Consider the following 1,153,433-nt stretch of genomic DNA (forward strand, 5'->3'; position numbering starts at 1 on the left):
CGTTTTTATTTTGCGCATATTATGCACGCTTGTCCATTACATTTTAAAATAAATATTACGCGATAGTACTTAAGGAGTTGAACAGAAGTACATCAAAGCAACAAAGGTCTACTTGTAATTATCATACTAGTAATTGGTGCTTCAGGGAGAGAGAGAGAATACGATACTGGGATCATAAACATCTGCTTATCAAAACATGTTCCTATAAAGAGAATTTAGCACATTATTAAAAATAGTACAAGGTATTCGGACTTCTTAGAGAAACGGGTGAAAATATAGGAAAAGACAGGTAATAAACAGCAGGTACAAGAACCAAGAGGGAACAAAGAGTATGGAAGACCTAGAACGAAGTGCCCAGGTCAAAAAAATTGGGAGACAAGGATACAGTTTTGTCCCCTAATGTTCATCGGTACATCGAAGAAGCAATGATAGAAATAAAAGGTAAGTCCAGTGATACAATTAAAATTCACAGTTAAACGTTATCAACGACAAGATTAGCAGATGACGCTTCTGACCTTAGTGAAAGGAAAGAATAATAATAAAAAAAACCATAGTGAATGGAATGAGTAGTCTAGTGAGCACAGAACATGAACTGACAATGAATCGAAGATAGATGAAATTAATGATTAATAGCATAGATGACAACAGTGATCAACTTAAAATAAAAATTGAGATCAGGAAGTAGACAAAGTGAACGATTTCTTACACTTATTGAAGCAAACTAGCATGACGAATGGAGTAAGGACAAAAGTTGACTAACATAGGCAAAGTGGGTATTCCTGCTCAAAAGAAGTCGACTGGTATAAAAAATTGGAGTTAATTTGAGAAAGAAATTTCTGAGAATATACATCTGGAATACAGACAGCTATGTATTGAAGTGAGTTATGGAGAGCGAAGAATCCAGGAAAGTAGAAAAAGCGTTTGAAATGAGATGCTGTAGATGGATGTTGATAGTTGGTTGGACTGATAAGATAAGGTTCTCCGCAGAATCGACGAGGAAAGAAGTATGTTTGAAACACTGATTGGAACAAGGGCAGCAAGACAGGACAGCGTGTCGCAGAAAGTAAAATATTCATAACATCCATTCTCCACGTCCTAGATGTCTTTACAGCTTCCTGTGTCACATTCTTATAATAAACATTGTGATTTGGAAATCTGACGCAAGACCCAAGACCAGATCTTATTGAGATATTGTTTTAAATGTATAGACATTAAACGAGTTGGCTGACACCACAAACTCACGGTACATACCGAATATATCCAGTGCTTTTCTCATAAATATATGACCATAAATTCACGTGAATTAACCCTGACTCCATTACACTTTATGTAGATATTTTTCCACAGACAAAATGCTCTCATCTACGAAAAGTAAATTCTCCTCCTTCGAAGTATTTTTATTTTCGCCTATAGCTACAACTGTTATGGACCATAACTGTTACTAGTACATAAATATGCAAAAACAAGGTAAATACGTGTAATACTACCGTTTAGAACCAAATATAGAGAGTAGACAAGCAAAATTATATTGAAGTCACGTGACAGTCGCAGATTAATGTTGGAGACATGCGCGGTGCGCTGTTCTCACGCAATAGATATTCCTACGCTTTTACAGAGAGATACCATGCTGCTCATTGAAATTCCGATGTTTTGACTGGAATCCTTCATGGGGATGGGACGTGCTTCCTCATTTAATTTGACGGCTCTTCGGTAAACAGTCATGGCAAAATTCAATCAATTTTGTTCACACAAAAAAGGGAGTTAGTGAGTACACATAATTCATTTGCCTGCAATCCTATTCACGTACGGCATGAAGCATTCTCATTAGGTTTTCTAAATTGTCACAGATGACAGTGGGCTTAATGTTATTATTTAATGTTGATTTGTTGGCAGATTATCGTCCTTCGTCCAAGTATTATTACAAATTAGCCTACGCAGGTTATATTGGGATGTACTGTTGGTTTTCTTTGCCCTGTCCACGTAAATGAATCATGCTAGACTGTAGACTGGCTTTTCTAGAATGTTGTAGAATATTTCAATTGTATACAATACTACTCGTGTCTCAGTCTGTAGTACACACCGGTTGTGTCAGTAATAGAGTGTTCATTCTTCCGTAATATTTCACTTGAACCTAAATCTATAACGAGCATGGGAGATCACGTTGTTAACTAATATCCAAAATTAATGTTAATAGAATTTATCGTTATATTTTTGATGTAATTACTGGAAGCTACATAAAGAAAAGAAAAGTTCTACAAAATACCGTAATTAAAGGAAACCAAGGAAAATCAGAGCACCGGTACGGGATTTGAATAACGTTCCTTAGGGATAGGATTTTAGATCTTTAACCAGTGCTACTCCCAATTCGCTTGTTAATACTGTTAAATAAATACTTTATTTGGTTGTTTTTTACAATGTGCCTTACTTTCACATCACAACAAGGTTATAAAATTGCAAACAAATAATACACGAAATGTTTATGCAAGGCTTGGATTAAGTAAATTATGGAAAATAAGTATACGATGTATAGAACCCGTAATTTATATGAGTCATCGGTGTAGCAGGAAGCGTCGTACATTGTTTTTTTGTTTTTTTTTTTTTTTTTTGTTTTTCAAGAAAGAGTCCATATGTATTGGTAACACACGTAATTATCTTAAAAATTTTATTTTTTCATTGTAGGATGAGCTGTGGTTCCTTTACGTTTACGGTAGTTAGAACTGAAAAACAGGAATAGTTCACTGGATTCACGTTCTTTTCAAATAAATAACACAGTTTACTGTGGCAGGTCTACATATGTTAGGCTGTCTAAGCAGTCAAAAACCGCAATACAATTTACAGAAACGTTGAAGAATTATAAGAACTGAAACTTTTGACGAAAAGACTCCATTCATTATTTTATCTAAACGTGTTACTAAACTGTTGATTCACAATAATAAATTTTCGATGTTACCGCTTCCATCCAATAAAAAAGGAAAACATATAGCACAAAAATTGCCATATTATTTATGGGTTTGGTACGTGCTTCCTGCAGTAAAAGATTGTATTAATGTTGTCTATGGTGTGTGTAATAAACTGTAACACGAAGAACAAGTTTTCCACAAATTTTCACATGCCATATTTCAATTTTAGTAGTTTACGTCACTACGCGACACTAGAACTACAGGTAATTAGCCCACACATACTCGTACAGTATTCCAGCAATGAGTCGTCACGCATTAAAAGAAGCCTGTTTTGTGAAATGTGCTTGTATATCTGTCTTCACCCAACTCACATTCAAATAAGCTTCATTGATGGCTGTGTTTTAAAATATTACAATTAAGCATAGAGGTTTTTAGATACCGAAACCGCGACCACTGAGCATTCAGGGTAACATTTTACCATTCAGCTGTTATCACTTCCAATTATCGGATGCAACAATGAATGTCTTCTTTGAGCTTCGCTGCGGTTCTCGTGGAACAAAAATTTTCATGTTTACACACCTCAAGGTACCAGAAAAGTTGGTGTAAAGATAATATGAGAAAAATAATCCAGCAGTCTGCTTATAGAGAAACAGTAAGTTGCAATAGTTATCCAGCAATAAGAAGCTTGTACAGAATACAGTAGCATGGAGAGCTGTATCAAAATTGTCTTCAGACTGAAGATCACAACAATAACAGCAACAAAAGCACACCACGCCTAAAGAAAATTGATATGAGAAGCAGATTTTATCATCAAATACTGAACTAAGTCGGCTCTGTTTAACTCAGAGAGAAAGGACGCTGTTCCAATGGCGTGATCAGTGCTCCTCGTTACCGAAAAGCCAGTTTTGCAAATATCTTTGGGAAGACAGAATACATGACCAAGGAAAGCAAAAAGAATTTCATAAACCAAATGTAGCAACATAAAGAACATAGGCAATTTTAAATGGGTGGATATGAACACGTAAAAGTGAAAGAGAATCCATTACAACCATAAGCAAAAAAAAAAAAAAAAAATTGAAAAGTACATTCAAGAAAGTGACAAATCTATACAACTAAAAATGTTTGTCTAGAGTCATTATAATGCAGGTGTTACACAAGAATTCCTCTGTGGGTTGGCAACGCTATTTTTATGTGGATGGAGAATGGCATTAGAAGATTTAGAAAAGAAAGATGGAAGGATCGGAAGAAAAACAGTATGATCAATCAAGAAAAAGAATAGCAGTTTGGGTTTGAGGGCAAATATGGAAATATGCTCTTTCTACCCTAAAATAACATCTGAGATCAGGAAAAGGAATGCTCGCTTTATGGACGTTTATTAAGAATTAAAGAACCACATTAACACGGAAAATCCACACAGTCTTGGAAAACAGGAAAACAAACAAAGAAAATTGGTGGGGAGGCAAGAGAAAAAAGGACCTATAAGAAACGCAGAGTGCAGAGGAAGCCTTACTCAACGCAGACTAAAAGTAACAAATTCAAAGGTTGTCAGGAAGATAAAACAAACAAGAAAACAATTGGCATCAAATTGTCAGATGAGAGGTAAAGAGCTCATTCTAAAAAACAAAAGAGTTTTGGAAAATGATGAAGGAAAAGAGAAATAAATAGTTGTCTTGACGTGGTTCTTAGTTGGTCTGAAAGTCAATTATGAAAGAAAGTGTGGCTGGACATAAAGCGTAGCGTCTAATTACATTTCAGCAAACAGTAATACGAGGGCTGTTTAAACAAACGTAAACGTGGTATGTGAACTAGAGAGAATCAGTTCAAGTTATTTACCACTGCAGCTGGTACCAACTCGAAGTTCCCGTCAGTATGAAATTGTCAGTACTGGAGACCTCATAACTGTAATAACTAACTAGTGCATAAGCTATAAATTAGGACCTACAAATGAAATATGGAGTAGAAATATTTCCGACGGTTTGGTAACAATGTTGCATTTTCCTCACTTTAATGTTCTAGGGTTAAGAAATCTCTTCATTACGAAAAGTTTAATGTCCAAAGAATGTCCATCGTTTCCAAAGAATAAATGCCCTTCTCTAATTCCAATCGGGCGGCGTTCTTCATCTCAATGAAAATCCTCCATAGCATTTAGTAAACTGAAAATCCACACAGTCACTCATACTCTATCGAAATATTATGAAAGCGATGAAATATTTGAAAATCGCACATCGAAGTGTGTTCTTGAAACTAAATGTTACATGCACTGCACCTGCTGATTTCCTTGCTAACTTTTAAATATTTCAGTGAGTATAAAAAAACATTCAAATAAACAGGATTGTTGCAGGCAGTATCATTACGCTGGTAGGTTCTTACTCAATGCAATAACCGACTCATATATAGATTAGATCAAATCTTCATAAAACTGTGTTAGCCTCCGGACATTGTTTTCCCGTAGATTTTACTTTACACCTGTGGACGAAGTCCATACATGGACGATAGGGAGAGTCTAAATAACGCACACGAGGCGGTTATAGATAAATATACTTTTTTGAATCACGAGATACGGAGACCAAAACAGTTTTCGCACAAATGGAAACAATTTTTATCCCCCACTTGTAACTTAATTCTGTTGCTCAACAACTTTTTTTTTCCACATTGTCCTATCATTAGCGGGAGGGAATAAAAAAAGTCGCCCGTATGGCCAATATAGGCGGACGGTCACAATTTCTATGAGATTGTGAAGAACAATGGTGCAAAAATGGTTAGAGGTAACACGTAATCTTGAAGCCTGAAAAGGTTGTCAAACATTTTCAGAAAAAAAGTCGCATCCTCGTTCCTACAGCCTAATATAATATTATAAACACGTACATGGTCTCTGGGAAACACTGTTGCCCGCTTCGTTCTTCACCGTTTAGTTTATTTCGTTTACTGAATGCAGCCAAAGGATGAAACAGGTTGAGTCTCTCATCAGCTATTTCAGTCTTCATCAGGGATGATTCGCACACAGTTAACGTTACAGCTTCATGGATACTAACAGCTTACAGCAACAATATTTTACGAAGACGAATACATTTCGGAACTTAATTAAGATGACGCATAAAATACATCGTTTCATTGTGGAGTAGTACAAAAAGGTTTTGTTGTCTGTTTTACGACGAGATAGTGGTGTAATAAAATCCACCTCTCGTTTGGGGAACATCAGTTTGGTTTCCTGTAAAGATTCCTTGTGACGCTTCCAGTGTTTTTAGACTTCTTCCAAACGACGATAATAAATTTAGTTTCTTCTTTTAGTGCGCCAGATATCGCTTTCGTCTGACAGACAGGCCATTACTTCAGCCCTAAAACTTCACGATGCACCATTCGGAGCGATATATGGATCAATTATGGGACGTAATTATGAATAAACGGTCGTTTACGGCTCCAAATACAAAATGCTTTAAGACTTTTTTACGTTCAGCTAAGGAATAGCGGCTCTCGTGTGGGTCCTAGCTGGCAGGATTAAATATGGAGTTTCTTTGTATGCGAGGATACTGATACTGAGAATTTATCGTAGAAAAATCCTATAGCTGCATTCACTATTCAGTTAAAACATCTTCAACTGATTCTTAGTACTCTTCACGAATTTAAAACTCGATTACTGTCTCATATGCCAACTGTTGTTGTATTAAAAGGGATGAAAAAATTAGCAATACGACTGTTTTGCATTGTAATGTTAACGTTCGTAATCAGTTTTTTCAGCGACTTACCATACTTTCGCTTATCGGTCGAGACCTACGTATGATTAATATTATACATCTGCAGCTTTTTCTGTTACAGCAGCCTTTTACTAGCTTCAATCATACCACTATTACTGAATTTCGTAAGAAGTTCTCCATTTTTTTCATTTACTTTGCTTCAGAGAGACACGTGCACATGAAAAACTAATTACGTTTAACTAAAATTAGTGCATTCTTCGTGGGTGAACCATGTGCAATTCGAAATTTTGCAATCATCAATTTCCTCAGCAGGTCTGCAATTCAGAACCATTAGGCATTATTATTAAAAAGAGTTTGTCTTGAAAACAATTTCTATTTTTCACGATGAAAATCGTAGAATAACATTAAATCTACAATATAAATAGACTGGTTTTGAAGACGCATGAAAAATTAATATAATATGCCAATGTTGTATGCACTATTCATTTAAATATTTCTAAGAAGTAGCATCAGTTTGGAAGAGGGGTACGACGGGATTAAACTAGCCAAAATTTAAATAAAAAAATGATGTCCATGGAGTTAAATGTACTGTAAAGTGTCAAAATTTGCGTATCTCCAGGATATAATTCTCTATAAATTACAGGTGTAAAAGTGAGTTATCGATCCACTGTGGTAGCAAGGAAAAACAGGATCGTTGAACATGACATAGGACACGCGTTGTCGTACACCAATGAGAATGTTAAAAAGATCGCTAGGAATAAGCAGTATTAACCATCGGGTTGACTCCTTTTTTATTAGCTCAGTAAAATACCTGCTAGGACACGTGAGTTTTGTTCGTACGAACATGAAGTATCATTGACCTTCCATCACTTCAAAGATATGTCTTACTTTTGCCAGCCGCAGTGGCGGAGCGCTTCTAGACGCTTCAGTCCGGAACCACGCGGCTGCTGCGGTTGCAGGTTCGAATCCTGCCTCGGGCATAGATGTGTGTGACGTCCTTACGTTAGTTAGGTTGAAGTAGTTCTCAGTTTAGGGGACTGATGACCTCAGATGTTAATTCCCATACTACTTAGAGCCATTTGAAGCATTGTGTGTTACTTTTTTTAACTGGGTGTATTAATTTAGGGCGATATGAAGAGGAATAATAACATGGGCGCAGTCGCTGATAAAACAAGTGGCATATTTCGATTCATTGGTAGACAGCTGTTACGATACTCGCTGTCTTCTACAGGTGCTACCCAAGAGCGGTCATTCTCGGCTAGCATCTGAAGAAGACAGCGAGTTACGTCTTCGAAATATTGTGCGAGAATGACGCGAATAATCGGCAGAAATCCCAATAATTTAACGTGTCATCCTAAAATGTTGTTCAAAAATACTGTACACATAGCGTAGGGCACTGAACGTACAATGGAGGACAGCACGAATGGTGTCAGGTTTGTTTGACCCACGGGAGGGATCGTAAGGAAATGCAGAAAACCCTCAACTGGAAGACGCTTGATAATCGCCGAGAAAGCCTACTTCCAAAATGTCGGAAGCAGTAGTCAGGAATCTATGAATATGCTGCGTACCACATCCGTAGCGACCGCGAGGACGAGGTCAGATTACTTACAGCGTGCACAGACGCTTTTAGGCACTATTCCAACGCTCTGTAGAAAAAGATCCTGTAGCGTGATGATATGGTAAGTAACCTACTGTTCACAGTCGTTAACGGAGTATGATGTGGATGTAAATGTTTAGTAAAATTTCGGAAGTACCTAGAAGTACTGTCTGATGTTTGGCCTCCTACGAGGTCATGACCCAGAAAGGTTGGGACTTCCTGCAGTCATAAAGAAGTCCGTCTCTAATTACCTCGAAGTCGAGAGGGCGTTAAATCCAACTCTTCTTTCCTTTAGACGGTGGGTGTTCATTGTAAACAAAAACAATATGAACCACACTAAATCGTGATAGCACTCCCATAGTAAAGCAGATTCCTCATCCTGCGGATGGAAAGATCTACACTGAGGTGATAAGTTATATGATAGCGACATGCACACATACAGATGGTAGTATTATCGTGTATACAAGTTATAAAATTGCACTGCGTTGGTGGAGCTGTCATCGATATTCAGGTGATTCAAGTGAACGGGTTTCGTCGTGATTGTGGCCGCACGACGGACATTGATAGACTTTGAACGCGAAATGGTGGTTGGAGCTGGACGCATGGGACATTCGTTTTAAATCGTTAGGCAATTCAGTATTCTACGATCCACAGTGTCACGAGTGTGCCGGAATTATCAAATTTGAGGAATTACCTTTCACCATGGACAGCGCAGTGTTTGACGTCCTTCACGTAACGGCCGAGAGAAGAGGCGTTTTCGTGAAGTTGTCAGTGCTAACAGACAAGCAACATTGCGTGAAATAACCGCAGAAATCAATGTGGGACGTACTGCGGCGACATTGTACTAGTGACCATATAAGTTGGACCCTAGACGACTGGAACACCGTGGCCTGGCCAGATGAGTCACGATGTATGTTACTAAACGGTTAATCGCATCATCCGGTCCCAGTTGCTGGTTGCCTATTTAACGGCTTCCATGGTCACAAAAATTTATTTTCAGTATTTCATGTAATTGTTGATCGGATTTAAAAATGTAAAATGCTTTAATAATCTACTGGTTAAGAGATGTAACCTTGCATTCACCGCAACAAGTAAAATATTAAATTTGGAAAATGCGTACATATTGTGAGGCAGATTAATTGTCAGTGCTAAAGTCAATCTGACTATATTCATCCAGTATTGGAGAGTGGGGGTATAGTGAGTTCCGTAATTTCAAACTTTTCCAAACTTCCTCTCGCTGACACCCCTCTACAATATAATGAAAGGGAAAAAAGTTTATCGCTTGCTACATTTACGCTGTGCGTGCAATAGAACGTCAGCATCAGGCATTTTGCAGACAGTATCCAGATACACTAGTGAATGTACCTGCACATTTATGTGGTTGTACGGCACGTAACTCATAAGATATAATATCATAAGCACTGAGACGCACGAATAACTACATTTTCTTAAACCAGAGTACCATTTACTAACATAATTAGGGTTTTGCGCCTTCAGTCATAAGGGTTTTACATGTTTCAAAAAAATGGTTCAAATGGCTCTGAACACTATGGGACTTAATATCTATGGTCATCAGTCCCCTAGAACTTAGAACTACTTAAACCTAACTAACCTAAGGACAGCACACAACACCCAGTCATCACGAGGCAGAGAAAATCCCTGACCCCGCCGGGAATCGAACGCGGGAACCCGGGCGTGGGAAGCGAGAACGCTACCACACGACCACGAGCTGCGGACATACATGTTTCACGTCAAATATTTAACACATTAATTCATTTGCGAAATTATCAGTAATTTGAATTTCTTTTATATGTGATAGATAGAGGATTTGCCAAGGGCCTTGCTGCAGTGGCAAGTTCCCGTCAGATTACCGAAGTTAAATGCTGTTGGGTTTGGCTAACACTCGGATGGGTGACCGTCCTGGTCTGCCGAGTGGTGTTGGCAATCGGGGTGCACTCAGCCCTTGTGAGGACAATTGAGGAGCTACTTGATGGGGAGGTAGCGACTCCGGTCACGAAAACTGACGACGGCTCGGAGAGGGTGTGCTGTGGTCAGCACATGCCTTCCATATCCGCATCCAGTGACGTCTGTCGTCTGAGGATGACACGGCGGGCGGTCGGTCCCATTGGGCTTTTCGAGGCCAGTTCGGACGGAGGTTTAGTTAGACATTATTAGGAATCGGAGTGGCTTTTGGTTACTGGTACACTCCAAAACTACATACGAATACTTGTCGTGCTGTATAGATATCATCGCTGTACATATGAGCCTCTGAATACTGTAGGTAACACGACAGAGATTAACACGGGGGCAAGAGCACTGTACGTTCTAAGCGAAAAAAAAGGTCAGGTTATGGACATGTGGTGGCTAAATAAGATGCCTGATTCGTCTGTGTTCTTGCAAACAATAAGGAAAACTACTGATCGCGTGCATCCGTTTATTCACGTACAACACACCGCGGTAGACATGTGATTTGAACAAAACATGCACCATGACACTGCTGTAGGACCGTGAGGGACATTTTTATAGCTAGCTACCAGATTTACTGGCCTCAGTCCAGATGAGAACATAACAGGCTCCAGGATGTGTGTACCTTCTGCACATCTACGTGTGTCGTGGGCGGTGACTGATAGGTCGTGGATGAAGATGACTCCTCAGCGCTTTCAGTGTCTCGTGGAGAGACTAAAGGACTCGCCACGTCTTCATCAGTAAGAGAGAAAGAAAGGAAGATCAGGGTTTATCGTTACGTCGACAACGAGGTCATTAGAGTCGGAGCACAGGCTCTGAATGATCAATGATAGGGAAGGAAATCAACCGTGTCCTTTCAAAACAACAACGAAATTTTCCTGGAATGATTTAGTGCTGTCACAGGCAACCTAAATTACGATGCTTTGCGTGGATTTGAACCATTGTCTCCCGAATGCGAGACCAGTGTGCTACCCACAGCTGGCTGCAGTGGCCGAGCGGTTCTAGGTGCTTCAGTCCGGAACAGCGCTGCTGTTACGGTCGCAGGTTCGAATCCTGCCTTGGGCATGGATGTGTGTGATGTCCTAAAATTAGCTAGGTTTAAGTAATTCTAAGTCTAGGTGAATGACGACCTCAGATATTAAGTCCCTTAGTGCTTAGACCCATTTGAACCATTTCTTTGCTACCCACTGTCCCACCTCGAACGGTTTGATCACTACGGTACGAGTTGCTACGTGCTATGCGTAGGTGTCTCAAGTTCCATCGCAGATGAATGCATAGCCTACACGGATATATGTGTGTGTGCACGAGCGTACACGCCTGTGTGTATGTGCGTCTACGGGCGCGCACCCTCGCCCACGCGTGTGCCAACATAAACCAACTTCGTTCCTTGGTAGAAATGTGGAAAGTGAATGTGAATGTTAGGACCTATCTTTACTGTCATTACACTTTTTTACCAATCTCAATGCCATCCTACTGTATCCAATATTCATGGGTAAGAGAAGCGGTTCAAATGAACTATTACTTAGACAATAATTTACTCATCTTTTACTGTAGATCTCCAAGAAAATTTGCTCGTTGATTAGGTAATAAGACATGTTTTATTTTAAGAATGGGCGCAGAACGTTGGTTCACACTTTAGATTTATTTCCTTCATATCTTGTCAGCCTTAATTTGCATGTTTTCCCATAGAATGACATCAAGATGGTATACCGTAACCACAGAAGACAACTTTGTAAAAGTTTTCATATATTCTCGGTAAACAATATCCCAAAATCAAAGCATGATGATCTTAGAAGAAAGAGAAACTGCTTGTACAAACAAGTGCCAATCCGTACACATTTTTTTACAAAAAAAAAGAAGAAAAATGTGTAAGAACTGAACTGATTTCAAGGATGGAAATGAGTTCTGTCTCGGGGCGTGAAATGCCAACTATGAACTGTTCTCTGGAATGAACTGCATAGTACTAACGTCTGGTGTGCTTTTGCTGAATATTTACAATATGTATATGCTCGTCAGAATATAGTGGAAACATCTATTGCCATACTAATTATTATTTTAACATCCGGTTTCCATATAAGTGAAATTTATGTAATATTTTGTATTTTTATGAGCAGAAAAATCTAAGAGCCAAAATAATTACAAAAATATGTTAAATAACCACGAAATAAAATAGAAACTTCTCTGATGTGAGACTTGTAAAAGACTGCTTACATTTTGTAGTTTTGTGATTTTGTACAAATGAAATTGTAAACTTAGCTACATTCTTGTTAAAGAAAGGTGGCTGTTTACTTAATGAACAAAAAATTACAGTCTGGGACAACTTAAATAAAATTTCAAGGTTTCCTAACTACATGTGGTATTTATTATTGCATGAGTGACGTAAATTATGACAATTACAATATTTTCAGATGACATTTATCTTCAAAATCATGTTCCCGTTTTCTTTTCTGTGTTTGAAGGTGAAGTTCTTCTCTCCTGGGGTTTCATTTTACGAGTTATAACGTGTGAAAACCCTCGAGGAGGAACAAGTTCCATATGCTCTTCCAGCCGTCATCTTCCCTTGGAGTAAAATTCATGCTACTTTCTTTTTACTCTCCAGGTAGAGAATTATAGTGACAGGGCTCTAATCTGCTATAACATTTTCATTGTAACGAAGAGAGTGGAGAGAATCCCTGAGAAGGTCTTCCCTTTCTATATTCACAAGGCATTGAGCGCTATTGCTGAGTCCATAAAAGGAGTTTCATCATTATGGAATACTTCTAGTTGAAACTGTCATCTGAAACCAAGTATTTAAGCTTCTGGGATGCAAGGCCATAAGTGACTACCCTGTTTTGGCTGTTGCGTAACACTTTTAACTTCTGTAAGGGCGCGGTTACCTGCTCCGATGTAATGGAGTTGCGTGGCTAATGAAAAAGTATGGATGCCGCGGAAGTGAAGAATTATATGAGGAGAAAAGACTGTAACACTTATTCTAATATTTTAAAATTTTATTTTTGCTTGGGTCCAGAGCGACAGTGTGTTTTGAGAGTGAAAACATAGTCAAAGTGGGCTACATTTTTTTTATTTTCCATGCAATTGGCCAGTTTGAATCATGGGTCATTTTCAAGCACATATCTTAAGCTTCCAGCTTCATTTCACATTCTAAAACATGTACCAGTGATGTATTAGAATGTGAAATGAAGCTGGAAGCTTAAGATACATGAATGAAAATGACTCACAGTGGAAACTGGCCAGTTTCATGGAAAGTAAAATGCATACAGTCTACTTGAACCATGTTTTCATTCTGAAAATTTGTTTTACAGTTCAGCATACTTCTTAGAATTACCTGAACCTGTTCTTGCAGACTGTACCAGTCTCAGGGCTCGACCATTTGTTCCCAACCCAATGGTAAAGGGAGGGTTGTGCGTGGAAATTACGGAGGCTCAGCTCACAAATCAGGCAATTGTTGTACATTTCCTCCGAGATGCATAGACTGCCCTCAAGATTACCCAGTATGGAGCAAGAAGTGTGGGGAAGGGAAGGGAAATCCATGAGTGGAACGTTATGATATGCAAACCCTGCGGTGAAGCTCAAAAAGGTTTTGAAGCTGTGCGTCCTCTGGTGTTTGATACTTCTTTTGCATCGGCCCTTAACAAGCAGTACCCAAGTGTGATGCCTCCACACAAACCCAGACCACAGAGTCAAGTACGAGTACATGAACTCGTCGGTGTACCTGTGTTGGAAAAGCTACACTTAAACACGAAATCATTCACAAGCCGTCGACGACGGACTTGGCACCTCAGCCACGTATCAGCGCCCATATCAGGAGCCCATTAAGTCCATGCAAGCAACTCCTCCCGTGAGTCAAGAAAAACGTCACGCAAAAAGCTTTTCGATTTCAAAGGAAGTGGCAGCTAAACCTTCGGATCGGCAAGCACTCTGTCTTTCCGATTGTGGTGTTACTGTCTAATTCACTGATATTCGCATGGAGGAATCGGATAGCTGGGCCATCTAATGTAGCCCCTCGCCTCTCTGGTTACTCACCGCTGCCAAGGGAGAACGGCAAGGGCTACCATCGCTAGTGAGTGGCTCCCACAGTGACTTTTTTGATGCATTGGAACTAAAATGGATTCCGATCGATGCAGAAGAATTACAGCTCCTGGCCCAGGTGAGACCATTCTGCATCTGCGTACAAGAAACTCATTTTATAATCACTGACACAAGTTCATTAGGGGCCTATCACCCTTCAGGAAGGACGATGTGGCTGGATTCCGGCCTAAGGTTGGAGCTGCTGTTTTCATCTATGACAGATGTCATTCCTCGCATGTCCCCCTTACTACGGTCATACAAGTAGTTGCAGCGGAATTTCTCACACCAGATAAAATCACAGTGTATTCCATATATATCTTTCACCTGATGATGCGTTGTATGGAGATGCACAGATTGAATTCTGCGGGACACTACACCGGGACACTACACCCATTAGTCCACTAAATTTCGGGCATGCAGCAGCGGAAATAAAATTTCTTCCGTCAGTCTTACGTCTCACTCTGAGGATGACCGGACGATACGCGGTCGAAACATCATGGGAAGAAATTTTATTTACTCGGCTACATACCCGAAATTTAATGGGCTATTCATTACACCATGAAAAGATGAAAATGCACACTGCTCCCATTGTTCCTCTTCGTGCGGGACTTCAGTGTACACGAAGTGCTGTGAGGCTTGATTACCACTTGTTCCAGGGTTCGAATTGTCGAGCGACTCATCCACTCAGACAATATCTGCCTTCTGAACTTTGATCAGATGACACACTTTTCCACAGCTATAGGGACGTCTTTAACCATCGACATTTGTTTTTGCACCAAGCTATTGCAGACTTAGTTAAGTGGGAAGTTGTCACAGATTTGTATTCCAGTGACCACTTTCTGGTGGGGATTCGTCTGCTGACTCGGACGGTGGTCGACAGGAGACCACGAAGATGGATTTTTCAAAGGACACATTGGTTATGAAACAATCAGCAGGCCGTCTTCGAACATCAGGATTGGGCCCAAGGTGTGGTGAACCATAGCACCTGTGATATCCAACGAGCTGCCGCAGATTCCATTTCGCAGTCTAGTAAGCGCCTCCGATGTCGGTCTGTCCCTTGGTGGAATTGCAAATGTCGGTCGGGCATCAGACCCAAGCATGCAGCTTTGCGGATATTCAAACACCATCCTACAGAGCTGCGAGAGCATAAGCGAGACGAATGATAAAAGAACGGAAAGGGACCTCCCGGAAGGAATCCGTGACTTCCAGTAATCAATCCATTTCCACTGTGCGAGTTTGAGACTCCACAAGGCGAATTTCGGGCTAAAGCAATACGCCTTCCCTTATGGCCTTGTTGAGAAGTGGGGTGTTGGTGAATGCTCCTAAAGACATGTTCCAGGCTTTAGCTGAACACTTTATTTACCGTCACTGCGTCGTACATACTCTTGCGGTCTAGATGTTTCGTGGACTATGGATTTGAGTCGGCTCCGCTGCTTGTTGTGTAATGAAGAGGCCTACAATCTTCCATCTCCACGTGGGAATTGGAATCAGCCTCGTCCATGGCCAGAGACACTAGTCCAGGGCCAGAGTAGATTCATTATCTCATGGTCCGTCATCTACGTCCTGAAGTCAAAGAAAATTCCTAACTTGTTTCAATCAGATCTGATTCGATGGACAATACCGCACGACTAGCTAGGAGGTAATACTAACTCAATTAAGGAAAACAGACAAGGCTAGTACTAACAATTGATTAAATGGAGTGCAATCCTTGCCAGTTGTATAGGTAAGACTCTCGAGCATATGGTCAACTGTCGCCTCGTCCTGCTCCTCGAATCTCAAGGTCACCCAAGCCGTTCCTAGCGCGGCTTTAGACGTAGTCGTTATGTCCTCGACACCTCAGTTCTACTGGTGGTCTCAATACAAGATCCTTCTTATGCCAAGTCGAAACGATTTGGGTGGTATGTGCTCTTTGACCTCGAAAAGCCATACCATACCACTTGGAGGTACAACATCCTTCGCTAACTTCATGAATGGGGCTTAAGTATCCGTCTGCCACTCTTTATCCAATCCTTACTCGAGGACCCCTGCTTTCGATATCGCGATGGTGATGCCTTGTCTAACTGCTGTGCTCAGAAGAACGGCGTACTTCAAAGTCAGTGTACTCAGTGTCACACTATTTGCAGTCCCTTTCAATGGCATCTCCTCCATAAGCCCAATTAAATGCTCTCTGGTTGTAGGTGACTTCGCAATTTTCTACTCTTTCTCCGATCTTGCAACGACAACGAGGCAACTATAGCTCACCATCAGTAGGCTGGATGCCTGGGCCAGTAAAACTTGTTTTACATTCTTACCACACAAGGCTGCGTGCGTCAATTTTAACCGTGCTCGTCAGAAGTTTTAACCAACCAGAGCTAACAATGGGCGGACAGTAGTTTACGTTTTAAGCCAATGGTACGCTTTTTGAGCCCTTTGACTCAGAATTAACCTAGTAGTGCCGCAGTAAAAAAGCATGGGAAGCTGACAGAGGCCGCTTCTTTCAGATTTACCGGCTATTTGTCAGATCATGGTTAGATTACGGCAGCGTGGCTCATGGATAAGCCCGTATTACCTAACTGAAGATGCTAGATGGTGTCCACAATGTGGAATTCGGACATCGACTTGAGCCTTTCAGACCAGCCAAGTTCAGAGCCTGCGTGCAGAAGCTGCTGGAAAACCACTCTGAATTCGGCGGAGCCTCCTTCTGGCTCGTCAGGCTCTCAAAATCTCAGCGTTGCCTCAGTCATGGTCATTTAGTGCTGCGGCCCACCCCAGTTTTCAGTGACTGTTCAGAATCAGTCCCATGCAACCAAGCCATTCAGGACACGTGTTACTGACTGTCTCAAAAATCTGGATATGTCAGACTTCCGAACAAACAGCCATGGATGCAACAAATTGCCACCTTGGCTTCTTCAGAGGCCCAAAGCGATTTTAACCTTGACGCAGTACAAGAAAACGTGTACTCCACGTTATGTTTTCACAACTCCGTTTTCTTCAATTTTAAGTTCGTACCACATTCTAATCGTTGTTTATGCGCATAGATCCACACTTAAGAATGCCCTCGGGTATTAAGCTGTTTCCCCTGATAAGGTTTCCAAAATGTACATTCGAAAATAATTTACAAATTGTGACTCTGAGCTACAGGGAATTACGGCGGCACTGGAGAGGATTCACAGGCATCGTAATAATCTTAATACAAGGTTTCTCGTCTGTTCTGTCTCGTGCAGTGGGCTACAAGCGGTCCAACAAAATGTATGCAGTAGCTCATCCATTACACCTTAGGCGCCTCAAACACCGTGGGCAGGATGTTATCTGTTGTTGGGTACCTGGACACAACAGAATACAGGGAAACGACAAAGGCGATGACGGGATGGCGGGATGGTGTTGTAAATCGATGTGCCGTCCCATTGCACGCCGCCAACTCGTTATCTGACAGACATATCATGCGTTAGTGGGAAACTGAATGTAGTGTAAAACTAACTACTGTCACTCAGATCGACCATACAGGCATGGTGGACTTCATACCTCCTCAACAGTGGCAGAAAGTGCTTCAAGCTGGACAGCGCATACGATGTAGCCCTTTACCACACGGTTTCCTCTTCCGGCAGGAGGATCCACCACTCTGATGATTGTGATATGCCACTCTTGGTTCAGCATAGTTTGCCTACGTGTGCCATACACTGACATCAGCGTAGCCCTTGGTTTGGATGCACATCTGCCCACCACTGTCACCAACACTGACACCAGTGTTCCACGGATTTCTAAATTTCGTTAGGGCGCTGATTACCATGATGTTGAGTGCCCTACATCCAAAATGATCATCATCAACTAATACTTTAATGCTTACTCCATACATTCACACTATAAGGAGAAAACAATACTGTGGATTAACTATTTGTAAAATAAAATAAAAATTTAGTTTTATTTTCACAAAATAAAGATGAATGAACTCAATGTGAATAACATACAGTTGTTTACAAATTATTTGTTAACAGGTGTACAGGTGTTTGGTTAATTAGTGACTGATAATTACACTTTTATGGCAAATATGGAAATATGTAACAGCTGCAATATTCAGAAGTGCCTCAAGGATTGATTCCTCTGTGTTAGCAGTAATTTTTTTAGTGAAAATCGTTCTTTTTAAGTATGGACATGTGTATGCAGTATCAGCCACATTTGATTAGTGAATATTAGGTGTTAAGTGCTAGAATGTCGGACGACTCATCGTTCTGTTATGTAGTTGTTCATTCAGCAGCAGCGTAACGGGCTGCACTGTTCCATTCAAGCGAAGGTATTAGATTGACCTCCCTTGTGTTCTCTCGTTGTAATAGAAATTCCTTTCTCCGTTGGCTCATGTTTTGCTAATAGAGACATGTTATCTGCCATGTTATTTTTGTAACCATATTTAGACGTTGCGAGGCGCTATTCCTACACCCACGTGGGTGATAAAATACTTACTGCTCTGTCTCTAATTATACTGAGAACATCAGCAGATATTAAGCTCTTCTTTCTCCTAGTTGTATGCAGAATGTAGTTATCGGAGAAGAAAAAGAGGTTTAGAGGGCCCTTTTATGTCTGAGATACATTCTTATTCCTTATTAAGACAGTTACATACCTAGCATATTAATGTGGAAATGTTGTCAAATTTTAAACATAAATTAAAATCACTCTAGAGCGAATTTTTTAAGGACTAATTTTTTCCGATTAGCTGGGTTTCGGCTTAGAAGGCCATTACAGGCTTTAAATGTCTATCGCCGTTAAAAAAGTTTGTAAACAACAATGGAAAATATGTTCTTCATCCTGACCGAGGCACCAACACACAGTAAATGTCATCTCCGACAGCGCAGTGGTAATACAATTTAAAAGATAAAAAATCGAACAATAAATAGATATAAAGGGGGAAAACCAGGAAAAACATTAACACCAAAACTCGAAAACAGTACCCATAAAGCAGCTTACATTAAATAAACAAACCTAATAAAATAATTAACTTAGTACCAGAATGGAAAGTGGTAGAGAAACGAAGTAAAATAAGAATTTAACAATGGTAGCAACAGAACATAGGGATCTTATAATGAATAATTCCAGGAAACTGCAAATAGCTTAATTAGTAGTGCTTCTTCCTTACTGCAAGCTTATTTCGGCTATAGCAACATTTTCAAGTAAACATGGAGATGTTACAGTTGGTGAATCTATAGCCGTTTATAAAGGTTGTATATATCTGGGTATTATAGGCAAAAATTGAATATGCATAATACAAAATTTTGTGTGACGTCTGCACGAAGTTTTATATCGGTCAAAGGGGAACAAACTGCAGCATTAGATTTAAAGAGTGCACAAGAAATTGAGACAATAATCAATCAAGCTTCTACTTATATCTAAAAAACATAATCACAAAGCAGAGCATATCGAAAATGCATTACGAATTATACATAAAATACGAAAAGAACATGCTATGAACATTTTGGAAGAATTACAGATATATATGTACACCAAAAGTCACCCAAACGGTACTTTCAATTAACAAATGGATCTTAATCATAAAAGCTATCTTGAAAATTTTATTGACATTTTGGGAAACGAGAACGGATTGAAACACACAGTAAATAACAACAAAAGAAAACCACAGATACAAATAATAACACTATTATAATATCAATGAAACACAACTAAAGTCCCTGACTATCAAAGATTACCCCGAAAATATAAAGCATCAATGAGAATAAACTGTCAATCTAACTGTTAAAAGTATTTCACGGGAAAAAACAAAAACAAATAGACAGTCGACAGTTTGCTCACTTATGCAATGTGAGCGTGTATTCCAACTAGACGTAAGTAAGACGACAGTATTCTGCCGATATGGTGGCACTATAGGTCAGAGGATGGCATTCATGCCACCCGATGTGGCCAGGCGGTTCTAGGCGCTTCAGTCTGCAACCGCGCGACCGCTACGGTCACAGGTTCGAATCCTGCCTCGGGCATAGAAGTGTGTGATGTCCTTAGGTTAGTTAGGTTTAAGTAGTTCTAAGTTCTAAGGGACTGATGACCTCAGATGTTAAGTCCCATAATGTTCAGAGCCATTTGAACCATTTGATGGCATTCACGTATCGTACAGCCGTTACGGCGCCTTCCATGACCACCAGCGGCGTACGTCGGCCCCACATAATGCCACCCCAAAACATCAGGAAACCTCCACCTTGCTGCACTCGCTACACAGTGTGTCTAAGGCGTTCAGTCTGACCGGGTTACCTCCAAACACGTCTACGTCGACTGCCTGGTTGAAGGCATATGCGACACTCAAGGGTGAAGAGAACGTGATACCAATCCTGAGCGGTCCATTTGGCATGTTGTTGGGCCCATGTGTACCGCTGTGCATGGTATCGTGGTTGCAAAGATGGACCTCGCCATGGACATCGGGAGTAAATTTGCGCATCATACAGCCTATTGCGCACAGTTTGAGTCGTAACACGACGTCCTGTGGCTGCACGAAAAGCATTATTCAACATGGTGGTATTCCTGTCAGGGTTTCTCCGAGCCATGATCCGTAGGTAGCGGTCATCCACTGCAGTAGTAGCCCTTGGGCGGCCTCAGCGAGGATGTCATCGAAAGTTCCTGTCTCCCTGTGTCTCCGCCATGTCCGAACAACTTCGCTTGTGTTCACTCCGAGACGCCTGGACACTTCCCTTGTTGAGAGGCTTTCCTAGCACACGATAACAATGCGGACGCGCTCGAAACGCCGTATTGAGCTTCTAGGCGTAGTTGAACTACAGGCAAGAGGAGCCATGTACCTCCTTCCTGGTGGAATGACTGGAATTGATCGGCTGTCGGATCCCCTCCGTCTAATAGGCGCTGCTCATGCATGGTTGTTTACATCTTCGGGCGGGTTTAGTGACATCGCTGAGAAGTCGAAGGGACTGTGTCTGCGATGCAATATCCACCGACAACGTCTATCTTCAGGGGTTCTGGGAACTGGGATGATGGAAACGTTTTTTTGATCTGTGTATAAGATTAAATCAGAAGTGTGGGCTAGATATATGTTGATTTCCAGGGCATCCGACAGGTTGAGCTTTTGGCCTTAGCTACGTGAAAGACTTGGGACTGTTGGTGGTATTTGTTCCCTTCATTCAGTACATAGTCAGCAAATGTAGATAATAATTATGCATCATGCATCATACAGTACAGTTCATGTTCAGCGAGGGTAGTTGCTGTTCCTCTACCTGATTGAACAATACAGGGTAGTCCATTGATCGCGACAGGGGCCAAATATCTGACGAAATAAGCGACAAACGAAAAAACTACACAGAACGAAACGTGTTTAGCTTGAAGGTGGAAACCAGATGGTACTATGGTTGGCCCGTTAGATGACGCAGCCATAGGTAAAACGGATATCAGCTGCGTTTTTTTAAACAGGAACCCCAATTTTTATTACATATTCGTGTAGTACGTAAAGAAATATGAATGTTTTAGTTGGACAACTTTTTTCGCTTTGTGATAGATGGAGCTGTAATAGTCACAAGCATATGGCTCACAATTTTAGACGAACAGTTGGTAACAGGTAGGTTTTTTAAATTAAACTACGTTTGAACATTTTATTTCGGTTGTTCCAATGTGATACATGTACCTTTGTGAAATTATCATTTCTGAGAACGCATGCTGTTACAGCATGATTACCTGTAAATATTACATTAATGATATAAATGCTCAAAATGATGTCCGCCAACCTCAATGCATTTGGCAGTAAGTTAACGACATTCCTCTCAACAGTGAGTAGTTCGCCTTCCGTAATGTTCGCACATGCATTGGACGCATGTTGTCAGGCGTTGGCGGTGGATCACGATAGCAAATATCCAACTTTCCCCACAGAAAGACGTCCAGGGACGTCAGATTTGGTGAACGTGCGGGCCATGAAATGGTGCTTCGACGACCAATCCACCTGTAATCATCATCATCATCATCATTTTGGACAGTTTCCAGCCACTGGCTGGGTCTGTCGGGAACACAAGCCTCTCCATCGTGTTCTGTCTTTCCACCATTCCCCTCTTCCACCTTCGTCCAGTTCTCTCCTCTTCTCATCACACATTCCTTCACTCCCTTCACCCATTATCTATTGGTCTTCCTCTGGGCCTCTTCCCCTCCAGTTGCAGATCAAACATCCTCTTTGGAATTCTTCCCTCATCCATTCTCTTCATGTGTCCATACCACTGCAGTCTTGATTTTTCTATCCTGTCCTGTACTGGTTCCTCCTTTAGTCTTTCCCTCACATACAAATTTCGCAATCTGTCTCGTCTTGTTACACCCAACCTGCTCCTCTGGAACTTCATTTCACTAGCCTGTACTCTACTTTTGTCGCTTTTGTGCATTACCCATGTCTCACTTCCGTATGTCAATATGAAATATGCTATTCAATACCGCTTCAACCGCACGCGAGCTATGTTCCGGACATCCATCATGTTGGAAGTACATCGATATTCTGTCATGCAGTCAAACATCTTGTAGTAACATCGGTAGAACATTACGTAAGAAATCAGCATACATTGCACCATATAGATTGCCATCGATAAAATGGGGACCAATTATCCTTCCTCCCATAATACCACCCCATACATTAACCCGCCAAGGTCCCTAATGTTCCACTTGTCGGTGCCATCGTGGATTTTCCGTTGCCCAATAGTGCATATTATGCCAGTGTACGTTACCGCTGTTGGTAAATGACGCTTCGTCGCTAAATAGAACGCATGCAAAAAATCTGTCATCGTCCCGTAATTTCTCTTGTGCCCAGTGGCAGAACTGTGTACGACGTTCAAAGTCGTCGCCTTGCAATTGTTGGTGCATTGAAATATAGTGCGGGTGCAATCGATGTTGATGTAGCATTCTCAACACCGACGTTTTTGCGATTCCCGATTCTCGCGCAGTTTGTCTCCTACCGATGTGCGGATTAGCCGCGACAGCAGCTAAAACACCTACTTGGGCATCATCAATTCTTGCAGGTCGTGGTTGGCGTTTCACATGTGGCTGAACACTTCCTGTTTCCTTAAATAACGTAACTATCCGGCGAACGGTCCGGACACTTGGATGATGTCGTCCAGGATACCGAGCAGCATACATAGCACACGCCCGTTGGGTATTTTGATCACAACAGCCATACATCAACACGGTATCGACCATTTCCGCAATTAGTAAACGGTCCATTTTAACACGGGTAATCTATCATGAAACAAATACCGTCCGCACTGGCGGAATGTTACGTGATACCACGTTTTTATACGTTTGTGACTGTTACAGCGCCATCTATCACAAAGCGAAAAAAGTGTTCCAACTAAAACATTCATATTTCTTTACGTACTACACGAATATGTAATAAAAAATGGGGGCTCCTATTTTAAAAAAACCGCAATTGATATCCGTTTGACATATGGCAGCGCCATCTAGCGGGCCAACCATAGCGCCATCTGGTTTCCCCCTTTAAGCTAGACGAGTTTCGTTCTTTGTAGTTTTTTCGTTTGATGCTTTTTTCGTGAGATATTTGGCCCGGTCACTATCAATGGACCACCCTGTATAAAATTTATCAGAATCAGGACAAGTAATCTTGTGCACCCCACTGCTGGCTATAGTCGAGTCGTTACTGTTACAGTGGGCTGGGAGCAGCAGCCTCGCGCCCACGGTAACCAAACGTCTCTACGGTAGTGCCGCTGTATTGTCGTAACTGTATTTGCGACTACAATTATAGCTTACAGCCGTTCAGGATTCGCAGTTGAAATCTGGCAACAGCGCTCTTAGCTGACAGGGATCGTCGTACACCGACTCGATTATAGTAATTGCATCTTACCTTTGTTATTGAAAATTGTAAACATTGTAGCAATCAATGAGAAACCTCTGGCTGTAAGAGGCCTTCGTAGATCTTCAAAAACAGATTAAGTCTGGAGCATAAGTAAAGCAATGCATACAATAATAAAACGTTAGGAACGAGTAACTGTGAAGCTATACTTTTAAATGAAAATGTTTGTACGAAACATACCTTGTAGCAACAAAATTAAGACATAAAAAGTGCAACTAGTACATAACTGTTTATCATAGTAATGTTGCTCATTTAAATGTCATATAATACTAAATTTTATTTTGAGCTCGTTTGCAAGGCTGAACTTTCTCGTAATAATATGATAAATAAGCATAAATGACCGGAATATATGCATATATGACACTATTCCCCCCCATGAACTATGGACCTTGCCGTTGGTGGGGAGGCTTGCGTGCCTCAGCGATACAGATAGCCGTACCGTAGGTGCAACCACAACGGAGGGGTATCTGTTGAGAGGCCAGACAAACGTGTGGTTCCTGACGAGGGGCAGCAGCCTTTTCAGTAGTTGCAAGGGCAACAGTCTGGATGATTGACTGATCTGGCCTTGTAACAATAACCAAAACGGCCTTGCTGTGCTAGTACTGCGAACGGCTGAAAGCAAGGGGAAACTACAGCCGTAATTTTTCCCGAGGGCATGCAGCTTTACTGTATGATTACATGATGATGGTGTCCTCTTGGGTAAAATATTCCGGAGGTAAAATAGTCCCCCATTCGGATCTCCGGGCGGGGACTACTCAAGAGGATGTCGTTATCAGGAGAAAGAAAACTGGCGTTCTACGGATCGGAGCGTGGAATGTCAGATCCCTTAATCGGGCAGGTAGGTTAGAAAATTTAAAAAGGGAAATGGATAGGTTGAAGTTAGATATAGTGGGAATTAGTGAAGTTCGGTGGCAGGAGGAACAAGACTTCTGGTCAGGTGACTACAGGGTTATAAACACAAAATCAAATAGGGGTAATGCAGGAGTAGGTTTAATAAAGAATAGGAAAATAGGAATGCGGGTAAGCTACTACAAACAGCATAGTGAACGCATTATTGTGGCCAAGATAGATACGAAGCCCACACCTACTACAGTAGTACAAGTTTATATGCCAACTAGCTCTGCAGATGACGAAGAAATTGAAGAAATGTATGATGAAATAAAAGAAATTATTCAGATTGTGAAGGGAGACGAAAATTTAATAGTCATGGGTGACTGGAATTTGTGTGTAGGAAAAGGGAGAGAAGGAAACATAGTAGGTGAATACGGATTGGGGGACAGAAATGAAAGAGGAAGCAGCCTGGTAGAATTTTGTGCAGAGCATAACTTAATCATAGCTAACACTTGGTTCAAGAATCATGAAAGAAGGTTGTATACATGGAAGAACCCTGGAGATACTGAAAGGTATCAGATAGATTATATAATGGTAAGACAGAGATTTAGGAACCAGGTTTTAAATTGTAAGACATTTCCAGGGGCAGATGTGGACTCTGACCACAATCTATTGGTTATGACCTGTAGATTAAAACTGAAGAAACTGCAAAAAGGTGGGAATTTAAGGAGATGGGACCTGGATAAACTAAAAGAACCATAAGTTGTACAGAGATTCAGGGAGAGCATAAGGGAGCAATTGACAGGAATGGGGGAAATAAATACAGTAGAAGAAGAATGGGTAGCTTTGAGGGATGAAGTAGTGAAGGCAGCAGAGGATCAAGTAGGTAAAAAGACGAGGTCTAGTAGAAATCCTTGGGTAACAGAAGAAATACTGAATTTAATTGATGAAAGGAGAAAATATAAAAATGCAGTAAGTGAAACAGGCAAAAAGGAATACAAACGTCTCAAAAATGAGATCGACAGGAAGTGCAAAATGGCTAAGCAGGGATGGCTAGAGGACAAATGTAAGGATGTAGAGGCCTATCTCACTAGGGGTGAGATAGATACCACCTACAGGAAAATTAAAGAGACCTTTGGAGATAAGAGAACGACTTGTATGAATATCAAGAGCTCAGATGGAAACCCAGTTCTAAGCAAAGAAGGGAAAGCAGAAAGGTGGAAGGAGTATATAGAGGGTCTATACAAGGGCGATGTACTTGAGGACAATATTATGGAAATGGAAGAGGATGCAGATGAAGATGAAATGGGAGATATGATACTGCGTGAAGAGTTTGACAGAGCACTGAAAGACCTGAGTCGAAACAAGGCCCCCGGAGTAGACAATATTCCATTGGAACTACTGACGGCCGTGGGAGAGCCAGTCCTGACAAAACTCTACCATCTGGGGAGCAAGATGTATGAAACAGGCGAAATACCCTCAGACTTCAAGAAGAATATAATAATTCCAATCCCAAAGAAAGCAGGTGTGGACTGATGTGAAAATTACCGAACTATCAGCTTAATAAGACACAGCTGCAAAATACTAACACGAATTCTTTACAGACGAATGGAAAAACTAGTAGAAGCCAACCTCGGGGAAGATCAGTTTGGATTCCGTAGAAACACTGGAAAACGTGAGGCAATACTGACCTTACGACTTATCTTAGAAGAAAGATTAAGGAAAGGCAAACCTACGTTTCTAGCATTTGTAGACTTAGAGAAAGCTTTTGACAATGTTGACTGGAATACTCTCTTTCAAATTCTAAAGGTGGCAGGGGTAAAATACAGGGAGCGAAAGGCTATTTACAATTTGTACAGAAACCAGACAGCAGTTATAAGAGTCGAGGGGCATGAAAGGGAAGCAGTGGTTGGGAAAGGAGTGAGGCAGGGTTGTAGCCTCTCCCCGATGTTGTTCAATCTGTATATTGAGCAAGCAGTAAAGCAAACAAAAGAAAAATTAGGAGTAGGTATTAAAATTCATGGAGAAGAAATAAAAACTTTGAGGTTCGCCGATGACATTGTAATTCTGTCTGAGACAGCAAAGGACTTGGAAGAGCAGTTGAATGGAATGGACAATGTCTTGAAAGGAGGATATAAGATGAACATCAACAAAAGCAAAACAAGGATAATGGAATGTAGTCTAATTAAGTCGGGTGATGCTGAGGGAATTAGATTAAGAAATGAGGCACTTAAAGTAGTAAAGGAGTTTTGCTATTTGGGGAGCAAAATAACTGATGATGGTCGAAGTAGAGAGGATATAAAATGTAGGCTGGCAATGGCAAGGAAAGCGTTTCTGAAGAAGAGAAATTTGTTAACATCGAGTATTGATTTAAGTGTCAGGAAGTCATTTCTGAAAGTATTCGTATGGAGTGTAGCCATGTATGGAAGTGAAACATGGACGATAAATAGTTTGGACAAGAAGAGAATAGAAGCTTTAGAAATGTGGTGCTACAGAAGAATGCTGAAGATTAGATGGGTAGATCACATAACTAATGAGGAAGTATTGAATAGGATTGGGGAGAAGAGAAGTTTGTGGCACAACTTGACCAGAAGAAGGGATCGGTTGGTAGGACATGTTCTGAGGCATCAAGGGATCACCAATTTAGTATTGGAGGGCAGCGTGGAGGGTAAAAATCGTAGAGGGAGACCAAGAGATGAATACACTAAGCAGATTCAGAAGGATGTAGGTTGCAGTAGGTACTGGGAGATGAAAAAGCTTGCACAGGATAGAGTAGCATGGAGAGCTGCATCAAACCAGTCTCAGGACTGAAGACCACAACAACAACATGACACTATTATCATGAAAAACAGCGGTTATAACGAACTGTCGAGACTGTCATTCATAGAACACAGCGTTTAACAAAATAGTAATAATGATAATAATAATAATAATAATAATAATAATAATAATAATAATAATTACAGTTTTAATATAGTGGGTACTTTACAGGTCTGTGAACAATCTAATTTAAAATATTCATCTTTACGGCAGTTGGGCATCGGTGTTTGTATGAACTTTGGCACATTAATAAATGAAATATCATCAATGATTGGTTAATGCTTGTACAAAGTGAAGTTACTTGTTACGTCATGTGATAGTGTTGAATTTCACTGAGGATATCAAGTATTGCATATCAATGATAAGATTCTTTGACAACATTTATTAGCCTCAGTGAAAGAGTGAGAGAAATGCAAGATATATTGCAGAGAATGAATAGTGTAATGTTCACATAATATGGATCGAAGGTAAATCGTAGAAAGGCGGCGGTAACAACGAATAACAGAAATGAAATTAGCAATAAACATACAAAACTGGAGACGACACGTAGAGGAAGTGAAGGAATTCTGATACGTTACATGCAAAATAACAGGCATCGAATGGCTCAAGGAGGACATACTCGCAGATTAGCACAGGCAAGAGGAGGAATTCATGGTCATAAGAAGTCTATTAGTATTAAACATCGGACTTAATCTGAACCCCTCGCGAAAATGATGGTATCTTGGGACACACAGTGTCTCGGATTCCGCCTTATACGGCAAGCAGCTGCCCCCACCCTTCTCAGACGACGGGTGTTCTCAGAATTTTGGTTCACGGAGCAAATATTATCGCTGATTGGAGCTGTCTGTGGGGTGAGATTCTACACACAAAAGGAGTTTTCGAAACAAGTGAGTACTCTTCAGAACGGAATGCGTAAGGCGCTAAGGATGAAACCGGAGATCAAATTAAGTGAGATGGAAGGTGACAGAGAGAGTGAGAGAGAGAGAGAGAGAGAGGGAGGGAGAGAGAGAGAGAGAGAGAGAGAGAGAGAGAGAGAGAGAGAGAAGGATTTACACTCCTGGCGTTCCCACTCTATGTGGGAAGCATGCCATCAAAAACAGATCGGATCCTAACCAAGCAGAAAGGTAAAGTGGTTTTTCGTTCTCCACCCAAAACAGCAGAGACTGCTATTCCGCGAAGCTGGGGTCTACACGAAAACCTGTGAGTGTGACCTTCATACACCGTGCGGAGTACGCGTACAGCTGTGGCGGAGCACTGCATTGGTACGTCACTCTATCATCATCATCATCTTGGACAGTTTCCAGCCACTGGCTGGGTCTGTCGGGAACACAAGCCTCTCCACCGTGTTCTGTCTTTCCACCACTCCCCCTCTTCCACCTTCGTCCAGTTCTCTCCTCTTCTCATCACACATTCCTTCACTCCCTTCACCCATCTATCTCTTGGTCTTCCTCTGGGCCTCTTCCCCTCCAGTTGCAGATCAAACATCCTCTTTGGAATTCTTCCCTCATCCATTCTCTTCATGTGTCCATACCACTGCAGTCTTGATTTTTCTATCCTGTCCTGTACTGGTTCCTCCTTTAGTCTTTCCCTCACATACAAATTTCGCAATCTGTCTCGTCTTGTTACACCCAACCTGCTCCTCTGGAACTTCATTTCACTAGCCTGTATTCTACTTTTGTCGCTTTTGTGCATTACCCATGTCTCACTTCCGTATGTCAATATGGGGACAAAGTAGGTTCGGTATATAATTCCCTTGGATTTCTGTGGCACCTCCTTGCTCCAAATAAGCCCCCTAATGCATTTGTAGAACTGCCCTGCTTTTCTGCATCTTTCATTTATTTCCATTGCGTTTCCCCCCTTACTTTCAATCACGCTTCCCAGGTACTTGAAGTTCTCTACCACTTGTAGTTTTTCCCCTCCACAAGTTATATCCACAGTTGGCCTATTCTTCTTCCTTGTTGTGACGATTATTTCACTTTTCTTTGCAGAGAAATGCATTCCATATTGTGCTGCCGTTGCCTCCCATGCATCTAACTGCTCTTGCACCTCCTTCACGCAATTTCCCCATAACATCAGGTCATCGGCAAAAAGCACTGCTTTCATTTTATGATCTCCAATTGCATCTGATACTTGCTGTAGGATTTCATCCATAACAATAATAAACAATAAAGGCGAAAGTGCACTTCCCTGTCGCAGCCCATTTTCCAGCTTGAACCATGCAGTACGTTCCCTCCCCACTTTCACACAACTCTCACTTCCCTCATACATTTTTCTGACTTTTCGTGTAATCTCTTCATCTATCCCTTTTGCGTTCAGCACATCCCAGAGCTTGTCCCTACAGATACTGTCATACGCCTTCTCAATATCCAAAAAGGCCATGATTAAGTCCTTCCCGTACTCATAGTGCCTTTCCTGCAGTTGCCTTACCGCAAATATGAGGTCCGTTGTTGATCTTCCCGGTCTGAAACCGTACTGCTCCTCTTGCAGTCTACTTTCAATACTGCTTCTTATTCTCTTCTCCAGCATCTTTTCATAGATTTTTCCACAGTGGCATAGCAGGGTGATTCCTCTGTAGTTCTCACATCTCCTTTTATCCCCTTTCTTGAAGATCGGGACTATAATTCCTTTCTTCCAATCCTCAGGAATTCTGTTCTCCTTCCACACCACCCTCAGCACTCTGTATAGCCACTGGGTTCCTACTTCTCCTGCTGCTCGTATCATATCCACTGTTACTTCGTCCCAACCTGGTGCCTTGCCCCCTTTCATCCTCTTTATGGCTTCTTCCACTTCATTCCAAGTTAGATCATCAATTTCCCCACTATTATAATCGTCTGCTGCCTTAGGCTCTCCATCGCTGTTAGTTACCTGCTTGGCAGCATTCAACAGATCTTCAAAGTACTCCTTCCAAATCTTTTTGAGCTCATGCATTTCCTCACTCTATGCGGTTTGTAAATGCCGAAATTCTAGCGTGCACTTCGTCATTTTGGGAAGGTTGTGTAGGAAGCTGTAGAAAATTTTTCTGACGAAGAGTTTAATTAATAGAAATAGCGATTGCAGTCTGGACGAAAATCACGCGCCTTTTTAATAAATTCACAAAGACCCTACTAAAGTGCAGTTGTTTGTGATACATCGATAACCCATTGTGGAACGTCCAGCTAACCATAGATGTAATTTCCACATAGTTCTTTCTGCCGAACGATGTCTCTAGCGCTTGTCCGCGGCGAGTGTTATAGCAACAGTCAGTTGACTCAATTGTAGGATGGTCGAAAGACATACTACCAAAATATCGGATGAAGAATACTGCGTTAGCACGCCCGAAATCTAACGGACTGTGGTAAATTTTTTCTCATCTTTTCAATAGGTTTTACCATTGTACGCTGGAACCTAATACTGAAAATATTAATAATGAGGTATCTGTAAATAAGTTGAATTATTGTTTTACAAAAGAACTTCAGATAATAAGTGTCGCTGTAGAGAACGTGCAGCATTATCCCCTATCTTGTTTCAGTCATACTGGTTGGAGCATGAAATCTTCCACCTCGAGCAGGGTGCGCCGGAAATGTTGTCACCAGATGCTGCCTAAGTTGCGCCAAGTTTCCCAGTGTGCGAGTCTGCGTGGGACAGCCACCCCCGAGCTTTCTTGCACACTCCTCCCCCTAGCACTAACATCCTGGCTCCGACTACGCCGTGCGTCTCTCTGTTGTGGGAGCTGTTCACCGTTTCTTTCCTGCTGATTGTAGTATACCTTTTCCGGTGAAAAGAAATTGTTGCGTAAGGTTTTAATTTTTTTTCTAGATGCATGGCTGCAGTCCTGCCGCACATAGCTTTCCACGCTCCACACTCGCGTAGTACACTGCGCTAGAAGAGCGAAAACCAGATGGATCAGTCCATTAATAAAATGGACGTGGGTTTGTCCATTTTGTTTTGCCTCATCCAGCGACGTGCTACGATAAAGTGGCACTGAAAAGCAGTGTGTACCAGGACCGCAGACAAACATCTGCTAACTTACAGAGATACTCAATGTTGTAACTTCATTTTTTCGCTGTGTTAATTAAACTCTGACTACGCCTCGTACTAGGAGAAACGATAAATTACGATCACTAATTAAAATAACTCTATTTTCATGTAGCATTGCAATTGGTGGGGGAGGGTGGGGATAGAGGTTTGGACAGTACAGTTGCTATTCTGACTCATGTAGCAATTCAGCGGGTGTAGAGCTGCGATAGCAAGAAAGCCACAATGATTCTCGTTCGCCTACAGTATTCCTTCAAATTTAGCTTTGTAACTGAAATTCACGCGAAATATTACCACCATTCTGCAAGTTTGTGATGTATGAGGAGGAGGAGATCAGAGTTTAACGTCCCGTCAGTAACGAGATCAATAAAGACAGAGCAAAAGCTCGGATTAGGCTGTGCCCTTCCAAAGGAACCATCCCGGCCTTTGCCTCAAGCGATTTGGAGAAATTTCGGAAACCTAAATCAGGATGGCAGGACACAGGCTGTAGCCGTCGTCCTCTCGAATGCGAGTCCATTGTGCTAACTACTGCGCCACTTCGCTCAGTGTGATGTAGATAGTCCGACTGTGATGAGTGATGGTGTTCTGCGTCAGTGCAGCCATTTGACTGAAAATGGAAGAAAGGCTGTACGGCATACTGACAGAAGTGGCCGACCGTCCGCAGTCAGAAGACACACGAAGCGGAAAAATTGATGAAAGATTTCTCCAGAATCGGCTTTTCAGTGTCTCTCAACCTTTGGATAATTTTCCGCAAATTTCTTGGAGTATTTCGCACGATATCTTCAATAAACAAAGAGTTTATCACAATTTCTGTTCTCGTTTGGTTGCAACAACCTCTACTATCAGAATTTTATACAAATGGAATTTATCAACTCGCTAAGATGTATGATGATTGCTTGCCTCTGATACATGATTAATTTATGTTCTAATTATATTTCTCTAACTCCTCCAGTGTTTCATTTATAAAGTAAAAGAGTTTAACTTTCGAACAGCCGTCACAAGAAACCATTAATGTTTTACTTCCTATATACGTGATGTTAGAGGTGTAAGTGTAGATACTGCGGTCATTTGTATCTTCATATGCATCCATTTCAATGTGTTAGCTGGTTTTCTTCTGCATCTAACAATCTTCTCGAAAACACATCACCTAGTTTACTACCTCATGTTTTCTGCACAGTCGTAACAGCACCACTAAGTGGACTACCCCTTTCAGTATAGAGTAACCGTTTTGCGTCCACGTGTCCAGACTTCAACATCTGACCTGTTGCTTAGGGTAAAATGAGTGTTAATGCCATGCTCTTGCCACATGTACTTGGAGGTAATAACCAATCTAAAAAGATGCTGCATCTAATAGTTGCAATTATTAGTCTGCAAATGATGTAAAGAATGACACAGTGTTGTTCAGCATGTTCTTGCCACATATACTTGGAAGTAATAAACAACCTAAAAACATTCTACATCTAATAGCTATAGTTATTAATCTGCACCCTCCCGCCAGAGGTTCGAGTCCTCCCTCGGGCATGGGTGTGTGTGTTATTCTTAGCATAAGTTAGTTTAAGTAGTTTGGTCCCTTAGGAATTCACACACATTGGAACATTACTAGGCTGCAAATGAAGTAAATACTGATTTAATGTTCTCACTACACTGTTCTTAGTCACCAGTATAAATATCTACACTTATACCCCAAAAATGCTACATAAAAGTGAATTCTGTGTGGAAACCACGAAAAAAACTCGGGAGGATTTTAAACAGTCAAAATGATAATCTATAAATGAGGGGAGGATAACAAGTTTGAAATGTATTTACAAGAAGGGCATGATAGACTGATAATGTGAAATTGCCAATGAGAGGGGCACGTGTCTGAATACTGAGTGGGGTAGCGCAGTGGTTAGTACACTGGACTCGCATTAGGGAGGACGGTGGTTCAAAGGGCTGTCCTGCCGTCATGACTGAGGATTTCCGTGATTTTCCTAAATAGCTTAAGGCAAATGCCGGGGTGGTTCCTTCGAAATGGCAGAGCCGCTTTCCTTCTCCAACCTTCTTTAATCCGAGTTTGTGGTCCGTCTCTAACGACCTCGTTGTCGACGAGAAGTTAAATACTAATTTCCTCCTCTTCTTCCACACGCCTGCGTGATGAGCTGGGTGAAGTGGTGCTTGTGATTAACATACAATCGTAGATGAGTTTATACTGGGCCTAATACAAACACTTTCACAAACTTCAAGGGAAAATATATCACACCAAAAGGAGAAAGCAGCCCTCAAGTAAACAATTCATAATAAATAATATCAATGACTTCCAAAGCGTTTGGCAAGCAGAAGCAATTGAGGGAGCATCCCTTTGCTGCTATTACACAATGCCTAACCATACATCCTTTGTGAGCTATTTTTTACTGTAAATACTGAAAATAACTGAATTTAACGCAGGAACAGCAGTAGGAAATATTACGTAAGAAAATAAAGGACGACATATGGGTCAAGGTGTGAAAACTGTGCCTGAATCAACTTCCTGAGGAAATAAAATTGTATATTTATGTAACGAAGGGTTATTGCATGGCTGCTGTCATGAAAGCACATTACAATCAACAGATTGTTCGCTAACTATACTGCTGACTTCAGGAAAGCACTGTCGTTGGTTGATCGTAAGGAAATGTAGAAGAACTTAGACAGTATTTCTACAAGGCGTACCAGTAATAATAGACAGCTGGCTTTAAATGTGTGAAATTTGAAGATAATTCCCAGTGAAACGGAAAGAACTTCAAAATATCAGAGTAAAATTAGGAGTTTAACTTCTGTACTGCCCCTCTTCCTTTATTGTTCAAATATTTGCGGATTATAGCGCCATAACACACGTTTGTTAGGATGCTGTGGTGGAAGTGTGGTGCATTTGCAAAGAAAAAAAAATTGAATAGATGTCAGTGCGTTCATTTCCGGAGCACTGCTTCAGCGTGCCTTTCTCAAGTAGCGTTGTCAGCAGACATTGAGCGATTTCAAAAACACTGTTATGCAATCGTAACGTGTCAGAATAGCTCATAAAAATTGTGACTGATAAGCTCAGTGAACATGAGTAAAAGAAAAGCTACGGTGTTGTAGCGAAACCCTGTTGTGAAAATTGAGAGAACTTGTATTCCAGAGAGACTGTCTGACAATATGCTTCCCTCATCGTGACAAACAGACCGCCACTTCCCCCTTGCATCATAAGTGACTGGTGTTAGTAAGAACGTCCCCACTACGAACAACGTATGCTCTGAAGTGTGCAATGAATTGCGGGATATACAGCACGATATAACAGAGGCTTATACGAGACACCTCAGCACTGATTGTGCTTGAGAATACTTAATACCTCGCAGACCCAGTTCACCAGAAGAAAAAAATGCCGTCTTTCTATTCAGCGCCATATACGTGACTCACAGCACCGGCGGATTAATGATATAACATTTAGAATTGACTGTCATCGAAATTTGTAGCAGCAAGAAACATCCGGCCAAGAATGAGTGCGACGCGCAACGTAAGCTGGAATGGGGCCGTAAAACGTGCAAAATATTTATAAGTTGTTTACAGAGATCCAGAGTATGCTGTTAGGAATGTTGACAACTGTTCTACAAGCGTATGCGATGTAAACAAATAACACTTCGTGTTGTAAGCTAAGCCCCCAAAGCCGTATATTTCTCCTGATCTCTTAATCCTGTGTGAAATGCTACAGTATCTCTACTGACAAGTCTATATGTACCTCCTAATCGTCTGGCGCTTCCGTACCTTTTTTAACTGTCTTTATTGCATGCTCGAGTTTTCTTCAAGGACTTAACACCGTTCACATAAATTGTTAGATATTTCACGAACTTCAAAGATGACGATGCACATATATTCTACTACAAATGCCTTGCCAGATCCTTGTCAGCCAAATGGAATTGCAGCCAACATGGCACTTATATATACATACCGAGCGTCCCTCTTAAGAGTCGTTAGGAGCATTTTCTCTGGGTTTTCGGTAGATATTTTCAGTTTCGTATTCGTGATATTTAGTTGCAATCACCACAAACAAATACCGCTCATCGCGTCTTTCATGTGACGCCCAGTGTTGATGGAAAGTGTGGGTTTGTTTCCCATTATGATTACAATGACGTTTACACGTTTAGTGTTGAATTTTTCGTGTCCATTCGATAGAGCGATCCCAAATTACTTTAGTGCGACGTACGTTTTATCGGTATGCACTAACAGTGTCTAAGCAGGAAGAATAACCAGTACCCCAACAACGAATGAGTAGGGCTGTGGCCCGCGCTGACTGCTGCCCCCATGAAGCGGCATGTATCTGCCGAAACAGCAGAGAAAATGCGCCTGACTACTCTTACGAAGAACGCCCAGTACGCATATTATTCAGCGAGAAAAATAGGATCCGGTAATGAATAAAATATGCGTACAGTCACCAACCTAGAATCTCATTAGGGAGGACGACGATTCAAATACCCGTCCCACCATTCAGATTTAGGTTTTCCGCGATGTCCCTAATTCGCTCCACATACACTACTGGCCATTAAAATTGCTACACCAAGAAGAAATGCAGATGATAAACGGGTATTCATTGGACATCTATATTATACTACAACTGATATGTGATTACATTTTCACGCAATTTGGGTGCATAGATCCTGAGAAATCAGTACCCAGAACAACCACCTCTGGCCGTAATAACGGCCTTGATACGCCTGGGCGTTTAGTCAAACAGAGCTTGGATGGCGTTTACAGGTATAGCTTCCCATGCAGCTTCAACACGATACCACAGTTCATCAAGAGTACTGACTGGCGTATTGTGACGAGCCAGTTGCTCGGCCACCATTGACCAGACGTTTCCAATTGGTGAGAGATCTGAGAATGTGCTGGCCAGGGCAGCAGTCGAACATTTTCTGTATCCAGAAAGGACCGTACAGGACCTGTAACATGCGGTCGTGAATTATCCTGCTGAAATGTAGGGTTTCGCAGGGATTGAATAAAGGACAGAGCCACGGGTCGTAACACATCTGAGATGTAACGTCCACTGTTCAAAGTGACGTCAATGCGAACAAGAGGTGACCGAGACGTGTAACCAATGGCACCCCATACCATCACGCCGGGTGATACGCCAGTATGGTGATGACGAATACACACTTCCAATGTGCGTTCACCGCGATGTCGCCAAACACGGATGCGACCATCATGATGCTATAAACAGAACCTGGATTCATCAGAAAAAATGACGTATTGCCATTCGTGCACCCAGGTTCGTTGTTGAGTACACCATCGCAGTCGCTCCTGTCTGTGATGCAGCGTCAAGGGTAACCGCAGCCATGGTTTCCAAGCTGATAGTCCATGCTGCTGCAAACGTCTTCGAACTGTTCGTGCTGATGGTTGTTGTCTTGCAATCGCCCCATCTGTTGACTCAGGGATCGAGACGTGGCTGCACGATCCGTTACAGCCATGCGGATAAAATGCCTGTCATCTCGACTGATAGTGATACGAGGCCGCTGGGATCCAGCACGGCGTTCCGTATTACCCTCCTGAACCTACCGATTCCATATTCTGCTAACAGTCATTGGATCTCGAACAAGGCGAGTAGCAATGTCGCGATATTATGAATAGAAATCGCGGTAGGCTACATTCCGACCTTTATCAAAGTCGGAAACCGAGATGGTACGCATTTATCCCCCTTATACGAGGCATCACGACAACGTTTCACCGGGCAACACCGGTCATCTGCTGTTTGTGTATGTGAAATCGGTTGGAAACTTTCCTCATGCCAGCACGTTGTAGGTGTCACCACCGGCGCCAACCTTGTGTGAAAGTTCTGAAAAGTTAATCATCTGCATATCACAGCATCTTCTTCCTGTCGGTTAAATTTCGCGTCTGTAGCACGTCATCTTCTTGGTGTAGCAATTCTAATGGTCAGTTGTATAAATGTCTGGATGGTTCCTCTTAAAGGGCACACGCGATTTCCTTACCCATCCTTCCCTAATCAGAGCTTATGCTCTAACGACTTCACTATCGACATTTTCATTTCATCTAGATTCTGCTGTAGGTGCGTTGATATTCCTTTCAAGGTTATGATGGTCGGAGATAGTAAAAATGTGACTTGAGTTGGTGCATAAGTTCGTAGTGGTTTTGTTTTCCATGTTGGTATTCCGTTTGCTATGAGTTTGTTTATCGATTGTCATTGTTTATTTGTAGTTCGCTGCCGTTTGAGTTTACATGTTGTCATTTTGTCATTCAAAGGATCTGTGGACGCTAGAAAACGGAGGGCCAAATGGAAAAATCGGAACGTTTCCTACATATTCTCCTGTTTGAATTCAGTAGAGGGATGACAACAACGGAGATAGTCACGAACATTCGCGACGTGTACGGGGATAATGCCATAGGACACAGTACGGCGAGATAATGGTTTTCTCGTTTTAAGGAGGATCGTTTTGACATTAGTGTTCCTCTACTATCAGGAATACCTTCGAGATTTGATGGAGGTCGTTTAAACGCATTAATCCACGATGACCCACGTCTTTGTACTACACAACTGGAAAATCGGATGAACTATGATCATTCCACCACTTCCGTGCGGCGTGGAAGGTTCAAAAACTGGGTGTATGACTACCGCATGCTCTTAAGCCAAAATCACAAAAAGCAGTTGGTGGCCATAAGTGCACCTCTGTTTGCTCGTTATCAACTGGCCTGTGAGCAACACCGACCATTCCTATCATGTATCTAACCCACGACAAGGACTGGTGTCTTTATGCGAATATAAGGAAAAGAAGAAAGGAATGGTTGAGCCCAAACAAATCAGCAACGCCACGTACAAAAACCTGCGGTCATCCACAAAAGATAACGTTATGCATCTGGTGGAAGAGCGACGGTGTGGTGTACTGCAAAATGCTTCCCCAAGGTGTAACCATTACTGCTGATATTTTCTGTCAACAACTGAGACGTCTTGCAGACGCAATTTCAGAACAACGACCAGGAAGATTGCATGAAGTGATGCTACTCCGCTATAACGCCAGCTTGCATTCTGCTTGCCTGACGAAAAACACTGGGTTGGGAAGCCAATCCGCTCCCACCTCGTTTACCTTATCATGTGCCCTGAGATACTCGCCTATTCCGCTCTCTGTCGAACAGCCTTCAAGAAACTTCCTTTTTGGATGAAAATGGGCTCCGAACATAGCTCGACGAGTACTTCTCCTCAAAACCACGTGATTTCTACAGTCGTGGAATCGAAAGTTACCCCACCGCTGCCAGGCCGTTGTAAATAGTGAATGACATTGGTTGGTTGGTTGTTTTGGGGAAGGAGACCAGACAGCGTGGTCATCGGTCTCATCGGATTAGGGAAGGATGGGGAGGGAAGTCGGCCGTGCCCTTTCAGAGGAACCATCCCTGCATTTGCCTGGAGTGATTTAGGGAAATCACGGAAAACCTAAATCAGGATGGCCGGACGCGGGATTGAACCGTCGTCCTCTCGAATGCGAGTCCAGTGTCTAACCACTGCGCCACCTCGTTCGGTATATATTATTGATGGCTAAAGTCTCTGTTATGTGTATCTTTTGGGAAAAATCTACGAACTTATGCACTAACCCAATATTTCCTCAGAGTTTATCTTGTCATGGTAAGGGTAACAACCGGTCAGGAATGATTTGGATTCTATTTAAATCTGTGGTTGGATTCTTTTTCTCTCCCTGTAATCCTCAAATGGCCTAACAGAAATAACTCTTGCTTGGTATTTTTCATATATATTCATTTTTTAACTGTATGAATTTCTTAATATTCAGAGATACAGCTAAAATTTGAATATGTACATTATTGTAGTTATTCGTTTGCAGAGTTTTCAGGAGCTCAGATGGCGAGCCAGTACTAAGTAAAGAAGAGGAGGCTGAACATGAGGAGTAGTGCATAGAACGGCTAGAAACAGAAAAAATTTGAAAATTTTTCCGTATTTCATTCGCAACTCATTACATCATGGCGAGCTAATGTAGAATTTCTAAAATACGTGATTGAAATGGGGCAGAAGGAATATAGTTGGAAATCTTGAGGCGGTATTTCTAGTTCCAGAATTAGCTTGAAGACCCAGGCAAAAGTCCTAAAAACGTAGGTCCAACTGGGTGAAGCAACTATTTTGACTCCAAATTTTAAACACAGTGGGGAGAGGAAGTAAATACAGATAAGTCGATCGCTGTGATACTGTAAAGAGAATTTGACAGTGTACTGAAAGAAATAAGCCGCAGCATTTTGAGTAGACGGTATCCCTCAGAATTAGTGACATCCGTAGGAGAACCAACCATTACACAATTATTCTACATGTTATGAGAGATATGAGTCAGGATTGGACAGGATTCAAGAAGAATATAATCATTCTAATTTCAAAACAGGTGCTGACAGATGCGAATCCTATCAAACAATCAGTTCAGAAAGTCATAGTTGCAAAATAGTAACACGAAATATTCGTATTTACAGGAGAATAGAAAAAAGTGATAAGAATCTGGCATTTAAGAAGACCAGTTTGGGTTCCAGAGAAATACTGAAGCGTTCAAGATAAAACTGATCATACAGATTATCTTATCTTAGAAGACAAAGGCAGACCAACATTTGTAACTATGCAGCTTTGAAAAAAAAAGGTTTTTACAATATTGACTGGAGTACACTCTTCAGTATGTTGAGTGATAAAAGGGATCAAATACCGGAGTGAAAGGTTATGTAAAACTTGTTTGGAAACCAGTCTTCAGTTAAGAACTCAAGAGCATGACATGAAAGGGAGGTAGTAGTTGATATATAGTAGTAGACTGTTTATCATGTTACTCGTGAAATTTGAACAACCAGTAAAGAAAAATATGTTCAAATTTTGAAAATGAGTTAATGTTGACGGGAAATAAATACAAATTAACGTTTTGACAATATCGTTGCAAAGAACCCTGCGGTGTGTGTCAAATGGTTACCCTGATCCAGAAAATTAAGTAAGAGTTGGAAGCACTTTTAAGACAAAAGTTGTATTACTGTGCACATTCTGATTAACTAATGTGAAGAATTTATGGCCCTAGCAGTAGATCCAGAAGTGGGGAACTCCATAATATTAAAATGAGATTAATTCAATGTGTTAACAAGAAGTTGTTTCAAACGAATACATTAATTTATTATGTTAAAAATACAGACAAGAAGTGCATCTGACTTCAGTTAATGTTACAAAGCTGCACTGCATGGATTACATGAAATGAACCTGCTGGTTCTCAGGGTTACCTGGAAGTCTTGAGAACAAGCCCTTTAGATGCATCTGGCGTTCTAAAAATGACCTACGAGCTTCTAACTGAAAAAAATTGAGACAGATAACTGCAGTGTTCTGGTTAAATTATGACCGAAGTTTGTCCTAAGATGCCAATGCCGCTAGTTATGTTAACCGTGAGGCATGCAGAGCGTTGCCATCATCAGTGTGACTCTGAGGTACCAGGGGAGGGTTGTGCTCCTACTGACACGAACTCTGGACCCGTGACTGGCTGCTCATTTGGAGATGGCAAATCCAGCGATCCGTTTTACCCCAAGATCTGCGTCAAATTCTTAAATCCGCACTCGCTTCCATCCCCCAACGAACTCTAATCTAGCTGAATCGTATAGCCTGCTCTTTCCTTCCCACAAAACAAGACATGACCTCCAGTTGTTGTAAAAACACACTCAGCCAACCAATGGTGTAGTTGTCTCTTCCGCAAAAATCCCGTCAAGGAAAACGTGTCGCGTTAAAACCCTAATGACTTTTCGACCCACCCCTCTCTTCCATAAATCTTCTTCCAATGACCCATCTTCCTGACATCACATTTTTGTCAATCATGCGTTTTCACACCCAGCATCTAGCCTCACATTACAGTTCCTTAGAATGTAAAAAGCTGCACTTGAGGCTAGGCCATGTTTCTTTAGGAAACCGCTAGATTGATGTCTGCTGAAGGCACTCGTCAGAACGCAATAGAGTGTCGGTCTCCAACCGACAGAACTTCCTCCCCTTGGCACCGCTTGGCTGCTAGGCTGAAGACAAGTCGTAAATGAACAACATCAATGGTCCCACTGGGCTCGACCTTCAATACAGCTTTCACAGTCAGCACTTCACGTTATCTGCCCTGTGCGAATGCCAGAGTTCCTGCTGGCTGCCTGGGTCGGGGTTTTTCGTTACGTCTGACAGTGTCTTGTCTGTCTCTGATCCAGCGTACACTCTGTTCCCATCTACCCTCGAAAAGCAGAGAAAAATAAGGCTCGCGTCATGTTACATGTAATTAAAATATGACGTCAATTAGAAGTCAATACGTCCAGTCTCTTCATTCCAGTTCGTTTTTTTATAAACCATCATTGTATTGTACATCCACCGCATATACTCTTAATAGACACGTCCAGTCTCTTCATTCCAGTTCGTTTTTTTATAAATCATCATTGTATTGTACATCCACCGCATATACTCTTAATAGACAGCAATTCTCATACTAACAAAAAAGTTCGTGCCAAATGGCTTGATACTTTTCGACATTATAATTCTCTTAGGGAGAACCAAAGACTTGAAAGATTAGTTGAACGGAATGGGAAGTATCTCGAAAAGAGGTTGTCAAATGAATTTCAACAAAAGTAAACAAAGGGAATGGAGGGTAGCCAAATTATGCATGCAGTGCAGAGGGACTCATTTTAGGATATGAAGCTCTGAAAGTAGTTAACATATTTTGGTAAATTGGCAGCAAAATAACTGACAATGGATGAACTATAGACAAAATGAAATTCAGACTGACATCGGCGAGAAAAGTATTAATGAAAAATAGAAATATTTCAAAATCCAACAGAAATTTAAACATCGGAAAGCTTTTCCTGAAATCATTTGTCTTGACTGTATACTTACATAGAACTGAAACCTGGGGCATCCATGATTCAGAGAAGAAGGGAATAGAAGGTTTTGCAGCATGTTTCAGTGATTATGAGTAATTCATCTGAATCAAGAGGTACGGAACCGAACAGAGGTAGAAATAGAGTGGACAGCTAAATGAGTTCAGTCCTTTGATTGATGATATATCATGATCATGATCATGATGTTTGGTTTGGTTTGTGGGGCGTTCAACTGCGCGGTTATCAGCGCGATGATGGTCATCATTACCAACAACGACGACGATGACAACATTAAATGAATTTCTGAAGTTGAGATCGGAAAACTGCCTGACAGCTGAATAGACGAAACTCTAAATCAAGTGTGGCTGAGTGCTTATAAATTTTTACGGTAGCAAGAAGAGAGATGATTAACATATAAACATATAAACAGCAAAGATCTTCAGTCTGCTATTCGCTCCCCAGGACAGAAGCAGTGTAACCCAGCCTGCTGCGTGTAAAGTAAATTCTGTGTGCAAGTGTGAGAAATCGTTCTGTATGTTGTATAGCGTGTATCTGAGACGGATCATGGGAACCAGCCAATTATTCATCCAATGGGCTGTGCCGAACCTCCTAAACACCATATGCAAGCTGACCAGCACAACGACCCATCCTCATTAACCTTCTGGACGAATTCGATCTGTGGCCACCATACATCCCGTCCCAAAAGTGGTCACGTTAACACTCGCGGATATGCGGACGGGTTGACCAGACGCAAGGGAAGCGTTTTACAGAGGTTTTATGGCACAAACCCGCCGAAAAAACTTCTTGGTTAATTTGATTTTATTGACAACTATAGCACGGTGAACATCCACGAATGTGATTCTTGTCACTTACTCCAACGAGTAATATCTGCTAATGCGACATCGATAGACTGATAACGGAAAGCCCGGAATCTTGAGTAGCTTTCTTTCTGTCCAGTTCCTTGACTTAGTGGCGAACATCTACGGGTGTCATTGAGTCACTGAGTCTATTGCAAAACAAAGGGAAGTTGATATGTATTGCTGGAGTACTTATGGTTCAAATGGTTCTGAGCACTATGGGACTGAACATTTGTGGTCATCAGTCCCCTAGAACTTAGAACTTCTTAAACCTAACTAACCTAAGGACAACGCACATATCCATGCCCGAGGCAGGATTCGAACCTGCGACCGTAGCAGTCGCGCGGTTCCGGACTGAGCGTCTAGAACCGCTCGGCCACCAAGGCCGGCAGGAGTACTTAGATAGCATACATCAACATACAGGGCGTTTCATAACATATAGAAAGAATCATTTCAGTAAACGATAACAGGCTAACTCTGTTCACACACAGACGTATTGGAGAACGTGTGGAATTTGAATCTGAAGTTTGTGCTTCGCAATAACATTAAGGACCTTCAGAAAGATGAGATAATTATATAAACCGAATTAAAATTTCCAGTGAAAAATTTCGCATTAAGAGTTGGAAACTGAGCTAAATATGGAGACAGTGATTGCCGACAGCCGTTACACCACCTTTGCCACATCATGCGATGTGGCGATACCTGTGCGATACATGCAATATGGCCTTCACACTTGCCACAGTTCTCGATTTTTACTGGGAAAGAGTTCACTGGAAACGTCGTAACATGTTTTCAAAGGATCTCGTAAACAGCCAAGAAAAGCGTATATCTCGGAAATAAAATTTTAGGATCCATAATATAAACACTGAAATACTCATTTTTCATTCTATCACATTTTGATGGATTTGTTTATTATTACGGGTGTCCACATCTACGATCGATGTCTGGACATTACTCACCACAAAACATCCAGCTTAACAAATTAATTACTAATTCTTTTATCGACTTCGACGCTAGTGAATCCCACAACAGGCCAGCTAATTTTGGCTGTCCTATCTTCCATACATTCCACGTAACTTCATTTCTACTGGTGTAGAGTAATACTTCATCTACTGAAAAATCCTTGATTTAAATGTTGAGGTATTTATTGTTTCCCTTTTTTCGGCATCTTATTACTTTTGTGTTCGGTTTCTGAATTCATTACATGAGTTCTATTACAAACTGCCTGTCAACAGCTGTTTTAAGTCTTCAGTGATTTCTATCACTTGAGCGACACAATTCGAAAAATTATGCGTCAGTTTTATCTACGCATTGTTTTTTTTAAAAAAAATTAGGTCTGAATGGTTCTTTTACTTTGTTTTTCGATGTACGATAGCAGTTATGGTAAAGTGCCACTCCTCCTGTGCTGTTTAGGACATGCTAAGATGCAGCAGTGCAGACGTTCTGTTGTCCTGACTGTCGGTTTTGTACAATGCCTTCGAATATGCGTCTGTGACCACTGTTGCAGTACACATTTCAGGCAACTCGTTCTGCTACAGACCAATGTGACAATTTCCTCTCACACAGACAAATTATCCTCTTACTCTGAACCAGTGTCTTTTGGGCGTGTCGTAGGATCATACTATAGCAAACCCACAATTTGTCAAGAGTAAGTCGTCGAAGACATGTGGTACATCAGTGATTTGCTTGGTCTCTTTAAGAGTTCTTAAAATGGCAGTGTGCTTTCCTGAGCTGTCGTGTATATGACTGAAATCGATTGCAATAACAACATAACGTGACTATGTATGTTGATAAACCTATTCTGAAGTGGATAACTTTCTATCGCTGATGCACTCACAGGCATCGCAACTAAGTTTTAGAGCTACTTCACCTCATCTGTCGAATGTCGGCAAACCTGTGCTGAACCTTGCATATCGTTGAACTGTGTAAAGACTCCAATAGCATAGCTCTAGCGTCACCTACGTACCGACGCCGTTACACATTCTCAAATTCAATATAAATGACCAATTCCGTCATGGTGCTGCAACTGACAGTTCCTTTATTGCAATTCATTATCGTCTCTCCCCAGGTTTACACATTTCCCTCAGGCGTCTGTAGCTACTCATTGTACGGTGAGTAAATACAAAGTTCTTGTGAGTGAGTAAGGAACAGTCCATATAAATTTCTGTTTCCGAGGACGTAATTTGGTCATCAGTTACAGATTTTTTTCCCATTATTGTGAAATCGCCTGTTTTAAGGAGCCTGTCACCAGCCTTTCGCGCTCTCCGGTTTTCTGGACCATAGAAGGAGTGTATAAATAGAATGTTTCCAGACCTTTATCAAAATCACAGGCCGGCCGGTGTGGCCGTGCGGTTCTAGGCGCTTCAGTTTGGAACCGCGTGACCGCTACGGTCGCAGGTTCGAATCCTGCCTCGGGCGTGGATGTGTGTGATGTCCTTAGGTTAGTTAGGTTTAAGTAGTTCTAAGTTCCAGGGGACTGATGACCTCAGATGTTAAGTCCCATAGTGCTCAGAGCCATTTGAACCATTTTTGAACAAAATCACAGTCTAATTTCTTAAACCTTTTATTCTTTATTCCACTTACGTGATTTCCGTCTTGAGACCAATATACCGACAAAACTCCCGAATACAGAGGAAATGATCTGCATCAGAACAGGTATCAAATGATGTGCATCAGACTAGGTATCAATCTAGCTTACCATGGCTCTTAGCTGCGTTTTCTGGAATAATAACACACCTTTTGTGTCCCCTGCTTTTTGTCTCACACCGAACAACCTTCTAGACCCTACATCCAAAAGTGACCACCTAACTGAAAATACATCCCCTGTGACACAACAAAACATGTTAAATAAATATGATAAAATGCTTGATGTTTTTCTTATGTACATGACGTGGCTGCCGCTAAGTACCTTGAAGCCCCTATGTTTTCTCCAAGGCAGCGTATCCCCAATCCTTTAAAGGAAAGATGACTCAGCCATAAGTGAATACCAAAAGTGGCGTCGGCGCCGCAAGTGATAATCATGCTTATTGTTATTATACGAGTGAATAGAGGATGGGGTCGTTTTTCACGAGATACAATGTATCGCTGAATCAATGGGACAGAGGAATTTTCTTATGCGAGTGTTGCTCAAACGCTGTGATTAGAACGATGTTTATAACTCATCCGCGGGGATCTTACACCTCACGCCGCGACACGTTCATTGACGTCCCGTCGCCATCATGAATCACTCCGTAATAGCAGCCTGTCGTCCTGCGTCTGCATTAAAATTCCAATCAGAGTCGCTCTGCCCCTGGCTGTCTGAAAAACCATCAGGCTGTTTGCGGATGTGCTGTTGTGAGTAGAGAAGTCGCGACGTATAACGCTCTTATCGATATTACCTGTAATGGTCTTATCTAAGTTGTTTGTCTCCTTTCACTTAATGTGACTTCGTGTAATCAAGCTCTTTGACGTAACATCGATGTAAATATTTTATTCGTTATTTGAGATAATTTATATAATTGTAATTAATCGATGGATATAATTTCAAAAGTAATGCACCGTAATACTTAACTTGTAATAGTGGTTCATGCATAGGGACAGTAGGTTCGTAATCAGGTAAAACTTGAAAGGAAGTCCCTCTGAAACGGAACTGGCTAGGAGGGAATAGAAAAGTGGATCTGGCGGTCGAACTGCAGGGCTTCTGCTTGGCGTGGGTTAGCGTCTGGCTAGCGGGCAAAGGGTGCGCATCTTGTGAACTCAAAGAGGCGAGAAGAACTGCAAGATTATATAATATAGCCTCGGATGGGGAAGTTATTCTGCTTATCATTCACAGCATACTTTGGTTAGCTCAGCACTACGAAAATCCAACGTTAAGAAGTGAATTTTCAGAGCTTGTTACAAAGGAAGACGGCATGGATGCATTTTCTGCCTTTTATGAATAGCACAGGAGATCGACACTGCAACCACCTTCATCTAAAATTATCAGCTGAGTAGTGTATAACTGCACAGACCACTTATGTGGTTTCGTTTTCAGTATTATGTTTGTGTTCTGTGAACTTTGTGTTGAGCTACAGTATTTTATCCTTAGTCGTTTACCTAGACAGGGTCCTATCGCAAGTGCTATGATAAATCTGAGTAACCAGTTTAACTGGACGGAAAAGCAGTTATATTCCTTAACAAAAATTAATAAACTTTGTGGTGTTGCAAAGTATATAATTATTTATTGAGCATAAGTTTTGAAATCCTACACGTAGTTTTCATAAATGAACAATTAAAGTTTCATGAAAATACAATTACTAAGAGAAAATTTGAAATATTCAATTCAAAGATTCTTCTGATTGAAATAATAGTGTTCACAATTTCACGTGTTGCGTAGTTATCAGTGTTTCCCCTAATATATATATATACAACACAGAAACAGATGGATGACAAAATTAAAACAACCCGGGTAAACTGATGGAAATAGAAAATGATGCCTCGTGAGACACCAATCCGATATTTACCGGAATTCTTAGAGCTGTTAATCACAAGAACGTAATTAGTTACGAAACCTCGATTTTATTCAGAAACGATATCCGTCTCTTACATCAGTGGAAGGTATAATCCCCACAGGCAAGAACACGCACTTCTATCCGTTGTGGCATGAAACAGCCTCCGAATGTGATCTTGAGGAATTTATTGTCCTGCCTCAAACACGCGCTGTAACAATTCCTGAATTTTTCTGGCAGCAGGCTGGTATGAAAATATACGTCATCTCTCATTCCATACATTCTCCATCTGTAACAAATTGCGGTGTCGGTCTGGACATTCTGGGGTCCATACATTCCTTAAGCGTTTGTTGTGTCATCTGCTGTATGGGGTTTGCATTGTCCTAGTGGAATATGCCATTTGTTGTCCTGATCTTTAAGGGTATGACAAAAGAGGTTATCACCCTTGCCACATACTAGTAAGAGTGAAGTCATTCAGCCTCCCTTCCATATTTACCAAATCAGTCCTGTTCTCCATATCGAACAGCTCCTCACACTGTGAATGCTGGAGTGGGAAGGGTGGGGTCTCGACAATTGTTGTTTCCTATGATCTTTTGCCAGTTTGGCAATCTAGTGCCTAGGAAAGAAACTGAACATGACAGAATGTCACTCAGTGTCCAATTGACTCCAGTACCATGCCGTGCAAGACTCTGTTGTCTGTCGTATGGTGTTGGTTGTAAACGACACATAGCAACTAGAGATCTCAACCCCGATACGCAACGGTTCGTTGTGACTTTCTATAAGGTCAGCCCGTATTTCAGCTGTCATCTGTCAGAGCCAGTAGAACAGTGCAACAATAATTTCGTGGTGTCGTTCTTATGGAAGGACCTGTGTCTACTGCTCTTGCCATACTATTGTCCTGAGTGCATCTCACCACTCTTTCAACAGTCATTGCCCTACAGTCTGTGCAGTCCGTCGCTATGATCCCACCACGTCGGTAATGTCAATGTTCTGATAATTCTCCAAGTCCGAAGGGGAGCGATGATCGACAGTATTCATCCTCTGGGAATGTTATGTTGCGGTTTCCAAATGAACCATTCATCATCAGTAGGCAAGCCTTGTACTGACAAGAACCTTGCATAAGGAGTGATTATCCTACACTTTTTACAACAGTCTTCCAACGCAGGGGTAACTTTTCGATTGCATGTCTGTAGAAATCATTTGGCTTTGAGGCGATGAACACACCGAGCCATGATCGAAGCACAGTTTCATCCGGAAAGAAAGTTCCTTGAAAACTGTTCGATAGAGAGAGCAAAAAGAGAAAATTTGAGAGCGTAAAATCAGGTGAATAAGGTGCTTGTAGAATGACTTCCCAGCTCAGCTCCATTGTTGTGTTTGTTGTGAGTCTAGCAGAATGCCTGCGAAAGTTATGGGGGAGTAGCTTCACATCACACAGTCTTCTAGTCGTTGTTCTGGGCTTGTGTCTGCAAGGCGTCTCAGTTGTTGTCAATAAATTTCGGCGGTGATGATTAGACCTCGGAGAAGCAATTCGTAGAACATCACGCCGTCACTCTTCCACCAGCTGTAGGGGATCCACACAGGTCTTTGTACTGGGAGCTGCTGGTTAGTTTAGGCTCAACCGTTACTTTCTTTACCTTATGTTAAAATAAAGACATCATTTCTCGCCACCACGAGTGGAATCGCAGGAATTGTTCACGACCCAACTGACGTCGAGCAAGCAGAGCTGCACATGTGACCACCCGCTGATTTTTGTGATTTTAGTTTAGAGCATACGCCCGATTTTCAAACCTTCCCGGTTCGATTCCCGGCGGGGTCAGGGATTTTCTCTGCCTCGTGATGGCTGGGTGTTGTGTGCTGTCCTTAGGTTAGTTAGGTTTAAGTAGTTCTAAGTTCTAGGGGACTTATGACCACAGCAGTTGAGTCCCATAATGCTCAGAGCCATTTGAACCATTTGAACCATTCAAACCTTCCCTATTGCGTGCTGGTGTCGTACGATGGTTGGATGATCATAGTTCATTACATCTGGCAGGTCTTGAGTACACTGACATGGATCATTGTGGGTTAATGTGTTTAAATGCACTTCATCAAACCCCGAAGGTCTTTCTCAGCGTGGAGGGTCAATATTGTCAAAACGATCCTCCTTAAGACGAGAAATCCATTTTGTTGCCATATTCCGTCCAGCGCTATTATCTCCATACATGACGCAAATGTTTCTGGCTGCCTCCGCTGTTGCCACCCCTCTATTGAACTCATACAGAGGAATATATCGGAAATGTACCGATTTATCTACCTGGTACTCCAATCATTAACTGCAAACGACAAAACGATCATATGTAAACTCAAATATCAACAGGAAGCTGCAGATGAAAAATGACCACAGATAAATAAACCCATAGCAACTTAATGCCGGGTGATCAAAAAGTTAAATAAACTTAAATAAACCACGGAATAATGTAGATAGAGAGGTAAAAATTGACACATATGCTTGGAATGACATGGGATTTTATTAGAACCAAGAAAAAAAAAAGTTCACAAAATGTCCGACGGATGGCGCCGGACAGCAAAACGTCAGTGACTGCGCATGACAATCGTGTATAAAAGGCGCTGTAATGAGAGAGAGAATCAGATGCGCCAGCAGTCGCAGCATGTTGACGTTACCTGAAGAGGCGCTTTTAGTGAAGTTGTATTATCAGAATGGGGAATCTGCTAGTTCAGCGTTACGATCCTATCGCCATAGGAAGGGGATTCGAACGGGTAAGGGTCCGCTGAAAAGTGCAGCTGTCGCGAGAATGATTTCGAAGTTCGAAGCCACGGGTTGTTTAGACGATAGACACCGTAGTGGCCGACCGAGCACAAGGCGTATTGCTGGTGAGACAGTTCAGGAAGGAATGGAGACTGTAGCGGGTTCGTCTATGCACGGGGAAGTCAGCGTTCGTGCAGTCGCACGTCGCACCGGCATTCCATACACTACTGTTTGGATGGCACTTAGGCGTACCCTCCGATGCTATCCGTACAAAATCTATCGGTATCATGAACCGTTACCTGGCGATTTAGTGAAGCGGAGGGCATTTGCGGTGTGGGCGCTTCAAAAGATGGCGGAAGATGACGATTGGTTGAGTAACGTGTTGTGGACCGTCGAAGCACATTTCACGCTCCGAGGGTCTGTCAACGCCCACAACTGCAGAATTTGGGCTACCGAAAATCCTATAACTGTCGTGGAAACTCCACTGCACGACGAGAAAGTCACGGTATGGGTTGGATTTACCACATCTACCGTTATCGGGCCTGTTTTCTTCGAGAAAATGCGTGATTCTGGTTTTATAACAGCTACCGTGACGGGTGAGAGGTATGCCGATATGTTACAGAATTGCATCATCCCCAGCCTGGCTGATAAACAGCTGCTGGAACGTACGATGTTTATACAGGATGGCGCACCACCCCATATTGCTACACGAGTGGAAGATCTCTTGCGCGCGTCGTTTGGTGATGATCGTGTGCTCAGCCGCCACTTTCGTCACGCTTGGCCTCCCAGGTCCCCAGACATCAGTCCGTGCGATTATTGGCTTTGGGTTACGTGCAGTCGCAAGTGTTTCGTGATCGACCGACATATTTAGGGATGCTGAAAGACAACATCCGACGCCAATGCCTCACCATAACTCCGGACATGCTATACAATGCTGTTCGCAACATTATTCCTCGACTACAGCTATCGTTGAGGAATGATGGTGGACATATTTAGCATTTCCTGTAAAGAACATCATCTTTGCTTTGTCTTACTTTGTTATGCTAGTATTGCTATTCTGATCAGATGAAGCGCCATCTGTCGGACATTTTTTGAACTTTTGTATTTTTTTGGTTCTAATAAAACCCCATGTTATTACAAGCATGTGTGTAAATTTTTACCTCTCTATCTACATTATTCCGTGGTTTATTAAGTTTTCAAATTTATACTGACTTTTTGATCACCCGGTATATTCCAACTGGTTACGTAACACAGAATACTATGTAGACAGAGAGACAGTGACTAATTGCAGATGCGGCGACAGCTGACCGCTGTGCATCGGCGTGTTGCAGGCGCGATGACGGGTCCCGCGTCGTGAGGGCCCCCTCGTCGGCGCCGCCATGCTGGTGGGGGCGGCTGAGGGCCCGTCGCCCCCGGACTCGCCGGACTCGCTGGCGGAGCGCGGCTGCCCCTGGCCGCCCCCGCCGCCGCCCCCGCCGCCCCCAGCGATGGCGCACCAGCCGCGGGTGCGCGCCGTCTGCAGCGGCAGCCTGCGCAGCCGGCTCGCCTCCAGCCACAGCCAGGCCACCATTACCAGTCACACTCACTCTGCCGGCAGCTTCCGCAAAGGTCAGTGCCTCGACACGTGCTGCTGTCACCAACTGACTACTGAAACTTCTTATAGAAGGAGTTATTCCGTGATAGTGTCTCTACACATGCGTAGTCCACAATATACTGTACGAGAGACCCTCATAACGTTTTCATTATAACCTCGAGAAAAAACTGTAACCTTGAAACTTGGCGATAGCGTGAGCCCTTCTCTACATATTCCCCCATCAAAGCGACATATTTTTCCAAACGATCGACGATTTGGCGGACTTCTTCACAAAGAAGTCTGCATTTCGGGTGTTCGCGTAATAACTTGCACCGCGAGTACCACCTTTGCATTCCTAAATACCTGCCACGACGTGGTTTCTTCATCCGATGAATAAGGAAGAAGTTAGCGTATGCCATACAGTGCATTGTTGAAAACTTGGGTCCATGGTTTTGTGGGGTCTGAGCCACATGTGAAGCCTACCATCTGCTCTTACCAACTGAAATCGGGACTCATCTAACCAGCCACGCTGGCCACTGTGGCCGAGTGGTTGTAGGCGCTTCAGTCAGGAACCGCACTGTTGCTACTTCAGTCAGGAACCGCGCTGCTGCTACGGTCGGTCGCAGGTTCGAATTCTGCCTCGAGCATGGATGTGTGTGATGTCCTTAGGTTAGTTAGGTTTAAGTAGTTCTAAGTCTAGGGGACTGATGACCTCAGATGTTGAGTCCCATAGTGCTTAGAGCCATTTGAATTTGACTAGCCACGGTTTTCCGGTCGTCTAGGGTCCAACCGATACAGTCACGAGCTCAGGAGAGGCGACGCCGTGTTGTTAGCAAGGCACTTGCGTCGATCGTATGCTGCCATAGCCCATTAGCGCCAAATTTCGTCGCACTGTCCTAATGGATATGTTCATTGTATGTCCCACATTGATTTATTCAGTTATTTAACACAGTATTCCTTGTCTGTTAGCACTGACAATCTACGCACACGCCGCTGCTCTCGTTCGTTAACCGAAGGCCATCGGCCACTGCGTTGTCCATGGTGAATACCAAAGTATACTCGGCACATTCATGATACTGCTGATCTCGAAAAATTGAATTTCCTAGTGATTTCAGAAATCATAACACTTTATTATGCATTAAATCAACCACTGTTATAATTAATCGGAATGGAGCTCAATTTTTCGTAGAGGACCACTCACATGAAGGAAAATATAAAATGTTTGTTGTTATTTTGTCGATGTGCCGTACCCGTAATTTTTACAAGACTCTGTTTCAAAATTATGTGCAATAATACACAATTATTTTTTTCTGTAAATTTTATTAATTCTAAGAGGAGTGTTTTCTTAGTAACTATTCGCTCATGTGTGGAAAAAACTATTTACAAAAGACAAAACTTAATTTTAATAGTTGCTGGTTCTAGTATAATGTAGAACTTCATGCTGTAACATATCGTCTATCATATGTGCTAAAAGTAGTCAGCGTGTGTCATGGACTTGAGTGGTGCAGTCTTTGTCTACATGCGAAGTTTTCATTCTTTGTCCTGTGGACGGAATGTGCGCCAAGTAAAAAAAAAAAAAATGGTTCAAATGGCTCTGAGCACTATGGGACTTAACTTCTAAGGTCATCAGTCCCCTAGAACTTAGAACTACTTAAACCTAACCAACCTAAGGACAGCACACACATCCATGCCCGAGGCAGGATTCGAACCTGCGACCGTAGCGGTCGCGCGATTCCAGACTGTAGCGCCTTTAACAGCTTGGCCACCCCGGCCGGCTCGCCAAGTAAAACTTTTTGTGTTGGAAACTGTTATTTGTAATGAAAATGCATTCGGAATGTTTTACGGACTTGTTCATTGAGTACAGTGATCAGTAGACTCTCTTTAGCGAGCTGCAGAAAGCTAATGCATAAATTTCATTGTTTTATCCTGCCTGGATGAAAAAAAGGATGAATATGTGAAAAGTGTCTTCAATAATGGTCGACAAACCTGGATCTTTACATTATCTCCTACAGAAGAAGTAGTTTGTAGCCACGAATACATTCATGGGGAAGATGAGAAATACAATTTTTGATTATTCCACCATTCAGTTTAGAATTGTTTTTTAACATTTCTGTTTATCGTACTGTTCAACTACGCATTTACATAGCTATATGACTAGTCGAAAATAACACAATTAATTATCAACAAATGATTTTTCAATGGACATAAGGAGCAGCATTCTAGAACCCTACGCTCTCAATAATTTGTTGAATGTATTCCAACCTATGGCTTCCCATACAGTGTTGACTCAATACAGATCCTTCTAGCACTATGCAAGATACTCTCTGGTGTCTTATAAAATTTCCAGTCACCTTGCCCCTTCTCCTTGTGAGTATTTTCCACACGCCTGACAGAACCCAGAAGGGAACTAAATGAAACTTCACAGGTGTTCAACACTGTTTCTGTGAATACTAAATCGAATGAAAATTACAAAGAAGTTGGAATTATGAGCCCACTTTTTCAGTACTTATTCATGCACTGAACTTTTGGGATGGGTGTCATAAGGCGTGCACACTACCCGGATTTCAGAACACTTATTCAATAATCGGGTGTTACTTAACTGCGTACAGCAAAACCGTACTAGTCATGCAGAAAAATTAAAGACTTTAAACGTTTTGTAGTACGCTGAAGGTGGGTTAGTGTCCCGAATCCCGGGTAATGTACATGCCTTTATCGAAATACAGGAAATTTATAATTACAACTGCAGTGAATTCTTGTTCTCGGAACAGTCCACATGTACTTACTGTAAGTGGCTGCTGTAACAAATATTTGTTTTTGTACTAGTGCACTGAGCTAGAAATACCGTGTAGATTTCAGTTTGTTTGCTCTACAGTATTTGAACAGAGATTCAAATTAAATGAAAAAAAATTATTGCACCTTAAAATACTAATTCTGGCATAAAATTTGTTTTCGTGGCTAAAGATTAAAACTATTTCATTTTTCTTTTCCTGAAAGTTCTGAATTTTTTAAAAATACTTTAAGAGTCCAGGTAGTAAGTTAGTATAAAAGATTCATAAAAGACTTACAAAATTTAATTTCACTCCGACCTACAAAATAACGTGAGTTGTAAGTTCTCAGCTTATCTTCCTTTTTTCTCGGTGCGATTATTTCAGAGTCCGCCGTTAGCGTTTAAATGTATCTAGACGTGGCGCTGTGCAGCAGAGCTGCGCTCTGAGGGCAAATATTGTAGCAGTCGCTCTGTTTCACATCAGAGTTCACAGATCTTGCTCCGCTTCGCATTATCTGTATGGGAAAAAAGAAAATGCTTTAGAATGTCGGAAGTCGCATCCAAATTCTATGGAAATTAATTTGGAAATTGTAAAAGCGGGTCTGTTTTACTTCTGAAGAAGACGCATTGCAATTTTTTGAAAACAGGGCAAGGGGTGAATAAACTTTTAATTCTGCAACTGCTCTGTTATTTTCCAGTTCTACCAAGCGAAAGGCAATACTTTTAACCCCAATTGGGAGTCATCCCTTATCAATTGCAATTGCTTCGGGTATTATCTACGTATACAATTAAGTAAAACGCAGTTTATCTCAATCAAGAGATATCAACCGAAAAATTTAATTTCATCCATGACCCAATCTCTATTCACCTACGATTTCGTAATTACTCTGACCAAAACTGTACCGGTATAGCGTGACCCGCATCTCTCCTTCACAGTTAGTCTTTTTGTTTATGATGGCCAGTGAGTGTACATGTTTCCAAGCACGTGATCTGATGTCATATGTGCTGTGCCTTCGCCCGGCCCATCTGATTGAGCACTTCTGCCTGTAACGAACAAATTTTCTTTATGTTGGTGCTAGGGCTGAACAGTGGCTGAACCAGACTCAAGGTGTAAGAGACTAATTCACAAGTACCTACTTTCTTTCTACCTCTATGTTCTAAGACGACAAATCCTTTTGTTTTAGAATGTCCAAAGGGATTCGCGACTGAGGTTATCGAAGGCAGTTCTCCGCAGGAAAATGTGATATACGGTGTATTCTATCATTTCCTTTCTTGATAATAAATCCATTTGTTACTTATTCGTGCCCGGACCGAACAAAGGACTAGATGTTTCTCCATTAGTGTGTTCAGTCATACTTATAATCAGTCGCTTAACAACAACTGTTCCAAATGAGTGTCATTCCATAAAATGCACAGTTGTCTCTAATGAAAAGTGTATACTGTGGATCTTTACAGTTGCAAGTATTATTTTGATCACTTGTCAGTGACATCGCGGTCTCAGCTGATACTTTTGCCACACGCACTTCTAGTCAAAATTACCTCCATAGTGAGAGTTCCCTACATTCCGGATCGCACCACCTCTCCCGATTCTTTCTGGTAAACATTGCGCTATGTTGCTCTCCCTGGAGCAGTCCTTGCATCAGCAGCTGCTTGTTGCTGTTACAGACTGTGGCCAACCACTGCGACACAGGTTCTGAACACGAAGTAACCCATCAGTTTTATCATTTTGAGTTTGTTGTTGTTGTGGTCTTCAGTCCAGAGACTGGTTTGATGCAGCTCTCAATGCTACTCTATCCTATCCAAAGTTCTTCATCTCCCAGTACCTACTGCAACCTAAATCCTTCTGAATCTGTTTAGTGTATTCATCTCTAGGTCTCTGTCTGCGATTTTTACCCTCCACGCTGCCCTCAGATGCTAAAGTGGTGATCCCTTGATGCCTCGGAATATCCCCTACCAACTTATCCCTTCTTCTAGTCAAGTTGTGCCACGAATTTCTCTTCTCTCCAATTCTGTTGAATACCTCCTCATTAGTTATGTGATCTACCCATATAATCCTCAGCATTCTTCTGTAGCACCACATATCGAAAGTTTCTATTCTCTTCTTGTCTAAACTATTTATCGTCCATGTTTCACTTCCATACATGACTACACTCCACACAAATTCTTTCAGAAACAATTTCCTGAGACTTAAATCAAAACTCGATGTTAACAAATTTCTTCAGAAACGCTTTCCTTGCCAGTCTACATTTTATATCCTCTCTACTTCGACCATCATCAGTTATTTTGCTCCCCAAATAGCAAAACTCGTTTACTACTTTAAGCGTCACATTTCCTAATCTAATTCCCGCAGCATCACCCGATTTAATTCGACTACATCCATTATCCTTGTTTTGCTTTTGTTGATGTTCATCTTATATCCTCCTTTCAAGACTGCTCTTCCAGTTCCTTTGCTGTCTGTGACAGAATTACAATGTCATCGGCGAACCTCAAAGTTTTTATTTCTTCTGCATGTATTTTAATTTCTACTCCGAATTTTTCTTTTGTTTCCTTTACTGCTTGCTCAATATACAGATTGAATAACATCTGGGATAGGCTGCAAACCTGTCTCACTCCCTTCCAACCACTGCTTCCCTTTCATGTCCCTCGACTCTTATAACTGCCATCTGCTTTCTGTACAATTTGTAAATAGCCATTCACTCCCTGTATTTTACCGATGCCACCTTCAGAAATTGAAAGAGAGTATCTCCGTCAATATTGTCAAAAGCTTTCTCTAAGTCTACAAATGCTAGAAACGTAGGTTTGCCTTTCCTTAATCTATCTTCTAAGGTAAGTCGTAGGGTCAATATTGCCTCATGTGTTCCAATATTTCTACGGAATCCAAACTGATCTTCCCCGAGGTCGACCTCTACCAGTTTTTCCATTCGTCTGTAAAGAATTCGTGTTAGTATTTTGCAGCCGTGAGTTATTAAACTGATAGTTCGATAATTTTAACATCTATCAACACTTGCTTTCCTTGGGATTGGAATCATTATATTCTTCTTGAAGTCTGAGGGTATTCCGTCTGTCTCATCCATCTTGCCCACCAGATGGTAGAGTTTTGTTAGGCCTGGCTGTCAGTAGTTCTAATGGTATGTTGTCTACTCCCAGGGCCTTGTTTCGACTCAGGTCTTTCAGTGCTCTGTCAAGCTCTTCACGCAGTATCATATCTCCTATTTCCTCTTCATCTACATTCTCTTCCATTTCTATAATATTGTTCTCAATAACATCGCCCTTGTATAGTCCCTCTATATACTACTTCCACATTTCTGCTTTCCGTTCTTTGCTTAGAACTGGGTTTCCATCTGATCTCTTGATATTCATGCAAGTGGTTCTCTTTTCTCCAAAGGTCTCTTTTTCTGTAGGCGGTATCTATCCTACCCCTAGTGATATGCGCCTCTACATCCTTACATTTGTCCTCTAGCCATCCCTGCTTAGCCATTTTGCACTTCCTGTCGATCTCATTTTTGAGACGTTTGTATTCCTTTTTGCCTGCTTTATTTACTGCATTTTTATATTTTCTCCTTTCATCAATTAAATTCAATATCTCTTCTGTTACCCAAGGATTTATATTAGCCCTCGTCTTTTTACCTGCTTGATCCTCTGCTAACTTCACTATTTCGTCTCTCAAAGGTATCCGTTCTTCTTCTACTGCATTTCTTTCTCCCATTCTTGTCAATCGTTCCCTAATGTTCTCCCTAAAGCTCTCTACAACCTCTGGTTCTTTCAGTTTATCCAGGTCCCATCTCGTTAAATTCCCACCTTTTTGCAGTTTCTTCAGTTTTAATCTACAGTTCATAACCAACAGATTGTGGTAAGAGTCGACATCTGCCCCTGGAAATGTCTTACAATTTAAAACCTGGTTCCTGAATCCCTGTCTTACCATTATATAATCTATCTGATACCTTCTAGTATCTCCAGGCTTCTTCCATGTGTACAACCTTCTTTCATGATTCTTGAACGAAGTGTTAGCTATGCAAAATTCTACCACGTGGCTTCCTCTTTCATTTCTTCCTCCCAATCCATATTCACCTGCTAAGTTTCCTTCTCACCCTACATTTCATCAAGCTCTTCGTCATCTGCGGAGCTAATTGGCATATAAACTTGTACTACTGTGGTAGTCGTGGGCTTCGTATCTATCTTGGCCACAATAATGCGTGCACTAAGATGTTCGTAGTAGCTTACCCGCATTCCTATTATCTATTCATTATTAAACCTACTCCTGCTTTACCCCTATTTGATTTTGTCTTTATAATCCTGTTTTCAAGTGTCCAGAAGTCTTGTTCCTCCCGCCACCAAACTTCACTAATTCCCGCTATATCTAACTTTAACCTATCCATTTCCATTTTTAAATTTTCTAACCTACCTGCCCGATTAAGGGACCTGACATTCCAGGCTCCGATCCGTTGCCAGTTTTCTTTCTCCTGATAACAATGTCCTCCTGAGTAGTCCCCTCCCGGAGATCCGAATGGGGGACTATTTACCTCCAGAATATTTTACCCAAGAGGAGGCCATCATCATTTAACCATACAGTAAAGCTGCATGCCCTCGGGAAAAATTTGGGCTTTAGTTTCCACCTACTTTTATCCGTTTGCAGTACCAGCACAGCAAGGCCGTTTTGGTTAGTGTCACAAGGCCAGATCAGTCATTCATCCAGACTGTTGCCCCTGCAACTACTGAAAAGGCTGCTGCCCCTCTTCAGGAAGCACACGTTTGTCTTGCCTCTCAACAGATACCCCTCCATTGTGGTTGCACCTACGGTATGGCTATCTGTGTCGCTGAGGCACGCAAGCCTCCCCACCAACGGCAAGGTTCATGGGGAGTGTTAAGGTCGGTAAACAACGGACAGATGGTTTTCAGCATCTCTGATCCCCGTCTTCTCACGAAGTAACGTAGAGCTGACAAGTGCACATAGAGATGCTCTTCGGTTTACACAATGTAGAGGGTATGGGTATGCCCTGGTGGAAGACAGTGAGCTGGTGTGAGTTAAAAGCTGTTCAGTGAAAGTAGAATCCCTTGGCATGAAATGTAATGTGGGTAGAGAAGTGTACAAATTCTCCTCCCAGTTGCCTGCCCCTATCTCCACTGCAACCATTAAAGCAACTCAACCTGCCCTAACGAAAACGCAAAAGTACGTGTGTACTGAAGTACAGTGGCTAAAGCAGACAAATTTGGGTTTCCGCTGTAGAAGTCCGCAAACAGGTCGTTTCGCCCGCTCATATTCACTGTAGCCCACCGTGCTCTGGCATGGCTTGCCCGAGTACGAACGCTCGAAGCGGGCAGGCTGTGGCCGAACTAGGCGGCATGGACAGAGCAAGCCAGAGGCCGCAAGGTCTGACGCGCTCGCTGCTCCGCTCTTGTGACCGTTTTAGTAGCATCTCTGTGTGTCTGTAGGTTGGTGTCGCTCCTGACGAAATCCCACCAGCTACTGGACTTACACTCATTTCACTTTATTATTCTGCAGACGTATATTCCCGAATGGTAGTGGTTGAAGCGACACCGTTATGTTCCATAAGAGGAAATGGTGTGCTTTATGCAAAAACGAAAATTTGGATACATTTTGGAGTTTCACAGGAAGACTATGTAACTATCAACTTGTGTTGGTCTCCTAATGAAGAATGATGTTTCTGTTTTTTGTAACACCATCCGTTTTATTGATTCAAATGTACGTATGTGAACATGAACACGTAACAAATTAGAAACCTAACAGAACAAAATTGTCACCAAATTATTCCCTGTTGGCGCCTTTACAATGAATCGATCCATTTCGTATCAAGTTTGCTTCTCCCCTCACAAAATACGCTGAAATTTCTTTCACTATAGACATTTGAGGCTGGAACACAGAACATTCTTCTCGCTGAATTTGATAGTTTGGAAAAGAGCTTACTTTTACGCTTTCACCTCTAAAACAGATATTTGTCTTAGGGAGAGTGAGTCACTCAAAAACCAAGGATTTAATTTTTTTGGCTGCCGAGAGCGGTAGACATTCCCTCAACAGTCACAACAAAAATATTTACAGATATAACAAAAACAGAGTAAGCTATCACTGCGACGTTATAATTTTGTTTCACCTTAGCAGAAACTGATATTTCATCACTCATTTGACCCACAGCATTTAACGTCTTATCTCTATCAGAAGCAGACATCACTTCCATAATCGGAAGGGCGGTCACAGAATTGTTACTATTCTGTGCAACGTCGGAATTTCGACATTCTCATCTGCAAGACGGAGACAGCGATGTTTCAGCACTCGTAGTTTATGTAGTTTACAGACGACAAAATGGTTCAAATGGCTCTGAGCACTATGGGACTTAACATCTATGGTCATCAGTCCCCTAGAACTACTTAAACCTAACTAACCTAAGGACAGCACACAACACCCAGCCATCACGAGGCAGAGAAAATCCCTGACCCCGCCGGGAATCGAACCCGGGAACCCGGGCGTGGGAAGCGAGAACGCTACCGCACGACCACGAGATGCGGGTGACAGACGACAATACGACCGCTGTACTATACTCCAAAATACCTATGACACTGAAACCGTCGTTTTGTAATTAAGCGCAATTTTCATCTGCTGAACACGCAGCGTGTCTACAGTAATTTCTATGTCTTCGGGCCCTGTATTACAATGATTTTTCAGTTTGTGTAGCCATAAAGAAACAAACTGAATTGTTTGGATACTTCCCGCCTTCCAACATTCCTATTGCATCTTTGAAAGGGTCTAAAATGTCACGAGGTCTTTTGCAGTGTTGTTGTCGTAAACAGTAAGTTTTTCAGAGATTCCTCTCTCCCAAAGCAGTTCAATGATTTTGTCGTACTGCCTTTCTACACGGTGTAGCATTCTAAAGTCTCCGTTCGTTATTTCAAGCTTGTCTGCACCGAATTCATGCCACTAGTTCTCTTCATGAAACGAATACTATCTTTACTGCTAAGTCGTGGAATAAATCACTCCAAGCCCCTTTATCAAATAAACTTCATCCAACACGTGTTTCAGGACTGTGTTCAAAACATGTGTAGTGCATGCATAATTCTGAAAGGATTGCAATGCCCTTCCTACATTAGTGTCATCGTCAGTGGCAAATGAAATATTGGGGAATAACTCCTAACAAGTTGAATAACGTTTCCTCGATTTAGCTCTTAATAAATTCCCCATATTTTTTCTACTCAGGAAAGTGAGTTGCCACCAATACCATATTTCGCAGTGCCTAATCTTCATAAGCATAATGTGCAGTGCTAGATAGGCGACACATTTTCCGACATCTTTAGGTCCCTATATCCGCTGTACATCCACACGGATTCACGCCTATGACCTGCACAATGCTGGACGTCATACTAGCTCGTACTAAGTCGTCTTGCCTTTCAGTGTTTCGTGCTACCATCATAGGATGAAGCAAAATGCTGGAATCGTCTACGCGTCCCAAGTCTAAACCTACATTTACAAGCTCATATAAAGTGCGAAATGCTTCACCTAATGTTAATGTAAATGGTCGAAGGTGTCTGGCATACATTTCTACGCACCTTTACGATTACTGTAGCTTTCACTGAAATTACTAATGCCTCTGAAAATGCGCTCTGTCCTGTTCTGCAGATATATGCCTTCAGATGTAAGTTCTTATCAGTCGGTAACGAAAATTCTCCCAAACATTGACACAACCACCGCCTTTCCCACTCAGGAAATATTATTTCGAATCATGTTTCGCTTTCACGCGCTCCTTCGCGTTAATGCTCCATAGTCCTACAGCGGACGACTGAGTGGCGCTTGGGGACGTTTAGTAGACGGCTGGGCAATTCGAGCGTCAAGGAAGTGGAGTGCGGTTGTCCCCTCAGTCCAAAGCGGCTGTATTGACACCTGATGAAATTACGTGGAAATAAGTGCTATACGAGCGAGCATAAAAGTGATATGCTGACTTCTTGGGGCCATCGAGATAAACGAACTTGTGACGTCACACTAATCGGCTAGTCCGCCACACTTCGTGAACTCTCGGCTTCGTGCAACACCCGCCCACTAAAGGTCTTAACTTTGTCATGCGCTATCGAAAACTTGTATGCATTTAAACATGCAGTCCATAATTATTAAATTTGAAATAGTTACCTGCACCCCGCAGTAGACGGCTGCTGGCACTCTTAAGACCTGCAATCTCACGTGCTGCGACGTAAGCGCCACGGCCTGTCTCTCTCGTGGGCCTCGCAGACCTCTATTCCGCAAGCCTGGCAAGCTTCACGGCAGTCGTTCAGTCTGCTGAAGCTGATAACAGGTTCCGCTATGAATTCAACGCGACGATCCCAGGTATATGTTTGCGTAGTTAGTTTCAAAATGGTTCAAATGGCTCTGAGCACTATGGGACTTAACTTCTTAGGTCATCAGTCCCCTAGAACTTAGAACTACTTAAACCTAAGTAACCTAAGGACATCACACACATCCATGCCCGAGGCAGGATTCGAACCTGCGACCGTCGCGGTCGCGCGGTTCCAGACTGTAGCGCCTAGAACCGCCCGGCCACCTAGTTAGTTTCACTGAGGCTCAGTTATCATAACGGTGGCAGTATCAAAATGAACAAACCAGATTCAAAGCAGATGGAGGGGAAATGAAGAATTGAGGAATATATACCAGTCACGAAACATAGTACAAGTTCAGCAGGGCAAAACTTGTCGTGTGTTTATGAGGCGTCTTCAAATAAACCGTTAGATCTTTCGCAACGCAAATTCTGTAAAAAGTTACTAAACATTTATTCGGGAACCCCGAGCATGTTACGACATATTTGAAAATTTGAGCAGCAGTTTCCTCATTCCATAATATTTTGAATGAGCGTAAACACTTAGTACTGACAAGTGTATGGAAATGTATGCTAAGGACGTGGGCCATTTGGCTGTACACAGGCTTTTTAAATTTAGGGAAAACATTGATTGAAATAGGAAAAAAATATGGTTCAGTGGACATTAAAAATCAACTTGTGGTGGGATGCAACGTAGGGCGAATAAAGCTTAGTATGAAAGAAAAGCTTCTTCTTTCAGACCTGCACTTTTTAGATTAACGTAATTTGAAAAATGCACTTCGTGTTTGCTAAAATGCATTTGGGGACTTTAGAATGAATTCAGCGAGCCCACAATACAAATCCTGGAAAATGTAATTAAGATTGGTATAGCATGGATCATATTTTACTGGGAAACAGTAAGGTTAGGGAAAGTAGATTTTCAAAACCTTATTTCCCCCACAGAAAAACATGTATCAGAGGTGAACTGATGACGGTTCGAACTGAGAACAGTCAGTGCTAGCCGAAGGAGGGTGAAGGTGCAGAGAAAACCGGTCATACCGAAATAAATAAATAATTAAGGCCGAAATACGCAGAAAAGGATAAAAAGGAGAAATAAATGGTTCAAATGGCTCTGAGCACTACGGGACTTAACTTATAAGGTCATCAGTCCCCTAGAACTTAGAACTACTTAAACCTAACTAACCTAAGTACATCACACACATCCATGCCCGAGGCAGGATTCGAACCTGCGACCGTAGCGGTCGCGCAGTTCAAGACTGTAGCGCCTAGAACCGCTCGGCCACCTCGGCTGGCGGAGAAATAAAATCGACCATTTCTGGCCTAACGGTGGCCCAAAATGAATATACAAAGTGTTTCACAATTCATTTTACACACTTCTAAAGTGTGTAGATGGGACTTAGGAGATCAAGTGTTACACAGGAACCCATGTCCGGAAACGTCATCCAACGTCGCTATAGAACGTCGAAGTTACAGGCGCTGGCGTCCGTAAATGTGTGTTTATACAGAATGACTCCATCATGATGTTGCAAACCTTCTAGGGTGATGGAGAAGGGTAGACTTATCAATTTGAGGCAGGAGCCCCTGTACAAAAACAAACCAGGCGAAGGTTATAAGTGAAAACCGTTCTGATACCTCTGACAGTGGAATACATTTACCAGTGCTGTTGTTGCTAAGACTGTAAGATAGTCAACTTTCAGAGGTGGTACTATGGACAAAAACAAGGAAAAAAGTCTGGTAAACATGAGCTCTAAAATGGATACTTTATGAGCTATGAGCACTTGTTCAATAGAGGTGACGTGTTACACACTAGCTAAGATGAACAAATTCTCGTAGTGCCTCAGGTATGCATTTTGGGGCCGTGATTACAAAATATTTTGTTTTGTTTTGGTGCATACTACCACCTCTGAAATCTGAATACCCTACATTCTTAGCAACAACAGTACCGATACATGAATTCCACTGTCAGAGTCCCAGCACATTTGCGCTTGTAACTTTCGACTCTTTCACTTGCGAATTAGGGACCCTTACCTCATTGTGATACATTTATCTGTCCCCATCGTTCTTGAAAGTTTGTAACATCATCAGAGAATCACCCTGCGTATAAATCGCCTACGCCTATGGGTTTGACGCCATGTAGCGTCGTTGGATGACGCTTTCTGATATGGGTTCGTAATATAAAACTTGATCTACTAAGTCCCGTCTACAACCTCTAGAAATATGTAACATGAATTGTGGAGCACCCTGTATAATTGATTGTTGTCTTGTGATACTCAGGTATTTCATTAAATTTCGAACCCTACACATAACACCATAATGAAAGCGTACGGGAAGAGCTGCTACGCAGCGTACCACAGTGGAAAGACGGGCAGGAAAGCAAGACTATTTCATCCCGACTGGGTTGGGCATAGCCAGGCTTTTGATGCTGGTAAAGCAGCCTGACCGTTCTGCTGATAGTGCGGCAGGTTGCCTGCCGCGCTAACAGGCAGCATGGACAGATTAAAAGGGGAATGTTCATACCTCCAGGTGGGCATCGACCTACAGACCTCGGCAGCGAAACGTTGCCGTGAAGACGCCTGCAGCTGCTACGCCCAGCCCAACCCAGGCGCGGCGCGACCTTGTGCGGTAAACATTCTCGGCCGTGCTACGTCAGGAGCTGATGCGGCCGACTAGCTCTGCTGGCAGCCTGTGCCAACCGTGGCGAGTGACGGCAGCGTAGAAGTCCGGGGACCGAACCCCGGTCCGTCGCCTGGCTGGCGGTGTCTTCCGTTGATAGAGGACCGTAGCACGGCGGCTGGGAGGGCCTCAGTTCGACCTACTGCCCATCATTGCTGCTGGTGAACCCTCTGGCAGGCCACAGTGTCGGGAGGAACTGACCGGCAGGGGGACTGTGGCGCCCAGCAGGTGCCACGGCGCAATGCTGCGCCAGCGTGTTGCGGCAAGTGCCCCTGTTAAGGCACCGAGCCCACTTGCCTTGTCCCGGGATGTTACAGTAGACACACTGGGCAGACTGTCCAAGAGGAAAGCAGTGATTATCTTCTAAGGAAACCGTTGTATTGTATTTCAGCCTCGGCTCATACAAATGATTTCATTACCGCTTTCGACTTCTTAGCAAGTCATCATCAATTGATATTCATCACTGAGAAGATTTCTAGCACGCACCACATGTTTTGATACATACAAAGAGCTTACAAACATACGAGTATCAAAGATGCTATGATATATCGTAACATTTGACAAGATGTCCTATATTTGGAAAGGATCATATATTCATTTACGCAACTGTAATGCCTTTTACACTAGTACAGAGACATTGATTTTTTGAATTGATATTGTTAAATTAACTATAAAGTTTTTTTTATATATACATATATTAGTACGCCTATCTGCAGATCAAGTAGCAAATTTATGTTACTATAATTCTCATTAAATAATATACTATTTTACCTATACAGGACTATATATGTAAATATTTTAAAAAATTTTATAATTAATTTAACAATGAGGTTCAAATGGCTCTGAGCACTATGGGACTCAACATCTTAGGTCATAAGTCCCCTAGAACTTAGAACTACTTAAACCTAACTAACCTAAGGACATCACACACACCCATGCCCGAGGCAGGATTCGAACCTGCGACCGTAGCAGTCCCGCGGTTCCGGACTGCAGCACCAGAACCGCACGGCCACCGCGGCCGGCAAGTAATTTAACAATATCAACTCAAAAATTTACTCTCTCTGTATTAGTGTAAAAGGCATTACAGTTGCGTAAATGAATATATGATCCTTTCCAAACATAGGACATCATTGTCAAATCTTACGATATATCATAGCATCTTTGAAACTCATATGTTTGTAAGCTAAGCTCTTTGTATATATCAAAACATGTGGTGCGTGCTAGAAATCTTCTGTGACGAATCTAAAGTGTTCAGTGAGAACAATTTACGTGTGCGACAATAAGAATGCAATGGGAATGTATTCACATCTGTTGGACGAATGTTATGAAAACAAACACTCCAAACCGACGTTTCACATAAGTCACATGCAACGAAAATCTGTAACGCAACCATCTGTGTGTGGCGTGTGTATAATTATGTATTATTTATATTTTAGGACAATTAATCTGTAAAAAACACGCCGCATCTCATAAAGAAAGCGTTTAAACCGTCTGAGGGTGAATCACAACGATTCGAAACCGGTAACGGTACCCTTTGAATAAAGGAACTGAAAGTAAACTTGTGGCTGGTTGCTGTCCTAACACCATCAACTTTGTTTTAAGATTTGTCACATACACCATTTATGCCTCAGACACCAAGACTGTAGGTTTATTCTGCAGCAGCAATACACAATTTCCAGTTGTAGATACATCGATGCAGTCAGTACACCTCCCCATTTTGTTACTGAAACATATACCATGGGACCAATGTCAACCGACGATATTGGACAGTTTCGGTGGTTGTTCTGCTTCCAGTTGTACTGTTCGAAACTTTCTGTAATTTAATTTCCTTTTACCATTTATTCTGTAAACTGTGCAAACAGGTAGCAATCCTATCTGGTGATCGACATTGCCCAATAATCCCTCGAATATATCCCGATCCCTGAGAAATGTGTACCCTCGTTAAGCAGAAACGTGGACATCTCCAAATTAATTTGCCGTATCACAAAGTGACTGATTAGCCTCTGTCTTTTACTCTACCTATGTTTCGGTATACCTCTTGTTGCGCTGTCCGACATACTGCACCAATTTCGTTCTGTTTAAGTGAATCCTCTCACCCAACATCGACAGCTCATGAAGTTCCGTTTGTCAAGCAAATGCCTCGCCTCGTAGGCACCACGTCTAGGTGATCAGAACTAGCGTTTCTTCTTACTGCAGTAATGTTGAAAAGTCTTTATCAGGTAAATCGTATCCCACAGGATGAAATAAGATATGTTGAATCAAACCATTTTTTGTGTGACAAGTTGAATATATTGATTAACTCTCCGTAGGCCTTGCAGAAATGCCTACTTTCAAAACTGGAGCAGAATACGTTGTATGTTTGCATATAGTTTGGGTCGTAGTGATAAATCTGGTTTTGCACTTAGTAATGACAGAAACCGCCGTGTGAAACGTCCAATCGATTTTGAACTAATTCCACTTCAACAAATTTCTGGACAGGCGCGGGCAAATTCGGGAATAACTTGAGATGTGCAAGCAAACATTTACAAGGGCTATTTGTAAATAAACCCTCGATTGGCTATAAAAGTAAACAAATGGTTGTAGCTTCATGACGATTATGTGGTTAAGTCACGTTTCTCCAGTTCGTTCTCTGTTTCGTTCCTCATTGTGTCTCCCACCATTCGCGAGGTGCGTTCTATCATCCACTTCCTGCAAGCAGCAGGCACTGCCACCAAGATTCGTCGCCGATTGTGTCATGTGTGTGGGGACGCGGTTACGAGTGATGGTGTTGTGAGGGAGTGGTGAGGAAAATTTACGACTGGAAACTGGCACGTGCCAGATAAAAGTAGTCGAGGGAGAGATTCAGATGAGACTGATGAAGCTAAACAAGGTACCGAAACTGTACGGTCGAGAAGAATCGTAAATGTGGTGGGGACTTGGGTGCAATACATGAATTCTGAAACTCAGGAACAGTTCAAACAGTGGTGCACACTCATTTTCTCAATAATCTGAAAAAAATCAAGTAGACGCTGTGAAACAGCGATATCACTGTTAGAAATCTGTTGGATCCATAGAAAGTTTGACAATGTATTTTATGAGAGTAACGTGGGTGAATACTGAGCGCCATCTTCGAAAGTATTTGAACGATGAGAACTTTGTGTAATCTTCAGAAGTGTAAAAACATCTGAATTTTGTGTAAATTCACTCGAAGTTCAAACGAAACCGAATGTCCACAGTTTTGTGCTTGTTCAAAAGTGTGCGATTATTTATCAAAAATATATAAAGATATTGATAATACTAGTGTAAATTGACACTAGTTATCTGCTTTACACGATAAAAAGCACTTGTCAATGAGCTTAGTTCTGTGTCCTTACTACACTCGGGGTGATGCACAGTGGAGTCCCCAAATTAAATATTTCCACATACAAATTATCTGTATGATTTATTTTCGCTTGCATACACCCACGCACCCAACCACCCAAATCCCCGTCATCCGCCCTCTCACCCACTCACCAACACACACACACACACACACACACACACACACACACACACACACACACACACACAACGTCATGTGTCACAATATCATTTACATGTCTCGAATTTCGATTAAAAGCGATGACTGTCCACTCTTATATATGTTGAGTCAATGTTTCCTATGCATCTAAATTGCTCTGTAACAATGCGACACACATGAGGCTTTTTTTTAAAGAAAGAAGAAAACGTGCTATGCGGGCAGGTGATATTTCATTTTAGGCCTAAGCGCTGCTGTGTCCACAAACGTACCTGACCATGCCTGTGACTGTACAAAACAAATATTGCGTAAAATACTATGCTGAGCAGGCAAGCACTGATAGGCAACACAAACGTAGGCTGCTGTTGTAGCCTACAGTCGGAAAACTGCTTTGATGCAGCTCATGGGCTACTCTATCCTGTACAAGCCTCTTCATCTCCGAATAATTACTGCAACATACATCTACCTGAATCTGCGTGCTACATTCATCTCTTGCTCTCGGCGATTCTTACCCACCACACTTCCCTCCACTATTAAATTAGCGATCCCATGATGTCTCAGAATGTGTCCTTTCAACCGATCCCTTCTTTGGGCCGAGTTGTGGAGCAAATTTCTTGTCTTCCCACTCCTATGCAGTACTTCTTTATTAGTTACGTAACCTATCCATCTACTGTTCAGCAGTCTTCTGTAGCACCACATTTCGAATGCTTCCATTCTCTTTTCATCTAGACTGTTTATCGTCGATGTTTCACTTCCATACATGGCTACACTCCAGATAAAAACCATCAGAAAAAACTTCCTAATATTGAAATCTGTATTTGATGTTAACAAATTTCTCTTCTTCAGGAATGCTTTTCTGCCGTTGCCGGTCTACATTTTATATCCTTTCTACTTTGACCATCATCGGCTACTTTGCTGCCCGAATATCAAAACTCATCAACTACTTTAGTTATCTCGTTTCCTAATCTCATCCGTAGCATCACTTGATTGAATTCAACTACATTCAATTATCCTTGTTTTGCTGTTGTTGATGTTCATCTTATATACCCCTCTCAAGAAACTGTCCGTTCCGTTCAACTGCTCTTCAAGGTCCTTTGCTGTCTCAGTAAAGTTCAAAGTCTTTTTTTCTTTTCCCTGAACTCTAATTTCTGTTCCAAACTTTTCTTCGGTTTCCTTTACTGTTTGGTCAGCGTACACACTGAATAACATCGGGGATAGGCTACAACACTATCTCACTCCCTTATCAATCACTGCCCTCGATTCTTATAATTACTGTCTGGTTTTTGTACATGTTGTAATTAGTCTTTCACTCCCTATGTTTTACTCCTGCAACCTTCAGAATTTGAAAGAGAGCATTCCAGTCAACGCTGTCAAAAGCTTTCTCTAAGTCTACAAATATATACGGTAATCACTGTGTCCACTGGAAATCGAAATTCGGTGTGGCTAGGGCCTTCCGGCGAGTAGACCGTTCGCCTGCTGCAAGTCTTTCCCGTCGGCGCCACTTCGGCGACTTGCGAGTCGATGGGTATGAAATGATGATGACAAGGACAACACAGCACCCAGCCCCTGAGCGGAGAAAACTCCAACCCAGCCGGGAATAGAACCCGGACCGTTAGGTATGACATTCCGTCGCTCTGACCACTCAGCTACCAGGGCCAGGGGCGGATACTATGTCCACTGACAATCATTAACCCACAGTAGTTTATAGGATAATGGTAGTCACACTGTCAAGTGACCATCGTTGTCCATTAGTAAATTTACCGTTATTGCCCCAGTAGTATCTGGAATAATGGTATCCACAAATATCAACTACCCATTATTGTCTCACAGTAGTTTCTGGCGTAATGGATGTCACGATGTCAACTGACCATCTTTCTACCTTAAATAGTATCTGGGGTAATGGCTGCCACAATATGTCAACAGACCATCATGCAAAATTTAATTTGCGAGTCCACAGCCATGTTTCAAGCAACAAGTAACAGCTGACGAAAAAGGTGTGTGTTTTGGGGGGGGGGGGGGGGCGGTGTACACTTATATATTTTTGATAAATAGTACAGTAATTGGAACGTGGAAATATTTTATTTAGGGTCTCCATAGTGCCTTACACGAAGTGAATTGCAGAGATCGAAATAAGTTTATTGACAAGTCCTGCCTAACTTTTACGTTACATCACTAATGTCAAGTTACACCAGTATTATCATTACCTTTACATATTTTTGATAAATAATCCATTACATCAGGAAACTACCCAAAATTCAGGTCGTTCAACTACTTTTGGATTTTGTGCAAAATTAAGATCGTTTGGATAATTTTGAATGTGCACCAACTTACAAAAAACTGAAACCACTCAGATGCTTGTGAACATGGCGCCATTTTCGATTATAACATCAGTCGGATAGCAAGCATAACTGGGCTATTTCCGTAATCCGGATTTTTCGTTTTTCAGTATTAAAAATATTCCAGCATCACTATCTTGCATTTTATTTTTAAATTTCCCATTGGCGTATCTTCCTGCAGCCGCCATCTTGGATTTTTCGGCGTCTGCAGCGTCCACTGTTGGCAGTCACTTGAACTGAGGGAAGGGAGGGGGGATATCCTTCCCGTAGTTCGGACATCTACACCAAATGAGTTTCATCCCTTCCCCAAAATTAAGACTTGACTGGATACTCACCGTTTCACGACAGACGATGAGCTCAAGAATGTTGTTCGCAACTGGCCGTAGCGCATGGTGGCCTGATTCTCTGTTTAAGGGATAGAGAAACTGGTGTCACGGTACGACTAATGTTTTGATTTCGGTGTCAAAACCATAAAGTAACGTCAATGTTTGAATACAAGTTTAATTTCCTACGCTTTTATATCCAGTTGGAGGCTGATTAACGAATAGTTGGTAAAGTGCCAAATAAATGGATCAAAACAAAAAATTTCTACACCTCTAGCATTATTCCCACTATGTTGCTATCTCCTTCTTTTCATAAGCAACACTGAGCGGAGGCTGCTATGAGCTATTTGACTAAGACCTAGCCCGGTATAATGAGGGTATGTCATAATATTTATACTAATTTAAAATTGTTTCTGGCTTCGTTTCATCCTGTTACTAATATCACGATCACACGAACTGCAGTCCCGTTCTACTCTTCAAGCCTATGTCGCTGTCTCCTTTCACATCCCGTTCGATCGCTTATTGTAGAGTTTTGTCCCTGCGCCAATTCCAGAGGAAGACGCTCTTGAGCCCATCGTTTAGAAAAAAATAAACAATGACGGCATGTGTATGTCGCAAAGACTAAGAATATATATTACGCATCCTTTATTGTTACCTCTTGCAATTACAGCGACGTTCCGTGCCGAGTTCGGCGAAGCAGTTCTTGCATATTACATGCAAAATTCTCCCTCGGGTGTTCACTGGAAGCGCATATCATTTCACGCTTAGTTTGGCGCGGCTCCAGACACGACAGCGAAAACTGCGAATATCAGAAGCAATGTTCTCGGAGGAAATCAAAATTCGTAAATAATTGCGGCGCTTTCGGAACGCGCACAGCGCGACAGGCTATTTATTCCGGAAAATATGCCGCCATTATTCATTGTCAGAAGATGCAAGTTTAATAAAATGGCGCCGTGCGTCCATCACGCGCCACTACGCAAATAAACGAGCGCCGGCTAGCTCAGCTTTCGCGCCGAATCACCCATTGACTTTCCAATTAAATGGGAAGCCGCCGGCCGTTCTACTAGTTCCCGAGAAAACAAGTGGGTGTGTGCCTCCAGGTAGAATCTTCGTACTGGCAATGACTAAACTCTTTCAATGTTCGCAGAACTGCGGTGCGTTGATTATTTTCTGCACGTTAAAATTTTGTTTCGGGGTGCGGCAGTGTGGGTATGGAGGTGTCGGTATAGATTAAGCTGACTCTTGTTTTCCAATTTTAATTTGACTTGCGTGACTAGGTCGTTAAGTGAGACTGCTAGCCACTGAGTGAGAGGTAATTCTGAAATTCGGTATAATTGGCACACTCTTGACACTGTGGATTTCGGAATATCGGATTCCCTATTTCCGAAATGGAATGTCCCATACGTCTGTCTCCAACTATTATTCCGCGTTAAACGTCTGTTAATTCCCGCAGTGCGGCCATAATCGTGTTGGAAACATTTTCATATGACTCACTTGAGTACAAAAGACAGCTCCACTTTTTTTCTTTATTGTCATTTTAACACCTTATACAAGATGTGCCAGCAACGGCAATACTACGCCGCTCTTCGGCCATAGATAGTACTAGCGGAACATAGGAAGACACAGAAAAACATAACAAATGATGGACAATAACCAGTAGACACACTAGGTAAAAAACGTGGAGCCGTTCACAGGCGTAGTAAAATAGAAAGCATTCAGCACTGGTACACGAACACAGATATCTGAAATGATACACGTGAACGATGGAGCATGGGCAGTGAAACACAAGCACTAACACGATGGCACACACAAAAAACCGATGGCGATGATCTCCAGTGCGCGAATGTTCACTGTACGTGTACAAGTTCGGGGATCTGCCAAAGGGGAAAAGGTCGGGAGGAGGGAGAGGGGAGGGTGTAGATGCCAGTGGCAGAGGAGATGGGAGGGGGAGGAAAGAAGATAGGGGGTAGGGGAAGCCCAGGGGAGAAGAGGGAGGGAGGAAGGGAGGAGGGAGATAAGGGAGAGATGGTGCCCTTGGGAATTGACACAGGGGGTGGAAGGGGAGGATCAAAGTTGGTAGGAGGGGTAGATGGAGGGGATGAGGGCATCATCAGGGAGGGGGAGTTGGCGGAAGCCACCTTGGGGGAGGGTATGGAGAGTGGAGAGATGGAGAGCAGGTGGGACATGGGAATACAGGTGCAGCAGCGGACAGGGGTGGGAGAGGATGGGAGAGAGAAGTGGGTGAGGGGGATCAAGTTTACATGAGGTGTAGAGTATCCGTATCCATTCGAGGAAAAAGAGGAGGAGTGGGAATGGAATAGGGTCAGACAGGATCCACGTTGGGGAGGGGAGGCGGATACAATAGGCGAGGCAGAGCGCATGGCGTTCTAGGATTTGAAGGGATTTGTAAAAGGTAGGAGGGGCAGAGATCCAGGAGGGATGGGTGTAGCAGAGTATAGGGCGATGACGGATTTATAGGTGTGGAGGATGGTGGAGGGGTCCAGACCCCATGTGCGGCCAGAAAGGAGCTTGAGGAGACGGAGTTGGGAGCGTGCCTTGGCTTGGATAGTCCAGAGATGGGGGGTCCAGGGGAGGGGACCGTCAGGCGTGACGCCAAGGTACTTGAGGGTGGGGATGAGGGTGATATAGCTCCACCAATGCATTGCCCTTTTATACCTTGTGTACGCGATACTGCTGCCATCTGTATGTGTGCATATCGCTATCCCAAGACCTGTCACACTAATGTAGCATTCTGATTAACCAATAACTTATTTATTTTCAACTCAACCGTTAATGTTTCTGAGTTACGTTGAAGTCAAACAGTGCACAACGTTTTTGAAGCAAATATTATAACTGCTTTCCGTTTTTGTGACTAAGTTATTGTAGGCTCACATGGATCATAACATTTACAACGTTCAGTACATTAACAACGTGTACAGTAAAAAACGTTCACACCACTCCGCACGTCACGTAGATTCATAACAAACACGCCCTTATTATTGTCTACATTTTATGGCCTTCATTTGACCACTCTAGCAAACTTTATACAAAGAATTTTTCAGTTTCCTGTATGCCCAGTACTTCTTCATTCTCTCGGATCTCATCCTTCTTTATTCATCGGAAATCACCCTTACTTCTATCTGTTTGTCGATTCTTGTTTGCAGTCTGGTTTGTTTGTCTGTGAGTTTCCTGATTTTGTCAGTTTTGTTTCTTAGGTCTCCCAATGTAATCTGTAGCTCATGCATATCTTCCTTGATTTCTGTAATCCACTTAATGTTGCACTTACGATTCCAAAATTTTTCTATTATTCTCCTGATGATCCTGTTCTCTGGTGTTCTGATTAAATGTCCGAAAAATGAAATGCGTTTCTTCCTGATCGTACTCATTACCGGTTCTATTTCCTTGTAGACTGTTTCATTTGTAGCTACTCTCCAGTGTCCATCTTTCTGGTACGATTTGTTGATGCACGTTCTGATGATTTTTCTCTCTGGAGTATTTTGTCTATTTGCGCAGTGTTAGAATTGTTTTGAAGATGGCTTCACTTGTGTATGTTATTTCTGGTTGAATGACTATTTTGTAGTGTTTTAAACTTGTTGCTATTGACAGGCTCTTTTTGCTGTAGGTGTTCTTGGTGATACATTGTGCTCTAGTCAATTTGTTTATTCTGTTATGCCATGTTGGCTTTTCATTGAAGTGATATGTTATGATTTCTCCCAGATATTTAAATTTTGATTTCTTGGTTCCCTACGGCAATTTTGTTTATGAATGGTGGGTCAGTTAACATGATGACTGTTTTTTCATTCACTTATATATATAACTTCGTATTTTGTGTCTGGGGCGATGGATAACATGGTCCTAGAAGTACATAGGTGTGCCAAACGTAAGGACTAAAGTAAATATCAGATTATGTGTCACTGGCAAGTAACATAGCTCGATGAAATGTGGACCACACATAAAATAATTGTTAAATCACAATACAGAACAGTACAGAAAGTAACTGAAAGACAAATGCAATGAGAGGAACAGAAATGACACTTTTATTCTACGACAATGATTAAACAGCAGTCACTGCAATTAACGATAGTTCCTTGGGCATTATAAAAGTTGGGAAATGGTTCTTAAAAGGGTATGCTATCACCATCGACAGCAGTGCATGCTCTACAACGTACTTCCATGCTGGTCGCAAAATGGTAAGAACTACTTGTGGTACGGCGTGTGGACCTGCTGCAATACACCTCTCCAATTCATGTCACACGAGTTACATGGGATTAACGTCGTGGGAACGGACAGGCCTGTCCATTGGCCAAATATCCTTTCGTTACAAGAGCTCCACCACCTGTGCTGTTCGATGTGGTCGCGCATTGTAACCACAAATATGAAGTCAGGGTCGTATACAGCCCTGAAAAGACACATAATGGGAAGAGATTTAATGCCACAATAACGCTGAATGGTCAGTGTACAACGTTCAAAGGTTTGGAGACAGTATGCCCATGCCACATTGTGCCTTACCACACCGTAACGGCTGGCTGGTTCAAATGGCTCTGAGCACTATGGGACTCAACATCTATGGTCATCAGTCCCCTAGAACTTAGAACTACTTAAACCTAACTAACCTAAGGACAGCACACAACACCCAGCCATCACGAGGCAGAGAAAATCCCTGACCCCGCCGGGAATCGAACCCGGGAACCCGGGCGTGGGAAGCGAGAACGCTACCGCACGACCACGAGATGCGGGCACACCGTAACGCCCGGTCCACAAAAGCGATCATATTCGACTATGTTCCTGGGCCCATTACCTATTTCCACCTTGAGTGTACGTTCAACTTTGTCGGACATGAACCTTGCATGATGGAAATCATTGAATTGTAAGAAAAGTATCATTAATGTTTGTTCGACAGGTGCCATTACGCATTTATGCGAATTCTTTCCCACAAAATAGATATGCTACCATCAAGGACTGCTACCTTGCCCCGAATATCAAAGACGACTCTAGTATTATGGGTAACTCTAAAATATTTCTGTTTGCTGATGACACTAGCTTCGTAGTAAAGGATGTTGTGTGCAACATTCAAATGGCTCTGAGCACTATGGGACTTAACATCTGTGGTCATCAGTCCCCTAGAACTTAGAACTACCTAAACCTAACTAACCTAAGGACATCACACACATCCACCCCGAGGCAGGATTCGAACCTGCGACCGTAGCAGTCGCGCGGCTCCGGACTGAGCGCCTAGAACCGCTAGACCACCGTGGCCGGCTGTGCAACATTGACTCGGTTTCAAGTAGTGCAGTAAATGACCTCAGTTCATGGCTTGTAGAAAATAAACTAACGTTAAAACACAGTAAGACTCAGTTTTTGTAGTTTCTAACACACAATTCAACAAAACCTGACGTTTTAATCTCACAGAATGGGCGTATGATTAATGAAACTGAACAGTTCAAATTCCTAGGTGTTCAGATAGATAGTAAGCTGCCGTGGAAAGCCCACGTTCAGGATCTTGTTCAAAGACTTAATACTGCCATTTTCACTATTCGAACGGTATCGAAAGTGAGTGATACTTCGACACGTAAATTAGTCTACTTTGCTTATTTTCATTCACTTATGTCGTATGGTATTATGTTTTGGGGTAACTCTTCCCATTATAGAAGGATATTTTTGGCTCAGAAACGGGCGGTTCGGGCAATGAGTGGTGTGAGTTCACGAACCTCTTGTCGACCTCTGTTCACGAGTCTGGGTATTTTGACATTGGCCTCTCAATATGTATATTCCTTACTGTCGTTTCTTGTTACCAATATTAGTTTATTTCCAACAATAAGCAGCTTTCACTCGGTTAATACTCGGCAGCAATCAAACCTCCATTTGGATCGGACTTCCTTAACTCTTGTGCAAAAAGATGTGCAAAATACTGCCGCATCCATTTTCAATAATCTGCCACTCGAATTCAAAAATCTTAGCAGTAATCCACGCGCTTTCAAATCGAAACTGAAGAGCATCCTTATGGGTCACTCCTTCTATTCTGTCGAGGAGTTCCTTGAAAGCTTAAGCTGATTTTCATTGTATTGCTGATAGCGTTTGCTTAAACGTATGGACTGATTTTCTTTCAGGTTCATGAACATTTATTTTTATCTGTTATTACTTTTATGTTGCAAGTTCATGTACTGACACGTTCCATGACCTTGGAGATTTGCTCCTCAATTTGGTCCTACGTAACTTGACATGTAAATAAAAAAAATTAAAAGGAGGAGGAGGAGATTAGTGTTTAACTTCCCGTCGACAACGAGGTCATTAGAGTCGGAGCACAAGCTCGGATGAGGGAATGATGGGGGTAGAAATCGGCCGTGCCCTTTCAAAGGAACCATCCCGGCATTTGCCTGAAGCGATTTAGGGAAACCACGGAAAACCTAAATCAGGATGGCCGGAGACGGGATTGAACCGTCGTCCTCCCGAATGCGAGTCCAGTGTGCTAACCACTGCGCCACCTCGCTCGGTAAAAATTAAAAAAATAAATAAATAAACTGAAGAGGTTCGGGTTGGGTCGTCAGGAGGAATCGTTCGACACGCTGCACCCTCACTACATAGTTTTGAGTCACTAATCCGTAACGTTACGCTACCAGTCAGACTTGTGACACGAGATCGGAGACTTAAGCAAACAGCCCACCTGCAGCAGGGAATGAAAGAATTTGACATGTAGAAGTGATATTTTTCAAATCTGATGGATTCTTTCTTAATGATTTTCCAGTTTTGAAGACCTAGGGGCACCTCTTCACCACTTCCCTTTATCCCACTCAGCTCAAATTTCACACAGCACATTTTTACACAGAATGGAGCTAAATTTAGGATGGTCCAAGAAAAATTATCGATTTTTTAACATGTGCGACACAAGAGCCGCCATACCCTAAACGGCCCATCTACACATTTGTGAAGAGTATGTGTGATATGAATATGTGGGACAATTGACTGTCTAAGAGATCATCACGTCTTTCTTCACTTTTATGTGCTTTGTGAGGAGGCAACATAAATGTTTCTTCCTGTAGGTACGCGTGTTTTTGAACTACGGGTCATTCTGAAGCTGACTGTCTGTTGCGCTATGACTCGACAGGATTGGAGCACTTGAGGTGCTAGTTTTTTCACTGGATACGAAATCATTCCTATGAACTGACGCCCAGCTTTTAGCCATTAGATATTCAAATGAACTTATTTCCCGTCTGTCGGTCGCTGTTTTTGTTTCAAAATGTCTGGTTTCGGGCAATGTCACCCATATTCAGATACACTGATCGAAATGAATGAATTTCAGTTGGGATCTAATCCTGCGTTTGAAGTGCAAAACTAAAAATTTGTCTGCATGTTTAGAACACAGAAGTTGTACAACATACTGTACCTCGTAGTTGCAGAGTAACCAGTCTTAACGGAATAAACTGTGTACTATTGTATACTAAAGCCATACCTGTATGCTGTTCCTTTATATTAAAATTTTAAGAGGAATGTGATTGGTGTAAAACGACTATAGTGTTAAAGAGTGCCTTCTACTTAAAGAGTGCCTTCTACACATTTGTGTCTAATGCTTTGGAATGTTTTACGTAGAAATTAATTCGGTATTGTATTTTCATGCCTTTAGTACGTCTAGAGGGCGCTCTTTCAGACCACACGCGTCTTATACCAATTACATTTCTTTCAACATTTTAACAGCATGTTAGTTTGGATATAGTACAGAGCAGTAATTTGGTAGGACCGTTAAGACTGGTTACTCTGCAACTACGGTATATGACAGGTTATGGAACTTTTGTAGTAAAATGAAACAGAAAAATTTCTTAACTTTGATAATGTAAACGTGGGATTAAAACCCAATCATAATTCATTTCTTTTGTTTAAAAGATCTGGTATTCGGTAACATTGCACGAAACTGGTCATTCTGAAATGAAACAGAGATCAGCAGACAGCTTGTTTTGCATTAATATACCATCGCGGATAAGTCCCTGTCGCAAGTATGTCCGGTTTTCATTACACATTGCGTACTTGTGCTGTTTCTGTGGCATTACTTTAACCACCGAGACGGGTTTATGCTTGTATCCAATGCGATCTCAGGCCGCATCACCATGTCGACTAACTGTCGGACGCAACGGACCGACACTAGATGGAGTGACTCAGAGCAACCCCCACTCTGACAAGCGACGGAACCTTCGCAGAGGTGAGCCTTAAGCAACCACGTGAGCAGAATTGCCTTTCAAGCTTTTACAAACTACAGTCAGATGGCACAACTGGAAAATGACATTAGAATTGTTTTAAAATTTCACATTTTTTATCGTTAAACCATTCGCAGCTCAGAAATTTGCGGATCAGTTCGTTTACAGTGACCGTTGAAATGAATAGTGTTGTGAAATAAAGGAAGTTTCACATGGAGGTTGTCGTTGGATTCGTTTTCATGAGTTTCATAAAGATTTAACTGAACAACAGTAGCTCCAATTACTTCGTTCAAATATTGGTAATCAATCACGCTCAGAAAGTAGCACATTTTCGTCATGGTCGAGTTCACGTCACCGAGGAATTTGTGAATATTGAATAACATGGGTTATTAAAACAATATGCTTGCACGTAATCCTTGAAACCAGAAAAAAATATACGCTGCTGAACAAAAATTTGAAGTACTATCATAAATTTGCAATTTACGATACCAGAGGTCTCATTGACCTAGGCACTTCACGCATTATCCAGTTACAGCCGGTGTACTAGGCGATGTTTACTACTGACATGCTTTGTGGCCGTTTCCCTGTCATGTAAACATACCGCTACCGCAGCGGTACACCGCGAGCATTCCAGTATCATCAACAGCTTCGCTCAGTTTGTGTTCAGCACAGCAGTAACATGCCACGTCGAGGCATACAACACTTTGACAGAGTCGGGATAGTGTTTTTACTTTCAGCAGATCATACACAGCAAGATGTTGCCGATAAATTACATGTCACTCAAAGTGGTGTGTCTAAGATGCGGACCAAGTACAGAGTGACGGTCTGTGTGAACAACAGACCTCGCATTAGTCGTCCTCGCTTGACAACACCAATGCAGGATTGTTTCCTCCAACTGTCAGCTCGCAGGCGTCCAACATTAGCTGCCAGAAATATTGGAAATGACACCTTCCAGGCAACGGGGATCCGTATCTTAAACCAAACAGTGCACAGATTGCTTCAGGGAAGTCTTCATTCCAGACTGAACGAACGGAACCGACGCAGTCGAAGGGCCTGGGCTCCTTCAAATCAACGCTGGACCATTGAAGAATGAAGTAATATCACGTTTGCTGACGAGATCAGGATTCTTTTGCGATCTGGTACAGGGCGTGTTAGAGTTTTTAGAAGCGCTAGACAACACCAGGAACGCCGATACGTTCAGGAAGTCAGTCCGTTTGTAGGTGGAAGTGCAACGTTCTGGGCCACAACAATGAAGGGACGGTGGATACCTCAGTTCCAATCTACGGCAATTTGGCTAATTCCAGATACCTCCAATAGGTCATGCAGACGATTGTGAGGTGCTGCAGACTTGAAGTTGGTGACAGCTTCACCCTAGTCGATGTACTCGAAGACAATGCAAGACTGCACCGTACTCTAGCAGTGTCTCGGAGTCTTCAGAGATGCAACATCAACCGAATGGATTGGCCCGCACAGTCCCCACACATGTATGCTATTGAGCATGCTTGGGACCTGCTGAATGTGGACACTACAAAGCGTCCGAATCCACCTGACAATCTTTAGGACTTCACTGAAGCTGTCTTTGAGGAGTCGCACCTCATACCAAAAGCTAAACTTGATGGTCTCATCCAGAGCATAGCTCACAGAGTGCACGAACTCATCCGTGTCCGAGGAGGATATACTCACTACTATAGATCCATAGTCATCATCATGAGATATAGATTTTCACTATTATTATTTTCAAGACGTGCACTTAGGAGAAAGCCTGCTTTGTTTTCTAACGATTTTTTGTAACTAGCGAAGATTGTCCTCGTTTTCGGAAGGAATTATGTTCATTTTGTTAGCAAGGTATTGTACAAACCTCAATTCAAAACCAAAATTCAATGATATTCCAAACTTTTGTTGAGGTGTGAAGAATGACTCTCTCTTTGCTCGTATTTACCTGAGTTACACAGTAATAACTTCTATTTGTTCTCTTACGTCAACATGAAAAAGATGTTCAGCAATTTTCATCTACTCGGGAAGCTACTGAATACTTTCAAAATCATTTTTTCGATATACCAACATCAGAGTGATAAAATTGTTTTAATGCGTGGAGAGCTGTTCGCATATTAAAGTCAGATATTTTGTGAAACACTGAAGCAATTAGTATCAACAATATTTTATTTACATTGTTTTTTGTAAAAACTTGAAAGGCGGCCGTTGGTGACGGCGAACCGTGGGGCGCATCTGTGTACTGTGTGGGATCCGAAAGGGTGGCAGTAGTGGCAGTAGGCTACACGTAGCCACTGTCGAGTCCAGTTCGACACAGGTTGCTCCAAGTGACACCTAGTTCTTATTCTCTGCAGAATTAAATGGGAGCCCAGAGAATAAAAATTGAGTTCATTTATACACGTTACCCACATGCCGGGCCGCTACAAGAGGACTTAGTTTTAGGGGAAACGAAACACGGATCAACGGTTCACTGTATTGCCCACCTACTAGCTGGACCCTACCAATCTATGCCATACTTGTCGACCACTAATGGGTGTCTAGCGTCAGGGCTTCCGTCTGTGTGTGTGTGTGTGTGTGTGTGTGTGTGTGTGTGTGCGATTTAGACTAAACAGTGACGAACTCAGGTTACTCCCATGGCCTAAAGGACCGAAATCGCTTATTCGGACACTGCTGTCCTCATTTGCGACATTTTCCCTGCTACATTCTGTCCTTCCCTATCCGCCGCTAGGGGAACCGTCTCGTAGTGCAATGTTAACGCCCTCTACGTCCTTTACATGCCCCTTGTCGCTTGGATTTAGCCTTTCAAATGGACGTGAAGACACACGCAGAGACAGAGACCTGAATGGACGTACTCTGTAAACATGCCATAGCTCACGCCGGAACACCAGTGTCAGGGATGACTCCGTACTTGTAAAAGAGTTTATTTCGAATACATACCTATTTTCATATACACATACATCCATGTGGTTCTTTCTTTCTCAAACTATGCTCTCCAGATTGAGATATTTGAGCAGCTTGCTACTTGACCATTTCCTAGTCTTACAATGAACAGTGCAGCATTAACTCCGTTAAGGGCCATCCATCCGCCAATAAATATCTTCTTTTTACCAATTTTTGCACAGCATTACGGCTTTGAAATTCCTTCGGTGGTTTCCTTATCAATACTGATATCCTTAAATTCAGTATTTGTCCTCAGGTCGACGAACATAGGTTTATTGCCGCGAGAGTGAAGTTTATTGAAATACTGCTGGAGGAAATCAACTATGATTCCCAGATGGGTGACGGAGTCTGTACATCAGCGATAATGTAGACATCTTAGGACAGCTTAAGTACAGTGTATTCAGAACAGTAACTTAAGAAAATATGGTTGGAACTTTAGTAGCTCTTATTATGTAAAATATTGTTTCTTGACTGTAGCTAAAACAAACTGCTGTAGCACGTAATGGAAAGTCCTCATATATCATGAAGTAGGGGAATCGATGCTGCAGGTGGTGCTATTTTATTGGAGAAAGGTTTCTGTTCTTTTCTCTTGTATATCCTTTTCAAAAACGAAGATTAGCTGTGCTAATTTCAGAGCCGTCGTTTCTAGCAAAAACCTGCTTTCTCACTAAAATATTCCAGACCTCGTTCCCTTTACTGGCCAGTCATTACGTCGTAAAAAATCCATAGTTTTATGACTATGCTTTGACACTACGCTGCATCTCATTAATACTAAATATTACCTACTTAAAAGTCAAAAGTGAAACAGATCTCTTAACCTACACGATTTAAAAGAACATTGGAAATAGGTAATATTAAATAAAATTAAGGTACGAAACATTATTACAACTTTTTACTCAGCATAACCGCTATCCCCTATTTCCAAGTGCCGTATTACAAAAATTTCTGATGTACTAACCAGGCTGCATAAAATTACTACCTCATGTTCTGAAAACTGATGATGATATTACTCTCTACGCAAGTTAATAAGCAAAATAGCCAGAAGTGAAATCTTTAAATTCCCCTGTTGCTCTGAAAATCGATGAAAAACTCAAAGCTTCGAAAATGGCAACATGAATACAGCAGTATTAACAAAAACATGTAGTTCCAGCTAGGCAAGTTCAACAGGAAAGTCAGCCATCTTACACTCGCCGTGTAGGACAACATGGCTAAATTCAGGATGTTTTACGGGTCTGGATATCAACTGAATGGCGTGATATTTTCGCCAAAAGTTATGAAGCGGAGTACCTAGTAAACGCATGGCGTTTCACATCCGCCTTTTCGTGAAAAATGACTGTTCTGATTCATTTGAGAAGTCTCTAGTATCAAGTACCTCGCGCTCATTCATTTTGACTTATTGTGGATTTTCTGAATGGTCTCCTGTATGATGGTCTCCGGCACTCGATCAGAGGACACTTCAGACTCCCCACGTTCACGTTAAACTCGTTTGTCCTCAAATACATGGTCTTGAACCAACAGGCATTGATCTGCGCGGGTGCCGAAACCCCTTACCCCCTGTCCAGACTTGGGCCGTTTATCAAAAATCAAGTTATCATTTTATACTCGTCCGTCAGATTTCTTGTCCTCGTCCTTACAAGCCTCTTTTGCTTGTACATGATTTATAAATTAAAATAAAAAAATGTGCATGTTACCCCTTATTAACTGATTTAGTTAACTGGATTTCGGCTTGCAAGGTTGTCAGGAGACAAAAATGACTATTGTCTACAGAGAATATATAATGCCATTGAAAAATACAGAAAAATTGTTACATAGACCTATGGGGAGTGTGGCCCAAAGCAGCGTTTGTACACAATATATATGTGTGTGTGTGTGTGTGGGGGGGGGGGGGGTTAGGTGTGGGTGTGGGTGTGTTGCGAGTGTTGGAGTGTTGCATGTGCGTGTGGGAGGATAACAGAGACAGAGATGATGATGTACATGTGATAAATGAGGAAAATAACCAAAAAAACAATTCATAATTAAGATGCAGGAACAAAGATATCACTGACAACTGAAGTATTGTTACAGACATGAACATTCGCTCTCGTATGTCAGTAAGTACACTACCGTTTGTGGAAATTGCAACACTTAGAAGGAAACGTATGAATTCAATTAATTTAATTACCACAGGTTAGGTGCATGACAAGTAACAAATGATTACCTTTACAAATCTGTACATGTCCTTTAAGCCCTACTATTGAGTATGTCGTGTGGCCACCATGCGCTGCAATTAGAGCTACTGTAGGCCGTGGCATTGAATCAGTAACTTTCTGAATACGCTCCTGAGGCCACGTTGTTTGTATCCGAACCTACAAATCCGTGACACCAGTTACTGGAGGACCGTGACGCACCAGGTGCCGACCAATCATATACCAGACATGTTCGATGGGCAACATGTCTGGCGAACGTGCAGGCCAAGGAAGCAATGGTACCCGTCGCTCTTCGAAGAAGGCCTGCACATTCCTCGCAATATGTGGCCGGGCATTGTCCTCTTGAAATGTGGCCTCTGGAGATGTCTGAATCAGGGGGAGTACTTCAGGCTCCACAACCTCCATTAAGTACCGGTTGCTGTTATAAGTGCCCGCAATACGTACGAGGCGAGATCGGTTGTTATAACCGATGTTGACCCGCTATGCCGCTCCTCAATACAGCCCGCCAGGTTGCGCTCAACAGCCGGCCGATGTGGCCGAGCGGTTCTAGACGCTCTAGTCCGGAACCGCGCTGCTGCTACGGTCGCAGGTTCGAGTCCTGCCTCGGGCATGGATATGTGTGATGTCCTCAGGTTAGTTAGGTTTAAGTAGTTCTACGTTCTTGGGGACTGATGACCTCACAAGTTAAGTCCCACTGTGCTCAGAGCCATTTGAACCATTTTTTTTTTATGTTAGCTCGCACGCTCAATGGTGTCCCATATGTGCTCGATTGGAGGCAGATCTGGTGATCGAGCAGGCTAAGGGACATGTTGACGCTCTGTATAGCATGTTGGGATGTAACAGCGGTGTGTGGGCGATCAGTATCCAGTTGGAGAAGACCCCCTGGAATGCTGTTCATGCATGGCAGCACAACAGATCCAATCACCAGATTGATGTACAGATTGTGCAGTCCGGGTGCGTGGGATGACCACACGAATGTTCCTGGTGTCATACGAAATCCAACCCCAGATCACAGTCCAGGTGAGGGTCCAGTGTGTCTAGCACGCAGACACATTGGTTGCAGGTCCTCAACTGGCCTCCTTCTAACCAAAACTCGGCCATCATTGGCAGCAAGACATTACCAGCTTCCTTAAAAAAACGCAACGGGACCCTTCCCTGACCTCCAATGAGCTCTCGCTTGACACCACTGAAGTCACAAATGGTGATCGTTTTGGGTCGGTGGAATGCACGCTACAGGCCGTCTGGCTCGGAGCTGCCCTTCAAGTAAACGATTTCTAACAGTCTGTTGTGTCACTGTGCTGCCAACGACTACTCAAACTGCTGCTGCAGATGAAGTATACGATGCGCCAGAGCCACACGCCGAATGCAATGGTCTTCCGTCTCGGCAGCACCCCGTGGCTGTCCAGAGCCCCGTCTCCTTGGGACCGTACAGTCTTGTGAGATCCGCTGTCAACAATCATGTACAGTAGCTACATTTCTGCCAAGACGTTCGGATTGGTTGGTTAGGTAATTTGGGAGAGGTGACCAAACAGTGAGGTCGTGGGTCCCATCTGATTAGAGAAGGATAGGGAAGCAATTCGAGCTTGCCCTTTCAAAGGAGCCATCCAGGAATTTGCCTGAAGCGATTCAGTGCAATCACGGTAAACGTAAATCAGGATTGAACCATCGTCCTCGCGAATGAGAGTCCAGTGTGCTAACCATTACGCCACCTCACTCTGTGTATATTCCTCCGAAGGAACATTCGACTCCTCGTAGCCCGACTACTCGATCTCGTTCAGCACTCAGTGGAGGTGTTGGTAATACAGCCTTTGTCGTCTTAAAGGCATTCTTGACTACCATCATCTTATCACATCCTATCTAAAAGGACACCCTGAGGTGCTCACAACCGTTGCAGGGTCTGTGTAAAGCAAACCTCGTAGTGGCGTTACTACCGTCATCCTTATGCGACTGGCGATAAATCTCAATAGACGCCGTCTGGTGTGGCCGTGCGGTTCTAGACGCTTCAGTCTGGAACCGCGTGACCGCTACGGTCGCAGGTTTGAATCCTGCCTCGGGCATGGATGTATGTGATGTCCTTAGGTTAGTTAGGTTTAAGTAGTTCTAAGTTCTAGGGAACTGATGATCACAGATGTTAAGTCCCACAATGCTCGGAGCCATTTCTGAATAGACACAATCTTCCAGATGCAGAAACACGCCTACCATCTTTTGTTTGTGTCACACAGTTCCATCTCGGAGCTGCGACTTTTCTCCCGTCAGTGTACAGGTGGTCCATTGATCGTGACCGGGCCAAATATTTCACGAAATAAGCGTCAAACGAAAAAACTACAAAGAACGAAACTTTTCTAGCCCGAAGGGGGAAACCAGACTGCGCTATGGTTGGCCCGCTAGATGGCGCTGCCATAGGTCAAACGTATATCAACTGCGTTTTTTTAAATAGGAACCCCCATTTTATATTACATATTCGTGTAGTACCTAAAGAAATATGATTGTTTTAGTTGGACCACTTTTATCGCTTTGTGATAGATGGCGCTGCAATAGTCACAAACATATGGCTCACAATTTTAGACGAACAGTTATTAACAGGTAGGTTTTTTTAAATTAAAATACGGGATGTAGGTACGTTTGAACATTTTGTTTCGGTTATTCCAATGTGATACGTGTACCTTTGTGAACTTATCATTTCTGAGAACGCATGCTGTTACAGCGTGATTACCTGTAAATACCACATTAATGCAATAAATGGTCAAAATGATGCCCGTCAACCTAAATTCATTTGGCAATACGTGTAACGACATTCCCCTCAACAGCGAGTAGTTCGCCTTCCGTAACGTTCGCACATGCATTGACAATGCGCTGTCGCAAGTTGTCAGACGATGTCGGTGAATCACGATAGCAAATATCCTTCATATTTTCCCACAGAAAGAAATCCGGGGACGTCAGATCCGGAGAACGTGCGGGTCATGCATGCTATGGTGCTTCGACGACCAATCCACCTGTCATGAAATATGCTATTCAATAAAGCTTCAACCGCACGAGAGCTATGTGCCGGACATCCATCATGTTGGAAGTATATCGCCATTCTGTCATGCAGTGAAACATCTTGTAGCAACATCGGTAGAACATTACGTAGGAAATCAGCATGCATTTCACCATTTAGATTGCCATCGATAAAATGGGGGCCAGTTATCCTTCCTGCCATATTGCCGCACCATACATAACCCGCCATGGTCACTGATGTTCCACTTTTCGTGGATTTTCCGTTGCCCAATAGTGCATATTATGCCGATTTACGTTACCTCTGTTTGTGACTGACGCTTCGTCTCTAAATAGAATGCGTGCAAAAAATCTGTCATCGTCCCGTAGCTTCTCTTGTGCCCAGTGGCAGAACTATACACGACGTTCAAAGTCGTCGCCATGCAATTCCTGGTGCATAGAAATATGGTACGGGTGCAATCGATGTTGATACAGCATTCTCAACACCGACGTTTTTGAGATTCCCGATTCTCGTGCAATTTGTCTGCTACTGATGTGCAGATTAGCCGCGACAGCAGCTAAAACACCTACTTGGGCATCATCAATTGTTGCAGGTCGTGGTTGACGTTTCACTTGTGGCTGAACACTTCCTGTTTCCTTAAATAACTTAACTATCCGGCGAACGAGCCGGACACATGGGTGATATCGTCCAGGATACCGAGCAGCATACATAGCACACGCCCGTTGGGCATTTTGATCACAATAGCCATACATCAACACGATATCGACCTTTTCCGCAACCGGTAAACGGACAATATTAACACGAGTAATGTATCACGAAGCAAATACCGTCCGCACTGGCGGAATGTTACGTGATACCACGTACTTATACGTTTGTGACTATTACAGCACCATCTATCACAAAGCGAGAAACGTGGTCCAACTAAAACATTCATATTTCTTTACGTACTACATGAATATGTAATATGTAATATGTAATAACAATGAATATGTAATATTAATGGACCACCCTGTATATTGTGGCAACAGATGGCATCAGCACATAAAAGACAAAATAATGTAATAATGTAAGACGGTATAGCAAATAATGTTACCCAAGTAGCCACTAGAGTTTGCGGTGGCCGCAAGAGGCTCTTACGTGACCTCAGACTACTCCTTTCTGACAGAACGGTGGAACGCGGCAGCAGCTGTTCCCTCGCCGATGGGCGGCGGCGCCGCCTGCTCTTCCACCGGGCTGCGACGCTTTTAGCTGGGAGGGCGCTTGATGGCCCTCTCCTTGCTGTCCTCGCCTCTCCTCTGCTCTACACTCCTGTTCCTGTCCTTTGATGTCCAGTAGCTGCGGAGCTGGCGCGTAATATCCGCTAATTAAAGCAGAAACAGAACTTTGAAGGCGAGGGAGCACCAGAGCGGATTACAGCTTCACAGGCCCGTCGTTAAATTAAACTTGCAGATAGGATTAATATTTAAATTTCGGACGAAAATGTGCGCGCCCCTTTCTCTTTGGGGTCCGCTCCTGAGAATGAAGACCGTCGTTATTAAAGGTTTTCAAATCTCCTCCCTGTTCCTTCAAGATAGTGTTAGAATGAACTCTACTTGTTACAAGTGTTTTTACGTTTTGTTGTGCCAACCGCTTCTGCTTGCTATCATTCTGAAAAATCGCAATGTAGAGCGAGAAATTGTGGAATAACTGTTAATAAGCATGGTTCTAGTAATGTTTTCTTTTACAGGCGATGGCCAAAATATCTAATAAAGTTTCTAAACTTGGTCATACACTAACACTCTTTGAACAGTAAACTATTATTTTACATGCAGTTTGAGTGTGAGAAATTGATTAATCTCAGAACAAATAGGTTGACAATAACTGTGCTTCTTACGTCAACACACGGTTTCAGAAACAGTACTGAAAACGTGGGAGGAAAAATGTTATTACACGTTGGTATTGACAACTACAGCAGATATCACTCTGTTGTTGTTGTGGTCTTCACTCCAAAGACTGGTTTGATGCAGCCCTCTATTGTATCCTGTGCAAGCCTCTTCAACCCCGAGTAGCTACTGCAATCTACATCCTTCTGCATCTGCTCAGTCTACATTCTTCTGAATCTGCTTAGTGTATTCATCTCTTTGTCTCCCTCTACGAATTTTACCCTCCACGCTTCCCTCAGGTACTAACTTGGTGATACCTTTTTGCCTCAGAACGTTTCCTACCAACAGATTCCTACTTTAGTGAAGTCATGCTGCAAATACCTCAATCCCCAATTCTAATCAGTATCTCCTCATAAGTTACGTGTTCTACCCATCTAATCTTCAGGATTCTTTGGTAGCGCCACATTTCAAAAGCCTCTGTTCTATTCTTGTCTAAACTTTTCATCGTCCATGTTTCACTTCCATACATGGCTACACTCCATACAAATACTTTCAGAAACGACTTCCTGACACTTAAATTTATACGCGATGTTAACAATTTTTTCTTCTTCAGAAACGCTTTCCTTGCCATTGCCAGTCTACATTTTATATCCTCTCTATTTCGACCACCCTCAGTTATTTTGATGCCCAAATAGCAAAACTCATCTACTACTTTATGTGTCTCATTTCTTAATCTGATTCCCTCGGCGTCACCTGATTTAATTCGACTACAGTCCATTATCCTCGTTTTGCTTTTGTTGATGTTCATCTTATATCCTCCTTTCACGACACTGTCCATTCTGTTCAACTGTTCTTCTAAGTCCTTTGCTGTCTCTGACAGAATTACACTGTCATTGGCAAACGTCAAGGTTTTTATTTCTTCTCGTTTGATTGTAATTGCTACTACAAATTTTTCTTTGGTTTCCTTTACTGCTTGTTCAGAGTACAGATTGAATAACATCGGGGAGAGGCTACAACCCTGTCTCACTCCCTTACCAACCATTGCTTCCCTTTCGTGCCCCTCGAGTCTTTTAACTGTCATATGGTTTCTGTACAAATTGCCACCTTCAGAATTTGAAAGAGAGTATTCCAGTCAACACTGTCAACAGTTTTCTCTAAGTCTATAAATGCTACAAACGTAGGTTTGCCTTTCCTTAAATATCATTCTAGCACATTTCAGAAATTATCTACTGTTTTTAAACCATAATTTTCCAAGAGATGCTTTTCCTGCATTATAAAACATTGCTATTTTTCCGGAATGAATTTTCACTTCACTGTGAAATGTGGACTTATCTGGAATTTTACGGTAGATTATAACTGGGTGCCATATGGGAGCTCAAACCTCTACTCTTTTAACGATGTGTAAAGGCCTCCTAACTAAATTGCTGCGCATAGTCGAAACAACCTCGGTAACAGTCGGCGGCCATTATCCTGTAAGAGAATGGTGCAGTTACGACTACGCTGCTAAAGTTCCGTTGGGATGTTCTTACCATCTTCCATATAGTCCCGATCTCTACCCATGCAGTTTCCATAATTTTGGAGCCTTGAAGTAAGACAGTCCTGGCCGTCGATATGCTTCGAACGAAGAGATACACGTCTGGGCTTAATCACAGTTCCGTAGGCAACCGCAGGTGTTTCTCCACGAAGGCACTGACCGGCTTGTATCCCACTGGTATAAATGTATTAACCATATACCATTGCTTTTGAAATAACAAAGTACATTTAATTTTTTCCAGCTGTCTCGTTTTCCTTTGACTGCTGCTTAAACTTGCAGTTTAATTTCAATGTAAAATGTTTGAGTATACGTAGCTGGTTGTCCTCTAAGAAGAAAATCCTGCCTTCAGTAAACTTCCTGAATTAATATTATAAAATTGGGTAGCCATGTAGAACTCTTTACTTGAAGATTTTCTTTCATTTTCATTAGTACTCGTTACATTGCAATGATTGTTATCCAGTAGGCATACTCATCTATCCAGTCCTCGTCGCATTTTCAATTTACGTGACTTGCATGTGAGGGACGCCAGTCTACATTTTCAAAACTCGGTGAAGTTTCTGGGACTGTTTTTCTTTTTATTGACAATTGTCGTGGTTACGACACGTAAAGGACCTCAAGGCAAAAACTCAGATAGTGCTGAATATCTTTAGGTATCTTAGAAACAGGTGTTGGCTGGTTAATGGGATATGTGTTACCGCATCCGGGAATAACTCTGCTGTTGGAGAAGGAGCCACTTGGTGGAAAATTTGCTGGAGGCGTCCGATGACTAGAATATGAAAAGCAAACAGTAGAGGGTGTTGAGAGTGTAGTAATGAGACTGTTGTGTACTTAATCACTGGTACGCTGCGATACTCACCAACAGGTCACCACCATCCAGGCACTCGAGTCGTGGTGCCATCCCGAGTTCCAAACTGTTTCTGCCTATGTGGCGCTCATAATATGGGACCGATTTCTGCATCCGCTATAAGACTGTCAGAGCGTTAGTTTCTTCCACCGCTAAGGTACCAGCTGCCACAGGGGTCTCTGGTATCAGTGAACGAGAGTATCGTCTGCGAAAAAGCTAAGAGGTCTGCTCAGAGTGCCTTCTAAATTAGTTATGTGGATTAAGAATAGCAGAGGCCTTATAAATGACTTTTTCTGATGACGAATTATAGCCAACAGTTTATCTACCACCGGCAATGACGGTAGTGATGGATCAGATGGTGAAGTTGGCGCCCATTATGGCAACAAGAAACATACAACAACAAAAACAGCTGGACTAATAATGGTTTATCTGAAAGGCCAGGCGAAAACAACTTCGGCGGAACAAACAGTGGTGTTGCATACAAACAAAATACTAATATGGCTGAAAAGAACCTTTTTGATTAGTTCAGCGTATAAAACCCATTGTGTTTCTCTGCAAATGTCTCATCAAATTTTATGTGAGAATGGTGTGTCATTTATTTGGTTACGTGAAAGTAAATTTAACATGAATATTTATTGTAATGTTTTCTTAATTATGCGGACTTTCGATAATCTTAATGCGGCTGAACGATGTTGTTCTGTAAATCAGACGCAGGGACGCGGAAAATGTATCGACACATCGGTGAACCAAGTCCACTCATCACGGTACTAGCACGTTTTCACACGACCTTTTTGAAGAGATACTTTCACTCATATCAGTACTGTATAGCAGATATAACATTGTTATATTACATTTTTATCATTTACCCGAAGTCCTGGCCACGTGGCAGAGTTCCAGCACTTTCACAAACTCAACGTGCAAAGCCCAATAAGTTGGAAGGTTGATTTGGGGCGAATGGACTGAACAGCGAGGTCATCGGTCCTACCGGACTGGGAAAGAAACCATTCCTTCATTTTCCTGAACTGATTGAGGGAAATCACGGAAAATCTAAATCGGGATGGGAGGACGAGGGTTTGAACCGTCGCCCTACCGAATGTGAGTACAGTGTACGAACCACTACGCCACCTCGCTCGGTGCCCCAACAGGCCAACAATTTAATGGGTTCTGTTGTGTGCGATGGGCAAAATATATGATAACATTTGTGCCACTTCGCCAATCTTGGCAACGTTTCGCTCCTATTTCGTTCTCTCGGAATCGCCTTGTTTTCCCAAAACGACCTACCATTTTTTTAGTATTGCTCTTTAAAGCAGTTTAAGTGCAAAAATAACTGAATCAACAGATGGTATGGTGACTACAAGAAGAACAACTTGAGAGTATTTTGATATGTCGGGTAATAATGAAATGGAGTGGAAAATCTGTTTTAAAAATATGAAGTCATCCGAGCATACTTCAGACATCACGAAGCATTTCAGAATGCAAACAACCACGACAACAAGTTAAAATTATTTCCTTAACAAGGTAATGATAGTGTGGATTGATATTTGCCTAGTTGACCAACTCAGATTGTCGAGCGCATTAAAACGTCGCTTTCGCGAGGCAATCGTGTCCCTGATCGAATCCGCCTCGCAGAGTAACGACCAGAGCTGGTGAGCCGGTCAAGTGATATGTGCATTTACGCGGTTACCCGCAATCAACTAGATAAATACCGCCTGGCTGGTACTCGCTTCCCTCCTCAGACACACATTACGCAAACTTTTAGAAATTCTGCACACACATGAACACAGATTTAGACGTGCAAAGAGGGGTGGGGGGGGGGGGTCCGTCTGGAAGGGCATCAGGCCACAAATTTTCGCTAACATTGCCACCGTTCACATAAATATGTTGACCCTGTAGAAGAAATAGGAAAAAAACAATAGGAGAAAAAGAGCAAGAAGAAGAGGAGGAGGAGCAGAAAATGTTAGTGTAAATACAGGGTGATTCAAAAAAATGTCTACAAACTGACGTGTCACGTGGGGTACGCAACAGGGACCAGTTATGACACAGGTCCGGGAGGAGGGGGAAGAGGGGTTGGCAAAGGCCATCTGGGGCTACTAAATGACGTTGCAATTATTTAGTCACTTGCTACAAATGGACGCCCACTACAGGAGATGCTCAAAGTTTTGTCCAGAAGCATCAAGACACCCCTGACGCTCCTTTGACCGGTGCACTCTCTCAAAGATATCTGGTGTATCTCTAAGACGTCTTGCTGCCCCAACAATCCTGCCCACTAGGTCCCCCGGCAAGGTTCAAAAATGTTCAAATGTGTGTGAAATCTTATGGGACTTAACTGCTAAAGTCATCAGTCCCTAAGTACTTAACCTAAATTATCCTAAGGACATACACACACACCAGTGCCCGAAGGAGGACTCTAACCTCCGCCGGGACCAGCCGCACAATCCATGACTGCAGCGCCTTGGACCGCTTGGCTTATCCCGCGCGGCAGCCCGGCGAGGTAACAGGTGTTCCATACACAAGGCACTTCAGACACACGGACAGGAAAAAACTCGAGTGGGGCACATCGGGGGATCATGGTTACCATCCCACAGTGACCAATGAAACTGCCGAGAAAGGAGCCGGTCGCTGTGGTCAACCGGTTCTAGGAGCTTCAGTCCGGAACCACGCGGCTGCTACGATCGCTGGTTCGAATCCTGCCTCGGGCATGGATGTGTGTGATGTCCTCAGGTTAGTTAGGTTTAAGTAGTTCTAAGCCTAGGGGACTGATGACCTCAGGTAATAAGTCCCATAGTGCTTGGAGTGACTTGACTTTTTTTTTTTTTTTTTTTTTTTTTGCCGAGAAAGGTTGCCTGCAGATGTGCCGTCACTTGTCTGCTAAAATGCGAGGGGGCTCCATCGTGCTGAAATCGAATACGGTGACGAATAGGCATAAGCACATCATGTAGCAAGTTCGGCAGAACCGTCGCAGGAATACGAGATACGTGCGACCATCATGTTAGTCTGGGAGAACGTAGGCCCAATTAAACAGTCTCCTACGATGGCAACCCACATGTAATGGATAAATTTCTTTTGTGAGGCATTAGTACGTGTAGCATATGGATTCACATTCTCCCACACATGCAGCTTGTGAACGTTCATCACACCTTCGAGTGACGACGCAGCATCGTCGGTGAAGAGGACACTCGCTGTGAAAATCCGGTCTGCAGCGGATTCCTGCAGAAACCATCGCGCAAATCCCGTGCGCTTGTTGCGGCGACCAGCATCCGCCTTGTGCACGTGAAACGAGCCGGTTTCGCACAATTGCACGGCTTCTCGTCCAATGGCCGCGCCATTAATCAAATGCATCCCAGCCATTTCGCGGTACGTGTAACTAGTCATTATCTCCCAACACTTCCACGGCGTGAATGACGACGGTCTCAGTGCGCCCCGCCCGTGATTGTATAGTAACGCCCTCTCGTGACCGTGGCGTCTTCTCTTGGCGTTTGCGCGCACCCGGCTTCTATGCAATTACTGATGCTTGTTGTATCCCCGATGTGCCATGTCAGTTTGTAAACTTTTTTTTGAATCACCCTTTATATGTGACATACACTACTGGCAATTAAAATTGCTACACAAAGAAGAAATGCAGATGAAAAACGGGTATTCATTGGACAAATATATTATACTACAACTGACATGTGATTACATTTTCACGCAATTTGGGTGCATAGATCCTGAGAAATCAGTACCCAGAACAACCTGCTGTGGCCGTAATAACGGCCTTGATACACCTGGGCATTGAGTCAAACAGAGCTTCGATGGTTCTACAGGTACAGCTGCCCATGCAGCTTCAACACGATACCACAGTTCATCAAGAGTAGTCACTGGCGTATTGTGACGAGCCAGTTGCTCGGCCACCATTGACCAGACGTTTTCAATTGGTGAGAGATCTGGAGAACGTGCTGGCCAGGGCAGCAGTCGAACATTTTCTGTTCCCAGAAAGGCCCGTGCAGGACCTGCAACATGCGCTCCTCTATTATCCTGCTGAAACGTAGGGTTTCGCGGGGATCGAATGAAGGGTAGATCCACGGGTCGTAACACATCTGAAATGTAAAGTTCGCTGTTCAAAGCGCCGTCAGTGCGAACAAGAGGTGACCGAGACGTGTAGCCAATGCCACACCATACCATCAAGCCGAGTGATACGCCAGTATGGCGATGACGAATACCACGAATACACGCTTCCAATGTGCGTTCACCGCGATGTTGCCAAACACGGATGCGACCATCACGGTGCTGTAACCAGAACCTGGATTCATCCGAAAAAATAATGTATTGCCATTCGTGCACACAGGTTCGTCGATGAGTACACCATCGCAGGCGCTCCTGTCTGTGATGCAGCGTCAAGGGTAACAGCAGCCATGGTCTCCGAGTTGATAGCCCATGCTGCTGCAAACGTCGTCGAATTGTTCGTGCATATGGTTGTTGTCTTGCAAGCGTTCCCATCTGTTGACTCAGGGATCGAGACGTGGCTGCACGATCCGTTACAGCCATGCGGATAAGATGCCTGTCATCTCGACTGCTAGTGATACGAGGCCGTTGGGATCCAGCACGGCGTTCCGTATTACCCTCCTGAACCCACTGATTCCACATTCTGCTAACAGTCATTGGATCTCGAGCAACGCGAGCAGCAATGTCGCGATACGATAAACCGCAATCGCGATAGGCTACAATCCGACCTTTGTCAAAGTCGGAAACGTAACGGTACGCATTTCTCCTCCTTACACGAGGCATCACAACAACGTTTCACCAGGCAACGCCAGTCAACTGCTGTTTGTGTATGTGAAATCGTTTGGAAACTTTCCTCATGTCAGAACGATATAGGTGTCGCCACCGGCGTCAACCTTGTGTGAATGCTCTGAAAAGCTAATCATTTACATATCACAGCCTCTTCTTGCTGTCGGTTAAATTTCGCGTCTGTAGCACGTCATCTTCGTGGTGTAGCAATTTTAATGACCAGTAGTATACGTAGAAGAAAGAATTAATTTAAAAAATCGCAGTTTTTAGATAAACGTGTTTAGATACTTCAAGATATCGAAGGTGCCGATACTTATTCCTTTCTGTACTACTCATGAATAAAATATCTATACTTTACTTTCGACACCGTGTGTCACATCGTAAGTTACTACCACGCCCCACTCGCGAAAGTAGGCGCGGTAGGCCATCCAGGAAGTCCTGCGAGAAGACGATTGCGCAGGTGGAATCTCCGGTGACAGCTGGCTGGAGGAGGCGAATATGCGGCCGTGTGTCAGGCAGCGATCAGGGTGGCCTCGGAGCAGTCGCGGTGCCTGATGGGTAGGAGAGCCTCTCGCTCCCTATTACTGGCCAGCCGGCCGGCAGAGGCCAGCGAGCACCGCAACGCGCAAGGTCGCCGCTCCTCCAGTTACCGGCTCAGTATTCCGTCTGCCGACGCAGTCGACAGCGATGCCCGGCGCATGCGGCGCACCGCAAATTCCGAATTGGCCATGCAGCGGCGCAGCTCGGCCGTGTTCGCTCCGTCGCAGCTAAACACAGCTTTCTCCCGTTGGCGTGACCGGCGTACTTGCAGCGACATCTGGGTACGTCTCAAGTGCGATTTGTCGGCAGGTGTTCTGCAGAAACCGCTCGTAATATGTAACAGGATACTTTTTCCGATTTCTCTTTCGGTCGTCGTCATTGCTTCCACAAGTAATACGTCTTGTGTTTCTGATCAAATAATCCATTTGTCGGACGCTAAAGCGTGATGAGCGGTCACTACAGGGGTTGGACAAAAATTTGGAGACCACAAAATGGTTCAAATGGCTCTGAGCACTATGGGACTCTACTGCTGAGGTCATTAGTCCCCTAGAACTTAGAACTAGTTAAACCTAACTAACCTAAGGACATCACAAACATCCATGCCGGAGGCAGGATTCGAACCTGCGACCGTAGCGGTCTTGCGGTTCCAGACTGCAGCGCCTTTAACCGCACGGCCACTTCGCCTGGCTTGGAGACCACAAATACACAGCATATTACCACCGTTGGCATACAAAACAGCTTCCAATCGTCTTGTAATGGACAAATACAGTTACTGTATGGTTTCCAAGGGAATCTTATACCATTTTTCCTGCAAAATAGTGGCAACATCACATATCATTTTTGGGGTGGATAGCAATCACGCATCTTTCTCTCCAACTCAGACCACACAGGCTCAATAACATTGAGATCTGGTGACTATGATGTCCAGAGAACATGATACTATTCATTGTCGTGCTCACAAAACCAGTCGTGTACGATGCAAGCCGTTTCAACAGAGGTCTTGCCGTCTTGGAACACAGCATCACCACTGGGAAAATACATTGTACCATGGGATGAAAATGATCAGCCAAAGTGGTCACATAATCCCTGGCGGTAATGCAACCTTACAGGACGCCCGTGGGGCTAATGGACTCCCATGGTATTCCACATCTACATCTACATCCATACTCCGCAAGCCACCTGACGGTGTGTGGCGGAGGCTACTTTGAGTACCTCTATCGGTTCTCCCTTCTATTCCAGTCTCGTATTGTTCGTGGAAAGAAAGATTGTCGGTATGCCTCTGTGTGGGCTCTAATCTGTCTGATTTTATCCTCATGATCTCTTCGCGAGATATACGTAGGAGGGAACAATATACTGCTTGACTCCTCGGTGAAGGTATGTTCTCGAAACTTCAACAAAAGCCCGTACCGAGCTACTGAGCGTCTCTCCTGCAGAGTCTTGCAGTGGAGTTTACCTATCATCTCCCTAACGCTTTCGCGATTACTAAATGGTCCTGTAACGAAGCGCGCTGCTTTCCGTTGGATCTTCTCTATCTCTTCTATTAACCCTATCTGGTACGGATCCCACACTGGTGAGCAACATTCAAGCAGTGGGCGAACAAGTGTACTGTAGCCTACTTCCTTTGTTTTCGCATTGCATTTCCTTAGGATTCTTCCAATGAATCTCAGTCTGGCATCTGCTTTACCGACGATCAACTTTATATGATCATTCCATTTTGAATCACTCCTAATTCATACTCCCAGATAATTTATGGAATTAACTGCTTCCAGTTGCTGACCTGCTATATTGTAGCTAAATGATAAAGGATCTTTCTTTCTATGTATTCGCAGCACATTACACTTGTCTACATTGAGATTCAATTGTCATTCCCTGCACCATGCGTCAATACGCTGCAGATCCTCCTGCATTTCAGTACAATTTTCCATTGTTACAACCTCTCGATATACCACAGCATCATCCGCAAAAAGCCTGAATGAACTTCCGATCTTATCCACAAGGTCATTTATATATATTGTGAACAGCAACGGTCCTACCACACTCCCTTGCGGCACACCTGAAATCACTCTTACTTCGCAAGACTTCTCGTCATTGAGGCTGACATGCTGCGTTCTGGTATCTAGGAACTCTTAAATCCAATCACACAACTGGTCTGATAGTCCATGTGCTCTTACTATGTTCATTAAACGACTATGGGGAACTGTATCGAACGCCTTGCGGAAGTCAAGAAACACGGCATCTACCTGGGAACCCGTGTCTATGGCCCTCTGAGTCTCGTGGACGAATAGCGCGAGCTGGGTTTCACACGATCGTCTCTTTCGAAACCCATGCTGATTCCTACAGAGTACATTTCTAGTCTCCAGAAAAGTCATTATACTCAAACATAATATGTGTTCCAAAATTCTACAACTGATCGATGCTAGAGATATAGGTCTATAGTTCTGCACATCTGTTCGACGTCTCTTCTTGAAAACGGGGATGACCTCTGCCCTTTCCCAATCCTACGGAACGCTACGCACTTCTAGAGACCTATGGAACACCGCTGCAAGAAGGGGGTGTAAGTTCCTTCGCATATTCTGTGTAAAATCGAACTGGTATCCTTGCTGCCCAAGTCCCCACACGTTTCACCCTTGGGACGTAAACTCGGCTAGAAGTTGGAAACAAAGCGATGAAACAAGATTCACGCGATAAAACGACTTTCGTCCATTGCTCCACATTCCAAGTTTTATGGCTTCCGCACTGCAGTACTCCTCTCACTGAATCACTGATGAGTGGCCCTGGAATTGCATCTCGTCCAGCAAATCCCGGCTTACGGAGCTCCCTTCGTGTCATTTTGGTGCTGACAGGGTTCACGAGTGTGACATTCAGTTCTGCACTGTCTTCTGCAGATGTCGTCTTCTATGACCGTCAGTCACACTCTCTCGACACACGCTTTCGTCAGCGTTGTGACTTATCGGTCTGTGTTTTCCCGCTGTACGTATAAATGCAACTACCATGTGATCACCAGCAAATTGCCCACGTTCGAATTCACTTAGCTCCGACATAATAATCTGACAACGACATAGATCACTGTTCTCACCACGTCTGACATTTGTCACGTATTGAGGACATTGCACAGGTACCATTCTTAGTCTAATACAATAGCACAAATTAAGCACGTGCCTACAATCTTTATTTATGTTAAACAATGGTTTTGTCGTGGTGTTTTCGTGTTTTTGTCCAACCCACGTATGTCACATATTCTCAGTCACACGAGAACAGTGTAAGAGAATGTTTAACAACCGGTTTAGTACAGATTCGTCTCCTGGTCAAGTGTAGCAAGAAATCCGTTTCGACCTGTTAGTATTTCACCTTCACCATTCGAGAACGAGCCTACTTGGCCGATAATGAGATATTTTTAAATATCGTTATATCGGATTCCCGATATTTTTAAAAATATTGACAGTCCTACTTCCTATCACTATAAAGATGAAATACGGCTGTTAAGCTGCGCCGACGATATGAAAATATTTAAAATGGACGAGGGTTTCCTCAACCATGTTGATTACTATAGAGCTTTGCTTTCCTATCCGATGACATAAACTGGCAGAGAACGTTACAACCGAAGTTTAGCTCATGAAAACATGTTTCATGACCAGTCTCTAGTTCGTTGTTGAAATTTGCTTTATTCTCTTTTCACATTTTTTTTTTTTTTTTAGATCCATCATCCTTCGATATACGATATAATGAACGCAAAATTAAGATGCGAAGCGACCAATGAAAATATCTACATGTTTTCAATTTGCTTTACGTTAGGCATGAACGAGACATACGGACTATGTAGAGTATAAATGCTGGTAGGAAACCAACAAAAAAATTGAGAAGTAAGGCTCTGTCTGCAAACAGCATCAGATAATTGTACGGCGTCTAAAGATGAATGTGAAACACTCGGAACTGGTAAATCAAAACTAGAGAATTTCAAAATCTTGAGAGTGACTGGTTTATGTACTATCCTAGCTGATTTTGATTTATGTGAGTCATCTTCACTCTCTTTCCTCAGCATGCCGTGTATACGTACATGGACAGTTTATTATGAGATAATTTCTGGGGTAAGCTTCACGCAAAGCCGCCAAGGGCAACTTACAGCATTTCAAATGTTCATCAAACTAAATGTTACGGGTCGTATACAATCCTCAGGAGTATCGTTGACATAATATTAAGAGAAGTCTGAAATGCATTACTTTAATTTGAAATAAGAAACACTTAAAAGTAACAACACATAGAAGATTTATGACTTTTTGAAAAAAATTCGCAGCGTGTATAGCATAGAATATGGATTAAGGATAAATAAACCAAAGATGAATGTGATGAAGGGTTGTACAAAGAATAATAACAACTTGCTGAATATTATTCTGAAAACGACTCAGTAGTGGAAGAGGAACAAAAATAAGATTACAAAATGGGCTGCTGTAGCAAGGGAAATATGGAACAGACTGGTACAAGCAAATAATAAAGGTCAATAATCTACTGGTATCGGATATTGATGTGAAAATAGAGAAAATGTTCCTGTAGATCTGGTGTTTTGCACGGTATGGAAGTCAGACTTGCTACAGCGCAAATCAGGAGAAGATCCGGGACCATTTAGGCAGTTCCAACACTACGTTGGCATAATGGATTAGCAACTCAATTTATTTGCTGTTTATTTAGTTTTTTGTCACAGTTCCACATAGTTTTCAATCGTGACTAGATTCGAGCGCATGCGTTCATTTTCATACCACTGGCTACATAATATGGCGCAATAATAAATATATGAAATACCAAATTGTTAAAATCCATATATCGTTTTCAGTGTTCTGTAAGAACGGAGCATAGTAGTGCAATATATAGATTGTGGCATACTTGCGTATTACACTGAAGCGCCAAAGATGCTGGTATACGCATGTGGTTATCTATACTTAATTGTACGTATGGTTTTGGATAGGGTCCGCCTTTAGCAAAACACAGTTTTGTTTTTTAATGCAAACATGTTTCACTACAGTTGCAGCATCTTCAGTGGGCTTTTATTTTTCATCTTTTACAGATAAAGAATGTTCTTTACTGTTTGTATACATGTAACTATTAGTATTTAAATCTTAATTACAGATATTTGAAAAAACACATAAATTGTGTATTCATACCTGTTTACCACATTGCGTGGTTTTCTGATGTGTTGCGTTTCTACAGTGACTGTTTTGTTCCACAGTTGTCATCTGCAACCCCTCACACCTTAAAAATAGATAAATTGTTTAACTCAAAAAATGCGATTTGAAAATTGTTATTTGTATGCCTGAAATTAATTAATTCTGTGTGTGTGTGTGAAAAGGGAGAGAGAGAGTGAGTGTGACAGTAGGTTTCAGAATTTGTATGTGTGTGTGTGGGGGGGGGGGGGGGGGAGGGGGGGGGGTTGGGGAGCCGGAGGGCTCTATAGGTTGGTCTTGTCTAACAGTTCTTTGAGGGCAGAGAATAGAGTTCCATTACAGAGGGCTGTGTATTCATTTATCACTTGTTTGCCTTCCACTATGGCGATTTGTATCTGATAATTTTCTTCAATTATAAGTTTTTGTGGAAGGGGGGGAGGGGGGCTCTTGCTGCATTTGAGAACTTTCAAATCAGTATTGGTGTTTGTTGGGTTACCTTTCTTCTCCAAATGTTCATTCAAAATATTTGATACTTGCATCAGCCATGTACAAAAATTTATTCACTCATGTGATGAAGCCATACGTGCTAGATAACAAATTTCTTCTGTTAACTGACTCGTGGGAAAGAGAATGAAGTCCACTATTACAGGACGAGATTTTTTCGAGATGAAGAAGGATTGCTATCGCACAGTCCTAAAGTGATTCCTTCCAAATGCACTCCTCTAACGCAATCCTCCGATGTCCATTTTTTCCGTTAGGTGAAGAATTTTATCAGTAAGCTCGAAAACTGCTCTAAGATCGTTGAGAGAGAAAAATAAGGCACATCCCGAGGAGAGTGCATAAAAATAACATTCCATTGTGCATCACCAGCTATCCTCGTCAATATTTTGCTATATAATGCGTTACGAGTAGTTTGTTGCCGAACAGTGCTATGAGAGACAATGTCTTACGAATGTAAACCATGTTTCCGTTTCTACAGAAACCTTAAAACACCTTCGTAATTGTAGAAATGCGGCGTTTACAACAAATTCAAGACTCCGAGGAAACTACCGCTTCCTTTGTTTTTCCGATGAATATCGCCCCAGCACATGTGTACCATCAACTGCAAAATAGTAAAATAATGTAATTTTATTTACGAAGTTCTAGTGTACTCCTTGTAATCCATTTGTGGAAATGTATTTCCTATCGCAAATTTTCCTCTCCCCTTTTCTTTTCATGCCTTTTATGTAATTATTAATAAATACAACATATTGAACGCTAATTTGGTTTATTTGCGCTGTAAGTACCTTAAAAACGGAAAATGAAAGAAAAAGAAAAGAATTTCCACATAGAAACTCAACCCCACGACCCTCAGATTACCGCTTTGCACTCTTTTCGCTGCTCCAATCCACTGCCTGGAAACTGTGCCAACGTGAATGTCAGATGTCTCGTCCCACCCGCGCCAGAAACGGCACGAGAGGAGCTCAGTAAGTAATGCGACAAAGCAGGTTCGTTTTATTCAGAATTCCAATGCGTCATATTATTCCTCATTCTTTTGGCTGCAATATCCTATTTTTCAACGTAATCTCCGTTCAGTGCAACGGTTTTACGTCTCTTACTGTATGCCCGCATTGTACCACTCTAAGTGTCGATATTGGAGCCAAAGTCTTGCTGCATCAATAACCTCCCCATCATCCATGTACTGCTTCCCATGGAAAACGTCCCTCATTGGGGCAAAGAGATAGGGTTCGGAAGGTGCAAGATCCGGGCTGTAGTGTGGATGAGGAAGGGAAGTCCAATGAAGTTTTGTGAGCTCCTCTCTGGTGCGCAGATTTGTGTAAGGACTTGCGTTCTCACGGAGAAGTTCGATTGCATTCTTGTGCCGACGAACACGCTGGGGTTGTCACTTCAGTTTCCTGAGTGTAACACGAAGCACTTCAGAGCTGATCGTTACATCATGAGGGAGACCATCAAACAGAATAATCCCTTCAGGGCCCCAGAAGACCGTCCCGATGACTTTACTGGCCGAGGACGCGGCTTTGAAATTTTTCTTTGGAGCAGGGGTGGTGTGGTGCCATCCCATGGATTACCGTTTCCTTCTGGGTTCGAAGTGAAGAATCCATTTTACATCAACTGTGACGATGTTAGGCAAAAATTGTCACAATTAGCCTCGTAACGCGGAAGCAGTTCTATATAGATGGTCCTTCGTTGCTCTTTGTCGTCTTCTGTTAGGCGACGAGAAAACCAGCGGGCACGCACTTTTGAATATCCCAACTGGTGGACTATTGTGTCAGCGCTACCAACGGAGACATCCACTTGAGCTGCGAGGTGTTTGACAGTGATCCGTTGATCATCTCGAATGAGAGTGTCCGCACGTTCCAACATTGCAGAAGTCGTAGCTGTGTGCAGCCGGCCGGCACGCAGGGGATCGAACAGGTCTGTGCGACCTTCTTGTGATAATGACAGGCGTTTCGCCCAACTCGCTTTGCTTTTGTTCACTGCCAGACCTCGGTAGACATTCTGCAAGTGCCTAACAATAACTGCGAGGCTCTAGTTTTCCGTCAAAAGAAACTCAGTGACACCTCTCTGCTTAGAACGCACCTCCGTTACAGACGCCATTTTGAAAACTGCGTATGGCGCCGCCACCTATCGGAACTTAATTAAACTATAGGGGCTGAAGCAGGAATATTCCACTATGTCCCACAGCAAATCCCACACTTTTTCAGCCGACCTTGGCCGAGAATAACATGTTCCATCACTTATTGATTAACCTTCGTATTTTCTCTAAAAGCCTGGCTGTTTGAAGCTCCCATTTCTGTCACTTTCCTCTCTGGTCAAGCCCTGCGTATATCATAAGTTTGGACAAAATAGGTGTTAACGAATAGGCCCGCTCCCCTTGTCACTGGACTCAGTACCAGTCCTCTCACCAAGTAAAAGTGCCTGGTAGCGCCGGTAATCGAGCCCGCGGTCTCCGCGTAGCATTCAGAGCCGCACTGACCATTCATCTACGGAGGCTGATACTTTGCAGCAATTAGCACCTCAAAATTTAATATTTATGTTCTCAAATCAACTCTTCAAAATGTTTTTAGAGTTTTAATTTTAGAACTGCTGCAATCAAATCAAATGTACTTGTGTCGTTACATCTATAATACACTAACTTTAATAAAAATAAAAATTGTACCTATGAAATTACGTGTATTACCAGTGGCCACAGGTGCTGCTATATTTGCTGATTTTACAACTTCAAATGTTATTTTGATAGTTCTGTAGCTGTTCTAATTTTCTTGAACAGTAGTGTATTATATATTTAGTTAAAATAATAAAGCTGTAATGATACATTTAAAATAACTTGACGACATTACATGCGCTGTTGCATCTAGTTGCTCCTACTGTTCGCTGGTTTCCCTGTCGGCGACCTTTGTACTATTAAAACATCCTAATCATTGTGAAGTTAGAGTAAAAGATATTTTTATTGCCAAGATCGCATAAACACTTCTTTATTTTCGACAATCGGTTTCGACAGACTTTGCTGTCATCTTCTGGTCTCCAAAAATGTTTGACAGGACGTGTTCATTGCGGGTTGAAACGTCCTGCCAAGTTGTCGTACAAGTGGATAAAATGTAGCACGTTATACAAATATAATGTGCTACATTTTATTTACTAATATGACAACTTGACATGAGTTTCCAACTCATAATGAACATGTTTTGTAACAACGTTTTCGAAAACCAGATGCTGACAGCAGTCTGTCGAAACCAGTTGTCGAAAATAAAGAAATATTTATGCAATCTTGGCTATAAGTTTTTACCAAGGGAAACAGATCGCTCCTCCTCATTTCTCTACATGAGGAAATTCAGTTCACATTGCGGTGGAAAAAAAAAGGCTCAGACATTTTTAGAAAAATAAAACTATACTCATAACTTTAAAATATTTTGATAATACCAGTAGGCACTGTCGCAGATACCATACTGGTCATGGTATTGTCGTTCTACGCCCTAGTGCTGTGCTTTTAAAACATACCTTACGAAGTTAATTTAAAATGCACTTATTTTGTACTGATAAAAGCCCCCAACATTGTAGCTAAATTTTACACGTTACTGATGTGCACGGCCATCAGATGACTTCTGGACTGAATCACATCTCACTTTTGGAAAGCCCAAAGAATTATTGGATTTCAACATTGTTTTCAGTATTATCTGCTATATGTTTTGTGTTACGTACACCGTGGCCAGTTGGAATGTGCTGTTCTTGACTAATGTTGTAAATTAAATGGAAAGATGAAGTACGAAATGGAAATTTACTACCGTCAGCAGGTGGGGAAGGAAGTTTATCGAAGATGTTTACCAAAAAAAGCGACTTTGGAGAGGGACACACGATACAACTTCCAGCAGTAAAATGAAAAAAATAATAGTGGCTACCGAAAACTGATGTGTGGAGAACAGATCACAAAGGAAGATGGTTGTAGCAATTATGTAGAGATGACGGGAAAATATCAAACCACTGAAAGGCGAAAGACTTTAAACAAATGCTAAAAAATCTGTCAAAAAGTTATGTGGATTCCAAAAATGTGGCATTACTGGATCTTTCATTGAAAAGATAAATGTATGAACGACTAATTGCTTTTTGTATAATATGTAGCCCAAGTATCGTAAGCAAACTAATGTAGGTACGTATTACACCAAAATGTAGCTATACGCTTCGGCGAAGTATCCTCTGAGCTCAAGCGAGCCTGCAACGACCGGTCCTAAGTTATTGCGATTCAGGGCGCTGGCTATTGTACGCCTTGCCTTAAGCCGTCGAGGACCATTAATTTCGCTCTCAGTACACCGAACCATAAAAAATCCCCGGTGGTTCATGATCGGCTAGCACAAGTTCTGAGCACGTTTCGCACATTTCGTCCCACTAATTCATTGCGAAAACGCCCCCTTCGTTTCCGCATTATTTCAGCCGTGAACTTCGCCGATGTAACTACAGATTGCCAACTGCGATTCGCCCGCATGCTGTAGCGGTTACTCTTTCTCCCGCGAGAGCAAAATGATATAATCTGCGTCTGCCACGAGCGTCTGAACATGGTAATATTTTTGCCGTGATGTTTATGGAACTTAATAATAGTCCAAGAGATAATATTTAAGTCTTTAGTCATTTTACCTACCGCTGTCTCCGATTATCACTGTGTAACGTGTCTAACAACTCTGTGTACCTAGAACTGTGAACAGAATGTCGTAGACATCAGCTTAACTTACTTAGATCGTCAGCACCGGATTGTACTCAACGATGGCGGCAATGCTTCTACTAATAGCTTCTTTCACAAAGGCTGTTGCTGCAGTTTTTGCTGAAATTCAGTTAAAAGCAAAATGTCTCTCAAAACGTGTGATTTCAAGAGGAAGTGGTGATTGAAATTTATTACTACGATCTGAAACCTCACTCAAGTGTAACAAATGGTGCGTTGTACTGTAACTATCTCTAAAAGCCAGTTTTATTCCCGTGATTAATATCGAGTGATTTCGTAGGCGGTTGATGGAAATTTTGATGAGCATCATATACATTCTGGAGGTGAGACTGATATATATATTGTCTTCTTGTCTCGTCTGCCTCATTTCCTGTTGAGTATAATAACTGTTCCACAGTCCCAGTTTTGAATGAAAAATTGTCTATCTCCGCGTGAACATTGTCTGCCAGAGAGAGTTAAATGCATTAGCTATGAGCAAGTACCGCTGCTAAGTAAACACACGTTAGACTAAAACGAGATATACTTCACTGTGAAAAGAGATCAAAATAAATTTTAATAAGCGCAACTTAATGCTGTGAATAGGACACCAAAATCTTGTAGAAAGTGATAACCATTTCACTGAAAAGCTTCGATGGCAGATAAATAATCTAAAACTTTATGGAAAGCATGTTAAGCCATCTGGAACAGAGCGAACACTCAGAATCATTTCCAGAACGATTTTTCACTCTGCGGTGGAGTGTGCGCTGATTTGAAACTTCACACCAGATTTAAACTACTGACTGAGACTGGGACCTCTGACCTCTGACCTTTACCTTCTGTGGGCAAATACCTGCGCTAGTCAAGAAATGATCAGGACGACACATCACAGCTTTACACTCACCCACACGTCTTTTCTACCTTAAAAACTGATTAGAAATCCTCTTGCATACCAGCCAGGAAGTTGAAAATCACTGCGTACTCCGTTGCAGGCTGAAATTTCATTCAAGGAAGGAAGTCCCTAGGCCAGCGATTCTAAAACTTCCTTGGCGACGAAACCCTTTTGAAACACTAAATATTTTATGGATCCCTGGAATAAGAAAGCCCAGGTTTTATGTTCAGTCTTTATTTATAATCATTTATTGAAATAATACGAAAACTAGTACATTACACAGTAATGACTTCTACAACACTATGCTAAACAACACAAAATAATACAATACAGAAAATAATACGGCACTGAGTCAGCTGCAAACTGATAATAGTGTTTCCATTTAATAGCAGATCTGAAGTTATTTTTAATTTTTTGTTTTTGATCAACTGTATAATGTCAGGCTTGATAGAAGAGAGCTAAAGACTGATCTCAGGTGCAGAAACATGTCCATTGCGGCATTTTGTCTTTGTAGCTGCATCTGTTGAGAGTCCTGTTTCAGACATATATGATATTGGAAAAGGGAGAAGAATAGTCAGAGCCCGATGGCATGCTGTGGGTATTCATGACGAACCCTGTGCCAAAACTGGTCAAGTATCCAGTTCAGAAACATCAGTCGACTCATCCATTTGCAGTAAGAATTTGTTGTGTTGAAGGCGATCAACTAGTTCTTGTTTATATATAGCCTGCACGATCGTTGATTCGACGCAGTACAGTCTCGTTCGAAAGCGACGCTGTAGAAAGTTGCTTTTCTGATATTTCATCGAGTAGACATTGTCTTATGCCTGCCAACCTGGTTTCATTGAATTCTCCGCAATAGTGTGCACTCCGGCCATTTGTACAATGCGACAGCTGGCCAAATTTGATACCTCCCTCGCTTTTTCATTCACAGCCTGAGTCGCAATACTTCATGGTTTTTGGACTTCTTAATTATAGTTCCTTCTTTTCGTTCTTGTCTTTGCAAGCGGGGTGTACGGTTCCTAAGCTTTTGTGCGTCTTGGTAGGTACCTTGGAACTATTTAGAAGTAGCTCCTTACATAACATGAACAGAGGTGAGCTCTTAGAAGCTACAGATCTGAGATTGATGTGAGATTCGTCATACTTTCTTTTTCCCCCTTTTAGTCGTTAGATTTCTTACTCCCTGAAACCATAGAACTTGAAGTCGTAACATCACCTCTTGAATCTCATGGTCTTGACTCGAAATCTTGACGACGCAACTTTCGAGCGAAACACCTTTAAACTTTCGATGCAAGGTGTTATTGCAATATCTTCAAGCTACCGTTCCATTCTTGCTTTTAAATCAACAGTTTAATTTTACCGTACGACAACCACAGAATATGAATGCCACAAGACATTGAATTTCACCATTACAGTCAATGAAAAACACGAATCGAAGATACTGTCGTCCGAGAGTGGTGCAAGGATTCGCGTTGCCGAATTAGCCTGCACGTTGCAATCACAAATTCAAACACTGAACTATGTGCTGCGCGGATCGGGTTTATACAGGGCGTTCGGAAATCTCCGTTACAAACTTCTAGGTCTTGTCGACGGAGTGAGTAAATAATATTTCTAATTGAAACCCGGGCCCGAAAACGTACCGTTTCTGTGCTCCAACCATCTGAAATCACGACCTCTTTTACAAGTAATTGGTTAGGTGAGACACAGTACAGCTCTTGTTTTACAATTCCACTCATTAATAGCCAAAGAAATTGCTCGTGTACTTATTGTCGGGTTCTCTTCAAGGTGATGCAGTACGGGTCTTCCAGTTAGGTTGTGCGGCGCCCCCTTGAGAACCACAATCAAGCCTGACGGTGGAGGTGCCCCTTTCTCGAGGCCGTTGCGTAATTGTGGCGAAAATGGTATGCGTTGGAGTCGGACGTTGTGGAGAGTGATCTTGATAAAGGCGACGAGTAACTGTTCCATTGCTATGAGCTTCGCCATCCACAAGGATCATCTCGGTGTATTCTGCAAACTGTACTCAACCAAGTTGCTTTAACACCCGCAGACACGTGAGTGAGGTTGGAACCAGATCAGAGACGTAGGATAGCCGACCTGAAGTAAGTTCCCCCCCCCCCCCCCCCCCCTTCTGCTACGCTCTCTGCCATGACTATCCTGTTGCGCACCTACCTGGCAAACACGTTTTCAGGACAAGGGTTCCTATTGAAAATTCTGTGTACTCAGTCCCCTCTATAAACCCTAGAAGTTGGTAACGTTAATTTTCGAACACTCTGTATAATGGCAGCTTAGTGACAAATCTTTCGAGGTGGTTCGAGGTGTTTGTGGATGAGAGAGTGATGGAGAGAGCGTACTGGAATGTTCGCGACGTGTGTAGATGAGACACTGTGCAGAGAGAGAGGGGGATAGAGTGAGGAAGAGGGAGACGGAGAAAGCGTCAACATGGCTGCTGCGTGAGTGGGTAGTGACGAGTACTGAGTCACCTCGTATCGACTCGTACAAGATAAATTCTTTTGTCTGTAATTTTTGATCTTGGAATTGTTGTAAATCTACTATATTGCTTGTCGTCTCATTTTCGGCTGTAACACTGAAAGAAAAAAATTAACTTTTATAAAACCAATATTTATAAGAGTTGTTTTTCTCATTGTATGACAAGACTTGTTGTGCTTTGTTCTTTACTTTGCTATTATGTTGGCGGAGCCCTCAAAAAGGCGTAGCAAAGCCCCAGGAGTCCATGAAGCATGCTTTGACTATCGCTGTCCTAGGCTGTGACTAAATAAGCCATTTCGGCGCAGTGTACTTTCTTCCAAGTGTGTTAGTCCCGCAAGGTATAAAAAACAAGATAGGGAGATAGGAGTAATGGTACAGACGGGAGTGAAGCTGTGAGGACGGATTGTGAGTCGTGCATGGATATCTGTCAACAGAGCACTTTCCCGCGGAAAGCACAGTAATCCGCCAGAAATATTCACGCAACATCATCTATTATTAAGTATAATGACGCACTTTCCATAATTAAAACCGGCATTTTTCTACTGCAGAAAACGTTCAAATGGCATTTGCTGCAAAACAACCAGTCAACTTTTAGGTACTGTCTGCAGCGCCCATGAATAGCTGGTCGCTGTGCGTAGCAGCTGAAACTGAAAGGTTCTCCTGCAGCTACGTCCTGCTGCTTATTGTAAAATGCCGGTTTTAACAGTAGAAAGTGTGTCTTCAATTCATAACAAAAACTACTCGTATAATTCAGTTGGTTCGGGTTTCTCGACTTGCCAGTATCTCAACTCTTCGTAAACTTAAAATCGTATTGTTTTTGGGAAAGGATGAACCCTATGTTGAAAGAATACTCCGATAATGTCCCTTCATTATCTGCAGATGAGATTTTGGGATGTTCTAGTCGCCTGTGCTTTGAGACTTTCAGATACAGACAGGCTTCAAATACTGGATGAGATAGAAAAAATTCAAATAATTTTGCTACACTTGTCACAGGCTGGTTTAGTAAATGTGACCGTCTTGGGCAGATCCTGAATGTCTGTCAAAAGAAATCCAAGCAGATATCCCTTCAGGGAAACACGGTTGGATAAGTTTAAAGACGAAGTATTTCAGAAAAAACATTACAATCCCTAAGGTAACAAGAGCCGACAAGTGCGAGAATTGTCGCACAATTGCTTAACAGCTCATCCTTCCAAGTTGCTGACAATAATGACGTACAGATGAAAGAGAAATAAAATTGAGAATCTATTATATGGCGATTAGTTTGGCTTTGGGAAAGATAAAGGCACCAGAGAGGCAATTCTGACGTTACGGTTGATATTGGAAGCAAAATTGAAAAAAAATAAAGTCACGTTAATTGGATTTGTCGATCTGGAAAAAGCGTTCGACAACGTAAATTGGGGCAAGATGCTCCAAATACTGAGAAAAAAAGGGATGAGCTATAGGAGAAGACGAGTGATGTACGGTATGTACAAGAACCAAGAGGGAACGACAATACTAGGAGACCAAGAACGAAGTTCTCGAATTAAAGACAGGGATGTTGTCTTTCGCTGCTATTTCTCAGTCTGTACATAGAAGAAGCAATGACGGAGACAAAGGAAACGTTCAAGAGTGGAATTAAAATTTAGGGTGAAAGGATATCAACGACATGATTCGCTGATGACATTGCTGCCCTCAGTTAAAGTGAGGAAACTATTACAGGATGTGTTTAATGGCATGAAGAGTCTAAAGAGCACATAATCTGGATTGAGTGTAAATCGAAGAAAGACGACAGCAGTGAGAATCAGCAGAAACGAGAATTGGGGATCACAAAGTAGACCAAGTAAAGGAATTCTGATACCTACACAGCAAAAAAACCTATGACGGACGGAGCAAAGAGGATATGAAAATGAGACTAGCACTTACAAAAAGGGCATTCCTGGCCAAAAGACGTCTGGTAGTGTAAAACATAAGCCTTAATTTACGGAAGAAATTTTTAAGAATGTACGGTCGAAGCTACTAGCATGGTATGGTAGTGAGCAATGGTCTGAGGGAAAAACGGAGCGGGAGAGAGTCAAAGCGTTTGAGACGTGGTGCTGCGGAAGAATGCTGAATATTAGGTAGACTGTAAGGTAAGGAATGATGTGGTTCTCCGCAGAATCGGGACGAAAGAAACACTTGGAAAACACTGACAAGAAGAAGGGACAGGATGATAGGACATCTGTTAAAATACCAGCGAGTAACTTTGATGCTACTAGAGGGAACTATAGGGGGTAACAAGGAAGACAGAGATTGGAATGCATCCAGCAAATAAATGAGAACGTAGGATACAATTGCTACTCTGAGATGAAATTGCAAGAAAGAATTACGTTCCACCTTGCACCACGCTTAGGCTACTAGCGGCAAACAGGCTAGTACTCTACTACTACGCTGCTGTATCCATCCAGATTTCTTGTGCGCTCGCGTTAGCGTGCATGTGCCATGTGTGTGTGTGTGTGTGTGTGTGTGTGACTGTTTGTAAGATAAAGTAGCAGAGACCATGCTCGTGCAATAAGCAAGTGGAGTTGTCAGTGACCCGCATATCAGGAAGTTTTTGAGGATATGTCACTTAGATAAATTACTAGTGCAGAAACACGACTGAGCGTTTTGACATTGTATACCTATAACTGAATAAAGTCTTTTAAGGGCTCTAATATCTATTGAAGAAATAAATTTCTGTTTGCTAATGGTTTCGATCATCTGATCATAATCAGATGCTATAAAATTGTTTAAGGCATCCTACCTGACAACATTGTTACTGTGTCGAAGGAAATAAAAAACTATGGTGCGTTACAGTCATCAATACTGAAACGTGATACATAGTTAACACATTTGCTGATAGTGGCAGTGACGCAGAATTATGATAGTTTTATTTGACACTACAGTAGGAATCTTGCCGTACAGGTTGCCGTAAGTAATTTCATGATATATGATGATAAGGTGATCGTAACCAGTAGTTACGAAGGATTTATTTCTTCAGGGGATCTTGGCTTTGCTGAAATATGATTTTTCTTCCTGTCAATGCATTGTTTCGAAAGTTATCCACACAAAATCTGCACCTATAATTTTAAATATAAAGCAAAAAAATTTTAAGTGAGAAGAACTTGTAACTTGTGAAAGCTACTGATGTCATTATATATATATATATATATATATATATATATATATATATATATATATATATGTGTGTGTGTGTGTGTGTGTGTGTGTGTGTATAAAGAGAAAACCTTTGAAGAAGGCTGACGTGACTAGATGCACGAAAATTTTGAACGTAGATCAATGATGATGACGAAAGGTTGATGGGACACGAAATCGTTTTACGATCGATGTTGTTACTTATGACGGAACTAAAAGAAGATAATAGATTTTATGGAATCGTCAGAAAACATGATGAAAATTGTATACTTTCCTTACTGCCGAGTGTCGTTCCCCGAGAGGCAAACCAGTTTCTTACGTTTGTCTGTCGGATGTCAGCAGAACCGCTCCATCTCCAGTAATATCAGGACCCTGGAAACGATTCTCTGATATTCTGGGCTTGCAGATACGCTGAGCCTGCGAGTCGTGGGGATTCACGTCTGACGCATATTGAGGGGTTGATAGAAAAGGGGAAGAGTAAACGCGAAAGCTGTAGGAAGGAGTCGTGCGGGAGTGCACTGCAAAAACGACTGTGCGACAACAAGAATACCCGCTCAAATTTTAAAAACCATTTAAAGGAATATATAAGCAAATTAACTGTAGATTTATTAACACATGTCAAACTACAGTGTTAAACCTGTTAAAAACACACATGCCCTCGAGTCCTAACGTCTAAATCGAAATTTAGGAAGAAGTATTTGCTAGTTTCTCACATTCGTCAAATGTTTGTATATGTATATACGAATATACAAAGTTTCATACTGAATGTGTACTGGAGTACAGGTATTATCCATGTGCACCTAGCTTCAACAAAATAACGCACTAGTTTAAACCATCCGCTTCCGAGAGGGTATGTATTTGAGACACTTTTCACTGTAATGTCTCACTTATAGCCAACGAGTGAAGGTTTTCGATAGGGCAAAAATCCCATTCGAGTAGACAACGAAAATATTCAGTGAAAGAAAAAAATCTAAAACTGAAGAATCAGATCAGCACTTAGTATTACACTTGCAGCAAGTATGCTTTAGAGAGAAAGATGTATTCGCTTTCTTGACCCATTTGATGAAATTAACTCGTGAGAGAGAGGAAGTAGAACAAATAGCAGGAAGAGGACAAGTGTTTAAGACGCAGATTTATCTTGCGTGAAGCTATTACACAAGAACAGAGGAACAGAAAGGGGAGTTCAGGTTTCGCACAGAAAACTGCTGACTGCTACCGGAGACCGGAGATATAATCTGAGTGTCGACAAAGCAATACTGCTTTACTTGCCTAGCTTAAGGCATAACATTCTAGAATTGTAGTTTCTTTCTTCTGTCGGGTGTTGAGATGATACTGTCATTGGAAATTCAAAGAGACAATTAAATTATTTTAAGTGGTTTGAAACTATCGTATCCGCAGCCATATTGAAGGTAAATAATGTGCGTTGATGGTTTTTGGAATTCACAGGTGTCTCATAGTTGTTAGAATTATCTCGTTGTGCAGCTTACGTGCAGTTTAGAAGTGCCAACGTAAAGATAAAAGACTTTCATTTGCAGTAACCAACCTTTCGTATATGTTAAAAAATCAAGTAAACAAAATTAGAGATAAATTAAAATGACAGCCGCGATTCTATAGCCGCGTCAGAAAGGTACTATGAAAAAGGAGTGTTTCATCGAAGCAAATCAATTATGAGAAGAAAAAGTTAAATGCTGCCAAGATAAGCACCGCTAAAATCGTTCAGTGAATTCATAAGTAAAATTACATCTAAGAGTCTGCCGAAAAATCCTAAGAACTTCTTACTTAGTAACCGGATCAAAGGCGCCTGTACTGTCATTTAGTATTCGTAAGGACACCGAAAAGGAGGAAGACAGAAAGGACTGAAATACTACATTCATTCTAAAGGACTTTCTTCAGGCTCTTTCTTTTAGTTCTCACACTGATAGCGAATGGCTGCGGTGAAAGTCGATCGTGAGCGGATAAATGGCAGCGTTCTGAATAAAGATTCTGGAAAGTTCAGAGTTCCACGAGCTACTGAGGAGAAACACGACTAGGGCGTTAGGCGGGAGTCAACTTCAATGGCCTTCCCCTCCAAATAAACCAGAGAGGCACCAAATTCAGATCTACTACAACAGCTCAGTGAATTCTACAGTGTATGGGACTCTGACAAGATGTCCCGTCGACAGCGATATTATTAGAGACCGTGCACAAGCTTGGATTAAGAATGTATTGGGAAAAAAATCCAAATGATTCTGGAATGGTGATACAGTTTAGGTTAATTAGGAAGCGGAGCGTGCTATTGGATTACCCTCCAAAAACATTTCTTTCAAACTACTTTTTAATTTTTCAGGAATCTCTAACTGCCTATTAGCAGCTTGAAGAGTTAAAATTATAATCCCAATTGCATTTAGAAAATTAAAAAAATTTGTAAGGGTGATTTTGTTACATTTCTATTTCGCAGTTTATACTTGAGCTCTTAAATCCAACAAAGACATTAAAGCTTTAAGATTATAAACAAATAGCGTTCATAAAAATTTAACTAAAGATAATCGGTCGGAATACAGCTTAACAATATCCAGAAAATTAATGAAACAATTCACGCAGTATCGTCCTGCCTTTTAAGCACCACGACTTTTCAGCCTCGGCTTTGACAACTTCCGTCCTGTGGATGTAGCATAAAAGAAGGTCAAGTTAACTGCCTTTATATTTCTAATAAACACAGGAGTATCCTAGATTCTTCATGACCCAAGATAAAATACTCAGTGATAAAAGACCAGATTATGATTACAAAACGATTCGGACAACAGCTCTAGAAGTGACCGCGTAGTGATTACAAAATAAGTAGAACAAAGGCTCTTGTCTCCGAAAAATACATGAAGAGCTCAGACGCGCACTGTTCTACTAAGCACATTTCCAACACGCCACCCACGGCTGCCTGGATTGGTGATCACCTCAATACAGCTGATTTAAAACAACTGCCATTACATGAACGAAGATCGGTTATCCAGCTTTAATCCAAAACTGTTTGAATTTGAATCATTCACTCTTGTTCTTGAGACACGTACTGTGGTAGATAAAATGTATTCGCAGTTGCAAAAGTGAATAACCATTAGCTGTATATGGATCACGGGGTCCCGTGTTCAATTCCCGGCCGCATTGAGGATTTTCTCTGCCCGAGGACTAGGTGTTTGTCTTATCATTTCATCATCATCATTCGTGACAGTGGCTAGATTGGACTGTGAGAAAACATTGGACTGCGTAAAAATTTGGACTTTGTACGGGCGCTGATGACCGCGCAGTTGAGCGCCTCGTAAACCAAAGATCGTCATTAGCTGTATAAGAGAATGACGGCCGGCCGGAGTGGCCGAGCGGTTCTAGGCGCTACAGTCTGGCACCGCGCGACCGCTACGGTCGCAGGTTCGAATCCTGCTCGGGCATGGATGTGTGTATTGTCCTTGGGTTAGTTAGGTTTAAGTAGTTCTTAGTTCTAGGGGACTGATGACCACAGAAGTTAAGTCCAGTGGTGCTCAGAGCCATTTGAACCATTTTGAGAGAATGACGACAGCGAAAATTTATGCTAGACCTGGACTCAAACCTACATTTCCCGCTTTAGGTGAGCGTACGCCTCAACCACTTTGGCTGTCGGTGTACGACTCAGCGCTAGACCCAAACTTACATGTACTTGCACACACATTATGTAATTCCCGTACAGGTGAGGACATTTTAATTGACAGCCGCTGCCCGATATTTGTGGATAAATACGACATTGCAGTGCCTGTGCTCTTAAGAAAAATAATGCAATGGTGCTTCTTACCATGCAAATGGTTCAAATGGCTCTGAGCACTATGGGACTTAACATATGAGGTCATCAGTCCCGTACAGAACTACTTATGCTTAACTAACCTAAGGACATCATACACATCCGTGCCCGAGGCAGGATTCGAATCTGCGACCGTAGTGGTCTCGCGGTTCCAGACTGAAGCGCCTAGAGCCGCTCTGCCACAACGGCCGGCGTACCATGCATGCCCTAACGAACATTGCGTCGTTCTTATCAAGACAGGCACTGCAATACCCTACATAGCGTGATAGTAATACCTTACAGAACTGCGATAGATGTGACAGAAGCACTGGTCCACATCAAAAGGCTCGCACCGCGATACCATGTGGCCACACAGTAACGACAGGCGTCGATCGCGCCGTCTTCAGGCAGGTCCCGGCGGAGGTTCGAGTCCTCCCTCGGGCATGGGTGTGTGTGTGTTTGTCCTTAGAATAATTTAGGTTAAGTAGTGTGTAAGCTTAGGGACTGATGACCTTAGTAGTTAAGCCCCATAAGATTTCACACACATTTTAACATTTTTTGGGCCGTCTTCGGAAACAAACCACTGGCTTTTCTGACGCTGTGGGTAGTTTGGCCGTGTGCTTCTCGAGTTCGGCGAAACTACCAACGCAATTTGCAGCTGTCTTCCTAGTATTACTTTGGTCTCCGCGAATACTCTTTACTGAACTGTCAGCGCACGCTTGGCAATCGCTGACTGGTGTTTTTCATATCCTTGTCACACTCGCCAACCTTCTAGCTCCGTGTATGTCTTTTATTCTCCTTGAAAATAATCCTAGTCAAGCAACCACGAGATAGCACCTTGATAGTGTGCTCTGGTGGATGTGATTAATCGAGCCGTCGGTAGTCATGGCTCAGATTCATTCCGGAAATTGCGTTAACCATTTTAGCGAAACCACGGGAAACCAAAATCTGGATGGACGCACAGCGATTCGAACCACCCTCGCCGCTCACGAATGTCCATTGACTTACCACTGCTCCAACTCGCTCCTTAAATGGGATTCTGGAGAAGATGGATGGTTTGTGCAACAGTGTAAGTGAAGAGTGTAAGACATGAGCGGAAAAACAGGCTAACCCTCAAACATAAAAGCTTAGAGATAAGTGTTGCCACGTGTTGCTTGGTACGGCAACTATCAAAAAATTTTCATTAGTCTCAGCCCCAAATTTTGATAGTTCCTGTACCCAGCAACACTTATCTCTAACTTTTTACATTTGAGGGTTAGCCCGTTATTCTTCACGTGTCTTCAATTTTTCGTACGTTGTAGAAACCGGACTCTGTTTAGCGGGTAGTAAGTCATAAGGCGTCCGTAAGCTGTGGTGATCGAAGATAGCAAGCCATGAACAGCTATTTCTGGAAGAATACTAGGTGCTGAAGACGTCAATATCTCCTGGAAGACTGATTTATTCTCTATGTCCATTAATCAATGAGCATGAAGGTCGTGATCTTACGAGTCCAGGTGGCTATCTTCCCAGAAGAGAATGGAATGTTTTACGAAGATAATTTGCGTTGTCTCAAACTTAGGATTGTTCAAAAATATGCGGAAGAGTATTATCAACACTCAAAGTATTTTCTTGAGCGTGAGTGTCTATACAGCTGTGGTTAGTACTGCAGGCAAAAGAACTCGTGCTACAGTGTAGCACATTATTAGTCAGTTGCTGGTAATCCAGCACCTGATACTCTGGGTACTAACTGCTACTGGTAGTCATACAAGTGGAACTCGACAGTCTGGGCTTTATATAGAAGCTACGAGTCATTCCACACCGCCTAGCAGTGGAATAAAAAAAAGAAACATGGGTTTGTTATGACGTGTACTTTGCTAATGAATCTCGTCTCCAAAGGACTTACAGCTTTAATCTCAAACTTAACCTGAACTCACGCTAATGACGTAATAATTGATAAGGATATTTAATTAGGATTAAGTCCTTCGAGCTGACGGAACTATGATGGATGATCGAGAGACCACTGCACGATAGGGACCTATTAATTACTCGAGCGTGCGTGATCTCAGTGCGCGATTTTGAATCGACTGCTGGTAAAAGATTTCACTGACGGTCCTTATGGAGACGCGAATCGAACTTGCAATACATACATCTAGTCGAATGCATCTATCTCACGCGTATAAATGGAAATAAGTACGAAGTGAGCATAAAGGTTATTCTGTGATTACAAATATTTATTTCCAAAGAGCTAAGTTAGCTAAAACTATGCAGTTGGTTGAAAAGGTAGGTTAACTCATGTAGTTTTTATGGAGACACTTCAACTTGTGCTCTGGCAGCATCTGATTTCTTCTCTCTCTTCCCCCCCCCCCCTCTCCCTCTCTCTATCTCTTTCTCAAACACGCACACACTCTCTCTCTCTCTCTCTCACTCTCCCTCTTTCTCGATACGGGTTACGTAATGCAGGAGTGCTGCTGTCACAAAGGTGTCTACGCAGGAAAAAAGCAAGGTTTTTTGTGCTTTCATGAAGCACGAGTGCCTGTTAGGGTTCAGCAACAGTTCCGAACGACAGTTTCGAAGTGTCTATGGTCGAGATCCATTATACATGAACCAAAGAGCGGCATGAAAAGATTAAAAGAGACTATCAGTGTTGGGGTCAAGCCATTATGAATGACGACACTGTTGATACTGTGTGTATAACATCATAACGTAGGCTGTGGATATCCACGTGTAATGTTTTCAGAGTACCAGATTTACTCATAGCACTTTGATGAATATTTTACACAAGCGGCTGCATTTTCATGGACACCAAGTTCAACTCCTGGAAGCTTTGCAGGTAAATAACAGGGCCAAAGGTGCAAATTTTGTTAGGAACACACTGGAACGAGTGATGCAGGCAGTGGCTGTCTTAAAAAGTTTGTTTTTCCGATCAGGTGACTTCTAACGTCTCTGGGAAAGTAAACAAACGTAACGTTCGTATCAGGGGGTCGGGGAACTCACATGTCGTAGTACAGCAGATAAGGGACAAATGGAACGTGAAAGCCTGGTGTGGCTTAATGCACAACACAGTTACTGAATCGATGTTTTTCACTGATACTAGCGGTAGTTGCAGTTTATCTATACATGTTGGAACTTTACGTCGCCCCATAGTTACAGGAATCATTGCAACTTTAGGTGGTGTTTCAACAAGATTGTGCACCGCTGGGTTTATTTTTTGTCAGTTCTTGGATGAAACATTTCCGGACAGATGGATCGTAGAACAGGTCAAACATCGTGGCCACCACGATCACCCGACGTACCCTCTTGACTTTTTGTTGGGTTACGTTAAGTATTCAATTTACCATTTCTCGATGTGTAAACTTCTACGGAACGAATAAGAGGCTGCAGAGGCGGTGATGGAAAAGTTGTTGGCAAAAACGTGCAGAGAATTAGAGCTTCGCCAAGACTTAAGCTACCATTTACAACAAATATACAGGGTGTCCCAGCTATCTTGTCCACCCGAAATATCTCTAGAACAATAACAGCTGTTGGAAAACGACTTTCACTGGTATCAATGTAGGGCTGGGTCCCATGAATGTACATATTTGGAAACATTCTGAAACGAAAGCATATGTGTTTTTAACACAAATTTATGTTTTTTTTAAATGACCTCCTATATTTTTTCTTCAGAAATCGATAGCATTACAAAGCACATACACAATGGCGTTGATTGCATCGCAATATTCCCATTACATCCCGAGATACTGAGACGCGAAGTTGACGCTTGAAACACCCGACATGCGCTGCTAGCGCACGTCCTGAGGCTCAGGCGTGAACCCCATGCTGCCCGTAATCGCGATGTGATTGACATACATAATCACACTTCCACACTTATCAAGAGGTCCGAAACGAATAATACGGTCTGGTGCCATCCTGCATTAACGTCGTCCGTTCCAGCAGGTATTTATCCCATAGGCTAGGGGTGATGCGGTTCTGTAACAAATATGTGTACCGCAACGTTAGTCACAATGTTAACCTCGCTTGTCGTTAATCCGTTACTAAAAAGGTAATGCCGGTCAACGTTAAAACTTTACTTTACTGTAGATCTAGCGCAAGTGACAGTTAATCAATCACTCGTAATAGTAAAATTCATGTTGATGGTTTTAGTGAAACGAGCAAGTGGACTCAAAGTTAGGCAAAAATGTTTTGATTTGGGAAGCTCAAGTAGGACATAGAAGGTGAATGTAAACATGTTTAACCAATTAGTTTTATTATCACATAATTATCAATGTTATGTTTATCTAATGCGTTAAATGACAAATTGTTGCAAACAAATGTTTCTTAACATCATTGGGTAAAATGGCCCTTTGTAGTAACTTCCACTGTGATACCAGCACTACATACTAAACATATCGTTCATATCTCATGCTCAAAGTGATGCCCATTGTCTTGCATACATAGGGTCACTCTGCGGATGAAGGATGCCCTACTTCGTGCTACTGTTTCCTCTTTGATGTCTGTACAAGCATCAATAATGCGTTGCTTCATGTCCTCTGGTGTTGTTGGTTCATGTTGGTAAACAGCATCCTTCACTGCTCCCCAAAGAAAATAATCCAGCGGTGTATGGTCCGGAGATCGGGCAGGCCACCTAACTGGGCCACCTCGTCCAATCCACCCACCAGGGAACTTACGGTTCAGTAGTCGTCGTGCTCGTAAGGCGTTATGTGCAGGGCATCCGTCATGCTGATACCACATGACCATTCTCCGGTTCAGAGGTACGATGTCCAAGAGAACAGGAAGATTGTGTCGTATAAATTTGGAATATCTGGAGTATTGTCTGCCATTTTTGATGCCATTTATAAAGAAAGGTCCGATAATGGTATCTCCAATAATCCCACACCAAACATTAACTTTCCACGGACGTTGATGGTCTACCTGACGGAGCCATTTTGGATTGTCTGCGGACCAATAATGCATATTCCTCATATTGACAATTCCTTTGTTAGAGCATGATGCCTCGTCGGTAAAGAGAACATCTGCAAAAAAATTAGGATTAGTCAGAAGTTTCTGCTGAGCCCAAGGAAAAAATGTTACCCTATTGCGGAAGTCATTTCCATGAAGATCCTTGTGTAAATGAACATGGTTAGGATGAAATTTATGATGTTTAAGATGGTTCAAATGGCTCTGAGCACTATGCGACTTAACTTCTGAGGTCATCAGTCGCCTAGAACTAAGAACTAATTAAACCTAACCAACCTAAGGACATCACACACATCCATGCCCGAGGCAGGATTCGAACCTGCGACCGTTGCGGTCGCTCAGCTCCGGACTGTAGCGCCTAGAACCGCACGGCCACTCCGGCCGGCCGACGTTTAAGAATACGCTGTGCATTTGATTTCGACACACCAACTTCACGTTCAATTTGACGTGTGCTGATTTGAGGATTCACAGCTATGGTAGCGAGCACAGCAACTTCAGCACGTTCATCTGTGCGTGTTCTAGGACGATGTGGAGGTCTTGGATTTAAGCTTCCCGTTTAACGTAGACGAGATGTGAGACGTCCAAACATCCGGCGCGAAGGCGATGGCTTGTCAGGGAATCGTCTTCTGTACAGTCGTTCTGCCTGAACAGCATTTTGTCCACCTACAACAGGGTACAGTACATGTATGTAGAGTAGGATAGAAAACAGACATATTAACTTAATAATCATAATGTTCGCTAACAGTACTATCAACAAACAAGCGCCGGCCGAAGTGGCCGTGCGGTTAAAGGCGCTGCAGTCTGGAACCGCAAGACCGCTACGGTCGCAGGTTCGAATCCTGCCTCGGGCATGGAAGTTTGTGATGTCCTTAGGTTGGTTAGGTTTAACTAGTTCTAAGTTCTAAGAGACTAATGACCTCAGCAGTTGAGTCCCATAGTGCTCAGAGCCATTTGAACCAACAAACAAGCAATCTCATAACGTATTTCCCGTCAACGTACATTCTCCATCGATCAGCAGCATTTCTACCATATCTTCATGTGTGTACATTATACTGTACAATATAAGTTCCACAACACAAAGTTTATTCACAATGTGTACTACCTCCGTGCCGTCACTAGATTACTCTGATGCACGACTACACTGGCAAGCGGTGTACTGCACGCCAAAGCAACAACAAATGGGATGCTCGGAGGGTGGTGAAGTACTGGAGTTTGCATGGGTCGCAAATCATAAACAAGGCGAAGTGGTAACTGTGGCAGTAGTGGGAACTACGTTGGACACTTGACAAGGTAGAGCCAGGTCCTGCGTGACAGGCACAATGGGTCATATAACGCATTAGATAAACCTTATTTTGGGTGTGCAGGATAAATAAGACAACCTGACGGGTGTAAACCGAACGGTACTGGTTCATATTGTGTACGTAGATACGTAAAACGTGCAAGAGGGAAACCATTATGTGCTTATGAGAGTTGATGGCAGCAGACCGTATTAATACGAGTGAATGATTAACTGTAACTTGCGCTAGATCTACAGTAAAGTAAAGTTTTAACGTTGAACGGCATTACCTTTTTAGTAACGGATTAACAATAAGCGAAGTTAACTTTGTGACTAACGTTGCGGTACACAGATATGTTACAGAACCGCATCACCCCTAGTCTATGGGATAAATACCTGCTGGAATGTACGACGTTAATGCAGGATGGCACCAGACCGTATTATTCGTTTCGGACCTCTTGATAAGTATGGAAGTGTGATTATGTATGTCAATCACATCGCGATTACGGGCAGCATGGGGTTCACGCCTGAGCCTCAGGACGTGCGCTAGCAGCGCATGTCGGGTAACGCCATTGTGTATGTGCTTTGTCATGCTATGGATTGCTGAAGAAAACATATAGGAGGTCCATTTAAAAAACATAATTTTGTGTTAAAAAACACATATGCTTTCGTTTTAGAATGTTTCCAAATATGTACATTCATAGGCTCCAGCCCTACATTGATACCGGTGAAAGTCGTTTTCCAATAGCTGTTATTGTTCCAGAGATATTTCGGGTGGACAAGATAGCTGGGACACCCTGTATACTCCCCAAGCCACCATACGGTCTGTGGCTGAGGGTACATTTTACCACTTCCAGTCATTCACTTTCTTGTTCCACTCGCAAATAGAGCGAGGGTAAAACAGTTGCGTACATGTCTCCCTATCTGTTCTATCTGTCATAGTTTTTTAGAAATAAATTTTTGTAATCTTAAAAATACTGTACCTTTTTTTCCGTAAATAGTTGGATCGTAGTAGCATTACACCATATTACTAGCCACCTTTTGTTGGTTCTACTTTTTTCACCTACAGGCAGATGTCTCTGCCGCCAACCTCTTAAACCAGTACCACTATCAGCACCACCCCCTTCCTCCTCATTGGTGTTAGTACAATCTCTATATGCTGTAGCAATGACGACACATCCAGGTGAGTCTCTTGTTTTCCTGTGTACTGTATGGTGGTGGAGAAAAGTTAACCCGCCATTAAAAGCACGTAATTTACCACTTGTAAAGACAGACTGAAAGCTATTTACGGTTGTCACTGACGTAAGCATCTGCCGTCCCCTTAACGATTTTGGAATTCGGCTGGTCGTGCATAAAACGTGTAGGCGACTGTGAGAAACTTAGAAATACTTGTTCTGACACTGCGAAAGCAAAAGCGTACTGAGCTAAAATTCAGTAGCGAGTTCGTTTTCATTCCATATTTTTGAGAAAATTCTTAATCAAAGGTTATAAACTATCGCTTATGTAATAATCCCAGAAGAACGACCAGGCTTCAGAGTGGGACGTTCGTGTAATGATAATATATTTGTAATAAGACAGATTACTGAAGCTTCTCGGTACTTTGGATTAGAAACGTATTTAGCATTTACGCTATTTGAGGAAGCCTTTGATAAGATAAAAAGACCTCTTTTGTGGAAAATATTGGAAATAAAATGTTTCCCTAAACATTTTATTAATACCAAAAGAAGCAAATATGTTTATATACGAATAGTTGTCAGTTCAGGTTCTAAAATCTCTGATGAAATTTTAATAAGTGAAGGTGTTCGACAAAGGTGCAGTCTATCACCCACTTCATTTAATTTGTATATTGACGATTTAGTAATGGGGGAAACATGAAATACATTTAGGAATTAAAATAGGATCTTGCATACCGTTACGTACTCTGTTATATGCTGATGGCCGGATAGCTATACAGGAAACATAACATGAAACAGAACATAATTTACAAAGAGCGATATATAGATTGAGCCAAAACACAATACATTTCAACGTAGCTGCATATGCATATAAGGGAAAGACAATGGCTTTCAAAGGAAAGAATCCAGCTAGATCGAAAATAACGATAAATGAGAAAATTTTATAACAAGTATCCAACTTTAGTTATCAAGGACGTGATATTAACTATAATAACTATCAAGCTATCAGCGGAACAGCAGAAAGATCTTTGGGAAGAAAAACAAGAAAAGAAACACAAACGATAATCTGTAGGGTTATGGCCGCACCTACTCTTGTATATGGTTCCGAAACATGGCCAGTAACAAAAACAGGAAAACCACATATACAAGCAGGAGGGATACAGTTAATGAGATATGAAAGACGCTGTAACAAAGTGGATAAAACAAGTGTTGCATCCTACCTACTAGTCAGTGTGGGGTGCCCAGGAAACCTGGTTTGTCGGATCGCTAGACAACAATTCAAGTAAATTGTAATAATGAATTTTGTTACAAAATGACATAATTGCAATAATTAACTTTGTGTTAAACAGATATATCGCAAGCAAGGGGCGACAGACAAAATAAACAATGATCTTCAATATATACAATTCCTAAGTCGCTGGTCTTGATGCTGCTGTAGAGGTGGGCACCGACCAGTCGGCGCGGCGCTTATGTCCTCTTCGCATAGAGAGCATTGTCGTCGCGTTGTCGTCCTGGAAAGGTGTCAGTCAGAGTGCAATTGGCTGACGTCTCCTTCACAGCCCTCTCTGCTCTCTCTTTTCGGACTGGTGTGCTGGCGCTTGACTTTACGCCGTAACAATAAGAAATTAAACAATAAGATCAGATTTAAAAATCCTTGCAGTTAATGACAAGATAGAATGAAATGGGAGGATCATGTTGACAAACTGACAGAACATAGATAGTCAAAAAAGGTAATGAATTATCGGCCGACTGGAAAGAGAGAACTAGGTAGACCTCGTAAGAGATGCGTGGACGGATGATAGAGAGCAGAACAGGTAATTAAAATACTAATGCTTGAAAGGTGCTGATGAAATTATGTCGTCAATGTATATGAAACGGGGGAAAGGGAGATTTCTTTGAAAGTTACTTTCCTTATGAAACTGGAAAATATAATCTCTAAATGTACTCCCCGCACCTGGAACCATTGGAAGTTCGTTTATAGGATCAGGTACTTGTAATAATAAATAAAAATAGTGTTATTTATTCATTCCGTGTTATACGTTTAAGCGTCTGCTACACAACGTACTGTTACTATTGATTAAGCAGTAATTACTAAGAATTTGCATTAGGTATATCATAAGTTTTATGGTAATACAAGACTACCTATAGAAGTTGTAATATCCGTAACATTGTTATATGTACCGAAGAGTACGACTGTTGTCTCCGCTCCCCTCCTGTCTGGGTCAACAAAAAGGTAGTGCCTACGGCGGTACTGTAAAAAAGCTTAGTAAATAATCGATTGAACCATAAATCTCGAAACTGTATAGCGTGCAAAGCAGTAAAATTGTCAGTACGAACTCTAAAGCATTAAAAATTATAGCATGTGTCCTTCTCCTCTGTCTTCTCATTTTCAGAGCACCTATGTGGTATTCCTTTATGATTACACAGTTTTTATGCCATCCCACACTACAATTACAATGCTGCTATAAAAGATCCTCTCTAGCAAGACCAATAATTTGTCTTTAATTTATAGTCTGCAGTGACCAATATTTAACCACGATATCCAAAGAGTCCTGAACTCATTACAGACTCAATTAAAAAGTCAGAATTAATTTCCCTCTGCTTTCATTGCCTCCTGCACAGTGGTACAGAAGCACCGCAGGCGCTGGTTTCGCAGCGAGCAACCACGTTTCTTTTTCCTTTTTTGTCCTTTCTTAATTTAGCTTCCGCGCCTAATTTTGCTCGAGCATAAAAATCGGTTATTTGCAACGAGGGATGGAGCGGACGCCGGCATATCGGGTGCAGACGTGACTCGTAGCCACGAAGCCATAAACTACTGTGCTAAGACGGCGGAGCGCCGTATTTCATGTTGATGTAATTATTTTGACCTCGGAGTATTAATGGCGCTATTAAGCGACAGCGAGGTGTAATTTACGACGGCGCAATTGACTTTAAATATAGAAGGCTGTGCGTCGTTCCTTTGTAAGCGGCTGAGCTTCTGGTGGCTGCGGGGAAAGTCCTTGTCGCAGTCTGAGCACCCGTGGGCAGTCGAGAGCGCTTCTCTGAGGCGTGGGCCAACGAGCTTCGATCTCTTCGCTACCTCTGCCAGCAATGCTACCGACGTGATGATTATTTACAGTCTAGCAAAAGACGTTACCTTCCTTGCATATTCTCTCCTCGTTATTTGTTCACCGCTGTATTGGTTGAAATGGCTCTGAGCACTATGGGACTTAACATCTGAGGTCATCAGTCCCCTAGAACTTAGAACTACTTAAACCTAACTAACCTAAGGACATCACACACATCCATGCCCGAGGCAGGATTCGAACCTGCGACCGTACTAGTCGCGTGGTTCCGGACTGAAGCGCCTAGAACCGCTCGGCCACCGAGCCGGCTTCACCGCTGTATTCCTTTTAGGCAAGTATCTTTCACTTTTTGCGGGAAGTCGGCTGGAAGCAAAAAGAAACGCTGCTGAACAGTCTCTAGGAAATACCCATCTAGATGTGATTATGGTCTGTCTTAGTCGATTCTGAAGAGACCACCGAAGTCCACCGCTTCATTCAGATACTGTTTCGTCGCCGATATCCTTCATAAGTTCCTGTCTTTTCACCTCTTAGCACCTGTTACACCAAGCACAATCAGCTACTACATTTACAATCCAAAACCAAACTTATCCTGTGTGCCGGGTGTTACTTCATGTACCCCTGTTACCTCCCCCATCTCCTGTCACAGACGCGAGTGCTGCGTGGGAAGAACGTTTGCTGGTAAGATTTCTTGTGTGTTCAAATCTCTCTAATTTTATCGTCGCTGTCTTTTTACGATATGTACGCAGAAGAAGGCAATTTGGTTGATTCTTCTACATCTACATCTACATTGATACTCCGCAAGCCACCCAACGGTGTGTGGCGGAGGGCACTTTACGTGCCACTGTCATTACCTCCCTTTCCTGTTCCAGTCGCGTATGGTTCGCGGGAAGAACGACTGTCTGAAAGCCTCCGTGCGCGCTCTAATCTCTCTGATTTTACATTCGTGATCTCCTCGGGAGGTATAAGTAGGGGGAAGCAATATATTCGATACCTCATCCAGAAACGCACCCTCTCGAAACCTGGCGAGCAAGCTACACCGCGATGCAGAGCGCCTCTCTTGCAGAGTCTGCCACTTGAGTTTATTAAACATCTCCGTAACGCTATCACGGTTACCAAATAACCCGGTGACGAAACGCGCCGCTCTTCTTTGGATCTTCTCTATCTCCTCCGTCAACCCGACCTGGTACGGATCCCACACTGATGAGCAATACTCAAGTATAGGTCGAACGAGTGTTTTGTAAGCCACCTCCTTTGTTGATGGACTACATTTTCTAAGCACTCTCCCAATGAATCTCAACCTGGTACCCGCCTTACCAACAATTAATTTTATATGATCATTCCACTTCAAATCGTTCCGTACGCATACTCCCAGATATTTTACAGAAGTAACTGCTACCAGTGTTTGTTCCGCTATCATGTAATCATACAATAAAGGATCCTTCTTTCTATGTATTCGCAATACATTACATTTGTCTATGTTAAGGGTCAGTTGCCACTCCCTGCACCAAGTGCCTATCCGCTGCAGATCTTCCTGTATTTCGCTACAATTTTCTAATGCAGCAACTTCTCTGTATACTACAGCATCATCCGCGAAAAGCCGCATGGAACTTCCGACACTATCTACTAAGTCATTTATATATATTGTGAAAAGCAATGGTCCCATAACACTCCCCTGTGGCACGCCAGAGGTTACTTTAACGTCTGTAGACGTCTCTCCATTGATAACAACATGCTGTGTTCTGTTTGCTAAAAACTCTTCAATCCAGCCACACAGCTGGTCTGATATTCTTGTAACGGACGTCCTGCTAGTCAAAACAGTTGACCAGTACAGTGTCTGTTATTGACATTTGCAGTAAATGGTGTGGCACTGCCGGTACTGACAGAGAATGTACTAACATCAGCATCAGAACTTGCTTATCTGCAGTGTAACATTACAGATGAGACAACTGCACGTGTCGCATAGCCGGCCGGAGTGGCCGAGCGGTTCTAGGCGCTACAGTCTGGAACCGCGCGACCGCTACGGTCGCAGGTTCGAATCCTACCTCTGGCGTGGATGTGTGTGATGTCCTTAGGTTAGTTAGGTTTAAGTAGTTCTAAGTTCTAGGGAACTAATGACCTCAGAAGTTAAGGCCCATAGTGCTCAGGGCCATTTGAACCATTTTTTGTGTCGCATAGCATCAGCACTTCCTTCTCTCCAAGGCTATACGACGAACCACATCTGGCCATGTGCTAGGGCGTGGCGGGGCAGCGGAAGGGGGCGAGACCACCTGACCACCCACATGTCTCCACTCACGGCAAATGGTGGCGAAATTTTTTAAATTTGCATGTATGTAGTCATATATTGCCCCAAATGAAACATCCCTCATCCCCCCCCCCCAACCCCCGCCCGCCCCAAGTGCCCCGCTCTAATACATAGCTGGTTTCGTGAAAGATCAGCCGAGCATCTGTTCTGTAATAAATCGATTCAGGTCATCATCATTGCCAGCCGCTGTGGCCGAGCGGTTCTAGGCTTTGGTTAGTTAGGTTTAAGTAGTTCTAACTCTAGGGGTCTGATGATCTCAGATATTAAGTCCCTTAACATTCAGAGCCATTTGAACCATTTTTTGCTCCAGAAGAATGTTAAAGATTGGATGGGTCGATCCTATAACTAATGCCAAAGTGCTGAATTGAATTGGGGAGAAAAGAAATTTGTGTCATAACTTGGCTAAACGAAAGAACCAGCTGCTAGCACACATTCTGAAACAACAATGAACCATCAGTATAGTACTGGAGAGAAGTGCGGGAGGGGGAGGGGAATTGTAGAGGTAGAAAATAGATGAATGCAGTAAACAGGTCAAAATGGACACAAGCTGCAATAGTTATTCGGACATAAAGAGGCTTGAACAGGACAGAGTAGCAAGGAGAGAATGAAACCAGTCTTCGGACTCAAGACTAAAACAAGAACGTAGTATGTTTACAAAGAACAATGTGTCACATGCATTGAAACGCCCGCATGTTCACAGGAAGTGCTACCGCTCGTGCTTGTTTCCAAATTATACTTTTCGTGATGGCTTGATAGATAGTCCGTGGACTTAATTTTGCAAAATATTTTTTTCTGTAATTAAGTTTAGTGACGGTAGCACATCTTGTTAATACACTGTCATTTTCAAGCATGTGGCTTCTTGTTTTGTACTAACACTCCGTAAAGGCTTAAAAACCCGAAAACAGTTTTGTAACGAAGAAGATGGCTCAAAAAAGTTGATACGGGAGGCGTTCTACATCATGTATGGCCTAAAGTTCCAAGAGCGTACGTTCCTAGAACAGTCAAGCCGTATGTTACTTTCTCCTATGTATATCTCGCGAAAAGACTGCGAAGATAAAATCAGAGAGAATCGAGCCAACACAGTGGCTTCGCAACAACCGTTTTTCGGCGAACCATACGCGACTGGGACAGGGAAAGGGGAAAGTGACAGCAATACACAGAGTACACAGCGCCATACACGGTTAGGCAATTTGTGGAGTATAGATGCAGATGTAGGTCACCGGCGTTCGCGGTAAGTAATACTTCAAATTAGTCAAAACAGATCGTCCATAAAATTTCGGGCATGCAGACGCATAAAAATTCCACTGCGTCTTCTAATATTTCGACCGTATACACTTGAATCATCTTCAGAGCGAGGCAAAAGTCCCCTGCAGGCCGAAAGGTGCACGTTCGAAATATTAGAAAAAGTAGAGGAATTTATACGGTTGGATGCCCGAAATTTGATGGAGCAGTCATTGCGCAGCGGAGACGTGAAGATAGTCAAAGAGTATTCGAGACAAAAATTTCTCACACTGCATAAGAATTATTTTCCTTCCCTTTTCCGACGGTTGAACTAAACGTCGGCGATCATCGCTCTTTGCACACGACATGTACCGCATCCTTTACCTTTATCTCCTGTGACTGAACTGTGCGTCAGCCAGTTTGCAAGCCTACCGCCCTGTGGACGTGGCGTGAAGCACGTCATGAGCTGGACGCTACAGGCGCGAATGCCAGGTGATCATGTTTCCTTTCCTCCCTCCCCCTTGCCCACCTCACCCTACTCTTGCCCACCACTGACGCCCTCTCCGCGGCGTAAAATGTAATATTACGTCAGTCGATCAAGGGCACATAACAAGGACAGGCGTATAACAATGTTAATATCATTTTAATGTTCTGCTGCAGACGCGTCCAGACGTTCTTTGGCTGCCAATGTATTGTCGCCCTTTTGTCGTGATCACACAGCCGAGAGCGAAGTACGTCCGGAAACTGCTTGGCTCGTTACAATGAATAGCTTCCTGGAACATATGCTGATGAGCTAAAACATCACGACCGCATGCTTAATAGCTTGTTTGTCCGTCTTTGGAAATAAATACATAACTTATTCTGCGTATCAGGGATCCGACAGTTTGTTGGTAGGGTTGTGGAGGTATGTGACATTAGAAATCTACGCACAGGTCACGTAATTCGCGTAAATAGCAGGCCGCTGATTTGCGTTCGGGGTGATGGTGTCAACGGTGACCCGGATGGGTTCCATAGGACTTACAACAGGTGAATTTGGTCGCCAAGAGATCAGCGTGAGTTCACTACAATGCTCCTCAAACCACTGTAGCACGGCCCTGGCTCCGAGACACGGACAATTACACTGCTGAAAAATGACATCGCCGTCGAGGAAGACATCAACCATGAAGGCATACCTGTGGTTCGCAGCTGTCAGTGTGTCTTAGATTACTACCGTAAGTCTCATTAAAGCGCAGGAGAATGTCTCCCATAGCATAACACTTCTCCCACCAGCCTACGTCCGTGGCGCGCTGCACGTTTCGAGCCGCCGTTCATCTCGGTGACGTCGTTTATGGAGACGACCATCGACTAGAGTAGCAAAAATGTGACTCACCCGAAGAGCCGACACGTTTCCAATGATCGACAGTCGAATCCCGATGGTCCCGTGTCGACTGGAGTCGTAATTAACGTTGTCATTAGGTCAACATGTGCACATGTTGGGGTGGTCTGCTGCGAAGCTCCATGTTCGACAATATGTTATGAACGGTATGCCCCGAAATACTTGTGCGTGCATGAGCGTTGGGCTCTTTCGGCAAAGATGACACAAATCACCATCTGTCCTAATTTACAGAGCAGACAAGCCTCCGAACCTGTGTTCTGTGAAGAGTCGTGGGCATCCAACCATTTAGCGCCTAATGGTAGTTTCACAGTCCTAGATGCTCATGACAGTAGGACGTGAACATTCGACCAGCATCGACTTTACGAGATACTTGTTCACAGTCTCTGCGCAATACTAATCTGTCCTTTGTCAAAATCGCTTATCTGAATGGATTCCTCCATTTGGATCCCACATCGCTAGGGTGATCCTCTGTCCGTGACTGCTCCGCTTACATACTGGGTGTACATAAAGTCCGGGAACACTTTCAATTATTTATTGCACAATAATCAAACATTGTACAGATATTATACATATATCATTTTGAAGAGAAACCCTGAAAGTTTTTTTTTCATATATACTGCCACAGCGTAGTTTGGTAATTTGCCGATAGTCAGCGCTAGTCGCAAACGTGGCGAGTTCAGATGCGGGGCGAGCTTTCTGTGTGTTGGAGTTCGACGAAAACAAGTGGGCTACAGCTGTTCAGCGGATGTATAGAACCAAGTACGGTAAGAAGCCACCAACAAGGAAGGCCATTTACCACTGGCACAACAAATTCGTTACGACGGGTTGCTTGTGCCCGGCAAAGAGAAACGGGCGTCCCAGTGTGAGTGAAGTGAATGTGGAGCGCGTACGAGAGATATTCATAAGGAATCCTAAGAAATAGGTGCGTCGTGCATCCCGTGAACTCGAAATGGTTCAAATGCAATGGGACTCTCCGTTCATCTATCAGCAGGATGGGGCTTCACCCCATTTTCATCGCGTAGTTCGTGGGTACCTACCGTATCGATGGATCGGCCGTGCTACAGAAGCGGACAGCTGAAGTCGCAAATGCAGGTGGTTTGGGGTGAGTAGAACGCACGCTACAGGCGTCTGACTTGGAACTCTCCTTGAAGTAACCGATTTGTAACAGTTGGTTGTGTCACTGGGGTGGCAACTTATGCTCACCCTGCTGCCGCAGATAGAGTACGATGCGCCAGAGCCATCCGCCGAGCAAAATGGTCTTCACTCTCGGTAGCGCCACGTAACCGTCCAGAACCAGGGCTTCTTGCGACCGCACATTCCCGTGACCACCGCTCCTAGCAATGTACCGTGGCTACATTCCTCCCACGTCTTTCTGAAATATCCGTGGAGGAACACCCAGCTCTATTACAAGACGTCAGTCAAACTCAGTGAGGTCTTTGTAGCCCCAAAGGCAGTCTTGACTAACATCAACTCACTGTACCCAATCTGAAACATAACTGACTCTCATGGCCGTTAGAGCGTGTATCTAAAGTAAATTTGAATTGGACCCTCATAGCGGCATTACCAACGCCACTCTTGTGCGACAGGCGTAAAATTTGATCGATATTAGCTTTTGGGTGTAGAAACAGACCTACTAATGTTCATTTACGTCGCACAGCTCGTTCCTGATGTTGTGATTTTTTCCGCCAATGTATTTTACCTCTGAAACTTGGACATTGTTTTACGGATTTTGGTGAGAGGAGAGTAAGAAACAAATGTATCCCCTGCTCCCCCCCCCCCCAAACCCCCTCCCCAAATTCCAACACTGGATGCGTGGCTCCTCTAGTGTAAGCCTGTGCCTCTGCCCGTCCCTGTGTTGTGACGGCCGCTGTTTCGGCGGCCCTACCAGCATTTGTTGATCCCGGACTAGGAACTTGGCTGTCCACTCGGCTACGGAATGCGGCGCGGAGCCCCTAGGCGCGATCGTAACGTGCGGTAAGGCCCGGGCCGCGGCGCCGTTGGCCCCTTTGTTCTGTTTGAGTTGGGGGCGGTGGATCTGAGCAGCGGATCTCAGCCTGCGGCGGTCGCGGAGTTGCTGGCCGCCGAACAAAACGATCCTCCACCGAGGAGCGCCGCCGCGGCAGAACAGGCGGCCGCGCCGTGAAAAGCCGGCGGCTACTCTGAAGAGCCCGCCTAGCAGAGCAGGGAGGGGCGGGGGGAGGGGGTGCGGGGAAGCGGAGGCAGGCGTAATTACACAGGCGGGCCCGCAGCTATCGGGAACGGAACAGGTTGGCCGGCGCCGGATAGCTGGCGTGACGTCACGCCGTCATCACGGCGGGGACGCCGCCGTTCCCAACGCCCACACGGTCCCTCTCAAAACGGCTGGCAGCACCGCCGCATCGCAGGTGAAATTAGTATCTGAATTACTGCCGTGCTTGAATGTGGCGCTTAAATACCCATTAGTACAGCACACTGAGAGAAAAAAAAATCGCAACACCAAGAAGGAGTTTTGCGGCATAAACGAAAGTTGATAGATGTGTTTCTACATCTGAAAGATGATTTCTATTTAAATTTCGCACCAGTCGCGTAAGAACGGCGCTACGAGCTCCGCTATGAGGATGAAAGTCAGATTTACTTTGAATACAAGCTGTAACTGTCGTGAGCGTTTCTTACGTTTGAGATTCGACTTGGGGATGATCATGTTGATGTTTGGTCTGTTGGGCGCTCAACTGCGCAGTCATCAGCGCCGATACAAAGACCTAATTTTTACACAGTCCAATTTTTACACAATCCAATCTAGCCACTGTCACCAACGATGATGATGATGAAGAAATGATGAGAACAACACAAACACCCAGTCGCCAGGCAGATAAAATCCCCAACCCGACCGGGAATCGAATCCAAGACTCCGTGTGATTGGACATGGTCAACTGATGTTAGCCAAGAACTCCTTTAAGGCGACAAAGAAAGTCATTATCAACACTCACTGAGTTTGATGGAGGCCCTGTAATAGGGTTAGATGTTCCTCCTTGGTTAGTGTAGAATGACGTCGGACTGTAGCCAGGGTATATGATTGCTGGCAGCAGTGGTGACGGGAAAGTGCGGTCGCAAGAAGCCCTGGTTCTGGATGGCCACGTGGTGCTGCCGAGAGGGAAGACCACTGTGCTCAGCGTATGGCTACGGCGCAGCAGTGTGAGCATCAGTTGGCACCCCAGTGACACAGCCAGCTGTTACAAATTGGTCACTTCAAGGAGTGCTCCAAACTGGACTTCCTGAAGCGTGCAATCTATTGACCCGAAACCATCGACATTTGCGACTTCAGTGGTGTCAAGCGAGGGCTCACTGGAGGGCTGGGTGGAGATCTGGTGGAGGTCTGGTGGAGGTCTGTCTGGGTCCAGTGGTAGCCATGTCTTGGTTAAGAGTAGACCACTTGAGGGCCTGCAACCAAACTGTGTGCGTTCTAGACACACCGAACCTACACGTGGAGCTATACTCTGGGGTGCAATTCCGTGCTTTGTGTTGCCGTATCCGAACAACATTCTGGGGGGTGTTTTCCAGCAGGATAACGCTCGCCCACATACCACTGTATTCCAGCTTGTTCTACAGAGTGGCGACATGTTGCCTTCTCTGTTCGGTCATTATGTCTGTGTGCAGTCGAGCTCATATGGGACGTCATAGTGCGATACTCCTGCGTCATCCACAACCAGCATTAACCGTTCCTGGCATGAAATTCCATCCCACAAACTGACATTCGGCACCTGTACAACACAATGCACGTATGCTTGCATACAATATTCTGACTGTCACGCCAATTATTAATGTACCAGCATTTCACGTTTTCAGTGGCTGATCTCGTACTTACGGTAGCCTGTGATCTTGTGATGTACGAGTAACTACTTAAATACTTTATCTAGACAAATTTATTCCCATAATTTCATTACTCTACATTATTTTTTTTTGTGTTGGAGTTTTTCCGTCAATGTATTTAGCATCCTTAGCAAAAGGTGTTAAAGCGCCTCCTATGTCTCCCAGTACTTTTGAACACTAAAGACTGCATCTTTATTTCTGATGAAAGATAACGCAGTGATAATCATTGTCGCGTAGTGCTCTGTGGAACCTGCGCAGTATATCGATAGGCAATGTGGTCCTAATCTTATGTAATAAGTTTACGGTGAATAAGTTTTAAATCTTGAGCTTTGTGGGGGATTTTATGTTTAGTAGTGAGACTTTTGCGTTAATGACAAATATTAGCCGGTAGCAGGATGTCTGTTGGTTCACAGTTTCTGCAGAACTACAAATGAATGATGAACGTACCTTTTACAACCATGACAACAATGACAGAAGAAGTACTTAAACTGATTGACAAAAGACAGAAACACATAAATGTTAAGGAAACGCAAGACAGAAATGTAACACACCAAGAAGATACTTGAAGCAATCGAAACAGAAAAGGCCATCGGAATGACAGATTCAGTATGCAGTTAAGTCGAAATAACTTTTGCTTAAATTAAAAATAAGGGGGCGTCAACATTAGGAAAGCAATCAAAATGTCACTGTTGACGTAGAGAAGTGAGAAACTGCTCTTCTCTTCACGTGTTACTGTTGTGAGCATCTACGTGAAGAACGTGAATTAGTTAATAACACCGTCTGCTGCGTTTCTGTATTTATTATTTATTTAATTGCGACTGGTTTCGTTGGTGTTCATTACCGTTGGCTACACGGTCACCATTTGGCATAGAAGGGCCCCATGACTGTGGAATGGACCACCGAAAACACTCGTAATACAATAATTAGTTAATACAGGCTCACACTGGACGATGTTATGCATTGCTTCATATCAATTTATCAGCTGCTGTGCCACTGTCCATTTGAAGATGAATGTATAAAAATTCTTTAGAAAGTGGTTGAAGGACGGTGAAATTAGGAATAGGGGACAAGTTGTTGAACGTCTACGTCTTATCACAGAATGTGGACGTCGGAGGCCTGTTAGTTCTGTATAGTCAGGATAGGAAGCGATCTGTGGTAAATTTAACGACAAAGTAAAATGCTCCTTTTGGCACAAGTGTGGAGCACACAGTACAGCGCACATTGTAGAACATGAGACTGAACAGCTGAGCTCTCTTCGTATTCCCATGTGCCTCAACGACATTGTCAATTACGATTCCAGTCGGCACGGCATCATCGAGATTGGATTGGGGATTGGTGGAATCATATTACACAGTTGGAAGAATCACGTTTCTTGTTATACTAAGTTGATGGACGCCCTCATAAAAAGACGGGCTGCTCGAAACATGAACATTCATTTGGACTTCCACGCGATCTCTGGTAGTAATCGAAAGTGCCTTGTCATCTGCGGACTACAAGAACATTGTCATCTTGGAAAATCGGGTTTTCTGCCAACAATCCGCATCGTGCTTGCACGATATTTCGATCGTGTAGCTCGGAATCTTCATGATGTCCTCTCTATGTGGAACGGGTCCAGTACTGATGCCAGTGTGGGGTGAGGTGCTCCGTCATCGGTCCGCGCCACATCAGGCGATGCGTCCGAGGTACGCGTCGCTCAGTAACAGTAACCGAAGTATTTCCTAGCCGTGGCTGTTCCGACTGCTCTGCGAGTACTTTTTGGCTGTTGTCACTTAATAATTTAATTTTGTCATCTGACGTTTTGTTTCACCTCCAAGTTGTACTCAGTGTTCAATCTTCTGATTACAGTCATTTAAGGCTTCCCGTGGACTACACTGTACTATTACCGCAGCCGGCCGCGTCAGGTGTGACCGCTAGGGGCGGATGTCGGATTATTTTCTGGCCGTTGATATTCAAATTGCCGTTAGTTCTCGTAATGACTGTCGCCAGGCACTTGCGAGCTAAGTGATGCAAGTATCGTGCAAGGACGACGCGCATTACCGTCAGAAAAGCCAATTTTATGAAATGACAAGGTCTCACCGGGAAATCCCAAAGACGCAAAATAACACTATTTCGGACCATCTAAATTTTTTCATAATTAATCTCTTCCCGAATGCGAAGGCATCTTCCATAAAATTAATTGCCAGTGCCACAAGGCCAGAACATTTCTACAGTGGTTTGCAGAGCATGAAGGTTAACTCACGATGGTTTCTTGGCCACTAACTCACCTGATTTAACCCGATGGAACCAATCTGGAAAGCTATCGAACGCTGGTTCCGCGCCCAATAACGACGGTTCCATGATTTACGGAAACTGCATGACATGCGCACAGACACAAAGTGCTACATACTTCCGCAAAGGACTTCTGTGAACCGTGCCAGGCAGAACAGTTGTTGTATTGCGTTTCGGAGGTGGCCGAACACGCTACTGAGCAGGTTGTCATAACGTTTCGCCCGAGCAGTGTAGATGTAGAAATTAAAGACAACAGTTTGTACACATCTGGCAATTGCAGAGAGGTACATGGGAAAACTGTTACGGTGTACAAGCACAGTAACCACAACTACACTACTGGCCATTAAAATTGCTACACCAGTAAGATGACGTGCTACAGACGCGAAATTTAACCGACAGGAAGAATATGTTGTGATATGCAAATGATTAGCTTTTCAGAGCATTCACACAAGGTTGACGCCGGTGGCGACACCTACAACGTGCCAACACGAGGAAAGTTTCCAAACTATTTCTCATACACAAACAGCAGTTGACCGGCGTTGCCTGGTGAAACGTTGTTGTGATGCCTCGTGTAAGGAGGACAAATACGTACCATCACGTTTTCGACTTTGATAAACGTCGTATTGTAGCCCATCGCGATTGCGGTTTATCGTATCGCGACATTGGTGCTCGCGTTGGTCGAGATCCAATGACTGTTAGCAGAATATGGAATCGGTGGGTTCAGGAGGGTAATACGGAACGCCGTGCTGGATCCCAACGGCCTCGTATCACTAGCAGTCGAGATGACAGGCATCTTATCCGCATGGCAGTAACGGATCGTGTAGCCACAACTCGATCCCTGAGTCAACTGATGAGGACGTTTGCAAGACAACAACCATGTGCACGAACAGTTCGACGACGTTTGCAGCAGCATGGACTATCAGCTCGGAGACCATGGCTGCGGTTACCCTTGACGCTGCATCACAAACAGGAGCGCCTGCGATGGTGTACTCAAAGACGAACCTGGGTGCACGAATGGCGAAACGTCAATTTTTCGGATGAATCCAGGTTCTGCTTACAGCATCATGATGGTCGCATCCGTGTTTGGCGACATCGCTGTTAACGCACATTGGAAGCGTGTATTCGTCACCGCCATACTGGCGTATCACCGGGTGTGATTGTATGGTGTGCCATTGGTTACACGTCGCGGTCACTTTTTGTTCGCATTGACGGCACTTTGAACAGTGGACGTTACAGTTCAGATGTGTTACGTCCCGTGGCTCAACCCTTCATTCGATCCCTGCGAAACCCTACATTTCAGCAGGATAATGCACCACCGCATGTTGCAGGTCCTATACGGGCCGCTCTGGATACAGAAAATGTTCGACTGTTGCCCTGGCCAGCACATTCTCCAGATCTCACACCAATTGAAAACATCTGGTCAATGGTGGCCGAGCAACTGGCTCGTCACAATACGCCAGTCACTACTCTTGGTGAACTGTGGTATCATGATGAAGCTGGATGGGCAGCTGTACCTGTACACGCCATCCCAGCTCTGTTTGACTCAATGCCCAGGTGTATCAAGACCGTTATTACGGCCAGAGGTGATTGTTCTGGGTACTGATTTCTCAGGATCTATGCACCCAAATTGCGTGAAAATGTAATCATATGTCATTTCTAGTTTAATATATTTGTCCAATGAATACCCGTTTATCATACGCATTTCTTCTTGGTGCAGCAATTGTAATGGCCAGTAGTGTAACAGCGCTGACCACAGCGTGTCATGCAAGACGATCATCTGCATATCGAGCACCTGCAAGTTACGTGGAGAAGAGTGCAGCAGAAAACTGAGTGACTGAGCGTCCGTGTTCGATCGTTCCAGAGCAACGGGCAACGCACCTGACTTATTGCCGTCATTACGCGCACGCGGCTTCCAAAGGTCGCCCTCCCAGCTTTTTTAACCTACTCGCACACCTCGGAAAAAGCAGCCTCTGGCTCGGATTCCTGGGCGCTCCATCCTGCCGGCCAGCAATGAGGCCCCTCCACTGCACTGCGCTCCGTCCAGGGAACCACGTTTTGGCTTCTGCCGGTTCCCCCCTCACGCCGGCGACCTTCCGCCGCTCTGCCGTCGTGACTACTCGTAAATCTGAGGCCGCTCTGGGCAGGCTTTTTGTCTCCAGCCCCCCTGAGAAATAGCGCTACCGTCTCTGCGCATTCGTAACCAAATTTGGCAGACGCTGTGCAATAAAAATTTCCGCTCCATTGACGCGCGAATTATTCTCTGCGATTCGAGAATCACATACGTAGCGGCTCTGCGTAACTCAAGTTTCGTAACAAGCGATTCGCAGGTATGCTGTAGGGCTCGGATGAACTGGCTGTTTTGCCTGCTGTCTTCCGAACCGGAACTCTGTTAGTTTGCTTTTACTACAACGACGATTGGGAGATTGGTCGTCAAGCAGCGAGAAACTAATTTCAAGCCTCGCTGGAGATGCAGATAGATTTATACACGTGGACTGACTGAAAATGCATGAACGAATAACTACAGATATGTGTAATTTCTTAATCAAAATTTTAACAATGAGTTAAGGATGGGTCCGACTTTTTGCAAGTACACAAATTATTGCTTTGTTTTATTATCGAAACAAATTTCACCATGGTTGCGGCATACTCAGTGTTTTTATTTCTTTTATTTATTTTTTATTTTATCTGTCGGTGTCCTGTGGCTGGCAACCGAAATCACCCGCAGGTCATTGTAGTATCTGGCTAGTCCTGAGCTGTGACAAGGTTTTTTGTGTTTGTCAAACGTATTTTGTGTACGTGTGTCCAAGTTATAGCAACATATCAAGACGCAGTACTTAGAAACAAGAAAGAGAAGAAGTTCAGTTCAACGACACAAAACACTTTTGACACACAAAAAGAAACATGTCACAGCTCGGGGCTAGTCAAATACTGCAATGACCACATCATGAACTACTTCAGAACAGTGACCGATTTCGGTTGGCAGCCACAGGACACAAACAATTTAAAATAAAAGGAGAAACGGTACTGAAGATGCCACAATTGTGTTGAAACGTGGTTGGGTCCTAAAACAAAACAGTTATTTGTGTACTTACAAAAATGCGGACCCATCCTTAATTCATTATCATTTTCTGCAAGCACGGGAACTGAGCGCACAACTCCAATATAAATTTTTAACAGTATTAATCCTCTTTACTTTTGACGGTACACAACGAGGAACTAAACCTTTTCAACGTACAATCGTAGCACTAAACGTTTTGTTCACTTTCAGTGTGGTTCCCAGAAAGAATGGTCAATATTGAGGGATATAGTAGCAACTACCAGTCGAAGCAAAAGTGTCTAGCAAACATGGGCTTTAAAAAGGATAGCTTGAGTTCTATAAGCACGCCATCTAAGATATGTGAAACAAATCTATTCTACTGCAAGCTCTTTGCTTGCCATATTGTGAGAGGTCACAGTATGGACCAGAACAAGAAAATAATGCCCAGTAAACACGGGCTGTAAAGTGTATAACTTATCAACTATGAACACTTGTTCATCTTAGCGACTGTGAAACACATCTGTTCTACCCAACCAGTGTTCATAGTCTTGGAGGCCACGTTTACTAGACTTATTTCTTTTCTTTTTTTGCTTGAAGTGATCCTTCCTCTCATATTTCTATGTACTGACCATTCCTCATAGGACACCCTGTATATAAATTCTCACAATTTTTAGGAGTTTTCGAAGTCAGAAAGACACAGAGAAATGTCTGTATTGCTCACATGCCTACGAGAGAGCTGGCACAACCAGTGCAGACAGGGACACAATCTCTGGCATATTCACCTAATGATGACGTACCTGAATCAGATGACCGCCAAAGATGATGAAAGTTGTGTTGCGCCTGCCAACGTCAAAGGCACATTAAAAAATCGAGAACTTGAGAATCCAACAGTTCCACTGATAAGCACAGAATAATGTTGACGAAACTAAAACCTTGTCCTACGCATCTATTAGGTCTACAACACTCCTTACGCCGTTTTGCAATAAATGGCAGCAGCGGCAAGTGGTAGTGCATGTGGTAGGTCGTAAGTGTCATATAACAAGCTTAGGTATTTGTAAAGGTAACACCGTCAGAATATTATTCGGTTTGATTTGTGATTGCATCATATCACTATTCTCCACTGAATATGTTAACTTACTAGCATAGTTTTGCAGGAAGTTCTAATTTTTGCTTTAACATGAAGAAATCTATGGCTGAGGCTCATAAAATGCTGGGTAAGACCCTTAGTGAAGCGCCTGTTACTGAAATAAAATGCAGGGAATGGTTTCAACGCTTCAAGAACGGTGATTTTGACGTCGAAGACCGGCGTGGCAATGGAAGAGAGAATGTTTTCGAAGCTAGTGAAATCCACTGAAACAATCGCAGGAGATCGTTACCGAGGCAGCTGATGCTTTTGAGCCGAGCACGGAAAGACAAACGGCCACAATACAGCGACAGACACGGAAAGGTGATTTTTCAGCATCACAATTCTCGACTCCATGTTGCAAAGCCCGTCAAAACATTCTAGGAAAAATTACTTTAACCACCATCGTGAGGAATAACTACGATCTGTTCTTGATGATCAGTTAGTGAAAGCAGTCAAATTCGCAGAATATTTCATTTATTAAATGACCAGATTCGGTACGGTGGCGGCCGATTAAACGTGATTAAAAAGAAGATTTTAATAAAGGAGATATTCTGCAATTTTGATTGATTTTAATAACTGATACTTGGAAACATTGAAATGGGAATTACTACCACACCCGCCGTATTCTCCAGACATTGCTCCCTCTGAGTACACAACCTTTTTTGATCAATGGCAAACGGCCTGGCTGACTAGCACTTCTGGTCGTATTAACAAGTGCAAAATTGGATCGATTCTTAGATCTCCTCAAAAGATGCCCAGTTCTGTCATGGGATACATATGCTGCCCGAAATATGGGAGAAAGTAGTGGCCAGCGATGGCCAATACTTGTAATCCAACAAGTTTTGTAAGTTTTTCACAATAAAGCTTCGAAGTTGAGAACAAACAGCGGAAAAAGTTGTAGACCTAATACATACTTGAATACTGTTGTTAAGAAAGCAGAAGAAATTATAACTTAAACCGGGATAACGCCCATAACCTTAGCAGTATGTGGAAGCGAACACTCGATGCTGTAAAAGCAGAGACATCGACAAGCGCTAACCACGCTAAGAGTGCTTCTACATCAGCTGCGGTGTTGGCACAGAGATCAGTCCCCATTGAACTCAGTTACTGAGTTAAGAACTGTGCGCAACGAATTTGACGATAGCTGAAGGGTGGCACTGGTAAATTAGTCATTGGGTTTGGGCTCGACAAAAATCATTAAAGCTGTACTGCTGTGAAAAAGGGATTCGCTAACTGCTGAATTAAAATCTGAATCCAAGTTATTCTAGTTTTGATTACAATCATTCCCCAGTGTGCATTCTTCAGACATAGCCTTGACATGAATCATAACTGGGCACATTGTAACCTCCCCGCAAGAAATTTAGAAAGTCAATGATTATAAAAAAATGTGCCAAATGTTGTCTTCCCACAAAACTGAATAATAAAAATGAGCGAAGCGTAACCTCTTTGCAAAATTAAAGAATAACAATGACCCAAACGTAAACTTCCCACAAAATTAAAGAATAATAATTGATCATAAACCCACACAATAATATTAATTAAATAATGAACCATCAACTGAATGTAACATCTAAACAAATAATTAAACCTGATAAATCATATAAGGGCAGCAACGCTGAACTCCGGCCCTGTGAAATAATTAAACCTGATAAATTCTTACCTCAGTAAAACTACATGTATATGTGCTCTTATTTTTCGGCACAGCTCCGTGCAATGCTGGCCCATATTTAATTTTGATTCTTGGAGGAAATGCATAGGAAATATTCTTTAACTTGAAATGAATCCTTTTCTTTAAAAAGTTACTTTATTGAAAAATTATTATTGGGGCATTTTTCTGAACAAATTAATTACAATTAACATACGATATTAGCTGAGCGCAATGCTGCTTGATTACCTTCTACAATAATACACATCGTCCAACACAATCCCGACCAGATTCGGAAGAACAGCACGCCGTCGACGCATGCCGACTCCCGCAGACTAGCACCGACTACTACACCAGACTGCTACTACTCTCCGACTGTCTACTCTCTCTGCCCACTCGCCACACACTACTGCCGACTGACTACTACTGCAGACAGAGTGCAACTCGCAACTGAACACTCGCGCGGTCAAGCGCAGACTAGCAACGATAAATAACTCTCTGGCCAGAGATTCTGTCATGCCTCGCCATCGCTGGTAATGAATACATACGTGTTTCAACAAAACAAAGCACTAAACAGCTTGGCAAAGTTCCCGGAAAAGGAATCGGAGAAATGTTTAATATCCTGAAAACTTAATTGTGGGAAAATATGACCTCTGGTTGTTATGCGGTGATTGTAAGATCATAAGGAACTTAGAAAAGGAAACAAAGGTCCTACGTGTTAAGTCTCGCCTGCCCATGGATGAGCCCAGATGAATTCAGCTCACCGCGCGGTTCTGGAGCTGCAGTCTGGAACCGCGGGACCGCTACGGTCGCAGGTTCGAATCCTGCCTCGGGCATGGATGTGTGTGATGTCCTTAGGTTAGTTACGTTTAACTAGTTCTAAGTTCTAGGGGACTAATGACCTCAGCAGTTGAGTCCCATAGTGCTCAGAGCCAAATCAGCTCAGTGACGAAAAATCCCTAACTTCACTCCTCCTTAACCAGTTGATGCCTTCAGCTCATCTTGGAGACGTGCGCTGCTTATGGCAATGATGCCACCCTCCACCACTCGCCAGACAACACGAAGGTTGCCTCTCAGAGCACAAAGAATGCTCTCTGCCGCATCTCGTTGCTGAAGCCCAAGTCGCTAGTCTTCACTCGGAACGAATGTACTCATCGATATCTTCTCCTTGCACTCTTGGCCTTAAGTCTCCTCTACCGCGTCTGAACGTAGACAGCGCCACAAAACAAAATCCTCTAATGAAAAAAAGTTTTGCCAAATTCTGGCCAATAGCGTAATTTCTAAGACTCTGTCCGATCTCCGACCAAAGAACGGTCGTGAAAGTTCTCCAGTCAGCCGGATTCCCACCGACGCTTTTTCTACCATATTCTATCTAGCTATCCTACGTCACTGATTTCCTTTTTAGTCCACCACTCCTTGGTTTTTCTGCGAACAAAATTCCTAGAAAATCAGTTCATCGACCTCTGCTCCCACTTATCCCTAACGTTTGCGGCCGTGTGTTGCTACGCAATTCTCAATCGTTACAATGTGCCCCATCTGCCCTAGAAATTTAACGCAACGTTTCTGGGACACCCAGCGCTCCACATCACGGCCAGTGACTTAATGTATATGGTATTGGATTTATTTATCGAATACTCATTTCATCAGCAGATAGCACAGTGGACAAAATAACTGACAGTGTGTCCCAACAAATTCATTTTTAACATTGCAGTCCTTAATCGATGCTCATTTATGAAAGAGTAATGAAGTTGTTCCGTGACGACACACTGCTGGAAACTTAAAAAAAGCAATCCTTCAAATGATTCGCTACGTGATCCTTCCAGTGTCACGTGAGCTCGCTGAGCATTATGTAGTAGTATTAAACGTGTACTTGACGTACAGTGCTTTCTCCTCTTCAGCATGCTAGGTTCCTCCAATGACAAAGTTGAATTACACGACTATATTGTAAATGATTTCCTTCATTAAGTCGCTTATGAACTTTCGTCTACATCTACATCTACATGACTGCTCTGCAATTCACAATTAAGTGCCTCGCAGAGGGTCATCGAACCACCTTCAAATTATTCCTCTACCGTTCCACTTCTGAACAGTGAGGGAGAAACGAATACTTAATCTTACCGTGGAAGCTCTGATTTCTCTTATTTTACTACGATGATCATTATTCCTTATGTAGGTGTAAGCCAACAAAATATTTCCTCGTGCGGATGAGAAAGTTGGTGACTGATATTTCTTGAAAAGACCCTGCTGCAACTATTCTTTTGATCATTGTTACCCCAACTCGTGTTACCATATTCGTGACATTCTCTCCCCAATTTCACGATACTACAAAACAATATGCCCATCGTTGAACGTTTTCGACATCCTCCGCCAAACCTGTCTGATGTGGATGCCATACTGTACAGACTGTTCATCAATAGTCCAGAAGAGGCATTCGTGTGGCATTTTAATTATTATATGTTTGGACAACATGGTTGTGGAGTGAAAGCGATTAATATAAATTAACATAGTATTAAGGAAACAGTCTCAATCGCGTTTTTTATTTATTTTGTGCCGACCGGTTTCAGCCCATCGCAGGGTCCATCTTCAGGGCGAACATACCAATGGTCGACTGCTGGTGGCGTCACGTCTACCAAGGTGTGGCAGTGTATTGTCTCCTAAATAAATAAAAAACGCGATTAAGACTGTTTTCTTAATACTAACTTAATTACTAGCTTTAATATTCGGGGGAAGATGAAGTTGATCCATTGCCCCCTGTCACTATCGTGCGCAATGCGAGAGAATTTTTTGTCAACATTCTAGTACGAGGCGGAAAGTTTTTATTTGGCATTCCGTACATAACGAGGTTCCTAATGACAGAACAAGGATTGTACAAGCATTGGGAACGAAATCGACTACGTGCTTTCCGACAATAGTCCTAATGGATTTATCGATATCTCGAAAACCTGTGTGTTGAATGCTGGAAGAGATTCGAGCTTCGATCCTTCCGAATGCCGGTCCATTGACTCGACTACTACGCTACCTTTTCGGATTCATTATAATAAAGCCTTTACCATTGCCCAGGTGCTGCCTATACTTATGCCCGTGTTACAATACAGAAAATGTAATAAACTGCAACAAAATATACATTAGGAAATTTTTTTTGCATGTCATCCATGATATTGTAAATCAATTAGAACTTTTAGCAATAGCAACTGGATGATTGGAACTGAATTCGGCGAACGAATATCTCAGCTGGGCCTGCTGGATCGACAGTCGGCCCTAGGATTGTTTCAGGTAGCTGAAATGCCTCTCATCTGCTAACGCTTAATGTACGGGTGAAGCAATGCGTCACCCATGGCACTCATTCCATCTCACATTCTGTTCTTTAAAGGAAACGTTTAATACGAGGAACGGGGGGGAGAAGAAGAAAAGACATAGAAAGAGAAACAGGATAATTCCTGATGACATTTAATAACATGTTGAAAACATAGTTGCCATAGCGAGAGATTGCACTGTAAACCAAGTCGTCTAAAATCGCACTCGTATGTGGAAAGAGATCGTTGAGTCATAACAGTAACAACGTTTCTAAGAAACAGCATTTCTGTTCGGTAAACCAAACAAGGTCCAAATCATGTCTTTTATTCGCCAGAACGTGGCATTTCGAGAAACTAAGTTCTTAGCATGGCACGCCTATTCGTTATCGTGGACCATATGTTAATGAGTAATGGGAAGCAGAAGAGGGAAAAGCGAGTATGGCATACAATCAAAAGAAATAATTTCACTACACAGATTTAAGAAGGACCGTCATTTATCTAAGTTCTATGTCTCTTGTAATTCCATTTAGCTTCTTGTAGGGAGCAAAAAGCGTAGCGTGCGTACAATTCTTACGCGTCTAATACGCACTCAACGTAGGTTAGCTACTCAAGAGAATAATGGTACACGTGTGCCTTCTGACGCGTGAAAAATTGGAGACATCACCAGACACATATTTAATTTACAGTAGCTAATGAGCTGAGACACACAAATTAGTACCAATTATGCAATATTATCACAGAGGAAACTTCCGCCCGTAGCTGAGGTCGCGGCGAAAGCGACGAAGTGCTGCGCGCGCGATCCATTAGTCAATTACAACGAATTAATGATTTGTTATCTGCAGAGATTAACTGTTACTTTTCGCCGTAAAGTGCATGTTCGCAATATTTTGTTGTTTTAACATAGGTGACACCATGAACCGATCAATCGTAGCTCGTGAAATAAATACGCAAGTGTTTGATATTGAACGTTTCATCTAATAAATAAACTATGTGATCAAAAGTATCCGGACACCCCCAAAACATACGATTTTCATATTAGGTGCATTCTCCTGCCACACACTGCCAGGTACTCAATATCAGCGAGCACAGTAGTCACTAGAGATCGTCAGAGAGCAGAATGGGGCGCTCCGCGGAACTCACGGACTTCGAACGTGGTCAGGTGTTTGGGTGTCACTTGTGTCATACGTCTGTACGCGAGGTTTCCACACTCCTAAACATCTCTCGGTCCACTGTTTACGATGTGATAGTGAAGTGGAAACGTGAAGGGACACGTACAGGCCGACCTCGTCTGTTGACTGACAGAGACCGCTGACAGTTGAAGAGGGTCGTAATGTGTAATAGGCAGACATCTATCCAGACCATCACACAGGAATTCCAAACTGCATCAGGATCCTCTGCAAGCACTATGACAGTTAGGCGGGAGGTGAGAAAACTTGGATTTCATGGTCAAACGGCTACTCATAAGCCACACATCACACCGGTAAATGCGAAACGACGCCTCGTTTGGTGTAAGGAGCGTAAACATTGGACGAGTGAAAAGTGGAAAAACGTTCTGTGGTTTGACGAATCACGGTACACAATGTGGCGATCCGGTGAAAGTCCTCTGCCATCGTGTACAGTGCCAGCAGTAAAATTCGGAGGCGGTGGTGTTATGATGTGGTCTTGTTTTTCATGGAGGGGGCTTGCACCCCTTATTGTTTTGCGTGGCACTATCACAGCACAGGCCTACATTGGTGTTTTAAGCACCTTTCTTGCTTCCCACTGTTGAAGAGCAATTTGTGAATGGCGATTGCAGCTTTCAACACGATCGAGCACCTGTTGATAATGCACGGCCTGTGGCGGAGTGGTTACACTTTAATAACATCCCTGTAATGGACTGCCCTGCACAGAGTCCTGACTTGAGCCCTATAGAACACCTTTGGGATGTTTTGAACGCCGACTTCGTGGCAGGCCTCACCGACCGACATCGATACCTCTCCTCAGTGAATCGCTCAGTGAAGAATGGGCTGTTATTCCCCAAGAAACCTTCCAGCACATGATTGAACGGAAGCTAGAGAGAGTGGAAGCCGTCATCAAGGCTAAGAATGGGCGACACCTTACTGAATTCCAGCATTACCGATGGAGGGCACAACAAACTTTTAAGTCATTTTCAGCCAGGTGTCCGGATACTTTTGATCACATAGTGTACGTTTAATTTATTTCCTGGACAGGGTTTTTTGCATCAGAAATAACTGATTGTTATATATCGTTATATGTAACCATCAGTTATTTCTGATCGTCAGCTAAGAAACTGTAAAAGATATCTACCAACTGAAATTACATAATTGTACAGACTCTAGTCTCATACACGAGCACGGTTCAAAAGGTTCCCTTGATTTTTTTTTGATTTCCAACTCGTGAGGGCAGTGTGGGATATTGTAGGACGGAACCCCAATTGAGAATCTTAGCGGGATGGCCAGTTCTGGCGTTCGCCTGATGATCAACGGAAATTGCCGGGAAACATTGGTCACACTGGGGAATTGGAACTAATTTATTTTCTGGACAGGGTTGTCCAAAATTAAAGTGTTACAGTGTGTGTGTGTGTGTGTGTGTGTGTGTGTGTGTGTGTGTGTGTGTGTGTGTAGGTACACAATTATATATATATATCGCTGCAGTCATGGACTGTGCGGCTGGTCCTGGCCCAGGTTCGAGTGCTCCCTCGGGCATGAGTGTGTGTGTTTGTCCATAGGGTAATTTAGGTTAAGTTGTGTGTAAGCTTAGAGACTGATGACCTTAGCAGTCAAGTCCTTAAGTCCCAAAGGATTTCACACACACAGAAAGAAAGAGAGAGAGAGAGAGACTGCGGATTATATCCTGACCCTTCTTTGCCCAATTCTGCTACGTTTATGCATATTTCAATGTCTTACACACTTAAGAAAAACTAGATTTACTCTAAAATTCTCATAGCTATAGTACATGACCCTGCAATGATATTCATGTATCTCTTTTCTATACTTAAACTCTAAACAGCTTCAAACTCACATCCATTCGGCTATTTAATTAACTACCACGGAGGGTCTGAACCTGAAGGAGTTTTGGAAATGTGTAGGGCTTAAAATTCAAAATTGTTTTAATAAACTGGAGGAATTTTACCAACATAATTTTTAACTGTAGTTACATTAAATTTGTCTACTCTGTGTGTACTGAACTACATTCCATTACCGGCGATTCTGTTGAAGTAGAACTTAATATCACTTCAAGACACTATCCATTCTGTTCAGCTACTCTTCCAAGTCCCTTGCTGTCTGTGAAAGAATTACAGTGTCATGAGCAAACCTGAAAGTTCTTCTATATTCTACCTTAACTTCCCCTTTACAAATGTCTCCTTGATTTCCTTTACTGTTTGCTAAGTAAACAGAATAATAACAGCGGGGATAGGCTACAATCCTGTCTCACTCCCATCCCACTGCTGCGACCATTCTATTCAGCTGCTATGTTCACAATTCTTTTAGTGTATTCAAGTCGATGTTGCCAAATCTACAAATGCTATAAACGTAGGTTTTATTTACTTTAACGTATCTTGTACGACAAGTCTTAGGGTCAGTATCGCCTCGTGTGTTCATACATTTCTTCGGAACACGAACTGATCTTTCCGAGGACAGCTTCTACCAGTTTCTATCTGTTCTTACCCAAATAATTCCTGTCGTTATTTTGCACCAATGACTTATTAAAGAAAGAGATTGCCACCGATTTGAACGTGGGGCATCAGGAACACATTTTTACCAGGACTATATGGAGGCTTCAGCAGCCGACAATCGCCTCGTGTCGACGTAAGAACGCAAATCTGGTGGTGTCAAGAGTAAGCAACAAAAGATATGTGCTTCGTGGTAAAATCTTCAGTCTTGGTACATTGATGAAATGTCGCGAAAATGTAAACAAGTACGCACTTTCCGCTAGGCTTGTGCTTAACAAGGGATATCTGAAATCACGCCTGATAACTATTCGAAATAATCTCAAATAAAATGATCAGATTACACAAGTAACGGGTAAGGCAAATTCTAGACTGCGGTTTATTGGTAGAATCCTGAAGCGATACAGTCCTTCAACATAGAAATTAGCTTACAATACGTTACTTCGTCCAGTCTTAGAGTATTGTTCGTCTGTATGGGACCCTAACCAGTTGGGTCTGACTGGTACATTCAGCCGTCGCGAGAGCGTTACAAATCTGATAAAAAGTTTGAAGTGGGACACATTTGCAGATAGAGGGCGCGCTAAACGGAAGGGGCTGCTCACTAAATTCCGAAATCCGATGTTCGCCGAGGATGTAGAGCATATATTATTACCACCAACTTTCAATTCGCGCAATGATCACCATTCAAAGATAAGGGAAATTAGAGCTCGTATTGAGGCGTTCAGACAGTCGTTTTTCCCTTGTGCGATCCGCGAGTGGAACAGAGGGGGGAGGGGGGGGAGGAATATGACTCTGGTGCGAGTTTTGGCCTCCTCTACACACCGCTTGATGGCTAGCGGAGTATATATGTAGATGTAGATACGTAGATGTATTTGGTGGCAGTGACATATGGGAGAGTCATGGATCATGGTGTAACCATAGCGCTGTGTGAACAGATGGCATGTCACATTCCTGCGCGATACGGTGGCTGCTTATCGTATATTCAGGATGTTGTTCAGGTAGCATTGCAGGTGGGACTGCCGGTGCTGTTACACGGTCGCCCACTGCAGCGACCGCGCTCCCATCGACACACTTGCCGCGGCGCAGCCATAACCCGAGACCCGGCCAGCTAGAGGCGGTGACGAAACGCCCGCCATAGCCCACACGTGCCGGCGTGCAATTATCTATTCATGAGCTTCCCGGCTAATAACGAAACATCGCCATCGGACGCCCTTCCCTGCACGCGTCACCCGAAACTGGGCCGTACCTTCGAGCATTGCCGCAGACGGCGTTCAGCATTCCGGGAAATAAAGCGCTGGCATAGCTGCACGTGACGATACGTCTGGGCACGAGATCTCTACACAAATATGTCTCCTCATGTAACTCATTCTATAAGGAATTATTTTACACTACTGGCCATTAAAATTGCTACACCACTAAGATGACGTGATACAGACACGAAATTTAACCGACAGGAAGAAGATGGTGTGATATGCAAATGATTAGCTTTTCAGAGGATACACACGCACCGGTGGCGACACCTACAACGTGCTGACATGAGGAAAGTTTTAAACCTATTTCTCATACACAAACAACAGTTGACCGGCGTTGCCTGGTGTAACATTGTTCTGATGCCTCGTGTAAGGAGGAGAAATGGGTACCATCACGTTTTCGACTTTGATAAAGGTCGGATTGTAGCCTATCGCGATTGCGGTTTATCGTATCGCGACATTGCTACTCGCGTTGGTCGAGATACAATGACTGTTAGCAGAATATGGAATCTGTGGGTTCAGGAGGGTCATACGGAACGCCGTGCTGGATCCCAACGGCCCCGTACCATTAGCAGTCGAGATGAGAGGCATCTTATCAGCATGGCTGTAACGAATCGTGCAGCCACGTCTCGATCCCTGAGTCAACAGATGGGGACGTTTGAAAGATAACAACCATCTGCAGGAGCAGTTCGACGACGTTTGCAGCAGTATGGACTATCAGCTCGGAGACCATGACTGCGGTTACCCTTGACGCTGCATCACAGACAGGAGCGCCTGCGATGGTGTACTCGACGACGAACCTGGGTGCAGGAATGGCAAAACGTCATTTTTTCGGATGAATCCAGGTTCTGTTTACAGCATCATGATGGTCGCATCCGTGTTTGGCGACATCGCGGTGAACGCACATTGGAAGCGTGTATTCATCATCGTCATACTAGCGTATGACCGGGCGTGATGGTATGGGGTGCCATTGGTTACACGTCTCGGTTACCTCTTGTTCACAATGACGGCACTTTGAACAGTGGACGCTATATTTCAGATGTTTTACGACCCGTGGCTCTACCTTTAATTCGATCCCTGCGAAACCCTACATTTCAGCAGATAATGCACGACCGCATGTTGCAGCTCCTGTACGGGCCTTTCTGGATACGGAAAATGTTCGACTGCTGCCCTGGCCAGCACATTCTCCAGATCACTCATCAATTGAAAACGTCTGGTCAATGGTGACCGTGCAACTGGCTCGTCACAATACGCCAGTCACTATTCTTGGTGAACTGTGGTATCGTGTTGAAGCTGCGTGGGTAGCTGTACCTGTACACGTCATCCAAGGTCTGTTTGACTCAATGCCCAGGCGTATGAAGGCCGTTATTACGGTCAGAGGTGGTTGTTCTGGGTACTGATTTCTCAGGATCTATGCACCCAAATTGCGTGAAAATGTAATCACATGTCAGTTCTAGTATAATATATTTGTCCCATGAATACCCGTTTATCATCTGCATTTCTTCTTGGTGTAGCAATTTTAATGGCCAGTAGTGTATTCTTATTGTATGTTTCTTCCTTTAACGATAAAGGAAAAAAACCTTTCTTCATCAGTTGCGTCTGAAGGTAGGAGAGCAACAGAGGGCACGTAAGGCTACGTCTACTGAGGTCATCCAAGTGGTCTCTCAGTCTTCGTACAGGAACCGTGCACAACTGCAGAAATTACGTCATCAGTATCTGTCCCAAGATTTTCAGTGAATTTGTTGCATGCTTAAAAGAGTATTGGTCCACTTTTTGAACGTATTACAGCAGCAACTGTCTGTGGCACATGTCCTTGGTATGTTTACAAAGGATGTGTAAACACGGGATAGACGGCCATACGGGAGAGATGGCCAACACCTGTAGTTCTTCCACGATCCGCTGTAAAGCGCTACTAATCAATTGCTAGCTAGTTAGTAGCATGAGTGATTATTGTTGTTCCGCATGTCTCTCTATTTCAACTAAAAGTAAGTAATTTCCCTGATTATAGTTTTTAGTATGCCATGAAATTATGTACTGTGTCATGACCTTTGTATTTAAACATAACTGAGGCTGTGAGTAGCGACGGAAACTTTAGTTTTAGAGTTGTTTAGGTCTAACTACATACCGGTATGGGAGGTACTGTTTGAATTTACGTCCACCACGTTTGATAACTTGCTGTGGCCGTCTCACCCAAGTGATTGGAGAAACGACCATACCATCATCGGGATAGATGTTCATCCCATAAACGTGTTGTGTATTAAATTTTCTTGGCATCGTTATTTTTTCTCAGATGCCAAACAAGTACATTCGAAAGGTCAGCTCTTCTATGGAATTACGCAAAGAAGAAGAACTTAACAATGTTATTAATAAAGTAGGCAACGATGGTTATTCTGTGAGAAACTTTCCAGGGAGTTTTATATTCTCAGGAAAAGTTTAGAGAAAAAATTAAGGATCGGCTGTGATTCCAAAATTCCAATGGGTACTAATTCTTGTTTTGGATTCAGCTAATGAATTGTGACTTGTCCACCTCATAAAAAAAATGCTGGCTCGCAGTTTTGCAATATCGATAGACTGCGCACAAAATCTAGCCTACGATTTTGCTGTGTGGCTTGGCCCCAAACGTAAATTTAGTAACAAAAAAGGAAAAGCAAAATATGATTGCTCACAACTGTTCTTATCTCGACATCCAGATCTAATTGCGCGAAAATCTGAAGGCGTACTTCGGCCAGAGCCTACGGAATAAATTGTGATGAAACCAAGGTATATTTCAACCTACTCTGAACCGTAATGGAAGAAAATGGTTTCCTCAATAAACTGGGAAGTATACATAACATGGATGATATAGGTCTTCGATTAAATAGCCGATCAGGTGCTATTGCAGCTGAAAACTGATGAAAAACAGCTCCTGTGGTTACTTCGTCAGAAAAAGGAGACACTGTTACCACACGTGCATGCTCCGATGCTGAAGGGAGGTTTTTCCCCCTTATTTTGACCCAAAGGGTGTTTAAAAAAAGAAAAAGAAGAAGGGAGTGGGGGGTCAACATGAAGCCCGAAAGTAAAGTTTTCCTGTCAGATATTCCTATGTGAGTGCTGAAATCTTTTTTGAAATGTTAAGGGATCATTTTGTGCCCCGAAAACCTCTCGGAACTGTTATGCTGACTCTGGATGGCCATACTTCACACTCTATCTCACTACAGATATCATGGTTTGCCGACAGGAATAGTATCGCTTTAATGTGCCTCTCCAGCCATACTACCCATTGTCTGTAGCTACTGGACCGATCTGTCCTGAAAAGAAGATTTAAATGTGGCGTGCTGCTAGAAGATTTCAAGGGAAAAGCTGCAACACTAGGAACGCCGTCTATGGATTCAAAGCAACGGGAATCTAACTGTTTAATCCCGATGCAGTTCCAGATTACACTTTTAGAAGAGATCCAGGTAGATTTAGAGGAATGAAAACATGAATGTATGTGGCCAAATACTCCACCAAAAAACGTCGTCTCCCTTGCCATTTTCCCGTACCAGAGCAGATATCGTACAGTAATCTGACCCATAATCTACTGAATGAGCTCTGTTACTCAACACGCAATCCACTACTAGGTTCCCCCGCCTATACTTCAGTAGACAAATGTGACCAAAAATCCCCCGAAAGAAGAGCAACGTCAGCTCTAACAGGACCTTCTACAAGAGCAGACGATAGGCCTATTTGGTCTGTGATTTCAAATGAAACTAATCACGATTCTGAACACTATTTCACCTTTGCCCACTATACCCTAACCTCAAACAAAAACAAGTAGGCCTAGAAAGTTATAGCTACAAACCTGAGGTCAAAACAAAATATTAAAAAGTTAAATTTAAACTTGATACAAAAGAGAAAAGCTAGGCCGGTTGCATAAAAACTAGTGAAAAAGGCTCGGATAAGGAAGGTTAAAGCTACTTCAGACATTTCAGACTCGTCAGATGATGATCATTACAAGGAAGAGTCAAGAGGCAATCTTCTTGAAGAAGAGAACGAGGTTGATCGGATTCAGTATATCAGGTGTAAGCGCTGGTTACATGAATCCTGCACGTCATATGTTGATGTATGCCATCGATATGATAATGCAATTTAAAAAAATATCGAAGTCTACAAAGCAAACATCGTTTTTCATTAATTAGGCTTAGTTATAGATACAACTAACTGCGTATTTTAGACGATTTCTCATTATGTTCTGTATAAGACTAGTATGTCCCATGAGCTAACAAAAAAATTCAAGGACTGTAAAATGCTTTTTAAAAACGAGCCAACGGCCTTGCGGTAGCTGAACACCAATTCCCGTAGGATCACGGAAGTTAAGCGATGTCGGGATGGGCTAGCATTTGGATGGATGACCATCCGGTCTGCTGAGCGCTGTTGACAAGCGGGATGCACTCAGCCCTTGTGAATCAAACTGAGTAGCTACTTCATTCAGAAGTAGCGGCTCCGGTCTCGTAAACTAACATACGGCCGAGAGAGCGGTGTGCTGACCACATGCCCCTCCATATCTAGTGACGCCTGAGGGCTGAGGATGACACGGCGGCCGGTCGGTACCGTTGGGCCTTCCAAGGCCTGTTCGGACAGAGTTTTTTAGAAATGAGTATCTGTTTACAGTATAATTTACCGACATTTAATAACTTCATAAAATATTCTTTACACCAGGAGATTGAATAAAAGACGTTGAAAATGTTAAAAGTTTTGTAATAATTTGCTCTTTTATTTTAAAGTATTTTGTCCAATAGCCATCTATCCGTTACATATCTGACCGTCTAACCCTGATACTCTGATAAAATGGCCAAGTGTCACGTATTTTTTAAGAGTTTTTAGCTAGTATCAAATTTTCTAAGCGAAGTCAACTTATGTTTTTTATGAATTGAAAAGGCAGTTTATGTAAAGTTTCAGTTTTCAGATTATTCTTGCGTATCAGGTTCTTAAATTAGCTTTTTAAAAAAATCATTTCATCTATCCCAGATTTACCCTATTTTGCACCAGATGTTCATGCACAGGTCACGCAATGCCCGTAAATCACGGGGTGTGCTCCATCTGGACTAGATAATGCGAATTTGGTACCTAATACGACATCGAGAGTTCATTATCATGCTCCTCATACCACTGTAATACGATTCTGATCTTGTGACAAAGAGAGTTTGTAAGCTGTGTATTGTGTTGTGTTTCGTCTAATATTTATGAACAGTTACGCTAAGTCCTGACAGACTGAAGCTATGCCTTGTTAAATGAATAGTCATGACCCTGTAATAGACTTTGAAACAGCAGCTGACTGCGAATTAACCAAAGGAAGTGAACACAGTAGCACAAATTTCCAGAAAATTTGTACAACAGAAAACTGATATGTGTAGCTTGCACAATTTCAGTCAAAAGCTGTGTAATCACTTTTAAAAGCCACTCAAAATACAGAGGGTATTGTGGTTATCCTGTAACTAAACACGGTACTATGGGATGATCTTCCTTGGCTTCAATAACAATATTTTAGTGTGAAAGTGATCTGACATAGAAAGCACTTCATTAAAGTGACTGAATACTGGAGTCGTTCAAGAACAAAATCTGTACATACCACTGAAAAACCTGAAGACCCTACCTCCAAATTCAGCTCTAATTTCTGCACGAGAACATCAGTGTACATATTGCCACATTAAAGCTCCAGCCCAGCAACATCGACGAAATTTGCGTTCCAAAACCTAGAAATTACGTGTGCATAGATCGGAATGTTTAGTAGTAATTAGTGGGATAACTGTAGCTTCCGCGCTGCGTAGCCGCGTGGTATAGGGCGTCCAGTAACGGTTTGCGCGCCTCCCCCCGTCGGAGGTTCGAGTCCTCCATCGTTCGTGGGTGTGTGCGTCGCCCTTGGTGTAAGTTAGTTTAAGTTAGATTACGTAGAGTGTAAGTTTAGGGAGCAATGACCTCAGCAGTTTGGTCCCATAATATCTTACCACAAATTTCCAAATTTTCCAAACTGTAGCTGACGGACCTTTTCAGTGACTGAATATTGGAGTCGTTCAAGAACTAAATCTGTACATACCATTGCAAAAACTGGAGACCCTACCACCAAATTCTGCTTTAATTTGATAACCGTTGAACTGATGAAGTGAATACTGGCTACAAGTATCGCCAAGATGGCGTTGGCAGCATGTGCTTCAGTATTACGAATGGAAATTACTTAAATGGCTGATGAGTGCATAAATAAGTAACTACACTATTGAATTAACACTCTGTATTAACTCCAAAATAGACAGAGGATATACCTACATCATAGGGGCTTTATAATATATTTGATGGCGAAGAGAATTTCCAGCAATTGTTACAAATGAAAGTTTTTTATACAATCTATATATTTCAACAATCCATTAAATAACCTGAAGAACAAGAGAGGACGACTAAATTGAGTGCAAGAAGCATTAGACTGAATAACTGCGACAGGTCCTGTAATCAGCTTCCAGCTTGCGGAAAGTAATCGTGCTCTGAGTTTTTGTGATACGACGCGGCTGGAAACAAGTCCATCCTCACGGTTCATCACCAAACCAGCACATGAAATGATAGCACTTAAAACGTGAAAATACTAATATCTCCCGACTGTCGTGTCGTACGTGTTGGTTATTAATAATAGCTGTAAATAACGGTAACCCTCTCACCAAACCTCCAACTGCTAACACCGGCTGCCGGCAGCCGACAAATTGTGGTCGCCGCGTTCAGAACACCACTCTATTCCATTCCAACTCCATCGGCCTCGCGACCCACTCAACCGCTCTCACGCCTGATTGACTGAATCAAGCGTGATTCGCCAAACATGAAAAGTTTAGCTACAGCAGTGTTTCGCAAAGCGACAGCTCAAAGAGCTTGGATGAGCTATTGATGCCGATTACCGATAACTCTGCGAAACCTATACAAAGAGAATATCCCAGTTTGTTGAAAACAAAACTGCGAGTGAAATGAACATGCTGTTTAACATGGAACTTTCAAGTTATTCTGCTGAAAAAAAGCCAATGCAATAGGGGAAGACATCAAGCATTAAGGAATACAGACAGTCGGAAATACTGTTCACGTAGACAACTGTTGTGGCGCCTCAGAGTACTGCCCCATGTCCCACGGAACGCCAGATGAACGTTCGCCATAGTATAAATCAGCCCCACATAGGCCTGCGTCCGTGACACGGTGCATATTCCGCGCAGCGGTCCGCCTAGACAACGATGTATCCGGTCATGACCAAAGGGTTGGTGCAACGACAAATGTGTTTCGGTCGGCCGGGCGACACGTTCCCATCGATCAACAGTCCAATCACGATAATCTTGTCCCTGTTGCAATTGTAATTGATGTTGTCGTTGAGTTAACACGGAAACATGAAGGGCTCGTCTGCTACGGAATCCCACGTTTAACGATGTTTCCTGAATAATATGCTTCGAGACATTTGTGCTGGCACGAGCAATTTATTGTTTTGTCAATCTGCCACTGATCGCCGCCCATTATTCTCAGAGCCATTTGAGGCGTGTACGTACGAAACCTTGTCACGGACTCTCTCCACCAAACATTTTTCACAGATTCTCACAACAGCACAATGAGAACAGAAGATATATATTCTCCATTTCTGAGATACATTTTCCCAAGAGTCGGGCTCTAAAAATGTGCCCTTTGCTAAAATCGCTTACGCTGATGGGTTACTCTACTTGCGGCCGTAAACGTCGCCAGGACGATTCCCCATTCGTCACTGCTCCGTTTATATACTGTCTCTACCACGACGCGTCCCTTCAACGCCCCCAGGCGAGGACTCCCACACCTATAGGCAAGGGGGAGAGGCAAGACCACCTACAATAAATCAGACCTTAAGGCAGATATCGATAGTTGACAATATGGCGGCAATCGTGGGGGAAACAAACCAGCGTGATTGTGTTTCCATAACGCGTGTGTGTAACATTGTATACGTGACGTTCAAGAGAAGCGAAAGCATTTATTACTAGCTGTTATTTATGCTATATGCTGTGAATGTCGTCAAAAGTGCTACGCTAGTATTTATTTTCTATATTCTGTAGTAAGTTCGGCATAATTTAAAGTGTAAACTGTTCTTGCGATGGGTTGCAGCTGTTGTGTACCAGGATGTGAATCCAATTACGGCAAAACATACGATACCTCAACATTTAAGTTTCCCAAGGAAACAGCATTGAGGAACAAATGGATTAAACTAATTCATAGAGGTAATTTTGAAGTGAACGATAAAGCTGTGGTGTGCATTAAGCATTTTGAACCTAAGTTAGGGAAGACATTTTTCCTGTGGAAAATAGTGAACCAATACGTGTGCCACGAAAAATACCAAAACTAACACATGATGCAATTCCAACCATCTTTCCTAATCAACCTTCTTATCACACAGTACCAGTTCCTAAGCAAAGGAAGAATCCTGAAGATCGTGTTCAACAGCTACTGGAACGTGATGAATGTAGTTTCAGTAAGTGGTGCGAAAATGACAATATAACTGACTTTCACCATTTTAAAAGCGAAGTGCAGAAAAGGAATGTTTGTCCATTTACAATTTTAGTAAAGGATGACTACGTATCTTTCATTAAATTAAAGGATGATTCAGTCAGTGATGTGCCAGTAGTTTCAGTGTGCTTCAAGATATCAAGTTCCTTGGAAGTAAAAGTGTTTCACAAAAATGTGTGTTTGCCTACGGAAACCTTGAAATGGATACTACAGTCTGGGGAGGAAGAGAACTTGAAATGTGACAAGTGGACGAAATTTGATAATCTGGTGAGTCACCTAAATGGTTTCACAGATAACTCTACTGGCACCATTGACAAGATTATAATTTTAGTCAATGTTACAAACAAGCACTAAAAGCTGGTAGTGATTTTGACGCTGAAATAGCACCTAAAATAGAATTTGTTTTGGAGCAATTACAACTCGCAATAACAAAGCAAAGTAGATATTCTCCTGAGCTTTTGATATGGGCAGCAACCATTTGCTTTTCATTTCCTGGTGCCTACCATCACTTGAGAAAAACAAATGTATTAACGTTACCTCATCCTGTCTATTTAATGCAGTTTCTATGCAAAATGGGTCCAAATAAACCTTGTATTAGTGCATCACACGTAGCTTTTTTGAGGGAGAAAAATAAATTTCTTCAGGGAAGTGACAAGGTAATTTCAGTGATGCTAGATGAAGTTTATGTTAATTCAAAATTCTCTTATAAGGCAGGAAAGATACTTGGTGTTGCTGAGAATACTTCAGATACTACAACAGCAGGTACAATGCAGGTTTTCATGGCATCATCTTTACATTCTGATTATAAAGAATTGATATCTCTCTTTCCTGTAAAAAATGTTAATTCTGATACTCTACTGAAAATGACAATTGATGTATTAAAGTTAATGCATGAGCTGCAGTATGATGTTATAGGCCTGTTAACAGATAACCATAGCACTAATAGAAAAATGTATCAGCTTATGTGTGGTGGCACTTTACAGCCGTGTATTACAAATCCAGTCGCTCCATCCAAATTTCTCTTTCTTCTGTTTGACAATGTGCACTTGCTTAAGTGTATCAGAAATAACTGGTTGAATGCAAAAAATGAATCCTTCATAATGCCAAATATTGAGGATACATTTGCTTTCATCAATACCTTTCTACACAGTGATGAAGGGAATGTTGCATGTGAATATATTGTCAGTGAAGCAAAGTTTTCAGGTTTGAGGAACCTGTTTCATTCTGAGAAAAATAAACTGTTGAAACTTGCCCTAAAGCTAGTGAGAAAGGCAGTATATCCAACTTCTGTTGAGAGACAGAATGTTACCCTTGCTCTCAGTGTTTTTGATTCTAAAAATGTGGCAGCACTAGAAATTTTGAAAAGTCAGGGGATTGAGATTTCTGATGGCACTATTCAGTTTTTGAAATTAATCATTAAATGGTGGACAGTTTCTAATGTACAGCATCCCATGAAAGGCAAATACACATCAGATGATAATTCTAGCCCAATCACTGAACCTACTGAATCCAAACTTGTGATTCTTGAAAATTTGAAAACATTTCTTGATATCTCGCATGTATTGCCTACTCATGGAAAATTAACCAATGAAACATATACTGCTTTCTCTCACACACTTGCAACAACAGTTCAGTTATGCAGATACATTTTTAACACTTACAACTGGTCCTATATTATTACAGCAAAATTACAAACTGATGCTTTGGAAGCAAGATTTGGAGCTTATAGAAGGCTAAGTGGCTGCACATATAATGTTTCATATTACGTAATGACAGTGACTAGAATTAACTGCATATTGTTTAATACAATTTTGTGCTTTAGTTACACGCTTCATTTATTATTGCTATGTAGCTTCTATTGTGCAAATTGTTATTAGTGTCCAAATATGCCATTTGCATGTGTTTTGTAGTAGTATTTTGGATTTGATTTTGAGTTGCATCTCATAATTTTACTTCGTCATAGTTCTTATTACGTAATTTGTGGCTTAGTGACAACTTTACATTTAAGTTTGAAGATAGAAAAATATATAAAAATACATTTCTTACGCAATTTAGAATCTACTTTCCATTTATGAAGTTTGTAAATTATTCGTATTAGGGTAGCGCTGAAATACTTGGCCTAAGACGGCCGCCATCTTGGTTTCTGTGTTGTGGCCTGATGTATTGCAGGTGGTCTTGGGAGAGGACAGGGGTGCGGCTACCTCACCTCCTCCGGCTCTTAGAGAAAGGAACAAAAACAGTGCATTCAGGAGTTATTCTTTGCAGAAAACGATTTTGTACATCCGTTAATCATTTTCACATGTCCTTATTCATGTCTGATCAATTTCAATTTTGCCTGTCCTTGTTCCGAGGCTCCATGTGAGACTTTCGAGCGAGTATCTTTCTACGTGTTTCAGTTATCAACGCTTAGTAGGGCTGGGTAATTTTTGTTCGACGTTTTCTTCCTCTAGCCTTTGAGGAGTCAACACTTAACTATAAGGCAGCAGTGTCTTGAGATTGCTTTGAAGGTACCACTTACGCCAGTTAAGTCGTTCCAGAGGACTCCTCTTGCCCCATAACTACCGTTGGGTTCTTCGCCGTTAGAAATAGAAGAGGAAAATCAAAGACACCCTCGCACCTCGAAACTAAATGAGACAAGTGCAATCTACGATCTGACTATATTTATAAATTAAAATAAAATCGTGGCCTTTTTAGGTATTTACAATGCCTTTCTTTGGTATGTATAAAAATAGTCCTCCATAATAAACCGATAAAACAGGTGGCCCATTTCAAGTATTTAGAATGTGACGTATTATATGATGAACATGTGGATATACTGAAAGAAAACTAATACTTACCAGAGTATAAAGTTGGACGCTGAGAAGTAAAGGTTTACGGAAAGTAGTAACATCAGAAATGAAATTTCTGAGATCTGTGAAAGGCTGCTGCATTGGGGAAAACAAAGTTAGAAATAAATTAATAAGTGAAGAATTAAGAACCCAACGAATAATTCAAAACGAAATCCAGTACAAATAAAAATGGAGAGACAATGCACTTCGCATGCGGCCTAATAGACTTCCTACACTAGCAATACATTATAAACCATGGAGAAAGATAAGTGTGAGAAGTGTGGGTTCAAATGCGTCAAATGGCTCTAAGCGCTATGGGACTTAACATCTGTGGTCATTAGTCCCCTAGACGTAGAATTACTTAAACCTAACTAACCTAATGACATCACACACATCCTTGCCCGAGGCAGGATTCGAACCTGCGACTGTAGCAGCAGCGCGGTTCCGGACCGAAGCCCCCAGCACCACTCGGCCACAGCGGCCGGAGAAGTGTGGGAAGACCGAGTATGCGATGGTGAGACTGGACCAGACGTTAGGCCTAACCCTGGAGAGGCAGAAGAAGGAGAAGAAAAGAAGGAAACGATTTAAAAGTCAGTATTAACAGGTTTCTAATACGATCGGCTCCGAAAAATTTTATGGCTACTTAGAAGTCGCCATTCGTCCTCCAAAATATTCACACTACCTCCAGGTCTAGTGCCTCCCCCCCCCCCCCCCCCCCACACACATACAGACAAATTATCATATAGGGTCCTTTGCCACAAGGCGATATTAAATATCGCGGTGAGCAGTCATCAGTATATGCCAGTGACGTTTAGTGGTAGTAGTATTGGTAGTAGTAGCAGGAGGAGGAGGAGGAGGAGGAAGATGAAAAAGTGTATCAAAGATACATGTAGAGTGATTGTTAGTACTGTTAGTGACGCATCCTGCAGTAACATTTTTTTTCATTTTAGCGACTTTGTTTACTCTTTTATGATTGGAAAACCATAGTGAGACCATGAGATTCATATGTACCAATAAAGATTTCGTCTGAGGAACATCTTAACAACGTGAAAATCAGCTTCATTTTCTTATTTATTTGCACGACCTGTTTGGAAGCCTAAAGCTTCGCCTTCAGGGGCCACAAACTTCGAACAAGAGGAGGAGATGCTAGCGTGCAAGCACTAAGAGGTTGGTACACCAAAATGAAAGACAAAGCCGTGAAAGTGATGCGAGCACATAATTATGGAGATGTAAACGTTTGGCGGCCGGTCCAGTAAGTCTTAGGGTTCACACCCATAAAACAAACGCATGGGAGAGTGGGACCAGAAGTGCCTACCTCGACGTCGTGACACGGAAGTGACTGTTTGACCCGCCTCCATGACTGAGTGGCACGAGCGCTGTTTCCATAATTACGAGTATTTTATAGCACCTCAAAATCAAGTTTTAGGCTTCGAAACCGGTGGTGTAGTAAAAAAAAATTACTAGCGACTGAAGCGGACTTTTTACGTATTTTATCAGTACCAGCTTTTCTTTAGCGATAGTGAAATTCCATTGGATTAGCTCTCTGACTCAGGGCGTCTTCACGCAGTTTTAATGGTACGCACAATCTGTCTTAATATTGTTTGTAATATAATAATTCCAATCCCAAAGCAAGCAGGTGTTGACAGATGTGAAAATTACCGACTATCAGTTTAATAAGTCTCGGCTGCAAAATACTAACACGAATTCTTTACAGACGAATGGTAAAACTGGTAGAAGCCAACCTCGGGGAAGATCAGTTTGGATTCCGTATAAATGTTGGAACACGGGAGGCAATACTGACCCTACGACTTACCTTAGAAGCTAGATTAAGGAAAGGCAAACCTACGTTTCTAGCACTTTTAAACTTAGAGAAAGCTTTTGACAATGTTGACTGGAATACTCCGTTTCAAGTTCTGAAGGTGGCAGGGCTAAAATACAGGAAGCGAAAGGCTATTTGCAATTTGTACAGAAACCAGATGGCAGTTATAAGAGTTGAGGGGCATGAAAGGGAAGCAGTGGTTGGGAAGGGAGTACGACAGGGTTGTAGCTTATCCCCGACGTTATTCAAACTGTATATTGAACAAGCAGTAAAGGAAACAAAAGAAAAGTTCGGAGTAGGAATTATAATCCATGGAGAAGAAATAAAAACTTTGAGGTTCGCCAATGACATTATAATTCTGTCAGAGACAGCAAAGGACCTGGAAGAGTAGCTGACCGGAGTGGACAGTAGCTTGAAACGAGAATATAAGATGAACATCAAGGAAAGCAAAAGGAGGATAATGGAATATAGTCCAATTAAATCGGGTGATGCTGAGGGAATTAGATTAGGAAATGAGACGCTTAAAGTAGTAAATGAGTTTTACTATTTGGGGAGCAAAGTAATTGATGATGGTCGAAGTAGGGAGGATATAAAATGCACACTGACAATGGCAAGGAAAGCGTTTCTGAAGAAGAGAAATTTGATAACATCGAGTATAGATTTAAGTGTCAGGAAGTCTTTTCTGAAAGTATTTGTATGGAGTGTAGCCATGTATGGAAGTAAAACGTGGACGATAGATAGTTTAGACAAGATGAGAATAGAAGCTTTCGAAACGTGGTGCTACAGAAGAATTCTGAAGATTAGATGGGTAGATCACATAACTAATAAGGAGGTACTGAACAGAATTGGGGAGAAGAGAAATTTGTAGCACAACTTGACTAAAAGAAGGGATCTGTCTGTAGGACATACTCTGAGGCATAAATGGATCACAAATTTAGTATTGGAGGGCAGCATGGAGTGTAAAAATCGTAGAGGGAGACCAAGAGATGAATAAACTAAACAGATTTAGAAGGATGTAGTTTGCAGTAGGTACTGGGAGATGAAGAAGCTTGCACAGGATGGAGTAGCATGGAGATCTGCATCAAACCAGTCTCTGGACTGAAGACCACAACAACAACTTTTTTGTAACACATAAAAGGGAAATATATTTACGGTGCAACGAACAGAAATGGTGCAACTCCATGAGTCTTACTTTTTGTGCGCGCGAGGGATGACTTACCTTATCTCTGGACTCTTATGTGGTACACAGAATGTGTAAACCACTGAACTATGATTTCAGCAAGCAGCTGCTGTTAGCGTTCATATACTTGGTTTTTTTCGACAAGATTTATATATGTCCATAATTTTCATATTTTTGTGTAGTCGCAAATTCTCTTCATGATAACGCTTTCGCTTTTCAGCCAATCTCATTTCCTTTTGCACATTATTACAGTTTCGGATGCATAGCCATTTTCAGGTGATGTATTATTATCTTGCGGTAATTACAGAATGCAGTGTAATTACTACAGAATAATAGTGAATCACTTGAAAATGTCTATAGAGGCACAACTGCAGTAGTGTCAAAAGGAAAGGAAAGGAACAGTGAAATGACGAAATCGTTATCGTTTAGACGAATCACATATTTGAAGGTGAGCTTCTTGCCACTGATCGAAGGTACAAGTCTCATAACGGATGCTGCACAAGTTTTAATACAGTGTCAACAACACATAAAAAATGAATAAACTTATGACAATTCACTTTTTATAAGTTTAGAACATGATCTAAATACATTTACTATATCCAGTCTAAGGTTATTGACGGCGGATCATATAAGCGCAGTAAACATTATCTTTTGCATACAAATATTCGCAGCAGTACACACAGCTACTACGTTAAAATTTTATGGCTTGTAGTTACTTACGGCGATTTACAGCTGCTGTAACGCACAATATATTTTATCGACCGGTTTGCGCTTAGTGTCAGACTTTTTAATAGCTCTAACTACAGCTACCTGCAATGGATTTATTGAACTTACAAGGAGAAAAAACAGAAAGTTAAATGATGAACAGTATTTGATAAGACTACGCACGTGATTGTAAGAAGTATTCGTCCTGATGTTCATGTCGCATTTAAAAATATGAGCGCAAAAATTGTATCTAATAGTTACTACATTGCGAGAACTTCCGATACGGACTACAAAAATATCGCAGAAAGTTTGATTCTCTACTTGGATAATAATTTCTAACTTCCTGTTGTTGCATCAGATTAATCTTAGATGGATTTCCTGAACTAAATGAAAACAAGGAAATTCAGTAAAGCGAGAATGCATTAAGCAGGTGACATGAGTGTTTTTGATAATGCTACGGCAGGAGTGTGGCACAGTATTTTCTGTCGTATATTTCTACCAAGTTCTAATTTCGAACAGAAATTGTTAGTGTAGAACTGTGTGCCCTCGTTTTATTTATGCTGTGTCATACGTACTAAACTTCGTCCAAGTTCCACCACATTCGGCTTTTAACGCAGTAGATAACTGATAGGACAGATAAGGTCCTAGCAACACGGTTGTTGCATCTAGCAACATGGTTGTTGCACCTCACAAAACATAAAAAGCAGTATGATCATCTAACTATGAAGTCAAACAGTGATCCACAGTAATTCATATTTGTTATAAAATTCCTTGTCAACAAGTGAAACGTGTTCGTATTTATTTAAACTCGTGTTTGTAAGTATCTGAGAAATGTTTGAATCTCGGTGCAGGGCAACAGAACTATGTGTAAATTTAACTTTTAACGGAAATTATGTAAAACTCACGCTACACGATGCGGAATCCAGACCAACCGGTACATCAAATCTAACATCTGACTGCAAAACAAAGTGATTCAGATTAAAATATTGACCTAGAATGTGGCTAATCTTTATCCTTAGCCTTGCGAACAATAAGTGTACCAGAACTGTCACTGTAATTACAGAAGAAATGAACATAAAAATTAACGCTCTGACTTTCTCATAAAACTGCTTGAAAATTCACAAGATAGCACTAAATTGAAATCTTCTACTGACCTTAAGCCTCTGAAATGATGTGATATTATTTTCACAAATACGTTCTGACAATCACTGTGCCTTACAATGGACATGAACCTTGGTGGCAATTAAATTTATTGGTGTATCTGTGCTCACGGAACGCTCGTCTTCTCTGCAACCTATCGCTATTGGGAATATCGAACTGACAATCGAAAATCACGTTCCATTTGTCGTAATTGCGATGCGCAATGCAAGACAGTATCTTACACCAGTTTTCACAAAAATGCTTCTCTGTAAACAACTCGCGATGTGCAATGCGAGTATACAAACATAGTCATGAAAGTAAAAAATAAAAACTGAGGAACTGAACTTAACGAGTGATAAATGCGAACAAAGACTCCAAGTATAATTATGCTTCACTAAGTCACAACAACAATATACATTTTCATCAGGCTAGCAAAATATTTCTTACAAATTTTCCGTGTACAATTACTTTTCTTGACACTTATTTCAATTATAAAACATAGCCGTATGTTGCATTACAAGATTTATACTGCAAGTTTCAGCCATACACAATGTTCTAACAATAAGAAGCTGTACAGTTACAAAAATATAAAAAACTAATTTACCTTAAAAATTACTCTTTTGACATTCATCCTTTAATATAATCTCATTTTCTTTCCTCAAAACATATTAATAAAAATCATTTCTAAATAATGCTGCCTCCACTACACGGCATGGCAGCTTCCATCCTTCACAAAACCAAACACATAGCTATACTATCCAACACACGCAGCTAAGCTCTTTAAAATGAAGTAGTCTCTCTGACGAAAGAACATAATATTAGAGAGGATGAGTTCATTTATCAAATTGCTAACTTCAGTCACAGTTATGGCAAAAACTACCTTGAAATCATCATGGCAAATAGGACAGTCCCCTTTCATCCCCCTTCACTATTAAATAAGAATTTTGCAGAGTGGTTTCTGCAGATACAATAGCAAGAGGCACTCAAAAAATTTTCCAAAAGAAACAATCACAACAGCATGGTACAAAATGTGTGGTTACAAACACCTAGGGTGCGTGGCAATGTATACAAAATATCAGTGAAGAGGTAAAATGTATAATAAATATGGTACGTAAGTTGAAGTACAAGTAACAGTACATACAGGCAAACAAATGTACAAAGTTTTTATATATTTGTCATGATACCGAAGACATGGTATAACAAGATGCTTGCTGTGGTAAATCAGTAATCTAATTCAGTCAAAGACAATGGCATGAATAAATACAGTTTTATAATAATGTACAAAGCATTACAAAGTCATTACAAATAACTGTACAAATGTTTACAGAAAATCTGTAAGGACATGTAGGAATTCCTACCAATTCAGATGAAGTAAGAAAGATATATACATTTCGTGCAACATGCGTAAAAACTAGGTAAAACAATTACAATTGGTTGTTCAAATGTGTAAGAAAATCTTACGAAGATAAGTGAGTATTCCTGTCAGTTCAAATAAGGCGAGAAAGATGCCCACATTTAAAATATGTTACAGTAGTGCTTAGTATTGTCTGTTCGAAATAATTGAGAAAACCTGTGAGGACAACGTCATCCAACGGGAGGAAAAAAATCATAGGAAAATGTCACACACATCACTGTTCTGTCACACAAACGCTTATCACAGTTACATCAAGATAACAGAATGCACACAAATCTGGGTCAGACTCAGGGACCGTAGCACGTTGCCTTCAGTTTCTCCACTGACACCCGAAAGGGCTCAAAATTTTGTCGAGCCAGATTCAGGGAGGATGGAGTGTCTTGTCACTACCTCCACTGACAACCTAGAATTTGAAGAGAAATAGTCATCACCGTAGAACTGACATAACGAGCAGTATTTCCATTGGTCCATCTTTCATGAGCTCAGACACAGTGCTAAAGCAAATCGTATAAAATCATCCAGTATCATTGCTTCCGTTACACATTGTGTTGCGTGTCAACCAAGATAATCTCCCATGTGTGTCCAAAATAGGTGAAAAAAATTCAAAAGGAACTAGATAACTAGTTAAAGCCATCTTAATACCACAACGTCCTGAGAAACGTATAATTCCGTGCACATGTGCCTTATGCAAAATCCTTAACTAATACATGCAATTGATATGGTTACCTTATAATCTGGGTGTCATATGAATTCTGACTGTTCAGTCAGTAAAATTTTGAAGTCGTTTTAACCACATTGCTTAAACAGATATATAATTGATCATCATTTTGGTTAGCAATTGTCAGTTTTAAGTACTCATCTCTGTTCATGAAAATGAATAGTAAATGAATTGTAAATGAGTAGGAAATTATTACAGGATCCATTCGACCTCAAGAAATGCAGATTATACGAAAGATGACAATTATTGACGTGAAACAGTACTAATTTAACCCTTTAATGTCTTGTCAAAAACTGGAGAGCTTAGGCGAATGGCATAAAATTTTAATTAGTTAGTTACGGGAAGACAAATCGGTGGTGGACACGCAGTGATTACTTAAATACGCCACAAGAATCAAAGACTACCACATGCAAATAACGTCACTGATCAAGCCATGAATGAGCCTTCATTCATTAGAGGAATGCACAAGCTTCACGAAAATAGTAGACTCTAACAAATCGCCTACAACTGCTCGGTAAATCCCATACCTTCCTCGCCCAATCCGTAGTTTCTCACCAGATCCTTTTCTGAGAAGTGGAAAGTTGCGAGTGCTGTGATCTCCTGAAGACTGCAACACAACAGCTGTCGACAGCTCGAACACCCCTTCTCTACATCTGCACACGCTGTCCTCTCTTCCGTGCCTCTAGTTCAAGCGTGTCATTCCGTGTAGTCAGCCGAAGTATTTTCAACCACCACAGAGTACTTTCTCCTCTGTATATGCTATTCCAATACCTACGCACCAATGTAAAATGCTCTAAAAAATTCTGCACAATGATATTTTCGTCAACAAGACAACAATCTCCCCTCCTAGGAAAAGCTTTTTTTATTTGTTTTACGTGATCTAATGCGGGCTATCAGGCCCCCTCTCTTACTATGAGTCAAGGTGTCACACATACAGTACCTTTCTTATATCATAGTTACCTAACAAATAACAATTTTTAATATGATAAACAGTGTTAAAATGATGTGTCTTTAGTAATGATGTGAATAAATAATTCTGACTGAATTAACAAAGTTAATACTGGTAGTACTTGTACTGCCGTTGCTGCCACTAATAGCGATAATAGTAATAATAATGACAATAACGTTCGTGGCAGTTAAAATGTCAAACAATCGTTTCACTCCCATGTACGCAGTTCTTAAACACTTTTGAGTTGGAGTCCCACTCTTCAGCTAAGTTTCCTACTTCAGCCAATATGATAGTCTGCACATCCGCGTTTCTCTGAGACTGTCATCCTGAGTGCTCAGTCTCTGAAATTCTTTTTAATATGAACTAATGAGGAGCCCTCTTACAAATTTTTAGATGAGAGATTGTTCATCCCATGTAAGGGGCTCCAGAAAACAGGCCCATCATTTTGCAGTGAGAAAAGAATTCCTGACCACAATGTGTCTCCATCGTTTCTCACAGAATTCGGAGAGCACTGTGTGTTACCAATTTCCTCCCCCATAATATTCTCGGAAAGCGATCTGCATGCGTAGAACATACTGTAGTTCCTTTGAGAAGATTTTTAGCTGGGTGGCATTAATTCCTGCATGAGAGCAGGTGTTCGACTTGCCACCTTGTACGACTTCTGTAAATGTAGGCCTGGGCCCGTATTGCGAAGGGTGCATCATGCAAAAAAATGCCAGAATGCGATGGCCAGACGTCTGGCATGAAAAGTTCTTGAGCTACAGCATGTCCTTGCCACTAGTGAATGGTTCATCTCAGTCCAGTTTAGTTCTCCTCTGACAGCCAACCCGAAACGCTAAGAAGTGTCTGACCTTCCACAAAGTTAGTGTTATTAGCCTCTCTCCAGACCCTTGCTCATCATGGAACCGGCTAAACTACAGAGTATATCACATGAAAAACAGCCATTAGTATAGAGAAGGACTTAATATAAAAGTAGACATTTAATCTAGGCCATCACTGATGTCACTTATTGTAGTTCTTGTGATCTTTGGTCCGTAGACTGGTTTGATGTGGCTCTACATGCTGTGCAACCCCCTTTATTTCTGAATAATTACTGCAACTTACATCCTTCTGAATTCGCTTACTGTATCAATCTCTTGCTCTCCCTCAACAATTTTTAACTCTCCTCCCCCCTCCGCCCCCCTCCGTCCTCCCACCCCCCCCCCCCCCCCCACACACACACTTCCCTGCAATACTAAATTTGAGATCGCGTGACGTCTCAGAATTTGTCCTGTCAACCAATCCCTTCTTCTAGTTGTGCCACAGATTTCGTTTCTCCCCAGTTCTGTTCACGTCTTTCTCGTCAATCACCTGAGTATCCATCTAATCGTCAGCGTTCTTCTGTAGCGGCACATTTCAAAAGCTTCTTATCTGTTCTTGTCCAAATTGTTTGTTGTCCATGTTTCACTCCCATGCATGTCCATACTCCACACAAATATTTTCAGAAAAGACTTCATTACACTTAAATCTATATTGAAAGTTAACAAATCTCTCTTTTTCAGAAAAACGCTTTTCTTACAATTGTCAGTCTACATTTTGCGTCCTCTCCACTTCGGCCATCATCAGTTATTTAGTTGCCCAAATAACAAAACTCTACTCCTTTCAGTGTCTCGTTTCCTACTCTAATTGCCTCTGCATCACCTGATTTAATCCGCCTACGTTTCATTATACTTGTTTTGATTTTGTGATATTCATCTTACATAGTCGTTTCAAGACACTGTCCATTCCGTTCAACTGCTGTTCCAGATTTCTGACAGAATTACAATGTCATCGACAAGATTTTATTTCTTCTCCCTGAACTTAAATTCCTACCTCAAATTTTTCTTTGGTTTCCTTCACTCAATGTACAAATTGAATAAGTTGTGGACAGTCTATAGTCCTGTCTCACTCCGTTCTCAACCACTGCTCCCCTTTCATGCACCTCGAGAAGTTTAACTACTGTCTGGCTTCTGTACAAGTTATAAATAGCCTGTCTCTTCTTGTATTTTACCCCTGTTATCTTCAGAATTTCAAAGTGAGTATCCCAGTAAATATTGTCGAAAGCTTTCCCTAAGACTACAAATGCTATAAACGTTGTTTGCCTTTCCTTAGCATGTCTTCTAAGATAGTCGTAGGGTCAGTATTGCCTCGCGTGTTCCTACATTTCTTCGTATTCTAAGTCCGCCTGCCTAGCTGGATGGCAACGTGCTCGGCTACCATGCAAGCGGGCTCGGGTTCCATTCCCAGCCGATTTGGAGATTTTCTCCGATCGGGGACTGGGTGATGTGTTGTCCTCACCATCATTTCGTCCTCATCACCGGCGCGAAAGTCGCCCAGTGTGGCGTCGACTGAAATAAGACTTGCACTTGGCGGCGAACTTCCCCGGATGGGGCCTCCATGCCAACGATGCCCTACGCTTGTTTCATTTCCGTTTTCTAAAATGATCTTCCCCGAAGCTGACTTTTAACAACCTTCCCGTTCTTGTGCAAGGAATTAGTGTTAGTATTTGGCAACCAGAACTTATTAAACTAATAGTTCGGTAAGATTCACACCTGTCAGCACCTGCTTTCTTTGGAGTTGGGATTATTGCATTCTTCTTAAGGTCTGGGGTTATTTAGCCTGTCATATACATCCACACTGTGGAAGAGTTTTGTTATGGCAGTCTCTCTCAACGCTATCAGTAATTGTGACGGAGCGCTGTCGACTCCCGGGGCCTTTCAGTGCGCTGTCACTTTCTTCTCACACTATCACATCACCCGTCTTATCTTCGTCTAAGTTCTCTTAAATTTCTGTACTATTATCTTGATCTCCCTTGTATAGACTCTCTACATGCTTCTTCCACCTTTCAGATTTCCCTTCTTTGTTAGGACACATTTTCTATCTGAGCTCTTGGTATTTATACAGGTGCTTCTCTTTTCTTCAAGAGCCCCTTTAATTTTTCAGCAGACGGTATCTGTCGTTCCCCTATTGAAACATGCTTCTAAATCCTTCCTGCTTAGCCATTTTTCAGTTCCTGTCAGTCTCGTTTTTTAGACGATTGTATTACCTTTCGCTTGCTTCACTTGATGCATTTTTATATTTTCGCCTTTCACCAATTAAATTAATTATCTCCTGTGTTACTCAAGGATTTCTATTAGGCCTTGTCTTTTTATCTCTTTTATCCTCTGCTACCTTCACTATTTCATCTCTCAAAGCTGCCCATTCGTCTTCTACCGTATTCCCTTGTCCTCTTCTAGTCAATCGTTGCCTCATTAGAAGCGTTAAATGCTTTATCAATTGGATGGAAATAGAATTCAAATACTAATCACTTTAAACTTATAATGAATGATGTATGAGGCTTGCCTTTCCACCAACTTTCTGACACGTATCATACACCGTTAAGTTTTAGCTTACGACATTGTAATTGGCTCTAAGCACTATGGGAATTCACATCCAAGGTCATCAGTCCCCTAGACTACTTAAACCTAACCAACCTAAGGAAATCACACACATCCATGCCCGAGGGAGGATTCGGACCTGCGATCGTAGCAGCAGCGCGGTTCCGGACTGAAGCGCCTAGATCCTCTCGGCCACAGCGGCCGGCAGGTTTTCGCTTATTGTGACAGCGAAAATACTTAAAATGGAGTTTAGTTTCCCTTTTCTCTTTTGCCTGGGTCTATACAGAGAAGCAATTATGTTGGTGAAACGTTTAAGAGGGACAACAGAACACAAAAGGCCAATGCGGTTCGAAAATAACGGACTCGGTCGCTTCAGCGGTTGTTTAGAATGAGAAGGCGTCAAGTGTACTGATTGTAACCAGTATTTGTCACTTATTCTATATGTCACTCACTTACCTAATACCCAAGGCACTAAAATTTTAAAGTTTAACGACTGCGTTCAATATGCACTACTTCAGATTTTACGGAAGCCAGTCCCACTGACCAATGGATGCTAACAAAAATCCTGACAGCAAAGATGTACTGTATTCCATGGACAGTAAATATTAGTCTGTATATTCTCTCTGTACCATTAGTTCTCTCTCCACCTTCTCTGGCGCAACTTCGAAAACTCTGAAATGTGAAGATCGTCACGAATCTCTAAACGCGAAGTACGCTAATACGGAAAATACTTCAGACTAGGAACAAAACCCACTAGGAAGAAATTTCATTCACATCCTCTTCTTCTCTTCTTCTTCCTAGAACACTCAGTGTTTGTGTAAAAACGAAGACTGGAACATTTCGCTGTGTACCTTTCGTGTCGGTGGAAAATACACCTCAGCGGTGTTCTCGATTATGGCTTCCACACCTTGTTATTAGCCAGCGAAATTAATTAGGTCGCTGGCTCCATTACAGCTCGTGAGACAAAGTTTAAGAGACTCTCTAATAAACGCTGTGCAACCATTCCAGCTTCTCCAGCTGCAACGGAATTTTCTAGGTGTTTTCAGGGCATTCGGATAACTACATTCGACGGTAGATTTTATCTTGAGATTCGCATTCTTAGAAGATATCATACGTTTATCTGTTCCATGAAAAGTCTACCCATTCTCGGGAGCAGAAGTGAACATTTTACAGCCTATTAATCGCTCAAGAGAGAAGTTTTATTCACAATATTTCAAAACGTTGGTACAAGTAAGACTCAACAAATAATTTAATAGCTCTTTGGTAAACTATTGATGGGTTTTCTTACAGTAAAGTTCTACCAATCGTTCAGTTCCTCGACGATGGAAATCCTCTCCTTGGTCACAGAGCCGTGCAAGGATTACTGTGTGAACGTCTTCATCGTAGGAAAACTTTTGTCACCCAGACATGCTTTCAGTTGCCTGAATAGCTGAAAATCGCATATTGCAAGATTTCGAATTCCCGGTTAGCATCACCCACGTCTGTGCGGCGTTGACCAAATTATTGGCACTATTTCACTACGGTTGGATGCAAAATTTCAGTTGGTCCATACACCTCCAAGTTTTCACCGCGAATTATGTGTGCAGTTTACATGTTTTGCCCAGAAGACTTGTTCCTTCCTGCGTACCTCAACTTTTGAGTACGTTTTCAGTTGTCGCGGTCATTTGAATTGCACGCTGTGAACCACCTGTTATCCGCACCGCAGCAGAACTGTCCCTGCAAGAAACCAGAAACATGTAATCATCTCCTGACAATGTGCCACTCTTGCAGCGCAGAGTAGGATGACTAGTGTAACGTAATATCTGAAGTCACTACATAATGTTCGTGATACCTCAGTCTCGTGAAATCACGACCGAAAGGTATCTTTAACACTCGAGCCCGTAATTACAGTTCTCTGGAGCACCACCTGCAGTTCATACGTCTTGTTTCAACTAAAAAGTTTATCTTCCTTCTCAAATCAGTCTCGTGGTCACCTTTCCTCTCTATTTTTGTAACTCCAGTTTTAGTTTCTGTTTCAACAAGACTCGTCTTCAGTCAGACTCGCCTCTGCTTTGAAACACTTTGCTTCACCAGTGCATTTCAGAACATCTACAAAATATTTCACTTCTCAAATTTTCTACCAACTACACTTCAGTATGGATTTTTTCTTGTTTTTTAAGCAATACTCCGCACAGACTCATTCGTTCTGGAGCCATCATATACTTGTTACCATGAAATACCCCTTCTGAAGCACCGTGAAGCCTCTTCTTAGCAGACATTGCATGGTCTCATACCTACCAGAGGTGGGTTCCTTAGATGAGTCCATCTCTTGGTCCCCCTGCTAGAGGCGAACAAAAGCTACCTCCACTCTTCAGATCGCCAATCCTTTAGCAGCTGCCTGCGTTTACTCACACATTTCAGTGAATTAACCAGTTTCGAAGGTACCTGCTAGAAAGCAAGAGGCACGTTTCTGTGTGTCAAACACATAGCCGTACTGCTTCCTAAATTCTGATAGCGCAGCACAACAACAAACCAACTCTCGTTTCAGCTTTAAAATTCCTTCTCCTTTTTACTGTGTGTAATATACATACATCAAGGCAAGTTTGGCATAAATCTTCCGTTTCGGAATTGATAGCTCAGAAAACAAAAATTAGCTTTGAGGAATGCGTATATATTTGAGACGCCCCGCTAATCCGCAGGACAGGGCAGGTAACTTAAATTGTGGAAAGGGGCTAAAATAAGCTGCTGTCAGTTACACTCGAACATACAAATTGGTTATTTGATCAAACATTAAGAGAACCCAAAAAAATTTTTTTAAACACACGGCTTCAATCTTTGGGACTTATTACCGACTGAAATTCACTTTAATTTAAAAATGGTTGAAGGTTACTAGCTTAAAACGCAAACATTATCAGAAATATAAAAGTCAAGCCTTATCTTAAAACAGTTCTTTAGTTAGGCTGAAGTAAACAAGTTAAATTCCAATCGGCTGAAGGCCTAACACTTAAAACTCCGTAACATTAACTTTTCTTAATACCAAAGGTCTTACGTAAAACAGTTGTTTAATCTAGGCTGAAGGCCTTAAGAGCAAAACAACTCTAATTTTTTTAAAAAAATCGGCTAGAAGACGTGCAAATACAAACAACAAGAACAATTTTTTTTAAAATAGGGCAGTACACCCACGGGCGCTCAGACGTTCGAGGGTCAGCCTGCAATTCAAACGCTAACGCTCACTTAGCTGAAACAGGCAGTCGGGCCAACTATTCACGATCCGACGACAACCCAACCGACCGACAGTCAATGGACCCACCGACAAGATAACTTCCACTTCACCCGACCAGGGCAGAACAGGAAGTTCAACGGAACAACCTAGAAGATTGGCATTGGCATTGTGTCCAGAACATCAAATCAAAAACGCAAACATTTTCTTAATGGCATAATCCTCTGTTTCCCATGGTAGTTTTTCACAGCACTCCTGAACATCGTCAGTACCTGGTGGAAGGTTACCTTGCTCGGATGCAGGCTTGAATCCGTCGTGGCATTCCATCGATGAGATCATCAAGAGAGAACTCGTCGAAACCATCGCACTGTGCGATGGCGATTCTGCGTTAATCGTTCAGAGTACGTGATCGTTCCTGACGTCCAGAAACAGCTCATTGCAATCAATCCCACACGACTTCGATCGGATTCACGTGCGGGGGAACAGGCAGTCCTCGCCAGTCTCGTGATCTTAGTACGCTGAAGAAATTTATTCACGAGGACAGCACGATAAGCACGTGAGTTACCATCCATGAAGACGAAATAGTTACTAAAATGTAGGCTATACAGCCCCGATATTGACTGCAGAATTTTGTTCCTAGAACAGTGAGATATCCCTCAACACCGCGAGACACGCACGATGACCCCATGTGATACCAGTTCAGAACTTCACACCAACACCGCCTTCTTGCACATGTGGGAGCCAGTGTTGGAGGCGTTCGGTCTTCCCAGGTTGTCTCCAAACAATTTCTCTGCAATTATTAGAGTGCAGACAAGTCCAAGTTTCGTTCGTGAGCAGCACTTTACGCCAAGTCTGGGGCATCCATTTATCATGATTTTTTGACCATATGTAACAGGTTCCACGGACTTATGGTGTACAACGTGGTGTTCGCCATGGTCAATGGGAATGGAAATTTGCAGGATGCTACCGTCTCCTAACTGTTTGATACGAAACAAGATGTACTGTAATCCCTTAGAACACCGAATTCAGTTCTGGAACTTTCAGCCTGCGGATCTTTCGAATAAAAATTCGCTGATATACACTATTGGCCATTACAATTGATACACCACGAAGATGACGTGCTACAGACGCGAAATTTAACCTACAGGAAGAAGATGCTGTGATATTCAAATGATTAGCTTTTCAGGGCATTCACACAATGTTGGTGCCGGTGGCAACACCTACAACGTGCTGACACTAGGAAAGTTTCCAACCGATTTCTCATACACAAGCAGCAGTTGATCGGCGTTTCCTGGTGAAACGTTATTGTGATGCCTCGTGTAAGGAGGAGAAATGCGTACCAACACGTTTCCGACATTGATAAAGGTCGGATGGTAGCCTACCACGACTGCGGTTTATTGTATCGCGACATTGCTGCTCACATTGGTCGAGATCCATTGACTGTTAGCACAATATGGAATCGGTGGGTTCAGGAGGGTCACACGGAACGCCGTGCTGGATCCCAACGGCCTCGTATCACTAGCAGTCGAGATGACAGGCATCTTATCCGCATGGCTGTAACGGATCGAGCAGCCTCGCCTCGATCCCTGAGTCAACAGATGGGGACGTTTGCAAGACAACAACCATCTACACGAACAGTTCGACGACATTTGCAGCAGCATGGACTATTAGCTCGGAGACCATGGCTGCGGTTACCCTTGACGCTGCATCACAGAAAGGAGTGCCTGCGATGGTGTAATCAACGACTAACCTGGGTGCACGAATGGCAAAACGTCATTTTCTCGGATGAATCCAGGTTCTGTTTACAGCATCATGATGGTCGCATCCGTGTTTGGTGACATCGCGGTGAACGCACATTGGAAGCGTTTATTCGTCATCGCCATACTGGCGTATCACCCGGCGTGATGGTATGGGCTGCCATTGGTTACACGTCTCGGTCACCTCTTGTTCGCATTGACGGCACTTTGAACAGTGGACGTTACATTTAAGATGTGTTACGACCCATGGCTCTACCCTTCATTCGATCCCTGCCAAACCCTACATATCTGCAGGATAATGCACGACCGCATGTTGCAGGTCCTGTACGGGCCTTTCTGGATAAAGAAAATGTTCGACCGCTGCCCTGGCCAGCACATTCTCCAGATCTCTGACCAATTGAAAACGTCTGGTCAATGGTGGTCGAGTAACTGGCTCGTCACAGTACGCTATTCACTACTCTTGATGACCTGTGGTATCGTGTTGAAGCTGCATGGGCGGCTGTATCTGTACACGCCATCCAAGCTCTGTTTGACTGAATGCCCAGGCGTATCAAGGCCATTATTACGCCAGAGGTGGTTGATCTGGGTACTGATTTCTTAGGTTCTATGCACCCAAAATGCGTGAAAATGTAATCACATGTCAGTTGTAGTATAATATATTTGTCCAATGAATACCCGTTTATCATCTGCATTTCTTCTTGGTGTAGCAATTTTAATGACCAGTAGTGTAGATCATTCTGTGCAACCGCCGAATGACCACACCACTTTGACTTTGATGCGCACGTCGAGCAACTTTCATGGATACAACCCTTCTATGCCTAACATGACGATGCGGAGCCGGTCATTGACGGCTGTCCTTTGAGGAATTCGCTCCACTGTTTCACAAACGTCGCTAATGCGTCGCTATTTGTGCTTTAATTTCCACTGAACGCTGCTATCAAATCGTGAGCGGCGTTTCTCCTATAAATAGCGGTCATGGTAGCTTGCATATATTTACAAGCAACGCCAGGGGTGGTCTTCCAATGGGTACAGAGACAAGCATAGTAGCATCACACCTGCGTCACATATCAGTGTGATCCAAAACTATTGTTGATGTGTGCATAACAATTCCCCGAAACTGAGTTACAGAAATCCATCTGCGTTTACAGCGATGGATAAACCAGCTCACTCAGAGGTACAATTTAACACTGTGATTTTATAGTACAATTGGTTATTATTTTATGTCTACAGTAGTTTTCTTTCACTCTAGAAACTTTTTGGTTCGAGTCGAGTACCATCTGTAGCTGAAGCTGAGGATCCATAACGACATCAGTTAAAGCCGACCAACTGTTGCTTTTCTACTTTGCGTTCCACTGTTCTCCAGACAAAACATACATTTTATCTGCTTCATATGCTTCGGTTTTTCTCGTACGTAACAAGCATGCTGCACTCTTCGAACCGTGAACCGCTATGGAACAAGTATTCTAAGTGGTTGCAGTGGCATTAGTCATAGTACCGGCGACGAGGGGCTCATTACTTGCGCCAAGAGCTTCGTCGGCAGCCTACGGTTCAGTTCCCGGCGCGAGCGTAATGAAGTTGAGGCGGAGCGACTGCCTGCTCGCCGCCTTCGTTATGCACTCCACCTTAAGGCCGGACCTCTTCTGCGTTGATTTAGTGCCCGCTCGCGGAACGAAATTGGAATCGTGTTCAGAAGGCGCCGACCTGCGTTCTCAAAACGCCTTCGATGCATGAATATTAATGGCACGCTGCCGGGCATCTTTAATTGAGGACTGCAGTAGGCACCTGCACTCCAGCTCACCTTTCTCAAATAGTTCCCCGTGTCGCTCTCAACTCGTGTTCTTCGTCGCCATTTGAAGTTTTTTTTCTGTGCATTTAAATAAAAGACGACACATAACTCTTGGACAACTGTTTTTCCGTCTTGTCGGTGTACAGTGACGGACCAAAATCTCAACACCGAAAAATAGTTAATGTAGAGTAATGAAATTGCGGGAATATCTTTGTCTCGGTAGCAAACTGAAGTGATTAAAATTGCAAGAGTACAGTTTAATGTAAGCGCGAAATAAGTCATTCCAAATCTGAAATGGTGGTACATTAACAACTGTTGTAACGGCCAAAATTGTTGACAGAAAGTATGCAAACGTCCAATAATTTTGTTGTACAGGTGACGGATATCAGCTTGTGGTTCAAATGGCTCTGAGCACTATGGGACTTAACATCTGAGGTCATCAGTCCCCTAGAACTTAGAACTACTTGAACCTAACTAACCTAAGGACATCACACACATCCATGCCCGAGGCAGGATTCGAACCTGCGACCGTAGCAGTTGTGCGGTTCCAGACTGAAGCGCCTAGAACTGCTCGGCCACAGCGGCCGGCGTCAGCTTGTGGAGTGGAATTTTATGTCTGGTATACTTGGTCGGTCAGTACGTGGACGGTTAATGCTGATTGTTGATGACGCTGATGGTGTCCCATATGTGCTCGATTGGGGAAGATCCGGTGATTTAACAGGCCAAGGCAACGTGTCGACACGCAGTAGAGGATGTTGGCTTTCAACAGCGATTTGTGGGCCAGCGTTATCCTGTTGGAAAACACCACGCGGGATAATGCTCTTGAATGGCAGCACAATCGAGTCGCTAGATTAACAGACAGATTTTCAGTCAGGGTGCTTGGGATATCCACAAGAGTACTCCTGCTGTCATACGAAATCGCACCCCAGACGACAACAGCAGGAGCAGGTCCAGTGTGTCTAGCATGCAGACAGGTTGGTTGCAGGCTCTCAACTGGTCTCCTTTCATCCAACACACGGCCGTCACTGACACCGAGGCAGAACCATCTTTCATCAGAACACACAACAGTCCTCCACCTGTCCTCCAATGGACTCTCGCTTGACACCACTGAAGCTGCAAATGGCGTTGCTTTGAGGTCAGTGGGATGCACGCTACAGGACACCTGGCTCGGGGCTGTTCTTGAATTAACCGATCTTTAACAGTTCTCTGTGACACTGTGGTGCCAATTGATGCCCAGATTGCTTCTTAAGGTGCAGTACGATGCGCCAGAGCCATACAGCAGCATGATGGTCTTCTCTACAGGTAGTGCCACATGGCCGTCTGGAGCCAGGTCTTCTTGTGACCGTACATTCTCGTGACCACCGCTGCAAGCAGTCATAAACAGTCGTTACATTCCTGCCAACTCTTTCTGCAGTACCCGCTCCTAATATAACTATTACATGACCTCGTTCAAACTCAGCAAGGTGTTGATAATGGCGTCTGTGTCGCCTAAAGGCATTTTGAGTAGCATCAACTCACCACGCCCAGTCTCAAAGGTAACTAAGTCTCACTACCATTTCAGCGTCTATTTAAAGCAAACCTGATTTGCCTCCTCGTGGCGGTGCCACTAGCGACACCCATATGCGGCTGGCCCGAATTCTGCTTAGACATTATCTTTCAGTTGTAAAAACTCGCCTACCTACTTTCGTTTATGTCGCACAACACCTTCTTGTGACATTTGCTCCGTCAGTATATTTGTCGTGAGGGACTCCGAAATTGCTCTGATGCTTAAAATGAATCGTTTATCTTGCTGAATCAGTTGCATATTTATTTTTAAGGTATGACTACTATCGATCAAAATTGGTCATCTTCAGATGGGGTAAGTAACCTTTTGTAATCATATGGAAATACGCCTGAGAATACTCTGTACTCTGATGTATAGTCCCATAAGTGTGCTATGGGTTGGTTACATAATACGAAGATCTGAAGACTATCGACTTCGATCAAAAGTAGTCGTACTATAAAAATAGAAATGCACCTGATACCGTAAAATAAACGGTATATTTAATTGGTTATTTATTTATTTATCCGCTTGCGTGGGAACATGGGAGCCGAAGCTCCATGGTCATGGAACGAGCGGTACATGGTTTACAGAACGGTGATTAGAAAATTTTTAAGCCATAGAATTGAAGATTACCAGAAGAACAGATCGAACCTTCGGGATGAGTAGAAGTACTGTCTGTTTACGTCAATCAGGCAGAAAGCGAAGATGATTTTCAAAGAACGCCTTCTATTCCTGGTCTCTGAATCAAAATGAAGCTTTCACCACTGTCATACTGTCGACTCACCTTTAAAACTAATAGTGAGATAAATGTCTACAGTTCTCTCTATTGCTCAGAAGAAAACTGTAACGTGTTACGTTAGAAATTCAACAATCACACTAGGGGCATAAGTGCCTGCGGTGGACTCGTACGTCATAAATGTGTTGCATCTTTTTTTTTTTTCGATGACACATTAAAAGCTGAGCGGTACTACGAGTTTTCTCAAACATACAGTGACGGGTTTGCTGGAAGATGTTTCACTAAGAACGTGGTTGTTGATGTGGTTGCAGAAAGATGGGTGTGAAACACATTTTCCTTCCTGGCAGGTGTACTTTACACTAAATTTTTCCTATTCGGTGACTGGTAGAGGAAGGCCAATTACGTAGCCTGTTCCGTCCATGATTTCTTCTGGAGCACATCAAAGACTCTGTGTGAAACAGGTCGCAACAATGCACGGTGATGTGAGACACTCAAACCCCAAAGTGTATCGGTGGTTCCCATATGAAGTCAGTGATACTCATCAGAGTAATCGAAGTTCACAAATACTGGCACGACAGTGCGGAAAGCATTCTGAACATCTATTACGGTAGACGGAAAGAGAAATGTATGATATTTTCTATTAATAGTGTAGGACAGGATTTTTCCTGTACTGCATTATTGGTTCAAATGGCTCTGAGCACCATGGGACTTAACATCTATGGTCATCAGTCCCCTAGAACTTAGAACTACTTAAATCTAACTAACCTAAGGACAGCACACAACACCCAGTCATCACGAGGCAGAGGTACTGCATCATTAAAAAAGGCATTTATCACACCTTGAATTTTCTTTATTTTATCTTAAGCTTTGTTGAGATCTTCAGATTCAGGAATAATGAATTGATGATATATTAGAAACGGGGTAAACACAAAAATCTTATGAGACCAAAACGATCATTTATGGAACTCTTTTCAATGGCACTTACTTGTTTTCCATATCTCCATTTGAAGTTCTATAGTTTCTTTTTCATTTTCCAGTAGGATCCAGGCAATGTAAAATTCAAATTTCTGTTGGCATTTATCGGTTTGACTAAAACGCATTTACGTGAGATAAATCGTACTCCTCGTTTCCTAGTACCTGTGCGGAATTCCGCAGCACATCATGACAGTAACCACCCTATGAAATTCTCTTGGGATACTCCTTAAAATACTTTAACACCCTCCGTTTTGCTATATCATGTTAGGTAGCTCTGCATCAAGTAACAAAGCTGTTCCGACTCACCGTAAGTTCCCATTTTGGTCTTACGTATAATCAGCAGCTGTGGCATCTCTAGGAGAAAGACTACGGAGGATAATGTTTCAGATGGTGTCTTAGCAGCCTTAACTCCACCCTAGAGTCCATTATTACAAATAATAAATGGGTGAGAGATCGGGAGAACATGCTACGCAGAGCAACAAATATCCTCCGTATCCAGGTAGGTCAGGACAGCACTGCCAACCTGCGGTATTTCATTAACTTGTTGGACAAAAACGTGATGGGTATCTCGTCTCGAAGATAGGGCACAGCCGGAGACCTCAACGTATCAGAAATGTATCATCTGCTGTCCAAATTACTAGCTGTAAAATTTGGCGGCCGATGGATGAATGTATGACGCCGCAGCGCGATTTCAAGAGCAGCTGGTAAGAATAGTCAACAAAGCACATCTCGATAACTAGGGCATAAGGTTTCCGCGAATTTCATTCCGTGTACTTAGTTGGACACTAACTACGCCTCGAAACACGTGCGTGAACAATATGAGCAGGTATCACTGTTTCAGAGACGATGTGTAATTGGGCTCAAGAAAGCCTCTTGGGCTAATCGGAGAACGGCTCGACATTCGAACAGGAGCGATGTCGCTATACGACTATGTTGGCTGGAATGGGAGAACCAAGGCGACCGCAGCGCCAAGAAGGAAGCAGACGACCTGACAGAGAGCTGTACGGAGAAGATCGACCGCCAGCGTACGCTCCCACCAGAAAAATGGTGTGTCGGCAATACTGACCAATTGTTCTCCAGGAAGGCCCTACGTTCCACCGGACATACCATCCACCACAACGACCCCGTCCCAACAGAAACTCCACCTTTTTGCACAACCCATTTCCACTGTTCCACCAGAGAGAAAACCAAAGACCCTCTAACCAGCAAAGAACACGCTCAAATCACAAGGCGCGAGCTATCGAACTCGGTGGACGAATCATCGTAAATCATTTCCGAACGCCCCTCGTGCTAATAATTTGTGTATCTAAGCATGACTTATACTTCCTGCCAATATAACGGTCGCAGCTCCAATTTTAATGACCAGTGTCTAACAATGAAGTTCGAGGGAAACCTACAATTATTTTTTAGAAGTGCAGCATCACTTCTACAACTAAGAAAAGAATTATATTTTAATCTCTTCATTCACTTCGGTTACAGGAAGTAACGATGTGTAAGAGAACTGTAACCGAATACTACCTGCATGGGAAAGATGTTTATCTATTGTTATACAAGTCCGTAAGAGTGGATCCATTTTGTTTAAAGTCTGGATTCATTTTTCCCATCTCTTCCAGTTGCTTACTGATCCACTTGCTATAGAATCCCGGAGTCCTTACAGATGCCGACATTGTTACTCAGCAGCAGTGCTGATAAACACTTTCCGTGATACTTTGTAGTGTGCCATATTTGAGCCTAACAAAATGGGATAACGTTGAACAACAAAGTTCTGCGAACGACTGAAGAAGGCATCTCAGTTGTTGGTTCCCTGAGGCTCCTCGCATCATACACGGAGGCCGCTCTCCTAATCGCAGAACAATCTTTGACCGCCGCAGCCTGGGGCGAAAGCAGCGCGCTGCGGGTAGTTGGAAGTTATTTGCATTCTGCTGGCGAGCGGGCCCATAAATAATTCACTGCTGCCGAAAACACAAGATTTAGTGCACGATAACCGCCGCAAACCTGTCAGACTCCTTCGGACCTCTGGCTACCTAAGCTCCAACTAACGCGCAGAACAGACACTACAATTCACCGACGATAAAATGCAAAACCGTTTCACACGCTCCAAGACAGTTTTGCCCATGTAAATACAGCGTACGGCGTCGGTGAACAACCAACGGTTACTTGTACAGCAATCGATGGTGAAATATTACGTATAATGTATGATATCACGAAAACGAAATTGCCCGTGGAGTGAGCCACTGCTTCTACACGATGGTGAAAATTTTGTAATTACTGGTGAATTAACTGCAGAAGTTCACATCACACATGACCGTATCTAATTAATCTTTGCGCTTCCAACCCAAATACAGGGTGCTCTTCATAACCACTGACTCGTTCCCTATACAAATCATGTAGACTTCAGTGGAGTCGAGACCGTTAAATTTACCTAGAGAGCGATCCACAATTCCTGTCATATATTTACCAAACAACGTTTTTAAAAACTTTAGTTTTATGACTGTATGAAAATTTCATCGTATGAACGGATGGACCTAAGCACGGGCATACACTAAGTATATTTTTTTATTTCAGTCTTTGATCACTACATGAATTCTTTAGACGATGACCGGTTTCAGTCCGTAATGACCATCCTCAGATCTTTTTTATACCATGTCCTAAAGTGATTAGGCCATAATGGAATCGTCAAAACATATAAATATAATCAGCATAGCATCATCATAAAGATCTACCATGTCGCTGTTGGTGATACACACAGTAGTTCAGCAATTTTTTCTTGAGAGGGTATTCAGAGATCGCGTACCGAAACAACGGACCAATTGTAATGCCCAGATATACAGCGTTCAGAAAGGCACAGGGACATCGTGGTGGAAAGTTTCTCATCTGCTCTGTATTTCTTCCTGTCGTTCAACCTATACAACACATTTCTGCAATGGAGGAAATGATTCAGACTGTCCAAGACAAAGCAAATTCAAAGAGGTGGTTTTCTACTGGGAAGCGGGATACGACGTGATACGGGGAAGTGATGCAATTGGCAAAGCGTACAAGCTTCGAGTCGCAACTAGGTGTTCACCCTTTATGAAAGTCTCTCACGTCTGAGGACTTTCCCATTTGTCGTAAGTCGCTAGGATGTTTCCCCGTCCCTCTCTGCTCCTATTACATGCATTCCTTTCTGTGTCGCTCTCCGAGAGCCCACCAAGCGGTAGGAGAGATGCACTTCAACAGCCGAAGAGTACTCACAAGCAGTATTTGTAAAGCCGTTCTCACACGGGACGAGAAATCGTTTGTGGACAAGGTATGGTAGAGTTTTGTGACATCCCAGCGTCATATTTCACGTTCCATATCATTATGTAGCGTGAAAGACTGAATAAGACAATTCAGATGTTTTGCTTCGTGGAGAGGAATGTGGTAAATGGCATGCGAGACCACGTTCTACTGGATTTCACCGTTTTCAGTTGAAACTCATAGTTGATGGGTTTTGTATTATAACTTACGTATTGCTGATATTTGCTGTTTCAAAGCATCAGCACACTGAAAACGCGTCGTTATTCTTACAACTTGTTGCAGTAAAATGACGGGAAATGTCATATTGGTGGTTAAAGAATCTTCGTACTTGGTAGTTTTCTTATTATAACTTACACATTCAGAAAGTATGCCATTCCAAGGCATCTGAAAATTGAAGATTTATCAGACGTGCGTCGTTGATGGTACTATTTACTACACTACTGGCTATTAAAATTGCTACACCACGAAGATGACGAGCTACAGACGCGAAATTTAACCGACGGGAAGAAGATGCTGTGATATGCAAATGATCAGCTTTTCAGATCATTCACACAAGGTTGGCGCCGGTGGCGACACCTACAACGTGCTGACATGAGGAAAGTTTCCAACCGATTTCTCATATACAAACAGCAGTTGACTGGCGTTGACTGGTGAAAAGTTGTTGTGATGCCTCGTGTAAGGAGGGCAAATACGTACCAGTTGCGATTGCGGTTTATCGTATCGCGACATTGCTGCTCGCGTTGGTCGAGATCCAATGACTGTTAGCAGAATATGGAATCGGTGGGTTCAGGAGGGTAATACGGAACGCCGTGCTGGATCCCAACGGCCTTGTATCACTAGCAGTGGAGATGACAGGCATCTTATCCACATGGCTGTAACGGCTCATGCAGCCACGTCTCGATCCCTGAGTCAACAGACGGGGACATTTGCAAGACAACAACCATCTGCACGAACAGTTCTACGACGTTTGCAGCAACATGGACTATCAGCTCGGATACCATGGCTGCGGTTACCCTTGACGCTACGTCACAGACAAGAGTACCTGCGATGGTGTAATCAACGACGAACCTGGGTGCACGAATGGCAAAACGTCATTTTCTCGAATGAATCCAGGTTCTGTTTACAGCATCATGATGGTCGCATCCGTGTTTGGTGACATCGCGGTGAACGCGCATTGGAAGCGTGTATTCGTCATCGCCATACTGGCGTATCACCCGGCATGATGGTATGGGGTGCCATTGGTTACACGTCTCGGTCACCTCTTGTTCGCATTGACGGCACTTTCAACAGTGGACGTTGCATTTCAGATGTGTGACGACCCGTGGCTCTACCCTTCATGCGATCCCTGCGGAACACTACATTTCAGCTGGATAATGCACGACCGTATGTTGCAGGTCCTGTGCAGGCCTTTCTGGATACAGTAAATGTTCGACTGCTGACCTGGCCAGCACATTCTCCAGATCTCTGACCAATTGAAAACGTCTGGTCAATGGTGGTCGAGCAACTGGCTCATCACAATACGCCAGTCACTACTCTTGCTGGACTGTGGTATCGTGTTGAAGCTGCATGGGCAGCTATACCTGTACACGCCATCCAAACTCTGTTTGGCTCAATGGCCAGGCGTATGAAGGCCGTTATTACGGCCAGAGGTGGTTGTTCTGGGTACTGATTTCTCAGGATCTATGCACCCAAATTGCGTGAAAATGAAATCACATGTCAGTTCTGGTATAATACATTTGTCCAATGAACACCCGTTTATCAACTGCATTTCTTCTTGGTGTAGCAATTTTAATGGCCAGTAATGTGTAATTAAATGTCAATAATGTAATTAATAGATGGCAAAGTACAAGACATGGTCAAATGTTACTGATATTGTGAGTAGTGTAGTGGACAGAGCCGTTAAGTTTAGTTAAGTGTACGAGTGCAACTAGTTCGTGCCCTGTTACATTCGTACTTCTTTTAATTCATTTTCATCTTTTCTAAAAGGTTCTACACTTTCTAATTAATTTATGAAAAGTAAGTTGTGTATTATTCAGTGTTACGTAAATATAAGCGTTCTCTCTTTCAGGAGTGACTTTGTTTGATTTTGTGAAGACGTCAGGCAACATGGACTAACGAAATGCAAGACGGCTTTGTACGTCGCTGCATGGTACGATAGTAATTCAGTACTTATTTGTTCGTCGTATAATTCCTTTATAAGTGTCCTTTATGATTCTCTGCACCATCATGCGTGTACACACGCGCACACACACACACACACACACACACACACACACACACACACACACACACACAGATGCAGTACAGAAAATGAAACCGTAACAATGCAGTAAAGGAATGATTTATTTTGCTTTACCGACACGTGAATTTGCACTACCTGCAGAAAGATATATTGCACCTTCTTGTTTCACGTCTTGTGTGTCACATGTTGCAAAAGTTCTGCTTCTGAGTAGAAACAACTATTTAGTAACAATGACTTTAGAGTTTCAGAGAAATAAGTATGATGAAATATTAACATAATTTTTATTTTATATAAAAAACTACTTCATAATTCGTATAGTGCTATTTGTAATCGAACTTGTATCAGCTATGTCCTTACCGATTTTATATGAAACTTCCTTTTTTGCCTTATAACATGTTTATACATGATGAAGCTTTTATTTCTTTGTTCTACAGCAGGAACAACATCAGTAGTGTATAGACAAGAGGATATTTGCATTTTAATACGGCTATCGTAGGAATTTTACTTCCGTCCATTTTGGTAAACCAACTGCGATTTGCGAGCCAGATATAGCCGACAACTGCCGCTAGACAGCTCGGCAATTGCGAATCATTATGAGGAAAACGTTTCGTGTGATGGACCAGCTTGTTTCTAAACGTACGCTCTTAACAATGTAAACCATTCCTGGCGTGCTTAACGATGACAAACATGTCCCGTGTGAGGACAGCTTAAGTTACAGGTAGCGAGTCCACAAAATTTCGTCTTAACGGGTTATTCCAGTACGAGCGACAAGTAAGTAGTCTCTGACTAGAGCACCGAATAAGAAAATCAGCGCATGAAAAACTGAGACATTCACAACTGATGGGCGAAGCACACATTGCGCACCACAAAAGGCCACTTTTCGAAACACCGTTAATGTCTCCCATTACAACACGTAAGTTTGAAACATGGCTCAAAAGTGCCATCAACCTTTCTCTATAAAGGTGCAAAGACGTGGCCCCCTGCGTCATCCTCTGGCTCGGCGACGCCTGAGAGTGCAAGCTATCGACACTTGTGAAAAAAGAGGCCAGAGCTCACAAGTGCATGTGAGGTGCAAGTTGGGTTTATGATGTCATATTGGCACCAAATTTCATCAGAATTCTGCGCAACACCATAGTGGACGTATCACACGATGGAGAAGTCGTCGCACCCCATCTTACTCACATTTCATCACAGATCAGAACCGCGACACCCAGTGCTGAAGTCACGTGGTTTTCTTATGGGAAGAAAACATTTCAGACACACCTACGCTCAAAATTGACACGAAAAGGCCTCAGGAGGTGGCATAAAGGGTTTCAATGAAACCACACCTTTCTTTTGACTGTTGATTCCCACACATTTTGCCGACAAAAACGACATTTCGTGGTGCAGTGAACATCGAGACGACGTTGCTGACAACGTTTGTCACTGCTGATACCTCCCATACGATTGAATCTTTATCTAAGGACATCATCAGTCAGCTGTCCCAGAGAATGAGTTTGGGCTCCTTTGAAGTGCAGTGCGAGCGCAATCTTTGCTCTGCTGTACAGGCTGGAACAACTATGGATCGTTCGAAACAAAAAAAATGTTCAAATGTGTGTGAAATCTTATGGGACTTAACTGCTTAGGTCATCAGTCCCTAAGCTTACGCACTACTTAACCTAAATTATCCTAAGGACAAACACATAGACCCATGCCCGAGGGAGGACTCGAACCTCCACCGAGACCAGCCGCACAGTCCATGACTGCAGCGCCTAGACCGCTCGGCTAATCCCGAGTGGCCGTTCAAAACCATCTGACGTAATCTGAACATGATCCGTAGCAGCAAAGGGTGCTTACGCTGTTTAATCCGTCCAGTTTCGCGTCTTACCGTGACATGATCATGGGGAGGGGGGGGGGGGGGGCGACATTGATACATGCATTAATAAAATGTCAAAGGGCCTCTCTAAGACCATCCAGATCAGCAGTACCTTAAGTGCTACCCGCCACCTTTACTGAGCACTTTAAAAATGTATCTCAACAGAGGTAAACTGTGACGCGAGTACTAGCCGCCTTCAGGCAGTCAACCCCTTAACAATCCTCATGCCCGATCCTGTATGCCTACTAGCAGGCGCAAGAGCTGCTACGTAGCCTGCCTGCAGTTGCCTAGAACTCTAGTCACAGTTTTCTCCGTACAAGTCCATTTTTAAAGTGCTCAACGTAAGGCAAGCGCATGGCACTGCGCGTGTTACTGTCTATATGTTCTTACAGGGACCATTTGCCGTTTTATTCACGCCTGTGTCAATGTCCCACCCCTCGGCGATTACGTCACAGGAAGTTTGAAACGAGATAAGCACCATTCTCTGCATCGGATCACATTCATATTTCGTCGAATGTCTTTAATTGGACAATATCGGCTCCAGCCCGTACACCAGAGCAGAAATTGCGGTCGCACTGCACTCCAGAGGGGTGCAATCGCATGAACTGATGTTACTGGCCCATGATATCCTTAGAGAAGGGTTGAATGGTCTGAGGGGTGTCACCAGTGTCAAGTGATCTCAAGTACGTCGTTCTGTTGCTCAGTGCACAGCGACTGTCGTTTCCGGCGGCGAAATGTGTGGGAATCAACGTCTTAAGGAAAGGTAAGGTTTCGTTGACGTCGTTTTTGCCACTCCTGAGTCATTTTCGTGTCGACTCTGACTGTCGGCGTGTCTGAAATGCTTTCTTCTGCCACGCATAAGGAAACCGTGTTATTTTAACACTAGGCGTCGCGGTTCGAATCTCCTTCACAGAGACCCAAAAGAAGGGGTGAAACATGGGTAAGTGGGGATGCGACAACCTTCCAGTCGCTTGAAACGTCAGTGTTAGCGTTGGGCAGAATTTCTGGGAAATTTGGTGCCAATGTGAGGTCACTAACTTAGCTTACGCTTCACATCGACTTGTGAGCTTTTGCCTTCTTTTTTTCGCATGTGTCGACATCTAGAAGTTTGAAGCGTTGCCGAGACCTAGGTTGTCTTTGCAGGGCCTTACGCTTCTGCACCATTACACAAGGAAATTATTGGCACCTTTGAGCCAAATTTCAAACTTCAGCGTCACAGTTATAGACAAATAAGGAGTTTCAGAAAAAGTAATCCCTTAGGTGTGTTGTGCAGTGTAAGCGCCTTCGGAACATAGGGGTAGGGTTGCCCAACAATAAGAACAACAACGAGTTTCTGCACATTGGCCACTCTGTGGAGCCTTAACACGCATTTTAAAATTCTGATAAGAGTCAGGCCTCCAACATAATGAGTTGGGGCGAGGATGTTAGTGAGTTCTGGATGGTCGATTCGTGCTCTGTTTTTATTCTGGAGTATTGCTGTGCGGTGTGGGATCCGCATCAGGTAGGACTGACGGATGACATCGAAAAAGTACAAAGAAGGGCAGCTCGTTTTGTATTATCGTGAAATAGAGGAGATAGAGCTACAGACATGATACGTGAATTGTAGTGGCAATCATTAAAACAAAGGCGTTTTTCGTTGCGACGGAATCTTCTCATGAAATTTCGCACACCAGTTTTCTCCTGTGCTTACGAAAACATTCTGTTGGCACCTACCTGCATAGGGAGAAATGATCATCACGATAAAATAAAAAAAAACAGGGCTAGCACAGAAAAATTTAGGTGCTTGTTTTTACGCGCCGTTCGAGAGTGAAACGATAGAGAGACAACGTGAAAGTGTTTCATTGAACCCTCTGCCAGGCACTTTATTGTGAATAGCAGAGTAATCACGGAGATGCAGACATATGTATTGTGTGGTTAGCGTTCCACTTATAAAATCCATTTGCAGCTCTCTTCAGCTGATTCTAGTTTCATTGAGTAGTATTTCAAGTCAGCATGAGTACAGTTTTCTTCAGTTGATAAGAACGGTGGAAAAGGTGAGCTGAAATTTTAGCTATCAGAGTGTAATGTCTTATAAGAACGTTTTTTCAGAACGGTATCTGGATGTTAATACTTGGTGAGAAGGTAACTGATCTAGTGATTTTATCAGTGACGAACCACATACGTGTGTCGACTTAGTCAAACATCCCGAAGGAAACTGGTAGTTAGTGTCCCTGGGAAATGTCGCTCCAATTTCGCTTGTGAGAACAGACGTCGTTCAATCCCAGGTACCTGTTCGTTGATACACAGTAAGAGCACCGATGACTTTGACGGCCATGCCGTAAATCTAAAACCATCATCGGCAACATTTAGTACAAATACAAGTGCTATGTTCGTCTTCTGCAAAATAAAAGAAATCTTTGTATAAAGGTGCCACTGTTATAACAAAGGGCAAATTGTCCATCACAGAACGATGCGTGTCCATTATCCACATCTTCCACATTCCCTGCTCGTTACTACAAACTCTGTTCATACTTAATTTCTATCGAACGACGCTGATGCATTTATAGAAACGAAGATTATCCTTTGTGAAGGTAATTGCAAGAGTAGACATGCAGTACAGTTTGATGGACAGAGTTTTCGGCGCCACTCGTGCCACCAGGTGTGGAGGTGTAGTGGCTATGATAGCTGAAGAGAATTCGAGTGTTGTTGGATGGGAATATTCGTAAAACTATCATGAATAAAGTCTTCTGTAGTTTCTGTGACTCATTTCACGTGAATGTCGGTATGTTAAGAGAGTTTTTACATAGAAATTTCTGGTAGATTAAAAATTTGTGCTGGACCGGGACTGGGACACGAGACATCTGCCTTTATCAGGCAAGTGCTCTATCAACTGAGTTACTCAACTACGACTCACTACCCATCTACACAGTTTTACTTCCGCCAGTACCTCATCTCCTGCTTTTCAAACTTCGCGGTATTCTGCGAAACTTGCGGGACTGGCATCGCTTGAAAAAAGAGTATCGGGGCGACATACACTACTGGCCATCAAAACTGCTACACCAAGAAGAAATGCAGATGATAAACGGGTATTCATTGGACAGATATATTATACTAGAACTGACATGTGATTATATTTTCACGCAATTTGGGTGCATAGATTCTGAGAAATCAGTACCCAGAACAAGCACCTCTGGACGTAATAATAGCCATCATACGCCTGAGCATTGAGTCAAACAGAGTTTGGATGGCGTGTACAGGTACAGCTGTCCATGCAGCTTCAACACGATACCACAGTTCATCAAGAGTAGTGACTGGCGTATTGTGACGAGCCAGTTGCTCGGCCACCATTTACCAGACGTTTTCAATTGGTGAGAGATCTGGAGAATGTACTGGCCAGGTCAGCAGTCGAACATTTTCTGTATCCAGAAAGGCCCCGTACAGCACCTGCAACATGCAGTCGTGCATTATCCTGCTGAAATGTAGGGTTTCGCAGGGATCGAATGAAGGGTAGAGCTACGGGTCGTAACACATCTGAAATGTAACGTCCACTGTTCAAAGTGCCGTCAATGCGAACAAGAGGTGACCGAGACGTGTAACCAATGGCACCCCATACCATCACGCCGGGTGATACGCCAATGTGGCGATGACGAACACACGCTTCCAATGTGCATTCACCGCGATGTCACAAAACACGGATGCGACCATCATGGTGCTGTAAACAGAACCTGGATTCATCCGAAAAAATGACGTTTTTCCATTCGTGCACCCAGGTTCGTCGTTGAGTACACCATCGGAAGCGCTCCTGTCTGTGATGCAGCGTCAAGGGTAACCTCAGCCATGGTCTCCGAACTGATAGTCCATGCTGGTGCAAACGTCGTCCAACTGTTCGTGCAGATGGTTGTTGTCTTGCAAACGTCCCCATCTGTTGACTCAGGGATCTAGATGTGGCTGCACGATCCGCTTCAGCCATGCGGATAAGATGCCTGCCATGTCGACTGCTAGTGATACGAGGCCGTTGGGATCCAGAACGGCGTTCCGTATGATCCTCCTGAACCCACCGATTCCATATCCTGCTAACAGTCATTGGATCTCGACCAACGCGAGCAGCAATGTCGCGATACGATAAACCAGAATCGCAACCGGCCTACAATCAGACCTTTATGAAAGTCGGAAACGTGATGGTACGCATTTATCCTACTTACACGAGGCATCACAACAAAGTTTCACCAGCCAACGCTGGTCAACTGCTGTTTGTGTATGAGAAATCGGTTGGACACTTACTCATGTCAGCACGTTGTAGGTGTCGCCACCGACGCCAACCTTGTGTGAATGCTCTGAAAAGCTAATCATTTGCATATCACAGCATCTTCTTCCCGTCGGTTAAATTTTGCGTCTGTAGCAGGTCATCTTCGTGGTGTAGCAATTTTAATGGCCAGTAGTGTAATACAGCATGGTACAATTGTTACAGAAACAGCTTTTATTACATTAGATGGCAATATACATATAGCGTGACGCAAACTTCGGAGCATGTCAGACTGAGACATACATCAACTCGCTGTAAATTGTCCAAGCTAGATGTTTGTCCCGAATAAAGGGACCGTGTGCTCCAGGCAGATGCATTAAATATAGTTACAGAGTTCCCAGCGGAGTGCAGGGTTTACTGGCAAGCTGACTTGTCCAGTTGCAAAATGCAGCGCTAGATGCCACTAACAGTGGCAAGAGAGAGAGACAGAACCAAATAGTCATGTTATAACAAGCACCGAATGACAAATGCAATTAATATTATTGTCTCTTTTCAAACACGTTACCGAGCGATTCACTTGGCTATTGATCCCTACCAAGGACGAAACTGCGGGCACCCTTACCAACAAGTTGAACGTCTGCAACAATTCTGAGTCAGTACTACACGCTGGCTTCTCTGACGTTCAGAGGAGTGAAAATGAGTGCCTATGGAACAGTTACATAAGGACTATTTGCAGTACATTGGATGTGAGTTTACGAAGAGCCTAGATATATCACTACAGCTACTTGTGATCTGTCCAGTTCTGGGGCCGCCAAGGTCAGTGTGGCTACCATGTGTGGGAACTAGCTTTTAGCTTTGGTTCCTGGTGCTGGCAGAGATTTTTAGTGCGGAGTCTCAAACGTGGTGCATTCATTTAGACTTGTAATGCCAACTGAGGAGCTACTTAGCCGATTACTAACGGCACGAGATCTGCTAAACCAACAACAACTGCATCTTGATGACATCACTGGCTGGCATATGTACTGTCGTCGGTCGATTACAGACGGAATCAGTACTCATCCTGCAGAGAAATAATTCTTGTGTGTATTGAACTAACGTTTCATATCTGGCTCCTGACAACATTCAGTGCCCTCGATATTATGTTTGACTTATTTTAGTAATTTTCTGTGCAATAACATTTTTACATACTACTTTTTTTAATGCTAAGTAAACTAAAATTTGGACGTCATAGAATAATTCACATTAAATTCTTTCTTCTTATGTGAGGGTTTTACATGTACTTAGTTACCCATCTGCTCTTCTTATTATTTTTTTCTGATTTTATCCAAAAAATATCAGGTATCCCTCAGTGGCACCATAATTCAGTTTCATACAATTGTTTCCTTTCTCCAGCACAAAGATTCTCTTCCATACCAAAAAGTTATCCAGACGCTCAAATTAAAAGTTTCAATCTCAATGTTTTCTCAGTATTTGGTCCATTTAAACCTTATGTAATCTTGCTCTCTCGATAGCGGTATTGTTTCACTTAATCTTCCTCAGATATGAAGAACAGTCCAATATTTATGTTTAATGTCTTATAGATTACGTGAACTGAAAAATAAGAAAGGAAGATTACGGCTTAACCACCCGCCGACGTCGAGGTCATCATAGATAGGATACAAGCCAAGACTGGACAAAGTTCTCTGCCTCGTGATGGCTGGGTGTTGTGTGCTGTCCGTAGGTTAGTTAGGTTTAAGTAGTTCTAAGTTCTAGGGGACTGATGACCATAGATGTTAAGTTCCATAGTGCTCAGAGCCATTTGAACCATTTTTTGGACAAAGTTGATAAACGGAGCAAACGGAACCAGCCGCGGCTAGGTCGACGGAGAACCGAGCTTTCCTCCTACCAATTGAGAATCTAATGTACTCACCACTGATTCACTTGGGCAGTAATGTGACATAGAAAACGAACAGACCAGTTCAGATTTCCCACATTAGCAGTCATTCGCCCGATTTAGAGCGAACCCGGAAAAAGTAATTCACAAATGGACTTGAATTTTGGGTTATATCTTCTTTGGACCATCCCAGTTTCTTTGGATTTCCGTAACAACTGGGATGAATTCTAACAGAGAGACACATCTTACGGCTGCTCTAAAATTACGGACAGTACACTGTCTTTACTTCTGGTGGATTCTCACACAGTCTTCATTTACTGCTCTACACTTGTTGCTCTTAAGATGTGGTAAAGTAAAGCACAGAGAAGCAATATTAAAAAGTGTTGTTCTTCTTCTTCGCTTCAAGGCGTTCCGTCCTCAGAAAAGCCGCCTTTCCCTTAGTCCTAATGTATCTCTCTTCCTACAGGTCTGCGATCTATTATACGTCTATCATTGTGCCCACCGATTCTTTCAACATGCTTCTTCCATGTTGTTAACCATTTTTATTCTTCCATTCATGCGAAATTATTTCATTCTTTTCTTATGTCGGAATTCCTTAATTGATCCAACAGAGTACATCCTTTAGGTTTCCTTAAAAAAATCATTTCAACTGACTGTTTCCTTCTTTGGTCTTTCTTAGTTATTGTCCAGGTCTCAGCTCTGTATGTGAGCAAAGATGTCATCTTTTTAAGAATTTTGTCTTTGTGACTTTCCTAGTTTTACTGGCTAATGTTCGTGTAATGTGACATAGCGTTTGAAACTTGATAAACTTATTGATTATGTCAGTATCATATTCATAGCATACGTCACATCCTAATAGCTTAAAGTAAGATATCTATGCAGCTGTTTTTCTATTTAGTATTATTTTAGAGCGTACTGTGTATTTTCCTTTGAAAACTATAACTTTGGTTTATTTTCTGATATTTTCCAGTTGTAGAACTTATTGAATGAGTCGAAGTGATGAAGAGAAAATTGTAAATAATTAAAAAATCAATAGCAATAAACAGAAATAAGGAGACAGGAAAAGACCATAATGAAAGAAAGCAATAGTGAAAGAGTTAAATATAATTTCCACAATTCGCGGAATCATCAGACCATTATCTGGGCTAATTTCTATTTCTCCTGCCCGACCTCTTCCTCCTCCCCCCCCCCCTCTCTCTTTCCTTTCCATCTCCTATCCTCTACTCGTTTTCAAGCTCCCACCTTTCTCCATGGTCTAAGAATCAATATGAATTAACTGTGTGAGATATGATGCGCTTCCTTCATTCTTCTTCTGTGCGGTGGTCACTCAAAAACTGACAATATACACTGTGCGGTAGCCAGTCTTCTGACTACTAATCGCTGTATTTTTTTTTAACAGTAATCGTCCACAAAGTAGGAATAGTTCACAGGAAAATCATCGAACTCAAATATTTACAGATATGATGGTTTTTATTTTAGGATTATAAATTTTCAATAATCTGGCGCACAAGAAAACAGGTATTGCAACGAGGAAGATAATTTAGCGTACGGATTTATTGAATTTTGGTTCAAAAATATTATTCCTCAGCTAACGCGGAACATAAGCTACTGATTCTCGGCTGATCGTTATTAGTCTCTATCTAAACTACGACTCCTTCCTAACATACTAATTTATTCTCCAGATATCTCTTCCCGAATAGAACCACCGATGTCGACCTTGCCAAATCGCAATTGAATAATATCTTTGATACATTCTTCCCAACTTCCCCGAGCACACCATAATGTCACATACTCTAGGGTCTGCCAAATGCAAGTACAGTGGCATCATGGAACCATAAAAAACTGCTGTAATATAAGTTCACAGACAACAGGTTTTCGTTAAGCTAAGATCTCCAAGTCACCGTTTTACATTACATCACGTTAAAGCAGAATTTTCTCTCGACACTGGCATAATTCCTCAAAGCGTTATAAATAACTATGTAACTGCGCTCCAGTACGCGTATTTACCCTTCCCCTTTCGCCTACTTCTTCTCCAACACAACTTGTTAAGAAGACAAGTTTACTGTGGATTGAGACCGTCATCGTAACCTGAAAACGATATTAGTAGTGTAACAACATCAGTACTCCAGATCGTGGCACCTCGCACCTTGGATAACATGGTTCAAATGGCTCTGAGTACTATGGGACTTAACATCTGAGGTCATCAGTCCCCTAGAACTTAGAGCTACTTAAACCTAACTAACCTAAGGACATCACACACATCCACGCCCGAGGCAGGATTCGATCCTGCGACCGTAGCGGTCGCGCGGTTCCAGACTGAAGCGCCTAGAACCGCTCGGCCACAGCGGCCGGCTTGGATAACATGAAAGTTCTCGGTGGACGCAGTTAGAAACTTCGGGCGGATCTAAACCTACACATGGAAACTAAAAGTTTACTTCGGCGTCAGCCATAAATATCAAACTCATGTGTTTGCCGTAGTAAGCTTGCTCGTTCGTCTGGCCTTGGCTCTGTCTCCATCCACAATTGCGAAAACACCCCGGTGATTTCATTTTCCCGACGAAGCACCAGAACATTTGATCATGTAGAACCTTATCTCCGGTATGTGATTTTTATGTGTTTGTGAAACGACTTCGTTTACATGCCTCACTTTTCGACAACTTTGGACGAACGGCGACGCCGCGTAGCAAAGGCAGTGAATTCAGCAACTCCAAACATGTTCGCAAAAGTGTGGAACGTATTTGGCTATGCTTAAGCCGTGTCCACAGCGGCACAACCAACGAAAGACGGTTGGCTCAGTGCGGCACGGACGTCAAACCGCTCATCTCTGTGCTCCGGACCGCCCGGTTTGCGCGACATTTTTCGCTTTCTATTGTTACTGACGTGCGCCCGCGCACGCTGGAACATTGCTTCGCGCCTTCGAACACTTTGCTCCATTCTGCGCTGCTCTGCGGCGTTCTACTCTGCTCCGCATCGCGCGTTTGTGCGTACTACGAATGCGACACGTTAGGTGTGGAAACGTGTTTAGACGTTTGTCGTGCGCTGGATAGAAGGCCCATCGAACGTTTGTGGGTGACAAATGAAACTTTGATCGTTAAAAAAATAATAAAAAAGTATCTCAGTGTTGTATAAGCCAGCACGTGAAAGATATGTTTCATTCAAAAACAAAAATTTTGCTGTCCTACGGTAAACGGAAATCATGTAGAAGATGTAGTCTTGTAAAATAACACAAATGTCTTTGAAACACACTTTACGTCTCCATTACACTTTAGATCATTCTTTTCGTCTGTAAGATCCGGAGCGCCGTAAACAAAGACGCCCAGATTGATTCCGTGATTCTTGATTTCCCGAAGGCATTCAGTACAGATTCACACTTCAGTTTAGCGAACAAAATACGAGCTTACCGAGTATCAGACTAGATTTGTGACTGGATTCAGAAATTCCTTGCAGTCAGAATTCAACACGTGCCTCTTAACGGAGCATGATCGGAGTACTTCGAGAAGTGTTAAATGACCTTACTGTTTATTTTTTCACCATCATCATCACCATCATCATCTTCTTCTACACGTAGTGGATTAGCCATTGAGTCCGTTCCATCTTCAGACATTGACTGCCCATCCCTTCACAGGTCTTCCAATATCTCTTCTTCCTCCCGCTTAGTAGGCTAAGGCTGGGTCAAGAAGTCGTTTGCTGTCCATTCTTCTTACGTGTTCGCATCAGATATTGCGGCATGAGGTTATTCTTGACTTGCCCTACTTTTAGTTCTTGCTGCACTGTTTGTTTTTTTATGTAGTCTGTTCTCGAGTAGCCTTCTGTTCTTCTTATAAATTTCGTTTCTGTACTCTGAATTTTACTTAATGCTTTTTTTGTAGATAACCAGCAACCACTCCTACGAAGAAATGCTGGAAGAGCCATGGTTTTATAAAATTTTACTCTCTTTTTTGTCTACTCTTATTTTACATTATCAGTGGTGCTACATATACTTTCAAATCGAGGCTGTTTTATAACTAGACCTTTATTTCTGTCTAGGCCAATTTGGCCTTCCAAGTAAGAGCACGATGACACGTGTAAAATCACATTATCCAGAATGGCTTGGATAATACCGGATATTTACCCGAGAAAGCCCTCATTTTAATCTTGGTTCAAGAAGTCTCAGTATAGTATTGTTTACAAAGGAAATTCAGGAGGTGTAGTGCACTGTTAACGATATACAGAAATGGAGTAGTGGGTGTCGTCAAAAGCACCGTGAGACTTCTCAGAGATGAAGTGGTCGTCTATAATAAGAACGTAGCTATTGAAGGAAGGCCTGCAGAACACCGGCTGATGGTGCAGGGACGGCTGTTACCCCTGAACGTAAGTAAATGTAACGTACTGCACTCAAATAGGTGAAGGAATCCCTTAGCGCACGATTGCGCTATTGTAGGCAAATCACCGGAAACAGTAATTACTGTACTGTAAAATACGTAGAAGTAACCGTCTGAAGCGACCTAAGGTATACAAAAACATGTTTTAGGAAAAACAGGAGGGAGTTTTTGATTGAAGCATCTTAAGGAAATTTAATTCATCCACGAACGAAGTGGCTCACCCAACTTTTCGAACGATTCTTGAATATTGCTCAGTAGTCTACATTATTGAAGCTATAGAGGAGATTCAACGAAGAACGGCGTGTTTCGACACGTGGTAGCGTAGTCGGAGTGAGAGTATTATTGAGATTGAGAAAGTCCAGTGGTAGAAGCTACGAGAGAGATGTTGTGCATCACCGTGCGGTTTCCTATGAAAATTCAGGAAGAATACGTTCCGGGGCCAGTCAGGCTTCATATTACCTCCTACTGCATACGGTCGTGAAATGATCACAACGATAAAGTCTGGGAAATCAGTGCTGAAGCTAAGGTTTACCGACCACCATTCTTCCAACGCGTCATTCGCGAATGGAACAGGGAGGGGCAGAACATTTAGTGATACCAGAACGACCCCCAGCACCCACCCTAAAGTGGCTTGCGGAGTATATATATGTAGATGTAGACTATCGCATCAAAACTATTCCGACACCCTTACGTAATTAGAAATTGATCACTAGATATCCCGAGAGCCGGATCTGCCAGTGTAAAAGGAGACGGGCAGCCCTGTGTCACTAGAAAAGCTGCAACAATACAGTGAATTGGCTTAGAGAGCTCAAGCACTTCGACCATGAACTAGGAACTGGATCCCACCTAAGTAACAAATCTATCAGGAACATTTCAACCCTTGAAAACTGTCCAAGTCGACTGTTGGTGATGTTATTGTGGAAACGCTTAAGGATAACCCCAGTTAAAGCAAGAACAGGCAGATTTCATGTGCTTGAGGACAGAGGCCGTCGCGCACTGCAAAGGGTGTTTGTGAACAATCGCAAGATATCAGACGAGGAAATAACTTGTGAGGTCCTAAGAGCTATCAAGAGCACAGCTTGCAAAATGACTGCGCGTAAGGAGCTGAAAAGGAGTGGCCTACAATGGTCGAGCAGCCCGCCCGGCTAGCCGCGCGGTATAACGCGCTGCTTCCCGAGCGGGAAGGCGTGCCGGTCCCTGGCATGGATCCGCCCAGTGGATTAGTGGTTCCCCTTATTCCACCTCAGTTACACTATGTCGACGATTGATGCGGAAACACTGCCTCTATATACGCGTACACCATAATTACTCTACCACTCAAACATTTGAGGTTACACTCATGAAACATTCCCAGGGAGGGGGGGGAGGGGAGGGGGAGGGGGTACACTGTGAGGCTGAACCGCACAATACCCTGCGTTCTGTGTGGGGCGATGGTGGGGTGGATGGACCGTTGTGGCCTGTTGTGAGGTTGTGAACCACTGAGGGCTTCAGTGGGACGAAGCCTCTCCATCGTTTCTAGGTCTGCACTTTAATTCACAACACACACAATGGTCGAACAGGTCTTCATAACCCACGCTTTTCTGTTCTCAGTGCTATGCAACGATTGATGAGATGGAACGAGCGATGACACAGGACAGTGCATCACTGGAGACGAGTATTTTGGAGTGATGACCCACGCTAAAGCCTGTAACAAAAATATGGAAGGGTTTGGGTCTGGCACATGTGTGGAGAACGTTGGCTGCCATCAGGTCTAGAGCCAACAGTGAGGAGAAGTTTGTGTTACTGTATCAGGGTGGTTTTCGTGGTGGGGGTGTCGTCCCTTTATTTCTCTTACGAACATATTTTACAGCATTGTGTGCTGCGTCCAGTAGAGGAACGGTTCGGAGACGATGACTATTTCAGCACGACAATGCACGCTATCATACATCAGCATCTGCGAGACAATGGATTGTGGACAATAACAGTGGTGAAATGGCCTAGACGCCCCATATTTCCAACACGAACTCAATGAAACTACTCTGGGAGGGGGGGTTCTTGGTTTCGGCTCTTGGGAAAGAATAGGCTGTCACTCCCCATCAGACATTCTGACGACTCATTGAAAGTGTCCCCAGTAGAGTTCAACCATCTTAAAGGTCAAGCGTGGACGTACACTGCATATTAACGTCCACGTATAGATGACTGGATGGTTTTGGTCAGATAGCGTGGAAGTAGAAAGTGTTTGGCTTCCTAACAACTCCCCTACTTCCTCATTGCCCCTTGAAGTCAGTGAACTCTGTGTACAATCGTGCAGGACTGCCAACCGAACACAATGTCGCAATCTGGGTAACTGCGTTGCGTGGCTGTGACTTCCCGGACAAGAGACACGGAAGGCTGCTATTAGGGAGGGACTGGACCGACCAGCACAGGGGCGCGCCGGGTTCCAAATCCTTCCCACCTGCCGCCTGCACGCCGCCCCCGGGGCCGCACGGTGAGTTACGCTGCATTACACAATGATTTACGCTCTTACTAAATCAAATCCGCGTTTTCCGAGCCCGCCTACGGACCGAGTTGCTCCACCGGGGGGCGCTACCGCACTTTGGCGGAGCGCTCGCACCTTGTAATTACCGGCGTCGCAGAAACAAGAAGCACAAGAAAAAGCGGAGAAACCGCTGTCCGGGGGCCTTTCCGTCAGCTCTTTGTTCTAAATGTGAAATTATACACTCCCGCAAATAAGACAGGCGCGCTCGAGTAGGTTTTTCAGCTCGCCCTTTTCTGTCCCTGTACTGTGATAGCCGGCGGCGAATTGCCTTAATTTGAATACCTCTCAGAGTGGCCGCGAGTAGTTTCTTTTTAAGATAAAGAGGGCAGCGCGGCCCGAGGTGCGGTGAGTGGGAGCAGTAATTGCGGTCCACGAGTGGACCGCCAGGTTGCGAGAGTCACCGGCTGCGGCGGCCGGCGCCACTCGGAAGTGAACCCACGTTACATACCTACGGTATCTGTGTGTTTGCACGCATATGCTCTACACTAGCTAATGGCTCAATACCGAAAGTCGAGTCGAGAGGTACACTTTTCTTATCACCCATAACAAAGTGAGGTAGGTGACGCTGTGAACAGTGATGTATATACGCCGACTGAAGCGACGATTGAATATTTGTACCAAGGCCGGGATTCGAAATAGGATCTCCTGCACACTAGGTGGATGCACTAACCACTACACCACCGTGGCACAGTGGCTTTGCAAAAATGCATGTACTACCTTAGCACACATCTCTCCTCAGTCGAAATAGCCATTCACGCCTAAGCCCACTTGGTGTTCCCCATGAACTCGAAGAGCATTGCAGCGGCTCTCCGACTGTATTTGAGTAATAATATCAGCACTGAACGAATCGGGGGATTCCGCCTGAAACCCGAGAGTAAATTAATTGTCGGTAAGGCGGGTGCCAGGTTGAGATTCATTGGGAGAGTCCTTAGAAAATGTAGTCCATCAACAAAGGAGGTGGCTGACAAAACACTCGTTCGACCTATACTTGAGTATTGCTCTTCAGTGTGAGATCCGTACCAGGTCGGGTTGACTGAGAAGATAGAGAAGATCCATCGAAGAGCGGCGCGTTTCATCACAGGGTTATTTGGTAAGCGTGATAGCGTTACGGAGATGTTTAGCAAACTCAAGTGGCAGACTCTGCAAGAGAGGCGCTCTGTATCGCGGTGTAGCTTGGTGTCCAGGTTTCGAGAGGGTGCGTTTCTGGATGAGGTATCGAATATATTGCTTCTCCCTACTTATACCTCCCGAGGAGATCACGAATGTAAAATTAGAGAGATTAGAGCGCGCACGGAGGCTTTTCGGCAGTCGTGCTTCCCGCGAACCATACGCGACTGGAACAGGAAAGGGAGGTAATGAAAGTGGCACGTACAGTGCCCTCCACCACGCACCGTTGGGTGGCTTGCGGAGTATAAATGTAGATGTAGATGTAGAGTAGGTAACTGAATTAAATGAAACTTTATGGTTCCATAGTCCTTCTCAAGTCTCAAACATCAGTGACGTATATATGCAGACTGAAGTAACGATTAAAATTGTGTACCAATACTGGGATTCGAAACGACGTCACGTCAGAATTCCGTGAAGTAGAGCAAAGCCACTGTGCCAGGGTGGCGTAGTGGTTAGCACATCTGGCTAGTGAGCAGAAATCATTGTTTCAAATCCTGGCCTTAGTACAAATTTTCATTCGTCTCTTCAGTCAGCAGATATACATCACAGAAGCTTGAGAATTAATAAGCCCTCTGGAACCATAAATTTTCATTTACTTAAAAGCAGTGGGTAAAGAAACATTTCTGTCTCTTACAATAATGGACACTTTATTATTAATCAAAGCAACCTAAATGCCGTGGCAGGTAGCTGACTTCATTACAAACCACTGAATGGTATATATGACAATGAACCAAACCAATTTCTGTTGGTCCATTACGGCCAGGGTCCATCGGCTGGTGTGTACTTCTCAATTCAATAAACTTTGTCAACAGCCGTACACTTTAAGATATTTTATTTTACTCTGAATGCAACTAGTTTCCGCAATTTATTCCGCTATCTTCAAGTCCCAAACGCTTTTTTAAATTAGGAAACTTATCGTATGGCGCCATAAAATTGGATATCGTGAATTCCAGTCATTATGCAGCTGATTCATACGAAAGCGTGACAGTAACTGAATTCACAGAAGCTGCTGTGATGTTTGTCAGGATTGAAGCTGTTAGGAGGGTCGTGAGACATGCTTGGGTAACTCAGATGGTAGAGCACTAGCCCGCGAAGGGCAAAGGTCCCGAGTTCAATTCTCGGTCCTGCATACAGGTTTAATCTGCCAGGAAGTTTGATACCAGCGTACACTCCGGTGCAGAGTGAAAATCTCATTCTGGATACACTACATCAATGCGTATAAAACAAACATAACGGTATTTCTCGTAAATTATGGTGTTGGTTATGAGGTCAGCTGAAACTTCTTACGTTCAAGTCAGAGTACAAATGAAGCATTGATTACTCACAGCCAAGACCAAACTTCAGCCAATAATATTTTCTATCTTTGAACTGCTATGGTCATAACAATTAGTTGGTAACCGATTTATAGTTGATTTAAAACCAGTGATATTGGCAGTTGGCAGTGCCTACCAATATTGGTGTTAACAGCCACATATATACTGAACATGAGCGAATATTAACCTGAAGGACCCTAAGATATAATAAAATACTATTTTATGCCCAATGGGTTACATATAACGTAAAATAAAGTAAATTTTGTAACACACAATTTCAATATCGTCTGTACAGGAATGTGTCCGTTGACAGACTTGCTTCATTACCTGAAGGAACTGTCATTGAAGGGCATGTCCACTTTACTAAAATAGAACTTATTACTTAGCTGACTGTCTAAAAACTGAATTTGTTGTCTTCTTTTCGAGAGTATGATAATGTTTGGAGCTGTTGCCTGTATGTAGAAAATTAACCTTTTTTCGGTATTTCTGCGACCTTTCAAACGCCTTTGACTGTGTGAATTTTCTTAAACCAATTAGAATATTTTGGTACTACTGGCAGTGGTACAGAATGGTTCGTGGCCCACCTAACAAACACGTAACAAAGACTGTCATTGCGAAATACCTGTGGGGTAAGTACTCAGTCTTCATCTGATTGGGATTTAATTACATGTCGTGTTCCTCAAGGTTCCATATTAGACCCATTGCTTTTGCTTCTGTACATTAATGACCTCTCTTCTGTCAAATTGCCAGATGCTAAATTTGTTTTCTTTTCGGATCAAACAAAAATGGTAAGAAATAGCAAGACAAGTACAGATTTAGAAATGTCTGCTAACCATATTTTCACTGAAATTAATAAACGATTTAATGTTAATTCACTGTCATTAAAGTTTGAAAAGACCCACTATATGCATTTCAGAACCTGTAAGAGGTTTCCCTCCAGTGTGATTATAATACATGAAGACATGCAGATAGAAGAGGTTGACAGTGTTAAATTTCTCGTATTACAACTCAATAACAAATTTACTTGGGAACGACATACCACAGAACTGCTGAAGTGCCAAAACAAGTGTGTATTTGCAATGTGAGTGATTTCAGATGTAGTAGACATAAATATGAAAAAGAACTTTCCCATTTTGCTTACTTTCATTCTATTGTGCCATATGAGATTATATTCTGGGGTAACTTGCCGAACCAAGCAAAAGCTTTTAGAGTGCAAAAGCGTGTTATAAGACTTATTTGTGGTGTAAATTCAAGATAATCATGTAGAAACATGTTCAAGGAACTATGTATCCTAAACCTGCTTCTCAGTATATTTATTCCTTAATGGAATATGCTGCAAATAATATGTCTCTGTTTCAAACCAATAGCTCAAGACATAGTACCAATAATAGGAATAAGAACAAGCTACATAGGAACCTGAAATCGCTTACCGTCTTCAAAAAAGTGGTAAAATATTCAAGAACACACATTTTCAATAACTTGCCAGCAATCATTAAAAACTTTGTTTCAGATAAAGCACATTTTAAACACAGGTAGAAAGACTGTTTAGTAGGCAATTCCTTCTACTCTATAGATGAATATCTTAAAAGGGACTGTTAGACCAACTTAAGTAAAAATGGCTGTTAGATTTCAGTTTTGACAGAACTTGGTCACAACAGTCAAGATTAGATATTTTGTGTATGAGAAATTTATTGAAAGTGCACTACTATTTTACTCTGACACTTTATTAATTCTGTAAATATTAGCAGTTCCAGTTTACTATAATGTATACACATACCTTGACAATCTCCTGACAAATGATCAGGGATATGACTGTTATATTCAAATGCTCTATGACTTCTTTTGTAATACTTTTTGACATGTTCGACACCCACAGAATCATCTCATTTTTGGGTCTATGGAACGAAAACTGAATCTAATGTAATCATCTGATAAAATGTGTGAATATCTGACGAATCATTAACTAAGAAATAATATTTCAACCTTATGCATTTTAATCTCTTCAAATATCAGCTGATAAAATTTAACATCCATTTTCTCCCTTGAGCATCAGATTCCAACTAAACATGGCTGCTTTCTACACCATGGCAAATACTACATGACTTCGTAACACACGAAACTCATCGCCAAGTGTGAAAAACAAGAGGAATGAAGATTACATTGGAGGGAAAGAGATTCAAATGATCTGAATCGTTGTCGAAGACGTCGTTTCAGTAACTAATACATAGTTAGCAAAATTTAGCTGAAATAAAGTTAAATATTTTCATGTTACAGCTTCAAAATTATACTTGTCTAAGCACATACAATGTAAATAGGTACAGATGAAATAATGAATTTCAGTCACCATTGTTTTATACGATTTTATCTACTTATAAATGAAATTACCTATACTCATTGGTATTGAAGGGTTCAAAATGTGTATCAGACTTAATTACAGCACAACATTCACCAACAAGAACGTCATACGATAAGGCAGAAGTTGATACATCACTGTAGTTATCTTGTTTTCTCCATGATAAAATTATTGACAGCCATGGGAAAAATATTAATACAGTAGTGTTTCCTTCATTAGCTTTTATACATCGTAATGCAATGTTGGCAATAAACTTTTCGCTTAAAATTAAGGAATGTTTTCAGTGTGAAAATCCTCTCTGAAAAGTAAATTATTTATGTAATCGAAAACCACGTTCATGAAACAGTCTGAAGCACAAGAACTTCAACCCGAGCTTATGAGCGGTAACACATGAGCCTACTTTACGAGAAATTCCGTCATGTTGTATATACAGTGACGTAATGTAAATTTTGGAAAGTTTTACTACGTGCACAGGTGTACTCGAAGGCGGGACTAACAGTTCAGAAATCTTTTATGCAATAAAAAATAGTTTATAAAGCATCCTAGTAGCCAGAGGCTATTTTATTTATAATTGATAGTAGAATACATCTGCTTTTCCGTCAGCCGCTACACCGGTTAGTCAACATACCATCTGTTCTAACCCCTTTAAGCTTCTGCGCCGGTCACAAAACGAGTAACCCTGGCTATGCCGGATCTTGCAAGACGTCAGTCGTGTGTCTCCTCCTCTTCTCTGTTACATAACGTGGATGCAGTCGTGAAATGTCTCTCGCACATCTCCTTGGGTCGCTTTCGACGCTGACCTCTTTCGAAACGGGCTACGAATTGCCATGCATCCCTTATAACTGCAGTACGCCTTTTCACGGGTAACTCCCTCTCTCTTCTTGTCCCTCAATGCTTCGCAGTGCCATAACGTGAAACTGGTATTTCGCTGGGTCAATGAAGGACATTCTCTTCCCTCTCAGAACAACTCTAGCCGAAATGAATGAACAAATAGTTTGCGATTCTGGTTCACGTGTGCTAGCGACTTCTTTCAATTAGTCCCCATCCTTAATCGCTGCAATGATGGAAGTAATGAGAGATTCAGTTCTGCTTTAGGCGATGTCACCAATGATTACATCGGAGAAATCTTATCTAGTTCACAAATCTCCTTCGTCATCTGCATTTACGAGACTCCACAAATTAAATGCATTTAATTCCTGACCTGCCGTTTTAATAGCTCATATGTTATATTAGAAATTGAATTTTCATATATACCGTCAGTCCTAAAATTTTCGAGAGTGGGAAAATCATGACGTCACGTGAAAATCAACAGATCTGGCAACATTAGGTTATCCCTGATACTTGAACTGCTTAAATGGGTCCGGACACACGTGTTTATTAGATAATTGTGTGTTGTGAATTTAAGAATGGTGAGTTTAGGAAATAGGAATTCGGAAGTATAGAGTGAAGGATTACTTATTCTCTTTTAGAAAGTATGTGCAAGTGTTAAGAGTCACAGAATTTGTTCGTTTGTGGATCATTCTCCAATGAATTTGAATTCCTACAGCGCAACAAAAGACACCGGAGGAAACAGTTGCCTTTCTTCGTCATGCCGCCTTCCGTTGCTGCCAGTCACCACGCTACGTACCTATTACCCACAAGGGCATATCGGGATTGTTGTGGTAATCAGATTTCCCATCATTCGCTAAATCATACTGTGGAACACAGTGTAGGCAATTTGGTGTGCAAGTTGTGTTTAGACGCTCTGCGAAGTCTCTTGGCGAGGTGGCTGGTAGAAATCATATGACATCGACGGATATTAACTAATTTCTGATCGCTGCTAACGTTAACTAGCAGACGACACTGTTTATTGCTTCTACAGAGATGATTCGCTGGGTTAACGATCGCTGAAATGTTATGCGTACCTATTTTTGGAATCATCTTATTCATTGATGTCTTAGACTACATGCTGTCGCCTGTTTCAAGTTGGGAGCGATCGAAAAGGCGCATCATAGGTTACTTATATTCGATTTTAATCATCGAAACTCCCACCGTCTGTTACGAGAGCGAGATTCTTCTCACAGTAGGTATATACTTTTGTTGTCCTCAAACGACAGACTCAGTAATGAAACAGGGTTTCTTTTGTAGAAATTATTATTTCAAGTCCATTACAGACATTCAAAAAGATTAAGTGAAATACTGGGTACTTACTGTAGTCATCTTAGAACGTACGATGAGACCTATGGATGGACGTTACACATCGATATACCTACACGTGGTAAAGATGCATCGAACTGAACCGACGTATAACAAACATATCGAAATATGCGGTGCAATCGATATCACTTCATTAGAAGCATCGGATAGGTAAACCCACTTTCATGCAATTTTGATTTGTTGTCTTTACTCAAATAATTTTCGTCACCTGAGAGATCGAGACATGTTGTATGCAAGCTTTCTTCCGTTTCGTTATTCTAAACGGTATCATCAGTTCCGCGGAACGAAAACTGATGTCAAGGCGAAAAAAAGCAATACCCAGAATTTCGGTGAGTACATACATACTTTCTGGAGTGTCAGAAGTACCTCCACTTATTTTTGATTCCGTTACCTCTGGTCACAAGTACAGAGTTTGTCGAAATGTCTGAGTGGGCATCTTGTTGTTTAGTTCTAAGTAATTTGATTTGGAACGTTGATGAGATACATTCTGTTCACTGGAAGCTTAACACTACTTAACCCTCTGTGTTACGTGGACGTGAATGGATCCAGCCCCTAAGTTTAATTACCAATCCCCATCGTGCACAATTATGAGTGATTATAAGTGAAAATCACTGGGTGCAAGATTGACGATATAAGGCGAATGCGGTAATGCTAAATTGAACCACAAACTGCATGACTTGATTTGCTACGTGAGATCGTGCATTGTCGTGATGAAGTCACCACCCATTCTGCATTCCTTCCATTTTGCTTCCTCATATAACCAATACTGACGTGTAGTACGCTGCTGTAACAGTAGTTCGAGGGAAACTGCATGCTAGTAAACCATTCCATGATAGACAAAAAAGTGTGGTCACCATCACTTTCCCTGCTGATGGAACACCTTCGCCTTTTTTGGCGTTGGAGAACCTGGCGATTTCTATACAGCGACGGATCGAAAAATGTTCAAATTTGAGTGAATTTGTAAGGGACCAAATTGCTCAGGTCATCGGTCCCTAGACTTACACGCTACTTAAACTAGCTTATGCTAAGATCAACACACACACCCATGCCCGAAGGAGGACTCGAACCGGTGGGAGGGACCTCGCGGTCAGTGACATGGTGCCTCTAACCGCGCGGCCACTCCACGCGGCCGCGCCGGATCGTTTTCCTTCAGGATCATAATGATGCAGCCATGACTCATCACTGGTGATAATCGTTTCCAGAAATGCATCCCCTCCATCAGCAAAGAGATGCAGTACCTCACGGCTTGTCTCCATTCTCACAGCCGTTTGTTCGGGTTTCAACAGACGTGGCAACCAATGGGGACAAACACGGATCATTTGTGCATTTTCAACTTCTCGCGGCGTAATGAATAGTCCATTAAATTTCAGGCATTCAGCCGCGCAAATAAAATTTTGCATGCCCGAAATTTAATAGACGGATCATCGTACGTATTCGTAAAGACACTGCCATATGAAACTCTCATTCCTTCACTGACGTTAAGCAACGTTATCCGCCGAAACTCTCGGACAATCACACCACCTGTGGCAATGTTGAATTTAGTCACAGCAAAAACCTAAACACGAGGCCTATCTCGCTTAACACAGTCGGCTTTCTGGTTTAAATGGCTCTCAGCACTATGGGACTCAACTGCTGAGGTCATTAGTCCCCTAGAACTTAGAACTAGTTAAACCTAACTAACCTAAGGACATCAAAAACATCCGTGCCCGAGACAGGATTCGAACCTGCGACCATAGCGGTCTTGCGGTTCCAGACTGCAGCGCCTTTAACCGCACGGCCACTTCGGCCGGCCAGTCGGCTTTCTCTGCAATCTTTGAACCACCTAAACACAGTTGCAATAGGTAGCGCACCTTCACTGTACGCTTGCTGCCGCTTTTGTAAGTTTTAGTGGCTATATGTTTGCAACGAATACAGAATATTATTCCGCCGTACTGCTCCTCTCGCGATAGCTCCATTGTTTGGTATGCGAAATGCCAGGAGGGTCCACAAAATAGAGCGTTACTACCAACATGTCGATACGAGAGTACTGTTGCCTCTGGACATTATACGTAAAAATCCGCTTTTTTAATTATTCGTGGTACACATAGGAAACTATGACGGAAACTATAGTAAAAATGCAGTCTCACTCTTTGTTGATCAGCCTTTGTACAATGGGTTGATTTTGAATGGGGGTGTAGGGTGTGGGTGAAGTAAGTGTCGCTAGTGGTGGAGAGGAAGCAGGTTTTGTAACAAGTGTGCACCCTCAGTGTAGACAGTTAGCTTTCTTTTCTGAGAAGAACTTGTAGATAGCGCTCGCGATGCAGTGGGAAGTATTTCACTAATCTATAAAAAAAGGTGGTTGGAAATAGGGCTTACTATTTATCTCATTAACTCATTCGCGTGGTTGAATGTGACAGTTATAAAAAACTGAGTATGATATCTCTTTCGTCTTTCTAAAAATGAGTTCGCAGAAAAATCTTTTCATTTCAAAATTTAGCCTAAAGCTAATGTTGGTGGGCATGGGTGTGAGGGTATATATATATATATATATATATATATGTGTGTGTGTGTGTGTGTGTGTGTGTGTGTCCTCCTAAACCACTGCAGCGATTTCAAGGAAATCTGGTACACATATCCTTGCTGCCAAGGAACAATTACTGCAGTGGTAATGAACGCCTGCCTAACATAGTTCAGGAGTTATGACGCCATAAATAATGAGATTCGCGGAAAACCGCCGCAATATGTATCACGTTTCAATGTAGTACTTCTCTGCTCCTAACAGTATTCGCAATAAATTTCACGCACAATATCCACACATGCCACTAAATGCACCTACAAAGGTATATCATGGTACCCCATATTGTACAGAGGGCACGTGCGAAAAACTGCCGCATTGCGCATGACGTTATACTTATTACTTAGTTTCTACTAAATCTACTCTAAACACATTTTGCAGACAGTATCTACGTATGCCGCCGCATTTACCTACAATATTACATAGTTACATCGCACACAGATGACGTCATAAACACTGAAATGTGTGAGAAGTTGCCGCGTCATGCGTGAAGTTTTAATACATTTTTTTTCTTTACTACTAAAAGACTCGTACAGTCGAGTCAAACTATAGAAAATCCTGACACCAGGCAGCGCTTTTGTGGCCTTCCAACTGCGAAGCTGAGACAGTAGCTGTTTGTGGAGTTATGAAGACGCGCTTCCATAGACAGGTTTACAAAATCGCTTTGTAGACACGAAAAGACAGAAACTGTCCGGTATCACGGTTCTTAATTTGGATACAGTAGTTATACATTTGTACATAATACATATTTCTTTGTACGACTGTTTCATAATTTCAAATGTGTTTTCAGGAATACATGGAAGTGAGATTTTTTCGGTGCTTCACAGCAAACATAACTAATTTTTTGTTTTCGTTTCTAACAGAATTTTAGTAACATCAATTCAGTGACAATGCCGGGTCTGTCAGCCAGTAGTTTGTATGCGGGAGCTATTAGCGCAGGTAGAATAGTACTAATGATACATAATTCTATAAACAAATATTATTAACACTGAAGGCGTAACTTACAACTGGTTCTCCCACAATATGTTAATACACTCTAAGACAAAAATAAACGACGCAATACGGAAGATTTATCCGTTGTTGCTGTTGTTGTGGTCTTCAGTCCTGAGACTGGTTTGATGCAGCTCTCTATGCTACTCTATCCTGTGCAAGCTTCTTCATCTCCCAGTACCTACTGCAACCTACATCCTTCTGAATCTGCTTAGTGTATTCATCTCTTGCTCTCCCTCTACGACTTTTACCCTCCACGCTGCCCTCCAATGCTAAATTTGTGATCCCTTGATGCCACAAAACATGTCCTACCAACCGATCCCTTCTTCTAGTCAAGTTGTGCCACAAACTTCTCTTCTCCCCAATCCTATTCAATACCTCCTCATTAGTTACGTGATCTACCCACCTTATCTTCAGCATTCTTCTGTAGCACCACATTTCGAAAGCTTCTATTCTCTTCTTGTCCAAACTGGTTATCGTCCATGTTTCACTTCCATACATGGCTACACTCCATACAAATACTTTCAGAAACGACTTCCTGGCACTTAAATCTATACTCGATGTTAACAAATTTCTCTTCTTCAGAAACGATTTCCTTGCCATTGCCAGTCTACATTTTATATCCTCTCTACTTCGACCATCATCATTTTACACCCTAAATAGCAAAACTCCTTTACTACTTTAAGTGTCTCATTTCCTAATCTAATCCCTCCAGCATCACCCGATTTAATTGGACTACATTCCATTATCCTCGTTTTGCTTTTGTTAATGTTCATCCTATATCCTCCTTTCAAGACACTGTCCATTCCTTTCAACTGCTCTTCCAAGTCCTTTGCTGTCTGTGACAGAATTACAATGTCATCGGCGAACCTCAAAGTTTTTACTTCTTCTCCATGAATTTTAATACCTACTCCGAATTTTTCTTTTGTTTCCTTTACTGCTTGCTCAATATACAGATTGAATAACATCGGGGAGAGGCTGTCTCACTCATTTCCCAACCACTGCTTCCCTTTCATGCCTCTCGACTCTTACAACTGTCATCTGGTTTCTGTACAAATTGTAAATAGCCTTTCGCTCCCTGTATTTTACCGCTGCCACTTTCAGATTTTGAAAGAGAGTATTCCAGTCCACATTGTCAAAAGCTTTCTCTATGTCTACAAATGCTAGAAACGTAGGTTTGCCTTTTCATAATCTTTCTTCTAAGATAAGTCGTAAGGTTAGTATTGCCTCACGTGTTCCAACATTTCTACGGAATCCAAACTGATCTTCCCCGAGGTCCGCTTCTACCAGTTTTTCCATTCGTCTGTAAAGAATTCGCGTTAGTATTTTGCAGCTGTGACTTATTAAACTGATAGTTCGGTAATTTTCACATCTGTCAACACCTGCTTTCTTTGGGATTGGAATTATTATATTCTTCTTGAAGTCTGTGGGTATTTCGCCTGTCTCATACATCTTGCTCACCAGATGGTAGAGTTTTGTCATGACTGGCTCTCCCAAGGCCATCAGTAGTTCTAATGGAATGTTGTCTACTCCCGGGGCCTTGTTTCGATTCAGGTCTTTCAGTGCTCTGTCAAACTCTTCACGCAGTATCTTATCTCCCATTTCATCTTCATCTACATCCTCTTCCATTTCCATAATATTGTCCTCAAGTACATCGCCCTTGTATAAACCCTCTATATACTCCTTCCACCTTTCTGCTTTCCCTTCTTTGCTTAGAACTGGGTTACCATCTGCGCTCTTGATTTTCTTACAAGTGGTTCTCTTCTCTCCAAAGGTTTCTTTAATTTTCCTGTAGGCAGTATCTATTTATCCGTATGGAACAGAAATAGGAAGATGTGATATACAAAAATGGAAATGAGCGTATGGCTTTCCCCATCAGGGTAAGTTTGGCCTCGAAGTGCAAGTCTTATTTCAGTCGACACCACATTGGGAGACTTGGGCGCCGGTGATAAGTATGAAATGATGAGATGATGAAGACAACACAACACCCAGTCCACGACCGGAGAAAAATCACCAACACGGCCGGGAATCGAACCCGGGCTCGCTTGCATGGGACGGAACCACGTTACCACCCAGTTTTTTTTTTTGTCGGTGCGGATTTCGCAGGACACCCGTTCAAGTTCAGTGTTGAGCCGTTGACTCAGTTTTTTTTTCTTTTTTTTATTATAGCGGGCAGCGAACCCTCTGACCGAACACGCTGAGCTACCGTGCCGGCATCTCGTTGCATCTGCTCGGAGCGGACGTCGTAAGACACCCGTTTAAGTTCGTCGTTGATCGGTTAACTCAGTTTTTTTTTATTATTATTACAGAGGGCAGCTAACCTTCCGACCGAACACGCAAAGCTACAGTGCCGGAATTTCTCATTTTGTTCGTTTTCGTTCGTTGCGGACGTCCCATGACAACCGTCCAAGTTCGCTGTTGATCCAGTAACTCAGTTTTTTTTTTTCCCAGAGGGCAGCTAACCCTCTGACCGAACACGCTGAGCTATTGCGTCGGCAAAAATCGTGAGACTGACCAGGGATCGAACCCGACACCTTTGTACTCGTAGTCTTGCTCTTTACCACTTTGCCACCATGTATCCACTGTGATTACAATTTCAGATATATTGGATGATTTATTCAAGAGAAAAAAATTCGCAAATTGAACAGCTCAATGAAGCGTTGGTTCACCTCTGGCCCTTATGCAAGCAGTTATTCGGCTTGGCATTAATTGACATGGTTATTGGATGTTCTACTGAGGAACATCGTAGCAAATACAGGCGAACTGGAAACTTAAATCGTCAGAATCCCGAGATGGTTGGAGAGCCGTGCCCATAATTCTCCAAACGTTCTCACTTGGGGAGAGATCTGGTGGCTATGATGACCGCCTGCCGGTGTGGCCGAGCGGTTCTAGGCTCTTCTGTCTGGAACCGCGCGATCGCTACGGTCGTAGGTTCGAATCCTGCCTCGGGCATGGATGTGTGCGATGTCCTTAGTCTACTTGGGTTTAAGTAGTTCTAAGTTCTAGGGGACTGATGACCTCAGATGTTAAGTCCCATAGTGCTCGGAGCCATTTGAACCATTTATGATGACCAAGGTAGGGTTTGGCAAGCACGAACACAAGGAGTAGAAACTCGGGCAGCGTGCGGTAGGGGGTTATCTTGCTGAAATATAAATCCAGGTTGGCTTGCTATGAAAGACAACCAAACGGGTGAAGAATTTGGTTGGCCAACCAATGAGTAGTAAGAGTTCCGCGGATGACAGCCACTCGTGACTGTCGGACGTTATAGCGGGCTTCGTTCAGGCTGGTATCCCACCGCTGTCCGGAGCATCTCCAGGGACGTCTTCGCTTGACATCGTTCGTTGAGGGACACTTCACTGAAGACAGTTCTGTTCCAGCCAAAGACGTTCCAGCCCGAAGACGTGTCTGGACCCAGGGAGCAATGCAGAGACCTTCAGACCTTTTCTTTGTGGACTGACCGTCATAAATCAATAAGTAATAATATCCCTAAAGAATGAACATTCTGTTCTCCTGATAGTAGGGAACATGAGGGAGGTGGGGGAGAGGGGGATGGCGGAGGGGTGGGTGAGCGATTATTCTCACGGTCATGTTCAGTACATACATGATTCATTTCCAGTCGATTCAGAAATTTGGTGTTCTTAACACGCCACGACGTCAGACATAGACGTTCGTTAAAAAGTGGTCGGAGGTAGACACCTGTGCGGAATCTCTGAGAGCTGGTCCTCGTTTATTCGTTCTTCGAGGAAAAAAATATATCTCAGTGCGTGCTGGCTGTGTATCAGATTATGACAAAGCACCGTAAAAAGGCTGCAACAAACAAGTCCTCGGGGAACAGGAAATAAATGAAAACCTATCATTAGCTAGAAAGCGGATGGCCTGTATTAACGGGCGGCGGCCTAGAACGGCAGTAAGCCGGCCGATGAAATATTGGTCCCCGGTGATGCCCCGCGCTGATAAACGCCGCCGAGGAATCGGACGCTCGCGTCGCGTTTCACAACTGCGCCCTATTAAGCTAATTACTCATAGCGCTGCCGATGGGGCCACGCCGAGCCGAGCCGAGCCAGTAAATCCAGGCGGGAAGCGAGCGCTCCGTAAAAAGTTGCGTCCGCGATGCCAGATTATGCCGAATGAGCGGCCGTAGGCGGTGAAACGTTTTTTTGTTTCAGGCAGTTGACTGGAAGGGCCGCGAAGGGCATCGTTTCGGCCTCTCTTGTTGCTTGTATTTCGTTACGGCGATTAATCGGTGATCTTCATTGAGGGAAACTGATACGAGGTTATAAGGTAGTTCCTGATTAACTCGTGTACTGAGAGCTTCCAGAACCTTAGTTTCTGGTCGTCTTGTTTTAAGTAACAAATAAATTGAAATAGAATTTGATAGAACTGATTGGGAATTAAAGAACTGTTTCATATCTTGTCGCAACCTCATTAACTAACACAAATTTGGAATAGAATGATTACTAGAAGCGAACTGAAAATCTGGGCAGGCTGGTGGCACCGTCGAGCTACGCACGAGCTAGATAGCAGACATAACGCAAAATAACGTGACACCTGCACCGAAACACATTCTCATCATGAGCGCCGGCTGATTCCTCCCCTCAGCTGACCGTCGTCTGCCTATCTGCACACGTCGAGTTTTCTCGTTGCTATCTCTTTACCATATATTACGGATGGTGGTTATCGCTGAAAAAACCAGTTTTGGTTACACCGATTTGTTTCGTCTCCAGGTTAAATGGACCCTTAAAACGACTTAGAAAGGGTGGTTTCTGAAATAACCGATTTTCGGTCTTTTATTGCAATTATTTCCAGTTTAAACGTACTCATCGAACAAAAATAGAAATATTCTAGGACTCCCTCAGGATTTTGTGTCATACGACTGCTGTTCGGTAAGTAAGGAACGATCGGTCGCGAAATGGAAACCACAGTGAAAATCAAAACTGCTTCATTTGTAACAGTTAGCTGCGCTACCAGCTACTTCTCTCGCCGCTCCGAGTTAGACAAATGTTGTAGCGTTGTGCCAACTTTTCAATGCCCTCATGACGGAAGGCAGCCTCCAGTGCTTTCCGGCAATTTTCTACTGTGGAATGGAGCTCGATCTCTGTACCAAAATGATATCTTTACAGCCAGCGGTTGATCTGAACATAGATGAAAATCAAAGGGAGTCAAGTCCGAGCTGCATAATGGATGATTGAGAACTTCCCATCGAAAACGCCGCAGGAGCGTCCTCGTTGCCCCTGCAGTGTGCGGCCGAGAACTGTCATAAAGGAGGAAATGCATGACAGTTACGTTATGTGGCGTAGCATGAAATCAGGCAAAGTTGTTGGCGGGACACATTATTTTCTAGGGATCTTTACATACTCACTGTACGCTCAGAACTGAGAAGAGCGTTGTGACGATATCTACGAGTGCACTGCAGACACCTATCATCCTTATTTTCCGAATAGCCCTCGTACTTTTCAAGATATGTAGATTTAAAATATCAAATAGAGATAATTTCGTCCATCTAAAGGAAGCAAATATCTCATTCAAAACTGTGATTGAGAGGATTATCGGACATACAAATGTCAGCGTAAAGAAAACGTAACTTTAACTACCTCCCAAGACTTCTCTATTTCATGACAGATACGAAAGAAGGAAACAAAATTTTATATTTGACTAGCTTGACAAACAGATTGTCAGCGGACTAATATATATTTTCCACAGAGCCATGTTCATAGCTTAAAATTGTCAGTATAGTAGAGACCGATGCTGTCCACTGCCCTACACATTTTATGTGACTTTTGTTTTATGAAATTTCCTTCTGGCAGCCTGTGTGCAATGTCTTTATTTTCCTTTGAGTGATCATTTTTTTACGCAACTATTTAGTTTCCGTTACTCTAGTGAGAAACTACTGACTGAATGTTTGTATGTCCCGAACAATTAGTTGTACTAACGTAACCAGTTAATACAATCGTATGGGGCTTGGTGGCTATAGGTTATAGTTTATGTGGGATGTAGATGTACGCATAGGCTTCAGGATTCAATCTTCACCTCCCCTACCATAGAGTGGAAGCCCCGGCCGGAACCACCACCACAACCTTTGTCTTGTCCGCCACTGCTATATGTAATAGCTCTCTGAAGCAGGGTATTTTCCCAGATACACTGAAGTATGCCATGTTAAACCACTGCATAAAAAAGGGTATACGTCTGATGACAAAAACTACTGCCCAATCTCTCTTCTGACTGGCTTATCCAAAATTCTTGAAAAAGTAATGTATTGTAGAGTAGCTTCACACCTTTGTAAAAATAAAGTTTTAACAAAATGTCAGTTTGGTTTCCAGATGGGTTTTTCAACGGAAAATGCTATATATACTTTCACTAATGAAATATTAAATGCTCTGAGAAACCATAAGTCACCCGTTGGGATTTTTTATGAACTCTCAAAGGCTTTTGACTGTGTAAATCAGGGAATACTTCTAGAGTACTGTGGTATGAATGGGACAGCGCTCAAATGGTTTAAATCATACCTAACTGGAAGAGTGCAGAAAGTTGAAATAAGCAGCTCACATAATATGCAAAAAACTGGTGATTTCTCAGACTGGGGAACAATCAAGAATGGGGTGCCGCAAGGTTCGGTCTTGGGCCCTCTGCTGTTCTATATATATATTAATGACTTGCCATTCTATATTCACGAAGATGTAAAGCTGGTACTTTTTGCCGATGATAGAAGTATAGCCATCACACCCAACAGACAAGAATTAACTGGTGAAATTGTAAACAATGTTTTTCAGAAAATCATTAAGTGGTTCTCTGGAAATGGGCTCTCATTTAACTTTGACAAAAACACAGTACATACAGTTCCACACAGTAAATGGAATGACACCATTAATAAATACAGACTTCGATCAGTGATAGGTAGTTAAGGTAGAGTATTCAAAACTTCTAGATGTATGCATTGATGAGGGGTTGAACTGGAAAAAACACACCGAAGATCTGCTGAAACGTTTGAGTTCAGTTACTTATGCTATTAGGGTCATTGCAAATTTTGGCGATATACATCTCAGCAAATTAGCTACAGCGCCTATTTTCATTCTCTGCTTCCGTATGGCATCATATTCTGGGGTAACTCATCATTGACTAAAAGAGTGTTCATTGCACAAAAGCGTGTAATCAGAATAATTGCTGGAGCTCATCCAAGATCATCCTGCAGACACTTATTTAAAGAGCGAGAGATCTTCACTATTGCCTCACAATATATAAATTCACTTATGAAATTTGCTGTTAATAATCCGAACGAATTCAAAAGTAATAGCAGTGTACATGGCTACAACACTAGGAGAAAGGATGATCTTCACTACTCAAGGTTAAATATAACTTTGGCTCAGAAGGGGGTAAATTATGCTGCCACAAAAGTCTTTGGTCACTTACCTAACAGCATCAAAAGTCTCAGATAGCCATACAGCATTTAAAAGGAAATTAAAAGAATTTCTGAATGGCAACTCCTTCTACTCATTAGATGAATTTTTGGATATAGTAAGTGGGTAATTTCCCCACACCTCACCCAAAAAAATTAAAAATATTGTCATGTAATATTTTGTGTAATGTAATATCTTGTAAAGACACTTTTATTAACCTGACACGTTTCACATCATTACGAAGTGTCGTATTCATGTACAAGTACTAATCTAATGTAATCTAATCCTGCCGTTTGGGCTGCTAGGTGCCAAGTTATTTTATATTCACTCTAACAAGTAGTCATAACAGGAGGGCGTTCATGCGCCATACAACTATACACGCTGCACAGCCATTAAGCACTGACTGGGACTTTTGTTATCAAAAGTTGTCACGCAGCATCCATGCGACAAAATTTATTCACAGTGTAAAGTGAACGAACTCTGGTTGCTCTGAATAAACCACTGGCCTCTAATATGATACTTAATCTATCGTGAAAACTACTAAAGTTATGTGACAAGTCATGGGATAGAGGTATGTACATATACAGATGGCAGCAGTATCGGGTACACGGGTAAAAAAGGTTGCAAAGGGCGGTGCACGGCGGCGCTGTCATTTGTGCTCATATGATTCATGTAAAAAGATTTCCGACGTGATTATCGCCGCTCGACGTGAATTAATAAATTTTGAATGTGGAATGGTAATTGGACATTCAATTTCGAAAATCGTTAGTAAATTAAATATTCCGAAAGCCACAATGTGGAGAGCGTGCTGAGAATACCAAATTTCAAGAATTACCTCACACCATGGACAACGCAATGGCCGACGGCGTTCGCTTAACTACTGAGAGCAGCGACGTTTGTTTACAGTTGTCAGAGCTAACAGGTAAGAACCAGTGCGCGAAATAATCGCAGAAATCAACGCGGGACGTACAACTAACGTATTCGCTGGAAGAGTGCGGCGAAATCTGGCGCTTACGGGCGATGGCAGCAGATTACCGACGCCAGTGCCTTTGCTAACAGCAGGATGTCTTCTGCAGCGCCTTTCCTGGGTTCGTGATATTACCGGGTGGACCCTAGCGACTGTAAAACCGTGACTGGTTAGATGAGTCCCAATTACAATTTGAAAGAGTTGATGGTAAGGTTGGTGTGTGGCGTAGACTCCACGAAGCCATGGACCCAGTTGTCAACAAGGGACTGTGCAAGCTAGTGGTGGCTTCGCAATTGTGTGGGCTGTGTTTACATAAAATGAACTGGTTCCTCTGCTCCAACTGAACCGATCATTGACTGGAAATGGTTATATTTGGCTGGTCGGAAACCATTTGCAGCCATACATGGACTTCACGTTCCCATGAAAATGCGCCATTTTACCGGGCCACGATTGCTTTTCGACTGGTCTGAAGAACATTTTGAACAATTCGAATAAATGATTTGGCCACCCAAATCGCCTGACATGAATCGCATCGAACACTTATGGGCCATAATAGAGAGATCAGTTCGTGCACCGGCCGCTTTGGCCGAGTGGTTCTAGGCACTTCAGTCTGGAACCGCGCTGCTGCTACAGTCGCAGGTTCGAATCCTGCCTTGGCATGGATGTGTGTGATGTGTTTAGGTTAGTTAGGTTTAAGTAGTTCTAAGTTCTAGGGGACTGACGACCTCAGATGTTAAGTCCCATAGTGCTTACAGCCATTTCAACTATGAATTCGTGGACAAAATGCTGCATCGGCAATACTTTCGCGGTTATCGATGGCTGTAGAGTCAGCATGGCTCAGCACTGCTGCAGGGGACCTTCAACGATTTAGTCTATGCCATGTGGAATTGCTGAAGTACGGGCAAGAGGATGTCCAACACAGTCTTAGGAGGTAATGACTTTTGTCACTTCATTGTCTCATTCACATGTGATAACTTGTTGATCCTGGCACATTTTTAAGGCAAATTCCAATGGCAGAACAATTTTTCTCAGAGTTCCCTTGCTATGTGTGTACTGTGAGGTAAAAATTTTACATTACTGCAAACTTGGCACTTGATTTTATTGTTCATTATATTATGAAAATTGCTGCGTAGCAACACGGCTACACATATCGTCAGTGATACATTTACTTCGTGCCCTTTGCTTGCTTCTTCTTATTTGTGCTAGATACCCGAATCCCCGCCTGGTGTTTCTCCTGACGAAATTTGCACCCTGTCGATTTAAGCATTGTTCTGTCACCTTTTCTAGCAATATTGTCAGTGCTTTCTCGTCCCCATTGTCAGTAAATCGATTGACTGCGAAGGTATATTCCCCGATGACGTTCCGTGCTTCCAATGCAAGGTAACAACGCGCACAACTTTTGGACATTATTGTTCCCGTGTACCTAGTCACCTGCCCAAATTAGTTCCTGCCACAGCCGGGATACGTATTGCTTTGTACAGCAATATGTTTACAACGTCTTTGCCTGTTTACAATACTTATTGAGTAGCACCATGTTGCTGGTTCAGATGTTTGCTCATCTGGTTCAAAATGAGCATTTAGGTGTTGTGGAGTCGCTGTTACACGATGGTGTAGCTGCATGCTGCATTTTGGACAGCGCTGTCGGTATATGTATGTGAAGGAATTATATCTTGATAACGCAGTAGTAAATTCGTGTGGCACGGTCGTGTGAGAGTCCCTCAGGAGGGATGTTCGGCGACCTGTTTCCAAGTTCTTTCAGCTGGACGCCACTTCGGTGACTTGTGCAACCTTACTGTATCCTATAAATCCCACCAGAGAAAGGGGACCCACAGTGCAACGTGGAATCTGAATCATGTGTCATTCCTTCACATCACTGAGCAGTAAAGACTAGCGTAAAGGCAAACTGAAAAATGCTGGTGTGGTACCGGAATTCGATAACGTGACCTTACAGTATCCAAGCTCGCACGTTAACACTACCCACTCAGCCCGATACAGTGGTTAGTGACACAAGCCATTAAAAAACTTCAGATATGTTTGAAAGCACTCTTCCATCACAAGTTGGATCCAGGTGACCAGACGATGGTATAAGAAAGTAAACGATAGTGATACCAAAGCACTCTGCAGAATATCGGCTGAAGTGGTTATTTATGAGTTTATTTTGTGTTCTCAGCAACTGTAGTAGCACAAAACACACAAAATTAGTTTTTATGTGCAGTCATTTTCTACCAATGTGACTGGCGATGTTTAGCGCAGTGCAAACTTTGAGCCGCGGTCAAGATCGCTGAAGGGCGGTCCAGTTATTGCAAGTTGAGTACAAAATCTTCTCGGAGAATGAAAACCAAGTTGAGGAGACCACGGTGCAGAGCTAAAATAGTTCTGCTGCGTAAAGCGTGTTAAGTAAAGAAATAGCTTTCTGGGAAAATTGAATTTAAAAGTTTGAAAATACTTCGTAAATCGAATTATTAAAATAATCCTATAAACAAATAAATACTTCAAAGTATTTCTTGTAGAGCTGTTAAACTTAGCTTCACACATCAATTTTTAATTTTGCGTTACTAGGTGTAACAACGAGAGCTGTACAAGGTAATTTAGATTTGATGCACTTCAAGAAGCAAACACAGAATTATGGTTCGAACACTCATAGAGTAATCCATTGCGAACTGAATTCCAGAGGCGTAGTGTGCGTCATAAATAGGTTTACAGTTAATATCCCAATAGTTTACGAAGGTGGAAGACTCAAGTAACGCATTATTTTCGCTGATGTCCATTGCTCAAATGACCACGAATGTACATCCAGCCACGGTCACGGAACGGAACGTTCTCGAAAAAGCTAAGTCGTGGAAGAGGAGCAACAGCGTTGCAGTAACGATTGTCTTGCTGAGGGACTGGTTGAGTTGCCAGCTCTCGAAGCGCCATAGTTCTCACGGCTGTTGATTGCGTGTTATTGTACTGCAAGTTTTTGATGTCAGTGAACATAAAATAATAATTTTTTTCTGCCTCTTTTCACTTGTATCGAAGTGACGTTGTGTATCACTGCCAGGTTTAGTGATATAAATCCAGTTTATTTACAGCAAGAAGGTTAAGCAACATGTTTTACTCTTGTGTCTCTCTTCGTACACCCTCCCTACCCCAACCACAAACGCCTTTACCCCATGGTGGATAAATGAGGAAAGTTCCACTTCAAGTGGAGACTTGTTGCAGATTCACGAATGGTGAAAATAAGGGTGAATTTGAAGAAGGTGCATGAAGCACCATCTGCCACTCACCGTAACGTGACTTGCGGAGTGTATGTGTAGAAGAAGAACAATTCTCATTGCTTTCCCAACACATGTGTTAAATCGCAACTGGAATGTGTTTAAATTTTTTGTTATAGAAATATAAATGTAGTAGCTGCATTCTGCTATTAATTGAGACCAAACACATTTGGTAGCAGAAAACAGTTGCCCTCCTATGGCTCGTTAGGGGTGGTTGATTTACAAACCTGCAAATAAACACCTTTTTGATAATGTGGCTATATACAAACATTGGCAACACAATGAGAAATAACAAATTGTGGTCTCGTATAGAAAGCACAGTGTCACACCAAAGCCAGCAACGCAAATTGATACCACAGACATTAGCAGGGGCTCACTGCACTCCTTAACCACCAGTGGAAGACCTCCAGAAGGTCACGCCTTCCTCTCAGCATAGCAGCGCCCTCACTCTGATGTCAATATGGTGTTGACGATACGAAAGCTCGGCCCAGTTCGTAACCCCACCTGAAGTAGTCAACATCATAGTGTTGGATCAACGAGTTGTTCTGATGAGCTTGTACTTTAGTATGTTGAACATTGTAACTCAAGGAATAGCCTGTTATTTACTGCAGCAGGCGATACTTTGCTAGTCAAGGAGAGCTGAAATTATCCAGGAAACCTCTGGAAAATAAGTCTATCAAGGTGAAGTAAATCTTTTATTCATTTATGTAATAAAGTGAACTAACATTTCGTGTGTTCTAATTTAATGAACTTTCTCCCAGAGTAATGAAAGAACTTGCAGTAATGGCTGGTTGAAGGAATTTTAGTCTGGTCACAACACAAGTAACATTTAACAAGAGTATGTTAGAAATTATACCTAACTCTGATACAGTTTGATTCGTGGTACTTGATGACTTGATGTTCTAAACCTAATACACTGTTATCTAAATAAGTTTGCTGTCTCTTGGCAGTCTATATATTGTTACTATAACTGAATCTGTCATTACAGACATTTTGGTTTGGTTAAACTCCTCCATAAACAGCAAGTGCTAAGTCAGAAGGTGCCAACTGCCGTGCCGCAGTGGTAACACTGTTTACCGTCGCATCACCGAAGTAAAGGACTGTCAGGCTTGACTAGTACTTTGGATGTTTGACCGTCCGGTCTGCCGAGCATTGTTGGCAAGCGGGGCGCACTCAGCCCTCGTGAGGCGAATTGAGGACTACTTGACTGAGAAGAAGCGACTGTGATGTCGTAAACTGATGATGGCCGGGAGAACGGAGCGCTGATCACACGCCCCTCCGTATCACCATCCAGTGATGCCTATAGGCTGAGGATGACTCTGCGGTCAGCAGTACCACTGGGCCTTCCGAGACTTGTTCGCACTGAGCTTAAGTCGGAGTGTAGCCTTCAGAGCCGGCCGGAGTGGTCGGGCGATTCTAGGCGCTACAGTCTGGCACCGCGCCACCGCTCCGGTCGCAGGTTCGAATCCTGCCTCAGGCGTGGAGGCGTATGACGTCCTTAGGTTAGTTAGGTTTACGTAGTTCTAAGTTCTAGGGGACTGATGAGCTCAGAAGTTAAGACCCATAGGGCTCAGAGCCATTTGAACCATTTTTTTGTAGCCTTCAGAGTATTGGGCTGAGCCCTCTGCGAGCACTGAACGGTAGAATCTAATTGGTGGTGCAAAACTGTTGTGTAAGTGTCTATGGCGCTTTGTGTTCTGGTCATTGGCTGGCCGCGGTGGCCGAGCGGTTCTAGGCGCTTCAGTCTGGAACCACGCGACTGCTAAGGTCGCAGGTTCGAATCCTGCCTCGGGGATGGATGTGTGTGATGTCCTTAGGTTAGTTAGGTTTAAGTCTAGGGGACTGATGACCTCAGATATTAAGTCCCTTAGCGCAGAGAACCATTTGAACCATTTCGATGCCTGCCTGGTGAAAGATTTTCCATGTCTGCCAGTACGAGGCAAAGATAAAGCAGTCCACAGTTAACAGCATTCCGTATTGGCTGTCAACACAATTGGCGGATGTTATCTATGCACTTAAAGATATGGCGCAGAAGCAGGAAGAGGAGCAGGTTTCTGAACACCATCTGTAGGATACTGCACAAGCCTGAGAGACGCCAGGCTAGTAGATGTGCCTGTGTGTTGGAGACTTCTTGTGGTATTTGTTGCGTGCCTGTTTCTTGGTAAGAAACAGTTTTTTTTGTTTATATTAGTTTGCTTTGGACAGGTTTTGGGTTTGCAGCCCAGTTCTCAAGCGACTCTGTTATAACAATTTTTTCATTATGTTCTCTATTATTTTAGAAGATGTGTGGGTCCTTAGCTGAGAAAGTAGGGTTTTGGAAACTGCAATTGCATGGCTGTAATTTAGCGTTTGTATTTTATTAAGTTTCTGTTTTCTGGCTAGTTTTGGGATCACATCTAACTAAACGGAAAGGGGAAAATGATAACGACATGTGTCCAAAAGTTTGAGATAACTTGTGGTTTTTGCTCGAGTTGAGGTCGCGATGAATATTTGTGTCTAGTTAAAACTGGAACTCGGAAGGGATTAATATGCTGCTACCTTTGAACCCACCATCCTTGTTCACCCTACTGTGGGCTTCATACGACTATGCTGCTAGTACTAATGACCTACGGAAAAGCTTAGATCTCTGAGTACCACGAAAGAAACCCATAATCTATCGACAGTTCAACCCCTGACCTCTGAATTACTAACATAGAAGTTAGCTAATTGAGCAATTTAGCAATGACATTGTATTTTATGAATGCGAATAATTTTCTCCATGCGCAGGTGTACGAAATATATTACAAAGCACATCGTTTCATTAGATATTTTCCCACTATTACGTATTAAATATGTTTCCAGTGTCGGGGTAGGGTTCAGAACCAGATTTAACTCTACTGATATGCCATACTTAATGCACTCCTAAACCATGTCTTTTCATGCCAGCAAACTTTGTACGTTGCTGGAGATAGTGTTGAGAGGAAAGCGGCGAGTCGCACGGCGGTCGGAGGCTGCGTTTAATTTACAGTGAGCCTGTTTACGAGCGTGTGGCTGCGCGGCGACTATAGCGCCTACCGGACGCACGGGAGCTGAGAACTGCGCACCGCGGCGCGGAAGACTTTTAAGAGTCGGCCGCGAGTGCGGCGATCCCCGGCCGAGTGACACCGCAGTAAAGTGTGCGAAACAAGGAGGCGGCCTCGAATTTATTCCCGGGATAAATACTGCGGTCCGCGCCATAAACGAAGCCGGCTCGGTGCGCGGAATCTGAATGCCGCCCGCATCGACGACACCCGGCGGGGAAAGATAAATAAACGAGCGGCGATGGGAGCGGGAAACGGGAAGCGGCAGCCCGTCTTCGCCGGCTGGGGGTCGGCTTTTTCCCCGGGTCCGTAATTACGAGGAAATCATAGGCCGGGCTCCGCGTGGAATCGCTTGGCCACGTTCGCTCCGTGACGTCATGACGAGCGTGAGAGCGTTCCGCCATTTACGCCCGGGCTAAATGAGCCGTTCCAGGGGCCGCTCCCAGGCCGCCCACGAGCCGCCAAATTCCAGCCGGGCCGTCCAGACTGCTTCCAGATATCGAGGGACCGGCTCCACCTCTATTAAAGTTTCATTCCGCCAATTTCGTAAGCCTTCTTTCAGGAGAATGATGGACGAAAGATGATATCATACAGCTATAAAAAAAATATGAAACGGTACTGAGAATGTAACGCACCAGCAGACGAAGATGCCTGATTTGTTGATAATTTGCAAGAATCATTGCCTACCGAACGTGCAGGCCCCTAACGATAGACACTTATCATTTGGAACATTAGGACCACCGGCCTACTGTCCATATACGAAAATTAGTCCACTTTGCTTGTTTTCATTCGCCTGTGTCGTATGTTATTATATTTTGGGGTAATTCTTCACATTCTAAATGGAAGCTTTGACTCAGAAACGAGCGGTTGGTTGGTTGGTTTTTTGGGGGAAGAGACCAAACAGCGAGGTCATCGGTCTCATCGGATTAGGGAAGGACAGGGAAGGAAGTCGGCCGTGCCTTTTCAGAGGAACCATCCCAGCATTTGCCCGGAGCGATGTAGGGAAATCACGGAAAACCTAAATCAGGATGGCCGGACGCTGGATTGAACCGTCGTCCTCCCGAATGCGAGTCCAGTGTGCTAACCACTGCGCCTCCTCGCTCGGTAGAAACGAGCGGTTCAGGCAATAAGTGGTGTACGTTCGCGAAACACTTGTCACTAGTCTGTGTATTTCCACATTGGCCTCTCAATACATATATTCTTTTCTACCGTTTCTTGTTAGCAATATCAGATTATTCCCAAGAATTAGCAGCATTCACTCAATTAATACTCGGCAGAACTCCAATCTGCATTTGCATCGCACTTCCGTAACTCTTTAACTCTTGTGCAGAAAGGTGTGCAGTATACTGCTGCATCCGTTTTCAATAAGCTACCACAAGAATTTAAAAATCTTAGCAGTAATCCACGCGCTTTCAAATCGAAACTGAAGAGTGTTCTCATGGGTAACTCCTTCTATTCCTTGAAAAATTAAGCTGATTCTTATGTTATGTTGTTGATTGCGTTTACTTAAACTTATGTCCTGACTTTTTTTTTGGGTTCATAAACATTTTATTTTTATCGTTCATTTCTTTTATGTTGTAATTTAATGTACTGACACGTTCAATGACCTTGGAGATTGACTTCTTAAGTAATAGAACCCAGTACGTTGTCCTCGATGGTGAGTGTTCATCGGAGGTGAGGGTATCATCTGGAGTGCCCCAGGGAAGTGTGGTAGGTCCGCTGTTGTTTTCTATCTACATAAATGATCTTTTGGATAGGGTGGATAGCAATGTGCTGCTGTTTGCTGATGATGCTGTGGTGTACGGAAGGTGTCGTCGTTGAGTGACTGTAGGAGGATACAACATGACTTGGACAGGATTTGTGATTGGTGTAAAGAATGGCAGCTAACTGTAAATATAGATAAACGTAAATTAATGCAGATGAATAGGAAAAAGAATCCCGTAATGTTTGAATACTCCATTAGTAGTGTAGCGCTTGACACAGTCACGACGATTAAATATTTGGGCGTAGCATTGCAGAGCGATATGAAGTGGGACAAGCATGTAATGGCAGTTGTGGGGAAGGCGGATAGTCGTCTTCGGCTCATTGGTAGAATTTTGGGAAGATGTGGTTCATCTGTAAAGGAGACCGCTTATAAAACACTAATACGACCTATTCTTGAGTACTGCTCGAGAGTTTGGGATCCCTATCAGGTCGGATTGAGGGAGGACATAGAATCGGGCTGCTAGATTTGTTACTGGTAGGTTTGATCATCACGCGAGTGTTACGGAAATGCTTCAGGAGCTCGGGTGGGAGTCTCTAGAGGAGAGGAGGCGTTCTTTTCGTGAATCGCTAGTGAGGAAATTTAGAGGACCAGCATTTGAGGCTGACTGCAGTGCAATTTTACTGCCACCAAATTATATTTTGCGGAAAGACCAGAAATATAAGATAAGAGAGATTAGGGCTCGTACAGAGGCATATAGGCAGTCATTTTTCCCTCGTTATGTGGAACAGGGAGAGAAGATGCTAGTTGTGGTACGAGGTACCCTCCGCCACGCACCGTATGGTGGATTGCGGAGTATGTATGTAGATGTACACGTAGATGTAGATTTGCTACTCAGTTTAGTCCTACGAGACTAGACGTGTAAATAAATAAATAGATATAAACCGGTGCAGGCGATAACAGCGTCACCTAGGAAGAAATGACTGCTAGTCAGACAAAGGCACGGTGCGTGTAGTTAGTGTAAGTGGGCGTGCTCTCCGAGTGCAGAGTAGGGAAGGAGCGCGATCTATCTCGGACTGACCGAGGGAAAATTGTGATGGTCCGGAGGCTCGGCACGTGCATTCCGGAAACTGGAGTGCTGTGGTGAGTGTCGTCCCACTCGTGGCGAAGTCAAGGTGAAACCACGTCCAGACGTCATGGTGATCGGCGGCCATCTGTCGTTAGAGATGTCGGACGTCGTAAGCTGAGCAAACTGGTAAAACAGGACAGGCGCGAACTTTGGCGAAGCTAACATCAGACTTTAAGCTGGGCAGATTACAAGTGAGTGTGTCTGAACACATAGTGCGCCGAACATCCCTAAGGATCGGCCTCCGAGCCGACGACCCATACATGTGCCCATGTTACCACGACGACATCGGCAACTACGACTGAAATAGACACGTGGCCATCGGCACTGGACTTTGGTTCAGTGGCAGTGCGTTATATGGTCTGATGACTGGAACAGGAAAGGGAGGTAATGACAGTGCCCTCCACCACACACCGTTGGGTGCCTTGCGGAGTATAAATTTAGATGTAGATGTAGATGAAATCCGAAACCTCCTTCATCGTGCCAATGGGAGGGAGCGAATCAGTCGTCCCTGTACAGCGCGACGGAGACCAGCTGGTGGTAGCTCCATTATGCTCTGGAGAACGTTCTCGTGGGCATCCATGGCTCCAGTGTGGCTCGTGCAAACCACCACTACGGCGAAGGCGTATCGTTTAGTGGTTGAAGACCACGTACACCCTTTCATGATGATCATGTTTGCCGGGGTGGCCGAGCGGTTCTAGGCGCTGCAGTCTGGAACCGCGCGACTGCTGCGGTCGCAGGTTCGAATCCTGCCTTGGGCATGGATGTGTGTGATGTCCTTAGGTTAGTTAGGCTTAAGTCTAGGGGACTGATAACCTCAGAAGTTAAGTCCCATATTGCTCAGAGCCATTTGAACCATTTCATCATGTTTCTCTACAGCAGTGGCATTTTCAAGAAGATAATGCGCCATATCACAAGCTTAGGAATGTGATGGCGTGGTTCGAGGTACACAGTGGCGAGTTACAATTGACTTGCTGGGCCCCCAACTCATCAGATCTGAACTCAATCGAACACATCTGGGATGTGACTGAAGGTGGCATCAGAGCTCTTCCCACCCCTCCCCGGAATTTGCGGGAATTATGTGACTTGTGCGTGCAGATGTGGTGCCAACCCCCTCCAGCGACCTACCAAGGCATCATTGCTTCCCTGCCACGACGTGTTGGTTCTGTTATCCATGCCAAAGATGGACATATCGGCTGTCAGGTGGCAGTGATAATGTTCTGGCTAATCAGTTTATATATGGTGAGTAGAAGAGGAGTTTACAGCTTTTGAATGATATGCAAACTAATTTAGATAACTTACGGAATCAGTAGATGTGTCATTTTGTAGCAAACAACCTCAAGTTTTATAAGAGTGACAAGTGTCGTTTTCAGAATGAGATTTTCACTCTGCAGCGTAGTGTGCGCTGATATGAAACTTCTTGGCAGATTCAAACTGTGTGCTGGACCGAGACTCAACCTCGGGACCTTTGCCTTTCGCGGGAAAGTGCTCTACGAACTGATATACCCAACCACGACTCACGCCCCGTCCTCACAGCTTTAATTCTACCAGTACCTCCTCTCCTATCTTCCAAACTTTTACAGAAGCTCTCCTGAGAACCTTGCAGGACTAGCTCTTCTGAAAGAAAGGATATTGCGGAGACATGTCTTAGCCACAGCCTGGGGGACGTTTCCAGAATGAGATTTTCACTTCCTGCAAGGTTCGCGCAGCGCACACTCCGCCGCAGAGTGAAAATCTCATTCTGGAAACATCCCCCAGGCTGTGGGTAACCCATGTCTCCGCAATATCCTTTCTTTCAGAAGCGCTAGTCCTGCGAGGTTCACAGGACAGCTTCTGTAAAAGTTTGGAAGGTAGGAGACGAGGTACCGGCGGAAGTAAAGCTGTGAGGAGGGGGCGTGAGTCGTGCTCAGTTGGTAGAGCACTTGCCAGCGAAACGCAAAGGTCCCGAATTCGCGTCTCCGTCCGGCACACAGTTTTAATCTGCCAGGAAGTTTCAAGTGTCGTTTTGTTTCGATGTGATTACCATCTGTGAAGCGGCAAACATCCCGTCGGTAATCAATTTCTTCCCTCACTCGTTGCAGCGAATCCGGCGTAACTTATGCAACGGCAGTGTAGCTTCGATTTTCCAGGTCGGCTAAAGTCTTTAGTAGGGGAGGAACACACACAGTCCTTAATGAAACTCCGGAGAAAGAAATCCAGTGGTGTCAATTTCTGGAGAAAGAGGTGGCCATGCTGCTGGCCCATCACGTCCAATCCACCGACGTGGGAAACGATTTTATGAGGAATTTTTGAACTTCAGTGAGGACATGAGGTGGCGCACCGCCTTCCTGGTAATAAAGCAACCAGCCTCGGTCATCTTCATTGATCTGTAGAATTAAAAAGTTTTCAAACATATTCAGGTACGCAATAACAGTGACATTTTCTCCCAGGAAGACAAAAGGGCCCTACACGCGGGCGACGTGGTAATTCGTCATGTCGCAGTGATCAACTGGACTCCACACAGTTCTTGTGCCAATAGTAAATTTTAGGTTTGCTTGGTGGTTCATTGGAATATGCGGTGCGAGATTTACGCCGAACAGTTGTTTCAGATTTATTTTCATGAAACCAAAGCACACAGCAAGCACCATCCACACCAGTGCAAGTAGCCATTTTAAGGTGGAAGGGGTACCGATGCACTACGTGAATCAAATTTGAGGTCTATTGCTACAAAATGGTACATCTACCGATTCTATAAATTATTCCAATAAATTTCTGTATTATACCAAAGTTGTAAATTTATTTTAGATCCAGCCTGCATGGCACGCGTGGCTCGATGTCGATCACACGGCTCTGATCGAGCGAATTACGTCAAACGTCTAGTGCGTTGCCAGGGAAACATGATTCATCAATTTCGGTTGCGAACAGCAACGAGTGAAAGCACTGCAGTTTCCAGTGCCGATAGCCTCACATGGTGAAATCTGTTTCCTCGGTTATGTAGTGTGGAAAGTTATTTGAAATTTTGTTGCTAGTCCAGATTGCTTCCAAATGAGGATAGCAGGAATAGTGTAGAATGTCATGGTCTCAGCTCTGCGAAACTTTACAAGAACGGGGCGGTTACTGATTTTCTTTTGCAATTGTACTGCGCCCAGTGTCAAAAGGGAACATCTGTGTCGCGCTGGGCAGCCTAAGTTGGTTTAAGTTAGATTAAGTAGTGTGTAGGCTTAGGGACTGATGACCTCAGCAGTTTGGTCCCGTAGGACCTTACCACAAAAAAAAAGAACATCTGTAGGAAGGCGTACGTGGTTTAACAGTTCCACGCTATCCATCATGAAGAACATCATCTTAGTTCCTTTTTGGGTAACAGATTGTACGCCACAAGTGACAATTTCTGAAACACAATAGTTCACAAATACCGTGTGCAACTGCTATGGCTTCTCCGAGTCTGTACTGCATTGGTACTACAAGCAGTACATAATCAGTGCCAAAGATATCAGCATTAGAGTGTGAAAACGATACTGTGATGTGTGAGAGCCGGCCGCTGTGGCCGAGTGGTTCTGGGCGCCTCAGACCAGAAACGCGATGCTGCTACGGCCGCAGGCTCGAATCCTTCCTCGGGCATGGTTGTGTGTGACGTCCTTAGGTTAGTTCTGTTAGGTCTGTTACGACATAGTCACGAACGAAAGTGTTGCAATCGGCGGAAAAAAAAGGTTATCGAAACAAAAGAATAGCATCTAGCTACAAGGAAATAAAGGAGACAGGCAAGAACTGTACCTCTCCCACTACCTATATTTTCACAGCTTGATGTTGCATGGAAAAATTTACCCTCCTGATAGTCTCCCGGTAATTCTTACTGACATACGAAGAGAACCTGGGTTGTGGGAAAAGCGACTGCTGCCGACGGCAGGAATAGGGCAGAAAGAAGACGAGGCTGACGACTGAAGTAAGTACAGTTACCACTTTCATTTGCAAATGTAAATTAGTAAACATTCGTCTTTTGTCGTTGCTCTAGTGAATGCCGTAAGCAGTATCCGTAACTCGTGCCACCAGAGTTCTGTGGTCGACAGCGAGCCACACGTTCGATATAAATCGTTAGGGGCCCGTGCGTTCAATAGGCAGTCATTATTGGAAATTACTGAGTTCTCCCAACGTGTTTCGGGACTACATCATCCCATTATTAATACCAATAAAACAAGAAAACACAAATCATCACAACAGAAAAATACTCATACTGACAACCATGTAAATGTGTTTGTACTGCTCATTATCACTGCGTGCCTGAGAGTTATTACGCCATTAGGCACAATCAAAACCAAAAAGCCGGCAGCTAACATGCACTAACGGACAAATAAAACAGTTCCTTGAACAGCTCCTGTTGCAGCAGAACACAAAGCTCAGTTACACTGTCCAGCCAAATTAATGTGACTGCCACTAGGACACATCTGCCTTTAACTGGTTGTGAGACGAACATGTGGATCAGATGGACAGAAACCTTAAAATAATGTTTAAAGAGCGCAATTTTGAAGAACGTGGTTCATCGGCGGTGGCAAAACAGTTCAAGAATGAGTAGCATTTGCTGGAAAGCTTCACAGACAGCATGAGGAATGCGTCCACGTGTTACATGAATACACAGAAGTGACCAAGGAGGGAAACAGCCAGCAACTCAATGTACTTTGTGGTCGTTAAATGTTAACGGTTCCTGCTGGTTGTACTATATGGAAGTTCACTTTGTGATTTAGGTACAACACTGATTTTTAGGATTCTGTGCCTCAGTTTGTAAAAAAGGAACCATTATAGGATCGTTTTGTTGTCCATGCATCTGTCTGTGTCTGTCCGACAGTTACGAACCCTTTCTCCAGGAATGAGTACACATATCAAGTTCAAATTTATATCATATGTTATGGTCTGTGGTCGCCTGCAGATGTAGAAATGTTGAGTTTATGACAATTCAGTCAAAACCTACAGCCATTTATGTCATACACTTTGATATTCGGAAACTCACTCATCAAAATCTGTAGGGCACTTCCCGTCGACCTAGAATCATTAAATTTTGTAAGAAGTACGGTTTCACAGAACAGGTACAGCGAAAAATCCGAGTCCGAGCCATTTGTTAGCCGATTTCAAACGTGAAATAAAAACATGGTCGCAATTGTTGGAATCCATTGTTTGCAGATAACTTTGTCGTTTATCGTCCAGAAAAGTCATCGGAAGATGAGACCTAACTGCAAAACGATTTAGATAAGATATCTGTATGGTGTGCAGATTGGAATTTGATCCTAAATGATGAAAAGTGTGAAGTCATCCACATGAGTACTAAGAGGAATCCTATGAACTTCGGCTCCGTGATAAATCAATCAAATCTGAAAGCCGTAAGTCCAACTAAACACCTAAGAACTACAATTATGAACAGCTTAAATTGGAAAGAACACACAGAAATTGTTGTGGGGAAGGCGAACCAAAAACTGTGTTCTGCGTTCTAATGACAGGTCACTTATAAGATGCAACATATCTATTAAAGAGACTGCCTACATTACGCTTGTCCGTCCTCTTTTGTATTACTGCTGCGCGGTGTGGTATCCTTACCAGATAGGATTAACGGAGTACATCGAGAAAGCTCAAGGAAGAGCAACACGTTTTGTATTATCGAGAAATAGGGAAGAGAGTGTCACAAACTTGGTACAGGATTTGAAGGGGGACATCATTAAAATAAGGACGTCTTTCGTTGCCGCGGAATCTTTGCACGAAATTTCAGTCACCAACTTTCTCCTCCGAATGCGAAAATATTTTCTTGACTCCGACCTACACAGGGAAAAACGATCATCGTAATAAAATAAGGGAAATCAGAGCTGGTACGGAAAGAGGTGTTCGCTTTTTCCGAATAACAGAGAATTATTGTGAACATGGTTCAATGAACCAATTCAAGGTTCTTCAGTGTGATTTGTAGATTAGCGATGCCGACCTAGCTGTATAGACCATGTCCCACGAGGTGGTGAGCGCAAGAGAATTATTGCGAACGTGGTTCGATAAACCCCCTTAGAGGCACGTAAGTGCGATTTGCAGAGCAGTCATGCAGATGTAGGCGTAGAGACCATGTCTCACGAGGTGGTGAGCAGAGACGACGAACAGAGCACCTCCGACACTTATCAGTGCTCCGGTCGTCTCTACTCACCATCTCGTGAGATGTCGTCTGATGATTTACGCATCACCGAAAGCGGCTACCACTGAAAATGCAATTTTTAATTCTAATATTAATTGGCGATCAAGGTTGATGACTATTTCAAATTATCTAATTCTTTCACTGCATTCTCCAATAATGTTTTCAAAAATTCTTAGCGTATGGTTTGTTGAAGTGTTCTTCCCCATAGAATGGATGAAAGTAATTACCACAAGAAATTTCACGCTATGACTGGGCCGTGCCATATTCAAAAATGGTTCAAATGGCTCTGAGCACTCTTGGACTTAACATCTGTGGTCATCAGTCCCCTAGAACTTAGAACTACTTAAACCTAACTAACCTAAGGACATCACACACATCCATGCCCGAGGCAGGATTCGAACCTGCGACCGTAGCAGTCATGCGCTTCCGGACTGAGCGCCTAGAACCGCGAGATCACCGCGGCCGGCCGCGCCATATTATTTTCGCCTCTCCTGCTGAGTGCTACGGTACTGTGTTGGATAGATATCACTGTGGACCAAAGCTGCAGACTGCAGACATGCATGTGGAAAAAAAAGAAAAAAAGCTAAGTAATGGCCCAACAGCATTTTTTCGACATGATAATAACAAATTTTTGACTACTGTTCATAGTTCATTGGCGTAGGTACGTTCAGTTTTGGTGACGATATTTTAGCGCTTTTTTTCAGCAATCCCAGAAATACTGTTCATATTATAGAAATTTTTTGTCGGTCCATATGTTTCTTCCATCTTCTAATTACATGTCGAACAGTTGCTCTTTCTAATCTACTATTTTGTATAATCTCACCAGATCACTTCTTCACCCTTTGAATTCATTCTTTGTGTGTCCCAACTACTTCTGGTCCATGTTTGCCGAAACACGAAATTTTAGTCTTTTCAACTAAGATCCTTCGTCCTAATTGGCTGACGATCTTTTCTAAGACAGTTATTTAAACGTAACGGAAATGGAACAACACAGCCGTATTTTCAAAGTATTTATTGTTCAGACGACTAGTTTCAGAGCTACATTTGCGTCATATTCAGATCCTTGGTCTTACTGGTAAAGAAGTTGACTTTCTTTTATGCAGCTTGTTGCTTATTATTTAGCTATATCAAAGATAATTATTTTTCATTCAAAAGTTTAGTTAGCCGCGAATGCGCATGATTTAGGTGGGTGGACGGGGTGGCATGGGAAGTATGGCAGGTACTACCTGTTGTAACTGCGACCAGGAGGTCGCGGGGTAGCAATGACGGAAAACGCGGCGGGACCCGCGGCAAGGCCCGCGAACAACAACACAACGGAAGAGGACGGACACGACCAACGAAGGACAGAAGGAATACAACAACACCGAATAACAGAGTCACAAGAAAACAAACACGTCCACTCGTACACGAACCAGGAAGTAAGCAGTCTAGCGCAAAGCGAGGTGTAAACCGACGTAAGCGAGATTAGACTGACTGGCTGAGCTTTTTTTTTCCTTTATTGTGATTTCATTCCCCTGCCCCATAAGGGCAGGGGAGGGCTGTCAGCGGCACAATCTGCCGCTTTTTAGCCGAGTGACATGACAACTAAAACAGGAATAAAATTTTACATACATAAGGCGATAAAAAATGGGAACATAAAACAGAGTAAGGGGAGAAAATGGAGGTAAAAACACACTGACATGGAGACGTTCGTGGGGGACAGTTAAAAAAGTAACCAGAAAGTTAAAAAACACTGTTGGCGATTCTTAAAACACAGGGAAGACACTGGACGCACATGCAAAGGTTAAAAGTCGGCCACAGTATTAAAAACACTCCAGAACAACAAACTTAAGACCCACTTGGAGCACACACGACGAAGAATAAAACTGCCAGGTGGGACCTGCCGAGGGAAACGTCAGAGAGGATGGAAAAGGTGGGGAGAGCAAGGGGCAACAGGGGAAGCGGCTGGATGAAGAGAGTAGGGGCATCAGCGGGTACACTAAGAGGCAGGAGACATGTGGGGTAGGAGATGAAGAGGGAAGACAAGGCAGGATGGAGTGCAGAGACACTGAAAGGGGGCACAAGAAAGTGAGGGGGAGTAGGAGGGGGAAGCCACTCAGGAGGAGGCAGGAGGAGGAGAGAGAGCCCTGAAGAGGAGAGGAGGAGGCAGGAAGATGGGGTTAGAGTTGGTAGGGAGGGTAGATGTCAGGGCAAAGCTCATCATCCGGGGAGGGGGGCGGTAGATGGTGGAAGTTGCGTTGGGAATGGAGATGGAGGGTGTGGAGATGAGAGAGGGTGGCACACAACGGTAAAGGCACGGCAACTGGTTGGAGGTGGAGAGGAAGGGAGAAACCAGGGGGTGAGGGGGATCCAGGCGGCGGACAATATATAGTGTGCGGATGTGTTCAAGGAAAAGGAGAAGGTGGGGGAAGGGGATGAGGTTGTAGAGGATGCGCTTGAGGGACGGAAGACAGATGCAGAAGGCGAGGCGGAGCGCATGGCGTTCGAGGATTTGGAGGGCTTTATAGAACTGGGGAGGGGTGGAAATCCAAGCGACGCTGGCATAACAGAGGATGGGGTGGATCAAGGATTTGTAGGTGTGCAGGATGGTGGAAGGATGCAGACCCCACGTCCGTCCAGACAGGAGTTTCAGGAGGCGGAGGCAGTTATGAGCTTTGTTTTGGATGGTAAGGAGATGGGGAGTCCAGGTGAGGTGGTGGTCGAGTGTGAGACCAAAGTATTTGAGGGTAGGAGTGAGGTGGATAGGACGGCCATAAATGGTGAGGTAGAAATCATGGAGGCGGAAGGAGTGGGTGGTGCGGCCTATGATGATTGCCTGGGTCTGGCTGAGCTTTTTTTTCTTACTTTATTGTTATTTTAAAACCTGTACACCAGGCAGGCTGTCAGCAGCATTCTACGCTGCTCTTCAGCCATAGAATACACAATGAGAAAAAACAGTAAGAATACACATAAATTTCAGAACGGTGGGCAATGAAACGGTGGACACATAAAGACAAACACAGAGCCGTTCACACTCGACGATAATCCACACTGCAAACTGTTGATACGATGCACAAACACGGAACATGGCGATGGCACAGGTGAACGATGGAGTGCGACGGTGAACACTGAACACTAAACACGACGGCACACACGAGACGCTGATGGCAATGATCTCCGGCGCGCGAAAGTCTACATAGCGTGTGGGAGTCCGGGGACCTGCCAAGAGAGGATGAAGGGGGGGGGGGATGGGCGAGGGAGAGGGGAGAGCAAAGATGCCATGGGCAGAGGAGATAGGAGGAAAGGAGGAAGGGGGAGTGGAAGCTCGGGGGAAGAGAGATGGAGGAAGAGGGATAGGGGGAAAAGGAGAGAGAAGGGAGGGAGGGTGCCTAAAGGAAAGGACACAGGAAGTGGGGGGGGGGCAGGATCAAAGTTGATAGGAGGGGTAAATGGAGGGGAGGAGGACATCATCAGGGAGGGGGAGCTGGCGGAAGCCACATTGGGAGAGGGTAAGGAGGGTGGAGAGATGGAGACCGGGTGGGACATGGGAATACAGGCGCGGCAGCGGGCGGGTGCGGGAGAGGATGGGTGAGACAAGTGGGTGAGGAGGATTGAGTTGGCGGGAGGTATCCGTATCTTTTCAAGGAAAAGGAGGAGGTGGGGTAATGGAATGAGATTGTACAGGATCCGCGTGGGGGAGGGGAGACGGATGCGATAGGCAAGGCGGAGAGCATGGCGTTCAAGGATTTGAAGGGATTTATAAAAGGTAGGGGGGGCGGAGATCCAGGCCAGATGGGCGTAACAAAGGATAGGGCGGATGAGGGATTTATAGGTGTGGAGGATGGTGGAGGGGTCCAGACCCCATGTACGGCCAGAAAGGAGCTTGAGGAGACAGAGTCGGGAGCGTGCCTTGGCTTGGATTGTCCGGAGATGGGGAGTGCAGGAGAGGCGATTGTCGAGGGTGACGCCAAGGTACTTAAGGGTGGAGTGAGGGCGATAGGACGGCCATAGACGGTGAGATAGAAATCAAGGAGGCGGAAGGAAGGGGTGGTTTTGCCTACATTGATCGCCTGGGTTTTGGAGGGATTGACCTTGAGCAACCACTGGTTGCACCAAGCGGTGAACCGGTCAAGATGGGATTGGAGAAGGTGTTGGGAACGCTGCAGGGTGGGGGCAAGGGCAAGGAAGGCGGTGTCATCGGCAAACTGTAGAAGGTGGACAGGGGGCGACGGCGGCGGCATGTCCGCCGCGTACAAAAGGTACAGAAGGGGGGAGAGGACGGAGCCTTGGGGCACACCGGCGGAGGGGAAAAAGGGTGTAGGAATCTGTGTTATGGTTTGTGACGTAGGAAGGACGGTGGGAGAGAAAGGAGCCGATCAGACGGACGTAGTTAATGGGAAGGGCGAAGGTTTGTCTGGCTGAGCGAGAGGCCGACGGTTAAGTACGCTATCGGGGGCACCGCTGTTGGCCACTGGGACCACGTGTTCAACTGTGGCGCCCTCACACTAAAAGCGGGCCAGGAGGCGCGCGCCGCCACAGCTTACTGCGCGATGGTGCAGAGATCTCTATGGGTCTTCGACATCCATGACGTCTAGCGCGGATTCAAATTTCGCGGTGCGCGGTACCAGACTACCTACATGTGATTGCGCTCAGTAGTAATGTTCTCTTAAACGTTGGGACCCAATACTATATAGGGTGGAAAGAAACAGCTTGGTAGCAGGGACATAACAGCATGTCGGATGTCGGATAGAGCAAAATTTTCCAACAAATCGAAAGTCCGATATGCACAGTTCTGTCATAAAGTATCCAATCAGCTGTGAGCGTGCGTAAATGCGTGCATTTAAACCAACTAAACCCCAGGTGATAAACGTTATACTGGAGAGTGCCGTTACTCAATAAATTACCTAAAGATAATGGTTTCAGCTGAACAGTGAAACCTAGGCATTTTTTTAATCCCTACCCGTTTTAAGTTACGTTGGATGGAATTTTCAGGGGTGTTTACGAGATTAAGCTTGACTGCTAAATCAATTATGCTAAAAGTACTGTAATGCCACTAATTTGTGAAGGTAATGAGCTTATACTGCAGAAACAGCACAGCAGTAAGATAATCGATATGAGGTACTTCGACGTGCAGTGTTACGCACTAGTAACGATATCTAATGGCCACATGCTATAATTTTTCGTAATGTACAGAGCACGAGTGAACTTTTGTTCTATCAGGTACAGCAGATAAAACCTTATTTTGAAGGTAAATTCTCTTAATTGCTGCCTACATCATCGCCACAAAGATTACGAAGTCGAAGAAATGAAAACAGCCTTGCCACTATACTGAATGTGGATGGCTGTTATCACTGAAAGAACCGGTTTTCGGTTACACTGATCTTTTCGTCTCCAGTTTAGCCTGACCGTTAAAGCCACTCAAAATAACCGATTTCTGAAACAACGTATTTTAGATTTTTGTTGTTGCTTCTCGCAGTAATAACCATAGACTTTGAACAAAGATTGAAAGATTCTAATTAAGGTGAAGCAGCAGGAAATATGAGGTTGATGCTGCGACAGAAATTGGGCTCATTGCCTCCAGGGAACATTGTGATGGTGAAGATTGTGACAGAGAGAGTGAAAGGTCTTATGACTACTCTGCCTCGTCATTTCAATTTTTCACCTTGAAGCAACAACAAAATTAAGGGCTTAGATATTGTTCTAAATTTATAGCCAGGCAACAGAGTTACAGGTGTACTTACAAAATTTTCCTTCTCTACCAAGGAACACTGTGGATGTTTCTCTATCCTTATATGGTGTCACAAGATTTTTGTGCTTTGTGTGCTCTTATAAAGCACATGAGAATTGTACTTCATTGTTGCTGCACTTCATTAAATACTTCCGAAATAGGGATACTGCATTCTGTAATAGAACTGACGTCCGAGTACGACGGCGAGAACCTGCTTTAAGGACGTGGGGAGGGGGGGCGGGGGGGGGGGGGGAGAAGTCTTGCACACTTCAGGTACCCACTTACTATCGAATAGGCCACGCTACACGGCAACAGGTACATTATTGTCCTTGCAATGCTGTACAGATTCTTACAGGGTGACAATTAGTGAACTATATGAAATAAAATCGTCATAACTTCTGAACAGTTTTCGTCAAGACGTTCAAACTGCACGGTTGGCCGCGGATCATGAAGGGAAGTAGTATGCGTATTGGTTTAGCGATGCCCACTTTTATTTGGATGGGTTCGTCAATAATCAAAATTGGCGCATTTGGGGTACCGAGAATCCGCATTTAACATCGAGAAGTCTCTTAACCTTCGACGGGTGACTGTATGGTGTGCGATGTCCAGTTACGGAATAATCGGTGCGATGTTCCTTGATGGCACGATGACTACCGAACGGTATGTGAAGGTTCTGGAAGATGATTTCATCCCCATTACCCAAAGTAACTCTGATTTCGATAAGATTTTGTTCATGCAAGACGGAGCTCGACCCCATCGAAGCAGGAGAGTGTTCGATGTCCTGGAGGAACACTTTGGGGATCACATTTTGGTTCTGGGGTACCCAGAGGCCACTGGCGTGGGCCTCGACTGGCCGCCATATTCTGAACACATGCGATTCCTTTTTGTGGGGCTACATGAAAGACAACGTGTACAGCAATAGCCCCAGAAGACAGCCCTTCAGGAGGTCATAGTATCGCTGTTCCGACACTTCAGCGGCTCATTTAGAATACTGCTATTCGTCTGCGTCACATCATCGGTAAAGATGGAAGGCATACCGAAGATGCCATAACCTAAATGAAAATATCTGTACTGACGTTTACATGTTGAATAAAGTGTGTGCACACCGTAGTTTGTAAATAATTTGCGTTTCTTCATATAGTTCAGTAACTGTCACCGTGCATGTGTCTTTTGCTTGTTTCTAACTGCTGGCGTTCTTATTAAAATTGTGCTGATCGCAATTCCCAAATTCCAAAATAATCCAGTATTTTCAATCAATAGAAATTTAGTGGTTAAACGTTGCTCTTCATTACCAAAAGTTTTATTTAGAAATCAAAAATTTTATCACTGCTGCTAAGAAAAATTGGTATGCCGATTTTTTACCCAATTATCAGTAAAAAATGAGAAAAAACCGAGACAAAATAAATACCGAAAACTACCGATTGTCCAGAATTGTAATATCGATATTGGTTTTAACCGGTTGGTTTTCCCCATTCGTATTACCATAGTCGTTACGAAGTGATTGTCGTGCCGAAATGGCAGGCACGTGGGTAACGTCAGAACTGTGAGAGGAGCTTCTCCCGGCCTCACACTCCCCCTCCCACCCTCTCCCCCCCTACCCTCCCCCTCCCCCCAACCGTGCACCATGCCGCCCGCACGTGGCTAACCTTTGGCAGGCGCAGCGAGTTCTCTTCGCTCGCCGTCTCCCTCGAAACGTCGGCCAGAACATCGCTAACAACTACAGACACACTCAGAAACGTTCGCTTACCAGACAAACTTTCGCGGAGTGGCCGCGCGGTTTGAGATGCCATGTCACGGACTGCGCGGCCCCTCCCGCCGGTGGTTCGAGTCCTCCCTCGAGCATGGGTGTGTATGTATGTGTGTGTGTTTTGTTCTTAGCATAAGTTAGTTTAAGGTATGAAACTTCCTGGCAGATTAAAACTGTGTGCCCGACCGAGACTCGAACTCGGGACCTTTGCCTTTCGCGGGCAAGTGCCCTACCAACTGAGCTACCGAAGCACGTCTCACGGCCGGTACTCGCAGCTTTACTTCTGCCAGTACCTCGTCTCCTACCTTCCAAACTTTACAGAAGCTCTCCTGCGAACCTAGCAGGACTAGCACTCCTGAAAGAAAGGATATTGCGGAGACATGGCTTAGCCACAAATCTCATTCTGGAAACATCCCCCAGGCTGTGGCTAAGCCATGTCTCCGCAATATCCTTTCTTTCAGGAGTGCTAGTTCTGCTAGGTTCGCAGGAGAGCTTCTGTAAAGTTTGGAAGGTAGGAGACGAGGTACTGGCAGAAGTAAAGCTGCGAGTACCGGCCGTGAGTCGTGCTTCGGTAGCTCAGTTGGTAGAGCACTTGCCCGCGAAAGGCAAAGGTCCCGAGTTCGAGTGTCGGTCGGGCACACAGTTTTAATCTGCCAGGAAGTTTCATATCAGCGCACACTCCGCTGCAGAGTAAAAATCTCATTCTAGTTTAAGGTAGTTTACGTAATGCGTAAGTGTAGGGACCGATGACCTCAGCAGTTTGGTCACTTAGGACACACACACTTCCGAGCGCTCGTCGCTGATTGCTAGCCGTATTATAGCCGTGGCCCCGCGAATTTCAGTTCCAACCCGAGGTTATTTGGAAAAGCCGACCGGAGTGGTCGAGTGGTTCTAGGCGCTACAGTCTGCAACCGCGCGACCGCTACTGTCGCAGGTTCGAATCGTGCCTCGGGCATGGATGTGCGTGATATCCTTAGGTTAGTTAGGTTTAAGTAGTCCTAAGTTCTAGGGGACTGATGACATCAGCAGTTAAGTCTCATAGAGCTCAGAGCCATTTGAACCATTTTTATATGGAAAATTTTGCCAGATGCGAATTGTCCTCGACTGCTCTGACCTTATTATCGCGTTATTTACTTCATCCCGTATTGCTGTTTCGGATTCAGCGATTTCGGAATCATCTCCCTACAGAGAGGTTAGTGTGGACTGCAGGACCGTTCAGTGCGGCGGCCATGTTGTCTTGAAGTGAAAGCATTCTGTGGCGGCTGGGGCGCCGAGTTGCGTCCACTCGACGGCGCTATTCCGAGCGGAGGACCGGCCGGCCTATGCCAGCGCAATTTACGAGCTGCCGGCAGATAGTCGGCCGGACGTGGACGATAAGCCGACACCGCCGCTTTGAGCGCTCGCAACAGCCGCCTATCACGCGCCGCAGACTCTAAATTTACTTACAAACTGCATCCATGCGTGTGTGCGACTCAGAGACACCTTTTACGCGGGCGTCGACGGGAGCCTTTTGTACTCCCAGAAGCCTACCGTCGCGCTTTCACTTTGTAATGATTGAGAAGGACTCTGCGAGTGACGTTTACAGGCAGACAAGAGCTTTACAATACTCTTCCACGGTACCTACCAACCACGAGGCCGTAAATTGAGAAGCAAAAGGAATAATCTTCAAAAATCTCACAAAATCATTCACTAAACATAAGAAATCTTTTTGACATAACTTTAGTCACTGCAGCTTGCCTTTCTAAGAAGTATTAACCACGTTGTTGTTGTTATTGTGGTCTTCGGTTCCAAGACTGGTTTCACTGAGTTCTTCAAGCTAGTACAAGGTGCGTCTGAAGATGTCGGTAAATGGTCTCGGAAAATAAAGGAAAAAAGAGGTACAAAATGGCTCTGAGCGCTATGGGACTTAACATATGAGATCACCAGTCCTCTAGAACTTAGAACTACTTAAACCTAACTAACCCAAAGTCATCACACACATCCATGCCCGAGGCAGGACTCGAACCTGCGACCGCAGCGGTCGCGCGGTTCCAGACTGAAGCGCCTAGAACCGCTCGGCCACATCGGCCGGCAAAAAAGAGACAGGTACAAACAAAATACCTACGTTGATCTTCAAAGTAATCAGTATCAGCTACAACACACATGTGACACTGCAAGAAAATGTAAGCAAACGATTCTTGTGGAATCGCTAGAAGCATCGTGGTCCCGCGCTATCGGACATCCTCAGCGTCTGCGAAGTGTAGGCCTTTGAGGGCTAACATAATGAGGGGGAGACAAAAAGAAGTTGCAAAGGAATGAACGACATTAGCTGCCAGCGGAAATTGATTAAATCAAGGGGGAAAAGTGAAAATTTGTGCCGAACCGGAATTCGAAGACTAGACAGGTGCACTGCGCCATCCGGACACAGTCGTCATCGCAAATGCAGGGGCTACCCTAGCAAGCCTCCCGTCAGACCCAAATTCTCAACCTATCTGCACACTACTGATGTAGTGCCCTTGCACATTATCCCATTTACTCGCGGCACTTCGTTCGACTCCCGTAAGAATTCGAGGGTGGGTGGGGGGATGCACCCGCATCGAAGTGATCAATGGTCGTTCTCGTCTAAATTTTTGTACGTGGTCTCTGTTCTGGGCCACAGTCTGGATGATTGACTGATCTGGCCTTGTAACACTAACCCAAACAGCCTTGCTGAGCTGGTACTGAAAACGGCTGAAAGCAAGGGGAAACTACAGCCGTCATTTTTCCCGAGGACATGTAGTTTTACGGTGTGGTTAAATGATGATGGCGTTCTCTTGGGTAAAATATTCTGGAGGTAAAATAGTCCTCCCTTCGGATCTCCGGGCGGGGACTACTCAGGAGGCCGTTGTTATCAGGAGAAAGAAAACTGGCATTCTACGGATCGGAGCGTGGAATGTCAGATCCCTCAATCGGGCAGGTAGGTTAGAAAATTTGAAAAGGGAAATGGGTAGGTTAAAGTTAGATATAGTACGAGTGAAGTGTGAAGTTCAGTGGCAGGAGGAACAAGACTTCTGGTCAGGTGACTACAGGTTTATAAGTACAAAATCAAATAGGGGTAATGCAGGAGTAGGTTTAATAATGAATAGGAAAATAGGAATGCGGGTAAGCTACTACAAACAGCATAGTGAACGCATTATTGTGGCCAAGACAGATACGGAGCCCACACCTACCACAGTAGCACAAGTTTATATGTCAATTAGCTCTAAAGATGACGAAGATATTGATGAAATGTATGATGAGATAAAAGAAATTATTCGGATAGTGAAGGGAGACGAAAATTTAATAGTCATGGGTCACTGGAGCTCGATAGTAGGAAAAGGAAGAGAAGGAAATGTAGTAGGTGAATCTGGAATGGGAGTAAAGAATGAAAGAGGAATCCACCTGGTAGAATTTTGCACAGAGCATAACTTAATCATAGCTAACACTTGGTTCAGGAATCATAAAAGAATGTTGCACGCATGGAAGAAGCCTGGAGATACTGACAGGTTTCAGATAGATTATATAATGGTAAGACAGAGATTCAGGAACCAGTTTTTAAATTGTGTGTGTGGGATACTGAATAAACCCACGAATGTAGTTAAGGGTTAAATAATGCACCTACTTTTCTTTTTATTATGAAATAACGAGAAAGAGTTTTTCCACTTAACACCGGGCAATGAAATATTTCGAAGATTAGGCAGAATGCTGTGACAATGCGAAGGTGTCGTCCTGGAATTTTCTGGGCGGGCTTGTATCCTTACGTTTCAGCTGTGGGGCCTGGATAGCGTTGCCCCTTTCCACGTGTACTGCACGCGTCAGCCTTCCGGCGGTTCTTGTGTGGTGACCCAGATTGTGTCTACTAGAATGTAGATTATCTGAGCACGCGCTCTCGTGCCCACGTGTGACTCACGGAGGTTTCGACATTTTTCTCGTTTTAGACGCTCTGCTTAACCGTTATTAGATGAGGCCTTGAAGCTGGTGCTAAATTTGAAGTGCCGTATATAAAGCAGGCCACGTCCCCTACTTCCACGTCGGCTCCCCAAGCGCGTTCCGGACAAAGCGAGCCGGTAACGCTCATTATGTCACACATTTGCATAATTTAGGTGCTTAGAAGAGCGTACAACACACTCGCCCAAACTCTCACTGAAATATACCCTGTTTTAGGATTATTACGTGCGCATTACCAGTCCTACAGAAACAGTCACTGCAGAATTAGAAAGTTGCCGAGAGTGGGCTGACATTTGATAACGAAAGGCATAAACATGTTTGCCACGGACAAAGTCTTCTGAAAATCGATTTTGTCACAAGTAAAATGTTATTACTCTAATGTGTATAGTTACTAAAAATTATTTTAAATGAGAGGTATGTTCCATCTGATAGAGTAACTTGCGTTCAGTCGAACCCTAGTTCGTTCCTAACACCCTCCAGAAATCGGTCTATAATCTTTCACTTCCCGCTTGTATCGTCTGTCCTAAATTTGACACCCATAGGAGCTACAAGTTTCTCAAATGAAATTGCAAAGGATACGTCTGGAGGTAGAGAAGCTTTCGGGAGTGACTATTATGCAGGTAGCCACCAGGTTTGTTCGTTTGTCGGATGCCATCATAAACGATGAGGATACCAAAATAAGCCAACTGGCATTGGAAAATCCTCCTAACGGGTTGTCTATCTGCATGCGTTACGCAGGGACAGTAGGAATGAAAACAAGCGATAACTATACCGACGGAGGGCTATTCTGCCACCAAATTCTTATTTTGTCATCTTTCACTAATTTTGCCTTACCACAGCGTATGTTGAGTCCTTAAGTTTAATTTGTGAATTCCTGTTCTGAAATGATTCTTTGTCAAGAAAACATTCTGGCTTTAAGTAAATGTTGCCCTGTCAGTGTTGAAACGACCGTTCTGTAAATTACCTCATTCTTCACAATCAGATTTTGTGCTCAATGATTTCAAATGTCGTCGATGAGATTTTTACACTGATCCACAGTAGTTTTGGAACAGAGAAAGTATACACAATCCAGACTGGTTATAATGACGTCGAAGAGACCGACGGCTTAAGGTTGTTATACCCAATAGTCGCACAAAACGTGTTTTTGCTTTTTCTCGTAGAAACTTTGTTTCTAAATTTTACGCTGTCATTGAGTGAAGACTTCAAAAAGCAGCGGAAGTACAGTAAACAACATGTCAGAAAAATTTAAAAGCCTTCAATAAGTGTAGAACGAAATAGCAACCATTTAAATTATTCAGTAATGTTGAACACGCTCTCTGATAGTGAATGAGATAAAATGTTGAACAACTTTGTTCCAAATACTATTACAAAAATTAACCAACAGTACCACAAAGAAGAAAAGGTATTCTATACATAAATTATACGTAGCCTACACCTTCTCCTACATTTCTCTTTAAAATTTTGTAAGGCAATGAAAATATCCAACACTCATAACCACAAAACACCAATAAGGAATATATTATTTTTCCACTTCTGTACGTTGAAAAAATAACACATATTGGAATCTGATTTTATAGTTTTGTATAATAGCAGCGGAGACAGTCTTGTTTAGCTTTTTAACCAGGTTTCTTTAACATTAAAAAGAAATAGAGCATTGTCCTATTAAAAGTAATCAGTTATCTTTGTTTGCTTTTTGCGTTTAAGATGCGCGTACGCATTTGGCAGTTGACGATGTATTCGTTTGTTGCCTCTTTATTGTCTTGTTATATAATAAGAAATTTATATAAAGATTTCAGTCCACTGAGAGCTTCGTTAAGTGATGAGACAACGAACCGTTCTCCATTTTCATTCTCATCTTCGTCAGTCGTTTGTTGGCTTTGGACGTCAGCTACAATTTCTTCTTCACATGGAATCCTTGGTAAGTTTTTTTGTCTACCTGGACGAAGTCCCCTACTTTACAAGATGTCAAAGATGGACGTAATTCTTGCACTAATTACACCACAGGTATGACATCCTCAGGCGTTGCTGGAAACGTGTCGGCCTCACCGTGGGATGGAGAAGATAAATGTTTGAATCCTACCTGTTTAAAATAATTGGAAACTGTTTTTCAAGTGATACTTTCCCATGCTTCTGATATCGTTAAAATTGCATCGAGAACGTAAAAAACTTTTTCTTTACCTTATTCGTGTTCCTCACTTGAAGTTTCCCGCACTGCATACTCAGAGCTCTCATAACTCTCTGGTCTGTATGTTGTAGAACTGAAGTGACGTTTGGAGGTGAAAACACACGCTTTCTACACTACAGATTGTCGACTATCGGATAAGCAGGACAGTTATAGACTAGGAGATTGTTTTCCCGATACTTTGATTTTGCGCAGAGAGTCCCAGATACGCAACTACTTTTCAAAAATGTTTGATGTTACCTAACATTTTCCATTGTTTTCATTTAATACGGGTAAGACGTCAGTGTTTTTGAAACATCTAGGTTTTCTCAATTTGCCGATCACCAAAAGCTTTTCTTTACATGATTCTGTCATATTTGAAGCAAACATAACTGCAATTCTTTTCTTAGACGTTTCTCCATTTGAGCACTGTCCATCTTAAAATTCAGTGACTTTTATCAGGTCATGTTGTACAACCGGACAGTTTCTTCTGCATTGAAAATATCATCTAGCTTGTAACCTTCACACAAAACAGTCCACTTCTCACATAGCCACTCGTATCTTCCGGCATTAGTACACTGGCAGCCTCTCCACAAATTTTCCCGGCAATAATATCATGTCGAGGCTGGATATGTTGTATCCAAGATGATGAACGATTGAAGCTCGGGTTTTGAAAGAGACGCCCAAATTCAACGGCTTTTAGTCGAAAAATAGGTCCATTCATTATTACATAATTTGACCTCTGCCGCTTAAGCCACGTAGCGTCAGTTTACATAGATTAGCTCAAATGTTCCAGAATGATCAACACCATAATATGTCAGATTAATGGTCAACCTAAACGAAAGAAGCTTTCTAATAAAATAAATAAAATTATGTATGACATCTTTTTTTGTTTCACATGCAGTTACAGATCACGTATACTGTTTTCTCTCTTTTACAAATACACAAAATCATAGTTAACTTTGATATTTTTATATACACAGTTTTGCCGGCCGAAGTTGCCGAGCGGGTCTAGGCGCTACAGTCTGGATCCGCGAAACCGCTACGGTCGCAGGTTCGAATCCTGCCTCGGGCATGGATGTGTGTGATGTCCTTCGGTTAGTTAGGTTTAGTAGTTCTAAGTTCTAGGGGACTGATGACCTCAGAAGTTAAGTCCCATAGTGCTCAGAGCCATTTGAACCATTTTTTATACACTGTTTTCTGTTAGGCATCTGTGAAAAATACGTTAGTCCATATCACTGATTTCGAAACCAACTATTTACATGTTGTTCACTCTTTCATGACACTTGTATATCACGTAGACGTTGCCGCACTAGAGAAAGTCAGGTTCATCTTCACTGATTGACGAGTCTTTACTGTAGCAGTACTTTGCAGCCCTTCAGAGAGACCACGACTGCCGCTCCACATTTGGCGTTAGTGTATATTGCTCTCAAGATTAGGTGCCGCTCCCCATTCTCCAACATTGATCATCTTTCCTTGAGTATTTCTCTCCCACCGTGCACATATGTTTCAAGTTCTGCAACGCTAGCGTAGAAAAATTCCTATTTTCTTAATCTGAATACAGTGTACTTGTCTCATCCTCTGACAAAACCAGGCGAGACTTTTTCTATCCAGGACATCAGGCACAGCTGAATAGGATCGGAAATTGTGTTCTGTATTATGTATGCGTAAAGTTCATTTATAGTTAATGTACAGGTATTTCATCAAGAGAGCCTAACACACCTCGCATTACATCTATTGCATGAGCTTGAAAAAGAAAGATACATCAATCCGTTATCACTAACAACTACGCTCGCTTGTTATCTATGAGCAGTTTTTGTGGTATATTTAGTCCTTACTTGATTTCTCCAGTTACATCTTGTCCTTCTTGACTGCTGGAAAGAGCTATTTCCTAGTATTAATTCTACGCGATTCTGCAATGAGGGTAAGTACGTTCATTATAGTATTCTTAAGACGTCATGAACATTAAGTACGCGGATACAGGTTGAAGATAGCTATCGGTATTAGTTGTATTGAGGTGAAAAGAATTATCCAGATGAAAGGATTGGATTCCCGAACAGAATTAAGAAAAGGTTTGCAGATTCTGTTTATCCACCGCTATCCCTTGATTCTTGCAATCCTAATGGAAGCCAATGCGAAACGTTCATGTACATATAATGTCATTAATTAAGAGAGACTCATACCTTTTATAAATAACGATGTATTCTGCAACATTTAGACCATAGATCCCTGATTTCACCTCCATGAAATACTGAATTCTTTGTCCACAGGCAGATCTAATGGCATAATGTAATTCACAATTACGATATGACAATTATACAATAATTATTTTAATACTCTGCAATACATATAGAACTACATTTTCCAGAGTTAGTTGCAAAGTAAAAAATCCACTCTTTGCTTATTCTCTATGTATATATTTTCTAAGAATAATTATGTTGCACCGATATTACGTCGGGGCGGCACTAGTATGCGTTTTGACAATTAACGTTTAGTTTTGAGGAGGGGACTGAGACAGTGCAGAGGTAACAAAACAACCGGAAATTAAAATACCTTAAAATATTCACTCAGAATTGTCTTATGTAAGATAATCTTTTCTTAGGTAATTAAATTGTAGAATTATTTGTAAATATACGTATTATTACCAGTATAACCAGTTTTCATTTTTTGTCAGAGCCGCCTTGCATCATCAAACTTATTCCACATTCATTAGTGACCTGTCTCAGTGAAAGACCAGGATGCGTAATGGTTGGATGTCTCTGCAAAAACAATTCTATCTACCTGTTTTCAGATTTCCAATCTCTGTGTGGAGTATCCAGCTTCACCTATTAACTTGGTTCTTGACACCTTCTGTTTGTTAACTCCTAGTAATAGGGAGTGTATTTAAAAAAAAATGGTTCAAATGGCTCTGAGCACTATGGGACTCAAATGCGGAGGTCATAAGTCCCCTAGAACCCAGAACTACTTAAACCTAACTAACCTATGGACAACATACACATCCATGCCCGAGGCAGGATTCGAACCTTCGACCGTAGCGGCCACGCGGTTCCAGACTATAGTGCCTAGAACCGCACGGCCACTCCGGCCGGCCGGAGTGTATTCCCTCTATTAAGTTAGGTTCTGTGTTTGGTTGCTTGAAAGTGGAAGGACTGTGAAACGGCAGGATGAACATCACCCACAACATTGACAAGTTTCCGAAACAACATTTATGAACATCCGAAGACGTTTGCTGAAGTGCAGATACCAAGAGCCATACTCAACGAATGAAAGTTGAATGGAACAGTTACACATTTACCATTACTGAAACGTGAAAGTAATTTATACAAACTGTTTAAGCCAATTCATTTAAAAAGGAAACATTTCATTGCTTATTAAAACATGAAACTGGTATGAAAAGACTAATAACATTTAATAATATCTAAACCAGAGATCCAATAAGGTCGTAAGAGAGCAGTCGCCACCCCCCCCCCCCCCCAAAAAAAAGAATTACCAACATTTAAACAACATCAAAGTCATAAATCAGAATAGCAACGGTCTCCAGAGGTCAATTTAACCAAGCTCTGACCCAGTCCTGTTCAGATAGGAATATAATCGATCGACAGTGCCCGCTGCCACAGGGAAAACTCAGGACAATTAACAAATCGAACAGCTCAGAATTCTGGCCTCTGGTCTTCTAGAACACATGCAGGCATGTAATTAGCAATTAGACAAGTTGAAATCAGGTGGAAGATAGAAGAGGCTGGGTCAGGCAGCATAATAATGGCCAGGGCAATTATATCGGGAGACTGACATAATTGCAGAATTTGCATACTAATTACAGAACCATTGCAAAAAACTACTCGCGGAGATTACAATCGGTGAACACCACCAATAGATTAATAATAATGATAAAAATACCAATAATAATAATAAATAAATTGACTGCAATGCACTCAGAGGAATTTCTAATAAGAAAACCTCTCCAATTAAGGTAAGAAGTTTATCCGGTAGGAAAGTACCCCGCCCACTGTAGAACGGAATAAGCTCACACATCAGCCATTAATTAATTTTAAATATTACGTCCTCGGCGCCGAATGGAACTCAGAGCTCAGTTCGCGTGAATAAATACTACAGAAAGGTCGGCTAGAAAACTTGCTACAGGCTGGCCAAGATAGCTATTAGTCGAAAGTGGTAGTAATTAATGGTTCACGGAAATTTCAACATACATGTCACATCCGTTTGGAAATCAGCACAACACTTCAATAATAATACATAAACATGAGTAAACAGGTAGAGAATCAAATTCAACAAACTTCACCACGATAACTTAGTAACCTTTAAGGCAACAGCGACACACGAGTGACCCGCCGGGAGGCAGTTAGAAGCGGCGTGTGTGGTAAAGCAGGCCGTTATATTCAAATTTGGAGGATGGATATGGGCGGCAGCCATGAAATTCTAAATCAGGAGGCTGAGCTGAGCCACGAACCGGGAGGCAACGATTCTCTGTGAGCTAAGTCACAGATCAATGAACAAAACAGAGGCTCCTACCGCAACAGGAGGGACACTAAGAACACCATTCACTGAAACGCTGCCACAACTTAGAAATGATCCTTCTTCGAGTTAAATTAGCGCTGAGAAATATGAGAGGTCCCAGACAAGCTTGCCGGGAAGATCTTGTGAGGTGTGAGCTGAAGAATAACTCCCAGTGTTGTCCGAAGCTCGAGGGGAGCAGCAAAGGGCTTCCTTCCGTTTTTAGCAAAACTCACTTGAGAACACAGATTCGGATTCGAGACAGGATAAAAAGGTTTACAGTTGGTTTTAGCAAAATGAAAAGTGCTATTTACAAACGAAAATTTGTGTAGTATGTGTGTGAATGCAAATGAAGAAGGATTTTCTCAAGAAAAACAACGGAAAATACAGGCGCGAAATATCTAGGCACAGTGAAATCATGATTAGATATAAACTGATGCATTAACTCGCCAACCACATATACGTTAACATCATTTAGTGACATATGATGAGCTACCAGTACATGATAAAATACAGAAGGTCCTGCATAACCCTGTAATGTGAAATTAAGGTAATGACAAAAACGAACAAAAACTGTCTTTTGGTATCTCTTTTGTTGACTACTTATCACTGAAAATATGTTCACTTTTCACAGATTCAAATAAAGAAAACCCACTAACGATGGTACAAAGGTGCTGAAACATGTTTGGGTCACATGAGAAAACAGTGTTTCGTGTAACAGACCAATAACGTCACTGAAATAAGTCATAAGGGTGCCGATCGATTCCATTCGTCACAATCGAGAGATGTGGAAGTAGCCATTCGGCTATGATGGCAATGAAAATAAAAGTGAGGAACTAATTGAATTAGGCACATGATTTACGATGTGCGGTTCGCAACATCAAACCAAATATAAGAAAACCGTTGTTAGAGATGATCAGGACACACCTCTTGTTGGCTATTATTATCTTCTAGGTCGAAAAATACTCTCAGTATTAGTTGTTTGGACGTCAACTGAGTATTCTTTATCATTCATACTCTAAAACAGGTTTATTTATATTTTATGAATAAAAGTACTTGGTGCCTCAGTTATCAGGGTTCCAAGATGCACTTCAGGTTTTTCGTTATGACCTTGTAAAGCAGTGCGACGTGAGGGAGCGCTATTAGCAAGTCAACAGCAACACAGTAAATATTAGCATGATGCGACAATCGGATTCGTTAGTGGTCAGTAGCGAAACTATTAAAATATTTATTAATTTTCTTATTTTCCTTTCACGTTATCGTTCATTCTTAATTTCTAAAATTAATGGGGAAATAGTAACCAAACAACCATTCAGTCTGATGCTTGAAATCTATGAGAAGGGAGACATACCGTCTGACCTGCGGAAGAATATCATGCACGCAATTCCGAAGACAGCATGGGGAGACACGTGGAAGAATGATTGCACAATCAAACTAACAACTAATGCATTTAAGTATGGCTCTGAGCACTATGGGACTCAACTGCTGAGGTCATTAGTCCCCTAGAACTTAGAACTAGTAAAACCTAACTAACCTAAGGACATCACAAACATCCATGCCCGAGGCAGGATTCGAACCTGCGACTGTAGCGGTCTTGCGGTTCCAGACTGCAGCGCCTTTAACCGCACGGCCACTTCGGCCGGCGCATTTAAGTAGCTGACAATAATAATACACACAAGAACGGAAAAAAAAAATTGTAGATGTGTTAGGCGATGCCACTGAAGCGCTCTTATTGGCTCCATTACGTGGATGACACATTTGTTCCATGACCACACAGCAAAGGAGATCTTCGTAGTTTATATAATTTCTTACTTGATATTGATACCAAAAACAAATTCGCCTTGTATACACAGAATTTCCAGCTGTGTTGGTCTATGGAATATGTAACGGTAGTCTAGGACACACACAGTACACCACTGCACCTGGAAGTGAGCAGTGTTCAAATTGTTTTGGTGTGCCTCCCATGTGTAACAAAAACAGCTTGTAATTGAAGCTGAATTTGTGGAAGGAGTCACTGCAGGCCAACACCTATTAAGAGTTTGTCCATAAATCTTCCAAATAAAATATTCGTTTATCAAGGACAAGGAACTACAGTATCACTAGATAAGATTATAATCTGTGTCTAGAGTTGTTGACCGTATAATCAGAACCCTTCGGAAAAATGGTATGAAGAACTCGTTTTTTAATCAGAAAAAACTAAAAGATATTTTTCGACACAAGGCGGAAGCAACTCATTACCTCCACTGTGGGAATCTGTGAAGTGAAGTGTGGCTGTGGCAGAGTGTAAACTATGTGATCTTAAGTAACAGAACACTTGTTGGTGGATGTTAATATGGGGTATGTCCACCCATCCTCTTTATGACGGCTTGAACTCTGCTGGGGACACTTCCACTGAGGTGTCTGAATGTCTGTGGAGAAATGGCAGACCAGTGTTCGTCAAGAGCCAGCCGAAACCAGACAAGGTAACGATGTTGGACTCAGGGACTGGAATCCAGTCGACTTTGTAACTCTTCACAAAGGCTCCAGCTCGGGACTCAGCAAATTATTCCTTTTCTGAATGTTATTGTCCACGGGTTGCTGCCTCATAGATTCTGCCTTGTGACAGGGTACACAGTCATGCTGAGAGAAACAGCCATCATCTTTGAACCGTTCGTCTCCTGTGCGCTGTACATAATGCTTTAAAACGTGTTCACATCCTTCCGAATTTAGCTTTTCTTAAGCGCAATAAGGGGCCCACATCCCAAACACGAAAAATACATCGATACCGCAGTTCCACCTCCTCTGTACCTCACTGTTGACATTATAGAGCAGGGAACGTCCTCCAGGCATTCTCTCACCTCAATCCCTTCCACTGGATTGCCACAGGGTATAGCTTCATTCATTACCAAAAATCAGTTATTTGCAGTCATCCACTGTGGAGTGGTGTTCGTCTTTACAGCGCCACAAGCATCGATTAACATTGACTACAGAAATGAGTGGTTTACGAGGAGCCTCTCGACCTCTGTACCCGTTCATTCTAGCTTCCTACGCTCAGTTCTTGTGCTAACTGGACTGATGATAGAGCTTTGGAAGTCACGAGTGATTCTTTCCTCTGGTTTAATGCGATTTTTTGCAACCAGTTTCTGCAATGCTCGACCGTCTCTGTCCATCAGTACATGAGGTCTTCCTGCTCTCGATTTAGCTGCGGCTACTGCCTTGCGTTTCCACATTAAAATGACGTCACCAGCTGTCAACCTGGGCAGAAAGGTTGAAATGTTCGTTACAGATTTGCCACATACAATACACGGATTTGTCACATCCAATGACTAGTTCACTTTCGAAGAAACTGAGCTCACCTGACCGACCTACTCTGTACTTATATGGCTATGGCGTCTGTTCTTTCTGACATGTCCGAAAGAACAGACACCATTGGTGACCTGCTGCCGCCTAGGACGAAATTAGAATTGTATTAATACCTTCAGCTGCTGACGGACGTTGATGTACATCACCGGGGACAGATGAACATGTGTGCCCCGACTGGGACTCGAACCCGGGATCTCCTGCTTACGTGGCAGACGCTATGTCCATCTGATCCACGGAGCCGGCCGTTGTGGCCGAGCGGTTCTAGGCGCTTCAGTCCGGAACCACGCTGCTGCTACAGTCGCAGATTCGGATCCTGCCTCGGGCATGGATGTGTGTGATGTCCTTAGGTTAGTTAGGTTTAGGTAGTTCTAAGTCTAGGGGACTGATGACCTCAGATGTTAAGTCTCATAGTGCTCAGAGCCATTTGAACCGTATTTTGAGCCACCGAGGGCGCAGAGGACAGTGCGACTGCAGCGACTATCCCGCACACGCCTCCCGCGAGACCCACATTCACACATTATATGTCCACACACTACATTCGTAGTGTCCCACCCCAACACACTCATTACTCGTGGAAGACATTCTTACCAAGTCCCGTAAGAGGTCGGGGAATATGTGTGCGTCCGCACAGAAGAAGCTCATGGCCGGTATTGCCAGAAGTATATACTTATATGGCTCAGATGGATAGAGCGTCTGCCATGTAAACAGGGGATCCCGGTTTCGAGTCCGAGTCAGGGAACACAGTTTCACCCGTCCCCGTTGATATATATCAACGCCGGTCAGGAGCTGGAGGTATTTATATAATTCTAATTTCGACCCAGTCAGTTGTTATTACTTCCTAAGTGTCAACGAAATACATCCATGCCTCCTTCTATACCGCCAGGGTCACCTTCTTGGCATCTAGTGGTCAAATCCTCATTATATAGGGGTGTCTGGATACATCTGATCGGAAAACGTGTACAGGCGATACTGATTAAAGAGCACCGAACGCATTTAAAACAATCGGCAAAATGTAGGATAGTGGAACCAAGAGAATAGCGGCCAGTATGTAAATTTTAACAGCGTGCGACTGCTGGCCAAAGAAGGCAACATTTGTAAAAGAGAAGTCCGAGTTGACGTTGATAGTTCCGAGAGCGAAAGTAATTTCAATAGAGTTGATGGTTATAGAGTTCCCGCCATCAACGAACATCCACCAACGTTGCGCGAGAGATACAGGAGACGTCCCGGAAGCCAACTCTGCGGCCGACAACAGTAATTTGGGGAACATTCCTCCTCTCTTCTCTAGCCTAATACAGCTGCATGCCCAGTAACGGTGGTGTATCAATAGCAGCAGGAAAAATTTCACCCAAGAAGTCGACTTCTTCAGGAAAAGCACGGGGAAAATTTGTTTCGTAAACGAACGCGACACTGATCTCTGACAGTATTTAACTAACCGGTGACTCCAATGTCGCTTGTGGAATAATGAATTTTAAGAGAAATAAGTCGCGGCCTAACAACCTAGAATATTTTTAGCTTGAACTGTTTGTGTGCCCGATTGGGCACCTTGTGTACCTATAATACACTGAAGAGCCAAACAAACTCTTACACCTGCCTAATGTCTCGTAGGACCCACCGAGCACGCGGAAGTGCCGCAGTACGACGTGGCATGGACTCGACTAATGTCTGAAATAGTACTGGCGTGAACTGACACCATGAATCCTGCAGGGCTGTCCATAAATCTGTAATAGAACGAGGGGTTGGAGATCTCTTCAGAACAGCACGTTGAAAGACATCCCAGATATGCTCAATAATGTTCATATCTGAGAGTTTGGTGGCCGGAGGAAGTGTTTAAACTCAGAAGAGGGTTCCCGGAGCAATTCTGTAGCAACTCTGGAGGTGTGGGCTGTCGCAATGTCCTGCTAGAACTGCCCGACTCCGCAGGAATCCACAATGGACATGAATGGATGCAGGTGATCAGACAGGATATTTACCTACGTGTCACCTGTCAGAGTCGTATTTAGACGCATCAGGGTTTGCTTATCTTTAGACTTATCGGGGGTTCCTTATCACTCCAACTGTGTGCCCCACAACATTACAGAGCCCCCACCAGCTTGAATAGACCAGTGCTGACGTGCAGGGTCCATGGATTCATGAGGTTGTTTCCATACACGTACACGACCGTCCGCTCGATACAATTTGAAGTGAGACTCGTCCGACCAGGCAACATGTTTCCAGTCATCATCAGTGAAATGTCGGTGTCGACGGACGCAGGTGAGGCGTAAGGCTTTGTGTCGTGCAGTCATCAAGTGTACAGGAGTGGGCCTTCGGCTCCGAAAGCCCATATCGATGATGTTTCGACGGATGGTTCGCACTCTGACACTTGATGATTCAGCATTGAAATCTGCAGCAATTTCATGAAGGGTTGCACTTTTGTCATGATGAACGATTCCCTTCAATCGTCGTTGGACCCGTTCTTGTAGTATATTTTTCCGGCCGCAGCGATGTCGGAGATCTGATATTTTACCGGATTCCTGATATTCACGGTACACTCGTAAAATGATCGTACGGGAAAATCCGCACTTTATCGCCACCTTGGAGATGCTGTGTCCCATCGCTCGAGCGCCGACTATCACCACGTTCAAACTCACTTAAATCCTGATAACCTGCCATTGTAGCAGCATAACCGATCTAAGAACTGTGTCAGACACTTGTTGTTTTATACAGGCGTTGCCGACCGCAACGCCGCATTCTGCCTGTTTACGTATCTTTGTATTTGAATACGCACGCCTATGCCAGTTTCTTTGGCGCTTCAGTGTATTTAGGACGTTGAAGCGCCGATAAAAGCTTAAAAAAGCGAAATACAGGCAGCCGACGGACTTTATTCATGAAATGTGGACATTTTACTGTCTCTGTGTGCCAAGAAAAACCATTATGAATTCTTTAAAAATGTAGATTTATTTTTCAATCTAAAATTTAATTAGGTGTCAAACATTGTTGGCTGGTAGGTGATCTCATTCAGGGCGAACGCTTCCAGCAGGGTTGGGAGCCATTGCCTTTAATTCTAGTCACAAATGGGTGTTTACAAACGCGGTGGAAGCCTTGTCGCTGTGGGGGGGCGGGCCGCGCCGCGGTGTCGGCAGTTAACTGCGCAGCGCCAGGCAGGCCCGCTGGCCACATAGCTGCCAGCCAGGGGAAGTGCCCCTCATGGCCGCATCCTGTGCTGTGCCGTGCCCGCGCCGCCGCTTCCCGCCGCAGCCAAAACCCGCGCTCCCGCCCACGCCACGCGACACACCATACCTCTGACTCCCAGTGCCGGCGTAGTAATGTGCTCCACTTGCAGCTCTCCCCTATTTCTTCTCCCAGCTCCATTACTCCTTTTGTCATAAACGCTCTTAGCTGAACAATACTTTATGTGCTATCCTCCTTTCAGCCATTATTATAACCCATTGGAAACGGAATACCAAAGTACTGGATGTTCGTTATACACCCCAGGGTAGTCGTTCTGTTGACATCTGCAAACGATGAAAATAACGATACGCGCTTGTGCATATTGCTTCGGTCGCCCAGTATCTGATGATGATGAGGTCCCATACTCCGAGAAGCGTAGGGGACGATACGGGAGACCCGCACCGTCGACTAGGCAAGGTCGTAGTAGCGGTGGTTTACTACTGCCTTCCTCCGACCGAAATGGGGATGAATGATTATGACGGCGACACAACACCTAGTCATCTCCAGGCAGGGAAATTCCCTGATCCGGCCGGGAATCGAACCCGGGACCCCTCACGCGGGAAGCGAGAACGCTACCGCAAGACCGCGACCAGTGGACCACCCAGAATCTACCCAGCCGTAATTCGCGCAGACTGATTCATCTGGGCGCCGGCCGCCGTGGCAGAGCGTTTCTAGGCGCTTCAGTCTGGAACCGCGCGACCGCTACGGTTGCAGGTTCGAATCCTGCCTCGGGCAAGGACGTGTGTGATGTCCTTAGGTTAGTTAGGTTTAAATAGTTCTTAGTTCTAGGGGTCTGATGACCTCAGATGTTATGTGCTATTATGCTCAGAGCCATTTGAGCCATTTTGATTCATCTGGAAACAATACAAGGCGAAAATAAACTTAATATACAGTTCAAAATGGTTCAAATGGCTCTGAGCACTATGGGACTCAACTGCTGAGGTCATTAGTCCCCTAGAACTTAGAACTAGTTAAACCTAACTAACCTAAGGACATCACAAACATCCATGCCCGAGGCAGGACTCGAACCTGCGACCGTAGCGGTCTTGCGGTTCCAGACTGCAGCGCCTTTAACCGCACGGCCACTTCGGCCGGCGAATATACGGTACCTGACAAAAAAAGAGTGGTCACGTAGAAGACATGGTCGGATGCCGATGTAACTTCGCACACGTCATGTATTTAAATGATTCGAGATATAGTTCTCTCTGACAAGTAGGACGGCCACGACCTTAGGTGCTGTTCGTTTTTAATGTTATTACAAGGCGTGAGCAGCTTCAGATGATGAGTAATCAGTGTGAGACAGGGATATAGGCATCTGATACTGTTTGAAAGTGGCCTCACTGTGCGTCCTCATACGTTACATCTCATGGCACCGTATCATGGTGCCAATTTCTAGCAGGACAATGCTCGTACACACATGGCACCCGCCTACGTGGTGTTGAGTTACTTTCGGAGTCAGCAACACCCCCAATCTGTCCCTGATAGTACATCTGTGGGACCAGCTCAGACTGCGACTCCGTCCAAGTGTGTTCAAAAGTATTCAGTATCATAAAATGGAAATGCCGTGTGGTTAGGGCCTCCCGTCGGGTAGACCGTTCGCCTGGTTCAAGTCTTTCGAGCTGACGCCACTTCGGCGACTTGAGTGTCGATGGGGATGAAATAATGATGATAAGGACAACACAACACCCAATCCCTGAGCGGGGAAAATCTCCGACCCCGTCGGGAATCGAGCCCGGGCCGTTAGGTATAACATTCCGTCGCACTGCCCATTCAGCTACCTGGGGCGGACTTCAGTAACATTACACAGTGCAAACGGTCATCAAACAAAAGGTCGGAAGCTCGCTAATAAAGCAGAACAGAAACCTTTCCATTCTCAATGCACATACGGCGCTTGTACGGGAACGCGCAAACCATTTCACAGTTATTTGCCACGAAATGGAAAAAGAAATTGTCGTTCGACATAATCAGCGATATTGTCAAACATACTATCTTTTCATATGTGCTACAGAAAACGCTGCATGTAATTGTGAACGGGTTACGGACTCCTGTTTAGTGGGTGGGTTGCGTGGTAGCAGTGTGGCCTGGCAGAGGGTCCATCGAACCACCTTCACAATTCTCTATTATTCCAATCAAGTATCCACTGCGGAAAGAACGAACACCTATATGTTTCCGTACGAGCTCTGACTTCTCTTATCGTGGTGATCGTTTTTCCCTATGTAGGTCGGTGTCAACAGAATATTTCCGCATTCGGAGGAGAAAGTTGTTGAGTGGAATTTCGTGAGAAATTCCGTCGCAATGAAAAACATCTATCTTTTAATTATGTCCAGCCCAACAGAATATTTCGGCATTCGGAGGAAAAGTTGTTGAGTGGAATTTCGTGAGAAATTCCGTCGCAATGAAAAACGTCTATCTTTTAATGATGTCCAGCCCAAATCCTGTATCATTTCTGTGACACTCTCTCCCATATTTCGCGATAATACAGAACGTGCTGCCCTTCTTTGAACTTTTTCGATGTACTCCGTCAGTCCTATCTGGCAAGGATCCCACAATGCGCAGCAGTACTCTAAAAGAGGACGGACAAGCGTATTGTAGCAGTCTCCTTAGTAGATCTGTTACGTTTTCTAAGTGACCTACCAATAAAACGCAGTCTTTGGTTAGCCTTCCCCATAACATTTTCTATTTATTGCTTACAATTTAAGTTGTTCGTAATTGCAGTATCTACGTACTTAGTTGAATTTACTGCTTTTAGATTAGACTGATATATCGTGTAACCGAAGGTTAACGAATTCCTTTTATCACTCATGTGGGTGACCCCACACTTTTCGTTATTTAGGGTCAACTGCCAATTTTCACACCATTAATATATCTTTTCTAAATCGTTCTGCAATCTTTCTTGATCTTCTGACGACTTTATTAGTCGATAAAGGACAGCGTCATGTGCAAACAACCTAAGACGGCTTCTCAGATTGTATCCCAAATCGTTTATATAGATAAGGAACAACAAAGGACCTATAACACTGCCTTGGAGAACTCCAGAAATCACTTCTATTTTACTCGATGACTTTCCGTCAGTTACTACGAACTGTGACCTCTCTGACAGGCAATCACAAATCCAGTCACATAACGCGAAGCTCGGGGACTTACTCGCTCTGTAAAACGGAACAGGAGACGATCTGTGGCAGATCTGAAGATAGAGTACAGTGGTGGTGCAGGCGCAGACATTTCGGGCAGAGCGCCGCTCAGAACACAAAGCCAGACTCCTGCCACAGTGCTTTGAGATGCGTGGCAGTGAAATCACGTAGCTATCTTGGGCACTTAATTCGCCCGATCTGAAACTGATGTAAAACATCTACCGGGAACCAGCTTTGCGACCAAAATCCATCGGCTAGTAATTTACGGGGACTGCGTGACCTGTGAGTACACATCTAATGACATATACCTACAAAATTACCAAGTACTTGACGAATCCATATTACGCAGAATCGTTGCAGTACTGCATTCCAAAGGTGAGAGAGTACGAAATTAGGTAGGTGCTCATAACGCTTGGACTTGTCACTGTACGAGGGCATCAAAGAAGTTAGCATGTATCCACTACAAACTGAGTTATACAATGTGTGCTTGCCAATAATAATAATAATAATGATGATGATATTATATAGACTATCCGTTTCAGCTTATATAAACACATAATGGTAACAGAAAGTAGAGATAATGAGATTTTCACTCTGCAGCGGAGTGTGCCTTGATATGAAACTTCCTGGCAGATTAAAACTGTGTGCCGGACCGAGACTCGAACTCGGGACCATTGCCTTTCTCGGGCAATTGCCTGAGTAGAGATGTGACGTCCACGAGATATATTAAAGTTGATTACGGGCTCCAGTCCAATTCTAAAGGCAATGCACAGTCGTCATCAGCAATCAGTGCACGTTCGTTATCTATAGACATGTCCGAAACCTATAACAAGTTACGGTTTTTCGCTCTAGTACCCACTACGGTACGACAGAATGTGACTGTCAGAGAACTTACTTGTGAGTGCCTCTGAGGCTCAACATTGTGTGCAAGTGAAACACACATAATGCAAACTTCGAAGAGAGAGTAACTTAAAACCTCAGAAATGTAATCCTGTCGACCGATGTTAAGACTTAAATGGATAGACAAAATTCGTAATGATGAGTTTCTAAAAAGGACAGACGTGAAAAGAAGTCTGTGAAAAACCATTTTTAGAGAATAAGTTAGTTTAATAGGACATCTGGTACAGTATCTTGCTAGTTTGTTTGGAACTAAAGGGGACAGAAGAGAGGAAAAATTGTGATACCAGGTTAAGACTAGAATATAGTGAATAAACTGTAGGAGATGTTGGTTGAGGTAACTACACAAGGTTGATATCTTTGGTACAGAATGGGGAGCGATGGTGGACGAAATCAAAAAGCTAGTAAAATATGACTTTAAGAAATTCAGATAGGAAGGGCTGAATGTATATTTCTGTTGTAATCGAGGCCTCTCGAGATGTTGCATTAGCTCGGAATGAACCATGATGGAACGGAAAATCGCCGGTGACGTGTAGAAGGAAACATCCTACCATTCACCGGTAATGATTTAAGGATATCACGGAATACCTGAATCTAGATAGGAGGTCACTAATATGATTCTGTTGTCATAATCGCTATGCTACTACGCCTGATATAGAAAAGGCGAAAGGGATATTACGCACATTTAGAAAATAAAAGCGGGTTTTCTCTTATTAGATGTGCATTAACCCAAACAGGTTGCGATAAGAGCCAAATGGCGACGGTCGTACTCACTTTGCGTTCTGCATTTGACACAGACGGGAATTAAACGTACGAGTGTTTGTTGACAGAGTATATGACTCGGTTTGCAGCATTTGCAGGAATTCCCTGGCGAGAGAATCTATTCTGTGTGATACTAAAAGGCAGAACGTCTTATTTCAGCCTAACTGTTGAAACTTTCTCGTAGAAGCGAAGCGGTTTTCTTCGACTCCAACAGCAACTGCAAGGACAGAGATTAAAGAGGAGGAAGTGAATAGGAAAGAATGAGAGCAAGAAAGAAAGAAAGCGGTGGTAAAGCTAGAAAGAAGGCTCTAGCAAAAATAGCTAAAGAAGTTCGTTTCACTTCTGCCTGAAATTTCCATTTAGTGCTAAATGCAGCAGAGAGAACTGACAAGTAAAGCGTGGGTCCATCTTCATTTCTTTAGCACTTCTCTGGTGCGCGAAGCAGTGATTCACTTACATCACTAGCTTTATCTCCTCTGCATAAGGCGATGACGCGCTGCGAAGGTGGTTATTTTACGTTTGACTGGGCACTCTAATTTTGTTCTGCCTTCTCTGTATGTTTATTTCCGAAGCTGTGTACCGTAGAGATCGTATTAAGGGCTTCCCTCGGCAATGTATGACTACTTCCACCGTAAGAATGTCGTTGTTTATTCTGATGCCTCCATTTGTATTCAGTTCGTCTTTCATGCGAAAGGAATGAGCGCAGAAAAGCAGAGCTGAAGAACACGATAAAATCAGACAGCAGAGACGACGAGATTATCGCACGTGGCTCTCTAGTCGTAAATTTTAGATCTTCTTAAAGATGTGACTCATAATTCAAAGAAACATCGTAGTATTTTGCAAGTTGATGTAATGTACATTATTTATACGTCTTTAAATTAATTTTGAAAGACAAAAACTAATACAAATACGTGTTTACGTAACTGATAATCGCTGTTTTATAGCCAAATTTATAACACTCAATAACAGGGGTACCAGTTATGGATCCCCAGCTGAAAGTAATGCCTGTTCATATCAAAAGCTAGCGGTCTGAATTTTATTTGACCTGCTTGTACTACTTAACTTGCAAAGCCCTACCTTATAAGAAAGGAAGGTGAACCAGACTCGGATATAATCCGCGCTGCTCATCAGCGACTGTTGGTCTAGTGGACTGGCCAGTCTGAACATGGTTTTTCAGGGTTGTTCACGCTCGTTTAGGCAAAGGCTGGACTGGTCCAAAGCGCTGATTCAGAAAATGCGATACACAAACAGTTAAAAATGCGACAACATATACAACCAAGTTTACGAGATTCACAGGCACGTGGTTCATTGACGACTGTGGCGACAGGAACGGCATGCAGCAGCAAATTTAAACTGAAAATAAAATTTCCCAAATCGTAGAAAATAGTGTAAGTCATACGACGAGATAAACGCTAGTCCTTAGCGTATTTGTGTGCCCTAAAAATTATATTACGATATACACTAAAGTGACAAAAGTCACGAGCTAGCGATATGCATATATGTATTTGGCGGTAGTACCGTGTTTACAAGGTATAAAAGGGCAGTCATTTGTACTCGCGTGATTCATATGAAAATGTTTCCAAAGTGATTATTGCAACCAGCAGGGAATTAACATACTTTGAACGCGGAATGGTTGTTGGAACAAGAGACATGGGACATTCCATTTCGGAAATCTTTAGGTAATTCAATATTCCGATATCCACAGTGTCTGGAGTGTGCCGAGAATACCGAATTTCAGGCGTTAACCTCTCACCACGAGCAATGCAGTGGCCGACGCCCATCGCTTAACGACCGAGAGGAGCGATGTTTGCGTCGAGTGTCAGTGCTAACACATAAACAACAACGCGTGAAATAACCGAAGAAATCAATGTGTGACGTACGACGAACGTATCCGTCACGACCGTAGGACGAAATTATGGGCTATGGTAGCAGACGACTGCGCGAGTGCACGACATCGCCTGCAGCGCGTTTTCTTCGCCACGTGACCATATCGGTTATACCGTAGACGACTGAAAAACCATGACCTGGTCAAATGAGTCCCGATTTCAGTTTGTAAGAGCTGATGGCACGGTGCGACTCTGGCGTAGACCCCACGAAGCCATGGAGCCAAACTGTCATCAGGTAACTGTACAAATTGGTTGGTAGTGGCTCCATAATGATGTGCACTGCGTTTAAATGGAATGGACTGGGTCCTCTAGTCCACCTGAACCAATCGTGGAATGATTATGTTCGGCTGCTTGAGGACCATCTGTAGACATTCATTTTATGGGGGACAATGCGCAGTGTCACTGGACCACAATTGTTCGCTATTGGTTTGAAGAACACTCTGAACAGTTCGAGCGAATTGTTTGGCCATCCAGATCGCCTGACGAGAATCCCATCGAACAATTATGGGACGTAATCGAGAGATCAATTCGTGCATAGCTTCCTGCGCCGGCAACACTTTCGCGATTATGGATGTGTATGGAGGCATAATGGCTCAATATTCTTGCAGGGAACTTCCAACGACTTGTTGAGTCCATGCTACGTCGAGTTGTTTCACTACACCTTGCAAAAGGAGGTCCGACGCGGTATGTGTAAGCATAAGTAGTTCAGAATGACGTTCGTAGAGTATCCGTGAGGTTTAATAAGTGACGTTTATCTTAACTGTGGGTAGATGCAAATGTTGTGCTTGAGAAAGAGGGAGCTGGTGGTAATACGAACAATGACCCATGCTGGACGAAGGAGCATCGATTAAAGGCTTTGGGATAAGATTACAAAGCGATATAAAATGCGTCAAGCGAAAAGAACGAGTAAGATTGTATGTGGCATATTCTGCTCAGGACCGAACAATAGCAAGGGATCTATAAACGCCACAGATTAGATTTGCGAGACGCGCTTTCATCAGCGGCAGGAGTATATGGAGATTCCAGCAGCTTCAACGGGCCGCCGACCGCACGCAACAGCGCCTCCAACGCTGACGTCTGCCTGCAATGCTCCGTGTCGTTACACTTTGTGTCAGTTCTGCCAGCTGAATGAGTTTCTGTTGTCGCCTGTGGTATCTTTATTTGGTACAGATTTGCTTTAGTGAAGCGCTATTGGAGCCTTCTGTAGAACCACTTTTGGAAACGCTATATTAGAATGCTGTTGCCTCCATGAAACATTAGAGAAACAGAAGCGCTTTTAGTTACCTTTTTCCCAGTGGTCTTGGTAGGTCTCCGAACGTTGTCGCGACTGTGCCACATTGGCTCCTTTGGAGCTAGATACTGTCATACGGAGTGTCTTCGAATGTGCCCCAAGGACACACTCGAAAACTTTGAACGGCTTATCAGATAGAATCAGCTGCACTACAGTATTTTTCACTGAAGGTTCTCTTGTCTATAGCAAAATATCGTCGTAGGACAACTGTAAGGAGATTAAGAAAGACTTAGATAATATTGCTACTTCAACTTCCTGGCAGATTAAAACGGTGTGCCGGACCGAGACTCGAAGTTGGGATTTTTGCCTTTCGCGGGCAAGTGCTCTACCATCTGAGCTACCCAAGCACGACTCTCGCCCCGTCCTCAGCTTCACTTCTGCCTGTACCTCGTCTCCTACCTTCCAAACTTTACAGAAGCTCTCAGTTTGCAAAGTAGGATACGAGATACTGGCAGAAGTGAAGCTGTGAGGACGGGGCGTGAGTCGTGGTTGGGTAGCTCAGATGGTAGAGCACTTGCCCGCGAAAGGCGAAGGTCCCGATTTCGAGTCTCGGTCCGGCACACAGTTTTAATCTGCCATGAAGTTTCATATCAGTGCACACTCCGCTGCAGAGTAAAAATCTCACTCTGGAATATTGCCACTTGGTGTAATGGCGTGTCTCTTAAATGAGGATAAATGTAATGTAACGACTAACAAATTTCTCTTCTTCAGAAACGATTTCCTTGCCATTGCCAGTCTACATTTTATATCCTCTCTACTTCGACAATCATCAGTTATTTTACTCCCCAAATAGCAAAACTCCTTTACTACTTTAAGTGTCTCATTTCCTAATCTAATCCCCTCAGCATCACCCGATTTAATTTGACTACATTCATTTAATCATACAGCGAGTATAGATTTAAGTGTCAGGAAGTCGTTTCTGAAAGTATTTGTATGGAGTGTAGCCATGTATGGAAGTGACACATGGACGATAACCAGTTTGGACAAGAAGAGAATAGAAGCTTTCGAAATGTGGTGCTACAGAAGAATGCTGAAGATAAGGTGGGTAGATCACGTAACTAATGAGGACGTATTGAATAGGATTGGGGAGAAGAGAAGTTTGTGGCACAACTTGACTAGAAGAAGGGATCGGTTGGTAGGACATGTTTTGAGGCATCAAGGGATCACAAATTTAGCATTGGAGGGCAGCGTGGAGGGTAAAAATCGTAGAGGGAGACCAAGAGATCAATACACTAAGCAGATTCAGAAGGATGTAGGTTGCAGTAGGTACTGGGAGATGAAGAAGCTTGCACAGGATAGAGTAGCATGGAGAGCTGCATCAAACCAGTCTCAGGACTGAAGACCACAACAACAACAACAACGACTAAAAGAGAATATAAAACCATTATTAGGGAGGGCTAATGGAAAGCTTAGATGTAATGAAAAAGTCTTGGGAAAAAGCAGTGCATCTGATACAAAATCCCCTACAAATGCTGGTGTGACCAATTCTAGCATTCCACTCCTCAACAAATGGGCATGACAGAAGAAACACCGTACGAACCGAGAGAAACGCTGGCAGAATCGTAAAATGTTACAGAAATGCTCGGAGAACTCAAATGGGAATCCTTCCAAGAAAAGTCCTGTTTGATAAATATGGGGAATCTACATTTAGAAGTCTGTGCGACCAGCATACTGCCGTGTTCAAATGGCTCTAAGCACTATGGGACTTAACATCTGAGGTCATCAGTCCCCTAGACTCAGAACTACTTAAACCTAACTAACCTAGGGACATCACTCACACCCATGCCCGAGGCAGGATTCGAACCTGCGACCGTAGCAGCAGCACGGTTCCAGACTAGTGCCTAGAACCGCTCGGCCACGAGGGCCGACACTGCCACGTTCTTATACTGTTTGAAGGGCTCATCTGATTAGGAGAGGTTAGGGCATGTAATAAAGCATGTAGGTGCTCTCCTGAGTCATTACGTGAATGGAACGGGTCAAAAAGTCGATAATATTGGTACGATGGGCCCTCAGCCATGCGTCGCCCATTGACTTGCGATGTAAATATGCAGATTTAGAATCTAATGCGACAGAGAAGATAAATATCGCTCGCGACTGCTACGGTCGCAGGTTCGAATCCTGCCTCGGGCATGGATGTGTGTGATGTCCTTAGGTTAGTTAGGTTTAAGTAGTTCTAAGTTCTAGGGGACTGATGACCACAGATGTTAAGTCCCATAGTGCTCAGAACCATTTGAACCATTAAATATCGCTGATGCGCCAAACAGTGGTTTCCACAGAATGTGTATGGATTATGAACGAAGAAACTGACGTAATAATTTGTTGCACATTTCATGAAGAAAGCATCTTAGCCTTTTAGAAGCTGAGTAATGAGAAGGAGCAGGTATAACAGGGTATTTCCTCTAATTAAACCATTACTTGTAATCCATTAATCCAAAAAGGTACCGCAATAAAAGTACATGTCGATTTATGAAGTTTGAATTATGCAAAACACAGTGTACAGCCTCCTGTTAAAAATTTTCTACGTGATTTGGTCATGGTTTTCAGTACGTCTGTTCCTCTTACGATCGACGTCGGCGCAAGGAAAAAATATTTTTCTTGCTGTTATTAAGAAAATAGCACTTCGTTGAGATCAGGAGAGGTGTGAGGGGGGGAGGAAGGGGCTATTTCAGTAGACGATAATCTTCGTGACGCGTGACCAGAAAGCCAACGGGTGAGCGCAATCAGATGTGCGTCCGCGGCGAAAGCCGTCGTTACATGTAAATCAGCGTAAACGAGCGCGGGCTACGTGACTGCGTCTGACCCGACCCTGGTAACCTGCGGCGCAAGGCTCGGGGGTCGAGTGAGGTCTGGGTGGTGCAGCGGCGGGGGAGGAGCGGCGGTCGGCGTCTTGGCAAGGGACCAAGCGGAGCAGGCGCTTCTCCCAGGCGCTGGCCGGCTGACCGCGGGGTAACACCGAGATGAAGCATCGCAGATACCGCACTCGCACATTGGCTTGCGAATGTACCGTGATTTACTTCGCTAGAAATAGTTGACCCCGGACGAGACGAACCATATGCGAGTTGACTGTGTGGAATAAAAAATAAAAATGAAGATATACCCGTTGAAACTGTTTTTGGGTATCAGAATGTGACTTAGTTTTATTTGGTACTTTTAACGTCTAGGATTGTAATTCTGTCAGAGACAGCAAAGGACTTGGAAGAGCAGTTGAACGGAATGGACAGTGTCTTGAAAGGAGGACATAAGATGCACATCAACAAACGCAAAACGAGAATAATGGAATGTAGTCGAAATAAGTCGCGTGATGCTGAGGGAATTAGATTAGGAAATGAGACACTTAAAGTAGTGAAGGAGTTTTGCTTGTTGGGGGGGGGGGGGGGGGGCAAAATAACAAATGGCTCAAATGGCTCTGAGCACTATGGGACTTAACTTCTGAGGTCATCAGTCCCCTAGAACTTAGAACTACTTAAACCTAACTAACCTAAGGACATCACACACATCCATGCCCGAGGCAGGATTCGAACCTGCGACCGTAGCGATGGCGCGGTTCCAGACTGAAGCGCCTAGAACCGCTCGGTCACAGCGGCCAGCAGCAAAATAATAACACATGATGGTCGAAGTAGAGAGGATATAAAATATAGACTGGCAATGGCAAAGAAGACGTTTCTGAAGAAGAGAAATTTGTTAACATCTAGTATAGATTATACTATCAGGAAGTCGTTTCTGAAAGTATTTGTATATAGTGTAACCATGTATGGAAGTGAACCATGGACGATAAATAGTTTGGACAAGAAGAGAATAGAAGCTTTTGAAATGTGGTGCTACAGAAGAATTCTGAAGATTAGATGGGTAGATCACATAACTAATGACGAGGTATTGAATAGGATTGGGGAGAAGAGAAGTTTGTGGCACAACTTGACTAGAAGAAGGGATCGGTTGGTAGGACATATTCTGAGGCATCAAGGGATCACCAATTTAGTATTGGAGGGCAGTGTGGAGGGTAAAAATCGTAGATGGAGACCAAGAGATGAATACCCTAAGCAGATTCAGAAGGGTGTATGTTGCGGCAGGTACTGGGAGCTGAAGAAGCTTGCACAGGATGGAGTAGCATGGAGAGCTGCATTAAACCAGTCTCAGGATTGAAGACCACAACAACAACAACGTCTAGGATCCAATGAAAGCCTTAGTCGCAATACTCTTTAACAGCCATGCAATAGTTCATAATAAATAATGCAACACATTTTTCGTTCGCCAGTTGCGGTTGAGAAGATGCGGAATTTGTTGTGAGACATTGTGCAATATTTCCGCTTCAGCTCCCTATACTTTCATGAAATCCCGATAGGTGGCTATGTTATACACAGGCTTCAAAATGTCGTCTCTAACGGAGGTGCGTTCTAAGCAGAGGGCTGTCATTGAATATCTTTTGGCGGATAACCAGAGCATCGCAGATATTCATAGGCCTTTGCTGAACGTCTACAGAGACTTGGCAGTGAATAAAAGCACGGTGAGTCGTTAGGCGAGGCATCTGTCATCATCGCAGCACGGTTACTAAAATCTCTCCGATCTCCAGCTGGTTTCCTTGCCGCCTAACATAAGACCATAAAGACCGAGCAAGGAACGTCTCTGCGCAACTGCTTACACGTTACGAGGCTGCTCTTAACAATTTTTTGTCGAACTCCGTCACAGTAGATGAAACATTAGCAAATCACTTCGAACCGGAAACAAAAGGGCAATTCGTCGAGTGCCGCCACACCAGTTCCCTTCCGAAGAAAAAGTTCAAAGCCGCAACCTTAGCCGGTAAAGTCTAGGCGATGGTCTTCTGGGACTTTGAAGGTATTATTCTGCTCAACGTCCTCCCCCGCAGTACAACGATCATCAGCTCTTAGGTGTACTGCGCTATCTCCAGCAGACTGAAGAAACGAGTTCAGCATGTTCGTCGCCACAAAAATGTAAACTAACTTCTCCATGCCGGCGCAAGGCCTCACGCAAGTCACCCGATAGGGGCTCACGAAACTTCATTGCACTGTTTTCTTCATCACCCCTACAGCCAGGATCTCGCACCTTCCGACTGCCATTCATCTGGCCCAATGAAGGATGCTTTCCTCTGGAATCAGTACGTGGAAGATGGGGAGGTTGTTGATGCAGCTACATTCAAATGGTTCAAATGGCTCTGAGCACTATGGGACGTAACATCTGAGGTCATCAGTCCCCTGGAACTTAGAACTACTTAAACCTAACCAAGATAAGGACATCACAGACATCCATGTCCTAGGCAGGATTCGAACCAGCGACCGTAGCGGTCGCGCGGTTCCAGACAGAAGCGCCTATAACCGCTCGGCCACATCGGCCGGCTGATGCAGCTAGACATTGGTTCCGACGTCGACCAATAAAATGATACCATGTGGACATTAAGGCCCTTCCAGAAAGGTGGCGTAAAACCGTCATACTGAGCGGAGGCTATGTTGAAAAATAGAGTTTTGTAGTCAACAGAGGGGGAATAATATGGTGCATTGGAATTCTGAATAAAACAAACCTGCTTTCAGAGAAAAGGTGTTGCATTACTTACTATACGCCCCTCGCTCAGTTCATCTACGATCAGAGTACGAATTTCAGATAGTCCTCGCATAGAATGTGGTAAGGTCACATGAACTTATGAAATCTGCCAATAATTTGTATGTTTCTAGCAAGTTTCCATATTCTCAACAAATGCAGTTCAATCATTATTGCCGGACGAAGTGGCCGTGCGGTTAAAGGCGCTGCAGTCTGGAACCGCAAGACCGCTACGGTCGCAGGTTCGAATCCTGCCTCGGGCATGGATGTTTGTGATGTCCTTAGGTTAGTTAGGTTTAACTAGTTCTAAGTTCTAGGGGACTAATGACCTCAACAGTTGAGTCCCATAGTGCTCAGAGCCATTTGAACCATTCAATCATTATTGCAATGCGTTCTGCATTAAAACTAAAATGCATGAAGATAGGTCGCTTCCCTCAATACAATTTCAACCTTTTTTTTTATTTTTGTAGATACTGGAAACAAGTTATTTCAATAAGTTGTGACACAGTGTCTTCGCTATGGAATTATATTTAAGGTGGAGAAGTACCAACAAATTTGAAAATCGATAAACAAGAAATGGCTACAGGAACGGTGAAGAGAAAGACCTAAAATCACGTTGATCGTTACACACTTTGAGACGATATCGTTGGTTTTCGGAAGCACAGTAGCTTGCGGCAGAACTTATGACATTAATAGTTAATTACCTTTCCGTGGGTGTGAACGATAAAACATAATTATGCATTGTCACGGAGAAGGGAGAGTGCGTTTGCATTTTTTGGCGACGAGCAAGCTGAAACTCCGACACTGCGGGAGTCACAGCTGAGTGCGGGCGGCTGGCAAGCGGGAAATCGGATAGATTTGTTCGACCTTGTTGCGATGATGACAGAAGCATCGCCCAACGACTCACTGAGCTTTTGTTCACTGCCAGATCTCCGTAGACATACTACAGGCGCCTATGACTATCTGTAATGCTCTGGTTTTCCGCCAAAAGAAACTCAGTGACAGCTCTGTGCTTGGAAAGCACCTCCGTTATGGACGCCATTTTGAAACCTGTGTATAGCGTTGCCACCTATAGGTATTTCATGAAACTAAAGGGCCTGAAGCGAAGGTATTTCACGATGTCCCACAACACATACCGTTCTTCAGTGGAATTTGGCAGGGAAAAAATATGTTGCATTATTCACTGAACGCCCCTCGTATGTGAACCCAATATGTCTAAAGACAGGTGTTTAAATGGTAGCCTCATTGTTTCCAAGTTCACTCTAGGAGCCTGGTCTCACGCTTCTCAGTTCTAGAAGCGATGCAGAAAACGTTCTTTACCTTAACAAACTTTTCCAGAGATGAAGCGCCGGCCGCAGTGTCCGAGCGGTTCTATGCACTTCAGTCTGGGACCGCGCGGCCGCTACGGTTGCATGTTCGAATCCTGCCTCGGGCATGTCTGTGTGTGTGTGTCCTTAGGTTGGTTAGATGTAAGTAGTTCTTAGTTCTAGGGGCTGATGGCCTCAGATGTTAGTGCTCAGAGCCATTTGAACCAGAGACGAAGCGAGTGGTATGTGACAGACAAAAGTCCTAAGGCTGACTAGAGGTTGGAAAAGAGACTTTTGGAACCATAGTCTATGGTATAACCTCCAAAAGTAGTTGAGGTTATTCACAGTTTCCCACACGAGGGCCACTGTCCTACGCTTCCACACTCATCCCGATGTTTTAATACATCTGGAGATCCGACTTCCTAACATTTTCTCTACTCAAATATTATTCATCCTGTCATCGTCCAGAGTATGTGATATAATTTCTTAATCGATTATCAGAGCTAAGTCAGTTGCGACACCTAAGAACAAACTATTTGATACTAACCAAACTTCATATCATCCAAATTCCATTTCTTCTTTAATTAAATGAAACAACAAGTTTACTGTTACCAGTCACCGTTTTATTTTTTCCACGACGCGTTTCGAAGGTTTAAACCTCCATCATCGGGTGGATTTACATTAGTTAGTGTTACATATCTGAGTATGTTGTGTTACGACATTTGGAGGAACTTGTGGCACTGCCTCCAGTGGTCCTAGGTTCCTTTTTCTGTCGTAACACTTCACATGTATACTGCCACATTTGTAAACAAATATCGCGTCTGGAATCAGCTGGGTGCAAGGTTCCATTTCTTCTTATGTATAACACATATTTATAACAAGAAAACAACATTGTTTATTGCTTACTAATTTCATTAGTATCATATCACTCCCAGAAATTGTAATTTAGGATTCCGATCAGAAATTCGTATTTCGAATGTTGAAACCATATTTGGTACCATGATTCATGGCTGACTAAATCATTTAGCTAAGTCCTAAACTGTATATCATATAAAGTCCGCCTGCTTTGCCGGCACGGTAGCTTAGCGTGTTCGGTCAGAGGGTTTAGCTACCCTCTGTAATAAAAAAATTGAGTAAACGGATCAACGAACAACCTGAACGGGTGTCATAGGACGTCCGCCACGAACAAATTCAACGAAAAATATAGAACAAAATGAGATAAAACAAAGTGCTGACGTGCTTGCCTCGCATGCAACGGGCCCAGGTTCTATACCCGGCCGGGTTGGAGATTTTCTCCGATCGTGGACTGGATGTCGTGTTTTCCTCATCATTATTTCATCCTCATCACCCACACGCAAGTCACCCAATGCGGCGTCGATTGAAATAAGACTTGCACTTGGTGGTCGAACTTCTCCGGATGGGGCTTCCAGGCCAACAATGCTACACGCTCATTTCATTTAGCCGCGTGGGATTAGCCGAGCGGTCTAAGGCGCTGCAGTCATGGACTGCGTGGTTGATCCCGGCGGAGGCTCGAGTCCTCCCTCGGGCATGGGTGTGTGTGTTCGTCATTAGGATACTTTAGGTTAATTAGTGTGTAAGCTTAGGGACTGATGACCTTAGCAGTTGAGTCGCATAAGATTACACATACACATTCATTTCATTTACCGCCTATGAACGAAAGAAAGCTCTTGTGTAACATTCACATAAAATTCAAAGGCTGTTTTCAAAACTAGCATTCATTGAGCTCGGGATGGAGGACAAGAGATTATGTATCACGCATAATACTGTAATTCAAATGCATCAGCCGGATATAATTTCTAAAATATAAGTCACAGTATTAAACTCGCCGTAATTTCGATAATACTACGACTCGCAAAATCTGAGAATATGTATGCTAACAGTAAAAATATTACTTTAGGATGAAACATTTTGTATATAGTTTCTCAGTCGTTTTAAATTTTGTAAAGGATTCATTTATTTTATTTCGAAAGATGGCAGATAGGTTCCTGGAAATAATTGTGGACGCCAGAATGGTTGCTACGACATTAACATACATTCAAACAAATCTAATATACAACAGGAAAACGTATATATTCTTAAAGCAGGTTAACTATACTACTGAATACAGGCTAGTACTTCCTTTGGTGACATCACACCCCTCAAACTGATGATGCCAAGTGTCACTTGATAGTGAATTGATCTTGTGGTAGATACCGTCTTCCCGCAAAATTTTTTATTGTCGATAATACAGACCAAATAGGCTGCATAAACATTTCCGGTCTCACTCGCAAGAGTGTCTTGTGAGTAGTTTAAGAAATAGATAGCTAGCTATGAAGAGATTTTTCGTTTATCAGTATTTACATTTGTGCCATCGCGAGGCATGGTACGTCGTCGGCGTTTTAAAATTACATGGTGTTGTCTCGCCCATTACGGATGGCAGCGGCGCAGCTGCAGTAGCGTTCTGAGCCGACGAGGCAGGCCTGCTGCGAATGCAAGACGGAATGTTGTGGAGCAGCAGAACAGGATGCAGGATGGACTTGAAGAGGCGCCTGGGTATCCGCTGGCACGCTGTCGGCGGCCAACATGAGTGTGCTATTCGAAGGCTTGTTCGATGCTGTTTTGGTTTGGAGCAGTCTGCGCCTTGCGGTTCCTGGACTGCACCAACTGGGGCAGTGGCTTCAGCTGTGTATGTCTGTGTGTTTTACATACAACGCTTCCTTGGCTCTAGTGGAAGTTGTTAACTCTAACTATACGCCTAGTGTTGTATTTACAGGAAAGAGCTACACTAGTATCGTGTGGCGGAAAATGGTCGATACTCTGTGTAAGGTTGGGTATATTATTATTATACCCGTCCTAACTGACATGTCAGTGATTGCTCACGCCTGCTTTTGAGCATATGTGCTAAGATTACTTGAGACTTCAAATGGCACTATTTAACTTTCCAAATCGTTATGGTGATTAGTCATGCTTGTGAATCAGGGAAATAAAATTGATTTGGGGTGAATTAGCCTTAGCGATAATCCTAATTTCTTGTCATTCTGTGCCACGCGGAGTGGCCGCGCGGTTAAGGTGCCACGTAACTGGTTGCGCGGCCCCTCCCGCCGGAGGTTCGAGTCCTCCCTCGGGCATGGGTGTGTGTGTTGTTCTTAGCATAAGTTAGTGTGTAAGTCTAGGGACCGATGACCTCAACAGTTCGGTCCCATAGGAATTCACACACGATTGAACATTTTGTCATTCTGTCATATGGCACAGACTGTGATCATATTTCGCTAGAGTAACTTTCATGCGTATTTTGTATCTTTTGTATAGCGTGATTTTATTTAATCTCTGGTTCCATATGTTTTGAGCTTATTAGGAATCTTTTGTATTGTTTATCAATCGTTTCCACTCTGTTGTTTTGCCCAGCGCAAAGCAATTGCCTCATTTTTTAGTATCATGTTTATTACTCCTTTTATCTTTTGGGGCTTGTTCTACCATTTTGGATTTTAATTATTCTTATAATCACTTTTGCATTTTTGCCTTGATTGAGCAAGACCTGGTCTGCTACTAAAGCTTTTTTTTATTTGCTGCCCTGGTGCGTAATTTAACGTGTTTCTATGAATCTTCTGTGTTTATTATACATTGAAAATCCAAGCATGTTTTCTTAAAAATCTTAAATTTTACGTTAACTCACTCCTCATCACAGCTGTACCACTCGTCTATATCACTACAACGTCGCACGTAGTTAGAAAAACATGGTAGAACTACCGATCGTGGGCACCATCACTGCAACCATTAAAGTCATCACACTGTATTGATCAACTTCTTGACCGAGCGGATCTAGGCGCTTCAGTCTGGAACCGCGCGACAGAGAAGTTAAATATCGCTCGCGACTGCTACGGTCGCAGGTTCGAATCCTGCCTCGGGCATGGATGTGTGTGATGTCCTTGGGTTAGTTAGGTTTAAGTAGTTCTAAGTTCTAGGGGACTGATGACTTCAGATGTTAAGTCCCATAGTGCTCAGAGCAATTTGAACTATTTCTTGATCAACTTCTGAAGTTCATGTGTGGCACGCTATACTGCATAGGGGCTCAGACTTTTCTTTCATCGACCTCAGGAACAGCTGGCGCGATAAGCACAGCTTTGTCACGTGAAACGCCGTTGGTTCGGGAAATGTCCATGTCACTCCGGAGCAGTTAGATTGCTTTCGCGCCTTTTAAGGCTCCGTCAGTCACGGTCTCATCATTAGCATTACTTTCCCATTTGTCGACAACACTGCAACAGCATCATCACTTCGATCTTGATAATCATGAAGTCACAATTTCTGTGAGTACAGTAATCTCATACAATCAACATCTTTTCATTATCAAACGAAGACGGAAGAGTAACACACTGGCTGCTGGCAATCTTCACAGAAACGGAAACACATAAAAATACTGAATATTAAAAAGGTCATTGCATTTAAATGTAGGGCAGACAACTGAACCTGTAGGATAGTGTACCTAGGAACGCATTATGTTTCCTGGTTGCAGTTTCGATCTATTGGCTGCTTTGGATCATGTGGAAGAATGAGCATTTGAGACCACCATAAAAGGTTTACGCCATTTTCCCTTGACTTTTGTAGTGAGACATGAACTTGTGTGTTGCGCAGCGTTCGTAAATATTGTGAGTATTACATATTCAAGTGCTGTCTAATAAGCTGTACTGTGGTGTCATCGCCAGACACCACACTTGCTAGGTGGTAGCCTTTAAATCGGCCGCGGTCCATTAGTATACGTCGGACCCGCGTGTCGCCACTGTCAGTGATAGCAGACCGAGCGCCACCACACGGCAGGTCTAGAGAGCCTTACTAGCACTCGCCCCAGTTGTACAGCCGACTTTGCTAGCGAAGCTACACTGACCAATACGCTCTCATTTGCCGGGACGATAGTTAGCATAGCCTTCAGCTATGTCATTTGCTACGACCTAGCAAGGCGCCATAGCATTTGATATTATTTTATATTGTGGTTATAACATGTACCGTCAAGAGAGATGTTCTACAATTGTGGATTAAAGTTAAGTATTACATCCACTACGTACTTTATTTGCTACTATTAATTCCCTTAACTGTTCCAGACCTCACGCCAATCTGCGTGAGCTTAAAAGCGTGCATTTCGGCCTCCTCTAGCAACACAGTGTTGGCTCTTCTGCCAACACTACATATACTACGGCTTTTTAGAGGATATTATTAATACTTCAGCGTTTTATGGTTATTAAAACTCAGTATACTTTTAAAACCAGTTATATAACGTGTGGACGATTAAGCCATATTTCGTCGGTCATGTACCATATTCTACCTTGAAACGGAATAATGTCTTCTACCATTGAACGCCCTATAGCTGCACTTGATAGTTCCAAATAAATTAAGTTTCTTTACATCATAACAATTTTTCCTTTCTTGAAAATGGAAAATTTCGTAAATTGCCGATAAAGACTACTTCAAAATGTTATTAACTTCATTTTGAGAGTAGTTCTGCTTAATCTGATTTCGGTTACTGATTATTGATGTGTATTATAGTAATAATGAAACATAAACACTATTAAATACAGTATTGAGAAGAATATTTCGACCGCAACCGTTTTTTATCTGAATAGAGTATTTCTTTCCCAGTATATGATAATGTTGTACTTTGGAATAATTTTTCAAGTTTTGGGAAAACCTTACTTTACTAAGAAACTATTGCAATTTCATAAAAAAGACTGCAACACGTGTAAAGTGGATGCTATATTTCTAAATGTAATAAGGGAATATATTGAACTTGCCCCAGGGATCAGCATTGTGGCCACTCCTGTTCTTTATTTATATAAATGATATACCATCTAGTATTACAGGTAACTCTAAAATATTTGTGTTTGCTGATGACACTAGCGTGGTAGTAAAGGATGTTGTGTGTAACATTGGCTCGGATTCAAACAGTGCAGTGCAGTTCATGACGTTAGTTCACGGCTTGTAGAAAATAAACTACCCTCAAATCACAGTAAAACTCATTTTTTGCAGTTTCTAACACACAATTTAACAAAATCCGATGTTTTAGTTTCATAGAATGGGCATATGATTAGTGAAACTGAACATTTCAAATTTCTAGGTAAACAGATAGTAAAATGCCATGGAAAGCCCACGTTCAGGATCTTGTACAAATAGTTAATGCTGCCATTTTTACTATTCAAACTTCTAACGGTATCTGAAGTAAGTGATCGTACGACACGAATACTAGTCTGCTTCTTTTCATTCGCTCATGTCGTATTGTATTATATTTTGGGGTAACTCTTCCCATTCTAAAGGGATATTTTTGGCTCAGAAACGGGCAGTTCGGGCAATGATAAGTGGTGTAAGTTCGCGAACCTCTTGTCGATCCCTGTTCACTAGCCTGGGTATTTTGACGTTTTCCTCTCAATATATATATTCAGTACTGTCGTTTCTTGTGAAGAATATCAGCTTATTCCCAAGAATTAGCAGCTTTCATTCAGTTAATGCTAGGCAAAATCCCAGTCTGCATTTGGCTCTGGCTCTGAGCACTATGGGACTCAACTGCTGTGGTCATCAGTCCCCTAGAACTTACAACTACTTAAACCTAACTAACCTAAGGACATCACACACACCCATGCCCGAGGCAGGATTCGAACCTGCGACCGTAGCAGCAGCGCGGCTCCGGACTGGAGCGCCTAGAACCGCACGACCACCGCGGCCGGCTCTGCATTTGGATCGCACTTACTTTACTCTTGTGCAGAAAGGTATGCAGTATACTGCTGCATTCATTTTCAATTAGATACCATAAGAATTCAAAAATATTACTAGTAATCCACGCGCTTTCAAATCGAAACTGAAGAGTTTCCTCATGGGTCACTCCTGTTCTGCTGAGGAGTTTCTTGGTTGGTTGGTTGGTTTAGGGAAGGAGACCAGACAGCGAGGTCATCGGTCTCATCGGATTAGGGAAGGACGGGGAAGGAAGTCGGCCGTGCCCTTTGAAAGGAACCATCCCGGCATTTGCCTGGAGTGATTTAGGGAAATCACGGAAAACCTAAATCAGGATGGCCGGACGCGGGATTGAACCGTCGTCCTCCCGAATGCGAGTCCAGTGTCTAACCACTGCGCCACCTCGCTCGGTCGGAGTTTCTTGAAAAATCAAGCGGATTCTTATGTTATATTGTTGATTGCGTTTACGTAAACTGATGGTTTGACTTTTTTGGATTCATAAACATTTTATTTTTATCGGTTATCACTTTTATGTTGTAATTTCATTTATTGACGCGTTCCATGACCTTGGAGATTTGCTCCACAGTTTGGCCCTACGGAACTAGACGTGTAGATAAATAAATAAATACATTCTGCAGCGCGGATGGCTGGAGACATATGGGGAACTTCCCACATAGCGTTAAGTGTAGCGGAATAAAAACCGACAAGTGTTCTTTTGTTTCCTTTACGTACAAGAGAAGAGGAAATACGTCGACTAAATCATCCGCCATCCAGTCGTTATTCAGAGCAGACGGAGAAAAATCAACTTCAGTCTCGGGAGCCACAAAAGAAATGATTCAAATTCAGTAATTGAATCAGTAGAGTAGTAGACGTCTGGGCAAATGAGAGGCCGAGGAGGAGGCGCAGAAGGCAGGGCGCACAATATGAAGACTAATGATGTGTGACTGAGTGAGTGGCACGTCTGTATCAGGCGCGGCAGCGGCTTCCGCAGAGGGCGGCAGTTCGCCGGCTAACGCGGTTTTAACAGCGCAGCTTCCTCGGCCTTGCCAACGCCTTTGTCGTCGCACAGCATTGCTGGGGAAGCGGAGGCCCTCCGTGGTACGTAAAGCCACATCAAGGAGCTGAGCGCTCCCAAAATACGGCGGCGTTTGTTTGGAGACAGCCGCGGGCCGCCGTCAAGTTCGTTACAGCCGCCCTTGTCTCGCTTTGAAGTCCCCGCTCCCTCGCGTTAACGATGTTTAATTTTCGGGCAATCAATAAAACCATTTATAAAAGGAACACGCGCGCCGGGCAGATGCTCCCGGGCGGACACAATGTCCGACGGACGGCCGTTGACAAATGACCCTTTCAAATTCCCCGCAGCGCGTCGTCAGAGGTTAACAGAGTTGAGAACGCCCGCGGCACGTAAAGAAACTCCTGTGATGAACGTACGTCTGACAGAGGCACTGCTGCTACCAGCGATGAGAGAATTTCATTTAGCATTCTCCACGATTTGGAAAAGGAAATATGAAAATATGGCGAGAAGAAATTCAAACTTTCAGATTCGGCGATAACATTGTAATTCTTTCAGACACAGTAAAGGACCTGGAAGGCGGACCTCAACAAAAGTAAAACAGAGACAGTGGAACGTAGCTTGAAACAAATCAGGTGAGACTGAAGTAACTGCATTAGGAAATTACACACTGAAAATACGTAGGCTATTGTATTTTTTTTCTTTTTCTCACAACACTCCATTGCTCAACATGATTTTGATGGTCCTTCTCAAAATGGTCTCTGGATGCGATGAACTTGTCTCTGCGTTTCTGCTAGTTTGCTGGAAACCATTTTTTTAGGGTCCTTTAGAATCGACACCGCAGCCTTCCGTACTGCTTTTGATGATGGAAAATACCTCCCAAGAAACGTTTGGTCAGGTTAGGAACAAAATACATTACTGGCCACTAAAATTACTACACCAAGAAGAAATGCAGATGATAAACGGGTATTCATTGGACAAATATGTTATACTAGAACTGACACGTGATTACATTTTCACGAAATTTTGGTGCATAGATCCTGAGAAATCAGTACCCAGAACAACCACCTCTTGTCGTAATAACGGCCTTGATACGCCTAGGCATCGAGTCAAACAGGACTTGGATGGCGTGTACAGGTACAGCTGCCCATGCAGCTTCAACACGATACCACAGTTCATAAAGACTAGTGACTGGCGTATTGTGGCGAGCCAGTTGCTCGGCCACCATTGACCAGACGTTTTCAATTGGTGAGAGATCTGGAGAATGTGCTGGCTAGGGCAGCAGTCGTACATTTTCTGTATCCAGAAAGGCCCGTACAGGACCTGCAACGTGCGGTCGTGCATTATCCTGCTGAAATGTAGGGTTTCGCAGGCATCGAATGAAGGGTAGAGCCATGGGTCGTAACACATCTGACATGTAACGTCCACTGTTCAAAGTGCCGTCAATGCGAACAAGCGGTGACCGAGACGTGTAACCAATGGCACCCCATACCATGACGCCGGGTGATATTCCAGTATGGCGATGACGAATAGACGTTTCCAATGTGCGTTCACCGCGATGTCGCCAAACACGGTTGCGACCATCATGATGCCGTAAACAGAACCTGGATTCATCCGAAAAAATGACGTTTTGCCATTCGTGCACCCAGGTTCGTTGTTGAGTACACCATCGCAGGCGCTCCTGTCTGTGATGCAGCGTCAAGGGCAACTGCACCCTTGGTCTCCGAACTGATAGTCCATGCTGCTGCAAACGTCGTCGAACTGTTCGTGCAGATGGTTGTTGTTTTCCAAACGTCCCCATCTGTTGACTCAGGGATCGAAACGTGGCTGCACGATCCGTTACAGCCATGCGGATAAGACGCCTGTCATTTCGACTGCTAGTGATACGAGGCCGTTGGGATCCAGCACGGAGTTCCGTATTACCCTCCTGAACCCACCGATTCCATATTCTGCTAACAGTCATTAGATCTCGTGCAACGCGAGCAGCAATATCGCGATACGATAAACCACAATCGCGATAGGCTACAACCCGACCTTTATCAAATGGTATGCATTTATACTCCCTACAGGAGGCATCACAACAACGTTTCACCAGGCAACGCCGGTCAACTGCTGATTGTGTATGAGAAATCGGTTGGAAACTTTCCTCATATCAGCACGTTGTAGGTGTCGCCACCGACGCCAACCTTGTGTAAATGCTCTGAAAAGCTAATCATTTGCTTATCACAGCATCTTCTTCCTGTCGGTTAAATTTCGCGTCTGTGGCACGTCATCTTCGTGGTGTTAAATTTCGCGTCTGTGGCACGTCATCTTCGTGGTGTAGCAATTTTAATGGCCAGCAGTGTATGTCCCAGAGGTTTCATTCAGGACAATAGGGAGGGTGAGGGATACGTTTAACATTGAATTTTGCAGGATATTCACTAACAACATTCGCAATATGTGGCCGTGTACCATCGATGTGTGACACCCAACCTGGATCTGCGCCCGATGTGGACTTTCAAAGTCTTCAGAGCATCCAGTCAGTGGAGTCGACCATCACTTTCCCAGTAGAAGAAACCACCTTTGCTTTTTTGGGAGTTCGTGATGAAGGAGATTTGCCGACTGAGCTTTGCTGCTTGCTCTCTAGACGAAAATAATGTAGTCAAGTTTCATCAGCTGTGGTTATTTTGAAATAAACTCTGGTTCTTCTTCTAACAAGAAATTCTACTTCTTGCAGGCCTGCATGTGAATGTCCTTTAATTCTGGGATCACCAGTCTGGAACTCAGCACGCACAAACATAGCTCATCTATAAAGTTTCTGTCACCAACTTGTGGATGACACTCAATAAAATTTTCTGTATTTCAACAAGGTGTTCGTAATGTTATTCGTCGATCCCTCCTCACAATGACAGCAGTGATGATGATGTGTTCTTCCGTAAGAGCAGTAACCGGAGCTCTGGGTCTAACTTCCTTTGAAACCGATCCTCTCTCCTATTAAAACAATTTAAACCATCTTCGAGATGCGCTGTAGGGAAGAGCAGAATCTGCATAGCCCTCATATAACATCGCGTAGACCTCAGCTGAGGATTTGTTGTGACGAAAGCAGACTTTCAAGGCCGCATATTGTTCATCGCGCGTCTCCTCCATTGTTGCGGTAGACGATACTGAACATGCCCAGCTTTACAGCGTCTCACAGACTGCAGCTAGGAGTGGCAAAAGACTAAATTCTAGCATGAGAAACTCTAACCTTAAAAAACTATGATCACCCTTTAGCGAAAATCTCTCGTAGTGGGTTACGTTATTTGAGCACCACAATGAGTGACGATTGCCGATTCCCTGTGTACTCCTTATCACAAGAGACTACAGTCGTCAACAATGCTGGTTCAGACCTCTCAACGCGTGTCTGTCCTCTAATAATTACGTCAGGATTGACATTTTAGTAGCTACACGTGGAGACATGGAACACATCGTACATTTCGTTCCACTCTTTGAAACTTGGTAACTGTACAACTTACAAAAAAGGAACTGATATCTCTATGTTCTGGAGCAGATGCAGCGTATTGTCATTTCATTTACGGCCACAAAATTTTGAGCACTTCACAAAAAGGCTTCTGGAGTAGACGATATTTCCTCAGAATTGTTGGCATCCTCTGGAGAGCCAGTCACGACAAAACTGTCCCATATGGAATGTTAGAGGTACGAGTCTGGCTAAACACTTCAGCTTGCAACAAGAACGTAACAGTTTTAGTTATAAGGAAAGAAGGTTCTAAAAAGTGTGAATATTAGCCAAATACTGAATTTATAACTTATTGTTACAAAATACTGACACGAATTACAATAGAATGGAGAACCTGTTAGAAGCCGAAAAGGCGGAAGACGATTTTGGCTTCCAGAGTTACGAAGGAATGCATAAGGCAATACTGACGACACGATATATCTCAGAAGATAGAATAAATGAAGACATATCAAAGTTTACAGCGTTTGACTATGTTTACTAATCTGAAGGTAGTAGGAATAAAATAGAGGGAATGAACGATGTCTACAATTTCCACATAGACCATACGGAAGTTTTACGAGTCGTAGGCCATGAAATGGAAATTGTAGTTGAAAAGAAAGTGAGACAGAATTATAGCCTATTACCGATGTTATACAACCTGTGTCAAGTTGTGAAGCAAACCAAGAAGAACTTTTGGAGAGCGAATTAAAGTACGGGCGGGAAGAAGAGGGAAGTTCGAGGATTGCTAATGAGATTGTAAATCTGTCAGAGAAGGCAGAGAATTGGAAATATAGTTCAATAGTAATAGTGTCTTGGGAAGATGTTGTAACACGTACATGAATAAAGTAAAAGAAGCGTAACGCAATGTAGTCAAATTAAATGAAGCGATGCTGAGGGCAGAAAGATTAGAAAATCCATATACATTACAAAATTTGTGTGTGTGTGTGTGTGTGTGTGTGTGTGTGTGTGCGAATATTCCTCATCTTCTCATTCACCACTGGAGCGATTTCTACCAAACTTGCTACGCGTATCCGTTACTGTCAGGCAACAATCGTTATCTTAGTTCAGGAGATATGACGTCATAAACAATGAGATGCGTGGAAAACTACCACGTCACGCATGATGTTTATAATTTGTTACTTCGTGCTACTAACTCTGTTTTTCAATAAACGTCGTGTAGAGCATCCACATACGCCGCTAAATGTATCTACAAAATTATACAACCGCACATAGTTCATTACTAAATCATACAACCACACATAGTTCAAGAGATATGATACCATAAAAACTCAGATGCGTGAAAAAAATACTGTATCATGCCTGAAGTTTTAATACATTTATTCTCTACCATTAAGACACTCCTTCAGCCTAGTCATCTTAAGAAAATCCCTGACACCTGACACCGCTTTCGACAGTTATCAGCTGCGAAACGCAAAAGGCTGTAGGCGGTAACGTTGCTGTCTATAGACCTATGAAGAGGCTTTGCAATAGAGACGTTTACAAAATCGGATTTTAAACAATAAGAAGCAGCTGCGCCCAGCGTACAGAAACCATCCGAGATCATGTTTCTTAATTTGGATACTTGAATTATACATTAGTACATTACGCATATTTCTTTGTGAGATTGTTTCGTAATTTGAACGGTGTTCTCACGAACACATGGAAATGAAATTTTTCGATTGTACACTAAAAACACGGTTCATTTTTTGTTTTCCTTACTACTAGAAAACTGGTAATATGAATACACGTGCAACATTGAGTTTTTCACTTAGTAAGAGAATAAATGTAGCAGATGAGTTCTGATATTAGAAATGGAAAATAACCCATCATAACCGAAGAAGGTTGGTTTGTTGGCTGGTTTGGGGAAGGAGACCAGACAGCGTGGTCATCGGTCTCATCGGATTAGGGAAGGATGGGGAAGGAAGTCGGCCGTGCCCTTTCAGAGGAACCATCCCGGCATTTGCCTGGAGTGATTTAGGGAAATCACGGAAAACCTAAATCAGGATGGCCGGACGCGGGATTGATCCGAAGAAGGGTGGAGATACAATACAGACTACCAATAGCAAGAAAAGTATTTCTGAAAAAAGGTCGTTACGAGATAATATAAATTTATATGTTATAAAGTATTTTCTGTAGGTACGAAAGTTAAACGTGAACGATAAATCAGAGAAGAGAAGAGATGCTTTTGAAATATGATGAATATTGATGATTAGTTGGGAAGACCGCATAACTGATAAGGAAGTGCTGACTGTAATTGGAGAGTAAAGATATTTCTGTCCGAACCAGATTAAAAAAAGGGATTGGTTGTTATGACACATTCCGAGGCATTGAGAAATGGTTCGTTTGATAAAGGAGGAAAGAGTGGGGGATAAATATTGTGTAAGGAAATATCAAGGATGGACTTCAGAAAGCAGGTTCTGATGGATTTAGGTTACAGTCATTGTGCAGAGATAAAGAGAACTGCCCAGAATAGACTAGCATGGAGAACTTTATCAAACCAGTCTTCGGACTGAAGGCCACAATAACGTGACCATATTAAGTATAACATGTGGCTGCTAAGTAAGTAGTTTCGGTATTGCAGATACTAAACGGTACAATAGTACCCATTATAGTTGTAAAACACGTCTATTCAGTAATGGACGTTCAATAATTCAGTGATCACTCTTAATTTTCTGAACCTGACATCGACTTTACACGTTGGCATATATTTCGAGTGACAACTATTATGTATTCCATGTGTTACACTATCTGGTTTAGAGCCTCTTCAACTTCTCTTGTTTTGTACTAAATGCCTTACACTTTGCTAGGTAGTTATGCATACATTTGTACTACAACTAGTGGGCAAGGTTGAGCGTATATTATCACTTTCTATAAAAAGAATTGCAATACATAACCGCAAGGAAAGGAAAAGACGATTTTACTAACCTTTTTTTTGGGTCTAGCAAATTATAAGCCATGTGGCCAGTCAAAAAGAACACACAATTACATAATATTTTGTTTAGAAATTCATACATAACTAATTAATAGAAAATCGCTAAAAAAAGGGTCTTCTAGCCAGTTATAAACACATATAGGCCCTATTGATTGGATTAATGTGGAAACAGAGTTTGACCTACATGCACGGTATGGGAGTACAGTTTTAACAGAAGCAACTATGTGGTACAAAAGGAAGAAACATAAGAGAACTATCTACATTTACATCTACATGGCTACTCTGCAATTCACATTTCAGTGCCTGACAGAGGGTCCATCGAACCGCCTTCAGACTATTTCCACTCTCGAACTGCTTGAGGGAAAAGCGAACACTTAACTCCTTCCGTGCGAGCCCTTATTTCTCTCATTTTATCACGATGGTCGTTCCTCCCTATGTAGGATGGTGGCAGCAAAACCAGCAAAATACTTTCGGACCCGGTAGGCGAAGTTGCTGACTGAAATTTCGTGTGAAGTTCTCTCTACAACGAAAAAGATCTTTAATGATTGGTACTCCAACTCGAGTATCATGTCCGGGACAGTCTCTCCGCTATTTCTTGATAACACTAAACGTGTTGCCCATCTTTGAACTTATTCGATGTCCTCCAACATTACTATCTAGTACGAATCCCATACCGTGCAACAATACTCCAGAAGATGACGGACAAGCACAGAGTAGGCAGTCTCTTTAGTAGACCCGTTCCATCCTCTTAGTGTTCTGCCAATAAAACGCAGTCTTTGTTTCGCCTTCCTCACACTATTATCTCTGTGGTCTTTCCAAAGTTAGTTACTCGTAATTGTAATCCCTAGGTATTTAGCTGAATTTACAGCATTTAGATCTGTGTGATTTATTGTGTAAGCGAAATTTAGTGGATTTCTTTTAGTACTCATGTAGATGCTCTGATACTTTTCACTAATTGGAGGCAATTGACACTCTTCGCACCATGCAGATGCCTAAATCATTTTCCAATTGATTTGATCACCTGATGACTTTACTAGACAGAAAATGACAGCACCTCTGCAAATAATCTGAAATTGTTGCTTAGTTTGTCTCTTAAATCGTTCGTACAGATTAGCAAATGCAGAGGAGCAGTAATACTTCTTTGGGCAACACCAGATATCCCTTTCCTTTTGTTCCACTCGATTACTTTCCGTCAGTTACTACGGTGACCTCCCTGGCAGGAAATCGTGAATCCATTCCCACAATTGAAACGATACTCCAAAGGCACGCAGTTTGATTAGAAGCTGCTTTAGATGAACGGTGGCAAAACCCTCTGGAAATCTAGAAATATGGATTCAGATTGAGATCTCTTGTCGATGGCTATTATTACTTCCTGTGATTTAAGAGCTAGTTGTATTTCACAAAAATGATATTTTCTGAACCCATGCTATGTGTCAATAGATCGTTTTCTTCTAGGTAATTCGTAATGATAGAACATCGATATTTTTCATAAACCCGCTGCAAATCGACGTCATTGATACGGGTCTGTAATTCAGCAGATTGCTTCTATTTCCTTTTTTAAGAATTATTGTGACCTGTGTAACTTTCCAGTCTTCAGGTACCGATCTTCCGTCTAGCGAATGGTTGTATGTGATTGTTGTGTATGGGTCTATGGCATCAGCATACTCTGAAAGGAACCTAATTGAAATACCTGAATGTCCATCTTTTGAGAGATGGTTGCTGGACTTGGTTGTTCAGTACAGACTTACAAATCAAACACCTTTCACCCGACTAATTTGCAAACTGTTATTTTATTGGGCTACCAGTTTCGGCGATTTATTACGCCATCTTCAGGCCCCCTGACCGACGTGTAGGGAGATTCCAATCTCACTTCCAGTCAAAATAGGGGCCAGTATTCGAAGACGGCAGATGATGTTTGAAGTGATCGTTGTATCAAGCAGAAATCTACAGATACCAGTCTTCACAATAAAGGATGGCAGCCAAAAACAGTTGCAGGATAGAATGACCCCTGTTTTGACCGTAACCGAGGCTGGAATCTCCCTACACGTTAGTCAGAGGGCCTGAAGATGGCGTAATTAATCGCCAAAACACGTAGCCCAATAAAATAACAGTTTGGAAGCGACACGGCTGAAAGGTGTTTGATTTGTAATTCTGTAATTGGAATACAGTCTGGACGAGAAGACTTCGCTTCGTTAAGTGATTTAAGCTGCTTCGCTGCTCTGAGTATATTTGCCTCTAAGTTACTTACATAGGCAACTGTTCTTGGTTCCAATTCTGAAAAACTTACTTCGCCTTCTTTGATTAAGCAACTTCGGAAAAGCGTGTTTAATAACTCCACTTTAGTGGCACTATCATTGGTAACATTATCATTGCTATCGTGGAGTAAAGGTGTTAATTGTGTCTTGACGCTAGTATACTTTACATAAGACCGGAATGTGTTTTGATTTTCAGCTAGATTTCAAGACAGAATTTTGTTGTGAGAGGTATTAAAGACATCTCGTATTGAAGTCCGCGCCTAATTTAATACTTTATTAAAACATCGCTAATCCTGGAGTTTTTTGCGTTTTTAAAATTTGGCATGTTTTTCATTGCTTCTGCAACAGTTTCCTGATCTTTGTTGAGTTCCATTTGTTATTAATTTATTCGGTGTAGTTCTCATTACAGCCATCAGTATTTTTTCCTCGAATTTAAACCACATCTGGTACACATTTGCATAAGTACATTAATAAGTAGCAGTGACGAAATAAATCTCGGGTGAACAGCCTGGTATGAGTGTCCATAGGACACAATATTTCGGCAATCGACCACGTTGCCACCATCAGGTGCGCTGATCAGTACATCAGCGCACCTGATAATGGCGAGGTGGTCGATTGCCGAAATATTGTGTCCTACGCACACTCATACCAGGCTGTTCACCCGAGATTTATTTCGTTATAAAATACGCCTGGAGAAATTGAAGAATCACAAAAAATGGTTCAAATGGCTCTGAGCACTATGGGACTTAACAGCTGTGGTCATCAGTCCCCTAGAACTTAGAACTACTTAAACCTAACTAACCTAAGGACATCACACACATCCATGCCCGAGGCAGGATTCGAACCTGCGACCGTAGCAGTCGCGCGGTTCCGGACTGCGCGCCTAGAACCGCGAAACCACCGCGGCCGGCGAAGAATCACAATAAGTAACAGTGATGGAGAAGCTAGATACTATAAATAAACAATTTTCCATGTCAGAATTCGTAATATTTTGAAGTACTTTTAAAAACTAAGACTTGGCGTAACATAAATTTTAGAGACTGTAGATATTGCTATACGAGAACTTACCAAGGCGCAAAGCTTGATACTGTGTTGTATCAACGGATGAGGATCTTCTCTCATATACGATTTGTGATTGTGTTATTAATAAGTTTTTGTGTAATTCTAGTTAAAATATTACGTAATATCTGCAACAGATGTGTTCACTGAAAACTAACCGAAAGTGTATGCCTACCGTCGATTTCATAAAAGTGTAAGTCGTCTGGTTTCTCATAATAAAACTTACTCCTACTTGTTGCTCAAGCTAACAGATATTGAATCATAAATATAGGGCATCTTCCAACTTCAACCTCTGCTAAAATCTTGAGACACAAGTGAACGAAAGAGTGAACGAAAGAGACAGACGAGAATTGTTTCTTAATTATTTGTTTCATTAGAATAATACTCTGAAAAATTTCAATCGCTTGGAATCCCAAAGAAAATCTGAAAGCACGCCGAGCAGTAATGAAAGTCTGAATTTTATTTATTGCAATTTCATCCCCCTCCTTCAAAAGTAGTGATTAACGGCCTTTTTATTCAAAGACACTTAAAGAAAATGTATACCAAGGTGGTTTATTACGATTAAAATATCTTAAATAACAAAAAGGTCGTAAATTAAGGCAGTGATGAATTACTTTAGATTTTCTTAGAAGACGAAGGCCAATTTTTTAACAATAAGGAGTTCACCAGAGGATGATGAGGTTTTGTATGGTGTTTCTTGGAGGAATGTAAGGTGGATCTGAACAGTGACTCAAGTTTCACTGATAATGAAAGAGGTCGGGTCAGAGTTTAGGTATTGGACAATCAGCCTTTCATGGAAATCACACTAAATAAGGTATAAGTGATTACTACCCATTAGATGGCTTCTTAACCACAGTTTCACTTCGCTCTCTGTTCGATTGAGATAGAACAGTGCAGCACAATCGTCTTTGCAGTCAAGGTACTTGTAAAAACAGCAAGCATACTAACGCTAACTCGTCATGATGTTAGCTCCCTCTCAGATTAAAGAAAAAACAAACAAAAGAAAACACAGAAACGTCACACAAGAACGGTTTCAGATACAAATGATTCTTTTTGCTTACAAAAACATTCGGAAAGAAGAAATTTTCGATTTACTGTCGGCGAAAGCGTTACCGAACGTTTCGCTGTCTTGCAGAGACAGTAAAAACATGTCGCCTCTCTTCTCATCGTCTAGAATGAGGTTGGGAAACGGAAAGGAGTGTTCTTTCGCAACCGTTCTGGAGAACCCGCAACTTTGTGTTCCCTAGTATCCATTGCGGAACTTCCGCTTACTTCGGCAAAATGCCGGCTGCGACTTCTTTGGTCGCTCCGCACTTACTCGCTTGCTCGAATATTCCTCTGAAACTCAGGAAGTTACCTTGCAGGAGCCGTTGCTTTGTCAGAACGTAGCATTTCAGAGCGTTGTTGGAGAACAGGAAATGGAACTCACTAGGTGCAAATGAAGTGGAAAAGCAGTGATTTCGCAATAGGCAACTACGTTTTTTGTCTCTAGTCCAAAGAATTGAAGTTATCTTAAAGCAATACTGATACAAATTTTCACCGCGTCTTTTACTTGTACCTCTGCAGCTCAATCCAGATTTTTAAAAATGAAACAAGCGTGGTGACCGATATCTCTTTCCATTATAATATCTGATTTTCTGAATCTGTGAAACCAATGTCAGTGTTTAGCGAATGGTGTTTGAAGGTTGTTTCAAATTCTGCGAGGCACTGTAGACAGTACCCGAAGCAAAAAATCGAGGGTAGGAACTCAAAACTGGACAATTAATCCAATGGTGCTGCAAAGCATGAAACACATGGGATCAAACACCTACTCAGCCCTGACCCCAAACACTTGGCTATATTTCTAGAGACATTTGAACGATATGGTTTATGCACCCAAGTTGAGTCAGACGACACATTCATTCATACATAGACACATGCAGCTAAATGTTTTTGGGAGAATGCGCGAGCCGTTGGTTGCTGTAATATCGCCGTTTATTTCCTTTTGGTATAGATATAAATCTAACTCGCTGTGTTGCGGCGTAGTTTGTGCTTTGAAATAACTGTTAAGGAAAAGATACTTTACGTTGTGCCGTTTCAGAGTTAAATAGCGTAGAAGTTACCCAGTCGGACCGCTGTGCGCGCAAATTCAAGCGACCGACAAGAGATGGTGTTGCCAAACGTGTACTTCATTTGGTTTCCTAAAACCGAACAAGAGAACGATACAAAAACGTGACAAAAGGTGTGGAGTGTTATTAATATTCTGAAAGACGGGTGGCGATTTGTGGCGACTTGTAAGCAGCCATAAAAAAAGTTTCAGTTCCAACCCTGTTAAAACCTTATGTAATATCCACTTTTAAATTATCTTTTCAAAGAAAACACGTAGCTACGCTGTATTTTTTCTTTTCCTGAGACCTAAGGGGAAGCTTCAGGACCCACTTGCCCGCAGGCCATGGGCGTCCTTAGACGTCGCAAGGATCGAACCCAATCCATAGCCTAGACAGTCTTGTGCGCCATCATCTACGCTGTGAGAACAGCTGACACCAATAAACTGTATCTGGCGGGCAGACTGAATTTGGATGTGCACTGCCGGAATGGCTAACTTCACCACTAATTAACTCAGAAATGGTGCAATGTATCTATTTTTTACTTAACAATTATTTACAGCGCAAACTACCTCGGAACATCCTTATAAGCTTTCGGACTGTTTATGACCACCCAGTACATTTCTGCAGTTGATGATAGAAGGCAATATCGAAAGAAGAAATGAGCACCCCCTCAAGGAAAGCACTTTATCGCAATTTCATAATTTTTCGGGATGTAGAAATAATTATTTTCCTTTGTTACTATTTATTTATTCATTTTATAATGTGTGATCAAGTGATTCAGTGTGTATTATAGGATATTTTACATTATTTAGGACGTTATCTTAATTTTTACGTACCTTTCTGTGTAAGAACGTTGCATATCCTGTAGCAGTACATTGTGAGATAACGTTGTATAAATTAATTTTCTGTCAAAACGGCAAAAATAATGAGAAGCGTTGACAGAATATATTATTTGACATAACGAAATAATCAATGTATCCAATTAATTAACTTCCAAACTAAAGAAAAAACTGGTTCTACATAGGACAAGAAATAACAACAAAGATAAAATTAAACAGAGTAAAGATAATTGAATGTTCAGTCAAGAGGTAAGTTCGTATAAAATTCCCGGTATCGTGCATATCCAAGAAGGCCACCAATATCGCTGGTGGTACATAACAAAGCTCTAAATACAACAAAATTTGCAACCACATCACACGTGCCCCAACAATTTTCACACGACCGAATTCACTTAGCTCGGACATAATGCACTACACAGAACACTGTTCTGACCTCGACTATACTTGCAACGTATTGTCGAGATTTCACGGACATTGCACAGGTATAGGGATGTTAACCTGAAATTGATTTTCTCTTTTGTTTTCAGCAGAGAATTATGTGTCCAGAGTTTAATGGCATTATGAATAAGACACAGATACACAGCATTTGGATCATCTATGTTGATATTCAACCATGTAACTCGTAATTATCAAGTTAGGGTCTGACGTCTTAACAACTTCAAGAACATTACAGTAACGAAAACATTCCGGCTCATTTTCTTTGTAATGAAAGTTGCACTTAAACAAGCTCGCGACATTACATACTTCCATTCATAGCTAATCACGTCATTACTCTTCGTTTCTTCCAGGTTACTGTAGAAGTAAGGCCCTAAGGCAGAAAGATAAGGCCCGAAACGATACACGTATACTCTTCTGTTCTAAAACATCCTGCCAAAACAAGATAGGTTTACAAAAGTATCATTCTTCAGGTTGCTCTTTTTTTGTTTTACCCAAACCAGCGGCCAGATGAAGCAAATAATTCTGTTATACAATTTTTACGTTATAATGATGCACAACATTCTTATAGGTGTTACTTTTCTTGTTTTTTCAGGCGCGTTATTACTAGCTGTAGTGATATAAGACTTTCCACTGTTTCTCCTACTTTTCTTGACGTTCTGCTTCGAATTTGATGGCTCTACTTTGTTTTCTATGCTTGTATTTAATGATACAATTTACGTCAGCCACGTCCACCATTTTCGTTGATATGTAACGTTCTTTCAGGATGGTCAGCTTGGCAGCTACAAGTAGCTCAACTTGTAAACAGAAGAAAGAGATGCTGAAGTAGTATGTCTCATGTGACGTCCGATTTTATTCCAGTCAAAAGTCAAATTTATAAAAAATTTGGCATATATCCTTCTTTCTGGGAGATCTTCAAATGGACGAAAAAGAATATCTTGTTTAGATAGCATAAATCAATGGACCAGATTACGAAGTTCAGGTCGACTACTGCGTTCTATTGTTCGTAGAATAAAGATGCGTCGTGTGGTCACCAGCATCCACTGTTGCACAGTCAGAAATGAAAGAAAAAGAAGAGGCAACGTTACGGGATAAGGTACCCACCTATATGGGTTCCCGCCCGCAGAATCTGTGAGGATGCACGAGACCAGGCGAGGGACAGCAACGGGTATGCGCTCAAGATTAATGGGTTTCAATCCAGATCCAAGTCTCTCGTAGTTTCCATACAGTGAATACTGAGACGTGTGAATAGACTGTACCGGCGCATACTGCTTATGAATAGCTGTCTGGTAACCATCCAGGTGGCAGAATTAGGGTACTGAGACGTTTCGATGACTGTCATAGTCATCGTCCTCTGGCCAGAAAATGATGATTGACACTCGCCGAAATGTCACGATATCTGGCAAAATGATATATTTTTCTAGGCGTACTCAGCGGCTTGTGTAGATACCGTCTGCGAAATATATTGCGAAAAGACTTGGCACTAAAGGAGTAATGAAATGAAATGAAATGTCCCTGAGCGGACAAAATCTCCGACCCAGCCGGGAATCGAACCCGGGGCTCTTAGGATTGACAGTCTGTCACGCTTACCACTCAGCTACCGGGAGCGGACTCAAAAGGAGTAATAAATTAAAAAGTGATGAATGATACGACACTTTTTTCTACATATCAGTATTTGATGCCATATCTCCTGAACTATGTATCGTAAAAATTGTGTAATCTTTCTGGTATAGCCCGCATCTCGTGGTCGTGCGGTAGCGTTCTCGCTTCCCACGCCCGGGTTCCCGGGTTCGATTCCCGGCGGGGTCAGGGATTTTCTCTGCCTCGTGATGGCTGGGTGTTGTGTGCTGTCCTTAGGTTAGTTAGGTTTAAGTAGTTCTAAGTTCTAGGGGACTTATGACCACAGCAGTTGAGTCCCATAGTGCTCAGAGCCATTTGAACCATTTTTTTTCTGGTACGTAAAGTGGTATAAGTGTATACTTTCTGAAGAATGTATCATGAATATATTTAGCAGTAAAGTAGTGATAAATTAAAACGTCATGTTTCATGTGGCAGTTTACTGCATCAACAACGAAAATGTAGGAAGCGATAAACTTTTCTCCTTTCATCATTTTGTCAGGTACGTCGGTGACAAAAAGTTTCATAAACCCTTGACATTATCTAATAAGTTTGTTACAAGTCTCTAAGTGCTCTCATTCTAAAATGCTGAATGAATGAGGTGCGGGTATTCTCGCGTCTTGGGCGACACTGCTTTCTCACCCACATCCCCACCCCTTCAGTCTGTTGGTGGTCTTACCTCCAGATTGTTTCTTTTCAGACAGTAAATAGTAGGCGTACAAAGTTTGGCTGAAATCGGGACAGCTGTTTAGGAGAAGATGTGGATCACACGTACATACATACATACGTACACTTACCAGGTTTGGTTGAAATCAGTCCAGTGGTTTGGGAGATGTGGATCATACGTACAAACTTTCGTACATACATGCGTACATCCATTTTTACAATTTGTACGGGCCTCCGCTGTCGTCATATCCCATCGTTATTCATTTCGAGTTTATACTACGTCCCTAATGACCTCGTCGTCGATGGGACGTTAAGCTACTACCTTTGCTTTCTTCACTTTCATTCTATAGGGTCTCTTCTGACCGTTGGAGAATCGGCTGGCCACTCCCCGCTCCAGAACCTTTTATTGCTTTTCAGGTGGGTGTAGTCATAGTGAAATAGAAAAATATTTAAGTGTTCAGTTTTACCATGCTTTCTTGGAAACCTTTTTAAGACACATTTAAATTCCATCCGTAGTCGCAAATTTATGATTTTCCTGTGCAGTTCTTTAGTCTCCTCCACCTGGTGTCACTAGATCTCTTACCTGTCTTTAGGAGTCCTGTAGTAAATAAAATGCACCTTTAGTTCGGCAGGCTCTCTCTGCTGACAGTTACGGCGTTTCAACAACAGCACCAATCACTTTAGCTGGAAGAGCGGCCGCCGAGAGACGTTTTACGGACGAAGTTATTGAGTGGGTCACACCTAGACCAGCTTTCCAGTCACTCGCTGCCTCTCTGAACCTGTTCCTGAATGATAATCCGGAAGCTGCTTAAACTAGGCGGCTCTAAATCATTAAATAAGAAACACAAATATGTTTCAACAGTGAGGAGACTATGGTAAGTTATTACCTCCGTTCATATAGCAAAGCTTTTAATTTCTATTGCCCCATATCTCCCGAAATTACACAAGAGAATACGTCAGGATACACAGCAGAACGAAATTCAAATCAACACTCGGAAGTTATTAACAAAGCTGAAGGCATGCTTGAAACAAGAAAGCGATGTAAATTTCTTTAAAACTGGTGTGTTTTGCGTTGAACACAGTATCATGTCTTAGAGTTCGAGAAGCAAAACGTAAGACACCTGGAAATAGCGGTGGCCAAAAAATCAGGTTGAATTAAAGTAATAATAAACACTGCGAGGGATTTCCCAAAGTCCTTTACCGCTGAAGAACAGTACAAATATTGGGAGCGTATCGAAACTGCTGATGAAAAATTACTATAATGAGAACAAGCGCTGTTCGAGAGCGGAATAATACAGAATTATTGTAAATGTGGTCCGATGAACCCTCCACCAGCTATTTAAGTGTGATTTCAAAAAATGGCTGTAAGCATTATGGGACTTAACATCTGAGGTCATCAGTCCCCTAGACTTAGAACTACTTAAACCTAACTAACCTCAGGACATCACACACACATCCATGCCCAAGGCAGGATTCGATCCTGCGACCGTAGCAGCAGCGCTTTTCCGGACTGAAGCACCTAGAACCGCTCGGCCACAACGGCCGGATATGTGTGATTTGCAGAGTATCAATGAAGATACAGATGTAGATGAAGCTCGTGGAATATTCCCTAAGACCTAAGCTGTTTGCCGGCCGGTGTGGCCGACGGTTCTGGGCGCTTCAGTCTGGAACCGCGAGACCGCTATGGTCGCAGGTTCGAATCCTGTCTTGGGCATGGATGCATGTGATGTCGTTAGGTTAGTCAGGTTTAAGTAGTTCTAAGTTCTAGGGGACTGATGACCTCAGATGTTAAGTCCCATAGTGCTCAGAGCAATTTGAACCATTTGACCCCAAGCTGTTTAAGATTATCGGTACACATGGTACTATTAAAGTTTGAAGACACTTGAAGGACAATAAGTTACGGAAGAAGATTGTGTTTAGTGTCGTGGTATAAACTGCTGTCGACGGAAAGCTTTTGTTGTCGTGTGAGACTTATCTAACAGTTCGTTTTTTTTCCTTTACTGTAGTTCAATTCCCCATCCGGGGCGGGGTGGAAGCAGCATATGCGCTGCTCTTCAGCCGAAAGACATTAGTTATACAAGCGAAGACGTTTAAAATTACAAATGAGAGAATATGGCGTACATAAACATAAAAAGGGGGAACAAAATGGAAGAGAACAGACAAAGAGGGGCGACTGTAAAAGGGAGATAAAAACTTAAAATAGTATTGCACACAGAAAAACTCACACTGGGACAATTAAAAGAACACAAGGCGAAGTATGGCTGGCGCATAAAAGTAGCGATGGACGGCGTAGCACATAACGATCAATGACAGTAACACTACATACAAGTCCAGTACACAGTTGATATCACAGCTCTGGACGCGCAGGAGAACAGCACCAAACACTACACTGACGTAGCACACTGATGACAAGGAACTAACACAGGGTCTGACAGTGGCATCTAGATGAGGAAGAAGGGAAGAAGGGAGGAAGGGGTGAAGGGGGGGGAGACGGACAGGAGGTCTGTAGAATGGAGGACATGGGAGGGACACAGTTGAGGAGGGGGCACAGGGACTCAGAGGAGGGAAGGAGGAAAATCCGCTCTGGGAGGAGGAGGGGAGAGGGAAAAGGAGACCCTGGGGAAGGGAGGGAACAGGGCCAGGTTACAGTTGGATGGAAGGGTAGGTGTCACAGCAAAGTTCAACATCTGGGAGGGGAAGGTGCTGGAAATTGCCCTGATGAAGGAGATGGAGGGTGTGGAGGTAGAGAGAGGGAAGGATACAGCGATAGAGGCATGGCAACAGGCTGGGAGTGGAGAGAAAGGAGGAAATCAGGGGCTGGGGGGATCAAGCCTGTGGACAGCGTGAAGGATGCAGAGATGTTGGAGGGTGAGGTCATACAGGAGTTGTGTGGATGAAGAAAGGCAGATACGGAAGGCAAGGCGAAGTGCATGGCATTTGAGGATTTATAAGGCCTTGTGAAAGTGGGAGGGGGCAGAGATCCAGGCAATGCTGGCATAACAGAGGATGGGATGGATAAGGGATTTGTAGGTGTGGAGGATGGTGGAAGGATGCGATCCCCATGTCTGGTCAGACAGGAGATTCAGGAGGTGGAGGTGGGAATGGGCTTTCTGCTGGAGAGTCAGGAGTTGAGGTGACAGTCAGGGGTGAGGCCAAGGTACCTCAGGGTGGGGATGAGCTGGATGGGACAACCATAAATGGTGAGGTAGAAATCGTGGAGATGGAAGGAGCGGTTGGTGCCACCTATGATGATGGGTTTTGGATGGGTTACACCAAGTGGTGAACTGGCCAGTGGGTTTGGAAGGTGCATTGGGACCATTGAAGAGTAGGATAGAGAGCTAGGAAGGTAGTGTCTTCAGCATATTGGAGAAAGTGAACAGGTGGGGATGGCTTGGTCATATCGGCCTTGTACAGGAGATAGAGGAGAGGGGAGAGGATGGAGCCCTGGGGGACACCAGCAGTGGGATAAAAGATATAGGAGTTGGTGTTGTGGAGGGTGCCATAGGAAGGCAGACGTGAGAGGAAGGAAGCAACCAGACAGACAAAATTGATAGGCAGGGCATGGATTTGGAGTTTAAAGAGGAGACTGGGATGCCATACGCGGTCATAGGCATTTTGGAGGTCGAGGGAAACAAAAATGGCGGAGCAACGGGAGTTAAGCTTCAGGGAGAGAAGGTGGACTAGGTTAAGGAGTTGGTCTCCAGTGGAGAAGGAGGGTCGGAAGCCACACTCGGTAAAGGGGTGGAGGTGATGTTGAATAGGGTGCTCATGGATACGATGCGAGAGGATGGATTCGAAGGTCTTACTGAAGGTGGATATGAGGTAGATGGGACAATAGAAAGAGGCGACAGAAGGGGGTTTGTTGGGTTTGAGGAATAAGAGGACGTGGGAAGTCTTCCATAGGTCGGGGTAGAAGCCAGCAGGGAGGATGACTTTTTAGAGATCGGCAAGGACAGTCAGGAAGGAGAAGGGGCTACCTCCAAGGTGGCGTTAGGTGGCACAGTCGTGACCAGGGGCAGTGTTGCGTTTGGACCAGAGGATAAGTTTAATGTCGTGTCCTGTGATTGGAGTCAGAGGGGGGCACAAAGTACTGGAGACTAGGAACAAGTGGAGTGATTGCGGTATCGGCGCGTTCCAGGAGGGTGGGGAAAAGAGAATAATCAAAGTGGGGATCATCACGGATGGAGAAGACCTTCGGAAAGGTGGGAAGGGAAGTGGTTGGCCTTACTGAGGTTGTTAGGAAGGGGGGCGGTCGTTATGGAGAAGGGAAACAGTTCGTCATTTCTGCACATTTTGTACTCTTCGTCACTTTTTTTTTTTTTTTTCACCGAGAGTGTAGCCAAACGAACCAGATTACGGATAGAATCGCAAATTTTCAAGATAACTGAGGTACAGTTTACAGTGACCATCATATGTCCATCTTTTATATCATTCCTGAGGCCCGAACAATACACTGAGGTGAAAAATGTCATGGGATAGCGATATGCGCACACACATAGATGGCGGTAGTATCGCGTACACAAAGTATATAAGGGCAGTGAATTGGCAGAGCTGTTATTTGTACTCTAGAGATAAATGTGAAACGGTTTCTGCACAACGGGAATTAGTAGATGTTGAGCTAGGAATGATAGTTGGAACTAGACGCATGAGACATTTTATTTCGGAAATCGTTAGGGAATTCAGTATTCCGAGATTCACAGAACCAAGAGTGTGCTCAGAATACCAGATTTCAGGCATTATCTTTCACCCTTTGACCACGGACAACGCAGTGACCGACGGCCTTCACTTAACAACCGAGAGAGCGGCATCTGCATAGAGTTTTCAGTGCTACTAGGCAAGGAGCACTGCATGAAATAATCGCAGATATCATTGTGGAACGTACAACAAACGTATCTGTTAGGACACTGCTGCACAATTTGGCGTTAATGGGCTACGGCAGCAGACGTCCGCTGAGAGTGCCTTTACTAGCAGCACGACATCGCCTGCAGCGCCTCTCCAGGGCTCGTGACCATATCGGTTGTACCCTAGAAGACCGGAAAACAGTGACCTTGACGGATCAGTTCCGATTTCGGTTGGAAAGAGCTGATGGTAGGTTTCGAGGATGGCGCAGAGCAAACGACGCCACGGGCCCAAGCCGTCAACCAGGCAGTGTGCAAGCTGGTTGTGGCTCCATAATGGTTTGGGCTGTGTTTACATAGAACAGATTGTATGCTCAGGTACAAATGATCTGATCCAGTCTCTACTGACTCGAAATGGTTATGTTCAACTACTTGGAAATCATTTGCAGACATTCATGGACTTCATGCTCTCAAACAACTATGAGGCAACTTAAATCACTCAACAAAAACAAGTCTTCCGATCCAGACCGTATAGCAGTTAGGTTCCTTTGAGAGTATGCTGATACAATAGCTCCATAATTAATAATAATATACAACCCTCCGCTCAACGGAAGATCCGTACCCAAAGTTGCACAGGTCATACCAATATTCAAGGAAGGTAGTAGGAGTAATCCACTAAATTAGAGGCCCATATCATTAACATCGATATGCAGTAGGGCTTTGGAACATATTGTGTTCGAACATTGTGTGTTACCTAGAAGAAAACGGTCTATTGACACACAGTCAATATGGATTGTGAAAACATCGTCCTTGTGAAACACAACTAGCTTTTTACTCACACGAAGTGTTGACTGCTATTGACAAGGGATTTCAAATTGATTCCTTTTTTTTTTTTTTAGGTTTCCAGAAGTATTTTGGCACTGTACCCCACAAGCGGCTTATAGTGAAATTGTATGCTTGTGGAATATCCTCTCAGTTATATGACTGGATCCATGATTTCCTGTCAGAGAGGTCACAGTTCGTAGCAATTGACGGAAAGTCATCGGGTAAAACGGAAGTGAGTTCTGGCGTTCCCCAAGGTAGTGTTATAGGACATTTCCTGTTCCTCATCTATACAAATGATTTAGGAGACAATCTGAGCAATCGTTTTAGGTTGTTTGTAGATGACTATGTCGTCTATCGCCTGATAAAGTCAGCAGAAGATCAAAATAAAATGTAAAACGATTTACAAAAGATACGTGTATGGTGCGAAAATTGGCAGTTGACCCCAAATAACGAAAAGTGTGAACTCATCCACATGAGTGCTGAAAGGCATCCGTTAAACTTTGGTTACACGATAAATCAGTCAAATCTGAAGGCCGTAAATTCAACTAAATACCTAGTAGTTACAATTACAAACAACTTAAATTGAAAGGAACATATAGTAAATTTTCTGGGTAAGGCTAACCAAAGACTGCGTTTTATTGGCAGGATACTTAGAAAATGCAACAGATCTACTAAAGAGACTGGCTTCACAGCGCTTGTCTGTTCTCTTTTAGAAAACTGCTGTGCGGTGTGGGATGCTTACCAGACAGGATTCCATCGAAAAACTTCAAAGAAGGGTAGCACGTTTTGTATGATTGCGAAGTAGGGAAGAGAATGTCAATGAAATCATGGACCTTTTGGGGTGGACATCATTAAAACAAAAGCGTTTTTTGTTGCGGCGGAATCTTTTCACGAAATTTGAATCATCTTATTTCTCCAGCGAATAAGAGAATATTTTATTGCGCCGATCTACATAGGGAGAAATGATCATTATAATAAAATAAGGGAAATCAGAGCTCGCACCGAAAGATACAGATGTTCGTTCTTTCCAAGCGCTTTACGAGACTGCAATAACAAAGAATTGTTGTGAAGGTGGTTCAGTGAACGCTCTGCCAGGCATTTAAGTGTTATTTGCAGAGTATCCATGTAGATGCAATGGTAGAAATTATTGTGGATGACAATGGTCCACATCATCGGGCCACAATTGTTCGTGGTTGGTTTGAAAAACATTCTGGTCAATTCGAGCGAACGATTTGGCCATCCAGATCGTCCGACATGGATGCCACCAAACACTTATAGCGTATAATCGAGTGGTCAGTTCGTACACAGAACCCTCACCAGCAACAGTTTCGCAATGATGGACGGGCAGAAAGGCAGAATGGCTCAATATTTCTGCAGGGGACTTCCAACGACTTGTTGGATCTATGTCACGTCGTGTTGCTGTAGTACACAGGGCAAATGGAGGTCCGACATGGTATTAGGACATATCCCATGACTTTCGTCGTCTCAGCGTATGATGCATACAGTAAATACTTACGCGTGGAGTTCACTATTCCGTTACGCTATGTACAACTAAACATTTACAACTGCGTCTCTTTCCTTGTGATCCGATGTCGGTGTATGGCCGCCCTTCATTTGGTAGTGCTGCACTATACAAAATATGATCTCCATTGCAACCAGCGCTATGCATCAGAATTTTACATAGATATTTACGAATGAGAGTTTAGTCTGTGGTCTGGATAGCTGCTAAAACGTTACTTAGGTTGATAATCCTGTTATCAGTTTTATCTCATCAAATGAAGTAATCGGCAGTTAACACACAGCGATATAGAGAAAAAATTTCTGATAGTTGTGGTCACTTTCTGCTGCTGTTGCCTGATCAGAATTAAGAGTAACGGGCTTTGATTCCTGCACAAATATTAATGTTTGAGACAGCAGCATCAAGGAAACTTCTCGAAAACATGATGCCATCCTCACTATTTCACTGTTTTGTCTTATAATAACAAGAATAATGTTTACCTTGGCTTTTCTCTGAGTATTGACAGTTCATATGGACCTAGTTAGCGTGAGTAAACGACTAACCCTCATTGTACCAGTTGTTTGTATGGAGGGAGTGCGAGGGGGGGGGGGGGGGAGGGCTACTTCGCATTTAGAAAATATCGTAATCAAGTCATGTACTTTATATTTTAAAATTTTGAGAAAACTATTTATTGTTTTTAATGAAGTCCACTACCAGATCCCATAGACATTTTAAATTTTTCCGTTAGACTTAGTTCAAAAATTTAAATGTTCGTGGTAGATGTGACTTTTCAAATTGTATGTCATAGTCAATATTTTCAGGTTCAGGACCCTACTTCCACATCAGTATCTCTTTAAAAAGTACATTGTAAGAAAAATCTACAAAAATTCCTGAAATTAGTAACTATTAAAAAAATTTTGGTTGCTGTGAGTTGCCCCTGCCCCCTTCCCCTCCGTTCTTGGTAGTACACGTCAATGAAAGTACGTTGATGTTTCTAAGAGTGTGCTGAGAATGTTTTGCAACCTGCTTACTCGTCAGTACCTTTTTAAACACTGTGTTGTCAATATAAGTCAACAATAACAAAGTTTTCTAAAATTTTTTCAGTATGTTCACTAAGCATCTCCACCCCCCTCCCGCCCCCTCCTTTCCCATGTTGGTAACATGCATTATTGAAAACGCGCTGATGTTGCTAGGGCTAAGAAAATGTGAGGCCTTAATACTTTTTCTGACAGTTTTAAAATACCTGTTAGACACAGGCCTGTAAGGCTCTTAAAATTTTTGTTTTGCGATAAAAGTGTGCGATGACCATTTAGTGAAACTCATACATAATCTCACAGACCTTTAAATACCACGTTAGGTACCTGTTGGAAATATTTCAGAACAGTCGATTATTAGACGCTTCTAAAATTACCGATGTGACGATGAAGAACAAAAACTATATAGATGAAAACTTTTATTGTTGTTGTTTGACGATGATGAAAATGGAGAATGTGTTTGTGTTACTATACGGAGTGAGTTGGTCGGAACTGGGATGAGCTTGCTTGAAAGACAAAATTTTTGTTCATTGCGGTTGGGTAAAGAGGCACAAGGACTGAAAATTACGAATGGTCTATGATTGAAGATTGTGGGCGTTATTTATTTATTATTTAGCGTATGTGGTTTTCAAGTACAAATGGTTTCATGTTTAAATACATACAGACAGATAAAGATAAAATCAACATACATTATAACACATAAATAATGTCACGTCTTATGGACATTTAATTGAGGATAAAGTAGGCATACACAGGTGTGTCTCTCTTTAGCATCATATATTAGTTGCAGGTCTTGACTATCTGCCCAGTCCAAGTAGGGCTTGACCATTATCATCGATTTCACTATAGCCTCATAAACTGTGTTGGCTATTGAAATCGCCCATTAAGAGGGTAGGGTATTTTGTTTCAGGGAGTGCTTCTTTTGGCCATTGGATGTTAGGAAGCTTATATACATTGACTATTGTGAGGTAACTTACTAGTGTTTATATTAGAAATATGTTATCCGAAGAACTTATTTTTATTGGAGCCCAGTTATCAATGTCACTACGCACGTATGTAGCAGATCCATAGTTTTCATGGTGAATAGCTCCAGCAACGATGTATCCACTTATGAGACCTCTTTTCATGAGATCTGCCTCGTGGTTTACGTGTGTTTCTAGGACCAGAATGACATGTATATTGTTATCCCGTGCTAGTCTTGAGAGGATATTACATTTAGTCTTGCTTATACCTTCTATGTTAATTTGCAGTACTCGGACTGATGGGCCAAGGTCTCTTGTCATTGGGCTTTGAGAAGACCCATTCATTTCATTGTTTGCTTCCATTTGCACTTTTAAGACGCGAGATGAGTTCACACTCATAGTGCAGCGCCACGATAGTAGTAGACTTTTAGCTACCTATCGGCATTGCCCGAGGTGTACCACTTGGAGGCGTTAATACAGTATAACGCAAGATGACATATGTTTCTGGGATGGTAAGAAAAAGAAGAGAGCGCTGAAGTTAGGAAGAAAGGGAGAAAAAATTAGACAGTGCAAAAAAGTCGTGGATTTTGTAGTCTGAGGGTGAAAGCTGGTTCAAAAATGTCGTTCTGATATCTAGATGTTGAAGGGGCTTTAAGGCTATGGTATTAGTTGTAGCAGTAAAAATAGTGTTAAATACGTCGCTGAGAAAAAGGTATGCCTGGTTGTGAGAGTGCTCATTCAGGTGCAAAATAAAACGACTGATTATCACTGAGGAATCTAAAGGACTTCAGTAAATACTGAGCTGTGGTAGGTGGACAAAGGAAGTTATTTAGACACTGAGGAGTGTCAAAATTTTGGATTGGGTATTTTAGTTCAGTGTAGTGAGAAGATTGTAATGTTTTACACTGTACTAAAACACTCATGAAGCACAGCGTTGTAAATGAAGGCGCTACAGATACACTGTAACAATCGCCGCATATGTATTGTCAGGGTGCTCGGTGTCCAGGTTCAGAACATTATACAGCGTCTGAGCAGGCGCAAGTAAAGGCGTGCAGGCGGCTTCGAGTGCCGCCTGGCGGCTGCTGCTTGAATTAGTTGCGCTCCTCTAAGCCGTAATCTCTCCGGCGGGACTTAATTCATTACCGCAGAGCACGCTCGCGTACGACCCTTGCTGTTGTGCCCGGCGCTTGCACGGACGGCTGCATGGCTACCCTCCTCTCCCACCTGAGTGCTTCAAACGCTTCGCTCAGCCTCTGTGGCTGCCAGCTTGATGTGATGAAGTGCTCGCTCTGGCGGAATTCCACTTGTGCTTTTTTTTCAGTTGCCTCATGCGTTCCACTCGCTGTCGGTATTTCTTTTTGAACGTTGCTGTGTTTGGTAACTTCTGTTTGGGAAGCCAAATATAACATTCTTTTGATAAAGAAAATGCCATTTGCAAATTGTTGTCTTTAGGGTACACAGCAACGGTATCAATACAACGTGGCAACGAACTGATGGCGAGATACGCTAGCATCTGTTTTAAATAACTGATGAAAAGGGCTGCCGCTGCACCCAGTCGATATTTCAGGCCCTCTCAAAACGGTCATTTAACAGAAAACAAAAAGGTTAATACTTCTTTTATCACATATATACGGTAATCCATCATACATTTCTTAAACACAAATTTGCAACAATTTCAAACATTTAATTTATTTCTATCAATAAAAAAATTACCTAGTAATTTTTAGTGAAGTGAGAGATTCCAGTCGTTAGTTTTATAATCGTCTTTCTCTCATGAAGCAACAGCATCGGACAACAATATACTCTCTAGACAACTAAAGAAATGTTAAAAATGTGATAGCATTTATGGTTATTGTTCGAAATTAGTAATTTTGTTTCGTTCATGAGAATCTTCAATTCAAGTTTCAGCAAGTCGACTGGTGCTGACTTTCAAATTTTATTTTGTAGGTTGATGTATACATTAGATAAGATTTATAACTTTCGTTGATCTCGTACAATGAAACAAGAAAACAAGAAAGAAGTATAGCACTAACAAAAGCAGCACTTATAGCTTGATGACTGCAGAAAGCATCCTTAGAAATAAACCAGAAGTAGGAAAATTCCTTGTAAAATTATTTTCGTGGTTACAATACCCTTTAGTTGTGAAAGATGGATTCGAACTGTAATATTATTTCTAACTATATTAAACTGTTCATTCAAAAGGAAGAATCAGACTTCTTACAGAATTATGTAATGGTAATACCTGTTCCCTTCCAATCTCCTTACTATTCGACATATTTCACCATGAAAGTGTAAGCAAAACGTTCGAAAAACAAATTGAATTTCTTTCTTTAGTTCAAACCGAAGCAGGTCATAGGATGTCCTAATCTCTTACACTCAAATCAGCATATTGTGGTGTAATCCACTTACAAATACGATGAACTGCCATAACAAAATGGCTGACATACAGAATCAGTCCACCACATAAATAATGAAAGTAAAACGAACGGTCGCCGTTACACAAGATGATGTTACCCATTTCGTTGTTTAGCTTTACGTGAGAACTGAAAAAAGACCAACATGATTCTAACGGCTGATATCCGTTCCCAGTGAGTGTGATGAGACAAAAAGAAAACTTGTAACTTCACTGAACATTACCCAAACGAATCTTTCTAATAACGTGCATCTCTTAAAAACATTTATGAAACGTCCCCTTAGAACAATTACACATGACTGTGCATAAACTGACACACAATATTCTTTAGCGCAACGCAATCTGACTTTCAAAAATCCCTACAAAAGAATGGCCCTGACTAAATTAACCTATACGTTTCACAAATCACTTACCTCACAAAAATCTTCGTTACTCGAACTACTGCAATACAGTGAGCGCCATTACTGCCAGCTAAATAAAAGATTCAAACTACAAAAGGCACTAACTACTGACAGGCATAGCTGGTTCATTCTCTAAATAGCCCCACATAAATTCTAATCTGTGCTCTAATGACCAGTTGGGGGGGGGGGGGGGGGAACAATGAGAGAATTGTTGAAGCCACGCTTGTGGATGAATGTCGTTGCTGGAATTCTTAAATGTTTTGAATTTACGTGTAGTAATAAACAGCTTAGAGCCAAAATCATCGTGTCGGCGAGTCGCATGTCGGTCATTGTTACGTCGTGTCGGCGGTTCCATCTCAAAATTCGGTGCACATTGCCAATTTCTTTCATAACTTCCGAAATGCCCTGTGTTATTATTTTGTGGCTTTTTCGTATTTCTAAGTCCCTCTTCCTGTATTGGAGCGCGAGTGTCCTCTGAAATTTGTAATTTTTGTATTACTTGTGCCAACTGATCTTGTACTTCCCGGATTTCTCTTTAGTCTTGCGTATTAATATGATTCTGAATTTGTTTGAATTTCTTAATTATTTCATACTCTTGTGTGTCAGTGATGGCTACAGGTCTTGTGTCATTCAGATCATCATCTACCTTTGTAGATAAGTTAGTGAACTGATCCGAAAGTTCGGCTACTTTCTCCGATAGTGTACTTATTTCCTCAGTGTGATTTTCTGAACCAAGTTTCAGAGTGTCCATTTGAGTTGAAATCGTATCTACTGTGTACTTTAAGTTTTCCTGAGTTTTTGCAAGTAGCGTAACCGAATCGGTAGATGCAACTGAGTCAATTTTAGCCCACAAGGTCTCATGATTTTCATGAACAATGGTTTGCAGTTCTTTTATGGCTGCTTCGTGATTCTGTAATACATTTTCATGCCGCGAAAAAATAGGTTGAAAATGCTCACAAATTTGTGTTTTTACGTCATTACAGACTTTTTGACATTTCGATTCACTGTTATGTAACTCAGTAGTTAAATCTTCACGTGTTTGTTCAAGTGTGGTGTCTAACTTTTGAAGCTTTTGCTATGTTTGTCTCTGATTTTGTTCCATTGTGTCTAACTTTTGAAGATTTTGCTCCATTGTGTCTAACTGTTGCTGTGTTTGTCTCTGGTGTTGTTCCATTGTGTCTAACTTTTGAAGATTTTGTTCCATTGTGTCTAATTGTTGCTGAGTTTGTCTCTGGTGTTGTTCCATTTTGTCTAACTTTTGAAGCTTTTGTCCCATTTGTTGCATTAATTGTAATAACAATGCACTGGTGTCTGAAACATGTTCCTCAGTGCTATTCGGCAATGCATCTGAACCGGCAATATTCGCGTTTTGAAAAGCAGGAAATGTGTCTTGACTTATTTGAGAAAACGGTGAGGACGCAAACCTGAATCTACAGTATTTGCAATATTGTGTTCCGTCATTTCGGATTCCTGAGGCGAGGTGTTGCAGACCGATCGATCGATAATGCTTCCCTGTTCACTAATTGTTTCACTGCCTACACCATTATTTGCAGCCCGCTCCATTTCCCTATGCACAATTACCAAATTACTACTTTGAACATTAGTTAATTCATTACACGGTGGCGCTAACACACTGCTTTCGTCTTCACTGTCATTTCTCAGTTTATTTTGGAGCCTAGTATTACGTTTTCCACACGCCATTATTGTCACAATATTTCACACGACGACACAGAAAAGCATAATTTGAAGAGCAAAATAAGAAAACACATTAACATAGCATTGAAAATAATTACTCGTTAGTTGCAAGCGCAGCTGCGAAATACTTGGTGCAAATCTACATGCATGCCACAACTGTTTTACTGTACAACAATGAAAACTACAACTACAAAGGAAATTCTCTCTACAATTATGCGCTAGCAATAAACAAAGGCTGCACTAATTGCACAAACTACAAGAAAAAAATCGGAAGATTCCAGTGAGGTATCCTCGGCTAAGGGTCGACATATGAAACGTTCCCTTAGAACAATTATACATGACTGTGCTCAAACTGACACACAATATTTTTTAGCGCAACGCAATCTGACTTTCAAAAATCCCTACAAAAGAATGGCCCTGACTAAATTAACCTATTCGTTTCACAAATCACTTACCTCACAAAAATCTTCGTTACTCGAACTACTGCATTACAGTGAGCGCCACTACTGCCAGCTAAATAAAAGATTCTAACTACTGAAGGCACTAACTACTGATAGGCATAGTTAGCAAATGAAAGATTTTAATAGAGAACAAACAATGTATTTACCTTAATAGTCATACTATGTATAGCAGTTCATGCCATCCAGTCTTACAAAATTCAAAACTCCGCCATTTCTCTCCCCACATCCACCACTGCTGGCGGCTCACCTCCAACTGCGCAACGCTACGTGCTGTTCACATCCAGCTGTCCAACACTACAATGGCAGACAACAATGCAAACTAGCCACAGACTGCACACAGCACAGCCAGTGATTTTCGTACAGAGCGCTACGTAAAGTTGCCAATAAGAAAACATAAACAGCCTACTTACACATTTACCTGGAGATCCCAATACTAGTTCGAAAGCATAACTGAAAAAGAACCAAACCAACGCTGACACAATGCAAGTACATAGACACATAAGCAGGACACCTGAAACTGAAAGCCACATGGGCTCAGAAGAAACACCATCAAGGCGATGGAATCTAATAGATCTGCTGTAAAGAATCGCTAAAAACATTTATCGGAGAGGAACTGATAGCTGAAAAGCATGAAATGAGAATTTAACTCTCCTCTGTCGCCCAGGAGCTTTAAGCCTAGTGCCGAGAGCACCAAGGTCTCCACGTTACAAACAACGCAGACACGAAGCTGGTTCAAAACAAAAACAAATGCGTCTAGATCCACTGTTCAGCTACTGCCACTCGCATCTCGTGTAAGCTCTTTAAGACATTTCAGTCGCCCCATGGTCATAGAGCATCATAATTCGAGCTTTAAGTATGTCACTGATACAATGGTGGAGTGGCATTATCGTTGCTCAAAATGACTGGCATTATGCGTGTCAGAATTCAAAGCTCTTTACGGAAAATGGAAGTTCTTGATGTGTATGATTTTAAATTGACACGAAGGATGACACGAAAATTATAAACTAGGATGATGAAATAAATTATGTAAACAACGTGATTTTATAGTAAAAGTGAGTCAATATCCTACTGTAGGTACTTTTCACAACATGTAAAGGGAGACCAAGAGATGAGTACACTAAGCAGATTCAGAAGGATGTAGGTAGCAGTAGGTACTGGGAGATGAAGCAGCTTGCACAGGATAGACTATCATGGAGAGCTGCACCAAACCAGTCTCTGGAGTAAAGACCACAACAACAACAGCCCATAGAAACAGAATGAGATACTATTCACAACATGTAGCCCATAGAACATGAATGAAACATATTTTCATAATCGAAATACCAGCCGTTCACCTAATGAAAACGAGAATTATCTACTGATTTTTATTGACAAGTTTAAAATGTCTATAGCAACGGGACTCGAACCAGGACATTCTCTCTGCGCTGGATAGCCGCGTGGCATAGGAGGTCGATATAGAACCGAGCACGGAACCGCTCTGACACCCAGCTCCTGACCTCTGATGAAGTAGTCAACATCATCTAGCTAGATCACCAGTAATATTCAAGTCTTAGATGGAACTTATTTTTGTAAATATTGGACTTGCACTTCAAGAGAAGAATTTGAGATTGTGAGCACCAAGTGACGTTTTACAGTTCAAAGACAGTTGTAAATATAGGAAACATTAGCGTTGCAATGGGTTGTGTGAAGTCAGGTAAATCATTTAATTAATCTTTTAATAAACTGAACTACCGTTTCATATGCCATAGTACCAATCAGCCTCTTCAAGAACAATCAAAGAATCCACAAGTTATGACCGGATGATTGTAATTCCGTCAGAGGTGAGATTGCTGTGGCACCTGGAAGAGGAAGGTGTCCTATTCGGTTGGAAGTAATTGACGAGGTTGTTGTTGCTGTAACTGACCCTGCAGCATGTGTCCCAGATATCGCTGGTGCACGGAATTTGTCCACCCCTCGATCAACATTACGAAAAGTTTTTCTATCTGGTTTACTCTGGTAACCGTACAAGATCCAGATGGTACAGCAACTGCAGCCTCATGACCTGCAGGGATGGTCTGAATTTCCTCTTCTGTTTCTGGACAGATTCACGACGAAGAAATGTGGCCGGGCAATATTCTATAGAGTAACGAGGTACATTTTAGGCTAGAGGGTGCAGTGAATACACAGAACTGCCGGATTTGGGGTACTGGTAAACCACATGTTGTGGACGAAGACCAGCTGCACTCATCTTATGTGACAGTGTGGTGTGAATTCACAAGCACCTTTATTCTCGGTCGGATTTTCTTTGAAGAAACTACATATAAAGAGCCTGTCGGGTGTACCATGACGTCTGCACTTTACCGAGACCTCATTGTTCAGCATGTGATTCCTGCTTTGAAAAGCACTGTTATCGGGCAAAATGAGGCAACACCTCGTGTCGTTCGCCCAGTGAAAGATCTGCATAATGCAAGCTTGCATGAACGTACTATCTCCAGAGGACTTCCAGATGCAGAGTCTGCAAGATCACGTCTTTCTTACTTTCACAGCGCCAGATTTCCACCTGGTGACCAAATTGGAAATAATCTTTTTTTCAGCATAAAACGGTTCCACATTAACACATTAAAATATCTACCCTGTTTCGCTGTACGATAATTGCAGCCCACACTGGACCGCTGTGATTAGATGCACTTTAATTATAACCACACAGTATAAAGCGATTAAATTCCGAATGCTATTAATTACTGTGCTTAGATTTATTGTGATAAGCATCAGTAAAGTCAGTAAGTAAGATGTAATGAAACACAATAGCTATAGTGAATTGTTGTCGTTCTACATAGAGTCAGAAAATAATAGCTATTTCTCGGTCTTTTTTAGGTGAGCGATTTGGTGATTACACAACTATCACCCTTGGCCACTGCTGCACGAACGTGAGTTATTTTTCTGTTATATCATTATTTTGTTAATTTTGAAGATTTTTTTTAGTGTGTTGACCGTAGAAGTTTAAGGCATACCATAAAAACCTTTAATTTATTGCTAAAGGATTCCGCTGTGATTCAAGTACAGGGGAAGTTGCAGTATGACCCACCGACTACCGATGAGAGTCGACTTTCACCGTTCTGTTACTGCTAGAATGCTACTTATGTGAAGGAAGAATGAAACAAATAACACAATCATTGGTGTTTGGTGACGTGGAAGGAACGTCAGGTTTCAACATTTCATTGACGAGGAACTCAAATTGGCGGAGGATGTAGAAGGAAATGGACTGCTTCCTGTTGTAAGAAACCGTCTTCACATTTGATTATCCGATTTAGGGTAACCACTTAAATCCTAAATCTGGTTACGAAGAGAGGTGTGGCGGTGGCAGGACTCTGGACTCGTCTTCAGGAAGCTGGCGGTTCAAAACCCTGTCTGGTCATCAAGACATAGGTTTTCCGCAATTTCCATAAATCGCTAAATTCTAGTTCATCTGAAAGGGCACGGTCAACTTCCTTCCCAGTTCCGAGCTTGTGTTCCGTCTCCTCGTGAACGGGACTTTAAACCCTAAAACTACCTTATTTTCTGTCTGGATAGCTGTACGTAGATTTCAATCATCGTCCTCACAAATAAGACTGAGTTTCTTCACTATTTCGCCTTTTCTTGGTGCGTAAAAAACTATTTCGTGTGTAGATGTAGTTTCGAGGTGAGCCTGCATGTGTGAACTTCTCGACTACCCGCAGTGAAATGGGTGGGAAATAATTTTAAGCTTTGTGGCCATTTCTGATGTTTCGGATTTAGACTGTTTTGATTAGTGATAAAAAGAACATTGTTATTTGGCGAAGCATTTAGACTGCTATCATACCTCTCGTACGGGATCTGTACGTGCAGGAATGCTAACGACGTGGTCTACAAACAAGCACTACACCATCGTGGTTCAAAAGAAATGTAGTTGAAAATGGGCTCAAAGACCATATCTGATCAACGTCGAACGTGTTATGAATGAGCAAGAAACATGGTTCAGTTCCAGAGTGATTCGAGCAAAGAGCCTTGTATCGGCTCTTCACAGTGCTCCAGGAATAACCAAACAAATTCCGACATAGTGTATTAGAAACTGCAGTAAGCAGTTCAGAGGAATGCCTGTGAGGGGTGAGGCGGGGAAGAGTGAAACAACCGGTCCGTAGGCTCCTATTTACGCCTCGTGCGTTGTCTGTGTTACTGGTCGACCTAAAAATGATGCTATATTACTAGAACCCATTGCCAGCTTTATTGTGTTTCGTTGTTAGCCGTGTATTGGCGATGTTTTAACTGGAAAAATTGAAATGTGTACTGTGACGAAAAAACACACAATACCAGTATCAAGCAACTAAAATGGTGTGCAAAACTTGAGGACGAAAGGAACTTTTGCCTGATGTCTCACTGCCAAGTAACACAGCTCTATGTAACTTCGATCATACTTAGAAAGAACTGCTACAGTATAGCTCAGAAGACAAACGATACAAATACGTATTGAGACCAACATAAAAGACAACAATTACACTGAAATCACCTCGTTTCATACACATGCACATTACAAACGGCGAGACATAGTTCTTAATAGTGTCCACAATGAAACATTGTCTCAAAATATGGTAGAAAACCCCAAGATGTTCTGGTCGTATGTAAAGTACACCAGTGGCAAAAAAGAGTCAATACCGTCACTGCGCGATAGCGATGGAAATGTTACCGATGATGGCGTCACTAAAGCGGAGTTACTAAATACAGTTTTCCGTAATTCCTTCACGAAAGAAGACGATGTAAATATTCCAGAATTCGAAACTAGAACAGCTGTTAACGTGAATGACACAAAAGTAAACATCTTAGGTGTTGCGAAACAACTGAAATATCTTAAGAAAGACAAGTCTTCCGGTCCAGATGGTATACCAGTCAGGTTCCTTTCAGAGCATGCAGACACAATAGCGCCGTTCTTAGCAATCATATACAACCGCTCACTTGAGGAAAGGTCTGTTCCTAAGGACTGGAAAGTAGCACAGGTCACAGCAATATTCAAGAAAGGAGTTAGGAGTAACCCATTGAATTACAGACCAATATCACTGACATCAATTTGCAGTAGGATTTTGGAGCATGTACTGAACTCGAACATTAAGAATCAAAATAATGGCTCTGAGCACTATGGGACTTAACTTCTGAGGTCATCAGTCCCCTAGAACTTAGAACTACGTAAACCAAACTAACCTAAGGACATCACACACATCCATGCCCGAGACAGGATTCGAACCTGCGACCATAGCGGCCGCGCGGTTCCAGACTGTAGCGCCTAGAACCGCTCGGCCACTCCGGCCGGCCATTATGAATCACCTTGAAGAAAATGACTTATTGATACATAACCAACACGAATTGAGAAAATATCGTTCTTGTGCAACAAGACACATGAAGTAATGAGTGCTGTCGACAAGGAATCTCAGATCTATTCAATATTCCTATATTTTCAGAGGGCTTTTGATACCGTACCTGACAAGCGACTATTAATCAAATTGCGTGCATATGGAGTATCGTTTCAGATGTGCGACTGGTTTCGTGATTTCCTCTCAGAGAGGTCACAGTTCGTAGTGATAGACGTTAAATCATCAAGTAGAGCAGAAGTGATATCTGGCGTTATAGGCCCTCTGCTGTTCCTGATTTACATAAATGATTTAGGTGATAATCTGAGCAGCTCCTTTAGATTGTTTGCAGATGACTCTGTAATTTACCGTCTACTAAAATCATCAGATGATCAATTCCAAGTACAAAATGATCTAGAGAGAATTTCTGTATGGTGCGAAAAGTGGCAATTGGCACTAAGCAAAGAAAAGTGCGAGGTCACCCACATGGGTATTAAAAGAAATCCGATAAATTTTGGGTATACAATAAATCGCACTAATCTAAGGGCTGTAAATTCGACTAAATACCTAGGAATTACAATTACAAGGGACTTAATTTGGAAAGACCATATAGACAACATTGTGGGGAAGGCGAAACAAAGACTGTGCTTTGTTGGGAGAACACTTAGAAGGTGCGACAAACCCACTAAAGAGACAGCATACATTACACTTGTCCGTCCTCTGCTGGAAGACTGCTGCGCAGTATGGGGTCCTTACCAGGTAGGATTGACGGAGGACATCGAAAAAGTGCAAAGAAGAGCAGCTCGTTTCGTGTTATCACGCAATAGGGGTGAGAGTGTTACTGATACGATACGCGAGTTGGGGTGGCAGTCACTGAAACAGAGGCGGTTTCCTTTGCGGCGAGATCTATTTACGAAATTTCAGTCACCAACTTTTTCTTCCGAATGAGAAAATATTTTGTTGACACCCACCTACGTATGGAGGAATCATCATCATAGTAAAATAAGAGAAATCAGAGCTCGAACGGAAAGATTTAGGTGTTCCTTATTCCCAAGGGCCATTCGAGAATGGAATGGTAGAGAAGAAGTATGAAAATGGTTCGATGAACCCTCTGCCAGGCACTTAAGTGTGAGTTGCAGAGTAACCATGTGGATGTAGATGTTAATAGGTTGTGTAATACCTACGAACAGCAATCCATTTTATGCAACGCGCTCCCCTGTTGGCCATAAGATTCTTGCGATAGAGCGTTCCATTCTTCCACCAGTGCGGCTGCCAACTGTTTCATGGTCGTTAGTTCATGTGGACCTGGACTGGATTAAAATGAACTTAGTGCTGGACACACCCCTGTAGAGACGCAGAAGGGGAGTGTAACAGCAAGGTTGTCTGGTGAGCCTAACGTGTTCAAATAACTGGTGGTTAGTAGGCCGATACAGCCTTATGGTTCCCCACTTAGTAACACCTGGACCACAAAAAAAACCGTGTTCGACAATATCCGTGGGTACATTACACGTTCCAACTTCTCGCTTTGTGAAGGTGGTGTCAGCATTATCGAACATGGTAGTGTTGGTGGTTCAGGAGTTACGGTCTGGTGAGGTATAATGCAGCATGGGTTTGCTGAACACAGTAGTCACCAGTGAACGTCATTGTGGCATTGCACACCTTTCCCATGTGCGTCTTTTCAGAGGTGCAGTCAACCCTTACGTCATTCCTGGAAATGAAAATGCGTGACCGCAATGAGCATCGCTGGTGGAGGAACTCTTCGGACGAGAAGATATTCACGAATGGTCTGGCCTGCCCGTTACCCCGACTTAAATCCCACAGGGCACGTTGGGGATGTGTGGGTGAGACGTATTGCGGCACGTCCACGTGATCCAGCGACCATCCATCGGTTGTCAACGGTGATGATGGAAGAATGAAACTTAGTATCATAACTCCGTACCAACTTGTGGCCAGTATGGGAGCACAATGCTGAGCATGCGTTGCTGTCAGTGATAATCACACATCCTATTACGAACAACGTCACATCTTTTCTAATGTCCATAAATCGCGGTGACATCAGTGTAATAATTTTCTTGAATAAAAGTGTCATTTATATTCGTCTCGCCGGCCGGTGTGACCCTGCGGTTCTAGGCGCTACAGTCCGGAACCACGCGGCCGCTACGGTCGCAGGTTCGAATCCTGCCTCGGGCATGGACGTGTGTGATGTCCTTAGGTTAGTTAGGTTTAAGTAGTTCTAAGTTCTAGGGGACTGATGACCTAAGATGTTGAGTCCCATAGTGCTTTGAGCCATTTAAACCACTTTTTATATTCGTCTCATTGCGTATTTCTTTCAGTCACCTTCTGTATTCTACTGCAGCAATACTTTCCACGTATGGTCAATGTTTCAAAGAGCTATGTTACTTGGCAGTGGCATATCATGCGACATTTACTTTCGATTTTAAGCTTTGCACATCAGTGTATTTATCCATTAGCTACTGATACCATGTGGAATTTAATCTATATTGGTGTGGCCGAGCGATTCTAGGCGCTACAGTACTGAACCGCGCGACCGCTACGGTCGCAGGTTCAATTCCTGCCTCGGAAATGGATGTGTGTGATGTCCTTAGGTTAGTTAGGTTTAATTAGTTCTCAATTCTAGGGGACTGATGACCACAGCAGTTGAGTCCCATAGTGCTCAGAGCCATTTGAAACATTTTAGACAGGTACGTGCCGAGTAAAACTGTGAGGGACGGGAAAAACCCACCGTGGTTCAACAACAAAGTTAGGAAACTACTGCGAAAGCAAAGAGAGCTTCACTGCAAATTTAAAAGCAGCCGAAACCTCTCAGACAAATAGAAGCTAAACGATGTCAATGCTACCGCAAGGAGGGCTATGCGTGAAGCGTTCAGTGAATTGGAAAGTAAGATTCTATGTACCGACTTGACAGAAAATCCTAGGAAGTTCTGGTCTTACGTTAAATCAGTAAGTGGAACGAAACAGCATATCCAGACACTGTGGGATGATAAAGCCATTGAAACAGAGGATGACACGCGTAAAGCTGAAATACTAAGCATCTTTTTCCAAAGCTGTTTCGCAGAGGAACTGCACTAACAAAAAAATGGCTGACATTGAAATAAGTGTCCAAGGAATAGAAAAGCAACTGAAATCACTCAACAGAGGAAAGTCCACTGGACCTGACGGGATACCAATTCGATTCTACACAGAGTACGCGAAAGAACTTGCCCCCTTCTAACAGCCGTGTACCGCCAGTCTCTAGAGGAACGGAAGGTTCCAAATGATTGGAAAAGAGCACAGGCAGTCAAGGTTTTCAAGAAGGGTCGTCGAGCAGATGGACAAAACTATAGGCCTATATCTCTGACATCGGTCTGTTGTAGAATTTTAGAACATGTTTTTTGCTCGCGTATCATGTCATTTCTGGAAACCCAGAAACTACTCTGTAGGAATCAACATGGCTTCCGGAAACAGCGATCGTGTGAGACCCAACTCGCTTTATTTGTTCATGAGACCCAGAAAATATTAGATACAGGCTCCCAGGTGGATGCCATTTTCCTTGACTTCCGGAAGGCGTTCGATACAGTTCCGCACTGTCGCCTGATAAACAAAGTAAGAGCCTACGGAATATCAGACCATCTGTGTGGCTGGATTGAAGAATTTTTAGCAAACAGAACACAGCATGTTGTTCTCAATGGAGAGAGGTCTACAGACGTTAAATTAACCTCTGGCCTGCCACAGGGGAGTGTTATGGGACCATTTCTGTTCACAATATATATAAATGACCTAGTAGATAGTGTCGGAAGTTCGATTTGGCTTTTCGCGGATGATGCTGTAGTATACAGAGAAGTTGCAGTATTAGAAAATTGCAGCGAAATGCAGGAAGATCTGCAGCGGATAGGCACTTGGCGCAGGGAGTGGCAACCGACCCTTCACATAGAAAAATGTAATGTATTGCGAATACATAGAAAGAAGGAGCCTTTATTGCGTGATTATATGATAGCGGAACAAACACTGGTAGCAGTTACTTCTGTAAAATATCTGGGGTTATGCGTACGGAACGATTTGAAGTGGAGTGATCATATAAAATTAATTGTTGGTAAGGCGGGTGCCAGGCTGAGATTCATTGGGAGAGTCCTTAGAAAATGTAGTCCATCAACAAAGGAGGTGGCTACCAAAACACTCGTTCGACCTATACTTGAGTATTGCTCATCAGTGTGGGATCCGTACCAGGTCGGGTTGACAGAGGAGCTAGAGAAGATCCAAATAAGAGTGGCGCGTTTCGTCACAGGGTTATTTGGTAAGCGTAATAGCGTTGCGGAGATGTTTAGCAATCTCAAGTGGCAGACTCTGCAAGAGAGGCGCTCTGCATCGCGGTGTAGCTTGCTGTCCAGGTTTCGAGAGGGTGCGTTTCTGGATGAGGTATCGAATATATTGCTTCCCCCTACTTACACTTCCCGAGGAGATCACGAATGTAAAATTAGAGAGATTCGAGCGCGCACGGAGGCATTCCGGCAGTCGTTCTTCCCGCGAACCATACGCAACTGGAACAGGAAAGGGAAGTAATGACAGTGGCACGTAAAGTGCCCTCCGCCACACACCGTTGGGTGTCTTGCGGAGTATAAATGTAGATGTAGATGTAGATGTACGCTATCAAGGGTGACAGTCCGTCACAGTTTATTACGGCATGGGGTACGTGCACGTTGTCCACTTCTTCTCCTACCTTTGACGAATGTGCAGAAACATGCTGGACGGCAGTGGTATATGGAACGACGTCACCGGGGCAGGAATGGATCAGAGAGTATTTGCGGACGAATCCAGGTTCTTTATTTGAAAATGATTGCACTATTTTGGTTCGCCGCAGACAGGGGCAGCTGCATCACAGTGATTGCATTCGCACAAGTAGCACAGCGCCAACTCAAGTTCTTATTGGGTGGGGTGCTGTTGGGTACAACCTCAAACCACAGTTGGTTCAAGTTCGGGGCACTGTGATCAGTTTGACCTACGTGAATGACATTCTGTGTGCCTTTCTTGAAGACACACCAGGCCCCATTTTTCAGCAAGATAATGCACGGCGACATGTTGCTGCACGAACACGTGCCTTCTTGGCGCCGCAGGATGCCAGCCATTTGCCCTGACCCCACCAGATCACTAGACTTGCCGCCAATCGAAAACGTGGGGGATATTGTGAAACAATGTGTGCAGCACTGTGACCCAATGCCAACCACCACAGATGAACTTTGGAACCAGGTGAATGCAGCATGTGTGGCTGTACCACAGGATGCCATTCATACCTTATACACGTCGATGCCATCACACGTGGAACAACTTATCAGGGATAATGATTGAAGCAGAAGAGTTTAAATGAAATTTGTTAGGCGGCTGGCACTCGAACCCGGGTCTTTCTGGTCCTAGGGAGAAATGCTAAGCATTATGGTTAACATTGCTGCGGCGGACAGTAGAGCCAGTCCAACACGTTATTTGCACAAGTATCTTGTATTCAGAAGAAACAGCCGTGGCTGTACAAAGACTTGGCCAGAGAGCCAGTCAGTGCAGACGTGGAATGTTCGCCCGGCGAGGTTGGAGCGGATCAGTACTCCACGTGGCGTAGGTATCCGGTGCACAAAGAGTTTGTACACGAAGCCGTTGTGCCACACGGTGTCGAAGGTCCTGGAAACATCGAGTAGCACCTCCCCAAGGTACTCTAGCGTCTCCAGGGCACGCATAGCTTCTTCCACCAGCCTCAGCAGGTGGTGGGTGGGTCCGATCCTGATCCCGAACTGCTCGTCGGGGATGAGGGACTGTTCTTCGAGGTGACGCAGCAGCCTCTTGACATAGAGTCTGTCGAATACCTTCGACAGGGATGAAAGCAGACTAATGGGGCGGTAGTTGGTGGGCAGACGATTATTCTTTTTCGTCTTCGGCACTGGCACTACTTCCGCATGCTTCCATACGAAAGGGAAGACTCCAGTGCGAAGGATACTGTCAAAGCTGGTCGTCAGGGTCCGGTGGTCTTCAGCCGGCAGGTTTCGTAAGAGAAAGTTGTCAATTCCATCAGCTCCTCCTGCCTTTCTGACGTTCAGCGACCGCAGCTGCTGTGCTACTTCCTCTTCCCCGATGTGTGTGATGTCGTCATTCTCTTGCCTCGCTGACAGGTACGTTGGAAGTTCTTCATCCACACGTCGGATGTGATCCAGGTTCACGTCGTCCTATAGCTGTGAACTTATTCGCGGAAGTGTCTGCTAATAAGCTGGCCTTCTCGTCTGGGTTGCAGACGTAGTTCTGTCCCATCTGTAGCCGCGGGATACCTTGCCGCCGGCAAAGGTACGTTTTACAATGAAATGAACACCCTTAGCTGCTTACAGGCGTTGACATACGTCAACGGGGACAGATGAAAAACCGAGCGAGGTGGCGCAGTGGTTAGCACACTGGACTCGCATTCGGGAGGACGACGGTTCAATCCCGTCTCCGGCCATCCTGATTTAGGTTTTCCGTGATTTTCCTAAATCGTTTCAGACAAATGCCGGGATGGTTCCTTTAAAAGGGCACGGCCGATATCCTTCCCAATCCTTCCCTAACCCGAGCTTGCTCTCCGTCTCTAATGACCTCGTTGTCGACGGGACGTTAAACACTAACCACCACCACCACCACCACAGATGAAAATGTGTGCCCCGACCGGTACTCGAACCCGGGATCTCCTGTTTACATGGCAGACGCTCTATCCATCGGAGCCACCGAGGACACAAAGGATAGCGCGACTGCAGGGATTTATCTCTGGCACGCCTCCCCTTTCTGACATGTCCGAAAGAACAGATACCATCTTAGTAATTATATAGTTAAGGCTCACCGGCCACTTGACTATCTTCTTCTTCTGTGCGAATGCACAAACAGTGCCAGAACTCTTACGGGCATCGGCAACGCGCCGCGAGTAATGAGTGTAATGGGCGGGGGCACTACGAATGTAGTGCGGGACAATACGTTGAGAATGTGGGTTTCACTGGAGGCGTGATAGAGAGAAATCTCTGCAGTCGCGTTGATCTCTCTGTGCTCGGTGGCTCAGATGAATAGAGCGTCTGCCATGTAAGCAGGAGATCCCGGGTTCGAGTGCCGGTCGGGGCACACATTTTCATCTGTCCCCCTTGACGTATGTCAACGCCTGTAAGCAGCTAAGGGTGTTCATTTCATTGTAATTTCATTCTAACGAGCTACTTGGTCACCGATGGTATCTGTTCTTAGTAAATATAAAAGTACGTTTTCACTAATCGACAAGTGCTGCCATCCTTGCTTTAGGGATGCGATCACGCCAGCCCAATCCCGGTTCGTATAGTCTTCCATCGCCGTCTTGATTTCTCGCCGGCGCTTGGTTGCCGGCTGGCGCGTAAGCTGGCACTCTCGGAAGGCCCTGTTCTTTTCCCTGATGGCTTCTTCCATGTGAGGAGGGAGTTTATGGGAGTGGTCCCGCTGCTGAGATGGATGCCACGGTGTGGCTGCTTCTGCTGCTTGTAGAAGTCGGCGGTACATGGATTCAAGAGTGGCGTTGGCACCCTCGGTGCCAGGGTCCGGGAGGTCGTCCAGTACGTCGAGAACTCTGTTCTCGAAGCACTGTAAGTTCATCTTCTTGTAGCAGCGGCGGCGGGCAGGTAGCACAGTGCCTACGATGTCAATATCGTAAAGAACTAGCAGATGGTCCGATGACATGGCGCAGCGAGTTGTGGCGGCCGTATGTTGCTCGATGCCTTTGATGATGGCGACATCAAGGACTACTGGCTACACTCTGGCAGAGTAAATCGTATGATGGCCCCGTTTTGCTGGGCGGCGCGCAGGAGGCGGCGACCGTTGGAATTTGTGAGGCGGGAGTTCCACTGCGTGTGCTTTCCGTTAAAGTCACCCGCAATGCAGTTCCTCCCACTCCATCGTCTGCAATACTTCAATGTCAGCAGCCTTCAAGTTATCTCTCGGCGATCGGTAGGCCGCAATGAGGAACTGCCCGACCGTGGTACTGACAGCGACTGCTGTTGCCTCCATGGTGTCCAGTGCCGGCAGATGCACCAAGTGCTGTTTCAGGGAACTCTTAATTTATACGGCAGTGCCGCCGCCAGCCATCAGCTTGTCGTTTCGGTAGCATTCGTAGTTTTCGGCTCGCGCGTTGACTCCAGCTTTGAGGCGAGTTTCGCACACGAGGCAGATGTCGATTTCCTGGTCGTGAAGGAATTGCTGCTGGGGACAGAGACTGATTGCGTTGAAGCCGCAGACTGTGACACCATGAATATGACGATTATCCATGATAGTTCTTCATGGGAACGGCGCTGGCCTGGAGGGCTGCCGTAACTGCCGTCACCAGGACCGGAAGCTGCTGTCAGAGCTCGTTGAGTGATCTCAGGAGTGATTGGAGTTCCCCGGCATCTTCTGTCCGGGCAGGACAGCCATGGTGGCGTCCTCTGCGGCTGCAGTAGCGCACTGCGACTGGGCGGCGGCTGCGGGCTGTTGTGCGGCTCGTTCTGCGGGCCGCGGTGTGGTGAGCGCTCCGTGCGTCGGCCTCGCCCTCTGAGTGCTGTTTGAGGACCAGCTACTTCTTTGTCTGGCTGTTCCTCGGTTGCTACGGTAATCTGCCGCTGTTGGTGTGGATTTGCAGTGAGTGCTCCTCCTTTGACGGCATCCACGAAACTGGTGGCATGCCGCACGTCTTTAGACCGCGCTGCCTTTCCTCGCTGATTGTTGTTGAACTTCTTGAACGCCTTGCAACCCCTATAGTCTGCCACATGAGGCTCACTGCAGTTCCAGCATAGTGGCGCGTCTTCTTTCTTCAAAGAGCACTCTTTGCTCTGGTGAGGGCCTGCTCATTTGACGCAGGGAAGTGGCATGAAGCAATACTGCGCCACGTAGTCTAGGCCCTGGCACGAATAGCACTGAGGCCGCCTTCTCTTAGCTCGGAACGGCTCGACTGTCACTCGTACTCGGGCAACGTGTTGCAGCTGGAAAATCTTACAGTTTTCAACGTCGTCGGCCAGGACAACACAGAACAGAGGCAGGTCCGTGTGCGTCCTCGGAGATTTCATCAGGCTCGTCGATCGGACACCACAACCCATCACCTCCAGTTCTTCCTTCAGGTGGCTAGGCTCCGTCTTCATTGGAATGCGGCGTGTGACCACTTTAAGGAGTTTGAGCGCGTCCGCATTGTGTGTGTGGCAGTAGAGCCCTTCCTTTCTCAACACGTCCATGAGTTTGCTGCCTGCTTCAGTGTTGCCGACTTTGACCTTGAGAAGATCGTTTCCGTTGACTGCCACTGTTGCTGGTTCGATCTCTGCGATCAGGTGCAGAAAATCGCTGTAGGTACAGGTCGAGGTCCCCCCCCCCCCCCCCCTGTGACGGCTCAGCGCCACTCACACCAGCATCCCCCGACTCTGGTATACCACTGAAACGATTTTTCATCGGTAGCTGTTGCACTGGCTGGAGAACTTTGGCCCTAGCAGTGTGCTCCCGGCTTGGGACGATAAATCCCTCTTCATCTTCCTTCCGATTAGGAGCAGGTGCAGCAACTTCCTTCTGATCCTATTCTTTGACCGCACCTTACTGCTTGCAGATTGCGGTGTGGAGGCTTCTTCATCACACGTGGCTCTGCCTTTCCGCGATGGCCGTGAGGATTTCAGGTGTTCGCGATATTCTAGGGGCGTACGCGTAGGGAGAATTCCCTTTAGGAACTCCAGCGCATCAGCCGCATCCTGTGTGGATGTTTCTGTCTTATCGGCATTCGGTGAAGTAGGCTGTGCTGCTGCGTGCAGCGCAAGGGCAGCGGCCTGCGTGGCGAGCGTGACGACCGCCGTCTGCGTCTCCCAGGCTGCCACAACGATTTTTCGCGTCCCCATCTTGACGGAAGAGGTGGCCTCCCGTAGCCATGCGGTGCGTGGCAGCCTTGTACAGAAATGGTTCAAATGGCTCTGAGCTCTATGGGACTTAACTTCTGAGGTCATCAGTCCCCTAGAACTTAGAACTACTTGAACCTAACTAACACAAGGACACCACACACACCCATGCCCGAGGCAGGATTCGAACCCGCGACGGTAGCGGTCGCGCGGGTCCAGACTGCAGCGCCAAGAACCGCTCGGCCACCCTGACCGGCGCAGCCTTGTACACATTGACAGAATGTGTGTGGTTGTGCGGGTCGCGTACGTGCACAGATGAAGCTGTGTCCGTTTTACGGGCTCGCGATCTTCCATCGACGTGCTTCTAGTAATGGCAAGCCTGACTACTCTACCACGCGAGTAACGACCAGCTCAGACACGCTACAGCCGACTACCCCGGCGGCTGTCGTCACAGTCCGCGTTACTTTCGCTAACTCGCGGGGGAGCCACCACACAATCACGGCGCTACTCTCGAAGAGAAAAAACGCGGCAACGCGCAGGAACTCCAATAGCCTCCATCTCGCTGTAGAAGAAACCCTCTGCCGCGGAAAATATCGAGAGAACAATCGAATTATCTATGAAGTTAGAAGGCGCATCATAACCACTGGGAAAGAATTTGACTCAGACAGTTCAAGAAGGAATAAAATTAAAAAAAAGTTTGAACGATAACGGCGCTCGGAAGTATCTGGACTATGCAGTAATTAGCAGTGCGGCTGCTTTATTTACCATAGGCAACTGCGCGTCACGGACCGGCGCTCTATTTTGCGGCTGAAAGGGCTGAACGCGAGCGGCGGCGGGTATTCAGCGACAAGATTGTGAGTGCGACCTCCATTAACCTTGATCGAGGTTTACGCCGGCCTGAGTGTAATCAGGGCGTCCACGCTTTGTCGCGGAAGCTCTATTAACTCGTCACTCAGCGCGATCCAGCTCCACAAATAAGGGCACCGCACCGGCGCTGGAAATTGACTCCGCGCGCCGCTATCACAAGGGCTGCCGACCGAGCCACACCCACAAAGACGGCAAACTTCTTTCAGCCGCCGTGCAGTCTGCAGTGTTGTTCAGCGTTCGTCAGCATCCTTCTAATTACGGCCATGCCGCTCATTTTCCACGAGCTGTTGTATGGGATTCAATTCTTTTTTCTTTTCTTTGGAGAATACCTGAACGATCCCCACGAGGCTCAGTAAGATTACCATTGTAAATTTTGTGTTTATATCATTCTTTCTGATTTTTTTCATCTTTTTGCCCTTTGTCCATTTAACACTTATCGTAGCGCCTTTACAGATTTTCCTTCATTTATAACTACTGGCCATTAAAATTCCTACACCACGAAGATGACGTGGTACAGACGCGAAAGTTAACCGACAGGAAAAAGATGTAGTGATATGCAAATGATTAACTTTTCAGAGCATTCACACAAGATTGGCGCCGGTGGCGACACGTACAACGCGTTATGAGAAAAGTTTCCAACTGATTTCTCATACACAATCAGCAGTTGACCGGCTTTGCCTGGTGAAACGTTGTTGTGATGCCTCACGTAAGGAGGAGAAATGCGCACCATCACGTTTCCGACTTTGATAAAGGTCGGATTGTAACCAATCGCGATTGCGTTTTATCGTATAGCGACATTGCTACTCGCGATGGTCGAGATACAATGACTGTTAGTAGAATATGGAATCCGTTGGTTCAGGAGGGTAATACGGAACGCCGTGCTGGATCCCAGCGGCCTCGTATCACTAGCAGTGGAGATGACAGGCATCTTATCCGCATGGCTATAACGGATCGTGCAGCCACGTCTCGATCCCTGAGTGAATAGATGGGGACGTTTGCAACACAACAACCATCTGCACGCACAGATCGACGACGTTTGCAGCAGCATGGACTATCAGCTCGGAGATCATGGCTGCCGTTACCCTTGACGCTGCATCACAAACAGGGGCGCCTGCGGTGGTGCACTCAACGACGAACCTGGGTGCACGAATGGCAAAACGTCATTTTTTCGGAAGGATGCAGGTTCCGTTTGTAGCATCATGATGGTCGCATGTGTTTGGCGACATCGCGGTGAACGCACATTGGAAGCGTGTATTCGTCATCACCATACTGGCGTATCACCCGGCGTGATGGTATGGGGTGCCATTGGTTACACGTCTCGGTCGCCTCTTCTTCGCATTGACGGCACTTTCAACAGAGGACGTTACATTTCAGATGTGTTACGACCCGTGGCTTTACCCTTCATTCGATCCCTGTGAAACCCTATATTTCAGCAGGGTAATGCACGACCGGATGTTGCAGATACTGTACGGGTCTTTCTGGATACAGAAAATGTACGACTGCTGCCCTGGCCAGCACATTCTCCAGATCTATCACCAACTGAAAACGTCTGGTCAATGGTGGCCGAGCAACTGGCTCGTCACAAAACGCCAGTCACTACTCTTGATGAACTGTGGTATCGTGTTGAAGCTGCATGGGCAGCTGTACCTATTCACGCCATCCAAGCTCTGTTTGACTCAATGCCCACGGTATCAAGTCCGTTATTACGGCCAGAGGTGGTTGTTCTGGGTACTGATTTCTCAGGATCTATGCACCCAAATATCGCGAAAATGTAATCACATGCCAGTTCTAGTATAATATATTTGTCCAATGAATACCCATTTATCATCTGCATTTGTTCTAGATGTAGCTATTTTAATGGCCAGTAGTGTATTATGTATTCCCGACATACTGTCAAACTTTTTCTGTTTCTTGTACCTCTGATTTTCATATCCACTGCACGAATTACTTTCTATTAGCCTAGTATTTTATCATTGTCATTGCCGTTTATTTTTTTCTTTTTGCCCAACCATAATTGGTTGTTAGTTTTCCTTCAGCTGTTTCTATAGCCGAGAAGAAAAAAAAGTTCGTCTTTATTAGTGCTACCTTTCCTAGATTAGTGATAAGTTTTACGAGCATTTGTTGTGAAGCCATAGGGCAACTATAACACGATGTCAATACGGCAATTATGCGCAACAGTTAACTACCTGTATTAATCATATGGGGTCCGTCTTATTGCGTTCGTGCATAACTTCGTAGTGCTTTTTCATAGGTTCAATAACCGCAACAGATAAACATAACCGACAACCTCGTCATCAATAGTATATTTCCTTCACTGTTTACAACAGCCTGCCAACTCCGGGATAAGTTTACGATTCCGGGATTGTACAAGTCACGCGGGTTTGGGGCGAAGAACTCGTCAAGGCATGTTCAGAGCGTCCTTTCATCCGGTAAGGAAGTTCCTTGAAGGTTGTTCAATAGAAACTGAAAAAGGTGAAAATCTTAGGGAGCAAGATAGGATGATTAGCGTGGGTGAGAGATGACTTCCCAAACCATCTCCTGTCAGCTTAGAGCAGAATGCGGGCGGGCGTTGTCATGGAGTACCACCTCTTCAAGCAGTCTTTCTGGTCATTTCTGTTGGACTGCGTCTAGAAGACGTCTTAGTCGTTAACAATAAATGTCAGCAGAGATGGTTACTTCTAGGTGAATCAGTTCATAGTACAACACTCCGTCGTTGTTCCATCAGATGCATAATGTCATCAAAATGTTCAAATGTGTGTGAAACCTCACGTTTTTAGTTGGCATCTGCGTTTCCTCTCATCTGGTCACATGGAGGCCACACTACCGCTCTCTTTACGAAACGTAAGCAAGTTTTTATGTTTAGAACATTTTTCTTCGACGTACGAAACATAAAAGCATGCTTATGTTCCGTAAATAGAGAAGTAGAATGACCTCCATGTGACCAAAAGAGAGGAAACGCAGATACCAACTAAAACCGCGAAGAATTGTAAGTGATCACTTATTTATATAAAAAGCGAGAAGTAAAATGTTTTATAATCTACGAATAATGCATACCAAAACAAAAGTGTATCATAACTGAATCGTGAATATGCAAAACGACGTAAGCCCACATTTCCATGGTTTTCAGTTGTGCCCTGCAATGTTCCAGTACCCAACTCGCATCATTTAGTACCAAAATTACTTTGATCCATATCTTCTAAACATTACTTCCAGTAACAGAACATTGGTGTTCACCGGAAAAACAGCCTTCGTCCAGGACTTAAATTGCAGAATGAGATTTCACTCTGCAGCTAAGTGTGCGCTGATATGAAACTTCCTGGCAGATTAAAACTGTGTGCGCCTAGAACCGCTCTGTCACAAGGGCCGGCTATGGAATCCCAGCTCGGTTTTACGCAGAGTACTCTTCGGAACTGGGCCCTTACTCAGATTGCATTTATCGTGAAGATCTCGACCAGCGTAACGTCACAAGCGACTGGAAAAATGGGCAGATGACTGCCGTTTATATTAGGTTGGTGCACAATTCGTAGCGTTCTGTTTTGCATGGTAGTATTCCGGTTGCTAGGGGTTTATTTATCGATTGTCATTTCTCATCTGTAGCTCGCTGTTGCTGTATGAGTTTACATATTGTCATTTTGTCATTTGGAGCTAGTGGGTGGAGCTGTTGACGCTAGAAAGTCGAGTGCCAAGTAGAGAAACCGGAACATTTCCTATATGTTCGTCTGTTTCAAATCAGCAGACGGGTGACAGTGGCGGAGGCAGCCAGAAACGTTTGCATCGTGTATGGGGATGATTCCATTGCAGAGGGCACGGCAATAAAATAGTTTTGTCTTTTCAAGGAGGATGTTATTGACATTAATGACTCTTTACGTTCGGGACGACTTTCGGGGTTCGATGAAGATCGTTTAAACGCATTAATCCACAACGATCCACGTCAGTTTACTTAAGAACTGTTAAATGTAATGAACTGTGAACATTCCACATCGTGCAACATTTGCATGCAATGGAGAAGGTACAAATATTAAGTACATGCTCTAAGCCAAAATCACAAAATCAGCCGGTGGCCGTGTGCTTGTCCGTCGTCAACATGCTCGTGAACAAAACCGGTGATTATTTACAAAACAAATATTTCTGTGCTTGCGGCGGAGGATGGCCACGCAACGAACTCGTTTGCTTTTAAAGAATTAAAATGCTACATTGTTTACGTGTTTCTAGAAATAATGAAGCGGGCAGTAGTGCGTTTAATATTCTTGAACAAGTGGTTGGTTTTTTTTAAAAAGAAGCTGAACACTTCGCTGCACTAAATTACAGGAAGTGAGCTGCAAGTAAGGACGGTCATTGTGAGAGAGCTTTATCGAAAAGATGTAGGATAGAAAAAGAAAACGGGGACGATCCTGAACCAAGCTTTTGGATAGAGAGTGGGGGGGGGGGGGGGGAGGGGGGTAAAAGGCATATTAAATTAACGCTGGAAGGATGTCAGGTTTCAGAGCAGACACAATGAGCTGTGACATGTGTGCTCTACAAGAGCCCCTCGGCATGGGCAAATTCTGTAGTACTCGTTATCGGATTCTCTGGTACGTGACGAAGGATGATGATGAATTGATGATGATTTGAGGTGAGCGGCGCTCGACATCATGGTCGTCAGCCGCCTGACGAAAAGTAAGCATGTTAATCTCATGGGTGGTGACGAAGGCTGTCCCCACATGCGCAGCAGTTTATAACGTCATGCGTGCAAAGGACGCCCTCTTCAAAGTCGGAAGTGCGACCACAGGCAACTCTCCTAGATGTTACCGTATCAGTTTCTTGCAGTAGTTGTTGCAATCGGACGAAAATGTTAATTACATGAAGAAACGACGAAGGCGCCACGTTTTCAGTTTGTGTGCTTTCCGTAAAGCGGGAGATTTGAAAACAATGCAGTCTTCAAATTTACTGTATACTGAAACAGCACATTTCCGGACATGGATGCCTTATCAAGGTTTCATCTAACAAGTCCTCTCTACAGGCTATAGACACCTGTAATTGGAATAATTCAGAAATATTGAAATGTGTGTGTATTTCTAAGGGGGCAATCTGCTGACTTTCTCGCTTACTAGACTTAAATAGTAATTAAAGTAAATTATGCTAAGAACAACACACACACACACACACACACCCATGCTTGAGGGAGGACTCGAACCTCCGGCGGGAGAGTCTGCACAATCCGTGACATGGTGCATCTAACCACGAGCCCACTCTGCGTGGCTAGGAATAATTAAATTCTACAGATACGTCCCTACCCGCGAGGTTAGGCGAGATCGCTAATGCGCTGCTTCCTGGACTCGGGTAATCGCTCGGGCCCCGGATCGAATCCGCCCGGCGGATTACCGATGTTGGTCGGTGTGCCCGCCAGCCTGGATGAGGTTTTTAGGCGGTTTTCCACATCTCGCTAGGTGAATACCGGGCTGGTCCCCACGTTCCGCCTCAGTTACACGACTCGCAGATATCTGAATACGTTCGCACTTTTCCATGAATTACACAAGACGCAGGCAGCAGGGGTACACTAATTCCGTCCTGGGGTGTACGAGGTGGCGGCAGGAAGGGCATCTGGCCACCCCTTTCCACTAACCTTGCCAAATCCGTTCCTAACAATGCCGAACCTGCGTCAGCTTGGGACATGACACCAGTGAAAGAAAGAAAGATACGTCACTGTCACTTGCGTGATTATTCACAGTAAGTGTGCGTCAAAGAGAGTGGTAGTGCATTTGCAAGTCCGTATAAACAACAGCAGGATCACTTGCATACTGGAAACTGCCAGAAGGAGAAACGCGGTCAAACTTCAACGAATAAAAAAATTTTTGAGCGTCTTTCGGAAGCACTAAGGACAAGATGAAATGAAAGAGCATCGTTTTCTCGATGGTGCATTCAAGCGGTATAGCTGGAGCGGGCTGTCGGCTTTGTTCTCGATCCTTGTTTGCCATTGCTGCCTCTTATCTGCTGCAACAATACGTGCCCCGGCGACTTTCATATCTCGGAGCACGGAGAAGGCAAATTACTCCATTACCGCGCCTTAAACGGCTCTGCGGCGGAAGGAATGCCCGCCTTGGCAATTTCGTCTGCACGTGCCGGAGATAACTGGAGAAGGATACCAATCAATAACAATCTCTACCGCTACTCGCGGCCGGCCGCTGATGATATCGTCAGGGCCGACGTGCGAGCCGCGCCGAATTCGTTTCCACGCCACATTTGTCTCGTGATAGCACTGTTTGAGTGTGCGGCCATTGTTCTCGGGCTATCGAAAGACATACACATAGCCATTTCCCGGTGATTTAGATCCTTCCAAGAGACCACGCGGAATGCATTGTTCACTTTGAAGGGTTCGGTAAATGAGGCAATACAAGGTCATACGACCAAGTCACAGGGCATAATCAGTAATCTAGCACTATACGCCTTAGTAAATACGTAGATGCTGCCGTTAAGCTTATTTGCTTTTAGTGTTCCGTACTTCAGACGGTACAAACTGAACCATTATAGGATGGCTTTGTTGTCCGTCCGTCTCTCCGACTGTTAAGTCCCGTTTTCCTCACTAACGGGTTGACATATAATGTAGAAATTTGTCACATACTTAGGTCTATGATCCCTTGGCAACGTAAACACTCCAAGCTTCCTAGTCAATGCAGTCAAACGATAGGTTCATATTTTGATACAAACTCACACAACAGTCTCTACAGGGCACTTTCCGTTGACCTGGAATCATGAAATATAGAGAGCAGCAAGGTTTTACATTATAAGTAAAGGATAAAATCCGGAAATGTTACTTTTTAATTATATCACACGAAAAAATACCTTTTTCTTATGTTATCCGACTGTCTGTCTGTTTCTCCGTTAAGACAGGAAATGTAAGACTATCAAGTTGAAATTCATGTCACACACTAAGATCTAGAGTCCTTCACTGTGTAAAATTGTAAAGTTCTACGCAAATATAATCAGAACATACAGCTTTTTATGTCACAATTTTGATATACTGTTAGTAACTATATCAATAAGAGGAAAAAATCGTGGAAATTCGCGTTTCCTTCGATGAAAGAACGTTCTACGTACATAATTAAGTTCGTACGGAGTCCTCGGTGCGTGAGTCGTCCTCGCACTTACCCGGATCTTTATTTTTTTCTACACTGTTGGGTGCTAGACACGAAAACGCGTCAGCAACAGCCCAATCTGCAACGTCTCACATGGACCAAAAAAGAAAGAAAGGGTTCGAATCCTGCTTAAACCGTACATAGTTAATTACAGGGCACAGTCTATTCTGAAGTCCCACTCACCATTGTTTGAATAACTAATGCCTTTAACCACCTGCCTGAGGAGTGGTCCACGTATGTGCAATATGTGAAATATCTTGTACGCTCTTCTGTCTGTTCCTAGCATTATAACCACCGTGATTTAAACCTGTAATTGTTTGCTTAACAACTGGGGAAAGTGTAATTACAATCCTGATAGTTTCTGCTCATGTATTTTGACGCAATTTACACAGCTCTAGCTGCGTTGCTGTGAGTCCTCATTTCATTCGTTGTACAACACTTGGAATTTATCAGTTACCACTTTCGTTAGTGTACTGTTAATTTTCGTACATCGGCAGAAATACCGACGACAATTATCACTTAATGTTCTTCCGATGCTGATCCTTGTTTATATACAATCACCCTGAAATGGTTATTGGAATATTAGGTCGTAGAAACAATCTTAGCTGAGAGCTCTGCAATGTTTTACATAAGCTATCCATAGCAAGATTAACTGATGCGGTTTCTGAGGCACACATTTCATTGACAGTGAGAATATACTGAACCAGTGAGCTGAATTACTGAACTTAATTTAGGTCTACGCTTACGAAAAGTTGCAGTTGGAGAGGACGGCAATGGAGAATACAGCATACGAGCGTTGCTAAGACATGATAATAATTGATTACGAAACTGCCACAAACGTATTCAGTCGGACGTACTGCAATGCTCTTTCCTACTGTCTGACCCTAGAGCTTAAGTTTTCGCTTGTGTTGTGACTTAACCCGAGTTTTTCTGGAGGTTTCACAGTCTGTATACTATACAGTTGGTGGACGTAGAAAGCTTCTTCTATCGAAGTTAATTCAAACGAGATACGTGCAAATTGATCACTAAGTAAACGAAGCACCTGCCGGGATATTAGACATATTCCTGATTACGAAGACAGTGTGAACCTTGTGGAACATTTCAATCTAATATCCCTTGCAATGAATTAGGCAGAACCTCAAAATTACATCGTTACTGAATATCTGAAATCACGTTTTCCCAGCTATTTTCTGATTCTACAGCCTAATGTGTGTTTTGGGGAGTAGTTTATTTATTTCACCCAGGAAGATCTGGGTCTACAGGCTCGCATTTACGTCTAGCCACACCTCTTTGGTGAGTTAACATTATAACATATTAAGTACATAAACAGCACATAATATCCACTAACAGTACAAAATGGTAAAGCAGGCAAACATTTACGTTTGTTATAGTCTTGCGCAAAGCATCAACACAAAAAGAAAAGCAGGGCATGTTCGATTGTGCATGGACACGACTAATAGCGGTTATGGGGACGGAAGGGGGTTTTGCCACGTTATCTCACCGCATGGAAGAGACACTTTGACATGTGAACATGGGCGTCTGATGTGGTGTCGGTGTGATATTTTAACCTCCCGCCAAATTTGTCGTGGCCATTAGTTGATACTACACAGCTTTCATCTTGATGTTGTCCGCCCCCAGTAGCTGCGTGGTTAGCGCGACAGAATGTCAATCCTAAGGGCCCGGGTTCGATTGCCGGCTGAGTTGGAGAGTTTCTCCGCTCAAGAACTGGGTGTTGTCTGAATCACTATCATTTCATCCCCATCGACGTGCAAGTCCCGACGGGAGGCCCTAGTCACACGACGTTTATATTTATTTATCTTGATGTTCTACGGCCTTGGTGCCAACGTTCAGGACAACTTATCATGTTCCTTGTTCTGCGATTCCTGCGCAAATATACTTACTCTCCAGATAAAACCACTGCGCGGCGGCTGACGCGATGTTCTCGCCGGTTCCGCATGCTCGTTGGCTTCCAACATGCTCACGGCATCTATTGTCTGCAGTAATTAGATAGCAGAGGTGCTGTTAATGTTACACACGGTGAACATTAATTAAAACGACAAGCTGCAGGGACGGATTCCTGATTGGAAATGGAGGAAAAAAAGTACTTCTGAATACGTATCCGGATACGAACGGCGTATGCAACGTCAAGTCGTCCCGGAACGCAGCATAGAGCTGCACCGCAACCACGTCACAACAAATGTTCAAAGTGGCCTCTATCGAATGCACTGTCATGCAGGATACAAATAATCGTGCTTTGGCTTACACTATATTGGCAGACAACTTGCCTGGAGCTTCGCCGCAGTATCCTGTAAAACCTGGTCCTCCAGGTGCACGCACACTACGCCGCCACCCTGCACGTTCGTCTATCTGAAAGAACCAACGGTCATACAAATGCCCAAAAAGGGCTTGAAGTGTTATACCATGTGGCTGGTCTCTATGAGGGTACTTGTTTTGGTATAGTCGTGCTGCCCCTTGACCGTTGCCATCTGCTTGGCCGTACACAAACACCATCTCGGCTTGTTCCCAACATAAATACCGGTCCATTTTGCTGCTTACAGTACGTTGCGTCAATCACACAGCCTGCAACACTCAAGAAACACACGCCACGTGGTCAGAGGAACTGTCATTCGACAGCGCCATCTGCTGTGGAATATATGCATTTCCGGACACATGTTCATAGAATCTTTCTTTCTCCATTTGCAGTCAGAAATCCATTCCTGCAGTTTGTCGGTTTTGTTGATGTTCACCCTGTATTTGGAAGTAGTACGAGGCTCATTAAAATGTAATGCCAACATTCAAATTTGACAATTAAGTGAGAATCGCCAAGTAAACATGCGCGAAAGCAAGTCAATCAAATTAATTTTGGATGCATAGCTTTCACGACAACATAGCGTTTCGCCAGAGCAGCAACTCACATTCCATATATTAGTCTCCTTTGTTTTATTCAAAAATTTTATATGACGACTATCTGGAACAAGCCTTAGAATCGCATAATTTTCAACCGAATTTGTTCGTAAATGGCTGTCAAGGGCCAGCATTTGTAGCGACCTGCGAGCTTCAGAGATAACGCAGCATCTCACTGCAGCAACTGTGATGTCAGGAAGGTAAGAAGGTGTTACGTATGAGGTCGTAACTATGGACCTCATGAAAAAAGGGGTGACCCGGCTGAGTCACGAAGTTTGACTCTTAGTCTGATCACGAGGTGTGGCCATTAATTGCACGCGTTGATCACGTAGGCTGACGTGAGGATCAATGAACTATACTTGACAGGATGTATCATGAACATCTTAGGTGATTAGAAGTTAGTAGACAGTTATACAGTTAAATAGTTAGCTTTAATTCAGCATCAGCGATGAACGCCGATCTTGACTTTGTACAATAATATTTACAAATGCAGTTATAGACTGAACTGCGAATACTGCTTTACAACTCTGATTGCTTCACACATATAGATCAGTTGTCAATGCATAAAGTGTATGTGGCGCCTGGCTAGGTCGTAGTTACTGACAGCTGAAGGCTATGCTAACTAGCGTCTCTCTATATGAGATCTCTGAAGCTATAACGAGTGAACCATTCCTATTTAAGTCGGCTGTAGAACTGGGCAGTGCGCTAGCTTGTCTCGTAAGGCCAGCCGAGTGGCGGCGCTCGGTCTGCTAGCGTCGACAGTGGCGACTCGCGGGTCCGGTGTGTACTGACGGACGGCGGCCGGTTTGAAGCCCACAACCTAGCAAGTGTGGTGCCTTGCGGTGACACCACAGAAGGCACATCTCAGACCACAGAAGCAATATAACAAAAAATTCATCATGTGTAAAGAGCGACCCGTCGCAGCACTGACAAAGCATCGCTGTTAGTTATCACACCGAGAATTACTGTTGAAATTATCAGAATTTCAGTATTAACTATAAGCGGTAGAAAATTTTTTAATGTAGCAGACTGCATTTTAGAAGGTTTAAAACAATGGAAGGTTTTAGAATTCTGACTAGCCAAAACGTTTAGTATGCTAAAGTGAGAACAAAAGCTCTCTCTTTAGCAAAACTCTGTTGAACCACTCTATAGATAATGTTAAATTAGCATTCATCCAAAGGAATTAACTAGTAGTTAAAGCTAACGTTTTCTTTTGCTGTTCCAGTTTGTCAATAGAGGGAGAGTCCTAGTAAATCAGAATATTAAACGAATTCAGTTATTATTAGAATCCTCCACAAACTATTAACTCCAGACACAGCAATTTTAGTTCTCAGTTTATTCATACATTTGCCACATACGTTACCACAAGATCAAAAGTTACTGTACGTTTGTCCAGTATACCTGTGATGTGTTTGAATGAGTGAACGAGGTTATGACTATATTAGGTCTCCGTTCCTTAGAGACACCTTATTGAAGGAGCATCTTATTCGAGTATCTTAGTGTACACAATTTGAAATAGAAGGTAGCAGTGATTTTAGCGAAGGATGAAGGTAGTGAAGCAAACATTTCGACAGAATCTCACTGTGATAACTAACAGCAGTGTGTTGTCAGTTCTGATGCAGGTTGTTCTTCATGCATGAAGAATTTGATGTTATCTACCTTCTGTTGCCAGTGGTGTATCTTCTTACCTGGCTTGCGTCACCGGTTGCTGCAGTGAGACGCTGCCTGATCTGCGCTCTCTCGTCGCACTACATCATCTAATGTTGCTATAAATGGATTGGTGGTCTTTGGCGACCACTTATGATCAAATTCCACTGATGTTATATGACTGAAAGTCCTGCTCCAGATGGTCGTCAGACTGAAAACGTAAGTTTTAAGTAAAACAAAGGAGACCTAGTCTTGGATGTGACTTGTTGCTCGAGCAAAACGCAATAATGTCATTACAACAGTACACACAAGATTAATTTTATTGACTTGTTTGCATACACGCTTATTGAGAAAGTCATCTTCACTAAGTCTGAATGTTCAAATTAAATATATTAGCCACGTCCACAATTTGTTCAAGAGCCTCAGTCCATTCGCCCGTTAGATGCTTTGCCAACAAGATTGTTAACTTACAACGTTAATTTATTCACCATCCATATTCTCGTGAGTCTTGCTGCAATATCCATCATCTACGAAACTTCTTGAATATCAAGTTGATTCAGTCTGCCATTAATGTTTTCTCAATATTTTCTATTCATGTTTCTTACCAGTGAATCTTGATTCTTGTAGCCTAGCTTCCTTTGATACGTCCATAATCCTTGTGCACAATAAATAACCGAAGGCTCCAAGTTACACTTCTCAAAGGGTTCTACAGCACCGGCATTACGCGCCGACACGACAAAAATTTGTAACACGTCACATTATCTGTAATTTGCGGCTTCACTTCTGATGACATCGACATGCAATGCGTTTAAAGCTCCTCTGAGTTTTCACTACCGTGAATTTCATAGAAAATCGCGAATTCTACAGCACTTCAATTCCAGTTCACCACTCCACTATTAACATCTACCGTCTTCCTATATCATTTAAACAAAGAATATATATATGTATTCTAACCCGGTGCAGCACAGAAAACTGATTTACAATAATTTATTACATTACACAAATTTCTACAACAGGAACATTTCCGCAAACAGAACTTTTAAATAACAAAATACATTCAAAAATTAATCACTTCTGTGTGACAAGAAATTAGTCTATAAGTATGAAAAAGTATTTACACTCGAAACTAAGAACAGTAATTAGCGAACATTGTCTAATCAGAACGGATAATTACCTGTTAATAAAATTCTCATCTCAAGCTCGGTGGCGTTCCACAACTGTCAGTCCTTAAACGAGACACCCCTTCCAGAGTGAAGAAATTATTTCAGTTAAACCACACCAGTCTGTCTTCTGTGGCTTTCGCGAAAGCCCCAGTTTACCTAAGTGTGGTTTAGGTGGAACCCTTTCATCCTGAGCGCCAGGCAACGAAGTAGTTGCATGGGGGCTTAATTAAATATATTTTTAGTTTTAGTAGCTGTATGTCCGATTACGTAAGTCTCGTAATCGGCTGGCCCTGACTAGTATTATTACGCTATCTGACTGCAACAAACAATGTAAGGAAATTTTCGTAAATACAGTTAATTAATTAAGTCCCCAGCAACTATAAGACCTACAAAATCCAAGCACAAATGTAACTGTTCTGTATGTGGGAGTGTGACTCAACGTATGCATCTGGCACGGTTCTTTTCCAACAAGACAAGAATTTTTAAATACCAACTATACAGACGTGACAAAAGAAAATTAGAAAACTATAATTACGCAAGAAAACCAGAATTCCACTCTAATCCAAGAACACAAGCCAGATGCTTTGTTGACTGAACCTGTAGTGACACATTATTTCAGATAGACAATTAATAAAAAAAAACATTATAAATTTTACCTTCATATATATTGACGAAATGCACTCATTACAATAACATCTGCTATCTCTCCCATCAAATAACTGCATAAAACAAGGAGCAACACTCTTTACTACCACATCTCACTCCGACTTCACGACAATCACGAGCTCTTAACACACACTGTGCTCTCTACTAGCACTGACTGCCACGAACTCTCAACAACCACTGACTTCTACAATCTCATAACAAGCACTGTGGAGGCGGCTTAATAGTACTCTTTGGCGCACTCTCTGGCGCAGTGGCACAGTGTAGCCACCATTCATATGCCCCTCCTCCACAGGCCAGAATTTGATGGTATTTTTGCCAGCATTGGTGGTGAAAATACCACCAAATTCGTCCACAAAAATACAGACAAAAATAAAAGATAATATTAATACCTAAACATCACATAATTAGTTAAAAATTTTGGCTTTGCACTGACCTTTCACTAACCTAATGTATGAAATACAGTAAGCAATACAACTTCTTTTCATACATGTGACTTTACATAATAGTTTACAATATACAAAAAATCAGTTTATGCAAATGTTCACATAAAATGCCTTCAATGATTAGTTTATACAAAAAAAGAGCACCAACAGGTAACATCTTTTCAGTAGAAGCAGTCCATCAGTTGCACCCAGTAAAGTTTAGCAGGTACACCCAGCAACAAGTCACATTAATTCAGTAGAAACAGTTCATCAGTGGCACCCAGCAATGTTAAGCAGGTGCAGACACCAACAAGTGACATCATTTCAGTAGAAGCAGTCCATCAGTTGCACCCAGCAATGTTGAGCAGGTGCAGACAGCAACAAGTGACATTATTTCAGTAGAAGCAGTCCATCAGAGGCACCCAGCAATGTTGAGCAGGTGCAGACACCAACAAGTGACCATCATTTCAGTAGAAGCAGTCAATCAGTTGCACCCAGCAATGTTGAGTAGGTGCAAACACCAACAAGTGATATCATTTCAGTAGAAACAGTCCATCAGTTGCACCCAGCAATGTTGAGAGCAGGTGCAGACAGCAAAAAGTCACATCTCTCAGCAGAAGCAGTTCGATAAAATTCACTAGCACTGATCACACTGTTCATCAGCAGAAATTAAACACGACCAAATGTCACACATCATATTGAAAAGTGCAGGTAACAGTTCAGAATATTTATCTTCACTAATCAGACAGTTCAGGCATGAACAATAGTTTGAATGCACATACAGTGCCTTTACACTAAACATACAAATCATAACAAACACATAAATGATATCAGATAATTGTCCTATTAACTATTACAATACACAAATACCAGTAAACCTATAATATTCATGGGTGTCAGTGCAAGCCACTACCAACAAATAAAATAATATTTAGGAGATAGGTGGGTAGGATTAGGAAAGGAAAACACACAAAACACACTCACTCATCTTTCATCCACATTAAGTACTACTGTGTAATTGAATAGTGTTAACTGTGTAAATGTAATTCTGTCAAAATCTGATGTTCATCATGTGTATCAACAAGTACTGGCAGCAATGTATAACAGTCAATAATAGTTAGTCAACGTCATAGTCATCATGTCAAGACCAATGTTTGCCAAGCCAGATCAAAATGTACTGTTGTTGAACAACTGTCAGTGAGCCAAGATATGCAATTACTTCCTCTCTCCAAAAAAAAGTATATACTGCTTAGTTATTTAACAAAGTGTGTGTATAGACTATCTTCCTTCTATTTTAGTGTTCTAGTCTGCTCTCTTCATCCTCCTTGTTCCATAAGACCAACAAAAAAAATATGCTCCTCACTTACTTTACCTCTTATACACCAAAACTCCAATAATCATACCTCAATAATACCTCTTCAATACGTCTTATCATTAATATCATTTACCTTACCTCTTGTCCACAAAAACTCCAATAATCATACCTCAATAATACGTCGATAAATATAAACCTCAGCACCAATATCATTTCACTTCCATAACAACTCAACTTCATATAATCTCTATACCTCAATAATACGTCGATAAATATAAACCTCAGCACCAATATCATCTCACTTCCATCACAACTCTTTCCTCTAGTCAGTCTCCTCGAACAAGCACAGATAAAATCCTAATGCAACTTCAAGTCAGCATCCCATACAATCCGAAGACACATTGTCAACACACAACCTCTGTGTAATCCATCTGACCCAAATTTTCTACTCATTATAAATTATAAGATACATTTTGGTTCCTTGTCCATCATTAAATAAAAGAAATGCATACCTGACCTCTAACAGACTTAGTTCGAATAACTCTCAGTAATTAAGTACGATTACGGAGTGTGAATGATCATAATATTTCACAGTGTGTACACCACTTCAAGAATCATAGCAGAAGCAAACATGTGGAGTATTTTTTGTGTCAAGTGTCACTTCCTATTTCAATTGCTCACGAAAAATGCAGTGTAATAATTGTCAATGGTCTAAACCTAGTATTGGTATGTCATGTCGTTAGCTTCCTTCCTATTAGCATAAATCTATACAGCTTCCATAAAACCTCAGCTCATGTGACTTCTATGACTTTCTTGTACTAATGTCGTTCGTCGAATGATAGCAGTTAATTTTTTTATCTTAAAAATGTAAGACACTGAGCGTAAGCAAAACTTGCAATAGCGAGTAAATATACCAGTAAAGAACAGAATGTCAACAAGTGGATGCAGCACAATTCCTACAACGAGGCTCTGCCAAGCGAACAATCTATAATTAATCCAATAGTGTGACCTAAACTCTATGTTTATACACAGTATATCAGCATTTCTATACACCAAATTAAAGAGCAGTTATGGCAACAAAACAGAAATGTGTAAGCAAAACTTGCAATAGCGAGTAAATATACCAGTAGAGAACAAAAAGTCAACAAGTGGATGCAGCACAATTCCTACAACGAGGCTCTGCCAAGCGAACAATCTATAATCAATACAGTAGTGTGACCTAAACCCTATGTTTGTACACTGTACAACAGCATTGCTATATACCAAATTAAAGAGCAGTTATGGCAACAAAACAGAAATGTGTAAATATGCAATCCATACAAAAAGCAGCAAACATGTCATTAGCATCATATCAGCATAAGCAAATAAATGTTCATATGTCATCTTAATAAGTAAACATGAAGGCGCAAGCAGATAAATCACAAAGTATAACTTACATACATATCAGCACAATAAATCAGGTGACAATTATAATTTAAATAACTAAGCACAGCAGGCACATAATTAAAAAAATAGGACATCAGTGAAAAAGCAGCGCAGCCAAGCGATGCATAATATACACAAGTTACAACCCAGTTCATTAATAATCATTGTCAAAATCAGTTAACGTACGCAAGCTCGTCGCTTCACAAGTAAATTCATAGAACCTGAAATTAGCACAAAGTATGAATCACGTAATCGCGAGCAGCAAATTACGTCTAAAGTACGTACCTATGTGGAAATATGTTACCTGAAAAATAAACTCAATTAATAGTTACCCTTTTTTAGTTAATTAGTTTCTTCTTGGAAATTACATTCTTCCTGAAAATTTCTCGATAGCAGGTCGTCTTAACGTCGGAGACACACAGAGTTTACCTGAAGTTCTTAAATATTTTATAGAACCGTATCCTGCAAAATACTGAATGTTAATAACAGAATTCATCAAGTCACTATAGCTTTATACTGAATTTAGTCGGAGAAATTAAACTGTGTGTTTGTTTACGGCTGTCAGTGCATTCGCACTGAGCGCTCGATCAGCTGTGGGCGCGTGACGTAGGAAGTCATTGTTCGCGGTCAACGACTGCCTTGTGCGGCGCGCAGACTTGACTGTTGCTTTGAGTATGTGCCGCCGCCAAAACACAGCGCGGTATCCTTGTACTCTCTGCGTGTTTACATGTAGCTGTTGGTTCCTCAAAAGTATGTCATTCCACAAAAATTTTTACGTTAGATATGTGATGTATTCCCTTAGAGCGTCGAGATTTAAGAGTTTCTACTTCGATAGTGTTATCATGAATAATTTTGCGAACCCTATATGGACCATTATGAAGCAGAAAAAATTTGCGACATAAGCCTTTTCCTTTATGAGACAAACGGTGGGACTTAATTAATACCTTTTGACCAACTGAAAAAGTTTTTAAACGACCAGGACGTTTCGCTGATTTCTCTCTTCTCGCAGCCGCAGATGCAATATTTTGTAGAGCCAGGTTAACAACTTCAGAATGCCGCAGTTTCCGTGAAGGCGGAAAAGGAACGATTTCAGAAATGCGATTTGTCGGTGCTTTATTTTTTAATATCAATAGAGGCGGTAAAGAAGTTGAATCATTAGGGAGTTCATTCAGAATATTTTGAAAAATATGAAGATACTGATCCCAAGTTCTGTGATTCTGATGACAATAAAGTCGACACAATTTATTGATTTCCTTCATCCATCTCTCTGAAGCGTTAGATTGAGGGTGAAAAAGTGAAATGAAGATTGGTTTAATTTTATGACGGTGTAGAGTACGAAGCCAAATTTTAGAGCGAAACTGTGATCCATTATCTGATATAACCTTGTCAACATGACCAACTTCTTTAAGAAAATGTTTGATAAAAGCGTTAGATACTGAACGAGCTGTTGCTTTGCGTAACGGTGTAAAACACACATATTTTGATGTCAGCTCCACTGCTACGAAAATGTACGCAAAACCATTAGTAGAACCAACCACTGGACCAAACAAATCGACTGCAGCCATCTCCTTTAATTTCGCTGGAATGATGGGAAACAACGGTGCTCTGTGAGAAATCGTTGGAGGCTTAGCCATTTGACATAATTTGCATTTGGCAAGAACAGATCGAATACGTTTTTCCATATTACAGAAGTAGCAATTTTCTCGTAATTTGTGAAAGCATTTTCGGGGACCAAAGTGTGCATAACTGAGATGCGTATACCAATTTATTGACCCACTCATCAGGAATACAAACTAACCAAACGGAGTTGTCGACCGATTTTCGTTTAAAAAGAATGTCATTGGGAACTAAATAATGCTGTCTAATCGCTACGCTTTCCTTTCTCCTCCACTTCTCCTTAATGTCCTTCCAGATTGGATCCTTATTTTGCTCCTTAGCGATATCCTGGAGTGAAGACGAAATAAAGTTCTCAAACGCAACACCTTGAATATACATCAAACAATAATTGTTTTCCTTGCCGTCCTCTTCAGCACTTTGTTTCAAACCCAAAGGTGCACGTGATAAAGCATCAGCAACAATATTTGCAGAACCCTGTATGTAAACAATACTAAAGTCAAATTCCTGTAGGTACAACGCCCATCGTGACAATCTGCCATGAGTTAATTTTGTTGACATAAGAAATTCCAGAGCTCGATGATCGGTGTAAACCTTAGTATGTCTGCCAAACAAAAATGTGCGAAATTTTGTGAAAGCCCAAACAACAGCCAAAGCTTCAAGTTCCGTAATCGAATAATTCTTTTCTGATTTAGAAAGAACACGACTTCCAAATGCAATAGTTTTCTGGACTACAACACCGTTTTCTTCTATCTCTTGAAATAAATGTGCACCCAGGCCCTTGTATGATGAGTCCGTCGCCAAACAAAATTCTTTAGATAAATCCGGATGTGAAAGAAGTGGAGCAGCAACTAAAGCATCACGAAGCTGTTCAAATTCTGACTGAGCTTCCTCATCCCAACACCAATTAGATTTCTTTCCGGATAGTTCACATAAACGAGGTGTGGCCAAATCGTCCAATTTAACAAAGCGTCGAAGAAAATTACAGACACCAAGGAAACTACGAACGTCACGTTTTGTAGTAGGAACAGCATAATTACGAATAGCATCTAATTTTTCTGGATCAGGAAGAATACCTTCTGTAGAAATAATGTGACCGAGAAATTTCACCTGACAACGACCAAATTCAGATTTTTCCAAGTTCACTGTCATGCCAACTTTTGCAAAGATACGTAATAATGAGTCCAAAATTTTGTTGTGCTCACTCCAAGAACGTTTAGCAATAAGAATGTCGTCAACATAAGAAGTAATATTGTCACGAAGATAAACAGGTAAACTTTCATTTAAGCTACGAATGAATGCTGCTGAAGATACAGTAAGTCCAAACGGTAATTTCCGAAATTGGTAACAGTTACCAAAAGCTAAAAAGGCAGTATATTTTCTACAATCAGGGTGGAGTTCTATTTGCCAAAAACTTGCGCGCATGTCAATCGTGGACAAAACTTTAATTCCATGGAAATGTTGAAGAAGTTCATCTAAATTTTGTGGGCGGTCAGTTTCAGGAATAATGATATTGTTTATCTGTCTGGAATCCAGAACCAGACGAATTGATCCATCCTTTTTAAGAACAACGTGTAATGGGCTAGTATAAGGACTGACTGCAGGCTCAATAATGCCCTGATCTAACATGTACTGAAGTTCATTCTTAACCTTGTCTCTGTAAGCCAAAGGAATAGCGTACGTTTTCCCGCGAAATGGTGTGTGTTCTTTCACTTTAAATAAATATTGTAGGCCTTGTATAGTTCCTGTGTGATGACTAAACACTGTAGCATGTGAAGTCAAAATGTGGTGCAGCTCTTCTCTTGCAACGTCATCTGGCACTTCAGCTTTCTTAACCTTCTCTTTAATTAACTCTTCGCTATTAATTATCTCATCCATCGCGTCTCTGTATCTATTGTCATTATCATGAATAAACACATTGTCGTCATAATGCTCAACGAAAACATCAGAAGTAAGAAACCTTAAACATTTTGTATCTGACTCAGATCTTGTTAAACACTCGAAGAATTTTAGACATTTCGGCATTCCAGCAACAGTCAAATTTACACTTCCTTCTTTAAAGTTCAAAATTGCCTTATGTGCGTTAAGAAACTCCATACCTAAAATAATTTGTGTACTGAGTAATGGAACAATAATAAAATTAGCAGAAAATTCGTATCCTTGACAAATGAAATTTAAATTGGTCTGTTGTCTGACCTCCACACTTTTTCCAGAAATCGCACCTCGAATTGTAGTTTTAGAAATAGGTAACACAGGACTGGCAATAGTTCTTTCACATATACGAAAAACTGATTCACTAATGACATTCAGTGGGCTCCCAGAATCTAATACTGCAGTGAACTTATTCTTAACCACACATACTTCAATAACAGGGTGTAAAAATGCGTCTACATTATTTTCCTTTTCGTCTAATAAAATGTCTCTCATGTCTTCCAGGCGTACGTAGTGTAAAGTCGTAGTGTCATTACTTTCTGAACCGTCTATATTGCTGCCAGAAGCCGAAGCTACAAGTCATTGTCGATTGTTTGCGTCACGTCTTTGAGTATTCGCGTCATTTCGCGGATCCATTTCTACGATTTGCACTTGTCTCTCAGAAGTTCTGTCACGTGAAGGATGGCAATTAGGTCCTTCCTGTCTGTTAGATGCAAATTCTTGGCTGTGTCTGTTATTAAAATTTCTGTTTTCCTGTCTGTCTGCATAACTACTTCTTGTGTAATTTCGACTGTCATTTCTGAAATTATTGTTGTACCTACTACCCTGGTTATTTCTGTAGTAAGAATTTCTATTACTGTATGAATAATTTCTGTCTTGATAATACCGATTACTGTTTCCGTATGATTGATCATTCCGATACGAATTACCGTTGTTGTCTGTGTAATTTCTGTTAGAACGTCTGTTATTGTCATAGGGCTGGTATCTATTGTCCAGTCTGTTACGTCTATCGTTCTCAAAATTACCGCTATAACGTCCGTTCCGACCACTATCAATTTTCTCTGAAAATCTATTATAATTACTGTTACAGAAAAAGTTACAAGAGATCCCGTCATCGTTGTCATACTCAAGTTCTTGCAACAAAGTCTTAAAAGTCTCGATGTCGTCCTTACATCTTCCAGCTAAAGCAATTTGTCTTATTGATTGTGGCAGCTTAGTTAAACAAATGCGAATTAATTCAGTCGGGCTATACGGGTTGGACAGGAACTGATTCTTTCGAATCATATCTTCAAAGTACTCTGCCGGCGTGCGGAACTCAGACAGTTTAAAATTACGCTGCATAATCAGACTATGTTTGACTCTGTCTTGTGTGTTTTCGGACCAATATGCCGATAGAAATGCATGATAAAAATCATTTAAATTATTGCAATCTCTAATGAGTGCGCGCATCCGCGTCGCCGGTTCGTTTTCTAAATATCCACACATGAATTCTAGTTTGTGACTTAGTGGCCAATTTGGTGGAAGTGCGTACATAAATTGATCTAGCCATGCACATGGATGTGTGTCATTCTTAGAATTGCGGAAGATCTTAAATTTCCGGACAGTCAAAAAGTGTTTATAATCAAAGTTTTCGCCTCGTGGCGACAAAGACCTACCGCGTCTGTCCCAGTCCGAATGTCGATTATTGTAAAGTTCGCGCGCCTGGCGCTCTCTTGTTGCATCCCGTAAATGAAACAAATTATTTTCTTCAAACCCCTCTGCTGTCTGTGATTCGAAATTTCTTCTGCTGTCTTTTCCTACAATTTCGCCTTCGATCTGTTTGACTTGCTTTCGTAATGCCTCAACTTCCCTTTTAACGCGTTCATTAAATTTTCCCTGATTTTCAACATGCTTATTTATGTTCTGATACTCTTCGGTTTCTGCAAATGGTAATGGGGCTGTATCATCCGAATCTCTGTCCCCATGTAAACTAAGATTTGTCAATTTATCTGAAATTTCCTCAACTCTTTCCGATAAGTCGCCTATTTTTTCTTTCTGTTTGTTTACATCTTCCGTAAGTGTCGCGACTCGCGTTTCAGTATTGACACATTTGGTAGTTAACTGTTCATATTGTCGTGTTAGATTATTTATTCTGTCATTAGGTACGGATTCCTCGATCCTTTCAAATATTTCTTCCTTATCCTTTGCACGTTGTAAATTTAACTCTGAAAATTTTTGTACTATCACGCGATCTCTTTCTTCCTGTTCTCTATCCTGTTCCCTTTGTCTGATTTCTACTGCAATTAATCTATTATTGTGAGCATTCAAAATTGGTTGTACTTCCTCTCTGATTTCTTTCTTTAATTCATCTTTCATATTTTTGAAACCTGTCCCTCTTCGTGAGCGTAACCATGTTGTCATTGCTTCTATCTGTGATCCCATTGTTTCCATTCGTGTTACCATTGTTCCCATTTGTGATCCCTGTGAGTCTAACCGTGTTTCCATACGTGCTCCCAAATTTAATATAGCACTCATCAACTGCTCCATATTAACTGTTTCAAAATTCTTTTCACCCCTCACATTTCCCACAAAACCAGCTTCCTTCTGCATGGCTGTAAAGCTATCTGTGTTCGATACTATTCCAGAATCTTCTATCGTTACTCTCCGATTCTGTGAATTTTCCGATTGAGAAAAATTTTGAAATGGTTCCGGACTGTCTTCCCGACTTATTACATTGTTTTCCACTTCATTATCCATCATACAGTTTTCCTCTGTTGGCGAGCTCGCCATGTCAACAACTTCGTCCTCACTATTCATCATTTTTGCCTTTTTCATTGATCGCGTAATCATTTACAAAATATACGAAAGATTCGTCACCGTACGAAAACCACACACCGTGACTCTCTATCTCCAACAAGACCACCCACACGAGACGTTTCCTTCAAACACAATCAATCGAACAATTGAAATAATTGCACAAAATTGTCAAACGCGTATACAAGGCAATAAAAATCAAACTTTGAAAAATACCATTAGAAGAATGCCAATTACCAAATCTACACACTCAATACAGACTACAATCACTAAACTCAAAATTACTACAACAATACTACAGTCTACAATTTTCACAATCAGAAAAATTCCAAGGGACGATCCGAAGCAGCGGTCGCCACGTGCTTATTCATTAATATTAAGTGAACGGAGGATGCCACGTGCATGGGGGCTTAATTAAATATATTTTTAGTTTTAGTAGCTGTATGTCCGATTACGTAAGTCTCGTAATCGGCTGGCCCTGACTAGTATTATTACGCTATCTGACTGCAACAAACAATGTAAGGAAATTTTCGTAAATACAGTTAATTAATTAAGTCCCCAGCAACTATAAGACCTACAAAATCCAAGCACAAATGTAACTGTTCTGTATGTGGGAGTGTGACTCAACGTATGCATCTGGCACGGTTCTTTTCCAACAAGACAAGAATTTTTAAATACCAACTATACAGACGTGACAAAAGAAAATTAGAAAACTATAATTACGCAAGAAAACCAGAATTCCACTCTAATCCAAGAACACAAGCCAGATGCTTTGTTGACTGAACCTGTAGTGACACATTATTTCAGATAGACAATTAATAAAAAAAAACATTATAAATTTTACCTTCATATATATTGACGAAATGCACCCATTACAATAACATCTGCTATCTCTCCCATCAAATAACTGCATAAAACAAGGAGCAACACTCTTTACTACCACATCTCACTCCGACTTCACGACAATCACGAGCTCTTAACACACACTGTGCTCTCTACTAGCACTGACTGCCACGAACTCTCAACAACCACTGACTTCTACAATCTCATAACAAGCACTGTGGAGGCGGCTTAATAGTACTCTTTGGCGCACTCTCTGGCGCAGTGGCACAGTGTAGCCACCTTTCATAGTAGATGGCTCCATGGCATGGCTGTCAAGCTTTCGGTACCCAAGGTTAACAGTCACGGTTAACATGGCCTATCTATGCGCAGACCGAAAAAATTTCTGCAATTCTATAAAAAGATACTACTAAGATCGTAATAATCAGACGCTGTTATCTGAATGTTACATCTGATAAGTGAAGACGAGGCCTTAGCAAGAAAATGATGGAATAGATTGTCTGATTTCGGTTTAACAATACAGCATTTATCCTTTTATTGGTAGGATCGTACTACTTTAAAACTGATTTATTCTGAACAGTAATTTACATTCATTTAATTGATCTAAATAGAATAGCTTGCTTCCTAGATTAAATACTACTTCAGAAGCGATGAATCAGGAATGATGAGAAAATTTCTATTTTAATTTAGCACCGTATTCAGTGTGATATAGGATTGGACAACAAACCAGTGCAAGAACTGCACTGAGTCCAAACGAATTAAAAGTCAACTATGCACTCAATTGAAACCAACTGAGAACACTAAGAAGATAAACAAAATTTAAGATAACTGAGAACGAAGTCTCCCTCGTGCAGGAGCCTGGATGTCGTCCGTCTGAATACTGCTATTCCACACGTCTTGGCACTCTAACCTCAGTCCATCGGCACATACGAGGCACAAGAAATAGCTCAGTGCTGGAAACAGAAAACAACCGCGGCCTCTATTAGTAACACGACCTACAACTGCTGCAGCCGACAAGTACAAAAGCTGCGCAAATGATAAGATATAACTCTAGCAAGCCTGTCCACTAACAACAGGTCTGCAAAATTTCACAGCAAACATAAACCACTGTGGGCCACCAGTTCAATAGAATCAGTTATTATTACCATAGTCTATCGACGCACTGCACGTATATAGCTGTCAGATAGTGGACGCCGTCGTATCCGTCAGCACGTAGTACCCGCTCGGAATTCACTGTTGCTTGCCACGATCGGTTACGCACACGTCTTGGCCACCGTAAAACTATGTGTGTCTAACGTACATGGATCGCAGACACACTATAGGCAAATCCATAAGTCACAGGTTGCAGCGCCAGAAGACTGCTGGGTCTCGTAAGCTTACAGCAGCTCCGTGCGTACGAACGGCCACATACCTACAGACTCGCTCTCAACTCATGGATTGGCTGTCAAGCACTCACATGTGTTCTCGTGGCTCCTCTCGCTGCCCACAGCGCACAGCGAGACAGACAAGCCAAACACGCCAGCGGTAAAAGGTAGGAAGTGGTGCTCATCCAGAAGGCTAAGTCAAAATAGTGGCACACTCGGCACACTTTCATGACGACCTACTGCAACAAAACTGGACTTTGAGAAGTAAAATCAAATACGTTTCAGCCATCTAATTTTCCGAACTTATTTTGTTTGGCTACCAGTTTTGGCTATTTACTACTCCATCTTCAGGCGTCTGACCGACGTGTAGGCCAAAAGTTGGCGTAGTAAATCGCCGAAAAAAAAGTAAGTTTGGGAAATTAGACGGCTGAAAGGTGTTTGATTTCACATTTTGTAAAAATGGTTCAAATGGCTCTGAGCGCTATGGGAGTTAACATCTGTGGTCATCAGTCCCCTAGATCTTAGAACTACTGAAACCTAACTAACCTAAGGACATCACACACATCGATGCCCGAGGCAGGATTCGAACATGCGACCGTAGCAGTCGCGCGGTTCCGAAGTGAGCGACTAGAACCACGAGACCACCACGGCTGGCTCACATCCTGTAGCGAACAGCCGAGTCCCGCAACCATCCCTGAAAAGGTGGACGTACAGAGACTAGAATTTGAGAGTTTTACTGCATCATCCAGATTCTCACCGACTGCTTATAACCGGCCAAGCCTGGTGCTGATATCGCGTAATGCACTCGTGTTCTACGTAACCAGTGTGTGGTACTTCATAAGCGAGCCATGTACCACTACCCAGCAAAACAACAGGTCATTAACACACCAAGGACGTAAATTATATTCAACAGATTCGTCATATTACAAAATAAATAAAGAAATAAAAACAGGAAAACTACACACAAGACATTCAAAATTAACACATGTAGAACTTTTTATAAAAGGTATCAACACCTCCCGCAACACTATTTACCAAAGAAAGAAACAAAAAACCACAAAGTGAGTGTCAAACTGAACAACTGACCAAGCGAATCAGCAAATATTTTTGACGCACATCGTTAGACTGATATAGTCCAGGTCGGAAGCGATGGTATAGGTAACAAAAGAGTATTAGAAACTATGACGAGCCTCTGCGGCTGATCCCGGCGGAGGTTCGCGTCGTCCCTCGGGCATGGGTGAGTGCGTTTGTCCTTAGGATAATTTAGGTTAAGTAGTGCGTAAGCTTAGGGACTGATGACCTTAGCAGTTAAGTCCCATAAGATTTCACACACATCTGAAGATTTGAACTATGACGGGCAGACACATGAAAACTGAACACCTGTCACAACGGGACCATGGAATGGTTTCGTTCAAAAGTAATCACCTCACAAATTAAGAGACTTATTCAACGAGGAAATGAGATGATCAATTCCTGTCTAGTAGAAAGCGGTCGGCCGCTGACGGATACTCAGCCGTACCCACTCTTTCATTTCGCCGTCCGACAGAAACAGAGCCAGCCGGGGTGGCCGAGCGGTTCTAGGTGCTTCAGTCTGGAACCGCGCGACCGCTACGCTCGCAGGTTCGAATCCTGCCTCGGGCATGGATGTGTGTGATGTCCTTAGGTTAGTTAGGTTTAAGTAGTTCTAAGCTCTAGGGGACTGATGACCTCAGATGTTAAGTCCCATAGTGCTCAGAGCCATTTGAACTATGTTTGAACAGAAACAGATGTCTACGCATGTGTATCTTCAGGTTGCCAAAGATGTGAAAATCGCATGGTGAAAGATCAGGACGGTACGGGGAATGTAGCAGTGTTCGCCAACAAAATCGCTGAAGAGCAGCCTTCGTCCGTTTGGCAGTGTGGGGACGAGCATTATCTTGCAACACCATGAGGCCGCCCGACAGCATTCCGACAGCCCGAGGGCATCCAGCAAAGTCAACAGTGGAAATATCCCACATCTCTCCCGCCAGACAAATCGAAAATTGTCCACACAAGCTGCGGTAAGGTCATGACGACCTTCTTCTTCGTTTCCAGCGGCCCTCAGCTCGTCGAGTTCGAGCGTGGAACCACAGTGAATGCGCAGCACTATGAAGACACATGCCAGAAACTGCAGCTCGTCATAAAGTCAAAAAGCCCAGGAATACTGTCAGAAGATAACATTCTGCTGCAAGACAGCTCCCGTCCCCACACTGCCAATCCGACGAAGGCGACGCTTCAGCAATTTGGCTGGGAAACACTGCGGCATCCTCACTCACCTTGTGAATTACACATCTTTGGCGGCCTGAAGATAGAAGTGCGTGGACCTCTGTTTCAGTCGGATGGGGAAGTGCAAGGATTGGTGTGGTTGTATGTCCGTCAGCAGAAGACCTTGCGATACGAAACAGGTATTGATTGTCTCGTTTCCTGGTGCGATAAATGTCTTAACTCGTTTGGTGATTAGAATGGAATCATCCTCTGGTCCCGTCGTGGCGTGCGTTCGGTTTTCATTCGACTGCCCCTTATATATGCCATACGTCCTTTCTCAGTGGCTTTGCTTCCCGCAATACCAATAAATACACTAAGAAACGGTGCTTTCTACTGGACCTAACCACCTGCTGTCCCTAGACGCAAAGTGCACATTGCACATCTTTGGAGGCTTCCCGTACGTTGATTTAGGGTCATTCTGTCACCTGGCGTTCTGCGCGAACGAACTCTAGTGACAACAGAGAAAGAAATCTATATCATGTTTGTTCCTAGCTATGTGCGTTCAAGCTATTATACCTGTGCTTAACTTGTTGTATCTTCAGTCTGGAAGATTGGTTTGATGCACTGCTTCACTCTAGTCTACTTTTCGCAAGCCTCTTCCTCTCTGAATTATTGCAGGGATCTGTATGAGTTTGAATTTGCTTGCTGTGTTCATCTCTTGCATCCTTTTTATAGCTCACACTTTCCTCCATTACCAATCAGATGGTTGATGAAATCTTCTCAGGTTATCAGCCGAGTGGTGGCATCGTCTTGCCGCAACGTTTCGATGAGTTTCGTATCCATCATCTTCGCCAGATAACCCGAGAAGAACTCATCATTGGAATACGCCGAGAAAGACTGCAGTCGCATAAATCAGATGACACCTCAGGATGTGTCCTATCACCCGATTCCTTCCTGTAGTGAAATTGTGCAACAAATTTTCTCCCCAAATCGATTCAGTTCCTCCTTATTAGTTTTTTGATCTACCTATATAATCTACAGCGTCGTTCTGCAACACCTTATTTCAAAAGCTTCTATTCTGTTCTTGTCTAAACTGTTTATCGTGCACGTTTCACTTCCATACATGGCTACATTCCAGACAAATACCTTCAGAAAAGACTTCCTAACACGTAAATCTACGGTATTAACAAATTACAATTAAAAAAAAATTCTTTTATACCTATTAGCAGTCTACGTTTTATATCCTACCAACCTACGTCAGGATGAGTTATTTTACTACGCAAACAGCAGAGCTCATCTATTATCTTTAGTGCTCATTTACTAATCTAATTCCCTCAGCTTCACCTGATTTAATTCGACTTAATCCATTTACCCTTGTTATACTTTTGTTGTTGCTCATCTTATAACCTCATTTCAAGACACTGTCCATTGCGTTCAGCTGCTCTTCCAAGTCATTTGATGTCTGCGACAGAATTACATCGTCATTGGTATACTTCAAAATCTTCATTTCTTCTTCCTGAACCTTAGATCACTCTCCAAACTTCTCCTTGTTTCCTTCACTACTTGTTCACCGTACAGAGCGAATAACATCGAGGCTAGGCTACAACACTGTCCCAGCCCCTTTTCAACCACCGCTTCCCTTTCACGTCCTTCAACTCTTATAACTACAGTCTGGTTCCTGTGCAAGCTGTGAATAATTTCTCGTTCCCTTTATGTTATCCTCGCTCTCCTCTGAATTTCAAAGAGAGTATTCTAGTTAATATTGCTGCTGTGTCCACCGACACACACGGTGCACAGCTGTAACCACTGAGGGCATCACCAGCCACCCAATCTACTGGGTAACGCACATAGTTCCATCAGTCCCCCCATAGAGGGCGCTGTAGATGACAAAAGGCCGTGTGTATTTTAAAAAATTGATGGAGAGGCTGTCTGACAAAAAACCTGAGTGAAGGTGAGTTTGTTGTATAGTAACGTAGTATTCCAGTAAGTTAGGACCACATTTCACTGGACAGACCCTTTTATTTTATTTTCAATGTTGCAGTGGCGGCTTTATGCTGTGACGGACTGCAGTCCGTAGATGACAGATAAAATATCAGTTGTTTCGAAAATCTGTTGTTGCAACTTCTGCGTTATATGCTGAGAGACCAGAGCTACTACATGTAAACAGAAGAGAACGCAGATATCTGTGTAACCAAAATCACCGCTCTAGTATATTCTCTTACTGTTCTAATCTTACATAAACCAGACGCCAGCTGCCACGATGTAAGTTACTCTCTTGAAATGGCTTTTGACTTCTCCTTACCCATGAAATTAAATGTCGAGCCGCGTATAGCCACGCAGCTATTGAAAGGAGGTCATAATCGGCCCCCACGCATTTGCAATACGATCTGATTTGAAAATAATAGTAATATTTGAGAGAGGAAAAGGCTTGCACAAAATAAACTAGTGTGGAGGGAGGCAGCAAATAAATCTTCGGACTGAAGATCATAACAATAAGTTAAAGATAGATAATAAAAACGTTTTGCTCAAAGTTAGGTATATACGTGATTTTCTTTTCTTTTTTTGTTGCCATTACATCTCCAAATAATCACATCAACAGGAAACTGCTATAATTATTACCCGCTAAAAGAGGTAATGAAACCTCTTAAGAAAATAGTAGGCTCCAATCGGAATAATGAAAGAGAATAAAAACATTTCAGTAAAGTTGGTTACAATTTCAAATCGTCCTTCCCTCTTCATAACCTGTAACAGTCCTACTTTTTAATATCTCAGTTTTACTCCAGAGTCATTTCTATGTCCATAGACTAATGTTTCCTCAATACAGTCGAGGAAAACTCAGCACAGACATGCTTCATGCCACTTCTAGACTTTATTTCAATATAGTATCTCTTCTTACAATATCTATTCTGAAGCCACATTATTCATCACCCAATGCCTGTAAGTTTTTCTGTCCCTCTGAATAATAATCGCTCTGAATACTGTCCTGATTATTCAGTATTAATAACAGTCTGCTTGAAGTAGCTCCCAAGAACTTTGCCCTGTCTCACACGTTATTCGAGGTTAGCAGACTAATTTAGCCCTGTCGAAGTTGTGTCGCAGTCATGGACTGTGTAGCTGGTCCCGGCGGAGGTTCGAGTCCTCCTTCGGGCATGGGTGTGTGTGTTTGTCCTTAGCATAACTTAGGTTAAGTAGTGTGTAAGGTTAGGGACTGATGACCTTAGCAGTTAAGTCCCATAAGATTGCACACACATTTGAACATTTTTGAAGTTGTGTCTGGGAAAGCGATCTGCTGATCTGCATGTAAATCCGTTCATTAGGACCGTTCAGAATTAATCTCCGCATAGCGCAGATAGTGTTAGAATGTATCAATTGTTGGCTACATATCTCGTTGCTGTTGACTGGTATTGCTAACCCAGGCGAGCTCTCCGCACACCCTGGATCACAGCTCTCATCGTTGATTACGCTAGGCCTTGAGCTACAGCGTTCAATGGACATCCAATATAGAGTGGCCCATAATTTTTCTCAGCAAATTATCTACCTTCATCGATATTTTCTTTTTTCTTTGTGCTCGGTGATTTTGTGGTGCCATTGTTTTGATTTTATTCTTAACTACCAAATGCATTTTGTTCCACACCCATACCGCTACGTTTACATCTGTAGTGCCCAAGTCACCTTGCCGCGTGTTGTAGAAAGTGCGTATTGTATCACAATCATGACGCTTCCCTCTGTTCCATCCATGAATGGTTCTGGAACGAAAGTTTTTTGGAACCTTCCACATAAGCTCAATTTTCTCTACATTTATCAATAGTTGGTACAAAAATACTCTATATGGTATCCCAGAAATGTTGCGACAAACTTCTACGGAAGGTGGGACACCCCATAGGTATTGATAACTGCACTGCAACACATAGCCGCAAACGTCCAGGGGTAAGAGATCGAAGATCAGCACGGAAACAAGAGAATGGTTCACTGGAAACAACTGTTCAAATGTGTGTCAATTCCTAAGAGCCCGAACTGCGGATTTCATCGGTCCCTAGACTTACACACCACTTAAACTAACTTATGCTAAGAACAACACACACATTCAAGCCAGAGCTAGAACTCGAAACTCCGGCAGGAGGGCACTGGCAACATTTACTGGACATAATGGCTCAAATGGCTCTGAGCACTATGCGACTTAACTTCTGAGGTCGTCAGTCCCCTAGAACTTAGAACTAATTAAACCTAACTAACCTAAGGACATTACACACATCCATGCCCGAGGCAGTTACTGGACATAATGTGAACACTTAGTGTACGACATGAATACATGGTGGGGCACCTGCTCAGTTTGGACCGGCTGTTCGTAGGCATCTGAACATGTAATTCTCGCCTCGGTGGATTTGGCGCGGGTGGATTGGTTCCCTGGACACCACGCTCACCGGGTTTATCAACTCTTGATATCTTTCTGTGAGGTCCATGAAATCTCTCATCTATCGCGACCCTGTGGAGTCTGAAATGCATCTCGTCACACAACACTCGACTGTGCAGCTACAACAAGCAAAAGAGCTGTACATATGTTCGAGTGTGTCCAGTGGTCAATGATCTGCCGATGTCGGTCACCCGTGATTTCTAAGGCAACTATTGTAACACTAGAGCTGTGTTCATGCCGTACACCATGTATAATCATTACGTCCAATAAATGTTTCAAATGAACCACTCTCTTGTTTCTTTTTGATTCTCGATCTCTGCTACCCTTACGTTTGGATCCATGGGCTGCTACACAAATCTCAGCCCTCATGATGTGCCCCATTTCCCCTAGAAGTTTGCAGAAGTATTTTTGGGACAGCCTGTATATAAGTTAGATGTTCTCTAATTTTGTTTACGTGGTCGATACCTGGGATGGATATAGCACACCCATTTTCGATCGCACTGTGCCAGCGATAAAGCGAGAGTGAAATATCCTCAACATTCCTCATACGTCATAAACTGTTTGAAAGATCGAAATTATATTTTGGCAAATCATAGCATACAGAGAGGAGAGTATTTTGTCGCATGGTTATTACGCAAAACTTCATTATTTGCCACGTTTTCCGCTAATTACAGACTTTTCCGATGAAGGGATGTAATTTTTATGAGCGATCGATAGTTGGTGAAACGAGGAATGTTATGAGTTTTGGAACAATATTAGTGAAGTCCTTACACATTTATTTTGTAAATAGGGCATGCATTCTTCATAAGACACTGACCTTACTTTTCCTAATTTCCTCAATTAATAACTTAATGGACCACTAGTTCAAACTTCTCTCGCATTTGCGTCTGCACAACATGTCAGTGAGGTGAGACTGTGTAAGCTCCGCTGAGTTTTGGCAAAATAAGCAAATTTTAACTAGGCAACAAGAGAAACGTGTAGGTTTTACTCTAAATCTCTCTCACTTGTGATACTTCTCTGAAAGTTACAAAAGGTTAACAAAACAGGGGAAAATAAATCGTTGTATTTTCGACGGAATTCTTTTTAGATACTAATCAAAGAAAAGATGATAGATCTGTTTGAATAGTCACCATGGAAGTGTGAGCGTGAAGTGGCCCCGCTTAATATTCGCTAAAAATGTGAGTGTAGGCTTCAGTTTCAAATAACACTTCCCCTCTAGCGCTGAGCATTTCCCCTGCAGCACCTGCCTGCAGCCCCCGCCACTACTGTTCTCCCCACACCTGCTCTGCCGTCTGCGCATCTACCGCCCACAGCGTTCTGCGTCCACTATACTTGCTCTGCTCCTGATCTCTAATATTCACCTGCTAAGCGAGCTCAGCACAGGCCATGCACATATGCTGGTAGCCGACGTTCTTCAGAGAAACGCCTGAGGAAGCAAAGAGCGTGCCGCGACCTACTAATGCACAGATGCTCGCAGCATTCCGTAGGAGGAGGAGATGGATATGTTGATACTTGATAGGAAAAGACAGACGAATTTTCAAAAATAGTGTTACACTGCAGCAAGATCGGTAACCCTACGCTGGGTGCAAAAATGTAACTAAGGCGAGTGATGAGTGCTGGCAGGTGCCTGCAGGTTTGTGACTGGGGGCCTCAGTTCGACCCTCGGCAGAGACAGCCTCCATTAGTAAGAGCGTTGGCGGCTTCACGGCTGTAGCCAACTCATGCAGACACCGGTTCGAAGCCTGGGTGGGGCGACGTGCCCAGCGTTGCCAGATGGTCTGCTTCCATACTAGGCAATGCAGGTCTTGTTGTGGTTGAGATTACATCTGCGACCCTTAAAGCATTGTCGAACTGCCTCGAAATGCCAAGTATTGCAGCGATAGATAGAGCCGCTGCCGTGACGTAAGTGCTGGACTTCAGGTGTGGAAAAACAGTCGGATTTGACATCGGACCCTGTATTGTGTCTGCAATGCTACATTTGGTAGAGATGAGTATTGCACATTTTCGACGTGTTGCCGACCAAAATAGTACTTGATTACAAAGCCCCAGTACGATAATGTTCACAGTACAGCACGCTTCTTTGTGGTCCTATGTTGTCGCCTAATATCAAAGCCCATCGGTGCAGCCTTCTCACAACTGGAAGTTACCTACGCGCGATGGTTACCGCGGCCGTGGGTGGTCAATGAGCTGCGACAAGGCATGCAGTAGGCGCAGTGCACCGCCGATGAGAGCCGCAGCGTAGACATGATCACTGCTTGCACGAACATGACAATGGAGATGCGGCCAAAAATCGTTGCAAAGTTATACATAACCACACTACGTCGCTATTACCTCTGGACGTTTGCTTTCTTTTCCATAAAAAATTATTTTGTATTTTTAGTATGTAACACAACTATTACGAAGGCACTGGCTAAAAATTCATGGTCTGATAGATGTTTTATAGGTGCTTAAGAAGAATGCTGAAAATTTAATTGGAATATATCGAGCAAATAATTGAGAAAGTTGGTTGCAAGTGTAACTCTGAGATGAAGGGGTTGGCTCAGTACGGTAATTCATAGTAAAATGTAAACTTGGCTAAACATATTTGCGACCTTGCTTGTGATGATTTATTACTGAAGGGTCCATTTACTATGTAATTTCTTGTCTTCAAATAATGTACTACTTTACATATCTTTTACACTGTGACTCTAAAAGGTAAGACATAATAATAAATAAAATAAAGTCTGTACACAGGGGGCACCCTTATCCCTGCTGGCGGCAATTAACATCTGTTTAAAGCTCAACATTGATCTTTTCTTTTAGTATTTGACACATCTAATTCGGAAGCACGCGTGACGATCGCGTGCCAGGGGTAAAAGGTTCCTTACACAGGGTGGTCCATTGATAGTGACCGGGCCAAATATCTCACGAAATAAGAATCAAACGAAAAAACTGCAAAGAACGAAACTCGTATAGCTTGAAGGGGGAAACCAGATGGCGCTATGGTTGGCCCACTAGATGGCGCTGCCATAGGTCAAACGGATATCAACTGCGTTTTTTTAAAAATAGGAAACCCCATTTTTATTACATATTCCTGTAGTACGTAAAGAAATATGAATGTTTTAGTTGACCACTTTTTTCGCTTTGTGATAGATGGCGCTGTAATAGTCACAAACGTATAAGGACGTGGTATCACGTAACATTCCGCCAGTGCGGACGGTATTTGTTTCGTGATACATTACCCGTGTTAAAATGGACCGTTTACCAACCGTGGGAAAGGTCGACATCGTGTTGATGTATGGCTATTGTGATAAAAATGCCCAATGGGCGTGTGCTGTGTATGCTGCTCGGTATCCTGGACGACATCATCCAAGTGTCCGGACCGTTCGCCGGATAGTTACGTTATTTAAGGAAACAGTAGATGTTCAGCCACATGTGAAACGTCAACTACGACCTGCAACAAATGATGATGCCCAAACAGGTGTTTTAGCTGCTGTCGTGGCTAATCCGCACATCAGTAGCAGACAAATTGCGCGAGAATCGGGAATCTCAAAAACGTCGGTGTTGAGAATGCTACACCAACATCCATTGCACCCGTACCATATCCAGGAGTTGCATGGCGACGACTTTGAGCGTCCTATACAGTTTTGCCACTGGGCAGAAGAGAAGTTACGGAACGGTAACATATTTTTTGCACACGTTCTAGTCAGCGACGAAGCGTCATTCACCAACAGAGGTAACGTAAACCGGCATAATATGCACTATTGGGCAACGGAAAATCCACGATGGCTGTGACAAGTGGAACATCAGCTACCTTGGCGGGTTAATGTATGGTGCGGCACTATGGGAGAAAGGATAATTGGCGCCCATTATATCGATCAATCTAAATGGTGCAATGTATGCTGATTTCCTACGTAATGTTCTACCGATGTTCCTACAAGATGTGGGCTATTCGCTATTGTGATCAAAATGGCAATACGTGTAACGACATTCCTCTCAAGTGCGAATAGTTCGCCTTCCTACAAGATGTTTCACTGCATGACAGAATGGTGATGTACTTCCAACATCATGGATGTTCGGCACATAGCTCGAGTGCGGCTGAAGCGGTATTGAATAGCATATTTCATGACAGGTGGATTGGTCGTCGAAGCACCATGCCATGGCCCGCACTTTCACCGGATCTGACATCCCCCGATTTCTTTCTGTGGGGAAAGTTGAAAGATATTTGCTATCGTGATCCACCGGTAACGCCTGACAACATGCGTTAGCGCATTGTTAATGCACGTGCAAACATTACGGAAGGCGAACTACTCACTACATCTACATCTACATCTACACTCCGCAAGCCACCCAACGGTGTGTGGCGTAGGGCACTTTACGTGCCACTGTCATTACCTCCCTTTCCTGTTCCAGTCGCGTATGGTTCGCGGGAAGAACGACTGTCTGAAAGCCTCCGTGCGCGTTCTAATCTCTCTAATTTTACATTCGTGATCTGCTCGGGAGGTATAAGTAGGGGGAAGCAATATATTCGATACCTCATCCAGAAACGCACCCTCTCGAAACCTGGCGAGCAAGCTACACCGCGATGCAGAGCGCCTCTCTTGCAGAGTCTGCCACTTGAGTTTGTTAAACATCTCCGTAACGCTACCACGGTTACCAAATAACCCTGTGACGAAACGCGCCGCTCTTCTTTGGATCTTCTCTATCTCCTCCGTCAACCCGATCTGGCACGGATCCCACAATGATGAGCAATACTCAAGTATAGATCGAACGAGTGTTTTGTAAGCCACCTCCTTTGTTGATGGACTACATTTTCTAAGGATACTTCCAATGAACCTCAACCTGGTACCCGCCTTACCAACAATTAATTTTATATGATCATTCCACTTCAAATCGTTCCGCACGCATACTCCCAGATATTTTACAGAAGTAACTGCTACCAGTGTTTGTTCCGCTATCATATAATCATACAATAAATGATCCTTCTTTCTATGTATTCGCAATACATTACATTTGTCTATGTTAAGGGTCAGTTGCCACTCCCTGCACCAAGTGCCTATCCGCTGCAGATCTTCCTGCATTTCGCTACAATTTTCTAATGCTGCAACTTCTCTGTATACTATAGCATCATCCGCGAAGAGCCGCATGGGACTTCCGACAATATCTACAAGGTCATTTATATATATTGTGAAAAGCAATGGTCCCATATCACTCCCCTGTGGCACACCAGAGGTTACTTTAACGTCTGTAGACGTCTCTCCATTGATAACAACATGCTGTGTTCTGTTTGCTAAAAACTCTTCAGTCCAGCCACACAGCTGGTCTGATATTCCGTAGGCTCTTACTTTATTTATCAGGCGACAGTGCGTAACTGTATCGAACGCCTTCCGGAAGTCAAGAAAAATAGCATTTACCTGGGAGCCTGTATCTAATATTTTCTGGGTCTCATGAACAAATAAAGCGAGTTGGGTCTCACACGATCGCTGTTTCCAGAATCCATGTTGATTCCTACATAGTAGATTCTGGGTTTCCAAAAACTACATGATACTCGAGCAAAAAACATGTTCTAAAATTCTACAACAGATCGACGTCAGAGATATAGGTCTATAGTTTTGCGCATCTACTCGACGACCCTTCTTGAAGACTGGGACTACCTGTGCTCTTTTCCAATCATTTAGAACCTTCCATTCCTCTGTTGAGAGGAATGTCGTTACACGTATTGCCAAATGCATTGAGGTTGACGGACATCATTTTGAGCAGTTATGGCATTAATGTGGTATTTACAGATAATGACGCTGATAACAGTATGCGTTCTCAGAAATGATAAGTTCACAAAGGTACATGTATCACATTGGAACAAGCGAAATAAAATGTTCAAACGTACCTACGTTCTGTATTTTAATTTAAAAAACCTACCTGTTATCAACTGTTCGTCTAAAATTGTGAGCCATATGTTTGTGACTATTACAGCGGCATCTATCACAAAGCGAAAAAAGTGGTCAACTAAACCATTCATATTGCTTTACGTACTACACGACCGTGCAATAAAAACTGGGTTTCCTATTTTAAAAAAACCCAGCTGATATCCGTTTGACCTGTGGCAGCGCCATCTAGCGGGCCAACCATAGCGCCATCTGGTTTCCCCCTTCAAGCTACACAAGTTTCGTTCCTTGTAGATTTTTCGTTTGTCGCTTATTTCGTGAGATATTTGGCCCGGTCACGATCAATGGACCACCCTGTATGTCATGCGTTTTCTGTCTTAAATGGTAATATTTTAATAAATTGCTCTTACGCTACTGTTGTAATCGAATTTTTTGATGATGGGATGGCCTGAAATTGGTACTGTGTGAAGAAAGCGGTAGCCAGTAGGCAATATAAATAAACTTCGACTGTAAACACGATCATATCAGATATGGCTACGTTGATACAGGATGAGGATGATACCAAGTAAGTTGAAAGAGCGATGAGCATTAAAGTAAATATAAATATGAATATTCCCTTTTCTCTCTTTCCAAATGCGCTTTTCTTTCAAAATCATCGGTTTTCTGATCTAAAGCTGCCACAGTGTTAATATTTAGGACCTGTTAAGAGATTTAGTAGGTGTTTTTATGTTCGTCATAAACCTGCTACAGTTAGTAGTATGAAAGACTGCTTCTCTTCAGAGATCCACAATTAGCATTGTCAGGCCTGTCAGTGGTCTCCCGTCTACATTTCTGAGAGGCAGCAATTACACGCAGCCGTCGTAGCGCAAACAGAGCAATTAAAGTATATTTCACGCTCGAATTAAAGAGCAGCTTATCTGCATAATTACATACGCGTGTACGCATGTGCGTCCGGCGCGTTCGACTTTGCTGACTGGTCCCTGTGGTGGCTTGACGCGGCTGGCATATAATTTGGGAGGAAGCGGCAGGTGCGCGTGCGGCCGCAGTGCGCGCCGTCATTACATGCAAATGAAGACGGCGACATGCTAATAGCGGCACGCACAATTAAGCGTGAAGGCGGCCCACAGCGGCCCGCGCCGCAGCCAAAGCCCGTGGAAAATTATTCCAGTGTCGGCGCGGCGCGGCGTGGCCGCCGAACCGCTCGGATGCGTCCAATTTTATGGCCGTGGTAGAGCACGAACGAGTGAGGGCCGGATGGAATGTGCGGTGCGGAAAAACGCGGGTGGATCACATCATTTTCATAGGGGCGTCTGTGCACGACTGACGGCTAGTGGAGTAACTGTTAGTGAACATGAACGGAAATAACCGAAACGTACCACTGCAGTGTGGGCTACATAAAGCTGCATAAAATGTAGCGTTTTCGTTTTGCATGTTGGTACACCGGCTGCTATCGGTTTATTTATGGTTGCCGTTTTTTATATGAAGTTCACTGTTCAAAAAAATGGTTCAAATGGCTCTGAGCACTATGGGACTTAACATCTGTGGTCATCAGTCCCCTAGAACTCAGAACTACTTAAATCTACCTAACCTAAGGACAGCACACACATCCATGCCCGAAGCAGGATTCGAACCTGCGTCCGTAGCGGTCACGCGGTTCCAGACTGAAGCACCTAGAACCGCTCGGCCACCCCTGCCGGACAGTTCACTGTTGCTACTTGAGTTTACGTATTATCATTTTGTCATTTCGAGGTAGTAAGTGCAGCTGTGGACGCTAGGAATCGCATTTCTAGTGGAGAAATTGGAACATTTGCGACATATTCTTCTGTTCGAGATCTGTAGAGGATTGACAGCAGCGAGACAGCCAGAAACACTTGCGCTGTATATGTGGATAATTCCGTTGGACGGAGCTCGACCGTCACCTCTCCTGGAGCCCATATCTCCGGACAATCCAAGCCAAGGCACGCTCCCGACTCCGTCTCCTGAAGCTCCTTTCTGGCCGCACATGGGGTCTGGACCCCTCCACCATCCTCCACACCTACAAATTCCTCATCTGCCCTATCCTCTGCTACGCCCACCCTACCTGGATCTCTGCCCCTCTTAACCATTTACAAATCCCTTCAAATCCTAGAACGCCATGCGCTCCACCTCGCCTATCATATCTGTCACCCCTCCCCCACTCGGATCCTGTGTGATCTCATTCCGTTCCCGCACCTCCTCCTATTCCTCGAATGGATACGGATCCTCTACACCTCCCGTAAACTTGATCCCCCTCACTGACTTTTCTCTCCCATCCTCTCCCACACCCGTCCGCTGCCTCACCTGTATTCCTACATCCCACCTGCTATCCATCTCTCCACACCCTCGCCCAAGGTGGCTTACATCAACTCCCACTTCCTGATCATGCCCTCATCTCCTCCATCTACCCCTCCTACAAACTTTGATCCTCCCCTTCCACCCCCTGTGTCTTTTCTCAGGGGCACCCTCTCTCCCTTCTCTACCTCCTCCATTCCTCCCTCCCTCCTCTCCCCCAGGCTGCCCGTACCCCCCCACCTTCTTTCCTGCCCCTCACATCCTCTCTGTCACTGGCATCTACCCCCTCCCCTCTCCCTCCTCCCCCACCTGTTCCCCTTTGGCAGGTCCCCGGACTCGTACACGTGTAGTGAACAATCGCGCGCGGAGATCATCGCCTAGTGTTTGTGTGTGCCGTCGCGTTTGTGTTCCAGTGTTTCATCGTTTGTGACCCATAGTTCGCGGGTGTCATCTCTGTCATCTCTGTGCCTGTTCACGTTTCTGAACGTTTTTATTTTGGACACCGCACCCGTGAACGGCTCCGTGTATTTTAATTTTGTATGTCTACGTTTGTATATCCACCATGTCTGTTTTTCGATTGTCTCCTTCCCTTCACTGCTCGTAGTTCTTTGTCATATCTGTGGCCGAAGAGCGGCGTAGTATGCCGCTACTGGCCTACCTGTATCAGGTGTGAAATCTACAGTCGCGCAATCGAAAAGTTACCTCAGCGTTGGCAGGCTACTTGCAAATAGTGAAGGAGAATATATCATTAACAGCTGAAGTGTCCATTGCGTTTATCTGTTGTGTTTATTAAATTGTGTTTATTGAACTTATAGAAAAACGTTACGAGCATATTTACCAACCCAATATTTACAAAAACACAGACTCGGGATTGACTCATGGTAACACTGGGAGGGGTACATGAAACTGACACTCATAATTTGATTACCGCAAAGACATTTTACGATACATTAATTGAATCAATGCAATAATTTATTTTTAACCTCTCACTCTCACTTTAAATTTATGTGTTCTGCGCAATGGACATACATCCACACGGTGCTCTTGGCATAGATGCTTGTCGCAGTTCAGGCACACAGTTTTTATTTTTCTGTCCTTTGATCTTGAGCACAAGTAACACGTAGCACTTCTATTAATCTTTTTACGGACCTCTGCTTGCTTATTGTCCTCTTAGGTGTCTAGTAGATTCTGAATGTTCTGCAGGCAAGTTTTTGGTCAGCCTTTTCCTCATGCGTTTCTGCACCATCTGAAACCCAAGTTCGTACAGCAAGTGTCTTCTTGTAATTTATTCTGTCGATTTGGATCGTGCCATGAATAGCACCATTTCCATTTATTCCTGTCTGATCTAATATAACGTAAAAGAATCTCAGAGGTCACCATGTGGCTTAACATGTCACTGTATAGCAATGTGTCACTTAGTCCAAAATGTCTGCTCCTTGTTTTTTTTTTTTTTTTTTTTTTTTGCTGGCATTGTAGTCCATTTTAGTTTGGTTACGCCTGCATCTTGTCTTCGGTAGTTGTTTTAATCCCCCATACTTTGTCTCGGCTGCCAGAGCATGAATTTGTGTCGCCATTTTTTTAATGAGATAAATTTAGCTCCTAGTCTGCAAGCAATCACCGAATTGATGCGTAAAATGAAGAAAAGATTCTTCGCAAATCTCTTTGTAGAAGATTCAGGGTATAAGAGTGTTTTTATGAAAAACGAAAGTATGATACCAAAATTGAAGATGTAAAGCGAATAAAAATTTTCGAGAAGAAAGAATCATCGGAAGATGATCAGAACAACTCAAACATTTTGTTTCTTGACAGTACTAGGCTGTCAGAAACTCATTGTGCCGTTGTCAGACGTGTGAGAAAGGGCGAAAAAGTTTGTTCACGGAGCAGAAATGTTTAACATTTTTATTCTTCTCATTTCTCAATTGGCCACAGTAGAAGAGAGAAAATAGTCAAGCAATTAAATGCACTTTAAACTAAACCCAAACAAAAAGATTTCTGGTTTCATGCGGACATTGTCAATTAAAACATAAAAGTGTGAAAAGGGTAGTCGTAAATGTGATTATTTCATTGCATGTCCGTAACAGATGCCACGTCGATCTCATTGATTACCAATCTCATCCAGGTGGAAAGTTAATGTTTCTTCTCGTGTAATAAGTCTACCTAACAAAATCTGTTGTATTGAAGCGCTAACATCAAAACAGGCAGATGAAGTACCTTATAACAATATTTACATTATTCTCCTTTACGGCGCTCCAGGTACTTTGCATTCTGATTACGGACGCGAATTTCGTAATATAACCTTAGAATGTGTAAAACAGTTGAGGTGGGAAGAAATCAAAATGATTATTATCAAACCTAGACACAGCCAAACTAAAGGAAGTATAGAAAGAGAGAATCAAGACGTTGGAAATACGATCACTAATGGGATGGCTGATAACAAAACGAACAATTGGAGTGAGGCCGTTGGACTTGTAAAACTCATGAAGAATCGTGCCCATCATTTTGAAATTAAAAGAAGTCCATACGAAGCCATGTTCGGTTGTCTCACAAAAATGGGATTATCTTCTTATATTATATTACGAAGTACATTACATTCGGTAAATACTGAAGAAGACATTGAAAAATTATAATGTTCACAAGGGACTGTGATCATTGGGTCACGATCAAGAGAACATCCCGTTATCCCGTATTTCTCAGAATAACTTGTAGAAATATAAGAGTTTGTTGAAAATCTTAAATTTCGTTCTACACCGTCGACTGAGGATACAGTCTTGGAGAATATTCAGTTACCCAACACCTCCAAGGAATCACCTCTACATGTCGAAGAAGTCATCACTGAATTACAGTCAACTTCAGCAGAATCGTAATCACAGTTTATTGGAGAGCCAGAAAAGAGGACGGTACAAAACACGATCTGTATTGTTTACTCAAAAGCAGCATCAGGTGCTCACAGGTATAAATAATGTGATATATTTGTTCACGTAGTCTGCGGTGAAATTGGTCCTAAAGAGGAAACGTATGATAAGAATGTATTGTGCAACATCTGCAAAAAGAATATGAATCAGAAAATACAGCGTGATGAAGCCGAGAAAGGTTTAGAAAAGCAAGCAAGAAAAACGTTAGCAATTGCTAGTGCAAAGCATCCAAATGTCGATGAGGGTGACACTGTGAGAATTTAAGTACTCGAAGCGGGCAGAGCAAAAACTGATGTCCACTCAGTTTTAATTGCGGTTCTTCGTAAAACAGGGTATGGCTTTTATAAACGTGGTACTAAAACGTGTATTTTAAAACAGTTCTATGCAAAATGTGAATTCACAGTTTGCAAAGAAAGGTTTTTAACGAAAGACGGCCCTTCTGTAGAAAAATCTTTACGTCAAACAGCACTGAAACAATCCAGGTAATTTCCAGGGTTCAGAAAATGTGGTTGTAAATATAAATGTGCCACAAGGAGGTGTGCTTCACGCAAAAACCATCTGCCATCTAATTGAAAGTGTCACAAAGTCTTTAGACTGTACTAACAAGTGAGCATAATTTTATCATATGTTTTGTAGATTCTTATATTACATTATTTTAAACAATATGATTCTTTGTATTATATCTTTTTCACTTGACTGATGCTTGAATCTGTCAGCTAATCTGTTGACGGACTTGATTCTTTGGATATCGAAAAATAATTAAATACCATTATGTTAATTTAACAGCAGAGCAACATTGCTGCTGTTCCAGCAAATATCTTATTTTCGCTTTAAAGAGTGCCTAGTAGGTAATTTGCAGATTATCTAGGTAATTTAAGACATGAAGCAATTTTCGGCAATTTAACGGATCACCCTACTTCACCTTCACATTACCTAGATAAACTGCAGAATAACTGGATTCTACACTTTATCTATAACATATACAGTGCTGAACCACATCATCATTCACATCGTTGATGTCGGATAATTCAGTCTCCGAAATAGCACTTTCTTGATCTGACAGAACCTCAACATTGTCTCCAAATTCATCGTTGTCATCTTCGACACCTGCCTCTTACAAAACGAATGCTTCTACTTCATTTACCCACATATTTATAACGTTTTTGAAATTGTGATCCGTTAATTTTTCTCTACTGCCGGTCGCCGTGTTCCAAAATTTGAAGTTTATTACAAAAATGTACTTAACTAATAAGGTAAGGGGTACCTTTTTACTATAACCTCTATGCTTCTCCTTTTTGTTGGTAGTAAATTACTAAACACAACCAGCAACAATTGCACCTCGGGCGTAACTGGGAATAAACCAAGCGTCAGGTCTACCAAAATTAATAATGTTTCAGTTTCGTGTTGTGAGTACTATTCATGCTCCTACCAGAGATGATAATCTCTTACCTTCCTACGACCTATGAAATGAGCTACCCGTCCAGCTATGGGTTCACCTAATGTTCAATGAAGAATGTTCAATGAACATAGAGAATCACTCGGGGTAAAGAGGTGCCCCTGTATCCTTCCTAGGTTAAGGAACATCACAGAAAGTGCTGCAAATGTGCACCGTTGAGTTTGAAGCAGCGCTGTGATCGTTTCATCAAACTATGAGACATGCAAAGCAGCTCTGCCTGAGGGATAGTAGCAACAGCGTTTTCGGTTTTCTGCCTTAATTCTTCTAGTGCGTGAGAATTATCTGAGTCCACCTGACCCTTCAATTTGGCCTATAGCTAACAGTCGCAAGAAGAGGGATGATACTGTCGAGCTGCCCAAACGATTGTACTGTGTCTGCTGGTTGCCCTCTCCTCATCAAATACCTCATGTACTCGTGATAAATTTGTCAAGGCGGCGTAAGCTGTGCTCCATCTTGTTGAAAATACACATACAACCGTTCGTCTTCTGTGAGCTGATCCACGCACGGACTAAAGGGTTTCTAGACATAGCGTGCAGCATTAGTAGGTCGATGAAAGATAAACGATAAACTTATTTTGTAGTTTCGAAATGATTTGAAATTATGTGTAAAGTTTGTTGGCAGTTGCGAACTTTATTCATTCTCCAATAATGGATGAAAATAGTCTGGGTAATTTGTGCCTGGCTCATGACATATACGCAGTTTCCAACTACAATGCTTGACTTGTTGTGTTAAGCCTTTAATGTAAGATTATACCTTTTAATAAGCAGATTATAAAAGCCTTTCAAATTTTTAAGTTGGGTTAATGATTCTTCTTATTCTTTCGTTTCACCCTCTTTGGGGTACACTGGATCAATAATTTCTTTGTGCGTTGTTCTTTTCTTCGTTCTTTCTGATCCTTTTTTCCTCTCTTCTTCCGAGAAGAAGGGTTTGGACTTTTGTGTAGATTTGTCTTGGAACCTTATGTTTTCATCTTTAGTAATTAATTTAGCTGTTCGATCAGTAAGTGAATTTTCTGAGATCTTTAATTCTACTAGGTCTTTCTCGGTTTCTTTAAAGCAATTGGCTTTCGTTTTGTGGTTACGGAAAAAGTCAAAGATTTATTTAGTTAATCTGTTGGGATTCACTCTGAGAAGATGACCATAAAAATTTATTCTCCTTTTTCGCATAGTATCTGAAAGTTTTTCAGTTTTCTTGTAGAGAGTTTCATTTTTGATGTATATAATCTTATTGTCTTGAAATTTTGGCCCTTTGATTTTTCTTAAAATTTTTCTTTCCTTTAGCTCAAGTTTCTCCATTTGATCTTAGAAATTAATATTTAGTGCTTCTGCTGCATACAGTGCTTCTGGCTTAATCACTGTCTTGTAATGTGTAATTTTAGACCCCCATGAAAGGGACTTTTTGTCGTATGTGTTTTTTGATAGTTGGAAGGCCAATTCAAGTCAATTTTTTCTGGATTCCATTGCTTTGCTTTCTCCAGCATTCAAACTAATCCATTCTCCGAGATATTTGAATTCTTTTACTATTTCAATCTTCTTTTCTTGAACTTTGAGGTATTTGCATGAGTGCTTGATGTTTGTGATTACTATACATCAAAGACTGAAAATAAAATATTTGCTGCATATGGATAGATAGATGACCTGCAAGTCGGACCAGGTGACTGGGTGACCGTTTTACCCATTTAGTAACATAGTACATATAACAACAGTTCAAAAATTTAACCAACACAAACAGATAATCAATTAAAATATTTTTATAATAATTTGTATTTACAGAAATTGATTCTATAAAATCAATTAATTACTTGATTTTTTGTAATTTTGTATAGTGATTAAGGAATTAAATAAAAACCCTGATACTAGCTGATATTGGGTACGACGGCATCACACGCATAATAATTATTTATAGAAGCTTTACTGCAAAATAAATCTATGTCGATATGTATGAACTGAACGATGGTGATTAATTGAATTTATCGATAACGCGCCGCGACATCAAGTGAACAGACCAATTCCCGATGAATGAACTTCCGTACTTTAAATACGTTGCAAAGAGCAGCTACAACCAAAAGAAGACACTGATTGGCAGCTTTTTAAGAACCTTGAAGTGTAATGGAGGTATTGAAGAAGAAGAAGAAGAAGAATATCTCTCGACATTGCCTCCGTAGAACAAAAATACTGACGTAAAGAACATCAGATGGTTATTTGCGCAGCAGTCAATGGAAAAAAATTATATGGTTATTGACAATGATAGACTCGCAGAATGATTATACATCATTTATAGACTTAGCGCAGTAGTATGATATTTTTGATAAGTGTTGCTCCTGGTTTACACTGCTTTAAAATATGTTTTTGTATTTACAATTTATATGACAAATTACGGAAAGATTTTTGTATCATCTTACATGCGTGTGAAACGAATTTCTTCACGAAACAGTGTACTCCATGACACTGGTCAGCAAGTTGCCAAGACTCTGGTACCCTAAATCGCCACTGCGAGCACGGCTACGCTCAGGCAGCGGCACGTGACGTACCGTGAGAAGAGCGTCCTTTTGTCCGGCGCTCCACTCTGGCCTACGGATCGACCGTTGACCTCCACTGACCTGTCCGCTGCTGGCGGCTGCCGCATCATTTATAAATAGCGGATCAAAGGGCCCCCAAATCCGCTTCCGCCACCAAAAGCGGATGCGATCAGCGCGCTGCGAAGTACGGTGTCTGCCAAACGGGTCAAAAGGTCATTTGAGCGAATGGTGCTACTCCTAGCTCGTGACCGATAAAGGTGACGATTCTGGCTCCATTGTACTGTGAAGTTTCTACATGCTTAAAAGATAGTTTTATTAGTTAACCATTGTGTCGCTATTGCCACTGACATTTGAAGATACTCGATTATAGGGATCTACCTCCGAATATATTCGTTATTTCTCATTTGTTTTAAAATAAATTAAATGTTTACCTTTGAAAGGTGTGTATATATATGATTTTGTAGGTAATTTTCGTGTTTTAGATGTCTTGGGACACGTATAAAATACACATATCATAAAAAGGTTGGCATCACCCCTGTTCCCAGAACTCCTGAAGACAGACCGTTGACTGTCGATATTGTATCACAGTCACAGTCCCTCAAACTGTTCAGATGTCACGAAACCATCCCAAAGATGTAAACATCCATGCATAAGCAGCGCCTATTAGGCGGGGGGGTCCGACAGTCGATCAGTTCCATTCTTTCCACCAGGAAGGAGGCACACGGCTCGTGTTGTCTGTAGTTCAACCGTGCCTAGACGGTCAATACCACGGTTCAATCGCGTCCGCATTGTTACTTTGTGTCAGGAAGGGCTCTGAACAAGGGAAGTGCCCAGGCGTCTTGGAGTGAACCAAAGCGATGTTGTTCGGACATGGAGGAGATACAGAGAGACAGGAACTGTCGATGACATGCCTCGCTCAGGCCGTCCAAGTGCTACTACTGCAGTGGATGACCTCTACCTACGGATTATGGCTCGGAGGAACACTGAGAGCAATGCCACCATGTCGAATAATTTTCGTGCAGCCACAGGACGTCGTGTTACGACTCAAACTGTGCACAATAGGCTTCATGATGCACGAATTCACTTCCGACGTCGTTGGCGAGGTACATCTTTGCAACCACAACATATAGCGCGGAACAGGTGGGCCTAACAACATGCCGAATGGACCGCTCAGTATTGGCATCACGTTCTCTTCATCGATGAGTGTCGCATATGCCTTCAACCACACAATCGTCGAAGATGTGTTTGGAGACAACGCGGTCAGTCTGAACGCCTTAGGCACACCCTGCAGCAAGGCTGGAGGTTCCCTACTGTTTTGGGTGGCATTATGTGGGGCCGGCGTACGTCGCTGGTGGTCTTAGAAGGCGCCGTAACGGCTGTACGATACGTGAATGCCATCCTCCGACCGATAGTGCAGCCATATCGGCAGCATATTGTCGAGGCATTCCTCTTCATGAACGACAATTCGCGCCCCCATCGTGCAAATCTTGTGAATGACTTTCTTCAGGCTAACGACTTCCTTCGAGTAGAATAGCCAGCATGTTCTCCAGACATGAACCCTATCGAATATGCCTTGGATGGATTGAAAAGGGCTGTTTATAGACGACGTGACCCACCAACCACTCTGAGGATTCGACACCGAATCGCGGTTGAGGAGTGGGAAAATCTGGACCAACAGTGCCTTGATGAACTTGTGGATAGCGTGCCACAACGAATACACACATGCATCAATGCAAGAGGTCGTGCTGCTGGGTATTAGTGGTACCGATGTGTACAGCAATCTGGACAACCACCTATGAAGGTCTCCCTGTATGGTGGTACAATATGCAATGTGTGGTTTTCATGACCAATAAAAAGGGCGGAAATGATGTTTATGTTGATCTCTATTCCAATTTCTGTACAGGTTCCGGAATATCAGGACCGAGGCGATGCAAAACTTTTTTGATGTGTGTATTTATATCTTTTAGTTATGTGCCTGCAAGCTCGTCAAAGATGCAGCGCTGTCTGGACACTTATTAGGTCATCTTTGCTCTGCGAAGATGTACGAATCCTAAATGTTGATTGCAAGGAGAGGAGATAGGGATTTGTAGCAGCGCGTCGTGGCTTTGAGCTTGTACAGGAAGGACGTAGAACATGGTGCTCTTGGGATTTATTTTATCGATCTGATGGAAGATGTTATTATTAAAAAATAGTATTAACGTTATGCATTGTTGGGATGGATTTTCTAACACAGATACTATTTTGAGAACTTTGTAATTTAAGGTAATGAATGAATATATTTATTGCGGCAGTATTTATTTAGGAATTCTTGGTACAACATAGACATCCAAACCAGAAATTTCTTGCTACTCTTATAAAGTTTTTTCACAGTCAATGTTAATGGATTTGCAAGGAATTTAATCATTAGATGAGGACTTTTGTGTTATACTAAATTTTAATCTTGAGCTATATTCTTTCTAGTGTTGATCTTACTAACTGTAATTTGCTCAGTCTTCAACGGTGAAATTTTCTAAATCGAGTAGTGTCAAGAGGTTGTTTGTAGATGAACTCTTTTAATACAGTTTCTTGAGAAAAATTTTTGTCTTGACATTAGCTCAGATTATCCTACTCCATTATCCAGCTCCCGTTACCTGATGAACATTCTTCTCTATGAGTGATAAAATTTATGAGAACCGAGTTCGACTTGCATGCATTTAAGAGATCAGTTGTGCTACCATGATTCTCTGTAGTTAGCAGCAGCTTAGGAACTGAGGTGCACCTTTCCTTCTTTTTCTACAGGAGCAGTTGCACGGCATTTTTCCATTGCGATGCAGATAAGCCAGATACAGGAGGTATGAGTTTTCAGTTTCACAGGGTTGGTTAACTGAGTAGAATTTAATTATTCTCAATTAAAGTAGAGAGTTTTTTTTTTTTAAAAAAAAAGACGTGTTGATTGAGACAGGGTATATTTAATTTACATTCTGGCACCTCGCAGTCTCTTTTGCTTCTCATTCTCGCAGACGGATTTAGTACATAACTGTAAATGTGAAGTTAGCTTATGCAGATATTTCTCTGCTATGAATGGAAATTTTTTGTCATGCTTCCGTTCATAAAGAAATTATACTTTCAGGAGGGGAGAATTCAGTAAAGCACACAGGTGCACATTCATGTAATATCTTTAACTTGAAGAATATGGAAATTTTTTTGTCATGCTTTCATTCACAAAGAAATTATACATTCAGGAGGGGAGAATTCAGTAAAGCACACAGGTGCACATTCAAGTAATATCTTTAATTTTTTTTATTTATTAAGGTAACTTTTACCATATTCACAAGTAATGAGCATATGTTCATACCATATTACTAACGAGTTCTGTCCATTTAGAATGGTTTAATACTTTCAGCAGACTGAAACTATACATCATACTGGGACTCTCGTCCAGGCAAAGTTCTTCCTGGCTGCTCAATCCACACACCATTTACGAATCACCATCACAATTTCAGATCTTCCAGTATATACCGCCTAATTCTCAAACTCAAGAGAAGGATTACATATTTATTCTGGTTGTGGTGTCTACGCCATACTTTAGCGTCATTTCTCCGGGATATCTTTCCTTGCAAGGGTGATTGTCCAGCAGCATATGCAGTAGAGATTCTGTGAAGCATGGAAAGTAGGAGTGATATTTTAGATCCGCGGGGATAAAAGCCGTACATGAGTCCGGGCAGAAAAGCTTTTGTCTGCGAACGTGGCATTCGCAAATGTCACCATTCAGCGTTTCGAGTCTTGGTCCGGTTACAGTTTTAATCAGCCGGAGAATCTGAAAACATGGAAAGAGTCGTTCTCAAATTTTAAGGACTTGGGCGTCCTGAAAAGGACTTTCTGATTTCTTGTGTGTTCTTTCAGTGAGAGGTCTTTTCAGACGGTACTGTCTCAAGAGAGTTCCAACTTTTCTGTTGATGAAACCGCCTTATCCACTGACATGGAAGTCTTGGATATGTACTTGGAGAAATAGTGCCTTCACCTAAATACTCAGAAAACAGTATATTTGCATTTCACATACACAACAGATAGGCAAATAACACACTAGAAGTCAGATTCAGTCTTGCAGTACTGTAGGGTACAAAAAAAAAAAAAAAATTACATGTTATACATCCACGAGGATCTCCTCAGTACGGATCTATGGAACGAAAAACTAATCTAATCTAATCTAAATACCTAGAAATAACAATAACATTAGATAGAACTCTAAATTACAGGCAGCATATTTCCAGCGTACTTACTAAAGTAAAAACGAGAGACAAAAATTCTTCAAAAGCTTCTTGGCACCTCATGGAGAGCCAATGCTCAAGTTTTCAGATTCACAGCTGTAGCTCTACCACACTCTGCTGCTGAATGCTGCTGTTCGACCCGGATAAACAGTGCTCACGCTAAGAATATAGACGAACAACACAGGCAGTGCGAATAATGACGGAATGTATTCGTAGGACAACATCCTAAGGCCTCCTCAGTGACAACCCACATCCAGCTCTAAAATAATAAGTTGTCCTGTAGGTCTGGGCCAACATTCAGAAGAATCCTCAGCTACCCACTCATCGAAAAATTGCACAAGCAGAACACCAACACTTGAAATCAAGAAAACCGTCGTGGCACAAAACAGACATGTTTGTGGGGTCCTCCTTCATTTATGATAAAATACCATGGGAATACTCGTCGCTAGTCAACAAACATGTAGTTGAGAACTGTGCTATTCACATACCAGGAATCGATCCCCCAGACGTCAATGGATGATCATAAACCCAATTAGAACGTGACAAAGCAGATGTGGGTACCTAATGCACAAGAGGGGCTGGGGTAGCTCTGCAAATTGTGACTGTGGTCCCTTCTTATAGCCACCGTATCGTTACTGACTGTTCTCTCCGGGCGTAGAAAGGGAGGATAATGGACGTTCATCATGCGTCAGATGAAGCGATCAAGTCAATCAGGCGACTAGATATGGAGAGGTAAGATTATAAGGGCTACTGATTCTCACCGCCCCTCCCCCGCTATTGTGCGCTTCCCTCCTCAGTGGACCCCCCCCCCCCCCCCCCCCGCGGGAACGTCGCACACCTGACGAGTGTAACCCCAATGTTTACGTGATAGAGTAATGATGGTCTACGCGTACGTGGAGAAAGTGTTTGCGCAGACGGAATAAGGGGTACCAGCCCGCATTCGCCGAAACAGATGGAAACCCGCCTTAAAAACCATCCGCAGACTGGCCGGTACGCCGGACCTCGACGCAAATCCGCCGGGCGGATTGTGCCGGGGACCGTCACGCCGTCCCGCCCAGGAAGCAGTGCGTTAGACCGCACGGGTAACAGGGCGGGCTGTATTATGTACTTGATGTTGTATATATGCACTTGCTTTAATCATAAGTAAATAATAAATAATCTCTAGCACTTTAACTGGGCATTATATTAGAACAAGGCACGACCACGTTGTCAAAACAGCTTTCTGTTCTGAGAATGGACCTTGGTTGAGCCTCGTGTCAGAATTGCTTCATTTGTTCCAGTTCTGTGAAGCGTGAAACCGATTAAGATGGGGGATTTGAAAAAGAAACTATACTCGTGAAGTGATCGCGACGTCGTAGTAGAAATGTAATAAACGGTCTGCTTTAATGTGCGTGTGCAACGGCTTGACTGGCAAGCTTCAATACTAATAATACAAAAGTACAGGGTGTCCGAGAAGTCGTTCCCTGACTACATAAATTGATAACTCAGGATAGAAGTAAGATACAAATATGAAACTGGTGTCTAATTGCTTACAAACTATCATAGTTTTTTTCACACATCAGTGAACTTCCACATGAGCACCTTTGGTAGCACGTAGCACATCTAGGCGATATTCAATTTCCGTCCACACATTAGCCAACATCACTGGAGGGATCGATTCAACGGCTGTGGTTATCCGTTGCCGTAGGGTTTCAAGATCTGGTACACGTGTTCGGTAGACCTCGTTCTTGACATAACCCCATAAAAAGAAGTCTAATGGGGTTATGTCAGGAGAGCGTGGAGGCTAAACCGTTGGCCCATCACGACCAATCCATCGCCCAGGAAAGGTCATCTCGAGACAGGCACGGACGTCCAAACCCCAATGAGGCGGTGCACCGTCTTGCTGAAACAAGACATCGGGGTGATACTGAAGCAGCTGAGGAACAGCATACAGTTGCAACATACCCAGATACACTACAGATGTGATGGTAGCGTCAGCGAAGAAGAATGGCCCGATAATTCGATCGTGCAATAGCGCGCACCAAACATTCACCTTTGGACTGCCTCTGGTGCACTTCATGACCTCGCCAGGGGGTTGTGAACCTCAAATGCGCACATTATGGCGATTCACTACTCCACTGGCAAAAAAGGTCGCTTCGTCGGAAAAGGCAATTCGTCTGAGATAACCATCATCGTCCTCAATACGTGATAGCATTTCTACCGCAAAGTCATATCGACGTGTACTGTCATTGGGCAACAAAACCTGAACGATTTGCACTTCGTATGCACGAAACAATAAACGTTTGTGTAAAATGTCATGGAGAGAGCTTTTTGGCATGTATAATTCACGTGAGGCCCTGCGCACCGATTTCTTCGGACTTCGCAAAAAAGACTGCTTTACAGCTTCCACCCTGTCTGCTGAGGTTCTTGGTCGACCAGACCTCGGAAGGTCAGCAACTGATCCTGTGTTCTTGAACCTCTCATACCAAGCTTTAATGCTCTTGACATCAGGTGGATTCCTTCCAAATGTTGTCTGGAAGTGTCTCTGCACTGTGATTGGTGATCGTGTCTCACGGTACCACAGGACATTGGTTAACATGGCTTCTTGGGCACTGCACCTCATTCACTACTTACGTACTGCGAACCTAAAACAGAAAAAAAACTTTGATAGTTGTAAACAATTCGACACAAGTTTCATATTTGTATCTTACATCTAGCCTGAGTTATCAATTTATGTAATCAGGGAAAGACTTTTCGGACACCCTGTATTGTTTGAAGTAGAAAACCACCAAAGTTGAGAAATTCCTTTTTTTCATTTAATAGATGACCGAACCCATTTTGAAATCATCCAAACAACTGGTTAACGAAATTTGCTCTCCCATAAATACCCAGCATGCTGCAAATCCACAAAAGTATAAAATTAAATCCTTTTTTCAAAGGAATGAAAAACGTGAAAGGAACTACAAGTTTGACAAACCATAGAAAACTATCCGAAGAAACACCTCAGCTTATAAATAAGGGGAAGTCTTTTTGCTTTAATTTGTTCTTTCAGAAGTGGTTGAGGTAACTTGATGAGAATAATTATTAGTGTTGTAATGACTGAGAATCATTTGAAATGTTTAAATATGTGAAGAACCTATTTATGCCTCTTGAGCGAAACGAAAACCAAACCAAAGGCCTACTGAATGGCATTAATTGATCGCCATTACTCTTTTCGCTCACGTAATTCCATACTACACCAACGACATTTCGTTTACATTGCAAAGATAGATCTGAAGCTGTAAGCAGTGCTACAAGGAAATAAAGTATTCGTATGTATTATTCAGAAGCTATGTACTTCCTACTTGTTCGTAGTCTGAAGACATATCTTGTAGTGTCACGAAAGAGAGTACTACCAAAGGAAAGACAAGGAGAGTCATTCGCTAGAACTCATCGTAACAACGGACGGCATGTTGTTGAAGATGCTGACTATGTAACAAGGGTAAAAATAACTGTACGCAAATGGGAATAACTGTCCTAAAGCCGCAATGACACTGATATAAAACTATTTATTGTTGCTTCTGATCTCCTTCTAGAATACTTGACTGAACAACAGCTACGGAGTTCGTTGAGAGGGTTCACAGCCTAGAAAGCTCATCCCTGACAGGGGAGAAGGAAAGAATTTTGAAAGTAACTTCACTGAACGAAAGCTCCATCATTCGCTCTACGTATGTTCTCCAAATTAAAAGTGTGTTGATGCCATTTCTTGGCTTTTCATTAGCGCTGATTTGTGGAGCATTTGAGCTCGCAGGATCACGAATCTCATTATTTCACGGAGAATCGAGATTCGAAGTCAGTATTAACAGTACGTTGTTCTTGATTGTGTGAGCAGAAGCTTCGTAAGAAAAAGACACACGGGCAGTACATTAAGGAGTGAGAGCAATGTGCAAACCACATGCCACTTCATACTACTGAGTGAAGCCACAGTCGGTCGGCGTCATGCGATTCTCTTGTTACATCCGCAGGGCTGTTGCCCAGAGTAGTAGAGACAGGGTAAGTTGAGGAATGGGGTAACATAACTAGTAGCCTGCAGCAGTGGTTCCCAGCCTTTCTTACACCATTACCCTGAGTGCAGTTAGACATAAGCTAGTTTCCTCGCCCTCCAACCCGCCACACCACCACCCCGATCTGGTGCTCCAACTCACCCACATCATCACCAACATTAACACCAACTAAACTACGGAATGAAAGATTTCTTGGAACAATTTTGTTTATAAATTGATGAAAGATGAATGATATTTTGTGTGTGTGTGTGTGTGTGTGTGTGTGTGTGTGTGTGTGTGTGTGTGTGTTAGTATGGATGACGAAGGAATTCGTGGTGCATCAAAAGTGCTACTCATAACTCCTTCTCAGGTAAGAAAGGTAACTATCCACAATGAGGGTAGACACTTGTTATGAAACATACTTCCCCTGCTGCATTACTCCTCTCTATTGCGGCACTTGCTAAACATCCACACTGCAACACCATTTAAAATCAGGTAAATTAAAATATGTACACTTTACTTACTGTTCGTAAATTAGTTGATTGTTACACTCTTTACTTCTGAATTGGAAGACTTCAGGCTGTTAATGCTTTGTGTCTCACCACAGCCACTAATAGTAATAGTAATAATAATAATACTGTGTACAGCTCTATAGTAGGTGTTATATGGTTACTGCTGCGTCATGCTGTCAATTAATTCCTTTACCTGTTTCGAGGTGAGTAATGAAGCAATTACTAGACTACTGCAGGTACCATCTACACCTCGGAGAAGATATTTTATTGAGGCATTTTGGTTGTGCTATGTATATGTCTCGCTTTTATCATCAGCTACCTGTGGGGCAAAGGACAACATAATCGTGTAGTGGGTGGATTATGTGAGGAACCTGTGATCTCCTTCGCATTAACGCTACTAATAGAGGAAAAGCATTTATTGGTAACTTATGTAATCCGTATTAGAGTCTTACAAAATTGCGATAATAGCAATGAACTTTTGAAAATATCTTATTTTATAGACTGAAACAGAATCGAATAGTTTAGTTCGCAACCGTCAGAAAATCTCATTTGACCGCCCAGGGGGTAATTACCCCCAGGTTGGGAAACGCTAGCCTACATGATGAACAGTCCTCAATGCAATCGCCTGCTGGGGATTCTTTTGCCCGGCCGGTAGCCAGCCAGCAGTGGTGCTGGCCGGGGCCGTATTTCCCCTCCGTTGCAAAGCTTTTGTTTGTATAGAAATCTTGCAGAGGTAACATGAGTACCTGAGGCGACGCTATACAGTGTACTGAATGAAAGCGTTTCCAGTGAAATGGCGAAATACAAGTGACCTATTCGCCCTAGAGCATTCACGTATGATTCATAGTGCATATTGAATGAGTGCGTGCAGCAAGGGGATTATCTCAAGAGGAATTTTCTGATGTTCAAGTTCCTAATCGGAGTACGATTCATCGATTGATAAATAAGTTTCGTAATACTGGGAATGTTCTTGACAACCAAAAAAATTTTCACAGAGGAAACGTTGAACAACATTAGGCACGTTCTGTAAAGGCCTCCTAGATAATCATTTCGACGTCTCAAAGCAAGTGGGAATTTTCTACGCCTCTGTTCAAACGGCTACAAAGTTACTGCCGTACAAAATAACTGCAGCGCAAGAACTTAAACCGAGTGACCCTTAAGAAAGATTGCGGTTTTGTAATTAGATTTTGAATAGCGTGCATGACGAAGAAGATTAACTTCACCTTTCTCCTTGGATGAATCATGGTTCCACCCAAATAGATATATTAATTCACAAAATTGCCGTTATTGGAGTTCAGAAAAACGTATTGTAATACATGAGGCACCCCAGAGTGATCGAAAATGGAAGTATGGTGCGTTATTAACGGCGAGAGAATAATAGGCCCCTTTATTTTCAGGAAACAATTAATTGTGAGAAAACGAGGAAAACATTTTTCTGCCTTTTTTGGCCAACTAACTGAGAGAGAATGTGGTTTAGCGACCTTTCTGCAGGACTCTGCGGCGAGCATACACAGCGTGCTTCTCATTACGGGCGTTTCATGACGTGTTTCATGATGAGTTATCAGTGACAACGTATGGCCTCCTTGTTCCTCGCATCCAACCCCCTGCGATTTCTATCTCTGCGTTCAAATGGTTCAAATGGCTCTGAGCACTATGGGACTGAACAGCTGTGGTCATCAGTCCCCTAGAACTTAGAACTACTTAAACCTAACTAACCTAAAGACATCACACACATCCATGCCCGAGGCAGGAATCGAACCTGCGACCGTAGCAGTCGCGCGGTTCCGGACTGCGCGCCTAGAACCGCGAGACCACCGCGGCCGGCTATCTCTGCGTGGGGCGTTAAAAGGCAACGTGTGCAAATCAACTCTACGCTGTTTACATCAACTTAAAATTAACATTCGTCAAGAAATTGCTACCATTTCTCGGAGGAAACAGCAGAGTGTAATGAACACTTTCCTAAGCAGCTGTCAGCTTGAAGAACAAAATGAGGTAGTTCCAGCGTCTCCTTGCTTAATATACGTGATTACTTTGCTTTCCTTTTTAGGTGTTTACTTTACGACTGTTGGATATGACTTAACGCGAGAAAAGGTACTGTATTTGCTGCAGGCTTCAAGTCACCCGCACCTCGAGTACAGCACCCGGCCTCGCACGCCGCCAATATGGTTCCATCAACGATTGATCACCCAGAAGGTTAGGTTCATGCTGCTACGTAGCGTCAAAATGCGACTACTACAAACATCTCACGCACACAATGAAACCGTGGGCAACAGTTGAGTGTGTACTTATTAGATAGCTGGCTTGTACTTTTATTGATGTGTTATAATTTTGAAGACACTCAACACAAGCTCCTTGATGTATCACTAGTTGAGGTGGCCAATAAATACAACTAGACATCTGGAAAAAGATAACATATTAATGGTTTCTTCACAGTATGTACACTTCGAACTATCTTAAAATTACGTCAAGAAAATACACTCAATTCGGTAGTGGCAGGTAGCAAGTGCCCACACTCAGAAATAAAAGTGTACAATATTTTTATTTTTACTGGGTAACTGGAAGAAAACGGCTGTAGGAATTTCTGTAACGACAATAAAGGTCTCCAAAACTAAATTACAGTGTTTCTTTAAAAGACACGCAACTTAAAAATTAAATTTCATACCAATTCCTTTGCATTTTCCAACAGTTCTTACAGAATAACTGGCGCATCCGGCGATCCAGACAAGTTTAATCAGTATGCAGAGGGGATAACACGTTTCAATGAACCAAAAAACACATAATAAGCAATTATAATAAATGTCTTAGAATAAGCAGTTAAAACCTTTTACACTCTAAAATAAAGGAACACAGTACACAAAAACCCCTTGGTAAAATATACTGAAACTTTTGGGGTAATATAGACTGGAAACAAAGTACCAGTGCTAGAACAGATCAGAAATCAGAGGGCCCTCTTACAATAAAAATTTAGCCCTTGACTATAATTGAAATCAACAAGGATTTTTATCAACGTTTAACTAAAATACAAGGGATAAAACAAATTAAAAAATTCTTCAGAAATACAGTTTGAAAAGCAGCTGCGCTAAAATGAATTACAGACTAGCGATAATCTATGTCAGAAAAAAAGAAAAAATTACTAATGTTACCCACGAGTAAAGCTATAGAAGTTGTCATTTAACCAGTCCGTGTTGTTGCTACTCATGAAATGGATTCATCTTATAATTGGTTTATGAGGGTTGACAAACTTATAATTGAACCGAATTCACGAATATAATCGTCTACGTGACGGAGAGAGCTGATTTACACAACATCACACTCAAAAAGATATTGTCAAGCATGCTTAGCGCTCAAATGTCTGAAACCGGTGGCTGACAAAAAATCATAACGTTTAAGAAGGTTGCCCGAGGCGCAACTCACTGCTGGCGGAAGAGCAAAAGTCTCCTGCACTATTAGCGGTGTGTGACGTAATTACACGGGACACAAAGCAACAGACTCCCCCTCACATCACTAACACCAACTCAGCTCTCCGTCACAAATGCATTAATTCGCACCCCTCTGAACTCTTTTGCAAGTGCCTGAGACAATTTAAATTCGACGCCTCACAAGAAAAGCATAGTAACGAATCACACATGGATCATTCAACAAACGATACAGAAATGAGGCGCCCTGCAAAACAATTACACAAAAAGGTGAAATTGTAAGGAACTATACACCACTTTCTGACTACCTCGAATAGTATTCGCGATGCCGCTGAGAGAGAGCATGCAAACGGACATATCTTGGCAGGCTATTCCGATGTTTCTCACAGTCCACTGCGGCACAACACAATCTATAAAATGTCGAAAACGTTATTACACTCCTGAGCAAAAGATACATTTTTCCAAATGACTGCTGAAGCAAATCAGTTGCGCTCTGTGACACGTCTACAGCAAGCTCACTCCCCATCCCCTGTCCCCCTCGAAGCATATCGATTTCAACATCTCCACACACAGCCAATTAAATTTAATGCTGTAAAAAGCCACAAAAGATCACTCATGAAGGAAACACCAAACACTGCAAAACACTAAATATTCATACTTAAAAATAATTCACACAATACTTATAGCTAAATACCCGAGTAATATTGTTACGGAACACACACGAAAAAAAAATCTAATTACGTAACTCTACTTTTTCACCACCGCTGTTCTCTGTTGAAGGTTCCGACATTCTGTTCCCTTGAGTTCCTTTGTCGTCGAACTGCCTCGGTTTCAGACTGCTCCAATTTTCTTTTGAATTATGGCTTTCTTTGCCTTTACCGCTCACTCCATGTTTCCATTTGCCTGTCGAAAGTAACACTCGCCTCCTTCTTTTCTCTTTAATCTCTTCCAAATCTGTTAATATCGATCTGTAGGCGTCGAAGTAATTTTTTCCACGTAAAAGAGAGTTATGTTCCGTCGGCATGGAATTAACAGACAACTGGATTAGTTCGCCATTGCTCTGTTGGTTATTCAAATGTTCAATTCTCTTAAAAATTTCATCAAAGTGCACTACAAGCGACTGAAACCGCGCTGCTGACAGTGGCGGAGCGTTAATTATGCTCAGGCGCACCCTGATTTGTTCATCAACAAATCAGTACTGTTTCATAATTTATGATTCGAAATTTGCTATGGTAGCACAGTTTTTGCTTATTGGTAACACCTTCGCAATAGCTTCACCACTTAAATGGTTAGTTATGAAATCTAATTTTCTACATACGGCCATGAGTTCGGTAGGCTATCTCTAAACTGAGCCATCCACCTTTTCACAAGTAGGGTCCCACCTACCATATAACTTGGCATGTTCTCAGAGGGAAAAGTTTTGCATCAGATATTATGTCATTTGCGGACATGGACACCGATGTTGCGTTCGTTTCTATAACCACAAGTCGTTCACGAAAGGACGGGGGAGCCACCATTAGACTGCGAACTTCCCCTGCATTGTTCTCATTTTCGTTCCTCATCCTACTATCGGATGCTGACAACAGCGGCTCAGCTAATTGCGATCGTTCCATCTCTTTTTCACAATCTGTCTACTTTGTTTTTGAGCGAGGCGAGTTCTTCTGTCTCTGCAAATTCTGCCGGTCCAGTGCTATCTGATACTGGTCGCTCTTCCAGGCTCTATACTTTTCTCGAAGAAGATTTATTAACACCTTCAACATTCTGCAGCCTTTTTGAAAGAGAGGTATTGGTTTCCTCTATCTACTTCAGATTAATTTCCGCTTATGCCATCCTGGATATACCGGTTTTCGTCGTTTCCGAAACTTCTAACTTATCGTCAATCAGTTTGAGCATATAATCCACCTTTCTTCCTAAATCTTACATTTTTTACTAGAATGGCATTCTTTCCTCCCATGTTTCTGTCCTGTACTGTTCTGCTTCTCTGTCTCTTTCCGCGCCGAGCGGTTCTAGGCGCTACAGTCTGGAACCGCGCGACTGCTACGGTCGCATTTGCGAATCCTGCCTCGGGCATGGATGTGTATGATGTCCTTAGGTTAGTTAGGTTTAAGTACTTCTAAGTTCTAGGGGACTGATGACCTCAGAAGTTAAGTCCCATAGTGCTCAGAGCCATTTGAACAATTTTTTGTCTCTTTTCTCAGATCTTTTGTCCCTTTTCTGCATTTCCTTTGTATTTTGTTCGGCTTTTCTGTCTCTTTCCTTAGCTTCTGTGTCTTGTTCGGCTTGAACTAAAATTTGTTTTTCCCGGGGTCGTTCTATTCCTATAATTCCTACAATTGAGCTGCTCTGCGTTCCGTTCAATTTAGTTTCGTAAGAAATTCTATCTTCACTCTGCTCAGCTATCAGTGTATTTTCCTGTGTAGCTGACAAAGTAACTACTGTTCTCTCTTCTTCCTCGGAAAATTCAGTAACGAAATTCTCTACATCTACTTGACTGTTGTCTCTGGCCATCTTCCTATCTTCCCTAGAACGCGTTGATCTGCTCCGTCCACTTCAATGAACGCTAATTGCAGAGCCAACTGTAGAGTTCTTGGAAATAAAAATTCGATTTACATAAATAAATGTCGTAATCACCCAAGAAATGTCAAGCGCAAAATAAATATATCTTCCCACAGGGCATGTTAGACAAAAGAAACCCCCAAATGTACAGCTGATAAAGAAAACTTTGTGCAAGCAAGGCTGCATCTGGTGAGAAATGCTCAAGCGAACAAGACTGGGATCGCAAATGTTCGCTGCAACAAATTTTTGCACTCTAAGTTGTGTCTCGCAGCCGTTCTTACTGCGAAATGTCACATAGTTCCAGCAGAAAGTATCTTGGCAGGGTCATCATGAAATTTTATCCTTCTGCGGTGATAGAATGTCAGCATCTCAACGAGACTTTACGTCGAAATCTTGCTGGGACTCGGCAGTTGTGGCTGCTATCTGCGTACCTCACCTACAGCTTACAAATTTAAACATAGACGACCGATCCCAGTGCCCGTTAAATATTAATTTAAACAAATTAATCAAAATCTCTTATGCGTGGACACCTGTAATGCAGCGGAAATACCGTCACTGTGAGACGACAAATCGGATATGCAAGTAACTTATTATATTTATTATTAACGGGTCGCCTAGTTAGGATCGATTGTAGGACAATCGGGTTTGTAATTGCCAAGCAAGAGTGTGCTGATCAATATCGGTTTACTGTGAACAAAATTCTACATGAAACAAAGAAAATGATTACTAAGCAGTTACTATCACGAGAGTAATCAGTTCACCGAACATTAACGGTAAACAATGGCCTATTAGAAGCTTATTTGTAGCTTATTATACCCCTAAGGCATTGGAGGATACGTCAATTCTAACTGGAAGGGTGCTTGAGAAGCACAGAAAACTTCCGTATTCTGCACCTCTCGCATACGGGAAATAATCGACTGCAAATCTCGCGAAATAAGACAAGTAATCAAGCAACCCGAGCTGTGCTGCGAAGCCTAGAAATTATGAACTGCTCGGATAATGGACAGCGCTAATTACGAAATGCGAAACTTCCTTAAAATTCAGCGGATATGCTTCTCTACGCACAAATCAGCACCGAATGCAAAAATGGCTGAGATGGCGGCCGAGAAAAGCTGCCGCAGACGGCAGAACAGGACCAGATGTGCTCTTCGCGGCAAGTCTCGAGTATGAATGGTCGTCTCCTCCTAAATCTCCAGCGCTCGAAAACTACAGTCAGGAGGAGAGGATCTCCAGGAATTGCCACGGTGACGAGTGAGAATTTGGCACTCTTCTGCGGAATACAAGGGAACCACGCACATATTTTTCATTCTTGGCTGAACGAAAGCATTTTAGAATGCAGAAGGTGGGTATTGTCTCCTAGCCAGGTTTCACTCACTGGTCCAGTCCTTCGCGCCAAAGCACGGTTTCGGACAAGATTTACGCGACTGAATAACCCGATTTTGGAAGTAAGGCGACGAGTTTTTCTCGCAGTAGGCTAGCTGCTTCAGATCGTTCTTTTCTACGTTCTGTGTGCAGGAAGGTGAATTCGTCACACGTCGTAATTCTCTAGGGGCTAGTCGGCTACGCATTTCAAAGGAGAAAACCGCATTCGTAACCGAAATGGACGTGAACGGTCAGGGGCTTACTACAGACCCTTCTGCGAAAAGCAGAACCCATGAATCTGGCCTCCTTCCAATAGAGCCTTTGTAACAGGCCTCCTGGGGGTCTCGCCGGAACCGCTACGCTGCCAGTCAGCGATCTCGGTTTCCACCAAGGTAAATTGCAACCTTCCTCCATACCTGGCCAGCCATGTGCATTCCTCAAACAGAATCAGAAGTGATTAAAAAGATAAACGCCGCATAGATTATTTTTCTCCTTTAAAACAATTTAAAGAATTTAAAAAAGTTAAGCAAGAATAAAGCTGCGTGATCACACATTAATTTTAAAAATACTGCTCCAAGAACAAAAAAAGGGTAATCAAAATGCTGAACGGCACTTAGCCAAAATTAAATACTGAAAAGACTGGTCAACAGCCTGATAACACAATGAACTACTGAAAGTATGCAAATTGAAAACAAACTTTCTCGAGCACCAACAACCTATTAAACAAAGTTAATCCGTGGCGCATATTAATACCAGAAGCTGACAAGTGTTTGTGTTATAAATTGTAAGGCTCGCCGTTTATTGTCATCTGTTTCGTGGTCCCCAGTTCTGATGTTAAGTTTCTCTCTGTTCTCACTTCTGCTACTTCTCTTTACTTTCGTCTTCCTTCAATTTACTCTCAATTCGTATTCTGTACTCATTTTACTGTTCATTCAAATAGCAGATCCTGTAATTCTTCTTTACTTTCACCGAGGATGGCAATGTTATCAGCAAATCTTATTATTGATATTGTTAGACTTTGAATTTTGATTCCACCATTGAACCGTACTTTTATTTGAGTCATTACTTTTTCACTGTATAGACTGAGTAGTAGGGCCGGCCGGAGTGGCCGAACGGTTCTAGGCGCTACAGTCTGGAACCGCGCGACCGCTACGGTCGCAGGTTCGAATCCTACTTCGGGCATGGATGTGTGTGATGTCCTTAGGTTAGTTAGGTTTAAGTAGTTCTAAGTTCTAGGGCACTGATGACCTCAGATGTTAAGTCTCATAGTGCTCAGAGCCATTTGAACCATTATTTTCTTTCTTTTCATTCTACGAAAATCCACGAGCAGTACAGCGGAATCCAGCCACGTGAGCAAATGACACACTCTGTACTTGTTGCACCTGTTGACCTACACATAAACCACACAGCGCACCCAGCAGTGCAGAAACAGCTCGTAATATCGACGAGAAGCTAGCTGGTCCACCAAGCATAGCAGTTTCACACCAGTGCGTGGTTTCGACTCAAGATATAATACCGATAGCGGCACAGATCACACTTAATAATGGAGGTACAGCCTTAGGTGATAAAAGTCATGGAATAGCGATATTCACGTTTACAGATGGCAGTAGTATTGCGTACACAACATACAAGAGGGCACTGCATTGATGAAGCTGTCATTTGTACGCAGGTGATTAATGCGAAAAAGTTTCCGACGTAATGACAGGAATTAACAGACTTTGAACGCGGGATATTAGTTGGAATTACACGCATGGGACATTCTATTTCGGAAATCGGTAGGGGATTCAATATTCTGCGACCACAGCGTCAAGAGCGTGCCGAGAATACCAAATTTTAGACATTACGTCTCACCACGAACAACGCAGTGGCCGACGGCCTTCACTTAACGACCAAGAGCAGCGGCGTTTGTGTAGAGTTGTCACTGCTAACAGAGGAGCAACACTGTGTGAAGTAACCGCAGAAATATATGTGGGAGCACGACGAACGTATCTGTTAGGACAGTCCGGCGAAATGTGGCGTTAATGGGCTATGGCACCAGACGACTGACGCGAGTGTCTTTGCTAACAGTGTAAGTAGGCTGTTTAGGTTTTTATGTCGGTTACGACATGTAGCGCTCTGTATGAAAATCACTGACCGTGCTCTGTGCAGTAGACTTGGTCACTGTTTCTATGTTTCGATACAGTGTATCGATACGTGGAACTGTTTCAGTGTTTCGGAACGGCTGTGGTTCTCCGTTTCGAAACAGTGGTGTTTCATTCCGCCCCTGTCTCGGATAACCGGACCAGATTCGATCTCGAGCCAGACACAGAAACTGTATCGTTGTTTCAAAATAAGGCTGTTTCAGTCCACCTGCGCTTGGAACGGACTAATTGTATCGAAACAGTGATGTTTCATTCCGTTCTGTGTCGGACGACATTCGGGCTCGGCACAGGTACTGAAACATAACATGCTACTCCATGAAACACTTTCAAGAGTGTCGAAATCTTTTTGACAGGCAATAGCATGAAGCTTAAGATATCCGAAAATAAAGCTTCGTTTCTAGCTGACTGTTCTATTCCGAAATGGCGTAACATCTGCTTTATAAACACTAACCAAACAATAAAACAACGCATACTATTCACAGTCAAAATAATAAATATATGAAAATCATTCAGTTAAATTACACTTTTTTATAACATACGCTTCTCTGTTCACGTACAGTAATCATATTAAGAAACGCAAGTAAGACTACAACATTTTGAACAAAAAAGAAGGCGTAGAGTGGCAGTTATTAGACATATACATAAATTTGATGTAGGTATAATTGCAAGCAATCTGTTTAACATATCACTTATAGTGTAATGGTGAACGGGAAGGGCTGGGGAGCATAGTATATTTATAGTAACGGTTCGAAACACCTTGAAAGACAAATTTTTTTCTGATATATTTTGTTATTTATTCGAATTATTTGGCGTTATTTGTGAGTCTCCAGTAAATGTGCCTATTATCCACAATGATTCCCTTTGTGTGCATGGAAATTAACAGGATGGGTATATTACCCATACTAACGGAATGTGGGAATCCCAGTAGCATATCCGTAGTTTTTGCAGTTTGCTCCCACCTCCAGTTCCGTTCGTAGTGGTTCTTCTGTCTTCAGCTATGGCTGTCCTCAGCCAATTGCAAAGTATGAAAGTCACACGACACGAAAGCAGTGCATTTGCTGCAGGAAATACGAAACTGTCAATACGCCTAAGTGATAGTTCCATACTCTCAGCGATATGATTAGCGCTCTCGCACCTCATTTGTGTTTATATGTACATACGTATACAGTAGACTTTCAAGATGATAAAATGTGTAGGTTTATTAGATTACAAAACACAAACTGTTTCATTGTTTCGAAACAGCGTATCGAAACATTACATTGTACTGTCTCATTTGTTTCCAAACAGTTACGTGTTTCAGTTTGTCCATCTCTACTGTGCAGTCTGTGGCTGGTTGACATTGTTGGAATATTCTCTATTGTAGTGCTGGGCAGTTAAACGTGAACAGCGCATAGCGTTGCGCAATTGGAGGTGAGCCGCCAGTAGTGGTGGATGTGGGGAGAGAGATGGCACAGTTTTGAGAGCGGACGATCTGGACGTGTGTCCGTGCACTGATGTGAAACTTTTATTTTTTAGAATGTTGTATGGAATAAACTCTCTAAATTTTTGAAGGTAGCCAAGACAAAATACGAGTAGAGGGAGCGAAAGGTTCTTTACAACGGTTACAAACACCAGGCTGCAATTACGAATCGAAAGAGATGAAATGGAAGCCACAATAAAAAGTAAGGCAGATCTTTAGCCTATACCCCATGTTATTAAATATGTACGTTGCGCAAGCTACGTAGGAAACCTAGAGAATTTGAAAGGGGAGCTAAAGTTCAGATAGAAGAAATAAAAACTTTGAGGTGTGCTGATGACACTGTAATGCCAATTCCGTAGGATGCAACAAACGACCTGGGAGAGCAGCTGAACGGAGTGGATAGTGTCTTGGAAAGAGATCATAAGGTGAGCATCAACAAAATTAAAATAAGGTGAATGCAGTGTAAACGAATTAAATCAGGTGCTCCTGAAGGAGTCAGAATAGTAAATGGGACAAGAAAACTAGTTGATGATTTTTGCTGTTTTGGCAGAAAAATAACTGATGATGGCTGAAGTAGAGAGAATATGAAACACAAAATGCCGACTAAAAGGAAAGCATTTGTGAAAAAGAAGTGTCTGTTAACACAGAATATACATTTAAGAGTTAGGGAGTGTTTTTGAAGGCACTTGTCTGGAGTGTTGCCCCGTATGGAAGTGAAACAAGGGTGAACAGCAGTTCAGGCAAAAAGAGAATAGAACATTTTGAAACGCAGACAAAAAGAGAATAGAACCTTTTGAAACGCAGTGTTTTAGAGAAATACTGAAGTTTAGGTGGGTAGATTGAATGACGAGCGAGGAGTTACTAAATTAAATAGAAGAAAAAAGAAATTTATGGTATACCTCGACTAAATGAAGGAATCCAGTGATTCGACAAGTCCTGGGGCTTCAAGGAAGTGTCCGTTTGGTAAAGTAAGAAAGTTGTGAGGGTTAAAAATTGTAGAGGAAGACCAAAGCTTGAATACAGTAAGCAGGTTCAAGTGAAGGTAGGTTCTGCGAGCTATGCAGAAGAGAAGAGGATTGCAGAATCAGTCTTTGTGCTGAAGACAACAACGAAGATAAAAAATCAAAGTGGAACAAGAACATTTCAAAGAGCAAAGAAAACTTCCAAAGCACGTAAAGCACTTTGATCCACATGCGATGAATCTACGTTGACCCTTGTGGCGAAATAAATAAAAAACATTTAAATTTATTGTTTTTTTTTGTTTTTTTTTTTAAATGAGGAAAAATTATGGATATGGAACTGTCACTTTAGAATTTCTGAAAGGCTTTTTTACGGATTGTATTGACCGGCTTGAATGCGGACAAATACAGTGCTGCGTGAAATATGCCTGTAATATAATTTACCATTCCGATTAATTACATTTTGAATTCTACGTCATTGTTGATTTAATCAGAGTTCTCACCTTAGACGTAGAATTAGTCCTTCTGCCACAATATTAATGCATCAGTCGCCATCGATGTTCTTCTCTTTGTTGACCGTGTGTACCATCATGAGTCGGAACCGGTTCACTTCACGAAGACAGTGGAAACCAAGGAATACAATGCTACGTCGCTTTAAATAATTTTCGTAACACTTCGATACTTTTCACTATTTTTTTTCACAAAACAATAAGACTTGCTCTGCTCGTCGCACAAACCATAATTACTAACAAGATGGTTGCCTTTCCACACACACCAAAAATTACGTCCGTGCTCCACATGGCAACAATCGAAAGTGTCTCTTAGCTCCTTCTTGGAGTATGAAACAAAAGAGAATCCAATATGAACATTACAAAGATTATAATCTACATGCCTCTCAATTTAATCTTTGGCGCAGCCTTTAAGGTATTGTATGTCTCTGCGTCGGAATGTGTCATTACAACTGCCCCCCTACTGTATACTGTTACTAGAAAATTTTATTTGGTTGACAGGATACAGTAGTCGACCTTGCAATTGATAAGTTTGGGGGTCTTTTATTTACAAACTTCATTTTTATTGTCTCATTTTCACGGCACTGTGAATTCTTTGGTATTACTGAGTGTGTGTCAGTTTTTTGGTATACTTTATTATTTACAAACCTTAATCCTAATATACAAAGTTTTGGTTAATACTGAGAAAACGACATCATGTGGTAAAGTTTGTACAATAAAATATACAATGAATACAACGTCATTTACAGATGTTTCCTTCCTCATCAGAGGTGAAAATTATGTCCTTGTATTGCTTTCTGTATTTATTCTGGGGCGACGAGCTTTGTTCGCTAGGCCCAGTGTTGAATATGGGCGGGTGATACGCGCGCCTATTTGTTTGGTCGTCCGTTAGCGGGCGACGTTGGTTGAATGAGCGCGCCGGTGCACTGAATATACACCGACGTGCGGGTACCGTCGAGACTTCCGAACCTCAGTATGCGTGTGCTTTTTGTAGTTCCTTCCAGTACTTAGCCTGGATACGACGAGGTACATTGGAATATGTGCCCCGAAGAACACACCACACTATGTGCGAGGCGGAGGACGATCCCGTCGATGCAACTCCAGGTAAGAAGCGTACCATGTCAAACTTGTTTGGCATTGTCCTTTCCTATTGTGACGCCATGGGTCGTTTAACGATACAAGCTTCAATTTTCGATGTCACTTGTTTAGGTTCGCTGACACTTGCAACGTAGCACTGCTTTGCACAATTTTAATTTCTACACACACCACTTTAACCGCGAGCATTGCGATCGAAACTTTCTTTTTCACTACACTTTTTTCTTCGCATTAACCCCTTTTACCTATTGTACCGAGATTCATTCCCCTCAATACTTCTGGTCAATGTACATAAGTATTCACAAATTTGTAAGTCACAGGACTTGGCATGAAATACAAAATACATCACATACAATGGAATAACATATAACACATACAATACATTGTTTACATTAACTACAGGAAAAAACTATCGACTAAAATTGAAAAAATTTTTGACCACTCATAGTGGCCTCTTCGTCTTGGATTTTACTGACACACGCACCTTTTTCCATTAATCTGTTAGAAGGAACAAGTCCTTTGTTTTCCTTCTTGAACTCGAGTATAAGTTAAGGTTTACCTCCGTTACGTATTCTTCATACGCAACGACATGCATCAGCATGCAGAGAATACACCTGTAGCCGCTCCACTGAAGCTAGGGAAGGGAACTTTCTACCTTCTACTTAGGGTAGTGGCAACGACTACGTGTTTTTACGTATAAAATCTGAAAATGCACGAAATAATCATTTATATGCAGCATAACCTTAATATGTTCAGTGTTTTGGGCGTAAGCACATTCTGGTGTGCTTGTAAATCATTAACCCTAATAAAACTTCCTACATTAACATGGACATATAAACATAAAATTTTGAAGTTCAGGTTAAAATGGCTCTGAGCACTATGGGACTTAACATCTATGGTCATCAGTCCCCTAGAACTTAGAACTACTTAAACATAACTAACCTAAGGACAGCACACAACACCCAGTCATCACGAGGCAGAGAAAATCCCTGACCCGCCGGGAATCGAACCCGGGAACCTGGGCGTGGGAAGCGAGAACGCTACCGCACGACCACGAGCTGCGGACTTAAGTTCAGCGTGTAACTACTATTACTATGTACAGTGTTTCATAATAGCGGCACGCCCTTGTGTGCGTGTATCATCTTCAATTAAAGTGCGCTTATAGGCGTCTTGTGTTATCATGGGAGAAAAAATACAGACATTTTAATGCATCGGTTGTCATGAAAATCTCTGTACACGAATAATCCGACTTTCATAGCTTCAGTGCAGCATAAAATTCTGTATGACTTTTTTTTTATAGTTTATTTTATAGACGATTCATTTGCTTACAGGTCGTCGATCACGCTACTAACCTGTTTCTCGTATAGCGGCGATATAATTTTCATTCTTTGTGACTGTAAATCGTTATATGTATGAAAGATATAATTTTGACATGATTTATCATTTCATATTTCAAGTGTGTGAAGTAATTCATACCTTCCTTCCGCATACATGAGTGAAGAATCGCTAATGTTGCACTGGGTATCAGGTTTATCGTATTTTCTCGTAAACTCGTAGAGTCTTACGGTTTTAATTAAGTTATTTCTTGACGTTATATATACATGTTCATAAGAGGTTGTCTTAAAGTTTAATTTTCCTTATACACTTCTATGTTGTTTAGGTTCCGTACATGTACAGAGCTTCTTTCGCCTTTCACACATTCATACATACGTTTATACACACAAAAAATATCTGCCACTATAATATACACTTTGCTGGTGGGGCCCTTTTTCGGTACCCTGCACCATTCTCTCAATATTCCAAAATAATTCAGGGTGTGCTGAGCATCGTCCCCTCATACTAATAATACTTACAACTAAATATTTCTTCTTACATACATAACTGCCTTACGGTCCATTAATGCGCAATCATTCCATATTTTCCTCCTTTACACTTTAGCTCTCGTAAATGTAACCTCGCGTATAGCTTATATATCCTACAAAGTTGTTTGCTGAGTGCTTTAGGTGTTTTCTAACGTTAATGTGTTTCTCTCTCTATAAATCCTAGGTATTTGTTTTGAGAGCGATTCAGTTCATTACTCACGCTGCATAGATCTGTTTATTACTTTTCCTATTTTAAAGCTTGTCTCATTCTTTTCCTTAGTCACAAAAATTCACGCGTTTACCTTGTTGTTCATTCTGAAAATCGCTAGCTACTGTGTAATGTAAATGCATGCGTTATGTCTTTGCTTTCCTCTTTGCTGCTTTTTCCCTATATGTAATTGTGTGTTGTTCTCGTGTACATAGCCTTTCTTCCGGTTATATATCTGCATTATATTTTTTTCTTCTATTTTCTTTCTCCTTCCGTACAAGCTAAGATTTTTACTCAGTATAATATAATATTACAATACCGTCCATGACCAGTATGTACTTGTATGTTCACTTTTATTACGTAGTACCAGCTTATAATTAAAATTTTCTAAACTACTATTTACAAGACTTGTGTACCCTTTTCTTTCTTGTTTTTGAATGACTTTCGTCATTGTGTCTCATAGTAAGCATGGTCTCAAAACTTTTGAACATTCCGCGCATATGCGCTTATGTACCACGACTGTACTGTAGGCGCGGGGAAAACTCTGCATTGTTGGTGAACATTATTCGTGATAGCCACCATCGTGTATTAGAGTCACGTGACGCCTGGACTCAACCGCGCATGCGCCTTCGCGATTTGTATACACACAGTTGATCGGAGAGGGAAGGGGGGAAGATTTCTCCCCGGCTCGCTGCCTACAGCGCGGCCAATGCCCTCGTCTTTCCATGCCGCTATCGCGTGCTCGTCAGCTGAGCGTTGTATTGCAACTTTGACGCGTGGTTTGTTGCTCGTCTCAAGCGAACAAACTCTTGACCTTCGCGCTAATTTGGCATTGTTCCTCTCTCTTAAATAACTGAGTTAGACTACAAAAGTACCGTATGGTTTATCTTCTAGTGTTAAGACTCACAGTAACACATGTTTCATTAGGTGTGGTTAACTATGCGTTTTTAAGCTGGCATATGCCCCCAGTTGGTTACTAGCCTCGATGTTTAATTGAAACTTCATTTATGTTTTCTAGTTTAATGCATGTTTTTCACTAACTGACAGTCTTTTTCAATGTACTTCTTAAACTACGAACACCGGACTTAGATTTTCGTGTTCGCCAGTTTTTTAGGTTAATGACAGCAATTTTACTATGTGATCAAAGGTTGTATAATTTCAATTTTGCTAAAATAACATATAACCTTTAGAGAAAAAATTCCTTGATATCCTTGTGGGGGTATAACCCTTTCACCTTGCCCGTTCGTGTGCTACCTAACAGATAACAAATGGTTCAAATGGCTCTGAGCACTATGGGACTCAACTGCTGAGGTCATTAGTCCCCTAGAACTTAGAACTAGTTAAACCTAACTAACCTAAGGACATCACAAACATCCATGCCCGAGGCAGGATTCGAACCTGTGACCGTAGCGGTCTTGCGGTTCCAGACTGCAGCGCCTTTAACCGCACGGCCACTTCGGCCGGCTAACAGATAACATCCTGGGTGAAGTTTGTCTATTATAATGAAAGGGCCATCATACAACAACTGCCACTTTTTGTTTAATGCCTTAATTTTAGAGGATTTTGGGTGGGTACGTAATAGTATTTCCCGTCCAATGTTAAATTCTGTAACCTTTCTTATCTTTTTGTTGAACTGTTTTTTCCTTATTTCTGCTTGTTCTTCCATCTGTAGTAATGCTTGACGTACCTTTTCGTCTAGTGTTATTTCCTTTGTGGCTAATTTAGGTAAAGGTTTAGCCCATTCGTCAAGTTCTGTGCCTTGAAACATTAACTCTGTAGGTGTAAAGCCTGTTGAAGTATGAAAAAAATTATTTACAATATGCTGAAATGGGGCTATGTATTCCACCCACTTCGTCTGTTTATTTGGTATATAAGTTCTTATAAAGCGATTAAATTCTTAAAAATTTCTCTCAATCGGGCTCGATTCTGGCTGAAATTTGGATACCAATATATGTTTTATGTTTTCAGATTCGAGAAATGTTTTCCATTTATTACTAGTGAAGTTTGTTGCATTATCAGTTAATATAATTTTCGGTTTTCCCACTAGTGGTATGTAGTCTTCTATCATGCGTTTGATTATTGATCCCGACAGTACTGCTTTTATAGCATACATTTTTAAGTACTTTGTGAAGACATCATAAAATGCGATCACATATCTAACTCCTCCCCTAGCTCTTGGATATGGTCCTGCTGCGTCCACGGAAACTAGTTCTCTTGGTCTAGTTGGAATGATAGGGTGTAATACGTCCAAACAAGATCCATTAAGATGTTTAACCTTCTGACATATTGTACACTTTTTTATTATTTGTTCAATCCTGCGTCTGAGATTCGGGAAGTAACAATACGTTGATATTTTCGCTGTACATTTTGATACCCCATAGTGTCCCCATACTCTATATGTGTGTCTTATCAAATTGTCTGTTTATTCTTCCGGGATGCATACACAACAGGTGTTGGATTGGTGATTGCGCCTGTAGAAAAGAACATCGTTTGACAGTGTGTAATATTGTTTCAGTGTACTATTGTCAACTGCCTGCAGTTTTTGTATAACTTGTCTCCATCTATTGTCTTCCTTTTGTAGTTTGCTCATGTCTTTACATATCTTTCTGTAATATGGTTGAAATGTGCCATCATGCATCAGAAAAACTCTAAAATCGGAAGTCTGTTCGATCAATTCATTGAACTCGCTCAAGTCTTGTGGGAAACGCGATAATGCGTCGGCAATTACATTCTGTTCACCCTTGATATAAACTACCTCGAAATCAAATTCCTGGAGGAATAAACACCAACGTGCAATCCGTTTGTGCAACAATTTACATGTGAGTAAAAACGATAATGCTTGATGGTCACAAAACACTCGTGTATGCCTTCACCAGAGATAGTATTGGAACTTGCGGAAAGCCCACACTACAGCTAACGCTTCAAGTTCAGTTGCCAAATAGTTTCTCTCACATTCCGTTAACGTTCTACTGGCAAAACTAATTATGTTTACTTTCTGTTCTCCATTATCATTTACTAATTGGAACAGACAAGAGCCTAATCCCTGACATGATGCGTCCGTGCTCAAACATAAGTTGTAGTTCATGTTAGGATGCTTCAAAATGGGTGCGCTTATGAGTGCCTGTTTGATTTTTACGAAATCTTCCTCACATTTTTCTGTCCACAGCCATGTGTGGTTTTTCCTTAAAAGGTCGAGTAGGGAATCACTATTCAGTAACTGTTTGGGCACAAATTTTCGAAAAAACGACTTGAGCCCCAGAAAAGCTTTCAACTGTTTACGTGTTTGGGGTGAGGGGAAATATTTTATGGCATCAAGCTTTTTTGGATCTGGTAAAATTCTGCCTCGTGAAATAATGTGGCCTAAAAATTTTATTCGATCCCTTCCGAATTCGGACTTCTTAAAATTTGCTGTGACGTCATATTCTCGGAACTTTTGGAACACTTTGTGTACCAGTTCTACATGCTCTTGCCAGGTCTCCGTGGCTATCAAGAGATCGTCTACATACAACGTCACTTTGCTAATCAGTTCTGGACCCAATACTCTGTCTAAAGCCTCTATAGACACCCCAGCACTCACGTTGAGTCCAAATGGCAGTACTTGGAATTGATAGCTTCTGCCAGCATGAATGAACGCAGTATATTTTCTGCTATCACTATGTTGGGCTATTTGCCAATACGAAGCCTTCATGTCAACGGATGTTAAATACTTCACTCCATGAAATTTAAGCAATTGCTCATCTAAGTTCTCCGGCCTAGTGCGTATTGGTACGATGATATTATTAATTTCCCGCGCATCAACTACTAATCTGACTGATCCGTCAGGTTTGCTAACAGCTAGGATGGGACTGCAGTACGGTGAATGCGAAGGTTCTATCACCTTCCACAGAACCATTCTATCTATTTCTTTGCGAACCGCTTCCTTCTTTGCCCATGGTATCACACATGATTTATGGCAGTACGTTTTATGTGGGTAGACTTCCATTTTGTATTCATACTTTTTGATTATTGTCGGCTGTTTTCTAAAAATGTCTCGGTATCATAAATAAGATCTGCTAGTTCATTTTGTTGAGTTTCTGAAAGACAAGTGCCGGCCGGTGTGGCCGTGCGGTTCTAGGCGCTTCAGACTGGAACCGCGTGACCGCTACGGTCGCAGGTTCGAATCCTGCCTCGGGCATGGGTGTGTGTGATGTCCTTAGGTTAGTTAGGTTTAAGTAGTTCTACGTTCTAGGGCACTGATGACCATAGCTGTTAAGTCCCATAGTGCTCAGAGCCATTTGAACTATTTGAAAGACAAGTGGATTTTCCTACCTTCTCGTGGGCGGCCCGTTCGTTAATTATTTCCGTGTCTAATTGTTCGGGGAAAGGAATATCTATCAATAAAACTTGTGGGTAAACTAATTTTACTTCAGCTTTTTTCTGTAATTGGCCATTACGATCTATTGTTGACTTTACAAGATTGACCTTCACACTACGACTGTCCACTTGGAAATAGCAAAGTCCACTACCTATGTCGATGTTTACTTTATGCTGCCGGAAAACTTCCATACCTAAAATACAATTGACGATTAACTTGTCAACGATTAAGAATGTATAGTTTATCGTGACATTGCTAATGGTAACAGGTATTTGCGTCTGCCACTTAATACTTTTTGACTTGTTACCTACAGCTATCAAGATTTTACAATTTTCCGTTGGCAACACTGGTACTTTTAATGCTTTCGAAACTTCTTTAAAGAAACTGTTAGAAATAATATTCGTAGATGCGCCTGTATCTAAAATTACGTTGGTAATTATAGTTCCTATCTTTACTGTTATTACAGCCTGCACGAAGTCACTTACCTTGTTCTGTGCTTTTATCTCTTCTTCACACAGATCTTCTTCTACGGTAGCATCCTGATCATATCTTAAAAATAATTGTTTAAGGTGTAATGTGTGCTTGTTTGTGCCCCCTGTTGTCAAATCGGTCGGCCGGTGGGGGCTCATTGCGACCGATTGTTGTTTACCGGGGGGAGACAACGGCGTTGCTTCAGTACTGTCCGTTACCTCTACAAAGTGTACTGAGTGGTTATTCTGTCGACAATTAGTTTCCGGACCACTGCGTGCAACATTTTCTTGCGACCGGTCGTCGCTGTTTCTCTTTGGTAGGTCATTCCTATTACCGTAACTATTGTAATTTTCATTTCTGTGCCGCCTTTCATAACGCGGACCTGACCAATCATTCACGTGATTTCTATCATTTCCATACCGGCGTGGACCGTAATCTGTACTGTATCTTCGGTCTTCACGTCTCTGTGGCGCCGAATTTCTCCGATTTCCGTAATTCCAGTTTCCATTATTTGGCCTTGTCGCATACGGATGCCAACTGTGATGGTTTTGTCCATTGCCATTAAAATGATTCCCGTTACCGTTGTTTTGATTGGTTACGGAGTGTTCATTCCGATTACTTGTGCTCGGCTCTTCTTCATATATTAGATCAATTGAGTCAAGCACGGAAAGAAAGTATTCAAGGTCGTTCTCCGGTATGGTTACCAATTTTTCGCGTAAGTTCGCGGGTAGTCTGTTTTTCAGAATTTTGAGAACATCTACGTGCTGTATTGGATTGTTCCAATAGTGCGTTTTATTCAAATACCTTTCGAAATACTTTCTCAACCCGCCGTTTTTTAGGTTGAACGGTTGTGGGTTGAGTACCTCATGTCACAGTCTTTCTTGGACCCCAGCAGACAAATATTTCTCCAAGAAAGCCCGTTGAAATTGTTCGTAGGTGACGCACTGTTCAGCCATGTCTGTGGCCCACAAAAGTGCGTCGCCTTGTGTGAAGCCTACTACATATCTAATCTTCTGTGCTTCAGTCCAGTTTCTTGGTAAGACATTTTTAAATGCTCTTACGAATACGACTGGATGAGTTTTTCTGGATTCTGTGGAGAAAACTGGAAACTGTCTATGTTTCAATAGGCTCTCATCGACTAGAATCGTCGAGATGCAAGGTGAGATGCCTACTGCCTGTTGCAGCACCGCGTTTGACGAATAGCTATTGTTTGCCTGCGCCGGTGCGTGCACATACGCCGGACTGGGCGCGTGATGTTCTGCGTTATTGACATCGTAATCTGGCACGGGCGAAAAAGTGTCGCGCTGCCTGTTGCTTGACGTAGGCAAGTCATTTGAAACATTCAGTCTACCAGCAATTTCCTTGCGTATTCTGTCCTCGGCTACTTTGATTTCATTACCTAATTTTTCAAAAAGTTTTGTTTCCCGGTCAGTTATTGATTCATTTACATTACAGTTTTCTAAAGTTTCATTTATTTTGATAATGTCAGCGTTGATACGTCGAGTCTCCTGTTTCAGAAGACCGAATTCTTCGTTAACTTTGTTAACTTGGTCAGGTATTTCTTCACATGCGGACTGTACTCTGGTTAAGTTTAATTGAATAGCCTGTACGTTTTCATGTATTTCTTTTTGTACCGTTTGTGTTTGATTGTGTGTTTCTACGATTTCTGACAGTTCCTGTTCCTGTTTGTTTGTAAGATCTGACAATTTCTTTTCTAAATCATTTGCCAGTACATTGTATACATTATTGACTGTTTTGATGACTTTGTCTTCGATCTTTTGATCGATTTCATTGGTGAGTTTATTTAAGCGTTGATCGAAATGTCTGTGCATGTTTTCAAATTGCGTGTTTACACTTGAAAACTGCTGTTGGAACCCAATTTCCATGTTTGACAATTTTGTGTTTGTCATGTTGTGGCTGATTTCTAGATTCGACAGTTTTGTGTTGGTTGTGTTGTGGCTGATTTCTAGATTCCCCAGTTTTGTGTTCGTTGTGTTGTGGCTGATTTCTAGATTCGTCAGTTTTGTGTTCGTTGTGTTGTGACTGATCTTTAAATCAGATAATTGCTCGCTCACGTTTGACATCAGACTATATAATGCCTCAAGCGTAACTGACGAAGCTTGTGTGTTTGTATTTATGCTATTATTTGTTGCCATTGTTTCTCTGCCACGGTCTGATTGAATCGAAACCGGGCTAGGTTCACTGATTTCACGCGAAATATTTTCATCTGATCTGGTAATCGATGCTTTATCGACTGTGCACAATGTTTCATTTGCAAGTGGTTCGTTATTGTTAATCCCTGTGGAGAGCAATTGAATTGTATTTACTTCTACATTATGTTGTGCTGAAAAACTAATTGCGTCATCATTTACGTCACTATTGTCAGAATCGGTGACGTGTCCATGAACATTTGTCAAATTAAAATTCTCCGATTCCATTGTGGAGATATTATTTTTATCTGTACTCTACTGAATCTAAATCTTTAAATTCTCTCGCAGTAGAATTAATAAAAATATCTCGTGAATGTTATTTGCTGCGCGTCGGAAATTTACAAGATGGCGCACTACGTCTTCTAATTCTGCGATTGTTGAACATAAAAAAGTAATTATCAAAGTGTAATTGTGTGTTGCCACAAACACTACCAGGATTTTAATGTGGAAAGGAAAAGGTTCTGCTTTAAGTGGAGCTAAGCCAAGGTGCAGCCACTGCATGCGTTTGCGCTTTCCTACCTTAATTTCGGCTGAGCTGCGTCACTCACGATTACGTTAGTTTTGTAAATCTTGTCCTTGTTCCTTCTGGTTATTGCGCCATCCGTTTATACATTTAATATAGTTTCACCTTTTTCGTCATCTTCCATGTGTGTCATGTAACAGAGATACAGTAATTAGTACAAGTACATTTGTAGTACAACAATCAAGTACTTACTCTTTGTTCCACCAGCACTGTCCTGTCACGGTCGCTAGTGTGGCAAAATAAATAAAAAACATTTAAATTTATTGTTTTTTTTTTGAAATGAGGAAAAATTATGGATATGGAACTGTCACTTTAGAAAATTTTTAAAGGCTTTTTTACGGATTGTATTGACCGGCTTGAATGCGGACAAATACAGTGCTGCGTGAAATATGCCTGTAATATAATTTACCATTCCGATTAATTACATTTTGAATTCTACGTCATTGTTGATTTAATCAGAGTTCTCACCTTAGACGTAGAATTAGTCCTTCTGCCACAATATTAATTCATCAGTCGCCATCGATGTTCTTCTCTTTGTTGACCGTGTGTACCATTATGAGTCGGAATCGGTTCACTTCACGAAGACGGTGGAAACCAAGAAATACAATGCTACATCGCTTTAAATAATTTTCGTAACACTTCGATACTTTTCACTATTTTTTATTCACAAAACAATAAGACTTGCTCTGCTCGTCGCACAAACCATAATTACTAACAAGATGGTTGCCTTTCCGCACATACCAAAAATTACGTCCGTGCTCCACATGGCAACAATCGAAAGTGTCTCTTAGCTCCTTCTTGGAGTATGAAACAAAAGAGAATCCAATGTGAACATTACAAAGATTATAATCTACATGCCTCTCAATTTAATCTTTGGCGCAGCCTTTAAGGTATTGTATGTCTCTGCGACGGAATGTGTCATTACACCCTGCACAAGAATTCTGGCTACTGTATTAGTTACACAGGCTATGATGGGGACTGTTCTAACTTTAAAGGAGGAAAATCTGAGTCTGATTTTAGTTAATGAAAAGAAACCTAATCAATAGTTGTAATAGTTCTCGACACAGTAATGCTTAAATAAATTTTTACTGGATAAGAAACACACAGCAATGTCAAGTTAGTTAATGTACTATGTTACGCTTTCTCATAATATACGTGTGTTCAAAATTGTTATCTTCTTACTGGGAAAAACCACAATTCTTAATTTTTCAGACAAAACTGTGATTGTTGGTAGAGAAAAATTATACCATAAGTTATAATAATATAAAAATTAATTTTATTAATACGTGAAAAACAAAACAAACTAGTTGGAGAAATTAATTTTTTACCAAAAATATTTAACTGCTAACAAACTAGTTGGATAAATGAATTTATCAAAAATATTTAATTGTTAACATCTGAAGAAGAAAAATTTGTTAACATCGAGTATGGATTTAAATGTAAGGAAGTCGATTCTGAAAGTATTTGTATGGAGTGTAGCCATGTATGAAAGTGAAACGTGGACGATAAGTAGTTTAGACAAGAAGAGAATAGAAGCTTTCGAAATGTGGTGCTACAGAAGAATGCTGAAGATGAGATGGGTTGATCACATAACTAATGAGGAGGTATTGAATAGAATTGGGGAGAAGAGGAGCTTGTGGCACAACTTGACTAGGAGAAGGGATCGGTTGATAGGACATGTTCTGAGACATCGAGGGATCACCAATTTAGTATTGGAGGGCAGCGTGGAGGGTAAAAATCGTAGAGGGAGACCAAGAGATGAATACACTAAGCAGATTCAGAAGGATGTAGTCTGCAGAAGGTACTGGGAGATGAAGAAACTTGCACAGGATAGAGTAGCATGGAAAGCTGTATCAAACCAGTCTCAGGACTGAAGACCACAACAACAACAACATCGTCGAAATGTCCCTGTCTGTCCCACGCCATTAAACTTCTCACAGATGTCAGAGTGGCCTCTACGGCTAATTTTTCTGAAGATCTTATAATTGACAGCGAATCATAAATATAGGTCAAGACAGGTAAACCTGTGCTACTAAGGTTGCAGCGTATAACCACTCCATCTGCCCAACCTCTCCTGCGCCTCTCTCTTCCTATCCATCTCCTCTTCTGTCCATTTCAATTTTTCCCCAGACATGCCCATCTGCACATGGAGCTCCTGCGAATGTGGTCGATAAAGCAGGCTGGCGCAACTTCCACAACTTACTGCTCATACAGCATAGCTTTATCCTTTTTTACCATGACATATAGGCTACCAGACAAATTAGGTCAATAAGTCAGGCCAAAACTGCAACAACACAACATGCATGTTGTACTGTGCAGCCTAAATGTCAGGAGCTGGAAAACTGTTTCTTTTCCCTGATGTTTAAACTGCCCTGTAAAACAGTTCGATAAGGCAGGTCGATACCATTCCCACACAACACACCTGTTAAGCTGGGCAGCCTATATGGTAGGCATTTCAAGAACACACATGTCTATATCTCTGTAAATATTAGAGCTAGAATGCTATAAACTTACCTATTTTGGTCCTCTTGGGCAGGGAGTCTGTAATGGACTGCTTGTTAAGGGCTGCGATTGCTTAGATACATCAGGTTACTGGTAGACTGCTTAATTTACTTTTATTTTAGTTTAAGCATCATTACACATTTTCATGGTCAAGTCGTCATGTTCAGGTCGATTAAGATTCGTTTCCATTGCTAATTTGTTAGTAATTTGTATAAGCGTTTCTTTTTATTTTACAGACAGTGCTACGAAACATTACCTCCCTACCATTGCATTATCTTCGAATAGACAATACCTAATCGACCTGATGATGATGGAATGTCCTTCAAAACGTGGAGTATTGTTTGAATTGCAATGAAAGCGACTGAAGCAATGTACCTATAGTAATTTGTCCCAATACATAAACACTGTCAAACAGCTTAACAAAATAAATATGATTGGTTCTATTTAATTTTAATTCAACTCGAGCGCTCATTTCGCAAACTTGTGTTTCAACTATTTCAGTTTACGTTGATTCAACTCGACGACAACAGCACGAGTCTCCTAAACCGAACTGTGCTTGTGTAGCACACCATGTCATTCAGGATAATACGTTGCACCACAGGGAAACAGTGTTCTTGTGAGAAGATGCGACGGACAACTTCAGCTCGCTGCCGGAAGGTTAGAGCCGTCCACAGCATGGACGACGTCTCCAGACCCAGGCTCAGACGTAGACGCTGCCGGCACATCCGTCGCCGCCCCCGGCGACAGGAAGAGGGGTGGCCGCCCCCTCTGGGGAGATTTGTCGATGGAAATTCCGGCCGCTCCGACAAAACAGAATCGTTCTCCCTCCCCCTGACAAATGGCCGGCTGCTCGTTCTTCAGCCCCCGACATGACAGATATATGGCCACCGCTCCTCCGGCCAAGATTCGGCCCGCAGGCCCTAGCCACCGGACAATCCAATCGGAGATTGACTCCGCCACCGCCGTCGTCGCTTTCGTAATTTATACATGGTCTGGAGACCAGTTCACGAAATGCTAGTTCCGTTGCTTCGATTTCATAGCAAAATAGGCTCTGCCTCTTCTATCAGTTATTCATCATTTTGCATCCTGAAACGTCATCAAAATGTACCTCCATAAATGATCACTCAGTAAGGCTAGCAGTAGAGTTGAGCACAATGCTCGGAAATGATAAGTACATTTACAGTGATGAGCCAAAGCATTTTTACCAATAGTTTCAAAGCGTAAAACTGTGGAGCAGCCACAAGCATCTTCAGAAATGCAGTAGCCAACAGCCACCCGTTAAGTACAATCTAAGACATAAAAAACGAACGACCACAACGAAATTATCTAAATGGCAAGGAAATAGGTAGATGCAATGAACATGTACAGGGAAACCAATGATTACAATTTCAACAAAATTGGATTGTTTACTCAACAGAAAGAACACCACAAACTGAGTAAAAACACGTTGGTGCATGACTGGGCTCTATGTAAACTGTTGTTAGGCTTGGTATTGATTGGTGGAGGAATCGGTCGTTCTCCTGACGGATATCGTGCCAAATTCTATCCAATTGGCGCGTTTGATCGGCAAAATCCCGAGATGGTTGGAAGGCCAAACATCTGAAGTAGGCTGTTTAGGTTTATAAGTTGGTAACGCCACGTAGCGTTCTGCATGAAAATCACTGACTGTGCTGTGCGCAGTCTGTGGCTGGTTGGTATTGTTGGAATATTTGCTGCCGGCCGGTGTGGACGTGAGGTTCTGGGCGCTACAGCCTGGGACCGCGTGACCGCTACGGTCTCAGGTTCGAATCCTGCCTCGGGCATGGATGTGTGTGATGTCCTTAGGTTAGTTAGGTTTAAGTAGTTCTAAGTTCTAGGGGACTGATGACCACAGCAGTTGAGTCCCATAGTGCTCAGAGCCATTTGAACCATTATTTAATGCTACTACGGATAGACAATATTTTTACCATAATGTAATCATTGCTATTATTATTATTATTTCTTTCCTTTCTCAGACGTTATGTCTAGTCAAAAATGGAAAGTGACGCGGACCTTGATCAAGCGTGACTTCCTTTTAACTGTACGGTATATGTTATATTGCATTTAGGAACTTTCGGGTAATTGAACATGTATCAATAATTGTGGATTTCTATAGTTGTATATATAAGTTTGGATGTAGCTGTATTGCATTGATGCACTGGTGGATATTGTGTGGTATGACTCCTGTAGTTGATAGTATTATTATTATTATTATTATTATTGCACTGAGACGCAGATTTGTGAGAAGCTACGATATGTTATCATCATAAACTAAAGGCTACGCCTTGTCTATTTAGCCACGTCCCTCTCCATTGTCATCCTCTCCAATTCTTCATACGATTTCATCCCCATATCTTCTTTGATGTTATTAAAATACGTTGCTCTTGGCCAGCCTCTTGCTTTTTCCCCTAAAACTTTTTCTCCCAGTACATTCTTTAGGAACTGGTTGTGTCTCATTATGTGCCCATACATTTTTGATTTTTTTCTTCCTATGTAATTTAACAGCGTTCTGTTCTCATTCACTTCTCTTAAGACCTGTTCATTACTTTTTCTATCTACCCAGCTTGTTTTCGTCATTCTTCTCCATATCCACATTTCCATTGCTTCCAGTCTCTTTTTCTCTGCCTTTCCCAGAGTCCACGCTTCACATCCGTATGTTAAGGCATCAGTATGTTAATTATTTCCTGTATTGCTCAGTCGAATGTCATTGTTTAAAAAGTACCACAATAGTGCAAAGAAATTCCAAAGAAAAGGAAGGAAAGAATATTGGGTTTAGCTTCCCGTCGACATCTACGGCATTACCAACGGAGCATAAGCTCGGATTGTGTTGAGAATGGGAAGAAAATTAACCGTGTTCTTTCGAAGGAACTATCCCGCCATTTTCCTGGAGTGATTTAGGAAAATCACGGGCAAATTCCCTAGCGCGAGTCCAGTTTGCTAACCACTGCGCCACCTCTCTTGGTCAGAGAAATTTGAGGCGAACACTTGTGGTACTCCAAGCAGCGAATCTTCTTCAAATTTCCCTAAAAAACCTACTTAAACTACAGCCCACGGCCGTCGCGCTGGATTTTCAATATTCTTTCATTCTCTTCGCGCAAACTGTTATCCTTAGAGAAAAAATGAATACTACTTTTCTACTAGGAAATTCAGTGTACTTTAATATTTTACTGAAAAACGTTTCCGCTATAGATGGTGGTTTTAGAGATATTCAAGGAAAACTTACAAAAATGACATTAAAAGTGTCCTGTCTGGAAAACCATTCGGACTAGAGCCTAAGTCGATATGACGTTTCTTGTTCAGAATCGCCAATATTATCACCCTTCAAATCATCTACCATTCCTGTTGACTCAACCTGTAGAAACGGAGACTGTAGGTCTAAATGAACAATGAAAAAAGTAACAAATAAGTAGGCCCCGACGTCGCTGAAGATAAATATGTGGTTAGCTCTGAATAGGACGGGTTGAATTACACTTGCCACCATTTCTAGATAGTGCTTTGCCACTAGAGGAAGAATGATTTCACAGATACGAAAAGAAAGTTTGATTCATACAGAAATTGTCAAGCTGTTAGCAAACGTAAAGACCTAAACTATTTTTGCCAGGTCGACAGTAAGGCTTCACAATTTTTATGAAAAGGTGAAAAGAAGGAAAAAACCTACCATGGTTTAACAATGAAATTTGGAAAATGCTAAGGAAGCAAAGGCTGTTGAGCATTCTGTACGAAAGAGGACGCGCAAATGACGTCAGGCAAAGGTTAGTTGAGATTTGTGCGTCTGTGAAAATATCTATGCGTGAAGCACGCAACAACTAGTGCAGTTATACCTTAGGAAAAAATCTGTCCGAGAACCAGTGTAAATTCTGGTCCTATATAAAATCGGTGACCAGTCTGGTGTGGCACGAGAAGAAAGCAAAACGAAAGTCGAAGTTTTATATTTCGTATTTAAGAAATCACTCTTACAGGAGAGTCATAGAAACATACCGACGTTTTGATTCTTGAGTTTCTCCCGGCGTATTTGATAGTCAAAATATCCACGGGTGTGCTGCCGGTCTATAGTGTCCAACGGGCACAATATTTCGGCGATCATACATGTCGCCATCATCAGGTGAACTGACGGACTGAGCTCCTGTGAACGTGCCGGCACGGAGATCCGTACGCTATGGCTGCTCAGAGGGAACTGGGTTCGGTCGCGGCGGGGGCCGATTTAAATACCCTCCGCCCGCGGCGCGCTCCCTCCGCCGTCCGCGCCCTGCGCCACGGTCGCGCGGTGGAACAGATTGCGACGGCGTCTGAGATGACGTCGGAGTGATGGCTCTGTCCGCCGTGGTCGTCACAACTATACGTTTGCTCGATTTACTCTTGATTAACCCGATCGCTGGTTCCCTAGCCTTGCTAAGATTATAGCCACAGTCACGGTTTATGAGGTCGTCATTGGTGCGAATTTCGATGGCCTCTCTAACAACGCTGTCCCAGTATCTCGACGTCTGTACCAGAATCCTCGTGCGGTCATATTCCATGGCGTGATTTTCCGACAAACAATGTTCAGCGACCGCCGACTTGCTCGGACACATCAGGAGAGTGTGCCTCTGGTGTTCACGGCATCGATCCTCGACGGTACGCATCGTCTGACCAATATACGACTTGCCACATTGACACGGAATCTGGTACACGCCGGCCTTCCTCAAACCGAGGTCATCTTTGGCGCTCCCCACCAGTGCACGAGTTTTATTTGGAGGACAAAACACAGTTCCGAACCGGTGTTTCTTCAGAATGCGAGCGATTTTCCCCGAGAGTGCGCCTGTGTATGAAATAAATGCAGTGCCTACCTCCTCCCTCGTGACTTCATCCATCTCAAGAGGTTGTGCTGCAGTGGTTGGGCGGAGAGCACGTAGAATCTGCCACTCTGAGTACCAATTTTTTCGAAATACAGTTCTCAGATGTTCCAATTCCTGGGGTAGACTCTCTGCGTCAGAGATAGTGCGCGCCCTATGTACTAGAGTTTTAAGTACCCCATTCCTCTGTGAAGGGTGGTGGCAGCTGTCTGCGTGCAAATACAGATCAGTGTGCGTAGTCTTCCGATACACCCCATGACCTAGGGTGCCGTCAGCCCTTCTCTTGACCAAGACGTCAAGGAAAGGTAATTTACCCTCCGTTTCAGTCTCCTTAGTGAATTTGAAATTGGGGTGTATGGAGTTTAGATGTGTAAGGAAGTCAAGGAGTTTATCCATACCATGTGGCCAGATGACGAACGTGTCGTCCACGTAACGGAAAAAGCAATTAGGTTTCCATACGGATGACGACAGGGCTTCCTCCTCGAAGTTCTCCATGTACAAATTCGCTACCACCGGTGAGAGTGGGCTACCCATGGCGACTCCCTCCGTTTGTACGTAGTATTCTCCATTAAAAAGAAAATAAGTCGAAGTCAAGACATGCCTAAAAAGTTCTGTGGTCTTCTCGTCAAACTTCTGACTAATCAATTCTAGTGAATCTCGCAGGGGTACCCTCGTAAACAAGGAAACGACGTCAAAACTCACCATGATATCTGAGAACTGTATTTCGAAAAAATGGGTACTCAGAGTGGCAGATTCAACGTGCTCTCCGCCCAACCACTGCAGCACAACCTCTTGAGATGGATGAAGTCACGAGGGAGGAGGTAGGCACTGCATTTATTCCATACACAGGCGCACTCTCGGGGAAAATCGCTCGCATTCTGAAGGAACACCGGGTCGGAACTGTGTTTTGTCCTCCAAATAAAACTCGTGCACTGGTGGGGAGCGCCAAAGATGACCTCGGTTTGAGGAAGGCCGGCGTGTACCAGATTCCGTGTCAATGTGGCAAGTCGTATATTGGTCAGACGATGCGTACCGTCGAGGATCGATGCCGTGAACACCAGAGGCACACTCGCCTGATGTGTCCGAGCAAGTCGGCGGTCGCTGAACATTGTTTGTCGGAAAATCAAGCCATGGAATATGACCGCACGAGGATTCTGGTACAGACGTCGAGATACTGGGACAGCGTTGTTAGAGACGCCATCGAAATTCGCACCAATGACGACCTCATAAACCGTGACTGTGGCTATAATCTTAGCAAGGCTTGGGAACCAGCGATCGGGTTAATCAAGAGTAAATCGAGCAAACGTATAGTTGTGACGACCACGGCGGACAGAGCCATCACTCCGACGTCATCTCAGACGCCGTCGCAATCTGTTCCACCGCGCGACCGTGGCGCAGGGCGCGGACGGCGGAGGGAGCGCGCCGCGGGCGGAGGGTATTTAAATCGGCCCCCGCCGCGACCGAACCCAGTTCCCTCTGAGCAGCCATAGCGTACGGATCTCCGTGCCGGCACGTTCACAGGAGCTCAGTCCGTCAGTTCACCTGATGATAGCGACATGTATGATCGCCGAAATATTGTGCCCGTTGGACACTATAGACCGGCAGCACACCCGTGGATATTTTGAATACCGACGTTTGATCATCGCACACAGTCCGCACGGACGACGAAGTAATAAGCATCCCTGGCGTAGAGAAACAACTGAAAAAGTTGAAAACAATTAAGTCTTCAGGTCCAGACGGAATTATAACTCGGTTTTACCAGTCTGAGTACTCTACTGAAGTGGCCCCGTACTCAGCCTACATTTACCGCGAATCTTTCGCCGCGCGCAATATCCCAAGCCACTGGAAATGGCGCAGGTGACTTCTGTATGCAAGAATGGTAAAAAAAAAACACCACGAAAAATACAGTGCAATATATTACAGTGCGATGTTTTTAACACCAGTTAGCTGCAGGATTCTTGAAAGTATTCTCAGTTCGAACATAATAAATTTCCTAGAGACCGAAAAGCTTGCGCCGGTGAAGCAGCGTGGTCTTGGGCGCATTGTCACAGTTCGCGTGGCTCCCCTCGTCGGAGGTTCGAGTCCTCTCTCGGGCATGGCTGTGTGTCGCCCTTAGGGTAAGTTAGATTAAGTAGTGAGTAAGCTAAGGGACCGATGACCTCAGCAGTTTGGTCGCATAGAACCTTACCACAAATTTCCAAAAGCAACAGGCTGATTCCGTATTTCTAGATTTCCGGAAAGCATTTTACATGGTGTCCCACTCAGGCTATTAACGTGTTAACAAGGGTACGAGCGTAAGGAGTAAGTTCCCAGATACGCGGTTGGCTCAAAGAGTTCTTAAGTTACAGAACCCAGTATGTTGTCTCGACAGCGAGACAAAGATGTCGTCAGGAGTGCCGCAAGGAATTGTGATAGAACCGCTATTATTCTCTGTATACATAAACGGATTTGCGGGCAGTATGGGCCCAAATTTGCGATTGTTTGCTGATGATGCTGCAGTCTACGGTAATGTGTCGAAGTTGAGTGATTATAGAAGGATACAAGATGACTTAATCCAAATTTCTAGCTGGTGTGATGAATATTAGCTAGCTCTGAAAGTAGAAGAATGTAATTTAATGCTGATGAGTAGGAAAAAAATCGTAATGAAACTTCCTGGCAGATTAAAACTGTATGCCGGACCGAGACTCGAACTCGTGACCTTTGCCTATCGCGGACAAGTGCTCTACTATCTGAGCTACCCAAGCACGACTCACGCCCTGTCCTCACAGCTTTACTTCTGCCAGTATCCGGTCTCTGTGAGTCATGCTTGGGTAGCTCAGGTGGTAGAGCACTAGCCCGCGAAGGGCAAATGTCCCGAGTTCGAGACTCGGTCCGGCACACAGTTTTAATCTGCCAGGAAGTTTCAGCGCACACTCTGCCGCAGAGTGAAAATCTTATTCCGGAAAAACCGTAATGTTCGGATACAGCATTAGTAGTGTCCTGCGCGACACAGTCACGACGTCTAGGTATCCGGGCGTAACGCTCCAAAGCGATGTGAAATGGACTGAGCATTTGAGGACTGTAGTAGGGAAGGGGGATGGTCGACTTCGGTTTATTTGGAGAATTCTAGGAAAGTGTGGTTTAAAGGCGAAAGAGATCGCATATAGGACGCTAGTACGACCTATTCTTGAGCACTGCTCGAGTGATTGGAATGCCTACGTGGTCGGTTTAAAGGAAAGGCGGGCTGCTGGAATTGTTACTGGTAGTTTAGAACAACAACCAAATATTACTGAGATGCTTCGGGAACTCAAACGGGATTCCTCGGAACGAAGGCGACATTCTTTTCGAGGAACACTATTTAGAAAATTTAGAATTTGCATTTGAAGCTGACTGCAGAATGATTCTACACCCTCCAACAGACACTGCGCGTAAGGACCACTAAAGTTAGGGCTCTTGGGGAGGTATATAGACAGTCGTTTCTTTCTCGCACTGTTTATAAGTGGAAGAGGAAATAAAATGACTATCAGTGGTACAGCGTACCCTCCGCAACGCACCGTGAGGTAGCTTGCAGAGTACGTATGTAGATGGAGATGTAGGTATAATGTCATGAGGCATACAGCCATCTGCGTGGACAGACAGAAGTGAGAATGAAGAAAGCTACCACCAGGTTGTTGTCGACTTGCTATGTAGTCAAATCCAGCTGTAGTTAAGGTACACGTCGAAAAGGCACAGTGATAGTACATACGAGACTGGGAACCACCACAGAGCCAACACAGAGTAGATGGGCTTTTTCACTTATAGGCGCAGTGAAAGGAGCAGTTTTGTTACACCAGCGCCAACTTAAAGTGCATGTTGGAAACGCCCAACAACTCTTTCTGTAATCGCGACGATATTCAGAAAGTTGGGGCGCCGCTGGAGGTAGCCGCTGGTTCACTGAACTCTCCCGCAACGTCTTCGTGCGCTATGGTCTGGCGGCCGATAAAAAGAGACGATCGCAGTGGGTCACGAGCACCGCACGCCCCTCCCCCACCTACCGTATTATAATGTCCGCCTGCCGCGCGAGCCCCCAATTTGCCGTGCCCTTTCGTGAGTCCTTGGCTCAGAAAGGTCGTTTTGGGTGGAAAAGTCGAGCTCGTGGCGCGCGGAGAGCGGCAGTAACAAAAGTCCCAGCCGCAGCCGATTGCCATTCAGAGCTCGGCGCCACGGCGCATTCTCTAATCACGCTTTCGTTGTTTCGACTTTGAATTTGCCTAGAAGCTGATGACAACACTGTAAGGTCGTTAGGTAATATGCGTAGTGTCGTCTCGCCGTACTCGCTGTTTCAATTGGATTACATTAGACGATTAAAACGAATTCGGAACATGCTAAAGCGAGGAATATAAGTTACCCAGAAGAAAAGGCCTGCAAGTCGTTGAGAAAATGCGCATTTTAACTCTCTCTCTTTTTCTCCCTATAAAAGCAAAGAAAGAATGATGGAAAGAAATAAGATTTAAATGGACAAAGTCAAGCTTGAGGCGGATATAATTACTAGAGGAACTATCCTATGATACATATGTCATAATGCAAGGACGTTGCCGAAAACTGCCTGGTATATGAACAAAATTGTAGAAGAAACAAAAATTCCATTGTATCGAAATGAAATAATGTAAGAAGATAATGCCACTTAAGAGGTAACGGAACAATGTAAACGCGTCTCGAGAGGGAAACTTTTAACCACAGCAGCTGTAATTTTCTGCGGAGGTTAAAATGAACAAATGAGACGGTAGATGTTGAAAATGTGGGTTTATAATATTTTAATCATGCGGCAGATTCGACTACAGTTCATCATCAGGCGACAGTTCAGAGAGTACTGCACGCCATCTCACCCCCACTCCCTTCCACAGTGTCTAGCACCCTCAGCCCCCTCGCCACTTTGGCTTCTTAAAAATCGTACAAGATACTGACAGCGTATAGAGGGGAAAGTGCCCTTGACTGAAGTTGGTGAGATTCTGAATGAAAATGATCATGTGATTATGTAATAGCAACTGTCTCACTACAGATTTATTAAAAATGGTTCTGACAGCGTCATCTCTACATCTAGTTGGATACCCTACAAATCACATTTAAGTGCCTGGCAGAGGGTTCATCGAACCACATTCACAATTTTTATTATTCCAATCTCGTATAGCACGCGGAAAGAATGAACACCTGTACCTTTCCGTACGAGCTCTGATTTCCCTTATCTTATCTTGGTGATCGTTCCTCCCTATGTAGGTCGGTGTCAACAAAATATTTTCGCATTCGGAGGAGAAAGTTGGTGATTGGAATTTCGTGAGAAGATTCTGTCGCAACGATAAGCGCCTTTCTTTCAATGATTTCCAGCTCAAATCCTGTATCATTTCCGTGACACTCTCTCCCATATTTCGCGATAATACAAAACGTGCTGTCTTTCTCTGAACTTTTTCGATGTACTCCGTCAGTCCTATCTGGTAAGGATCCCACACCGCGCAGCAGTATTCTAAAAGAGGATGGACAAGCGTAGCGCAGGCAGTCTCCTTAGCATATCTGTTACATTTTCTAAGTGTCCTGCCAATAAAACGCAGTCTTTGGTTAGCCTTCCCCACAACATTTTCTATGTGTTCCTTCCAATTTAAGTTGTTCGTTATTGTAATACCTAGGTATTTAGTTGAATTTACGGCTTTTAGATTAGACTGATTTATCGTGTGAAATATCTTGTTATTAGATTGTTGCCAACGCAAAATTGTCCCTTAAGATTTTTTATATAGCTATCAGCTACCATCCTTTTCAATCGCACTTAGTACAATTGAAGAGGGCCTCTTCAAATTAGTTAATCATGCCCCTCAGATGCGGACCTCCTACAAATATTGTGCATCAACTTACAGTTTAAGGCGGCTGCTGCAATGAATGACAACATGCGTGAAGTTGCACCAATTCCTGTCTACGTATACATCTACATTTACGTGATTACTCTGCTATTCATAATTAAGTGCCTGGCGGAGGGTTCAATGAACGACCTTCAAGCTGTCTCTCTACCGTTCCACTCTCGAACGGCACGCGGGAAAAAGGAGCACTTAAATTGTTCTGTGCGAGCCCTGTACACCTGGCTAAACTACATAACAGTCTGAGGTATACAGTTGAACGTGAACTCAGCCAAAGCTTTACCATTCTGGGCGTGAGGACTTCGATTATAACAATAAACGTAGCTTACAACACTTCTTTTGCAGTTTGATTTTTATTTTTTTGAATATAAAAGTGTACATCTTATTAATGTCTTGGTAATGGTCATTAACCTAGAGAGTGTAATGCATATATGTGACAAACTATTTAAAACACATACTGTAAAATATCGTAGTGGAAACGCTGGTCAAGTAAGGGAGTTTGCCTTATGTACAATCCAAAGGCATTATTAAGAGTATAGCACTAACATCGTTGAGAAGCGGGCTCGTGCAGATGGGCAGAGAGATGGAAGTGCAAGAGAAGAGTTGTCGAACATGAACACAAAATGGCTGTGCTACGCTCCAAACAACAAGGTGTTGATATATGAAAAAAAGTCCTTGGATCTGGAGTTCATGTGAACTGTAAGGTGGGTTAATGATGTAACATTGGCACTAAATTTTTGGCCAACGCCACCAAGCACTGTTAGAATATGGTGAGGTTGTCATACCGCTCTTATCCACAGTTCATTACATCTTTTGACGCAGATGCGATGAAGATCAGAACTGCGACACCCAGCGTTGTTATCATGCGGTTTTCTTTGTAGGTGGCCGAGGAAAACGTTCCAGACTAGCAAGCCGACAAGAAACAATGATAAAACAAATGAGCCATAATAAATGGAATCCAAACTGATACTGTGTTAAGTGCATACCCATGTAGAGGAAATATTTTGAACGAATAAAATTCCAGCTTATAAAGAATGAGAAATACTCTAAAAGGAACTGAAATCGCACCTGAAAACACGAAATTTGGTAGGTGTAATTTTATGGACAAAGTTATTCACTCCAAAAGCCTCTAAGCAAATTCACTAAAACATAAATTAAACTGTAGCCTACTCAGGTAAATGAAAATGTCCTGTAACAAAAGTCAAAGAATAAGTGGGACAATTCGCCTGTGAGGCACAAAGCGCGAATTCAAGAACTTCCGTCTGTGAAGAGGGTGACTATTTGCTGTTACCTGGAACAACCATGTGTGAGGCACATGACATTCACTGCTCTACGACTAAATAATAAATGAAACTGTCGTAGCCGCCTAGAACGGTAGAGCGATTTTCAGTGCCTCTAGCGGAACGTACGTAAAACTTAGCCACCTGCCAGACAGATGATCGGTTCTAAGTGTTAAGCACTGCTTTTCTGCAAGAAGAAACTCTCGGCTACGAAAAGTTCCTGTTACACGTTAATTAACCGTCACAGTAAAATGTCAACTACCAGTATTTAGTTATTTTGATTAGTAACGAAATAGCGGCATCTTTTAATCCTAAAACCCATATACACTGAAGCACTAAAGAAACTGGTATAGGCATGCTTATTCAAATACAAAGATAACCAGGCAGAATACGGCGCTGCGGTCGGCAACGCCTATATAAGACAAGTGTTTGGTGCAGTTGTTAGATCGGTTACTGATGCTACAATGGCAGGTTATCAAGATTTAAGTGTGTTTGAAGGTGGTGTTACAGTCGGCGCACGAGCGATGGGGCACATCATCTCCGAGACAGAGTTGAAATGGGGATTTTTCCGTATGTCCATTTCACGAGTGTACCGTGAATATCAGGAATCCGGCAAAACATCAAGTCTCCGACATTGTTGCGGCTGGAAAAAGATCCTGCAAGAACAGGACCAACGACGACTGAAGAGAATCGTTTAGCGTGAGAGAAGTGCAACCCTTAGGCAAATAGCTGCAGATTTCCATGCTGACCAACAACAAGTGCCACTGTCCGAACCATTCAAGCAAACATAATCGATATGGGCTTTCGGAGCCGAAGGCCCACTAGTGTATTCTTGATGACTGCACAACGCAAAGCCTTAGGCCTCGCCTTGGCCCGTCAACACCGACATTGGACTTTTGATGAATGGAAACATGTTGCCTGGTTGGACGAGTCTCATTTGAAATTGTATCGAGAGGATGGACGTGTACGGGAATGGAGACAACCTTATGAATCCATGAATCCTGCTTGTCAGCAGGGCACTGTTCGAGCTGGTGGAGGCTCTGTAATGGTGTGGGGTGTGTGCAGTTAGAGTGATATGGGATCCATGATACTTCTAGATACGACTCTGACAGGTGACACTTTCGTAAACATTCTGTCCGATCACCTGCATCCTCTCATGTCCATTGTGCATTCCGACATACTTGGGCAGTTCCATTAGGACAATGCGACAACCCACACGTCCAGTGGCCACAGGAATACTTTCAAACCGTCCCGTCGAATAAATGAAACAAATAATGATTGAACTTAAGCGTTTAGACGAAAACCTTGCCGTTTAGAATACAGTAATTTAACATGCTTTCCGTCTAATGAAAGAAAGAAAGATAACTAAACTTTTTGTGTCATACAGCTTTCCTGTTTGAACCTGCTTTTGACAACGTGTCTGATCTGATAGTCTGTAGCGTACACAATGTTGTACGCCTTCTGCCTTTATTGGTAACAATATTAATGTGACTGATTAAAATAAGATTATTTCGACGTGAACACATAAGATTACGCCGTGACCCTTAGTACTGGTTGTGTATGCAGTGAACCTGAAAACATACATACATATTTTCCTTTTATTTGACTGGGTCGCCTCTGGATAACGTCATCTGACTACATGACTGAATTTACTCACTCTGATCTATTGTTGATAATTATTTGGGTTGGCATTTAGTATTAGGATTGCAAGTATGTGAGCTAAAACTGTACTTATTATTCATTTGCTTTTTTTAATTGAAGTTACTGGTGCGAAATTCAATTTCATTATTAAAATAATTGAGAAAACTCAACAAAAGTTAAATCTTGTGGTTACTGGGTTCAATGAAAAATAATACGATATTGACTGAGAGTAACTGATCTATTCTGAAAATGATTGAATATAAATTTTAACTCTTTATTATGATTCAATTTATTAAACTTTAGTTTGGGGATCGTTTACATAAAACAGATTAAAAACGTAACAACGAACTTACAACATGCAGTTAGCGCTTAAATACCTTTGATGACCCCATGACGTCGATTTTAATAATTCATGAATAATTAACAATTACCTAATTATACTATTCTTCAAGTAATATATAGCTGGTGGCGAACAGGCACACCGCTCTGTCTCTACACACAACTTCACTGCGCAAACGTTAACTCAAGAGTGTTCTATCGACAATGCTGCGCGTTTCTCGCCACGCTCCCTATGTATCAATGCGCGGGCTCTCCCGCCAACAAAGAGTTTGGTGCGGATTCTTCACTATCACCATCGATATGCAAAGAACTTAAATAAATTTTACAAAACATTTTTCTTAATATTTTTCTCACACACTATAATTGTTATTTACATATTTCTTAGCTTATAAATGCCGGCCGTTCTGGCCGAGTGGTTCTAGGCGCCTTAGCCCGGAACCGCGCTGCTGCTATGGTCGCAGGTTTGAATCCTGCCTCGGGCATGGATGTGTGTGCTGTCCTTAGGTTAGTTATGTTTAAGTAGCTCTAAGTCTATGGGACTGATGACCTCAGATATTAAGTCCCATAATACTCAGAGCCATTTGAATCATTAGCTTATAAATATTTTTCATCAGTTTATTACTTTGATTTAATTATATTTTGGTCTGGTTGATTTTCTATTGACATATGTCAACTTTCCTGAGTTAAATCACTTGCTGGCTACCGAACTCCCTCGGTATGAACGTTATTGAGCATATCTGGGATGCCTTGCAATATAGTGTTCACAAGAGGTCTCCACCCCCTCGTACTCTTACGGCTTTCTGGACAGCTCTGAGAGATTTATGGTGGCAGTTCCGTCCAGCACTACTTCAGACATCAGGTGAGTCCATGCCACGTCGTGTTGCGCCACCTCTAAATGGCTCTGAGCACTATGGGACTTAACTGCTGAGGTCATCAGTCCCCTAGAACCTAGAAGTACTTAAACCTATAAAACCTAATGGCCTCACACACATCCATGCCCGAGGCAGGATTCGAACCTGCGACCGAAGCGGTCGCGCGGTTCCAGACTGTACGCCTAGAACCGCTCGGCCACCATGGCCGGCTGCGCCACCTCTGCGTGCTCGCGGGGGTCCTACGAGTGTACCAGTTTCATTGGTTGTTCAGTGTATAAAGCTATACTATACACGCATCTGTAACGATCACTTATAATTTGCAAATGCTCACATGACACATCTCTCACGTATCCGCCATGAAAGGACAGATGTGTGCGGAAGGGGAACATCATTCCCTACAGGTGACTGATCCCTCACCATGGGATATTCCAGCCGAGAATGCCATATATTTATACCGGGTGTTCAAAAAGTCAGCATAAATTTGAAAACTGAATAAATCACGGAATAATGTAGATAGAGAGGTACAAATTGCTCGGAATGTTATGGGGTTTTATTAGAACCAAAAAAATAAAAAAGTTCAAAAAATGTCCGACAGATGGCGCTTCATCTGATCAGAATAGCAATAATTAGCATAACAAAGTAAGACAAAGCAAAGATGATGTTCTTTACAGGAAATGCTCAATATGTCCACCGTCATTGCTCAACAATAGCTGAATTCGAGGAATAATGTTGTGTACAGCACTTAAAGCATGTGCAGAGTTATGGTGAGGCATTGGCGTCGGTTGTTGTCTTTCAGCATCCCTAGAGATGTCGGTCGATCACGAAACACTTGCGACTTCAGGTAACCCGAAAGCCAATAATCGGACGGACTGAGATCTGGGGACCTGGTATGCCAAGCATGACGAAAGTGGAGGCTGAGCACACGATCATCACAAAACGACGCGCATCTGTCGGACATTTCGTTAACTTTGTTTTTTCTTTGTTCTAATAAATCCCCATGTCGTTCCCAGCATGTGTCTCAAATTTTACCTCTCTATCTACATTATTCCGTGGTTTCTTAAGTTTTCAAATTTATACTAACTTTTTGATCACCCGGTATGTACGTATCACAAGCAACACGAATAATCAGTACAACAGGAGACCGTAATTGATGGGCAGCAGCGGTAGTCATGATGATGTCGCTGATGATATGCGTCTTCAATGAAAGAAATGTTTGGTTTCGGTTAAAGACTCTGCAGTCGATGTGATGCGATACGATACGAAAGCACTCTAGAGTACCAGCGTCGAGCGGAGTGCATTAGAGCTCGAGTGACTCAGTATATTTTGGGGAGGCGCCGGTGAAAGGCGCGCAGGAAATGAGCGAGCCGGCCAGAGATACAGGTGGAGCTCATTTGGCACACCGGTCGGCCGCGACAGGCCGCCGCCGCGGGGAGCCGGCGGAGCCTTCGCGTGGGAAGGCGGGCGTCCCTCGCCGCGGCGGCCAATCTGCGGCGCCTCGCCCTTAGTTATGCACCATCTGCAGGCACTCCACTCCCGCCGGGAAGAGCCCGCGCGCCAAATTGACTCCGGCCTGCCCGGCCCGAGTATGCACGCCGCCCGTGGCGCACTGTCGCCGGCAAGTGGACGCCCGGCCCCGGGCTCAGCCAACACCACCTAGACTACAGGCCTGCGCGCATACTTGTGACGTCACATACTGATGGCCGGGTCTGTATCGGAACGCTCCTGTTAAGCACTCTGCAGCTATACGAACTTTACGAGTTTTAGAGCTGATACCGCATAGGGATTCTCGCGCTTTCATCTTCTACATGGCCTTGTAATGAAAGTATGAAATTCTATATCATTGCGTAAAGTAACTAAACAAAACTGCCCTATGTTATTTCAAGATGTATAATTATTTTGACGATTTGCCATAAATACGAGTTTCTAGGCTTGAATACAAACTGTAATTTCAATTTCTGTCTTTTACCTCAGGAGCTACGTTTTCTTGCAGCAAAAAGAATCGGCAATATGCAATAACAAGCAAACGTTTTCAGTTTTAAACAAACCAGCTGGAGCTCCTATAGAATTTAAGAATTTGTTTCCCTGGTTATTTTCGAAAATTTTCCCCTCCACTTCAAAATTTGCTGACCTCACACGCAAGTCAAACCATTCGGTGAAATGGAGCACCTCCTGACATAATGTTTAATAAAACAAAAAACCCGAAAAAATATTTTATTTCCCTGTTTCTCCAAAACTTTAGAACCTTAAACACGAAAAGACTGTTTCTCCTATATCCTTGACTGAAATTCATCTCACAGAGTGCTGTTAATTTAATCACAATGCACTTACATCGAAATTCTGCTTTCTATACCGCTTAATCTGTCGAACACTGAATTCATTAAAGCAATTTTCTAAGGTAGTTTACTCAAATTGAAATTATTTCCGAATAGCTGTATATGTAAAACTGAACAAAATCATTCTGCAGCTCTTCCAAATAAAAGTACTGGAACCTCAATAATCTGGTAGGAATGATAAGGATTACTAAACAGTTCCGAGCCACACAAATAACTACTCTTGTGTGACAATTGTTTCAAATATGAGAGACATTTCACAGCCAGCTTCGTATTAACCTCGCAGCAATGGTCCAGAATTAAGAAACAAATTATACTGGTACATGATACATAACTGCTTTAAAAAACAATTGGCAAATGTGGTGCAATGGAAACAAATAAGAAGCTACAAATTTTTTGTCATTTACTTACCCTTTAATGATGCGTAGACACAAATTCCTGTCTGGGAGTAGCTGCAATCCAGCGATTTCTCAACTTCACACTTTTGGGAAATCGAAACATGTGCACTTTCATGCCTTTTTGGGATTTATAATTTCCCTGGCAAAAGGGAGCGCAACACTTGTATCCCATACTTCGAAGAACTGAAGATGAATACTGTATGAAGTATATATCACTTCCACGTGGCACTTACTTTCAACACAACATACACGCTAACAGGACTGCCGACTACAGATAAGATGGCCAATAGTTTGTGACGTCACGTGCCAATATGGCCGCTGTGCGTAGGCCTTGTATCTAGAAGGCTTTGGCTCAGCGCGGGGAAGGAACGGCCCTTCCTGTCTGCACTCGTCTCGCTGAGCCAATGCTCCATCAAGTCACAGCGCAGCCAGATAATACGGAGCTTGGAGCACATTGTTAATTTTCGCCAGCATACTGGAGCAGAGCGCACCGAGACTCTTTTAGCTTCCCGCATATTGAGGCAAAGACTTAGCCCAAGAATTTTCCGTCTTTTAAACTGCGCCTAAAAAGACTGGCGTACGAGAAAGGACTTGGAAAGGTCCGTTGACTCTCTTGAGGGAACTTCACAACTTGCCCGGCAGACAGAAGAGCTGTGATGTACTGATGAACAGAACTGGAGATTCTTCAACAAGAACTGGAATTATCATAATTGATTCCTTTTTAGTCTAACAGAATCTTCGTAAACTACAATAGAAAAGGCAAAAATCAAATAACAAGTACGGAATTTTAATAGTGTGTCTCTCTTACACGACTAGCTTACTTCAAACTAACATAATAAAATACACTCCTGGAAATGGAAAAAAGAACACATTGACACCGGTGTGTCAGACTCACCATACTTGCTCCGGACACTGCGAGAGGGCTGTACAAGCAATGATCACACGCACGGCACAGCGGACACACCAGGAACCACGGTGTTGGCCGTCGAATGGCGCTAGCTGCGCAGCATTTGTGCACCGCCGCCGTCAGGGTCAGCCAGTTTGCCGTGGCATACGGAGCTCCATCGCAGTCTTTAACACTGGTAGCATGCCGCGACAGCGTGGACGTGAACCGTATGTGCAGTTGACGGACTTTGAGCGAGGGCGTATAGTGGGCATGCGGGAGGCCGGGTGGACGTACCGCCGAATTGCTCAACACGTGGGGCGTGAGGTCTCCACAGTACATCGATGTTGTCGCCAGTGGTCGGCGGAAGGTGCACGTGCCCGTCGACCTGGGACCGGACCGCAGCGACGCACGGATGCACGCCAAGACCGTAGGATCCTACGCAGTGCCGTAGGGGACCGCACCGCCACTTCCCAGCAAATTAGGGACACTGTTGCTCCTGGGGTATCGGCGAGGACCATTCGCTACCGTCTCCATGAAGCTGGGCTACGGTCCCGCCCACCGTTAGGCCGTCTTCCGCTCACGCCCCAACATCGTGCAGCCCGCCTCCAGTGGTGACGCGACAGGCGTGAATGGAGGGACGAATGGAGACGTGTCGTCTTCAGCGATGAGAGTCGCTTCTGCCTTGGTGCCAATGATGGTCGTATGCGTGTTTGGCGCCGTGCAGGTGAGCGCCACAATCAGGACTGCATACGACCGAGGCACACAGGGCCAACACCCGGCATCATGGTGTGGGGAGCGATCTCTTACACTGGCCGTACACCACTGGTGATCGTCGAGGGGACACTGAATAGTGCACGGTACATCCAAACCGTCATCGAACTCATCGTTATACCATTCCTAGACCGGCAAGGGAACTTGCTGTTCCAACATGACAATGCACGTCCGCATGTATCCCGTGCCACCCAACGTGCTCTAGAAGGTGTAAGTCAACTACCCTGGCCAGCAAGATCTCCGGATCTGTCCCCCATTGAGCATGTTTGGGACTGGATGAAGCGTCGTCTCACGCGGTCTGCACGTCCAGCACGAACGCTGGTCCAACTGAGGCGCCAGGTGGAAATGGCATGGCAAGCCGTTCCACAGGACTACATCCAGCATCTCTACGATCGTCTCCATGGGAGAATAGCAGCCTGCATTGCTGCGAAAGGTGGATATACACTGTACTAGTGCCGACATTGTGCATGCTCTGTTGCCAGTGTCTATGTGCCTGTGGTTCTGTCAGTGTGATCATGTGATGTATCTGACCCCAGGAATGTGTCAATAAAGTTTCCCCTTCCTGGGACAATGAATTCACGGTGTTCTTATTTCAATTTCCAGGAGTGTATTTTTCATGTTTATGGATCATCATACCGTACATTTAATGTACGTAAGACGCATCGTTATATTTACTAAAACTCCAGGTTTATGGTCGTACATAAGTCACAGAGTTGGTGGGGAGGTTTTTGTGCCTCAGCGATACAGATAGCTGTACTGTAGGTGTAACCACAAGCGAGGGGTATCTGTTGAGAGGCCAGACAGACTTTTCTATAGTTCCAGGGGCTACAGTCTGGATAATTGATTCATTTGGCTTTTTGACGACCATAAAAACCTCTCCCCCCCCCCCCTTAATGAACCTTTTCGTTGGTGGGGAGGTTTACGTGCCTCAGCGATACAGATAGTCGTACTGTAGGTGTAACCGCAAGGGAGGGGTATCTGTTGAGAGGCCAGACAATCGTGTGGCTTCTGAAGCGGGTCAGAAAACTTTTCTATAGTTCCTGGGGCTACATTCTTGATGATTGATTCATTTGGCTTTTGACATCAATAAAAACGGTCTTGCTGTGCTGGTACTGTGAACAGCTGAAAGCAAGGTGAAACTGCAGCCGTAATTTTTCACAAGGGTATGCAGCTCTACTGCGTGCTTGAATGACGATGGCATCCTCTTGGGTAAAATATTCCGGAGGTAAAATTGTCCCCCATTCGGATCTCCGGGCGGAGCCTACTCAGGAGGATGCCGTTATCAGGAAAATCAAAAATGGCGTTCTACGGATCGGAGGGTCCTTTAATCGGGCACGTTCTAACATATTGCGTGCTGTCTGTTTGTTCTGTATAGTGTCTCCCTACCACTTTCGCGCAACGACGCGCTGAGCGTGTTTTTTAGGGAATTGACTAGTTTGAACCTGGGACCTGTTGCTGGTACGCAGACGCCAGACCACACATGACATGTAGAATTCAGAAGAGTTCAGTGAGACTCGCGATGATATAACCCAATACTTAATGATTTCAGCATCAGCTCCACTGAACTCCCTGTAAAAGAATCTTAATACTAACTAAATTTAGTGGAAGGGGTTCAAGGCATTTTTATTTTTAGTTAGCTGGTAAAATAACGTCGAAAGAGCAGTTAAGGTTACCATTGGAAATTTTATTCTACTCACAAAACATTGTTTATAAATTGCACTATTGATAAAAGGAAATGTTTTAATACAGGATGGTAAAAACCAACTACGTTCAACAAAAAATGTGAACGAAAATTCCCTGAATGGGTTTCCAAGTTCTACAATGGATCGAAGGATGACCTATGCCATATCACATCTATAATCTAGGTTTAAATTAAGTTTCACAAAAGAGAAAACTATCAAAATTGCCTACAGTGACCCTCGATTATCTTTAATTACTTATCTAACTTGTCGTAAATTACAGTGGCTGATGTGGCTTCTCAATAACTATATAACAGGAAAATCATCGCATTGCAGATTTTCACTTCAAGTTGCAAATGTGAACACCATGAGCTTTAATTGACGATCGACACTAGTATTACGCAAAAAGGGGCTGTAACAGATGAGACTTCTGCAGTTCTGAGTGAAGCCTTATGCGCTCAAAAATGCAGCATCGCGTGCATTCATTAGCTTGTCGGTGAACGTCAGGGGGCGGCGGGCAGCACAGCTCAACTCACCTCGCTGTTTCGGAAGGAACTTTCAAGCAACTCTCCCGTAACTTCTCCTTACTACAATTTACCGAATTTGGTTGAAAAAAAAACTATCTGGCTGTGTTTTCATCTGGCCAATCAGGGCCTCAATGTTAACCTTAAGCTCCGCATACAATAATTCTGTTTATCCAATGAGAAACGTTATACTTTTCGTGGTGGAGCAATGTTTTTAAAGTTTGCAACGTAACAGAGACGCGAAAAAGTCTCACGCTAAAACTTGCAGCTGGTGTGGTCCTTTTAGGGTTATCGTACGATCTATAGTGTTCTTCTGGAGGGCTCTATCTTTTAACATGGGCTGGGGGGTGGTCCTAACGTAACAGAGACGCGAAAAAGTCTCACGCTAAAACTTGCAGCTGGGGTGGTCCTAGTGGTTAGCTGGCAACGTGGGTGTCCAGTCCATCCCTCATTGTAGGGTCTTCTAGCTTAACACAGTTCTGCTCTCGGCTTCTGTTCTCGTTTCTCTTCTCAGAACTGCGTCTGTCTCACGGTGGGAAGGTATGACATGCTTTTAGGCATTCTTGTGTTTGTCTGTGGTATTCCATTTGCTCACTCGTTACTCGTATTACTTTGGTTAATTTAATGTCACGATTTATTCAGAGCTATGTGACATACTACTGGATTTGCTTATCGTGTTAGGGTTTTCATGTAAGGTGTTGGATTTGCCTGACACCTTACATATCACCACCCTTCAAACTTAATTTTTGCACTGAATTAATGCAATTATTGAATCATTGTCCAAGTCAGTCAAAAATTATTCCTTTATCTAAATTTTGTTGCCTACTGTTCAGCCACATTATTCTGGTTCTATGCTAGTTTGTATTACTAATTTATATTTTTATATTCTTCCACATTATTCTCAAAAATGACAAGAGAAGAATATTTGTATGCTATTATTAATTTTTGATTATTTTCTTTCTTTATTTAAGTGTGAAATTTGTTTTTTAAGAAGATGGTTATCGAAAGTGTGGAGGCTTTTACATCGATTTTCTTAGAAATATTTATTTTTATAAATTTAGTAATTAAGTAAAATCTATTCCTAACACATTTTCTAACTATCATGTACAAGTAAAATGTTTTTGTTTCTAGACACTCATTTCAACTTTGTTACACTAAGAAATAAGAATTATTTCCAAGAATTGCTTTGACAAAGAAATATACATACACAAGTATTGCGATATTATCCAAACAAATGGTACAAATGTTAAAAAAAAGGGAAAACATCCAACACGATAATTTTTTATTCTTTGCTTATATAGGGAGAAAATAAGTAAAATATAGTTATTCTTTTATTTTTATGAGGAGAAAATAAGTGTCGTATAGTTTTAGTGTTTATTATGCCTTACTTTTGTTCTTTATATACTGTCCATTTCAGAACTAATGAGTTATTTTTATCGATAATCTATTTTTTACTTAAGTCCATAGTCAATGACTGTTATTTTGTAGTTTATTAGCTGTCTGGTGTGCTTAACGTATTTAGTTTGTCACATGTTTCTTTTGTACAATTCGTACATCACATAATTTGATTTCACATATTCACACAATCCTATGAATTAAGCATGAGGTTGGCAAATGTTTTTGCATGAAGGTGATGGGTTTGAGCGAGATGGATGTGGGCAAGTATTTGATGTACAGCTTCGTTCATCATTCCTTTTTGGCTTTGCAAGTGTGTGTTGCTGTTGTGGAGGTCCCATAATGGAATGGAGCTGTGAGTGCTGAATCACCGTGGTTTACTGGCATGAAAGTCATCATTATGTGTCGTTGAAAGCGGTCGTTTTTCGTTTTAATACTTTGCAGACGACTAATTTACAATAGGATAGGGATTTGGGAAGGTATGTCATCTATTTTTCACCCATCTTCTTTCTTGGTCTCAATCTTGTGAATCTTCAACTTCTGTTCTTCCTGCTTTTTCTCTGCTTCTTACTTGATTCTTGGTTCTTCTCTGAGCAGGATATGGAAATATTTATTGATAACTAGTCGCTTTGAAGTTCTCCTCTTAGTAACAGTTTGATGAACTGTTTGGGCATGTCATTTTTACTTTGTGGAGGTTTTCTTCAGTTTCGTGCATCAGCGTGCTGTTTAATAGCAGTAGTGTGACTTTTACACATATTATTTTGCCAATGGTGGCTTTCCCAAGCGTTCTTCTCGTCAGGACGTTTTTTGCTCGCTCCGCTGAGTGGGGGCGCTCGGAGACCCTTCCGGCGTTCGGCATTCCTGCAGGGCTCTGGCACTCTGTGGTTCTGCTTGGCAGCAGATTTATTTACTGCCCACTTTCACTACAAGAAGGGCCCTCTGTTGGACTTGCTGTCCTTTCCCTTCTCTTGACGCTTCTGCCTTGTAGGAATCGTGTCTTGCTAATTACGTCCTTTTCTTTCTTGATACTTCCCGCGTTGCAACTTGTGGGTCTTTGCATCTCGCCCTTGTTGGAGTTTTTACAATGGTTCTTACAAAAAGTTTTACTTATAATCATCTAACATATGTCTAGTACCTACATTGTTTTACGCCATCTTAAAAGCTTTACAAATTTCGGCGCCCTTTCCATGTTGAAATTCTAAGGTATTTTGAGTCTTAATTTCTACAAAAATCCTCAAATTCGTTTTCTTTTATTTTTTGTGTAGTGTCGTGGTGTATAGCATTTTAGTATTTCATGCTGTTAGACTATCTATGCCGTATCTCCTCACCTTAATCTATGGTACTATTGGTGTTATTTTTGTTTTTGTTTTCATTGAAGCTACTTTCTTTTTCCCACCTTTCTCTCTTCATTATTCTTTCTCCTGACGATCTTATCTGCAACAAAATCTTGAAACATTGTGCTGATTATTTACCAGTAATAAAGTTAATCTTCAAACTTGTATTGAAAGTGTTTAACACTGGCAGTCTTAGGTAAAAATACCTCTGCTTTATCTCGTAAAATACCCTCTAATTCTCTTTTACTGTGTTCCAAAATACCTTGAACGTCTTGCAATTTTTCGTCGATTTCTTTATGAACTTCTAACATGAGTTGAGGCGATTCCACCTTATGTGCATACCATTCTAATTCTTTATCCTCTTTATCTCACATCATTCTTAATTGTTTGTTTATAACTGGTATTTCTTCTAATTTTAGCTTTTGCTCAAAGAGAAGTGTGACATTCTCGAATGTTACGCTACCTTTCCCCGTATCTATTATCGCTCGTCTCTCATTTAAAAAATCTGCACCTATAATCAAATCTACAGTCAGTTTAGGTATAATCACGAAGTTGTCTTTGATCTTTTGACCTTGACACGAAAGAGTTAACCTTGTTTGTCTCGTAAATTCCGCAGCATTGTTTCTAATAGGACCTCTTACTTTAATCTTGTGTGTTTTCAGAACTGGCAATCCCTCATTGGCATTACACTGCATGAATAAATTTTCTGAGATCGCAGTCAGTTTACTTCCGCCATCAATTACAGTATTGACTGGGATATGCTTTACCATGCCCTTCACAATTGGTTGAATTTGAAAGGGATGGTTCTGTTCTTCTTCTTCTTCTTGCATCAACGAATCCTCCATTGAATCATACACGAGTCTTTTTTAGGATTTCCCTTGTGAATTCGAACTTTCTGTAGGATAAGCTTCGACTGCTACTTCTCTTTCTTTTATTTCCTCTTCTTTATTTCTTCCTTCATTTACATTTTCTTCAACATCCTCTACTTTTTCCTCATACTCGTCTATCTTCTCCTTCTTCGTCACTACTTTCACATAATCGCATCTAAATGCTCTAATTATCGCTTCATAACTTCCTTCATTATATACGTTGGGTTGTGTGCTCTCTCGTAACTTATTTTCAACTTCTGTCGACTGCGCATTATCCTCATTGAATTCGCTTTCCCTGGTTTCCATCTCAAATAGCTCTGCAATACTCATTACTTCGTCCTTTCCTCTTACATTCGTTGTGCATGCCTCTGGTAATTCATCTTCCCCGTCAGTATTCTCCCAATTAATATCATCCCAACATGATATTGTTATTTTATTGTCTTCGTTTTCATCTGGTCCCTGCGGATTTGTTTCTTCCTTCTTCTCTTCTCGTGATAAGATTTTTCTTCTGTGTTCAGGGTGCTGCAATTGTCCTGGGTCGGTGCGTCATTCTCTTTGGCATGGGCGCTTAGCTGTCAATTCGAATGTTTATCGGGGTTTGGTGGGCTTACCTCCACCTCTTCTATCTGTATTCTCTTTTCTTGTTCAGCTTGTTGATAGTGGTTTCTTTTTTGATAATTTGTCGGTCTATTGGTTCTCCAGTACCCGTTCCGGTTGTCGTTATTCCCTCTGTAATAGTTGTTGCCGTTCCTGGGTGAATTATAGTTATTTCCATATTCTCTTCTAAATCCATAACTGGTTCTTTGTTGAAATCTATTGTCGTTTCTTGGTGCGAAGTTATCACATGGTTCGTAATTATTGTTTCTTCGTACTGTGTCTTGTGGATTCCACTGCTTTTTGCTTTCGTTTTCACGTGCGCTTCGTCTTTTTCTTGCGTCATCTTCCGAAAATATGAACTGTAGTTCCCTTAGAATAGCTTTAAATGCTTCGACGTCATTGCCTCCGCGACCTACTAATGATTGCTGGTATTTCAATGGTAGCTTCATCGCGCATAATTTAATCAACTCTCATCACTGTATGGTACATCTAAGCATTGATTTTTCTTTGCCATTAATTCGAAAAATTTCACGGGACTCTTCTCTCCTGAATTTTCAAAATATGGGTTCTGTAATAATTCGTACTTCACTCTGTTCTGTGCTTCGCCACACCAATATCGTGAGAGAAACTTCTCTCTGAAATCTTCGTACGATCGGCATGTTGCTGCAACATTCTGCATAGTTTCTGCGACTGTTCCTGACATGTGTGCACATATAAAGTCTAATTTGTGTGCTAGCGTCCAGTGTTCTGGTAATCCTACTCGGAATTGATCAATAAAAGGTCGTGGATCTAATGAGTTTCCTTCTCGAAAGTGTTGAAATTTTCTGACTGTCGTACCTCGTCATAGTTCCATATGAAATTCGCGGTTCTTCGCCACTTTTGTTTCTGATCATATCTCCCGTCATTCTTTCCGGTTGTGGTAGATCCATTGGATATTGTCCACTGTAACTTTCGCCTACCCTTGCGTAGTATCGTTGGAGTGGTACGCAATAATTTTCTTCCATCGGTTGTGAACGTGTAGCTGAATGCTTTGCACTGTACTCTTCACGACCTGGCTTTCTATTGTCAGGTATTGGTTCGGTATCTTGTCTGGCTAACCTTGCTGCTTCATTGCACGATCCAAACTGTCTTGAAACATACATTTGTGGTTCCGCATGTGTTTCTGATGACGTTTGTTCATCAAGAATTTCGAAACGTGTTTGTTGCTGTGCAGGCTGTCTGATTTCACGTATGTTACTTTCCGCCTGTGATTGGATTCACAAATGCGTAATATCTTCGTTAATTGCTTTTTTTTTCGGTGCTGTTATAGATACGGATGTGGTTGCAGACTCTGTGCTTGTTCGATCCTGTTCACTACGCTCTTCAATGGTTTGCAACAACTCTGTTCGCAATTTCTGAAATTGTCGCTTCGTTTGCGCTTCTATTTTGGCTATGCGGTTGTCATATCTTTTCAGCGCTGCTTTTGTGATACGTTTGTGTAACACACTGTTTTCAACAACTTCACGCGCTGTACCTGCTGCTTGTCTAGTAATTACGTTTATCTGTTTCTCTAGTTTCTTGACTTCTCCCTGGGTGTTGTTACGTAATGTTTTGATCTCGTCCTGAGTGTCATTACGCAATGTTTGTACGTCCACTTGTACCTTGTCAATGTCTGTTCTCAATTGATTGTAACCTATTACTAAGTTTCCTATCACTTCTCGAGATTCTTTTGCCTCGTCTTCAATATGACTTAGATGTAACTGAATTTTTTTGTTTTGTTCTTCAATGTCACGCATTTGTCTCGTGGTTTCTGCATTTTGTTTCGTCATTTCAGCATTCTGAATTTTAATTTGGTTCGCAATTTCTTTATTTTGTCCTGTCATGGTTTCCGTCATTAATTGTAATAATTCTACCAGATTGGTGGGTCCTATTGCATTTTTTTCCGACGTCCTACGCTCTGTGTTGGTTTGCAACCGATTGCATTGAACTGTGCGGTGACACGTTTCTGATCGAATTCCTTGTACTCTGTGGTAAGGGAGCCGTGATTACTTGTACTATGGGTTCTACGTATTCAAGACGCAAGTTAGAATTCTCATCGACTGTCTCTCTACTTTCCTGCTCCTCTGTCGTATGCTGACTTACGTTTTCTATGCCTTGACGTACATTATCCTCGTTATGGTGCGTTATATCTCCTAATTCTCGCGATACTGCATCGTCTGTTGTACTGTCCTCTATTCTCTGTCCATTTTCATGATGGGTCTCTACCTCAATTCGGTCAAGGTCTCGATCTGCCATTGCTAATCTTTCCGAATCCCTTATATTCTGTTTTAACAGCAAATCACGCACCCTACTTCGCGTCAACATGCGCTCATACGATCTCACGCGTTTCATAAACTTTTTGTTCACACGACTTGACACTACCAAGACTGACAATCCATTCACTTACTTGTTGGGTGAGAACCAACTTGTCAACGATGCATCCGCCACCTGTGCGCTTGCATTGGAGAGAAAACTTAATTCTAACAATATTAAAATTCATAACTTAATTATGTTGTTGTCTCTGCTAGAATGTCTATTTATTGAATACTTTATTACTATCTATCGCTGCAGCTACTGTTTTCGACTATTTATAACATTCAAAAAGAATTTTTTTTATTATTACGAAAATTTTTCAACAGGGTATTTTTCTGACCCAGTTAGGCATGTGGTCGACCTTCAGTCATGGTATTTTACCATCCTGGCAGGTGCGCCATTTTCTAACATTCTGCGTGGTGTCTGTTTGTTCTATATCGCGTCTCCCTACCACTTTCGCGCAACGACGCTCTGGGCGTGTTTTTTAGGGAATTGACTAGTTTGAACCTGGGACCTGTTGCTGGTACGCAGACGCCAGACCACACATGACATGTAGAATTCAGAAGAGTTCAGTGAGACTCGCGATGATATAACCAAATACTTAATGATTTCAGAGTCAGCTCCACTGCACTCCCTGTAAAAGAATCTTAATACTAACTAAATTTAGTGCAAGGGGTTCAAGGCTTTCCTATTTTTAATTAACTGGTAAAATAATGTCGAAAAAGCAGATAAGGTTACCATTGGAAATTTTATTCTACTCACAAAACATTGTTTATAAATTGCACTATTGATAAAAGGAAATGTTTTAATACAGGATGGTAAAAACCAACTACGTTCAACAAAAAATGTGAACGAAAATTCCCTGAATGGGTTTCCAAGTTCTACAATGGATCGAAGGATGACCTATGCCATATCACATCTATAATCTAGGTTTAAATTAAGTTTCACAAAAGAGGAAACTATCAAAATTGCCTACAGTGACCCTCAATTATCTTTAATTACTTATCTAACTTGTCGTAAATTACAGTGGCTGATGTGGCTTCTCAATAACTATATAACAGGAAAATCATCGCATTGCAGATTTTTACTTCAAGTGGCAAATGTGAACACCATGAGCTTTAATTGACGATCGACACTAGTATTACGCAAAAAGGGGGTGTAACAGATGAGACTTCTGCAGTTCTGAGTGAAGCCTTACGCGCTCAAAAATGGGGTATCGTGTGCGTTCATTACCTTGTCGGTTTTCGTCAGGGGGCGGCGGCCAGCACAGCTCAACTCACCTCGCTGTCTCGGAAGCAACTTCTACTTTAACTTCTCCTTACTACAATTTACCGAAGCTGGTTGGAAAAAAACTATCTTGCTGTGTTTTCATCTGACCAATCAGGGTCTCAATGTTAACCTTAAGCTCCGCATACAATAATTCTGTCTATCCAATGAGAAACGTTATACTTTTCGTGGTGGGGCAATGTTTTTAAAGTTTGCAACGTAACAGAGACGCGAAAAAGTCTCACGCTAAAACTTGCAGCTGGTGTGGTCCTTTTAGGGTTATCGTACGATCTATAGTGTTCTTCTGGAGGGCTCTATCTTTTAACATGGGCTGGGGGGTGGTCCTAACGAAACAGAGACGCGAAAAAGTCTCACGCTTCAACTTGCGGGTGGTGTAGCCCTTTTTGTGTTATCGTAAGATCTATACTGTTCTTCTGGAGTTCTCTAGATTTTAACATGGGCTGGGGTGTGGTCCTAACGTAACAGTGACGCGAAAAAGTCTCACGCTAAAACTTGCAGCTGGGGTGGTCCTAGTGGTTAGCTGGCGACGTGGGTGTCCAGTCTGTCCCTTATCGTAGGTCCTTCTAGCTTAACACGGTTTTGCTCTCGGCTTCTGTTTTCGTTTCTCCCCTCGCATCTGCGTCTGTCTCACGGTGGGAAGGTATGACATGCATTTAGGCATTCTTGTGTTTGTCTGTGGTATTCCATTTGCTCACTCGTTACTCGTATTACTTTGGTTAATTTAATGTCACGATTTATTCGGAGCTATGTGACATACTACTGGATTTGCTTATCATGTCAAGGTTTTCATGGAAGGTGTTGGATTTGCCTGACACCTTACAACGTAGGTTAGAAACTTTAAAAAGGGAAATGGATAGGTTAAATCTAGATAGAGTGGGAATTACTGAAGTTCGTTGGCAGGACGAACAGGACTTCTAGTAGGGTGAATACAGAATTATAAATACAAAACCAATTAGTGGTAGTGCCGTTGTAGGTTTAATAATGGATAAGAATGTAGGAATGCGGATAAGTTACTACGAAAAGCATTGTGAACCCATTACCGTAGTCAAGGTAGACACGAAGCCCACCACAGTAGTACAAGTTTGACGTTTGATGAGATAAAACAAATTATTGAGTTGGTTAAGGTTGACGAAAATTTGATAGAGATAGGTTACTGGAATTCGATAGTAGGAAGAGAAGGAAAAACAGTAGCTGAAAATGGACTTGGAGGAAACGGGCGAAACAGGATGCCGTCTAGTACAATTCTGCAAACAGCAAGATCTTATCATCGCTAGCACTTGCTTTAAGAATCATGAGGGAAGGTTGTACACGTCGAAAAGACAGGGAGACGTCGGAAGGTTTTGATTGACTATGTAATGGCAAGACAAACTTTTCCGAACCATATCTTAAAAATGTTGTCGTAAGAGATTTCCAGGAGTAGATGTGGACTCTGACCAACTGACAATGAAGACTGAAGAAATTGCAAGAAGGTAGGAAATTCAGGAGATGGGACTTGGATAAGCTGAAAGAACCAGAAGCTGTTGAGAGTTTCAGAGAGAGCATTGGGGACGATTTGACAAAACACAGGAAAAGAATACAGCAGGAGAAGAATGGGTAACTTAGAGAGATAAAATAGTGAGGGCGTCAAAAAGACGAGGCCTTGTGGAAATCCTCGGGTAAAACATGAAATATAGAATTTAATTGATGAAAGCAGAAAATATGTAAATGCCGTAAATGAAGCAGGTGAAAGGGAATACGCCAGAAAAATGACATTGACAGGACGTGCAAAATGGCAAAGCAGAAATAGCTAGAGGACAAATGTAAAGATCACTAGGGGAAAGAGGGATACAGCCTACAGGAAAAGGCGTCGGAGTAAAGAGAACCACCTGCATGAATATCAAGAGCTCAGATGGAAAACCAGTCCTAAGGAGTACGTAGAGGGCTTATACAAAGGGGGTGTTCTTGACGGCAGTATGATACTGTGAGAAGAATTTGGCAGAGCACTGAAAGACCTAAGTCAAAACAAGGCCCCTAGAGTAGACAACATTCCGTTAGATCTGCTGATAGCCTTGGGAGAGCCAGCCATGACAAAACTCCTCCATCTCGTGAGAAAAATATATGAAATAGGCGAAATACCCATACATTTCAAAACGAATATAATAATTCCAATTTCAAAGAAAGCGTGTGCTGACAGTTGTAAATATCACATTTAATATGTCATGGTTACGGAACAAGCAGAATGTAAAAAGAAAAACTGGTAGAAGCCGACCTCGGGGAAGATCAGTTTCGGTTCTGGTGAAACGTAGAAACACGCGAGGCAGTACTGACCTTAAGACTTCTTATAGAAGATAAGCTAACGACAGGCAATCCTATGTTTCAGCATGTATAGACTTAGAAAAAGCTTTTGACAGTGTTGATTGGAATATTCTCTTTGAAATTCTGATAGTAGCAGAGGTAAAATACGGGGAACGAAAGGCTATTCACAACTTGTACAGAAACGAGACGGCATTTATAAGAGTCTAGGGTCATGAAAGGGAAGCAATGATTGAAAAGGGAGTGAGACAAGGTCATAGGCTATCCCCGATGTTATTCAGTCTATACAATGAGCAATCAATAAAGAAAACAAAAGAAAAATTTAGAGTAGAAATTAAAGTGCAGGGAGAAGAAATAAAAAAAAATTGAGGTTTGCCGATGACATTGTAATTCTCACAGAGACAGCAAAGGGCTTGAAAGAACAGTTCAGCGGAATGGACAGTGCCTTGAAAGTAGAACGTAAGATGAAAATCAACAAATGGAAAACAAGGACACTGGAATGTAGGCGAATTAAATCAAGTGATGCTGAGGCAATTAGATTAGGAAACTAAACACAAAGTAATAGATGAGTATTACTATTTGGGCAGCAAAATAAATGATGATAGCCGAAGTAGAGAGGATATAATATGTAGACTGGCAATGGAACGAGAAACCTTTCTGAAGAAGAGAAATTTGTTAACATTAAGTGTAGATTTAATTTTCAGAAAGTCTCTTCTGAAAGTATTCGTATGGAGAATACCCATGTATGGAAGTGAAACATGAATGATAAACAGTTTAGACAAGAATAGAATAGAAGCTTCCGATGAATGTTGAAGAATAGATGGGCAGGTCTGGTAACTAATGAAGAGGTACTGGGTAGCAAACAAATTTGTGGCACAACCTGACTAGGTGAAGGGATCGTTTCATAGGACATATTCTGAGACATTAATGGATCTCTGGATTTTATACTTGGGGCGGGCTGGTGGGGGGTGGGAGGTGGGAGGGATGTGGGAGATAAAATAGTAGAGTGTGGCGCAGAAATAAATATAGCAAGCAGACTCAGAAGGATGTAGGTTGCAGTAGTTACTCGGAGATGATAACTGCGCAGGATAGAGTAACATGGAGAGTTGCACATGAAAAGCTGCATCAGACCAGTCTTCGGACTGAAGACCACAACAACACAAGCGACATAAGCTGTAATTAGCTTCTCCTCCAACTTCTAGCGCTACATGAATGGGTCCTATATGTGTAACTTAAAAGGTGGATTCAATTTTCTTTTTAATAATAATTCTGCATATAGTTGCAATTATGTCAAGTGGAAGGTGTACGAACATTACAAAGTTGCATGTTACATAAAATACACTTCAAAAGTACAAAGTATGCATGATAAAACCACTTATGTGCCAATAAGCAAACAAAAATGAATGTGACAATCCGTAATACCGCTTCAATGAAAGTTCCGCTATTTACTTCATGGACTGTCTATTCTATTGCACAATCATGATTTCAGCCTTAAGCTGTATTATATGACTGTTCCCTAGAGAATGGAAACATTATCATCCGTAATATGATTTTTCACATTCAAACAGTTTTTTTGTCATTATTCTTCTGCTTAGCGTGATGCGGCCTGTCAAGAATTCCTCTCTTGCGTCAAACGTTTCATCTCAGAATACAAATTGGAACCTTCATCCTCAATTATTTGCTGTATATATTTCAATCTCTGTCTTCCCCTACGGTTTCCGTCCTCTACAGCTCCCTCTAGTACCATGGAAGCTATTACGCGATATGTCAACAGATGTTCTATGATCCTCTCCCTTCTTCTGGTCAGTGTTTCCCCTATATTCAGTACCACGCTGATTCCGCGGAGAACCTCCTCCTTCATTATGTAATCAATTCACCTATTTTTCAACATTTGTCTGTAGCATCAAATCCCTAATGCTTCAATTCTCTTCTGTTTCGGTTTCCTCACAGTGCATGTTTCGCAGCCATACAACGCTGTGCTTGAAACGTACATTAACAGAAATTTCTTCCTCAAAGTAAGGCCTATGTTTGATATTAATAGACTTCTCTTGGCCAGGAATACCGTTTCTGCCAGTGTTAATCCGTTTGTTATGTCCTCCTTCCTTCCTCCATCATAGGTCATTTTGCTGCCTGGGTAGCAGAATTATTTTACTTCGTTTACTTCATGATCTCGAATCTCTCGCTGTTCTCATTTCTGATATACAGGGTGTTACAAAAAGGTATGGCCAAACTTTCAGGAAACATTCCTCACACACAAATAAAGAAAAGATGTTATGTGGACATGTGTCCGGAACCGCTTAATCTTCATGTTAGAGCTCATTTTAGTTTCGTCAGTATGTACTGTACTTCCTCGATTCACCGCCATGATTTCATACGGGATACTCTGCATGTGCTGCTAGAACATGCCTTTACAAGTACGACACAACATGTGGTTCATGCACGATGGAGCTCCTACACATTTCAGTCGAAGTGTTCGTACGCTTCTCAACAACAGATTCGGTGACCGATGGATTGGTAGAGGCGGACCAATTCCATGGCCTCCACGCTCTCCTGACCTCCACCCTCTTGACTTTCATTTATGGGGGCATTTGAAAGCTCTTGTCTGCGCAACCCCGGTACCAAATGTAGAGACTCTTCGTGCTCGTATTGTGGACGGCTGTGATACAATACGCCATTCTCCAGGGCTGCATCAGCGCATCAGGGATTCCATGCGACGGAGGGTGGATGCATGTATCCTCGCTAACGGAGCACATTTTGAACATTTCCTGTAACAAAGTGCTTGAAGCCACGCTGGTACGTTCTGTTGCTGTGTGTTTCCATTCCATGATTAATGTGATTTGAAGAGAAGTAATAAAATGAGCTCTAACATGGAAAGTAAGCGTTTCCGGACACATGTCCACATAACATATTTTCTTTCTTTGTATGCGAGGAATGTTTCCTGAAAGTTTGGCCGTAACTTTTTGTAACAGCCTGTATATCACTTTGGCCTCTCTTCGATATACTCTGAATCCATGTTCTGTATTCATTAGACCATTCCATTCAACAGATCTGTAATTCTTCTTCACTTTCATTGAAGATAGCAGTGTCTTCAGTAAATCTTATCACTGACTTACAACAGAGTACGCAAAAAAGAAAAAAAAAACAGTTTAGTGTCTAGAACCAGTACAGTAAGCATCTACAAGACGGTCTCGATGCGTGTCAGTCTGGACAACGCTGCAACTCACTGCGTGCATACGGAGCATGTCCGGTGCACGAAGACTCCTGAGCTGGAGGTAGGCCGTGACGTAGTGAGCTCGTTATTTCCAGGAACGCTCGGCGCAAATTTCACAGATTTTTGTATGGGCGTAATATTCGCTTGTAGGTGTTTTCATATTCAGTCCTCATAGGTAGAGATCTACACTGTTACGAATATAGGATTTCGTTGTTGTTGTTGTAAACGTTTCATTCTCTTGTTAGAGTTAGCTCTTCCAGTGATAACCTATTGTAAAGTGTGGAGCTTTTCAGCAAAATATCAGGTGATTTTGTAATGGGGCACAGGCAGCACCAATTAGAAATGTTCATATCGGGTTCACCAATTCTGACATTTTCCTCACAGCCAAGCAACAATCCCGGAAGACTCTTCAAAAGTGCGCGATTGGACCTTTTTGAAATATAAAACTCAGACAATACGACACAAGAAGAACATAAATTATATTGGACGAGTGTACACATTAACGACGATGACTTGTATGACACATACAGTGCATGTTTGTCATTGCTGAGATTCCCACTGATATCCTAACTAATTCCATTGTGGATAAAATTCTGCACTGGTATGGATACTTGCAGGTGTATTTACTTATATCCACCATTATAATTATTTGTGGTTAAATGTTGAAGGAGAGTTCCAATACAACGATTGTCGCCTATTAACATTTCATGCGATCAATAATAAGTATTAACATTCTTACCTATTCTGGATGCAAGGCCACTGAATTGGCTTATGTATACAGTGTGCTCAATGGGATAGATGCGTCGTTGATACGCAGAAGAACTAAATTCGGCGGCGCGCATCCTTTGGAAACTCTTACACGTGCGTCCAGTTTCCATCATTCCGGTGTCTGCCTCATGTCTAAGTCATTCCTAGTTCGGCTGTAGTAGCATAGGCCACACATGCATACAAAAAAAAAATCTGTGGTAAGGCTTTTGATCATTGTTTTAAGACAGTCCATCATCACTTCGTAGAATGGCTCCTGGGTACATTCTATGAGAACTTGCTCTTACCAGTTTCGATCTATCGCTACTAGCTCCTTAGCAACCTCTTTGTTTGATCACTGTGGCAAATTTATGCCTTCGGTGAGTCGGTTTGCGATGTTGGGGCGGTCCTTTTCTGTTTGAAAGTAATATTCCATTATTCTTGGTCACTTGCTGGTCGGAGCTGGTATGGTAAAGACGAAGAAGCGTTGTGTCCTGTGTTTTTGCACGCTGTTCAGCATACATAGGAATGCATGAGAAACCGGGTGAAGCCAACTCGATTTATTTAGTATGACGAAATTTAGTCTTGCGTGACGAAGTTAATTTCGGAATGGTCCCTCCTTTTACTTCCTGAGACGGTATCAGATTAAGTGCTTTCCCGAAGTAAGTTTTCATTACTACTTGTTGAGAAGCTGGTTATTGCATAGCACACTGATTTTTTCACTCAGTGTATGCGCGTGTGTGTATTTGTGTGATTGTGTATTGTGTGTATTGAACCGGGGACCTAGAAGCGACGGACAGCGGTTCGCAACCCCACAACAGGCCACAGTGGTCCATCCACCCGACCTCTTCTCCACATCGAACACAGGGTTGTTGTGCGGTTCCACCCCCAGTGGACCCCCTGGGAACGTCTCGTTACAGACGAGTGTAACCCCAAATGTTTGCTTGGTAAAGTAATTATGGTGTGCGCGTACGTGGAGTCAGTGTTTGCACAGCAGTCGCCGACTTAGTGTAACCGAGGCAGAATAAAGGAAACCAGCCCGTATTCGCTGAGGAAGATGGAAAACCGCCTAAAAACCATCCACAGGCTGGACAGCACACCGGACCTCGACACTAATCCTCCGGGCGGACTCGTGCCGGGGATCGGCACGGCTTCCAGCTCGAGAAGCAGCGCGTTAGATCGCACGGGTAGCCGAGAGGGCTACACTCCTTGCTATTATAAATTCAAAGACGTTATCATCTCCTACAGTGTAAAGATTGGTTTTTCAAGAAATCAGAATCACGTATTTTAGGCCGTGTTCCTTTGGTTTGTAAAGATAAATGTTGAAGTTATAGGCTGAAATATACCTTTGTTGTGTAAGGCTTTTCTCTTTTGTTCATTGATATAATAGTGATTGTTAAAATCACTTCTCCGTTTCATTTTACCAAAACCGAAAGCACTCCTTGTTTTAATCTCCTTGGTAGTGCCAAGCTGGCTGGGCGTCGTCTTGTTGTCTTACATAAATAACCATGTGAGTCAAAGTCATATTGATTAAAAGACGTTGGGCCACTCATTCGCGACACAGGAACAATAGTAATGAAGAGAAATTCTGCCATGTGAATTAGGTTTCAGGTGCTGATAGAAGGAAAGTCATAATGTGCTGGATTGCTGACTGCTACTACGAGATACTGTGTTGTGTCGTCTCGCTTATCTAGAATCATGTTACGTGCGACAGGAGTTACTATTTCTGCACGATCTTTCTACTAATTAACTACGAGGAGAGTGCCTCACTGCACAGCTGGACGCTACAAGCAGAAGGCTAACACTGATTTAAAAAGCTGTTGTATTCAGGAAACAGTTTCGCCATATGCTGGTTACAAACTGGTACAGTGGATGGGAAGAGAGTTGAACGTACTTGGACTTTTACTGAATGTTGTCCACGTTGTCATTTATTAACAAAAATAGTTTCATGACGCTGTACGTGGCAGTAAGACGGATTTTACAAACATCATTCACGATCCCATATAATAGGCATTTGCTTTAGGTCTCACTGGCTAGGAAGTTACACAGACCCTTGATGTTGCTAATCAGAAGAAAAGTAAAATTAAAAGAAATAACAATTTCGTTTTCCACGGCGGGCGACAGTCAGGTTGGTACCCCACCGCTGTCTGGGGAATCTCCAGACATGACTTTGGCCTGGAATCTCGTATTGACTAGAGGAGAGCTGTATTCAGTGATGAGTCCTACTGCAAACTGAGCCTCGTTCACCAGCGTAGGCGTGTCTGGAGACACCCCGGAAGGCAGTGGGATACCATACGGCCCGAGAACCACGAGTGATGGTCTGGGGGGGGGGAGACGACGACACTTCTTTTCATAGCAGAACCCCTGTAGTTGTCATCCGGGGCAGCCTTGTAGCATAGGAGTTCGTCGACGATATTCTTCTGCTCGTTTTGTTGCCCTTCATCGCAAGGCACCTTGGGCTTACATTTCAGCAAGATAAGGCCAGCCTCTCCACAATTGAGTGAGGTGTTGGCATAAGTGCCAACACCGTGTTTCTAGAGGAGGCCGAAATGCACGCTGTTAAGCTCACGCAAACTGGCGTGAGGTCTGGAACAGTTAAAGGAGTTGAGTCTAGCAAATAAAGTACGAAGCTCTAGGAATACTTAACTTTAATCCACAATTGGAGAACATCGGTCTGACGGTACAGGCATCCATAGATAAATATTAAATGATACTGGCGCCTTGCTAGGTCGTAGCAATGACGTAGCTGAAGGCTATGCTAACTATCGTCTCGGCAAATGACAGCGTATTTGTCAGTGTAGCTTCGCTAGTAAAGTCGGCTGTACAACTGGGACGAGTGCTAGGAAGTCTCTCTACACCTGCCGTGTGGCGGCGCTCGGTCTGCAATCACTGATAGTGGCGACACGCGGGTCCGACGTATACTAATGGACCGCGGCCGATTTAAAGGCTACCACCTAGCAAGCGTGGTGTCTGGCGGTGACACCACATTGAGGACGTTTGGAGCATTATGGCAGGACCCCCCAACCAGCTCGGGATCTGGTCGATCTAACGCCACTACAGGACAGAATTTGCCACAGTTTCCATCAGTAGGACATTCTTCAACTCCGTCAGTCAATGCCAAGCCGAATCATTGCTCGCGTAAGAACAGAGGTGGAGAAGCGCGATACTAACTTGCCCGGTTTATGACGCTCTTTCTCTTGAATAAATCATCCACCTTTTATGAAATTGTAATAATTTGTTTGTCTATACTTCTACATCACATCTACCGATTTCCGTGCCATTCAGATAATTCCTTTGTGGCGCGTCTTTCTTCTTTTGTCTTGGATTCTATTTAGTTTACAATTCGTAGAGGGTTAACAAGGTTCTTCTGTTGGTCATTAGAAATATCCGTTCGCCATATCATTAAAGTATGAGGAGTAGGGTTGTAAAACTACCGTAGGCTACCGTAGACTATAGTAGTTACCACAACAGCTTTCATCAGTTAACATCGTAACCATGTTACCTGTACAGTAGAAGTGTTGCATACTGATTTCGATCACCGAGTTTGCATATGCGATGAGTCTCTTGCTATGTTCCCCTAGACGCTGGAAGCGGTGCACCGTTTAGGGAATGAGTGAGGTTATATAAGTGGCCACGTGACATACTGAACGCCGGCCGCGGTGGTCTCGCGGTTCTAGGCGCTCAGTCCGGCGCCGCGCGACTGCTACGGTCGCAGATTCGAATCCTGCCTCGGCATGGATGTGTGTGATGTCCTTAGGTTAGTTAGGTTTAAGTAGTTCTAAGTTCTAGGGAACTGATGACCACAGATGTTAAGTCCCATAGCGCTCAGAGCCATTTTTTGAACATACTGAACGTTTTTGCTCTAGATAAGTACCCTCCTGTTGTAAGTAGGCTGTTTATGTTTTCTCTATGTAAGTAGGCTGTTTATGTTTTCTCTATGTAAGTAGGCTGGTTAGGTTTTTTTTATTGGTAACGCCAACTCTGTATGAAAATCACTGGCTGTGCTGTGTGCAGTCTGTGGCTGCTTTGCATTGTTGTAATACTCGCCATTGTAGCGTTAGGCAGCTGGATGTGAACAGCGCGTAGCGTTGCGCAGTTGGAGGTGAGCCGCCAGCAGTGGTGGATGTGGGGAGAGAGATGGCGGAGATTTGTAATTTGTCATGAACTGCCATATTTATATATGATGATATCGAGGTAAATACATTGTTTGTTCTCTATTAATATCTTTCATTTGCTAACTATCCCTATCAGTAGTTAGTGCCTTCCATAGTTTGAATCTTTTATTTAGCTGGCAGTAGGGGCGCTCGCTGTATTGCAGTAGCTTGAGCAGCGAAGATTTTTGTGAGGTAAGTGATTTGTGAAAGGTATAGTTTAATGTTAGTCAGGGCCATTCTTTTGTAGGGAATTTTGAAAGTCAGATTGCGTTGCGCTAACAAAATATTGTGTGTCAGGTTAAGTACAGTCCAGTATAATTGTTCAAAGGGGAAGTTTCACTGTCTGTTACTGAACAATAAGCAGTATTTATGGCAGAATTGAAACTATCAGTGTTTACTGGTTTTATTCGAAAATTGTTGATTTATAACCTGAAATACAGAGGTGCAGTAAAGGTTTATCATATGCCGCTAAAAACGCAGTGTTCTAGAAAGAGGTAAAATTAAAAAGTAAACGGAAAAAACGCCTCAAACATCGCTTCAATATTTCGTCGACCTTATATGTAACATATTTCTGTTACTCATAAGCAACTTTCGCATTTCTCAATAATAACGAGAAATTCTTGTTTCTGATTATGATGAAGACCGTTCTATTGAGCACAAAATAACAACATTAATTACATAGAAATCTTTATATATTTGCATTGAAAATAAGTGTTTTGGTTAGATAAAACTGCAGAAGTAACGTGATCTCATTTTTATTAATTATAAAACACATTTTTTATTTTTTGAGAATACAATATACGCAGTGGACTAAGACTGAACTATAAGCGGTTCTGAGTATCTACAAAAAAAAAAAAAAAAAAAAAAAAAAAAAAAAAAAAAAAAAAAAACTGCCGAAAGGTAGAGAGGGGTCGTCGGCTCCCAGTTTCTCTATCACACACTGATTTGTTTCCTTCCCTACCAATGCTACCAATACTACCGCTAATATGACCATTTAGTACGTCATTTTTGTTGGTACTAAAACTACCGAGGCATAGTTTAACACACTTTTTACCATGTTCTAGCTAGAAATACTTGGAGTGTGTACTTGTTGGATTCGACGACTTTTCTCTACCATTTAAATGTCAACAGGGGTGCATGATATTAAATGCTTCACTGCAGTCGATGAGAGAAGCCTATGATATTAAATAATTTACACCAACACATCATTTTCATTTTGTGTTCTGACTTTGTAGACCATGTACTCGAACTAACTGATAACAATCTGCCACTTTATTGCACCTCCCCTCCCACCCCCCCGAGCTCTTAGGTGCTCTTTTTATATAGTTTCCTAACAACAGAAGTTCTCTGAAAGTATTGTTAAAAGAACTCACATTAATTGAGTTACATTTTAAATCGGTTGATACATAAGAAATTGCAGTTACAGTTTTGAAGATAAGAAAAGACTGATTGTAACACATGTGATTCCTAAAATTGCTTTTCAAATTTAGTATCGAAACTCCGCTTATGAAATGTATCTGGCAATAACTGATACAAAATAATTAATATCTCGTTAATTACCTCATGACTTTTGATATTAATATATTTCGGAGAACTTTTTATAGAGCGGAAATATATCTTGAGGTTCAAATTTAACATAGTGACCTCTTTTCGACCAAACGATCGAAATAATAGTTTGTTTATTATAGAAAGTTCTAGAACTCGTTATTACAGAATTAATTACAATGAATCTGATTTGAGTTCTTGTAGAAATATAACCTCTTGAGGGTGAATGCAACTTCCAGTGCTTCAGTTAGACAGAAATCTCTCCGCCCCAATAGCTGAGTGTTAGCGAGACGGGATGCTGTGCAAAGAGGCCCGGGTTCGAATCCAAGATCGGTCGGGGATTTTTATCCGCTCAGGAATTGGGTGTTGTGTTGTCCTCGTCATTGTGTTGTCTTCATCATCATCTCATCCACCGGGGTGGCAACGCGAAAGGCATCCGGCGACCCCTTAAACTAACCTTGTCAAGTCCAAACATAACCATGCCGACCCTGCGAAAGTGCGGGACGAAGGCCCAAGGAAAGAGATTCAGCCAGAAATCTAGCCGAAACATTAATTTCCACGTTTTCTGAAATAATCGATTTTTCGTAATTAATTTCCCATTTAATGACGGAACTGAAATTAACACTATCTTTAATTTACATCTATGGTCACAAACGTTTTGTTCATACACAGTTTTATAAAAACAGATCTGAAGATGGTCATTATAGACTGAAACCGGCAATCTGTGAACAAAACGTTTGTGAACGTAGATGTAAATTAAAGGAATTTTATTCTGTATACGGGTCACTGTTTTATACGCGACAATGTCGCAACTTGTGTAACACTACCTTTTCTACGTCACTGTTATCTGATAATTACGCACATGAAGTAATGATTTTTTCTCGTAAAATTGATGTTAACAGTAAGAAACTTTTCCACTAATTAAAGATTCGTGTTAATTCTATTTAAATGAGCTGTAGTTCACTAAATGGCAATCTTACATTTCATGTATCTCGTGTACAGTGTACCTGACACAATACAGACCACCGAAAGTTGTATTTTAACATTTGCTGTCCTGTGAAACGTGTGTCGTATAATACATAAAAGCTTGGTACCAAATACTTCATAGAAAGGTTCCCCTACTATGTCCTACCATATGCAGTAATGTAATGAGCGCTTATTTCTCAGCCGCGCGGGATTAGCCGAGCGGTCTAGGCGCTGCAGTCATGGACTGTGCGGCTGGTCCCGGCGGAGGTTCGAGTCCTCCCTCGGGCATGGGTGTGTGTGTTTGTCCTTGGGATAATTTAGGTTAAGTAGTGTGTAAGATTAGGTTCAAAAAATGGTTCAAATGGCTCTGAGCACTATGCGACTTAACTTCTGAGGTCATCGGTCGCCTAGAACTTAGAACTAATTAAACGTAACTTACCTAAGGACATCACACACATCCAGACGCGAGGCAGGATTCGAACCTGCGACCGTAGCGGTAGCTTGGCTCCAGACGCCTAGAACCGCACGGCTACTCCGGCCGGCTGTAAGCTTAGGGACTGATGACCTTAGCAGTTAAGTCCCACTGAGCGAGGTGGAGCAGTGACTAACACACTGGACTCGCATTCGGGAGGACGACGGTTCAACCCCGCGTCCGGCCATCCTGATTTAGGTTTCCCGTGATTTCCCTAAATCGCTCCAGGCAAATGCCGGGATGGTTCCTTTGAAAGGGCACGGCCGACTTCATTCCCCTCCCTTCCCTCATCCGATGAGACCGATGACCTCGCTGTCTGGTCTCCTCCCCCAAAAAACAACCAACAAGTTAAGTCCCATAAGGTTTCACACACATTTTCTCTTATTTCTCACTATTTGTTGGAGTTGTATACGCTTCTTCACACACACACACACACACACACACACACACACACACTCACACACAAACACACAGAGAGAGAGAGAGAGATAACTTGCTTATCGTAAAAAATGTAACACGAAATGTGGACTGCCTGGTCAGACGTAAGCTTGGTCTCATGGCATTAATGTTGCTATGTTTACAACAGATGAATGAACGAATTTGTTGGGGGTTGGTGTTGCAGACCCGCAGCGGGCGCGGTCGGCGTCCGGCGTGGCGGCGGCGCTGCACGACGACGAGGAGACGTGTCCGGCGATCTGCGAGCGCGACATGTTCAGCCTGCACCGCAACATCCCGGCGCTGCGGCGGCGCGACGTGGACACGGCGGCCATCCGGCAGCACTACTACCCCGAGGGCGGCTGGGGCTGGGTCGTCTGCGCCGCCGGCTTCCTCGCGCGACTCCTCGCCGCCGCCGCGCAGTTCGCCTTCGGCCTGCTCTACCTCTACGCCGTGCACCACCTCGCCGACAAGGGCCGCGTCCTGCCCGGTGAGTCGAGTCGAGCGACTGCTCATCTCTCCGGCTCCACTCTCCCTCCCCAACCACCTGTCTCTCCTCCTCATCCACTCCTTCTTACGAGGGCGTGCAGTAAGTAATACAACACTTTTTAGGCCAATTTCGGTTGAAATAAAGCGTAACCTGTTATGGGACATTGTAGAATATACCCGCTTCAGCCCTTACAGTTTCATGAAGTAACGAAAGGTAGCTGCTTTATACGTCGCCTTCTAAATGGCGTCTATAACGGAGTTCCAAGCAGAGATTGAGTTTCTTTTGGCGGAAAACCAGAGCACCGCAGATATTCTTAGGCACTTGAGAGTGTCAACGTAGACGTGGCGTCGAACGAGAGCACTAGCTGCTGCTGCTGCTGCTGCTTATTTTTTTTTTTTTTTTTTTAATGACCCACCGTCTAAATTCTTATGGTGGGTCGTATGTTGCCACTGAGCAGCTGTGACTGGGTCTGGGGTCCGGTGTGACTGAAAGTAACACCACACCGGCTCCCGCCCCCACTCACACCGTTGCCCGTGTCCCGCCACGTGGAGGCGGGCTCTATTTGTTTACATCCATTTGATATCTTTTTTTTTTTGAACAGCATTAGAAAAACTTATAACTAATACAAAATCAAGTGAGATATTAATAAACAAAACGAAATTAAATATTTAGAAAGAAGGAAGGAAGAGAATTGAATAGAGAAAAGACAGGTATAATATTGCCCGTCACCTGGTTGTGGGCGGCGGCCCGGGTCTCGTAATGACCCTCAAGACGCTGGCCATCGCTCACCATGCCTTTAACATCTACCATCCTAAAAACTAACTTAACTAGAAGATATTGGGGTACGTTAAAGCTAGAAACCAAGACTAAGACCTCCATGTCCAGCGTGCTAAACTATTTACGATATACAATAGAGAGGTAACTGATTTTGTGCTTGGCTCAAAGTTGCAAATGAAAGTGTTCTTGTGGTAATAGTAATAAAGGTAATGACGCTAACGGCTTGTGTTGAGCCTACAAGGCTCCTAGTAGAGTACATCAGGAGCAAGCACCTCCCGGCCCCGCCGAAAACACGACCTGAACGGTGGTTTTTCCCGATCTACCATAGGTATCCGTCGGGTTGGGCTCAAAAGAGAGGAACCACAATTAAGATCGTTCCATCCAGGCCGTGCGCCTCCTCTTAGCAGGAGGCGTAGGTCCCTTGAAGAGGTGCCTAACGTTAAGCTTCAGATCAGAAGTTATTAGTATAGTGGAGGTTGAGGTATAGGCTGTGTAGGTTGGTTGTGTGGTGTCACCCACAGACACCACACTTGCTAGGTGGTAGCCTTTAAATCGGCCGCGGTCCGTTAGTATACGTCGGACCCGCGTGTCGCCACTATCAGTGATTGCAGACCGAGTGCCGCCACACGGTAGGTCTAGAGACACTTCCTAGCACTCGCCCCAGTTGTACAGCCGACTTTGCTAGCGATGGTTCACTGACAAAATACGCTGTCATTTGCCGAGACGATAGTTAGCATAGCCTTCAGCTACGTCATTTGCTACGACCTAGCAAGGCGCCGTTATCAGTTGCTATTGATATTGTAAAGAATGTACAGACAAGAGCTACGTTCAACATTAATGGATTAAAGTTAATTATTCTACCAGTTACCTCCTTTTTTCTAAGTTCTCATTTCCTTGTCCTGTTCCAGACGTCACCTCAGCCTGCGTGAGCTTAAACGCGTGCCTTTCGGTTTCCTCCAAACCCTGTGGGTTGGCTCCTGCCAATCCACAACAGGTTGTACAAACAATTCATCCTGAGCCAATGAGACTTATAATGATACGTTGTGTGGCAGTTAGCACCTTCCGGCCCCGCCAGCAACACAGCCTGAACGGTGGTTTTCCCCGATTTACCATAAGTATCCGTCGGGTTGGACAATTAAGATCCTTCCATTCAGACTGTGCGCTGCCTCTTAACGGGAGGCGTAGGTCCCTTGAAGAGGTGCCTAGCTTTAAGCTCTTATCAGACATGGAGGTGCTGTTAACTATTTACATATAAGGTGCAATCTGTTTTTAGGATTGTGTGTGACTTGTGCACCTCTTGTCGGTTGTTCCAGACTGTTCCTTGAAGTGGACTTGGTTGACACTATGGATCACGCAGAGCACTGCCAATCGTTGGGGGAGGAGCTTGTCATTATCGCAACATGATCGCGCAAACCTATGCATTCTCCCGCGTCCTGGGCGATACCACGCGGACGTGACCCCATCAATGTTGAAACGTGCGGACATTCTCTATTTTTGCTGAACGACGGATCACAATCAGACACCTCGCTGCACAACCGGACGTCTCTGTTGGTAGTGCTGACACACCAGTCCACCAAAGATGCGTGTCCCTGTGTTCCTTGCCGCCTAACATAAAACCATAAAGAGCAATGAAGGACCATCTGTGCGGAATTGCCCAAACAAGGACGCATTCCGCAGGAAGCAGTACATGGATGGTGGAGAGGTTAGTAATGCAGCAAGATGTTGGCTCCTACGTCTACCAAGAGAATGGTATCATGCGGGCATACAGGCCCCCTCAGTAAGGTACGGTAAGGCCGCCGCATTGAAAGAAGATCATGTTGAAAAATAGAATTTTTTTACCAAAAAGAGTGAGGATTTATTTACTTTATTGGAATCCTGAATAAAAACCAACCTACTTTCAGAACAAAATGTGTTGCGTTACTTACTGAACGCCACTCGTAACAACGACTAGACGAGATCAGCATAACAAAGTGACTCTTGGACACGGAAAGGGACGATACTAGGCAGTACGCTGTTACCCGCACGTCCAGTACGGCCTTGGCAGCAATAGCTGTGTTATTCTGTCCTGAACCAATAATCCACCCACCCCAATTCCTTAACAGACGAACTCCCGCGTGTAAAACAACTTGGAACGTCTGATTACTTTACAAATGAGATATTGTGTTAAATATTCAACGTTAAGCGTAAAAAAACCATAAGGATTAAGACGCGAAACCCTTGTTATGTTGGTTTTATAGCTTTCGGATTATTCACAGGATGAGTACAGTCTTTGGAATTAGCCCTCCTTCCTCAGAAAAGCGAGTTTCCACTCATCTCACTGTTTATTACGTCATATCTGTCGAATCTGTGTCGTGCATCGATACCACATTGCAGGTACTTTCAGTAAAACATGTGGATACTGTCTGCAAAATGTGTTGCGAGTAGAGTAAGTCATAAAGGTGTAATAAATTACAACGTCGTGTCTGATGCTGAAGTTTTACTACAAGAACAGCGAAATTATAGTAAGCGAAAAAAGTTTTTCGTTCATCATTTTGTCAGTGAGTGTCATCGATATAACGTTTCTAAATGGCTTGAAATTATGTATAAGCTTTCTTTGAAGTCGTTAAGTGTCATTCTCAGTTGCTGTATGCACATAGTCTGGGTAGTTTTCGGGCTGTGAGTTACGCTGCCTCAAAACATATACACAGGTTCTAACTTTAATTCTTAAGTTCTTTTGTCAAACATTTAACATCAGATTATACCTCATAATGGCTCTGAGCACTATGGCACTCAACTGCTGATGTCATCAGTCCCCTAGAACTTAGAACTACTTAAACCTAACTAACCTAAGGACAGCACACACATCCATGCCCGAGGCAGGATTCGAACCTGCGACCGTAGCGGTCGCGCATTTCCAAACTGTAGCGCCTAGAACCGCTCAGCCACCCCGGCCGGCATACCTCATAATGATCTGATCACGTAAGCATTTTAGATTTTTAAACTTCGTCACGTATTGTATGAAGTTCTGTAAAGCAAATTTTTACTATCCTCAAAAGCCGTTAGACAGACAAGCTGAAATCGCGAGGGCGTGACTAAGCTGTTTAGTGATAAACACTATTTCGTACGTTTTCCGTTAAGCTGCAGTACACCTCACGGGATCGTAATAGCCGTATCGCTTGGTTGCCTACTTTCACTGTTAGCTGGAATTATTTTTCGATTATTACCAAAAAAAAAAAAATGCAGCGCAAGGAACCGAAGCATGTGTTGACAATAAGCACGAATGTTAAAAGAGACAGAACGCACGACAAAGTTCGTTCCCTTGTTGGTCGCTGCTATGCAAGCTCTTTTGTAAACCACCAACCGCCAATCAAATTTGTTACTCTCACGCAGTTAAAGGTCACACCACGTTGAAGCCTTCAGTCCGCTATCCGACTATACCTGGGCCGGCCAGAAATTCTGCATGCGTGCGGTGCTCCTGCGAATGTGCAACTTCCGGGTCACAGCGTGCACGCCGCAGCTGTCAACGTTCATGTAGTGCATGTTTCTACGCACAGATGTCGCTTTATCCACTTGCTGGGATACTCTGTACCGGCGCATTCTAGTGCTCGTTCCACAGCTTGCAAGCCAACCATGGGAAGGTATTTCGCGTATTAAACATTTAAAATACTGTCACAGTCTACTCACTGAGACGTCTACTTTTATGTTAACAGTTTAACCCCCAGTTAACAACCGTGTTTTTTTTTTTTTTTTTTTAAAGGCAGCTTGACTGACGGCACGTAAATACGCGTAATGTTTTTGATCTAGTATTTAAGAAAGAGAGCACTTACCGACTTCCAACGAACCTTATTCATGATTTTAAATAACATTAAACTAATGCAAGGTTTCCTATAACTAATTCTCGGTCCCCTCTGAACAGAATAACCGCAGACCTCTCGATGATCACCTGTTATTTCAATACCATTATTGCTATATCTTTCATCAGTTACGTCTGAAATCTGCATAATAACCGACAATTAGATGAATGTTATGTTTTATCGACTTCAGCTGAGCGTAGCCCTTCACACATTAAAAAAAATCCCTAAATGTAAGTATTCATTGGAACAATCGATTTAATGACCAACTTTCCTGATAATAATGTAACGTGGGGCAGAATGAGGCAATAATGCACAGTTAGTAAACAATAATTTTTAATTATGAAAGGAATAAATCCAAACACGATTATCACTGGTCATGAAAATTGATAATCGAGTTGATGTGTCTCATACGTTTTCTTAAGGACATTTAATTTTGCTTGCCGTTCTTCACTGTTGAGTACACTACATTCGTCTTTGTAATATTTATTGTAGTGTCTTTCAATTGAAAACTTACGCTGGCCGCCTATTATTCGGCGGCACAGTGAGTTTTCACCAACGGATACAAAAAAGAATTGCAGTTCCCAGTCATTTTTAAACGACTGAGAACATAGATCTCCCGTCCTTTGTTTTTCCACAGTACCTGGCATTTCTCAGTACTTCTCTGTTAAGGTTACGGTTACCAGGGGTAAACGAGACTGGGTACGTTGCGCTCTTGCTTGCACCACATATACAGGAAAGTCGAGCCGCCGCCGTTCATTTAGGACACATGTCTAATAACAGATGTCGCTGTCGCACACGTGCGCACATGTGCAGCACTTCCGCACGTCTGCACACTGTGCAGCGTTAGGCCGGCCCTGGACTATACTCTGCTAAAATTACTTAAAGATTAGACAATGTAATGCTCTTTTTTGGACCCTTTTTTAGTGTATGAACTTTACAATTTTACACGTTTGAGCTTTAAGCTATCTTCAGAATGCGTCAGATAAAAAGACACAAATGGGAAACATTTATGTTACAGACCACAAAATGTTGCTAAAATATATGCAGGCTGCCCATTTATCCTGACCGTCCCAAATAAAGTTTTCTCCAGACGTAAAAAAAAGTATCTAGAAAATGTTGTTTACCTTCCAAGAGGACATCAATCAGCAAGATTGTCTTTCTTGTGTTCCGTATGAAGATGCGAATAGCAGTACACTTCAACCAGTCACTGTTTTGAATTTTGGTTCGATTTATCTTCTGTGCCGTTAACTAGTTTTCAAACCACTCGAGGCTTCTCATCAGGCGGAGGTGTTAAAAAAATGGTTCAAATGGCCCTGAGCACTATGCGACTTAGCTTCTGAGGTCATCAGTCGCCTAGAACGTAGAACTAATTAAACCTAACTAACCTAAGGACATCACACACATCCATGCCCGAGGCAGGATTCGAACCTGCGACCGTAGCGGTCACGCGGTTCCAGACTGATGCGCCTTTAACCACACGCCCACACCGGCCGGCGCAGAGGTGTTACAGAAATATTGTGTAGACTACGTGCTGCTAGATGAATGGTCGTGGTGATTGTCATGGATAGCAACAGGCAGTTCAGTCAGAAAGACCATAAGCTGCACATGGTCTAGATAATGTTTCCTTAACACCACCATCTGATGATGAGAAATTCCAGGAAACCTATCGACCATAAAACATCCTCATTTTTATGAGCACAAACGATCTACTGAGGAAGGCCCTAAAAATACTCTGTAGAAACATCACTGAACCAAACTTTGATATTTATGAATAGTAAAAGAGATTGTGGACAATTGAGGTCAATCATTTCGATGTTGCAGATCCCATGCAAGAACATCCGGGAACGAAATTTCCTAGGGTGCTGATAAGGCTGAACATAATGAGAATTGGCCATGTGTAGTACATGTTCGGGAAGCATAGGTGGGATACATCAATTTCTGTCGCGTATGACCCTAAGCACACCTAAGCAAAGTGTAGACTACATAGTGCAAGAGGGCCCAGTAAAGAAGTGTCAGGGACCTGTGACAAACCTGTTCGAAGCAGCTGGTTGTGCCATTTATTAGTTGACGGCAATGGGCTTTAAAATGTAATATAAAATTGTATAACTTCCAATAATATTCACTGCTGCCGTGCATTTCCATAGAATAGAAAAATCTGCATTTGGATCTATATATTCAGACGGTCTTATTCCTCCGTCTTGTCCTTTTCCTGCTTCTTTTCCTTTTCTGTGTACTGTATCCCCAGTATGTTATACTGCATTCAAAGTAACGTGCATCTATATTATTCTTCTTCTCTCCTCGCAACACTCTTAAGTTTTCTAACTTCCTGTTCATTCTCGGTCTTACCTTCTGCAGTAAATTTGCTATATTTCTCCAGTTTTCTGAAAGTCATGTGACCGTCTTTTGACTGGTTTTAAACTACCTCCCATCTTTCTCTTCACCGCTGGCCACCTAAAATGCAACACCAAGAAGTGCCGGAGATATCACAGCCAAATTGATTTGGGAGATAAAACATTGTACAAAGATCATACGATTGAAAATTCTGCCCCATGTGAAGAGAAGAAGATTATAAAATCAGTATCGAGTGTTGCCGCCACTGCTGGCTTTAACCGCTGCTACACGCCTCGGTATAGAAACAAAGAGCTATGGACGTGTTTTTGGGGTATAGTGGTCCATAATGCGTCCACATACTGCCAAAGTTGATCTAGTGTAGCAGCGGGTGGTGTATCCTTCGTCAGTCGATCCCCAGTCATCGACCAGACGTTTCCGATAGGCAAGGGATCGGGAGAACAGGGATGCCAAGGCAGCAACGCAATCCGATGGGCCACGAAAAAATCTTGAACACTGCGTGCCACGTGTGGTCGTGCGTTATCGTGTTGCAGTGTGACCGTCGGAGAATTTCAAAAGTATGGGAGGACAACAGGCTTCAACATTCCACAGATGTAACGCTGGCTGGTTAGTGAACGTAATAGGGGGTGTGGGAGCGTAATCCAAGTCCACCCCAAACCACAATACCAGGTGGAGGGCCAGTACTGCAATGAATAAGGTAACAGGTTAACCGTCTCTCACCACAGTGTTTCCAGATTTTAATCCGACCATCCTAATGGTGCGGGCTGAATTGGGATTCCATTCGGTTTCAATCGGCCCCGTCGGTCCGTCGTTCCCTCCTGCATCCAAAGCTTACAGATCCGCGTCGCAACTGCTTGATGCCGTCCTAAACGATGAACGATTTCTCTGAAGGACAACCTGAAATCCCTATAGGCAACTATTATTCCTCGGTTGAACTCTAAAAGGTACTCGAAAGACGCTCGTTGTTCTCTAAGACGCATAAGGTAACTGCTTATGCGAAACAACGGCACGAAGGATCAATTCTATCACGTCCACACGGCTATTTTTTTCGCTTTTACGTAGTTCTTGCGGGTGGCTCTAATGGCGCTCGTGATCGGGGCCTGCGCTGAAATGTTAATCCTGTGCATCTCACATCACCGCAAAATTAAGCTGCAAATTTCACCTGATTTTGATGCTTCTTTCAGGATGTTGCATTTTGTGTGGCCAACAGTGTATTTGGTGTCGTCTGTATATCTCTGTAAACACCCTTGATTTTCGTGTTTCTGGAAGTTTTCTGCCGGATAGAACATTGCATCACCTTTTGGGCTTGCATCCGGGACAGTATTATTTTTCTTTTCAGTATTTCGGCGGATAACAGTGAAGCCACCTTCAAGGTGAGTGTCGGCAGAATTTAAAGCACTTTATACAATAATGTTAAATGAATGCGCGTGCAACAGTGATATGACAGTCGACAACAATAGTGTCAGTCACTGATGAATCTTTAGGTGCATAACAAAGCAGCATAGCAAGCGCCGAGTGAGCATATCCACAGTGTTTAATTACTGAAGCTGATAGCAAATGTTCGAATGCTAGGCAACGAAGATAAACAATAATTCCTCTGAGAGCTCTGACATCAACTGTATGGTTTTCATGATTTGTCAAGCTGGAAACCCTCATCTCGGTTGTGCAGAATTTTTGCTGATTATATATCCACAGCTTTCTTGGTTTCTGAACTCCAATAGGATTGGGCTGTGGCCAATATCTTGATTGTTTTACGTATTCTGGACTCTGCCTGACGAAACATTTCTTCCTTCTGCCCGTACGATTCCCCTCTGTGTCGAGGTTGTTCCTGGATCGCATGGTACGCAACACAATAACATGTCCTTTGTTCTGGTAAGTGTATCACAATGACTTATTTTCGTCGCTTCTTTCAACTCAGTTTTTATTTTGTGCTTAATATCATGCTTTACCTAACCTCACATACTTCCAAAGCTGATTTCGTAAGAAAAGGTAACACATCTAATCGTAATTATATGTGTTATTACCTACACTTTCCTCATTGAGATGGCTTGCCATCCCCTGTTTGAAGATTCTTTGGTAAGGACTTGTGTTTCTAACACTGAAGTAAGAGTCCCCAAACGTGTATCCTTTCCCTGGCATGGGTAATTTAGCTAAACTCGATATGGTTAGCTGATCTATGTGTTAAAGAACTATCTTACAATGCACGTCTTTACTCGCAGATACCGTAAATACGTTACGGTAATTTAGCGAGAACGCCACTATAATGGATCTTCCTAAGTCGTCGACAGCATACGAGAGATTCCCATTCAACGTACTTGGATACGATAAAGGAGCACGAGTGCTCCACCGTGCTCGCAACATAAGCTTTAATGCAATTACACGTCCCCGAGCTAAACAGGCAAACTTTCAGTCACGTAAAATTAACGTAGTTTACTCCTCTTAATCAGTAGGTCCCAGATTTTAATGAAAGCCATAATTCCTCCAGAGCCCTAGAGTTAATTTTAGAACAATTTATGCACGAATCCAGACGTTTTAGTGTAGAAAAATGTATTTTTATTGTGCATATGAAGTCAGTTTTACACGACTTTTTAGTAACAGTTCATATATCGGCTAACTTTTACCAGAAATGCATACATTTGTCATATTGTTAAGGACAGAAGAATAAAAACGTGAAGACGTTGCTCGCGTGACAGTGTTTCAGATGATTCTGTAACAAGTAAACACAACAATTACTAAAAAGCTTTATTCATCAGGAATACAGTGGACATTGTTGCACGAGACCGACGGAACGCTAAGTAAACAGATGTGGCTTCCGACGTAGTAAACTTAGTAGGTATGGTCACACTTTCCAGTCTGTATACAAACTAAGTCTGGTTCATAAATCGCTCCAACAGCATGAAGTTACTAGGTTTTGTCCATGATATTCGACAGGAGCTCTTCAGCATTGACGGGGAAATACTATTTTTTAAACTACTTGAAGTAATAGTTAGCGCAAAAAGTGTTTTAAAACAGTAATACCGCATAAAACAGTAGCTGTGTGAAGATAAGTGCTGAAAATGACAGCAGACAAACGCTGTTATTCAACCATACGATCGCTCTACAAGGACTTGTGTGAGCTGGTGGTATCCTGCAGCGTTCCACAGAAATGCACAACACATTCAGTTCCAGATGAACTACACTGGGAAAGAACCATTTATCAGTGTGCTGCGAGGAGGCGCTCAACAAAATACGAATTAGTGTTACTGAACAAACGGTCTGGGTGTTCATAGGTGAAACCACCAATGTGGGTGGGCGCTAAGTTGCAAATGTTGTTGGTGGTGTTCTAAGAGCTGATTGGCCTGGAGAAATGGGCCTTCTAAAGTGTGATGCTCTCGACAGGGTAAACAACTCGACTACCACCATTTTGTGTGACGACTCTATGAAACCACTGGGACTGGATTGTATAAACAGAGACAACACTTCAATGCTACTAACAGTTGGCCTAGAAGTGTTAGCACTGTAGCTCAGCGTGTTCGGTCAGAGGGTTATCTACCCTCTGTAATAAATAAACTGAGTCAACAGCTCAACATTGAACTTGAACCGTTGTCATGGGACCTCCGCACCGAAAAATGCAACAAACAATATCGAACGCAATGAGAACAAAAAGAAAAAAAGGGGTAGTCTCTTTGATTAGTAATGAAAACATGTTCAGTCCCGGGATCGGATCCCGCCACTGGTTAAATTTTGATTAATATACAGCATTGTTGGCCAAAGACTTCCGGCATAAGAAGTCACCTTTGTTTTACCAAGGCCTTGTCAAAGAGAGTGGAGGAGGGAACAGAGGTTCGGGGCACTCTCTTATCCTAGGAGTGGGCAACTGCCCCTAAAGGCGTAAGAATCAGCAGTGATCAACGGCATGAGGATGCCGAAGGCAGTGGAATCCACTGCGTTAAAGACACGTAACCTGTATCCACAGGACATGTGACCTGTAATTGAAAAGTGTCATGATGATCTCTCCATTGGCAAAAGATTCCGGACTAGTCCCCCATTTAGATCTCCGGGAGTGGACTGCCAAGGGGGAGCTGGCCATGAGAAAAATACTGAATAATTAAGGAATGGATAACGTTCTACGAAACGGGGGGTGGAATGTCAGAAGCTTGATCGTGGTAGGGAAACTCGAAAATCTGAAAAGGAAAATGCAAAGGCTCAACCTAGATGTAGCAGGGGTCACTGAAGTGAAATGGAAAGGAGACAAGGATTTCTGGTGAGATGAATGTAGGGCAATAGCAGCAGCAGCAGAAAATGGTATAACGAAAGTAGGATTCGTTATGAATGGGAAGGTAGGTCAGAGAGTGTGTTACTGTGAACAGTTCAGTGATAGGGTTGTTCTTATCAGAATCGACACCAAACCAACACGGACAAGTATAGTTCAGGTATATGTTCCAACGTCGCATGCTGAAGATGATGAGGCAGACAAAGTATGTGAGGATATTGAGAGGGTAAAACTGTACGTAAAGGGAAACGAAAATCTCACAGTCATGGGAGACTGGAATTGCGTTGTAGGGGAAGGAGTAGAAGAAAAGATTGCAAGATAGTATGAGCTTAGGACAACGAATGAGACAAGAGAAAGACTAATTGAGTTCTGTAACAAGTTTCAGCTACTAATAGGGAATACTCTGTTCAAGAATAACAAGAGGAGGAGGTATTCTAGGAAAAGGCAGGGTGATACAGGTTGATTTCAGTTAGATTCCATCAGTTAGATTCCGAAATAAGTTACTGGATAGTAAGGCATACCCAGGAGCAGATATACAGGGTGTTACAAAAAGGTACGGCCAAACTTTCAGGAAACGTTCCTCACACACAAAGCAAGAAAATATGTTATGTAGACATGTGTCCGGAAACGCTTACTTTCCATGTTAGAGCTAATTCTATTACTTCTCTTCAAATCACATTAATCATGGAATGGAAACACAGCAACAGAACTTATCAGCGTGACTTCAAACACTTTGTTACAGGAAATGTTCAAAATGTCCTCCGTTAGCGAGGATACATGCATCCACCCTCCGTCGCATGGAATCCCTGATGCGATGATGCAGCCCTGGAGAATGGCGTATTGTATCACAGCCGTCCACAATATGAGCACGAAGAGTCTCTACATTTGGTACCGGGGTTGCGTAGACAAGAGCTTTCAAATGCCCCCATAAATGAAAGTCAAGAGGGTTGAGGTCAGGAGAGCGTGGAGGCCATGGAACTGGTCCGCCTCTACCAATCCATCGGTCACCGAACCTGTTGTTGAAAGGCGTACGAACACTTCGACTGAAATGTGCAGGAGCTCCATCGTGCATGAACCACATGTTGTGTCGTACTTGTAAAGGCATATGTTCTAGCAGCACAGGTAGAGTATCCCATATGAAATCATGGCGGTGAATCGAGGAAGTACAGTCCATACTGACGAAACTAAAATGAGCTCTAACATGGAAATCAAGCGTGTCCACATAACATATTTTCTTTATTTGTTTGTGAGGAATGTTTCCTGAAAGTTTGGCCGTACCTTTTTGTAACAGCCTGTAGACTCAGATCGCAATATAGTAGTGATCACTTGTAGGCTGAAGTTTAAGACATTAGTCAGGAAGAATCAGTACACAAAAAAGTGGGATACAGAAGTACTAAAGAATTACGAGATACGCTTGAAGTTCTCTAATGCTACAGTACAGAAATAAGGAATAGCTGAGTAGGCAGTACAGTTGAAGAGGAATGGACATCTCTAAAAAGGGACATCAGAGATGTTGGGAAGAAAAACGTAGGGCAAGAAGGTAACTACGAAGAAACCGTGGGTAATAGAAGATAATTTGATCTATGAAAGAAGGAAGTACAAAAATGTTACTGGAAACTCAGGAACATCGAAATACAAGTCGCTGAGGAATGAAATAAATTGGAAGTACAGGGAAACTAAGACGAAATGGCTGCAGGAGAAATATGAAAGAAATGGTTGCCGGAAGAACAGACTCAGCATGCAGGAAAATCAAAACAACCTTCGGTGACATTAAAAGCAGGGTGGTAACATTGAGAGTGCAGCGGGAAGTCCACTGTTAAATGCAGGGGAGAGAGCGGATGGATGGAAAGAACCCATTGTAAGCCTCTATGGGGGGGGGGGGGGGGGGGAGGATTTGTATGGTGTGATAGAAGAGGAATCAGATGTAGAAGATATAGAGGATCCAGTATTAGAATCAGAATCTAAAAGACCTTTGGAGGACTTAAGATCAAATAAAGCAGAAGGGATAGGTAACATTCCAACAGATTTTCTAAAATCATTAAGGGAAGTGGCAACAAACGAGTATTAGCGTTGGTGTGTGGAATGTATCTGACTTTTGGAAAAATATCATCCACTCGGTTCCGAAGACTGCAAGAGCTGACAAGTGGGAGAACTATCGCACAATCAACTTAACAGATAATGCATCCAGGTTGTTGACAAGAATAATATACAGAAGTATGGAAAAGAAAATTGAGGATACGCTAGATGACGATCAGTTTGGCTTTAGAAAAGGTAAAGGCACTAGAGAGACAATTCGGACGTTGCGGTTGGTAAAGGAAGCAAGACTTTAGAAAAATCAAGACACGTTCATAGGATTTGTCGACCTGGAAAAAGCGTTCGACAATGTAAAATCGTGCAAGGTGTTCGAAATTCTGAGGAAAACAGGGGTGAGTTATAGGGAGAGACGGGTAATATACAATATGTACAAGAGCTAAGAGGGAATAATGAGAATGGACGAGCAATAACGTAGTGCTGGGATAAAAAAAAGGGTGTAAGACAGGGATGTAGTCTTTCCCTCCTACTGTTCAATCTGTACACGGAAGAAGTAATGATGAAAATAAAATAAAGGTTCAGGAGTGGAATTAAAATTCAAGGTGAAAGGATGTCAATGATACGATTCGCTGATGACATTGCTATGTTCACTGAATGTGAAGAAGAATTACACGATCTGCTGGATGGAATAAAAAATCTAAGGATAACATAATACGGACTGAGAGTAAATCGAAGAAAGACGAAGGTAATGAGAAGAGGCAGAAATGGGAACAGCGATAAACTTATCATCGAGGTTGACGGTCATGAAGTATATGAAGTTAAGGAAGTCTTCTACTTAGGCAGTAAAATAACCAATGACGGACGGAGCAAGGGGGATATCAAAAGCAGACTAGCAGTGGCAAAAGGAATTTCCGGCCAAGAGAAGTCTACTAGTATTAAACATAGGCCTTAGTTTGAGGAAGAAATTTCTGAGAACGTACGTCTGGAGCACAGCATTGTTTGGTAGTGAAACGTGGATTGAGGGATAATCGGAACGGAGTAGAATCGAAGCATTTGAGATGTGGTGCTACAGATGACTATTCAAAATTAGTCGGACTGATAATTTAAGGAAGAGGAAGATCTGCACAGAATCGGAGAGGAAAAGAATATGAAAGCGGTTTTTACAGATACTCTGTCATTAAACTAGGCACACACAAACGGCAACTTTTCAGTGGTATCAAAAGCCACACACGGTTGGAAGATGCTGGTACTCAACGGTGTGACTCTCTGGATATTGTGCAACATCTGCAGAGTGAGCCTGATCGAGATCTTGGTTACGTGGCTGACACAGTGAACAACAATTTGCTAAGTCATAGTATGAAAGCTTTCACGACCGGATGACATATCTTCTGGTAAACCTTCCGGGATGTAAGGTCGTGGTCCATGAAACTCTTCAGCTCCTAACGTCTCGTCCAGAGCTGCGCTGGACATCTTCAGAGGGGTGTTTCTCCTCCGGTGTGTCTTGCCGACTCACCGGAGGAGAAACACCCCTCTGAAGATGTCCAGCGCAGCTCTGGGCGAGACGTTAGGAGCTGAAGAGTTTCATGGACCACGACCTTACATCCCGGAAGGTTTACCAGAAGATAATTTGCTAAGTATTCTCCAGTTGAATCCAACGTATTCTACGGTGCGCAAATTAATGAATCATATATGTAAATGCAACAAAATTTGAAGTTAATGAACCGAATTGGCCTGCAGTGATTACACCACCTACAAATACGCTTATGTGACGTCCTGAGACGTGTAAGGGAGATTTTTCAGGTACAAAACTATCCTCGACTATAGTCAAATTTGTCCAGGAATGAATTCGTATTACATGGTATGTAGAAACATCAGCAACAGAGTTCTTAAATAAAACTAAATAAAGTAACTTTTTTATAATTTAGGGGAATATTTATAGAAGTTTTAGGTCATAAATGTACGCATATATCACTGTTGCTTAGGTAATTATAGTCTCTGCCCTATTAATCAGTGCAATATACAATTCCTCATCACCAACTGTTTGTGCTTTTATGTGTATCGAATCTCTGCTCCAATATTTTATGCGTTTAACTTCAGTGTGGTTCAGTATCTACAATCAAAGCAGAGATTAGTAAGATTGATTACTGGTGTAATCGATTTCCATCATCTAAGTTCTTAGTTCAGACTCAAAACAAGAGCCGAATGCCAAATTTTCTCACCCTGAAAAACGGCATTACTTTACTACCAATGGAAATCACGCTGTGCCTCTCACAGGGAAGTAACACTGATTTTGGAAACACAGCACTTTTATATATGGGAGGACCGATGTTGAGATTTCTGTCAGGAATTCGGCCACAATTTTAATGATTTCCGTAAAGTAATGCAGAGCAGTGCAGTATACCCATAGTCTAAGGGTAGCCGGCACGGCAGCTCAGCGTTGTCGGTCAGAGGGTTGGCTGCTCCTCTCTCTTAAAAAAAGAAACTGATTGAAAGAATCACAGATAAATCTGAACGGGTGTCATATGAGGTCCGCTCCGACAAAACCCGAGAGAGGTACAAAAATCATCAGCAATAGCGGTCGAACACTTCTGGGATAAGAAGTCACCCTCACTCTGCCAACGGCCTTGTTAAAGAAGGTGGAAGAACGGCCTCTAAAGGCGGAAGAACCAACACTGATCTGGTATAACGGGACACGGATTCGTTATAAATATGAAGGTACTGTGCACTGTTCAGTGATAGAGTTGTTCTCATCAAAATGGTCAGCAAACCAACAGCGTCAAAGGTATTACAGGTATATAGACCGGCGCCGCAGGCCGAAGATGAAGAGATAGAGTAAGTATATGAGAGTACTGAACGGATTTATCAGTCGTGTACCGCAAGTCTCTAGAGGAACGGAAGGCTCCAAATGATTGGAAAAGAGCACAGGTAGTCCCAGTCTTCAAGAAGGGTCGTCGAGCAGAAGCGCAAAACTATAGACCTATATCTCTGACGTCGATCTGTTGTAGAATTTTAGAACAAGTTTTTTGCTAGCGTATCATGTCGTTTCTGGGAACGCAGAATCTACTCTGTAGGAATCAACATGGATCCGGAAACAGCGATCGTCTGAGACCCAACTCGCTTTATTTGTTCATGAGACCCAGCAAATATTAGATACAGGCTCCCAGGTAGATGCTATTTTCCTTGACTTCCGGAAGGCGTTCGATACAGTTCCGCACTGTCGTCTGATAAACAAAGTAAGAGCCTACGGAATATCAGACCAGCTGTGTGGCTGGATTGCAGAGTTTTTACCAAACAGAACACAGCATGTTGTTCTCAATGGAGAGACGTCTACAGACGTTAAGGTAACCTCTGGCGTGCCACGGAGGAGTGTTATGGGACCATTGCTTTTCACAATATATGTAAATGACCTAGTAGATAATGTCGGAAGTTCCATGTGGCTTTTCGCGGATGGTGCTGTAGTATTCAGAGAAGTTGCAGCATTAGAAAATTGCAGTAAAATGCAGGAAGATTTGCAGCGGATAGGCACTTGGTGCAGGGAGTGGCAACCGACCCTTCACATAGACAAATGTAATGTATTGCGAATACATAGAAAGAAGGATCCTTTATTGTATGATTATATGATAGCAGAACATACACTGGTAGCAGTTACTTCTGTAAAATATCTGGGAGTACGCGTGCGGAACGATTTGAAGTGGAATGATCATATAAAATTAATTGTTGGTAAGGCGGGTACCAGGTTGAGATTCATTGGGAGAGTCCTTAGAAAATGTAGTCCATCAACAAAGGAAGTGGCTTACGAAACACTTGTTCGACTTATACTTGAGTATTTCTCATCAGTGTGGGATCCGTACCAGGTCGGGTCGACGGAGGAGATAGAGAAGATCCAAAGAAGAGCGGCGCGTTTCGTCACAGGCTTATCTAGTAAGCGTGATAGCGTTACGGCGATATTTAGCAAACTCAAGTGGCAGACTCTGCAAGAAAGGCGCTCTGCATCGCGGTGTAGCTTGCTGTCCAGGTTTCGAGAGGGTGCGTTTCTGGATGAGGTATCGAATATATTGCTTCCCCCTACTTATACCTCCCGAAGAGATCATGAATGTAAAATAAGAGAGATTCGAGCGCGCACGGAGGCTTTCCTGCAGTCGTTCTTCCCGCGAACCATACGCGACTGGAACAGAAAAGGGAGGTAATGACAGTGGCACGTAAAGTGCCCTCCGCCACACACCGTTGGGTGGCTTGTGGAGTATGAATGTAGATGTAGATGTAGATATGATGAAAATCTAATAGTCATGAGTGATTGGAATGTGGGTATAAGGAGGCTTTGCTGTAGAATATGGGCTTGGTAGTAAGAATGAGAGAGGCGAAAGACTAATTGAGTTCTGCAACAAATATCAATTACTAACATAGAACATTCTGTTCAAGAATCACAGGAGGAGGGGGTATACTTACCAATACGCGGGAGAAACGGTAAGATTTCAATTAGATTACATCATGGTCAGGCAGAGATTCGAAAATCAGACATTGGACTGTAAGGCTTATCCAGGAGCAGATGTAGACTCAGATCACAATGTAGTAGTGATTAAGAGTAGGCTGAAGCTGAAGAATGTAGTCAGGAAGAATAACGTGTAAGGAAGTGAGATTCGGACCTACTAACGAAAGAAGAGACATGCTTGAAGATCTCTGAGGCTGTAAGTACTGTGATAAGGAGAATCACAGTAGACCAGTTGAAAAGGAATGGAAATCCTTAAAAAGGGCAATCACAGATGTTGGAAAGAAAAACGTAACTACAAAGAAGCTAACTACGAAGGAACAATGGATAACGGAAGAAATGCTTGAGCTGATCGTCAAAAAAAGGAAGTACAAAAATGTTAGCAAATATTTTGAAATTCAGGAATACAGATATACAAGTCACTTTGGAATGAAATATATGGGAAGCGCAGGGAAGCTAAGGTGAATTGACAGCATGAAGAAAGTGAACAAATCGAAAAAGAAATGATTGTGTGAAGGACTGAATCAGCGTATAGAAATTTCAGAACACCTTCGGTGAAATTAAAAGCAAGAGATTGAACATGAAGAGTGCAATGAGAATTTCCCTGTTAAATGCAGAGGAGAGAGCGGATAGGTGGAAAGAGTACACTGAATTCCCCTACAAGAGGTAAGACTTGTCTGTTGACTTGATAGAAAAAGAAACGGCGATCGATTGGTAAGAGACAGGGAATCTAGTATTGTTGTTGTGGTCGTCAGTCCTGAGACTGGTTTGATGCAGCTCTCCATGCTAATCTATCCTGTGCAAGCTCCTTCATCTCCCAGTACCTACTGCAACCTACATCCTTCTGAATCTGCTTAGTGTATTCATCTCTTGGTCTCCCTCTACGATTTTTACCCTCCACGCTGCCCTCCAATTCTAAATTTGTGATCCCTTGATGCCTCAGGACATGTCCTACCAATCAGTTCTTCTAGTCAAGTTGTGCCACAAACTTCTCTTCTCCCCAATCCTATTCAATACCTCCTCATTAGTTACATGATCTATCCATCTAACCTTCAGCATTCTTCTGTAGCACCACATTTCGAAAGCTTCTATTCGCTTCTTGTCCAAACTAATTATCGTCCATGTTTCACTTCCATACATCGCTACGCTCCACACAAATACTTTCAGAAACGTCTTCCTGACACTTAAATCTATACTCGATGTTAACAAATTTCTCTTCTTCAGAAACGATTTCTTGCCATTGCCAGTCTACATTTTATACCCTCTCTCCTTCGACCATCATCAGTTATTTTTCTCCCCAAATAGCAAAACTCCTTTACTACTTTAAGTGTCTCATTTCTATCTAATTCCCTCAGCATCACCCGACTTAATTCGACTACATTCCATTATCCTCGTTTTGCTTTTGTTGATGTTCATCTTATATCCTCCTTCCAAGACACTGTCCATTCCGTTCAACTGCTCTTCCAAGTCCTTTGCTGTCTCTGACAAAATTACAATGTCATCGGCGAACCTAAAAGTTTTTATTTCTTCTCGCTGGATTTTAATACCTACTCCAAATTTTTCTTTTGTTTCCTTTACTGCTTGCTCAATATACAGATTGAGTAACATCGGGGAGAGGCTACAACGCTGTCTCACTTCCTTCCCAACCACTGCTTCCCTTTCATGCACCTCGACTCTTATAACTGCCATCTGGTTTCTGTACAAATTGTAAATAGCGTTTCGCTCCCTGTATTTTACCCCTGCCACCTTTAGAATTTGAAAGAGAGTATTCCAGTCAACATTGTCAAAAGCTTTCTCTAAGTCTACAAATGCTAGAAACGTAGGTTTGCCGTTCCTTAATCTTTCTTCTAAGATACGTCGTAAGGTCAGTATTGCCTCACGTGTTCCAACATTTCTACGGAATCCAAACTGATCTTCCCCCTAGGTCGGCTTCTACCAGTTTTTCCATTCGTCTGTAAATAATTCGCGTTAGTGTTTTGCAGCTGTGACTTATTAAACTGATAGTTCGGTAATTTTCACATCTGTCAACACCTGCTTTCTTTGGGATTGGAATTATTATATTCTTCCTGAAGTCTGGGGGTATTTCGCCTGTCTCGTACATCTTGCTCACCAGATGGTAGAGTTTTGTCAGGACTGGCTCTCCCAAGGCCGTCAGTAGCTCTAATGGAATGTTGTCTACTCCCTGGGCCTTGTTTCGACTCAGGTCTTTCAGTGCTCTGTCAAACTCTTCACGCAGTATCGTATCTCCCATTTCATCTTCATCTACATCCTCTTTGATGTGTTGGCAGAAGAGCCAACACCGTGTTGCTAGAGGAGGCCGAAATGCACGCGTTAAGCTCACGCAGACTGGCGTGAGGTCTGGAACAGTTAAGGGAATTTGTAGTAGCAAATAAAGTACGTAGTTGATGTAATACTTAACTTTAATCCATAATTAGAGAACATCGCTCTTGATGATACATAATTACAATCTCAATATAAACTGGTAATGGCGCCTTGCTAGGTCGTAGCAAATGACATAGCTGAAGGCTATGCTAACTATTGTCTCGGCAAATGAGAGCGTAGTTTGTCAGTATAGCATCGCTAGCAAAGTCGTCTGTACAACTGGGCGAGTGCTAGGACGTCTCTCTAGACCTGCCGTGTGTTGGCGCTCGGTCTGCAATCACTGACAGTGGCGACACGCGGGTCCGACGTATACTAACGGACCGGGGCCGATTTAAAGGCTACCACCTAGCAAGTGTGGTGTCTGGCGGTGACACCACACTCTTCCATTTCCATAATGTCCTCAAGTACATCGCCCTTGTATCGACCCCCTATATACTCCTTCCACCTTTCTGCTTTCCCCTCTTTGCTTAGAACTGGGTTTCCATCTGATATCTTGATATTCATACAAGTGGCTCTCTTTTCTCCAAAGGCCTCTTTAATTTTCCTGTAGGCAGTATCTACGTTACCCCTAGTGAGATAAGCCTCTACATCCTTACATTTGTCCTCTAGCCATGCCTGCTTAGCAATTTTGCACTTCCTGTCGATCTTGTTTTTGAGGCGTTTGTATTCCTTTTTGCCTGCTTCCTTTACTGCATTTTTATATTTTCTCCTTTCATCAATTAAATTCGATATTTCTTCTGTTACCCAAGGATTTCTACTATCCCTTGTCTTTTTACCTACTTGATCCTCTGCTGCCTTCACTACTTCATCCCTCAGAGCTACCCATTCGTCTTCTACTGTATTTCGTTCCCCCATTCCTGTCAATTGTTCCCTTATGCTCTCCCTGAAACTCTGTACAACCTCTGGTTTAGTCAGTTTATCCAGGTCCCATCTCCTTAAATTCCCACTTTCTTGCAATCTCTTCAGTTTTACTCTACAGTTCATAACCAATAGATTGTGGCCAGAGTCCACATCTGCCACTGGAAATGTCCTACAATTTAAAACCTGGTTCCTAAATCTCTGTCTTACCATTATATAATCTATCTGATACCTTTTAGTATCTCCAGGATTCTTCCATGTATACAACCTTCTTTCATGATTCTTGAACCAAGTGTTAGCTAAGATTAAGTTATGCTCTGTGCAAAATTCAAACAGACGGCTTCGTCTTTCATTTCTTAGCCCCAATCCATATTCACCTACTATGTTTCCTTCTCTCCCTTCTCCTACTGTCGAATTCCAGTCACCCATGACTATTAAATTTTCGTCTCCCTTCACTACCTGAATAATTTCTTTTATCTCATCATACATTTCTTCAATTTCTTCGTCATCTGCAGAGCTAGTTGGCATATAAACTTGTACTACTGTAGTAGGCATGGGCTTCGTGTCTATCTTGCCCACTATAATACGTTCACTATGCTGTTTATAGTAGCTTACCCGCACTCCTATTTTCTTATTCATAATCAAATCTACTCCTGCATTACCCCTATTCGATTTTGTATTTATAATCCTGTATTCACCTGACCAGAAGTGTTGTTCCTCCTGCCACCAAACTTCACTAATTCCCACTATATCTAACTTTAACCTATCCATTTCCCTTTTTAAATTTTCTAACCTACCTACCCGATTAAGGGATCTGACATTCCACGCTCCGATCCGTAGAATGCCAGTTTTCTTTGTCCTGATAACGACGCTCTCTTGAGTAGTCCTCGCCCAGAGATCCGAATGGGGGACTATTTTACCTCCGGAATATTTTACCCAAGAGGACGCCATTATCATTTAACCATACAGTAAAGCTGCATGTCTAGTATTAGAATCAGATTTAAAAGGGCTTTGGAGGACTTAACATCAAATAAGGCAGTAAGAACAGATAACATTCCATCGGAATTTTGGAAGTCATTGGGAAGTGGCAACAGTACGATTATTCATGTTGGTGTGTAGAATGTGTGACACTGGCTACATACCATCTGACTTTCGAAAAGCATCATCCACATAATTCCGAAGATACAGTGAGCCGAAAACTGAGAGAATTATAGCACGATCACCTTAACAGTTAATACATCGAAGTTGCTGTCGAAAATAATATGCAGAAGAATGGAATAGACAATTGAGGGCGTGTTATATGATAATCAGTGCGGCTTTAGAAGAGACAAAGACACCAGAGGGGCACCTCTGATGTTTCAGTTAATAGTGGAAGCAAGGCTGAAGAAAACTAAATGTTCTTTCATTTAATTTGTAGACTTAGAAAAAGCGTTCAATAATGTGCAATGGTGCAAGCTGTTCGAAATTCAGGGAAACATACGGGGCAGCTATAGGGAAAGGCAGATAATGTACTTATACAATGTGTACAAGAGCCAAGACGGAACAATAAGAGTGGTAGACGAAGAACGAAGTGATCGGATTAAAAATGGTGTAAGGCAGGGGTGTAGTCTCCCCATTCCCCCCCCCCCCCCCCCCCCTACTATTCAAAATGGTTCAAATGGCTCTGAGCACTATGGGACTTAGCTTCTGAGGTCATCAGTACCCTAGAACTACTTAAACCTAACTAACCTAAGGACATCACACGCATCCATGCCCGAGGCAGGATTTGAACCGGCGACCGTAGCGGTCGCGCGGTTTCAGACTGTAGCACCTATAACCACTCGGCCACTCCGGCCGGCCCTACTACTCAGTCTATACAGTGAAGAAGTAATGACTCAAATTAAAGTACGGTTCAAGGGTGGAATCAAAATTCAAAGTCTAACAATATCAATAATAAGATTTGCTGATAACATTGCCATCCTCGGTGAAAGTGAAGAAGAATTACAGGATCTGCTATTGGAATGAACAGTAAAATGAGTACAGAATATGGACTGAGAGTAAATTGAAGAAAGAGGAAAGTAATGAGAAGTAGCAGAAATGAGAACAGAGAGAAACTTAACATCAGAACTGGGGACCACGAAACAGATGACGTTAAGGAATGCTGCTACCTAGGCAACAAAATGTCCCATGACGGAGGAAGAAAGGTAAAAAGCAGACTAGCACTGACAAAAAGGCCATTCCTGATCAAGAGAAGTCTACTCGGAACAAACAATCATTACTAATCTGAGGAGTAAATTTCTGAAAATGTACGTTTTGGCATAACATTGTATGGTAGGTAGTGAACGGAGTCTATGAGAAAACAAAACAGAAGAGAATCGAAACATTTAAGATGTGGAGCTACAGAAGAAGGCTGAAAATTAGATGGACCGGTTAAGTAATGAATGCGGAAATTCTCCACACAATAGGTGGGGAAAGGAATATGGGGGAATCGCAGACAAGAAGAAGGGGCAGGACTGCAGGACATCTGTTAAACACCAGGGAATAACTTGCATGGTACTAGAGGAAGATGTAGAGGGTAAAAGCTCTAGGGGAAGACAGAGATTGGAACACATCCGGCAAATAATTGACGCCGTGGGTTGCAGTTGCTACTCTGAGATGATGAGGTTGGCACAGGAGAGAAATTCGCGTCTGGCTGCAACAAACCAGTGAGATGACTGACAAGAATAGTTAATTTTGGAGGTTTTAATTCTCACTGAGAGTTTTTTTTCTTACGTATTGATGTTCACACTTTGCACCTATACTAATTAAATAATACGAGGGAATTGAGTCCCAGCTATGAAGAACGGTAAGAGTACAACTTCCACAATAAGCATCTCTTTCGACTGTGATGACGAGTCATGTGATGGATACCACGAGAAAACGAGAGTGTTGGGAGCCATTATGTTTGAAAGCTGTCCAACGCCCGTTCAGACACTACGGAGGCATTTTGATTCGTAGTTGGAAAACTATGTTAAAACATCTCTCTCTGTGGCATTTCAGATTTGTTAAATATGACTGGGTCAGGTAACTTCAAAGCCAAACTGGAACCTCGATGATTGTGAGTGTTCTTCAAATAGTTCTGTACAATGTTGGAGCGATAGGTTTGGCGCATTATGTGTTCGTCTGCGGGGTACGGTGTGAAAAGGAATGTACGTGATCGGACATTGCATTCCTGTATCATTCGCCTGTCAGAGACATTGGAAAATGCATCAGGCACCCCACTTAATTTCACAGCACATGTCCCCTACGTAAGAATATCTCCACCACCTTTCTGACTGGTGCCTCTCTGACAGTATGCGATCCCTCATCTGTGCTCTTTCGCTTCCGTAGGTGCAGATCTTTCCCCAAGCTTCGAATGTTGAATGACAGTGATCCTGTACCTAAGTTAATCACTGCCTCATATTAGGAGCGATATGTTTGTTTCAAGAATTGAGCTTTCTTTATGCAAAGACGTGTGCGTTGTTTTCAAACTTCCTGAGAGATCTAAACGGTCTACTTGGGTGGGAAGGAGACATAAAACCATGTGCTTCGCGGGCTATCTTTCATTGATTAAGTTATCCATGCATGACTCACAATTAAAGATTCATCTCCCGTTCGGACAGACAGTTTTAATCCTTCAGCAAGTTCCTATATATATGTCCATAGTTGTTATGGGGCATGCAGCTATGTACAACGACGGCGGAGAGCAAAAAGGAACATCGACTCTGGGATACATCCAGACAAGAACATGGAATGTAAATTATTGCAATTTATTTAGTGTCTGCCGTCAGTCATTACTTTTACATGACAGCATTCTGCGAACGGCCTTGTCAACGAGGGTGGAGGTGCTGACAGAGGTTCAGGGCATTCTCTTATCCTAGAGAGGAAACTGCCCTTAAAGGCGGAAGAATCAGCAATAAACAGTGGCGTGCGGATGCAGAAGGAATTGGAAACCACTGCATTAAAGACACGTAACGTGTATCCACAGGACTTGTGGCCTTTAACTCAAAAAGAGTCATGATGATCTCTCCACTGGCAAAGATTCCGGAATAGTCCCCCATTCGGATCATCGGGAGGAGACTACTAAGGGAGAGGTGACCAAGCGAAAAAGATTGAATAATCAACGAAAGGATAACGTTCTACGTGTCGGGGCGTGGCATTTCGGGAGTTTGAACGTGGTAGGGAAAATAGAAAATCTGAAAAGGGAATCGAAAATGCTCAATTTAGATATAGTAGGGGCAGTGAACTTAAACGGAAAGAAAGACAAGGATTTCTAGTCAGATGAGTGTAGGACAATATCAACAGCAGCAAAAACGGTATAAGGGGAGTATGATTCATTATGAATAGGTAGGTGGGGCAGAGTGTGTGCTATTGTGAACAGTTCAGTGATAGGGTTGTTCTTAACAAAATCGACAGCAAACCAACACTGACAACGATAGTTCAGGTACACATGCCGACTTGCGCCGACGTTGCAAACTGGAGAAGAAGAGACACTGAAAGTGTATGAGGGTATGAGGGTATTGAAAGGGTAATACAGTACGTAAAGGAAGATGAAAATCTAATAGTCATGGGGGACTGGAATACAGTTGTAGGGGAAGGAATAGAAGAAAAGGTAACTGGAAAACATGGGTTTGGGACAAAGAATGTTTTGTGGCGGCGTTCGTAGCGACAAACAATTCGCTGTAGAAACGGCTTACGAAGTCACCGCCACACTTTTAATAGCGGGCCAACCGGTCCGCTGGAACAGTGAACAGAAAGATGAAAACCCAAACACACTGATTAAATAAAAGTCGGTACTTATCTTTATTGATGAAGATACAGAAACACAATAGTGAACTCCGTGTCTACAGAGATCTGTCTAGTTCGAGTCGGAGCGGCTAGGTCAGCGTCGGCTGACGACAAACAACAACTCTGCTGCGATGAACACACAACTGACTAGCAAGTACACAATTCGGTGGCGAGTATACAACTGAGCGGCGAATACAGAACTGTCCTATCGCTCGCGACTCCAGCGCTTAAGAAGCCAGAAGCCAGCGGTGGCGCGCGCAGACTTGCGGCGATTTGCTGTCTCGCTGGCGCTGCTTATGCGGACGGCGTCCGGACTTTGATGCTGCCAACCTTTTGGCAGCGGGCTCGGGTGGCATTACTGGCTAAGATATAACAGAATGAGAGAGGAGTTCTGCAACAAATTTCAGCTAGTAATAACGAATACTCTGTTCAAGAATCAGAAGATGAGTAGGTGTACTTGGAAAACGGCGGGTTATATGGGAAGATTTCAGTTAGATTACATCATGGCCAGGTAGCGATCCGAAATCAGATACTGGATTGTAAGGCGTATCCAGGAGATGATATAGGCTCAGATCACAATATAGTAGTGATGAAGAGTAGTCTGATGTTTAAGACATTAGTCAAGAAGGATAAATACGCAAAGAAATGGGATATGGAAGTACTAAGGGATTGCCTGATACGTTAGAACTTCTCTAAAGCTCTAAATAGAGCAATAAGGAATAGCTCAGTAGGCAGTACAGTTGAAGAGGAATGGACATCTCTAAAAAGGGCCATCACGGGAGTTGTAAGGAAACGTAGATATAAAGAAGTTACGAAGAAACCATTGGTAAAAGAAGAAAAACTTCAGCTGATCGATGAAAGAATGAAGTAGAAGAACATTCAATGAAATTCTGGAACATAGAAATACAAATCATTTGAGAATGAAATAAGCGGGAAGTCCAGGGAAGCTAAGACGAAATGGCTGCATGTAGAACATGAAGAAACCGAAAACAAAATGATTGTCGATAGGATTGACACAGAAAATAGGAAATGCACAACAACCTTCTCTGAAACTAAAAGCAAGGTCAATAACATTAAGAGTTCAATGGGAATTTCACTGTTAAATGCAGTGGAGAGAGCGGATAGGTGAAATGAATAAATTTAAGGCCTCTACGAGAGAGAGTACATGGCTGATGTGATACATGAAGAAAGAGGAGACGGTACAGAAGAGTTAGTGGATCCAGTTTTAGAATCTGAATGTAGAAGAAGCTTAGAAGGCTTAAGATCAAGTGAGACAAAATTGGTAGGGAACAATGCATCAGAATTTCTAAAATCATTGCGAGATTGGCAACAAACTGACTACCAACGTTGGTGTGTCGAATGTATGAGTCTGATGACATACCACATTACTTTCGGAAAAATATGGTCCACACAGTTCCGAAGACTGCTAGAGCTGACAAGTACGAGAATTATCGTGCAGTCAGCTTAAAATCTTATCCATCCAAGTTACTGACAAGGTTAATACTGAGAAGAATGGAAAAGAAAATTGACGATGTGCTAGATGACGATCAGTTTGGCTTTAGAAAAGGTAAAAGGTACGAGAGAGGCAATTCTGACATTGCAGTTGACAATGGAAGCAAGACTAAAGATATATCGAGATACGTTCATAGGATCTGGAAAAAGTGTTTGACAATTTAAACTGGTGCAAGATGTTTGAAATTCTGAGAAAAGTGGGGTAACATGCAATATGTACAAGAGCCAAGAGGAAATAATAAGAGTAGACGAGCAAGAACGAGGTGCCCGGATTAAATATAGTGTAAGGAAGGGATGCAGTCTGTCGCCCCTATTGTTCAATCTGTATATCGAGGTATCTATGATGGAAATAAAATAAACGTTCAAAAGTTCAATTAAAATTGAAGGTGAAAGCATATTAGAGATACGATTCGCTGATGACATTGCTGTCCTCAGTGAAAGTGAAGAAGAATTACACGATCTCATGGATGGAATAAACAATCTAAGGAAAACCGATTATGGACTGAGAGTAAATCGAAGAAAGAAGAAGGCAATGAGAAGTGACAGAAATGAGAACAGCGAGAAACTTATCATTGACGGTCATGAAGTATATGAAAATAAGGAATTCATCTACTTAGGCATTAAAAGAACCAATGACAGACGGAACAAGGAGGATTTGAATACAGGACTAGCAGAGGCAAAAAGGGAATTCCCGGCCAGGAGAAGTTTACTAGTATCGAATATAGGCCTTAAATTGAGGAAGAAATTTATTAGACTGTACGTCTGGAGAACAACACTGATTCGTAGTGAAACGTGGATTGTGGGAAAATCGGAACAGAGTAGAATCGAAGCACTTGAGATGTGGTGCTACAGACGAACGTTGAAAATTAGTCGGACTGATAAGGTAAGGAATGAGGAGGTTCTGCGCAGAATCGAAGATGAAAAGAATATGTGGAAAACACTGATAAGGAGAAGGGACAGGATGATAGGTCATCCGTTAAGACATGAGGGAATGACTTCCATGGTACTAGAGGGAGCTGTAAAGGGCGATAACTGTATTCGAATACATCCAGCAAATAATTGAGGACGTAGGTTACAAGTGCTACTCCGAGATGAAGAGGTTGGTGCAGGAGAAGAAGTTTTTCTCGTGGCGGGCCGCATCAAACCAGCCTGAAGACTGATGACCCCAAAAAAAGCATATAAATACAAAACTACGAAATATCGTAGCTCTAAATATAACATTACAGACATGTTCATAAAATTACATGTTATTCTACTCAACTAATAGGTTTCATATCAAAATTCAAAACTTAGCTACGCAACCAAACTATCACATTTTCTGCCTCCATAGATAACACATCTTTACTGTCCTCTGTATGGCAACCAAGTGGCACAGTTCTCAAGTCCAAAAGCCTTCCTCTATGGACAGCAGAGATGTGCTAGAAACTGGCCGTCATTGGGCACTTTTTCCTCAACTAGTTAGTCCTTATTGGCTCTGAGCACTATGGGACTTAACATCTGAGGCGATCTGAGGTGATCAGTCCCCAGACTACTTAAACCTAACTAACCTAAGGACAGCACACACATCCATGCCCGAGGCAGGATTCGAACCTGCGACCGTAGCAGCAGCGCGGTTCAGGACTGAGGCGCCTCGAACCGCTGGGCCACATCGGCCAGCAGTTATTCATTACACTCAGATAATAATTAAGCTGTAATTTAATGAAAATGAAGCTGTTGTACTACTCTGGTGACCGAGCGATATGAGAATGACATTTTCATTAGTCATAGTCTAATTTCGTATTCTTATCATTCAAACGATTGCAATCACGCACAGAGACGTTGTTCATTCATGGCCGTTACATCTAATTAAGGTCTCTGTGGGACATAGAGGGATATTCGATGTCACGCGGAAGGGTAAGAAGCGATGTTGCACTTACAATTCACAAAAAATCTAACCCAAAAAAGAAATTGTTACGGTAGTGAGGCAAATCCTGCACATAATTCCATACGGTTATATGCGGCGAGCAGAGGTACGTCTCTAACTAGAGGCCTGTGGTGGCGAGAGAAATGCTTTCCACGTTCTAAAGTACCTTGCCCTCATGTCTCTTATTCATAACGCCGTCGAAGGATATTAAAATGTAGTAAACCACGGTAAACTGTTCAGAATCCCGGAGCTCTGGCGATAGCTTTGCGCGTGGCCTGAATTTTTGTCTGTTGAAATCAGAAGTAATTTATTTTCCACAGAGTAGTCATTGCCACATTTTAACACAAAATAGCCCGATACATTCTTGATGAGTTCAGCCGCAATTTATCAAATGAACACACATCAAAAAAATTTTTGCAGAAATCCTGAAGATAGACGTTGACTGTGGATTTTGTATCACAGACACAGTTCCTTTGACAGTTCAGAGATGTCACTAAACCCGTGCAAAGATATAAGCAACCATGCATCAGCAGCGCCTATTAGACAGAGGGGGTCTGACAGCCGATCACTTCCAATCATTCCACCAGGAATGAGGTACACAGCTCGTGTTGTCTGTAGTTCAGCAACGCCTAGACGGTCATTACCGCGGTTCGTTCGCGTCCGCATTATTACTTTGTGGCAGGAGGGCCTCTCAACAAGGGAAGTGTCCTGATGTCTCGGAGTGAACCAAAGCGATGTTGTCCGGACATGGAGGAGATACAGAGAGACAGGAACTGTCATTGACATGCCTCGCTCAGGCTGGCCCAGGGCTACTATTGCAGTGGATGACCGCTACCTATGGATTATGGCTCGGAGGAAACCTGACAGCAACGCCACTATGTTGAATAATGCTTTTCGTGCAGCCACAGGACGTCGTGTTACGACTCAAATTGTGCACAATAAGCTGCATGATGCGCAGCTTCACTTCCGACGTCCATGGCGAGGTCCACCTTTGCAACCACGACACCACGCAGCACGGTATGGATGGGACCAACAACATGCCGAATGGACCGCTCAGGATTGGCATCACGTTCTCTTCACCAGTGAGTATCGCACATGACTTCAACTACACAATCGTCGGAGACGTGTTTGGAGGGAATTCGGTTAGTCGGAACGCGTTAGACACACTGTTCAGCGAGTACAGCAAGGTGGAGATTCCATGCTGTTTTGGGGTGGTATTATGTGGGGTGACGTACGTCGGTGGTGGTCATAGAAGGCGCCGTAATGGCTGTACGATTCGTGAATTCCATCCTCCGATCGTTATTGCAACCATATCGGCAGCATATTAGGAGGCATTCGTCTTCACGGACGACAATTCGTGATCCATCGTGCACATCTTGCGAATGACTTTCTTCAGGATAATGACATCGCTCAACCAGAGTGGCCAGCATGTTCTCCAGACATGAACCCTATCAAACATGCCTGGGATTGATTTAAAAGGGCTGTTTATGGACGACGTGACGCACCAACCACTCTGGGGTATCTACGCCGAATCGCCGTTGAGGAGTGAGGCAATCTGGTCCAACAATGCCTTGATGAACTTGTGGATGATATGCCACGACGAATACAGGCATGCATCAATGCAAGAGAACGTGCTACTGGTTATTAGAGGTACTGGTGTGTACAGGAATCTGGACCACCACCTCCGAACGTCTCGCTGTATGGTGGTACAACACGCAATGTGTGGTTTTCATGAGCAATAAAAAGGGCGGAAAAGATATTTATGTTGATCTCTATTCCAATTTTCTGTACAGATTCCGGAACTCTCGGAATAGAGGTGATACAAAACGTTTTTAGGTTTGTGTATTTTGTGACACTTTCTTCGAACATTTTTGCAATTCTGGGACTGGTCTTTCCCCAACTGTCCTTTCGTGCCCTATACTCAGATAAATTTTCCGTCAACACGGCGGCGTCGGACTTCTTGTTGTACCCGAGTTGTTGCTTCCGAAACTTGTTGTACAATTCACTGAGGTAAGTGGAACGATTACAGACAAGAAATAAAAGAAACAAATCCCGCATCTGTAGCAAACGAGGAAGCACTTCAACTGAAAAAATTTCAAATTGATAGAGGAGCTCAGTTGCTCGAGACAATAGTATGTCTAAAAGGGACGACAGGATGGCAAAGGACCAACTAATTAACATACTTGCATGGATAACAAAGAAAATGGTTCGGATTCCAAATGCAATCTGAGGAATACTATACTGAGTGCGAATACAAGTTGTTGACCTATAAGTTTTATAACCTGCGTAATGTGCTTCGATGGCTGAAAACATAGCCCTGCATGGAAAATGCGGTGACCGACCCCTCTTACAGAGGCAGGGATATTTTAGCTCTAGGGTTGCCCTCTGCACATGCCACGAACTCGTGGACACGAAGACACAAATCTACCTCCGCAACAGTGTGGGCCACGAGAAAATTAAACGGAAACAGCTTTTTCCTAGCGCCAAATGGCCTAATTTAAATGTTTAATTAAAGTGATTTATGATAATCACATAATTATTCGGACATAAATCTTTGATAGTTCTACACCTCGCTAATGCATCGGTAGTTTTACAAATTCGTTCATAATTCGTAATCTGTAGGAGATTTATATATTAACTTTACGTGCTTGCTTAGTATGCATATAATCGATCCGTAATTCCAATCATTTTATTTGTAATTTCATTAGCTCTCAGAATCTGTGAATCTGTGATTTATATCACGCTCTTTCTTTATATGGGTTGGTAGTGAATGACTTGACCTCACCAACGGGAAAGTGAATCTTTCTGGAAAAGTGTATGATCGTCAAGTAATCTGAAATCAAGTCGCATTAATAGTTATCGTCATATTTTTCATATTGTTAAATGCTATTCGTATGGACTTTTTATGAAGTGAATGTTATTTCAATATAATGCAAAATCATTTTAACGTGCTAGAACTACCAATATAACAAGTGTTGCAATGTGGAAAGGGAAATGTTGATCAATCCACTGACTTTATATATATATATATATCCCTGATGGCAACAAGTTAAAAGTTCAAAATAATGCCCGGCACCATCGTCAACAAAAAATAGTCTGAATTAAATGTTTGAGACTTGGAGACTTGACAGATTGGTTTTTTCAGGTTCGTAGAAAATGTGCTGCTCTCTGATCAGAGGTGACATTGTCAAGAAACATGTTCGTACAGCTAGAAATCCGACTCTAAAGACTAAAACAGGGGCATACTGCAGGTCATAGGTCTTGGTTGTTCTGTCTCTATCGTTCCATGGCTGGAACGTGCTACAGGATCTGTGTCTAGCTCCCATCCTATATCGATTTTTTCAGAAGTGTGAAAGAGAAGTCATCAGAAACGTTTAATGGAAATATTTCAGAACTTTTTCGCTTGACACTTTGTGGGTGTGGCACAAGCAGGACTCTTGCAGCGCCAACACGTTGAAAGTTTGAAATATCGCTCGGCACAGTCATCAACACAAAACTGTGCACGAGACTTGCTCGTGCAGTGTATAAAAAATTGTAGCTAACATGTCATTTTCTGTCCTCTGTTTGAGCCATATAGACTGCATACAGGACAGTCACTACATTGTTCTACCACGTAGCTTTTGAATACTGAACTGTCTATATTCCACAAAAGCGTTTGTATGTTTGCGTTTGTGTTGATTCCCACATATCTCACGTCTGCTACCGGCATCTTTATTGGCCTATTATTCGCGTTCTGCATAGTTTAGACATTCGGAATTTCGATGTCAACGATGTTTTCAATGTCCTGGAAGAAGAAGTTGTAGCTCCTATTTCAGAAGGGGAAGTTGCCGATTGTGATATTTATTCAGATTCCTTTGTAGCTGAATGGTCAGGTAAGGAATAAATAAAAGACAACAACGTAGTGAACCGTTTGAAATATTTTGTCACCTAAAAGATCTTTAGTAAAACATCTCTGGTAGCAAAAAGTGTGATAAGAGTCCACAACCAACCCATGTCTGCAAAGCTGTTACATTGTCAATAAGAATCAGAATGGAGAAATGTGTCCAAATTGTGATATAGCTCTTTCTGTACCTGGATGTTTCAAAACATACCATACTCAGACAAATTACGTGAAAGAATGGAGTCCACACGTTTTTCTTTGAAACAAAAATATGAGTCAGTGGACCATTCCGTAATTCTCCTAAATTTAATATTTCATAGTAAGTTTTTTAGATTGGGTAAACTAGGTATCACTCTTTGAAATGAAACGTCATACATATTTATTGCATTCACAGCTACAAAGCTTTGATTTTAGAGAAGCGTTTTGAAAACAGCAGTGCAGCCACCCCATTCTGAGTGATTGGGGCTACTTTCGAATGTCATAACAACGTCCTAAATGAAAGTCACAACATTAGTATTCTATCTCTTTTCTCCATTTCGTATCAGTTCTCCCCCTGACGCCTCTGTCGATCTAATGAGTTTGTGAATGTACATTGCTCAACAGAGTTAAACGATCACCTTTTTGAAATGCCGTAAAATAAAAAGCGTGGCGCGCTGCAACATCACTCTAGGGCTCAGCGATGCTTCACTCAGCAAAGTGTATGTTATGATGTCAAACTGTCACCAAATTTCGTCACAGTTCTACACAACGCCAGCGCGGACCTATCACAAGAAGAGAAGGTCGTTGCACCACTTTTACCCACATGTTCCCTCTGCTTTTGATGCCTCCGCGATGGAGGGTAGAGCACAACCCCCAGCGTTGAAATCACATGATTTTCTTATGTGTGGCCGCGAAAAAAATTTCGGACTCTTCGCCTCTCAGAATTGATACGAAAAGATGTCAGGAGGTAACATAACCGGTTTCGATGGAACCACCCCTTCCCGTAAGGCATTGATTACCTCACATCCTTCCGGCCAGTGTGGCCGAGCGGTTCTAGGCGCTTCAGTTTGGAACCGCGCGACCGCTACGGTGGCAGGTTCGAATCCTGCCTCAGGCATGGATGTTTGTGATGTCCTTAGGTTACTTAGGTTTAAGTATTTATAAGTTATAGGGGACTGATGACCTCAGATGTTAAGTCCCATAGTGCTCAGAGCCATTTGAACCATTTGAACCTCAAATTCTGCTGTCGAAAACGACAGTTCACAGTGCGGTGAGTAACAGGACGACGTTCTTGACCAACTGTATCATTGCTGACACACCACGGAGGCTTCATTCCTTCTCTAAAGACATCGTGGGTCAGCAACCCCATTGATCGAGATAGTACCTCTTTGGAGTGCAGTACAACAACAATTTTTGCTATGGTGTACAGTGCGGAACCACAAGGTATCGTTCAAAACCAATCGACGAGACGTGAATGCGATAAAAAGTAGTAAAGGGTACATATATTTTTTCGGCCCTCCTGTTTGCGCCCTCTTGTGACTTGTTCATGGAGGGTTGCGACGTTCACACATGCGTGAATGAAACGGCAACACTGTCACTGCCATCCCCTCACGTTTGTTGAACACTATAAAAACGTAACTGTACAAAGGAAACCCATGACGAGAGTCCTAGGCGTCTGCACATAGGCAATCACATAGCATTTCTCGATTCCCTCTTACCTGCAAGCAGATGACCAGAACTCTTAGTTAGCTTTTTCCTGTGCAGGTACATTTTAAAAGTGATCGAGCAAACGTGGACAGGTGGCACTGAGAGTACTGCAGAACTAGGACTATTAGATGGACCCTTTGCAATTTTGTTCATGCATGTGTTAATGTTGCACCCCTCTGTGATCACGCCACAGTCGTGGACAAAACAGCAGTACTGAAAACGTACAAGGGGATACCCTTAGGTGACAAAAGTCATGGAATGCCTCCCAATATCGTGTCGGACTTCCCTATGCCCAGCGTTCTTCTGCAACACGATGTAGCATGGACTCCATAAATTGTAGGAAGTCCCCCTGCAGAAATAGTGAGCCCTGCTACTTCTATAGCTGTCCAGAATTGCAAAAGTGTTGCTGGTGCTGTATTGTCTCCACAAACTGTCCTCTAGATTCTGTCCCACGTCGGGCGGTCTGGATGGTCAAATAATTAGCTCGAATTTTCCAGATAATTCTACAAGCCAATCGCGAACAATTGTGACTTTGTGACATAAGGCATTCCATCGTTGTTTGGGAGCACGAAGTTCATGAATGACTGCTGAAAATAACCACTTCCAATCAATAATCGGTTCAGTCGAGAGCCCAGTCCATTCCACGTAAACACAGCCCACCTCATTATGGAGCCACCAACAACATGCACAGTGCCTTGTCGAAAACTTGGGTTGATGGCTTACAAAGTGAAATTGGGACTCGACTGACCAATTCACGGTTTTCCAGTCGTCTAGGGTCCAACCTATATGGTCACGAGCCCTTGAGATGCGCTGCAGCCGATGTAGTGTTGTTAGCGAAGGCATTCGCGTCGGTCGTCTGCTGCCATAGCCCATTAACGCCAAATTTCGCCGCACTGGCCTAACCCATAGCTTCGTCGTACATAGCATTTGGTTTAATACTTCATCTCTCTACTGCAGATATTTCGTTCCTTTTTCCGCGAATTAGGTTTTCATGTATTTTTCTTAAACATATACTATAAGTGTCTCGGCCACTAAACTGCTGAGAAATTCCAGAATGAGATTTTCACTCTGCGGTGGACTGTGCGCTGATATAAAACTTCCTGGCAGATTAAAACTGTGTGCCGGACTGAGATTCGAACTCGGGACCTTTGCCTTTCACGGACAAGTGCTCTACCAACTGAGCTTCCCAAGCACGACTCACGCCCCGTCCTCACAGCTTTACTTCTGCCAGTACCTCGTCTCCTACCTTCCAAACCCGGCTGAGAAACTCTTAAGCCACATGATGCAACACGTATAATATTACGAATTGCATCTTGGAAAATTCTCAGTTCAATTTTAGTGAATCTGGGAGATTTCAAAAGACATTTATTGTTGTAATTAGCAGTAAGTCTCCAGTGAGCTGCTGGAGTGAATTCAAAACAAGTTTCAAGTTTGTTCATCTGCTATGATGGCGGTTCCGCGAACGTATCCGCCAGAAACTACTGCTACATGTACATGTTTCTTTAATGCCTGTGTAAGGAGCTGTCCTGCGAAATTCGTTTGGAAAGGTGCTTTGGATTTCATCGACAGGACCAAAATGAACTATATTCTTGACATTCTTCTTCTATGGGGGCGATCTAAATTAAAGTGAAAATAGAAGCAAAAAACATTAGAGAACCAAGATCTACATTTTACAGCATTTACGTGTTTGGGTTACCGGTTCCAGCAAACAAAGTTGTCAGCTTCGGACTTCATGCAATACACTTCAATAAATCTCGACCGTGTGTGCATTACACCGTGTCTCATCAAAATAGATCCTGACAAGAAAATGAGGACCCTGATATATCGGCATATCAGTATAAAACAAACGTTTCATAAATTTCCATGAATACAGGCCAGAACTTTATGACCATCCACCTAATATCCGTTACGTCCACCTTTAGCACTGATATCAGAGGCGACATGTGGTGATAGGTAAGCAATGAAGCCCTGGTAGGTCGCTGGAGAGAGCTGGCATCACATCTGCACACACAAGTTACCTAATTCCCGTAGGTTCCATGGAGAGGGTCAATGAGCTCTGACGCCACGTTCCGTCATATCCCAGATGTTTTCGACCACGTTCAGGTCTGCCGAGTTGGTGGGCTAGCACATCAATTGTAATTCGCCACTGTGTTTCTCGAACCACTCCATCACATTCCTGGACTTATGACTTGGTGCTTTATCTTGTTGAAAAATGCCACTGCTGTTGGAAAACATGATCGTCATGAAGAAGTGTACTTGGTCTGAAACCAGTATGCAATACTTCTCGGCTAAGGTGCCTTGCACGAGCTCCACCGAACGCACATGAATGTACCGCAGAGCATAATTCAATCGCCGCCAGACTGTCTCCGTCTCGCAGTACAGGTGTCGAGGAACAGTTCCCTTGGAAGATGACGGATTCACGCCCCCTATCGACACGATGAAGAAGGTATCGGGATTCATCGGACCGTGCAACGCCGTGCCGTAGCTCCAACGTCCAGTGCTGTTGGTCACATACCCATTTCAATCGTAATTGCCGATGTCGTGGTGTTAAGATTGGCACAATGGGTCATCGGCTGCGGAGATTCATCGTTAGGAGCGTTGGGCATACTCTGTGTTCAGACACACTTGTACCCTGCCCACCATTAAAGTCTGATGTTATTTCCTCCACAGTTCACCAACTGTCCTTTTTTGCCAGTCCACTCAGCCTACGACGTCCGACATCTGTAATGAGAGGTGGCCGTCCAACCCCACAATATCTGGATATGGTTTCACCTTCTTTCGCCACGTGTGGAGAATACTCACCACAGCAGTCCTCGAACACCGCACAAGACGTGCAGTTTCCGAAATGCTCGTGCCGAGCCTCCGAGCCGTCACAATGTCAGACAGATAGCGCGCTTTACGCATTCTATACATGGAAAGCACAGGTACTACGTGTATCGGGCATGTGTCTGACTAGCATCATTCCTCGCCATGTGACGCTGCTATCGCCTGGACGGGTTTATGTTAATAGTACATCGGTGGTTAGTGTATACAAGCTGGAGTTCGCACAATAGCTAGTATGGTATAATATAGTATATTTGGCATGCCGATATATCATGGTTTTCATTTTTTTGAAACATCTTTTTATGACTTGTCACGGTGTACTGTGCACATAGTCGAGGTTTACTGAAGCGTACTGCGTAAAATCCGACGAGGGCAAATTCGTTTGATTAAACTGGTAATCTAAATGAATGATATAAAAGAGCGGTCTTAGCCATCTGAAGTTTTTTACTTCCATTTTCACCAAAGAGAAGGCATATATTTTTATATAGTTTGCGACCCACCGAACTGACTAAAAAATAAAGACAATTCTGTCATTATCTCATAACATTATTTACATTCACTGAAATATAGTTGACTATTTACACAGATATTCTGTGAAGATCAAGCTATGTATTCTTCGTTATTCATCAGACATCTGCCCACGGATAAACAAATGCACTACCTGCTATACAATGATGATCGTGACTAACTGTTTGAAGATTTAAACTTTATTCCGCCAGACATAGAAACTCCTTAACTTTCCTGCAACACAGCTAGATTTTTTTTTCCAGAGGAGCAAAATAAACATCTCTCTCACTGGAAACTTGGCGCGGGGCTTACCTGCCAGTCACTCGGATTTACTACTACCGGCAGTAGCCTTTTGTTTTACTGTCGTCTCAAAAGAGATGGAACTCCTAAATCATACTTTTTCTCAGACCGCCTTATTTCGGCGCCCTATCCACGCCGCACCACACTTCAAAGTCTCCGAAGAAGTCCAGTATATCTGAGACGACCTCTACAACTTCTGCCTCTGGCAAACCTCCTGGTGCCGCTGTTACACCACGCTGCTTTGGCGCTGTGTCACTGTTCGTGGCCACAGTATTTATGATCCCTCGCGTTTCGTCTCTTATCTGTTCTGTTAATCTCAGGAGATTCCTCAGTGTATGGAAACGTGGCTGTCTTGTCGTAGTCTTGTTTTCTTCGAAGTCATAGTTGTACTAACGCCAAGAAAACCACTTCTGTAGGACTCAACAGAACTAGAAGTAATATAAGGTAAAATCATTTTACCATCGAAAATTGAACCCTTACTACTTTTCAAGTTCCATCCTAAATAATAATTCAAGGTTGAAGAAATATAACGTAGGGTGTGCTCCGTCAGATGATGTTCACTCATCGGCTCTTGCAACTGCATATTTAGCATACCAAAAGCTAGGTCTAGCATTTGTTTATTTATTTATTTTTTTTGTTCAGCTCATCTTATATCTTTGGGGGAGTCGGCTAGGTCCAACAACTCTTCGTTAGGATCATAAGAAAACCTCAGAAGCCAATAATACGCTCGTAATTATGGATACCAGAGAACGTTATGGAATCCTGGGGTGGCACGACGATTTTGCAGTTCTTTCACAGCTGCCGTTATATGCATTTCATTGTCAATCTGTTGACAACAGTTGCTTTGAAATTAAGGAGAATTTCTCAATACAAGTGTAACAACTATCGCTGTATTTCTACTTGTTCATCTATATACGAAGTGGGCTGCATTCTCGACGTGAACAAACGTGGATACTGACATATGACCATGTATCTATTACAGACAAATTTTTCGTGAATTTCAGAAAATGAACTGCAGCACTGTTTAATGCAAAGTTCAGTTATATTCGGACAACACCGAAAAGAATTTCAGATTCTGCAACCAGAAACGGATAAGCATCATTTTATTTTGTGGAAGAAAAGTACAGCCACAATCAGTTTAAATACAGTAGCATATAACAGAATACGCATATAAACAGATGATACGTAAATGCACGAGGGGACTTCGACAAGTTAGTTGCACCTGTGGTCCCACGCTAAGGCCATTCTTCATCAGTGGGACACTATCAGAAGAGAGTACATGATCTGCGTTTCTTGCAGACATAGTTATGCTTTGATTCGGATAACAGATGCATCACAGTGTGGAAGTGAAATGGCGCGGCAACTGGAAATATGCATCCAAATCAAGTACCCGGGACAGTACGATCCTTCAACGCCGCAGTGACGTGGATGGATCCCATCGAGAAGTTGAGATCTTGTGCCGTGTAATTTACACCATTTCCGCAAGCTAAAAGAACATCTGCGCGAAAGAGATTTTACCATGATGAGGACGTTCATACAGTTGTTCTCGAAGGACTCTGTGACAGAGGAACAGATTTCTATCGTCCAGGAACTGAAGAGTGGTAGGACGCTCCAATCGTTGTTTGTATGCACTTGGAGACCATGTCAAAGAATAGTGTCATGTGTTTGTGTCACTTTGAAGTGTAGTACAACAATCAGTAAAAGTTACTGAGCCTGCCACAATAATGTGTAACTTGTTTTTTTCAAGTCATTTTGTTCATACAAGCATCTCCTTAAAAACATGTGGAAGAAACTGCGTTACTTATTTAAGCGTTAAGTGATACTGAGTGAAGGAACTGTCTAAATGCTTTTACTTTACTGTTACGTACAGTATAGGTGAATCAATTAGGATTAGTTTATCATACCGCGATATTTCCTGGCAATTATATTGTATCTGTTGTTGCTAGCAGTAGGATGGTTCAGCATTATTACAGAAGGTGGATAAGTAGTTGTTACTCTCATACATAACTCAGCTACAGAAGTGACTAACGAGCAGGCCATATCTCAGCTACAGAACGTTCTGTAGCGTCGACGCTGGGGCTCAGTGATTATTATGGTCGCGCTACGAGTAGCTGGCGAGGGACACAGGAAGAGGCTCGTACTCAGTAGGCATACGCAACACGAGCAGCGTAGTTCTACCAGCAAATACCGTTGTCAGTGTGGTAAATGAGCAAAAGCTGGCTGTTGAGGCTTTAGCATCTGCCCCAGCAGACAGTCACAAGCATCTGCGGCTTCTCCTGGCGTGCACATAACTCCTACGAAGGACTAAAGGCGATCTGATGTTGCCGAAACAAGATTCGTCAGCATGTTGTTCATCGCGGGGACAGAAGCTCGTCAGCTGAGAAGCAAATAACAGCGTGTCGATCCAGAGCGCAATTTTCCAGCCATGGTCTGGTTTCACTAGGGCAGAAAATGCCATACTGCTTGATTGTTGAAACAAAAATCTAGAACGAAATTATGTTCTATAGCAGAAAGTGAAACTACGCAGAAAGTGATAGCAATTACAGCTGTAGGACCAGCTTCCAGCAGAAAATGAGATGAAACAAAGCCTTCCTTTGTAGATGTCTTTCTTCTGTCATCAACGAATTGTAATCATTAGTGTTAGGCTTTAAAAATTTGTTTATGAGTCCTGCTTTTCAGCTTCGTAATAACTGTCGACGAAGGATACAAGGAAGCTTAGAGTCCAATACTTGGTCCACATCCAGGTCTTCAGAGACGAAGCGTTAGCTCAACTGGGTAAATGTGTTGCTCAACAGAAGGAAGGCCAAGAGACCTGTCGTGATACCAGCACGATTCTACAAAGAGTAGGAGAAAGAAATTGCCCCTCGTCTAGCAGCAGTATACCGCACGGTGTTAGAGGAGCGAAGTAATACTGATGATGGAAAAAAGAGCCAAGGTCACTCCCATAATCAAGAAGGGTCGTCGGATATAACGCGCTTAACTATGGCCCTATATCTCTGACGTCAGCTGCACAATTCGGCAACATGTTTTATGCTTCAGTTATGAAATTTTTGGAGATGAAAAATCTCCTCTGTAGGAATTCAACAAGGGTCTCGAAAACAATTATCGTCTGACATCTAGCTCGCTCTGTTCGTCCATGAGAGGCAGAAAGCAGTAATCCAGGCGCTGTAGTAGATACCGTGTTCCTTGACTTCCGAAACGCATTCGTAACAGTTACGCTTGTCTGCCCCAAAATACGAGATTATGGTACGTCGGATCAACTGTGGGACTGGAAAGAAGGGCTTCTAGCAAACGGCACACAGCATGTCATTCTGAATACGTCTTCAGACTTCGGACGTCGCGCAAGGGATTGTTATAGGTCCATTACTTTTGTTAATATACTTAAATGACAGTAGACAACGTCGGAAGTTCCATGGGACTTTTCGTGGATGATGATGTGTGTAAAGAAAAGTCGCAATGCTAGAAAATTGTTGCAAAATGCAGGGCTACCTGCAGAAGATGGAAGCTTGGTTCTAGGTGCTTCAGTCTGGAACCGCGCTGCTGCTGCGGTCGCACGTTCGAATCCTGCCTCGGGCATGGCTGTGTGTGATGTCCTTAGGTTAGTTAGGTTTAAGTAGTTCTAGGTCTAGGGGACTGATGACCTCAGATGTTAAGTCCCATAGTGCTTAGAGCCATTTGAACCATTTTTTTGATGCTTGGTGCAGGGAGTGGCAATTTAGCCTCAACCTTCACAAATGTAAAGTAACGCGTAAAAACAGAAAGGCCCATTATTGTGTGATAATGCGATTCCAGAGCAACCACTGGAAGCAGTTACTTCCATAAAATATCTGGAAGTAGTATTTAAAGTGGAACGACCTCATAAAATTAATCACAGGATCGGCAGAGGCCAGATAGATTAATGTAGACCATTAACAGAGGAGTGTCTTACGAAAGAGACGTTCGACTAGTACTTGAATATTTCAATTCAGTATGGGACCAGTATCAAGTAGTACTGACAGAGTAAATAGAGAAGATCCAAAGAAGAGCAGCGCATTTTGTTACAGGTTCGTTTAGTAAGCACGAAAGCATCATTGAGATGATTAACTAAATCCAGTGGCAGACGCTGCACGAGAGGCATTCTACTCCACGACGTAGTTTACTGTTGAACTTCCGAGAACGTACGCTTATCATGCGAAAATACTGAAGTTAAAATTAGAAAGGTTCGAACCCCCACGGAGACTTATCGGCACTCGTTCTTTCCGTGAACTACTCGCGGATGGAACAGGAAAAGAAGAAAGCGACAGTGGTACACAAAGTACCCTCCGTATACACACCACAACCGGGCTTGCGGCGTACGGATGTAGATGTAGGTGTAGAAGGGTAATCGGCTTCTGTGTTTTGAAGGACTTGTCTTGACAGTCGGCGCAGTAAACCTACATTGATAAGCCACATTATTATGTGCACCTGCTTAAAAGCGTGTTGATCCACTTCAGAAACCCAATACGGCAGCGATTCTGCCTGGCTAGGATTCAGTAAGTCCCTGGTAAGTATCTTCAGGTGTGTAGTGCCAGATGTCCTTGCGCAGGCCACTCAGTTACTGCAAATTACGGGTTGGTGGTTTGTGGTAACGAAATCACTATCCGATAGCGTAACGCCTGTGTTCCATCAATTTCAGATTAAGCGAAACAGAGAGCCGATTCATACAATGCTCCTGAAACCACTCTAACACCGTTCTGGACCTGTGACAAGCACACTTATCCACAGTTACCTGGAAGATGCCATCACCATCGGGGCAGACATCACACTCGAAGGGAAGCTAGTGGCCCCTCTAATCTTTACGTAATTTATGAACGTTAAAATCGTTTAATACAAGCCAGCCGGTGTGGCCGTGCGGTTCTAGGCGCGTCAGTCTGGAACCGCGAGACCGCAACGGTCGCAGGTTCGAATCCTGCCTCGGACATGGATGTGTGTGATGTCCTTAGGTTAGTTAGGTTTAAGTAGTTCTAAGTTCTAGGGGACTGATGACCTCAGCTGTTAAGTCCCACAGTGCTCAGAGCCATTTGAACCATTTTTCGTTTTATACATTTTTCAAATTTCATTTATTCTTCAAAATTTCAGCCTATTATCTAAGAGGCTGAAATAGGCCGTAAAAATCAAATTTTCTTGGGCAACAATAATACTTAAACTTCTTTAATACTACAACCGTTGCTGCTACTTTTGTGGCGGTGTTCGTAGCGACAAACACTTGGCTGTAGAAATGGCTTACGAAGTCACCGCCACACTTTTAATAGCGGGCCGACCGGTCCGCTGGAACAGTGAACAGAAAGATGAAAACCCAAACACTCTGATTAAATAAAAGTCGGTACTTATCTTTATTTACGAAGATACAGAAACACAGTAGTGAACTCGGTGTCTACAGAAATCTGTCTAGTTCGAGTCGGAGCGGCTAGGTCAGCGTCGGCTGACGACAAACAACAACTCTGCTGCGATGAACACACAACTGACTAGCAAGTACACGATTCGGTGGCGAGTATACAACTGAGTGGCGAATACAGAACTGTCCTAGCGCTCGCGACTCCAGCGCTTAAGAAGCCAGAAGCCAGCGGTGGCGCGCGCAGACTTGCGGCGATTTGCTGTCTCGCTGGCGCTGCTTATGCGGACGGCGTCCGGACTTTGATGCTGCCAACCTTTTGGCAGCGGGCTCGGGTGGTGTTACTGGCTAGGACATAACAGCTACTGCACAACAACAATTAAACTCTTAACCCGTTGCCCAACTACTAATACTACTGTTAGCACTACAGAATCTGTTGTTTGTTTTTCATTTATTTTGTTGCATATAACCTGTAGATGGTTGATTTTGATACTGGATCCACCCTCATAATTCCCGGTCAACAGATATAGTCTGCTAGATTCCTAGGGCGTCGGGCAGCACGTCGGCAGGGTTTCCACTATTAAAAGCAACTACAGTATTCACTGCTACATCTTAAGAGTCCAGATTTCCATGATGACTTGCATCGTTCTCAATGTCCACCGTAGTCTCTCAGAATAATATTTGTACAGATGAAGTTCACTGCGTGATTGGTCAGTTCTGTCCTGTGGACCATTGCAAATGCAGTTGCGTCGGTGAAATGAGTGTCATATTTAAAAAATACATATTACTACTACGTGGGAACAACGACGTGTTTCAGTAACACACACATCTCAGTTCTCCTGTTGCGCAAAACAATTGTTAAATACGGACATGTTTCTTGAACGCAGCTATCCATAGGCCGAAATGGACCATACATGACGCAATAAAGCTGACCTGTAATGAATAAATAAATAAAGAGCCCAGAATTCACCACAATCATCCATACTAAGTGCAACTGATGCATCAGTGACCACAAGGGCCATTGAAAGTTGGCCCTCAGAAAGGGCGCAGAGCTCATGGCGCCCTCTGCGCCGATTGCCATTAACCTCTGAAAACCAACAAGCCCATTTTCAGTGGTGTCGGACACATTCGGCCTGGAATCTCATTGACTGTCTTCAGTGATGAGTCCCGCTCCGAACTGAGCCCCGATAAATAAATGTAAATGTCGTGTGACTAGGGTCTCCTGTGGGGTAGACCGTTCGCCAGGTGCAAGTCTTTCGATTTAAAGCCACTTCGGCGACTTGCGCGTCGATGGGGATGAGATGATGATGATTAGGTCAACACAACACCCAGTCCCTGAGCGGAGAAAATCTCCGTCCCAGCAGGGAATCGAGTCCGGGCTCTTAGGATTGACATTCTGACGCGCTGACCAATCAGCTACCGAGGGTGGAGTGAGACCCGATTACCAGCGAAGAAGCATCAGAGAGCAATACCAACCTGAATTTCGCCCACCGTACGGCCTGACAAACAGGAGTGATGGTCTGTAGTGCCATTTCATTTTGTAGCAGGACCCGTTTTGTTGTCGTCCGTGGCACCCTTACAGCGCCGAGGTACTATACGTCGACGGTATTCTACACCTCGTTTGATAGCCCTCCAAGGTAAGCCAGAGGCTTCCATTTCAGCAAGATAATGCCCGCCCATAGGCGGCGAGAATTTATTTTGCTTGGCTTCGTGCATCCCAATCCCTATCTGGGCCAGCAAGGGTCCTGGATCTCTCCCCAACTGAAAACGTTTGGAGCATTATGGGCAGTGCCCTCCAATCATCTCGGGATATTGATGATCCAACGCATCAGCTGTATAGTATTCGGCACGATATCCCTCAGGAGGACATCCAACAACTCTGTCAATCAGTGTCAAGCCGAATAACGGCTCATAAGGTGGAACAACGCGTTACTGACTTGCTCAATTTGTCAAGCTGTTACTCTTGAATAAATCATCCGATTTTTCTGAAATTGTAATCATTGGTTTGCGTGTACTTGTACATCTCATCTATCGATTTCCGTCACATTCGGATAATTCCTTCGTGGGAAAATCGTTCTTTTTTGTGTAGTGTATCACTACCTCTGTTGCCGTGGAAGCGCAGGCGAATATACTCCAGAGCATAACATTGCCGCCACCCGCCTGCGTCCGTGGCGCGGTGAATGTTTGGATCAGCCGTTCACCTGGATGTCGACTTATCCGGACATGAACTGGTGTAACGGGAAACGTGAATCGTCCTACCACGCGAGACGTTCAATTGATCTGCGGTCCAATTCCACGATCCCGTGCATGGGGATATGCAAAGGTCGCCTTCTGCGAAACCCCACGTTCAACATCCCTCAACACAGTGTGCTCCGAACAATTTATGTCTCAACCAGCATTTTACTCCGTCGTCAGGTTTTCCACAGATTGCCACCTATTCTGCTTCAGTGAGTGGGCAACTCTCCACGTTCTGTGATGAAGCGTGGACCTTAAGCACCATATCACCTACTTGTGATTTCAAAAACTACTTTCCATAGCCACGCGGAGTAGCCGCGCTGTCTTGGGGGACTTGTCACGGCCCGGGCTGCTCCCCCCACGTCGGAGGTTCGAGTCCTCCCTCGGACATGGGTGTTTGTTGTCCTTAGCGTAAGTTCAAGTTAGATTAAGTATTGTGTAAGCTTAGGGACCGATGACCTCCGTAGTTTGGTCCCATAAGACCTTACCACAAGTTTCCAAGTTTACTTTCCATAAAAGCTCAGAATTGGAGTTAAGATGATTCTCCTTTCGTCTCTGCTCTCCTAATACACGTTTGGAATATGTTATAGCACTAGCCTGCTGTTACTCAAGTTAATGTCACCCTCTGAGAGGACTTTGAAATTTTCACTGCGTGTGTGTCTAACGGATAAAGGTATCGGACTGTAATTTTCAATATATTGCAATTAACAGAAAAGCTAAACAGGCTCTAACTTTGGGGTTTAATGATTGTAGTAAAATGCATATGTGAATGAAAAAAACTTACGGTCGGCAGCCTAATTAGGCACAGTAATTTGGAAATATAACTTTAAGAAAATTGAATATTCCCTTTGAAGAGCATACGGGATACAAAAGGGCACAATCCACTCTGAGCTGTGTGTAGCAGTAGTTGTCAATTACGCGCAAATTAGTAATCATAGAAAACAAACTCGTACCAAACTCACACTAATAAAAGCTACACTCAAATGTTGTTATTTGGATCACTACTGAAATGTTCCTGCCAGAAGTGCCAAACTATAATTGGCCAGGAGGGGCTTCTGACTTAAATGACATAAAAATACCTCAATTAAAATAAATAATACCACAATCGCACTGTTTATACTCCCGTTTATAGAAATAAATCAGATTTCCATAGTAGTAATAATAGTCCATTGATTTTTTTAATATTTGAAGAATATGATAGGGATACATAAACTAATATGGTGTCACTATTCAAGCTCTAAAATTACTTCAGTAGCAAATACTAATTCAAACAAAATTAACTCTTTACTTCTCTTGGAATAGTTTATATTTTTACTTTTCAAGTCAAATTATTCAACACTGAGCTCAATTAACTTCAAAAAAATCTTTCATGATAGTAATCAAGGCTAAATTATGTTTCAAATAAGTTCAACTTATATACCTATTTCATCATCTGTGAAGTAGGTATTTTAGACAGTAACATTTACACAGTCTGGCACTGAATTCTTGCAAAACGATACTTTGCAGTAAACTGAGAGCACCTTAGCAAAATTCTAAGTAAATTCAACTTTTCCTTATCCTTGCACGTTTGATAAACATGAATAAATCACTTGTTCATTTGAAACATGATACTCGGTGTTATAAACACTTAGGAGAGGACTTTGCATAGGTACATGATCAGGATAGAAGATATGATTGTAAACACAAGTTTATAGCACTGAGATTATGATTAAAATCACTCACACAAATTAACTGGTCCATGATCTGATACATACCTTTGTGCATGAAGTTGGTGGAGCAGTGGCGAAGTTATGCCGTCAAGCTACGTGACGGATAACCGTACTCACGGCTCTTGATGTTTGAATGCTCTATAAAATTTCTTCTTGGCGACGGATTTTTAACGTGTTAGAGCCTTATTGCCGAGAATTCCAAACATCAGCTATATCCACATACGAGGCAAATTTCTTGCAAAACGGCTTCCAATTGCCTCCCTTGGCATCGTCGATGTGTACCGTGCAACGACCAGCCACTGACTGCGCACCGTTCACACAAAGGAGCCACCCAGTTCGACCACCAAAACCACCTTTTACATCGCGCCAAGCCACTTTCGTTGCGAGGGTCTTCACTACATCTTTTACATTTTACAATACAAGTGCCCTAAGCACGAACCAGCTGCCAATACACATTTTTTATCTTATAGACTTACACAAATCATAAAATTTCATTATTTTAAACAATAATTCATCTTTTCCCATATACACATTACAAACTCTAAATTTCGTCTCACAAATCAATGACCTTAACCACCAAGAATAAACAATTCATAATCACAAATACAAAGTTACATAATATAAAGCTACTTCTAATCGATGTAAGTGTTACATTGTGTATGACTGAATGGAGTCTTGGAAATCTCTCCTCTGTAGTAACAGTCCAGTCTTGAGCTAACGTCCCATTTATCTCTGTGAATACATTACACATCTCAGTTGGTATGGGTCAACGGAACAATTAATTAAGTATCTCCAACAAAGTTATAGTTTGTGTTATAGACACATCAGAGATTGTTTGCTTTCAGTGGCACATTTTGCTACTTGGATTTAATGTAACCACTTCTGTCGGAAGTAACTGAATGTCGTCGACATCCTTGCAGTGTTTAGGTCGTCTGGGAGGGCCTTACGATTTTATTTTGTCATCAGAATTGATTGTTATTGTTACAGATCTGCAAACGGAAGAATTTGGCCTTTCTTATAAGAGTTATTATTCCTTTTTGTAAAATAAATGAATGGTAGTTGGGGCTTAACTGAGAAGAAATTTCTTCTTTAAAGCAGAATTCGTAAATTTATAGAGACTATATTGACTCATGAGATCCCTGGAGACCGCTAACTTCTCTCTGAGATAAACGGTTTGTTTTATAATGTGACTTGGTCTCTAGAATACTGATCTGTAAACTAACACCGGGACCCGCCTAATCGTCATCACCGGTTTCGGGAAAAGCTATGGTTTACGCAGGGGCAGCAAGAAATCAAAGTGACGGAAGCGGGAGCTCCGGATGGCCAAGCATTTATAAAAAAAAAAGTATGTTGTTGGCATGGATTGGCCGAGGCATGAGCCATTTATTTTAGCGTAGTTCCCAAGCAGCGATTGACCTAGCGGGAGCAGCACAGAACGAAAATCCGAGGGTCGCGTGATCGAGTTCCTGTGCATAAATTTTAAAAGAAAATTCGATTTTTACGTTACTTATATTGCAAATAAACTGAAATAATGCTCAGTATAATGTACTTATTGATATTTTCACGAAAGGCGGGAAAAGGAAAGGCGCACGAATATCTGAGATCGGAAATAAATTTCCAGAACGTGATAGTAAGGCACACAAAAGCAAATTGCAGTGAGTGCACCAGAATATTTCTTTCAGGAAACGCAAAAATATGTCTTACTTCTTTCTTGTGGCAGGTATTCGAATTTCATTTCCTTAATAGATTTATGTTTACTTACGTATTATATTTCTGACAACCCCTGAAATATTTTGTTTTTCTTTTACTAATCATAACCTAAAATAATTTGGATTCGCCGAGTTATGCATCAATTCCCAAGGATCTACAAAGTTTTTCTTCTGTAGATGTGGATGTGCATATATTTTCATTGCATAAGAGTACAAAGACAACTTAATACCTGTACAAAGGAGAAAATGCAACAACTTAATCACTACAGTTGACTGTGATTACAAAACAAGTGAAACTGTACAAGTGTTAGTAGTTGAAACGTGAGAAGCTTACAAATCCTGCCCTGTTTCGTCCAAATGACTGTCGACTGATTATCCTCTGTATCAATTCCACAGTCTGAGTCTTTCTTTGCACTTTTTTATAGCTGTTTGACAATCAGATGCATTCTTGTAGGAAACAAGATTTTCGTTTCCTTCTCAAGTCTGCTCGAAATTCTTTTTGAACCGGAAATCAACGGTCCTCACTTTCGCTGCCTTTAAGGGCGTTCCAGTTGGGTGGTTCAAATGGTTCAACTGGTTCTGAGCACTATGGGACTTAGAACAACTTAAACCTAACTAACCTAAGGACATCACACACATCCGTGCCCGAGACAGGATTCGAACCGGCGACCGTAGCGGTCGCGCGGTTCCAGACTGAAGCGCCTAGAGCCGCTCGGCCACACCGGCTGGCCTCCAGTTGGGATCCAATGATAAATAGGCTTTGCCTTGTCTTCATGTCCCTCTACCTTCACCAGCGTCCATTCTGCAGGCAAATTCACCTCTTACTTGAGCGTTTCCGTGTTCACTTCTGGCGATCACAACCCTTTTTACAGGGGCGAATCTGAAGTACCACTTACTGCGTGGTGTATTGATGTACTCAACTGCCTCCTTCTAACACCGACTGTCTACATCTATTTATAACTGCAAAACAATTCAGTGACCCTTGCACGCTTCACTGTAGTAACTAGCTGAGGTAATTGTGACTTTAGACCAGAGAAGCTCTTCTATTCGACTACAATGGTGGCCACGGAAGTGGCCACCATCATCCCATTCCTGCCAGTGGAGCAGAAGAAAGCAGTGCAAACGACTAAAAACCAACTCACAGAAGACATGGCCAGCTCACGTCTGGCACTCCCTGCTGGGCAGTCGGAGCATCGGCTTCCACTCATCATCGTGCGCGTTAAGAACTACGAACGATTTCTCCAGTGCCTCAAAGTGGGGACGACAACCGTCTTCACTGTGAGGGATGCAGGAGACAACAATGTGCGAATGCAACTATCATCTGTCGAAGACTCCAGGAAGGTCACAAGCGAGGCAGCAGAACTCTCACTCCTTTCAGTACTTATACTGTTGTCACAGATAATGTCATCAAGGCAGTCTTCAGGGATTTCCCAAAGTGACAGACCCTGACCTCCTGAATGAAGCCCTGGAGGTCATCTGTTATGGTGTGCGTACAGTGGCGCGTATCAAATCCACCCACTCCTGGTGATCGCTAACAACAATCAGGAGAAATAAGCTCTTTTCATGTGATGAGGGTAGCCGAGCATTTATTCATTTTTTTTCGCTTTTGAACACCGCTTAGGCTCAGCAACCGACGTCACACTTTCTATTTTTTCAGTCATCAGTCTTGTGGCTGGTTTGATGCAACCCACAACGAATTCCTCAGCACAACAGACTTCCTCAATTATATGTTGGATGTACTCGTATTCTGGTCTCTGTCTTCTTCCACATTTTTAATACTCTACAGGTACCGCCGGTGCCATGGAATTTGTCCCCTGATGTCCGAAAAGATGTCCTATCATCCTGTCTCTACTGTTTTGTGTTTTCCACATATTCCTTTCATCTCCTATTCTGCACAGAATCTCCTCATTCCTTACATTATCAGTGCAGCTAAACGTAAATCTGTAGCACATAAACATCTACGGAACAAGAATGACTCGCCCTAGTGCTTCCGCTACCAAGGAGTGGGACATGGGTCACGGTACTGTACGTTCCCCGAGGCATGTGAGAAGTGCGTAGGCGAACAAGCGAGTGCAAGGAGCCCGCTAGCCGAGACGCACACTCCCCAGAGCAAGAACTGTGATGGCCCGTACATCGCAAGCTACGGTGACTGTGAAGTGATTTAGGCCACGTTAGCCCATCAAAACTCAAGAAGAAAGCCGACCGTCCCGTCAGATGCCTGCACCCTGGCCCACAGACGCCGAGCAGCCGATCAACAACGAACACTTACTGGCCGCCAATTCCTCTGCATCTGGAGGCAGCAAGCGCGCACGCGCGCGCTGTGTGTTCAAGGGCGAGCACGCCATAGGAACATAGAATTAACTTCCCAGGCGGAAAGCCCAGCACCGTGAAGAAGACACAGAGAGTGATGGTGCAGTGCTCAGCACAATGGACTCGCATTCGGGAGGACGACGATTCGAACCTGCGTCCAGTCATCCTGATTTAGGTTTTCCGGGATTTCCCTACATCGCTCCAGACAAATGCCGTGATGGTTTCTTTGAAAGGTCACGGCCGATTTCCACCCCCATTCTTGACAAAATCCGAGCTTGTGCTTCGTCTGTAATGTCCTCGATGTCGACGGCACATTAAACCCAATCTCCCTCCCTTCCTTGTTCTGAAGAAGACACAGCCATAGCGACAGGTGTCGCAGCGCAAGCGCTACCAACGCCGTCTAGCCCGACGTCTTGCAGCTGCCGCACAATAGGTGCGCCTTGGCCAGTGAAGACCTGACCACACTCATCGCCTCGCTATCCGCAGAGCTTGAATAGGTCTCACACATTTCGTGAGACGCTGCGGAAAGTTTCCAAGGCAGTGATGCCGGCTGCCCAAACAGCACAGCACAGCACTACACAATGGGCGGCGCCATGGCCTATATTGCGTTTTCAGCACCGCTACCAGCCGCAGACGAGAAAATAATCTAAAGTGTAATCCAAGGAGACAAGCAAAAAAGGGAATGTACACAACAATTTCTATTGCAGAGTCTGGAGGTGAAGCACCATGTGTCAGTACTCCAAAACAACCAGGAGGTGAAAAGAAACGCTGCAGGAACCTGACAAATCAGAGCATAAATTACCTTTTTCAGATATGCTAACAATGAAGGTTTTACTATTTCCATGCTACCATGAAATAGCATGAAATAAAACAGTTGGCAATTCATTCTTACCTCATACGTTTTAGTTTGTATCTCTTCTGGTCAGACGGATTTGATGATCTTTTACGGCCTTTTGCAACTAATTATACACACATTCCATCATTAAAACCCATGATTATGGAGTAAATGATAAAGGAACCTTAGTAATTGATCCAAAAAATACATTATAATCGTTCTCCATACTTTCACGAAGAAACCAAGCCAAGAGAAACGCACCAGTATGGTTAGGTAATAGCCGGCGTGCTGCTATTTTCTGTTTCACGGTAGCGTACATTTGGGACAGCTTGACGAAACTGTCACACACAGCGTCAGAACTAACTTTCATGAAATAATAAGCTGGGAAACCAGCATTGTTCAGGAAAACAAATAACGTGTACAAAGCGAGATTTGCGTCTTCAGATATTTGCTCTTGCTAAGGATTGAACAAGTTCTGATACTTTATCGCCCAGTGGATTTATTCAGCTTTGCTTTGCAACGAGAAGTAGATAAACCGACTTTTGTACTGTAAAATGTTTTGCAGATATGTTTTAGGGGGGACGCAAGCTGCTTTCCTTGTTTTTCATGGAGGTACTAGAAAGATGCCAGCATAGAGAACAAAATGGTAGCAAAAACTTATTTTCGGAGAAAGTGGGTTTACCGCAGTTTTTTGTCGATGTTGCATATAAAATTAGAGACTTCTTCTAATTTGCAGTGGGTGATTTACACGTGTTGGGGTAAGGGGGTTCATCGTAAAAACGCGGGAAACAATAACTTTTTCGGCATCTTGCACACGGCATAAAAGGTACAACTTTACAAAAACATTATAGTTGTAAGGTTTCTGTAGAAAAACAATATTCTCACTGTTCATACAATATTCTCTAAAAATTCACGTTACTCAGTCGAGAGCTAACAAGCGATTGAGCTCCGTAGCCACACCTAACGTTGTCTCCAACGGCCGATGGGCGATTTTGCTCGCATGTGCGTGGTGTCTGTTCTTTCGTGCATGTCCAGAAGAACAGAGACCAACGTTTATCCTGCAGCCTTACATGACAATTACTCATCTGTATGGGATCATTATGTATAAGGGTGCTGATACCTTATGAGCGCCCGTAAGCTCCGAACACGCACACACACCCTCACACACACACACACACACACACACACACACACACACACACACACACACACACTCCTGGAAATTGAAATAAGAACACCGTGAATTCATTGTCCCAGGAAGGGGAAACTTTATTGACACATTCCTGGGGTCAGATACATCACATGATCACACTGATAGAACCACAGGCACATAGACACAGGCAACAGAGCATGCACAATGTCGGCACCAGTACAGTGTATATCCACCTTTCGCAGCAATGCAGGCTGCTATTCTCCCATGGAGACGATCGTAGAGATGCTGGATGTAGTCCTGTGGAACGGCTTGCCATGCCATTTCCACCTGGCGCCTCAGTTGGACCAGCGTTCGTGCTGGACGTGCAGACCGCGTGAGACGACGCTTCAACCAGTCCCAAACATGCTCGAGCACGTTGGGTGGCACGGGATACATGCGGACGTGCATTGTCCTGTTGGAACAGCAAGTTCCCTTGCCGGTCTAGGAATGGTAGAACGATGGGTTCGATGACGGTTTGGATGTACCGTGCACTATTCAGTGTCCCCTCGACGATCACCAGTTGTGTACGGCCAGTGTAGGAGATCGCTCCCCACACCATGATGCCTGGTGTTGGCCCTGTGTGCCTCGGTCGTATGCAGTCCTGATTGTGGCGCTCACCTGCACGGCGCCAAACACGCATACGACCATCATTGGCACCAAGGCAGAAGCGACTCTCATCGCTGAAGACGACACGTCTCCATTCGTCCCTCCATTCACGCCTGTCGCGACACCACTGGAGGCGGGCTGCACGATGTTGGGGCGTGAGCGGAAGACGGCCTAACGGTGTGCGGGACCGTAGCCCAGCTTCATGGAGACGGTTGCGAATGGTCCTCGCCGATACCCCAGGAGCAACAGTGTCCCTAATTTGCTGGGAAGTGGCGGTGCGGTCCCCTACGGCACTGCGTAGGATCCTACGGTCTTGGAGTGCATCCGTGCGTCGCTGCGGTCCGGTCCCAGGTCGACGGGCACGTGCACCTTCCGCCGACCACTGGCGACAACATCGATGTACCGTGGAGACCTCACGCCCCACGTGTTGAGCAATTCGGCGGTACGTCCACCCGGCCTCCCGCATGCCCACTATACGCCCTCGCTCAAAGTCCGTCAACTGCACATACGGTTCACGTCCACGCTGTCGCGGCATGCTACCAGTGTTAAAGACTGCGATGGAGCTCCGTATGCCACGGCAAACTGGCTGACACTGACGGCGGCGGTGCACAAATGCTGCGCAGCTAGCGCCATTCGACGGCCAACACCGCGGTTCCTGGTGTGTCCGCTGTGCCGTGCGTGTGATCATTGCTTGTACAGCCCTCTCGCAGTGTCCGGAGCAAGTATGGTGGGTCTGACACACCGGTGTCAATGTGTTCTTTTTTCCATTTCCAGGAGTGTATATATATATATATATATATATATATATATATGTGTGTGTGTGTGTGTGTGTGTGTGTGTGTGTGTGTGTGTGTGTGTGTGTTCTTTCGGACGGCAGGGGCACTACATCAATAGTGTGTGGAGATAATCAGCGATTGCTGTGAGTAATAATGGTAATGGGCTGGGGCACTATGGCGGTAGGGTGTGGATAAGTTGGAAATTTGGATTACTCAAGGACCGTGTCTGGATGGCTGAAGCGGACGAAGCGACGACTTGCGAAAAACGGGAAAATCAGAATTCGAATCCTGGTTGGGCACCAATCGTCAACTTTCTCCATTGATTTGTTTCAACAACCACTAGCAGCTAGTGTCATTATTACTTTGTTGATTGAGTGTACTTGTATTGGGAAGTACTGTTACCTTGCTACTGCCAAGGGCTGCTAGAAATCAAAATGAAATTAAGGGAATACGAAGTTCTGTACGCATTAATTACAATTCCTTCTTGGAAAATTATTTGCATTGTCCCCGTGGATGCTGAAGTACAATCATTTGTTGGAAATTTATACGCAATTCCAAATTCTTCTTTCCCTTTCCTTTTATGATTTTTTTGAAAACATTGATGAATAGAATACATTTAGTATTATTTCCGTTTGTTTGCAGTGAAAGTAACGTGAAAACTGAAAGCAGAATATGTTTCGCATAAGGACTCCACTCCACGAAATTCGGATGACCATTCCGCACTGTACCCGCTTCTCTAACCGCTGCTAGGAAAATACGCTAACATAAATCGCTGATGTCTTGCCCGATCCGCACCAAAATGCTATTTTCTCCAAACGCTTTGTATCTGGAGATCCCATTTATATCACTTTCGTTTCTAGCCACCCTGAATATACTATAAATTTGGACGAAATCGGTGATTACGAGTAGGCGCTGTCTAGTTTAAAAGAAGTTCGAGTACTTTGGATTCTGTTACTTCTTGTTATTGCAGTCCATTGACAGGTGGAAATACAAGGAGAGGAGTTGCTCTGGGGGTCATGACGTCCCCCAAAAATTCTGGAGACAGAGAGAGAGAGAGAGAGAGAGAGAGAGAGAGAGAGAGAGAGAGACAGAGACAGAGACAGAGAGAGAGAGAGTAACAAAATAACCCCTCCCAGATCCTAAACCTGGATACGCAGCTGCAGAAAAAGATAGAATATATGATATTTTGTAATATACACGTATAATGTTTGCTTATAGTGTTTTCTAGAATGTATGAATTAAAAAACAACTTTATTTTTTCAGATACGAGACAATGGAAAGCGATGGAGATAGCTGTTGGTAAGTAACGATGGGAAGTATTTTCCTGTTCACTTAAACATAAAAGATATTGGAGGACGAATATTATTTCTGTGTTAAGATGCTTCTTCTAAGCCTTTTGTCACAATATCTTTGGTAGTCATATTTGATAACGCTGTATTTTCATTTTCGCACTGACTACTTGATTCACCGATGGAGTAAGATGCACTTTTCGTTTTCATTGTGTCGTCTCGCACATGTTTCACTCGGTATGGCAATATTTTCTCCTTTTTGAAGGTTTGTATCCTGTTAATTAATGCTATAGGCTTCTTTTAATTGTTTCCCTCATTTTCTCTCGACAATGTGGTCTGACAGTCCTTGTTGAGAGCATGTAAAAATCAAAGTACCATAGTTTCACATAACTGTCATCCAATTTCCGAAATTTTCTTCATTTTGTTTACATCTCTTGTATATAAGATTCATATTATTTGTTTTTATTTTCAAGTGGTCAGTAATATTGTTATTATTCCAGTTTTCAACTTAAAAGTATTATCAGAGCAGATTTTACTTATTAAAAATAGGATCAGTTAGGTGCCGATGTTCCCAATTACGGTCCACCTCACATATGTTACCATGGCTTATAGTTACGGTTTTTGTGTCCATTTATTTGAGTAGAAGATGAAAAACATTATTTAACTTATTTATTTTGTGATTTATTAAGATTTAATGACAGTATGTAAAAGAATAAGTCTCACAATCGTTCATTTACCTCATACGTATTCGAGTTACTTCACAGAATACAATTCTCTTTTGTCTGCGTAACTGGAAGTTCAGTTTCGGAAATAGGATCAGAATCTTTGTACAACAGAAAATACCTTCTTTTAGGCCGAAGTTACACACTTCCACAGCACGCTACACAGATGACTCTTTCTCCTCTTGGTTAAGTTTCCACGGCCGACCTGGTTGTTTAACACCACTATTTCACAAAGCCTCCAGTTTAATAACAACGCTCCTCTGACGCATCTTCTGTTTCACTGACGCTTCCCTCTAACTCAGCATTTTTCGTCAATTATTTTTAATTGCACTGGGCTTAAGGACGATATGGCCTCCCAGCTATTCTCTTTTGACGCTTCATTTTTCTGTATTTACAATAGTATAGCTTGCAATTTGTATAGAAAAGAGAGATATTAATGTCAGGTGTTATGTTTCCATAACAATAATGTAAAGTAACTTAAAATGAACCCCCTGTAGATAGAAATTTTGGATTATGGGAACGCTTCAAGTTTTAAATGTCTTATGAAATATCATGTAATGTAAATTTACTGATCGCTGCTAAGTGATTAGAAATAAGAGTGGCATACAGCATTATTTCAGTGTCTATGTTTGTCATCACACACGTAAGTTTTCAACAAAATAAAAATCACGTTCCCTTCTCATGACACCTTCCAAGCTTGCAAACACAGTAATTTAGCGGTTTCTTAGAGTACATCAAGTGTTGACTCCAATACGTAGTACAAAAGAAACGCGCCATTCATTAGTTTCGTGAGGTGGTAGCGGAAACGATGTAAGATAATACTCATAGTTATTGAAAAACTGTTCACGTATGACCAAACACAATATCTCTTTGTAATAGACCCTTACTTCCTACAGCGTAGTTAACGGTAACAGTATCGTTCGTGTGAGATTTGTACATTCTATTTGCCTGTCAAGCAAATAAAATTCAGACACTGATGATTACTTTGTGTTTCATTGTTCTGATATAACTGAAAATACAACTACATTGGGCGCATTTAGATCACAGAGCCATATGACATTTTTATTTGCAAAGAGGATAACAGCCAGTGGCGACGAAGTTTTGAGGATTCCTAATAGGGATGGCGGTTATCGCTGAAAAATCGTTTTCGATTATATCGGTTCTTTTCCACATCAGTATGACATGATTGTCAAAATCGCTGAAAATAACCGGTTTCTGATATAACAGATTTTCAGTTTGTTATTCCTGTTATTTCAGGTATTAATCGCAGAATAAATTTTGAAAAATTTCGACTCACCCAGTTTCGAGATGCATAGAATTCAAATATTAAAATAAATAGCAAATAAAGGAAAACTTAGTCCGTTCACCGACCTCTACCTTTCTGTAAAAGTGATAAATGGTTCAATACTAGCAAAACATCACCACTTTTCTTCTATTGATTCAAATTTTTTGAAGCTCTGCTGAAAAATCATGTTATAGTCAGCGACCATTATATTTTTTGGGTATTACGAATATTCAGTGTCTAAGAGTGAAAACTGAGGTCGAAGGACACTGTTTTTCAAGTTAAGTTTTCCTTTTTACGAGGGCTACAAGCAGACAAAGGTATATTATGAAGACACTGCAGCATATCAGCTACTTTCTATATTCATAGTATACCATGAAAGAATTGTTAAATTTTTAATTTATTGCGGTTATCGTAATGTCCTTCCTCTTATATTATTTCTTAGAATAGGCAGTCAGATATTTAATCCTTTGAAGGAAACCAAGAAAAGTACTTCATTGCTACGCCACTTCGTGAAAACATTTCCTGAGTAGGGTTGGCGCCATTCTGCAATACAACGGCTGTCCGGCGACGACAGCGAGAAACCACTGTATAGATCAGATGGCGGCAAGTCTTACACACTGCACGTACAGGTGTACCTTAAACCACGACGCACAGGAACACGGACATTATTGTCTCAGTGATGAAGTACCAATTCTTATTCCATGTGTGTGTTGCTCGTTTCTGTCGGCATTGTTATTAAAATAGCACTAATAGTTTTTCCCATTTTTCTTCCATAAAGCTATGTTTCAATCCAAAGCTAATCTTACAAATAATAATTACTCCTTTTACTACAAAAGTTTTATTTAAAAAGAAAAATATCAGCACTGCTGCTAAGGCTAACTGATATTCGGTTTTTCACTCGATTGTTAGTAGATAAAACACCTGTTATTATAAAGACCAAATAAATACCAAAAAATACCGATTATTCAGAAATAAAATACAGGTATGAGTTTTAACTAGCCATTTTATCCCATCCCTATTTTATGGAAAATAGCTCTGGTTACACTAAGCAGTTGTCAATACCGACGAAATGTTCTGATCTTATAAAAAATACTATTGCTATATTGGAAGCACGGTAGTGTTGTGGGCGGTAAGGGGGGGGGGGGGGGGTCCTCCCCTTTGCTGGGTACGTCCCTGTGTAATCCATTGATGCTAAGAAACATGCGTGCCCGAGTGGTCCAGGTGGAGCAACGAATGCAACAATATGTCGACCTCAAACACTTTTAAAGTCGATTTGTGAACCAAGCGGGAAAAGGTGTTGCGAAGAGATAGTAAATAGCACATCACTTCTGAAACAACAGCGAATCCCTCTTCCCCTCTCCGAACATGCAGCGATATTTCAAAGATTTCTATCACAGAACACTCTGTTCTCTTATCTGTCTCCTTGGACCTGTAAGTGAGGTACTGGTATGGATTTCGGTGTAAACTACTTTCTAATGACTAGGAAATCGTCACCAATGGTATAAACACTCGAAAATACGCTAGCCTTCTGACGAGAAAATTTATTTAGTCGTAAGGTAGCAGTCTTGCTCATCACTAGCTCATGCTTGGAACAGCTATATTTTCATAGAGATGGCGGCAGTATTGCATACACAATGTACAAAACGTCAGCACATTGACGGAGCTGTCATTTGCTCTCATGTGAATCATGTGGAGGGGTTTCCGTAGTGATTACGGTTGCACGATTGAAATCAACAGACTTTGAACGCGGAATGATACACTATGTGATCAAAAATATCCGGACACCCCCAAAAACATACGTTTCTCATATTAGGTGCATTGTGCTGCCACCTACTACCAGGTAATCCATATCAGCGACAGCAGTAGTCATTAGACATCACGAGAAAGCAGAATGGGGTGCTCCACGGAAGTCACGGACGTCGAATATGGTCAGGTGATTGGGTGTCGCTTGTGTCATAAGTCTTTATGCGAGATTTCCACACTTCTAAACATCTCTCGGTCCACTGTTTACTATGTGACAGTGGAGTGGAAACGTGAAGGGACACGTACAGCACAAAAGCGTTCAGGCCGACCTCGTCTGTTGACTGAAAGAGACCGCCGACAGTTGAAGAGAGTCGTAATGTGTAATAGGCAGACGTGTATCCAGACCGTCACACAGGAACTCCAAACTTCATCAGGATCGACTGAAAGTACTATGACAGTTAGGCGGAAGGTGAGAGAACTTGGATTTCATGGTCGAACGGCTGCTCATAAACCACACATCACGCCGGTAAATGGCAAACGACGCCTCGCTAGGTGTAAGGAGCGTAAACACTGGACGATTGAACAGTGAGAAAACTTTGTGTGGAGGGTACGCAATGTGGCGATCCGATGGCAGGGTGTGAGTATGGCGAATGCCCGGTGAACGTCATCTGCCAGCGTAAATTCGGAGGCGGTGGTGTTATGGTGTGGTCGTGTTTCTCAGGGAGGAGGCTTGCACCCGTTGTTGTTTTGCGTGGCAGTATTACAGCACAGGCCCACATTGTTGTTATAAACACTTTCTTACTTCCCACTGTTGAAGAGCAGTTCGGAGATGGCGACTGCATCTTTCAACACGATCAAGCACCTGTTCATATGGCACGGCCTGTGGCGGAGTGGTTACACGACAATAACAGCCCTGTAATGGGCTGGTCTGCACAGAGTTCTATCCTGAATCCCATACAACACTTTTCGATGTTTTGGAAAGCCGACTTCCTGCCAGGCATCACCGACCGACATCGATACCCCTCGTCAGTGCAGCACTCCGTGAAGAATGCGCCGCCATTCCCCAAGACCGAGCGAGGTGGCGCAGTGGTTAGACACTGGACTCGCAATCGGGAGGACGACGGTTCAATCCCGCGTCCGGCCATCCTGATTTAGGTTATCCGTGATTTCCCTAAATCGCTCCAGGCAAATGCCGGGATGGTTCCTTTCAAAGGGCACGGCCGACTTCCTTCCCTAATCCGATGAGACCGATGACCTCGCTGTCTGGTCTCCTTCCCCTAAACAACCAACCAACCAACCATTCCCCAAGAAATCTTCCAGTACCTGATTGAACGTATGCCTGCGAGAGTGGAAGCTGTCATCAAGGCTAAGGGTGGGCCAACACCATACTGAATTCCACCATTACCGATGGAGGGCACCACGAATTTTTAAGCCATTTTCAGCCAGGTGTCCGGATACTTTTGATCAAATAGTTTAGCTCGAGGTAGACGCATGGACATTCCATTTCGTATACCGGTAAGGAATTCGATATTCCGCCATCTACAATGTCAAGAGCGTGCCAAGAATACCAATTGTCAAATTTCGCGCTAGTCGCATAGGACAACGCAGTAGCCGACAGCCTTCACTTAACGAGCGTGAGCAACGACGTTCGTGTGGAATTGTCAGTGCTAACAGCCAAGCAACACTGCGTGAAATAACAGCAGAAATGAATGTGGGACGTACAACGAACGTATCCGTTGGGACAATACTGCTAAATTCACCGTTAATGGGCAATGGCACCGATGCGAGTGCCTTGCTAACAGGAGGGCATCGAGTACAGGAGTACAGTGCCTCTGGTGGACCCTTGACCATATCGGTTTGACTCTACACAACTAGAAACCCGTGGCCTGGTATGATGAGTCCCACTTTAAGTTGTTAAGAACTGACGGTAGGGTTCGAGTATGGTGCAGACCTCACGAAGCCATGGACTCAAGTTGTCATCAAGGTACTGTACAAGCTGGTAGTGGCTCAATAATGGTGTGGGCTGTGTTTACATGGAATGGACTTGGTCCTCTGGTTCAACAGTAACGATAGTTGACTGGAAATCGTTATGTTCGGCTAGCTGGAGACCATTCGCAGACATTCCTGGATTTCATATTCCCAAACAATGATGGAATTTTTATGGACGGCAGTTCACCATGTCACCGGGCCACAAGTGGTCGCAATTTATTTGAAGAACGTTCTGGACAGTTCGAGCGAATGGTTTGGCAATCCTGATCGCCCGACATGAATCCCATCGAATGTTTATGGGACATACTCGAGAGGTCGGATCATGCATAAAATGCTGTACCAGCAACACTGGACGGTTACAGAGGAAGCATGGCCTTATATTTCTGCAGAGGATCTCCAGTTGTTGAGTCCATGTAACATCAAGCTGCATGACTGAGCCAGGAGAAAGGAAGTCCGACACGATATTAGGAGTTACTCCATGATTTTAGGCAGCCCAGTGTACATACCTGCGGCGCTGTAGTCTACTGAGGTCAGCTTTATATACAGGACTGTTACGTGTTCTGACAGTAGGACGTTTGATTTGGTCATGCTAGGGTGAGGAATGGACGAACACTGTCAAGGCAACAGTCATCGGACCAAAGACAGTTTTCAGGCAAATCACACTCGGTCATCTCTTGCTGTGTAGGAACAATTGCTAGCCCTAGTATCGGTATACTGAAACTTCAATCAAGGACAACTAGTGTCTACACCACTCGGTGATGGCCTGGGCTTCCTATTATCTCCCCTGAGGAGTATGGCGGGCTCTGTGTTTAACTACAGTCTTCATTGTGGCAAACACTGGTGGGGTTGTACCAATGCTTACTACGCTAGACGTGAAAATCCATAGTTCTACAACACTGATCGGTAAGCGACCGTCACAAACTTGGATTCGGCGCACTTATGAAGACACTGAGAGAACTGAGCGTTGCCAAGCCTATAAGACTGGTGGCTTATGAGTTTGTTAGCACCCACGTGCTCAGAGCCGTCCTGACATAATGTCGTCACTTTCAACCATACCCCCACCAAAACATAAAAATGGAAGTTGTTGCTGTCCTGAAATGTGAAAGTTGGAAAATGACTTATTTTCCAATTAACGCTTCTAGCATGCTCAGTGCTAATCTAGTCCATCCCCATATTCATGAGTAAAGATAATGGTAGATACGAGATATTGTTTACGGAATACTTCACTCATCTTTGGTGAGTGACCTCCGCAAAAACGTGCTTGTAGACCAAATAGTATGTTGTTGTTGTGGTCTTTAGTCCTGAGACTGGTTTGATGCAGCTCTCCATGCTACTCTATCCTGTGCAAGCTTCTTCATCTCCCAGTACCTACTGACCCCTAAATCCTTCTGAACCTGCTTGGTGTATTCATCTCTTGGTCTCCCTCTACAATTATTACCCTCCACGCTGCCCTCCAATACTAAACTGGTGATCCCTTGATGCCACACGACATGTCCTACCAACCGATCCCTTCTTCTAGTCAACTTGTGCCATAAACTTCTCTTCTCCCCAATCCTATTCAACACCTCCTCATTAGTTATGTGATCTACCCATCTAATCTTCTGCATTCTTCCGTAGCACCACATTTCGAAAGCTCCTATTCTCTTTTTGTCTAAACAATTTATCGTACATGTTTCACTTCCATACATGGATACACTCCATACAAATACTTTCAGAAACGACATCCTGACACTTAAATCTTTATTCGATGTTAACAAAATTCTCTTCTTCAGAAACGCTTTCCTTGCCATTGCCAGTCTACATTTTATATCCTCTCTACTTCGACCATAATCAATTATTTTGCTCCCCAAATAGCAAAACTCCTTTACTACTTTAAGTGTCTCATTTCCTAATCTAATACCCTCAACATCACCCGACTTAATTTCCATTATCCTCGTTTTGCTTTTGTTGATGTTCATCTTATATCCTCCCTTCAAGACACCATCCATTCCGTTCAAATGCTCTTCCAAGTCCTTTGCTGTCTCTGACAGAATTACAATGTCATCGGCGAACCTCAAAGTTTTTTATTTCTTCTCCATGGATTTTAATACCTACTCCAAATTTTTCTTTTGTTTCCTTCACTGCTTGCTCAACATACAGATTGAATAACATCGGGGAGAGGCTACAAACCTGTCTCACTCCCTTCCCAACCACTGCTTCCCTTTCATGCCCCTCAACTCTTATAACTACCATTTGGTTTCTATACAGATTGTAAATAGCCTTTCGCTCCCTATATTTTACCCCTGCCATCTTCAGAATTTGAAAGAGAGTATTCCAGTCAACATTGTCAAAAGCTTTCTCTAGGTCTACAAATGCTAGAAACGTAGGTTTGACTTTCCTTAATCTAGCTTCTAAGATAAGCCGTAGGGTCAGTAATGCCTCACGTGTTCCAATATTTCTGCGGAATCCAAACTCATCTTTCCCAAGGTCGGCTTCTACTAGTTTTTCCATTCGTCTGTAAAGAATTCGCGTTAGTATTTTGCAGCCGTGACTTACTAAACTGATACTTCGGTAATTTTCACATCTGACAACACCTGCTTTCTTTGGGATTGGGATTATTATATTCTTCTTGAAGTCTGAGGGTAAGAGTTTGGTCAGGACTGGCTCTCCCAAGGCTGTCAGTAGTTCTAATGGAATGTTGTCTACTCCCGGGGCCTTGTTTCGACTCAGGTCTTTCAGTGCTCTGTCGAACTATTCACGCAGTATCATATCTCCCATTTCATCTTCATCTACCTCCTCTTCCATTTGCATAACATTGTCCTCAACAACATCGCCCCTGTATAGACCCTCTATATACTCCTTCCACGTTTCTGCTTTCCCTTCTTTGCTTAGAACTGGGTTTCCATCTGAGCTCTTGATATTCGTGCAAGTGGTTCTCTTTTCTCCAAAGGTCTCTCTAATTTTCCTGTAGGCAGTATCTTTCTTACCCCTAGTGAGATAAGCCTCTACATCCTTACGTTTATCCTCTAGCCATCCCTGCTTAGCCATTTTGCACTTCCTGTCGATCTCATTTTTGAGACGTTTGTATTCCTTTTTGCCTGCTTCATTTAGTGCATTTTTATATTTTCTCCTTTCATCAGTTAAATTCAATATTTCTTCTGTTACCCAAGGATTTCTACTAGCCCTCGTCTTTTTACCTACTTGATCCTCTGCTGCCTTAACTACTTCATCCCTCAAAGCTACCCTTTCTTCTTATACTGTATTTCTTTCCCCCATTCCAGCCATTTGTTCCCTTACGCTCTCCCTGAAACTCTGTACAACCACTGGTTTAGTCAGTTTATCCAGGTCCCATCTCCTTAAATTCCCACCTTTTTGCAGTTTCTTCAGTTTTAATCTACAGTTCATAACCAATAGATTGTGGTCAGAGTCCACATCCGCCCCTGGAAATGTCTTACAATTTAAAACCTGGTTCCTAAATCTCTGTCTTACCATTATTTAATCTATCTGATACCTTTTAGTATCTCCAGGATTCTTCGATGTATACAACCTTCTTTCATGATTCTTGAACCAAGTGTTAGCTACGATTAAGTTATGCGCTGCACAAAATTCTACCAGGCGGCTTCCTCTTTCATTTCTTACCCCCAATCCATATTCACCTACTACCTTTCCTTCTCTCCCTTTTCCTACTATCGAATTCCAGTCACCCATAACTATTAAATTTTCGTCTCCTTTCACTATCTGAATAATTTCTTTTATTTCATCATACATTTCTTCAATTTCTTCGTCATCTGCAGAGTTAGTTGGCATATAAACTTGCACTACTGTAGTAGGCGTGTGCTTCGTATCTATCTTGGCCACAATAATGCGTTCACTATGCTGTTTGTACTAGCTTACCGCAAACCTGTTTCTTATTCATTATTAAACCTACTGCTGCATTTCCCCTATTTGACTTTGTAATTATAACCCTGTATTCGCCTGAGCAAAAGTCTTGTTCCTCCAGTCAAATACCAAATAGTATAATGGGTTTATTTTTATGAGTGAAAGGGCATAACACGTTTATTCGTATCTACTTCGGGTTTATTTCCTTCATATGTAATGAGATTTTACTTGTATGGTTCCACACGGTTAAGTTAGAAAGAAAACACAGCAGAGGATGTAATGGTAAAATGTTACTACATAGTACGACACGTACAAAGCCCAACTGTCTATACCAAGAACTGTGTTCAGGAACCCTTTTACATGGAAAAGAAGTAAGTTTGATAACTTACTGTCTATGAGCTGCTGGCAAAGAAGACTAAAATCGAACTGTCTCCTGACGCTTTTCTTTTTGCTTTTTATTTACAACCTATAAATGTGCACCAGAAAAATCTGGAAACCTACATGCACACATTAATTATTACGTTAAACAAATGTTTTTTCTGTTAATGAAAATTTAGACAAAATTAGGCTATTTGCTTTTACGAGTAGAAGAATCTAACTGCAACACTAGTTGTAAAAGATCCGTTAAGTAATCGCGCATTAGAGATCGAAGTTTGAAGAATGTTACATTTGTGTAACTTTGTTTACATATCATAATCTTGTGATTTTGTACCAATGAAGACGTTTCCTCGAAGTTAACAACGTAATGAAAAATATGACTATTTACCTAACCAACGATTAATTACCGTCTGAAAGGTCCGGAACAACTTAAACAAAATTTCATGATTTTGTAAGTGCACATTTTATTCCCGCTTGAAATTGTGCTTCTACTTACTATTTCCTGTTTAAAATGAAATTGATAGAATGATTAACTTTATGGAATGTTATTTTGACGAGCTGTAACTTACAGAAATATTCTCATCATTTATGAACAAGTAAGGTAAATACACCTACGGAAAAAATTGCAGCACCTAAAAATGATTTATGTGCAGTAGAGAATTTTGGGGAATACATTTGTCTAAGTAACATATTTACGTGATTAACTTTGCAAGATCACAGGTTAATGTAAGCGCGAGATGAGTCATTGCAGTGTGAAATGCTGGTACACAAATAACTTGTGTAACCGCCAGAATGTTGAATTCAAGCGTGCACACGTGCATGCACTGTATCGTACAGGTGCTGGATGTCAGTGTGTGAGAATGAGTTCCATGTCTATTGCACTTGGTCGGTCAATACAGGGACGGTTAATGTTGTTTGCGGATGACGCCGGAGTTGTCGTCCGATGATGTTCTCGACTGGAGACAGATCTGGTGATCGAGCATGCCAAGGCAATATGTTGACACTTGTAGAGCATGTTGGGTTACAACAGTTGTATGTGGGCGAACGTTATCCTGTTGGAAAACAATCTCTGGAAACCTGTTCATGAATGGCAGCACAACAGGTCTAATCGCTAGATTAACCTAAAAATATGCAGGCGGGGTGCGTGGGATAATGACGTGAGTGCTCCTGGAGTGGGATAACGACGTGAGTGTTACTGGAGTCATACGAAATCGCACTCAGAACCCTAACTCCCGGGGTAGTTCCAGTGTGTCTAGCACGCAAACAGGTTGGTTGCAGACCCTGAACTGGCCTTCTGCTAACCAACATGCGGCCAGCCCTGACACCCAGGCAGAAGCAGCATTCATCAGGAAACACAACAGAGCTCAACCCTTGCCTCCAGTGAGCTCCCACTTGACACATTGGATGTCACAACTGGTGGAAATTTGGGGTCAGTGGAATGTCCCTATAGGGTGTCTGGCTGGGAGCTTTCCTTGAAGTAAAAGATTTGTAACAATTCATTGTGTTCCTGTGATGCCAACTGCAGCTCAAATGACTGCTGCAGATGCAGTACGATACGCCGGAGCCACGCACCGAGCACGATGGTCTCCCCTCTCTCAGGGGAAACTCCCCGTGGCACCCCTCCCACATTTGGCAGTAAAATGGCCCAGTATTTTTATTTAGCCGTATGGCTAGAACCCACCGTCGGCAGGTCGCTCGCCGGCTGCCGGTCTTCCAATTTGGCGCCACTGCGGCGACCTACAGTCGATGAGGATGATAGGATGATGATGAGGACAGCACGACACGCAGTCCCTGGGCGGAGAAAATTCCCTGAATCAGCCGGGAATCGAACCCGGGCCCAGAGGACTGACAATCCTTCACGCTGGCCATTCACCTTCCGGGTGCGGACAATGGCCCAGTGGATTGTCCGTATAAAAAGGAACACAGATAAGCACGAACATTGGAAGAGAGTGTATTGGAATGTGTAAAAGGAAGCTAAATAGAAACAGTGAACCGTGGAAGCTCAACATCAGCAACATCGAATGCATTGCAATAACAATGGCGTCGTGGCTGTGTGGTTACGGGGTTGGACAGCCGAGCGGGAGATCCGTGTTCAAATCTTACCCGAGCACAACTTTTCTTTGTTAAAAATGTATGCACTGTCTGTCCGGTCATTGACGTGTCTGTCCCTCTTCTGTAGCTTTGATATTTGTTATAATATACGATGGTTATAAAATACGAGTCATGTGTTGTGTGGGTACAGGGATTATTGAACATAAGGTCGTTGTAGCGAGACTCAAAACCGTATCAACCAAAACCACTGAAATTAAGCGCAAAATATATCTGTTTAAAACAGCAGATAAAAATTCGCTTGATGCATTCCTAAGAGAGAGTCTCCATTCCTTCCAATCTAATTACGTAAGTGTATACCAGATATGGCTCAAATTCAAAGATATAGTATCGACAGCAATAGATCGATTCATACCACATAAGTTAATCAGAGACGGGATTGATCCACCATGGTACACAAAACATGTCAGAACACTGTTGCACAAGCAACTAAAAAAGCGTGCCAAATTCAGAAGAACGCAAAATCCCCAAGACTGACGAAGTTTCACGGAAGCTAGAAATTTAGTGCGGACGTCAATGCGAGATGATTTTAATAGTTTCCACAATGAAATTTTGCCTCAAAATATGGTAAAAAACCCAAAGAGATTCTGGTCGTATTTAAAGTACACCAGTGGCAAAAAACAGTCAATACCGCCACTGCGCGATAGCGATGGAAATGTTACCGATGATTGTGCCACTAAAGCGGAGTTACTAAATACAGTTTCCGTAATTCCTTCACGAAAGGAGATTAAGTATATATTGCAGAATTCGAAACCAGAGCAGCTGTTAGCATGAGTGATACAACTCAAATCATTTCAGAAAGGCAAGTCTTCCGGTCCAGATGGTATACCAATCAGGTTCCTTTCAGAGTATGCAGACACAGTAGCGTCTTTCTTAGCAATCATATACAGCCGCTCACTTGACGAAAGATCTGTTCCTAAAGACTGGAAAGTAGCACAGGTCACACCAATACTCAAGAAAGGAAATAGGAATAACCCATTGAATTACAGACCCACATCACTGACCTCAATTTGCAGTAGGAGTGTGGTGCATATACTGTACTCGAACATGATGAATCAACTTGAAGAAAACGAGTTAATAATACATAACCAACACGGGTTCAGAAAATGTCGTTCTTGTGCAACACAAATAGCTCTTTATTCCCATGAAGTAATGAGTGCTGTCGATAAGGGATCTCAGATCTATTCAATATTCCCAGATTTCCAAAAGGCTTTTGATACCGTTCCTCACAAGCGACTATTAATCAAATTGCGTGCATATGGAGTATCGTGTCAGTTGTGTGACTGGATTCGTGATTTCCTCTCAGAGAGGTCACACTTCGTAGTGATAGACGGTAAATCATCGAGTAGAACAGAAGTGATATCTGACGTTCCGCAAGGTAGTGTCATAGGCCCTCTGCTGTTCCTGATTTATATAAATGATGTAGGTGATAATCTGAGAAGCCCCCTTAGATTGTTTGCAGATGACGCTGTAATTATCGTCTACTAAAATCATCAGACGATCAATTCCAATTACAAAATAATCTAGTGAGAATTTCTGTATGGTGCGAAAAGTGGCAATTAGCACTAAACAAAAAAAGTGCGAGGTCATCCACATGGGTACTAAAAGAAATCCGAAATATTTTGGGTATACGATAAATTGCACAAATCTAAGGGCTGTCAGTTCGACTAAATACCTAGGAATTACAGTTAAATGGGAAAGACCACATAGACAATATTGTGGGGAAGGCGAAACAAAGACTGCGCTTTGTTGGCAGAACATTTAGAAGATGCGACAAACATACTAAAGAGACATCTTACATTACACTTGTCCGTCCTTTGCTGGAATATTGCTGCGCGGTATGGGATCCTTACCAGGCAGTATTGACGGAGGACATCGAAAAAGTGCAAAGAAGGGCATCTCGTTTCGTATTGTCGCGAAATAGTGGTGAGAGTGTCACTGATATGATAGGCGAGTTGGGGTGGCAGTCACTGAAACAAAGGCGGTTTTCTTTGCAGCGAGATCTATTTACGAAATTTCAATCACCAACTTTCTCTTCGGAATGCGATAATATTTTGTTTTGACACCCAAATACGTAGGGAGAAATGATCATCATACTAAAATAAGAGAAATCAGAGCTCGAACGGAAAAATTTAGGTTTTCCTTTTCTCCCAAGCGCCATTCGAGAGTAGAATGGTAGAGAAGTCGGAGAAGTGTGAATTACAGAGTAACCATGTAGATCTAGGTGTAGATGTAGATTGTACGAATATATTACCGTCGCTAGTAAATGTGTTGAATAGTGAGAGCAGGCGAGATGGCGCATAGACCTCTCGCAGAAATTGAAACAACAAATAAACGGATGTGAATGATGTTATAACGAAGAAATTCAAGAGTCGAAACTTTCAAAACAGAACGCAAAAGTCATAATATGTGGTACCTGTCGCGAACAAGTAGGAGGTTCGTACTTCTGCAGGTCTATTCGTTTCCCCTCGGAGTTGCAAACGGACGTTACACCGAGGGCCAGACACAAATCTGAATGAAGCCAACAGACACGTCAATGACTTGACGGACAACTCGTAATTTTGAGGAACACATTAGGCACGAGGGAAATTTGAAAACGGATCTCCCCTTCGCAGTCCTACATCTTGACCAAAAACACCACAACGCCGTTGCTGTTTAAATTTGTTCGATGTTGCACATCTTGAGCTTGGGCCGTTCACTGTTTACATTTTGTTTCCTTTTTCACAGCTCATTACATCTTCTTTCTGTTTTCATGCTTGATATGTGTTCTGTTTTTGGTGGGCTATCCACTGGAACATCTTATCACTAGATCTGAGGGGGCTGCGATGGCAAGTTTTCCTTGTCAGTAGTGCCACGTGGCCGTCCGGAGCCCAGTCTTCTTGTGACCGTACGATCTCATGGCCACCGCTGCCAGCAATCATGTACAGTTGTTGCATGTCTGCCAAGTCTCTCTGCAATATAGCAGAAGGAAAATCCAGCTTTCTTCCCGTTTCTTTATTTACACAGCCCCATTCAAACTCAGTGAGGTGCTTATACTGGTATTTTTGACTAACATCAAAGCACCACGCCCAATCTCAAAGGTAACTAAAGCTCACGACCGTTGCATCGTGAATTTAAAGCAAGCTTGATTTTGCATGCACATAGTGGCGCACCCAGCCTCACTCTTATGCGACTGGCGTAAGATATCAATAGGCAATATCTTTCAGATGTAATAGCACGCTTACCACCGTTCGTTTATATCGCACAAGTTCTTCTTGGTGTTATCATATTTTTCCGGCAGTGGAAATGCTCAAAAGTGTCGAATGTTTCCACAAACACCATGTTTTGCGTAGTTCAAAATTAAATGCTATCAAAAAATTCAAAATTAGAAATGGTGGCGAATAATTCAGTTTGTCTTAAGTGGTCTAAATCTTGATTCTTTAGACATTGGAAACCTCAGCATGACCAACAGAGGCCTGTCGTTTAAAATAATAGTTGTCTTGCAGAATGAGATTTTTCACTCTGCAGCGGAGTGTGCGCTGATATGAAACTTCCTGGCAGATATACTGATGAGCGAAAACAGTATGACAACCGGTATGACAGGCTGTTGAGTCATCTTCGGAACGCAGTACAACAGCGATCCTCCGTGGCATGGAATCGACAGGGCCGGGCGACAAGTTTCCATTGATCCACGGTCCATTCTCGGTGCTCCTACTGCAATCGTGTGTCACGAGGTCTTCTGTACACCGTGGGAAATCGTAGACGCCGTCTTCTGCGGAACCTATTGTTTTAACAATGTGCGCTAGGCGCTTCTGCCTGCACCTGCACCGTGCTGTGTCATCAGGTCTGCCACAAATCGCCTTCTACCCTGATTCGCAGAGCGGGAAAGCCTCCGACCACGTCCTGTGATGAGGCGTAGACGTTTGACACCTGTCGTCTACACTTGGTTTCACAATACGTCACCACTTTCCGTAGATGTTTGTGACAATAGGGCAGGAACAGCAGAGTAGTATCGCAATTTCCGAGACGGGCGCCCCGTTGCACCGTAACATTCTGCCCTTTGTCAAAGTCGTTTATGTCAGTGGATTTCCACATTTGTGGTCCCAGTCGTCGCTAGGACGATTCCTCTGCTTCGCTTATACGCTTTCCTTACGTCACGTACCCGAAATGTTACCAGACGGTATTCAGCCTCGCTATGGGTGGTGGTCATAATGTCATCAGTGTTTCGCAGGAGACGAGGTACTGGCAGAAGTAAAGCTGTGAGGACGGAGCGTGAGTCGTGCTTGGGTAGCTCAGTTGGTAGAGCACTTGCCCGCGAATGGCAAAGGTCCCGAGTTCGAGTCTCGGTCCGGCACACAGTTTTAATCTGCCAGAAAGTTTCATATCAGCGCACACTCCGCTGCAGAGTGAAAATCTCATTCTGGAGACATCCCCTAGGCCGTGGCTAGGCCATGTCTCCGCAATATCCTTTCTTTCAGGAGTGCTAGTTCTGCAAGGTTCGCAGGGGAGCTTCTGTTAAGTTTGGAGGGTAGGAGACGAGGTACTGGCAGACGTAAAGCTGTGAGGACGGGGAGTGAGTCGTGCTTGGGTAGCTCAGCGGGTAGAGCACTTGCCCGCGAATGGCAAAGGTCCCGAGTTCGAGTCTCGGTCCGGCACACAGTTTTAATCTGCCAATAGTTGTCTTCCCATGTGGAACTCCAATCGAATAATTCAGTTTTTCTAACTATCTTGAACCTTGGATCTTTACACAGTGAAAACCTTAACATTACCCCAGAGATCCATCGCTTGAAGTAACAGCCATCACCAGATTTGGATATGGTATCGAATAATTCAATTTGTCTCACTGCCCTAAATATTGGTTCTCTACACATTAAAAACCTCGGCGTGACAACAGAATCACATCGTTTAAAGTAACAGGTCTTCAGCACCTCCGGCTGGATGAACCAGTCTGCCCATTCCATGGATGAAATATTAGTTGGTGATACCCACAGAAAGAGCGACTGAATTCCTACTATTTATTCACCCATATCAGTTAGCGCTCCTTGTTTCACACCTCGGTTTCTCCCACATTAAAGCTGGTACCTTACGTCACAGATGATGACAATAGTCTGCGCAACTAAAAATGTTTATTTATTCAGATGAATAGTGTCACTACTTGGAGCAGTATTTTTTCCCTGAGCGCTGCTGAACTGAGAAAATTATTGAGGTATCTATTTCTTACGTATTTCAATTTCGACGTATATGCTTGTACAGCACTGTAAAGTTCATCTCTGCCTTGTGCTGTCTCCCGCACTATTTCTAGGTTTTGGTATTATAGATGACCGCACTAGGGCAACCTTCACTCCTCATTTGTGAAAGCACTGTAGGAGGAGCGAAGCGCCTGCTCAGGGACAGAAAGCATTATTAACGAGGCGTTTCCACGTCGAGTGTTGCCTGGGGCACGCCGAATAATTCATAGTACATCCGCGCCCGCCTAACAGCCAGCGTACGTGCGCGCTCTCTATTCTGGGCCGAGGCGGTCAGCTGAATGCTAATGCCCGTGTGGGCACACCGGGAGGACTCCGGCCCTCTGTGTGGACCGTATGCAAGCAATGCACACAGACGACAAGACAGTTGCCCACGAACTGAAAACATTGATCTTTCACACTGTAAAGAAGTCCAGGAACCAGAGCACATCGAAGCGTCAACTCACAGTTTCGAAGAACGGTGAATAATGCCGTACACATTCATCTACATCTACATCTACATCTACATGACTACTCTGCAATTCACATTTAAGTGCTTGGCAGAGGGTTCATCGAACCACAAGCATACTATCTCTCTACCATTCCACTCCCGAACAGCGCGCGGGAAAAACGAACACCTAAACCTTTCTGTTCGAGCTCTGATTTCCCTTATTTTATTTTGATGATCATTCCTACCTATGTAGGTTGGGCTCAACAAAATATTTTCGCATTCGGAAGAGAAAGTTGGTGACTGAAATTTCGTAAGTAGATTTCGCCGCGACGAAAAACGTCTTTGCTTTAATGACTTCCATCCCAACTCTCGTATCATATCTGCCACACTCTCTCCCCTATTACGTGATAATACAAAACGAGCTGACCTTTTCTGCACCCTTTCGATGTCCTCTGTCAATCCCACCTGGTAAGGATCCCACACCGCGCAGCAGTGTTCTAACAGAGGACGAACGAGTGTAGTGCAAGCTGTCTGTTTAGTGGACTTGTTGCATCTTCTAAGTGTCCTGCCAATGAAACGCAACCTTTGGCTCGCCTTTCCCACAATATTATCTATGTGGTCTTTCCAACTGAAGTTGTTCGTGATTTTAACACCCAGGTACTTAGTTGAATTGACAGCCTTGAGAATTGTACTATTCATCAAGTTATCGAATTCCAACGGATTTCTTATGGAACTCATGTGGATCACCTTACAATTTTCGTTATTTAGCGTCAACTGCCACCTGCCACACCATATAGCAATCTTTTCTAAATCGCTTTGCAACTGTTACTGGTCTTCGGAAGACCTTACTAGACGGTAAATGACATCATCATCTGCGAACAACCTAAGAGAACTGCTCAGATTGTCACCCAGGTCATTTATATAGATCAGGAACAGCAGAGGTCCCAGGACGCTTCCTTGGGGAACACCTGATATCACTTCAGTTTTACTCAATGATTTGCCGTCTATTACTACGAACTGCGACCTTCCTGACAGGAAATCACGAATCCAGTCGCACAACTGAGACGATACCCCATAGGCCCGCAGCTTGATTAGAAGTCGCTTGTGAGGAACGGTGTCAAAAGCTTTCCGGAAATCCAGAAATACGGAGTCAACCTGAGATCCGCTATCGATAGCGGCCATTACTTCGTGCGAATAAAGAGCTAGCTGTATTGCACAAGAACGATGTTTTCTGAAACCATGCTGATTTCGTATCAATAGATCGTTCCCTTCGAGGTGATTCATAATGTTTAAATACAGTATATGCTCCAAAACCCTACTGCAAACCGACGTCAATGATATAGGTCTGTAGTTCGATGGATTACTCCTACTACCCTTCTTAAACACTGGTGCGACCTGCGGAATTTTCCAATCTGTAGGTACAGATCTATCGGTGAGCGAGCGGTTGTATATGATTGCTAAGTAGGGAGCTATTGTATCAGCGTATTCTGAAAGGAACCTAATCGGTATACAATCTGGACCTGATGACTTGCCCGTATCAAGTGATTTGAGTTGCTTCGCAACCCCTAAGGTATCTACTTCTAAGAAACTCATGCTAGCAGCTGTTCGTGTTTCAAATTCTGGAATATTTCATTCGTCCTCCCTGGTGAAGGAATTTCGGAAAACTGCGTTCAATAACTCCGCTTTACCGGCACAGTCGTCGGTAACAGTACCATCGGCACTGTGCAGCGAAGGTATTGACTGCGTCTTGCCGCTTGTGTACTGTACATACGACCAGAATTTCTTCGGATATTCTACCAAATTTCGAGACAATGTTTCGTTGTGGAACCCATTAAAGGCATCTCGCATTCAAGTCCGTTCCAAATTTCGGGAGTCTGTTAATTTTAGCCAATCTTCGGGAATTTGCGTTGTTCTGAACTTCGCATGCTTTTTCCGTTGCCTCTGCAACAGCGTCCGGACCTGATTTGTGTACCATGGGGGATCAGTTCCATCTCTTACCAATTTATGAGGTATGAATCTCTCAATTGTTGTTGCTACTATATCTTTGAATTTGAGCCACATCTCGTCTACATTTGCATAGTTAGTTCGGAGGGAATGGAGATTGTCTCTTAGGAAGGCTTCTAGTGACACTTTATCCGCTTTTTTAAATAAAATTATTTTGCGTTTGTTTCTGGTGGATTTTGAGGAAACGGTATTGAGCCTAGCTACAACGACCTTGTGATCACTAATCCCTGTGTCAATCATGATGCTGTCTATTAGCTCTGGATTGTTTGTGGCAAAGAGGTCAAGTGTGTTTTCGCAACCATTTACAATTCGCGTGGGTTCGTGGACTAACTGCTCGAAATAATTTTCGGAGAAAGCATTTAGGACAATCTCGGAAGATGTTTTCTGCCTACCACTGGTTTTGAACAAGTATTTTTGCCAACATATCGAGGGAAGGTTGAAGTCCCCACCAACTATAACCGTACGAGTGGGATATTTATTTGTTACGAGACTCAAATTTTCTCTGAACTGTTCAGAAACTATATCATCGGAGCCTGGGTGTCGGTAGAAGGAGCCAATTATTAACTTAGTTCGGCTGTTAAGTATAACCTGCACCCATACCAATTCGCATGGAGTATCTGCTTCGACTTCACTACAAGATAAACCACTACTGACAGACACAAACACTCCACCACCAATTCTGCCTAATCTATCTCTCCCGAACACCGTCTGAGACTTCGTAAAAATTTCTGCAGAACTTATTTCAGGTTCGTAACTGTAGCACCGCCAAGTGGCCACACTGCATCTGCGCTTCACTCTTTCATATAAAAAGGTTGAGAGCTCGGAGCTCGGAGTGGAAGTGCTAGACCAAGAAGATATTTATGCAAACGAAACATTTTATTTCGTTTTACCATTTTTTGTTAAACTGGTACTGCACAAAAACAATGAAACATACACAACTTAATGCCGAGAGACATAGCAATTAATACAAGGAATTAATCACGTGTTATACCGGCACGAAAAGAATTTATGGCAACGTATTTTAATATAGGTAATTTAAAACCACGAGCCTGCCTTTGTCTCGAAAACGGCACACACTCCACTTGACCACTTTGACATTTTCGCGCAGATGGTAAACAGGACACTGGAATGGAAATATTGTCATTAAATATGGAAGTGAATGAAAATACACAATAATAATAATAATAATAATAATAATAATAATAATACAAATATTAAAGAAGAACTAAAAGAAAAATATGGACAAAGACTAACAAAACTACTGAAACAGAATTGACAGTAAGAAACAAGACAAAAGCTATAAATACTTACGCTATACCCGTATTGACCTACTAATTTGGAGTAGTGAAATGGAGTAACACAGACCTAGAAGCACTCAATACACTTACACGATCACAATGCCATAAATATAGAATACATCACATACATTCAGCAACAGAAAGATTCACATTGAGCAGAAAGGAAGGAGGAAGTGGATTTATAGATATAAAAAACTTACATTATGGACAAGTAGACAATTTAAGAAAATTCTTTATAGAACGAGCAGAAACTAGCAAAATACACAAAGCAATCACTCATATAAATACGTCGGCTACACCACTGCAATTTCATAACCACTTCTACAACCCTCTAGATCACATAACATCAACAGATACGAAGAAAGTAAATTGGATAAAGAAAACACTACATGACAAGCACCAGTATCATCTAACACAGACACACATCGATCAAGACGCATCCAACACATGGCTAAGAAAAGGCAATATATAAAGTGAGACCAGATATTACAGCAAGCATATTATTAAAGATCCTAATACCACAACAGATAAACGCAGACTTTGCAAACAACAAATACAAACGGTAGATCACATCACAAGCGGATGTGCAATACTAGCAAATACAGAATACCCCACAAGACATGACAATGTAGCAAAAATAATACATCAACAACTTACCATACAACATAAACTAATAAAACACCACGTTCCCACATTCAAGTATGCACCACAAAATGTACTGGAGTACGATGACTACAAATTATACTGGAACAGAGCCATTATAACAGATAAAACAACACCGCATAACAAACCTGACATCATACTCACCAATAAAAAGAAGAAATTAACACAACTAATCGAAATATCCATACCCAATACAACAAATATACAGAAGATAACAGGAGAAAGAATTGAAAAATACATCCAACTGGCTGAGGAAGTCAAGGACAGTGGCATCAGGATAAAGTTGACATTATACCAATTATACTATCAACTACAGCAGTCATACCACACAATATCCACCAGTACATTAACGCAATACAGCTACATCCAAACGTATATATACAACTACAGAAACCTGTCATTATTGTTACATGTTCAATTACCCGAAAAGTTCCTAAATGCAATGTAACATATACCGTACAGTTAAATGGAAGTCACGCTTGATCAAGGTCCGCGTCACTTTCCATTTTTAACCAGGCGTAACGTCTGACGAAGGAAAGATAATAATAATACAAAGACTATTACTGCACATTAAACACAGAACATGTAAGAACGAAAATAGTCTTCATAACTATGACTAAACCGAAATAAAAATCTGATAATATCAAGTGAAGGAACGATTAACATTTAAAAACCATCCAACAGACAACAAGTAACGTTGATAGTAAAGCACAACACCCATATACACCAGGGGCGTTCAATACGTAACATTTTTCTCGGCCAATTTCGGTGGAAAAACGTATTTGACATCGTGCACTGTGAAATATCTTTGGTTCAGCCCCTTTTGTTTCATGAAGTTCGGACAGGTGACGGCACTACACGTATCCTTCAAGGTAACGTCTGTGATGGAGGTGCGATCCAAAAGAGAGCTGTCATTGAGTTTCTTTCTTCGGAAAACCAGAGCATCGCAGATGTCCATAGGCGCTTGCAGAATGTCTACGGAGACCTGGCAGTGAAAAAAAGCACCGTGAGTCGTTGTGCGTGGCATCTGTCATCAAAGCAAAAGGGTCGCGCAAACTTCTTCGATCTCCCGCGCGCCGGCCGGCCACCCACTGCTGTGACTCATGCACTCAGGTAACGTGCGGACACTCTCATTCGACTTGATGCAAATGAACATCTACTTCTCCATGACAACGCGAGGCTCCTCACAAATCTGTGCATCTGAAAGGAGCTCACAAAACTGTATTCTACTGTTCTTTCTCATCCACCATACTGCCCGGATCTCTTACCTGCCGACTTCCATCTGATTGGCCAATGAAGGATGCACTCTCCAGAATCACTACGTGGACTATGGGAATGTTACTGAGGCCAGTGGGCATTCATTCCCTCCTAGTAAGGAACCCTAAGGTCGTCTAGGGATGTGCAGCCGAGTGTACCGACAGAATGTCACAGCAGACTGTCCCCACCAGAGCTGGCTTCGAAGATTACATTCAAATGCCATCTCTGGCTGTTAATACGAAACTATACCAAAAACTTGCACCTGAATTTACCTATTTGCATGTGTCTGTAATTACACTCACATTCAATGAAAACAAGAGATCATCCATGTTTGGGACCATCTCAGTTGATCCACTGTGGATAAAAGGCAGCGGCCAGCCAAAAATTTACCAAGAAAAATCACCGAACAGCCGTATGTTTTGATAATTTACTTTATTTAGACAACCAGTTTCGGCGTCTCATTAATGCCACCTTAAGGACCTATGCACTACACTTACATATAGTCAGATATATCAATACTTGCATAATTGGTGCCATAAATGTCTATAGTTCCTGAATTCGTTTTTGGTGTGTTTACTTGGAAAACTTAAGTTGTTGTCAAGTCTTCGAAGTAAACACTCCAAAAACATATTCACGGAATACAGATATTGATGGCTTTAACTATGCAAGTATCGATCTATCTGATTGTTTATACATGGAGTGCATTGGCTCCTGAAGATGGCATTTAAGAGGCGCCGAAACTGGTTCCGTAAATAAAATAACTTCTCAAAACATACGGCTGTTTGGCGATCTCCTTTGGTAAATATTTGTTTGGGACAGGTTGCTATAGACAAATGTTTTGCTATCAGTAATTAGGATGGGGATGAACATAGACAAGATAGATTCCCATCATCATCATTTCTCTGGCATGTCGAATATGAGCAAATGCAAGTAGTTCAAAAATACTCTGCTGTATACTGTTAAAAAAATCACAAAATTGTGTGAGAGGCGGATTGACTGACGCCTTTCAACTTTTCGTGGTGCCAGGTCAGAGGGTGAGGGAGAAAATGTTAGGTTGGTGCAGAAGTTCGTAGCGTTTTTCCGAAAATCTAATAAACAAAACAAGTATACATGACACATGCTTTAGTCATAAAATATTCTCATTCACTAGTCACGACAGTCTGCCATCGCTGGGGTAACTTCTCAATTCCTTGATTATGGAAATGATGTTGTTTTGAGGTGAAGAACTCGTCTAGCCATATTTGGAGCGCATTTTCATCCGGAAGGAAGTTACTTGAAGGTCGGTCGATGGAGAGCGGAAGGTGAAAATCTGAGGCCCAGGATCAGGTAAATAACGTGTTCGTGAAATCACTTCCCAAACCAACTCCTGTATAGCGTTTTATGTCAGTCTGTCAGAATGCGGGAAGGCGTTATAGTAAAGTAGAGTCATTTCACGCAAACTTACTGGTCGGTTTTCTTGGACTGCGCCTGCAAGACGTCTCAATTGTTGACATTAAAAGTCAGCAGTGATCGTTACATCTCGGGGAAGAAATACCTAGTACACCACACCGTCGCTATTCCACCAGATGCGTAACATTATATTTTGTGGATGCGCACAGGTCTTTGTTTGGGGAGCTGATGCTTTGATTGGGCCAAACCATCCTTTCCTTTTCCTTATGTTAGTACCAACACTGTGTTACTCGTCACCAGTAACGACACAGGATAGAAATGGTCGGTGTTATTCATGAGCCAGTTGACAAAGAGCAAGCAGAGATGCGTACTCGTGTATGGCCCCGCGCAGATTTTTGTGATTTGGGATTAGAGCATGCAGTACCCATACGCCTGATTTTTCAACCTTCCCCACTGCATGCAAATGTCGTACGATGCTGGAATGATCACAGTTCATCACATTTGCCAGTTTTTGAGTACATGGATCATTGTGGATTAATGCATTTAAATGATCTTCATCAATTCCTGAAGGTCTTCCTGGACGTGGTGAGTCACTACTGTCGAAACGATCCTACTAAAACGAGAAAACGATTTTCTTGTCGTGCTCTGTCCAATAGCATTATCCTCACATAGCATTCTCTTCACACACGGAGCAAATGTTTCTGGCAGCTTCCGTTGCTGCCACCCCTCTATTGAACTCAGACGGAAGAATATGCCGGAAATGTTCCGATATCTCCTCTTGGCACTCCATTTTGTAGCATCCACAATGCCACTCACTATCTCAAAATGACAAAATAACAACATGTAAGCCGAAACAGCAATAGTGAACAACAAGTAAAAAATGACAATCGATAAATAAACCCATAGCAACCGGAATACGACCATGCAAAACCAAAACGCTACCAACTTAATGCACAAAACTATTAGTATCGCTACGCAACAGCGTGTCTACAGCCGAAATTTGAATGTAACGGCCCAGAACTTTACTGATTTACGCCATCTTGCAATTATTTTTCCTTGATCGGAGGGCATGAAAAGTGATTCCCTCCGCCTCCCACTCAACGGTCCAGTAGCTAGGCAACTCATCAGTGGTTCCCAATAGCTGGGGAAAACTGATATTTATGATTAAATTGGCCAATAAATTTTACTGACTTCGCAATTAATTGAGCAATAGGCCTGTGATTATTATGGTTGAAATCATTATTTCATGTGTTCTTTGAATCCATTGTTGGAAACATAATTATTGTCTAACCAAACTCTCTTTGTACGGGAATGGACTGCATAGCTGCTGAGGCTCCTCCACTTGTGTTGTATTGCCCAGGCATGTCTCAGAGTTACAGGTCGACGAAGTTTAATGGTGATGCATCCAGCTGTTGCTCCGTCCAGCTGAGCATGCCCCGATGACTTAGGAACGTCTGCGTAACCAGAAGCCACCCGTTGGGATTTTTTGTGATCTATCAAAGGCTTTTGATTGTGTAAATCATGGAATACTTCTAGATAAGTTCAAGTGTTGTGGTATGAATGGGACAGTGCTTAAATGGTTTAAATCATATCTAACGGGAAGAGTGCAGAAAGTTGAAATAAACAGTTCACATAATACGCAAAAAACTGGTGATTTCTCAAACTGGGGAACTATCGAGAATGGGGTGCCGCAAGGTTCGGTTTTGGGTCCTTTGCTGTTCTTAATATATATTAATGACTTGCCATTCTATATTCACGAAGATGCAAAGCTGGTACTTTTTGCCGATTATACAAGTATAGCTATCACACCCGACAGACAAGAATTAACTGGTGAAATTGTAAACGATGTTTTTCAGAAAATCATTAAGTGGTTCTCTGCAAATGGGCTCTCATTGAACTTTGACAAAACACAGTATATACAGTTCCACACAGTAAATGGAATGACCCCATTAATAAACATAGACTTCGACCAGAAATCGGTAGCTAAGGTACAATATTCAAAATTTCTAGGTGTATGCATTGATGAGGGGTTGTACTGGAAAAAACATACTGAGGATCTGCTGAAACGTTTGAGTTCAGCTACTTATGCTATTAGGGTCATTGCAAATTTTGGCGATATACATCTGAGTAAATTAGCTTACTACGCCTATTTTCATTCTCTGCTTTCGTATGGAATCATATTCTGGGGTAACTCATCATTGAGTAAAACAGTGTTCATTGTACAAAAGCGTGTAATCAGAATAATTGCTGGAGCTCATCCAAGATCATCCTGCTGACACTTATTTAAAATGCTAGAAATCTTCACTGTAGCCTCACAATATATGTATTCTCTTATGAAATTTGTTATTAACAATCCGAACGAATTCAAAAGTAATAGCAGTGTACATGGCTACATCACTGGGAGAAAGGATGATCTTCACTACTGAAGGTTAAATCTAACTTTGGCTCAGAAGGGGGTAAATTATGCTGCCACAAAAGTCTTTGGTCACTTACCTAATAGCATCAAAAGTCTGACAGATAGCCATATGGCATTTAAAAGGAAATTAAAAGAATTCATGAGATGAATTTTTGGATACAGTAAGTGGGTAATTACCCAACCTCAAAAAAAAAAAAAAAATTATTGAGTGTCATGTAATATTTTGTGTAATGTAATATCTTGTATAGACACCTTTTATTAACCTGACACGTTCCACATCATTACGAAGTGTCGTATTCATGATCTATGGAACAAGTACTATTCTAATCTAATCTACTCAGGTTGCTGGTGATGCTGGCTTAGTCGCAGTGTAAAGCGGCACACCCGTACGGGCGTATGCAAAGCTGGCTGGCTGGCGTCGTGTCCAGTGAGAGGCATCAGCGCCATCTGGGTAACAACCATGAACCTGCATCTCACTGCTCATGGCTGACCTGATGAGCGCCTAATAGATTGGAGGGCCTCAGCTCTGCCTTCGGCCTATCAGTGCTACAGTGGGACCCCTGGCAAGCGGTCCCGTGAGGGCGACGATTAAATGGTAGCGGCTTCACTGTGGAGGCCACACTACAGCAGACGCCAACTTGATGACTCGCCAGTTAGGTGACCAGCCTGGATGGAAGCCCAGTATCTATATCGATCAAAGCGAGTTTCCTGTGATGTGGTTGCCACAGACATCGCGCACGCTACTTGCCGTAGTGTTCCTGATTTTGGTACATCTGCAGCTGCATCTACACGGCTACTCTGCAAATCACACTTAAGTGCCTGACAGAGGATTCATCAAACCACCTTCACAATAATTCTATCTTATTGCAATATCGAACAGCACGCGGAATAAACGAACGATAATATCGTGCGAGTTCTGATTTCCCTTATTTTATTATGATGATCTTTTCTCCATATCCAGGCGGGCCTCAACAAAATATTTTCACCTGCGGAGGAGGAAGTTGGTGGTTGAAACTTTGTGAGAAGATCACGCCGCAAAGAGGAACACCTTTGCTCTAATGATGTCCATCCCAAATCCTGTACCAAGTCCGTGACACTCGCTCTCCTATTTCTCGATGATACAAAATGTGCTGCCCTTCTTTGAACTTTCTCGATGTACTCCGTTAATCTTATCTAGTAAGGAGCGCACACAACGCAGCACTACTCATAAAGAGAACTGAAAAGCGTAGTGTAGGCAGTCTCTTAAGTAGTTCTGAGGCATCTTCTAAGTCCTCTGCCAAAAGAAGCAGTCTTTGATTCGCCTTTACGACAGCATTTTCTCTGTGTCCTTTCAATGTAAGTTCTTCGTAATTGTGTTTCCTAGGAATTGAGTTGAATTTAGGGCCCTTAGATTTGATTGCTCTATCATGTAACTTAAGTTTATCGGATTCTTTTCAGCACTCGTGTGGATGATATCACACTTTTCGTCATTTAGGGTCAATTGCCAATTTTCACACCACACAGATATCCTTTCTAGAACATTTTGCACTTTGTTTTGATCTTCTGATGACTTCACTAGGCGATAGACGACAGCATCATTTATAAACAACTTAAAACGCCTGTTCAGATTGTCTCCTGAATCGTTTCTATAGATAAGAAACTGCAGAGGGTCTGTAACAGTACCCTGAAGAACTCCAGAAGCCACTACCGTATTATTCGCTAACTTTTCATCAGTTAATACGGACTGTGACCCCCCTCTGACAGGAAATTACCAATCCAGTCGCACAACCAAGCCGATTTTCCATCAGCACGCAATTTGATTAGAAGACGCTTGTGACGGAAGGAGTCAAAAGCCTTCTGGAAATCTAGAAATTCGGAATGAATTTGACATCCCCTGTCGGTAGCACTAATTACTTCGTGAGAAGAAAGAGCTAGTTGTGTTCCACAAGAACGATGTTTACTAAATCCGTGCTGACAATGTGTCAAAAGACAGTTCTCTTCGAGGTAATCCATAATGTTCGAACACCATATACGTTCTAAAAATCCTCCTGCTTATCGACGTTAATCTTTAACTACTCTGGAAGTCTTAACGCGGGTCTGTAATTTAGTGTATTACTCCTATTGCCTTTCTTCAATATTGGTGTGACCTGCGCGGCCTATACCCAAAGGTATAGATCTTTCGTCGAGCGAGCGGTTGTGTATGATGGTTAAGTATGGAGTTACTGTACCAGCGTACAGCTTAACCAATTGGTCAACGACCGACAGGCGGCTGTGGCGCCTAAGCGGTCGCCGTAGGTCAGTGCCGCGTCCGCGAATTACTGTAAGTAGCTGCTGGCGGCAACGAGCACTTTTGCGTTAGGCTCTTGGAAGAGTTGGGCCCTATGAACTGCCTGATGCGACAAAGACTAGTAAAAACATTCACATACGTTTGAAACCTTCCCCACTTTGTATGGATCCGTTCACTGGCTGGCCCTGAAAACTAGCGCCAGTGATAAACGTACCAGGGTAGCTAGTATGTTTATCACACTTGAACCAGAGTTCAAGCTTAGGTGCCCTTTTATATAAGTCACTCTCTGCATACTGCGGCACTCTGCAAGATATCTCACGGAAAAGACCGTAACACACTTATAAACCATGACTTCGAATTTTTCATACAACACGAGCGTCAAATCATCTCGCAGAGATAGGGTTTTCGAGAGTCTGAGCGGCTCTTATGACGGCACTTCCACTTATCTAACATCGCAGAATTACGTACTCGTTCTTTTTGACGTATTATCGCCCTTAGTCTCATCAACGTACCATTCATGCTCACCATAGTATTCCCCACGTTACACATTATCATAATGGCTATTACATCTTGTGAATATGTCGTGAAAGAAGCACACATTTTTGACAAGAAGAACTGAGACAAATTATTTACAATAAGGTGATGCATGATAAACTTCATGGAGCCACGTTTTAGATCGTTGCGCATGGAAAACTATCGTTTAAAGGAGGCAACCATGCCAAAGAGACGCACTCGTGCTTCCAACAACCAAATAGGCGAGTATGAAGTGGGTCAGATTGAGGTCTTCCGTGTGGCGGGATGGTCCTTTCGGAAAATTTCCACACAAGTGGGACGTGTTGTGTCAGCTATGCAACGATGCTAATATCACACTTGTAGATGAGGTTCTGGACATCCATGCAACACAGACGCCGGCCAGCATCGTCGGTTTTTAAGGGTAGCAGTGGCAGATCTTACAGCTATCACGGCACAGATAAGAGGGCTTGTGAGCACAGATGTTTCAACCCGAGCTGTTGCGATACTGTTATTAGTAGAGGGACAACGGGGACGCAAACCTCTAGCCCGTCTTTCACTCAAGCCACAACATCTACTTTCACGGCTCGATTGGTACCGTCACAGAATCACTTGGAAGGTAGAATGGTGTGCCGTGGCCTTCAGCGATGAAAGCAGATTCTGCCTACACGCAGGTGATGGTTGTTTGCACATACGACACAGACTTGCTGAGCGCTGTCTCGTAGAATGTATTCGTCCAAGACACACTGGCCCCAAACCAGTCTTTATGCTCCTTGGATGCGATAAGATGCAACTATCTTTCAGCCTTAGTATTTCTGGAGGGGATCCTAACCAGCTCTCCGTACGTGTAGAATGCTGTTAGATTCGTTCTTTTGCCGTTTTGGCAAGAGGAAGATGATGCGTTGTTCCAACAGGATAATGATCGCCCACACACTGCCCGTGACACTCAACATGCTCTGAAAGACGTGCAGCGATTTCCCTGGCCAAGAAGATCTCCGGACTAGTCTCCAGTCGAGCACACGTGGGTGTGATGAGACGAGAAGTGACTCGTACAACTCGTCAAGCAGCAACTCTCACAGAACTACGTGAACAGGTCGAGGAGGCGAGACATAACGCATCCCAGGACAGTTTCACCACCTGTACAATCGACTGGACGTCAGAGTTAACGCCAGCATTGGCACCTGTGGAGGCTACACAACTACTAATGTGGGTATTTCAGCATAGATCGACGTTCGATACCTCACAGTCACTTATACTACTGATCTGTAAATGTAATCATTTTATGAACTCCATATGGACTGTTGCAACTATAAATCTTGAGTCGATTGCAAACCTTTAAACGTGTGTACTATTCTTTCGACGGTGTATACACTCGCGTATTTGTTTAATCACAGGCGCTCTAACAGCTACAAACGAAGTCCCTTTATTCAAATCCACTTACTCAGTAACATTTTGTCCTTTTTATATTTGCCTCGACCGTGATATGTTCTCCCTTAATGACAACCCACTGTTCCTCACACTGAGACTCTCTGCTATCATGTCGACCAAAGTTCGAGGGACGAGGCACGTTATAACGAAGACGTCACGTCCAGTGACCCATGTTGTATCCATGGTATCTCAGCACCTTGCTACACTGCAGCATGCGTAGTCAGCTGCATAGCTGTAAACGACTCTCGCGAGAAGGACTGGTAATGTATTCTGAAACAAAGATTAGTATAAGTGGGCGGCCTTTACTTTCTGCGGCAGCGACGGTTTATTTCTGGCACCCACCATAGGAGGTACAATGGTGGGAGGGAGGGGGGGTACTAAAGCGATTTATCAAAGATGACTATTTGGCGACGATTCAAACAACAAGCTGCTATAATCTATTTACAAAGTTCCAGCAAATGATTTCGGTTTTATTTCTCTGCAAAAATTTGTTACTTTAAAGTGATCTCCAGTTCTTTGAACGGGTTAGATAATTTGAAAAAGAAACTCTACAGCTTGAAGGAAAATAATTACAAAGTCGCCAAACAATAGTTATTACTTAAATCTCTGTTGATCTGTTGTGGACGCAGGACAGTGGCTGATCAGATATTTACCAAGGAAAATCACCAAAATCGTACGGTTTGAGATGATATTTTACTTTATTTTGACAACCAGTTTCGGAACTTCAATATGTCATCTTCATTCCCCAGCTCTGTACATGAAGTGCATATGGAGCCTGAAGATGGCATACTGAAATGCCGAAACTGGTTCTCAAAATAAAATAAAATACTTGTATATCTCAAAACGTACTGCACTTTTGCAATTTTACTTCGAAAAAGGTTACTTAAGCCTTCTTAGGCTTTCAAATTTCTACAAGCAAGGATAATTAACAATAAAGGACAACATTTCTGACCTCTTATACATGTTATTCATCAACGATGACCACGATGACGCACGCAAAACACCACCATGACGTAGCACCCTCGTGACTAAATATTGTAAACAGAACAATTGTACCAACCAGACGAATGACAGCCACCTTCTCCCTATTACGTTTATTGATCTGGCCCGGTGGTATACTCAGCCACAACGTAAGAGTAGTACTTATTCTGGATAGCACACCTTACGAAATACCCAGTAGCCTTGGCATTAGTTATAATTTAATTTATGCAAGTAGTAACCTGCATAGCCTAAGATGGATAAAATCGCGCTATGAAGTGTTTAGTTAGTGATCAGGGGCTAGTCCCATTCACCGTTCAGATCTTACAGGTAGTTAACCTTGGATTAGAATTACCGAGCTCACTCCACGTAATTGATTGTCACCTCGCCGCTTGTAGCATACATTAAAGAACAGCGGCTGGTGCTTTGTCACTTGTAAGCAAGTCAACAACCTTACTTGCGGCTACTTACGTCGTAGCCAGCACTGAAAATATAAACCAACGTTGGACACACCTACAAGGCAGTCTCTCCACAATAACAGCCAGCAGAACGTCCGCTTGGAGATATCTTATCAATTTCAATCACGGGTCAGCAATCCTAAGGACGATCGTAGAACATGGGTGCAACACATTAAAATACCCATCGTTCAATAAGCAGAGTACTACAAGCGAGTCGTACCGACAGCCCACTAGGGCGGTCGAAAGTAAAGCTACTAACACAGTTTAGTAGCGACTGCTTCGTAGTCCTGTTACCAAAACGACTGCGAAACACGAGGAAATTGCTTTCCCCCATCGTTCACAACAAGAATATGCAATCTTGTAGCGGAAAGGAACCAACACACACAGGAAACAATTAACGGTTAAACGAGCAACTGCCCTATGCAGAAACCTCCTCAGCACGACAACCACAAATTTAACTGACAACACCTGGTTCGTGATCCTGAGCAAGTATGACCCACACAGCCACAATCTCGCGCCAGCTCGTAATTCAACGATATAATAAGATCAGTAGCAACGTACACTGGCAACTGAAAACCACACTCACCATTCCACTCGCTACACGTTCAGTTCATCAAACAAGCGACTGCAACGCTCAACTGTCGACGTTGTTCTAAAACAGCAGGAATCCAACCGTCTATGCAACGATCGAACTGAAAAGACTTACCGGATCAACGGAGTCGCCTGTGGCAGTCACACTGTCCACCGTCCTGCGCAAGTTTCACCCCCTCGGAAAAAAATGGTCAAATGGCTCTGAGCTCTATGCGACTTAACATCGGTGGTCATCAGTCCCCTAGAACTTAGAACTACTTAAACCTAACTAACTTAAGGACATCACACACATTCATGCCCGAGGCAGGACTCGAACCTGCGACCGTAGCGGTCACGCGGTTCCAGACTGGAGCGCCCAGAACCGCACAGCCACACCGGCCGGCCCCTGGGAAAAAAAGGAACAACAGGATGAAGGCAGGCCTTGCAATAAAAGTCTGTGTTTTTCAGGTCAATTAAATTTGTCTAGTTTTTTCCAGTGAACAGCTTCAATCGCTGGAATGTAATACTGAAAAGTTACCAAAGTACACCTTTAAGGATCTTAGGTAGGTGTAACCTCCTCCACTGACTGTAGATCTGGTAGATTCATGTTATTGGTTGGAACTTCTATGTCGCAGAGTGATGAGAAAGCGTGGTCTCTGAGCTGTGCCTTATGGCATGAGGAGCACTAACGAAAACGTCTGCTGCTCGATTGTGCTTAAACTGTGCTGCTGTTGTCACTCATCTGGGATATACCACGTTACTATCGTGCAAGCTCATCCATGATTTGATCAGATTATACGTCGTCCCTTTGGTTTGCAGGTTCGGAAGAGAAGTGGTCGCAAATGCGGCGCAGGAAATTCACCCACGCAATCCAAGAAGACAACTGCACCGTCGGTGGAGAATTTCGGAAAAAATAATATCTAGTTATATTATGGGTATGCTATATGTACTAAGTGGTCAGAAGTCATGGGAAAGGTTGTCCCATTTAAGGCGGTGTCGTGTATGACCCCCGAACGTTGATGCTCGATGTGGTGCAAGGTGCGACTGTAGACATGTTATCTGAGCCGAATGGTGTGTTGCGAACGTTACTGCTCTTCGCCAGTTAACAGTCTTTGAACATGCGATGATAATTTGTAGAAAATACATGAGTCGTTGCATATCTGAGAATACTCAAGAATAGCAGAAACATTGCAACACAGGTAATTTTTCTGGATGCCCAGGCAGCCGTAAGTGATAACCAGAGATGTATCAAGATCGAACATCACGTGACCTTCTCGGAGCTATAGGCAGCGATCGACGCTCTACTATGAGTGATTTTGTCGTCGATTTTTAAGTTAGGCTTCAGGAATCTTTTTCTATCAGCAATACATAGAGACAGATGCACAACGAAGGCTTCAGTATTCGATGACCGACCTGTGTCCCTTCGCTGACAGTTCTACACGGGTCTCAATGGCCCGTTAGGGCCCGCGAATATCGTGACTAGACCATGGAACAATGATGACATGGCCACTTGTTGTATCCAGCTGACAGATACGCGAGTGTGTGGTGTAGGCTACATGTGACAGCATGTCAGCAAGGTTGTGTAGACACCGGAGGCGGCTCGGCTGAGGTCAAGGTTGTGTTCACATTGCCACAAGTAGGTGCCACTGTTTGGCGGCAGTCACCAACAAAAGGTGTACCTTATGTGGACATTGTTTAGTCCATCAGCACCGCTTTCCAACATTAGAGATGGATATGCTGTCTTTCATCTGCACCCTGTGATATCTACACGTTCTGCAGTTATACGCAGGTCACTTTGTAACGCCCCCCCCCCCCCTCACTTATCGACCTTAATGGGAGTAAAAATTAAACCGCGTGTACCTAATGGAAGTCTGGTAAAAGCAATCGTCACCGAAGTTAATCTGTCGGTAAAGAGGGAGGAAAGGGTTACATCTAAATGAAAGGAAAAATGCAAATGAAACTGGTGGAAATTAATTTTGAAATGGGGTAAAGTTAATAAAGAAAGTAAATGTGCGGTCGTTACGTTAACAATTAACTGGCATTAATTAGATATTTGAGATTTGGGGAAAATTACGGTCGCCGGTCCTCTGGACAACTACTATAATAACTTAAAGAGAAAGGTCATTGCACATATAGTTAGCACTAAAAGCGTGGCAAGTGTAGGTTGACACGTGTTGTGTGAAAACTGAATATTTGTCAGAAGTAATAAATTTCGCTAAACTCTGACTTAATTTAGCAAAAGAATTAATAAAACCGGAAACTGAAAGTTAATCTAGTGACTGAAATTAATAGTGAATTTTGTTTCTGAAGCACTACGAAATTCAATAAAATAAGGTTAGTGTTGGGCTACCTCAACAATCATTTCAGAAGCTACTTGAATCTACGCAATTTAGAAATAAGAGATTTAACTTTGAACTTGAATTAAATGATTCTGAACAATTAACAATAGTAAAATTGGGTACATACCAAGCTGAGCTGCAGTCACAGGTAAGATAAAAAATGGTAACAAAACTCGCACTCTTAATTTGTGCTTGTGTAATCTAAATATTGTAGCAAGCTATGAATAACTTAACTGAACTTTGAAATGAAAGCAGTGAAATTGAATGATATTACTTTAATGCTGGCGTTTGAATTTCAACGACACTAGAGTTCATTTCGGAAAAGGAAGGGACCCTGCTTGGTAATGCAATTGGGACAATGAGCAACAGAAGTTCATGCTAAGTTGCCGTATTTTAGTGATGCTAATGGAATAGTTTGAAAAGCTGAAGTCTGCCATACAGTTCTAAAACTATACGTGCTTTCAGTCTTCCCTGTTGGTTGATTGAAAGTTTGAAGTCGTCGATCGAGGGGGTGGCGACATTCACTCATTGTCGGCCGTAGCTCTTGCAAAATCTGGATGATGGCGCGCCTTCTTCTCGAGACGGTCACCAGGCGAAAAGGGCTCTTGATGTGTGCCTGCTAATGTTTCCCGTCCGCAACACCGTGCCAGAAACTATCATAGGAAGTAGAGTGCAATTACATGCTGCCAAAGCCCGGAAGCGCGGCAACTCCCGAGAGCGTCACTCAACACACCTGCTCCACCGCCCTGCTCCAGCCAGACTCACCTCTGTCCGCGCTCCACGCGGTAGAGTTAACACTACCAAAGTCCTAAACACTTTGGTTCTTCACACGACCTATCGATGTAATCGTTCGATAGCATAGTTTTCCCTAGGCCAGACCCAGCGTAAAAATACAAATAATGTTGACAAAACAAACCAATTATACATCGACATAAATGTATATATATATATATATATATATATATATATATATATATATAGTACAACATATATATATATATATATATATATATATATATATATATATATAGTACAACAATTTAAATGTATAAAGACACAGATATGTCATATCTTCAGGTGACAAAATAAGGAAAAAAATCATAGTACAATAGACGGAAATAGGAGTGTATGCATTTCCGGCGTTACAACTTCACGAACTTATTAGGGCGTTCATGACCCCTCATCACCAAATCTTAACGCAATGAAGCATTTATGGGATGCTGTTGAAACGTGTGTATGGTCGATGAACTCAACACAAACTGTAGGTAGCACTGGAAAGTGTGAGGTCAGTATCTGTCCTGAATGGTTCCAACACATCGTAGAATCAATACCTCGACATGTTACTGTAGTTTTGAAGTCATGTGGAGGTTCGACTGGCATTAACATCAATCTCCCCTACTGTCCTCTTCGTCTTTCGACCGTTTTACATTGCCAATTAATTTGTGTAGGTCTTATCCTGTTTTGCATTCAGCAAACAGACGTTAGACGTAGGCTGTAGATAGCTTGCCTGGGTTCCATGGGCTGGCCAGTGCTCAGGCAACAGGCTTTCAGCGACAGTGACAATGTTCTCTTGTGGCTAGTGGATCTGGGGAGTCAGAAACGCGAGTTGAAAAGCTCAGATCGCGTGGGGGTCGTCTTTTAAGCTCTTACAAAAACGATTAAAGGAAAACATTCTTGTTCCAAGGCTCAACACTCCTACCCAATGCACTTGACGCCTTGGGAAGTCAATGCTACGGCGCGTTGAGTCTGTTACATGTTTGAAAGGAAGTACTTTCTGTTACTAGGTATCTTGTAAGCCACCACCTCGGTTTAGAGTAAATCTGCCTACCACTTTACCCAGTTGCTCCTGACTGCTGCTACTGAATATAAAGAGTCACGGTATGAACTACTACTACTACTACGTGATCAGGCCCAGTGGACCGCGCGCATCTACAAGTTTCCTCCTCTTTCCGAGGCTTACTTGTGGTCTTGAAAGCATGTTTAATTTTTTACGAAGAGAGGGTGCTGGCCTTCCGTCCAGCCTGTGGTGTTTCCCTCACAGCTTAGAGGACTGCTGGCTTTTCTTAAGGGGTGGGCTCCCCTCAGGAGTTGGGTAGGAAGTAGTAATAAGAAAATTGGAAAGACACCCTCGGGCCTCGAAACCTAATACCGTTGGGGTCTAAAAAGCAAGGGTTGGCCAAGGGAGGACGACAGGGAAGGAGAAAGAAGGAGCCTGACACAAGTAAGTGGAAGGAATGTCAGACTCAGCTCGGGTTCTCGCGGTCGCCACCCGCGTACTTCTAGCTGAAGTCCCCTGGGCGACAGGGTGTGAACTAGATATACATAAAAGCTGGAACCCTCCGTAAAGCTGGGGCAGAACGCTGGTTTCCTCAATGAAATTCATTCGACCACTACACAAGAGCCTGGAATCTCTATATTTAAAAGGAAACGTCCTAACTGACTGACTCGTCATCGACTAGCACAAACTGCTAAGCACAGAACTTAAAATTTGGCGATGGTGTTCATGTCATACTGTAGGCATCGTTTAAGGGGATTTCTTGAAAGTCCTTCCCCACGGGGTTGAAGTAAATGATGGAAGTATTTTTTAAAGATATCTCGCTACTAAAGGTAATTTTGAAGCTAGACTACGAAAATTGGCGTTTGGTTTCTTTGTCAGATATAAAAATATAGCTGTTGTAGCATTTGAGAAATTCAACCACTATGTAGGTGAAATAGTGGCCGAAGGCTTTTTCTTTTTTCAAATAAATCATTTTTAAAAAACTACTAAACTATTTTTTAATTTAGATCCATGTGAATTGTTGTTTGACTGCTCGGTAGGAAATCTTAAATTATATGTTTCAGTGTTCGTGGAAATTCACCTACTAAGAGGGTGAAATAGAGGATGGAAGTTTTTATGAAATATGTTTGATGCTAAATCTGTGAAAACTGGTATTTGACTTCTCCGTTAGAAATAAGGAAATATGTGTTGGGGGGTGAAAGTTTGTATGGAAACATGACCACACGAATTGAAAAGGCAGGATTAAGGAACTGCAGCTACCAGAACAACGTTTTGGTCAGGAGTAAATTCAAATGAGATCATGCTTCTGTGGCCTTAATTAGCATGAAAAGTCTAGGAGGTATTGTAATTTGTGAATAAAATCAAAGAAACCTATTTAATGGTCACCACGAGAAATTTTCAGTAGCCCTAATATATGTTTACAAAATTATATTTGATGCAATTGATACGCAGACGCTGGCGCTAGGCTGGTATTATAATAAACGTGACACACCCCGCTATGAAAGTTTGCAACTGAACAGTGTGTGTGGTGGTGTTGCAGCGTGGCTGGGCGCGCTGAGCGCGGCCATGTCGCTGCTGGCAGCGCCCCTGGCGGTGGCGCTGTGCAGGCGCAAGTGGACACGCCTCTCCGCCGTGCTGGCCGGGCTAGTCATGGCGCTCGGCTGCCTCTTCGCCTCCTTCGCCATGCAACTGCACCAGCTCCTGGTCAGGTGGGTGGCCTCCATAACCTGTAAGTGATCCTCCTCAGGATGCATGATCCACAAATAGAGGTCGCATTGTGGATATGTTTCGAGGTAATTAATTTGCATGTCTGTCATTAACATCCTGTAGTGGTGATGTTTTGGTGGATACGTTAACATAGAAGGCATGACTCCAGTACTGCAGAAGTGCTAGATATTTTAGTGGATACATGTACGAAAGGGTTTAGTGTGGTCACTCATGCATCCAAACGTAACGTAACGATTCTTTTCAGCGAACATAACATGAGAATTAATGCTTGTCGGTGTGTGAAGTGACGAGTAACTTATTTTTGTGGCGGCGTTCGTAGCGACAAACAATTCGCTGTAGAAACGGCTTACGAAGTCACCGCCACACTTTTAATAGCGGGCCGACCGGTCCGCTGGAACAGTGAACAGAAAGATGAAAACCCAAACACTCTGATTAAACAAAAGTCGGTACTTATCTTTATTAACGAAGATACAGAAACACAGTAGTGAACTCCGTGTCTACAGAAATCTGTCTAGTTCGAGTCGGAGCGGCTAGGTCAGCGTCGGCTGACGACAAACAACAACTCTGCTGCGATGAACACACAACTGACTAGCAAGTACACAATTCGGTGGCGAGTATACAACTGAGCGGCGAATACAGAACTGTCCTAGCGCTCGCGACTCCAGTGCTTAAGAAACCAGAAGCCAGCGGTGGCGCGCGCAGACTTGCGGCGATTTCCTGTCTCGCTTGCGCTGCTTATGCGGACGGCGTCCGGACTTTGATGCTGCCAACCTTTTGGCAGCGGGCTCGGGTGGCGTTACTGGCTAGGATATAACACTTATCACCGTCCTCCTTACTAGACACTGCTGCAGACGATCAAAATGTAGTTACACCAATGTGCCAAAACCGTATAACCACCAACTTAATAGCATATTGGTCCAAAAGAAATGGTTCAAATGGCTCTGAGAACTATGGGACATAACATCTGAGGTCATCAGTTCCCTATAACTTAGAACTACTTAAACCTAACTAACCTAAGGACATCACATAAACCCATGCCCGAGGCAAGATTCGAACCTGCGACCGTAGCAGTCGTGCGGTGCCAGAGTGAAATGCCTAGAACCGCTCGGCCACCGCGGCCGGCCATATTGGTCCACCTTCTGAACATAATATAACACCGAATCTGCGTGTCATAGCTTTGCCAATCTTCGATACGTCTCCGGAGGTACGTGGCACCAGCTGTGTACGACAGGTCAGGCAATTCCTATAAATTATGAGCCATTGATTTGTGGACGCGGAGCTGGCGGCCGATATCGTCCCAGATGAGTCCCATGAGGTCCAAACGAGGCTAATTTTATAGCCAAGACATCAACATGAATGTCCTATCGTATTTCTGAAACCGCTTTAGCACGATTCTGGAGCTGCAACACTGACAGATATTGATTGGCTACTCCATGGAGTGTTCTGAGCACCATGACCAGATAATGGATATAATTGGAGGGAGAAAATACGACCAATGCTGTTTCTCCCTCCAACTGACAGATATCCTGCTGGGACATCCAATAAGCAGCAGGGAAGACATCAAGCGTCAATGGATGCAGGTGGTTCGCAATAATGTTCATGTAGTCCACAGCGTCATGGTTCCTTGACTACTTCAATACGTCCCACTGAAGCCCAGATGAATGTTTCCCATAGTGTACTACTGCCTCATGTTTCGAGCACCGGCTCACCTGTACGATGGCGTACCCGGACATGATCATTGAAATGATGAAGCAATAAACGTGATTAATGTGTCCATGACTTGTCTCCTTGGGAGTTCATGCTCAACAGTGTGCTCTGCATAGTGTGCTCCCAAATACTTGTGCCAGCACCAGCGTTGTACACTGTCATCAGATGTACCACAAACACCCACCCATCCAGGTTTATAGATCGACCTTCACGTTTTTGGTGAGGTGTGCATGCCCAAAACCTTGACTCCCACTCGAGTTTTCAACCTTCAAACACTTTTCCATAGATGTTCACGATAGCAGCACGCCAACAACCGAGAGCCTCGCCGTTCCCGAGATAGAGTTTCCCAGGCGCTGGACCGTGACATTCTACCCTTTTTTAACGTCCCTTATACGGGTGAAACTCTCCATTTGCCGGCCTTATCGTGTCTAGAACACACAGTAACTAGTCTCTGCTTCGCTTATATGATTTCCTTAACGTATGACTTGCTCATAATACTACCAGGCAGCATTCGCTCCCGCGGTGGGCGGAATGGTTTGGCTCATCTACATCTCCATCTACATTTGCATCACACTCCACAAGGCACCTCATTGTGTGTGGCGGAGGGTACTTTTGATACCACTAACTAATCCCTCTTATCCTGTTTTGGTTGCGAATGGTGTCTGGGAAGAATGATTGTCTGTAAGCCTATGCACTGGTTCCAATTTCTCGAATTTTTTCGTCGTGGTCATTATGCAAGATTATTTGGGGAAAGTAATATATTGTCCGACTCTTCCCGAAAACAGCTCTCCATGATGCACAACGTCTCTCTAGCAACGTCTGCCATTGGAGTTTGTTGAACATCTCGGTAACGCTCCCGTGGCGAGTAAACGATCCCGTGACGCAACGCGCCACTCTTCGTTGGATCTTCTCTCTCTCTTCTATGAGTTCTACCTGGCATTCCGCACACCGCCCACCGCGGGAACGAATGCCGCCTGGTAGCATTACGACCAGGTCATGTGGTAAGGAAAGCATATAAGCGAAGCAGAGACGAATTACGATGCATTCTAGAGACGTTAAGACCCGTAAATAGAGACTTTCACCCGTATAAGCGACGTTAAAAAAGGACAGATTGTTACGGCCCAACGCCTGGGAAACTCCATCTCGGAAACGGCGAAGCTCTCGGCTGTTGGCGTGCTACTATCGTGGACTTCTGTGGGGAAGTGGTTGAAGGGTGAAACCACGAGTAAGAGTCAAGGTTTTGGGCCTGAACAATACTTAAAAATCTGTTCAACAAGCGCCTTACAATCCGCTTCCTCCGTGGATGAGTTAATGATAACACGAGTCTTCCTTTGAATCTGTCTCGCATCTACTTTTCCTATTATTTGTTTTGTGTGGTCATTCCACTTATGGTCGCTCTGAATAGACACTCCCAATTATTGTACGGTAGATACTATTATCTGCAGTTTATCGTCGGTAGAGTAGTTGTAAAGTAGCGGCTTTGTTTTCCTACGTATGCGCAATATATTGCATTTGCAGGGTCAACTGTCAGAGCATACACGTTTCATCAATCCTCTGCAGGTCATTCTGCAAATCGATACTGTGTTCTGTCGTTGCTACTTTGTTACAGACAATCGCGCCATCTGTGAATAGTCTTAAAGAGATTTCGACGCTTTCTACTAGGCCATTTATATACACTGTAAACAGTAATGGTCCTATCAGGTCCTATCACACTTCCTTGGGATACTTCGGAAATTTCTTTTAAATTTGTCAAATTTTGTTCCGTTAAGAGCCACGTGATCAGTTCCATCTGCAAGAAAGCCATGAATACAGCCCCATACTCGATAAGCTAGCAACTTTTTCACTAAACGACTGTGCCGGACGGTGTAAAATGCCTTCCTGAAATCGAGGAACACGGTATGAACATGGGCGCCGTTGCCTACAGCGCTATGGGTCTCATAGAGGAAGATCATTGTTCGGAATCCATGTTGATTTTTGTAGAGATTATTTTCGTTCTGCAAATGTGTGTGTGTGTGTGTGTGTGTGTGTGTGTGTGTGTGTGCGTGTGTGTGTATGTATGTTTGTTTGTGTGTTAGTGCTCAAATGGCTCAAATGGCTCTGAGCACTATGGGACTCAACTGCTGAGGTCATTAGTCCCCTAGAACTTAGAACTAGTTAAACCGAACTAACCTAAGGACATCACAAACATCCATGCCCGAGGCAGGATTCGAACCTGCGACCGTAGCGGTCCTGCGGTTCCAGACTGCAGCGCCTTTAACCGCACGGCCACTTCGGCCGGCTGTGTGTTAGTCTCTCTGCATGTGTGTGTGTTTGTATACACACATAATAAAAGAAACTGACATTTGTAAAGCACATAGATAAGTTTAATCTTATAATCACTACAGTTCAAACTGTTCCATAGTAATAAAAATACAAGAAGACTTTGAAGAACACATTGGCTATTTCGACGTACCTGACACTGTGTGTCATCAGTATTTCCGCGGAGTTTCCTGGCGTAGTTTTAAGATTTTCGTATGCTGTACTTACCATAAAAAGAGGCTCGTCTTACCCCACTGGTGTTTAGCTCGGCAGACTATTGAAATGTCCGCAGAGAAACACGTTCGTACTGTTCATGCTAATCGAGGTGACCTTCCAGTATCAGTCTCAACATATTCCATGTTTCACAGAATTTTTGGATAAGACTTTTGAGCGCAAAATTTTGTCCTCAATTTATTACTGCATGCACCTTCTCTAATACTTTATTTTGCAGATATTGATGACAAGCCCTATTGAGATATGAGGACCGCCTATCAGCAAAGATTAATTTCTCTATATTGCTTACATTTGCTTTTATTGTTGTAAAGTGTAAAGGTAGCCTTCCGATATAATTCGCACAATAGCAGACGTTGTATATGGATACCTTGGCAATGCAGCGCTTTCAGATAAGCGATATGAATATTTAACAAAATGAAACCGTATTTGGACGGAAAAATACGATTACTTGTTCCGTTTTTGACTTCTCAAAACGAAATAATAGATGTTAATAGCCTGGTGAGTTATAGGGTGACATGCAATGAGTTCTCGCGAAGTGGACAACGGTTGTTATAGGATGAAACGGCGAACCTCTACAGTGAGAACAGTTGACTGTAATCGATGTGCGTTAAGCAAGAGTTGATGACGAAAAGACAGTTTGCAGGATTATCGATGTTATTTGAATTGTTATTTTAATAAGCGAAGTCAGTTGTGAACAAAGCTACGAAATAAGACTTGTACTACAATATATTGTCTTGTCGGTGGCTTCTAAGTTGTCTTCTTCCTTGACACGTCGTAATAATGACTAGCCGCTTTGCCACATTTCCACAGGAAGAGAGATACGAGCCTCCTACGTGACTAGAAAACTTAAGTACTAATTAAAGTAGTAGTGGAGCTAAATTCCTTCAGAATTTAGTTACACGCTTTCACAGTTCAAGATGATATCTGGAGTTTTCCTTGGCAGCTTCATGGCAACAGAAATAATGATAACTTATGAAATATGTGTCTGTTGACAGAAGCTGGATTTGTTACCGAGAACAAATGGCATGTAATTTTTTGTCTACACATGTAATGAGCTTTGGCAATAAAATGTTTTGTACTTCTACACAATCTCTCCCCGAAGCTTTTGGTATCCGTCTCAGAGACCTCATCTCGCACGGAGTACAGTGTTGTGATGTTACTTTTTAGTGGCACGAGTTTACAAATCTCCCTTAAAATGTAACAGCTCTTTTGAAGGGGAAATTCCGAAAGCAAGTTCTTTCAGTTTTCAATTAATCGAAAGACGTTACCACCACGCTTTACCGAGTGAACAAAGAAATGATTGTGCATCAGAGACAGAAACAAGCATTCATTTTGGTCGAAAGGGCTCAGGACTACAAATTGAACCGTCATTAACAAAATTGGATAACTGCAGTGAGCTACATTGATTTAGTGTTATGATGCTGTGCATCACTTTGAAAGAAATGACATAGTTAAGATCATGTGATGATGACAGACAGGCAGCGGGCCTTGCTTGCTCCCATGGATAGGAAATATAAGCATATCACATTCCAGTCAAAAGTCCTTCCCTTTTTACAATCTTCTTTGTTCCTTGGGACCCACAGTGCAAAACATCTCTTGTAGTGACATTATTGCGATGATGATATACCAGTTACAATGCTCTTTATATGAATTTCATTGTGCAAATCACAATGTGCTCTTTCGATGCATACCCACCGTCAAGAGTTTTCTAACACGTTGGTAGGTGACAGTCTTGATATTGTAAACTGTAATTACGATCGTAAAGGTATTATACATTCGCTTGTGTTTTTATTATGCTTATATTTAGACATTACTTTGACATCTGTTGTTAACGTACTGTTACATCTTATTCTAAATATACAGTAGTCAGTTTTTGCCCGTTATTTTCCCTCTTGAGAGCTAGGATGACAGTGGATCAGCGATATTACATGTTTACATAGTTACCACTAGAGTCAGGTACTATGTGGAAATTCGGTGACGTTTCGATTATTTGCTTAGGTTCTGATTTTTATCTGAAAATTTGTCTGGTTTTTGGAGATTGTTATGTTTTATTTTATTTTTTATTTTCATGAAATAATTTTCTTATGGATTATGATTTGCTAAGTTTTCTTGCTATTATATCTTTGGTATATGATGTTAATGTTGTTGCTATAGAAATGTGTTACTTGTGTCTCTGGTTTGTTTATTTTAACCCTTTTTCTGCTTTATTATATCAATAAATTTTTCAATATATTTTGTGTGCTTTGGGTCGGTTTGTTCGTTCCGTACATTTAGAGGGTTGTGCATTTCAACATATCTCCATTTCTTCAAGGAGTTTCGTGATTGCTCCCTTTTGCGAAATAGGGAGGATTTACAGTGCTTCGTTTATGGATTTTACGTCGTGCTTTTTTGTTTGCGGATGTTGAAAGAATAAGGATGGGATTTTTTCACCGTTTCGGTGTGTTTTTTGTATGTGATGTTGAAGTTTCTGCTGGTTTGTCCTGTGTAGAACTTGTGGCATGTGTTACGTGAAATTTCGTAAATCTCGAAGTTGCTAATATGGGAACCGTAGAGCTGGCTTCGCAGATTTTGTGTTTGAACCTGTGCTGTCTTGATATGCAGTGGTGATGGTGGTTTTGTTGAATAATTTGTTAATTTTATTTGAGACATTACCTATATAAGTTGTGATTACGTATGTTGCTCACTTGCTTTTCGTTCTGAGTCGTAACTGTTATTTACCGTGTCTCACTTGAAGGTCAATCCGCAATAAAAAAAAGAAAGAAAAATGTTTCAGATGGTTGCGTAGAATCGAAATGTAGGCCCTGCCGTCAACAGTCAACAGCGCTAAACAGCCAAAGGGTGATGACATTCCATTTGGTGTGAAGACCGACGTTGGCGCCAAAATGTTTTCTTCCTCTGCTGCAGAAGTGGCACGTCATGAATGGAAACATGAACCGCCTACACTTTGACTGGAGGACCGCGGCTGTTGTTTCTTTCATCACTGACGCACTGTGATGTATCTGGACGGCGCCGAGGTGAGCTCGCCGCCTGCGCCCGGGTGGGTGCGGCGCTGCTCCCGCCACTTGGAGGCCATTTGTATGTGGACGGCGGGCGGCCAGGACCTCCGCTGCATACCCCGGTCTCCAAGTGGACGGGCGCACAGTGCACTGCGTGCCAACTGCCGCCGACCTGTGGGAAACCGAGGCAATCGCTTCACCGGCTGAGGCGTAGCAGCTCCACTGTGCAGCCAGTGCCTGGGCCAGCGCCACTTGTCACTGGTTAGGCGGCGAAACTATTCGGCATAGCTGTGTCTACGACTGGCATCTTTGACTAGTACTCAGTCATGGATTCCAGTTTCTAACACGGCCGTTGCCTAAATTTTGAATAAAAGTCATCAGCAACGGTAGCCTAAGTTTTCCGGAATAAGAAGTCACCCCTGTTCCTCCACTGCAGTCGTTAGAGCAGACAGAGGTTGGAGGCACCCCATTTGCCCTGGGACGAGAACCAGATCCTAAAAGACGGAAGAATCAATGCTGGTCCACAGCATGAGGATGGAGAATGCAAATAAAACCACTGCATTAAGAACAGGCAGCAGGTAACCACAGGCCATATGGCCTGTAGTAGGAAAAGTGTCCATTGTCAAAAGATTCCGGATTTCTCTACCATTCGAGTCTTCAGCAGCAGAGTACCAAGGAGAAACAGGTCATGAGAACAAGTTTGAACAACCGAAGAAAGCGTAACATTCTCTGAGTCCGGGCATGCAATGTCGGAATTGGCTTGTGGTAGTTGTTGTGTACAACTTCTGCACAGTGGTAAGGAGAGGTTGACTGCGGAGTGGTGAGGCAACTGTCGTCGTGCAGAAGCTTGACAGGAGCAGAAATGGTTAGCCAAAAAAGTAATTACAGTAAACGAAAGATTTACTTAATTTGTATTTCTCCAAGCATGTGAAGACTCAATACAAATAATTAAAAAAGAAACAGAGTCCAGCTCATGCAGTAGCAACCAGCAAGAATGATAGTGCATTCCACATCATGGTGGCAGAGAGCACTCGTGGTACGGAGCCACTGGAGACGTGGTTCAGCGGGCTCACGCCACTGGGTCCCCGATAGCTGAGTGATCAGACGTATTGCTGTCCTACAGGCCCACAAAAATTAAACAAGTCATTGAAGTTCAGAATGTTTACCAAATCAAACTCTATGCCACGCAGGCAGCTAGCTTTAGGGGTGAGAACACAATGAATCCAAGCGATATACGACATTCAATGGAATAGGTGGTGGCATTCAACGAGATTAGAGATCCCTCTCCTAGTATCAGCATTCATCGATTGCAGCCGAATATCGTGTCACATATTCACGGTCAGAAAATGGGCGCTTTTAATTTTAACCCTTCGACGTGTGAATAAAAGATATTCTTTAATAAACTGCAATACCCCAATTAATGAAGACAATAAAAGAAATCCCGTAAATGTGGAATGCTTATAGAAAGCTCTAGAGCAGTGGTTCTCAAACTGCGGCCGGCGGTGCGAATGCGGCCAGAATCAACAAGTTGTTCGGCCCGCGGTTTTCAGCTGTAATGTGTAACAATATGCATCTAGCAACTAACAACCTAAGCCAAAAACGTCAGCTAACACTGACAGATCCTTAAGAGTGTAGTTTTTCTGCTCAGTAACAAACAAAAATGTTTAGACAGATAATGGAGAAGTAGGTTAAGACGTTGAATAGTGGCAGTAATATGAAGTACTATGGTTTCTTGCCTTGTAAGGACTGTAGTGAGCTGCTTGTAAACTACGTTCGGCAATTGTGGAGTGCTTTGGGATGCGTTCTTTTTTCAGTTGGCAGCCACTGCGAGTGAGTAAACCTGATTTAAATAATTCACTAGGCGGAATAATTATTGCATGTAGGCTGCTTCAGTTTCTGTCATGTCATAATACATTAATTATTACTGTATTTTCTAAACAGAAGATTCGCTCACGCATTAAGGTGTAAAACGGCGTGTTTGTAGCCTATTTAAATTTCATTTCCGATTTTATTTATGTTTCTGAATTTCAATGTGGCTGTGTCACTAATCGGGGAGAGGTTTAAGTGTCAGGAAGTCGTTTCTGAAGTTATTTGTATAGAGTTTAGCCATGCATGGAAGTGAAACATGGACGATAAATAGTTTGGACAAGAAGAGAATAGAAGCTTTCGAAATGTGGTGCTACAGAAGAATGCTGAAGATTAGATGGGTAGATCACATAACTAATGAGGAAGTATTGAATAGGATTTTGGAGAAGAGAAGTTTGTGGCACAACTTGACTAGAAGAAGGGATCGGTTGATAGGACATGTTCTGAGGCATCAAGGGATCACCAGTATAGTATTGGAGGGCAGCGTGGAGGGTAAAAATCGTAGAGGGAGACCAAGAGATGAATACACTAAGCAGATTCAGAAGGATGTAGGTTGCACTAGGTACTGGGAGATGAAGAAGATTGCACAGGATAGAGTAGCATGGAGAGCGGCATCAAACCAGTCTCAGGACTGAAGACCACAACAACAACAACAACAACAACAACAACGTGTCACTAATATGAAATGCTAGTATTCCGTATTTTGTTCCAGTATTCCCTATTTGTACTGTACTTTCATAATTGTTTTATTTATAGGTATTGCTTCAGAAATGACTTCACGAGCTCAAAATCAGTAGAATAAATCAGCTATGCAAACAGCAAATAAAAATATTGGAGAGAAGAAAATGGGCTTCCTGAAGGTGGCAAAAACTTTGCAAGTTCCCAGGGCCACTCTTAGTAGGCTAGTACAAATCAGACTTACCAGGTGATTTAGCCACAAAGACCAAATTTGGGCGAGAGCGAAAAACTGTTCTACCTCCCGAACAAGTACAACAGATGATTGAATATAGCATGACAATGGAACGTATCCAGAATTCATTTTTGGTGAAGGGCTGGAAGAAGGTGGTTACGCGTTTTCTTGAAGCGGTACGAAAAGGATATTTCGACCAGAAAACCCACAGCAACCTCATTTTGCAGATCTCTAGGTTTCACAACAGAAAATGTGGCTATATTTTTCTCTATGCTTTCAGAAGAGATGGAGAAAAAACGCTTTCCACCAGACAGGTCTTAGAATGTCGTAAGCATTGTTCTAAGCACTGTTCAGGGCAAAGTTTTCCAACGTCGTTGGAAGAAAGGGAAAGCGACAAGGAGCAGCCATGTTTTCTGCAGAGCATTGATCACTTGGGACCGTTGTCACCTGCATGAGTGCTACAGGAAATGTTGTCCCGTCCATGATGATATTCACTAGGAAGCAGTCAGCTAACAAGAAGTGCCCCACCTGGGTCCGTTCTTGTCTGCCATCTCTCTAGATAGATTCAAACCAGCTCTTCATTGATTAAGTTCAACATTTATTTAGAAAGATGAAGCCAACAGCAGAATCATCGGTGGTACCGATTCTGGATGGGCTTTATAGCAACACAAGAAATCTGGATGTTATAAATCTAGCAAGCGAAAACCATGTCAAAATGCCCCCTCATGCCTCTCGCAAGATGCAACCGCTGCATAGGACCTTCATGAGTCTTTTGAAAGGTACGCGTACGGATGGGAGAAACTGCACGTCCAGTAACAATCATGGACATCGCCGAACTGTTTGGGAAGGCTTATCTCAAATGGCAGACAAGGGAGATAGCAGTAAATGGCTTTAGGGTGACAGGAATGTACCTGTTAAGCGCTCATATTTTCACGGATGCAGATTTCATTGCCGGAAATCAAGGAAAGATTGAAGATTTTTCCAATGATCCAGGCAATGAACCATCTGTAGGAGCTGTGGCTTCTAAAAATGGAAAGGCTACTGTTGAAGTTGATGCAGCATCTTCCGTCACATCCGAAATTACACCTCGGCAAATCTCACCCGTTCGCTAATAAAGAAGGGGCCAGACACCAGGGTAAGAAAAGCAAGATTAAACATATAACACGTCAGTCTCAGTTGCAAATAGAAACCAATCTTTACCTAGGTTTCAGTCAAAATAATTTGGCTTTCTTTAGAAACTATTGACACTAAACTATTCAAACGGCTTAAAATGGCTCTAAGTACTATAGGACTTAACATTTGAGGTCATCAGTCCCCTAGACATAGAACTAATTAAACCTAACTAACCTAAGGACATCAAACACATCCGTGACCGAGGCAGGAGTCGAACCTACGACCATAGCAGCAGTGCGGTTCCGGACTGAAGCGCCTAGAACCACTACGCCACAGCGGTCGGCCACTGATCTATTGCATGCCAAAGAGAAAAGAGAAACAGCAGGCCCCACTTCGCGGATGAGGTCGGTAGGCTGCGAGGGCTGCGCCGGAACTAATCGCGGCGAGCAGCTATGTACCGAGCACCGCTGACGGTCATGCGCATGAGCGCGTGGAAATGTAGATGCATAACCGAAGCTACCTTTACGTTAGGAATTGGATTAATGTAACCATTAAAACTATTAATGGCTTAATATATATCCGAACTTATTTCTGAGGAGAACGAGAACCCTATAACTGATTCGGAGCCCGTAAGAATGACTAGCTATTACTCGGCAAAACCATTCCTCAGTTTAGTATTCATTACTATTCGACTAAAGAAAGTGGAGTCAGCCGTCGGTGACTACAAAGGCAACGTAACATCAGGGCAGGTGAAGCAAAGTTTGAAAACCATCGAAAACGTTCTTATTTCTCAATTGTAGCTGGTCGTTAAGCAGGCATTTTTTATCTAGCAACAGGTGTTTAAAGGTTTGCAACTCCTCAAGGATGTCAAGCCTAGTGCCTTTAACCTCGCAATTTAATAGCTCTGTGTTATTTGGTGGATTAGGAGCATGGGTCAATTGAACAAGGTGCTCGGCAAAAGTCGAGCCACGCATGCCATCACCACTTTTCGTGCGGATATGTTCTTTATATCTAGCTGAAAGGGCTCTTGCTGTCTGACGGATGTGATAAATCGGGCAACCACTACAGGTGATTTTGTACACCCCAGAATAAGATAATATGTCCTCAGTAATGTTTAACGAGTGGACAAAGTTCTTTTTGAGGCTGTTATTAGTAGAATATGCTGTCTTAAAGCCGTGGCTCTTTAAGAGTCGCCCTATTTTATAGGATCTTTGCCTACGAAGGGAATAGAAATTTATCTAGTGGAGTTATCCTCTGGTGCGCAACCTAGTGTAGATGAGGTCGCAATTTATTTCTTACCTGTTTTCTTGTTAAAGAGCTGTCTCGCAATTTCTGGTTTATATCCATTATTATAGACGATAAGTTCTAGGGTTTGTAACTCGTTCTCCATTGGGGAGGAATGGCGAGCGCTCAGTGTATGCAAAAATGGAAGATGGCCATTTTGTGGGCTTGGGGGTGTGTAGAGTCGGTGATATTATCAGAAAAGGTTTTTTTCCGAAAAATGTTAAACCTAATACGGTTGTCCTCTATTGCCAAATTTAGGTCTAAATAATTCAAGGTTCTATTGGGAGATTCATTTTCCAGCGTAAAGCTTATTTTCTCGTGGGGTTTATTAAAAGTTGTGAAAATTTGATCTCTATCATCTTGAGAATCGTTAATTATGAAGAGTAAGTCGTCTAAATGTCTTGCATAATAGATAATTTTGCTCGCTAAATCTGCATTATTTTGAAAGAAAAATCGTTCCATAAAATAAGAGCTAAGTCACGCTGCCCGCTTACTTCAGGTACAGAGGGGGAAGTAGCGCGGCTACTACTCTGTTAGAGGCTGTGAGAGGGGATAAAATGTTCAAATGTGTGTGAAATCTATGGAACGTAACTGCTAAGGTCATCAGTTTCTAAGCTTACACACTACTTAACCTAAATTATCCTGAGGTCAAACACACACAACCCCTGCCCGAGGGAGGACTCGAACCTCCGCCGGGACCAGCCACACAGTCCATGACCGCATGAGAGGGGATATGTTTCCTTGTATTTCCTGCAGTACTGACAACTGACTGGCGTGCTTGAGTCGTCTATATCAGTTGCAATACTACAAATTTCAAACGGAAGTAACGAGGATTCGAGAATGAGTATTATAGAGGCGGTTATCTACAAATGCGGTAATGTTGGTTGCAAGGAATATGAAATTAAATTAATGCTGTTGTAATACAACAAATCGAGTAGAAGGAAAATATTGCTCCAAACATTTAATATACATCTGTGATCCAGTCTCTACTGCATAATACATTTGAATATAATTACAATTACTCAAAATAGTTCAAATGGCTCTGAGCAATATGGGACTTAACTCGGAAGTCAACAGTCCCCTAGAACTTAGAACTACTTAAACCTAACTAACCTAAGGACATCACACACATCCATGCCCGAGGCAGAATCCGAACCTGGGGCCGTAGCGGTCGCGCGGTTCCAGACTGTAGCGCCTAGAACCGCTCGGCCACTCGGACCGGCCTACAATTACTCATTTTAATTAATTAGTCATCCTGTTACACAGACAATACAACAAAGTTTCGTCAGGCTATTACAGTGTCACAGCTTTGGTGTCGCTGAGAGTGACAGAGAAAAGCCGACACGAATTGTTTCGAATGATGCCGACTATTCACGATCAGTGCTTGGGGCATGCGGGCAGCTTATCGTACTCTTGCTGTAGCTGTCTATTGGTAGCTTGTAATACACTAACTTACCTAGGCTATCAAATAATAATAGGATTGGTACATATGTGGCTCCTGGTGCCGCCGTAATATATCAGTATTGTCTCGTAACCAAAAACGTTTGACGGGCGCTGCTGTAGAGCTTGAAATGTCTTAAATTACAGGGAACAGTACCAAAAAGAAAGCTATTCGGGGACTTCATTGCGCAAACAGGAGGACAGATAAATGTAGAAAAAACGTTGGAGAATACCCACTCATCGCAAAAGAACGAATGAGAATGGAGAAAAGCTCATGGAGCTGGGCAATGAATTTGACTTGAAGTTAACGTCCACAACTTATAAAAATTCCCAAGAAACCAGGAAACATGGAAATCGCCAATTCCACATTTAGGAGCATTTCACTCTGACATTATGGTCACCTCTTTTCAATATGAAAAGGAAGTGACGAGTATTCGTGTTGAGAAAGGAGCAAATATAGAACCATACATTTATCTTACCACTATAGAAAGGAAATTTATCCCACAGAAAAGGAAAAGCTGCGGCAGATAGATGTTATTTAACAAAACAAGAATATTGTTGAAAAGTTTAATTTAAAAGTGGTACGAATCACACTTGGCTACGTGTTGTTGGACCGACAGACCAACTGGAAGGCATAGGACGTGGCATCTATGGACGATTTGCAAGTTAACTGAGGTAACAGCTCCGTTCTTGTTTCCATAAGAGCCTTAACAGATACGTGCAGGTCAAAAATTGAATAGAATTATAAAATATAGAATTGAGGTGTACCGATTGTTACATAATAGCTTTGCATTATGATTTTATTGTCAAGATACACACACTGTAAAACTGCATCAACAACAGGAAGACAAAGGATATGACAAAACGATGCGATCATAAAGATATTTCTTAAAATTCAGTTTATATCAAAAGTCTGAAATACCCATCGTCTACAGAAACACATATTTGCAGTCGCTGGTACCAAGGAGGTCTGGACAGACAGAAGAGATTCCTCTTGCAGAACTATCATACTAGCGTCTAAAAGATTCCTCTTACTGGAACTATCGCACTAGCGTCTTACAGTATTACAGTCACACTTCAAAGAGTGAAGATAATGAAGACATCTCTGTTACTAATACAGGTCTGAAAAGACATTATACTTTCGTTTAGTGACGACTTTTTGACAGATCAGGGAACGGCCTTGCTGCCGTGGATACACTGGTTCCCGTCAGATCACCCACATTAAGCGCTGTTGGGTGTGGCTGGCACTTGGATGGGGACCAGCCGGGCCGCCATGCGCTGTTGCCATTTTTCGGGGTGCACTCAGCCTCGTGATGCCAATTGCGGAGCTACTCGACCGAATAGCAGCGGCTCAGGTCAGAGAAAACCATTATAACAATCGGGAGAGCGGTGTGCTGATCACACACCCCTTCTATCCGCATTCTCAGATAACAGAATTGGAATAGTATAAACATTTCTGGATACAAGTGCCGTATTTATTTGAGGTGAACAGCTTAGCTGAATCAGTATGTATAATTTCGCGACCTTTACCTCGTTTTCTTTCATTTTGTTGCAAGTTCTTGGTCTGATACTGCTCTGCCTGTATTACTTACACTGTATGTAACAAATATATATCACGTGTTTATCATAGTATTTTCCTCAGTTTTGCTGTGCCCTATTCACAAAATAGTTTTTCTTGTGTTTCTTCTTCATATAGCGCATGAAGTGCATTTTGAAATACATTACAATAAACAAATACTTATCTCAAAACAGAGAAACACAACCAGCAAAACATTTATGCCACCTGTCAGTGGATATTAATACGGGATGTGTTAGTTCACCCTTCGCCTTTATCAAGGTTTGAGGAAGACATTGAATGGATTGTCTGAAAGTCTGTGGAGAAATGGTAGCCCATCCTCCATCAAGACTGAAACCAAAAAAGATAGTATGTTGTTGGACGCGGGGGACTAGGACAAAGTCAACTTTCTGACTCGTCCCAAATGTCTGGACTCCGGGCAGGTCAGTGATTCTCTAGTACATGGCAAGTAAGCAGAAAATTCATCTCATATATTCCAAGATGGATATTCTACGTATATGAAGATGGGACTGTTTATCCTGAAACCTGGTTGTGCTCTCCTTTTATTGGAAAACGAAATAAAATTTAATGCAACCGTTAAATGTGTTCATTTCCTTCCACATTTAACACAATTGTGTGTTCATGTAATCACTCACGAATAACCTGTAAAATGTGTTCATATCATTCCAAATTCAGTGTTTTCTTAAGCCCAATGAGGGAACCAAATTCTGACTACAAAAACACTCTCACACCGTAACACCACCTCTTCCGTGCATCTTTGGTAATACTGCACATGATGGTAAGTAACGTTCACCAGGTATTGGACAAACCCAAACCCTTCCATCGGAATGTCACAGGGTATATAGCGTGGTACATCAAATCAAATCACTCTCATTGTGCGGGGTTGCACAATGGTTAGTACACTGGACTGGCATTCGGGAGGACGTTGCTTCAAATCCCCATCCGACCATCAAGATTCAGGTTTACTCTCATTTCCCTAAATCACTTCTGCAAATGACGTAATAGGTCCTCTGATAGCGGATAGCTGATTTCCCTCCTAATCCTTCCCTGTTTGAGTTTGTCCTCCGTCTGTAATGAAGGGAAGTTAAAAACGTCGAAATCACTCGTTTCCAGTTATCCACTGTCCATTTACGTCTCTCTTTGCACCAGCTCAATCGTCGGTCAGATTGACTTCAGGAATGTGTGGGTTATGAAGAACAGCTCGATCATTCTAAGAGGGGTGTTCACTAACTAATGCAACAGACCTGTTTCCTTGGACAATTTCGGTTGAAAATATGCAGAATTTGCTGAGGATTATGGTGGAATATTCTCGCTTCAGCCCCTACAGTTCCATGAATTTCCAGTGGGTGGCAGTGCTATATGTGCTCTTCAAAACGACGTCTTTAACGAAGGTGCGTTCCAAGCAGGTTCTCATTGATCTTCTTCTGGTAGAAATCAGAGCATTGCAGATATTCATAGGCACTTGAAGATGTCTACGTAGATCTGACAGTGAACAAAAGCACGGTAAGCCGTTCGGCAAGGCGTCTGTCATGACTGCAACAGGGTTGCACCAATCTGTCGGAACTCCCGAGTGACGACCGGTCGCAAACAGCTGTCACTCCTGCAACGATGGAATGTGCGAACACCTTCATTCGAATCAGAATGAAACACCCCGCTGCACAGCTGGACGTCTCTGTAGGTAGCACCAGTTGGGGTACTCAAAAGGGTGTGCCCTACCAAACAGAAGACGATAAAAAGCAACGAACGACCATCTGTGAGGAACTGCTTACGCCTTACGAGGCTGATCGTGACCATTTTTGCCGAACTTCGTCACAGGTGATGAAACATAGGTTCATCGCTTCGAAGCGGAAACAAAACGATAATCCATGGAATGGCGCCACACCACCTTTATTTCGAAGAAAAATTCCAAAGCCGCACCGACATGCAGTAAAGTGATTGCGACGGTCTTCTGGGACTCTGAAGGAGTTACTCTGTTTGACGTCGTCCATCATGGTGCGACGGCCAACTATGAAGTGTGAAACTGAAGGAACGAATTTAGCGTGTTTGTCGTCGCAATCATGCAAACGAACATATCATTCTCCATGACGATGCACGGCCTCACCCAAGTTTGTTCACCTGAGAGGAGCTCACAAAACTTCTTTAGACTGTTCTTCCTTATCCACTCTACAGTCCAAATCTCACACCTTTCGACTTCCATCCGTTTGGCCAATGAAAGATGCACTCCGCGGAGAGCAGTTCTTGGATGCTGGGGATATTACTGATGCAGCAAGAGCTGGCTTCGACGTCGACCAGTAGAATGGTACCATGCGGGCATACAGGCCCTTTCAGTAAGGCAGTGTAAAGCCGTGCATTTAACGGAGACTTTGCTGAAAAACTAAGTTTTGTTGCCGAAAGAGTGGGGAATAATGTGGTGTATTGGAATCCTCAATAAACCCAGCCCCGTACCAGAATGAAAATGAGTTACATTACTTCTTGAACTTCCTTTCTACTTCATTCTTTTCAACTGCCAGCGGAAAGTGATTGTGCTAGCTGAACTGCTGGAAGTACTTTGAAACTCAAGTACAACCAAACCTCCACAATGTTCGACAGTGCATTCAGCATATGATTCGGCGCCACTAGACAGTGGGAATCAATGGTGGCACGAACTGAATTGTTACAAATGCAAGAATTGACCCTTGTATGTAACAACTATTTTTAAAGCACAAAATATGTTTTAATAACTTGACAGATCGCTTGTTGGGGCTTCTCAGCAAACCCAGTTTAACTTGAGCAGAACTAAGTAACAAATTAAAAAGATCAAATACATTAATAGCTACAAAAACAAGGTTCCCAACGAATTTAGGTCAAACTCTTAAGAGTTTGGAGGCGACTTAGCAACTGTTTAAACACTAAGCTTAAAGCCAGAACCATGTTAAAATACGGCTTCACGTTTTTAATGAAAATTAAAATTTTTTTAAAAACCAAATATTTTTAAAAAGTAGCTTCCCTTTTAGAAAAAACATCATCGGTTCCGGATTTGGGTACCATACAATTTTACTCAAATATGGCTGGTATTAAACATCCACCTGTTACATATGCGGACTGGCAGTACAGTTTTTTGGTTATGCATCTATCATCGTCCACACGCAAAAGTGTCAATCAGAATTAACTACTACTCAAAGGTTTGTCTGAAACGATTCAGTATCAGACACATGACACAAAGACATGTTAACAACACCAATCTATTCGAACTTAGATTCAGTACTACTTAGGGGTGTCTGGATACTTTTGATTAGGTATTGTAAATGAAAAGAGACTATGCATTCTTTGATGAGGACTTTCTGAAAGTTGCTCTGGTCAAAAGCAGAATTACGACATCAAACGATTCCTATAACAGCTGGGTCACTGCGTAATTTTGTGATTTTTCTTTCCTCCGTTAATTTTCGTTGCAGGTTTTTAGTCCCATACTGCAGTGGCAGTTTGAACGGCGCTCTGTGAAATAAATCTATTTTGCTATGCATTATCAGTAAGGTAATCTTTGGGGGCGTTAGGAGTACGTTCTCATTTAGCACTCTAAGTTCAGATAGAAATACAGTGCATTAAGCAAGTAAGCGCCTCAGGTCGGATTTGCACAAGCAACAAAACACACACTAGCTTCAGTGTGACCGCGGCGTGTGAGTCGTGCTGTGGAAGGCTGCCGCTGTGTTTCAGCTACGGACTGCTGCTGGGGGCAGCGAGCGGCCTGGTGCGGGAGACGGCGTCGCTGACGCTGGGCCACTACTTCCGGCGGCGCCGCGAGTTCGTCGAGATGCTGATGCAGGCGGGCGCCGGCGCGGGGATCGCTCTGTTCTCCGTCTTCTACTGGGAGGCCATCGGGTGAGTCTCGCAAGTTTAGCGGCGCTTCATGAGAGCAGAACACAGAGGCCACAGGGGGTCGTGACCGGCCCCCACCTCCCAACACCCCAAACAACATTTTACTAAAGGTTTCTTCTGTTCGTTAGAGGCCAGCTAAGGACCACGTCATTACGACTATTTATTTCACTTTTCCTTCTTCTTCGTTAAAAAATTTTTCACTTTCTCTGACCATTTGGCATCTATTGTTTTTCTGTTCGTGTTAGCCTCTCGATGACCTTCATTTTCCTTGACTTCTAATCTGCATTTGTCTCTTTTGAGTAAGGTCTGTTCTGTCTGTATTGCTTGTAACTACGTCCTTGTCTTGGCTCCCCACCCATTTTCTTTGTTTTCCTGTTTTGGAAGAATGTGTCTACTGCTTTGTTAACATGTCTTCCTCCATTCTCTCTAGGTGTCCATAAGCGTAACACATCTTTTCCTTATCTCATCTGTTATTTTAGGGCAGAAAGAGTGTATTTCCTTATTTGATCTCAACACCGATTGCCATTATCGTTCTTGACTGGACTTAACTTTTTTGCATCTAATGCTGTTTTGCATCCTAATAAAAGTAGTTTTTAGACCCATAGAGCTCTGACGGTTTTACAACTGTATAAAACATAAATGGTAAATCAAAACATGTATACAGACGTTAAAACTGGCTAACAAACCATATGCTTTGAAATGTTCAAATGTATGTGAAATCTTATGGGACTTATGTACTAAGGTCATCAGTCCCTCAGCTTACACACTATCTAACGTAAATTATCCTAATGACAAACACACACACACCCAAGCCCGAGGGACGACTTAATCCTCAGCCGGGACCAGCCGCTGCTTTGAAATCACGATAGATACGGGCTGAAGGTGTAGAACAATGGTTGAGCAACAACAGCAATAGTGTTGTGGCGTGCTGATGTCAGTGTACAAAGTCAGGCGATGGACCAAACACGACTAACATTCGAACAACAACAAAGCATTATCAAATAGTATTGGAAGGTCAAGGACATCAATGAAGTGCAAAGACATTGGAGCTCGGGATATGAAACTGTACTACCAAAATGTGGAAGCATCACTCTCCCTCGCAATAAGTTAGAAAATGCTGGAACAATTTTGGATGTGCACGAGGTAAGATCAGGCCGCCCACACAGAAAACACGTGAGGAATCTTCCGCTCAGGTGTTAGACGCATTCACACCTTCACCGCAGAGGTCAACACAACTGTCTACACACGAAACGGGCATGTGTAGGGCAAGCATAAATCGTATTTTGCACAGAACAAATCCGCAGTTGTTACTCGCATTTAATGAGGACGACCGAGACGTAAGAAGACAGTTTAGTGAATGGTACCGCGCGCAAGATGAACATAATAATAATTTTGTTACCAAAGTGGTGTGTTCTGCCGAGGCGCAGTTCAAATCAAATAACACTATAAACGGGCATGATGTGTGTACTAGGCCACGTGAAATCCACTTGTTTATGTCGAGCGAGTGGTCAATGCTCCGTGACTTAACGCCCGGTGTGGTTATCGTCAAAGGTACTGACCGGAACTGTCTTTTTCTAAGGTACTATTACCGGCAGGAGTTACCTGGAGATGCTGGACTCATTAGTTTTATCTTCCATTCGTGCTTTGTTTGGTGATGAACCTTCTAACAAGATGCCGTTCCACTCCACTTTCATAGGAACGTGCTCGTCTGTCTGGATAACAACGCACCAGCTCGTTGGATTGGACGAAGGGGTCACATCTAGTACTACATACGTTCTCCTGGTTTGAATTCACTTGATTTTTACTTGTGGGGTTCCCTCAAGAATGTAGTGTACAGCAGAGAGCCAAGCACACTGGCAGAAATGTGCCATGAAATTGAAACAGATTGTTATGTAATTCCTGTAGCTAATCTGGAAGACATGACCTTGAATGTATGGCAAGTACTCAGAAGTATTTGCAGGCAGGCAGTTTTGCAGTTTGAACACTTACTATAAATGTTTCACTTTGAGTCATTGTAATACTGATAGTAATGTATAAGATTATGTTTATCAAATTTATGTATACCTTTCTTGTTCTACTCCTTATACATGTCCAGCGATCACAGGCCCAGCAGACCACGTGCTGTTTCCATAGGCTGCCTCCATTCCTTTCTGTTTTGTGCTCTGTTCCTCCAAGTGTCTTCAGTCCCAATGCTGCCAGGTCCTTAGCCAGGTTGTCCATCCAGCGCTGCCTTGGCCAAGCTATGAGGTGTCTGGTATTTGCTTTTCACTTCATGTGCCTTCTTCACCTGTGTTTTGTTTCGTCTGGCATACAGACTACACGGTCAGCCCACCGGATTCTTTCTCTCTTCAGCTTCTGTAGGACTGTTGGTTGTTCCATCGTGTGGTATATTACCTCATTATTCCTCAACCTCCATTCTTTTTTAAATCTAAGAAGGATCCCCATATCGTCCTCATTACTCTTCTTTCAAATGATAATAGTTTTTCCTTTTCTCTTTTAGTCATGCTCCATGTTTCTGAGCTGTAGATGACTGCTGAGCATACACTGCTTACATATTCTCATCGTACCTCAGTTTTCGTAGATATAGATTTTGAGCTGAGCGTCTCCCTAAGCTAATATATGCAACTAATTCAAAGTGGTATTCTTTCCTTGATGTCTTTTCCTTTGCTGTTGTCATTTGTAAGTCATGATCCCAAGTATTTCAACTGGTGAACTTTCTTCAACCGCATGTCATCTATCTAAAGAGATTCTTCCTGCTCTTTCTTGTTGCTAACTGCATGAAGTCGATTATGTCTTGATTTATCTTTAGAACAAGTACAGAACTGTCTTACAGTACCTTAATTTAACACCTTGAGAAACAATCTTAATCTTGCAGATATCTCACTTTTACGTATGCTGTTAATATTTTTTCAGTTTTAATTGGTTCTTTTACGTTTATATTTTCGTCCCGATATTTAAATTGCCTGTTTTCTTAATATAGCCTTATTTGGTTTTTAAAGTTCACGGTGAGTGACTTTCATTGGACATGTTTTCTGCCTTTTCAAACGATATTAGTAGACTTGTCTTCTTAGGTACTTCCTTCAGAAGTTCTAGTGTTTTCTTTGCATTCTCTGGGGTAGTTATTAACCTTTTGTTTTTACTCCTCTATTTTCTGTTCGGTTATAATGTTTTCTTGCACACAATTCAATAATAATGGTGACAAGTAGTCTCCTTGTCTGACTCATGATACAGTTTAGAGGGGACTAGAAACTGTTCCAAGAAATTTAACTTTAGGAACTATTTTTTAAGTAATTTGTTTTACTGAGGATCAGCCTAAGTAGAGTGCAGCCTTGCTGGCTGTAGAAAACAGAAAGGAGTAAACCGGCTAATTATTGTTATTATTATTATTACTATCATGATCTACCTGCAGTCAATGTGTAAGACGAGAATCACATTTTATTCGTGTGTTCAACACTTTGAATAATGTCAATTTCAAGCCTTATTTTGAGAAAATACATTTCTCCTTCAGTTTAATCAGGCGCCGATATTTCTACACCTACATGTGTACCTACATGACTACTCTGCAATTCACACGTAAGTGGCTGGGAGAGGGTTTATCGAACCACTTTCATATTATTTCTTTAACATTCCATTGTCGAACGATGTGCATGGAAAACGTAAATGTTTCCATGCGAGTTCGAATTTCGCTTACTTTATTACGATGATTATTGCTCTTTATGCATACGAGCGTCAATAGAGTATTTTCTCATTCTAAGAAGGTAGTTGGTGACTTAAAATTTCGTGAAAAGATCACGCAGCAAGGAAGAACGCCTTTGTGTTATTGATTGTCACACCAATCTGCTTATCACATCCATGACGCTCGCTCTCCTCTACATTGCGTTAGGACATAACGAGATGTCCTTTTTGGTACTTTTTGGATGTTCTTCATCAATCCTATCAGTTAAGGATCCCATACCTTACAAGAGTACTCTAGCACTGGACAGACAAGCGTAGTGCAGGCATTTTCTTTAGTGGATCTGGTGCAGTCTCTAGCTATACTACCAATGAAACGCAGCCTACGGCTCCATAATTGTAATCTCTAGGCATTTAGCTTAGTTGACACCCTTTAGGTTAGTGTGATTCATCTTGTAACCTAAATTTAATGGATTCCTTTTAGTACTCATATGTACGACTTCACACTTTTCATTACTTAGGGTCAACTGCCCCTTTTCACACCAAACAGATATCTTTTCTAAACCGATCTGAAACAGGTTTTGATCTTCTGATGACTTTACTAGACGCTAAATGACAGCATCATCCACAAATAATCCATGGGGCCAGCTTAGATTCTCTCCAAGAGTAGGAACAGCAGAGGGCCTACAACACTTCCTTGGAGAAAATTAGATGTCACTTCTGTTTCATTCCATAACTTTCCGCCAATTACTACGAACTGTGGCCTTCCTGAAAATATATCACGAATCCAATAGCACAATTGCGAAGATAAGCCATACACACGCAGTTTGATTAGAAGCCGCTTGTGAGGAGTGGCATCAAAAGCCTTTTGGTAAGATACACTCCTGGAAATGGAAATAAGAACACCGTGAATTCATTGTCCCAGGAAGAGGAAACTTTATTGACACATTCCTGGGGTCAGATACATCACATGATCACACTGACAGAACCACAGGCACATAGACACAGGCAACAGAGCATGCACAATGTCGGCACTAGTACAGTGTATATCCACCTTTCGCAGCAATGCAGACTGCTATTCTCCCATGGAGACGATCGTAGAGATGCTGGATTTAGTCCTGTGGAACGGCTTGCCATGCCATTTCCACCTGGCGCCTCAGTTGGACCAGCGTTCGTGCTGGACGTGCAGACCGCGTGAGACGACGCTTCATCCAGTCCCAAACATGCTCAATGGGGGACAGATCCGGAGATCTTGCTGGCCAGGGTAGTTGACTTACACCTTCTAGAGCACGTTGGGTGGCACGGGATACATGCGGACGTGCATTGTCCTGTTGGAACAGCAAGTTCCCTTGCCGGTCTAGGAATGGTAGAACGATGGGTTCGATGACGGTTTGGATGTACCGTGCACTATTCAGTGTCCCCTCGACGATCACCAGTGGTGTACGGCCAGTGTAGGAGATCGCTCCCCACACCATGATGCCGGGTGTTGGCCCTGTGTGCCTCGGTCGTATGCAGTCCTGATTGTGGCGCTCACCTGCACGGCGCCAAACACGCATACTACCATCATTGGCACCAAGGCAGAAGCGACTCTCATCGCTGAAGACGACACGTCTCCATTCGTCCCTCCATTCACGCCTGTCGCGACACCACTGGAGGCGGGCTGCACGATGTTGGGGCGTGAGCGGAAGACGGCCTAACGGTGTGCGGGACCGTAGCCCAGCTTCATGGAGACGGTTGCGAATGGTCCTCGCCGATACCCCAGGAGCAACAGTGTCCCTAATTTGCTAGGAAGTGGCGGTGCGGTCCCCTATGGCACTGCGTAGGATCCTACGGTCTTACTGTGGAGACCTCACGCCCCACGCGTTGAGCAATTCGGCGGTACGTCCACCCGGCCTCCCGCATGCCCACTATACGCCCTCGCTCAAAGTCCGTCAACTGCACATACGGTTCACGTCCACGCTGTCGCGGCATGCTACCAGTGTTAAAGACTGCGATGGAGCTCCGTATGCCACGGCAAACTGGCTGACAGTGACGGCGGCGGTGCACAAATGCTGCGCAGCTAGCGCCATTCGACGGCCAACACCGCGGTTCCTGGTGTGTCCGCTGTGCCGTGCGTGTGATCATTGCTTGTACAGCCCTCTCGCAGTGTCCGGAGCAAGTATGGTGGGTCTGACACACCGGTGTCAATGTGTTCTTTTTTCCATTTCCAGGAGTGTATAAAGACTGAGTCATTTTGAGATCCCTGTTGATAGCACTCATTACTTCGTGAGAATAAACAGTTAGTTGTGTCGTACACTAGCGATATTTTCTGAATTTGTGCTGACTATATGTCAATATATCGTTTTCTAGGATGTAATACGTAATATACGAACGTAGTACGTGTTCGATAATCTTATTACATTTCTACGTCAGATATTTTCTTTCTTGAGTGTTGATGTGACCGACTTTCCAGTCGTTAGGGACAGATTTTTCACCGACGGAGCGGTTGTATATGATTGCTGAATGTGGGTATAGCACGACCTCTTGCACTAATGCATGTCTGTATTCGTCAAGGCTAATTATCCACAAAATTATCAAGGCACTGTTGGTCCAGATTGTCCCAATCCTCAACGGCGATTCGGCGTAGATACCCAAGAGTGGTTGGTGGGTCACGTCCTCTACTAAAAGCCCTTTTCAATCTATCCCAGTCACGTACGATAGCGTTCATGTCTGGAGAACATGCTGGTCACTCTAATGGAGCGATGTCGTTATCTTAAAGGAAGTCATTCACAAGATGTGCACGATGGGGGCGCGAATTGTAGTCCACGAAGATGAATGCCTCCAAAATATGTTGCCGATATGGTGGCACTATCGGTCGGAGGATGGCATTCACGTGTCGTACAGCCGTTACAGCGCCTTCCATGAACACCAGCGGCGTACGTCGGCCCTACATACTGCCACCCAGAAACAGCAGGGCACCTCCACCTTGCTGCACTCGCTGGACTGTGTGTTCAGATTGACCGGGTTGGCTCCAAACATGTCTCCAACGATTGTCTGGTTGAAGGCATATTCGACACTCATCGGTAAAGAGAATGTGATGCCAATCCTGGGCGGTCCATTCGGCATGTTGTTGTGCCCACTTGTACCGCGCTGCATGGTGTGGTGGTTGAAAAGATGGACCTCGCCATGGACGTCGAGAGTGAAGTTGCGCATCATGCCGCCTACTGCACAGAGTTTGAGTCGTAACACGATGTCCTGTGGCTGCACGAAAAGCATTATTGAACATGATGGCGTTGCTGTCAGGGTTCCTCCGAGCAATAATCCGTTGGTAGCGGTCATCCACTGCAGTAGTTGCCCTTGGGCGGCTCGAGCGAGGCATGTTATCGATGTTCCTGTCTCTCTATATCTCTTCCATATCCGAACAATATCACTTTGGTTCACTCCGAGACGCTTGGACACTTCCCTTGCTGACAGCCCTTCCTGGCACAAAGTAACAGTGAGGACGCGATTGAACCGCGATATTGACCGTCTAGGGCATGGTTGAACTGCAGACAACACTAGCCGTGTACATCTCCGAACAGTGAAAGGGTCTGCGTCTTTAACACAATATCCACAATCAACGTCTATCTTCAGGCGTTCTGGGAACCGGGGTGATTCATAACTTTTTTTGATGTGTGTGTTTTATCATTTGATGGCGACGTGGAAGCACATCTTAAGTGAACACTTCTTCAAGGGAAGCAGCCATATTGTTTTATTCTTTGTTGAGCCTTGACCTTCTAAACGTATTAATTCTAGTATTTTTTGCACTGTAACTAGGTGGTTGAGGCGACATTTTAACATTGGCTTTTACAGTGACGACCTCATATCCATTATGGGTAAAATCGAAGAGTGTAGTATTGTTTCAAAATAATGTGTATGATGTATAAAAAACGCAGTTAGATACTATAGAATATGGTAGAATGGGGTAGACAGTCATCTAATTTGATTTTCTTGAGACAGAAGTACTGTGCTAGCTATAAACACATGCCACCCTATCTGGTCGCTCACAGCTTTCAGTATATCCGGTTGTATCTATCCGCCCCCATGACCCATAGCATTTGTCTTCAAGTTCTGAAAGCACCTGGCTACATGGTAGCACTAGACAGATATGAAATATAGATGTCCAGACGCTCAGAATTGCGTATTACTTTAGTGGGACATGGGTGTACCATCGACAAGGAATGATTGAAGCACAGCAGACTTACGCAAGAGAGCTGTAATTGATTTAAAAGTTAGAGATATTCCTTGCATCCAATTGAAACTATGAGCCAAAGCACAGAGCGAAAGCAGTAAGAACTATTCTATAGTAAATAAATTCTAATGTTGTGGAAGAAATATTCTAAAATGTATGGCTAGAGCACTCTAGTGTACGAACCTGAAAGAGCGGCAAGTTTCATTAATTTGGATGCACTTGAAAGGAGACGCTAAACAAGAATGTTGGGACAACGAAAGTGGAAAATGAGGTGTTACTAAGCACATAAGTTGATAAATGAACTGTGTGGCCTCAAAAGTAAAACAGGCATTCTGTTGGTGGATTAACCTGCTCCCCGGATATTTTATAGCGAATACCAGTTGGGAAATAAAATGCAGGGATGTGGAAAGTTAATGAGCTTCTTAGACGAGAAAAGATAATAACATCGTATGAACATTTATCGTGGGTTTTTGAGGAAAGATTAGGGCAGGATCTAACCAGTAAAATAACTAGGAGGAGAGACTGCAAATAGACAAAAACGACTGAAAAGCATTGATAGAACGTAATAGTAATCGAAATCAGTCATATTTTGCATGGAGTTTACCACCAAGTTTAGAACAGTAGAACGCTTTTCATGCAGGAACTGCAGATCGGTAATCTGTGGAAGGTCGTCGGCGCACCGCGTGTGGGGTATTCCCGCGGCTTAGCGACGGCCACAGCCAGAAGTTTGTCTGCGGCAACTGTAAGCCCAGAGGCTAGTCCGGTTGCAGTGCCCGTCGTAATTGACGTCGTGTATCAGGCGTAAACACCGCTGCAGCAGGCGCGCGAGCACGGGCTAGGCGCTCCACCTCGAGCGCTCGCGCCGGTCGTACGTTCAGCGGGACGGCAGTATTACGTTAAGACGGCGCCCGGCTCGTAACTCAGGCCACGGCCGCTCGCAGAGTTGCCGGCTCCGTGTGTACAAACACTTATTGTGTGTGCTCAGGCCGTCGGACGGCGAACTGGCAATAAAGCCCGCTGACGGACTGCTGGCATCCAGTCGTAATTACCCATTCATGAGCATCTCGTTATTAGGTCGTGATATACGAAGTGGAGAGGGCTGTGGAAGCCATGCAGCCCCGGTTGGTGTACTTACGTGACGTACCACTGCGCAGCAGTATCTGCGATTCCACAGGCGGTAAGTCAGAGCTTACTCTATGAAAGGTCAATCAAGCTAAGCTTTTTCTACGACACGCGTACAAATAAAACCAAAAGTTTCGCGACTTACGCTCATAACTAACAAGGATGAGGACGTAGACTTTGTAAGCAAGCGGTGATACAGCCTGGGGTTTCCTGCTGGGTGGTAGTGCTGAGTCACCGCGACGTTTCGGACTATTGTGGTTATCGTCTGGCTAAAAATCAAGATATCGCGGATGTCCATGTGTATATACCACTGCAGCGACAGCCCCTCCATGTGGCTTTGTGCGCCATATTTTGCTCGACCATCTGTTGGGTAGGGAATGAATGCCGGAGATGTAGAGGGAGTGGGAATGAATAGGAGCTGCACTCGTGTCTATGCGTGGGCATTCTTGATCCGTCTCGCATATCGATAATAGCTTTGTGTGCTGTAAGAGTACACCAGGGATTCCACATCGAACTTACTTCATAACTTTGCTATTGACAAGATTATCGTAGAACCTTAGTTTTAAGGACTCCTATGTTATACTTCCCTGTAACCACTGAGGCGGAAAACAAATTTACTGTTCTCAAACTCAGTCACACGTGCTTCGTTTAAGCTGTGGTCGGTGTATTGGTAAAAGATAAACGTTCATATAAACATAGGCGCGCAGATGTTTCGTTATGGAGTCACGGCTAATAAAAGATTTTGCCTGAAGTTTAGCAACTCCGCTAAATGAAGCCATCGCAAAACTGTTGCAAGGCTAAAGTAAAACATGATTTATATTTATTTTGTTGTTACTGGTCAGGTGAATCTAATAAAACATGTCCAAGACATATACCTTCAGTATTTTTCCAGAACATCCAGAGAAGCAATGACGTAATTTCGTAAAATTTTTAGTTTATTAACTATTTGGCCCAATTTGTTTTTTTAAATTCCAGGCAGTTGAACAAAGTTTTCAACAGAAGTTGTAGAGAATTTAATTTTGGAGAAATGATGGTAATAACGTTAACTGAAACTGTATGAATGTGTGAGATAATATGCTTTTATTAGTACCATAGCACTCGTGAATTCATATGAAGCCGGAAAAAACGAAGCTCAGTGTTAAGAAAATTGTACAGTGTGCATTCAGTTTCACAATACATTCACAATAAATGTTCAAAAATGTTTCCACCGCGTTCAGTGCATTTAGCTGCGCGTGTATGAACAGATTTTGTTGATGGAAAGGTAACGTTGTTAGTGGAAAGTATACGATTTACTTATATAATTATCTTTGCTTCTCTCAATGTTCTGGGAAACTACTGCAGATACACGTTTGGGACATATTGTATTAGATTCACCAGATCAATAACAACAAAATAAATGGAAATCGTGCTTTACTTTAACCTCGTACAGTTTTGCGATGGCTTCATGTTAACGAAGTTGCTAAATTTAAGGGAAAATCTTTTATTATACGTAGATCCTTTCAAATGGCTCTAAGCACTATGGGACTTAACATCTGAGGTCATCAGTCCCATAGACTTAGAACTAGTTAAATCTAACTACCCTAAGGACATCACACACATCCATGCCCGAGGCAGGATTCGAACCTGCGACCGTAGCAGCAGCGCAGTTCCGGACAGAAGCGCCTAGAACCGCTCGGCCACAGTAGCCGACCCGTAACTCCGTAACTAAACATTTGCGGAGCTATGTTTACATGAAATTTTTCCTTTACTTATATTTGTAGAATAACGTATTACAATACTTGCATATCTACGTGAATCACCTTTATCAAAAGTATCCAGACACCCCCAAAAACATACGCTTTTCATATTAGGTGCATTGTGCTGCCACCTACTGCCAGATACTCCTCATCAGCGACCTCAGTAGTCATTAGACATTCTGAGAGAGCAGAATGGGGCGCTCCGCGGAACTCACGAACTTCGAACGTCGTCAGGTGATTGGGTGTCACTTGAGTCTGTACGCGAAATTTCCACACTCCTAAACATACCTAGGTCCACTGTTTCCGATGTGGTAGTGAAGTAGAAACGTGGAGGGACACGCACGGCACAAAAGCGTACAGGCCTACCTCGTCTGTTGACTGACAGAGACCGCCGACAGTTGAAGAGGGTCGCAATGTGTAGTAGGCAGACATCTATCCAGACCATCACACAGGAATTCCAAACTGCATCAGGATCCACTGCAAGAACTATGACAGTTAGGCGGGAGGTGAGGAAACTTGGATTTCATGGTCCAGCAACTGCTCATAAGCCACACATCACGCCGGTAAATTGCAAACGGCGCCTCGCTTGGTGTAAGGAGCGTAAACATTGGACGATTGAACAATGGAAAAATGTTCTGTGGAGTGACGAATTACGATACACAATGTGGCGATCCGATGGCAGGGTGTGGGTATGGCGAATGCCCGGTGAACGTCATCTGCCAGTGTGTGTAGTGCCAACAGTAAAATTCGGAGGCGGTGGTGTTATGGTGTGGTCGTGTTTTTCGTGGAGGGTGCTCGCGCCTCTTGTTGTTTTGCGTGGCACTATCACAGAACAGGCCTAGATTGATGTTTTAAGTACCTTCTTGCCTCTCAGTGTCGAAGATCAATTTGGGGATGGCGACTGCATCTTTCAACACGAACGAGAACCTGTTCATAATGCACGGCCTGTGGCGGACTGTTACACGTTAATAACAACCCTGTAATGGACTGGCATGCACAGAGTACTGACCTGAATCGTATAGTACACCTTTGGGATGTTTTGGAACGCCGACTTTGTGCCAGGCCTCACCGACCGACATCGATACCTCTCCTCAGTGCAGCACTGCCTGATGAATGGCCTGCCGCTCTCCAAGAAACCTTGTAGCACATGACTGAACGTATACCTGCTAGAGTGGAAGCTGTCATCATGGCTAAGGGTGGGCAAAAACCATATTGAATTCCAGCATTACCGATGGAGAGAGCCACAAACTTGTAAGTCATTTTCAGCCAGGTGTCCGGATACTTTTGATCAAATAGTGTATATATACGGTGAATCACCTAAAACTTGCACCGCAAAAGTTGAGGAAGTGGAAAGCGGTATTTATGTGAAGTTTTCACAAAATGAATTTGTAGTCAGGGGCTCGTACTGTTAGCCAATCAATAGATTGTAATGATAGAAAGTGTATCTTTTGTACAAATACACACCGTTTTATATGTAACAATTCCTGTTGACATTAACAGACTAAAAGTAGTGTAAATTAGAATGGTAATGGTGTTTTTTGCAGGATTCTGTTGTGAGTCGTATACGAGGAATCGTCTTTTGAAAAGTTCCCACACCGACATTTGTACAATAACTATTGCAGCACACACGAAATAACAACACAATTGTATTCACTAGTCATGCATATTCTGACCAGTACCGAGACAGTAGACCATCACGTATTGTGTTCAAAATGACCACCAGCAGCATCAACACATGCTTCTGGTCTGTAATGGAGCCACCGCTGCACACGTGCTGGCATTCCAGATGGCGGAGATGTCGGAACTGGCTGCAGTAACACGTCGCTGCGTATCGTCTGGTGTAACTGATATGTTCTTCTAGACAGCGTCTTTCAGCTTCATAAAGAAAATGTGTACAGGCATAAAATTCCGGGAACGGGCGGGCTAAGTTAGAGGTCCTCTGTACACATTCCAACGATTCGGAAACAATTCGTGAAGACATGCTGTAATACTTCGTGCACGATAGGCTGGACAGCCATCATGATGGTATCACAGGTTCCCCCTCATATGCAGAGGAACGTCTTCTAGCATTCGTGAAAGCTGGTGCATTAGGAGACTGCGATATTTGCGTTCAATGTTCCGTCTACGAGAAACGGTCCTACGAGCTGATGGTTCACTATCCACCAACACACGTTTACACTCCATGGACGCTGACATTCTACCTGAAGAAGACAACTGGGATCGTCAAGAGACCTGTAATGTATGTTTCGCCAATTTACCTGTCCATAATTGGTAAATGTTACTTCATCCTTAAATAAGATACATGATACATCTGGAGCATCCTGTCTTAATTTCCATGTACGGAGGTTAAGACGATTTCGTAATCTTTTCATGCAGCTTTTGATGGAGAGAGACGTGATAGGGATAGAACCTATGTCGGTAAAGAAGGAGTGGAACGTTTGTGTGAATAACGCCACTTACTTGTATCATTGCACGGCAGCTAACGTGCGGATCAACTGCAATAGCAACAAGAACATTAATCCCCCCTCTTCTGTCATCACTTCGTTTCTTCTATTACGTTGTCTAGGTGTTACTCTGGCACTTTAACGTAACTGGTTGAAGAGGCTGATGAATAACTGCAGAGATGATTGGCGTCTATTGGGATATCTTGCCGCATCCGCCGTACGAGGACGAAATGCTTTGTTCCTGCACTGTCCAGACCCCATGACCAGGTCGGCTTTTTCTGCATTGATAATCCCCAGCGCCCAATCGCGACCTACTGCTTGGACTGTCACACACTAGCTGACTAGCAACTCACAATGCACTCAAGGAACACACAGCACACTGTAAGCAACCATAACAAGAAAGTACTTAGCAGTTATGCATGTTGAATGATACCAACAAGTATCGGTGTGTAAACTTTTCAGAATACGATATCTCGTAAACGTCTGGCACTAGAATCATGAAACAAACACAATTGACATTCTAAATTACCTTGCTCTTAGTTGGTTAATGTCAATAGGCACTGCTCATTTTAAAAACGTGTGTGTATGCTCAAAAAATAAATTGTTTACTGACTAAGAGTACGAGCCCCCGAAAACCTAAAATCAACAGCATTATCCATTGCTGCAATATTTGCAGTCCAAGTAACCACAAAGAAAATCTTTCATCTTCGATGGTGGTCGTTAGACTGGCTTGATGTCCTATTCGTCAAGCTGCCTTTCTATATTCGCCGAGTGTGGCCCAATATAGGAAAGAAAGATAGGGTACCTTGACTCTTCCTGTTTTGCTGCATATTTTCTCTCCTTGTGTGCTGTTCTGATCCGGGCTTCATTGTACCCATTTTGGGGGAATATATCGAAAATATATTGTACCTCGGCTGGGAGGCTTTCTTTATCACTGAGGCCAAGCGCCCTTTACACCAGGGTCTTTAACACTGTGTGCTTCTGCGTTGGTTGGTGGCTCTTTGTCTCACTGAGATACAGGGCTGTGTAGGTTTCCTTCCTACATTGATACTTCGCCAGAAGATGATGAGTGTGCTACCTTTTCTAACGTTGTCGGCCGGTGTGGCCGAGCGGTTCTAGGCGCTACAGTCTGGAACCGCAAGACCGCTACGGTCGCAGGTTCGAATCCTGCCTCGGGCATGGATGTTTGTGATGTCTTTAGGTTAGTTAGGTTCAAGTAGTTCTAAGTTCTAGGGGACTGATGACCTCAGAAGTTAAGTCCCATAGTGCTCAGAACCATTTGAACCATATTGAAACGTTGCGATCTCTCAACACTGCCACCTGGCTTTTAAACAACGGCGAGAAACGATTTTTCCTGCTGCATATTTTAAGGAACTATCTTGATATCCACTTCAAATTATTTAGAGAATCTGCGGAAAACAAAAAAGTTGTGGACGGCTGCAAGGAATTTTCGTCCCACCCCACACGAATACGAATTCAGTAACTTGAGATGTTGCTGCTCTTCGCACTTCTTCTTCTCTAGTTTCTGCAAATTCTATTTTGGCAAGCGATGTTCCACGACGAAATAGTCTGAAATAAGTAGAAACAACGTCTAACACGTCGTTATTGCAAGCTTCAGTTTTTGAGCTTAGTTATTAATTTAATGACTCGTTTCAACGGCTAATAGAAATAGAATGATAGCAAACAGCTGCTGGAGTGAAATGCAATACCTGAAAAAAATACTCGTGTAATAACTTTGTATTGTCCACAAGTAAAACCTTTCAGACCTGTTTACGGAAATCTGACTTCCTTCTAATTTCTGTACAACGTCATAACATAAATAAGACCAAAGCAAGCTCTCAAACAATACGTTCCAGTGATGCAAATTACTCAATTAGGAATAATTTTGAAATAACAGGTAGAAGTCAGAATTGGAAATAGGCATACTATCCCCTAAAAGAAATAATGCTATAATAATCCACACAAGGAATTTTTACTTTGATGTGTTTTCCACTCAACGATTTGATCGTTTGTTATTGACTCTTCATAATATTTACGAAAGAAACACAATGGATTATGTTATTCCGTTGTTTTCATCAATGTGCGCTACTTATCCCGTTTTTACAAGGGAAGACATTATAAATGCAGATTTTTGAACTTGTAAACATTAGTAATTCAGCTATAATATTTAATATTAATACCATTTTTGTAGGAGGATAGAATAACACAATGAATTATCCTTAGCATAGGGCATCCCAGATAGCTCTTTATCTTGGTAGAATTACCTTTGGTTTAAATTATGAAAGGTTCAAATGGTTCAAATGGCTCTGAGCACTATGCGACTTAACTTCTGAGGTCATCAGTCGCCTAGAACTTAGAACTAATTAAACCTAACTAACCTAAGGACATCACAGACATCCATGCCCGAGGCAGGATTCGAACCTGCGACCGTTGCGGTCGCTCGGTTCCAGACTGCAGCGCCTAGAACCGCACGGCCACTCAAGCCGGCAAATTATGAAAGATACATGCTGGCCCATGGTGAAGGAAACCTCATGAATATAGAACACTTAACGATAACTTAGCGTAGAATCTAACTCATAGTTCACACAAGAATAAATATGTTTAAATTTGACGTTTCTGCTGGAAATCCATTGTGAAGAGGTCCTCAGTTATGTGCAGTAAAAGAAGAGAAAAGGTTAATTTGATTTACAGAATCATGCACTTGTTACCATAGATATGAAAATGTTTTAGTAAAACCGTATATAGTTCAGATTAGAAGCTTAATTATGGTATCTGAATTATCCCAAAGTGTGCTATTATATGGACTACTAGAAGCATAACATGCAAGCTTTTTATCTTTACATCTCGAAGGTATGGTAACAATCGCTTTGCATAGAAGATTCCTTTAGGTTTTACGGCCGTTTTGTTATGTAGGCCAAGTGAAATATTTTAATGTTGAGGTCCAAAGAGCTTAATATGGCCCATCTTTTTTGTCCAAGGTCTTATATTTTATGGTTTTGCCAGGTAAGTTATTTAGTTTCATGTTCCATGTATCATTTGCAGGATACGTCATAATGATGTGAAACAAGTTATTTTACATACAGATTGCAAATTAATTTGTATATATTGCTACATGGTGAACATCTGTAAGTTTTTATATCTGTTTATAAGTCATTATGATATGAAAAAAGTTACACTCCTGGAAATTGAAATAAGAACACCGTGAATTCATTGTCCCAGGAAGGGGAAACTTTATTGACACATTCCTGGGGTCAGATACATGATCACACTGACAGAACCACAGGCACATAGACACAGGCAACAGAGAATGCACAATGTCGGCACTAGTACAGTGTATATCCACCTTTCGCAGCAATGCAGGCTGCTATTCTCCCATGGAGACGATCGTAGAGATGCTGGATGTAGTCCTGTGGAACGGCTTGCCATGTCATTTCCACCTGGCGCCTCAGTTGGACCAGCGTTCGTGCTGGACGTGCAGACCGCGTGAGACGACGCTTCATCCAGTCCCAAACATGCTCAATGGGGGACAGATCCGGAGATCTTGCTGGCCAGGGTAGTTGACTTACACCTTCTAGAGCACGTTAGGTGGCACGGGATACATGCGGACGTGCATTGTCCTGTTGGAACAGCAAGTTCCCTTGCCGGTCTAGGAATGGTAGAACGATGGGTTCGATGACGGTTTGGATGTACCGTGCACTATTCAGTGTCCCCTCGACGATCACCAGTGGTGTACGGCCAGTGTAGGAGATCGCTCCCCACACCATGATGCCGGGTGTTGGCCCTGTGTGCCTCGGTCGTATGCAGTCCTGATGGTGGCGCTCACCTGCACGGCGCCAAACACGCATACGACCATCATTGGCACCAAAGGAGAAGCGACTCTCATCGCTGAAGACGACACGTCTCCATTCGTCCCTCCATTCACGCCTGTCGCGACACCACTGGAGGCGGGCTGCACGATGTTGGGGCGTGAGCGGAAGACGGCCTAACGGTGTGCGGGACCGTAGCCCAGCTTCATGGAGACGGTTGCGAATGGTCCTCGCCGATACCCCAGGAGCAACAGTGTCCCTAATTTGCTGGGAAGTGGCGGTGCGGTCCCCTACGGCACTGCGTAGGATCCTACGGTCTTGGCGTGCATCCGTGCGTCGCTGCGGTCCGGTCCCAGGTCGACGGGCACGTGCACCTTCCGCCGACCACTGGCGACAACATCGATGTACTGTGGAGACCTCACGCCCCACGTGTTGAGCAATTCGGCGGTACGTCCACCCGGCCTCCCGCATGCCCACTATACGCCCTCGCTCAAAGTCCGTCAACTGCACATACGGTTCACGTCCACGCTGTCGCGGCATGCTACCAGTGTTAAAGACTGCGATGGAGCTCCGTATGCCACGGCAAACTGGCTGACACTGACGGCGGCGGTGCACAAATGCTGCGCAGCTAGCGCCATTCGACGGCCAACACCGCGGTTCCTGGTGTGTCCGCTGTGCCGTGCGTGTGATCATTGCTTGTACAGCCCTCTCGCAGTGTCCGGAGCAAGTATGGTGAGTCTGACACACCGGTGTCAATGTGTTCTTTTTTCCATTTGCAGGAGTGTATTTTACATTCAGATTGCAAATTAATTTGTAAATATTGCTACATGGTGAACATCTGTAAGTTTTTAATTCTGTTTCATTAAATTTACAGATTTGACATAGTAATTTCTATCCAACACATTTTATATATGACAATAACAGAAATACTTCTACTGAATGGTAAAAAATTGTCAAGGACGAACTTTTTGTGTTTGTTTTCAAATTTTACTTTGCTGTCTGTCAGACATTTTATATCACTGGGCAAGTTACCAAAAATTTTAATTGCATCATTGTGCATCCATTCTTGAACAAAAGGAAACCTAAATGTGAAATAGTGAATGTCATTTTCCTTGTGCTGTTGTAATTATGTATGTCATTGTTGCTTATGAACTGTTGAAGATTATTTAAAACAAACTTCGTGAGTGATTAAACATACTGTTACTCAACATTCAGATAGCTAAACTCCTTGAACAGATGTCTATACCATGATCGTGGGTTAAGACCACATATTATTCTTACAGTACGTTTTTGAGCAATGAAGACTTTCTTTCTTGAAGAGGAGTTACCCGAGGACATTATTCCATATGATATTATTGAATGAAAATGTGCAGCATATGTCAGATTACTGATTTGTCTCTCCCCAAGGTTTGCCATTATTCTAAATGAAAATGTGACTGAAATAAGGTTAAAACGTGCTTTTTCGTCAGTATTGACACCTAAGAATTTTGAAGTTTCACTCATTGTACAATTTCGTCGCCATCTGTTAACTTGTCATTAGTGCAGTACACCTAGAAGTGCAGTGCAATATATGATGTGTTTTTTCAAACTCAGGGGTGAGACCTTTCGTAGAAAGCCAGTGATGCTATTAAGGACATGGTTTATCATTTCTCCTGTAGCAGTGTAAGGTTTGATTACAATAATCGTGGCATCTGCAAACAGAACTAATTCTGCTTGTTGTATATTAGACGGAAGATGGTTTACCTATATGATGACTTCTTCCGAGATTAAATTGGTTGAATTGTTAAGCACAACTTTCAGCATTCTTTTGGTTAGGTATGACATTATGTATTGGTTGGCTATACCACCAAACCCGTAAAACATCAGTTTATCTAGGAGAATGTTGTGATTCACAAAGGCAAATGCGTTAGATACGTCGCATGAAATACCAGCTGGCGCTATTGTTTCATTTAATGTTAGTAAAATATGGTGAGTGAACATGTAAACGACGTTCTCAGTGGAGAACTCTTCTGAAATTCAAATTTTTCTTTTCTGAGGAGGTTGTTGTTGCTTGGATGAGATACTATTCTAGAATACACCACCTTCTCAATGATTTTGGAAAATGATGTCATTATTGGAGCTGGTCAGTAGTTATTAACATCTCTCATGTAACCTTCCTTAGAGAGTGGTTTTACAGCGGGGTGTCATTCTCCCTGAAAACAAATGCCATGAGTTAGTGACGCATTATATATTTCAGATAACGCAACGCTTATTATATAGACACAGATCTCTATTACTCTATCGGAAACACGATCAAAACCAGCCTAAAGCAACAAGTCCTAATGGGGTTATATTTTTGGAGGAATATATACATTTCTTAATTTCAGATGGAAAACTTGGCTAAGCCTGCATACGACTGAATTGAATGAGTTGCTTTTTCAACGTGCTGCTGTGATTTTTCTGTTGTAGTCTTTGTCCATATTCTTTCCACTATGTTTAAGAAAAGATTATTAAACATATTTGTTACCTGTGACTCATCATTTATAGCCCTTCCATTCAGTTCACCAGTGATGATGTCCAGTTCTCTGATTGCCATGTCTCTTGTTTCACTGCATTCCATGTAGCCTTAAACCTGTTGTCGTAATTTCTGATTTCTTGCATTATAAGCTACTTCTATTAGTTATATTGAGTGGTTTGTGTACCGTGGAACTGTTGAAAGATCTCTACTTGTTCTATCCAACAGATTCATTTCCATTTTTCTTTAACAAAATGCTTCAAACCTTCTAGTGATCCAAGGATTTTTTACGTGGCTCTGTCCTTTCTGATTAGTTTATTCAGAAAACTGTTTTGAAATAATGAAATGAATTTGTCATGGGATAGATTAAATTTTTTGTTAGCAGTTGGCTCGTCATAAATTTCATTGCATGTCATATTTTGTAAATTATTCTTAAGAGCATTTGCGTTGAAGTCATTGCCTATTGTGTTTTAACTGCTGAATGCCGAGGAGAAAGCACATAGGTGGAAAGAGTACATTGATGCCCTCTACGAGGGGGACGACTTCTCTGACGATGTGATAGAAGAAGAAACAGGAGTCGACAGGGAAGAGATAGGGTATCCAGTTTTAGAATCAGAATTTAAAAGAGCTTTTGAAGACTTAAGATCAAATAAGGCAGAAGGGATACATAACATTCCATCGCAATTTCTAAAATCCTTGGCGGAATGTCGCAAAATCAGCTTAAAAGCTCAAGCATTCAAGTTGCTGACAACAACAATTTAGACAAGAACGGAAAACAAAATTGAGGACTCTGTTATATGACGATCAGTGTGGTTTTAGGAAAGGTAAAGGAACCAAAGAGGCACTTCTGACGTTGTGGTTGATAATGGAAGTAAGACTGAAGAAAAATCGAGACACGTTCTTAGGATTTGTCGACCTGGAGTTGGCGTTCGACACTAAAATAGTGTAAGATGGTCGAAATTCTGAGGAAAATTGGGTTAAGATATAGGGAAAGGCAGTAATCTACAGTATTTACAAGAACAAAGAGGGAACAATAAGACTGGAAGACCAAGAACGAAGTGCTCGGATTAAAAAGCGTGTAAGTCCGGGATGTAGTCTCTCGCCTCCACTGTTCGATTTATACATCGAAGAAGCAATAAGGGAAAAAAAGGAAAGGTTCAAGAGTGGGATTAAAATTCAGAGGGAACGTCTATCAGTGATAAGATCCGCGATGACATTGCTATCCTCTGTGAAAGTGAAGATGAACTGCAGGTTGTGTTGGATGGAATGGCAAGTCTAATGAGCGCAATGAGAGTAAATCGAAGAAAGACGGAAGTAATGAGAAGCAGCAGAAATGAGAACAGCGAGGAGATCAACATTACAATTGGTGATCACGAAGAAGACGAAGTTAAGGAATTCTGCTACCTAGACAGCAAAATAACCAATGACAGATGGAGCATGGAGGACATAAAAAGCGAACTACCACTGACGAAAATTGTATTCCTGACCAAGAGAAGTTGATGTTATGAGAAATAGGTCTTAACGTGAGGAAGAAATTCCTGAGAATGAAAGTTTGGAGCAGAGCGTTGTGTGGTAGTGAGACACGGTCTGCGGGAAAACCAGAAAAGAAGAGAATCGAAGGATTTGAGATGTGCTGCTACAGAAGAATGTTGAAAATTACGTGGATGGTTAAGGTAAGGAATGAGGAAGTTCTCCGCAGAATCGTCTAGGTGAGGAACATAGGGAAAATACTGACAAGTAGAATGGACAGAATGATACATCTGTTAAGGCAAAGGGGATAAGCTCCATGGTACTAGAGGGCTGTAGAGGGTAAAACCTGTAGTGGAAGACAAAGATTGAAATACATTCAGCAAATAACTGAGTACAGAGGGTCCAGTTTCTGCTCTCAGATGAACAGGTTAGCACAGGAGAGAGATTTGTGGCGGCCGCATCAAACCAGTCAGAAGAATGATTAAAAAAAACTGATTTCCAGTTAGAAGTGTCCGTACTGAAAGGCTCTATCTTATTCATCCTTACTGACTGTGCATGAGCATCAGAGAGGGCATATGTTACTGTTGCTTTTTTAACTTTGATCCTCGACAAAGAAAGCATTATCAGTTAGGACCCCACCGTCTTTATCCATCTGCGTTGGAAACTCAATTACTGAGCTCAAGTTGTACGATGCAAATAAGGTTTCGACATCATTTCCCCTGGCAGAGGCCTTTAGTAAATCTACACTAAAGTGAGCACAGTCTGTTTGCTGCTGCCTGACAGATAGCACAGTAAATAATCTAGATTTGTTATAAACAATTCTAAATACCTCAGTGGGCATATATATATATATATATATATATATATATATATATATATATATATATATATATATATATATATAAAAGGACTAATTTTCAGCATTAATTTACAAGCGCACACTTCTACGTGCTCATCGTTTCAAACTCTACGTGTCTCAGTGTTTCTGAACTTCTGTTCAGTCATAATATATGTAACAAATCATTTTCCCCGTATTAGTTTTGCATGAGCAAGATGCTAGTGTGTTAACTGAATCTTCCGTTGGTTATTGTCGGAACAATATCATAATAAATGAAAAGCACGAGGTTGCTTTTGTTCTACAGTATTACTTTTACTGTGTTAACCGGTTTTCGGCTTACAAGGCCATCTTCAGACATTTACTGAGTATCTCAGTAAATGTCTGAAGATGGCCTTGTAAGCTGATATCCGGTTAACACAATAAAAGTAATACTGTAGAACAAAAGCAAATTGGTGCTTTTCATTTGTTATGCTAGACTGCGATCTAACCCAGTGGTTATGTAGTGCTCAGATAGGTCCTGTCTGTCCTTTCAGAGCTCTCCAAATTTTTTAAACGACAGAGTGAGTTCTGCTTATTACTGTCATCCAATATGTTGATAAAATAAACTAAACATACTTTTTTTGTGCGTTATTGAGCATTTTGTGGGGCTCTTCCGTTATTTTGGTGTCTTTCAAAACAGTGTGCCTGAATCGTGATACTAACCGAAAAATTGTACCTTTCTGACACCAGTAAGCACATGTATCTTCCTTTGTGTGATGGTGGCCCTGGTGTACCTTTTCTGCAAGAAACTCAGCCAACTTATTCTTCCCTCTCCTGTATCTTACAGGTTTGCTACTTGAAATAATGGAGTAAGGAAGGAAGATTAGGGTTCAGTGTCCCGTCGACATCTAGGCTCTGGCTGCCTGAAAAACTGGGAAAGAAATCGGCTGTGCCCTTTCAAAGGAACCACTCTGACATTTGCCTAGAGCGACTTAGCGAAATCACGCAAAACCTAAAACAGGATGTCCGGAAGCAGATTTTTAACCGCCGTCCTTTCGAATGAGAGTCCATTGAGCTAACCAATGCACCACCTCACTCGGTTTCAAATTATGAGCCTTTCCATAGTTCAATGCATGAAGAGGTTGCAAATCATCAGCCACTTGCAAACCAAGATTTACTAGCCCTTTACATAGGTTTCGATATTTGAAGAAATATCTTCTTCAGAAGCAGTGGGTCTTATTACATCACATGACGGTACATTAGATTAGATGAAACAGTGCGGCTCTGGTCATAAACAAAATTGACAAAACAAGAATTTTCCCAAGGCAAGGCTTTAGATAGCAGCCAGATTACAAATGTTGTACTTCACAATGAATGGCCACTATAAAATGCTCACAGGTAGGGGCTCTTGTCAACATGAAATTGTAATACGAGGGCTGTCCAGAAAGTAAGTTACGATTAATCGCGAAATGAAAATCACAGTGAAAATCAGGAATGTTTCATTTGTAACAGTTAGCTACACCTTTCAGCTACTTCGCTACGTAGTCGCCGTTCTGACTCGGACATTCGTTGTAGCGTTGTACCAACTTTCCTATACCCTCATCATAGAAGGCAGCCGCCAGTGCTTTCCGCCAATTCTCTACGCTGGCCTAAAGCTCGTTGTCTGTGCCAAAATGTTGTCTTCATAGCCAGCGGTTCGTTTGAGCAGAGATGAAACTGAGTGGGAGACATTTACGGGCTGTATTGTGGGTAACCAAACATTTCCAATTGAAACGATGCAGGAACATCTTCATTGCCCCTGCAGAATGAGGCTGAGAATTGTCTTGAAAAAGAAACCGCACGACAGTTATGTAATGTTGGTTGCATAGCTTCAGGGGAAAATTCTCACCAGGCCCTCGTACTTGGCGGGAGACACTATTTTCTATAACATCTTTACGCGCTCACTAAGAGCTCAGGAATGAAAAGAGCGACATAATTCTACCTAGAGTCATACTAGAGACACTGCCCAACACATCTTTGCAAAGCTTTATCGGATTTTCATAGTCGTTTCCATTTCGCAACCGATCGTAACTTACTTTCTGGACAGCCCTCGTAGATGTCACAGGATAAAATATTTGCTTAAGTTACATGTACTTCATGCCAGAGACCAAGGCCAACAGCTCTTTCCGAAACTCCATTTGCGTAAAAGTTGAAAAATATGCGAACTAAGCAAACGTAGAGTGTAATCAAGTCAGAGTAGTCCCATACTCAGGAAACGAGCGTAGGTACCAGATACAGAAATGCTGCAACGTCATTCTAGGCGAAGTAGTCCTAGTGGAGGTCCTATGCCACTGCCTTCCTCCAGCCTGGTACAGAGTGTCAAGTGTGCATGTGTGTCGTTTGGATTACTGTGATGACTGCTTGCTCAACGTAGTGTGGCGTTTGCTTTGTTGTGGATAACGTGAAGGGAGACTGTGGAACCCAATGCCGGCACTTGGACTACTCGTCGTGAATAGAACCAAGTAGGCTAGCAAGTTTAACTTCCCTACCCGACAGACTAATCACCATCAGCGATGTTACATGTCCTCGCTTGATGAGATGCTGTGGAGACATTTGGAATTTAATCCAGGACATTCTAATAACGTAACTGATAAATCGGTACGCCTAAGGAAGTCCTAAGCTCCTTGGATGATATCTCGGGAACGAATGGCAACTGATTGTTTATTTCGGACTGACACCTATTGGTTCCTGTTACGCAGATAAGACTTGAGCATTGTTTGGCATTTCTGTGACGCCATAAAATTTTAACTTAATTGAAAGAATATTGTGATTAGTGCAGTAAAACACTTTTGACCAACCACAGGAACGAAATTATGTCTAATAATTCTGTTCCATAAAAGTCATCTCAAACCAATTTTAGTGACCAGATCAGGAAAACACAAACTGCATTTCAGAACATTGAGAAATTTACGCTTCTAGTCAACCAAAGAAATGTCTTTCAGGTGCTGACGTAGGACTGTCCGCTTTTCATAGCATATGCGGATGTTGATGGAAGTGACCCGTGACTTGTTTTCCCTTTCATTCTTATCACATGCTTTATCTTCATCCAGAAGAATGGCTGCTCAAAGGATGCACCGCGCTACAGACGCAGGCTAATAAGGACTTTATTATGCTGTGGGTAACATTTATCTGTGTTTCCATGAAAACTGTCACAGCAGTGAGCTACGTGAACATCATTGCAGACCGCCTGCAACCTCTCAAGTTTGATATCTTCCCCGACAGCGACGTTTCCAGCAGGATAACTGTCCGTATTACGAGGCCAGAAACGAGCTATAGAGGAGCGTTACAGCGAACTCTTGTTCCGTGGGACGTTTTTTCTGTAGGCACCAAACTCGCCAGGTCTGAATGTGACGGAATAAAATTATGAAGCAATCGGGCGCCATCTGCACGCCCACAAACCAACGGCCTATAATTTACGTCAATTTCATTACCTGTGCAAAGACTTTTATCGCCACGTACGTACACATTTGGAAGACATGCTTAATTTTCCTGGTTTTTCGTACCTCTAGGTTTTCGGATTCCTGCGACCAGAAGTGTTGAAGTCATTTGTCCTTGATAACGATTACATTTATAAACAATTGCTTTATAGGGGAAAAGAATATTGTTTCTAAACTTTTAGTGTATAATTATCTGCCGGCTGGGGTGGCCGAGCGGCTCTAGGCGCTACAGTCTGGAACCGCGCAACCGCTACGGTCACAGGTTCGAATCCTACCTAGGGCATGGATGTGTGTGATGTCCTTAGGTTAGTTAGGTTTAAGTAGTTCTATGTTCAAGGGGACTGATGACCTCAGAAGTTAAGTCCCATTGTGCTAAGAGCCATTTGAGCCATTTTTATAATTATCTCTTCTACACGACGAAATTCTTCGGAAAGAATAATGTGCAACGTTATGTGTACTTATTAATTGGAAAGAATAATGTGCAACTTTATGTGTACTTATTAATTGGAAAGCAATGGGAATAGGTAAGAAATAAGAGAGAGACCTCTGTAATGAATGAACGAGAGATATCACAGAACAACCACGAGTTAGAATACCAGCAGTGACACAGACACTAATGGAAGACACAGCTCAGCTGGAGAAATATGTTTCATTCCTTCATTTGATTTATTCCGTTAATTGTGTCACCCCATTGCTCATACTTAGTAGGGACTGTGCTACAGAAGAGATAGCCAATACTTTGCAACGTTAAAATTATTTCAAATTTTTCGTGTACATTGTCACGACCGTCTCTTAAACAGTTCAGGCAGTGGCCTAGTAATAGTACGGTGTGTAGAGGAAAAATTTATTACACATGGAAACTTCCCACACTTATAGTGACATTATTTAGATAAATGTTATTAGCCTTAATTTGATCTATTCACAGATCCTACACAAGCGGTGTGACGCCTGTGAATGACTGCAGTCAGATAAACTTTAAGATTTAGTTACTGTATCAGAAAATATTGATCATTAATAATCCCCACTTGACATCCCGACTGATTTCTAGAAACATTCTGGATAGAGCGGGAAAAACGTACGTGGGTGAATACTGGGATGTTGCGACACCCATACAAAATTAGTAGCATATTAGTTTTCTTAGAAACAATGTGGCTTATTTCCACCTCAACTACTTTACCTGGTCGGTCTGATGAAGTAGTACGTTTGCAAGGTGTCTAATAGCCCTACTATGTATAATGGGCTGTCAAAACTTTCCCGTTTGAGGGTGGTGCTGCAGCTTATACGCAATTCAGCGCGACTCTGCCACGGGTAAACAAGCAGCCATAAGACGAAACCTCTGGGGAAACTGCGACAAGGGGTGCTACTGGTTCATGACAACGCACGTCTCCATATCGCAAATGTCGTAACGCTGGAGCTACGCCAACTCAAGTAGCAGACACCAGAGGATCCGCCCTATAATCATGATCTCTCCCCATGCGATTATCACGCCTTGGGTCCCATAGAAAAGGCCTTGAACGGTCGGCGATTCCTTTAGGACGATGATGTTGTGCAGCAGGCAGATGCGAATTTCTTCACGCAGTAGGTCACGAATGACTGGCTCTATGCTTACGGAGATTTTGCCTGATTGGCATACCGATGCTTTACTGTACGGGCTTCGAGCGGAAAATTTTTTATTGCCCATTATGATAAGGCTGTCACCGATCATTCACCACAGCCCTCCCGTTCCAAAATTAGAATTTAAATGCTCGTTTTTCCCGCGTGCCGTTCGAGAATGGAACGGTAGAGAGACAGCATGAAGATGGTTCATTGAACTCTCTACCAGGCACTTTATTGTGAATAGCAGAGTATCACTAAGATGTAGATGTAGATGTAAAAATGTTAATAACAATACACATCTTCACCATAAATCTCTCCACATAAAATGAACTACGACAGAACCAGACGACCGTAATTTTGCCTATGGAAACTATTGGAAATCATTTCTCCCATTCCTCATTTTTCTCCGTTTTCTCAACTGATTGAACTGTCCTCAAGGATCCATTATCGAGTCCCTTACGTCACGAGCTAAAACAACTTCTGATAGCTGTTGAACATTAGACGTCCTGTACTGTCTGTGCTGCATATGCAGATTGATAGACTTCCACAATGTAAAATTTTCCCTTGTATTTGTCCCCCTTCAGGTGATATCAACCACGGATGTGCAAACCGTTGATACTATTTAATTTAATGAAAGAAAGACTTACGCTGACCTATATGTGCAGCCTCTGACATCTTACGGCAGCATAAAATCTCTGAGTTCTCTGCGAGCCCTAAGTCACTTCCAAAACTACTTCTGTATTCAGCTAAGGAAAATCTATTCCTTCGCTGAATGTTAACCTCCATGCTTGATAATAATTACTGAAGCTGCATGAAGACGTATGTTCCAATTGTACATGGTACGGAAACTCCGGCAGGAATTTCAGTTCCATTGCAATTAAGTCGGCGCTGCTGCGATCTCTCACACTGGACTTAATTTACGGAAAATCAGTGTCATAATTCTCTGCCACGAAGACTCATCTCTGCAGCTGAATGAAACAGCCTGATATATTGCATATAAATTGACAGTGTTTGGCCTGGATATTAGCCTAGTTGTCTTGCTTGTTTCAGCCGCGGAGTGCCTTCCTGTCATGTTTACCAGACGTTCTCTTCTTACGGGGCGGTTTGTCGTGAAAACTCCAGTGACTTTGAAGACTTTTCGAACATTTTTTTGTGGTTGACGTAGAATATCCTATGATATCATCTCTTAAGCCTCATATGTTAACTATTTCATTGACCATTTACTGCCGGCCGTTGTAGACGAGTGGTTCTAGGCGCTTCAGTCCAAAACCACGCTGCTGCTACGGTCGCAGGTTCGAATTCTGTCTCGGGCATGGATGTGTGTGATGTCCCTAGGTTCGTTAGGCTTAAGTAGTTTCTAAGTTTAGGGGACTGATGACCTCAGATGTTAAGTTCCATAGTGCTTAGAGCCATTTGAACCATTTTGACCATTTGGCCACTTGCGATGCGTGCACAAGTTTCATGTGGTACGTATATGTATAAATCTAGCAGTCTATCGTTATTATTGAGAGAAAATTATGACGCAAAATACAGTATTATCATGTTAAATTGTTCCTTTTTTAAGCATTTATAGAGAAATACTTTTTTCAAGAAGTTACATTATTAGGAGAAACAATAGACAAATTGGTTCAAATGGCTCTGAGCACTGTGGGACTTAACATCTGTGGTTATCAGTCCCCTAGAACTTAGAACTAATTAAACCTAACTAACCTAAGGACATCACACACATCCATGCCCGAGGCAGGATTCGAACCTGCGACCGTAGCAGTCGCGCGGTTCCGGACTGAGCGCCTAGATCCGCTTGACCACCGCGGCCGGCTATAGACAAATTAATACATTAGTAAAACCTCAGAGTGTGATATCTTTCGAAATAAAATTTCAAAAATAAATGTGCAATACATTTTATACACGTGTATTTAGTGTCACTTGATTTGGCTTATTCTGCATATACAACACACGTTTTATCTGCGCGGTCTTCTTCTTTGATGTTCCTAGGATTAACGAGATAAGGTGGCGGTAGTTCAGGCGTAAGGGGTTATCAGCACCAGCCGATTTCCTTCCATGGTGACCCACTATTTACGATCGGTGGTGAATCTCTAGGGTTTCCTTGACGGGAGCCCACTGAAAAGCAGATATTGAAATATTTCTTCCTCTTAGAGTTTTATATAACGCACACGCCTTCAGCAAAGACAGATCCAAAATGAAAAAGTACTTTTCATGTCATTTCATAGTTTTTCGTACATATTTTATTGAACTTAGTATCATGTTGCTGCTGTCGATGGTCCACATATATTCAGTGTAACTTCATTTGTACTTCTGTCAAATCATTCACTCCCTATAATTTCGCTTTGGTCAAGAGTTGAAAGCATCCTCACTTCCTTCTTGTCCTGCCACTTGAGAGGAAGAAATTTATCTGTTGGCATAAAATGGATCTCACCTGTTTTAAGTTTTTTTTTTTTTTTTGATAGAGCAGGCTTACCTTTACGATTTTCCTTACACTTCCACAAGCTTTAGTCGCTTTGTAGTATTAATAAGAAAATAACACCGGGCTAGTGTACCAGTCGTCAACGTACACTGCCTGACCTTTACCAAGGTAGCATTCTTGAAAGGTAAGAATAATAATTACAGGTGTTCTAAAATTGACACTAAATTCAGTTTCTCTTTCTTTACGCCCGTTGCTGCAGCCTCATAAATAAGTCCAGAACACATCCAGTTTCACAATCACACAACTCAAAATAAGTTTACGTCAAATTTACAGCGTTTGGATGGAATGTACTGTTTGAAGAAAACACGACCTTTCTAGAGAACTAATCTTACGTCAATGCACATATTTCAAAAGAATAGAAGTCATCTGGAAATACTTTTCTTAGCTGCTCCACAATTTTCCAGATTTTGTTATCTCCAGGATCCTCACTGTTATCAACAAATTGTAACATCCTTAGTAACAGAACATACCTACTTTTGATCATGACCCGCACAAACACTGGAGTAGACAGTGATTGATTGTTGGCCCAATAAGTGTTATTTCATATTTCTCGCATGAGTCATCAGAAAATTTACGGCAATGAAACAGTAAACCCGATCAGTGCTCGTGTTAAACAGTCAAATAAAGCAGTTGAATCGTCTTAATTGATAATTTAGCAATCGGAGTGACTGTTATGGGCCGGCCGGGGTGGCCGAGCGGTTCTAGGCGCTATAGTCTGGAACCTCGCAGGTTCGAATCCTGCCTCGGGCATGGATGTGTGTGATGTTCTTAGATTAGTTAGGTTTAAGTAGTTCTAAGTTCTAGGGGACTGATGACCTCAGAAGTTAGGTCCGAAAGTGCTCAGAGCCATTTGAACCATTTGACTGTTATGGACATTATAGAGTTTGCGGTCCAAATGAGAGTCTTCATCTAAAATCATCTGTTTTGTGTATTGTAGCAGATTTCTCAGGCATATGCTCTAGTTCTTCTTCGGAATCTGAGGAGGACGCTATAGCAAGATCAAAATCTGGATATGCATTTACTGGTTAAGAGATTTCTGGTTCACTAATGTTTTGAATATTTCTAATGGCCAATTCACTTACAGGCTTATCGGCATCACTATCTGTCCAATCATAATGTACTGTATTGGATATGAAGAAGTCCTCGTAAATTTGACTTAGAGGCACAGCAGCTGAACTTCTGTAACCGGACGGCATATTCCTGTCATTTTATTCGATAACACGGAAAGCACAGCACACAAACTAGGTAATGTTACGATAGAAATGACCATTAAAGAGAATTTAGACTCGAACTCGACACCTTTGCCTTTCGCGGGGAAGTGCTCTACCAACTGAACTACCCAAGCACGACACACGCCCCGTCCTCACACCTTTACTTCTGCCAGTATATCGTCTCCTACGTTCCAAACTTTACAGAAGCTCTCTTGCGAACCTTGCAGAAGTAGCACTCCTGAAAGAAAGAAGTTTCATATCAGCACACACTCCGCTGCAGAGTGAAAATATCATTCTGAAAAAATCCCCCAGGCTGTGGCTAAGCCATGTCTCCGCAACAATCTTCTTTTCAGGAGTGCTAATTCTGCAAGGTTCGCAGGAGAGCTTCTGTAAAGTTTGGAAGGTAGGAGACGAGGTACTGGTAGAAATAAAGCTGTGAGGACGGGGCGTGAGTCGTGCTTGTGTAGATCAGTTGGTAGAGCACTTGCCCACGAAGTGCAAAGGTCCCGAGTTCGAATCTCGGTCCGCCACACAGTTTTGATCTGCCAGGAAGTTTCTTATCAGCGCACACTCCGTTGCAGAGTGCAAATATCATTCTGGACTCAATAAGCCGTTCGGTAATTCATGCTATTCCAACAATGACCACATAATTCTGCAAAAATCGCCTCCGGTTAACGTATATATATATATATATATATATATATATATATATATATATATATATATATATATATATATAGTGGTGAAAGGGTTAAAACAGTGCCTTAATCCTTCTGCCTGATATGTCATATCAATAGTCCGGTAGATTCCTTGGTGAAACGTTGTAAGTCTCTTAGAAACCTTGTTTGCTGCATTTTCAATGTACTTGGGCTCTTTATGGTTTGTTTCCTATACTATCCCAGCCCTTCTATTGGTGTCAAGATATTTCCAAATAACCTTCCCTCGTAGACAAATTTCTGAAAAAGTTCCTTTTTGTTCAAAATGGAACTTTCTGAGGGCTATACGACTTCTGAGAGTGTTAGAGCGTACTAACGTCTGATGTTCTGCTTAGGCCAGGTGCTACTTTCAGCTGATACAGTACATTTCGTTCTTCTATATGTTGTTGTTATTGCCACATATTTTGGAGTTTCATGTTCCAGTCTTGCTCTAAATAGCTTAACGCAATTCCAGCCGTAGTCGATTTGGGACACACACTTCGCCAGCGAAGTATTTCGATTCATTAGGTTCAGCTGCAGTCCCGCTACGGCAGACTGTAGACTAAGACGAAATGTTGAGTTAACGTTGGTAAAGAGGTCACAAGTCAGGCTGCCAATAAATGCTTTCCTTTTTTAAATGATGGAGTAGGTTCTCGAAGAGTTTAAGTTTATTCACAGTATATGAAATATATTCGCAGCTGCGAATATGGACAACCATCAGCTGTATAGTGGAACGACGACAGTGAAAATTTGTGCCGGGTCGGGACTCGAACACAGATTTCCCACTTATCTCGAACCGTCGCCTTACTATTTGGCTATCCGAATACGACTCACGTCCAGACCCAAACTTCTATGTGTCGTCAACCAGATGTATACAACCTGTATTCGTACATCCATAATGTATATTACCTTACAGGGGTGAAATTTAACTTTCTTGCCCGTTGTCGATATTGCTGTGCAAGTGTTTTTCCGAAGCCGGCCGCTGTGACCGAGTGGTTCTAGGCGCCCCAATCCGGAACAGCGCTGCTGCTACGGTCGCCGGTTCGAATCCTGCCTCGGGCATGGATGTGTGTGATGTCCTTAGGTTAGTTAGGTTTAAGTAGTTGTAAGTCTAGTGGACTGATGACATCATATGTTAAGTCCCATAGTGCTTAGAGCCATTTGAACCATTTTGTTATTCCGAATTATGATGCATAGTTCCTTCGGAAATGAGTGGCGACACAGTACTCTTCTTCCAATATTTCATGTGGCAACCCTTCTTGATTAAACTACGAAGTGTGACCCAGATATATGCTCGCTCATTAAAAATAAACATTATCTTCCTTCACTTTGGATACCACAACGACACTGCACTTCATTACTTACGCTAGCCGTATTCGTCCACGCTCGATCAGTGTTCACTAACAGCTCTCCTTCTTACCTATGCACGCACGTGCCTCAACGATGTTAGTGCCATACTGTTAATCGGTGCTTGATCAAGCACTGTTCCCAATAATGTCTTTTGACTGTACATAGTGCGAAGTCCCTGACTTTACCAGCGTTGCTGCTACATTATTTTACAATACTGTTTTCTAATATATTTTCAGAATTAGACGTTATCGTACATTAGTTAATGATCATTACCAAGGAAGTAATAAGATATGTTTATATTCAGAAAAATATTGGGTATGTGTATTGTGTATTAAACCGGGGACCTAGAAACAACAAAGAGGCTTTGTCCCGCTGTAGCCTTCAATGGTTCACAACCCCACAACAGGCCACATCAGTCCACCCACCCCACCACCGCCTCACGCCGAACCTAGGGTTATTGTGCGGTTCAGCTCCCAGTGGACCCCCACTGGGAACGTCTCACACCAGATGAATGTAACCTCAATGTTTGCGTGGTAGAGTAATTATGGTGTACGCGTACCTGGAGATACTGTTGGCGCAGCAATCGCCGACCTAGTAGAACCGAGGTGGAATACGGGGAACGCCGGCCGAAGTGGCCGTGCGGTTCTAGGCGCTGCAGTCTGGAACTGCGAGACCGCTACGGTCGCAGGTTCGAATCCTGCCTCGGGCATGGATGTGTGTGATGTCCTTAGGTTAGTTAGGTTTAACTAGTTCTAAGTTCTAGGGAACTAATGACCTCAGAAGTTGCGTCCCATAGTACTCAGAGCCATTTGAACCAATAAGGGGAACCAGCCCGCATTCGCCGAGGTAGGTAGAAAACTGCGTTAAAAGCCATACACAAGCTGGACGGCACACCGGGTCTCGACACGAAACCGCCAAGCGGATTCGTGCCGGGGACCGGCACGCCTTGGCGCCCAGGAAGCAGTGCGTTAGACCGAACGGGTAGCCAGGTGGTCATGCTGGGTGATTGTAATTAAAGTACAGCAAAACTTCATAGATACTATGATGCGTTAATGCAGAGCCAACTTACATTGGGAAAAATTAGTTCCAATTTTGACAACCATGTTCATATCTGGCATCGTCAATGCAAGGAAAACGTGTAGAAATAATTCCGTATGCAATGGGTTAAGAATAGGATGTAGGCAGAAAAACAAGTGACAAAGGCATCCGCCAATTACGCCGTTTCTTTAATATGAACACCGTAGACGTCGACGAGATGGCGTACAGCGCCAGATTTGCACCAGGTGGCCAAAATTGGAACTAATTTTCTTCTAGCGTAGGTCGGTTCCTCGTTAACACATTAGCATATCTACCATGTTTCGCTGCCATACGAGAGTTACAGCCCTCACTGAATTTCTGTGAGCAGCTGCACCTTCATTATAAGCACCTCATAACATAGGGCAGAACAAATAAAAGTGGCCCAGGGAACCTAGCTCCAAGATAAAAAGAATCGTAGCAGGGGAAAGGAAATACAGCACTAACCTGATATAACAGACGTTGAAGGTAACCACCATTCATGTCTTCCCTTTTGGGCCCTGGTCAGCATGTTGCTGAAGGCGGATCGAAGCTGGACTGCTTACTGCAGTCTCATCCGCATTGTCCTGCAGGGTACTTTGACACCATTAAATTTCTCAGTAAACAACTTACCACACCGTTTCCACGTCTTTGTTGTCACTAAACTTTCCATAATGAACACCTGCTGCACACTGAGTACCATCGTCGCCTTTGCACTGCTCCATTCATGCTGAGACAGACCGCATTATGCTCTGAATTGGTGTGGCTCACGTGTCGGACGTACCCGTGCTGTGTGCGTCATGGGGTCTCGTTATATAGCCTACATACAGGGTGACCAAAAAGTCAGTATAAATTTGAAAACTGAATAAATCACGGAATAATGTAGATAGAGAGGTACAAATTGACACACATACTTGGAATGACATGGGGTTTTATTACAACCAAAAAAATACAAACGTTCAAAAAATGTCCGACAGATGGCGCTTCATCTGATCAGTATAGCAATAATTAGCATACCAAAGTAAGACAAAGCAAAGACGATGTTCTTTACAGGAAATGCTCAATATGTCCACCATCATTCCTCAAGAATAGCTATAATCGAAGAATAATGTTGCGAACAGCACAGTAAAGTATGTCCGGAGTTATGGTGAGGCATTGGTGTCGGATGTTGTCTTTAAGCATCCCTAGAGATGTATGTCGATCACGATACATTCGCGACTTCAGGTAACCCCAAAGCCAATAATCGCACGAACTGAGATCTGGGGACCTGGGAGGCCAAGCATGACGAAAGTGCGGCTGAGCACACGATCATCACCAAACGATGCGTGCAAGAGATCTTCGGTTCTAATAAAACCCCATGTCATTCCAAGCATGTATGTCAATTTTTACCTCTCTGTCTACATTATTCCGTGGTTTATTAAGTTTTCAAATTTATGCTCACTTTTTGATCACACGGTACGTTCGCGTCCAATCGTATCCACTCGTCCAGGCCACTTTTATTTGTTCCGCCCTGTGCACTCTCTTTCCGTCTTCAGGCCACAAGTGGCCAACCGGGACCATCCGACCGCCGTGTCATCCTCGGAGGAGAATGAGGATGGGAGGGGCATGGGGTCAGCACACCGCTCTCCCGGTCGTAAGATGGTATTCTTGACCGAAGCCGCTACTATTCGGCCGAGTAGCTCCTCAGTTGGTATCATGAGGCTGAGTGCACCACGAAAACTGGCAACAGCGCATGAAGGCCTGGATGGTCACCCATCCAAGTGCCGACCACGCCCGACAGCGCTTAACTTCGGTGATCTCCGCCCTGTGCAAGGATTGCAAAATAAATAAAGTTATATTTTTAGGCACCATGTTGCAGTGTTATAACTAGAACATTGAGTTTTGCCAGTAATCAGTGGGCACCCTCTGGCGGGACAGCTGAGTGAGCGGTGGTCTTCCGGCAGGCAGTGGGGCTGGCGCCTCGGCCTGCAGGCCGTCACGGTGCTGCTGTGCGCCGCCTTCTTCCTGGGCATGCTGTACCGCTCGGCGTCCATGTACCACCCGCAGCGGCGCGCCATCCAGCACCTGAAGAACCAGCGCAAGAAGGTCAAGCTGAAGAAGACGCCACAACACCGCCAGCCCAAGCAGCCCTTCTTCGACCTGACGCCGCTGCGCATCCGCGCCGTGCAGCTGCTCATGCTGGCCGCCGCCGTCGCTGCCTTCGGAGTCTACTCACCACTGTTCTACCTGGTGAGTCCTAAGGAGGAAGAGGATGATGTGATGATGATGTTTGGATTTTGGGGCGCTCAACTGCGCGTTTATCAGCGCCCGTACAAATTCCTAATCTTTTCCCAGTTCAGTCTTGCCATTTGCATGAATGATGATGAAATGAAGAGGACAACACAAACACCCAGTCATCTCGAGGCAGGTGGAAATCCCTGACCCCGCCGGGAATCGAACCCGGGATCCCGTGCTAGGGAACGAGAACGCGGCCGCGAGACCACGAGCTGCGGACGAGGAGGAAGAGATTAGTGTTTAACGTTCCGTCGACAACGAGGTCATTAGAGATGAAGCTTGGATTAGGGAAGGCTGTGGAAGGCAATCGGCCGTGTCCTTTTTAAAGGAACCGTTCAGGCATCAGGCTGAAGTGGTTTAGGAAAATCACGGAAAATCTAAATCAGGAAGATCGGGCGCGTGTTTGAACCATCGTCCTCCCGAATGCGACTCCAATCTGCTAACGACACGCTACCTCGCTCGGCTGGTAAGTCGTCTGTCAACACGCCGCTGTACATCGTGTAGTAACTATGTTTCGACTGTCACATCGAACAAACCAAGCACGTTATTTAAGTTTTTGTTCTGTCTGCAGTTCTCTGGCTGCAGTCTGTGTACGCACTGAAATCCACAGGGCACAATTCCGTAGCACGCCACACTGTAACGTGGTACAGAAGTGTACGGCAGTTTTGACTATTGCATATAGCATAAGGAACGAAGTTGCATAACCACAGTGGCCTACTGTAGACCATTAATATAACCGTACGCTACGGTAGTTTTCCCATTAGCTTTGTTAATGAAACTTCCTGCCAGATTAAAACTGTGTGCCGGACCGAGACTCGAACTCGGGACCTTTGCCTTTCGCGGGAAAGTGCTCTACCAACTGAGCTACCCAAACACGACTCACGCCCCGTCCTCACAGCTCCTGCGAACAGGAGAGTTTCTGTAAAGTTTGGAAGGTAGCAGACGAGGTACTGGCAGAAGTGAAGCTGTGAGGACGGGGCGTGAGTCGTGCTTGGGTAGCTCAGTTGGTAGAGCACTTGCCCGCGAAAGGCAAAGGTCCCGAGTTCGAGTCTCGCTCCAGCACACAGTTTCAATCTGTCAGGAAGTTTCATATCAGTGCACACTCCGCTGCAGAGTGAAAATCTCATTCTGGAAAGGTCCTCCAGGCTGTGGCTAAGCCATGTCTCCGGAATATCCTTTCTTTCAGGAGTGCTAGTTCTGCTAGGTTCGCAGGAGAGCTTCTGTAAAGTTTAGAAGGTAGGAGACGAGGTACTGGCAGATCTGAAGCTGTGAGTACGGGGCGTCTGTCGTGCTGGGGTAGCTCAGTTGGTAGAGCACTTGGCCGCGAAAGGCAAAGGTCCCGAGTTCGAGTCTCGGTCCAGCACACAGTTTTAATCTGCCAGGAAGTTTCATATTAGCGCACACTCCTCTGCAGAGTGAAAATCTCATTCTGGAGCTTTGTTAATGTCGTACGCACGCTACCTTTACCTTAAGTCTGTTGCGTACCTATCTGACGTTACCTCATAACGATTGCTCTCTTACGCATGTGCCGGTCGGTGTGGACGAGCGACTCTAGACGCTTCAGTCTGGAACCGCGCGACCGCTACGGTCGCAGGTTCGAATCCTGCCTCGGGCATGGATGTGTGTGATGTCTTTAGGTTAGTTAGGTTTAAGTAGTTCTAAGTTCTAGGGGACTGTTGATCTCAGCTGTTAAGTCCCATAGTGCTCAGAGCCGTTTGAACCATTCAGAACCTTTACGCTTGCGATCACTCTCTTTCTACATTACCCTGAAAAGAGGATGCAGTGAATTGTCTACAAACTGAGGATATATAAAGCGCCTGGCAACTTATGGAACTTTTTTTGTTCCACACAATAATCATCGTGCCTGTTATTTAAAAATAAACGAAATTAACTGCAAAACTGAAATGTTCATCAGTTAATTCACGTTTTAATCTGAAATTGTTGTTTTGTAACGGGAAACAGAGGAATGTACTAGTATAAATAAAGGAAACAATACAGATTTATCATACAACGCAAGAGAACACAATTTACATAACAAGAAGTTTAAATATAAAGAACGCAAAACAAAATTACATGAAACATCGCTTCAATACTTCTTCCAACGTATACAAAATATGTTTCTGTTATTCAAAAACAACTTTCGTACTTATCAATAATAACAGAAAACTCTCGCCCTTGATCATCGTAAAAATGTCCTATTGAAAACAAAATAATAACAATAATTACATAACCATTGTATATATATATATATATATATATATATATATATATATATATATATATATATATATATATATATATATTGTCGCAGAAGAAGCTGGGTAACACAGTCACCGTGGTGTAGTGGTTATGATACTAGACTGTTGCATGGAGGGTCGTCAGTTCAATACTGTAAAATTTTAATTTCTATATTCGGTTCGTGTGCATTCTAGAAGTATCCACAAATGTCAAGAATGATTGTACTGGAATGCTCTATAACTGTATATATACACCGTATGTGTTCTGGCCGGAGGCAGTTTGCTCCGCGGTCTTGTACGTGCATGTGCTGAATAAACCTTCGTTAAGTGAAGTTAGTGTTCGTCATTCATCTAATTACACCTTCTCTTATGTGAAAATATAAATTTTATTACTTATAAAATGCAATTTATATTCTGTAAATATGTAAAATACATAATGGACAAACGCTTAGTAATATCCGGTTATAATTAATTGTAAAACGTACAAGCAAATCAAAAACGAGAAGTCGTTGGTTCCCAGTTTCTATCTTCCGCAATCATTTATGGTTTTTATGCTAGCAATGCCACTGATAATTCCACTATATAAACATCATTTATGCAGTATACCAAAACTAACGAACCGCAATTTTGGTAGAACCCAATTCTAGTGAGGAACGATCTTGGTTTGCGTAAGGCGGATGTCATACGTATTTCTTGCAGTTGTAGCATGTCATACAATGGTCAGGGTACGTAGGCCATGGAGAACTTGTGTATCCAGCATAAGAGTCACACAACATACGAGCAAACCTACCATTGCAGAATATTGACCTGTTACCGGTTGCCCGATGGAATATAACGACTCAGAAACTCTGTCGTCCACCTCCAGATACTGGAATAGTATTGTTGATGAAGCATTTGAAATTAAATTTGGAAAGACTTTATGAATAGAGGCAAAAGTTTCGGCTGAAATTCCCCTTGGAATCCTGTTCCATCCTTCGCCAAACAATGGAGGCATAGAGAGTTCACGTCGTTGCCCAGCCGTTGGTAATTATATTCACTATCGATAATTAGAAGATAGATTAATGAAAGGCAAACCTACGTTTCTAGCATTTGTAGACTTAGAGAAATCTTTTGACAATGTTGACTGGCATACTCTCTTTCAAATGCAGAAAGTATCAGGGGTCAAATACAAGCAGCGAAAGGCTATTTACAATTGGTACAGAAACCATATGGCAGTTATAAGAGCCGAGGGGCATTAAAGGGAAGCAGTGGTAGGGAAGGGAGTGAGACAGGGTTGTAGCCTATCCCCGATGTTATTCAATCTGCATATTGAACAATCAGTAAAGGAAACAAAAATTCGGAGTAGGAATTAAAATCCATGGAGAAGAAATAAAAACTTTGAGGTCTGCCGATGACATTGTAATTCTGTCAGAGACAGCAAAGGACCTAGAAGAGCAGTTGAATCGAATAGACAGTGTCTTGAAAGGAGGATATAAGATGAAAATCAACAAAAGCAAAACAAGGATAATGGAATGTAGTCGAATTAAATCGGGTGATGCTGAGGAATTAGATAAGGAAATGAGACACTTACAGTAGTAAATTAGTTTTGCTGTTTGGGGAGCAAAATAACTGATGACGGTCGAAGTAGAGAGGATATAAAATGTAGTGGTTCAAATGGCTCTGAGCACTATGGGACATAACATCTGAGGTCCTCAGTCCCCTAGAATTTAGAACTACTTAAACATAACCAACCTAAGGACATCACACATATCAATGCCCGAGGCAGGATTCGGACCTGCGACCGTAGCGGTCGCGCGGTTCCAGACTAAAGCGCCTAGAACCGCTCGGCCACACCAGCTGGTTATAAAATGTACACTGGCAATGACAAGAAAAGCGTTTCTGAAGAAGAGACATTTGTTAACATCGAGTATAGATTTAAGTGTCAGGAAGTTTTTCTGAAAGTATTTATATGGAGTGTAGGCATGCATGGAAGTGAAACATGGATGATAAATAGTTTAGACAAGAAGACAAAGAAGCTTTCTAAATGTGGTGCTACAGAAGAATGCTGAAGATTATATGGGTAGATCACATAACTAATGAGGAGGTACTGAATAGAATTTGGGAGAAGAGATATTTGTGGTACAACTTGACTAGAAGAAGGAAGCGGTTGGTACGACATGTTCTGCGCCATCAAGGGATCACCAATTAAGTATTGGAGGGCAGCGTGGAGGGTAAAAATCGTAGAGGGAATCCACTAAGCAGATTCAGAATGATGTCGGTTGTAAATGATACTTGGAGATGAAGAAGCTTGCACAGGTTAAAGTAGCATGGAGAACTGCATCAAACGAGTCTCTGAACTGAAGACTACAACAACAACATTGATACCTTCTGGCTTTGGTTCTCCTTTATTATGTGTTGGTGTTAGTTGTCTAGGTGTGTGTGTGTGTGTGTGTGTGTGTGTGTGTGTCTGTGTGTGTGTGTGTGTGTGTTTGTGTGTGTGTGTGTGTGTGTGTGTGTGTGTGTGTGTGCTATCTTTCTGTAGCTTATGCCCAATTATGGTTCTTGGTGGGCGTATCCCCTCATTCCGAGGATTTAAATTTCTCTATATAGCGATTATGCGGCGGTGGAAATAAAGTTAATAAGTACGCTACCTCTGGTATGCAATGTAGATTCACCGTTGAGCCAAAACATCATGACGACCTGTTTGACAGCAGCGCATTTGGCTCAAATAGTTCAGATGGCTCTAAGCACTATGGGACTTAACATCAGAGGTCATCAGTCCCCTAGAATTTGAACTACTTAAACCTAACTAACCGAAGGACATCACACACATCCATATCCGAGGCATGATTCGAACCTGCGACCGTAGCAGGCGCGCCGTTCTGGAGTGAACCGCCTAGTACCACTCGGCCACAGCTGCCGGCGCAGCGCGTTTGTCCACCTTCGGAACGCAATACGTGTCATGGATTTGACAAATCAATCGTGGCAGCTGATCTATCCATAGGCCACTCTTTTACGCCAAATTACGGTCTGGTGTTTTGTGGGCATGGTACTGTCAGTCAATAGTGTCATAGTAACTGCTCCATCGATTTCAGATCAGTGAATTTGGTGACTACAGCTTCAGGTAAGGCGTGCTACGGAACTTAAGTTCATTGTCATGTTCGCGAAACGGGTGTGGCACGATTCTGCCCTTGCGCCGTTGATAGTTACCATTTTGGAAGATGCAGTCGCGCTTGGGGAAGACATCAAGTGGCAAGAGATGCAGGCTGTCTGCAAAGAAGTCACGTAATCCGCAGCTGTCAAGATGCTTTCGTCACTATCACAGGAGCATGACGGTCCTGCAGAATGTCCTATATAATAATACTGTCCCCCAAAGGCCTTCGTCCGTGATGCGGTGTATGTTTCCGGAAGCTGTTCCCCTAGTGGACAACGTTTCCGGACATAACCACCGAACTGGTGTGACAAGAAATGTATTTAATATGGCATTGTGATGCGTTTCCATTGACCCACGGACCACTCTCTACGATTCTGTGTTTAGTGCAATCGTGACTGACGATGTCGTTGGGTCAACGTTGGAATACGTTAAGAGCCATCTGCTGCAGACTCTCATCGTCAACAATGTGCTCTGAACTGTTTGCTTCGATACACTTGAACCTGTAACAGTAGGAAGGAAACCCCCTAAAATTAGGAAGGTGAAACTAAATCTCAGACAATTCCTTAAGCCTTTCCGTCTTTTAAATTAGATCTGGGCTCTACAGTGTAGATGGAGATAACAAATTAACATGGTACCAATACGTTTACGGTAGGTGGCGCCCCACGGTTCTTATGTATTTCAAAAATCTTGTACTGTCTTCTTGAGGTGGTGGTAAAATTCTTTACATATACAACCAGTTTCTGTCGTCTGACCATCATCAGTTTCATAAAAGTATTTACAGTGTCACGTTAGGTTATACAGAAAACAACTGTCTGATGATAGAACCATGAAGTACACACTGTTATCATATCGCAATATAAATTACATCGTCAATCTATATAAACTGTGCTAAGTAGTGTATGTATGAATGAGTACACGATCTCAATTTTGCCTAAATTAACCCTCTAAATATTTTTATGAGCCTGATGATGGTCAGCCGAATGAAACTGGTTGTATAAATAAAGATTTTTACCAGCAGCTCAAGTCGATGATACGATATTTTTCGAATTCTAAGATAGTATCCTCGATCCAGAAGTAAGTGTAAGTACAGCCAACCAACATTATTGCAAAGGGTGACGATACCTGAATCCGAACAAAGTGCTATTAGTAATTGTCAAGAGGAATTCAAATAGAGTTACAGTGCATACCTTGCGCTGTTGGGAGGAAGTATTTCGCACAGCAATATCTCAAAGCCTAGAGGCTATTTCCAGTTTGTAACAAAATTCACTTAGGACCCGAAGCCACAAGCCAACTCGATGTTCGTTTTGATAACTATACATAGTTTGTAATAGTTCTGTTTCACTCAGTCATCAGGTAATATGAAAGTCGACTTCTTATTCTGAGATCATGAGGAGATCCTAATCGAGAAACTCATTTTCAAAAGGTACCAAATCTATAAAATATAATTTACAAGGAGAGACGAAAAACGTTTTACAGCTACAGTAGCATCAGAATATGATTTGTAGCTCTGTTATTATATTCGGGCAGATGTAGAGACACATTACGTCCAGTGTCTCTATTAAATGTTTATTTGTCTAATTCTTATTGCATAAATAAACATCAACTTGATCCCTTTAATCAAACAATCGTGTTAAGTTTGGTAGCTGTTGTTATGGAGTTCCCGTTGGTGATTCACGATGCTCATCTGATATATCAGACTCCATAATTTAATTACAAAATCACAATGGGCATAAAAGAGCGCCAGACACGTCCTTACTAAAAGCAATTTTATGTGCACAGACGTCGGCCATTTCGGGTGTGACGTCATTACAAAGATGACCAACGATTGGCTGCCGGGATTTGGTACTTCTTGGAAACAAAATAAGACTGTATTTGGTACTCGTCACCATGAACAGCAAGTCTTAAGGGGAAATATATAAAGAATATGGTATGTTTTGGTATTCACAACAGTTCTTATTATGTAGGTAATGATTCTAAGTAGTGCTGCCACCTGTTATCTCATTTTTTTTTTAATTGTTCGTGTTTGGTACCGTTTGGAAATGAGCTTCTTAATCAGGACGTACTAGTTCACATTGTCTTTGCTGTTCCCATAGTCGCAGTCTATAACGCCAATTTCCTGTAATCCTATAATCCTACAGCATATGCAACAACCATAACAGGCTGATTCATGGTCTGTCTTGATCATGGGGGCTGTACTGTTAAAGAGCTGTTTCGAAGGAACATGGAACGTTTGTGAAAACTGAAGAAAATTTAGATCCCAAAGGCAATCGTAAAAATTAAACCTAGAACTTTGGCTGTGTACATGAATGCATAGTCAGATCGTTTTTGTACTGTTAAGAAGTTGGTTGTCCTATGCATAAGTAAAAATTTACACCAAGTTTCTGTCTCATTTTATATAGTTCTGTGAAATCGGATTAATCTACGAGAAACACTCTGAAGTTCAAACTACATTTATACACAGAAGAGCCTAAGAAACTGGTACACCTGCCTAATATCGTGTAGCGCCCCCTCGAGCTCGCAGAAGTGCCGCAACACGACGTGGCGTGGACTCGAATAATGTCTGAAGTAGTGTTAGACCGAATTGAAACCATGAATCCTGCGGGACTGTCCATAATTCCGTAAGAGTTAGAGGGGGCGGAGATCTCTTCTGAACAGCCAAGTTGCAAGGCATGACAGATATGCTCAATACGTTCATGTCTGTGGACGTTGGTGGTCAGCGGAAGTGTTTAAACTCAGAAGAGTGTTCCTGCAGCCGCTCTGTAGCAATTCTGGACGTGTGGGGTGTCGCATTGTCATGCTGAAATTACCCAAGTCCGTCGTAATGCACAATGGACATTAATGGATGGAGGTGATCAGACGGGATCCTTAGGTGCGTGTCACCTGTCGAAGTCGTATGTAGATGCATAAAGAGTCCCATATCACTCCAGGTGCACACGCGCCACACCATTACAGAGCTTCCTCCATATTGAATAATCCCTTGCTGACTTACAGGATACATGGATTCATGAAGTTATCTTCAGACCCGTGCACGTCCATCTGCTCTATACAATTTGAAACGAGACTTGTCCGAACAGGCAACATGTCTCCAGTCATCAGCAGTCGAGTGTTTGTGCTGAGGGGCCCAGGAGGGCCGTAAAAGCTTTGTGTCGTGCAGTCATTAAGGGTAGACGAGTGGGCCTTCGGCTCCGAAAGCCCGTATCGATGATTTTTCGTTGAATGGTTCGCACGCTTACACTTGTTGATGGCTCAGCAATTTGCCGAAGGCTTAACTTCTGTCGCGTTGAACGATTCTCTTCTGCGTCGTTGGTCCTGATCTTGAAAGATCTTTTTCCGGCAGCAATGATGTCAGAGATTTGATATTTTACCGGATTCTTGATATTCACGGTAAACTCGTGAAATGGTCGCACGGGAAAATCCCCACTTCATCGCTACCTCTGAGATTCTTTGTCACGTCGCTCGTGCATCGACTATAACTCCACGTTCAAACTCACTTAAACCTTGATAACCTGCCATTGTAGCAGCACTAACCGATCTACCAACTGCGCCAGACACTTGTTGTATATATACAGAGTTGCCAACCGCAGTGCCGTATCCTGCCTGTTTACTTAGCTCTGTATTTGAATACGGATGCCTGTACCAGTTTCTTTGGCGCTTCAATGTATTTGTGTGTGGCTACTCTAGTACTTGTTGCATGCAGAGTTGCTGCCTCTCTGTCTGACGTGAAGCTGTGGTGTTTAGGCCCTGCAAGGTCAGCGCGAGGGCCTGGACGAGCGGGCGCTGGTGCTTCTGCAGACGTTCCTGGGCTGCGCCACGGCCCTGGGCTGCGTGGGCTTTGGGCTGATGGTGGTGCGCGCCAGCGACCAGTGCCTCGTCTCCAGGCAGTACCTCTGCCAGGCCGCCATGGTCGGCATCGGTACGTAACGTACACCCTGACGTAGCCGCCGCTGTAAGATCATGTCCAGTGTAGAAACTCACGAAGATAGAGGCTATACTAACTCGAAACCATTTCTCACACGATCGATATTTTGCACTCCTCCTTGATCAGAGACTGTCCTGTCTCCACTATATTTATTGTGTCATATTTGAATTGAATAATTTTAGAAATTAGATTAAGAAAAGATAAACCTACGTAGAGAAAGCTATTGACAATGTTGACTGAAATACTCTCTTTCAAGTTCTGAAGGTGGCAGGGGTAAAATACAGCGAGCGAAAGACTATTTACAATTTGTACAGAAACCAGATGGCAGTTATAAGAGTCGAGGGGCATGAAAGGGAAGCAGTGGTTGGAAAGGGAGTGGGACAGGGTTGTAGCGATCCCCAATGTTACTCAATCTGAATATTGAGCAAGCACTAAAGGAAACAAAAGAAAAATTCGAAGTAGGAATTAAAATCCATGGAGAAGAAGTTAAAACTTTGAGGTTCGCCGATGACATTGTAATTCTTTCAGAGACAGCAAAGGATCTGGAAGAGCAGCTGAACGGAATGCACAGTGTCTTGATCAACAAAAGCAAAACAATGATAATGGGATGAAGTGGAATTAAATCGGGTGTTGCTGAGGGAATTAGATTAAGAAATGGGACACTTAAGGTAATAAATGAGTTTTGCTGTTTAGAGAGCCAAATAACTGGTGATGGTCGAAGTAGAGAGGATATAAAATGTAGACTCTCAATGGCTAGGAAAGCGTTTCTGAAGAAGAGAAGTTCGTTAACATCGAGTATAGATTTAAGTGTCAGGAAACCGTTTCTGAAAGTATTTGTATGGAGTGTAACCATGTATGGAAGTGAAACGTGGACGATAAGTAGTTTAGACGAAAACAGAATAGAAGCTTTCGGAATGTGGTGCTACAGAAGAATGCTGAAGGTTAAATTGGTAGATCACATTACTAATGAGAAGGTATTGAATAGACTTGGGGAGAAGAGAAATTTGTGGCACAACTTGACCAGAAGATGGGATCAGTTTGCAGGACATATTCTGAGGCATCAAGAACTCACCCATTTAGTATAGGAGGGCAGCGCGGAAGGTAAAAATCGTAGAGGGAGACCAAGAGATGAGTACACTAAACAAATTCAGAAGGATGTAGGTTGGTCCGCAGCTCGTGGTCGTGCGGTAGCGTTCTCGCTTCCCGCGCTCGGGTTCCTGGGTTCGATTCCCGGCGGGGTCAGGGATTTTGTCTGCCTCGTGATGACTAGGCGTTGTGTGATGTCCTTAGGTTAGTTAGGTTTAAGTAGTTCTAAGTTCAAGGGGACTGATGACCATAGATGTTAAGTCCCATAGTGCTCAGAGCCATTTGAACCATTTTCTGATGTAGGTTGCAGTAGGTACCGGGAGATGAAGAAGCTTGCACAGGATAGCGTAGCATCGAGAGCTGCATCAAACCAGTCTCTGGACTGAAGACCACAACAACAACAATTTTAATTGATGGGCATGGTGGTGGATTTCTTCCATAAGGGAACATCCCAACTGGACTTCATATTTTAGGAGAAAAACGCACAGTTTCAACGTGTCAGCTCCAACAATCGACCCCGCGAGAAAATTTGGGACGTAATTCTCGATAGAATAGAAAACGCTCCTGTCACAGTGCAAAAAAGGTGAATAAGTCCTCGGGAGAGTTAGAGATGTAAAAGAATGGAACTAGGTTTATGATTTATCTGTCAGATTTGAACACATGTAAATCAAAACATCTCGAAATATTCGCGTTTTTACTTGTTAATATTAGCGCCCACGTCATGTGATATAATGCATCGTACCGAATAAGTAACATAACACGAACAAATCCACCTACAGAAATTTTATCCCCCAACAAACACTTCTTAGCTATTGCATGTACGCTCTTCATCCACATGATATTATACGTTGTGTACTGTGGTTGGTTATTGAAACTTGTGGTTTTGGGGCACAGCATCAGGGTCTTTAGGCTACAAATAGCGAGATGTAGATGCAACAACACCTAGTACAGAGATCATTAAATGTATGTAAACTGAAGGTGGAGAATGGAAGAAAGGAAAGGAAAAGGGAGAGATCACTGCTATCAGCTGTACTGGTGCATTACGCGGAATCGGCGCCGACGAGTGAAAATGTCTGCCGGACCGGGATTCGGACCCGAGATCTCCTGCTTACTAACCACAGCACCACCAGGGGGCGGGCGACGGTGGCCGTGCGGTTCTAGGTGCTTCACTCCGGAACCGTGGGACTGCTACGGTAGCAGGTTCGAATCCTGCCTCGGGCATGGATGTGTGTGATGTCCTTAGGTTCAAATGGTTCAAATGGCTCTCAGCACTATGGAACTTAACATCTGTGATCATCAGTCCCCTAGAACTTAGAACTACTTAAACCTAACTAACCAAAGGACACCACACACATCCATGCCCGAGGCAGGATTCGAACCTGCGACCGTAGCGGTCACGCGGTTCCAAACTGAAGCGCGTAGATCCGCACGGCCACACCGGCCGGCAATGTCCTTAGGATAGTTAGGTTTAAGTAGTTCTAAGTTCTAGGCGACTGATGACCTAAGATGTTAAGTTCCATAGTGCTCAGAGCCATTTGAACCATTTGAGCAATAGCACCACCAGGAAAACAGTTTTATCACAACTGCACGAATTATCTTGTCTCGCTTCACTGCAGATTCACACTACCATCGAGCTTCACCTATCCGTAGCCCTGTCTTTTTCCTTCATATTCGCTCTTCCGAGACTCCCACAGGAGGTCGAACGTGTTTGTGCATCTGCAGTGAAGAAGATGGATTCATTGCCTGTCTAAGCCTATTAAATTATATGAATATGTGGTGTCTGTTCTTTTGGACATTCCGAATGAACAGACACCACACATTCATATAAATAGAGTTCATTACACTGGGAATTAGGGTTAACAATTAAAAAAGAGCGAAAATGTCAAGACTTTTTTATTAAAATATCTTTGAAGCCGCCAGATAAGTCGAAAAGGCGGTTTCCTTCTTTTACGTCCCAAACTTTGACCGGGACATATTCGCTTTTTCTGAGCTGTGGAAGGAGCATTTTACGTTCTTGTTCCTAACTTTTTCTCTTCCGTAATACTGACATTAGACTGCATAGCTCGACAACTGATGTACATTTTTGTTGACCCTGGTGACGACTGACGCAGTATAGGTTTTTTAAATTACCTTACAAACCATGTTGATTATATCACAGTAACGGATAGAGCTTTCACAAAACAACAGGACGAGCTAAACTACAGTTATTTGTCTACCTTCTTACAAAATTCATAATTGTCTGAAACATACGAGGGCTGTTAGGAAAGTAAGGTCCGATGGGTTGAGAAATGAGAACCACATTCAAAATCAAACATTTTTTATCCGCAGCAGATAGCCTCACCTTTCAGCTACCTCTCTAAATAGTCGCCGCTCCGACTTGACATTTGACATGGCGTTGTACAAACTTTCCAGTACTCACGTCACAGAAAGCAGCCACCTGTGCTTTCCGCCAATTCTCTGCGCTGGTCTGCCTTTCGTTGTTTGTGCCAAAATGTCGTCTTTGTAGCCAGCGTTTCGTGTGAGCAGAGATGAACAACGGAAGGAGACAATTAAAGGCTGTATTGTCTATGATCAAACACTTCTCATCCAAAACTCTGCGGGAGTGTTTTCATTGCCCCTATAGAATGTGGATTAACATTGTCTTGAAGAGAGAAACGCATCACATTTATGTTACGTGGGCTGCATAGCTTCAGGCGAAATCTCTCAGCAGATCCATGTACTTGGTGGATTTCTACGTGGTCACTATGCGCACTGAACTGAAAAGAGCGACGTGAAGCGATCGACTGGCACATTCAAGACACTGAGAAACACATCTATGCAAAGTTCCATCGGATTTTCACAGTGGTTTTCATTTCGCGCATAATCGCACCTTACTTTCCGAATACGCCTCATATAAGTGGCGACCGCAAAGCACCTTGCAAAATTCGTGCTTTTGCACACAAAATTCGATTAAAAATAGTTTTTCGAAAGCACGTTTTCAGTTTATGCACATTCAGTTCAGTTAAGAATTATTTTTATATGCTACATTTACCTACTATCTCGACAGAGGATAAAGATTGCTGGATCAATTCTTATTTTTACTTTAACCGTTTGACTATGTTCGTGCAAAGTTTGAACTTACTCATAGAAGTTTAGGGTATAGAAGTGGCCCGCTTCAAAAACATTCCAGAGTGACGTGCTTTGCACGTATTTGCTCGCAAAATCCGAACGATGGACGTACAAATGGTGTCATTAGCTAATCATTAGTTTTGGCCTACTTAACATCTTAACATCTTAATGGTTTCGTACAAATGTCCTGGCGCCAGCTCTGGTTCGTCGTTCAAATGTTGATTAATACACTACTGGCCATTAAAATTGCTACACCAAGAAGAAATTCAGATGATAAACGGGTATTCATTGGACAAATATATTGTACTAGATCTGACATGTGATTACATTTTCACGCAATTTGGGTGCGTAGATCCTGAGAAATCAGTACCCAGAACAACCACCTCTGGCCGTAATAACGGCCTTGATACAGTTGGGAATTCAGTCAAAGAGCGCTTGGTTGGCGTGTACAGGTACAGCTGCCCATGTAGCTTCAACACGATACTACCACAGTTCATCAGGAGTAGTGCCTGGCATATTGTGACGAGCCAGTTGCTCGGCCACCATTGACCAGACGTTTTCAGTTAGTGAGAGATCTGGAGAATGTGCTGGCGAGGGCAGCAGTCGAACATTTTCTGTATCCAGAAAGGCCCGTACAGGACCTGCAACACGCGGTCGTGCATTATCCTGCTGAAATGTAGGGTTTCGCAGGGATCGAATGAAGGGTAGAGCCACAGATAGTAACACATCTGGAATGGAACGTCCACTGTTCAAAGTGGCGTCAGTGCGAACAAGAGGTGACCGAGTCGTGTAACCAGTGGCATCCCATACCATCAAGCCGGGTGATACGCCAGTATGGCAAGGACGAATACACACTTCTAATGTGCGTACACTGCGATGTCGCCAAACACGGATGCGACCATCATGATACTGTAAACAGAACCTGGATTCTTCCGAAAAAATGACGTTTTGCCATTCGTGCACCTAGGTTCGTCGTTGAGCACACCATCGCAGACTCTCCTGTCTGTGATGCAGCGTCAAGGGTAACCGCAGCCATGGTGTCCGAGCTGATAGTCCATGCTGCTGCAAACGTCGTCGAACTGATCGTGCCGATGGTTGTTGTCTTGCAAACGTCCCCATCTGTTGACTCAGGGATCGAGACGTGGCTGCGCGATCCGTTACAGCCATGCGGATAAGATGCCTGTCATCTCGACTGCTTGTGGTACGAGGACGTTGGGATCCAGCACGGCGTTCCGTATTACACTCCTGCACCCAGCGATTCCATATTCTGCTAACAGTTATTGGATCTCAATCAACGCGATCAGCTATGTCGCGATTCGATAAACCGCAATCGCGATAGGCTTCAATCCGACCTTTATCAAAGTCGGAAACGTGATGGTACGCATTTCTCCTCCTTACACATGACATCACAACAACGTTTCACCAAACGACGCCGGTCAACTGCTGTTTGTGTATGAGAAATCAGTTGGAATTTTTCCTCATGTCAGCACGTTATAGGTGTCGCCACCGGCACCAACCTTGTGTGAATGCTCTGAAAATCTAATAATTTGCATACCACAGCATCTTCCTCCTGTTGGTTAAATTTCGCGTCTGTAGCACGTCATCTTCGTGGAGTAGCAATTTTAATGGACAGTAGTGCATATTATTGCATAGATACGGTAAGACATATATTCGAATGGTTGTACAAATGGCCGTTGGTTCGAGCTAAGCCAAAAATTTTTCATCCCATGTTCATAGCTCAAATAGGAACTGAGCACCAGAGCGGAGAGACGACTATGTAGAGAAGTAGCTAGAATGTGTAGCTAACTGCTGCAATTAAACCATTTTTTGATATTCGCTGTTGTTTACATTTCGTGTTCGATTAGTCCTTAATAAACGAATAGCTCTCGTGTTTCGCACTCGGGCATTACGCGGATGAAGTGGGGCAGAGCGAGTGACAAACAGCGGGCACACGTAAAAAGTTTAAAAGCTGTTCATTCAGAAGGTCAAGGCTGTATACTACGAGAATTATGGCACAAATTCTTTGAGCAGGATCGATTGCTGGATCTGGTATCTTACAAGTGTTGTTTTCTCGCCTTAGAATACGAGCTTAAATTAGTAATGTTTCGTTGTAAATTCTGAAGCTTCGCTAAGTTATATTTAATTCCAGTAAACAATGATACACACTACATCTGCTCTTGATGAGCAGCCTCTTTGTATGAAGTTCATTTCACAGTATATTTTATATCAATGATGTCAGTTAAATAAAATAAGTACAGCCAAGCAGAAAACAGTTCACACAGCGTTGAAAGAACCCTAATGTCTCACAAGAAACCCTACGATAAACAGTAAACTCGTAGAGCAGTTACCAGTAACATCTAGGGATCACTCTTGAAGAAAGACAGAAATTTTTAGGCCTTACAAAACAACCAGGAATAAAGCAACGGTCGTTATGCAAAATATTATCAATATAACGCAAAATAAATATAGACTGCCGTTGCATTCATAAGAATATGCTATGAATATACAAGGTGTCCCAGGAGGAATGATCGATGTTCAAGGATATAACAGGAAAGATCTTTCGAAGCAAAAAGTCTAATAAACGTGAAAATGCATACCTTTAGAGCTATGAGCACTTTTTCATCTTCGCTACTGTGCAGTTCATCTCGTCTATGGCTCGAGTGCTCGTAACTCTTGAGGCATGCATTTTGAAGCCAATATTAAGTCGACAATTTTTCTTATTACCGCCACCCAAAATATGGAAAGCAAAGAGCTTGCTGTAGAAGAGATATGGTTCACAATATCGAAGATGATGTGTTCATATCAATTAAGGTATACAGTTTATAGTTCATGTTTACTGGACGTTTTTGTTTCGAATGATCGTTCCTGTTATAATCCCTGCATATTGATGATCTCTTGGGTCACCCTATATTTTGGCAGACACAACGATATATGAAGCAAGAATATGGGCCCGCAGATTGAGGACATCATTCGTCCAGGTAAGAAGAAGAGTGCAGAGAAGAATAATGAGAAGATTAACTGGCGAAGAGAAGAGTGGCGATACTATTAACTCGAGAATATCGTTTGATACCTACAGATGCTGTTATGATTCTGGGAATCCGTTCAATGGATTCTGTCATACGCTACAGAAGTGTACAGTATTGGCTAAGGAAAAGATCCTGACACGAAATAAAAACCACTGTAGGAGAATAGCAGACAGTAAGTTGGAAATAATGAATAATTTGTTAATAGAACTGCGACCAGCCGGAGAGGGCAGTGCTAGTGGGAAACGACTATATGAAGTATTTACTAATGTTGAGGAAATGTTGTTAATGAACGGTATTTACTCATCAAGAGGGGTGGCTCATTTTATAAATGGACACGACACATACGTAACTCACCTAATTGAAGAGGATAAACAGAAGGGAAAATGGTGTTTGTTTTTGTGGGCTGTCAGGGTCTCATGCACACGTCGTCATCCATTGTGAACTGTTCTGAAACAACAGTGTCTGTAGCAAAGGATTAAATGAGATACTAAACAGATTAGCTAAAAAGGTGTTCTGGAACTGTAATTGGCGAGACAAGAATCAGCCGCAAGAAAAGAACAGGCACCACAACCAGCACAAGTGGGATAACATCACTGCTCCTCTAGGATAGGACGAATGGCATCTATGATACCTGGGAAAGACTTCGATACTATCCAAGAGGAGCAGCTATATTTAAATATTTAAAATAGCAGATGCTGCCATTGTGCTTCACTTGGTGGCAGGAGAAATAGATTAAGAAATCGTCATTTTTTTCTTTTTTTCCGTCGTTCCGAAGTTTCATCAAAATTCGTGGAGGTATGTTTCATCCACGCAACTAATTGAAGGCAGTTTGTCTATTGCTATATGCATTTCGATTCTTTTTTTGTGAAGGATCTTCAGTGACCCGTAATACATGCTATACTTGTACATATAATAAACGTATTATGTGGTAGTTACAATATGTTACTATGTTACCTTTTGTCGCCTTTTTTTCTTGATTTTTAGGTTAGAATCAACTTTTGTTGCACAAATTTCTTGACGTGAAATTATCGTTGGGTTTTACGATTTCCAGCGCAGTTAGCCAATATGTGTGGTCCTTGGAATGTGTTCACTAGCCTCCATGCCCCAGTTGACCGATATCTGGCGTTTGGTCACCCACATTTGATTCAACACATCGCGGATATATTACTTGCACTTTATATCTTTGTATTTTGTGTTGTGTTTTCGGTATGTAGTGTTGGCAAGTGTCACTGTGTGCATAACATTCGTCTTTTGTTTCTGTTGTGTGTTTGGTTTGATATTTTCATTTGCTGTGTGTGTGTGTGTGTCTGTCTGTGTTCTCCCAAGAATTTAAAAACAACAGACAAACTAGATAAATACCAAGGAGCAGGTATATACCAGTTAGAGTGCCAAAAATGTAAAGCAGTATATCTGGGGATGACAGATAGGAACTTCAAAACTTGAGGCAAAGAACATATAAGAAGTTAGAAATATGAAAGTAGCCATTCTACCTTCACCTAACACCTGATAAAACATGGACACGAATCATCCAGCATGGAACATGACATGACTGTTATTAGAGTGAATAATCACATCAAAAGACTTGTGACATTACAAGAAAACTTTAACACACAAAGAGCAACTGCAATGAGAAAGACGGTACTCATGACTAAATCCATATAAACAATTTTCTGATCACGTTAGCCACTAAAATAATAGCAAACATGGATCTGAAACATAACCAGAATAGGTAATTAATGAATCTTCCCTTCCACCCCCCACCCTTTCTCTCTCTCTCTCTCTCTCACACACACACACACACACACACAAACACACACGCACACACACGCACACACACACACACACACACACACACACACCACACACACACACACACACACACACACACAAAACACTAGCAAAAGACGAATGATAGACACACAATGAAAGTTGCCTTCACTACACACCGAAAACACAACACAAAATATAAAGTGCAAGTGATGTATGCGATGTGTTGAATCATATATGATTGAAAGAACTCAGTAAATCGGCCAACTGGAGCATAGAGACTAATGAACACGTCTCCAGGATCGCTCATCTGGGCTAACATCGCTGGAAACCGTAAGTATCACCCAACTACAATTTCACATCACGAAATTTGTGCTCCAAACGTTGATTCTAACCTAAAAAGCAAGAGAAAAACACGACAAAATGTAACATAGTAACATATTGTAACTACTACATAATACGTTTATTGTATGTATAAAAAAACATGTATTACAGGCCACTGAAGACGCTTCTCAAATAAAAGAAGGGAAATGCTTATGGCAATAAACAAATTGCCCTCAGTTAGTTGCATGGGCGGAAAATACTTCATACGAAGATTTTAAAGAATGTGCATCAAAAAATGAAATTTTGTGCATAATTTCACAATTTTAATCCGCTGTACTATCTAAGTTGCAGGTAACATATATACATTGCACATAAACGTAGTATGCCATTAATTTAATCACGTACAAAAACTCTAAATAATAAGGTACAACATGTGACAGCATATATGGATGCAAATAAAAGAAGAACTCATGCCGAACCACACCAGATCACTGTTCCCCAAAAATTTCGGCTAAAAATGGGAAACATGAGAACGGTGTCCCGTTCCGTAAGCACCCTACTAGAGTTGCGGGAAACAGAGAGTCCCTTGAGGACAAGTAGTGAACACAACGTATCAGCTGAACGCAAGACGCGATTGGTTCACGTAATCTGCAAACTACGTATAATGATATACGACATAGCACTATAACTAAATTAAGAAAATGAGTTTTATGGAGCAAAAATGTATGTGGTATAGAACGCCAGGTAGCGCCTCAGGGCACCAGCACGGAAAACCAGAGCGGAAGACTATGATTTCGTAAAGCAAACGTACTGCGGGCTGATACCAGGATCAGATAGTAGTTTTCTTTTCGAATTAGAGTTATCTGAAATTTTCCGTGAAATAGTCGGTTTTCATTGCTAGCATTTATAATTAAAGTATTTCTTATGTTTGTACTAACAGATGAGTGAGTTTGCTTTGCTTCTTGACTGTAAACAGACATATGACATCCAACGAACAAATAAATAAAGATCTCACCCTGCAATCTATTAACAGGATATTGAGGATACACAGTTGCAATGTGGTTAAAAAGTTTGATTTTTACTCAGTAGATAGTACAGATCTGATGGAGACGTCTGAGCGTTTCTACTGTAATAAGACTTTGGAATCGCCAAGGGACTTCTTGGACATTGAGTGTAATAAAATATTCTCGTCAAATTCGAATGAAATCCCATGCTTTCGATGAGTGCTTCCATCGTCGCCGTCAGGCCATCTCCGACCGTCCTGAAACAGGCGAGCCTCCCACTTTTACGCTTAGTGGATGACATCTATTTGGCTGTATTTTATCCGAGTTTGACGCGGTAAGTGTAGCCACAACATTTTATTCAAGAACTCCATCGCAGAAGGTAACATAGCCAGCCAGTACTATAAATCCAACATCGGTGCTAAGAATGTTACGCACCAGTCTTCAAATGTGTGATATTTTTACCACAACATGTGTCGGGATTACATTATTCCATTATTAAGTGCTTACACCCTTTATGCCGTTAGAGCCCGCCAACAATAAAAGCCAGCAGCAAACATGCGCTGTTAATCTTAAAACTCTTCCTAGAACATATAATGTTAGCGTGTTATGCACTGACGTGATAAAAGTAACGGGATAACGATATGCTCATGTACACATGGCGGTAGTACCGCGTAAAGAAGGTATAAAAGGGCAGTGCATTTAGCGGAGCTTTCAATTCTGTTCAAGTGCTTCATGTGAAAAAGTTTCCGACGTTATTGTGGCCGCATGACGGATATTAACAGACTTTGAACGCGGAATGGTAGTTGAAACTAGACGCATGGAGCATTTCATTTTGTAAATCGTTAGGGAATTAAATTTTCCGAGATCCACAGTGTCAAGAGTGTCCGACACAGTATTTGGAGATGTCCCATTACTTGTCAACTCAGTGTAATTTCAGAGCTCAGTTGCAAACTGTAAAGCTGTAAGTACTTGATGATTGTGTAATGTGGACTGGAAACATATTGACAGTTTGACAACTAGTGCGTAACATTCTTACTACAGATTGATGACACTGTTGTACTATGGCTTCACAGCATATAAACACACTACTGGCCATTAAAATTGCTACACCACGAAGATGACGTGCTACAGATGGGAAATTTAACCGAAAGGAAGAAAATGGTGTGATATGCAAATGATTAGCTTTTCAGAGCATTCACACAAGGTTGGCGCCGGTGTCGACACCTGCAACGTGCTGACGCGAGGAAAAATTCCAATCGATTTCTCATACAAGAACAGCAGTTGACCGGCGTTGCCTGGTAAAACGTTGTTGTGATGCCCCGTGCAAAGAGGAGAAATGCGTACCATCACATTTCCGACTTTGATAAAGGTCGGATTGTAGCCTATCGCAATTGCGGTTTACCTTATCGCAACATTCCTGCCCACGTTAGTCGAAATCCAATGACTGTTAGCAGAATATGGAATCTGTGGTTTCAGGAGTGTAATACGGAACGCCGTGCTGGATCCCAACGGCCTCGTATCACTAGCAGTCGAGATGACAGGCATCTTATGCGCATGGATGTAACCGATCGTGCAGCCACGTCTCGATCCCTGAGTCAACAGATGGGGACGTTTGCAAGACAACAACCATCTGCACGAACATTTCGACGACGTTTGCAGCAGCATGGACTATCAGCTCGGAGACCATGGCTGCGGTTACCCTTGACGCTGCATCACAGACAGGAGCGCTTGCGATGGTGTACTCAACGACGAACCTGGGTGCACGAATGGCAAAACGTCATTTCATCGGATGAATCCAGGTTCTGTTTACAGCATCATGATGGTCGCATCCGTGTTTGGTGACATCGCGGCCAACGCACATTGTAAGCGTGTATTCCTCATCGCCATACTGGCGTATCACCCGACGTGATATTATGGGGTGCCATTGGTTACACGACTCGGTCACGTCTTGTTCGCATTGACGGCACTTTGAACACTGGACGTTACAATTCAGATGTGTTACGACCCGTGGTTCTACCCTTCATTCGCTCCCTGCGAAACCCTACGTTTCACAACTATAAAGCACGACCGCATGTTGCAGGTCCTTTCTGGATACAGAAAATGTTCGACTGCTACCCTGGCCAGCACATTCTTCAGATCTCACAACAATTGAAAACGTCTGGTCAATGGTGGCCGAGCAACTGGCTCGTCACAATACGCCATTCACTACTCTTGATGAACTGTGGTATCGTGTTGATGCTGCATAGGCAGCTGTACCTGTACACGCCATCCAAGTTCTGTTTGACTCAATTCCCAGGCGTATCAAGGCTGTTATTACGGCCAGAGATGGGTGTTCTGGATACTGATCTCTCAGGACCTATGCACCCAAATTGCGCGAAAATGTAATCACATGTCAGTTCTAACATAATATATTTGTCCAATGAATACCCGTTTATCATCTGCATTTCTTCTTGGTGTAGCAATTTTAATGGCGAGTAGTGTAGTTACATGCTTTACCTTCCTAGCGTGTATGCAACAAAAACAGTAATGCACAGTACTCACTTATGATCTTTAGCCAGCTCTACGTTTATAAGAGCTGTATGAAGTATTATTTTTTCGTGAATGCCTGACGGTACGGTAATTCTAATGTTTACAGGCGTGTCGCTGCTGGCTCTGGGTTCAGTGGAGGGCTACCACGGCTACGTTCTGATCGTGTGGCTGTACGGCGTCTGCCTGGGCGGCTTCGTCTACTCGTTCAAGGTGTTCGCCATGGAGTGCGTGCGCTCCCGCTACTTCGCGCGCGCCTGGGGCTTCGTGCAGGGCGCCGAGGCGGTGCCGCTGCTGGTCGGCGTGCCCGTCACCGGTAAAAACGGGGGTTCATTACGTTTCCTAAAACAAATCGATGTCTTTGGAGTACAAAAAGTAAAAAAGTCTTAGATTACATCAATATGTTCTTGTTTATTATTATTTCTTAAATTTTCTTAAGTATAACAAATTCTGTGTTTGTTAACTGTAACGATTTCTGCATAACATTACGATAGTATATTCCTTTGTAAACATCCTATACTGAGGTGACAAAAGTCGTGGGACACCTCCTAGTATTCGTGTCGGACCTCGTTTTGCCCTGTATAGTGCAGCAATTCGACGTGGCGTGGACTTAATAAGTCCCCTTCATAAATATTGAGCCATGCTGCCACTATAGCCATTCATATTGTGAAACAGCTTCCAGTGCAAGGTTTTGTGTTCGAAGTGACCTCTTGATTATGTCTCATAAACGATCGATTTACCGAAGCACATGCTCTAACAATTCTCTCTCGTATATCGTGCAAATAGTAAAAAATTTCCGAATACGGCGTATCCATCTAACATGCCATTGACATGTAAACACCATTCGACGGTTTACTAATGCAACACTAATAGGAACGGTAAGACTAGTATCGTTGAATCAAGCGAATGTGAATGATGTATTCCTCCGAAGAGCAAGTCTATATGCTTCTCATTTACGGAGAATGCCAACTAAATTCAGTGAGACCTGGAGACTTATACGCTGAAAGATATCCTCAACGTCCTCACCCTAGATGTCGTACATTTAAATACGTGTAAGATAAACCGAGAACAACTGGATCTTTAACGCATCGCAGACACATCAGGTGAAGGAAAGTCACCAACGAGGAAACGAAAATTGGTACTCTTGCAACTGTGGTTCGAGATCCCGTTGTTAGTTGGCGTCAAATCGCAAGGGAATCTGGCATGAGCCAGAGTAGTGTTGTTCGTGTTCTGCATCGCCATAAATATAATCCTTACCAGATCAGTCTCCACCAAGAATAAACTGGTAGAGATTGTATGCGTTGCATTGAATTTTGCCGCTCAACTTGAGATTCAGAGCGATGACACATTTGTTAATTTGATTTTATTTACTGACGAGGCTATATTCACGAACCATGGAAATGTTAATTTGCGTAACATGCGTTATTGGGCAACTGAAAATCCATGTTGGCTGCGGCAAGTTGCACACCAAAAACCGTGCTCGGTGAATATACGATCTGGGATTCTGGAGGACAGAATTATAAGCACCTATTCCGTCGAAGGAAATCTTAATGATAGTAAGTACACCACATTTCTGCAAGAAACATTAGATCTGCTATTGGAAGAACTACCTTTAGGAACAGGGAATAGAATGTGGTATCAACATGATGGGTGTTCAGCACATTTTTCACTGATGGCTAGAAATGAGTTGCAGAGACAATTCCCATATCGTTGGATTGGACGCCGAGGGGATGTATCGTGGCCGGCTCGTTCGCCACTCTTGACACCTCTGGATTTTTTCTTGTGGGGATTCGTAAAAGATATTGTTTATAAAGACGTTCCGACTACACCTGAAAATATGCGAAAGAGAATTGTCAGAGCATGTGATTCGATAAGTGCCGATGTGATAAGCAATACCACTCGGTCCCTGATAAGAAGATTGCAGCACTGCATATACCAATGGTCATCACTTCCAACACCTTTTGTAAACAGACGTTCGTGCCACCTTTGTGACCTTCGTTGGCATTCAAAGGCCTTACTGGTACACACTACTGGATTCGTCTCGATGGCCGCTATCAGAAAATAAGTACCAAACTAAAGCACCCCATTAAAATAAAGTTGACCTTCCTATCTCTGAAGCGAAGCCACCTAGCAACAAAACGCCAACGTCATATTATGGTCCCCGTTGTCCAATGCAACTTTTCATCTCCTACCATACTTTCGGATTTATTCTTGGTGGCCATAGTGACTCACCTTGTATATCATTATCTGCTTCCTCTTCGTTGTATATCTATGTAAGTTGTGCGTCACTTTACGTGTAATTGCGGGATTCAGATGTCACTGACGATGACCTAAATATCCCAAACTGGTTCGTGATAAAAGTTGGTTGCGTTGTTTGGGGGAAGAGACCAGGCAGCGAGGTCATCGGTCTCATCGGATTAGGGGAGGACAGGGAAGGAAGTCAGCCGTGCCCTTTCAAAGGAACCACCCCGGCGTTTGCCTGGAGCGATTTAGGGAAATCACGGAAAACCTAAATCAGGATGGCCAGACGCGGGATTGAACCGTCGTCTGGTGGGTGTTGTGTGATGTCCTTAGGTTAGTTAGGTTTAAGTAGTTCTAAGTTCTAGGGGACTGATGACCGTAGATGTTAAGTCCCATAGTGCTCAGAGCCATTTGATTTTGAACCGTCGTCCTCCCGAATGCGAGTCAGTGTGCTAACCACTGCGCCACCTCGCTCGGAAGAAATTATGAGGAGCACTCAAATGCAAACGAGACAGATGGAAAAAATAAGTAAACTGCATTATGAGAATCGCATGGGGAGAGATCGGGACCGTATGGAGGATGTGTAAGCGTTTCCCAGCGGAACTTCTGCAGCATAGTCGGAACAACCTTGGCAACGTGTGGGGGGGGGGGGGGGGGGGGCCCACATGGAGAACTGCCTGGTTCCGTAGGCAAGCGCAAGTATTTTTCCATGAAGGCACTGACCGTCTTTTCTCACATTGGGATAAATGTATTAACAGTACCCGCGATCACTTGAACTTATTTACTTTTTTCCGTCTGTCCGGTTTTCTTTTGACTGGCCCTTATACAGGGCGGTCAGAAACAGTCTGAAATGCTTGTAAGGATGTTGCAGGGCTGGTTGTGCTGAGAAATAATTCCTAAGAAAAAAATATTCGATTCGTTGCACCGCTTCCGTGCTAATTGGATTTGAAATTAGCCAATCAGGCCGCTGCACACTCATTTTCAAACGGCCTTCTAGAGCCTGTGTCGTCAAAGGCGTTCCTCGTTTGGTTTCCTAAAAGCGAACAAGAGAACTGTACAAACACTGGACCCGGGATGGTGGTAAGGATCGATACCGAGCCAAAGACTGGGCACTCTCGTGCACCGTCATCTACGCTAGGAGACCAATTGAGATTAGTGTATCTGGCGGGCCACTTGAATTTGTGCGCGCAAGGGCTTGATTAGCTAACGTCAATGCCAATTAACTTGGAACCAGGGCAATGTATTGAAATTTTTCTTAACCGTTACATCTCAGCACAATCTACTCTAAAGCACCCTCACGAGGTATTCAGCCTTTTTCTGAATACCCTGTGTATTAACAGGACATCAGGAAAGTGTTTCCAGTTTAACAGTGTTGTCATGTTCGGTTAAACACCGAGAAAAAATTGAGATAATATTATAAGGAAGAGGGTTCTAATATGTTATTTTAGTGATCAGCCAGCTACACTTTTCTGAGCTTTCTATTTATCTTTGTTATCGGCCAAGTAGAATCACGTAACAACTTCAGCATCTCTTCCTATTTGTTCTTTCTTATTTTTACAGCAATCCTTGTTCTTCTCCTGATTTAGTCTTTTGTCTATCCACTTTGCTCCAAGTTTCTTGTTTCCTTTGTCTTGAAAGCCTTCTAGCTTGATAATTTTATTCTTAAAAACGTTCGTTTGTGTTATTTATTAGTCTTAGATGTTGTTTTTGCTTACTTCTTTTCTCTTTTATGTAATCCACGCTCCCGGTTCGGTGGCCAAGCGGTTCTAGGCGCTTCAGTCCTGAACCATGCGGCTGCTATAGTTGCAGGTTCGAATCCTGCCTCGGGCATGGCTGTGTGTAATGTCCTTAGGTTAGTTAGGTTTACGTAGTTCTAAGTCTAGGGGACTGATGACCTCAGATGTACAGTCCCATAGTGCCTAGAGCCATCTGAACCATCTAATCCACGCTATTATAGTTTTATTTTCCAGATACACAGTACAGCAAAATTGTTTCGTTACCCTTGTTATTCATTCGCTGGAGGTGGCTGAAGAAGATTAATCTTCACTTTATCATTCCTTTCGGTACCGTGTATATATTTCCGTAGATCTCGTCGTTACGTATCATTTTACAGTCAGATGTAGTTTGTATTCCACCCATTATTTTACTAATAATCCATCTTTCTAGTACCTCTATTCCGTTCAATTTATAGTTCAGCATCAGGCTGTCACGTGCATATAAACACTCCGGTCTTACCACTATGTATTTTGTTGCAATTTTTTATATATGTCAAAATGTCTTTTCCCAGCGGAACTTTTGAGATCAATTCAATTCACTGTTTGTTTCCAAATGAGTGGAGTAACTGCTTCTGCAGATTTTCTAAAAGTACTGAACATTTTAGCCCCACTTTCCAGAGCCTTAATTTGCTTTATTTTACTTTTTTGTGAAAATGCAGTTAAACAGTAAAGATGACAAGGGGCCCCCTTGTCACTTTTTTGAGTTTGTACTGCAGTTATAATTTTAATAGCGCATTTTAACATTAATAAATATGGCAGTTCTACATTCTTCGTGACAGAGTGTTGCTAAGTAGATAAATGTGAGTGAAAGTGGGAGAGTGTTATTGCAGTTGTGTTGACTGCATTCGTCACAGATTATTTTAGCAACGACGCTGGCAACTCTGCTGTTGAGCGCCTCAAATCCACACACACACACACACACACACACACACACACACACACACACACACACCATCGCACGATTGGACGCAGATATCACATCGTGTTTCCGTCCAGCGGCCTGTGTTTGTTGGAGAGATGATCACACGTGAGAACAAACCTCGGAATAAGCGCATACTCTTTTGAAGACACTATTACTGTAAAAGACGAGAGAGAGTTATATAGTTGTCACGGAATCTAGAGTTCTTTGAGGGCGTAACTGCCATTACATTCGGCAGGACTAGTGGTGCAGTAGCTCCATTAAACCTGTCTTGGTTCTGAGATCAGTGTTAATGTTGTTTCACATTCCCAAACGCGACTCTCCTCCACTAGAAGCATCTTGTTGTTTTGCAACTGCTTAAGTTTCCTGTTCCACTGAGAAATAACAACAAGCAAGGGAGCTGTGGTTTTAAATGTTTGTGTGTCACGTATTATATCTACACAGATTTTTACGATTTACGATAACATCGTTGATCATGAGCTCTAAAGAGATATTGAACATGAACCACAGTTCGTAACAATCTGGTGATCTATTACCACTGGCACCTTTTCCATTCCAAATACTTTCTAATCCGAGGATATATGACTACTTTACTCAGTACTGACGTTGGTATTGCATTTTAACTTGTCTTTGGTTTTATTCAAAAATTTTGTAGCTTGTGGTGTCAGTATAACAACTACCAAGACGATCGCAAAATTATATTTCGTTGGTCTTCAATCTTTCGACTGGATTTACGTTTTTGATATCGTTGTACCTTATTCCAGATTGACGTTCGTCACATCGTTCTAACTTACTATGATGTTCTTACTATACTGAAGGGTCCTGAACAATTTTCCATCTTCTAATCTTCATAGGTCTCTTTATTAATACCTTTTCACTAATCATTACAGTGTAGGGAATTGTGTGTTTTGTTTATTACTTTTATTTTTCAATGTAGGCGTATTTCTGTCACCATATTTCGCCTGATTTTTATTCTCGTTTTCTCCGGCTCACCACCTCTCAGTTCAGTTCTTTGTTGTGTTACGAAAGTGTTTTCCTTTATTTTAGCAATATTCTGCCGGCCGTGAATCGTAGGTAAGGCGCTCAATCGTTGTCCACTTGCTCAGTCTTAGAAAATCCTTGTTGATGTCTTCTGCCTGGTACGAAGTGTGTGTGTAGTACATCATCTACGTAATGTTAATTATTCCAAGCCGGAGTAAGTAATGTATACTGAACGTCGTATGACTATGATCTGACGTGGTTTAGTTAAACAAAACGACCCTTGAACCCACAAATCAGAAGTTACTTCGTAGGTAACACAAGAGTTAGCCGACATTCAAATGGGCACATTCTCCGCATTTTCGAACTGAATGACGAATGACCGAAAATGTCACCGTCCTCCTTAAGTTGAACAAAGATTTGAGAAACATGAAAATGTATGTAGATGTGTTGCACATGCTAGTGTTACAGCTCTCATCATTTCTGAGAATGAAGTCTTTATTAAAGCAATCGAAATCGTTTTAATTAAATATACGTTTCCTGTTATGCTTTATCTATCCTACTTCATAATGTGTTCTGATGTGAGTTCGTTGATGCTGCCCTGAAGCAGCCGGTGGTTTGCTTCGTAATTCATAATAAAACGGGCCTTTCTGTTTCTTGATTACAAAATGGGCCATCCCCCTTTCAATTTCTGGTAAATTAGTATTGCTAAACAGCTTTATATATTTTGAATTCTATGGCTCAATATCTGGCATAAATTTAAGCCGTTTCATCTCGGTTACCCCGATGCTGAAATATCCACTCTTCAGCAGCATTTGCTGTTGTGAACTGCCTGACAGAATAAACTTTGGTGAGGCGGTGTCCTGTAGCTCTTATGGTCAGATGACTGAAACTGATTGTATAAATAAACTATTTGTATCAGCAGCTAAAGACGGTGATACGACATTTTTTGACAGAATGAAGCTGTGAGCCAGTCGGGTGCTCAATGCTAGTCCCTATCCTTTCGTAGGCAATGTTCTGTTACACGTCATCAAGTATTCTGGCATCCGGAAAGGTCTTTCTTCGGAAGCTCGGTGTCTTCCATTCTTTCCTCCCCTCCGCCATTATTTTACACTTGCTTTTTAAGAATGATGCATCTGTCCTGATGCCATCTGTTAGCTTGTATTCTCTCGTGTCTCGTGTTTTTTACCCACTGTCCATTCACTGATCTAAGGAATACTTTATTATACCGTCACATCTCAATTCCCCGGTGTTTTATCATCATACTGGCCATTGTCCTATCAATGTTCAAGCGTTTGGCACCTCAAAATGGTTGACATGTATCTTATCAAATTTTGAAGACTTCCAAGCGTTTTCGCAGTATTCATATTTCAGCCCTATGGAGGACGACATTCGCTAATCTTCTCTTCCTTTTTTAACCAAGACCCTTATTGATCCTTTTGTCATGTTGTTTGCAGCTTTTTTTCAATTCGTCAATCTGCTTCTGATTGCCATCTCATCTTCAACTGATAATTCCATGCCATCTTCAAAGAACATACATTTGACCTTCCTGAAGATAGTGGTGAAGATATTTCTCTTGTACAAAACGTTGAAGCGCAGTAGAGATAATGGGGTTCATGTATCTTAAGAAAACTGCTGCGAAGCACATTTCCATTGATATAAGTAACAGTTTGTAACAATTCAGTGAAATGCGAAAGAGAATGATCAGAATTCTTGCACTCTGATGTAACTGAACCCACACCAATGAACTGTGACACGTGAAATACATGAAACGAACATAGTGCGAATGAGGTAAATGCTGATTTTGACATATTATCCAATTCTAATTGTGGACTTCTCTTGTTATTTAATTATAAAGCTGTGCTACAACGTGGAATTTATTTTCCGCGATGCTGTCCAATCGCCTCTAATAGATCCCATAATTCACAAAATTCACAGAAGACTACAAACTTGCACGTCTTTTTGCTTGGGTGAAGTAAATAACATTCGTAGTAGTCATTTTTATGGAAGCGATGGTTCTCGCTTCTTTCCTTCTGGCTGCCTGAGCCCATACATTACTATATTCTTAGAAAATGTTTTTGTTTGATTTGCACAAAAATTTTATCTCATGTCTCCCTGTAAAGTACGGTCATTGATGTACTATTTCCGCCCCCCCCCCCCTTCCCAAAAACTCAGTTCCTTGAAGAATCGATCTTCCATACATAAAACAATTTCAAACGCCTGATAAGTTTCAAATAAGCTACTGTAAATATTCTCCTCCAAGCATGTTAAACACTTACCCTTATGGTTCAAGACACAAAGCTCAGATTTTCTTGTTTTTATTAGTTTCAGATTATTCACCCACAGACCAAGCAAAAAGTCAAAAACCGTTGTGTAAAATTGTTTGTAACTCACTAAGTGCTCTCATTCTCATACTGGGTATGTTTACAGTTTCTATCTTTAGTACTTGGCTTATTGTGTAAAATAACTTGGCATTATCTCTTAATGAGCATCTTAAAACTGCCTGTTACGCTCTAAAATCCCATGTACTACTACATAATTCACTAAGTACGGTGTAACAACAGCACCAAAAGCTGTTGCGGTGTGTATTTGGTTGAGGACCACCGTGTCAAGCAACTACCCTCAAGTGAAGCATACGATTACGTCGGTTTAGTGGAGGATTCCCTGATATGAAGTACACATTTATTATCAGTTGTAGTTTCTATATATGTACCTGATGCCTACGAAACTTTCTTGAAGCTGATATTCCCGTATCTGTGACGAAGATGGACGCTTGAGCACAACTGTTTGCCCGTAAATAAATGCACGTTGCTGCAGCTTGTGGTGGTGTTGTTATGCTATTCTTTAAATAGGTTGAAGTTGTGGAGTACTGTTTACAGCAAATATATTTTGACGTGAAAATTTCTAACCCAATTCACAAATATTTGAGATACAAGTGTGTATGAATCATTTCCGTTCCTTGCTGCGAAATGTCTGTGACTGAACCGTCCGGGAAGAGTGCTAAAACTGCGGAAGCAGAGGAATGCCTGCTGTGTGTAGCTCTGACGAAATATAGGCAAAGGTTCGTGTTGAAATAACGGTTAAGGCAAAGCAGCCGATGTCAAACATTTCTGTTCATTCAGCTTTCAACAACCGTAGAGACGTCATTCTTTTCAAGTCACCAGTCTTCCAACGGGTTTGATACGAAACATGACAAATTCCTCTGTAGAGCCAACCTTTTTGGTAGCACTTCTAATAGTCGTCCTAAAATATTTGGTAGGTGAATTCCAACCTCTCTCTTCCTCTGCAGTTCACCCTCCACAGCTCCCTCTAGCACCACGGAAGCCATTCCCTGATGTCTTCTCAGATGTGTTATCATCCTATCCCTCCTCCTTTCAGTATTTTCCATATATTTCTTTCCTCTCCGATTCTGCACAGAATCTCCTCACTCCTTACGTAACCAATAAAACTAATTTTCGTCATTCATCTGTTGCACCACATTTCAAATGTTTCGATTCTTTTCTATTCTGGTTTCCTCACAGTCTTGTTTCATTGCGATACAGCAGTGTGTTCCAAAAGTATGATCTCAAAAATTTCTTCTTAAGACTAAGGTCGACGTTTGATACTCGTACGCTTCTCCTGGCCATGAATGACATTTTTGCCACTGCTAATCTGATTTTTATGTCCCCCCCTCCCCTACTCCATCCACCATGCGTTATTTTGCTGCGTACGTATTTTGTTTCGTGAGTATGTACTTCGTGATCACCATTTTTTCTGATAGTAAGCTTGTCGATATTCCCATTTTTGCTACTTCTCATTACTTTGACTTTTTCGATTTAGTCTCAAGCCATATTTCGTACTCATTAGACTGTTATTTACATTCAACCGAGATTCTAATACTTGTTCACTTTCACCGCGGATAGCAATATCATCATCGAATCTTATCAGTAATATCCTTGAATTTAAATCCCACTTTTGAAACTTTCTTTTATTTCCTTCATTTCTCCTACCGGCTCGCCATATGTGAATGAAACGGGGAGAAACCATAACTGCTGGTACAATCGGACGTACCCTCCCCCATGCATCTCACGGCGGTTTGCCGAGTATACAAGGGTTGCCCAGAAAGTAATGCACTTAATTTTTTTCTTCAATAATTCTTTATTGAACAAAATGAGAATTACACACACGAAACAACGGTGTTTTATCTACACACCCTTTTTTTCCACGTAATCTTCACCCTGTTCTATGGCCTTCCTCCAGGGCGAAACAAGGGTGTGTGTGCCCTGTCGGTACCAAACCTTGTCCTGGTACCGGAGCCAGGGCGTTACTGCGTGAATCACCTCCTCACCATCCCAAAAACGTCTTCCACGAATGCCATCCTTTAAAGGCCTGAACAAGTGGAAGTGTTAGGGTCTAGGTCATGGCTGTAGGGTGGATGGGGTAACACTGTCCAACCCTGATTTGCATCAACACTTCCTTTGCTGATTGCAGTGCCAACTGCGAGTCGTAATGCGTCTGTTATCGCGACTGACATCAGCAACATGTCAGGTTTTGAAGCCTTGGATGGTCTCCCCAACCGCTGCAAATCGTGGAGCTTCGCCGAACCGCCTTCTGATAACCTCACCCTCCGTGCCCAGCGACTAACTGTACTTCTGCCGACAGCAGATGCTCCATAGTCTTTGTACAAGCGTTTGTGCTCCGCAGATTCTTTCTCTGCAGTAAGAAATTCAATGACGGGACGTTCCTTGTAACGTACGTCACTTACAGACGCCATTTTGAAACTATCCTACAGCTACACTAGCTGTCGAAAGTGACGGAAACTTAGGGCGCTCACTCAGGATGCTTGAATTTATACCGGCTGATCAAAAAGTCAGTATAAATTTGAAAACAATAAACCACGGAATAATGTAGATAGAGAGGTAAAAATTGAGACACATGTTTGGAATGACATGGGGTTTTATTAGAACAAAAAAAAACAAAGTTCACAAAATGTCCGACAGATGGACTGGACAGTAAAACGTCAGTGACTGCGTATGACAATCGTGTATAAAAGGCGCTGTAATGAGAGAGAGAGAGAGAGAGAATCAGACGCGCCACCAGTCGCAGCATGTTGACGTTACCTGAAAAGGCGCGTTTAGTGAAGCTATATTATCAGAATGGGGAATGTGCTAGTTCAGCGTTATGATCCTATCGCCATAGGAAAGGGATTCGAACGGGTAAAGGTCCGTTGATAAATGCAGCTGTGGCGAGAATGATTTCGAAGTTCGAAGCCACGGGTTGTTTAGACGATAGACCCCGTAGTGGCCGACCGAGCACAAGGGGTAACGCTGCTGAGACAGTTCAGGAAGAAATGGAGACTGTAGCGGATCGTCTATGCACGGGCAAGTCAGCGCTCGCGCAGTCGCACGTCGCACAGGCATTCTATACACTACTGATTGGTTGGCACTGAGGCGTACCCTCCGATGCTATCCGTACAAAATCCATTGGCATCATGAACTGTTACCTGGCGACTTAGTGAAGCGGAGGACATTTGCGGTGTGGGCGTTTCAAAAGATGGCGGAAGATGACGATTGGTTGAGTAACGTATTGTGGACCGACGAAGCTCATTTCACGCTCCGAGGGTCTGTCAACGCCCACAACTGCAGAATTTTGGCTACCGAAAATCTTAGAACTGTCGTGGAAACTCTATTGCACGACGACAAAGTCAAGATATAGGTTGGATTTATCACATGTACCGTCATGGGGCCTTTTTTCTTCGAGGAAACGCTTGATTCTGGTTTTGTATCTGCTACTGTGACGGGTGAGAGGTACGCCGATATGTTACAGAATCGCATCATACACAGCCTGGCTGATAAACACCTGCTGGAACGTAAGATGTTTATGCAGGATGGCGCTCCACCCCATATTGCTAGAACCGTGAAAGATGTCTTACGCGCGTCTTTTGGTGATGATCGTGTGCTCAGCCGCCACTTTCGTCATGCTTGGCCTCCCAGGTCCCCAGACCTCAGTCCGTCCGAAGTGTATCGTGATCGACCAACATCTCTAGGGATGCTGAAAGACAGCATCCGACGCCAATGCCTCACCATAACTCCAGACATGCTTTAGAGTGCTGTTCACAACATTATTCCTCGACTACAGCTATTGTTGAGGAATGATGGCGGGCCGGCCGGAGTGGCCGAGCGGCTCTAGGCGCTTCAGTCTGGAACCGCGCGACCGCTACGGTCGCAGGTTCAAATCCTGCCCTGGGCATGGATGTGTGTGATGTCCTTAGGTTGGTTAGGTTTAAGTAGTTCTAAGTTCTAGGCGACTGGTGACCTCATAAGTTAAGTTCCATAGTGCTCAGAGCCATTTTTGAATGATGGCGGACATATTAAGCATTTCCTGTAAGGAAGATCGTCTTTGCTTTGTCTTACTTTGTTATGCTAATTATTGCTATTCTGATCAGATGAAGCGCCATCTGTCGGACATATTTTGAAATTTTGTATTTAGTTGGTTCCAATAAAACCCCATGTCATTCCAAGCATGTGTGTCAATTTGTACCTCTCTATGTACATTATTCCGTGATTTATTCAGTTTTCAAATTTATACTGTCTTTTTGATCACCTGGTACATACTAACGTTTCGCATTCGTAGCATTGTTTTCAGCTGAGAGAAAAAAATTGCGGTGCATTACTTTCTGGGTAGCCTTCGTAGATGTAGATGTAGAATTTGAGTCAGGCGCTGGTTGCCCTGTTGCAGGCTACATCAACCAGAACCACCCGCAGGCGGGCTACTACTTCTCGATGGCGGCCACGCTGGCCGGCGCGGCGCTGCTGTTCGTGGTGGGCGGCGGGTCGCGGCGCGGCTGGGACTCCGTGCCCGGCGGCTGCGGCGCGCTGCCGGACGGCCCCCTGGCCGCCGCCGCCCCCGCGCCGCTCGCGGGCGCGCCCGGCGTCCGCCCCCACCCGCTGCTCACCAAGAGCATGTCTTTCGGCACGCCGCTGGACCTGCCGCCCCCGGACGACATCCTGTGGCGGCCCGTGCGGTCGTGTCGCAGCGAGCCCGAGAGCCTGGGCCGCCCGCCGCCGCCCGCCGCCGCCGCCTTCACCGTCGTCGAGCAGATCACCACCTGCGTCTGACCGCGCCACGCCCTCTTTCCCCACGTCACGGCGACACTCGTCAACACCTTCCATCGATCACCCTCACTCTGTGCCACATCTCCACCACATTTTGCTACCACTCACGCAGGAATGACTGCTTATTTATTTCTTCGTATAGAGACGAAATACCGTTGCAGCTATTACACAAGAACGTTCACTGTCTACGTTCTCTAGCACTCGTCACTCACTGGAAAGCCATAATCCCTTGACTATAATGTGGCACTATTATACAGCGACAATAAACCTTTTAAATATTTAAAGATATCTCTTTCATTGCTTTCGTTATTGGACCATATGTCATCAACCTTTCATTTCTTATGTTATATTAGAAACCGTATATAAATAAACCATGAAAGACGAAATGCTACAATGAACGACGGTCGTCTGTTAGTCCTAGCAACTATGGCAATCGAGGAGTGTTTTTTAAGTAAGTACCGTTTTGAAATTAAAAAAAGACATGCTAAGATATATCAATAATTTTATTTTTACATGAAAGCCTGTACCTTAATCTATTTTTCTGCATAATTTCCGTCAATATTGAGGCACTTGTCATAATGTTGTACCAGTTTATTAATACCCTCCTCATAGAAGTCTGCCGCCTGACGTGTTAACCACTGCATCACCACTGTTTTGAATTCGTCATCGTCTCGAAGACGCTGACCGCCCAGGTGTTTCTTCAAGTGCCGGAACAGATGGTAGTCACTGGGCGCAAGATCGGGGCTGTACGGAGGATGATCTAGAGCTTCCCATCGAAAAGGTGTGATGAGATCCTTGGTCTGATTCGCCACATGCGGACGGGCATTGCCTTGCAGCAAAAGATGCAATTGCTCAATTTTCATAGACTGTTGCTTTGATTCTGGTGTGACGTAGGCCACCAATGTTTCATCGCCCGTAACAACTTGGCTTAAGAAATCATCACCGTCGTTGTGGTATCGCACAAGGAAAGTCAATGCACTGTCTGGTTTTGTCCACATCCGCCAACATTTTCGATACCCAACGTGCCCACAATTTTCGGTAATTCAAGTGCTCGGTCACAGTGCCATACAAAACACCACGAGAAACATTAGGAAAGTCATCCCGCAAGGAAGAAATCGTAAAGCGTCTCTGTTCTCTCAACTGCACCAAATTTTCATTAACGACCGAAGGACGCCCACTCCGTTGTTCATCATGCACATTTGTGCTGCCATCTTTAAATGCTCTCCTCCACTTTCTTACCATTCCATCACTCATAATGTTTTCTCCGTAAACTTCACAGATCTCACGATGACTATTAATCGCTTTTAGGCCTTTAGCACTAAGAAATCTTATAACAGCCCGTACTTCACAGTCGGCGGGACTCACGATTATCGGAGGAATCTTAAACACTCAGTACACAACGTAAACAACGAAGAATCACACTGTAATGGTGTCAGTGCGTAGATTAAAGTACAGGCTTTGATGCAAAAATAAATTATTGAGATAACTTAGCATGTGTTTTTTTAATTTCAAAACGGTTCTTACTAAAAAAAATACGCCTCGTATCTTGCCATAATGCGACCACATGGGAATTCCACACCGTGAATTGAACCAGTATGGCAGCGTGAATCTGAATGCCAACTTAAAGTTGGCTTCCAGTACTGGATATCACGGCGAAAGGTGAAATGATACACACTCATTGGAAGTCGGTGTAAATGCATTGTGCACAAGTACAAATTGAACGAAATCAATTACTGTCCTTCAAAATAGTCCCCCAGTGCATTCACGATGCAGAAGGCGTTCAATGCCATTGGCATTCCCATTGGTGTGTGCCACCTGTCGCCGAAAAGCCGTGAGGTTATCCACTCTGTTTGGAAGGCGCCTCTCATGCAACGGTTTCCTCAGTTATGGAATGAGGTAGAAGTGGCGTGGATAGAAATCTGCTGGGTGAGGTGAGTGGAGGAGGAGTTCCCATCCGTACCGCTGTACACAATTCTTGATGACGTATGTAGTGTGGCCTGTAACGTTATAATGGAGTACGGTAGCATTATCCAGCAGTGCAGGACGCTTTCGTCAAATATACGTCGCAGATGGTACAGTATAAAGTTGTAACAGTTTTGAGCATTGACGGTGTGGCCGCCACTAACAGAGTGACACTCCAGAATGCCGTGTCCGTCATACGCCAGAATGAGCATGGGTGATGGATTCTGTCACAACCTGTGTTTTCGTGGTGAACCTCAATAACGCCATTCTGCCGACTGGGTCTTCAATTCCGGTTCACACGCTCGTGTAGAAGTTTCATCAATCGCAGCAGTGCAACTCAGCATGTCATTGCCTTTCCACTGAAATCAGTCCAGGTGGATACGCCTGGTCTCGTATCGCATCCACTTCTGCACCTCTGTTACGTGATGCGGTACCCGTTTTGAACACCTTTTGCGCACCTTCAGGTCCTGCTGTGAAACACAGAATACTTGGCCTCGACATGCTCTTCCGTCAGTAATTCCTGCACTCAGCGTCGGTCTTCTGTCAGACACTGTTCAATAACAGCCACGGAGCGGTCAGTACGGACAGACGTGGTCTGCCAACTTCGCTGCGAGTCTGTCTTTGCTCCCCGTCCACGCCGGAAAGCCTCCACCCAAAGTGCAACTGTTCGATAGCATAATGCCCTGTTATCCATAGCATCTCCTAGCTCTGCATGACAGTGAGTAACACTTCTGCCCCGAAAAAGGCAATTTTCACGTATACTAGCTCTTCTACTCTGCTTACATCCATCTTGTAGCGCGGACAAGCTCACACTGAATGTTTCAGGCGCTGGTAACGAGCGATCCTCACATGCGGTCGCAATCAGTCGGTAGATTACGACACTGTTTGCTGCGGGCTTTCGAATGTATTTACTACCACTACGGTGGTGCAACATTTTCCCAAAATTTACCATAGCTGTCATGACTGATAGAATGACTGTCATACGAAGAAAGAAAACTTAAAAAAAGACCTCTCCAGAAACAAAGGAAATAAGATACGCAGACCCACGTGTGTGGAAGTACTTATGGATGAAGGTTGAATGGATAGACGAAAATTATAATGCATGGAGTGTATTCTTGAGATGTTTCGGTTTAGTAACTATAAGGCGATGAAGATGATGGTTCAAACAAGCGAGAAGGAGGACTGTATGGAGCAATTGTACAGGAGAAAAGGTAAATTGGCAAGGGACGGAAGGAAAATGGAATCTGAAGAGTAGAACAGAACAGCATTGTGTGCGAGACTGTCAGATGACGGCATCATTATAACAATGGCCCGAAGCCATTGTCTCTCTGTGTAGAATCGAAGTCCAAGCCAGTCAAATAATGTAATAGGAACTTCAATCCTTATAGCGCGTTCTATTGAGTAGGGCTTTACTAAAGCACCACTCAGAGCCCGAATTCTAACTGAAATAATGGCTGGCTGCGCAGAGATTTTGAGTCATGTGTACAAGTCGACTTTTATCGTGCGCTTGATACTAGGAAAATTCTCACGAAGTCTGTACCATTTGATACTTTGGAGTATATCGTCGAACTTACAGTGCGTAACCAACCAAACAGGAATTAGATAGATAACGGAGAGCTCGAAAATGAGTACTTTGTAATAAAGAAAAACCAAAGAACTGACATGTCTCGGTTGTGTGTCAAGGTATCGAAAATTTGAATCGCTTGTGATTCATTTCCGCATTGTGCGAAAAAAATCGTGGTTAGTTTCATTACGACTAAGAAAACCACTGAACGATTTTATGCCACAAACAAATCGATTTCAGCTCAGTTTTTTTTTTTTTTTTTTTTTTTTTTTTTTTCGGTCATGACGTGATCTACTCTACACGAAAATAATGAGGTGAATGCGATCCAGTGATCACGGCAGTTTGTGATCACGCCAGTCCTAATATGAGAACCGACACTAACTGTTCAAATATCCTAAAAAGTCACGGCGTATGTGACACATACTATTTATTGTGTGATAAACTGATGGTTATTTATGTTTGCATGATAAATACGTAATTCGTTTTTTCTTGCTTCTTATTCATCATTTCTTACTGAACTGCTCTTGCGGTGGACACGTATGACCACTGACTTTTTATTTCAAGTAACTCGTCATGAATCTCTGTATGAATTATTTCGTATTATCATAAGAAACACAGAAACCACACTTTCGTCAAATACCATCGGAAATAATACATACGACACTAATATAAAGAGTTTACCCTCATAACACCGACCATCCGGTATTTTTCGTAGTCCTTTCACCTGAAGGTAATGTGTGGAACTTTCTCATTGTGAAAGAAAGTCGAAAAGTTAATACAGCCTGCAAACTTTTTCTTTGGCGTTAACAGAGTGATGCTTGCGGAGCTGAGAATGCACGCCCCGCCCAACATGTGGGTTACCGAGAGCTAATGAGCGGATCATGGCGAACAGTGCCAACATCCTGTACGCAGTGCAACCACAGCGCCAATGCATTGTGCTCCGTTCCGAGAATGTACCCTGATTGTTGATAAGGAGCCTGCTTTACCTGGAAGGCGGCGCCACCATAGACCACTTGTTCTACCACAAGCAGCCTGAAAGCAGCGCAATGTAATGTACTGAAAAGCTGCGTCCACAAGTTTCTACAGTACTAGTATTCGGAGTACTGTTCGATCGGTAAGGTCGTCAGTGGCATGACACAAAATAAAAGTGGTCTGAAACATTCCAACATTATTCAGAACTAGGGAAATAAGCACTGGGCAAAATGGTTTACGGAGTTTAGTTATGTGTGTATTTTATGTAACATTTATTTCACGATTAAGTCTGCGAAAACAAAAGAGATTTGTTTTAAATTTTGAATCGCTTCAGTCTGTTTATTTAGGTAAAATAAGGCCAGAGTACATGACAAATTACAGGAAGATGCTTTCAATACTAGTGGGATGATACAATAATCAAAAGGCCTGTTGAACTTTCTACCGAGAAGGGTATATCACTTATTCACTTCGGGTTGTATTGGCAAAAGAAATGGCTAGAGTTTAATTTGATGCTGGCCTTGAACTCAACTTTCTGCTGTGTTAGATTCTCATTGTCATTGCAGCTGCTTTTACGTACTTTAACAGTTTCTCCTAAAGTAGGTGTTTTAATCCCTATATATTCTTATATGCAGCGTGAACCTGAATTCAGCCCCCCTGACTCCGCAACAAGGTTCTTTGCCTACTACTTACTACACGCGTTCAGACCTAGATTACCGCGCTGAGTTACAACACTCCTCTTCCACTGGATTCGGTTTTGTGTCTTCCTCCGTCTCTCTTTCTCTCTACCGATGTGCAGCAAGTCCTCATGGATTAAATCTCTCTATCTTTTCTTTGGTCCTCGTATTGGCATTGTTCCACGAAAAGTAAAGTCCATGGATTACAAAGGCCATCCGTGCAACCCATCCGAATGACATATCTTGCCCAAACAGCCGCTTGCTTGCCATCATGCTTACAATATTTGGTTTACTGTAGATTTCATCCAGAACACACTTACGCCGCATCTTCCATTCTCCAGTTGTTGTATCGTATATCTGCGTTAGGACTTTTCGTTCGAAAACGTGAAGATTATTTGTCTGTTTGCAGATATTGCAAGTTTCGCAACCATTCGGTCCTCAGCGTAGGCTTAGTGTTTGGTGCACCTGGAGTTTGAAGTTCCTTGAGTGTCAGCGTGATTTAAAAAACTGACTCAGACTGAACGATGATCGGTTTGTGGCTTACATACTCGCTTTGATTTCTACCTCAAACGGTGCGTTCTCTTTAAAGATTACTCCCCACCCCCCAGTATTTAAAATTCTGAACCCTTTTGTATGATCGGGTTTCGACTACCAGAAGTGCGAGTGAGTATACTGAATGGCCATGAGACCTGCTCATCACCATATACTCGGTCCTCAACTGATACACATGAAGACCGATTTTCCTCGCTGTCTCTCATCTGCATCAGTTCTTACATAGATCTGGACAAGAGAGCCACATCGTCTTCAAATAGGAAACGTGTAATTTTTTCACCCTCATACTCCACCCCGAAGATCTCATAGATAGCTTTCTTCATTATCTTTTCGAGTGTCAAGTTGCATGTTATTGGTGACACACCATCTCCTTGTCTCAAGCCTGTGTAGAAGCTTCCGTGACTTAGTTCCGGAGCTTCACCTGCCTTTGGAATCAATGACACAAACTCGAACTTGAGTATTCCAAACTAGGCTAGGCAGCTCATCAGGCTCTCCCGGTGGATGCAGTCTTACGCCTTCTTAAAATCTACGAAGGGCACATATAGGTTTTCGCCATATTCCCACATCTTTTCGGTGAACTGTTGAAGCAGGTAGATGATGTCGACATTCGAAGAGCATTTTCTTTGCATATTAACATTACAAAAATAGCAGTAACAAAATTTCGTCCCGTGCATATCTTCAGCAGAAAGAGACGTTAAAAGAAGTCAGTTTGGCAACATTGTAACCACACGTACGAGATGCATATTCATTCAGTACACTGTGACTGTGCTGGCTGTTTAGTGCAGTGGATAGAGCTTGGCGTTAGAATAATCAGGTTCCAGACCTCCATAACCGGTCATATTTATGTCTGTCCAGTAATCTGTAGTACACACTATTTTTTGAAAGATACATACCCTGTAACTGACACAGGACATAAATAAATACAAAACCTACCGACCTGGAGACGTTAAACACACATACTGTTGTATCCTGCCTTGTCGTCAAATATGTGGGGTCTACGAAGCTTGCGTTCTCAGTTCCCTAGATAACATTCAAACAAATCGCATTAATGAATTTTTTTACGAAATGAACAATGACAATACTTCACTTTGAGAAATACATAGATGTGTCGCAAGCAAAGGGCGACTTGCAAATAAGAAATATTTTCAATATATACAATTCCTGATCCAAGTGAAGTAATACAGTTGACTCTTCTATTCAGGTAGCTAGTCGTGAAGCTTCTGTAGAACTGGGCTGCGACCAGTCGACGCTTCTCTTCGCATAGAGGCCTCTGCTATCGCGTTTTCGTCCTGGAGAGGGGTCGATCAGCGCGCAATTGGTCGACGTCTTCTTCATAGCCCTCTCTGTACTACCGTTCCCGACTGGCGTTTTGGCCAATTGTAGAAGTTTAAATACACTATCAGCGACAGCATGTTTTCCAAAAACCAAATAGAGCAGAAGCTCAAGCAGAGACCCCTGCAGCTTCAAAACTTTAGCGACTAGCTGGTTCTTGCTTCTCTGTAGTACTGGCTGAATATCTGCACCCACAGTAACAAGAGCTGCATAGGAACGCGCTACCAGTTCTTCTATATTCATCGACCGGGTACAATAAACGTAACAGAGTTCGTTGATTACCTAGGAAGTGGATTGCTAGACCCATTGGTCACCTAATTTCCTAAAGATAGGTGATGAAATTAGTATGCATGATAATTGGTATTAATTCCTACGAGCAGTGACTAGAAATTGTGACTGGAAATTGTGTTCGAATATAGTTGATGAAGTACTGCAGTATGCTAAGACGATTAGCTATGTAATTCTCATGGATGTAGGAGAATTATTTAGAACGAAAGAAGCAGGGATAAACGAAAAAGGAGATGGTTGGGGTCAGTTTTTCTTACTTTTGGGGAAGGGGTATAACTAAAGAGAAACAGAGAAATGCTGGCAATGGCAGGAAAGAGTATGTTGTACTGCATTTTATGGAAGATGACAGAAAAACAATGTCAAAACATTCTTTGAAAGTGAAATAAGTAAAACTATTGTACACTTGTTTCTGATTTGGTGTTAAATAATACCATTGGTATGCATAAGATCTGCTGTAACTGCTCTGTAACGCTCGAGAAGCCAGATACCACTCCACACAGCTTAACATCAGGAGAAAAAATCACTCCTAGAGCCACAACCGGAATCTCGAACTCAAGTATTGTAAAGCAAAACACTACCCTGTCTACTAAATGAGCACCACAGCTACAGTGTATTGAACCAACAACATATATATGGTAGCAGTTTTGTCAATTGGCTTCCTTTTAAGTCAATTTTCTATCCGAAATATGTGCGGGAGAAAATTTTGCTAAAGCAGGGAATCGCTCTGTGAAGTCAGGGTGTGCGAATTTTCGTCACCCTGCATAATACGCAGCAAATACAGAGTTCCCAGAATAGATACGTTTTGAAAAGTGGAATAAAATTTGCAGGCGGAACTCATATACTAACGAAAGGTTTCCAAATTCATAATTCAAAGGTATCCGTGGCTTGGAAAAGACAGAGTCCACAAATGTTTTCTATAACAACTGTTTGTCACCTTATAAGCTTAGCGATGCCTTATAAGGGCAATTCCCACCTGTTGCAAGAATTGTGACATTTAATTGAATATCTGTTGCTGTCAAAATTATGCTGTGAAAGAAACATAATGTATGAAGTTATCGAAAGTTTTGTAAAGAAACTTTTCTAAATACTTGCACTAAAAAGTACCGAGCCATTCGAAAAGTTCTTGAATTGTGAAGAAACACACATTATCCTAACTGGTCATTGCAAAACCCCTCAAGGTTGCGATTTTTTTATCTTTATCCTAATGAAAGAAAGGAACTTTTTACGAATAGTTGAGTACTTGGTTTTCTTATACCGTATGTTTAGGATACTGGTGGATAACAGGTAGAAAACGTTTGTTACTTTATGATGAAAAAAAGTATTCTCTTCTGTAATAGCACATCTTTGCTGTAACCTCGTACATACTTATCGAAAATAATGTCAGAAAATGGTAATCAAATGTTTAAATCTACAAGCATTTGTGGTGAAGAACTTCTTTACTACTTCTACAAAGTCACATTTCAGCCACTGTTCTGTTCCATACAGGCACATAAAGTCCTATTGTTATGTACACTAGTTATAGGTACTTCTGGTGTGTTATTTTGACTCTGTACTGGCGATGACAGAAAAATAAATAGCACCACGCGCTGTACTGAAGAAGCGAATGACTTTAGCTCCTATAGCAGAGCTTGTTGCAGCTATAAACTTACATGACGTTTGTGACATGACAGTTTAGAGAGTGTTGATACAACACAGTATATAACTGCGAGTATATTGTGCTCAGTAGTTTCTTATCTTTGACAGACGCCTTCGGAAATGGGCCACTCGGTAAAGTGATGACTTTTTTTCACGTATCCCCGAAAATGAAAATGCGAGCATTATTTATTTTTCATTATGAAATTCTAAACTGTTTGTTACGCGACGATAAACAGTCTGCAAAGTGATTTGTAGTGAAAGTGGTACCGACAAACAGTGACCACACTTATTCATCAAATAATGATAGTTACCACATTAATTGCTATTGTTTAAAAGAGACTTTTCTTGTTACTACTATTGTACAATAATTGTTGTTTCGTATTTTACACATTAGTAAGCAACTTTTGTAATATAAAATATAAATAGCAAAACTTCTATTATATTTAAGATCTTCCTGTTTACTCTAAACGTTCGTCTATTTGACCTTGTTGTAAATAAGATTGAGAGTTATACGCTTCTGTTATCGAAACATATTTATAAACTTATTGGAACATTCTTTTTTGAAATGTGTGTGTTTGTATTTGAAATTTCCATCATCCATCTCCCCTCTAAATATATAAAGGCCATATTGTACAAAAACTGGAATCTTCATCTCTCCGACGGTTACACTGCGCTGGTAGCAACGTCTCACTTGTTATTTACAATGCAGACGATAGCTATGCTTCAACGCTTTGAGTCCATCAGACGACGCGGCAGGAATTACGTCTTTGTCTGTACTACCTTTTACATTCTCTGTGCTACGTCCGTCATACGTTACTTTGGTGTGAAAGTAACAGAATACCTTCAATTCGCCTACATCGCGGCCATGTAATTTGGTATTAAATTTTTCACTAACATTATTTTTGCTACTCATTACCTCCGCCTTTCTTCGGTTTACTCTCAATTTGTATTCTTTGCTGAGTAGACTGTTCATTCCATCCGGCTAGTCCTTTGATTCTTCCTCACATTCATTCAGGACTGGAACGTCATCAGCGAATCTTATCGTTGATATTCTTTCATCCTGCATTTTAATAAACACTTCTGGACGTACCTTTTATCTCTGCCTTTCCTTCTTTGAAGTACAACTTGAGCAGAAGGAATGTATGATTGCAACCTTGGATTATACCCTTTCTAATCCGAGTATTCGTTCTTGATTCTCAAATCCTATTGCTCCTTCTTGATTCTTGTACACATAGTACATTACCCGTCTTTTCCTACAGCTTACTCCTGTAGTTCAAAGAATTTTGAACACTCTGCACCATTTTACACTGTCGAATGTTTCTCCCAAATTCCCATATGATGTTGTCTATATCCTCTGCCTTATTTCACCGAAATCCTTCCACGGCTCTGTCAAACTCTGTAATACTGAATTCCCCATTTCTTTCAAACTGACTTCCATTTCTTCTTCTGTCACGTTGTCAAACAAATATCGACCCTCTTAGAGGCTTTCAGTGTATTCTTTTCACCTCTCTCCTCAACGCTTAACAGCGGAACTCCTCTTGCACTCTTAATGTTGACACGTTTGATATTAGATTCACTGAAGTTGTTAAGACTTTTCTGTCTGCTAATCAGTCCTCCCGATGACCACTTCTTTTTCGATTTCTTCGTATTTCTCCTGCAACCATATCACGTTATGTTTCCTGTGTTAACTATTTATTTCAGTCCTAAATGCTTTGTCTTGCTGTTTACTGTGTTTTCCAGGGCCTTTTTGTGCTACGTTCTTCCGTCGATCAATTGAAGTACGTCTTCTGCTAGCAAAGCATTTTTTACAGTTACCTGTCATGTACCTATATACAAGGTGACCCAGCTGTGCTACTGATGTAGTTTCATTCTGTATATGGCCTTCATAAGCCATGTGCGAGATATGCACGTTCCCTCGCCCGCTATGGGCGAACTAACAGTCTTATAGAAAAAATTGACAGGACCTTTTTGTAGAAAAGATAACGTAGTTAAATTTTGTACTGGGATACGTTTCCAGCGCAGGTCACGGTTTTAGAGTCATTCAAGGAAAATTCACAAAAGTGACCTCTAACGCACTTCCACCCAAACACTCATCCCTTCATCAGTCAGAATTTATTGTCAATTGGTTCATATCACTCTCTCCTACCACCGTACAGAACTTTCTGATTATACGAACTATTGCTGATATTCGATCTTTTCTTGGTTTCTACTGACTGGGCTGCTACGCCACCAGCATAGTTGATTATTTCGTTAACATTATTAGTTTAAACATGGCCGTGAGGGCAATGAAAGAAAAACAGCTTTTGTAAACCTTACGCTAAAACTAATGAAGTTGATAATTCGATCCAGACTTAACACTTACAAGCACAGTAGATCAGTAATCAGAAGGCCTGACGAATACAACGTTGTATTTGTTAAAATTCACAAAACGCTTATGTAAAATTTACACAGATATCATTTTTAAAATTTGTAACTGCTTGAATAAGCTGGCGACGTAACAAGGACAGTCAATGAAGACCGAAGAAGGTCGCATGTAGGAAACAGTTCTTACCGACACGAATTTTTGTAAGTGATAGAAATACTGTGAACGACAATATTAGAAATTCTGACAGACTGGGCGCTCAGTGTAGCAATGAGGGTGCGTTTGAATATCACTTTCGTGCGTTTCTCTTGAATAATTCGAAAACTACGGCCTCTAGCGAAAACTTATCTGACTCCAAAATTTAACTGTTTAAATTTCCTACAAAAATTTTATGTGTAGCGAGCGAGAGAATTTGAAAATTTCGCGCGCGGTTTTTGAAGGCCTGATATAAAATAGCGGGTTGCATTAAACGACATCGGTAGGGGCAGCTGAAACACCTTCTATGTCTGTCCAGGTTCTGTGATTGTCCTTTTTAAAGATGTCCATTCCACTTCAGCTGAATTGTTTACTGTATTTAACTGTAGCAGAATCCGCTGTCTCACAGAATTTCATACGCACATGACGCCTCAGTACTTCAATATCACACTTGTTTTCATACTAGTTTTTAACTATTCTTTCTAGCTTTAGCCTACAATCCACCATTACTGAATTGTAACCTGGTAGTGCAAGTAAAATATTTTAAAACACAGCCTGTCGGAATGATGTTATTTTTCAAATTTATTGATGCTGTGGGGCCCGGCCACTAAGTTAACAGTTCAATGCCCTCATATACTCTCCCTGTCTCTCCATGTTGTGCTTCCGACGTCGGTATATACACGGGGCTACAATTCAGTAATGGTGAATTGTAGGCTGAAGTTTAAAAGAATAGTCCAGAAGAACTAGTATGAAGAGAAGAGTAATACTGAAGTACTGAGGGGTGATATATATATATATATATATATATATATATATATATATATATATATATATATATATATATTTTTTTTTTTTCTGAAATTCCAGTAGGTTTGCTGTCAATTGCGATGAAAATAATCCTACTTCCGAATCGTTCAAAATAACGAACTGTGATTTGCCTTCCTGTTCATAACGAATCTTTCTCCCATTAAACAATTTTCTGCTGCTGCTGATATTGTTTTACATTCATCTGACCAAAAACCTTATCTTCTTGCCATTTCACTTCAATGACCCCTACTACATCCATATTTAGATTTTCTAGCTTCCCTACCGCAATACAATATTCCACGCTTCAATGTGTAGAAAGTTACATTTTCTTTGGTTATTCATTCTTTTTTTCATGTTTCCCTTCCCCTTCACATTCCATCTCGAAGATCTGACTGGGGGGACCAATCTTGAATTTTTGCCAACAGCGAGGTCATAATGACATTTTGAATTAGAGCATAAATGTCGTTTGGATACACATGAAGTGTCCTCAACATGTTGGGCTCTATTGCTGTCTGCATCCTCATGTTGTTGATCATTTTATAAGTCTCATATCTTCTTTACAGCTGCGGATTACATGCAATAGTGTATCCTCAAACATGCCTTGAGTACAGTTTCTTATTCTATAATACTTTTGCCCGATTAACTCATATAACAATGCTATCGGACTACATGTTTTATAGTAACAGAACAAGAGAAGGAACAGAAAGACCTACTTTCTACAAGATTGTAATAATGGCCGTAAGTATGTACACGACTGCATTATACGAATGTACTAAGTTGTGATAAGCATGCGACCTCACATTAATAACATCGAAATAGCCAAACTTTTGCCCAAGTGACATGCAGTGGGAATGCTTCATATAGTCTGTCACCCTAACCTTTCTGTTCAGAAATCTGACAATTCAAAGACTAGAAGCAAACATGTTACATGTGAAGTGATGAACTGCCAATTTCCTCTGCAACTACAACTGATGACTTATATTTTGATCTGTAAAAACAATAGACGACGTGTACTGGTCACTGCAGATTTTGAAGTGTATATGTTAATTACAATAATAGTTCAGGAAAAGGGAGAAACTCAAACAGAACATTAGGTGAGATAACTCAATTCCAAGTACAAAGTGCAATTTAGCTGTAAAGATAATAGAATTTTAAAGTAGTGGCAAGGTATCACGAATAAACTTAGGATTTTTGAATAAGAAGAGATGTAACTTCATGTAAAGCATTAATATGGCCACCATCATACATACAAAATCTGTGTACAGAACACATGGCACAACGAATCACTTCTTGTGAAATATTTAAACAAATGAATTCTGTATGCATGAGAATGTACTGATGGAAGATCACTAAATGGGGATGTGAAAATTACAAATCCCCTAACACTGAGATTGGCAAATAAACCCAGTATGTGCCATGCTTCTAAACTTACTACTCGTATATCGAATCATGACTACTGTCACAATTAAAGACTCACAATAAATATGTAAACAGTCATCGTCCTGCATTAGCCCACTATATCACACAATATTTTGGTAGATCCAGTAGTACTACATCAAAATATACATCAAAGCACATTCTGGAAACACCTCTCATCAGAATAGCCTATTCCCAAACACACAAGTATCCCAAGTACCCCATTCCTTCTGAATTAACCCCAGTAACTATGTCTTATGCTCATTTGCCAAAAGAATTAAACAAATTTCATTTTTCAGTGGAGATGTAACGTGTTCTGAAATTTTATTCCTTGTTAGTACAGCCTTCACAAAACCACACCCATTCTCAAAACAAGGAAACACAGTTGTGAACGCACTTCCCACAAAAAGTTGATTCACTAGCACCTTGCTCATTAGTAATTCATTTTCAGTTCTTGGTCGGCCGATGTGGCCGAGCGGTTCTAGGCGCTACAGTCTGGATGCGCGCCACCGCTACGGTTGCAGGTTCAAATCCTGCATCGGGCGTGGATGTGTGTGATGTTCTTCGATTAGTTAGGTTTAAGTACTTCTAAGTTCTAGGGGACTGATGACCTCAGCAGTTAAGTCCCACAGTGCTCAGAGCCATTTGAACCAACCATTTTTTCTGTTATTGTCCTGGTAGGTTCTCTACCGGCTACAACCTGTTCCTCCCCTCTCATGTTGCACATGTACTGTAATTACTGCTTGTTCAGTTCCTCTTCCTAGTTGTAGCCTCATATTTATTGTGAGTTTAGCAGGTTCAGCCACTGTCTCCTCTTGATCTCCACTAAATCACAAACACTGTTGGAACTATGCCATTTCAGTTCTCCCAGCACTAACAACCAGCTGGGCTGCAGAAGCATTAAGTGCATCAATCAGTGTAACAACCTTCTGAACCTCAGTTTGTTCCTTTCGTTCACTAGTCATATCTTTCGATCGTTGTTAACTGATGCCTGAAGATTAATGCCTATCAGTGTACACTCTTCCCTCCTAATATTTTATAATTTGCTTTCATTACTTCAGTATGGGAGTCTACCTCTTTTGTTAATCCCTCAGTATTTATTCGAGTAAGTCATTATTATCAGCCCTTATTGGTTTGTTGATATTCTCAAACATCTCCTCTACAGAATTCATTGACATGCCAAACCCATTTCTGATGAGGATATTTTCACAGTTTGAAGGAATACCCTGCACAATCACTTGAACACTCTTCATTTCCGCAATAAATGCTGAAAAAGTCGAGACATCAACCAATCTTCCCTAAGAATGTCTAGTGGAATTACACACAAATGCGACAAATACAAATTAAACACCTAACAACTAAGAAATAATCTCTAACTGTAACCACAAAATTTCTTTATAGTTCCACAAGAGCAAATCATAAAGCAACAGTACTGTCTATTGTTCCTCAAGGATCAGTGATTTATTCAAGACTGTGAATGAATTCATACAGATCCACCATTTTTTTTTTTTTTTTTTTTTTGGTCATCAGTCTACTGACTGGTTTGATGCAGCCCGCCACGAATTCCTTTCCTGTGCTAACCTCTTCATCTCAGAGTAGCACTTGCAACCTACGTCCTCAATTATTTGCTTGACGTATTCCAATCTCTGTCTTCCTCTACAGTTTTTGCCCTCTACAGCTCCCTCTAGTACCATGGAAGTCATTCCCTCATTTTTAGCAGATGTTCTATCATCCTGTCCCTTCTCCTTATCAGTGTTTTCCACATATTCCTTTCCTCTCCGATTCTGCATAGAACCTCCTCATTCCTTACCTTATCAGTCCATCTAATTTTCAACATTCGTCTATAGCACCACATCTCAAATGCTTCGATTCTCTTCTGTTTCGGTTTTCCCACAGTCCATGTTTCACTACTGTACTCCAGATGTACATCCTCAGAAATTTCTTCCTCAAATTAAGGCCGGTATTTGATATTAGTAGACTTCTCTTGGCCAGAAATGCCTTATTTGCCATAGCGAGTCTGCTTTTGATGTCCTCCTTGCTCCGCCCGTCATTGGTTATTTTACTGCCTAGGTAGCAGAATTCCTTAACTTCATTGACTTTGCGACCATCAATCCTGATGTTAAGTTTCTCGCTGTTCTCATTTCTACTACTTCTCATTACCTTCGTCTTTCTCCGATTTACTCTCAAACCATACTGTTTACTCATTAGAATGTTCATTCCGTTCAGCAGATCATTTAATTCTTCTTCACTTTCACTCAGGGTAGCAATGTCATCAGTGAATCGTACCATTGATATCCTTTCACCTTGTATTTTAATTCCACTCCTGAACCTTTCTTTTATTTCCATCATTGCTTCCTCGATATACAGATTGAAGAGTATGGGCGAAAGGCTACAGCCTTGTCTTACACCCTTCTCAATACGAGCACTTCGTTCTTGATCGTCCACTCTTATTATTCCCTCTTGGTTGTTGTACATATTGTATATGACCCGTCTCTCCCTGTAGCTTACCCCTACTTTTTTCAGAATCTTGAACAGCTTGCACCATTTTATACTGTCCCCCATAAAAAATCAAAATTCTTCTCATACTGGTATCAAGAATAAAATAATTAGTCCTCATAATCTTAACATCAGACACACGCAATATTACAAAAGGCAGTAAGTGCCGCCAGCACAATGTATTTCAAATGTCAGTAATCAGTGCTCAACAGTAATTCACATCTGTTCACGTTGCAAAGTTTTTCCAAGTATATCACATTCTCCCCTAAATAAATAGTTTTTTTTTCAAATTGATCTAAATTGTAAGTTTCAACGTATTTAATACCCTTGAGATACGTTGGAAACAATCTATACTCACTTACATGCAAATCACTTTCAACATCAGTGTAGGAGGGTTTGAAGGAGAGAGAAGGAGTTAACTCCAGTCTACTAAGGCACCACTTACATCACAGCTGAGTACAACTACTGAATGCACAAACAAGGATACTCCGATCATTCCACTATAATTGAATTATGTGTTGCAACAATCCAAAAGGTCGCAGTTAAGAAAGTCATTAAATGTCCTAGACTTGTGAGCTGCTATAAGATAAACTACAGAACCAGACGGATACTCAATGCTCAGACACAATCCCCCAATCAATCAGCAACTAAACTTTTAAGCCTCCATGGCAAATGATTAAGTACATCCAGTCTATGGTAATGTATAATTTTCTTAGTGGAATGAAGAAAATTTTGCATTCAGAGTTTCGGTATGGTTTTCTATATTACACTTCCCCAACAATAAATTCATCTTTCAGTTGCACAATTAAAATAAAAAACTGTCATTTCAAATCCCATAAAGCTACTATTAACTCCATCTGATCACAATATATGACTTATTGTCTGCAATATCACTCAGATGAAAATCTCCCCTACAAAATCACCACTACACAACACATATGTTCACTCATCACCCCTACAAATCCCTTAAACCACTCACTGTTCCAAAGTATTACTCTCTCGTTTAAGATTTACAAGTATTTTAAATCTCACCAAAAATATAGAGAACTTCTTTATGAACCACCGAATTTCCACGTCATACCTGGTCATTCAGTGTAAATCATGTTCATTTCACCGCAAAACACGTGATATTTATCAGTCCCAAGTGAACACTAGAACGATGGTAAAATTATTTCAGTATGCGCTTACCACATCAGTCCATATGTGGTTACATGAAAATCCTTCCCACTTAACAGCATACAAATACTCATATACCGGAGAAGTGAAACAAACATGTGAATCAAGAAATATACACGTAATTAGGGAATAACACAGCGCAAAAATCAATCCTTGGCATCGAAAATGGTGAAAAACCGAGATAAAACAAATAAATGCGATATTCGCTCCCTGTAATACTTTTTCGAAGGTCATGAATAATCTGTTATTAGCGCAGATCCACTGGAGAAGATGGTCAGGCATCAGCAGGGGGAACTCGTGGAAACAGCTCCAATCTCCAGCCCATACAGTATATCGGAAACGAGAGTGTTAAGTGTCCCACACATTATTAAAGGTCCTCCAAATTTATCAATTTTTGCTCAGAAATTTATGCAAGCCAAACGTATTTTGAAACAATTTTAAGGACGTAAATAGCTCTTTCATTAATAATCGAAAACATGAAATTGTTTCAGATTCTTAGTTACAACACTGTACCCATTCAGGAATGCAATAGAAATCTGAAACTTGCAGCAAAGTAGCACACAAGGTAGTTATGTTTGTAACAAGATAAACACTAAAGGAATGCACAGAATATCCTTCAATATACAGTTAGCATATGCAATGCAATCAGGTAACACGATAAGTTACGAAAACAAACATTGATCCTGAGATAACCGGATAGTGAGCTCACATTTACAATTGGTTATTACACTGAAATGTAAATAAAAAGTTATGAATTGCAATTAGGCTGAAAATTGTATTTATCAGAAGCTTCACAAGCAAAAAAGGCGATGCAATAGTCGCTTTGACAAGGTAGACAAGAAACCACTACAAAACCTGAAACAAATTGAATAATTTTGTATCACTTACAGAATGACAAGTGCCAAAATTCCGAATGTCATTGACAAGAGATAATGTAAACTGCAGTTAACTGCATACTGGAGATCATTAAAAACTTCACAAGCATGCAGTCTTGGCAGAGTCACCAGATGTAAGCCTCCCGTCTTTTCTTTCTGCTTCGAATTACATGCAAATATGTATGCTACAACTTGGCCCAAATAAAATACCCTCATCTACACAAAATGTTGACCCTAGATGTTATAGAATAATGCAACTTTTAAAATAATAGAACACGAAGAGTACCGCAGTAGATCACTGTGTGAAGCGTGATAATGATGGACACAAGTGGATACCTCAGTGAATGACATGCACGTAGTAAGTTGTGATAAGCGCATAGTCACAAATTAATAACACGTAGTCTGGAACCGCGTGACCGCTACGGTCGCAGGTTCGAATCCTGCCTCGGGCATGGATGTGTGTGATGTTCTTAGGTTAGTTAGGTTTAAGTAGTTCTAAGTTCTAGGGGACTGATGACCACAGATGTTAAGTCCCATAGTGCTCAGAGCCATTTGAACCACTTTTGAATAACACGTAAGTACCGAGCTTTCGGCCAAGTGACTTGCGGTGGACATGTTTGGTCCATTCTTGCAGCCTAAACTTTCTATTTAGAAATATAAAAATTCAAAGTCACGAAACAATTGTGCCGCATATAAAGTGATGAACTGCCAGCCATCTCTGCAACACCAGCTGCTGACTTACACTCTGTTCTGTAAAAACATGCGCTGAAAATAGAGAGGCGTGCTGCTCACTGCGGTTTTTGATGTATGTATATTGACTGCAATAATAGCTTAGGTTCAGAAATTGGCTGAAAGGTAGGAAGAACATTTTGTGAATTAGCTTATGCCCATTGCAAAGGGCAGCTCAAGTGTAAAAATACTAGAATAATGAAGTAGTGACAACGGTATATGAATAAACAGTAGAAACTATGAATAAGATAATACACTGAAGAACTAAAGAAACTGGTACACCTGCCTAATGTCGTGTAGGGCCCACGTGAGCACGCAGAAGTGCCGTAACACTAGGTGGCATGGACTCGACTAATGTCTGAAGTAGTGCTGGAGGGTACTGACGCCATGAATCCTGCGGGGCTGTAAAGAAATCCGTTAGAGTACGTGGGCGTGGAGATCTCTTCGGAACAGCAGGTTGCAAGGCAACCCAGATATGCTGAATTATGTTGATGTCTGGGGAGTTTGGTGGCCAGCGGAATGGTCTAAACTCAGAAGAGTGTTCCAGGAGCCACTCGGCAGTAATTCTGGATGTGTGTGGATTGTCGCATTGTCGTGATGGAATTGTCCAAGTCCGTCGGAATGCACAATAGACATGAATGGGTGCAGGAGATCAGACAGGATGCTTATGTACGTGTAACCTGTCAGAGTCGTATCTAGAAGTACCAGGGGTCCCACATCACTCCAATGCTCTCGCCCCACACCACTGCAGAACCTCCATCTGGTTGAAAGTCTCCTGCTGACATCCAGGGTCGATACATTCATGAGGTTGCCTCCACAACCGTGCACGTACATCCGCTCTATACAATCTGGAACGAGGCACCATGTTTCCAGTCATCAACAGTCCAGTGTCGGTGTTGTCCGCCAAGGCTAGGCGTAAAGCTTTGTGCCGTGCAGTCATCAAGGGTACACGAGTGGACCTCTGGCTCCGAAAGCCCATATCGATGATGTTTCGTTGAATCGTTGGCACGCTGACACTTGTTGAAGGATCAGCACTGAAATTTACAGCAATTTGCGGAAAGGTTGCTCTTCTGTCACATTGAACGATTCTCCTGAGTCGTCGATGGTCCAGTTCTTTCCAGATCTTTCTCCAGCCGCAGCGATGTCGGAGATTTGATGTTTCACCGGGTTCCTGATATTCATGGTACACATGTGAAATGGTCGTACGGGAAAAGCGCCACTTCATCACTATCTCGGAGGTGCTGTGTCCCATCGCTCGTGCGTCGACTATAACACCACGTTCAAACTCACTTAAATCTTGGTAACCTGCCATTGTGGCGGCAGCAACCGATCTACCAACTGCGCCAGATACTTGTCTTATATAGGCGTTTCCGACCGCAGCTCCGTTTTCTGCCTGTTTACATACCCCTGTGTGAAAACACATGCCTATACCAGCTTATTTGGCGCTTCAGTATTTGTAATTGTGTTTAAAGCATAATTATTGCCATCATGATACACATCATAATCCGTGTGTAAAACGCGTGGCACATCGAACCACCAAATGTGAAATATTTAAACAAACATATTCTGTATGCATGAGAAATTATAGAAAGAAGTTCACTAAGACGGAAAGTAATTAATTCAAATGTCCTAAAATTCGGATGGATTAATATTAATCCGATCCTATACTGTGCTTTGAAAGCCAACCATCTTAACAAATTCCGAACATACTGATTCAATACACACTTCTGGAAATGGAAAAAAGAACACATTGACACCGGTGTGTCAGACCCACCATACTTGCTCCGGACACTGCGAGAGGGCTGTACAAGCAATGATCACACGCACGGCACAGCGGACACACCAGGAACCGCGGTGTTGGCCGTCGAATGGCGCTAGCTGCGCAGCATTTGTGCACCGCCGCCGTCAGTGTCAGCCAGTTTGCCGTGGCATACGGAGCTCCATCACTGGTAGCATGCCGCGACAGCGTGGACGTGAACCGTATGTGCAGTTGACGGACTTTGAGCGAGGGCGTATAGTGGGCATGCGGGAGGCCGGGTGGACGTACCGCCGAATTGCTCAACACGTGGGGCGTGAGGTCTCCACAGTACATCGATGTTGTCTCCAGTGGTCGGCGGAAGGTGCACGTGCCCGTCGACCTGGGACCGGACCGCAGCGACGCACGGATGCACGCCAAGACCGTAGGATCCTACGCAGTGCCGTAGGGGACCGCACCGCCACTTCCCAGCAAATTAGGGACACTGTTGCTCCTGGGGTATCGGCGAGGACCATTCGCAACCGTCTCCATGAAGCTGGGCTACGGTCCCGCACACCGTTAGGCCGTCTTCCGCTCGCGCCCCAACATCGTGCAGCCCGACTCCAGTGGTGTCGCGACAGGCGTGAATGGAGGGACGAATGGAGACGTGTCGTCTTCAGCGATGAGAGTCGCTTCTGCCTTGGTGCCAATGATGGTCGTATGCGTGTTTGGCGCCGTGCAGGTGAGCGCCACAATCAGGACTGCATACGACCGAGGCACACAGGGCCGACACCCGGCATCATGGTGTGGGGAGCGACCTCCTACACTGGCCGTACACCACTGGTGATCGTCGAGGGGACACTGAATAGTGCACGGTACATCCAAACCGTCATCGAACCCATCGTTCTACCATTCCTAGACCGGCAAGGGAACTTGCTGTTCCAACAGGACAATGCACGTCCACATGTATCCCGTGTCACCCAACGTGCTCTAGAAGGTGTAAGTCAACTACCCTGGCCAGCAAGATCTCCGGATCTGTCCCCGATTGAGCATGTTTGGGACTGGATGAAGCGTCGTCTCACGCGGTCTGCACGTCCAGCACGAACGCTGGTCCAACTGAGGCGCCAGGTGGAAATGGCATGGCAAGCCGTTCCACAGGACTACATCCAGCATCTCTACGATCGTCTCCATGGGAGAATAGCAGCCTGCATTGCTGCGAAAGGTGGATATACACTGTACTAGTGCCGACATTGTGCATGCTCTGTTGCCTGTGTCTATGTGCCTGTGGTTCTGTCAGTGTGATCATGTGATGTATCTGACCCCAGGAATGTGTCAATAAAGTTTCCCCTTCCTGAGACAATGAATTCATGGTGTTCTTATTTCAATTTCCTGGAGTGTAGATAAGTGCACGCTAAAGTTCTGAAAATACTGTAAATACTACTACGCCTAGCCTTGCAATAAGGACCAGAGAATAGGCACACCTTTGTAGTATTAGATCTGAGATTGCGTCAGACTCGTCATTCAGTTCCACTTGCATATTACTTAACTTTAATATTATAAAAACACATCAACCAGTCCGACCGTCAGCGTGCAACTGTCAGACCTTTTCTTCATTCAAACCTAACGTCCCAAATAGACTGAATTACGCTTTCGCTAATAATTGTTTCACTGTAATAGGCACGTCACTTCACCCAAAGCATCCTACTGAGAGCATATCAAACACAGTCATGCTTTCAGAGATCGATTTCTAGGTACATAATATATCTTTGCAGAGTGTCTGCGTTTGAGGATGAGCGAAACGAAGTCAGTACTGGAAGTGGTGAGTGTGACAAACGACTTTCAGTTATTGATTCTTCCACCTTTTTGGGTGCAAACGGATGGTCAGAATCTGTGCCCCGTATCGTTTCCAAAATGATTCCCCATTCGTCTCTACCACGGTTCCATTCTTTCCTTACGGCGGCACGTGCCCGCATCTCCAGAAGGCGCCATAAAAACTCGCCGTGAATAAACTCATAACACATTCATGCTCATAAATTAAGGATAATTGCAGAATGAGGTACCACACAACGTGGCACCACACAAAACTGTCTCTAATAGCATATGCACATAGTGAACACACACGACACAGATCTGTAAGTCCTCGGTATTGGTGATAAGTTGAGAAAACCGTCCCGAAACGCATGTGCTACAAAACGCCACTATTTCCTGCGCATGTACCCCGACATCAATATGGGATATCATCACCATGCACTCAGGCCGCACAACGGGTTGGCATACTCTGGATCAGGTGGCCGAGCTGCTGGGGTATGGCCTCCCATTCTTGCACCAGTACCTGTCGCAGCTCCCGAAGTGTTCTAGGGGTTTGAAGACGTGCAGTGATAAGTCGACCGATAGCATCCCAGATGTGCTCGATGTGGTTTAGGTCTGGAGAACAGGAAGGCCACTCCATTCGCCTGATATCTTCTGTTTCAAGGTACTCCTCCACGGTGGCAGCTCGGTGGGGCCGTGGAAGGAGGAAGGTGGAACCCACTGCACCCCTGAAAAGGCGGACATACTGGTGCAAAATGACGTCCAGATACACCGGACCTGTTACAGTTCCTCTACCAAAGACATGCTAGGGGGGTACGTGCACCAATCATAATCCCATCCCACACCATCAAACCACGACATCCATACAGGTTCCTTTCAAGGACGCTAAGGGGTTGGTATCTGGTTCCTGGTTCACACCAGATGAAACCCCGGCTAGAATCACCGTTCAGACTATACCTGGACACGTCCGTGAACATAACGTGGGACCACTGTTCAAATGACCATGTACTGTGTTCTTGACACCAGGCTTTACGGGCTCTCCTCCGACAAGGGGTCAGTGGAATGCATCTTGCAGGTCTCCGGGCGCATAAACCATGTCTGTTCAGTCGTCTGTAAACTTTGTGTCTGGAGACAACTGCTCCAGTGACTGCGGTAAGGTTCCGAGCAAGGCTACCTGCAGTATTCCGTGGCCGTCTGCAGGCACTGATGGTGAGATATCGGTCTTCTTGTGGTGTTGTACACTGTAGACGTCCCGTAGTGTAACGCCTGGACACGTTTCCTGTCTGCTGGAATCTTTGCCATAATCGTGAGATCACACTTTGTGGCACACGGAGGACCCGTGCTACAACCTGCTGCGTTTGACCAGCCTCCAGTCGCCCTAGTATTCTGTCCCTCATAGCGTCATCAGTATGTGTTCTTTGAGGCATTTTGAATACACAGTCACCATTAGCACGTCTGAAACCGTCTGCACGCTTACTCGCTGCACCATACTCTTGACGTGCACCAACACACCTCTGCGTATGTGGACTGCTGCCAGCGCCACAGTGCGACGATCGCAGGTCAAATGCACCGTATGGTCATACCCTGAGGTGATTTAAACCCGAAAACCGCCCACCAGAGCGTTGTTTCACCATGTATCAGCATAATCGTAAACTTTTCAGCATGAGTGTATTTGGATCATTACTATATCTCCAGTATGCTGCTGCTTCTATTATAAAATGCTTTCTTTCAAAACAATAATTATCACACTTTTATTCAGAAAATTTTCAAGGAGTTGAAGAGCCGTACGGTATGACTACATAGTGTTTGCACAGGACAATTAAACCACAAATGACGTTCACACCATAGGGTGCCTATTCTCCACCGACGGTTGTTCAATGACTATACAAGGAACGCAACATCAAGAGCAACCTACACGTGAATTATTCACTCTAAGTCTCATAATTAGTCATGACGGTCAGCTGTTGAGTGACTTGCATTTCCTTTAGCACTTGTAGCTTATATGAATTATTACACAACGTAGAAGTAATTGCGTGGGAAACATACCTTTTGGACAACTACGGACTCTGGTATGTAAACTGACACCTAGCTACCAAGCAATTCCACAAAAAAAAAAAAAAAAAAAAAAAAAAAAATTTCAGTGACAATGACTTAGTACATGAGCTCGTAGCTTTTTTTCCATAAGTTTAACAAAGACAACAAATACACATAACAGAAACTGTAGTCAATAATAGTATATTTTCTTCACTACTTACAACCATCTGCCAACGCTGAGGTAACTGTTCGATTCCGCGGCTGTAGAAATAACTTGGTTTTGAGGCGAAGAACTCGTCCAACGCTGTTTGGACAGTATTTTCAACCGGAAAGGAAGTTCCCTGAAGCTTGTGTGACATAGAGCGGAAAAGGTGAAACTCTGAGGGTGATAGATAAGATGAAGAAGGTGGGTACGAAATGAATTAGTAGCCCAACTATTTTATAGAGTTGTTTGTCAGCCTAGCAGAGTGCGGGGAGGTGTTATCGTGGAGTAGTATCACTTCACGCAGTCTTCCTGGTCGTTGTTTATGGACCGCGTCTGCCAGACGTCTCAGTAATTGATAATAAGTGCAAGCAGTGATGGTTACACCTTGGATAAGCAAGTTCAAAAATGGTTCAAACGGCTCTGAGCACTATGGGACTTAACATCTATGCTCATCAGTCCCCTAGAACTTAGAACTACTTAAACCTAACTAACCTAGGGATAGCACACAACACCCAGTCATCACGAGGCAGAGAAAATCCCTGACCCCGCCTGGAATCGAACCCGGGAACCAGGGCGTGGCAAGCGAGAACGCTACCGCACGACCACGAGATGTGGACAGGAAGCAAGTCGTAGTACACCACACCGTCGCTGCTCCACCAGATGCACAACATTACCTTTTGTGTATGCGTGCAGGTCTTTGCACGGGGAGTTACTGCTTTGCTTGGGCTCAGCCGTTCCTTTCCTTTCCTTATGTTAGCACAAAGCCACTGTTCCTTGTCAGCAGTAACCATACAGGATAGGAAAAGTCAGTGTTTTTGTACAGCCAGCTGACGACAGTCAAACAGAGATGTACATATGGCACCCACCTGATATTTTAAAATTTTGGCTTAGGTTCGATGTTTCAACATTCCTCACTGCATGCAAATGTCGCACGATGGTAGAATGATAACAGTTCATCACATTTACCTATTCTCAAGTACACTCACGGGGAACATTTTCATTTACATCTACATCTATACTCCGCAATCCACCTGACGGTGTGTGGCGGAGGGTACCTTGAGTACCTCTATAGGTTCTCCCTCCTATTCCAGTCTCGCATTGTTCGTGGAAAGAAAGATTGTCGGTATGCCTCTGTGTAGGCTCTAATCTCTCTGATTTTATCCTCACGGTCTCTTCGCGAGACATACGTAGGAGGGAGCAATATACTGCTTGATTCCTCGGTGAAGGTATGTTCTCGAAACTTCAACGAAAGCCCGTACCGAGCTACTGAGTGTCTCTCTTGCAGAGTCTTCCACTGGACTCTATCCATCATCTCCGTAACGCTTTCGCGATTACTAAATGATCCTGTAACGAAGCGCGTTGCTGTTCGTTGGATCTTCTCTATCTCTTCTATCAACCCTATCTGTGGGCACATGTGAGCAGTATTCAATCAGTGGGCGAACAATGTGTACTGTAACCCACTTCCTTTGTTTTCGGACTGCGTTTCCTTAGGATTCTTCCAATGAATCTCTGTCTGCCATCTGCTTTACCAACGATTAATTTTATATGGCAATTCCATTTTAGATCACTCCTAATGCCTACCCCCAGATAATTTATGGAATTAACTGCTTCATGTTGCTGAACTGCTATATTGTAGCTAAATGATAAAGGGTCTTTCTTTCTACGTATTCGCAGCACATTTCACTTGTATACATTGGGATTCAATTGCCATTCCCTGCACCATGGGTGAGTTCGTTGCAGATCCTCCTGCATTTCAGTACAATTTTCCATTGTTACAACCTCTCGATATACTACAGTATCATCCGCAAAAAGCCGCAGTGAACTTCCGATGCTGTCCACAAAGTCATTTATATACACGATGGTCCATTGATCGTGACAGGGCCAAATATCTCACGAAATAATCAAACGGAAAAACTACAAAGAACGAAACTTGCCTAGCTTGAAGTGGGAAACCAGATGGCGCTATGGTTAGCCCGCTAGATGGGGCTGCCATAGGTCAAACGGATATCAACCGCTTTAAAAAAAATAGGAACCCCAAATTTTTATTACATATTCGTGTAGTACGTAAAGAAATATGTTTTAGTTGGACCACTTTTCTCGCTTTGTGATCGATGGCGCTGTAACAGTTACAAATGTATAGCTCTCAATTTTAGACGAACTGTTGGTAACAGGTAGGTTTTTCAAATTAAAATACAGAACTTAGATACGTTTGAACATTTTATTTCGGTTGTTCCAATGTGATGCATGCACCTTTGTGAATTCATCATTTCTGAGAACGCATACTGTTACAGTGTTATTAACTATAAATACCACATTAATGCAATAAATGCTCAAAATGATGTCCGTCAACCTCACTGCACTGGGCAATACGTGTAACGACATTCCTCTCAACAGCGAGTAGTTCGCCTTCTGTAATGTTCGCAAATGCATTGACAATGCGCTGACGCATGTTGTCAGGCGTTGTCGGTGGATCACGATGGCAAATACCCTTCAACTTTACCCACAGAAAGAAATCCGGGGACGTCAGATCCGATGAACGTGCGGGCCATGGTATGGTGCTTCGACGACCAATTCACCTGTCATGAAATATGCTATTCAATACCGCTTCAACCGCACACGAGCTATGTGCCGGACATCCATTATGTTGGAAGCACATTGCCATTCTGCCATGCAGTGAAACATCTTGTAGTAACATCGGTAGAATATTACGTAGGAAATCAGCATACATTGCACCATTTAGATCGCCTCGATAAAATGGGGGCCAATTATCCTTCCTCCCATAATGCCGCACCATAAATTAATCCGCCAAGGTCGCTGATGTTACACTTGTCGCAGCCATAGTGGATTTTCCGTTGCCAAATAGTGCATATTATGCCTGTTTACGTTACCGCTGTCGGTGAATGACGCTTCGTCGCTAAATAGAACGCGTGCAAAAAATCTGTCATCGTCCCGTAATTTCTCTTGTGCCCAGTGACAGAACCGTACACGACGATGAAAGTCGTCGCCATGCAGTTCCTGGTGCATAGATATATGGTACGGGCGCAATCGATGTTGATGTAGCATTCTCAACGCCGACGTTTTGGAGATTTCCGATTCTCGCGCAATTTGTCTGCTACTGATGTGCGGAGTAGCCGCGACAGCAGCTAAAACACCTACTTGGGAATCATCATTTGTTGCAGGTCGTGGTTGACGTTTCACACGTGGCTGAATGCTTTCTGTTTCCTTAAATAACGTAACTATCCGGGGAACGGTCCGGACACTTGGATGATGTCGTCCAGGATACCGAGCAGCATACATAGCAGACGCCCGATGCTTATTTTGATCACAATAGCCATACATCAACACGATATCGACCTCTTCCGCAATTGGAACACGGTCCATTGTAACACGGGTAACGTATCACGAAGCAAATACCGTCCGACCTGGAAGAATGTTACGTGATACCACGTACTTATGCGTTTCTGACTATTACAGGGCCATCTATCACAAAGGGAAACAGTGGTCCAACTAAAACATTCATATTTCTTTACGTACTACACGAATATGTAACAAAAAATGGGGGTTCCTATTTAAAAAAACCCAGTTGATTACCGTTTGACCTATCGCAGCGCCATCTAGCGGGTCAACCACAGCGCCATCTGGTTTCCCCTTTCAAGCTAGACGAGTTTCGTTCTTTGTAGTTTTTTCGTTTGATGCTTATTTCGTGAGCTATTTGGCCCGGTCACTATCAATGGACCACCCTGTATATTGCGAATAGCAACGGTCCTACGACACTCCCTTGCGGCACACCTGAAATCACTCTTACTTCGGACATTGTGTATTAATGCGTTTAAACGATTCATCATGCCCCGAAAAAAGCTCAAATGGCTCTAAGCACTATGGGACAACATCTGAGGTCATCAGTCCCTTAGAATTAGAGCTACTTAAACCTAACTAACCGAAGGACATCACACACATCCATGCCCGAGGCAGGATTCGAACCTGCGACCGTAGCAGCAGCGCGGTTCCAGACTGAATCGCCTAGAACCGCTCGGCCACAATGGCCACCTGTGCCCCGAAGAACTTCCTAAGGATGGAGAGTCACTAATGTCAAAACGATCCTACTGAAAACTAGAAAACCATTTTCATGCCGTGCTCTGTCCAATGGCGTTACCCTCATACACGGTGCAAATGTTTCTGGCTGTCTCCGTTGCTGTCACCCTCTGCTGAACCCAAACAGAAGAAAACAGTACGTCGGAAATATTCGATTTCTCCTCTTCACATTCCATATTCTAGCGTCCATAGCTCCGCTCACTGTCTCCAGTTGACAAAATGGCAATATATATATTCAAATAGGAACAGTAACTACAAATAAAAAATAAAGATTGATGAATAAACCCACAGCGACCGTAGCAACCGCATACCAATATGCAACAGAATAACATTACGAACTTATGCACAACCTACAACACATACAGGCGTCCTCGTAGCGCGACGTGTGTGGTGACTATACAGGCATACAGCATAACAACCGAGTTCACAAACAGAAGACTGTGCCTTTCAACTAAACAATATAGACAGAAGCGTTGCATTCTTTCTTATATAATGATGGTTACCTCCATGTTATTACGTCAACATTTTTATTCTTAATCATTTTATTTGAATGATGGGCTGCCTAAAGTTAGTCCTAAGCGTGTTTCTTAAATTTTGTTAAGTCTTAATCGCATCCAGCTCATAGGTTCACGTTGATCTTTATTACTTCATTAGTAATGTGATGTCTTACACGTTCTTATATGAAAATCTTCCAAAACAGTGGTTGATAAGGATGTTGCCTTACGCTTCCTTTTCGTCGTCGTGGTCCGAATACCCAAAGGATGTCTCATCAACATGGGATCGGGAAAATCAGTTCTAATAATCTGTCTGAACCCTTACAGCGACAATCATTCGATCCAAAACCCCACACTTCTAAGGACCTTGGTTGCGGTAGTGGGAGCCGCCTGCGATGTCGAAACCTTTCCATAAAAACTGAAAAACGCACTAAAATTCTGCTGTGAGAATAGCAATAACAATGAACAAATATATGAGAAGGAAGGCATTGAGTGCAGCGTCGCAAGTTCATCCTTTAGTAAGGCTCATTTGAAAGTGTTGTGTTAATTATGACAGGAAAAATATTAGCCGCTATTGACCCATCATGCGCATGAGGAGGGCAAGAAAAAATGAGTGTCTGAGACATGCAGAGATCAATGTATGTATTCCACTTCTCAAAATGGATATCATCTACATTCAAGATATGTTCAGAACAAACATTTTAACTTGCACCAACACAAAATGAAAAACGGGGCGCAACTGTGATCACAAAGGTTCACATCATCAAGGTCGAAGGCGAGTTCCTTGGGAATTTACAACCATGCAGGACATTCAGATAGGTATTCACACTTAAATAATGCATATAGAATGATACTGGTGTAATGGGGTGATGAGAACTGATGGAGTGTAATGGTATGCAACCGAATGCGAAACTCCCTGTCGTGGAGCTTATCGTGAAAGTGGGTATCCCTCAAGCCGTAGCTGCAGATAGTGCGATAATATTTTTTATAGCCACGGAAAAAACAAACATACAGAGGCTGAACTTGTACAATTTGTCCAATGTTTCCAAGTGCCTTGAATTACAATGTCACGTACTTTTCAGGGGGGGGAGATAGTTTGCTCTAAAGGAGTATGACTTTTATACTCAGAACAGGAATCAAGCAAAAGCAAGTTATTTTTACCAGCTGCTGGCCAAAAGCAGTAGCTTTCTTAGGGCCACTTTCCCACTCTAGCTGGCTGTGACCTAAATATTCCCTACTGCGCTTGAAATATCACGCACACGGGAATAGGTCGTGGGAGACGCAGCACCTTCAACTTCTCGCAGCACAATAAATAACTTTCCAAACAATTTATTTCTAAATTAACAATAGGAATAATTGTATAAGAAGGCGTTTGGGCATTGATGTTAGTTTATCTTGATACAACTCTTGGTATCTCTTACACATTTCATCTTCAAATCCTGAATTGTCAGAGTTGACAAGTAATTCATTACTGAACGGTGGGATAAGTTTGTTTATCTCAGCTAAAAATTTTCAGGACGATTCTGCAGTTTTCTGTGCATCTTCAAGCTGACATTTTGTTTGAAATTTCGTTATCTCACGTCTTCCAATTCTGTAGCACTATCTGAAGTTATACAACCATCAACTGCTTCCCTTGAAATCACTGTAATCTATGTATTGCGCGAATTGCTGTGCGTAACGGAATAGGTCACTATCATGCACATCCTGTAAATTGTATCGAATGTCTTTGAAACGCGGCCGGCCGCGGTGGCCGTGTGGTTCTAGGCGCTCAGTCCGGAACCGCGTGACTGCTACGGTCGCAGGTTCTAATCCTGCCTCGGCATGGATGTGTGTGATGTCCTTATGTTAGTTAGGTTTAAGTAGTTGTAAGTTCTAGGGGACTGATGACCACAGATGTGAAGTCCCATAGTGCTCTGAGCCATTTTTTGAAACGCGCAAACATCAGTTTTTGCAACAAGTATGTCTTGTCCTCCCTTGAATATCTGTCGCTTTTCTTATCCACAACACGGTCACGTTGCAGAGGACTTACTCTAAATCTGTTCTTAATGTTTTTTATGTTGTGCATGATCTTCCACATACGTAATTGCGTATGTTTAGTACGTGCTCCTCGGACAACGATTGTCCTTTACTAAGTCTCACTGGAGACGAGATTTTTGACTCCCTATCCGATAAGGATGGTATTTACATGGTCCGACACCTGTTTCATTATCGCTTTCACTTGTTAGGCGTGTATCGACGTCATTGTAGTCCTCATACACTGTCCGCACAGTCGAGCGTATACGAAAGCACAAATTCCACTCACTCATCTTCCAAAAACGCTAGTATTTCATCTGCCTCTTCTTTCTCACTCTGTGAAATTCCTTGAGTTCCTTTCTGACGAAATGTCAACTTCGGCAACTGTTGTTGATATAATGCAATGTTTGCTTTGTTTATAGTTGTCACTGCTGTGCTTTGTATCAACACCACTAGCATACAGCACTGTTGTGAATCGTCGACTAAACAGTTCAACTACGCTCCGTAGCCTCATTCTGTGCTCACCCTTGAATGCCTACAGTCTCGCCCTGTGTTGTCATAAGCAGCCAATATTGTGATTGCGTAGTAGACAATATGTGGGGTGTCGAGCTCCGTAAACATCATTGACGTTTTGCAACCTCACACTCAAGTGTTCCTTGTGGGACAATTAGAGGAGGTATCTGTTAGTACAACAGCGCCTAGGAGGTGAGAAAAACTGCAGTGTGCTGTTCAATGAAACGGAACCTCAGCCAACTCCTTAAGAGATATGAATTCAAGTCATTCCGATAATGTAGAACTCAGGATTCCAGGCACTTATAAAGTACTGTGTACGTTCGGAGGGAATTGCCTCATGCAGAGACATCTCCGGTAGCTGGAAATTAATTGGAAAAAGGACATAAAATTGCATTGAACAACACCTGTATCAAGACCAAGTCTAAAGGTTTCCGAGATGGCGTAATTAAAGAAGCTATAGAGATCAAAGTTCGTGATACTAAAATCGATAAAGATAGCAGTTTGCGGCTGTTACGAGGTTGAAACGACCGAAGTGAACACAGGACGAAAACATGCCTTTATTCGGCGATGAACGGAGAACCGATTACGTCACAGCTGGTATGAGGGCTATAGGACGAAGCCAACAGCCTCACTTCAGTTACTACTCTACAGTGGCCCAAGACTACTCTACCAAAACCTCGAAATACAAGCACTTGATGCAGATGGACACATGAGAAGATTTTATTCATTGGTATCACCACGGGGGCACGGACTAATGCATTGACATTTGTTACACAATGAAAAACAGGTAAAATGTCGACAAGAATTTACAGGAAGTAACACAAATTGTAAACCAGTTGGCTTAATTAGCTGTAATGTTTTGTTTTCTTATGAATTCATAGTGGAGTTTAAATACGAAAGAGCTCATTAAGTTCCTTTTTTAAATTTAGGTTCCATCATCAGAATTTGACACCCTTCACTTTAGACGTTACCCTTATTCATTTACGAGAAGTATACAGAAAATAAAGGACAAGGAATACATTTCTTCAAAATGCACCAGCTGCGTTTCATTTCTATGGGTATACGAGTAACTCGCAGAACCCAGATAACGACTCTTACAGTTCCTAAGACCCTAAGTAAGCCGCCACTGAAAACTTGCGATGTTTGAGTTTCCGTCAATCCAAAAAATCTGCATTTCGTATGACTGAATCATTGCCCATTCCTTTCTCCGAATAGTATCACAGCATTCCGGAAGAGCTCTTGTCGGTATAGGAATTGCAGGGGAACTCACAACTAAATTGAAACTGTTGGTAGAATGCTAAATTCTGCCTACGATTGATAAAAATGTGTTTTCGATTCTGCACAATTTTAAGCAACATAAATTAGCACACAACTAACAAAGGAAACTTCCCATCGCACCCCTCTTCAGATGTAGTGGTAAAATGACCCCGTCAAAAACACAGATCAAGCCTGAAAGCAAGAAGAAGGTGTACTCAACTGTGAGGAAATAAGGAAAACAGAAGTAGTGAACGGTCCAAGTTTAAGACGTGCAACATCGAACAAATGATAAGGACTATGGTGTCGTGGTTGTGTGGTCACGAAGCGGGAGATCCGTGTTTAAGCCCCCTCACACCCAATTTATTTATTTTTCGCTAAATTATGAACTGTCCGCCCAATCACTGACGTGTCTGTTCTCTTTCTATAGTCTTGGCAATTGTCATACTATGCGTAGGTTAATATGAGTCATGTGGTAAGAATATATTACCTTCGCAAGTGCACGTGATGAATAGTGAGAGCAGGTGAGATACTACATAGACCTCTTACAGAAATAAAGACAACAACTAAACATTTTACATTTGTGAACTATGTTACAACAAAGGAATTCAAGAGTCAAAACTTCCAATACGGGACGTAAGAACCATAAAATGTGTTACTTGTGTAGAACAAACAGGAGGTAAGTAAGTTTGGAGGTCCTCCTTAAAAAAATGGCTCTAAGCACTATGGGACTTAACATCTGAGGTCATCAGTCCCCTAGACTTAGAACTACTTAAACCTAACTAACCTAAGGAGATCACACACACCCATGTCCGAGGCAGGATTCGAACCTGACACCGCAGCAGCAGCGCGATTCCGGAATGAAGCGCTTAGTACCGCTCGGTCACAGTGGCCGGCTGTACCTACTTACACCACGCTATTGCAAACGGACGTTACACCAGGACGCAGATATAAAACTGAATACAGCGAACACACACCTCAATGACAGAAATAAGAATTCATAATTTTGTAAACAAAATTTGGGGCACGAGAGAGACCTGAATACGGATGTTCCTCTTCACAGTCGGTGACCACACAACCACGACATCGTGGCTGCTGTAATTCGCACGATGTTGCACATCTTAAGGTTGGACCGTTCACTGTTTGTATCGTGCTTCTGATTTCACAGTTCGCGAACCTTCCCCCTGTTTTCATGCTTGACCTGTTTACAGTTTTTGGCGGGCTATCCATTAGGAAATTTTACCGGTAAATCTCAGAGGACAGGGGAAGGGAAGGGGGTGCGATTCCCTTATATGTAACGCGTTTCAGCCAATATGTTACTTGTCGGTGTACTTATAGACTCCTTTAATTTGATATTCTGTGTGCGAAATCTTTGCTTATTAGTGTAACTTAATTAGATTTACCCATTATTTTCGAATAAACTGTGAAATCACTGTTTCACTAGATTAATTTGTTCTCACTGTTCAACATATTCTGCATCTACATCTACATGATTACTCTGCAATTCACAATTAAGTGTCTGGAATAGGGCTTATCGAACCATCTTCCAGCTGTTTATTTACTGATTCACTCTCGAAGATGTTGTGACCGTAGAAAATTTTAATTTTTATTCTTTCTTTTGTGACCATAATAAGAGTCCAGGCTCCATATGCAGCCAGCCAGTCGACATTAAGAAATAGTCCACCAGGACATAGGGACAAGATAAGCAGCGGAGGCTGCCAAGTATGGTTTGTTGATCAAATAACTTAGTGTTTGACTTCCTGCTAGAGGATGCAGCATGAATCAAACTTGCGCAATGCAAGACGCAAACACCAGGGCGATAATACAGCAAGAGAGAGTGTCAGTCACGTGGGGAAAAGACTCGTGTGGAACCAAATTAAGTTGTGTGCAGCTAGAAAGGAAAGTGTCGTGTGGAACCGAAGGCATTCTTGCGCAAGCCGACCAATTAGAAACGAGAGCGTCGTGTGGAACCATAGGCATTCTTGTGCAATCCGATCACTTAGAAATGAAAGGGTCGTGTGAAACAAAGTAACTCGTGTGCACCCAAGTACATGAGAAATGAAATAAAAGGCAAGAGAGCGGAATAGCTAGGAGCAGAGATTCAGATGCAGATTCAGAGCCATTGCAGTTTGGAGATTCCGCAGCGAGACGCCAGCTGGGCTGAGTAGGCCCAAAGCAGCCGATACAGCTGATAAAGACTTCAACTACAAGAAGACGGTGATAGACTCTGGTGGACACTCAGGAACTGCAGGTCAAGTAGGATTTTCAGAGTTTCATTGGAATAGTGTTGAACAGAGGCTGTCAGTCTTTGTCTCAATTACTTAGAGAGATTTCAGTGCTAACAAAGAACAAGTGATTGCTTTGTACTTGTTTCTTATATGTACCAGCAATTAGCTTTGAAGTAGCAAATCCGAATAAATACACTGAATCTTACTAAGGGGTTTATGGTCCAACACCTCACATAAGTATATGTGAGAATAAACTTGATAGAAACTAACCAATCTTTTCTCCCTGTTGCAGTTCTGTAACCTATTTTCAGGAAACTTATTTGCTTCAAACCAAGGAGATTCTCTCCTTCTCATCTCTGATATAAAGGTTGACAGCAATTTATAACTAACCCATTGTCCTTAACGTCCCGATTGCCTTACGCAGTTCGCACTTGCTTCATTCTGGTATAGTGAGGCTGTGCCGGAACGCGACAAAGAGCGGGTGGGAAATATGAACACTTAAATATTCTTGTGAGAGATCTGATTTCCCTTATTTTACCATCGTGTCAATTCTCCCTGTGTAAGTGGGTGGCAACAAAATATTTTCACATTCTGAGGAGAACGTTGGTGACTGAAATTTTATGAGAAGATCCTACCGACATTGAAAACGCATTTGTTTTAAAGATTGCCACCCCAATTCGTATATTATATCAGTGAGACTCTCTACTTTGTTTCGCGATAATGCAAAACGAACTATCCTGTCCTCCGTCGTCAGTCCTGTCCAATGCGGATCCCGCGCTGCACAGTAGCCCTCCAGGGGTATGCGGACAAGCGTAGTGTAAGCAGTCTCTTTACTAGACCTGTTGCATTTTCTAAGAGCTCTGTCAATAAATCACCGACTTTGCTTTGCTTTTCCACAACATTACCTATATGATCGTTAATAATTGAAATACACCCAGTTGAATTCACAGCCTTTATATTCGTATGTTGTGTCTTGTAACCGAAATGTAGCGGATTTGTTTTAATACTCATGTGGACGACTTCACACTTTTCATTATTTACAGTCAATGGCCACTTTTCGCACCATGCAGATAGCTTATCTAAATCGCTTTGCTATTGGTTTTGACCATCTGACGAGTTTACAGGACGGTAAGTGACAGCATCATCTGCTAACAACCTGAGAGAGCTGCTCAGATTGTCTCCTATGTCGTTTATGTAGATCAGCAACAGTAGAGGGCCTATGACAGTTTCTTCGGAAGTGCCGGATATTATTACTGTTTTACTCTATGGTTTACGTCGGTTAGTAGCTGTCTGACAGAAAATCACGAATCCATTCGCACAACTTAGACGATACTCCACAAGCACGCAATTTGATTAGAAGTCGCTTGTGAGAAACGGTCCCAAATGCCTTCTGAAAATTAAAAATATGAAATCAGTCTGATATCTCATGTCGGTAGCACTCAATATGTCGTGAGATTAAAGAGCTAGTTGTGTTTCACATAAATGGAATTTTCTGAATCCGTGTTAGCTGTTTGTCAGTTAAGCCACAAGACTTCCATCGAGTCACTTATTACTTTTTTGATCAGTCCTAAATTTCGTTGTTGACTTTCTTTTCTTGTGGGTTTTGGAGGAGGCAGTGTGGGGGGCTTTAAGATCAACGTATATTTCTGTTTATCTTTTGCTTCTTCGTATTATTGACGCATAACGTCCTGTACACGGACTTTACTTGAATTGGTTATAAAGGTAACAAGTAATTCTTTGATACGTAATGATGCAATCCATAGATAGTTCTGTTTCGACCCGTGGGGTTTGGAGGAGGCGGAGTGGGGGGCTTGAAGATCAACGTAAATTTCTGCTTATCTTTTGCTTCTTCGTATTATTGACGCATAACGTCCTGTACTCGGACTTTACTTGAATTGGTTATAAAGCTAACAAATCATCGTTTGATACACAATAATGCAATCCATAGATAGTTCTGTTTCGGCCTGTAGAGTACGCTTGCAGTTTACTTCTCGCACTTGGACTCCAGTGTCAGACCGATACTGCATGCGGCGCATTTGTTATGCATTCATAATTTAGCTGTGCATTAACATGATCCTACGCCCGATTTATGTAAGGCTCATTGTCTCGGTATGAATACGCGGCGGGCGTAATCACGGAGCGCGTGTAAACCAGTTCCGGTGATGCCAACCCATTCCCCTGAACCCCTCACCACCCCTCTCCCCCCGCCCCCTGTTCACGTACCCAGCACCATTCTGGGACGCGCTCCACATGTCAGACCGGCCGGCTTCGTGTAATTACTTTCAGAGGTGGCCTTCGTCCCACTCGGAGCTTGTTTGATAAAGTCTGCTCATTATTTACGGAAAATTCCGTCGGCTCGCCCATAAATAACAAGAGCCGAGGTAATCACCTGAGTAATAGAGATGTATAGCCAGGATCACGGAATTTGTAATTATAAGGAAGAATTAATTGTATCTGTGAACGCTTACCTGATGAAAGTATCGTACAAAGCCCTTTGTTACAGCAAAGAACAATGTGTACATGGACGCTGGTAAAATCCGTACCGCTAGGCAATCTACCTCTGCCGGTGCTCCGACGGAATGTTGATTTCTTTATTTTTTCGAATGAATACGTGACTGTTATTTGCGCAGCTGAATATGAGAGCATCAGTTAACACAAGTACCGCCTTCCATAAAAGTTTTCGAAGCCAAACCAACACTTGTAATCAGCACTAACTGGCGATCTGTCCCGGTTTCGCATGGAGATCACATGGCAAGAACGTTTTTATAGTTATGGTACGTGACGTTAACAACTGAAGTATCAGTCAGCCAAAGTAAATCAATGCAGCTGTGAATAATTCTCGGAGAAATCGCTTTGCAGATTTTCTTAGAGTCCTTAATATGTACAGCAAGGTCGTTTTTACAAATCGTTCAAATGGTTCTGAGGTCATCAGTCCCCTAGAACTTAGAACTACTTAAACCTAACCAACCTAAGGACATCACACACATCGATGCCCGAGGCAGGATTCGAACCTGCGACCGTAGCAGTCGCGCGGTTCCGGACTAAAGTGCCTAGAACAGCTCGGCCACAACGGCCGACGGCTTTTTTTCCAGTATACCTTCTGGCTCTGTGGTAGAACTCTCGCCTTACGATATTTCCGCTCCGGGGCAGAGTTAATAATTAAAAATGGAGTTGATGGGAGCAGAAATATTACGCTGATGTGACAAAAGTCATGGGGTACCTTCTAAGCTAACGCTGGACCTTATTTCGACCGACGTAGTGCAGCAATGAGACGTGGCATGAAGTTGTTGGAAGTCCACTGAAGAAATACTGAGCCATGTTGCCTCTATATCCGACAGTAAGCACAGAAGTGTTATCGATGCACTGACTTCTTGATTACGTCCCTTAAATCTTCGATGTGATTCATGCGGGCGAATTGGGTGGCCAAATCACTCGCTCAAACTGTCCAGAATGTTCTTCTAGCCAATCGTGAATAATAGTGAAGGGGTTACATGTCACGTTGTCATACATGAAAATCCCATCGTTGTTGAGAAAAATGAAATCCATTAATGGTTGCAAATGATGTCCAAGTAGAAGAATATAACAATTCAGAGTCAATTATCGGTTCAGTTGGAGCAGAGGACCCCGACCATTCCATGTAAACAAGCCAAAATCATTATGTATTGTTGACAACCAGGATCCGTGGCCCTATGATATCCGAACCACACTCGAAACCTTCCCTCAGCTTTTACCAACGGAAATTGGGACTCATTTGACCAGGTCATGATTTTACAGTCGTCTAGGTCCAGACCGATTTGGTGACGTGACCAGGAGAGGCAGTGAAAGCGGTGTCGTGCTATCCGCAAAGACACTCGCGTCGGTCGTCTGCTGCCATATCCTATTAACGCCAAATTTTGCCGTGCTGTTGTAACGGATACGTTCTCCTTGGGTCCAACATTGATCTCTGTTGTTATTGCGCCCAGGGTTGCTTGTCTCTTAGTACAGACAATCTACGCAAACGCTGCTGCTCTCGGTCGTTAAGTGAAGGCCGTCGGCCACTGCGTTGTCAGTGGTGAGAGGTAGTGTCTGAAATTTGATATTCTCGGCACACTCTTAACACTGTGGATTTCGGAATACTGAATTACCTAACGATATCCGAAATGGAATGTCCCATGCTTCTTGCTCCAACTACCATTCCGCTTTCAAAGACTTTTAATTCCCGTCGTGCGACCATAATCACGTCGGACATCTTTTCACATTAATGACTTGAGTATAGACGACAGCTCCCCCAATGCATCGCCATTTTACACCTTGTGTACGCTATACTACCGCCATCTGTATATGTGCATATCGCTGTGCAATGACTTACGTCACCTAATAAAATGAAATGAATAAAAGACTTTGTTTATGAATCTACGCAGCTGGTTTTTGTGGTCAGTCATTAATAGGGTAACGGTAGACTTTGTACCGGTAACGAAGATTTAAGTCGCCAGTGCGTCGTGCATATACATGAGTACAACAAATTGTACTGGACTTCGTAAATCATAAAAAGATAATGAAGACAGGTTGTATGACGGATTACGAATGTTTGCATATAGGCTGCCAATCAATTGCATCACCTTACTGAGATCTCAAATGTTCAAATGTGTGTGAAATCTTATGGCACTTAACTGCTAAGGTCAGCAGTCCCTAAGCTTACCCACTACTTAACCTAAATTATCCTAAGGACAAACACACACACCCATGCCTGAGGGAGGACTCGAACCTCCGCCGGTACCAGCCGCAAAGTCCATGACTGCAGCACCTAAGACTGCTCGGCTAATCCCGCGCGGCTCACCGAGAACTCCACGTTGCCTTGCCTCATACACTGAAATAGATAAATACGGGTCAGCACAAGGTAGATGCAATAGCTTACTGTAAATAAGAACATTTGATAGCTTAGCTGATGTGTCACAAACTATGTATGTATTAAAAAGAACCGCACATCCTATCAAAGCGTACATCTGCATCGGAAGCTAAGACAGAAGGGAATGAGAGAGGGAGAAAAGATCGCTCGCTACTGAAGTCACAATCATTTGTTTCAACAGGGATTCATTCACATTTGAAGAGTCGCAAGTTACTTTTTCGTAAATGTTTTAGTACGTTGCGAAAAGTTTTAAACAAAGGTGCAGGTTCCAAGAACGTTTCCGTGAAACGCAAAATACAGAAGGACAAAAAAAGAACTGTAATGGTCTGTTTTTACTTTTAACGATCACATAGATTCGGAGTAGGTATTAAAATCCATGGAGAAGAAATAAAAACTTTGAGGTTCACCGATGACATTGTAATTCTGTCAGAGACAGCAAAGGATTTGGAAGAACAGTTGAACGGAATGGACAGTGTCTTGAAAGGAGGATATAAGATGAACATCAACAAAATCGAAACAAGGATAATGGAATGTAGTCGAATTAAGTCGGGTGATGCTGAAGGAATTAGATTAGGAAATGAGACACTTAAAGTAGTAAAGGAGTTTTGCTATTTGGGGAGCAAAATAACTGATGATGGTCGAAGTAGAGAGGATATAAAATGTAGACTGGCAATGGCCAGGAAAGCATTTCTGAATAAGAGAAATTTGTTAACATCGAGTATAGATTTAAGTGTCAGGAAGTCGTTTCTGAAAGTATTTGTATGGAGTGTAGCCATGTATGGAAGTGAAACATGGACGGTAAATAGTTTAGACAAGAAGAGAATAGAAGCTTTCGAAATGTGGTGCTACAGAAGAATGCTTAAGATTAGATGGGTAGATCACATTACTAATGAGGAAGTACTGAATAGGATTGGGGAGAAGAGAAGTTTGTGGCACAACTTGACCAGAAGAAGGGATCGGTTGATAGGACATGTTCTGAGGCATCAAGGGATCACCAATTTAGTATTGGAGGGCAGCGTGGAGGGTAAAAATCGTAGAGGGAGAACAAGAGATGAATACACTAAGCATATTCAGAAGGATGTAGGTTGCAGTAGGTACTGGGAGATGAAGGAGCTTGCACAGGATAGAGTAGCATGGAGGGCAGCATCAAACCAGTCTCAGGACTGAAGACCACAACAACAACAACATAGATTATTAAAATGGATGTGTGTGTGTTCGTGTGTGTGTGTGTGTGTGTGTGTGTGTGTGTGTGTGTGTGTGTTTATTTATGTATGTATTTTCCACATCTTCTCCTAAACCACTGGACCTACTTCAAGGAAACTTGCTACACGTATACTTTGCTGTCAGGCGACAGTCGCTGTAGGAGTGGCAACCACCGATCTATCTTAAGGCGAGGGAACGGGGGTGGAGGTTTGAAAAAGGAGCCTAGCCTACGACGCTTGAGTTCCCAAATGTTATTCATCCAATATTGGAGAATGAGGGTACTTACAGACTTTCAACTGCTTTACACATATTACCGAAGCGTTATGAATTTTTTTCTCGCTGGCAACTCCCATAGAATGATGAAAAATATTTATCACTTACTAGTTTTCTGCTGTTCATGTAGGAAAAGTACCGCGTGAGACATGTCTTTGTAATTTATCACTTATTTACTACTAAATGTATTCGTGATTCATTCTGCAGACTGCATGCACACATACCATTGCATGGAAGTGCAGATTCATATTGTTCTATGACACACAGTTCAGCAGGTAAGACGTCATTAACTATAAGTTGTGTGAAAAACTGCCTCATCATGCATGTTCTTTGCTACCAACTCTGTCCTCTTAAATTCCGCAGGTACTATCCACATATGCCACTGGATGTAATTGCAGTAGTACATCATTGTACTACAAATAGTTAAGTAGATATGCCGTTATAGACATTACGCACAACGCCCAACGTTGCATGGTACGGGCGTGGACGCACAGCCGTAAAAAAATGTCTAGGAAACGCCGGGTTTCTCCGCTAGTCTTTTACAAAAGGTTAGTAATTAAGAATTAGCATTTTCTATCCAAACTGCTCTTCTGTGTATAATATATAATACGAAATTAGAAGAAGTGCATTTTCCATAAAAATGACTATTGGATATCTGTTAATTAACGTATGAGTGTTGGATTTTATGCTTGAATGACGAAAGTACTGAAACTGAACGAAACGAAGGGCAAAAATAATGATCGAAATGAAACTTGAACCAGCTGATACTATTCTCGAGAGCTATTGATTTTTTCTTTCTTTATGTACTCAATGCATCACGGATATGCCAATAGAAAATGCACCTCTGTTTCAAAATTTGCATCGGGCAGGATACAAACATGAGGCCACTTCGTGGAAAGCGGGAATTTTACCACAGAGCCACATTGCTTGCCAAGAAAAATTAACCTTACTTTTAAGTATTAAAGACCGTCGGAAAACTCCAAAGTTCAAAACTTCGAGAATTTTTGAGTTACATCAAACCGCTTTCAATGATTAAAATTTGAGTTCTCAACTTCATGTATAACACACACAAAAATTTAAAACAGTCCGATTCCTACGTGGTATCCTTGTGAGTAGCTATGACCAAGCGACTTGTCTGACGTAGCGGTAATATATGTTATACACAATTCTTCCTCACTAGTCTGTCAGTTAGTGACAACTCTACGAAAATCCTGAGATTAGCCTTCGCATACAACGGCAGAGGACTTATCTTAATAATATGTACGGGTTTAATAGTAAGGGAGCGTTTAGCACTACACCCACTTTGGTCTCTTACCAGTCAGAATTTCTGCACTTAGAGACTGCATACTACTCGTCTTTCAGACAACAAATCTGTACGTTACAGCTTTCATACAGCTTTCAATCAGTTTGCTCTTCATATATCCACTATATCTCTTCAAAATACCCAGCATACTTCCTCTCAGTTGCAAAGGAACCTCAATCTTCTCCACCTTTCACTTATCCCACTCATCATTCACAAAGCAAGCGTGTCAGCCCATCACCTCACCCCTATTTTATAAAGAGCAGCTTCCTATATATTACAAGTTATCGTGGGATACCTACTCTATCCGCAGCCTCTTTGGAGTTACATCAGTTTCGATTTCAAAATTCTCAAGAGATCATGAAAATTTAGTTTTATTTAATTTCACATTTAATTTACTTTCACCCTTCGTTCGAATAAGAAATGGAATTTCATTAGTTGGGCATGGCCGTAACTGGAAAATACTTCTGCGACCCACATACCAACCATCTTATCACGAGAGAGCGTGCGCATGCGTAAACATACACACACACACACACACACACACACACACACACACACACACACACACACACGGAGAGAGAGAGAGAGAGAGAGAGAGAGAGAGAAAGAGAAGGCATCCACAAGTGTGTCTCTTCAAATTTTCCAGAAACTGGCCTGAACAAAACTCACAGAGAGAGAGAAGGACTACCGACTACAACAGACAGTCAGGTTTTCAGTGAGTAGTATTACGTTTTACTAACCGTGTTTAATGAGATAACTTCGTCGGACATGTTTTGACAGAAAACGGCAGTGCAGTCATTTGGAACTCTTCCACGGGACTCTGACTTGTATCATTTTACAGAGAGCTTATGTTTTCATTACATATCCCCGCAGTTTATCACTGAAGTGAAAATGTCAAACGAATATTAAAATCTGATACACATAAAGTATGTCCAAACGAATTGTTTCGAAACAACGAGATTGAAATACAACAGTTTGTTTTAAGAATCCAACCCTAAAAATGATGTGGTGCGGTTGCTGCTTGTAGGGACAAGATGATAAGGTGGCAAATGAATGTTTCGTACGTAAGTGAAGACATTATGAGAGGTGCGACAAATACAAATAAAACAGGCTCTGCGTCAGTCCTCTGTTTATTTTGACACTACGCGTTTCGATAGATTACATCATGATCTTGAGGGGGAGATTTGTTTACTTACATGGGTGACATTGGCGAAGAGTACAGTACAAGGGCATTGTTGACTATACTGCGTCTTCTGATAATCATAAAAATCGTTTATTTGGAAAAGGCATTTTTGAAGTTAGATGTTTCTTAACATCGAAGTGCCTTTTCCAAGTAAATAATTTTTATGACTAGCAAAAAAACGCTACACTTCTTACACTGTCTTTGATCTGCTTCTGTTGAAACACATCTGTACTCTTCACCAACACCAGCTACGTAAATAAACATCTCTCCACCTCTAGATAATACTGTGAATCATCGAAACGCATAGTAGAAAAATAAACAAGTAACTGACGCACAAGCTGTTTCATTCGTATAACGTGACAAGCAAAGGAGAGTAGCGACGACGAAAGAATAAAAACGATTTCTTTAAAATCAGGACGAGGGTAAACGAATTCTGCTACTTGGGGAGTGAAGGTACATTATTGTCGAACCAAGGAATACAATCACAGCTGGCTGGCTTCATGAAAATAGCAAAACTAGCACAAAAATACTACATCTAAGTAAGAGCATTTTGGACTGTGGGAGAATGAAATTCTGAGGAGTTTAAATTTTGAGACAGAAATTGTTAACAATTATGTAAAGACATACATTAGAACTTGGAATTATAGCTTTTTAACTATCAGGCCTGTAATGAAACGTAATGGTGAGATGTAAGTGAATTTTACTGGACCTCAAACTCGTAAATCATGCAGCTGTTTCGTTAGTTATGCGAGGAATCTCTGTTTATTTTTCTTATTAAACATAAATCAGAATTCATCACATTGATCTACACAATCGTTGTAACACTCTGCTCTCTAATATCCACCTCAGAGCATCCAAATAAGGTTTCTTCAACAAAGACTACATTCCTCACTGTACTATCGTCGACTCTTCCTGTATCTGTTTCACTTTTATCTAAGAAACTGGGAGGAAATACATGAAGATGTAGTAGAGAAGTAGGCTATCATATAACTCTGCGGAAAGTACCTGCCATAATAAAAGATAAGGTGGGCCACTGTGGCCGAGCGGTTCTAGGCGCTTCAGTCCGGAACCACGTTGCTGCTACGGTCGCAGGTTCGAATCCTGCCTCGGGCATGTATGTTTATGATGTCCTTAGGTTACTTAGGTTTGAGTAGTTCTCAGTCTAGGGGACAGATGACCTCAGATGTTGAGTCCCATAGTGATTAGAACCATTTGAACCATTTCAATAAAGGATAGAAATTTGAGATAATTTTCATGAATTGAGTCATAATACTTACTATTACACTATCGTTACCTTTACGTATAAAATGGATTGTCGTAACACCAATGGCTACGAAGATGTCGCCAATGATACGTTATTTCATAAGAGACATTTGTGAAAAGTTAGAGAATAGTGTTATGAAATACACCTCTATGATTATTGCCGCCGTTGGCCACAATACGCTATTGGTAACTGTCAGCAATAAATTCGTGTGGAGTCAATCGAAATGCCAACGTCACACGTGTTTGGACATGTATATAAATGTGACAGAAAGTGGGGTGTGCTTCAGTTGTGACAGCTGCCTATCCTATGCTGTATCGAAGAACTAGCAACGAACATAGTGTCTTATTACGATGGTTAACAGATCTCGTTTACTCGATTCAGTGATATCTCCAGCAGTTCCCGTTTGCAGTATTTTCCATTCGGTGAAACTAGAGCAGCGTAAACTGAGAATAGATATTTCACTTATGCAAACCTTTATTAATGACGCCTTTGACACAGTTATTGATAATTCCCAATTTCACCGATATCAGTCTGCAAGATGGTCACCAGCTTCTGTGGTTCCATCTATCGACCTTCTCTGTGTTGTCTGCCGACCTGAAAACGTTACTTGTTTCAGTTTTTGTTCGCTCGTAATTTACATTCATGTCGATTGAGATGGGCTGGTGACGGCCGTTCTAGCAAACTTCATGCTTGTATAAGGAAATGAGTGAAACACTAATATAATTTTTATGACGGCAGAATAATAATAATTCATTGCAGATAAAGTTGTTATGGGCTCCTGATAATAACGGGTTGGTGTATGCGGGAGTGATGAGGTGGGGATGAAATGTTGGGTTGTTTTCATGACAAAGAACTGATGTATCAGAGATCGTTTTATTGAGTGCATACTACGGCAGTTAGCCAGGGAGAGTAAGAGCTGGAATCATTTTTTGAGCTTCCTTTGGGGTGAAAGGAGTAAGCTGAGAAAAGGCTGATAAGAAGGTAACGTCTCTGGGATGATATCATGATCTGAGAGGAGGACTCGATTAGTGTTGTTGGATATGAAAGAATGGTTAAGGAGTTGGTAATGGCGAGGCAACAGGAGAGGGTTCTTGAGGATGATAGATACAGTTGGGTGTTGCTCGAGGGAATGGGCAAATGTATTGAGGAGTGGAAACGTGTTGAGTAGGTACAAGATATGTATGGGAGAGGAATCGGATATGGAAAATGAGGCGGCGTGCATGTGGAGTGAGCCATAGACTAGGGAGGGGGGGGGGGGGAGGTTCACCAAGAGGGTGCATAGTTGAAAATGGCACAGACGAGTGTTTTGCAAGTTAGGGTAATGATAGTGAGACTTAGTCTGAAATCTCGCTAGTTATTAGTTTCAGTCTATTGCCGGATTTGTTTTGGATGATTAGTAAGTGTAGACTCCAGGATAGTTTACATTCGAGTGTTAGTCAAAAAGTATTAGTAATTTAGTTAGTTTTTTGGAAGTGTGTTATTTACGAGGTAGGTATATGTGGGATAATATAGCCAGGCAATTTTACAAGTAAACACTAACCTTCTACACTTTTAAAGGATTGATGAATATACATGCCATTAGATGCACCAGGAAGCTGTACGCTGTATGATCTTTAGCGCCCTTTTCAAGCCGTTAGGGCTTAATCAAATCACAAGCAGACTTCCTGTTCACGATTTCTGTTCCGAGCTCTTGAGCCATCTTTACAAGCGTCTTTGCCTTCCGTTTCGAGTTTCTTATAACAATTTATATTTATACACTGTCATGTTCCAATGTGCTATGAGGCTCCATAGTCACTATGGTCAACTGACTGTGACAGATGAATGTACCTCAATTTGGTATTGTAAACAGATGTTTATCTTATTCAGACGTTAATAGAATAAAAACCCGCTTCCGTTGCTAGTAATATCGTACTTATTACGAGACCAGTTTTAAAGAGGAAAGCTCATCAGGTGCCAGTGTGGCAGTTGGCCCAGTCAATCGCGAGGGATGACGCCCACGGCAAACAAATTTGTGGGAGAGAACGACTAGCAACTGCAACGTCCGCGTCGATAGCCGGCCAGGTCCGACTACCACACATTTACGTTTTGTTAATTATTTGGAGGCACCTGAAGATGGTGCTTTAGGTTTCGAAACACGTCGTGTAATAAATAAGAAATTACCGGCAACCGATGCGAATTTTTATTCTATCAATAATCTCCTCAGTTGCGGATGTTCGCCTCATCAAATGTTTTAAAAAGTAGGGTAAAAAAATTGATTTGTGGACCACTCGAGGCGCAGGCCACTTCTGAAACGCAACCCTGTCGACACAACCGTTGTCGTCTTGGTAGGCGGAGTGTCCACAACATATTCATCATGAGTATATAGAAGAAAGGGCTATACTTGTTCACCGAGAATGTCGAAATAAACATTCTGGTTCATGGTATGAAGTGCCGAAACTACAATCGCCCAGTATAACTGTGGGTTCTTCGATTGCTCTAGGAGATGGTGGTGGGAAACGACGACATATGAAATTTTGGTTCACTTTATTACAAGAGTAACCGAATAACTTACTTAATTTTATCCAATCCATTGTCAAATATTTCCAACTATCTTAGACTATTAAACCATGACGTGGCGCCCTCATTTAATAAACTCTTCTCTGCAAGTAAATGTTCAGGAAGTTCTGAATGGTAGTTCTATTTAAGACACGTGTGCCACATGTATTATAATAAGACATATGTTGTCTGCTTGATCGGATGTCACTAACTGGGGTGATCCTCTACTGTTCAGCTGTATATCGGCCTGCACTGCGGTGCTAGGAGAGAGGGCGTGGCTTCGCCAACACCTGTCATTTGTCCTAGCGGTAAGCAGTGATACATTATCATGCTCTGCGATATCGATGGACGTTACCATAGTTCAAGTTCGCTGTGCCCTGAATGAATGGGCATACGTTATGAATAAAAAGTTTCAAAAATATAACATGACCACCTACAGCCTGAGCTACATTTCCCACACACTCCACTTTAAGCGCCTCACAAGGACGTCGGTGCAGTCGACACCTTGCACCTTTTGAAAAGAGGTAAAATCAAGACCTGGCGAACTATGCGCCTTCAGTCAGATACCGTTAACTTTTTGAAAACATGCAGCTTTATATGCTGCAGTGAGCAATGGCCATTTCCGAGGTACCAGCTTTCTACGCAGCTCGCTTCGCAACGATTGTTCTAAATTGATTGAGGTGAAGCTGTATTCAATGACAAGAATAATTCATATCGCTTATGAAACCGGCAAGGCGTAACACTCCATTTACAAGCCTGTAGGTCAGATTCATTTTTACTGCCGCTTTCTCGAAGCCAAGTCACATCAACAAATTTGGCAGCTTCATTCAAAGTTTGGCCATGAACTCGTCCATATACCTCATCTCATTTCTGCTACACTGTCACATCCTCAGGTCGATCTACCTTACCGCGTTGATTCTATACAACTGCATGAAAACGTCAGAAGTGGAAGGTCAGATGCTACTGCGCTCCATACCAACCAATGTGCTCTTTTAAGCCCACTAACACTTTTTTCAGTGACTTATTGTCAATATACATTGACAGTTAGATATCAATATACTCACTGTAGTTGGCAGAAGCGGCTTTGCAAGATGTTAATGTATCTACGCAAAGTAGATTAGTTTCTGAGACACTTAGTTTTAAATACGTGGATACGTAACTACACGTATCGCCCTCTAATTTAACAAAAATATAGATGCATATTTTAAAAACTGAATTAAAAATAGTCTTGATAGCATTAAAACTTTTACTGACAATGGTTACCGATTTAGGTCAAAATGTGACCATCTTCAGACCATAGAATGAGGCAACAAAAGGCATGGGACAGTGATACGCACTTATAGAAATGGCCGTAGTATCGCGATCGTGTGCACAACTTATAAGACGACAGTGCATTGGTGGAGGTGTTGTTTGCACTCGGGTGATTCATATGAACAGATTTATGACGTGATTATGACCGAACGCTGAGAATTATGACGCAATTTCGGCAATCGTTAGGGAAATCGATATTCAGAGATCCACAATGTCAAGAGTATGAAGAGAATACCAAATTTCAGGCGTTACCTCTCACCACGGACAATGCAGTGGTCGACGGCCTCCACTTAACGACCGAAACCAGCAGCATTTGCGTAGAGTCGTCAGTGTTAACGGACAAGTAAAACTGCGTGAAATAACCTCATAAATCAATGCGGGATGTACGTTGGACGTATCAGCTCGGACAATGCGGAGAAATCTGGCTTTAATGAACTATGGCAGCAGACGACTGACGCGAGTACTATTTTAACAGCACGACATCACCTGCAGCGCCTCTCCTGGGCTTGAGACCGTATCTGTTGGTTCAAATGGTTCAAATTGCTCTGAGCAGTATGAAACTTAACAGCTGAGGTCATCAGTCCCCTATAACTTAAAACTACTTAAACCTAACTAACCTAAGGACATCTCACACATCCATGCCCGAGGCAGGATTCAAACCTGCAACCGTAGCGGTCGCGCGGTTCCAGACTGAAGCGCCTAGAACCGCTCGGCCATACCGGCCGGCCATATCTGTTGGACCCTAGACGATTGGTAAAACGTGGCCTGGTGAGCTGAGTCCCAATTCCAGTTGGTAATAGTTGATGATAGGGTTCGAGTGTGACGCTGAGCCCATGAATCAGTGACCCAAACTGTCAATAATACGCTGGGCAATGGTGAGGGATTTGCTTGCATAGAATGGACTTTGTCCTGTGGCCGAACTGAACCGATGATTGACTGGAAATAGTTTTGCTCGGCTGCTTGGAGATCATTTACAGCTTTTCATGGACTTCATGTTCCCAAACAACGATGAAAATTTTATGGATGATAATACACCATTTCACCGGATCTCTTTGGTCTGAGGAACACTGTGGATCAGTTCGTTCACCAAATCCTGCATCGGAAACACTTTCACGTCTGTGGACGGTTGTAGAAGCAGCTTGGCTCATTGTTTATCTAGGGGACTTCTAACGACTTGTTGAGTCCATACCACGACTAGATGCTGCACTATGCCTGGCAAAAGGAAGGCCGACACGATATTAGGAGGTATCCCATGACTTGGAGCAGGTATCGTGGACCCATGAACATCAGTTGACGTTCGTGGATCCACAATACCTGTTCCATTTACCGCCACCGCCTGCCATCATGGTATAATATGGCCTGAAGATGGTCGCAGTTAGGCCGAAATCGATTACCACACTAATAAACTTTTATTGCTACCAGGACCGTTTACAAGTCAATTTTAAAATGTTTTACCGAGACCGCTAATACTCTCCTAGAGAGATGTTCTCAAAAATGGTAGTCACATACGTCAGTTCATCGACCCTTAAGGATATATGTAAAGTAAAGATTTAATTTGCAAACTTTTGTTGGCTCACTGATTAGCACGTTGCTTTGCAGATGACTGTACATTATTAGCCTGTTATTTACAGCAACTGCATTTGAAAATTAGTCATAGAAATATTTTTATCGCAATTTGTCATAAAATTAGCCAAGCATACGCTATGCTGCGGCCACGCACAAACACCTAATATTTTATTCGAGTGTATGTCAACACAAGAGCCGTATAACTTGCGCAGATGCGGACAGGTGCCTTCCAAATTACGCGTTTTATTTATTACGCGTCACCAGTGCCAAACATATTATTGTGAGTCGGAGGCCGGAGAATTCATGTGACTCTCAGCTAAGTATATCTTTCGTCTGCTCGCCAACATCCATAGAATTTGGCACAAGGAGTGTGTTCTCTGTGGCAGAAAATTTATGGACGGTGCCGTTAAATCGTCAACATGTTTGTCGCGAGCAGGAAGGCACGCGCCGGTGCTCGTCTTTATTAATAACCCGACGACATTCTGTACCCTACAAGTAAGAAATTAGTTTCGTGAAGCGGAACACGGGCTTTGCAGACTGAAAAGTAGTTTCTGTTAGCCTTGTACCACAGAGTCCGGAGTAAAACTTCTTTGCCCATATAATTCCTTTTCCGAGCTCGCATGGTTGACTTTGTACCATTCGAATGTTCTACAATTTGAAAAATTTATGAAGTAATTACTCTTCTGTTTCACGACATTGAATGTTAATTCCAAATGAAGCTGAGCGAAGCACGTCAGCGTCTTTTAATTTCTGAGTAGTTTTGCGGTTACTGTTGAGAAGACCAGAATGAAACTGGAAATGTAAAATGAGGCCTACAAATTAATTTTTTTAAATACAGATGATTCAGTAGCCTCTGCCTATAAATGTATAGAAAAGCAGTTGGTAGTATTGAGTCTCGACTCGTAGCTGAAAGAATAACCCTTTGAAGCAGATAGTGTACACAAAATTTTTCGTATATTTGATGAGCGGATGTGTGGCTTTTCAGTTTAACTGTTAAAACAACCATCTCTAATAAATCTCGTGAAAACATTTTGTACCACATTTAGCTACTCTCATTAGGTTTTATATATTTGCTTTCACTGCTACCTTTGTTTCATAAAATAATTTGTTGAGAATTCTGTTCTTTTAATCTGACATTTAGTATTTCTTTGACAGAAATGTCCATTTTACACGTTTCGAAACAGGAGCGCTATACAGATTTTGACGAGCTGTTCGGTGAAACCCCCCTGTACTCATTTTTTTTTTTTCAGGCTATCACATGATGCTTTAATGAGGATCACGTTGCCAGCGAATAATAAGAACTGCGTTCTACGAAGCCGTTTGATGAGTTAAATGTAATTACACACATGAAAAATCACGTGGCTGAGAATGTAAATATCAGCAGTAGCTGAGACCGTTGGTTTACAAAACAATGTGCGTAAGCGACTCGGCTACTGTAGTATTGTTTTGTCTGGAAGCGTGACAAGTTTCGTCATTTGCTGGAAAATTGTCAATGGATAGGTCATATTTACATCAAAAGCAGACAAGAGCGTAAAAACATGTCAATTTAAAAACAAGCCGACAGCGCTTCCATACATTATCGAATTAATCAAAGAAGTACTGAATCGGCCTTAGACATTCCCCATTGCTGACGGGGAGAATATCAGCTGTTTTTTTGCAGTTTCTCTTGTAAAAACGTATAGGGGTTGGACAAAGTACAGAAATACCTCAAAAAATGCATGCTTGGACGTAAATGCAAATGCTAGCCAAGGCTGCCAGTTGCGCCTTTGTATTTGGCCACGAACGCCACCTGTGCAATGTCCGCAAAACGTTGCAAGTGCCACTCGTGGCAAGAAAAGTGTTTTAAGTATTCGTGAGTGCCTGATGTCTCAGAGCAACCGTTTTATACCGCATACAGGGACAAGTTAAGGTACGTAAAAAAATAGGTTTGGCAGGAAGCGTTGTGTGCTCCTATCGGTTGCCGCTAAGGAACACCTTCTGTTTCGGGAACAGCGCTGAAACAAACAGGCCGCACATTTATGCGATGTACTTGTGGTATGCTTTAGCCTCTGCTGGAATAATGAAATGTAAATTCTCGTTCTCGTTTTGTTAGAACGTTATGGCTACATTCTGTAGCTTCTTCAGATTTTAAACAGACACTGCTGACGCACACACATACATAGTTTTATTCACACCACTAACCTTATGATCTTTTAACCAAGCAGGAGAAGAATATTGATCCTAGTTGTCCAGATTAACTCATATAAAAGTAAATTAGGTAGACAACTTTTTAACACCGCTGCAAAATACGATTTACAGGGAAATAAACAAGTTCACTTACCATGCCTGGCGTTCAGCAAAGCTGGGCTGTGGTGTGGGAGAAAATAAGAGAGACCTCGGCAAGGTCAGGATTGGTGTCTTGTTCGGTAGTTGTCAAACAAACACTGTCAGAGGACTTTCACTTCTGTCATTAATTTAGGTTCCTGCATAACTTAATTTCCGTAAATAAAAAAATGTCCACAAAGTAAGTTCCGTTTGGTTATATAAAACAAACGTGTACAGATACAGAAAAAATATTTGCTGTACAAAAATCTACAAATGTTAGACTACTTTCTACATAGCTTCCGAAATTTTGTAGGCAGTTGTCATAGCGTGGCACAAGTTTTTGTATGCCTTCTCCATAGAAAGTTGCCACACGTGTATTCAACCACGTGTTAACATGTTCTTTCAGCTCGTCATCATCGTTGAAGTGTTGACCACCAAGGACAAAAATATTCAAATGGCTCTGAGCACTATAGGACTTAACTTCTCAGGTCATCAGTCCCCTAGAACTTAGAACTACTTAAACCTAACTAACCTAATGACAGCACACAAACCCATGCCCGAGGCAGGATTCGAACCTGCGAACGTAGCGGTCGCGTGGTGCCAGACTGTAGCGCCTAGATCCGGTCGGCCACCCCGGCCGGCCCAACAAGGACAGATTTTATGTGTAAGAAGAGATGAAAGTTGCTAGGAGCGAGTTCCTGGCTGTACGGAGGATGATCAAACGCGTCCCTGTGAAATTCGCCGTGTGAGGTCGGAAAAAATACCTTTTGACATTAATCCTCGGCGCTTGTTCTGTATTGCGAGGCGTAATTTCTTAATGGTCTCGTAACCACGTGCATTGATTGTTTGGCCTCGCGGTAGAAAATCAATCAGCAAAATGCCTTTTTCTGTCCCAAAAAACGGTGCACATGACTTTTCGAGGTGTCAAGATTTACTTAGGCTTAACCTTCGTTGGGGATGAAGTGTGCCTCCATTCCATTGATTGCCGTTTTGTTTCAGGGGTGTCGTAAGATACCCAGGTTTCATCCCAGGTGACTATCCGAGAAAGAAAACTTTCTTCATTGTATCGTGTCAAAACTGAAGTGCACTGACCATCCGTTGTTTTTTGGGTTGTTCAGTAAGAATTTCGGTTACCCAACGTGAGCAAAGTTTCCGAAATTTCAGTTTTTCAGTAACAATTTCATGAATTAGTGATCGTGAGATTTGCGGAACTTCCAAAGCAAGGACACTAAGTGCTTAATCTTCTCTTCAATTGTGTGAACCAGTTCATCAGCAACCACAGACGAACGTCCACTTCGTTCTTCATCGTGCATTTGATCACGTCCTCCATTGCACAGTTTGACCCATCTTCTAACCATTGAATCAATCGTAGCATTTTTTCTGTAAACCTCGGAGATTTTCCGATGATTTTCCTTTTGTTTTTCTTTGCATTTATGGCCGCATTTTCAATTACGGCTGACATTACAAAGAAGCACTGCAAAGCACACGTCAGCAGCGGCAGCAGCGATCTGAAAATGGCGTGCGTGTCTTCTTCTTGAGTCAGAGTAACTGCCGCGCATAGAGATAGAGACGGAACTTACTTTGAGGACGACCCTCGTATTATTCATTTGTACCCTAAAGCGATATCGAGTGCCTTGTCTTTTGATGACAATCAGTTTAGTCGAATAAATGTTCTCGTTCAGGCGTAAATTTTTGTTATTGTCGGGTGAACAGAGCAGAAACACTTGGTAAGTGTAGCAATCAGGTTCCTCATGATGCCAGTTTTCCTATACAAACTGTCTTGCCCACGGAACTAGGCAAATATAAATTCTAATTCTCTAGCTTTTCGAGCCATGTTTCAGAGGGTACAACTAACCCCCCCACCCAGAGAAAGCATGCTCAGCCATCTACTAGTTGTATCCTCCGGCGTTCTCATTAATTCGCCAGGGGCTACGGTCAGTCATTAGTCGTACTGTCTGCACAGGTATGCTACGTATAGGCAGCGCGATGTTTGAATCTTTCAACGCTGCAGTCAAAAGACAATGACGCTACTCAAACATCGGAATCTGCTACTTCGAGATCTAGATCTATGATCTCATTCTCTCCTTCAACCACTGCCAGTGACTCAAACATATCTGGCAGGATGCTGGCAAACAGCTTTTCAGTCACAAAACTTTCTTCTTCACTTAGGTCAACAGACGATTTTTTGAAAGTGGAATATCGTCTGTGTTTGCTCGCAGCAACAGCAATCTTATCCGGCTCTTTACTTTGACTGGTGATGGATCATTACAAAAGTATCCAATCCTATTATAATGGAAATATGTCCTCCAGGCAGTATTGATTTAACCTTCCAGTGAGAATGTGTTCAATAATATAAGCCTGAACAGGCCCAAAAGTGAAATGGTGGAAATGGTAGAAGACGCTTTGGGGGGGGACAACGAGCATGTCTCACATTATTTATAAAATTTACAGGGGCATTACTCTTCGGCTTGAAAGTGAATGCCGAATCTATAAGCTAGTGGTTTGTTACTTTCGCGAGTCCCTGAATTGAACACATCGAAGGTCTCATCCACGATCTGTATGAAATCACTGGCTAAACCTTCTTGAGGCATTAAACAGCGAATCGCCTGTGCAGTTGTGTGAGATAGTGATTGAACTGCTTAGCGCACTCACTGATGTTCTTTGCTTTTAACTTCAGTGTGTTGCCGAGATAACTTAGGACATATTTTCATTTCACCACGGTCCCAAAATTAACAGTTTCTTGGACACGGCCTTCGTAACTTGTCTTATTTCGCAGCACAATGCCTTGATCGAGTAAATGATTCCTCAAAATTTTTAGCGGATGTGGGCCGTTATCGAATACCCACACACGTTTCACACACTGTTTTTGTGACTAACGCCAAGCTCTTTCCAGAAAGAGGTATTCTTTGCACGAATGTCAGCTATTGCAGCCAAGATATTAAAGCAAATGCTGGCAAGGAAACAACTGTTTCAGTCAAGAGGACAGCTGTCATTTCAAAATCAAAACTGAAGTAGGTAGGCTGCTTCCAAGTAGCAAACAACTCTCGCACCATAACAACTAGGACATTGGTGTGAGGTTCAAGTATCATTGTAAATTTTGCTATCAATGTTCATTTCGCCAAATGAATAAATACAATTACGTTCCGTGTCAGTGTTCCGGCCTGCAATTTCATCTGCACTAAAATACCCTTCAAAGTACCTGGATGGCAAATAAATCTACAGTTTATCGAAAAAGGTTCAAATGGTTCAAAATGGTTCAAATGTCTCTGAGCACTATGGGACTTAACATCTGTGGTCATCAGTCCCCTAGAACTTAGAACTACTTAAACCTAACTAACCTAAGGACGTCACACACATCCATGCCCGAGGTAGGATTCGAACCTGCGACCGTAGCGGCCGCCCGGTTCCAGACTGAAGCGCCTAGAACCGCTCGGCCACAGCGGCCGGCTACGGTTTATCCAAGAATGCAAGACTGATACTGCAGGTAGAGGAAATCCGAGATTTTTCCTGAGAAAACTGTAGCTTTCTAGCGAGACGGAGGGCAAAGTAATCGACTTTCAGATGTACTCTCTGTCCCATCGAACCCTTTGTGATCCATGTCATACACTTCTGATTTTACTTGGTGAAAGTATTTTGCCCAGTATTCGATGAATTTCGCGAGACGCGAGGGCACTGTTATTTCTTTCTTCATCGTCCAGACTTGGTTTAGTTGATGACAGCTGACTTCGAAGATTTTTATTACGTACTCGTAGTTTAAGGACTTGTTTTTCAGCTGTTCATTTGCCCTCTGTAATGCTCAACAGAATTCAGTAAACTGATTTTCTCGGGGTCATTACCAACTGCATACGTAACTGTACATTTTTCAACACACTTCTTCTGTGGTGAAAGCTTTTTTTAAGTCTTTATGCTTCGTCTATGAATCTCAATTTTGTTGAAACCTCCCTTCCTCTCTTCTGTTGCACGTGCTGGGCTACTAGTGCAAGGCAGATAACACGATGAAAATGCATCACCCTTCAGCACTCGTTACCTGTGTAAATTTAGCAGCTCTATACGCAAGTCTTTGTCATAATCAGTGTCTTTGAAATGAAGAAAACGTATTCCAGGATTTACAACATTCACAGCACCTTTTCTGCAACATTTCGACAGCCAAATCTTTTGGTGACTTGAATCGCTAGGGAAAGCATGAAGTACAACTTCGGCTCCTTTTGTGTTGTGATTGCAAGAATTAGTCAGCAACACACAATTTGGCACTGCTTGCCCACAATTCAAACATTTCCAATTGCTAATTACTTACTACAGACCAGTACCTACACGGAAGCGACTACACTCACAAAACAGCACAGCCGCCAACATACGAGTAGTTGCGCGAAGTGTTTCACTATCGCAATGTAGCTACATGTAGTTGTAACTATCGTATTAGCATGAATATAAATTGCCTATACTCTGTCTACTGAGTGTTTTACCACTGAACTGAATTACAACGAGTGTTATGGATCGTTAATTTGTTGTAACAACGTCCAACAATATTCGCCTGCTAGCGGCATCAGCGTTCTCAGTCAGTCATAATTTTTTTGCCTATATTAATGTTAAGCTGGTTATCAGAATTCATTTGTAAACGAAACATTGTAACAGGGAAGGCATAGTGCCCGCGTAGAACCGAGATTTTTTCACCGTACTGCCCATTACGTCAGCGTCGGGAAACTACGCTCAGTTTACGAGCGCTCTTACATGTTGAAGCAAATGAGTTTTGTGTTGTTGCTGTTTACTTTTGAGTTCTATCGAGTATTTACTTTCTGCTAGACGTTAATAATGCCGAACTGTGCCTTGGTGGTATGTGAAAACTATAATTAGAAGACTAAAGAGAGTAGTAGTGCCTATCATAAGTTTCTTAAGGATCAAGAAACACGTACTCGATGGGTTCAGTTCTGTAGAAGTAATGGTACATGTTAACATTAGTACTATCTGAGCATGCAATTTAAAGAAAACAATTATTTAAGGCTTCTCCATGCCGAATAAATGAAACTTCAGCCAAAGAAGATTTTACGAGTAAAGCCGACTGCAGTTCATACACTGAACTTTATTAAATCCACTTCTGCTGCTACTTCGTCTTCTGTCCAACAAAGAGACGACGAAATGAAAGATAATGAAAAATGTAAACGTGCGCTTAACGCCCTAGCTTCATTGTCATCGATGAAAAAAGTTGATCAAAGCACTGAAATGGAAAAAGGACGTACCGAGGATGAAATGAAGAGACTTGGTAAAGAATTGTCCCTACAGAGAAAAAAAAAATCAGTGTTTAATAGATGAAAACAGTACGCTGAGAACCAAAAACAAATTACTGGCTCAAGCATTAAACAGATAGAGGAAGCTTTGCCAAAGCCTTCAGCACCGACCAAATGCTAGAGTGGCGACTAAAGTAGGCACATCAAGTCTTAGAACTATTCACGGACACACAAACGAAGCGTCTCCAGAAACCCAAGAAGAGCATCCACTGGAACCAGGAAGATACAAGAAATGGCTTGTTTCTGCACTCTCTGTCCAGAAACAGCTTATATTTATTTGAGAAGCATAATGAGTATACCATTATCTGGATTTTCTACTTTAGAAAGATGGATAGTCTTTTCTCTTTGTTCCTAGTATTTTGTCTAATGCGCTGTACTCAATGAGTAAGCAAACAACAAGCTTAAGCGAAGCATAAAGACTAAAAAAAGCTTTCGCCACAGAAGAAGTGCGTTGAAAAATGTACAGTTACGTATGCAGCTGGTAATGATCCCGAGAAAATCAGTTTACTGAATTCTGTTGAGCATTACAGAGGGCAAATGATCAGCTGAAAAACAAGTCCTTAAACTGCGAGTACGTAATAAAAATCTTCGAAGTCAGCTGTCATCAACTAAACCAAGTCTGCACGATGAAGAAAGAAATAACAGTGCCCTCGTGTCTCACGAAATTCATCGAATTCTGGGCAAAATACTTTCACCAAGTAAAATCAGAAGTGTGTGACACGGATCACAAAGGGTTCGATGGGACAGAGAGTACATCTGCAAGTCGATTACTTTGCCCTCCGTCTCGCTAGAAAGCTAAAATTTTCTGAGGAAAAATCTCGAATTTCCTCTAACTGCAGTATCAGTCTTGTATTCTTGGATAAACCGTAGCTGGCTGGTGTGGCCGAGCGGTTCTAGGCGCTTCAGTCTGGAACCGCGCGGCCGCTAAGGCTTTGCCAAACTGAAATCGGACAGTCTTATAATTTACGACCAAGAAACCGACACCATGTACGAATAGCGTTGCCAAGTACATGTTGTTTGGCGTGGAGGAACCTGGAAGCAACCTGTACATTATAATTTTGCCACTACGATGAATCGGGATTTTCTGGTCAGTATCATCAAAGATGCAGAAAAAGTTGGAGTTTGTCATAGCTGGCATTGAAAACGAGTTTTTGAGGGGGTCGGCAAGGGGGTGGGGGGTGAGTGGCTGGGGGGGAGCGGGGGGATGGGAAAGTGTGGAAGGAATTTCACATTGACAACAGAAACTCTTGCGTTGTGAAGTGAAACGTGTTTAGCTGTTTGCTGATGTATCACATGTGGTGAAACTTTTGAGAAACCACTTTTTGGATTCCTTTTTTTTCATTTAGCGACGGAACAGCAATAATAAAACGCGTAATAGAGCAGCTATTGCTGAAAGATAATTGAGAACTAAAACTGTGCCCCACACTTACTGCTCATAATTTGACAGTTTCCTGAAGAGATCGACAGCGCATTCATCTTACTTACCAACTCTTCCCAGTAATGTACACTCCTGGAAATTGAAATAAGAACACCGTGAATTCATTGTCCCAGGAAGGGGAAACTTTATTGACACATTCCTGGGGTCAGATACATCACATGATCACACTGACAGAACCACAGGCACATAGACACAGGCAACAGAGCATGCACAATGTCGGCACTAGTACAGTGTATATCCACCTTTCGCAGCACTGCAGGCTGCTATTCTCCCATGGAGACGATCGTAGAGATGCTGGATGTAGTCCTGTGGAACGGCTTGCCATGCCATTTCCACCTGGCGCCTCAGTTGGACCAGCGTACGTGCTGGACGTGCAGACCGCGTGAGACGACGCTTCATCCAGCCCCAAACATGCTCAATGGGGCACAGATCCGGAGATCTTGCTGGCCAGGGTAGTTGACTTACACCTTCTAGAGCACGTTGGGTGGCACGGGATACATGCGGACGTGCATTGTCCTGTTGGAACAGCAACTTCCCTTGCCGGTCTAGGAATGGTAGAACGATGGGTTCGATGACGGATTGGATGTACCGTGCACTATTCAGTGTCCCCTCGACGATCACCAGTGGTGTACGGCCAGTGTAGGAGATCGCTCCCCACACCATGATGCCGGGTGTTGGCCCTGTGTGCCTCGGTCGTATGCAGTCCTGATTGTGGCGCTCACCTGCACGGCGCCAAACACGCATACGACCATCATTGGCACCAAGGCAGAAGCGACTCTCATCGCTGAAGACGACACGTCTCCATTCGTCCCTCCATTCACGCCTGTCGCGACACCACTGGAGGCGGGCTGCACGATGTTGGGGCGTGAGCGGAAGACGGCCTAACGGTGTGCGGGACCGTAGCCCAGCTTCATGGAGACGGTTGCGAATGGTCCTCGCCGATACCCCAGGAGCAACAGTGTCCCTAATTTGCTGGGAAGTGGCGGTGCGGTCCCCTACGGCACTGCGTAGGATCCTACGGTCTTGGCGTGCATCCGTGCGTCGCTGCGGTCCGGTCCCAGGTCGACGGGCACGTGCACCTTCCGCCGACCACTAGCGACAACATCGATGTACTGTGGAGACCTCACGCCCCACGTGTTGAGCAATTCGGCGGTACGTCCACCCGGCCTCCCGCATGCCCACTATACGCCCTCGCTCAAAGTCCGTCAACTGCACATACGATTCACGTCAACGCTGTCGCGGCATGCTACCAGTGTTAAAGACTGCGATGGAGCTCCGTATGCCACGGCAAACTGCCTGACACTGACGGCGGCGGTGCACAAATGCTGCGCAGCTAGCGCCATTCGACGGCCAACACCGCGGTTCCTGGTGTGTCCGCTGTGCCGTGCGTGTGATCATTGCTTGTACAGCCCTCTCGCAGTGTCCGGAGCAAGTATGGTGGGTCTGACACACCGGTGTCAATGTGTTCTTTTTTCCATTTCCAGGAGTGTATCAGAGATACTTTCTTATGTAATGCCTGACGAAAAAGACACTCCAGATCTCTTCAGTTCGATAAACGACAATTATGAATTCGATGATACCTCTTGGTAAATGACCCATTTAAAGTGTTTTTGGATTGTGTACGGAAATGCGAGTTCTTGGCAGATTCTACTCCTTCTGTGAAAAAATTTTAGTAGGAAGTAATAAAACTTTACTTCCTTTTCAAACGGAATTATTCTCCTCGATACCGTAACTGCTGGTTTTTTTCTGATTTAAAACATGGCTACGATTTGAACTATGTATTGACCTCAAGGTTTCAACCAAGCCTGCCTTGAAAACTTTTTTCCTAGACAAGAGCAATTTCCACGGCCCATGATCATCCCTTATGAGTGGAATTGAAAAGCCATTTATGTATCTTAGCTTTGAACAAAAGTACTGCTGATACTCAGTTAGGAAATTCTTCACCAGTCGCAGTGGAAACTTGTACAAGCTCTCTGACTTCCAAGTTCTTTACAGAACTTGTGTCGGGTACTGAGGAAGAGATAATGATAGGTGAGCAACAAATCAGGAACATTATAGTAGAGGATTTAATTGTTTCAATTTTGTTAGAGGCTCCATAGTGTTCTCTAGAACGGATCCGCTACATCGCTGGGTATACTGCTTCGAGATGAGCCTGCATAGACAAATCAGTTGGACATCCTAGTGGCATGATAATGAAAATGTCAAATGTTCTGGTTGGACTGAGAAATTGACTCGAGGTGACTTAGTCGTGTCTTTAGATCTGTGATTTGAAGCTGTTAAGCAATTACAAGTGCTTTATTAAATTTTCATGGCAGGAGTGTGTGTAAAGACGCCAGACAGACCTCACGAGACTTTTAAGTGTTTTTCAAGATGTCATCACGATGTTCGCTAAAACCGGAACCTTTATCTGGATAAGGCACTTCAACACATCAACAAAGGCACAGAGGGCAAACAGCTGCAACGAAAGCAGCTTCTACAGTTCACTCCGTATCGGATTAAGATATTTAAATTCTTCTTAAAATTGTTGGTAGTGAGGTGATTAGTCTTCTAGCTTCTGTATCATCATGCGTAGTAATGTGTCAAGTAACTAGACTGGCATCGTTTACTTGCTATTTAATATCTGTACGAAGAGGATGTTACACACTCTAGCCGATTGTGACGCAAAAAATGAGTTTAACTGAAAGCTCTTGCGATTCGTGCGTTTCCAGTACTATTGAAAATTGTACAGTATATAAAAAAGACTGAAGAATGATACACTGAATTATCCAATAGAAAATATTGAGTAAGAGAATTCAGGGGGAGCCAAAACTCTGTTGTTTCAATTTTGTCATTACCAGGAAGACAATAAAAAGGGTTTTATGACCTTAGTGAGTAGTCCCATATCTCGTTATATCGCCCTTCAGTTTTCGCAAATTAACGTTACTTTAAGCAGCACAGTGACAAACGCGAACGCAGGCCCATCGTGAGGAGGGGGGGAGGGGAGCAGACGGGAAAAATCTCCGGGCTTCAAGACTCATGAGGGGCCTCAAGTCTCTCAAGGTTCGTATTCCCCAGGGTGCGAAGTGGCGAATATCAGTGTGATATTGTAAAACAAATTTGTATCATACAACAAATAAAAAAACATTACTCCAGCACCAGCATAACCAAAGTACCTCTTCCTTTCAACGTCCGTTCTCAGTTTTCTGAGTCATACTGGACAATTGAATAAAATCCTATTTTGTGTTTAACTCTGAGTGCACACTATTTTCTTTGGACATAGTGCATTAAAACCACCTTATGATGGAGTCGAAAACGCGCTTTCTTTAAATGATGCTGGAAATCCTATCAAAACATTTCCCCAACAAATATACATCATTGTAATTTGGTAGGTTTGCTAACAACATTCAAAGGTAAGGCACTTCTGACTCCATCACAAGGTGATTTTACACGAAAAACGCGTATACCGAAAATATTTTGCATTCGGGAGTAAACACAACATAAAATACTTTTGTTTGTTGCACTGGAAGGAACATAAAGGTGAAGAATTGAAATGGCATGCAAGAGGTAGATTGGCCATATTTTTTCGCTCGCAGAATAGCCAACTTGCACGGGAATTCTCTCATTTCTTCATTATACATTACTTCTTGGCCAAAGAGGCTTGGCGTTCAGAGGTTCAGCTCAGAAAACAGGAAATCCAAATAACGGAAATTTCCTCGGAATGCTAGAGCTCTTGAGTCATTATGATCAACTTCTTGCAAAACACACTGGCAAGGTCAGAGACCGACAAGAAGCTGGAAATCGTTTACAAGTGCATTAATTGTCAAGTGATTCTCAGAATGTATTTATTTCTAATTGTGTTCATCATGTTGCGAGTGCCCCATTCTAACTGAGAGAAAATGAGAAGTTTTATTCAAACATTGTGGATGCCAGTGATAATGATGCAAGTCAAACTGAACAAACAACATTTATCCTACGTTATATTTACTTCAAGAACGAAACTGATAAATGTGAAGTACATGAATAGTTTTTGAAATTCGTAAATTGTAATCAGAAAAGGCGAGTTGCTATTGTACAGTTAATTCGACCAGCATTTACGAAAGAGACAACTCCTATCAGTGAAAGCCACGGACAAGGCTGAGTTGAATCATCACAAAGTAGGGAGGCAGGCGTTTCCCAATGTGTGTGTGTGTGTGTGTGTGTGTGTGTGTGTGTGTGTGTGTGTGTGTGTGTCTGTGTGTGTGTATGTTTCTCCTACACCTTTCGAAAATAATTTCCTTCCGACAGCTAGCAAAGCAAAGCTCTATACCTTTCGTCTCTATGTCTTCGATAGAAGCAGCCCTTCTGGCTTTCGGTGAGTCCCCTCTTTATTCCTAAATGATTCGTTATAAATAATATTAGAGGAACTTATAAAAGACCTAAGAGACATTTCCTTCATGAAATTCTGTTGCAAAATGTTCTCTATGTGGTTGTCATAGCCTTATGTGGAATACATGCAGGTGAGACTTGTCATGAAGCAGATACTTTTATCGAAGACAGCAAACTTCTTTACAATCCACTCAGCAGTAGTTCACAACGATGGGGAATTATGAAACAGTGTGTTAGAAATTCCTTGTATTCCTTGTCTGATACTCGCTGGAGAGCTCCTGTTGACGCTGCAATGCCAATTCCAGTTCACTTGGATAAGATTGCCATTGCTGTTGAAATTCTCAAATTTGTCATGTTAATAACGTTTAGTGGTACAGGGTGTTTTGGTTATGTGAATTGATGCAAGTGTTTGATCAAGATATCAGCTTAACTAAAGTTGTTAGTACCAATTGACTACAGAAGCAAACTGCTACAAGCTCGAACGACTACAACTGACGCTGAGGTAAAACACTTCGAGTGCTTATTATTTGAAATAAAATATATTTGTGAAAATTGGGACGCCTTTCTTCCTGATACAATGTTTTTGCCAGTGCAACTAATATCGATCCTGAATTTCCAAAGGTGCGAACTAAGGAGAGGAAATAATTTCATCATGAAAGCAGACGTGAAGCGGCAGAGCTAAATTCAGCACGGTAAATGTATTTTATGTTATTATTGACAAACTAGTGTCTAATTTCAAAGTCCAATATGAAGCTGTGAGAATTTTAGATGAAACGTTTGGGTTTTATGGAAATCAAAGATGACTGACAGTCAGGTCGTTGAGGCATCAACGAATACCGTAATGATGCCACAAGACAATTAGAAGAAATCAACTGTATGAAAGCAATTTATACTTATAACTTTTAATACATTGATTTCGTAGCATTAGACCTCTATAATATGAAGCATGAGCTTAAAATTTCAAGCTTGTTTCGAAATGTTGGCGTAGCTTTGCTCATCTTTTACATCTTTCCTGTGAACAGAAAGGCTGTTCAGCGCTCTGTTTCGTGTTAAAAACTTGTCTCAAATCAACTATGCATCAAGAACGTCTCGCAGTATCAGGGACGTTGGCAACTGGATACCATTTCGCAATGCACCCGTACTTTGATGCTGTGACTCAAACAGTTGCTGAACGAATGGCTCAAAAAGCACCACTGACAGTGTTACAGGGAACGCTGTTGGACGACTCACTGCCGTTTACATGCAAGCCTGGCGATGTCTGCTTACTGAAAGGCGTGGGCATGCCAAGGAACAGGTAGGAACAGAACACTCCATACTGCAACGTTACTAGCACCAGACAGTTCGTCAGTCTGCAGGCCCGTACAATACTTAGCCTTTTATTTTAAAGTGTACTGAAAGTAAATTAAAACAATTTAGGCCGGCCGAGGTGGCCGAGCGGTTCTATGCGCTACAGTCTGGAACCGCGCGATCGCTACGGTCGCAGGTTCGAGTCCTGCCTCGGGCATGGGTGTGTGTGATGTCCTTAGGTTAGTTAGGTTTAAGTAGTTCTAAGTTCTAGGGGACTGATGACCTCAGAAGTTAAGTCCCATAGTGCTCAGAGCCATTAAAACAATTTAAAAATAAAATTAAGTGGAGCGTACTCACATTTTACAATAATTCGTTATTGAGTAGCATCTGAAGATGAACTTGTAACTTGGTCAGTTGCATCCGTTTTCTCCCTGGTCGTGTAAGTCATGGTTGAGCTATCGTACAGTCCCCTACCTGTGGTGGTCTTGGGCTCCTGATAACTGTCTTCGTCACTACTTTTCAAATCAATTTGTTACTATTCTTTCAGTCTTCTGTCCCATGAAAGAATCATAGCACATTAATTCGTGATTTATAAGATTCGCATATTAATTCTTACAGAGCCGCAGTGGTAAATAGGGGACGTTGATTACCACTCTAGAATTCATGGTCTTAGATATATTCTACAGGAGACGAGTATTTCATGAATAATTCAGAATCCAAAATATCTACAACCATGCATCAACGTCCCTCTTCTACGTGAGAAACTGCTTTGAATATCGAGTAGTGCTACACATTTTGTGCATTGTTTATGTAACTAAGTTACTTAGGAGAGTAAATGAGGTTCTGAAGTTCATATACTTAATTTCAGGCTTTATCTTCGATTTCTGTTTATAATGAATCGCTTTAGGGAAGTACTGAAAGATGATGAGATAATGGCAATACTCCATGCTGGAATACCTTCAGTCGTCCGTCGGACGAAGATGAAGATTTTAGTGGTGACGACCCAGATTACTGCGTATCACATTCAGGGATGGTTATTTCTGAAAGAAGCTCTTCAGGCGAAAGTGATTCGCCTGAGAAAATACACAATCAAACAACGGACTTGTCATTTTACTGTTCTGGTGGAACTGTATCCAGTTCAACTGCTAATCCACAGCAAGTACCAGCACATAATACAAGTGACTAAAATGCAACTCTCACAGATGGAACATCACGTAAACAGCGTCCCCAGTTGGGGAAAACAGGAAACCCCCACCAACCTCGGCCTTTTCCTCAATAACTGGTCCTGCTGCGCTTGTGGGAGACATAGAGGATTCCACTCCATATCAGTTGTTCAAATTGTTCATATTTGATGATGTAATTCAGTAGATAATTATGCAGACAAATTTTTATGCTGAACAGGAGTATCACAGAAATGTTTGGTTGGTTAGTTTGTGGGATTGAAGGGACCAGACTACAATCACAAAAATGGGAAACTTCACAAACACACCCATGTAGATAGAGGGAAACTTTTCTTGGCTTGGACATTCTCATGGGCATAAAACCACAAGCAAGTTACGGGGATTACTGGAGCTCTGGGCTCGATCTTCATGATATATTTTTAGTTCAACGATGACTGTTAATGGTTTCGGGTGGCTTCTGCAAATGTTTGAAATGGCTCTAAGCAATATGGGACTTAACATCTGAGGTCATCAGTCCCCTAGACTTAAAACTACTTAAACCTCACTAACCTAAGGACAGCACAGATATCCATGTCCGAGGCAGGATTCGATCCTGCGACCGTAGCAGCAGCGCGGTTCCGGACTAAAGCGCCTAGAACTGCTCGGTCACAGCGGCCGGCTTGCTTTTGCATCTAAATGACAACAGATGCATGCTAAATCAGGGTGAGGACGGTTGTGATAAGCTGTACAAGTTACAATCGTATTTGTCAATGGTTGGTGACAATTTCAGAAGTGACTATCATCGAAATGGATACGTACGTGTAGATGAGTCGATGATCAAATTCAAAAGTAGGTCATTCTTGAAACAGTACGTACCTAAAAAATCAATCAAAAGCGGCTACAAAGTGTGGATGTTAGCAGATAAGTCTGGTTATGCACCAAAACTCAACAATTATACTGGTAAAATAGGCAACTCAACAGAAAAATGTCTTGGAGAGAATGTAGTAACAGAGCTGTTGACAGGTCTTGAAGGAAAAGATCATAAAGTTCTCTACGACTGATGGAGGATCTGAAAAGGGAGCAAATACATGCACGTGGTACTATCATCATATCAAGAAAGAATCTGCCTAGGGTGAAACAAGGCAAAGAACTGAAACGTAGTGAATACGACTCGGTTACAAATGACACTGGGTTGTGTACTGTAAAATGGAATGACAAAGGAACAGTGTACTTGTCAAGCTTTCACGACCCAAGAATCACAACAGAAGTACAGCCGAAAGAAAACGCTGGAACTGTGACAAAGCTGCCTTGCGCTCTACCGGTAGTTGCTTATCATGAACTGTGTGGATAAATTTGATCAAGGAAAATAAACATGTGAAATTGATAGGAAGAGTATGAAATGGTAGCCACGTATCTTCTGGTACTTTACTGATCCAAGTGTCGTGAATGCGTTTGTGCTTCACAAGGAACTGAAGCTTGAAACAATGACGATGAAGGACTTTCGCAGGGATGTGACCAGAAGTCTTGTGAGAAACTCCCTGGTTGCTTTAAGGATGAGAGGCAGGCGCCTGAGCAACCAAGTAGAGATTAGCAAAAAGAAACCTCATGTGCCCAATAGTGTGAGAACAGAGAGTACAGTATACTAGTCACAAAGAAGTACACGACGAAGATGTGCAAATTGCAGCGCCAAGGAAAAGCAGATAGGGACCGCATGGACGTATTGCGAGTGCCAGGAGCCCCTCGCCTTAGGTAAAAACAAGCCTTGCTTCCAAGACTACCACGCTGCATGAAGTGTTACGAATGGCAGGCTCCTTCCTCTATTGTTCCAGAAACAGATCGTGCATCCATTATTGGGATATAACTTGAAGAGTGGTGGTACACATTTTCGAAAGACTCTTTTGAAATACATCATAATTTCTATTAATGTTTTTGTTCTAATGTAATTATATAACTTCCAACCAAATTTTTATCAATTTGTTCAAAAAATAAAATTCTTGTGCAATAAGGGTCGAAATTTGTTTCATACACCTGTGCATCAAAGAGTTAAAACGTGAAAACCGTTTTATTGCCGTGCTCTGTTCATGATTCTGGCTGCCTCCGTTACTGTCACCCCTCTATTGAACTCAAACAGAATACGTCGGGTATGTTCCGATTTCTACACTTGGAACTCTATTTTCTAGCGTCCTCAGCTCCAATTACTATATCCAATTGACAAAATGGCTATATGCAAACTCAAATAGTTACAGTGAACTACAAACAAAAAATAACAATCGATAAATAAATCTATAGAAACCGGAAAACCAATATGCAAAAGAAAAACTCTACGAACTTATGCACTAACCGAATAACTTCAGTAGTGTATTGTTTCGATGAAAAGAAAAACAACTGAAACAAAAGCATCTAAAATCTGAGCGATGTGCACTGGCTTTTGTGTAGAATGTGAAGCATTTGCAAGAACTGTGTTATTGGCAAGTAATGTTTATATCCTTGTCCTCTACGACATCGGAAAAACGGAAAGTGTTATTCTGATACGCCGGTATATAAAGTTTCTACTCTGCGTCGGAAAACTTCACGTTATTTCTTCGGAGGCATCTGCTTTCTAAATACAGCACATTGACATGTCCCAGTGTATATAATTTTCTCGAATGTTCACATGGTCTGTAGTATGGGACAACACTATTCCAATATGCAACCGAAGTTATTACTATTAACTGTGGCTCACTGATACACGTCTGTGTGCACTCTGATTCAACCTATTGCTCTATTCCGACGGCAATGTCTCGTGGAACTTCTGGTACCGTAGTCTAAAACAGCGAAAAAATGCGCCTGTCGGAGAACAAAAACGGCGAATATGTCACTCTTTAAAACACTGGCAGAAAAGTGAAGAACCAGCAGCCTTAGTCCTCTTTCCACCTTCCTCACCAAAAATTTAAGCATTCAGGTGCGCGAACATATTTCAGCTCTTTTAACACAGAACATTCTAAATCCTTCTATCCAGTGTCTCTTAGTAATGAAGTCTTCGTACACAGCATCTCCCTCTCACTGCCACTGTTTATGTCTCTCTCCTACTGTCTCGTATTTCTCCTGTTGACTTACATTATATCCCACTGCCACAAAAGAAGACAACCTAAGTTTTCTTTTGTCTTTCTTAGCTATTGCCGCGGTCTCCACCATACCTCGGAACTCAAAAATTACTGGTGGTTCAAACTAAATTTCGTCGGCCCACACGCCTCCAAGTCTATAAAGGGCGTCCACTCATCTCTCTTTTTCATTTCCATTGTATCCTCTCTCTTTTCCTCACACTGCTTCTGTCTCCATGCATCACTCTTACTCTTCTACTGGCACCGCCTCTTACTGACCATCGGTGTCTCCTCTCTCTTTGCTTGCTATTGTCTTCATCCATCTCATTCTTCTCATTCACTGACACTTTCTCTCTCCGACCATCACTATCTCCTCTCTCCTTCTCTCCCACTGGCACTGTTTCCTTTTTCTTCCATCGTCACTATCTGTCTGTCATCCTCTTTCAGCACAAAAAGGCGCGAACATGCCAAAATTTGTGGCGAGAATGGTAGAATGAGGACTAAGGCAACTGGATCCCCACTATCTGTCAGACTTTTAAAGGGGAAGATATTTGTTAGCCTTTTTTGTGATCCAACGGGAGCATTTTTCCTCTGATTCCCTTCTTTCCCCTGCGACTGCAGCGCATGACGCTTATCTCGAACGAACCCTGTAGGTCAATAAAGTTGTACAGTTCATAGACTTCGACACATATATATACTTTGACAGATATAAACAACAAATAAGGACGCACAATATAAGTTTAACACAATATCGTTTGTTTTACTCTTTTCTCGATACTCTGCTGATCGATAGCAATTCAGCGAAACCACCAAGCTTATGATTTTCATCCCGAAGGAGTAGAAATGTAATTAAAAATATTTTACTGAATCTGCAGTCTTTAGATTGAACATAATTTTTCCAGTCATTTTAAGTTCCTTTCAGGCATGTTAAATGTTATATCCAACCTAGTCGTCGAATATGGGGTGTCTAGAAAACCTGGTTTCTCTTACCTGTAGACAACATTCAAACAAATCGTATTAATGAGTTTCATTACAAAAGGAAAAGATTACAATACTAAACTTTGACAAATACATTAATGTGTCCCAAGCAAAGGGCGACATGCAAAATAAGCAACATTCTTCAGTATAATCAATCCTAAGACGTTGCTATACAAGTACATAATCCTGAAGCTGCTATTTAACTGGTTGGTCGCCAGTCGGTCGCGGCGCTTACGTCCTCTTCACATAGGGGCCACTGCTGACGCATTATCGTCCTGGAAACTGGCCGGTCAGCGTGCGATTGGCTGACGTGTTCTCACAGCCATCTTTTCTCTATTGTTCCCGACTGGCGTGATGGCGCTTGACTTCACGCCGTAACATGAAGATCCCTTTTTGGCCTATTTTGTTACTGCAGTAGCACTGTCGGCATATTTGTGCAAGTGTTAAGTGCTCATTATGCATGGTGTCCCAGCTATCGTGTCCACCCAAAATATCACTTGAACAATAACAGCTATTGGAAAACGACTTTCACCGGTATCAATGTCGGCCTGGGGCCAATGAATGTACATATTTGGAAACACTCTAAAACGAAAGCATATGTGTTTTTTAACACAAACTTATGTTTTTTTAAACGGACCTCCTATATTTTTTCTTCAGCAATCCATAGCATGACAAAGCACATACACAATGGTGTTGATTGCATCGCAATATTCCCGTTACATCCCGAGATATTGAGACGCGAAGTTGACGCTTGAAACACCTGACATGCGCTGCTAGCGTACGTCCTGAGGCTCAGGCGTGAACCCCATGCTGCCCGTAATCACCATGTGATTGACAAGTAAGTGTCCCTCTTGATAAGTATGGAGATGTGATTACACATGTCAATCACATCGCGATTACGGGCAGCATGGGGTTCACGCCTGAGCCTCAGGACGTGCACTAGCAGCACATGTCGGGTGTTTCAAGCGTCAACCTCGCGTCTCAATATTTCGGGATGTAATGGGAATATTGCGATGCAATCAACGCCATTGTGTATGTGCTTTGTCATGCTATGGATTGCTGAAGAAAAAATATAGGAGGTCCATTTAAAAAAGCATAAGTTTGTGTTAGAAAACACATATGCTTTCGTTTTAGAATGTTTCCAAATATGTACATTCATGGGCCCCAGCCCTATATTGATATCGGTGAAAGTCTTTTTCCAATAGCTGTTATTGTTCCAGAGATATTTTGGGTGGACAAGACAGCTGGGACACCCTGTATAGAGACAGTGCGCCTTAAAGTATTACTGGTGAGCAAATGCTGACTAAAAGCTCAGTTAGGTGGTCTCAGAAACCTTGCGATGATCCTAAAACCCTTGCCATGTGTCCACAACGACAATTGAAACTACGTTTACCCCTCAGACTGGGTACTATGCCCATATTTTATTGCACAAGTGCGAAAATTTTGAATCCGGGGATCTTGATAACAAATAACGATATCGAAGAAAGTTTCGAAGTTCTACGAGAATATTACCTTAAGAACATACCGTGCCATTAACTATCTGCCATCAACAGAAATTATCGAAGTGGTTTCACCGAAGTATTATCACAGTGGGTACTTTTCGTGCCCAAAGAATCGTGGTTTTTCGAGATTTCCTCACGAATCGCCCACGAACAACTGCTGCTTTCATAAGCCGCCTGAGGTCCACCTTAGGCCACACTCAGTGCAGAAGAACCTACCGACTTGCTCAATTTACCTGGATTGGAAAAAGTGTGTAACATTTAAGTTTTGGTCTGGTACCGTAGGTATACAAATTGGAATTTGGTCAAGGGCTATCCAAAACAGTTGACCCCTTATCTCTGCGATCAATGACCCCTTATCTCTGTGATCAATAGAACCCGATTGACCCCTTATCTCTGTGATCAATAGAACCCTATATACAGCCTCCTGAAAAACTACGTTTTCGTACGCACCGTTTTGGAGCACATCGGCATTTGCATTTGTAAAGATATGTTTAGTGTTTAATAAGACATTATATTTATTCTGTATTTTATACGAATGTATATTTTTTGTGTATGTCCAATATTCCCGGAACTGATTTATGGATAACTCATTTCAGACCTTCTATAAAGTAACAATAAAAGTGGATCCTGTCACACTTCTTGCTCCTAGGCCACTCTTGGCTCTCAGCGGCCCTACGCCAAATTGAGATTACTTCTCGCGCTCCTGACGTACCCGACAGTGATCTCACCCGGAACCGGCCCTATCGATCCGAACAATTGGCCCGATGTTCTAGGTTTTTGCCAGTGTACGAACAGTCAAGTTTTCTGATAGCGAACGTCTTTACATTGCGATACATAATTAAAGGTCGCCATTAAATAATTTCTTGTCTTGGGAAAGTTCAACTCATAATATTGACTAGAGGATTCATTACTTGTAAAAATCTGCAGTAGGGCAGTGTTGTCTAGAAAATGTAGTATAGGTTTCTGAAACGGAAGGTACGTTTATATATCGATTTTCGAAGGTATTTGATTTCACACGAGCGTCACTAAAGCATCACTCAGATTCTTCGGAATTACTGTGAACTGATTTGGTGGACATGCCTTCTCGCTGTCACTACTATTACAAGAGTCCAATTATTTTCTAGTCTCGAATTACGGAAATGTATAGGATCACCAATCGCTTCCTGTTATGATACTGTAATCGCTACCAGGACAGAATTCGCTGGATCTAATGCGAGAAGAATAAAGACTATTCAAGGCTTCAGTGTTGCCGAGATTTGTCGCTTCAACGGAGAGAATTTCACCAAATTCTCCAGTACGCACAACATCGACTCTACAAAATTTTCTGCTCTACTGAAACTGTAGTCAAGCCGTTATTCGTAATCACTGCCATTGAAATAAATCCTGACATGCCGTTCTTTGTTATGCAAACTAATAGTTTCAAGTTATCAGTTTCCTTTCACTTCTGCAGAGAATTTATTAAGTGTTAATTGACCAGAGACAGAACAGTTAATTTGAACTAACTCAAACCAGTAACTTGTCAAGAGAGGATGAATTTTCACATCTCCCTTGGCCACCAGACACCAGATCTCAATATTATTGAGCCGTTTTGGTCTGCTTTGGAGAGAAGGGTGTGTGATCTCTGTTCAACTCCATCATTGTTTTTGTGGGCTGGCGAGACAGCCAATCCACTAGGACGGGAGGCCGAAGGGCAGGATGGCGTGAGGTCTGGAACAGAACAAGGTCTTTATAGTAGCAAAAGTAGTACGTAGCTTCTGGAATACTTAACTTTAATCCATAATTGGTGAACATCGGTCTGACGGTACATGCATCACAAGATAAATAGCAATTGATAATGGCGCCTTGCTAGGTCGTAGCAAATGACGTAGCTGAAGGCTATGCTAACTGTCGTCTCGGCAAATGAGAGCGTAATTTGTCAGTGAACCATCGCTAACAAAGTCGGCTGTACAACTGGGGCGAGTGCTAGGACGTCTCTATAGACCTGCCGTGTGGCGGCGCTCGGTCTGCAATCGCTGTAGTGGTGACACGCGGGTCCGACGTATACTAGCGGACCGCGGCCGATTTAAAGGCTACCACCTAGCAAGTGTGGTGTCTGGCGGTGACACCACAATTGTTATCTGAACATTCCATTATTTTGCAGGAAGAATGGCATAATATTCCCTTGATATCCACAACGGACTTATATTTATCCACTCCGAGACGACTGAGAACTGGTTTGAATGACTACGTGTTTTCCTAGAACGTATTAAGCATGGTAATATGTAGTGTTTTTGATGTTTCCATATTTTTGTGCGCTCAGTGTAGGTGTATCTGCGGGCACTTGTGATTTTCACCACCGCGTCTTTCAAATATGAAGTCGGACTAAGTGTTGCCTAATTTATTTAAGAAATATTTCGTCCTGGTGTGTTGTGATCCTCGTATTTAGTTACTAAACCAACGTATTAATTTCCATACATGTAGCATGCCTCAAGCCGGATCCAGCGGAGTGGGCCTACACTGAGAGAGGAAAGCGAAAGTCAGTAACGTCTGACTCCGGGCGATCACAACCAAGGAAAATAGTGAAAGACGTAACTTACATGTCTTTTTTATATTGCGTCAAGAAAATGTTTTGATTTTTCTCAGAAATTCGGTAGGAATTGAATCAAACACAAGGCAATACACTGAACGTCGATGTGTTTCATGTACTGTACTCCACTTATCCAATATGTTCTTCGGAATAGTACATGACCTAAAATTCGTAAAGATATTACAGAACAATTTTTGCACATCCACGCAGAACTTTTATTACTATTACAATTATTTTATTTTACGATTTTATTTGTGGCATGTCTCGGTGTCGTTATCATTATATCAGTACCAATTGGATATAAAAAGTTTAGATACAGCACATTGTGTCGAAGCATACTTATAGTTTTGCAGTTAATACCTTCTGGTTACAGATCTGTAACGTTACTAATCTGATGCCGAAATGCTCCATGAGGAAATGCGATAAATGAAACAACTGCGATCCTGACAAAAGTTGTGTTTGTAAGAGATTTTTCAGCGAATGCGTCTATTTAGTTCTCACAATAGTTTTATACATTGGACATCAGTCAGATTCGTTAACACATATTTTTCAAACGTATAAGGTAGTGTTATTTAAAGCATCTACAATTAGGATTTAACTTCTGACAATTTACTATCATACGTTTCGCTCACAGCGCTTCATTAATGACTGAAGGCTATCATCTAAATTCGGATAATGTGATATGACACAAAGACCTCACTTGAACTTATGAATTAGTTTTAAAAATTATTTATTCAGTTCGTGAGATAACTGACGTAATTTCTGAAATATGAATGCTAGTGTGTCACTGTACATTCTAGCGACGAAGTTTCTGTAAGCTGCCCAAAGAGTTTTAAACTATTTCAATATGTTTATTTGTCTGTTATCATTTGCTTCATCCATGTCGCCTCTGATACACGCTCTCCTTCAGTGGTAATTTGACATTGTGAAGGACAAAAGAAAAATGTTCAAATGCGTGTGAATTCCTAAGGGACCAAACTACAGGGGTCCTCTGTCCCTAGATTTCCACACTAATTAAACTAACTTATGCGAAGAACAACACACACACACACACGTATGCCCGAGGGAGGACTCGAACCTCTGGCGGAAGGGGCCGTGAAATCCGTGACATGCCGCCTCAAACAAGGCGGCCACTCTGCGCGGCATTGTGGAGGACATACGAAGTTTATCAAGCTCTGCTTATACTTGCAAAATGAGTAGTCGACGTGTAAGCTTTAGCATCGACGCACCAGCATATTTGTGCGGCTTCACACATGTGTTTGTGAAGCCTAAGTCACCTAAATTTTTCACCTAAAATAACTTTTAAGTCTTTAAAGTTATTTGTAAACTGTTTCTATCGACACGAATAGTGAACAGAGCCTCGTGGAACAAAGACCAACGCTTATTGGCAACATCTTTAAGTACAAACATTGTTGCACAAATATATGTTTTTTTTTTTTTTTTTTTTTTTTTTTAGCTGAAGCCTCACATCATATGACATGCGATATAACAATTTTATAGGACTCAAACAAATCAAGAGTTTCGTACTAGAATAGCTTGCCGCGCACAGATTTCTTACACACTACACTCAAACTAGAGAGTGGCCACTTTACGTGGCAGCGCTATTTTCCACTGAAAGTTAAGTATTCTTCAGAGTGGCATGCCATTCAAACAGCCATATCAGCATCTCAAAAACATCCACATCCAGTACATTTATACCAGTAATTTCTTGTTGGGCCTACAAAAGAGTTGCAAAACATTTTTGTACTTTCAACATTGCAGCACAGTCAGCATTCTCGATAATCTAATATATAAGAAACTATCACCCTCGATTCCGGTAGTGAAACCAACCTTTACCTAGGTTTCAGCCCAAATGATTGAGCCTTCTTCAGAAGATATACTTGAATCTATAATTTGTCTAGGGGGCATGGTCTAGAAATAAAACTAAAACAGCCTGAATATGCGTAGTCACATTTTACAAATGCGGCACATAAGTACTAAGTCAACACCATAAGTACTAAGTCAACACCAAGACTTAAGCTCTGGCGTGTGCCTCGTCTCCATGAACAGTGAGTGACTATCAAAGGTAAAAGACCAACGCAGTTATATCTTAAAACAAATAACTTACAGAAAGGTTTAAAATCTTAAACATGAAGCTGTACGTAGGCTGTTTAGGTTTTTATGTTGGTAACGCCATGTAGCGCTCTGTATGAAAATCACTGACTGTGCTGTGTGCAGTCGGTGGTTGGTTGGCATTGTTGGAATATTCGCTATTGTAGTGTTGGGCAGTTGGATGTCAACAGCGCGTAGCGTTTTGCAGTTGGAGCTGAGCCGCCAGCAGTGGTGGATGTGGAGAGAGAGACGTCAGAGTTTTGAGAGGTTACTATAAGCGGATGATCTAGCTGTGTGTCCGCCAAATATATCAATTCATGACATCCCTCTTTACAAATTTCCTTTTTCTGGCGGACACACGTCTAGATCGTCCGCTTATAGTAACCTCTCAAAACTCTGGCATCTCTCTTTCCACATTACTTACGAACATAATTAAGGTAAATGCAATGTTTGTTCTCTATCAAAATCCTTCATTATCATTTTTTTTTTTTTTTTTTGGCTTTGGAGTGTATTTCCCACACATATAACAACAGTTGTCGGGGTGGTTTAGACAGCAACGAGATTTACTAGTTGCCATTTTTCTTAGTTTAAGTTCTAAACACAAAATGTTTGCACTGTCTTTCACAGGTACACTCCCTGAGGATCTCTTTCACACCACTGGATTACGACACCAACCATTACCGAGCGAGGTGGCGCAGTCGTAGCACACTGGACTCGCATTCGGGAGGCCGACGGTTCAATCCCGCGTCTGGCCATCCTGATTTAGGTTTTCCGTGATTTCCCTAAATCGCTCCAGGCAAATGCTGGGATGGTTCCTTTTAAAGGGCACGGCTGACTTCCTTCCCCATCCTTTCCTAATCCGATGAGACCGATGACCTCGCTGTTTAGTCTCTTCCCCCAAACAACCAACCACACCAACCATTTACTGATGATTTGTAGATCTTTTAGCTCTCCTCTGCAAATCAAAAACAAACAATTAAACATCAAAGGAGAACAGTAAAAAGAGAAATACTGAATAGGAAAAATCAAAAATTTTAGAAACTCAAACCTGGTACGTGCTAGAACATTTTGAAAGGTATATTCAGATTCTGCACACCAAAATACATACTAGTGGATGTATGACATGCAAAATGCAAAATGGCTGTTGCAGATGCAAAATGGCTGTTGACTAGCGTTATTTGTTGGATATATCTCAATCGCTGCCTTCCACCACTCGTCACTCATGTACCATGGAAATTGTTCCTTGCCATCTTAACAAATGTCCTATTATTCTGCTCCTTCTTCTTGTCAAAGATTTCCAAGTATTTCTCTCCTCCTCCATTTTCTGAAGAACCTCATTCCTTATTACTTCACCTAATTTTCAAAATGCTTCTATAGATTTGCTAATGTGGACCGTATTCCATTTAAGCAAAAAAACAAAGATGCTGTCTGTATCTCGATAGTGAAAATGAGTTGGTCTTTAATTCACGAGACCCCGATCACTGTATAGGTGACGACAGATTGCAAATATCTTTAAAAATTTATAAATTACTAGACGTGAAAAAGTTACGCGACTTACCTTAGACAGTTATATAATTTCAGAAGAGGTTCGTTTTTACTTCCTAAAAAAAATATAGGCAATAAAACTCCTAAAGACAGTATAATATCCAGTTAATAACCAGAAGACAAGTATCTCGTGCACTTAATGTAACATTACCGGAAGTTCCTTTCATCATTCTACATCTCGACCAACACAGTTTTCAATAGACAACGACTCTTGTGTGCGCTACAGTGGAATCACCAAATTCGTTCATTTACTGGCTGGTTGAGACAAGACTGTGTCAGAACTGGGTTCATCAGTCCAACGCGATATGGATCTTTGAAAAACATTCAGATGAACCCTAGAAGTTGTACATTAGCAATATTTTTGTAGACAAACCGCCGTTTCGCAATCTCCTATCAAAGAATTTACAGCTGCCATTTGCAGAATTTATACTAACAAACCTTCACTTTTGAAAACTGTTTCCCCTAAAGGTAACTCAAATCACACAGAAGTCAAAAATTAAACCGTGGATTACACAGGAATAAAGATATCATGTCGGACAAAAAGGAGACTGTAACTACTATCTAGAAACAGCTCTGATGTCAGAATTGTAATGCATTACAAAGAATACAGCAAAATATTAAAGCAAGTAATCCGGAAATCGAACCAGCTTTATTCGTGAGGAAAAGACAATTACATCAGGCAATAAAATAAAAACTGTATGGGGTATAGTGAAGACAGAGGCAGGTGGGGCCAAAAAGGAAGAGGAACAGATAGCTCTAAAAATAAACGACTTTGGTAACAAGTGCATGTAGTTTTGCAAACCTTTTAAACAAGTGCTTCATTTCCGTTACTGACAACTTGTGGTTACAAGGTTCGGTGAACAGTGTAATGGAGTATCTGAGACCAGTCTTTAAAAATAGCTTTAGTAAAAAACAAGACACGAAGATACTCACGACTCCCAAATAAGTAGCATCTATCATAATATCCTTAAAAACTAAGTATTTCAGTGAGTATGAAAACATATCAACGAAGTTAATGAAAGAGTGCTCATGCGAGTTGAGTTCTATCTTAAGTCATTTGTGTAATCAATCTACTATCAGCGGAACGTTTCCAGACTGGCTAAAATATACTGAAGTTAAGCCTCTTTACAAGAAGGGGGATAAAGAGTCACCATCAAACTATCGACCAGTTTCACTTTTGCCGGCTTTCTCAAAAATATTTGAAAAAGTTGTGTTCAAGCATCTCCTTAAGAATCTGACGACAAGTAATATACTGTCCAAGTCACAATTTGGATTTCATAAGGGTTCTGATGTAGAGAAAGCTATTTACGCTTACAGTGAGAATATACTTAATTCATTTGATAATAAATTAGAGGCTGCTGGCATTTTCTGTGACCTGTCAAAAGCCTTTTATGTGTGAACCACAGCGTTCTCTTAAGTAAATTAGAGTATTATGGTGTCAGTGTCAATGCTGCGAAATGGTTTGAGTCTTATCTATCTAACAGGAAACAAAGGGTGTCGTTGTGAAATACCTATGAAGTATGCAGTCACTCTTCATCTGACTGGGAATTAGTTACATGTGGTATTCCTCAAGTTTCCATCTTGGGTCCATTCCTTTTTCTTGTGTACATTAATGGCCTATCATCTGTTACATCTCCAGGTGCTAAGTTTGTTTTGGTTGCAGATGTACAAACATTGCATTAAATAGGAAGTGAAGCACAGATTTAGAAATAGCTGCTAATCAAATTTTCACTGACATTAATAGGTGGTTTAAAGTTAGTTCACTGTCATTAAACTTTGAGAAGACCCACTATATGCATTTCAGAACCTGTAAGAGAGTTCCTTTTCAGCTCGTGTATAACATATGAATACATGCACATTGAAGGGGTTGACAGTGGTAAATTTCTGGGAGTACAACTCAATAATAAATACAGTTGGGAACGGCATACCACAGAATTGCTTAAGTGCCTACACAAGTCTGTATTCGCAGAAAGAATGACGTCAGATGTATGAGATATAAATATAAAAAAAAAAACTACATACTTCGTTTACTTTAATTCTGTTATGTCATTTGGGATCATACTCTCGGGCAACCCATTAAACCGAGCAAAAGTTGATAGGGTGCAAGAGCTTGTTATAAGAGTCATTTGTATTGTAAATTCAAGAAGATCATGTAGAAACCTGTTCAAGGAACATTGTACTCTGACCACTGCTTCTCAGTATATTTATTCCTTAATGAAATTTGTTGCAAGTAATACATCTGTATCACCAACCAATAGCTCAATACACAATATCAATACTTGGAATAAGAATAATCTACATAAAGACCTAAAATTACTTATCTTGGTCCAAAAAGGGATCCAATATTCAGGAAAACAAATTTTCAATAAAGTGCCAACAACCATTAAAAACTTGGTTTCAGATAAAGCACAGTTTAAACAGAGTCTGAAAGACTCTTTGATAGGCAACACCTACTCTATAGACGTACATCTTAACAGAGACTGTTAAGCCATCTTAAGTAAAAATGTCTGTTAGATTTTGACAACACTTGGTCTCAACGGACAAGATTAGGTGTTTTGGGTATGATAATTTTATTAATAGTGCATAACAATGTTTCATTCTGACAGCGTGTTAATTCTTAAATATGAGTTGCTCCAGCTTACCACATTGTGTTCACCGATTTGGACAATCTCCTGACAAATGATCAGGGTAGTAAGTATTATATTCAAATATTTTATCTTTATATCTTATAATTTCTGACATGTTCCACACCCATTAGAATTATCTCGTTTTCTGGGTCTATGGAACTAAAATTGAATCTAATCTAATATAATCTATGATAATTCCACCCCATACTTTTATCCTCTGTTATTTCCATGTACGTGTAAGACATTATTGCCTCTATCTGGGAGTCATTAATTGTGAAACAATTATTACAGTTTGTGAGCAAACTTTATATTAATTCTGTAGGAGCTAATTGCAAGTCTTCGTAGCTATTAAAATTTTTGTCAAGTTCTAAATCAATATTAGCACAGTTTTTGTGGATTACGAATTCTTCTCACGTAACAGCATCACCTGCGAAAACCCTGAGTTGGCAACTAATGTTGCGCTAAGGCATTAACATTTAACGTGAAGAGTAGTAATACACTTACAATCACCTGGAGAACAACAGACTAACTTACGCTTCTGTAAAAAAGAGAATACGCTGCGTGCAACCTGTAAGGACATTTTTACCGTAACTACAGACCAGTTTTGTTATCCCAAGCAAACATTTTTTTTTTCTCTTCTGTAGCCGTTGGTGTGCTACAGAACAAGAAGCTGTTTGGAAGCCGAGAAACACAGAGTACATCTGCTTACTTCTCGCCAGTACTTGGAAAGGCAATGCACTGCTACTACCATCAATAATTCTTCCAAGTCGCATCGCAACCGTATACGTTCATCCAGATGGAACCTCACGACGCTTCTAAGAAGTCAGCACCTACAGCAAAATTTTCAGCCACCCAGGTCATTGCAGTCGCGACCGATAAAACCGACTTGAAACAACCGGCAGAACGTAACCACTCTTGTATGTACACAGTAGTAACAATATATTATACTGATTTTGAACTCTACTTCGTTGTTTGGAGTTTTGCTACATTTTATTTCGAATGGTGAGTAGTGTACTTCAGTATTCCTTCGACGATTACGCAGCTTATCACTGTACGTATGATTACAAGGCAGTACCCATGCGTTGCTAGGACTTTGTAATCCAGGTTCAGATTTAATATTATTGCCTATAAAACTTTCAAACTGCACAATATGTTCTCGGCTCACTTTACTGCTAATATAGTCTGCAAATGGCTAGAAGAACATCACAAAGAGGAATATATTTCCTGCTGTATCAAATTCTTTGGAACAGGAGCTGTCTGAGTAGGCACAGGACTGTCCCAGCAGTCGTGTTCATAAGCTTCTATAGCAGTGGGATACACAACATACTTCTTCAGACTTAAAGCTACTACGTTACTAGGAATTTTGCTACCCGACCGAATAACTTCCACATCTACATGATGCAACACTAGACAAACAGTTTGTCATCCACGGGAGATGTAACGCTTAAACCACCTCTTGCCTTGATAGCGGCCTGCATCTGGCTAGGAGGAGAGTCTACGTTCTTCATCTGTGCCATATGAAGCTTTAGCCATTCACTGATGATGTGATGGATAAGTTCACTGCCACGTTTCACATGCTGATCCAAATAGTTCAGATATTTTCTGCGGGACTGACATCGGGCAATTAAGTTAATGATCGATACAATTGGACCAGGGGCCCAGTTCATTCCATGCCACACAGTCCACATCACTGTAGAGCACTACCAACTATCACAGTGCCTTATTGATAACATTGGTCCATGGTTTCTTAGAGTCTGCGCCACATTCTAACGCTACCAGCAGTTCTTAACAGGTGAAACCTGGAGCCTTCCGACGAGACTACGGTTTTCCAGTCGACTAGGGTCCAAGCGATATCTTCACGAGCCCAGGAGAGGCGCTACAGGTGATGACGTGCTGCTAACTAAGGCACTTCCGTCGGTCGTCTGTTGTGATAGCTGCAGTGTTCTAATGGCTACATTAGTCGTACGTCCCCTGTTGATTTCCGCGGATATTTCACGCAATGATGAGTGTCCCTTAGCACTGAAAACTCTACTCAAGGGGTACAGTTCTCGGTCGTTAAATGGAGGTCGTCGTCCACTGCATTGTCCCTCTTCACACTGTGAATCTCAGAGTACTGCAATCCCTAACGATATCCGAAGAGGAATATTCCATACGTCTAGCTAACTACCATTCCGTGTTCAAAGTCTGTTAATTCACGTCGAGTGGCCGTAATCACGTCGAAAAGCTTTTCGCGTGAATCACCTGAGTATAAATGGCAGCTCCGCCAATGCACTGCCCTTTTATAAAACTTGTGTACGCGATACTACCGCCGTCTCTGTGTGTGGATATCGCCATCCCACAACACTTTTTCTCACCTCAATATCCGAGGGCTAAGTAAATCATTAAAACAACTCTTGTTCGAGAATTACGTAATGGACGCCAACAGGCAGCACGAAATTTCTTTTGTGGTTTACGTACATAGTAAACTGACTGGAGGTATCAGACGCAGATCGTTCAGGCGGTTGTATCGCAGAATACTGGACGTAGACCTCCTACTCCAGGAGTCTGGAATGAGAAGGGGGTGGTATGGCGCTGCGGGCCGGCGATGAGTAATTGGGACTCGGCGGAAGTATCGGTTCCCCGCCGCCGGACTCACTAATTAATGGCGGCCCGGAGAGGTATACGGCAGCGAGCCAGGACCCACCACCAGCGGAAATAGACTCCGCGCGAAATAAAAGTAGCCACACGGCCGGCTGTCGAGCGAGAATTAGCGCTCGTTAATTCCCTTGGCAATCACATATTGAGCCCATCCGTTATCCTCAGTCGTAGAGGAATTGCATGTCCTGGAAGTGTGTTACACCTATTGGTGATAGTATCGCTGATCGTTGAGATTTATTTGGTCTGTAATACGAGTGTAGCGAGCACCTTGTGGAAACGATGTTCACGAAGTATCGACGAACTGCATGACCGCTGGGGGCTTGCCACCATTACGTGCCTCCACTCTCTGATATATCTTTGCACAAATAAACTACGATCTTGTTACCCACTGCTTTCACTTCATCACACAAGTTACCTTCTACCCACATACCTGCCTCCTTCGTCAATGATACATATCTCGATAGCGTTGCCGTTATCAGGTACAGTACCGGCAGAAACGTAGAACGACGCCATAGTAATTGAGCAACATTTGTAACATTAAGAATGATGTCTTGGACTGAGCCGCTGACATTCACATTAGGTACATATTACATGCAACATTACTTTTTGCTTTTTACCAGTTAATAACTCGACGTGATCCAGTTGTTTCAACATTATGTGAAATACGAAACGGATACAAATGTATCTGCGGTTGAAAACAAAGTTTTTTCACTTATATGTCAATAAAAGAAGGGGATAAGTTGGAGCTAGGTATCAGTGGGATTTTGTAGAGAGTCACACCAGAATGAACAAAGTTTTTGCGCTCAGGAGAATACCAAGTTTTCAACACAAAATAAGGGTAAAACGAGAGTATATTCAATAATGTACAGAAGCTGGAGATGTGGATCAGTTGCTATCATCCTGAACATCATTGTAGCTATGATAGACACAAGAGCAAAACCCAGTACAGTAGCAGCTCCTCAGATGAGAAAGAGATTGCTAAAATGTATTATGAGGCAAGAGAAATTTTTCTGTATGGTAAAAGAGACGGGATCTGAATTGTGATGGACGACAGGAATTCAATACCAGAAGTGGGAAGAGAACGAGGGTCAGGGGAAAGAAATGAAAGGGGAAGTGCGTGGTGCAGCTCCGCACATAGCATAACGAAGTCATTAAGTATCATGAAAGAAGGTTACATAAGTGGAAGAAACGTAAAGAAACCGAAAGGTGTCAGAGATATTATGTGATGGGAAGCAAACATGTTCAAACTAGGTTTTGAACTGAGGAACATTTCTAAGGGCAAATGTGGACACTGGCCTTTACTTTTTGGTTATGAAGTGCTTCTTAGAACTGAAAAAGTTGGAGAAAGGTTAGAAGTTAAGGAGAAGGGACCTGGATGTTTTAGAGAAAAGAAAGATTGAAAGTAACCATTAGCACACGGTTGAGCGACTGACTGAACAGAAAAAAGGCATACGACAGTAAACGAATGGGCAGCTTTCAGAGTTGCAACTGAGAAGGCAGCAGAAGGTCACATAGGCAAAACAATCAGATCTAGTAGTAATCACTTAATAACAGAGGAGAATATAGAAATGAAGCAAACGAATTAGACGAAAGGGACTGCAGTTATTTAAAAAATGAGATTGATGGAAAGCATAAATTGACAAAACAGGAATTGCTAGATGAGAAATTCAAAGGCTGCTGAAGCAAGAGTAATTAGGGGAGAGGTAGACGAGGCATACAGGAAAATTAAATACACTTTTTAAGAAAGGAGCAACTCTGTGAATATTAAAACCTCAAGATGGCAAGCCAGTGGCAAGAACTAGAGTAGAAGCTAAAATAAGAGCAGATATTTTTATTGGTGACTGAGGACAGTGTACTGAATAACATTACATCAGTATCTACCGGTATATTATCTGCAGGCTAATAACCATAGGTATTAGAAGTAGTATGTTGTTAGGTTGGTTAGTACCTCCAAGAAGATGCATCAAGATCAAGCCATTAGACCGTCCCCTGGGTGACGGGCCAAATATTGAAGTGTGGGCACGTAGATGACAAATGGATAGTCTATACCGACGTCTGCAGTGTACTTAATGCTGTTATTACAACTACGCAGACAACATCAGGTCATCAGTTTGTGAGATGCTTGTGGGAAGACTGTTCAGTGAAGAGGAAAAGGACCAACACAGTAACGTCTGTACGTCTTAAGGTACAAAATATAAAAAATATCTGACTTATGTCTTTATAAATGTTGACTGTGACATTACTTGTATATCAGAATACCACTTAAATAATGTGACAATTCAGTTGTTTCTTTTCTCAGGATATAGATTAGCTGGCTGTTTTCCAAGGAGTCCTTTACAGAGTGGGGGATTGGCCTTGTACATAAAAAGCGGTATTCTTTTTGAGTCTGTAGATTATCAAAGCCCTGCACTGAACAGGTATTTCAATGTTGTGCAGGGGCACTTGAATTTAGTGTAACTAAACTTCTAATTGTTGTTGTTTGCAGGCCCCCAAACTCGGACTACAAAGCATTTCTGTTCAAGCGAGACAGGGTTCTTGGTTCACTTTATACGATGTACCAAAACTTAGTAATATGAGGTGACTTCAATATTAATTTTATATATGACTGCGCAAGAAAAAAGATGTTGCAATATCTCCTAAATTCATATAATCTGATGCAGACTAACCAGAGTGCAGGGGTACAGTAGCTCAGCCATAGACAATATCTTTATTCATTCTTCTTTGCAAGATGATTATGCTGTTAATAAAAGCGGGAATGGTCTTTCAGAGCATGATGCACAAATTTAAGACTAAAAAGTTTTTAACTCAAACAAATGATCTATATATTTCAAGCTGTGTAGCAACGCTAATCCAGGGGCAATAAAGAGATTTTTAAACCTCGTTAAGGAAGAAGAGTTGCAGGATGTTTATAGTTCCGAGAACATAGATGACAAATATAATGCTTTTCTTACCACGTTTCTCATGCCTTTGAAAGGCGCTTTCCATTACAACGTTCTGGATGGCTGACTACTGGCGGAAGGACATAATGTCGAAGGAAGTGGGAATTATATCAAAATGTTAGAAGTAGTCACAATCGAGCTATAGGAGCCAGTTACAAACAGTACTGCAAGGTACTTAAACATGATATTAGGAAGACAAAGCATATGAGGTGCGGAAAAAGAATAGCTAACTCACAGGATAAAATTAAAACCATATAGTCAGTCGTGAAGCAAGTGTCTGATTAGCAGCATAAGGTTGACCATGTTAAATCCGTTCGAAATAAAAATATTTCTGTTACTGATCAATATGATTTATGAACAATATTTAACAATCATTTTCTGAGCGTATCTGGTGAATTAAACAAAAACTTAGTTTGTACACTGAATCAAATAGCTCTCTTGGAAAATACCTTGCAGAGATTGATGTCTGAAATACTCCTCTGTGATACTGACAAAGGGGTTATTGAGTCAATAATTAAATCACTGAAGACTAACGACTTTCATGATTATGATGGAGTGCCTAGCAGAATATTAAATTACTATGCAGCACATGTTTGCTCTGTACTTAGCCATATTTGTAATTTTTTCTTTAAGAATGGTCAGCTACCTGAATGATTAAAGTACTCAGTGGTAAAGCTGCCTAATAAAAATGGAGAAAGGGGCACTGTAGACAATTTTAGACCTACTGCATTAAAATCGCAATAGTGTTTGCTGAAGTTATTGAAGACTGTGTATGTAAGGATAATGGATCATTTTATAATCTAATTTGCTATAAAATGTACAATTCGGCTTCAGAAGTCGTTTAACAACTGAAAATTCTATATTCTCCTTTCTCTGTGAGGTGCTGGATGGGTTAAATAAAAGGTTTCGAACGCTAGGCATATTTTTTTTCTTTTAACTAAGGCGTTTTATTGTGCTGATCACGAAATATTGCTCCAGGAGTAGCACCATTGTGAAATAAGGGGAGCAGCTCACAATTGGTTCACCCCTTACCTTAACAACAGGCAGTAAAAGGTCATTATTCACAATGTTGAGAATGGCTATGATGTTGGGTCTGAGTGGGGTACGGTCAAATGTGAGGGGGCCCCAAAGATCATTGTTGGGGCAACTACTGTTCCTCATTTACTTAAATTATGTGCCCTCTAGTGTTACAGATAATTCTAAAATATTTCTGTTTGCTGGTGACTCTAGTTTGGTAGTAAAGGATGTTGTGTGCAACATTGGCTCTGTTTCAAATAGTGCAGTTCATGACATAAGTTCATGGCTTGTAGAAGATCAACTAATACAAAAACAGAGAAAAAGTCATTTTTCACAATATCTAACACACAAGTCAACAAAGCATGACGTTTTACTTACACAAAATTGGAATATGATTAGTGAGATAGAACAGTCCAAATGTCTAGAAGTTCAAATAGACAGTAAACTGTAGTGGAAAACCCATGTTCAGGATCTTGTTCAAAGAGTTAATGCTGCCATTTTTGCTATTAGAACAGTAGCTGAATTAAGTGACGGTTTGCCATGAAAAGCAGTCTACTTAGCTTATATTAGTCGCATAGTACGTATGTTATTATATTTTTGGGCAACTATTCCCATTCTGAAAGAGTACTTTTGGCTCAGAAACGTGCGGTTCGATCAATAAGTGGTGTAACTTCGCGAACCTCTTGTCGGCCCCTCCTCGTTAGTTTGGATATCCTGAAATTGTCATCTCAATATTCTGCTGTATCCATTTTCAGTACGCTACCATAAGAATTCAAAATTCTTAGTAGTAATAAACCCGCTTTTAAATCAAAACTGAATACATTCCTCATGGGACACTCCTCCTATTCTGTCGAGGGCTTCCTGAAATATTACGCTAATTCCTGTATAATATTGTGGATTGTGTTTATATAAGCTTACAGCTTGTCGATTGTTTTGGATTCATAAACATTTCATTTTATCTGTCATTACTTTTCTGCTGTAATTCCATGACCTTGGAGACTTCCTCCTCATTATGGTCCTACAGAACTAGACACGTAATATAAAATATACAACATAAAACAGCCTGTGTTGAAGGGCTATACAACGGAAATGTCATAAAAAGGGACGAGGAATTATGAATATGACATGGGTGCTACGATACTGCGAGAAGAATTTGACACAGCACTAAGAGACATAGGTCGAAAAGCGCGAACTCACACGAATTACGTCCGCAAGAATGGAAAAATTGATAGAAGTCTTGCTCGACGAAGATCAGTTTCATTTACGGAGAAATGTGGGGTTACATGAGACTATCTTAGAAGATACGCCGAAGAGAGGTGAACCTGCGTTTACAGGGGTTTTAAATTTGGAGTTAGCTCTTGACAATGTTGACTGGAATACACTCTATGAAATCGTGAAGGAGTCACAAATAAAATACAGGATTGTTGTTGTTGTGTTCTTCAGTCCTGAGACTGGTTTGATGCAGCTCCCCATGCTACTCTATCCTGTGCAAGCTTTTTCATCTCCCTTTACCTACTGAAATCTCCATCCTTCTGAATCTGCTTAGTGTATTCATCCCTTGGTCTACCTCTACTTTACCCTCCAATACTAAATTGGTGATCCCATGATGCCTCAGAACATGTCCTACCAACTGATCCCTTCTTCTAGTCAAGTTGTGCCACAAATTACTCTTCTCCCCAATTCTATTCAGTACCTCCTCATTAGTTATGTGGTCTACCCATCTAATCTTCAGCATTCTTCTGCAGCACCACATTTCGAAAGCTCCTGTTCTCTTCTTGTCTAAACTACTTATCGTCCATTTTTCACTTCCATACATGGCTACAGTCCATACAAATAATTTCAGAAACGACTTCCTGACATTTAAATCCATACTCTATGTCAAAAAATTTCTCTTCTTCAGAAACGCTGTCCTTGCCATGCTAGTCTTAACTTTATATCCTCTCTGCTTCGAACATCATCAGTTATTTTGTTCCCCAAATCGCAAAACTCAGTTACTACTTTAAGTGTCTAATTTCCTAATCTAACTCCCTCAACCTCACCCGATTTAATTTGACTACATTCAATTATCGTCGTTTTGCTTTGGTTGATGTTCATTTTATATCCTCCTTTCAAGACACTGTCCATTCCGTTCAGCTGCTCCTAAGGTCCTTTGCTGTCTCTGACATAACTACAATGTCATCGGCGAACCTCAATGCTTTTATTTCTTCTCCATGGATTTTAATTCCTACTCCGAATTTTTCTTTTGTTTCCCTTACTGCTTGCTCAGTATATAGATTAAATAATATCGGGGATAGGCTACAACCCTGACTCACTCCCTTCCCAACCACTGTTTCCCTTTCGTGCCCCTCAACTCTTATAACTACCATCTGGTTTCTGTACAATTTGTAAATAGCCTTTCGCTCCCTGTACTTTACCCCTGCCACCTTCAGAATTTGAAAGAGAGTATTCCAGTCAACATTGTCAAAAGCTTTCTCTAAGACTACTGATGCTAGAAACGTACGTTTGCCTTTCCTTAATCTATCTTGTAAGATAAGTCGTAAGGTCAGTATTGCCTCACGTGTTCCAACATTTCTACGGAATCGAGACTGATCTTCCCCGAGGTCGGCTTCTACCAGTTTTTCCATTCGTCTGTAAAGATTTCGTGTAAGTATTTTGCAGCCGTGACTTTTTAAACTGATGGTTAGGTAAATTTCGCACCTGTCAGCACCTTCTTTCTTTGGGTTTGGAATTATTATATTCTTCCTCAAGTCTGAGGGTATGTCGCTGTCTCATACATCTTGCTCACCAGATGGTAGCGTTTTGTCAGCGCTGGCTCTTCCAAGGCTATCAGTAGTACTAATGGAGTGTTGTCTACTCCCGGGGATTTGGTTCGACATAGATATTTCAGTGATCTGTCAAACTCTTCACGCATATCTTATCTCTCATTTCATCTTCAACTACATGCTCTTCCATTTCCACAATATTGTCCTCAACTACATCGTCCTTGTATAGGCCCTCTATATACTTCTTCCACCTTTCTACTTTCCCTTCTTCGGTTAGAACTAGGTTTTTATCTGAGCTCTTGATATTCATATAAGTATTTCTCTTTTCTGCAATGGTCTATTTAATTTTCCTGTAGGCAGTATCTATCTTGCCCCTAGTGATATATGCCTCTACGTCCTTACATTCGTCCTGCAGCCGTCCCTGCTTAGCCATTTTGCACTTCCTGTCGATCTCATTTTTGAGACGTTTGTATTCCTTTCTGCCTGCTTCAGTTACTGCATTTTTATATTTTCTCCCTTCATCAATTAAATTCAATATTTCGTCTGTTACCCAAGAATTTCTACTAGCCCTCGTCTTTTTACCTACTTGATCCTCTGCTGCCTTCACTATTTCATTCCTCAAAGCTACTCATTCTTCTGCTGCTGTATTTCTTTCCCCCATTCCTGTTAATTGTTCCCTTATGCTCTTCCTGAAACTCTGTACAACCTCTGGTTAAGTCAGTTTATTCAGGTTCCATCTCCTTAAATTCCAACCTTTTTGCAGTTTCTTCAGTTTTAATCTACAGTTCATAACCAATAGATTGTGGTCAGAGTCCACATCCGCCCCTGGAAATGTCTTACAATTTAAAACCATGTTCCTAAATCTCTGTCTTACCATTATATAATCTGTCTGAAACATTCCAGTACCTCCACGCCTCTTACATGTATACAACCTTCTTTCATGATTCCTGAACCAAGTGTTAGCTGTGATTAAGTTACGCTCTGTACAAAACTCTACCAAGCGGCTTAGTCTTTCATTTCTTACCCCCATTCCATATTCACCTACTACGTTTCCTTCTCTTCCTTTTCGTACTATGGAATTCCAGTCACCCATGACTATTAAATTTTCTTCTCTCTTCACTATCTGAATAATTTCATTTATCTCACCATATATTTCATCTGCGGAACTAGTTGGCATATAACCTTATACTACTGTGGTAGGCGAGGGCTTCGTGTCTATCTTGGCCACAATAATCCGTTCACTACTCTGTTTGTAGTAGCTTATCCGCACTCCTATTTTTTAATTCATTACTAAACATACTCCAGCATTACCCCTATTTGATTCTGTATTTATAACCCTGTAGTCACCTGACCAGAAGTCTTGTTCCTCCTGCCATCGAACTTCACTAATTCCCACTATATCTAACTTTAACCTATCCATTTCCCTTTTTAAATTTTCTAACCTACCTGCCCGATTAAGGGATCTGACATTCCACGCTCCGATCCGTAGAACGCCAGTTTTCTTTCTCCGGCGTTTTCTTTCTCCTGATAACAACGGCCTCCTGAGTAGTCCCTGCCCAGAGACCCGTATGGGGGCTATTTTACCTCCGGAATATTTTACCCAAGAGGACGCCATCATCATTTAACCATACATTAAAGCTGCACGCCCTCGGAAAAAATTGCGGTTGTAGTTTCCCCTAGCTTTCAGCCGTTCGCAGTACTAACACAGCAAGGCCGTTTTGTTAGATGCTATAGGGCCAGATCAGTCAATCATCTACACTGTGCCCCTGCAGCTATTGAAAAATCTGCTGCCCCTCTTCAGGAGCCACACGTTTGCCTGGTCTCTCAACAGATACCCCTCCGTTGTGGTTGCACCTACGTTCCGGCTATCTGTATCGCTGAAGATCGCAAGCCGCCCCACCAACGGCGAGGTCAATGGTTCATGGGGAGAGGGGGGGAGGAGGAGTACGTCATTACTAGTACCAAAGTTCCTAAAACAAAGCAGTCGGTGGAAGAGCTGAGCAATGAGTTGAGTATGAACATCCACGTCTACAGTACCTTTAGGGTACTAGTATAATGAACACTGGAAATATACATGGCACGTACGCTATTGCAGCCTCTGGTTGTCTGAGGTGCGATTCCTTTCAATAACGATTAATGTAATTACCTGGAGGCTACTGCCTACTTTTGCGAAGCTATTGCATACAGCGCAGTTTTTTTTTTTTTTTTTGTTTACAAACACAACGGTACATACATTCATTCTAGACAAAAAACTCCAACATCGTTTAGCTGTCATCAATGATCAGTTACTAGAAACAGTCATAACCTTCAAGAATTTGGGAGTTTTTCGGAGCATTTTTTCGGAACGGCCATGTAAATGCAGCCTTCAGAATGGCAGATTTCAGATTCAGAGTTACTGTGAGAGGCTTAAAAAGTTTAATTCACGTTTGGAAGCGATTGATTACATGACCTTAGTTCGACCAATTCTTGAGTACTGAACTTTTACTAAGTTAAATTAACGGAAGACATAACAAAGGTTCAAGAAGAGCTGCACGATTCTTGCGGAACTGGTTAATCACCGTGAATGCGTTACAGAAATGGTCATCGAAGTGTTGTATGAGAGAAAGACGGCGAACATCACGGAAAGCCTTACAAAACTCCGAGAGCTGCAGCCCCAAGATGAGTTAAGAACCGTACTACCACCAACCAAACCCCTTTTTAGTAATGCCGACGACGGGAAAATTAGGGAAATTCGGGCCCTATGGAGGAGCCTTTCTTCCCGTGTACCGTCCGTGAATGGAATTGGAAGGGGGGAGCTCACTCTTCCCCTAAGCGTATAACCAGTTGGCACAGGGACGTCAGCGTCTGTAAAATGTGTCTTGGCGAGCTTGGCCCAATGGCCCACCCCTTCTTAACAGCATCACCGCCTTCACTTGAACCCATCTACGTTCCACAGCAGTACCGGAGCCATTCCTTGTGTTAGGATTTTTCACAGTCGCGCCTTTTTGCTGCTGCCTAGACTGTGAGAATATGGCAGCCGATGGTTCAGAGGAAGGTCTGAGTGATATTATTTCTGAATTTGTTGCTATTTTCTTAAATTGCGGAAATGAAAGATGCCACCATTCGTCTAGAAATCACAAACATATCTATACAGGTGCTCGAACGCGACGTGAACGGTTTATGTCGCAGAATGTCTGCGGTTCCAAGTAACAACGCTGTCCGCCTACAAGACATCATTTTCAAAACAGGAAGAGTAAACAAGGGTTTCGTTGTTCTGACTGAAAACGTATTACAATAAAATTCTCGTCCTGTTTCGCTGTATCCAGATTATTTGTAGAACACGTGGATTATTAAGCTATACCCTCTTAGTGGTGCACTATATTGTACTTCGAATCAGAAGGTCTTATTCCATGGGACATGTAAAGCCTGCAAGTGAGCTGAATTTCTTTAAAATATCAGAAACACTTTGTTCCTTCTGTATTTCCAGTTTTACATCAGTATCGGCGGTTCACTGAGCTATTCAGGTCCCTTAAACGATGTGCAGAAAGAACTCAACTGTGACGTATAATTTTATATATATGAATTTTCGGTGCCTACAGTGTCACGTCTTTCCGTGTCACACAAATTTTTATTTTTAAAGGGGATCACTAAAGACTATTTCCATTTGTTCGTCCCTCAAATTTCTCCCTCATATCACAAAATTGTCGGCTGATGTAGTACAAACTGAAAAAATAAATTCCTTTTAAAGCACAGTTTCGTATATAATTTATATTCAAAACCTTACACCTGTGTCACAGAACAAATCCTACATCGAGAATACTTTACACAAGTTTAAGGGAAGAAATGCTTCCGACAATTATTACAGTATTTAAAGATCATCAAAAATGAACAGGCTGAAATGAACAAACAGTACATGAGACAATGTTAATCACTTCAACTGTAAAAAGCTATGGAGCATATTATTAGCAAAATGAGAAATATACAAAAGTGAACTGCCAAAATGAGCACTTCTCAATTGGGAGTAAATCAAAACAATCAGAATGGCTTAAAGAGAGCACAATAACATGAGTGATGAACAAATAAGAGCTAAGCAACTAAGCAAATAAGATAATAGGCAAAAATGAGATGCCAACAAAATGAGAGCTGGCCAAACTCCGTCGGTACTTACATTCGGTTGCGCTCGAGGCGGCACCTCGCGGCCCGTACGCAACACGCGCGCCTGCTATCGCAATTCACTCTTAGCCTTCGCGGCGGCGTGTAGCGGCCCGTACGCAAGTTGTGCGATTGCTGTTGCAGGTCGACCCTTAATCTATGTTGTTACACAACCTAATGCGCAATTGGAATAGCGGTCAACATTCAGTAAACTATATCCGTAAACTTATTTTAACAACGTAATCCTTTCGTTCATAAATTGCATCAGTTGATTCTGAAGTTGGTGAATGAAGGGGTCGCTTGGTTAAAATAAGTCTACGGATACCGGTTACTGAATGCTGCCCCCTATTCAGATCGTACATGAGGTTGGGTTCTTCCTATACATCGTTCAAGGATCCTGAATGGCGCAGTGAAACGCCGACACTGGTCGTATAAGTAAAATTAATTGGAAATACGGACAGCTAAAGTTATTTTTGATTTGGCATTTTATATTGAACAGCCGAAGTCCTCAACCATCCTGTATAAAGATGGATCTATAGAGAATTACTTTAATGTCTTAACGGTTTTACACTTACATCGACTAGGAAACTGGTTTTAGTTTCCACTAGCTTATGTTACAAAACTTATTTATCTCGCAGTTGGTTTTTCTCATACTTAACGTGTTCTTGTGTAACCACAAGCGCCGGAACGAAGATGAAGAACGCAAGAGAACAGAAGGCGGTGGAAAGACGTCGGCGAATGGTTCGCTGGTTAGGACGGCACCACGACAGGAGGGGCCTCTACAAGAGGAGAACATATGCGCAGGACTTGCCAGCCTCGGCCGCTCAGTATCGGGACGGTATACGGACAGGCCTAGCAACTTTAAGCCATTACGTAAAATTCAGTGCGCAATACGACTGGACATTCGCACTATTGCCTCAGTTTATCTCACAGTACGCTTTGGAGTGTTGATCACAAGATTTTGCTCGTCCTCTATTCGTTCCTGTGACCGACAACTTCTCCGTCTCCCTGGCGACTTCAAGTTAAGTTCAGTTGTAGATGCTTCGAAGTTTTTCACACATAAGCTGATTGCATGTGCCGATGGTACAGCATCATTCCGTCTAAGATCGAAATGACAACGGTATTCCCGTCTAACAGCAGCAACACAGTCACCGTTTTCGTAAAAGGCCTTCACAGCCACAGCGCATTTAGGCCCGCTCCAGAATTCAGTCCCAGCAAATGACTTACTACCTGATACATACTCGTGATACGAACCTTGACACTAATCAAAAGAGCCCGTTTTTCTACCGCACCCTATAGTACTATAAATATACAGCATTGTACTCAGCATGAAATTCTGTACCTGAAGAATTAACATTATATTCCAAGTAGCTTGAACATATTATACAGCACTTAAATGTTAGAAAGAGAAACATTCAAAAACGCTGCATTAAGCAAAAGCGGAAGCCTAACAACAAAAACTGTGTAAAATGACAGAAAGTGCTTATGTGGGTATCTGGTGGGTGTCCTTTCAAGTGATTAAAATCAGTCACTAGATTGAAGTACCGACCAAAAAGCATCATATTTTTCTAGGTACGACATTATACCTTAATGTTAGTGGCCCCTTAGAATATATATGTGTGTGTGTGTGTGTGTGTGTGTGAGAGAGAGAGAGAGAGAGAGAGAGAGAGAGAGAGAGAGAGAGAAAGATTTTAGGGATGGGGGTTAAAAAGGATTGAGTACAGCAAGCATTCGTTCATTCATCGTTTTCCGTAGATCCCATCATGAGGGAGAAATCTCTCACTGTACTCAGTTCAATTCATTCATTCACTTTGCCACGAATTTTGGACGTTTTATCTGGAAACTCTAAACAGGTCACACACATTCTATAATAATTGTGACAGACATTGTTTCTTATCAAGCGTACAGTAATAGGTGATGTTAACGGCAACCACTGGTAATACTGATTTAGTAATAAAACAAATTATTCAAAATAAGACTCAATTAAAAATAACATATAATAAAAGGAATTAACACAAGTTCCAAGCATAGCAGTTGTGAAGATCGTAATTAACTAGTCACAGGCCTGTTGACTAGTTCATTGAACAAATTTTGTGAGTGACGTGGAGTGAGAGGAGATTATATTGGTTTTTGACTATTGTAATACCTCTAATCATCAATATCATAGATTTGGTTGACCTTTGTAGTAGCTGCATAAATGTTAGAACCTTTAGTTCTTTCTAGAAAATTCCCAGAGTGTCACACCTTCCCTTTTCCCCCTATCTTCCTCCAATTTGTTTCAGTCTATTAGTCTTTCCATTGACAGTAATTTAGCCACTTCCCGCTTCGTGCACTAGACGGGTTTATGTTTTGTTTTTCTTACAGCACCAAAGCACCATTTAAGCGATTTGTGGAATTTCGATATTTTTTTGTATTTATGATGTACTAAAACTTCAGTTTAGTGTATTACGTATGAATGTTTATATCGCTTTAAAAGATTCTGTTCACCCTGTTAATAATTTACTAATGGTGACTTTAGGCTTTACTCTGAATAACATGCCCCAAGCGGAAGTCCGGCATATTTTTAGTAGTTTAAACACGGCAATGAATGCTACATTTGCACATGTAACAAGACACATCTTGTATGAGCTATGAATCACCTAGTGGTACAAGACAAAGTATGACCTCCCAACGAGGATATTTTCCTCAAAACGTTTTGCATCAAGTGGTACAGTAATTCAAAGTAGGTCCATTCGCCATCACATAATACCTATTGGTTCCCACATTGTACTATAATTTGCTGTTTAAATACGGTGCGGACATGCTCTAACCCAACTTTGATTTTGCAGTTTTTAATATAACACAGCATAAAATATAAAGTGAAAGCATGCCAAGTACATACATAACTGGCTACTTAGAGATGAAATAATAGGAAATGTACGGAAGCTTCTAATATAACACATGATGTACTTGTTACTAGATCACAACTGTTTCAATTTATAAACTGACTGGCACATCTAATTAAACGGCCTGACATAATCGTTGTAGTTCGGACTTTGTGCTATAATTTATAATATTACATGTGGCACGACATATGAGTTTCCTCTGCATTTAACAAGATAGCACATGTGAGAATAACGAACATAATATGTCAGTGAATATTGCTCCAGCAGCTTACTTAATGGTATCCACCATTTTGTAAGACTTTAAACATCTTTGTTCATACCGTAACAGCTGTGCCTGTGCTATGATACAGCAGCTTTCTTTCTCGCGCCGGCTAATGGACGTAATTATGTAAAACATTGTGTGATTTATGTGCCACATACGCACAGAAATACGACTTATACCTGCGCACATCCATCAGCTATGTATTAGAATGTGAAATGAAGCGTAACACTTCAAATACGTGGATAACTTGGGTTGTAAAGTAAATGTACATGCGAGAGGTTGTAGACAATTGGTGAACAGAATAATGTCTCCATTTCTGAATGAGTTAAAGGTGTTTGAAAACTACCCACGGTTGAAACTGGCCAATTTCGTGGGTAATAAACACATCACAGCCTACTTGTACCATGTTTTCTGTCGCAGAACACGTTAAAGTTGTGGACCTCCACAAAAATTAAAAATAAATTTTTAAAAAAATTCTGACATTCAACTTTAACTAGGTGAAATTTCCGTATCAGTTGTTCATGGTCTCAAAATACGAGTCTTTGCTTATTCTTAGCTTTCACTCTTTTGAACATCTGCTTATTATTTATTACCTTGTATTCTTCTGAATACCTGAAGTTTCTACTAAGTTTGTGCAAAATGATCCACGTATACATAAAAATTACTTTAATACAAGAAGTTCCTCCTAAGAACCTGTTTATTTATTTATTCGCTGCGTGACGGAGGCAGACAGAACCATGGAGGAGGTATGAACACACAGGGTCATGAAAAACAAGAGATAAATAACATACACACAAATACAAACACACACAAAGCTTACTCCCCTTCCCTGCTTTAATATTACCAAGAATTTCCTATCAGAGGGGAGACAAGTCATTGCTCACATGGCATGAAAACGTGCCCTGTCGTACAAGCATCCAATTTTCGCCTTTAATAGACTTCTTGATCTTCCTTTGGAATCTCGGAATGATCCTTCTTTCCCAGCTCGGCGCTGTAGGAGATGGGTTGCAGCGGAACGCCGGCGATGACCAAGGCGAGATAGGGGTCCTTAGTACAGCCGTTCACGTCTTTTTGTGCCGTTTCCGCCATTAATTTTCTACGTCGCGCTGTTCGAGGCGGGCACGAATCGGATGAAACGGCGCGATCGGTATCGTATCCCGCAGGGAGCGCCAAAGAGTAAACAGGCGGCGGGAGGGGACTTCCCCGCGAGTCACTTTGTCAGTGCTGCCACCCGCAGCGGCGGCGCGTTAAACTGACAGCAGCTGCCCGTGTGACGACAGCTCTCGGCAGGCCGCCGGGTTTCGAAAGCGCTGACGATGTCGCCGCTGGCTGCCTCTGAAACTCCAATCGGTTCCGGCCGGCTGGGCGCAGGCGACGCGAAGCGTATTTCTGTCGACTCTGCGGTAAGCGGCGTGGACAGCTGATCGTGGCGAGTGTGAAATGTTGCTTCCTGTTTACTTTCTCCTCGGCCCACTACTTGGCATCGAAATACGTAGAAAAAAATTGGCGTCTACAGTTTCTAAATCTATGTCAGCGCCTGCTCTCCGCACTAATTAAGAAGTGGACAGAAAGTGTCTAAATCCTTGGCATTATTCTTGGATAATCTCCAAACGCACTGTCACAAATTTAGCTTCTAAATGGACGCTGCTCACCTACTGTTCAACAGGTGAGAAAGGACAATAAATTGATACGCTGGACCGTGGGGAATGTGTGATGAATGAGGTGCCTACTGCATCTGAGGTATAGCTCTCTCGTTGTAATAATTCAAAACTAACACGTTCCATTTGCTATTCTTTCTCCTGTAATTATCACAGACATTACAAGAATGAATATCAGAAGCAACCGTGTGTAGCAGCTTTTTCCAAGGTGACTTGTTTTACACAACTGTTCTTCTTTGTACCATTTCAATAATTTACACTGCCAGAGAAAATTAGTACACCGTTTTAGAGGTTTCAAATTCACTTAAGTTTTATCGTTGCAACAGAGCATACGAAGTACTTGAAATGATTACAATTACAGAGCAATAGCACAAGTTCTGAGGTACCAGGTATCGACCCATGCTGAAATATCCATCTCAGCACGTGATGTAACCTCCACGGCTCGCAATGCAGTCACTGGCATCTAGTCGATCCTACAAATGGCGAACGTTCTCCTGGGACACTCTGTTCCACGTCTGATCGACCTGTTCATGCAGTTCTCTAAAATTCGTTGGATGATAAGTCACTTCTCGTTCAGAAATGGCTCTAAGCAATAAGGGACTTAACATCTGAGGTCATCAGTCCCCTAGAGTTAGAACTACTTAAACCTGACTAACCTAAAGACATCACACTTATCCATGGCCGAAGTAGGATTCGAACCTGCAACCGCAGCAGCAGCGCGGTTCCAGTCCCAAGCGCCTAGATCCGCTCGGGGAGAGAAGTTGCTGCACATTGCAGAGTACGTGGAGTTTCACGGGCAGTTTGTGGGCGATCATTAGCCTGCTGGAACAACACATCACCTTCTTCCGGAATGAGATTTTCACTCTGCAGCGGAGTATGCGCTGATATGAAACTTCCTGGCAGATTAAAACTGTTTGCCGGGCCGAGACTCGAACTCGGGACCTTTGCCTTTCACGGGCAAGTGCTCTACCAACTGAGCTACCCAAGCGCGACTCACGGCCCGTCCTCATAGCTTTACTTCTGCCAGTACCTCGCCTCCTAGCTTCCAAACTTTACAGAAGCTCTCCTGCGAACCTTGCAGAACTAGCACTCCTGAAAGAAAGGATATTGCGGAGACTTGGCTTAGCCACAGCCTTGGGGATGTTTCCAGAACGAGCTTTTCACTCTGTGAGGACGGGGCGTGAGTCGTGCTTGGATAGCTCAGTTGGTAGAGCACTTGCCCGCGAAAGGCAAAGGTCTCGAGTTCGAGTCTCGGCCCGGCACACAGTTTTAATCTGACAGGAAGTTTCACATCACCTTCTTGTTGGAAGAACGGAAAGAAATAAGTCTAAGAACACTCTGCAGTTACCGAGTGCAAGTTAGCCTCCTCTCCAGAAATACAAAAGATGAACGAGAGTTGTAGCTTTTCGAAAATCAGACCATAAAACCTGGTGTGGGGCTAGTGTGTTTTGGACGAATGCATTTTACGAGACACCACTCACTAGGTCTACGTCTTACGCTCAAACCACCCTCACTTAGCTGGGAGAATCTGCTTTCATTGGTGAAGTCAACGGCCCAACATTACAACTTCCAAGTGGAAATGGAAATGAGCGTTTGGCGTCATTGGCCGGGAGACCCCTTGCGGGAAAGGTCCCTCCGCCTTCGTGCAGATCTTATTACATTGGACGCCGTATTGGGAGACCTGCGAGCCGGATGGGGATGAAATGATGAGGAAGACAACACAACACCCAGTCCATAAGCGGAGAAAATCCTCGACCCAGCCTCTTAGGACGGCAGTCCGTCACGCTGACCATTCAGCTATCGGGGCGGACAACTTCCAAGTGATCCTCTGGCGGCACCAGTCGAGCTGTGCGTGTACATCGAAGCTGTGGCGTGAGTGGAAGAAGGGCTAGAGGTGTGTCTGACCGAACTTTTTTCTTTTTTCTTAAATTTTGTGACTAGTTTAAAACGGCACGCAGCGAATTCCTCTTCTGTGTCAATCTCTTCATCTCAGAGTAGCAACCTGTGTCCTCAATTATTTGCTGGATGTATTCCAGGCCATGTCTTCCTCTACAGTTTTTACTTTCTACAGCTCCGTCTGCTACCATGGACGTTACTCCCTGATGTCATGATACATGTCCTATCGTCCTGCCCTTTTTCTTGGCATCGTTCTCCGTACATTCTTCTGCTTACCGGATCTGTGGAGAGCTTCCTTATTCCTAACTTTATCAGTACACTTAATTTTCAACATTCGTCTGTACCACTACACCTCAGAAACATTGATTCTCTTCTTTTCCGGTTTTCCCACAATCCATGTTTCACTATCATACAATGCTCTACTGAAAACGTACATTCTCACAATCTTCTTCCTCAAATTGAGGCCAATGCTTGTTAACAGTAAATTTCTCTTGGCGAGGCATGCCCTCTTTGCCAGAGCTAGTCTGCTTTTCATATCCTCCTTGCTCCGTCCTTCACTATTTATTTTGCTACCTAGGTTGCAGAATTCCTTAACTTTATCTACTTCACGACCGTCAGTGCTTATGTTAAGTTTCTCGTTGTTTTCATTTATGATACTTATCATTGCTTTTGTCTTCCTACGATTTACTCTCAATCCATTTTCTGTACTCATTAAATTGTTCACTCTATTCAGCAGATCCTGTAATTCTTCTTCGCTTCCACTGAGGATAGCAATGTCATCAGCGAATCTCATCATTGATATCCTTTCCCCTTGAATTTTAATACCACTCTTGGACCTTTCTCTTACTTCTGTCGTTGATTCTTCGATATACAGATTGAACGCAAGGGACGAAAGACTGCATCACTGTCTTACACCCTGTTTAATACGGTCACTCACATTATTCCATCTTGGCTCTTGTATATTTTGTATGTTACCAGTCTCTCTCTCTATACCTTACCCATATTTGCCTCAATATTTCGAACATCTTGCACCGTTTCACACTGTCGGACACTTGTTCCATATCGACAAATCCTGTGACGGCCGGGGTGGCCGAGCGGTTCTAGGCGCTACAGTCTGGAACCGCGCGACCGCTACGGTCGCAGGTTCGAATCCTGCCTCGGGCATGGACGTCTGTGATGCTTAGGTTAGTTAGGATCCAGTAGTTCTAAGTTCTAGGGACTGATGACCTTAGAAGTTAAGTCCCATAGTGCTCAGAGCCATTTGAAACAAATCCTGTGAACGTGTCTTGGTTTTCTTGTAGTCTGGTTCCATTATCAATCGCAACGTCAGGACTGCCTCTCCGGAACCTCAATTTGACCGCTTACAAACTCGTTCATTTGGCTGCAGAAAGCACGAGTGCGTCATCGTGGAATGGTTGCTTGCTTGCTTCACACTTTTGCGCCACACTGAGCCTTCTAGCTGTGAGCATTCCCTATTAAAGGTTTGATACAAATGGCGCTCTGGTAGCCATACCACCACACTGTCCTCTGTCGGAGGACGACGTTGAAACCCTTAGCAGTACGTCTACTATCAAAGTCGACGTCTTTTTTCCGGTGTACTAATTTTTTTCGGGGATGTATTTCATGACACGAAGACATTTTTCACATTGATTTCTGTCTCGTCTCAATTATCTTACCGCTAACTACTTCGTCAAAGTAAAAACCCTATTTACTTCTCTCCAGCAAAAATAATGCGTAATTGATTCAGTACTGACCTGTTTCATTACGCAATTTATGGGTAAAATCCATTCCACAAATACCAGTTTGACAAATTTAAACGTTTTTCTTCAGTAAGACGACGAGTAAACACTTATGAAATCGAAATCATGTAATTCTTCTTTACTTTCACTCAGGATCGCAATGACGTCAGCGAATCGTACCACTGTATCCTTTTACCTTGAATTTTGATATCACTCTTGAATGCTTCTTCGATGTGCAGACTAAATAGCAGGGGCGAAAGACTACATCCCTGACTTACACACTTTTTAGTTCGAGAACTTCGTTCTTGATCTTCCACTATTCTTGTTCCATCTTGGTCCTGCTATATATTTATATTACCCATTTTTCCCTACAGCCTACCCCATTTTTCTCAGAATTTCGATCATCACGCATCATTTTTCATTGTCTAACGCTTTTTCCAGGTCAATAAATCCTATGAATGTCACGTGATTATTCCTTAGTCTTGCTTCCATTATTAACCGGACCGTCAGGACTGCCTCTCTGGTGCCTTTACCTTTCGTAAAACCAAACTGATTATCATTTAAAACATCCTAAATTTTATTTTCCATTCTCCTTTATTATTCTTGTCAGGAACTTGTATGCATGAGCTTCTAAGCTGACTGGACGATAATTCTTGCACATGTCAACCTCTCACAATTTTTAGAATTGCGTGGATGATGTTTTCTCGAAAGTCAGAGCGTATATCGCGTGACTCACTCATTCTACACATCAACATGTATAGTCGTTTCGTGAGCACTCTCCCCAATGATTTTAGAATTTCTCATTGAATATTATCTGCCTGTTCTGCCTTAATTGATTTTAAATCTTCGAAAGCTATTTCGAATTCTGATTCTAATACTGGATTCCCTATCTCTTCTAAAAAGCATTGTGTTTTTTTTCTATCACATCAGACAAATCTTACCCCTCATAGAGGCCTTCAATATACTCTTTCGGCCTATCAATTGTCATCTCTGTATTTAACAGTGTAATTTTCATTGCACTCTTAATGTTACGGCCCTTACGTTTAGTTTCATCGAAGGCTGTTTTTACTTTTCTGTATGCTGAGTCCATTCCTCTGGCAATCTTTTCTCTTCCGATATCTTCACATTTTTCATGCAGCCATTTCGCCTTAACTTCCTTGCATTTCTCGTGTATTTCCTTCCGGTGTGATTTGTATTTCTGTATTCCTGAATTCTCTGAAACATTTATGTATGTCCTTCTTTCATCGATCAACTGAAATATTTCTTCTGTTACCATGGTTCCTTCATTTATGTAATTCTTCTGATACCCATGGTTTCTTCGCTTGCAGTTTCCTTCTTCGTACCTACGGTTTTCTTTTCAAACTTCTGTGATTGTCATTTTTAGAGGTTTCCAATCACCTTCAACTGAACTGCATACTGAACTTTTCCTTATCATAGTGTCTGTAACCTCAGAGAAATTGAAGCTAATCTCTTCCCTCCACAGTTCATTCTAACCCACATCTTTACTCACTGCTTCTTCCTTACTAGTCTCTTAAACATCAAACTATTCTTCATCATTACCAAACTGTGATTTGAGTCTGTATCTGCTTCAGGGTACGACTTACACTCCAGTATCTGATTTTCGATTGTCTATGTGACCATGATATAATGCAACTGAAACCTTCCAGTGTCTCCAGCGTTTTTCAAGTTTATCTCCTCTTCTTGGGATTCTTGAACGAAGTATTCGCTATTGAAAGCTGAGATTTATTGCAGTACTCAATCATTCTCCTCTCTCATTTCTAGAACGAAACACGTATTCTCCCGCAAACCTTTGTTCTGCTCTTCCCCTTACAACTGCGTTCAAATCTCGAATGACTTTTAGACTTTCATCTTCCTTTACGTACTAAATTCACTATTCTCATATACTTTTTCTGTCTCTTCATCTTCAGCATGCACCGTATAACAGGACTATCCTTCTTGTTGTTGATTTGCCATCGATTCTGATCAGAACAGTTCCATCACTGAACTGTTCACAGTAACTCACTCTCTTCCCTTCCTTCCTATTCATAGCGAATCCTACTACCATTATACCATTATCTGCTGCTGTTGATGTTACCCTGCACTCATATGAGCAGAAATCTTTGTGATTTTACCATTTTACTTCACTGATCCCACTATATCTGGACTGATACTTTTTCGGATTGTCCAGCTTCCCCACCATGTTCAACCTTCTGACACTCCACCAACAGACTCGGAGAACGTTATCCTTTGGTTGACTATTCAATCCCTTTCTCCTGTCACCTTACCCGGCAGCCCTCTCCCACAGATCCGAATGGGGAGCCGGCCGGAGTGGCCGAGCAGTTCTAGGCGCTACAGTATGGAACCGCGCTACCGCTACGGTCGCAGGTTCGAATCCTGCCTCGGGCATGGTTGTGTGTGATTTCCTTAGGTTACTTAAGTTTAAGTAGTTCTAAGTTCTAGGGGACTGATGACACCAGAAATTAAGTCCCATAGTGCTCAGAGCCATTTAAACCATTTGAACCGAATGGGGGACTAGACTGGATTATTTTGCCAATGAAGAGACCTTCGTGCTACTTTTTCCATTACAGGCCACGTGTCCTGTGGATGCATATTACGTGTCTTTAATGCCGTGGTTTCCATTGCCTTCTGCATTCTCAGGCTGTTGTACATTGCTGATTCGTCCGCCTTTTGGGGGCAGTTTCCCACGCCAAGGGCAAGAGAATGCCCTGAACCTGTGTTCGCTCCTCCGACCTCTTTGACAAGGCCGTTCGTTGAATGAGGGGTGACTCCTTACGTCGGACGTCTTCGGGCACCACAGCTAATGATTTCTTCAAAATTTAGGCGGAGGCTGGTTCCGAACCTTGGGCTGGGGATGTTTTGTTCACTAACTAAAGACTCTACCCCTTATTTTTTGGTTCGCTATTGTTCGTAGCATTTAGTCATGGTGGACGTCACATGACCCCCGTTGAAGTTTATCGTTAATTCCTTCACTCATTTCTTTTTGTTACAGAGAGCAGCTAGCTCTCTGACCGAAAATGCTCGGCTACCGTACTGGCAAACGGAACTTAAAAAATTTTCCTGGCAGTTAAAAACTATGTGCCGAAATCGGGCTCTTCGCCTTTCGCTTGCAAGTGCTGTACCGGCTGAGCTACCGGAGCACCCCCTCAACCCAGGCCCTCATATTTCAGCTGGGTATGTTCCATCAATTCGGAGAGTGAGTTCCATACCGCAACCTGAAACTTCTTTGCACTGTAACTATGGAATTACATTTCGCAAACTCGCGGAAACAGAATGATTTCTGCTGCAGAGCAGTCATGTTGTAACATGTGACGGTAACCAAGCAAACAGAAGACAACCGACATGTAGCGGTAGTGAATATAAACTAGATAATTTATTCGTTCCTGCAATAACCGTTCCGTGACGTAGCGATCGATAGTTTTGACAACATAATACTTTGTAGTACTTATATTGTTTGTGAAACACCCCGCATTATTCCATTGTGAGTTTTCCATTGTTTCATTTAATACATTCTGTTTGAAATTTTAAATTTAGTGCTAAGCACTTCTGGTTTTCTGATCTACAATGTGAGATATTCTCCATTCTCAGAATGCAGAGCCTTTTTTTTTTTCCTGTCGGAGAACTGTCTCTAGTCTGAAAAGGAGCCACCTTGTACAACATACGTACTCTCCTTTCCTACTAGCCACTTTGTGCAAGTAGTACTTGCCTGATGCATCAAGGGGGGTCATCGTGCAATTCCCACCCTTCTCCCCCCTCACGGGACAGATTCGTTCCAAGATCGCAAAATACGAGCCTCTAGCTGGAGGACTCTACTCCAAACCTCCAAACTAGAGGTTTGTGATCAGTTCAGTGATCAACACTGCCAAATGATAACTCAGCTTGCACCTGCGAGTCTAGCTGTCTTTACCAGTTTAGGCAGCAGTCTGTAGCAAACAAGGTTAGAATCCACGGAGCAGGTGTCATTCTCGCCTACATGATCTACAATAGTGCGGTCGGCTGCCCTCATTGTGCTCATCAGTCAGAATCTTCTTCACATCTCCTTCGGAAAGCATGCCGAATAGACACTGGCCTTCTTTCACAACCTCTCAGTGAGGGTCTGCGTCGCCCTTTACCCTAGAGCTTCCAGTGCCTCTGTGCTTTCATTGAACTTTCAGCACGATCGACCACAGCCGCAACATAAAAATAGGCTTGTACTGGCAACAATGTAGGAGAATTGTCATACGTTTTGTATCATCTTTCTCCTTCTGCAGATAGGTTAACGGCTGGCCCATTATTCGCCTTTCATCCTTATATCGGCTAGAATGGCTATACTTACAGGAAGGCGCCGCAACCTCTGGGATCCCTGTCGACGCTAATGGCACCAGAGGTGCAACAGCTTTCTCCACAGATGCCTCAATACAATCACAACCCAAGGAGACATTGTGAAGTCTACCAAACATGACCATTGCAGCATCTGTTTCCAGTAACCAGTCCTCCATTGCTCTGTACACTCTCAACGTTCTTCTTAAACTCGCTTAAGTCTACAGCATTATTCATTCTTTGGAGTTTTTGAACACGGCGTTAAAGGAACATTTTTGAAGAAAAGCATATTTATACCCAAATCTGTACATATTGAACGTTATTGTATACCGACTTCGAATTTTACTACTATCACCACTGTAAGGGAAACTATATAAAGATATGTACACAGGCAAAAACAATGACAAATTTCAGAATTGTAGTTATATACATCAAAAAGATAATCAGTACTTACAAAGTAGTGCATCAGATGAATCAAAAATGAATACTACTTGTAAATGACAAGTCAGCATACCAGTCACAATGATGTTCCATGGTGCTATGTAAAGTACACATAATTCAGTTATTGTCATAAATCACACAAGAATATTACAGTACATTATATAAATGACCGTGTAAAGACTGCAGATAGCTTTCAAGTAAATGTCATGAAAGGTACATGTAAACTAATATCATCAAATAGAATAACATCACAGATTAAAATATGTGAAGATCTACAGTATACTACAGTCAATAGAAGATACCAGAATGTATTTGCAACTACTACAAGAGTAGTTAAATGTTGACAATATGCTGTGGTTACTATAAACAAAGGAACTGGCTATAGCACAAGGAGAACTGGCCTAAATGAAGCTATGTCATAAAAAAAGGCATTCCAATAAACTGTACATTATGAAAATGATGACTAGAAAGATAAATATATCTGGCATAACAATATCACTATTCATAAACCATTGGTAGGTAACAATTACAATCAATGGACTTGTCATCCAGTTGACACAATACCATAATTCTCTAATTCAGATACAGTATCAAAAGCCACTCGTATCACACAGTGCTAGTAACAAACATAATTGATAGTGACAGTGAGTTGTGCCATCAGACCACTAGTAAATAATATTTGTTATTGAACCAGTATGTAAAACAGTTATTAAATAAATTTGTTTTATATATATATATATATATATATATATATATATATATATATATATATATATATATATGGCAACACGCCACAAATCCAACCACTAAATATCATGATGGAACTATGAGTAAAATGTCACTAGCCCAGGCATCAGTAAATAGACTGGAACAGTCGTGAGCATCGGATTCTGGGGTCTCACGGACATCGTGAGAAGAATCGGAGTTTCTCAAACTACCTTAAGACAAAACAGAAACACTAGAACGCAACACTCAACGTGACTACACTACTCAAGACGGGCGAAATGAAACAGCTCACAGTTGCTTTGGACAGGTTCAAGATGAAAATTCGCGCACTACAAGAAATACGATTCCCAGATGAAGACCATTTCAACACAGGGAACTACAGAATATACATGGGACAACCATCGGTACACAGGAGGAACCTCGGGCTCTGTGGCACAGGATTCGTAGTACACAGAGTGATCAGAGACACAGTAATGGACTTCAGATCGCCTAGCGAAAGAATAAGCACACTGACAATTAAATCGGCAACCAGGGCATACACGATCATAAACGCACATGCAGCAACAAATGACCACAACAGGAGGGCACCAGACGCCATTGAGGACCTTTGGACAGTAATGGAGGAGAAACCAAGAAAAATACCTACACACCGAACTAAAATTGCTCTAGGAAACATCAACGTAAAACTAGGAAAAGAACAGAAATACAGACACATTACAGGAAGGTACACTCCACACCTTGACAAAAACCTAAATGGGAGACATCTGTTATAATTCTGCGATACCCATGACGTCAAAGTCATCTCAACGAACTTCAAGAGACCCATACAGAAGTTAACCACATAGAAACCGCCAAATGGCAAGAGAGAATTACATATAGACCACGCCATAATACAAAGAGAAGCACAGAGGGAAATCCAGAACATCAACACACGAAAGGGCTTCTTTGACTCGAATCACCACCTACTACAGATAAAGACACGCCTAATCCCTAATAGAAAACAACAGAAAACTGGAATCATTAGAGCAGGCCCAGAATACATAACACTGAACCAAGAGAAAACATGGAGAAAATAAAGATAGGAACAACGCAAAATTGGGAACAGTTATTAGGGAAGCTTCAGGAAGCCATGACATTAGCAGTAGCACCGAGAACCAGGAAACACCGCTGGTGGCACCACACATGTGACCTAGCAATCGAAAGAGGAATCAATACACGGAAGATGTTCAGTAGCAACAAGATACCAGAAAATGGCAAGAATTTCTCAAAATACAGAAACACACAAGTAAAATTATCCGTAAAGAAAAACGATAATACGACAAACAGAAACCGGAGGAAATAGAAGCAGACTTCACAAGGATCAATACGAGGAATTTCTATAGGACGTTCAGAGAAAACACGATGAATTACCAAGCACCGAACCTCTCGTTTAGGAGATCGGACAGCACACTAAAGACCATTACCAAGAACAACTGTAACATCCTAGCGAAGGACTTCGAGAAACACCTAAACGCAGAATTACCAACAGAGAAACTGGACTCAGAGGAACCCACCCCAAACCCAGATAGCGAACCGCTATTGATAGAAGAAGTAAGAGAAATCATCAAGAACCTCAAGAACAATAGAGCACCAGGTGAAGATGGAGTTATCGCGGCATTCTGGAAGCTACAAGACGCGGGTCTCACAGAACACATACACAACATCATGAAACAGATATGGGAAACAGAACAGATACCAAAAGAATGGCGCACAGCACTGATACAGCCTCTACACAAGAAAGGGGATAAGTCGGATCCAAACAACTATAGGAGCATCTCACTGTTACCTGTCACAAGTAAGATACTTTCGAAAGCACTGCTAAATTGATTAGAGAAGCAAACAGACCACCTGACTGGCGAATACCAAGCTGGGTTTCGTAAACACAGGTCGTGCGATGAACAGATATGGAACCTTAAGATGATATTGCAACACAAACAGAACATAGTCATCACCTTTGTCGACTTCAAGAAGGTGTACGACGCAATAGACAGGGCAACCCATCTTTAGAATTCTGAAATAATACAGTGTCGGTAGGAAGACAGTAACCATAAGTCAGCAAACACTAAAAAACAGGACATCTAAAGCAAAGTTCTGTGGAGAGCTTTCAGAACAATTTGAAATGAGGAGTCAGACAGGGCGGCGGCCTCTCGCCATTGTTGTTCAACGTAGTGCTGGACAAAATAGTGGATGAATGGGAAAAGACACAGAAAGAAGTCCTGTTAGGAAAATTAAGAATCAAGTGCCTAGCGTTCGCAGATGATGTAGCCATCGTAACGGTACGAGAAACAGAAACAATAAGAGCCGTAGATGAACTACACGAAATCGCAGCCAAGACTGGACTACAGATATCACACGAGAAAACACAATTCATGAGCACCCAAAAACACATATCACGAACACAAAATATGGGCTAATACACAGAACAGAAACTTTCAAGTACCTAGAAGAAAAAATACAGATTACAGTAAGAAATAAGTTATTGAATGAAGAGAGAAAAGCGGAACTAAAGAAGGGCAACAAAGTGACTTGGAATCACTACAATAAGAAAGATATGTCACGAAAGGCCAGGTTTCGACACTACGAGACGGTGGTACTACCAGAAGAACTATACGCAGCCGAGACCACAGTAGTACAAAGACAGATACGAATCAGACAGTTAGAGAAGACGGAACGAAAAATACTCATAAAAATGTTCGGGGCGATACAAAAAGGCGGCGTATAGATAAAGAGGCAGCTGCAGAACTATACGAACACTCAGAGAAATAACAGATCAAATCAGAAAACGAAGAATACAGTTTTACGGACACCTCAGCAGAATGGCACCACATAGGATAACGAGAGAGATCTTGGACTGGGTTAGCACAAGGAAAAACAACAAATTGACGAATGAAGTAAGAAATGACATGGAACAAATCAACATCACACAGGGAACAATACAAAACAAAACACTCCTTAGGAACCTGATTAGAAGAAACAAACTACAAGAGACACCACACAACAAAAGAACACAATTGACCGAACAGAGACGACAAGGCCACAGCCAGAGGATGAAGGAACACTGGGTGAACAGGAAAAAAGGGAAGCAGGAGATTACACAGGACGTAAAGTGGACCGAAGAACGGAAGCAGAAACACAGCACACGAATGGGGGAAGTTTGGGCAGAATGTAAAGAGAAAACAGCAGGGAAATGGACATGAAGTTTAGGCTAAATGTGCTCTTCAAGGGCACAATACAAATAATAATGATAATAATAATAATGATAATGATAATAATATATGGGTGTCTGGCACAAATAGAGCATTTACATTACTTAATATATTGCTGTGTTTATGTTGTGTCATTTCAGTGAAATTTCCTACAAAATTTTTATTTTCTAAATCATTTTACACATTTCACATGTAATCTAGATGTAACTAGAAGTTACAAAGGAATCTCATTATCACAAATAAATGCATACAGTGGCCTTTACTTAGAGACAAAAAAATGAACATGTCATATTCAGCCATGTAGAGAAAATTATGATAAAATAAGTCAGATTTTTAGAAGCAGTATTGTTGCTGTAGCATCACAGACTGTGAATAACATTAGAACTGAAATTAAAAGAACTGAGGTAAAAAGCCAACAATTCAAGAGGGAAGAGTTTGTAAACTTAATTGTGAGCAGTGTTCTCCATTGGTAAAACTGGCAGAAAACTTAACACTAGAATTCGAAAACGTCTTTGCCAGTACATCTCATCAGCTTCAGGTACTTATTTGTTACTGTTCTGTTATTCCTTGTCACTTAACCAATACAGCACTCCTTACAATTGTTGGAATCTCATTAGCCACACATCACTGTGCTGACAGCCAAGACTGCAGTAAAGTACTGAGGTTCATATAAACTCCTGTTTGTATATGCTTTCCTTTTATTACCAGTTTGGCATTCTGTTACAATATTATTGACATGTGCACATCTGACAATGCAGATAACGATTTTTATATAATATTTGTAATACCTGACATTATTATTAGTTGTGGTTAACATTTATGTGGTCTATAACCTAATTATTGACTTGGTCTAAGGCTCTCAATTGTTTATACCTTTCTATGAATATTTCCTTGTGTTTCATGTGCATAGGCAGTCATACCTGATGTTTTATTTAGACAACCAGAGGATATTTGCATTTATGTCATCGACAACGTGTGGCCTAGTTTCGTTGCATTTTTGTTTTACTATTGACTGATAAATGCATGTCTAAGGTGTATACGATTCTTTGATACATTTTTGTTTGTATAATTAGTTGAAATGTAAAATCTACACATTTAATTTTTATAATCAGACCCAAGGTTTATATCATTTGCAGCCTGAATTCTGTTACACTCGTGTTCTAATACTGACCAATCATATGTGTCTAAATCTTACGTAATTACATGGCATGTTTTCACTGTATTTGTAATTGTAATATTTTGACTATATACAAAGCGTTTGACCTCACTGTCTCTAGCATTAGATGTTACATTAATCTGTATCCTGGATTTACACAACCTGTTATACACTGAAGACCAAAGAAACTAGTTAATCTCCCTAATATCGTGGAGGGCCTTCACGAGCACGCACAAGTGCTGCAACACGACGTGGCATGGACTTGACAAATGTCTGAAGTAGTGCTGGAGGGAACTGACACCATGAATCCTGCAGGGCTGTCCATAAATTCGTAAGAGTACGGGGGGTGGAGATCTCTTCTGAGCAGCACGTTGCAGGGCACCCAGATATGCTCAATAATATTCATGTTTAGAGAGTTTGGCGGCCAGCGGAAGTATTTAAACTTAGAAGATTGGTCCTGGAGGCACTCTGTAGCAATTATGGACGTATGGGGTGTCGCATTGTCCTGCTGGAATTGCCCAAGTCCGTCGGAATGCACAATGTACTTGAATGGATGCAGGAGATGAGACAGGATGCCTACGTAATGTCACCTGTCAGAGTCGTATCTAGACATGTCAGGAGTCCCATACCACTCGAACTGCACACATCTCACACCAATACAGGGTCTCCACTGGCTTCAACAGTCCCATGCTGACATGCATGGCTTATGGATTCATGAGGTTGTCCCCATACTCGTACACGTCCATTCGTTCCATAAAATTTGAAGCGAGACTTGTCCACCCAGAAAATATTTATCCTGTCATCAACAGTCGAACATCGATGTTGACGGGACCACACGAGGCGTAAAGCCTTGTGTCGTGCGGCCATTAAGGGTACACGAGTGGGCCTTCGGCTCCGAAAGCCCATATCGATGATGTTTCTTTGGATGGTTAGCACGCTGACACTTGTTGATGGCCCAACATTGAAATCTGCACTAATTTGCGGAATAGTTGCACGTTGAACAATTCTCTTCAGTCGTCGTTGGTCCTTTTCTTGCAGCATCTTCTTTCAGGTGCAGCAATGTCGAAGATGTACACTCGTAAGATGGTCATACCGGAAAATCTGCACTTCTTCGCTTCCTCGGAGATGCTATATCTCATCGATACTCCACCACGTTCAAAGTCACACTTAAATCTTGATAACCTGGCATTGTAGCAGCAGTAACCGATTTAATAACTGCGTCAGACACTTGTTGTCTTATATAGGCGTTGCCGGCCGCAGCGCCCTATTCTGCCTGTTTACATATGTCTGTATTTGAATACCTATGGCCATACCAGTTTCTCTGGCACTTCAGTGCATATGGGACTGTAACCTGCTTGTGTGATGTGCACATTGGACACATTATGTATATTTTACGCAGCACACTGGAACATAGTTGTATTTGACATGCAGATACGTCATTCATAAGTCGTATCAATTTTTGGACCACCTAATGTACTCTTACGTAAGATTGCTTTCGAGTATAAAGTTCAGTTTCAATTTAATTACTGTTGTTCCGGTGAGGAACTGGCGACTGTTAGTTATTTTCATTAATGACGTACTTTGGAAACCTTTTTACCCAATTTTCGACTGACTACTGTTAATTAAAAACTAGTTTACCCAGTAAAAATATATAAAGTTAACCGAACTTCGTTTCTAATAGTCATCGCTAAAGTACTGAGCAGTGGCGATTCGATTATAACTTCTCTCAGCTTTGCATTATACTTCGGAGTAGATACCTTTACCCATCAGGTTAGGTACTTTAGGTACATGGTCATATAGAAAAGCCTAATTAGCCGGAGAGGTAGGAGGGTTACAAGTGGTTTAGCTTAGAATCATGATTTTCACTTGTATTTAGTACTTAGAATTGGAGCAATGAGTGTTGTATTTCTAGTAGATGATAAAAATTACGTTGGTATTTGCCATTTACTTTCATTTCAAGTGTTACAAAAGAATAGCTTTAAGCTTTGAATGTCCTTGAATGCGAAGAAATATGCGCAGAACAAGAATTCCCTGGAGGTAAGAAATATTACAATAAAAACATTCGTATCATTTCATAAGAATCTAAATGCTAAACACAGAACATTAAAATATTGGCAGGTTCGAACCCTGCCTCGGGCATGGATGTGTGTGATGTCCTTAGGTTAGTTAGGTTTAAGTAGTTCTAAGTTCTAGGGCACTGATGACCTCAGAAGTTAAGTCCCATAGTGCTCAGAGCCATTCGAACCATTTAGTTTCGTATAGCTCTTGCTCTCAACTACGGGTGGTGAGAGAAAGCATAAAATGGCAGAGATGCCACTTGGATTGGGATTTCGAAATCCTAGGTGTTGTGCTGAATTCAGTGGGAGCATTTACCATTAATTTTGAAATTCTACGTTATTTTCTCTGTTTATGTAGTAGCGCACACGCCTATTTACGTACACCTATTAGATTCACCCAGGTTTTGGATATGAATCTAAGTGGCACTTCCCTCATCGTTTTTTCACTTTCTACACACTGAGTACGCCAGTCCTACTTTCGCGATATGTTTCGATCCAAGGGTCGTGGCTATTACCTTATAACGACCATATCACCCTCTTTATTGATCCTAAATACAGCGTTCTTGTTCCTTTCGTATTCACAAGATTCTGGTCGCACCTATGAAGCAGCGTGACCTTGCTACGAATTGTCTCTTTTACGTAGCGTCTAATTTCTGACTCCTGAAGAGAAGAAATATTTATCACATATCGAACACTATCTTAATTTATCTCATGCTCTTTCACTAATATTTCACCGTGTGTGTACCTGACTGCTTTTAATTTGCCTATTGAACTTCTTGTGAGGCACTCACAAGGGAAGCTTCCTATCTCACCCCCTCAGATTTACTGGTAAGAACTTTGGAAAAAGAAGTAAAATAAGGAAGGTGAACAGACCCAGCTTAGGAAGTGCATCATCGAGCGAAGGTGACAAGCCAATACGTCGCGGTTATATGGCCATGGTGCTGGACTGGGAAGGGGGAGGGCTGTGTTCGAATCTCCCTCGTGCTCTTTTCTTCACACGAAGTGAAGAAATGTCATTAGCGTCACTGACGGGTCTGTTTGGTGTATTCACTTGTCTGTGTCGTGGTGTAAAGCGAGGTGTAAGGAAGTGACTCCAGGACGTGCGTAACTCCTATTTGTTCAATTCAAGTACCACACATTATGAATCTTGCGTTTAGTTTTGGAAGTTTTGATTCTTTTATTCCTTTGTTGTGACATAGCTCACACGAGTTTATATTTTGTTTTTATTTTTGTGAGAGGTCCACGTGGCATCTCGCCTGCTCTCACTATTCATCACATTTCCTTACGACGGTAATACATTCATATCACATGACTCATTTATATGTTATTTTCATTTCTGGGAGAGGTCCATGAGGCATCTCACCTGTTCTCACTATTCATCACATTTACTTGCGACGTTAATATATTCTTATCACATAACTTATATTGTGTAGCCAATGTGTAGTATGTCAACTGACAAGATTACAGAAGGAGAACAGACACGTCAATGAACGGACGGAAACTTCGTAATTTTGTGAAAAAAAGGTGGAAGTGTGGGGGAGCCCGAGTGAGTTTTGAACACGGGTTGCCCACTTTTTACTCCAACACCATGGCCACCTACCCACGACGCCATGGCTTGTCAGGTTTGCTCGATGTTGCAAGTCTTGAGATTGGACCGTTCACTGTTTCTATTTTGCTTGATTTTTCGCAGTTCATTACACCTTCTTCTTGTTTTAATGCCTGATCTGTGTTCAGATTTTGAGGGACTATCCACTGGGCCATGTTACCACAAAATCAGGCGGGGGTTTCCCTTGTTAGTAGAAAAATTATTGGGCCGTTTTATATAGCAACAAAGTATTCACAGCGCTTCACTGCTTACATTCAATTACAGTTTTGAGAATTTACGTTCGCTACGAAACACTGTGACTGCTTTCACCACTGAAACAAGAACTGTGACTAAATTCCCCTTGAGAACGTCACCCTGAAATTTAAAAGTACTACTTTCGCATTTCGGTCGCCGCAGTTCTGATGGAACGATTCTCAGAATATAAATCTGTTCAGTCAACTCGAAACAGTTATTTAACTTATTCATGGAGGTACTTCCGTCTTTGCAGCTAAATAAAACGCAGGTGGCTTTCCGCCGTAAGCTTTTCGCTTCTTTTATTTATGGAGCACTTTCGGCGGCTTTTAATACCATTTTTATACATGTAATAAATACCTTGTGTAGCTGTTGCAAGTATGTTAATGTGTTACAGTTCCTTATGTCACTGTCTTGTTGCTCAGATTAGCAAAAACTTTAGCGGCACAAGTTTCGTGAGGTTAAATTATCGTTTAGTTTTACTTATTATTTCTAATGTTGTTAGTTCATGTATGTCACACTGGAGATGTGTTTACTAGTTCTCCATACTCAAGGTGACCGGTTTTCAGCGTTTTCGCGCCCACATTTATTACAACACTTCGCTGGTATATTTTACTGTGTGTTGAGCGTTTGTGCGTGTAACGCGTGTAGTGTTGCTAACTCTCGCTGTGTGTTTATATTTCGTCTTTTGTTTTTGTTTTTGTTGGGTGTATGTGGTTTGCTACTTGTTCATTTTGCAAAAACAGACATAATGTCTGCAGGGATACCGCCATCACTTTTTATACAATGTTACTTATAATCCGTCTTAATTGGAAAAAGATGTTTATTCACGTGACCCGTTTCGCTTCCTCTAGAACCATCTTCAGATCTGAAATGACAATGATACTAATTTACAATTTCACAAATGCAAACCTATCTCGTCCTATCCAGTCAACATCAAATGTACCAGAACGTACCTGCAATTTCAGTTACATGAGTAACTCGTCCACAATCAGCAACATTCACACGCTGCGTCACATTAACGCAGACATCAATGGTGTACAGGCGATATTTCCGTGGTTCATAATTAACACTCTCCTCTGAGACACAGTAATTCCATTTATTTTCTTGAAGGCGCCAGCGAACAGTAGTATTTGGGAGTTACAGGTGATTCAAAAATGTCAGCGTATAGTGTGCAACTGAGAATTACCCTCCACGGGTTCGAGCCCTAGAAACAATATTTCACACTCTACAGTCAGCATGAATCACGATTTCAGTATGCCAGTAATCTATTTCCCACGTCATATAACGAAGTATCGAAACTCCACGTCAGATTCGATTCCCCAAGACGGTATTGGTTCAAGAAGTCAATTCCAGTAGCTACGCTGTAATACTCATTTGCTTCTATCTAGATATTTCTACTTAGCCTGCTTGTATGTTCCGGCTTACAATGCCTTTTTCAAGTGCGTCTGTCGGTATTGTGAAAGTTAATTTTGTTTACGTATTACCCTTGAAAACGAACGTGTTTTTTGTTGATTGCATTTCTGCTGACGTCTCGGTGAAATTGGCGATCATACGGCATCCAGGAGCCAACTGTGAGCTTTATACTCGTATTATGAAATAATCACGTAGCTTGGCACCGCTGTACAAATTTTACACAAAATATGTCAAGTACGTAGTTTAATCCACCCAAGAACCATGGGCCTTGCCGTTGGTGGGGAGGCTTGCGTGCCTCAACGATCAGACAGCCGTAGCGTAGGTGCAACCACAACGGAGGGGTATCTGTTGAGAGGGCAGACAAACTTGTGGTTCCTGAAGAGTGGCAGCAGCCTTTTCAGTAGTTGCAGGGGCAACAGTCCGGATGATTGACTGATCTGGCCTTGCAACACTAACCAAAACGGCCTTGCTGTGCTGGTACTGCGAACGGCTGAAAGCAAGGGGAGACTACGGCCGTAATTTTTCCCGAGGAAATGCAACTTAACTCTATGATTAAATGATGGTGGCGTCCTCTTGGGTAAAATATTCTGGAGGTAAAATAGTCCCCCATTCGGATCTCCGGGCGGGGACGACTGAAGAGGACGTCGTTATCAGGAGAAAGAAAACTGGCGTTCAATGGATCGGAGCGTGGAATGTCAGATCCCTTAATCGGGCAGGTAGGTTAGAAAATTTAAAAAGGGAAATGGATAGGTTGAAGTTAGATATAGTGGGAATTAGTGAAGTTCGGTGGCAGGAGGAACAAGACTTTTGGTCAGGTGAATACAGGGTTATAAATACAAAATCAAATAGGGGCAATGTAGGAGTAGGTTCAATAATGAATAAAAAATAGGAGTGCGGGTAAGCTACTACAAACAGCATAGTGAACACATTATTGTGGCCAAGATAGACACGAAGCCAACGCCTACTACAGTAGTACAAGTTTATGTGCCAACTAGCTCTGCAAATTACGAAGAAATTGAAGAAATGTATGATGAAATAAAAGAAATTATTCAGACAGTGAAGGGAGACGAAAATTTAATAGTCATGGGTGACTGGAATTCGGTAGTAGGAAAAGGGAGAGAAGGAAACGTAGTAGGTGAATATGGATTGGGGCTAAGAAATGAAAGAGGAAGCCGCCTGATAGAAGACAACCTTCTTTTATGATTCTTGAACCAAGTGTTAGCTATGATTAGGTTGTGCTCTGTGCAAAATTCTATCAGGCGGCATCCTCTTTCATTTCTTAGCCCCACTGCCATAACACCTACGTATGCGTTACTACCTATGCAGCCCGTGCTGATTAACGCGAGGATTTAATTCGGCTCGCAGACTTGAGAGCATACGTGTCACGTGCAGCTGCTTTTCCGCCGCACGCCGGCCTCTGCCCCTGACGGGTGGCCGCGCAGCTCGTGACGTGAGGTTGGAAGGCGGCCCGGCGTGCGCGTGCTGCGGCCGCTGACAGGTGCCGGCCGCTATGCCGGGCCTCCGCGCCACGCTGCGCCGCGCTGCCCCCAGATAGCATCTGCGTGGCCGGGCACGCCATATCGCGTGCACGCTCCTGCCGGGTGAAAAACCTCCGACAACTTGTTTTTCGCCCTTTCTGAAGTTTAGCGTTTAGCACACTGTCGACAGCTGCGGCGTCACGGGCAGAATACACTTTTTCTAAGTCCACTACGTCCAGGAATTTCCCAGTGCGTTCTCCCGCATTCAGAGGCTCTTTCTGTAACCATAACCACCGCGGGAAGAAACCCGAGAAAAACCGTGGCAGGTAGACATCAGCAGTGATGCAGAAATCCACAGTAACCTTGGGGGCAAAAGTTAAAAGAAAGTGTCAGTGTTATGATTTTCGTTAGATACCATCAAAAAAATAATACACTACTGGCCATTAAACTTGGTACACCAAGAAGAAATGCAGATGATAAACCGGTATTCATTGGACAAATATATTATACTAGAACTGACAAGTGATTACATTTTCACGCAATTTGGGTGCATGGATCCTGAGAAATCAGTACCCAGAACAACAACCTCTGGCCGTAATAACGGCCTTGATACGCCTGAGCATTGAGTCAGACAGAGCTTGGATGGCGTTTACAGGTACAGCTGCCCATGCAGCTTCAACACGATACCACAGTTCATCAAGAGTAGTGACTGGCGTATTGTGACGAGCCAGTTGCTCGGCCACCACTGACCAGACATTTTGAATTGGTGAGAGATCTGGAGAATGTGCTGGCCGAACATTTTCTGTACCGGAAAGGCCCGTACAGGACCTGCAACATGCGGTCGTGCATTATCCTGCTGAAATGTAGGGTTTCGCAGGGATCGAATGAAGGGTAGAGCCACGGGTCGTAACACATCTGAAATGTAACGTGCACTGTTCAAAGTGCCGTCAATGCGAACAAGAGGTGACCATACCATCACACCGGGTGATACGGCAGTATGGCGATGACGAATACACGCTTCCAATATGCGGTCACCGCGATGTCGCCAAACACGGATGCGACCCTCATGATGCTGTAAACAGAACCTGGATTCATCCAAAAAATGACATTTTGCCATTCGTGCACCCAGGTTCGTCGTTGAGTACACCATCGCAGGCGTTCCTGTCTGTGATGCAGCGTCAAGGATAACCGCAGACATGGTCTGCGAGCTGATAGTCCATGCTGCTGCAAACGTCGTCGAACTGTTCGTGCAGATGGTTGTTGTCTTGCAAACGTCCCTATCTGTTGACGCAGGGATGGAGACGTGGCTGCACGATCCGTTACAGCGATGCGGATAACATCCCTGTCATCTCGACTGCTGGTGATACGAGGCCGTTGGGATCCAGCACGGCGTTCCGTATTACCCTCCTCAACCCACTGATTCCATAGTCTGCTAAGTCATGGATCTCGACCAGGCGAGCAGCAATGTCGCGATACCATAAACCGCAATCGCGATAGGGTACGATTCGACCTTTATCAAAGTAGGAAACGTGATGGTACGCATTTCCCCTCCTTACACGAGACATCACAACAACGTTTCACCAGGCAACGCCAGCCAACTGCTGTTTGTGTATGAGAAATCGGTTGGAAACTTTTCTCATGTCAGCACGTTGTAGGTGTCGCCACCAGCGTCAACCTTGTCTGAATGCTCTGAAAAGCTAATCATTTGCGTATCACAGCATCTTCTTCCTGTCGGTTAAATTTATCGTCTGTATCACGTCATCTTCATGGTGTAGCTATTTTAATGGCCAGTAGTGTAATTATTGTAATATACAAAAAACACAAGCTCATATAATGTTGATGTACTTTCAAACAGAATTCTGAAAACTTGTTCCAACTTCGTATTGTTCATAGTAATACGCGTAATGCATCACTGGTGCAGGCAATTTCTCCAAACAAGTTAAAATGTACATTTTTCAAGTTTCATCATAAGGAAGTTGACAAACACTTGAACAGTTACCATCTGGTATCCTTACTGAAATTGTTTTCCAAAATATTCGAAAAAGTAATGTACTGAAGGGTAGTCTCAAACGTAAACAGAAACAACTTATTGAGTTTACCACAGTTTGGATTCCAGGAGCGTAGCTCGACTGAGAATACAATTAATATATTCACTCATCAAATAGTACAAGCCCTAAATAATAAAATACCGCCAGCTGTTCTTTTCTGACCTTCCCAAGGCTTCTGACTCTGTAGATCATGTTCGTCTCTTAGGAAAATTCAGTTTTCAGGGAACTGATGACTCTAAACACAGGTGTTCTGAATCGTATTTAACAAACAGAATGCTAAACTTTGTGCTCAGTGGTGCAAGGAATTTTGTAAGGCTAGAAAATTTTAGTGACTAGAAGAAAAGAGCCGCAAAGTGATTTTCACAGTTTTCAGTTTTGGGTCTACTCCTATTCTTTCTGTATATGAATGACCTTCCACATAATACTCAACAAGCAGAACTGGCATTTTCTGCAGACGGTACCAAAGTCTGCGATAACGTTAATCGCCTCTTGGCCGGGAATGCGAAGCAGACAGCTGCACAGCTAGCCAATCAGCGCTCAGTCTGTTCCCATGATTCGTACTGTGTTGAGCCCACGAGAAAGACCGGCCGCGGTGCGAGCGGCACGAAGTTAGGCCTGAGCGAGCTAGCGAGCTCAACTCAGCAGACAAATTGCGTTTCTGCACTTGTTAACTTGTAACTAGGTGTGTACATACAAACGAGAATTGCATCATCGACTTTAATCTTCGGAAGTCCATAGACCTACTTATAATTTGTTACGGCTGTGTTGGGGTACAATGAAATTAAAATCATGCGAAAATGATTATCAGTTGTGTGACTTCTTGTATGACATGAGGACTGTTAAGCAGAAGAAACTAAATGCTATAAACAAGTCGTTACACCATTTATATCGAGCATTGATCTTAAATTATGTTGTAATACTGTTAATCAGTAAGACTTCATAATAGCAGATTCCGGTAGAAGATGGAATTCCCGTTAGTACGTAGACGCCTAGCTGCGAGTTAACAGGTTCAGAAACGCATTTTGTCTGCTAAGCTGAGCGAACGAGCGATTTCAGGCCTATCTTCGTGACGTACGCGCCGCGGTCTGTCTTTCTGTTAGTCTCGGTACTGTGTAAACTTACGTTATTGAGCGTTGCGTCGCGTTTTACAAGTGCGTATCTAGGACTGAATGATTTATGTGTTTATCTGAGTTTACTCATAATGACTGAAACACCAATAAGGCGTACAATGTTGCACAAACAGGTGTTCAGACGTGAGGCAGATCTACGTGAGTTGGTCAGCGACGTTGTCAAGGTGCAGGAGTGTAATGTATCTGCCGTCTATTGAGTTTCAGCCGAGTTCACAACGCAGCATTCCCTGTGAGCTGCGCCGCCAGAGGCAATCAATGCTGTCGCCAACTACAGTGATATAATAAGTCACATTAAAGATAAAGCAACAGACGAGACTGAAAATTACGTTTTACAAAAAATTATTAAGTGGGTCATAGAAAATGGACTCTCCCTAAATTTTGAAGAAATTAAAACCACGCTATATTCAGTTCTACAACAGCTAGTAAAACTACTTTATTAAAATGAGTGTGGCAGAACTTAAATTGCAGAATGATGAGAAGATGAAACTGCTACGTTATTTGATTCTGAAAGAGATGAGTAAAACTCACAATATTCAAGCGCAACGCAATCTGACTGCTCAAAAAAGTTACAACCTGACTTCAAATAATTAATTCAAAAGAATGGCCCTGACTAAAAAGAAATCTTAACAATAACCTAAACATTTCACTAAGCACTTACCTCACAAAAATCTTCATTACACAAACTACTGCTACACAGCGAGCACCAATACTGCCAGCTAAATATGAGATTCTAACTACTGAAGACACTGACTTCTAATAGGGATGTGGTTAGCAATAGGAGAGATTTTGTTGTGGATCAAACAATGTATTTACCTAAATTTTGAAGAAATTAAAACCACGCTATATTCAGTTCTACAACAGCTAGTAAAACTACTTTATTAAAATGAGTGTGGCAGAACTTAAATTGCAGAATGATGAGAAGATGAAACTGCTACGTTATTTGATTCTGAAAGAGATGAGTAAAACTCACAATATTCAAGCGCAACGCAATCTGACTGCTCAAAAAAGTTACAACCTGACTTCAAATAATTAATTCAAAAGAATGGCCCTGACTAAAAAGAAATCTTAACAATAACCTAAACATTTCACTAAGCACTTACCTCACAAAAATCTTCATTACACAAACTACTGCTACACAGCGAGCACCAATACTGCCAGCTAAATATGAGATTCTAACTACTGAAGACACTGACTTCTAATAGGGATGTGGTTAGCAATAGGAGAGATTTTGTTGTGGATCAAACAATGTATTTACCTTAATAATGTGGCAACCTGTTCAAAAATCAAATAATATATAAACGTCCGTGTCACCCAGTTCCAAAAGGTTATATAATCATCTACAAATTACATTTCTATGACGGACACACGTCCAGATCGTCCGCTCGTGCTAACACTCCAAATCTCTCACCTCCATCACCTCTGGCTACCGTCTCCCCACATCCATCACTGCTGGCTGTTCATCTCCAAGTGCCCAACAGTACTTCCATCACTCCTGGCGACCAACTTCCAACTGCCCAACACTACTGGCGGTTAACTTCCAACAACGAGTCCAACCAACCACAGAGTCTCTTACAAAGAAAGCGCAGTCAGAGACCCAATGCAAAGCGCTACAAAGCGCTGCCAACACAGAAGCAGCCCACTTACAATAGGCATACCAACAACTAATTTAGCACATGAGCAGGAGTCAGTAAATGGAGTAGAAGTCTCCAAAATTTTGAGTATACATACTGATGGGAAGTTGAAATAGAAGAAGCATATTATTGAGCTCAAACAATTAAGAGCTACTTTAGCTCTTTGCATATTTGTTAAACAAAAGAATTTACGACATAATTTGCATATTTACATTTAGCAATGTCTTATGGAATTGTTTTCTTGAGTAACGTATATTAGTTGACTGGACACGAAATTAGTTGACTGGACAAAAGTGAACGGTAAGAATAATAAATGACTTGCACCTAAGGACGTTATGTGAAAGTAGTCATAAATAATCCCCCACAATGTCAGAAGAACAATGATGTCCATAACCACAACACTGAGAGAAAATTGATCTTTTTTACCCATTATTAAAGCTGTCAGTAGCTCAGAAAGGAGTTCCACATACAGCTACAAAATCTTTGATCATTTGTCCAATACCATAAAATGTCTGACACTCGTTGAACATAAAACAGGTTGAGGAAAGAGCATATCGAAACAACCAGGAATATTTTGAACAGTCAGAAGGTGTCGCCATGGGCAGCCCTCTGTCTCCTCTGGCAGCGAACTTTTTTATGGAGGATTTTGAGGAAAGAGCACTTGAATCAGCGGTTTGTCAACCAACTGTTTTTTGGAGATACGTCGATGATACTTTCATAGTGTTGCCCCACGGAGAAGAAAAGTCAATGGCGTTTTTTTCATCATCTTAACTCCATCCATGAGAATATTCGATTTACTATGGAACTAGAGAAAGTTGGTTGCCTTCCATTCCTGGATGTTTTGGTTAAACAGAAGAGTGACGCCTCGGTGGGACGTTCTGTTTATCGTAAGCCCACTCACACTGATTTGTACTTGCATTCTTCAAGTTGCCATCAACCATCCCAAACCATGAGTGTGCTAAAAACCCTTGTGTACAGGGCACGTACTATGTCGGATGCAGAGAGTTTGCCTAAGGAACTTGCACATTTAAGGACGGTGTTCAGAGACGATACTCGACCCAGCAAATTAACAGGTCCATCTCAAATGAAGCCAGAATCCGGGAAGTGGATAAAGAGGAGAACGTTTTCATGTGAAAGTGGTTTTTCGTCGACCTTCTAAGATTAAGGATCCGCTGGGATCGGTGAAACGTGATTTGTTACTGCGGAAGGCGGGAATTTATAAAATACCGTGTCAATGTGGTATGGCCTATATAGGACAGACAACGCGTACAGTGGAAGAGCGTTGTACGTTACATCAACGTTGCACTCGCCTACTTCAGCCCGGTAAGTCTGCAGTTGCGGGACATCGTATTTCCAACGGACATTCACTGGAGTATGACAAAACTTCCATTTTGGCTACAGCAGCAACCTTTTGGGACACCATTATAAAAGTATCCGTTTAACTACGCATTGCGGAAAATCTAATGAACCGTGACAGTGGTTACCAACTAAATAACGCGTGGAATCCCGTCATCTCCGAAATTTGCTCGAGACGAAGACGCCATAAGACTTCTATAGCTGTGGCCAGCGACATTACCGACGGCAGCTGAGTCTTGCAGTTCCACCAGAGAGGTCGCTGCCGCAGGGCAGTGTGGGCATTCTGTCCCCGTGACTTCAACGCATGCGCGGCAGTACCATCAGCGCACTATATAAGACGAAGCGGAGAACGTTTTCGTCAGTCCTCGTTCGGCTCACCTGAAGATGGCTGGCAGTTGTCCAGCCGAAATATGGTGGAATGAAGTTAACGACGACCGGCTGCAATCCCTAAATCTCTTTGAACAGTGAAACTGCTTACTCTTGGGAATGAGCTATTATCGATAACAAGAAATAACAGTAAGGAATATATAAATTTAGAGGCAAATGTCAAAATACACAGGTTCGTGAACAGGGGTCGACAAGAGGTTTTGGAACTTACACCACGTACTGCCCGACCCACCCGTTTGTGAGCCAAAAATATCCTTTTAGAATGGGAAGAGTTATCCCAAAATATAATACCACACGACATAAGCGAAATAAAATAAGTAAAGTAAACTAATTTTCTTCTCGAACTATCAATCACTTCAGATACCGTTCGAATAGTGAAAATGGCAGTATTAAGTCTTTGAACAAGATCCTGAACGTGGGCTTTCCACGACAGTTCACTATCCACCTGAACACCTAGAAATTTGAACTGTTCAGTTTCACTAATCATATGCCCATTCTGTGAAATTAAAACGGCAAGTTTTGTTGAAATGTGTGTTAGAAACTTTAAAAACGGTGGTTTAGCATCAGTTTATTTTCTACAAGCCATGAACTTAGGTCATGAAATGCACTGCTTGAAACCGAACCAATGTTGCACTCAACATCATTTACTGCCAAGCTAGTGTCATCAGCAAACAGAACTATTTTAGAGTTACTCCTAATACTAGAGGGTTATCATTTATATAAGTAAGGAACAGGAGGGGCCCCAACACTGATCCCTGTGGCGTGCCCAATTGACCATGCCCCACTCAGACCCCACATCACAGCCATTCTCAACATCGTGAATAATGACCTTTTGCTGTCTGTTGCTAAAGTAAGAGGTGAACCAATTGTGAGCTACTCCCCGTAATACGTCATGGTCCAACTTCTGGAGCAATGTTTTGTGATCAACACAATCAAAAGCCTTAGTTAAATAAAAAAAAAGACTAGCGTTCGAAACTGTTTGTTTAACCCATCCAGTAGCTGACAGAGAAAAGAGAATATAGCATTTTCAGTTGCTAAACGACTTCTAAGGCCGAACCGTACATTTGATAGCAAATCGTGTGATATAAAATGATCAATTGTCCTTACATACATAGCCTTTTCAATAACTTTAGCAAACACTGATGGCATCGAAATAAGTCTAAAATTATCTACATTATCCCTTTCTCCCTTTTAAAGCGGCTATATTACTGAGTACTTTAACTGTTCAGGAAACTGCCCCTTCCTAAAGGAAAAATTACAAATATGCGTAAATACAGGGCTAACATGTGCAGCACAGTACTTTAACATTCTGGTGGGATCAATTTTATGAGGGACATTATACTGAGATGTCAAGGGGCCTGTAGTGTGGTACAACCGATGGCACCACTACAGCACCGAGCGACGTGGCGCAGTGGTTAGACACTGGACTCGCATTCGGGAGGACGACGTTTCAATCCCGCGTCCGGCCATCCTGACTTAGGTTTTCCGTGATTTCCCTAAATCGCTCCAGGCAAATGCTGGTATGGTTCCTTTCAAAGGGCACGGCCGACTTCCTTCCCCATCCTCCCCTAATCCGATGAGACCGATGACTTCACTGTCTGGTCTCCTTCCCCAAACAACCAAACCACCAGTACAGCTTTATTGCGGACTAAGTACTTCCATTCACGTCTGATGTCTTCCCCGTGGCATCTTCCAGCATGATAACTGTCCGAGTCACAAGCCCACAATCTTGGTATGGTGCTCTGAGGAAGATGATATTGAACTCACATTGATGTCTTTGCCACCATATTTGACAATCTTAAACTGGTGGAACATATTTGGATAGCTACTGGGCGCCAGATAACCACAAGCCCTTCATTTACGACAGTTGCATGACCTGTGCGTAGACATCTGATGTCGAAGAATCGGTATGAACCTATCGAGGATTTGCTATTACCACGTAGAATACTTGCTGTATCGCGTTTGAAAGGTGAACCTAGGAGCTATTACGTAGTATTTTCGCTCAGTAGTGTATGTGACTCACTTTAACTGCTTGCTGATCAGACAACAACTTCTAAAATGACGTACCATTGGTGTGGAAATGTTTTGCCGAAATCTTCACAAAATACTTTTCATTAATTACAACAGAAATTTATAACTTACAGAAATAAGTTATCACCATTCTCCTCTACAATCTTACTTAAAAAGGTCATTGTGAAGCACAGTCGGAAATTTTCTTGTCAATCATCAAAGATGGAACTGTTCTCATAGGGTGAGTCTATAAGAACGCAATTGCACCACGTCTACAAAAACACCGGCGAAAGATACAGAAATATATTCGTGGTAGGTCATCCACGTATGCACGCTACTGATGGAAAACTATGACCTTTCAGTAAGTGTGGGTACGTATATATGAATACTAGAAAAATAACGGTAGAAAAACGATTGAAAGAGCGACTGTAGAAGGATGGAAACGGATCAGTCAGCTGTTACAGAACACACCTTGTAGCTAGGAGACCATCAGTTTCGACACGATAAGACCCATGTCCAGCCTACCACGGGAGGATATTACATGTTCTACATAAAGGAGCGATGGAGATTATTAAACTTGTCAAATTTTTTATGAGAAACCGTGTGGTATCTGGATTCCGACGGCAAAGAAGATGTATTTCATCTTCCACCGTGGACCAATAGCATTAGCGGACGACAGCAATCGACAATAGCCAATTGCGAGTGTGTTTGTTTTTGTAGCAAGTTGACATGGTGTGTCGAGTAAGTTATATACCTAAGTAGCCTTTGTATTTGACATTAATTAATTAATTAATTACCCTAAAAATAAATATTTAATAATCCAATGCTACTAGATAATACAATAATCACGATTACTTCGGTTTATTCCGTTAAAGTTCTTCGTAAAACATTTGAAAAACAATGGCATTATTAATATAACAGACCTTGACATATCTGGAAAAGATATCAAGGGGAAAGATTCTAATAGTTGCACATGTGAATTATTTCAGTCGTGGAGTTGCACTATGACTTTTGTGATGTTAACTGAAAAAACAGTACTACAGTTATGTTCTAACGGTGCTGAGAGTTGAAAGTAAACTATTCACTGAATCTAAATATCTGCTCTCAAAGTGAAGATCGAAGTAATCGAAATGCTGTAAAATGACCTTAATATTCCTACCCACACTCTCACGATTGCAGCTCGATCTTACTATATTTTGACTCTTGTTGTTGTTCGTTGAAAATCTACTACTCTCCTTTTTCGTGACCGTGTCTAACGTCTCCTTGTTACTATAGTTTAAGGTTTCCTGCACATTCTTAAATTGCACTAAATCTCTTATTTCGATAATTCTCCTGTATTTATTGGCACTCTTTGTCAGATGCTGTTTCCTTTCGGTAACTGCTCCACGGCGGTGTTCGGCACTTGCCCTCGTTCTGCTACCTTCTCCCCGGTATCGTTTCGCTAGTTTCCTTACTCCCCCTTCTATGAATCAGTTTCTTCAATATCTTTACGGCTGGTATCAGTGTTCTTCACATAAGTCTCAATATTTTATCTATTAGTATGAAAGTATGTTTTTAATACATGATTTTAGAGCCTTGCGTTAATGTATCCACTCTTGAATTTACTTCTGGCGTCTTGTTTTCTATTTTCTTGTTTAACGTTTCTGCCAGCTCTTCGTATTTATTTTCGTGGTTAGTTTCTGGTTAAGGACTCTTAGCTGTTCATCTACTTTTTTATCCTGATTTTTAAATTTTTGCTTCTTTTCCTCAGATTCTACATCCCTAGTTCCTTTGCTTTTTTTTTAATCGTTCCCCTAGATCGTTAAATTTTACCTCACTATTCTTGAAATGTTTCACACATTTCCTCGCTTTATTTGTAGAGTTCCGCAATATTTTTAAGTTGTTCGTCGTTCTTTTCTTAATTTTCCTTAGTAAAATTCTCGTTTTTCTTCAACTGTTCATCAATCTTCTTAAATAGTGCAGTCATAAAGCACTGCAGGTCGAATGCTGCAGGTAGTGGCGCTGTGTGCTCGCGATGTGTCTCACTCTGTGCTACACCTTCGCAGCCTTTAATTTCGCCCACATACTAAAATTCTTTCACCTCCTAATATACAACATACATGAGCGCAGAATAAGCAAAAAGCCCTCCAAAAGTTCAACAATGGTTCTTGAGCTGCACAGCCAACCTCACCGAAAAGAATATATAAATGAATAAGCGCCAGCATTTCGAACGAAATTTTAGGTTATATGAATTATTTTTTTTTTAGACAGTAGCACACATTCTTCTGTAAATTCTAAGTTTCATAAATGTAACTACAGCAGATTACAGATCAATGAATCCTAGGCAGCTGCGGCCAAAATGCAAGTTAATGTGATGGATGGGGGAAGTTATATATGAAATGGGCCCAGAAACAAGAATCATAATTACAGCAGTTTATACCATTAAAATTATTTATAAAATAATTGACAAACAATGGCAATATTAGTATAGTAACACCTTGGCACATATCGAAAAGTGGTCAAGGTGAAAGATGCTAATAACTGAACAAGTGAAATAATTACTACCGTGAAGTTGCACTGGGATTGTTGTGATGTTAATTGAAAGGACAGATAGTACTACAGAAGCGAACGTGTTTGACGGCAGGTCAGAGTTGAGAGCAGACAGTTCAGTGTCTACTACTGTAAGTGAAACTTGCAGTAAAATAAATACGATAAAATGACCTTAATAATCTTGCGTATCATTTCATGGTTGCAGCTCGGTCTCACCTTAGTAAACCTTTGGCGGAGGCTGAAGCGGCTGCAGAATCAATCATTGGTGGCATCAATGACCTTTGCCAACAGGAAAGTGCAGTCAACCCAAAATTTAGCTAAGTCTCTTGACACATCAGCACAGTGACAGCAAGCCATCGGTGGCTCTCTGTGGAGAAAGCTGGAGGTGAAGCCTCCTGAATATCAAGAAAACTGAAGATACAGACTGATAAGCATGCTATTTCTGATCGAAAGTTTACTAAAAGGAAACAGCACGTTGCTGCATTTCGTGTCTCTTACTGTATTCAAACTTACTGGCTGAGCGCCAACCAGTAAAAATGCTCCCTAGAGCATGGTAGTCCCTTTCCCTGCTTTACCCTCTAGTGAATTAAGCAGTAACGTGCATTCTACCATTTAACACAGAAAGCGTCATCTCACTCTCTCTCCAGCCCTCTCTTTGATCAATGAAGTGAGTCTTTATCGACACAGTAAAGTTTCCACTTCTAAACTTTATTTATGTTAACCGATCCCAGTAGTACTTATCTTACATAATTTGTTGGTTGGTTTGGGTGAGGGGATCAAACAGCGAGGCCATCGGCTCGATCGGGTTAGGGAAGGATGGGGAAGGAAATCGGTTGTGCCCTTCCAAAGGAAGGATTCCAGAATTTGCCTGAAGCGATTTAGGGAAATCTAGGAAAACCTAAATGAGGATAGTAGGACGCGGGTTTGACCCGTCATACTCCCGAATGCGAGTCCAAAGTTCTAACCATCGCAATGTGCTAACCATAGCTACTCAAACTAGTGGCACTATTGTTCATTTGGTGCAACTGTTTCATCATAATGCGGCTGTTAGGCGAGCTAACATGGCACTGGGGAGGGCGCTGATGGCAGAGGCCATGGGTCACATCTCAGTGCTGCCAGTTGGGTCTGTCAGTAGATCGGGATCTATTAGGCACTGCCTGCACCTCAATACGTATGGGAAGGGGAGGCTGGCTAAGCTTATAGGTGACAGTGTAGAGGTTGGTGGTGGTGGTGGGATCACTCATGGAAAAATTCCTGCAGTAGTTGATATTAGAGCTGCACCTGTTTTAGACTGAAGTCTGCTGATAGGTATACCTGCTTAAAGGAAGATCCTCTAACTACGGGCTCACCTTCAGAGGCTGTAATGCTTCCACGTAGAGAAGGAATTAGTATACTTCATCAAAATATAAGAGGTATAGAGATAAAGTTAGTGAACTGCTTAAAGATGTTGACTCAGAAGTTATCGGTGTATCAGAGCAACACTTAAATAATTTGACAATTCAGAGGCTTCCTTTACCAGGATACATATTAGCTGGCTATTTTTCAATGAGTTCCTTGCGGGGTGGGGGAGTGGCTATGTACGTAAAAATCAGTATTCCATTTGCGTCAATAGACGTGTCGCGGCACTGCATTGAACAGATATTTGAATGTTGTTCAGGGGCTGTTGAGTTTAGTGAAATTAAACTTCTAATTGTTGTTGTTTATAGGTCCCCTAACTCCGACTTCAGAGCATTTCTGCTCAAGCCAGAGATGAATCTTGATTCACTTTTTAGAAAGTACGAGAAATTAGTTGCATATGTTGACTTCAATATAAATTTGGTATGTGTTGCTGCAAGAAAAAGGATGTTGGTAGATCTCCTAAATCCATATGATCTGATGCAAACTGTGTTTTTTCCTACTACGGTTCAGGGGAACAATAGCACAGCCATAGACAATATTTTTATTCATTCTTCATTACTAGATGGGCATTCTATTAGTAAAAGGGTGAATGGCATTTCAGACCATGATGCACAAATTTTAACACTAAAAGGCTTTAGTAATCAAACAAATGTCACATTTAATTACAAACTATGTAGGAAACTTAACAGCAATTGAGAGTTTTTTAACCTTGTCAAGGAACAAGAGTGGCAGAATGTTTATAATGCTGATAAAATAGATGATAAATATACTGCTTAACCTCTTGTCGACCCCTGTTCACGAGTCTGGATATTTCGACATTGGCTTCTCAATATATTCCTTACTGTCGTTTCTTATTAACAACATTAGCATATTTCCAAGAATAAGCAGCTTTCACTCAGTTAATGCTCGGCAGAAATCAAACCTGCATTTGGATCGGACTTCCTTAAGTACTGTGCAGATATGTGTGCAGTATAAATGTGCAGTATACTGCTGCATCCATTTTCAATAAGCTACCACTCGAATTGAAATACCTTAGCAGTAATCCACGGGCTTACAAATCGAAACTGGAGAGTTTCCTCATGGATCACTCCTTCTATTCCGTCGAGGAGTTCCTTGAAAAATTAAGCTGATTCTTGTTGTATTGCTGATTGTATTTACTTACTTATGGGCTGACTTTTTTCAAGTTCTTAAACATTTATTTTTATCTGTTCTTACTTTTATGTTGTAATTTTGTGTACTGAAACGTTACATCTCCTTGGAGATTTGCTCCTCAATTTGGTCCTACGGAACTTGACGTGCAAATATAAAAAAAACACGCCCGCTCGGTTTGTCTTGCAGAAGCCTTTGGTTTTTCTAGTGTTATATGCCCAGTGGTACCTCACGTATTCAGAAGCCCAAAACTGTAGGTAACCATTCCATTTTTGAGGTGTTTGTATGTGACATCCGGTGGCACAAGGAAAAATATTCATCTTTCTACTTTTGTACACTTGTGTCCTCTGCTAAAAAGCATTCCATGTCCTTCCTCTACAGGTTGTAAACTGCTCGTAGCTGGAGGGACTTGCGCCACAGAAGATTGAGATTGTCTATAATGCCCTGGGCCATCCAGTGTGACCATCAAAATGCTGTCCGGTGGCCTGGGAGAAACTGAACTGCACTTTGCTACTGTACTGTCCCAAATGTGGTTTCAACGTCATCTCATTTACATAAGGCATTAAAATTCGCATAAAAGGGTAAATAAACAGTTACGTTCATTATTCAGCTACCAATAATCGTTAGTACCTTATGTATCATACTTCTCAAATCTGATTAAGTATTTCGATAAAATGGGTCATTCATTATGATTTTACATATATTACGTGTTTTTTTCTCTAAAATGGTCCCATAACAGTGACGCCACGTCCCTGGATGGGAATACTTGGAATCGAGCTTTTATTGCTGTCGGTATTAAGTACGGTTGTGCACTGTACATTCATAGAAGGTAAAACGAACTTTGAAGAGGTCCTTCCCAGATGGGCACGAAACGTTGAGTTTCTCCTACAAATTCATTTGACTACAACACAGTGGGCCAGAATATAGCAAGTGTAAGCCGCTGTCTGTTTAACCAATTGTCCGGCCGTAACGACTCTCCTTCCAGTCGCGGACTATGGATGAATTTACAGTGACACATCTTCACAATGAACACAGTACTCTATACATTAAGGATGTTAGGCATAAAGGTCTTCAGCTTCTGATCTATTTTGAAGAAAAAATAATTCCACTTTTATTTCCCGACAGAATCAGTCTGTAGATAACTTCTTGGTTCACTTGTAACATTAATTCCGTATGAAAATCCAACCTTGCAACGATATCTATCATTGGAACTTCCAGGCAGATAAATACTGTTTGCCAGACCGAGACTTCAACTCGGCCCATTTGCCCTATGTGGGTAAGTGCTCTGGCGACTGAACCACCCAAGCATGACTCACGACTCAGGATCTCGACTCCTACCTTCCATCATTGTCTTCGTCGGGAGATAAACGGATTGTCGAAGAAGAAATTGAGCCATACAGATGTAACTGATTATTCTTTTGTTGTTGTTGATCGACATTATTGCACATTACAGCTAGTGGCACTATCCAGTGCGATTAGAAATCACATTGGTGCTGACGATGAGGCGTCACTCACAGAACCTTTGTCCTTCACAACGTACAATACATAACATACTACTATGAAATATCATGGTGCAAAGTGCCCAGTTCCATACACTGGTCAGTACTTGTCTCCTAAAGATGTGGCCACTAAAAGGCCACTTTACATAATTGTGATACCGTTACATTTTCACCAGTCATCTGCTTTCCTGACGACTACTGATGTAATATTGTCCAGAGTTTGGATTCAGATAGCGATAAGTGCACTGAGAACATACTAAAAATTCTACTGAAAGATTTCTTGGTTAAATCTGATAACAAATCTACAAGTACCTTTTAAGTTACTTGCCCCCCAGGTTCAAGCAAATAACCAAATAAATGAATCTGTATACCCGAAGAAAATAAGAATTAATTATAAAATAGAACCAGCTCCACACAAACTCTGTTAAAAGATATCTTCTCTCACAGTGCATTACACAAATAGAGTACGAGAAAACTCGGTTCAGGACACGCATTCGCTTTAGCGTGGAGTTAATTAGCCGTCCCGATTAAGTGAGTAGCGGCTAAGGTGCAGCTCTTAGCGTCGGGTGTTTCTGAGAGCTTCAAATCGATAAACAGAGCCGGAGGTTCCATTAACGTGCCTACCGAAGGACCTTCGAGAGGATTTCCTTGCGCCACCTGGCAGCTAAATAACATGGTTGCGTTAAGTTTTTCCCTGCGAAGGAGCCACTTTCAATAAAAGTCAATACAAGTTTCTTCAGCAGCTACCGGGTAATTTCAAAAACTTGTTCACTGCACCTACCAACGCTGATTTTCTGTTTCTTTTTCAACTGTTGGACCTGTTATGATTTCCCGGGTTATAAGAGAAGCTGTGTTTTTATGTAAGTTCGTACGAATCGTAAAGACCGTCATGTACATTTCATTTCATATTGTCAGTAGGAGTTATTATTAGAAGCTGTCGCTTGATATTACATGTGCTCTGTTATTGTTGTGTTATTTTTCCACGCTGTAAATTAAAAATTTTTCTAAACTGAAGTGTCTCTCATTCCTCAGTTAGTTATGTGTAGCTAAAGAATTAAAAAAAGTACATTGGTTAAAAAAAGTCAGGCAACTAATGTGGTTTTTAAGCACTGTTTATTCCCGTATGCAGTATTGTTTTACCTTGCACAGGAAAAGTTTACACGAGTAACTTTACGTAGAAAGTTTTCAGGAGTAGAAACTGGAGACGAAAAGATTACATAGTTGTGAAAACACACTTGACCTTTTCGCAGCAAATACTCCTGAGCTAATAACAAGCATCAAAACGGATACAGGGATTAGTAAACACAGGGTTGTCGTAGTGAGACTGATTATTATAACCCCCAAATCCTTCAAAAGTAAACGAAAAATATTCCTATTCAAAAAATCAGATAAAAATTCACTTGACGCCTTCTTGAGAGACAATCTCCACTCCTTCCAAGTGAACAACATCCCGATAAGTGTTTACCAGATGTGGCTTGAATTCTAAGAAATAGTATGGGCAGCAGTTGAGAGATTTATACCAAATAAATTAACAAACTATTGTGTTGATCTTCCTTGCTACACAAAACGTGCCAGAATACTGTTGAAGTAACAACGAAAAAAACATGCTAAATTTACTTTCTAGCCGGCCGGAGTGGCCATGCGGTTCTAGGCGCTACAGTCTGGAACCGAGCGACCGCTACGGTCGCAGGTTCGAATACTGCTTCGGGCATGGATGTGTGATATGTCCTTAGATTAGTTAGGTTTAATTAGTTCTAAGTTCTAGGCAGGTGATGACCTCAGAAGTTAAGTAGCATAGTGCTCAGAACCATTTGAACCAACTTTCTCCTCCGAATGCGAAAATATTTTGTTGACGCCAACCTACATCGGGAGAAACAATCACCATAATAAAGTAATGGAAATCAGAGCTCGCACGGAAAGAAGTAGGTGTTCGTTTCTCCTGCGCTGTACGAGATTAGAATAATAGAGAATTATTGTGGCGATGGTTCAATGAACTCTCTGTCAGGCACTTAAATATGGTTTGGAGAATGTCCATGTAGATGTAGTTGTCGATTGACACTGTTGGGTGACACCTCGGACCGCGTGGGAAAAGGGGTGTGGGGCGTATAAGGCGGCTACTCAAAGAGAAGTTCAGTTTTCACCAAACGTTGGTTACTGATAGAAGCTTACACTTACAGATTTTGAATATATGAGTTATAAGATATCAGATCTAATATTTTTAAGTGAAAAAGAAAATAGTATTGGAACTGCGTGCATTTTTCTAAAGGCTTCCGCAGTGCCTAACTTTCTGTAGCTGAGCGGGTTCTGTGGCCAGTGGCATCACAACGAGTTCCCATGTTTGTTTTTCTGATTTCCGGGCACATTTTCTAGTCTTATTCACGCCATAGTACCTGTAAAATTAGGAAGTGGCTGCAGCAGACAGTTTATAACGGCCTTTTGTACTATGCCGAATATAACAGGACGGAGACGGTTTAAAGTGTTATAGCTCAATTCATTCAAAATTGTCACGAAGGGATATTAAGGTGGATGACAGCTTTGTGTATAAGATTACGTAGAAGTTAGTTTTTTTCTGTTGTAATATTCGTGTTTTATCGAAGTAAATAACTATTATTGGGTTGAATAGGTTCACCACTTTTCCAGACGATTGGTGTAGCCACTTTACCCGATCGGGCGCTAAGTCGGCACTTGTGATCCACATAAGGAACAATCGAACTTCAGTGAATAACAAGGAACTACATCTGTCGGCCAAAAGACGTGGTTTAAACATTGATACAGCAAACAATTATTATTCTTCAAGCAAGCGAGGTAACAAGAACAATATAAATGACTTACCTTGCGTCAGACAATTCTAAAACGAAAAGGTTCGTACTAAAAATTAACGGAAGAGGTTTCTTCTCCCAGTTTCACTGACAACAATGGCAATGTATATTACAACTACTCAGACCACTTCTCGGCAGGCGGTAGTGCTGTTTAGGGCAAAAAATATGCCATGGCCACACTTCCTATCCTGGCCACTTTACTGCACCTTTCTCTACCGATTTCACTATTAATTGATAACCTACGTAAATTATAATGGCATATTAATAACTGCAACTGCAGTTTGAGACGCGATAACAAATGTTTACTAAATGTTTTGAATGACATTTTTCTTTCACAAACTGCATTGTATTACAACAGCTTTAATTTGATTGCATATTACTTGCTACAAACGTATTTGAAGATGAACTTCTCTATAAGCCTCATTCAGTGATCCATGCTACGAGGCGTGTTTTTTTAAGTAAGTACCGTTTTGCCACACCGCAGCCGCAGCGCTGCGGTCGGCGTTCTGCGCATGCGCACTCGGTACCTACATCTGTTGTCTACGCACTGATGCCGTGACAGTCTGATCCTTCCTTGTTTACATTGTGTACTGAGTGTTTAAGATGCCTCCGATAATCGTGAGTCACTCCGACGTCAAGTATGGGCTGTTATAAGATTTCTTAGTGCTAAAGGCCTAAAAGCGATCATATTCATCGTGAGGTCTGTGCACTTTACGGAGAAAACATTAGGAGTGATGGAATGGTAAGCAAGTGGGTGAGAACATTAAAAGGTGGCCGCACAAATGTGCATGATGAACAATGGAGTGGGCGTCCTTCGGTCGTTAATGAAAGTTTGGTTCAGGAAGTGGACCATAGGGTGACAGAAAACAGACTCTTTACGATTTGCTCCTTGCGGGATGACTTTCCTAGTGTTTCTTGTAGTGTTATCTATGGAACTGTGACCGATCACTTGAATTACCGAAAATTGTGCGCACGTTGGGTACCGAAAATGTTGACAGATGTGCACAAAACCAAACGTTTAGATAGTGCAATGACTTTCCTTGAGCGGTACCACAACGACAGTGATGATTTCTTATGCAAAATTGTTACGGGCGATGAAAACTGGGTGGCCTTTGTCACACCAGAATCAAAGCAACAGTCCATGGAATGGTGGCATTCAGATTCACCCAGAAAACTGAAGTTCAAGCAAACAATTTCTGCCCGGAAAATTATGTGCACATTTTTTTTGGGACAGAAAAGGAGTGAGGCTTGTGGAATTTCTGCCTCGTAATGAGACAATCAATGCAGCAGATTACTGTAAGACATTGCACAATCTGCGCCATTGAATTCAGAACAAAAGACGTGGCAAGTTGGGCAAGCGCATCGGTTTGCTGCAAGACACTGCCCGTCCGCATGTGGCTAATCAGACCAAAGATCTCACCACATCTTTTGGATGGGAAACTCTAGATCATCCTCCATACGGCGCCAATGTTGCGCCCAGTGACTACCATCTGTTCCTGCACTTGAAGAAACACCAGGGCCGTCAGAGTCTTCACGACTAGAACGAAGTCAAAACACTGATGAGGCAGTGGTTAACAAGTCAGACGACAAACTTCTATGAGGAGGGTATTCAAAAACTGGTACAACGTTATGAAAAGTGCCTCAATGTTGACGGAAATTGTGTAGAAAAGTAAATTAAGCTACAGGCTTTCATGTAAAAATCAAATTATTGACATATCTTAGCAAGACTTTTTTAAATTTCAAAACGGTACTTACTTAAAAAACACGTCTCGTGCTTCCGTCTGACACTCACACCATAGCAGCGGATGAGTGCTTATTGCGCACGGTTGCGAATTGTCAGCATTGGAAGAAAAATGAAAAAATATTCCATCTCTCACTTTTATTAATGACGCAGAGGCCGCGCTGTGTACAAACCTGCCCCTGAATAACCGTCAAAGTTTACGTAGCTCACGGCCGAATTCATCAATGTCAATTAAAATTAAGTACATTCTATTTTTAAGAGAAACTTCTTAAGAAAATCTTTGACCCATTCGTCACTAGTGAGCGAAGAAGTTCTAGATTGGCTGTATGGAGAGGAGGATGAATGCGGGCAGTTTCCAGCGGCGATTCCATTTTCAGGTCGTTCTGCTAGTAGAGCAGGAAGTTGACAGTTATAAGATTCCTTGACTGGCGGTGATGGCAAATTGCTGGAGGCGGTTTCTAAAGATTTGGGACGATGAAAGATTGTCTCGGGAGAAGTATGCTTAGCGATAGCGTCGGAAGTGATGATCCGATACGGAGGCTGAATACTCCGAGAATATCGCAATCGTTGCTGGTAATACAATGGAATACTCGATGACTGAAGGCACCTGGTCGAGCCGCATGCCCTTCACCCGGCTGTTCTGCGAGGAGAAAGGGCAAATCATCTTCGTCAGCGGAATTTAGCGAAAAGGACTGCTTTTACCTCTCCTAATGACACGTCTGCGTACCATTACAGTCTACACGACGCTCAGTCGTCTGCTAAAGCGCTCGTATTGCGTGCAAAGTAGCTGAGTTCACATACTATTCAACATGTATCCTAATCCTGCTACAGCACGTTTTTCATTTTGTCTAGTTTTCCTCTACTCATATTTCTCACCAGTCACGTAAAAGTGGCACAAATAGTGCCACTACGAGGATGCAAATAAGGTTTGCTCTAAATTCACGCTGTAAAGGTCGTGAGCGTTACTTGCTTTTGAGATTAGACATGGTGAATTGATGTTAGTTAAAAATGCCTTTAGCGCGACAAAAAAAGGTTCAAATGGCTCTGAGCACTATGGGACTTAACATCTGAGGTCATCAGTCCCCTAGAATTTAGAACTACTTAAACCTACCTATCCTAAGGACATCACACAACCGGTGAACATAGCTGTCGCGCGGTTCCAGACTGAAGCGCCTAGAACCTCTCGGCCACACCAGCCGGCTTTAACGCGACACAGACGACATTATCAACACCTCACTGAAATTTGAATGAGGTCTTGTACAAGAAGTTGGATGTTCCTGCTGCGTAAGAACTTGGGAGGACCGTATGGTTCAAATGGCTCTGAGCACTATGGGACTTAACTTCTGAGGTCATCAGCCCCCTGGAACTTAGAACTACTTAAATCTAACTAACCTAAGGAAATCACACACACCCATGCCCAAGGCAGGATTCGAATCTGCGACCGTAGCGGTCGCGCGGTTCCAGACTGAAGCGCCTAGATCCGCTCGGCCACCCCGGCTGGCGGAGGAACGTAGCCACAAGGTCTTCGGAGGAATGTAGCCACTGATTGCTGGCAGTGGTGGTCGCCAGAAGACCAGGCTCCTGACAGCCACGTGGCACTACCCAGAGGGAAGACCATCGGGTTCGGAATATGTCTCTGGCGCATCGTACTGCATCTACAACGGCAATCTGAGCATCAGTTGGCACCACAGTGACGCAACGAACAGTTACAAATTGGTTACATCAAGCAGAGCTCTATGTCAGACACTCTGTAGCATGCATTCGACTGACCCCAAACCACCGCCGTTTACGACTTCATTGGTGTCAAGCGAGAAGTCATTAGAGGGCAGGGTGGGAGTCTTTTGTGTTTTCTGATGGAAGCTGCATTTGCCTCGGTGCCAGTGATGGCCATGTGTATGTCAGAAGAAGGGTTATTGAGGGCCCGCAACAAACCTGTGTGCTTGCTGGACAGACTGGATCTTCGCCTAGAGTTTTAATCTGGGGTGCGACGATTTCTAATGATCGATAGCAGGAGCACTCTCGAGGTTATCCGACGCACCCTGACTGCGACGTTGTACGTCAGTATGATGATTCGTCCTCTTGCGTCCTCTTGTGCTGCTATTAACGAATAGCATTCCAAGGGATGTTTTCCAACAGGATAACGGGAGTAGACAACATTCCATTAGAACTACTGGTGGCCTTGGGAGAGCCAGTCATGACAAAACTCTACCATCTGGTGAGCAAGATGTATGAGACAGGCGAAATAGCCTCAGACTTCAAGAAGAATATAATAATTCCAATTCCAAAGAAAGCAGGTGTTGACAGATGTGAAAATTACCGAACTATCAGTTTAATAAGTCACAGCTGCAAAATACTAACGCGAGTTCTTTACAGACGAATGGAAAAAATGGTAGAAGCGGACCTCGGGGAAGATCAGTTTGGATTCCGTAGAAATGTTGGAACACGTGAGGCAATACTAACCTTACGACTTATCTTAGAAGAAAGATTAAGAAAAGGCAAACCTACGTTTCTAGCATTTGTAGACTTAGAGAAAGCTTTTGACAATGTTGACTGGAATACTCTCTTTCAAATTCTGAAGGTGGCAGGGGTAAAATACAGGGAGCGAAAGACTATTTACAATTTGTGCAGAAACCAGATGGCAGTTATAAGTGTCGAGGGGCATGAAAGGGAAGCAGTGGTTGGGAAAGGAGTGAGACAAGGTTGTAGCCTCTCCCCGATGTTATTCAATCTGTATATTGAGCAAGCAGTAAAGGAAACAAAAGAAAAATTCGGAGTAGGAATTAAAATTGATGGAGAAGAAGTAAAAACTTTGAGGTTTGCCGATGACATTGTAATTCTGTCAGATACAGCAAAGGACATGGAAGAGCAGTTGAACGGAATGGACAGTGTCTTGAAAGGAGGATATAAGATGAACATCAACAAAAGCAAAACGAGGATTATGGAATGCAGTCAAATTAAATCGGGTGATGCTGAGGGAATTAGATTAGGAAATGAGACACTTAAAGTAGTAAAGGAGTTTTGCTATTTAGGGAGTAAAATAACTGATGACGGTCGAAGTAGAGAGGATATGAAATGTAGACTGGCAATGGCAAGGAAATCGTTTCTGAAGAAGAAAAATTTGTTAACATCGAGTATAGATTTAAGTGTCAGGAAGTCGTTTCTGAAAATATTTGTATGGAGTGTAGCCATGTATGGAAGTGAAATATGGACGATAACTAGTTTGGACAAGAAGAGAATAGAAGCTTTCGAAATGTGGTGCTACAGAAGAATGCTGAAGATAAGGTGGGTAGATCACGTAACTAATGACGAGGTATTGAATAGGACTGGGTAGAAGAGAAGTTTGTGGCACAACTTGACTAGTAGAAGGGATCGGTTGGTAGGACATGTTTTGAGGCATCAAGGGATCACAAATTTAGCATTGGAGGGCAGCGTGGAGGGTAAAAATCGTAGAGGGAGACCAAGAGATGAATACACTAAGCAGATTCAGAAAGATGTAGGTTGCAGTAGGTACTGGGAGATGAAGAAGCTTGCACAGGATAGAGTAGCATGGAGAACTGCATCAAACCAGTCTCAGGACTGAAGACCACAACAGCAACAACAACGCTCACCTACATGTCGCTGTTGTAACCCAACATTCTCTACAGAGTGTCTACATATGGCCTTCATCTGCTCGATCACTAGATGTGACTCTATTCGAGCCACATATAGGACATCATCGGACGACAACTCTAGAGTCATCCACAAACAGTATTAACGGTTCCTTATTGACCGACCACATGCGACAGGCATCGAACTCCATCCCACGAACTGACTTCCGGCTCCTGTACAACACAATGCGTGCATGTTTGCATACTTGCAACCAACATTTCGGCGGTTAAACCAGCATTTCACGTATGAAATGGCTTATCTCACGTCCAAATTAACCTGTGATTTTGTAATGTTGATCAATCAAATATCTGTTACCTAGAGAATCGTGATCCTGAAATGTTATTACTCTATATTAATTATGTTCGGGTACTCTGATGTTTTCTGTAAGTGTACTTTCGTAACAGTGTTTGATTTTACTAACAAATAATGACACGTGTAACTTAATGCATTTCATTTACTCTGACTTAATATTGTGCTTAAAGGCCTCGTCTAATGGAATTTTACCACACATGGTACACAGATCTGACTAGCAGTCGGTTACACACAAAAACTGCCTCTCCACGCTCCGGTGGCGTTTTCTTGGCTGCTTGGCTTAATATAAAATTATGTCTTCACCTCTAACCTTCGATGCAACTGTATCTGCCATAATTCAGTCTAATGAGTACAGGCATTAGTTCTGCGCCCTTCTATCATGTTATTAGACACAATTTAGACTAACTTTTGACGGTATTTCTACTTATACTGAACCTGTTACTTTTATGGCAGTCGGCTGTTTATTTCCAAAATGTAAGTTGAATATGAAGCCCAACCGCAATACCTAACCTCCCCCCCCCCCCCCCCCCCACACACACACACACACGCACATGCACGGACACGCACACGCACGGACACGTACACGCACGGACACGTACACCCACGGACACGTACACACCATTATTTCACTCTCTACCTGAGCTATTCTTTATATAACTTCGTTCCATTCAATGGACAACAGTATAGTTGCTAGAAACTGTAGAAACTGTTTGTGATCTGGTGTTACCTTACCGTGCGACAGTCTCTCTGTAACAGATGGTTATTCTAAAAAAATTGTCACCAGCTCTCAAGAAGCAAACGTTTATGTATTGTTTCTGAACTTTACTTTGTAATTATGAAGCCAAATGTATTTGAGTTTACTTGAAATCAAGATGGATGTATGCTCTGCAGTTAATACGTAGCTCTGTGACCGCCATCTGATAACTTTTAAATGCATACTTGTAGGAAATGATTATTAAAAAACTGTAAGTGAAACGTGGAGTGAATTGTCAATTACAAGTAATAGGCGATTATAAACATTTGTGGAAGAGAAAACAGCTTCTTAAGGTAGTGAAGACTTTATAACATTTTACGACTGTGAAACAATCAGATACGGTATTTCAAATCGTATGTTCAACACAAAATGTGAAGTATATAAGATTCAGGAAATCAAGAGAAGTAAGTAACTGAAGGTTAACAAACGTATAAACCAAATGAGAATGTAGAATGCATTTTTTTTTAACTTTGAATCATGAAAAATTTTTCGACAATAATACACTCAAACATACTAAGAAAATTGGTAACCGTAGAGATCTTGGCTTCAAATGTGCAGTATTGTTGGAAACTGTAGTGGAAATTTAATATATACCAGCTCTTCTCATCTCTGACCAAGTGGACTAACAAAGGATCACAATGATGGCTGTAGAAGGCATATTCCTACTGGCTCAAATACTCTAACACAAATTACAACATAAAAATCGGTGACCCATAACTTAAGAGAAGACGTTTTAGTATATATTCTCAAGAACCACTAATTCACATCTCCCGACGTGGGAAGTATGCCCAGGTGTGCACTCAAGGCTCCTTTCGTTCTGTCCACCAAGTCATACTAACGAGTCATCCAACAAACAGGGAGAGGTAAAACTCGTATTAGATCACTGCCTGTATAACAAAGAGTTTGAAATTTGACTTCCCTACCTACGGTTCCTAGGAACACTTCAGTCATACATAAAATTATTTAACTCAGACACTTAAAAAAATACGAAGCATCATGATGGACTTGTCCAAATGCAACAGAAATCGGTGGATGTAATGTAAATGTACAAGCAAATAAATGATTACAATTACCGGTAAATTGGATGATTTATTGATAAGAAAGAGCTTCACAAATTGAGCAAGTAAGTAATAAGTTGGTCAGCCTTCGGCTCTTAGGCAAGCAGCTATTGGGCTTGGAATTGATTGACAGATGTGTTGTTGGATGTCCTGAGGGATATCGTGCCAAATTATGTCCAATTGGGGCGTTAGATCGTCAAAATCTCGAGCTGGATGGAGGGACCTAACCACAAGGCCTCAAACGCTCTCAGCTGGCGAGAAATCCGGCTACCTCGATGACCATGGTAAGGTTTGGCGAGCACCAGGGCGAGAAGTCTAGCAGTGTGTGGGCGGGCATTATCTTGCTGAAATGTAAGCCAAGATTGGCTTGGCAGCAATGGCAAGAAAACTAGGCATAAGAATATCATCAACATACAGGTGTGCCCAGATGGCACCAAAGGGGTTCTGCTATGAAATGAAATGGTACCCCAGACCACCAGTCTTGGTTGTCAGGCTATACGGTGGGTGACAGTCATGTTCTTACCCCACCGCTGTCTGGGGCGTCTCTAGATACGTCTTGGCTGTCATTTCATAGTGGAACTCATCATAGAAGACAATTCTACTTCAGTGAATGAGTTTGAAAGAGAATGTGCCCGACGAAACTGCAAACTGGATTGTTGATTTACGCAAGTCAACAATAGACGGCGCAAGGGAAACCGTTAGCCCCTTTCTGCGAGCCGCCAAGCAGTAGTCCTTGAGGTCAGTGAAGAACCTGTCGCACCACGGATCGATGATAATGATCAATCCAGGTCACTGACCGCCTCTCTGACTACTGCCTGGTCATCAGGTTCTGCCTCTCTAGGTCGACCACATCTCTCTTGACGCTGTGCTCCGTCATAGTTCACCCATTCCTGCCTACATCGTCGAATAGTGGTATCGCTCCTATTCAAATGCCGAGCGATGCGGCGATTACTCCAACTGGCTTCTTTGAGCCCACGTCTTCTCTCAAATCCTGTTATCTGTTCCTCTCTACGAAACTATGTCTCAGTTGGCCATTAACTACACTCCTGGAAATTGAAATAAGAACACCGTGAATTCATTGTCCCAGGAAGGGGAAACTTTATTGACACATTCCTGGGGTCAGATACATCACATGATCACACTGACAGAACCACAGGCACATAGACACAGGCAACAGAGCATGCACAATGTCGGCACTAGTACAGTGTATATCCACCTTTCGCAGCAATGCAGGCTGCTATTCTCCCATGGAGACGATCGTGAAGATGCTGGATGTAGTCCTGTGGAACGGCTTGCCATGCCATTTCCACCTGGCGCCTCAGTTGGACCAGCGTTCGTGCTGGACGTGCAGACCGCGTGAGACGACGCTTCATCCAGTCCCAAACATGCTCAATCGGGGACAGATCCGGAGATCTTGCTGGCCAGGGTAGTTGACTTACACCTTCTAGAGCACGTTGGGTGGCACGGGATACATGTGGACGTGCATTGTCCTGTTGGAACAGCAAGTTCCCTTGCCGGTCTAGGAATGGTAGAACGATGGGTTCGATGACGGTTTGGATGTACCGTGCACTATTCAGTGTCCCCTCGACGATCACCAGTGGTGTACGGCCAGTGTAGGAGATCGCTCCCCACACCATGATGCCGGGTGTTGGCCCTGTGTGCCTCGGTCGTATGCAGTCCTGATTGTGGCGCTCACCTGCACGGCGCCAAACACGCATACGACCATCATTGGCACCAAGGCAGAAGCGACTCTCATCGCTGAAGACGACACGTCTCCATTCGTCCCTCCATTCACGCCTGTCGCGACACCACTGGAGGTGGGCTGCACGATGTTGGGGCGTGAGCGGAAGACGGCCTAACGGTGTGCGGGCCCGTAGCCCAGCTTCATGGAGACGGTTGCGAATGGTCCTCGCTGATACCCCAGGAGCAACAGTGTCCCTAATTTGCTGGGAAGTGGCGGTGCGGTCCCCTACGGCACTGCGTAGGATCCTACGGTCTTGGCGTGCATCCGTGCGTCGCTGCGGTCCGGTCCCAGGTCGACGGGCACGTGCACCTTCCGCCGACCACTGGCGACAACATCGATGTACCGTGGAGACCTCACGCCCCACGTGTTGAGCAATTCGGCGGTACGTCCACCCGGCCTCCCGCATGCCCACTATACGCCCTCGCTCAAAGTCCGTCAACTGCACATACGGTTCACGTCCACGCTGTCGCGGCATGCTACCAGTGTTAAAGACTGCGATGGAGCTCCGTATGCCACGGCAAACTGGCTGACACTGACGGCGGCGGTGCACAAATGCTGCGCAGCTAGCGCCATTCGACGGCCAACACCGCGGTTCCTGGTGTGTCCGCTGTGCCGTGCGTGTGATCATTGCTTGTATAGTCCTCTGGCAGTGTCCGGAGCAAGTATGGTGGGTCTGACACACCGGTGTCAATGTGTTCTTTTTTCCATTTCCAGGAGTGTATATGTCCAACTGAGGACAAGGACTGAAAGTCCCAAAGACTTTATGCCTGGTATCGATATGTCCACTGTTTACCATCCTTGTCAGCTGCATGGTGAAATTGCACTACAGTGTCACACATTCGTGTATCGGGCACCAAAATTTACGTTTTTTCCATTTTCCGTCGACATCTGTTTGAATATCAGTTTGCGATCAATCTGCATAGCTCCTTCGAGGTACTTGGTTTCTTATATCTTAGAGTGTATTAACATAAATTGATTTGGATCTTTCCAAAGATGCAAAACTTTTCTAGCAATTAAGGCTCAATGATCCGATACATAATGATCGTCAAAATTTTGTTATGAATTTTAAGGTGGTTATTCGCTAAATAATCCCGATATGTTACAAATGTGACACCTCGCAGAGCACTGTGACGTAGCTGATTGTCCTGTTTCTGTAAGGGGGGGGGGGGGGGGGGTAGGACGTCAAACGGACCGACTTATAGCAGGAGAGGCACCACAGGACATTTTAATTTCTTTTGTCTACACTTTTACAAATAAATTCATAAAAATTTGTCAGCATGACCAAGAAGTAATCAGGATTCACACTGATAGCAGTGGACGTTGAAAAACACAACAAAAGTAATTTGTTTTACATGCGAAATTCGACCATTTTTTCCGTTACCATTGGCTGCATTAATTGCTTTAGGTACACTTTTGTTCATAAGTAAGAGTGATTCTTCAATGAATTTTCCACAGCATACAAATCATACTTAAAGGAGTATGAAACTCTAGAATTTATGTAATTTATGAAAAAATACTGAGTTATTACATTTTAAACTTCATGTTTAGAAAAAACTCAAATTTTATAGTTAATTATCCCAATTTTTACCACAATTTTTAATAGATTTGGAAAATTCTAGAGTTTTGCATTAAGGAGTTCGTGTTTAATAAGCATACCAAGTTTGATAGTAATACGATATTTATTGTGCGGAAAATGGCCATTTAAGTTTCTGCTTGTATTTGGCATAGTTTTAGAACTGTTCAGCACCATAAGCAGGTTCTTTTTCGATTTCAATATCAGTTTCCTTCCTCTTCACATTCCTATGATGCACTCTTCTTGATTTATCTGCTTTTACTACACGCTCTCAGTCTATCGCATACAAAGCTCTGATACAGGTCACTCTGGGCTTAATTCCCATTTTCTCTAATACATATTTCCTGCTTTGCACACAGTCATTAAAACATGAAACTGCATTATAAACACCAATAGCAAGTGCATTTCTTCCCACAAAAACGGTTTTTGGCAATCTTTCCCACACACATTGGTTAAAACTTTCATTTGGGTTTTGGGTACCACCATGAAGGCATTTCTTCAGTAAGTTTTCATTTGCAAGGTCCCTGAATATAGGCTTGATGGCTTCCATTACAGCAGTTGGTAGAGAAAACCTATGATGATATTTTTCACTACCAGCAATTTACCTTTGGTAGCCACTTCCTTTTGGGAGTAAGTTGTGGATAGGGTTACTGTCTGTGGACATTTGGGGAAATATAAGGCCCAAACTGCTTGCTTCATATTTTTCAAGTCCCCTGTGTTCCTTCCTATTGCCAAACCGTAATATGTCTGCAGTTTGTCAATTGCTGCATCCATCAGTCGCCCTCTCCCTTTTATTCCCTTCCCATCAGATAAATTTTTTCCTGACCAATCTTGTCTCAGCCTTCTAAGTTTAGTGCCAAGTCTTTTCTGTACATGTCCCACACATTCTAACTTCTGCACAATAGTCTCAGCTCCATATCGTGCACACTTTTGAACCTCAAGGAAAGTTTTACTGTCACCATCACCAAGGTACTTCACATAACGCAGGCCACGGGAGGTAACAGATCTGGTAAACAAGCTTACAGCTCCCAGCACTTCCATATCTCCACTTGAGCCTTTATAGTTCATATTACATACATAATCTGCAATCCCTTTCACACAACATTGACAAAATTTACTCAGCACTTCAACATCTAGTACCTTACCACCGTCAACAGATGTTGCTGTTACAACACCATTCAATGAAGTGTGCCCTCTTTTTTTTGCCATATACCATCAAAAGCAGCCACTATGTCCCTGTCACCATAATTTTCGACAATAGATTCTTCTGCAGCACTTTTCATTGAAGATTCAGCAACTTCTTTTACAGCCTCAATCAGTAAGCCGTAATACCTTTCAAACTTTGCTGGAGGAGGAGGAAGATTCATCACTACACAAAGTGTCCTTGCTGCATTCTGTCCCCTACCAATACAGCGCATGACTTATGCTACCCTCAAATTCACATCATAACCTTTGTTTACGATTTTAGATGTCATACAAGGCGCACAAACGCTGCATTTGCTGCATATCACTGAAAAGATCGTAGCAAGGCCTTTCCTGGCACTCTTGTCTTCCACCAAAGAAACACACTGAACACCAAAGCAATGCTTGCACATAACATTGTCTAATATTAATTGTGACAGTATGTTAACATCAACGATAATATTACATGAAGCTTCGGATTAACATCCTCCATTTTAATTAGCACAAAAAACAAGTTTCCTTCTAGAAGCACTCGGTTGTGAATTGTTTACTGGCTCTGAGAGGTTGCAGTCTTGAGCCACTGGTGTAACATTTGTTGTAACACCCTTTACTGTGTATCTGTTGTCGTGATGACGTTTTTTACGGTGGAAGCAACGAATTATAGGCATCCTGTGCGATAATATGCCACAAACGAACACAAAACAACACAGCAAAACGAAAATTGTGACGAAGATTACAGCACCACACTGCACGCCTTTCAAAACATAGAACAAACAAAACCAGCGATCAAAACAATGCATGTCGATAGCAGCAGAGAAAGTATCGATATCGATAGTCCTTTGTTTCATGTATGACTATCTTTGGCACAAACATCACATTCTAATTCTACAGAGCGAAATACTCTTAGGTATGACAGAAGAATGCTGTGCACAGGAGCGTGGCGCAGCACCTTCATACACTTAAGGCCAAATTACGTACCTTATAACTCCTCAAATACATATGTTTTATACATCAAATTATTCAGGAAGATGTGCGCTACAAAACAAGCATATTTTTGAAAAATCGATTCTTTTAATTTTTGACGTCCTATCCCCCTTAACCACTATCACCACTGTGTGACTTAATTAGAAATCTGGCAACAATGCAGCCGGTATAGACGTAGGCTTCCACGGCCATTATCACTTTCAATAAATTTTTTCTGGGTTTATGACCGCATTGTCGATATATGTAAAACTACCAACTTTTCGGCCCCTGTTGCAAGCGACCTTCTTCAGGGTGTTTTTGTTTTACCAAACAGGATTGCAACAGGGACGGAAACGTCGGTAGTTTCATATATATTCACAATGCTGTTACAAACCCAGAAAAATGTTATTGAATGCAGCCAGTGTTTGTAATGGCAATTCTCCACCTATTCGTTTTGATAGGTCATTGTTTCTTACTTTTTCTGTCCATTTAATTTATCATATTCGTCGATAGCACGACTATCTGAAAAATGCAGTTCGTTCTCCATATGTACGAAAGTCCACGTTTCACGCCCTTATTCTCATACAAATATTAACTGAAATGACCAGAGTCATAGTATACCTCCTAACATCGTGTCGGACCTACTTTTTCCGGCGTAGTGCACCAGATCGACGTGACACAGACTCAAGAAGTCTCTTGCAGAAATATTGAGCCATGCTGCCTCTATCGCCATCCATTATTGTTAGCAAAGGCAATCGCTTATTGTTATCAAAGGCAGTCACATCGGTCGTTTGTCGCCATAGCCAATTAACGTCAAATTTCGCTGTACAGCCCTAATGGATAGGTTATCGTATGTCTCACATTCATTTCTGTAGTTATTTCACGGTGGTCCTTGTCTGCTCTCGGTCGTTAGTGGTGAGAGGTAGCCCCAGAAATTTGATATTCTAGGCACACTCTAGACACTGTCCATCTCGGAATATTGAATTCCCTATCGATTTCCGAAATGGTTCGTTCCATGTGTCTAGCTCCCACTACCCTTCCGCGTTCGAAATCGATTAATTCCCGTCGTGTGGGCATAATTATGAGGGGAAACCTTTTCATATGAACTATGGCAGCTCTACAAATCCACTGCTCTTTTGTACCTTGTGTACGCGATACCCCCGCCATCTGTATATGTGCCTATCGCTACCCCATGACTTTTGTCACCTCAGTGAATGATACCAACAGAGTAGTTTATTACAGCTTTGTTCGTCCATGGCGAGCTAATTTCATTAAGTTTCTTGTTGCAGGCGACCTCTGCACTAATCGATTTCTACGCAAAATTAACTGATTTCGGCTGAACATACAATGATTTCGACACAAAATTTAGTTTTTTTCACCACAAAATTTGCTGATTTCGTGGATATTAGTGACAGTGTTCGAGTGTCTATCCGTGCTGGATGTACCAAGCCATACTCTTCTTAATGAACGCAATGTGAGCTAAAGTGATTAGCGAAGTGTAAAACCGTTACAGGCTTGGACTGACAAGGAGAACACATGGCAATCGTATTTTGTAATTTTTTGTGTTTATTGTACGAACATTTCAGAACTCAAGTATCAGTATCTCAAAAACAGTCCAATGTAACTCAATATAGCTCGAAAAAATCGACTATGAAGTTTCCGTGTCACCCTTTTTACACTGAAGTAGTTTCCGACCAAGAGCATTACTCTGTCTTAGAATGTTACCCCTCTAAATTGAAGGCCTGGGTACATTTCCGGGTGGATTAAATTTTTTTAAAAAATCGTACATCTTCTACGATCATTCCCATAAAATTTAAAATACATAAAGATGAAAAAAATATCGATAGCGCTCGAGATTGGTGAACGCTGGATTGGGTCCCGTTTCAGTCGCTATATTTTTGTTTTTCACCCATTATGTTCGAATTTATACGTCAATTATGAACAAAAATTTGTCAGTACATGCTAATAATACATATCTGTCATTCGTACGGATGATGCGCTTCGTATTTATAATGACATATTGCACACAAAAATAAGCTATTCATCGAAAACATAAATTCTTAATTATCGATCTATTCTAAAAAATGGTTCAAATGGCTCTGAGCACTATGAGACTTAACACCTGAGGTCATCAGTCCCCTAGAACTTAGAACTACTTAAACCTAACTAACCTAAGGACATCACAAACATCCATGCCCGAGGCAGGATTCGAACCTGCGACCGGAGCGGTCGCGCGGTGACAGACTGAGGCGCCTAGAACCGCTCGTCCACAGCGGCCGGCCGATCTATTCTAAAACATTTTTAATTAAGGTTTTCTAAATTTAAAAAAATGGTACAAATGCAGTGTTCTTCCATATGAATATTCACGGAAATGCTCGTAGAACATGAAAGTTTCTTGAAATTTTTAATCTACCGGGAGTCGAACTCGCAGCCCCCTTTCTCCTACACATTGCAGGCGAGCCCTCTACCAAAATGCCCGGCTGCTTATCGAATAAGCGACATAAACGTAGCCAATTAAAGGTAGTCGGAACATTTGCTTTTTGAGAATTGTACCATTTATACTGGATTAACAGCCGCCTCTGTAGCTGAAGGTTAGTTATTTATGGTAGTCTACGCAAGGGTTCAAGAAGCGATTTAAGTTGATTGTGATCCATGACCGATGTAAATATTTCGCGAAATCTGCAGATATAAGAAGCTATGTGTAAATTATCGTTCAGGCCTCTTTTTACTCAGCGGGAGAATCCTGTTGCATCTTAGAGTCATAGCACATGATGTACAGGACGTTCTTATGGTATTTCTGTGATATAGTGCTCCCATTATCATGCAGTAGAACACTTGCCTTTCAGGACGTAGCCGTCGCTAATATGATACCGATGTGAGGGTAATTTGACCACCAGGCACGAAAAAGGCCTGACACCAGGAAAACTTACTTTTTTGTAGTTGAATTTATTAATGAGCTATGTCGGTTATATTGGGTATAAGGCGAGTACTTTCGTTAACATTGCAATGAAAAGGTAATAACTCAAAGTAAAGATTTGCGCAGGTGTGTCTATAGCAGTAGCGTTTTGATGGGTTTCCACGATTCACTTTAAAAACCTAAAGTAACCCTAAAAGTTTGAAACCCTTGTAGGCGTAAGTAAAATTTCTGAATATTGCGCTTGGTTTGGAGCGAAACGGAGTCGCAAACCTTGCACTCCGGCTGAGCCGTTCTGTTTGCCATAACATGAAAGTAATTAGCGCGAAACAGAAAAGGCTTAATTAATTGCTACACAGCGCACTGAAAATTTCTTGAAGCGCTAGCTACCTCGTAAGGCAAGCGCTTGTAGGAAACAAACCGGACGGGACATTAATCACGAGCAGCTGTTGTGATTCGGCCGCTGACCGTAATTGCAGATACACACTGGATTTGTCGACCTGCGCGAAACCCTCTCCACCCTTAAATGGAATGAACAAGTCCTCTGTGTGGCACGAGACCATTACTGACTGTGAGTTTACAGTAGCCTCGAAATCTCACTCGTAATGACGCACCCCGTACAATGGCAGGCGATCCAATAAGCGGATGTTCTGGAAACTATTTCATCTCTCAGTATGTAGCAAACTGGCCGGGATCGAAATAGACTGGCGTACCTGACACATGCAATGTGCGCTTCAAACGATGACGCCCTACCTGAACCTAGTACAGTTTTGAAGTCTTTGCGAGAATACTGTAAAATTTTTACATTTTGAAATTAATAAACCGTACAGCAGATGCTTAATCCACAATCTTTTATTGTCCACACGACCGGTTCAGGAACACTTTTAAAATCCCGTGATACGGTTCCGTGACAACAATGGGGTGAGGATGACCTCTGATGGTTAAGTAATTATATATTGTTCACTAGATGATGGAACATTAAGGGTTCCAAAATAGGTCGTGTACAAAATAGAAGATTGTTGATTGAGAAACTGTTGTGTGGTTACTTCGTTTTACAAAATGCACCTATGCAGGTGCAGCGGCTCCGTAAGAACAACTCTTTGTGCTTCAATTTTTAGATATCGAGACCTATTAAGATATTTTTATCCTACAATATTCTTTAATATGAACTGACTGACTGCTAAAGTTTACTAGCCTGCACTGTGTACCGATTCGATGGACGCTGCCTCGTCACTGGATCCTTTTTTTTTTTTTTTTCTTTTTTTTTTTTAGTAGTACAAGCATAGTGTTTTACAACTATCTCAATTTTGACGGGATGTACAGTCGATCGCTACTTATTGTTCTGTCGTATATTGACTACTTTTTCGTCATCTACATCAAAGCAAGGGCATACAAATATATTGCAGTAAGAAATACGTACACAGCACACTGATTTCTGCAGACCAACACCAGTATACCTTAACCTTAACTTTCAAGAAAATGTTTTTGAAGTTACGCGCTTAGACAGAAGCGATTATAGAAATGAAACCAGTAAAGCAGGAAATGTGTATACATGAGGAGTTACTAACTGGAGATGAGAAAGGAAAATTATAAGTTGAACTAAGTCTATGGAAATACCCTCGTAGCAGAAGAATAGATGGCGATACACGTGCAAGTTAATTGTTAATAGTACTAGGAGGTAAGAAGCGTAGTGAAAGAGAAATGTAGGAACGTGTAGAAGAGGAAGTTAAGAGTGACTGTTGCAATATGTATAAGTGATCAGATAGATTTTTAAAGCTGTGGTGGACATCTTCATCGTTGTAGAAAGGCAGTTGATAACAGCGAAAAGTAGAGCCGTGGACGTCACAAACTATGAAACTTCGAGACGCTAATAATGGTAACCATCGCTCCATATTTCCAAGCTTCCTTCTTTTCACGTACAGTTGGTAGTAATTGGGTATCACCGTGGCCTAACACTATCACCAGATAAAATGAACGTTTCAACTGAATCTGCATATATGAATTTTTTATGTTAGTGTATGCAGATACGTATTTCGTGATCAACTTATGTCACACACTAGGGCCTAACTGTTTTCTGTGTTTTCAGAAACTGTGCAGCTGGTCTTGCACGTACAGTGTCTAAAATTGTGGTGTTTCCTTGGAGAAGGGCTTTTAGTATCCTACAGTGATGGGATTCCGCCGGTCGGAGTGGCCGAGCGGTTCTAGGCACTACAGTCTGGAACCGCGCGACCGCTACGGTCGCAGGTTCGAATCCTGCCTCGGGCATGGATGTGTGTGATGTCCTTAGGTTAGTTAGGTTTAAGTAGTTCTAAGTTCTAGGGGACTGCTGATCTCAGCAGGTAAGTCCCATAGTGCTCAGAGCCATTTGATGGGATTCCCCGGCCAGCCTGAGTACACAGGCACGGTTGTTGTTCGATCACGGAAAGGGCGTCCCGCTGCTTGTATATCACGAGGTCCCATCCAAAAACGCGAGTGTGCCAATAAATGGCACGGCTCCTCTCTTGCCCCTAAGTTGCTCACTTTTCTTTGAAGCGTTCGGTCCGCGCCATTGACATAACGAAAGAGCTTACCTGTGTTTATATTTACGATTCGGATCATTCCCTGCTTCCGACGACTTTCGCTACTCTGGTTTAGCTAACTATTCACTTCGCGAACTCCGCTGTCACTGACCATAAAAACCATACGTGTGTTCCACCAGCAGATTATGTTCTAGCTCCGCAGAGTGAAATTTAAAAACAGTTGTAATGTAGATGATTGCCAATAAAAGACTCAGTCTTTCTTTAATTTTCGTGCATTTGATAGATCCATGTTAAGGTTGCTTCTTCTCAAATTTCAATTAATATACTGCTGCACTTGCAAAATTATTGTAGCCCTTTCTGTACAAATAGTATGTATTACGCTTTATTTCAACATCCCTCCAAAACCCAGGCGATCATTGTAGGCAAAACCACCCCTTCCTTCCGCCTCTTTGATTTCTATCTCAACATCTATGGCCGTCCTATCGCCCTCACTCCCACCCTTAAGTACCTTGGCGTCACCCTCGACCGTCGCCTCTCCTGGACTCCCCACCTCCAGACAATCCAAGCCAAGGCACGCTCCCGACTCAGTCTCCTCAAGCTCCTCTCTGGCCGTACGTGGGGTCTGGACCCCTCCACCATCCTCCACACCTCCATCCCTCATCCGCCCTATCCTTTGTTATGCCCATCTGGCTTGGATCTCCGCTCCCCCTACCTTTTATAAATCCCTCCAAATCCTTGAACGTCTTGCTCTCCGCCTCGCCTATCGCATCTGTCTCCCCTCCCCCACGCGGATCCTGCACAATCTCATCCCCTTCCCCCACCTCCTCCTTTTCCTTGAAAGGATACAGATCCTGTACACCTCCCGCAAACCCGATCCTCCTCACCCGCTCGTCTCCCCGATCCTCTCCCGCCCCCGCCCGCTGCCGCGCCTGTATTCGCACGTCCCACCTGGTCTCCACCTCTCCACCCTCCTTACCCTCTCCCAAGGTGGCTTCCGCCAGCTCCCCCTCCCTGATGATGTTCTCCTCCCCTGCATCTACCCCTCCTATCAACTTTGATCCTCCCCCCCCCACCTCCTGTGTCCTTTCCTTTAGGCACCCTCCCTCCCTCCCTTCCCTTCCTTTCTCTTTCCTTTCCCCCCTCCCTCCTCCCCTCTCCCCCGGGCTTCCCCTCCCCCCTTCCTCCCTCCCCCTCTCTCCTTTGCCCATGGCATCTCTGCTCTCCCATTCCCCTTCCTCCTCCTCCTCCTCCACCTCCTCTCTTGGCAGGTCCCCGGACTCGTACACGCTCAGTGAACATTCGCGCGCTGGAGATCATCGCCGTCAGTGTTTCGTGTGTGTGCCTTCGTTTGTGTGTAGTGTTGTTCGCCGTCACGCCACCACCGTTCACGTGCCGTCGCCATCATCCGTTTTATGTGCACCGTGTCGCCTCGTGTTTGTGATGTTTCTCGTCCAGCGTGAACGGCTCCATGTTTTTTCGACTTTTAGTGTCTACATTTTTTGCCCACCGTTTTTACTGTCTACTCTGTGCCACCTTTATGTACTACTTGTTGCCAAACTCAAGGCTGAAGAGCGGCGTATTGTGCTGCTGACAGCCCGCCTTTGTATAAGGTGTTTAAGATCACAATAAAGAAAAAAAAAAACTTTATTTCAACAAGATCAGTTTGAGTGTCCGTTTTCCGTAATATCCAATGAGAATAGTTTGAAAGTGAAAGTACTCGATCGCCACATGCACGATTTAAACATTAATTAAGAAACATCAATATGGGTACATTCATCTGAACGCAAATTACCATTCCCACTGTAGCTGTTGCAACTACAAAATTTTCCATTGCTGATGCTGCTTGTTTAAAGAAAATGTTATTTCTAACTTACTTCAGATCAGAGAATTGTTTAATTATATGGCTAGTTTTGTGTCATTTCATTTTTGACTGTAGTCCGTTTGAATCTAGTGTGTTTGCAAGTTTTTCTGTGATGTATCGTATCATTATTGTTAGTTCATTCAATTACCTATTATTCCTATAATTGCTTCTGTTCCATTCTGTCTGCAGAGTTGTTAAACTACCGTAGGCTAAAGCAGAATGTCGTAAGTAGGCGTAGACTACGGTAGGTCTCCTGGTAGCCTTAGTCAGTTAAGGTCATATCCATGTTATCTGTACGTCAGGTATGTTGCATACTTATCAGGCGTTCTCTCATTTCAAAAATGGTTCAAATGGCTCTGAGCACTATGGGACTCAACTGCTGAGGTCATCAGTGCCCTAGAACTTAGAACTGCTTAAACCTAACTAACCTAAGGACATCACACACATCCATGCCCGAGGCAGGATTCGAACATGCGACCGGAGTGGTCGCGTGGTTCAAGACTGTAGCACCTAGAACCGCTCGGCCACAACGGCCGGCTTTTCCCTCATTTCGATCCTTTTGCTTGCGTATGCCGTCAGCGGTTTACTACTTTCCCCTACAGACCAGTAGCAGTGAACAGTCTAGAAACTGAGGATGTGTAAAGGACCACGTAACCTCACTGAATACTTTTTTCTACATTGTTATCCTCTTGTCCGTTTCTTAAAAATAAACAGTATTTATAGACAAATTTAAATTAACAATGTTTAGTTCGGGTTTTATTCGAAAAATGTTGATTTGTAACGCGAAACATACGGACATTGTACTAAAAATCAAACAATGCAGGTTTATCGTATAGTGCCAGAAAATGGAATTTCGTCAAAAAAAAGGTAAACTTAACGAAACATGCATACAAAAGAATATCAAATATCGCAGGAATACTTGAGAGAACTTATGTAAAACATGTATCTCTATTTCATAAACAACTTTCGCACTTTTCAGTTGTAACAGGAAACTCTTTGGCTTTGAGCATTATGAAAAACGTTCTACTGAGTGTTTGTGCTTGTAAACTGTACTTGCATCAAAAGTAATTGCTTTAGTTACATAAACGCGCAGAAATTGCGTAGTCATCGACTAATAAAAACTAATTTACATTTCGTAAGAGTATAAAATATGCAGTGCAGTAACATTGAATACTGATCCGTACTAATTATTTGCAAAACAAACAAAAAGGACCGTCGTCGGCTCTCAGTTCTTCTCTCACACATTCATTTATTTTTCTATCCCTGGCAATGCTACGGGTACTACAAGTAACCCTGCCGCTTACTACGTCATTTGTGTGCTGTGCTGTACCAAAACTACCGAACTGTAGTTTTGGTAGACTGCAACTCTAATCTCATGTACGTGTGCCAGCTCACAACGATATAGATTGCATATCTGTGGCAGTTATCTAGTAACAGGGGTGATCACGATCCACCAGAGTGCACAATATCTCCGCCTTCCGACTTTTGCAGGGCTCGCCCCTCGAGGTGTCGTTAGTTCTGTTCTGGCGTTCGGACTGCAGCTGACACGAGCCAGGCAGCGCCTGCACAGTGCCGCGGTCCGACTGGGCACACTAGAAAGTAGAAGATGATGCGTTTTTCGGATTGTACTCTGTTAGAACTTGCGGTAGCACGAGAGTACAGGCTAATGGCAGACAAAGGGTGGACGGACTTTGGAACTTGCTGCTGCCGATGCCATCTAATTCGCCACCTGCCGTCAGCATGTATTAAAACTGGTGTGAACTTTTCTGTACATTCGAGTTCAACATTTTCGAGTTTTGCAAAGAATGAATGGAGTTCTGAGGATCTGATCTTTAATTGTGTTGTTTGGTAGCAACGTTTCATCAGCTTCTGTACCGATAGGGCAGTATGACGTAGTCATATTGCTGTTTCTGACATTGTGTACAGTCTGAGGCATAACCTTTCTATTCTTTCTGATCATAACAAAGAACTTTAGAATTTGGATTTGACTATCGCTGTTCAGTGTTCTTGGAGCTTAACAAACCTATTAATTTCCCTTTGTATTTTCTTAAGTTCGTAGTTGTAATTTCATTAACTTCTTCTCTGCACCATATTGAATTTTTTTTAAAGTTAAGAGTCATAGTTTTATTAAAGTTGTTAATTTCTGTTCTAAATTCTGCAGGGTGATAATCTTGTTAATATTTTAAGATTTTCAAGCTCTGATAATCTTCAGGTTTAAATATTCACGAAAGTGTTTACGCTTTATATCACATTGAGTACGTTTGTTATTTCTAGGTCTAAATAAGTTGCTTTTGACTTTTATTGTATTGCCAGGAATTGCGTAGGGAGGATGTCTGGCAGTGTGTGCGTCCAGTGTTAGTGACGGAAGTCTGCTCCTGTTGTTTTGCCTGATTTCAGCCTTTGTAAAAATATTTGGTGTCTAAAACGAAGCCTGTCTTGTTTTTTCTATTGTAAAACATTTTGCAACTAATTAATTCGATTTATTTTGTCGGTGCTGTACTGGTCTGAGGAAATAAAATGATTTTTTGGGGTGGGAATAATTCTGTTCTATGCCTGGCAACTGCCGCTCCTCGCTCCTCGCTCATAACCTTTCATTAGCGAATCAGCTAGAAAACTTGATTTCACGCTCCGCAGTAGAATCTGGGTGGACGTACAAACGTATTCTGCATTCCTTCACTGCAAAAACAAAGCTGATAGCGTCACACATGACCATTGAACATCTTCAGTCACGTTTGCACAAACCTATGTACTAAGTAGCATCCCCTATTATTTCCTATGCATAATAGTCTAGAGAAGAGGTCTTCGGTCCCGGGTTTGAAACCCGCCACTGCTTAAATTTTTATTAATAATGAGAATTGGCGGTCGAAGACTTCCGCCATAAGAAGTCACCCTCATTATGCCAAAGGCCTTGTCAAAGAGGACTAAGGAGCGGACATAGATTCAGGGGCGCTTTCTTTTCAGGGGCGCTTTCTTGTCATTGGGGTGGGAAATTTCCCATAAAGGAGGATGAATCAGAAATTATCAACGGCATGAGGATGCAGAAGGCAATGGAAATCACCGCAATAAAGACACACGTCGTGTATCCACAGGATATGTGACCTGTAATTGAAAAAGTGGCTTGATGACCTCTCCATTGGCAAAAGATTCCGTAATAGCCCCCATTTGGAAATCCGGGAGGGGACTGCCAAAGGAAAGGTGATCATGGGAAAAAGATTGAATAATCAACGAAAGGATAACGTTCTACGAGTCGGGGCTTGGAATCCCAGAAGCTTGAATGTGGTAGGGAAGCTGGAAAATCAGAAAATGGAAATGTACAGGCTCAATCTAGATATAATAGGGGTCAATGAAGTGAAATAGCAAGGAGACAAGAATATCTGGGCAGACGAGTGTAGGGTAATATTAACAGCAGCAGAAAATGGTATAACGGGAGTAGGATTCGTTAGGAATAGAAAGGTAGGACAAATAGTATGTTACAGTGAACAGTTCGGTGATACGGCTGTTGTTGTCAGAATCGACAGCAAACCAACACCGACAACAATAGCTCATGTACACATGCCGACGTCGCAAGCTAAAGATGAAAAGACAAAGAAAGTATAGGAGGATACTGAAAGGATATTACAATACTTAAAGGGAGATGAAACTCTCGAGCGCAGTTATAGGGAAGGCTAGAAGAATAGGTTACTGGAATATGGTCTTGCGACAAAAAATATTTGTTCGAAGGCCGTAATGTCCAGAAGCGGTATGCTGATCAGGCAACATGGCCATGAGCATTGAAAAAGTCATCCCACCGACGTACCGAGTTGAAGGTACCTGTGTGGTAAAACCAATGTCCTGCTGCATGAAGCAGTCATAGACTGCTGGCTGCACATTCTCATGTGATATGGATGGAAAACCCTTCAAGGCGTTTTGGACCGAAGACGTGATAATCACATGGGGAAAGATCAGCAATATATGGCGGTGTTCGGGTGTCTTCCACTTGTCTTAGCGCAACTTACACGTTACGACTTTTACGTTATGGGAATGTGCGTTATCATGAAGCAACAGCAGCACCCCTTGTCGGTGGTTTACGACAGACGGGCTGCTACATACATATTTATGATTTTCCGATGAATATCTACCGGTGTTTACCCTTCGGCATCCAAAAAAGAATAACAGCACGTTGGTCCCGTCTGGACGCAGAGCTCACGTTTCCACATTTACCGCATGCACGAGGGAAAGACGGGAATGCCATACTAATCCCTTGCCTTGCTGTATACCCGCATCGTAGTCTCGCTACGTTGCATATATGCTGCGGCAACGCGCTCCAACGGAAACTTTTTGATTATCCGTTACTGAGGGGCAGTCTTAGATTCGGTACTTTCATAAATCACTGGATGTACACATCAAATGTGCTTTCCTGTTTCTTGACCTTCTCGCTTGTACTGAACACACATCTGACAGAGAAACAAACCTTTTGTACCATATCGTTGTCAAGTTTCTTCTATTGTTCTTGCATTTCCAATTATCTCACCTAAGAGAAAAGCCTTTATGATTGAAAAGCAGAGATGCACTAAACCTGTGACTTATTGTCCAAAATAAGGAAATCAATCTAGAACATTCCTTAATGTTTTGCATGATATATATATCTAAAGCTGCAATTGGAAAACTCTTGGTATTCGAAATGAAATGATCTCTGTTAACAGTGATGTGGATGTTGCGTGTTCACTACAGAATTACTGATATAGTTTAATCGAGTAGCTAATGCAGCTCAGCGTTACAACTAGAATGATGAAAATACTGTTAGTAATATTAATTGCCAATTTTGTTATATAACATAATGCTGTAAACGAAATTATAATGTCCAACTATTCACATTTCTTAAATGGCGTGATATCCACATCGGGAAAGATCAGCAATATAGAGGATGGGGGGGTGTTCGGGTATCTCCCACTTGAGTTGTCGCAAGTATGGTATGGGTGATATGCATTATCATGGAGCATCAGCACCTCTTGTCGGTATATATATATATATATATATATATATATATATATATATATATACTCCAGCTATGTGGTTGCAGTTCTGATACACACTGATATTCCCTCGCCATAGTATTTAGTCTACAAAAAACAGCTCACCCCATTGCTGAAGAGGAGTATCGTCAGGTAATTCATTGTCGACATTTGAAGGTGATCATCGCTGTAACAGTCCTGAAGGAAGTGACGGCAAATATTAGCTACGACACAGTTGTCGGGTAACGCCGACGCGTCCAGTGTGATCAAAGGGGGCTTAATGGCGAAGAAAGAAGTGGCAGATCATTTCAATGTGAATAACCTGGTATCGCGAGAGAAGTTGGGACAATGCTAATAGAAGACGAGATATCATAGGCAAGGTGAGATTGACAACAATGAAATGAGCTACGCACCAGATTTCAATACCTTCCACGTCATTTCAGACATAACAATGATCTCCATCCAGTGCTTCCGGCGATGTTCACCGTGTTGTTGTTGTTGTGGTCTTCAGTCCTGAGACTGGTTTGATGCAGCTCTCTATGCTACTCTGTCCTGTGCAAGCTTCTTCATCTCCCAGTACCTACTGCCACCTACATCCTTCTGTATCTGTGTAGTGTATTCATCTCTTGGTCTCCCTCTACCATTTTTACCCTCCACGCTGCCCTCCAATACTAAATTGGTGATCCCTTGATGCCTCAGAACATGTCCTACCAACCGATCCCTTCTTCTAGTCAAGTTGTGCCACAAAATTTTCTTCTCACTAGTTCTATTCAGTACCACCCCATTAGTTATATGATCTACCCATCTAATCTTCAGCACTCTTCTGCAGCACCACATTTCGAAAGCTTCTATTCTCTTCTAGCCCAAACTATATATCGTCCATTTTTCACTTCCATACATGGCTACACTCCATACAAATATTTTCAGAAACGACTTCCTGACACTTAAATCAATACTCGATGTTAACAAATTTCTCTTCTTCAGAAACGCTTTCCTTGCCATTGCCAGTCTACATTTTATATCCTCTCTACTTCGACCATCATCAGTTATTTTGCTCCCCAAATAGCAAAACTCCTTTACTACTTTAAGTGTCTCATCTTCTAATCTAATTCCCTCAGCATCACCTGACTTAATTCGACTACATTCCATTATCCTTGTTTTTCTTTTGTTTATGTTCATCTTATATCCTCCTTTCAAGACACTGTCCATTCCGTTCAACTGCTCTTCCAAGTCCTTTGCTGTCTCTGACAGAATTACAATGTCATCGGCGAACCTCAAAGTTTTTATTTCTTCTCCATAGATTATAATACTTACTGCGAATTTTTCTTTTCTTTCCTTCAATGCTTCCTCAATATACATATTGAATAACATCTGGGGCAGGCTACAACCCTGTCTCACTCCTTCCCAACCACTGCTTCCCTTTCATTCCCCTTGACTCTTATAACAGCCATCTGGTTTCTGTACAAATTGTAAATAGCGTTTCACTCCCTGTATTTTACGCCTGCCACCTTCAGAATTTGAAAGAGAGTATTCCAGTCAACATTGTCAAAAGCTTTCTCTAAGTCTACTAATGCTAGAAACGTAGGTTTGCCTTTCCTTAATCTATCTTCTAAGATAAGGCGTAAGGTCAGTATTGCCTCACGTGTTCCAACATTTCTACTGAATCCAAACTGAACTTCCCTGAGATCGGCTTCTACCAGTTTTTCCATTCGTCTCTAAAGATTTCGTGTAAGTATTTTGCATCCACGACTTATTAAACTGATTGTTCGGTAATTTTCGCACCTGTCAGCACCTGCTTTTTTGGGATTGGAGTTATTATATTCTTCTTGATAACTGAGGGTATTTCGCCTGTCTCATACAACTTTCTCACCAGATGGTAGCGTTTTGTCAGGACTGGCTCTCCCAAGGCCGTCAGTAGTTCTAATGGAATGTTGTCTACCCACAGGGCCTTGGTTCGACTCAGGTCTTTCAGTGCTCTGTCAAACTCTTCACGCAGTATCGTATCTCCCATTACATCTTCATCTACATCCTCTTCCATTTCCATTATATTGTCCTCAAGTACATCGCCCTGGTATAGACCCTCTATATACTCCTTCCACCTTTCTGCTTTCCCTTCTTTGCTTAGAACTGGGTTTCCATCTGAGCTCTTGATATTCATACAAGTAGTTCTCTTTTCTCCAAAGGTCTCTTTAATTTTCCTGTAGGCAGTATCTATCTTACTGCTAGTGAGATAAGCCTCTACAACCTTACATTTGTCCTCTATCCATCCCTGCTTAGCCATTTTGCCGTTCCTGTCGATCTCATTTTTGAGACGTTTGTATTCCTCTTTGCCTGCTTCATATACTGAATTTTTATGTTTTCTCCTTTCATCAATTAAATTCAATATTTCTTCTGTTACCCAAGGATTTCTACTAGCCCTCGTATTTTTACCCACTTGATCCTCTGCTGCCTTCACTATTTCATTCCTCAAAGCTACTCATTCTTCTTCTACTGTATTTCTTTCCCCCATTCCTGTCAATTGTTCCCTTAAGCTCTTCCTGAAACTCTGTACAACCTCTGGTTAAGTCAGTTTATCCAGGTCCCATCTCCTTAATTGCTCACCTTTTTACAGTTTCTTCAGTTTTAATCTACAGTTCATAACTAATAGATTGTGGTCAGAGTCCATATCTGCCCCTGGAAATGTCTTACAGTTTAAAACCTGGTTCCTAAATCTCTGTCTTACCATTATATAATCTATCTGAAACCTGTCAGTATCTCCAGGCTTCTTCCATGTATACAACCTTCTTTTATTACTCTTGAACCAAGTGTTAGCTATAATTAAGTTGTGCTCTGTGCAAAATTCTACCAGGCGGTTTCCTCTTTCATTTCTTTGCCCCAATCCATATTCACCTACTACGTTTCCTTCTCTCCCTTTTCCTACTACCGAATTCAGTCACTCATGACTATTAAATTTTTTTCTTCCTTCACTATCTGAATAATTTCCTTTGTTTCATCATACATTTCTTCAATTTCTTCGTCATCTGCAGAGCTAGTGGGCATACGAACTTGTACTACTGTAGTAGGCGTGTGCTTCGTGTCTATCTTGGCCACAATAAGGCGTTCACTACGCTGTTTGTAGTAGCTTACTCTCCTATTTTTTAATTCATTATTAAACCGACTCCTGCATCACCCCTATTAGATTTTGTATTTATAACCCTGTATTCCCCTCACCAAAAGTGTTGTTGCTTCTGCCACCGAGCTTCACTAATTCCTACTGTATCTGACTTTAGCCTCTCCATTTCCCTTTTTAAATTTTCTAACCTACCTGCTCGATTAAGGATCTGACATTCCACGCTCCGATCGGTAGAATGCCAGTTTTCTTTCTCCTGATAACGACGTCCTCCTGAGTAGTCCCCGCCCGGAGATCCGAATCGGGGACTATTTTACCTCCGGAATATTTCATCCAAGAGGACGCCATCATCATTTAACCATACAGTAAAGCTGCATGCCCTCGGGAAAAATTACGTTGTTGACTCTCATACAAAAATCGCACCGAAGAGAGGCGTAAGTAGAAATGCAGCAGCTGTGTCAGATCATGCGTTATTCAGCCGCCTAAACAGCACTGACGCCGAAACAAAGGCGAAAACAACCAGTGGAAACATTTGGATTGACCAGCGCCGCACAAAGCGAACACTAAACTATCATTAGGCAAATGGGTTTTTGGAGAACGCCATGGAGCAATGGTAAGGGATTACATTCGTAAGGGAGAAACTGCTGTGGCAGTATACTACCGGAGCATACGGCTGGATTACGGGAGACTAATGGAGACGTCGTGGTAAGCTGTCGATATGGTAATGTTGCTCCACGACAAAGCCCAAATTCCTTATGCAAAGGTCATACTAATACTGTTTATTTGGGTTACTAAATTTTTCCAGAGCCTTTGGGAGTACCGACTGACGTAACACGCAGGTGCTTCTCCCTCTTTCCTAAAGTGGAAAAACCATTGCGTGGCAGTGCTTTTCGGAATGACGACTATATGACTTTCGAGTTCGACGTTTGCTGAAGAACCAAACTGCAGGCTTCTACAACCAAGTTATCAGTCATGTCCTCTATCGCTGTTAAAAAATGAGTGACATTGAATTATGAATATGCAGGGAAGGGTTGTTATCACTAAGTTTAACGGAGTAACTCTGTTTTTCTTATTCACACATAACAAAAAGAGCCGAACACAGAACTTAGATAGAGAAAGTTATTCTGCATTCAGGATACTGTTCTTGAACTAAAGGATTTAACACCAGAAATTATCTTTCTCTGTGTATAATATCCAATTTTACGTCCAAATCGGCAAAAGTTCCTGAGATTACAAAACAAAAATGCAGGGTGTAAGAGGTCCATGAATAAGGAATTTATTGCTAGCGCACTCGAGCAGATGTAACTTCGATGGAATGCTGACTCGCTGTCTGCGATATGTAAGCTACAGTAGAATCCCAGACCAGAAAGCAGTGTCGGCAGCAGTACTGGCTGTAGCTTGCAGTCGGGAGGTTGGGCCGGTCGTGGAGAGAGATGGCGGTGCGTGAGCGATGTAGTATAAGGTAAAACCAAGAATTACTATTCACAGCCGCGCGCATATGTAGTTTGCAACAACTGATTTTTTACTGTTGTATATCAAGTCCCAGGTACATGTTTTTAAAAAATCTTTTAATAATAATCTTTCTTATAAAATTAACTTTCGACAACCATTTATCTGAATTTAAAGATTTTACTAATTTCTACTATCCATGGTCATCTCGATTATCGTAAAGAAAAATCAGTTGTTTCTTTTTGTATATGATAAATCTAGCGGCGAGCATTGCACTGGGCTGCGCCAGAAAAATTTCGTATAGGAGCAGATGTATACGCGTTATACATCATTGAGGTAAGAATTTTCAATTTATTCAGAATGACTTTTCGGGGCCATGACACAGCATTGCTGACGTCCAAATTTACCAGTTTAGATTCAAAGCCAGTTAATTTTTGAAATGTTATATATGAGTCACAATTTTATTGAGATGTTAGTCACATTTTTATTGCGAGGTTACGGAATTTAAACTGTTAGGAGGTTATAAGGTGGTTGGTCAAAAATATGGAAACAACACAAACACAACACGTTTCCATTGCTAATACTGTGCAAGAAACTGGACTGCATTTAAAACAGCTACTAGTCATATAGGAATCAATGAATACGGATCCTATGTGGTTTCCAGCAGAATATTATACTATTCTTCATTCAGAATAGGGACAACTTAAGGTAACCGCAATGGGCAACCTTATTTCCAAAGCAGACCACAAAAGCTCAGTTTCGAGATCTGATGACTGTGGTAGCCAGTGCACATGCAGCAGTTCTTCCTCGTACTCACAGTAGGTATCCTGGACGATGAAAGCTGTGTCAACAGGGACCCTCTGGTTTTGGTACACAGCGTCGTCATCGGGGAACAAATGTTGTACCATGGAATGAACCTGATCAATCAAAATAGTCGCATAATCCCTGCCACTAGCGTGCTCTTGAAGGGTAACCAAGAGTTCCATTGAAATACCACGACAAGGCTGCCCAAATCATCACCGAAACTGCACCTTGTTTCACTTTTGGAGCGTGAAATAAAGCAGGAGTAGGAAATAGCGTGAAACAACATCCATCCGACCAAAGGATATTCCTCCACTGCTCTACTGTCCACGTTTTATGGCTTCGGCACCAGGCCTTCCTGTTACATCAATTTGAATTGCAGATGACTGGGTTTGGCATTACAGCACGCCCTGCAATTTCTCGTTTATGGAGCTCGCTTCGTGTTGTTTGGTGCTGGTAGGTTTCGCAAGTGCGACGTTTAGTTCTACAGTGGTTTTTTCATCTGGCATCCCAATCCCATTTCTTCTCAATGAGCGTCCGGCACGAACATTCAGCACACACTATTGACTTAACGGATGATGTTTTTCCGTTTAATTTTTTTTCTTTTTGCCTCCTCAGTCTTCTGACTGCTTTGATGCTGCCCCTACGAATTCCTCTGCTGTACCAAAAATTTCTTCACAGAATAACAATATTTTACATATATGCCTTTTCTCATCCACTCTACGGAGAACCTCCTCATTCATTACCTTATCGGTCCACTGAATTTTCAACATGCTTCTGTAGCACCACGTATCAAATGCGTTGATTCTCTTCTGTTCCGGCTGTTCCACCTTCCATGTTTAAGTACCACACAATGCTGTGGTCCAAACGTACATTCTAAGAAATTTCTCAAATTGAGGCAAATGATTGATATTAGTAGACATCTATTGGTCAGAAATGTTCTTTGTGTCAATGCTAGTCTGCTTTTTGTGTCCTTGCTCCGTCCATGTTGGGTTATTTTGCTGCTTAGGTAGCAGTATTTATTAACTTCGTTTACTTCGTGATCGCCAATTCTGATCTCAAGTTACTCGCTATGATCATTTCTGCTGCTCCTCATTACTTTCGTCTTTCTTATGTATACGATTAGATGTGAAACAAGATATACAGATTGAAGATGAAGTGGGTGTGAGGGAGTGTGAAGAAGAGGATAATGGTATCCAGGAAACTAGTGCGCCCATTCTTGTATCCAGATGTTTACAGGTAACATATGACATAGTACCACCTGACGTGAGCAAACAGGTTTCAAGGAAACATGAAACTGCTCATATTCCATGCCACCTTAGATCACAATTTCAAGCAAGGATAGATTTGCTCAGACTTTTTATCGCATGCACAGTGAAATTGTGTTGATTCCTGCCCAAATGTTACAAGTTTGTCTGTAAAGAACATGTCAGAGTAAGAGTGTCGTGTAATGAGTATTTATCGTATGACGTGGAGAACGAGTAGAAAATTATTTTTAAGGCCCTTGTAAGTCATTTTACACATAATATTAAATAATTACAGTATTGTTACGTAGTGTGTTGTGTCTGAATATCTTATGTTAAAATAGGTTTAGGAACTAACAAACCAAACAGTATATATGTTCTCGTATTTCAAACGTAGTTACAAGTTAACTTAATTACATAAAGCAACTGTGCAAATGGAATTTAAACACTGTGCATGAGTCTCTCGTTAAATTATTATTATTTTTGTAGAAATATTTTGCATTTTATCGCAATAAAGTTGCTAGCATCACTCTGGAGTAAAAAAGACGCCAGACATATAATACGTTTTTCCATAGCTGGTAACATGCGAGGGATTACTGATTCTGCGATAATAGCCGCACTTGTCGGCTCCTGCTGCCTTCGGAGTTGTCTGGATGATGTTTTTCCGATAGCCTGATGGCATATCGCTAGTATCCCACCACGTGAAGTCGTTTTGAGCTACTTCCCCCAATAATTTTAGAAATTCTATCGCTTCTGACTTCTCTTATCTTAAGTTGACGAAAATCCTTTTACATTCTAATTCCAATAATACATGCCCTGTCTCTACCTCTCGTCTCTATTTCATTGCTCAATCACCGAGCGAAGTTGGCGCAGTGGGTAGCACACTGGACTCGCATTCGGAAGGACGACGGTTCAATCCCATGTCCGTCCATCCTGATTTAGGTTTTCCGTGATTTCCCTAAATCGCTCCAGGCAAATGCCGGCATGGTTCTTTCGAAAGGGCACGGCTGACTTCCTTCCCCGTCCTTTCCTAATCCGATGAGACCGATGACCTCGCTGTCTGGTCTCCTCCCCCAAAACAACACAACTCTTCCTCCATCACGTAATCAGACAAGTCATCCCCATCAGAGATGCCGTCCGTGTACTCTTTCCACCTATCCGGTCTCTCCTCTGCTTTTAACAGTGGAATTCACTTTCCACTCTTATTGTTACCGTCCTTGTTTTTAATTTCACCACAGGTTGTTTCGACTTTTCTGTATCGTGAGTCAGACCTTCGTGCAATGATGTCTTTTTTTGATTTCCTAGCGTTTCATTTAGTTTCTCCCTATCTCTGTTCCGGAATACGTCCTCGTAGGACGAATTCACGCGAAGCAAATAAAGTGGAACACGGCATCCTACACCACCTGATACGTTGAAATGAGTTCGTATGGTAGCTAACTATATACATCTTTGTCAGCAGAAGAACGAGTCTCGAATCTCAACTGTGACACACATTTAGCCTATTAGCTGAAGTTTACATGGAAAAATAAAAGAATCTCTCTGCCGAAGACAGATCACTCACTTTGTCTGTGAAGCATAATAACACTGCCACTAATTCTCTCGTGAATGTGGTTCTTAATGGAGCAAGTATGAGGACTGACTTCGAAAGAGTCGCAAATTGCATGAAATCTGAATAAGCATTTATGTATTGTGTAAAAAAAGAACACAAAGCCTTATGTCTTACACACACACAAAGCCATCAACGAATCAAGTGGCTTTTTAACGCCATACATTTACAACAACCGGGAAAGAACAGTCCTATGTTCGTATCTACGTCCATAAGGTCATTTAATGAGCTGAAAATCAATGACATAAACTACTTGCAAATTCAGCTGAATGAACGGAAAACGGATAATGATATCCACGTGTTCCAACCAGGTCGTGAAACCGAAAAACAAATGTAACGAAGTTCCGATGAAATGTACTTCAAAATTATCTCGCGTGAGTAGATCTGACAACAACGTAACGAATAATTACTTGAATGCAGCACAAGCAAGCAACAATCTCACCACACTTCTGGACGATGTCGCTACAACGCGCCCATTTCAGTATCTGATTGCGTGGTGTCTGTTCTTTCTCGACATGTCCGAAACAACAGACACCACGCATTCATATAACTGATTCGCGTGGACGGGAAATGGATCCTCCTTCTTCAGTTGGGTTGCACAAATACGTCCGACCTTCCACGGGAATCTCAGAGTAGCGAACATGGAGGAAATGGACAGGGATTGCGGAAATGTGACGCCTCGTTGGAATGTGGATCGGCCTTGAGGTGTGTCGAGATAGTGCGCACATTTGCAATAACACTGTGTCTGGCATGGGGCGGTGGTTAATCCACCTGCCTAGTAAGTAGGAGATCCCGGGTTCGAATCACGGTCCGATACACATTATCACTCGCCCCGCAGTTTCGCAATACTGTCTCAATACAGCTGACACCAATAGTCGTTTTCTATTCTTTCTCTCCCTCTCTCGCCCCCACCCCCTCCATCTTCAACTTACATAAAACGTTTCAGTATCACAAGATAAGAGTATACACTAAATAGTTAGGCATATGCTAGAGGTGAAAAAAGCGGAGCAGCGGGTAGAAACCAAGAATTTAGCTTTTGTCCCACGATCTATGCGGCGTCTCGCCAACCAATCTCCGCGCCAAAAAATATTATTCACTGACTGCTAAGAGTTTAAGCAGCGTGCTACAGACAAGTTTTTGCGGTTCTCAACCAAAAACGAGACTACTCTATCAGACGGAAGACTGACTTCAGGGCTCGGACAAAAATTTGAAAACATTGCGAGAAATCGATGCTTGAACATAAATATAGGTACTTGCCAGGCCTGCATCTGGCGTCGTTCTATTCGTCCACCAGCGGCACCAGTGCAATGTTCTCATTACGTTGCAACTGTCAGTCGCGGTTAGAGCGGTGTTCTGTGCAGTTATGGGTGTATTATGTCTGAGCTATGTGACTTAGAACGTAGGCACAATGTTGCCACTCGTTTGGTGGATACTTCCGTATCCAAGGTAGTCGAAGTGTTTGGTGTTTCAAGAGACACCCTATCGAGGTTTAATACAGCATACAGGGAAAGCGAAAAAACATCATTCGCAAAATCGCAACGCGAACGAAAATATGTGTTAGGTGACCGCTCACTGACGCTCACTGAAGAGTTCAAAAATGGCTCTGAGCACTATGGGACTTAGCTGCTGAGGTCATCAGTCCCCTAGAACTTAGAACTACTTAAACCTAACTAACCTAAGGACATCACACACATCCATGCCCGAGGCAGGATTAGAACCTGCGACCGTAGCGATCATACGGTTCCAGACTGTAGCGCCTAGAACCGCTCGGCCACCCCGGCCGGCACTGAAGAGTATCATGACGAAAAATCAGAGGACGACAGCCTGCAAAAGCCACTGCAGGACTCAACATCGCACTCGTGAACCCTATTAGTAACAAAAGAACACGAAGGGAGCACCACAAGGAGGGAATTGAAGGCGAGCATGAATTAAAAAAAAAACTCATCAGTGCTGCAAATGCCCGCAACAGGAAGACGTAGTGCTCAAGCCGTAAAACTTGGAATACGGAGCAATGGGAGGATGTTATTTAGTCGAATGAGTCTTGCTTCACACTGTTTCGTTCTTCGGTTTACTTTACGTCCCAAGCGTGAATAATGGCATATAGTTGTATCGTGGACCTCATTGTTACTCTGAAAGGTGTCTTTGCTACCGAGAATTTTGTGACCACTTGGGTTCATCAGGTCCAACCCATGGGACACTGTTTGTTCCCCAGTGGTAATGCTATGTTCTAAGAGACAGGGCTCGTTTCCACACAGCTCGCATCGTTCTGCCCTGTCGGTGGTTCGGCTACTCTTGTGGCAAGGGTGTGTGTGTCGTCCTTAGAGTAAGTTACTTTCAGTTAGATTAAATAGTGTATAAGCTTAGGGACCGATGACCTCAGCAATTTGTTCCATATGACCTTACCACAAATTTTCAAACTTTCGAATCGTTCAGGACAGGGTTTGTGAGCGGCAAGATGAATTGTTGCATATCCTTTAGCCACCATAATCACCATATCACAATATTATTCAGCCTTTTTGCTCTACTCTGGAGGCAAAGATGCGCCTGATCTTTATCCGCCTCCATCAAAAACGTTCGAATGTGTGTGAATTCCTTAGGGATTCAAACTGCTGAGGTAATCGGTTCCTGGACTTAGACTAACTTAAACTAACTTATGCTGAGAACAATACACACACCAGTGCCCGAGGGGGGAACTCGAACCTCCAGCGGGAGGGGCCGCGCAATCCGTGCCATAGCTCCTCAAACCGCGCGGCCTCTTCGCGCGGCCCACCTCCATCATTGTCACCTGAACTCGCCAGTATTAACGAAGAATGGTCTAAAATGAGTATTAAAACCATAAAGAACCTTCATTTACCCACTCCGAGACGACTGGAAGCTGTTCAGTCCGCCAAATATTTCCTAGACATTATTAGGGCCTATCACGTGTTGCGTTTGTGGTGCCTCCATAATTTTGTGAACCTCCTCTATATAACCTTTGACAGATGCAAGTGGTTATCGGTATGTGTAGGAATACGCATTATGAGAGATTTCTGTATGAGAGGGCTTTTAATCGCTGATGTATACAGGGTGGTCCATTGATAGTGACCGTGTTGTGGCTTGGCAAGACAGCCAAGCCACTAGGAGGAAGCCGAAAGGCACGCGTTTAAGCTCACGCAGGCTGGCGTGAGGTCTGGAACAGTTAAAGGAGTTGAGACTAGTAAAAAAAGTACGTAGCTTCTGGAATACTTAACTTTAATCCATAATTGGTAAACATCGCTCGTGACGGTACATGTTTTACAGCATCAATAGGGACTGGTAATGGCGCCTTGCTAGGTCTTAGCAAATGACGCAGCTGAAAGCTATGCTAACTATCGTCTCGGCACATGAGAGCGTAATTTGTCAGTGAACCATTGCTAGCAAAGTCGACTGTACAACTGGGGCGAGTGCTAGGAAGACTCTCTAGACCTGCCGTGTGGCGGCGCTCGGTCTGCAATCACTGATAGTGGCGACATGCGGGTCCGACGTATACTAACGGACCGCGGCCGATTTAAAGGCTACCACCTAGCAAGTGTGGTGTCTGGCGGTGACACCACAGACCGGACCAAATATCTCAGGAAATAAGCATCAAACGAAAAAACTACAAAGAAAGAAACTTGTCTAGCTTGAAGAAGGAAACCAGTTGGCGCTATGGTTGGACCGCTGGATGGCGCTGCCATAGGTCAAACGGATATCAACTTATTTTTTTAAAAAAATAGGAATCCCCTTTTTTATTACATATTCGTGGAGTACGTAAAGAAATATGAATGTTTTAGTTGGACCACTTTTTTCCCTTTGTGACAGATGGCGCTGTATAGTCACAAACGTATATGTACGTGGTATCGCGTAACATTCCGCCAGTGCGGACGGTATTAGCTTCGTGATACATTACCCATCTTAAAATAGACAGTTTACCAATTGCGGAAAAGGTCGATATCGTGTTGATGTGTGGCTATTGTGATCAAAATGCCCAATGGGCGTGTGCTATGTATGCTGCTCGGTATCCTGGACGACATCATCCAAGTGTCCGGACCGTTCACCGTATAGTTACGTTATTTAAGGAAACAGGAAGTGCTCAGCCACATGTGAAACGTCAACCACGACCTGCAACAAATGATGATGCCCAAGTAGGTGTTTTAGCTGCTGTCGCGGCTACTCCGCACATCAATAGCAGACAAATTACGCCAGAATTTGGAATCTCCAAACCGTCGGTGTTGAGAACGCTACATCAAGATCGATTGCACCCGTACCATATTTCTATGCACCAGGAATTGCATGGCGAAGACTTTGTACGTCGTGTACAGTTCTGCCACTGGGCACAAGCGAAATTACGGGACGATGACAGATTTTTTGCACAGATTTTTTCACGCTTTCTATTTAGCAACGAAGCGTCATTCACCAACAGCGGTAACGTAAACCGGCATAATATGCACTATTGGGCAACGGAAAATCCACGATGGCTGCGACAAGTGGAACATCAGCGATCTTGGTGGGTTAATGTATAGTGCGGCATTATGGGAGGAAGGATAATTGACCCCATTTTATCGATCGCAATCTAAATGGTGCAATGTATGCTGATTTCCTACGTAATGTTCTACCGATGTTACTACAACAGGTTTCACTGCATGACAGAATGGCGATGTACTTCCAACATGATGGATGTCCGGCACATAGCTCGCGTGCGGTTGAAGCGGTATAGAATACCATATTTCATGACAGGTGGATTGGTCGTCGAAGCACCGTACCATGACCCGCACGTTCACCAGATCTGACGTCCCCGGATTTCTTTCTGTGGGGAAAGGTGAAGGATATTTGCTATCGTGATCCACTGATAAAGCCTGACAACATGTGTCAGCGCATTGTCAATGCATGTGCGAACATTACGGAAGGCGAACTACTCGCTGTTGAGAGGAATGTCGTTAGACATATTGCCAAATACATTGAGGTTGCCGGACATCATTTTGAGCATTTATTGCATTAATGGGGTATTTACAGGTAATCACGCTGTAACAGCATGCGTTCTCAGAAATGATAAGTTCACTAAGGTACATGTATCACAATGGAACAGCCGAAATAAAACGCTCTGTATTTTAATGTGAAATACCAACCTGTTACCAACTGTCCGTCTAAAATTGTGAACCACATGTTTGTGACTATTACAGCGCCATCTGTCACAAAGCAAAAAAAAGTGGTCCAACTACAACCCTCATATTTCTTTACGTACTACACGAATATGTAATAAAAAATGGGGGTTCCTCTTTTAAAAAACGCAGTTGATATCCGTTTGACCTATGGCAGCACCAATCAGCGGGCCAACCATATCACCATCCAGTTTCCCCCTTCAAGCTAGACAAGTTTCCGTCTTTGTAGTTTTTTCGTTTGACGCTTATTTCGTGAAATATTTGGCCCGGTCATGATCAATGGACCACCACGTATTTGTTCCTGAGGCTCTTGGTCACATACCGACGCGCCAAAGAAAGTGGTATGGGCATTCAAATACAGAGATATGTACACAGGCAGAATAGGGCGCTGCTGTCGGCAACGCCTATACATAGCAACAAGTGTTTTACGCAGTTGTTAGATCTGTTACGCTGCTACAATGGCAGGTTATCAAGATGTAAGTTAGTTTGAACGTGGTGTTATAGTTGGCGCACGAGCGATGGGACACAGCACCTCCGAGGTAGCGATGAAGCTGGAATTTTCCCGTATGACCATTTCACGAGAGTACCGTGAATATTAGGAATCCGGTGAAACATCAGATCTCTGACATCGCTGCGACGGGAATAGATCCTGAAAGAACGGGACCAATGACGTCTGAAGAGAATCGTTCAGTGTGAAAGAAGGGCAACCCTTCCGCAAATTGCTGCAGCTTTCAATGCTAGGCCATCAACAAGCGTCAGCGTGCGAACCATTCGACGAAACATCATCGATATGGGCTTTCGGAGCCGAAGGCCCACTCGTGTATCCCGGATGACTGCACGACACAATGCTTTACGCCTCACATGGGCCTGTCAACATCGAGATTGAACTGTTGATGAGTGCAGACAAGTTGCCTCGTCGGACTAATCTCGTTTCAAATTGTGTCGGAAAGATGGACGTCAATGGGTATGGAGACAACCTCAAGAGTCCATGGGCCCTGTAACTCAGCAGTGGATTGTTGAAGATGGTGGAGGCTCTGTAATAGAGGTCTGCATTATCTCCGATTTCTTCCGGCGAGTCCCGCTCGCCCCTCTGGCTCTCGGGAGTATGCGGCCGAGCCTACTCTTCCGCCGGCTGTGGGCAGCCGATCGCCAGCGCTCGGCCGAGTGCGCCAAACGCTCGGCCGGTCGCCAGTAACCGGTGGACTCAGTGCCAGCGAGCGGCGCTTCGTCACACTCCTTGAGATCAGAGGCCACCGCTTCACATTAACCACTCACTTATTTCTTTTACAAACGTCTTTCGTTGTTTACTACCAGTTCTATGACCTAAATAATACACTTGTATATGTTACATTTGATGTTCGTTAATATGTTACAGACTACTGGAGTTTCGCCTTTGAGGTTATCATGTATTCCAGTAATTGTAACGTTAAAAACTGTAATGTCTATATTTATTAGTTTGTTCCGTTCGGTAGACAAACGGGAACACAGTAGTCTAATCATGGACTGTGTGTAGCCCATCTCCAAACTTGGCCACGTATACGTTGTACTAATATTGAATGCAAGATCGGGAAGGAACGACGGAGTTAAAAGTAATACTCACGAAATTTTGTTGCACAAACGTTAATTTCTGAACAAATTATGACCTGTAAATAACGTTACAAGTGAATCATCACTATACAATTCGTTTTTCGTCATTGGTGCTCCCTGATACACAGGCGTCATTTGTGTTGTTCCTGGAGCTATTACTACAGCTGGCGGTTTGAACTTCTTCCTGTGAAGTCAGTGAAAGTGGAATCATACATTTATAGAGTTTGAGAAATGTTTCCTTCCTTGTGATTACGTGGTATGTTGTGAATACTTACGTAATTGTGATGGATCAATAAGAGATCATCCACCTTGTCTGATTCGAGGCACGATCTTTTGCTGGACAGCAGGCGACCGGCCTGGCTAAAATTTTTCTCTCTGGCAGCACTAGTGGCAGGAATACAGAGAACTCTTCTGGCTACTACCAACATCCTTAGAAATAACCCCGCGTGCGTTTTCCACCACTGCAAAATTTGTCCTTTGGCACAGCTACAGTCGGATTTGGAGAGAGAAAGGTACCTGTCGAGTTCATTGGTAGTAACTGTGTGTCCATCTTCGTCGTTCTCATCCGAACTCCAGTCCATCCTGGACTTTTTCATGGGAAGAACTTGCTCACTGTTTGCTTGAATGGACTCTAAACATGAATGAAAACATCCGTAAGATATTCCTGCCACCTTCAAATATGTATACACCGTAATTAGAATTACTGGTTACTAAACGACTATATTTACGGTGAAATTTTATATATATCGCGCAAGTTGCATCAAAACGCAATGTGGAATGTTTAAGCTGCGAAACCTTTCCCCAATATCACTTTGTAGACGTAATAAATGTTGATCTAACGAAAGATGGCAGATTAGACAAACAAACATTCCTTTACTAATTGGTTTCAGTGAACGAACCTTACCATTTACGGGCAGTTCCGAGTACAATCTTCGAACTTCATCATACGCGGCTTGCTTTTCGTCTGCTGTGAGTTTCTTCAAATGACGCCGTGATGGTCACAGAACCGTGGCAACGTAATGGATAGCCTCAATTTTGCACGTCTCTGTGATGAAGTATGCTGCTCTCCTTTTTATTTTCACCATGAGCTGAAAAGGAAACCCAATATACATAACTGCATTCTGATAATTCAACAGTTGTATAAAGGATTGTAACCTATAGAAAGTGTCTTTACCTCGTTGTTACTGTCTATTGGTTCACAATGTTGTAACAGGCTCTTGTACCACGGCAGCACACGTTCCACCGTTGTTATCTTTGCAGTTTCCAAATCCAAACTCGCTTCTTTAAAGGGGGTTAGAAAAGCGACAACGCTCGTTCGCACCCTTCTTGGAATGTTTCTAAGAGTGCCGATTGCCCCAGGGATTCCAGTAGATCTCGAATATCGTCGATTGACTTATGACGGAATTGAGCTTTAACAGTATACTGTTCCACCGAGTTACAGCTTCTTGCTTCATTTAGTGCCGCAGACGCTCCGAGTGACCCGATCTCTTCAAATAGCCTACTACAGCTCTTGCTGATAGTAGACACGACAGGATTTCAGGGGCTTCGTCTTCTAAAAATGTCTCTTGAAATGTGTGACGAATCGCAGTGATCAAGCAGTGATCAAAGCTAGGCAAACGGTCGTAAGATTTAAGTGCCTTCTTCATATTAGCTCCTTGGTCGGTGACAAAGTAACGTTTCGTAAGATCATTCTTGTTAATTCCTAACTCGAGCACCGCTCTTCGATTTCGTGCCGTATGTTCTCTCCTGTCTTAGGTACGTCCGGAAACTCGGTTGTTATCAGAACAAGCGTTTCTAGCTGCCACTCATCATTCACATAATGCGACGCCACAGTCAAAAAATGTCTCTTCTTTTAGTTATCAGACCACAGATCAGCGTCTAAAGCACACATTTTGTTCTTTAAGGCACATATTAGCTTAGGCACCATTGTCACCCGTATTTTGTCTGTCTTTTATTTAATATGCCGCGATACAGTGGTAGGGTGCGGAAGAACATCTTCTATACGTATTGACTTTGCCCTAAGTGGCGCCAACATTGATGAGCTCCTGCGAATAATTCTTGAAGCCAATCTTACTACAAGCATTTAACGGTAGCAAATCTAGTCCACTCATATCGACCAACCCATCAACAACAACTTTCTTTACGCTACTTGGTGCTGCAAGTGGCCGGTGGACTTCTGCTCCGCATTTACTTTTGCAATGCCGTATCATATCTGTTGTATTTGACTGGTACGAAAGTATGGTATCACATGTGGTACGTTGCACGAAACCAGCAGAAGCCTGCGTGGCAGAATCCACTACAAGTGCAAACGATTTCCGAGCTTCACTTTTCGCCCCCTCTTCCGACATGTCTTTCTTCTTCAGAACTAATGAGCCGCTCCTAATTCTCTCCATAATACTTATCTTCGTTTCATGAATGGAACGTTTACGACCTATACTTGGTTTATCCATAACGCTGTCTGCGCTGCTCAAAGCCAGGTCGTCAACTGCGTTTACACACGTTTCTAATGCAATTCGGCACTGTAGAGCGCGCGGCGGTTGTGCTGTCACCGGCCGAGATTGTGAGTACGCTCGAGCGCCCGGCAGTGCTCGACAGTCCAACCGATAATTGAGAGGTGGAGAACAACCTGCCACATGGTGCATTAGACGGCCACAGCTGTATCGCAGCGTGGGCCTTTCCCAGCCATCGAGCAGCGGCACGAAAAAGGAAATGCTCGAGCTGTTGTTTTCATCGAAATGCAGAGCTCTACTCTGTAACTATGTGGGCTGTGTGCAGTTGGGGTTATATGGGACCCCGATAAGTGTAGATACGATTCTGACAGGTGACACGTACGTAAGCATCCTATCTGATCACCTGCATCCATTCATGTCCATTGTGCATTCCGAAGGACTCGGGCAATTTCAGCAGAACAACGCCACACCGTACGTTCAGAATTCTAGAGAGGCTCGAGGGACACTCTTCTGAGTTTAAACACTTCCCCTGGTCACCAAACTCGCCAGGCATAAACACAGTTGATTTTATCTGGGATGCCTTGCAACGTGCTGTTCAGAAAAGATCTTCACCATCTCATCCTCTTATATATTTGTGGACAGACCTGCAGGATTCGTAGTGTGATTTCCCTCCAGCACTACTTCAGACATTATTCGCGTCCATTTAACGTCGTTTTGCGGCAATACTGCGTGCTAGCGGGGGCCCTACACGATATTAGACAGGTGTACCTCTTTCCTTGGCTCTCCAGTGTATATCGTCATACAAAACAAACAAAAACGGAATTTCAGTTCGTTTGTTGTGATTTTTATTGCTATCTTAAATGCATTTATTGTATTTTCCTTATGATATTCCGTTTGTAACATTTCAGTATGAACATTCATAACTTATGACTAATACGACTTCAATAGAAAATCAGAGGATGTCTGGACAGAGTATTTGCTGATTCAATTGTGAAACAACTGATAAAAAAATCGTTACTTTTTATTTTTTTATTTATTTATTTATTGTTCCGTGGGACAAAATGAAGGAGAAGTCTCCATGGTCATGGAACGAGTCAATACATGAAATTATAACACGATATTAGAAACAGATAAAACGAAATACAAAAAAACATATTTAGGTGACAAGTCGTAAGTTTAAATGAAGACAATCAACAATGTAACACTGGAATTTGCTTAATTTTTTAGCTCTTCCAGGAGCTCCTCGACAGAATAGAAGGAGTGAGCCATGAGGAAACTCTTCAGTTTAGACTTAAAAGAGTTTGGGCTACTGCTAAGATTTTTGAGTTCTTGTGGTAGCTTATTGAAAATGGATGCAGCAGAATACTGCACTCCTTTCTGCACAAGAGTCAAGGAAGTGCATTCTACATGCAGATTTGATTTCTGCCTAGTATTAACTGAGTGAAAGCTGCTAACCCTTGGGAATAGGCTAATATTGCTAACAACAAACGACATTAAAGAAAATATATACTGTGAGGTCAATGTCAGAATTCCCAGATTTTTGAATAGGGGTCGACAAGAGGTTCTCGAACTTACACCACATATAGCTCGAACAGCCCGTTTTTGAGCCAAAAATACCCTTTTTGAATCAGAAGAATTACCCCAAAAAATAATACCATACGACATAAGCGTATGACAATATGCGAAGTAGACTACTTTTCGTGTTGAAGTGTCACTTATTTCAGATACTGTTCTAATGGTAAATAAAGCAGCATTTAGCTTCTGAACAAGATCCTGGACATGGGCTTTCCACAACAGCTTGCTATCTATCCGAACGCCTAGGAACTTGAACTGTTCCGTCTCGCTTATAATATGCCTAATCTGTCTGATCAAAATATCGGTTCTTATTGAATTGTGAGTTAGAAACTGTAAAAACTGAGTCTTACTGTGATTTAGCATCAAATTATTTTCCACAAGCCACGAACTTATTTCATGAACTACATTATTTGTTACTGTTTCAATATTACACACAAGATCCTTCACTATCAAGCTTGTGTCATCAGCAAACAGAAATATTTTTGAATCACCTGTAATACTAGAAGGCATATCATTTATATAAATAAGAAACAGCAGTGGCCGCAGCACCGCCTCTTGGGGAACGCCCCACGTAACAGTGCTCCATTGGGACTGAACACCACTACCACTCTCAATATTGCGGAGAATTACCCTCTGCTCTCTGCTCTTAAAGTAAGAGGCGAACCAGTTGTAAGCTACTCCCCTTACTCCATAATGGTCCAACTTCTGCAGTAATATTTTGTGGTCAACACAGTCAAAAGCCTTCGTTAAATGAAAGAAAACACCTAGCGTTCGCAACCTTTTATTTAATCCGTCCAAAACCTCACAGAGAAAAGAGAATATAGCATTTTCAGTTGTTAAGCCATTTCTAAAGCCAAACTGAACATTTGACAGCAAATTATGTGAATTTAAATGCTCCAGTAACCTTGTATATACAACCTTCTCGATAACTCTAGCAAACACCGATGGCATAGAAATAGGTCTAAAATTGTCAACATTATCAATGTCTCCCTTTTTATAAAGTGGCTTCACTACCAAGTACTTTAATCGGTCAGGAAACCGACCACTCCTAAAGGAAAAGTTACAGATATGGCTGAGAACTGGGCTAACATACATAGAACAATACTTCAGTATTCTGCTAGATACCCCGTCATATCCATGAGAGTTCTTGGTCTTTAGTGATTTAATTATTAACTCAACCTCCCTCTTGTCAGTATCATGGAGGAGCATTTCAGGTAACACTCTCGGAACACTTATTCTAAGAGCGCTATATGATTCCCTGTTGGGACTAGGTTTCTATTTAGTTCACCTGCTATATTCAGAAAGTGATTATTAAATACTGTACATATATGCGACTTATCAGTAAAACGGACATTCCCACTACGCACTGATTCTATATCCTGGTCTCTGCAGACCAGCAACTTCATTTACGACTGACCATATGGTTTTAATTTTATCCTGAGACAGCTATTCTATCTGCATACCACATACTTTTTGCCTTCCTAATAACATTTTTAAGCACCTTACAATACTGTTTGTAATTTGCTGCTGCATTTAGATTTTGACTGTTTCTAACGTTTTGATATAATTGCCACTTTGTTCTACAAGATATTCTTATCCCTCTAGTCAGCCACCCAGGCTGCCTGTTTGTACTAGTACCCTGTCTTAAACGTTCTAACGGAAAGCAACTTTCAAAGAGCATGAGAAAAGTCTTGAGAAAAACATTATATTTATCGTCTACTGTATCAGCGCTATAAACATCTTACCACTCTTGTTCCATTATAAGGTTTACAAAGGTCTCTACAGCAACTGGATCAGCTTTCCTGAACAGCTGATGACTATATTTAACACGTGTTGCAGCACAAAAATCTTTTAAAGTTAAAATTTTTGCATAATGATCTGAAAGGCCATTCACCTTTTTGCTAACAGAATGCCCTTCTAGTAATGAGGAATGAACAAAAATGTTGTCTATGGTTGTTCTACTGTTCCCTTGCACTCTCGTTGGAAAGAATACGGTTTGCATAAGATTATATGAATTAAAGAGGTCTACCAGCATCCTCTTCCTTGCACAATCACTTATACAATTAATATTGAAGTCACCACATATAACTAACTTTTTGTATTTCCTATAAAGTGAACCAAGAACCTCCTCTAGCTTCAACAAAAATGTTGCGAAATCGGAGTCTGGGGATCTGTAAATAACAACAGTTAGAAGTTTAGCTCCGTTAAATTTAACCACACCTGCACAACATTCAAACACCTTTTCAGTGCAGTACTTTGAAACATCAATTGACTCAAATGGGATGCCGTTTTTCACATACATGGCTACTCCCCCACACCGCAAAGAGCTCCTCGAAAAGCTGCCAGCCAACCTGTATCCTGGTAAGGGAAGCCTCTGAATTATCTCCTTATTTAAGAAGTGTTCAGATATACCAATAATTTCAGAGTCAACATCTATAAGCAGTTCACTGACTTTATCTCTAATACCTTGTATATTTTGATGAAATATACTAATTCCCTCATTACTCGGATACCTAAGCTTTGTCAAAAGCGATTCCCTTGTTAGAGAGACTTCCGTTAAGCAGGAATACCTATCAGCTGGCTTCAATCTAAAAAAGGTGCAGCTCTAACACCCACTACTGCAGGAATTTTCCCATGAGTGATCCCACCAACCCGACCTATGCTGTCACCTATAAGCTTTGCCAACCTCCCCTTCCCATACCTGTTGAGGTGCAGGCCATGTCTACATAAAACTACTATGTCTATCATTATGAAAGGACATTTTTCCAGCTAGTTTTCTGCGAAAAATATTGTTACGAATACACTCGAATTTGACCATTTATGCTAAGTTCCTTTTGAGTTAAATAGTGTATTGGAAGGTGTATCTCCATAGCCAGATCAAAGAAAATTGTAAAGAGTATGTGGCTGAGTCAGTGAATCAGACTGCAGCTCACCAGCTAGCGGTTAAAGAGCTCCGCTTGCTGCGGTAAAGAGTAATAGCGAGTTCCCCGATGATATCAGGCAGTGTCCACTGTCCGGGCGACTGCGGCCCTAGCTCTGGGGAAACAATTCCAATTACCGCATACCTCGCCGCACCGCGGCGCGACGCAGCGTTGTCTTCCGGGCAGCGGCTATTGGACTCACGTCGTGTCCCCAGAGAGTGCCCCGCCCACGCCGCCCACACAATTCCTCTTTCCCTTTCTTCCTGTTTTCCGTTTGTTAAGGGAAAAGTGCTAAGCGGTGCGAAAGCTCAGTGAGCATTTGTCGGCCTCGACTTTCAATATAGTGGCCACTTTTTACTAAAGTGACACCCTAGTGATACTCAGATTTCTGATCGCCTGTTGCAATTGATCTAATCTGCTGCAGTTATTCTGTTCTCGTCTATGGAGCTGTAGTACGTTCCTGGATTCATTATTTGTAACTCGAAACTTCATATACGGGCTTCCGCAGAGCAGTACAGCTTAGAGAATCTGTCAGTTCAGGTTTTTTCGTATTTCCGTGACACTATCCTATGTCTGAAACAAATGTGTGGCATTCGTGTTGCCCTCATTTCTATACATTCGATATCTACTGACAGTTCTATTTGGTGTGGGGCCTACACACTTGAGCAATATTCCATACGGGGGGTTCTCTAAGCAATGTTCTATGTGGACTGACTGCAGTTATTTCCGATGTATCCTACGAATGAACCAAATTGTGGCACCCGCTCTACCTACGGTAGAGCCTATGTGTACATTGAATTTTCGAACTTAAAAAATTATAAGGAGCAATCAAATATAAAAGAGACAGGTGGAGAAAAAGTAAGTAAACTGTCTATTATTTCAAAAGTAATCGCTATAACCGTTAATAAGTTTATCCCGAAGAGAAGCGTAACGGTCAGTGCCTTCATGGAAAAATTTTTGCGATTGCTTACAGAAACATAACTATACCGAGGAGTGCTTCGTCTGATGCAAATCGTCGGCCACGAATGTCTTTCTTCAGGGATCCGAAAACATGGAAATCGCATGGGGAGAAATCGTGACTACATGAAGGGCTTCTTTTCGAAACGTTTGCAGCGTACTCGAAACAACCCTGGAAACTAAGAAATGTTTCAGTCACATGAATTACTGTACACCCGCCTTTCGAGGACCTAGATCGTCTTTAACATTACAAAGAATTTTAGATTTTGTTGATGGGAGTGAATGGCATGTTATTGTCGGAGTATGTCGAACTCTCCAGGTATTAGACTAGAATGAGGTAGATAAGTAATTCGCGTTTTCTCTGCCAATCTCTGTCTCTTTCTCAGCATTTCTTGATTTAGACTGCAACGCCGGTCAATTTGACGATCTCCGTACGCACTCGTTCGGAACACTAATCCCTATTTCATCCGAAGAAAGCTGGAATGAGGATAGGATGGTTTTTCTTGACACTTTATTGGCTAACTTTAAACTCTGTACAATCCATCGGATATCAGAAGAGATCTAATCTGACAGGATAGTTTTCACCACACCTATGGATGCAGGAAGTGTAGTTATAAAGTGCCAATTATCAAGGTTGCTCCCAAACTCTACGATCAAAATTACATAGATGGTAAGGGATCAAAAAATTCATTTCTTTGAGACAAAGGAAATAACAATAATATTATCTTGGAATTCTTCCATTTGGACCGTGTTTTGCATAGAAAAACAGTAATATCAGAAACTGAGTCCGCCTTGATGCAAAACACCTTGTTATTCGTTTTTTTCTTCATTATCCCAAACTAGTTTCGGCGACAAATATCACCATCAGTGGGGTTTTTTAAATCTAAACCATGCAGAAAATGGCATGGTTGTACAAACACAGTAAAACATTATTACATTTTTACAATTCGTCTTTTGAAATATAGTTTTCTATTGATACTCTCATAACTACCTTATTTATTGTATTTTACAGCATGTTTTAAGCAATTATTGGCGCTGTTTGCGACATATTTTCTGTGCTCTTTTTTCTGTTGCCGTCTTTTTACCCAATAACATTCAGAACAAACAATACAGTTCAGAAAAGACTAAGACCAGTTAGAAAAACCTCAGACAAATTAAGCAACGCTGGAATATATTAGCTCACTTGCAACTCTTGCCAGTCTCACTACATAGGACAAACAAGCAGAAATTTCCGATCGAGGTACACAGAGCACATGTCAGGTCTAAGAAGTGACAGCACACATTCAACTTTTGCAGAACATCTAATGAACAAAAACCATAACCCCACTAATATCGAAAATGATCTACGCATTCTGAGAAACAGCAACAGTCTATACCGACAACTAACAATACAAGAAAATTACTACATACAGAAGGCCATAGTCCAAGGGACAAATGTAATAAATGAAAACACAACACCCTGCAACAACACACTCTTTACCGCTCTGAGAAAACTGACCAAGGACACAGAACAGAAAGCACACACGCGCAAAAGAACCACTTCACCACCACGCACAGAAACATAAATAATGAACATACGTCGTCATAATTCGTGCTACAGTTTTTCATAGCCTTTCTCGCCACATGCGATACGCCTCTCACGACACACGCGAACAGCAAGATGGCGTAATATTCTGGATCAGAAACAAAGTGAAAAAGTTTTGTTTTTCTGTGTATAAAAGCAGCCACATACCATCCAACGAACGTGAGTACGCGAATATCTAACCAACGGCTCAGTACACACCAAATAACTGGTTTCCACAACACTACCGCAGCCCCAAGTACATACTGCTGACATACGAAGTTCACCTTTTAGTATTTGTTAACTAACAGCCGCTCACATGGTTGCAGATGACATGATGTTCGCTAAATAAAAAGACGGCAACAGAAAAAAAGAGCACAGAAAATATGTCGCAAACAGCGCCAATAATTGCTTAAAACATGCTGTAACATACAATAAATAAGGTAGTTATGAGAGTATCAATAGAAAACTATATTTCAAAAGACGAATTGTAAAAATGTAATAATGTTTTACTGGGTTTGTACAACCATGCCATTTTCTGCATGTTTTAGATTTAAAAAAAAAAAAAAAAAAACACTGATGATGGTGATATTTGTCGCCGAAACTAGTTCGGGATAATAAAGACATAAACGAATAACAAGGTGTTTTGCATCAAGGCGGACTCAATTTTTCATATTACTGTTTAAAAGAAATAACAGTTGAAGGAATCGTAGGAACTGTTAAATGATCAAAGTAACGACTGCTAGTCTCACTGGATTTCTTAAAATACAATTCATCTCTATAATTAACAATATACCCAATATCTAATTTGTGTTATGGGGTGGGAAGTGGGTGGGGAGCTGATGCCTCTTTTACTGTGAATGACTAAACGTTTTGAGATATCCCGAGGAACAAGGCTCTTGGTACACTAACTAGTCGGTATCTGTGATATACATTTTTTGTTTAGTTAGTCGGGATGTGAGCTTGATTTGTGAAATTTTTTTCTGTTGGTGGGGAAGAACTGATCTGAGTATGTTCTTCGTTGAAATGTCAGTCTGTGCTCAAAATCAGTTGTGCGTAGCGTGGAAAAGAACCTTCTTTCACAAAGTAGTTGCTGTTATGAACTGGTTTGTTTTCTCGCTGAGTGGGGTTAGGCAACAGCTTTGGCAAAAATGTTTGGCAACACAGATTGGCAACAATTTGAAATGAGTTTTTATAATAGTCTTACTATTGTTACTGAGTGAGGTGGCGCAGTGGTTAGTACACTGGACTCGCATTTGGGAGGACGACGGTTCAACCTCGCGTCCGGCCATCCTAAATCGCCCCAGGAAAAGGTCACGACGGTTCCTTTGAAAGGGCACGGCTGACATCCTTCCACATCCTTCTCCAATCCGATGAGACTGAACTCCTCGCAGTTTGGTCTCCTCCACAAAATCAACCCTCTTACAATTGTTAACTTAAAAATTCCTGTCAGATTAAAACTCTGTGCCGGACCGACACTCGAACTCGGGAGCTTTGCCTTTCGCGGGCAAGTGCTCTACCAACTGAGCTACCCAAGCAGGACGCACGCCCCGTCCTCACAGCTTTACTTCTGCCAGTACCCCGCCTCCTACCTTCCAAACTTTACAGAAGTTTTCCTCACAGTTTTAATCTGCCAGGAAGTTTCATATCAGCGCACACTCCGCTGCAGAGTGAAAATCTCATTCTGGAATTGTTAATTTACTTGTGGGTGGCAGTGTGGATAAATGTTCAGTTGCACTCATCTGTTACGTGAGGGTGGCTGCTTAAGTTTCAGTATGGTATAATAGTCACTGATAGCGTGAGATACCAATATGGTAACTCTAGATGGGGAGCAGAGTTATGTGTGTCAAGCATCGATTCTCTGGCAGCCATGTAATCAGAAATGCAGTGATATAAAACACATACTTTATTTAAAAAGAACTTACACGCAGTAGTGAATGGTGGCGTCTCGATGGTATGCGTCGACCCTCGGTAGCACAGTTCACGTCAGCCCCACAGCCTCAGTAAATTTGAGAAAAAATATGGCCCTCCACATGTGATACAACTAGTAGGACGATCGCCATTGTGGCGTAAAAATCACTTTGCGGAAATGCACAATGCAGGTATTTCGCATTCGTGTGCAACAATCGACAGCACCCTTGACTGCCTGAATGCCATGACGAATAAGAGCTCAAGAAGTCATCGGAAACGCTCGAGGGAGAGTCCTCAGCAGCATCTACTGCTCTTTCTTTCCTTACGAGATACCGTCGATTCGCGCAGTCGTTATTGCAAAAGGTGTCACCAAAGGCAATCGCTTTGTTAATGGCACGGCTCCTGGGCTTGGCGGCTTTGTTTTAGATTACTTAATTTGCACTACTAGTTTCAGGCACTATCCAGGCTCAAGTGCATCTATAGTAATCAGTGTGGATACACAGTTGCCATTTCGATAAAAAGTCCTGTGTCATGCAGATTTTTACACAGTTGACGACAGTGCTGTGCACTTCTATGGTTATAAGACGATTTTTTAACAAACTGACAACGATGCGTCCACATCTGCTACTACAGATGCAGTGAGTGAAGCTAGTAGCACAAATAAAGTAATCTAAAACACAGCCTTGTGGAATAATGTCAGTTCTCAAAGTAAGGTGGTGTGTTGGCACCACACATACGTCAACAGGCAGCAGCGTGGCCGCGGAAGAGTCGCTGTGCTCGCAGAAAGTTGAAATAAGTAGTTCTCGTAACATGCAAAGATCAGCACATTCCTCAAACTGCGGAACTATCAAGAATGGGGTTCCACAAGGGTCAGTCTTGGGTCCTTTGTTGTTCTTATTATATATTAATGACTTGCCATTCTATATTCATGAAGAGGCAAAGTTAGTTCTCTTCGCTGATGATACAAGTATAGCAATCACACCTGAGAAACAAGAATTAACTGATGAAATTGTCAATACTGTCTTTCAGAAAATTACTAAGTGGTTCCTTGTAAACGGACTCTCACTGAATCTTGATGAGACACAGTACATACAGTTCCGTACAGTGAATGGTATGACGCCATTAATAAATATAGACCTTAATCAGAAGCATATAGCTAAGGTAGAATATTCCAAATTTTTAGGTATGTCCATTGATGAGAGATTAAATTGGAAGAAACACATTGATGATCTGCTGAAACGTTTGAGTTCAGCTACTTATGCAATAAGGGTAATTGCAAATTTTGGTCATAAACATCTTAGTAAATTAGCTTACTACGCCTATTTTCACTCATTGCTTTCATATGGCATCATATTTTGGGGTAATTCATCATTGAGGAATAAAGTATTTATTGCACAAAAGCGTGTAATCAGAATAATAGCTGGAGTCCACCCAAGATCATCCTGCAGACATTTATTTAAGGATCTAGGGATATTCACAGTAGCTTCTCAGTATATATACTCTCTTATGAAATTTGTTATTACCAACCAAACCCAATTCAAAAGTAATAGCAGTGTGCATAATTACAATACTAGGAGAAAGGACGATCTTCATTATTCAAGATTAAATCTAACTTTGGCACAGAAAGGGGCGAATTATACTGGCACTAAAGTCTTTGGTCACTTACCAAATAGTATCAAAAGTCTGACAGATAACCAACAAGTATTTCAGAAGAAATTAAAAGAATTTCTGAATGACAACTCCTTCTACTCCATAGAGGAATTTTTAGATAAAAATTAAGAAAAAAAAGAAAAAAACAAAAATATGAAAAAATAATTAAAAAATAAAAAAATAAAAAATAAAGAAAAACAAAAAACACAAAAAATTGTTTTATTAACTTAAGTATGTTGTTAAATTAACCTAATTATGTCATGTATTGGAAAATTCGACTCGTTCCACATCATTACGAAATATCGTATTCATGATCCATGGAACTAGTATTAATCTAATCTAATCTAATCTAATCTAGCCTTGAGACTATGGTGCACATCAGGCGTTCCGCCAACAGCAAGGGAAGGATGTGCTTGACATCAGTGCTAGGTGAGGTTCGGATGCACTCAGGCGCAGGCTGTGAACCCGGTATCCATCGGAACTGTCCAGGAGACCGCAGCCGTAAGGCGGCTGTTTGGGCACCAACAGGATCAGGCCTAGGAGTGGTTGATAAGCCAACAGCTGGCAAATGCGACAGCAAGTTGTAGATAAGGCTAGGGTGACCACATCAGGTGGACACCTAGAGTGGAGTGTCTCTGGTCACGCGACGGTATACGACAGACGCTACTACGATGCAGTGGCTAGTGTTTATAATCGATTGACCCTGTTTTATAATAAAGCATCGTTTCTGGGCAAATAGAGGGGCTGAAAAGGCAACGTAAGATAAATCCGCTCGCCACTGCTCTTGGTGGGTATCCTATACTACACGTTCACCGCACCTTTTCTGTCCTGACAGCAGAATTTCTCAGTTAGCATGCAGGCAGCGACGTCTGCTAGGGAAGCTGTTGTTACAACAGATCTGCCGTTAAACGCTGTTACAGTTCTAGAACCAGTGAACTATGATTAACATCATTTGTATACTGTCCAGTCCGACTCTTGTTGGCGGTGACAGTAGATAAGTCCTGAGACACTCCTTACACTCCCGTGATGGTTGTCCTGGGGCACTGTCTAAGTGACTGCTGAATGGAGCTATGTCTCTGCTTATATTTGGATTTGGCAGATGGATGTCCACGTGGGAAATATTTGTGTAACGCAAAGCGGATGCGTAAGATAGTTGTGTAGACTGTGTCCATAACCTCTGAAGGAAAGAGGAGTCCATTTGCTTGAATGTGTTGCCCGTGACATGAGTTTCAATTCTATGCCACCAATGTTGATGGGTGCTTATCTTCTCCAACATGTTCCAAGAACATCTCTTCCATTTCCCCTATGACAAAAACAGTTTGTGGAGAACCTTGGGTTGTTACTTGTGGTCTGATCGATCCCGTTACTCGAGAGTTTCTGCGCAGTAAGATAAATTTTTTCTCAACTATGATGACGCTTGTTGCTAAACACTGTGCTTGTGTTCGGCTTTCCGATTACCAACTGTTAATTCACGGTGCATGAAATGCATTCCCGTACGAATGCTCCACCTTCAACAACTAATATTCATCTGTATGCAGCAGTCAACTCCATCCTGAACACATGAAATAGGATTGTATATTACTTTCCAGGATGACGACACCAACGTTGGTTAGACAGACAAATTTTTGTTATGAGAATTTATTAGGCCATTGGCACGAGCGTGTCTCTCAAACACTGGTCATTCAGGACGTCTTGAGACCCTAGGATTTCATTTCCAACTATTAGACCTCTATCTGAAAATATTCTGCTTCGAGTGCTGTATCTTATGTATAAAATTTACCTTATAATTTAGGGACACCTTGAATGTTTGAGGAACAGGTCCACAGCCAAAGTTAGCTGTTGTAAGCAGCTGTATGATTCACCGAAGACTATTACACAGCGTAATAACGTCCACGAAGCCCACAAGGCAGTAGATACCGGAGCGTAGTTTGGCGCCGTCTTTCTTTACTTCCTGAGCGCATTGAATACGATTATAAACTATACCTGATCAACATAATTTGAGCTTAACGAATATGAGACTAGATTTGTGATTAGATGGAACTGTTCCTAGCCAGTGGAACACGCTAAATGACTCTTAATAGAGAAAAATCGTTAAAAATATTGAAGCTCAGGGAGTGTTACGGAACCATTAGTGTTGACAGTATGATGTACACACAGCCTAGAGGAGAACGTCGGTAGCTACAAGAGATTGTTCCCTGATGAAAGAAAGCTAGGAAAATTTAGCGAAATGCAAGAAGATGTACAGAGAATCGTACTCGTTGCAGAAACTGGCAGATGAACCTCAACTAAAAAATCAAATGTAATGTAGAGAATACACATAGGGGTTATTGTACGATTACACGATTACTGGACAACTAATATGGGAGCGTGGGTGCAGGGAGATTTTAAGAGATACCTGCTGAATTTCATAGGATAGGGAGATACCATACTGACGTACATGACTTATGAAGCTTGGTCCACCCACAGAAGAGGCCATTTTCAAAAGCCTCGGTAGTCTGGTACTTGAGTATGGCTCCTCGAACAGTGACCGTTACAAAATAGAGAAGACCAAAGAAGAGAAGTGCCCTTCATTCCACTCTCGCTTAAAACGGGCAAAATGTCAAGGAGATGGTCATCCCACTCGAGTGGCAGACACTGCAACAGTGCTGTTTCCAATTACAATTACGAGAGTGCACGTTTCTAGATGAGTCTGATAATATATTGGTTACCCCAGAGTATATCTCGTGAAAATTCTGCGAAGGTAAAAAGAGATTCGAGTACACACGAACACTTACCAACAGCGTCCGGCCCCCACCATACACCATTCGCGACTGTAACAGGAAAAGAGGGAAGTGACAGCAATACACAAGTACCATCAGCCTCCCTTCGGCCATATGATTTACGGAGTGTAGATGTTGATTTAAATGTAGCCAAAGTACAACTAACCACTCTCCAATATAGCCCTGAGTAACTGACTGATGGCTGCGACGTGGAAGTCGCTGCTCACTGTACGAAGGGTGATACAAACATTAACACGTTCATGAAAACCACCTTGGAAACAAGATCTCTCATGAGTCGCGATGCATATTGGTAAACGCCATTAGCAACAAACGAGTACGTTGAAAACCACTGGGTGGAGATGTTATCTTTTGGTGTATTAATGAAGTGGGGCCGTAATACTTCTGGGATTGTGTCTCGCTCGTTTTAGTACCCGTCTGCGATTATCCTCTGTGAACTGCGGGCAGCTGATGGCTGATGAATCTCAGAATAACCGACTAATACATTAGTGTCGAATGCAGTCCATGCCACGACAAATCACCGCCTTCATCAGGGCTGAAAAAGTTGATATATTCAACTAGGCTGGCCACTCCAATTTAGTTACTCATAAGCATATATTAGCTGAGGAAATGTATTTTTCTGATAATTTAACGTTTTGTTAGAATAGGTGTGTACCATGAAGACGATCCGTACTGCTTGTAAATCACTAAACAACTTTTGCAAATATATTTTCGTGTTTTAACCTCTCCCTAGCTCACAGTGTAACTCTGGGGTCTACTGAATTGCGTATGCAGTAAAAACTCACTATGTTTCATATCTTAACTGCTGTGGAGAAAGGACTCAGTACCCACAACTAGAGTTGACTAGTTAACTGATATGGATGTGTGCTTTGTGTTCGAAATGACGTTGATCACACTTTAGTTCCATTAACTGGTGCGAAAGAAGAAATAGCCAACATGAATTCACAGCTAAATAATATGCATGATAAATTAAAATTCAGTAGTGAAATAGAAAAAAAAGAACGTAAGCAACATTTTACATATTAAAATAAGGAAATAAAGCACAATGCACAAATCTGGAATTTTTCGAGAAACAACCACCACAGACACATCAATTAAAAACGAGTAATTAAATTTAGAAATCCATTAAAACGTATCTTTCATTTAATGATGTGGATAGTATTAAATTTTCAATTTGATGAAGATGAGAGGAACAAAGATTTTGTGATCCTAGAAAACTCTGCCAAAGTAAATAGCTTTCAAATCACAAATAATTAAAGAGATATACAGACAAAAACTGAAAATGAAGCAAAATCAGACGCAAATGAAATAACTCTAGAAAGAGGGAAAGCCAGGTAAAAGACTAAATTTGTACTTCTATTATGGAAAGGTTTCTAATAAAATAACCAAAACATCTAAGTTGGAGTCCATACTGAAAATAATATTAGCAACATATAAGATATACTACTATACAGCAGACCTATTTAATAAGCCTGAGATACATGAAACTGGATGTAACTATTGTGGCAAAGTGTACATTGAGAAAACCAGTAGAAACGTTCGGATACGTTTCAAACAGCACTTATCTTATGCAATGCAAGTGCTGTTGCACTACATGCCCTAACCACAAACCTATGGTATGTCCTAAAACATTAACGAAAGCTCCAAACTCCGGATAACGCTAAGAAGCAGAAGGAAATGAATATCTCAGAAGAACCGGTAATTTTCAGTCATTTGAAAAAGACAAGTAGCGACATCTCTTAACGAACGGACATGCTGAAGAGAAAATTTGACGCTAACTTGAGGCACATACGGCCAAAGAACAATCAAAAATCTTCTGTGTAATAAATGAAATTCAAACTTTTGTTTTATCTCAACATATATTTTAATATTTTGTATTTTATTTTCCATATAAATTTTATTTCTTACTGTTTAACAACTTTCCTGACATACAGATGCAAATATACAGTCATAATATTTGAAATTAATAGTTCATGGTGAACTTTGGTCCATGCCGGACATAGATTCAGATCTTCCAGTTACCTCATAATCCATTTCGCCGTTTTATTATCGAACATTAAGTCCAAACTCGATTTCCATTCGTTCCGTTTAATGAGGAATCCGACATAATTGATGTCTCTAATTTCACTATTGGCTCAAAATAACGGATGGTAAAGCGCGTAATGGTTTAGTCATCTTCGTACTATGTGGTTTTCTACATGCTTTCTACGCTACAGTATTTTTACATTACGTCACACGATAAAAGTTTATATCTGGCACGAATTTCGCAAATAAGTATTTCGTATAGTCGGTACTGGTAATGTAATGGAATCAACAACTTCACCCACAATTTACTTAAAAATAACAAGATTAGAAAATTTTAGTACGAGCAAAGCTAATCTCTTCCCATTGCCCTAATTCCTTCGAGAGTTCCTTGTTTTCTTGGTGTAATAATGGTTAGTGTTTGGGAGGCATATTGTTCTCTGACAGCATGTCTCGCTCAGGGACTCCTCCTTCAGAACTTCTTGTTACACGCATTCACATTCATGACGTGTGCACTACTCCGAAATGGGATGGGGCGGTGCGTGCGTGAAGGAAAGGTGTGCCTCCTGTGTTATTTGTGTGGATACGCTCACGAAGGCGGTGACCATGGAACAGCGGTCGGGAAGCCTGCAGCATCGCCGGTGGTCAACGCGTGGCGTGACTGAGAGGTTGGTGGGGGTTGGGGGCTGCAGACGAGTTTGTAGAGAGCAGAGTAGGATATGCGGTGACAACAAGATGACCCCCTCCCCCCATCGGTAGCTATGGTACCAGTGGATGAGGAGTCGCGGGTGGGTGCTACGCCAGAATTGGGGGCGTAGGCCTGACTAGTCTCAATCAGCGTAGCAGACGAAATTGACGCTGACGCCGCAACTGCTGCTGTGAGATCAGGAGGAGATGAGAGAGTAGGTGGACAGCCAACATCATGAAGCCTTCTCCAGAGTTGGTACGCCGAGGAGCTGGGACTGGTGGGAGCGCATTAATGGTCACGGAACGGCAAGGCCACTGAGTGTGGACACACAGTAGCCATAGGATGGTTGGTGTTTTTTCCTCGACGAGAGGGCGGCAATTCCAGGAGAGACACAAACAGGAGCCTGCAGATTACAAGAGAAGTATTAACAATGTGCTTTAGTGACTGCGGTATGTTGGTCAGTTGAATGATCCAGTTAGTGTACACTGAAGTCCACATGCTGTGCATTGAGAGTAACTAACTGTCGGTCGTATTCCACATGGAGGGACCATAATACAGTGTTGTGTGTTGATGTTACTGTGTTTGTTGGCTCTCCGGGGGCCTGTGATTGTTTTCTTAAATTGGGAATCATGTTGATCTTGTTATTACTCTGTTGTGAGTGTAACGGGAACTGTATGTGCTACCGTACAGAGAACTGTAATTGCTAAATTTGTGGAGGTAGTATTTTAGTGGTTTGATAGTGTTGAATAGCTGGTGACGGGAGTAGTTATTAGATCTAGTTTTAGTTTGAATGTAAATATAATAAAGCTCAACTAAGCTGGAGAGCTGTTTTTCTGATCTATTGCTTGTACTGACGGTCACGTATGGATACTACTTTCATTTGTGATTATTGTTTTACCAAGAGCCTGTACATTCTAAACTTTTTGTTGGTGTTGGTGGTCCCAATTTTAATATTACTTGGGTAGTGTTTGATTTCAATTTTCTTTTCTTTGTGTCTTAGCAGTTTTATTCTTCTATTGTGTTGTTTTTATGCCCTACACATTAAATTCAAATAGATTACTGTTTTGTCAATGGTTAGGAAGATATTTTTGTGTTTAAGAAAGTTGTTTATAAACTTGCACCACTCCCAGCCTGAAACCCAACCCACCATAGCTGTAAGCTACTATTTTAAAAAATGTAATTTTTTTATTATTTTTCTTTCGTATTTTGATGTTTTATAATTATCATCTGTTGCTGTGTATGCACTTTTAATCTTTTTGCGGCTATTATTATGGCAGTAGTCAAAATGATGTAAATAAATAAACGTCCTAACCCTTTCGCTGTTATGGTAGTGTATAAAAGTCCAGCTACTGAGTTCCCCTGGTTATTTGGACGTGTATATATGCTTCGCTTGGGTCTTCTTGCAGTTTGTGTTTGCCTGAGTACTTCCTGATCCACCGGCCTCACTACTGCGGACGAGTGAATAAAAAAGTATTTATTGTACAACATAAGTTTATCGTTGCATGCTGTCATTCGTTAAAAACCTCTTTCCAATACGGTGAAACGTTAATGACATATGACGATTGATGCGACCAAATGATTCGCGATGTGCAAGGATGTGAAAAGGTATGTCGTGCGCGACCGTCCTTCGGATATTAAACCCGACAACCCCAGAACGAAACGAGAAATCTTCCTGCTTGCTTTTATAAATAAAATTTTGATATCTTGTCTATATTTCATTCACTGCAATGTACGAATTAAAGTCAAACATACACGAAGTTTACGTAGTGCATTTTTACTTCTGCAAAATCTTTAAAATTTCCCGCAATGGTCATATAACATAAAGAAATACGGGTCTTTGTCAAGTGAGGATAGTAGACTAATAGTTTTCTTAAAACGGCTGCTAGGTATTTCATAGCTGCTGGCAAGTTCGCATTGACAGAACTGGGTGCGTCGGGGCCGAGCGTTCATCGTATATAAAACGAGATCGTTGTTATCTTAAAAATACTAGCTATCTAATCTACACTTCATTTACTGCAACGTATGAGCTAAAATAAATCATACTCAAAGTTACTCAATGCATTTATACCTCTGCGAACTGTTGAAATTTCGTGCAATGTTTTATTTAATTTGATGGAACGCAGTAAGTATAATGGATAGAAAATAAATTCAGTTCTTTATCGAGTGACAACAAGATATGCAAAAACGTAATTTTTCACTGAATAATTTTCGAAAACTCAGATGATAAATATTTCATATCGGCTAGAACGCCATATCTCAGCAAAGACACCAGCATATCGAGAGCAGTACAGACAGAACAAAAGCCACCTCAGCACGGAATGCAGGAAGAACGTCTGTAGCATCGAAAAGATTAAGTGATCTAGACAGTTTTATACACAATAGGGGAACACCCATCAAGGGGAATTAAAGACAGTATAGATCCGTCCCTTTTTCCAAGCGTGTCCAAAGTCTGAGAAATGCTTAGGCACTTCAAAGCCGCTTTAGAGAACCACAGGCAGTTAATACCCACATTGATGAACTGTGCCATGTCGAAGGGCAAAGCTAAATTCCCGATCTCCAGAAAATCATTTTGTGTGATGTGTCATAGTGTGGTCTTCAGGGGACAGAGGGAGTGGACAGATATTTGCCCTGAGTGCCGCCAATGCCAAGCTGGTGTCAAGGACGGTCGGCAGTGATAATCAATTGAAGCAAGTGGAACCACCAACATCTTGTGAAGGCCAGCTCCGACATCATGGTGGAAGCGATGGACAAGACTGCAGCGTGTGATCACCAGGGACTGGGTTGTCGTGATCGCCTAAGTGCCCATAACATTGGGCTGGGCCTAAAGGTCGTGAGGTGGTCAGCTGCTGCATGAACGGGCGAATTCTGGACATAGCTGAGAACGATGGCGTTGTGCAATTGGTGAGTTGCAGTACTGTCAGCTGACTGTCACTACAGTCTGCCTGGCTGCATGAGACATGGTTTCCACATGGACAAAACAGCCTGGTGGAGCGATTAGTTTCTTCCCCCGTCCCATGGATGGTGATCCCATTGCAGGTGGTGAAAGGGGCTTCTGCACGTCAAGAGGTGGACTAACTGAGAGAATTATCTGGTGACAGTTTCACGCTGTTGGTTTTTTGGTTATCACAGTGAACTGTGTGGTACAACAGTGGTGCATTGGGTGGATTTTGTAGTGGCATCGTTCTACCTGAAGGTCGTAACTGGTCAGTGACAAGTTTGTTGGTGGGACACAGGAGTGCACACTGTCAGAGAGAACAGTTTTGTACGCTAATTATGCGCTGCGTGGTGATTAATTGCATTAATCCTTAGGTGTTTTGTTTCCACTCACTGAGTGTAGCTGTTGAGAATTCATCTTGTTACTTCTTCTATGGAATGGTATGTAATTTATGTTTTTGTACAAGAATTTGTTAAGATAGTTTGGCAGAGAGTTGTGTTTAGCTTCATCGCTACCATGAGGTGCAACCTCATTTTCCACTACCATGTTGGAGCCAGTCTGGCTAGCTAGCACAGAAGTCACTGATAATAAATTAGCGATTACTATTTCAAATTTTGCAGTCTCTCTCACAACTCATCTACCACAGACCTACTCTCTTGTCAAGATTTACTAACAGATCATTAATTCTATTCTTATAACGTGTAATTCTTGCTCGTGAGCACCCAGCCCCATGAAGGTGGATAATTTTCATCATCAGTTTTATCAAGGCCTTAGGGCCCAGCCAGAAGAAAATCATTGGTAGATGACTGTTGCCAGGCGGTCATGGGAGCCTCTGCCATTGAGATAAGTCAAGGCAGTGAAGTGGTGTGAATGTGTCAGTCGGTTGTATGGAATCAGCGCAGCAAGATGTGTCGACCTAGAAGTGTGACTTGTAACGTTCCCTGGCAAACTCACACTATTAATAAACTAAAATTTAATTGTACCATATACGCCGCTCTGAGCAATTTGTATATACTGTAATTATTTAGCAAAAAATATTATTGAATTTTGTGTAAAAGACATTTGTTATTATTGTAATATTTTTTGTAGTAATATTCTCTCTGTATTTAGGATGGTAATATTTCTTTATTCATAATGGAATTGCGAAATGTGTCAATATCTGCGATAACAGAGATGTTAAATTCAGCCAGAGGAAAATAATGTTGTGAGATTACAAAGAAATGTTAATAGTCAGCAGTAGTATAAAAGCACAATGTACTATGCATTCTTTGGTCGTCTCCCTGTACAGCTGAAAGCGAGAGCAAGCTGTGACGAAGCATTTTATGAATGGGTAGACGTCTTTTGTCTGTAGCTAGATTTAGCCGCCATTAGAGGAGAAATTACAAACTAATGTGAGTTGAATATTTGTTGTGGTTTAAATATATTATAATTTATCAAAAGTGTGTATTATTAATGTAAATTAGCTTGCCCATGTCATCTATAACATTTCTTTAAAGAATTTTCAGCATTTTTAGCGGTGTTGCTGGGCTGTGCCGCGACCGAAAGATTTGCAGCGGTGGCACATTTAAAAAATTGTTCCGCTAAGAAAAATTAACCAAACCCGTAAATCGGGAACAGATAAAAATTAGCAGTGAGTTAAGAAAATGTTCTTCTTTTACAGCGATCCTGAGACTGACGGATTTTAAATTAGTTCACATTTGTGCATTCATAGGCGGATAGTTAATGTTGAAATTTAACAATTTTGGTTCTTTCAAATAACTTAAATGTATAGGGATGTGTGTTTTATCAGTGATAATTAAACGTCGGCTTGGCAATATTTAACCGTTTTCTGCTAATGGAGACAGTCTTGTGTTCCATAGCTAACGCCGGGAAAGAATTCAGTAAATATTAAAAAAAAAAAAAAAAAACCACTGCATTTAGAAAATGTGTGCCAAGGCCGAATTATGTAAAGGATTTAATTCTCAACTAAATATTCTTAATCAGTTAATATGAGTTCACGTAATTTTAAATGTACTTAGTTCCGTGTAAATGAATTTTTTATTACCACACGTAAATGAGAGGTTCTACAACAAAGTTCGTTCGTACGTACAGAAAGAAGGAAAGGCAAATTAAATAAAAGCAAAAAAAATTTAAAAAAGGTAACTGATTATTTACTTTTATTCTTTAATGAAATTCCATTTAAATTGGCAAATTTCATTAAATTGGCGCCCAACGTGGGGCTCGAATATGCAGTGGCCACAAAATACCCATGAATAACTAGGGAATTATTGTAGTCGAACTTTGTTGGAGAACAACCAGTAATTTTTTTTTCATGTATTGTATGTATTGCCTAACCAATATTGTGTGGTAATACCTGTATATGATTTTTTGCATGAGAACACTACATACCCAGAGGCAAGCTGAAGAAGAGAGTTCATTATATCGAAAAATTAATTACCTACCACAATACCAGGGGGCAACTGCACCCAAGATAGATCACCAAAAGGTAAAGCTACAGCTTAGTTGTCCTGTGGGTACTAAAGTAGCCTCAGTGCAGTGTTCTCGGATCATTAGTGGTGTGCTTGTTGTTAGTGCTTTGTTTTAAAATAACAGGACATTTGAGTAGTTAGTCATTGTAGTATATAATAAGTGTGTTTTAACAAATGATCATGTCTTGTGTGATCATGTCAGTGAAACCTGAGTGTTAGGATATTTAGTTCAGATTTTGTTTCTTTTGTTGACTAAGGTTAGATTGCGTAGTCAGAAAGATATCAACATGGATAATGAACAACAGTTAGCAAGTAGTGATACCGAGTTAGAAAGTGGGGCACAAAGTAATGTTAGTAGCGTAATTCAGGAAGCACCATGTGAGAATCTGGGGGCAGAAGGGCAAGAAATGTTGCCACTGCCAGCCAGTGATTCAGTTGATAGTAGAAATACTGTGCCACCCACAAGCACTAGACACGAACCAGAGAGTGGTGAGGTGTCAGAAGTGCAATCATTAAGAGTTATGTTCGAGCGCATGCTCAATTTCCAAGCTGAATTAGTACGTAAACAAGCAGAACGCGATAAAGAACGTGATGCTAAACAAGCAGAACGCGATAGAGAACGTGATGCTAAACAAGCAGAGCGTGATCAACGCTTGAATGAGAGACTTGCAGTTAATGCAATCTTTGGAAACTATGCAAAGTGAGATTGTTAGTTTGAGACAAAACTACGAAACCATACCCAAAGCGGTGCAAGAACTGAGCGACAGAGTAGATAATATCCAGGTGGTTAACGCCAGTATCGTGGGTGAAATTAGTGTACTGGCTAACAGGATGGAACAATTAGAAATTGACACAAGTCAAGTAATTGAGCACAAAATGTCCGAACAAGTGCACAAAATTCAAAACGAATTTATAAAAGAAATAGAAGAGAAGGTGCACGCCGCGATTGAAGCCAAAGGCGTGGGCTCCAATGCGGAAGTGCAGGACCTAAAAAAAGGCGGTACACACTGACATTCCGCTGTGGCAGCGGAATGTCAACCGTCGTCTTGCAGAGCTGGAAACCAGCTTGCTGCACGGCGACGCACAGGCGTGTGTCACGCAAGCCAGGTCCAACAATGATAGGCATATAAATACAGCAGTAAAAAATTGCGACTGCGAGACAGAACAGGCAACCAATGTTAGCGAAACAAATAAATGTCACTCCAAAATAGTGATTGAAGAAAGCCTGATTAGAAACCGACAGTTTCAGATCTTTACAACGGAGAAGAAATCTGTTCACCCTGTAGTGTTTATCAAGGGATTCAGAAACATTTTGCCTAGCGTTTGGAGTCATATACAGAAAATGCAGTTCGTTATGTCTTACATACAAGGAGATGCTGCATTATGGGCAACCGAAGCTGCTGACAGTTGCGACACATATGAGCAATTTGAAAAGGCATTCTTGGCCAAATATTGGTCAACATGTATTCAGGAGAGATCACGGAAAGAGGTATATAATCCAGAGCCGTATTCTCCACGATTAGGCAATTTGCGAAAATATTTTGAGAAGTACATTTATAAGACCCGTTACTGGGACGAGCAGATTTCATACCGGGATTTGATCAGACTTTTGAAATCACACTTGCCGATACACGTAAAGGAAAAACTTATACACGTACCGGAGAACGACATAGAACATTTCTTGTCTGTTCTGGACTCAATTGACCTGATTCAGGAGGATGTTAAGGCAGCCTCTGAACAGGCTAGAAGTAACGGAAACGGTTACAGAAATGGTCGAAATAACACGCCTCCACCAAATAATGGAAACGGCGGAGGTAACAATAGGAGACAAGATTACGTACAAAACGGGAATAGTGGTAGAGACCGGAACGGCAATAGTCCACCGGTGAATAATGACCGGAAAAGGAGGTCTGATGACCGATATGAAACAGGCCCACCAAGCAATAGTAGATGGAAAAATGCCAGGGGGCCGTGGAACAGTAATACCTATAACGATGCAAACCGAACTTGGCCACAGAACCAGAGGCCCAGTCCGGACCGGTAAAACAGTGAAAGATATGACAATAACCGACCGCCACCACAAAATGCGCCAATTGCGCAACCGTGGCGGCCGATGCAACACAACTTACACATGGTGGAGGTCAGTGACACAGAGCAGCCACACCAGCAATAATCCAACAAACTAGATTCAGCCGAGATAGCTCTCCATCGTCGGCTGAGGTTTGGAGTGAGAGCAGCCCGACACAGAACAAAACATCGGGAATCTGTATCCTCAGGTATAATGACGGGGTACAGATGGGACATGAATTAATAACTGAACCATAAAGGAGCACAAAGACAAAGTACAAGCGATAATAGAGATCAAAATTAACAATATTGATGTGCAAGCAATCGTAGATACAGGTGCTACTGTCAGTGTCATGAGTATGGACTTATTCAGAGTACTGGGGAAAGAAAAGCGTATGCTGACTTTTCCTGTGAATAATTGCAGAGTCACTGGAGCCATAAGTGCACAGCGACAAATAATTAAACTCCAAGTGCGGGTAGAGATGTATATAGGGGAAGAAGCCATAGCGTGCTCATTCCTGGTAGTAAAGGGTTTAAAGGTAGCCTGCATTTTGGGGGTAGATTTTTTGAGAGAAAGGGACGCAGTAATCGACCTTTCTCGGGGAAAATTAAGTTTGATGAACGCGGGTAGGACGATAGAATTGTCCATGCTCAGATCTGAAGAGGTAACTGTGCCTAATTGTAATGCTATTAACATAAAATGTAGGAATCAGTGGATACTACATTTAGACAATCATTGTCTAGGACAAAACTCTATTATCCAGACGTACAAAGTGATCAATTAAAAGCAAATTTGGACGCACTTGTGAACAAAGTATCACAGTCCGAAATTTGAACTCAACGCAACAGCAGGATTTGGTACAGTTATTATCTAATTATGTAGATGTATTTTCAGAACGAACGTGAATTGTTGAGGGATATCAGTACAATATCGAGGTGAAGCCTCACAAAACCTACTGTCGTGCCTCATACTCCATTCCTTAGTCCAAGAAGGAAATAGTAGCTATCTCTTAGCAGATCCCCAATCACGGACAGTACGGGGACTGAATCCGCGTAAGGATGTAAAAATATTCCTACAGTAAATGACTAAATGTCCTATGTGTTATGTGTAAAAAAGATACACCATTCTTTTGAAAATGAATGAACATTAATGATGTGTGATCTGTAGAGATAATGTATTAGTGTAGAAGTATTTAGTTATAAGAATGATTGACTTTCTCATGTGTTTATGAATATTTGTATTATGTCTTCTTTTAATTAGTGTTAGCTTAAACATGCTCTAAATGTCTGCACAGATAACCTGATTAGTGCAATTTTTTATAGTGTTAAATTGTGACAGAGATCAGTCAGGAGGAACATTTTAGTAGTGATTAGTTTGTATACTGCCTAATATTCTATATTTGTGTCAAACTTGAAATATTTCTTGGTACAATCTTTTCTATTATATATGTATATATGTATGTATGTGTAGCTGTCAGATTGACAGATTCGAACCCAGAATAATATCAATAATATGAGACCCTGAGAACTTTATTCTCAAACCAGTGTTATCAAAGAGAATAATGCACCCAGTAGTGACCCGAGGGCACCATGGGAGGCAAACTTATTGAAAATTTAAGTAACGCAAAGTTACGCACAGAGAAGCTTCAATTGAAGCATGTGCAGATTCAATCAGTAAAAAAGAGCTAGCCTGATACAGTCCAAGTCAATTTTAGCCTACAGAGACTACACTGTAGTTACGTAGGACCTTGCAAGTAAAGTGAGACATAATTTCAAAGGAGTTATTGAACAATATGCCTAAATCCGGCTGGAATGCACAAATAAAATCTACTCGAACATAACTATAGATGATTTTTGGGCAAACTAAAAGGTTTTAATATTTGTTACCATGTACGCAAATATCACACACCTTGGTAAAGAGCGAACAAAGAAGTTACGAATGTGCTGTTATAAAAATCGCACAACGGACATTGTAAATAAAAAAAACTTAAACAAAAGTGCAGTATTGTGTGGCAGAGGCAGACAGTGACTGTTGAACCTGCAGCAATACGTCACGAAGTTGTTTTGAACAAACAATAAGATACTGTATCATCGCCGTGTGTGCAAGTGAACAAGGAACTAGCACGACACGAACAGTGAGCCGATAACGGACGGTGGACCAAGTTAGTGTCAAACTATAACTCTTCGTGTGTCAAGGGACGCTAGGAAAGCGCATTGACTACAGAGATACATTTTGTCCTAAGGTGAAAACTTGCGTGTGACTAATGACAAGTCATGACATGGTGAAAAAATATTGCGTGCCCATAAAACGTGTTACTATGACAACGAAACATTGTGCAAACCAGACTAGTGAAGGCTTACTGAATAATAACTGCCAATAACTGTGTGCGTTTTTTCCCACAGCAGGAAAAATGCCCATAAGGATAGTTTGTGAACTTGTTGCATGTTTGCTGGAGCACTGCAAGAAGATGTCACACGGGCGAGCTGATATACAACGCGCATCCGGCTACCTCTGCCATGCAGCGGCCGCAGCAGCCCGTAGCAGACCAGACAGCCACACGCCTCTCCGCGCCGTAGCTGTCAACACCGGGGGCGGTGACCTACACGGAGCCAACGCGCCGCGCCGAGCGCCGCTCAACAATTACTCCGCACCGCTCACCAACTACAGCATTATTGACATTTTCCAAAACATTTACACGAACTGCATAACATGTCAATGACTCCATTTTTGATAAACATTGAACATTTATTATGTATACCTGTGAACTGATAAGAGAAAATGAACACTAACAAGTGTAGGAGATGGATTTGTAACACGTAGGTAGTGGGAACATTATAAAAAGTGATGTTGTGCTAAGTGATTTCAAAAAACTAAGCGATGTATCCTAGGACAAGTGACCTTGCAGTACATCGCAAAAATTGATAATAACGAGTTGTTAATCACACACAAAAACTTTCGTTGAACTGTATGTGACTGTGATATTACATAACCATTGATGACAAACTGCTATATCAATTCAAAAGAATGACTGTTAAAGAGACAAGATTAATCATGAACCAACTGGGATGGCTGGGCTCCGGCACAGTTTTGCCCAGGTTTCCTGTCTGCCTTCGCCCAAATGGGGGAGCCATGAACATATATAACCCTGGGACTAATTAAAAGAGCCATTCCATGAAAAAATACAGAATTGTAAAGAACGTTACTGGCACCATTGTGTCAAAGTATAGAAACTCTTTGCCAAATGCTGCCAGGGAGCAATGTAACGTTCCCTGGCAAACTCACACTATTAATAAACTAAATTTTAATTGTACCATATATGCCGCTCTGAGCAATTTGTATATACTGTAATTATTTAGCAAAAAATATTATTGAATTTTGTGTAAAAGACATTTGTTATTATTGTAATATTTTTTGTAGTATTATTCTCTCTGTATTTAGGATGGTAATATTTCTATATTCATAATGTAATTGCGAAATGTGTCAATATCTGCGATAACAGAGATGTGAAATTCAGCCAGAGGAAAATAATGTTGTGAGATTACAAAGAAATGTTAATAGTCAGCAGTAGTATAAAAGCACAATGTACTATGTATTCTTTGGTCGTCTCCCTGTAGAGCTGAAAGCGAGAGCAAGCTGTGACGAAGCATTTTATGAATGGGTAGACGTCTTTTGTCTGTAGCTAGATTTAGCCGCCATTAGAGGAGAAATTACAAACTAATGTGAGTTGAATATTTGTTGTGGTTTAAATATATTATAATTTATCAAAAGTGTGTATTATTAATGTAAATTAGCTTGCCCATGTTATCTATAATATTTCTTTAAAGAATTTTCAGCATTTTTAGCGGTGTTGCTGGGCTGTGCCGCGACCGAACGATTTGCAGCGGCGGCACATTTAAAAAATTGTTCCGCTAAGAAAAATTAACCAAACCCGTAAATCGGGAACAGATAAAAATTAGCAGTGAATTAAGAAAAGTTCTTCTTTTACAGCGATCCTGAGACTTACGGATTTTAAATTAGTTCACATTTGTGCATTCATAGGCGGATAGTTAATGTTGAAATTTAACAATTTTGGTTCTTTCAAATAACTTAAATGTATAGGGATGTGTGTTTTATCAGTGATAATTAAACGTCGGCTTGGCAATATTTAACCGTTTTCTGCTAATGGAGACAGTCTTGTGTTCCATAGCTAACGCCGGGAAAGAATTCAGTAAATATTAAAAAAAAAAACCACTGCATTTAGAAAATGCGTGCCAAGGCCGAATTATGTAAAGGATTTAATTCTCAACTAAATATTCTTAATCAGTTAATATGAGTTCACGTAATTTTAAATGTACTTAGTTCCGTGTAAATGAATTTTTTATTACCACACGTAAATGAGAGGTTCTACAACAAAGTTCGTTCGTACGTACAGAAAGAAAGAAAGGCAAATTAAATAAACGCAAAAAAATTTAAAAAAGGTAACTGATTATTTACTTTTATTCTTTAATGAAATTCCATTTAAATTGGCAAATTTCATTAAAGACTGCAGATGGTAGGAAGGAGCTTACATGTTTGGGCATGCCTATGACAAAACCAGTTCTATTTTTTAATTATATCTTCCGTTCCTCGTAGAATAATTAAATATGGGTACTTACACGTGTTAAAAATTAGTTATATTTTCCCAATGATTACTTGCCTCCGAATTACGCCACAGATTCTTATAATTTACTGTCCCTTGTTCCTGACTTACTTTTTTATTGGAGCTACATCTTTCTTAGCTCTGTTTAAGTGTCTTTATATTTTAAAGCGAAGTCTTGTCTGTCTTAAATGTCATGATCTATCTCAGCTACTAATTTATCCCAACTACCTTGATGAGCATTTCTTATTAATGATGTTACTTTATTTTCATCATTTGGTCATTTGGGACTGCCGAAAACACTCGTATCTTCATCGTTTTTCTTTAATTATTTCTTCAATTCCTTCATTCGAAAATGTATGCTCTTCTTTTCAAGTTTATATTCTTCCTAGCAGATTTATATGTTGCCTTATGTATTTTGAGTATTTCTATTTTCCCATTCTAAGTTCATATCATTTTGTGTAGATGTGTTTATTAAATATAATTCAGTCTTTATAGAGATCTGAAGTTGAAGGATCTCTTAACCGTGTTATTCTAAAGTTGGATGATTTTCCTTTCACGTGAAGGGTTCAGCAATCTTGTCGCACTAGATGCCTATTAAAAAAAAAAAAAAAAAAAAAAAAAAAAAAAAAAGGCTCTGAGCACTGTGGGACTCAACATCTCAGGTCATCAGTCCCCTAGAACTTAGAACTACTTAAACCTAACTAACCTAAGGACATCACACACATCCATGCCCGATGCAGGATTCGAACCTGCGACCACAGCGGTCGCGCGGCTCCAGACTGGAGCGCCTACAAACGCTCGGCCACACCGGCCGGTGAAGTTTATTACAGATCTAGATTTCGGTCACTGTGTGGCCATCTTCAGTGCAGTAAATGTAAGTTAAAATATAAAAAAAAAATGTGTATGCACATTGTCCCAACTGGACTATTCATCTTAGAGACTGAGTTATGCAATAAACATCATTTTCGACTGATTGCTGTATCGTTTACTACTTGAAACGACTACAGGTTCTTGGTATAACTTTTTCTTTGTAGAATGTAACCTGATTTTTCTTTGTCTGTACGCACTGAGTCCTTGAGTCACTTTCACCTGATTTGTAGTTCTCCTTTGGCCATAATCGAAAAATGGTTGCTGACACTGTCATCTAATTTTTTTTGTCTTGCACTAAGGAGGAGACATGTTATTCGCTACACTATAGTCTACAATCGAGTCAGTTACTCTGTTAGCCCACGTGTGTTTATAGATATCTATCTTTCGGAGGAAGGTATTAGTTGCTTCGGCGTCATTGTATGTACAGAATCATCTCACCTGATATCTTCTCATCTGATTAACATCACCATTTACAGTATATGCCCTGTATCTTTCCACTACGTCTGTAATAAGGCTATTACGTGCCATGGCATTTCAGTCACCGTATACGTAAGTGAAGTGTTTCATTTATTCCACCATATACAGATTGGAAGTTTCTGCAATTGTCTTCCGAGCCCCATATTTTGCCCATCTTCAGAGCAGAATACTCCAATCACATTTAAGCTCCTTTAATTTATTTTGAACGTTACAATTGCTGGATGTCCTTCTCTCCTTCCATTTTACATCTTTTACCATGGCTACGTCATCTTGTACAACAATCTGTTCTCAAACTCCCGCTATAACAATCTATAACGCTGAGAATCTGCTGTTCCTCTCTATTTCTTTGTCTCTGCCAGTACTGCTATATAATTCCATTTCTTCCTTAACTCTCTCTGCAGTAAAGTATTACTTGCCCTAAAATCTCTTACGTTCAAGTCTGCAGTTTTAAGCACATTCGCGTTCCGAATAGTTTTGCCTTGTCCTTTCTGAGGTAGTATCCATTGAATCCGTCCGGCTGTCTTCTTAGAGAGCAATTAACAACGAAATTTTTTTTTTTACATGAATAGTGTACGAACCTAATTCACAAACTTCATCAAGGAGGACACCATAGTTTGTAATGGAAGTTTCCTTCCGCCAGCCTGTGGCGAGCCAATATGTAACACTAACGTGACGTGAAATACGCTAATGTTACCCTCTGAGAGGATTTCGAAGTTCGATCGTGCGTGTGTCTAATGGAACAGGGTAGCGGACTATAATTTCGAATTTTGTGAAGTTAACAGTAAAACCAAAGGGGCTTGGGAGTTAATAGAAGTAGTGAAATTATAAGTGAATGAAAAAAAATTAACGGTCGCTAGCCTAATTAGGCACATTAATTTGGAAATAAATATTTGAGGAAATTGGATATTAGTTATTGAAGTTACATTTGTTGAGATTTCCCTTTGAATGGCAAACAGGATACAAACAGACACAGTGCACTCTGTACTGTGTGTAGCAGAAGTTATCAGTAACACACACACACACCAGTAAATTATCTGGAGCCAAACTGCGCCGAGCTCATGCTAAAGACCGCCACAATGAATAGCATTACTTAATTAAAATATTGAAACCTCACTGCAAGAAGTGCAGAACAAATTTTGGACATGAGGGGGCTTCCATCTTGACTGACATGAATAACACAAATAACGATGAATAGCATCTTAAATGTGCATTTAAGCTCCTCTGCCTACTGCAGATTTTCTTGGTAACAGTAATAGTTCATTTTTTTCCTTAATAGGACAATATGATGGGGACCCATCTCCTGGTATAGTTTTACTAGACAAGGTTCTTTGATTATTGCAAAAGTAAAAACTATCTCAAAAATCTAATCATTCACTTGAATTACTTTGCAAGATAGTAGACTACAACACTGGGCTTAATTAACTTCAAAAGGTACCATTCATGATGGGAACCAAAACTACACTATCTTTGAAAAGTTGCATAACTTCACTACACTACTACCGCTAATCGGTTCATTAAAGATTTATATGTACTTGTACTGTAACTACCTGTGAAGCAGGTGGTCTTGGCAATAATATTTACACAATCTTGCACTCTAGTCCTACAAAACCATATCTTATTGTAAACCAAGAATACTTTAGCAAAAGATTATCCAACTTCGCTTTTATGTTTTTACTTTTTCAATAATTTAAGCTTACACCTTCCTCTGATTGATCCTTAATTTTTGTACCTAAACTTCCTACATTAACAATTGCACTTGGTGTAGTCAATAAAAAGAACGTACAAATTTTACTCTTATGTTATCTTTTGCTACTCCTTTTACTTTAGACAAAACAGCACTTTAGAACAAATCAGTGCTAGAATTGTTCATTTAAATCAGGATACTCGGTTCAGTAGCACTTAGGTGAGGACCCTGTTTAGGTTCGTGATCAGGATTGAAGTTATCGTTTCGAACACGAATTGACGTTTTATGTGATTATTATTCAAACAACACACAAATTAACTGGTCCATGCCAACTTTCATTACGTAACTGAATGTATGAAGTTTGTGAAGCAGTTGCGAAGATAAGTGGCAGGCGAAATGGCAGCTAACTGTACTCGCGGCTCTTGATGTGCGAATGTTCTATAAAATCTCATTTTGGCTTCGAATTTTCAACATACTAGAGCCACTCCATTGTTCTGTGAATACCAAATAATAGCCAGATGCACAACCGTGCCAATTCCCTTCTAATGCGGCTTCCAATTGCCTCTCTTAGCACCGTCGAGGTGTACCGTGCTAAGGCTAGCCACGCACTGCCTACCGTTCACACAAAGGAGCCGCTCTGTTCGACCGCCAAACCGACCTTTTACGTCACGCCATGCCACTTTCGTTGAGGAGGGACTTCCCTACAACGTTAACAAGTTACAAATACAAGTGCCGTAAGCATGAACTAGCTTTTAACAAACATACTTCTTTCATAAACGTATTCATATTATAATAATTTAAAATTTGTACATATTGTTTTGCTTTTTCATATTTACATTACAAACTCTAATTTTCTTGCCACACATCAAGGAGTCCGAACAACACAGAATGCACACTTTATAAATTGCAGATAAACAGTTACTTAAATCAAACCTACTCTAATCCAAATAAGTGTTACGAAGACCATACAGCAAGTCAGTAATTTCTCCGCTCATCACCCCTACAGAGAGGATTGTTACTCTAGTTCTATGAGCCATGGCGGATGTCTCTTGAACCCACCGCACCTCGCCGTAGTTTTCTTCATCACAATGCTGGCGAGCGACCCTTACTAGGAGCTACCAGATGGACCAGCTGAATCAAGATTTTTAAAGAGAAGTTCTGTCCTGCTCCTTTCTCAACCTTGCTGGGAACCTGCTACGGAGGAGTTAATTTGAAACTTCCTGGGAGATTAAAACTTTGTTTCTGACTCAAGTCGTGGACGTTCGCCTTTCGCCAAAGTTTGAAGTGAGATACTGGCGGAGCTAAGGCTGTTTGGACTGGGCGAGCAGTTTCATTGGATAGATCAGTCGACTGAGCACTCGACTGGAATGCGACGGCCCTCAGTCAGCATGACATTTTAACCTGCCAGGAAGTTTCATGAATCTGCGTGTCGATTAGACTGATCTCGGTGTGCTACATATTAGTAAGTATTGTCCTAAAACTTCCGAGATGACTAAAGCCCTGTTCACGAGGCTTTAGGCTTCCTGATCTGACGAACACTCAGATACGCTATTACATCTAGACTGGCGCGTCAAACCACTCTATATTACCAGAATGAGCGGAGTGTGCGCTGATATGAAACTTCCTGGCAGATTAAAACCGTGTGCCCGACCGAGACTCGAACTCGGGACCTTTGCCTTCCGCGGGCAAGTGCTCTACTATCTGAGCTACCGAAGCACGACTCACGCCCGGTACTCACAGCTTTACTTCTGCCAGTATCTCGTCTCCTACCTCCCAAACTTTACAGAAGCTCTCCTGCGAACCTTGCAGAACTAGCACTCCTGAAAGAAAGGATATAGCGGAGACATGGCTTAGCCACAGCCAGGGGGATGTTTCCAGAATGAGATTTTCACTCTTCAGCGGAGTGTGCGCTGATAGGAAACTTCCTGGCAGATTAAAATCGTGTGCCCGACCGAGACTCGAACTCGGGACCTTTGCAAAGGTCCCGAGTTCGAGTCTCGGTCGGGCACACGGTTTTAATCTGCCAGGAAGTTTCACTCTATATTAATCCCAATGAAAATATCTGGAACTATTTGTAAGAGGGAGTGAAAAGTAGCAACATATGTCCCACGAAACGTAGACACCGACATCCCACGATTAATGAAATGTATTCGCAGTTGCGAACATAGACAACCATCAGCTTTACAATGGAATGACGATAAACAATAGGTGCCGAACTCGAAACGGCATGTCCCGTTTATCGCGATCAGTCGCCTTATAAATAGGCTGTACGAGCATACTTCACGGTTACGCCAAAATCTCTGCATGTCGTCAGTCATGTGTCTACAGCCAGCACTCAAACACGCATTATGTATAGTCCAGTATAGGAGAGGCATTTTAATTGAAAGTCGCTTGTCCGGAGTCAGCAGATAAATACGATACATCGAGGCACGCTATTGAAACTACTGATACGCACTTGGAGGTGCTGCACAATGAACCTAAGGGACGCCTGGCAATGTTGGAGGAAACTGAGATTCTTACTCATCGTCTGCAACAGCCTGACTACACTTTAAGCCAGCGGAACGATTTTATTAACAACGCATTTCTTAGAAACTTTGGAAAGCTCTTCCAATAGTCCACCTCACCGTAGCGCACGTGTAATCAACAGCTTCACTCACTGAGAAGAGACAGAGGCAGCGTATCGGCTCACACAATGTCCCAGCAGCAGGCTGGCGAACATACTGTAAAACTGCGCGGTGTACAACGACACCAAGCGGAAGCAAATGCACTTAATCATATCTGTCACACCCTATTCCCTATAACTTTAGTTGCTGCTCGCGATTTGACTTTTATAAATGATTGTCTTATATCTTTCAAGGCTTTGTATTTTCAATGTTTCCATTTTCTAACTCATAATATTTAATGACACTTCACTCAGTTCTGTGTCTTCTGCATAATTCCAGATCTGTAATTTTGCTGCGTTTATGTATTTCACTGTTTATACATCCTTTATTCTGGGCCTATACTTTTAATATTTTAACGAAAAAATCTTTATACAATCTTATTATTATACTTTAAGAATATAAATTTATGACTTTATATTTCCCAACTGCCACAATTTGGATACCTTCAGATGCTTCTTCAGTTTTCTTCTACTTTATTTCGAGCTTTAAAATCTACCACTTTGTCCCCCTCTTACAGTTCTACGTATATCTATTCTGATGTATTAAAAGAACGTTTTTACATTACTGACTTTTTGGAACTCTCTTATTGATCCCATAGCATCCCTGCCATTATCAATACCTGCAACTCCCTTACCACCCCCCCCCCCTCTCCCTTTCCTTCCGTTTCTTTGCCTTCTTTGCCAACTCTTAAGCCACTCTTGGTTCATTTTATTATTTCATTATTTTATACTGCTCATATTCTACATCCGCATTGTTCTACACTATTAGTGTTTCAACGAGAAATTTTACATCATTGTATGTTCTGTAATTTAAATACGGCATCTCTTGCTATACTCATAACATCCCCACCACTCCTTCCCTGCTTCTTTCCCCTCCTCCAACCAGCCTCAATCCATTTCTCCTCTCCACTCCTTCCCCCTACCTCCAGAACCTACCTATTTAAAACAATGACCGGAGTTTCAATACACAGTACTCTGATATGTTGTTATAAGTAACAAGACTGGTTGCTCATGCAATTACTTAGGTAAATTCTACACTACGTACAGTTATTTTCTTTTCCCTCACTGCAAAATATCATACAGCACATTTTTAGTTTCAATTCGTTTTAGATCTGAAGATGATCCAGTGATCGAAACGTCTAATCGAATTAAAAAAGTGTGCAACTGAAACGGAACATTAAATGAGAATTATCTTACGTCTACTCGTATACAGTTTGTAAGTAGCCTGTTGGGGTGTTGGCAGCGCTATACACTGTGTTAATATCGCTGACAGGGCTCTGCGCCCTCGGCAAGAGATTCTGTGGTTTGCCGGACTAGCGGTTAGCGAGTAGACAGGGAAGTGTGTGGACATCTTGTTCTTAGTGGAGACTGTATTGGTAGGACACGCAATGTAAAGTGAGATGAAAATTTCTTATAAAACAAGATACAAGAAAAGGTATGATAACGTTTATGTGGTTGATAATGTTTGGGTAGTGGAATTATTGACAACTATAAAATTTTTGGAACTGGATGTCACATGAATAAGGTAAAATTTTCTAAATAGATTGTTTGCTCTTCAACAAAATCTTTCTTTTTCTCACCATGTGCTTCCTAGTAGTTAGAGTCTATAGTAGTTAGAATCTTTTTATTTAGCTGGCTGTTGTTGCTACTTGCTGTGATTGCTGTAGTTAGTGTTATAAAGATTTCCTGTGAGGTAACTGACTTATGAAAAAGAATGGGGTTTCCACTATCGGCATTCGTGATTGAAATGAGTTTAGGCAGTTAACACAAGTGAAAGTAGTTTCATATTTCTTTAATTTAATATTTTTTTAGATTTGTATTATTGTTCGGATATCTATTCTTTCGTGTTAATTATTGGAGGTCAGTTGTCAATGTACAGTAGTCAGATTGCGTCTGGCTTGTATATTGTGGGTAATAAATGAATAGGTTAAGTTTGAACTGTTTTTGTGAGGGGAAATTCTGTTGGTGATTGTTTAGAAAAATTATAAAAGACTTGGTTTCAAGTTGTCGAATTATGTCAAGACGATTATGTCGACTGTATTTAAATACGATACAGTAGCGCCTGTATTGATAGAAGTATGATGCAATGTTCCTTCGGACAGGTGAGCGTGTCCGAAGGAGCAGGCACTTGCAGCAGTTACAGCCGTAATGAAATACATGCATGTCGAAAGGAATAATGCATCGCGCATCTGACAAGGGGAGGCCGCCAATTGTGAAATTCAGATTCGATTCATACTGCGCATAATAAAAGTTCATGGCCAGAGGTGTAATGTGGCAAAGCACCAAGATGCACTTCTCAGCCGTTGTCGAGAGAATCGACAGTTAAAAGAAACCGTTGCGGTGAAATACTCTCTACGATTAATAATTTTCTACAGCGTCGTGACGCAGCGGTTAGCGCTCGAGTACGTAATCCGAAGGTCGCCGGATCGAATCTCGCGCCATGCAACCCTTTTTTTTTAGTATTTGTTTTTTGTAATTCATATATATATATAATTCCCGGCAATCAGTTGCTACAATTATGCATATAATAAGTTGTTGAAAGTCGTTTGTCGTGGAAAAGCTGGCGACTTCGAACATCATTATGTTTTCCGCAAACAAAGTTGTATTTCACAAATGTTATTAATTGTATTCATAATGTTAACCACGTACAGTTAACGGAAGACGTGGAAACGGTACTGCGAAACGAATGCATATAGCGTAAGTCAAACGTTCGAATTAGAATAGAGACCCCACGAACACAATTTGCTGCGGCAGGTATGAAATATAAACTCCGTTACTCGCTCGTTACACTTGAAGGACAGATGTTGAATGGGCCGAAACGAGCCGCCGCATAACAGCGTAGTTGCCTGCTAACTTCGAAAGAAGGTAGATGCGGTCCCTAGCGCAACTTACAACATCGTCGAAAATCAGTGCGGACGGGAGTGCTTTGGTACACCCTGTTAAAAAAAACGGAAAAATGGAGGCGGTACAATTGGAGAGCGATCCGCATTCACCAACATGCATAAGCAATTCATTAATAGTTTATACATATATATTTTAATTACAAAATACTAATAATAAAAAAATGCATGGCGCGAGTTTCGATCCGGCGACTTTCCGATTACGAACCCGAGCGCTTACCGCTGCGCCACGAGGCTGTATAAAATCATTAATCGTAGAGAGTATTTCACCGCAACGGTTTCTTTTAACTGTCGATTTTCTCGACAACGGCTGAGAAGTGCATCTTGGTGCTTTGCCACATTACAACTCTGGCCATGAGCTTTTATTATGCGCAGTATGAATCGAATCTGAATTTCACAATTGGCGGCCTCCCCTTGTGAGCAATAAAGGCACTGCAGTATCGCGTAGCGCTGTTTTGTATCTCTACCACATCGTTACTGAGCGGCATCAGGTGGCTGTGGTCTACCTGAAGAAATTTGAGTATTTTCTGCCGCTTCCAGTATCTCTTCTGAAGAAAAGGTACCGCATTTTACAGTATTAGCTTGATGTCTCCTCTGGCTGATGAAAGTTTGTTTAGTGTATTTCATATTTAACACTCTCACAGCACCTATATATTTCACAGCAAACTGAGTCCCCGCAACCCATCACAGCGATAGATATGACGTTTAGTCACTGCTTATGAAATATTGCTCTGAACACTTTACCAGCGAAATCTGGACACATTGTGAGGCGTAGCGCCGTATACCGCGATCCTGCCTTGGAGGCGGTTAAGTGGGAGATGTGTCTCAGAGCTGGATAGTGACAGATAGTGACGCGAGACTGGACGCGCACGTAGTTTATGTATCAGCCGATAGAGGACAGTATTGGATAGGGGACTGTGATTTAGTTTCGATTGTGTCCACAAGAGTGCACTAAAGTAATCGAATGTTTTTCATAAACTGTTCTAGTATTTTCATTAAGTGTTATTATGTCTTTTTGTGTATGTAAAATATTGTAAATGTGTTTTAGCAGTATGAATGATGCGTGAGTGTGGTTTAAGTTTTATATGAAGATAATAGTTTAACGAGTTATGTAGTGGGATTTAGTGTGGGAACATTTCGATGAAGTATGGATGTGGACAAAGGGGATTTTAGTAGAATAGATTTGTAAAGTAATTTTATGGTAAAAGGAGAGTTAATTCAGGTGTAAAGAACTTTATGCATAAACAAAATTTTACATATTAGATAATTACGTCGGTTAAATGTGTAGTCGTTAGGTTTACTATTTTGCGATTGGTTATAGATGATAAGCGTGGACTGACGCGGGAGAATGTTGCTTTGCTATTGGCTTTTGAGTAAACTTTCTCTGCTGGTGGAGAAGACTTGGAGTATTCTAGAGAAGAGTCGGAGCCTCGCCATGAAACATTTCGGACATGTGTAATGGTAGTTCCGATGGAAATGATAAGTTGCTGGATCCGGCAGTGTTTCATACATCAAAAGTGTTGTAATGTGTCGGCATAATTATTCCGAAGGGTGTGTAGAAATTTCGGAATTTTTAAGTGAATTTTGTGACGCGAAAAGACATAAATTAGTCGTGGCGTATTGAGCACGTCGGTGGCTAAAAAGTGTGACTGCATTAGGTACCGACAGACTTAATATTTGTCGAGCAGTCTCAGTTAAAAACAACCCGTATTTTTGTAGCTATTACTTATTCGGGAAATACAACACCATAAACTTGCTAACGTGAGTGAAAGGGATTGTGAGTGACTGTGTTAAGACTAGCACGGGTTTGGCAGTGATACTTGTTCACCTAAGTTTCAGAATACATTAATTAAGGACAAAATTTCCAAACTTTCATGTCGTGTGAAAACTTTCTCCCGAAACGTAGATTAGTGACTTTAATTGCAGCCTGGCTCACGTCGAAGTACAGTAGGTTTCGCTCGGCTTCCCTACTGATGATATGCTGAGATAATGTTCACAGGTAGATGGAGGTTCCGTCGTAAAGGGACGGAAGGAACCGCACCGCCGCAATTGGACTTGTGTTCAGAACCTATTATATGCTGATATTAAAGACTGTACCGCTTGCAGCGATCGGATACTGAGCAGCAAGTGAACTGATGGCCCAGCTACATCGCTTCCCTCGCTCTGCTAGCCCCGTTTACCGAGGTGCGGCTGTTTGCAAACTGTTGATTTTCGCGCCGGTGTGGATTGGATTGAAGGACGCGCGCCTTTGTGCCGTGCAGACAATCGCCACGCTCCAGGCCCCTGTATAATCGCCGCAAATGGAGCCGCACTAGATCAAAGGGGCGATTAAACAAGCGGCAGCGGCAGGAGTAGCAGCCGAGCGCCCGGCGTCCTGATTAAATCACGAGAGCCGAGGGCCGCGCTTTGCAGCCGCACCTGCCGAGCTCCGTCCGGAAGTGGGGCGAGACCAGGCAGGCGCACCGAGCCATCCAGGGTGAGTACCAACAAGGGGTGGCCGTGACGTTGGGATCACGGATTTACTTCAAACTTTTTACACCTTTAGTAGGCCATTAAAACAACATAATGTGCGAGTAGGAAGGTACACTACTCTGGCAATTCCAAGAAAATCGCAAGAGAACGTTTACGCGTCTATTACACTACTGGCCATTAAAATTGCTACACCACGAAGATGACGTGCTACAGACACGAAATTTAGCCGACAGGAAGAAGATGCTGTGATATGCAAATGATTAGCTTCTCAGAGCATTCACACAAGATTGGCGCCGGTGGCGATACCTAAAACGTGCTGACATGAAGAAAGCTTCCAACCGATTTCTCATACACAAACAGCAGTTGACCGGCGCAGCCTGGTGAGACGTTGTTGTGGTGCCCCGTGTAAGGAGGAGAAATGCGTACCATCACGATTCCAACTTTGATAAAGGTCGGATTGTAGCCTATCGCGATTGCGGTTTATCGTATCGCGACATTGCTGCTAGCGTTGGTCGAGATCCAATGACTGTTAGCAGAATATGGAATCGGTGGGTTCAGAAGGGTAATACGGAAAGCCGTGCAGGATCTCAACGGCCTCGGATCACTAGCAGTCGAGATGACAGGCATCTTATCCGCATAACTGTAACGGATCGTGCGGCCACGTCTCGATCCCTGAGTCAACTGATGGGGACGTTTGCAAGACAACAACCACATGCACGAACAGTTGGACGACGTTTGCAGCAGCATGGACTATCAGCTCGGAAACCATGGCTGCGGTTACACTTGACGCTGCATCACAGACAGGAGCGCCTGCGATGGTGTACTCAACGACGAAACTGGATGCGGGGATGGCAAAACGTCATTTTGTCGGATGAATCCAGGTTCTGTTTAGAGCATGATGATTCTCGCATCCGTGTTTGGTGACATCGTGGTGAACGCACATTGGAAGCGTGTATTCGTCATCGCCATACTGGCGTATCATCCGGCGTGATGGTATGGGGTGCCATTGGTTACACATCTCGGTCACCTCTTGTTCGCACTGACGGCACTTTGAACAGTGGACGTTACATTTCAGATGTGTTACGACCCGTGGCTCTACCCTTCATTCGATCCCTGCGAAACACTACATTTGAGCACGATAATGCCCAACCGCATGTTGCAGGTCCTGTACGGGTCTTTCTGGATACAGAAAATGTTCGACTGCTGCCCTGGCCAGCACATCCTCCTGATCACTCAGCAATTGAAACGTCTGGTCAATGGTGGCCGAGCAACTGGTTCGTCACAATACGCCAGTCACCACTCTTGATGAACTGTGGTGTCGTGTTGAAGCTGCATGGGCAGCTGTACCTGTACACGCCATCCAAGCTCTGTGTGACTCATTGCCCAGGCGTATCAAGGCCGTTATTACGGCCAGAGGTGGTTGTTCTGGGCACTGATTTCACAGGATCTATGCACCCAAACTGCGTGAAAATGTAATAACATGCCAGTTCTAGCATAATATATGCGTCCAATGAATACCCGTTTACCATCTGCATTTCTTCCTGGTGTAGCGATTATAATGACCAGTAATGTATGTATATGATTTACCTGTGCTAAAACACCTTCCGCAAGAAGTGATTGTGGACAAGCGGAGCCGTCACGGTAGCTCAACGTGTTCGATCAGAGGTTTACCGACCCTATGTAATAAAAAAAAGATAAAACCTGAGTTCATGGAACAACGATGAACATGAACAAGCGTAATGGGATGTCCGCCCCTAGCGAATGGAAGGAACAACTAACGAACAAAATAAGATTAAAAGAAATTAGTGGTTAGCGTTTGTGCCACAAAAGCGTGTCATGGCTGAAGCCAACGCTTCAAGTCCCTCTAACACTTTTTCTTTAAATTATACTTCATTCCCCGATACCTGACTGGTTAGCGTGACGGACTGCCTTCCTAAAGGACCAGGGATCGGTTCCCGGCTATGTCGGGGATCTTCTCCTCTCAGGGACCGGGTGTTGTCTTCACCATCATTTCAACCCCATCCGGCGCGCAGGTCGCCCAATGTGGCGTAGACTGTAATAAGACCTGCACCAAGGCCAAAAGCACCTTTCCATTTTTCCTAACGTTTCGACAATAGTTTGAGAAAGTGCTTCTCCAACAGCCACTGCGTCTACAGAAATTTTCGGTGATCGCTCTGTAGTAAAAAGGTCCACTTTTTGAAGAATTACTTCACAGTACAGGAAAGCATGTTTTAACAAACGTTCTGTAACTGCATTATGCACTGAATCGTTAAGGCTAGAGGCTGGATTATATGCATCATGAAAACCTTAAAGTATGCTTGCAAATATGCATGAAAATTGCTTAAAATGCACGAAAAGTGTCGAAATATGCAAGATCAAGTAATAAAAAAACACGATAGATACTACGTGTATTATATCTAAAAGTCGAACCTGTGCATATCAATTAAAAGACGAAGAGCTTCGGCCACGCAAAAATTCGATACATTTAGAGCGCTGATATTTTCTGAATACTTTCTGGTAGAAGTTAGGAAGGGCGTCATTCTGGTATTATTTTCTAAAAATTTTCAAAATGGGGACGCATAACGTGTTTCAAGAACTGTTCCTTCTTTCTACATCTACATCTACGTGATTGAAACTTCCTGGCAAATTAAAACAGTGTGCCCGACCGAGACTCGAACTCGGGACCCTTGCTTTTCGCGGGCAAGACAAAGGTCCCGAGTTCGAGTCTTGGTCGGGCACACAATTTTAATCTGCCAGGAAGTTTCATATCAGCGCACACTCCGCTGCAGAGTGAAAATCTCATTCTGGAATCTGCGTGATTACTCTGTTATTCACAATAAAGTGCTACTGTTGTCGGTAACAAGCGGATGCGATGCGAGTGAATCGCAGCGAAACAATCGATATGTGTAGGACCAACTTCGATATATATCGCACACAGAGTGCACGCTCAAAAATTCCGCAATATTTTATTTAAAAAAGAGCGTACAATCATGAATTTTTTTGGACAGTATTAACTTTTAATTAATAGCTACTGTCGGACCAAAGCATCATTTACAATTTATTTTACATTTCTCTACTACTGTAAACCCAAGAACTGTTCTAAATGTTCTGCAGTAAGATTGTGTCTTCGATTACTCGAAACTTATTTATAAACAGAAAAGGCCGTTCTACATCAACTGAGGTAACTGGGCAGTATTTTAATTTTGGTGCTATGTAGGCAACTATTATTTCTGGTAAAAGTTCACCCATCCCATTATCAAAATTATCAATTTGGCACAAGGGTTCAGAGCTTGGGTTACTTTTTAAAATGTTTTTGAACTTTTAACTTTTCTTGGGAATACCTCCGGCAACGAGGAAGTTACAAGAATAATTTTATTCATTAACTGAATTGATTCACTGAACGCCAAACCTTGAGTTTCAAGCTTTTTAATACTTGTATATGGGAAAAATGAGTGCTAATCACAGCAATGTCTTTTTTAATACTGGAATCATTAAAAGCTTCCTTGTAGTGGCAAACTGCCAAAGTCTCTGCACTGTCGAACTCGTTTATTACTCCTCTAATACCCTCCAAACATTCGTTGTAAAACAACACAGCTTCGACCCACATACCCCAACGAGTTACCACTAGTTGATGAGGTAAAGGCACATTTTGTAGTTTTTCTTTGCAGGTCTTGATGCGAGCAGTAGCATTTAAAAACACTTTCTTTGTGGGTGAAATCAGTTTATTTAATTCACAAAGGTGGAACGCACTTCTTCAGCAAGTAGATGTATTCCATGAACAAAGCACGTCACATGAATCAAATTGGGATGAAATATTTGGAGGGCTTTTCCTGCTTTTATACTTTAGGGAGCAGCATCAGAAATAAACACAAACATCCTTTCATCTGCAGGAGACTCTGGAAATATTTTTCTAATACCCTCATTCACAAATCGGGCGATCGTAGAATGATTTACTTTTTCAAGTTCATTGCAAGCCGCTAAATAGCAAGAAGACTCTTCTTCTAAACCACCAACAATTAAATTTGCAATGTAACAGCCACAAGTGTTGTAGTTTCGTCAACTGAAATCCAGATAATGCTGTCCTTGAGTTCATGGACTATTTTTCTTCCAGAACATTTACGTAAATTGTCGGTATGTAATTTTGGCGCAATGTCGATTCATCTTGTATATTTTGATTGAAGCAGCATTTGCGCAGGAAGCCTTTGATGATAAGGTTTGTAAGTTGGTGAAGAGGAATATTACTTGCAATGAATGCTTCACATAGATGCATGTTAAACCGACTTCTTTGATTAATTTTGGACAAATCCCTTAGACTGCAACGTGATGTTGTCAGAAATTGTTGTCGTGGTCCTTTATTCAGCATACCTGCGATATGAAGACTTGTCTTGATATAACTGGTCTGTTTGAAACTTTTTTTTTCCAAGAAACGACTTTCTCGCAAACTCGACGATATAAAACAATTCCGTCATATGTAAATGTTCCAGGACGGTCAGTTGTCCACGAAATGACATTTCTTTCTTCGGGCTCTGTGTACAAGGAAATAGAAAGCTAAACTGAAGTAATGGACGTGCGACTAAAAGCTTGCGTAGTTTAATTTAATTGTTGCTGAGGCGTACGGTATGACAGTGGAGGGGATTTAATGGGGACGCGGGCGCAGGAGCATTGACTGTCTGCCTTTTCCTGTACATTTCCTGTAATGATTTCGCTAGGCAGTCGCCTCTCGGTTAGTCATCCCACGCAGTTCTAGGTCGCAGTCAATCTGTGAGACATCAAAGATAGATCTAACTAGATACCGCCCGTCTGAAATTTTAAAATAATGTAAACAAAGAGTGAAAATATACATCACCTCTAATCTTTAGTTAAAATATGCAGTAACCGGTGAAAAGGAGCCAAGTACGCAAATGCATATGCAACATCCAAATGCATATAATCCGTTCTCTAGTCATTCGTTATCTGTAGTAGTCGAAGAACAGGTAGTCACCTTTATTTCTGCTGTACAAGTGTAAATTCTGTGGTATTAAAAAAATTTGACCGACACGAGTCACTCTTGCTACATCAGCAACGTCTCACAGCAATTCCGGTTAACTACCAAATGAGGCTTGCTTTTGTGTCTGCAGTTCGAAGCGTCGCAATGTAAAGTAATTCCGGATACTTTACCAGACTGTGTGTGTAAGGGATTCCACAAATCACGACAGGCATTTCGGGAAAACTCTTATGCGTTTCTTCACTTACATGTTGATAGTTATAAATATGTTTATTCTAATAATTAAATTTAATTAAAAGCAGTAAGTGGTCAAATAATACGAAATTAACTAAAACTTCTTGAATATATACGTGTTTTTGAATTGTATTACCTCTCAAATATCGTACAAATTAAAAAATGTGACACGCGATGAAGAAAACATAGTTTAAAACTAAGTTTGAGAGGGAGTCGAACCGGCGCCTAACAGACGTAAAACTTCCCTTGCGGTTTTCTCAGAAATGCCAAAGCAGTGCACCTTCCTACTTCAATTGCCTGCTAAACGTGTACAAACTTTGAAGTAAATCTGTGATCCGAGCGTCGTAACCTCCCCTTATAAATAAGCGACAACTTCACTCCTTGATTCCTGACGCTATTGAGTTTATTTCTCTCAGTGTTCGCACAAATTCTGTAGCGGCTAAAGTTAGCGGTTTAGGCTGTCGTATAATATTTATAGCCATGTTTGCATAAATATTTATCTTCGAAAAATTGTTTCGACAGACTTAGCTGTCATCTTCTGGTCTTTAATAATTTTTATTACAAAATGTGTTCATTGTGAATTGTGACCTCATGCCTAGTTGTCCTATAAGAGGATAAGGTGTAGCTCATTATACAAAGATTTGTCAGAAATAAAACGTATGCAATAAAAAACCGCCATGTGCACGTGGCTGTGTCCCTATATGTAGCGTTCACAGATTATAGTTAAGGCTTAAAATACACAATATACAGGGTGTCCCAAAAAGAATGACCCGATTTTCAATAGAATTATTTATTAGGAAGAAGGGCTTAACACCAACGAATTGCATATTACATTACTCAGAAAAGACAGACGTTTATAAAAATCCGCCATAAATGTTCAATATGTCCTCCATTGGCTGCACGGACGACAGCTAGCCGACAGCCAAATTCATCCCAAACTGAGCGCAAGGTGTCTCCTGTCACTGAAGCTACAGCAGCTGATATTCTGGTTTTTAGTTCATCAGTGTCACGAGGTAAGGGAGGAACGTAAATATATTGTTTAACATATCCTCACAGGAAGAAATCACATGGTGTTGGGTCATGGGACCTAGGAGGCCAAGAGTGTAAAGCCTGGTCTCGCAGTCCTTGCAAGATCCCCTCGCTTCTAAACTGATACTGTTTTTACTCTGCTTAGCCGCGAGTCCGTAGAGGGTGGTATATGTGACGTACAGTATAACTGGTCAGCATTTCCACCCGGAATTTGTGAGTGTAAGTCGGACCTTCCTTGATCCGCCTTGGTGGGTCGTGTCGTCGGATTTCCTCCTACCTGTGCGAGGGTGCAGCTCTCGTAAATGTCGTCCCGTGCAGATTCTTCATTGGCGCATTGGATGTCTCTGTCGGTGGAAGCTAATCATCTGAAATTGCTGTCGATCAACTTTGGGGTATCTATTTACTCGAAATTAACATTCAGAATGTCGTAATATCACTTTTATTGGTATTAGATTATAATGAAACACTCATGTCACAAACTACTCGTAACCGAGAGCATGGCTACCATCGAACAAGACAGGAGGAGCTCTTAACGCCGACTGCCGACTTTGGCGCGCAGTCCGTATCGCATACTAGTTTCGTCACAGTTCGTAGATTTCCGATCAAGTTCGTACTTACTAAGATATGCATTTGTTAATGAACGGGTGTGAATTTTAACGGGGCAAAATTATGATAAATAGTTTTAAACATCCAGTGGCTCCGTCTAGTATTCATGTTGTCATAAATGACTTTAATTATTAAACATAAATAAACAAAATCGGTGACTTTGGCGCCAAGATGGCGGTACTTCCCTTCATGTATATTTCCCAGGCTAACGCTTGTTGCTAGGGTCCAGCGCCGAGCCCCACCCCACTACGCGCGACATATGGTCGCTTCGTCACCTAGCCAGCCAGCGTGGGAAATGCTCTCCGACTCATGGCCGGCTACGGACTACAGCACTTCCTAACTATCGTGAATACATCAATAAGAGACAATAATTTGTTAAAACTGGTAAATGTCTTCCTTACGTAAGAGGCACCTTACATCCTGTACGCCTTATCCAACTTTTGAGGCATGTTGGCACTGAGGAAACTGCGCACGTTGTTGTGCCAGTGTGGTGGTGCTCCGTCTTGCTGATAGATGAAATTGTCACAGTCAAGTTGTGGGAGTAACCAGTACCGTAGCATTGCAAGATATGATTGTCCTGTTACGGTTTCTTCCTCAAAAATGTAGGGTCCATTAACCTTGCTTTGGGAAACAGAACTAAAAACATTCACTTTTGGTGAATCACATTCGTGTTCAATTGTTTAATGGGGATTTTCGAGCCCCCATATACGCACATTATGACGATGAATCTTACCGCTAATATGGAAAGTTGCCTCATTGCTGAATATCAGCCGTGACATAAAAGTGTCATTTTCCATATCTTCTAGAATAACATTGCTAAAGTCCACTCGCTGTACTTTTTCAGCTTCTCGAAGAACTTGTACCAGTTGTAATCAGTATGGTTTGAGGGATAAACGACGCCGTAACACACTGTCATGCGCGGTAACGCAAGTTCTCGGCTAGCACGACGCGTAGACATCTGGGGCTCCGCTCAAATGCTCGTCGGATTTGTTTACTGTTTGTTCAGGAACGCGTGGCAAGCCAGGACTTTTGCCTTTACAGAGGCACCCTGTTTCTTCAAACTTATTGTAACACCGTCGAATGTTGGTTCTTTGGTGATGGTGGTTTAGCACGAAATCGAATATGAAACGCCCGCTGAACTGGGATCACTGATTGAGTACGGCTAAATTCAGTAACACAATAAGCCTTCTGTTGCCCGGGCACCTTATTTCGCGGTACTGGCTGCACGCTCCAGGTCAGGGCTCGTAGCGACATCTAGCGGATTTTTTCTGAAACTCTAGACCTTGCCGATTACATCTAGCGCTATTTCAGTTACCTTGTGACATTTGTCTCAATGTTATTACAAGTTAAAATCGGGGCATTCTTTTTGGGACACCCTGTACAGTAAAATGTACGGTAGCACATCTGTATACGTTAGCTTGACATGTTCCATTCATTGATGAATCATCCCAGAAAGCGTGTATGATATGCTGTGTAAGGTGGTTCATCAACGACTGGAACATGTCAAGCTAACGCAAACAGATGAACTACTGTACATTTTACTGTACGTTGTAAGTTTTAAGCCTTAACTACCATCTGTGAGCGCTACATGTAGGGACATAGCCATGTACACAAGCAGCTTCCTTATTATAAACGTTTAATTTCTGACAAACCTTTGCATAGTGAGCTACATCTTATCCACTTATATGATAAATAGGCATGAAGTTCCAATTTGAAATGGTTCTGGGTACTATGGAACCTAGCTTCTCAGGTCATCAGTCCCCTAGAACTTAGAACTACTTAAACCTAGCTAACCTAAGGACATCACACACATCCATGCCCGATGCAGGATTCGAACCTGCGCCTAGAACCGCTCAGCCACTACAGCTGGCGAAGTTCCAATTCCCAATAATCACATATTGTGATAAATTTTTTTGAAAACCAGAAGGTGATATCAAAGCCTGTCGAAATCGTTTGTTGAAAATAAGTAAGCATTACTGCGACTTGACTATAGAGAGCTTTTCCCCTAGTAAAATAGATCGCTTCTTCTCATTTCTCCAACATAAAAAATTTCAGCCCGTACTGTTTTACCGAATTTTAATATTTTACACCTGTATCTGTTCACTTTCCGTTAGAAGAACGCTTTCTAACATTTAAAAATCGAGTCAGATTTACAAATAACCTGGCAATATGATCATACTACCAGAATGGCGTTGCACCCTGTCTGGCATGCACTGATTTGGTTGGGAAGGGTGTCATAGACTTGTTGTATCCTCCCTTGAGACCACAACTGTTGTAACTGGTCCTTGATATCCTGCCGGCCGGTGTGGCCGTGCGGTTCTAGGCGCGTCAGTCTGGAACCGCGTGACCGCTACGGTCGCAGGTTCGAATCCTGCCTCGGGCATGGATGTGTGTGATGTCCTTAGGTTAGTTAGGTTTAAGTAGTTCCAAGTTCTAGGGGACTAATGACCACAGATGTTGAGTCCAATAGTGCTCAGAGCCATTTGAACCATTTGAACCTTGATATCCTGGATAGTGGTGCTCGTATTCAATTCATGTCCGAGCTGATTCAACACACGTTCTATAGGTGACAGATCTGGGGACTTAGCTGGTCACGGGAATACTAGGAGACAATACATAGATACACGTTTCGCGGCTGGAGGAGGATTGTCAGGTTGAAAAATGGCATGACAGCAGAGTCACATGGCAGGTAACACACGACGATGCAGGATGTCCTGGACGTACCGTCACCCCCTCACCCAGTGGTCAGCACACTGGACTCGCATTCGGGAGGACGACGGCTCAATCCCGTCTCCGCCCATCCTGATTTAGGTTTCCCGTGATTTCCCTAAGCCGCTCCAGGCAAATGCTGGAATGGTTCCTTTGAGAGGCACGGTCGATTTCCTTCCCCATCCTTCCCTAATCCGAACTTGTGCTCCATCTCTAATTTCCTCTCGTTGTCGACGGGATGTTAAACACTAATCTCCCCCGTCATTCTCTCAGAGTTTCGTCAGTCACTACCAACTGTGACCTGGGCATACCCGATGGCTACACACGTCGTGTTGAGAAAAGTAAAAGCGCTGTGCCTCTCCAGAACTGCAAGAAAGAGATCTCTTCCTGGGTGCCAACAAAATCGCCGACAATGGTCACCTGGGTTAGTGTAGAAGTGTAATCCATTGTTGAATACAATCAATCGTGCAGGGCGACACAAAAAGTTGCAGGGAACCCACTACATGTTCTCGGAAGGCCAGTGAAGATATGAAATTGTTACGGCAGCGCGTGGTAGCCGTGCGGTCTAGAGGCGCCTTGTCGCGTTTCACGCGGCTCCCCTCCCCGGAGGTTCGAGTGCTCCCTTGGGCATGGGTGTGTGTATGTGTTGTCCTTAGCATAAGTCAGATTAAGTAGGGTGTAAACCTAAGGACCGATGATCGCAGCAGTTCGGCCCCATAGGAACTTACCACAAATTAAAAAAAAAAAAAGATTCCAAATTAAAGAGGTTACGATGTACATGGTGCCCAATATGGCGATCCTCTGATTCGATGTTAGAAAATGTATATACAGTACCCTCTTCTGGTTAATTAGTCTCTCAAAGAGGAATGCCATCTAGTGAAATTAATTTAAAATATTGCGATTATGTACGAAGAAAAGAAGGTATGTATTGTTGACGAAATAAAAACCACCGTAAAATATTTACACAGTCGTGATAAACGGTTTGAAACCGACAAAAAAGCATATGTTTCTCTACTGCAACTCTTCGGTTGAAAGACGACCGCCTTTTCTTATGGTGTAATTCTTCTAATATATCTAACCTTCATCCTTTCTTTTCTTTATGCAAGATCTAAATTGATTCACTTCTTTATTTTAACACGTTGTAAGTTTGCTGCGAATGTGTAATTATGACTTTGGTCCCCCTAAGAGGTGTTCTTTGTACCTAATATTATATTCTCTTCCAGTCTGTCTGATCCTTTATATTGCTCTACACCGGTAGCATCATAGATTAATATTTGTTTGTAGCGGCAGTACGACAGTGAAGAAAAAGGAGAATATTACGTAACTGAGATTATTAATATCGCACCAGCCCGCAACATACGGCACGCTCTAAGGTAGTTTACCTAAGAGCTGCAGCTAGATGTTATTCGCGTAGTCCGAAGTTCTGCTTTCTTCAATAACCATACTATCTCATTTTTACACTTCCAATAGACAATTTAATTATAATCACGAAATCTAGAATAATTTTAAATAAGTAATATTCCTGCAAACAATGGTTGTTTACATTATTAAGTGAAACGTGATTACTGTTAATCGACTGAACAGGCAGTGCGCTCTGTAAATTGTCACCTACTTCCACTTTGGCCCTATTAAGTGTGACATTGATTACATATTACTTAAGGTAAGTATGAGATAGACACTTTGTAAGTTTTGGTGCGAGAGGGAGTGTCATCGATCTGTGCTGTTAGCCATAGGAATATTAAATTTAACGGTAGTCTAGGGCCGGGGCCACAGGCTGTAGTGTGCGTCCACTGTTTTTACATCTATGTGGCCATGACGTACCAACTGCGAGAGGTGCTTGCCCTTCAACTGTGTTACAGTCAAGGATGGTTCCCTCAGATGACAAGAGCTGCTCAACAGACATATTTGAAAGTCCAAATTATAAATCCTGTAAGGAGTACTGCTACCTTTGTTGTTGTGAAGTATCGATATTTTACTCTTTGCTCATCGCAGGCTTCTGGAACTTTTGAAGCCGAGCGGGCCTTTTATCTGGAGAGAGCGTTGTCTGTGTATCGTCAACAATGCCCCAGAGATTGTGGTCACAAGCCTTCGTGCCTTCTTGGTGTGTGCAGCCAGAGCCGTCGGGCTTCGCCATGGTCCAGTGGCGTGAAACTGCGTCGCTGATAAATACCATGAAGAGTGTGGTGGAAAGATAATTAGGAGTTGATAGTGTCTTGTCACAGTGTAGAAGAAAAGTGTTTCAGTAACTGAGTTATTTAGCGGAAACGTGCTTTGGATTAATTCTGAGATTCACGGTGGAAACAGTGTCTTTGTGAATCAGTAATTGTAACGATAAATATATTGGTGATTTTAGACTTTGACAGGAAAATGTGTGAGGTGCTAAAGGGACAAGAAAAGAAAGTAGTTTGACTTGTACTGGTATATTTCAAAGTGACATTTTCCATTTTTCACGTGAGTAACATCTAAGTATAAGAGACCATGAAACCTGGACCTTGCCCTTGTGGGGTGGCTTGCGTGCCTCAGCGTCACATATAGCCGTAACGCAGTGCACCCAAAGCGGAGTGGTATCGGTTGAGAGGCCAGAGAGACGTGTGGTTCCTGAAGAGCGGTAGCAGATTTTTCACTGGTTGCAGGGGCAACAGTCTAGATGATGGACAGATCTGGGCTTGTAACGTCAACCAAAACGACCTTGCTGTGCTGGTACTGCGAACGGTTAAAAGCAAGGGGAAATGATAGCAGTAATTTATCCTGAGGGTATGTATGCAGCAGTTGAAGGATGATGGCATCCTCACGGGAAAATATTCCGGAGGTAAAATAGTCCCCCATTCGGATCTCCCGGAGGGGACTACTCAGGAGGACGTCGTTATAAAGAGAAAGAAAATTGGCGCACTGCGGATCGGAGCGTGGAATGTCAGAGCCCTTAATCGGGCAGGTAGGTTAGAAAATTTAAAATGGGAAATGGATATGTTAAAGTTAGATGTAATGGGAATTAGTCAAGTTCGGTGGCAAGAGGAACAAAACTTTTGGGCATGTGAGTACAGGGTTATAAATACAAAATCAAACAAGGGTAACGCTAGAGTTGGTTTAATGATGAATAAAAAAAAGGAACGCGGATAAGCTACTATGATGAGCATAGTTAAAGCATTTTTATAGCCAAGATAGACAGGACGCCCACGCCTACCACTTCAGTACAAGTATATGCGCTAACTAGCTCCGCAGATGATGAACAAAATTGAAGAAACGTGTGATGCGATAAAAGAAATTGTTCAGATACTTAAAGGGAGACGAAAATTGAACAGTCGAATTCGATACTAGGAAAAGGAAGAGAAGGAAAAGTAGTAGTTGAATATGGACTGGAGCAAGGAATGAAAGAGGAAGGTGCCTGGTAGAATTTTGCACACAGCATAACCTAATCGTAGCTAACACTTGGTTTAAGAAGCATGAAAGAAGGTTGTACACGTGGAAGAGGCCTGGAGACACCGGAAGGTTTCAGATAGATTATGTAATGGTAAGACAGAGATTTAGGAACCAGACTGTAAATTGTAAGACATTTCCAGGGGCAGATGTGGACTCTGGCCATAATTTATTGTTTATGAACTGTATATTAAACCTGAGGAAATAGCAAAATGTTAGGTATTTAAGGAGACAGTATCCGGATAAGTTGAAAGAACCGTAGGTTTTTGAGATTTTCAGAGGGAGTTTTATGCAGAGATTAACTAGAACAGGGGAAAGGAAACAGTAGAAAACGAATGGGTAGCTTTGAGAGATAAAACAGTGAAGGCTGCAGAGGATCACATAGGTAAAAAAGGCAAGGCTTAATAGAAATTCTTTGAACAAGAGATACTAAATTTACTGATGAAAGGAGAAAATAAAAATGCAGCAGATGAAGCAGACGAAAGGGAACACAAACGTTTAAAAAATTAGATTTACAGGAAGTGCAAAGTGGCTAAGCAAGAATGGTTAGAGGACAAATGTAAGGATTTAGACCCATATTTCAGTAGGAGAAAGATAAATGTCCCCTACAGGAAAATGAAAGATGCCTTTGGAGAAAAGAGAAACACACAGATGAATATCAAGGGTTCAGATGAATAACTATTACTGAGCAAAAAAGGGAAAACTGGGAGGTGGAGGGAATATATAGCGGGTCTATACAAGGGAGATGAAGGTAATGTTATAGAAATAGAAGAGGACATGGGTGAAGATGAGATACGAGACATCATATTGCGAGAAGACGGGAGAAGACGGCATTCCATCAGAACGATTGACAGCCTTGGGAGATCCAGCCATGACAAAACTCTTCCATCTGGTGTGCAAGAAATATGGAACAGGCAAACTACCCTCAGACGTCAAGAATAACGTAATAATAGCAATTCAAAAGAGAGTAGGTGCTGACAGGTGTGAATATTACCGAACTATTAGTTTAGTAAGCCATGGTCGCAAAATACTTACATGAATTCTTGATATAAGAATGGAAAATCTGGTAAATGCCGTCCTCGGGGAAGATCATTCAGGATTACCGAGAAATTTAGGAGCATTCGAGGCAATACTGAGCCTACGACTTATGTTAAAAGACAGATCCAGGAAAGGCAAACCTAAGTTTATTGCATTTGTAGAATTAGATAAAGCTTTTGACAATGTTGAATGGAATACTCACTTTGAAATCATGAATTTTGCAGGAGCAACATAACGTACAGGGAGCGAAAGGCTGTTTACCTACATATAACTTGCACAGTAACCAGACGGTAGTTATAAGAGTTGAGGGTCATGATAAGGAAGCAGCGGTTGAGAAGGGAATGAGACAGGGTAGTAGGCTATTGCTGCTGTTATTCAATATGTACCTTGAGCAAGCAGTAAAGGAAACAAGAGAAAAATTGGGAGTAGGAATTAAAATTCAGGGAGAAGGAGTAAAACTTTTAGGTTTGCCGATGACATTGTAATTCTCTCAGAGACAGCAAAGGGATTGGAAGAGCAGTTAAACAGAATAGAGTCTTGAAAGGGGGATATAAGATGAACATTAAAAATAACAAAACTAGGATAATGTAAATTAGTCGAATTAAATCAGGTGATGGTGAGAGGATTAAATTAGGCAACGAGACACTTAAAGAAGTAGACAAGTTTTGCTAATTGAGTAGCGAAATAACTGATCATGGTTGAAATAGAGGGAATAGAAAATGTAGATTTTAAAAGGAAAGGAAATCGTTTCTGAAGAAGAGAAGATTGTTAACAACGAATCTAGGTTTAAGTGATAGGAAGTCTTTCCTGAAAGTATATGTACTGATTGCCGCACTGTATGGAGGTGAAACATGGACGATAAACAGTTTAGACGAGAGCAGAATAGAAGCTTTTGAAATGTGGTGCTACAGAAGAATGCTGAAGATTAGGTGGTTGGATCACAGAACTAACGAGGAGGTAGTGAACAGAACTGGGAAGAAAAGGAATTTGAGGCGCAACCTGACTCAAAGAAGGGATCGGTTGATAGAACACATTTTGATACATGAACGGATCAGCAATTTAGTATCGGAGGGAAGTGCTGGGGGGGAAGAAATTGTAAAGGGAGACCAAGAGACGAATACAGTAAGCAGATTCAGAAGGATGTAAGGTGCAGCAGTTATCCGGAGATGAAGATGCTTGTACAGGATAGATTAGCATGGAGAGCTGCATTAAACCAGTCTTCCGACTGAAGAATCAACAACAAGAGGGACACGTAGCACATGACCAGATTTACAGGTACTTCGTACCAAAGCGTGTTCTCTTTGTAAAGGTTCCAAACCTGAGCCTCATAGACCAGCAGCCTTTGGAATAAACCTAAAACATAGAGAGGAAAGGCCTTTAACATAGCTTTACATTCCACTCCTGATGTCCAGAGAGCAGTTCCTCAGCCGCTCAGTCCCGACTCGGTCGTTACTGCTGGAAGTTCGTCGACAGCTGTGTCAACATTTGAGCAGATACTTCACATGAGGTTATCACATCTCGCCATTCCTTTCCTCGTTGTGTACTGTCCTCCCTCACCTTCCGTTAGGTCCTTTCTAGGTTGCACTGGGGCGCTTCGGTGTTAAAAAGGAACGTTTTCTTTCCATGTATTCGTTTAAAAGGTGGGTTTGCGCACGCGCCTGCACGTGCTCATATATATATACGAGGGCTGTCCAGAAAGTAAGTTACGATCGGTCGCGAAATGGAAACGACTATGAAAATCCGATAAAGCTTTGCAAAGACGTGTTGGGCAGTGTCTCTAGTACGACTCTAGGTAGAATTATGTCGCTCTTTTCATTCCTGAGCTCTTAGTCAGCGCGTAAAGATGTTATAGAAAATAGTGTCTCCCGCCAAGTACGAGGGCCTGGCGAGAATTTTCCCCTGAAGCTATGCAACCAACATTACATAATTGTCGTGCGGTTTCTTCTTCAAGACAATTCTCAGCCTCATTCTGCAGGGCCAATGAAGATGTTCCTGCATCGTTTCAATTGGAAATGTTTGGTTACCCACGATACAGCCCGTAATTGTCTCCCACTGAGTTTCATCTCTGCTCAAACGAATCGCTGGCTATGAAGACAACATTTTGGCACAGACAACGAGCTTTAGGCCAGCGTAGAGAATTGGCGGAAAGCACTGGCGGCTGCCTTCTATGATGAGGGTATTGGAAAGTTGGTACAACGGTACGACAAATGTCTGAGTCAGAACGGCGACTACGTAGAGAAGTAGCTAAAAGGTGTAGCTAACTGTTACAAGTGAAGCATTTCTGATTTTCACTGTGATTTTCATTTCGCGATCAATCGTAACTTGTCTGTGTGTGTGTGTGTGTGTGTGAGTGTGTGTACGCACCGATAACTGCGAACATGCGCTTGCTTCTTTATATTATTTTGCTTAAATTTATGTACCCTTATCCGACAGCGAGAAGTCTCCGTTAAGTTCTCATGGTACAGATTACACTGCGCTCTCGCTGCCAAAGACGTTAATATAGTTCTTTCTTTTCTCATATAACTTTCCTGTGTTGAGTAACTGCAGAAGGAATGAAATACCACATACCTGGCACATCTCAGTGTGAAAGCCATTGTTATCCATCGTAACGCATACGAACCTCTCGTGCGGCAATGTCAAGATTTCTATGACAGTTATTCTCGTTGTGTTGTATTAATTTCATACACTCAGCAACACCTCCTGGAAGTCACCAACTGTTCCTACTCCTCTTCTGTGCCAACTTACGACGAACATACCACCAGAACTGGAATCTTAGTCAACAGTATGGCAGCTAACGTTGGTGTTCTCTGTTACACCTTTCATAGTATCGTTCATTATTCAAATAATGCAAATCTGTCAACATAGATGGCACTTATGCCCATCGTTGTAGAGTGGAAATCAATAATGGGATAAGTGCCAAAAAACTGATTCTGAGTTATTCATATTTTTTTATTTTGTTAAATAATATTTTAACGAAAAAAATGTGAACAACATTTTTTATTTGTCGTCTACAGTAAGATTGATGCAATCATTGCAAAAATGTTTTAAGTTCCTTTCATTTTATCAATGAAAATAAATAATTGTCTCGAAGAATTCACAATATGCTAAATTCCATACAGTTAACAGCAAAACCGAGTTGTGTGCCAATGAAAAAAATCTCAAGCATTTATTAGTTTTTTTAAGAATAAATATTTTACAGACATAACATCTTATGATTAAACTGTTTTAATAATATATTTAATTTTACAGAGTACAAAAGCAATTTTAATTGTCAACTGTTCGAAAAATTTTCTATTAGCTACTTTCAGGTATGGTAGCATCTGTTGCATATCCATTTCCTTTTCAGCTGACAAGTTGTTTCTACATTGTTGTGACGGTAAAATAAAGTTCTTTATTATATCATTGGTAATTCTTGAAAATGTTGTAGGTGCTCCATTCTTGAGCTTCGTTGAACATTGTTCTCGTCTTCACGATGCCAGGAGCACTTTTTTTTCATTTGATTCCAACAACATTTTGAAATTTTTTTATAGCTATGTTAATGTGTGTTTGGCTGTGTTTTTAAAATCAAAAAAGTCTTCAGGCTCGAGCATAGTAACCACAAATGGATTGTTAGGTGTCACATTCATACTCCATAAGTTTTACAAGGTCCTTAGGTACTTGACAGCCTTCAAGTCTCTTGTATTTTTCAATGTGGGAAAAATTGTCCTCGCCAACTTGAACGCACAGATTGTAGCATGAAAGCTGACATGAATAATACATCTGACTGTGGGTTGGAGAAGGCCAAGATAACACTTGTTCAATATCTATCAAACACATGGTCACTTTACTATTAGGGAGCTGAGAAGATACAGTATCTTCCTTCATTGCTTTTCTTGCTTTCTCAGATTTTTTGTGGTGTATTTCTAAAGCGGTTTTTGCTTTTATGTTTGCCAGGTTTTGCTGACAGCTCGACTGATAGAAAGTCGCATTTAGAGCAAGAATCAGTGAGTGGTCGATGGAATGAAATTTGCGGGAAAAGTTTTTTAAAGGTTCTACAATAAAACTTAAACTTAATTTCGGAGTCTGAATATCTATCCTTAAAGGCGAGGCAAAGCCTGCTGACATTCAAATCTTGCTCAAATACTCCTAGTTACTATTGCTTCTTCCATAATCACTCTCATTCCTTAGAAATAAGTTGACATGCTCCGATATAAGTTTCTCATCTGCTTCTGTGAACTTACTTCTTTGTGCTTTATTACCCCGTTTTTCTGTGAACACTATTTCGCCTTTCTTCTTTGCGTTTTATTATTGTGAAAACATGCATAAAAGTGTTCTTACAGACCTATACAATGTCATCCTTTTAATTTGGCAACGAGTAACAAACCTTAGCTGACAGTCGACTGTCATTGGGGTCTTCATACTGACGATAACGTCTTCTTTTCACACTTTTAATGATCGTCAAACCAGTCAAATAGAAGTTCTGTTTCACCAAGAATCGAATTCTCAAAAAGACAGTGCTGTATATCCTGCATGGAAACCAAGGAAAACCAGATCACCTGGTACATGTGGAAGGGATATCGGCATAAGTTTTACCATCACTAGAAAGTTTTTAGATTATAAAGTCAATGTTTCATCACACGAAGTTTTTAAAAAATCTATTTCCGGTTCTGGCCTGGCAGTCAAGATAAAATTTTTAAAAATTGTGAAAATATTAGAAAGTAGTTACGATAAATTTATAAAACAAGTAAGATGTATAACTAACGTAAGGTGGATGAATGTGTGATGAAATAGAGCAGTATGCGCAAAATCAAAATTAAAACAGGCTTTCAAGTCACGAGCACACTTGAAATGCGTTCACCAGTTGTATGGCTGACTTGTTTCGTTTCGTACTAATTTGTGCCTTTCTGTGAAAAGAACGAGCATCCAACTGAAAGTACAACTGAAATAATCGCAGAAAACAGTAGTTAGCGCCTGCCACAATACATTTTCCACTGGTAATTTAGGTGCATTTCAAAGCAGAGGCAATGAATAAGCTATCTTTAATCTTTCCTAAAGTAAATAAATTTCTACTTTGTAGATGAGTTTTTCTGGGGTGAGAAAATCATACGAGCAGCTGGGGTATCACCACTGCTGACATCATTCAGATCGATCGCTGCCGGGAGGGTGGCGGTTGCTGTCTTGGAAAGCGCCCCATTCGTTACGCCTCTAACTCTTAGAGAGGAACTTCTAACATCGGTTGCCATGTGGAGGAAACGACAGTTTGGTGTTTCTGTTGTTTTGCAGAAGAAAACTGTTGATCACATTTCAAATTATCTGAATAAAGGAACGCAGCGATAGGCTGGCGCCACACAGGTTGGTTACCAGCAAGCTTTCTCTTCTTGCGTGGGAACATCCCGTTGGTTATTTACACTATTCTCTTAGGAGGGCATTTTGAGGATTGGATTTGTTCTCATCCACTGGATGACGACTGGTTATGCATCCTCCATCGGCTGATGGAAGTCTAGGTGCGGTTTTGAAGTAAGAAAAAAATGTTCAAATATGTGTGAAATCTTATGGGACTTAGGTGCTAAAGTCATCAGTCCCTAAGCTTACACACTACTTAACCGAAATTATCCTAAGGACAAACACACATACCCATGCCCGAGAGAGGACTCCCCCGCCGGGACCAGCCGCACAGTCCATGATTGCACCGCCTTAGACCGCTCGGCTAATCCCGCGCGGCTGAAGTAAGAAAGCTAGGTGATAGATATGGTGCCATCATGTTCCAACAGCTGCAGATTCTAAGGATCCTGGCAACAGATTCTGATGGGCTCAGTCCTTGTCTTCACTCTCTGATGGCTACTCTTCGTCTGGTAAGCGCTACTTCTCTATGGTGGTCAATGTAGAACGGAAGTGGATAGGATGTAGATTCAAGTAGGCATTATTAACCCTTAATGGATTTTACGGGGACGCATAATTCGCCCAGATGAACGTCAATGATTTAATTACTTCTTTTCTCTGATTATCGAGTGGACGTTGTCGTAGTGAATTAATTTTACACGTTTCCACAAGGTAGCTCGTGGTTACGGGTCTTGATCGGCTGATGCAAGTCTAGTTGGAGTATTTTTACCTTGGAGACATAAGGGAGAGCGGAGAAGCAATCTTTATCGACACTTTGAAATCAGATTCTGACGAACCCAGACATACTGTCTTCAATTTCCAATGGGTGGAGACTCTGCTTTTAGGGTCTAGCACCAGATTCCGAATCGATCGGCGCATTCTTTGCCTTCGCACTATGACGGCGACTCTTCGTCCTGTATGGGATGCCGTGGTCCATGTAGATGGGAAGGGGATAGAATACAAGGTCGAGTGGGCCTTATAAATCCTTAACAGACTTTACAGTAACTCATGATTCCCTCAGTTTCACCTCAACGATTTCATTATTTATTTTGTCTGGTTCGCAAATGGATCCTTCATTAATCAAAGGTTCCACATGTTTACACAAGATTGCTTGTAGAGTACCATTTGGATACTGTTTACTTCCTGCGCCTGATTAAATTTGAAAATTTGTCGTAAGGTCTTACGGGACCAAACTGCTGAGGTCATCGGTCCCTAAGCTTACACAGTACTTAATCTAACTTAAACTAACTTACGCTAAGGACGACCCACACATCCATGCCCGAGGGAGGATTCGAACCTCCGACGGGGGAATCCTCGCGGACCATGACAAGACGTCGCAGACCGCTCGGCTACCCCGCACGGCCTCTTATTAAATGGTTCAAATGGCTCTAAGCACTACGGGACTTAATATCTGAGGTCATCAGTTCCCTAGACTTAGAACTACTTAATCCCAACTAACCTAAGGACACCACACACATCCATGCCCGAGGCAGGATTCGAACCGGCGACCGTAGCAGCAGCGCGGTTCGGGACTGAAGCGCCTAGAACCGCTCGGTCACAGAGGCAACGCTGACTAAATCATAGCACTCCCTTTGATATAAGGCCTTTGTAAATTCACGTTAAAGACTTCTAAGATTTATAGAACGAAATGAGTACATAATATTTTGAAAAGGAACCCATGTCCGGAAACGTACCGTTCCCGTGCTACAACCGTTTGAAAACATGTTTGGCAAGTTCGCATGGAACACGGTAGTCATGGTGAGGTTTACTTACATCGGATCAGCTGATGTCACTTGACATCTCTCCTATCCCTCTGACGTGGTTAGAGCCTAGTTCAGGTGTCTGTGACTGTTAGAGCAACACGGTTGAGTACACGTTTGCAGAATAAACTGCAATGGTCCTTGTCTAGGGCGACACTCTTGTCGCTTTCATCAAGATCGTCACCCTTAACTTCTGACTCCTTCGCACACAATTACTTCATAGCTTCGAGAAAGGGGTACCTCCACCGTCAGCAGACGTGACTCGGTGCTCCAAGGAGACGTATCACACCCGAACTGGACGAGGCCGTACTGCAGTACGTTTCCTGTTGTTCCTTTGGTTATTACGTAGTGGAGCGGTAAAACAAGTGATGTACTGGGTTACGCCTAGTAAATTACTTGTATAAGTGGTCGTGTTACCAACATGATTTCAAATGGTCGTACCACGGAAACGGTTCCAAATCAAAATATGATCTAAATCAGTGGCCACTACAAGTCCTAGACGTCCGTAATGGGAAATTCCGAACACTGTGTATAACGTGATCCATTCAGTTATTGCTACACTACCAGTGAAAGTAAATTTGAGCCAAACCCCGAGAGATGATACTTTTCATCTTGTTTTACCAGTTCCCAGGGGACAGTCCACAAGTTATTAGTGTATAAGGAATGTAATTATTGTCCGTGTTGGTCAATGATTTCTGTTTCTTCTTCAAATGTATATGTCCTTAAAGTATCTATTTACATTTGTTTGATCGTGAGAACAAATAAACTAGCCAAACCCGCACTTGTTGCATCCATTCCATAGTTAGATAATCCCTGCCCCTGTCATTTAATAAATTGTGCAACACGGGCACCAACGGTCAATTTACAAGGGCCTTTCTGTGTTATCCATTGAGCGAGTCTTACATTACATATTTGAACAATGGGAGAGTTCTGACTTCCGGAAAGTCCAGACGGGATCAGGCATTAAGTTGACAAGATTAGTCGAGACTGTCGTCACCCCACTTGCTCTCTAGGTAACAAATTAAAGCATAATATAACAGGGGATGTTCATCAAATAATCCTCTGTTTTCGTGTTAACTTTTGTTTTGTGACTTTTTTATATGCCCTTCTTTGTCATTTGTTCTGTATCCTTTAAGTGTTTTGTTGTTATCTATTGAGTCCATTGTTCAAAGCGTTGCTAAATTAGCATTTGAACGTTTCGAAGAATATTTACACTGTTAAACCGGAACATTGTGGCTACTGCCCAATGCGAGGTTGGATATCGCTTAACAGCGTTGTGGGAATGTAACGTGGTAACGAAAGTATATAAACGGAGCAAAGACGCATGGACCAATCATTCTATCTACAATACGGGCCGAAAATGGAGAAATCCACTGACATAAGAGTCTTTGGCCAAGGCCATGTTATTTATTACCCGCTGCCCCTGAACGAATATGTCGAAGACGGCGAATATGGTCGAATGTTCACGTGCTGCTGTCTTGAGCATTTACGGTGAGTGGTAGAAGGGGAGTGATACTACCATTATGCGCTAAATGGTTGGACGTCCACGACTCTACACAGAACGTAGGTTTCGGAGGATTGCGTACTCTGTATCGTAGGACAGGCACATGTTAGACACTGGACTCGCATTCGGGAGGACGACGGTTCAATCCCGCGTCCGGCCATCGTGATTTAGGTTTTCCGTGATTTCCCTAAATCGCTCCAGGCAAATGCCGGGATGGTTCCTTTCAAAGGGCACGGCCGACTTCCTTCCCCGTCCTTCCCTAATCTGATGAGACCGATGACCTCGCTGTCTGGTCTCCTTCCCCAAAACAACCAACCAACCAACAGGCAGATGTCAGTGGAATCTCTGGCGGAAAAGCACAATGCTGGTGCATGTGCAAGTGTTTCGGAGCATACCATTCAGCGCACGTTGTTGACCATTGGGCTCCAAAGCAGACGGCCTCTACTTATTCAGATGTTGCCCCAACGACATCGTCAATTATCATTGCAGTGGGCACTGGATTAGCGGGATTAGACCGCGGATTAATGGAAACTTATCTCCTGGCCAGATGAATCACGTTTATTGTTGCACCAGGCAGATGGTCATTTTCATAAACGCCGTCATTTAGGTGAACGGCGGCTAGAAATGTGCACCCTGACACAGACGCAGGCTGATGAGAACACTACTACGCTATGATAGACATTCTCTTGCACTTTCACGGGCCATATGGTAGTAATCGAAGACACGCTGCGGACCACCTGCTGCGATGCCACTACCCGAATTTACTGTATTATTATTAGACTATGCGGCATCGGACGTTCGGAAAGCGGCTCTCGCGTGCAATAGGTTTGAATAGACACACTTTTTTTTTTGGTCATCAGTCTACTGACTGGTTTGATGCGGCCCGCCACGAATTCCTTTCCTGTGCTAACCTCTTCATCTCAGAGTAGCACTTGCAACCTACGTCCTCAATTATTTGCTTGACGTATTCCAATCTCTGTCTTCCTCTACAGTTTTTGCCCTCTACAGCTCCCTCTAGTACCATGGAAGTCATTCCCTCATGAAACTTCCTGGCAGATTAAAACTGTGTGCCCGACCGAGACTCGAACTCGGGACCTTTGCCTTTCGCGGGCAAGTGCTCTACCAACTGAGCTACCGAAGCACGACTCACGCCCGGTGCTCACAGCTTTACTTCTGCCAGTACCTCGTCTCCTACCTTCCAAACTTTACAGAAGCTCTCCTGCGAACCATGCAGAACTAGCACTCCTGAAAGAAAGGATATGCGGAGACATGGCTTAGCCACAGCCTGGGGGGGTGTTTCCAGAATGAGATTTTCACTCTGCAGCGGAGTGTGCGCTGATATGAAACTTCCTGGCAGATTAAAACTGTGTGCCCGACCGAGACTCGAACTCGGGACCTTTGCCTTTCGCGGGCAAGTGCTCTACCAACTGAGCTACCGAAGCACGACTCACGCCCGGTACTCACAGCTTTACTTCTGCCAGTACCTCGTCTCCTACCTTCCAAACTTTACAGAAGCTCTCCTGCGAACCATGCAGAACTAGCACTCCTGAAAGAAAGGATATTGCGGAGACATGGCTTAGCCACAGCCTGGGGGGGTGTTTCCAGAATGAGATTTTCACTCTGCAGCGGAGTGTGCGCTGATATGAAACTTCCTGGCAGATTAAAACTGTGTGCCCGACCGAGACTCGAACTCGGGACCTTTGCCTTTCGCGGGCAAGTGCTCTACCAACTGAGCTACCGAAGCACGACTCACGCCCGGTACTCACAGCTTTACTTCTGCCAGTACCTCGTCTCCTACCTTCCAAACTTTACAGAAGCTCTCCTGCGAACCTTGCAGAACTAGCACTCCTGAAAGAAAGGATAGGTTCGCAGGAGAGCTTCTGTAAAGTTTGGAAGGTAGGAGACGAGGTACTGGCAGAAGTAAAGCTGTGAGTAGCGGGCGTGAGTCGTGCTTCGGTAGCTCAGTTGGTAGAGCACTTGCCCGCGAAAGGCAAAGGTCCCGAGTTGGAGTCTCGGTCGGGCACACAGTTTTAATCTGCCAGGAAGTTTCATATCAGCGCACACTCCGCTGCAGAGTGAAAATCTCATTCCATTCCCTCATGTCTTAGCAGATGTCCTACCATCCTGTCCCTTCTCCTTATCAGTGTTTTCCACATATTCCTTTCCTCTCCGATTCTGCGTAGAACCTCCTCATTCTTTACCTTATCAGTCCACCTAATTTTCAACATTCGTCTATAGCACCACATCTCAAATGCTTCGATTCTCTTCTGTTGCGGTTTTCCCACAGTCCATGTTTCACTACCATACAATGCTGTGATCCAGACGTACATCCTCAGAAATTTCTTCCTCAAATTAAGGCCGGTATTTGATATTAGTAGACTTCTCTTGGCCAGAAATGCCTTTTTTACCATAGCGAGTCTGCTTTTGATGTCCTCCTTGCTCCGTCCGTCATTGGTTATTTTACTGCCTAGGTAGCAGAATTCCTTAACTTCATTGACTTCGTGACCATCAATCCTGATGTTAAGTTCCTCGCTGTTCTCATTTCTACTACTTCTCATTACCTTCGTCTTTCTCCGATTTACTCTCAAATCATACTGTGTACTCATTAGACTGTTCATTCCGTTCAGCAGATCATTTAATCCTTCTTCACTTTCACTCAGGATGGCAATGTCATCGGCGAATCGTATCATTGCTATCCTTTCACCTTGTATTTTAATTCCACTCCTGAACCTTTCTTTTATTTCCATCATTGTTTCCTCGATGTACAGATTGAAGAGTAGGGGCGAAAGGCTACAGCCTTGTCTTACACCCTTCTTAATACGAGCACTTCGTTCTTGATCGTCCACTCTTATTATTCCCTCTTGGTTGTTGTACATATTGCATATGACCCGTCTCTCCCCATAGCTTACCGCTACATTTTTTAAGATTCTCGAACAGCTTGCACCATTTTATATTGTCGAACGCTTTTTCCAGGTCTAAAAATCCAATGAAAGTGTCTTGATTTTTCTTTAGCCTTGCTTCGACTATTAGCCGTAACGTCAGAATTGCCTCTCTCGTCCCTTTACTTTTCCTAAAGCCAAACTAATCGTCACCTAGCACATTCTCAATTTTCTTTTCCATTCATCTTTATATTATTCTTGTAAGCAGCTTCGATGCATGAGCTGTTAAGCTGATTGTGCCATAATTCTCGCACTTGTCAGCTCTTGCCGTCTTCGGAATTGTGTGGATGATGCTTTTCCGAAAGTCAAATGGTGTGTCGCCAGACTCATATATTCTACACACCAACGTGAATAGTCGTTTTGTTGCCACTTCCCCCAATGATTTTAGAAATTCTGATGGTATGTTTTTTATCCCTTCTGCCTTATTTGACCGTAAGTCCTCCAAAGCCCCTTTAAATTCCGATTCTAATACTGGATCCCCCATCTCTTCTAAACCGACTCGTGTTTCTTCTTCTATCACATCAGACAAATCTTCACCCTCATAGAGGCTTTCAATGTATTCTTTCCACCTATCTGCTCTCTCCTCTGCATTTAACAGTGGAATTCCCATTGCACTCTTAATGTTACCACCGTTGCTTTTAATGTCACCAAAGGTTGTTTTGACTTTCATGTATGCTGAGTCTGTTCTTCCGACAATCGGCCGGCCGCGGTGGTCTAGCGGTTCTAGGCGCTCAGTCCGGAACCGCGCGACTGCTACGGTCGCAGGTTCGAATCCTGACTCGGGCATGGATGTGTGTGGTGTCCTTAGGTTAGTTAGGTTTAAGTAGTTCTAAGTTCTAGGGGACTGATGACCACAGATGTTAAGTCCCATAGTGCTCAGAGCCATTTGAACCATTTGAACCGACAATCATATCTTTTTCGATGTCTTCACATTTTTCCTGCAGCCATTTCGTCTTAGCCTCCCTGCACTTCCTATTTATTTCATTCCTCAGCGACTTGTATTTATGTATTCCCGATTTTCCCGGAACATGTTTGTACTTCCTCCTTTCATCAATCAACTGAAGTATTTCTTCTGTTACCCATGGTTTCTTCGCAGCTACCTTCTTTGTACCTATGTTTTCCTTCCCAACATCTGTGATGGCCCTTTTTAGAGATGTCCATTCCTCTTCAACTGTACTGCGTACTGCGCTATTCCTTATTGCTGTATCTGTAGCGTTAGAGAACTTCAAACGTATCTCGTCATTCCTTAGTACTTCCGTATCCCACTTCTTTGCGTATTGATTCTTCCTGACTAATATCTTGAACTTCAGCCCACTCTTCATCACTACTATATTGTGATCTGAGTCTATATCTGCTCCTGGGTACGCCTTACAATCCAGTATCTGATTTCGGAATCTCTGTCTGACCATGATGTAATCTAATTGAAATCTTCCCGTATCTCCCGGCCTTTTCCAAGTATACCTCCTCCTCTTGTGATTCTTGCACAGGGTATTCGCTATTACTAGCTGAAACTTGTTAGAGAACTCAATTAGTCTTTCTCCTCTGTCATTCCTTGTCCCAAGCCCATATTCTCTTGTAACCTTTTCTTCTACTCCTTCCCCTACAACTGCATTCCAGTCGCCCATGACTATTAGATTTTCGTCCCCCTTTACATACTGCATTGCCCTTTCAATATCCTCATACACTTTCTCTATCTGTTCATCTTCAGCTTGCGACGTCGGCATGTATACCTGATCTATCGTTGTCAGTGTTGGTCTGCTGTCGATTCTGATTAGAACAACCCGGTCACTGAACTGTTCACAGTAACACACCCTCTGCCCTACCTTCCTATTCATAACTAATCCTACACCTGTTATACCATTTTCTGCTGCTGTTGATATTACCCGATACTCATCTGGCCAGAAATCCTTGTCTTCCTTCCACTTCACTTCACTGACCCCTACTATATCTAGATTGAGCCTTTGCATTTCCCTTTTCAGATTTTCTAGTTTCCCTACCACGTTCAAGCTTCCGACATTCCACGTCCCGACTCGTAGAACGTTATCCTTTCGTTGATTATTCAATCCTTTTCTCATGGTAACCTCCCCCTTGGCAGTCCCCTCCCGGAGATCCGAATTGGGGACTATTCCAGAATCTTTTGCCAATGGAGAGATCATCAAGACACTTCTTCAATTACAAGCCACATGTCCTGTGGATACACATTACGTGTCTTTAATGCAGTGGTTTCCATTGCCTTCTGCATCCTCATGTCGTTGATCATTGCTGATTCTTCCGCCTTTAGGGGCAATTTCCCACCCGTTGGACAAGAGAGTGCCCTGAACCTCTATCCGCTCCTCCGCCCTCTTTGACAAGACCGTTGGCGGAATGAGGCTGACTTCTTATGCCGGAAGTCTTCGGCCGCCAATGCTGATTAATTATCAAAATTTAGGCAGTGGCCGGGACCGAATCCGTGACCGAAGACGTTTTGATTATCAATCAAAGACGCTACCCGCAGACCACGGTGTTCATACACCCTATGATGTTCCAACTACTACACAGAATTGTGGAACAAATGATGATAATGGCGCGTAACAAATTTATTTTTACGTCTATATTTGATTATTAGTAGCACTGATAGTCTCTTTGAAGTGACTGAACAGAGAGCACTTAACTCTGTATGTTTGATATTGCCTAGCAGGAGGACATTATTCATTTAAAACAATGCCACAGCCTGAAATCGTTTCACAATACATAAACACACATGATAAACACTTGAACTTGTTTTAGGTTAATGTAAACACACATATTGTAATTAGTGAATTTATTTTTATTGAGCTTGCATTGTGCTGAAAGCACAATGTGTACTGTGGTGGCATCAATTTCCTTGAACGCTTAATTAAAGAACAATATGGATCTGCTTGTCAGTATAGTTACTGAAAACACTAATTGAGAATCAAGTTGCTCGGACCGAACCGAGTAATTTTTGACTATGGCAATCTACTGAAAATCCACCACATCGAGCTGGATAGTAATTAAGGTGGTACAGTACCTGGCATCTTCCATCCATTGCATAAAGCGGCGGCTGCTGGCAATTTCGGCGTTAATTCCGACTATTTTCTCTTGTAATATAGATACGCCGATACTCACCCACCATAACTTCTCGCTTATGTTGCAGCACATAGAAATCACTGGATATGTGTTAATAATGAGCTATTACCTTTAAATAATTGATTACACTCCAGGAATGCAATTTAAACCACAAAATTATTATTGCCTCCAAACTTTACACACTGTAGACAGCTTGGTTTGACTATTACAAAAACTGATTCACAAAATATAAATGCACTGGTAATGGCGTCGGTATAACAACCACTGGTCATTATAATACTCTTGTAAGATAACTTCTAGTTTGTTGCTACCGAAGTGAGCTCACCGATGGTCCTCATCAGTTATTGAGATCACAACACGCCGTTATATGCGGCTACTGGCCCTTTCACACCTCGCCGTTGGCACAAGCAGCTCGTCACAATTAACACAGCATTGCACCCTGCAGTGCCATGTACCTCAGCGCGGGAAACCGTACTATTTTGCCGCTCACAGCCCACCTCCGTCGAAATACCGCGTCTTACAAGCCTTAGTGCCCATTTAGCTTGTAGCCATACGATAAACGAAGTTCATATCTGTTTTCATCTCACTTCTAAAAGGTCTGTTAGCAACGTTCCTGTCGCACACACCGGCAGTCACTTCTACACCACTTAACACTTGTTCTGCCTCAGAGCTACGCCAACTTACTTCTACCACCAATATTATGCGCCAACCTGTACGCTGTTCTCATTCTCGGGGATTCCCCCCACACCGAAACATTATTTTAAATTTCGCCAAGTTCTCTCTTTACAATTAAACATGCCATAGCATTACAATATTCAGTTACAGCGATTTTCATATATTAAATATTACATTTATATATTTACTACACATAACAATATTATTTGGTTTAATTCTTTTGTTATTTCGCTGTCAGAGTGCAGCAGAAGCCAGACACTGTCTCCCGCATAGCATTCTCTAATTTTGCTGCCACCAGGTGGAAGTACTTCCGCTTTGCCTTCGATTCTGGCCCGCAAATGGCATAACCGTGCACTTTCTCTACCATTGCGCCTTGACTATGCCTGGCATTCACTACACGGCACATTGTCACATTACACTGCACCACTTCATCCTTGACGTTGTCCCTGACGGTGATGTCGTCCTTCAACGTATCGCAGAGCCAGAACCGTGCATGATAGTGAACTCACGTCGATGTCTTGGCCACCAAATTTGCTTCATGTCAATCCGATGGGACTCATCTCGATCGCTATTAGGTGCCGTGACCGCTTATACAAATCATCACATACCTTCACCAGCCTACCAACGAACTGTAGAACAGATGATACGCAGAATCGATGATGCATTTTGTTCCAAAGATGGCCCAACAACCCATTGAGCAGGTGGTCTTAATGTTTTATCTCGTCAGTGTGTAAGTGTGTGTTTGCTAATTTCTTTGCGGGAGAACTGACAGATAGTGTCGGATTCTGTTTCAGGTAAAACTTAGGATCAAGAGGACGTGCCGCAAGATTAGAATCCGGGGAGAGTGTTAGTTCATTTGTGAGCATAAGGTTACAGAGTTCATTAAATACCAACCTACGCGTTTAAAATAGGTGCACTTGGTTTTTTTTCCCTTTATTGAATTTCGATTCACCCCTAGGGGGGCGGGCTGGCAGCAGCTTAGTACGCTGCTCTTCAGGCTACAGATTTTTAAAAAACATAAGAAGATAAGTGTGGTGTCACCGCCAGACACCACACTTGCTAGGTGGTAGCTTTAAATCGGCCGCGGTGCATTAGTACATGTCGGACCCGCGTGTCGCCACTGTGTGATCGCAGACCGAGCGCCACCACAAGGCAGGTCTCGAGATACGGACTAGCACTCGCCCCAGTTGTACGGACGACTTTGCTAGCGACTACACTGACGAAGCCTCGCTCCTTTGCTGAGGAGATAGTTAGAGTAGCCTTCAGCTAAGTCAATGGCTACGACCTAGCAAGGCGCCATTAGTAACATTGCATGTATCTAAAGAGTCTCACTTGTATCACCACAATCTCCAGATGTACCAAAAGGATGGATTAAAGTTAAGTATTACAGAAGCTACGTACTTTTCTTTATAGCAATCATTACGTATCCTGTTTCAGACCTCACGCACCCTCTTTGGCTTAGCGCGTGCCTGTCGGCTTCCTCTCATTGGGTCTAGGCTGTCTTGTCTAGACACAACAATAAGAAACAATAAAAGCAGGCGATAAAACGGTGACTTAAATTGTAAAACGGCGGAAAATTGTGGAAAGTTAAAACACAAAACAAAGGGTGGGCGATGCTAATAAAATACACAGGAAGCAGACAGGTAAAATAGTAGACAGACAATTAAAATACACGGCGACAGTTTGGTTTCTGTTCGCAAGAGATATAAAAATAACACCCAGTGACAGTATGATGTCCGTTCACAACACTTCGGAAAAAAACACACGATACTGAACAATCACTGGAAACACTGCACTAAAAAGTCGGCACGAAGATGAACACCACAGCCAAGGGCAAATGGTGGGGGGGGGGGGGGGGCTGGACAGATGAGGCGAAAGAAAGGGGGGATGAGAGGGGAAACGAAAGGGGGGCCGATGGAGGGAGAGGAATCATAAGGGGTGGAGGGCAGGGCAGACGCAAGGGGAATGGGAAAAGGCAGAGGAGGAAAATGAAGAAGGACTCAGGAGAGAGAAGGGAGGCAGAGAGAGGGTAGGCAGGGAAAAAAGAAGATGGAAAGGGGGGAGAGGAAGCCCAAGAAAAGGACAGAGGAAGGGAGGGGGAGGTGAGAATCAGAGTTGATAGGAGGGATAAATAGAGGGAGAGAGGGCATCGTCCAAGAGGGGAGTTGATGGAAGCCACCTTGGGAAAGGTGATGAAGGGTGTAAAGATGGTGGGCAGGGGGGGGGGGGGGTGCCCTTGGTGCTACCTACAATGCAGTTGAATGTCCACAGGGAACAACTAAGTCAGAATGTAACGTCTCTCGCACCAATTACATTTTAAAAAATCAGTATTCATTTCCTAGCGCTGGGAGCGTTTGGAAATAATGCAGACACTCATATGCTGTTAATTATGTGCGCGCTTTGACCATCCAGCAGCAGCAGTTAGCGGAATCTGAAAAACCAGACTGCATGGTGCTGCCACCTAGTGACAAATGCTGTAAATAATTCTGTAGAATGTTATGTTTCAAGTAGTATTTTCATATACACTGAAGAGCCAAAGGAACTGGTTCACCTGCCTAATATCGTGTAGGTACACCGTCATCACGCAGAAGTGCCGCAACACGACGTCGCGTGTACTCGACTAACGTCTGAAGTAGTGATGCACGGAATTGCCACCAGGAAACCTGCAGAGCTGTACACAAATCCGTAAGAGTACGAGGGCCTGGAGATCTCCTCTGAACGTCACGCTGCATGTCATCCCAGATGTGCTGAATAATGTTCATGTCTGGGGAATCCAGTGGCGACTGGAAGTGGTTAAACTCAGAAGAGTTGTAACAATTATGGGCGTGTGGAGTGTCGAATTGTCCTGCTGGAATTGTCCAAGTCCGTCGGAATGCTCAATGGACGTGAATGGATGCAGGTCATCAGACAGGATGCTTACCTATGCGTCACCTGTTAGAGTCGTATCTAGACCTATCAGGGGTCCCATTATAACTCCAACTACACACGCCCCACACCATTACAGAGCCTCCATCAGCTTCAGCAGTCCCCTACTGACATTCAGGGTCCTTGGATTCATGTCTGTCGTAGTTGTTAGATCGGTTACTGCTGTTACATACCCTTACACGCCCATCACTCGATACCGTTTTAAACGAGACTCGTCCGATCAGGCAACATGTTTGCCGTCATCAACAGTCCAGTGTCGGTGCTGATGGGCCCAGGTGAGGCGTAAAGCTTAGTGTCGTGCCGGAACTGCGCGACTGCTACGGTCGCAGGTTCGAATCCTGCCTCGGGCATGGATGTGTGTGATGTCCTTAGGTTAGTTAGGTTTAAGTAGTTCTAAGTTCTGGGGGACTGATGACCACAGATGTTAAGTCCCATAGTGCTCAGAGCCATTTGAACAGCTCTGTGTCGTGCACTTATCAAGGGTACATGAGTGGTCCTTCGAATCAGAAAACCGAGCGAGGTGGCGCAGTGGTTAGCACACTGGACTCGCATTCGGGAGGACGACGGTTCAATCCCTTCTCCGGCCATCCTGATTTAGGTTTTCCGTGATTTCCCTAATTCGCTTCAGGTAAATGCCGGGATGGTTCCTTTGAAAGGGCATCGCCGATTTCCTTCCCCATCCTTCCCTCACCCGAGCTTGCACTCCGTCTCTCATGACCTCGTTGTCGACGGAACGTTAAACACTAATCTCCCCTCCTCCTCCTCCTCGAATCAGAAAGCCAGTATGGATGATGTTTCATTGAAAAGATCGCATGCTGACACTTGTTGACGGCCCAACATTAAAATATGCAGCAATCTGCGGAAGGGTTGCACTTCTGTTACGTTGAACGATTATCTTCAGTCGCCGTTGGTCCCGTTTTTGTAGGATCTTTTTCCGGCCGCACCGATGTCGGAGATTTGATGTTTTATTGGTTTCTTGATATTAACGGTACAATCGTAAAATGATGTTACGGGAAAATCCTCACTTCCTCCATACTGTGTCCTATCGGTCGTGCGCCGACTGCAACACCACATGGAAACTCACTTAAATGTTGATAACCTGCCATTGTAGCAGCAATAACCGACCTAAAAACCGCGCCAGACACTTGTTGTCTTATATAGGCGTTGCCGACGGCAGAGCCGTATTCTGCCTGTTTATGTATTTCTGTATTTGAATAAGCATGCACCTACCAGTATTTTTGGCATTTCAGTGTAAGAATAATGTGTGACACTTAAACAAACTTGTAAGAAAATAAATAAGTAAATGTTGTTGTCAAAGTAAAAATGTAAATATTGAAGGAATATGGACTGTATATAGAATAGCATTGTAAGTCAGTTGATGGAAGTAACGATAAAACAGTGTTCATTGTCAGTGTTCTTTGAGAAGTCGTGAAATGTGCTGGTCAGTGAACAGATGTGGACGCAGCCTCTGATTTACCGCGCATAAAATCCTACCGTTGATTCACCAACTACGTTGCAACAATACGCCGTTGTCATAGAATGTCATAACCAAATTTCCATTTTGCTTTAAGAGCCAGATAAGGTAATGATGAAAATGGACAAAGCATCTTGGTTTTGGCTAACTCTTTGCTGGCTGTATAATGAAGGAAGCAGTAATTTGCATGGAAATGAACTGCTAGATAGCACTAAATATTCAACTTGCTGCAGCTGTCGGAGTTACTTAATATCTACGATAGCGGTGCAAACTTGCTCACTGACATTATTACAGATCTTGAATAATTTATCACAAATGTCGTGCAAACAGTAAATGAGGTGAGAGGACACTTGGCTCAAATGGCTCTGAGCACTATGGGACTTAACTTCTGAGGTCATCAGTCCCCTAGAACTTAGAACTACTTAAACCTAACTAACCTAACGACATCACACACATCCATGCCCGAGGCAGGATTCGAACCTGCGACCGTAGCGGTTGCGCGGTTCCAGACTGTAGCGCCTAGAACCACTCGGCCACCCAGGCCGGCTGAGAGGACACTACCATGATGGAAGAAGTGTCAGTTTTCTAAGGGAAGCTCTCTTAAATGTGAGGTTTTATGTGAATAATAACTGCATTAATTAATGCAATGGGGTTTAAGTGTTTCATTCAGTAAGTAGAGAGTGTATCCCGGTCATGTAAACGTCCATTCACATTCAACAGTCAAAAACGTAGAAGTTTCCGCCAGATAAATTAACATGCTCAGTATTCAATACATGCAGTGGATGTATATCAATAATAAACTGACGTTATGTGACAAACGTAGCTCGTGCTGTGAAGACTACGAAGCTGACTTCAAAAGGTGTTCCGGCTTAACGTCAAGCGCCGGCACACCATGCGAGAACGTTAGAGCAGAGAGGGCTCTGAGACGACGTCAGCCAATAGTACGCTGACGGACTCCTCCCCACGACAACATCGTGACAACAGCGTCCTCGACACGAAGAGGACATAAGCGACGCGCTGCCTGGCCGCTGCCCAACTGAAGACTAGCTCCATCAAGGATAGGCACTTGTACAGCAGCGACTTAGGAACTATATTACTTCTCCTGTATTACGAATTGTGTATACTCAAAGGATTTCTTGTTTGTCTGTCGCCCTTTGTTTGCAACACATCTGATTAACACCAAGTTAAGTACTATCACCATTTTCTTTTGCAATTATTTTATTTTATTTACTCGTCAACTTCCGTAGGGCCAAATTGAGGAGCAAATCTCCAAGGTCATGGAACGTGTCAGTACATTAAATTACAACATAAACGCAATAACAGATAAAAATAAATGTTCATGAACCTTAGAAAAGTCAGAAAAGTTTAAGTAAAGCCTATCAGTAATACAATCAGCTTAATTTTCCAAATAACTCCTCGACAGAATAGAAGGAATGACACATGAGGAAACTCTTCAGTTTCGATTTGAAAGCGAGTGGACTACTGCTAAGATTTTTGAATTCGAGTGGCAGCCTACTGAAAATGGATGCAGCAGTATGCTGCACACCTTTTTGCATAAGAGTTAAGGAAATTTGATTCAAATGCTGGTTTGATTTCTGCCGAGTGTTAACCGAGTGAAAGTTGCTTATTCTTGGGAATAAACTAATATTGGTAACAAGAAACGACAATTAGGAATATACACTCCTGGAAATTGAAATATGAACACCGTGAATTCATTGTCCCAGGAAGGGGAAACTTTATTGACACATTCCTGGGGTCAGATACATCACTTGATCACACTGACAGAACCACAGGCACATAGACATAGGCAACAGAGCATGCACAATGTCGGCACTAGTACAGTGTATATCCACCTTTCGCAGCAATGCAGGCTGCTATTCTCCCATGGAGACGATCGTAGAGATGCTGGATGTAGTCCTGTGGAACGGCTTGCCATGCCATTTCCACCTGGCGCCTCAGTTGGACCAGCGTTCGTGCTGGACGTGCAGACCGCGTGAGACGACGCTTCATCCAGTCCCAAACATGCTCAATGGGGGACAGATCCGGAGATCTTGCTGGCCAGGGTAGTTGACTTACACCTTCTAGAGCACGTTGGGTGGCACGGGATACATGCGGACGTGCATTGTCCTGTTGGAACAGCAAGTTCCCTTGCCGGTCTAGGAATGGTAGAACGATGGGTTCGATGACGGTTCGGATGTACCGTGCACTATTCAGTGTCCCCTCGACGATCACGAGTGGTGTACGGCCAGTGTAGGAGATCGCTCCCCACACCATGATGCCGGGTGTTGGCCCTGTGTGCCTCGGTCGTATGCAGTCCTGATTGTGGCGCTCACCTGCACGGCGCCAAACACGCATACGACCATCATTGGCACCAAGGCAGAAGCGACTCTCATCGCTGAAGACGCCACGTCTCCATTCGTCCCTCCATTCACGCCTGTCGCGACACCACTGGAGGCGGGCTGCACGATGTTGGGGCGTGAGCGGAAGACGGCCTAACGGTGTGCGGGACCGTAGTCCAGCTTCATGGAGACGGTTGCGAATGGTCCTCGCCGATACCCCAGGAGCAACAGTGTCCCTAATTTGCTGGGAAGTGGCGGTGCGGTCCCCTACGGCACTGCGTAGGATCCTACGGTCTTGGCGTGCATCCGTGCGTCGCTGCGGTCCGGTCCCAGGTCGACGGGCACGTGCACCTTCCGCCGACCACTGGCGACAACATCGATGTACTGTGGAGACCTCACGCCCCACGTGTTGAGCAATTCGGCGGTACATCCACCCGGCCTCCCGCATGCCCACTATACGCCCTCGCTCAAAGTCCGTCAACTGCACATACGGTTCACGTCCACGATGTCGCTGCATGCTACCAGCGTTAAAGACTGCGATGGAGCTCCGTATGCCACGGCAAACTGGCTGACACTGACGGCGGCGGTGCACAAATGCTGCGCAGCTAGCGCCATTCGACGGCCAACACCGCGGTTCCTGGTGTGTCCGCTGTGCTGTGCGTGTGATCATTGCTTGTACAGCCCTCTCGCAGTGTCCGGAGCAAGTATGGTGGGTCTGACACACCGGTGTCAATGTGTTCTTTTTTCCATTTCCAGGAGTGTACGTATTGAGAGGCCAATGTCAAAATACCTAGAATCGTGAACAAAGGTCGACAAGAGCATCGTGAACTAACACCACTTATTGCTCGAACCGCCCGTTTCTGAGTCAAAAATATCCTTTTAGAATGAGAAGAGTTACCCCAAAATACAATACCATACGACAATAGCGAATGAAAATAAGCAAAGTAGACTAATTATAGTGTCGAACGATCATTCACTTCAGATACCGTTCGAATAGTAATAATGGCAGTATTAGGTCTTTGAACAAGATCCTGAACGTTGTCTTTCCACGACAGCTTACTGTCCATCTGAACACCTAGAAATTTGAACTGTTCAGTTTCACTAATCATATGCCCGTTCTGTGAGATTAAAACGTCAGGTTTTGTTGAATTGTGTGTTAGAAAGTGTAAAAACTGAGTCTTACTGTGATTTAACGTTAGTTTATTTTCAACAAGCCATGAACTGAGGTCATGTACTGCACTATTTGAAACCGATCCAATGTTGCGCGCAACATCCTTTACTACCAAGCTACCGAGCGAGGTGGCGCAGTGGTTAGACACTGGATTCGCATTCGGGAGGACGACGGTTCAATCCCGCGTCCGGCCATCTTGATTTAGGTTTTCCGTGATTTTCTTAAATCACTCCTGGCAAATTCCGGGATGGTTCCTCTGAAAGGGCACGGCCGACTTCCTTCCCTAAACCGATGAGACCGATGACCACGCTGTCTGGTCTCCTTCCCCAAACAACCAACCAACCAACCAACTACCAAGCTAGTGTCATCAGCAAACAGAAATATTTTAGAGTTACCCGTAATACTAGAGGGCATATCATTTACACGAATAAGGAACAGGAATTGCCCCAACACTGATCTCTGGGGCAACCCCCCTTTGACAGTACCCAACTCAGAACCCACATCACAGCCGTTATCAACATTGTGAATAATGACCTTTGGCTGCCTGTTGCTAAAGTAAGAGGTGAACCTTCCGTAAAGCAATATTTTGTGATCAACACAACCAAAGGCCTTAGTTAAATCAAAATATATGCCAAGCCTTCGAAACCTTTTGTTTAACCCATCCAGTGCCTCACAGAGAAAAGAGAATATAGCATTTTCAGTTGTTAAACGACTTCTAAAGCCGAACTGTACATTTGATAGCAAATCGTGTGATATGAAATGATCAATTATCCTTACGTACATAGCCTTTTAAATAACTTTTGCAAACACTCATGGCATAATAATAGGTCTAAAATTATCTACGTTATCCCTTTTCCCTTTTTATGAAGTGGCTTTACTACTGAGTACTTTAATCGCTCAGGAAACAGACCATTCCTAAAGGAAAAATTACAAATACGGCTAAATACAGGGCTAACATGTGCAGCCCAGTACTTTAATATTGTTCTACACACTCCATCATAGCCATGAGAGTCCTTAGTCTTCAGTGATTTAATTATTGACTCAATCTCCCTCTTGTCTCTATCACAGAGGAGTATTTGAGACATCAATCTCGGAAAGGCATTTGCCAAGAAAGTTATATGATTTCTCGTAGAAACTAAATTTTTTATTTAATTCACCAGCAATGCTCAGAAAATGATTGTTAAATACTGTACATATACCTGATTTACCACTAACAGAAATATTTTTACTGCGAACTGACTTTATATCGTCGACCTTGTGCTGCTAACCAGACACTTCCTTCACAACTGACCATATGGTTTTAATTTTATCCTGTGAATTAGCTAGTCTATTTGTATACCACTTACTCTTTGCCTTCCTGATAACATTTCTAAGCACCTTACAATACTGTTTGTAATGGGCTACTGTAGCTTGATTGTGACTACTAACATTTTGATATAATTCCCACTTTGTTCTACATGATACTATTTGCTTGAGTTATTGCCAAGCGATCCGAGGAAGCAGGTTTCCTAGGCACCCATGTTAGACGAGTGGCCAGTATACAACATAAGGTAACAACTACATATCATCATCATTCCGCGGATACACTTCGGTGAAATTATTCCAGCTAAAACAGTTTCTTTCAGTACGTGGTGATGAATTTAAAATGACACACAAAGCTTATGTTTATGTCACACGTTCAGTCAACTCTTGCTTTTCAGTTTAATTACTGTAGCGTGAACTACCAGAAATATTCATTGGTAAATTTAAATATTGCCCAAACAGTTACCTAAATGAACAGTCGCAAAGGGCACAGTGTACTCTGTGTGCAATGCAGGCTATTCGTAAATTTACTTCCCGTGTAATATATTATTTTAAGTGTAGCTTCATGCGTATTCCAAGTTATATAGAGTTGTATAGTGCAACACTTGTTATCGAGCAGCTACTATAAGCAGTAATTATCGTTTCAGTCAGGTGCCTCAGGGTTAAATGCAAGTTAGTCCTAATTAGGAAGAGAAGAGAAATGATACGGTTACATCGCACATGGCGACTGTGAAAGGACATTAAACGCATATTAGTATCCTGAACATAACCCAAATTTTAGTTTACTGAGGTTTATAAATTGAAAGACTTAGGTTACAAAGAACGGGCGGCAAATAAAAGTAGGAGGGCGGGGAAGGGACATAGGCTATTAGACGGCGTAGCCTTTCTTCGCGGGAACGGAAACATTAGTAATGTAGAATTAGGATCAGTGTGTGTAGGTCACGTAACAGAAAAGCAGGAGGTGACAGATTTCGACCGATGAGATTCTGAATATACAATTAGTTATTGTATAGAAAAAGATGTTGTCAAATGGAGCCAGAACTAAAGTCAAGTGTGATTTAATTGCATTAATGAGCATGATGCAGGCAACGACAATATAGATCTTTGAACAGAATACATTACTGAAAAAATCGCTAAATGAACCGATGGGTGAAAAGACAGGATTTCAAAATAAGTGGAGGAGTGTGAAAAGCGACTCGGTGAGAAGTGTAGTGAATAAGTCGATGGATGATGAGATCGATTCCATTGCTCATGGCGCCGAAGCAGAGGACGAAAACATTGACTTGGTAAACAGTAAGTGGAAAACGTGTTGAAATCAAGTATAAAAGATGTTAATGGGAGGATGTATTTCTTGTATGAAGAGATGTGTACTTTTGAAGGAAAAATCAAAGATATGAACGGGAAATTCGACTTACTTCCGAAGGATGAAGAGGCATCTTTTCAGATATCAATGATAAGGCAGATAACTAAATTTAAAGATTCATTGAAAGTCGGTATAATGTAATAATCGGAGTTCAAACAGAACTGAGGCAGTCGGTATCTATATTAGAAGGTGAAATTGTTGAAATCCAAAGAGAATGAAAAAATGACCGAAGAAATCGAAGAAGCAGTAGACGACAAGTTGGTGAAGACTGTATCGGTAAGAAACAACGATATTCACGACGGAAATAAAGACTTAGCAGCCCATGTCAATCAACATATTACAGAAATCACACTCAGAAATGTAGAAGAATTATGGCCCGTGAGTGCCAACATATATAAGGACTTCAAAGTAATTTCCTGTTTGGAGAGGCATGGCACAATCAGGTGAGGGCTGAGTTAGAACACTTTAATCCAAAATCTGCTCCCAAAAACCCAAAAAATTTAAAATCCTCCTTATATCTTTAATGAAGGCATGCAGAGGAATTCCTACAGAATTTTCTTAGAAAGACGTGCTCCTGATAGCGGGAACATAGCTTAGTGGCGATGCTAGAAGTTGGGCAGTTAGAGACACAGAGGATAGTGGCACTTTAGAGGAATATTCGATTCGAGGTGAGGAAGAATTTTAGTCATGGAACAAACAAAGCGGGATACACTACGAATTTTTGAATGCAGCTCGACATGGGCCAAATGGAGAAAACACTGCGTGAACTAATGGGAAGAACTGTGCAGGAAGGTAGTACGTGTAAAATGACTTGTGATTGAGGAGCACTTGTTACACGTATGACACCGAAAATTACCATGGAATCTAGAGGGTTACATTCATTTGGGGAACAGTGATAGAACAGCATTTTTGGGAAGAGTTGTCGAACTTGAATGTGAAAAACATCCAATGAGAACCAGTTCCACAATAACCAAAGTAAATCCAATTACAATAATAGTAACAGTAATAGGAGACACAGAGACAGACACTGCAGAGTGAGATCTCTTAGGTTAGAAAGAGGTAGGAGAGGATGAAAGGAATTTGAAGCCATGGGAAATTACAGCCCCAGGCCATCCCATAATGAAAAAAACACAGAAAATGAAGACCTGCATCTGATTAGGGCCATACTAGAGCGGATAAAATTCTCGGGAATTATAACGAGTATTACCATGAAAACGAAAGCCACAACATAGGCAAAAAACACATAGAGAATAAATTATTGTTTTAAGATAAGGAACGAATAAATAAGTGAGGAAATAAAGACTGGGATTCAAAATTAAACTGAGTGCATTGTTTGCCAGAAGTACATAGAGAAAAGGAAGCACAGGAAAGGATATCAGGCAGATACAGATGGAATGTTGCCAATAAATATGGGGTTAGAAAATAATACTCACAGTAAAACTAGAGTACCAGGAAAGGAAAACATTTAAATCTTGGAAATATCTAGGACTACTAATTGATAGAAGTACTAAGATACAAGTTGGAGGTGCATTTGTAGAGGGCAAGAATTATAATGGGGAAAATGTAGATTCTAGTCACTGGATAGAGGAGTAATGTAGACGATTTTATGATTTAATTGTGAGAAAGAGGAAGGAGAAGATCTTGGGAACAGATGTGAGAAAATATAAGAGCAGAATATAATGAGAATAGAGGAGGATATCAGAATTAGTATTGAGAATTATAATAGCGTGGGGGTTAATATGAGTACTTCCAATGATCAAAGTGAAGATGGTGACAGTGTCTTTCAGGAATATGAAGATGAAGTGAGAGATGTGGAAGTTTGTGTAAACAGTCTTTAACAGGATAATGTAAATGATAATAACATGAAAGAATTATTAGATGCTGTTCTAAGGGGAACTTGGAACAGCTTACTTAAATAAAAAGGGATAAGGGGGAAAATTAAACGCAAGTGAAGAAGAAACCAAGAAAGAGATACATAAAGAAGTATTAGAGAGTCAACAAGTGAGTAAAAATACTGATAAACACCCCGTTTTGGATAGCAAGTAAGAAACGGAAGATGTAGATGTTGAGGGAGAACTACAATTATTTTTATACATGAAGATGAGCATAGTGACATCAGTGGACATGAAGAGTGTATATATGAATCTGAAGAGACTAACTGAAATAAATCTGAAGCAGAAGAAGGGAACAAAAAATTCTACAAGAAGTATCTGTAATCAGAAGTAGGATCAAACACTCAAAAGAATATAGTAAGTTAATCTGAGGGATATTTGCAGATTTGACTCTTGAAGCTATAGAAGAAAATCTTTAAAAGGCAGAGAACATTGATTCCTAAATAAAAATTGAATAACTTTTCATTGATACAGAATTAAAAGATATAAAATATTGTGCTTTCCTTGAAACTGGCAATGAAGTGACATTTATTACAAAGATCTTGAGGAAACATTTAATAAATAAGAAGGCAGTTGCAGAATTGTCGGTATCATGATTAAAGGTAACAAGTACCACAGGTAAGTTCAATAGATCTGTTAAGAGCGTATTCAGCAATTAAAATGAGTACATGTAATTTAGAAAGCGTATTGTTAGTGAAACCAAATTCCAGTTTTAATATTGCTTTTGACTCTAACTGGATGAACAAGAACCATGCAGTCATAAATTGTGAAAAGGGAATAATGTTGTTTAGAAACACATGTGTGGAAAAGACAGTGAATTTTGCTGGACATGCTGTGAATGTGGCCGAATCATTTGGTTTCTTTAAAACGATAGAGGTACCCCTTGACGATCGCTAGAAAGAAAATGACAATGAAAAGTTTGTAGAGGAAATCTTTGTATATATCTGGGCAAAGAATTTTTACTTCGGCAAAAGATGGATGAAATCAACGAGATTACTGAAGGGCAAAAGTCTGAACCATACCGAATTTCAGTGGAAAATGAACGCATGTTTTAAGAGCAACACCTCATCCCAATGCCTATTACCTGATCTTTCCTTAAAACAATAATAAATATGGAGTTAGAAATATGATGGACTTAAAACTACATAAGAAACGCGTGCAGGGGCGAATGAATGTAGTAGATACAATTCTATGAATAATAAGTCTGCGTAGTTATTAACATAGCGCTAAATCACCGTAGGGAAAGGACTGAGGAAACTGCTATAAAATATTCAGGTCAGTCTTTTGAAATGGGCTATGGATTATAGTGCCACAACCAGTACTTATTTCTGATATCAGGTTTTTATTAAGTTATTAATGTACATGTAAACAGTAGGGGGAATCTAACAGTAAGTGACTGAGAGAAAACGTTTTCTTAGAAACTGTGGTGGAGTGGATAGCTACAAAGATCTACTCATATTGTCCTTAAAGTAACAGGATATCAGGTGTATATTGTTTGTCAGTCTTATATGAGAGATACACTGGGTTAGACAGACGCAGGTCTCTTATGCTTCTAGACTCTTAGTATAAGAATAGAATGGTAAAGAAATTGTCTTAAGTATAGAGCATTAATTATTGCAAATAAATGTGCACATGTTCTGATTTCTCTTGTTTCATTATGATGATCAATTTACCCTATGCCAGAGTAGTTTTTATTGGTATTCAGAGCAGAAAGTTGGAGTGAGTTTGATTGAGTTAAAATGCAAATGTATAGAAAATGATGAGTAGTATAATATTATGTAACGATAACACATAAAGCCACTTACATAGTAACACTGCTGTAAGATTTTCTTTTGATATGTTACTGGAAAAATATTGATTAGCTGAAAATTGTCAAAAATAAGGCTTGTATATAAATAAAAAAATAAATAGATTTCATTTGTGGATAACATGTGAAGAATACTGAGCATATCTCTTCAGTACAGTGATAGAAATGTTAAAATTTAGTAAATGATAAAAGCACAAAGCTTAAAATCCTTTTGGATGCTAGTGGAGATGGATCAAATAAGCCATTTGAAATCAGTATTTCCAGCCTTATCTAAAAATTTTGGAACTGGTTTTAGTTAATAATGTAAATAGTTAGTATCTGGTTACAATGATGGAGTTTGACTTCAGTAAGCTGTACAAACATTTACAATAATAAAGGATTTAGTAATAAACATACATGACCCACATGCACTTCATGTTATGTTAATTTTGACAACCCATGATGAAACAGAAATGAATGTCTAAAAGTGTGCATATTATCACGACCACAGAAGTTCTAAAAAGTTAATAATGATTTCTTTGCATCAGATACATCTGTAAATAGTCAGAGCACCTCTCTTAATATAAGTGGCCCAATGGCTATTATCTTCGTGTGCGCTTATATCATCTAGCAGCAACTGTAAGAATTCACAGGAGACTACAGGCTGAAGTATATGGTGCTGTATGATGTTGCCATCTACTCACACGTGTTATAAACAATTAACTACATGGACTACTATGTTTCAAATAGTATTTCTTCATACGAGATATGGTTAACAGCTAAACAATGTCGTGTAAAAAACTAGATAATTGTATGTCACTGTGAAAGTATAAATTTAAGTAATGGGAGGCTGAAGGCTGTACAGAGAATAGCATTGTGCTTCAGTAAGTGAAAGTACCATTAGATTTAATTGATATCCCGACTTTCCGAGACCTCCTTTGTGAGTGTTATTAGCAAAGTCGTGAACTGTGCTCCTTAATGAGCAGGCATGAACTCAGCCTCCAATTTATTGTGAATAAAATGCTATTTTCTACTTATCAATTACATCACAGCAGTTCCCACCCGTCATGGATCGCATTAGCCAAATTTCTAAGCCCTTTAATAACCAGATAATGTAATGATGGAAATTATTACATCAATTTTGCTTGGCCAGTTGCTTGGCTAACTAGATAAAAAAAAGTGGTAGATTACAAGGAATGTTAGTTGTTGCATGGTGCCAAATACCTAACTGCAGTTGTCAGAATTGCATATCATCTACAATAGAAGCACAAATGTGCTGACTGACATGACTGAAAGTCTTTAGTAATCTACCACAATTGCTGTGAAAACAGGGAGCGAGAGAGACTGAGCAAGTAGATTGTAGCTGAAATACAGTGGAGGCGCAGATTAACCAATTGTCTGTAGAAATATAGGACAGACTGATGGAAGCAACTGAGAACCTTACCATTAGTAATAGAAAGATTATAGTACAAGAGGTTAAAAATACACAAGAGGGCTCTGAGGATGAGACTGAGTAAGTAAGGTCACTCCTCGCACAGCAGAAGAAAATTTGCGTGGGTGCTACGCATAAATATAATAAGGATGGAACTCAGAATGAAACTGTGGAAAAGACAAGCTTACTGCTCGGGCCTATTATGTAGCCGTGATTACCAGTGTTCTGCAGCTCGTCACACGGGAATTGACTGGCGCTATCCGCCAAAATGCAACCACATGATGTCACACAAAACCGAGACTTTCGATTACAAGCATATCTTTTCGATACCCAAGTTCCGAGTGCACTGGGACAGTGCGATTGCACTAAACCCTCACACTTGTTTTGAACAATTTGGTCATTTTTTACCTTCCACCAGGCGCCTCGGTCAAAAACTGGAATTGTGACCGACTGAGGTAGCGCCGTGGTTTGCACACTGAACTTGTATTCGGGAGGATGACAAGTGAAACCCGCTTCCTGCCATCCTGATTTAGGTTTTCCATGATTTCCCTAAATCGCCTAAGGCAAACGCCGTGATGGTTCTATTGAAAGGGCACGGCCGCCTTCCTTCTCCATCCTTCCCTAATCCGTCTCTAATCACCTCGCTGTCGATGGGACGTTACACACTAATCTCCTCCTCCTCTCTCGAATTTGTATTTCGGTACTTAGAAGGGAGTGAGGTACATGGTTTAAAGATGGTGTTCGGCACTGTATCGTGTCAGCTGCAACATAATGATGAGTAAGAACTTCGGGGGATCGAAGTTCAGCAGTGTGATGTGATCTTTCGAGGGCATACTCTGGAAGAACCAATTTCTCGACGTAGTATTCAGTCCTGCCAAGATTATCAGGCTGTGTTACCAGAGGACTGGTAAACTACCGTGGACGATGGAGAGGAATTTGGGAGTCTACTACAGCAGCTGGAATTCGAGGGTAAAGGCGAAATCCTTAGGTGCAGCCGAGATAGCCGAATCAAGTGAACATCAGAAACCAGCCATGCAGGAACGGAAATCGAAATGTCTATATTTCGATCGCCGGTTAGAGGTAATTTCCTGCCCTACAGCCAACAACGTAGTAACCGGGGAAATTTTTGGAGCAGTTGGGCATGGGCCCCGTGGACAGAGGGTCGAGATGGAGGTCCGTTTGGCGGACCCACAGAGCAATGTAAATAATAAGTGCCAGGCACCACAAGAATGACTCTTGGCGCACATGGGTGTACAATTGGAGCAGCCTGCTATCAGTATAAAACTGACTCAAATCAGTGTACGAAACTATTACGATATGAAAGGTATTTTATTGGAAGAAAAGACGAGTGTACTCACAGTGATTACGGTCTTAGTAGGCAAAATAAGCTAATGCGTTATTTCTTACAGCAAGGTCGACCATTCCGTAAGTGGCTTAAAAGAAATATGGGGAATTCGCAGCTGACCACTGTTGCCATTAAGGAAGATAGATGCTAAAGGGGCTATTGTCGGGTGGAATGTAGATGTGAGATAACAAGCTGGGTTTGATTTTCCTGTCAGTGTTTGAAGAGATTGATAATTGGGATGGATTTAGTTTTGTACATTCTTTCCTTTTGCTACCATTTACTCTACACATGTATCTATGATAGTCTATAATACATTTTTTGTTCCGTATTATGAAATGTGAATATGTCTGGCTTATCATGAATCTCTTGTTAATTGAGTATGCAAAATTTCAACCTATGTTTCCGTATTATGACATGTGAATATGTCTTGCTTTACATAAATCTCTTATTAACTGAGTATGCAAAATTTCAACCTATGTTTCCGTATTATGAAATGTGAATATGTCTTGCCTTACATCAATCTCTTACTAAGTGAGTTTGCAAAACTTCTGCCTATGTTTGACATTTTTTGTAATGGTTTTGTTAAATGTACTGTGTAAAACCAATTGTAATATGTAGACCTGTCGTATAAGCTGTGAGGCGTGAATGATATCGATAGTTGCAGTCGTACAAGAACAGTCAGTCGAAGTGCAGTGGCGTGGCGTGTATGCACATGTGAACCGTGCAAATTCCGCTCGGAGCTTTCATCTCTGGGACACGGTTTCAGCTAAATTTTGAGTAAGCACTGTAAAAGAAAATGTTAGACTATTGGAATACAGCTAACTTCGCACAGTGCTATGAACCACAGTGACAATATATCCGTGAGTACTCCGTGATTGTCGTCATTAACGCCAAACTGTTTTGCGTATAACTCAGTTACATAAGCTTACATAGTTAATTTGCAACTTAATGAGCTTCCGCGGGCGTTAGCATTAACTGTCGCCTAGAATATTTTTAAACTGTTTATTATCTATGAAACTGGTTCGCCAGAATTGGGTACAAGCGATCGTGATAAGGGCGCTAAAGACAGATGGGCTGTAGGTTCGCGATCGGTGAGCTAAAGTGAATGCTACGTTGTTCTGAAAGTGTACAAAGGATGTTGATAACGGAATCGCGTGCGTGAGAAACATTATAGTCTCGTGCATACATACTTGGATCTACGTAGCAACAGTTACGTTAGTCCAGCCTGTGACCAAAGAAACGCCACAGAAGATAATATTACTGACTGTGGAGTCCGATACAAAACAAGAGGTCATATCTACTGGAATTTGACAACGCATGGAGCTATTTCAATCACTCCGCCTGTACTAACGAGCCGTCATTGACATCACATCACACCTACCGCACACCGATAAGCTGTAGCTTAAAACATTCTTCCATTATTAAGACTCAAAGCAATTCACATGGTTCCAACTGCAATTTCTTTTTCTTTTATGAAAAGCATTGTAGTTTCCGTATGATGATATTTTTGGCCCACCTTAACTGTCGTCATTGCTAATTGCTATCTCCATCTCTCTCTTTTGTTTTGTTGTAGCTGTTATTGCATGAGTTTGAATGTGTCATTTGGAGAAGTGTGTTTTTCATTTTTGTATGCAGTTTTTTTACCAGGCACATTTAAGAGTTTTGTTGTAATATTCAGTAACTAGCGTAAGTTGTGGCATGTGCCATAGTATTCTGAGTGGCGACCAAACATAGGAAGGGACTTTAAATTTCACAGCTCTATAACTACGTGAACCGTGTTTACGGTAAGGTTTGTTGACTGACTTGGGGGGGAAACACATGTAAGTTACTCCTGTGTACATCTTTTGAAATACAAGTAGTACCCAAATATACAATTACTTTCAGTTGTCTGTAGCTGGTATTCTACTGGCGCTGATCATTGTACGCATTTATTTTGTCTATGAATACGCACTCCCTGCTCTTGTTCTCCTGTGTATTGACTTCGCACGTACGTGTCGCTGCTGTGATCATTAGACAACTTACTCCCAATTTTTTGCACATTTAATGAGTCCATGTTTTGTTTTATAGTTCCATTGAAATGTTTTTATTTATATTTTCAGATATGCTGATGGTGCCAATCTCAAAAAGGTCGTCAATGTTAACTAATTTACATGTGACCAAGCCATTGACTTTTATACATAAATCCGATACGAAGGCCACAGGTCTCCAACGCAAGTCCAGACGGCTTAATTGAGGGAGAAAGGTTTTATTACTAACTGTTGTAACAGACCCCCATCATTGTGGGATTTTTGTCGTCAATAGTCAGTGACTTAGTGCCTTTTGACAGAGATGGCATCACAAATCTACATAATCGGCATCTCAGGGAAATAGAATATACACCGATAGTGGTTGAATCTAATTAGTGATTGCATTCAGAGAAAACCCACATTGAGTCCAAAAACAATACGAATTCATCTTTTCCTTTGCTCAAAGAATCTCTGCCTCTCGATTCGCAAGAAGCTGTGCCCTTGTACTTTTCAGGTGTGACGTTTGGTAGTGGAGTTACAGCTTGGTTCTTGACAATCTCGGATATTAGGCTACAGGACGAATATGTTTTTGTGCTGTGTAACAAAAAAGGATGTAGAGTTTCGCATCAATAGTCGTGGGGAGTATACGCAACGAAACAGTGTTGTCAAAGTGGGAATAATAGATATAGCTGTAACAAAGGGCTCGATACTGAGCGAGCTCCTTTTCTTGCTATATATTATCTACCAACAAATTTCCAGGAATCCGACATTGTTCTCTTTGCTTATGATGCAAGTATTATAATCAACCCTAACAATGAAATTTCAGTACTTGAAGGTATAAATAATATTTTGCTGAAAATTAATAGTACTTTCTCTTAAAAAGGGATATCACTCAACTTAGCTAAGACCCAATATATGCAACTTCGTGTTGCACAAGGCCTCACCATACGATCGGAAATAATTTGTGGGATAAATCAGTAATAAGTAATATCGGTTTGTGGAGATGAAAATACCTCAATTTTCCTACTTTCATGCAATAATGCCTTATGGTTGAGGAAGAAAATGTTTCTTAAAACACCGGTAATAAGGATTATATCTGGTGCTTACTCTAGAGTCTTTTGTACACAGTGAGGCACACTGAAAAATGGTCTGACTGTACATTTACTTACGAAATTTGTTGTCAAGTATCAATCTCAGTTCAAAAATAAAAATGGAACAGGAAATAACAGGAAAAATAAACGACATTTACCATTCTGCACTCAGCTTTTGTATGTCTAAAAGTCTTTGCTGAAGAGGAAACGGAGAGATGGGGAGGTGGGGAGGGAGAGAGATAGAGAGAGAGTGAGGGGGAGTGAGAGAGAGAGAGAGAGAGAGAGAGAGAGAGAGAGAGAGAGAGAGAGACTGGCTATAGTTAAGTACAAATCACTGTATGAGTGAAAGTCCAATTGAAGCGTGGCGATTGTTAGTGACAGATGAAATGCTGTAGATGATTGTCACCTACACGAGCGACGAAATTCATCGTGAACGTTCTTCAATCGGAAACCTGGAAAATTACCGTACCACTAGAAATATTGTAGAGCTAAGATCTGCCTTTGGACACCTGTATCTCTGAGGTGTAAACAAGGCTGCTCACACAAAGTTAGAAGAACTTTGGTCTCCTAAATTTGGCAATGCCCTGTTTCGCGCTACAAGGTTACAAAGGTGACTTCAATTTTTGACTATTGCCTAAGATTTGATGACAGAGCAACCAGCATGGAAAAGAAGACCACAAATTTGCACCCATTTGGGACATTTGGACTATATTTATTGATACTTGGAAATCGCTATACACTCCTTTCGAATACTGTACAATATGAAATGAAATGATCGTATGGCATTGTTGGCTGCGAGGTCCCATTCGGGTTCGGCCACCAAGTGCAAGTCTTATTTCAGTCGACGCCACATTAGGCGACTTGTGTGCCGATGATGAAGATGAAATAATGATGAGGACAACCCAACACCCACCCCACGAACGGAGAAAATCTCCGAACAGCTCGGGAATCGAACCCGAGCTCGCTGCATGGGATGCAAGCACGTTGCCACTCGGCTAAGTAGGCGGATACTGTACAATAGACGAGCAACTAATGACCTTCCGTGGCAAATGCCCATCCGGAGTATATATGTCTTCAAAGCTGGACAAATATGGAACTAAGATTTTGATGCTGAATGATTCCAAGACTTATTACGTGCTAAACGCTATTCCATACATTTGCAAGGTAGTAACAGAAAAAAAAGAAGCTGCCCCTTCTTATTATGTGAGGAAGTTATAAGAATCCAATCATGGCACTAATAGGAACATGACTGTTGACAACTGATTTTCGTCAGTTCCTCTTTAACGGACAATGATTGAAAACTGTTGTTTGACAATGTTGGGAACTGTAAGAAAAAATAAACCTTAAATACCACAATTATTTTTACATTCTCAAAATGCTGGAAAAACACAAATTGCCTTTGATGTGAATAAGACGGTACTGTCATATGTCCCTTGCTGTCTACCATGGTACTACTCAAACCATATCGATCAAACAACAGGAAAACATGAAATGATACTTTTATACAATAAAACAAAAGGTGGTACTGACACTTTTGATCAGCTGTGCAAAACTTAAACCACTACACATGCAACAAGATGGCCTACGAGGGTTTTCTGTGGCATTTTGCATCAAAGTGAGATAAACACTGTGGTTTACCCTTTACAGCACCGAACTAAAGAAGCCACGAAGGAAATTTCTGCATGAACTGGCATGGACCTTAATTGCGCCTCAGTTAAGTGTGGGACTGAATATACCTACACTGTGGCACCAGACAGACCAGAAAAGTGAGATGTTCACTATGTTCAAGGAAATGGGATAGAGAAACAAGAATGTGTTGCCAGGATTGTAAAAGGGTGAACTGTGATGAACATAGAGCTCTGATTTGTACGTTATGTGCTTAATGACAGTACAAATGGCTACTGATACAATAGTTACAGTTCTTCACGTGATTCTAATATACATTAGTATCATCATTCTTACGCGTTTTTGCACAAGTATGTTATAATAGTAATTTCGTAAACACCCTATACCAAAATATCCTGTAAAAATCAAATAATGCAATATATTATATTACATGGTATTACTTTATACATTCAGGTTAAGTTTCATGTTGACTTTATACATTAAGAAAAGTATATGAAAAAATCATTTTTAATATAGTGTTGAAGTATAACATGTACCAAATTTTTAAATATCGTTTGTTATTCCTTCTAAAAACTAAATAAATTCAAGAAAGACACTCTGTTGCATTGTAAAAATTCAAATATGAGAAAGCTAAACATAAAGAAATACAAAAGAGTATTTATTAATAATACTACACACATTTTATAAATACCAAGCGTTACTCACTTTTGTAATAATAAAAAAATCACCACAGGTAACTACATAGTTACTTACAGTGTCCCATATACATAAGACAGTCCATTGTATACATGAATATGGCTGGAACACACAATATGTGGTAACATATTACTGGGGTCCAGTGGACCCCAGTGTGAGGTGCAAGGTCACTCAAATCAAGTGTGCAGTGCGAGGGTTAAAATATGTCCTAATGATCGCCAGCCTAACCAGGCAATGAAACAGTGAAGTACTGGAAAAGTAGAAGTATGAATTTTGCCTACTTTCTTGCTGCTGTTTAAGTTACTTTTTCAAATAAATATTACACCACATAAACAATGTTGGTGCAGTCACTGGAAATATTGGACTACTACACCCTTATACATTACAAGGATTGACCTGTAGAAAAGCACTTTCCATAATCAACAAGCTTTAACAGTGAAATACTTAGATACTAAAGCACATGATTTTAATACTGAACCGTTTCACTTCAAGAAAACCTCTTTCTTACTCGAATTTACTTTAAAAAGCTGTTACTCTTTGAACTAACTCTGTATAGTCATTTAACAGATTCTAGTAACATTGCTTCATTCTGACTGAAGTTTATGTAAGCAAACGTTTGCTATAACACTTTACAATAGTTAAGCAATCTTTTAAAACAAGAATAGTTTAACTTTATTTACCTGTAATTTACTAAAACATGGATATGTTATTACTTTAATTAAAATTTTCATTACACCTTCAGTGAAATAACTAAGACAACTTTTCTTTAACTGTTGCTCTAGATGAAAATATTTACGAAATATTTAATATTATGATGCAAAATTATATTTAAATTTTCTCTATCCAATTTACACTCTTCCATTACAGAGACATAATTTAATTACTACAGGGTTTAGTCCCTCACATGTATATCTCTTTATTTACACAAAAATATTTTAAATGGTGCCTCTTTAGAGTTAAAAGATGATTCTTCACTAACAAAACACAGTTTAAATTAACGGTTCACACTGTACAAAAGTAAAATACCAAACAAAAGAAAATCTTATCTGGTGTCTGTAGGCTTGGGTGTGGCGAAAAATTATGGTGGTTACCCTACCCTCAGCATGGCCTGCAAGAATCTTGCTGTATGGGCTCAGTTTCTCTTCTTGGGGTCGTTTTACATACAGCAGTCCAACAACTCGCAGCTATGCCATAAGCCATTTGCAGTCCTCATCCGACTCATTTTTGTGCTAATTTGCAGACACAGCTTCTCCTGCTTCACAAGGGTGTTGCCTCAATCACTGCTGCCTACAGACTGTATACAAGAGAGAAGAGGGACAAATAGCGTTAAGAGTAAATGATATATTGGTGACAGATGTTTATAGCGTTGCAGAACTTTTTAACAAATATTTTATAACTGTTACTGGAAAGATGGATTTGTCAGGTTCTGTAGATGCTGCTATGAAATACCTCAGACCAGACATTGCAAGTAACTTCCATAATATGAAATTGACCCTCACTACCACAGCAGAAATAATGTCCACCATAAAAACTTTAAAATCAAAAACATCTAGGGGTATGATGAAATATCAACAAAGCTAATTAAAGAATGTGATTCTGAGTTAAGTAACATATTAAGCTATCTGTGTAACCAGTCGATTATCAGCGGAATGTTTTCTGAATGGTTAAAATATGCTGAAGTTAAGCCACTGTTTAAAAAGGGAGATAAAGAAATAGCATCAAATTTCCATCCAATTTCAATTTTGCCAGCATTCTCAAAAATTTTAGAAAAAGTAGTGTACAATTGGCTTTATAACCATCTTATCTCAAATAACATACTGTCAGAGCCACAGTTCGGATTTCTAAAGGGTTCTGATATTGAGAAGCCTACCTACACTTACAGTGAAAATGTGCTTAATTCATTAGATAAAAAATGCAGGCAACTAGTATATTTTGTGATTCATCAAAGGCATTTGACTGTGTAAATCACAATATCCTTTTAAGCAAATAGGAATATTATAGTGTAACAGGAAATGCTGCAAAATGCTTCAAATCATATATCTCTGGCAGGAAACAAAGGGTATTATTAGGAAAGAGACATGTATCAAGCTATGAAGCATCATCTAACTGGGAACTAATTACATGTGGGGTCCCACAAGGTGCCATTTTGGGGTCCTTACTTTTTCTTGTGTATATCAATGACCTTTCATCAGTAATATTACTAGATGACAAGTTTGTTTTGTTTGCCGATGATACAAACATTGTAATAAATAGCAAATCAAGTGCAGTCTTAGAAAGATCAGCTAATAAATTATTTCTGGATAATAATCACCGGTTCTTAGCCAATTGTTTGTCACTAAACTTTGAAAAAACACACTACATGCAGTTCAGAACTTGTAAGGGGTGTCCCACTAGTATATGACTAACATACAATGAGAAGCAGATAGAAGAAGTGGACAGTGTTAAATTCTTGGGATTAGAGCTCGATAATAAATTCGACTGGGAAAAGCACACCACAGAACTGATGAAGCATCTTAACAAATCTTTATTTGCAATGCGAATTGTGTCAGACATAGGGAACATAAAAATGAAAAATCTGGCATACTATGCTTACTTTCATTCCATAATGTCATGTGGGATTATTTTTTGGGGTAATTCATCAAGCCATGCTCAAGTTTTCCGGGCACAAAAACGTGCAGTAAGAGTTATATGTGGTGTGAACTCAAGAACATCCGGCAGAAGCCTGTTTAAGGAACTAGGGATACTAACTACTGCTTCCCAATATATTTATTCTTTAATGAAATTTGTCATTAAAAATATATCACTTTTTCAAATCAACAGCTCAATTCATGGAATCAATACTAGGAATAAGAATAATCTTCACAAGGATTAAAAGTCACTTAGTCTTGTACAAAAAGGTGTGAATTATTCAGAGCATACATTTTCAATAACTTGCCAGCAGCCATAAAACGCTTAACAACCAATGAAATTCAGTTTAAGAGAAGCATAAAGGATTTATTTGTGGCTTAGTCTTTCTACTCCATTGGTGAATATAACTTCTGCACAATTTCATTGCAGTAATGTGACCATTGTAAATAAGTGTGTGTGTGTGTGTGTGTGTGTGTGTATGTGTGCATGTGTGTAAGTACAATCTAACTTCTGTGCCATTTCAGTGCAGTAATGTGTTCATTGTAAATAAGTATTATAGTAGTGGTATTACACGTTTATTACCTTATAAATAAAAGAAAAACTTTTTTATTTTAAATTCAGTGCATTAGTTCTTGTAAAATGATCCTTTCATATAGTGTTAATTAAAAAATGACGATCATTCCACTTGGGACCTGTGGAATGATACATTAGCTTATTTTTTGGGGTTGTAAATATTTGTCATGTGTTGTTGTTTTTCTCACGTGTTCTACATCCTGGAGGACCTCCCCACTACAGATCAATTGGAATGAAAGTAAATCTAATCTAATCTACTCTAATGTATGACTTACTTCCCATGCTTGCTCTAGGTAGTGTGCCAATTCACCCTTGCCATCTTTTCCACTCCCCAGAGCCACTTTCCTTTCAAACAAAAGCACACTAGCTTTTACATATCACCTATTTCTTACATTGTTCATAAGCTTGACGATTTCTTACAACTGTCAAATTTACATCAACATGAGCAGTTTATACACACAAATATTGCAAAGCACCACATGCCATCAGAGAATTATTTAACGTAATGAACAATTTACGTTGTGTTTTACATATATTAGATGCAAAGAACTTCAACCTCCAGTATAGTACACTTTATTTTCCATATAAAGAAAATATGCTACCAATATGTGAAAATTTTTAAGCAAAACATTACAAAAAATTAGATGAACCATGAACAAATAGTGTTATAAGTAGAGGCTTTATAGTGAATGAAAGCACTGAGAGACGTTGGGCGAGGTGTCTGTCATCACAACAACAAGATCATGCATACCTGGCAATATCCTGTGTGCCAGAGAGCTCCACACAGTTGTGACTCCTGCAATGTCAGAATTTGTGAACAATCTCATTCAAGGTGATCGACGGATCTCAGACAAACATCTAGCTGCAAAACTGTACGTCTCTATTGATACTGCTGACACACTCTTCCACCAGTTTGGGTGCTGAAAGGAGTGTGTCCCTGTGGGGTACCTCGCTGCCTAACAGAAGGACATAAGGAACAATGAAAAACAGTCTGTGTATTATGAGCCTGATAGTGACAATTCTCTGTCAAACATCGTCACAAGTGATGAAATATGGGTTCATCACTGTGAACCGGAAACCAACCAGCACTCAATGGAGTAGTGCCACACCACCTCTCCTCCAAAGATAAAATTCAAAGCCTTACCCTTGGCCTGTAAAGTCATGGCGATGGTATTCTTGTATCTGAAAGTGTTATTCTGTCTGATATTCTCCCTCACTATGCAACAGTGCTTTGTGCTACCCTCAGGAAAACGAGGAAACGATTTCAGCTTATTCAACATCACAAAATTCCAAACGAATTTCTCCTCCTCATGACAATGAAGGCCCTAGATAAGTCTTCTCAACTGAGAGGAGTTCATGTAACATCATTGGACTGTTTTTCCTCATCCACCCTACAGCCTGGGTCTCGCACGTTCCATATTGCATGTGTTTGGCCTAGTGAAGCATGCAGTTTGTGGATGATGGTGAGGTTACTGAGGCAGCAAAGCTCCGATGTTGACCTAGATTATAGTGAGTAGTAGGGTAATCTTTCATGTGGGGCATTTTGTTAGTGCAGGTTGCATACATTCAGTGGGAAGCAAACATTCAGAGATAGACTTGATTGATTTATTACCTCACCCCATTCCCTTATCCTATTGTTCTCTTAACTTTTTTGTGACCCCTCACTTCACCAATTCAAACCCACCTTTGATATCAGATCGATAGAATGATTCATTAAGTAGACAAATTAATTATCCCCTCCCTCTTTGGGAAATACCTCAGCCCTCCCCTCCTACACCACTTCCCCTCCCCTTTCCTACCTGCAAGTAGCAGGTAAAGGACTTTTTGTGGGAGAGGAAGGAGCTCATGACAGGAAATTCAAATGAATGTCAATTACATAGCAAGGGATGTACTGTTTATTTATAAAATTTAATTCGCATTGGACTGATCCCTCTTTTGCTTTGTGGCAAAAGCTCGCCATTCTCTGCTGTTTCAGAACATGCAGATTGTAAAATACGTGAAAGAGAAGTAACTAACTAGACCGCCATTTGGTCTCATCATATAACGAATATCGTCACGAAAACGATGTCAATATAACTGACTACATGTAATTACACTGTTAAAAATCTTTCAATAGCATCTTTGGACCTACGACAGGGCACACATGCCAGATGTACCGAACTGCTGACAGCCCTTTGAGCGCCAAACACTGCACTGGGAGGTGCCAGTCGCCTGTAGAGAAATGTGTGATACCAGATGTCACCTTCCTCTGATATTTTATACCAGATTTACTTCCTGTTTTTCCCCATTCATACGCCACCCTCACCAGGTGAATGGAAGGAACTGCTCTGTGCGCTTGCCCTACAGTTTAGATAATAACTGAGCTAGTCCACAGGGCCACCATCAGAGGATGTTGGGAGAAACCACCTCCCAACCTCGCCTCCCTCCCTCCAAACCTCTCCTCCTCTCCCCCTCACTCCTCTGGTTGCTTACTCATACCAGAGGAATTGCTGTCGAATCAGATGCTCTCTCTCTCTCTTTCTCTCTTTCTCTTTCTTTCTTTCTTTCTTTCTCTCTCTCTCTCTCTCTCTCTCTCTCTCTCTCTCTCTCTCTCTGTCTCAAGCGATTACTTCCAGTTTGTGTAAATCAATGTATGCAAACACACACAGCCAATGATGTCCTACCAACCACTCCTCCCTTCCATCCCCTCCCTAGCCTCCATCACTATTCATGCTGACCTTGTGCTGGTAGTTGGTATATCCTTTTTTTTCTCGCACTTCCACTGCTATGCAACCTGTAGTGGATGGAACAAAGACATTTGAGAAGAAGTACATAGCGTCTGTCATGTGGCACTAACCTCTCGTTTGTTCTGAACAATGTAGCAAATACCTGGTAGATTCCCAGCTGAGGATGTCTTGGAATCATTCCCTCATTTTATCAGACTGATTGACTAATTAATTAAATTTATACCCTTTGTTTGTAAACATATTTTCCTTGCATCCAATTGGTGGAACCTCGGACTGGTATATTTGATGGAATTCGAGTCTGCAACTACCCAGTTTCCTAACCATTCCAGATCTTTCTTTCGCGTGTGTCCAATTGGTGGATACCGACACAGTTAGGTCACTTGGTGGGAAGTCCATTGGTGACAGCAAAAAATTTTAAATTTCAACTCAGTCGCATGCTGTCTCCATAAGCAATTTGCAGGCAGGTTAGATTGGTTTGTGTACTCGCAGCACCACTATCGGAAACAATCAATTGAACACTCGAGAATTTGATATTATTAGATAATTCAATAAGATTTTGCCTTGTCTCTTTTCTGATACTTCAGGTAACAAATAGTGTCTGCGTGTTTACGTTAACAACATATGTTGATCTTTTTAAATTTACGTGTACAGGTCCACAGGGACAGATAACCAGTAATGAACATCGCTTGCATGGACCAGTGTAAAGTTTTTTCGCACATACTTTTCGATGACCATATCGACTATCAATCACAAGGAGACAGTTGTTGTGCTGTTGTTTCACAGGTAGTTTGATACACCGTTTTTCCAAATGTAACACTTTGAAGAAGTGTGTGCTACAGTTGTGTAAACAGCCATACTTTTTTTCTTCTATCGAGGTGTGTGCCAGCTGCTAAACCAAAATTAACTCATTTCTATCCATTGGCTCTCACAGAAAGCTGTAAGGTGAAAAACATTTCTTAGCTGGAACACTTTGTAAACTCGGTAAGATTTAATTACGATTTGCATCTCCTCCAAAGTGAATGGGAGACTCAAAGTATTCCACATTCGTAGGATAAAGCTGGAGATTCAAAGATGTAGCACTCAGCTCTGTTTTGAAACGAGCTACCCCTTCATTGAACCTTTCGGCTGAGCAAAGGTCTCAATGGGCTCTCTCTAAGTACCTCATAACTCTTCCTCTGTGTTCTCGAACCCTGTCTCCGATTAATTGGGAACTGACCAGGAGTAGGACTCCGTGTCTCGTAAGACTGATCAAAATTCTCGATGCGCTCTCTCTAGGCACCTCATTACTCTTCCTCTGTGTTTATCGAAACCTCTCTCCGATTAATTTGGAACTGACCAGAAGTAGGACTCCATTTCTCGTGAAGGAACAGAACGAGCAGAGTTCCACGTAACAAATGCACTTCGGTAATTTGCTTTCACAAAGAGTATAACACGTGTTCCAAACTTGTACTGAGTGACGCTAGTGATATAGACCTCCATTCTCATGCCAATAACGTAACTTTCGTTCTGTGAAGACAGTTTGTTACCAGTCTTACTCAAACCCTTCCAGTTACACACGATCGCTCTTGAAATATGCATGCTGAGGAATTTAGCACTCCTTATTGGTGTGCAGTAGATACGAGCCTGATACATTTGAGAGTATTATGGTGATATAACAGACAATTAAGAAGAAGAAGAACTGATTTAGTATTTACATTCCATACCGAATATTTACTAGGGAGAGAGGAATTGTTGTGAACATAAGCACACGCTCCTAAGCCACACTGTTTACACTTAAGCATACTGTAATATTAAAGCAGTATGATTATGATATATTAGTCACGTGGACTGAAACACTGTTAATACTCAAATGCTGGAAATAGGTTTCGAGTACCTGACATACATTCACCCTGCAACTGTTCTATCCCACTAACTATGGCGAGAAACTTCATAATGATAAAACTGCATATACACCAAAGACAAAAGAAACATAGGTGAGACTGTGCGGCTGGTGCCGGTGAAGGTTCAAGTCTTCCCTTGGGCGTGGGCGTGTGTGTTTGTCCTTAGGATAATTTAGGTTAAGTAGCGTGTAAGCTTAGGGACTGATGACCTTATCAGTTAAGTCCCATAAGATTTCACACACATTCGAACATTTGAAACATAGGTTATTTGTGATCCATGCATAATATACCTTTCCAGAGGTATATAGCGCCCTCTATTGACATCCGATTATGGTTCGGAAATTATGCAATGCTCGCATCAATCCTATAAAATGATCATCGTCAACGGAAAACACATGAAACAACGATATCTTATGAGGGAATAAAGAAACACCTAACAGCAAAGTTTTGCACATGAAATTACATGCCATGCTGCTCTAACTCTATGAAAAGGACACAATCTTTTCCTAACACCCCATCTATCAAGCAATTATGTACACAAGGACTGCAGTACCTCACAAACCCATGTCTCTCACTTAGAATCACTGCATTTATGAAACTGAAACTCGACTTATGTGCAAGACACGGCAGGGACTTGGTTTACGTCTTATAAATCCTTGTTCTTCTAGAGAAGGGTGCCGAAATAGGTTTTCCATCCGTTTGGTGGACACTATTCGTCACACTTTCGTTGAAAGTATGGTATGGAGAGGTCTGGTGTTAAGATTTACTGGTAGATAGTGCTGTAAGTTACATGGCACACACAATTATGTACGTAGTCGAATACATAGGTTGTACCATACAACTAATACACCATGTGAGAACAATGGAAAAAAAACTTAATTGTGTGATAAAATAGCAACGTCTAGCTCTCTCTAGAATGCATCATCAATCTACCATTAAATCATGCCTCGTTACAAACCCTCTCAACCGATTACTCCATCTAATTTGTGTCCTCCTTTAACACAGATCCATATCAATGTAACGGCAGATTGTTCTCTTTTCCAGGAAATCATGAAAGACAGCAGTCCACTTATACGCATCCCTATTACCTCAAAACATACAGCAGAATGTTGTTAAAACATGCAACAACTGTCTGTAAGCTATATGTCAACTGTGTGGTTGTGATTGGTATAGAGTATAGAGAAGCACGCTGCAAATACTGTTTGTAAGACTTAAAAACACGTAAACAGTCTGCACAATGTCAAACACACGATGCTTTCTGTAGGTGTATGTTGCAACACCCAACCTGGTAATAGAATGCCTTTTAGCTAGGGACACTTTATGAAAATCTATGAGGTTTGAGGTCACACCTCGGCTTGTGATCCGACATATATCAATTCTCATTACTCTACATTTGCTGGTCACATACGTTAACCAATATATTCCAATTTTATTTTCACCCCCCACAAAAAATGACTGCTTCCCCGGGTCCTGTTGCTTCCTTGTCAACTTCATCATGTATTCCTCATGCCATACACACTCATTCCCATTTATAAGAATTTTCCTGCGCCAGGCAAACAGCTAAGTACTCCATTACCCTCCCTCAGTTTCTGCACGTTTTGGGATATTTTCCTCCAATTTATAAGTAATTTCTGTCATTTTTTTAAATTTTACCTATTTTGTGTCACATCTGCTCATATGATCTTGATATCCCGTCCCGCAACATATTACAAAATTGCTTGTAAATGTAGTACAGCTGGGGGCACTCATGTGAAGCTGATACAGATGTACACACATTCAGAAAAATATTAGAGCTGCACAAGGTGTTGACAACTGAACTACATTCACAAGCAATTTCAGAAAACCTGCCAAGATGTGATGTCATGGTCAAATGAGCAAAAGTGATTAGAAATCGGTAAAATCGCAAAAATTGACGGAAAATAAGTATAAATTTGGGGATAACTTCCACACATGAGGGAAACTGAGAGAGAATGAGGGAGTACTTACATGTCTGCTTGGTGCAGGAAAATTATTGTACAAGCGGACGAGTACGTGACACTAAGAGGAATACGAGATAAAACTGAGATGGAAGCACAGGGAACCAGGAATGCAGTCATTTTGCGTGGACGGTGATAAGACAGCTGGAATAACTGTTTAACGTGGATGACCACCAAATGTAGAGTAACAAATTTAGATATGTAGGATAACAAGCCTGGATGTGACTGCGAAGTTATTAGCAACCACCTTATAGTTTTTTATAAAGTGTGCTTAGCTAAAGAGCATTGTATTACCAGCTTTAGGGCTGCAATATACGTACTACTAAGGAATGGACTACATGTTTCACTGTGTACAAGACTGTTTAAATTTTTGAACTCTAAAAAAACAGTATTTACAATGTTCTCTCTACCAATCACAACCAATCATAGCCATGTAGTGACAGGTAACAAATACTTTAAATAATAATTGCCCTATTCTTTTAACAACGTTCTATTGAGGTAATTGGGGTACATATAAGTGGACTGTTGTCTTCGATGATTCCCTGGAAAAGAGAACCATCTGCCTCTAAATTGGCGTGGGGTTGCGTTAAAATGATAGAAAGTAGGTACAGCAATCGGTTGAGAGGTAACGTACGATTTAATGGTAGACGGATCATGCAGTCAATAGAGAACTAGACGTTGCCGCAGGTCTTTAATGACACATTTAACCATTTATTTCCGTTGTTCTTACGCGGTGTATCAGTTGTGTGCTATAACCTGCTTTGACCCACACAAAACTACTTGTTCTGTGTGTGTCTTAGAGCACAATCTACCTGCGAACCTTAACACCAGACCTCTCCATACCACAATCAAAGGAGAGCTTCCAACGTATTTCTGATGAACCATGTCCACCAAACCGACGAAAATCCTATTTCGGCACCCTCCTCTAGACGAACGAAGCTTCATTCAATGTTCTCAATTCCCCTGCCACATCTTGGTCTTAGATAGTATCATGTATTAACAGCACTTCAGTCCTCGCAATTAATATATTGGGAATCACACTGCTTCAACATTACAGCTTACTTAAGTGCAGAACTGTGTAACCTTAGGAGTGTATATCTATGTTCTATGATCGTGTCTCTCTTCCCAGAAAGTCATTTGTGTGGAATACTAACACTGCAACAATTCTGTAGAATTGATAATACAAGTGATCTACGTGAAATGTTTCAAACTCTTTCAGTCCGTAGTTCGTTTCTGCATAGATCATATGCTATTTATTCTTCTTAATCGTTTGATGCATTACCATAATACTCTATGCATCAATAAGGAGTGCTAAACTCCTCAGCATGCGGGCATCTAGGGAGATCGTGTGTAATTGGGGCCGGCCGCGGTGGACGAGCGGTTCTAGGCGCTACAGTCCGGAGCGGCGCGACTGCTAGGGTCGCAGGTTCGAATCCTGCCTCGGGCATGGATGTGTGTGATATCCTTCGGTTAGTTAGGTTTAAGTAGTTCTTAGTTCTAGGGTACTGATGACCTCCGATGTTAAGTCCCGTAGTGCTGAGAGCCATTTGAACCATTTTTGTAATTGGGCAACCGTTGTGAACAATCTGCGCAGAATGGCAGTTGCATTATTGGCATGAGAATAGCGGTTTGTAAAACCAGCGTCGCTCAAGTGATATGCCCTTTGTGAGAGCGAAATACAGAAATTTATTGATTACATGGATCTCAGCTTCTTTTGTTCCTTCACTACATGTCGAGTGTAGAGGGTATAGTACCCCCCTACTTCTGGTCATTTCCGAGTCAAATCGGAGACACTGTTGCAGGGAAGGTTGGCTGAACTCAGAAGAAGAGTTACTAGGTGCTTAGAGAGAACCCGTCGAGACATTTGGTCAGGCTCCTTAGCCAATAGGTTCGGGAAAGGGATAGCTCGTTTCACAACAAAGAGCAGATTGCTACATCTTTGACTCTGCAACGTATCCTACGATTGTTTGAATACTTTGTGACTCCCATCCACTTAGGGGGAGATGCAAATCATAGTTAAACCTTACAGAACTTATAAAGAGTTCCTGTAAGAAACGTAGTTTTTGCTCCTTCTCTCTACTGATGGATATTTCCTACGCTAAGAAACAGTGCTGTAAGTAATGTAACAGAGTTCGCAAAGTAATGGAGAGGATTGCTTAGCAATGATACAGATAAAAAGAACCATACTGAAATGTCATTGGCTGACAGCATCACGAGATCGTTTTGTTGACGTGCAAACTCATCGAGATTGGTGATTTGGACCTCGAGTAATTGAGTGAAATTCATTGAAACATTGGAAAACGTGGTAAAAGTATTAAAATCAAAGTAAAAATGTGGAGGGTAGGGGATCATTTGATGCACGAAAATCATTCCATTCCTCCACCAGTGGGGTTCTAAACGTTTGGTGCCCACTCTCCGTGCTCTATGGATCATGTCCTGCAGAATACCCACTTGTTCCACAAGCGGTTGTGCATTGTAAGACATAAAAATGAAAGACGCAGTGTCCATAGAATTGGGGGTCGTGGTGTCAGCCGCCTAGGACACAGAAAAAGCCATCAAATACCTGGGTGTATTATGCATCACTAATATGAGGAATCAGTGCTCTGGGTCTCTTCGGAAACAGAACACTGAGACATCCGCTAGACCGTCACTGTGGCAGATGAGATTAAATGTAGAGGTCATCAACTTCAGATAGCTGACGCTCTGGAAAGCCATAGATTCTTGCTGTTTCCACATGTTGCGATGTATTCCACATTTTTTTTTCAATTACAAACGCATCATCTGTCTTTTAGTTTTGTTGTGTGAGCTGCGTAGTTGATACCATGCGTTTTACAGCTTTCTGTGAGAGCCAATGGATAGAAATGTGTTAATGTCGGAATAGCACCTAACAGACACCTCGAAGTCATGGTAGAAAAACAAAATGTATGGCGGTGTACATAGCTGTAGCCATTCACGGCTTCAGTGTGTTACAGCTGAAAAAACAACATATTAAACTGCTTATGAAGGAGCAGTACAGGAACCCATTGATCACCGGTCGTCCAGTGGACCAATACATGTATGTTTTGTGGGATCACCACATACGTTAGATGTAAACATGCAGATGCTATTTGTTTCCCGATATATCGGTAGAGAGACACAGTTATATTTTATTGGGTTCTCAACCAGGTGCCGTTAGCGAAGTTTTTATAGGTCGTAGTTTTACACAATTGTCTTACAAACTGTACTGTTGACGAAGACTCGGACACCATTATACTATTTCTAGCGTGGTATTCATATTGCAAAATGGATTAGATCATGTATGAGATTTCAATGAATTTTAGGTGTTCTGCTTCTGAATTTGTCTGTGCAGTCCATGTTATGCATTTCCTCCTGTACGTTAGTGTGCTATTTTTCTCGTTGAGATAGCTCTCTGCCTAGTCACGTACGAGACAGGATTAGACATTCTTCTAACTAATGCAACAATGCTGTTGGAACATGATGGGATTTAGAAATAATTAGCAGCTGTCTTAACTTTGTGGGAGACATCTCTTACTAGTCGAAATCAGCCGGCCGGTCTGGCCGAGCGGTTATAGGCGCTTCAGTCTCGAACCGCGAGACCGCTACGGTCGCAGATTCGAATCCTGCCTCGGGAATGGATGTGTGTGGCGTCCTTAGGATAGTTAGGTTTAAGTAGTTCTAAGTCTCTGGGACTGATGACCTCAGATGTTAAGTCCCATAGTGCTCAGAGCCATTTGAACCATCTGAACTAGTCGAAATTAGGTGAACTGAAATGCTATATACTGAAGACTGGGAACACGGTAGGTAAGCGATACTCTAACGAAGGGGGAGTTGAGAGGTGCGCTCTTTATCGTTTCTTCTAAATACTGTGGGCAAACATATTGAAACTTACACATTCTTCGCATGAGGTGACTACAGTGAGAAAGTTAGGGACTAATATTAAAATTTTTGCTGAGAGACACTGAGCAGCAGAAGTTCAGTCTTCCGTTTTCTCGATGAATAGGAGACAATATTTTTCCGTGGTGTTCGTGTGCCTATAAATGGATGGAGTGACATCTTAATCTGTAGGCTAAATTTGCGTTTACACCTATGTGGTTAAGTCACTAGGCTTCGTACGGCGTGTGGCGACGGGTACGTTGTACAACTACGAGGCATTCCCTTTCTTATTCCACTCGCAAATAGAGCAAGGGATAAAGACTGCCTGTATGCCTTCTTATGAACGCTAAATGCTTGTATCACATCTTTGCGGTCCTGATGTGAAATGAATGTTGACGATGGTAGATTACATCTGCGGTCAGCTTCAAAAGTCGGTTCCCAATAGTGTTCCGGGAAGAAAACGTCATCTTCTCTCCAGGGATTCCCATTTGAACTACCTGAAGGGTGAAATCCGATTTCCGGAGAAAACGTCACTCACCATACGAAGGGACTTTCAAGATCAGTGTAATTAGTTAATCAATCAGTTTGATGTCAGTGACATACCGCCAAGCTTGTGAAAGTTATGTCCAGTCATAAACTGTGTTCCAGCGTAACGACAAGCGCCGCCATGAAGATCAAGGGCTGTGATACGACGTCAGCCAATAGCACGCTGACTAGGACGTCACCACGACAGTAGCGGCCTCTAGACGAAGAGAATAAAAGGGAAGCGCCGCCTAGTCTCGGCCGCACAAGCGGAACTGCACTAGAAGAGTCGCACTAGAAGAGCTGGACTGGAAGAGGAGCCCTGACTTGTGAGCAGTACCATTTACTTGCATGGAAATTGTACACATTAAAGGGCACTGATTATTTGCATGTCGCCAATTGTTTTCGACAAATTTTTGGAAAGACGCCAAGTTAAGTATTGTCAATCTACAGTATAGTAATAAAACCATTAATGTGATTTGCTTGAATGGTTCTTTACCTGACCGAGAAAGCAGCATCCTAGGCACACTATATTCACGATGGGCAGGATCTCACAAGAAAGATGTAGATTTATGTCGTCAGCTGATATCTCCAGCCGGGCGGGGTGGCCGAGCGGTTCTAGGCGCTACAATCTGGAACCGCTCGACCAATACGGTTGCAGGTTCGAATCCTGCCTCGGGTATGGATGTGTGTGGTGTCCTTAGGTTAGTTTGGTTTAAGTAGTTCTAAGTACTAGGGGACTGATGACCTCAGAAGTTAAGTCCCATAGTGGTCAGAGCCATTTGAATTTTGATATTTCCAAAACCACACTCTTCACGAGAATGTATTTCCAGTACTTTGCTCATTGTTGAGTGTCAGTAAATTGGTGTTGCAGTGCTAATATTTAATTGCAATTACTCTGTTAAACGTGTGGCTGGTTTCCTAGGATGACTCTACCTTCCATCCAGGTGCATGCGAGAGGTAGCCATTGACCGGAACGAAGGGGCACTTCTGGTTCAAGGCTGTCGCCGCAGTGGGCACAAAGTCATGTTCCAGCTGGCTGGTTAGTCGGCTCTTGCCTGCAGCCACAGGGTAAGTCCCGGCGGCGACTCTCACGGCGCCCTTTGGATAGCTCAATAGTGAATTAGCCAGTGTGCCGGTAGAGTGGCGACCGAAGGGGATGTGTGATTTGCGTGAGAAGATGCAATATAACGGGTGTTTACACTGGACAATTATTCTCTCGATGCAAATTGATCGGTTGATTGATTGCTTGGTAACAGTCTCTCCGACTTCTGAGTGTTTGGTATGGTGGGCATGTGGATTGTACAGGATGGGTGTCCAGTTTTTGGCATGTACACCGTAGGTGTGGGTCTCTCCCAGACTGCCTCGGGGTGGCTACCCAGCAGTCAGCGGATGGCGTGAGCTTCATGATTGTGATGATACAGAATCAACTAACAACAAACGGTCCCTGGCTTGGGCCCCTGCGTATGGACATCAGGATATGAGAGTGCATGGTGTTCGAGTTTTCCAGCGATCCCACTCATCTTTGATGAAAAATGTTATTTTAAAGGCAAGAAAATATTTTATTAACTTTATAATTACACCCTGGAAACGAAAAAAACACATTTACTGAAAAAACACAGAAGTTACATACAAGCCAAGAATAAAGATATTGACACCAGAGTCATGGAGCAGCACATAAACATAGACCTTAAGGAATTTTTTTCTTTTCTTTTAACACTTCCTCCAAAAGAAAAAAAATCATGAAATTATTGATTTGTCTCTTGAATGCCAATTTCTGAACATAGAAAATTAAATCGAACTCGTTCAGGGGGTTTCGTCAAAATATCTGCCAACTGGTTGTGTCCATCAATGTGTTCCAAGAAAATCTCCCCGTTCAGATATCTTTCACGAACATAGAAATGTCGGACCTCTATATGTTTAGAACGTCGATGATATTCTGGATTTTTTGCTAACTCCAATGCACTAGCATTGTCAATGTAAAGAACAATAGGAGGGAGAGGCAGGCTTACTGATGAGGTGATTGAACGTCTACAGAGATACTATGGGTATGCTATAAGGCAAAATACTAGTAATGTTAGTGACATGCGAAAAGCAGTGTGGGCATTGTTCCTCCATACTGCCTCTTCCAATGAATATCCTCAACACAGCCTGTGCCCAAAAGATTCCTGGTGCAAATATAATGCAAAAAAGGACTATGATCACAAACATGGTTTGCCAGCAGCTGTGATAAATGCAATAAAACCAATTTTTCATGACTTAGCACAGCCAGAATTGTTACACAAATGTCTACACGGAAAGACGCAGAATCCTAATGAGAGCGTAAACAATTTGATTTGGAAAGTGATTCCTAAAAGGGTGTTTGTAAGCATAAAAACACTGCACTTTGGCATTTATGATGCAATAGCAACCTACAACCAAGGGAACAGTGTGAAGTGTGAAGTTCTAAAGGCATTAGGATTTACAGCTGGGGTGAACACTGTACGAGCACTAAGAAATATTGACAGAGAAAGGATAAGAGGAGCAGAAGGAAGAGAAAGGCATATGAAGTATGATGGAACAACAGGCCAGAAAGAAGACAGAACAGGAAGCTTTTGGAGGATGAAGAAGAAGACCCTGATAATCCATCCTATAGCGCAGGAATGTATTGAGAAACTTCGATATCCATTTCCCATAAATTAGAATTTTTCGAATATAAGGAACATTTTCTCAAAATCCACTCAAGCTAGAGAGATGAAATTTTTATACAGCACTCCTAGTGGTCAAACTTACATTGTAACACAGCCATTGGGCAATATGTTCAGTAGTTTCATTTCAGTTTAATTATAAAGCAATTATTTGTAAAAAAATTTGGGTCATTAATAAAAAAAATAATTGGAAGGAAACTAGAAAAGATACTGCAAAATCCCTCTGTCATAACTTTAATACTAAACCACTCTATATGTAAAAAAATTCAAATTTTTCTATTTGGCAGTTTATTCATAAATGTTCCTCAAACTTAGTGATTTTAACATGGGCAGCATAGGCACCTCCGGCTCCCCTTAATAATATCTTCTAGTCCATATGAACGTAGCACCACAGAAATATGCCATTTCCATTTGGCCATTTATTGTTTCGCCTAATTTGGATGTAAACTGTTCCTTGACCGTACGCACACATTTTGACATCTTGTTTTCCCAATGAAATTACTTGAGGAGCATCAAATTCACTATACGAAACAAAATACTCTTTGTTGGGAGTGATATGATTTGTAGCGCCACTGTCGCAATCACATTTATTTAGGTCACTGTGATTACTGGTACACACACCCATAGCGTATTAAGTAAATGCAGCGTGTTCACTTTCTCGCTTCTTTTTGTCACAGCACTACTACGGAAATGAACGTCGTTTAAATGTGTGGTGCTTACTGTTTCTCAACAATCATGTTGGCTCCCTCTTGCAGCGGAAAGGTGGGAGAGTTATTCACTGCTTCTACTATCCTGTCACCTCCTCCTCATTCTCATGCTGGTGAAGTTGAGAGGATCAACGTAGTGATAGTATAGTGGTTTAAAAGCCAACAGCAATGTCAAATTCTTGTTTGATCAATTTATTGTTTCTGGTAGTGATGTTCCAAGCACACACACACCAGTTAAACCAGCCTGCAAATTGCTTAAGGACAAAGAATGCCACTGAGATGAAATATAAAATTTAAGGCTATCTCCAACGTAATGGACTTCGTACCGATGTCAAACCAAATAGTTGTGGGATTGAATCCCACCAAATATACAAGTTGTAGTCTCCACCAACTGGGTACAGGAAAAACTGCATTTACAGAAAACGTTTCGATGTATTTAATTAGTCAATCCATCTGACAGAGTGAGGAAATATTTCGAAGACATCCACAGCTGCAGATTTACCAGGTGTTTGCTGCTTTGTTCCTTCTCCAGATTGTCGCGTTGATGACAAAATGGTAGATATCGAAATAGATGACAGAGGGAAAGAAAAACAATTGAAATCGCTCAAAAGAGGAATGGCCGCAGGAACTGATGGGATACCAGTTCGATTTTACACAGAGTACGCGAAGGAACTTACCCCCTTCTTGCAGCGGTGTACCGTAGGTCTCTAGAAGAGCGAAGCGTTCCAAAAGATTGGAAAAGGGCACAGGTCATCCCCGTTTTCAAGAATGGACGTCAAACAGATGTGCAGAACTATAAACCTATATATCTAACGTCGACCAGTTGTATGATTTTGGAACACATATTATGTTCGAATATAGTGACTTTTCGGGAGACTAGAAATCTGCTCTGTATTTATCAGTATGGGTTTCGAAAAAGACGATCGTGTGAAACCCATCTCGCGCTATTCGTCCACGAGACTCAGAGGGCCAGAGACACGGGTTCCCAGGTAGATGCCGTGTTTCTTGACTTCCGCAAGACGTTTGATACAGTTCCCCACAGTCGTTTAATGAACAAAGTAAGAGCATATGGATTATCAGACCAATTGTGTGATTGGATTGAAGAGTTCCTAGATAACAGAACGCAGCATGTCATTCTCAATTGAGAGAAGTCTTCCGAAGTAAGAGTGGTTTCAGGTGTGCCGCAAGGGAGTGTCGTAGGACCGTTGCTATTCACAAAATACATAAATGACTTTGTGGGTAGCATCGGAAGTTCACTGAGGCTTTTTGCGGATGATGCTGTAGTATATCGAGAGGTTGTAGCAGTGGAAAATTGTACTGAAATGCAAAAGGATCTGTAACAAATTGACGCATGGTGCAGGGAATGGCAACTGAATCTCAATGTAGGCAAGGGTAATGTGCTGCGAATACATAGAAAGAAAGATCCTTCATCATTTAGCTACAAAATAGCAGGTCAGCAACTGGAAGCGGTTAATTCCATAAATTATCTGGGAGTAGGCATTAGGAGTGATTTAAAATGGAATTACCATATAAAATTATTCGTCGGTAAAACATATGCCAGACAGGAAGTAGGTTACAGTACACTTGTTCGCTCACTGCTTGAATACTGCTCAGAGGTGTCGGATCCGTTCCAGATCGGGTTGATAGAAGGGATAGAGAAGATCCAACGGAGAGCAGCGCGCTTCGTTACATGATCATTTAGTAATCGAGAAAGCGTTACGGAGATGATACATAAACCCCAGTGGAAGACTCTGCAAGAGAGACGCTCAGTAGCTCGGTACGGGCTTTTGTTGAAATTTCGAGAACATACCTTCACCTAAGAGTCAAGCAGTATATTGCTCCCTCCTACGTATATCTCGCCAAGAGACCATAAGGATAAAATCAGAGAGATTAGAGCCCACACAGAGGCATACGGACAATCTTTGTTTCCACAAACAATACGATACTGGAATAGAAGGGAGAACCGATAGCGGTACCTAAGGTGCCCTCCGCCACACACGGTTAGGTGGCTTGCGGAGTATGGATGCAGATGTAGATCTAGACAAATGAGGAATTAGTGTAACACATGACAGATGCTACGCACTTATCCTCTAATACCATTCATTTATCTGCTATAGGTCTGCTACCACCACAAGGTCTGCATTAGTGGCGAGGGGAATCACAGGGGAGGATGATGGAAGGGAGGAGGGATGGGGAGATCATCTTGGTCCATGTACGTTTGTTGGTTTACACTAACAGGAAGTACCTCTTGAGAGAGACAGAGAGATATGTGTTCCGAAAAGAATTCCTCAGGTATCAGTACAGAAGATTTTCCGCCACCTATGTTTTGTCCAACAGGAAGTAACCAGAGGGGCGAGAAGTGAGGTGTGCGGAAGTTGTTTCTCCCACTGTCCTCAGCTGGTGGTATTACGAACTACACTACTGGCCATTAATATTGCTACACCAAGAAGAAATGCAGATGATAAACGGGTATTCATTGGACAAATATATTATACTATAACTGACATGCGATTACATTTTCTTACAATTTGGGTGCATAGATACTCAGAAATCAGTACACAGAACAACCACCTCTCGCCGTAGTAACGGCCTTGATACGCCTGGGAATTGAGTCAAACAGGGCTTGGATGGCGTGTACAGGTACAACTGCCCATGCAACTTCAACACGATACCACAGTTAAGCAAGAGTAGTGACTGGCGTATTGTGACGAGCCAGTTGCTCGGCCACCAAGGACCAGATGTTTTCAGTTGGTGAGAGATCTGGAGAATGTGCTGGCCACGGCAGCAGTCGAACATTTACTGTTTCCAGAAAGGCCCGTACAGCACTTGCAACATGCGATCTTCCATTATCCTGCTGAAATGTAGGGTTTCGCAGGGATCGAATGAAGGGTAGAGCCACAGGTCGTAACACATCTGAAATGTAACGTCCACTGTTCAAAGTGCAGTCAATGCGAATAAGAAGTGACCGAGACGTGTAACCAATGGCACCCCATACCATCACGCATGGTGATACGCCAGTATGGCGATGACGAATACAGGCTTCCAATGTGCATTCACCGCGATGTCGCCAAACACGGATGTTACCATCATGATGCTGTAAACAGAACCTGGATTCATCCGAAAAAATGACTTTTTGGCATTCGTGCACCCAGGTTCGTCATTAAGTACACCATCGCAGGCGCTCCTGTCTGTGATGCAGCGTCAAGGGTAACCGCAGCCATGGTCTCCGAGCTGACAGTCCATGCTGCTGCAAACGTCGTCGAACTGTTCGTGCAGATTGTTGTTGTCTTGCAAACGTCCCCATATGTTGACTTAGGGATCGAGACGTGGCTGCACGATCCGTTGCAACCATGCCGATATGATGCCTGACATCTCGACTTCTAGCGATACGAGGGCGTTGGGATCCAGCAAGGCGTTCCGTATTAACCTCCTGAACCCATCGAGTCCATATTCTGCTAACAGTCATTGGATCTCGACCAACGCGAGCAGCAATGTCGCGATACGATAAACCGCAATCGCGATAGGCTACAATCCGATCTTTATCAAAGTGGGAAACGTGATGGTACGCATTTCTCCTCCTTACACCAGGCATCACAACAACGTTTCACCAGGCAACGCCGGTCAATTGCTGTTTGTGTATGAGAAATCGGTTCGAAACTTTCCTCATATCAGCACGTTGTAGGTGTAGCCACCGGCGCCAACCTTGTGTGAATGCTGTGAAAAACTCATCATTTGCATATCACAGCATTTTCTTCCTGTCGGTTAAATTTCGTGTCTGTAGCACGTCATCTTCGTGGTGTAGCAATTTTAATCGCCAGTAGTGTAGCTCAATCGGTATCTGCACTTCCGGGCGAGCACATAGAGCAGCTGTTTTCGCTGACCTGGTGTGGAAGGCGTGTGTCTGGGAACGAAATAGAAATTGTATCTGGCAAAAAGTTTCAAGGGAATGCGACATCTGATATCACACATTCCTCTGTGGGCAACCAATTCGTCCCAATCTAGCGCTAAGGGCTCAGAGTCACACCAGAAGTCGGGCAAATGCGTTTTACATTGCAGCGTGTGTGGGAGTACGTGAGGCAGCTGGCATGTCTGCCCTGTGATCAGTGTGAAGACGCGATAGAATTATTTTTAACAGTGTAATTACGTAGTCGTGAGTTATGTAGACGTCACGGTATTCTTTGAGTGATCAGGCAAAACAGCGATCTATATAAGTACTTGTGTTTGATGTACAAGACCTGCATCTTCTAGACCAGCTTTTCCCACTCCTCCTAACTGAACTGAATTTTATAAATAAACTTTCATTCTTTGCTATGTAAAATTGACACTGATTTGAATTTCCAGTCGTGAGATCCTTCTCCCACCAATTTCCTGTTGTGGGAGGGATGGGGGAGTGGGGGTTGGAGGAAGTGGTTCTGGTATTTTCCAGAGGGGGAAGGATTAAGTAAATTACCGATTTAAATAATTAATCAATTAATTTAATGACTAAGGTATGTTGTATTGGCGAGGGGATTTTCTGGAGGGTGGCGGAGGAGGTGGAGATGGGGGTGTGATATGTGTTTCTCAGAAGGATGGATTTTCCCCTGGGGTCCTTAAACCAACCTCCAGGGGGTCATAATTCAGTTAACAGAACAATAGGTTAAGGGGAGGGTGAGGGGACGTAAATCAATCAAGTTTGTCCCTAAATGTATGCCTGCTGGTGAATGTATCCAACCCACACTAACAATATTGCGGATAATACAATACTATTGTGGTTACTTGTGGGCATACTGGCCTTCCCAGTAATCTGGCGTCAGAACATTGCCCTGAATATAGATTATGTTGTAAATTGGGTTTTGTAGCCAAAAGAGTTGAAATTAATATGGTGTTTTGGAATCCTGTACAAATCCTGCCTGGTGTCAGAAAAAAGTGTGTTGGATTACTTATTGAAAGCTTCTGGTTACTTCAGTTTTGTAGAATCATCTATATGAAATAGTTCTTGTTTTAAAACAAATCTTTAGTTACAAGTTTGTTTAGAATTAGACTGTAAAAGGACGTAATTTTCTTTTCTCTCGCTCGCGGTCACAACTTACACTTGACTAGAAAATACAACAAATAATTCTTGATTTCTCTTTAGACTTCAGGATTTAACATGAAAAAATTGTTATTCAAATGAAGGGTGTAACTAACCAATACATGGCAAGAATTCGAGGAAAGTATTTACGAATAATTTGGCGTAAAACTACCTGCTGAACAGAGCAGGGAGTGATAAATCTGAGTCATATTGAAACGAAAGTCTTATCTTTAGGAAGAAATGGCAGGATGAGTATTTAGCGTCCGTCGACGAAGAGATTGTGACAGATGAAGTTTGGATTGCAGAAAGATGGAGACTGAAGCAGAGCTTGTTTTTACAAAGAAGCAGTCGTGAAATTTTTCATAAGCAATTTACCGGATGCACGGGAAACCTAAGTCTGGATGGCCGGCAGGGATATGAACCACGGTTCCGATAAATGGGTATCCAGTGTCTTAGTATTGCACCATGAAGCTTGGTTCTAGTCTCTGCGGTATGTCCATTCAGTTCATCTTCAACTCGCTGTCATGGCACCAAAAACGCATCTTTCAGTATTAATGTGTAAGGAAAATAAACCAACAGTGTAGCCCCAGCAGAATCGATAGATTATGTTGGAACGAAATTTTGTCAATAACAAGTAATTTAAATGCTACAAAAGAAGATCAAATCATCACCTTGAACACAGATGCACTTTTGTGATCGACTAATTACAGTGAGAATCGTCTGATTCAGAACGTCGTCTTTAATTGCATAAATATATCACGGAATATTCATCTTCAGTAAATCGATAATGTCGGAATTAAATGCAGAAATCTCTCCTTTAACTAGTTTCAAAGAAAAAAAGCCGCAATTGGACAACGCTAGGAAAAGTGACCACAGTCCATCCCGACATCTTGCTCGTATGTGAAAGCTTTTATTTGCGATTCAGTGAAACATTTGATGTGTGGCACATTATTCGATCTTGTTGAAGAAGGTTCATTATTTTTATGGGACATAGGATTCTTCGAAAATTGTGAGGTAACCTCGTGTGTTGTCAGTACAGTCAAGAAATGTTGAGTCAGGTGTATGAGTACTGGACACGGAACACTTAACGCCACTTTTTCTCATCGGGAGCGGACGCTCGAATGTCTTGTAAGGATTCCTCGCCTTCCAATACCTGTTGTTCTGCGGATTAATGTGGCGGGCTATATGAAGCCATGTCTCGTCTGACAAGAAGTACGACATCGGGTCTATGTGCCGAAGAACAATGTTTTAAAGAAGGTTAGCTGATCAGTTCATTTCGCATTGTCTGTTTCTACAGCTGTTCCGCGGCTGAAATGCAGTAGGATATATTCGAATAAGAATTTTACGACCAAATGTGTACTAAAAAACCAGAATGTTGGGATAACTTGTGCACTAATTGTTTTGTGCTGGCAGTAATTCTCTTCTGAATCTGGGCAATGGCCTGTTCAGGAATCGGATGATTGCCTCTCTCATTTTGCATTGAAAACCGAAAATAGTATACGCCATTTTTAATTAAATCTGGTATGCTACTCACCGCTTGGATACTGACATTCGTAAATTTTCGTAGGAATCTTTGGCGTGTTTCTTCAAACGATTGAGAAGTAATTTAGGCCTTAAGTATAGCTATCTTCTCCTGGACTGAACGACGAATTTTCAGACGCTCAATAGCACTCACCATACTGCACTGCTATGAGACGTATACAGCGCTGACACGTAACCATCTGGCGATCGGCAGTAAAAATCAGTAGTAAGATACACATCCGCTAGTCATGCTAACTGTATGAGAGTCTTTCACTAATAGTGGCAGGTGGCGATTTTATGTCGTTCACACAGCAACACGCCATTTATGACGTGAATTACACGATTTTAAGAATTTTATTGATTTGCGTTAGAGACACCATAAAAGGTATACATAAACATTGCATACCATAAAATGAAGCTGTAAGTACTCCCGTATGGAAAGCATAACAACGACACAGATTACAACAGACACTAACGATAATGAAAAGATATGCGTAACATTTACAATTTAGTGCTTTATACTGAGTGTCCCAGAAGTGTTGAGACGAACGTCTAAGGGTTGTGGAGGGTTTCTTGAAGAACAAATAGAGGATTGGAATCCATGTACAAAAACGTCATCCGACGAAGATACAGAGTGCCGAGGCTATAGATGCCAGCGCTGGCGCCTGTCACTAGACCACCCCTCCGGCAGCAAACGGGACCTTCTACACTGACAGATCACAGGTGCAACTTCTCACATAATTTTTGTTATTCAGTGACCGAGACTGATTGCCACGATTCCCAGTGGAGAAGTTGGAGCTAAATGTTGCGGACATCGGTTTTGTTTCCTATGAATGTAATGCTCTGTTGCCTTAGTGGTTGACTTTTCCAGACATCGGTTCCTATCCTCGGTTTATTTTTCAAGACGCCCTCTACTAAACCTCGAAGCACATTTCTGTGACACACTGTATATGGTGTCCGTCCTAAGAGCTGTAAGGCGTTTGGTCTCTAGTGTTTCGGAGATATCTGCAATTTCGTTTTTGCAATGTGTAGCTGGAGTCAGCTGAAACATATCCGTCTTTTCGTCGACGTCAATTAAGAGCAAAATTACTTCTGAATTGAAATTTTATGCAACCGTGTGACAGAACAGTCAAAAATTACTCAAGTGCGATATTCGTTTCATCGATAAGTGTTAACAGCAGGAACAGTGTTCAAGCAGCGACAGGACTGTCTTTTCTCATGCTTACCGCTATTGTCTTGCAGCAGAGCTGCTCAGTCGCTACTCGAGGACCGGTTATCCTTCGTGTTTTAATGTGGCTTTGGTTCAAATGGCTCTGAGCACTATGGGACTCAACTTCTGAGGTCATCAATCCCCTAGAACTTAGAACTACTTAAACCTAAATAACCTAAGGAAATCACACACACCCATCCCCGAGGAAGGATTCGAACCTGCGACCGTAGCGGTGGCGCGGTTCCAGACTATAGCGCCTAGAACCGCTCGGCCACAAGGCCGGCTGTTTTAATGTGCCTGCTAATACATACCGATATAAAGTATATGACTAGACTAGACTAATTTGAGACCATCCGCTTTAAAACTCATGTTGTTGGTAATGTGTAACAAACTGATGCTTCCTGTCAACATTGGGTCTCAGATGGAAGACATGAAGATCACTATTTGTCTGATTTGACTCCAGCTACACACCGAAAAAACGAAATTACAAATATCTTTGACGATTCGTAACATACCTTTTGCTGTGCGGTCAGCTGCGACATGTGAAGGGCATCAGTGATTTCCTGGAAGGCACCGATTCCAGTACTGCGGTTGCGGCCAGATGCGCTGGGTTTCTGGGTTGAGGATCCATGGCGCGATGAGGCCCATCGAGGTGGTCCCATCGATTATCAATTCGATTTAAATCCGGGGAGTCTGGTCGCCGCGTTAATATTGTAAACTTATGCCGAAGCTCTTCGAACCACGCACACTGCGAACTGTGAGACGTGTTGCATTGTCCTGCCGGTAGATACCAATGTTCTGAGGGAAAACAAAGTCCACGTGGGGGTGGATATGGTCCCCAAAGATAGATACATACTTGTGTTGATCTACCGTGCCTTGAAGAATGACACTATCACACAGGGAAGACCAGGGAAACGTTCCCCATACCATGATGCTCCTCACCTGGTCTGGAATCTTTGCTTCCAGATGTTTCATGCCGTACACGTAATCGGTTATCCGTCCGGTGGAACATAAAACATCATGTGGAAAGGCCACCTGTCGCCACTCAGTGAAAGTCCAATTGTGGTACTGCTATGCATATAACAGCCTTTGTCGCTGATGAATAGCTGTCCGCATGGGTGAATGAAGGATGCGTCTGCTGTGGGGGCCTAGCATTCACTGACTTATTTTCGAGTAGACATGCTTGCTACCTCTTGGTTCATCTGGGGGGGGGGGGGGCAGTTACTCAAACGTTGCACGTCGTTTCACCAGTACACATTTCCGTAGCTGTCGTTCATCCTTGTCAACTACGGCCGTGGTCTGCCGCAGTTGACTCAGCACCGGTTTGGATAGCACCATTTTGCAAAGCCACGATATACTGTAAGCACGGCAGCACGGCAAAAATATACAAAATTAGCCGTTTCGGAAATGCTTTCACCGTTGTCCGTAAAAGCCAGTGATATGTTCTTTCGGACGCCACTCAATTTCCACATAACGAAACCGACTGCACTGTTTATTGAGTGCCCCTGACGTGTTACACACTCGCCAATGTTAGTGCTATCCCCTGCCAAACGTGAGTGGTTACTACAAGATGAAGTCGAACGTAGACGGTGGTCACCTTATGTGATTGTAGCCTGTATGAAAAACCAGTTACAAGTTAGATGCGTTTTGAACTAGAAGCTACTGAAAACTAACACAAGTTTCTATTTGCAAGACAGGTACATCAACATCTACGTAGCTACTCTGAAAATCACACTCAAGTGTCTGGCGGAAGGTTCATCGAACCGCCTTCACAATAACTCTTTGTTATTCTAATCTCGTGCACGCTTTTATTCCCCTCATTATGTTGATCGTTTGATCGTTTGTACCTATGTATCTCGGAGTCAACAATATATTTTCGCATTCGTAGGGGGTAGTTGTGACTGAAATTTTGTGGGAAGGTCTCACCACTAGGATAAACGCCTTTGTTTTAATGATGTCCACCTAAAATCGTGTGTCATGTTCGGATCCAACACCACACCGTAGTACTCCAAAAGGGGATGGGCAAGGGTAGTGTACGCACTCTGGTTCCCAGAACTCCTGAACATAGACGTTGTAAAAACAACAGCGCCTGAGCAGCGCCTATTAGACGGAGGGGGTTCGACAGCCGACCAGTTCCAGTCATTCCACCAGGAAGGAGGTACACGGATCGTGTTGTCTGTAATTCAACCCTGCCTAGACTGTCAATATCGCGGTTCGATCGCGTCCGCATTGTTACTTTGTGCCAGGAAGGGCTCTCAACAAGGGAAGTGTCCAGGCGTCTCAGAGTCAACCAAAGGGATGTTATTCAGACATGGAGGAGATACAGAGACACTGGAACTTTCAATGACATGCCTTGCTCAGGCCGCCCAAGGCCTACTACTACAGTGGATGACTGCTACCTACGGATTATGAGTCGGAGGGACCCTGACAGCAACGCCACCATGTTGAATAATGCTTTTTGTTAAGACACAGAACGTCGTCTTACGACTCAAATTGTACGCAATGGGCTGCATGATGCACAACTTCACTCCTGACGTCCCTGGCAAGGTCCGTCTTTGCAACCACGACGTCATGCAGCGCGGTACAAATGGGCCCAACAACATGCCGAATGGACCGCTCAGAATCTGCATCACGTTCTCTTCAGCGATGATTGTCTGATATGCCTTCAGTCAATCGTAGTAGACGTGTTTGGAGGCCACCCGGTCATGCTGAACGCCTTATACACACTGTTCGGCGAGTGCAACAATGTGGAGGTACCCTGCTGTTTTCGGGTGGCATTATGTGGGGCCGATGTACGCCGCTGGTGGTCATGAAAGGCGCCGTAACGGATGTACCGTACGTGAATGCCAACCTCCGACCAATAGTGGAACCATATCAGTACCATATTGGCGAGGTATTCGTCTTCATGGACAACAATTTGAGCCCCATCGTGCACATCTTGTGAATGACTTCCTTCAGGATAAAGACATTGCTTGACTAGAGTGTCCAACATGTTCTCCAGACATGAGCACTATAGAACATGCCTGAGATAGATTGAAAAGGGCTCTTTATGGACGACGTGACTCACCAACCTCTCTGAGCCATCTACACCGCATCGCCGTTGAGGAGTGGGACAATCTGGACCTACAATGCCTTGATGAACTTGTAAATAGTATGCCGCGCGCAATTCATGCATGCTTCAATGCAAGCGGACGTGCTGCTGGCTGGCTATTAGAGGTACCAATGTGCATAGAAATCTAGACCATCACCTCTGAATGTCTCACTGTATGGTGGTTCAACATGCCATGTGTGGTTTCTGTGAGCAATAAAAACGGCGGGAATGATGTTTACGTTGATCTGTATCCCAATTTTCTTTACAGGTGCCGGAACTATCGGAACCGAGATGATGCAAAACCTTTTTGATGTGTGTAGTTGCGTGCTCGTCATAGACTATGCTGGGCTTTTTCGTTGGAGTGACTCTAGGTTTTCATCGACTTGAACGATCGGTCAGGTTGGTGAGCATATAGCAGATGTGGTTTGGACGTGGAAGCTTTTCGTTCTGTGTTCACTAGTAACGCGTGATGACTGGGTGTTGTGTGATGTCCTTAGGTTAGTTAGTTTTAAGTAGTCCTAAGTTCTAGGGGACTGATAACCATAGATGTTAAGTCCTATAGTGCTCAGAGCCATTTGAACCATTTCACTAGTAATGCATTCTCTGCTGCAGAGTAGTACAGAGCTGAAGTTCTCGGAGTGTGTGGCTGGCCACCCCAGATGATGCACGTTAGATTGCGGATAATATTGTCTGTAGCCACTACCTTACGGTTTCTGTTGTTTCTTCCTACATACGACTGCCTTGTCTAGAGAAGGGCTGCGTTTCCTCCCATTTTATTATAATTACATATTGCTAAGGTTTTGACAATGGTGACTGGAAAACTCTCTTTGAGCTTCTAAAGGTAGCAGCGGTAAAAATATGGGGGGGGGGGGGGGAGGGGACGAATGGATATTTACAACTTGTACAGAAACCAGACTCCAATTATAAGAATTAAGTGACATGAGAAGGAAGCAGTGGTTGCGAAGGGAGTGGGTCAGGCTGTTCCCTGATGTTATTCAAGCAGTGAAGGAAATCAAAGACAATTTTGGAGTAGGAATTAGCGTTCAGGGAGAAGAAACAAATACTTTGAGGGAGGTTTGCCGATATCCTTGTAATTCTTTCAGAGACTGCAAAGGACTTGGAGGAGGAGCTGCACGGAATGACGACTGTTTTGAAAGGAGGATGTAAGATGACCACCAACAAAAGTAAAATGAGGATAATGGAATGCAATCCAGTTAAATCAAGTGATACTTGAAGGAACCTGATTAGGAAACGATACACTTAAAGTAGTAAACAAGTTTTATTATTTGGAGAGCAAAGTAACTGATCCAGGCTGAAGTAGAAAAGATAAAAAATGTAGACTGACACTGGTTAGAAAAACATTTCTGAAGAAATATAGATTTGAATGTTTGGAAGTGTCTTTCTGAAAATACTTGTCTGGAGTGTAGCCATATGTGTAAGCAAAACATGGACGACAAACAGTTTAAAGAAAAGGAGAGTACGGGAAATATCCCAAAACTTGATCAGAAATCTTGAACATTTTACGTCACCAGATGGCGTACCTCGCCATACGTGCAGCGATTGGCGTTGAGCGCGAAGGGGTGGTTCAGCGATGCAATGCTTTTATTCCAGGAAACGGTGAAAACTTAGAACATTTTTTATAAATACGATCTGCTCTAAAAGTGGAAGTTACACAGTTGCCTTTCCTCGCTGTAACGAAGTAAAAGCCGTTGTTATCTAGTGTATCTCTCCTTTTGTCCCTTCTTTTTCTTGTTTACAGACATTACTTAGTCAGTAAAACGTACATCATTTTGTGGAAACAACATAGTTTGGATGCTTAGGCTCATTTGCTTATGACGCCCCATGGTAGGTTTTTGTTGTATTATGCTTTTCAGTAAAGAAGCGGAGGCATCGACACCGGTAAATAAAATAATACCTCGTACCTGAAAGTATGTACGTTACTCTTTCACGCAAGGAAGAAGAACAAAAAAAAAAAAAAAGCATTGCCTGCCAGACGCAAGACTCGAAGTCTTACCCCCAAGTGCTGAAGTCGCGCACGTGGGCCCTGAGCTTCAGTGACGTGAATGCTTGATGAGGTGCGACAGATCGACAGGCTGAAACTCTACACGTGCAACGAGCTACGTCATCTGGTGAATCACATCTTCAACATTTGTTATCCACTTTTGGGGTATTTCCCGACACTCTCCACATACGCGGGCAAGTCGTTCGTATGGATAGTCAACCTTTCATCTCTAGACCTAACCACTGGTATGCGATGTCTGTTCAGCAATCTCCATGTTGTCGTTGTCTCTTTGCGTTTAGGCTGCTATTCTCTGGAAGCTGCCAAAAATTTTAGCAGATATTTAGTTGCGTGCTCACTGATTCAGGTACGGCTTTTTCTCGGCAGGAGAAACTGTCGGTCAGGTTGGATAGCGTTTATTCGGCTTGATTCGGAGGTGTTTCTGATTCACCTGGATGTCAGGATAGCGAATATCAGTAGACTGTATACTTTCTCTAATGACGTCGGGCCTAGACAGCCGAAGATGATATGGCATGTCTCATTCACTTGTCTTGTACGCCAGACTCTGTGCTCTATTAGACACGCATGTTGTGCTGCAGAGTAGCACAAAGCTGAAGCGCTGATTTTCTGAGTCTGTGGCTAGCTACCCATGGTGGTGCACATTAGTTTTCGTACAATACTATTTCAAGTCTCATCCTTACGATTTGTGTTGTTTCTTCCTACATGCGAGTGCCATGTGTTCAAAGTAAGGCCATTTTTCCTCCGATTTCATGATAATTACGTAAAGCTAAGCTATTGATAACGTTGTCTGCAGTACAGTTTTAGAAATTCTGAAGGTAGTAAAAGTAAACAGGAAGGGAAAGGATATGTACAACATGTACAGCAACCAGGTCGTAGTTATAATAGTCGATGGGCATGAAGGGAAAGCAGTGGTTGGGAAGGGACTGAGACACACTTGTGGCCCATCACTAATGTTCGATAATTTGTATACTTGAGCAAGCAGTAAAAGAAACCAAAGAATAATTTGGGTTAGGAATTAAAATTCAGGGGGAAGACTTAAAAACTGTGAGGTTTCACGATGACACTCTAATACTGTGAGAGGCAGCAAAGGGCTTGGATGAGTAGTTGAACGGAATGGACGTTCTCTTGAAAGGAGGGTATACCATGAAGTACAACTAAAGGAAAATAAAGATAATGCGAAGTAGTCGAGTTAATCAGTTGATGCTGAGAGAATTTGGTTATGGATAGAGACACTTAAAATAATAAACTAGTTTCGTTAACTGAACAGCAAAATAACTGATGATGACCGAAGTAGAGAGGATATAAAATGTAGACTGGAAATGGCAGGAAATACGTTTCAGGAGAAGAGAAATTTGTTAGCATCGAAGACAGGTCTAAGCGGTGGAAAGTCTTTCCTGAAGGTAATACTACTGAACGTAACCATGTATGGAAGTGAAACACGGACGTTAAACGGTTTAGACAAGTGAAATGGTTCAAATGGCTCTGAGCACAATGGGACTTAACATCTGAGGCCATCAGTCCCCTAGACTTAGAACTACTTAAACCTATCTAACCTAAGGACATCAGAAACATCCATGCCCGAGGCACGATTCGAAACTGCGACCGTAGCAGCAGCACAGTTCCGGACTGAAGCGCCTAGAACGGCTCGCCCACTGCTGCCGGCTAGACAAGTGAGAATAGAAGCTTTTGAAACATGGTACCACAGAAGAATGTTCAAAATTACATGGTTAGATCAAAGAATTAATGCGGAGTTACTGTATAGCACTGGGAAGAAAAGAAATTTGTGGCACCAACCTAACTAGATGATGGAATCTGTTGATAGGACACATTTTGAGACATCAACGAATCACCAGTTCAGAACTGTAGCCAGATGTCGTGCATAAAAATTGTAGAGGGAGACCAAGAGGTAAATACAGGAAGCAGATTCCGAAGGATGGGAGTTACAGTAGTTATTCGGATATTAAGAAGGCTGCAAAGAACTGAGTGGGTGGAGAGCTGCATGAAAGCAGTGTTTGGAATGAGGATTACAACAACATCACGTTAAGTTGTGTTTTCGATGCAAAGTGGAGCATTGTCAGCTTTCCTCTTGAAACTTTACTAAATAAAGTAAGATTCTGTAGATCTTCGACGATAAGTGAAAGAGATACTTGTCAGTCACAGCACGGGAGTGTTGATGGGGAGCGGTTCCAGTCCTGGGTGAGTGCCGGAGACTCGAGTTGACAGCTGTCGCAACATTCTGGCACTTTATTAGCTGGGGGGCTATCCGGGACGAGTCAGCGGGCAGCAGGACCGAGGTCCGAGACGTGGCGTGACAAGCGTTTGCACTCAGGTTTTACAACCGGCGGAGGAGGCGGAGGCATCGCCAGGTATCTCGGCGACACCCGCGCGTGTACTGCAGGTAAAAACGCAGCCGACTGTAAATTAAGCGAGGCCGGCGGCTATAAAGATAGCAGTGTGTTTACAGCCTGGGGCCGGTAATTGAGTGTCGACGCCTGCTTTAATAGGGCGGCGGCGAGGAGCGGGGGCAGCCCGCCTGTCCAATAGGATGCGCTGTTTATGGCCGACGCCCGCCGTCGCTCTAACGAGTGTTTAGGCGGTCGTTTAGGGGCGACGCAGTCCCGCAGCACGGCCCAGCACAGTAGCGCTTACGTCAGCACTCCGGCCCAGCTCCTGGGGTGGAGCCGCGGACGAATCACCCGGAGGAGCCAGTTGAAATTAGGGCCCTCAACTGAGAGTAGGCACTGATCCAAGGGAGCCGAGGAGGGGGAGGTCACGGCCGTCGTCACCGTATAACTCTGCTATTTTCCTCCTATCTTAGATGCTACTTGTTTTGCGCTAGTTTTTATGACGATTGAAGTAAAGCTGCTCCAACTGGTCTATATTTACAAAAAATGAATTGCACGGAGCAGCATATTAGCGACTGTCGGTAACAACACTGACACTCAATAAATAGATTTTCCACCAAGATACTGGCTCCACTTTCAGTCAGAAATAAGCGTGACACGTACGCTGACACTCAACACACGCCGGCCAGGGTGGATGAGCGGTTCTAGGCGCTACAGTCTGGAACGGCGCGACCGCTACGGTCGCAGGTTCGAATCCTGCCTCGGGCATGGATGTCTCTGATGTCCTTAGGTTAGTTAGGTTGAAGTAGTTCTAAGTTCTAGGGGACTGGTGACCTCAGAAGTTAAGTCCCATAGTGCTCAGAGTCATTTGAACCATTTAGAACTCAACACATACGCCCGCTCTCCCGATCATACTACACAATAAAATATTCAAAGAATGTGCCACGATACAGAAGATCAGTGATGAAAGAAGTAGAAACTATTTGTGCCGCTTACTTGTGTAATGACTCATGAGAAAAGACGAATGCGAGAAGTAATTCTGTATGACATTCAATATGTGCTGCCGGCCGGTGTGGCCGAGCGGTTCTAGGCGCTTCAGTCTGGAACCGCGCGACCGCTACGGCCGCAGGTTCGAATCCTGCCTCGGGCATGGATGTATGTGATGTCCTTATGTTAGTTAGGTTTAAGTAGTTCTAGGTTCTAGAGGACTGATGACCTCAGATGTTAAGTCCCATAGCGCTCATAGCCATTTGAACCAATATGTGCTACTTCAAAACTACCTGGTAAACACTGTTTTCTTCTTTAACTATATTTATAAGAAATACACCGGTGGAGGACACAGTTTGTACTCCCTTTTGGAAGTTTCCAATTCAGTCGAAATTTATTGTTGCAACAGTGCATATGGAATACATGAAATTACTACATTAACAGATCAGTAGCACAAGCGCTTTTGAGGTACCAGGTATCAACCCATGCTTGTCACTCACATAAGTACGTAGTGTAGCCTTCTGGGTCGGCAGTGCAGGCGCAGACTATGGCATCCAGTCGATTGTACAGATGGGGAATACTGTCCTGGAATACGTTCGTAATGTTTGCTTGACCTGTTCAGAAGTTGTGGAGTCACTTCTCGTCCCGTCATATCCCACACGTGCTCGACTGGAAACAAGTATGAAGATCATGCTGGCCAGAGAAGTTACTACACGTCTTGCAGAGTTTCAAGGGCAGTATGTAGGCGGACATTACATACTTCTAAGTACGCATCGCCTTTTTGTTCCAAGAACGACAAACGAACAGCTCTAGTGACATTCTGCAGATACCGAGCGCTGGTTACCATCACCTCCAGAAACGCCACAGTTGAACAAGGGTTGTAGGTTATCACATCCCAGACTATAATGTCTGAGATGAGACCAGTTTGTCTTGGACTAAAGCACTCTAGGAGACAGCATTTTCCAGGTCTGCGTCGTATGTGGAAACAACCATCACTTGCCTGCTGGCAGAATCTGCTGTCATCGTTGACGACCACTGCACCCAATTCCATCTTCCAAATGATCCTCTTATGGCACCAGTCGAGCCTTGCCCGCCGGCCGGAGTGGCCGAGCAGTTCTAGGCGCTACAGTCTGGTACCGCGCGGCCGCTACGGTCGCAGGTTCGAATCCTGCCTCGGGCATGGGTGTGTGTGATGTCCTTAGGTTAGTTAGGGTTACGTAGTTCTAAGTTCTAGGGGACTGATGACCTCCAATGTTAACTCCCATTGTGCTCAGAGCCATTTGAACCATTTTTGTTTGTTTCCACACGCTAATCTCTTCACGGGGTTTTCGCAGGTAACTTTGGGTATATTTTGGGTCACCGTATGGGCTATATTACATCAAAATGCCGTCATGGGAAAAGACATATCGTAATTGAAATTTTTATCCATACCAAGTAACTGGGTATGTTACGTTTTCGTGACTTACCCACTGAATCGATTTCGATAAAATGTGTTGTGGAGGTATCATGAACCCTGAGGAAAAACACAGGCTACTTTAGAAAGTTAGTTATTTGAAGAATATTACGGGAGTGAAGGAAAAAATTTACTCTCAGAGAAAGCTATTTAGAGTTTGACTTTTGATCTGTATCGTATTTCTGAAAATGATTTTATTGGTTGATATGTGCTCTGTGATACGGTTCAGAGTAATGAGTATAATCCTTATACAACGGCGTGTCGATTTCATACATATACATTATTTGTGGCGTGATCTACACATTGTATAATGTGTAGCTACTTCAGTAGGACGATGCATTGAAGTGCTCTCCTGGTCCTGGACCTCTGTACGCACTGCCCGGCAGCGATGTTGCACTTGCTGACGCAACGTGCGTTGGGGCAGTTTGAGAGGGGGTGGAGCGAGGTGCACATCACCACCTATGCTTATTTGAATAGCAGACACATGAGGGTAGCTGATGTCACAGCACGTACAGTGCCTTACTTACCATCACTCATCATAACAAAACTACTGGTATGTGATCACAGCTTTGGGTAACAGCCAGTTAAACACAAAAAATAACTCATCTACTGTAGAAGATTACTTAACGTGGGGAATCAACATGAAGTATCTATAATTTTTCCCTCGTGGGGGACCTCTGTCACATAGAAATTTTAGAAAGATATTTCCACCATCTGACCATACATTTTATTTTATTTCACAAATCATAATTTCGACCATATAGCCGTTGTCAAATGCATGTTGAAATGTTACATTGTATCTGTCCTATCTACGTCACATGACGCCGAAAAGAAACGTATGTGATGGTCTTATAAGCCATCGAAATAAAAGAAAAAGAAGTATTTGACCGAAAAATTAGCAGCAGCATTCGACAAGCCCATTGAAGGTGAATAGCATTCTAACATCATTTTTTACACTGGCGGAAAAGAAAATTAGTGCACCTGGAAAGTCGACGTCCATTTTGACCTGATGACTTATGCCATCCGGGGGATAGTAGATGTACTGATAATGGTTTAGATGTCGTCCGTCAACAGATAGTATAGTGACATGGCTACCAGAGCGCCACCTGTGTCTACCCTTTAATAGAGAATGTTCGCAGCCCGAAGTCTCAGTGTGGTACAAATGTGTGAAGCAAGCAAGTAACCATTCAACGCAGATCCACTCGCGCTCCTTACAACTAAGTGAGCGAGTTTCAAAGGAGTCAAAATGTAGTTTCCGAGTAGCAGGATGGTACTTCCACAGAATTCCCACACAAGTCGGACGTGGTGTGCCAGTTATGCAATTATGCTGCTATCAGTGGCCACATGAACATTCTCACAACCGTTGACGTGGTTCCGGGTGCCCACACAGCACAGACGCCCGACATGATTGTCGTGTTGTAACCGTAGCAGTGGGAAATAGCACAGCTACCGCATCACAGGTATTAGGGTTTTAAGCGCAGAAGTGTCAACATTAACTGTTGCGAACCCGTTATTAGCAGTGAAAGTACAGGCACAGACAACTCTAACACGTCTTCTACTCACACCACAGGTCCGATGGGCAAGGCTCAAATGGTTCAATGGCTCTGAGCACTATGGGACTTAGCTTCTGAGGTCATCAGTCCCCTAGAACTTAGAACTACTTAAACCTAACAAACCTAAGGACTTCACACACATCCATGCCTGAGGCAGGATTTGAACCTGCGAACGTAGCGGTCGCGTGGTTCCAGATTGAAGCGCCTAGAACCGCTTGGCCACTCTTGAAACAAACAGTCATCCCATAGTTTTACATAGAACTTTTTCTTTCTGTGATCTGGCTGATTAAATAAAACGTAAGCGGTGCCCTAAACTATGCTCAAATTACCTGCGAAAACCCGCTGAATATTCGTTTTTGTAGTTTTGAGGAAGCGTGTTCAAACACGCCAATACGAACGTTTCGCTGATTTAGTATTATTATAAATTATAAATGAGTTCTTTCAGGAATGTGACAACGTTCAACATTTTACTAGCCTTAATTCTGACTACTTCAGTAACTGTGAAGTTCATTCTCGCAAATGAACAATGACGTAGAAAGTACTAAATAGCTGCACCGTTTATTCTACTTCCGTATCTGTAAGGTGCACTCTCATAAATAAACATTAGCGTACAAAGTTCTGAATTGCTGCAGTATCTTTGTCACCACTGTAGAAAAGATACCTTTAGGTAACGTAGCCTCGCTGACGATGCAATAAAATGTGCGACCGCCGATAGACTGAAACAAAATGAACGATCGTGATAATGGTGAAACCTTCCCGTCTCCTCTATACCTCTTTAGTTAATGATAACCTTCCGTTTTACAATAAACTATGAAACCTTCCCTTAGGATTTCTATCTCTTGCTTAATAATAAAAAATGAAATCTTCCCTTTGAAATTTATTCTCTTTTTCAATCTTCGCATACAAATTTAATGGCTGCTTTTTTAAAAGCGATTTTCGGGTTATTTCGACGAAACATAGAATGTGTCGTTGTCGTGTGGCCCTCAGTCGTTACCTGCAATAATCCAAAACTGTTCCTTACCTTTTTTATTGTTACTCGAACGCCATCTGACTGCTACATCGAACTGCGACATGAATATACTTACTCTGTTTCACTATACTCTATTAGCTGCTGGTGGGCTTTATAATAAGTGGCTGTATTTATTAGCAAAGCTGACGTTATTCTTTAATAGCAAAGCTGACGTTATTCTTTAATTAATTTGACTGAAGTTACGTAATTCATAGTTAAACTTTTTCTCGACAACAATAAAATTTTGCAAAGTTTTACATTGATGGTTTTTTGGGATGGATTATAATTAGAAATGCTGGCAAAAGTTAATTATATTCTGAATGAAATGATTTTACAGACGTTCAAATGAGACTTACTTTTTACAATAATCTTACGACTAGCATTGCGCAAACATACCTTCAGTAGTCTTGAGTTTCTCAAAAAAAAAAAAAAAAAAAAAATTCAATAATATTAGCTCCTCTTATGATAATAGTTAGCTGATGTCTCTGTACATCCGTTTATAATCTCTTGTAAATCATAGCTAGTGGCTGGCAGGCACACCGCTCCTCTCAACCTCTCGCTTCAGACCTGCTACCGACTCGCTTCACTTCTCGCTTACTACTGACTTCCTACGAACGCTAAAGTGCGGTCTCTCCTGCCAACAACGCTTTCTGGTGCAGACAATCCCTGCTGCCATTACAAAATGTATCAGTGCGCGGTCTTTCCCGCTCTTTTCTTAAAATGTATCCATACGCGGTCTCTCCCGCCCTTTTTAAAATTATATCAATTTGCGGTCTCTCATGTCAACAATACTTTGGTGCAGATATCCCCTGCTACCACAATTATTTCCAACATGACAAATATTAATTATTCCTACTTAATCCTATTAATAAAATGTAAACATTTTTCATAAATTGTGATTTTACAATAGACAATAAAGATATACACGTCTTACAATGGGGATTTCCAATGGAAATGAGCGTTTGGTGTCATTGGCCCGGAGGACCCTTACGGGGCCAGTCCGACCGCCTTGGTGCAGGTCTTATTACATTCGTCGCCACACTGGGGGGCCTGCACGCCGGATGGGGATGAAATGATGATGAGGACAACACAGCACCCCAGTCCCTGAGCGGAGAGGGTCCCCGACCCAGCCGGGAGTCGAGCCCGGGCACATACGACGGCAATCCGTCAAGGTTGCGTACACACTACTCGTGTGGCTCGTGTTCTTGTGAGACTTGCGAGCCTTACGAGTAATGTGGACGGAGGTGGGCTCGGAGGGCTCGCCGCGAAACAGGCTTCCGAACCGCCGGAGCTCATGGCTTGTCTATCTCCGGCTGTAGTCGGTACATCAAAGGTATGCGCGGCGAGCTGCGCGAGTGGCGTGGACGGCAACAAGCATTGACCAGTTGGGCCGCTGCACTCGTTTTGTTCGGTCTTGGTATTACAGGGCTATTAGAAATGATTGAAGCGATTTCATAAATTCACTGTATCTCCAGTCATTGACATATGGTCACGGCACACTACAGATACGTAGAAAAACTCATAAAGTTTTGTTTGGCTGAAGCCGCACTTTAGGTTTCTGCCGCCAGAGCGCTCGAGAGCGCAATGAGACAAAATGACGACAGGAGCCGAGAAAGCGTATGTCGTGCTTGAAATGCACTCACATTTGTCAGTCATAACAGTGCAACGACACTTCAGGACGAAGTTCAACAAAGATCCACCAACTGCTAACGCCATTCGGCGATGATATACGCAGTTTAAAGCTTCTGGATGCCTCTGTAAGGGGAAATCAACGGGTCGGCGTGCAGTGAGCGAAGAAACGGTTGAACGCGTGCGGGCAAGTTTCACGCGTAGCCCGCGGAAGTCGACGAATAAAGCAAGCAGGGAGCTAAACGTTCCACAGCCGACGGTTTCGAAAATCTTACGGAAAAGGCTAAAGCAGAAGCCTTACCGTTTACAATTGCTACAAGCCCTGACACCCGATGACAAATTCAAACGCTTTGAATTTTCGGCGCGGTTGCTACAGCTCATGGGAGAGGATGCGTTCAGTGCGAAACTTGTTTTCAGTGATGAAGCAACATTTTTTCTTAATGGTGAAGTGAACAGACACAATGTGCGAATCTGGGCGGCAGATAATCCTCACGCATTCGTGCAGCAAATTCGCAATTCACCAAAAGTTAACGTGTTTTGTGCAATCGCAAGGTTTAAAGTTTACGGCCCCTTTTTCTTCTGCGAAAAAAACGTTACAGGACACGTGTATCTGGGCATGCTGGAAAATTGGCTCATGCCACAACTGGACACCGACAGCGCCGACTTCGTCTTTCAACAGGATGGTGCTCCACCGCACTTCCATCATGATGTTCGGTATTTCTTAAGCAGGAGATTGGAAAACCGATGGATCGGTCGTGGTGGAGATCATGATCAGCAATTTATGTCATGGCCTCCACGCTCTCCCGACTTAACCCCATGCGATTTCTTTCTGTGGGGTTATGTGAAAGATTCAGTGTTTAAATCTCCTCTACCAAGAAACGTGCCAGAATTGCGAGCTCGCATCAGCGATGCTTTCGAACTCATTGATGGGGACATGCTGCGCCGAGTGTGAGAGGAACTTGATTATCGGCTTGATGTCTGCCGAATCACTAAAGGGGCACATATCGAACATTTGTGAATGCCTAAAAAATCTTTTTGAGTTTTTGTATGTGTGTGCAAAGCATTGTGAAAATATCTCAAATAATAAAGTTATTGTAGAGCTGTGAAATCGCTTCAATCATTTGTAATAACCCTGTATTCTTTTTCTGTGTTGTGGACATCGATTTTTCTTTTGAAATGGAGTGGACCGACGATTTCGTCATTAAATTCATAAATACCTACGAACAATACCCTGTGTTGTGGGATGCAACAAACTCCCAATATAAAATTAAATAAAAAAAAGTGAATCGTGGGATTCCATCGCGACAATACTCGGCGTGGATGTCGCCAAATTAAAAAAAAAAAAAGACCAGCTTATTAGCCACTTAAAGGGAAGTCCGCCAGAAGAGGACTGAGCCTGGGAAGTTTGGCGCTGGGATTGGGGATGTGAACGCTCCAAACTGGTTCACTTTCAAAGCATTTGAATTTATGCACTGCAAATATCAGCCGCGGAAAACAATCAACACAGATGTAATAAAATATATTTACTTTTTGAAATGTATAAACAAACTATTAACAAACTTAATGGGGCTCAGTCCCTTTTTGGTTCGGCCTCCACGGCTACCTACCTTTTTATCTTTCTCAGCTTACATTTCGGTCCCTGCTCATTGTTGACATTGTAATTCTGTCAGAGACAGCAAAGGACTTGGGAGAGCAGTTGAACGGAATGGATGGTGTCTTGAAGGGAGGATATAAGGTGAACATCAACAAAAGCAAAACGAGGATAATGGAATGTAGTCGAGTTAAGTCGGGTGATGCTGAGGGTATTAGATTAGGAAATGAGACACTTAAAGTAGTAAAAGAGTTTTGCTATTTGGGGAGCAAAATAACTGATGATGGACGAAGTAGAGAGGATATAAAATGTAGACTGGCAATGGCAAGGAAAGCGTTTCTGAAGAAGAGAAATTTGTTAACATCGAGTATAGATTTAAGTGTCAGGAAGTTATTTCTGAAAGTATTTATATGGAGTGTAACCATGTATGGAAGTGAAACATGGACGGTAAATAGTTTGGACAAGAAAAGAATAGAAGCTTTTGATATGTGGTGCTACAGAAGAATGCTGAAGATTAGATGGGTAGATCACATAACTAATGGGAAAGTATTGAACAGGATTGGGGAGAAGAAAAGTTTGTGACACAACTTGACCAGAAGAAGGGATCGGTTGGTAGGACATGTTCTGAGGCATCAAGGGATCACCAATTTAGTATTGGAGGGCAGCGTGGAGGGTAAAAATCATAGGGGGAGACCAAGAGATGAATACACTAAGCAGATTCAGAAGGATGTAGGTTGCAGTAGGTACTGGGAGATGAAGAAGCTTGCACAGGATAGAGTAGCATGGAGAGCTGCATCAAACCAGTCTCAGGACTGAAGACCACAACAACAACAACTCATTTGTTAATTTTAAATTTTTTGGTGTTACTCCCTTATATACCATTAATCATATCATTTCTTAAGATATTTTTTCATATTTATTTTAGTTTACTACCATTTCTATTAGAAATATACCCAGTAATTGCTTATAGTTTTCAAATTTAAAAATGTTCTGATGGTGATAAAATTATAATGTTTATGGCAAAATGAGTTTTTTTTTTTTTTTTTTTGCTGTCTCTCCTTCTAAGTATGCTAAGTATGTCTATTATCTGGTCGTGGTGCACAGGACACTCCATGGAGTCACCAATACATTTATTTTTCTAACACAGTATGTTGAAGCACATGTACACTTATGTGTATTTTATTTGTATATTATGTTATTTGAGGAAATAAAAATAATAAAATACGAATTAATAAAGGTGCAGGCAGGAAGTCACTAGTAGTAGCTAGTACCTGAAAATTCTTTAATAAGTTATTGGTAATCATCTTGTCACGGCAATCTTCCCTCTTCGGAAATGAAATAAGCAGCGAATTAATCTGCAATGTATTGGGCAGTCTGACTTGAACGTCGTGGAATGTTCGCTAATCGTGTAAACGTTGCCCGTTCTCCTTATGATCCACTGCTCCTACAGAGGTATAAATTTGTTTGGAAGCAGAACTGTTTCGCAAGAAGTTATGGAGGTATACAGAAGTCATAATAACACTTTGGGGCCAGCCGTGGTGGCCGAGCGGTTCTAGGCGCTTCAGTCCGGAACCGCGCGACTGCTACGGTCGCAGGTTCGAATCCTGCCTCGGGCATGGATGTGTGTGATGTCCTTAGGTTGGTTACGTTTAAGCAGTTCTAAGTTCTAGGGGACTGATGACAGATGTTAAATCCCATAGTGCTCAGAGCCATTTGAACCATTTTTGGAACACTTTGGGCGCTCTCAGGCTGTAGCAATATAGGCTTTCTTAATATCTGGAATACGGAAGCAAGTATTCCGGACGCATTTTCCACAATCCGCCTTGCTCCTGAAAGTCTGTAGATAAAAATTCTTTTGATTGACCTCTGTGGTTGTTGTCCACTATACGGCTTCATGATAGGATAGTTGAAGGGAAACGCTTCGTCTGCGATAATAACGTAGGGAACTTTTTTCTGCCTACTTGGGAGGGTACGATCGTCTGGCGCAAAACTGGCTCTGAGCACTAAGGGACTCAACATCTGTGGTCGTCAATCCCCTATAACTTACAACTACTTAAACCTAACTAACCTAAGGACATCACATACACCCATGCCCGAGGCAGGATTCGAACCTGCGACCGTAGCGGTCACACGGTTCCTGACTGAAGCGCCTAGAACCGCACGGCCACACCGGCCGGCTGATCGTCTGGTAAAACGGAGGTGCCATTACTAATATTCTTAAAAAAACGATGAGTTTACAAAAACACCACCGTCTGAAATTCGACCTTGGCAGCCGACATCAGCATACAAAAAACAATAGTCAGCATCCACTAGACCAAAAAGATCAATACTGAAACACGTCTTATAACTGAACAAATCGCTTCCAGGATTAACTGGGCTTTGGACTGCGCAATGTTTGCCATCCATTGCACCGAGGCAATGACGAAAGTTCCATTTTCTCTCAAATTCCTCTGCTACAAGTAACCACTCTTGTATTTTCTATGGCATCTGAAAAAAAGTAAATAGAAACTAATAACTCCTAATAATACAAATAATTATTAAATGCATAGGCAATAATGGACATTCTAATAATTATGAACATTAATAATAATAAAAATCAGTAATTTCGCGTAATAATACTAATAATCATTATAACAGATATTCTGAATTTCACTTAGCAACTTGACATTGTTCTCAATTTTTTACTATTATTATCGTGTATCTCCCTCTTCCTATATCCATTCTTTTATTTTTTATTTTACTTGGTTTGCTATTGGTTATATCAATCTTTCGTCGCCGCTTTCTTTTAGGAGGAATTTAAGGAGGATTTGGAAGAACAGGGGGTTGCGGGCATGGATACAAACGAAAGTACAGAGAGCACTTGCGAAGAAACTAGTAGTCAAGATGTCGATCATCAAACCACGCAAGGCAACTAACTACCACCCACACCAAAGAAACGCATGAAGGTATTTGCTTCACCTAAAAAAAGTCAGAGAAATAGGGCAGAAGATCCTCGTATAGGAGAGGCATACAGTGCACTACAAATTACTTTATCCAAAACTAGAGACGAGTTTGACACTTAGGAGAGTACATAGCGAACGTTCTACGGTCTATGGTTCTTTTGTTGAAAAAGAATTTTCCGACACGATTTTCAGAGCACAAACCGACTGTATCGAACATTCTAGACCAAGTTCAACCAGCAGCGACTGCAGTTGCTCGTCGCATTTACCGATTCCTTCAACTCAACAACTTCAGTGTCGCCATAAGGCCTGGTAGTGTCACTCGCGTCGCTGCTGACCAAAATAATATATTACATTTTTGTGGATTTATGGTTTACCTTGTGATATTTTGTGTTTAATAAGTAACTTATACCGTATAGTTACAAGCTGAAACTAGTAATAAAATACTTCTAATAAGCTTTATGAAGATACGCCATGTTAAACGATTCTTCACTTTCTTCCTTATGCAGAAGGAATTTTACAGATAAGGTACAGTTGGGATAAAACGGGAAATACCTGAAATTACCCCGTGATTTCGTTACACACATCTCATATGTATGACGTATACGACGTAAGAGGTCTATTCTTTAAACACTAAGCTACTTCTACGTTCACGTTTTAATAACTACAATTTAATTGTTACAAATTGTACACATAAATACTTTGGGACTATTGTTAGATTATTTTTGTCACTAAGAACTTTATTAATGGTCCCTTATTGAAGAGGTATATCTTCATTTGACACTGGAACGTTAATGGCTCTTTACGATTAAGAAAAAGACTTGGCTTAACACCCATCTCAAGTGTGTCAACGCTTCAGCAAATAGTTCAGTTGCTCGAGCTTGCATATACTAGAACAGCAACAATGCAAAATTACCTATCTGGATTTACAAATACGGGTACCTTCCCGCTTAATGCAAAAACATTTGGCGAACAGGGATTTGCATCATGAGGTCCATCAGAAGAAATAATGCCAGATTCCCAAAACACAACAGAGTCAGTTAGTGCTTCTTCTCCTCATACTGGTCCGTCGACTGACGTGCAAACAGAGTCTTCATTCGCCGTTTCACCGGAGAGCTTAAAGTGAGTTATCATTGCGAGAGATCATCATCAACCAACTCAAGAGAAAATGTGCCGTCGTCACGTAGTCTCCCTACAAAAATATAGTCAATGCAAAGACAGCATATTCCCGGCAGGTCAAAGAAAATTGTTGGAATACTCCGGGTCCAGACCATAGGAGTCAGAAGAGGCTGAAGACGTGTAAGGCAAACAGCTATTCTGAAGTTGGGAACTAAACACCTTGTCTTCTTTGCAAGGAGACCTTCTCTTCAATAAGAAAATCAGGTGATTGAGTAAAGAATTTAAAGTTTGAGAATAGAGCTAATGAGGATTATACAGGATGAACTAATAATCACTTGCATCGTAATTGGTGTGTTCCAAGTCTCAGACGGAAAATATAACACTGCTCGTTTGTGCTCTAGTACCTCCTTTAACACTAAGTTGTGGGGTATAACAGTAGACTGAACAGTGTTCAGTTACATTAAACATAATTTAAACCATCAAAATCAAATACTCATTGTTCATGTCTTGTTCATCTCTCACCGAAATATCATCAATGGATATGTTACGATGTCTCAAAATTAGTACACAGATGAACGTGTCGTTGCAATTTCCCACTCGGCGTTCCATGTTTCTCCTTTTCCCACAATGTTTACAATTTCTCCTTGCATCTCACTGCTAGACTCCTAACCCACATTAAAATATCAATCCAAATTGTAGGTCCAAAACCCAGACAACCACACATTGCAACATTATTAGAGATAAACCTGCACTCAGAATAGTTCACTGCACTCGTCATATATAGATGGCTAAAACTGTGTCACCCCTCATTCAGGGTGAAGACTCAGTTACCTTTCTCACCTTTTAAGGTTGTCATCTTTTTAAAATTTTTGTCATCTTTTTTGCTCTTTCATGAGGAAGAAAATAAAGTTAGTTACTTTTGTTTCCAAATTTCTGTATTTGACTTCATTCATTTACCTTTTGGAATACTCCCACAATCTAAGTAGATAAAATCTTACCTGAAGCACTTCTGAATTTGAAATAGGTTGTTCCTTTTTGATTTTTTGAATGTTTTTTATATGTTGCACAACTGTTATTAGTAACAAAATATTCTTGTTATTCCTGTATTACAACTGCGTCTGTTTTAGCTCCAGAAGTTCCAGCAATGAAAACTGTTCTTGTTAACTAACTTTCTCCTTAGTTACCCGATTATACCCAAATTGCCCTACACCAAAACCAGTTACTTAATGGAAGGTGAGAGTACCTATAGCAAAACGCGTCCACGCTCGAGACGAAAACTTCGGCTCTTGGTCCACGTGGGAACTAAAACTGAATGTGTCTGGGACGGCTGCAGTCCGACCTTTTATGACTCCACTCTAGTGACCTTCCGACCCGAAGAATAAGGCCGTCACCAACTTACGCAGAGGACCTGAAGTCGCAGTCAATCTGCTTTGACACAGGAAACTGACCGCGTCTTTTCGCAACAAGTCTCACATTATGGCTCAGTCCCAGGTGTCGGAAGAGCGATACTCACTGTTTTCTCCGCATAAATGTAGGATCGGAAGGAACCGTTCAAATGTGATGAACTTTTTAACTGTTATCACTGTTTTATGTAAAGTACTTCTGCAGATGAAAGCCGTTTCCATGTTTCAGTTCCTGGGTACTTTAGAAATAATTATGATAAAATCACTTTTCTCCCGGAAATTTTTGTGAACAGGCTAAACCACGAATGAAAACTAAAAGAATACGAAATAAATTACGATAAAAATGAGCACACCAGTGAGTTTCTCTTTATCCTGACCATCTATTAATTTCTTTCTTAATTTGTTGGCCTACAAGAGGTGCACGCGCACACGTCTTGGCATGCGGCGTTACACTACGCTTCTTGCTCGGTCCGATATAATGTGTAAATTGTACCACACCCGCGGCATCGTTCGGAAGAGGCTTTCACACAATCTGGCAAGCACGGCATCGTCTGGGTATTCATTTTGCTGAGTTTCTATTATAAACGAAAATAAAAAAAAGGAATGTGTTTGTAGCGAAATATCGAAAAAAATTTCATATCTGTGTATTCGTGTAAACGCCATTGAAATTATGAAACAGTCTTACAAAGAGATATGCATGATGTACAAAATGTGCAAGTAGAGTATTCAGATTAAGGAACACGATCCCGGACACATTCTGCACGCCGAGCGCAGCTCATTTACTTTTCTACAAAGCGATTTTATTAACATCTCTGTGGAAACGCCTCTTCACAGCTCTATGGACGGCTATCGTTTTCACCTAGCGCCGTTAGCCCTTCGCAATTGAAAGCTGTCAAAAGCGCTTCTAGGTATCAGAGATTTTGTTAAGTTGACTCAACTCCAGGAGTGTTTTAGCAGTAAAGAATAAATATATTAAGAACTCATGAATAATGCAGCTTTCTTTCACTTACCTTAGACTCTGTGACTTCATATCTCTTGAACTATGTGTAATACAATGATAATTTTGTTTAGGTATATTCAGCGACGAATGTGGATACTGCCAACGAAATACGTTGCGAACAGAGTTAGTAGCAGAAAAGTAATAAATTTAATCGTCATGCCGTATGCGGCAGTTTTTCACAGTTCTGATTGTTTATAACGTCATATCTCCTGATACATGTTTCACACAATGATATAACTTTGTAGGTACATTCTGCAGCTTATCTGGATACTGTCTGCGAAATTTATTGCGAATACAGTTAGTACAACAGAATTTATATACTTACGCGCCGCGCATAATGCGGCAGCTTTTCACGCATTTCATTGTCTGTGGCGTCATATATCCTGAACTACGATTGGTAAGCGTTCTTATCCCCACAGCAACAGTATGGGATATGTCTACCAAATTTGGTGGGAATTAGTCAAGTGGTTTATGAGGAGACATCTAACAGTACATATATACATATAAGATTTTTCAATATGGATGGATTTAAAAAAAGTGAAGTTGTATAATTTTTGGCCTTTGGTAGATATGTACGTGTCTGTAGCTCTTGTACACACTGAAATTCTTGTGCCACTTATCGTAGCGCGGTGGCACGGTATCCCTAAGAAAATGGCACAGGTCTTTGTTAACGTAGAGCAACGTTTAATGATTCGTTTTATACCTTTGAAAGGCAACAACGTTTCAACAATCCATACTTAATTGATAAATGCGTATAGCAGTAACAGTAAATTTTATAACATGGTGCTGTATAGGCTCAATTGCTTCCTATCTTGAACAAGTCTGAATAACGAGGAACTAATGAAGAACTGAAAATAGCAAGAGACGTGGAGGGCCTGATGGTCAAAGACCACCGTGTAACAATGGAAACGATAATGAAAAATGTGAAAATCAGTAATAGGTCTGTTTTCAAAATCTTATTTGAAATTTTGGACTTGACAAAAATCATCGTCCTACGTGTTTCGCATCTGCTCACACCTAATCAAATATATTGTCGAATCAAAGCAGCAACGTAAATGATTCAGCTATGTTAGGCCAATCCAAATGACTTATTCAGCCACCCAATCGTTATGGACAAACGACGGGTTGATCAGTATGACCTTGCGATAACGAGGAAAGCAGGCAAACCAAACAGTCGAGTGCTGTGAATTCACCAAAGCCGAAAACGGCGAAGATCCAACCATCGTAAGTCAAGGTGATGCTCACTGTTCCTTGCGATTGCCACGGACTGGTGATAATAGGTTAAGTTCTTGGGGGCCATACCTGCACAGTCGTACGGAAATAACTTGACGAGGTTTCAGGACGCTGTGAAGCGAAAGCGTTGCAGAAAGAACTCCAAACAGCGCTAACATGCTGCTTGACTGGGCTGTAAAATTTTGCACTCCCTTCCCCACCCTGTTCCTGCATGGTAAACAGTGACTTTTACATCTTTCCTAGGATTAAAACAAAAAAAATTATAAATATAAACGTAGGCTTCCGCGGCCATTTTGGCATTTAATAAAAAAATTTCTTGGCTTGTGACCCCGTTGTCAATTCTCGTATATAAAACTACCGACGTTTCGGTCCCTGTAGCAAGCGACCATCTTGAGGGAACTTTTGTTATTTTTTTTTATTTTTTTTTATTTATTTATTGTTCCGTGGGACCACATTTAGGAGAAGTCTTCATGGTCATGGAACGAGTCAATACATGAAATTATAACACGATTGTAGAAACAGATAAAATGAAATATAAGAAACATATTCAGGCGACAAGTCGTTAGTTTAAATAAAGAAAATTAAGAATGTAACACTGGAATTAGCTTAATTTTTTAGCTCTTCCAGGAGCTCCTCGACAGAATAGAAGGAGTGAGCCATGAGGAAACTCTTCAGTTTAGACTTAAAAGTGTTTGGGCTACTGCTAAGAGTTTTGAGTTCTTGTGGTAGCTTATTGAAAATGGATGCAGCAGAATACTGCACTCCTTTCTGCACAAGAGTCAAGGAAGTGCATTCCACATGCAGATTTGATTTCTGCCTAGTATTAACTGAGTGAAAGCTGCTAACTCTTGGTAATAAGCTAATATTGCTAACAACAAACGACGTTAAAGAAAATACATACTGTGAGGGCAATGTCAAAATTCCCAGACTATTGAATAGGGGTCGACAAGAGGTTTTCGAACTTACACCATACATAGCTCGAACAGCCCGTCTTTGAGCCAAAAATACCCTTTTTGAATCAGAAGAATTACCCCAAAAAATAATACCATATGACATAAGCGTATGAAAATATGCGAAGTATACTACTTTTCGTGTTGAAATGTCACTTATTTCAGATACTGTTATAATGGTAGATAAAGCGGCATTTAGTTTCTGAACAAAATCCTGAACATGGGATTTCCACAACAGCTTACTATCTATCCGTACGCCTAGGAACTTGAACTGTTCCGTCTCGCTTATAACATGCCCATTCTGTCTGATTAAAATGTCAGTTCTTGTTGAATTGTGAGTTAGAAACTGTAAAAACTGAGTCTTACTGTGATTTAGCATCAAATTATTTTCCACAAGCCACGAACTTATATCATGAACTACATTATTTGATAATGTTTCAATATTACACACAAGATCCTTCACTACCAAGGTGGTGTCATCAGAAAACAGAAATATTTTTGAATCACCTGTAATACTAGAAGGCATATCATTTACATAAATAAGAAACAGCAGTGGCCCCAGCACCGACCCTTGGGGAACGCCCCATTTAACAGTGCCCCATTGGGACTGAACATCATTACCACTCTCAATATTGCGGAAGATTACCTTCTGCTTTCTGTTCTTAAAGTAGGAGGCGAACCAATTGTAAGCTACTCCCCTTACTCCATAATGTTCCAACTTCTGCAGTAATATTTTGTGGTCAACACAGTCAAAAGCCTTCGTTAAATCAAAGAAAACACCTAACGATCGCAACCTTTAATTTAATCCATCCAAAACCTCACAGAGAAAAGACTATAGCATTTTCAGTTGTTAAACCATTTCTAAAACCAAACTGTACATTTGACAGCAAATTATGTGAATTTAAATGCTGCAGTAACCTTGTATATACAACCCTCTCGATAACTTTAGCAAACACCGATGGCATAGAAATAGGTCTATAATTGTCAACATTATCCCTGTCTCCCTTTTTATAAAGTGGCTTCACTACCGAGTACTTTAATCGGTCAGGAAACCGACCACTCCTAAAGGAGTGTTTAGCAAAGGGTCTCTTGCAACAGGGACCGAAACGTTTGTAGTTTTATATATATTGACAATGCGGTCAGAAACACAGAAAAATTTTATTGAATACAAATAATAAGTATCTCGAAGGAGTTAAATTACTGAAATCATGAATGAATTTTGGTAAATTTTGTCGTCAACACCACATTGAAACAAAGGTCAGCTGCTAACGGAATAACTGTCGAGGACTGATCACTTGATTACTGACTGAGAGCGGTGTACCGAACAACATTACACCAGTATTTACTTCATTTGCAGGCTAATAACTGTATCTATTACAGCTCGTACGTTTTTGGGTTGAACAATTTATCATTTGTTAGGAAAATTCTAGAGTCTTTATAGTTAGTTGTACTTCTGGTCGCTGATATGTTAAAATGTACTTCATTACATGTTTGGTCGCCAACTTGTTAAGACGTGTTGTGTAGCACCGCTACAAGTTATATTTCATTTAGTGTGAAAAACCACGTCGTCACCAAGAAAAAAAAACGCTTTTGTAAACCTTGTGACGATAAAAAACACTTACGCGCATTTTTACAAAACATCACACATACAAAAGCAGCGATTATTGGACTGCTCCATGTATGAGAAAAAAATAAAAATGTAAGTTTTGTATTCATTGTAAATTTGTTAATGTTTATAGTTTAACGCCTTTGTTCTTTGAGAATACATTGATGCTCCACTGTACAGAAAATCAATGCTTATTCATTTCTTTAAATTAACCATAAATAATGTTTATGTTTAAATGTACTTTGTTACAGGTTCGCTCTTTATCGCGGTGTCTCGATTGTATTTGGGAGACCATTAATGTGTTCAATTTCCGATCTGACAACTTTTTTTACAAAATTTCGCTGTTTTGCATTCATTTCCAATTTTTTTTATTATTCAAATAGGTCCCTTAGGTAATTTCATTGAAGAGTCTGATGGCGTGAAAGCAATCCGGGACAAGAGGTCATTTGAGAAACTATTTTCGCGCAATGAATCCGTATGTCTCCTGAACACAATCGAGAACCGACGCATCGGCGATCATTCATTACTTTTTCTCTCTTTCCAAGTCGTACCACAAAACGGCCAAGGAGAACTGCCGTGAGTACGCAATCTAGTGTTAAAGGTTGCATTCTTTATCTTGTCGGCAAACATTGCCATAAATTATCATCATCAATGTTATATATGGTTAAATGTGAAAAGCAAAACCTTTTAACGCTAGACCATTAACGCTACTTTCCGCTGGGCAACAGGTCAGATGTTGAAGTATGAACGATGGGACGCGGAACGGTTAGTATATACTTACAGGTGTAGTCTACTTACTAGTGTAGTTACGACTGTGCGGAAAACTTCAGGTCGTAAAGTTTGTGACGTGTTCGTGGGGAGACTGTTCTACGAACAGAAAAAACAACCAACGCACAGACATGTGTACATACTAAGGCACAACATACAGAAATACCTACACTTGCAACTGTTATACCCTGTATTGACAGAGGTGGAGAAATAAATTATCCAAACGTTTCTTCCTGGGAAACAAATGTTGTAATATTTGGACTTTAAGGAAGATCTGAATGTACCTCGAGTCCCACTGGCTCTAAATATGTTTACATTGTGGCCACCAACACTGAGCAGTTCCTACAGATGGATGTGCTTTCCACATCTACATCTACATCCATACCCCGCAAGCCACCTGACGGTGTGTGGCGGAGGGTACCTTGAGTACCTCTATCGGTTCTCCCTTCTATTCCAGTCTCGTATTGTTCGTGGAAAGAAGGATTGTCGGTATGCCTCTGTGTGGGCTCTAATCTCTCTGATTTTATCCTCATGGTCTCTTCGCGAGATATACGTAAGAGGGAGCAATATATTGCTTGACTCCTCGGTGAAGGTGTTCTCGAAACTTCAACAAATGCCCGTAGCGAGCTTTCTGACCGTCTCTCCTGCAGAGTCTTCACTGGAGTTTATCTGTCATCTCCGTAACGCTTTCGCGACTACTAAATGATCCTGTAACGAAGCGCGCTGCTCTCCGCTGGATCTACTCTGTCTCTTCTATCAACCCCATCTGGTACGATTCCCACACTGCTGAGCAGTATTCAAGCACTGGGCGAACAAGCGTACTGTAACCTACTTCCTTTGTTTTCTGATTGCATATCCTTAGGATTCTTCCAATTAATCTCAGTGTGGCATCTGCTTTAGCGACAATCAACTTTATATGATTATTCCATTTTAAATCACCCCTAATGCGTACTCCCAGATAATTTATGGAATTAACTGCTTTCAGTTGCTGACCTGCTATATTGTAGCTAAATGAAATGGGATCTTTCTTTCTATGTATTCGCAGCTCGTTACACTTGTCTTCATTGAGATTCAATTGCCATTCCCTGCACCATGCGTCAATTCGCTGCAGATCCTCCAGCATTTCAATACAATTTTCTATTGTTACAACCTCTCGATATACCACAGCACCATCCGCAAAAAGCCTCAGTGAACTTCCGATGTCATCCACAAGGTCATTTATGTATATTGTGAATAGCAACGGTCCTACGACACTCCCCTGCGGCACATCTGAAATCACTCTTACTTCGGAAAACTCCTCTCCATTGAGAAGGACATGCTGCGTTCTGTTATCTAGGAACTCTTCAATCCAACCACACAATTGGTCTCATAGTCCATATGCTCTTACTTTGTTCATTAAACGACTGTGGGGAACTGTATCGAACGCCTTGCGGAAGCTTTCTGAGCGTAAGAGCAATAGCTGGTTAATTACCAATGATTAAGAACTTTTTTTGCACGAAGAGAACAGAAAAGCCTAATTGTTAGAGCTTTTATTAGAGTTTTTATTTTAATTACTCAGTAATTCCATTGGATCTTATTTGAGATTTTCGACGCAAATACGATGGATTTCATGATTCCTTCCGAAAATTTCTGTAATATAACCGCAGTAATACTATTAGGCGAATCGTCGATTGCTGATATCAACAGTTAAGCTATTGTCAGTACTTATAAACAATTTTAAATTTCGATCCGAATCACATGTTTTTATACATGTGACAAGTTTCAAATTTTAAATCGTCATCATAAATCTGTCACCTAATTAAAATAAACCTTACCGGCAACTTCCTGTCGATTAGGGACACAACGGGCAACATCAGAAATTCTCGACTGTTAGAAAATTTACCGTTGCTGATCACTTGCATACTAACGACCATTCCACGGACTACGGTAATTGCGAAATCGTAGTCTCCGTTTTTATGTACAGTCTTTCTGTGTCAACGGAATCTGTTACACAGTTACAGATCAAGAAGATATGAAGGCACAGATAATTTCAAAAATTCATGATTCATGATTTGGACCACTAGCTGTGCGACGTAGCTTTCTGCGGGTGATGCCTTGAATAACTTTTTTCCTGGTATGTGAAGCATCTTCATATTCTTTTATAGACCAACGCTCGGAACTTGTAATGGTGACCGAAACATTAGCCTACAAAACAACATGAAGACGTGTTAACATACCAGAAAGAAAGTTGTATTATTTTATTTATACTCTCACAGAACGTTTTGACACGCACAATAAGGTTACTATTTATAACGATGAATAATGACATGCGAAATCAACGAGGTTGAGAGAAGCTAATGAATAATTAGGCTGTTTCATATGGCTTCTGTGTTAAAAACATTCCTCGGCAGGAACGCGGTGTATCGAGCTCCACTCAGTGAAAGGTAATGCAATGCCGCCCAGTCACCGTGCCGACGGAAATTGACTTTTTTTCATTTATTGTTATTTTATTCCTCTTTCGCTTTTGGCGATGGAACGGGAGGACGGGTGCATGCCACCTTTCCAATCATGCGTTACTGATGTTACTGACAGCGTATTTAAAAAATAAATAACATATACCATTGAACTGTTTGTGATGGAAGAGCCACTGTGAGCCAGTTTGACGCTAATTTGAGTGTAAAACATTTTCATTGGTTTTTAATGGCGCAGATGTGTAAATATATACCTTTGAGAGTGCCTATTGCATGCAATAAAAACCGTATGAATGCCAGTGTCTTTTAATACACGTTATTTCTGAAATATGTATTCGTGGCTTCAGTATCACTAAACAGCGAAAGCAGCCTCCTCGATTTCAAATCGGAATACACCATGACTTTTCTACACAGTGCTTTTGTTTCTGAATATGCATTCCTTAGACTGGATTCCTGATTACGGTACTAAAGGCACATTCGTTATAGTTCAGCATAATACGAAGTTAACAAAAACATCAACATTATTTCGTAGCATGATGCGAACTGGTGAGAGACTTTTGCTTGTGTTGAGAACAATTCACAAATGTAAATCATCGTCTCTTCAAAATTGACCTAAATCGTAACGAAATATGTGAAACAACCACAAAATCGTTGACAGGAGGAGGGCGGTTCGAAATTAAAGATGAAGCACTTTAGATGCGCATTGCACTCATGTCAGTATTGCTGTAGTGTGGCCGACCGAGGTGGCCGAGCGGTTCTAGGCGCTACCGTCAGGAACCGCGCGACCGCTACGGTCTCAGGTTCGAATCCTGCCTCGGGCATGGATGTATGTGATATCCTTAGGTTAGTTAGGTTTAAGTAGTTCTAAGTTCTAGGGGACTGATGACCTCAGATGTTAAGTCCCATAGTGCTCAGTGCCATTTGAACCATTTTATTTGCTGTGGTGTCGTATGTTTCTAACAAGCAGTCCGAAGGGAAATTTACACTGACCTGGCAAAAGTCTTGCGATACCTCCTATTGCCACGTTTGACCTCCTTTTTCCTGACGTAGCGCAGCAGCTCGACGTTGCATGGACTGAACAAGTCATCTGAAGCTTCTTCGGAAATATTGAGCCATGCTGCTTCTATAGCTGTCCACAATTGCAAAAGTGTTACCGGTGCTGGATTTTGTTCACGCTCTGATCTCTCGACTACGTCCCATAAATGTTCGATGGGATTCATGTCGGGAGATCTGAGTGGTCAAATTATTTGCTCCATTTGTCCAGAATGTTCTTCAAACCAGTCGAGAATAATTGTAGCCCAGTGACAGTGCGCATTATCATCCATAAAAATTCCATCGTTGTTTGGGAACATGAATGTCATCAACGGTTACAGCTGATCTCCAAGTAGGTGAACATAACCATTTCCAATCAATGACCGGTTCAATTGGACCAGAGGACCCAGTCGTTGTATATAAACACATTCCAGACCATTATGGAGCCAATGTCATCTTGCACAGTACCGTGTTGACAACGGCAATCAAACCGAACTGAAATCAGGAGTTATCTGACGAGGCCACAGTTTTCCAGTCGTCTAGGGCCCAACCAGTACGGTCACGAGCACAAGAGAGGTGCTACAGGCGATGTCGTGCTACTAGCAAAGGCAGGTGATACGGGAAATCAATGCACTTGAGAGAAGCTAACGAATAATTGGCTGTTTCATACGGCTACTGTATTAAAATATTCTTGGGCAGAAACACGGAGTGCCGAGATCCGGACTTGCTCGTCGGCTGCCAAAGGTCATTAATAGGAAATTTCGCCTCACTGCCCTAACAGAAGCATTCGTCGTTCGTCCGACATTGGTTTCTGCTGTTACTTCAAGTAGTGCTGCTTGTCCGTTAGCACTGAAAACTTTAAAAAAATGCCTCTGCTCTCAGCCATTAAGTGACCGCGGTCGGCCACTCCTGAAATTTGGTATCCTGGGTAGAATGTCCCACGCGTCTAGGTCCAACTGCCATTCCGCCTTCAAAGTGTGTTAATTTTCATCGTGCGCCCATTAAGTATTCACATGCGTACATGAGTACGAATGACAGCTCCACCAATACACTGGCCTTTTTACCTTGCGTACACGATACTACCGCCATCTCTACATTTGCGTATCCCATAACTTTTTTCACCTCAGTGTAAAAGCGTGCATCATAGCTCCATGAATAGGACAACGTCGGATAATGGACTGTTGTGATGGATCTAGGACAGCTGTACCTTATATTATAAGGTAAAACAGTGACGCAGTAAGGGTAATGTGGAAGCAGTACATATACTTAATCTTCTACATGATGAGCAATCTCATTGTACCTCTATAGAAAAACGTATAAAGATATTCACGTTTTCAGAAGAAGATTTGTATGAGTTCAATGTGCACAACGAGAAGAAGACAGTTTACCAAATAACGGGTCTGCAAAAAAATGGCTCTGAGCACTATGGGACTCAACTGCTGTGGTCATCAGTCCCCTAGAACTTAGAACTACTTAAACCTAACTAACCTAAGGACATCACACACATCCATGCCCGAGGCAGGATTCGAACCTGCGACCGTAGCAGTCGCACGGTTCCGGACTGCGCGCCTAGAACCGCGAGACCACCGCGGCCGGCTAACGGGTCTGCATTTGTCTTGTGTTTCCACTTGTTTATTGTTAACTCCTACAAGTGGATGGGTTACATTATTGCAGATACTATTTCTGTGTGCTGATACAAGAAAGTCAAACTGAGTTTTGTATTACGTTTTCAATAGACTGAAGTCATCTTTCACTGAATGATACGGTGTGGTAGGAGTTTGAAAAGATTCTGAGCAGAGGAAGTGAAATACCAAATGAAAATGCATAATAAATGAAAAAGAGTTCTACTTCTCGTATCTTGCTGACAAAGAAAGTTACAAGAAAGGAAATCATTGTGGCTAATTCCCCCCTAATAGATTGATACTTTCCTTATTTTGCGCCTAGACAAAGAGTTATTTGGCGTGGTCAAGACAAATAGGACACACCATATACAAAATCTATTATTAATGAACCAATAAAGAGGTGTGAGTTCATAAAATGACAAGTTAGAAAATGCGATACTATTAATACGTTAACTACAAAATAAGTTTACTGTAGATACCCATGCAGATTAGTTTTCTTAATAACCATAGGTTACGTTTGGGCTTGGTCAGATGAGAACATGTACGAGAGCGAGTCAGAGATTCCTCGTTGTCTTCGCAGACTGTCACTAGCTGATGCAGGATCTGTAATGGTGCGAGTAACATTGAGGTGAAACCGTTTTGGAGGCGAGAAGCCACACCGTTTTATACTTTCTTTACGAAAGATAGTCTCTGAATATTAGCCCGCGACAGAATCGTTTCCCCCACTTTCGGGCATAGTGTTGAGCCATGAGCAGATTGTCAAACATTTTACGAGCAAAAATCTCTCAGCTGCTTACTGAGACATTTGTGTCATTTTGTATCACAGCCTCTAGTGAGTTTACATACTAATACAGTATTAACCGCACGACTTCAGTGAAGCTGAGGCTATTTGAATTTGTACTGAAAAAAATTGTAGTTTAAGGGAAATTATTTCTGTAAGTACCCTGTTTACGTGTTTATATGTTCGAAGCGCGGTAGACTGCATTAATAACTGTGACAGCGCTGTGCGCACTCTGTGAGAGACTCCGTGGCTGGTCGGACCAGCAGCTGGAGGTGAATCGCCAGCAGAGGTGGAATTTGGGGGTGAACAGCCAGCAGTGACGGAAGCTGGGAGCGAGTAGTCAGCAGTGACTGTAGATTAAAACTGAAGAAACTGCAAAAAGGTGGGAATTTAAGGAGATGGAACCTGGATAAACTGAAAGAACCAGAGGTTGTACAGAGTATCAGGGAGAGCATGGGGGAAAGAAATACAGTAGAAGAAGAATGGGTAGCTTTGAGGGATGAAGTGGTGAAGGCAGCAGAGGATCAAGTAGATAAAATGACGAGGGCTAGTAGAAATCCTTGGGTAACAGAAGAAATATTGAATTTAATTGATGAAAGGAGAAAATATAAAAACGCAGTAAATGAAGCAAGCAAAAGGGAATACAAACGTCTCAAAAATGAGATCGACAGGAAGTGCAAAATGGCTAAGCAGGGATGGCTAGAGGACAAATGTAAGGATATAGAGGCTTACGTCACTAGGGGTAAGATAGATACAGCCTACAGGAAAATTAAAGAGACCTTTGGAGAAAAGAGAACCACTTGCATGAATATCAAGAGCTCAGATGGAAACCCAGTTCTAAGCAAAGAAGGGCAAGCAGAAATATGGAAGGAGTATATAGAGGGTCTATACAAGGGCGATGTACTTGAGGGCAATATTATGGAAATGGAAGAGGATGTAGAAGAAGATGAAATGGCAGATACGATACTGCGTGAAGAGTTTGACAGAGCACTGAAAGACCTGAGTCGAAACAAGGCCCCGGGAGTAGACAACATGCCATTGGAACTACTGACGGCATTGGGAGAGCCAGTCCTGACAAAACTCTACCATCTGGTGAGCAAAATGTATGAGACAGGCGAAATACCCTCAGACTTCAAGAAGAATATAATAATTCCAATCCCAAAGAAAGCAGGTGTTGGCAGATGTGAAAATTACCTAACTATCAGTTTAATAAGTCACAGCTGCAAGATACTAACGCGTATTCTTTACAGACGAATGGAAAAACTGGTAGAAGCCGACCTCGGGGAGGATCAGTTTGGATTCCGCAGAAATGTTGGAACACGTGAGGCAATACCGACACTACGACTTATTTTAGAAAATAGATTAAGGAAAGGCAAACCTACATTTCTAGCATTTGTAGAGTTAGAGAAAACTTTTGACAGTGTTGACTGGAATACTCTCTTTCAAATTCTGAAGGTGGCAGGGGTAAAATACAGAGAGCGAAAGGCTATTTATAATTTGTAAAGAAACCAGATGGCAGTTATAAGAGTCGAGGGGCATGAAAGGGAAGCTGTGGTTGGGAAGGGAGTGAGACAGGGTTGTAGCCTGTCCCCATATTATTCAATCTGTATATTGAGCAAGCAGTAAAGGAAACAAAAGAAAAATTCGGTGTGGGTATTAAAGTCCAGGGAGAAGAAATAAAAACTTTAAGGTTCACCGGTGACATTGTAATTCTGTCAGAGACAGCAAAGGACTTGGAAGAGCAGTTGAACGGAATGGACAGTGTCTTGAAAGGAAGATATAAGATGAACATCAACAAAAGCAAAACGAGGATAATGGAATGTAGTCTAATTAAGTCGGGTGATGCTGAGGGAATTAGATTAGGAAATGAGACGCTTAAAGTAGTAAAGGAGTTTTGCTATTTGGGAAGCAAAATAACTGATGATGGTCGAAGTAGAGAGGATATAAAATGTAGACTGGCAATGGCAAGGAAAGCGTTTCTGAAGAAGAGAAATTTGTTAACATCGAGTATCGATTTAAGTGTGAGGAAGTCGTTTCTGAAAGTATTTGTATGGAGTGTAGCCATGTATGAAAGTGAAACATGGACGATAAACAGTTTGGACAAGAAGAGAATAGAAGCTTTTGAAATGTGGTGCTACAGAAGAATGCTGAAGATTAGATTGGTAGACCACATAACTAATGAGGAGGTATTGAATAGAATTGGGGAGAAGAGGAGTTTGTGGCGCAACTTGACAAGAAGAAGGAACCGGTTGGTAGGACATGTTCTGAGGCATCAAGGGATGACAAATTTAGTTTTGGAGGGCAGCGTGGAGGGTAAAAATCGTAGAGGGAGACCAAGAGATGAATACACTAAGCAGATTCAGAAGGATGTACGTCGCAGTAAGTACTGGGAGATGAAGAAGCTTGTACAGGATAGAGTAGCATGGAGAGCTGCATCAAACCAGTCTCAGGACCGAAGACAACAACAACAAAAGTCAGCAGTGATGGAGGTTAATAATTAGCAGTGTTGGAGGTTTGCAGTATTAGCGCGAGTGGACGATCTGGACGTGTCCGACTTGGAGATTGAGCATTATTCATAATTATATAATTTTTGGAACTGGATGTCACATTATTAAGGTAAAAATACATTGTTTGCTTTGCAATAAAATCTTTCCTTTGCTAACTACGTGCGTTCAGTAGTTAGAGGCTTCAGTAGTTAGAATCTTTTATTTAGCTGGCAGTATCGGTGCTTGCGGCGTTGCGTAGTTCGGGTAATGAATACTTTTGTGAGGTAAGTGACTTATGAAATTTGTAGGTTTTTGTTAGGTTTTCTGCTAATTCAGGGCCATTCTTTTGTATTAATTATTTGAATTCAGGTTATCAATTATAAAGCAGTCAGATCGCGTTACCGGTGAATATTGTAAGTAAGTAATGAATAGGAAAAGCTTGAGTTCTGTTTGTCAGGGCAAATTCTGTAGGTGAGAGTTGAAATGATAAAAACAAACAAAGTGAGAGTACATTCAGTTTCTCTCAGCAGTTTAAGCAGTTTCACTTGCATTCAATTTCACTCAGCAGTTTAAGAACATTGAGTAAGCATTCAGTAGTCCAAGTAAATTTTTATTAAGAAATTTCACTTCCACTTGATTACGTACACAAATCTTAGCTGGAATTATACTGTTTCGTGTGTTTAAACAGCTCTCCACTTGTATCTGTTATTCGAAGGATCTGAAGGTCACCATTCATAGCTTTTATGTCGACGATTACGAACAAACAACGGGTTTCAAAGTGCAAGTTACGGGTCTTGGCACCCTTAAGATTTGCGGGAGGACCAAAATGGAAGGACTAGGTCCCAGGGGTTATCTCTTCAACAACATTCACAGTTCGATAAAAATACAAACATGTCTTCATTACGCTAATAATAAGTGCCAGCAATCAACAAGAGCACCTGATTGATCAGAAATTGAAAGGGACCATTACAGTTGGTAACTAACTCAGATCTGACAACTAGGAAAAAATTTACAGCATAAAACTAACGAGAAACAAGACATATAATCTTATAATTGTGGTACAACAAGTCTCCAAAGAGGACAGAACCAATAAATAGCATAATACGCATCAAATTATTGCCTTTATCATTGCACTAATATGAAAAGTATTTACTTCCACAATTTCTTAAGCATTCAGTATTAATAAATAAAAAGCGCTAGTTTACATTCATTATTGCTTCAGGAAATAAGCGCCCCTCGCATAAACAAACAAGTAATTAATTAGAAAAAATTCAAAGAAGCCCTAAGAATAATTAAGGGGCACAAAGGAGCCAACAAGAAACAACTTTTAAAAACATTCAATATTAAAATTTTACGTTTAAAGATATTGACAAATTGAACAATTTCTTTCGCTGATGCAGAATTACTCAAAATATCACAAGACAGCAAATATAGCCATTAGACCAAATCTCAGAGCGATAGGGTTAATAGTGTACACAATAATTTTTAACAATAAACTTAACTTGTCATAGGAATCCGTACATTGAGACAGGCAGGCTCTTTGAACAGACTGATAACTCCCTGCCACAGTTACCACAGAGGCCACCATTTTCGATATGTATGTTGGCTTTGTGGAAATCAGAAAGCTGAAGGAGCCGACGAAACGCTCCGGAGGAACCCGAGCTTGCTCCCACGGTTGGAAGGGTCCAGCCGAACTTCAATATGTCTGATGCACCAGAGATACAGATAATTCTATTAGCTAAAATATAAATACCAGATCTACAGAGCGGGAAAACAAGGTACTGAACTACAACCTCCATACAATAATGTTAAGCAAGACTTCGTGCTTAATATTCACATTTGAGACTCACAAGATCGTAAATTGTCGGCCGGAAAATAAGGACGCTTCAAATTCAATCGCCTTAGTAGCAAGTGCCGACTAACAAGTATAAGGCAACTGGACCCTTTAAACAGGTTCGCCATAGACACCACAAGTACGAATACGTACATACGGTGTTCAATTACAATAAAAATATTTAGTCAACTTCATTAATGGAATTTTACTAACATCTCAGGGTCCTGAGGGGCCTCCTCAACCAACTGTTGTTGTTGTTGTTGTGGTCTTCAGTCCTGAGACTGGTTTGATGCAGCTCTCCATGCTACTCTATCCTGTGCAAGCTTCTTCATCTCCCAGCATCTACTGCAACCTACATCCTTCTGAATCTGCTTAGTGTATTCATCTCTTGGTCTCCCCCTATGGTTTTTACCCTCCACGCTGCCCTCCAATACTAAATTGGTGATCCCTTGATGCCTCAGAACATGTCCTACCAACCGATCCCTTCTTCTGGTCAAGTTGTGCCACAAACTTCTCTTCTCCCCAATCCTATTCAATACTTCCTCATTAGTTATGTGATCTATCCATCTAATCTTCATCATTCTTGTGTAGCAGCACATTCCGAAAGCTTCTATTCTCTTCTTGTCCAAACTATTTACCGTCCATGTTTCACTTCCATACATGGCTACACTCCATACAAATACTTTCAGAAATAACTTCCTGACACTTAAATCTATACTCGATATTAACAAATTTCTCTTCTTCAGAAACGCTTTCCTTGCCATTGCCAGTCTACATTTTATATCCTCTCTACTTCGTCCATCATCAGTTATTTTGCTCCCCAAATAGCAAAACTCCTTTACTACTTTAAGTGTCTCATTTCCTAATCTAATACCCTCAGCATCACCCGACTTAACTCGACTACATTCCATTATCCTCGTTTCGCTTTTGTTGATGTTCATCTTATATCCTCCCTTCAAGACACCATCCATTCCGTTCAACTGCTCTTCCAAGTCCTTTGCTGTCTCTGCCAGAATTACAATGTCATCGGCGAACCTCAAAGTTTTTATTTCTTCTCCATGGATTTTAATACCTACTCCGAATTTTTCTTTTGTTTCCTTTGCTGCTTGCTCAATATACAGATTGAATAACATCGGGGAGAGGCTACAACCTTGTCTTACTCCCTTCCCAACCACTGCTTCCCTTTCATGTCCCTCAACTCTTATAACTGCCATCTGGTTTCTGTACAAGTTGTAAATAGCCTTTCGCTCCCTGTATTTTACCCCTGCCACATTTAGAATTTGAAAGAGAGTATTCCAGTCAGCATTGTCAAAAGCTTTCTCTAAGTGTACAAACGCTAGAAACGTAGGTTTGCCTTTCCTTAATCTTTCTTCTAAGATAAGTCGTAAGGTCAGTATTGCCTCGCGTGTTCCAGTATTTCTACGGAATCCAAACTGATCTTCCCCGAGGTCGGCTTCTACTAGTTTTTCCATTCGTCTGTAAAGAATTCGTGTTAGTACTTTGCAGCTGTGGCTTATTAAACTGATTGTTCGGTAATTTTCACATCTGTCAACACCTGCTTTCTTTGGGATTGGAATTATTATATTCTTCTTGAAGTCTGAGGGTATTTCGCCTGTCTCATACATCTTGCTCACCATATGGTAGAGTTTTGTCAGGACTGGCTCTCCCAAGGCCGTCAGTAGTTCCAATGGAATGTTGTCTACTCCGGGGGCCTTGTTTCAACTCAGGTCCCTCAGTGCTCTGTCAAACTCTTCACGCAGTATCGTATCTCCCATCTCATTTTCATCTACATCCTCTTCCATTTCCATAATATTGTCCTCAAGTGCATCGCCCTTATATAGACCCTCTATATACTCCTTCCACCTTTCTGCTTTCCTTTCTTTGCGTAGAACTGGGTTTCCATCTGAGCTCTTGATGTTCATACATGTGGTTCTCTTATCTCCAAAGGTCTCTTTAATTTTCCTGTAGGCAGTATCTATCTTACCCCTAGTGAGATAAGCCTCTACATCCTTACAATTGTCCTCTAGCCATCCCTGCTTAGCCATTTTGCACTTCCTGTCGATCTCATTTTTGAGGCGTTTGTATTCCTTTTTGCCTGCTTCATTTACTGCATTTTTATATTTTCTCCTTTCATCAATTAAATTCAATATTTCTTCTGTTACCCAAGGATTTCTACTAACCCTCTCCTATTTACCTACTTGATCGTCCGCTGCCTTCACTACTTCATCCCTCAGAGCTACCCACTCTTCTTCTACTGTATTTCTTTCCCCCATTCCTATCAATTGTTGCCTTATGCTCTCCCTGAAACTCTGTACAACCTCTGGTGCTTTCAGTTTATCCAGGTCCCATCTCCTTAAATTCCCACCTTTTTGCAGTTTCTTCAGTTTTAATCTACAGGTCATAACCAATAGACTGTGGTCAGAGTCCACATCTGCCCCTGGAAACGTCTTACAATTTAAAACCTGGTTCCTAAATCTCTGTCCTACCATTATATAATCTATCTGATACCTTTTAGTATCTCCAGGGTTCTTCCATGTATACAACCTTCTATCATGATTCTTAAACCAAGTGTTAGCTATGATTAAGTTGTGCTCTGTGCAAAATTCTATCAGGCGGCTTCCTCTTTCATTTCTTAGCCCCAATCCATATTCACCTACTACGTTTCCTTCTCTCCCTATTCCTACACTCGAATTCCAGTCACCCATGACTATTAAATTTTCGTCTCCCTTCACTATCTGAATAATTTCTTTTATTTCATCATACATTTCTTCAATTTCTTCGTCATCTGCAGAGCTAGTTGGCATATAACCTTGTACTACTGTAGTAGGTGTGGGCTTCGTATCTATCTTGGCCACAATAATGCGTTCACTATGCTGTTTGTAGTAGCTTACCCGCATTCCTATTTTCCTATTCATTATTAAACCTACTCCTGCATTACCCCTATTGGACTTTGTGTTTATAACCCTGTAGTCACCTGACCAGAAGTCTTGTTCCTCCTGCCACCGAACTTCACTAATTCCGACTATATCTAACTTTAACCTATCCATTTCCCTTTTTAAATTTTCTAACCTACCTGCCCGATTAAGGAATCTGATATTCCACGCATCTAGTAAAATTTCGAAAGCAGGAGAAGTGAAAACCCCTACTAGTTTAGAGTTTGCGTCTCTCCCGTCAGCAAGGAGACAGATAAATAACACGTCTTGAAAATCAACTGGCAAAACAGCACAAATACGTAGGACTAACCGTGGACTTGGTGAGCTCCGTGGACAATACTGAAACATACTAAAATACACATCAGGTCTTTATGGAAGCAAATTCCTCTAATAATTAAATTAAAGCCACTCACATGCCGTCTTAAGAACAAAAGCATATCATACATATTAATTTTACAGTTTCGTCGAGAGAACAAGACTCTAATCCTAATTGAGAGGCCATCTGTCTTTCACATTAGCAAGAAGTGAAAGACCAAGAGAAGGCAGTCACAAAGCAGAGACTAAGAATGCTAGGGCACGTAATACGTCAGCTTACAAAATAATTGTCTTCATTCCTCTCATGTTTAGTCCCAGACTCCAAGAGGAAAGACCAAAGAAATAAAATTTTGCATGTAAGAAGACGTGCGACAAACCCACGGGTCCAATTTAAGAATGATGACTACAGAATTGCACTCCTAGGCCCAGAAGAACACAGGCCACAACCGTCGAGCTCTACACAGCAGCAAAGGACTTCGCAAACTCTCTACCCAGACCCTGGCTGCGCTCCATGGCACACCATTTGTGGTGTCACCGCCAGACACCACACTTGCTAGATCGTAGCCTTTAAATCGGCCGCGGTCCGTTAGTATACGTCGGACCCGAGTGTCGCCACTATCAGTGATTACAGACTTTGCTAGCGATGGTTCACTGACAAATTACGCTCTCATTTGCCGAGACGATAGTTAGCATAGCCTTCAGCTACGTCATTTGCTACGACCTAGCAAAGCGCCATTACCAGTTACTATTGATGCTGTGAAACATGTACCGTCAAGAGCGATGTTCACCATTTACGGATTAAAGTTAAGTGTTCCAACAGCTACGTCTTTTTTGATAAAGTCTAACTTCCTTGTCCTGTTCCAGACCTCACGCCAGCCTGCGTGAGCTAAAACGCGTGCCTTTCGGCTTCCTCTCCTAGTGAGTTGGCTCTCTTGCCAATCCACAACACCACTGACAAGACCTAACTTACTTTTAGTGAGCCACCTTACCTCGCTACCTGAGCGCCTAGTGGCTTCCCGGTACGGCAGCCGACCAAGGATTCTGCTCTTGGCAGAAGACGGACTATGAGTTAAACACAGCTCAACCTCTCACACCAAAATCACAGATTAGTCCTCCCACCTCCGTCCCTCCCATCGTCCGTGATATGCAACCATGTCATCATGTCAGTAGCCAGCTGAAGAAGCAGGAATGTAACTGGACTCAAAACGTCACATCAGCCCAAAAAGCAAGGGACAAGTTTACAAGACGTTGTAGCATCTTGTTCCGTTGCATCATTAAAGTTCCAAACGGAAAACAGGTCGCTCACCTTGCCTTTAAATTCGGATCTCCTTGGTTATAACAATGCGCCGCTCTGCGATGTGTCAGCACTATGCTCCGCGTGGCCCTTTTCCAGTTGCGGTCGACAACCTATGGGTTGATTTTATCTGAAAGAATCTCACCACAGGTTGACCAACAGAGAACTGAGCGGATAAGTAAACATCAAAAAGGCAGGGGTTGTCTTAAACGGCTCAAGCTGGGCGGAATTAAAAGTGAAATTTAACCAAGGAATCGACACATCCTACATCTTCTGGAGCCCAGTATGGAAAATGATTAACTCTGGTTTAACCTTTCTGCAAAGGAAGGCTACCCGTAATGACGGGTTGTGGTAATGTGCCTAATGACGTACTCGAAGCAAAATCTTTTAAACCCCTTTGAAGTAATTACAAGTGCATTAGAGCTAACCAGTTACTTGGATGGAAAGTATTTTGGACAGATAGTGAACACACAACGTCGCTTTCACCCTCGACTAAGAACTAACCACCTAAACCGACAAAATGGCCACTCCGACACGGATGTAACTATTCCCATCCTGAGTACAAGGAAGGAGACCCACGATATCTAGTTTCTCCATTTGATGGACTTCCTGGGTTCATTGCAAAAGACCCTTACGTATGTTGGGGTTGGGTTTAGCCACCTACACAACTCATACTCCCCCACAACGTCGAATATCCCTATATGCTCTTTGATTTTGTTAGTAGTTCTGTAGACACACAAGTGCTGCCCTCCAAGGAATTATGAAAACAATGAAATCGGAGGTACTAACTCCCTAGGCAAGCAGACTTCAAAAATGTTATCCCCTACCTTCTTATGACAAATAAAAACTTTACATAAGTCCCATTACCTACTCGCCACCAAATAACCTCTGATTCGAGATCTTGTACGATGTCCCAAGAGTTCAAGCACCTGAGTTAGCATCATGGACACCCAAGCAACCTGTTGAATCTCGCACTCATGCTGCTTGTGATTATCTGCAGCATAGTTGACTGGACCGAGTCTTGCTTGCAAGATAAAAGCAGAGCTGACCATTTGCAGCATAGTCGACAGGACCGATTGCGGACCTCTGGTACAGAGCCGATTGGAGGATCTGAATCAGAGGCTCAGACGGTTTTGCGACCGTGTAGGCTGCAGATTCCTCGACTTGCGCCAAAGGGTGGTTGGGTTTCGGGTTCCGCTGAATAGGTCAGGTGTCCACTGTACGCAGGAGACGGCTACACGGGTAACAGGGGCTGTGTGGCGTGGACTGGGCGGTTTTTTACGTTAGAGGGTCTGGCGAAAACACAAGAAGGACTTCAGTCACAAAGGGTGCAAGCCGAACACAGGAAGAACGTAGATACAGGAACCACTGGTATAACAGTTGTAAATTGTCGTAGCTGTGTTGGGAAAGTACCAGGGCTGCAAGCTCTAATACAAAGCACTGATGCTCAAATCGTTATAGGCACTGAAAGCTGGCTAAAGCTCAGCCGAAATTTTTGCGAAGAACCTAACGGCGTTCCGAAAAGGTAGGCTAAACACTGTTGGCGGTGGCGTGTTTGTTGCTGTCAGAAGTAGTTTATCTTGTCGCGAAATTGAAGTTGATACTTCTCGTGAGTTAGTACGGGCAGAGGTCATTGTTGGCAATCGGAATAAAATAATAATTGGATCCTTTTACCGACCTCCCAGTTCAGATGATACAGTTGCTGAAAGGTTTCAAGAAAACTTGAGTTTGATTTCAAACACGTACCCGACTCATATGATAATAGTTGATAGTAACTTTAATTTGCCCTCGATATGTTGGCGAAAACACACGTTCAATTCCGGAAGTACGTATAAAATATCATCCGAAATTGTGCTAATCGCATTCTCTGAAAATTATTTCGAGCAGTTAGTTCATAAGCCCACGCGAATAGTAAACGGTTGTGAAAACATACTTCAACTCTTAGCAACAAATAATCCTGAGTTAGTAACGAGCATCAAAACCGATATAGGGATTAGTGAACACAGGGCTGTCATAGCGAGATTGAATATTGTAATCCCCAAATCCTCGAAAAATAAGCGGAAAGTATACCCATTCAAAAAAGCAGATAAAAATTCAGTTGACGCCTTCCTGAGAGACAATCTCCACTCATTCCAAATTAATAATATAAGTGTTGACCAGATGTGGCTTAAATTCAAAGAAATAGTATCGGCAGCAATTGAGAGATTTATACTAAATAAACCAACAAACGACGGAGCTGATCCTCCTTGGTACGAAACAAACATGCCAAATTTAAACAGACGCAAAATCCCCAAGATTGGCGATTCTTTAGAGAAGATCGAAATTTAGTGCGATGTTAATTGCGAGACGCCTATAACAGTTTGCACAACGAAACTTTGTCTCCAATGCTGGCAGAAAATCCAAAGCCTTCTCGGCGCGATAACAATGGAAATACTATCGAAGACAGTACTGCCAAAGCAGAGTTACTAAACACAGCCTTCCGAAATGCCTTCATAAAAAAAGATGAAGTAAAAATTCCAGAATTTGAATCGAGAACGGCTGCCAACATGAGTAATGTAGAAATAAATGTCCTCTGAGTAGTGAAGCAACTCAAATCACTTAATAAAAGCAAGTCTTCTGGTCCAGACTGTATACCAATTAGGTTCCTTTCCGAGTACGCTGATGCACTAGCTCTGTACTTAACAATCATATACAACCGTTCGCTCGACGACAGATCCGTACCCAAAGACTGGAAAGTTGCACAGGTCGCACCAGTATTAAAGAAAGGTAGTAGGAGTAATCTACTAAATAACAGGCCCATATCATTAACGTCGATATGCAGCAGGATTTTAGAACATATACTGTGCTCGAACACTATGAATTACCTCGAAGGAAACACTCTATTGGCACACAGTCAACATGGGTTTAGAAAACATCGTTCTTGTGAATCACAGCTAGCTCTTGATTCACATGAAGTGTTGAGTGGCATTGACAAGGGATTTCAGATCTATTCCGTATTCCTGGATTTCCGGAAGGCTTTTGACACTGTACCACACAAGCGGCTCGTAGTGAAATTGCGTGCTTATGGAATATCGTCTCAGTTATGTGACTGGATCTGTGATTTCCTGTCAGAGTTCACAGTTCGTTGTAATTGACGGAAAGTCATCGAGTAAAACAGAAGTGATTTCTGGCGTTCCCCAAGGTAGTGTTATAGGCCCTTTGCTGTTTCTTATCTATATAAATGATTTGGGAGACAATCTGAGCAGCCGTCTTCGGTTGTTTGCAGATGACGCTGTCGTTTATCGACTAATAAAGTCATCAGAAGATCAAATCAAACTGCAAAACGATTTAGAAGAAATATCGGAATGGTGCGAAAAGTGGCAGTTGACCTTAAATAACGAAAAGTGTGAGGTCATCCACATGAGTGCTAAAAGGAACGCGTTAAACTTCGGTTACACGACAAATCAGTCTAATCTAAAAGCCGTAAATTGAACTAAATACTTAGGTATTACCATTACGAACAACTTAAATTGGGAGGAACACACAGAAAATGTTGTGGGGAAGGCTAACCAAACACTTAGAAAATGTAACAGACCTAGTGAGGAGACTGTCTACACTTCACTTGTCCGTCCTCTTTTAGAAAACTGCTGCGCGGTGTGGTATCCTTACCAGATAGGACTGACAGAGTACATCGAAAAAGTAAAAAAAAGGCAGCACGTTTTGTACTATCGCGAAATATGGGAGAGAGTGTTACAGAAATGATACAGGATTTGGGCTGGAAATCATTAAAAGAAAGGCGTTTTTCGTTGTGACGGGATCTTCTCACGAAATTAAAATCACCAACTTTCTCCTCCGAATGCGAAAATATTGTGTTGACACCAACCTCCATAGGGAGGAACGATCACCACGATAAAATAAGGGAAAGATATAGGTGTTCATTCTTTACGCGCACTGTACGAGATTGGAATAATATAGAATTGTGAAGGTGGTTCGATGAACCCTCTGCCAGGCACATAAATGTGATTTGCAGAGTATCCATGTAGCTGTAGATAGATGATGTGTCGCAAGGAAACGGTGACATACAAAATAAGCAAGCTTCTTCAGTATAACAATTCCAAGTCTGTGGTACATAGGGAATACAGCGAAGTGAGAAGCGTTGATGCTGCTACAGAACTCGGTAATGTTGAAGCTGTTATCCAACTGGGGCGTCACCAGTCGGTCGCGGCGCTTATGTCCTCTGCACGTAAGAGCCGCTGCTATCGCGTCGTTGTCCTGAAGAGGGCTCGGTCAGCGTGTTATTGGCTGACGTCCTATCAGAACCATCTCTTTTCTATCGTTCCCGACTGGCGTGCCGGAGCTTGACTTTACACTGTAACATTCCTACTCCCTCCAAAGCGAAGGGCTGTGGTCGAATACGGGGAACTACAAAGGGAGGGGAAGTTGGAGCGTGGACGCTCTTTGGGACCAGGAGCTGTGGCTGCAGTGGACGACGGACTTCCGGTTGCACCCAGGCATCCAGCCTTGGCTCTGGTGGAAAAGTCCCCCGGAAAACGCCCAGAAGGGCACAAGATGTAGAAGGCGTCGCTTTCTGAGGCGTGGCCAGTTTCAGCTCCATAGTTAGGACGCGCTGTCCTTGGGATCCTTGAACCTGGGGGAAGAGATTCAGAAGGATCACCGTGCACATGACAGTGGCGAATTTGTTTGTGATGTTGGCGCTGCAGTCACTCTGGGCATGAAACGAGATACACACATGCGCCAAGTCGACGAAGGATGCCGTCTGATGCCGCTAAAAACCCTGAAAAACCCAATATCATGCGGCGCGAAGCGGTACCTGCGGTCTTCCTTCGGCACTGGATGATGAGGAGGGTGCAGCAGGTCGAGCAGTGACCGATGGCGGTGGCCGTGAAACAATTCCGCCGCTGATGGTCGATCTCATGGATGCGAAAGATGTGAGGCGAGAACCAGTTGCAATGTTTGGTCCCTGGTGTGTGCGGTGCGAATTTTGGTCATCTGCGCCGCGCGGGATTAGCCGAGGGGTCTGGGGCGCTTCAGTCATTTAATGTGCGGCTGGTCCCGGCAGAGGTTCGAGTCCTCCCTCGGGCATGGGTGTGTGTGTTTGTCCTTAGGATAATTTAGGTTAAGTAGTGTGTAAGCTTAGGGACTGATGACAGCAGTTAAGTCCCGTAGGACTTCACACACATTTGAACATTTTTTTTCCGGCCATCTGCTTCTTGAAGGTTCTGACAAAACGTTCGGCTTCGCCGTTTGACTGTGGATGGAACGGTGCACTAGGTAGGTGCTGTAAGCCATTAGTTCACAGAATGTTTCAAGTTCATGCGACGTGAACTGAGGGCCGTTGTCGGACACTATGACTTCAGGCCAACCCTCGAGGCAAGAAATAGAGGACAACGCCTGAATTGTGCTAGTGACGTCATCGAGTTCATTGGCACAGCAAAAGGAAACTTGCTGTAAGAGTCTTCCTATATTAATTAACGAGTCTTCCAAAAAGGTTCCGCAAAGACTATATGCACACGTTGTCACGGTGATTCAGACTTAGGCCAAGCAGACAATTTTTGTAATGGAGCGGGCTGATGTTCCGCGCATTCGTGACACTGTGACGTCATCTGTTCTATATGGGTATTCACACCCTGCCACCTACAGTAACGACGCGCTAACTGTTTCGTACCAACTATCCCCGAGTGACCTTGGTGAAGTAACTGCAACACTTCATATTACAAAGCTTTGGGCATCAACACACGTGACTTTCCACTGTCATTTTGAACAAGAATCACATCTTGCCGTATACCGAGGCTATGCTGACGTCCAAAATGTCGGTGTGCTACAGAGGTCTTTATGCCATGCAATAACCGAGGCCAAGATGTGTGAATATATTTTAGCAAAATGTTATATTTTAGCAAAGTGTTCAAATCCGAATCAGCTTCGGTAGCCTTTGCAAATTTCCTGTAGTTCTGAGGAAAGGAGTGAAGCAATTCAGAATCGTGAGCATCGATGTGGTAACAAGATGCAGCAGAAGCGTCAAAGTCCGTATCAGGGCCAATCGGAATACGTGAAAGTGCGTCGCATTACCATGTTCAGGTGTCGGACAATACACAATCTCGTTTTGGTACTGAGACAACAAAGCCCATCTTTGCAATTTTTGGGCAGTTCGTACAGGAACTGGCTCAATCGGATGAAACAATGCCTTGTGATCCGTTACTAAGAAGAATTTTGTGCCATACAAGTAGTGGTGGAAATTGGTGGCACCATACACAATAGCCAATGCCTTCCTCTCTATTTGTGAATAGTTACACTGAGCTTTGGACAATATTTTCGACGCGAAAGCAATAGGCCTCTTTCTATCACCAAATCTGTGCGAAATCACAGCAGTGATTGCATAAGAAGAAGCGTCAACTTGCAATCCAACTGGTTTGTCAGGATAGTAGTGAACCAAGCATCGATCACTGAGCAATGCATCTGTCAAAACAATGGGCGAGGCAATAGTGTTGTGCTTTGTGCAGCATTCGGTATGAACCGAATACAGTAGTTCATTTTCCCTACGACTGACTGCAGTTCAGTGACACTGTTGGGAACTGGCAGGTCATGTATGGCTGACAAATGTTACTGAAGAGGATGTACACCTTGACTGTTTATGACATGGGCAAGAGACTGCGAATCAGGTTCTAAAAATCACACTTGTCCAGTCTACACTTTAGTCCTGCAACAGATAACACACGAAACAAAGCACGCAAATTTGGCATGTGTTCTTCAGGTGCACGACCTGCTACGACAATATCGTCCAAATAGTTTGAACAGTTTGGTTCTTCAGCTGGTAGCCGTTCCAAATACTGTTGGAAAATGGCAGGTGCGGAAGCATTCCCAAAAGGAAAGACAAGGCAGAATTAAGGAGTCAGCAAAACAAAAAAGGCCACGATAAAAGAAAACTGTAGCAGCTAGTCTCTGGGTTGTCGCTGCGGTATTCGTCCAACTCGTAGCCAAATATGTGTGTCGAGGAAGCCTGCTTGCTAGGTTCGCTAGACAAACATTCAAACAAATCGTATTAATGAGTTTTATTACAATAAGAAAATTACAATACTTTGACAATTACACTGATATGTCGCAAGCAAAGGGCGACGTACAAAATAAGCAAGCTTCTTAACTATAACAATTCCAGGTCTGTGTTACATAGATAATACAAGCAAAGCGACAAGCGTTGATGCTACTATAGAATTCGCTAATCTTGAAGCTGCTATTTAATTGGGGCGTGGCCAGTCGGTCGAGGCGCTTATGTCCTCTTCACATATGGCTGCTCCCGTCGCATTGTCGTCCTGGAGTGGAGTCGGTCAGGGTGCGATTGGCTGACGTCTTCTCACAGCCATTTTCTCTATATCGTTTCCGACTGGAGTGCCGCCGTTTGACTTTAATCCTTAACAATCCGGGAGCCAGTGGAACCGATCAGACGCTCCAAAGTGAACTAGCTTGTTCCCACAGGTGGAGGAGCTCAGTCAAACTTAGATACCAAATATGGCAGACACATTTACGACACGCAAAACCTCATTAATTAAGATACAAATACCGGATCTTCACATGACCCGCACGGAGCAGAGAAACAAGGTACTGAACTGCAGCCAGGGTTCAATAAAATTAAGTAAGACATTGCGCTTAATATTTACATTTAAGACTCTCAAGATCGTAAAATGTCGGCCAAAATACGAAGGTGGCTCAACTCCAGTCACCTTAGTAGCAAGTGCCAACTGACAAATATAAGGCAAAAACACCATTTAAACAGTGATCACCATAGCGACACATCAATTGCAAATAAATGCAAATGTCATTCCACTACAATAAAAAATATTAAGACAACTTCATTAAAGGGAATACTACAAAGAACTCAATGTCCCGAGGGCCCTTTTCCACTGACTATAACTGAATAAAATTTAGAAAGCGCGAAAAGTGAAACATTCTACTACACTACTGGCAACTGCTACACCACGAAGATGACGTGCTACAGACGCGAAATTTAACTGACAGGAAGAACATGCTGTGATACGCAAATGATTAGCTTTTGAGAGCATTCACACAAGGTTGGCGCCGGTGGCGACACCTACAACGTGCTGACATGAGGAAAGTTCCCAACCGATTTCTCATACACAAACAGCGGTTGACTGGCGTTGCCTGGTGAAACGTTGTTGTGATGTTTCGTGTAAGGAGGGGAAATGCGTACCATCACGTTTCCGACTTTGATTGTAGCCTATCGCGATTGCGGTTTATCGTATCGCTACTTTGCTGCTTGCTTGGTCGAGATCCAACGACTGTTAGCAGAATATGGAATCGGTGGGTTCAGGAGGGTAATACGGAACGCCGTGCTGGATCCCAACCGCCTCGTATCACTAGCAGTCGAGGTGACAGGCATCTTATCCGCATGGCTGTAGCGGATCGTGCAGCCACGTCTCGATCCCTGAGTCCACAGATGGGGGACGTTGGCAAGACAACAACCTTCTGCATGAACAGTTCGACGACGTTTGCAGTAGCATGGACTATCAGCTCGGAGACCATGGCTGCGGTTACCCTTGACGCTGCATCACAGACAGGAGCGCCTGCGATGGTGTACTCAACGACGAACCTGGGTGCTCGAATGGCAAAACGTCACTTTTTTTCGAAGAATCCAGGTTCTGCTTACAGCATCATGATGGTCGCATCCGTGTTTGGCAACATGGCAGAGAACGCACATTGGAAACGTGTATTCGTCATCGCCATACTGGCGTATCACCCGGCGTGATGGTATGGGGTGCCATTGGTTACACGTCTTGGTCAACTCTTTGAACAGTGGACGTTACATTTCACATGAGTTACGACCCGTGGTTCTACCCTTCATTCGATACCGGCGAAACCCTACATTTCAGCAGGATAATGCACGACCGCATGTTGCAGGTCCTGTACGGGCCTTTCTGGATGCAGATAACGTTCGACTGCTGCCCTGGCCAGCACTTTCTCCAGATATCTCACCAACTGAAGAAGTCTAGTCAATGGTCAATATTGGCTGAGCAACTGGCTCGTCACAATACGCCAGTCACTACTCTTGATGAACTGTGGTATCGTGTTGAAGCTGCATGGGCAGCTGTACCTGTACACGGCATCCAAGCTCTGTTTGACTCAATGCCCAGGCATATCAAGGCCGTTATTACGGCCAGAAGTGGTTGTTCTGGGTACTGATTTCTCAGGATCTTTGCATCCAAATTGCATGAAAGTGTAATCACATGTCAGTTCTAGTATAATATATTTGTCCAATGAATACCCGTTTATCATCAGCATTTCTTCTTAGTGTAGCAATTTCAATGGCCAGTAGTGTAGTTTACAGTTTTAATCTATCTTGCTGGCAAGCAGACACATAAACAACTTGCTCTGGACGTCAACCAGCACAACTATATAATGACATAAGAAACCCCTTAGTCTTGGTGAGCTCCATAGACAACACTAAATAATACTAAAACACACGCCAGTTCCTTGTGGAAGAAAATCCCTCTAAGGATTATATTAAAGCCTCTCATATACTGTCTTCCGAACAACAGCACATCATGTTGTTGTTGTGGTCTTCAGTCCTGAGACTGGTTTGATGCAGCTCTCCATGCTACTCTATCCTGTGCAAGCTTCTTCATCTCCCAGTACCTACTGCAACCTACATCCTTCTGAATCTGTTTAGTGTATTCATCTCTCGGTCTCCCTCTACGATTTTTACCCTCCACGCTGCCCTCCAATACTAAATTGGTGATCCCTTGATGCCTCAGAACATGTCCTACCAACCGATCCCTTTTTCTAGTCAAGTTGTGCCACAAACTTCACTTCTCCCCAATCCTATTCAATACCTCCTCATTAGTTACGTGATCTACCCACCTTATCTTCAGCATTCTTCTGTAGCACCACATTTCGATAGCTTCTATTCTCTTCTTGTCCAAACTATTTATCGTCCATGTTTCACTTCCATATATGGCTCCACTCCATACAAATACTTTCAGAAACGACTAACTAACACTTAAATCAATACTCGATGTTAACAAATTTCTCTTCTTCAGAAACGATTTCCTTGCCATTGCCACTCTACATATTATATCCCCTCTACTTCGACCATCATCAGTTATTTTACTCCCTAAATAGCATAACTCGTTTACTACTTTAAGTGTCTCATTTCCTAATCTAATTCCCTCAGCATCAACCGACTTAATTCGACTACATTCCATTATCCTCGTTTTGCTTTTGTTGATGTTCATCTTATATCCTCCTTTCAAGACACCATCCATTCCGTTCAACTGCTCTTCCAAGTCCTTTCCTGTCTCTGACAGAATTACAATGTCATCGACGAACCTCAAAGTTTTTACTTCTTCTCCATGAATTTTAATACCTACTCCGAATTTTTCTTTTGTTTCCTTTACTGCTTGCTCAATATACAGATTGAATAACATCGGGGAGAGGCTACAACCCTGTCTCACTCCTTTCCCAACCACTGCTTCCCTTTCATGCCCCTCGACTCTTATAACTGCCATCTGATTTCTGTACAAATTGTAAATAGCCTTTCGCTCCCTGTATTTTATACCTGCCACATTCAGAATTTGAAAGAGAGTATTCCAGTTAACATTGTCAAAAGCTTTCTCTAAGTCTACAAATGCTAGAAACGTAGGTTTGCCTTTTCTTAATCTTTCTTCTAAGATAAGTCGTAAGGTTAGTATTGCCTCAAGTGTTCCAACATTTCTACGGAATCCAAACTGATCTTCCCCGAGGTCCGCTTCTACCAGTTTTTCCATTCGTCTGTGAAGAATTCGCGTTAGTATTTTGCAGCTGTGACTTATTAAACTGATAGTTCGGTAATTTTCATATCTGTCAACACCTGCTTTCTTTGGGATTGGGATTATTATATTCTTCTTGAAGTCTGAGGGTATTTCGCCTGTCTCATACATCTTACTCACCAGATGGTAGAGTTCTGTCATGACTGGCTCTCCCAAGGCCATCAGTAGTTCTAATGGAATGTTGTCTACTCCTGGGGCCTTGTTTCGACTCAGGTCTTTCAGTGCTCTGTCAAACTCTTCACGCAGTATCTTATCTCCCATTTCGTCTTCATCTACATCCTCTTCCATTTCCATAATATTGTCCTCAAGCACATCGCCCTTGTATAGACCCTCTATATACTCCCTACACCTTTCTGCCTTCCCTTCTTGGCTTAGAACTGGGTTGCCATCTGAGCTCTTGATATTCATACAAGAGGTTCTCTTCTCTCCAAAGGTCTCTTTAATTTTCCTGTAGGCAGTATCTATGTTACCCCTAGTGAGACAAGCCTCTACATCCTTACATTTGTCCTCTAGCCATCCCCGCTTAGCCATTTTGCACTTCCTGTCGATCTCATTTTTGAGACGTTTGTATTCCTTTTTGCCTGCTTCATTTACTGCATTTTTATATTTTCTCCTTTCATCAATTAAATTCAATATATCTTCTGTTTCCCAAGGATTTCTATTAGCCCTCGCCTTTTTACCTACTTGATCGTCTGCTGCCTTCACTACTTCATCTCTCAGAGCTACCCATTCTTCTTCTACTGTATTTCTTTCCCCCATTCCTGTCAATTGTTCCCGTATGCTCTCCCTGAAACTCTCTACAACCTCTGGTTCTTTCAGTTTATCCAGGTCCCATCTCCTTAGATTCCCACCTTTTTGAAGTTTCTTCAGTTTCAATCTGCAGTTCATAACCAATAGATTGTGGTCAGAGTCCACATCTGCCCCTGGAAATGTCTTACAATTTAAAACCTGGTTCCTAAATCTCTGTCTTACCATTATGTAATCTATCTGATACCTTTTAGTATCTCCAGGATTATTCCAGGTATACAACCTTCTTTTATGATTTTTGAACCAAGTGTTAGCTATGATTAAGTTATGGTCTGTGCAAAATTCTACAAGGCGGCTTCCTCTTTCATTTCTTCCCCCCAATCCATATTCACCCACTATGTTTCCTTCTCTCCCTTTTCCTACTGACGAATTCCAGTCACCCATGACTATTAAATTTTCGTCTCCCTTCACTACCTGAATAATTTCTTTTATCTCGTCATACATTTCATCAATTTCTTCATCATCTGCAGAGCTAGTTGGGATATAAACTTGTACTACTGTAGTAGGCATGGGCTTTGTGTCTATCTTGGCCACAATAATGCGTTCACTATGCTGTTTGTAGTAGCTAACCCGCACTCCTATTTTTTTATTCATTATTAAACCTACTCCTGCATTACCCCTATTTGATTTTGTATTTATAACCCTGTAATCACCTGACCAAAAGTCTTGTTCCTCCTGCCACCGAACTTCACTAATTCCCACTATATCTAACTTTAATTTATCCATTTCCCTTTAAATTTTCTAACCTACCTACCCGATTAAGGGATCTGACATTCCACGCTCCAATCCGTTGAACGCCAGTTTTCTCTCTCCTGATAACGACGTCCTCTTGAGTAGTCCCCGCCCGGAGATCCGAATTTGGGACTATTTTACCTCCGGAATATTTTACCCAAGAGGACGCCATCATCATTTAATCATACAGTAAAGCTGCATGTCCTCGGGAAAAATTACGGCTGTAGTTTCCCCTTGCTTTCAGACGTTCGCAGTACCAGCACAGCAAGGCCGTTTTGGTTAATGTTACAAGGCCAGATCAGTCAATCATCCAGACTGTTGCTCCTGCAACTACTGAAAAGGCTGCTGCCCCTCTTCAGGAACCACATGTTTGTCTGGCCTCTCAACAGATACCCCTCCGTTGTGGTTGCACCTACGGTACGGCCATCTGTATCGCTGAGGCACGCAAGCCTCCCCACCAACGGCAAGGTCCATGGTTCATGGGGGGCAGCACATCATACATATAAATATTACACTTTCGCTAAGGGAAGAAGGCTCTAATCGTAATAAAGCGCTGTCTTCTCTCATACCATCAAGAAGTGAAAGACCGAGAGAAGGCAGTCCAGTCACAAAGCATGGACTAACAGTGCAAGTTCATCTAATATCCCAGCTCCCAAAATAATTATCTTCATTTCTCTCAAGTTCAGTCCGAGACACCAAGAGAAAAAGGCGAAAAATAAAACCTAGCATGAAAGGCCACATACGACAAATCCACATGTCTAGTTTAAGAATGATGACGACAGCAATGCCCTGCCGTGCCCAGAACAACTTAGGCCACAACTGTTGAGCAGTACCCCACGGTATAGGGCTTCGCAAACTTTCTCGCCAGACGCAAGGTCCACTCCACTTCTTCGCCTAACTTGTTTTTCGTGATCCACTTCACCTTGCTCCCTAGTATTATCACCCTTCCTTGTACGGCGGCCAACTAAAGGTTCTGATTTCAGTGGAAGACGCCATCGCGGCGCAGTATCCAAATGCCATTTTCGTTGGCTTCCACCACGGATCCTACTGGAACAGAGTCATTTAATTATTACTTCATTTGCAAATGTACCTGGCTTACAACTGATTTAACCAAATGATAGTAGTAGGGCTAACTGCTTACTGACACAGGCTGGATTGTTCCCAGGTTTCTGGTGACATAATCGATGTTGTCAAGCACTGGTGCCAGATTACTTCCCCACTTTTCCCCACGTCTCTGCCCCTTCCTCCCACAGACATGTTCTATGTTTCATACACACATGTTGGCAGTGAATACAGACAGTTACATGTTACATGTATCACGGGGTGATGTGCGCATAACTAAACTCAAAGCTGGTAACTGCACGGTAATCGCTTTTTTCTCAGATCAGTACTCACAAGTGGAGACAAAACGCTTTCACCTAAGGTTATAAAGATGAGAGTCATAATTTAACAAGGTATATTTGCGTGCAAAATATTCGTTATCTCTAATACAACCCCCTCAAAAACTTACGGTAATTGATCCAAACAGATTCATTCTAAAAATCGGTTATCATGCCTCCTACCTGGCTGGGCTTTAATGGTCCCTCACATTTCGTCCCTTCTAATAAAAAATTGCTCATTCTAACAATTAACAGAATGGACATGGTATTGAAAGCAGGCTATAAGATGAACATCGAAAAAGTAAAACGAGCATAATAAAATTTTATTTAACTAAATCAGGTGAAGCTGAGGGAATTTGATTAGGAAATGATTAACTTAAAGTAGTACATGACTTTTGCTCTTTGGACAGGAAAATAACAGATGACAGCCGAAGAAGAGGTGATATAAAATGCAGACTAGCAATGGTAAGAAAAGCGTTTGTGATGAAGACAAATTTGTTAGTATCGAACATAGATTTAAGCGGCAGGAAGTCTTTTCTGAAAGTATTTGTATGGAGTGTAGCCATTCATGGAAGTGAAACATGAAGGATAAACAGTTTAGACAAGAAGAGAATAGAAGCTTTTGAAATAGGGTGCTACAGATGAATGCTCAACATTAGATGGGTAGATCGTATAACTAGTAAGGGAGACTAGTAAGAGAGTGCTGAATAGAATTGTGGAGCAAAGAGATTTGTCGCACAACCTGAGTAGATGAAGGGATCGGTTGGAAGGACATGTTCCTAGGCATCAAGGGATCATCAGTTTATTACTGGAGGGAATTTAGGAGGGTGGGAGGCAAAACTCGTGGAGGGAGACCAAAAGAAGGATTCAGCAAGCAGATACAGTCTAGGTTGCAGTAATTATTCAGAGATGAAGAGGCTTGCAAAGGTTGGAGTAGCATAGAGAGCTACAACAAACCAGTCTTGAGACTGAAGACCATAACAATAAAAGTTCCACCAATAACAGAAAATTCATGATTGGCTGAGACTATGACTCTCCATAACATAGGAGCAACAACAGAAAATGCAATAACTGTTAAGAGTCGTCTCATCTAATATGAGTTAAATCTCTCCTTTATGGACCGTTATAGTCTGTAAATAAGTATTCTGTACATGGACAACTGTTAATTTAAACTTGTGTTAAGTATTTATGCAGTTCCAGCCCATAGGGAAATGTTTTAAAGATCCACTTTGAGATACAATTTGACTGTTTCTTTGCTGAATTACGGAACATGTAAATCTTCTTTACATGTTCTGTAGTATTCACAGTTGCATATTTTGTTCAATATGTTGGAGGCTCGGTGCAGTGAAATACATTTTAGTGAGATACACAATTAATCACTAATCATTTCCTTAACTCCGTTTAATATAGCAGAGTACAGAAATAAGTTCAACTATGCATGTAATCGTGTCCCAACATCTGGCAGCGACACTCAAGCAAAACATGTGTCGAAATTCTTATCAAAAACTTCTTTTCAAGTGTTATGACACGTAAGCCCTGCAAATCTGTGCCAGACATGCCTTTCAATTCCATATACATAAGGGCCCCACTGTGTATGCTCATTCACTACATACTGGACGGTGTTGCTAGCATATATAAAGTTTCTGAATGCACATTCCTGAAAGCAAGTGGAGTGCATGGTATTATCAATGTTGTATGTTTTTAATAGCCTAGGGTAGTTCCAAACACATATTGTCTGGCAGTCAAGTACACCATCAATATTCTAGAGCTGTTCACTGCAGTTTTTGTGCTGAATTTTGACATAATTTATACCATTCATAGCCTGTTAGCACTACCTTCATGTCACTAACTCGTGGATTTTCAAAAATTACCACTTCGTAGAACTCTCAATTTGATGACATGCCTGAAGTAGACCAGCAGCTGGAAGCTACTTCTTCTGCCAGGGTGGTCGGCCTCTGCAGGAGGAGGTGAGGATGCTGGCTGTTGGAGGCTTCAGTGAAACGGTACTAAGGTAGCAAGTTCATTGTTATGACTCATGCACGTACAAATGGACACCACAGTGCAGTCACAAGGTCCCCTCTCAACGCACTGTCAGTGGCTGTGTGCAGTGTGTTGACATCGCTTGCCTGCCTGTGGCTGTGATGTGCATCCAAGATTGCATGCATCGGTGCCCACCATAGCAACATGCGATCCATTATGGCTGGCTGCGTGGAAAACGCGGTTTTAGTTGTGCTACCGATGGCAGAACCCTGACAACCTCTTTATGATAAGCCCCACCCCAATAAATGGCATCACTAGGCGCCACAGTACCTACACTGCCGATAGCAGATGGATAGTGTCACTGCCCTGGAGTTGATTCACGACTCCTTGTGCACGTGTCTGCTGCTGCTGCAGTGGTCCAGGAAGAGGTTCCCCAGGCTCACAGTTCTAAGTCTCAGGAAAGAGTACAGCACCAGAATATCATACAGTAATGGTAAAGGAGTGACCTGCTGGTTGGTCCATGTCCCCTCTGTACCTATCGTAATCCTCTTATACCAGGGGCACTGATGGACTGTTCATGCCTTAACAGTAAACAGCGAGCTTATACACAAGTCAGGAGCTGAGTTGCCATTACGTTGTACCATTTCAGGCCAAGCATAGGCCATTTTGAAGGTGAAGTAATTGCCTGGCTCAGCCTGCAACATAGCCTTTCTGCTATATGGCCACAAATCAGATGCCAAGCCTGGCCTTTTACTAAATGAAGAAACAACCATGTTGCTATAAGCAGCATGTCGTCATACTGTGCCAGACAGCTGCCTCTAGCGTCTGCGATGCTTTATTAATAGTCTTGCAAAGACTCACCAAATAATCCTAAGGGCTGCTGTACCCCCCCCCCTCCCCTCCAATTTGAAAACTCAGCCCCTGGGTCTCTATCCAGGACTGGACTTAACACACATGGTTAAGAACATTAGTATTTATAATGACTTCTGTGTGGGGATTGTATGCAGCATGAACTCCAAGGTTCAGAGGCTGCAATTTCTTTACAATAGTTATCTCCTAGTTCCTCTCATTCACCTGTAAGGCTATAACTCATTTAAGCTACATGATGGTTCATTAGCCTTCCTGAGGACACAGAATGCCAAGTACAAATGTCTAGCTCTAGCATACCCTCCTGGCAACTTCTTCACAGTGGACCATACATCAACCTAGCATATCAAAAACAAATCACATCTATTGCCACTTAACTACACCACGCATATCCTCATGGAATCCCTCCGTGTAACCTTTGACATTTCCCACATTTCTCTATGGTGCTCATGTTCCACTACTTCATGGTACTCAAAAACTTACATACTGCAGAAAACACTTCTTACACTACTTACATCATAATAAACATGCACTCACAATTACCTCTGATATCCTCTTCCTTACCTACAAACTAAAAAGCTACTTCCAACTCCTTCTCTCTTATTATAGTACCCATGATGAAACATCCTTTTCAGTCTGTGACCAGAATCTGATCGTTGGCAGGGTGGTCCGTATCGATCTGGCCGTTGCTAAGATAATCTTTGATCCGTGAGTGACAGCGTAGTTCGGCCGTGGTCGAGACACACAGTGGGTCTTTGTGAGGTTAGGTTACGTGTGCGCGTGTTCCCAGGCAGTTCAGTCAAGAAAGCGAGTCGCGGTGGACAGTAGTCGCGTGGTCATGTGTCTCTGTGGTAGTTGGCTTGGTGATTGGGAGCCAGTATAAGAAAGTGTTTCCGCAGCTGCAGAGAGAGAGAGAGAGAGAGAGAGAGAGAGAGAGGGGGGGGCAGAGATAGAGTGTGTGTGTGTGTGTGTGTGTGTGTGTGTGTGTGTGTGTGTGTGAGAGAGAGAGAGAGAGAGAGAGAGAGAGAGAGAGAGAGAGTGCGTGCGTGTGTGTGTGTATGTGTGTGTGTGTGTGTGTGTGTGTGTGTGTGTGTTTCAGAGAGACAGAGAGAGAGAGAGAGAGCTATGTTGTTTGCGGGTCAGTGAGGAGTGCGCGGTTCATTGCTTGGTTGAAGGCAGTTGGTGTCAGTAATGTGGGAAATACCTGAGATTAATTTCTGCCCTGGAAGACTCTCAACACAGAATAACACTTACGAAACATTATTGAAATCTGTGCACAATGCTTATCAACAATTGGCTGCACAAGCCAATTACATAAAAAAATAGGATAATAGCAAACATACTAGCACTCCCTGTAGAGCTGTGGTGGCTTCGCTTCATCTTATCCTCCCCCTTCGTTTGCTGGCGACCCGCTCGGTGGCAGGAACTACCCTTAGCTTCCCGTGTGTCATCACTGGCGTGGAGCCGTGAAAACACGCCGGAGCGCGTCGAGAGTGGAGTGTCTGGGTACGTGGAGAGAGGGCAACGCGGGACGTGGTCGCCCCGTCAGCTGTGTGGGTCGTTGGCTTTGTGCAGAGACCGCTTGGCTGCAAGTGTACCACTAGTGGCTACATCCAAGTTTTCACCACGCCCTTCGGTGTGATTCAACTGAACTGTCTTCCCTTATGTCCATGCTGTGGGCTTTTGGATGCTGGCGTTTTGCACTGGGCTGAAATTAAGGCATAACGACTTTTTCGTATAGCAATGGTCGGTATCGCTGGTGCTGACAATGCCCGCCTCTATGACACTCGCTTTATGGAAAGTGGTCTGCTCGAGTTTCATCCATTTAGTGGTTAGTGCTTGTTCTGCACGTGCAACGGTGGCTGCCTGCCGTTATAAGAGCTACTTGACGTTTTGGCTTACTGTTACTTGCTTAAGCCACAGGCTTCATGGTACGGTAAGTCTGCTGGCTTTCAGATCAGTGTTCTTTACCTGTGAGCCGGTAGGGCATTTATCGTTATCGAAGTGTTTAATGGAATTGGATGTTTAGTGCTGCTCATGAGCTCTGTGGTAAATCTGGTTTATTAAATGTTTGTTTGTAATGCCTTGGGATATTTTGTTGCGTTTATTGTGTAATCTTTTAATTATTTTAAGGAAATTTGTTGAACTAATGTATGCTGTTAAAATTGTGTTTTAGATCATTCTAAAATCTAAGTGCCTTGTAACAGAGCCTTACTTGTAAATGCTAACATTTAACTACCACCTTCTAGTGGTAAGCTCCTATTTCTCACAGAAATTTCAGCTTCTCTGGCTGTATAGCGTAGGTGCTGAATCACTGTTTTTCTCTTCCTCACTAACTTAATATTAATGATGTAACACCCCACCTGTCACTTACCTGGTTTTGGCTTGTGTTCACCCCAGATAATTGACTAACAGATCAACAGTGAGTGCAAAACTGCCGCAATGTCGGATAACGCAAAGAAAGTAATAAGGCCCTGTGACTCCTGATTGAACTGCGGTGGCAGAGTTGACATTAATTGATTCAGAATTGATCCCTTTTAATTAAAAATGGGGTGCACATTGATGTTATATTCAGCTATTAAACACCAGATGCAAATGTTGAACATAAAATTAATTAAGATAGTGACTTGGGATTTCATCTACTTGATTGAAAACAGATGCAGTCGATTAGCACAGATTTATTTTAACTTACGACGTTCAATCATCACATTACATGACTCTCCTGACAGGCAGTGGTAATAAATTGCGTTTGCGTGGAGTAAAGCGCGATAAATCAAAAGTAATTCCTATCGACTGACCCAGGTGTAATGCGAAGTGCGAGAAGAATTCTACAATACACGGCCCATGAAACCCTCGTGGAAACTTTGCCGACGTGATCCAACAAATTAATCAGTGGCCAGAGTGGGCACAATATCACCGAATTCAGCGTGGCGGCGCGGCGTCGTTATGCGGACGTCGGCCGACCTCGTGGTGCTGCAAGGCTGCATTTGTCTATTCACTTCTAGCTACCTTGCTCAGTACATAGCTGAACGAAAACTTTCTATCTCCAAGCTCAATCGTTCCGTTTGCTAAGTCCTAAACTGAAGAGATGCTCACTCTCTCTCAGGCAGCTGAGTAAAGAACGCCACGTCCGCACGCTAGGCAAGCTGGGAGCGGAAGACCACTACAGAGACTTCTCCCAGTCCGCTCTTCGCCTCGGTTTCCCCCACAGCAAAATCACTTACGCCAATTGCAGCGCAAGTTGCGTTAATTATGCGTCGCTTCCCAGCACTGACCAATGCCTGCTCTGGGAAGTGAACAAATTCCCACAAAATTTCCCTTCCCTCAACTTCTGCTATTTAGCTCCCCACAGGCCACCCATCAAGGTTAGCATCTGCACAAAACACGAATTTTTCCGGAATTCTGGCTCCCAGGAGAGTACTTCAAATTCCCTGGTCCTGCGTTCCCATTGGAGGCCGGCGTATTTCATTCTGTCGCTCTTCACCTGATTTACATCAGACTCTGCGGACTGTGAATTCAGCGTGAAGTTGCTATAGTCAATAACTTGCATATTTTGGCCTCTGTTGACCGCTGCACCATAGCTTTGCGCAGCTTTCTCGCATGTTTCACTGAAAACGGGATGACAGGCATTTATCAACAGGCGTACAAGTTCTCCATCTGCTTCCCAGTACACCAGCATGGGGTCAACCACCAACTCACTGTCACTCATCTTAATGCAGCTGGAAGCCGGCCCCATTACCGATTTCTCAGAGCTCGAGCTGCCCTAAGCTGCCTATTGTCGCTTCCCCTCACCGCTCCCCCACCACATGCCGTGGTCAACTCTGCATACTTCCCTGGGATGAACTAGCCTCTAGTACATTGGCGCATTTCCACAAAGTTTTCATGTCGTGTGAATTACTTTAAAACCATCACCCAACATTAATTATTCCAATACATCCATACTATACCCTCTACAAGATGCATTGTGCTTTGTCAGTCATTTTTGTTCAGCCCTACTGTTCACTCAAGGTGAGTTCGGTGATCTTTAATGACTTCATGTAAGGGGCATAGTTCTTGCCATCTTACAATGATTTCACCCTATTCAGTTAAGTTGTTTTGTGGCAGACGTTTATTACTCCATTATTTTACCTTTTTATGTTATTAAGCGGTGTTTCCTATGAGCAACTTTGAGTCAAGTTACTGTTTGATTATTAAGGCAGATCTGAAGGTTTTATGCCATTAAGTCATTAAGGCCTGGGCGAATTATATTTTCTTGTATCTTTCAGCTCGTGTTTCACCTCAATGGCGTTTGTTAACAGCTCTTAGTTTTACGAGTCGCGGGTCTGCTGTTTGGAGCAGTACTTAGGCAAAGGACCTGTTACTGTTATGCACTGGCTTGGTGTTTGTGTCTGATTGGCATAACCTTAAGGGAGCTGTTTATGCTAGCACCATATTCCTTAAGTTTACTTAGCCCACGCTCTTATTAACAGGCTCTTATGTCAATATTTTCCTCAGAATATATTAGATCTCCCCTGAAACTGGTAATATCATCCGATTTAAGATTAATATTCAGATGTTCTGAATCAGACTATTTTGATCTGGACTTATTTTGCTAACATTTGAAAACTTTGAGCTGACTTTCACTGACTGTCAATGTTTGAAATGTATTTCTAGTTCTTTTGCCATCACTTTCATAATATATTCATTCCATGCATGGAAAAGAAAATCATGCTGGATCGTAAATTTTGGGTCTGTTCTGAAGTCTGAATGTTTGGACTCGTAATTTAGTAATCGCAGCTGTAGGTGTTCCTTTCGAAGTCTAGTCTGATTAAGATTGAAATTAATTTAAATTTATTCTTTTCAAACCCCTTTAAGAGATGTAATCGATGGTTTGTCCTTAAGGTTTTGGCAGAATATTACTTTTATTACCCTGAGGCCAAATTGCTTTGATTAAGAAGTGTCTTACCTTGTTTTCTTACAATTTCATGTTTATTACTGATTTCTTGTTTGTGACTTGGGGACTTTGATCAGTGGCTTAAACCTATTATTTGCAAAAGAAGAATGTGACCTATGAAAGGAAAAAGATGTGATTATCACTGGTCTGCCCTTCACGTATCTTTATCCTTCGTCATCTTATGTAAGGGGATTGAACCTATGTTGAGCAAACTTTTACCATGAAAGTAATGGAACGGAGAATAAAATTTTGTGTGTCCATACACAACAGCAATGATCAAGCACATCGTAGTATTAACACGAGTCAATCGCTAGGTGTAAAGATTACGGCACGGTTAGTCGGTCACCAGGAGTGTGACATCAACACTTCTGTGTGTGGATGCAATCGAGCTCAGTGGAAAAGGGTTATTTCAGTGCAGACCTACCTGCTTCCATTATTCTCATAGCATTATACAAGAAGCTCTAAGGAGAACGCAACAATGGCCATCAATGATCTGACAAAGCAGTTAGACACTGAAACAAATTGGTTAAGCAAACGTGTCAGAACGGAAGACTGGTAACAATCCGCGAAAAGCAGAAATGCCTCGGCCATGGCGAATGACACCAAAGAGCAGAGCCCCTCCTCAGTACTGTAAATACTTCACCTTGCTAAGCTTGAGTCAGTCGTCCAGTAATATCGATGGAATTCATGTCAGCCACACTCGATTCTCTGATTATGCTATGGTAACATCTTGTGCATGAGATTTTTCCACTGAGGGTCGTTCTCCTGCTGCCTCATGAGCACAATATGTGAGACGCAACACACATGCACTGTGGTGACGGCCATCTCTGAGCAGAGCATCCGATGGAGAGTGCTTTCCACATCACAGGTGGCCACTGACTTACTATAGATCACTGGCCTGAGCACAGGGCTCTACAGCGAGGTAGGGCAGCCTGAGCCAGCCTCTGGGTTCAGGAGACTCCTCACCTGCTGGCTGAGTCTCCAGCCGCCGCCGAAGGCAAAAACCTATGAGGCGTATTCAGAAAAAAATAAGTGAAGTAATATTTAATCCTGTTCCATTGGGTCTGACAACACCACACATGTTGCTCAGACTTCAGCATGATGAACAGCAGGGGAGTGAGCGATCTTTAAAAATTGGATTTCAGAAGGGCTCCGGGATAAATAAGGGATGAAAGGTTCTTTTGAAAAATGTCGCTAATAAGGCAGTTTTGAAGCTAGACCTACGAAAATTGGTATTTTGTTTCTCGGTCAGAAACAAAAAAAATACGTGTTCTAGCATTTTCGGAAATTTAAGCTTATGGAGGTTAAATAGTGGGTGAACAATTTCTTTTTAGAAAACATGTAATTATTAAAGGTCAACTAAAGTATTTTTAAAACCACATTTATGAACATTGTTATTTGACACCTCGGTTACAAAAAAAAAAAAAAATAAAAAATAAATAGATAAAAATAGAAAAATACGTGTTTCAATGTTTTTGGAAACTGAACCACTAAGGAGGTGAAATAAGGTCATACTGAGTCACTGACCCATAAGCGTCTAGCCTAAACTGCTAAGAATAGAAACTTGAAGTTTGGAGATAGTGTGGTTCTTATACTGCAGAATCGTTTAAGAAAGGATTGTTCGAAATTTCACTCCTAAGCTGGCGAAATAGGGGACGAAAGGTTTTCTGAAAGTATGTCGTTATTAAAAAAATTTTGAAATTAGGCCTACGAAAACGTTTCTTTCTCAGTCAGAAAATAAACAATACGTATTTGAGCATTTTTGTAAATTCAGCCACTGAGGGGGTAAAAAAAAATACGAAAGAAGTACTAAGTAATTTTGAAGGCTATATCTTTGACAACTCGCATTTGACGTCTCGCTTAGAAATAACAAAAATACTTTTTTCAGTGTCTCTGGAAAACCAACCGCCAAGGGTGTGCAGTAGGGGATGAAAATTTATAAGGAAATGTTTCGTCACATTAAAAATATTTTAAAGCTAAATTTAAGAAAATTTGTATTTCACTTCTCGGTTACATATTAAGGAATTTATGCTGAGGGATGAAATTTGCCGTGGGAACATTTTCAAAAGAACGCAAAAGATATTAACAAAAACTTTGGACTCCAGCCGCCAAAATCGCTTTTTGGTCAGAAGTTACATTCGGAAAAGTTCATGTTTATATGGCCTTAATTAGTGTGAAAATTTTGAAGTTGTTGCAGTTTGTGAACAACATAAAAATTCGATTAAATGAAAACAAATAAATAAACAAATCTCTGTAGGTCATACCGTCTATGCGAGCGAATCAGCTGTGTGTATGTAGAGACACAACAATATTCACTGTTAACCGGTCAGTTGTTATATAGGTATGTAGTTTGCTTCTGTCATTTAGGCACTAGAATGACTGCCCGCATCTCGTGGTCGTGCGGTAGCGTTCTTGCTTTCCGCACCCGGGTTCCCGGGTTCGATTCCCGGCGGGGTCAGGGATTTTCTCTGCCTCGTGATGGCTGGGTGTTGTGTGATGTCCTTAGGTTGGTTAGGTTTAAGTAGTTCTAAGTTCTAGGGGACTGATGACCATAGATGTTACGTCCCATAGTGCTCAGAGCCACTAGAATGACTCTAAAGTCGAAATCGTGATTGTGTGAAGTATATTTATTGTGATTTACAATTTAATCGTAGAAATTTCTGTCAGAACGGTCACGTATGTAGCAGGTATGCAACGAGGCCGCGGCTACGCTTGCGAACTCGTTTACTCGTGGCCCATCCTGAGCGGGTCGCGTCCACGTGTACCCGACAGCAGACTCGGGTGACGAGTGCGCTGCGCGGCAGGCTCAGGAGTTTCGTCTACGGACACGCGGGCACAAAGCGTTTGGAGAAGACGTCACGGGACTCGCTGACAAGTGAAGTGAGTATACGGAGCTTACTTCTGGTCTCAACTAAGAACATTTCAGTTTCTACCCACAGTAACCAGGAGCCCAATCGTGTCATCCTCACAACAATGAGAATGTGCATCAGGTCACCGCCATCGCGTACTAAACGTCACATACTTCTCCAATTTATGTATGAATATCATACATTACCTAATACAGTGGTCAAAGAGCGGTAACCTGAATGCTGTGAGCTGCTTCTGAGTGGAGGCAATGAAATATTGTTATCAGTGGAGGCGCTGTAAGTAACTGAAACTTCCTGTGAATTAAAGCTGTGTACCTGGGGGAGACTCGAGCCCGGAATCTTGGCCTTCGGCGATTAAATGGAGTGCCAACTGAAATGTTCAGGCATGACTCAAACTACACTCCCGTGCCCGCACCCCCTCCATGCCACGCCTCCCTATCCCCCCTTCCACTCCCCAAACACACACACACACACACACACACACACACACACACACACACACACACACACGTATGTCGCTTTTCGTCCGCCAGAAACCACATCATTCACAGAAATTCTCCTTTATTCCTTCCGGAATTATCACGCTTGGAAGAAAGTATATTCTTGAGAAAGAAAATAACTTACCCACAACGTAGAGACTGTGTATCTTTTCTCACTAGAAATCAATAATCTGTTAAATATTGTGGACCATAACCGTACTGAAGTGAACTGGTTTCCTACCTTTAACTTCGAGTGTGTCGGTGTTGTAATGCTGAATAATGCCAGTAGTGTTCTTACGGAAACACTATCCGATAAAATGAGTCGACAAGTTATCAGAAACTGTATAACGATGCCATTAACTTTAAACAGATTAATTAGAAATAAGAAAATGTAAATTGAAAACAAGAGCCTGTGGAATTGTGCCTTTTACAGTGCACTAAGCAGTGTTAATGTTCATGACGCCACAATACATGACTTGGAACTCGAACACATTAAACTAACAGAATAAATATGCTATATAAAATTACAAAACGGACTTTGAAAGGCTAAATAACCAGAACTGCTTTCCAAAAATGCCTTTCTGATTCTATGTGAGCAACTAAAGAAAACTCCAAGTGATAGATAATACACATGGAAATATAACACTTCACTGCAACATAAGTCTGTCTGACAAAGAAATGTAGTCTGACCTGAACTTTACAACTCAGTACTGCAAGAAGTGATGAACATAAAAATACAGCACATCAGCAAACCAGCTGAAAGGAAAGAAAGCTTAGCTCAGTGCAATGCAAGAACATGCAGCTCTCATGAGCAGGTCGTGCTTTAACTTGAACCACAATATTCAGCAGAGTGCAGTGCAGCGACACACATTTTCAAAACCAAACATTCGTGAGGAGACGGTGGAGGATACTACATTTACTAAATGATGACGGTGGAAGATACTGCATTTACTGAACGATTAAAACGAGACAAGCATTCTTGTGATTAATGAAATTCATTCTTTGACAGACCACTCAATAGTGTGACCAAACCCAACTCACTCACATACTTCTCATAGCATGCCATAGCAACGATGATGCTACAGGCAACCAAAGATCACAGTACTTCTAATCAGAACCTCTGTGGCGTAGCATATCGACTATTGAAGACCTCTGCTTGAAAAACGTCCCGTGTACAAATATGAAGTATGACTCATCGAATGAAAATATAGAACTCAGGTCACATTCCTTGAATACCAAAAATAACCTAGAAACCTTTCAACTGTTTCCAGAATGAAATTTTTACTCTACTTCGGCATGTGCACTAATGTGAAACCTCTTGTAAGATTGAAATCGTGTGCCGTACCCTGACTTGATTCTGGAACCTCTGCCCCAGGCGTCTACATCTACATGCATACTCTGCAAAACACATTTAAGTGCATGGCAGAGGGCTCATCGAACCACCTTCACAATTCTCTATTATTCCAATCTCGTATTGCGCGCGGAAAGAATGAACACCTATTTCTTTCCGCACGAGCTCTGATTTCCCTTATTTTATCGTGGTGATCGTTCCTCCCTATGTAGGTCTGTGTCAACAAAATATTTTTGCATTCGGAGAAGAAAGTTGGTGACTAGAGTTTCGTGAGAAGATTCCGTCGCAACGAAAAACACCTTACTTGTAATGATATCCAGCCCAAATCCTGTATCATTTCTGTGACACTCTCTCCCATATTTCGCGATAATACAAAACGTGCTGCCTTTCTTTGAACTTTTTCGATGTACTCTGTCAGTCCTATCTGGTAAGGATACCACACCGCGCAGCAGTATGCTAAAAGAGGACGGACAAGCGTAGTGTAGGCAGTCTCCTTAGTAGGTCTGTTACATTTTCTAAGTGTCCAGCCAATAAAAGGCAGTCTTTGGTTAGCCTTCCCCACAGAATTTTCTATGTGTTCTTTCCAATTTAAGTTGTTCGTACTATAATACCTAGGCATTTAGTTGAATTTACGGCTTTTAGATTAGACTGATTTATCGTGTAAACGAAGTTTAACGAGTTCCTTTTAGCACTCATGTGGATGACCTCAAACGTTTCGTTATTTAGGGTCAATTGCCACTTTTCGCACCACTCTGATATTTCTTCTAAATCGTTTTGCCGTTTGTTTTGATCTTCTGATGACTTTATTAGTCGATAAACGACAGCGTCATCTGCAAACAACCGAAGACGGCTGCTCAGATTGTCTCCCAAATCGTTTATATAGATAAGGAACAGCAAATGGCCTGTAACACTCCCTTGGGGAACGCCAGAAGTCACTTCTGTTTTACTCGATGACTTTCCGTCAATTACTACGAAGTGTGACCTCTCTGACAGAAAATCACAAATCCAGTCACATAACTGAGACGATATTCCATAAGCACGCAATTTTTCGAGCCGCTTGTGTGGTACAGTGTCAAAAGCCTTCCGGATATCCAGAAATATAGACTCGATCTGAAATCCCTTGTTAATAGCACTCAACACTTCATGTGAATCAAGAGCTAGTTGTGTTTCACAACAACGATGTTTTCTAAACCCATGTTGACTGTGTGTCTCTATGTCAAATGCTCTACCAGCTAAAGTGTCTAGGCGTGACCCATAACTCAACCTCTCAGCCATGCCTCGGAAAGTAATTGTCTCGAACTGAGCCATGTTGGGTTGTTCTATGTTTTTTCATCTTGCCTACTTGCGTGATCTGTCTCTGCCTAGTCGCCCGGAGGCGCTAAGGTCGTCTGCTACTTGTGTCTTTGCTTGTAGTTGCTTGGAGCAGCTTGTTAACCACATGGAGCAGTCAGACGGTAGTAGACATCGAGAAAGAGACAAGAGGCACATGTGACGTACGGTGACCTTCACGGAGCTTACAGGCGCCCGATTGTCTAAGCGGCCGATGGTCGATAGAGTGATGATGGTCGGCAATGCTCGGGCGGATTTACCCTGGATTAACCAGGTATAGTTTCTGACGTGGCTGTTGGAGTGCAGTTTGTTTTCTGGAGCCGTCTGTTCTGCCCGTTGGGGATCAGGTACTTGTTAATTGATTGACACATGTTCTCTCATACTCGAGTTGCTCCCGCTACGTTGGATTGCCTGTGGTTCTCCATCACTCTGTCTCACGTGTCAAATTCATCCCTTGGTGCCTCTGTTCGAAATTTTCTGAGTACCATATTCGTGTGTTTTAAAAATTTCTTTTAATTATAACTTGTCCAATGGTTTCTTATTTTGTCAGTCACGCCTGAAATTAATTGTCATATTTTCTATGCCGCCGCGTGTATTAGTGACCACTGATGTCGAAATGGAGTCTTATTTGTGTTGGAAGTTGTTGCTATTGTGACTGATCTAGGGAATATAAAGTTGCCTACGGCTGTGGTAAGCAAAAGCTAGCGGCCCAGCGATGGGTAATTAAACTCCATACCTCTGAGATCCTGCCAGTTTCATGAAAATTAATATTTATTATTTTAAATATAATTACTATTGTAAATGTTTGACTGCTAGCCCTCAAGATTTTCCTGTTACCCTTTAAGCCACTTAAGTTAATGTGTCTGAATACTGTTTGGTTTCTTGGTTATTACATTAACTTGTTAATTTTACTGTAGCATTAACTGGTTAATCCATCTAGTAATTTTTATTGTAAAATTCTTGTTGTTACACGTAAGATTTGGGTGTCGTTTGGGGCCACGCTCACACTGAGCGACTTGTCTTGGTCTCAACAGTTTCTTATGTTCTGTGATTATTATGCATGAATTATATGTTTGCTTGTTTGCTCTCGGCTTTCAGAGCTGTTCGCAGCGTTTGGAGGGGTGTTATCTGTTACGCGCAGGTTCATCGGACATAGCCCGTCCATTGACCGACTCACCAGCCCCTTCCATGTTTTCTCTGTTTGAAGTTTGGTTTTTAAAGTAATACTTTTAATTTTGGTGTAGTGCTTAATTTTGGAAATGGTATTTTATTACTTTTCGACGTCAGTATCTTGAACATGCCCAAGGGGCTTTTCTGATTGACCAAATATTGGATATTTGTGTTGATACCAGACTTGTATAAACGTATGCTTTTACATTTCTTGTAAGTTATATTCATTAACGTTAAACACCCTTTTGGCCAGTTTAATGTTGGAATTGTAATCTTTAGCATTGCTGCCGTCGTTGTTTGCCCGGGGCTAAGTGCATCTTTGAGATACATTTCATTGTATTATTTGCTTGTTAGTCCTCCCTAAGTTGGTGCATTTTTATTCATTTAAATTAACTAAGTCATCATCAGTTGTTTCAGTTGGAGAAATTTTGAAATAATTATCTTACTCATTTGTATTTAATTAGTGTTTTTGGTACCTGTGCAATAAATTATGGTTGTTTTGTAAAGTAACAAATGACTTGTGGTAAATGGCCTGCACTTTTCCCGTTCTTGTTTAGTCATTTCTGTACCCTGAGCTGTCCACTAACATTTCACTAACTTTACGAACCCTACAGAAGTTCTTCTGCATACTTTGCAGGACTATCACTCCAGACAGAATTGGTATTACGAAGACATGACTCAACATCGGAGTGTGAGTTAATTTGAAACTCCCTGGTGTGCAAGACTGGGAATTGAACCCACAACCTATGTCTCTCGTGAGCAAATCCTCTACCGGCTACGCTATCGAAGCACAACCAAGCGGCTTGATTTTACAGCTTTAGTTCCGCCAGGCGAAGGGAACAGGTTCGAGTCCTGGTCCGGCAGACAGGTTCAATCAGTCAGGAAGTTTCATCTGCGAACACTAGAATGCAGAGTGAAAATTAATTCGGTAAACAATCCCATAGACTGAGAGTAAGCCATATAACCGCAATCTCCTAACTTCCGGCAGTGCTAGTCACTCAAAATTTGCAGGACGACTTCTGTGAAGTTAGGAAGGTAGGAAACGAGGTAGTCGCCGAAGTAAAGTTGTGAGGGCGGGTCGTGAGTCGAGCTTGGGTAGCTTTGTCAATGGAATACTTGGCCGCTAAAGGCTAATTATCTGAATTCGAGATGAAATCCAGCACATGATTTTAATCTGCACTAAGTTGTAGAGTGAAAATTTTTATGCATATAGTAAGTGTGGAAACAGAAAAGAAAAGAAGTTTTCTTTCCCTCCTGAAGCAATGAAAGAAAGTAATAGAGCCTCTATGCATTAATAGACGTATGTCATATGTTGCGCAATATAAAGGTTGCACCTGCAAGGTTGTCATAACATGATGCGCTACTGCATATCACCTCAAATTGCTTGCTCTTAGCTAGTGTATCAGCCCGCTGTCCCGACTAGTAACTTACAGAAGATAATTCAGACCTGCCAGCTCTACGCGAGTGGACGTCAGACCGCAGAAATACTTTTCCATTTTGTCTGCCTCACTCTCTGCTTCCACCCCCCCCCCCCCCCCCATTCCCCCCACCGCCAACACGCACAACGTTCCGCGAACGCCCTCTCAGTCTTCTAATAGTGAGCTCCGGCGAACTCTGCCACGCGTTGTTCTATTAATAACTTCCCGCTGCCTGTCGTGTCGACATTAATAGTAGTTCCGTGATTTATTTCGAGCTAATTTACTGGGCAAAAATACGGTCAGCCGTGGAGAAAGGGGAAACCGAGTGATTATTTCGGACGATATTTCACGTTGACACGTCATCGCCGAGAGCTCCATTTTCGCGTTGGACGACCACCGAGAGGGAAAACTCACAGACTGCGGAGCTTTCGTATCTTGCTTCCCCCTCTGAAATGCACTGCTTGTTATCTGTTGCTCTTTTTTTTACATAAAAGTGCATTCTCTAAACAGCTACATAGTTTCACAGATAGTCCGAAAGTACGTGGTTTGCAGGGAGTACACTGCCGTCTCTCCGTAACGAGAGCAGATAAAAACATTTGTATAGGCTGTCCCACCTAAATAGTGCACTCTGAAATCACTGAAACGGCTGGAGATACCGAAATGTGGTTCTAGCTAAATAATAGTATGCTTTCATTTCAAGAGAATCTAACACTTCGTACAACGAGAAATGAAATGAAATTTATAACACCAAATAACTTGGAGGATAAGAAGGTATGTGATATTCATCAGTTGCAGCTACACAACAGATATACGACGGGCAGTGAGATTTCAGTGCTGGTACAAGCAACGCTTTCGCTTCAAAAAGAAGAAGGATTTTTACAACAAGTAGTGTTTTGAACTAAAAAACAAAGCAGTATACAACTTTATTTTACATGAAAGCCTAGAATTTAACATAATCTGGACCCATATTAAGGTATCAAGTCGTATGATGAGCTGCTGAAATACATTCATATAGAAATCAGCTGTCTGATATTTTAATCTGTGCTGTACTGACGTTTTGACATAGACGTCTACACCACCGTGTTGACCGGCAAGGTGCTTCCTTAAATGGTAGAGCAAATGACAATTTGTAAGTGCCAGATCAGGCCTGTACGGAAGATTGTTCACTACCGTACGATCCGATGAACTACATGGGGACGAGTACTGTCTACATCTATATCTATATCTACATAGATACTCCACAAGCCACCGTACGGAGCGTGGCTGGGGATACCGTGTACCACCGAAAGTCGTTTTCCTTCCTGCTCCACTAGCAATAAACCGAGGGAAAAGCAACTGTATATGTGCCTCCGCATGAGCCCTAATTTCTCGTAGCTTATTTTAGTGGTTCTTAAGCCCAATGTATGTTGGCGGAAGTAGAATCATTTGACAGTCAGCTTCAAATGCCGGTTCTCTAAATATTCTCAATAGTGTCTCACGAAAAGAACGTCGTCTTTCCTCCAGGGATTTCCATTTGAGTTCCCGAAGCATCTCCGTAACCCTTACATGTTGTTCGATCTACTGATAACGAATCTAGCTGCCCGCCCTTGAATCGCTTCGATGTCTCCCTTCAGTCCGACCCGGTACGGATCGAAACTCTCGAGCAGTACTCAAGATTAGGTCGCACCAGTGTCTCCTTTACAGGTGAGCCACTGTATCTTAAAACTCTCCAAATAAACCTAAGCCGACTATTCGCGATCCCTAGCACAGTTATCACATACTCGTTGCATTTCATATCGCTTTGCAAAGTTCAGCTCAGATTTTGGAACGACTTGACTGGACAAGCAGGACATAGTAGTACTGTATCAGATGCCTCAGAACATGTCCTACCAACCGATCCCTTCTTCTGGTCAAGTTGTGCCACAAACTTCTCTTCTCCACAATCCTATTCTACACCTCCTTATTAGTTATGTGAGCTACCAATCTAATCTTCAGCATTGTTCTACAGCAGCACATTTCGAAAGCTTCTATTCTCTTCTTGTCTAAGCTATTTATCGTCCATGTTTCACTTCCATAAATGGCTACACTCCATACAAATACTTTCAGAAACGACTCCCTAACACATATATCAATACTCGATGTTAACAAATTTCTCTTCTTCAGAAACGATTTTCTTCCCATTGCCAGTCTACATTTTATATCCTCTCTACTTCGACCATCATCAGTCATTTTGCTCCCCAAATAGCAAAACTACCTTACTACTTTAAGTGTCTCATTTCCTAATCTAATACCCACAACATCACCCGACTTAATTCGACTACATTCCATTATCATCGTTTTGCTTTTGTTGATGTTCATCTTGTATCCTCCCTTCAAGACACCATCCATTCCGTTCAACTGCTCTTCCAAGTCCCTTGCTGTCTCTGACAGAATTACAATGTCATCGGCGAACCTCAAAGTTTTTATATCTTCTCCATGGATTTTAATGCCTACTCCGAATTTTTCTTTTGTTTCCTTCACTGCTTGCTCAATATACAGATTGAATAACATCGGGGAGAGGCTACAATCCTGTCTCACTGCCTTCCCAACCACTGCTTCCCTTTCATGCCCCTCAACTCTTATAACTGCCATTTGGTTTCTATACAAATTGTAAATAGACTTTCTTTCCCTATATTTTACCCCTGCCACCTTCAGAATTTGAAAGAGAGTATTCCAGTCAACATTTTCAAAAGCTTTCTCTAAGTCTACAAATGCTAGAAACGTAGGTTTGCCTTTCCTTAATCTAGCTTCTAAGACAAGCCGTAGGGTCAGTATTGCCTCACGTGTTCCAATATTTCTACGGAATCCAAACTGATCTTCCCCAAGGTCGGCTTCTACTAGTTTTTCCATTCGTCTGTAAAGAATTCGCGTTAGTATTTTGCAGCCGTGACTTATTAAACTGATAGTTCGGTAATTTTCACATCTGTCAACACCTCTTTCTTTGGGATTGGGATTATTATATTCTTCTTGATGTCTGAGGGTATTTCGCCTGTCTCATACATTTTGCTGACCAGATGGTAGAGTTTTCTCAGGACTGGCTCTCCCAAGGCTGTCAGTAGTTCTAATGGAATGTTGTCTACTCCCGCGGCCTTGTTTCGACTCAGGTCTTTCAGTGCTCTGTCGAACTCTTCACGCAGTATTATATCTCCCATTTCATCTTCATCTACATACTCTTCCATTTCCATAAAATTGTCCTCAAGTACATCGCCCCTGTATAGACCCTCTATACACTCCTTCCACCTTTCTGCTTTCCCTTCTTTGCTTAGAATTGGGTTTCCATGTGAGCTCTTGGTATTCATACAAGTGGTTCTCTTTTCCCCAAAGGTCTCTTTAATTTTGCTGTAGGCAGTATCTATCTTACCCCTAGTGAGATAAGCCCCTACATCCTTACATTTATCCTCTAGCCATCCCTGCTTAGCCATTTTGCACTGCCAGTCGATCTCATTTTTGAGACGTTTGTGTTCCATTTTGCCTGCTTCATTTACTGAATTTTTATATTTTCTCCTTTCATCAATTTAATTCAATATTTCTTCTGTTACCCAAGGATTTCTACTAGCCCTTGTCTTTTTACCTACTTGATCCTCTGCTGCCTTCACTACTTCATTCATCAAAGCTACCCATTCTTCTTCTACTGTATTTCTTTCCCCCATTCCTGCCATTTGTTCCCTTACGCTCCCCCTGAAACTCTGTACGACCTCTGGGTTAGTCAGTTTATCCAGGTCCCATCTCCTTAACTTCCCACCTTTTTGCAGTTTCTTCAGATTTAATCTACAGTTCATAACCAATAGATTGTGGTCAGAGTCCACATCTGCCCCTGGAAATGTCTTACAATTTAAAACCTGGTTCCTAAATCTCTGTCTTACCATTATATAATCTATCTGATACCTTTTAGTATCTCCAGGGTTCTTCCATGTATACAACCTTCTTTCATGATTCTTGCACCAAGTGTTGGCTATGTTTAAGTTATGCTCTGCACAAAATTCTACCATGCGGCTTCCTCTTTCATTTCTTACCCCCAATCCATATTCACCTACTACGTTTCCTTGTCTCCCTTTTCCTACTACCGAATTCTAGTCACCCATGACTATTAAATTTTCGTCACCCTTCACTATCTGAATAATTTCTTTTATTTCATCATACATTTCTTCCATTTCTTCTCATCTGCAGAGCTAGTTGGCATATAAACTTGTACTACTGTAGTAGGCGTGGGCTTCGTGTCTATCTTGGCCACAATAATGCGTTCACTATGCTGTTTTTAGTAGCTTAACCCCATTCCTATTTTTTTTATTCATTATTTAACCTACTCCTGCATTACCCCTATTTGACTTTGTATTTACAACCCTGTATTCGCCTGACCAAAAGTCTTGTTCCTCCTGCCACCGAACTTCACTAATTCCCACTATATCTAACTTTAACCTATCCATTTCCCTTTTTAAATTTTCTAACCTACCTACCCGATTAAGGGATCTGACATTCCACGCTCCGATCCGTAGAACGCCAGTTTTCTTTCTCCTGATAACGACGTCCTCTTGAGTAGTCCCCGCCCGGAGATCCGAATGGGGGACTATTTTATCTCTGGAATATTTTACCCAAGAGGACGCCATCATCATTTAACCATACAGTAAAGCTGCATGCCCTCGGGAAAAATTACGACTGTAGTTTCCCCTTGCTTTCAGCCGTTCGCAGTACCAGCACAGCAAGGCCGTTTTGGTTAATGTTACAAGGCCAGATCAGTCAATCATCCTGACTGTTGCCCCTGCAACTACTGAACAGGCTGCTGCCCCTCTCCAGGAACGACACGTTTGTCTGGCCTCTCAACAGATACCCCTCCGTTGTGGTTGCACCTACGGTACGGCTATCTGTATCGCTGAGGCACGCAAGCCTCCCCACCAACGGCAAGGTCCATGGTTCATGGGGGGGGGGGGGGGGGGATTTTATTTAATAAGAAAATATTTAGCTACCAGTTTCGGTGCCTGACTGGCACGAATTTCAGGCCCTTGTAAATGTGGCAAGATAAGTCATCCAAACTTTTGTTCTACTGTAGGGACCACTTTATCCAACTGGTTTCCGTAGATTTCCTCTCGACAGACGTGGACCTTTCACATCTCTAACAACCATCTGCACAAGAATTCAAAAAGGAAGGTGCTACCTACGATAGAACGAATGTTTAGGTGACTTACCTAGCTACGTGTGAAGGGGGCTGAAGATGGTGCCAGTGGGGCCCCGAAACTGGCAGATAAATAAAATTACGGCTGTTGTAATCTGTTTTAAAACGACTGTTTTTTGTACAAGCCAGTTAACGCTTTTGGTACCAGCGACTGCACAACTTCCGATAATGTAAGCGTTCTGTAGATTTCATACACTCTACTTCTTCAGACGCGAGCAAACACCTGAGACAGTTATGAAACAGTGCAGCATCTGTCATCTCCAATTTTTTTTTTTTTGTCGATTTTCTGCCTCAGGTGAGCAGTAATAACGGAAGTTCGCTCACTTCGTTTCTTATTGTGCACATTTTTGCGGCAATCTTTAAATGTTCTGCATTATTTTCTGAACACTCCAGCGTTTACAGAGATTTCTTTGCACATTCCACTCTCTATCCCATGAATCTTTGCAGTTGCAATTTCTCTTCGATTAAAGAAACGTCGGCATTTTGAGTCGGCTGACATTTTAAACACGTGTAAGCGAAATCAACACAAATGGCGTTTTCGGGTAGCCAAGTGTTCAAGGTTTTTGGTGAGCGTGCGCAGTAGGGTGACCGCAAAGCTCCATCGGCCGTCTTGCAAAACGGTACTAACTTTAACAACGAGCTTCGTAGTTACAAAAGAACATAGCTATTGTACTTCAGCGTTCTCTGGCTTATTTCACAACTGAGCATCCCTTTTTCTCAGCAGGTAATAATCGTATAGGGATGAACGGGATCTCGTTAGAAAGTGTTTTTAAACGGCTTCTGACAATGCATACCGATTTAACGCAAAAATTACTATTTGTGAGAAATTTTAACACAAAAGGCTTCTGACAGGCAAAAATTAATTACGGATGCACAGCTTAATACCTATATCTTACGAAGATAGCTTATTAATCGCGATTAAGAGACTCTCTTTTCATATTATCTTACTAGAAAAAACATTTCATTTCTTTTAAAGTACTTAATAACTGAAATGTTTGCACAGAGCATTGTTATGGATGAGAAGCGTGACCACTGCGATAGTTCATTACCGCTGCTGATCATACAAGATGACTTCTCTAAACTAACTAATTTTCCAAAACGACAAAAATATTTTTGTCATTGACGCCTTGAATTGTGATTTACCTGTTGCTACCATAGCCTAATGTACTCGCTGTAAATGAGAATGTTTGGCGAGTTAAAGTTGCACGTTATGTGACCCTACTGACAGTCTCTGATCTCTGCCCTTCGTACAAGCTGGGACGAGAACTCCGAGTACTCCCATTATTATCCTTACCCCAGCGACTACACTCATTCAAATGCTGTCAAAATTTAAAACTATGAGCGTGCCAAATTATCGCATGGGTCCACTGGTGCCATGAGAATCTCACAGGTGAAATAGCCTTATACGTGCCACTTGAATGAAGTGTAACCTAGTGATGAAGTTTCCTAGCATTCGGCACAACACTCGTTCATCTTCTCCTGCCGCTGATGTTCCATATGACGCACTTAATGTCCATTCTCCGACGCTCTGCATTAGATAAATAGTAGCTCATCTAAGGAACTGCTATCACTTCTTACACATACTAGAATCAAAGCGATCCTAGGTGGGAGGGCATATTCATGTTCATTCTCTGCCATTAAACAACACCAAGGCATCATGAAACAAACGTTTAATTTACTGGCTATGCAAATAATTAACATTTCGGCGCAACAGCGCCAAATAGGTAGGAGAACACCTTCTATGTAGGGAGTTCATTAAGTGCGTTACACATGTCGTTCCTCGCCAAGACCACTGCGCAACAAGACTGGCGTATTGTCAGAAGAGAGTGCACGTTCCGCGTTTCTTGTGGACACAGTCTGACTGCGGTACACATAACAGGTGCATCTCAGCGTGCGATCGAAATGGCACGCCCGCCATTGTGACAGAGCGGTTCTAGGTGCTTCAATCCGGAACCGCGTTGCTGCTACAGTCGCAGGTTCGAATCCTCCATCGGGCATGGATATGTGTGATGTCCTCAGGTTAGCTAGGTTTAAGTAGTTCTAAGTTCTAGGGGAGTGATGATCTCAGCAGTTAAGTCCCATAGTGCTCAGAGCCATTTGAACCAGCAATTTGACCAACGCCATACAGACCGTGGGCAGGGCTGATTGGTATGTCCAAATCCTGCACCATTCGACATCCATTTTTCCTACAATCTGGCAGACGATATGCGGGAAAAGTAATTTTCCGAAGATGTGGACGTTCACATAGCTGTTCTCCAATGGCTCCTTGACCGAGGAACATATTTTTCTCGTTGAGGAATCGAGCCTAAGTGAGTAAGTTGAATAATAGTGTGCTGTACCTGTGTCGCATTGACATGTAGCGCAGCACTGAGTAAAATTATTTCACCTGCCATAAATAATCCGAAAACTTCTTTCATTATTTCCCCTGATATTTTCTGTACGTATGGTAAGCTGAATATAATTGAATCATTTCAAATTTTGGGTACCAAAGGGGCAGTAAATATTTTATTACGCATGTCAACCTGTGATGCTGAGGAGATGATAGTTATGTATTTTTGTATGAGAAGATTATATTATTACAAGATTTATTCTTCTTCGATGTAAACAGTAAAATTTCAACTTTGAAACGACTTAACCTTAGAAACTTGAGGGGCTATTTGAATCGTAAATGGTGCTACGTGAAGCACTGTAAATTGTCATAATATTTGATTTTGTCATCAGTCTTCTGACTGGTTTTATGCGGCCCGTCAGGAGTCCTCTCCTGTGCCAACCTCTTCGTCTCAAATGAGGAGTTGCAACCTCCGTCCTCAGTTATTTGCTGGATGTACTCCGATCTCTGTCTTCCTCTACCTTTTTTTTGCACTCTGTAGCTCCCTCTAGTACAATGGAAGTCGTTCCCCCATGTCTTAACAGATGTCCTCTCATACTGTTCCTTCTTCTTATCAAAGTTCTCCAGATATTCCTTTACGCTCCTCATTCTTTGTTATAGCAGTCCACCTAATTTCCAGCACTCGTCTATAGCACCACGTCTCAAATGCTTCGATTCCCTTCTGTCCGTTTTTCCCACAGTCCACGTTCCACTACCATACAACGTAGTGCTCCGAACGTACGTTCTCAGAAATTTCTTGCTGAAAGTAAGGCCGTTTGACGCTGGTAGAATTCTTTTGGCCAGGAATGCCATTTTTACCGGTGCTAATCGCGCGGGGTGGCCGCGTGGTCTCGTGCGTCTTGCCACGGTTCGCGCAGCTGCCGCCATCGGAGGTTCGAGTCCTCCCTCGGGCATGGGTGTGTGTGTTGTCCTTAGCATAAGTTAGTTTAAGTTAGATTAAGCAGTGTGTAGGCCTAGGGACCGATGACGTCAGTACTTTGGTCCTATAGGAACTTACTACAACCACAAGTGCTACCGACTTTTGATGTTTCTCTTTCTCTGTTCATCGTTGGTTATTTTACTGCCTAGGTAGCAGATTTGCTTAACTCTGTATACTTTGTGATCAACAATTTTGGTGTTAAGTTTCTCACTGTCCACATTTCTGCTACTTCTCATTACCATCATCTTTCTTCGATTCACTCTCAATCCATATTCTGCACTCATTAGACTTCATTCCATTCAGCAGATCATGTAACTCTTCGTCACTTTCACTGAGCGTAGCAATGCAATCAGTGAATCTTACCATTGATTTTCTTTCACCGTGAGTTTTAATTCAACTCATCAAACTTTCTTTTATTTCCGTCAGTGCCTCTCCAATGAAGTAGTCGTTTTTAATTCGAGCACTTCGTCCACAGTCTTCCACTCTTCCACTCTTACGCTTTATCTAGGTCGACAGATGTAATGATCTGATTTTTCCTATTGTCTTGCATTCACTATCAACCGCAACGTCAGAATTTTCCCTCTGCTGCCTTTACCTTTCCTTGATCCAGATGACCGTCATCTAAGAAATCCTCAGTTTTCTTTTCCATTCTTCTGTATATTATTCGTATCAATCACTTTGATGATCGATCAGTTAATCTGATTGTGCTATAATTCGTGCACTTCTCGGCTCTTCGGAACTGTGTAGATGATGTATGAAGATGGTATCTGTTCTTTCGGACATCTTCATATATAGTTTACCTTCATCTTCTGTACTGGATGGACACGCATTGCCCGAACTCTTACGGGAGTCGGTAAGACTGTCTGCCGCGAGTAATGAGTGTAGTGAGCAGGGGCACTACGAATGTAGTGTGTGGACATTTAAGTTGGGAATTTGGGGCTCATGGGGAGCGTGCAAAGGATAAGTCCCTGCAGTCGCACTATCCTCTATGCCCTCGGTAGCTCAGATGGATGGCGGCACGGTAGCTCAGCGTGTTCGATCAGAGAGCTGCGTGCTCTGTGTAGTAAAAAAAACTGACTCAAGGGACCGACGATCAACTTAAACGGATGTCTTGCGACGTCCGCCCAGACCAAACGCGACGAACCTTATGGAACAAAACGAAAAAAAAAAAAAGATAGATAGAGCGTCTGCCATGTAAGAAGGACTTGTGGGGTTAGAGTCCCTGTCGGGGCACACATTTTCAACTGTCCCCATTGATGTATGTCAATGACTGTCGACAGCTTAGGGTCTTGATTTAATTATCATTTCATTCTGTGTAGATGATGTTTTTCCGAAAGTGAGATGATATATTGCCAGACTCATACACACGATAAACAAGAGTGAGTAGTCGTATTGTTGCCACTCACCCCAATGCTTTTAGAAATTCTGATGGAATGTTACCCATCCCTTCTGCCTTATTTGATCTCAACTTCTCCAAATCTCTTTTAAATTATGATTCCAATAATGGACTCCTATGTCTTCTAACCTCCCCCCACGAACCATGGACCTTGCCGTTGGTGGGGAGGCTTGCGTGCCTCAGCGATACAGATGGCCGTACCGTAGGTGCAACCACAACGGACGGGTATCTGTTGAGAGGCCAGACAAACATGTGGTTCCTGAAGAGGGGCAGCAGCCTTTTCAGTAGTTGCAGGGGCAACAGTCTGGATGACTGACTGATCTGGCCTTGTAACATTAACCAAAACGGCCTTGCTGTGCTGGTACTGCGAACGTCTGAAAGCAAAGGGAAACTACAGCCGTAATTTTTCCCGAGGACATGCAGCTTTACTGTATGATTAAATGATGATGGCGTCCTCTTGGGTAAAATATTCCGGAGGTAAAATAGTCCCCCATTCGGATCTCCGGGCGGGGACTACTCAAGAGGACGTCGTTATCAGGAGAAAGAAAATTGGCGTTCTACGGATCGGAGCGTGGAAAGTCAGATCCCTTAATCGGGCAGGTAGGTTAGAAAATTTAAAAAGGGAAATGGATAGGTTAAAGTTAGATATAGTGGGAATTAGGGAAGTTCGGTGGCAGGAGGAACAAGACTTTTGGTCAGGTGATTACAGGGTTATAAATACAAAATCAAATAGGGGTAATGCAGGAGTAGGTTTAATAATGAATAAAAAAATAGGATTGCGGGTTAGCTACTACAAACAGCATAGTGAACGCATTATTGTGACCAAGATGGGCACAAAGCCCATGCCTACTACAGTAGTACAAGTTTATATGCCAACTAGCTCTGCAGATGATGAAGAAATTGATGAAATGTATGATGAGATAAAAGAAATTATTCAGGTAGTGAAGGGAGACGAAAATTTAATAGTCATGGGTGACTGGAATTCGTCAGTAGGAAAAGGGAGAGAAGGAAACATAGTAGGTGAATATGAATTGGGGGGAAGAAATGAAAGAGGAAGCCGCCTTGTAGAATTTTGCACAGAGCATAACTTAATCATAGCTAACACTTGGTTCAAGAATCATGAAAGAAGGTTGTATATCTGGAAGAATCCTGGAGACACTAAAAGGTATCAGATAGATTACATAATGGTAAGACAGAGATTTAGGTACCAGGTTTTAAATTGTAAGACATTTCCAGGGGCAGATGTGGATTCTGACCACAATCTATTGGTTATGAACTGCAGATTGAAACTGAAGAAACTGCAAAATGGCGGGAATTTAAGGAGATGGGACCTGGATAAATTGAAAGAACCAGAGGTTGTAGAGAGTGTCAGGGAGAGCATAAGGGAACAATTGACAGGAATGGGTAGCTCTGAGGGATGAAGTAGTGAAGGCAGCAGAGGATCAAGTAGGTAAAAAGACGAGGGCTAATAGAAATCCTTGGGTAACAGAAGAAATATTGAATTTAATTGATGAAAGGAGAAAATATAAAAATTCAGTAAATGAAGCAGGTAAAAAGGAATACAAACGTCTCAAAAATGAGATCGATAGAAAGTGCAAAATGGCTAAGCAGGGATGGCTAGAGGACAAATGTAAGGATGTAGAGGCTTGTCTCACTAGGGGTAAGATAGATACTGCCTACAGCAAAATTAAAGAGACCTTTGGAGAAAAGAGAACCACTTGTATGAATATCAAGAGCTCAGATGGAAATCCAGTTCTAAGCAAAGAAGGGAAGGCAGAAAGGTGGAAGGAGTATATAGAGGGTTTATATAAGGGCGATGTACTTGAGGACAATATTATGGAAATGGAAGGGGATGTAGATGAATATGAAATGGGAGATAAGATACTGCGTGAAGAGTTTAACAGAGCACTGAAAGACTTGAGTCGAAACAAGGCCCCGGGAGTAGACAACATTCCATTAGAACTACTGATGGCCTTGGGAGAGCCAGTCATGACAAAACTCTACCATCTGGTGAGCAAGATGTATGAGACAGGCGAAATACCCTCAGACTTCAAGAAGAATATAATAATTCCAATCCCAAAGAAAGCAGGTGTTGATAGATGTGAAAATTACCGAACTGTCAGTTTAATAAGTCACAGCTGCAAAATATTAACGCGAATTCTTTACAGACGAATGGAAAAACTGGTAGAAGCGGACCTCGGGGAAGATCAGTTTGGATTCCGTAGAAATGTTGGAACAAGTGAGGCAATACTATCCTTACGACTTATCTTAGAAGAAAGATTAAGAAAAGGCAAACCTACGTTTCTAGCATTTGTAGACTTAGAGAAAGCTTTTGACAACGTTAACTGGAATACTCTCTTTCAAATTCTGAAGGTGGCGGGGGTAAAATACAGGGAGCGAAAGGCTATTTACAATTTGTACAGAAACCAGATGGCAGTTATAAGAGTCGAGAGGCATGAAAGGGAAGCAGTGGTTGCGAAAGGAGTGATACAGGGTTGTAGCCTCTCCCCGATGTTATTAAATCTGTATATTGAGCAAGCAGTGAAGGAAACAAAAGAAAAATTCGGAGTAGGTATTAAAATTCATGGAGAAGAAGTAAAAACTTTGAGGTTCGCCGATGACATTGTAATTCTGTCAGAGACAGCAAAGGACTTGGAAGAGCAGTTGAACGGAATGGATGGTGTCTTGAAAGGAGGATATAAGATGAACATCAACAAAAGCAAAACGAGGATAATGGAATGTAGTCAAATTAAATCGGGTGATGCTGAGGGGATTAGATTAGGAAATGAGACACTTAAAGTAGTAAAGGAGTTTTGCTATTTAGGGAGTAAAATAACTGATGATGTTCGAAGTAGAGAGGATATAAAATGTAGACTGGCAATGGCAAGGAAATCGTTTCTGAAGAAGAGAAATTTGTTAACATCGAGTATAGATTTAAGTGTCAGGAAGTCGTTTCTGAAAGTATTAGTATGAAGTGTAGCCATGTATGGAAGTGAAACATGGACGATAACCAGTTTGGCCAGAAGAGAATAGAAGCTTTCGAAATGTGGTGCTACAGAAGAATGCTGAAAATAAGGTGGGTAGATCACGTAACTAATGGGGAGGTATTGAATAGGATTGGGGAGAAGAGAAGTTTGTGGCACAACTTGACTAAAAGAAGGGATCGGTTGGTAGGACATGTTTTGAGGCATCAAGGGATCACAAATTTAGCATTGGAGGGCAGCGTGGAGGGTAAAAATCGTAGAGGGAGACCAAGAGATCAATACATTAAGGAGGTTCAGAAGGATGTAGGTTGCAGTAGGTACTGGGAGATGAAGAAGCTTGCATAGGATAGAATAGCGTGGAGGGCTGCATCAAACCAGTCTCAGGACTGAAGACCACGACACGACAACGACGACATGTCTTCTAAATCGACTCCAGTTTCTTCTTCTATCACATGAGACAAACCTTCCCCCTCATAGAGGTCTTCAATTCTGTCTTTCTACCTACCCACTCTCTAATCTGCACTTAAAAGTGGAATTTGTAACGCCGGAAATGCATATCCTCCTATTTCCATCAATTGTACTATTATTTTTTCCTTGTTTTGTTACCTCAAGATATGACATTTCTGTCTCTTTATATATTGTAATTGTTTTACTGTTTGTATATATATATATATATATATATATATATATATATATATATATATATATATATATATCTGGTGTTAGATAAGGTCATAAAAGAATGGGAAACATCACAACAGGGGATAACCTTAGGAAACCTACAGATTAAATGCCTGGCTTTTGCAGACGATTTGGCGATTGTCACGAAAGGTATAAAGGAAACAAAAGACGCTATTGAAAAACTGCACGAAATCGCTTCCAAAACTGGACTACAGATCTCTTACGAAAAGACACAGTTTATGAGCACAAAGAAACTCTCATCTCTGAACACAAAGTATGGCACGATTTACAAAACAGCAAACTTCAAATACCTCGGTGAAACACTACAAATGAGTGGACATAACAGAGACTCAAATGAAGAAAGAAAGACTAAACTGGACAAGGCATACAAAGTAGTGTGGAATCATTACAACAAGAAGTCTATCTCACAAAAAGCCAAATTACGCCATTACGACACGGTGGTGCTCCCCGAGGCACTATATGCAGCAGAGACCACACTAATCCGAGGGCATACACGTATCAGACAATTAGAAAAAGTAGAACGGAAAATACTTAGGAAAATATTTGGCGCAACTAACAACAATGGAATATGGATTAAGAAACCTACAGAGGAACTGTACAAACATACGGAGACAATCACAGAAAAGATTAGAAAACGCAGACTACAATTCTATGGACACCTATACAGAATGCCATCACACAGGCTGACCAAACAGATCTTTGACTGGGTAACGACTAGAAACAACAAATGGGTGGCAGAGGTAGAAAACGACCTGAACCAGCTCAACATAACAGCAGACACAATAAACGACAGAATAAAGTTCAGAAACATCATTAAGAAAAGTAAACTACATGAGATACAATGCGACAAACGAACAGGCATAAAATGGACCGAAGAACGAAAGCAAGATCACAGCCAGAAGATGAAAGAAATATGGGCAACCAAAAAGGCAATCAAGATGAAGCCGAAGACACGAAGCCGACAAGAAGCATGGACAGAGGACCGGAAACAGAAACACAGCGAGCGAATGAGGGAAGTTTGGGCAGCAAGGAAGGCAGCAAAAGGAACTGGCCATGTAGTTTAGTCCAAATGCGCTCTTTAAGGGCAAAACACCAATAATAATAATGATAATATATATATATATATATATATATATATATATATATATATATATATATTTATGCACTTATGTCGATGTATAATTGGTTTGTTTCGTAAATATTATTTGTATTTTTACGCTGGGTCTTGCCTAGGGAAAACTGCTATCGAACGATTACATCGATGGGTCGTGTGAAGAATCAAAGTGTGTAGGATCTTAGGTAGTGTTAACTCTGCCGCGTGGAGCGCGGGCAGGGGGAGTCTGGGTGGAGTAGCGAGTGGAGCAGGTGTGTTGTGTGTAGCTCCCGCGAGTTGCCGCGCTTTCGGGGTTTGGCAGCATGTAATTGCGCTCGACTTGCGATAATAGTTTCTGACATGGTGTCGCGGACGGGAAGCATTAGCTGGCGCACATCAAGAGCCCGTTTCGTCTGGTGACCGTGTTAAGAAGAAGGCGCGCCAACATCCAGCTTCTGCAACAGCGACGGCCGACAATGAGTGACTGTTGCCACCTCCTCGATCGACGGCTTCAAACCTTCAATCAACCAACAAGAAGACTGGAAGCACGTAAAGTTTTAGAACTGTATGGCAGACCTCAGCTTTTCAAATTGTTCCATTTGTCTCGCAAAATTACAGCAACTTAGCATGAACCTTTGTTGCTCATTGTCCCAATTGCATTACCAAGCAGGGTCCCTTCCTTTTCCGAAATGAATCCGAGTGTCGTTGAAATTCAGACGCCAGTATTAAAGTGCAATTATTGCATTTCACTGCTTTAATTTCAAAGTTCAGTTTAAGTACTCATAGCTGGCTACAATATTTAGATTACGCAAGCACAAATTAAGAGTGCGAGTTTTGTTACCATATTTTAGCTTACCTGTGACTGCAGCTCAGCTTGGTACGTACTAAATTTTACTATTGTTAATTGTTCAGAATCATTTAATTCAAGTTCAAAGTTAAATCTCTTATTTCTAAATTGCGTAGATTCAAGTAGCTTTTGAAATGATTGTTGAGGTAGTCCAAGACTAACCGTATTTTACTGAATTTCGATGTGCTTCAGAAAGAAAGCTCACTATTAATTTCCGGTTTTATTAATTCTTTTGCTAAATTAAGTCAGAGTGCAGCGAAAGTTATTACTTCTAACAAACTTTCAGTTTTCACACTACACGTGTCAACCTTCAGTTGCCATGCTTCTAGTGCTAATTATATGTGTAATTACCTTTCTTTTTCAGTTACTATAGTAATTGTCCTTAGGACTGGCGACCGTAATTTCCCCCAAATCTCAAATATCTAATTACCGCTAGTTAATTGTTAACGTAACGGCCGCACATTTACTTTCTTCATTAACTTTACCCCTTTTCAAAATTAATTCCACCAGTTTCATTTGCATTTTCCCTTTCATTTAGATGTAACCCTTTCCTCCCTCTTTACCGACAGATTAACTTCGGTGACGATTGCTTTTCCCAAATTTCCATTAGGTACACGCGGTTTAATTTTTCACTGTCATTAAGGTCGATAAGTGAGGGGGAGGTTACAAATTCCCATTGCACTCTTAATGTTACCAACCTTGCTTTCAATTTAACATTTTTGCATTACCTTCTTTCATCGATCAGTTGAAGTATTTCTTCTGTTACCTATAGATTCTACACAGCTACCTTCTTCGTACGTATATTTTTCTTTCCAACTTCTGTGATTGCCTTTTTTAGATATATCCTTTCCTCTTCAACGTTACTATCTACTGAGCTATTCCTTGTCGCAGCATCTATAGCCTTAGGGATCTTGAAGCATAACTCTTCATTTCTTAGTAGTTTTGCATCCCCCTTCTTCCGCATTGTGATTTGAGTCCATATGTGCTTCTGGGTATGCCTTACAATCCAGTATCTGATTTCGGAATCTCTGCCCGATAAAGATATAAATTGAATATTCCTGTGTCTTCTCGCTTTTTCCTAGTATGCCTCCTCCTCTTGTGATTCTTGTACTGAGTATTCGCCGCTGCTAATGGACATTTATTGCAGAAGTCTATTAGTCTTTCTTCTCTCCCACTGCCAGTACCAAGCCCATATTCTCCCATAACCATTTCTTCTACTCCTTCCGCTATAACTACATTCGAGTCCTCCATAACTACTAGAACTTCTTCTGCATTTACGTACTAAATTACCCGTTCAATATCCTCATTGACTTTCTCTATCTCTTCATCTTTGGCCTGCGGCGTCGGCATGCTTACAAGAACTACCATTGTAGGTGTCGGTTTGGTGTCGATTCTGATGAAAACAGCCCTGTCATTAAACTGTTCACAGTAACTCATACTCTGCCCTGCCTTTCTATTTATAATGAATCCTACTCCGTTACACCGTTTCCTGCTGCTGTTCTACCTATTCTCTTTCCATTTCTGTTCACTGACGCCCTCTATATCTAGACTGAGCCTTAGCATTCCCCTTTTAGATATTCTAGCTTTCCTCCCACGATCAGACTTCTCATATTCCACCCACCGACTCGTAGCACGTTATCCTTTCCTTGGTTAGCCGACCGTTTTCTCATGGTCGCCTCACTGTTGGTAGTCCCCACATAGACATATGAATAGGGGAGTATTCCGGAATCTTTTGGCAATGGAGAGATCATAATGACACTTTTTTCAATTACAGGCCACATGTCCTATAGTTACACATCATGTGTCTTCAGTGCAGTGCTCTCCAGTTCCTCCTGCATCCCCATTCAGTTGATCACTGCTGTTTCTTCCACCTTGAGAGGTGTTTGCCACACCAAGGGCAAGTGAGAGCCTTGAACCTCTGTCTTCTCCTGCGCTCTCTTTGACAAGGCTTTTGGCTGAATGAGGGTTACTTATTATGTCTTATGCCAGAAGTCTCCGGTTGCCATTGCTGATGACTGTTATGCAAATTTAAAGAGGTGGTGCGTTTCGAATCCGGAACGTAGACATTTACATTACGAAGCAAAGGTGCTACCCCTAGACCACAGGTAACGATCATCAGTCGCAAAACTAAACGTAACAAGCTGTAAAAATTAAAAAAAAAAATAAACGCACTATGCAGTACACCACTGGCCATTAAAATTGCTACACCACGAGGATGACGTGCTACAGACGCGAAATTTAACCGACAGGAAGAACATGCTGTGATATGTAAATGATAAGCTTTTCAGAGCATTCACACAAGGTTGCGCCAGTGGCGACACCTACAACGTGCTGACATGTGGAAAGTTTCCAACCGATTTCTCCTACGCAAACAGCAGGTGACCGGCGTTGCCTGGTGAAACGTTGTTGTGATACCTCGTGTAAGGAGGAGAAATGCGTACTATCACGTTTCCGACTTTGATATAGGCCGGATTCTTGCCTGTCGCGATTGCAGTTTATCGTATCGCGACACTGCTGCTCGTGTTGGTCGAGATCCAATGACTGTTAGCAGAATATGGAATCAGTGGGTTCAGGAGGGTAATACGGAACGCCGTGATGGATCCCAACGGCCTCGTATCACTAGCAGTGGAGATGACAGGCATCTTATCGGCATGGCTGTAACGGATCGTGCAGCCACGTCTCGATCCCTGAGTCAACATATGAGGACGTCTGCTAGACAACCACCATCTACACAAACAGTTCGACGACGTTTGCAACAGCATAGACTATTAGCTTGGGGACCATGGCTGCGGTTGCCCTTGACGCTGCATCACAGACAGGAGCGCCTGCGATGGTGTACTCAACGACGAACCTGGGTGCACGAATGGCGAAACGTCATTTTTTTCAGATGAATGCAGGTTCGGTTTACAGCATCATGATTGTCGCATCCTTGTTTGGCGACATCGCGGTTAACGCACATTGGAAGCGTGCATTTGTCATCGCCATTCTGGCGTATCACCCGGCGTGATGGTATGGAATGGCATTGGTTACACGTCTCGGTCACCTCTTGTTCGCATTGACGGCACTCTGAACAGTGGACGTTACATTTCAGGTGTGTTAATACCCGTGGCTCTATCCTTCATTCTATCCCTGCGAAACCATACACTTCAGCAGGATAATGCACGACCGCATGTTGCAGGTCCTGTACGGAATTTCCTGGATACAGAAAATGTTCGACTGCTGCCCTGGCCAGCACATTCTCCAGATATCTCACCAACTGAAAACGTCTGGTCAATGGTGGCCGAGCACCTGGCTCGTCACAATACGCCAGTGACTTCTCTTGATGAACTGTGGTATCGTGTTGAAGTTGCATGGGCAGCCGTACCTGTACGCGCCATCCAAGCTCTGTTTGACTCAATGCCCAGGCGTATGAAGACCGTTATTATGGCCAGAGGTGTTTGTTCTGGGTACTGATTTCTCAGGATCTATGCACCCAAATTGCGTGAAAATGTAATCACATGTCAGTTCTTGCATAATATGTCCAATGAATACCCGTTTATCATCTGCATTTCTTCTTGGTGTAGCAATTTTAATGGTCAGTAGTGTAATTATTCGAAGGGGATGGAAATCGTTAGATATAATGCATATACACAAACGAACACAATATTGGATCTTTTATTCAAGAGAAAGAAATTCACAAATTGAAAAGTTGAAAACTCGTTGTAAAACATAAACTCTCACTGTGTGTGGACAGGCATAATACTGCTGAAATATAAGCCCAATATGGCTTGCAACGAAGGGGTCAAAACGGGGCGTATAATATCGTCAACGTACCGCTGTGCTTGTAAGAGTACCGCTGATGACAACCAAAGGGACCCTGCTGTGAGAAGTAATGGCACCTTAGACCATCACTCCTGGCTGCCGGGACATATTGTTAGGGATAGCCCGTTTGTTAAACCACCACTATCTAGGGCGTCACGAGACACGTCTTAGGCCTGTAATCTTGTTTACTAGAGATGTCTGGATACGCTCTGACAACGGTGGAATACCAACCTGTCTTTCGACTGGTCCTGACAACCAGTACTGATGACCTGGAGTGCCATTTCGTTTCATAGCAGGGTCCCTTTGATTGTCATCTGGGGCACCATTACAGCATAGCGGTACGTCAACGATATTGTACGCCCTATTTTGTTGCAGCTCATGGCATGCCATCTTGGGCTTCCATTCGTGGTGAAATTTTTTTTCTTTTTTGTGTCACTAGGTATTGTCAGAACAGCTAGCCAACTCACTAAATTATTCTCAGCTTCTACTTCTGTCCTGTTAAGTGTGGCATTGATAGGACATTTATTCAATTATACTCAACTTGCAAATAAAGGGTGGAAAGCTACTTCAAAAATCTTCGTGTGGTAAAGAATGCGTCGGTTTTGACCAGTAAGTGGAGCGACAACCAGATCCCCAAAAGCCTTGCGCTGCTTTCGACACTACATGGCTGTGTGTGACCAATGCGTTGTCCTTGGCTTTGGCAAGGTAGGCGTCTGTGGTGGTTCCTCTAGTTGACTCCTATTTGAGTTGGTACCCGGAGTCGGGTGATAGCGGACCTGCTCAACAGAGTGGTTTGAACTGCCCCGCAAAACTACAAAGCCGCCAGCATCTCATTGACATCTCAGTTATGCAGTAATTCTCTATCCGTCTCCATCGATGTCGCTGCGTCAGTATGTAAGCTGTTTTCCCACAAGGTTCTAAAAAGTGCGAGACTGATATTGATCTATCTTCGAACCGCAGTTGCGCAAGGACGCTCTGTGAGTGTATTAGGAATTTGGTGTCGAACCTACAGCATGCAAGGTAGATAGATACCACATCTCGTGTGCACATTTCGGAAGAGTGCAACAGTACGGACTTCAATCTAATGAAACAATAATGTCAATTTTGGTTCCGCTACACACCCTGCAAAAGAAAGATTATCGCTAACAGAAATTAATCTACGAGTTCCGGCATAACTATATGTTAGCAAAATGAAAATATTAAATTTTGCTTACTAAGGTTTATTTTTACTCTAAGTATGACCTTATGACATACCAGTGTTAACAAAATTACTTACAGGATGGTAAAATATTGATACTGGGTGTTCACAACTGCGAAGCGAAATTCCTAACTATTATAAGGAGCTTTAATGGTAAGATGTTTGTGACCATGTCTGGGGTTCGATAAAAATAAAAACAAATTAAATACAACTGGGGCCAGAGGTATCAATTACGCTAAAATGCACAATGAAAATAGCCAAAGCTGAATGCGGGTCGGTAAAGAGCAATCACAGAGAAGTAAACAATTAAAACAGTTCATAACTCTACAGTGGCTGATCAGTCCTTTCCATTAGATCAGACATCTCGCGTTTCTGCTTCAATTAACCCTGAAAATCGTGAATATGTTTAACTACAGCGTGAGCGTGTGTGTATACCTTGCATTGGCGGCGGCTGTGGCGGCTGTTGGAATGAGCTGTGAATCTGAGAATCTATTCTAAATCTCTCTCGACAGTTAAACACTGGTGTGATACATTTCTTACGCCTTCGGTGAAGCTGTGACTCCTATATATTCCCTACCTAAGTGAATTGGCACGGTACACGCAATTTGGCTGGAATAGCGCATATGTCGCTGCCCTCAAATCACTCGCAAGCATTAACTGTCAGTGCTCAGTGCGATTCTCCTTCCTAGGAGACTATGTAGATTAACTCTTTACCAGTTAAGACGAGCCTGTGAACAAGTGTTCACATAATGGCGCTCGCAATCGTCTCAGCACGGCTCGAGTCGCCTTTCTCAACCACTGAATGATTTGTTGCAAGAGAAGAAGCCAATTAGTCTGTCTGCGATTTGCCTGTATCAAAGCTGGTGGCCATGTACTTTCTTTTTGGCCAATCAGGGTATCTGTGGTTGTTATATCTTCACCCACTAACCTATCATAGGCGTCATTTCCTTCGTAGAGCAGAGTTTGACTTCTGCTTCATAATATTAAGACAAACAGGTTTTTCTTTCATGCACGTTTTGATGCAGGTGGCTACAGTGAGTAACCAGTGTTTTGAGTTGGGTTTCTCTGGACGTTTATCTGCGATCTCCAGTCGTATTCCTGTAGAAACGCTTTTCAAAGGGTCATGTTAAAAGCAGGGACAAGAGCTGCTTTATAACCAGCAGCCTATGCAGTGGCTGCAGCGTCTCATTGTGTCTGTTATGTGTCCCATGGCGAGGATTTCAGCCGTGCAAGACAGCATAACGTCATAAAATTCTCCTTTCCCTCAGAACTGCGTCTTGTAGCTTGGGTCAGCGAAATTACTTGCGTGCAATTACTAGTGTGAGAGTTAGTGCTTTGTATTCAGCATATATTGGTATGTTAATTCGCTTCGCTTTGCCTGTTGATAAAATTAATACATTTTCATGTGACTGTGCTGTGTGGCTATGTCAGGAATACAATGTAAAGTGTGTTAATTGTTTGACCCCTTACATATCACCACCCTTTAACGATAATTTTTATACTGAAGTTAGACAATGGCTGCAGTTTGTCTAAGTCACTCAAAAATTATACTTTTTCTTAAGCACTGAATATTGGAGAGCTGCTTGGTCGGTTCCTTATTCTATTTAATTCTATTTGTTTGTATACGTACTTGAATTTTTAGCATCGTTAACTTTATTATTGATTTAATTGTCTCCCTTAAGTGAAGCCTGCGAACTTTAAACTGATATCAATTTCTTTTTTTAATGTATATTTAAACGAGTTGTGTGTATTTTAGATTTTATATAGAAGATGAGGAGCCTCTCATATCGATCTTTCAATAATATTTTCCCAACCACTTACTATTTAAATCAGCTTAAAAAGTTAAATGCTTCATACATATCCCAAAAATGCAGGTTCTACATTCTGCTCTTTGTTTTATGATTCTAACAACTAATGTAGGCATCAAAATAATTCATTAGCAGATCCTAATCATGTCAAACTTTTAAAAGTTCTATTATTGATTTATGCCAATTCAAAAACATTATAGTCGCAAACAATATTCAAACACACATTACTATAAAAATTTACTAGCCTAAAAGGCAATATAGTATTTAAGAAACGTTGCGGGGATAATTATGCCTGAATAAAATTTTAAGATATTACACTAAAAGCCAGGAAATTAATTTTAAAAAAATGTTATCTTTAAGACACAATATACACGAACAGGTTTTCTTTTTAACGTACTATTTTAATTAACATTGTAAGGACATAAAACATTTATTTACAAAAATGGTTCTCCTGCATTATTCATGAAACAAGGGTTAAGAAAAGACTGTTATACAGTTCTTATTCGGTCACTTACACATATTGTATGAAGAGATGTAAATTGTGTCAACTCAGTATAAATTCGTCGAAGTCCTATGTTAACTGTTGTACTTTTTGCAGCTTCACTGTTTGCTACTGATTTTTATCTAATTTCGACTATTTTCACATGATGGCTATGGAAGTTCTTGCGTGAGGTTGGGCCCCTCCCGCCGGAGGTTCGAGTCCTCCCTCGGGCATAGGCGCGTATGTTGTTCTTCCCATAAGTTAGTTTAAGGAGTGTGTAAGTCTAGGAACGGATGACCTCAGCAGTTTGGTCCCTTAGAATTTCACACATTCTTTGCGTTATATTGGTGACGAAGCTGAAGGACTTGTACGAGATGTTTGTCAGCAAAGGGAAGCATCGTTCTTCACCGAATTTTGCAAAGGTTGTTGCCCCAGTTTGGTGTGGCCCTCATAATAATGTAGACCTTTTAGTGTGGAGTCTTGTGGAGTATCGGCTTTAAGAACGTGTATATTTCTTCTCAAGACATTGCTGAACGTACTTATAATTTTGTAGCACTTCACAGACAATTAGTTTACAAAAGGATGAGTATTTGGGAAAGTATAGCTTGAAATATGTTCGCCCATCTACTCTCTTCAAAATAAGCCTTGGGACTCTTCATCTTCTGGTCTTCCAATCATCTTCGTTTCTTCGGACTTGAACTTTGTCTCTTCTCTGCACAGGATATAGGAAATTATCGACTACTAGTGGCTTTGAAGTTTTACATTCGTTAGTGTTTCAATCGTTGATTAGGACGTGTAGTTCAGCATTAATTGACTGATTTTCCTTCAGATCTGTAGTTCAATATAATATCGCAGTCTGTAGGCGACAGTGCGATTGTACACGGTTTTTTTTTCCATCCTCGTTGTACTTTCTTTATCACGGCGAGTTTGCTGCTTCAGTTAGGTACAAGGGTTGCCTTTGTTACAAATCGCCATCCTTCTGGTACCCTTGCCGGCGCCTCCGAATCGTGGAAAATCATTGACCTCGTCCATTCACGTCCCCCATACATTTTCAGTTGTCATCCACCGAAATGCCGTGGGCAGTTGACGATTCTTTCTTGCAGGAGGTCTAGTACAAAAATCTGTTCTTATAGTATGATGCCTAACTTACGCCTCTCAAGAAATTCTTTACACAGTTCGGCGTGTTATCTCTTTGTTGCAGTTCTAGTTTTTCTATCAGGTTCCAATTTGTTCCTGATATCTTAAGCTAATGAGACACCTTATGTTCGTTATGTGTGGTGTCGTGATGTGGTAAGTTAGTACGTCATTCTATTAGATGATCACCTTTGCAAACTCTACATATAAATGTTAGTTGCTACGTATAAAGGTACTCATCATTTCTCTGTCTCTTCCCTCACACTCCTGGTCACATCCTGTCTGAAAAATACTTGATGGCTTCTTGAATATTATTTACTGATGCCTATAAGTGATTATTCATCATACGTTTTAATGTTATTTAATTTGATAGATAAAAAAATCTACTCACCAAGCGGTGGCAGAACTCACACATAAAAGACTGTTGTGACTGGCAAGCTTTTGGAGCCAGTGGCCCCTTCTTCAGGCAGATGGGTGAAGGGGAAATAAGAAGGTTTCGTTGTTATATCTTTTAATAGGGCTTACACGATGAAGTCCTAAACTTTTGCTTATCTCATTCTATGCTAGGTTGTTTCTGTCTATACAGTTTTGTTTGTATGGGGGAATATCGTTCCTTTAGACTGGAAGACTCTTGCACCTATGTTTGACACTGCACAGCCCTGGCTCAAAGAGAAGTGTAGTACTCTCAAAACTGACGCTACCTTTACCCTGTATACCACAGCTCGTTTTTCATTCAGAAACCCCGCACTTACTATCATATCCACTGTTAATTTCGGTATGATAAAGAAATTGGCTTCGATCTTTTGACGTTGGCACGAAAGAGTTAAACCTGTTTGTTTGTTGAGATCCGCAGCATGACTTTTGATTAGATCCTTCACATTAACCATCTTCGTTTTAAAGATCAGTAATTCTTAATTACCATTGCATTGGCCAAATAAGTGCTCCGATATCGCGGTTAGCTCGCTTCCGCTGTCTATGATTACATTAATGGACATTTTCGCTACTATGGCATTCACAACTGGTTGAATCTCGATCGGTTTGCTTTGTCCTTCCTCATCTCCCTGCATTAAAGCAGCCTCTATTGAATGATATATGAGTCGTTTCAGGACATTTACCTGCGAATTCGAACCTTCTATCGGATATGCCTCGACCACTATCTCTCTTTGTTCTACAACTACTTCTTCTTATTTAACTTCATCTTCGCTCAGCTCAAATACATCTGCCTCGTCTTTCTCCGTGGAAACTCCCAAATAGTAGGCCTAGCATCTAAATGCCCTTATTCTATCTCTAACACTTCCGTCATTATACGCAGTGGAACCAGTGCCTGGTTGTAATTTGTTTTTAAGTACCGTCAACTGTGCATTATAGTTCTTGAATTCGTTTTCCCTGGTCTCAGTCTCAAATACCTCTGCAATTACAATTACTTTGTCCCTGTTTTCTTCTCCCATGTGCCTGTCTCTGGCAGTTCATTTTCTGCGTCGACATCGTCCCAATTCACACCTCCCCAGCATGATCTTGTGTTTTTCCTGTCTTTATAACCTGTAGTGACAAAATGTATATTTCTGTCAATGGTACATTATCCTCTTGGAGTCGGCTCTTCCTAGTTTCAGCATTAAATAACTCTGCTATGCGAATTACTTTATCTCTCATCTTGACTTCCGTTATGCTTGCTTCATTTTGTTCCGGTAGACCGATTTTTGCGAAATACTCCCAATTAATTCCTGTCCAACCTGCTGTTTGCGGTACGTCAACTTATTTTGGTCCCTACGGTTCTGTTCCTTCATCTTTCACCTCTCTTGATAAGGTGTATGTTTCTCTCATTACGTTGCTGCTGCTTGCTTGGGTAGGTGCGCTGTTCTCCTTGACTTCGTGCTGTCTTGTCAGTTCGAACGTTTATTAGTGTTTGGTGGCCCTATCTCCACTTCTTCTTTCGGCCCTTCCTGTCTTTGTTCGACTTGGTGACACAGGTTTCGTTTTTGATAAGTTCGGCCTGTTTGTTCTCCAATACCCATTGCGATTACCACTGTTCAGCCTATAATAGGTATTGCCATTCATGGGTGGATAACCGTTGCCATATCTTGTTCCGTGCCCATAACCGTTTCTTTGTTGGAATCTATTGTCACTTCTCTGCGCGAATTCGTAATAGCTGACATTCCTTCTCGCGGTCTCTGGCGCATTTCGCGATCTTTCATTCACGTTTTCACGCGGGTTTCGCTTTTTTCTTGACTCATCTTCCGAGAATATGAATTCTAATTCTCTCAAAATTCCTTTGAAGGCTTCCACGTCATTGCCTCCACGCCCTACCAGTGACTGTTGGTATTTTAGTGGCATCTTCGTGGCACACAATTTAATCAGTTCTCCCTTACTGTACGGCACATCCAAACATTGGTTATCCTTTGCCATTGCTTCGTAAAATTTTACTTGGCCCTTCTCTCCATAATTCTGGAAGTATGGATTTTGTAGCAGTTCATACTTCACCCTATATTGCGCTTCACTCGACCAGTAGCGTGAGAGAAACTTATCTGTGAAATCTTCACATCATCGACATATAGCTGCTATGTTTTGCATCGTTTCTGCTACTGTTACAGATATATGGGCCCATATAAAGTCTAGTTTGTGTGCTAATATACAATGTTCTGGTAGTCCTGCTCTGAATCGATCAATGAAGGTTAATGGATGCAGTGAGTTTCCTTCACGGAAATGCAGAAACTCCCTTACAGTGAGGAAATGATCGCGGTAGTACCTCGTCATGGTACCTTACGATATTTGAGAGCATTCACCACTTCTGTTCCCGATCATTTCACATGTCAGTTTTTCAGCTTGTGGTAAATCCATTGGAGATTGTCCACTGTAACTTCCGCCTAGTCCTGCATGATATCGTTGTAATGGAACGCAATGACTTCCTTCCATCGGCTCAGCGAGAGTGTCGGTATGCCCTACGCTATAATCTTCGTGCCCTTGCATTTCCCTGTCACTTATTGGTCCAGTGTCTTGCCTGGCTAAGCTTGCCTCTTTATCGTGTGGTCAGAATTGTTCCGAAAAGTGTGCTTGTGGTACCCAGTGTCTTCGTGGTGCTGCCTGCTATTCGTCGGTTTTGAAACATGCCTGTGGCAACGCAGGTGGTCGGTTATCGCGTAATTTTTTCTCCGCCTGTGATTGACGTTGTATTTCCCTGAAATCTTTTTTGATTCTTTATGAAACTTCTTACCTATGTCATAGCATTATTGACTCGGAAGTTGTTACGGATTCAGAATTTGTATCTTCTTGAACACTTCGCTTTTGTGTACACTATTGGCCATTAAAACTGCTACACCAAGAAGAAATGCAGATGATAAACGGGTATTCATTGGACATATTATACTAGAACTGACATGTGATTACATTTTCACGCAATTTGGCTGCATAAATCCTGAGAATTCAGTACCCAGAGCAACCACCTCTGGCCGTAATAACGGCCTTGATGCGCCTGGGCATTGAGTCAAACAGAGCGTGGATGGCGTGTACAGGTACAGCTGTCCATGCAGCTTCAACACGATACCACAGTTTATCAAGAGTAGTGACTGGCGAATTGTGACGAGCCAGTTGCTCGGCCACCATTGGCCAGACGTTTTCAATTGGTGACAGATCTGGAGAATGTGCTGACCAGGGCAGCAGTCGGACATTTTCTGTATCCTGAAAGGCCCGTACGTGACCTGCAACATGCGGTCGTGCATAATACTGCTGAAGTGTAGGGTTTCGCAGGGATAGAATGAAGGGTAGAGCCATACCATCACGCCTGATGATACGCCAGTATAGCGATGACGAATACACGCTTCCAATATGCGTTTGCGTTCACCGCGATGTCGCCAAACACGGATGCAACCATCATGATGCTGTAAACAGAACCTGGATTCATCCGAAAAAATGACGTTTTGCCATTCGTGCACCCAGGTTCGTCGTTGAGTACACCATCGCAGGCGCTCCTGTCTGTGATGCAGCGTCAAGGGTAACCACAGCCATGGTCTCCGAGCTGAGAGTCCATGCTGCTGCAAATGTAGTCGAACTGTTCGTGTAGATGGTTGTTGTCTAGCAAACGTCCCCATCTGTTGACTCAGGGATCGAGACGTGGCTGCACGATCGGTTACAGCCATGTGGATAAGATGCTTGTCATCTCAACTGCTAGTGATACGAGGCCGTTGGGATCCAGCACGGCGTTCCGTATTACCCTCCTGAACCCACAGATTACATATTCTGCTAATAGTCACTGGATCTCGGCCAATGCGAACAGCAATGTCGCGATATGATAAATCGCAATCGCGATAGGCTGCAATCCGACCTGTGTCAAAGTCGGAAACGTGATGGTACGCATCTCTCCTCCTCACACGAGGAATCACAGCAACGTTTCACCAGGCAACGCCAGTCAACTGCTGTTTGTGTATGAGAAATCGGTTGGAAACTTTCTTCATGTCAGCACGTTGTATGTGTCGCCACCGGCGCCAACTTTATGTGAATGACCTGAAAAGCTAGTCATTTGCGTATCTCAGTATCTTCTTCCTGTCGGTCAAATGTCGCGTCTGTAGCACGTCATCTTCGTGGTGTAGCAATTTTAATGGCCAGTATTGTAGTTTGCAACAGTTCTTCTCTGAGCTTTCCGAATAGATTTTTCGTTTTCGCTTCTATTCTCACGGTGTGGGTATTGTACCTCTTGATCACCGCTTGATAACCAATTAACGCGCATCATAACATTACAAAACAGAGATGAAACAACAGGTGCGTGAGCAGAATAGGTGAATAGGAAAACAAGTGCGTGAGATCAAACGACAATTAAGTCACATAGAAGAAGAGGAGAAAGAACCCAGATATGTGATCGAAAAATTAATAATGGGTCACACGCAATTAAGAACAGATATTGACAAGGTGCAAGTGGACGTGCAAACATTTCATGACGATACACAGACTGAAATCAAAACATTAAGTGATGGTACGGTGAAATGGCAAAAATAACCAAAAAGGTTAATCAATTACATGCCAAGTAGCGAGCACAGAATGAAAAATAGTTGAAGATAGTAAGTTATAGGGAGAGACGGGCCAGACGGGTCCGATACAATACGTACAACAGCCAAGAGAGAATGAGTGGGCAACCAAAGAACGAAGACTGTAAGTAGGCCGTTTAAGTTTTTATATTGGTAACGCCACGTAGCGCTCTGTATGTGCTGTGTGCAGTCTGTGGCTGGTTTGCATTGTTGTTGGAATATCTGCCATTGTAGTGTTGGGCAGCTGGATGTTACAGCGCGTAACGATGCGCAGTTGGAGGTGAGCCACCAGCAGTGGTGGATGTGGGGAGAGAAATGTCGGAGTTTTGAAATTTGTAAGACTGGATGTCATGAACTGCTATATATATTATGATTTTTCAGCACTATTAAGGTAAATACATTGTTTGTTCTCTATTAAAATCTTTCATTTGCTAACTATGCCCTTCAGTAGTTAGTGACTTCCGTAGTTTGAATCTTTTATTTAGCGGTCAGTAGTGGCGCTCGCTGTATTGCAGTAGTTTGAGTAACGAAGATTTTTGTGAGGTAAGTGATTTGTGAAAGGTATAGGTTAATGTTAGTCAGGGCCATTCTTTTGTAGGGATTTTTGAAAGTCAGATTGCGTTGCGCTAAAAATATTGTGTGTCAGTTTAAGCACAGTCAAGTATAATTTTTCTAAAGGGACGTTTCAAGACCTCGTATTAAAAAGAGTGTAAGACAAGGCTATAGCCTTTCTGCCTTACTATTCAATCTGTACATCAAGGAAGCAGTCCGCCTCTGTAGCGTAGAGGTAACGTTACCGCGTACCATGCAGGGAGCCCAGGTTCGATTCCCGGCAGGGGACTGGGTGTTGTGTGTCCTTCATCATCATTGACTCCAAGTCGCTGATGTGGACTCATCTAAAAAGGACCTGCAATACGGCGGCCGAACTGCCCCGTATGGGGCCTCCTGGCCAACAATGCCATACGATCATTTCATTTCATATCGAGGAAGCAATGACGGAAATAAAAGTTCAGGAGTGGAATTAAAACTCAAGGTGAAATGATGTCAATGATACGATTCGCTGATGACATTGCTATCCTGAGTGAAAGTGAAGAGGAATTACATGATCTGCTGAACGGAATGAACAGTCTAGTGAGTACATAGTATGGATTGAGATTAAATCGAAGAAAGACGAAGGTAATGAAAAATTGTAGAAATGAGAACAGCGAGAAGCTTACCATAAAGATTGATGTTCACGAAGTAGATGAGGTTAAGGAATTTGCTGCCTAGTCAGTAAAATAATCAGTGATGGACAGAGCAAAGAGGACATCAAAAGCAGACTAGCTATGGCAAAAAAGGCATTTCTGGCCAACAGAAGTCTACTAATATATAGTATCGGCCTTAATTTTAGGAAGAAATTTCTGAGAATGTACGTCTGGAGTAAGGCATTGTATGGTAGTGAAACATGGGCTGTGGGAAAACCGGAAGGGAAGAGGATCGAAGCATTTGAGATGTGGTGCTACAGACGAATGTTGAAAATTAGGTGGACTGATAAGGTAAGGAATGAGGAAGTTCTACGCAGAATCGGAGAGCAAAGGAATGTGTGGAAAACACTGATAAGGAGAATGGACAAGATGATAGGACATCTGTTAAGACATGAGGGTATGACTTCGCTGGTACAGGAGGGTGCATAGAGGGCAAAAACTGTAGCGAGAGATTGGAATATATCCAGCAAATAATTGAGGACGTATGTTGCAAGTGCTACTCTGAGATGAAGAGGTTAGCACAGGAGAGGAATTCGTGGGGGGTCGCATCAAACCAGTCAGAAGACTGATGAGAAAAAAAGAAAAAACTTGTTTTAGTCGTAGAAGACTCATCAAAAGCGATATTCAAGAGTTCTAAGCCTTTCTTTCCTTTTATTCCATTTTATAGCAAAATTTAATTAAAATTCTCTGATCCATTTTTTAAACAAATGAGTAACCACCTTTTGTAAATAAACACATGTAACCCTCTTGACAACCGACAGGCTTAACATGCAGTGTGCCGACAAAGTGTACAGATCCGTTTCAGTCATGTTTACTAACACAAAAATGAATGATCGCTGAGTCGGACAAATATAACCAGTGAAATTACAAAATCCCCGACACATTTTGCGTGCATCGTCTAAGAATGAACAATTAAATAAATGGGTACACAAACAAATAAAAGTTAACGAGAGACGCTTTTCTAATTTCTTTCAAATGGCCTAACGTATGTTGGTCTTCTCTGGAATTACTTCTGTTACTAATGGGAGTAAGGATGTAGGAAATACAGATAAGATGTGTTATGCGTCAGGGCGATAAACCGTTGCTTGCTGCGGATTTATGTGTTTGAACTGGCGTCGTAACAGTGGTCTAGCAGCCTGTGCGATATCTGCGCTTTTGCCACTCTCTTACAAGCTGCAACGGTGTACGGAAACGGGGGAGCGATACCGTCTGTTGCCTTTCGACTGGAAGCAATTACGGCACGACTCGCAGTAATGGGTGTCTCCTGGCGGCGGCGATATACACTGCGGGCAGCAGGCGGTACACGTAAATCACGAGTGCGCGCCACCAGAGCCATCTGTGGTGCGCCGCGTAGACTAACGGCTGCCGCCTCGTTAGAAGTCGTCACTCGGCGCAAGGGGCAGTGTGGCGCGCTGCTACACGTCCGAAGTGAAGGAGAATTACCGAAACAGATAAAAAAAGAATGTTAATTATATCAGCTGATGGAATTCATTGTTACTCAATCAAAAAAGAAAACTTAAGTATATATAACGTTATATTGACATCGAGGTAACAAGGAAATGGCCAGACATGTGTATCCAAACTGATAGGTCTACAGTGCGTATTTCAGACTTACCGGTTCTAGGCGCTACAGTCTGGAACCGCGCGACCGCTGCGGTCGCAGGTTGGAATCCTGCCTCGGGCATGGATGTGTGTGATGTCCTTAGGTTAATTAGGTTTAAGTAGTTCTAAGTTCTAGGGGACTGATGACCTCAGACGTTAAGTCCCATAGTGCTCATAGCCATTTGAACCATTCAGACTTAACCCATCTGACTGAAAGATGCGGCGTTCACAGCTTTAATATTACCTGCATAACCAAGTTCACTAAACGCGCATCTGTCTTCAACTCATGACTAATATTAAACCAATCAATGTGGGTTTACGATGTAGTGTAAATGATAGATGTGGACCCAACGATGTAATGGAAGTCGCGATGAACGATTTTAAATGGGACACTTGTTGTCTATAAAGCAGGGAAAAAGCCACAAATTAGCATGTGAAAGCTCTCTAAGCTGCAGCATGTAACCTCCCCCTCACTTATCGACCTTAATGACAGTGAAAAATTAAACCGCGTGTACCTAATGGAAATTTGGGAGAAGCAATAGTCAGCGAAGTTAATCTGTCGGTAAAGAGGGAGGAAGGGTTAAATCTAAATGAAAGGAAAAATGCAAATGAAGTTGGTGAAAATTAATTTTGAAAAAGAGTAAAGTTAATAAAGAAAGTAAATGTGCGGTCGTTACGTTAACAATTAACTGGCGTTAATTAGATATTTGAGATTTGGGGAAAATTACGGTCGCCAGTCCTATGGGCAACTACTACAATAACTGAAAAAGAAAGGTTAATGCACATATAATTAGCACTAGAAGCGTGGCAACTGAAGGTTGACACGTGTAGTGTGAAAACTGAAAGTTTGTCAGAAGTAATAAATTTCGCTACACTTTGATTTAACTTAGCAAAAGAATTAATAAAACCGGAAAATTGAAAGTTAATTTAGTGACTGAAATTAATATTGAACTTTGTTTCTGAAGCACTACGAAATAAATTAAAATTAGGTTAGTCTTGGGCTACCTCAACAATCATCTCATAAGCAACTTGAATCTACGCAATTTAGTAATAAGAGATTTAAATTTGAACTTGAATTTTGAACAATTAACGTACCAAGCTGAGCTGCATCCACAGGTAAACTAAAATATGGTAACAAAAGTCGCACTCTTAATTTGTGCTTGTGTAATCTAAATATAGTTCTGTTTGGTTATTGTAGCCAGTTATGAATACTTTAACTGAACTTTGAAATTAAAGCAGTGAAATGGAATGATATTACTTTAATGCTGGCGTTTGAATTTCAACGACACTCGGGTTCATTTCCGAAAAGGAAGGGACCGTGCTTGATAATGCAGTTGGGACAATGAGCAACAAAGGTTCATGCTAAGTTGCTGTATTTTAGTGATGCAAATTGAACAGCTTCAAAAGCTGAGGCCTGCCATACAGTTCTAAAACTTTACGTGCTTTCAGTCTTCCTTGTTGGTTGATTGAAGGGTTTGAAGTCGTCGATCGAGGAGGTCGCGACAATCACTTATTGTCGGCCGTCGCTGTTGGAGAAGCTGGATGTTGGCACGCGTTCTTCTCGACGCGGTCACCGGGCGAAACGGGCTCTTGATGTGTGCCAGCTAATGTTTCCCGTCCACGACACCGCACCTGAAACTATCATAGGAAGTCGAGCGCAATTACATGCTGCCAAACCCCGGAAGCGCAGCATCTCGCGGAATCGTCACTCAACCCACCTGCTCCACCGCCCTGTTCCAGCCAGACTCTGCTCTGCCCGCGCTCCACGCGGCAGAGCTAACACTACCCAAGATCCTAAACACTTTGGTTCTCCACATGATCTATCGATGTAATCGTTCGATAGCATAGTTTTCCCTAGCAAGACCCAGCTTAAAAATACAAATAATATTTACAAACCAACCATGGTTGTATAAACCATCTTAATCGTTTGAAGCTTATTTGATATTGTCGCTAAACCCGGCTTTGAGTGACTGTAGGGGAATACAAGATGTCTTGGACAAAATTTCTATTTAGTGTGATTATTGGCAGCTAAGTTTAAATGTAGAAAAATGTAAGTTACTGCACTTGAACGTAATGCTCGATGTGTGCCGCTTCGCACGGTCACGCCGATTAAATATCTGGAAAGCGATATGGAATGGAATGAGCATGTAAGAACTGTTGTGGGAAACCCGAATGGTCGCCTTCGGTTTATTGGCACAGCTTTAGGAAAGTGTGTAAAGGAGATTGTATGTAGGACAGTAACGCGACCTATTCCTGAGTAGAGCTAGGCCATGGGATTCCCGTCTGGTCGGACTGAGGGAAGGTATCGAAGCAATACAGAAGCGAGCTGTTAGATTTGTTATCGGTAGGTTCGAACAACACGCGAGTATGAAATATTAAGATCTTTAGGTAACTACTTAAACCTAACTAACCTAAGGACATCACACACTCCCATGCCAGAGGCAGGATTCGAACCTGCCACCGTAGCGGTCGCGCGGTTCCTGACTGTAGCGCCTAGAACCGCTCGGCCACCCCGGCCGGCTCAAATGGGAATCCCTGGAGGTAAGGCGACGTTCTTTTCAAGGAACACTCTTGAGAAAATTCGGAGGACCGGTGTTTGAAGCCGACTGCAGAACGATTCTACTGTCACCAACGCGTGCATTTCGCATAAGGACCACGGAGATAGGAGAATATAGGGCTCGTACAGAGGCTTGTAGATAGTCGTTTTTCCCTCACAGTATTTGCGAGTGGAACAGGAAAGAAAATGACTGGTGGTGGTACAACGTAACTTAACACAGCATCTTGCACTTACAAGTTGTGAAAATGACATTTGTGTAAATTCTACCTCAAAGTATTGTGAATTTTAAAATCGTAAAATTAACAATTACATTGTTTTCTTTCTCTGGCCTTCTTACTACGTGACGACCGTTTAGAGCGAAAGCTAAAAGGCATTAGTTTTAGCTTAATTTTTACAATTTTTTTTTGGTTCATAGCCTTTACGAGCAGCTTTACATTAACGAAATAAAATATTCAAGTATCTGACCGACCAATCGATAGCGTAACGTTGACGAAATAAAAAAATTCAACAATCTGACCAACAATTGGTATAAGACAACGAGATGGTATTCAAATCTCGGTGAACATGAGTTGTGGCTTAGATGGGTTTTGCAGGTCAGTTTGACGTTGTCTCCCGAACTGACAGATCACAAGAGTTCTAAATAGCACTGCCCGTCTCGACTTGCCCTACAGCTCTGTGCTACATTGTAAATAATTATTGTTTGCACCGTCTATATTAAAAAAATACTGAACATTCCCCTAGATCTTGTCTGTTCTACAATCTCGACAGTCATTATTTCTCCTGCTCTCACTGAATCTGGACCACTAGACTTTCTGTAGCAGCAGATGTCTTTTTATCTCTATCACAACACACTTCACAATCTTCTTTCTTTAAATTGGACCAAGTACCATCCTCATGACTCTGTCTTCCATCCTGAATTTCGGTGTTCCAATATTTCTTTATTTTTTCGCTGCGTTTTTTTAACCAACTGATGTGCGTTTTGAGATTTTTGTCAAAGTTGTCAAATACCTTTTTAGTCAGTTTTGCTGTGTTCATTCGACCCAAGTAACCACAAAACGAAATTCTCCTTTTTATGAGAGCAGCAGATAGTTCTCCGGCTTTTGTGTAGGCCTATATTTCTTCATTACTTCTTCTGGTCCACGTTTTCCCACCTTTCCTTGGATCGAATATTTTCTATAGTATCTTCGCTTCCTTTTTCTTCAACTCATCACTTTCTCCCTTTTAGTTGACGGTTAAACACTGCGCTGCATAGAGACACTCCAGTTAAATAACAGTGTTGTTGAGCTGCATTTTTGTTCTTTGTCGAGAGTGATTTTTTTAATTGCAAATGTCATTCGTTCACTGATAAGCCATAGTGTGCTCTATTTTTGTTTGCTTCTCTATCTACACCTTTAACTGTATGAAATACTTAAATTTATTCCCTCTGTGTACTCTGGCTCTTAGGAATTTTGGAGCATTTTTGATGTTCGTTACGAATTCTGCCTTCTCAAAAGAAATTTGTAATTTAACCTTCCCCGCCATCTGTTTCAACAGGTTGATCAGCTGAGATTGTTGTTTTTCGGAAAATATTGATAAATCATTTGGGAAGGTTAGACAGCTGAATCTGAATTTCGAATTATTACATTCCAAACAGATAACTGACATTCCTTTTCCTTTATGCCTAACATTCCAGTTCCTTAATACCTTTTCTAAAACGCTTTCCACAGCTGAAGAGCCATGGCGAGAAGACATCACCTTGCCTTATACCTGTTTTTATTTCAAAATATTCTGATATCTCCCAGGGAACTTTACTCTGCGCTTTTTTGGTCAATATTTCCTTTTTTTAATTATTGCCAAAGTTTTTCTGTCAGTACTGAATTATTCTAGTGCACTGAAGAGTCTTCCTGTCTACGGAGTCGTAGGCTCTTTTGAAGTCAATAGGGATTTAGACAGGAACTTTGCTTCTTCACAATAGTTTCTTACTATCAGTTTCAAATTCATAATCTTTTCTAAAACCGGCACTTTCTAAACGCCCATTGGTGTTCACTTAGCTGATGATCTTCTTGCTCTCCCAAATTATTTTTATGTGCCTTGGATAGGATTTCCTACATTAACAGCCTCTAAATACATTCTCCTAAGGCTGATGACATCTGCGCCACTAGCTTTCTTGTGTAAGGGATGTATGTGAGTTCAACCATTCTTCTGGAGTTATCTCAGTTTCCCAAATTTTCCCCAATATTTTTTTAAGTTTTTGGATCACGCAATCACTGGCATTTTTCCTCATTTCCGCGACAACTGAACACTCTCCAGAAGCCTTGTTGTTTTCGAGTTCCTTAATTATATCCTTAACTTCCGTTTATCTGGTGGTCTAGAATCTGGACAATTATTTCCAGGCTCTTCTTTGTCAGAAGGTATTACTAGTTTCTCGCATTTGAGGACTTTGTTGAAGTTATCTGTCAATAATTCCGTTTTCTTTATTATTAGTGGCTACATTGTCGTTTTCTCTTTGAACATCTCGACTTGACGGTCGATACTTCGTCAATTTAGTTTTATAGTTTTATAAAAGTTTCTAGTATGGTTTTCCTGGAAGTCTTCTTCAATATCACGAAGAAGAGATTTTTCAAAATTTCTGTCAGCGTATCTGAAAATGTCTGCGTTTGCATTATTGGTGTATGAATTTCAAATAATCAACGTTTTTTTGTACGATGCTCTCAGTCTCTCCTCCAATGAATCTCCGCAGTCTTCATTCCGGCTTCCTTATTTCATTATCTTCCCCAATGTGTCTGTTCCCCTGGCTGCATTTATTATTTTGGTATTGATACTTTTTGAATTACTAGTTATTAAGTTATTTAATTTCTTCTCCATGATTTCTTTGTTGTTCAAGTAATGGTCTGATTCAGTATTTGCTCCTGTCTTCGCCTTGACGTTTATTATTTCTTTAGTGTCTGTACTTGAAATTACATGATCAATTTCTAAATCTAATTTTTCATTTGCTGATTTCCAGATTTTTTTTTCTTGGGTGCCTTTAGAAACATGCTGACATCAATTTGAAATTGAAAGCTTTGCAAAGAATGATAAATCTCTGACCATTCCAGTTCAGTCGTTTGTGTGCTGGTTAGTCTCCGACAATTTTTCGAAATGCAAGGGACCTGGATAAACTGAAAGAACTAGAGTTTGTAGAGGGTTTAAGAGGGAGCATTAGCGAACGATTGACAATAACAAGGGAAAGTAATACAGTAGAAGAAGAATGGGAAGATCTGATAGATGAAATAGTGAAGGCAGTAGAGAATCAAGTAGGTAAAAAGACAAGGGCTAATTTAAATCCTTGGGTAACACAAGAGAAATTTAATTTAATTGATGAAATGAAAACATATAAAAATACAATAAATGAAGCCTTCGAAAAGCAACACAAACGCCTCAAAAATCAGATCGACAGGAAGGGCAAAATGGCTAAGCAAGAATGGCTAGTGTAAGAATATAGAAGCACGTATCACTAGGAGAAAGACAGATATTCTCTACAGGATAATTAAAGAGATCTTTGGAGAAAAGACAACCACCTGAAAGAATATCAAGAGCTCAGATGGTAAACCAGTCCTAAGCAAGGAAGCCAAAAGGTAGAAGGAGTATTATAGAGGCTTTATACAAGGGCAATGTAATTGAGGATAATAATATGGAAATGGATAAGGACGTAGATGAAGACGTGATGGGAGATATGATGCTGAGTGAACAATTTGACAGAGCACTGAAAGACCTAAGTAGATACAAGGTCCAGGGAGTAGACAAAATTCATATAGAACTACTGATAGCCTTGGGAGAGCCAGCCATGACCAGACTCCTCCATCTGATGGGCAACATGTACGCATATGATACAGGCGAAGTACCCTCAGACTGCAAGAAAAATACAATAATTCCAAGTACAAAGAAAGCACATGTGAAAATTACCGAACTATCAGTTTAATAAGTCACGGTTGTAAAATAATAACGCGAATTCTTTACAGATAGAAAAATTGGTACAAGCCGACCTCGGGGAAGATCAGTCTGGATTCAGTGGAAATGTAGAAACACGTGAGACAGTACTAACACAACGACTTATCTTAGAAGCTACGTTAAGGAAAGGCAAACCTACGTTTGTAGCATTTGTAGACTTGGAGAAAGCTTTTGAAAGTGACTGGAATACTCTCTTTCAAATTCTGAAGGTGGCAGGTGTACAACACAGGGAGGGAAAGGCTATCTGCAATTTGTGGAGAGACCAGATGGCAGTTATAAGAGTCGAGGGGCACGAAAGAGTGCAATGGTTGAAAGGGAGTGGGACAAGGTTGTAGTCTATCACCGATGTTATTCAATCTGTACATTGAATACGCAGAAAGCAAACCAAAGAAAAATTTGGAGTAGGAATTAAAATCCAGGGAGAAGAAACAAAAGCCTTGAGGTTCGCCGATGACATTGTAATTCTGTCAGAGGCAGCAAAGGACTTGGAAGAACAGTTGAACGGAATGGACAATGTCTTGAAAGATGGAGATAAAATGAACATCAACAAAAACAAAGCGATGTTAGTGGAATGTAGTGCAATTAAATCAGGTGATTCTGAGGGAACTAGATCAGGAAATGAGACATTTAAAGTAGTAGATGAGTTTTTCAGCAAAACACCTGATGCTGATCGAAGTAGAGAGGACATTAAGTGTAGACTGGCGATGGCAAGGAAAACGTTTCTGAAGAAGAGAAATTTGTTAATATCGACTGTAGATTTAAATGGCAGGAAATCTTTTCTGATAGTATTTGTATGGAATGTAGTCATGTGTGTATGTGAAACATGGACAATAAACAGTTTAGACAAAAAGAGAATAGAAGCTTTTGAAATGTGGTGCTATAGAAGAATGCTGAGGCATCAAAGGGTCACCAATTAAAAGGGTCACCAATTTAGTATTGTAGGGAAGCGTAGAGGGTAAAAATCATAGAGCGAGACCAGTAGATGAATACACTAGGCAGATGCAGAAGGATGTAGGTTGCAGTAATTACTCAAAGATGAAGAAGCTTGCACAGGATAGAGTAGCATGGAGAGCGTTTTCAGACTGAAGACCTCAACAACAAAAACTTTTCTACAAATTGAGGGTTAAAATCTCCAAGAAATATTTATACTTTTCATTTGCAATTTTTGATATTCCATTTTCTAAGGTTTTCATAAAAATATTCCACCTTATCTGTGTTCTTCTCTCTGCCTTAGTTTATAGGTGCACTAAAGTTGATCAACGTGTAATTCTTGTTTTCGCACAGCAGTGTTACAAGGGCAGTCTTTCTGATGAAGAATAAAAGTTTGTCACGGAACCCGTCACTTTACAGTCCACATTATTAATTAGAGAAATACATTATCTGTACCACTTTGCAATCGTTGTAAATATTTTTTGAATATAACCTTCTAAGTCGCTTAATAAGCTCCGTGTTAATTTTTAACATTGTTTACGCTGCTACCATCTTCAACTCTGTGATTAAGAGTAAAGCAGCATCAAGAACAAAAGACTTCTGTTACACCCTATCGGGCTACAAAAAATAAAAATTTAAAAATTACAAACTCCTAAAAAGTTTACATACCATAACTCGGATCTTGTAAAACAAGATCATGTGTCCGCATCAATAGAACCTGTGCCTAATCGGGGCACCAACTGTCAGCTTGATTCAAAAAGTGACATATCCTGTGCTCATTAGATACTTCATCCCATTTAGTACTTTCTGTAATTATTTCTCGATTTCACTGAGGACAGCAGTGGAATTTGCGAACATTTCATTCATTTCCGCCATTGCTTCTTGAAAATATACTGACTGAACAACAGGCGTGAAAGATTGCGTCTTAGCCTTAGCAACCTTTTTAATCCAAACACATCTTTTGTCGTCTTCCAAACTTATTGTTCCCCCTTGGTTCTTGAACATATTGTGTATTTACCGTCTTGCTCTGTAGCTTATACCGATTTTTCTGAGAGTTTCTAACATCTTACACCATTTTAAATTATTACACAACTTTAATGGTCGATTGATCATACAAAACTGTATTGATTTCTCTGAAGTTCTGCTTTCAACATTAAATGCAAAGCCGTAACAACATTTCCAACGCCCTCGCCTATCCTAAAGCTAAAGATAAATTTAATTATTTTCCTATTCTTCGGCATAATATTCATGTCCCAAGTTGGACACATGTGCTTCTAGGCTAGGTCTGCAATAATACCCGCACTTCTATGGCCTTCGTAACTTCGCAACACCCTGGATGGTATTTTTACTAAAGTCTGATAGTACGTCTCCAGTCTGATAGATTCTACACACTCGCATGAATGGTCGTTTGCTTGCTATTTCCCTAATGATTTTAAAAAATTCGAAATGAATGTTATCTATGCCTTGAAAACAAGGCATGTCTTCCAAAGCGATATCCATTTCCGCTGCAGACCGGTCCTCCGTCACACAGAGGACTTCAATGAACTCGTTCCACCTATTCGCTCTCTTCTCTATGTTTAGCAGCGGGATGCCTTCTGTGATCTTACTGTTGATACCTTTGCTTCCAATTTCACCTAAGTTTGCTTGGAAGTTTTTGCATGTTGACTCTGTTTTTCCGGCCACAATTTATTTTTCGATATCTTCACATTTTTTTCAGCTGCAATTTAAATTTGGCTTGCTCCCCTTCCTATTTATTTCGTTCCTATGACGTCCATTACACTTGAACTGAACTGACTACTGTATCACTGTATTCGTTATCGCATGATCCACAACATATAGAACATCAGATGTACTTCATCATTCCTCCATATTTCAGCATCTTTTTTCTACTTTGATCTTTCTTGACACATCTACACTTCATCGTTATTAAATAGTTAACTTAGAGGGTGTACATACTTATTGGTAGCCTTACAGTGGAATACCTGATTTCGGAGTCTCTGGCCGTGATATAATTCGGGTGGTATCCTCCCATGGCTCCATACTTTCTCTACGTACATCTCTTCCACCTAATATTTTTGAACAGCATATTTGCTGTTATTAGCTCAGATATTTTGCAGATCTCAGTCTTTCGATCGTACTGCCGAATCAATATTCTCCCATAACATCATTTTCAGTTACTTCCCTCACCACAGCGTTTCAGTTCTTCGTAATCATTAGATTATCGCTTCCTCTTACATACTGAGTTACCCGTCCGATGCTTTCGTAGACTCCCTTTACCTCATTTCTCTTCTGCTTTTGACCTCGACATGACTTAAACTATTGTTGTTGATGTTGGATAGCTACCTTTTTTCACAAGAATGCACCTATCACTCAACTGTTCAAAGTAACTCGTTCTGTGCCATAACTTCCATTCATAGCGCTTATTCAAGTTATACTGTTTCCCGCTGAGGCTGATATTGTCCAATGTTTCTTTGACTAGAAATCCGTAACTCCTTTCCATTTTAAATCACTGAAACTACTACATCTAGATTGAGCCATTGCATTTCTCTCTTCTGATTTTCCATCTTCCTAATGCATTGAAACTTTCGATATTCCACGGTCCGTCTCGAGGATTGTTACCCTTTCTCACCCCGAATCTCTGTCCTCTTCTGCGCCATCTTTTATAGAACCAGTGACACTTCCTTTGAATTTCGTTTTTTTAAAATCTGTACTAACATTTGACAGTTTCATGTACTTAATTTTTAATGTTTTCTTCCGACATCAGGTAAATGCAGTATCTCGTGAACTAATCAAGGATTCGTATCGCGCCTTTTTTGAGTTCTTGTTTCCGCACAGCCTTAACTGTTTCATCTCCTGAAGCTGCCCATTCGTCTTTTATTGTAGTTGTCACCCTATTTTAGTCAATAGTTGTCTAGTGCGCAATTTAAGTTCTCAATAACATCTGTTTCTTTGAATTTATCCCGCTTTCACATCGAGTTTCTTGAGTTACGATCCTCTGTTAAACAGCGATTTACGACTACTATTTCCAGACATCGCGTCATTTCCTAGAAATTTTTTGCAGTCGTTTCGGAATCTCCGTCTTGCCATTGAGCAGGAGAGACAAGGCCATACTTTTTTATTTCAGTAACATCCTTTTCAAAGAAGAGATTATACAAAACGCAAATTCTTCGTGAAGGAATAAAGTCTGAGTTAACGTATAAAGAACAGTACGAACTTGAATGTATGAAAAACTGCAAAGTTTCTTAAAAAAATTAAGTTCCATCAACTATCGTAGCTACCCGTAGTTTTCACATAGAATTAGTTCACTATTTTAAATCAACCGCGACTGTACGAGTTGGCTGGTAGTTTATTTGAGCAGGTGGGTTAAATTTTCGCACAACTTTAGTTTCGTAGTACCATACAGGAGTCAACGGCCTTGATGCAGTGGTAACACCGTCTCCCGTCATATCACCGACGTTAAGCGCCGTCGGGCTTGGCTAGCACTTGGATGGGTCGCTGCCTGTGTCTGCCGAGTGCTGTTGGAAAGCGGTGTGCATTCAGACCTAGTGAGGAACTACTTCACTGAGAGATATCGACAACAATCACTAAAACTGACAACAGCCGAACGAGTGGTGTGCTGACCACATGCCCGTTCGTAACCGCATCCGATGTCGCCTAAGCCGTGAGGATGACACGGCGGCCTGTCGGTACCGTTAGACCTTCAAAGTTAGTTCGGATGGTGCTTGATTTTTGTTTGTTAGTAGAAAAATGAATCGTCCTCGTATGGCGATCTCCAGTTTTCCCGCTTTTTGACAACGACGGACACGCGAATCTCGTTGGTATCGGTTTCGACAATCTTCTCATCGTACTACAACCAAAACAATCATTTAAATGTATTCAGCGCTATCAAAAGGCACTCGAGGTCGAGGCTGTGCGCCGATCTTCGCTTGACCTTTTCAATGTGGTCAGTTGGGGCACCTATCATAAACAAAAGATTACATACATACAAGTAACTACAGATAAATACTGTTCCGACAATCGTCATCATCAGAACTTCAGTTTATCTACGAATTCATCAGAAAAACAAAAATACTTATTATTCAGAAAAACGAGATGGTTGTGGTCTAACTCCATGGTGGCAGGAAACAGAAGCTGTGTGCCTACTAGCGCAGTATGCCGACTAACACCAGCTGCACTACATATATCAGATTTTAAAGTGCTTCGAAATCTCTTAGAGGGATCTGCAGACCACGCTCAGCATTCAGCTAAATACACTACTGGCCATTAAAATTGCTGCACCACAAATATGACGTGCTACAGACGCGAAATTTAACCGACAGGAAGAAGATGCTGTGATATGCAAATGATTAGCTTTTCAGAGCATTCGCACAAGTTTGGCGCCGGTAGCGACACCTACAACGTGCTGACCTGAGTATAGTTTCCAACCGATTTCTCATACACAAACAGCAGTTGACCGTCGTTGCCTGGTGAAACGTTGTTGTGATGCCTCGTGTAAGGAAGAGATATGCGTACCATCACGTTTCCGACTTTCATAAAGGTCGGATTGTAACCTATCGCGATTTTGGTTTATAGTATCCCGACATTGCTGCTCTCGTTGGTCGAGATCCAATGACTGTTAGCAGAATATGGAATCGGTGGGTTCATGAGGGTAATACGGAACGCCGTGCTGGATCCCAAAGGCCTCGTATCACTAGCAGTGGAGATGACAGGCATCTTATCGGCACGGCTGTAACGGATCGTGCAGCCACGTCTCGATCCCTGAGTCGACAGATGGGGACGTCTGCTAGACAACAACCATCTGCACGAACAGTTTGACGACGTTTTCAGCAGCATGGACTGTCAGGTCGTAGACCATGACTGCAGTTACCATTGACGCTGCATCACAGACAGGAGCGCCTGCGATGGTGTACTGAACGACGAACCTGGGTGCACTAATGGCAAAACGTCATTTTTTCGGATGATTCGAGATTCTTTTTACAGCAGTATGATGGTCGCATCCGTGTCTCGCGACATCGCGGTGAACGCACATTGGAAGCAAAATTCGTCATCGCCATACTGGCGTATCACCCGGCTGATGGTGTGGGGAGCCATTGGTTACACGTCTCGGTCACCTCTTGTTCGCATTGACGGCACTTTGAACTGTGGACGTTACATTTCAGATGTGTTCGACCCGTAGCACCCCATGAACCATGGACCTTGCCGTTGGTGGGGAGGCTTGCGTGCCTCAGCGATACAGATGGCCGTACCGTAGGTGCAACCACAACGGAGGGGTATCTGTTGAGAGGCTAGACAAACATGTGGTTCCTGAAGAGGGGCAGCAGCCTTTTCAGTAGTTGCAGGGGCAACAGTCTGGATGACTGACTGATCTGGCCTTGTAACATTAACCAAAACGGCCTTGCTGTGCTGGTACTGCGAACGTCTGAAAGCAAGGGGAAACTACAGCCGTAATTTTTCCCGAGGACATGCAGCTTTACTGTATGATTAAATGATGATGGCATCTTCTTGGGTAAAATATTACGGAGGTAAAATAGTCCCCCATTCGGATCTCCGGGCGGGGACTACTCAAGAGGACGTCGTTATCAGGAGAAAGAAAACTGGCGTTCTACGGATCGGAGCGTTTAATGTCAGATCCCTTAATCGGGCAGGTAGGTTATAAAATTTAAAAAGGGAAATCGATAGGTTAAAGTTAGATATAGTGGGAATTAGTGAAGTTCGGTGGCAGGAGGAACAAGACTTTTGGTCAGGTGAATACAGGGTTATAAATACAAAATCAAATAGGGGTAATGCAGGAGTAGGTTTAATAATGAATAAAAAAATTGGAGTGCGGGTTAGCTACTACAAACAGCATAGTGAACGCATTATTGTGGCCAAGATAGACACAAAGCCCATGCCTACTACAGCAGTACAAGTTTATATGCTAACTAGCTCTGCAGATGATGAAGAAATAGATGAAATGTATGACGAGATAAAAGAAATTATTCAGGTAGTGAAGGGAGACGTAAATTTAATAGTCATGGGTGACTGGAATTTGGTAGTAGGAAAAGGGAGAGAAGGAAACATAGTAGGTGAATATGGATTGGGGGGAAGAAATGAAAGAGGAAGCCGCCTTGTAGAATTTTGCACAGAGCATAACTTAATCATAGCTAACACCTGGTTCAAGAATCATAAAAGAAGGTTGTATACCTGCAAGAATCCTGGAGATACTAAAAGGTATCAGATAGATTATATAATGGTAAGACAGAGATTTAGGAACCAGGTTTTAAATTGTAAGACATTTCCTGGGGCAGATGTGGATTCTGACCACAATCTATTGGTTATGAACTACAGATTGAAACTGAAGAAACTGCAAAAAGGTGGGAAATTAAGGAGATGTGACCTGGATAAACTGAAAGAACCAGAGGTTGTAGAGTATTACAGGGAGAGAATAAGGGAACAATTGACATGAAAGGGGGAAGGAAATACAGTAGAAGAAGAATGGGTAGCTCTGAGGGATGAAGTTGTGAAGGCAGCAGACGATCAAGTAGGTAAAAAGACGAGGGCTAATAGAAATCCTTGGGTAACAGAAGAAATATTGAATTTAATTGATGAAAGGAGAAAATATAAAAATTCAGTAAATGAAGCAGGCAAAAAGGAATACAAACGTCTCAAAAATGAGATCTACAGGAAGTGCAAAATGGCTAGGCAGGGATGGCTAGAGGACAAATGTAAGGATGTAAAGGCTTGTCTCACTAGGGGTAAGATAGATACTGCCACAGGTAAATTAGAGATACCTTTGGAGAGAAGAGAACCACTTGTATGAATATCAAGAGTTCAGATGGCAACCCAGTTCTAAGCAAAGAAGGGAAGACAGAAAGGTGGAAGGAGTATATAGAGGGTTTATACAAGGGCGATGCTCTTGAGGACATTATTATGGAAATGGAAGAGGATGTAGATGAAGACGAAATGGGAGATAAGATACTGCGTGAAGAGTTTGACAGAGCACTGAAAGACCTGAGTTGAAACAAGGCCCCGGGAGTAGACAACATTCCATTAGAACTACTGATGGCCTTGGGAGAGCCAGTCATGACAAAACTCTACCATCTGGTGAGCAAGATGTATGAGACAGGCGAAATACCCTCAGACTTCAAGAAGAATATAATAATTCCAATCCCAAAGAAAGCAGGTGTTGACAGATGTGAAAATTACCGAACTATCAGTTTAATAAGTCACAGCTGCAAAATACTAACGCGAATTCTTTACAGACGAATGGAAAAACTGGTAGAAGCGGACCTCGGGGAAGATCAGTTTGGATTCCGTAGAAATGTTGGAACATGTGAGGCAATACTAACCTTACGACTTATCTTAGAAGAAAGATTAAGAAAAGGCAAACCTACGTTTCTAGCATTTGTAGACTTAGAGAAAGCTTTTGACAATGTTAACTGAAATACTCTCTTTCAAATTCTGAAGGTGGCAGGGGTAAAATACAGGGAGCGAAAGGCTATTTACAATTTGTACAGAAACCAGATGGAAGTTATAAGGGTCGAGGGGCATGAAAGGGAAGCAGTGGTTGGGAAGGGAGTGAGACAGGGTTGTAGCCTCTCCCCGATGTTATTCAATCTGTAAATTGAGCAAGCAGTAAAGGAAACAAAAGAAAAATTCGGAGTAGGTATTAAAATTCATGGAGAAGAAGTAAAAACTTTGAGGTTCGCCGATGACATAGTTATTCTGTCAGAGACAGCAAAGGACTTGGAAGAGCAGTTGAACGGAATGGACAGTGTCTTGAAAGGACGATATAAGATGAATATCAACAAAAGCAAAACGAGGATAATGGAATGTAGTCAAATTAAATCGGGTGATGCTGAGGGAATTAGATTAGGAAATGAGACACTTAAAGTAGTAAAGGAGTTTTGCTATTTAGGGAGTAAAATAACTGATGATGGTCGAAGTAGAGAGGATATAAAATGTAGACTTGCAATGGCAAGGAAATTGTTTCTGAAGAAGAGAAATTTGTTAACATCGAGAATAGATTTAAGTGTCAGGAAGTCGTTTCTGAAAGTATTTGTATGGAGTGTAGCTATGTATGGAAGTGAAACATGGACGATAACAAGTTTGGACAAGAAGAGAATAGAAGCTTTCGAAATGTGGTGTTACAGAAGAATGCTGAAGATAAGGTGGGTAGATCACGTAACTAATGAGGAGGTATTGAATAGGATTGGGGAGAAGAGGAGTTTGTGGCACAACTTGACAAGAAGAAGGGATCGGTTGGTAGGACATTTTTTGAGGCATCAAGGGATCACAAATTTAGCATTGGAGGGCAGCGTGGAGTGTAAAAATCGTAGAGGGAGACCAAGAGATGAATACACTAAGCAGATTCAGAAGGATGTAGGTTGCAGTAAGTACTGGGAGATGAAGAAGCTTGCACAGGATAGAGTAGCATGGAGAGCTGCATCAAACCAGTCTCAGGACAGAAGACCACAACAAACGACCCGTAGCTGTACCCTTCATTCGATCCTTGCGAAACCCTACATTTCAGCAGGATAATGCACGACCGCATGTTGCAAGTCCTTACGGAACTTTCTGGATACAGAAAATGTTCGACTGCTGCTCTGGCCAGCACATTCTCCAGATCTGTCACTAATTGAAAACGTCTGGCCAATGGTGGCCGAACAACTGTCTCGTCTCAATACGCCAGTCACTACTCTTGATAAAATGAGGTATCGTGTTGAAGCTGCATGGACAGCTGTACCTGTACACGCCATCCAAGCTCTGTTTGCCTCAATGCCCAGGCGTATCAAGGCCTTTATTACGGCCAGAGGTGGTTGTTATGGGTACTCATTTCTCAGGATCTATGCACCCAAACTGCGTGAAACTGTAATCACATGTCAATTCTAGTATAATATACTTGTCTAAACAATACCGGTTTATCACTTGAATTTCTTCTTGGTGTAGCAATTTTAGTGGTCAGTAGTGTACCTCTTGGAAACTGCATAACCAGATTGACTGTAATACGAAATTAACTTTCGATAATCTCGGTGAGAGACAGATTCACCTCTCTGTGCCTGAGTTAAGTCCTTACCCATTGCGAAATAAGAGCACGTGATTAACAATAAGGTTGCGAGGTGCCGGGACTGGTAGTGTATTTAACACTAAATTCTTCGAGGATCTTCATATATAAATGATGCTCTATGCCCCCCCCCCCCTATTCTAACTCCGACTTTTGCTGTTGCACATGGATTAAAAAGAAACGCGAACTGACTGTAATCGACCCTGAGAGTGGGGTAGAAAAGAGTTTGGCACCTGCAATAATTTAATTTGATGGACATTAATTAAATAAAGGAAAGTTTCAGTAACGTAGTGAGAAATGAAAGTGTTGCTCTACCGATTAACAGAATGAAAGTTCTATCCTAAATAACAAGTTGATTTATTATGACTAAACTTAAAATCATAAGCAAAAACATGAAACATTTACAATATTTAAAAATGGATCAACTTCGATACTCAAATAAATGCTGTGAAGGTGAAGTTGTCCATAAACTAGATTGTGACATTTATGATGAAGTGGTATGTGGAGCCAATCCCTTGCAACTCAACTCTTAAGAGAAAACACACAACCAACCCAACATTAATTGCTGCTATAGTAGTGAGAACTCAGACAATGAACACCCAAGACAGAACAAAGTTAGAAAAAGACGAACAGGCGCGCTCTGCTGAGCTCTGATTATCACAGGGCAAATTCCCTAACCTGCCGGTGCTGCGGACATACATTACCAAGCTGTCTACTTAATTGCAAGGACACGATCTGGCATACCGGAAGCGATGGCTGGTTGCTTCGACGTCCCGTCGTGGTGATGATAATGTCGCGAGTATAGGCCGAAACAAATTGTCCTGGTCTGGTTGTTCCAGACTAAAGACTTCCTATCAATACAAATGCGCCTCTGAGGGAGACAAAGAAGGCTCGCCACACAATCACTGACGGTACAGTGATTGATTTTAACAAGCGAAGTCACACAGTAACTCCGATACAGTCAGCTTTTGCCAAAACTGCCCAAGACAGACAACATAGGCCTCTTGTATGCAGAACGCTCAATTGCCAACTGTACTCGGAATGTTATGTTGAAGTCGAAACTTCAGCAACTTCGTTAAACAGTTACAATCAAATAAAAGTATATTAGACAGCCAACGGAAGGCAGTCTGTCCAGAGCAGCGAGAGCTCAGTCTTGTAACCCACTCCGACCGAAAAGCGAGAGCCGACTAATAGAAGAGCACCCGTACAAACTGAACTCAGAACATTCCCGCCCCCACGACAGTGGCCGTGGTCGAACGTTCCAATCAGCAACTCGAAAACCGGCGGAAAATTCCACTCTATTGCCGAAGCACTGCCATTCCACCAATGGAGATTCTTGGCGCCAATTTCTGCGCCTATTTTGCTACGTCACGGAGCTATGTCCTGAGCAAGGCAATCACAGTTACGATTTGGCAGAAAACGCGGGAATCTGCCCGCCAAGACTGCCTGGGGACACAAGTCATACCCACGCCTCGCTGGTAGCCCGCCAGAAAGTGTTTTCGCTAAGTTTCTGCGAAGTAATGGAATCTCTAGCCCAGCTGCCCCTTTAGGCCCCTGTGGGCGTGTCTCTGCCGCTCTACTGACAATGTCGGCGTCTGGAAAGCATCCACTCGACTCCCTCACACCTGTCGGCTTAACCCTTTCAAGATCAGCAGTGCCCGCCTGTCACCGGACCACCCGGGTGACGAGAGACGCTGTGTGGGAAGTCCGCATGTGAAGGAATAGCAACTTTTGACCGCATGCAATTAGAGAGGAAAATCGAATTAGAGTAAGATAGAAATATGAGAGGGGGCGTCTGCCGCGTCTCTAGGTGGTTTGTATTAGCGCGTTGCACCGTGGCCAACGGGCGTAGGAGACCAGCGTCGCTAGCAAAAGCATTGCCTGGGGACAGAGTCTGGTGGGCGGCGCTCCCACTCAGTCAGTCAGTGCGGCGTGTGTGTTGTTTGTGGAGAGGCTATCAGATGGCCCGTGGGCCGCGGCCGGGATTTACTGCTGCCGCGGCGGTGGGCCGCTCCCCGCAGACGGAGACGCGCGCCCAGTCCGGAATAAGGCGGGGAGTAATTGCGCTGCTTATAATTAAAACAAGCCCCTGCCCGGGACCGCCCGTCAGCCGGCGGCGGCAGCGCCTCATAATTCGTGCCTCCCGTAACGAGAAAATACGAAATTTATGGCGATCCTTGGCGCCGCCATTTACGGCCTGTTACGTTTCTGTTCGTTAGGAAATTACTTCAGTTGTGGCTCGTAATCTGGTTGTCTCTTATCTTGATTTAGAAACTGGGCGTTCGAAGACGAGTGGTCTGCAACTGATCAGTGTTAATTGCGTAATTCATGGTCTATAATTCAATGTCTGGAATGCTAGCAAAAATCGTGCAAAAATGAAAACATGGGCATGAGCGGGAGGCACAAACAATGACGTGTGTGTGTGTGTGTGTGTGTGTGTGTGTGTGTGTGTGTGTGTTTGTCTGTGTGTGTACGTATGTGTCTGTGTGGGTGTGCGTGCATGCCTTTGTTCAAGCGCGCGCTTGCGTTTGAGAGGCAGAAAGTGAATTAGTGACATGGGAACGAAGATACATTCCTGATCTGACGAACACTCAGGTACCTTTTCGCACCTCGGCTGACTCGCTAATTCAACAGACCTTAATTCTGTTTAAATACCTGAAACTACACAGAACGGTGGGTGAAACGTAGCAATCAACATCCTGTAATATAGGAGCTCTTTCTAATTTAATAATCAATAAATGGCTTCACTTCGGTATGTCGCACTTGAGGAAAGTTTTACACTCTCTTACTACCTGAACTGAGGCCGTTATAAAACCTATAGACGGCAACTGAGACATACATAACAAATAAATTGATAAGAGATGATGTGCCCCATATTACACAAAACGGGTCAGAAGACTGTTGCAGAAGAAATTAAAATAGCATACCAAATATAAGCGAACGTAAATTCCCCATGATACCTAAAATTTTACAGAAGCTCGAAATTTGGCGCGAAATTCAGTGTAGATGCCTCTAGTAGTTTCCACCACGAAACTCCGTCACGAAATCTGGCCAAAAATCGAAAGAGATTCTGAATGTATGTAAAGTACACCAGCGGAAGGACACACTCAACGCGCGATAACAATGGTGACCTTATTGATGGTAGCGCCACTAAAGCACATTTACTAAATTTGGTTTCCCGAAATTCCTTCACCAATGAAGACGAATTCGAATCAAGGACCACTGCCAACATGAGTAACTTAGAAATAGATATCCTCAGTCCACCTATTCAACTTCAGTAAAAAATGGCTCTAAGCACAATGGGACTTAACATATGAGGTCATCAGTCCCCTAGACTTAGAACTACTTAAACCTAACTAACCTAAGGAGATCACACACATCCACGTCCGAGGCAGCATTCGAAACTGCGACCGTAGCGGTCGCGCGGATCCAGACTGAAGCGCCAAGAACCGCTTGGCCACAGTGGCCGGCCCAACTTCAGTCACTTAAAGGTAACGTCTCTGGTCCGGATAATTTACGTCAGGTTCCTTTCAGAGTGTACCGATACAATAGCAATCATATACAACCACTCGCTCGTCGAAAGATCCGTACGTAAAGACTGAAAAGATAACACAAGTCGCATCAATACCCATAAAGCCAATAGGAGTAATCCGCCGATATACTGACCTATTTTATTTCCAGTAGGGTTCTGGAACATATACTACGTTCGAAAATTAGTTAATACGCTGAAGAAAACGATTTAATGATAAATAGTCAGCACAGGCTTGAAAATATCGTACTTGTGAAACACAACTAGCTGTTTATTCTCAAGAAATAATGTGTGCTATCGAAAAGGGATGTCAAATACACTGAAGCGCCAAAGAAACTGGCATAGAAATGCTTATTCAAATACAGAGGTATGTGAACAGGCAGAATACGGTGCTGCGGTCGGCAACGATTATATAAGGCAACAAGTATGTGGCGCAGTTGTTAGATCGGTTACTGATGCTACACTGTCAGGTTATCGAGATTTGAGAGATTTTGAACTTGGTGTCATAGTCGGCGCACGAGGAAAGGAACAGAGCATCTCCGAGGTAGCGATGAAGTGCGGATTTTGCAGTACGACCGCTTCACGGATGTATCGTGAATGTCAAGTATCTGTTAATACATCAAGTGCCCAACATCGCTGCGGCCGAAACAAGATCCTGCAACAACTGGATCAACGACGACTGAAGAGAATCGTACAACGTGACAGAGGTGCAGCCCTTCCGCAAACTGATGCAGATTTCAATGCTAGACCATCAAAAAGTATCAACCTGCGAACCATGCAACGAAACATTATTGACATGGGCTTTTGGAGTCGAAGGAACACTCGTGTACCCTTGATGACTGGACGGCAGAAAGACTTACGCCTCGCCTGGGCCAGTTGGCACATACATAAGCATCCTGTCCGATCACCTATATGGATTAATGTCCATCGTGCATTCCGACGGACTTGGGCAGTTCCAGCAGGACAGTGCGACAGCTCACACGTCCAGATTTGCTACAGAGTGGCTCAAGGAGCACTCTTCCAAATTGAAACACTTTCGCTGCCCACCAAACTCGTCACCCATGAACTTTATTGAGCAAACCTGTAATGCCTTGCAATGTGCTGTTCAGAACAGATCTCCACCCACTCGTACTCTTACGGATTCATAGGCAGCCCTGCAGGAGTCGTGGTGTTCCCTCCAGAACTACTTCAGAGAGTAGTCGAGTCCATGCCACGTCGTGGTGCGGCACTTCTGCGTGCTTGCGGGGGCCCTACACGATATTAGGCAGGTGTAGCAGTTTCTTTGGCTCTTCAGTGCAATTTCGTAACGGAAAAAAATAAATGGTACAAAGTGTGGGCTATGATCGGAAAGTAACAGCATATGCAGAAGAACATGGAAACCGAGCAACTGTGTGGCATTTCGGCCCTCCACCAACAGAAATGAACATTCTTGATTGGCGGGCTATTAAAGAAGAATTGAAAAAAATGAGGAAGACTAAATGCGCAAATGGAGGACTGAATGCAAATTGGCCATAACTAGAAGATGACCTACTGAAGTGGAGACAAGGACACTGTCAAAATGGCACTCAATTTAATACAGAAATGACTTAAATACGTGCTGGTGCTCCAGCGATACAGCGGAAGTTAACAAAGTTGAAGGGTGGAGCTGATTGAGGCTAAAGGTTTTTGAAGCGTCATTGACTTAGTACGCGTATTAAAACCAAAATATCTTCGAAAATGCCATCAGAGTATGAAGAGGAAATATTACCTTTCCATCGCTTAATTGTGTAACTTCGAAAGAAAACGAAGCCAAATAGCGAATACGGACGATACTCCTCTGACACAGTGTTGCCATTTCATGTTGTGCTGACGGTACTAAACTTAATTCAGTGATTATTTTCAAGAGCAAATACAATGCTCGAACCTTATGAAATTCAGCCAGGTGTTGTTGTTCATGCCGGACGGAGTGCCCGTGCGGTTCTAGGTGCTACAGTCTGGAACCGAGCGACCGCTACGGTCGCAGGTTCGAATCCTGCCTCGGACGTGGATGTGTGTGATGTCCTTAGGTTAGTTAGGTTTAATTAGTTCTACGTTCTAGGCGACTGATGACCTCATAAGTTATGTCGCATAGTGCTCAGAGCCATTTCAACCATTTGTTGTTGTTCACGTACCTGAAGCTGTTGTTGTTCACGTACGTGACAAACGCTGGATGGACGCGGCTGGTATGAAATTGTTGATTAAAAAGGTATGGGAGAGAAGGAAAAGTGCTTTATTGAAGAAGAGTTCTCTTCTTGAGCCAGGCCAGTTTAGCAGTCATTTGAAAAATACTATGAAGGGGAAATCGAGACCGGAAAATACAGAGCTTACTGTTATTCCAGGAGGACTTACGTCACAATTGCAACCTCTTCATGTCACGATAAATAAAGCATTTAAAGTGCATGTGAGAAATGAATGGAACAAACGGATGACCGATGAAACCCAACATGAATTCGCGCAGAAGGGAGCTTTAAAACGACCTAGAATCAAACAGGTGTGTCAGTAAATAAAACAGTCGTTGTCTAGAGTGAGAGAAGACATTATTGTTAAATCTTTCAAGAAATGGGGAATAAGTAACGCTGACGATGTTACTGAACACTATTATGTATATGAAGAGGCAATGTTAACTACGAAAAGGAAGAAGAAGAAGAAGAAAGTTCAGATGACAATTTTTAAGAATCTTAAAGGTCAGTTCGGTTTTACAAAATAAGAATTGTTTCTAGTATGGTTTTGCCATCTAATAATAAAAATGGTGAAATTGTTATTTAAAAAGACTGGTTAAAAATTTAGGTGCGTCTTATAGTCTGTATTGTTTTATACCCTGTAAAATACAGCATCCAGACAAAGCCATCATGATTTCTTCACGCCACTCACATTCAGGAGGACGACGGTTCAAACCCGCGTCCAGCCATCCTGATTTAGGTTTGCCGCGATTTCCCTAAATCGCTTCACACAAAAGCCGGGATGGTTCCTTTGAAAGGGCACAGACGATTTCCTTCCCCATCCTTCCCTAACCCCATATGACCGATGATTTCGCTGTTTGGTCCTCTCCCCCAAATCAGTCAACCAACCATGATTTATTACATTGTTGGGACATCTACGAGGTCTGTCCGGTATCCCGAGCCGACGATTTTGAAAGCGGGAAGGGGATAGAATTCGGTGATGACCATTAAAAGGCACTAGTACATCTGCCAGCGCTAGTCTCAACGCTGTAGTGCTGGAGCCACACCCATCTTGTTGGCTAGTTAATACTCTTGGCTGCACTATAAAGCCAGCAGCGCAGCATCTCTGTCTTCAGTTACGACTTCGCTACGCTCTTACACCGTTCCCACTACGCAGCGTGGTTTTGGTCTCGGGATTCGTTGCGCCTCTGGTTTTTGATCTCCGTTTATTACTTTCGACTCGCAATTCTACTGTCCCGTGTTCATCGCCTAACTTCCAATTCTTCTTGTCCTCGTGTTCACACTCGACGACTTCCTGTTAACGCCATTGGCCCATTTGGCCAGTTTCTGTGCGTTCTTGAGTCGTCATCAATTTTGTCAGATTCCGGCCCCTATAGGCCGCCCAGAAACATATGGATGACAGGGTGTGTGCTGATTTGTTATAAGTTCCAGTTTTGCCAAAAAAAGTCATACTGATTGTTTACTGACACTGGACACTGTTATACCCAACAACGCCTTGACCGACCACTACCAAACTGTTATTCCAGTTTATCCATGGCTGTGATAAGTTAATAAAAATTTCATGAGTATGCGACTTTAGTTTCAGTATTTTTAGTACAGCAGAAAGACGTTGTTATAGCGAGTGGTTGTAATTAAAGTAAAACGTCATGATCAACAGTTCCTCGCAGCAGTTCCGTCGGAATCTGAGTAACACATTCCTGCATACTGAAAATCAGATCAGGTAGACGCCGAATGCGTTCCTGGTAAATGAGCTCTTTTTATCTATCCCCACAGCCGAAATTCACATGGATCCAGATCTGGTGATCTTGCAAGCCATGAATCTGTAAAAACCTCAGGATACAACGCGCTCGAGGAAGGTTGGTTGCATTATGCACATTTTTCATAGGGCGAACGAGAGGAAGTGGTGCCCCATCTTGCATGAAAACGGAGTTTTCACATAAATGTACTCTTCCATACCAGGAATCACACGAAGTACGAGGACGTCTCCATAACGTGGACACGTCACTGTTCGCCTCTGGGTGTAATCTCTTCGAAGAGGAACGGATTGAAAATAGAGGTGATTGTGAGTCCACACCACACAGTCACATATGATGAGCGCAATGTCTGTTCGTGCACAGGGTTTAACGGTACCCCAATTTCGGCAGTTCTGTGTGTTTTCTGCACTGTGTAGTGTAAAAATGTGCCTCGATTCTCCGTAGAATATTGTCGGTCCACATGTCATCAACTTCAATCTGTGCCAGAACCGAAGTTCAAATTCAGAATGTTGACGCGGATCATGAGGTTGCAGTTGCTGCACCATCTGGATGTTGTACTGGTACCAGGGTAAAACAGACCGCTAAACTTTCCGTACTGTTGATCATGGGACGGACAATTCTCGTGACACTGTAGGAGCACTAACACTACCCAGGGCACGAGCTGCACGGTCAGTTACAGCAACCTCATCAAGAACTGCCACTGGGCTAGGACGGTTGCCTCTTCCAGGTGCCACACCAAGTTCATCTTTACTATCGAATTTCATTATCATCTTCTTTAAACCATTTAATGACATCGATCTTCATCTCAGACCTTTTAGTCGGTGATACTCTCTCAATGCAGCACTGTAATTGCTGCCGTTCACATAAAACAGTTTCAGTAAACAGTTTCAATGAAAGCGCACGGTCTCTTTCCTCCACAACCATACTGTCCACTCACGCTACGGCCCGTCAAATGACAGCCGGTATGTGATATCGTCATATAAGTGGCGTACTGCGCCAGATTTGCACCTACAGGCCAAAATTGGAACTAATGTGTTTTCCAGCGTACCTTGGTTCTCCGTTAACACATTAGCATCTCTACCAAGTTTCGCCACCATAGGATAATTACAGCCCACAGTGGACCTCTGTGAGTAGCTTCGCTTTACTTGTGAACACCAGCTAGATGAACAGTGTGAGTACGTGATAGCTATTGGGTGTATCTTAAGTTCTCAACTTCTCAGGCAGAGATCGCAACACAGCCTGCCCAGAAGTCGTTCACTTACAGCTGATCACCGTCTTTCGGACTTTGAGAAATAGTGGATCATTGTCTGAGGAACATGGGAGCGTTATACCGACAGATCGCACAGAGAGTTTAGTGTAGTGCAGTGGTGCAGACGACGTTGCCTTAAGATGGACTCACGACAGCAAAGAAGACTAGACAGCGATCCTCCCAGGAGGAATACACCACGAGAAAATCAGAGTCGAACAGAATGGCTCCGACGAATAGACGGATGGACAGCTGAGATCCGGGCAGTATTTATAGGCATAGTCTCACCATGAACAGATTACTCTAATCTGGGGTGAGATCTCCAGTTACCATGTGTCGTATACCACTGATGTCACATCACAGGCAACACAGACTAGGTCGGTGTAGAGCCAGACAATTTGGACACAGACTGGTATTCTGCAATGTTCAACGAATAGTCTCGTTTCCGTTTGTGGCGTCCACGTCGACGCCAGTGCGTCCGGACGCGACTTGATGAGAGTCGCTTCTCTTAATCGACGCATTAAACGAAGGGAGTAAATATTTTCGCCTCAGACGTATACATCCGAACTATTTGGAAATTTTTCTTTACTTCGGCATCCCAAAATGAGCAATAACTCTTTTCTCCTCATCGAAAATCCTTAGATTATAACAACTCTTGAACGAAGTGTTATTATCTGCGTCTTTCCTTACAACTTACCTACATGATTATTTGGTAAGCAGACAGAATGTGATCGATCATAGGAGGATACGCCGCTGAAGTGCCACTCGCCTCTATTCTCCATTCGAGCGCAACGCCTGTCTTGCTCTAATTCTCTCTCTGTGTACCGTGGATAACGCCAACAGATATTTTGAGACATATATCGTACAGGTATTGCACCCGAAGTCTCGTGGTAGCGTCTCTTATTAGTAATCAAAACGCCCTCGCTCCCGCACTCGAAACTCAACACCGCTTAAATTTTGGTTAATAATGAGCAGTAACCGCCGAAGACTTGCGGCATAAGGAGTCACTTTCTGCCGACTGCCTTGTCAAAGGGGGTGTAGGAGCAAACAGAGGTTCAGGGCACTCTCTTGCTCTTGGAATGAAACTGCCTCTGAAGCCGGAAGAATCAGCAATGATCAACGACATGAGGATGCAGATGGCAATGGAAACCTCTGCCTAAAAGACACGTAACGTGTATTCACAGGACGTGTGGCTGTAATTGAAAGAGTGCCATGATAATCTCTCCATTGGGAAACGATTCAGGAGTAGCCCCCATTCCGATTTCCGGGAGCAGACTGCCAAAGCGGAGGTGACCATGAGAAAAAGACTTAATAACCAACGAAAGGATAACGTTCTACAACTCGGGGCATGGAATGTTAGAAACTTGAACATGGTAGGGAAGCTAGAAAATCTGAAAAGAGAAACGCTGAAGCACAATCTAGATATAGTAGGGGTCAGCGATGTGAAACGGAAAGAAGACGAAAGTTTCTGATCAGATGAGTATAGGGTAATATCAACAGCAGCAGAAAATGGTGTAGGATTCGTTATGAATTGGAAGGTAGGGCAGAGAGTGTGCTTCTGTGAACAGACAGGCTTGTTCTTATCAGAATCGACAGCAAACCGACACCGACAACGATAGTTCTAGTAATCATGGCGATGACGCAAGCCAAATATGAAGAGATAGAGAAAGTAAATTAGGATGTTGAATGGGGAGCTCAGTACGCAAAGGGACAACGTTAGTTCAGGTATACACCCGATTTTGCAAGCTGAAGATGTAGAGATAAAGTATATGAGAATACTGAAACAGTAATACCAAACGTAAAGGAAGATGAAAATCTAATAGCCACAGAGGACTAGAATGCAGTTGCGGGGTAAGGAGTACAATAAAACTTTACAGGAGTACGTGGGCTTGGGACAAGGAATGAGAGAGAGAAAAGGCGAATTGAGTTCTGTAACAAATTTCAGCTTGTAATAGCGAATACTCTGTTCAAGAATCACAAGAAGAGGAGATATATCTGGAAGTTGCAAGGTGAAATGCGAAGATTTCAGTTAGGTTACATCACTGTTAAACAGAGATTTCAAATTCGATTACTTGATTGTAAGGCGTAGCCAAGAGCAGATATAGACTCAGATCTAAATGTGGCAGTAATGAAGAGCAGGCTGAAAGTTAAGAGAATTTATTTATTTATTTAATCGTATGGTGTTTTTATACAATATTCAGTTGATACAAGACAAGTAATTTTATACAATATACATTTGATATAAGACAAGATTAAAGTCCGTGTTTCTCAACCAATTAATTAAGCTGAGTGTAACAGTGAACAAGTCGTCGGGAATTTCAGGGTATGAATGAAGTGGACGGCGTTGGACTAGACGTTCAATTGTCTGCTCTCCTTGATTACATTCACACATTGGTGAACTGATCCAGCCCCATTCGTACCTGAAGTAGCTACAACAACCATGTCCAGTCCTTAATCTGTTTAGGCGACACCAGAGGTTCCCCGGTAGGTCAAAACCTTTTGGCTTCTTTGTGGGATCAAGGTGATGGGCTCTTGTTTCCAATGTTTTTGTTAACCATTCATGCTTCCAGTTTTCATTTAGATCAAAACCATCCGCGATGAGTTGTCCTGCTGTAACAGTTGCTGGTCTTCTTGATCGTAATCGTTGTTGTGGCCGATGACAGAATTCCTGGTGCAGTGATAGAGAGGGTATTGCAGAGATTTTCTTGGCGCCCCTCAGTAGAGCATGTTTCCGCCTTAAGTGAGGTGGAGGGATGTGACTCAGTAAAGGTAACCAGTGGTATGTAGATTAGATGGAACATGTAATGCAGAGCATTGTGTCGTTCAGTTTTGTGTTTACCTTCTTCACATGTACACTTTCCAATCAGACAGGTGCACAGTAGTCGGCAATTAAGAGATTAGTCAGGAAGAATCAATACCTTAAGAAGTAGGATACGGGAGTGCTAAGCAATGACGAGATCAGCTTGATGTTCTATAAGGCAATAGATACAGCAATAAAGAATGCTCAGTAGGTAGCACAGTTGAAGAGGAATTGACATCTGTAAGAAGGGCAATCACAGAAGCTGTAAAGAAAACCATAGGTACAAAGAGGTTAACAGTGAAGAAACCATGAATAACAGAAGAAATACGTCAGTTGATCGACGAAAGGAGGAAGTACAAAAATATTAAGGAAACGTCAAAAATATAGAAATGCAAGTCGCTGTGGAATGAAATAAATAGGAAGTGTATGGAAGCTAAGACGAAATTGGTACAAGAAAAACCTGAAGAAATCACAAAGTAAATAGTTGTCAGAAAGAGTGACGCAGCACATAGGAAAGTCGAAGCAGCCTTCGCTGAAATTAAAAGCAAAGGTCGTAGCAATAAGAGTGCAACGGGAATTCCACAGTCAAATGCAGAAGAGAGAGCAGATAGGTGGAAAGACTACACTGAAGGCCTCTGTGACGGGGAAGATTTGTCTGATGTGATAGGAGAAGAAACAGGAGTCGATTTAGAATAGTTAGAGAATCCAATATTAGATTCGCAATTTAAGAGAACTTTGGAGGACTTAAGACCAAATAAGGCAGAAGAGATAGATAATATTCCATCAGAATTTATGCAAACACTGGGGGAAGCGGCAACAAAAGGACTATTGACGTTGGTCTGTAGAACGTATGAAGCTGGTGATGTACCGTCTGACTTCCGGAAAAATATCATTCACACAATTCCGAAGACTGCAACAGCTGACAAATCTGAGAATTATCGCACAATCAGCTTATCAGACCATGCATCAAAGTTGCTGACAAGAAAAATGTACAGAAGAGTGGAAAAATTTGGGGATGCGTTTCATGACGATTTGTTTGGCTTTCGGAAAGGTAAAGGCACCAAGGAGGCAATTCTGACGTTGTGGTTGATAATGGAAGCAAGAAAAAAGAAAAATCAAGACACGTTCATAGGATCTGTCGACCTAAAAAAACATTCGACAATGTAAAATGATGCAAGGTGTTCGAAATTCTGTGAAAAATAGGGGAAAGCTATAGGGAGGGTCGAGTAGTTCACAATACATACAAGAGCCAAAAAGGAATAATAAGAACAGACGACCAAGAAGGAAGTGTTCATATAAAAATTGGGATAAGGCAGAGATGTTGTCTATCGCCCCTACTGTTCAATGTGTACATCGAAAAAGTAATGACAGAAATAAAGAGAAGGTTCAAGAATGAATGTAAAATTCAAGGTGAAAGTATATCCATGGTAAGATTTGCTGATGACATTGCTACACTGAGTGGAAGTGAAGAAGAGTTACATGGAATGCTGAATAGAACAGACAGTCTAATGAGCGCAGAATATGGATTGAGAGTAAATCGAAGAAAGACGAAAGTAATTAGAGGTAGCATAAATGAGAACAACGGCAAACTTAACATCAGGACTGATAGTCAGGAAGTAGATGAAGTTAAGGAATTCTGCTACCTAGACAGGAAAACAACCAATGACGGACGGAGCAAGGAGGACTTCAAAAGCATACTAGTACTGGGAGAAAGGGCATTCCTGGCCAAGAAAATTCTACTAGTACCTAACGACACCTTAATATGAGGAAGAAATTTCTGAGAGTGTACGTTTGGTGCATAGAACTGAATGGCAGTGAAACATGGACTTCGGGAACAGCGGAACAGAAGAGAATCGAAGCATTGGAGATGTATTACTACAGACGAATGTTAAAAATTAGGTGGACTGATAAGGAATGAGGAGGTTCTTCGTAGAATCGGAGAGAAAAGGAATATGGGGAAGTAGTGACAAGAAGAAGGGACAGCATGATAGGACATCTGTTAAGACATGAGGGAATGACTTCCATGGTACTAGAGGGCGCTGCAGAGGGTAAAAAACTGTAGAGAAAGACAGAGATCGGAATACATCCAGAAAATTATTGAGGACGTAGGTTGCAAGTGCTGATTTAAGATGAAGAGTTTGGTGCGGGAGAGGAATTCATGCCGGGCCCCATCCAACCTGTCAGAAGACAAAAAGAAAAAAAAACAGGCATAGATCACAGTCCACGAACAAAATGTGGACGATGATAATAACAAAACTGTACATTATTTTACTGCCTACAGTATTTTGAAACTACCTCAGAAGTTTTATCGTTATTTATTAAATATACCTCTGGGTGTTGTTGTGTCGTCTTCATCATCATCATTAATCCACATTAGGGTCGGAGGAAGGCAATGGCAAACTACCTCCGATAGGACCTTGCCTAGTCGGCAGTGCACGTCTCCCGCATCGTCACCTACGCTCCTCGGAGTATGGGACCTCATCACCTCTCTTCTACACTAATTCTTCGAGAGATCTGCCTCTGTCGCACAGTTAAGCCTGGTCCTATGATGCTTATGAATAATACATAAACTGACAAGATTTATCTATAAAAATACAAATCAACGTTTCTTTGAATGTTTGTCCTCTGTACGTTCCCAAATAATTCATCCGATTGTGGTGAAACTTTGATGGGCTGTTCTCCGTATGCCTGTGACGGTGGCCAGCCCAAGAAAAAAAAGAGTAGGACACCCTAAGAAAAACAGAGTAGCACACATATATCAGGAGACATGGCGTCATAAGAAAAGACGCCAACGCGTGAAAATACAAGGATTTATGAATCCACTATTTGAGAATGAGAGCACTTAGCGACTGACAACAAACTTTACATAATTAAAAATTATTTTAAACTTGAGTGACGATTTGAGAAGGGGAAAATAGATGAAGGCGTGAAAGAAAGTTTGTATTAGGAAGGACATAGGACTAGGGTAGTCCATGCAGCTGTGTTACGTATACTGCTAGGGTGGTGTAATGGCTAGCACACCTGTGTAGCAAGCAAGGAGACCCAGGTTCAAGTCCTAGCCGTGGCATAAATATTAATTCATTTCTTCAACTTCTATCATTATTTTAGAAAAAAAGGTTATCGCTTACTACATTTTCGCTGTACATGTCACGAAACTACCACGTCAGGCAGAGAAGTTGTATTTATCAGTTCTTGAACAGAATGCTACCTCGGAATCTGCATTTGCAAACAACAATAACCATGGCCCAAGGTCAGAGGGAGAGGACCTGTCCAAAAGATCAGACACCATATACACACAATACTGATACACCTCGACGGGATTTTAAGTATAACCAACAGTGCAGATGCACATTTACGTTCGACCTCCAGTGGTAATAGAAAATAAGATAGCACGGAGAACATGGAGGGGGACTGTGAGTAAGTCGTAGCACTCGGTGGGATTGTGAGTCGTGAGGAATGTGCCGAGGTAGTCTGCCCATGAGCGATTAGCACTTTGTCTGGCCGGCACAGTGGTTAACACAGCTGCCCTTAAGCAGGAGGGACCGGGTTAGAGTTCCAGTCTGACACACAGTTTCACTCATCGCCGCTGATTCTGCATAAAGTCCAGACGCAGCTGATATCATCAGTTCTTTTTCTTTTTATTCCTTTCTCCCTTCACTCCCAATTGACGTAATATGTATCGCCACTGCGGAAGGAACAGACACCATATATTCATATCCTGCGTTTTGAGTGTTTCAGGTAGTGAAGAACCAAGTTAATTCTTGAAGTGAGCTTGGCAAAATTGAACAATAATAGTGTGAATGAAATTATGTGTTTGAAGTAATGTGAATGGTTTGGTCTCGGTCCTGTATTGCGATGGAAATTTTCTCTGACACAGCCATCACAGTGCATTTCCAAAAAAATGGCTCTGAGCACTATGAGATTTAACTGCTGAGGTCATCAGTCCCCTAGAACTTAGAACTACTTAAACTTAACTAACCTAAGGACATCACACACATCCATGCCGGAGGCAGGATTCGAACCTGCGACCGTAGCGACCGCGCGGTTACAGACTGTAACGCCTAAAACTGCTCGGCCACCCCGGCCGGCTGCATTTCCAAGAACAAACAATGTGCATAACAGTGATTTTGTATAATTTGCACAAAACAATTTTTTTATTTAACAGTAAATAATTTTAATGTATTCTCTAAATATAGTGTCACGTTATGTGTGACACAAATATTTGTATCCCTTGTTCTATATGATTTGTGTGTGATGTATGTGAAAAGGAGAATGCTTTGGTACAACATGAAAAAATGTTGTCTTTGTAATTCGTTACGACGGAAGCAATCAATTAATATTGACAGCTGACGATGGGAGGCAGAAGTTTAAAGATGGGAGGAAGGTACATGTCTGTTTATTAGTGAAAAATAGGTCGTCTTTTGAGAAAAGATGGTGTTTTGTTTGTAGTAACGAAGGGCTGATAAAAAGCGGAGAAGAAAAATCGAAGTGCCAAAGATCAGTTAGTTGGAGTTAGGATTCGGTTTTTCACAGTAACGGTCGGATGATATAATATGAAGAAGGTGATAGTACTGAGACAGTGAAAGCGGCTTCAGAGTGTAGAAACGGGCAAAGCGAAGAATTTGCTAGCCAATTATCATAGCAGCGTTGTTTCAGCGAATTAGTGGAATTTTTAGAAGGCGCACCGATTCTGTTGTTAACAACGAAGGAGAGGAGAGCAGGAGACGATAACGAGACCCAAGATAGGCGACAATAGATTCAGTTGCCGATCCACGCAGAAGTCAGAATGTTACCAAGAGGAAGAATCAAGACATCGAAGGTACGAGAAGGGAACAATCGTTATCACACAGTGCGATTAATAATGCTGCATTAGCAGAGACTGTACACCAAATATTACAAGTATTATTTCGTCTGAGAGGCAGAATGAAATTGTGAACTACTACGGTGATACCAACTGTGTTATTAAAGTGGCTGTTGTCGATCGTTTGCCTCTGAGAAAGGGACTGTAAAGGAATTCATTAATTATTGTCAAACTACTTGTCGCGAGGACCAAAGCACACATTCAATTCGAAAGTGAGGTATTGATAAAGTGGAAACGTGTCCCTCAAATATATCGTTAAGTGATCGTCCGTTGTTGTGCTCAAACTGTGTTCAAATATCAGCCCAGCACTTTCCATACCAGTTTCCGTACTAAATGATATTAGACTCGAATCAGTGAGTTTTATACGTCAAAATGTCTGCCAGTATAGCAGCTGGTTCAAATGGTTCAAGTGGCTCTGAGCACTATGGGACTTAACATCTATGGCCATCAAGTCCCCTAGAACTTAGAACTACTTAAACCTAACTAACCTAAGGACATCACACAACACCCAGTCATCACGAGGCAGAGAATAGCCCTCATCCCGCCGGGAATCGAACCCGGGAACACGGGCGCGGGAAGAGAGAACGCTACCACACGACCACGAGCTATAGCAGCTGGTATTGATGGCATTTTCCCTAAATTAATTTGTACATTTACAAGATAGCTGTCCACCATCTTGACAGCCTTCCGTGGACTGCGAGAACATGAGACATTCTAAATCTGCTGTGACAGGCAACTTTCAAGTGAGGAAGAAAGTACATGTCCCATTCTGGCAGTTATTCCTTCGTTACTCAGTAAGCTTTTAAATCGAAACATAACTTTTCATATGGACGTTAACGAGAAGTGGGTAACAGTAAACGACATTAAAAATAGAGATATTGAAAGGAATAACAACGATAAATCAGCATAAATCGGACCTAACAAAGACTGTACACTGGTGCCGCAGAGGGAGTGGATAGCACTTTTCCTAAATTAATTTGTATAATCACAAGATACCTCTCCGCCATCTTGTCATATTCCTGTGTTCATCAGTCGCTGTACAGTTCCTGCGACAGTCAACTTCAGCAGAAGATACATCTGACGTGAGCAAGCAATTACATCTCTCCGGTAACAGCCATTATTTAGTTGTACCGCGAAGTATTTACATCGAAAAGGAAAACTGCGTATGAACATTAGCTTTAGCTGGAGAACAGTAAAATATATTAAAGACAAGAAACAGGTAATGAGAACAACAAACAGGTGCTGAATTGTCTCTCAGTCAAATTCATTGTCTCGTTATTAGCAGTGAAATTATATTTGACAGCACAGTGTTGAACTTAGGTGTTTCATTTACACCAACTAAAGTAGTTATTTGCACTTGGTATGCCAATATTTGCTTATTTTTGCGTTTTCTTGCCAACAAGAGATGTCAGTGCAAGCGAACGTGGGCGATACAATTCCACAAAGGGCAGTAATAATGTCGCGGAATACTCATCATGTTACTGTTTCCGTTCGATATTCGTTGTTGCACACAAACTACTCAACAGATTCAGTCATTCACAACAGTTTATACATTCGTAATTATTAGGCAAGAAAACCCTTGACGCACAACTACTCATTAAATAGCGATAAATAAAATATCGATCTAAACTGTTGTGTAACTGTAATTGTGGATTCACATTTGTTTATGATTTATGTAAGTGTGAATGTGCGTATGTGTGAGCGGGACCAATTGAGTTGCCACATGCCAGAGCAGATGAGAGTTCAATTATGTAAACGGTTGGCGTAAGCGTTTGTATAGCAGTGTATTACTTTACCCAAATAATGGCAGTTTTGGGGCTAACAAACCCTGTGTTTTTGTTTGATAGCGACACGAAGTAATTCAAGAATACTTTAGATGTATTCAAGCAGACGAAATCAGTAATGGAGTGCTATGTAGTCAGTATTGGTCAGTTTATCAAAAAGAACGTAGCAGCAACATTGTAGTGTGTGTGTGTGTGTGTGTGTGTGTGTGTGTGTGTGTGTGGGTGGGTGGGTGGGTGGGTGGGTGGGTGTTGTTTTTGTTTGAGTATGTGTGTTAGTCTAGAAGTAGTACGAGTATCTAAACTAATGCATAAAACTTCGAATTATTTGTTCAGAATTAAGACAAAAGTTTGGTTTCTATGTTACTTTACCAACATTCTACGTACATGTGGTGGTAAGTAACCAGTCCATATCACTGGAAAAACTGATCAACGAATACATTTTGCTATTATCATTATTGTTATTATTATCATTATTGCTATCCACAAAATATGTACGTTATTTGGATCACTGATTCCTGGAGACATACAGACGCTGTGTGAAAGTCCTTTGAGTACACCGTGAATCCAAGAAATGACAAGAGTTAGACTAGTTCTGAAAGAGTCCACTATTACGAGTCAGTGTTTAAATGTTCGTCATGTCGTTTGCTACAGCTCTTTGCTGGTGACTAATTCAGTGAGACACTGTAACATCCTCTCGTTCTGCAACCACGTCAAAATGGATTGAACTACCAAAATGCCTTTATTTAACTCGCTACATCTTATTGGTAACTTGTTCAGTAATGATTTGACGGCTCTGTTTGAACATACGTACTCTCTCCTAAACTTATTTTTATTTAGTAACCACGACTGCTACGGTCGCAGGTTCAATCCTGCCTCTGGCATGGATGTGTGTGATGTCCTTAGGTTAGTTAGGTTTAAGTAGTTCTAAGGTCTAGGGGACTGAAGACCTCAGATGTTAAGTCCCATAGTGCTCAGAGCCATTTGAACCAGGTCTCTTCAGTACTACTCACCTGAGGATGGCCGGATGTCTCTGGGCCGAAATATCGTGGCAGAATGTTGATGGGATCCGGCTGCAAACACGAAAATTACTCGAAAAAAATGGATTGAACTGTAGGATCGTGTCACGAGTCTCAAACCTACTAAGCAGACCTGGGAGATGTAGCTACTTTGTACCCAGTTCCTACTAATCTCCATGACATGACTTGAAGTACGCCACTCAAGTGTCTATCCAAAGATTCCGGTATTTCGTGGTGTGAAGACGCATCTACGCTGTCGCCAGTAGATGGTCTACGAATTTACGAAGTCGTATCTAACTATCCACGACAGACTAATGCCAGTCACTTTTCACAGCCTTGTTCGTTACCGTACGAGCGAAGGAAGTAGTAGATTAATTCAGTACTTTGACAACATATATTGTTAAACCTCGGGAGCAGTTGGCAGTTTACAGAGATAGACGCATAAGGTATCTAAGGGTATTATGACCCAGTTCGGTAGGTGTTCTTAGCTTGTAAGAATTTAACATCTGAAAGTCACGAATGTAGAAATCCAAAGATAATTCTTAAGAGTGTTGTGAAAGCTGAAATACTATGCAAAGGATCAACATCCACATGTCTTTTACTCATGAAAAAATGAATAAAGTTTCCTGTATAACTCCTTAAAGAACGTGGACGGGTTTTCGACATTCTCACAGACAAAGAAAAGCCGTAGCGTTAGTGTGTTCATGGAAGTCTGAGGTGCTTTTGCGTTGCTCTGCGGCCGTTTGTTAAGCACTAGTCGACACAGGGAGCTCGTTCTCTCACGGCTAGATTAAGGCGATTAATCAAAACTCGGAAGTTATCACTCGAGTAGGGAAATCTTTCCTCTTAGGCCGCTTTCACCAGGAACTCTGTTGGATGTAAGCCAAATTACGAGAAGATTAATTAAAAGGCGACTTTTAATTTCGAGCAAAGGAAGTTATTCTTTATTATCTTCGAAACGGATCTGTATAAGGTGAGGAGCCAATAAAGCCCTCGAAAACATTACTAATCCGTGTGGATTCTGTAGAAGTTCAGCACAATCATTTAGAATATTACGTTTTCTCGTAAAACGAAATAATTTTAGTAATATTTACGTGGCGAGACAGTGTTTGATTTAAACGACTTTAAAAACTTCGTTTTCAAAATCCCATTAACAGTGATCTGAAATGCACAAAAATAAAATTATAGAAAAGAAATATCACATGCTACTTTTTTTGCACTTAATAACGTGCTTCTGTTTACGAAACTCACGGAATTAATAAAATTCATCACTGAACTTTTTTGAATATGGCCCTGGTAGAGCCTCGACTTTGAACACTTGCTGTACAGCGTGCTCTTATTTCGACTGAATAATGGGAACCACATCCCTGACTCAATGAAAGCTTCGCATTGGCATCTGTCCTTCATTTCTCTTTTAAAGATGGTCGATAAGGCGTTGTCGAAATTCTCAAGGTGAAGCATATTTCTAACAGACGTTCGATAGAAATAACGAGGAGGTTTTGTGAAATTGCCTATAGCAATTCCAGATAACCTCAGCGTCCCATTCTCTTCATTCTTATATGTATTTCGTCATCAAAGCAGTTGAAAAGGAAATGTTGTTGTGATATATTTTCACTTCAGTATTTTTCTGTAAATATGTCTGTGGAACTGTCCTGACTTGTGTGAACAACACTATTCCGCAGCAGTGGTGTCTTGTTAAAAAATGAGTTACTGGGTGCGAAATGAATGTGGCGATAAAAAGTTTGTTCCAGTAATAACATGTATACTATACCATTTCCTTACCAGTAATAAAACATTTTTTAGAGTAGTTACAGTCACGTACATCCCATAGTACGAGAAATACAAATATTTTCATAAAAAGTATGTTTTACACTAGTGTTGTTGTGCATTTTTTGGTGGTCTGAAAAATATATTTCATTAATAATCATGTAGAGACCAGCACCTTATGTCTGGCTCATTCATTTGGTTTGCTGCAGACGTCTCATACTGCAACACTCTCATGATTTTCCGTATCCAGGAATAAGTGCTACTTTATCTTATTTAACAGTTTAATTTAAGGAACATATGGTTTGTAACGATTGCTGTGAGGTGCCTTATCTGCTGATTTGCTGTTGTTGTTGGCGAATACGTCGATTCTCCCATAAACCATGCAACGACAACAACGGTAATCCGTTTGAAATTCTCCTGCATCACTTAGATTGAATATTACACTGACGTTGAGTAGAGCCACATAAATTGACTACCACATCAAGTGGCGCCACTATTTCACTTTCGCTGCCACTGTCGGAGGTTAGTGGCCCCTTATCACTTCACGGCATGTACAGTGGACGTAGAGTGTGTGGTCAAGTCAGCACCGTACAGATTCCATTCTTCCATGGCCCTCAGGAGGTTACTCTACACTTGTTTACCAATGATTAAAGACTGACACCACAGATGATGACCTCGTTTAATACGAAAGATGACTGAATAATGACTTACAGCAGACAATATGTACTTTAAAAGACACATGAACGCTTACCATCACCAAAAACGTTTCTCTAAACTATACAGGGTGGTCCATTGACAGTGACCGGGCCAAATACCTCACGAAATAAGCATCAAACAAAAAACTACAAAGTACAAAAATCGTCTAGCTTGAAGGCGGAAACCAGATGGCGCCATGGTTGGCCCGCTAGATGGCGCTGCCATAGCTCAAACGGATATCAACTGCGTTTTTAAAAAATAGGAACCCCCATTTTTATTAAATATTCGTTTAGTACGTAAAGAAATATGAATGTTTTAGTTGGACCACTTTTTTCGCTTTGTGATAGATGGCGCTGTAATAGTCACAAACATATAAGTACGTGGTATCATATAACATTCCGCCAGTGCAGATGGTATTTTCATCGTGATACATTACCCGTGTTAAAATGGACCGTTTACCAATTGCGGAAAAGGTCGATATCGTGTTGATGTATGGCTATTGTGATTAAAATACCAAACGGGCGTGTGCTATGTATGCTGCTCGGTATGTTGGACATCATCCAAGAGTCCGGACCGTTCGCCGGATAGTTAGGTTATTTAAGGAAACAGGAAGTTTTCAGCCACATGTGAAAGGTCAACCACGACCTGCAACAAATGATGATGCCCAAGTAGGTGTTTTAGCTGCTGTCGCGGCTAATCCGCATATCAGTAGCAGACAAATTGCCCGAGAATCGGGAATCTCAAAAACGTCGGTGTTGAGAATGCTACATCAACATCGATTGCACCAGTACAATATTTCTATGCACCAGGAATTGCATGGCGACGACTTTGAACGTCGTGTACAGTTCTGCCACTGGGCACAAGAGAAGTTACGAGGCGATGACAGATTTTTTGCACAGGTTCTATTTAGCGACGAAGCTTCATTCACCAGCAGCGGTAACGTAAACCTGCATAATACGCACTATTGGGCAACGGAAAATCCACGATGGGTACGACAAGTGGAACGTCAGCGACCTTGGCAAGTTAATGTATGGTGCGGCATTATGGGAGGGAGGATAATTGGCTCCCATTTTATCGATGGCAATCTATGCTGATTTCCTACGTATTGTTCTACCGATGTTACTACAAGATGTTTCACTGCATGACAGAATGGCGATGTACTTCCAACATGATGGATGTCCGGCACATAGCTCACGTGCGGTTGAAGCGGTATTGAATAGCATGTTTCATGACAGATGGATTGGTCACCCGGAAATCTTCTTGTGGGGAAAGTGGAAGGATGTTTCCTATCGTGATCCACCGACAAAGCCTGACAAAATGCGTCAGCGCATTGTCAATGCATGTGCGAAGATTACGGAAGGCAAACTACTCGCTGTTGAGAGGAATGTCGTTACACGTACTGCCAAATGCATTGAGGTTGACGGACATCATTTTGAGCATATCTTGCATTAAAGTGGTATTTACAGGTAATCACGCTGTAAGATCATGCGTTCTCAGAAATGATAAGTCCACAAAGGTACATGTGTCACATTGAAACAAACGAAATAAAATGTTCAAACGTACCTAGGTTCTGTATTCTAATTTAAAAACCTACCTGTTACCTACCTGTTACCAACCGTTCGTCTAAAATTGTGATCCATATACACACCTGGAAATGGAAAAAAGAACACATTGACACCGGTGTGTCAGACCCACCATACTTGCTCCGGACACTGCGAAAGGGCTGTACAAGCAATGATCACACGCACGGCACAGCGGACACACCAGGAACCGCGGTGTTGGCCGTCGAATGGCGCTAGCTGCGCAGCATTTGTGCACCGCCGCCGTCAGTGTCAGCCAGTTTGCCGTGGCATACGGAGCTCCATCGCAGTCTTTAACACTGGTAGCATGCCGTGACAGCGTGGACGTGAACCGTATGTGCAGTTGACGGACTCTGAGCGAGGGCGTATAGTGGGCATGCGGGAGGCCGGGTGGACGTACCGACGAATTGCTCAACACGTGGGGCGTGAGGTCTCCACAGTACATCGATGTTGTCGCCAGTGGTCGGCGGAAGGTGCACGTGCCCGTCGACCTGGGACCGGACCGCAGCGACGCACGGATGCACGCCAAGACCGTAGGATCCTACACAGTGCCGTAGGGAACCGCACCGCCACTTCCCAGCAAATTAGGGACACTGTTGCTCCTGGGGTATCGGCGAGGACCATTCGCAACCGTCTCCATGAAGCTGGGCTACGGTCCCGCACACCGTTAGGCCGTCATCCGCTCACGCCCCAACATCGTGCAGCCCGCCTCCAGTGGTGTCGCGACAGGCGTGAATGGAGGGACGAATGGAGACGTGTCGTCTTCAGCGATGAGAGTCGCTTCTACCTTGGTGCCAATGATGGTCGTATGCGTGTTTGGCGCCGTGCAGGTGAGCGCCACAATCAGGACTGCATACGACCGAGGCACACAGGGCCAACACCCGGCATCATGGTGTGGGGAGAGATCTCCTACACTGGCCGTACACCACTGGTGATCGTCGAGGGGACACTGAATAGTGCACGGTACATCCAAACCGTCATCGAACCCATCATTCTACCATTCCTAGACCGGCAAGGGAACTTGCTGTTCCAACAGGACAATGCACGTCCGCATGTATCCCGTGCCACCCAACGTGCTCTAGAAGGTGTAAGTCAACTACCCTGGCCAGCAAGATCTCCGGATCTGTCCCCCATTGAGCATGTTTGGGACTGGATGAAGCGTCGTCTCACGCGGTCTGCACGTCCAGCACGAACGCTGGTCCAACTGAGGCGCCAGGTGGAAATGGCATGGCAAGCCGTTCCACAGGACTACATCCAGAATCTCTACGATCGTCTCCATGGGAGAATAGCAGCCTGCATTGCTGCGAAAGGTGGATATACACTGTACTAGTGCCGACATTGTGCATGCTCTGTTGCCTGTGTCTATGTGCCTGTGGTTCTGTCAGTGTGATCATGTGATGTATCTGACCCCAGGAATATGTCAATAAAGTTTCCCCTTCCTGGGACAATGAATTCACGGTGTTCTTATTTCAATTTCCAGGAGTGTATTTGTGACTATTACAGCGCCATCTATCACAAAGCGAAAAAGGTGGTCCAACTAAAACATTCATATTTCTTTACGTACTACACGAATATGTGATGAAAAATTGGGTTCTCATATAAAAAAAAAACACTGTTGATATCTTCCATCTAGTGGGCCAACCATAGCGTCATCTGGTTTCCCCCTTCAAGCTAGACAAGTTTCGTTATTTTTAGTTTTTTCGTTTGACGCTTATTTTATGAGATATTTGACCCGGTCACGATCAATGGACCGCCCTGTATACTCTCAAGCAAAACAATTTACTACAGACAGTGGGAAACACAAGGAGCATGGAGAGATGGCCAATAACAGCTACAGCTCAGAAATTACTAGTACACGTCTGGGTTCCGTTGTCACATAACTAGTAAGCTAGGTATCAGAAATTTTAAACATCTGATTGGCTGTGATCCAGCAACCATACGCTATTTAATTACAGGACGTTTACCACGGTTTCGATTGCACTGGGGCAATTTTCTTCAGAATAAAAAGTTACATGTAATACACGTAATCACACCTTGGTTTAAAACGTCTCAAGACTGTTTATTCCGACGAAAATGGCCGTAGTGCAATCCAAACCGTGGTCAACCGAGGAAACATTTAGTGCAACCGAAGTGGCTGTATATTCGTCCTGTAATTAAACTACGTAATAGATATAAAATCTGTAGTTTATCACGGTACCCACTTGTAAATAAATAATAAAACGATAATAGGTTTAAAAATGTAAACTACTTTAAGTACCAATATTAAACTTGGAAATAAAGAATTTATAATATTTATTTTTTTATTTATTTATTTATTGTTCCGTGGGACCACATTTAGGAGAAGTCTCCATGGTCATGGAACGAGTCAATACATGAAATTATAACACGATTGTAGAAACAGATAAAATGAAATATAAGAAGCATATTCAGGCGACAAGTCGTTAGTTTAAATAAAGAAAATCAAGAATGTAACACTGGAATTTGCTTAATTTTTTAGCTCTTCCAGGAGCTCCTCGACAGAATAGAAGGAGTGAGCCATGAGGAAACTCTTCAGTTTAGACTTAAAAGTGTTTGGGCTACTGCTAAGATTTTTGAGTTCTTGTGGTAGCTTATTGAAAATGGATGCAGCAGAATACTGCACTCCTTTCTGCACAAGAGTCAAGGAAGTGCATTCCACATGCAGATTTGATTTCTGCCTAGTATTAACTGAGTGAAAGCTGCTAACTCTTGGGAATAAGCTAAAATTGCTAACAACAAACGACATTAAAGAAAATACATACTATGAGGGCAATGTCAGAATTCCCAGACTATTGAATAGGGGTCGACAAGAGGTTTTCGAACTTACACCATACATAGCTCGAACAGCCCGTTTTTGAGCCAAAAATACCCTTTTTGAATCAGAAGAATTACCCCAAAAAATAATACCATATGACATAAGCGTATGAAAATATGCGAAGTATACTACTTTTCGTGTTGAAATGTCACTTATTTCAGATACTGTTCTAATGGTAAATAAAGCGGCATTTAATTTCTGAACAAGATCCTGAGCATGGGCGTTCCACAACAGCTTACTATCTATCCGTACGCCTAGGAACTTGAACTGTTCCGTCTCGCTTATAACATGCCCATTCTGTCTGACTAAAATGTCAGTTCTTGTTGAATTGTGGGTTAGAAACTGTAAAAACTGAGTCTTACTGTGATTTAGCATCAAATTATTTTCCACAAGCCACGAACTTATATCATGAACTACATTATTTGATAATGTTTCAATATTACACACAAGATCCTTCACTACCAAGGTGGTGTCATCAGCAAACAGAAATATTTTTGAATCACCTGTAATACTAGAAGGCATATCATTTACATAAATAAGAAACAGCAGTGGCCCCAGCACCGGCCCTTGGGGAACGCCCCATTTAACAGTGCCCCATTGGGACTGAACTTCATTACCACTCTCAATATTGCGGAGGATTACCTTCTGCTTTCTGTTCTTAAAGTAGGAGGCGAACCAATTGTAAGCTACTCCCCTTACTCCATAATGGTCCAACTTCTGCAGTAATATTTTGTGGTCAACACAGTCAAAAGCCTTCGTTAAATCAAAGAAAACACCTAACGTTCGCAACCTTTTATTTAATCCGTCCATAACCTCACAGAGAAAAGAGACTATAGCATTTTCAGTTGTTAAGCCATTTCTAAAACCAAACTGTACATTTGACAGCAAATTATGTGAATTTAAATGCTGCAGCAACCTTGTATATACAAACCTTTCGATAATTTTAGCAAACACCGATGGCATAGAAATAGGTCTATAATTGTCAACATTATCCCTGTCTCCCTTTTTATAAAGTGGCTTCACTACCGAGTACTTTAATCGGTCAGGAAACCGACCACTCCTAAAGGAAAAGTTACAGATATGGCTAAGTACTGAGCTAACATACGTGGAACAATACTTCAGTATTCTGCTAGATACACCGTCATATCCATGAGAGTTCTTGGTCTTTAGTGATTTAATTATTAACTCAATCTCCGTCTTGTCAGTATCATGGAGGAGCATTTCAGGTAACAGTCTCGGAACACTTTTTTCTAAGAGCGCTATATGATTCCCTGTTGGGACTAGGTTTCTATTTAGTTCACCTGCTATATTCAGAAAGTGATTATTAAGTACTGTACATATATGCGACTTGTCAGTAACACGGACATCCCCACTACGCACTGATTCTATATCCTCGACCTGTCTCTGCAGACCAGCCACTTCCTTTACGACTGACCATATGGTTTTAATTTTATCCTGAGACTTAGCTACTCTATCTGCATACCACATACTTTTTGCCTTCCTAATAACCTTTTAAGCACCTTACAATACTGTTTGTAATGGGCTGCTGCATTTAGATTTTGACTGTTTCTAACGTTTTGATATAACTGCCACTTTGTTCTACAAGATATTCTTATCCCTTTAGTCAGCCACCCAGGCTGCCTGTTTGTGCTAGTACCCTGTTTTGAACGTTCTAACGGAAAGCAACTTTCAAAGAGCACGAGAAAAGTCTTGAGGAAAGCATTATATTTATCGTCTACTGTATTAGCACTATAAACATCTTGCCACTCTTGTTCCTTGATAAGGTTTACAAAAGTCTGTACAGCAACTGGATCAGCTTTCCTAAAAAGTTGGTAACTATATTTAACATGTGTTGCAGCACAAAAATCTTTTAGACTTAAAATTTGTGCATCATGATCTGAAAGGCCGTTCACCTTTTTGCTAACAGAATGCCCTTCTAATAATGACGAATGAACAAAAATATTGTCTATGGTTGTTCTACTGTTCCCTTGCACTCTCGCTGGAAAGAATACGGTTTGCATAAGATTATATGAATTAAGGAGGTCTACCAGCATCCTTTTCCTTGCACAATCACTTATACAATTAATATTGAAATCACCACATATAACTAACTTTTTGTATTTCCTATAAAGTGAACCAAGAACCTCCTCTAGCTTTAGCAAAAATGTTGTGAAATCGGAGTCTGGGGATCTATAAATAACAACAGTAAGAAGTTTAGCTCCACTAAATTTAACCACACCTGCACAACATTCAAACACCTTTTCAGTGCAGTACTTTGAAATATCAGTTGACTCAAATGGGATACCGTTTTTCACATACATGGCTACTCCCCCACACCGCAAAGAGCTCCTAGAAAAGCTGCCAGCCAACCTGTATCCTGATAAAGGAAGCCTCTGAATTATCTCCTTATTTAAGAAGTGTTCAGATATACCAATAATTTCAGAGTCAACATCTATAAGCAGTTTACTAACTTTATCTCTAATACCTTGTATATTTTGATGAAATATACTAATTCCCTCATTAATCGGATACCCAAGCTTTGTAGAAAGTGGTTTCTTTGTTAGAGAGACTTCCCTTAAGCAGGAATACCTATCAGCTGACTTCAATCTAAAAAAGGTACAGCTCTAACACCCACAACTACCGGAATTTTCCAATGAGTGATCCAACCACCCCCACCTATGCTGTCACCTATAAGTTTTGCCAACCTCCCCTTCCCATACCTGTTGAGGTGCAGGCCATGTCTAGTGAAACCCGTCCTACTGATAGACTCCACCGACACCACTGAAATGTGACTCATGCCTTCTGTCATCAGCGCACCCCCAAGTCTCATGTTATTACGCCTGACGGCTGTATTAAGATGAGGCCGATCGTGACGCTGAAACAGTTCCACGAAATGCACATTCGTGTTGCCAGTCTGAGTGGTTATCTTTTCCAGGTCACCATCTATGTCATACTCCCCATCCCTATCAATACTATTACCAGCCCCACCCACAATCACTACCTGATCCTCTTTAGTAAAATCCCTACATAACCCCCCTATGTTAAAAGTCACCTGAGCCAATCCTGCATTAGGCTTCACAATGCTGGTGACCTGGTACTCACTCCCCAAAACGTCCTGCAACTGCTGGCCTACACCTCTACCATGAGAACTACCTAACAGCAGAACCTTCTTCTTTCTCTTAGACTTTGCAACTGTCCTAGCCACCGTAACTGCTGAGGTCTGCTGCATACTTCCTACATCTACAGCTACTAGAGATTCCTCTCCACTAGACTCTGACAGTTGGTCATATCTATTACAAACACCAATAGTAAAACTATCTGAAAATCTCCTTCTCCTAGCAGATCTCTTGCCAACAGCCAGCTCCCATTCCCCAACCCCCTTCTCCCTCCTTTGAGATACACACGAGTGGATACGTTTAACGTCTGTTCATCATTATCTACTCTTCAGTGGATACCGATCTGTCCACTGATATTTCCTCTGTTGGGTGGTTCGATGGCTTGATCAGTGACGGGGAAGAACTGGTAAGGAAATTGTTTTCATTAGTGTGCAGAAAGTTTGGATGGGAAACAGAGGAGGCAACAGATTATAAAGGAGGTAACAGTCAAACTATAAATTCAATCCTCAGTTTGTCATAATTTTTTTCTTCATTTATCCGTTCTTTCATCTCTGGCAACTATCTGTTAACGTGAAAAATCAGAAAACTGTCTTGTTTTTGGAAGCCAACGTCAAAGTGTAAGTTGCGATGCTTTAATGAAACCATTCCCCTTACAAATATCACTACTGTGACTAAATCTATACTTTTGCTCTGCCAGCCACCTTACTGTATGTGGGAGGGGCTACTCCATGTACTACAGTTACTTCCCAAGTTTCCTTTTCAAGTTGTGTATGGTTTGCAGGAAATGAGGTTGCTGCTAAGCCTGGAGTAGCTCTAGTTTTATCTTCAAAGCAGTTTCGAGAGATATACGAAGAAGGAGGCAATGTACTGGTTGACTCTTATAGGAAAGCACGCTCTCCGAATTTTAACAGTAGGTTATACCTGATACAGAACGCCTCTTTTGCAGCGTCTGCCGCAGGAGATGACTTACATCTCTGTGACCCGTTCACGGTTTTTAAATGAACCTGTAACAAAACGTGCTTCTCTTCTTCTGTGGATCTTCCCTATTCATTTACAAATCCTATGTGATACGGATCCCAATGTCCCGAGCCATGTTCACGCATTGCACGAGTATTTTGTAAGCCACTTACTTTGTTGATGTACTACATTTCCTAGTAATTTTTCCAATAAATCTCACTCTGGCATTTTCCCTACCCGCGATTAATTTAACATTTTCGTTCAACATCAGATGGCTCCGTAAGCATACTTCTACATATTTTATGGAAGCAACTACTTCCAATGATAGCTCTGCAATCGTGTAATCACACAACAAAGGATATTTCTGTCTTTGTCCACGCTATTGACGACATTTATATTGAGACTGCAGTCCCTGCAGGGGTCACAGTTGGGCCTTAAGACATCGAGAAAGGTAGCAGTATTCTGAAAATTGTACTAACCTGTGGTTGTCACTAAAAATAGTTCGTCCCAGCATCGATTCTTGATTGTATACCGCTGTTTCAGATGAAATGCTATGGTTTAGGACTCGAATACTCAGGCGTGGGTGAACTATTAAGTGACACAGCTAATGTTTTTCAAGATATGCCAATCATTTTATTCATGAGGTTGGCGTCTCTGAAAACAACAAAATTATATTCACAAATTGGAGTACTCACTACGGTGACAATAGTCATCTGATACATCCTAATATCGTGTCGGACCTCCTTTTTCCAGATGCTGTACAGCATTTCGACGTGCATGGTCTCAACAAGTCGTTTTAAGTCGACTGCATACATATTGAGCCACGCTGCGTCTACCAACCGTCCGTAATCACGAAAGTGCTGCTGGTGCAGGATTTTATGTACGAACTGACCTCTCGATTATGTACCATAACGTTCGTTGGGATTCACGTCGCGCTATCTGGAGGGCCGAATCATCCGCTCGCACTGTCCAGAATGTTCTTCAAACAAGTCGCGAACAGTGGTGGGCCGCTGAAATGGCGATTTGTCATCCATAAAAATCCCATCGTTGAAAGGATGTAAAGTCTCCAAATAACCGAACACGACCATTTTCAGTCAATAATCGGTTCATTTGGACCAGAGGACCCATTCCGTTCTATGTAAAGACAATCACAACTACGGAGCTACCATCCAGCGTGCACAGTTCTGTAGCCGGTCGGTGCGGGCGAGCGGTTCTAGGTGCTTCAGTCTTGAACCGCGCGACCGCTACGGTCGCAGGTTCGAATCCCTTTTTCGGGCATAGATGTGTGTGCTGTCCTTAGGTTAGTTAGGTTTAAGTAGTTCTAAGCTCTAGGGGACTTATGACCTCAGCACTTGAGTCCCATAGTGCTCAGAGCCATTTGAGCCAGTGATATCTGTTTCCTGAAGCCTACGAAAAGTAAGTGATAACTAACATTACGTCTGAATGTAGCCATATCCTTTCACTAGGACGATTTTTCACTTGGACGATTCCATTTCAGATGTGGCTTCGTGCTGGTGCACCAGAGTAGAAAATAAAAGGAGGTTTAAACATATCGCAGAATTCGGAATAAAGAACCAAATCACATAGGGAAGCTAATAGGAATAGTATGGCACTGGGTATTCAGGATAAAACGCTCAGCACTTTTTGTCCAGTGTCGTATTACAGCTAAGACTATTGCATGTGTTATATTTTACTGACAGCAACAACAGCACTTCATTATTTCCAAGGCCATTGCAGTTATCATGGCATCCAGCCATGTGGCAAGGTCAAGGAGGGGAGGGAACGGAGACTTGATATCATGCCACATCAGCATCAGCAATTTCTTATATCCAAGCCTATTTTGGGGTAATGAGAGGGCACTGTAGCATCCGGCCTCATGCCAAGGGTATGGAGGGTGGCGGGGAGGAGGACCAGGTATTGTGTCACACCAGAGTCAGCATTTACTTACATCCAAGACCATTCCAGGAATCATGACATCAGTGATATCACATTCAGGCGCATGGGGTAATTTACATTTTTTCTAGTGAATAACATGAGGTATTTTTTCTATCAATCCTAAAATGGTATGAGAAATAAATTTGGGTGCGGAAATGTACAATTTGAGGGTGCGATTTGACTTACGTCAAATCGTAGGCCTAATTAATTACATTCAATCTCTCTATTTGCTTGCTTGCCATGATATTTTAGCTAGCGGATATTTTTATACAGTTATATGCTTCATCTGGCTAGTTTTATGACAATGAGTAGTCAGGCGCAGCTTCCAAAATGTCAGCTGTTATCAGACATAGCAATCCAGCTTGGGGTACATACTGTAGAATTTTATGCACTAATTTGGCGTACATGTGTATACGTGGAAATTAACTCGAACTTTCTTTTACACTGCAAACGCTGTTTCCCAATATTGTGACATCACATCAATTGATTTTTGCATTACAGCGTCTCTTTGTGCTAATCTCAACTAGATATTGGATAATTCGTGTAAACATCGCAGTTTTCACACCGCCTATGTATTTTGCAAATATTTTATAATTTTTCAACGTCTTAGATGTGGAAAGTAATTAATTTACGACTTCGCTGCGTTTTTTTAACAGTCGAGCCATCTGCTGTTGGGAGTGAGAACTACCAATAATAGCTCTAAAAACAGACTATCCACATTTCTACAGTGCAAACGTCTATTGGTGGCAGCAAAAACCTCAAAGAAATCATGATGCAAAGATCTAACGTTGCTCATTTTCTACAACGCAGTCATCTGCTGGTGGCAGGTGCACTAATTTTCTACAGTGTAGCTATCCGCTGGTTCAAGAGCAACTGGGTTATGAAAGGGATAGTAATTTAGGTAAAACTAATTTTCAACATACAGTACGAATTTTTATTTCATATAAGAAAATGTTCGTTTTTAATTATTTGTAGAGAAATATGCTGTCTACTCATTCCAATAGTCTACGGAAAATGATTTATAGCTTCAAATGAAATATACCAGTGCGACTGATGAGCCAATCAATAATGCAAATATAGCTTGTAATATTTCTGACTTAGTCAATCATCATATTAGGCTCCAAAAACTGTTCCCGGAGCAGTGGAGATGCAAGAAGTATATAGATGACGAAATGTGGTGTGAAGTACCTGTGACAGATGTTAGATTCGGTACCATTCCCGTGAGAAAGACCGCCTGCATAATGCTACTGCTCTGTGATTGGCTGCTGTGTTCGGAGCAAGGGCGCCAAAACGTTAAAATATAGTTATTATTATTAGTTAAACTACTCATTGGAATGACTTCACTTTTTAATATAAATACCTCTCAACAGCTGACTATCAATCAGTCATTTTAGAATTATTAAAGACAATTTAATTCAAAAACAAAAGACTGACGAAATAGCAGGCGAAGAACATCAGAAGCGTTCGGGTCACGCCTTTTTTGGTATGGCGCGCGAAGTATTTCGGGCTGTGCATCACTCTGGATTAGGCAGTCGAGAAGAACAGACATGTTGTCTGTCGTAGGATGTGTTTCCAATTTTTATTTAAGTTCCTCTTCGTCACTCTGTTTTAGGCAGTCGAGATGTACAGTCATGTCGTCTGTGGCAGGATGTGTTTGCCAGTATCCAGTATTAAGAGATTCACTCCGGTAGTCATGAGGCACAGACACGTGCAACAAGTAGTGTAAAGATACATTTTCGTAAACATTGTGTTTGATCATGTACTTTGGTGTATCAGAAGCTGTTGTATTAAGTTCATGTAGTTTTCTCGTGTGGCTGTGTTAAAATACGCGAGTGGCATCCCAAAGAAGTGATACATTATTTCAGAACAGAACCTCCCCAAAAGTCAGTTTCAGCCTCAAGATACGGAACCTACGACCTGCGTGCTGTTTTCTGCGCTGGGGCCATCAACTTGAAGACAGCGGGTTCGTGAACTACAACAGAATTTTCGTATTCCACACAGTGCAGTGGAAACAATTAGGCGCCTCACGTGTACTGAATGCACAGAACAAATGTGCTCAGTGACACGTCATGTGCAGTAATGCAGAGGAGGCAAAGGAAGATGATGGTTATTAGCACCAACAATCAATTCATTCTTCCTTTCTTGCTGTAAGCTGACAAAATTTTTGGCAGTAGCATTACTTTATAGTATTTGGGCACTAAGCAGGAGTATGTGGGCATGTGATAGTATGGGGCTTTCGGGGTTTTGGGGCCTCCATTTCCCTGCCCCTCCATATCCTTGGCATGTTGCCAGATGCAGTAACGTTGATGTCATGTTTCTTGGAATGGTCTTGCATATAAGAAAATGCTGAACATAATGTAACATGATACCCAGCCCCCCTCCTTTCATTGGCCTTCGTACATTGCCAGATGTCATGATTCCTGTAATGTCCATGGAGATAACGAAGTGCTGATGCAACTGTCAGCAAAATATAATAGGCTCAATTATCTCAGCTGTAATACGAACCCAGAAATAAGTGCTGAAAAATACTGTCACCGGTTTTTTTTTTCAGAATGTCCACAACCCTGCTACTGATGGTATCTCTGTTTGCACATTACTGAGGCTTTAGTAACGTCAGAAATGCGGTACCGACGGTGTCTTTGTCGATCGCACACAGCGCACTGCGCTCTGCTCGTAACTCAGCACTTTCAGACAGCCGCCGTAAGCCACTGCTATAGAGCGTTCGCCAGACGCAGCTGGATGTCGTTACGCACGTCACCAGAGAACGCAGAATTCGCGAGTAGTGTTCATCCAACTCCTTACACGGAAGGACGCATCAGAAAGCAAAAGCATACAAGCGGTGGAACTATTCATTAACTAACAGTACGTGCAGACTCTAATTTGTTTCTTAGTAATTACAGAAATAAGACACGGAGACCTCAAACCAAAGACTGATTTGAACACTGCATTACTTTAATTCACGTTACTGTAGTACCTTGTCTTTCTGATTCCTTCAGACTAACTTGCTCTGCTAGTTATAAGTGGATTTCCTAACATTTATGGTTCTTTCAGTCATGACTGTTTCATTGACATCCAAGACAACTGACGTTGCACACAACTACTGATTGGTGTTAGCAACCAACGAAATTTGCCATGTTTAGGTCAGTAACGGTTTCCCCAGTTTCCTGTTGTAATAAAATTAGAATCGGTCGCGTAATACCATTTGGTGTGAGGAGTATACTATAGACGAGAAATTCATTATGGAGCCAGACCATATGTACTGACCATTGATACAAAGTTTCAATAAAATGAGATGAAAAACTAAGGAAAAAACTGCATATTAAGTGGAGCTTAAGAGACGATGTACAGTAAGATTTCAGTACCTCCAAAAATGGCCATCACGCAATTTGGAGAAAAAAACGTAGGTAGAAGGAAGGTAATTGCAAGGAACAATGGGTAACAGAAGAAATACTTCATATGATCGACGAAAGATGGAGGTACAAAAGTATTCAGCGAAATTCAGGAATACATAATTAAAAGTCACTTAGGAATGAAATAAATGTTAGGTATTGGGAAGCTAAGGCGAAATGGCTACATGAAAAATTTGAAGAAATCGAATAAGGAATGATTTCATGGAAGGACTGGACCAAGCAAGGGTAATTACACTGTTAAAGGCAGAAAATAGAGTGTCTAGGTGGAAAGAGTACATTGCGGTTCTCTATGAGGGAAAAGACTCATCTGAAGACGTGATAGAAGAAGGAATAGGAATAAATAGAGAAGAGATAGGACATCCAGTATTAGAATTTCAAAGAGCTTTCGAAGACAACAGATAAAATAAAGTAGATGTGATTGATAACATTCCATTGAAATTTCTAAAATAATTGGGAGAAATGGCAACAAATCGGTTATACACGTTGATGTGTAGAACGTATGATAGTGCCCATATACCATCAGACTTCCTGAATAATATCCGCACAATTCGCAAGATGGAAAGAACAATCAAGTGGGAACATTATCGGTCAACCAGCTCAACAGCTCTTGCATCTAAATTGCTGACAAGAAAAATGTGCAGAAGAATGTAAAAGAGCGCTGAGGACGTCTTACGTGACGATACGTTTGGCCCTAGGAAAATTGAAGGCGCCAGAGAGGCAGTTCTGACGTTGCGGTTGATAATGGAAGCAAGACTGATGAAAAATTAAGACACATTCATAGGATTTGTCGACTTGGAAAAAGCTTCGACATTGTAAAATGGTACAAGACGTTGGAAATACTGCGAAAAATTGGAGTAAGCCATAGGGAAAGACGGGTAAAATACAATATGTACCAGAACCAAGACAGAAAAATAGGAGTGGAAGACCAAGAACGAAATGTACGGATTAAAAAGGGTGTAAGACAGGGCTGTAATCATCCGCCCATGCTGTTCAGTCTACACGTCAAAGAAGAAATGACGCCAATACAAGAAAAGCAAAAAGTGTGGTAAAAATCCAAGATGAAAGAATATCAATGTTAAGATTCGCTGATGCCTTTTCTGTCCTCGGTGATAGTGAAGAAGAATTACAGGACCTGTTGAATGGAATGAAAAGTGTAATGAGTACAGAGTATGGATTGAGAGTAGATAGAAGAAAGACGAAAGCAATGAGGAGTAGCAGAAATGAGAACAGCGCGAACCTTAACATGAGAATGGGTGATACCGAAGTAGATAAGGTTAAGGAATGCTGCTAGCTAAGCAGCAACGTAACACATTGATGGACGCAGCAAGGAGGGCGTAAAAGGCGTAGTGGCACTGGCAAGAAGAGGATTCCTCAACATGAGTTGTCTGCTAATATCAAACATATGTCTTAGATTGAGGAAAAAAAAATAATTCTGAGAACGTAAATTTGGAGCACAGTATTGTACGGCCGTATGATATGGACTGTGGAAAAACCGGAACAGAAGGGAATCGAAGTATCTGAGATATTGTCCTTCAGAAGAATGTTGAAAATTAAGTGAACTTACTAGATAAGGAGTGAGGAGGTTCTCCGCAGAATCGGTGAGGAAAGGAATATATGGAAACCACTGACAAGAACAAGGGGTAGGATCGTAGGATATCAGTCAACACGTCAGGGAATAAATTCCATGGTGCTAGATAGAGCTGTAGTGGGTAAAAAGTAGAGGAAGCCAGAGATTGGAATACATCCAGCAATTAACTGAGGATGTAGGTTGCAATTGCTACACAAACTAGTCAGAAGACTGGCGATTCCAAAAAATAAATAAATAAATAAAAATAAACTTGGACTGCATCAGGTAACTCAACTGTGCAGCTGCTTTCTCTGATGTTGCTGAACAGCGTATTTTCGAGGTGTCCGTTTACTTAGAAAGTGCTCACTGGTTTTCGGTTTAAGGAGCAGTCTTCGCGATTAATTACGGCAATTTAATCAACTGCGTAGATGTAATTTACAGTTAGAAAATATCATGTGGCAGAGAAGCCGCACAACAAATCATAACTGACAACAAATTCTGTGAAACAGTTAGCCTGCTCAACAAATCATAACCGGCAACAAATTCTGTGAAACAATCAGCCTCCCAAATATTGATATTTGGTCAGTGGTTTCTTGCAGATTCATATATTAAGTCGAACCAGATACAAAAATCTCCTGTTAAAACTTTCGGGCTTGGAGGCTGTGGTCGATGTATAAAACTGCACATTGACGTTTCCTTCACATCAGCGGGAGACATCTGCAAAGACGAATTAGCAGCTGAAAATATCTCCCACTTCCTGGGACGAAACGTCACTGAATGATTTTGTACATCGACCACAGTCTCCCATCCTCGAAGCTTTAATTGAAGTGAGAGCCTACGTTGCGTTAAATACTCAGACCGTGTACCGCCTACGGCTCTAACGTGATGCTCCTGATTTTGGCGACATCCGAATCGTGAGTGATCTGTAATGGTAGTACACTTGCTCTGTAGTATTTCTTTTTCGCTTTGTGTCGCCATCAGTTTCGCACTTAGTCCGACAGTAAAGCAGTCTTCATGACTACAGAAACAGAGGAAGAGATTTCTGTGACGCTTGTCACTCGTGATGTAAACCGAGGCACCATGTCAGATAGAGCAGCTTAGGGTATCAAAAGCAGCTACAACGCATTTACTCCGCGACCTCCACTAACATTTTGTTGTGAAATGGAGGAAAAGAAGCTCGTCTCCCGACGATCATCAACGTTTACGTGAATGTAGTGCTTTCGTACCAGACGTATACGTCGCTATGTGTATGTTTAATTAGATCAGAGTTTCACTGCCATTGCAAATACTTCAATAATAAAGGTAACATCTAGTTGTATAGGGTGAAAGTAAGTCTCCTATAATTTCCTAATTTCATATCCAATACACAATGAATGGGACTGAGCAACCACCAACTGCTATTATAAGGGATAACTGTAAAAGTGCAAATGCTTCCATTACAGCTCAGAGATTTCAATTACATATGGTCTCTGTAAAGAGTCAATAATCTTGACGGAGCCGGCCGGTGTGGCCGTGCGGTTAAAGGCGCTTCAGTCTGGAACCGCGTGACCGCTACGGTCGCAGGTTCGAATCCTGCCTCGGGCATGGATGTGTGTGATGTCCTTAGGCTAGTTAGGTTTAATTAGTTCTAAGTTCTAGGTGACTGATGACCTCAGAAGTTAAGTCGCATAGTGCTCAGAGCCATTTGAACCAATCTTGATGGATACGTTTAGACCGAGTCATGACACCATTCTCGCGCATTTATCTTACTCATTAAATGAACAGAAGACTTTTATCCTCATCGTACTTGCAGTCTTTCTAAAATTATAATTTTTTTCAACAAAGTTCCTATGTTAACTTCGTTGGTAGTCATTTGAAGGCACCCAGTGTTAAATTTTTACCGCAGATATGAAAAAGTACCCATCCTACTTCCCAAATATTACTCCAACTTCTTCGAACTTGACGCAAAAAGAATGTGGTCCATTAATCGTGACCGGGTCAAATATCTCACGTAATAAGCGTCAAACGAAAAAACTACAAAGAACGAAACTTGTGTAGCTTGAAGAGAGAAACCAGATGGCGCTGTGGGTGGCCCGCTAGATGGTGCTGCCATAGGTCAAACGGATATCAACTGCGTTTTTTAAAACAGGAAACTCCATTTTTATTACAATATTCTTGTAGTACGTAAAGAAATATGAATGTTTTAGTTGGACCACTTTTTTCGCTTTGCTATATATATATTCCACGTTTTTATCAAAATACGTTTACTGTGTTGGTTCAACTTCTATTCAACAGAGGAAGCTACTGCAAAAATATTCTGATTTTCACATACTAGATGATGCAGCAGTTCAAAAAAATGTTCAAATGTGTGTGAAATCTTACAAACTACTTACACTAAATTATCCTGCGTACAAACACACACACCCATGCCCGAGGGAGGACTTTTTTTGTCTTTTTTTTTTTTTTAAATCACATTTTATTCGCTTTTGTTCGTTGCATCAGCTCGGGGCGGACGTCGTCAGACATCCGTTTAAGTTCGTTAATGATCGATTAACTCAGTCTTTTTTATTACAAAGGGAAGCTAACCCTCTGACTGAACACGCTGAGCTACCGTGCCGGCAGACTCGAACCTCCGCCGGAACCAGCCACACAGTCCATGACTGCAGCGCTGTAGACCGCTCGGCTAATCACGCGCGGCACACAGCAGTTCACACTTGTTCTCATACAGTGAGCAAGTAGTCGTTTTCTTGTGTGACGCAACCCAAAACCACAGTAAAATGGCGCTTACAGAGAAGAGGTTATTTCCATGCGTAACAGAAAAAGAAGATTCCGAGACGGTTCTAAAGAAGATTATTCGTTCAGTGGAAGCAGTTATTGTCCCTCTGATGAATATTTATCCGAAAATGACATGGTAAGTCGACATTTTAAATATTTCAAACATTGAGACTTAAAACTGTATCAGAGTAAAATATTATTGCGTAATTATAACTATTATATGCGCGCTAATTAAAATACACTCCTGGAAATTGAAATAAGAACACCGTGAATTCATTGTCCCAGGAAGGGGAAACTTTATTGACACATTCCTGGGGTCAGATACATCACATGATCACACTGACAGAACCACAGGCACATAGACACAGGCAACAGAGCATGCACAATGTCGACACTAGTACAGTGTATATCAACCTTTCGCAGCAATGCAGGCTGCTATTCTCCCATGGAGACGATCGTAGAGATGCTGGATGTAGTCCTGTGGAACGGCTTGCCATGCCATTTCCACCTGGCGCCTTAGTTGGACCAGCGTTCGTGCTGGACGTGCAGACCGCGTGAGACGACGCTTCATCCAGTCCCAAACATGCTCAATGGGGGACAGATCCGGAGATCTTGCTGGCCAGGGTAGTTGACTTACACCTTCTAGAGCACGATGGGTGGCACGGGATACATGCGGACGTGCATTGTCCTGTTGGAACAGCAAGTTCCCTTGCCGGTCTAGGAATGGTACAACGATGGGTTCGATGACGGTTTGGATGTACCGTGCACTATTCAGTGTCCCCTCGACGATCACCAGTGGTGTACGGCCAGTGTAGGAGATCGCTCCCCACACCATGATGCCGGGTGTTGGCCCTGTGTGCCTCGGTCGTATGCAGTCCTGATTGTGGCGCTCACCTGCACGGCACCTAACACGCATACGACCATCATTGGCACCAAGGCAGAAGTAACTCTCATCGCTGAAGACGACACGTCTCCATTCGTCCCTCCATTCACGCCTGTCTCGACACCACTGGAGGCGGGTTGCACGATGTTGGGGCGTGAGCGGATGACGGCTTAACGGTGTGCGGGACCGTAGCCCAGCTTCATGGAGACGGTTGCGAATGGTCCTCGCCGATACCCCAGCAGCAACAGTGTCCCTAATTTGCTGGGAAGTGGCGGTGCGGTCCCCTACGGCACTGCGTAGGATCCTACGGTCTTGGCGTGCATCCGTGCGTCGCTGCGGTCCGGTCCCAGGTCGACGGGCACGTGCACCTTCCGCCGACCACTGGCGACAACATAGATGTACTGTGGAGACCTCACGCCCCACGTGTTGAGCAATTCGGCAGTACGTCCACCCGGCCTCCCGCATGCCCACTATACGCCCTCGCTCAAAGTCCGTCAACTGCACATACGGTTCACGTCCACGCTGTCGCGGCATGCTACCAGTGTTAAAGACTGCGATGGAGCTCCGTATGCCACGGCAAACTGGCTGACACTGACGGCGGCGGTGCACAAATGCTGCGCAGCTAGCGCCATTCGACGGCCAACACTGCGGTTCCTGGTGTGTCCGCTGTGCCGTGCGTGTGTTCATTGCTTGTACAGCCCTCTCGCAGTGTCCGGAGCAAGTATGGTGGGTCTGACACACCGGTGTCAATGTGTTCTTTTTTCCATTTCCAGGAGTGTATATATATGGGTGAACCATGAATAATTATACTTCTCCTGTTAATTACTGCGTTATTGATAATAATTTTAATATTATAGGGCTGTTTGTATAATATATTAAGATAAGTTATATGTGTTAATGTGGCTTTGGTCTTTCTCATTCTTAATACTTTGTTTAGCTTACGATTCCGACGAATGTTAAAGGTCTCCCAAAGTACTACCTGCTAAAGAATCTGAAGGCAAAAAAAGAGGAAATATGTGCAATTAGAAAAGGGAAAAATGTAAACGTCGTGGAAATTGTGGCAGAGAGTACGTATCTGACAAAATGGGACAACCGGTTGGTGCTAAAATTCGTGGTCCTGGATGTAAATGTAAAAACACTGTGGGAGCAAAATTCGTGAATGTACGAAGCAGAGATTCCATTCTTTTTCGGATATGGGTGATTTAAATTGCCAAAATAATTACCTTCTGAGCAATATTAAGATGAAGCAAGTTCAAAGGAGGTAACTATGATTAATGAAAAACTGAAATTAATTTTTATATCATGTACCTCTCATAAATAAAATATTATTGTTTTGACTAATTTATTTTACTTTTCAGGTATCGAAACAAAAGGAAAATCGCAGTTTCGCGAAGACTGGTTGCTTTTTTATACCAGGTTAAGGTTAAAGGCTGTAATATTTCGTTATGCAGAGAAGCATTTTTAAGTGTGATCGGGCCTCAGAACAGCCAAGGACGTCTTAAGAACTTGCAAAAATACTTATGTGACGAGCACTTAACTTCTCCAAAAGACAAAAGATGTATTTGAAGATTACATTAGTGTTGCTTCCCAGAAAAACCATAATTTTGTTCTGTTCTGCTTATTTATCCAGTGTTTTCTTTAAGTATCATATTCAATCATAAATTCACTAAATTTCTCTGACTTGGACATTTACCTTTAAAATTACTTTTATTCTTTTCCTTTGTTTCCGGGAAAAAGGAATACATCAAGCAAAATTTCACCAAAAGCAGCTCAGACGGTTCACAAATTCATAAATAATATACCTAAGTATGCCAGGCATTACAGCCGCTCACAGAACCCTAATAAAGGGTAGCTTGAACATTACTTGTCGATTGCTTCATTATATCAAGAACATTATTTGAGATGTTGCGAAGAAAATAATGCATCACAAGTAAAAGTTTGAAATTTTTAGATATTTTTAACCACAATTTTAAAATTGGTTTTAAATTGCCTCATTCAGACACATGTCGCGTATGTGATGAATGTCAAATTCAAATAAAAATGCACAAGCTTGAAGATATGATTAGATGATTAAAAATTGAAAGGGACGTACATCATGTCAAAGTATTTGCTGAACAAAATATCATTACACAGCTTTCCAAGTTAGCTAGGAAAAATCCTGAGGAATATCTTACAATAGCCAATTATCTACAACAAACGTTTCCAACACCAAGGCTGATGTTTGGGCCTAAATTCTATAAGACGAAGTTGTGGTCGTATTCATGACTGAGGGTCTGAAAAGAGACGTATGTTCAAGCGGAGTGAAGATGAAGGAAAGCGTGGATCAGACGAGATAGAATGCTGTCTGATAAAATTCCTAGAAATAAAAAAATGTCAAGCAAACATTCTTCACTTTATTAGTGATAATTGCAGACGCCGAGGCAAAAACCGGGCAAATGTTGCACTAGAGCGATCAATAGTGCATTCAGGAAAATTCAAGGCCGTTGAACATTGGTTTCCACAAGCTGCCTTGTGACCGAGATTTCGGTCGAATTGAGAAACATGTTAAAAATAGAAACCCCACTTTGTGCACCCATGATGACTGGGTTACAGTCATTAGAGAATCGTGCAAGAAGAAGCCGTTTTCGGTCCTTGAAATGAAGCAAGCAGACTATATATATCTGACAGCTTTGCAGATATATATTACACAGAAGGACAGATATGATGATGGACCTCAGTTGAAATTTTCTGAAACGACAGTTTTTTTGTTTTGATGCCATCACATTTAAAAGTGAAGTAGTAGTGCACTAATTTTGAAGAATTTAGAACCGTAAATATCATTAGAAAGGGACGAGCACATCAGGAGCTAAACCGTTCCAGCTGTCAAGGAAATACTTAAAACCCATTCCAGTTTGCGACAAAAAACTCAAAGATGTTATGTCATTAATGCCGTATATACCACATGTTTCGAAGGGATGCTTCAAGAATCTGAATGAAACAAAAGAATAAAATGATGAAAATTACACAGAGGTGATAGATATTGGCTATATTGTTTGAAATAATGTAGTCACTATCATTGTAAGTTATTTTGTGTGTTGATGTTCAAATTTTTGTAAACCTAGTATTCATTTTGTAGGAAAAAGGCCAAACCCCAATGTTATGCCACCCAGGGATAAAATATTTGTATTTAATAAAGTTTAACTTTGTTCACGATGTAACCCTGCGCACATGTATATTAACACATTGGAAAAATAAACTGCTTTTGTCAGATACCCAGAAAAGTTTAAATATGATTTATGGATTTATTCTAAGTTTTAAAACGCTCTCCTGAAAAATTTACATTTTCTTTCAAATTGTAAAGGTGGTAATGGTAAATTACAGGGACGAAAAGACTATTTACAATTTGTACAGAAACCAGATGGCAGTTATAAAAGTCGAGGGACAAGAAAGGGATGCAGGGGCTGAGAAGGGAGTGACATGGGGTTGTAGACTAAACCTTGAGGTTTGCTGATGACTTTGTAATTCTGCCAGAAACAGCAAAGGAATTGGGAGAACAACTGAACGGAATGGACAGTGTCTTGAAAGGAGGATATGAGGAGAACATCAACAAAAGAAAATCTAGGGTAATGGAATGTAGTCGAATTAAATCAGGTGATGCTGAGGGAATTAGATTAGAAAATGAGATACTTACAGTAGTAGATGAGTTTTGCTATTTGGGAAACAAAATAACTGATAATGGTTGAAGTAGAGAGGCTATCAAATGTAGACAGTCTATGGTAAGAAAATCGTTTCTGAAGAAAAGAAATTTGTTAACATCCAATATAGATTGAAGTGTCAGGAAGTCCTTTGTGAAAGTATTTGTATGGCGTATAGCCATGTATGGAAATGAAACATGGACAATAAACTGTGTAGACAAGAAGAGAATAGAAGCCTTTGAAATGCAATGCTACAGAGGAAGACTGGAGATTAGATGGGTAGATCACGTAACTAATGACGAGGTGCTGAGTAGAACTGGGGAGAACCGAAATTTGTGCTACAACCTGATTAAAAGAAGGGATCGGCTGGTAGTGTGACGCAATGGCTAACAACGAGATATAGTTTTCTTTCCTTTCTTTTACTACCTTGTACGCCATAGATGTATTTCTGATGACGTAGAATATTTTTCATTTCGTTATGTAGTGTAGAACATGAAGTGTATGACTATGTTTGTTGTGTTATTTTCTGTACGAGTTCCTTAAGTAAAGATTTGGATTTGGTTCTGATTATCTTTCAAATAGTTTTTTTAAATGTATTGTGTGAAATGGAATGCAGTAGGCAGACGTTTTGTATGAGCTGTGGAGCAATAGAGGTATCGATAGTTGTCGGGTCGAACAGTGAACCAGACAGTAGCAGTTGGCGCGAAAGCATGGCGGTATGGAAGAGAGTACAGTGTGTATCAATGGTGTGCGTTTAACCCGATATTAATACCGGACTTTCCTGTGTTAGACCGGTTTGGAATTTGACTTTATGATGGATATTCTAATCGGACGGTGTATTAGTGAAACGCTGATAGTTTTTGCAGAACGATGCTTTTGGCAGTGACAATGCACTCGTGAACAGACAGTATTGTCGTCGGTTTAGAATTGAGCTGAATTACATAAACTGTAAATTTAATATTGCTCATTTTCTTGACTACGATATTTGACGTGTGCTACAACACTACCTGCCAATGTGAAAACTGTGAACTGTGCTGCTATGTAAGAGACTGTTTTCGCGGGAACAGTGTTTTTATAAACCGTGAATATTAACAGTAGATGGACTGTTTTGCTTCCTAATTGGCAAAGTATAGCAAGCGGAATGTTAATTTAAACACGATGTGGACTGTGCTAAACTATTGTGTGTGAAAGTTGCGGTTGAATTAATATGACCTTCAGGTGCTGCATAAGCAGTTACTTTGTTCCGGCCCACGACAAACAGATGTTACGCTACTTATTACCTTCGCCAGCCGGAACAGGATGTAAGGAAAGAGGATATTTCAATGCCAAGGACACGACTGGAGGAACTTATAGGTTTCATATCAGCAGCTTCAAACTGCTTGTACCACCGTCGCCACATCACGCCGACACAGAACAGCTAAGACCAGAGAACATTCCTCTCTTCGAGAAACACAGTTGTAACCAATTTAATTGCTTTACGCCTTGTAACAGATTATGTATTAATGTTTCTCTCTATAAATAAAAGCAGAGTATTGCAAAGACTGTTCACCTTCAGTGATTGTTGACCCCACTCCTAACAGCAGTCATTGCCATAATTTTCTTTTGTTCTTCAGAGTATTTGCATTAGACGTTGCATGAGTCGTATGTGTCTTTTGGAAGGGCCTGCTTCGATGTGTATCTGCAGTAATTTCGGCAGGAGAATTTATGTGTCTCACTGCGAAATGCTGCCAGACGTATAAGTTGAGGCATCTGACATTGACGATATTTGCACCTAGCTGTTACAAAGAACTAGCTTGTTCGTCATTGGTTCAAGTTAGCGTATTGCAGGGAACTTTCAATCTGACAGTTGTCAAAGTACGCGATCATTGTTTACATGCCACCTGATGTCATATTCCCATCCATTCACGTTTGGGTGCAAATTTACCTGGTTTTAACTGTTACTGGTAAGCAAAATCACAGTACAGTGCCTCATTGTTTATAAAATTAGCTTCAGATTGTTTTACTGTTCTCCACTATCAAAGGTTTTTATTATTAGGAGTTTAACAAGATTCGGAAACATCTCATATAGAGGTGTGCTTTTGAAGTTTCCGGAAGTAAAACGGGTTCGTGGAGTTTACACAATATTAATTTTCTTCATGCAGCTTTCCTTTAAACAATTTCTGATTGCAAGTTCACAGTCTCCAGGAACCCTTTTATCCACAGTAGGACACATTCTGAGGCATCAAGGCATCATCAGTTCAGTACTGAAGGAAGTTTGCAACGTTAAAATTGCAGAGGAAGACCAAGAATCAATACATTAAGCAGATTCAGAAGAATGTAGGTAGCAGGAGATACTCGGAGATGAAGAGGCTTGCTCAGAATAGAGTAGCGTGGAGAGCTGCATCAAACCAGTTCCTGGACTGAAGATCTGTGGACTGGAAGACACAGAAATGAACCGTGGATTCAATTAAGGATTAATACACTTGATAACGGGCAAACTATGTACAACAACATTCTTTTACTCACATCAGCTGCAAGAACAGAAAACATCCTTGTGATAGATACATATTATTAGAGTTAGGAATCGTTCTTTGTGCAGTTTTCATAGGCCGGAATGAGTAATTTAATCGCTAAGCTATATTACGCCAAAATCTATTTGTGTAGTTCTCTATGATAGATTCCCTTTTCTCCTCAGATCTACCCAAGCTAACCTAGGGTTCTTTCCAGGATACATTCTCAGCTACTGTACTTCGTGTTTACAGGAGCAATTCACTAGTGCATCGCTACCCATTGTAGTTTTTCCTACTTCAACAATCTTCAAATCCAGTTACATCTCCAAAAATATTACAGCGCTGAACAATGCGACGAGAGGGTGACTAGTGAAAAGGAAAAATTAAACCACATTTGGAGGCTGGAACGACAACGGGAAACCAAGTGTGGGAAGGATGTAGGGTCTGCACATCGTATTATCATCAACAGACAGCTTGTGTGCAGGGAGACAGACAGGAATTTCCGTGTTGCGCTGCTTGCTGCAGCCTCCGGGTTGGACCTATCGCCCACAATTCGCAGCACGTCACATTCGCGCCAAGAAAAAAAAATAACTCTGTTCCGCACTGAGCATCGGTGGCAGCCACAGCAACAGCGGCAGCGGAAACCGATTTAGCTCCTTCATTAGCGGCGGCCGGCGTGATAAATAAATTAGAGCGGCGACGGCTGCGATCTGCCACTGCCCCTCGACCCCCCTCCCCATTCCGCCCGCCGTCCCACTAACCTGCAGAGCCATCCATCACGCGGATTAACTCCGGGTGCGACCGGCAGCTGTCCAGGGCCTTCCATCAGCGCAGCGCTGGAGCCGGCGTCACCTCCGATTTATTGCTGCGACGAGGCGTCGTCTGGCAGCGGTTCACTCTAGCAGGACATGACGCAGCAACTGACCGAAAATGTACGGCAAGTACTATTACTGCATCAGAAATTCTATCGAGAATTGCGGTTACGTTCACCTTTGTCATGTGCTGTCAGCTGTATGGACCCTCTGACGTCAACTACTGCGCCCATGGTTAAATTGCGTGCAGAGCAGACCCATATGAAATACACTGAGCCGACAGAGGCCATAGGATAGTGATATGTACATATACAGGTGGCGGTAATATCGCTTAGACAAAGTATAAAAGGGCAGTCCATTGGCGGAGCTGTCATTTGTACTCAGTGATTCATCTGTAAACGTTTGCGACTTGATTCGGCCACACAACGGGAGTTAACAGACTTTGAATGCGGAATGGTAGTTGTAAAACTTCCTGGCAGATTAAAACTGTGTGCCGGACCGAGACTCGAACTCGGGACCTTTGCCTTTTCGCGGGAAAGTGCTCCACCAACTGAGCTACCCAAGTACGACTCACGCCCCTTCCTCACAGCTTTACTTCTGCCAGTACCTCGTCTCCTACCTTCCAAACTTTACAGAAGATCTCCTGCGAACCTCCCTGCTGCAGAGTGAAAATCTCATTCTGGAAACATCCCCCCAGGCTGTGGGTAAGCCATGTCTCCGCAATATCCTTTCTTTCAGGAGTGCTAGTTCTTCAAGCTTCGCAGGAGAGCTTCTGTAATGTTTGGAAGGTAGGAGACGAGGTACTGGCAGAAGTAAAGCTGTGAGGACGGGGCGTGAGTCATGCTTTGGTAGCTCAGTTGGTAGAGCAGTTGCCCGCGAAAGGCAAAGGTCCCGAGTTCGAGTCTCGGTCCGGCACACAGTTTTAATCTGCCAGGAAGTTTCATATCAGCGCACACTCCGCTGCAGAGTGAAAATCTCATTCTGGAATGGTAGTTGTAACTAGACGCAAGGGCATTCCACTTCGGAAATCGTTAGGGAACTGAATAACTGAATATTCTGAGATCCACAGTGACAAGAGTGTGCCGAGAATACCACATTTCAGGCATAACCTCTGGTCTCGGATAACGCAGTTGCCGATGGCCTTCACTTAACGTCCGAGAGCAGCGGCGTTTGCGTAAATTTGTTAGTGCTAACAGGCAAGCAACCCTGCGTGAAATAACCATAGAAGTCAATCGGGGGCGTACGACGCATGTATCCGTTAGCACAGTGTGGCGAAATATGGCGTTAATGGGCTATGGTAGCAAACGGGCGGCGCGATTGCCTTTGCTAACAGCTCCTGCAGCGTCTCTCTTGAATTAGTGACCGTATCAGTTGGACCCTAGTAGGCTGGGCAGATAAATCCAGGTATCACGTAGACGGTAGGGTTCGACTGTGGCACAGACCACAACAAGCTATGGACCCAAATTGTCAACAAAGCACTGTGCAAGCAAGTGCTGGCTCCATTATGCTGTGAGCATGAAATGCACTTGGTCTTCTGGTCAAACTGAACCGTTCATTGACAGAAAATGGATATGTTTGGCTACCTGGAGGCCACCTGCAGCCATTCATGGAGTTCATATTCGCAAACAGAGATGGCTGACAATGTGCCATGTCACTGGGCCACATTTGTTCGCGACTGGTTTGAAGAACATTCTGGACGATTCGAGCAAATAATTTGGTTACCCACATAAACGTTATGGAGCCCTCACTTCGTGCAGAAAATCCTACACTTTCGCAATTAGAGACGGATGTAGATGCAACATGGCTCAATATTTCTGCAGGAGTCTTCCAACGGCATGTCGAATCCATACCACGTCAAGACGCTGCACTACGACAGGCAAAAGGAGGTTCTAAGCGTATATCAGGTCCTCGTGTTTTGTCCGGATTTCCACCTTGCGCGTCCATTGTGAATCATGTTTTCCAGCGTGTTGTTGTTGTTGTTGTTGTTGTTGTTGTTGTGGTCTTCAGTCCTGAGACTAGTTTGATGCAGCTATCCATGCTACTCTATCCTGTGCAAACTTCTTCATGTCCCAGTAACTACTGCAGCCTACATCCTTCTGAATCTACTTAGTGTATACATCTCTTGGTCTCCCTCTGCGATTTTTACCCTCCACCCTGCCCTCCAGTACTAAATTGGTGATCCCTTGATGCCTCAGAACATGTCCTACCAACCGATCCCTTTTTCTAGTCAAGTTGTGCCACAAACTCCTCTTCTCCCCAATTCTATTCAGTACCTCCTCATAAGTTATGTGATCTGCCCATCTAATCTTCAGCATTCTTCTGTAGTACCACATTTCGAAAGCTTCTATTCTCTTCTTGACTAAACTATTTATCGTCCATGTTTCACTTCCATACATGACTACACTCCATACAAATACTTCCAGAAACGACGTCCTGACACTTAAATCAATACTCGATGTTAGCAAATATCTCTTCTTCAGAAACGCTTTCCTTGCAATTGCCAGAGTACATTCTATATCCTCTCTACTTCAACCATCATCAGTTATTTTGCTCCCCAAATAGCAAAACTCCTTTACTACTTTATGTGTCTCATTTCCTAATCTAATTCCCTCAGCATCACCCCACTTAATTCGACTACATTCCATTATCCTCGTTTTGCTTTTGTTGATGTCCATCTTATATCCTCCTTTTAAGACACTGTCCATTCCGTTCAACTGCTCTTCCAAGTCCTTTGCTGTCTCTGACAGAATTACAATGTCATCGGCGAACCTCAAAGTTTTTATTTCTTCTCCATGGATTTTAATACCTACTCCGAATTTTTCTTTTGTTTCCCTTAATGTTTGCTCAATATACAGATTGAATAGCATCGGAGAGAGGCTACAACCATGTCTCACTCCCTTCCCAACCACTGCTTCCCTTTCGTGTCCCTCGACTCTTATAACTGCCATCTTCTTTCTGTAGAGATTGTAAATAGCCTTTCACTCCCTGCATTTTACCCATGCCACCTTCAGAATTTGAAAGAATTCCAGCTTACTGTACGCTATTCATGAGAAAGGATCACGCCTTTGTGCGGGAGAGGCAGACACGATTACATGAGTGGTTAAGGGTAACTTGTTGCAACGTGTGTTACTTACATTTCCGTACGTAGCCTAACATTTCATTCTTGAGGTAGTTTTTTCCCATTTCATACATATGGTCATGATCAAGGAACTTATTTTCGCTCGGGTAAAAACACAAGGCTTTGGAAAAGTCCTTACGTTAGCAGACCAGAGAATCAGGCGAGCCTTCACGGGTTATTCTCCTGGCTCAGTCCCCGCAGACAGTGGGTAAACACGATTAAATGAGTGGTTAAGGGTAACTTGTTGGAACGTGTGTTACCTACATTTCTGTAGGTAGTCTTACATTTCATGCATGAGGTAGTTTTTTCCCATTTAATACATATGGTCTTGATCAAGGAACTTGTTTTCGCTCGACTAAAGACACAATGAAATTTCTCAGGCTTTGGAAACGCAGCCAGCGACTCATAAGTTATTCCTTACGCTAGCAGACCACACAGAGAGTCAGGCGAGCCTTGTCGGATTATTCTCCTGTCTCAGCGTCCGCAGACAATGGGCAATGGAACAGAAGACTGGTGTTCATAATAGCAGAACAGGAAAACTACTGGGGGGAGGAGTGATAACTCTGGCTGTTGGTAAACTTTGGGTTGAGTCCCCAGCTGTTCACTGGCCATTATCCTGCTGTGTGTGATCTCCATACATGTTTCCTCAAGTAACACTCGATCGTCTGCAAATTTCCAGACTTTAGACTTCCATTGGGAACACTGTGGAAAGCCCAACACAGTTTCCAGAATTTCTGACAAACAAATCCGTGTGTGGGAAGGAGTAACACTCATGTCCCGTTTCCTTACACACTCATCTGATTGGCAGATACATCTTTAACTTTATGGCTGGAGTTATTGGACGGATTACTAGACCCCTGACTGAAAGAGCCTGCGGGTCCTTCCTAGGACTGGCTAGAAATAAGTGCGTTGGATGGCGTTCCGAGGTCTGAAAGAAGACTAGCAAAATTAGAGAAGCATTCGTAGTCATATTGGGATCCGTACGAATATTCAGATTCGAGCTTCTACTTGGTGAGACTGCTCTGGACTCTGCCGCCATAAGTGTTTTTGTTGACTTCGGCCCTCTGCCAAGTCTTCTAACTTTCACTTTGGACTTACGCGCATCTGCGACGAGTAATCAGGAAGATGATAAAATCTGCGATTCGCCAACTCATCACATGGGATGAGCCCAGTAGACAGTTCACAGCGGACGCTGTTCGTTGCACCCAGACCCGTGAGCAGCCACCTAAATGACTGTCACGGTAGGAGCACATTTACAATGCACACTCCAGACTGCAACAGTCGCGCTAAACTGAGGCCGACCGGGGTGGCCGAGCGGTTCTAGGAGCTACAGTCTGGAACCGCGCGAACGCTACGGTCGCAGGTTCGAATCCTGCCTCGGGCATGGATGTGTGTGATGTCCTTAGGTTAGTTAGGTTTAAGAAGTTCTAAGTTCTAGGGGACTGATGACCTTAGAAGTTAAGTCCCATAGCGCTCAGAGCCATTTGAACCATTTTTGATAAACTGAGGGAAGAGGACTTCAGTCCTGGTTTCTGCTTTTTAGTCTTCCTAACTTAGTTTACGCACTTCACACGCTGGTATGGAAGTTTCCTGCCATCAAATTCCAGCTTCAGAGGGGATTTCTCTCTCGAGTTTCGTGTGGTTCAACGGTCTGGTGCAAGTGTCTCAACTGGACACCACAGCGCTGAGTTATGTGTCTCTAGCCTACCCCGGTAAACCTGCAATGGAAGGGGGACGTGAAGTTTAACGTGGAATCCGAATCACATGTCGAGTTAACTCATTGCAGCTAACCCACTTAGTCATGTTTTCCTCAGATTTTTCCTTTATTCATTGATCTGTTGTATGCTCTACTCAACTTCACACATTTTTTGTGTGATTTTTAAATTTTACAAATACGGTTGAAAGCGTAATACATGTCCTTTATGCGCCTGGGTACCATCTCAACCGTAAATAGTCCAGCATCATGCTGATGGCGACACTAACAACCCTTCGTTTCCTTGCCATTAATCTATTTGAATTATGTAAAAATTCATTCTCAAAGTGTCTTCTAACCTCGATGTGTATGTGTTCTGAGTAATTTTTACAAACTGTTTGAATAAATATTATTTTACCAGATCATAATCTGTAATTCAGCAACCATTAATGAAATTATTCATTTGAATTAACCAGGTCCACCTGCCGTAATCAAAAGACGAGTCCCGTGACGAATTCAGAAACTTATCAAATAATATTTTATGATTGATTTTTCAAGTAGCCTAATAGCTTCTGGGGAACAATCTATCATTTTATATGATCTGAAGTGACAGATCCTACATCTGTTCAATCTTCACACCCGCGAGCCACATTATGAGCAAGAGGTCGTTCTGACAGCACTCCCGGCTTCTGGGAGGACTATGGAATTTTCATTTTTACATTATTGTAGCATTCAGATCCCACTGATTTGAAGATTCGCCAGAAACGACATGTGATTCGAATTCCGCGTTCAACGTCACGTCCCTCTTCCCTGGCAGGTTTACTGGGATAGACTAGAGACACGTAACTCACCCATGCAGTATGAAATTGAGAAAATTGCATCAGGTCATTGAACAACACGAAAGAGAGGTTGACACTGTAAGTTCCGCGGTGGTCAGATAGCGGCTGTGGCAGTAATCGGTGCCGACCAACCACTGACGACAAGAATGCCACACTCCCTGAGCTGAGGCGCCAGCGGTGCCATGGGTCACGAGAATACAGTGACCATCCAAGTGCACTTTTGCCCAGTTCGTATGGGGTGGTAGATAAAATCTTGCTAGTTTTTGTTTAGCTCCAGTCTAGTTGAGTCTAGTGTCGACATAGTGTAGTCGGAACTTTCTTTATGAAGGTAATACTTCAGGCTTGGCCTCAAGACTTACGTTTATGTCTTGAAAGCGAACATCTGAAGTGTTTGACTTGTCCTACCTTTGTCAAGGACTTGTAACTGGAATTCATAAAGGAGTCACTGTATTGAAGTCATGTGTGATGTAATAATTTCTTAGGGCTTGTGCTGTCTTATTCTTTTTATTCCGCCTCAGATCTTACGGAGTAGTAGGCGAGATATAATTGGTTTGTGTAGGTCTAATCTAAATCAGTCTTTCTTTATGAAAGTAATACTTCAGTACTGGCCTTAAAACTTATGTTTACTTCTTCACCATGAACAGCTGAACTGTTTGGTTTATCCTGGCTTTGTCAAGGACTTGTATCTGGAACTCATCTAGCAGTCATTGTTAACTATAATATAATAACTTTTCAGAACTTGTGTTCTCGCATTCCTTTTTTTCTCAGATAAAGATCTCAGAACCCACGCACTGTACCGATGGCGCTGAGTATATTTGGCAACAATATCTGCTGGTCACTTCAATCACCACACGAAAACTCCACATGCATTAATAGCAGCTACCTGTATTCAACAAGGGAAACAGTGACATTTCGCGAAATAAAGACACCATATGCTCGAAAATTTTGGGTGGTTCCCCTCGATGTTCGCCAAACAACAATCGCGTACTACAAAACTTCATTTTTGCATCTAAAACGCAAGAGACAATTAGAGAGGCGAAACTGTAGCGAAACTGGATTCGTCTTCCCATAACGTGTTTGCTGCAAATCATTTTGAATGACAAACCTGCTTCTCCATTGACCATGTTTGGGGTATTATGCGACGGGTGTTCCCCAGTCTGCTTCTGCTGACAGCATCCTTGACTAAAGATAAGATGTGGAGGGAATATCGGTGGAGAATTGTTTTCCAGTGATGATGTACCACACGTCTACAGAGTTTCTATGGTGGACTGTTTTGTATGAGTAGGAAGCTTCGCCAAACACTGAAATTATTGCTCAACACAACATGTCAGCAGGTTTAGGATCCTCCGGATTATAGTTTCACGCAGTGTTCTATATTTGCAATACATCTGTAGACGAAAAGTATCTAAAGACTGAAACTTATACCTTGTGAAATGATTAATTTCCGCCAGCAACAAGCCGTTTATAAATGAAAATATTAAAGTCTACACATCTCTTACAGCTAAAATGAAATTGTATATCTAAAATTATTAGCTTTCCGATTGAAGATGGTTTAACAAGTGCTGTTTTGAAAAACATAATATTTAATGTTAAAATTTGCAACACTACCGTCAGCTCTAATATCAATTTGCCGGCCACCGGTTTAGACGATACACTTTGTTATCATCAGTCCCTCTGAAACTATAGAGGCTGACTTTTCCCAAGACATCAGTCAGCGCTTGTAGTAAGCAACACACACTGTGATATTGAAACAGAAGTCACTGTGTGTAGTTATCTACTCAAGAAATGATGCGGGTACCGGTTATTTTAACGTGGAATCTTCTGACGGGAGTCTTCTGACGGGAGTCTTTCGGGAAAATTTAGTCCTCATATATTTAGAGGGCCTGATGGTGACGAGGTGTATCGACGAAACCTGTTGCCAATAAATTGATAATAAAATTACAGTTGACAATACTGTTGAGATTTGTAATATTTCTCTTGGCTGTGGGTCTCTCCTTCTATTTAACAAGAGAGTGGATATGCTGAAATTTAATACAGGGTGGTTCAAAAAGAATATACGTATTACAAAGTATTATTTTGTCCAAACTATCAATCGCTGCGCCTCGACTCGGCTATTGGAGAAACGAATACGTAGTCTAGTTTATATTAATAGCCGCTAGAAGTCAGTTTTCTGAGTAACCGTCATATGTTTAAAATGGCTACTCCGCAGCAGAAATCATTTTGTGTTCTCGAGTTTGCGAACTGCAATGCCTTGATTACAATGCAAAGACGTTTCAGGTCGAGGTACCAAATTGATCCTCCGAATGGATGGAACATTCGCAGACGGTATCGACAGTTTCTAGATACAGAATGTGCATGTAAAGAAAAGAAGTCTGGCCGCCCTCGTATTCCTGAAGAAAATGTTGAACGAATTCAAACTGCTTTCCAACGTAGTCCTTCAAAATCAAATAGTTGTGCCAGTCGGGAGTTAAGGCTGCCTACAACAACAATTTGGCGTGTTTTGAGACGTCGGTTGCTTATGAAGCCGTACAAGTTACAGTTGTTACAAGCTCTGCATCCTGATGACAAACACAAACGTGTGGCATTTTGTAACAAGATTCTTGATGTTATTGACAATGATAACACTTTCGCACAACGGATCGTGTTCAGTGATGAAGCTACTTTCCATGTTAGTGGCCAGGAAACCAAACACAATGTACGAATTTGGGGCCTTCAGAACCCACATGCAGCCATTGAACATGTACGAAATTCGGCCAAAGCCGATGTGTTTTGTGCGATATCCCGATCATTTGTTTACGGCCCATTTTTCTTTGACGGAAACACGGTTAACGGTCAGCAGTGTCTCGCTCTGTTACAGAACTGGTTGTTTCCGAGGCTGCACGAAGACAACTTCATTTTTCAACAAGACGGGGCGCACCTTCACTGGAGTCGCCAAGTGCGTGAATATCTGAATGAAACTCTACCGAACCGTTGGATTGGTCATCAAGGAGATGGCGACTTAGCATGTCTCACCTGGGCTCCACGGTCACCGGATTTGACACCCCCTAACTTCTTCCTGTGCGGTTTCGTTAAAGACAACGTTTATGTACCAACACTCCCACAGACCTGGAAGGGTTGAAGAACGGGATCCATACTGCCATAACATCAGTGACGAAGGACATGTTTGCCGGAGTATGGGAGGAATTTGAGTATCGATGTGATATTATTCGTGTCGCTGATGGAGGACATATTGAACATCTGCAGTCTGAACTTGCGAGGTTCGTAAATGTGTGTGTAAACTTTCATATTCGTGTGTCTTAAAGTTTAATATATACATGCATTCGAAATACGTATATTCTTTTTGAAACACCCTGTATTTAATGATCCAGTTTTCCCAGTCAGTACTAAACAAGCTCTGCGGAATGATGAAGAATTAGCAAAGTCTTCGGGCAGTTGTATAGTAGCCCCAGTTTTACAATGACAGTTGAATAGTTACACCAGTTTTTGACCCCATATTTTAGAGTTTCAAGTATTTGAGCCGAGACCCGACCGTTGTCCCTCGGGGTAGTCTTCTACCGTGAATGAACATAACGTTCCCAGTGGTATTCCCTAGCGAACAAATTCCAACGGTACTCTTCCACAATGCCGGGTTACATTTACAAATTTAGAAGAACCGCAGTGGAAAAATATGCGCTGACTAAAACAATGTGTGAAATGAAAAGATTCGTTGTCGATAATAGATTTTCGCTGTACAGTAGCTCTGAATACTGCACCAAACTGCCTTTGCTTTGTCTTCGAAAGTTTTAATGTGCTTATTGCATGGATTTTGCACTCTGCTGACATGACCAAGAACTTTGCAGTATTGCTGGTATTGTTCCTTTGAGTGTTAATTAGATCCTCTGTATGCAATAAAACTGTTTTCGTGCCACAAAATAAATACACTATTTTCAGCCCACATGTTAACACCATCTGCTTTCATGGCACTTTTCCCCAATCCTTTATAAGGGAAAACTGCATTGTTAGGATTATACGAATTTCTTAAGGAATGAAGTTTTGATATGCGATATGGCTTTTTATACTTCTTGCTGTTGTTCAACCATTCATCCCTTCTCAGCTAAACATGAATGATAAGTGTCATCTATTATTGCCATTTGATCACCATGGACAGTTTTTTAATAAAACACGCAGTCGCCCAAGTGCGTCCCCGCAATCGCTCTGCCTCCTAGAGAAAAAAATGTAGTGTAATCAGGTGCTTTTCTTTCAAGGAAATTATTTTAAAAATCGGTGTTACTCAGATTTTTAAGAGTATGGGAACTAGAACTTTTTAAGGTTACTAATAAGTATCCATTCGTCTTCCAAAATATTTACAATACTCCATACCCTCAGGTCTAGCCCCCCCACTCCCCATCCACCCTTATCAAATTACTGTATGGGCGCCCTTGCAGTCACCGATTGCGTAACAAATTTTATAGCTCGTCTCGATTGGCTGTATTTCTACTGTCCAGTTCTAAAATGAGGTAACGGCTTACAGTAACTACACATTTGTTGACAGGAGGTGATTACCGTAAAGTAATACCTCGTTAACATCTGATAAGCCTTCATAATGACTTCACGTTTAGTGTGAACAGTATGGAGGAAAATCACATTGTTTGTCGCCAACATTGCACCAAACGCAGAACAGTGTTGACGAACCGGATTTTGATCTCGCTTGGGATCGGGATCGCAATTCGGTTATTCATGCCCTAATGTTTGGAGCGGAGTACGACGCAGCTCTGGGAATTTCGTTGCCTGCAATTCGCGTAAATAATTCACTTCGTAGCAAAGAGCGTGACGTATCGACCGGGTGCACGTGTGCAGAGCTTCAACTGGCAAAAGCGACAGTTGGAAGTAGCAGGCAATCACTTTGAGGGGAAAACTCAAATCGCATTCCCTAACATTTCGATATCAGCAATGTGTGAGAACTGAATAATGGCTGCGAAAAAAAAATTCTCTTCACTCTACACGATAACCATCTGAAACCACACAAAATAACTTCATACGGTTTTCAGGCTGTGGCTCTGAAATCTGACGCATAAAATCTTGTATGCAATAGATCCAGATACGAGAAGGCTGCCACATTCCAGAAGACATCAACATTATAGTGGAATTGTTGAAATGTGGTGAAGACATTCCATTCCAAGCTACACTGTTACTTGGAACCCATTAAACTTAAATTTGTTTTTCAGTGCGGTTTTCTTCATAAATTTCATTAACAATGGATAGGTCACCTACGATCAGAGTGTATGCTGTCACCTGAAAAGTTAAAGCATATCTTTCAAAAGTACCGCTATTCGCGGACATTTTACTGTGGAGAATGGCTTACTAAAAGTGCATAACACGAAAATAAAGATAGATAGAGAACTGTAACAGCTTTTCCGAAATATTATTTATAAAATCTGCTAGAAGATGGAACAGTATCTTGTACAGATCGTATCAGCATGCATTAATAAGCTCGTTCTCTACAAGCAGTCCTTGCATCACGTCAGTTTTTTCAAAACGCCCAGTGCTCGTAATAGCGAGATGGTGCAAACGAACTGTCACTTTTGCAGTCACATGTTGCTTGCACTATCTCAATTGAACTGAAATGGATTCAGTTGCCACACAAATCGATGATTCAAGGTCGTCGATAGCGATGGGGTGACACCGGCAATCAGTATCTACCAATGTTTCCTACAAAAAGAAGTCACAAGAAGTCAGATCGGACGCATGTGGAGGCCAGTTCATACATGCCCCATTAAATATTGGATAATCCTACGCAATGTCTCTATTCCCGAAGAATTCATCAATCTAAACGCCTGCTCGATGCCAGGTGGTCGGCCTCTATATTGCACGTACCAGTTGGTGTCTGCTTGATCCTTCCAAGAGCCGGCCGAAGTTGCCGAGCGGTTCTAGGCGCTTCAGTCTGGAACCGCGCGACCGCTACGGTAGCAGGTTCGAATCCTCCCTCGGCCGTGGATGTGTGTGATGTCCTTAGGTTAGCTAGGCTTAAGTAATTCTAAGTTCTAGGGGACTGATGACCTCCGCTGTTGAGTCCCATAATGCTCAGAGCCATTTTTGATCCTTCAAGGCTACTTGTTGGGCGACAAGCCTTCCGGAACTACAGTTCGTTAGCCATCGCTTGTCGCACGAAGAAAAGCGTCATTAATGCCTTCGCTGTATACCGCAGCCAAAACCTTAATTTTGGGAAATTACATCAATTCACGCTTAAGTATTTGCCTGACAGTTCAGTGAACCACTTCCAGACTATTTCTCGAGCATTACACTCTCGAACAGCACATGGCAAAAACGGACACATAAATCTTTCCTTGCGAGCTCTCATTTCTCCCTATGTAGGAGGCAGTGAACGAGCTAATTTTGGCCTCCATACTGAAAGACAGTAATTGAAATGTCGTGATAAGATCTCGTCACAACAAAAATTGCGTTATTTTAATTATTCCCACCCCAACTTGCGTATCACATTAATGACATTCTTCGCCCTTCTTTGATCGTTTTCGTTGTCCTCTATCAATCCTACCTAGTAAGGACACTGCGGAAAGGGACGGACAGGCGTAATGTAGGCAGTCTCTGTGGCAGATTTCCTTCATCTTCCAAGTATTTAACAAATGTCCGTCCCCGGTAGCTGAGTTGTGCCGGCACGGTAGCTGAGCGTGTTCGGTCAGAGGGTTAGCTACCCTCTGTAATAAAAAACTGACTGAACGGATCAACGAAGAACCTTAACGGGTGTCCTCGAATGTCCGCCCCGAACAGATTCAAAGAAGAATATAGAACAAAATAAGATCAACTAAATTAAAAAGTGGTCAACGCGACAGAACGTCAATCCTAAGGGCCTGGATTCGATTCCCGGCTGAGTTGGAGATTTTCTCCGCTCAGGAACTGAGTGTTGTGTTGTCCTAATCATCATCATTTCATCCCCATTGACGAGCAAGTAGCCGAAGTGGCGTCACATCGAGAGACTTGCACCCGGCGGACCGTCTATCCGACAGGAGGCCCTAGTCACACGACATTTACATTTTTACAACAAATAAAACGCAGTTTTCAGTTCGCCCTCTCCACTACAGTTTCTTTGTGACCACTCCAGTTTAAGTTGTTCGGAATTGTAGTCTCTAGGTAGTTAGTTGAATTGACAGCCTTAGTGTGATATATCGTGTAACCGGAAGTTAACAGATTTTTTTTCTCAACTCCGACCTCATACTTTTTGTAGTATAGAGTCAATTGCCACTTCTCGCAACCCTCAGACACCTCATCTAAATCATTTTGCAATTGGTTTTGATCTTCTGACGACTTTACTCGGCAAAAAGCTACAGCATCACCTGCGGGCAGTTTAAAGATGCTGCTTAGATTGTCCTCTAAAACGTTTATATTTCATTAGAAAGAGCAAGGTGCGTATAACACTTCCTTGCGAAACTCCACTAATGACTTTTCGTCAATTACTATGAACTGTGACCTTACTGATCGGAAATAACGAATATATAAACACAACTGCGCCAATATTCCACAGGCACGCAATTTGATTAGAAACCTTTTGTGAGGAACGATGTCCAAAACCTTCTGGAAATCTAGAAATGTGGAATCAATTGTAGGTCCCCGGTCAACAGCACTCTAGAAAATCCAGTTGTGTTTCACAAGAACAATACTTTCTGAATGCGTGCTGACTATGTAGCAATATATAGATTTCTTCGAAGACGTCATAATGTTGTAACACAGTATATGTTCCAAAATCCTATTGCAAGTAGATACCAGTGATTTGAGTCCGTAATTAAGCGGGTTACTTCTATTTCCTTTCATGTACATTCATGTGACGACTGCAGTTTTCCAGTTCTTTGGCACGGATCTTCTGTCGAGCGAGCGGTTGTAGATGATCGATAAATATGGAGATATTATATCAGCATACTGACAAAGGGACGTAACTGTTATACAGTTCGGAACGGAAGACTTTCCTTTATTGAACGATTTCAGTTTCTTCGTGACACAGATACTATTTGCTTCTGTTACTCATGTAGACATGTGTTCTTCATTCGAATTCTGGAATATTTACCTCGCCTTCTTTAGTGAAGGAATCTCAGAAAACGGGAATTTACGAGTAGTAAATTCACTTCAAAGGCTCTGTCATCGGTTACATTATCTTTTGCCATCACGCAATGTAAGTATTGATTGTGTGTTACTGCTGGTGTACTTTACATACGACGAGATTGTCTTTGAATTTGAGGCAGAGTTTCGTTATGGAAGCCATCACAAGCACCTTACATTAAAATTTCTCTAATTTGCTAGCTTCTGCAGAACATTTGATTTTGCGTCCCTTTAAATTTGACATGTTTTTTCGTTACCGCTGCAATAGTGTTCTAATCTGATTTTTGTTCGTCTCTTATTAATTTACTTGGTATAAAACTCACAACTGGCGGCGAAATTATTTCCCAGAATCCGAACCACATCTGGTCTACTTTTACATTGTTAGACTAGAAGGAATGGACGCTGTCTGTGTGAAAGGCATCAAGCGAATTTTTATCTGATTTCTTAAAGAGATATATTTCTGTCTCATTCTTGGAGGATTTGGTTGTTACGGTACTCAGTCTCCCTACAACGACCTCCGTTGATCTGCCATGCTGCTCCTCCTTTGCTCAGGATAATTTATTGGTAAGAGGTCAAGTACGTTCATCGTAACCATTTACACTTCGAGTGTAACTGATTTTCGGAGAAAGCATATTTTACAGTTTCGGGTGATGTTTTATGCTGTCACCGACATTAAATATTCGCCAACATATGGAGAGTAGATTGAAGTCACATCAGCTATAGTTGTATGGTGGAGTACGTATTCGACATGTGACTCAAGTTCTCTTTGAATCATTCAGCAACTATAGTTTCTTAGTCGGTCGGGTGGTAAAGGGTAAAAATTATTAATTTTTTGCAACTATGAAGTATAACATCACTTACACACAGTAACAATTCAATCCCACTACAAGATAATCTACTTCCAACAGCAGCAAATATAGCAATCACCAGTTGAATTTACGAAGGCAGTTCAGTAAGTAACTGAACGCATTTTTTCTTGAAAGCAGGTTGCTTTTACTCATTATTCCAGTACATTATATTATTCCCCACTCTATTGGCCATAAAACTGTATTTTTCAACTTAAATCTCCATGCAAAGCGACGACCCTATGCCACATCACTGACATGAGAGGGCCTGTATGCCCGCAAGGTACGGCTCCAGTGGTCGACATCGGAGCCGGCTCTTGCTGGATCAGTAAGCTCCCCATAATCCACATATTGCTTCCCGAGGAGTCCGTCCTTCGTTGGGCCAAACAGACGGAAGTCGGAAAATGCTACATCCGGGCTGTAGTGTGGATGAGGAAGGACCCTGTGGGGACACACTTCTGGGCATCCAAACCGACGGCCGAGTGTGTTAGCACGAACAGCAGGGATGTACAGCTGGGCGGTGAGGTGTTTGTTGGGATCCGTCGATCACCTCTAATGAGAACGTCCGGGCGTTGCAGCATTACGAGTGACAGACACTCGGGAGATCGGACAGATTTGCGCGATCTTCTTGCGATGATGACATGTGCCTCACCCAACGACTCACCGTGTTTTTGTTCACTGACAGGTCTCCCTAGATCTCTTCCAAGGGCGTATGAATATCTGTGATGTTCTGGTTTCCGCCAAAAGAAAGTGAATGAGACCTCTCTGCTTGGAACGCACCTCCATTACAGACACCATTTTGAAGGTTACGTATAGTGCTGCCACCTACCAGAACTTATTGAAAATACAGGGACTGAATTGGGATATCTCACGATGGCGAACAACAAATTCCGCATTTTTTCAACCGAAATATACCGAGAAAAAAATGTGTTGCATTATTTAATGAGCGCCCTTCGTAATTTATCCTTTCTGAACACAGTTAGTTCCTTGGAAGAAATGTTGGCTGAACTGGTCTCTACCTTGAACCAGCTTTCAGTTCGATATCATTAGAGCTTTAGTACTTCCTATTAGCGCTTGAAGCTCTGGCTCTTTACCAATTCAGCTACGGCAATTTGCAAAAATCATAGCGTCGGTTCCTGGGTTCTACACTCGACCTGTGTTTGAGAAGCATCTTTTGACTCTGAAGCAATGTTTGTACTATCCTTAGACTCCATAACCTAAAAAAAACTGCTCAGTCCTCTCACCATAGCCGCCCTTACCCGTCCAGCCGCCTACTGCATGCAATGGACCCCCCAGCTATCAAGCGGATCACGAGAGCTCTCTCTCCAATGGCGCAGTTCAAGGACTCTGCAGCGAACACGGCCGCAGAACCGTCGGAGCCTCTCATTCAGACCCCACACTTTGCTCTGTACCAAAAATCCGCAACCAGACCTCTCAACGATCCTACAGATGGTGAGCTCTACCTTCACGTCGCAAGAAAGAATGGCTGTCTATCCCGCTTTAGATTGCCGCTGGAAGCCAGAGAGAAAGCAACAGACATCATTAGTACTTAATGGGCCACCATCTTCAGTTTGCTATGCCATGTGCTCTTCATGGTATCCGAAAGCAACCGTTACACATGTGGGATGACTCCGCTTGGTACGGACACAGAGTTCAAACTAGATCTCTTTCCTCCTTCGCAGCCACATCCATCAAACACCTAACATTGAAGCTCCCAACTACCATCAATCTCAATATTTTGTATGCTTTGATGTTGCAGACTGAGAGGCGTCTACTGAAATGAGGCAAACATTCGCAGGTGGCTCAACATCTTTATCGTCCACAGACTGCGACTGAAGACTGTTTGTCAGTCGCCAACGTCTGTACGAGCAGCACCAGGGGAGTACCTCGTTCGTGTGTTCGTTTTACGATCTTCTAAGTGGAAACAAGTTACTTATTTGGAATTGCCTAACCTATGCGTCTCTGTGGCTTAATCGTAAATTTATTGCGTCTTTGTGAATGTACGAGACATAGCCTTGCGTTTTAGTAACTGTATAGTGTAGACTTACGTCATCTGTATGCCGCTGTCGATCGTTTTGATTTAAACAGCCAGAGACCATGGTAGAGTGCTCCGCCAGTCGCCAACTTCTGTACAAGTGGCACTAAGGCAATGGTTTCCCGGTGTGTTCATTTCTTGCGCTTGTAAGTGGAAGCAAGTTACTTATTTGGATTAGTCTCTGTGCTTTTTTAATGTAATCGTAAGCGTCTCGCTTGTTTTTGTAGTGTAGTTTTGTACCATCTTCAGTACGGATAGCCGGCCGGTGTGGCCGTGCGGTTCTAGGCGCTCCAGTCTGGACCCGCGTGACCACTACGGCCGTAGGTTCGAATCCTGCCTCGGGCATGGATGTATGTGATGTCCTTAGGTTAGTTAGGTTTAAGCAGTTCCAAGTTCTAGGGGACTGATGACCACATATGTTAAATCCCATAGTGCTCAGAGCCATTTAAACAAATTTTAGTACGGATAGCGACAGTGGAAGTTGTGTTCGGATGTGAACTAAGCTGGTAGATCTCTGCCCAAAGCTCTAGGAATTGTTGGTTCCAGTCACGCAGCTTGAGGCCGTGACAAGCCGGACATGAGGGTCCAAGGAACATCTTCCATTCCCGCTTGTCCCTGATTGTTTCACATGGGCAGCCATGTTACGGCCCGCACTGAGGTTGACGCCACTCCTGCGAGCGAGAGATAGATCGTTTCGGTCTGTGGTGGACGGCGAAAGACTTTCCGGGGACCCCAAGGAAAGATTTGAAGATACGTGACAGCACAGGTCTGTCTCCAGTCGAGGTACTGTTTTGGAGGAATATACCTTCGGCATTTGAGGTTATCAAAGTAAAGATGGGGCAGAACGGGAAACCTGTGCGAGCTTCACTGGAATGTTGAAGGATGTCTGGAAGCGGACGCAAGATGTGAACTTTAAGGTCCTCGAATGCCAGGGAATAATAGGGCATCAGAATGGTAGGCTGCCATAATATCGGATAGGGCCATTTGTGATGATGACGAGATCGAATAAGCCCGAAAGTTGAGAGGTTCGTCACTCGGTACCAGGGTGCGTACCAAGTTGCTGAAATGACATCGTCTGTGAATGTCAAATTACGGTTTCCTATTTGGGTGACTATCGTGCGGGTTGGGCGTCATCGTCCCTTTAAGGGCGCAACTAATTCGTTGCCATAGCAGGAGGGAGGTGGTAGGAATATCAGTAAACTAGGACTTGTGCGAGTCACGCGCGTAATTCCATGTGCATTGAATAGTGGAAACATCGGAGTATAATAAGAAATTTCATTTTTAAGAGTGTTGGTTGGGTGACATAAGCAAATGACTCACGGTGTCGCTACTGGAGTTAAGTAGGTAATTGGTAGAGTATTTACGGCTCACAGACAACGGTTCTGAAGAGGAGAGGAGGAGTGATGGCAGATTCCTTTTCCTAAGCAGCTTCTCCAGCCTCCAGCATTGTAGACGGTAGAATTGGTTCATTTTGTTGAGAGGCTGAGTGCATTCATAATAAGGTACTTTGTATGTTAGAGTTCTATATTTCGTGTGTATGAATTTTTTGATGACCATGTTAGGCACAGGCTACTTTATTGTATTTTCGGTGTACACCTTTTGTAATTTATGAGAGTAGAAGCTTTTTGCCATGGCTAGAATTTTTATTAGATTACGCTGTAGACTTCTCTGATTTCATAGTGATTTTGTCTTGTGCTATAGCGAACTGATGGGAACGTAGGAAATAGTGATGTAGTGCCTCTAAGCATTTTCTGTGTGGTGATCGGAAAGGGATTTACGCGAGTTAGTCACGTTGAAGATTTGATGATTAAGTGTAGAATACAGCATAAGATTTAGGGGAATCATTGATAACAGCTGTCTTACGTTTTGAGTATTTTACACTACTGGCCATTAAATTTACTACACCACGAAGATGGCGTGCTACAGACGCGAAATTTAACCGACAGGAAGAAGATGTTGTGATACACAAATGATTAGCTTTTCAGAGCATTCACACAAGGTTGGCGCCTCTGGCGACACCTACAACGTGCTGACATGAGGAAAGTTTCCAATCGATTTCTCATACCAAAACAGCTGCTGACGGGCGTTGCCTGGTGAAACGTTGTTGTGATGCCCCGTGTAAGGAGGAGAAATGCGTAACATCAAGTTTCCGACTTTGATAAAGGTCGGATTGTAGGCTATCGCGATTTCGGTTTATCGTATCGCGACATTTCCGCACGCGTTGATCGAGATCTAATGACTGTTAGCAGAATATGGAATCGGTGGGTTCAGGAGGGTAATACGGAACGCTGTGCTGGATCCCAGCGGCCTCGTACCACTAGCAGTCGAGATGACAGGCATCTTATCCGCATGCCTCTAACGGATCGTGCAGCCACGTCTCGATCCCTGAGTCAACAGATGGGGACGTTTGCAAGACACCAACCATCTGCTCAAACAATTCGACGACGTTTGCAGCAGCATGGACTATCAGCTCGGAGACCATGGCTGCGGTTACCCTTGACGCTGCATCACAGGCAGGAGCGCCTGTGATTGTGTACTTAACGATTAACCTGGGTGCACGAATGGCAAAACGTCATGTTTTCGGATTAATCCAGGTTCTGTTTACAGCATCATGATGGTCGCATCCGAGTTTGGCGACATCGCGGTGAACGCACATTGGAAGCGTGTATTCGTGATCGACATGCTGGCGTATCACACGGCGTGATGGTATGGGGTGCCATTGGTTACACGTCTCTGTCACCTCTTGTGCGCATTGACTGTATTTTGAACGGTGGACGTTACATTTAAGATATGTTACGACCGATGGATCAACCCTTCATTCTGTCCCTGCGAAATAGTAGCAGGATAATGCACGATCGCATGTTGCAGGTCCTGTACGGGCCTTTCTGGATACAGAAAATGTTCGACTGCTGCTCTGGCCAGCACATTCTCCAGATCTCTCACCAATTGAAAACGTCTGGTCAATGGTGGCTGAGCAACTGGCTGATCACAATATGCCAGTCACTACTCTTGATGAACTATGGTATCGTGTTGAAGCTGCATGGGTAGCTGTACCTGTACACGCCATCCAAGCTCTGTTTGACTCAATGTCCAGGCCGTTATTACGGCCAGATGTTGTCGTTCTGGGTACTGATTTCTCAGGATCTATGCACCCAAACTGCGTGAAAATGTAATCACATGTCAGTCCTAGTATAATATATTTGTCCAATGAATACCCGTTTATCATCTGCATTTCTTCTTGGTGTAGCAATTTTAATGGCAAGGAGTGTATTTTTGCTCCGTTATTTGTCTGTGCTGTATCCTGCTACTAGTGTGAGTGTGTGTGAGAGAGAGAGAGAGTCCGCCGAGTGCAGTGTCGCCGCGCGCGCGTGTACTTAAATCAACCACCAACCGCATCAGCGCGGGCCGGACACCCGAGGAAGCGCGCACACAGCACGGTCTCCGCCGCTCCGTCTCCCAGCGACTTCCGCCTATACACCCCCGGAGTGGCGCTGAATAACACTCACTATGTTCTTTTAGTTTGTACCGCTCACATCAGTTGTTCTGTGTATTGCTTATGTTGCTCGGTATCTATGATTCTTATCTCTTGATAGTTAGGTACGTGTTCCACTGATCAATCTCACCGTAACTCATGCAATGTGGAACGTGTCAAGTGCATAAGAAATGCACACATGAATCCAGGATTTTTCGTTGAGCTTAAAATTTGTATTACCCGCCCCATTCCCTTAGATGGCACAAAATGCATATATTATACCTACAGATCTGTTTATTCCAATTCGAGCATTCATCTATGGTATAAAAAAAGTTGTCATGGAGATATGGCTTCAATTAATTTTTGTGTAGTCACGAGAGGCTTTCATCCGTTGTTGTTCAGAGGTTCAGGAATAAAGACATGTTTGTGTTACGTGCGTCGGGTCCGTGTATTACTTGGTCCATGCACGATTGCCCACAAGATTGGAACGGTTTCCATGTGTGCAGTCGTGAAGGCGGGTTTCATCAGGTTTAGTCATTATGGACGCCGTGCTACCGGCCGTGATTGAATAGCTTATTTCGGCCGTGATCCAATGTCGGCTTCCATTAACAGGCAGGGTACGGTTCTATCAGTCTATCCACCCACTTTTCCTTCATATGATGAGTCAGCCTATAATATGGTAGCAAAGCTCCTAAACTGGTAAAATGGTCCACAGAAAATTTTTACTTGTTGGTATTGATATTGTGTTCATCCAGCCAGCATCAGTTTCTCGTCACACCGACGAAAGCGTTGACCGATGGCATTGTTTAGAGGCCAGTAACCGATCTAAAAAAAAAAAAAAAAAAAAAGGTTCAAATGGTTCTGAGCACTATGGGACTTAGCATCTGAGGTCATCAGTCCCCTAGAACTTAGAACTATTTAAACTTAACTAACCTAAGGACATCACACACATCCATATCCGAGACAGGATTTGAACCTGCGACCGTAGTGGTCGCGCGGTTTCAGCGGAAGCGCTTAGAACCACTTGGCCACCACCGCCGGCTAACCGATCTAAAAATTACACATTTCGGTAATCACAATATCCGGATATTGATCGTAAACATCGGTAAAAGTGATCTCAGAGACGCCGAAATAAAAGTTTAACAAAGTAAATGCCGACTGAACACTAGCAGCGTTCGGCTGTGGCCACCAAAAAATTCGGCGGCAACCCTCCTTCGCTGCAGCCTGAAAAAGTTCTAAAGTGGAACATAATCCGAAACAAATTACGGCGACTGCCTTCAACTTGCTTTACAGAGCGTAAAATTTCAATATGCAGAAACATTTCCGTCGGCCGCTGTAGTCGAGCAGTTCTAGGCGCTTCAGTCTGGAACCGCGCGACCGCTATGGTCGCAGATTCGAATTCTGCCTCGGGCATGGATGTGTGTGATGTCATTGGGTTAGTTAGGTTCAAGTAGTTCTAAGTTATAGGGGATTGATGACCACAGAAGTTAAGTCGCATAGTGCTCAGAGCCATTTTGTTGCCTTGGTGGATGACGGTTTCGGACAAGGGTTTCAACCGAAGTTTACTTTCCTACTGGAACGCTCTAATATCTCCAGGTGTTTTCGGGGTACAGGAGAAAAATAAACTTCAGATGGAACCCGTGTTCGAAACTCTCATCCGCTAAGACAACAGATCTTCATACATGTAGGAGACAAGGCTTACCTATGCAACAGCTAATTCCATCTTCTTCACTGGTGATCGTGGCAATCAGTCAAGAACACTGAATGAAGAAAACATATTGCGAGAAGTTCCGCCTACAGTCCGTCAGCGTACAAAGTCACGTTGGTGCCGAAGAAGCTGGCCTAGTGACAGGTGCCGGTGCCCGTAATATAACTTCGATGCTCTGTAGCGTTCTTGGATGAAGTATCCGCACACTAGTTGCTGTCATCGATTTGCTCCTGAAGACACTCTACAACGTTTCGAAGTTTGTGGCAACGTCTCTAAGACACCCAGTATATTAAGCGATCTTTTTATGCACAAAAGATTGGAAAGGGTTGCTGATGTGGGTTTACATGAGAGACGAAATGTACAATTTTTTGTTAATATTTCTCCACGTTCTTTTTAGTTCCTAGAAGATGAATGTATTTCTTTGCTCTCAGATCTCCCGCCCCAACTCTGAATTCATTTTCTCCAGTAGCGATTGTTGTTATCCTCTACTTACAGTAAGACCACAATATCACAAGAATTGCGCTAGTGAATGAAATTATAACGTAATTACACAGTTGACATTTTCTTAATATGGCGTAACCAGTACGTTGATTAATGAGAGTACACAATCTACTTCTTCTACTGGAAGGGCTGGGTGGAAAGCTGAACATCGTTTGTTTCTTTCAAATAATATTTTGAAAAAATTTGTTACCACAGTACAGTTCAACAATATAATACAAATATTCATAAGTCCTTTTCTTTTGACAATAAACCATTTGCTAGCTGGAGGAATTATTTTTTCCTGTTAAAACCCTGCAAAACAAGAAAAAGTTCATCTACATTCAGAATCCAAATACTGCATATGTTCCAAATAGCCTTCAACCGCAGTTTACTAGTTTCAGGCACTAAAACGTTTCTTATTAAAACAATGCAATATACACACATCAAAAAAGTTTTGCATCACCTCGGTTCCCGTAGTTCCGGATACTGTACAGAAAACTGGAATAGAGATCAACATAAACATCATTACCGACCTAATTATTGCTCATGAAAACCACGCATTGCAACCACAGCGAGACCTTTAGAGGTGATGGTCCAGATTGCTGTATACACCAGTACCTCTAATACCCAGTAGCATGTCCTCTTGCATTGATGCATGCTTGTATTCGTCGTGTCATAGACTACAATCCACAAGTTCATCAAGGCACTGTTGGTCCAGATTGTCCGACTCCTCACCGGCGATTCGGCGTAGATCCCTCAGAGCTGTTGGTTGGTCACGTCGTCCGTAAACAGCCCTTTTCAATGTATCCCAGGCATGTTCGATACTGTTCATGTCTGAAGAACATGCTGGCCATTCCAGTCGAGCGATGTCTTTATACTGAAGAAAGTCTTTCACAAGATGTGCTTGATGGGGGCGTGAATTATCGTACATGAAGACGAATGTCTCGCCAATATACTGCCGATATGGTTACACTATCGGTCGCAGGATGGCATCCACGTATCGTATAGCCGTTGCGGTGCCTTCCATTACCACCGGTGGCGTACGTCGGCCACACATAATGCCACTCCAAATCGGCACGGAACCTTCACCTTGATGCAATCGCTGGACAGTGTGTCTAGGGGGTTCAGCCTGACCAGATTGCCTCCAGACACGTCTCCGATGATTGTGTGGTTGCAGGCGTATGCGACACACATCGGTAAAGAGAACGTGAAGCCAATCATGAGTTGTCCATTCGTCATGTTATTGGGCCCATCTGTACCACGGTGCTTGGTGTCGTGGTTGCAAAGATGGACCTCGCCATGGACGTCGGAAGTGAATTTGCGCATCATGCAGCCTATTGCGCACAGTTTGAGTCGACGTCCTGTGGCTGCATGAAAAGCATTATTCAGCATGGTGGCGTTGCTGTCAGGCTTCGTCGGAGCCATAATCCGTAGGTAGGGGTCATCCACTGCAGTAGTAGCCCTTTGGCGGCCTGAGCGAGGCATGTCATCGACAGTTCCTGTCTCTCTGCATCTCCTCAATGTCCGAACAACATCTGTTTGGTTCACTCAGAGATGACTGGACACTTTCCTTGTTGAGAGCCCTTCCTGGCACAAAGTAACAATGCGGACGCGATCGAATCGCGGTATTAACCCTCTAGGCATGGTTGAACTACAGACAACACGAGCCATGTACCTCCTTCCTGGTGGAATGACTGGAACTGATCGGCTGTCAGACCCCCTAAATCTAATAGGCGTTGCTCATGTATGGTTGTTTACATCGTTGTGAGGGTTTAGTAGCATCTCTGAAGAGTCAAAGGGACTATGTTTCTGATATAATATCCACAGTCAACGTCTATGTTCAGGAGTTCTGGGAAACGGGCTGATGCAAATCCTTCAACCATTTCATGGAACACATCTGACAGTCGACTCCTTTTCACGTTCGTCAGACATCAGCAAAAACACCCTGTGATTGCGTCAGCATTACTAAAATAAATTACTGGGGGTATGAGTGGACCCTTTTTCTCCGACAGAGTACATTGGTGTTTAGCTGTACAAACTTTGTTTAATTTCTTTGTTGTTGTCAAAGAAGCTCACTGGTTTACTTCGATTGTAACATGACAATTTCAGGACAATTGTCAAGATAACGTATTACGTCCTGATTAGCAGAAATAACACTGAACACAGCAATATCAATTTTAAATAGAAGGTTCTCTACAAGATTATCCTTACATGTAGACCGTGAAGCACTGTCTGATTTGGCCAATATTACGTCAAATCATCCGATTGCTGTTCTAAGTTCGTTACTATTTAGGATGACAATTAAGTCTGTGGAGGACGGTTAGTTTTTGTGACAGGATATGCAAAATATTACTCAAGGATGCTTGTGTCCATGGTGGACGCCACTGGTGATACAACAATTTTACGCCTCTGCCAGTGGCAATGTCCTTTAGCTGTGACGTGTTGTCGGCTGCATTGCTGCTCTCGCCCTCTGAAAATCCTATACAAAGCTAATCAAAATCTTTACTGATGTTATCATCTGAAACTGCCCTATGTTTCTCGTTAGGCGGGAAAGCATGCACTCATCTCTAGTCTGGAAAATATGGCGATATACGCATGCATAGACAGAGGAGCGTGTATACTTTAACGCCCTTTCAGTTCTCGTGAAAACAATTAACTATGTGAATCTTTCGTTCCTCCACTATTGGAGCTCAACGACACTTCAGCTAATTTCTAGCTGAATGTCAGCCAAACTGTGTGCAGTGTTCACACAACATTCCTCTTTTGACGCCGTACAGACAATGATGCGCGCTGTTCTACACTTGACGCTGGTTCAGATGAGAGTCCCTGAAGTTTTCGATATTCTGTCTTTCGTAGAAAACTGTCCCCCCCCCCATGTGTCCTTTCATGCTTCGCGTCACAGCCATTCAGACCAATAGGAGGGTTCCTTGCATCTCGTGGAAACTACCCCCACCAATCACAAAGGTCATACCTTTAAACTGCGCTGTAATATCACCACTTCTACTCCTTCCGAGTTTATTTCAGCGAATCGGACATTTTGTGCCCACTCCTGACACCTAAAAGTTACAAGCGTACATGATGAGAGAACCACAGAAAACTCGTGATCAGTAAATGTGACTCTCTTTTAACTGCATCTCAGGCCTGTCTGTATCCATCTGGAAATTCCCCATCGCAGTTTTCTAAAGAATTTCTCTGTTGCAGGCAGCGCTGGGCTCTTACCTGCTCCCTTCGATGTATGGCCCGGCGCATTCGTTGTCTCCCTCGCTACGGGTCACTGACCCGTGTTAGAAACCCTTCTTTTTATGCGGGCCGTGGCTATGCAACTCGAACCTGTCCCAAACTAGAGCGTTTCTTCCAGCAGGTTTTTTCACCGTTTGCTCATTGAAATGCAGAATTTGGGTTTGGTGTGTTAATACAATTGAACTGAGTGTCATACCTTTTTGCATTTCATACTGTACATTTTGATAGACAATTCTGTTCACTATCATCGAAGTATTCCATGTGACATTTCCATCTACTTGTTACGACATATAAAATCTCATGTAAGGTGCAAAATTAACATTCATGCAAGTTGACACCTTACAAACAATTAACTCAAAGATGTTCCTTATGCCACAATTAACGAATTATGAGGGATCAGCCTGGCGATAGATCAGGATGCAAGTCCGCATACAGCACATTATGCTCCGAGGTCGACCTACGGCACCCGACCCGAGGCAACGAAGCGAGAAGTTAATACTGGTTCAACTACAGCGTACGTGAAACCTCTCTTAAATACAGTGTGGATACAGTAATAGTTACTTGGTCCATCTGAAAAGACACTGTACTCAAGGCTAGAGGAGAAGAGGGCATGAGAAATTTAACTCTATCGAAACACAGACATTAAAGTTAATCAAGATTGCCAAATAATTTCAAATACCTTTTCAGAGTGCAACACCTTGGCTTGCGGTTACCTCAACCACGAATAAATACTCAACTAGAAGATATGAGTTAGCCACGCCAACAAGCACCAAAAAGTTCAGTATGTCCAAAGGATTTCGGAGGCAACTGTTAACTAAAACCTAAGTAAAATTACAAATTAGTAACACTTTCGCACAATTGTTGTTACTACTGCCAAGAGGAGCTCTCTTCTTGATAAACGAAAGCTTAACATTTAAAAGAGATTGAGCACCAATAAAACTAAAAACATGTAATGTAAAATGATCTCACTACGGTAATTGCCTTTTTAGATTAAGAGGAACTAGCCTTAATAGATCGAGTAATTTACCGACAAGGGAGAGGATTGAGCACACGTGCAGCACAAATAACAGCCACTGGCCGGAACGAGTGTCACAGAGACGTCAAAGAATGTTCACCAGCAAAACACGTAGTGGCGGATCCAAGCTCTATCGTCGACCAAGCATGACAAACCGGGCAAATGTCCGGTCAAACTACTCATCACACGTTCCCGCCAGAATTCAATAGTGACGCCTGGCAAGCCGCAATAATTGCCGCCGAACTTTATAGCATAAGCGCCAACACGCGGTCCCGTTGCTGGAACATGCGCACACTGGGATTCGCCGCATACGACGTATCGATCACGCCACATGGCGCAAATGACCGTCAAATCTATAGTGTTAACATAAGAAAACATATCAAAACTCTAAGGAAGGCGAGTGGAACTTAGACGTAATTCCATCTGTATCATGTCTACTTCTCAGTGTACATTGTCGGATCAGAGTTATGCAGGTATGTAATGCGGAATTGACCACTAGATGCCACGTCAGGCGGACTCGCCAGTATAAAAGTAGACAGGGAGGATTATGTTGCCAGAAGAGGAGCATAATGAGTCAGTCGGGAGATTTCAGTGATTTCGACAGTGGACTGTTCAAATATGGTTCAAATGGCTCTAAGCACTATGGGACTTAACATCTGAGGTCATCAGTCCCCTAGACTTAGAACTATTTAAACCTAATTAACTTAAGGACATCACATACATCCATGCCCGAGGCAGGATTCGAACGTGCGACCGTACCAGCAGCGCGGTTCCGGACTGAAGTGCCTAGAACCGCTCGGTCACGGCGGCCGGCCACAGTGGACTGTTGGTGATGAGATTGTGCAGTTACAACGTGAAGGAACTACTACAGATAAATCCAGAACAGGGAGACCTCATCTATTGACGGAAAGAGACGTCGAGCATTGTAAAATATCGCATGAAAATAGAAATCACCCGAAACTTCAAAATTGCTACAGGTGGTCCAGCTAGCCGTGTGACTTTGCTTCGTGAGTTAAAAAGAATGGAAATCATTGGTCTAGTAGCACCTCACAAGCCCGACATTTCTGCAGTGAATGCAAGGCGTCACTTGAGGCGACATACAGAGCGACTTCACAGGGCAGAGAATGATTAGAAACGAGTGATGTGAAGTGATAAATGATGCTATATCCTGTGCCAGAGTGATGAAACACTTCGCCTTTGCGATTACCAGGAAAAAATACTTACCGTCATGCGTAATGCCAACGGTGAAGTACGGAGGTGATGCTGTTATGGAGTGGCGATATTTTTGCCGTGGTTAGAGTGTGGTTTCCTTATCTTCTTGAGTTTTCAAAAACTCTAAATACGATAGGATGTGAACACATTTAGCAGTATTGTGTATCGGGCACAGTTGAGGAGCGGTTAGAAGACGATATCAGCATGATTATGTACCGAGTCATAAGGCAGTATCTGTGAGCCAATGGTTTGTGGACAATAACATTCCAGAAATGATCGTCAAACGTTTCTGTTCAAGAGCCAATACTCATATTGTAGGCCGGCACGTTCGGCCACATGTGTACTGATCTTGTTAGTTGTTGTTTTTGTGGTCTTCAGTCCTGAGAATGGTTTGATGCAGCTCTCCATGCTATTCTATCCCGTGCAAGCTTCTTCATCTCCCAGTACTGTATCCTGTGCCAGAGTGATGGAAGACTTCGGCTTTGCGATAACTATATGAGCATGATTATGTACCGAGTCATAAGGCAGTATCTGTGAGCCCCCTACATCCTTCTGAATCTGCTTAGTGTATTCATCTCTTGGTCTCCCTCTACGATTTTTACCCTCCACGCTGCCCTCTAATGCCAAATTTGTGATCCCTTGATGGGTAGCGTTCTCGCTTCCCACGCCCGGGTTCCCGGGTTCGATTCCCGGCGGGGTCAGGGATTTTCTCTGCCTCGTGATGGCTGGGTGTTGTGTGCTGTCCTTAGGTTAGTTAGGTTTAAGTAGTTCTACGTTCTAGGGGACTGATGACCATAGATGTTAAGTCCCATAGTGCTCAGAGCCATTTTTTTGATCCCTTGATGCCTCAGAACATGCACTAACGACCGGTCCCTTCTTCTATTCAAGTTGTGCCACAAACTCTTCTTCTCCCCTATTCTATTAAATACCTCCTCATTAGTTACGTGATCTTCCCATCTAATCTTCAGCATTCTTCTGTAGCACCACATTTCGAAAGCTTCTATTCTCATCTTGTCTAAATTATTTATCGTCCCTGTTTCACTTCCATACATGGCTACACTCCATACCAATACTTCCAGAAACGACTTCCTGACACTTAATTCTATACTTGAGGTTAACGAATTTCTTTTCTTCAGAAACGCTTTCCTTGCCATTGCCAGTCTACATTATATATCCTCTCTACTTCGACCATCATCAGTTATTTTGCTCCCCAAATAGCATAACTCCTTTACTACTTTAAGTACCTAATTTCCTAATCTAATTCCCTAAGCATCATCTGACTTAATTCGACTACATTGCATTATCCTCGTTTTGCTTTTGTCGATGTTCATTTTATATCCTCCTTTCAAGACACTGTCCATTTCGTTCAACTACTCTTCCAAGTCCTTTGCTGTCTCTGACAGAATTACAATGTCATCGGCGAACCTCAAAGTTTTTATTTCTTCTCCATGGATTTTAATACCTACTCCGAATTTTTCTTTTGTTTCCTTTACTGTTTGCTCAATATACAGATTGAATAACATCGGGGAGAGGCTACAGCCCTGTCTCACTCCCTTCCCCATCACTGCTTCCCTTTCATGCCCCTCGACTCTTATACCTGCCGTCTGGTTTCTGTTCAAATTGTAAATAGCCTTTCTCCCTGTATTTTATCCCTGCCATCTTTAGAATTTGAAAGAGAGTATTCCAGTCAACATTGTTAAAACCTTTCTCTAAGTCAACAAATGCTAGAAATGTAGGTTTGCCTGTCCTTAATATTTCTTCTAAGATAAGGCGTAAGGTCAGTATTGCCTCATGTGTTCCAACATTTCTACGGAATCCAAACTGATCTTCCCCGAGGTCGGCTTCTACCAGTTTTTGCATTCATCTGTTAAGATTTCGCGTTAGTATTTTGCAGCTGTGACTTATTAAACTGATAGTTCGGTAATTTTCACATCTGTCAACACCCACCTTCTTTGGGATTGGAATTATTATATTCTTCTTGAAGTCTGAGGGTATTTCGCCTGTCTCATACATCTTGGTGACCAGATGGTAGAGTTTTGTCAGAACTGGCTCTCCAAAGAATGTCAGTAGTTCAAATGGAGTGTTATCTACTCCTGGGGCCTTGTTTCGATGCAGGTCTTTCAGTGCTCTGTCAAACTTTTCACACAGTATCATATCTCCCATTTCATCTTCATCTACATCCTCTTCCATTTCCATAATATTGTCCTCAAGTACATCGCCCTTGTATAGACCCTCCATATACTCCTTCCACCTTTCTGCTTTCCCTACTTTGCTTAGAACTGGGTTTCCATCTGAGCTCTTGATATTCATACAAGTGGTTCTCTTTTCTCCAAAGGTCACTTTAATTTTCCTGTACGCAGTATCTATCTTACCCCTAGTGAGACAAGACCCTACATCCTTACATTTGCCCTCTAGCCATCCCTGCTTAGCCATTTTGCTCTTCCTGTCGATCTCATTTTTGAGACATTTGTATTCCTTTTTGCCTGCTTCATTTACTGCATTTTTATATTTTCTCCTTTCATCAATTAAATTCAATATTTCTTCTGTTACCCAAGGATTTCTACTAGCCCTCGTCTTTTTACCTACTTGATCGTCTGCTGCCTTCACTACTTCATCCCTCAGAGCTACGCATTCTCCTTCTACTGTATTTCTTTCCCCCATTCCTGTCAATTGTTCCCTTATGCTCTCCCTGAAACTCTGTACAACCTCTAGTTCTTTCAGTTTATCCAGGTCCCATCTCCTTAAATTCCCACCTTTTTGCAGTTTCTTCAGTTTTAATCTACAGTTCATACCCAATAGATTGTGGTCAGAGTCCACATCTGCCCCTGGAAATGTCTTACAATTTAAAACCTGGTTCCTACATCTCTGCCTTACCATTATATAATCTATCGGATACCTTTTAGTCTCTCTTGTTAGTTATGGTAACCTAAGTATATTAGGATCTTATGAGCCCCAAACAGACTGGCTACAGTAAGAGCACGATACGTTGCCCGTCTTACCTTCAGTCTGATCGTTAATCGTCGGCACAATTCGGAAGACTTCGTGTTCACTTTCTCTGTTTCATATTGCTGCCACCCTCAATTACCTGTGACGAAGTATTACTGTGCTGTGCTGTGTGAACGAACGATTAATTAATTAAGAGACGTGATTACCAATATTTACTAAATTTTTTAATTTTTTTGTACTCACTATTAAACAGCCCTGATAAAATTTCATATTATTTACCTCAAATAGGAACCAAAAATGCATATGAGCGTCACTATAGCGCTCATTCACAAATCCAGGTTCCTTCCATGTCAAAATTTATATCATACCAGTTGGATGGTACTTTCGTGCATGTCCGTGAGTTGTCAGTACTGGAAGAGAAACAACAAACCATTCTCTCTCTCGCACCCCCTAACGTCGTAGGAGCTGTGCTACTTATACCACTACCCTCCAGTGAGTGACCAATCGGCAATTAAAATTAAACACATCTTGTAATATTATTGCCTCAGTAAGTATTTTTGTTTGCTACTGAGCCCAGAAACAACACTCCTTAGTTGTCCTTACCGTTAGCTTACGTTTCTAGTTGTGCTTGTTAGTTGCTAGATTATGAAACATGACTGATAACCGCGAGCCGCATAAATGCTCGATTCGGGACGCATGCGGCCTGTGGGTAGAATAACGTCGGCTCAGGTGATATGAGTGAGGCTTACTGCCACAGGATATAGGCCTAAGACATATAGGCGCACATTACTGGCTTAGAAAGCGTGAAGATGATAAGGTAATGGAGATACTGCGGACATTGAAGAAGAATATAAAGACATATTTGATACGGAATGGCAAGAAATCTGATACCGGGCAGAAACGGTAAGCGGATCCTATCCATACCTTCTTAACGTTCTTCTTGCTTCAGACCAAGGGACCTATAAACTCGAGAATGACTTTTCACTCAGCAGCTATGTGAGCGCTGATTTCAAACTCGGAACTTGAACATGGCACCTTTGCCTGTCGTGGGCAAGTGCTCTGCCGACTGAGACATTCAATCAAGGCTCGCGATCCGTCCTCATAGCTTCACTTCCGCCAGTACACCACCTCCCACCTTTCCCAGTCCATAGAAGTTCTCCTGCATACTTTGCGGCACTAGCCCTCCTGGAAGACAGCGTACTGAGAAGACATGGCGTACCCATAGTCAGAGGGATTGTTTACAGAATGAATTTTCATTCTGCATTGGGGTATGTTCTGATTTGAAACTTAGCGGCAGATTAAGTGGCCACCCCTCCCCTCCCTCTCCCCCCCCCTCTCCGCTCTCCAGACTGTGACTTAGTCATGTCTCTATAATACACTTTCTTCCTGGAAGGCTAGTCTCGCAAAGTACGCAGGACAATTCTCGAATCGTGCCTGACTGACTCAGTCGGCAGAGGAAAAGGGAGATGGCCCACGTTCGAGTACCAGACCGTGACACAGCTTTATTCTAACAGAAGTCTCTAGCCATACGCTACCTATCGTGTCTTGGTACAGATCCCAGTTACTTAAAGAAAAAATGTCAACGCAACAGAGATACTAGTGGATGTGGAGCAATCTGCATCCCAGATCACGTCGTAGATGAGTCTACCATTATGCAAGGTGTTCTAGACCAGTATTGGAACATCTATGGTAAGACTCTAGTCTACAACATAATAAGGAATGAGGATATGTGAGACAAGGTGAACGTGCTGGCGGCCAAAATACCTGTTACGAACTGCAAGCCCACATGGCTGTGAGACAACCAAGAAGAGGCTATACAACATCACAACGCGATGCACCACCACAGAACATCCACTTACAACAACCTCCCGCAACCATCCTTGAGGAGGACCAAGAATGATTTTCTGAGACCCTGACAGCCATCACAGAACCTCCACATCTTGGATGCCACGGCAACATAGCCACTGTGAATTCTGAATTTAGGTTTAGTGTAGCACGAGCTACCAGTCCAGACAACGTTGTAATATCAAGTAAAGTAGTGTAGTGTTGTGTAGTGTAGTGAGTGTAGTGTTGAACAGCATAGTGTAATCTAGAAACAGAAATTACACATTCGTGATGCAGTAATGTAGCGTATTATAAAAGGCCAATAGCATGCTCCTTCTGGATTCTAAACGAATATTTATCTGTTCACCGGATGGTGAAACGGTGGTATGCAGACGTTTTGAAATTATTTGTATTATTTTTTAAAGTAGACATTTCTCCCGAAACACCATAGCTCCTTTTTATACGGCACAGTTGAAATTCTGCTAAATACTATATTTTATATTCACATGGATCAATTTATGTCTGGTTCTTGTACGTAGACAGCTGACTAAAGGAAATACTAAACTAAACTCATGCTCATAAAATAAGGATAATTGCAGAATGTGGTGCCACACAACGTGGCACTACACAAAACTGGCCCTAATTGCATGGGCACATAGGGAACACACACGACACAGAAGTCCACGGTATTTGTGACAAGTTGGGAAAATCGTCCCGAAATACATGTATTAAAAAACGCTACTGCTTCCTGCTCATCACCGACATCAGTATGGGAGGTGATTACGATGCACACGTACACAGGCCGCACAACGGGTTGACATAATCTGGATCAGGCGGTCGACGAGCTGCTGGGGAATAGGCTCCCATTCTTGCACCAGTGCCTGGCGGAGCTCCTGAAGTGTCGTAGGGGTTTGAAGACGTGCAGCGATACGTCGACCGAGAGCATCCCAGACGTTCTCGATGGGGTTTAGATCTGGAGAACAAGCAGGCCACTCCATTCGGCTGATATCTTCTGTTTCAAGATACTCCTCCATTATGGTAGCTCAATGGGGCCGTGCGTTATCATCCATCAGGAGGAAGGTGGGATACACTGCACCCCTGAAAAGGCGGACATACTAGTGCAAAATGACGTCCCGATACACCTGACCTGTTACAGTTCCTCTGTCAAAGACATGCAGTTGTGTACGTGCACCACTCATAATCCCACACCACACCATCAAACTACGACCTCCATACAGGTCACTTTCAAGGACACTAAGGGGTTGGTAACTGGTTCCTGGTTCACGCCTGTTTGCTGATGACACCAACTTGGTAGTGAAGGATCTTGTGTGTAATATTGAAACAGTATCAAATAATGTAGTTCATGAAATAAGTTCGTGGCTTGTGGAAAATAATTTGATACTAAATCACAGTAAGACTCAGTATTTACAGTTTCTAACTCACAAATCAACAACAACTGATATTCTGATCAGACAGAATGGGCATATTATAAGCGAGACGGAATACTTCAAGTTCCTAGGCGTTCGGATAGATAGTAAGCTGTTGTGGAAAGCCCATGTTCAGGATCTTGTTCAGAAACTAAGTGCTGCTTTATTTACCATTAGAACAGTATCTGAAATAAGTGACAATTCAACAAGAAAAGTAGTCTACTTCGCATATTTTCATACGCTTATGTCATATGGTATAATTTTTGGGGTAATTGTTCTGATTCAAAAAAAAGTATTTTTGGCTCAAAAACGGGCTGTTAGAGCTATGTGTGGTGTAAGTTCGAGAACCTCTTGTCGACCCCTATTCAATTGTCTGTGAATTCTGACATTGCCCTCACAGTATATATTTTCTTTTATGTCGTTTGTTGTTAGCAATATTAGCTTATTCCCAAGAGTTAGGAGCTTTCACTCACCAGAATGAGATTTTCACTCTGCAGTGGAGTGTGCACTGATATGAAACTTCCTGGCAGATTAAAACTGTGTGCCGGACCGAGACTCGAACTCGGGACCTTTGCCTTTCGCGGGCAAGTGCTCTACCGACTGAGCTACCCAAGCACGACTCACGCCCCGTCCTCACAGCTTTACTTCTGCCAGTACCTCGTCTCCTACCTTCCAAACTTAACAGAAGCTCTCCTGCGAACCTTGCAGAACATTCTGGAAACATCCCCCAGGCTGTGGCTAAGCCATGTCTTCGCAATATCCTTTCTTTCAGGAGTGCTAGTTCTGCATGGTTCGCAGGAGAGCTTCTGTTAAGGTTGGAAGGTAGGAGACGAGGTACTGGCAGAAGTAAAGCTGTGAGGACGGGGCGTGAGTCGTGCTTGGGCAGCTCAGATGGTAGAGCACTTGCCCGCGAAAGGCTAAGGTCCCGAGTTCGAGTCTCGGTCCGACACACAGTTTTAATCTGCCAGGAAGTTTCATTGCTTTCACTCAGTTAATACTAGGCAGAAATTAAATATGCATGTGGAATGCACTTCCTTGACTCTTGTGCAGAAAGGACTGCAGTATTCTGCTGCATCCATTTTCAATAAGCTGCTACAAGAACTCAAAAGTTTTAGCAGTAGTCCAAACACTTTTAAGTCTAAACTGAAGAGTTTCCTCATGGCTCACTCCATCTATTCTGTCGAGGAGCTCCTGGAAGAGCTGATAAATTAAGCAAATTCCAGTGTTACATTGTTGATTTTCTTTATTTGAACTTACGAATTGGCGCCTGAATATGTTACTTATATTTCATTTTATCTGTTTCTACTGTGAAGAAAAATAAGAGGGCGACAGCTGCGAAAGTCACTGCAGAAGTGGAAGTCGTACTTCCCCAATCAGTCAGCACCAAAGCAACGCAAAGGGAGCCCTGTAAGCAAGGTATTGCAGAGAGAGCTCGAATTCTAAAACCGCTCATCAGTGACGCAAATGCCCGTAACAGGAAAACATGGTGCCGATGACATAAAATCTGGACTGTAGAGCAATGGAAGAACTCATTTTGTCGGATGAGTCTTGTTTCACAGTGTTTATAACTTGTGGCAGGCTTTTCGTGTCAAGAGTGAATTATGCCAGGTGCTGGGTGAGGACCTTGGCTGCCATATCGTAGTATTCCATGGATCCCATGGTTACTCATAATAGTCTCATTACTGCCAAGGATTATTTTTCACCATTACAGCTGATTAGATTGATCCCTGGGCCAATGTTTGTTTCCGAATAATGATGCTCAGCTACAAGATTACAGAAGCCTTGCCCACACAGCTAGCATTGTCCAGAACCGTTTTTGTAGGAGCAAGGGTGAATTGTAGATTGTCGCCTGACGATCGCAATCACCAGATGTCAATATTACTCAGCCTTTACATTATTCTTTGGAGAGAAGGGTGTGTGAACGCTACCCACCTGCAAGATCGGAAACTCAACTTTCTATATTTTTCGGAAATAACGACACAAAATTCCATTTAAAACCGGACAGGAAGTTCATTTGGAGATAACTAGAGTCTGTTTTGGGTGCCAACTATTTTCTTGCAACGTATTAGCCATGGTAATGTGCTGTGCTATTGGTGTTCCCACATTTTTTTTCTTCCCCTGTACATCACTACAACAACGAAGAAACCCCTATTAGCCGGCCGCGGTGGCCGAGCGGTTTTGGCGCTTCAGTCCAGAACCGCGCGACTGCTACTGTCGCAGGTTCGAATCCTGCCTTGGGTATGGATGTGTGTGATGTCCTTAGGTTAGTTAGGTTTAAGTAGTTCTAAGTTCTAGGGGACTAATGACCTCAGATGTTAAGTCCCATAGTGCTCAGAGCCATTTGAACCATTTTTTTTTTGATCCCCTATTGCTCGTGTTGTACTCAGAAATTCACCTGTCAGGCTATATTAACATTTTAAAATTCAATTTTTGTGAGGTCCACGGCCTCAACGTGTTTTGAGAATCAAAATATGATCCAAGTAGGCTGTATTCATTTTATTACCCGTGCCACTGGCCAATGTCCACCATGGGTCATTTTCGGACACATCTTAAGCTTCTATCTTTCAGCAATACTAACAGTCATTAGATCTTTAGCAGGTTATGCAGTTATCTATAATGAATTATTCCCTGAAAAAAGCTGCTCAAATAGTCAGTCACAGGAATAAGAAATGAAATAATCGGAAAGGCCCATTTTTAGGTAAAGCAGATGGCAGACTTAGGTTCATTGGCAGAATAATAGAGAAATGTAATCAGTCTACAAAGGAAATTGAGTGCAAAACACCCGTGGGCCACATCATAGAACATTGCTGAAGTGTGTGGAATCCGTACCAAATAGGAAAAACAGGAGATACTGAACTTAGACAAAGAAGACGAGGACGAATGGTCACAGGTTTGTTTGACCCGTAGGAGAGTGTCACGGAGAAAATATCGGAGTACTGTACTTAGCATCTGCGCTCAATGTTTTAAACAGGTACATATTGGGGGTAGATGGTAGGAGGGGGAGAGGAAATGGATTGAGTCTGACTGGAGGATCGGCTCAGAATAGACGAAACGGGTTGCTGTTGCAGTTACTTATGTAAATTCTACATTTATATACAGTTCTCTTCTTTTCCACTATTGTAAAATATTAGATGGTACATATTTATTTTTACGTTGTTTTGGATCTGAGGATGATCCAGAGTGACTGAAAAATGTAATCGAATTAAAAAAGTGTGCAACTGAGACGGAACAATAAATGAGAGTTATCTTAAAAGAATCTACTCTTATACAGATACTGAATTATCTCAAGGCGGGTATGTCGACTACATTCTCTAGTGCGAGTTTTAAGTAAGCAATTCGGGAATGTACTACGACCAGGGAAGGTTTATGGTCATTTTTTCACAAAGCGACATATAATTCGGCACTCACAAAAACATTGTAGATGTTTATGAAAGAGTTCAAGTGTATCCTAATGGCTAGCATTAGTTTGTGTAGCGTTAAAGAACATGAAAGTAATTCATATCGACAATGTACTTTATGAGAGAGATATAATAAATATATCACACATGATCTTGAACAAAGCCTTTTACATACAGATTGCTTCGGTTGCTTTTGTGTTAAGACTGTCTCAATGCAGCCACATACACAGTAAACTGTCATCTAAGCAACTAAATGCACTGTGAATCACAGTTAAAGGACCACTTCTTCGAAACTTCGTTGTTGTCTCCTATTGCAACACATCGACTTGAAATTTGGCTTAAACGTGGCTACAACCTTCCTCTGTAATGGAGAAAAACCGTGGCGCCATGCACCGCCTCCCTCGGGCTCGAAAATGCTTCAAGCAGCAAGGTGTCGACACATGCGAGAAAAAAACGCAGCACGGAAATTCGTGTGAGCTGTAAGCAACTTAAGCAACTTTTGCTGCTTTGGATCACGTTCACATTTCGTGGAACGATTTTGAACGGTTACTAGTTATTCCAGCCTGTACGCCACAGTAAAAATTGTCGTTCGGCTATACTCCAAAGGGGTGCGATGACGTTCAATGAGGATGCAGCCCGACATTGCCCATAGAGAAGGGCTGAAACACCATAGGTAGCGTCCAAGGTTGTCAAGGGAACCGTCCTGTTGCTCATCACACCGAGAACTGTGGCATTAGACCATGATTTGTACGGCAGTAACGCCCCTAGTAAAGGAGTGCTTTCAATGACGTTCCCTGTTCCACAGCCAAAGGCCTTTTTGTGCCGATTCCATGCTGCGACGTGCCTGAAAACGTTTCCCTGGCCGCTCATAAGAAAACCGCGTCAATTCAACGCTGGGTTTCGAAAGAAGGGGTGATGTGATGGTAAAAGAGGGATTGGCTACCTTCCCATCGTGCGACGCATTCACGATGGCGTTGGACAATAGTGTGACAAACTTTTGTGCCAATGTATCATCATATAAACTTCCGATCTCTGGCCTTTTTTGCACCTGTGCCCATATCTTGCAGTCTGAAGTGTCGTTTCGAGCCAGAGGTTGGCGCCACAGGGCGCCGCGCTTTTGTACCATCACAGACTAAGGTGGTAGCCAACTTTGAGCCAAATTTTAAACTTACACGTCACAAATGGATTCAATTACGTGATTTTAAAAAAGTGGTCCTGGAATTTTGATGCACAGTGTAGATTACACAAGCCCACATTCTGAAAGTTTTTGGCAACTGATTTCTCAAAAAGAGGTGTTCTATAATCGATAAAAATTCGGGAAAGTACTTTCATTGTGTTCTATGATGTCAGGATTGCTCAAAAATTGAGATCTCTTAATTTACCGATTTAAGTAATCGAAACACAGAAATTTAACTACAATTTCAGTCTCTGTGCTACAAAACTACTGCCTCTCGTGGTTCATTTTAACGCCGATGTGATCAAAAAATATCACCGACACTTTTAAAGACTTTTTCAAAAATCGCTGATTTTAATTGCAACACTCTAGCAAAAGCTGTTACTCTTTCTCACGCCGCTTCGTAATGCCACAACCTCATACACAGATGCGACACAGAAAGATAAATAGATATAGAAATAGAAATAGAGATAGAGAGAGAGGTGTGGGAGGGAGGGAGGGGTAGGGAGAGAGGGAGGGTGGAAAGTATGTGTCTGTTGCTGATGTTCTTCGCACGACAGATTGGAAAGGACATAGGCTCCTGTATTTAGGCAACTCACTCAGCTGCGTAGTTCACAAATTAGTATGATCTCGACGGGAGACTTTTCAGTAACTATCGAATTGAAAAAGTGGTAGATGGTGCACTAGATCAAAAGTAGCTGTATTTCGAGAAAAAATTGTTGTATACAGATACTACCTACTGATTTTCATGGTATCTAGTAATTTGGTTACTTTCGGTTTAATACGGATGGCAGATATTACACGACGTAAGCTCTTATAATAAGCAAACACGCTATGTCCAGGAAGTAATTTTTGTTCATTTTGAGGGGAGAGTGCGCTGTTACTCTCAGGCTAATACGTCAGCCAAATGTAATTAAAAGTCGTGAGTGCCTGTATAGAGGCAATCTACTCTTCTGAGCTGCGTTTAAAATTTAACGAGAGGGTTCTGGATTACTCCCAAGCCACCCACCCATCCACCCACCCACCCACCCACCCACCCACACACACACACACACACACACACACACATACATACATACATACAAAATGTCTCTGAGCACTATGGGACTCAACTGCTGAGGTCGTAAGTCCCCTAGAACTTAGAACTACTTAAACCTAACTAACCTAAGGACAACACACACATCCATGCCCGAGGCAGGATTCGAACCTGCGACCGTAGCGGTCGCGCGGTTCCAGACTGTAGCGCCAGAACCTCTCGGCCACCAGCGGCCGTCACACACACACACACACACACACACACACACACATATATATATATATATATATATATATATATATATATATATATATATATATATATATACTCGTGTCTTATATCAGAGAATTACGATCTATATCAACATAAAATAACATTCTCTGCACTACCTGAAGAAATGAAGAACGCATAAACGCCTAGCAGTTTCTGTAGTGTAAGCAACATAAAAATAATTCGTATTGACAATATTTCTTATGGGAAAGGCTCCTCCGCAGCACAGCTACACAGGTGTTTCCGTCCGTCGTAGACGATGGAGGTGCTGCATAAATCTCCCTTTATTAAAGCGGAGACGAGAAAATTTTGACGAGGAATTTTCTATGATTCATCTAAAACATGTACCATTTCTGAGCATGGATGTCCTGCACAGTGTCAGCATAATCTCTTCTCCTAAGTTCGTATAGTAGGAGTCACTTGTTATTCCTTGAGTTTGATTTACCGTCACACTTTTAAGAAGGCCTGTTTATACGGAACATGGTGATACGGTTTGGTCCCTCTTTCCTGGAACGTCGACCTCTTCATTTCGTCGGACACCACAGTGCTCCATCACCCATGACATAATTCTGTAGTCGTGGCGACGTAATTCCGTTCTACCAGCCGGTGTTACTGGCCGCACGATCCTGTGGAGCTGCAACGCTGGCCACGAATGAGACAGTGAGCTTCACTCTGCGTAAGAAAACTTCCTGAAGAAGTTGGTATTGCCCACAGTCGTGTGCGTTTCGTCGTAACATGCGCTGTCAACGGCATCTGTTTAGATGACCCATAAGTATAGAAGCGGCACCTCCACATAAAATGTCCAAAAGTTACAGTACAGTGTGCATTACCTCGGTGTCACATTGGAGACTAGGTTAGCGTTGTCACGAATGATAGAAAATAGAGTTAAAACTCAAGGGAGATGTAGGCTTGGAAATTCTTGTTACCAGCGAGGCGGACGTGACCGGACGTGGCTTATGTGTAATGTTAACTCTGCTAACCAGAGCGGACTATGCCGCATCACGAGGTTCGAGAGCCGTCGCAAGACGCAAACCTTGGACAGCGGCGTACGTCCTGTTCGTCACGCAGGCCTCACGTGCTACCGCGTGACACATACGCAATGCTCAAGAGTACTGGAAACTTCTAGAACAAGTGGTGCCAGGTGCACTGCCGCTATAAAAAGGCTAGCCGCCATATTGTTGAGAGAGTGATGGTAGTGATGGCAGTGATGGAGCAGCATGTCGGTCGGTCAGATATGGTCTAGCTGGAGTTCTGATGCTGTGAGATCGCAGTGCAGTGCTGCGTAACTACTACTAGACTTAGACTTATTTCCATGTAGTCAACACTTAGCCGGCGCGGCCACCTTTGCTACATTGGGACTTAAACTCAGGGAACTGAGGAGTTACACTACTAAAAAGGCAGTCAGTCAATTTTGTATATAGACTTGTTTATAAAACGGATGTGCCAGTGGTGCTTCCAGTGTATATATCCTCATGCACTGATTTATGATTGCATCCAGTGTACCCTGAGATCCCAGCTGAGTTCCGTATTCTAACTCACCCTGCAGCCCTCTTTTCAGAGGAGCACGTGCACAGAAGGCAGCCTACGACCACGAGACCTTCTGAAGTCCTTTGACGCGCATTCTTGCAGTCCTTCCACTCCCTCTAAGGACTTGTCAGTGGGACATGACAGCGTGTACAATGGACAGGCTCTATACGTGAGGAAGACATAAGCAGTAATCATAGCCTCTTGTTTATGGGCGACACATACTTCTGAGTAACATGCAGCGCTCTAACGTTTAAGAAAAACTTTCAGGGTAGGAAATTATTTAGTTTCACATACGTTACAATCCATTCTTTTGTATGGGCTGTAGGTTTATATGAACTTCAACGAGGCTCAAACAGGTATCTTTCGTCTATCGCTATTTCTAATAGAATAACCGTTCATCGATCATCTTTTAGTGCTTTTTTCCACAGACACACTGTACAAGTGTGAAATGATATACTTTTGCGTCTCTGGTGAAAATTATGAACATTATGAACCTTAAACTACTACAGCAGTTAGAACAAAATCAGTTTAATTAATTCTGTTTCATTTTATTTGCGAGGGCATTAACATTGAATCCAGAAACTCAGCATGCACACGTTCTCCTGTACGTTCGTCAGTTGCAGCTGGGTTGGATTGCTCTTCCTCATCCTCTCGTGTCTTGAGTCTTGTAATGGCCTAAACTGTAAGGCACCGCGGCGTACTTTGGTGCAGTTTGCAAACAGCTTCGACGCCGCCACCTCGTCAGCTTTTGCTCTTCCAGCAACTTGTACACTGCGTCGTCATCGTTCACAAATCTGAAAAAAGAGATTACATCAGCAGACGTTTACTGCGAGTCGTATGCTCAGGCACCACAACTGACTTCAAATCGTTCGCAAACAGCTTCGATGCCGACACCTTCTCAGGTTTTACGCATCCAGAGACTTGTACACGGTGGCGGAGTCGTCACTCTCAAATTAATGCAAGACGCTGAAAAAAAAAAGAAGTACATGAGAATGCGTTGTTTGAGAGTCGTGGGAGCTCGTACGTGCCCATATGCGAGATACTTTATCGTTGGCAAACAGCTTCAACGCCGTCACCCCATCAGCTTTTGCGCTTCCAGTGACTTGTAAACGACGGTGCCATCGTTCTCATTCACAAATAAATACAATTCGCTGAAAGAAAACATGAGTGCATGAGCAAGAGTTTACTGCGAGTCATGGGGGTTCTTATGTGCTCAGACTTCGCAGCATACCTTCTTATCGTTGGCAAACACCTTCGATGACGCCACCCCCTCAACTTCTGCGCTTCCAGTTACTTGTAGGCGGTGGGGGCGTCACATAGTACTCAGGCAAATCCAAGGCTCTGAAAAAAAGGATAGCGCATGACCAAAAGCTTATAGTGAAAACGTGGGAGCTCGTACGCGCTCAGGCACACAGGCATACCTTCCTATCGTTCGCAAACAGCGTCGACGCCGCCACTCCCTCAGCGTTTGCTCTTCCAGTGACTTGTAAGTGGTGGTGGCGTCGTACAAACACTTTCGCATCTGCAGCACGCTGTCTACACATAGCGACCTGTCTCTGAAACTCTGCCTTAACTTCCCAGCGTCTTTCCTTATATAGAAGTATAACAATGCTAAGCGCGGTTTCCGTGGAAATCTAATCTGACGTCATTTCTTCATCCATCGTCGACTGCAATTGCACATGCATGCATGTATCGATGCTGCACAACCATTTGTAAAACATGAAGCGAGGAAATACATGCTGGCTCTTCCACTTATTCTATGTTGGATAACTAGACTGAAAGCTTGATGATTTTAATCCTCAGATAATTTTTACGTAAATCGCAGACGCTGTCCTTTACATAGCGTTGTTAAACTGCTTATGGTGTCTAGTGTTGTACCAAAGTGTCCCTTGCTTTTAGCAAGGATTCGTACAAACGTCATACACATTATTATGTACTTTTAATACTAGTGAGAGAGGTGGAACTGTTCTTAACTCATGAGAGTGGTATCCGAATGATACCAGTTTCAGTTCTTCGGAAGATGTCTGTATGTTCTTTTTTCGTGGTTTCTTTTCATAACGTAACACAAACGAATACGCTTCTACATCTACATCTACATACATACTACGCAATCCACCATACGGTGCGTGGCAGAGGCGACCTCGTACCACAACTAGCATCTTCTCTCCCTGTTCCACATAACGAGGGAAAAATGACTGCCTATATGCCTCTGTACGAGCCCTAATCTCTCTTATCTTATCTTTGTAGTCTTTCCGCGAAATATAAGTTGGCGGCAGTAAAATTGTACTGCAGTCAGCCTCAAATGCTGGTTCTCTAAATTTCATCAGTAGCGATTCACGAAAAGAACGCCTCCCTTCCTCTAGAGACTCCCACCCGTGTTCCTGAAGCATTTCCGTAACACTCCTGTGATGATGAAACATACGGGTAACAAATCTAGCAGCCCGCCTCTGAATTGCTTCTATGTCCTTCCTCAATCCGACCTGATAGGGATCCCAAACTCAAGAATAGGTCGTATTAGTGTTTTATAAGCGGTCTTCTTTACAGATGAACCACATATTCCCAAAATTCTACCAATGAACCGAAGACGACTATCCGCCTTCCCCACAACTGCCATTACATGCTTGTCCCACTTCATATCGTTCTGCAATGTTACGCCCAAATATTTAATCGACATGACTGTGTCAAGCCCTACACTACCAATGGAATATTCAAAAATTACAGGATTCTTTTTCCTATTCATCTGCATTAATTTACATTTACCTATATTTAGAGTTAGCTACCATTCTTTACACCAATCACAAATCATGTCCAAGTCATCTTGTATCCTCCTACAGTCACTCAACGACGACACCTTCCGGTACACCACAGCATCATTAGCAAACAGCCGCACTTGCTATCCACCCTATCCAAAAGATCATTTATGTAGATAGAAAACAACAGCGGACCTACCACACTTCCCCGGGGCACTCCAGATGATACCCTCCCTTCCGATGAACACTCACCATCGAGGACAAAGTACTGGGTTCTATTACTTAAAAAATCAATACTTTTCTGAGTGTGCGCTCGCCTCTCGTGGCTTTTTGGCCAAAGAGAAATTAAATTCTAACCTTCCACTCTCTTAGTTTTGACTATATGGTACGGAACTGGACTTCCGGCAGAACAAGCCATCATCATTCTTCTAACAGCCTTATCAAAGTGGGCGGAGGATATAGAACACAACTAAGACCATTAAGGATTCACCATCAGGTGGATTTAGATTCGCTAATATGACATGTGTCATACTAAGAAATGTAAGTCCACCTGAGGATTGAGGTCTAAACCTTTGAAATGCCTCGTGAAGATAAACAGTGACTGGTAACAGTAAACTAGTTGCTCATTTAATGGCAATAACAGTCACGCTAAAGCCTAACCAAAAATATTCGCATTTCACGCTGAAGAGTAAGTGCTTCACAAATTGAGTAAGTCTTTAACGCACTCGTCCACCTCCGGCCATTATACAGCAGTTATTCGGCTTGGCATGTATTGGTTGTGTTGTTGTATGTTCTTCTGAGAAATATCGTGCCAAA

The 1,153,433-nt window shown here is 42.4% G+C and overlaps 1 protein-coding gene, 1 non-coding gene and 1 pseudogene across 2 annotated transcripts; 2 read left to right on the plus strand and 1 right to left on the minus strand.

Annotated features, from left to right (window-relative positions):
* Positions 1–52,126: 52,126 nt before the first annotated feature.
* On the plus strand, positions 52,127–644,295 carry LOC124775196 (monocarboxylate transporter 12-like). Its single transcript, XM_047250035.1, has 10 exons — positions 52,127–52,217; positions 458,471–458,773; positions 515,123–515,158; positions 553,781–553,949; positions 573,083–573,247; positions 608,825–609,110; positions 618,264–618,438; positions 631,395–631,601; positions 643,916–644,094; positions 644,137–644,295. Exons 2-10 carry the CDS (start codon positions 458,557–458,559, stop codon positions 644,293–644,295), a joined length of 1,593 nt encoding a protein of 530 aa, XP_047105991.1. The 5' UTR covers positions 52,127–52,217; positions 458,471–458,556.
* Positions 644,296–744,636: 100,341 nt separating this feature from the next.
* Positions 744,637–744,711, minus strand: Trnas-uga. The gene has a single exon. It is a non-coding gene; the product is annotated as a tRNA-Ser (tRNA).
* A 211,554-nt stretch (positions 744,712–956,265) lies between these two features.
* LOC124775197 lies at positions 956,266–959,935 on the plus strand (annotated as a pseudogene).
* The last annotated feature ends 193,498 nt before the right edge of the window (positions 959,936–1,153,433 follow it).

The sequence above is a fragment of the Schistocerca piceifrons genome, chromosome 2 (genome assembly GCF_021461385.2).
Source record: "Schistocerca piceifrons isolate TAMUIC-IGC-003096 chromosome 2, iqSchPice1.1, whole genome shotgun sequence".
NCBI classification, from domain to species: domain Eukaryota; kingdom Metazoa; phylum Arthropoda; class Insecta; order Orthoptera; family Acrididae; genus Schistocerca; species Schistocerca piceifrons.

Excerpts from the sequence above, each read along its gene's own strand:
- LOC124775196 (XM_047250035.1), top strand. The coding sequence starts at position 458,557 with ATGTTCAGCCTGCACCGCAACATCCCGGCGCTGCGGCGGCGCGACGTG. Across the intron at positions 515,159-553,780 it reads AGCGATGGAGATAGCTGTTG|CGTGGCTGGGCGCGCTGAGC; the intron begins GTAAGTAACGAT and ends GTGGTGTTGCAG. Across the intron at positions 644,095-644,136 it reads CCGCCGCCCCCGCGCCGCTC|AGCATGTCTTTCGGCACGCC; the intron begins GCGGGCGCGCCC and ends CTGCTCACCAAG.